The sequence below is a fragment of the Stegostoma tigrinum genome, chromosome 2 (assembly GCF_030684315.1).
Source record: "Stegostoma tigrinum isolate sSteTig4 chromosome 2, sSteTig4.hap1, whole genome shotgun sequence".
Classification (NCBI taxonomy): domain Eukaryota; kingdom Metazoa; phylum Chordata; class Chondrichthyes; order Orectolobiformes; family Stegostomatidae; genus Stegostoma; species Stegostoma tigrinum.
The window spans coordinates 121,394,724-122,548,156 of NC_081355.1; the positions used below are offsets into that span (position 1 = coordinate 121,394,724).

The 1,153,433-nt window shown below is 42.3% G+C and overlaps 2 protein-coding genes across 2 annotated transcripts; both read left to right on the forward strand.

The window, feature by feature from the left end:
• The first annotated feature begins 58,295 nt into the window (after positions 1-58,295).
• Positions 58,296-627,238, forward strand: gpr158a (G protein-coupled receptor 158a). Its single transcript, XM_059638942.1, has 11 exons — positions 58,296-59,776; positions 168,687-168,792; positions 364,542-364,644; positions 390,398-390,612; positions 420,602-420,670; positions 521,201-521,310; positions 535,648-535,886; positions 568,226-568,364; positions 596,859-596,964; positions 614,074-614,220; positions 624,197-627,238. The coding sequence occupies exons 1-11, from the start codon at positions 58,905-58,907 to the stop codon at positions 626,117-626,119; spliced, it is 4,029 nt and encodes a 1,342-aa protein (XP_059494925.1). The 5' UTR covers positions 58,296-58,904; the 3' UTR covers positions 626,120-627,238.
• A 269,800-nt stretch (positions 627,239-897,038) lies between these two features.
• LOC132206156 (myosin-IIIa-like) lies at positions 897,039-1,053,698 on the forward strand. The gene is made up of 7 exons (XM_059638947.1): positions 897,039-897,138; positions 906,007-906,190; positions 931,061-931,195; positions 1,001,508-1,001,612; positions 1,002,127-1,002,226; positions 1,051,125-1,051,201; positions 1,053,549-1,053,698. Coding segments are annotated over exons 1-7 (753 nt in total). The 5' UTR covers positions 897,039-897,136.
• The last annotated feature ends 99,735 nt before the right edge of the window (positions 1,053,699-1,153,433 follow it).

Genomic DNA, 1,153,433 nt, shown 5'->3' on the forward strand with positions numbered 1-1,153,433 from the left:
CTGAGGAAGGGTCACTGGACCTGAAATGTTAATTCTGAATTTTTTCTTCACCAGTGCTGCCAGACCTGCTGAGCTTTTCCAGCAGCTTCTGTTTTTGTCCCTACTGATTATAATTTCACTAGGGTTCGTTAGTTCTTAAAGCAGTCAAATGTTTACTTGATGTGAAGTACATTCCCTCTCAGCTCTTTGAGAAGTTAAATTGAGCATCTTGATATTGTGAGATTTTCTTTACACAGAGAGTTGTGAGAGCATGGAATGCGTTGCCAGCAGCAGTTGTGGAAGCAAGGTCATTGGGATCATTTAAGAGACTGCTGGACATGCATATGGTCACAGAAATTTGAGGGTGCATACATGAGGATCAATGGTCGGCACAACATCGTGGGCAGAAGGGCCTGTTCTGTGCTGTATTGTTCTATGCTCTATGTTCTATGTTCTATGTTCTACCCTCAAAAGTCACAAACCCTTCATTTTTGTTTCTTTTTCCCAATATAACTTTCTTTATTCAACATTGTACTTAATATATAATTATATAAGTACATGAGAGCTAGGAGTAGGAGTAGGCAATTTAGCGCCTCAAGCTTGTTCCACCATTGAATAAGATCATGACTGATGTCATCTTGGCCTTAACTCCACTTTCCTGCTTGTTCTCCACATCCCTTCAACATATTACTAATAAAAATCTGCCTGTCTCCTCCTTACGTTTACTCAGTATTCTGGTATCTACCGTACTTTCGGGTGGTGAATTCCGCAGGTTCACATTTCATTGACAGAAGTAATTCCTCCTCACTTCTGTTTTAAGTCTGCTGTTCCTTATTTTAAGATTATGACCTTTCATTCTGGATTGGCCCACATGAGGAAACACCCTTTGTCTATCTACTTTGTCAATCCCCATTAGCACCTTATATATTTCAATTAGATCTCCTCTCAATCTTCTAAACTCAGAAGTGTTTAAGCCTTATCTGTTCATCAGTCTTCATAAGGCAAATTCCTCATTTCTGAAATCAATCCTTTAAACCCCCTCTGATCTGCCTCCAAAAGAGCTACATCCCTCTTCGCATAAGGAATCTAAAATTGTACGCAATAATCCAAGTGCAATCTCATTAGTGCCTTATACAGTTTCAGCAATGCTTTTCTACTTTTATACTCTATTCCTTGAGCAATAATTGCCAAACTTCCATTTGATGTTCTTACTATCAGCTGTATCTGCATACTACTTTTCTGAGACTCATGCATGAGGACACACACATTATATTGTAAATATATGTTTTGTTAGTTTTTTCTTTTAAGGGTTCCATATCTCACTGGGGTATTGTGCTAGAGATCAAACACCTCTACTCCAAGATGAATCACAAGTTAAAGATTTTTTTTAAAGTACATAGAATCCCTCAGCTTACTTGTCCTTTAGACCTTTGTTTACAGAAAGCATGGGCCAGGCTTCTAAGCTTAACAAAGCCTACTATTTATCAAAAACAAATACGTTCTAGCCGCAGGGAAAAAAAGATGAAGGGTCACCAGATAACTCTAAAATTGTATTTTAAAACTATATAACCGCTCCTTATATCCTCCCGCTTTCATATGTATATAATCAAACACCAACAAAAAAAATGGGTGTTAGGGATAGGGGAAAACTGGAAGGCAGTTCAGTGGTCTCTAAACACAATTTACCTAAGATGATTCTTTGAGCTGATTAGAATGCTGTGTCTCGGTCTTCCTTCTCTGGATGATTTCACTGGTGTTCAGGAAGCATGGGGTTGCTACTTTACACATATAAGATGTCTCTGACTTATTAATTACAATCAGAGCTTAGAGCAACTACTGAAGGAAGGATAAACTGACTTTCCTCAGGCTTTAAGTTGCAGAATACAAGAGGCAACTGCTGAGCTGGTGGAGATCTGAGAGCCTCTCCCTATCTTGTTCACACTCCAAGCTGCTCAGCTACCTGAGAACCAATCACATGGTTATGGGAAGGAAGAAAACAATAACTGGTCACTAGCCTACAGACTTAATGGGAACTGCAGATGCTGGAGATTCCAAGATAATAAAATGTGAGGCTGGATGAACACAGCAGGCCAAGCAGCATCTCAGGAGCACAAAAGCTGACGTTTCGGGCCTAGACCCTTCATCTGATGAAGGGTCTAGGCCCGAAACGTCAGCTTTTGTGCTCCTGAGATGCTGCTTGGCCTGCTGTGTTCATCCAGCCTCACATTTTATTATCTTAGCCTACAGACTAATCAGCTGCTTGTTGTTAGCTGTATCTCCATTGTAGACACCCTTGACTCTAGCTCATCTGCAAACTACACTTCAACTACTGCTTGAATAAGCAGCTGTGTAAATGGTGCTTGCAATGAATGTCAGACTTTTTTTAAAGAACTCCAGTAATCCTTCAGCAACCTTTACACAATTAAAAATATAGACACAAAATTGGGCACTCTTTTCAAAAGACAATTCAATTCCAAATACTCCAGTCACAAAACATACTAATCCACAACTAGTCTGGACTGATTTGTTTTGGAGCAGGAAATACGATGCTCTGAATAGAATACTGTTAAAGCAGAGGAAGATGGATTCTTTGTCAGTCAGGGGACTCAAAGGGATTGGGAGTAGATGTGAATGTGAAATTTGGGACACACAAATTAGTCATGAAAGGGTGGAAAGGGCCATTTATCCGACCAGCATTCATAGTTCACATCTTCAAAGTTAGGTAGCCATCTTACGACAATCTGGTGTTACCTCAATCCGTATTCAATGCCTCCTATTCTTCCTTCTGTTTTAGATGAGATAACATATTTCTATTCAGTAAGATGCTTACATGGTCTAAAGGTTTAATCATATTTAAGATTCCCTGAATACATGTTTACCTATCAGTCACATTGAGTTTACTTAGAAAAACTGGTAACAATCTATGCATAGGACCAAGTTATGGTTTTGGTATTAATAAGCATTTATAATCATTAAGTTATGTAAAGCGAGGCTTATTATTGCAATATAAATTCTTTGACACATTAGAGAAACATGTAAAATCATAATACTGCCACGAGTTTTTATTATTAGATCTGCTTGGTTGTTTCATATGTTATACTGAGATGAGACATTATTGCACAATTGCAGATAAAGTTAAAGACTTCTGTACTTATTTTTAAGACAGAGATGTTAGGAGCGCCATTCTAGTGCCACTCATCCATAGCTCATAACATTAAAGAAAATTACTTTTCCAAGCTAGCTATCTTATTTATACAATATTTTAATTAAAAGAACTATAAACCAAGTTTCTTAAGTAAACACAATTGTTGTTTATTATCAAATAAAATGTATTCCATGGAGATGCAATAATTGTTTAACATATACAGTTAGTAATATCAAAGGATAAATACTTATCTCTCTAAATTACCTAGGCACGTACATACACACACACACACACACACACACACACACACACACACACACACACACACACACACACACACACACACACACACAGAAACATACACATTTTCTTCAGGAAAAGATAAACAAAATAAGTTTTCTACCTGTAGAAGTTCACTTTAAATAAAAAATATATATTCTTGCCATTAGGATTATTCTAAAAGGCATGAAGGAAAAGTGCATAGTGTTCCAAAATCTCCCTGACATTCTGGCATATTTGGTCTAGTCACTAATCAGGCATAGAGATGGTAAGAACTGCCAATGCTGGAGTCAGAGATAACCCAGTATGGAGTTGGAGGAACATAGCAGACTGGGTAGCATCAGATGAGAAGGAAAGTTGACGTTTTGGGTCTGGGCCCTTCTTCAGAAATTGTGGATCGCGGGGGTTGGTGAAGGGAGCTCAGAAATAAATAGAGAGAGGACTAGGGAAGGTTGTTGGGATGGTGATAGGTGGGAGGAGGTAGGCAGTAGTGGGGTTTGGTCAGTGAGGGAAGATGGTGGAGGATTTTGGGGCCCCTTCCCAAAATCCACAAACCTGACTGTCCCGGCTGACCCATTATCTCTGCCTGCTCCTGCCCCACTGCACTTATCTCTGCTTATCTTGATTCTGTTTACTCCCCCATGGTCCAGAGGCTCCCCACCTACATCCAAGACACCACCCTCGCTCTGCACCTTGTCCAAGACTTCCAATTCCCTGGCCCACAACACCTAATCTTCACTATGGACATCCAGTCCCTGTACACTTGCATTTCCCACACGGATGGCCTAAAGGCCCTCTGCTTCTTCCTCTCCCACAGGCCCAAATAGTCCCCTTCCCCCAACACCCTCATCCACTTAACCAAACTCATCCTTACCCTTAACAACTTCTCCTTTAACTCCTCTCACTTACTACTGACTAAAGGTGTGGCCATGGGAACCCGCATGGGCCCAAGCTATGCCTGCCTGTTCATAGGATATGTGGAACAGTCCTTCTGTCGCAGCTACACTTGCACTATCCAACACATCTCCCTCCACTACATCGATGAACGTGTCGGCGCTGCCTTGTGCTCCCACGAGTAGTTTGAACAGTTCATCAACTTTACTAACACCTTTCACCCCAGCCTCAAATTCACCTGGACCATGCTTGATACCTCTCTCTCCGTCCTGGACCTCTCTGTCTCCATCTCTGGTGACCACCTCGAAACCAACATCTATTTCAAGTCCATCGACTATCACAGCTACCAGGACTACACCTCCTCTCACACACCTTCCTGCAAGAATTCCATCCCCTATTCCCAATTCCTCCGCCTCTGCTGCATCTGTTCCCAGGATGAGGCATTCCACTCCCACACATCCCAGATGTCCAAGTTCTTCAAGGACCGCAACTTTCTCCCCACAGTGAACGCCCTTGACCGCGTCTCCCGCATTTCCTGTAACACATCCCTCACGCTCCGCCCCCGCCACAACTGCCCCCAGAGGATCCCCCTCGTTCTCACACACCACCCCACCTACCTCCGGATATAACGCATCATCCTCTGACACTTCCGCCATCTACAATCCGACCCCACCACCCAAGACATTTTTCCATCCCCACCTCTGTCTGCTTTTCGGAGAGACCACTCTCTCAGTGACTCCCTTGTTCGCTCCACACTGCCCTCCAACCCCACCACACCTGGCACCTTCCCAGGCCCCAAGATAACTTTCCATATTAAGCAGAGGTTCACCTGCACATCTGCCAATGTGGTACACTGTATCCATTGTACCCGGTGTGGCTTCCTCTACATTGGGGAAACCAAGCGGAAGCTTGGGGACCGCTTTGCAGAACACCTCCACTCGTTTCACAACAAACAACTGCACCTCCCAGTTGCGAACCATTTCAACTCCCCCTCCCGTTCTTTAGATGACATGTCCATCATGGGCTTCCTGCAGTGCCACAATGATGCCACCCGAAGGTTGCAGGAACAGCAACTCATATTCCACTTGGGAACCCTGCAGCCCAATGGTATCAACGCGGACTTCACCAGCTTCAAAATCTCCCCTCCCCCACTGCATCCCAAAACGAGCCCAGTTTGTCCCCTCCTCCCACTGCATCACACAACCAGCTCAGCTCATCCCCTCCCCCCACTACATCCCAAAACCAACCCAGCCTGTCTCTGCCTCCCTAACCTGTTCTTCCTGTCACCCATCCCTTAATCACACCCCAAGCCGCACCTCCATCTCCTACCTACTAACCTCATCCTACCTCCTTGACCTGTCCGTCTTCCCTGGACTGACCTATCCCCTCCCTACCTCCCCACCTATACTCTCCTCTCCACCTATCCTCTTTTTTCTCCATCTTCGGCCTGCCTCCTCCCCTCTCCCTATTTATTCCAGAACCCTCTCCCCATCCCCCTCTCTGATGAAGGATCCAGGCCCGAAACGTCAGCTTTTGTGCTCCTGAGACACTGCTGGGCCTGCTGTGTTCATCCAGCTTCACACTTTATTATCTTGGATTCTCTAGCCTCTGGAGTTCCCATTATCTCTTAACATTTCAGGTTCCTGATTTACAGCATCCGCAGTCTTTCGGTTTTTATTCTACATCAATGGAACTGAGGTTGAGAGGGTGAAGAGCATTAAGCTCCTCAGATTGACACTAACTGACGACCTGTCTTGGACTTCCCATGTAAATGCGATAGTCAAGAAGGCAAAACAACATCTCTTCTTCCTCTGGTGGCTCAGGAAATTTGACATGTTCTCAAGGTCCCTCACCAACTTCTACAGATGCACCATTGAAAGCATATTTTCCAGATGCCTAACAGCCTGATTTGGCAACTGCTCTGCCCAGGACTGTGAGAAACTACAAAAGGTGGTGCGCACAGCCCAGACCATCATGGAAGTCAATCTTCCGTCCAGGGACTCTGTATACACAGCTGGCTGCCACAGAAAGCCTTCCAATGTCATCAAAGGCCCATTGCACTCTGGTAATGAGCTCCTATAGCCTCCGCCATCTGGCAGAAGATATAGAAACCTGAACACACGCAATGGCAGGTTGAGAAACAGCTTCTTTAAGGCTGTTATCATACTGTTGAATGGATTCTAGCCTCAAAAAATGTAACCTGCAATGAAATCTGTATGCTTCTCTGTCTTTTTGATCTGTACATCCTTTGCTTGCTGTAATCTGCCTGCACTGCTCGTAAACAAAGTTTTTCACTGCATTTTGGTACACATGACAATAAAATCAATCAATCAATCAATCAGGATTAGATTTGTATGTCTAAGTCTGGACAGTGAGTGACTTGGTTGAAATCTTGCAGGTGATGATGTTAACCATGTATTTTCTGCCTTTCTCCTCCTAGGTGGTCATGGGTGTGCATTTGGAAGGTACGTTCTGAGGGTGTTTGATGACGTTCTGTAGTTCATCCTGTCAATGGTACACACTGCTGCTACAGAGCATCAATGATGGACGGAGGTTTATGGATGTGGTGTCAATCAATCTTTGGTCTGGATGGTGTCAAACTGCTTGAGTGTTGTTAGAGCTGCATTCATCCAGGCAAGTGGGGAGTATTCCATGTCACCCCTGACTTGTGCCTTGTAGATTGTGGACAGGCTTTGAGGAGTCAGGAAGTACATTACTCACTGCAGTGTTCCTAGCATCTGACCTGCTGTTTTATCTGTTGTATTTATGTGGCGAGTCCAAATGTGTTTGTGATTAATGGTAATCCCCGGGATGTTGATGGTGGGGAATGTAGGACACTGTTGAATGTTAAAGGACAGTGGCCAGACTGTATCTTATTGGAGATAGTCATTGTCTGGCATTTGAGTGGTTTGAATGTTACTTGCCTTTTGTTTGCCCAGGCCTGGATAATTTCCAGATCTTGTTGCATTTGGACATGAACTACTTCAGTATCTATTAAATCAAATGAAATTAAATGAACCCCAATGTGTTATGGAAGTTGATTTCTTTGTGAAGAGAAGCATTCATAGGATATGGTGGAGCTTATTGTATATTGTACTGTGGGAAACCCTGCCCCAAGTGCAAGATCCTCTCTATTTGATGAGCAAATGCATGGGGAAGCTGGTATACTGAATAAGTCCTGCAAATGATGCCCCAGTCATTCATTTTATGCAGTTGGACATAACTGATGGAAGCAAATTTGCTCAGATGCAGTTTGAATTAGCCTTGTCGGGAGTTCAGCATAGGACAAACTTCATAGACTATGGAAATGTGTTGAGTCCATTGGAATTGGACTTCAGGGTTTAGGTAAGCATTTGTATAACTGTTGTATAACTTCACAAGTGAAGTTCAGTATTCGTGGGCATAGCTCTTGACTAAAGTAAAGCAGATAAAAGACTTTGAAAGAGACTGAGAGAGTACCTATGAATGGCTCCTAGACATCCACCCACTATAGTGCACGAGTAACTTTAATTCCTGCACTTCAGCCCTTCATCATCACATCTCATCTTCCTTTCAATAACACAGAGGAGAATCATAACAGATACACTTCCTTCGTTTAATGTCACAAGTTAAAAAAGAAAGCCACAGAACAACTGTCAGATTATTGAATCTATTGTCAACAATTAACAACTCTGGGGGAAAGATAATACATGATCATTGGAAACAAATTTATGATGAATCAAAATCTAGTGAAATTACCTTTTGGTGCACTCGTAATATTTGATAGTTTGTTGCTTTTAATGCATCATGGAAGTTTCGAGGGCAAAAGCACTAATAGTTCCAATCATGGCAGTGTTTAAGCATGATTTACATTAATCCATCAGTAATTTGGGCCATCATTCCTCATTACTGAGTTCACTTCATGTGGAAAAGCATTCTATGTTATTTGGTGGCAGAGCAACTTGAGATAGAATAGAGCTTTTTGGATTTAAAATATATAAAATGTAAAGTATAGATGTTATGATGAACCTTTACATAAAAGAAATGGCTTGGCCTCAACCAAAAAAATTACACCCAGTTCTGGTCATGATACTTTGGAAAGTTTGTGAAGACATGAGAGTGAGGTGCAGAAAAGATGTACGTCAGTGGTTCCAAGGATGAGGCACGCATGATAGATTACAAAAATGTGGAATATTCTCCTTACAGCAGAAAAGGTTGAGAAGATATTTGGCAGAGGTTATGAAAGTTATGACAGGCCTGGATGAAGGAGGTATGGAGAAATTGATCCAATTTTGCAGCTGATCTAGAGGATAATATTTTAAGATGAATTGAAAGAAGAAGCTTAGGTAACTTGAGAAATATTTTCAATTTACAGTCATCAGGACCTGAAATGCACTGAGAGTTAAGTGGAGACTAGTTCAATCATGATTTTCAAAATGAAATTTTATAATTATCTGAAGAAAAAGATATGATGAGTTAATGAATAAAATGTGGGGAAGCCAGACACTCTAGGTTACTGTTGCAGAAGGCCAGTACAGAAATGATGAGCTAATTTACCACCCTTAGTGCTGTAATAATTCTAATAATATTCATTTTGATTTCATGTTGATAAATTTCCATTAATCTTTTGACTTTTTTCGTAACAGTGCAATATCAAGGCTTATTTAACATGCATTTAAAAGAGTAGGAAAGGGGATTCCTGGCAACACTTTACCCAAAACACAAGCTGACATTGGTTGTCCTGCATCATATCCAGCTGACCATAGTGGATGGAATTTCCATCTCTGGCATCCTTAATCCCAGGGACGATTCATTGGTAGCCATTTAAATACCTCAGAGGCACATGACATCAACCAGCTTTCACAGTGGAAAAACACAGGTCTCTTGCTGGCAGTCCAGCTGCCAGCTAAGACTCCTTAATGTGGCCAACCCACTATAAATGAAATAATGCCATGACTTGTCATGACTCCCACTTTCCTTTTCTGACTGAGCCAAGTGCAAGAAACAAAATTGAAGCCAGTCCAAAGTTTGAAATGCAAGTGTTTGATTCTGTCATGAATGACAGTACGAGAAATGATCCCCAGTTTTCCCCAGTGGAATCGCATTATCAACTTGAGACAAGATTCCCAGTTGTTGTTTGCAATCTACATATATTTAAACACCTAATTCATCATTGGCAAGATTTCCTGCTTCAGTCTCTCTGTGTTGTGAATATTCCATTTGGGGGAGGAGATGACTCACTTTTAAAAATGAATATTTTTAGGTACTTAAGAAAATAGGTTGGATACAACTGTTTGGATGGTGATCATCTGAGGACAGGATGTCAGCCTGCAGGCCCTTACTTCAGAGCTCAGATAGGGGAACATGTCTGCTGTTTGGATACCAGCTGAATTATTAACAGAATAAAAAGTGATAATTTAAATCTTGCCTGTGGTAATACCTCACACACAGAAGTTCCCCAGTGAGAGTGAGGCATCTAACCTGCTTTATGTCAATTAGCAAAGGCTGTTCTCGAACTTCTCTCCATATTCAGGAGGAATAGTTTAATCAGAAATTCAGCTGCGTCAGAATTTTGAAAGAAAATGCTTTTGACGTCTAGAAGGATTCAGTGGAAATGAGACATAGCCCTTTTCCCTTTGATTCACATGACTGTTTTCTATATGGTGTTACATATTCTTTGCGTTTAAGGAAAGCGAACCTTCGTAATGTGCAATACAGACCTTTAAACATACCGCACAGAGCATCGAAATGGGCCAGTAGGTATGTGAATGAATACAGACTTGTTACAAAAGATACTGAGCGACTTATAAAAGCGAATATAATGAAAACATCTATCAATAAAGGGTTGATCCATCTTTCTCCACTTTGCAGCTGATAAATCCTTACTGATGAGCTTTCATCTTTCAGGAACATGCTGAATTCAACTGAATATTCTTGTAACCTGAGGAAGCCACCTGTTATATACTGCAGCATTGTAATCATAATTGGTGTAAGTATTTAACAACGTTACTGGGACTGGCCTATGACAAACTATGCAACGGGAAATTTCATATCCCCGACACACCTTATAAAAATAAAACTTTTTGAAGATGTTTGCTAACAACTTTGGATTCATTCAAAACCACACATCAGAATTTGATTTGTACTTAGACTTCTTTTAATGCTTCCTTTATTCAGCAAATATCAAATGGCTTAACTTTGATCATAATCATAGATTTCTTGGAATGATAAATTATTGCAACACCAATAAGATTTGGGTAATAATCCTAAATAAATATTGCACTAAAAATTGGACAGGGCCAGTGCAGGTAGGAGATTGCCCTGTTCAGTTATCCTGTGTATGAGCACAGAGATGTAAGCAACACAAAATCTTTTTGCTGCCTACTCTTTTCTTCAATTATAATGTGCAGCCCAGTGTCATGAACTGCCTGTATTCTCAACAATGATTGTGGTTGTGTGGTTAGTGAGGATTAATTAAAGCAAGCCTGCATGTCTTAAAATTAACCTAATGGGGAGACATTGTAAAGACAATTTTTTTATTGCAGACTGAAATGGGTAAAGGACGGTTTTTTAAACAGTTGGAATGAATTGCTACAATTATTAGATATTTTTAGATAAGTGTTGCCAGCACTTTATTGTAACTGCTATTTAACTGTTGTTTGTTCAAAAAGTATGGGTGTTTACTCAAATGGATTGACACCAAAGAGGAGTGCATAATTTGAGATTTGGCAGGCAACAGTAGCTGATTGGTGTGTCGATTGGTGACAAGTTGCTGATGGCAAAGACATCTGCCTGCGAACAACCATGTAAGTGGCACTGAGGTAACTGAACAGTTTGTAGACGTGAATGATATAGCAGAAGCCTTTGGGCCTCCACAAGAAGTGATGTCCTTTTCTCAGCAGTAAAAAAAATCAAAAGCCCAGAGAAAGTCAATTTATTTTCCCTCGCCAGTTGCTATAAGCTGTGGTTTTTAAATAACGTGCCAGTGACCAAATCTCTCTGTACCTCCTGCAAGCAAATGGAAGTATCTGGAGAAGAGAGATTGCAGAGCAGCAAGTCCTAGCTAACCTGTTTATTGTACTGTGGGGATAGGGATCATTGAACGCCTTCTCACTTTTTCTCTCCACCTAAAATACCACTGTTTTTGTGCCTGTCTGAAAGTATTACATTAAGGTGGTGTTTATGAAGGATTTAGAATTTTAACTAGAAGAGATACAGTTCATAGTTTTGTGTGGGTAGTTAGAATCTATTTATTTATAATAGTCAGTCTTGTTAAGTACAAAATCCTGGTCTGTGCTTTCAGTTAATCTGGGTCTATACAACAGGTAATTTAGGGAGATTTTGCATACTTTAATCAAATATTTAACTTTTGTGATGACATCAGGAATAGCGAGACTCGATTTCTAGTCTACAACTCCAGTGAGGCTTTACAAAGTTTAGGAAGCTCGTCCAGCATTAAACTTAAAATAGTGCAATAAAGATTTGATATAAGTGGTATTGGTCAATAGTACAGGCAAAGAAAAATGCCAAGCTCTGTGCTGAATTTCTGAAATACCATTGGCAACAGCAAGGGATTTTCTACAGGTTATGAAGTTGTCCCTAACAATCTTAAGGGAAAATTCAAAGCCCTTGTTGATAGAATTTGCAGGTAAACTGGAGGCAGCATTTCCTGATGGAGCAAAGAATGCAGCTATAATTGAGGTGCTAGCATGGCACTTGGATTCAGAGGAAATACAAGAGAGACCAAGTGGTGAAATATTGGAATCTGGTGATATTCAGTTACAGTTAAAGCAGCTTGAACATCAGGAGAAAATGAAGAAACTGAAAATGGCAGAAAAAGACAAAGAAAGTATTCAGAAAGCTAACAAATGGGAAATGGTAATAAGTAGAATGGATATGAGAAAACTAGAATTAGAATTGCAAGAGAGAGAGAATGCAAGAGAATATTATTATACACTTAAAATAATGCAGTTGAAACCGGAGACAGCCAATGCTGGTGCTGGCACTGCTGGGGACAGTCTGAGTCATAATTTGAAGTCCAGCAGGGAAATGTTTCTATTTGCACAAACTCTACCAAAGTTTGCAGAAAGTATGTGGATGGCATTTTTCATGTCATTTGAAAATATTACTTAATAAATGAATTGGACAAAGGATGACTAGATACTGCTCATGCAGAGTAATTTGGCAGGTGAAGCACAAGATTTTATGTTTCACTCCCAGAGGAAGTTTCTTGGGGTTATGATGCTGAAATAAAAGCAATCTTGGCTGGATATGAGTCACTGCCTGAGGCATATGAGCTAAAGTTCCAGAATTCAAGGAAACAGACTGGGCAAACCAATATTGAAATAAAAAGAGTTAAACAAATTCATTTTGAGGGGTGGATATGAACATTAAAAGCTGAAATCACATATGGGACAGATTATTTTCTTAGATAAATTTTAAAGCTCATTACCATCAGTAATAAGAACCCATGTAGAGGACCAAAAGTTTTAACTTCCAGACAAGTAGCAATAATAGAAGATGAATACAAGGTCAACATTATTTTTGTGGCCCTCATAAATTTGAAAGGAATGGGAATTGGGAAAATGAAAGGATGGAAAGTGAATAAGGAAAGGAATGGATAGTTAGGAATGCCCTGAACTGTGTTCCTTAGATCAGATGGGAGGTTTCTGACTGTGGAGCTGAAAATCCAAGGCGTTCCCATTGTAACAAGGTGGGCCACATTGGAATGCTACATATTGTGAGGGAAACACAGGGATTTAACTGGAGTTCATAACAAAGAGTCTGAAAAGGAAGCTTAAATGGGAAAGACCATGGATTTAGACACCACTGTGAATGCAGAAGAGGTACATCGGATAGATAAGAGGTACGATAGGTTTTTATAGAAGGGGAAATAACATCATTTTCTTCGAAAGAAACATTCAGGCCTATAACAATACAAAGGACCACTCAAAGGGCCACTCAAATTCTCTTGCTGGAGAAGGATTTCACTTTCGCTCCAAAGTTGAATGAAAGCCAAAATGTGATAAATGGAATCGGTAAAGAGTAGAACCCAGTTCCATCAACGTCTGATTTGAGTGTGGTTTATTGACTGAATACTGCTAGTTGGGGTAGTTAGTACAGTGTGGAACTGGAGTAACACAGCAGGTCAAGCAACATCAGAGGAGCAGAAGAGTTGATGTTTCAGGCTTAGAACTTTCATCAGGACTGAGGAGGGGGAAAGGAGCTTGGAAAGTGGGATAGGGCTGGGGGAAGGTAGCTGAGATGACAATAGGTGGATGAAGATAGGGGTAGTAGGGATTGGTCAGGGTGGAGCGGAGAGGAGGGAAAGAAAATGTTCAGGCAGTGTCCGGTCAAGGAAGTGGGATGAGCAGGAGCATTGGGCATGGGGTGAGGCTGGGGGTGGGGTTTTGAGACTGGTGAATTTTACATTGAGGCCTTCAGGCTGTAGGCTCCTGAGATGGAATATGAGGTATTGTTCTTTCAGTTTGCATAATGCGAAGTTGTGGCACTGGAGGAGGTCCAGGATGGACATGTCACCAAGGGAGTGGGAGGGGGAGATAAAATAGTTGACAATCGAAAGGTATGGTTGATTATAACATACAGAGACCAGGCGCTCCACGAATCAGTCACCGAGTCTGCGCTTGGTCTCGCCGATGTAGAGGGTGCCACATCAGGAGCAATGGATACGATGGTGGTACCTTGTAGTCCAATGAAGAGCTTGCACAGTTCATCAACTTTCCCAACACCTTTCACCCTAACCTCAAATTCGCCTGGACCATCTCCAGTACATCCCTTCTCTTCCTGGGCCTTTCTGTTCCAATATCCAGTAATTGTCTCAGTACCAACATCTATTTCAAACCCACTGACTCCCATAGTTACCTGGACTGCACCTCCTCTCACTCACTCTGCTGCAAGAGTTGGTCTCACTGATATAACGGAGGCCACTTTAGGGGCAATGGATACAGTAGACCAGGTTGGAGGATGTGCAGGTGAATCCCTGTCGGATTTGGAAAGATTGTTTGGGGCCTTGGATGGAGGTGAGAGGGGTGGCATAGCTCACTCTGCCTCCTTCCAAAAATCCACAAACAGGATTGTCCAGGCAGACCCATTGTTTCAGCCCGCTTCTGCCCCACAGGACTCATCTCTTCTATCTTGACTCAGTGTTCTCTCCCCGGTCCAATTCCTGACCACATACGTATGTGATTTCTCCGATGCCTTATGCAAGTTTCAAAGTTTCCAGTTTGCAGGTTCCAGCTGCATCCTCTTTACCATGGATGTGCCATTCCTTTGCACATCCGTTCCCCACTGGGAGGGTCTTAGGGCTCTCCGTTTCTTCTTAGAGCAAATACCTGAACCATCCCTACCCACCACCATCCTCCTCCACTTGGCCGAGCTCGTCCTTACCCTCAACAACTTCCCTTTTAACTCCTCTCATTTTCTTCAGGGCGGACGGGTGGCCATGGGTACACACATGGGCCCTAGTTATGCCTGTCTGTTTGTGGGGGACATGGAACATGTCAGGTCCAGTCCTATTCCGGCTCCCACCCAAACTCTTTCTTTGATATATCAATGATATCATCGGTGCTGCTTCTCTCTGTCGTCCCAAATTGGAAAAGTTCATCGATTTGGCTTTCAATTTCTACCCTGCCCTCACTTTCATCTGGTCTATCTCCGACTTCTCCCTGCTCTTCCTAAACATTTCTGTTTCCATTTCTGAGGATAGGCTGGTCACAAATATCCACTATAAATCCACTGACTCCTATAGCTACCTGGACTATACATTCTCACACGCTGCATCCTGTAAAGACTCCTTTCCATTCTCCCGTTCCTCCGTCTCCTTCATATATGTTCAGATGAGGCCATCTTCAACAATGGAGCCTCTGAAATGTCCACCTTCTTTCTCAACCGAGGTTTCCCCAGTTCCGTTTTCGACTGGGCCCTCAATCGGGTCCGACCCATCTCCCACACTTCCACCCTCACCCCTTCTCTTCCCTCCTGTGGTAGGGTTCCCCTTATCCTCACCTACCAGCCCACCAGCATCCACATCCAGAAGATCATCAGACACCATTTCCGCCACCTCTAGCAAGATACCATTACCAGACACATGTTTCCCTCCTCTCCTTTGTCCACCTTCTGCAGGGACTGTTCCCTCTGGGATATACTGGTCCACACTTCCTTCATCCCCAACATTCCCCCACAGCCCTATGACAACCTCCCCTGTAACCGGTGAAGGCGCAACACCTGCTCGTTCACCTCCTCCGTCCCCACTGTCATGCATTAAAATGGCAGGCGACAGGCAGCTTAGGATCTTTTTTGCAAGCAGAACATCTATGTTCTACTTGCAAAAAAGATCCTAAGCTACCTGTCGCCTGCCATTTTAATACATGACAGTGTTTCCTGGCCAACATCTCTGTCTCTGAGATAGATTTTTCTGAAGAAGCGTCTAGGCCTGAAATGTCAGCCTTCCTGCTCCTCTAATGCTGCTTGGCCTGCTGTGTTCATCCAGATCTGCACCTTGTTATCTCTGTCTCTGGCTTGCTGCAGTGTTCCAGCAAAGCTTAACGCAAGTTGGACAAACAACACCTCATTTTTCACTTGGGGCTCAATATCAAGTTCAATAATTTCAGGGCCTAAGCTCTCCCATGGCCGAGATCCCTACCCCACACACCAGGCCTTGTTACCACTTTGTCTGCCATTACACACTACCTATTGTTAGTCACTAACAGTCCCCATTAACAACTATTCACCCACCTGGCCATATCATTATCAACTCTTGTCTGTCCGTTCTTCTCTCTTTTTAGGGTCTTTCCTATCATTTACTCCCTACCTCACCCTTCCCTATTTTCTGCATGTAAACTGACGTTTTCGTACCTACCATCAGTTCTGAGGAAGAATCACCGGACTCAAAATATTAACTCTGGCCTTTTCTTCACAGCTGCTACCAGACCTGCTGAACTTTTCTAGCAACTTCTGTTTATGTTCTTCACTACACTAGAACTCCACTTTCAAGGAACTATGAACCCGCACTGCAAGGTTTCTTTGTTCAGCGACACTGCACAGGATTTTACCATTAAGTGTATAAGTCCTGCCCTGGTTTGCCTTTCCAAAATTCAACACTTCACATTTATCTAAATTGAACTCCATCTACTCCTCAGCTCATTGGCCCATCTGATCAAGATCCCATTGTACTCTTAGGTAACATTCTCCACTGTCCACCACATCTCCAGTTTTGGTGTCATCTGCAAATGTACAAACGTACCTTCTAAGTTCACATCCAAATCACTTATATAAATGATGAAAAGCAGTGGACCCAGCATCAATCTTTGTGGCATATATTGGACACAGGCCTCCAGTCTGAAAAACAACACTGCACCACCACCTCCTATATTGAAGTTTTGAGTTGTGAAGACTAGAGACCATATGTGTAAGATTCAAAAATTTAATTTTGAAAAAATGAAGGAATAACAAGTACAGTTTGAGATGGCTGGGGAGAGTGCAATGGGTAGGAAGCAAACTGTTGAAAACTGTGGCAATCTACAATCTAATTCATTGCTGGATTATCAAAAATAAGCAAAACAATTAAGATTCAAAATGAACAAATATTCCATTGGAAAATGAAATGCTGAGCAAAAGTAAGTTCTATAATTGAGAAATAAGAATAGATGCAGATATCAAACAGAACAATAAAACGAACTCTTAGTATCTCAACAATAAATGTATAAAAAAGAAATAAAGTCACATTGCAATGCATTAAAGATGAAAACTGAGATTGCATAAGCTGTAGTTAATAATAAATTTCACCCGTATTTAAGGGGATGACTTGGTAAGCATGCCCTGCATAACTGGTGCCAACCCAAGAAAAATTCATGACTTTGACATATAATAACATTCGGTTTCTAGATAGGCTAACAAGGCTCAAAATAATTAGGTCACAAGGGATAACTTCCTTGACCACTAAATAAGGGATACAATTTGTGAAGCATTATTTGCCATTATCAGGGAATCGATTGAAGTGGACTTGTAGCTAAGGATATTTTCTGCTTTCAGAAAAAGTAAACAAAACAAATCCAACAAATCTGCAGAACCAAAAGGCTTAGACAAAAATAATGGAAATATTGGCTAGCGCAGCCAGATATAAAAATAATGGTGGCCGAATTTTGATAGTACCTCATAAATGACAAAGTGAGTGAACATGTTATATGCATGCAAGTTTGCTCTCTCTGAGAGGAAACCCACCATTTATTGAGACTGAAGGCTGAAACCACCAGCTCACAATAGCAGCAGTGTGTCTCATCTTTCAGCATTTCAACAACTCGCCAAATCTTCTTTGGAATCATTTCTCAAACTCACATTCCCAACCATCTAGAATGGCAAAGGTAGTAGATGCTTAGAAATAATCATGCCTTTAAATCCCCCTCCAAAGTTACACACCATCTTTGGGTGGACCTTTCCTCATCATAACTGGGTCAGAATTACAGAATTCTCTTTTCTCTTTCTACTTAACTCTCTAGCACATGCACAATTTGGTGCATGTAGCCGTCTGCCCTTTCTCTCAATCCTTTCAAATGATGAATGATCTGGGTCATGTGGTCTCACAGGTGCACAGAGGTGATTATGAGTTGTAGTGGTCTATTTGATGAACTCCATCATGGGATGAGGCGTAGGTGGACTGTGAAAGGCAACACAACATAGAGCTTATTGGAGTACCATTCCAGATTCTAACTGCATTAGTGTCCTAGTGTCAAAAGGTTTTTTGTGAACTGGGCCACCTTACGTTAGTAATGGGCAAGGCACTCACTATCAGATCATGTTGGGCTCTGATACAAAGCATTAATATCAAGCAGTTGACAATGACATGTGGTTAACTCAATTGACAGTACAGCTGGGCCCTCAATGCACACACTCCAAAAGGATTCATTCTGGAGGGCACCAGCTGGTATATGCCGGACATAATAGCTGAGATCAAGAGTCATCCAATTTCTGAGCCAGTTTGATAGTACTATTGCGTTCGTTCTTGCCTTGACTTTTTTTGGAAACTATCTTTTTTTGTAATCAACAGACTTTTTCCAGACAATTGCCTTGCACCTTTCACAAGCTTTAAGCAGCTGTATCTGTGTAAATGGTTGCTGTAGACTTTCATTTGACTGCAGCTGTAGCAATACTGAAACTCATTCTCTATCGCCCCTACCACTTTCACATGAACTTCTAGCAGAATGTACATTGTATACCACAAACCTCTTGTAAATATCCGATAACAGTGGCCGAGAAGACTCAGTGAATAGTGCCAGTGCTTTTAAAATTTGCTATACACTGTTCACAACAAGGAAAAACATCCTAAGTTGTTTTTTGATTTCACTATCCTTAAACAAATCTCATATAATTCTGTGTGATTGTGAATGCAGAAACCAATTAAATACAATCACAAGCCAACATAACCTTTTAAATACATCAGTTGTCTTTGATGCATATGTATCAATCAGTTATCCATCATAATTTGATTGTTTGATGTTGAATGTCACTGAACTAAAAAGACACAATGCTTTTGAATCAGTGACTAAAATCTCACCTGTACCTTACCGAGCTATTTGATGGATGTTCAAAATTGAAACAATGTTAATGGCTTTGATCATAATTCAGGCAAAACAAAGGCTCAATCCTATTTGAAAGCCTAGATGGAAAGAAAGGAAGTGCATGATCTTTGTACATTGCTTGTTTTAATTTTGTTCTGCATTGGTACCAAATGTCACATCAGTCCATTCATTTTTAAAAATTATGTTTCAGGAAATCAGTTGATTGCCAGCACTAGAAAACCTTACTCCATGGATCTTCATTGCACTGTGTTTTCCTACATCTTGGAGCATATCTTCCTTTTTCTGATTTTTCACACTTTGTGATCAATGGCAGCCTTTTCCCTCTCATCTCCAGTATCACTCTATCTTCTTGATACTAGTGGTATCTCCTCTTACAGAAGATATACATTGAGCCTGAGTTCATAGCACCAATAGATTTCTGCCTGGCTAATTGCACTAAGACATTGTGGGTACACCCAGTTCAATGAGTTGACATTGAATTGAATATGTTATCTTCAGATAGAAGAGCAGCACATGTAACAAAAGCCATGTGTTGCACTTACTGCTGGGCATGGCATTATCTTCTAATTTGAAAGCCAAACACCATCCGCCTAATAGCCCGAGATCATGAAGATCTGGAGTATTCAATGTCTCAATACTCAAACAGACAGTCTCAGAGAAATTCAACAGTCACATCTATTCAGAAAAAGTGGATACTCACGGCATTGAAGTGATTGGAAAAACTTTAGGGATAAGGTGCATTTTACTGTTCTAGAGCTTGTCAGTGCTAGCTCTTGTAACTATTGAGATTGATTTGATGAAAGTAATGAGAACATTCAGAAACTACAGGTGAAAAATCTTTACTTCTGGAGAGCTTGAATTAATGAAAGCCCTCATAATTCAAGCACAATGTCTACCAAACTATCCACAGGGCTGTCCAATGCAAGATGCGAGACATTCAAAACACTTGGCTGAGCCTGAAAGAGGACAAACTTTGGTCATATGCAGACCATGAAGAGAGGAAATGATTCGATGATATTCTTTAAACTGTCTACGAGCTGCAATCTTCTGGTTTGTCATCAATGGCAACAGGTGAATATACCTCATGAACAAAAAAACAAATTCTGGAAAGATCAGCAGAACAATAACAACCTTGCCTCTATTGATTTTCATTCATCAATGAAGAAGTAATCAACGAGCTGCCAATCGTTGCCATCCATTGATCTCTTAAAGGCCTTCCCACTCTGTTAAAAATCTATTGAACACCTATCCAGTGGCAAAGCTCCAGATTCTGATGCTATTTCTGCTGAGATCACCAAGGCCAGAGGGCAAGGACCAGACAAAAAGCTCAATCAACTCATTTTGTCAATGTGGGGTCAGGAATATTTCCTCAAGGATACAAAGTTGACTCCATTGTCTAACTGTGCAAGTGGAAAAGAATTTTTCCCAACAATCACAGAGGAATCTTGCTCCTCTTTAATGCCAGCAAAATTGTCACATGATTCATTCTGAATTGCTTAGTGCAATATCACGAACTGTATCTGCTGCCAGAAAACCAGTGTGATTTCAGAAAACACCAAAGAACCAGAGATAACAAAGTGTGGAGCTGGATAAACACAGCAGGGCAAGCAGCATCATAGGAGCAGGAAAGCTGATGTTTCGGGCCTAGAAAGGTCTAGGCCCGAAACGTCAGCTTTTGTGCTCCGAAGATGTTGCTTGGTCTGCTGTGCTCATCAGCTCCATACTTTGTTATCTCGGATTCTCCAGCATCTGCAGTTCCCATTATCTCCCATAAAGGATCCAGAGATGTGGTGTTTGCAGTGGGACAGCTTTAGGAGAAATGCCAAGGACAGAACAATGATCACAATGACATGTTTAAGAATTAAGAATCATCCATGTGCAAACTCCCTAGTATTGTATTGCATATTTGGTTTACTGTCCTAAATCTTATAGTGGATGCAATTTTTACAAGGTGGTTGTATTTATTTTAATTTGAGGTGAAACAAGATACCCTAGAAAGTTGCATTGGGCTCTGCATGGTAACAAGCCATGTGATCGTTAGCGTGGGGACAGGGGGCCCAGGTCATAACTTAGTCTAATTTAATTGCCATAGTTCACACCTGAATCTAAAGGGAGGCTACTTCTTGCTTTATGTTAGTAGATTGATTTAAAAAGCCTAGACACAGAGCAAAGTGGAGTCACAGCCATGAACCATTTAAAAAAAAATTCATTCATGGGATGAGGATGGCTGGGCTAACATTAATTGACAAGAGGGCAGTTAAGAGTCAGCCACATTACTATGGTTCTGGAGTCATATGTAAGCCAGACGAGATAAAGATGGCAGATTTCCTTCCCTGCAGGACACTAGCAAGCCAGATGGGTCTTCCCAGCTATTGACAGTGGGCTCATGGTTATCATTTGACTGTTAATTCCAGAGTTTTTTTCATTATGGAATTCAAATTCCACCATCTGCTGGAGTGGAACAGAATTCCTCACACCATTATTTGGGTCTCTGGACTAACAGTCCCGCGATAATACCATTAAGCCACTGCATCCCTGTTGTAAGTGGTTTGGGGTTCTTTGAAAAACTGAGGAAAAGGATCTTCAATAGTGATGGATGTTATGACTTGGCAAAAAAAGAAAAAGGGAAACCATCGGAATCTGGGAATGACTGGATTTTTTCATCTAAAGACTGCAATTTTGTAGAGAGCATATTGTTATATATATGTGTCATGTGGGGTAATCTGTCATGGTGAGTCACTAGTAATGCTTATGTTTTCTGTAGAGTGTTAATTACCTACTAAGTAATGTAAAATTAGCAATGTTAAGTCGAAGCTGTTTTTAGTTTTTGAAGTAAATGTCCCACAATGTGAAATCTTGTTCTTGTAAATTCTTGTTTCTTTAAGTTGGTCACCGGGAATTCAAAATCCTTTTTGAAAGTTATTGGTCTCTACGGGAACCGAAACTAATTTCACAAAAAAACTAGGCTGTCTATTTCCAATTATGCATATTTAGTTTCATTTATCCAGCATTTCTTTTTACTTTCAATGAAACATGAAATCACCTGATCTCAGCGACAACCAGAACAAATTACAAAAATACTGCAATCAAGAATCTATGAGGGGGATCAAACATCTTGGCCTATTCATCAGGAATGAAGTTCAATACAAACGAGGATTCCTATCTGCTTGATAGATAGATTTTCCTGCAGCTGGCAACAGCTCAACACTGAACCAGAAAAGCTTTTAGTAATTACACTTATGCAGTACACAGTGAAGAGAGGAAATGCTTATGGGAATTTTCTGTTGACAGCACTTGCAGTGGTGAGAATAATCAACCAAAACTGTGACAAAGGTATCTGCAATGGGACATTCCTTATTATAGATTTTTCAGTAAATCCAAAGCAGTCAATCTAGTTCCCTTGACACTTTGAAGATTAAATCTGTGTTCTAAAAAGCTTGGTAAAAATGTATGAAGGCAATGATTTTTATTCAGAGAAATCTCTGAATATATAAACAGCAAGTATTCAGCTCAGAATGAATTTTGTTGCTTGTTAAGTAAGTCCCTCAAAGTCTTGTATGTCTGAATTAATTAAAAGCAGTGTTCAGAACCATTCACAATTCCTCAGATGCTGAAGCAGTTCATGTTCATGTGTAGCTAGGTCTGGGAAGCATTCAAACCTGAGCTGATAAGCAAAAGTTATATTTATATAACAAAATGTCAGGCAATGATCATCCCCAACATAAGAGCAACTGACCCTCTCCCATGATATTCAATGGCAGTAGAATCGTAGAATCCCTACAGTACAGAAAAAAGATCATTCAGCCTACCGAGTCTGCATCCCACACGGAAGCTAGCTTAGAATTTGAACATTGATAGCAAGAATTTTTACAAGTGATTAAAAACTAAAAGAGTAAATAAAGTGGTAGCTGGCTCCTCAGGGAGTGAATTGGGCTGTTAATATTAGGTAATAAAAGAAATGGTGGAGGAAATGAATATGTATTTTACTCCTGTGTTCACTATAGATAATGCATAAAAAATGGAATAATAGCTAATGATGACAATAATAAGAAGGAAGAGAGAAACAAGGTGAAATTAAAATAATGAGGGCAACAATACTGAGCAAACTGAAAGAACTTTAGGCTGATTGTCTCATGGGCTCTGATAAATTTGAAAAGGAGTGTCTACTGGGCTAGAAGAGGTATAGGTATTACTTTTCCAAACTTCACTAGATCTTAGAAAGTTACCATCTTTCAAGTAGCAAATCAGTTAATATTTGGTTGTATAGAACTAAACATTGATTAAAAGAGATCAGAAGTTGAAGCTTTCTATTATGCACTCATCAGAACTGGGACACAACAAAACAGATTTGGAAAAATATAGATACCCATTGTAAACAGCATGAGAAGAGTTTGCCGATTTGTTGGATCATCATTGGCATTGCAATACAGCAAGAGCAATGAACTGTAAATCTAAATTCTCTGGCCAGGCTGGGAGATCCTGATTGCTCATGAGGGATGCAGCAGCAGTTGGCTGACTCCATGACCCACTTTTTGAAAAAGATGAATGTGCAAACACATCACTCTGCAAGCCTGCCTAATGATTTTAAGCTGGTTGTCGATGTAGCTCTTAGTGTAATCTAGATTATTTAAGAAATGATTTCCAATAGCAGAATCACATCTAATGGTGGACATACATCTTTGAGGCCTGGCAGACTGTCGGACCACATTAATCAACACATCCTACTGATCATTCACAGCAGGCAGCTTGCTGCTTGAGCTTAATCAGCCCGTGCTTGCAAACTAGAACCTATATATTTCAATACACTGAACACTGTTTTACATAGACAAAAGGAATTTGTGCATTCTTTGCCCCTTTTCCAACTTCTTGTTGCTTTTTCGCAAAGTAACAAAAATAATCCCTCTATTCGAGAAAGGAGGGGGGCAGAAAGCAGGAAATTACAAGCCAGTTGACTTGATGTCAGTTTTAGAGAGGGTGTTAAAATTTATCATAAATAGTTTATAGCTGGGCACTTAACAAATCTCAAGGTTATTGGGAGGCATTACCCTGGCTTTGAGATTGTTAAATGAAAGAATAAAATCCATTGTGAACAAAGGGGAGTCTGTAGATGTTCTGTACTTGGATTTGGAAAAGGAATTTGATAAGGTGCCACATGAAAGATTATAGCATCAGAGATGAAGATTAAAGTAGGAATTCATAATGTATGAAGTCACATATTAGCATGAATAGAGGATTGGTTGGCTGGAGGAAAATAGAGATCATGCATAAATGTGTCATTTTTATTTGGCAGAATGTGCTTAGTGGAGTTCTTCAAGTATCTGTGCTGGGACTTCAGCTTTTTACAATATATATCAATAACTTAGATAAAAGGAGTATTGGAATGGTTCCTAAATTTACAGATACACAGAGATAGAAAGAAAGTATTGATGCAAACAAGGAGGATGTAGACGAATATAGACAAGTTGAATGAATGGACAAATATTTAGTTGATGATATATAATGTGGAAAAATGTGGAGTTGTTCACTTTGGCATGAAAAAATAGTACAACAGATTGTTGCTTAAAGAGAAAACAACTGCAGAATTGTGAGGTATAGGGTTCTAATTGTTCTAGTCTATAAATCACAAAACGTTAGCATGCAGGGACAGCATATGATCAAGATGGTTTATGAAATGTTATCCTTCATTCCAAGAAGATTGAACATAAAAATAGAAGTTTTTAATGCTTATCTGTATAGGGCTTGGGTTGGTTTATAACTCGAATGCAGTACGTAGTTTGTGTCTCAGGTGGAACAGTCTGGGCTTGGTCCCAATGTGAGGAGTGACTTAATTGAAAGTATATACATTTTAAAAAAATCATTCAGACCATCTAGTCTAGCATTTATTGCCCAAAGACCAGTTAAGAGTCAAATCACATTGTTGTAGCTTTGGAGTCACATGTAGTCCAGACCAAGTAAAGACAACAGTTTCCTTCCCTGAAGGGTATTCTGAACCACATGGGCTTTTCCAACAATCAACGACTGTTTTGCCATCAGATGAGGCTCTTAATTCCAGATTTTTTTTCTTAGTGAATTCATATTCCACCATTTGCCATGGTGGAATTCAAACCCAGGTCCCTGCAAGATTACCTGGGTCTCTAGATTAACATTCTAGTGATTATACCATTAAACTTCCCCTCAAGATACTGAATGGTTTTGACAAGTTGGACGTGAAAAGGATATTTCGTCTTAAGGGTGAATCCAAAACTAGTGGATACTGTTTAAAAATTAGTAGTGACACTTTTAGGCCAGAGATGAAGAGAAATGATTTCTGTCAGGGTTGTGCAACTTTGGAACACAGTGTCTTGGAGGATTACAGGGCTGAGGTAGTTGACCATTGTTGGTTTGAAGGTGGAGGAAATTGAATTCTTGCTAGCTAAGAGAATCAAATGTTATTGGGGTAGTTGGGAAAGAAGGATTTAATGTACAAACATATCAGCCATAATCTTACTGAATAGTGGAGGCACAAAGAATCGAATGGCCTACTGCTGCTCTCTTGGTTGGATGGCTGGTTTATAATGCAGAGTGACACCAACAGCATGGGTTCCAATTCCTGTCCTGGCTGAGGCCACCTTGAAGACCTGCCTTCTTAATCTCAACTCTTATGTTAAACTAAGATAATAAAATGTGAGGCTGGATGAACACAGCAGGCCAAGCAGCATCTCAGGAGCACAAAAGCTGATGTTTCAGGCCTAGACCCTTCATCAGAGAGGGGGATGGGGTGAGGGTTCTGGAATAAATAGGGAGAGAGGGGAAGGCGGACCGAAGATGGAGAGAAAAGAAGATAGGTGGAGAGGAGAGTATAGGTGGGGAGGTAGGGAGGGGATAGGTCAGTCCAGGGAAGACGGACAGGTCAAGGAGGTGGGATGAGGTTAGTAGGTAGGAGATGGAGGTGCGGCTTGGGTTGGGAGGAAGGGATGGGTGAGAGGTTGAACAGGTTAGGGAGGCAGAGACAGGTTGGACTGGTTTTGGGATGAAATGGGTGGAGGGGAAGAGCTGGGCTGGTTGTGTGGTGCCGTGGGGGGAGGAGACGAACTGGGCTGGTTTTGGATGCGTTTGGGCAAGGGGTGATTTTGAAACTGGTGAAGTCAACATTGATACCATTGGGCTGCAGGGTTCCCAGGCGGAATATGAGTTGCTGTTCCTGCAACCTTCGGGTGGCATCATTGTGGCATTGCAGGAGGCTCATGATGGACATTGCATCTAAAGAATGGGAGGGGGAGTAGAAATGGTTTGCGACTGGGAGGTGCAGTTGTTTGTTGCGAACTGAGCGGAGGTGTTCTGCAAAGCGGTCTCCAAGCCTCCGCTTGGTTTCCCCAACATAGAGGACGCCACACCGGGTACAGTGGATGCAGTATACCACATTGGCAGATGTGCAGGTGAACCTCTGCTTAATGTGGAATGTCATCTTGGGGCCTGGGATAGGGGTGAGGGTGGAGGTGTCGGGGCAAGTGTAGCATTTCCTGCGGTTGCAGGGGAAGGTGCCGGGTGTGGTGGGGTTGGAGAGCAGTGTGGAGCGAACAAGGGAGTCACGGAGAGAGTGGTCTCTGCGGAAAGCAGACAGGGGTGGGGATGGAAAAATGTCTTGGGTGGTGAGGTCGGATTGTAGATGGTGGAAGTGTCGGACGATGATGCGTTGTATCCAGAATTTGGTGGGGTGGTGTGTGAGAATGAGGGGGATCCTCTGGGGGCGGTTGTGGCGGGGGCGGGGTGTGAGGGATGTGTTGCGGGAAATACGGGAGACGCGGTCAAGGGCGTTCTCGATCACTGTGGGGGGTAAGTTGTGGTCCTTAAAGAACTTGGACATCTGGGATGTGCGGGAGTGGAATGTCTTATCGTGGGAGCAGATGCGTCGGAGGTGGAGGAATTGGGAATAGGGGATGGAATTTTTGCAGGAGGGTGGGTGGGAGGAGGTATATTCTAGGTAGCTGTGGGAGTCGGTGGGCTTGAAATGGACATCAGTTACAAGCTGGTTGCCTGAGATGGAGACTGAGAGGTCCAGAAAGGTGAGGGATGTGCTGGAGATGGCCCAGGTGAACTGAAGGTTGGGGTGGAAGGTGTTGGTGAAGTGGATGAACTGTTCGAGCTCCTCTGGGGAGCAAGAGGCGGCGCCGATACAGTCATCAATGTACCGGAGGAAGAGGTGGGGTTTGGGGCCTGTGTAGGTGCGGAAGAGGGACTGTTCCACGTAACCTACAAAGAGGCAGGCATAGCTGGGGCCCATGCGGGTGCCCATGGCCACCTCCTTAGTCTGTACAAAGTGGGAGGAGTCAAAAGAGAAGTTGTTGAGGGTGAGGACGAGTTCGGCTAGGCAGATGAGGGTGTCGGTGGAGGGGGACTGGTCGGGCCTGCGGGACAGGAAGAAGCGGAGGGCCTTGAGGCCATCTGCATGCGGAATGCAGGTGTATAGGGACTGGACGTCCATGGTGAAAATGAGGTGCTGGGGGCCAGGGAATTGACCATCAGATGTCTCCCTCTAGTGAGAGCACAACTTTCTTTCCTGCCTCTAATTTGTATATTTATATGTTGCCTCCCAAATGCCACATGTCATTATGACTTGGAACTATGACATTGTTCCTTTACAGTTGCTGGGTCAATATCCCAGAATTCCTATCCTAACAGCAATGAGAGTTTCCTTTCACCACATGGACTGCGACAGTTCTGGAAAGCAGCTCATGATCTCCCAGGACAAGGAGGGAAAGGTAACAAATGATGCTCACGTTATGTGGAGAAAGATAATAATATTTTCCATGGACACATAATCATTGTGTTTCATGATTTTTTGAGCTGTAATGTGTTGCTGAGTAAATATTGCCAGAATCTTTTCTAAACATGAGTTTCCTGTGATGTGCCCCTGTGAGTTTTTATGTTATTGCTTTCCTTGTGGGAAGTGCCAGATTTCAAATGATATGTGAATGTGAATTTATATTGTACAGAGCACAGTAAAAGCATTTGAAATAGGCACCACGTAAATCTCCTGTGTAGTTGTACTGTGTGTAGTGACATCATTCTAATCCTTTAAAGTAGGATGAAATATTCATCTTCTCTTTTATGACTTTAAGTAATGTAGATATTTCAAAGTTGGCTAAGTAGTATCTTCACTGATGTACAAGGTGCTGGCAGTTTTGTGATTTTCTCAGCAGCTATTGTACAATCTGGATCATCAGGAAAAGTGGTGACATTTCTGATTATAAAGCCCAGAACTGCACGCTAATGTTCTAGGATTATGGGTTCAAGCACCACTTTGGCAGATGGTGAAATTTGAAGTAATTAACAATCTGGAATAAAAAGATTGCTCAATGGTGACCTCATGATCACTGCTGATTGTGATGAAAACCCATCTTATATATTGCTGTCTTTTAGAGAAGGAAATCTGCTATCATTAGCTGGTCTGGCCTACATATGGTTCCACTCCACAGCAAAGTGATTAGCTCTTAATTGCCTTCTGAGCAATCAGAGATGGGCTCTAAATGCTGGCATAGAGTCACAGAGTTGTACAGAATGGAAACAGACCCTTTGGTCCAACTCATCTATGTTGAGCAGATATTCTAAATTAATCTAGTCCCATTTGCCAGCATTTGGTTCATATCTCTCCAAACCCTTTGTACTCATATATCCATCCAGATGCCTTTTAAATGTTGTAATTGTACCTGCCTCCACCACTTCTTCAGGCAGTTCATTCCACACATGTACCATCCGCTATATGAAAATTTTGTCCCTTAGTGCGTTAGTGTGCAGTTCTGGATTGTATAGTTAGAAATGTCACCACTTTCCCTGAAGATCTAGATGATACAATAGCTGCTGAGAAAATTGCAAAACTGCCAGCACTTTGTACTTTCACTTTGTCAGTGAATATATTACTTAGCCAACTTTGAAATATCTACATTGCTTCTAGTCATAAAAGAGAGGATGAATATTTCATCACCCTATAAAGGATTACAATGATGTCACTACACACAGTACAACTACACAGAAGATGGGAGGTGCATTGGCTCAGTGGCTAGCACTGCTGCTTCGCAGCACCAGGGACCGGGGTTCAATTCCAGCCTCAGGCGACTGTCTGTGTGGAGTTTGTACATTCTCCCTGCGTCTGTGTGGGTTTCCTCCAGGTGCTCCGGTTTCCTCCCACAGTCCTCAGATGTGCAGGTTGGGAGGATTGGCCATGCCAAATTGCCCATAGTGTCTAGGGATGTTTACATTAGGTGGGTTAGACATGGGAAATGCGAGGGCAGGGGGTGGGGCTGGCTGGGTTACTCTTCTAACTGTAGGGATTCTATGAATTATCTACGTGGTGCCTGTCTCAAATGCTTTTACTGTGCACTGTACAAAATAAATTCACATTCACACACCATTTAAAACCCAGCACTTCCCTTCCAAACACAAAGGATTCAACAACATAAAAACTCACAGGAGAACATCACATTATATCTTCGCCCTCTCACTTTATACCTATGGCCTCTAGTTTTGGACCTTGGCTATTCACCATTGCGATTTTATAAACATCTATGAGGTCACGCTTCAGCCTCTGAAGCTGTCAGGAAAATAGCCCCAGCCTATTCAGCCTCTTCCTGCAACATCCTCATAAATCTTTTCAGCACCCTTTCTGTGGCAGAGAGACCAGAATCACACACAGTATACTTAATAAGCCCAACTAACATCCTGTTCAGCTGCAACATGACCTCCAACTTCAATACTGAATGCACTAACCAATAAAGGCAAGTGTACCATACACCTTCTTCACTACTGTGACTCTACTTTGATGGAACTATGACCCTGCACTCCAAGGTCTCTTTGTACAGCAATGCTCCCCAGAACTCTACCATTGAGTGTATAAGTCCTGCGCTGATTTGCCTTTCCAAAATACAACACTTCACATTTATCTAAATTGAACTCCATCTGCAAATCCTTAGCCTATCAGTCCAGCTGTTCTGACCTTCTTTACTGTCCACTACACCACCAATTTTGGCTTCATCTGGAAAACTTACCAACCATATCTCCTATACTCATATCCAAATCTTTTAAATAAATGACAAAAAACAGTGGACCCACCACCGATCCTTGCGACTGGTTACAGGGCTCCAGTCAGAAAAAACATCCCTCCACCCTCACTCTCTATCTCCTACCTTCAAGCCAATTTTGTATCCAAATGGTTAGCTGTCCATGTTTCATGTGATCTAACTTTGCTAACCAGTCTACCATGCGGAACCTCATCGAGTGCCTAACTGAAGTCATATAGACAACATGCACTGCCCTGCCTTTATCAGTCTTTGTCACCTCTTCAAAAAACTCAATCATGTTAGTGATTTGATTTCCCTCGCACAAAGCAATGTTGGCTGTCCCTAATCAGTCCTTGCCTTTCTAAGTACACTTGCAATGTACTTTAAAAAAAATTATACATACATCTCAAATTAGTTAAGAAGTTTTGCTCAAGAGCTCTGAGCTAAAAGGCTAACCTGAATCTAAACTAATTAGAAGTAAAAGTTCTCATCAGCCCTCATGTGGTTAGTAGTCTGAGATAACGCAATGACACCTTGATAATGCAAAAGTTTAGGTCACCTTTGTGTGATTTCCTTCCATCTCATGAGGTGAACCGTTCACTAGACAGATCTGTGAAAGGTAGATCTGATCACCCAGATGATATGTTGATTCAGCCAAGTAAATACTGAGTCCAAGAGGAGAGAATATAAGAGAATTCTTGTAGTATTCAAGAGCTTGCTTGCAGTATTGGGTTCAAAGAAAATTTGAACAATAATAGAACGTCGAAGAAGTGAAGATATTTGGGCAACCTCTCAATCTGTTCCACTCACTCCTCCTCAACCTCTGTCTACAGCATGAAAATGATCATGTTCCAACTCCTTTCAGTTCCAAAGAAGTCATTTTTATCTCGAAATGTTAACTCTGTTTGTCCCTCCACACATGCTGCCAGACCTGATGAGTTTCTCCAGCACTTTCTAGTTTTATTTTTGCCTTACCTGCAAGATGAATGGCTTACCTTTTAAATAACTCGAGTTTGAAGCATGGAAGTCACTCTTGTAACTGTAGAAAGATCCTTTTTGTGAATGAGTGCCACATATGTTAATTGGCCCAGCACATTCTATTATCATCAAAGGCTAGATTAACTATTTAATGTGCTGATCTGGTTAGCTGGAAAACATCTGGTTTATAGTTGATACACCTCTGCTAGGCCTTCCAAGGACAGAGCACTAAACAGATCACACAGGGCTCAGCCAGAAATGCAATGCAGTTCGATAGCACCAGATATAGTGGCATCGTGTCTAATCTCTTCTGTTTAATTCTTTCACTTCTTACTCTAATTATTTGGGAAAAGGAGCTTTGAATCAATCAGCTCGTGCCTTGAATACAAAACGGCTTTATAATAGAGCTGGGGACTAAGCAAATAGACACACTGGATCTAATATTTGGTAACAAACCCCAGAAAATGCAAGGAGAATACTTGGGCAAATGATGAATATTCCCTTATTGGTATGCATAGGAGAGGGAAAGAATAAAATCATGTATCACCTATCAGTAAACGCTGATATAAACATAAAGGAGTTGAAATGAGGATAATAAATTGCAAGAAAAATCATAGAGGGTAAAACATCAACAATATTAAATACTTTTAAGATCAAATATAGACTGAAAATGAACATATGTAATATAAAGTTGGAATGTTTACATCTTTAAAATTATGCAGTGAAATAAAGAGTGGTGTAGTAACAGGAAAACAAACCAATAATTGTGACTTTTAAATAACATTTTTCTTTTAGAAAGTGTTCAGTGCTCTTTCTGCTAGTTCAAAGCCTCAGTGATCTAGGAGATTTATTGAGAAAACATAGATGTGTAATGAAATGGTTCGGAAGTCGGAATGCCTGAATATTTATAAGGCAGCAAGATTGGAAAGAAAATATCCAAGAATATAAGGAAATAACGGCAAAAGCGATGTTGGTGTGGAAGCATTTTTTGCAGCTCATTAAAGACAATGATACTCACAGATAATTGAAAAATAGATAATGCTGTTCCAGTTTTGGAAAAGGGTGGAAGTATAACTTCAAATTCTAAACTTGCTTGTTTAATTGCTGTACTGAGAAATATATTGTGTCTATTGGATAGGAAATAATTCAAGCACAGTTAATCATCAGACTATTATCCAATTCTGGAAAACCTTTTTGTCTTTGAGTCAACTGATTCACAAGCTTTCACATCGCACAATGGCATGGATTTTGTAGTAGTAATGTTGGTGAAACTGTCTGTATTTTTCATCACCAATCCATTGACATTAACAATAACTTTGGGAGTTTGTGCATATGTACAATAATACTGGAATTCAAAAGTAACAGTTGGTAATCCTGTTCTCCAGAGGTGGCCCAATGTGCAATTGATAGGAACTCCAAGTCTCATTGTAAAACAGGGCTGCCCAAAGTAGGGGTCAGGATTCCTAGTCAGTGCATAAGTTGAAAATTTGCAGTGAGATGCTCTAAAGCATCAATGCTACTATGAGGCTCATACTGAGCTACAGCAACTATGTGTTCCCAACTGTAACAGGCCCATCTCTCAGAATTACCACCCCAGCCCCCACTGTCACGGTGGGGTCATGACAATATTTCACCCCCAAATGGGATCATGGTGGGATAAAGCTTGGGAAGCACTGCTGGGGAAAATAAAAATCTCTTGTAATAGTGATCAGAGATAATGGGAACTGCAGATGCTGGAGAATCCAAGATAACAAAGTGTGAAGCTGGATGAACACAACAGGCCAAGCAGCATCTCAGGAAATGGGAGGAATCGAAAGAGAAGTTGTTGAGAGTAAGGGTGAGTTCAGCTAGCCAGATGAGGGTGTCGGTAGAGGGGGACTGGTCGGGTCTTCGGGACAGGAAGAAGCAGAGAGCCTGTAGGCCACCTGCATGGGGAATGCAGGGACTGGATGTCCATGGTGAAAATGAGATGTTGGGTGCTGGGGAATTCATGATCACCATTAGATTTTTAATTCCAGATTTTCATTGACTTCAAATTCTACCATCTGCTGTTGGGGGTGCGGGAGGCTGGGGTGGGAGGGGGGTATGTGATAATATGTTGATTTCTAATTTCATCTGTGACTCTATCTTCCAGTCACCAGCGTTGGACATGTTCACCACTGCTGAGTGTTCACCTCAATCCAAGTGCCCCTTCCCACAAAGTGGCAGTATGGTGTCAGTGGGCAGCCAGTTCAAGGACGAGCCACATTTGGGGCCTCACAAAGTCCATCTAAGTATACCCCAGAGTTGCCTGGACTCTCCATCTCTACCTTACCAGCAATCCCCAAAAATATGGGTGTTTAAGCCAAGGAGAGATAGCCTGCATCAGGCAAGGACACACTCAGTATGTCTGGGCCATTTAACTACAAATGCCACCTGGTCATGTGCCTAAAACTCCAAGGCCAAGAGGCTCCCTTATCAGGCAATCTCTCTCCACCCGAGCTGAGGACCCCAGAATGGCAATTAATTGTGATGGGAGGGAAAGGAGAAGAAAAGAAAAGTAATTTTCTGATGTTACATAGAGTCACAGATGAAATTAGAAATGAACATATTAACACATGCCCCCCTCCCACCCCAGCCTCCCACACGCCCAACAGCAGATGGTAGAATTTGAAGTCAATGAAAATCTGGAATTAAAAATCTAATGGTGATCGTGAATTGCCTGGCCCCCAACATCTCATTTTCACCATGGACGTCCAGTCGCTACACACCTGCATTCCCCATGAAGATGGCCTAAAGGCGCTCTGCTTCTTCCTGTCCTGTAGACCCAACCAGTCCCCGTCCACTGACACCTTCATCCGCCGAGCTGAACTCGTCCTCACCCTCAACAACTTCTCTTTCGATTCGTCCCACTTCCTACAGACAAAGGGGGTGGCCATGGGTACCCGGATGGGCCCAAGCTATGCCTGCCTCTTTGTAGGTTACGTGGAACGGTCCCTCTTTTGCACCTACATAGGCCCGAAACCCCACCTCTTCCTCCGTTACATTGATGACTGTATCGGCGCAGCCTTATACTCCCACGAGGAGCTCGAACAGTTCATCCATTTCACCAACCCCTTCCACCCCAACCTTCAGTTCACCTGGACCATCTCCAACACATTCCTCACCTTCCTGGATCTGTCTGTCTCCATCTCAGGCAACCACCTACAAACCGACATCCATTTCAAGCCCACAGTTACTTGGAATACACCTCCTCCCACCCACCTTCCTGCAAAAATTCCATCCCACATTCCCAATTCCTTCACTTCCACCGCATCTTCTCTCAGGATGAGGCATTCCACTCCCGCACATCCCAGATGTCCTCGTTCTTCAAGGACCACAACGTCTCCCCCACAGTGGTTGAGAACGCCGTCAACCGTGTCTCCAACATTTCCCGCACCTCATCCTTCACACCCCGCCCCTGCAATAACCGCCCAAACAGAATCCCCCTTGTCCTCACATACCTCCCCACCAACCTCCGGATACAACGTATCATCCTCCAACACTTCCACCATCTACAATCTGACCCCACTACTCAAGCCATTTTTCCATCCCCTCCCTTGTCTGCCTTCCAGAGAGACCAGTCTCTCTGCCACTCCCTTGTCCGCTCCACACTCCCCTCCAACCTCACCACACCCGGCCCCTTCCCCTGCAACCGCAGGAAATGCTACACTTGCCCCCACACCTCCTCCCTCACCCCTATCCCAGGCCCCAAGATGACTTTCCACATCAAGCAGATGTTCAACTGCACATCCGCCAATGTGGTATACTGCATCCGCTGTACCCATTGTGGCTTCTTCCACATTGGGAAAACCAAGCGGAGGCTTGGGGACCGCTTCGCAGAACACCTACGCTCGGTTCGCAATAAACAACTGCACCTCCCAGTCACGAACCATTTCAACTCCCCCACCCATTCCTTAGACAACATGTCCATCCTGGGCCTCCTGCAGTGCCACAATGATGCCACCCGTAGGTTTCAGGAACAGCAACTCATATTCCGCTTGGGAACCCTGCAGCCCAGTGGTATCAATGTGTATTTCACAAGATTCAAAATCTCCCCTCCCCCCACTGTATCCCAAAACCAGCACACTCGTCCCCGATAATAAAATGTGAGGCTGGATGAACACAGCAGGCCAAGCAGCATCTCAGGAGCACAAAAGCTGACGTTTCGGGCCTAGACCCTTCATCAGAGAGGGGGATGGGGGGAGGGAACTGGAATAAATAGGGAGAGAGGGGGAGGCGGGCCGAAGATGGAGAGTAAAGAAGATAGGTGGAGAGAGTGTAGGTGGGGAGGTAGGGAGGGGATAGGTCAGTCCAGGGAAGACGGACAGGTCAAGGAGGTGGGATGAGGTTAGTAGGTAGCTGGGGGTGCAGCTTGGGGTGGGAGGAAGGGATGGGTGAGAGGAAGAACAGGTTAGGGAGGCAGAGACAGGTTGGACTGGTTTTGGGATGCAGTGGGTGGGGGGGAAGAGCTGGGCTGGTTGTGTGGTGCAGTGGGGGGAGGGGATGAACTGGGCTGGTTTAGGGATGCAGTAGGGGAAGGGGAGATTTTGAAACTGGTGAAGTCCACATTGATACCATATGGCTGCAGGGTTCCCAGGCGGAATATGAGTTGCTGTTCCTGCAACCTTCGGGTGGCATCATTGTGGCAGTGCAGGAGGCCCATGATGGACATGTCATCAAGAGAATGGGAGGGGGAGTGGAAATGGTTTGCGACTGGGAGGTGCAGTTGTTTGTTGCGAACTGAGCGGAGGTGTTCTGCAAAGCGGTCCCCAAGCCTCCTTTGGTTTCCCCAATGTAGAGGAAGCCGCACCGGGTACAGTGGATGCAGTATACCACATTGGCAGATGTGCAGGTGAACCTCTGCTTAATGTGGAATGTCATCTTGGGGCCTGGGATAGGGGTGAGGGAGGAGGTGTTGGGACAAGTGTAGCATTTCCTGCGGTTGCAGGGGAAGGTGCCGGGTGTGGTGGGGTTGGAGGGCAGTGTGGTGTGAACAAGGGAGTCACGGCCTGCCTAACCTGTTCTTCCTCTTGCCTACCCCCTCCTCCCATCTCAAACTGCACCTCAGTTTCCTACTTACTAACCTCATCCCGCCCCCTTGACCTGTCCGTCCTCCCCGGATTGACCAATCCCTTCCCTACCTTCCCATCCATACTCTCCTCTCCACCTATCTTCTCCTCTATCCATCTTCAGTCCGCCTCCCCCTTTCTCCCTATTTATTTCAGAATCCTCTCCCCACCCTCCTCTCTGATGAAGGGTCTAGGCCCGAAACATTAGCTTTTGTGCTCCTGAGATGCTGCTTGGCCTGCTGTGTTCATCCAGCTCCACACTTTGTTCTCTTGTAATAGTGACACCTTGTTTCATGGGCTATTTTTAATGATGTACTCATTTCACAATTTCTGCTGAAAATTTTCTGTGGTCCTCAGAAACTAATTTTTATATTTGTGGAAATCCATAAAATCTTTTAAAAATCCACAAAATTCTTTTTTATTTTTAAAGTTTATTTACATTCAGTTTCTATTTTTGATCACTATCATTTCCTACTGAGTGTTTTTGACTTCCTGGTTTGGTGCCTGTCATTATTTCAATGTGATTGGCTCTTTACCTATTTGATGATTTCACTGTTGTTACATTGTTGGGAAGGCAACAGCCTAGTGATATTACGGCTAGTCTATTAATCCAGAGACTCGGGTAATGTCCTGGGGATCTGGGGTTTGAATCCTGCCATGGCTGGGGTGGAATTTGAATTCAAACTAAAATAAATTCTGAAATTCAATGAGCCAATTGTTGGGGAAAAAAAGCAATCTGGCTCACTAATGTCCTTTAGAGAAAGAAACTGCTATACTGCTTGGCCTGGCTTACATTTGACCCCACACCCGCAGCAATGTGGGTAATTCTGCTGGTCTAGTCAGTGATGTCAACATCCTGTGAATGAACAGAAAAAAAGTACAAAAATGCTCCCTTAATGAGGATCAGATTTAAATGACCTTCAAGAAAGGGGAAAAGCCTTTGACCTTTGTGAGATGCTTAATTTCAGATCAGCAGTGAGCATTATTGCTTTGCCACTGACCAAAAAATCTAGGCCAATTTAGTGCTTCGTAATTCGAAACTTGCACCAACAAAATTGGGCTGGATTCTATTGTAGAAATAGCAGAGGGGGCACCAGGTGTCCCTTTTCTTAAGGAAATTAGACAGAACATTCCCCCAACCACAGATTGCATAGTTAAATGCGGAATCATGAAGTTACTGTTTGAACTGCGATGGAGTAACATTTTGCCAAATGACTCAATGCTGAAATGTATGGCCCAACATTTTGTGTCTACCTGGGACTCTTAGAGGGTGGATGGGGAAGTTGAGTTGGGAAAGAGGCAAAATTTCAGTTTCCTGGCAAATCAAAATGGTGATGGGTCATTGTGCAAAACATATCTGTATGATTTGGACATCATTTCAGTGTTTTAGTGCTTATTATTTAGATGTAGAGCAGGCATTTGGATGTTTCAGTAATGAGGCAAAACAAAGTTATAAAATATTCTAAAAAACACAAGGTTCAAATTAACAATGATACTACTTAAAACTATTTATCATCTTAGCAGTTATTATTAAATGTATAGGGCACAATTCCAATTTTGAAATCAATGCAAATAATGTTACAATCTACAGTATATTTTATTGATGTGTAATGTTGTAAAGGAGATCTAATGGCAATGGTAGCTCTTCAAGATTTATTAGAAGGTCACATTGTTCTATGTTACTTTTACAGTAATCTTATTGAACTTAATCCAAATCCTCTTCAGGGAAGTAACTTGGCACACTAACATTTGGTGCACAGTATGGTATCACTGTGCGAACTCATAACAATAATTTCAAGTTGCAGTACTTGCTAATTAGTAACAAGGGCTTCCATGGCTTTAAATAGAAGACTTTTGTTTTTATTCTGAATTCAAAATGATATAGTACATAGTTAATTCCCACAGATTTTAATGTGGAATATCAATGTTATAACCATTTTAGATGTGGTTCTGTATACTGTGTATATGACCAAATTGAAAATTTATAAGTGAAGTAGCACAGCTAATCGAAATGGAGTGAAATAATTTTCCTATTCTTGCTCCAGTGTCATATTAACTGGGGCCTTATTCTGGTCAAAGTTTCCAATTAAATGACAAGATTGTGATTGAAGGGCAACAGAGTTTATACCAAGCCTGCTCTGCCCAGTCAGACTGATTCAGATTACAAACAGCAGGAATTGTGAGCAGCAACAATTTACAGAGAGGAGACACTCTTCAGGATGGAAAGAAGTTACAAAGCAAGGCCACAACTCAAGGAAACGTGGTGGTAGGGGCTAAATTCCAAGTAAATATTTAATTTGAACTAGATCAAGTAATTAGTATAGAGGGTTTAAAAAAACAAGCAAAGTTGATTAAACTCATAAATTCTAAATAATTAAATGTATAAAACAAGGCTATAGAAGGAATGTAGTACAGGTGGTGCACCATACTGTAGCATTGGGAGTTTGTGGAGAACATCACAAGTAAGTTTCAATAGCTTGAGGAACTTCAGTATTGAACTGAAGAAGAAGGTGCAGACATTGTGAGGAGTCAGGGACGGTGATGCTACTGCTACAAATGCTGAGTTTCTGGAGTGTGCATGCTCCAGGTATGTTTCAGGGAGCCCTGGCAGTGATGTGGTAGTGTCTGTACCTCTGGAACAGAAGGTGTTGGTTCAAGTCCCACCTTCTGCCTATATAATGATATCTCTGAATCTATTTTTCTAATCATCCTACTCAGAGAAGTTATTACACACATCTGAAGCAGGTGTGACTTGAATCTTGGCCTCCCAGTCAAGGGGTAGGGATACAATCACTACACCACAAGATGACCCCAGTAATATCTCTGAGCAGTTTGAGAAAAAATTCGAGAATCAATTTTCAATGCTGGTAAGTTATTCATTTAACAAGAGGCATGGATGGTTTGTTGGTGGCCGAGAAAAGAAAACAAAAAGAACCTGTTTCCCTATGACTGCCCACCTGCCTTCCAAAACTGCATTCATACATACCCTGGTGTCCTTGGAAAGGGAGCATGTAGCATGTTCCATCAATCTCAAAGTATTCAGAAAGAGATAGATGATTGTGGCTGGGGTTGAAATGCATTATTTCCTCTCAATCTCCATTTTGTTTTAATCCTCTCCCTCTTGCTCTACCTTCCACTTTAGTTATTGTTGCACTGCTTCTAGTCAGCGGTACTTGTTTCTTGTTTAATCAATTGATTGGTTAAATCAGTGGGGACTGAGAAAAGACCTGTTTCCCTGCAATTGCATGCCCCTCTTTCACTGTTACATTTGTGTCCATGCGCCCTTAAAGATGAAGCACACAGTCCGTCAACAACTTTGAGGTTTCCAGGGACAGATGGCCAGTGCTGGAGGGGGAGTGCCTTATCTCCATTTCCAACTTGATTCTTATATAGTCTGTCCCTTATTTCCCCACCTCTTTCATTACTGTCACTGTTGCACTGTCCCTATTGAGCAGGGTTTCCTAATTGTTACTGTTTAGTTGTTTTAATCAGTTAATCTGGTGATGGGAAAATTCAAATCTTTATTTTTAACCTTTGAACTTTTCAGGATAGATGAGCACCATTGGGACTGAGGCCCTTTTTTAACCTATGCATTTGTGGGATGTGGGTGTCGCTGGCTGACCTGCGTTTCTTGCCGATCTCTAGTTGCCCTTGAGAAGGTGCCTTCTTGAACCACTGCATTCCTCCTGCTGTGGATTGACCAACATTATTGCCCCTTCACTGATATTTTGATTAAGTCCCTCCTTGTTTCTTCTTTTGGTGGTAGGATTTTGACCAAAGTTACAGGGGCATTTTATGTTAACTTGCTAATTTTCTTTTTTCCTAAAGAAACGTCTCCGGCTGAGAATGGAACTGATCTGCCAAAGTGAATGGTACTGGCTCATGCTTGACCATTTCCATTATTTCCTGCAACATCTAACTTTGCACGCTGCCTCTCTACCAAACCCTGACAGAACTAACTCTGCATGATGTCTGCCCTGTGTACTCATTCGTTTTAATAACTGCCTTCCTCTCTTTCAAGGGGGAGGAAATTTCCACAGTAATGCACGAAGAGCCAGGATGGGTGGTCTGCTGTTGAATGCTTGGCTGCATCTGTAATGAAGACAGGATCCTGATTCCAATCCCCCAAGCAGCTGACTGACCATGTCCAAATCCTGGACTGCCCTATCAATGCCTATCCTTGACTTTCTTTGCTGGGACTTCCTGGCTGAAGGCTATCCTTCTTGCCTTGACTGAGGACTGCCGACAACCATGGCAATCTTCCTGGCTGTGTATCTGCACTAAATAGCATGGCAACACACTAATACCATGAGCCTGTTATTTTTGACTGAAGGGTAAACTTCACAAAGGTAAGGCAATATTGAGATGTTGTGGCCTTAGGGAAGCTCAAAGTGACTGAGCACTATGACAGCAAGCTAACAACCCAGAGATGCAATCTGGCCCAGTCAATGAGCTTCACAATGTTCCTGAGCATATGTCCTTTCTGCAGCATCACATTGATAGTTGCCATTTGATTCCAAGGTACAAGTTTGAAGTGAAGAAACCTACTGGGTTTGAGGGATGGTTTGATTGCCCTTAGAGATGACATGTGTTAGATGCCAATGTCCATGCACATTGGGTGTGTGTATCCATGGAGCATGCCCTGAGATATTGGTGCCCCAGCCAACAATGAGAGCTGATGTCACAGGTACGCACACTGACTTACAAATTGAGAATTCTTGGCATCTAGTTTTATTCACAACAGGTGATAAGATAGGAAGCTGCATACTAATGAGGTGAAATGTGCAGTCATGAAGAAGCAATAATCCCCCTCACCTGAGGACTGGAGAGAGGCAAATGTAATTCCTCTCTTCAAGAAAGGAAATAGGGAAATCCCCGGCAATTATAGACCGGTAAGTCTCACGTCTGTCGTCTGCAAGGTGTTAGAAAGGATTCTGAGGGATAAGATTTATGACCATCTGGAAGAGCATGGCTTGATCAAATACAGTCAACACGGCTTTGTGAGGGGTAGGTCATGCCTTACAAACCTTATCGAGTTTTTTGAGGATGTGACTAGAAAGGTTGATGAGGGTCGAGCTGTGGATGTGGTGTATATGGACTTCAGTAAGGCATTTGATAAGGTTCCCCATGGAAGGCTCATTCAGAAGGTCAGGAGGAATGGGATACAGGGGAACTTAGCTGCTTGGATACAGAATTGGCTGGCCAACAGAAGACAGCGAGTGGTAGTAGAAGGAAAATATTCTGCCTGGAAGTCAGTGGTGAGTGGGGTTCCACAGGGCTCTGTCCTTGGGCCTCTACTGTTTGTAATTTTTATTAATGACTTGGACGAGGGAATTGAAGGATGGGTCAGCAAGTTTGCAGACGACACAAAGGTCGGAGGTGTCATTGACAGTGTAGAGGGCTGTTGTAGGCTGCAGCGGGACATTGACAGGATGCAGAGATGGGCTGAGAGGTGGCAGATGGAGTTCAACCTGGATAAATGCGAGGTGATGCATTTTGGAAGGTCGAATTTGAAAGCTGAGTACAGGATTAAGGATAGGATTCTTGGCAGCGTGGAGGAACAGAGGGATCTTGGTGTGCAGATACATAGATCCCTTAAAATGGCCACCCAAGTGGACAGGGTTGTTAAGAAAGCATATGGTGTTTTGGCTTTCATTAACAGGGGGATTGAGTTTAAGAGTCGTGAGATCTTGTTGCAGCTCTATAAAACTTTGGTTAGACCGCACTTGGAATACTGCGTCCAGTTCTGGGCGCCCTATTATAGGAAAGATGTGGATGCTTTGGAGAGGGTTCAGAGGAGGTTTACCAGGATGCTGCCTGGACTGGAGGGCTTATCTTATGAAGAGAGGTTGACTGAGCTCGGTCTCTTTTCATTGGAGAAAAGGAGGAGGAGAGGTGACCTAATTGAGGTATACAAGATAATGAGAGGCATGGATAGAGTTGATAGCCAGAGACTATTTCCCAGGGCAGAAATGGCTAGCACGAGGGGTCATAGTTTTAAGCTGGTTGGTGGAAAGTATAGAGGGGATGTCAGAGGCAGGTTCTTTACGCAGAGAGTTGTGAGAGCATGGAATGCGTTGCCAGCAGCAGTTGTGGAAGCAAGGTCATTGGGGTCATTTAAGAGACTGCTGGACATGCATATAGTCACAGAAATTTGAGGGTGCATACATGAGGATCAATGGTCGGCACAACATTGTGGGCTGAAGGGCCTGTTCTGTGCTGTACTGTTCTATGTTCTATGTTCTAATAGGCAATTCACCATTCCCTCATGAGAATCTCACCTCAACACACGTAACTTAGTTAAAAGATGCCGTGAGTTGTTCCCAATGTTGAGGTTGGCCTTGCTGGATGTCTTGTGTGATCCTGAAACATCTCACCATAGTTAAATCAGTCAGGCCACTATAAGATTCTGCCAAGGTATCCAATGCCTCTGCTTATGCCAACCATAACTGAATATCTTTTTTCTGTTTAGACAGAATAAGACTGCATGTAGTTGTCCAAATACAATGCAAAGTACAGTTTTATAGTGACCTCTCAGAACTTATTCATTATTTTTGTTGCTGTGCATCATAAAATCCTATCTGCTTTTTCAGCAGCCTAAGATCTGATCTTCTGCACCTGTCATCATATTGGCACGGTCCATTAAAATTCCATGCTTTGTCTTCTGCTTGTAAACCTAAGGTGCCACTTCCACTTAGCACATATTCCAAATCAGCCTTCATTCTTCTAAATTTCAAAGATTTAAATTTCCATGCCTTGAACTGCAGTTGCCATTTCTCTGGCCAGTAGTCAAACTTGTCAAGATAACTTTGTACCTATGCACATCAATCATGGTGTGATCACTATCACTTCTAATTTGCTATTATCAACAAATGTACACATTTTGGACACTGTTCTGTCCTCTAGCTTGCTTCTATAAGCAGTGAAGGTTTCAATCCTAATGGTTGTGGTGCTTATTAGTAACTAAGTGTCAAAGAGCATTTATTGTCACTTTTTATCAATGATCCACATGATATTTTGAGTGTGTTCCCTTCATCAATTTGAATGGAAATTTCAGAAACCTTCTTACAAATACTGACTACTGTTTTCAAATTTATAACTCTGAGCTCCATTTACTTATTCTGAGGAAGGGTCACCGGACCCAAAACATTAACTCTGCTTTTCCCTTCACAGATGCTGCCAGCCCTGCTGAACTTTTCCAGCAACTTTGTTTTTGTTCTCCACTTATTTAGTTCTAGTTTACTTTCTTACATGACAAATGAAAGATACTAAGATCTGTAAAATAAAACCTTGACAAAAGAAACCTGAAAAGCAGCCTTGAAACAGCAGAAACTTTCATAAATGATGTCAACACATATTGCTCTCTGATGGAGGGTCTAGGCCCGAAACATCAGCTTTTGTGCTCCTGAGATGCTGCTTGGCCTGCTGTGTTCATCCAGCTTCACACTTTATTATCCAACAAATTTTGTTCTGTCTTGAGGAGCTGCATTTATTCTTTGGCAGTTCAAATCAAATGTTTCAATAAATGCAAACATCAAAACTGGTTTGAAGGTAATAAAGCAGAAATATAATGCTCTGGTACAAGAAGAAAAAGAAACTTACATAAGTGACTGACAATGTGATGCTTCTTGACAGGAAAGTGAAGTGTACTGAACCATATAACAAAATGGAGTCCTACTTTCAAATGTTGCAAGATAACTGGTGTGGACACCAAGGCAGCTGAAGCTCAAAATTATGACAATCAACAAGATCACAAGATCTTTTCTGATGCTTTACGAACTGTCTTTGCGTAAAATGCCTTAAATGTAGTTTGTTGAATGATGCAAAAGCAAGCTCACTGATATTTCACTTTGAATATTAATGTCAGCTTAGGCTTTGTCCTATCAGACGTATGCATCTGCACGACACTGAGTTGACTCTTTTCATGGTTAGCTGTCTTCACTCGCACTATTCTCTGCCCAAAAGAACTCGCCATGTCAAAATTCATGAGCATCTCATTGATATTCCCAATACTTTACCTTTATCCATTATCTTGTTATTATTTAATTATGAACCACTGAAAGGGAAGAACACTTACATTGTTTTCCACACTGGGGTACACTGTGAAATTTTGGTTTTCTACTGCAGTACAAAATAGTTTCTTTTCACAGATATGATACATCATCCCTAAATCTGCATTGTCTATGTTTTCTTGTTTTAGGGTGTTGGAGGGATCTTTGGTTGATTAAGGCTGCTTAGACCACCAGGAATTACTGTAATATCATGGTTTTGTGATTTTATTTCAACAATGACAAGATGTCATCAGAAATGCCCCTGGGTGAAATCTTTTTTCTTTACATAATCACCCATTCCAAACTTTCCTCAGGTACATTTTAAGCTATTTTTCATGCATCTATCCTAAATGGGCAAAGATTTGGGTAGAACCTTAAAAAACTGACAACCTGTTCTGACAATTTTCACTGATGTATTTCCCAGCTCATCTTTCAACTTCGCTATATGCGTACATATCCCTTCAAATCCTTTTTGCCCCTTCGTGCCCTTAGATATATCACTGGTCTTCATATCCACTATGCTAATCCATGAACCCACTCTTCCCCTTGGTATTTTTCATACCTATGCCAACATAATGTCAACTCATCCAACATATTCCCTCACCCACCACTTTTAGTCCTTACTTTTCAATGTCATATCACCTCATTACCGCCAGTCCAACTGTCCAAAGAAGATGATGGCTTAGTGGCACTATCAGTAGAATATTAAGCTGGAGACCCACGTCATGTTCAGGAGTCCGAGGTTTGAATCTTGCCTTTGTGAAATTTTGATCCAATGAAAGTCTGGAATTAAAAGTTCAACGATGATCATGATTCAATTGTTGATGGTTGGAAAAATGGGTCTGGTTGACTAAAGTGCTTTAGGGAAGGAAATCTGCTGTCTTTACCTCGTATGGCCTACATGTGACTCCAGACCCACAGCAATGTTGTTGACTTTTAACTGCACTCTGGGCAATAAATACTGGCCTAGTCAGAAATGCCTATGTCCTGTGAATGAATAAAAAAAACTCAACAACCATGCTGATCTATAATAGACTAATGTGTCCATTGATGATGTCAGTATACAAAATCGCTATAATTGGTGTAAAAACATTAAATTTATTCAAATTCTTTCAACTAGTTAATTATGAAAACAAATGTTTTATTTAAGTAGTGTATTTGCTCTCTAGTTAAAACATTTTTTTATTCCACAACCTCTTGGAGCTGTTATTCAGGCAGATCACGTAACAAGCACCCTGTGATGTCTACTTTTAAAATCAAGGCTGATTTGACTGTAACCACAAATCTACATGCCTGTTCATCCCTGAAAACCTTTCAACCCCCTGCTCAGTAAGAATCCATTTTCAACTGCCTTTAAAATATTCAAGGACTTTGCTTCTACTACGTTTTCAAGAACACAGTACCAAAGAAGCATCATCCTCTAACAGAAACAAATGTATTGCTTAATCTCTTTTAACTGGGCAATCCCTGAGTCATGGACATGTAGCCCAGTGATCCTTGACCTGGATGCAGTAACAATAGGAACAAATTGAAATGTAGAGGTTGTATGGCAGCTATAGTCAAAGACGAGGGAGAAGGTGATCAGCAATATCAGCTTCAGTGGAGAGGGTTTGACAACAAAAAGTACACCACACAGGAAAAATTCAATGGACAGAACACTGTTGATATGGAAATTGCTCTGTATTTTTAATGGTGTAACAAATCTATCTCTGGATCAGAAGGTGACAGTTCAAGTCCAACCTGCTCCTGAGATGTGATTGAATAGGTTGATTAAATTTTTTATTCAAAGCTGCTGCCTGTGGAGAATCAGCTAAATACATGAATCAAAGTCTGGACTTTTGCTTTGAAGATCTGTGCAACCAAAGCTTTGATCATGCAGGTGGTTTGACCTGTTTGCTACCTTCATGAAGACCTTCATTGCACCTACCATTCCACAAGCAATTTATAATGTATATTGACAATGATTTACCTGTTAATTCATAATTAATTAAGATTGGTTCTAATTTTTGTAAAATAAATTTACAAGTCATGACATCTTATTTGTTAAGTTCTTCTACATTGTTTATTTTAGTTATCTGATCCCCAGAAAAACTGGGACAAAGGTATAACCATTGACTTATGAAATATATAACTTACACTGAAGATGTGTAGTGATAAATTTAGTCCAAATAATTAATTGCAATCTGGCAAGCTACAGAGCAGAAGCTGGAAAATGAGATTAGGCTGGTTAGTTTCTTCGGGCCAGTGAGCCAAATGGCCTGTTTCTGTGTTGCACAATTTTTATGCTTTCTAGTTAATGTTATTAACTACTACTATTCCAGTTAAATATTTTTAAATATACTGGTTGTCAACTTGAATTTTATCAGAAGAACATTGTAATAGAAAATAATATCGGTTCCAGATGTTGATGTCAATCCATTGTTGTTCATCGTTGTATTGTATATTGTAGTGAGGAAAAATAAGTGTAACAGATTGATCCATAGAATCATCTATCAAATCCATCTAATGTTCACCAATTATCTGTTTGTTTATATTTGTTTCTGATTTATCTTTAAAATAAGTGGCTTAATTGGCTTTAATGAAGGTTATTTTTAACTCTTAAGTCCAATTCTAAGTTTTTTTAACCCTGGATAGGGAAATAGACGTGATTAAGATGAATGAGTTGGTGCAACTTCAGGAAAAGTTAACATCCTCTTGTGATGGTGCATGGAATTGGGATTTGATACAGGATCAGGATGTGAGACAAACAGCAGATTGAGGAATTCTTAATGTCTGGAAGGCATCTGTAATCATGAGTGGACCTGAAAGTTGAAGGGTCAAATTTCAGATGGAATGCACATAGAATAAGTTGGAGCTAGAGACAGTGGTAAGGAAGATATGGTTGTGAAAGTGAGTTTTAGTAGAAATCAGATCAAACATGAGAATGGAAATAGAAAGCAATGAAGGTGAGGGTGAGAGACCTGAGATATTAACTCTATTTTTCACGGCATAGATTCTGCCTGACCTGCTGTGTATTTCCAGCACTTCCTGTTTTTATTTTAGATTTCTAATGTCTACCAGATTTTGCTTTTGTATGCAAATAAATGAACGGTGGCGCGATTATAACATGTACAGTGCTTCAAACATTTTTGGAGGATATAAGCCATGGCAGATCTTTTGGTGGACATTACTTTAGTTTTGGAGCCCATGTCCCCTCTGTCAGAGAAGCATTCTAGTCTTGAGTCTCAATTATGAATAACTGGTAAACAAAGTTTGCACGTTTGTCAGTTTGTGCCATAGCCCTGGTATTGTTTCTACATTCATTCCTTTAGCAATGAATATATTCATTTGGAATCATTTTAAAATATTTCATATTTGCAAAATGATGCAAAGGCTAAATTTAATATATTTACAAAAGAGTAAACCTTTAGCAGGTGATATTCCACTTTAAAATAGCGAACTCTTTCCAGTATATTATATATTTTTTGCTTAATGTGAAGGATGCAATCATTTGTCAGACTTCATCAAAGAATATATAATTGCTTTTGAGTTTACGGTTCTCTTTCAACTATCTTGGAACTTCATTTTCATAAATGCATATCTGGCACTTGATTGCTCAGTAGTTTTACAAATATAACCCTGATTTAATCCATTATGTGCTGAATTGGACTTAGAGTTAAAAATAACCTTCATTAAAACCAATTAAGCCACTTATTTTAAAGATAAATTAGAAACAAATAGTAAAAACTGGAATCATAATCTTCTGAGGGAGGTGACGGCAACTGATTATCGCAATCCAATTATTTCTTAAATACCTACCCTCATATTAGCAGCCAGTTATTTCAATAATTTCACTATTACTGTCTGCAGGTTATCTTAACAGTGTAACTTTTGAAATGAATACCTGTGGAGCCACATTTGTAACAGCCCATTATTTTTGAAATATACAGAATGAAAGCAAAGGATTTGCTGAAATAATCCACAGTACTACAGTAATACTTGCCTGTGGTGCTTTCCTGAGAAATGTGTGAAATACACATGATGGAAAAGATAAGCATGATTTGTCATTCTGGTTGTCATGGGAATACAGGTGGCCCATTCAGCCTTTGACCTGTTCCACCATTCAATTCAATCAGATTTGACTTGTAGGTTGACTTTAGTTATCTGCACTTACTCTGTATCCCTGGGCGCTCTTAATTACCAAGACCCCTTCAATCTCAGTATTAAAGAATTCAATTCACTGTCCTTCAAGGGGTTGAGCTCCAGATTTTTACAATCCTTTGGACTGAGGGTCTAGGCCCGAAACGTCACCTTTTATGCTCCTAAGATGCTGCTTGGCCTGCTGTGTTCATCCAGCTCCACACCTTGTTATCTTGGATTCTCCAGTATCTGCAGTTCCTATTATCTCTGGTGACATAGTACTTCCTGCTTTAATATACTAATTGTTTAGCTCTAGCTTTTTGATAGTGGTTCTTTGTTTTAAATTTCCTATCTGAGGAAATAGTTTCTTGTGTCCAACTTGATAAGACTGTATTACTTTAATTGTCTCAATTAGGGGTTGATCACTCCTCAACGTGCTAAACTTGTGAATGTCTTCCCTCTTGAAATGAAGACTCATATTCTATTTCCTTTTAAAATTATTTTTGTACTTATTCCATTCTGTATGATCAATGGAATAATTGATCATACAGAACTTGAACATTGCTAAGGAGAGACAGCTATCTTGCTGAAGCTTTTCATTTTAGCATTCATCAGGGTAAACTTCAAGAGATTACATGACATATTACAAGAGAAAAAGGTGCTAGTTGCTTGGCAAATCGACTCTGATTTTTCACGGACATGCTATGCAGAAAGAAATCAAGATATACAGAGTACACAAACACTCAGGTAATTCAAAAAACTGTAAGGTTTGAACATATTAATCTTGTTTGTGGAGAGATGATCTCTGCAAATGAATGAATGCCATTTATAGAAAGCGTAAATGAGCCACTTTAGGAACACGACTGATTACAGAATACTTTCCAGATGATGTGAAGTTAAATATAGTAGATGCCCAAGAGATTTGATGGTTAGGTGCATAGATCTTTAAAATGCCTTGAACAGGTGTAGAAATAATCAAAAAAGCTAATGGAATGCTGGCCTTTATATCTATAGAGGACTGGAGTACGAGGACACAGAAATTTTTGCTGCAACTGTTGAAAACCCTGGTTAAACTCCAGTTGTAGTACTCTAAACAGATCTGGGCACTACATCTTAGGAGGTTATACTGGCTTTGGAGAGAGTGCAACATAGATTTACAAAATGATACTTGAACTTTATGGGTTAAGCTATGAAAAGAGATTATAAAAATTATGCGTGTTTGCTCTAGGATTTAGAAGGCTTAAGAGTGATCTGTCAAAGTCTTCAAGGTATTACCAGAAAAAGATGAGGTACATAAGGATAAACTGTTTGCACTGGTTTGGGATTCTCAAACTTGGGGGCAAGTTCTTCAGAATGATGGCCGGGCCATTCAGGAGAGACATTAGGAAGCACTTCTATGCAAGGGCAGTAGATTAGATTAGATTAGATTAGATTAGATTAGATTCCCTGCAGTGTGGAAACAGGCTCTTTGGCCTAACAAGTCCACACTGCCCTTTGAAGCATCCCACCCAGACCCATTCCCTTATAACCCACTTGCCCCTGAACACTATGGGCAATTTAGATGTTGGAACTCTCTTCCGCAAATGGCTCTTGAAGCGAGATCAGATATTAATTTCAAATCTGAGATAGATAATTCTTTGTTAAGCAAAGATATTGAGACATTTGGACCAAAGGCAGGTACATGGAATTGAGCCACAGGTCAACCATGATCTCATTGAAATTAGGAACCGGTTCAAAGGGCTGAAGGATCTACTCCTATATTAGTTTCCTATGACAATAGGTTGTTCATGTAACGATTAGCACAGAAGGGTTATTTAGCTGCCCAATGCCAGAACCACAACTAACAGTTGATATTTTGTTTTGGGTTCTGCAATCACAGGCTGGTTGAGCACAGTCTGTATTTTACTTAACTCAAACAACCAAAGGAATATGCTGTTTGATATTATTTAGTCAATTATTCAGAGATAATATGGTAGGCTAATCTTTTTGGACTGATAGCAATATCCTGTTAGTGAAAAAGACCACTCATGTAGCCATTGTATAGAAGTTGTATAAAATAGCTTGCTTAACCTGTTGTTAAAATGTGTCAGATACATTGCTTACTGGTAACATTAGGTAGACCACATTCCTTTCATGTCTGAAAATGCCAGTCCTTTCAGTACCCTTTGCTCCTGTTTAATTGTTATGATTATTTGAAATTTAGAAATCTTGCATTAGCCCTGATGGGTGCAAGATGAAAAATTTTGACAATATGCTTCCCATTGTAGCAATTTTATGGTGGTTTGCGTATCTGGACCTTCAAATTTCTTTGCTTCTCCATAACTCTTAGTCTATCACCATCAAGAAAACTTTCTGTTTTGACTTTATTAGATCCAAAGTGGATGACTTCATAATCTTCACATTGAAATCTATCTAACACAGTTTTGCCCCCTGATTTAGTTTGCCTATATCACTTCTTTATATGTCCTACTGCATTTATCTATAGAACTTAGGCTTTTATTCCATTTCACTGGTGTGGTGGGTTTGCTCTGGATATCTAATAGTAACACACACCCAATACTTGATAAAGCAAAGAATGCTATAACAACTGCAGTAAAATATGTTACCATACAATGCTTACAAACCAAAGTGAAACCCCTTATGTGGGTTTGTCTGAGAATTCAACCAAAACAGATGGTCCAGCCTATCCAGTCTCTCCTTATAACTCAAACCTCCAGTCCCAGCAACATCCTTGCAAATTTTTTCTGCACCCTTCCCAGTTTAATGATATCCTTCCAATGGCAGGGTGACCAATAAAACACATAGAGAGCACAATTTTATGATAACTACAAGTTTGACTGATAAGTAATTCACATCATCTCATTTATTCTTTGTGTCTATTTTAAATGAAACTTTAACTCTTCCTGAGTTACTGTGACAATTCAATCCATCACTGCCAATTTCCAATCTAAATGCACACATTCCTTCAGCAAAAAAAGAGAAGCATTCAAAACCAGCGACCATTTTAATCATTGGATCATCACCAGGCTCCACGTGTTTTCTAGTCACTTTATCAAATTTTGTGTAACTTCCTTTCAATAAACTTTGTAAGTTTTCAGAGTATATACAGAACATTGTGGTTCTCTGAATTTGGCACCACTCTGCAAACTTAGTTGTGCAATATTTATTCCATTGTACATTCTTCACATTTATGGTGAATCACTGAGGACCAGTTCAGAGCCCTAGCAACCATTTGATACACCCCTCCAACTCCCTTCATCACTGCTAAGTCTCCTACCTAAATACTAATTACCAAACTTTATCACTTGCTTGCTTCCTATTTAATTTTTTCCTGATGATCTCTCACCTGGAACCTTAGCAAAAGCCTTCTGGAAATACATACATTCAACAACAATAGATATTTTAGATCATCCACACTAACCACCCCTTCAAATAATTCAACATGGTGAGTTTGATATAAACTCTCCTCCAAAAATTCCTTCCAATATTTTTGATCAGTTTGATCTAAACATTCACTTATTTTGTCTCTGATGGTAGATTCCATAACTCCCCAAAACCGACATTAAACTAGCAGGTCTGCAGTGACCAAATCTCTTCTTCTAATTCTTCTTAAATAATGAACTAACACGTCTAAATCTACACACTAAAAGCATTATCCCTAAATCTAGAAACATTGTGAAAAGATTGTGAACCACTACAAATGGAATTTTTTTTTAACACACGGGGATGGAAACATCTGATACTGGAGTTTTTCCTCTTCAATCCAGTATTTTCTCCATTTTTTTTTCCTAATTAGAACTGTTTTGTAGTACAGAACTTGTGTGTTGTTGAAAAAAAGTCATTTTTCAAAACTTTTCACCTTGCACTCATCAGGCAATTTGCAAGAACATCAGTTTAAGAGAAAAGCCAGCTTTTATGCTGCATGAAAGGAGAGTGCTAATTTGTGACAATACCTCTAGTATTTTGCTCTTTTTATTCAAATTGTAAGTACTCATTGAACATTCATGCAATTTCATTAATCTCCATTATGGTCGGCTGAACCTACGGTTCATCTTCCCCATTCCAAATTTTCATGCTTCCAAATATATTTGTAAGACTTTTTGTTCTTTGCTTTGATGTACTTATTTCTGCCTCTTAATACTTTCTTTGTAACCTTTATTTTGCTCTCTATAGTTTTCTCTGGTGATTGGATTGCCAGCCATGGCCAGGAGTTATGAAGTTATTACCAGCATTGACGAAGGGGAGCAGGGCAATCTGGTGGTAAAGGTGGTGAAGGTGGCAGTGGGAAAACAGAACCAGCAAATTTAAAACCAACACCATAAAATACTTCCAATGATAGTAGGAACTGCAGATGCTGGAGAATCTGAGAAAACAAGGTGTAGAGCTGGATGAACACAGCAGGCCGAGCAGCATCAGAGGAGCAGGAAAACTGATGTTTTGGGCCTAGACCCTTCTTCAGAAAAAAATTATGTAAAATAGTAATTTATTTACTGAAAGTTAGGTGTTTGGTAGTTACCTGTATTGGATTTATGTCTGCATTGGGAAATCTCCTTTTGATAATACCTGTCTGTTTTTATTAGTCAACTTTCTCCACAATGATCACATACTTTTTTTCCAAAACAAGAGTTCAAAGCAATATCTAAAACATGCATAACTTGAGGCAACACTGTATATTTCATTCATATGATATAGAGGTTGCTTCAGATTTGTTTAGCTCTTTGATTTGTTCTTGTTAAGGTGAAAAATGAAAGGGGGAACTGAAAACATTTTCAATGCTTTTTCCAGCAAGTAAGAATCCTCACTATTCTTGGATTCACTCCAAATTTCCTAAGTGCTGCTTCTTGCAAATATATTTTTCATAGAAGTATAACAGTGTCAGAAAACATGTTACTTCAACTCAGAGGGAAGACAAACTATATGCATTTATTATCATTACTTTTAAAGAGGTTTATCCTTTATTTATTCTGACATTGTTTTCTTTTAAAATGAGATCAGTAATGCTTACAAGAAACCCTGAAGCTCTGTAGCGTAAAATGGTACAGATAGCTTGTTGTCAGGATACCTTTTCATAATATTTACCGTGATTATTGTAGCATTAAGTGGAACCAGTTCAGGTACCTTACAAATAAAGAAATATGATGGGCCTATCTTTGCTCTCAAATGTAGCTAATAGTGATTGTACCATTTTATGCCCGACTTCAGCAAATGGGCATCCAGATGTGACTATGCCAGTCTACCATTAGCATAATACAAATGTAGTGACTGCCTCAATATTGAAAAACATTGAGTAGCATGAATCTGCTGTATTTGGATGGCAGATATGAATTAAACATGCTATATGAATTGAATCACGTCATTTAGAGTCGAACTTACCTGTCATTTATGTGAGAAATGTTAATGCTTACCAATAAAACTCTTTGATACTGAAAATTAACAATTAAATGTATGGAGTTTCATTCATTTGGGTATTAATTATGTTGAGATTTTAAAATTGTTGAAGAAATAAATTTTTCAAAATGCTTTTTTCTCTCTCTGTATTTTTTGTTTTGTACTTGATTCAATATTTAGCTCTTGCATTTTTCCAAGAATACTTTCTGTTCAATCCTTGCACTGTTTTTCGTGGCATTCATCAATATGATTGATCAAAGAGACATGCATTTGTTTGTGTCATTCATTCAGATCTCAGTCTTCCCCAATCTCCTTTGTCCTTCTACCGCAATATTATCAACTCTTTAAGGAACTTCACAAGCAAATTGTATAAAACTCACCACGTCAAAGGGTAAATCTAACTAGTGGCACCCTACCATAGGAGAAGCTGATCCAATCTGTCTGATGGTACATATTCAATTCATTGAATGTATCACAATGTAAGTGAGCAACGGCTAAGATAAAGTGGTTAGCATGGCTGTCTCAGCACCAGGGACTGGAGTTTGATTCCAGACTCTGGCAATTGCCTGTGTGGAGTTTGCACATTCTGCCCGTGTCTGCATGGATTTCTGTCGGTTTCCTCCTGTAGTTCAAAGATGTGCAGTTTGGGTAGATTGGCCATGTTAAATTGGCCGCAGCATTATTTTCAACATTTATTTAAAATAATACTTCTTTGCATTGGAATGGTGGTAGTTTCTCATTGTTTCAGCATAGTTATATGCAACTCCATCTGCCGAATTTAAATGCTAGCTTTTTGTGTTTCATGGTTTCTGTGCTATAGCTTTCTGCAGCCTTTCTCCATTTAACAGTATTCACCTCTTCTGCCCTTCCTGCCACAGTGCATAACCTCGCATTTTCCCATTTTATATTCTATCTCCCCAAGATTTTTGCCCACTTGCTTTATGCCATTCACAAATTTGGGTATAGTGCATCCACTTACCTCATCCAAACCATTTATACATGTTGTAAATAATTAAGGATCCAGCACTGATCCCTGGGTACTGTGCTAGTTATACGTTATTATCCTGAAAATGCCCTTCTTATCCTAACTGTCTATCTTCTATTAGTTAGCCAATCATCTTTCTATGCTAATGAGCTACCACTAACACCATGGGAGGAGATTTTGAAGCTGGTTCACCTGCACATCCGCCAATGTGGTATACTGCATCTGCTGTACACGGTGTGGCTTCCTCTACATTGGGGAAACCAAGCGGAGGCTTGAGGACCACTTTGCAGAACACCTATGCTTGGTTCGCAGTAAACAATTGCACCTCCCGGTCGCGAACCATTTCAACTCCCCCTCCCATTCCTTAGACAACATGTCCATCCTGGGCCTCCTGCAGTGCCATAATGATGCCACCCGAAGGTTGCAGGAACAGCAACTCATATTCCGCTTGTGAACCCCGTGGCCCAATGGTATCAATGTGGATTTCATCAGCTTCAAAATCTCCCCCTCCCCCCACTGCATCCCAAAACCAGCTCAGCTTGTCCCAGCCTGCCTAACCTGTTCTTCTTCTCACCTATCCCTTCCTCCCACTCCAAGCCGCACCTCCATTTCCCACCTACTAATCCCATCCCGCCCCCTTGACCTGTCCGTCCTCCCCGGACTGACCTATCCCCTCCCTACCTCCCCACCTATACTGTCCTCTCCACCTATCTTCTCCTCTATCTATCTTCGATCCGCCTCCCCCTTTCTCCCTATTTATTCCAGAACCCTCTCCCCATCCCCCTCTCTGATGAAGGGTATGGGCCTGAAACGTCAGCTTTTGTGCTCCTGAGATGCTGCTTGGCCTGCTGTGTTCATTCACTTTGTTATCTCGGATTCTCCAGCATCTGCAGTTCCCATTATCTCTGGCCATAAACAAAACTTGTGATCTTATTTAAATTCAACTTGCAGCTGGACAGGATGAAGATAAATGGCAGCAGCTAGATGTGCAGCTAGACTTTTTAAAATTGCTTTTTGGATGTGAGCATCACTGGCAATATCAGTATGATTGCCATCCTTAATTACCAATCAGTAGCTAGTGGTAGGCCGTTTTCCTGCATTACTACAGTCTGCATTTCTGTACTTTGACCAAGCAACTAGGCAATAGTAGTAATTTTCCATGTCCAGATAGGGTTAAATGGAGATAAAAAGGTGTGGAGCTGGATGAACACAGCAGGCCAACCAGCATCTTAGGAGCTGGAAAGCTGACGTTTTGGGGCTAGACCCTTCATCAGAAAATGGGTTAAATGAAAATGTGGAAGTGAGTATTCACATGTGCCTGTTGCCTTTGTCATTGTGAATGCTAGATGCTGTGCCTTTAGCATGTGGATGGAGCCATGGCATGGTCTGCAGTGTGTCTTGTAGATGGTACACACTGTTGCCATCTCATTGAGGGAGTGAGAGCTTATCAAAATGGGTCCTTTGTCAGAGATGGTGTTTGGCTGATATTGTTGCAGGCATGAGAATTGTTATTGGTGGAAAAGTCAGGAGGTGACATTGGTTGTCAGGAGGTGAGGTACTCAGCTCAGAACATCCAGTGCCTGACTTCTTCATGGGGCCACACTATTTATGTGGCTAGTCCAATTAAATTTCTGGTTGATGGTGAGGCCAGTGTATACAACAATAGCAATGCCATTGAATATGAAGGTTATCATGCTTCCCGGATGATGTGATGATATAACACAGTATTTACATCTGGTTTTATAATCAATCATTTCTGGATAGATAGACGTACAGGATCAGAATACTTGTGCATGAAACATGCTCATTTCGCCTCCAGTGTCTGGACAGTATCATATAACCTGCTAAATCTTCTACCCCAGCCTTTCCATGAGCTTTTAAATAAAAAATCACAATTCCTTTGAAATCTTTGGTTTCCTTATGCCTTGAGCTGTTCTTTTACTGAATGTCACTTAAAAAAAGTTGTTTAACGTACAGCAGGCTATATAAAAATCTGTATCAGAGATAATAGGAACTGCAGATGCTGGAGAATCTGAGATAACAAGGTGTAGAGCTGGGTGAACACAGCAGACCAAGCCCAAAACGCCAGCCTTCCTGCTCCTAAGGTGCTGCTAGGCCTGCTGTGTTCATCCAGCTCGACACTTTGTTATCGCTATATAAATAAAAACCTTTTATTATCTTTTTGATTGAACATGTTGAAAGGAAAAGGAAAAAAATTGTTTTGCAGCCCACATTCAATCACATCTATCACATCAGCTGTACATAATATGATTTAACTAATATAGGCTTGAGTTTTCATTAAACCAACTGGTTTTAGTAATTAGATGAACACAGCAGGCCGAGCAACACCTTAGGAGCAGGAAGGCTGACGTTTTGGGCTTGGCCTGCTGTGTTCATCCAGCTCTACACCTTGTTAGGAGCAGGAAGGCTGACGTTTCAGGCCTAGACCCTTCTTTAGAAAGTTCTTCATTTCTGAGGAAGGGTCGAGGCCCAAAACGTCAGCTTTCTTGGTCCTCTGATGCTGCTCGGCCTGCTGTGTTCATCCAGCTCTACACCTTGTTATCTCAGATTCTCCAGCATCTGCAGTTCCTACTATCCCTGGTTTGAATGATGAACCTTTACAGTATGTAGTATTATATCCACAAGTTCGTACTTAAACCTACTTGAGCAAAGTGTGCTGCTTAATAGTCTCAAATCATCGTATTCCTGTGACTACTGCTTAATGATCGTCGCTTAGCGTTCGAAGATGATTTATAAAACTCAGGTTATTGTTTAGCTAAAACACAATGTCATGACTGATTTCTTATCACGGAGTAAGAGAAAGTTGTATTTCTTGCGCAACATGTTAAATTTGAATGATTGCCTATAGTCGACATTTTCCATCTTTCAGGGCTGCACAGTTTGCTGCGATAAGAAATGAACAGCGACGGGTTTTGCGAAGAATGTCCGCATTCAGGAGACTTGCCACAACGCGAGCCTCCGAGGTCAGTCACTGTTGAATGCTACGGATCACAGTCGAGGCGCTGTTCTTTCAGCACCAACCGAGAGTTGCCTCTCGTATCGCAGCTCATTTGTGCATTTTTTTGAAAGGAAAAAAAGAGCAACATCGTGCTTAAACTGTTTCGGGGCGATAAAATAATTGGTCAAATAGGACACTGCAGGGTCTGGCATCTTATTATGAGTTGAAGCTGAAATGGAAGCTGAAAGTAGCGTCGCACACAGCGCACAGGAGGTTGCAGACGAAGGGAATTCAGGGAGTCGGCCCAGAGAGATCCGTGTCCCGGGGGCTTTCCGCCTGTCAGCCCCACACGCCCTCGACCCCCACCCCAATTCGCTTAAACGAGACTCGGCCTCAATGTGCCGGGTGGAGTAAGGATAACGACAAGAGGGCACCACACTTCCTCCGCCAAACCCCGCCCCACCACCGTCATTGGTTACGCCCACCGTGACAAGCCACGCCCATCCAACCCAGGCCCGCCCACTACGCTCAAGGCCCCACACCTGCGGGCGGAAACCCCCGCGCCCCGCCCACTTAGGGCAGCCCGGCTGCATCAGTCTCCGCCCCCTTAGCGTTGAGCCTCGCCCCCGCACACACCTTTGTCCAATGGGTGACGGACGCCCCGCCACACTCCATGATTGACAGGCTCTCGCACCATTTAAACATCGGCAGTGCGCCGATGACGCGTCGGGCCGTGTGGGAAACAACCAATCGGAGAACTAGGCGGGGCGGGGGCGTTTCCAATCGGGTGGTGCGGGGCGAGGAGGGGAGGGGCGGGGCTCCGTGTCTGGGCCGGCGGCGTCCGGGCAGACTCACTGGGCATTGCACACAGGGCGGGGAAAGTGTACGCTGGATACCGCGTCCTGGTGATAACACCCCCACACCCTGCCCGCCCCCAGACCACCCATTCACCCACAGTGTCCTCGCCGCTCGCTGGCTGCACTCACTTCCCTTCCCCTGCTGCAAAAGTGGCTGCGAGAGATCCTCCGGCGGGCGATGGGAACGGGGGAAAGTCACCCGGACGGAGAGCACTTCTGGCCCGAGTCGCTGTCGGTGGCGGAGATACTGCGAGGCTGAAGGAGACGCTTGGCGAGAGCGGCGGCTGTGCAGTCGACTGGCATGGGGAAGTGAGAGGAGAAACAGCAGATCAGTGAGTGAGCCGGGGCTGCGGATCCAGAGACAGAGAGAGAGATTCACCCCGGGGGCTGACATCTCAGCACCGCCGCGATGGGTTTCCCTGGGACTGTCTTAGGCGATGTCGAGATGACCTGATTCCTGGCGCCCCGCTTCCACGTTCCTGTCTTTGCTGCCACAGCCTGACTTGAAAGGGCTCGGCGTTTGGTGGTGGGGGAAGTGAAGGTCTGGGGTAAGCCCGGGGGCTCGGCAGGCGAGATGGCAGGTTTCTGGCTGCCTCTAATCCTCCAGCTCGGAGTCATGGCTGGTTCGATCCCCGGCTTGGGGGGCAGACGCACGGCGCCAGAGATGGAGAAAGTGGACACCTATGAGGAGCAGCGACCCGTCTACGAGAGACACCAGTTCCCGGACGCAGCCGACACCGGTGGCGGTGGGGGCAGCTCGCATTCATCCCATCACGAGAGCCTGCCCGTTCCGGTCTGGGCTTTCCTCCACACCGGGGATCCCTCAAAGCTTGGCTACGCTAACTGCACGAAGAGGTACCAATTGTCAAACCTGAAAGAGGCCTCTCACCCGATGCACATCCACCCGTCACTCCACAGTGCCATGGACACTGTCGTCCATGCCAGCAATTTCTTAAACATGATCTTACAGACGAACGGGCTTCGGGAGCTGACCGTCAAGGAAGACATCGAGTGGTATCACGCCCTGGTCAGGAGTATTCTGGAGGCTGATCCCAAAGTCCATCGAGCGGTGGTGACTTTCGATGTTCAGCCGTTCACATCCCCTCCTCAGCTCTTCCTCCAGGCCACCCGGATAGACAACCAAATCTTCCTCCAGGATCTCTCGGCCAGCGCTCGCCACCTGGCAAACCACACCATCGAGACGGAGTGGTTTCACCGCCTGAAGTATCAGCCTTCTGCCGAGGCTTCCCTTCACAGGAAACTGCTGAGAGACGACCTGAGGGCCAGCCCCAGGAGGAGAGGCACGAGGTATCTGGTGGATAAAACTCACATCAAGTGGTCGGCGCCCTACCTGGAATGTGAACACGGCAAGTACAGCCCGCTGTGGCTGCTGACCCTCTCCACCTCCTTCTATGGGCTGAAGCCGGATTTCCAGCCCGAGTTCAGGTGAGCACCGCCTGGCTGTCCGAACTCACGGGTCATTTCGGAGCAAGATTCTGTCAGTTGTCGGCCCCAGCTGTACTAATCCCCAAATTTTCTAACTCGTATAACCAAGGTGGTTACTGTAACACGCCTTTCACTGTATTAAATACTATATTCATGTTTGCGAGGCTGCCTATTTCTCTCTGATATAAGAACGTAAGTAGGTGTTTGATCTGATTGCTTGTTCCGCACCGGGGTTGGGCTGGGGGCGGGGGTCGTGGGTTGGGTGGGGGTGGTAGTGACATTCATGTTGGTGCATGTTAGCAGTTTTTGGAAATTGAAACAAAAGAGAACCTTTTTAGAAAGTGTTCTCGAAGTGAGCTCCCCTTTATACGCGGAGCGAGAGACAGTGAGAAGAGACACTCCTGTATGGGGACAGCTCACAGATGACTGTCCCACAGGAGAACTCGGACGCGTCTGTCTAAGTGAAGATGCTGTTAAATTCTGTCCGAGAGGCTCAGCGGGAAACCTTTTGGGGATCATGACATGTCCTTCCTCTGCATTTGTAAAATAAGAGCGCGTTGTTTATCTCCTGGAAGAAGAGGGAATGCCAGGTCCAGGGTTTGTGGAGACGGTAGATGCTGAATTTGATAGCAGGGTGGCTCGTTTGATCCTGTCGTAATAACACGGCTAATGTTGAACTTGCACGCTTTGGCAGACTGTTTACTATTGCTATATTTTCCAGATATGAATGGGTTCCTTCACATGACGTCAACTCGGTTGAAACCATTAGCAGCAGAGTCCTAGTCTCTGTGTGATGCATGTCAGTGTCTCAATGTCCTGCAGCAAGCTGCCGAGGGTGGGATCAGTCCTGGATAGGGACCAAACTCGGTTCATAATTGCATTATTAGGTTTCTGCCAAGGTGCCGGACAATGATGTTCGCTCTCTAAGTTCGCATGTTTACCCAGACTGGTGCTTTCCCCTCGCTGCAATGGAATTGTATTTCCCCCTGTAATGTAACGTATTCTGATCAACACAACTGATTCATTTTCACGTTGACGCACTCGCCAGATTGCAAAGCGCCCCAGGAGTCAGTTTCGGCATCTCCAAAGAAATGAATTTTCGCTTTGTGAGAAAATTGATGCCACCCCTCTTCCCGCTCCCATTCTCCGCCCCTTTACAATCCCGAACCTTTTAACCACAAACATTAATGCGCCTTGCAAAAGGCCGTTAAAGTTAAACGAGAGGTTCAATCTGAAAGTAGCTCGAAATTCCTTAAAAAAATGCTCGCTTGAGAGTCGCGGGTCAACTGAGACCAAGTGAAATTGGCGCTTGTGCCGCTTCAGGCATCCACTGATCGTGAACATAGTTTGAGCTGATTTGGCACCGCTATATTTGCATTTTCACAATATTTTGAAGTACAACTGTCATCATTATCTCTTAATGCGATTTAAAGTGATATTTATCCCCAGTGGATTATTTGCTCAAAGGAATTTGGACATGAAGCGAGGGCTCACTGAAACTAGACGATGGCAATGAGAGCCAGAAGTTTCTATGACAGTGAGCCTGCTTACACGGTGCCTGTCAATGAAATTCCATTTCACCTCTTGGTTTGCGAATTGCTGATAGTGTGTGGAATAGAGGAACAAATTTTCATTCGGAAATTATTTTTGATGTTTTAGAGCTTTCAGGTATTGTGACTGCTTTTAACACAAGTTTAATATGTTCGATTATCCCCGTCCTCCTGCCTCCGTCGCCAAAATAAATCGCATACCCAACTGACATATACATCAAAGAACAGTCTTAGTTTGATGACAGGTAGTTTAATTGCAATGACTCTTAACTAAACTTACTTTGAAGTTAAACTCTGTGTTTTGCTCCATTACAAAGGGGAATGAATTTGCTCTACAGCAAATTCGAAGTAAGCAATTTAACGGAAGAAGTCCTTGACCAAAAGCTCTAGGAGACTGCTTTCAATGCAGCTTCTTCAGTCAGGCACTGCCCAGAAGCAGTTTCAAGATTTATGTGCTGTGCTTCCTGGCAAATTGTTAGAGATTGGATAATTATAGCAACCAATCACTTCTATCATAGCATAGTAGGATTTTGTATTTTAATTCAGCAAGACCATGCATTTCAATAGGGCCTTGAACCTGGTAAAAACGCTGAAATGGACTTTTATCCAACCAAACTTGAAGCAAAGCCAAGTAAGGAGCTATCAGAGAAGATGATCAAATACTTGCTCAAGGAATGTCATTTAGAAGTATCTTCAGAAAATGAGAAATAGAAGCAAGGGTGGGGCATTCAGCCTCATTCAGATGTTCCTCCATCAGATAAGATCAAACAGATCTGATTGATTGTCCTGTACTTTCTTGACTACCGTCTTTACCCATTGACTTCCTTGTCAGTCCAGGCTGTATCTAACTCAACCTTGAAAATATTCAAAATGTTCAAGTGTTAAAAGCCCCAGCCTCCACCCCTGTCTGGTGAAGAGAATTCCACTAATGCATTCTGGGAAAAAAATAAATCTCCATATTTTTTGCCTTAAATGGAAGTCAATTTATTTTTAAACTACGTCTCCTAGGTCTAGATTCCCTCTTGGGGAAGCATCCTCTCAGTTTCCACCAGGTCAATTTTCCTTTTGATCTTGTATGTTTCAATAAGATAGCCTCTTTTATCCTTCGTGCCAAAGTGAACATGTTCACACTTTCCACATCTCCACATTCGTCCTCACTCACCTAACTAAACTGTATCCCTTTGTAGATTCCTATGTTCTATTTTCAACTTTCTACTACCAGTCCCTGTGGTTTTAGCAAGTTTTGCAACAATACATTTGGTCCCTTCATTCAAGTAGTTGATACAGATTGAAAATAATTAAGGTCCCAGAACTGATTATTGTGGCAGTCAACTCATTGCATCTTGCCAATCCAAAAATGTTTCATTTGTTTAGATCCAAAAATCCCAGAAATTTCTGGAGAAACTCAGCAAATCAGGCAATATCTCGAGAGCTAAAGCAGATTTCATGTTTTGGGTCCAGTGACCCTTCATCAGAACTCTTTTGAAGAAGGATCTCTGGACGTAAAACATTAACTCTGCTTGCCCTCCACAGATGCTGCCAGACCTGTTGAGATTTTTAAGCAGTTTCTAGTTTTATTTCAGATTTCCAACATCTGGAGTTCTTTGTTATATGTTTCCATCTATCTATATTCTGTTCTGTTTGTTAAGGAATCCTCTACGCACTTCAATATGTTACTCTTTATACGAAGAGCACTTATCTTGTGTAGTAATCTTTAATGTGGCACCTTATTAAATGTCTTCTGGAAATCCAACCACACCACATCCACAGGTTACCCTTTATGCTCGTTGCTTATTAATTTCTCAAAAGAAAAATATTGATGAATTAGGCAAACATGATGTACCTTTCACAAAACATATTAACTGTGCCTGATTGCATTAAAATCTTCGAAGTACCCATCTGTAGTCACCATAATAATAGATTCTAGAAATTTTCTGAGATAAATGTTTGGCTAACTAGTCCATAGTTTTAGAGATAATGGGAACTGCAGATGCTGGAGAATCCAAGATAACAAAGTGTGGACCTGGATGAACACAGCAGGCCAAGCAGCATCTCAGGAGCACAAAAGCTGACGTTTCAGGCCTAGACCCTTCATCAGAAAAGGGGGAGGGGGAGAGGGTTCTGAAATAAATAGGGAGAGAGGAGGAGGCGGATCGAAGATGGAAAGAGGAGAAGATAGGTGGAGAGGAGACAGACAAGTTAAAGAGGCGGGGATGGACCCAGTAGAGGAGAGTATGGGTGGAGAGGTAGGGAGAGGATAGATCAGGCTGTGGAGGATGCGACAGGTCAAGGGGGGTGGGATGAGGTTAGTAGGGAAGAATTGGGGGTGTGGCTTGAGGTGGGAGGGGTTTCTTTCTTGAATAGAAATGTTACTTCTAATATTTTCCAAACTGATGAGTTCTTTGCAGCATTGAGGGAATTTTAGAAAAATAAAACCAATGCTCCTACTATCTTAGTAATCACTGAACTTAAAATGAAATCCATTAGGTCCTGGGGTCTTGTCAGTTTTTCATTCTAATAATTTCTCAGTACCTTTCGTTGAATTTGTGATTATTTTAAGCTCCACTCCGCTTTTCACTTCCTGATTCACAGTTTAAGTTTTGGGAATGTTATTGTACGTTCTATGCTGAAGGAAAATGTCTGTTCAGTGCACCTAAGATAACCAAGTGTGGAGCTGGATGAACACGGCAGGCCAAGCAGCATCTCAGGAGTACAAAAGCTGACATTTCGGGCCTAGACCCTTCAAAACAAACATGTAGCTGCAGCAAGCAATTAGGTACCCAGTGCTATCTTGCAAGGGGATTTGACTACAGTGGTAATGCTGCAGCCTTGGTGAGACCACATATAAGTATTGTATACCATGTTTGTCTTCTTGACATAAAAAGCCATACTTGACAGACAGGGAGTGCAACCAAGATTCACCAGACTGATCTCTGTGACGGCAGGATTGTCCTGCGGGGATAGATTGAGGAAGACTGGGCTAGTAGTCTTTGGAATCTGTAAGAATGAGAGCTGATCTAATTAAGACATAAGACATTTTACAGGTCTAGGCGGGATGTTTTTACTGATTGGGAGTGGGGAGCTAGGAATTGGAGCACACAACCTCAGAATATTGGTACATCATTTAGCACTGAGATGAGGAGCGATTTCTTCCCTCAGAGTGGTGAATTTTTAGATTTCTGTAGCCCTGTTGAAACTCAGTCATTGAGTATGTTCAAGGCAAAGATTGATAGATTTCTAGATGTTAAAGAATTTCTAGATAGAAAAGAAACCAAAGAACATGTGGATTGCACAGGAATATGGTGTTGAGGTAGATCAACCACAATCTGGAATGGTGGAGAAAGCTTGGAAAGTTGTGTGCTATGCATCTGCACTTGGTTCCGAAGTTCCTATTACACCATTATATTCATCAGCTGAATGAGTGTTTTTTGATGGCTTTATTAAACTTAAAAGCTGAAGGCTTCTGCACTGCTCCAAAAATCAGTTTTTATTATATTTGTGCAAACTTATGAAGTATGAGTATATACAATGCACCTTTCATCTAAACAATGCTGTAAAAACATTCAGTCAACTGTATTGATGGAATCAGTGACTACATATTCTGACAATATGTGCTTGTGATTTTTAAAATCCAAAATTGAATTAAGAAGTTTGAAGGCAATTGGAAGCTAGAGAGCTTGGGAAAATAAATAGTGATACCTTAAAAGTGTCCATCTGACAGAGGAGGAGGCGTTGAACATCTTAAAACACATAAAAGTGAATAAATCCTCGAGACCTGATCAGATGGACCCTAGAACTTTATAGGAAGTGAGGGAAGTGATTGCTGGGCCCCTTGCTGAGATATTTGCGTCATTGATACCTATGGATGAGGTGGCAGAAGACTGGAGGTTGGCTAACGTGATGCCACTGTTTAACAAAGGTGGTACGGAAAAGCCAGGGAACTATAGACCGGTGAACCTGACATCAGTGGTGGCTAGGTTGTTGGGGGGCATTTTGAGGGACAGGATTTACTTATATTTGGAAAGCCAGGGACTGATTTAGGGATAGTCAACATGGCTTTGTGCTTGGGAAATCATATCTTACTAACTTGATTGTGTTTTTTGAAGAACTGACAAAAAGGATTGATGAAGGCAGAGCAATAGACATTGCCGACATGGACTTCAGTGGGGCATTCAACAAAGCTCCATATGGGAGATGGGTTAGTAAAGTTAGATCAAATGAACAGAGAGAGAACTAGATGTTTGGATATAAAATTGGCCAGAAGGTAGGAGACAGAGGGTGGTGGAGGAGAGATGCATTTTGGACTGTAAGCCCGTGTCCAGCGGTGTGCTGCAGGGATTGGTGCTGGATTCACTGCTTTTTGTCATCTATTTAATTTGGATGTTAAAAGGGAGGTATGGTTAATAAGTTTTCAGATGACTCCAAAATTGTTGGTATAGGGAACAGCAGAAAAGGTTATACACAAAAGAGAAGTTCAGCACAGGAATAGGCCCTTCAGCCCTCCAAGCCTGTGCCAATCATCATGCCCTAACTAAACCATAAAAACAAACCCTGTGCCGTTTTTTGGCCCATATCCTTCCATCCCTTCCCTATTTATGTTACCGTCTAGATGCCTCTTAAATATTGCCAATGTGCCTGCTCCCACTCACTCTTCTGGCAGTGCATTCCAGACTCCTGCCACCGTCTGTGTGAAAAACCATCTGCCTTAAACCTTCCCCTCTCATAGTAAATCAGTGCCCCCTTGTAATTGAAACTTAAACCCTGGGAAAAAGCCTCGAACTACCCACCCTATCTATGCCTCTCAAAATTTTGTAGACCTCTCAGCCGCCATTTTTCCAGTGAAAGTAATCCTAGTCTTTTTAACCTTTTCTCACAACCAATGCCCTTGAGACCAGGCGACATCCTCGTGAACCCTCTCTGTACCCTCTCCAAAGCTTTCATGCCTGTCTGGTAGTGGGGCAACCAAAACTGCACACTATACTCCAAATGTGGACTGACAAGGCTTTTACATAGCTGCAACATGGTTCTCCAACACTTGTACTCCATGCCCCCGTCAATGAAGGCAAGCATGCCACATGCCTTCTTAATCCGTTTGGCCACCTGTGTTACCACTTTTAGGAAACTGTGGACCTGCATGCCCCAATACCTCTGTTTGTTAATGTTCTATTTACAGTATAATTAACACCTAAATTTGATCCTCCAAAATGCATCACGTCACCTTTGTCTGGATTAAACTCCACCTGCCATTTCTGTGCCCAAGTCACCAATCTTTCTATATTCTGCAGCATCCTTTCACAAGCATTGGCACTATCAGCAGCTCCACCAATCTTTGTGTCATCTGCGAACTCACTAATCAGACCACCTACATTTTCCTCCAGATCATTTACTTATACTGCAAACAACAGAGGACCTAAGACTGATCCCTGCGGAACACCACCAGTCACTGGTCCCCATTCTGGAAAACATCCTTCTGCCACTACCCTGTGTCTTCTATGACCGAGCCAGTTTCGTATCCATCTAGCCAGTCCACCCCCAATCACATGTGATTTTGGTTTTTATACCAATCTGCCATGTGGGACTTTATCAAATTCTTTACTAAAGTCCATATCAGCTACATCCATAGCCCTTCCCTCATCAATTATCTTTGTCACCTCTTCAAAACACTCAGGTCATCCTGCCCCCTTGACGTGTCTGTCCTCCCCGGACTGATCTATCCCGTCCCTACCTCCCCCCCCGCTCCATACTCTCCTCTCCACCTATCTTCTTTTCTCTCCATCTTCGGTCCGCCTCCCCCTCTCTCCCTATTTATTTCAGAATCCTCTCCCCATCCCCCTTTTCTGATGAAGGGTCTAGGCCCGAAACGTCAGCTTTTGTGCTCCTAAGATACTGCTTGGCCTGCTGTGTTCATCCAGCTCCACACTTTGTTATCTTGGTAAGACATGACCTTCCCCATAAAAATCCATGCTGCCTGTCACTAACTAGTCCATTTTCTTGCAAAAGTGCATATATGTTGTGCTTCACTATCTTCTTCAAGAGCTTCCCCATCACAGATATTAAGTGATAATGGGAACTGCAGATGCTGGAGAATCCAAGATAATAAAATGTGAGGCTGGATGAACACAGCAGGCCCAGCAGCATCTCAGGAGCACAAAAGCTGATGTTATGTTCGTCAGAGAGGGGAATGGGGTGAGGGTTCTGGAATAAATAGGGAGAGAGAGGGAGGCGGAGTGAAGATGGAGAGAAAAGAAGATAGGTGGAGAGGAGAGTATAGGTGGGGAGGTAGGGAGGGGATAGGTCAGTCCAGGGAAGACGGACAGGTCAAGGAGGTGGGATGAGGTTAGTAGGTAGGAGATGGAGGTGCGGCTTGGGGTGGGAGGAAGGGATGGGTGAGAGGAAGAACAGGTTAGGGAGGCAGAGACAGGCTGGACTGGTTTTGGGATGCAGTGGGTGGAGGGGAAGAGCTGGGCTGGTTGTGTGGTGCAGTGGGGGGAGGGGACGAACTGGGCTGGTTTTGGTATGCGGTGGGGGAAGGGGAGATTTTGAAGCTGGTGAAGTCCACATTGATACCATTGGGCTGCAGGGTTCCCAAGCGGAATATGAGTTGCTGTTCCTGCAACCTTCGGGTGGCATCATTGTGGCAGTGCAGGAGGCCCATGATGGACATGTCATCTAAAGAATGGGAGGGGGAGTGGAAGTGGTTAGCGACTGGGAGGAGCAGTTGTTTATTGCGAACCGAGCGGAGGTGTTCTGCAAAGCGGTCCCCAAGCCTCCGCTTGGTTTCCCCAATGTAGAGGAATTATCTCTAATAAAATGTGAGGCTGGATGAACACAGCAGGCCCAGTAGCATCTCAGGAGCACAAAAGCTGACGTTTTGGGCCTAGCCCCTGCATCTGTACTGGTTTATAATTTCCTGGATTATCCCTGCTTCCTTTCCTAAACAAACGAACAATATTGGCTAATCTCCAGTACCCTGGAACCTCGGCTATTGCCAAGGCCGATGTGACAATATCAGCTAATGCCCCAGCTATTTCTTCCCTTGCCTCTCGCAGTAACCAGGGATAGATCCCAACTAGCCCTGGGGACTTGTCAACCATAATGCAACTTTGGATCCCCAATTTTGGATTCTTCCTTCACTTTATTGACATTTTCTTGAATATTCACACACCCATCCCTGACCTCAACATTAGTCATATTCTTCTTGGTGAATACCAATACAAAATACTCATTGAGGATCTCTCCCACTTCCTGTGACTCCTTGCATAAATTCCCTCCTTTGTCCTTGAGTGGGCCTACTCTTTCCCTTGCCATCCTCTTTCTTCTAATATATATATATATAAAAAGCCTTGGGATTCTCATTGACCCTGTTTGCTAAAGATATTTCTTGACCCGTTTTAGCCTTCCTAATTCTGCATTTAAGTTCCTTCCTAATTTCTCTGTACTCCTCAAGGGCTTTGTCAGTTTGTAGCTACATAGACCTACTGTATGCTTCCTTTTCCTTTTTGACTAAGTTTACAATTTCCCTTGTCAACCATGGCTCCTGAATCCTGACATCCCATCCTTTAGTTTTGCAGAGACATGCATATCTTGCACTTTAATCAATAGTCTTTAAAAACCTCCCACATGCCAGACATAGATTTGCCCTCAAATAACTGCTCCCAATCCACATCCCCAGTTCCTGTCTAATTTGGATGTAATTGGCCCTTGCCCAATTAACCACTGCCACCTGAGGGCAAATTTTGTCCTTGTTACCTCAGCGTACATCGGGATCTTGATCAGATGGGCTGAGGAATGGCAGATGAAGTTTAACCTCGATAAATGTGAGGTGCTACATTTTGTTAGAGCAAAAGAAGACAGGACTTATACACATATCATTAAGGCCGTGGGGAGTGTTGCTGATCAAAGGGATCTTGGAGTGCAGGTTCATAGTTTCTTAAAAGTGGAGTTGCAGGTAAACAGGTTAGTGAAGAAGGCATTGGTATGCTTTATTGGTCAGTGCATTGAGTATAAGAGCTGAGATATCATGTTGCAGCCGTGCAGGACATCGGTTAGGAATATTGCGTTCAGTTCTGGTCTCTTTGCTATAGGAAGGATGTTGTTAAACTTGAAAGGGTTCAGAAAAGATTTTCAAGGATGTTGCTGGGGTTGGAGGGTTTGAGCTATAGGGAGAGACTGATTAGGCTAGGGCTATTTTCTCTGGAGTGCTGGAGGCTGAGGGGTGATCTTAGAGAGATTTATAAAATCATGAGGGGCATGGATGGGGTGAATAGTCAAGGTCTTTTCCCCAGAGTAGGAGAATCTAGTTCTACACAGCATAGGTTTAAGGTGAGAGAGGAAAGATTGAAAAGGGGCCTAAAAGGCAACTTTTTCATGCAGAGGATGGTACATGTCTGGAAGTAACTGCTTCAGGGTGTGGCAGAGGTGGTGATAATTACAACATTTAAAAGTCATCCAGAAGGGTACATGAATGCGAAGGGTTTGGAGAGATGTGGGCCAAATGTTGGCAAATGGGATTAGACTAATTTAGGTTATCTGGTTGGCACAGATGTGTCGCACTGCGTGGTCTGTTTCTGTCCTGTACATGTCTATGATTCTATGACACTAAATCTCAAAAACTTGCTCAAATTAATTGATTGCTTTATTGTAAATCCAGTCTGGGTGGACTTTTGTCGCGATCATTTCCACCCTGATTTTGGGACTATTTTTCAGTTCTTAACAATGTTTCATTTCGGAGCATGAAGCCTGTCAGCATTTTGCTGCAGACAACCAAATTGTGGGTTGCTTCATGATATCCAAGCATTTACGGACAGCTGACATGATCAGGAGGTGGGAGCTTAATGTTGTGAACCCTTTTTAAAGCCTTCAAGGCCAGCCTGAGAGCATCAGCACCAAAGGAACATGGTATCAAATCAGTAACCTAGTTATTTGTCATGGTATGTCCTATAAATGAGCATTGTCTTTAAAGGCAGTGCATGACAAGGGGATTTTTTTTCCCTCTGGAAAGTGGCAGATAAAGGTAGATGATGGAAACATGACTAGTAGCTGCCAGAGAGGTTAGCAGCTGCATGGGGTTTAATAGGACTTTCTGAGGTGTCTGGCAAAATGAGTAATGTAACAGCAAGCTGTCAGCCGTGAGGGTCTTAAAGGGACAACACAGCCCAGAGCATAAGGGCAGTGCAGAGGAATATCTAGGATGTGTGTGCCAACTACCCATCCTCACCCGTGGATAGTCACACCCGACAATCCTCTGAATGAATGTTGGCTAGCCAACTACCACGAACAGACTGTGTGTAATACATTTTGAAATATTGACTTGTCCATTGCAGAGGTTGAGGCCTGGATGCATGTTCCTCATACCACATAAGTGAGCTTGTGCAGATGAACCATGAAAGGACTGAGGCAGGAAGTGATGATGTGGATGGTTTCACTGTCCTTGAGATCCCATCTTCTGAAGCTGACCCCTTTGCTACTCTGAGATAAACACTAATCCTCAAGTACCATTACTGAGGATTATCCTGCATAATCGTGGCTGGTGCAAGCTCCCACAGTGCCACTGTAAGTATTGCCACCTCTGGAAAAGATACCATAGACATCTCAGTCACCACTGTAACCTCATGAGTAACCGGCATCTATATCAGTTCCAGAAACAGAGGAGAAACATGGAGGAGCTCTCTCAAAAGGGAAGTGTACTGTACCAGGAGCATCACTCAGGGTTGCACATGTGAAGAGATTCTAAACATTGTATTCAATGCCTGTATTTTCATATGAATTAAAAGGCTGATGATGAAAACTGACAGGTCTCATATCTTTTGTTCAATGAAGTCGCAACCTCAATAAGCCTTGATTGTGTGCACAGTCTGAATGTCAAGTGATCATGTATATTGTGGAAGACTTGCTGTATTCTGATTGCTGAGCTCCAGAAGAACTAAATCTGGTGTTGGACTGTGGTTAGGGGCTGCTAAATATAAAACTGGATGAATGGATTCAGTACTTCCATTGGATGATCTGTCATTTCAGGAGAAGCATTCCCAGATCAGGGCACCCTGGAATTTCCTGTCATCCTGGCCACTGTGTTTCATTTTTCAACTATGGGCATTTGTCTGGTTCAACATTTGTCCATTGCTAATTATTCTAACTGAATGGCTAGCTAGGTTATTTCAGAGGGCAGTTAAAAGTCACCCATATTGCTGTGAATATAGAATCACATGTAGGCCAGACAGCTAAGGATAGCAGATGTCCTTCCCTAGAGGACATGAGTGAAACAGACGGAGTTTTATTTTATGATCATTGACAGTGGTTTCATGACCACTAATAGGCTAGCCTTTTATTGTAGATTTTATCAAATGTAAATTTCATTAAGTGCCACAGTGTGGTATGACCCCAAGCTTTCAAAACATTAGTTTGGAGTTTTGCATTACTAGTCCAGTAACGTTGCCATTATGCCACAACCTCCCCACATGCTCCCAATCTCTGGGTGGTCGTGATGCCCTTCTGCTTGGTCTTCACCAAAATCCTCATCTTTCAACAAGATTGCACATTTCCTGATGGAGCTTCTCTAGGTTCACACTTCTCTGAATAGTTGTGTTCTATAGATCACAGCAAATTACAATGATGTGGGAAACCCATAAGGTCCATACTGAAGGACAGTCTGTAAGTGTTCAAAGTACTAGGCAAGCATCTTCTGGAGGACTGGCCTGTTTAATAAAATCCTTCTGCTGACTTTGCCTCTGTGCCTCAGTTCTCGGGTCAGCATCCACTCCTTTATAAGGTATCTTTTGCCTGCCAGGAGCCCTCCACAGAGACCAGGTGGTGGAATGAATAGCTGTATATCTGTGACTATCTCACCACGAATAGCAGATGTTTCGTCTTGTGGGGGAATTAAGAACTACGTATCACTACCGAAAAGTCAGGGAATGGCTATTTAAAGAAGCTAATTTTCTTTCAAAGAGTCATAAGTCTTTGAAGCTTTTCTTGAAAGAGTGGCTGGACCAGAGTCCTTGAATATTTTTAAGTAGAGATAGATAGATAGATATGTTTAAGCAAAGGGTTGAAATATTCCCAGCAGTCAGCCTGGAACATGGATTTTGAATTACTATTTGATCAGCCATAATCTTATTAAATGGCAGAGCAGGCTCGAGGGGTTGAATGGCCTATTCCTCCTTCTGATTTGTATGATCATATGTCCTTCCATTGATGCAAATCCCAAGGTTCTCTGACTTGGCAAATACCTGCTGCTCTCAGAAAATGTGTCTGTCACCTGAGATGTGCAGCTGTGGGTAACCAATTCCAAGACTTCTCAGGCCAAGTTGTAAAATGTTCAACGTCACTTTCAGCTTGACAACTACTGGCATAGCCCTTGAATGATAAGAGTAATAAGGCCTTGAGTTGGGTGCTCAACTGAATGACAGTCTACCTCAGTAGATACGGCACTGCTGCTCTGACATGCTGGAGAAGCTGATCCTCTAACAACACACTAGCTTCTGCACCAATCCTAAAACTGTCCTTACACTATGTCAGGCCAATGGCTGTGCCTGAGCTTATGTATGCTAGTCCCCTTTTTGTACAGAGCATTTAATAGCTGTCACTTCAGTTAAGAAGTTCCTGCTGGGCTACCACCTCATCTACTTGGACAACTCACAGTATGGGGCCTGTGTGCCTCTGAGAAAATGACCTCTCAAGTACCTCCTGCTTCAGCTCACTAATTGCTTTCCTGCCACTGGGTAGATGTCCATTCTCAACGGCTCTGGAAAAATCGTGAGGAGATAACAACACGTTAGGTAAACAGCACACTGCTCTGCTGCATAAATGTTGCTACCTGCCTGTCTTCTATCTGACCTTCATCTCCTTACCAAAATCCAGCCCTTCTTGTTAAGTAAGGTTTAGAGGAACATAACACTGTATTAGTAGCATGCCTGTCCATTAAAGAAAGTCTTAATTGTGAGAAAATAAACTTTCCTTGTTAATGTTACCTTAACATAAAACGTAAAAATAATAGTTGAACTTTGAGGGTGCTAATTATTTTTTTTTGACAGAAGAGATATAAAAATTGATTATTTGAAATTGTGGGGCAGAAATTCCAGTTGCTAATAGTTGAGACTAATAAAGACAGTATCAGAATGGCAGATCAACAAGTGTCATTTTCCTCATTCTAAGTTGATTTACTTGAATTTTTTTTTTACCTGTATTGGTGCTCATTTTCACCCAGGTCAAGCAATGACTGAACTGGATAAAAGGCAGGAGCCATGAATCGATTGCATGTACAACTATGCTAAGATGAAGTTTGACTGTACATTCACTGACAGCTTGCAACATCTGGAAGTCAGGACTTTGATTGCAATCTTGCCAAAATTTCTTCATCATATGCATAGTAAATGAGATGACAGCTTTTGGATTAGATATCAAAATGCTTGCCACTTTTGGCACGGGGCTGCTTGATCTGGGTTACTGAATCCATCAGTTTGATTCAGAAGCAAAGGAACATGGAAGAATATGGGGGAAAATGTAACAATGATTTATGAACGACTACAAAGTAAAATGAATACTTTACAATACATTATACTCAGTTTCCAATCATCATAAACTGTGTTAAGCCTTGTATTGCCAAATGACGGTGATTTTAATTAAAATGGAGATAGGTAACTCATTGCTGATTTGCTATTTTATTAATTTTGCTAACTGATCCCTGCCAGTATTGTTTACAGGCAGTAATCAACAACAGTGTGAGGTGTTACGAAAGGGCACAGTTAAACCCAGGGCAATATTTGAACAGAGAATATAGAAAATCAGCCTTATTGAATGAGGAGACAATAACATATGGTAAATTTGTGTTAACTTCTCCTGGTAGCTTTAGTAGATAACATCAGATAGCTCAAGATTGTCACATTCAAATAGTTTTCTGCATCACTATCTTGAAAAGAAATTGGTGAGTGTCAGTAAGCTAACAAACTCACAATGCAATGATCATTTAACAAGTGGTCTGCAGAAAGCAATGAGATGCAACGTGACTAGAAAAGCAAAGAACATTTATGCCAATATTTGCACTGAATGGTAGTCTGCAGACAAAATCCTAAGGTTTCAACATATCTGGAGGAACAGAACAATCAATTAAGCATTGACAATTCCAGGAAAAAGAATGTGCTTCAAGTGAATACAGATCATAGTTAGGGCTACAGCACCATAGTAGTGATTTTCTCTCTCTCTCTCTCCCTCTTTCTCTCTCTTTCACTCTCTCCCTCACTCCTCCCATTCAGTAGGTTTTAGAAACAGATTTTTCTATATTAATTCCTCTGTGATTTGAGCGACATAGGGTAATTTCACTCTTGACAATAGCCATGAACTGAAGTATGATAAGAATTACACCCCCACACGCGCACACACGCGCACGCACGCACACACACACACACACACACACACACACAAAATAGGTACAATTATACTCTTGTCTGACTTGAATTAGCAAGGGAAATTGAAAAGCAATGGAGGAGATAGAAACTGAGACTCACCCGTATTAGTTGCTTACTGAAAACTGTCCCTTGTGTATTGGTGACAGTATTGTGATTAGTATATTCTAGATGCAAAGGCATGTGATAAATCTTTGAGGCATTTTCAGGAAGATTCCCTTCAGCACGTTGAGGTGGTAACTACTGCAACATGCAAACAGTCAGCAATTGCACTTAGGTGCTTTTGTTTTGTGGCATCCCTTTGAAATCTGAGAAAATGTGAGCATGAATCTAGATTTTCTTGTAGTTGGAATTTGAATTTTATCCTTAGTACTTTTATTTCTATCACATGGCACTGTCTTGATTCATAGATATAATGGAGCAGCTTCCCTGGTTAAAGAAACAATGCTTGTACTATTAATTGAGAGGGTTGTACTGCTTAAAATGTTACATAAACTTGTTGACTTTATTTTAGCATACAGCTTTGCCCTCAACTTTACATCAGTAATACTGTCTCGAATTCCTACCAATCTCTCTGGTTCTCAACATCAACTTACTTTGGTTATACTATCATTATAAATTGTATTTCAGTAAACTCCCCTTTATCTTGAATTCTCAAGCAGCCAGCAAAAAATTTCAAAGAAAAATTTCCATTTTTAAAGCTTGTTCAAAAACATATGTTTAAACTTTGCATGTCAATTTGGATTGTCGACCTCTTTCACTGCCTTTATAGTGGCAGCTAGTTGAATTTGTGGTCACACTATATCTGAAATCTCTCACCCATCACTCTGCAACAGCAACTAAGAAGACTTTCACTCAAGGACTAAAATCAAAATGTATTGTTTTGACTTTGAAACATAATAAGAAACTATGTGAAAAACTAGAAAGGGATGAAAATTGCAATGCACTCATTCAGGAATTCAATGATTCATCAGTGACCTGTGACATTAAAATGCAAAGTAGAAAGTTTAAAGAGTTAGAACATAGAACATAGAAAAGTACAGCACAGTACAGGCCCTTCGGCCCACGATGTCGTGCCGTGGAATAATCTTAATCCAAAACTAAAATAACCTAACCTACATTCCCCTCAATTCACTGCTGTCCATGTACATGTCCAACAGTCGCTTAAATGTCACTAATGACTCCGCTTCCACAACTACCACTGGTAAACTATTCCATGCACTCACAACTCTCTGAGTGAAGAACCTCCCTCTGACGTCTCCTCTATACCTTCCTCCTAACACCTTAAAACTATGACCCCTCGTGGCAGTCAATCCTGCCCTGGGGAAAAGTCTCTGGCTATCGACTCTATCCATGCCTCTCATTACCTTGTGCAGTTCTCTGTGAAATCTGAGAGTGATAAAAGCGTGAAATAAGATCATATACTTCATACTTTTAAGTTTGAAGACTGGGATCACGCATTGTAAGATTCATTCTTGTTAAAGAAATTGGAAGGTGCATGTATATCTGGACCAATTCTAGTGGGAAAGAGGAAGGAATTTTATGAGAAGAAGAATATTATGGAGTTGGATGTCTTTCTCAAGGATGGCCCATTCGCTTTATGATATGGCATCCAAAAGGTTAACATATCAGATGAAAAGAAATCTACAGATATGAAATAGACTGCAGATATCTGTGAAATATTTAATAAGCTTATGATTGAACATGACCTGACTGCTGAGCAAATCTATAGTAATGCTGAGACAGGGTTAATGTGGTGAAGCCTTCCAAGCACAACCTTAGGTGGTGCTGATGAAAAGGTTTTAAGTAAAAGAAAGATCTTATAATGGTGCTTTTGCGTGTGAATGCTGTGAGAATGCATGAAGTGAAATCGACTGTTAATGGAAAATATACAAAACCACAAGATGTTTCAAAAGCATAATTCACCTTGCTGTTGATTACAAAGTCCAAAGTAATACTTGGATGGACACAGACTTCTTTTAATGTCCGTTTCATCTTGTTTTTGAGCCTAGTGTGAAGAATATTTGATACAGAAGGAATGCATGGAAATTGCAAAGTTGTGCTTTTCATGATAACTGTCATGCTGATCTCCCTGCACAAGAGCCTGTTAATGGTAATATCCTTGTGTGTTTCTCCCTGATAATGTAATAAATTTGATTAGGCCAATGTATCGGGTGTGATCCAAAATTTAAAAATGTTTTACTGCCATGATTTCTTGAGAAAGTTGACAAACAATGAAGGAAATGTATATATGTTATGCGTTTCAATGTCATGCATTACACTTCCTATTCTTTTGAAATTACTGTTTCTAAGGTTTTGGAGTAGATCTCTAGCTCGGGTTGTGGGTGTTGAGTCTGATTGGGTCGCTGAGCTGGTTTGTTGTTCCGCAGACGTTTGATTACCATGCTGGGTAACATCGTCAGTGCAGCCTCTCATGGAGCGTCGGTGTGTTTTCCCACCTGGTTTTTAAACTCTGGGGTCTATTGAGTTGGATTGCCTCACTTCTGGTTTTCCAGGACAACACCAAGATCCTGGGACAGAGACAAGCACGAGAATTCCTGGAAGCATGGCACTCCATGAAGCAGGCTATTAATAAACAAGTTGAACTCGACATACATTCCACCGCGGAGGAAAACCGGAAGTGAGGCAATCCACCTCGATGGACCTCTGCGAAACAATAAACCAGCTTGGCAAGCCAACCAACCTCAACAAATTACTGTTTCTTCAGATCTTACAAAAACGCAGTTAACCAAATTTGTAGTGTTATGAACAGTTCTAAATGGTTATACTAACTTTTACAAATTTGAAAATACTTATATCTGAGCATGATATAGGATTAAATTCATTCCTCTCCTAAAATTGTTTTTTTTCACATTGTGAATGGTGAGTGTGATAAGCATTACTGAAAATTCAAGGCAATGCTGAAGTGGTAAGTTTTTCTTTTGGTGAGGATGCCAGATTCATTTCCCTACTCAGTTTCCAGCAATTGAGAAATGATCCGGTAATTGTTTGATTTTGCAAATCCATTTGTCTGCTAGATGATCTAGATCCTGGTCATAAATAATTTTGATATGTTCTTTTGAACAACAAATTTCAGATCCATAACTCAAACATATTACGTGCCTTAGGAAGCATTCATTTGCCATTTTACAGTTTGCTTGTATGGATGTCTGAACTTTCAACATTTGGACCAATGCTTCTTTTGAAACAAAATCAGATTAAACCTATTCTCAACATTTTTCATAATCTACTGGTTCTCAGCAGCTCACAGTCTGGACCTTTTGATCATTCCAGAAAGCTGCACTTCTACTTTGTCAGATAACAAGGTGTAGAGCTGGATGAACACAGCAGGCCAAGCAGCATCAGAGGAGCAGGAAGGCTGACGTTTTGGGCCTAGACCATCCCGCAGAAAATTTCTTTTCTGAATACATTTTCTGAAGAAGGGTCTAGACCCAAAATGTCAAGCCTTCCTGCTCCTCTGATGTGCTTGGCTTGCTGTGTTCATCCAGCTCTACACCTTGTTATCGCTCTTCTACTTTGCTGTGTTTACAGATGTAGAAATATATTAGCACACAACTAATTGTTCCCCACAGTATCTTTTAGGAATGTTATCATCTCGAACTTTGTAGTGATGAAAGGATAAATCATGTTGAGATATGAGCAGCAGAACACCTGATATTTATCTTGTGAGGGTGTATATCTTCTTGTTATAATTCCCAATTGCCACATGCAGTGATAACATGGTTTCTATTATCTAGCCTGAATGCTCCATTTATTTATCAAACTGTGACTAATTGGATGTCATGATTTGCCAAGATATGCACAAATTTCCTGGAACATATGGAATCTCAACTTTGCTGCTTGTTCAGAATGTGATACCCTGGGGATTGTATGATAATAAATACATTCTGTATTTGTAACTTCACTGCAGTCCTACCTTTGTAAGTTTACTTAGCATCAAGGTGTATCTGTTGCAACATTAGAGCATAAGACACAGGACCAGAATTACACCATTCGGACCACCAAGTCCATTCTGCAATTTGATCATGATTGATATGCTTCTCAACCCCATTCTCCTGCCTTCTCCCTGTAAACCTTGATACTAATCAAGAACCTGTTTATCTCTATCTTAAATATACTCAATGACTTGGCCCCACAGCCCTTGTGGAAATGGGTTTCACAGATTCACCACTCTCTGGCTGAAGAAATTCCTCCACATCTCAATTCGAAAGACTCATCCCTCCAGCCTGAGGCTGTGCCCTCAGATCTTACTCTCTCCAACTAGTGGAAACATCTTCTCCACATTCACTCTATCTGGGCTTCTCGGTATTCTGTAAGTTTCAATCAGATCCCCATCATTCTTCCAAACTCCATTCAGTACGGATGCAGAGTCCACAAGCAATCATCACATGACAAGCCCTGCATCCCCGCAATCATTCTTATAAACCTCCTCTGGACCCCCTCCAATGGCAGCACATTCTTCCTTCAATAATGGACCCAAATTACTCATCATGTTTGAAATACGGACTGACCAGAGACTTATGCAGCCTCAGCAGTACATTTCGTTTCTTGTATTTTAGCCCTATTGAAATGAATGCTAACATTGCTTTTGTCTTTGCAACCGTCAACTGAACCTGTATGTTTACCTTAAGAGAATCTTGAACTAGCATTCCTAAGTCCCTTTGCGCTTCAGATTTCTGAAGCCTTTCCCCATTTTGAAAATTGTCTATGCCTCCATTCTCCTGACCAAAGTGCATAACCTCATACTTTCCTTTTTGTATTCCATCTGCCACTTCTTTGAACACTTTCCTATACTGTACAAGTCCTCTGCACCTCCCCACTCCCTTGACATTAGCTGCCCTCCACCTATCCTTGTGTCATCTGAAACATAGCAATGATGCCCTCAATTCCTTCATCCAGATTGTTAATGTATAATGTGAGTATTTGTTGTCCCAATGCAGCCCCCTGTGGAATTTCACTATCACCTGCTGTTATTCTGAAAAAGACTCCTTTGTTCCTAGTCTCTGCCTTTTGCCAGTCAGCCAATCCCCTATCCGTGATAGTACCATGCCCCCCATACCACGGGCTATTATCTAATTTTGCAGGCTCCTGTATGGCCTCTTGTTGAAGGCCTTCTGGAAATCAAATAGGTACAGCTTTCAGTGAAAGACACCATGAGGGTTTCAGAATTGCCTATTTGGTTCCTCTATGATTTCTTTGTTCCTCATTATTACATCTCAGCCTCAATTTTCAGTGCTCCAATGTTCACTGTTGTGTCCCTCTTAGCTTTCAGATATCAAAAAGTCTCTTACAGTCTTCTTTTATATTATTAGTTATACTCTCATTTTTAATCTTCAAACCCTCTTTTTTTTTTATTTATCCTCTGCTGGTTCTTAAAGGCTTCCGAATTCTCGAGCTTCCCATTAACCTTTGCCACATGGTATATTTTTATTTTGCTTTCACATTGTCCCTGACTTTCCTTGTCAGCCATGGCTGCCTTATCCTCCCCAAAGTGATTAATTCTTCCTTGTGATGAAGTCCTGCTGTGCCTTCTGAATTACCCCCAGAAACTCCTGCCATTGCTGTTCTACTGTCTTCCCTTCCAATCAATTTAGCTCAGCTCCTCCCTCATGGCTTTGTAGTTACCTTCACTCAACTGTAATATGTTACATCTGATTCCACCTTCTCGTCTCAAACAACAGGATGAATTCTATCATAGTATGGTCACTGTCCCCTCGAGGTACCTTCACCTTAAGCTCCCTCCTCAGCTCTGTCTCATTATACATCATCAAATCCAGAATTGCCTGTTTTCTCGTGGTCTCTCCCACAAGCTTCTCCAAAAAACATCACATAGACTTTCAGGAATTACTTTTCTGGAGATCCACTAGTCCACCTGCATATTGAAGACTCCTCTGATTTCAGTAATAGTGCCTATCTTACTTACCTTTCCATCTCCTGATTTATTTTCTTCTCCACACCTTGATTACTGCTAGCATGCAGCATGAATTTAAGTACAACACCTTCAGTCCTGCATTGACTGTCCCCTTCTTATAGTTATCCCCTTATCTGCTGTATCTAAAGTTAGAGTTCTGACCCTTCCCATACTTTCTATCCTATTACTTGTTCTGGAAACTTTAATAACTGAGCTGGAAGGTTCGTTTTCAGACGTTTCATCACCTTTTTTTTATTTGAAAAAAAACTTTGTTCATAGAATGTACAAAATATAAAACATATTTAGACACCTACCCAGTCATGCAAGCCGCTCCGGGTTACCCAGGGGGTACATACACCAAATAAAGGAAAAAAACAAAGCAAAGAAAATACCCCGGCAGTCATCTCCCCGCACAGTCCCCGTTGGCCCCCTGACCAGTTGGGGAGGACGGCAGCTGGGCCCAGTTACCAGATAGGGCCTTTTTTTCTATTCTGGATGAGGGGTTTCATACGGTGGTCTTTCCCCACTGCGCCTTGGCGGCGGCTGCCCCAAGCTTTAGCGCGTCCCTCAGCATGTAGCCCTGGACCTTGGAGTGCGCCAGTCTGCAACACTCGGGCGGGGTCAGTTCTTTCAGCTGGCAGACCAGCAAGTTGCAGGCAGACCAAAGAGCGTCTTTCACCGCATTGATGGTCCTCCAGGCGCAGTTGATGTTGGTCTCAGTGTGTGTCCCGGGAAACAGCCCGTAGAGCACAGAATCCCGCGTCAAGGAGCTGCTCGGGACGAACCTCGACAAATATCACTGCATCCCCCTCCAGACCTCCTGCACATAGGCACACTCCAGAAGGAGGTGATAGACAGTCTCGTCCCCCCCGCAGCCACCTCGAGGGCAGCGTGTGGTGGCGCAGAGATTCCGGGCATGCTTAAAGGATCTCACTGGCAGAGCTCCTCTCACCGCCAGCCAAGCAATGTCCTTGTGCTTGTTTGAAAGTTCTGGCGATGAGGCATTCTGCCAAACGACTTTGGCAATCTGCGTGGGGAACCACACGACGGGATCCATCCTCTCCTTTTCCTGAAGGGTCCCGAGGATACTACGTGCTGACCACTGCCTGACGGCCTTGTGGTCAAAAGTGTTTCCTTTCAAAAATTTCTCCACGAAGGACAGCTGGTACGGGACGGTCCAACTACTCGGAGCGTTCCGTGGCAACGAGGCCAGGCCCGTCCTTCGCAACACCGGGGACAGGTAGAACCTCAGTAAATAGTGACACTTGGTGTTTGCGTACTGAGGATCTACGCACAGCTTGATGCAGCCGCACACAAAGGTAGCCATCAGGGCGAGGGTGGCGTTTGGTACGTCCTTTCCCCTGTTTTCCAGGTCTTTGTACATGGTGTCCCTGCGGATCCGGTCCATCCTCGACCCCCAAATGAAGTGGAAGATGGCCCGGGTGACCGCAGCGGCGCAGGTCCAGGGAATAGGCCAGGCCTGCGCCACATACAACAGTACCGAAAGCCCTTCGCACCTGACAACAAGGTTCTTACCCGCGATGGAGAGGGACCAGAGCGTCCACCTGCCCAGCTTCTGCTTCAGTTTGGTGATACGGTCCTCCCAAGTCTGACTGCACGCCCCAGCTCCACCGAACCAAACACGTAGCACCTTCGGTAGTCTGTCCTGACAGTGGAGGGGATGCAGGAGCGGTCGTCCCAGTTCCCGAAGAACATGGCCTCGCTCTTACCCCTATTGACTTTGGCACCCGAGGCCAGTTCAAACTGGCCGCAGATGTCCAATAGCCTACTCACCGACCGACGATCAGTGCAGAAGACGGCGACGTCGTCCATGTACAGGGAGGTCTTGACCTGAAGGCCTCCGCTGCCTGGGATAGTCACGCCCTTCAGTCTCACGTCCTTCCTGATGGATGTAGCGAAGGGCTCCATACAGCACACAAACAAGGCAGGAGAGAGCGGGCAGCCCTGCCTGACTCCAGATCTGACGGGAAAACTGTCCGATTCCCACCCGTTGATTGAGACTGCGCTAGCGATGTTGATGTAGATCAGCCAGATTCAATTGCGGATGCCCTCCCCGAACCCCAATTTGGAGAGGACATCCCTCATGTAAGCATGAGAGAACCTGTCGAAGGCCTTCTCCTGGTCCAGGCTGACAAGGCAGGTGTCCACCCTCCTCTCCTGCACGTAGGCGATCGTATCCCTGATGAGCGCGAGGCTCTCAGCGATCTTCCTGCCTGGCACAGCACAGGTTTGGACAGGGTGAATCACCGACTCCAGGACAGACCTGACCCAGTTGGCTATGACCTTGGCCAGGATTTTGTAGTCCATGTTCAATAATGAAATGGGACGCCAATTCTTAATTTCTTCCCTCTCCCCCTTCCTCTTGTAAATGAGGGTGATGATGCCTTTCCTCATGGACTTGCACATTTCCCCTGCCTGAAGCGCACTATCGTACACCTCCAGCAAGTCCTGGCCGACTAGGTCCCACAGGGTGGAATACAGCTCGACTGGTAAGCCGTCGCTCCTGGGAGTCTTATTCCTCTCAAAGGATTTGAGGGCTCTGGTCAGCTCGTTCAGGGATATCGGCCAGTCCAGCCACTCCCTCGTGCCGTCATCTAAGACCTCCATGGTAGACGACAGGAACAACTTGGAGGCCGTGCTGTCCATGGGCTTCGCTTTGCACAGTCCGGCGTAGAAGGATCTGCTGATCCTCAAAATGTTGGACCGAGACGATGTCTCCGAGCCGTCGTCCTCCTTCAGCCGGCTAAGCATAGAGCTCTCTTTGTGCACCTTCTGAAAGAAGAAATGCGAGCACGTCTCGTCCTGCTCCACGGAGTGGACCCTGGACCGGAAGATTATCCTGGAGGCCTCTGCGGCGAAGAACGAGGCTTGCTGGCCCCTCACCTCATGGAGGTCCTCTGTAACATCGATCCCCATCGACTGCAGAAGGAGCAGGTTCTGCATCCTTTTCTGGAGTCGCGACAGCTTTCCCTGCCTCTCTCTCGCCTTCCAAACACCCTTGAGGACAAAGAACCTCTTGATGTTCTCCTTCACTGTCTCCCACCAGTCGCCCGGAGACTCAAAGAGGGGTTTCACGGTTCTCCAACCGGCGTACTCCCTCTTAAGCTCCTCGACATTCTCTGGGGCCAAAGAGTCGTGTTGAGATTCCATGTCCCCTTGCCGGCCTGCTGTTCGTCCTGTAAGAGACAGTCGGCCAGCAGGAGGTAGTGGTCAGAGAAGAACACCGGCTCGACGCTGGTGGACCTGACCGAGAATGCCCGTGACACAAACAGGAAGTCTATCCTTGAGCAGATAGACCCGTCTGGCCGCCACCAGCTGTATCTCCACTGTGCTCCGTCGGCAGGGGTGCTGAAGACGTCGAGCAGCTTGGCGTCCTTCACCGTGCCCATCAGGAATCTGCACGTGATGCCCAGTTGACTCCCCACACCTGCTGTCCCCACGCCCAATCTTCCATCTGCATCGATGATGCAGTTGAGGTCTCTGCCTAGGATGACCGGCCTGGACGTAGCCAGCAGGAGTGGAAGCCGCTGCAGGACGGCCAACCGCTCACTCCGTACCGCTGGGGCGTACACGTTGATCAGCCTCAGGGGAGCGTTCCTGTCGGTGACATCAACCACTAGGAGGCGCCCCCCCCCACCACCTCCTGAACTTGAGAGATGGTGAAGTTGCGCCCCCGCAGCAGAATATCCAGGCTCAAGGAGCGACAGTCGTTACTCCCTGACCAGATTGAAGGCCCACAGGTCCAGGCGCCCAACCATTTCCCGTACCTGCTGAGGTGCGGTATCCCACACTCCTGCAGAAACAGGAGGTCTGCCTTGACGGTGGTCAGGTAGGCCAACGTGGACACACATCTTGCGGTGGACTTGACGCTGCGCACATTAACGCTCGCAACTTGTACTCCCATTGTGGGCAGTGACCGCAGTACCCTCCCCAAGTCCAAGGTCCAGCCCCTCCATCTGTCCCGTCATGCCCATTGCCCGGGCTAACTGCTGGACGCTCTCCGGGCTCCGGAAACCGTCTGTGTTGCCTTCCGGGTGGCATCCTCCCGTCGGGGGTACGGAGGCAGGAGGGTCCGGCTCTGGGTCAGGCTGGGGACACGCTGTTTCCTCCTTCCCGCCTGAAAGTTCCGGGGGGCCCTCCAGGGCCGCAGCGGCACGTGGCTGGGTGTCGGAGGGAGCCTCAGGACGCCTCCCATCACCTGGAATCGGGGTGCTGCTTTCCTTCTCCCTTGAGATCTTTAGCTTCTGCTTTGGGCAGGCCTCCTCCGAATCCCCTTCATCAGAAGAGCTCTTATAGCCCCCCTGTAGCTGCCTCTTCCATCGACTCCAGGTTGTTGGGTGGGAGCGGAGCCTGCAGGGGCACTTTGCTGGCCTCGGGTCCGTCCTGCGGGGCTGGGCCCTCCTGAACGACCTGGCCCTCCTGCACATTAGGGGGGTCCTTGCAGGGGCCTGGTGCCTTCCTCTCCTCCAGGGGGGGCTTGCCCCGCATTGCCTCTGCTGGCGACCTGGGTGTAGGTGGTCCCCCCGCTGCGGACATGCCCTATAGAGGTGGCCAGCTTCCCCGCAAAGGTTTCAGCTTTTATCTTTTGGGCAATCCTTTGCAAGGTGCCCCTCCTCCCTGCAGTTCCTGCAGATGATGGCTTTGCAGTCAGCCGCCACGTGACCTGACCTACCAAAGGCATGGCAGACTTTAGGTTGCACTGCGTAGGGCAGGTGGCCCTTGCTCCCACCGATCGTGAAGCTGGACAGTGGGTGTACGATGTTCCCGTCCGCACCCATCCTCAGCGTCACCTTGACCTGCCTCTTACTGATCCAGATGCCAAAGGGGTCCATGATGTCAGTTAGGTCCCCTTCCACCTTCACATACCTTCCCAGGAAGGTCAGGACATCAGCTGCTGTCACACGTGGGTTGTACATGTGTACAGTCACCATACGGCTCCTCTGCACCGGCATCACAAACAGCGGGACAGCGGTCAGTACAGAGAGGGGGCCCTCACCTCCTTTCTCCTTGAAAACCTCCAGGAAGCGCTCGCAAAGCTTGGCACTCCTGAAGGTTACATCGTAGAAACCTCCTCCGGGGAAATCCTGCAGGCAGTAAATGCCCGCAGCAGCGAACCCACAACAGTCCAACAGGACCCTCTTCACGAAGAAGGTGCGGTCCACAGTTGCAGCTTCATCTACCTTCTTCACAGAAATGCGGATGGTGTTCCGGACCCCCTGACCTCGGGCACGAGCACTCGCCGCAGCCATTGTTGCAGGTTGGCTGCTCCCCTGGACCAGTGCTAGGCCAAAGCCAGCATTAAGATCCACCAGTTGCAAGGGTGCACAGCCAACCCGACGTCTTCCTTCCACCTCCAACACAGTCGCGCTCTCCTCTTCTCGGTCCACAAAAGAGTGGGTCTTTATTTTGTTCTGGATATAAGCTGGTTCACTGAGCTGGAAGGTTCATTCCCAGACAATTTGTCACCATTCTAGGTAACATCAGGGAGCCTCTGGTGAAGCGCTGGTGTAATGTCCCGCTTTCTATTTATCTGTTTAGGGTTCCTTGGGTTGGTGATGTCATTTCCTGCATTGGTGATGTCATTTCCTGTTCTTTTTCTCAGAGGGTGGTAGATGGGCTCCAAATTTGATTTGGAGCCCATCTAACACCCTCTGAGAAAAAGAACAGGAAATGACATCACCAACCCAAGGAAACCTAAACAGATAAATAGAAAGTGTGACATAACACCAGCACTTCACCTGAGGCTCACTGATGATGTTACCTAGAATGGTGACGAAACGTCTGAAAATGAACCTTCCAGCTCAGCGAGCAAACTTACTTTCAGAACCTCAACCTGAGCTACAAATCTTCTCAAATCCCGCTACATTAATAACCTCTGCTGAGCATCACACCCCCTAACTTCTTTTATTGTGTTCCAGGAAGCTGAACCCCATCTAAAGCCCAATCCATTGACTTTGTCGTGCAATTCTCCAGGACTCTGGCCCTAACATGATTCAGCTGCAGCCCATTCCAGCAGAACAGCTCCCTCCTTCCCCAGTACTGCTGCTGATTTCCTATGAACTTGAATCCTGTTCTCCCAGAATAATCTTTGAATCATGCTTTTACTTCTTTAATCTTGTTGACCTATGCCAATTTCTCATGGTTCCAGACATAATTACTGTTTTGGGCTTGCGTTTTAGTTTAGCTCCTAGTTGTCCACATTCCCTCAGCAGAAGCTTTTTCTGTCCATATCATTCGTTCCTACATGAGCTTTCCCCTGTCACTCCCAGTTCCTCTGCCGTCCAGATGCTAGATCCTGAACCGGGCACCAGCAAACAGCACAACCTTCTGGACTGTCGATCCTGGCCAAAGAGAGCAGTGTTTATTCCCCTGCCTGTACTACCCCCAATTAAAACTACATTTCTCTTTTCTCCCCCTTCTTGAATGACTCACTGCAGCACAGCGCTGTGATCAGTTTTCTCATCCTTTCTACAGCCCCCGACTCTTGTCCACACAGGGAGTAAATATCTCAAACCTGTTAGACAAACTCAAGGCCTGAGCGTCCTTCAGCACTACCTCCTGGACCCCTCTACCTGTCTCACTCACAGTCACACCTTCCTGTCTCTGACCACTGGCTGAACTTGAGGTTCTTTATCTAAACAATGTAACTTCCTCCTAAAGCACAGTGTCTGGTTAATTCTCCCCCATCCTGATGTGTCACAGTGTTTGAAATTCAGACTCCAGCTATGAACTCTGACCTGGCATTCCTCAAGCAACCAACACTTGCCGCAGATGTGGTCACTATGAACCACAAAGGGGTCCACCATCTCCCAAGTCAGATAGTTATGACACATCACCTGGCCCTTTATCTTTATTTTAATTACTTAGCTCTTGGTTTGATTTTAATAAATGTTATACTGTCTTTTAAATTTGTAGCCTGTAAATATTTCTTCTACTTACCTTCAATCTCAAAGTAACCTGTAATAGATCCCAAAACCAGCCCAGTTCGTCCCTGCCTCCATAACCTGTTCTTTCTCTCACCCATCCCCTCCTCCCACCTCAAGCCACACCTCCATTTCCCACCTACCACCCTCATCCCGCCTCCTTGACCTGTCTGTCCTCCATGGACTGACCTATCCCCTCCCCACCTCCTCACCTATACTCTCCTCTCCACCTATCTGTTTCCTCTCAACCTATCTTCTCCTCTATCCATCTTCACTCCGCCTCCCCCTCTCTCCCTATTTATTTCAGAGCCCTCTCCCCAGCCTCCTCTCTGATGAAGGGTCTAGGCCCAAAATGTCAGCTTTTGTGCTCCTGAGATGCTGCTTGGCCTGCTGTGTTCATCCAGCTCCACACTTTGTTATCTTGGATTCTCCAGTATCTGCAGTTCCCATTATCTCTGTAATAGATCGCTGCTAATTTGACTATCACCAACCAATGAACTTATGGTTTACCTGTGATGTCACTCTTTTTTTGCTTGACCCCCATCCTAGACTTCAATTTATCTTGTAAAAAAAACTTACATATTATGACCCAAAAAAAGCAAGCAAAAAGCATGTCTTCCCCTCTGCACCGAATTCTCTCACTGCCTCTGAGGTGCCCGACCTGTATACTCACTTGGGCTGTGTTTCATTCCAGATGTGGTCTGTCCTTCCTGGCCGTGTGAAGTTTACTGATGTACATATATTGAGGGGAACAAAACTAGCTGCAACAACTTGGCATAGATTCATGGGATGACTGTTTTGTTCTGGAATGACTGTTCTGGTCACCACACTACCAGAAGGATGTGGATGCTTTGGAGACACTACAGAAAAGGTTTACCAGGATGTTACCTGATATGGGGGATTTTAGCTAAGGACTAAAGTTGGACAGTCAGGGTTTGTTTTATTGGAACACAGGATGTTGCGGGATGCCCTGATAGAAGTTTATAAGACTGTGAATGACATGGATCGAGTGAAAAGTATTAGTTCCAAAGTGGAGGGGTCATTTACTAGGGGGCACATGTTCAAGGTGCAAGGGGGGATGTCTAAAAGAAATGTGCACGGTATGTTTTTCACACAGCGGATGGTGAGTGCCTGGAATTCGGCGCTAGAGGAGGTGGTGGAGCAGACGCAATAGCAGCGTTCAAGGAGCAATGGGATGAATACATGGATAGGAAGGGTTTGGAGGGATAAGAATCCTTTAAGTGAACACTGTTTTAATATGGAAGGCAAAATGTGTTGACACAGGTTTGGAGTGCCCAAGGGCCGGTGCCTGTGCTGTATTGTTATTAGTGTTTTGTTCTTGTTCTTTGACTCTATGGCCTGAATTTTACTCAGCTTTTGGAAATAGGCAGAGAGATGGAAGAACTCCTATAATGAATGTAAAAATGTCAAGAAGGAAACCCAATGTATTTTTGATATCACAAAATATTCCAAGAATTGGGAATGTCAATGGTGGCGTCCCTCACAAACCAGAGATGGATGGCCAATTAATTTAATTATCAGGCGAGTTCATGGCCACTTTCCTTCTTTGCTGGCATTTTACTGCTGTCTGGACAGGCCTTGCCAGTATAGGCACACTCATAGGCACATTGAGGTGGTTTTGTGTGCGAGGCATTCCTTCCTGGGCACTCCATAGTCTATGCAGAGTGGTCTTCCCTTCCAGTAGCAATGACCATCCCCATAGTTCTACAACACTCCTAAAGGTTTCACTCCTTCGATTGTCAGAGCCTGTCTGTATGTCCCCTGACAATTGCAAAAGATTGTTAGATAACAAAGTGTGGAGCTGGATGAACACAGCAGGCCAAGCAGCATCTCAGGAGCACAAAAGCTGACGTTTCGGGCCTAGACCCTTCATTAGAAAATTGTTAAATTGCTTTTGAGGGCTCCTCAATATCAGGATATCCACTTTTTCTGTCTGAAGCCTCAGCATTGGCCACAGCTGATGGTGGCACTGCTGTGCTGCTGCCTGTATGATTTTGCTAGCAGCTCTGATATTCAAGCCACTAACCGTAACTGGATGACAGTCCCAATAGCAGTCTTTCAGTTGACTGTCAACATAAAATCACTCCTGGGGTCGTGTCACTGGCACACGTGAGTTTGTGATCTACTTCCACTCTCAATGGTAGGATCACCTTCTTTTCTGTAACATTCTGGCCAACAAATCTCTGACTATATGGTCTGAATGCCTAATATGCACATCTTTTTGGAGAGTAAGAGTGGGAGGATGCCATTCTGACCATCATACCTTCCCCACCATTCAATATACACACGACTGATTGAGTTCTTTGGTGCCTTTTACCCATCCTGCCCCCACCAGCTGGTACATCACCGGCAATAGAAACCTACTAGCCGCTCTTAAACATACTTGAAGATTGAGCTTTCATGGCTCTCTGTCGTCGATAATTCCTGTTGACCACAACCTTCTGAATAAAAAGCTTTCTCCTAATATCCGACCCAAGTGGCATCACTTTAATTTTAAATGGTGTCCTCAGTTTCCAGATTCTCCAACCAGGGAAGGCATCTTAACTGTATCTACCCTGCCTACCCGTTTAAACATTTTGTAAACTTCAATGTCCCCTCATTATAGGACATACACATCTAATTCTGACTACAGTAAAACCTGTCAATCCATAGAGCAATATACTGACTCTTCAGTTTCCAAAGTTTCTTCCCTGTCAAATAACACTTTGACTTTTCATTATGTAGGATAAGGAATAGCTTTGAAGTTGAAGCTTGGATAACTAAGTGGTTATTGTCAATTGTATCACTTTATTTACTCCATTGTAACTCAATACTCATTTTCAGACCTCCAACATGAGAATAGGATGAAGTCTTTGCTGATTTGGACACACAGCTTTGACTTAGTAGGAGATAAGTCTGGTGTACAGTCTCTTCTGTTTTAACAAGGATATGTTATGGTTTAAGTTTTTATCAGCATCATTCTCTGAAGGTGGTTAGTGGGGCAGATATGATAATATTATATTTGGCTCCTACCATTGTTTCAAGTGATCAGAGCAGTTGAAACCACTGCATTTTCTCATTTATTCTAATATATTTAAATAGACAGATGTCAGAGAAACAGTAAGAACCAGTGAGGGATCCTGATGTGAATTGTAAATTCATCAAGTGCTCAAGACAATTAAAGTGACAGTTTTGTGCCATAATTAATTGGCAACTTATGTACAAACATGCATGGCTTGTACTTCCCCTCACAAACCAGCATTGTAGAACAAGTTAATCTCTAGTAAAGGATAACTTTATGCTGCAACCACATCTCCATGACAACTGTCAAGTAATATTTATTTATTTCTATTTGTTCCTGCAACTCAGCTATCTTACTACAAATGCTTCTTGTGTTCAGAAAATGACCTGTGAACTTAGACATTTTATAAAATGTCTAAGTTCACAGGTCATTTTATTGAAGTTTTAATTTGGACTGCACTCTGTGTGTGTACTTGTTACTATTCCTGTTACAGGAATCGCTGATTATCATTTACCTCTTTATGGCCCTGCACTTCTTATTTCTTGTTGATTTTTCTCTTCAACTGATATCATCACTTCATCACTTAAAGCCCTATCAACAACTCTAGTTCAATAATCTACTGGTCCCAGCATGGGCACTGGTCCCTGCATGTTTCAAATGAAGCACATCCTAATGGAACAACTTTCTTTTTTGTCTAGTATTGTTAACAGTGTCACATGAATTGAACCCATTCTCCCCTGTTAATTTTTGAACTATGTGTTGATTTCTCTCATCTTACTTACCCAATGCCAATCTGCATGTGGCTCAGGTAGTAATCAGGTAAAAAATACAAGTGACAATAAATTACTACTCTATCCTAATATTGAGATTTTTACCTTTGTGGTTCCACTATGTAATTGATCCCTGAGCGCTCATAATCTCTCAGCAGAACCTGTTTCGTTGTCCTACCTGTGTCATTGGTCCCGTGTGTTTCACAATAACTGAATCCTTCTCCTCCAAGTTCTTCTGTAAGCATGTCCAGAAGAGATGTCCTGAAATATAGAGCCAAGTAGGCAACACAGTCTATGGAATTCTCTGCCTTTGCTGCAGAGAATGGTATCTATTCCTCAAACTAAGCCATCCCCTCTTCTTTATTATTCGTTCAAGGGATGTTATCCCATCTCTTATTGCCCAGAGGCAGGTAGAAGTCAACCACACTGCTGTGTGTCTGGAGACACATGTAGGCCAGGCCAGGTAAGGATGACAGTTTCCTTCCCTAAAGGACATTATTGAGCCAGATGGATTTTTCCACCAACAATTGACAATTTTAAATTCACATTTTTTTTTAATTAAGATTCCACCATCTATCATAACAGGATTTGAACCCAGGTTCTTAGAACATTACTTGGGTCTCTAAATTGACACTCCAGTGATTATACCACTCAGCCATTTTTCTTTTGCACTCCCTTGAGTATGAGGAAGATGGTGAAATGCTTTGTTGACAGGTTAAGTTGCTATATAACTCATATCCTCTGCAAATTTAGTTAATCTGGAACTCTATTGCTTTTATTCTAACATATATCAAATTTGATTATATATCAGCCCTTTGTTTGCTGTCAAACATTGCCTCCCAGTCTGGTAATATCTTGATTTTTTAAGCTCTTATGGTATTTTTGGGGAAAGCAGAACTTTGGCTGATTGCTGTAGCCTCCTCCAATTCCAGAACCCTCTTGATTTCTGCAACTCTGTCACTCAGGTCTCTGTGTTATATCATCAGGTTCCTGGGCCCTTTCTGGAATTCCTTTCTAAATCTCTCCACATTTATCTTTGAAGACATTCATTAACGTTATTCTGCTGGCCAAGGTTTTGCTCACCTGACAGAAAACAGCTTCATTAGGCTTGGTATCAAATTAAATTTTTGATGCTTTGATAAAGGACTTTGGATGTTTATTGTATGAGGTATGTTGTGTACATGCAGGCTCTTTTTGTCGTTATTGTTGTTGTTACTGTATAAAATCAGGGCTGAGATACCTGGAGGTGAACACATTGTTCATCCCAGATAGACTGTCCTCAAGGAAATTGAGAATGAAATCTGCCATCTCCCCTAGGACAACTAAGAGCTTAAAGTGTGTCTGGAATTCGTGGAATTTCTAATGTTTAATTTTTAAACTGCTATTCAATTATGTTATCCTGTTTTACCAAGTTCTTCAAAGGCTGGAATAACTGATGCACAGTTATGGGAGAAATTAATTGTACTAAAGTAGAGGTGGTTTATGCTCTTGGAATTCACCTATCAGTCAGTGCTGATGTAACACACAGCCGAAAACAAATTAATGTGTGCCTCTAAATTAGGAACCTGTCTAACTTTAGAGCAAGATTTAGCTCTTTCTATAGAACACATTGAACTACTAACAAGCACAAAACAATTCCTGCTATTTCCCCATTAACATAAAGTAAATTACTGCAGGTGCTGGAAACATGAAAACAAAATGAGAAAGAAAATACAGAAATACCAAGTTTGAGGAGGGATCATAGAACTGTACTGTTGACGATGACAGAGATAGTAAGAACTGCAGATGCTGGAGAATCCGAGTTAACAAGGTGTAGAGCTGGATGAACATAGCAGGCCAAGCAGCATCAGAGGAACAGGAAGGCTGACATTTCGGGCCTAGATCCTTCTTCAGATATGGGAGAGGGGAAAGGTGATCTGAAATAAATAGGGAGAGAGGGGGAGGCGGATAGAAGATGGATAGAGGAGAAGATAAGTGGAGAGGAGACAGACAAGTTAAAGAGGCGGGAATGGAGCCAGTAAAGGTGAGTGTAGGTGGGGAGGTAGGGAGCAGATAGGTCAGTCCAAGGAGGACAGACAGGTCAAGGGGGCAGGATGAGGTTAGTACGTAGGAGATGGGGTGTGGCTTGAGATGGGAGGAGGGGATAGGTGGGAGGAATGGTTAGGTTGGCGAGGGACGAGCTGGGCTGGTTTTGGGATGTGGTAGGAGAGGGGAGATTTTGAAGCTTGTGAAGTCCATATTGATACAGGCTGCAGAGTTCCCAAGCGGAATATGAGTTTCTGTTCCTGCAACTTTTGGGTGGCATCGTTGTGGCACTGCAGGAGGCCCAGGAGGGACATTTCATCTGAGGAATGGGAGGGAGAGTTGAAACGGTTCGTGATTGCGAGGTGCAGTTGTTAGTGTGATCCTAGTGTAAGTGTTCTGCTTCAGCTTGGTTTCCCCGATGTAGAGGAGGCCACAACGGGAACAGCAGATGCAGTATACCACATTGGCAGATGTGCAGGTGAACCTCTGCTTGATGTGGAAAGTCTTCTTGTTGCCAGTGATGGGGGTGAGGGGGGAGGTGTACGGGCAGGTGTAGCACTTCCTGCAGTTGCAGGGAAAAGTGCTGGGTGTGGTGGGCCTGGAGGGGAGTGTAGAGTGGACAAGGGAGTCCCGGAGAGAGTGGTCTCTCCAGAAAACAGATAAGGGTGGGGAGGGAAAAATGTCTTTGGTGGTGGGGTCGGATTGTAGATGGCGGAAGTGTTGGAGGATGATGCGTTGTATCCAGAGGTTGGTGGGGTGGTAAGTGAGGACGAGGAGTATTCTGTTTTGGTTGTTATTGTGGGGAGAGGGTGTGAGGGATGAGTTGTGTGAAATGCGGGAGACACGGTCGAGGACGTTCTCGACCATTGAGGGGGAGAAGTTGCGATCCTTGAAAACGAGGACATCTGAGATGTACAGGAGTGGAATGCCTCATCCTCTGAGCTGATGCGGTGGATGTGAAGGATTTGGGAATAGGGGATGGCATTTTTGCAGGAAGGTGGGTGGAAAGAGGTGTATTCTGTGTAGCTGTGGGAATCAATGGGCTTGAAAAGGATATCGGTTTTAGTTGGTTACCGGAGATGGACACAGAGAGGTCCAGAAGGAGAGAGAGGTTTTAGAGATGGCCCAGGTGAACTTAAGGTTGGGGTGGAAGATGGTGGTGAAGTGGATGAACTGTTCAAGCTCCTCTTGGGAACACGAGGCAGTGCCGATACAGTCATCAATGTAACGGAGGAAGAGGTGGGGTTTAGGGCCAGTGTAGGTGCGGAAGAGGGATTGTTCCATGGAACCTACAAAGAGGCAGGCATAGCTTGGGCCCATGCAGGTACCCATGGCCACCCCCTTTGTCTGTAGGAAGTGGAAGGAATTGAAAGAGAAGTTGTTGAGGGTGGTGATGAGTTCGGCTAGGCGGATGAGGCTGTCAGTGGAGGGTGATACAGTCATCAATGTAACAGAGGAAGAGGTGGAGTTTAGGGGCAGATTCCCTCTTCCGTACCTACACTGGCCCTAAACCCCACCTTTTCTTTCGTTACATTGATGACTGTATCGCCCTCAACTGACACCCTCAGCCGCCTAGCCGAACTCGTCCCCACCCTCAACAACTTCTCTTTCAATTCCTTCCACTTCCTACAGACAAAGGGGGTGGCCATGGATACCCGCATGGGCTCAAGCTATGCCTGCCTCTTTGTAGGTTCTATGGAACAATCCTTCTTCCATACCTACACTGCCCCTAAACCCCACCTCTTCCTCTGTTACCTTGGTGACTGTATCGGCGCCGCCTCGTGCTCCCGCGAGGAGCTTGAACAGTTCATCCACTTCACCAACACCTTCCACTTCAATCTCAAGTTCATCTAGACCATCGCTAATACCTCTCTCTCCTTGCTGGACCTCTCTGTCTCACTCTCCGGCAACCACCTAAAACCGATATCCTTTTCAAGCCCACCGACTCCCACAGCTATGTAGAATACACCTCCTCCTACCCACCTTCCTGCAAAAATGCCACCCCCATTCCCAATTCCTTTGCCTCTGCCGCATCTGCTCCAAGGATGAAGCATTCCACTCCTGTACATCTCAGATGTCCTCGTTTTACAATGACCGCAACTGCCCCCTTCAGTGGTCGAGAACACCCGTGACCGTGTCTCTTGCATTTCCTGCAACTCATCCCTCACACCCTCTCCCTGCAATAACAACCAAAACAGAATCCTCCTCGTCCTCATGGACCGTCCCACCAACCTCCGGATCCAAAGCATCATCCTCCGACACTTCCGCTATCTGCAATCTGACCCCACCACCAAAGACATTTTTCCCTCCCCACCCTTACCTGTTTTCTGGAGAGACCACTCTCTCCGGGACTCCCTTGTCCACTCAACGTTCCCCTCCAGCCCCACAACACCCGGCACTTTTCCTTGCAACTGCAGGAAGTGCTACACCTGCCCCTACACCTTCCCCCTCACCCCCATCCCAGGCCCCAAGAAGACTTTCCACATCAAGCAGAGGTTCACCTGCACATCTGCCAGTGTGGTATACTGCATCCGCTGTTCCCATTTTGGCCTCCTCTACATCGGGGAAACTAAGTGGAAGCTTGGGGACCGCTTTGCAGAACACCTACATTAGGTTCGTACTAAACAACTGCACCTCCCAGTCGCAAACCGTTTCAACTCCCCCTCCCAATCCTCAGATGAAATGTCCATCCTGGGCCTCCTGCAGTGCCACACTGATGCTACCCAAAAGTTGCAGGAACAGCAACTCACATTCCGCTTGGGAACCATGCAACCCAATGGCATCAATGTGGATTTCACAAGCTTCAAAATCTCCCGTCCCCCCACTGCATCCCAAAATCAGCCTAGCTCGTCCCTCGCCTCCCTAACCTGTCCTTCCTCCCACCTATCCCCTCCTCCCACCTCAAGCCACACTCCCATCTCCTAACTACTAACCTCATCCCGCCCCCTTGACCTATCTGTCCTCCCTGGACTGACCTATCTCCTCCCTATCTTTCCACCTACGCTCATCTTTATTGGCTTCATCCCCACCTCTTTGACCTGTCTGTCTCCTCTCCACCTATCTTCTCCTCTGTCCATCTTCTATCCGCTTCCCCCATCTCCCCATTTATTTCAGATACCCCTTCCCCTCCCCCATATCTGAAGAAGGGTCTCGGCTAAAAATGTCAGCCTTCCCGTTCCTCTGATGCTGCTTGACCTGCTGTGTTCATCCAGCTCTACACCTTGTTATCTCTGTTAGCTATCATACTTTTGCACAGACGCTGTCTTGCCATTATTCCCCTTTTACTACTGGAGCTGTTGGGCAGGTATCTGACTATGTGTCATTTATTAGTTTCAGAATCGCCATCTAACATTAAAATGGCATTCTTCATGGCTACATTCTTGCCTCTTGAAAATTATGACGTATCCATCTGTAAGGTGAAAAATAAATCCACTGTGTGCAAAGCAACAAATTTGTTTGGAAAATAAACCATTTTATGACTTTATTGAGTCAAAAGATATGTCCAGAAACAGCCTTTTCATCTCAAAAATATCTTTAGAATTCCCTCTTGATATCGTGGTTTGGAATTCTAAACTTCTATGTACAAATTTGATTGCAATATTAACCATCAGTTGCTGAATCAGAGTTGCTTCGACATCAATTAGACTGAGATATTCATGACTTGCTTCTTGATATCTCAGCTTCACTTTTTCAATGATTTTGTTCTGGTTACAATTGTCTTCAACTGCATCTCGCTTTGTCACTGGAGACCCACGCAAAAAAAAGCACGTCATTGAGGACAGCCCTTTCATGTTTTCTATTAGAAGTAAAGTCGCGAGCAATAGGTTAATTCGCTGATCTGTCTATAGGCCAGACCTGTCTTACCCAATTATCACGGTGAAGTTGAATTTCTTCAGAAGATAGTCAAGCAATCAACCTTTTACAATTTTTCAATTCCCAACACATCGTGTTGATATGTAGACTTTTAGGCTGTTCATTCAGTCTACAGCAGCAATCAGAATGGTGTAAATTTGATTTTTCTCATGTGTTTGTCCATGTCATGTGGAATCTTCAGATATTCCTTGTGAATAGGAGTAGTTAAACCATTTTACTTCATTGTTATTTCATCTCCTTGATAGTCTTTCACAAACTCACTGCATAAAACATGTCAACCTATCCATCTAACAAAATATACTAAATGACTACTTATCCATTTCACGCTGCCATCTAGTTATATTTCATTTTTATTGTTCTGCCTTTTATCATTGCATTCCTTTCAACTAAAAATAATAATTCTGCACTGATCTGTTGTGCCAAGCTTTGTGACCATTTCTCTGCACTATGGGGCCACTTTAATCTGATTTTTATACATTTAATCTAATTTTACATACGTTATATTTTTAATAATGACACAAGAAGTGTCAGAGCCTCCATAATTTACTTTTAGTAGTTTAAGTGATGGCTTTAATTCAGATCTGTCATACCAGTAACAGAAAATATCAAATAATCTGACGTGTCAACATTTTAATTACACATTTTTTTCTTCCTGTCTCCCAGGCAATTTAACACCAGACTTCATTCCAACAGTTTCTCTACACTAACAGGTCAATAACAGATTCACCCACTTCATGAGTGGCTGCTTTATCATCAAGACATTTTACCTCATTGGCCAAAGCTCTAGATTTTTACTGGAGTTATATTAAATTCCTTAACAGCCACCAGTTCTCAGGCTGTCCTTATCCATTGCACTTTTTACAAATCTTGTGTAACAACTTAATCGCCCCTGTCTTTAATTCATACTGGATCATCTCTATAGACGAGATGGTGCAAGGATTTACAAATTTCATTGGCGGTCCTGCCTTGCATTAATACTCAATTTTTGTTGCCAGTTGTGGATCAGGGTCGCCTTCCAAGAATGCATTAAGCTTGCAACATCAGATGTTAAGCTTTTCCTAGTATTTGACGTGCTAAGTTGTCTTGCCAATTTGATAAGCAAAGTCAAAGGCAGGCACATTTTTAACTGTTGTTTAGAATGGTTGGTGGACGAGGCTTTAATTTCAGGCCCAATAAGAATGATCATCCATTATTTCTTGCCAGCAATGTAAGGAATTGAGTTTAGGAAGCTACTAACTACACTATGGGAATACTGCCAAGTTAGGTAGATTGCTTTCTTGCATTAGTTCTTTAATCACCTACTGTACAGCTAGAGTGGTGGTTAAGATCTTTCAGATTTGGCTGTTCAATCAGTAGTGGGGCTACCAAACCAATTTTGATGTTGAACATTGAAATTGTCCATCCCACCTCCAAGTGTATTTTAGAATATTGGTTGCCTTAACGTTTCTTTCAAGCATGTTCACAATGGAGGGTCACTGTCTCATCATCTGAGGGAGGATGGTAGTTGGGAGTCAGCAGGAGATTTCTTCTGTTCATATTGATCTGAAACCAAGGAATTTCACGGAGTCTGGAATCAATGCTACATGAATACAATGCTACACCTCAGGAAGGACATACTATCCCTGGAGCGTGTCCAGCGGAGATTCACACGGATGATCCCTGGAATGATAGGTTTAACGTATGATGAACGGCTAAGGATCCTGGGATTGTACTCATTAGAGTTTAGAAGGTTGAGGGGAGATCTATTAGAAACTCACAAGATAATGTATGGTTTAGAAGGGGTGGATGCTGGGAAGTTGTTTCCGTTAGGTGGGGAGACTAGGACCCGTGGGCACAGCCTTAAAATTAGAGGCGGTAAATTTAAAACGGAAATGAGACAACATTTCTTCAGCCAGAGAGTGGTGGGCTTGTGGAATTCATTGCCGCAGAGTACAGTGAAGGCCGGGACGTTGGATGCCTTCAAGGCAGAGGTCGACAAATTCTTGATCTCACAAGGAATCAAGGGCTACAGGGAGAGTGCAGGGAAGTGGAATTGAAATGCCCATCAGCCATGATTTAAATGGCGGAGTGGACTTGATGGGCCGAATGGCCTTACTTCCACTCTTATGTCTTATGGTCTTATGGTCTTATGATTCTCATTCTGACTATGCAATTATTTTGACAATATCTTGTCAGTAGGACACATCATCACCAGCGATGGTGGTGGAAGAATCTCGGACAGTATTTGGAAAGTGTGGTGCAGTGATTTTGATTATGTCAGGCTGTTACTTTAATAAACTATCAGACAACTCTTCCAGTTTTTATACGAGTTAATGAGGGAGGATTTTATAGGGTCAACTGGATTGCATTTGTGTGCTTAGATTGATGCCAGGTGATCCATCTAATTTTATTCATATTTAACTAGGTCACAGTTGTGGGCATCACTAAAGACTTGGACATTTGGTAGTGATAGACGAAAGACTTGGACATTTGGTAGTAATAGACGGAATGTTTCCAAAGATCACCAACAATCTGTTCTGGTCCCTTCACATTGACACTATGCTCAAGAAAGCACAGTGATGCTTCTACTTCCTCAGGAGGCAAAGGAAATTTGGCATGTCCATAAAGACTCTTACAATTTCTTATGGATGCACCACAGAAAGCATCCGATCTGAATACATCATAGTGTGGTGTGGCAACTGCACTTCCTAAGACCAAAAGAACTTGCAGAGAATTGTGAACAAAGCCCAGTCTATCATGCAAACCAGCCTCTAATCTATTGACTTCATCTATACTTCTTGCTACATTGAGAAAGAAAGCAACATAATCAAAGACCCTTCCCACCCAGTTCTATTCTCTTTCACCGTCTTTCATCAGGCATAAGTTGTAAAAGTTGGTATACATGTAGGTACAGTTTCAAGAACAGCTTCTTCCACATTGTTATCAGACTTTTGAATGACCTCATTAATGTTAATGTTGACCTCTCTTTGCACCTTCCCAGCAGCTGTAACATTGTATCCTGCACTCTGTTCTGTTACCCTGATGCACCTGTATAGTGTGATCTGCCTATAAAGCACATAAAAACACTTTTCACTGTACCTCTGTACATGTGACAGAAATAAATCAGATCATATCAAATCATATCTAAGTATAGAGGAACTGGCTATCAACCATTCCAGAATTCATTTCAATCGGGCGTTTAAGATACAACAGTTATGCATTACCTGAATGTGGATTGTTTTGATGCTTAGATGCTGCTTCATTATTTTTCTCACATGATAGCCTTGAGGGATATTTCATTTCAAGTCACAGGAGAGAAGAAAAAACACTTTACAGATGACAAGTTTGATGATATTGATGATGAAGCCCTTAAAGTCAAATTGCTGACTAATTTTGAGTAACTGGTAGAAACATGGATTGAGATACACCTGATTGAAACACATGGAGGTGAAGATATAATTGCCTGGCTATTCCAGTGGTTACAGAATCATAGAACTGTGCAGCAGACTCTGTGGGAGTTGCCCTCAAGAAAGTGAAGATTCCAGTGGGAAAGTCCTGTGTCTGCAACCATCTAAGAAAACCCTTATTGGAGATTGGATGGTTCTGCTTTTGTTAACTATTATCCAAGATAAGTCAGTTGATTAAAAATCTAATCTAACTTTGTGAGCATTAACCTGACCCTCCTATCCCCTGGCTTGTCACACACACTCCCAAGTAGCTCCATCCCCCAAGCAGACACCCAGACAAGCACAAATATCCTCTCTGACACCATCCCACTTTCTATCTGTCTCCGTTGCCTGCCAACCATGACACCACAATCCTCTTACCCTCTTGCCACTGATCCCAAAATCCCTCATCTGCCCTGACAATAGAACCCCCTATGTTCACCCAGCTGCCTTCATACCTGCTCTAGGTGGCACTGGCATTCCCCTCCCCCACAGCTCTCTTCCCTGCTGGTGCTGACATACCAAACCTCCCTACCCCTCTTCCAGCAGCAGCTGACCCCAGCACACCCAACCATCTGAACCTATCCCAGCACTGCATTATTCACTTAGCACATTGGCACCCTATCTACTTGTCACTCTACCCACCTGGTGCCCTATCCATTTAGAACCTTACTTACTTGGCAGTCTGCTCATCCAGCAATCTACCTACTTAACACCATGGTATGCTACCAACCTGGTACCCAACAACCACCTTACACAAGACTTCCTTTAAATACTTACCCTTTCATAGCAGCTGTCTGTGTGTCTGGCTGTGCGGATGGACTTGTAAATTTCATTACAGGGCCAAATGCCTGCAACTATAGATGGCATGATTTCACTTCCCTGACTGTTCTGTGCTATGGAGGAGGCGTGTTGATGATTTCAAGCTATGGTCTTTATTTCTGAAGCAGCTAGGATTGGAATTCCTGCCAAGAAGCATGGAGCAGAATACTAACATAAAAAATATGACCCATGTGGCAGTCAGACTGTGGTGGCCAGCATTCCAGACATTGAGCTGTAAAAGCATTAGAGGACTAAATGTGGACTGAAGGAAACTCATGAAAGTCATGCAGAATTATTTCCGAAAGTATAATTAGGATTGGATAAGCAATGTTTGAACTCACAAGGTCATTCATATAAAAAAGCACCAGTTTGGACAAGAAAACAAAGCTCCATAGTTGCCTTAAGTTAATTGAAAATGAGTCAGAAATCGAGTCATCCATTTACAAAATACATGAGTAGTTTGAGGGAAAATTAGACAGCAATGAATATAACTTCACTGAAAGACCATATGACAATAACCTGTTTAAAATTGCATGTTGTACGGAGTAGTCACATACTATGGAAGACTTCAAGACAATGAATATACAAAATTACCAGATGATTGGAGGGTGGTACGAGATGATTGGAGGGTGGTAAACGTCATTTCCTTGTCCAAGAAAGGGAAAAGGGATAATCCTGGGAATTACAGACCGGTCAGTCTTACTTCTGTGGTGGGCGAATTATTGGAGATGATTTTGAGATATAGTACTCATGATTATTTGGAAAAGCACGGTTTGATTAGAAATAGTCAGCAGGGGTTTGTGAGGGGCAGGTCATGCCTCATTAGCCTTATTGAATTCTCTAAGGATGTGACAAAACACGTTTATGAAGGCAGAACTGTGGATGTGGTGCATATGGATTTTAGCAAGACATTTGATAAGTTCCACATGGTAGGCTCATTCAGAAAGTAAGGAGGCATGGCATTCAGGGAAATTTGGCTGTCTGGATACAAAACTGTCTGTCCAATCGAAGGCAGAGTGTGGTAGTAGATGGAAAGTATTCAGCCTGGAGCTCAGCGACCAATGGCGTTCCACAAGGTCCTGTGCTCACTGTGATCTTTATAAATGACTTGGATGAGGAAGTGGAAGGGTGGATTAGTAAGTTTGCCAAAGATATTAAGGCTTGGTGGAGCTGTGGACAGCATGGAGGGCTGTCGTAGGTTGCAACGGGACATTGCCAGGTTGCAGAGTTGGGCAAAGAAGTGGCAGATGGAATTCAACCCAGAAAAGTGTGAAGTGATTCATTTTGGAAGGTTGAATTTGAATGCAGACTACTGTAGGATTCTTGGCAGTGTGGAGGAACAGACGGATCTTGGGGTCCACATCCATAGATTCCTCAGAGTTGCCACCCAAGTGGATAGGGTTGTAAAGAAGATGTATGGCGTGTTGGCTTCCATTGGCAGGGGAATTGAGTTTAAGAGCCACGAGGTTATGATGCAGCTCCCTAAAAACTCTGATTAGTCCACACGTGGAATATTGTGTTCATTTCTGGTCACCTCGTTATAGGAATGATAGAACATAGAACAATACAGGGCAGAACAGGCCCTTCAGCCTTCGATGTTGCACCAACCTGTGAACAAATCTAATCCCCTCCCCCTACATTATCCCATCATCATTCATATGCTTATCCAAGTTAAATGCCCCTAATGTGGCTGAGTTAACTACATTGGCAGGCAGGGAGTTCCACGCCCTTACCACTCTGAGTAAAGAACCTGCCTCTGACATCTGTCTTAAATCTATCACTCCTCAATTTGTAGCTATGCCCCCTTGTACAAGCTGAAGTCATCATCTTTGGAAAAAGACTCTCACTGTCCACCCTATCTAATCCTCTGATCATCTTGTATGTCTTTATTAAATCCCCTCTTAGCCTCCTCTCCAATGAGAACAGACCCAAGTCCCTTAGCCTTTCTTCATAGGGCCTGTGCTCCAGACCAGGCAACATCCTGGTAAATCTCCTTTGCACTTTTTCCAAAGCTTCCATATCCTTTCTGTAATGGGGCGACCAGAACTGCACGCAGTATTCCAAATGAGGCCACACTAGTGTTTTTTACGGTTGCAGCATGACATTACGGCTCCAGAACTCAATCCCTCTACCAATAAAACCTAACACACCGTAAGCCTTCTTAACAGCACTATCAACCTGGTTGGCAACTTTCAGGGTTCTATGTATATGGACACCAAGATCCCTCTGCACATCCACACTACTAAGAATCTTTCCATTGACCCAGTATTCTGCCTTCCTATTATTCTAGACAAAGTGAATCACCTCACATTTATCCGCATTGAACTCCATTTGCCACCTTTCAGCCCAATTCTGCAGTTTACTCAAGTCTCCCTGCAACCTGCAACATTTTTCCACACTGTCCACCACACCACCGACTTTAGTGTCATCTGCAAACTTACTAACCCATCCACCTATGCCTGCGTCCAAGTCATTTATAAAAATGACAAACAGCAGTGGTCCCAAAACAGATCCTTGAGGCACACCACTAGTGACCTGACGCCAGGCTGAATATTTTCCATCAACCACCACCTTAGAAAGCCAGTTTCTAATCCAAACTGCTAAATCTCCCTCAATCCCATGCCTCTGTATTTTCTCCAATATCCTACCATGTGGAACCTTATCAAAGGCTTTACTGAAATCCATGTACACCACGTCAACTGCCCTACCCTCATCCACATGCTTGGCCACCTTCGCAAAAAACTCTAATGAGGTTTGTGAGACACGACCTGCCCTTGATGAATACATGCTATCGCCAATCAAATTGTTGCTTGCTAGACGATTATAAATCCTATCTCTTATAATCCTTTCCAAAACTTTTCCTACAACAGACATAAGGCTCACAGGTCAATTATTGCCTGGGTCATCCCTACTGCCCTTCTTGAGCAAGGGCACAACATTTGCAATCATCCAGTCCTCTGATACTAAACCTGTAGACAATGAGGACTCAAAGATCAAGGCCAAAGGCTCCGCCACCTCCTCCCTAGCTTCCCAGAGAATCCTCAGAAAAATCCATCTGGCCCAGGGGATTTATCTACCTTCACACCTTCTGGAATTGATAACACCTCCTCCTTACTAATCTTAATCCTTTCAATTCTAGTAGCCTGTAACTCGTTTCCTCTACAATATTCTCCTGTTCCTCAGTGAAAACAGATGAGAAATAATCATTTAGCACCTCTCTGATCTCCACAGGGTCCACACACAACTCCCCACTTCTGTCTTCGACTGGTCGTATTCCTACCCTAGTCATCCTCTTATTCCTCACATACTTATAGATGTGGAAGCTTTAGAGAGGTTGCAGAGGAGATTTACCAGGATGCTGCCTGGACTGGAGGGCAGGTCTTATGAGGAAAGGTTGAGGGAGCTCGAGCTTTTATCATTGGAGTGAAGAAGGATGAGAGGTGACTTGATAGAGGTTTACAAGATGATAAGAGGCATAGATGGATTGGATAGCAAGAGACTTTTTCCTACGGTGCAAATGGCTATTATGAGGGGGCAGAATTTTCAGGTGATTGGAGGAAGGTGTAGGGGAGATATTAGAGGTAGGTTCTTTACACAGAGAGTGATGGGCATGTGGAATATGCTGCTGGCGGTGGTAGTGGAGTCAGATACTTTAGAGGCTTTTAAGCATTTCTTGACTAGGTACATGGAGGATAGTAAAATGTAGGGAATGCAGGGTAGTTTGATCTTAGTAGGATAATAGGTTGGCGCAACATTGGGGCTGAAGGGCCTGTACTGTGCTGTACTGTTCTACGTTCTACGTTCTATGTTAAAATATTCAGGGGGCAAGCAAAACATCAACACGAATATCAATGGAATGAACATGCTGAAAACATTGGGGCTGATGAGAATGAAGCAAATTGTAACAAGATTAGGCATCTGAAGCCTTCTGTGCTATTTAACAAGACCAACTCAGTTTTCCTGTTGCAGTCTCAAATCCTTCAGTCCTTCGGCATTCAAAAATCTATTTATCTTGGCTTTGAACATACCAAGCAATTGAGTATCCACAGCAATTCAAAATGGTGATCCTCTTTTCCTGGGACTCTGCCTCCTTGTTATAGATTCCCAAGCTGGAAGAAACAAAATGTCGTATTCTACCCTGTCAAGTGCTTTCAGATGTGGAGATGCTGGTGTTGGACTGGTTTAGGGTGCCAAAACTTCCACTGGGGTGAGGAATGTTCTTGGTTTGACTGCTCTGTGGGTGCTGAGTTTCTCTAAGAAATCTGTAGTGTCACAACAGAAGCTGGGGGTCCCTTGTGCAATGGGTTTCAAGATGCCCTTGACATAGGCAGAGAGATTCTTACACAGGTTCCCATTGCCTGATATGATGGGATGTCCAGATGTGTTTGCCTTGTGTATTTTCGGAAGGCAGTAGAAGACTACTCTGCAAGAGGTATGCGGGATGAGAGTGTATAGGATACTCTGAAAGTCTAGATCAAAAGCTTGGATCAGTCTGTTGAATTGTGTTCTTTGGTCAGATTGGCAGGTAGTTGTCTGTAATGTTCCTGGTTTTTCAATTGTCAGTATGCTTCTTTTAATAGTATGTTCTATTCTGTATGATGACGGCGCCTTCTTTGCTGGTTTGATGACAAAGTTGTGTTTGGTCTTGAGAGCATGGATGGTGTTGCGTTGTGCTTGGGTGATGTTCTGCACTATCTTGTGAACATAGCTGATGAATCTAGTGGTAATGCATCTCCCGACAGCTCCAGCATACGTGTCAAGCTTAGGGCGGTGGCCTTCCGGAGGAGTCCAATTTGACCGTTTCTTCTTTGGTCGCTGCTCTGCAGATTCCTCTGTTGACAGTTCTGGTTGATTGGTTGTCTGTGTGGGCTCACTGCTGACTTCTTGGGGTTGTTGGAAGAATTCCCGCAGCCTTATTTGCCTGATGAATTCCTATGTGTCTGCCGCGAGACCAATGGGGTCCATTTGGTGGTGGGGCAGAAATTGAGATCTCAGCTGAGAACTTTATTTCGTCTGGTTAATGGGTGTCGTCAGACAAGTTGACAATGGATTTCACTATGGTGGTTGGGGGGAGGACTGGTTACTGCGGTGGTGATGCCAGAACAGATCCTTGTTTACTGTGTACTATGATCAAACATGGGAACACCACTCACCATGTACATGGCAGATGGTCATGTGACTTGGCCAGTGTTGTCTGTCTCTTACGCTGCAGGGATGAATGCCCCAGGGCATGGTATATTGACGAGACCATGCCGATGCTATGACAATGGATGAATGGACACTGTGCAATAATTACCAGATGGGAATGTTCCCTCCCAGTGGAGTGAACTTCAGCGGTCAAGAACATTCAGCCTGAGATCCTCGGGTAAGCATCCTCCAAGGTGGACTTCAAGATACACGACAATGCAGAATCTCCGAGCGGAAACTGAGAGCAACATTTCATACCCAGGAAGATAGGCTTAACTGTGGTCTTGGGTTTATATTGCGCTACATGTGAACCTACCATACTGTTCTGTATTTGTAAAACCTTCCTCACTGCCCTGTTTTGACACCATCACCCTGATAAACTAACCTCAGTTAGTTTGTACAGTTTTGGATTATTTATTACTTTGGTAAAACTTTCATGTGACTTTTATACCCATCATGTTATTCCAGCCATTTAGTTTGTCTCCAGTACCATCTTACTTTTAATTTTTTTGTAATTATCTTGCTGCCTCAATTGATCAGATGATCGGCCATCCCTTTACTCACCATCCAACTCATGTACCCAGTCACCCCGGTAACCCCTACGCAAATTTAATGGGATATCATGCCATCTAGAGCCCTGTTTTGCTCATTGCAAACTCAATACCAGTTCATGTGTCTCATGCCAAGTCACCGACAACATTTAGCTTTTATACTCTCCACAGCAACTCACCAAGTATCCATCATGGACAGAGGCAGATTGCAATGAAATAAAATAAAAGTGTAGAAATCTACAGATGCATTAGTAGTTTCAGAGCTGTGTACCTTTAAGAGCTTGATGTGCTAATGAGACAAGGATGTACCTTGTAACCAGGATGTAAGCTATGTGCATAACTGTGATGTTCAGTCAACAAGAATCATTCTCGAAGGATGGTGTGCTGCATTGTTATTTGTGACTGCAAGTTGGTGTTTCAGCAGTTCATAAACCTGTTTGAACTTTTCAAGTACCTTGAGAAAAGGCTAGTCAAGTCCGCGTTAATTGCTGATAATGCAAGAAAACTTGACACAGTAAACAGTGATTTTTACAGAATAATAAGCAGTAGTACAAGCTTCAATAGGAAGGCTCTGACAAGACTTAAAGCAGTGCAGAAGTGACAAGTACACCAGGACGCCAGTTAAAAAAAAACAATGCTACAGGAAGAATGCATGCTTAATTTGTAATAAAAAATCTTGCGCCAAAGTTTAAAACAGCACAGGCTGCAGGGTTTAAATAAAAAACTACACCTAGACATCAATAGTATTTGCAAAAGATGGAGCACCAGAAAGATGATTACCAAATTTCCTTGCATGAGAAACCGCAAACATCCAAATCAAAATTAAGCAAAACATTTTTAAACAAATTGCAGTGCATTTAGATTTAACTGTTACAAAACCATATACGCCAGTCACCTATTAAAAGCAAGGTGTTGTGCAGTCAACATTTAGGCCTGCCTCAAGAGGACCAGTGAAATCCTGCTGAGTTATGAGGATTGCTGAAAAATCCGTTTTGTGTGACATTCAAATATAGAATTCATCGTCTAGAGCTGATGTCATACAGATAACAGCCACTGAAATCAATTGATCAATTTGTCAGTAAGTGGTTTGACAAACATGAGGACTATAATTTTTCAGAGGCTGAGCTGTCTGAGTGAATAATGGAGCCGGTTATGGCTTAATTGCCAATTGGAGCTTTCCAAAAAGACTTCTTGTAGCAAAAGAAACGTCAAAACATTGATGCATTGCTAAAAGGAAGACAGAAAATATGAAGCCATTGTAGCCAGACTACAATATTGGAAAACTCCGGGTTGCAGTCTAGTAACAAGGATACAGGAAGCAAACATGCTGTTTGGGAAGTACAATTTGTTTCAGCCACAGTGAAGACAACCGGTGTTCCATTTGCAAGTCATACATTGCAGAACAAAATGGGATCATCTATGCAAGAAATCAGTTCTACAGTTAGAACCAAGGGCTACATTTGAACATAATCAACCAAAACGAATATGCACAACATTAGAAGCAACAGCAGAGAGTGTGTCAGAGATCATTTTAAAAGTGAGCATGGGCATGAAGTTAGCAACAAGACTGATCAACCAGGATAAAGGTTCAGAGTGGAAGCTAGCTTCAACTAAAAGAAAAACAAACTTTCCCCACTGTAAACATGACACATTACATTGACAAAGTCAAAGAGTGAGCAGGTCTTGCAGCTACTAACACTGTATGTGCAAAAAAAATTGGCAAATGTGCACTCAGGACCAATGTCAATAGAAGACTTAATGCAAACATTCTACACATCAGAATTCTGCAGGATATGTACCTGAATTGTTGGACATCAGTTATACAATCCACAACAGCAAAGTTTAATAAATGTAATGGGACACACATCCTTTGCATTGGTACTTTTTTGATTCATACATGGGATGAGAGCGTTACTGGTTAGGCCAGCATTTATTGCCCATCCCAGAGGGAAGTTAAGAGTCAACCACATTGCTGTGGATCTCGAGTCACTTGCAGGACAGACCAGGTAATGATGGCAATTTCCTTCCCTAAAGGATATTAGTGAATCAGATGGGTTTTTCTGATAATCGACAACGGTTTTATGGTCATCCTTAGACACTTATTTCAAGATGTTTTCACTAAATTCAAATCCATTACAGGATTCGAATCCAGGTCCCCTGAATATTACCTGGGTCTCTGGATTAACAGTACAGCCCACTAGTAATACATTGACAATGGAATGCAGCTACAGCAATTCAGCATTGGAAACCACAAGTAATTCAGCTGGTGACACAAGTGGGCCAGAAAAAGCAGGGTTACTATATATTGCTATATTATGTGCTATATAAAGATAACTCAGTCTTTCTTAAAAACCTTGTTGTTAATTATTTCTTGTTTACCTTTCCCAATCAATAAAGGCAAGTTGTTGTTACATTGTGCATCTGATATAGAATTGAAATTCAACTTGTTTGTTGTGAGACTAAAAATCTGTTATACAAATTGACTCCAGTGCTCAACTTAGTTATTGTCTGTATCAACTAAAATACTTACTCTGTCAACTTCTTCTACTTAAATTCCTCTTTTAAATAAATTCACGTTTAGCAGATAAAAAGAATTCATAAATTGTAGTTTGTGCACTGTCATCACCATGGCTTAATTTCAGGGCTTCAGTGTAATGTTGCCAATTAGATTATGGATTAATTGGAATTCCAATTAAAATTCATGTGTAAGAACTGGATCCTAAATTGTTCCCATAAATCAACAGATTTTTGGATTAAGTGGACTGCATATGAATGAACTAATGTACAGCCACTTTCCCCAAATGAATGTTCCTGTGAACAATCAGACTGTCTGTTAACAACTGTGCCCTATTATTGTTTTCTATTTATCAGCCAAAAGAATGTAATAATAAACATAAACCACAGGGTTTCATGTAAGCAAAAAATATCCTCTCAAAAAATACCCAAGAAGTAGAGAGGCTAACCGATTGGCTGCGGCGTGTGATTTACGTCACAGGCAAAGTTTTCATTCAGCCTCCACTTGTGAATTATAGTAATTGACAAATAAAATGAACTGAGACCATTCCAGATCGTTGTCCATCATGTGTTCTATTCACACCAAATGTTATGCAAGTAACATTAAAATGATAAATTAGGTACAGAGATCATCTTAAATTCAAATTATACCATTTTTCAGTTGGTAAATTAGTTGGAGATGCCACTAGTATATCCTTTGTCTATGATGCTGTTTCTTCATTTGTAACTGAGGCTGTGAAAAAGTCTATGGCCCTTCCGACATACTCCAGCTGTGTCTTTGACATAAAATGGAATTAAGAGATGGGTAAAAATGGAAAGCACTGTGTTCATATTTAAAATAATTTGACATGAACATAAGATGCATTGTTTATGACTTCCAGGCTAATATAGAACTGTTATAAAATTATACTATCAGCAAGATTTTGAGACATACAGACATAGCTACTCATGTATAAAGGACTGGAGCAATTTAGCACTATGAATATAAATATGACATGCATATTTTTTAACCAGAATGCTTTCAACTAATTACAAGCTACAGTGCATTACTAGGCTCCATCATGCTGCTATTATTGTACTCCAGAATCAAGCTTCAGGTTAAAAAGTAGAGATAAATCAATTAAAATTGTACAAGTCAATATTGAAGAACGTTCATTTGGTTGCACTTTACTGCAAAATTAAATACAAGACGAATAAAATAATGAAAACTAACAGGAATAAAATGGAGTGAATCTTTGCAAACCCAAAATATTGTTGGCTATTGTGAGTAAATTGGGATAATCGAGTGGGATATCCAGCAATGCCCTTCTCAACAGAGATGGAGACAATCACAATTTCCAACTAAGCTGTTGACATTGAGACACGATTCTCACTAGCGTGTGGCACAATCTCTATTAAAAGTGTATTAGTGTTTGTTATCACCTTCATTACTACCTACCCTTGCCTTATTAATATGCAGGCTTCCATTCTCTCAACTGATGGATAAAAACTAGACAGTGAGAATTCTTGCTATGCAACGCTAAGCGGGTACTTGGCATCTACATCCCTCTGCTTGCTCTTCCAGACATCCATCTTAGGACAGCCGACACCAATTTCTCAGGGTACACACCATGGGCAGTGGCCACATGTGCCCCACTCATAACAGTCTCATTGCATCATCATAGCTGAGCCGCAGTCCACCTACAGAAAGCTTTTGCACATCAGTGCTGCACTTTGGAGTGCACCAGCACCACTCATTGTAATTCTGCTGCAACCTTGCCTTGCTTTGCCTTTTTGTCCTTTGTACCCTCAGCCAGACGTAAAGACAGGCATTTGTCAGGTTGAGCAGTCAGTCAATGGGATCATTATGTTGCTGTAAGGCACTATGCTTTGTTACTCTCATACCTAGCGGGTATGCCAGCAGCCTATGTGTCAGTCACAGTGTATGGATATCAACCAAACAGCCATGTCTCCAAGGTCTAAGGGCAGTAGCAAAGGGTGGGATGGTTGTGTTTGGGGAGGGGTTGGTGTGGTCATTAGTTAGGGAGCTACCAGCACATTAGTCAAGGACAACAGCCATGATCAGACTTTGAGGCTTGGGTAAAGTTAGTTATTTGTTTGCGGCTAAAGAGTGGTCTACTGTTAGTCTCACAGGTCCAGTCCAAGCACAGAAGGGATTTGTGAGTCACCGGTCTGGGATCTGTACGGAGAGCATTCAGGGTCCAGTCAATCATCAGTCAAAACTATCCATCAAAGTTGGCCGGAGAGAACTTTAGGATTGGCGGGGGGAGGGATGTGGTGGGGGGAGCATGGAGAGGTATCAGGGGATACTGTTGTGGTAAGGAGGTAGCTGGGGAATGGAGGCAGCAACCTCGGATTCTGCCAAGGACGGTGAAGGGGGATTTTCAAAGTAGGGTGGGGTACCGAGCTTGTGGTTCATGGGAGGACCCAGAACCAGGTGGGCCTGACGAAATTGTCATGATGGGATTTAGTGGGTAAGAATGAGAGTAACAGTGAGAAGCCCAGGTAGTGAGTGGGAGCATGTGAGCGGTCAATAGTGATGGGCAATCTAAAGAGTGCCAGGTAGAAAGGGACCTTGAACAGGAGATTTGAAGAAGTGGGTGGGAAAACACTTGCTGAATAGGCTGAGTTTGGGATTATGGTGCTGACTGTGACCTGCTTCCATGATCTCTCGATTCTTCAATGTGATCTAGAAGTGGAAAACTGTAGTGACTGTACCCAGCATGGTGGAATCTGTGGTTTTATTTTGCTTGAAACCTGGGCTACATTTGTGAACAATGGCAGGCCCTTCAAGAACCAATTGCGTCATCTGTTTGCTATGATCTGCTTGTACTGCTCGCAAAACAAAGCTTTTCACTGTACTTAGGTACATGTGACTACAATAAATCAAATAAATTCTGACCAAATTAAATCAATCATACACTTGCAGAATGCAGGTTGCAGACATCCGCAATCATATCATCCTACATGTGAAATGCATGCAATGTACAAATATATGGTATGTAAACACGAGTTACAAACAATCTTGATCATGTCATTGGTCTTTGCCGATTAGGGATAGACATTGCTGTAAAGCAAAAGTAACCCCAGGTGACTTTAAAAGAGGCACACATGGAAAGCAAAGTAGAAAGCTAATGCAAGATCTCGTAGGTTGCACAGGGATTCAGGATTAATGGCCAATCATCTTGAATTATAACATGTTCTTAGATGCAACAGTGCCTTTTGTAGGTGATGGGCAGTTGGAATAAGAAGTGTTCAGTGTACACGTGCACTTACAATGTCCTCCTGTCTCTTTGCGACGTGACTAGTAATGATTTCACTGAGTTCCATGTGGAGTGATTCCATGGCCCTCCTTGTTGGAGTGCTCCATGTGCCATTGCACGGAGTAGTATGCAAATCTGCCATTTGTGACTGATGTGAATGCTGACTGCCTACATTACTGAAGAAGGACCTAGTCTGTTCCTTATGTATGTACACATAGGTTCATTGGAAAGGTGACTGATGGATCCAGGGCTTGTTGTTGCTGTTGCTGTAGTATGGCAAAGACACAGTAAAAAGGAAGAGGCTAAGGTGCACCTGCAAGGTCAGGACCAGCAGCAACCTGCAACAGATGCTGATTAATCTGCTCATGAATGGGTCACAGTTCAGTGTAACCCCCGAACCCTCAGGGTGTGCAGGATAGTTACAACCTATCATCTTCAAATCTATGTCCCCTGGATGAGTGAGGGACAGGCTAGAAGTGCTGAAGCAGCAGAAACATAGGCAGACCTGCAAATTACCCGCCGAGCTAATCTTCATCCTGACTTGGATCGCTATCGCTGCCATTCCTTCAGTGTTACAGGGTCACAGTTCTAGAATTCCCTTCCTAACAACACCGTGGTTTAGGGTCACAGTTGTAGGTCGACTTACAGCACATGAGCCGCAGTGATTCAAGAAGGTAACACACCACCTTCTCCAGGAAAACTAGAGATGGGCAGCAGTTGTTGCCCAATCAGCTTTCGTGAGGTCCCATGCATGGATAATTTTTTTAAAAATGTGTCAGTGCAGACTGAGGATATCCTGGGTCTCCGTCACAGAACTATGCCAACTACAGTTTATATACAACTGTCATGACTCGTCGATGGAACGGACCTGGAGAAAAGAGATTGAAGAACAGCAAGTCCTCACAAAGAAGTGCATTGTCTCAGCGAACCCTGTGGACTGGGTTTCCTTTTTTTTAAACCTCCATCTATATGACCAACGCTTTTCCGTTTGTCTCTGTTTATGTGTGTGCAGTAGAGTTTTAGAATGGGTTAGCGTTTTAACTGGTAGAGTTATATGTCAAAAATTGCTTACCGTTGAGTACAATCTATTTATTTGTAGCGCTTGTTAAGAACAAAAACTATATATGCGTTTTCTGTCAGTTTGGGTCTATTTGACAGATGAATAGGGAATTGTATGTACTTGATAACATTTTTACCTGTTTTGATGACTTTGTTAATAGCAGGGCTTAATTTGTAGAATGCCACCCGAGTCATATTTTAAGGTCCAGCAAGGAAATGTTAAAGTCTGTACAGAATGCACCAAGCATTGGTAAATGGGTAAGTGGAGAGCATACTTATCCATTGTACAATGTCCAATGGAAGTATATCTTGTCTGGACTCATGGTAGGTATGGCAGGAAAGAAATCAGCAATGGATGGAGTGAATTTACTCGTGGGGAATAATTTTGTTAGAACAAAAGTTTTAGCTTCTCCAATAACCATGAAAGCCCAGACTTGAGACAAAGAGACAGAACATTTGCAAGAATAGGTTGCAAGAATATGTTGTGACCAGACCAATGGCTAAACAAAGTCCATCACTAGAAGTCAAACTGATACTGCAAGCTGAAGTTAGAGTAGCTAAAACTCTGTTGTAAAATAAGGTGATTAAAAAAAAATTGTATGACTTGTCTTCATTAATTAAGCTCTGGAAACAGATCCAGAGTTAAAGTAGCTAGTACAAACATCTCACATTAAAGTCGAGATTGAGCGAGTTCCAGGGTGCTTTTGTGTTATGATGAGGAAGTGGAGACATGCTCTCAGACCTGCGGATGAGGAATGGGTGCTTGTTCGACAAACTGTGGTATGGTCCAGATATCCTCAGAACATCGTGTCAGTAGCAAGTGAAATTCTGGCAGCAGTGCATATTGGAATAGAGAAAGGTGCAGGTATTCATAAACAGGTATTTTACACAGCCAAGATTTCATAAAGGCATACAGTTCTGTAAATTGTGTCATACATGTCAGTTAGCAGGAATACCTCAATATGGAATTAAACCAGCAGGTTTGATACACAGCTTTGGAGAATCATTCAGTCAAGTGTTTGCAAGTTATGAATAAGCGTTACCAAAAATGAAAGCGTGCCGTCAGTATATCCTTACAGTTGTGGATATTACAAACTAATTCTCAGAAGCTGCTCACTTAAAGGCCAGTACAACCATGGTAGGAGTGGAAAAGTCAACTCAGTTTTTTAAAAAAAATTGATATAGATGTATGAACCAAGGCATAACCCGATCAGGGTTCGAAGTTCATGTCCAAACTTTTCTAGGAGAACGTTACTGGCTCAGGTATAAATCTATTGAAGTAACCTGGGTATCATCTGAAGCACAGAGAATGTTGGAGAGCTACCATCAGATATTGTTCGTGTATCACATGTGTTGTGATGAAATGCAGTTATGAAATTGTGTTTCATCTTATAAGGAAGGCATAAAGACCATAACTTTGTATTTTTGGATTCTGTATCTGTGGTCTAAAATGGAAAATTACATTCAAAAACCAAGGGTTGTCGAAGGAATTGTTGCTGCACATTTTAAAAGCAAGTCACTGAGTCATGTTTGTACTGCTGTTTTTTTCTCAAACAAGTTGGGGAAACTGTTTACAGATTGGCTGGTGCCAGAGGGTATGTATACCATAACACGTAGACAATTAGTTTGCAAAGTTGTGACCAGCTATGGATGAGAAAGATCATTAATCTTACAACAAATATCTGGTTGGCTTCTGCGTAGCTGAACTGCTTGTGGGTTGGAGTAATACTAGGAGAAGCCTTTGAACCTCCAAAGGACATGTGATTTGTCTTTCCAATAAAATAGCTGAAGCCTGAAAAAAGCCACTTTGTTTTCTCTCACAATTTGCTGCAATTAAAGTTTAACCAGTAAGTAATCAATGCAGTCAATAATTTGTACCTCCTGCAAAGAGATGGAAATGAACTAGAGAAGGGACACTGACAAACTGCAAATCAGTTGGGTCAATGGGCCGAAGAGTATCAAATGGAATTTAATTTGAATAAATACGAGGTATTAAATTTTGATAAAACAAACCAGGGCAGGACTAATACGGTTAATGGTATGACCGTGGGTATTGTTGTCAAACAGAGACATTTAGGGGATCAGTTGTACGGTTCTTTGAAAGGTGCCTCATGGGATAGATAGGGTCATTAAGAAGTTGTTTCCCATTGCTCAGACCACTGAGAAGTTGAGCCACCATGCTGAGGTTATTAGGGTTGTAGGCAAGCCACTTTTGGAGTACTGTGTACAGTTCTGATCACCCTGCTATAGGGAGGATATTATTAAACTTGAGCGGGTTCAGAAAAGATTTGCCAGGATGTTGCCAGGTCTGGAGGGTTTGAGGTATAAGGTGAAGCTGGATAGGCTGGGACATTTTTGATTGGAGTGTTGGAGGTTGAGGAATGATCTTATCGAAGTTTATAAAATCGTGAGGGGCATAGATAAGGTGAATTGCAAAGGTCTTTTCCCAAGGATGGGTGAGTTCCAAAACTAGAGGTCATATTTTTAAGTTGACAGGAGAAAGATTTAAAAAAGTCATGACGGACATTTTTTTTACATATAGAGTGGTATGTGTGTGGTCTGAACTGTCAGAGAAAGTGATGGATGGAAGTGCAGTTATTTTAAAAGATATTTGGATAGATACATGAATAGAAAAGGTTCAGTGAGACAGGCTATATGCAGGCAAGTGGGACTGGTTTAGTTTGGGGAACTTGGTGGATGAGTTGGACCAAAGGGTCTGTCTCTGTGCTGTAAGACTCTATGACTCTGTAAGCAAAAACATCACCTAAGTGACTGCTACAGTCTGCGGCCTTTGAACTGCTTTCCCCTTTTGACCCCTCCATCCATTGTTGTTTTGGCTGTCTCTATGTAAATGGAAGTGTAGAAGGAGTTAAACTTTTAACTGGGAGAGTTATATGTCGCAAGTTCATAATTATTTACCAGTGGTTACAAGTTATTTATTTGCAAGAAAATTGTAGCTCTGCCAAGAGCAGAAAACTGGTATGTATTTTCTGTTAGCCCAAGTCTGTCTGACAGGTAAATTGAGAATTTTGTGTACCTTGATAAAATTTGTAACTTTTGTGATAACTCCACGTTTAGTGGACTTGATTTCCAGCATGCAATGATTTCTGATGAGATTCATTTCTCTCAATTAACTTCAAGCCTATCAAAAATACAGTTTCTGGATAATGGGTCATTGCTTGCCATGTTGGTAAATCTGGCAATAATGAATTTTGTTGGATCTCTGTCTAATGATCACAATATGAGATATCATAACTGGTGTTTCAGTCCTGTCTATGTGATCTCATGAAACTGTTTCAAACTCTCAGTTGAAAAAAAAGAGAATGCTTATGCCAATTAACAGCCTGATGTGTGATTCAATTAGAACGAGTCTCGGCTGTTCATGCAGTACATTATCTGGAATTGGTATAAACAAAAACTGAATGTACTAAGCAACATTAAGCAAAGATAAAAGCTTTTTCATGAAAGTTCAATTTTTAAAAATGGCTTTTAAAAAATAATTCTTCTTCTTGCTGTCATTTTATATTCTGTGTTTAATTTGCTTTTCTTCCCTCCCTTTTTTATTCACCATCAGAATATCCTAAAGATATTGTCAAAGACATTAGAGAGTGTTTCCAATTCTTTGCAAGGTCACATGGATTGTTCATGTCACAAGTTTACTGAGGTACCTTTAAGCCAATGGTGGTGCCAAGAAAGGAGTTTATGCTGTTAAGGGTTCTTTGAGAAAGAGTGAGGATTGCACGTTGGTCCTGCTGAACTTCCACTCTACAGGGATGAAATAACAGTTACGAGAAGGTACCTTGAGACTGCAACCAGTAGGATGCACAAACAGAAACTAGCATCATCCAAAGAAACAGGACTATCTTGTTTTTTTTAAATTAAAACCAAGCCAGTAACCAGATTGCTTGTGTACCCACATCCTCAGAAGGAAGCTACGACTACACATCAACAATACTAGATACAAAGAATGAAGATCCTCAGAGAATGAGCCAGGAGTAAACATGTACTCAATATGTCAAAAGCAAATGGCAGAGATCATTTGTTTAAACTATACTTGGAGGCTGTGGCACCTGTTCAGCAGTTGCACTTTCTTCTGTAAGGAAGCATATAAGAAACATGCAGCAGTAGGGTGGCACTTACACTGGCAGTCATTCTATCTCCATTTCCTATTAGGCAAGCTATGGAGATTTAAGTATAATTAGAGGCAATGTCTTCTTTTGGGCTTACTTTTTACTCAAGCAGTTTTCATGGTCAAGTACTTTATGCAATTTCAGTTAATATTTCAAAATTTTGAATACAATCAGACTTGAAATGACCATGGCAAGCCTTTGGCTTTTTCAGCTCCCGATAGACCCAGGTTCCCAGTAACCACCAAACTAATTTGGACATTCATAGCCATCCAGGAAATTCACATACCCTTTTATTTAGGGATTGGCCATTAACAAGCGAATCAAAGCATTCCAGCTGGCCCACCTTTCTGTTTCACCATGGGTGAAAAAAAACATCAAAATATCACTACATTCTAGACACAAGAGAATGAATCCCATCCACCTCTGAGGGCACATTCCAAACTTATAACCTTTACCACTTAGAAGGACAAGAGCAGAAGATGCATGGGAACACCATCCAGGTTTCCTTCCAAGTCACAGACTATACTCACTTGAAATTATGCCACCGTTCCTGTACCCTCAGCTGTCCTAAAGGAGGACACCTCGGAGGTCTCATCCAGAGATGCCATATAGATAGATCTCAGGAATAGAAAGGATGCAATCACTTTGACAGAGTTGTTGTACAGGCCTTTCAAAAGCCAGCAGGAGATAGAAGAACAGGTATGTGGACAGATTATGGAAGAATGTAAAAACAACAAGGTTTTTGTAATGGGTGATTTCAAATTCTCCTATATTGTTTGGGACTCCCTTAATGCCAGGAGCTTGGATGGGGAGGAATTTGTTAGCTGTGTCCAGGAGGATGGGTTGTAGCAATGTGTAAGCAGGCCATCTAGGGGAAGGGCTATAATAGATTTGGTACTGGGGAACAAGCCTGGCCAGATGATCAAAGTTTCAGTGGGGGAGCATTTTGGAAACAGTGACGATAATTCAATAAGTTTTGTGCAAGTTATATAAATTTTATCCCTAGGGATAAGGAGAAGTATGATCCTTGAGTGAAAGTATTAAATTGGAGGAAAGCTAACTTTGACAATTTTAGGCAGGAACTGGGGAATATAGATTAAGGCAACTGTTTGATGGTAAATCCACATCTGTCATGTCAGAATCTTTTAAAGGCTAGTTGGTTAGAGTTCAGGACCAACATATTCTTGTGAAAATAAAGGATAAGGATGGCAAGATTCCGGAAGCTGTACTTCCGGAACCAAGAGGTTATGGTGAAGCTGTACAAAACTCTGGTGGGGCCGCACTTGGAGTATTGTGTATAGTTCTGGTCACCGCATTATAAGAAGGATGCGGAAGCTTTGGAAAGGGTGCAGAGGAGATTTACTAGGATGTTGCTTGGTATGGAGGGAAGGTCTTATGAGGAAAGGCTGAGGGACTTGAGGCTGTTTTCATTAGAGAGAAGAAGGTTGAGAGGTGACTTAATTGAAACATATAAAATAATCAGAGGGTTAGATAGGGTGGATAGGGAGAGCCTTTTTCCTAGGATGGTGATGGCGAGCACGAGGGGGCATAGCTTTAAATTGAGGGGTGAAAGATATAGGACAGATGTCAGAGGTAGTTTCTTTACTCAGAGAGTAGTAAGGGAATGGAACGCTTTGCCTGCAACGGTAGTAGATTCGCCAACTTTAGGTATATTTAAGTCGTCATTGGATAAGCATATGGACGTACATGGAATAGTGTAGGTTAGATGGGCTTGAGATCGGTATGACAGGTTGGCACAACATCGAGGGCCGAAGGGCCTGTACTGTGCTGTAATGTTCTATGTATGTTCTGACCTTGGATGACAAGGGAAATTGTAAGCTTAGTCAAAAAAAGGGGGCATATTTAACGCTTGGGAAACCAAAGACAGACAGAGGCCTCAAAGAATAGGAAGAAGATAGGAAAGAAGTTAAATAAGGAGTTAGGAGGGCTAAAAGGGGCCATGAAATATCCTTGGCAAACAGGATTAAGGAAAATCCCAAGATGGTCGGTACATATCTATAAGGTGCAAGAGATAGCTCAGGAAAAAGTAAGTCCACTCAAGGACAAAAGGGAAAATTTATGCCTGGAGCCAGAGAAAGTGGTTGAGGTTGTTAACAAATACTTTACATCAGTAATCACGAAAGAGAAAGACATGGTGGATAGTGAATCTAGAGAGGGTTATATCGACGTTCTAGGGCAAATTGATACTGAAAAGGCAGTGTTGGATGTTTTGAAAAGCATTAATAGATGAGTAGGCCTGTATTCTGGGATCTATTTATCTATCCCAGGAGGAAATTGCTGGGTATGAAATATTTATACCTCTTCAGTCACAGGAGAGGTGCCAGAGGACTGGAGAATAGATGATGTTGTTCTTTTGTTTAAGACGGGAGATAATCTGGGAAACTACAGGCCAGTAGGCCTTACATCAGTAATTGGGAAATTATCGGAGAAGATTCTCAGGGACAGGATTTGATCACATTTTGAAAGATATGGACTGATATATTGGCAGCATGGCTTTGTGCAGGGGAGGTCGTGTCTCACAAACTTGATTGAGTTTTTTGAGGAATTGACAAAAATGATGGATGTTGTCTACATGGACTTTAGCAAAGCATTTGACAAGGTCCCTGATCACAGACTGAGAGAGAAAATAAAGTCATATGGGATCAGTGGTGAGTTGGTAGGATAGATACAGAACTGGTTTGGTCAACTGGGCAGAGAGTAGCGATGGAAGGGTGTTTTTCTGACTGCAGATCTGTGACCAGTGGTGTTCAGCAAGGATCAGTGCTGGGCCCCTGTTGTTTGTATTATATGTAAATGATTTGGAGATGAATGTAGGCTGCCTGATTAGTAAGTTTGCAGATGATGCAGTTTGGGGGAGTTGCAGATAGTGAGGAGAATTGCCAGAGGATACAGCAGAAAGTACATATAAGCTGAGACTTGACTGGAGAAATGACAGGTGGAATTTAATCCTGACAAATGCAAGGTGATGCATTTTGGATGATCTAATGCAAGAGGAAGTATACAGTAAATGGCAGAATCCTTTTAGGCATTAGTACACAGTGGGATCTAAGTGTTCAAGTCCAAAGTTCCCTGAAAAGTGGCACACAGGTGGATAATGTAGTCAAGACATTGTATGGCATGCTTGCCTTCATTGGCCAGGACATTATGTATAAAAATTAACAAATCATGTTACAGTCGTAGAGAACTTTAGTTAGGTTACATTTGGAACATAGAATATAGTTTTGGTCACCACGTTATCAGAAGGATGTGGAGGCTTTGCAGAGGGTACAGCAATGTTTTACCAGGATGTCAGAGATAACAAGGTGTGGAGCTGGATGAACACAGCAGGCCAAGCAGCATCTTAGGAGAAGGAAAGCTGACATATCTCTGATATCTCCAGCATCTGCATTTCCTATTATCTCTTTACCAGGATGTCGCCTGGTTTAGAGAGTATTAGATGTGAGGAGATATTGGACAACCTTGGTTTGTTTTCACTTGAATCTCAAGAGACTGAGGGGATGATCTGATAAAGTTCACAAATTTGAGAGGCTTGGTTAGAATGGATAATTGGAATGTTTTTCCCAGGGTAGAAATGCCAATTAGTAGGCAGAAGGGGATAAGTTTGAAGGAGATATGAAAGGCAAATGTTTTACACAGAGGGTGATAAGTGCTTGGAATGTGCTGCCAGAGGATGTGGTTGTTGTGTTACCATAGTCTTACCAGACCATAGGGCTACTCTCTCATTAGAGAGAAATGATTTAACCTGAGGCCCACAACACTTAAGAGGCATCTTGACAGATACATGAATAGGCAGAACATAGAGGGATACTGACTGGGTGTAGACAAAAGGTTTTTAGTTTATAAAGATGTCATGTGTCAGTACAGGCTGGGTGGAGCATAAGGCCTGTTCCTGGCTGCTCTACTGTTTGCCCTTCATCGTCACTGGATCAAAATTCTGGAACTGCCTTCTTAATAGCACCAAGGGTGCAGCTACATCATATGGACTGCAGTTGTTTAAAAAGCCAGCTTACCAGCATCTTCTAAAAGCGCAATCGGTGATGGGCAATGAATGTTAGTCTACCAGCGACACTCATGATCAGCGATGGGCAATGAATGTTAGCCTACCAGCGACACTCATGATCAGTGGATTTAACAGAAATATGTTTCCCTCATCTTAAGCTAAACTGGATGCATCTCAGGGTGTCAGCATAATGTCACATAAGATATACAATCCAGACACTGCTCTATTTTTGCGAAGAGTACTTTGAACTAACACAAGGCATATGTTATCATACAGTACAGAAGAGGCCCTGTATCTGCCACTTTCCAGCATTTCATCCATAGCCTCAAATATTATGACATTTAAATTACACATCCAAGTACATTTTAAAGATTACAATGTTTCTTGCCTCAACTATCCTCTTAGGCAGTGCATTCCAGATTCCCACCATCACCAGAAGAAAAGGTTTTTCCTCAAATCACATCTAAACCTCTTGTTTTTCACCTTACAATTTTGACCCCTTCTTATTGTCCCTGCAACTTAGAGAAACAGCTGCTTTCTATCCAACTACCTAGTGCTCCTAATAATCTTCTCCACTTTAATCAAGTGCCCTCTCAGAATTTCCTGCTATAAGGAAAACAACTAAAGCTTACCCACCCTCTCTTCATTAGTTGAAATGCTTAACCTCAGACAATATCCTGGTGAATCTTCCCTGCAACCACTCCAATGCAATCACATCCTTCCTAAAGTGTGGTGACCAGAATTCTACACAGTACTCCAGTTGTGGCCTAAATAAAGTCCTGTACATCGCCAGCGTCACCTCCCTGCTGCTATAATCTATGCCATGACTGAAAACGTAAGTGTCCTCTATGCCTTCTTAGCCAACTCATTAACTTGTCCTGCCAACTTCACAGATCTATGGACAAATATCCCAAGATTCCTCTGTTCCTCTGAACTTCCTCTTGACCAGCCATTCATTGAATACTTCTTTGTCTGGTTATTTCTTCCAAAGTGCACCACTCCACACTCATCAGGATCTGGCCAATCCACCTGTATCTTCCTGTAGCCTAAGATCTTCTTCACTGTCAATCACCTGGCCAAACTTTGTGTCACCCACAAACTTATAATCTTCCCACACAGCTTCTTCCATATCATTTAAAATGTCACAAACAATAGGCACCCAGAGGAAGATCAATAGGTCCTGCAGGTGCTTCATCACAAATGAACATTATTTTGTTTAAACAAATAGCAGAAGTTGGCTCTGAAAAAGGTCAGCACCTTGGAATTGGTTCCACCAAGCCTGGAAAAGACCTCATTCTCAAGCTGATGACAGATGTTGTGTGTTCACTGGGATCTTGTGGATGAGATGGGCAGACTGCCAGGGACTGGTTAGAATATGGGCTGTGTTTTCTGTGAAAAGGGTGTATCTGTAGATGCTACAGCATAAAGATTTGAAAGCTAACCTCCCATGAGCAACTATTTGAAGAGACTTGAAAACTAAGTTTTATGTATTACTGTCTTTATCTGAGGGAACAGTAAAGGTGAGCCTGATTGACACCTTCAGGAAATCAACCAAAAAAAAGTTATGTATATCTGTGGAACTACACAATGTGAAACTACTTAAGTAACCTGGCCAATTTTGTTATTTTCTTTTTCTTTAATCTCTTAACTATGTATGTTTATCTCTCTGTCTTTCATGCGAATGGGACTGAAAACCAAGGTTTTGTTTTGCTTTAAAGCAAAGATCAATTAGATTACATTGTTCTGTAATTTCTGCTATGCTACAAAGTTGCTTAGGAACAATGGTTCCCAAAGCCTTCCATCGCTGGAGAGTTTCCTCCCCACGTATATCTTCAAGTATTTTCTGGAAATGAGCTGCAATAGTTGAACACCATTAATGTTGTATCAAGTGATATAGCAGGATGGTAGCGATTGAAATAGATGGTCTTTGCCTCTCTTTGCTTAACAGTTTCCATCAGGCAGGAAAACAGGAGAGAGAGAGCAAGGTGGATACAGCATATCTTACCTAAACTTTCTCATTTTCAGCATTAAATATTCCCAGGCTTCTCATATTTAAGTTACCTTGAACTGGGAACCTCTTTGCTGCATATCTATGCTGTAGCACATTAACCAGAATTGTATGCTGTATTCTAAGTATTACTGAGTGCTTTGCACAGATTCCTTATCACCTCCTGGGATTTGTACTCTGCCTCTATCCTTCTGTCTATACATTTTTCAACTGATTAGACACTGCTGTTGGTTTCAGTAATAAACACTCCCAGATTTCTTCCACTCCTCTTGTTCCGTAGCCAAGAGCCATTTAGTTTGTATTCTCACATTGACCAACTAGATAACTGGCTCAAGGCAATTTTTTAGCATTAATAGCTTAGGCTGTTAATGGAGCTATAAATCATTTTTGTTGTCCTCATCTGATGCAGTGCACTTTATTGCTATGGTTACATTAACTTGCTTTTTTTAATGTACAAAGAAAGTTGTGGACATTCCTTTGATCTTTTCTGGAATGATCATCTTACAGTCTTATACAGAGAGAAGTGTTTTGGGGCATTGTGGTGAAACCACGTGGAATGTGGTTTATGATGTGATGGGAAGTGGTTGGTATGTGCTCGCAAACTGTAGGAATTGGTTTCCAAACAGATGTTTCATATACAAAAACAGAAGTTGCTGGAAAAGCTCAGCAGGTCTGGTGGCATCTGTGAAGAAAAAAATCAGAGTTAACGTTTTGGATCCAGTGATTCTTCCTCAGAACTGATGGTAGCTGGGGAAAAGTTGATTTATATGCAGAAAATAGGGATGGGAATGGAGTAGAGAGTAAATGATTGGATAGAGTCCAAAGAGAGAGAAGAGTAGTTGGATAGACAAAGGAGTTGACAACGATCTGGCTATGAGGGTGAATAGTTGTTAATGGGGCCTGTTAGTGACTAACCACTGTTAATGATAGGCTGTAGCCTATCATTTACTCCTTACTCTCTCCCTATTTTCTGCATATAAATCGACATTTCCCAGATACCATCAGTTCTGAGGAAAGATCACTGGACAAGAAATGTTAACTCTGATTTCTTTTTCTTCACAGATGCTGCCAAAGCATTTCCAGGAACTTCTGTTTTGTTCCTGATTTACAGCATTCGCAGTTCTTTCGTTTTTTATTTCAATGTGTAATCTAACTCAGTTTATAGTTTTAGAGAAAATATTTAAGTAAGATAAAATATGTAAGAAAGTCAAGGTGAGTTTCAGATTAAAGCCTTTTGGAAATAGTTCAAAAATGACACAACAGCAGGCTATACTCCAACAGGTTTATTTAAAGACACGAGCTTTTGGAGTCTCTCTCCTTCTTCAGATGCCCATCCTAATCCAACACCAGCACCTCCACCTTTTGGAAATGTGTATTTTTTGATCATAATTTGCAGTTTGAAGACTTTTATTGACCTGATTTGAATTGCAGGCTAAATCTATTGCTGGAAGCATACGATTTTGCAGGAGCTACTTGAGCACCTTTTCCCCAGAAGTAACGCAGAATACACAATTATTTGCTTGTTTGTGGACAAATACAATGCACTAGAAATGACAGAAATATATTTGCTCAAATACTTTCCATCATTTGAAACCATACAACACTGGGGACATGGGATATCTGTTTGCATATAATAGCTATTGTTGCCATTGGGAGTGAGGGAGTCCTCTAAAATTTTAATCAGAAGAAAAGACTCAGCAGCAAAAAAAACTCGGCAATTTGTCAAAAATGATTGATTGTATAGCCTATTGTAGAATTTAAAATATTATCTTTTGCTTAGTTTCCAAGGCAGCAAAGAGGCTGCCAGCCAACCATGCTACCATGTACTGGATCTCTGGGTCTCCTCTCTTCCACCTTTACTTCAAACCCCTAGTCAAAACTGATGAAACCAGTTACAAAATATGAATTACTGTAAGGCCAAAAAAAAAGCAGCAAATGAAAGCCTCATAAATGGCAATGTTGAACTCTGTTGAGGACAGAGATCCCATTGCAACTGCAACATATAAATGACTTAGTTGCTTTATATGTATTAATTGTTAGCAATTTGCTTGCATTGAATAAATTTCAATTTGGGGTAAACAAAGTAATTCCAGTAATCTGCAGATGGCTTGGATCAAATTGTTTTTCATACATTGCTGGAATAAGAAGTTGAAAGGAGTTTCACAGTGCCTTAACTTCCCTTCAAAAAATGCACGCTGAGATTTTAAACTAAAATTTAATCCTGAGCAGGAGTAGGGTGTAATAGCCAACTTCACCACAGGAGTGGAGCTCAGCTCCATTAATGTTTTAGCACCTTGGAGCATCAAGAATAACTCTGATTTCAAATTGACCTTTTTTAGAAACAGGGAGCATGGAGACCACCAGGATGTAGTGTCACCCTTAAGTTGCAGTTACCCAATCTGATTTTGCAGTGAATGATAAAGTTTGCTATCCTATAGTGTCTGAGTACTTGGCAAGGATGATAAATAATTTGAGTGCTGCAGAGGTGTAGAAAAGAGCTCTAGTTGGAACAGACATCACTAGGCCCAAAAAAGATCAACGTAGTGCAATATCAGAAGATCATTAAGACCATGACCATGTATCCTAACATTCAAGAACTGAAAGAGTGAACAAATAACTTTGAAAAGGACAACAAAGCCTCAAAAAAAAGGTTAATTGCTCAACTGAAAAAGCAGCTCAGATTACAGAATAAATAGGATGATCAGATTATCAAAAGTCAAAACTGGGACACATTGAAAAGCACAGGGAAGATGGAACACGAGTTTATTGATTTATTGGGTGACCACCGGCAGGATTGTGGGGGAAGGGCAGACCAAGGTCATGTGATAACACCTAGAATGTGTCCTGCCTGAGATAGCAAACCTTTGAAAACCATTTTCTCATCTACCTACCAAGACCGTATTGAAATGAGATAGTAGGAACTGCCAATTCTGGACAATCTGAGATAACAAGGTGTAGAGCTGGATGAACATTGCAGGCCAAACAGCATCAGAGGAGCAGGAAAGCTGATGTTTCGGGCCTAGACACTTCTTCAGAGAGCCCATTTCTGAAGAAGGGTCTAGGCCTGAAATGTCAGCTTTCCTGCTCTTCTGATGCTGCTTGTCCAGCTGTGTTCATCCAGCTCTACACCTTATTATCCTGTATTGAAATGCTTTTCTTTAGAAGTATATAATTCAGGCTTTTCTCGCAAGAACATCAGATTGATCATTTAATTTCACATACAGTACTTTACATATTAACCTATAAGTGGATGAAGTAAGAACAAAAGTAGGCCATTCAGCCCTTTGATAACACAGCGTGGAGCTGGAGCAACACAGCACGGCCAGGCAGCATTAGAGGAACAGTAAAGCTGACGTTTCAGGTCGGGACCCTTCTTCAGAAATGCTGCCTGGTCTGCTGTGTTCTCCCAGCTCCACACTTTGTTTTCTCTGACTCTGGCATCTGCATTTCTTGATATCTCATTCAGCACTTTAACCTGTTTGCTATTCAATGAAATCATAGCTGATCTTTTCTCCCTATTCCTGACAACCTTTGACTCCCATGTTAGTTAAGAATCTATCCAACTGTGCCTTTACAATATTCAATGAACCTCATCCCCACATCTCTCTGGGGAAAAAATCTCCACAGAGTGAAAACTCCCAGAGAGATAAGTTCCTCCTTATTTCCATTCTGAATGGGAGATCTCTGATTTTGAAACTATATTCCATTCTTCTGGTCTCTCCTATAAGGGGAAATGTGCTTTCAGCATTTATTTTGTCAAGTCCTCTGAGGATTTTATATGTTTCCAATAAGATCGCCTCTCATTCTTCTATACTTAAATAAATACAGTCCCATGCTTTCTGTTCTTTCCTCACAAGACAATTACCCCTTTCCTTAGTATAATTTGAATGAATCTTTGTATATGTTATTGTTGTATTGACCTTCAGTACTTCTTAAAACTGACAATTGTACTGCCTTTTGAATGGCAGGTCAGATTCGACGGGCTGAGTGGCCTACTTCTGTTCTTATTTCCCAATAGCCTTATCTGTGTTGAATGCCTTGCTTTTACCTTAACTATTTAAAAATGGACTTCTATTCACCAGCAATTTTAGGCTGTGATCTTGGAATTTCCACCAGAATTTGATTCAGATTTACAACAGGAGACATTAGCAAATATATCATGAAATCACACGATGATACCGAAAAGGCTACTTTTTTTGGAGAAAAGAAGTCTTGGAACTATGAATCAATCGATTGATTGATTGATTGCCATGTATACGAATGCAGTGAAAAGCTTTGTTTACAAGCAGTACAGGCAGATCATAGTAAGCAAGGATGCTCCCATCAAAGGTTGTAGAAGGACTTAGACAGAGGCATACATGTTACATTGCACAGGGCAAGTGCTGAATAAGATCAAAGTTAGCAAGATCAACATAATTTGAGGCTAGACAGGCCATTCATCAGTCAAATAACGGCCAGCAATAAGCTGTTTCTGAACCTGCTGGTGCTTGTGTTCAAGCTTCTATATCTTTTGCCTGATGGAAGGGGTTGTAGGAGATTCATTACCGTGCTGCAATGGGCCTTTGATGATGTTGGCAGCCTTTCTGTGGCAGTGAGCCATGTAAATAGAGTCCATGGATGGAAGGTTGGCTTCTGTGATGGCCTGGGCCATGCAAACCACCTTCTGCAGTTTCTTACAGTCTTGGGCAGAGCAGATGCCATACCTGGCTGTTATGCACGTAGGCAGTATGCTTACGGTTGAGCAAATGTAGAAGTTGGTGATGGTCCTTATGGACATGCCAAATGTCCTGAGCCACCTAAGGAAGAAGAAGTGGACTTGGGTTCAATTTTCTTTTAAATATTTGTTACCTTCATGTAAACTGCATGCTAAAAAAGTAGGTTGAAAGTTTCTTCATAAATAACTGACATTGCAATTTGGTACTGGTATGTTTTCCCCTCCTGCAGCCCTTGATCTTGCTGTCTCCTGGACTACACAGAACTAAGTGACTCAATGCACGACTTATTATTACTGCAGCACATCCCAAAATTGAACAAGTGAACAAATGAAAAAAAATACAGTACAGGAACAGGCCCTTCAGCCCTCCAAACCTGTACTGACCATCATACTCGAATTAATCTAAAAACAAACCTGCCATGTTTCGATCCGTATCCCTCTATTCCCTCCCTGTTGATGTACCCAGCACGGTGCCTCTTAAATGTCTTCAATATGTCCACTTCCACCACCTCTGCTGGTAGTGCATTCCAGGCTGCTACTGCTCTCTGTGTGAAAAACTTCCCCGCACATCTCCCTTAAACTTTCCCCCTCTGACCTTGAATCTGTGCCTCCTTGTAATTGAAACTTCAACCTGGGAAAAAGCCTCTGACTATCCAGCCTATCTATGCCTCCTATAATTTTGTAGACTTCTTTTTCACCTTTCCTCATAGTCAATGACTTGGACACCAGACAACAACCTCATGAACTTTCTCTGTACTCTCTCCAAAGCTTCCACATCCTTCTGGTAGTGTGGTGGCCATCAGTTATCTTATAGTAGAAAACATACATCAAATTTTTTACTTTGAATTAAGAATCATGTACTGATGAACTCCAGATGCTGGATTTAGTGCCAAAGAGAGGGGAATCCAGAAAAAGCTCAGTAACAGCCATAAAAATAAGATTTGAGGTATTTTACAACATTCAACACAGGGAGACCAGCATATTACTGAATAACTGCCAAGGCGAGGGAGACCCAGAGTGAGTTCAGCATTGCAAAGAAGGATCATTGGACATTGTCTAATTTTCTCATTGCCCTGTCATCTGAGCTGTGCATTGTCATATCCATTACATCTGTATCACTTAAGTAGATCCTGTTTCAATGACAATAGATACACAGCAACTAAAAGCTTGTGTGAAAACATTTCCAAATCTGTGCAATGACCGCGCTTCGCAAAAGGGACTTTTCACACTTTTCGCCCTGGGTACTTTTAATAGTTCTGATTTATATATTCTCACCAGGAGGTTCAGAAGGGTTAGTTTACACCTGCAGAGTTGAAATGAAAAGCAGCCAAGATTTGCAATTCTCAGTTAATTTATTTCAAAACAAGGTAGAAAGGCATGTTACGGTCAATGGAGTCATTTATCTGCACGGTAAAATTCAACAATTTTCATTACGATGTAGGTAATAATACTCAGTTGGACAGCATTCAACAAAACTGCAGTAAACAATGTATTAGAAAGTATTGAAAGACTTTTCAGTATCACTTAGAGTATAGCCACACTCTCACCTCACAGTAAGTGCTAACACAGACCTTTGTTTTCTGAAGAAGGGCCTAGGTCCGAAACGTCAGCCTTCCTGCTCCTGTGATGCTGCTTGGCCTGCTGTGTTCATCCAGCTCTACACCTTGTTATCTCGGATTCTCCAGCATCTGCAGTTCCTGCTATCTCTCACAGACCTTTGTTACTTGGGAGTGGTGAAACAAAAGAAATGATGTGTTAATTGATACCTGTGCAGGGTAATAATTTATTGAGAAGGTTACAGTGATATGATAAATTATGAGATTGAATCTCAAGGGGGTTACTGAAGTCACTTGAACTGGTTATTTTGTATTCAAGCAACACTTATGTAATAATCATTTTACATTTGTACCTATCACTGTTGTATAAAAGCCAATTTTTTTTGCTTCGACAATACCGCACAAATTCAAACATTTATTTTCATTTCTGGGTTATGAAGGCAGAATTGGGAGAAATTCTGGCTCTGCAGACATGATCTTTAAACACAGCAACCTGCCCTGCAATTTTCACTCTGGTGGAGTGGGTGGGATTGGGGCTGGGTCAGATGACCAATAAGGAGCTTAAGAATCTGCTGATTATGAGGTGGATTGTGTGGAAAGCTTGGGGTTCCAGCACCATGTTAAAATTTTAAAAATAAAGAATCAAACATCACTCCTGCTCTCACTCTCCATGTCCCACCAATGCCAACCGAAGCCTCTGTATCCCGTCATGATGACTCATACCCCCATGGCAATCTGTTCCCCTGCAACCACCTGCTATTGTGCATCATCGCACCCCCATGCCATCCTGTGCATATCGATACACTTCCTATAGCTTTTGTTACCTATATCGTAACCATTGCCTTTTATGGGCCCTCTGCTAACTTAATGTTAACTGATACTGCCCACTCACTACACTTTGCCATTCCTTCTCCATTCAACATAGAATCCCGACAGTGTGGAGACAGGCCTTTCGGCCCAACAAGTCCACACCGACCCTTGGAGCATCCCACCCAGACCCATCCCCTTATAACCCACAGAAGCTACACATCTCTGAACACTATGGGCAATTTAGCATGGCCAATCAACCTAACCTGCACATGTTTGGAGGAAACCGGAGCATCCGGGGGAAACCCATGCAGACACGGGAAGAATGTGCAAACTGCACACGGACAGTCGCCCGAGGTGGAATTGAACCCAGATCCCTGGCACTGTGAGGAAGCAGTACTAACCACTGAGCCACTGTGCCGCCCCTTCTGATTTACCTATTATCCAAAATGGACATAACTCAGGTGGCACTCTGACATGATAAAATTATCAGCCTCTTTATGGCGCCATGTTGTAAAAAAGGTTAATTCATACAAAAAAAATTACTTCTATGAATCCCTTGTTAAACATTTCATTTGATTGTTCAATAACTTCAATTAACAAATACTTCACTCAAATGCTGGTCATGTGCAAACAAATACTTGACTTGAGTGCTGAATCCCTTATGTCAACACATGTTTTAGAGTAACAAAGATTTGAAGCCATGATAAAACTTACTTCCTCTTTTATTCATGGTTATACATTCCTCTGAACATATTCACTTGCGTTTTACTCCTAATCCTATGTATCAATACTTGAATATTGATTACCCATGGTCGACAGACTTCATTTGAATGTAAAATTCCTATCAGTGTTTCAGAATCCCAGAACTGGTTAACTCATCAACTAAGGTAATTAATGGTTTCTCTCCTGGCACACATTGAAACATCCACAAGTGTAGATGAGGAAATTTCAATTTATTATAAGGAAATTTCAGACAATTATGAAATGACCTAGGATCAGGATAGTTTTGAGGACGGGTGGAAGCACTATGAACAGAGTACAAAGAAAGCAAATTATTAATACTGAAAATAAATGATTAAAGATTCTAAGCAAGTATCAGCTCTAGAGTTCCAATTATGGCAATGCTGTGCTAGAAAAAGTTTAATGACAGTTGGTATATTTCAGTACTGGGCAAGTCAGATCCCTGAGTGAAGCTTGGCTTGTTTGATTCTAAATTTGTTTTTTGTTATCGAGTGTACCTGCCAGTGTACTTTAAGACAAAGAATTAAATGCGTATTAAACAAAGAAATGGAAACAAAAACTATATTGCAGAAGATGAAAGGTGCCTGTGGTTTAAAGACGCAGGATAGATCATTTGAGACTGAGGAGAGAAGTTTCCTCGCTTAGAGATATCCACTGGAACATAGAACACTGAACAGTACCGCACAGAACAGGCCCTTCAGCCCACGATGTTGTGCCGACCATTGATCCTCATGTATGCACCCTCAAATTTCTGTGACTATATGCATGTCCAGCAGTCTCTTAAATGTCCCCAATGACCTTGCTTCCACAACTGCTGCTGGCAACGCATTGCATGCTCTCACAACTCTCTGTGTAAAGAACCCGCCTCTGACATCCCCTCTATACTTTCCTCCAACCAGCTTAAAACTATGACCCCTCGTGTTAGCCTTTTCTGTCCTGGGAAATAGTCTCTGGCTATCAACTCTATCTATGCCTCTCATTATCTTGTATACCTCAATTAGGTCCCCTCTCCTCCTCCTTTTCTCCAATGAAGAGAGTCCGAGCTCAGTCAACCTCTCTTCATAAGATAAGCCCCTCCAGTCCAGGCAGCATCCTGGTAAACCTCCTCTGAATCCTCTCCAAAGCATCCACATCTTTCCTATAATAGGGTGACCAGAACTGGACGCAGTATTCCAAGTGCGGTCTAACCAAAGTTTTATAGAGCTGCAACAAGATCTCACGACTCTTAAACTCAATCCCCCTGTTAATGAAAGCCAAAACACCATCTGCTTTCTTAACAACCCTGTCCAATTAGGTGGCCATTTTAAGGGATCTATGTATCTGCACACCAAGATCCCTCTGTTCCTCCACACTGCCAAGAATCTTATCCTTAATCCTGTACTCATCTTTCAAATTCGACCGTCCAAAATGCATCACCTCGCATTTATCCAGGTTGAACTCCATCTGCCACCTCTCAGCCCATCTCTGCATCCTGTCAATGTCCTGCTGCAGCCTACAACAGCCCTCTATACTGTCAACGACACCTCCAACCTTCGTGTCGTCTGCAAACTTGCTGATCCATCCTTCAATCCCCTCGTCCAAGCCATTAATAAAAATTACAAACAGTAGAGGCCCAAGGACAGAGCCCTATGGAACACCACTCACCACTGACTTCCAGGCAGAATATTTTCCTTCTACTTCCACTCGCTGTCTTCTGTTGGCCAGCCAATTCTGTATCCAGACAGCTAAGTTCCCCTGTATCCCATTCCTCCTGACCTTTTGAATGATCCCACCATGGGGAACCTTATCAAATGCCTTGCTGAAGTCCATATACATCACATCCACAGGTCGACCCTCATCAACTTTTCTAGTCACATCCTCAAAGAACTCGATAAGGTTTGTGAGGCATGGCCTGCCCCTCACGAAGCCGTGTTGACTGCATTTAATCAAGCCATGCTCTTCCAGATGGTCATAAATCCTATCACTCAGAATCCTTTCTAACACCTTGCAGACGACAGACGTGAGACTTACTGGTCTGTAATTACTGGGGATTTCCCTATTTCCTTTCTTGAAGAGAGGAATTACATTTGCCTCTCTCCAGTCCTCGGGTACGACTCCAGTGGAGAGCAAGGATGCAAAGATCTTCGCTAGTGGCGAAGCAATTGCATTTCTCGTTTCCCAAAGCAGCCGAGGACAAATCTGCTCCGGGCCCGGCGACTTGTCAATCTTAATGTTTGACAAAATTTTCAGCATATCAGCTTCCTCTATCTCTATCCATTCCAGCATGCACACCTGCTCTTCAAAGGTTTCATTCACTACAAAGTTCATTTCCTTCGTAAAGACAGAAGCAAAAAACTCATTTAGGGCTTCCCATACCTCCTCAGACTCCACACACAAGTTCACTATGCTATCCCTGATCGGCCCTACTCTTTCTTTGACCATTCTCTTATTCCTCACATAAGTGTAAAATGCCTTTGTGTTCTCCCTAATCGGTTCTGCCAAGCCTTTCTCATGCCCCCTCCTGGCTCTCCTCAGACCATTTTTGAGCTCCTTCCTCGCCTGTCTGTAATCCTCTAGAGCTGAGCTTGACCCTAGCTTCCTCCACCTTATGTAAGCTACCTTCTTCCTTTTGACGAGAAGCTCCACCGTTCTCGTCATCCAAGGTTCCTTTATCTTACCCCTTCTTGCCTGTCTCAGAGGGACATATTTATTCATCACTCGCAACAACTGTTCCTTAAACAGTCTCCACATGTCTATAGTGCCTTTACCATGGAACAATTGCTCCCAGTCCATGCTTCCTAACTCATGTCTAATTGCATCATCGTTTCCTCTTCCCCAATTAAATATCCTCCCATTTTGCCTAATCCTCTCCTTCTCCATAGCTAAGTAGAATGTGAGGCAGTTATGGTCACTATCACCAAAATGCTCTCCCACCACAAGATCTGATACCTGCCCCGGCTCGTTTCCGAGCACCAAGTCTAGCATGGCCTCTCCCCTCATCGGCCTGTCAACGTACTGAGTTAGGAAACCCTCCTGAACACACCTTACAAAAACAGCTCCATTCAAATCTTCTGCTCGAAGGAGGTTCCAATCAATATTAGGAAAGTTAAAGTCACCCATTACAACAATCCTACTACATCCGCACTTTTCCAAAATCTGCCGACCTATGCTTTCTTCAATCTCCCTGCTGCTATTGGGGGGCCTGTAGTAAACCCCTAATGAGGTGACTACTCCCTTGCTGTTCCTAATTTCCACCCACACTGACTCGGAGTCAGTGGAGTTTATAAAAATGAGAGGGATATCATTGAAACCTATAACATTCTAACAGGGTGAGACAGGGTGACTGCAGCAAGAATGACCAGGGAGACCAGAACCAGGGATCATAGTCTAAGGTAGATACCACTGACATCTGTGGTCAGGAAGTTATTGGGGAAGATTCTTAGGAACAGGATTTACTCACAGTACAAAAGAATAGACTTATTAGGGACAGTCAGTGTGGCTTTGTGTTGGGCATGTCTCATTTCACAAGATGCTGCAAGATCTGCTGAGCTTTACCGGCAACTTCTGTTTTCCTTTCCTGTCTCACAAATTTGATTGAGGCTTTTGAGGAAGTAACGATAAAGATCGGTGAGGGTAGGGCAGTGGATGTTGTCTATATGGACTTAAGTATTTGATAAGTTCCCTTATGCTCGGCTGAACCAGAAGATTAAGTCGCACAGGATCCATGGTAAGTTGACACATTTTAGAGCTGGATGAACACAACACCAGAGGAGCAGGAAAGCTGACATTTTGGGTCGAGACCCTTCTTCAGAAATGGGGTGGTTTTGCGATGTGGTCGGGGGAGGGGAGATTTTGAAGCTTGTGAAATTCACAACAAACAACTACACCTCCCAGTCGCGAACCATTTCAACTCCTCCTCCGACTCCTTGGACGATATGTCCATCCTGGGCCTCCTGCATTGCCACAATGACTCCACCCAAAAGCTGCAGGAACAGCATCTCATATTCTGCTTGGGAACCCTGCAGCCCAAGGGTATCAATGTGGACATCACAAGCTTCAAAATCTCCCCTCCCCTGACTGCATCCCAAAACCAGCCCAGCTAATCCCCGCCTCCCTAACCATTCCTCCCACCTCAAGCCTCACACCTATCTCCTACCCACAACCTCATCCTGCCTCCTTGACCTGTCTATTCTCCCTAGACCGACCTATCCCCTCCCTAACTCCCTACCTACATTCACCTTCACACCTCAGGAAGGACATACTAGCCCTGGAGAGTGTCCAGCGGAGATTCACACGGATGATCCCTGGAATGGTAGGTCTAACATATGATGAACGGCTAAGGACCCTGGGATCATATTCATTAGAGTTTAGAAGGTTGATGGGAGATCTACTAGAAACTTACAGGTTAACGTATGGCTTAGAAAGGGTGAACGCTGGGAAGTTGTTTCCATTAGGCAGGGAGACTAGGACCCATGGGCACAGCGTTAGAATTAGAGGGGGTAAATTTAAAATGGAAATGAGGACACATTTCTTCAGCCAGAGAGTGGTGGGCCTGTGGAATTCATTGTCACGGAGCGATGTTCGACGCCTTCAAGGCAGAGATCGACAAATTCTTGATCTCAGAAGGAATCAAGGGCTACGGGGAGAGTGCAGTGAATGTAGTTGAAATTCCCATCAACCATGATTTAAATGGTGGAGTGGACTTGATGGGCCGAATGGCCTTACTTCCACTCCTATGTCTTATGGTCTTATGGCTCCAACCCCTCCCCCATTTCTGATGAAGGGTCTTGACCTGAAATGTCAGCGTTCCTGCTCCGCTGATGCTGCTTGGCCTGCTGTGTTCATCCAGCTCTACACCTTGTTATCTCAGATTCTCCAGCGTCGGCAGTTCCTGCTATCGCTCCATGGTAAGTTAGTAAGTTAGGTACCTAATTGGCTTGGTTATTGATTATAGAGGATGGTTGAGGAAGGATGTTTTCAGACAATTATGAAATGACCTAGGATCAGGACAGTTTTCCCCAAGGGTGGTGCTGGGATCTATGTTGTTTGTAAGATATATAAATGATTTGGATGAAAATACTTGTTGTCTGATTGCAGAAAATCAGAAATTTGGTGGAGTTGTAGACAGTAATGAAGGTTGTCAAAGGATGCAGCAATACAGATGAGTTGGGAAGTTTGGTGAAGAAATAGCTTTTAGAATTTAATCTGGACAGTTGTGAGGTAATTCATTTTGTGAGGGCAAATGCAAGAGGAAAACATACAGAAAATGGCCAGAACCCTAGGAGCATTGATACACAGACATACCTGTGGGTGCGAATCCATAGCTCCCTGAAAGTGGCAACACAATTGGATACGTGAGTAAAGAAGGCATATGGCAAGCTTGCCTTCATAAGTCAGGACACTGAGTATAAAAGTTGGCAAGTCATGTTGAAGGTCTATAAAACTTTACTTCGCCACATTTGGAGTACTGCGTGCAGTTCTGGTCACCAAACTATAGGAAGGATATGAAGACTGGAGATTCGGGTGCAAAAGACATTCACCAGGATGTTGTTTGGATTGGAATGTATTAATCATAAGGAGAGGTTAAACAAACTTGGAATGTTTTGATGAGGAGGCTAAGGAGTGACCTGATAGAAGTATATAAAATTATAAGAAGCATGGATAAGGTGGATAGACAGAGTCTTTTACCCAGTGTGTAAATGTTAAATATTATAGGGCATACGTTTAAAGTGAGAGGGGAATGTTTAAAGGAGATGTGTGAGGCAAAATATTTTTACATAGAGTGTAGTAGTTGCCTGAAATACACTGTCTGGTGAAGAGGTACCATCAAATTCGATGCAGTATTTAAGAGGTATTTAGACAGACAAGGAACAGGGAAGGAATAGAGGGAAACTCATCATGTGCAGATAGCTGGGATTAGCTTAGAGTGGTATCATAGTCTACGTAGACATGGTGGGCCGAAGGGCCTGTTCCTGTATTGCACTGCTCTATGTGCTATGGCTGCATTGCCTGCCTGGTGCTGGTGTTTGGAACATTGGCTCAGGACTGGAGAACAGCTTACAGATAGAGAGGAAGGATCCACTTACTATGGTCCATGTAGATACTGATGACACAGACAGGAGAAACATTGAGAATCTGTGTAATCAGTAGGAGGAGCTAGGCACCAAAGATGTAGACCCTCAAATGTCATAATCGCTGGATTATTAACTGTTCCATACACAAATTGTCAGACAGCAAATCAGGTTAGGGAGATACATGTGTTCATCACATACTGTTGTGGGCGCAGATGCCTCCAGTTTGTGAGGCACGGTTACCAATAGTGGGGAAAGTGTGTCTGTACCATTGGGACCATCTCCACCTTAACTATGCTGCAGAACAAGTTCTTGTGATCTGCATAAACAGGATATTGAGAGGATTTTACACTAAATTGTGGGGCAATTTTAGGAAGATGTTGTAAATCAAGTAGTAGAGACAGGGGCTAAAGAAGAAGGTATTAACACGGAAATGATAAACAGACCATGAAAGGAAGGGCAAGAGAGGGCTCCCAACAGCCACCACACAACAGGGGAAAGCATGAAGGAAAAATTGATGGGAACTCATCAGAAAGAACAATGATCATGGGAGATTTTAATCTACATTTTGATTAGAAAAGTCAGATGGTTAAAGGTAACCTAAATGAGGAGTCTATGACATGTTTTCTGGATAGTTTATTGGAACAAGATTGTCTGGGATCAACTAGAGAGCAGAATATACTATACCTGGTATTGTGCAATGAGGAAAGACTAATTATTGATTTCATTGTAGGGGCACCCCTAGGTAGTGGTGACCATATTATGATTGAATTTTACATTTAGTTGGTGGGAGAGAGGCATGACTCCAAGATTCTTTTTTAAAAGCAATTATGAAGGCATGATAGTACATTACTTGGTTAAAATTACTTTGCAAACCAAATTAAAGGTAGATCAACTGAGATACAATAGCAGACTTTATGGAGGTATTTCAGAATACACAGCTTCCAATGATTAAGTAAAATTCCAAGGGATCGACCCACCACATGGTTAACCAGAAAAGTGAAAGATACAATAAACGTAAGGAAAAAGCTATAATTGTGCAATGGCAGGTACCACATCAGAAGATTAGACAGAACATACAAACAACAAAGAATGACTGAAACAAGTAGCTAGACTACATAACTGGCCATGCAAACACAGTGGCTACAAGAACAGGTCAGAGGCTTGGAATCCTGTGGAAAGTAACTCAGATCCCGACTCCCCAAATCCTATCCATCATCCCTTGATGAAAATATAGTGGGAATAATCTTTGAATATTTTTAAGATAGAGGTAGATAGATTCTGTTTAAGCAAAGATTTGAGGTTATTATCAGATCATGACCTTATTAAGTGGCAAAACAGGCTTGAGGGGCTGAATAGCCTGGTCAGCTTCTTGTTTGAGCATTTGTATGAAACAAGAGATCTCCCATGGTGGTTCCATTTTGCAGATCTTGGAACTGAGAGAGAAGGAGATTTTTCTCTAATGTTTTTTAACTCTTTTGATTCCACTTAAGCTATCCCTTTGTAGTTCTTTTGACTTCAATTTGTTTTTATCTGAAACCCTGAACATTTTGTTTACCCTCATATTGATCATTCTGTTTTCATCAAACGTTTGTTTTCTGCTTCACGCCATTCAATTTTGCTACGCATCTAAGTGCTACACATTTATAAAGCTATGACTGAAATGGATTCTTATCTGTTAAGCCACAATGAAAAATCCAATCAGCTGCATGTGAATGAATGAAAAGCAGTATGCTTCAGTTAGTGAATATCAAGAGAGGAATCAGAGAATAAATTGGACAATTTCTGGTTTTTGTTTTCTATTTTGAAAATTACAAATCTCTAAATGACAGCAGATACTGACTAATCAAATTCTTTCAAAACATTTCTTACATAGGTTTGAGCCAGCATCTAATGAACAGGTATTATGGAAAGTGGTAAAAATGCAGTGTTTTACATCCCTCTTGATTTTCTTTTCCATAGATTTCAGCAGGTTGCCAATTTACTGTAAATGTGTTTCTTCAACTGGCATTGACCAATTTTCCTCCATTTATCTTTTTAATTAACGAGTTGTGAGACGAATTGTAGAATACCCAGACCAGTCCTACTTGGCCCTAAACTGGAACATTCATGATAATATCCACTTGGATCACAGAATCCCTATAGTGCAGAAAGAGGCCATTCCACCCATCGAGAATCCACCAACACTCTGAAAATCCGGACCAGACCCACCCTAGTCCCATCTTCACCACGGCTAATTCACCTCGCCTGCACACTCCTGGACACAATGGACAATTTAACATGGCTATTCACCCAATCTGCTCATCTTTGGACTCTGGGAGGAAACTGGAGCGCCTGGAGGATACCTACACAGACACAACGGGAATATGCAAACTCCATACAAACAGTTACCCAGGGCTGGAATCAAACCAAGGTTCCTGGTTCTGTAAAGCAGAAGCAAACCAGTGACCCCCTTGGGTCTGGGACGTGATCCATCATTCCCAGAAGATGGGTCTGTTGAGTGTCTATCTGTCCCTTGATCAGGAAAAGACATCAACAGGGTGGATCGTGAGCATCTGCTTGAGATATTGCAAGCTTTTGCGATCAGGACATACTTTTGTCTGATTCTGTTAATGAAGGTTAATGGGAACCTAACAATGCCCCTGCACTCAGGGAGGGTGAGTATGTCAAGGCTGCCCCTGTCCGGCCAGTTGTAGTCTCTCTACTTGGAGCCATTCCTACACTTCTTGTGCAAGTGGGTACCAGTTTGGCTGTGGGCGGGCCGGGGCTGCTGGTGGTCCTTTCGGCATACACCGATAACATGCTCCTCCATGTGCACAGACTCCGCTGTCCTGTGAAGGATGTACGAGTGCCAGGAGGTCTACTCTGTAGCACCTTCACTGAGGATCAGCTGGAGTAAACATTTGGGACTTCTGGTCAGTCTGAGGCAGATGGATGCCCCTTGCTGGAGCTGCTCCATTACTTCACATGGAGCACCATCCACCTCCCCTACCTGGGAGTCCAGCTTTACCCTGCCAAGGAATCTTGGATGGCAGTGTGTGGGCTCCTGTACATAGGTTTGTCCTCTTCGTCTGCTCTTTTCACTTTTTTTTCCCTTTCTTCTTTTCTCAGTTTTATTTAGTTTTCGCACAAAGTTACCTGAGAGAGAGAAGTCTTCAGTGGGAAGGCTGCTTCGATGGGATATGGCAGCAGTGTCTTCAGAGGCAGTGTGGCTACAGAGTCGGCCAGCCTGGGAAGCCTGGAATGGCACTCTCACTCCCATGTGGAGTGAGCTGGTTTAGCCTACAGCAGGGACTCTGGCGGTGGCTTGGTATGGGCTGGTGGAACCCGGAACAGGGACTCTGGCAGCATGGTGTAGGCTGGTAGAACCCGGAACAGGGACTCTGGCAGCATGGCGTGGGCTGGTGGAACCCAGAACAGGGTCTGTGGCAGCATGATGTAAGCTGGTGTGGCCTGGAGTGGGGCCTCTGGTAGAAGGCATGACGTGGGCTGGTGAAACCTGGAGCAGGACTGTTGGAGCGGAGAGAGAAAAGTTGGACTAGCTTTATCTTTCTATTTTAAATTTTATTTGAAGTGAATGAGAATGGCCCCTTTGCTTGGAGGTGGTACACACTTTTCACTGTATTTTGTATTGAATACAAATCACAGAAAATGATTCAGTTCAGAGTTAGATCACCTTATCTTTGCCTCATCTGATTCACTTATCTATCACAAACTTTTGAGATCTCAATGGCTCAGGATTGAACCCTGCAGTGTGGCACTTACTATTCGAATAACTCTTGCTTTTATCTTATTTCACAACCTCCTTTCTTGCATCCTTCTTTGACTGGAAAGAGACTTGGGATGTGACCCAATCCTTTTTCATCTTTGATTTAGCATTTTGCATTGAGAAAGGTTGTGAAATGGAATTGGCCAATTATCTTGTTATGACAGTTCCTTTGGAGAAAATTGACATGATAGAATGCTTCATTGGGATGGAAAGTGAAATAGTCCAAAGTGAAATTAATTCTAAATCTAAAAAAAGGAACCTACGAAGGTACGAGCATTGATTTGCTTGTTATAGATGGGTAACTTTATTAAAAGGCATGACAATGGAGCTGTGTTGGCTTTATTTAGTTAATACATGCATTGCAATGGTTACACACTCCTTTTGGCAAAAGAGAGCAACAGGACAAGTGGACCATTGATGGTGAACAAAAGAAATCAAGAACAGAATTTGATATGAAGATAAGTCACATGCTTGAAGACTGAGAACAGTTTAGAATTCAGCACAGGAAGGCCAGGAAGTTGACTAAATGGAGAGAAATAGAGTATGAGAGTAAACTTTCAAGGTAAGTAAAAGCAGACTGTAAGAAATTCCATAAGAATGTAAAAAGAAAAAGGTTAGAGAAGGCAACAGTCTGAAATGAAAGTCTTAACAATGGAGTAGAAGGAAATGGCAGATTTCTCAAAGTCTAGGGAAGCAAGAAACTATTGGGAAGGTTGATGTGATGGAGATTAGCAGAACAAATGCTAAAGAAATTGGTGGGATTGAAAGCTGATAACTCCCTATGGGTTGATAATCTATATCCCAAGGTACTAAAAGATGTGGCTATGGAAATAGTGGATGCATTTATTGTCAGGTTTCAAAATTCTGCACATTCTGCAACTGTCCCAGCAGATTGGAGAGCGTAGATGTAACCCCACTGTTTCAGAAAGGAGGAAGGGAGAAAACAGGAAATTATACATCGGTTGGTCCAACAGGGAAAATGCTGGGGTTTATTGCAGATGATATGATAACAACACTTAGAAAATGACAATGGGATTACAGAAAGCCAACATGAATTTATGAAGGTGAAATTGTGTTTGACAGATATACTGGAGTATTTTGAGGATGTAACTGGAAGAATAGATAGGGGAGAAATTGTGGATGTAGCATTTTTGGATTTTCAGTGTTTTATGTAAAAACCCATGAACGTGTTTAGCGTGTAAAATCAAAGCACATTGGGGATAAAATACCAGCATGTATTGATAATTGGTTAGCACTCAGGAAACAGAGAGTAGGGGTGAAACTTGTCAATTTTGTTGAGTTACGTGGAACATTTCACCCTGTGAAGCCTCACAGTCTCAGTCTATTTTCTCAGTCTATGATCCCTCATTAACTACCCCCTCTGCCCTGTGGTGCCCCTCTCATACATGCTGGCTTGACTCTTGCTCTAGCTGAATGAATGGCCACTGGCTGGATATCTTGGAATAAACTGGCATCCCTGGTGTCAGCAGCATCTTTAAAACACTGTTATGCACCTGGACAAAAGCTGGCATTTCGAAGCTGCCCTGCTTGGGAACCTGGCCGACAAGGGGAAATTTTCTTGTGATCTGCTGACAAGAACATTGACATCCTGATGGATATGGTGGTGCAGAATACGGCCATCTACTTCTTGTAGCACTGCCAGACGGTCACAACATGAGGCCCTGCCAGGCCAGACTGAGGTTGCTACCCAGGTCTTGCAATCTCTGCCATTTGCAGGATGCCCAACAGTGAAGGAAGAAGGTCAATGACCTGCTATGCTCTGCCATAGTAAGTGGCATCATCGTGCTTAAGCTACTTCATACTCACTTCATCTCTGCTACTGCAACCACCATGTGCTCATGCTGTACCGCGTAGGCCCTATGAAGAAAGGCTGAGGGACTTGGGTCTGTTCTCAGTGGAGAGAAGGAGGCTCAGATGGGATTTAATAGAGGCATACAAGATGTTCAGAGGATTAAATAGGGTGGACAGTGAGAGCCTTTTACTGAGGATGATGACTTCAGCTTGTACAAGGGGACATAGCTACAAATTGAGGGGTGATAGATTTAAGACAGATGTCAGAGACAGGTTCTTTACTCAGAGAGTGGTAAGGGCGTGGAACACCCTGCCTGCCAGTGTAGTTAACTCAGCCACATTAGTGGCATTTAAACAGTCCTTGGATAAGCACATGGATAATGATGGGATAGTGTAGGGCAAGGGGCTCAGATTAGTTCACAGGTCGGCACAACATCGAGGGCCGAAAGGTCTGTTCTGTGCTGTATTGTTCTATGTTCTATGTTCTAAGCAATATCTTCCCTCAATTGCTCTTGCTCACTTCAACAGCTCCCCCCCGACTAACCTTGCATGTCCTCTGTGTTGCCTACCCCCTGTTTGGGTCACCTCACTGCCTTTTTCCAACCTGCACTCGAACCAAAATAGTCACTCATATCACTCTATTCCAGTTGCTCATCTCACTCTATCCCTCCCTTTCTCTCATTTCAGGAGAAAGCAGCCTACAATAGCACTGAAAGAGCCAATATTTGTCTTCCTATTCCTTGTGAGGCCAAGATCCTGGCATTTCTGATGGGGTAGGATATTTCCAGTGGAAATGCTAAAACAGGCATGTCCTGCACACTGAGTAACAAGCCAACAACAACAACATAAACAAAGTTTGCTGGAAAAGCTCAGCAGGTCTAGCAGCATCTGTGAAGAAAAAACCAGAGTTAATGTTTTGGGTCTGGTGACCCTACTTCAGAACAGGAACATGTTCCTTGCAATGCAGCTCTCACATTAACTCCATCATCAATGTAGTTTTCACCTGACTCTGCTTATAACCCTTCGCCATGGCACCTTCTCTCTTTTGCAGGTCCCAGTAGCATGTCCACCGTCTGGGCAGGTAAAACGGTGTCACTGGCACACATCTCCTCCTCTATGGAAGAAGTCACAGATCCCACAGTGGATGTACCAGCTAGGCTGCCTCCTTCAGTTCTACCAGCTCAGACAGTGACAACTCGGTGGATGTTTTACCTAGTATCTGGCTAAAACCAGCATCTGCTGGGTGAGCACTTCACTGCCTCATCTCCACAACTGGCCAAGGAAGAAATATCCCAGGTCACAAGCTCTCAGAGGAGTCCTGATACCTGCTCAGCCCCAGACAGGAGAGGACCCTATGATGTCGATCATTCATGACTTGATACAAATGCACAAGCAGATGCAGGATTGACAGCAGGTTTCATGAGGAACAAGACCACCATAGAGAAACAGTTTCAGGAATGCAGCAGTGCCGTGATATGCTGCTGCCTCATGCATGGAGTCATTTGGCTGACTCCATCGACAAATTGCCGGATGTTATGGAGAGCTAGGACCAACAGCCTTTGAGTCTACTGGATCTGCTAGATCTGCACTCCATTGTCTTAACCACTGTTTCAATTACCAACAACAAACAGAAAAGGTTACAGAGGACCTTGGCCTTACTCCAGTTGCCCGTTCCTCACAAGCTGACAGGACCATGCAGTGAGCACCCAGCCAGGGGAGAAACCACTTAAAGGACCCTGTGTTCTCCTCTGAGGCCACTCTATAGGTGGTTGGACTTCCTCCTTTGCCCTGTCTGCCACCCGTAGGCATGTGGGAATCTAAGCTGAAGTTGGCACACTTGCCTCTGGCAAGGATGCGCTCAACATGTTTGTGCCCTCTGTACACAAACATCCCATTCAAAGTTCCAAGGCAAATGGATTCCACTGTATAGCAGACTCAGCTGTAGACTAGGGACTCCACTGAGACATAGTGGGGGGAGGGTGGAGAGGGAGAAAGAAGACCTCCTGAGCAACTTGGTGGCATGGGTGACACTTGCTTGTAAAGTCCTACATCTGTAAATATATGATCACTTCTGACTGTTATCTATTGGCCTGAATTGTCATGTAGCCAAAAATGCAAATTGAAGATACTGAAGCCACTGATCCTTATTGCTAGACCATGTTCCCTCGACCCAGGTAGAAAATGAGCAGCTGCTGCTCAAGTTGGTGATAGGTCAATTACAGAGGTCTGCGACTTTGGCAATTTAGCTCCATTCCTTCATGGGCAGCGCAGACATCACTGGCCGAAGTGTTAGCTTATTTGACATGGTCACCAATGTTTAGGACAAGGACATAGTAGGTTTATGTCCTGAGGGTCACAAGGAATGCTGAGCTCGCAAGTATTTTACGGCTTCACTTTACGAGGGTGTGTTTCCTGTTGTTGCCCATAAAAAGGCCCACATAGGTATCACTTGCAAGAACCCCCCTCACAAATGGCAGCACTCACCCTGCCAATGCCAGATATTGTTGTAGCCATCTTCAATTCATTGCATTATTGTGATTTACAGGATGGTGTAAGGCAACAGTGGCCACTTCTCACACTCTGGGTTCTAAGCCCCATCTCACCATGGGACCGAGTCCCCAAACATCAAACTCCCTGACTGGTTGGTCCACCTGTCAATGCTGTAGGTGATGACCTGACTTCAAGTCTCCACCCAACCCATCTTTCTGAGTCTGTAACGACCAACATTTCCCCAGCCAAGCTACCGGGTATATGAAGTGAAAAAGCCAGATCTTGTAGTCCTTCACCCAGAGGGTGGTGAACTTATGAAATTCAATACCATTTGAACTAAGCACATCAAGTTAATGATTATGTTTAAGAAAGAAGAAGATGGATTTTTCAATGTTAACGGTGTAGAGGAATGTAGCGAGAGAGTGGGGGTGTGCTGTTGAGACAAAAGATCACTCATGATCATGTTGAATGGAGGGGTAGGCTCAATGGACACAAAAGCATACTCCCTGCTTCTATTCTCTTTGGGTTGTGTAACAACATTAATGTATACATGTTGGTTTACAATGGCTTTGCTCCAAAGTTATTGACCTTCAAGACAAAATTAAACTAACTTCTGAGTGTTGTATCAAAATGTTAGGGAATCAATTTAATTTGATTTAGTTGATTTAAATCGGACATTATCATTTGATATTACCTTAGAATCATTTATCAGAAATTCAACTAAATCAGACATACAAATAATGTGGGTGCATGTTCAAAATTCTGTGGTGTTCACCATCAAGGCATAAGTAAAGAGTGTAGAGAAATACTCTCCATTGCCAAGATGAATGTAACTTCAACAACATTCAAGAAGCTGAACATTATCCAGGAGGAAACAGCTGACTTGATTAGCGCAGCATCGAACATCTTCGACATTCACTCTGTCCACCACTGATGCACAGTGGTGTTGTCATATGGTTGGTTGTAGAAGAGGAGCCTAAAACCAAATGGAACTAGTGATCAAGTGTTAGTTATATGTTAATTCAGAGAAGCTGAGTGAAAACTAGATGTATATATGTATTTTCTGAACTGAAATAAAACTTTGACTGGAAAAATATTTGCTTGAGTCATGTCTAAGTAAGCTTTTAACCTTTGGTGTTTAACAAGTGGCAAAAGTGTGTACCTTCCACAAATGCACTTCAGCAATTCAAAATCCTGATTAAGAACACTTTCCAAACCTGTGATCTCTACCAGCAAGACACGAAGGGCAGTAGATACTTGGGAACGCCACCACCTGCAAGTTCTACTGTGAGTCATACACGATCCTTAGAATAACATCAAAGATCATTCATTGTCACTGGGTCTCAATCCTGAAGCTCCCTTACGTGCATTGTGAGTGTATATACACCAGATGTACTGCTGCAGATTAAGACGACAGCCCACCACCAACTCCTTGAGGACAATAAATGACATTGACCGTGGGGTCCATCAGTATGCTAATACCTGATGAATGAATAATAGGAAAAGAAATCTATGAAATTCCAGATCAATGGTGGCAACAAGACATGTGTTTTAACCATTACTGCAGTCTATGCACTATTTCAAGGGGACATTTGATTCACAATCTGACATGCAAAGTGTATGTGCTATTGGAACTTAATGTAATCGTATAGTACTGCCTGCTGGCTAATGGAGTAGCACTTCAAGTACTACCAAAGTGTGATTATACAATATTTACAGTTGAGCTTCAGCAACCTTGGTGGCTCACCCCTGTGTATCTGTGACACGAACAACTCTGCAGGAAGCTGTGACATTAATTCCCAGTCCTATTTTCACACCAGTCCTGATGTAGATATCTAAAGCAACAGAGCAAATTCACACTCCTTCCACTGCGGATTGTTACTATGGCAATACTCTCTTTTTAACTTCTGTCAGCAGCTTCAATGTGCAATCATATAACCACCTTACAGCAGGATGTAGCAACAGCTTTTTGGCTGCCAAAGCATTTAGTGGTGGTTGTTGCTTTCCTAAAATAATGTATATCTTTTCCTATTGTGTTATTTCCACATATTGAATTAGAATTAACTTTATTGTCACATGTACTCACATGAATACAGCACAGTTTAGAAGTCACCACTTACAGCGCTATCTTAGGTACAAATGTAACTAGATTCAGACTCTTAAAAACAAGTTCCTAGGAAAGTCAGGCATGACCTCCTGTTGATGAAACCCCATGGTGACTCAGCCCTACTTTACCATGCATTTCCAATATTCCACATTCTCATGCTTAATAATGGATTCTAAAATCTTACCAACAACTAAGATCAGAACAACAGGCCGATTGTTTCCTGTTTTCTGCCTTGCTCCCTTACTAAACAGGGGTGTTACATTTAATGATTTTTTCAGTCCTGTGGGGCTCTCCCTGACTTCAGTGATTCCTGAAAGATCACCACCACCTCTACAATCTTCTCAGATATTTTCTTCAGAAATCTGAAGCGTAGCCCATCTGGTCTGGGAGATTTACACATCTTCAGACTTTCCAGCTTCCCGAGCACCTTAACCTTAATGATGGCTACTGAACTCAACTCCACCCCCAACCCTCTGGAAGCTCTGGTATGCTACCGGTGTCTTCCACTGTGAAAATTGATCCAAAGTAACTACTAAGTTCCTCTGCCATTTCTTTGTTCCCCATTTCTCACTACTTCTCCAGCCTCATTGTCCAGCAGTCCAGTGTCCAGTCTTGCCTCTCTCTTATCTTTCAGATATCATAAGAAAAAACTTGTGGTCGTCTTTTATATTGCTAACTAGCGTACTGTCAGATTTCATCTTCTCCCCTTTACTACAGGGATGGTGCAGGAGGGAAGGATCCAGATACCTGGATAATTGGGGCTCATTCTGGGGTAGGTGGGACCTCTACAAACAGGATGGTCTACACCTGAACCAGAGGGTTAACAATATCCTGCTGGGAAGATTTGCTAATGCTCTTCAGGAGGGTTTAAACTAATTCAGCAGGAGGATGGGAACCTGAATTGTAGCTCCAGTGTACAGGAGGTTGAGAGTAGTGAGGTCATGAATATGGTCACTGGAGAGTACCGGCAGGCAAGAAGGTGGTTTGAAGTGTGTACGTCAATGCCAGGAGCGTCCGGAATAAGGTGGGTGAACTTGCAGCATGGGTTGGTACCTGGGACTTCTATGTTGTGGCCATTTCGGAGACATGCATAGAGCAGGGACAGGAATGGTTGTTGCAGGTTCTGGGGTTTAGATGTTTCAGTAAGATCAGGGAAGATGGTAAAAGGCGGGGGGCGGTGTGTGAAACTGTTCGTCAAGGATGGTATTACGGTTTCAGGAAGGACATTTGATGAGGACTCATCTACTGAGGTCATATGGGCTGAGGTTAGAAACAGGAAAGGAGAGGTCACCCTGTTGGGAGTTTTTAATAGGCCTCTGAAAAGTTCCAGACGTGTAGAGGAAAGGATTGCAAAGATGATTCTGGATAGGAGCGAAAATAACAGTGTAGTTGTCATGGGGGACCTTAACTTTCCAAATATCGACTGGAAATGTGATAGTTCGAGCACTTTAGATGGGTCAGTTTTTGTCCAATGTGTGCAGGAGGGCTTCCTGACACAGTACGTAGATAGGCCAACAAGAGGCGAGGCCACATTGGATTTGGTACTGGGTAATGAACCAGGTCAGGTGTTAGATTTGGAGGTAGGTGAGCATTTTGGTGATAGTGGCCACAATTCGGTTTGTTTACTTTAGCGATGGAAAGGGATAGGTATATACCGCAGGGAAAGAGTTATAGCTGGGAGAAAGGTAATTATGAGGCAATTGATTAAGCAAGATTGAGGGTGCACAGGATGGGGAAGGAAACTGCAGGGGCTGGGCACAATTGAAATGTGGAGCGTGTTCAAGGAACAGCTACTACATGTCCTTGATAAGTATATTCCTGTCAGGCAGGGAGGAAGTGGTCGAGCGAGGGAACAGTGGTTTACTAAAGAAGTTGAATCTCTTGTCACGAGGAAGAAGGAGGCTTTTGTAAAGATGAGGCATGAAGGCTCAGTTAGGGCACTTGAGAGTTACAAGTTAGCCAGGAAGGATCTAAAGAGAGAGCTAAGAAGAGCCAGGAGGGGACATGAGAAGTCTTTGGCTGGTAGGATCAAGGAAAACCCTGAAGCTTTCTAAAGGTATGTCAGGAATAAAAGAATGACTAGAGTAGGATTGGAGCCAGTCAAGGACAGTAGCTGGAAGTTGTGTGTGGTGCCCAAAGATATAGGAGAGGCACTAAATGAATATTTTTCACCAGTATTCACACAGGAAAAAGACAATATTGTCCAGGAGAATACTCAGATACAGGCTATTAACTATCGAGGGATTGAGGTTCATAAGGAGGAGGTGTTAGCAATTCTGAAAAGTGTGAAAACAGATAAGTCCCCTGGGCTGGATGGGATTTATCCTAGGATTCTCTGGGAATCTAGGGAGGAGATTGCAGAGCCTTTAACTTTGATCATTGTGTCATTATTGTCTACAGGAATAGTGCCAGAAGACTGGAGGATAGCAAATGTTGTCTCCTTGTTCAAGAAGGGAATCAGGGACAACTGTGGTAATTATAGACCAGTGAGCCTGACTTTGGTTGTGGATAAAGTGTTGGAGAGAGTTATAAGAGAGGAATAATTTGATTAGGGATAGTCAGCACGGTTTTGTGAAGGGTAGGTCATGCCTTACAAACCTTATTGAGTTCTTTGAGAAGGTGACCAAGCAGGTGGATGGGGGTAAAGCGGTTGATGTGGTGTATATGGATTTCAGTAAAGCGTTTGATAAGGTTCCCCATGGTAGGTTATTGCAGAAAGTACAGAGGCATGGGATTGAGGGTATTTAGTGGTTTGGATAAGAAATTGGCTAGCTGTAAGGAGCCAGAGGGTGGTGGTTGATGGGAAATGTTCATCCTGGAGTTCAGTTACTAGTGGTGTACCGCAAGGGTCTGTTTCGGGACCACTGCTGTTTGTCATTTTTATAAATAACCTGGATGATGGCATAGAAGGATGTGTTAGTAAATTTGCGGATGACACTAAAATTGATGGACTTGTGGATAGTGCGGAAGGATGTTGCACGTTACAGTTACAGATAAGCTGCAGAGCTGGGCTGAGAGGTGGCAAATGGAGTTTAATGTGGAAAAGTGTGAGGTAATTTACTTTGGAAGGAGTAACAGGAATACTGAGTACTGGGCTAATGGTAAGATTCTTGGTAGTGTGGACGAGCAGAGAGATCTCAGTGTCCATGTGCGTAGATCCCTGAAAGTTGCCACCCAGATTGATCGGGTTGTTAGGAACGCGTTATGGGATTGGGTTTCAGAGCCATGAGATCATGTTGCAGCTGTACAAAACTCTGGTGTGGCTGCATTTGGATTCTTGCGTACAGTTCTGGTTGCCGCATTATAGGAAGGATGTGGAAGCATTGGAAAGGGTGCAGAGGAGATTTACCAGGATGTTGCCTGGTATAAGGCCTTATGAAGAAAGGCTGAGGGACTTGAGGCTGTCATCGTTAGAGTGAAGAAGGTTAAGAGGTGACAATAGAGGCATACAAGATGATCAGAGGATTAGATAGGGTGGACAGCGAGAGCCTCTTTCCTTGGATGGAGATGGCTAGCATGAGGTGACATAGCTTTAAATTGAGGGGTGATAGATATAGGACAGATGTCAGAGGTAGGTTCTTTACTCAGAGAGTAGTGAGCGTGTGGAATGCCCTGCCTGCAACAGTAGTAGACTCACCAACTTTAAGGGCATTTAAATGGTCATTGGATAAACATATGGATGATAATGGAATAGTGTAGGTTAGATGGGCTTCAGATTGGTTTCACAGGTCAGCGCAACATCAAGGGCCAAAGGGCCTGTACTGCGTTGTAATGTTCTATGTTCTATGTTCTATATACTGCTTTATTAGTTGTCATTTGCTGGTCTTTATCATCTGCTCTCTGTCTTACCACCAATTTTAAACATACTGTATGCTTTTCCTTTTGCTTTTATATGGTTCCTGTCTTCCATTGTCAGCCATGGTTAGGTCGTCCTCCCCTTAGCATGTTTCTTTTTCCTTGGGATGAATTTCTGCCATGCCTCCTAAATTACCCCCAGAAACTCCCACCAATGTTATTCCACCCCACTCAGCTCCCCTTCCAATCAATTCTGGTCAGCTCCTCCCTCATCTCTTTGTAGTTACCTTTACTCAGTTGTAACACCAATACATTTGGTTCCAGCTTCTCCTCCTCAAACTGCAGGATGAATTTGATCTTATTATGATCACTGCCCCCTCGAGATTCATTCACCTCAAGCTCCATGATTAAGTCTGCCTCATTACTCATCACCAAATCCTCAATTGCCTGTTCCCTAGTGTGCTCTACTACAAGCTGATCCTAAAAATAACACCTGAATTCCACTTCTTGAGAGCCATTGCCAACCTGATAATCCCAGTTTGCCAGCATATTGAAATCCCCCATGATTTTTGTCATAGTAACTATCTTACATTCCTTTCCTATCTCCTGATTTATTTTCTTCCCTGTATCCTGACAACTGCTAGAAGGCCTGTACACAATTCCCATCAGAGTCTTTTTTCCTGTGTGATTTTTAAACTTTACCTACAGACGCTATGCCTTCTGACTCTTTATCACTTCTTGCTATCGATTTAATTTCTCAGTAAAAAGGCAACCCTCTTCCCATCTGCCTGTTTGTTTGATAAGTTGTGAAACGTTGGATATTTCAATTCTAGCTGTAATCCCCTTGCAGCCACGTCTCTGTGATACAACATTGTCGTTGTCAATTTCAATCTGTGCGCCAGACTCATTTACCTTCTTTGTATACACCGTACATTTAAGTTCAGCACCCTCAGTCCAGTATTGAGTGCTTTTATTTCATTCCCTGTGCCTGAAATTAGATTCCTGACCCTTTCTATTCTCTCCATCCTATTACTTGTTCTGGAAACTTTAATAACCTCTGCTGAGTACTCTGCCCATTAACATTTTCCAAAATTTTCCATGCAATTGAACCCACCACCCCCACTACTCAGCTTAGAGACCTTTCCACAACCCTAGTTATGTGATTCACGAGGGCTATGGTCCCAACATGATTCAAGTGGAGCCCATTTCCTTGGCACAGCTCCCTCCTTCCCAAGTACTAGTGCCAATATCCCATGAATTTGAACTTGTTTCTCCGCCACCAACCTTTGGGCCATGTGTTTACCTCTTGTTGATCCTGTGCCAATTTGGTAGTAATTGGAGATTATTACCTTATTGGCTCTGCTTTTTAACTTAGCCCCTAGCTGCTCATATTACCTCTGCAGAACCTCTTTCCTGTTTCTATCTGTATCGTTGGTCCCTATGTCCCCATATCATTTATCCCAACAAGCCTCTGTAGGCAGAAGTTTCTCTTAAGCTCTTTTCGTACTGCCAGGAGCAATTTTAAATCAATGGCCTCTTGCGACAGACAGTGTAACGTGGAAATTTTCGGACTAGTTTTCCATAATATAGTCCATCTGATTGACTTCTTTAAAAAGGAATGTCAGATAGGATGTATAATGGGTGATAAATCCAATATCATCTGTTTCATGCCATTCCCCAAAATTTAAATTAACTCCCTTGTCACTGCAGTGGCATCTGTCTGTCTTGGGAGGTGATGGGATATGCCTCACCTGTGTGTCACTTCTGGATTGAACATTATCTGTTCATTTGGGAACTTATTCTGACTTTTGAAAAGATGAATATGCCAATATGTAAGTATTCCAAGCCTGTTGTTGATCTGACTCATTCCTTTTAATAGTGAATTCCAGTTCTTATTATTTCTTGATGTTCTACAGTCTCCATATGTAATCTGTAATTTTTTTACATGCTTGGTAGTGTTCTCATCTGCAAGATTAAAACAGACCCACAGCAAATAAAAACCGAAAGAACTGCGGATGCTGTAAATTGGGGACCAAAACAGAAGTTGCTAGAAAAGCTCAGCAGGCCTGGCAGCATCTGTGGAGAAAACAAAAGTCAGAGTTAACGTTTCAGGTCCGGTGACCCTTCCTCAGAGGAATTTCTGAGGAAGGGTCACTGGACCCAAAATGTTAACTCTGATTTTTTTCTTCACAGATGCTGCCAGACCTGTTGAGCTTTTCCAGCAACTTTTTGCCCCACAGCAAATTAAGTTTTTTTAATGCAGAATACATACATGTCCAACATGATACATGTTTGTCTGTTAAGACCCCATGTATAATTCCATTTAAAGGATGTTCATGAATGTATTTCAGATAACTGGCAAAACAAAAGTGGTAAGTCCTGGACAAACTTGGCAGGTCTGATGGTATCTGAGGAGACAGAAATAAAGTTTGATTCCAGCATCAGTCTAATTCAGAAATGGAACTTGAAAACTTTGTTTCTCTCTCCAACAGATACCAACAGACTTGTTGAGTTTCTCCAGCGCTTTCTCTTCTTATGTAAAATTTTCAACATCTGTAGTATTTTTGTTTGACTTTATAAACCTGGAATAACACTCTGACGTTAGCTTTTGCGAAGGCAGAGGAGATCTCTGATTGTGACAAAATGGCATCGAAGGTCAAATTTTGTAAGTTCAGCCCTGAACCCAGCACTCAAAATTATCACCAGGTGAGGATGGGAAGAAGCAGACGATGGAGAAAAGTGGAGGCAGTTTGTATGAGGTTTGTGAAGGCAATCACACGTGTTAAAGTTCAGGGGGTTTCATCCGCATCCAATTTTCACACCTCGGATGATTCAGGAGAAGGTGTAAGACTGCTGGCATTCTTTGAAGAGGCTAGATACCCTTATGGTTAGATCCAGGTGCACTTTTGGGAGGGATCAGCTGTCATTTGGTGGAGATGAAGTGGGCTTTGGTAGATGTAACACAAAAATGAAAAATATAACTGTGGATGCTGGAAATCTGAAACAAAAACTGAATGTGTTGGAGAAATTCAGCAGGCCCAACAGCATCCATAGAGAGAAAAACAGAGTTAATGGTTTGAGTCCATTGATCCTTTGAAGCTCTGATGAAGGTTCGCGGGACTTAAAGTATTAATTCTATTTTCCTGCCAAGAGATGCTGCCAGACCTGCTCAGTTTCTCCAGCATGTTCTGACTTTGTTTGGGAGAGGGAAAGTGTCCTTTTAGACAACTCAAGTGCCTTTTGGAATTGTTAAAAAATAGACATGAATGTGCATAATTAGTGGATAAACTAATTGGAATTTTCAAGCTCATTGGAACAATGAAGCAGTCCAGTCATTTAAATCACTTGTCCTTTAATTTTTCAAAACAACTAGTGTTTAAAAGCCCTGCCATTTCACTCTGTCTTTTGACATAAACCAGAGGACTGTCATCAAAGGAATTGTTCTGCGTGATGATTTCACAATCTATTATCTTAGTGGGGTGCCCAACAGTTTCCAGTTTGATTGAGAGCTCCAAGTGCTTATAAAGTTTTTATAGTGGGGCTATGAATATAAATACTTGGATAAAGTTGTTGAAAGAAGTTCAATGTTGTGGATAGGGTTTTAATCAATTAGTTTTTTAAAAAATAAGCACATATGACAAATGGAACTGTAATAAATTTTATCTGTCAGCCTGTGGTGAATGTTGAGTGAGTTGGCATGGAGGGCTTTGAGCAATGGGTAGCTGTTGAGCTGGGATAGGTTGCCATGGAGGGTATGATGGTCCATGGGAATGGATTGCGCAGCATCTGATTGTTTCGGCTGCTATGGATGTAGCATGGAGACTTTGTGAGGGAATGAGGGCTAGTTTTATTTAATTTCATTCATGGTTCCATAGCACAAAGGTGAGCCTTTCTCACAGCCTACTTTGGCATTCGGCAGCCCTCGTGGTTGCCACTGAACTCTTTCTGGGGACAGCATAGGACAGATGTAGGCTACTCAGCCTGTTCAAGCATTCAATGAGATCATGGCTGATCAGTGGCCTAACTCCATATGTCTGCCTTTGGCCATATCTCTTGGTACCTTGGCTTAACAAAAATGTATGTGTCTCAGATTTTAAAGTTAGCACCTGATTCTGCATCAACTGTTGTTTTTGAAGAGAGTTCCAAACATCTCCCACTCGTTGTGTGTAGAAGTGCTTCCTGACATCTCTCCTAAATGGTCTGGTCCTAATTCTCAGACTGTGCCCCCAGCTCTAAAATTCCCAACCAGTAAAAATGGTTTATCTACTGTCTTTTTCTGTATATATCTTGAAGACTTTGATCAGTTCATCCCTTCCAAATTATAGACACCTCCTTCTCTTTATTATTGGTGTACAACAGTGTTATCATCTTGTAGATTTTAGGAGGGATTCCTAAGAATAAATAGATATAATGATCAGGTAATTGTTGTATGTTATTTGGTTTTAGTTCCAACGACAGCCACTTTCATCTCCCCACACTGAAAAACTAACTCTCCGGCATGCTGCTTTCTCCTAAGTCAGGTTTCTGGAAATGATATTTTCCCAAATCCACAATTCTGACTGGGGAACAAAAATTCAAACTTTGGTACAAGATTTTTATTGTGCATTCTATACCCAACCTGATCCATATTAACTCTCAGGCACATTTGCTAGGGTGGTACCTGTATTGCCTGTATTCTTGGAAGAATTTTACTTTTGTAACCTTATCATAAAGTTAGTACTGGGTTTGGTATCTTATGTGCAGCAGATGTTTGATGGAGACGTCCATAACACAAATTTAACTGGCGTATTCAAGAGTCAAACAAAGAAGGATTAGCAAAGAGTTGAAGATTGGAACAGGCATTAACTGTAGAATGTGGAAACTAAAAGAACAGCGGATGTTGTAAATGAGGAACAAAAACAAAGTTGCTGGAAAAGTTCAGCAGGTCTGGCAGCATCTGTGGAGGAGAAAACAGAGTTAACGTTTCAGGTCCGGTGACCCATCCTCAGGACTGTAGAAGATGGACTCAACATACTCAATGTTGCATCCACTTTAATTGTTCCTCTCATGCTATAGTACTTGTGATTTTGGGGAGCTGGAAGGAGGAAGAAGCCTGCTGCTGCCACAAAAGGTCATTGTCAGAAATAGCTTTGGAGGCCAGTGTCAGGGTGTTGTGATATGATGCTAGATTCTATGCAAGAAGTGACAACCAGGCCAGGAGAGGTGAATACAGTTGCACTTGTATCTACTGCTTGTTATGAATATACCCCTAATTCGGTCATGCCCCACCTCAGTCTATCTTCTCACGCCTACTCCATCACAATGCTCCTCAAACCCACTTATCTTTTGATTGAATCTATGCTTCTTTTTCTCTTTTTTCTTTACATGCCCATTTGTCCATCCATCCTGTCACTCATGCAATTTGAGTGAACTCTTCCTGTCACCTTCACCATATGCATTCTAACCATGAGCTACACACACAGCATTATATCACTCATAGGTCTGCACTTTCCCTTGTTGCAGGAGAAACAAGCACAAAATGTGAGGGAAATGGAACGAACTGTGCTGATTCTGCACAGTTATCAAATATAGAGATCATAAAAAATAAAGTGCAGAGAATCAGTGGTATTAATAACTCGCCAGGTCATATGAGAGATGAGAATCCTGCAACTCCAAGTGACAGTAATATATATCATTGACCCACATGTCATCCGAAACTCAATCAGGTAACTTGATTTCAGCAGCAAGTAAAATATGATAATCTCCATAATCCCTTTTGATTAGTTCTTACTGTGCCAATACAAATTTGTTTCTTTTCTCTATTTGGGCTTTTGCTTGTACTGTTGTGCAGTAACACGAGGAGTGTGTTGGTTATCAAGCTCAAAAATCCATGAGACATCCAAAAGTATAAATATCCAATTGATTCACCAAGGTGGTTAAATTACTGTCCTTTTACTCTTATCTAGGCCAAAAAAGACCCCTACCGGATTTCATCAATTACCATAGAAACATATTTATTATGAACAACCTTAAACTTTAACAAGTGGAACAAACTTCTGCTGTAGTTGCGTATGTAAACAATAAGTCATTTTAGTCTGAACGCACACACACACACACACACACACACACACACACACACACACACACACACACACACACACACACACACACACACACACACACACAGTTATTCAAACACAGACAGGATATGATGGGACATACAGCACTGCAGACTTACCATGGGTGAGAAAAAAATAGACTGTATAATGATTTCAAAAGTCAAAGGTATAGTGAGGTAATTTTCTCACAGTTCTTTCAGTTTCCTCTGACAAGCTCACATTACTTTTAGTCTCAGAGTTGTGAAATCCCCAGTTCAGATTACCTGACCAGGAAGCTAGTCAGCTAGACCAGGTGTTTTATTGAATTTGAAGTTTAGTTTTCAGAGTCTATGAACATTGCCTTTTACTCAAAGAGAGTGGGAAAGAGAGGGAGGGCTCTGCTCCCTGTAAACCTCCACAAATGTAAGCATGCTCTTACAGGAGAAAGAGAGATCCGTGTTTGCCATAGGCTTCTTAGAATTTTCTTTTCTATTGCACCCTGCACTGTGTGGAAAACCAGAAACTAAATGCTATTGCTGGACTACCTGCATCCCAATGCCGCTTCCCACGGTCTGCCTAGGAAAATTAACATATTCCATCTCATCTCTCTATGTCTAAATAGCACTTCTTTTCCAAAGGTCACTTGACCTTTTCCAAACAATAAGTAAACGTTTCAAGGCTAGCGAGTTGATATCACGTGGCATCACAAGTATATCCTCTTCCAAGGCTAGAAAGGCCAACAAATGACAATCAATCATGGCAATCAAATTAGCCTATGCAGATCTTGAACATGGCCATGCAGAGTCTTAGACGCCAGCATATCTGTTATCCCAAACACAAACAGGAAGTGGTGGAGAATCTCAGCATGTCTGGCAGCATCTGTGGAGAGAGACGCAGAGTTAACGTTTCAAGTCTAGTAACCATTCATCAGAACTATAGGCCTTGTTGTGTCACTTGGCAAGCAGCTCTCCGGCAGACTGATGGAAGTGAAGTGTGATTGGGCCATAACAAGACAATGGTGAAAGGAGACTGGTACTGAAGCCTCCCAAAAAAGTGCCCCCATGTCTCACCTGTTTCAGATCCAGGTCTGACAGCTTTTTGTTGGGGCCCTCACATGCTCCAAATTCAGAAGCTATTAGCCAAAGTCATCACAGTGGTAAAATCGGAAATGTAAGCAACCATTTCTACCTCTGCTGAAACAATAGCTCTTGTATTAGGCAGGAGGGGTGGAAAAAGTAAACGTTGTAGTGGCACAGGGATATTGCCGTCGGTGTTTGACAAGATAAAGATTGAATGTGTTTTAGTAAAATTGCATCAATTTATCACCTTGCATCATTTCCCATGTTGCCCCTTTTCATTTCCAAATGGCAAATAAACTTCTCAGTTGATGATTGGATGGTCTGAATTGGCAGGGGAATGTGCAATAAGTAGTTGTTTGGTGATAGCTTGTTTTGAGCTCATAGGATTTGCAATGTGTCGATTGGCATGGAGAGTGGCAGTTGGATGTGCTTATTACATTGGTCTAACGTTAGTGGCTAATTGTACTTTGCAGTCATAAAGGCAATAATCCTTCTGCCTTTCCTGCTTCTCTTGCTCTTCTTACTTTTCCTCTGCAGATAATGTGTGCTCAGTACCTCGGCATGCATCACTTCTGCACAATGTTGTTTAGAATATAGTGCTTGACAATTACTCGAGGGATTCGGCTATGTGTACAGATGGGCACTGCCCAGGCGCTGAGACCAATCTTGACTATACTGAACTCTTGCTTAATGACACACCATTATTGGATTTGTAATTGCTTTCTTTTGTGAAGTCCTAGCTATCCTGCTGACTGTCAGTTTTATGCTTTTCTTCCTATCCTAGAGGCCTACAGCACAGAAGAAGTCCCTTCAGCCCATTGAACCTACAGTGGTCAAAAACAGCCACCTAACAATTCTAATCTCATTTTCCAGGACTTGGACCATAGCTTTGTATGCCTTGGCATTGCTAGTGTACATCTAAATACTTCTTAAATGTCATGAGGGTTTCCACCTCTGCCAGCTTTATCGGCAGTGAGTTCCAGATTCTTACCAGCCTCTGAGTGAAACAACAAATTCCTCACACCTTCTGTAAACTTCCTGTCCCTAACCATAAATCTATGCCCTTGGTCATTGACCCATCCACTACGCGGAATAGTTCCTTCCTGTATACCCTATCTGTGCCCCTCATAATTTTATACATCTCAATCAAGTCCCCTCTCAGCCTCCTCTGTTCCAATGAAAATAATTCCAGTCTATCCAATCGCTCTTCATAACTGGAACTCCCCCAGCCCAGGCAACATCTTGGTGAGTCTCCTCTGTACCTTCTCCAGTGCTGTCACATCTCTCCTGTAATGTGGATTCCAGAACTGCAGACAATAGTTCTCGCCTTAACCAACATTTTCTACAATTTAAGTATAACCTTCTTGCGGTTAAACTCAATGCCTTGGCTAATAAAAGCAAGTGACCTAGTAGGCTGTAATCTAAAGTTATCCTCTTCACTGTTCACCTCCACGCCAGTTTTCATGTTATTCATGAACTAAATGATCAATCCTCCTATATTCCTAAAAAATGTTTATATATGCTACAAACAACGAGGGCCCCAACACTGATCCTTATGGAACCCCACTGGAACCTCACAGAGTTCAAATCACAAAAACGCCTATCAAATATCATCCCCTGCTTCAAGCCATTCAGCCAATTCTGGGTCTAATTTGTCAAATTTCCTTGGATCCCCTTGGCTTTTACATTCGCAATCAGTATCCTATGCAGAACTTTATCAAAAGTATTGCGGAAGTCCACACAAACTATGGTTAGTGTATTGCCCTCATTTACTTATCTGGTCATCGCTTTGAAAATTCAATCAAGCTGGTCAGACCTGAACTCCCCTTTATGAAAACTTGCTTACTGTTCTTGGTTAATTTCTGCCTGTCCCAAGCACAGATTAATTCTGTCTCTCAGAATTTTTCCAATAGATTCCCCAGCGGAGTTTAGGTTGACTGGCCCGTAATCTCTTGGTTTATCACTTATTCCTGTGTTACAATATGTGGCCAGAATGTTCCATGCCTTCTGGAGTAAGCAAGTGAAATATCCCTCTCCTTTCCTTATGTGTTGGTATGCAACTAATATACTCAGTGCACCATCTCTGCAAATTTGTGTTCTTTGATGTAGGCTTGACTAAGTTCAATCTTAGAAGGTGCAGATGTGGCCTAATTCATTACATGGTTCTGGCCCGAAATTAAGTGCTTATGTAATTACATCAAAATGTACTTCAATAGGTGTAGTGTAGTTATGATGTATTGGTTGGTAATTTGAATATAATTTTAGTTCAGTCTTACCATTCTTTATCACCACTTCCTGTCCATCATTATCTGATTGAACTGTATTTTTAGCCTTCTCCAACACTTCTATTTCTTTTATAATCCCTAAATCTCATTTTATTTATTCATTATTGGGATGAGATTGTTACTGGCTCAGCAGCATTATTGCTAATCCCTAATTGCCCAGAGGGCAGTTCAGGGTCAACCACATTGCTGTGGGTCTGGAGTCACATGTAGGCCACACCAGGTAAGGATGGCAGTTTCCTTCTCTAATGGACATTAGTGACGCAGATGGGTTTTTCTGACAATTGGCGATTGATTCATGGTCATCATTAGATTCTTAATTCCAGATTTTACACAGAACATAGAACGTAGAAAAATACAGCGCAGAACAGGCCCTTCGGCCCTTGATGTTGAGCCAACCTGTGAACTAATCTAAGCCCATTCCCCTACACTATCCCATCATCATCCATCTGCTTATCCAAGGACTGTTTAAATGCCTCCAATGTGGCTGAGTTAACTACATTGGCAGGCAGGGTGTTCCATGCCCTTACCACTCTCTGAGTAAAGAACCTGCCTCTGACACCTGTCTTAAATCTATCACCCCTCAATTTGTAGCTATACCCCCTTGTACAAGCTGACGTCATCAACCTCGGAAAAAGACTCTCACTGTCCACCCTATCTAATCCCCTGATCATCTTGTATGTCTCTACTAAATCCCCTCTTAGCCACCTCTTCTCCAATGAGAACAGACCCAAGTCCCTCAGCCTTTCTTCATAGACCCTTCGCTCGAGACCAGGCAATATCCTGGTAAATCTCCTCTGCACCTTTTCCAATGCTTCCACATCCTTCCTGTAATGGGGCGACCAGAACTGCACGCAATATTCCAAATGAGGCCACACTAGCATTTTGTACCATTGCAGCATGACATCACGGCTCCGGAACTCAGTCCCTCTACCAGTAAAACCTAACACACCGTAAGCCGCCTGAACAGCACTATCAACCTGGGTGGCAACTTTCAGGGATCTATGTAGATGGACACCAAGATCCCTCTGCACATCCACACTACCAAGAATCTTTCCATTGACCCAGTATTCTGCCTTCCTATTATTCTTCCCAAAGTGAATCACCTCACATTTATCCGCATTGAACTCCATTTGCCACCTTTCAGCCCAATTCTGCAGTTTATCCAAGTCTCCCTGCAACCTGCAACATTCTTCCACACTGTCCACCACTCCACCGACTTTAGTATGATCTGCAAACTTACTAACTCATCCACCTATGCCTGCGTCCAAGTCATTTATAAAAATGACAAATAGTAGTGGTCCCAAAACAGATCCTTGAGGCACCCCATTAGTAACTGGACTCCAGGCTGAATATTTTCCATCAACTACCACTCGTTGCCTTCTTACAGAAAGCCAGTTTCCAGTCCAAGCTGCTAAATCTCCCTCAATCCCATGCCTCCATATTTTCTCCAATAGTCTACTGTGTGGAACCTTAAATTTTTTAAAATTGAATTCAAATTCCACTATCTGCTGTGACGGATTTCGAGCCCGGTTCCCCGGGAGATTATCTGGGTCTCTGTATTAACAGTCAGCAATAATACCACTAGGCCACAGCAGGCCAAGCAGCATCTTGGGAGCACAAAAGCTGACGTTTTGGGCCTGGACCCTTATCAGAAAAGGGGGATGGGGAGAGGATTCTGAAATAAATAGGGAGAGAGGGGGAGACAGACCAAAGATGGATAGAGGAGAAGATAGGTGGAGAGGAGAGTATGGGAGGAGAGTTAGGGAGGGGATAGGCCAGTCCGGGGAGGATGGACTGGTTCAGGGGGCGGGATGAGGTTAGTAAGTAGGAAATGGAGGTGCGGCTTGAGGTGGGAGGAGGGGATAGGTTAGGGAGGCGGGGACAAGCTGGGCTGGTTTTGGGATGCAGTGCGGGGAGGGGACAAGCTGGGCTGGTTTTGGGATGCAGTGGGGGGGAGGGGAAATTTTGAAGCTGGTGAAATCCACAGTGATACCATTGGGCTGCAGGGTTCCCAAGCGGAATATGAGTTTGTGTTTCTGCAACCTACGAGTGGCATCATTATGGCACTGCAGGAGGCCCAGGATGGACATGTTGTCTAAGGAATGGGAGGGTGAGTTGAAATGGTTCGCGACTGGGAGGTGTAGTTGTTTATTGCGAACTGAGCGTAGGTGTTCTGCGAAGCGGTCCCAAGCCTCTGCTTGGTTTCCCCAATGTACAGGAAGCCACAACGGGGAGAGCAAATGCAGTGTACCACATTGGCAGATGTGCAGGTGAATATCTGCTTGATGTGGAAAGTCATCTTGGGTCCTGAGATGGGAGTGAGGGAGGAGGTGTCGGGGCCGGTGTAGCACTTCCTGTGGGTGCAGGGGAAAGTGCCGGGTGTGGTGGGTTGGAGTGGAGTGTGGAGCGGACAAGGGAGTCGCGGAGAGAGTGGTCTCTGGAAGGCAGACAAGGGTGGGGTTGGAAAAATGTCTTTAGTGGTGGGGTCGGATTGTAGATGGCGGAAGTGTCAGAGGATGATGCGTTGTATCCGGAGGTTGGTGGGGTGGTATGTGAGGACTAGGGGGATTCTCTTTTGGCGGTTATTGTCGGGGCGGGGTGTGAGGGATGTGTTGCGGGAAATGTGGGAGACATGTTCGAGGGCGTTCTCGACCACTGCGGGGAGTGGGGGGAAGTTGCGGTCCTTGAAGAATAAGGACATCTGGGATGTGCGGGAGTGGAATGCCTCATCCTGGGAGCAGATGCGGTGGATGCAAAGGAATTGGGAATAGGGGATGGAATTTTTGCAGGAAGGTTCATCCAGCTCCACAGTCTGTTATCTCGAATTCTCCAGCATCTGCAGTTCCCATTATCTCTGCTCACCATGGAAATAGATATTTAGTGCCATTGTACAGTAAGATCTCAGATGTCCCAATCCCTTATCATATTGTTATCACCTTATACTATTGCAAACTACAGTAAAAAATATTTGATATTGAACTGTGCCGGACAATGTTAGACCAGCTGAGTACACTGCACAATTGACTACGAGACCATAAGACATAGAAGTAAAGCCTTCTCGAGTTTGCTCGACTTTCGGTGAGATCATAACTGATCTGATAATCCTCAACTTTATTTTCCTAGCTTTTCCCCATAACCCTTGATTTTGTTACTGATTAAGAATCTGTTGATCTCAGCCTTGAATATTTAACAATCCAGTCTCTGTAGTCTGAAAACCAGAACTCACAATTCCACTACTACTATCTCTGTAGTCTGCTGTGTTAAAGAACACCATGGAGTCACTGCCCTTCTAGGAGAGGAAATTTCTGTTCATTTCTGTTCTAATTGGGCGACCCCTTACTCTAAGTTTATGACCTCTGGTCCTCGACAATGTTGCCTACAGGCTGTATGACCTTGTGCGTGTGTAGCCAGTCCAGTTCTGTGCATGACGATCAGCGTCAGCATGTCAACCACGGCATTGACTTCATTTCTGCAAGTTGCTGCTACACACAGGCCTCAGGGGCTCGCGCAGCCACGAAGAAAATTAAAAGGAACACTGGTCCTCGACTCTCCCGATGTCCCAATCTATTGAGATTGGGGAATTGGAATCTAATAAATCAAAGTTTGATAAAATGAGATTTTCATCAAAAAGGGTTTGCTTAGTGACTAATTATTGTTTTCTAGCAAGGATTGAATGACACTGTTACCACTGAATAGATAAACTCTTTGACAGGAATATGGAATTATTATCCTGAAGTAGTTCAGGTTAGGCTTGGTATGATTCAGTAAATAATAGATTAAATAAATGCTTTGAAGGCTTGACATTCAATAAAATGACAGCTGAATTTACAGAGGTTTTGAAATGTGTTTTATTTCTTCCTGTGCAAAATAAAACTAAATTGCCTTCTTTCTGAACAGATATATTTTAAATACAGTTTATGAACTAATATATATATTGATTTACTTTTTGTACTGGAGATTTGGAGGGCATTTTGAATGCCAAAATAATATTTGCAGAGCACAATTCATTTTACTGTCTGCTTCTTGTATTGGGTGAAACATCTTAATACTAACATGCCTGCTTGAAACAGTAGGACTATATATGACACCTTTGTAATTGATTCAGTACAACAATAATGAAGAATTTGTAAAAAAGTATTTTTGTTACCCTTTCATGTAACAATTACAACATTGTAGGATTAGAACAGTATCACGAACATCTTCTTTGTTGATGTACCCATCTGCCCATTCAGTATAAAGTAGGAATGTTGCCATGTTACCATGCCATGATTCTTTTCTAATTTTTTATAATCAGACTAATACTAAGCTATTAAAAAAGTGACAATGCTGAAGTGACCAAAAAAGTCACCAAAAAATTGCAAAAGACCAGGTATATACATGGAAAACAAGAGGTGAGACAGGGAATGAAAACAGAAATTGCTGGAGAAACTCAGTAGGCGTGGCAGCATCTGTAGAGAGAAATCAGAGTTAACATTTCAAATCCAATGACCTTTTTTCCAGCACTGAGACAGGGAACTGTTTTTGAGACGATCTGAACAGAAGAGTATGGTTCAGCAAGAAGAATGCGTTAGCAGTAAGTGTTATGCAATTATGATCTCTTATGACCTACAGTGCCAATTTAATTCTGATGATGGACTGCTTGAGGAGGATTCAGTATGTCCTTCTCCACATGAATGTTTGCTTGTTATGAATATGGAAAGGAAAACTTTCTCAAAATATCTCCCATGTTGTGGCTTTAAATGGAGTCACTTTCTGTAATTGGCAAGGTTTCCTTCTGAAGACATGTTTGTTTAACTACAATCGAATACAACACAATACAGTTGACGCTGACATATCTTTAGCACAGCAAACTGTAAAAGTATTTCCAGGCGTGTGGCATCAAAAACATTGTGAAGAAGATCTGCATACATTTGTGACTTCTTCTGGTATAGGCACGGGAATCTAAATAAAGAGTAAAATAGGTTGCAGTGAATTGTGAGGCTGGAAGTCAGACTAGTAGCTGTTATTGCTACATATCATAACAGTGAAGTAAGAACAGTTCATTGTTCTTTTCAGAATCTGGAGATTGCATTTGTCTTTGTTGTATCACTTCTTATTATTAATATATGATAATTGTCTATTTGTGACATTGTTTTATATTTTTAAAATAATATAGCTGCATGGATATATTTTAGAACTTATATCAGGTGAAGGAGTTTATAGTGACATTGAACATGAGCACATACTCCATGGTACATGAAAACATCAACCCTGGCTGTCATTTGAACATTGCAATAGGATTAGACCAATAAATCACCTGTGATCTATATATTATTGTTCTCATTTATAAACACAGTTGTAAATTCTTTTGACTGTTCTTTTTATCGGCATGCTGCAGTGCTTCCATTTGGACATGCTGTGCAAAGCAGGACTGGACAGTGCATCAATTTTATGATACAGGACTTGAAGGTTTATTGGATCTGTGACTTAGGGGCCCAGATCAACAACTTATTTTTCTGGTTTATTACAATAAGATTTTCTCCACTTACTGTCAGTATTTCAGATAACTAATGACAATCATTCAACATTTCACTTGTGAGAAACACAAGTGATCTCAGCATGAATTTGTTATGATTTAACAAACTTATGTATTATAAAGTTGAATGTGAAAGATAATCAGGCCTGATTGGTTATTGATGCATAACTGGTTTAGAATTACCTGTTGGTACTTCTGGTGGTGGCAAACAGACTAGTGAGTTTAGGTATGAGGCAGTAAACCATCTGGTATTAGCGAGTTTTGAGAAGATTTGTAGCTCAGGTTGAGGTTCTGGATGTGAGTTTGCTCGCTGAGCTGGAAGGTTAGTTTTCAGACGTTTCATCACCATGGTGATGAAACGTCTGAAAACTAACCTTCCAGCTCAGCGAGCAAACTCAAATCCAGAACCATCTGGTATACAATGGACTCCAATCAGCGAACTCTCCATACCTGAAATGTTCACAAATTATTTGATGTCTTTTACTCACTTTTGTATTCATTAGCTTCTTCTTGAATGCTATCTATTTATATCTTAATGATGTAGCTGAATAACTTTCAAATGCAGGGTCTAACAGCCACTGACAGAAATACAAAGATGCAGATTGTAGTTGCAACGAATGACCAAAAACCATGCAGACACAAAATTTAATTATAGTGGAGACAGAGTCATATTGGAACAAGTAATGTCTTTTTGTGATTAGAAAACCCTTATAATCCATTACTAATAAATTACAAGCATGTTAAGAAGATTTTATTATAACAGAAATCAAGTTGATATTTTATTCTCTGACCCTTTCCTACTAAACACAAACTCGGCATTGAAATTAGCACTAAGCATCCCACATCACCTACCACTTCTTGAAGGAAAGGGTGAGAAGGTGACCTACCCATCTTGAAATGCACAGGAGAGTCCTACAATTTCTATCCTGTTCATTCTAGGTCAGTGGCTGGGTGCCAACTGCCTGGAACACATTTGTGGAGCAACAAGAAGTTGTCATTGGCTAACTTATCAGCCCATTTATTCTGGCTGCTGGTGGCTTATTGTCAACATCTTGTTAGAAACCCTTGGATAAACAGCTGGAGTTCCCTACCTTTTCAGGCAGAGGATGAGTTTGAACATGAAACCCAGGGTCCAACCGTATGAATGGAACCTCCAAATTTAATTGTAATATACAAATATTTGGAATATATGCCATGCACGGTACATCAACTTGTGGCCATGTTGAGCAGCAACCTAAGCTGTGATCGCTAAAGTAGCTCAAAACCATCTTCGTTTTCTGCTTTTGTGGGCCCTGTTGTTTGAAGAATTTGTATGTACGATCCCACTTCTTTCATTTCATGCACTACAGCAATCTGGTATTGTAGTTATATAAATGCAGGAAGATCTTGATGAATTATCATATTAATGACTTCAGTAACACAGATAATGAGTTTCAAATATCAGATTAAATTTAGAAATCCTTTGAAGAAGGTGTTGTAATTCAAATATTGAAATTAATTACTCACACGTGTTCTGACTCATATCACTATTTGTATTCAAATTGATTGGTCAGTTACAGGGTGATTACAATCCTTCCCACCTATTTATGATGATTAATAGTTTTATTTTTCTTCTAGGGGTGTTGTCAGAGTTGACATAAATTTACAAAATGTGGACATTGACCAATGTTCAACTGAAGGATGGTTTGGAGGAACACACAAATGCAGGCTCAACAGCACGAAGGTAAAACCAAATGTACTTGTTGAAATGGGTCTCCCTTTGACAGGCTATCTGGAGGATTTACTTTCATAGTCATGGACTGTTTTAGATGTCAAATCAGCACTGAAAATGAAATCAAATAAATCACTTTATTGTTGTCTTCATTGAGCTTTTGCGAATTAAAATGTATATTATTTATTTTATATGTTTAAAATATTATGAAAGTTTGGACTTGTCTTACAAATCTAAAGAGATGTTGCTGATGATGCATAAATCACTTAGATTATCACACAAGAAATGCAATGTCTAATTCTGGCAATCATCCTTGCTGTTAAGCTTGGAAACTATTGATAACCTTTGTTCAAATGTTGCCTCCAATGGTAAGAGCACCCTTAAAGTTGGTCTGTATAATAGATTATATACTGTCATTACTCTTGGAGATTTCATTGGACATTAGCTGGAGAAACTCAGCAGGTATGGCGGCATTAGTGAAGAGAAAGCAGAGTTTCCATTTTGGGTCCGGTGACCCTTCTTCAGAACACTTAGTCTGTATTGTTAGACAGAGATATCAAGAGTGTGCATATGACAGCACATGGCACTGAGTGTGGATCTGAGGATGTGGCGAGAACAGCTGTCTGAGGAATGTTTACAACATAGAGAGGCCCTATGGTCCTGGCTGGATTCTAAACACTAAAGATGAAGATTTAATCGGAATCCATGTGCAATGAGTCTAAGCAAAGGCAGTCACTGAGGAATGTTGCGTGGCTATGGACACAAGTTTTAACAAATATCTTATCAAACACTAGGAATGACAAAAGAAAGTAATGATGTCAGACAAGAAGAAAGATGAGAACAGGAATCCTGTCAGAGAGTGGAGCAAAATGTCTTCAAGGTAGGCATATCTTAAAGACCTGCTACAGTGAGTTAACACTAAACTAAAAAACAGAGAACTGCAGATACTGTAAATCAGGAACAATAACTGAAATTGCTGCAGAAGCTCAGTAGGTCTGGCAGCATCTGTGGAGAAAAAGCAGAGGGGAGGATTCAGGTCCAGTGACTTTTTGTCAGAGCAGATCTATTGTCTTGGAATTTAGAGGAAGGACGTTCACCCAGTTTTCTTTCTTATAATTGTGAAAGTGTCAAAAGTGAACCTGTGGTGACATTAACAGTCTGAATTACTACCTCCTTGTCTGCCATAAATATTCCTCTGAAAAGACTGTCACAGGGATACAAAACTCACCTTGAAATAGGCCTTTTTTTTGTTTATTGGGTTAAACGTGTGAAATGTAACCTGATGTGTACCATCAACAGTCAGTGAACCTGCGGTGACCATAAACAATCTAAGTTCCCACCTCTTTTTGTCTGCCAGTTATACAGCACTATGAACTCCAAATGCTCAGATATGCTTTTCAACATGTCTGTGTTGCACAAGTGGAAATTAAACTAGAAAAAACAAAATTGTTTCTGAGGAATGATCATTGAAAAAGCCTCAAAAGGAACAAAACGGTGAGGCAGAATATCTTGACCTTTCACAAATTGTTTTTCTTCCATTCACTGCTTATTCAGATAAAAAAAAATCTACTTCCTGAGTGGAAAAGATATGATAATCAGTTTTTAGGATTAAGTATTAGTTGTTATTCTTCATTGATTTAGAAGGATGTATATCAAAATTTGTGCCTATTCATTATTTATTAGATAACTTTAGGTCTCCACAGTTACGAGAAGAAAGGAAATAATTGACAAATTGTGATGCAAATATGTCAGTACTTATTTCAAGGTTAAAATTATTGCTAAACAAGTATGCATATTTGTTTATTCAGCAATGAAAGGCGCAAAGTATCATGATTAAAATTTAAGAACTGAGATTGTGGTAATCAGAAAATGACATATTATGAACACCTTTTAAAAATTTGGACTGGAATGTTAGAATATAACAAATGTGCATTTGAAACATGAACACATGACTGTTCTGATCCACCATTGTGAAGGCCTGGCAGGGCATCCAGTTTCATGAATTTTTAAAGCTAACACTTTGCCTTACACTGGCATTAAGGAATCATGAAGTCAGATGTATTTAAGTCTGAGTCTTAAAGACACCAGATATTGAGTAGAACAGGCTTGAAAGGGCAAGTCGTTCCTTCTCACTCTGGATTCTCTTCTGTTTTCATCAATAATAAAAAAAATGGAAAATTGTGTTAATATGAACCGGTAGAAAACTTCAGGCTTTGATGTTGAAGGTTTTGGATATGGGAGAAAGCCTGTAAGTGTGGTGGAAGGAGAGAAATCTACTGCTTTTAAGTGAGCTTGCTGATATTTACTAATTGATTTACCTTTAAACATTTATACACAGGAAAAACAAAGTCCGTATGATATTTAACCAATCTTGCAACTAGGCCTAGTAATCAAAGCAATTTATGTTAGAATTTCATATTTTTCAGATTCTTTCCTTGCAGTCTGAGGGAATGTGTTGTTTCAACAGCTCTCTGTGAATCTGATTCTTATTCAATAAATGTTTGTAAGAACAGTGTTGTGGGTTGAATTATTCATGAGATTGTATGGCTTCTTGAATAACAAGACACATGGCCTGTGGAATTTGGACAAACTGTGTAATTAGTTACTATCTGAGGTGTTTTGTGTTCATTTCATGAGCTGTTCAATAGCTGTCAACAGTCGTCTGCCAAAAGAACAAAATGAAAATTATTCTTTTGGCAAAGATAATAGATTAATAAAAAAGGCTACTTCTTTCTTGGGTTGCCAACAAGGAACTAAATCAATGTGATTTTTCAAATGATCTTTAAAGTTAGTGAACAGTGTTTAAGCCTGTAATTCCACAACAAGGAAGGACAATTTTCCATTTTTTTTGTCATAGCCAAGAAAGGTATTGTAAGCAGATGTTTTGCAGTTTACAGGGTTACTTGTATTTATTTGTAAATATGGCTTTTGAGGTGTAAGTATGCATGAAAATTATCTACCTCCTATTAGATATAAGTCAATACTTGGTTAAATTAGTAATACTTACTGTGATGATGTCGTGAACACTTAGTGAGAAAGTAAAATGGGGTCTTTCCGGAAGCAAAGTGTAAGACTAGGTCCTCCCAACGGTCTCAATAGCGAAGTAGAATCTATTTTTATAATCTGCAAATAGCTACAGAGGTGCAGTTAACCAAATATGCTAGAAGACACCTTGTTAAATCACAAGGTAGCCACACACACACACACACACACACACACACACACACACACACACACACACTGCATGGTGATTAGTATGCAATCTGGAGATCTGATTTAGCAGCATTTACTGTCAAGGAGGCAATTGCGCTGGTAAGTCAGAGGATTTTGAGGAAAACAGATACTGCTGATTGGTGGCTACGAACCCCCAAAAAGCTTCTGGCAACACTCTACGCTGAAGGGTACATCAGAGAAAGACGCAGGAAACATTTAAGATTTCATGAGAGATTCATCGGAACAGAAGAAATCTGCAGCTCCATGGCAGAGGTACAGGCTTCATTTCATAATAGTCATCAGGCGATCGAATAAGTGCCAAGGTTGCATGAGTCAAAGCAATTAGTCCCCGTCCCTCCATCTCCATTGCAGCTCGTTCTGATGAGTCCAATTTCAACGAGGTGGGCCTCCAAAATGTCCACCTTCTTCCTCAACCATGGATTCCCCAATGCTATAGTTAACAGGGCCCTCAGCCAGGTCTGATCCATCTCTGGCATTTCAGCCACCACCCCCTCTCTTCATTCCCACAACAGCTTTAACGTCCCCCTTGTTCTTATCTGCCATACCACCAGCATCCACATCCAGAAGATCGTTAGCCACTGTTGCTGCCACCTCCAACAAGATACCACCACCAGACACATATTCCGCTTCCTCCCTTGTTAGCCTTCCACAAGGACCATTCCCTCCACTCCTCCTTCACCCCCAAAACCACTACCCAACCACACACACAGCTCCATGGAATCTTTCCTTGCAACTGCAGAAGGAGTAACACCTATCCATTCACTTCCACTCTCCTCAGTATCTGTGGGCCCAAACACACCTTCCAGGTGAAGTAGTGCTTTACCTGCACATTAGTCAATCTAGTTGACAGTATTCCATGCTCAATGTGTGGTTTTCTCTATACTGGGGAAACAAAGCATAGACTAGGTGACCACTTCACAGAACACTGATGTTCTGTCTGCAAAAATAACCTTGAGCCTCCAGTTGCTTTCCATTTCAATGCATGACCTTGCCCTCTGGCCAACATTTCTGTCTCAGGCTTGCTGCAGTGCTCCAGCAAAACTCAGCTCAAGCTGGAAGAACTTAGGAACTCTATAGCCTTCTGGACTCAATATGGAGTTGAACAATTTCAGGGCTTGAGGCACCTTCTCCCATGTCCCTACACCCATCTCCACATACCAGGCCTTGTAAACACATGCAATAAAAGCAGAAATTGCTGGAAAAGTTCAGCAAATCTGGCAGCATCTGTAAAGAGAAATCAGAATTAACATTTCAGGTCTGGTGACCTTTCCTCAGAACCTCAGTACGAAAACATAATTGTTTTGAAGAAGGGTCACCCAACCCGAAACGCTAACTCTGCATTCTCTTCCCAGATGCTGCCAGGCTGATTGAAATTTTCCAGCAATTTCTGTCAAGTTGAGTTCTGAAGAAGGGTCCTGATACGAAATGTCAACTTTCTTTCTCTTCTGATGCTGCCTGGCCTGCTGCGTTCCTCCAGCTCCACATAAAACTACTGTTAGCCACTTATTGTCCCCATTAACAGCTCTTAATTCTCCTAGGTTGACCGTTGTCCATTCCTTTGTCTGTCCAACTGTTTTGCTCTCTCTTTGGGCTCTATCTCTATTATCATTTATTTCTTCCGCAACCCCCTACCCCGTCTTCTGCATAAAAAACAACTTTTTCCAAGCTACCATCAGTTCTGAAGAAAGGTCACTGTACTTGAAATGTTAACTCTGATTTCTCTACAAAGATGTTGCCAGACCTGCTGACATTTTCCAGCAATTTCTAATTGTTTCTAATTTCCAGCATTTGCAGATCGTTTGGTTTTTGTTTTATAATCTAAAGAAATCTATTCTGATGATGTGTGAAGCAGCAGTCTTGAAATAAAACTGATTTAATCCTAAAATGTTAAGATTGAACTTGACATTGGAGACATTTGGAATTCATATTTGAAAAAAAAATATGTGATATACTAATGCAGCAGATACTACAAGTCCTGAAGAAGAGTTATACCTGAAATGTTGTATCAGAGATAATAGGAACTGCAGATGCTGGAGAATCCGAGATAACAAGGTGTAGAGCTGAATGAACACAGCAGGCCAAGCAGCATCTTAGGAGCAGGAACGCCTGAAATGTTGACTGCTCCTTTCCTCCAGATGCTGCTTGGCCACCTGCTTGTCCTCCTTGGATTCGAGCATCTGCAATTATTTTGTTTTATGTATTTAATTGCTGAGATGACTAGGAAATGACATGTTCACATATACTGTCTGGCCTCCTTAACCTTCCAACAAAATCATTCTCATCACACATTATTAATATCTTATCATGCAAGAACGAAACTTCAGGTAACAGAATTGGAGAAATGAAGACTGACGATTTGGGTCAAGACCCTTCTTCAGAAATGGGGGCAGGGAAGGGGATTCTGAAATAAATAGGGAGGGGGGGAGGTGGATAGAAGATGGATGAAGGAGAAGCTAGGTGGAGAGGAGACAGACAGGTCAAAGAGGCGGGGATGGAGCCAGTGAAGATGAATGTAGGTGGGGAGTTAGGGAGGGGATAGGTCAGTCCAGGGAGGACAGACAGGCCAAGGAGGTGGGATGAGGTTGTGGGTAGGAGATGGGGGTGCAGCTTGAGGTGGGAGGAATGGTTAGGGAGGCGGGGACTAGCTGGGCTGGTTTTGGGATGCAGTCAGGGGAGGGGAGATTTTGAAGCTTGTGAAGCCCACATTGTTATCCGTGGGCTGCAGGCTTCCCAAGCGAAATATGAGATGCTGTTCCAACAGCTTTCAAGTGGCATCATTGTGGCAATAATAATACAATTGGCTCATAATATTATATACTTCCATCAGATTGCCCCTCAGCTTCTGACACTCCAGCAAAGCAATCCAAGTGTTTCCAATCTATTCTTGTAACAAATATACTCCAATCAAGACAATATCCTGATAAACCACTTTCGCACCCTCTCCAAAGCCTCCACATTGCATCCTATAGTGCAGCGACTAGAACTGCATACAATATTACAAATGTGGTCTAACTAGAGTTTTGTACACCTTGAAACATGACTTTCCAATTTTTACGCTCAGTGCCTCGACCTGAGAATGCAAGCATGCCATATGCATCCTTTACCACCTTATTTACTTGTGTTGCCACATTAATTGAGCTATTAAATTAAACTCCTTGACCCATCTGATCAAGATCCCATTGTACTCTGAGGTGGCCTTCTTTGCTGTTCACTACACCTCCAATTCTGGTGTCATCTGCAAAACTTAGTAACCATATCTCCTATGTTCACATCCAAATTATTCATATAAAAAATGAAAAGCAGTGGACCCTTGTGGCACACCAGCTGTCCCAGACCCCAGTCTGAAAAGTATTTAGCTAAGAACAACTCCAGAGGACTTGAAGGCTTGAGCACATGTCATTGACTTGCTCTCCAGGCATGAGATGCTTAGCTAGGATGATTAAAGAGATGATTAAATGGAGCAATAATAATCAATCAATTTCTATATTTCAGATTTATTAGTTCTTAAGGTTCTGAAGCTAACAAAGGTTAACACTGTTAAAATTCCAATTTTTGTGGGCAGTGTAAGCAGCTTGGAATGCAAGTAGGCAGTTAAGCCGTATTATGGTAAAGTTCATTGCACTGGAAATTACAACACCATTTTGTTTGAGAAGATCAGATTGGGTTCCTAGAGAAAAACTACTTCCATTTCTTGGGAGACCCTATGCCCAGTGAACATAATACAGAAATTTGAAACTGACGTTTGAGGAAGTTCAGAAATCTCTCCTGCAAGCTACAATTGATGCTAAAGCAATAGTTAATTTTAAAACTGGGATTATTTGATTTTTGATATCCACAAGGTACGAAGGGAAGTGGGACGAAAGCAGATATATGGAGGTAGCTCTGCACTCATTGATACCACTGTGCTTGATGGGGCCACACAAGGGCACCTGGAATACTGTGAACAATTTTAGTTCTCTAATCTAGGGAAAAGTATGCAGAGATGGGAGGCAGTCCAAGGAGCATTCGCTACATTAATCCTGGGAATGGTGGGATTTTCTTATGAAGGGACGTTACATAGGTTGGGCCTGTTCTCATTGAAGTTCAGAAGAATGAGATGTGACCTAATTGAAACAAATAAAATTCTTAGGGGGCTTGACATGACAGCAGCTAAGAGTTTATTTCCCCTCCTGAGAGAGTCTAGGACCCAGAGGGCATACTTTGAGAGTAAGGAGTTGCCCTGTTACAGGAATTTCTTCTTTCGGAGGATAGTGAATTTGTGGTATTCTTTAGTGTAGAAGGCTGTTAAGGCTGGGTTGTTAAGTGTGTTCATTGCTGAGATAGATAGAATTTTAATCAATAAGGGAAATGAGGGATATTGGAAAAAGGCAGGAAAGTAGAGTTGAGGATTATCAGATCGGCCACGATCTCATTGTATGGTGGGGAAGACTGAATGAGCCACATAATACTGCTCCTATGTCTTGATTCCTAAATCCTCAGAATACGTATGCGTACATCTGTTGATCATCAGCAGATTTTTGCACAGGCTACGAAATAGCCAATGCTCATTGAAATGGATCTGGAGACAGTGGAATTTGAAAATAAGAGGAAAGCCTGTTAGATCAGATTCACAACATGACTGTGTAAGAATCCAAATGACTATGTAAATGGTTACCTGTCGAGCTATAGCAGAATTGGGATTTCCAAATGGGGTATCTCCTGAGTCCAGAGGCTGTCTTTGAAATGGTGGCAACCTACCAATGGCAAGTAAGGTACACATTGAAGTCAGAGACTTTGTCCCATGTTGAAGAGTCTGCTCCATAGGCTGATCACTGACACAGTAAGGAGCTATCCCCCTCATGCCTTACAGCCCAATGCCTTCTTGTCCTATGTTCACTCATGTTATGGTCAGAACTAAAGTTTCCATCACTCTTTCTGATTTATTTCTATACCACTAGCCTCTGATGATGTGTATGGTTACTACTGGTTCTTCAGACTTAGGAGCCTGCCCATGGTTGTTAAGTGGATGGAAATTCCAGAATTGGAATTTAGGCACCTCCATGAGAGGAAACATCCTTTCAGCATCTACCCTGTCATGTCCCTTCAGGTTTTTATATGACTAAATAAGATATTTGGCAAGCACCATGTGCACCCTTCTTGTAACCTTCTGATCCTTTCTGTTCCCCTTTCCTCCTTCCCCAATTGCATTTACATGCCTAATGAAATTAACACTTTAAGATAACTGTAAAGCATATTCCAGAAGTAGCACTTAATTGGCCGTTACTTCCAAAAGCGTAGTCGGGGACTACCTTTGGTATTTGTGGGTTCCAGGACTGGAAACGGGAACTAAATTCCTGCCTTGCCATTGAAAGCTGAGTGTTGTTCGATTTACGGATATAATTACCTTGTGTAGCATTGTGTGAGATGAAGAGAATTAAGAAAGTAGTTGCCAGCAGGAAACAATTTGGATGTAAGTACTATGAAGCAATCCACCAGCATGAATCTCCTGGGTAGTTGTTCATAATACCCTAAAGCTTGTCTTTCCTTACATAACAAGAAGATTTATAGAGATAGTAGGAACTGCAGATGCTGGAGAATCTGAGATAACACAGTGTGAAGCTGGATGAACACAGCAAGCCAAGCAGCATCAGAGGAACAGGAAAGCTGACGTTTTGGGCCTAGACCCTTCTTCAGAACACCTTGTTGTGCCTTGTTATCTCAGTTTCTCCAGCTGCGGCAGTTCCTACCATCTCTATTGTGGCGCTCTTCAGTAGATTATATGCTTTACATTTATCTTAAGGTGTTAATTTCATTAGGCATGTAAATGCAATTGGGGAAGGAGGAAAGGGGAACAGAAAAAATCAGAAGGTTACAAGAGGGGTGCACATGGTGCTTGCCCAATATCTTATTTAGTCATATAAAAACCTGAAGGGACAAGACAGGGTAGATGCTGAAAGGACGTTTCCTCTCATGGAGGTGCCTAAATCCAAGGGGCATAGTTTAAAAGACAATTAGACATGGGAGCAGAAGTGAGTCCTTTAGCTCACTGAGTTTGCTCTGGCATTCAATGTGAACATAACTGATGTGATAATCCTCAACTCCACGTTCAGGTCTTTTTCCGGTAACCTATGCTTCCCCTATTATAGTCATACAGTCTATCTCAGCCTTGAACATTATTAACAATCCAGTTTGTACAGCTCTCTATGGCAAAGACTTCCATAGATTCTCTACCTTTGATGTAAGACATTCCTCCTTATCTCAGTCTAAAATGGGTGGCTGTTTATGTAGAAGCACAGCAACATGGCAGATAGGAGCAGAAGGAGACCATTCAGCCCTTCAAGGCCTGCTCAGTTATTCTTTACAATCATGACTGATCAGCCAACTCAGTAGCCTAATCCTGCTTTCTCCCCCTAACCTTTGATCCTGTTCTCCCCGAGTGCTACATCCAGTCACCTCTTGAATACATTCAATGTTTTGGCATCAACTAACTTCCTGAGGTAATGAATTCCACAGACTCACCACACTTTGGGTAAAGAAATGTCTCTTCTTCTCTGTCCTAAATCATCTACCCAGAATCCTCATTATGTGACCCTTGGTTCTGGACACACCTACCATTAGGAACATCCTCCCTGCGTCTACCCTGTCCAATCCTTTTGGAATTTTATCAGTCTCTACGAGATGCCCCTTCATTTGACTGAACTCTGGTGAAAACAATCCCAACCTCGTCAATGTCTTCTCATACGTCAGACCCATCATCCCTGGAATCAGCCTGGTAAGCCTTCCCTGCATTCCCTCAAGAGCAAGAGTGTCCTTCCTCAGAAAAGGAGACCAAAGCTGCACACAATATTCTGGGTGTGGTCTCACCAAGGCCCTGTACAACTGCAACAACACATCCCTGCTCCTGTACTTGAAACCTCTCACAATGAAGGCCAACATACCATTTGCCTTCTTTACCACCTGCTGTACCTGCATAATTACCTTCAGTGACTGGTACACCAGGATGCCCAGGTCCACACTCTCCTCTCCCAATTTACAGCTTTTCAGATAATAATCTACCTTCTTGTTTTTGCTTCCGAGGTGAATAACCTCACATTTATCCAAATTATACTGCATTTGCTGTTGATTTGCCCCTTCACCCAACCTGTGGAGATCATGCTGAAGGATCTCTGCATCCTTATCACTGTTCATGCTTCCACCCAACTTTGTATCATCTGTAAACTTAGAGATGTTCCATTTTGTTCCCTCATTTAAACCATTAATATATTTGTACATTCTCCCCATGTCTGTGTGCATTTCCTCCGAGTGCTCCATTTTCTTCCCACAGTCCAAAGGTGTGCAGGCTAGGTGGACTGGCCATGCTAAATTACCCATAGTGTTCAGGGATGTGTAGAGTATGTGGGTTATAGGGGGACGGGTCTGGGTGCGATGCTCTGAGAGTCAGTGTGGACTTGTTGGCCTGAAGGGCCTGCTTCCACACTGTAGGGATTTTAAGAGTCTAAGGTTCTAAGACATGTGATGAATAGCTGGGGCCCCAGCACTGATCCCTGTGGTACCCCACTTGTTACTGCCTGCCAATTTGAAAAGGACCCATTAATTCCCACTTTTTGTCCTCTCTGCCAACCAGTTTTCCATCCATCGCAATACACTTCCCCTAATACACTTCAATATTCTGACATTATACCCTCTGGTCCTGGATTGTCTCAATAGGGAGATCAACCTCTTTGTATCTAACCTGTCAAGCTTCTGAGAATCTTGTGTTTCAAAATAAGGGGTTTCCTTTTGAGACAGTAAAGAGATTTTGTTTTTCTCTTCCCCATAGCATGTTGGAGGTTGGGTCTCTGAATACTTTTAAGGTAAGGTCGGAAGTCACACAACACCAGGTTATAGTCCAACAGGTTTATTTGAGATCACAAGCTTATTGCCCTGTCATAGAATCCCTATGATGTGAAATCAGCCATTAAACCCATTGAGTCCACAACGACCCTCCAAACAGCATCTCACCCAGATCCATTCGCATCCTATACCTGTAACCCTGCATTTCCCATGGCTAATCTACCTAACCTGAACACTGTAGGCAATTTAGCATGGCCAATCCACCTAACCTGCACATCTCCTGGCTGTGGGGAGAAACTGGAGCGTGAGATGAAGCCTATGCAGACATGGGGAGAATGAGCAAACTCCATGTAGACAGTTGCCCAAGGGTGGAATCAAACCAAGCATCCTGGCGCCATGAGGTAGCAGTGCTAACCACTGAGTCACTATACCACCTTTTACACTATGACCTGGTGTTGTGTGACTTCTGACGTTGTCCACTCCAGTCCAACACCAGCACTGCCACATCATGGCTACTTTTAAGGTAGAAATAAGTTGACAGTCAAAAATCTAATGATGGAGTAGGGTTGAAGGGCTGAGCAGTCTCCTCCTGCTCTTACCAGAGGAAGTGGTGGAGGCTGGTACAATTGCAACATTTAAAAGACATTTGGATGGGAACATGAATAGGAAGGGATTACAGGGTTATTGATTAAATGCTGGCAAATGGGACTAGATCAATTTAGGATATCTGTTCAGCATGGACAAGTTGGACCGAAAGATCTGTTCCCATGCTGTGCAGCTCCTCGACTCCATGATTGACACATTTGTGTGGATCACACATCTACCAACTCAACTGCAGGTACTATGTTGCCAGGAAGACTAAAAGGACTGGAGGGAAATAAGAATTAGAGATAAACGGGAAATAGGAATAAAGTTGTCACACTTCATTTATGTTTCCATTTCATTGTTTTTCTTGGATTGTGTCTGCACCCCTCCTAATAATGTAATGAATTATTTGTTAAATGTTAAGTCTTCTTTCCAGTTTTTCAGTTAGGAGCCATTGCTTGTATTATACATCCTGGATGCCTTGATGATCCCTACACAAAACATGAATCAAAACAAGATAAAATTAGAGCTTTTATTCTTGTTTTTCTGATGCTGGCATCCTGCTGAGATTTGTGTAACTCTTTACCACAGAAGAGAGACATTGTACTAACAACAATACATGGTATCAATCAACCCCAATGCATGCACGACTGTTTCCTCGGAATTTATAACAGAATTTGCTTACTCTGTCTTTACACCTCAGCAGAAACTAAGTTTACTCACAGAAACAGATGTTTACTAAAGTTATCCCTGTGGCTCAGTGCAAGCATTGAGAGGAATTCCAGGCCTTCATATCTGTCTTTGTGCTGAGAAGTTGACAGTAACTTGGCCTTGATGGATCTTTTGGGAAATGGATAGAATTTGGTCCATAAATATTTAATCATTATGTCAGCTGTTTTAAAGCAATTCTGGGCATGAGGTACTGGTTTTACTTTTGCTGCAAAAGGTGCTGTGATTTTTGTTTAGGGGATATGAATTTGGACCAAAAGTCAGATATGCCAGAATAATGATTGCTCTAAAATACACACTAAATTTTGGTAAAATTGGATTCTACCAGTGGATGTGCCCTTTTACCAAGTGACGTGTGCTGTCAGTGACAGGATAATGAAGATGGAAGCTATCATTTCATTATTTACAGCAGGATTGCTCCTGACCTAAAGGGCAATAGAAAGGTTACCATGAATTGTCAAACAAGAGAGTTCACAGGCTCTGAATGTTCTTTCTGCAACCAAGAAGAGATTCTGTAAAATACCTCTCAATAATTTTGTGTTGTTATGATGAGGTCATTAAACTTCTTCCTGTATTGCAAAGAAGTGCTGGAGTTCAAAGAGATAATAATCGCTTGTTACCGCAACCACTCTCTTCCATAGTGAGCATGATAACTTTTATGTCTTTGATTTTCCAATTCAAAATAAACCAATCCATACATTCATTATAAGGACTTGCAGTCAGGTTGCCACTTTTCTATTTCGCTGCAGCAACATATTTAGGCCTTGTTCCCATGTATTTTACAATCATGATTGTCTTTCTGCAGCAAGACTTCTTCACCATTACCCCAGTTCTGTTCTGTTCTGTTCTTCTACCGGGCAATTTCTGTCCCCTCCTTCTATACAGTTCTTGCTAATTTGGGCCAATACTTCACCAACAATTTTTTGTAGGTATTTTAGATATTGCTTCAATGTGACTTCCAAATCTTAGCCTCTCATCTATGCGGAACAGGTTTCCCAAATTTAACTAGTCTCATTTGCCTATGTTCGGCCATATCCGTTGAAACATTTCCTATTCATGTACGTGACAAAATAAGTTTTAAATATTGTAACTATACCCGCACGAATCACTTTGTTAGGCAGTTCATTCCATTTATGTACCACCTTCTGTGTGAGAAAGTTGCCACTCAGGTCCCTTTTAAATTTTTCCCCTCTCACTATAAATGTATGCCCTCTAGTTTTGAACTCCCCTACCCTGGCTAAAAGTCCTTTCCTATTCCCCCTATCTATGTTGCTCGTGATTTTATAAATCTCTATAAGGTCACCCCTCAATCTCCTAAGGTCCAGGGAAAGAAGTCTGAGGCTTTCCTGACTCTCCTGATCATCCTCAGTAAATGTGCCTTATCTGAAATCAGTGGTTAAAAATCATAAGTGGAAAATTAGCTGATACTTTCTTCCCAATCCCTGAGATTTTGAAGCAATTTGTAACACCCCACCATCTGGGTAGGCTGTTAGCTGATTCCAAACAAATCAGGACTGAACTTTAGAAGTTTTAGCCTTTATAGTTTGAGAGAGTTGAGGATCTTTTACTTACACCTCTGCAAGCAAGTTGAAACTTGTTGGACCAAGGAGACAAGCTTTATCAAAAGCTCTTAATTTCTTTGTAATTTGGCTTCTCAAGCATCCACCTCATCTCCCAATCTGAACTACACCACTGCATTAAATAGGTGATCAGCACACCCATTATATGATCCCAATTGACCTAAACAGTCAATTTCTGGGAGCTCAGAGATTTGAGATTGCTGGTTTCCCTCACAGCCAGGTATCATTGACTGTATAAAAACCAAAAGAACTGCAGATGCTGTAAATCAAGAGCAAAAACAAAGTTGCTGGAAAAGCTCAGCAAGCCTGGCAGCATTGTGGAGGAGAAAACAGAGTTAACAGTTTGGGTCCGATGACCCTTCCTCAGAACCTAAGTTCTGAGTTCTGAGGAAGGGTCACCGGACCTGAAATGTTAACTTTGTTTTCTCCTTCACCGATGGTGCCAGACCTGCTGAGCTTTTCCAACAACTTTGTTTTTGATCATTGACTGTATGCATGTTTCCATCAGGGCACTAGTAAGCAGCATTTGTCAGCACAAAAGTCTGCAATACACCAATATTGTTAGTTTTACACATATATTCAACGATAATTTATTGTATCAAACACAAGAATCTAGAGAGAAGTCATGACAGGAAACTTTGGATCCATGGTGCGCTCCTCTTGCACAATGTGGGAACTAAGAAGTGTTTCCAGGATCCCTGACAGTTGTGGCTATGTGCTAACTGTTTTTGGAATTGGAACTGCAGTGGACTTACTGCAGACTGTGCACAATGCTGAGAATGTCATGGATAGAGGTTTAGCAAGATAGTCACACTGCAGGTGAAGCAGAAAGGGAATAGGGGACCATCGGACAAAGTAAAAAGGCTCAGGAAGGAAGTGCAGAAGTCCCCTGTGGTCATCCCCCTCTCAAACATATACCACCTTAGATGTTGTTCTGAGGAGAAAGCAGCATCAGCCAAGTTTATGGTACCACAAGTGGCTCTGCTGTACAGAAGGGGAGATAAATAAACAGCAGGCCTATAATAATAGGGGATTCAATAGTGAGAGGTATAGACAGTTGCTTCTGTAGCTGCAGACATGATTCTAGGATGATATGTTGCCTCCCTGGTGCCAGGGTCAGGGATGTCAGGAAGCAGTTGCAGGACATTCTGGGAGTGGGATGGTGAACAGCCAGCAGTCATGGTGCACATGGGCAACAATGACATTGGTAAATAAAGGGATGAAGACCTGAAAGCTGAATATATAAATTTAGGAGATAAAGTGCATGACCCTTAAGTGTAATAATCTCAGGATTACACCTAGTGCCATGTGCTAGTGAAAGCAGGAATAAGAGGATAGATTAGATGAATATGTGGCTGGAGAAATGGTGTACTGGGGAGGGGTTTAGATTCTTGAGAACATTGGATGCGTACTCATGGAGTTTAGAAGAATAAGAGTCAAGCTTATCAAATCATATGCAATTTTTAGAGGACTTGATAGTGTAAATGCTGTGAGGTTTTTTCCCCTGTGTGAAAATGCAGGATAACAATGATAATTTCAGAGTTAGCAGTTACCCAGCTAAAACCAAGATGAGAAGGAATCTCTTTTCTTAGAGGGTAGTAAATCTGTGAAATTCTTCACCTGAGGGAGCTGACAAGGATAGGTCATTATATATATATTCAAGGCTGAGATAGACAGATTTTTAATCAGTAAAGGGATCAAATGATCTGGTGAAAAGTCAGGAAACTTGTGTGAAGGATTATTGGATCAGCTATGATCTCATTAAATGGTGAAGCAGACTAGATGGACTGAATAGTGTCTTTCCTGCCACTTCATATTATGGTCTTACAGACAAAGATATACATTATAAAGTGAAGAAAGTTTGCTGGGAGGAGTTGGTGTTTGCACAAATGCGAGAATGTGAAGAAAGAATATTGAGGTGGAAAAAAAGTCAAGGAAACAAATGTGTTTGGAATTAAAAAGATGCAGAGCAAGATGTGTCTGTTCCACTGGGGATTATTCACCACCTGCCATACTGAAAGGCCAGTTCATTTAAATGTTCCTCCCAAGTGGAAGCAGGAGTGTTTCTTCACTCCACGACTTTCTAATCATGCCTTCCCCACCCACCCCCGCTCCCCATAATTTGGGTGCAGGTAACACAGTGGAATATAAAATTAGGAATGTTTTACAATAGTTGTACAGAGCCTTGGTGAGACCACACCTGAAGGTCTGAGTACAGATTCTTTTCTCTATACTTACATAAGGAAATAAATGCGTTCGATGCTGTCCAGCAAATTTCCCTTGACTGATACCCATGATTGGATTGGTTATCTTAAAGGAACAGGTTGGACGGACTGGGCCTGTATCCATTACATTGTAGAAGCATGAGACGTGATGTTATTAGAACATGTAAGATCACAAGGAAACTCGACAGGGTGGATAACACAATGTGGAGCTGGATGAACACAGCAGGCCAGGCAGCGTCAGAGGAGCAGGAAAGTCGATGTTTTGGGTCGGGGCCCTTCATCAGAGGAACAGAAATGTTGATGTTTCTGATTGGGACCCTTTTTCAGAAGAAGGGACCCGACCCAAAACATCAGCTTTCCTACTCCTCTTCTGCTGCCTGGCCTGCAGTGTTCCTCTAGCTCCACACTGCGTTATCTCTGACTCCAGTATTGGCAGTTCTTACTAGTTTTGACAGGGTGGTTACCTGTGGCAGAGGTGACAACTGAGAGATATATTCTAACAATAAGGGATCTCCGAGTTAAAATGGAGTTGTAGAGAATTTTTTTTCTGAGAATCACAAGAGATCAGTGGAGGTAGAGCCATTGAAAATCTTTTGGCATTGGTAGATTGAATCCCTTGTTATTGAAGAACCTAAGATTGTTGAAAGTAGTTATTAAGATAGATTTGACATCACAATCAGCTCAACTATGATCTTATTGATTGGCAGAGTAGGTTAGAGGAGCTAAATGGTCTACTCCTGCTTCTAATTTGTATTTTTACTTGTGTAGGGCTTTCACTTTAAAGGGTATAAATGTAATTTCACTGCCCAACTATGTTCTTCCCTTTTTAAAAAATTGACCAGGTCCTATTACACTAGTGTTTTCCTCTGATTTGGAGCATTATTTTGGTGCTAAGCCTTGATGGATCCCAACAGAAAAGATTTATTGGGGAAGTTACGGCCTAGCAGCATTATTGCTAGACCATTAGACCAGAATTTTAATGCCCTGGAAACCTGGGTTCAAATCCTGCCACGGTTGGTGGTGGAATTTGAATTTTAAAAAAATTAGAATCAAGAGTCTAATGCTCATGAAACTGTTGGTAATTGACGGGAAACACTCATCTGATTCACTAATGTTCTTTAAGGTCTAGCCTGCAACCACATCTTGTGAATGAATAAAAAGGGCTTAGAACCTGTTTCAAAGCCAGAAGTGTTAAGTGTTAGTGCATTGCAGGAGCCTGCACATACACAAGGACTGATGAAAAGTTCATTTAAATGAGTGATCTCTTAATGAAAACCAACTGTGAACCAGCCTGTGGTATCGTCTACAAAATAATCTCTCAATCTAATTGCTGAAAGGAAACATTCTATTCTGAACCATTTGTTAGCTCAAAATCACCTCCAAGTCCAGCTAGTCAACAAGCCAGTCAATGAAGACCTGTTGTCAATGGAAATCCTGATCCTCTGAACTTTATTTGCACCTAGAATGCCATGGGAATCTGCTCTGCCAGACGTATCTAAATATGTAAATTAGATTACCTTGTATTGTGGGTAGGGGTCAGTTTTTAGCTCCTAAATGCGCCTGTGTCAGGATTGCTTAGGGTTTGCAGACAGTGTAGCTTCATGCTAAATGGTCAAAAGCATCTGTTTCCCAAGGACTTGCTGAATGTCACACACAGCGATGTGTTTTGTCTAAGATCTAAAATGGGCTGTTTTTCCACACTGTTGTCAATCTTGGAAAATTTGTCGATGACAGGGAGAAGGAGATACACATTACATTCTCCAGAAGTCTGGTTGCAGCTGAATAACTGATTTTAAAGGCTAATTACGTGCATTGCATTCAATTACAGCAACTTCATATTGAAGTGCAGTGAAGAGTATTACAGTCAGCAGAACTGTTAAAAAGATTGTTACCTTTTGCTTGACCTGAACAGCCTCACTTGCAAATCCAGGACAATTCATAAATGCAGCACCAAAACATGTTTCCAGCCAGCTTAGCTTTCTTGCAATTATTGTATCTCATCACTGTGGTTTGATTCTCTTTATCCCTTACATCATTCCCTGAATAAAAGCATGAGCTTGCTCACAGTCCACTTCTCATTGTTACATTATTGATTCCAGTTAGGTGAAAGGAGTATGGGGAGATGTTCTCTCAGATTTTTTTTCCCCTCTCTGTGAGTTACTACCAGTTTGGTCAGAATGAAACATTTCAACAGCAATGTGTGAGCTAATGAACTAACTATTTATAATCCCACTTGACTTGAACATTTTTGATATCAAGGGAGTATGTTGACGTCTGAAGGCGAAAGAATAGGAAAGAGTTTTGAATGGCCAATATGCATTTCAAAAATTGCAAAACTTTATGATTATTATTGGGAAAAAGTTGATGTGTTTTTCATATATAAAATGAATACAATGCTGCCAATTCCAATAGTAGGGAGGAGGGTATTCTGTTTTAGGACATTTATCAGTACTAATTCTTAGGCATCCATGTAGTTGGCTAAAATTGGCATTTCTCCTTTGTATAGCAAGGCGCCTTGTGTCTAGTTAAGAACCCCTGTGGGAAATTTGAGAGCGAGTTAAGCATCACTGCCATCAAAAGCTAAGATTTCTTCTAAAATAATATTATTTAAATGTTCCTGTGGCGGCAGGAGGAGAAAAATGTTTCAACACTTTCCAAGTCAGCGCCCCAACCAGGATCGATCCTTGGTCCACTTCCAGCAAGGCAAATGGTTGGAAATCTGCTCTCTTCAAATGTGCAAGTGCTTGTGAAGGAGCAGTAAAATTACTGAATCCCTGTAGTGTTGAAGCAGGCCATTCAAACCATACCAACCTCTAAAGGGCATTCCATCCAGACCCACACTCTGACCCATAATCCTGCATTTCCTATGACTTATGCACCTAGGCTGCACATCGCAGGACTCTATGGGCAATTTAACATGTCCAATCCACGTAACCTGCATATTGTTGGACTCTGGAAGGAAACCTAAACTGACATAGGGAAAATGTGCAAACTCTACACAGACAGTTGCCTGAAGGTGGAATTGAACCTGGGTTTGGTAAGGCAGCAGTGCGAACCACTGAGCCACCGTGCCACTCTGTCATATGCACAATGTTAACAAATCCTGCAAACCAAGTTCACAGCAGTTTGTGACCTGATGACTGGCGCATGTTCTATTGGAAAACGGCTGGCTATGGATATAGAAATGGACCAGAACCGACTTCTATAATTATTTCAATTGTGCAAACATAGATGACGGGTGAGTTATACTGCAATCATGAAATAATGTGATCAAAAAATGAGTTTAAAATTCCAAGTACCAGTTAACATTCACATTGAGAAATTTAAATGCACAGGTTTCCCCAGTTTGCAATTGGGCTTTTGGACTGGTGGCAATAGAGGCCAAAGTGAGAGTTAAAATTGGTAATATCATTCTGTCCGTTATGAAGCAGCATTGGAGGCAGATGAGAGTTAACATTCACTTGACTTCTTCCCAGCCAAAGAAGCATGGTATCAGGAGGTAATAGTGGCAGGCTAAATGGAAAAATGTACATAAATAAATAAATTATATCGATTTTTGTGTGTAAATGCTATCTACTGAAACTTGTACAGGAAAGTAATAGAACTATCAGTATGATAATGCACACCGCACCTATAATGGGCAATTTGGCAAGCTTCCAAGTGTTGGAATACAGAGAGATTCTGATGTATAACCATATCTCATCTCTTCCATAGCTTGTTCTCTCTGTAGACTGTTAAATGTACTTTTGTATGATATAATCTTCCAATATATGAGGTGAAATATGTTTACCTTGATAAACTACAGATGCTCTGCAATTCATAAATGGTTAAACAATTAAAGGCTTCTAAGGAAAAAAAATTCAATATCAGCTATTGATGGTACTGAAATTCCTTCATCTGGCATTGTAATTTTTTTGGCCTATTCAAAACACTATATATAGTGATATATAATACAATACCATGTTCTAAATTAAATCACAATAGGAGTATAATTTCACTCTTCAGGGATTCAATAATTCAGTATATGATAACGTCAAAAACTCAACTCACTGAAGTGGTATAAAGCATAATTATCCTTTCATATATATTCAGATCTATGAAAAATAAGCCAAAGTAATTCTTCATGGCATTAAGGAAAAGGAACTCAGATGTCAAGGCACATAATTATCAATATAAGTAAATGAGTTGGTACAAAAAGACAATCAAAAGGTTTATTGGAATGTTACCATTTTTCAAGGAAGCTGGAATGCAAGGAAGATTGATCTACAGCTTGGTCAAACTCTTTCTTGAGTACTGCATTCATATTTAGGCACTGTACCTCAGGAATGATGTGTTGGTGTACAGCTTCATCAGAATGCTGCTTCGATTTAAAGGGTTGGATTAAGCACAATTTGCATAAACTATATTTATATTGATTTGTGTTTGGGAAGTTTAAGGTGATCTAATAGAGACGATCAAATGTAGAAGGAATTCAATAGGATGGATGCAGAAAACCTGTTTCCCCAGATGCAGAATCTCGGACAAGAGTTTATAATCAGAAACTACAGGCAACTATTTGGGAATGAAAGAAAAAAACAGATTTTCACACTAAGTGTGTTGAAAATAAGTAAGTTGCTCCCTTAAACTCTGTGGATGTTAGGTCAATTCACATTTTCAAGGCTGAGATTGCTTGATATTGGTACGTAAAAGGTACTGAGGATATGGAGATGAATGTAGCTGATGTGGGGTCTGGTCAGAATGGATAGGGCATAACTGTTTCCATTGAGTCAAATTCCTAGAATTCCTTTGCTGAGGGCATTGTGGGTCAACCTACAGCAGATGGACTGGATTGGCCCAAGAAGGTGGCTCTCCACGACCTTCTCAAGGGCAAGTAGGGAAGGGCAATAAGATGCCAGCTAGCCAGTGATGGCCCATGTCCCATGAGTGAATTTTTTAAAAATTAAAAATTGACAGGAGGCCTAAGTTCTAGTAGACTCCCATTTATGTGATTGGTAAAAGAAGTGGAGGTGATATGGCTAGAAACACATTTTATGCAGTGAATAGTTCAGATGTGGAATGCATTGCCCCCTGTTGCAATGGCAAAGGATTCAATGGTGACTTTCAAGAGGGATTAGATAATTGTCTAATGAGGAAGGAACCAAGGGATCAGTTAAAGTGCGTTTGCTTTAATGCAAGGAGTATCAGGAATAAAAGTGATGAACTTAGAGCATGTATCAGTACCTGGTGCTATGATGTTGTGGCCATAACAGAGACATGGGTTTCTCAGGGGCAGGAATGGTTGCTGGATGTTCCAGGGTTTAGAGCATTTAAAAAGAATTGGGAGGGGGGAAAAAGAGGTGGGGGTATTGCACTACTAATTAGAGAGGGTATCACAGCTACAGAAGCTTCCATTGTCGAGGAAGATCTGCCTACCGAGTCAGTATGGGTGGAAATTAGGAACAGCAAGGGAGTAGTCACCTCGTTAGGGGTTTACTACAGGCCCCCCAATAGCAGCAGGGAGATTGAAGAAAGCATAGGTCGGCAGATTTTGGAAAAGTGTGGACGTAGTAGGGTTGTTGTAATGGGTGACTTTAACTTTCCCAATATTCATTGGAACCTCCTTTGAGCAGAAGATTTGAATGGAGCTGTTTTGTAAGGTGTGTTCAGGTGGGTTTCCTAACTCAGGACATTGACAGGCTGGCGAGGGGAGAGGCCATTCTAGACTTGGTGCTCGGAAACGAGCCGGGGCTGGTATCAGATCTTGTGGTGGGAAAGCATTTTGGTGATAGTGACCATAACTGCCTCACATTCTACATAGCTGTGGAGAAGGAGAGGATTAGGCAAAATAGGAGGATATTTAATTGGAGAAGAGGAAACGATGATGCGATTAGACATGAGATAGGAAGCATGGACTGGAAGCAGTTGTTCCATGGTAAAGGCACTATAGACATGTGGAGACTGTTTAAGGAACAGTTGTTGTGAGTGATGAATAAATATGTCCCTCTGAGACAGGCAAGAAGGGGTAAGATAAAGGAACCTTGGATGACGAGAGCAGTGGAGCTTCTCGTCAAAAGGAAGAAGGTAGCTTACATAAGGTGGAGGAAGCTAGGGTCAAGCTCAGCTCTAGAGGATTACAGGCAGGCGAGGAAAGAGCTCAAAAATGGTCTGAGGAGAGCCAGGAGGGGGCATGAGAAAGGCTTGGCAGAACGGATTAGGGAGAACACAAAGGCATTTTACACTTATGTGAGGAATAAGAGAATGGTTAAAGAAAGAGTAGGGCCGATCAGGGATAGCATAGGGAACTTGTGTGTGGAGTCTGAGGAGGTATGGGAAGCCCTAAATGAGTTTTTTGCTTCTGTCTTTACAAAAGAAACGAACTTTGTAGTGAATGAAACCTTTGAAGAGCAGGTGTGCAAGCTGGAATGGATAGAGAAAGAGGAACCTGATGTGCTGAAAATTTTGTCAAACATTAAGATTGACAAGTCGCCAGGCCCGGAGCAGATTTGTCCTCGGCTGCTCTGGGAAACGAGAAATGCAATTGCTTCGCCACTAGCGAAGATCTTTGCATCCTTGCTCTCCACTGGAGTCGTACCTGAGGACTGGAGAGAGGCAAATGTAATTCCTCTCTTCAAGAAAGGAACTAGGGAAATCCCTGGCAATTACAGACCAGTAAGTCTCACGTCTGTCGTCTGCAAGGTGTTAGAAAGGATTCTGAGCGATAGGATTTATGACCATCTGGAAGAGCATGGCTTGGTTAAATGCAGTCAACACGGCTTTGTGAGGGGCAGGCCATGCCTCACAAACCTTATTGAGTTCTTTGAGGATGTGACTAGAAAAGTTGATGAGGGTCGACCTGTGGATGTGATGTTTATGGACTTCAGCAAGGCATTTGATAAGGTTCCCCATGGTAGGCTCATTCAGAAGGTCAGGAGGAATGGGATACAGGGGAACTTAGCTGTCTGGATACAGAATTGGCTGGCCAACAGAAGACAGCGAGTGGTAGTAGAAGGAAAATATTCTGCCTGGAAGTCAGTGGTGAGTGGTGTTCCACAGGGCTCTGTCCTTGGGCCTCTACTGTTTGTAATTTTTATTAATGGCTTGGATGAGGGGATTGAAGGATGGGCCAGCAAGTTTGCAGACGACACGAAGGTTGGAGGTGTCGTTGACAGTATAGAGGGCTGTTGTAGGCTGCAGCGGGACATTGACAGGATGCAGAGATGGGCTGAGAGGTGGCAGATGGAGTTCAACCTGGATAAATGCGAGGTGATATATTTTGGAAGGTCGAATTTGAAAGCTGAGTACAGGATTAAGGCTAGGATTCTTGGCAGTGTGGAGGAACAGAGGGATATTGGTGTGCAGATACATAGATCCCTTAAAATGGCCACCCAAGTGAACAGGGTTGTTAAGAAAGCATATGGTGTTTTGGCTTTCATTAACAGGGGAATTGAGTTTAAGAGTCGTGAGATCTTGTTGCAGCTCTATAAAACTTTGGTTAGACCGCACTTGGAATACTGCGTCCAGTTCTGGTCACCCTATTATAGGAAAGATGTGGATGCTTTGGAGAGGGTTCAGAGGAGGTTTACCAGGACGCTGCCTGGACTGCAGGGCTTATCTTGTGAAGAGAGGTTGACTGAGCTCGGATTTTTTTCATTGGAGAAAAGGAGGAGGAGAGGGGACCTAATTGAGGTATACAAGATAATGAGAGGCATAGATAGAGTTGATAGCCAGAGACTATTTCCCAGGGCAGAAATGGCTAACAGGAGGGGTCATAGTTTTAAGCTGGTTGGAGGAAAGTATAGAGGGGATGTCAGAGGCGGGTTCTTTACACAGAGAGTTGTGAGAGCATGGAATGCGTTGCCAGCAGCAGTCGTTTAAGCAAGGTCATTGGGGACATTTAAGAGACTGCTGGACATGCATATGGTCACAGAAATTTGAGGGTGCATACATGAGGATCAATGGTCAGCACAACATCATGGGCTGAAGGGCCTGTTCTGTGCTCTACTGTTCTATGTTCTATGTTCTGAACAATTTGCAGGCTGTGGATAAAGGTAGGGTGTGTGATTAAATGAGTGGCCCTTACCATGAGCTGGCATAGATTCATTAGACCAAATGGCTACCTCTGTACTAGCTATTCTGTAATTTTATGATTAAAATTAGCACAAATCAGCAGTGATCTAATTGAGTAGGGGAACAAATTCATGGAGCTGAATGACATGCACCTGCTCCTATCATCTTGTGTTACTTATACTTTTCCTCCTATTTCTCTAGTAGATGGATAGTTATAGAATTTAATTTAGGTTTAGTATTGTGTAATAAGGCTAGATTAGTTATTACTTTTATGATAAAAAGCTTTCTGGGAAGAAAGCATTACTTATTAGTCTGATTGCCAAAACATCTTTTCACTTGATGGCAGAACCCTGTTACTGCAGAAAACCACTCACTTGTGTGTTAAACATAAAGTAGCAATGTGAGATGACTAGCCTCACTTGTTCAAATGTGATATGAGTTGCAGTGCTGATGCTATATCATGTATTTAGGATGTCCATCCTAATGACTGGCAGACAATAACAAACAGCATATGTTTTGTAATATTTGAGTGGAGAGGCTGCTATGTGTCCTCAACCAGCCCATGCCTGCAAACCTTATGAAATCATTTCACAGAGGCCGGTATCCCATTACCAAGTCCTGCTTTATTTACACATGTACAGTCCTTGGCTTTGGTACTGCCTCGTTCAGAGTCAGATATCAGAGTGTCAGTATCTCGGATACTCCCCTATTTATCTGTCAGCCATGGCTCCTTATGGAACCAGATTAATAGCCCCAAACAGGGAACTCATAATCGGTGAGGTCCAGCTGGCTGACCTTGGCACAATCAGAACGCCTTAGAACACCAGATCCAATTAGATTTGATTCTGCTATTGGATAATTTTTGCTAAATAACCCTGACTTGCACTAATAATTACACTGAAATCCACTTTAAGGTTATCAGGCAGATTTTCAGTGTGAAGCATTTGTGGATACTTAAAATTACATATGTTCACACACAGTGCCCTGTTCTGTGTAGCCAATGGGAATTCATCTATGTATGCATCTTTTCATTTAGGAGCCTGCATTTTCAATGGCAATAGTGTGACCATTCAGAATGTCCTTGTCTGGTCTGTATTTTTCAGCTACGACAAACAGTTAACTATCTCAGTTGCATCTCCATGCCGATCATGGTCAACTGATCAGCACCACCTTCTCCTATAAATTAGTATTCTCTTTCCAAGTTTTCTTTCTTGTGTGTCAGTCCAGCTGAGTGAAAGACAAAAAGCTTTGGCTTTCTTTCTTTTTAGCAACGTATATTCAGCAAGCCAGAGAATGTCAATGTGATTTTATAAACGTAAAACTGTTTAATGCATTTATTAGAGGTTTTTTTGAGGATGTAGCTAATTGGTGGATTTACTGTAGTTGGATTACCCACAAGACATTCATTGAGCAGTCACAAAATATTTAGGTAGGGGCTTATAGAGTTGGGATAATATCTCAGTGTGGACAGAAAATCAGTTAAAGAATAGGAAGGAAAATTTAGGGATAAATGGAAATTTTCAGGTCGGCAGGCTATAAGTAGTGGAATGACTCAAGAATCAGAGTTTGCCCTTCAGCTGTTTTAGTCTCTTTCCATGGCTTGACAATGTAATAGAGACAAATCTATGTTTAGTGAAGATACAATGGTGAGCAGAAGTGCAAACTATGTGATGCAAAGGGATTACAAAGAGATATTAAGAGGTTAAGTGAGGTGGGTAACAAGGTGACTGATGGAATACAGTATGGAGATATTCATCTTGGGTCATAAGTATGCAAAATCACTGCTTTTAAATGCAAATCACTTCTAAATATTGATGTTCAGAGAGATTTGATGGGGACTCATGGTAAAGCCAATTGGCTAGTAATCCAGAGGCCCAGGCTAAAGTCCTAGAGACATGAGTTCAAAGCCCAATATGGCCACTGGTGGAATATCAATTCCGTTAATAAATCTGGAATTTTAAGCCTAGTCTCCATAAATAGCAACTATCATTGATTGTTGTAAAAACCCATCTAGTCCACTAGTTTCCTTTAGAGAAGGAAATCCACTAACTTTAACAGGTCTACCAACCTTGGGAATTCAGATCCACAGCAATGTGGTTGACTCTGAGCTTCCGTCAGAAATGGCATAAGAACCCATGCGCCACCCCCCCGCTCCCCAGTTCAAGGGTAATTAGACACAAGCAACAAATACTGGGCCAGCTAGCGATGTCCACATCTCTTGAAAGAAAAAATGAGACCCAAAGAATGCAGTAAATGTCTGTGTCAATATTGCAAACCATCAAGAAAGAGACATGTCAGCTTTTATTGCAAGGGGGATGAATGTACAAGAATGTTTTGCCACCATTTCATTTGTCTTTTGTAAGGTACCACCTGGAGAAGTGTATGTGATTTTTGTCTTCATGTCCTGCATTGGAGATGGTACAGATAAGGTACATTAGATTAGTGCTTGGATAAAATGATTGCTCATTGCCAAGTGGCTGATTAGCTTGGGCCTTTACTATCTGGAGCTCATAAGAATGAAAAAAAAAGTCATTGAAACATCGAAGACATTGATTAGCCTTGTCAAGTTAAACACTTTGGGCAGGTTCTCCTGTCTGGAGAATCTATGCCCCCATGTTCCTAGCAGATATCTCCAGAGGTATTACTCAGGAGAGCAATATAGTTAGGGTGTGATATAAGAGAACATACATACATGCACAATCTTTTCTTTATTATAGATTCCTTTAGCTATTTTTAACTCCTACCTCGTTAATGTGCAATTTACTCAGAAGTTTGTTTGGCTATAAGTAGCGGATTAGAATGTGCATGTGGGATCCAGCAATTGTCAATAAGGTTTTGCACCCATTGTTATATTCGAAGATGGTATGATCCTGGTTATAGCAGTGCAAACCGTTACTGGGGGCTGGAATGTGAAGTTCAAGGAATGATTTTACAATATACATACGAATGACTTGGTGAAGGAAGTGAATGTAGTTTCACCAATTTTGTGGATGACACAAAAATAGATGCTAAGGAAAGTGATGAGCATCATGCAGAGAGGGATCCAGGCAGGTTAAGCAAGTGGGCTAAAACTTGGCAGGTGGAATGTAATGTGAGGTAATGCACTTTGGCAAAGTATAGAGAAGCTGAATATTATTTGAAGGACAAAGATTGCAGCAAGCTACAAAGGGATTTGGGCATCCTCATGCATGAATCACAAAAAGTTAGTAAGTTAGCATCCAAGTCCAACAGGCAATGTAGGTCTTTATTTCAAAATGAATGGAATATAAAAATAAGGAAATCCTTGCTAAAACTATACAAGACACAACATACAGCAAACTTGGAGTATGGTGAACAATTTTAATTCTCTGATCTAAGGAAAACTGTGCTGGCATTGGAGGCAATCCAGAAAGTGTTCTCTAAATTAATCATGATGGCGGGATTTTCTCGTGAAGTGAGGTTGTGTAGGTTGAGTCTGTACTCACTGGAGAAATTTGTAATCCCTGTTGGAAGTGATTGCAGTTTTGGAGAAAGAAATGGCCATATTGAGAAAAAATAATTCTTAGGAGGCTTGACAGGGCAGCTGCTTAAAGTTTGTTTCCCCTTGTGAGAGAGTCTAGGACTAGTGGGCTTATTTTGAGAGTAAGGAGTTGTCCAGTTATGACAGAGATGAGGATGACAAATTTGTGGAGTTCTTTGCTGCTGGGTTAAGTGTATTCATTGCTAAGATAGACAAAATTTTAATTGTGGGTTACAGGGAAAAGGCAGGAATGTGGAGTTGAGGATTATCAGATCAGTCACTCTCATGAAACAGTGGTGAAGACTGGATGGGCCAAATGCTCCTATGTTTTGATTCCTAAATCTTCAAAATACATATAGATATGTCGTTAATCATCAGTAGATTTTCACATAGGCTACTAAATAGTCAAAGCTCATTAAGATGGACCTGGAAACAGTGGGAATTGAAAATAAAGGGAAAGTTTATTCGGCCAGATCCATGACATGATTATGCAGGAATCCTGGTGACAGTGTAAATGGTTATCTGTGAAGCTATAGCAGGTAAGTCATTGAGCCTTGAGGGCTTCATTAAAGACAGTGCTATGTTGACTGGGATTTCCAAATGGGTTATCCCCTGAGTCCAGAGGCCTCCTTGAAATGACAGCCTACCAATGGCAGGTAAGGTACACATTGAAGTCAAAGGCTTTATCCCACGTTGAAGAGTCTGCTCCATAGGCTGATCACCGACAAAGTGAGGAGCTCTCCCCCTCATGTCTTCTTGCCCTTACATTCACTCATGTTATGGTCAGAACTAGAGGTTCCCTCACTCTTTCTGATTTACTTCCGTAGCACTAGACTCTGATGATGTGTATGGTTACTATTGACTCTTCAGACTTAGGAGCCTGCCCATAGTCATTAAGTGGATGGAAATTCCTGAATTGACACTTAATTGGCCGCTTCCTCCAAAGGTCAGGGCACCACCTTTGGTATTTGTGGGTTCCTGAGCAATATTTTATCCTGGACTGGAAATGGGAACTAAATTCCTGTCTTGCCATTGAAAGTTGAGCGTTGTTCAATTTACCGATATAATTACCTTGTGTAGCATTGTGTCAGATGAAGAGAAGCAGGAAACAATTTGGATGTAAGTACTGTGAAGCATTCCACCAGCATGAATCTCCTGAGTAATTGTTAATCATTTCCCAAAGCAAGTCTTTCCTTGGGTAACAAGAGGAATTATATGTGTGTTTGCTTCTGCAAATGACTTTTAAACACATCAACAAATGAAATTTGATGTATATTTTGATAGAAACACCATTTTATACCCAAGACAGCTTTATTTTGCATTGACACTGTGATGCATTTCCTGAGTGAAGGCAACGTAAATTCTGGAAGGATCATTGACCTGAAACACTGAGCAGCATCTTCGCTTTTGCACTGGGTGTCTCACTCACTTACTGAAAATGTGGCAAGTCAGGTGCAGTGGGAGAGGGAGCTGGATGTTTGGAAGCAAAAGCAAGGAATGGCTACTTTGTGCCCGCCCCTTGCTTTGCATCCAATTGGATCAGGAGTTGATGGCCTTGTGGTATCACTGCTGGACAGTTAGTTCAAAAACCTGGATTATGTCCTGCAAGTTTGCATGCCAAAATTTTAATTGTATAAATATCTAGAATTAAGAGTGTAACAATGGACATGAAACCACAGCCAATTGTCAGAAAAAAAACACCTAACTCTTTAATCACCTTCAGGGAAGGAGAACTGCCATCCTTATGTGGTCTGGCCAGATAAGGGTCTGTGACTCCCCTCTCTCCGCAATGTAGCTGAGTCTGAACTGCCCGCTGAAATGGCCTACAAGTGACTCAGGTGCAGCAATTACTGTGGAGACTCAAAAAAGAAATGAAACCAGACAGACGACTTGGCTTGACTTCATCACTGGAAATTACAATGGCAAAAATAACAATAGCCTGTAAAGTCCTGCTCACTAAAATCTGCAGGCCAGTGCCAAAATTGGGAGAGCTGTTTAACAGGCTAGTTAAGCGACAGCCCGATGTAATCATACTCAAGGAATTATACCTTACAGACAATGACCCAGACACAATGATTACCAACCCTGGATCTGTTCTGCCCCACTGGCAGGATTGACCCAGCAGAGGTGGACACAATGGGCATACAGTTGGGATGGAGTTGCCCTTGACGTCTGCAGCGTTGAACCCAGATCCTGTGAAGTCCCATGGCAACAGGCCAAACATGGGCAAGAAAATTTCCTACTCATTACCACTTGTCGTTCTCCCTTGGTTGTTGAATCTATACTCCTCCAGTGTTGAACAACACCTGGAGGAAGCACTGAGGGGGCAAGGGTGTAGAATGGACTCTGGGTCGGGGATTCCAATGTCCAAAAGTGGCTCAGTAACAGTACTATGATCGGGTTGGTCGGGACCTAAAGGACATAGCTGCTAGACTGAGTCTGCGGTAGGTTTTGAGGGAACTTGCAACCAAGAGGGAGAAACGTATTTGATGTCATCCCTACCGATCTTCCTGCCATAGCACTCTAACTCATTACACACTTGGGCTGCCATCTGTGTGGAGTTTGCACGTTTTGCCCATGTCTATCTGGGTTTCCCCCGGGTCTTCAGTTTCCTCCCACAGTCCAAAGATGTGCAGGTTAGATGGATTGGTCGTGCTAAATTGCCCATAGTATCCAGAGACGTTTGAGCAAGGGGGATCATTCATGGGAAATGTAGGATTATGGGGAGAGGTAGGGTATGGGGTGGTTCAAGGTAGGATGCTCTTCAGAGTGTCACTGTAGACTTGATGGGCTGAATGGCTTGCTTTCACATGGTAGGGATTCCATGATTCTAAGAATATTGTTGAGAGCCACCACCACACATTCCTTGTGGAGGTGAAGTCCCATGTTCACATTGAGAACAACCTTCATTGCCAACAATGTGGAAAAGCAGGACAAATCCAACCCACCCATTTACCTCCCCATCAGTATATTCTCAATCTTCACTAAAGTGATGGAAGGTCAAGCAGCACCTGGTTAGCAATAATCTGCTCAGTGATGCATGGTTTGGGTTCTACCAGGACCATTCAGCACATGACCTCATTACAGCCTTGGTTCAAACATGAGCAATCGAACTGAATTCCAGAAATGAGGTGAGTTAGCCAGCCCGTCAAAGCTATATTTGAGTAAGTGTGGCATCTCGGAGCCCTATCAAAACTGGAACTGATGGGTATCGGGGGCAAACTCTCTCGTGATTGGAGTCATACTTGTGATATTGGATGTTGGTCATGGTTGTCGGAGGTCAGCCACCTTAGCTCCAGGACATCTCTGTAGGAGCTTGTCAGGCTGCTGTTCTAGGTCTAACCATCTTCAGCTGCTTCATCAAAGACCTTTATTCCATTGTTACCTCAGAAGTGGGAATGTTCACCAATGATGCACAATATTCAGCAACATTCTTGACTTCTCAGACACTGAAGCAGTCCATGTTCAAATGCAACAAGATCTGGAAAATATTCATGGCTTGAGCTGACAAGTGTCATACAAATGCCAGACAATGACCTCCAACAACAGAGGATCTAACCATCACCCCTCAACACTCAGTAGTGTTACTATCACTGAACCCTCCACAATCAACCTCCCGGGATTTACTATTGACCAGACACTGAACTGGACGAGCTGTATAAATACAGAGGTTACAAGAGGAGGTCAGAGGCTATGAATACTGCCACGAGTAACCCACCTCCTGATTCCCCAAAGCCTGTCCACAATCTTCAAGGCACAAGTCAGGAGTGTGATAGAATACTTTCTACCTGCCAGGATGAGGCCTGCCAGGATGACACCACCCAGGACAAAGACTTCTTGATTGGCACCACATCCCATAAGCATCCATTCCCTCCATTACCAACACTCTGTGCACTGTTTACAAGATGCACTGCAGAAATTTGCCAAAGATCCTTTGAGTCATCAAACAATGTACCTTCTAAACCTATGACCACTTCCATCTAGGAGGACAAAGGCAGCAGATATATGGAAACTCCACCATCTTCAAATTCCCAGCCAAGCCACTCACCACCTTGACTTTGGGAAAATATCACCATTCCTTCACTGTCGCTGAGTCAAAAATCCTGGGATTCCCTCCCTAAGGGTATTGTGGGTCAACCATGGCACAGTAGCAGCTCAAGAAGCCAGCTTACTGCCATGTTGTCAAGGGAAATAAATGCTGGCCAGCCAACAACGCGCGCATCTCATAAGTGAATAAAAGACCATTTAAGGGCCTTGATTGGCGACTGTGCCGCAGGTAGCCCAGAACATAATTTATTTCAAGAAAGAATTGGGGCAGGATTTATGGGCCTGTTTCCTCCCTAAGAAAGTTGCCTTCCTGCCTCCAGGATTGAGATGTTTCCAGCAGCTATCTCTGTTTCTTTCCACAGATGGTGTTCGACTTACTGAGTGTTTCCAGTATATTCTATTCTCATTTCACGTTTTCCAGCAATGTTTTGCCTTGTCACCCATTTCCTACTTGACAGGAATAGTTAAAAACCACATCAAAAGAAAGTGGAAGACAAGGCAACAGTAGGAGAAACCGAATGAGAAATAGGAGATGGAGAGAGTAAAGCAGTGAGAATTACTGGGAAAAAAACAGTGGAATTGTTAATTTTGTAGTAGAAGCACTACAGTGCAGACAGAGGCCATTCAGTCCACCAGTCTGCAGCAACCCTCTGAAGATCATCCCACTCTATCCCTGTAACGCTGCATTTTCCATGACTGATCCACCTAACCCATATATCTCTGGACAGCATGGCACAATTTAGCATGGCCAGTCCATCTAACCTGCACACCTTCAGATTGTGGGAGGAAGCTGGAATATCCAACAGAAACCCACACAGACATAAGGAGAACATGCAAACTCCCCACAGACACTCATCCAAGACTGGAATCAAATCCAGGACCCCAGCGCAGTGAAGCAGCAGTGCTAACAGCTGCACCTCTGTGCCACCTATTAGAAGTACTACATATTTAATGTTACTACAGTGTTTCCCAAACTATTCTCCAAACTAATCCTTTTTAAACATGTGAAAATAACATCACCTCAGATGCCAATGAAACCAAAACTGAATAGCAGTCTTCGCAATACTTAAGAAAATCTGTGTTTTTAAGTGCTTTGTAAAATGGTATTACATTCATTCCCAATTTTTAGCCAAGCTCCACACACGTATGTCGCATATGCATATGCATGCTTGCTTACTCACTCACTCATTCATTGGCCCCTTCTCAACAATCACCCTACACCCCCTGAACCTCCACAAATATTACACCTTTCCTGTCCACAGTTTTGTCTAGTCCCTAGAAGGGCCCTTGATAATTACTACTGTGCCTGACTGTTGTTTACTTGTAGTATCCTTCTTAGAAAATTCTAAGTTAGTCAGCTAAACATTGTGATCAACCTACCTGTGAGCCATGTTACAAGAAGTTTTATAAAACAGAATGCTTATTAATTATAAAAAGTAATGATTGAACCTGCAATACCTCAGACTCCGAAATGTTAGGAATGTAAAAGATAAATTATATTAATTCCTCACTCATATTAACTGCAAGCTGTTTGCTTCTTGCAGATTTTTGCAGATTGTCTTGTTTGAGAGATGTTGCTTTTTTTTAAGCAATAAGTTTTAACTGACTTGATCTCTGCTTTTTCTGTCCACATACACTGGTCATAACTTGCACAAAATTGCAAAGTTACTTGGAGAAGTCTCAGGTGAGCTTAGGCGATTATGCACTGGGGTTTTGAGAAAATGGATGCTACTTGAACACAAAGTGTCAATGGTGCCCAATGCTGCTGAGATATCTTGCAAAAAATCCTGTTAGTCCAAATAGAATCAGCAGCTGAAATAACTATCAGGTGGTTAGTGGGGATCTCAGAATCTGGCCGTCAGCTGATAAAAGAACTGATCCCAGGCAATGGGTGAAAAAGATTTTACCTGAGCAATAATTTATAAGAAACAAATAAATGTGAAAATTTAAGATCTATCAACTTTGATAATTTAAAGAGTAATTATCTTACAGAGCATTTTGCTTATTGAAGAACAGGCTCTGAACAAAACTTGCAACTTTTGTATTCTCTTGTGCTTTGAGGTTTAGAATTAGTTTACTTTATACATTTATGGAACAAGCATTCCCTTTTGCCCTTGAGATTCTTCAAGCTGATGAACACTGGCTCAGATACAAAGCAATTAATTCTCGTCAGCTGTGTTGTTAGTTTATTAGTTTAAGCAGGCACGGTTATAACTGTGATTAGAGGTTTCTGATGTTCCTTTTGATCCAAGGTCAGAAAGGAAAAATAAAATCCTGATGGTGTCTCAGCTATTGAATGTGCATTTAGTACATCGGTATACAGAGTTTGTTCAGTCCAAGAAATCAAATTTTGCCATTAGCTTGACATAATTTATGGTCTGGGGATTGAGAACTACACTGTAACATGTATATAGTAAACATCTGTTTTAAACTTCTGCATTCCTTACAATTTTGCCATTTCTGGCACACTTACAAATGTCTTCTCCCAAGGTTTATTAATGCACAGCAATTAGGTTGTTTCAAATATATTGCCTAGAATTTGAAATAATCATAGGAAATATTTCATTGGCATCATTTTCAAATCAAACATGTGCCTCTGTTGGTTGATAGTAACAAACTGGAGACACTAGTCAATCTTAATGGGAGCTGAGAACTAACAAACCCACTAGGAAAGTTGAACTGGTACTGGAACATTTTAAGACTAAAGAAAGGAGTATAGTACTATGCATCCAAATCGCAGAGAGGCAATAATTTCCACTGTTAGGGCAAACAGCCCTTACCTGTAATAAGAGATAACAAGGTGCAGAGCTGGATGAACACTGCAGGCCAAGCAGCATCAGAGGAGCAGGAAAACTGACATTTCGGGCCTAGACCCTTCTTCAGAAATCATTTTGTTATCCCTCCTGTGTTCATCCAACTCTACAGTGTTTTTTATCTCAGATTCTCCAACATCTGCAGTTCCTACTATCCCTGAAACAATTTTAGCCCTTACCTGTATCTGCTCAAGCCACTCAATCATGCGATCCTGATTCCACCCCAAAGTGTAATTTCCTCCATGCACGCTATACCTGCCTTGACCTTACATATCATTAGAATTTTCCGTCTTATTTTCCAACCCTTCTTCCCTTCAAAACTTTCACGGCTTAGGGGAGAAGTGACCATAATATGATAGAATTCTTTATTAAGGTGGAGTAACGTACTTGATTGTGAGACAAGGATCCTGAATCTAAGTTAAGGGAACTACAATGGTATGAGGCGCAAGGTGGGCTCTGATAAATTGGAAAATAATACTGAAAGGGATGATGGTGAAAGGGAAATGGCAAATATTTAAGGAGTGCATGGATGAACTTCAACAATTGTTCATTCCTGAGAAAGGTTGCCCAGCTATGGTTAGGGATAACAGACAGTCCCCACCTTGTGAATGGGTTCCATTCTGGAATCCGTTTGCGAGTCAATTTGTATGCAAGTTGGAGCACAATTCAGGATAATATAAAACAGCTGTTTGTAAGTAGAGTTAAATGTTCTGAATGTTCTGGGTCCTGAAAATGACATCACTGTATGAGATCATGTTTGTAAGTGCAACCATTCAAAAGTTTGACATTCATAAATCAGGAACTCCCTGTAAATCCAACGACGGGGTATATGAATTGGCTAAAAAAAAAGTAGCAGACCTGAGGATTTGGAGCAGTTTAGATTTCAGCAAAGGTGGACAAAGGGATTGTTTATGAGGAGGAAAATGGAGTATGAGAGTAAGCTTGCAGAGAACATACAAACTAATTGTAAAAGCTTCTACAGGTATGTGAAGGGAAAAAAAAAGTGAAGACAAAATAAGTGTTTTATATTCAAAACCAGGGTAAGTTACAATGGGCAACAAATTGAAGGCAGACCAATTACATATATATCACAGCATAGAGCTGGAGGAACACAGCAGGCCAGGCAGCATCAGAGGAGCAGAAAAGTTGACGTTTTGGGTTGGGGCCGTTTTTCTGAAGAAAGGTCCTCCAGCTCCACACAGTGTTATCTCCGATCCTAGCATCAGCAGTTCTTACTATCTCCCAGTTACATACATACTTTGGTTCTGTCTTCACAAAGGAGGACTGATATAATGTCCCAAAAATGATGGAGAACAGGAAGAAGGAATTGAAGGAAAGTATCATTTCATAAAATCATAGAATTTTACAATACAGAAGGAAGCTGTTTGAACCATCGTGTCTGTATTGACTCCCAAAAGACCTACCCAGATAGTCCCATTCTCCAGTGCTATCTCTGTAGTCCTCTAAATTCATCACTTTAAAATATTTCTCCAGTTCTCTTTTGAAACCTCCTATGGATTTTGTCTCCACCAGTCTCAGGCAGTGCATTCCAGATTTTAACAATTCAGTAAGTAAATAAGTTTCTCCTCATCTCACTCTTAGTTTTGTTGCTAGCAATCTTGAAATCGTATCCCCTAGTTACTGACATACCCAATGAATGGAAACAAAATATCCTTCTTTACGCTTTCAAGCTTGTTCACAATTTTGAAATCCACAGTAAGGACATCTCTTGATCTTCTCTGCTTTGAGGATTATAAGGCCAATTTCTCTCATCCTTCCTTGTATCTAAAGTCCTGCATTCCTGGTATCATTCTAGTAAACGTCCCTTTCACTCTGTCCAGGGCTTTAATATCCTTCCTTAAATAAGGTGCCCAGCACAGAACACCATACTCCAAATGCCGTCTGACCAATGATTTGTACAGGTAACATCAATACATTGTAACATCAATTGGGATTTTGTAAAGAAATAGTTTTGGGAAATTGATGGAATTAATTGCTATTAAATCTCCAGGATTCAATAATGTACATTCCAGATATTGAAGGAAGTGGCCCCAGAAATAGTGAGTGCATTTATGGTCATCTTTCAAGAACAAAGAACACAGAACAAAGAACAGTACAGCACAAGAACAATCCCTTTGGCCCTCCAAGCATGCGCAGACACATTTTGCCCTTCCGTACTAAAACTATCTTCACTTACAGTATTCGCATCCCTCTATTCCCTTCCTATTCATGTCAATTTCCGTCGACTGTGGAACAGTTCTTATAGATTGGAGGATTGCTAATGTAATCCCGCCATTTAAAAAAAAGTTAGCGAGAAAGGCATAAATGATAGATTGGTTACTGAAAACAACAAATGCTAGAGATAACAGTGGACAAGGCAGCATCCATGGAGAGTGAGCAAGCTAAAGTTTTAAGTTTAGATGATTTTTCATCAGTTCTTGATGTGTGTGGAGGGGTCAGCATTATGCTATAGTTGTGGGGTGGGATTGAAGTGCAGAGTGCTGAGGGAAGAAAGGATGTTGATAGTTCAGGTTAAGTGATCAGAATGCGAGACTGGCAGAACAATGATGTGTTCTAACTGCCAGACTTGAAAGAACAGACAGTCCCACTGGGCTGAGGGAAGTGGAGAGAGAACATGGTGACAGAGAATGTAACAAGTAAAGCTAAAAGAAAAGGAAGGAGTGGGAGTTGGTTCACAGTTTGAAGGTGTTGAACTCAATATTAAGTCCAAAGGGTTGTAAAGTGTCAGAGATAATGGGAACTGCAGATGCTGGAGAATTCCAACATAATAAAATGTGAGGCTGGATGAACACAGCAGGCCCAGCAGCATCTCAGGAGCACAAAAGCTGACATTTCGGGCCTAGACCCTTCATCAGAGAGCTGTAGTTTCCTGCTTCTTGGATGCTATCTGAGCTGCTGTGATTTTCCAGCTCCGTATTTATTGAGAGATAATGGGAACTGCAGATGCTGGAGAATCCGAGATAACAAAGTGTGGAGCTAGATGAACACAGCAGGCCAAGCAGCATCTCAGCAGCACAAAAGCTGATGTTTCGGGCCTAGACCCTTCATCAGAAATGGGGGATGGGGAGAGGATTCTGAAATAAATAGTGAGAGAGGGGGAGGCGGACCGAGGATGGATAGAGGATCTCTGGTCCGCTTCCCCCTCTCTCCCTATTTATTCCAGAACCCTCTCCCCATCCCCCTCTCTGATGAAGGGTCCAGGCCCAAAACATCAGCTTTTGTGCTCCTGAGATGCTGCTTGGCCTGCTGTGTTCATCCAGCTCCACACTTTGTTATTTCGTATTCAATGATTTCAGCTTCCAGTATCTGCAGTCCATACTGTCTTTATGAGATGTTGTTCCTCCATATTGTGCTGTAATTCACTTAACCAGATCCCTTAATATGGACTATCAGCATTCTTTCTCCCCCAGCACTCTAAAGTCTACTCCCCCCAACTATAGCATTGCCTATCCACACTTCACATTGGGGTGGCACGGTGGCTCAGTGGTTAGCACTGCAGCCTCACAGCGCCAGGGACCTGGGTTCGATTCCAGCCTCAGGTAACTGTCTGTGTGGAGTTTGCACATTCTCCCCATGTCTGCGTGGGTTCCCTCCAGGTGCTCTAGTTTTCTCCCACAGTCCAAAGATGTGCAGGCTAGGTGGATTGGCCATGCTAAATTGCCCATAGTGTTCACGGGTGTGTGTGGGTTATGGGGGATGGGTCTGGGTGGGATGCTGCAAGGGGCGGTGTGGATTTGTTGGGCCGAAGGGCCTGTTTCCACACTGTAGGAAATCTAATCTAATCTAATCTAATCACATCAACTCTGATGAAGGGTCATATAGATTCAGAGCTTTAGTTTATTGTCTGTCCATGGATGCTGCCTGACCTGTTGCTATCTCCAGCATTTGTAGTTTCCAGTATAGATTCCAGCATATGCAGTAATTTGCTCTTAAATAGATTGGTTAGTCTGACATTGGTCATGGGGAACATGTTAGAGTGTTAGAAAATGTTAAGATTTAATAACAGAGCACTTGGAAAACAATGACAGGATCAGACAGAATAAACATGGATTTATGAATGGTAAATCATGTTTGGCAAATCTCCTCGAATTTTTTAAAGTGTGCATCGAGTAGAGTTGATATGGAGGAACCAATGGATGTGGTTTACTTGGGCTTCAGAGGCTTTCAGTGAGGTCCCAAATAAAAGCAAGGTCGTGCATGTAAAATTAATGCACATGGATTGGGAGCAGTGTAATATCATCGACAGGGAACTGGTTGGTAGACAGGAAACAAAGTGTCAGAATGCCTTTTACCGAGTGGTAGGCGATGATTAGTGAGGTACCACAGTGATCAGTGCTTTGACCCCGGCTATTTGCAATATATATTAACGACTTAATTGTAGAAACTAAATGTAATATCCCCAGATTTGCAGATAACACAAAACTGGATGGGAGAGTGAGCTGTGACAAGGAGGCAGAGATGCTTCAGTGTGATTTAGGCAAGCTGAGTGTGTGGGAAAACGCATGACAGATGAAGTATAATGTAGATAAATGGGAAGTTATCCACCTTGGTAGCAAAAACAGGAAAGCAGGTTACTATCTGAAAAGCAATAAATTGGGAAAGAGGGACGTGCAAAGAGACTTGGGTGACCATGTACATCAGATGCTGGAAATAAACATGCAGATGCAACAGGCAGTGAAAAAGACAAGTGGCATGATGGGCTTCATAGCAAGAGATTTCAGGTACAGGGAAATCTTACTGCAATATATAGAGCCTCAGTGAGACCACATCTGGAGTATTGTGTGCCATTCTGGTTTCCTTATCTGAGGAAGCATGTTCTGACTATGGAGGGAGTATCATAAAGATTTGCCAGTTTGATTTCTGGGATGGCAGGACTGATGTATGAAGAGAGAATGGATTGGTTAGGATCATATTCATTGGAGTTTAGAAGAATGGTAAGGTGTGGATTTTTATAGAAACCTATAAAATTCTAACAGGACTGTGTTGGATAAATGCTCGAAGGATGTTTCTGATCACCAGGAAGTCCAGAACTAGGACTCGCAGTCTAAGGATATGTGCTATACCATTTAGAATTGAGATGAGGAGAAATTTCTTCATCCAGCGAGTACTGAGTCTTTTTGAATTCTCTGCCAAGAGAAGTGGTTAAGGACAAAATATTGGATAGTTTCAAGAAGGAGTTTCAAGATATGAATCTTAGGACTAAAAGTATCAGAAGTTATGGGGAGAAAACGGGAACAGGATACTGAATTAGCTGATCAGCCATGATCGTCTTGAATAGTAGAGCAGGTTCTAAGGGTTGAATGGCCTGCTCCTACTACTGCTCCTATTTTCTGTATTTCTGTTTATTTTCCCTGAAGCACACTATCTAATATTTTCCCATGTTAGATTTCAACTGAATCTCCAGCGAAACTGCTAACCCATCTTCAACCTGCTGCGATCACTTTGTTTCCTTCACAGTTAATCCTGTATGAGAATTTTGAGTTTTTTGCATCAGTTTAAGTTGTTCCCCTAAATTGCAATATAAACTATTTGTTTACTGAGAACAAAGGAAGAACTTAAATTTGACATTATGTGTTTCACAATTTAAAGGCATGTCAAAGTATTTTATGAATAATTAAGTGCGTTTGTATTGCTACTACTTTGTAGTGCTGAAGTTTTGTGCGGTGTTCTTGTTTAAACGGAAATGAGATGATTTGCCAAATAACCTGTTTTTAGGGATAGCAAATATTATGCAGATCAGTGGGAGGCTTCCAATCTTCAAATAGCACATGCAACCCTTCACATCCATTGAGAAGGCAGACAGCATCTTGATTTAACAGCTCACAGAAAAGATAGAAATTCCATCTCTTCACACCAGTGCTTTTTTTTTTATCAACAAGCCTCCTGTGCAACATTTTCTAACAACTTCTGAAAATCCAAATAACAGCATCCACTGTATTTGCTTCATTAATGTGGTCCATATTTCTTCAGAATAATCCATTAAGTTTATCAAGCCTGGTTCGCCCTTTTAAATATCCATAATGGATTAACATTTGTCATTCTAAATGAATAATAATTCTAATTTTATCCTCAGATATCATTTTTAGTAGCTGACTGACCACTAGTCTAGGTTTAATAATCTATTCTTAATTTTGAATGGAATTGATACGCCTTCCAATGCATCCATTTGAATACATATGTTCAACATTTTGGTTGCACTCCAGATTATAGTATAGAGACTATGAGGAATGGTGCCTTTTCTGCTTTTGAGTTCCAACTTTATTTTTTGTTGCTACTTCTTCACTTACTGTCAGCCTCAGTAATTGGTCGACCTCAAACTCTTAACTTTGCCATTCCAATTATGAAACTAAGGCAAAAACTGCTAATAGTTTTCACATTCCCTCACTCTACATTATGCAGTTTTAACCATCACTCATTTGTTGTTTTTGTACCTTTTGTGTCATAAAGTATTGAAAAATATTTGCAGCACAGAAATAGCTCATTTGGTTTATAATGCATACAAGCTGAAATTTATGTTCGGCAGAGTCTCTCTTTGCCCAACACCAAGGCTTTGTCCATTATATATTTTCTACGTTTTCCTTAAATGAGTTAATGCTATTCACCTGATTTGTCCCTTGTAGCGGTAGGTTCCACATTCTAACTATTTATTAGGTAAAGAGGTTTCTCCTGAATTCCTTATTAGATCTTTTAGTTGTTTCCTGCCCATTTTATTTCAAATGAGAAAGGTCCTCACTGAATACAAGTGCAGTCTTTATAGTATGCAAATTGATCTAAGGTACATATTTAAGACCCAACTAAAGTACCCAGCCAGCTGAAAAATGTAGAATTTACCTGAGGAAGTAAATCCTTAAATAAAACATGATGAACAACAACAATGGGGAAATAACAGATAATAACGATGACTTTTGTGAGAACCTACCGAAGTGTATTCTGGAAAGCTGCAAACTAGTGCATTGCAGGCTGTCTTGAGTTAAATCAATCTGAAGATGAAGTCTTATGATTGTATTTTGTTTCCATATTGAAGTATTCTAATTCACTTTAATGAGCTATAGAATTCCTAAATATTGTCATCAGGATCTGCAAGCAATTAAAAGCAATTTGCTGTGCTGATCAGATAGCATAACTCATCCAAAATTCTGTCTGAAGAATTATGACTAAGAAAATAACTCCCAAGTTATAAAAATTTTCAGATTGCCAAATCATTTTGATTTCTGGAATTTGGTTAGAATGAGGCATTCCTGGAGCTTATCTGCATTGGCCCACCTCAGTGTAGTGAAATCGGAAAGTTAACTTAAACTAATGGAACATTGAAGAGATTTAGTTACAAGGCTGTCCTGTGAACCACCCGATTTTTGAATATTTGCTGCACGCAGGCAATGGATGGCGCCAGGACAGAGTCTGGAGAGGATATTCTATTATAAATTAGGTGCGTCACATTTCCATTCCAATTGGCACATGTGCACTTCCAGTGGCATGAGAAAATACTCCAGTTGAGTCCACCTGATCAGCAATCACAGCTTCTGTTTATCAATTCATAGCATACATCTGTATGGAAATTATTGAAGAATACAATAATAGAATACAGCTAATTATTTTCTTTAGTCATTGTGATGGTTCAAAATTGTAGCAAATTAGTAGTTGCTAAATTATTTTTAGTTTTATTTGACCATTTAATTGCAAATGTACATATTGATTATTTTGATCAATAAAAAAACTGATCTACATGTAGTATCAACCTATTTGTAAGTGATTAGAATGTACCATTTGAGTATGTTCATGGAAATAAATTGAAACTACAACATCAACACAGCTTGACCAATCCCTTTTGCCGTTCAATCTCCATGCAAGAGAACATGGATTTCCACTCTGTTTTCTTGAACTTTTTTGTGTTCCTTTTTTGCAGAGTCAAGTGTACAAATGTCACTTTACTATTTAGGCCTTCCATACACTTCTGCAGAGTCTTCAAGAATGCAAGAAGAGGATCCAATCCCTGATTGCATTGGGAATCATATTTAACATTTAAAACAAAGATCTAAATTTGTAAATTTTTATTTACATGGAATCAAGGGATGTGGAAGTTACCCAATAAATTGTTCGGAAAAGGCCTGTTGTAATTTTAAAGCTAATGCATCTGCAGTTGTTTTGTGATTGATGGGGCAAACCCTTGGATGTTGTGTTAAATTACTGAGGCTGACTCATATGTTCATTGCTTCCTTCAGAGGGTTTTGAGCGGAACAACAGAAAATTAGATTTCCCCAGAGAGAGAAAACATTGTGACAGGCTTTTGTTGCATCACTGTAACATCAGAGGAAATGATATGTAGATATCCTTTGGAAGAATTATAATCACAAAATGTGAAAAATAGAACTGGCTTGTTTCTTACAAGTACAACACGTGGCTGTTGGCTCAATAGTAACATTGCTGTATCACCATGCACAATCCAGTAAAAGAATAATTAACAATTTGGTCTAATGAGAGGAATTCTTGGTTTGATCACAAGATGTGGCATCACTTGCAAATGGTTTAAGATATTTTGTAGAAAATATGAAACTGTCCTTCAGAGATAACTGAAGTTAAGGCGTTACTTTCTCAATGAGATTCAGAGGCAGTGTGTAGTAAGGAACATTACAATTTGCTTGTAATCCTCAGCTCAGAAGATTTGTTAATATCCTTAAAAATAAGTTTGTATTCCTACACATTGGTTTCAGCAACAAAAGATGTGTGACAGGAGGCTGGCTTCACATTTTAAAGGCATGTCCTGTCACCAAATCTGCTACATCAGTTATAATGGGAACGGCAGATGCTGGAGAATCTGTGATAACAAAGTGTGGGGCTGGATGAACACAGCAGGCCAAGCAGCATCTTAGGAGCACAAAAGCTGATGTTTTGGGCCAAGACCCCTCATCAGAAAACCTTTCACAGGTTTCGAAGGTAATGCCATAGGAATCTTGGTTAGACACAGCCAATTATCAGCATTCGCCTGACTGTTGTCCACATCTTGCTGCACATGGATATGTCCAGTTTCAGTATGTGGTGAGTCATGAATGGTGCTGAACATTGTGTAATCGTTAGTGCACATCCCCATTTCTCACCTCATGATGGAAGAAGGATCATTGATGAAGCAGCAGAAGGGGGTTGGGCCTATTATGCTACCCTGAGGAACTCCTGCATTGATATCCAAGGACTGAGATGTTTGACTTCCAACAACCATAACCATCTTCCCTTTGAGCAAAGTCTGACTCTGGCCTTTGGGATATTTTTGCCTTGATTCCCATTGACTCCATTTTTGCTAGCACTCCTTGATGCCAGTTTTGGTCAAATGCTGCCTTGATGTCAAAGACACCCACCTCACCTCCAGAGTTTAATGCAACAAATCTCCAATAATCAATATATTAAAGAAGTTCAACCAATCATCTTTGTGTCTTCCTTAGTTCCTTATTGTCTGTTCCGTTGCCCCTACCCTGGGCTTTCTCAATGATTGCGTTGTGCTCTTGAGTTAAGAACACTCCAGAAGGTCATAGCCACTCCTGCTGCTGTGGCCACAATGGTCCAACAAGCAAGTTGTAGGGCAGATTACTGGACCATGCCATCCACAGCCACGATGTCAGGCATCTGAACCTGTGTGGCAACAAGCTGAACTCAATTTGGCAAAAAGTGGCTTCTGCTTATGCTGCAAAGGGAGCAGAACTGTTGAAAACTGCATATTGCCTTGGATTTGCAAGTTCTCCTGTGGAGTTGGACACTATTTCCAAGCTTGAAACACTAGGATCCATCCAGCCTCTGCTCAAAGCTCTGTCAATTTGGAGTCTTGACAGTTCAATACTCCTTGACCATGCTGTCAACCTTTTCTGGCAAGCCTATCAATATATCAGGCATTTCACCATGTGTACCCATCAGCATTTCCTATATATGCCATCTCATTAACATTAACTGTTTTCTGATGTTGGAAGAATGTTACAAATGGTGTTCTGCCTAGTCCAGATTGAATGCTGGCCAAATGTTGAGAAAAATCAAAATTAAAAATGTACCTATGCATTTTTTCATTTTTAAGCCTAGATGTTACTGTGGTTGATAGCGATGGGGAAAAGTTGTTTTTCCCATTATTAACAAAGTGTGAATCTGGATGAACACAGCAGGCCAAGCAACATCTCAGGAGCACAAAAGCTGACGTTTCGGGCCGAGACCCTTCATCAGGGAGCTCTCTGATGAAGGGTCTAGGCCCAAAACGTCAGCTTTTATGGCTGTCTGTTGAAGGGTCTAGGCCCGAAACGTCAGCTTTTATGGCTCTCTGATGAAGGGTCTAGGCCCGAAACGCCAGCTTTTGTGCTTCTGAGATGCTGCTTGGCTTGCTGTGTTCATCCAGCTTCACACTTTGTTATCTTGAATTCTCTAGCATCTGCAGTTCCCATTATTCCTGATACAATTTTCCCATTATTATTTACTAGGATGCAACATTTGTTGCCAATGCCTAATTTCCTTTCAAATGAGTGCCTTCTTGGTTCGTTTAAGGGAAGTTAAAAAATTACCGTGTTGTAATAGGTTTATTGTCATGTCCAGGCCACACCAGGTAAGGACAGCAGATTTAATTATTGTAAGGGCATTAGTGAACTTGACATTTTTTTATGATAACTTATGACAATTTCAAAGTCATTATTCCTGAGATAGCTTTCAGCTCCAGATCTTGTTGATTTGAATTCAAATTCCACAAGCTGCCACGATGGGATTTGAACTCCTGTCCCCAGAATATTAGCCTGCAGAGCCTCTGGGCCAGTGAAAGACATTTGTATGACATTTCTCTGCCTATCATTTTAATGCAGACATTAACTCTTTTAAATTTGATTTTAGAAATTTGAGGACAGCAGAGTGCTGCTGTACGAGTGTGTTAAAAAATGACTTGCCATTATTGTGAGCAGTAGCTCCCAGGCTGTGCTGGAGAGTGAGTGTACACCATGAGGCTACCTACAAGGAATTGTCATCAGTAACAAAATATTGCAGTGCCTTGCAGTGGGTCACCTCAACAATCCTAATGAAAGTGCTCCTGCTACATACTACTCTGTGAAAATGTATATTTTGAAACTGTGATCATATATTTCATTTCAGATACTCCATCATATAGGCAGGCAATGTAACAGCAGCAGAGGTTAGAAAATTTGCAAAGACTGTTTCCAACTGGGTTTTAATTCAACAGCCTGTTGCATCTTGCATGCTAGGGGTGTCACAACCATTTCAAACCTTAATCTTATTCCTCTCTCTGTTACAGCTGAAAACTGGGTTTGTGTTCCTGCTGCTAGAATTGCATGTGAGACAATCTATTTTTCTGAATTTGTCTTTGCCAAGGGTGTGTTTATGGATGTTGCTATACTGGAATAGCTAATCGGTAGTATTAATAAATGCATATTATTTTGTTAAACATTTCAATAGAATTACAGTTAAGCCGATTCTTTTGTTTTATTTTTATTTTATCTGTGTTTTAACTGTAGTGTAAAAATAAGGTGTGTTTTGCTTAAAGTTGAAAAGTTTGACCAATTGAATTGCATCTGGAATGCAACATTTTTACACATCTTTAAAATAAGAAGAAGATTATTATCTTCTTAATATATGTTTAAGGGGTTTTGATCTAGTCCATATCACTTCCAAATCATCATGAGATCAGAAGTTGGGATGTTTGTGAATGATTTGCACAATGTTCAGTACCATTTACCACTCCACAAGTACTGAAGCAGTCCATGTCCAAATGCAGCAAATCATGTTTCACAGATAAGAGATAATGGGAACTGCAGATGCTGGAGAATTCCAAGATAATAAAATATGAGGCTGGATGAACACAGCAGGCCAAGCAGCATCTCAGGAGCACAAAAGCTGACCTTTCGGGCCTGGACCCTTCATCAGAGAGGGGGATGGGGAGAGGGAACTGGAATAAATAGGGAGAGAGGGGGAGGCGGACCGAAGATGGAGAGTAAAGAAGATAGGTGGAGAGAGTATAGGTGGGGAGGTAGGGAGGGGATAGGTCAGTCCAGGGAAGACGACAGGTCAAGGACGTGGGATGAGGTTAGTAGGTAGATGGGGGTGCGGCTTGGGGTGGGAGGAAGGGATGGGTGAGAGGAAGAACAGGTTAGGGAAGCAGAGACAGGTTGGACTGGTTTTGGGATGCAGTGGGTGGGGGGGAAGAGCTGGGCTGGTTGTGTGGTGCAGTGGGGGGAGGGGACGAACTGGGCTGGTTTAGGGATGCAGTAGGGGAAGGGGAGATTTTGAAACTGGTGAAGTCCACATTGATACCATATGGCTGCAGGGTTCCCAGGCGGAATATGAGTTGCTGTTCCTGCAACCTTCGGGTGGCATCATTGTGGCAGTGCAGGAGGCCCATGATGGACATGTCATCTAGAGAATGGGAGGGGGAGTGGAAATGGTTTGCGACTGGGAGGTGCAGTTGTTTGATGCGAACTGAGCGGAGGTGTTCTGCAAAGCGGTCCCCAAGCCTCCGCTTGGTTTCCCCAATGTAGAGGAAGCCGCACCGGGTACAGTGGATGCAGTATACCACATTGGCAGATGTGCAGGTGAACCTCTGCTTAATGTGGAATGTCATCTTGGGGCCTGGGATAGGGGTGAGGGAGGAGGTGTGGGGACAAGTGTAGCATTTCCTGCGGTTGCAGGGGAAGGTGCCGGGTGTGGTGGGGTTGGAGTGCAGTGTGGAGCGAACAAGGGAGTCACGGAGAGAGTGGTCTCTCTGGAAAGCAGACAGGGGTGGGGATGGAAAAATGTCTTGAGTGGTGGGGTTGAATTGTAAATGGCGGAAGTGTCGGAGGATGATGCGTTGTATCCGGAGGTTGATAGGGTGGTGTGTGAGAACGAGGGGGATCCTCTTAGGGCGGTTGTGGCGGGGGCGGGGTGTGAGGGATATGTTGCGGGAAATACGGGAGACGCGGTCAAGGGCGTTCTCGATCACTGTGGGGGGAAAGTTGCGGTCCTTAAAGAACTTGGACATCTGGGATGTGCGGGAGTGGAATATCTTATCGTGGGAACAGATGCAGCGGAGGCGGAGGAATTGGGAATAGGGGATGGAATTTTTGCAGGAGGGTGGGTGGGAGGAGGTGTATTCTAGGTAGCTGTGGGAGTCGGTGGGCTTGAAATGGACATCAGTTACAAGCTGGTTGCCTGAGATGGGGACTGAGAGGTCCAGAAAGGTGAGGGATGTGCTGGAGATGGCCCAGGTGAACTGAAGGTTGGGGTGGAAGGTGTTGGTGAAGTGGATGAACTGTTTGAGCTCCTCTGGGGAGCAAGAGGCGGCACCGATACAGTCATCAATGTACCGGAGGAAGAGGTGGGGTTTGGGGCCTGTGTAGGTGCGGAAGAGGGACTGTTCCACGTAACCTACAAAGAGGCAGGCATAGCTGGGGCCCATGCGGGTGCCCATGGCCACCCCCTTAGTCTGTAGGAAGTGGGAGGAGTCAAAAGAGAAGTTGTTGAGTGTGAGGACGAGTTCCGCTAGGCGGATGAGAGTGTCGGTGGAGGGGGCCTGGTCGGGCCTACGGGACAGGAAGAAGCGGAGTGCCTTGAGGCCATCTGCATGCGGAATGCAGGTGTACAGGGACTGGACGTCCATGGTGAAAATGAGGTGTTGGGGGCCTGGGAATTGGAAGTCCTGGAGGAGGTGGAGGGCGTGGGTGGTGTCACGGACGTAGGTGGGGAGTTCCTGGACCAAAGGGGAGAAAATGGCGTCCAGATAGGTGGAGATGTGTTCGGTGGGGCAGGAGCAGGCTGAGACGATGGGTCGACCAGGGCAGGTAGGTTTGTGGATTTTGGGAAGGAGATAGAAACGGGCCGTGCGGGGCTGGGGAACAATGAGGTTGGAGGCTGTGGGTGGGAGGTCCCCTGAGGTGATGAGGTCGTGAATGGTGTTGGAGATGATGGTTTGGTGCTCGGGTGTGGGGTCATGATCGAGGAGGCGGTAGGAGGTTGTGTTGGAGAGTTGGCGTCTGGCCTCGGCGATGTAGAGGTCAGTGCGCCATACTACCACTGCGCCACCCTTGTCTGCGGGTTTGATGGTGAGGTTGGGTTTGGAGCGGAGGGCTGCCCGTTCTGCCGGGGAGAGGTTGGAGTGGGTGAGAGGGGTGGAGAGGTTGAGGCGGTTAATGTCTCGACGGCAGTTGGAGATGAAGAGGTCGAGGGAGGGTAGGAGGCCTGGGGGTGGTGTCCAGGAGGAGGACTTGTGTTGGAAGCGGGTGAAGGGGTCAGTGGAAGGAGGGTTAGGTTCCCGGTTGAAGAAGTAGGCGTGGAGGCGAAGACGGCGGAAAAACTGCTCTATGTCCAACCGTGACTGGTAAAACCCTGCAGCCATATGGTATCAATGTGGACTTCACCAGTTTCAAAATCTCCCCTTCCCCTACTGCATCCCTAAACCAGCCCAGTTCGTCCCCTCCCCCCACTGCACCACACAACCAGCCCAGCTCTTCCCCCCCACCCACTGCATCCCAAAACCAGTCCAACCTGTCTCTGCCTCCCTAACTGGTTCTTCCTCTCACCCATCCCTTCCTCCCACCCCAAGCCGCACCCCCATCTACCTACTAACCTCATCCCACCTCCTTGACCTGTCCGTCTTCCCTGGACTGACCTATCCCCTCCCTACCTCCCCACTTATACTCTCTCCACCTATCTTCTTTACTCTCCATCTTCGGTCCGCGTCCCCCTCTCTCCCTACTTATTCCAGTTCCCTCTCCCCATCCCCCTCTCTGATGAAGGGTCTAGGTCTGAAACGTCAGCTTTTGTGCTCCTGAGATGCTGCTTGGCCTGCTGTGTTCAATCCAGTTTCACATCCAGGTTTGGACTGTTAAGCAGCAAGTAATATTCAGTTTCTGGTCAATGGTAGCACCAAGGATGTGCCTAGTGGGGAACAGTGATGGTAATGCCATTGAATGTCAAGTTAGATTAACCCTTATTGGAGATATCACCCGGCATTTGTGTGGCATGAATGTTAATTGCCACTTGTCAGCTCAAGCCTGGATATTGTCTAGGCCTTATTGCATTTGGTAATGAACTGTAAAACATGAACTTCAGTAACTGCGGAATCGCAAATGGTACAAACATCGACAAACATCTGTACTCTGACCTTGTGATGGACAAAAGTCATTGATTTTCACAGTTGCAGATAGTTGGACCTAGGACACATCAAACATATCTGCAAACCAGCACAGGGACATCCTCCTGAAAAGTTTTAAGTACATACAATGCAGGACTGGATACGCCATCACACCAGACCAGAATGCATCCTGCATTATTCCTTTTTTGGTGGAAATTTGTGAAGAAGTTGGATTTTTACAACAATTTAGCTGCTTTAATACTCAGTATTTACTGCCAGATAATAAATTACCAAATTAATTGAATTCTGTCTTCTGGATTAGCAGTCCAATGCAATAAACACAAAGTTATCAAACCTAAGATAAGATGGACTTCAAAACAGCATTTTAACACTTGATAACCAATGTAGAATTACCATTGACTGAAAACTAACTTTATGATCTTTAAATCTATTTCCAGCTGTTTTGATTTAGTCTGAAGTCTGTTATGAATGAATCTTCAATCACGTTTTAATTTAAGTGCAGATGTTGAAGTAAATGGAACAGAAATCAAATAAAATTTTGCCTTGAAACGCCAAAATTCTGATAACATTTCCTGAATTTGTAGAGAATAACCAGGACATCTCCTGGCACACAGTGACATGCTGGTGTAGTGGGGTACATATGTTTTTTTTTCAGAGCTATTGACAGCTTTTGAAACTAGATAAAGAAAAAAATATAAATTGGAAAGTGAGATAACACGGTTTGAAGCTGGATGAACACAGCAAGCCAAGCAGCATCAGGGGAGCTGGAAAGTTTGACGTTTCAGGTTGAGACCCTTCTTCAGAAATAGGGGAGGGGTAGGGGATTCTGAAATAAATAGGGAAGGAGGGGGAGGCGGATAGAAGATGGATAAAGGAGAAGATAAGGTGAGAGGAGACAGAGGTCAAAGAGGCGGGGTTAGAGACAGTGAAGGTGAATGTAGGTGTGGAGCTAGGGAGGAGACAGGTCAGTCCAGGGAGGACGGACAGGTCAAGGAGGCGGGATGAGGTTAGTGGGTAGGAGATGAGAGTGGGGCTTGAGATGGGAGGAATGATTAGGGAGGCGGACACTAGCTAGGCTGGTTTTTGGATGTGATCGGGGAGGGGAGATTTTGAAGCTTGTGAAGCCCACATTGATACCTTTAGGCTGCAGGGTTCCCAAGTGAAATATGGGATGCTGTTCCTGCGTCTTTCGGGTGAGCAATTGATGATTGAGGATTGTCTGTTGTGGCAGTAATTAGCCGGGGTGCATTTTTCCTGCTTTTTGTGTACAGGACATACTTGGACAATTTTCCACATTGTCACATAGATCCCAATGTTGTAACTGTACTGGAAGAGCTTGGCTAAGGGAGCGGCAGGTTTTGAAGCACAAATCTTCAGTACTATTGCTGGAATTTGGAATTGAGAGTCTAATGATGATCATGAAACCGTTGATGAATGTCCAAAAAAACTCATTTAGTTCGTTACTGTCCTTTAGGGATGGAAACTGCCATCCTTACTTGGTCAGGCTTACTTGTGACTCCAGACACACAACAATGTGTTTGATTCTCAATTGCCCTCTGGGTAATTAGAGATGGGCAAAAATTGTGGCCAAGCCAAAGATACCCGAATTCCATGAGTAAGTTAGAAGAAACTCCCCTTTATTTTATATGGGGATAAGTTTGGTCTGTTTTTGTTTGTTGACAGCTTTATCAAATTTCCTCTTGGAAAAGTCCAATTACTTGGGCAAGATAAAGGAATAACTAGAAATCCAGCAAAAGTGATTAGTGTGTGTACTTCCTGAAAGACAAATGTTCCCTGACGTAAGCACAAAAATTTCCTAGACCCTGTCATAACTGGATGAAGTTAGTCAACCTGCAAGAAAATATAACCTAATCAGCAATGATATGGAAGATAGTATGGAATTTTCTTAAGGAAATCACCAATTGTATTGATAAAAAGGGATGCAGCAGATGTTTGGTATATAGATTTTCCAAACGTATTTTAAAAGGTATCAAATAAGAATTTTTTCATAAGTTACAGGAAGCTTCGAGAAGGGGAACATGGATCTGTTTCAGATAGAGAGGAGGTGATTTATTGTGCACATCATGGATCTGTGTTGGAACCTCCTTTATATAAGTGATTTAGTTTAAACATAAGAAAAATGATATTGAAGTTGGTCAATGTTACCTAATTAGAGGGCATGATGAACAGTGAAGAAGAACATAAGAGATTGCAAGATATCTTGAAGAGGTTAGTGTCATGACAAGATAGATGGTTGATGCAGTTCAAATGCGAAATTTCAAAAAGAAAAATTATGAAGGGAATATATATGGTAAGATTTTCAACAGCTAAACAACATGAAATGCAGGCTGTTAAAGCTTGAAGTGAAAATAGAAAATGCCACAAAAAGGCAAGTGATTTATTGGATTTATACGTAAGAACATGAAGTATCCAGTTTGGAAGGGATTCAGAATTCATTGTAACCATTTCCTTAGGTCGCATATGGAATATTGTATTAGAGAATATGGAATACTGTACTGCAAATTGATTTCGTTACAGAGATAATGACTGTTTCAAAACATGATTTAGGTCAGTCGTTGAATAGTAACATTAAAGGGCTTGAGGAAAGAACAAAGAAATGCAGTAAGGGAAAATGGCTGCAAAAATCATTTGCGCAGTGCCAGTATTTCCACATGTAATGCTGATTTGATGTTAGTGATGTCAGTTTTAATGTAATTGCTTCAAATACTGGCATTTCTTAACTCTGTACAGTTGAACCTGCATTCAGTACCATGAAGGGTTCCTATTAAAGGATTGAAGAACTTCTGGCAAGCTTGTTGTCTTCTGTTAATTGCTGGTGTTGGTAAAGTTGGATTTTCTATTGCTACTCAAATTTGATGAGATCCGCAGGGGGTGACATGGCATGTAGGTGCAAGCCTTTGTTCACTTGAAGGGTTTTGCTGATTATATTTGCTCCCAGCATTGAGGCTGCAGTTTCTGTCCTGTTTGGTCTGCAGCATAACAAGGACAGTGAAGATGACAAGCTGCCGGAAAGGAAGAAGACAGAGAAAGAGGCCTTTTGGGAAGAGGCCAAATTCACCAGTGTCTTCAGGGTGCTGTCTTTCTATAAGAACCTCAATGAGGAACAGAGATACCTCCATTTCACAAAAACAGCTATTTGCTGCAGACAGTCCTGCGGTTTCTAAATATTGTTCGTTGTGAAGGTGACCATGTCGTTATATTCCCATATATGGGATTTTCCCGGCCTTGATTTCACGGTTTGAAGCCCACTGTTGTGTAAGGGAGATGACTGATGTTTCATTTACAAGGAGAACAGGATACATTGTTTTCTCTTTACAGAGAGAAGCATGTGGAGCAAGCTACTCTTTCATCACCATTGGAAGCCTCCTCATTTTGCAGAGTGCCATTGACTGCATGCACATTGCTTTTCGGGCATGCCATGTAAATTCAGCAATGTACCACAATCTCAAAAAGGATTCCCTCCCTCAATGTGCAGAAATTAATAAGCACAATTAATGCAACCAATGCCTGATATCCTGGCAGGAGCCACGATGCCTCCAATCTAATGCTGCCTTGCATAGCTTGAGTATTTCAGCTACTACATCAAACCAGAGGATGACTATAGGGTAACAAGGTCTATACAATAGCCCCCAGAATCCAGAGGGGCTGCCAAATATTGCTGCATGGTGTTCCTTTCAAAGCGACTTTTGCTATGTCAAAGATGCAACATAAAAACACAAAGCTGTTGCTGTAATCGTTCAATTTATTTAAATAGAGAGTTCATTTTTGACTTTGAATGGTTCAGGATTCTAATTATAGAAATCATGGTTACTCCCAGGATGTATAAAACAAAAGGTTTGTTAAACCTCAGGCATTTGGTAATTCCCATGAGCAGAATCAGTTTGAAGCCTCATAGAAGAAATCAGTCAGTACCAGGCAGTTTGATGTTCCTTAGAGATATCAGAAGCATTGCATGTATTTAAGCATTATTTACAATTTATGAGCTTGGTTCCTGGGGTTACAATCTCTCAACTGTTATTTTCCTCTCGAGCCAGTTTAAAAGATTTTGATGGTGAATTATGTAAGTACGTTCTATGTCAGTTTTCATTACTTGCTTTTCATTTTTAAAATAACAATTTGATGGTTAAACAACCGCAGAAACATTTTCTGAAGAAGGGTCTAGTCACGAAACATTAGCCTTCCTGCTCCTCTGATGCTGCTTGGCCTGCTGTGTTCATCCAACTCTACATTTTGTTATTGCAGAAACAGCCCTGTCAACCTTGCAAAGTCCTCCTCACTAACATCTGGGGGTTCGTGCCAAAATTGGGAGAGCTATCTCACAGACTAGTTGAGCAACAGCTTGACATAGTTTTACTCACAGAATCATACCTTACAGACAATGACCCTGACACCACCATCCCCATCCCTGGACATGTCCTGTCCCACCGGCAGAAGGGCAAGGGCACAGAATATACTCTGGGTTGGGGATTTTAATGTCCACCACCAAGCGTGGCTCAGCCGCAGCACTAGTGATTGAGCTGGTAGGGTCCTAAAGGAAATAGCTGTGAGACTGGTTCTGCAGCAGATGGTGAAGAAACCAGCAAGAGGGAAAAACATACTTGACCTTATTCTTATGAATCTTACAGCCGCAGTTGCATCTGTCCATGACAGTATTGGTAAGAGTAACCATCGCACAGACCTTGTGGAGAATACATTGAGAATAACCTTCACTGAGTTGTGTGGCACTGTCACCGTGCTAAATAGGACAGACTTCACACAGATCTAGCAACTCAAGACTGGGCATCCATGAGGCACTGTAGGCCATCAACAACAGCAGAATTGTACTCCAGCACAATCTTTAACCTTACGACCCTGCATATCCCCCACTCAACCATTACCATTAAGCCAGGGGATCAGCCCTGGTTCAATGGAGCGTGCAGGAGGGCATGCCAGGAGCAGCACCAGGCTTACCTGAAGGTGAGGTGTCAACCTGGTGAAGCCACCAAACAGGACTACTTGCATGCCAGATAGCAAAAGCAGCAAGTGATAGACAGAGCTAAGTGATCCCATGACCAACAGATCAGATCTAAGCTCTGCAGTCCTGTTACATCCAGTTGTGAATAGTGGTGGGCATTTAAACAACTCACTGAAGGAGGCTTCACAAATATCTCCATCCTCAATGATGGAAGAGCCCAGCGTGTTAGTTCAAAAGATAAGGCTGAAGCTTTCACAGCACTATTCAGCCAGAAATGCCAAGTAGATGATCTATCTCACCTCTTCCTGTGGTCTTCAGCATTACAGATACCAGTGTTCAGCCAATTTGATTCACTCCACGTGATAGCAAGAAATTGTTGGAGATAATGGATAATGGATACTACAAAGGCTATAGGCCCTGAAAACATTCTAGCAATAGTACTGAAGACTTGTGCTCCAGAACGTGCTGCTCCCTTGGCCAAGCTATTCCAGTACAGTTATAACACTGGTATCTACCCGACAATGTGGAAAATTGTCCGAGTATGCCCTGTACACAAAAAGCAGGACAATTTTAACCCAGCCAATTACCACCCTATCTAAAAACTCTCAATCATCAGTAAAATGATGGAAGGTATCATCAATGGTGCTACAAGCAGCACCTGCTCAGAAATAACCTGCTCAGTGATGCCCAGTTTGGGTTCCACCAGGGCCGTGGACCTGTTGCACCAGTAGGCGATTGCAAAGAATCAAGGCAATTTGGTGGCTGGAATTGACGTGAGCCATGACTAACCTTTCGAAGCACTTCATAATTATGGAGGTCAGAGCCGGAATCTGAGCTGCAGACACTGTGCCACATCAGCAAGGGCATAATTACTTGGACACAGTATTTCAGACCAAGGCACCATGGTACAGAAGGTTATTCTAGTGAGGGGAACAAAGAGGAATGTAATACTAATATGGGATAACATTGGTTGGGGAATAGAATCTGTTCTCTATGATTATGAGTAACGTGGGACTAAATTGAAAATCAGGAGCACACAGTTAATAATCTCAGGATTATTAATCTCAAAATGAGCCCTGAGACAAGTACAATTTGGTATAGGGCAAATAAAACTAAAGAACTAAACGGGTGGCTCTAAGTTTGGTGTGGGGGAAATGGGTGCTGATTCATGAGACATTAGCACCAGTATTGGGGAAAGAGAGACATTCCTTTGGAATGAACTTCATTTGAACCAAGCTAGGACCTGTGTCCTGGTGAATCATTATAACTATGATTGTGGATTGGACGATAATAAGTGAGAGAGGACTTCAATTGAAGGGAAGTTTAAAAATAAAAAATGAGAGAGCAGAGGTTCAGGGTAGTGTGAGGGTGAACAATTTACAAAGTGTCACAGAAATGAGCATAAAATGTAAGCAGAAGAGTGCAGCAGAAATTAGAACAATGATACGTATTAATAATAAAAATATTCTTTTTCTGAATGGATGCGGCATTTCTAACAAGATAGATGAACTGACAGCACGAAGAGAATTAAATGAACATGAGTTATAGAGAATATAGTTACAGGATGACCAAGACTGGAAAATCAATATTCCAAGGTATTTGATGAAATAGATCTTGTTATGAACTCTGTATGGGGGAACTAATGAGTAGTATGGGAAAGAACTCATGGTGGGAATTGTCTACCAGTCCCCAGACTGGTAGGGTGAAATAAAAACCATGAAATAATTGATACATGTAAATAGGGACGACAATAGTCACGGGTGATTTTGTTCTGCATGTTGACAGGAAATATTATAATAGGCAAGCATGATATGGAAGATGAATCTGCAGAATGCATCAAAACTTGTTTCTTAAAGTAGTATGTTGCAAAACCTAGTAATATGCAATGAGATAAGATTTATAAGTGATCTCATAGCTAAAGATCCTTAAGATCATAGTAATTATAACCTGGTGAAATTTCAAATTCAGCTTGAGGGAGATCAGCTCAGGTCTCAAGCCAGTATCCTCAACTTAGCTTAAATGAAGGCAATTACAGAGCTATGAAGAAAGAATTATCTAAAACAAATTGGGAAAATAAAAGGAGGTACTCCATGAGGCTCAGCAAAAAATTATTCTGGTTGAAAAGAAGGATTTGATGAAAAGGATGAAGCAAACATGGTAACAAAAGTGCTCAAGGTGTATATCCAATCAAAGACTAAGGCATACAAGGTGGCAAAAACTAGCGGTAGGCCAGAGGGTGGGAATATTCTAGGAAGCAGCATCAGGTGGCTCTAATACCAATAAAATTGGAGGAAATTGACTTATAGAGTAACATAAAAAGAAACAGCAAGAGCTTCTACAGGTGCATAAATAATACAGTACCTAAACTGAGTGTAGAATCTTTGGAAGACGTGACTGGGTATTTGGGAACAGAGAATGGGAAGAACCTGTCTCTATCACAAGGGACAAAGTATTTGACAAATTATTAGCACTGAAGGATGATAAGTTGCCAGGATCTGATAGCCTGCATTCAAGCATTTTAAAGGAAGTGGCTGCAGAGATAGAAGAGGCGTTGGTCAAAATATTCTGGAACTCACAGGATTCCTAGAAGCTTCCAGCAGATTGGAAAACTACTCATGTGACACCTCTACTCATGAAAGGAGGGAGACAGCAGGGAGAAAACCGTAATCCAGTTGGCCTAACATCTATTGTTGGAAAAGTGTCAGAGTCTATAATTATGGAAGAACTAGCAGGACAATTAGAAAAGTTCAATGCAATCAAACAAATTCAACATGGTTTTGTGAAAGGGAAACATGTTTGGCAAAATTTGCTTGAGTTTATTGAAAGTTGATAAAGGAGAAATGGTAGATATGGTATATTTGGATTTCCACTATGCATTTGATGAGGTGCCACATAACTTTTTATATTTTATCACATATAAACTCATGGTAATGTGTATAGTTTATTAGCTTGGATTGAAGGTTGCTCAACACATAGAAGACAGAATTCCCTACTTCTCCTTCTACTGTGGTCTATTTTGGTCCCTTTACTCGAGGAAGGATGTATTTTCTTGGTGGAAGTTCAGAGGCAGTTCACTAGAATGATCCCATAGATGAAGGATTTGTCTCATGAAGAGAGATTGAGCAGTTTAGGCCTAGACTGTCAAGTTTAGAAGAGTGAGAGGAAATCTAATTAAGGTATATAAGATGCTAAAGGAGGCTGACAAAATGGATATAGAAAGGGTGTTTCCTAATGCGGGCAATCCAGAACAAGAAGTTAGAGTAGTAGGGTAAGGGGTCACATATTTAAACAGAGATGAAGAAAAATTACTTCTCTCAAAGGATGGTGAATCTGTAGAATTCACTACACCAAGGTATGGTAGATACTGGCATATTGAATAAAATTAAGAAGGAGATAAGCAGATTATTAATTAGTCATGGGTTGAATGAATATGGAGAGTGAGTAAGAAAATGAAGTTGAGGCTGAGATGAGATCAGTCATGATTATATCGAATGGTGGAGCAGGTTTAAGGCATTGAATTGCATGATTTTTGTGTTCTTATTTCATATGTTCTTACATTCCATGAGCACTTCCTTCTCTTGAAATGTTGAAAGGTTGTTTTTCCTTGATATTGGTATCTCTTGTACATTGTCGTGATGAATGCAGGACATAAATCTTTGACAGAATGTGCGTTTCTTAGCAGTATTCAAACTCTATACTGTGAATTGACTATGAAGTAATGCTTCATTCACAAACCAATTAACAAAACTTTATTTAGGACTCAAGACATTGTCAATAAGTTGTAACTTCGGACAGGTTGACGCTGGCCTAAGATACAAGATCTGAGGCAGTCCAGCGGTAACAAGAACAGTAAAGATCCAAAGAGATAGCCATGTGGCAGGCAGACATGTCTTTGTTAGCATATTTGTTCAAGTGGAAATAGGCCAAGGCTAATTTCTACCAAATAAATGTTGCAGGTGTTCGGAAATATTCTACAGACTGTGAAATAATCCCTTGTAATTAAGACTGAGTTTACTGCCTAAATGCAAACTTATTACTCAAGGCACCAATCATGTAATAACCATTTCAAATATGTAATAGATTCATCCAGTCTGGCTTTTTGTAGACCCAAAGAATTCAAATTTGGTCTCTCTAGGTGTTTGACTACCAACTGTCCTGTGTGTTCTGTGCTTAGCTGGCTGTTTCTGATAGATCATATAACCTTTCTTGTGAGTTTCTACTTTACACATGAAACCTCAAATGTATATTGAGCCAAGTTCCTACTTGATCAACCACCCAGCTTTGATGTCATGGCTGTCTTGATGGTTTAACATGAGGTAGACGATCTCAAGTCGTTGAATAGTACTGCTTGGATTTTCCCATTTATGTGTCCGGTACTCGATTTTCACACCCTGACATGGGATGTGACCAATATGTCTGATAGTTTCAACTTCTGATGTTCAGGCAAATAACCATGTTAACACAAATTCAAATTCTGGTCATCAGGTTGAGATATGATTAACTGTAGGAGTCAGGAAAATTTTAACAATAGAGCTTCTGGATCTCCTTTTACCGAAATGTATCTTGCTGCTGTGCCAAGGGCCATGTTACAGATTGTTTATCTCACTAAATTGGGATGTTTATTTTAAGGTCAGTTTTGTGCACAGGCGACAAGTGGGTTACAGAATAGTCAGGTTTACTTTTGTGATTAACAAATCATTCAATTTGGAAAGTGCTGTGCTGAAGTGTACTGTATAAATAGTAACAGATGTAATTAACATAATGAGACAGTATTCAGTTGATTCATTGCTGAATCCCTGTGCTCACTAAAATATTGAGTGGTGATCTAGAAGCTGACACTCAATGGTGTAAGCATGCTAGTTAGTGGTATTAAGCTGCTTATTTTTTGATGAATTGAATGTTAGTTGGTGCTGTAGTGCAGAATTCCCTGATGACATATCCAGAATCTTTTCTATACTGAGGAATCAAGAATCAGAGCAAATTAATCTGATGGCTTTTCAGTGTAGTAAAATAACAGTGGTCAACCCATTTCATTTTTTCTTGTTTATTAACCTTTGTGGGTCAGAAATCTGATCACTAAGGAGACCATTTGTTAAGAACGTATACAGCCGAAGCTACATTGCTTTCGCCTTCCCATGATAACACCCAGCATAGCAGTTTTCAATTAATGTCCTTGAGTCCAATGAGAGAGAGTGATAAAATCTCTGATCTGCACTAGTGTGTAATTTTGGTAAGATTGATTGATTGTCGAATGATTTGTTTTAAAGACCTATTGTAGAATTTGATGTCTGTGTTTCTCTGCCTTAATAATTTTGTATTGAGTAAAAGATGTGTTTAAATAGCCTGCATGGGAGTCAGTAATAAATCCAATCGGCAATACCAGAGAGTGGTGTGAATGGAGAATTCAACAATGAGCAGTACTAGAAATGGATAGCAGAGATGCATTTGAGGTGAATCTGGACAAATGCACAAAATGAAAAAAGGAAGAGAAAACTATACTGTCATGGTTAGAATAAAGAGTGTGAGAAGAGCCTGGAATGAAGCAAAACTAATGGCACAGACCATTTGGGATGAATGGACCTTATATGTGTTGAGAGTTCTGTCTAATCCAATGCAAGATGAGATTTGGGCAGCTGTTTTGAGAGATGGATACAGCAATACTTTATAATTAAATGCAAACAAACATCATGGTGTTTCCTTTCGAGCACAATGACACTGTTTGAATTGTGGCCAAGAAATTTGATGACAATCATACATCTGGCCCTGCAGCTTCTCCACATTTACACTCAGACGAGCCCATGATCCGACATAAACAATTGAGTAGCTTTAAAGTTCATGGAAGTGACTGTAGTTGAGCCACACATGTAAATGTGGTAAGCCCGTGTTACTTCAACCTCTTGCATTTACCTTTCTATCCACCCATAAAACTCTCAAATGTAAATATCCTCTAATTCTTCTTATTTGGTGGAATGTCTGTCAAAACTCCAACCAGATTTTCAGGAGCAGCAAGAAATAATCATTTTCTGGCCTTTAACTTTTGACCCCCACTGAGATTTTCTCTATTTTCTGTTTTCTTGAATTGCATTTTTACAACATAACGAAAAATTTCCTGGTTATGTGGTAGTTGGTTAGCTTGTGGAGCTGTTTTGTTCCGTAGACGTTTCATGACCCTGCTGGGTAACATCATCAGTGCACACAAACCCACATCAACTTTACGTCAACTGCTAACTCAAGCCAAAGTTTAAAGAGAGTAAGAAGAAATATCTGGCTTTTGGGTTTACTGTTTCTGATTGTTGCTGAAATCAGCAAAAACAAACATGCAGTTTCAAGTCTAATTTCAGATGCAATGTCTAGGTTGTTCCATTATGGAAACTTTAGGTCAGGTTTTGGTGGAATGTTGTATTGGTGACTTTAAACTTTGATTTTTTGCAGGTGCTTGTGCTTATGTTTTAATGTTAGGTGTCATTACAGTATCAACTTAACATTTGTGAGAGATCAAGACGGAAGCTTATCGCCTTTACTTGGCTAGTGTGGAGCCTATCCCTACAGGAACAAGAGTTGGAGAATCAACAGATGGTGATATAAAACTTTTTTGCTGATTAATTATCCTGAGAGCATAGACTCCCTATTGGAAGCTTTGAATCAGTGATTTTACACTCAAGTGCTGAATGAATTTACCCTCAAGACTGATGAATTTATTCCTGTGCCCTCTTCAGTCAGTTACTGTACATCTGTTCCTATTAACCAATAAGTCAGTTATTGCATAAGTGTAAAGTAGTCACTCTGCGCCTGGTGTAACTAAGTAAACGTGTCTTGAGAAGGAATATCCATGAGTAGTAGGGCCTGACAAGCCAAAAAGATCATCTCAGCAAACTGTACAGAGGGAACATTGAGCTATCTTTCCAGTGTTTCCCCCTACCAATAAAACCCATGTTTTTGTTTGTGTCTATCCGGATGTGCATATTGTGGGAGACTTACAAGGCGGTTAAAGTTTGAACTGGTAGTAATGTATTTGTAATTTGTACAAAAAAGTCCACACTTTCTATTAAAAGACAAGCAATTCGGGAATTTTGTAGATGATTACAAATCTTTAACTTTTGTGACAATTCTGGCAATAGCGGGACTTGATTTCCCATGTAATCTCAATGAGGCAGAGCAATGGTAATCCCCTGAATGTTGATAGGAGAGATTCAGTGATGGTAATGCTATTGAATGTCAAGAGGTGAAGGTTAGATTTTTCTCTTGTTGGAGATTTTCGCTACCTGGTATTTAGGTGTTGTAAAAGTTACTTGCCATTTATCCCTCAGATTGGATATTGTTCACGTCTTGCTGCATACTGGCATGACTGTTTCACTAACTGAGGAATTGCGAATGTTGTGTAACATCATGCACTCACCAGCAAGCATCTCTATTTGTGACCTCATATTGGAAGGAAGGTCATTGATGAAGCAGCTAAGTATTTTTGGGCCTTAGACACTGTGTTGAGGAACTCCTGTAGTGATGTTCTAGGGCTGAGATAATTGATCTCCAACAACCTCAATACTTCATTGTGATAGATTTAACTCATCCCAGTGGAGTGTTTTCTCTCTGATTCCAATTGACTTCAGTTTTATCGGGACCCTTTAATGTGATACTCCGTTAAATGATGCATGATGTCTCATGTAGTCAATCTCCCTTTGCCTCTGCAGTTCAACTCCTTTTGACCATATTTAGACCAAGGGTGTAAAGATGTTAGGTGCCAGTGACTGTGGAGGATTCCAAGTGAGGCATTTATGAGCAAGTTATTCCTTTGCAAGTGCCATAAGCTGATAATGTTGACAACCCCTTTCATCATTTTGCTGATGATTGTTAGTATACTGATAAGATGTTAGACGAATGGTTTGTTCTGAAGAAGGGTCACAATAGCTTTGCTTTCCCACCACAGATGCTGGCAGATCTGCTGAGTTTTCAGCAATTTGTGGTTTTGTTTCTGATAGGATGTTAATTGGCTGGGGCTGGGCTTGTGCATGGGACATAACATAGTAATTTACCACATTGTTGTAAATGCCAATGTTGTAGCTGTACTGAAACAACATGGCTAGGACCCCTAGCTCCCAGTCATGGGTGCTTTAGTTTCCAATTTTCTTAGGCAGCAGGACGACCAGGAGAATGACTAGAGGTGACACAGAGGAGGAAACACTATGAATGTTGGTGGTGAGAAGAAGGATGATCAGAGGATTTGTTTTGCATTGGGAAAGTTTTATGTAGGCAGGCTAAACACTGAGGAGCATTAGTTTCTTTTCAATGTTGAAGGATGAGGAATTTTTTTCAGGAGAGTAAACGCCATAGCTCGAAGAGCTTTTGTTTACAGTTCGCAAAAGAGCCTGGTTGAAGATAGATGTATATTTCTCCGAGAGAAGGTCAGAAATCACATGACACCGGGTTATCGTACAACAAATTTACTTGAAAATATTTTCAGAGCTTCACTCCTTCGGATGTTAGTGAGAGAGGTAGTATCAGAGATAATGGGAACTGCAGATGCTGGAGAATCCAAGATAACAAAGTGTGGAGCTGGATGAACACAGCAGGCCAAGCAGCATCTTAGGAGCACAAAAGCTGACGTTTCAGGCCTAAACCCTTCATCAGAGAGGGGGATGGGGACAGGGAACTGGAATAAATAGGGAGAGAGGTGGAGGCGGACTGAAGGTCGATAGGGGAGAAGATAGGTGGAGAGGAGAGTATAGCTGGGGAGGTAGGGAGGGGATAGGTCAATCCGGAGAGGACGGACAGGTCGAGGAGGCGGGATGAAGCTAGTAGGTGGGAAATGGAGGTTCGGCTTGAGGTGGGAGGAGGGGATAGGTGAGAGGGAGACAGGTTAGGGAGGCAGGGACGAGCTAGGCTGGTTTTGGGATGCAGTGGGGGGAGGGGAGATTTTGAAGCCTGTGAAGTCCACATTGATACCATTGGGCTGCAGAGTTCCCAAGCGGAATATAAGTTGCTGTTCCTGCAACCTTCGGGTGGCATCATTGTGGCACTGCAGGAGGCCCAGGATGGACATGTTATCGAAGGAATGGGAGGGGGAGTTGAAATGGTTCGCGACTGGGAGGTGCAGTTGTTTATTGCGAACCGAGCAGCGGTGCTCTGCAAAGCAGTCCCCAAGCCTCTGCTTGGTTTCCCCAATGTCGAGGAAGCTACAACGGGTACAGTGGATACAGTATACCACATTGGCAGATGTGCCGGTGAACCTCTGCTTAATATGGAAAGTCATCTTGGGGCCTTAAAATCTCCCCTTCCCCCACTGCATCCAAAAACCAGCCCAGCTCGACCCCGCCTTCCTAACAATTCCCCTCCTTCCACCTCAAGCCGCACCTCCATTTCCCACCTCGTAACCTCACCCCGCCTCCTTGACCTGTCCATCCTCCCCGGACTGACCTATCCCCTCCCTACCTCCCCACCTGTACTCTCCACTCCACCTATCTTCTCCTCTATCCAGCTTCGGTCCGCCTCCCCCTCTCTCCCTATTTATTTCAGAGGTAGTATCAGACACAGAATTTATAAGTAAAAGATCGAAAGTTCACACCATTGATGATGATGTATTAAACAAAACTAAGATACTGTTAAATCTTTAATCAGTTAGAAGGTTTCAATTGATTAATATGGATTTGACTTTGCTGCCAGAACATGGCAAATAAGCAGTCTTGATTTTCTCCCTTCATTCAAAGATCTTCTTGTACAAACTGAGCAGACAAATATCTGCCACCATCCCATTGCCCAGGCTTGTCCCCATGACCCTGCTGTGGGCCATTTTCTCCTGCAATGAAACAAACAGAGAGATGGAGGGAGATGAAAGCGGCTGGTGCAGAAATGGTGGTGGGGCATTCTGACTGAGTGAGTTGGCAAGGGAAAAATGCTTACTGAGGTAGGAGAATAGGGCAGACGTGGGAGCCATTGAGGGAGGATGTTGCATGCAATCATGAAAGTAGGAGACCTGAGCCTTGATATGAATTTGTGCATTGGTAGAGGCAGGGAATAAGATATTTGAATGTGGATCCAGGAAGTCATTAAAATATATGTTTTCTTCAGGAGGATCTTCCATTGAAAAGACATCAACATGCAACAGATAACTCATGGAATTAACAAAAAGCTTAGATCAATGACATCCTGTCCAGAAAGAGAAAGAGCCCAGCATCAGAAAGTCACCCCAGGCAGAAAAGTGCGCTTTTAAAAAATATACATGCAAATATATAGTTTTTCCTAGAAATATAGCTTTTACTGGAAAAGTCAGCCACTTGCCAATTCTTGGAATACTGTTGTGAATTTATCATTAGAGACCTTCAACCTCCATTGTTCCCGCAGTGAACTGAAAAGATTTTTAGATGTGCAATATTTCTGGCTATCTTCTTGGGGCAATAGAGTATGAGCAACTCTCAGGACTTTATTATCTAAGTTCATGTTAAACATTAGAGACATCATTTCTGTGTGTCTGTGCATATCGTGTGTGGATGAGGAGTGGGTGTTTGTTGCAATTGCATTGAGATGCTGTGCAAATTAACTTTCATCCATTGTATTGATTCAAATGTACAGAAAAGCCTGTTTTGTGTTGGTTCGGTAAAGCCACAACACTTAAATAGTTAAAGCTGTTCCTGAAATACATCTTGTTGTGGTCAGTAAAGAGGCAGGTAAAAGGAGGATATTAACCAACATATTTCAGTCCATAGTACCTGACAGGATATACAAACACAGCCTTCAATATGACATCTGGTGTGGCTTCCTCGACATTGGGGAAACCAAGCGAAGGCTTGGGGACCGCTTTGCAGAACACCTCCGCTTGGTTCGCAATAAACAACTGCACCTCCCAGTCACGAACCATTTCAACTCCCCCTCTCATTCTTTAGATGACATGTCCATCATGGCCCTCCTGCAGTGCCACAATGATGCCACCCGAAGGTTGCAGGAACAGCAACTCATATTGCGCTTGGGAACCCTGCGGCCCAATGGTATCAACGTGGACTTCACCAGCTTCAAAATCTCCCCTTCCCCCACCGCATCCCAAAACTAGCCCAGCTCTTCCCCTCCCCCCACTGCATCCCAAAACCAGCCCAGCCTGTCTCTGCCTCCCTAACCTGTTCTTCCTCTCACCCATCCCTTCCTCCCACCCCAAGCCGCACCTCCATTTCCTACCTACTAACCTCATTCCACCTCCTTGACCTGTCCGTCTTCCCTGGACTGACCTATCCCCTCCCTACCTCCCCACCTATACTCTCCTCTCCACTTATCTTCTTTTCTCTCCATCTTCGGTCCGCCTCCCCCTCTCTCCCCATTTATTCCAGAACCCTCACCCCATCCCCCTCTCTGATGAAGGGTCTGGGTCCGAAACGTCAGCTTTTGTGCTCCTGAGATGCTGCTTGGCCTGCTGTGTTCATCCAGCTTCACACTTTATTATCTTCAATATGACAATATTGGCCTGACATTTCGTCTCCCAAAAAGATGGCTATCTTCTATCCAGATTCAGAATAATTATATCCAAGTAACGCAAAAAAGAACTTCTCAGGACGGTATATGATGATTGTTGATAATAATTTAGAACCAGATCACCCATGCATTGGATGGGCATCTACAAAGACGTTGAAATTCTGGTGTTTAAATACAATATATTTCAGAAATGCAAAATGCCAAGTAACGATAGCTACTGAAATGCCACCCGTACCGTGACATAGTTTGCGTGCCGATTTATGCACACATCCAGGTATGCTATTTCAAAGTTTCAGAATACTAACTTGACTTTCCCTTTTATCTGAAAACTAAAAGATTTGAAAGCTACAACAACAGTTTCTTCAGTATGAGTTTAGTATGTTGAAACAGCAATGTGTGACAATAGAACCCAATCCACCTCCAGAGAGTTTATGGGATTTGCTGCAGTGTGAGTTTAACTTCACCCTCATCACCATATTACCAAGAAGGATATGGGTTTATGTACATCAAGACATTTCAAGGGAAACCTCACAAAATGCCAAGAGACAAAGAAAGATCAAAATGTTGACTTATTTTCACTTCAACCTGCACCCCTCCAAGATGATGTGAAATTGCCTGCGAAGCTGTTGTTAAGAAAAAAGTGCAAGACAATTCTGCCAAACAGGTAACTGAAATGCCCAGGAAGAATTATGACGACAGACCACTGATGCACAGGTAGAAGGAGGTCAACACACACTAATAGTATAAAGTGACTGCTTAAGGGCAAAATGTACATTTACAAGATCCAATCATGAAAACCTGGAACTTGGCAGAATTTGTTAGTGGAATTAAGATAGGTCACACGTCACTGCGACTGAGACTGGCAAGCAAGTGATAAAGGACAGAATTCGTTTTCAACCTACATCTGGGTTGGGAAAGCAAAAATGATCATCAAACATATCAGCAAGTAATACAACATTGGTAAACTCAAGCATGTTTCCTAAAATACCAGGAACAATGCTATAACATTGGATGTGCAGAATGCCAACTTACTATTAAGAGTACTGGATGCCAGATCTATAAGATAGAGACAGAACACCCTAAGCCCTGAGTGGTACTGTGAATAATATTTTCAGAAAAGAAAGAAATCTTCATCTGGTGTGAGAGATAATGGGAACTGCAGATGCTGGAGAATCCGAGATAACAAGGTATAGAGCTGGATGAACACAGCAGGCCAAGCAGCATCATCATTCTGCTCCTATGATGCTGCTTGGTCTGCTGTGTTCATCCAGCTCTACACCTTGTTATAGCCGGTGTTTTGTTTATTTATGAGAATCAATTGCTAATCTCCAAAAATTTGGAAACAACAAATTAATGATTAGAGATAGTGGGAACTGCCGATGCTGGAGAATCTGAGATAACAAGGTGTAGAGCTGAATGAACACAGCAGGCCAAGCAGCATCAGAGAAGCAGGACGGCTGATGTTTCTGAAGAAGGGTCCCGAAAAGGGGAGAGAGAAGGGGGTTCAGAAATAAATAAAGGGCGGAGGGTTGGGGCTAGGGAAGGTAAATGGGATGGTGATAGGTGAGTGCAGGTCGGCAGTGGTGGGGATTAGCCAGTGAGGTGGATGGAGCCGATAGGTGGGAGAGAAGACCGACAGGTCTTCTTGACTGTGTCAAGTCAAGGAGGCAGGGATGAGGCGGGGAGTTGGTCATGGGATGAGGCTGGGGGTGGGGAGATTTGGAAACTGGCAATATTCGTATAAAGTCATCATATATTTTCAATAAAGAATTTTATTTACATTGTATTATTCACGAAGAGCTAAAATGCTGAAGAGAATCGACAAAGTAGACATAGAAAGGATGTTTCCTCATGTCGGGCAGTCTTGAATGAGATGCATAGTTTTAGGATAAGGGGTTGCAGATTTAAAACAGTGATGAGAAGAGATTATTTTCTCACAAAGGGACATGAATCTGTGGTGGATGATGGAACATTGAATAAGTTTAAGGAAGACAGACAAATTTTTATTTGGCAATAGATAGAGGGTTAATGGAGAGTAGACAAAAAAGGGGAATTGAGGCCGAGATGAATTCAGCCATGATAGTATCAAATGGCACAGCAGACTCACGGGGCTGAATTGCCTACTCCTGCTCCTTGTTCTTATGTTCTTATGAATCTAGTGTAAAACCATCCAAATCAATCAATCTAGGAGATAGAAAGGACTGCAAATGCTGGAAGCCAGAGTCGATAAAATGTGGAGCTGGAGAAACACAGCGGGTCATACAGCATTGGAAGAGCCAGAAAATTGATGTTTTGGGCCCGGACCCTTCATCAAGACTGGGGAGGAGGAAGGGAACTCTGAAATAAATGGGGGGGGGGGGTGGGGCTCAGAGTAAGGTAAGTGGGTTGGTGATAGGTGGATGCGGGTAGGAGCTTGGAGAGAGTGAGGGGGTGGAGCGGGTAGGTAAAAGGAAGATGGACAGGTTGTGTCAGGTCAAGGAAGCGGGATGAGGGGAGGGCTTCACATGGAATGAGGCTGTGGGTGGGGGAATTTTGAAGCTGGTGATCTATATGTTGAGGTCATTGGGCTGTAGGCATCTGAAGCGGAATATCAGATGTTGTTCATCCAGCTTACATGTGGCCTAATTTTGACAGCGGAGGAGGCACAGGATGGACTTGTCACCAAGGGAGTGGGAGGGGGAGTCGAAATGGCTGGCAACCGGAAGGTGGTGTTGATTGGAGTGTACAGGATGCGGACGCTATGTGAGTCGGTCACTGAGTATGCACTTGGTCTCTCCGATATAGAGGAGACCACATCGGGAGCAATGAATGCAATTGACCAGGTTAGAAGACATACAGGTGAGTCTCTGCTGGATTTGGAATGATTGTTTAGGGCTTTGAATGGAGGTGAGAAGGGAGGTGTACAGCTATGTATCTCACTTCCTGCAATTCCAGGGAAAGGTGCCGGGTGGAGGTGGAAAGGCTGGTGGGGAGTGTGGATCTGATGAGGAAGTCACAAAGTGAGCAGACCCTAGAAAAAGCAGATTGGGGTAGGGAAGGAAATATCTTCTAGGTGGTGGGGTCTGATTGCAGGTGGTGAAAATAGTAGTGAATGATGTGTTGGATTTGGAGATTGATGGAGTGGTGCATAATGACCAGGGGAACTCTATCCTTATTGTTTATTTGGGGGGAAGGGGTGTTTCAGGGCAAAAGTGCAGAAACTGCAGGAAATGCGGTTGGAGGAATTATGAATCACGGGAGAGGGAAATTACGGTCCTTGAAGTTGGAAGACATCTAGGATCTTGGCAATGGAATGCTTCATCCTGGGAGCAGATGTGACAGAGGTGGAGGAATTATAAGTATGAGATTGCATTTTTGCAGGAGAGCAGGCTAGAGGAGTTATAGTCAAAGTAGCTGTGGGAGTCCATTGGTTTGAAATTAATGTCGGTGCTAAGTTCGTTGTCGAAGAGATCCAGGAAGGGGAGGGAGGTGTTATAGATGATCCAGGTGAATTTGAGGTTGGGGTAAAAGGTGTTGGTGAAGTGGATGAACTGTTCAAACTCCTTGTGGGAGCACTAGCAGCACCGATACAGTCATCAATATAGTGGTGGAAGAGATGAGGGATGGTGCCAGTGTAGTTGTGGATGAGGGATATGGTGGATGAGGCAGGCGTGGCTCAGACATTTGGGGGTGCCCAGAGCCACCCCTTTGGTTTGTAGGAAGTGGGAGGAAAAGTTGTTGAGAGTGAGGACTAGTTCTGCCAAGCGATTGAGAGTGTCAGTGATGTGGAACTGGTTGGGTCTGCGGGAGAGGAAGAAATGGAGGACTTTTAGACCTTCGGAATAGGGAATACAGGTGTAGAGAGACTGAATGTCCATGGTGAAGATGACATGTTGACTCGTTGTCGACTTTCGAAAATGAATGGTTGACCTTGATTGACCGTAGTCACTGTTTCCCCGAATGATCACTACAGACAAACATTTTCCAATCTTAGCTGGATATTTGAGTAAAGAGCAACACTTCCACATATTGCTTCATAGTGCTTGACCTTTTGTCCCCCTGCTGTATGTTAGATGCTTACTTGGGGATTCCTTTGTTAAAATTAACTCGCAGAGTTTTATCCTGTCCTCTTGAAACTGCTGGTAAAATGTCAGATGCTGTACAGGGCGCTGGTTGCCAGGCCCCAGAATTGTAGAAGGTCAAATCAGTATTTTTTTTTGAATGATTCTAGACAGTGAATGTTGTCAGATTACTTGACATTTGAAACATTCAGAAACGGGCCTGTTCTCACTCGTGTCCACAATATATCAAATTGTGGAGATAGTTACTGGGTTGTGCTGGAATTTTATCATCCCTTAAGTTGAGGCCGGTATCAGGTATTGGATTACCTTTTCAAATGAGGCGAGTGAACTCAGCACACTGTGGGGTTTGCACCTCGTCCTTTCTTATCCAAATGGGTATTTGCTCAACATCAGGCTGTGTGAAATGAGTTAGTGGGGAATTAAGCATTATTTGAGGTGCTAGCTTTCACACTGAAAAAAAGGCTTTCATTAAAGTCAGCTTGTCTACAATTCATTGCCTTCACTTCAACCAAGATCTGAAGTAGTGAGATAACAAAGTGTAGAGCTGGATGAACACAGCAGGCCAGGCAGCATCAAGCATCTGCGGAGCAGGAAAGCTGATGGTTTGGGTCTAGACCCTTCTTCAGGAAAGGGGGAGTGGAAGGGGGTTCTGAAATAAATAGGGAGAGGGGGGAGGCAGATAGAAGATGGATAGAGGAGAAGATAGGTGGAGAGGAGACAGACAGGTCAAAGAGGCGGGGATGGAGCCAGTAAAGGTGAGCGTAAGTGGGGAGTTAGGGAGGGGATAGGTCAGCCCAGGGAGGACCTACAGGTCAAGGGGTCAGGATGAGGCTAGTAGGTAGGAGATGGGGGTGGGGCTTGAGATGGGAGGAGGGGATAGGTGGGAGGAAGGACAGGTTAGGGATGCGGGGACAAGCTGGGCTGGTTTTGGGATACAGTGGGGGGAGGGGAGACTTTGAAGCTTGTGAAATCCACATTGATGCCATTGGGCTGCAGGGTTCCCAAGTGGAATATGAGATGCTGTTCCTGCAACCTTCGGGTGGCATCATTACGGCACTGCAGGAGGCCCATGATGGACATGTCATCTAAGGAATGCGAGGGGAAGTTGAAATGGTTCGCGACTGGGAGGTGCATATGTTTAGTGCGAACCGAGGGTAGGTGTTCCGCAAAGCGGTCCCCGAGCCTCTGCTTGGTTTCTCTGATGTAGATGAGGCCACAATGAGAACAGTGGATACAGTATACCACATTAGCAGATGAGCAGGTGAACATCTGCTTCTTGTGGAAAGTCATATGAACGTACATGGAATAGTGTAGGTTAGATGGGCTTGAGATTGGTATGACAGGTCGGCACAACATCAAGGGCCGAAGGGCCTGGTGTTGTACTGTGCTGTAATGTTCTATATTCTATGTTCACCTTGGGGCCTAGGATGGGGGTGAGGTAGGGGCACTGTAGGGGCAGGTGTAGCACTTCCTGCAGTTGTAGGGAAATGTGCCGGGTGTGATGGGGTTGGAGGGGAGTGTGGAGTTGGCAAGGGATCCCTGGAGAAAGTGGTCCCTCTGAAAAGCAGATATGGGTGGGGAGGGAAAAATGTCTTTGAAGGTGGGGTCAGATTGGAATGGCGAAAGTGTCGGAGGATGATGCGTTGGATCTGGAGGTGGTACGTGAGGACGAGGGGATTCTGTTTTGATTGTTATTGCGGGGAGGGGACATGAGGGATGAGTTGTGGGAAAGGTAGGAGACATGGTCGAGAGCGTTCTTGACCACTGAGGGGGGAAGTTGCGGTCCTTGAAAAATGAGGACATCTGGGATGTCCAGGAGCGGATAGTTTCATCCTGGGAGCAGATGCGGCGGAGGCGAAGGAATTGGGAATAGGGGATGATACTTTTGCAGGAAGATGGATGGGAGGAGGTGTATTCTAGAACTACCTACACTCACCTTTACTGGTTCCATCCCCGCCTGTTTGACCTGTCTGTCTCCTATCTACCGATCTTCTCCTCTATCCATCTTGTATCCGCCTCCCGCCCATCTCTATTTATTTCAGAAACCCCTTGCCCTCCCCCATTTCTGAAGAAGGGCTTAGACCCAAAACGTCAGCTTTCCTGCTCCTCTGATGCTGCTTGGCCTGCTGTGTTCAGCCAGCTCTACACCTTGTTATCTTGGATTTTCCAGCATCTGCAGTTCCTACTATCTCATCAGAAGTACTGCTCCTTTATATTTCAAAGAACAGACTCAAAGGAATGTCTAAAGGCTTACTGCTCATTATCTGAAGCTTGCATGTCTTTCAAATTGTTTGCCTGTTCTTAAGCTCCTATCTTCATTAGCACAATGAATTCAATTTTAGGTGTCATTTTAGTTACTAGCAAATTGTGAGAGTTATTTGGACAGCCCTTCCTCGCTTACATCTGGAAATAAGCTCAATGTCATAATCGGTGTAATGTTTGAACTGTCGGCAAATGGTAAGGGTTCACTACATTCAGGCAGTCCGGTTTGAGGAGACCGCCTTGAAATGCACAAGGATAATAATGAATCACTTATGCCAATGTCGTGAGATGCTGTTTGAGTAGAGACTGACAGCAAAAGGATCTGTAAGGTGTCCTTTTATTTAAAATCCATAGACCTCCATTTCATCAGCTTCAATGACCATTCTGTTTTTCAGTTGCTATGCAGTAGCTTTCAAAATTTCCACTTGCACAGAGTAAGTGAAGCATTTCCAAAGCCTTTGAACCAGAGTACTCATTCAATTCATCTCACCTGCAGTCAAATGCAGGCAAGCTCTGTAGCTTCAAATTCAATAACAATACAAATGGTCTGTGATTATTTTCCATCATATTGGCTGCAAAAAATAAGTAAGACAAGATTATAATTTAGGGTAATTCATTTCTTGAGGTTTTAAAATGGACTCATTGGAAAATTAGATCTTGTCGAATGGTTTTCATTTCTGTGCCACTCAAGTGTCACTTCCGTGAATTGTTACACCAAATGCAAGTGTGGTATTGGAAGTTAGAGTCATGCTTTTCGGGCTATGGACCTTCTCTGATATTGACAAATTTGAGAAAGGATTGCTTCTTCCTGTAAAAAGACATGAAATTATCATGTAGTTTTTTAAAATTCCTACCGTTCTCATTCTATGGGCAATTTTTGTGTCCTCGCACATGGCAAGTTTGGCTGTCAGGGACATTTAATTAGATGGGATGGGTGTGCACCTGGATTCCGACACGTGCCCACATCCACTCCAATTAAGTTCGTGTCAGGGAATTGAGAGGGTGGCCTTCCCGCTCCACCTTCAGTTGAGTCCTTGAGGGAGAAAGTGTTGCCCACTGGGTCTCACCCCATTGCTACTAGTAATAATCCACCAGCAAATGGGAGGTGGGAGGGCTCACACTGCTAGAAGCAGAATGACAAGGAAACCCTGACACATTTTTTGCTGATGGGAAAGGGTCCATCATTGAAATGTCCTCTTAATCAATTGCTTAATCAAGAAAATTGGCACGGTGAGGAGCTGGGTGGGACAGTGCTGAATACCAATCCCTTTATCCCTTGCTGCTGACCCCCTATCCCACAATGCCAACTGTTACGGCAAGGGTGAAAGTCAAACCTCCTCTGATAGATAAACCAAAACACAAGCTCCAACATGTTGTGGCTGGGAATAGATGTTCCCTTCTAATAATTAGACCCGAAACATCCAGAGAGGCTCACCTCCCCTTTATAATCTGTTAAAAGAGTAGTTAAATGAAAGAAAATCCCTCATGTCCCCTTTACAAGTAACAAATAACAGTTTTTATTTATTTAACCCAACAGTGAACAAGTTGACAGACTTAGTAACAAACCAAACAATTCCCCCCGGACTACTAACTACTCCCCAGCTGGCCTAACTTCTAGTGGAATGCTGTTCAAATAAACACAAGTGCCATTTATTATAAATCTAATTAAAAGACAACAATAAATTTAAATTTAATCTCTCCAAATTCACACAGACTGTGCCTTTGCCATTACACCACAAATGCCTTTCATCCGCTGATTCCGCTGTCAGGGATGTTTTTCTCTGGAATTTGTTCTGTGAGGACTTTGAGCTAAAAATGCCGTGGTACCTTTTTTGGATAGATAGTGCTTTCTTCAAGAGTTTAGCAACTTTTTGTGAGAGCTTGGGGCATATTTCTCAGATGGCAGGCTTGCTTTCCCCTCAGACGACAGTTGGCTCTCACCCCAATTCTCAAAACCCTCATCTTATAAAGCCCCCAAAGAACACATCAATTTCTTATAATATGATTGGTTTCAGGTTGTCAAAACCATCATTTCAAATTCATTTGATTTTCTGTATCTGGATGTTTGGTTCAAAGTAATTGGCTAAATTCAAACTTGTCTCAATATCAAAACATGTCTACAGTTTTGCTTGCCCACCGTAAGGCCTTTTGATACACTAGTTTCAATTTTAAGGCTCTCTGAACAGTTCTTGTAAACGTCTAAGCACAGACAAAGCACAATCTCTTAAAGGGACCACACACTGTTTTTCCCCACTATCATTTTTACAAACAAATTCTAACTTCCTACCTTCCAATTCATGACTACTCTGTACAACTTTGTAACACCACCGATGACACCTGTTTGACAGCCACTTATCCAGGGCCTCGGACCTGAAAATGGTCATAAATCACGGGTGGGCATTGAATCGGCAGCAGCCAACATCTCCCCCGTGGTGCTGCCCTTCAGTAGAATTGCTGGCCTTTTTTGTCAAGTTGCACATAACCCCTGGGCCGATGGTAGCTTGGGAAGGTGTACCTCTGCCGAGTTAAGAACCTGAGTGGTACTTAACATGTCAGCCTTCCCTTAAAGAGGGCTTGGTGATGCTGTCTAATGAGTTGGAGAGGCCCATATGATCTCCATTAAATATCACACAGTGACTTAATCAAAGTATATTGATAACATATTCAGGAGTAGTACAAGCATGGGAAAGGGCTCCCTCCTATTTAACAGTCATATGTGCATACAGTTGCTGCAACTTAATTCCATTAGGGAGATCAGGAATGGTTCCCAATGCATTGCTTTGCAATGAAATGTTGAATCTGATTTTAACTTCCCTTGGATAGTAGAAACTGGGCAGTTAACATGAGGGCAGTCACTTACCCACTCTGCTGCTGTTACCTTCACACTTTATCACAATTTTAACCTATACTTTTGAGCAGGCAAACAGGAAGGCAGCAAGGTGCTCTAAAATGGGAAGGGTGTTGTCGTCAGGGCCTGATCTGTAATTTTAGTTACAGACCTAACAACTCCAAGAGACGCAGGCAGTTAAATACCTGTATTTAATTTCCAGAGACCTGCATTTCATTTTTCCTTATTATTGAGCAGACCTTTAGTGGCTCCCAGAAGGAACGAATCAGTAATACTTGGAACTGGATGTACTGGAGCTCCGTTTTGAATGTGCAGGATGAGTTGGACCAGTGTGTCTCATTTGGCAGTTTTACTGGTTTTCCCTTCTGAGCTGCGATAAAAAGTGGTCATAATTTTTTTTTAAAAGAGCAAGCATTTTGCACAGCCAGAAGAGCAAGTGTTTGTGTGTCTGCTGTTGCTTGGAGAAGTCTGGAAATAAGCTCAACCCAAAAGGTATCAGAGATAATGGGAACTGCAGATGCTGGAGATTCCAAGATAATAAAATGTGAGGCTGGATGAACACAGCAGGCCAAGCAGCATCCCAGGAGCACTGCTTGGCCTGCTGTGTTCATCCAGCCTCACATTTTATTATCAACCCAAAAGGTCCCTACTTCCCCACTCTCCCTTGTGTCTTTAAACGATTTCAAAGAGGTTATCTTGACTGCGTTTTACAAAGTATTCAAAATATTGTAGTTATGACCATTGACAGTGATAATAACCAGTGTCATGTTCCGAAATGTCATTTTGACTCTGGGGTTTTTCTTTTGAGAAACATGTGAAGCATAAATTTACCAGAAGCAAAATAAGACGTCAGGCATCTATTAACATGCCTCTCAGTTTCCAGAAACTTCAATGAGGATGCAGATTTAGGGGATGCAGACTGACTTCAGTTGACATCGAAGAGTTACATGAATGAATCCTGTGCTGCAAGGGAGAATTTGTGCGTTGGATTCTCTTAGAAATGAACTAATGAGCTCTCTCTTCTATTTAGTGCATTTTAATGCTGAGCAGCTGTCATCTGCCTGCAAATTTAAATTAAAAGCCCACACACGTGTTTTTATATTTATAACTGGGGGTGGGGTTGTCAAATTCATGATGCCTTCTAGTTTTACAATAAAGCCAATTAGAGCAGTGGTGTGCAAGCTATGCAGGTACAGTATGGCTAAAGATACATTTACCCAGATTGGACTGATAAATATTCATATCAGCATCCTGTGTTGAAAACTGGTGACGTGCATTACTTCATCCTGCAACAAAATGCTTTCAAATAATAATTCAAAAAGTAATCCTTTGTCTCAAAGGGTCCAGCTTTTGTTGTCAAATCAATGATGATGCTAATAGTTCTTGCTGTTATTTATGGGTCAATAGTACGGCAACTTCAAGTGCAGGCAGATGTGAAGATTAATGCAAATATCCAAACATTGGCTTGTTCTGTTCCAACATTATCCTTGTGAAAACAACTCACTGTCGTCCTCACCAATGACATGAATTGAATGGTACGAAGATCCTGCATTTGTCTGATAAATGAACCTCGTGTGAGAGAAAGCTAAGGCTGGCCATTGCAAGTGTGAATATCTTGCTAATGTTTTGACAAGTGTTAGTAACTGTCAATCAATTGCTTTGGTACTGAAAATTGAACTTTGTAACTGCAGACTCTCATTCTTTCAGCCTTTAAAAATTGCCAGAGATTATAAAAGGTCAAGTTTTTAAAAAGCATACCTTACCTTTATTTTCTGTCCTTTTTCTCTACAGAATATTACATCTTGAATTCGTTGTGGAAGTGAAATGGACAATATGTACATCTCAGTAATGGGAGATTCACACTTACAATACCAGTAATATGCAATTTAAGAGTTTATGATGTTGATGAAGTATATATGAATCCAATTATGAAGTGTATTGCTGTGATAGAGTGTTCCATTCTTGTCGTACTAATCTCTCAATTCTTTATTAATACTTTTGATGACAATTTGATATTGATGGCCTCTAGTTTTGCCCTTCCTCCTGAGAGGAGCATCTTTTCGGTACCTTTGTACATCTTCCCTGTCCTTTAAGTAACCTGTCCTCAATTTTATGGATCTCTAGTAGGTCATCCCGCAGCCTTCTTTTCTTCAAGAAAGGAGAAGGTCAGAAGTCACATGACACCAGGTTGTAGTCCAATAGGTTTATTTGAAATCACAGACTTTCAGAGCACAGCTGCAGCTGACAAAGGGGCTGTGCTGTGAAAGATTGTGTGATTTTGAATAAATCTGTTAGACTGTAATCTTGTGTCATGTGACTTCTGACTTTATCCATCCCAGTCCAACACCAGCACCTCCACATCAAGAAAAGAGCAACCCAGTCTTGTCAACATTTTCCTGCTTTACATACAGGTGCACATTAGCCCAATCTTCCATCATTCCATGGGGTGTTCTGAACTTTTGACTGACTTCCTCATCTCTCCAATGCTACTGTTCCCACCAGACTCCCCTCAGTCTGCTGTCCAATTGGATCCTACTTCCCATAATCTTGCATTTGACTTGGTCTTCTGTTTGCTTGTACCAAGACCTGAATTCCTCTCAGTCTGATGCTCAATCTGGCCCTGTCTTCTGTCATTTACTGATCGCAATGTCAATCTGAATCCCAGTATATCCTCTTGGCAACATGCACCCTGACGCTTCTCAGTCACATCAATATTTAACATCATCTGTGAGTTGATAAGATGAAGTCTGACACTAACATCTGCTTCTTGTGTAAATGAATTTCAATATTGCATATGATTAACAGACGCTCTTTAATGTTGTTTTGTCCTTAAAAAAGGCTTAAAAGCATCAAGAGTTAATCTTCCTTGTTAAAGGATACAATCAAAACTATGATTAATGTGTGCACACTCCTAGTGTTGCGGCTCATCATCATGAAAGTTGGAGACAGAAGATGTTGGTGGAACAGAATTTTACTTCCCCAAGCTGGCACAATAAGACGAAAACTGGCCTCTATGTTTGACAACTGTTTACTCTCAGGGCAGAGAGCAACCATAAGTTGACATTTTATTGGAAGTGAATTCTTTTTAGTTGTAAGGCTTCACCCATCTGCAGTTCAGTGTGGAGAGCAGTAAAGAGAGTTGCCTTGGGAACTCGCTAGAGCTGCATTGGAAGGGCTGACTGACACACAGACACTCATCCTTCTTGCTATTCTTTGAACCTGGCCGAAGAACCCCTCAATGCCTCTCTATTGCCTCTTTAACACTTGCAAAATTTCTCTACTAGAAATAAAATTACATTTTGAGAAGTTCTGGAGAGGATGTGATTATTCAAAGTTGATTCAGAAATCTATCAGTGGAAGAAATGTCAGGATCATGATTTGAAATGAGGGATTGTGGAGATGTAAAGGTAGTGTGAGAGATTTGCATTTTACTGGGAATGGTTTTGTAATTATGCATATAAATTTACATTAATGCAAAGTTTCAAAAGCCTTGTCTTTGTAAATATTTATGTTTTTAATATTTAAATCTGAATTTTATTTTGAAATATGCTCCTGCAGGTAAGCCTAGGAATTATCAATTACATTCATTTGGAAAATTTGTGCTCTCTTTAATCAAGGTAGTAACAAATTCAGGGAGTAGCTACAGTGAAAGTATGCAATAGAATTTGACTATGCTCAGCACAAATCATGATATCGAAAGTGTCAATCCCAAGATAACTTGTTGCTGCTTTTCCTGGCTTGTACTGATATTGTTTGCTAAAGTTATAAGTAGAGATGTTTGTAGTTGTCAATAATAACACATGAAGACTCAGAGGACATGCAGTAATCCAGGATCACTGAATTAGTGGATATTGGATTAATGAGGTCACCCTATTTGCGCTACATGTAATCATAGCTCCACTCCTAATGCTTAGTTCTGTTTTTACTTCTACCACATGCCTTTGTAGAAACCAATGTTAGATTGTATTGCTACAAGCGCTATGGTTTACAGTGGTAAGATTGAAGAAGAATATAGTACAGGAGATGAATTAGAAGGTCCGATGAAGAAATTCAGGGTATAGATTATCCTGACATGCAGAAGTTGTAAAAGATACCTCGGCTGGGGTTATTACACCCAACATCAACTCTGCGTGCTTTTTTGACTGTAGGAATATAGGTGTAGGATGTTCAGCATCCAATTCCTGCTCTACCATTTAATAAGATCGTGGCTGCTCTGATCATAGCCTCAGCATTCTCCTTAACCTTTGCCTCCCTTGTTTATCAAAACCTTCTGATGAAGGGTCTAGGCCTGAAATGTCAGCTTTTGTGCTCCTAAGATGCTGCTTGACCTGCTGTGTTCATCCAGCTCCACACTTTGTTGTGTCGGATTCTCCACCATCTGCAGTTCCCATTATCTCTGTATCATTGGATATGTTCAATGACCCAGGATCCACTGCCTGTTGGAGTAAAGAATTCAAAAATTTAATGAAATGAGAAGGCAGCGACAACTCAGTAGGTTAGAATCTCCACAGGTGCTGCCAGACCTGCTGAGTCTTTCCAATATTGACTGCTTTTATTTTAGATTTCCAGCATCTGCAGTAATCCAAAGTTTAATCTCATTTTAAGAGAAAAAAATCCTTTTATTTCTATTTTAGTTTGAGGCCCCATCCTCTAAAGCTGTATATTCTAGATCTCCCACATGAAGAAACAACCTGCCAGTATCTACCTGTCATGGTCATCCTCTCAATATTGTATGTTTCAATAAAATTGCACCTCATTATTCTAAATTCCAATATGTACAGGTGCAATCTGTCAAATATTTCCTCATAAGACAAGCCCATCATCATAGGAGTCAATCGAGGGAACCTTCTTTGAATTGTCTCCAAAACAAGTAATGTATATTCTTCCCTCAATAAGAGGCCGGAAATTGCACATAGACTCAAAGGTCAGAATCCTGGAAACAGCAGAAATGGAAATAAGCAGGAAGAGAAATGTCAAATTCGTGACAAGATGAAAATAGGGAATGAATATTGAGGTGGATTAAAGATGGATTGATGGCAGATAGCAGGACATACTGTTAATGAAATAGCATGTAATAAATGCTCATTAAGACACAATTTCACCAGATTAAATATACCTTCGCAATTAAATCTGCAGCCTGCTTTAACCAGTCACATCTGAGGCATATGTTTTGCATTCGCTGCATGAAGTGAGATAATCTCTCTGGTGGATTTTGCTTGGTTTGGTAGAAACGGCTTTTCCTTCATCAGGAGCTTGGTTCCCTAACAGGAGAGGAGTCATTAATGCACTGTTGTATTGAGATTGGGTATTGAGTGGTAGTGCATGAGGGATTGGGACATGGTTGAGTGAGGCAACAGGGGTGCGTTCTGGCTATGCATGACAGATTGAGGCAACAATGACCAAGTGAGGGAGGTTGCTAGCTGTGCATGGGATTGAGAAAATGGTTGAAAGAGGAAGAGTGGGTTATTGCAGGACTTTAAAAATTCATGGCAGTCCAAGGGTGAAAGCTGTGTTATACATTGACCATTGAAATCTATCGATGAGAAATAACATTTCCTCTTCTCGTATCAGCGATAATAGGAACTGCAGATGCTGGCGAATCCGAGATAACAAGGTCTAGATCTGGATGAACACAGCAAGCCAAACAGCACCTTGGAAGCAGGAAGATGCTGCTTGACCTGCTGTATTCATCCAGCTCCACACTTTGTTATCTCAATCTCCCCTTCTTGCTTGTTACTTCCTCAAAGAACTCTAAGAAATTACTTAAACATGTTGGCTCTCCCTAATCTCATTATGATTTAGGTATCCTTCCTATAACCTTTGTAAAAACAAATTCTAGTAATGAATGTTGTTGGCAATTATCTTGCCAGTGCACTTCTGAGCACATGTTAAGCACAATGTCTTTCTCACAGCTAAAGTGGAAAGTATCCCATGGTATTTATGAGCCCTAGATTTGGTTCCCCCGACCCTATTGTCTATTCATTAAACCCTGTAAAAATTTTCAAGACCTTTCTCAGTCTGCTACTCAGCCTTTTATGACCACACTGAGTAGTTCTTCCTTTCTTATTGTCAAGGGTCAGTTCTTATATTAATTTGAAAAGGGCATTGAATGAAATGAACTGAACCCTAGTAACATTCTGCAATACTAGACTCATTTGAACTATTTCCATCTTGTGCTGCATCTGCCCCATATAAGTAACAGTGATTTATGACTTAACACCAGAACAGCTTATTAAATCAGCGAGTGAAGTGATGGATTGTAAATTATCACTTAGCTTGGATAATATGGTGAGTCGTGTGTATTTATTTTTCATTTGTATGTGGTGCAGGAAGAAGGAGAAGTGGGGATATAATGTTTCATTTCTTCATTAATATCTATGCAATCTATGATTCCAATTACTAAACCTGTTGAGTGCATAGCCATACTAATGAATCAGTACAGCATTTTCACCTTAATTTACTTTTTGTTGATTTTACTAACTGTTTTTTCAATATACTAAAGGCTAAGAGTTTGACTTTTCTTAAAGAACTCCCCAAAATTTTAAACAAAGCTTGCACTTACCTAAAATTGGTGAGGAATTGGTCTATTGGTATTATCCCTGGACTGTTAATCCAGGGAGCCAAGTAACGTTCTGGGGAGCTGGGTCCAAATGACTTCATGGCAGATGGTGGAATTTGAATTCAATACCACATCTGGAACTAAGAATCTGACAACGACCATGAATCCACTGTCAATTGTTGGAAAAACCCATCTGCTACACTAAAGTCCTTTAAGGAAGAAACTGCCATCCTTACCTGGTCTGACCTACAAGTGACCCACAGCAATGTGGTTGACTTGTAATAGCCCTCTGGGCAATAAATGCTGGTCTAGCCAGTGAAGCCCTCCTCCTGTGAATGAATAAAGGAAGAAAAAGTTATGCCTGGTTTTCTCACCCAGTATTCCAGAGTTTACCAAATGAAAATTCGTCTTCAACAGCAATGAATAGCAATTTCAAAATGGAAAACATCCTAAAGCATTTTAAAGAAGGGAAAAGAAAATACAATAAAATAGGCAAGGAAGCAGAGACTCCACAATGTTGGGAGGAAAAACAACTGAAAATGTGTTCATAAAGGATATAATTTCAAAATGCTATATGATGTGGGAGTGAGATTAAGATGTGGTGGGTTTTGAGAAGGAGTTCACGATGTTAGATAAGTTAACTGAAGGTTCTTTCATTAATCATGAAGCAAAGGAAAGGCAAAGTCTATCAAGGGCCAAACACAAATGACTCATGTCTATAGGAGGATTCAAAGAAGCCGCAGAAATCGCAGAATTCTGACTGTGCAGAACGGAGCCATTTGTCCATTGTTTCTTCACTGGAATTTTAAATTAGAACTAGTTTCCTGCCTTTTCCCTGTAACACTGCAATTTTTTTCCATTTAAATAATCATCCAAAGGTCTCTTGAATGTCTCAGTTGAATCATTTCCCCCATGCTTCTGACAGTACATTCCAGATTCTACCCGCTGTGTGAGAAAAGTTCTCTCACATTTCCATTTTAATTCTTTTGCAAAGCACTTTGAAATTAACCCTCTTTGTTCTCAACCCTAGTGGGAGCAATTTCTCGCTATCTACTCTGATCAGTCCCTCATGATGTTGAAGACTTCATTCAGATCTCCTCAAAGCCAACACAGCCTTATCTTCTCCAATGTTCCCTCATAAATGAAAAGTTTCCTCCTTAGAGCCATTTCTGTAAACGTCTTTTACATTCTCTCTAATGCATTCACATCCTTCCTCTAGTGTGGCTGCCAGAACTGTACACTGTAGGCAGAGGACATGCAGTGATTTCAAACTAGAGATGAGGATTTAAATGCAAAATGTTGAGGGCAGAGAGCTAAGTAATTCATGAAGGAGAGGGTTGATGTATAAGCTGGACTGAGGGATAAAACATGGTGGATGAGTTTTCATATTTGTGAAGGAAGTAAGAGACCACGGATGTATTGGAGAACTAGAGATAACTAAAGACTTGTTAAATTTGGCAGAACTACAGCCAGGTGGTGTCCACAGATATTACATTGGAAAGTACAAGTGGATCATTCAAGAAACCTAAAGATTAAGGAAATATTGCAAATAAACTTCTGAATGTCAGCAAATGTGGAATAGTGAAAATCCATGTGTATGATTGAAAAACGTGTGAAAGATGAAAGTGTGATTTTATTTCAAAATAGGGAACAGAGCCTGTTAAAGAGGCAACAACACGTGCCTTCTCACTCGTGTAATATTTTACCCATGGCAAAGAAGGTAGAGGATAGTAAATAGAGACACTTGTGGAAACAGGCCCTTTGGTCCAACAATTCCACACTGACCCTCAGAGCATCCCACTCAGACACATTCCCCTATAACTCACCTAATCTACACATCCCTGAACACTATGGACAACCTAACATGGTCAGTCCACCGAGCCTGCACATCTTTGGATTGTGGGAAAAAAACCAGAAGAAACCCACACAGACACAGGGAGAGTGTGCAAACTCCACACAGACAGTCGCTCAAGGGTGGAATCGATCCCAGGTCCCTGGCGCTGTGAGGCAGCAGGGCTAATCACTGAGCCATTATGCCACCTACTGCTTTTCTGACAGAAGTGGTAGATCCACCTCACATGCTTGGTGAAGATTCTCTCCTTTTTGGGCATTGTGTCACCTAAATAAAGGTCTCTAGTGGCAATGGCTAACTTCTACTCCTCACCCATTACTGCTGCTCTAAGGTAAGCCCACAGTTAACTTATCAGTTCCAATGGCGTCTTCTGTGCTATGTGTATGTGTAGACCTAACAGTGGCCATCATTCCCTCTGGTATTGCAAAGACTGAACAGTTTAAACCCTTTCATTCCCTTCAAGTCTTTCAAGTCGGTGCGTGTGTCTTAAAGCAATGGAAACTGGGGCCCCTGTCACACCAAGAATATTCCACACCAAGAAGTCTGTATTTGTATGTTTTTCTGATGAAAGAGTGCAATTATATTTGTCCATAAATATGCCAGATAATGCGTCAAATAAATCCTTTTAAAAGAAGAGTATTTGGGAAATGAATATAAGAAGTTCAAGTTTTTTTTATTCATTCAAAGGACATAAGCTGGCCAGCATTTATTGCCCATCTCTAGTTGCCCTTAAGAAGGTGGTGGGGAGCTGCCTTCTTGAAATACTGCAGTCCATTTGCTTTGGGAGAATATAGTACATACTATAATGAATAGAATATAGAATGGTGAGGCTCAGCATGAATAGTTGTCTGCCAACACTGGCCTCTAACATTCTACTACTTATCATCCCAATCCAGAATGCAGCTGCCATCGCTGTTGGCTTCCTTTCTACCCTCACCCCATTGCAGCGACTTTCTGATGCATTGCCACCCTATTGACACTTAGGGAGGAAAATACAGCAAAAGGAAGGTTTGGGAGGATTGTGGCAGGAGGAATTAATTTAAATGAAGGAAATATAGGAAGCTGGCTATCTCTCTCACATACTTTCACTTCCCCTCTCTCTCTCTCTGTCGCCACAAACCTGGGTCAGGGTCATGGCTGAAATCAAACTGTGAAAAAAATTTCTGCCCTAACTCACTTCCAGAAGTGGTCTTGTCCCCAAGGTCAATCCACTTTGTAAATTCTTGTTTTCGGTAATACTGTCAGTCGATGGGTCTGCATTGATTTTTCAAAGTAGGGGAACAAATGCCAGCTGGTTGAAATATGAAACATTAAACCTTTTATTTATTATTAAAGCTAAGTATATTTAAAGTGCTTGCAATGCAAAGCATCATAGAATTGCAATGATCATATGTAATTTAAAAGGGAAAATAATAGATTTACATCAGCATTATATTGTGTTTGCAAGGCTGAACGACGTCAGGAATCAGCTTGGATGAAGAGTGGGAGAAAAACTGCGCAGGAAAGAAAAGCATGAGAAAAATAAAAAAAACTGTAGAACCTCAAAATAGTGATTTACTGCATACAGGAATATGCATTTTTGAAGATGTTTGCTTTGGCAAAAGAAGTTGAATGGCATGCTAGAAATTCAAGCCTCTTGGTTGAAAAGGTACTTATGCTTTGAAGTGCTCGGGCAAGTGTCAGTGCTCAGATTCTGCAGCAGTTTACTTCATTTTTGCTGTGAAAATGCATCAATCTTTTGAAGTCCATGAGGAGGTCGATACCAGGCTGCCATTTTTGTGAAGCGAACGACAGAGTTGCACAAATGACCCAGTAATATGTGCCATTTCACAATTCAGTGCATATCACTTCCTTGTCACAAATTGACGAATGATTTAACACTAATGACATTGCGCACATTAAACTTCTCATTATTTTCCCAGCAAATTCAGGGTCATTAAAACTAGTCTGCTATTGCAGGAAGCCTCTGGAGTTTGACTTATTTCAACCATTGCCCTTTTCAAATGAATGGAATAACTGACCTCCAGTCAACATTGGGGAGGAATTGCTGAAAGTGGTGTAATTAGCTTGTTGATTTTTTAATGTATTGCCTGATAGAATGATCCACTGGTGAGGCTATTGCAATTTGTGTTCATTGTTCGGAGGTTATGCATAATTAGATTTAAATGTCAGTTTAAAATGGAAAAGAAAATTAAAATGCTAAAAAAAATCAATACTTCATCTGAAAACTCCCAATGCAAAGATACTGCTAACACGTACTTTGCAGCAGGTATTGTTAACGTTGTATTAGCTATCAGGTAATGAGATTTATTTGCATAGTGTATGCAGCATTACCATTTCATTTAGTCACATAATGAATGCATAAATGATGTGCTGTGCTGTTTATATAAATACAGTGCACTTCAACTCATTGTAACTGGCTTTTTAATGCAAGAGTGTAGACTGGGAAAGTCCTTTTAGAGCAAAACTGAAAAACAGGTGCATGAACACAGCAGGCCATGCAGCATCTTAGGAGCACAAAAGGTGACGTTTTGGGCCTAGGCCCTTCATCAGAAAAGGGGGATGGGGAGAGGGCTCTGAAATAAATAGGGTGAGAGAGGGAGGCGGATCAAGGATGTATAGAGGAGAAGACAGGTGGAGAGGAGACAGACAAGTTAAAGAGGCGGGATGGACACAATAGAGGTGAGTGTAGGTGGGGAGGTAGGGAGGGGATAGGTCAGTCCGGGGAGGACAGACAGGTCAAGGGGACGGGATGAGGTTAGTAGTTTGGGGGAGGGGAGATTTTGAGGATTCTCCAGCATCTGCAGTTCCTGTTATCTCTGAAAAAAAGGTGGATAGTCTCTGCCAGGTAGTTCTTATATGTCATCTCAAAACAAACTCCCAAGTGACTTTGCACTCCCTTCATGCAACGGCATGTTGGGAAGAATCCCAGAAAGAGTGAGGAGAAAATATCAGAAGAATAGCAACAGAACATTGGAACCTATCTCCTAGATGGTTCAATTGTGACCAAAAGCTAACGGAAAGATCAGAGGAATTTCTAGATGTAAATGTATAGAGGTTGTCTACTGAGGCAAGTTAAAAGAGCAGTTAAAAGAGTCAATTCCATTGATGTGGGTCTGGAGTCCTAGGTAGCCAGACCAGGTAAGGATGGCAGGCTTCCCTCCCTAAACCTTACTAGTGAATCAGATGAGTTTTTACAATTGCAGTAGACTAATTTAGTTGTCATGGTCAAAATGACTGATACTGGCTGTCTATTCTAGATTTTCTTCATTGAATTTCAATTCCACAAGTTGCAATGTTGCAATTTGAACCCACGTTCCACAGTACTAGCCTGGCCCATGGGATTACTAATCTAATGACATTCCCACTACTCCACCATCTCCCTGTGTCCCTGTGAAAAATAAAACAATGCAAATGAGTTGAACTGATACCTCACATATTGTTCACTGTACAGGATTAAAAAAATTCCAGAAATAAGTGTGAAAGAAAAGGTGAAAAGGAGGAGGAGATCTTAAAACTAATTACAGTCACCAGGGAAAGGGGACAGAGAAAGTTTTTCAAACTAAAAGTTAACTATTTTCCTGATTGATTTCATTCTAGTGTATTAAGAGAAGTGACTGTTGAAAAAGGCGATACATTAGTTTTAATTTTCAAAAATTCCTTAGATTCTGGAAACATCACATCACATTGACAAATAGTGAATGTAACTTCTGTATTCAAGAAAGGAGACAGATAGAAAATAGAAAACTACAGGCTAGTTAGCTTACCTTACTACCTGGTAGGAGAAATGCAAGAAACTATGATTAAGGAGATTAAAGCAGGACACTTAGAAAATCTCCATGCAATCAGGTATAGTCAATATAGTATTGTGAAAGGCGAGTTGTGTTTCACTAATTTACTAGAGTTCTTTGAGGAAGTAACAAACAACATAGATAAAGATGAAACTGTGGATGTGGTCCACTTGTCAACCACTTTCTGGAAATCCAGAGTGTCACATCAAAGTTAACACACAAGATAACAGTTCCATGATGTAGAGTGTAATATATCAAAATGGATAGAACATTGATTAGCTAGCACAAAATATACAGGAGGCATAAATGTGTCTTTTTTTTAAGTTTAGACCATGTAACAAACAGTTCCCATAGATTGGAGGGTAGCTAATGTAATCCTGTTACTTATAAAAGGAGGTAGAGAGAAAACAGGGGATTATAGACCAGCTATTCTTACATCAATAGTGGGGAAAATACAAATCCATGATGAAAGATTTATTGGAAAGGACCTTGGAAAACAGTGATAGGAGCAGATAAAGTCAGCATGGATTTATGAAAGATATATCATGCTTTACAAATGTACTGGAAGTTTTTGAGCAAGTAAGGATTGATAAGGGAGAGCCAGTGCATTTGGATAACATGGACTTAGTACTTCCCAAGACATAGTTTTCCCTTTGATGTGTATAATAATCTATTTGATAATTTTATGCTATGTACATGTCATGCTGGAGTATAGCAACAGCAAAGATTTAGAGAAATAGATTAGTGCAGAGGCTCTTTTGACATATTGTCAGGGGAAATTTCACATGAGTTGACACTGGTGACAGTCTATATTGGCATTCTCTGTGTTCACTCATGGTATGTGGGCCTTGCTGGCTGTCCAACATTTATTGGCCTTTCCTAGTTGCCCTTGAGAAGGTGATGGTGAGCTAACTTCTTGAATTGCGGCAGTCCACCTGCTGTAGGTAGACTCACAATGCCATTAGGGAGGGAATTACAGGATTGTGACCCAATGACACTAAGAGAACAATGACACCGAAGCCTTCTCTGCAAGGAGTGGGGGAGTCTAATGGGACAACTGCGAGGCAGATAATTTACATTTCATCTGGTCCTATGAGAATCTCTAACCAAATTTGAATTAAATATTTTCCTGAGCAGTTTACACTAGTTCCATTAAGTGTGCAAGAATAAGATAGTAACTATTCCTCCATGATCTTTGTGCCATTGCTATTCCACTCCTATTTGACAGAAACCTTTCGAACAGAGGTCCAGCTTTGAATCTTGGTGATATCTTGTGATAGATATAGGACAGATGTCAGAGGCAGGTTCTTTACTCAGAGTAGTAAGGGTGTGGAATGCCCTGCCTGCAACAGTAGTAGACTTGCCAAGTTTTAGGGCATTTAAATAGTCATTGGATAAATATATGGATAATAATGGAATAGCGTAGGTTAGATGGACTTCAGTTTGGTTTCACAGGTCGATACAACATTGAGGGCCAAAGGGCCTGTACTGCGTTGTAGTGTTCTATGTTCTATGTTCTTTCTGCTGGCGATTGTTGATCATTGCACACTTATTTTCAGTGTGAGAAGTGAGTGGTAAGAATAGTTACAGATATAGTAGGAACTGCTGATGCTGGAGAATCTGAGATAATGAGGTGAGAAGCTGGATGAACACAGCAGGCCAAGCAGCATCAGAGGAGCAGGAAAGTTTGACATTTTGAGTCAAGACTTCTTCAGAAATGGGGGAGGGGAATGGGATTCTGAAATAAATAGGGACACAGGGGGAGGCGGATAGAAGATGGAGAGAAGAAAAGATAGGGTGAGAGGAGACAGACAGGTCAAAGAGGTGGGATTAGAGCCAGTGAAGGTGAATGAAGGTGGGGAGTTAGGGAGGAGATAGGTTGGTCCAGAAAGGATAGACAGGTCAAGGAAGCGGGATAAGGTTAGTAAGTAGGAGATGGGGGTGGGGCTTGAGGTGGTAGGAATGGTTAGGGAGGCAGGGACTAACTGGGCTGGTTTTGGGATGTGGTTGGTGGAGGGGAGATTTTGAAGCTTGTGATGTCCATATTGAAATCTCACACCCCCTATCCGCAATAATAACCAAAACAGAATCCCCCTCGTCCTCACGTACCACCCCACCAACTTCCAAATCCAATGCATCATCCTTTGACATTTCTGCCATCTGCAATCCGACCCCACCACCAAAGACATTTTTCCCTCCCCACCCTTGTGTGCTTTTCGGAGGGACCACTCTCTCCGTGACTCCCTTGTCTGCTCCACACTCCACTCCAGCCCCACCACACCTGGCACTTACCCCTGCAACCGAAACAAGAGCTATACCTGTCCCTATGTCTCCTCCCTCACCCCCATCCCAGGCCCTAAGAAGATTTTCCACATCAAGCAGATGTTCACCTGCACATCTGCTAATGTGGTATACTGTATCCACTGTTCTTGTTGTGGCCTTCTCTACACTGGGGAAACCAAGCGGAGGCTTGGTGACTGCTTTGCGGAACACCTACGCTCAGTTCGCAACAAACAACTACATCTCCCAATAACGAATCATTTCAATACCCCCCCTTCCCCCCACTCCTCGGATGACATGTCCATCCTGGGCCTCCTGCATTGCCACGATGATGCCACCCAAAAGATGCAGGAACAGCATCTCATATTTCACTTGGGAACCCTGCAGCTCAAGGGTATCAATGTGGACTTCACAAACTTCAAAATCTCTTCTCTCCCAACCACATCCCAAAACCAGCCCAGCTGGTCCCTGCCTCCCCAACCATTCCTACCACCTCAAGCCCCACACCCATCTCTTACCTACTAACCTCATCCCACCTCCTTGACCTGTCCATCCTCCCTGGACTGACCTGTCTCCTCCCTAACTCCCCACCTACATTCATCTTTATTGGCTCTAATCCTGCCTCTTTGACCTGTTTGTCTCCTCTCATCCTATCTTCTCCTCTATCCCATCTTCTATCTGCCTTCCCATCTCTCCTTATTTATTTCAGAATCCCCATCCCCCCCATATCTGAAGAAGGGTCTCGACCTGAAATGTCAAACTTTCCTGCTCCTCTGATGCTGCTTGGCCTGCTGTGTTCATCCAGCTTCACACCGTGGTAAGAATAGTTCTTTTGCACAATGTGAACACATGTCTCACCATGGTGAAATCTGTAGATGCAGTCTTTTGAAATCAACTGTCCATCAAAGCTACAATACCCTTGTGGTATTAAACAGGTTCACAAAATAGATTTAAATCAGTGATTTTCTGCTTTTGGAAGTTTTCTTTTACATCATTAGTAAGCTTCCCTGGAGTGATGTAGAAGCAGCACAAAAGCTACAGAAGAAGTGAAGGCTGTTTCAGCGGTGCAATGGGTACAATGTCCTGACTGACCTTGGCCACCCTTGTAAGATCATTAAGTTTCTTCTTGAGCTGTGTAGCAGTTCTTGCAATGGTAGAATCTGGTGATAACTTCAGCGGCCTCCCTTTAAAATGTCTGAATCAGCTGTGCTAAACTCGGAGGGGGCAAGCCTTATTTGAAGCTAATCGTGTGGCAATTCGTGTGGCATTGCCTGTTGCTTTTCAGTTTAACCTTAACCAGTAAGTAACTTGTGATTATTTAAAATACAAGGAATGGTTGCTCGTATCTGTAGCATTTTAAAAATACAGGAACATAATGTATATTAGGATTTAGTCACTCATGTTACTTTGTGCAGAATGCAAATTGTGTCTTTTTTCATAGATTATGGTCTTCATGGTGTCTCTTTGAGATTTGATGCACATTTAGATAGCTTGGAAGCAGATTTTCTTGATCATATCCATATTTTGTTAAATATTATCACAAATGGTTCTACCTCCAATATTCAAATGTGTGAGGCACAAGGGTAGACTTTCCTTTCCTTTAATCATTAATGGGATGATGGTGTCACTGGCTAGGCAGCATTTATTACCCAGAGGGCAGTTAAGAGTCAATGACATTGCTTTGCGTCTGGAGTTATTTGTATGCCAGATGAGGTAAGGACGGTAGTTTCCCTTCCCTAAAGGGAAATAGTGAACGAGATGCATTTTTCCTACAATCAACGATGGATTCATGGTCATCATTAGATTCCTAATTCCAGAGATTTATTAAGATCAAGTTCTATAATTTGCCATGGCAGGATTCAAACCCAGGTCTCCAGAGTGATATCTGTGTCTCTGAATTAACAGTCCAGCAATAATACAACTTGGCAATTGCTTCCCATGATTAGTTGTCATAACTTTCTTTTAACGGTACTAAATAATAACTTCAGTACGAATTTACAAATAACACATCAGAATATCAAGGAAATAAAGAAGTCTGAAGAGTAACTGATAAGTACCATGTGCCATGCCATTCTGAGTCTCATAAAGAGATCCAAATTTGTCAATTAAGATTAATAAACAATATTAACACTGATCTACTTAATGTTCTTGTTGCTTTGTTTGCTGAGTAGCTACACCATCAGTGTATGATATCAGTCTTTAATTGCTGTCTTGTTCACATCTCATTGAACACATTCTTTGCCAAAAGGTTTCAGAACAACTTGAGCGTTTTTCTTGTATTTTTCTGATTAGTTTCCCACTGTTCCCAGTAAACATCACAGATCTGCTGACGTCAAACAACGTGAGATTGTGAAGACTGCACATTTTTTAGTTCCTATGATTGACTGATGAAGGGAATTATCCCACAAAGACATTGCTCCTTTTCTCGGTGCTTTTTGTTTTCCTGCAGGAACATCCTTGTTTTAGTTTTTTATGACGTAAGTGAACGTCGAAAAACTTGCCTTCCTATTTAACCATTACCATTGCTGAAACCACCCAAATGGCATTGGTATAAATGCAGAATGTAAATCTTATCGCAGCTTTGGTTTTGTTTTCCTTTTTGCTGGATTTTACATCTCTGTCACCTGTTACTTGGGAAGTCAGCCCAAAGCAGCAACCATTTGCATTTCTGGAATGCCTCTGATCTGGTTTGAGTCCCAGTTTTACTGTCAAGATGAAGAGATTGCTGAGCAGTAAACTATAGGTGACAGACTGAAGACTGACTTACCATTAGGGTGCCAACGTTGCAGAGCAGTAAACTATAGGTGACAGACTGAAGACTGACTTACCATTAGGGTGCCAATGTTGCAGAGCCACATCTGCCAAAAGGCCCATAGTTTCACTTGCTTTGGAAACAAACATTTGAGAATCAATAAGGTCAGGGTAAAAACGTTAAAAAAACCCCACAAAACCATAAGCGTAGAGAACACTTTTCCATTTGTCAAATTTTAGTTTCCATCAAATGTGTTGAATTCAAGGAAGAACATTATCCTATAAAAACCAGAGGGTATAGATTTAAAGTGAAGGGGGAAAGACTTAGAAAGGACCCTGGGGTAGCTTTTTTACACATATGGTAGTGTATATATGAAACAAGCTGCCAGAGGAAGTGGTGGAAGCAGGTACAATTACAACATTTAAAAGGAATCTGGTCGGGTATACGAATGGGATATAGGATAAATGCTGGCAAATGGGACCAGATCAGATTAGGATATCTGATGGCTACAAATGAGTTGGATTGAAGTGTCTACTTCCATGATTCCATGACTCTATGAATGAATGCTGGAATATTAAAAATTAGCCAGCCATAAAATGTGTGATAGTACAACCACAGAATGGTAACAGGAGCAAAGAAGGCCATTCAGCCTAACATGACTACGCAGTTCTCTGTAAGAACAACTCAGCTAGTCCCAGTCTGTAGACTTTTCTCCGTAACATCACAAATTGTCTCACGCTAAATTATTGAAATATGTGGTAAGACCATTCCATCATGTTATTTTTCAGGTGTTTGTTTGTCAGTAGCAGTGAGGGACGCATTTTACAGGATAATGTTCTCATGTCCTCTTTTTGTCTTCCTGATTTCCCTCTTAAGTATACCCCTACAGCCCTTGTACTTCTCGAGGGATTCACTCAATCACAACTGTTTATACCTGATATATACTTCCTTCTTGTCCTTGATCAGAGCCTCAATTTCGCTTGTCATCCAACATCCTGTACACCTACCAGCCTTACCCTGTAAAGGGAGATACTGTCTCTGAACTCTTGTTATCTCATTTTTATAGGCATCCCACTTCCAAACCATCCAGTGAATAGCCTGCTCCAATCAACTTTTGAAAGTTTCTGAGATAGGGTTAGGGTTAAGTTAAGTTCAAGTATTGCTCCTTCTCCAGTAGGTACATTCGCGTATTGAATAAGAAAAACTTCTTGTACACACTTAACAAGTTCCTCCCCGTTAAAGTCCTTAACACGATGACAGTCCCAGTCTATGTTTGGTAAGTTAAATCCCCTACCATCACAACCATACTTTTCTTACAGATATCTGAGATATCCTTACATATTTACTTCTCAATTTCCCACGGACTACTAGGGGACCTATAATGCAATCCCAACAAGGTAATCATCGTCCCTTTCTTATTTTTAAGTTCCATCCATATAACCTCACTGGATGATCTCCCAAGAACATCTTCCCTAAGTCCAGCTGTAATGTTATTCCTAACCAAAAGCATCACTTTCCTCTCCACTGTTGTCCATCTCTCTATCCTTCCTATAGTATCTATAACTTAAAACACTAAGCCATCAATACTGCCCATCCCTGAGCCACTTTTCTGTTGTTGTCATTATATCCCAGTTCTATGTTCCCAACTGTGCCCTCAGTTCATCTGCCTTATCTGCCGGACCTCTTGCATTGAAGTAAATGCATTTTAATTTATCAGTCCTACCTTGTTCTCTGCCAAGCTCTCATCTGCCTTGATTCATTCCCCATACCTACTGTACCAGCCTCAGCCTTTTGTCTTTTCTCACAATCACTTTGGATCCCAAACTTCCCCGACTCCCCTGCCCCCTCCCCACTTACTGGTTTAAAACCTCCTGAGTAGCACTAGCAACTTTCCCTGCAAGGATATTGGTCCCGTTCCAATTCAAGTGGAACCAGTTCACCGTAAATGGGTCATTTCTATCTCAATGGTCCAAGAAGCAACTCCTTGCCCCACACACCAGCTCCTCGGCCTTGCCTTCATTTGCTCCATCCTCCTATTCCCACTCTCGCTAGCATGTGACATCAGTAGTAGTCCAGATATTACTGCCCTTGAAGGCCGAATTTTTAACTTCCTGCCTAGTTTCCTATATTCTCTCTCCAGAACCTCATCCCTTTCCCTACCTATGCCATTGATACACAATGTGCACAATGGCATCCTCCAGGTCATTCTCCCCTTGCAAAATATTGTGCACCCATTCTGAGACATCCTTGGCTGAGGCACCAAGGAGACAACACGCCATTCTGATGTTTCGTTAACAGCTAACAGAAACATCTTTCTGTGCCCCAGACTAGAGAGTAGCCTGTCACAATCAATTGCTTGGAACCTGACATATACCTTATTATGTTAGAGCCATTCCGGATAGTGTGAGCACTAGATTGAAACTGCACTGCTTATTCTAAACAATTAGTAATAAGCTTCCATACTAGAGACTGATGTCAATTGTTTTCAAGGCAACTTATATTTGAAAAGATAAAGAAAAACAAACTTAAATTTATTCTGTGACCTCAGGACAAACTCAAGTACTGTAATACCAGGAGATACTTTTTGAAATGTGGTCACTGTTGTAACATAGGAAAAGTAGCAGCCAGTTTGCACACAGCAAACTCTCCCACATGCAGCAATGTGATAATAACTAGGAAATCTACTCTCCTGATATTGTTGGATGGATAAATATTGCCTCAGCTCATTGGGATAACTCCTGTATGGTATGTCTTACATTCAATGAAGAGACCAGATAGGGTTTTGTTTTAACCCCTTTTCTGAAAAACATAATCAATTAGAATAAAAGCTGAGGTGATTAGCTGTAACAAAAAGTACAGTTTTTGGGCATAGTCTTTGCTGAGAAACAGCACAGTGGCTGCCATTATAGCTATTCTGACCAGTATTGTAACTCATTGCACTGCGTGATGTACATCCCATATTGTATTTGTTGATCAGGAGAATGGGTGTTACCGTGTCTTTCAGACTGGTTACAGTGGGTGAAATGATTTGTTTTCAAGCTCCTAAACTCTCTTATCATCATCACTACCTTCCATTTGTGCAAGTATTTTAAAACAATGACTGTTCATCCAGTAGATTTTCAATTATTCTGACTTTTTTTTAGAAATAATGTTATATCAATTCTTATATTTATTCCGCTGGATCTTTCTCCTGTATATAAAAATATAGAAATGTTTATATCAATTTGATTTTTAAAAGCTGTAAACATTTATTTTTCCCTCCATTTGACATTTTAATTAATTTACACAACTCAAAATTTCATTTCCCAAGCTTCATTATTCTATCAATTCTTTGCCTCGGCCTGGCTTTTCTTAGATATTTCTATTCTAATTCCTAACCACTTTTCACGTGTTCCTTTTAGTTTATGTCACTGTGCTCATCACTGAAATATTAATCCACTCTTTCTCAAATTCTGGACCTGTTGTTATCACTAACCTCCTCTGCTTTTCCTGTACCTCCTGTGCACCATCGCTGCTCCAACCTGCTGCTTTCCAGTTCCCCTTAGCTCATTGGCAGGAAATTCAAAACACCACTGGGTTTACAATGGAATCGGTGAGTCTTAGGGCAGTACAAGACATCTCTGTAGGAGTTCTTCAGGGTGGATCCCTCCAGCCAACCATTGTCAGCTACTTCATCTGTGACCTCATTGAATGGTCTATTTTTGCTCTTACATCTAATGGTCTTATGGAACTTTCCTCCAATATAAGGTCAGAAGTGGGGATTTATCACACAATGTTCAACATCATTCTTGTCTTGTCTTGATGAGACCTGAACAATCTCCAGACTTGGGCTGAAAAGTGGCAAGTGACAGTTTCACTACACAAATGTCGGGCAATGACTGTCTCCAACAAGGGAAAATCTATCCATTATTCCTTGACATTCAATGGCAACTCCGTCACTAAATTTACCATTATAGCATTCTGGGGTTGCTATTGACCAGGAACTAAACTGGATTAGCCATTTATGTGCTGTGACTACAAAAACAGGTTAGTGGTTTGGAATACTGTGGTGAATAACTTACCTCCTGACTCTCCAGAGCCTGTACTCTGCCTAGGAGGCACAAGTCATGATTGTAATGGAATATTCCCCAGCATTTTTTTTTTATTCATTTGTGGGATGTGGGCCTCTCTGGCTGGTCAGCACTTCTTGCCCATCCTTGATTGCCCTTGAGAAAGTGGTGGTGAGCTGCCTCTTGAACCACCACAGTCCTCCTGCTGTGGGTTGACCCACAGTGCTATTAGGGTCGGAATTCCAGGTTTTTGATCCAGTAACAGTGAAGAAATGGTGATATATTTCAAGACAGGATGATGTATGGTTTGGAGGAGAACTTGAAGTTGGTGGTGCTCCCATATGTCTGCAGCCCTTGTTCTTCTAGATAGAAGTGGTTGTGGATTTGGAAAGTGCTGTCTGAGGATCTTTGGTGAATTACTGTGGGGAATCTTGTAGATAATACACACTGCTGTTCCTGAGTGTTAGTGATGGAGGGTCTGGATGCTTGTGGATGTAATGCCAATCAAACAGGCTGCTTTGTCCTGGTTGGTGTCAAGTTTTTGAGTATTGTTGGGGCTGTACTCACCCAGGCAAATGGGGAGTATTCCATCACATTCCTGACTAGATGGTGGACAGGCTTTGAGGAGTCAGGTGATGAATTACTTGCTACAGTATTCCCAGCTGCTGGCCTGCTCTTGTAGCCACTGTGTTTATGTGGTGAGTCCAGCTGAGTTTCTCATCAATGATAGCCCTCAGGATGTTGATAGTGGGGGATTCAGTGATGATAACACCATTAATATAAGGGCTGGTGGTTAGATTGTCTTTTATTGGTGATGATCATAGCCTGGCAATTGTGTGGCATAAATGTTACTTGCCACTTGCCAGCCAAAGCCTGGATATTGTCCAGATCTTGTTGCATTTGAACATGGACTGCTTCAGTATCTGGGGAGTTGCAAGTGGTGCTGAACATTGTGTAACCATCGGCAAACATCCCCACTTCTGACCTTATGATGGAGGGAAGGGCATTGATTAAGCAGCTGAAGATGGTTGGGCTGAGGACACAACCATGAGGAACTCCTGGAGATGTCCTGGAGCTGAGATGATTGACCTCCAACAACCACAACCATCCTCCTGTGTGTCAGGTATGACACCAACCACTGGAAAGTCTGCTCCCTTATTGATTCCAGTTTTGCTCGGGCTCCTAGATGCCATGCTCGGTCGAATGCTGCCTTGACGTTGAGCTGTCACTCTCAACTCACCTCTGGAATTCAGCTCTTTTGTCCATGTTTGAACCAAGGCTGTAATGAGGTCAGGAGCTGAGTGGTCCTGGCAGAACCCAAACTGAGCGTCACTGAGCAGGTTATTGCTGAGCAGGCGCTGCTGTATAGCGCTGTTTATGATACCTTCCATCACTTTACTGATGATGGAAAGTAGACAGATGGTGCAGTAATTGGCTCGGTTGGATTTGTCCTGCTTTTTGTGTACAGGACATTTTGGGCTATTTTCCCCATTGCTGGGTAGATACCAGTATTGTAACTGTACTGGAACAGCTTTGTTAGGAGAGCGGTAAATTCTGGATCAGAAGTCTTCATTAGTATTGTCGAAATACTGTCAGTCTTTGCAGTATCCAGTGTCTCCAACCGTTTCTTGATATCACATGGACTGAATCGAATTAGCTGAAGACTGGTATCCGTAATGCTGGGGACCACTGGAGGAGGCCAAGATGGATCGTCCAATTGGCACTTCTGGCTGAAAATTGCTGCAAATGCGTCAGTCTTATCTTTTGCGCTGATGTACTGAGAATGGGGATATTTGTGGATCCTCCTCCTCCAGTGAGTTGTTTAATTGTCCACCATCATGTACGATTGGATGTGGCAGGACTGCAGAGCTTAGATCTGATCCGTTGGTTGTGGGATCGCTTAACTCTGTCTATTACTTGCTGCTTTTGCTGTTTGGTGTGCAAGTGCTTGGATAAGTGCAGCTTCATCTCTCCAAGAAGCTTAACTTGATGCCATATCCACAAACTTCCACTCCATTCACAACTGACATGCATTAGCAGCAATAGCAGGAGTACATACCATCTACAAGATGCACTTGTTAGAACGCTCACTGATTCTTCATTATCTTTTATTTATATTATTTTATAAGTTTGAGTTTGGAGTTGTGAACTGGGAATTGTGAACTGGAAGTAACGTGTGTACTTTGGGATAGCATGTCGCAAGAGGATAGTTTGTGCTCCTAAGATGCTGCTTGGCCTGCTGTGTTCATCCAGCTCTACACTTTGTTATATAGAGCAGACTGGGACCTGACTCAAAAGATCAGTTTTCCTGCTCCTCTGATGCTGCCTGGCCTGCTGTGTTCCCACAGCTCCACACTGTGTTATCTCTGACTTCAACATCAGGTGTTCTTGCTGTCTCAGACCAAACAAGCTTTGTTTGTGAGGCTAAGCTTAGAGATTAATTTCACACTGATTTTTTATTAAGAAGGTTCTAACAGACGTAGTGACCCTGGAAAGTACATGTGTAGGAACAGAAGGCAGAAGTTGGCTAATGATGAGGTCAGTCTCTGGGAAATGGTTCTGGCAAATTTGGAAGAGATGTTGAATGGTAATTCAGGTTTTAGGAAAAAGTCTATCAGGACAGAACCGACGATGAAGTTTTTCTGAGAAGATGAGCTTGGCTGCTGGCAATGCAGCATGAAGATTTGAAAGCTCCATGTCTAATCTCCCACGCCAGCTTCCAGAAGCCTAAAGAGAAGCAAGCTGGGTTCAAAGTGTTTTTGCCTTTACCTGGGTCAATTGAGAAGGTGACCCTAATCAGTGGTTCCACAAAAGTAGGCAAGGAGTCTACATGTGTGCCTGTGAAACGCTTTGACAAAGACATTTAAGTAATTTGGGCAGTTTTGCTATTCCTTTCATTTACCCTTTAACTGTTTATTTGATTGTCTTTTGTGTAAGTAGGAGCTGAAAATAAATGCTTTGGGTTTGAAGCCTAGACGTTAAGTAGATTACCATGTTGTTTAATTTTCTCTCTGCGAAAGTCATTGTATATTAAATTAATTGTTAAGCATCTTGTTTAAGATCCAAAACTGGGGTCTGGAAATTAATTATTTGCAAAGTCTGGGATTGGCAATTCAAAAACCTGGTTAGGAACCATTGGAGTAACAATTCAGGCTCTTTGATGGTTTAATGTTACTGCATCACAAATACAGAGGTAGAAAGGTCTGATTAGTCTGGCTGTCTATCTTCATGTTGTCACATATTGCAGAATCTGCCTCCACCACTCTTCCTGGCAATTTCCAAATCCTATCAACTCTCTGAATAAAGAAGATTGTCCTCTTCTTGCTCCTGGTTTTCTTGCTGACAAGAGAAGGTATTTTATTAGCAAACTCTGCTGAAGTTATAAAAAGAATAGGAGGTGCATAATTGAAGAGCTACATGCAATAAATGAAAAATAACTTGAAATGGTTGAGCTCAAAGTGAATAATATTGCCCTCAATTTCATTAGACCAGAAATGCTAAAGAATGAGATAACAGCAGCAATAAATGAGATAAAAATTGGAAAAGTGGCTGAAATAAATCAAAACCACAGGAGAGAAAGCAACATCAATGTTTACTAGGCTGTGCAAAGATATTTACTTCACAGGAAATTGGTCAGAGGATATCATGCATGCAATAATAATGACCAGAGAAAGAAGATAAAAGAGTGTGACATTAGGAACCTGGGAAGATATGAAGTGAGGAGCAGGAGTAAGCCATTCTACACATTTAATTTGCTTCACCATTCAGTTAGATCATGATGATCAGCTTACCTTAATGCCACTTTCCCACACTCACTCCATATCTCCTGAGATCAGAAATCTATCCTTTTCCATCTTAAATGTATACAACAATTGGACACCCACAACCTCCTAAGGTAAAGAATTCCAAAGATTAACCATCCTCTGAGTGATAAAATTTCTCCTCATGACAGTTTTAAATGGCCTACCCCTTATCCTGAGATTATGTCTTAAGTTCTGAACTCACCAGTGAAGGGAAATGTCACATCCACATCCAACCTGTAAATCATGTAAAAAAAAATTGGAAATTTCAATGAGATCACCTCCCATTCTTAGAAAATGCAAACCAAGTTTTCTCGAACACTGCACGTAAAATGATGATTAGTCTGGTGAATCTCCGTTATGGTCCCTCTATAGCAAATATACTCTTCCTTTGATAAGTTTACCAAAACTCTATATATAGTGGTCTCACCAAGATTGTATATATTTGTAGCAAGACATGTTTAATCCTGTACTGAAATCTCCTTGTGATGAAAGCCAATGTACTATTTGCCTTGATTATTGATCATGGTACCTGCATGTTAGCTTACAGCAACTCATCAATAAGGGCTGGAGGTAATAGGAACTGCAGATGCTGGAGAATCCAAGATAACAAGATGTGGAGCTCGATGAACACAGCAGGTCAAGCAGCATCAGAGGAGCAGGAAAGCTGACGTTTCGGGCCAAGACATTCATCAGAAATGGGGGAAGGGAAGAGGGTTCTGAAATAAAGAGGGAGAGAGGGGGAAGCGGATCGAAGATGGACAGAGGAGAAGATAGGTGGGGAGGAGACATACAAGTTAAAGATGCAGGGATGGGGCCAGTAGAGGTGAGTGTGGGTGGGGAAGTAGGGAGGAGATAGGTCAGCCCAGGGAAGACAGACAGGCCAAGGGGGCGGGATGAGGTTAGTAGATAGGAAATGGGATTGCAGCTTGAGGTGGAAGGAGGTGGGATAGGTGAGAGGAAGAACAGGTTAGGGAGGTGGGGACGAGCTGGGCTGGTTTTGGGGTGCAGTAGGGGGAAAGCCCAACTCGTCCCCTCTCACCTATCCCCTCCTCCCACCTCAAGCCACACCCCCATTTCCTACCTGCGGACGAGGGGGATTCTCTTTTGGCGGTTATTGCAGGGACGGGGTGTGAGGGATGAGTTACGGGAAATGCAGGAGACACGGTCAAGGGCATTCTCGACCACTGCAGGGGTGATGTTGCGGTCCTTGAAGAACTTGGACATCTGGGATGTGCGGGAGTGGAATGCCTCATTCTGGGAGCAGATGCGGCGGAGGCGGAGGAATTGGGAATAGGGGATGGAATTTTTGCAGGAGGGTGGGTGGGAGGAGGTGTATTCTAGGTAGCTGTGGGAGTCGGGGGGCTTGACATGGATATTGGTTGCTAGATAGTTGCCTGAGATGGAGACAGAGAGGTCCAGGAAGGTGAGGGATGTGTTGGAGATGGGCCAGGTGAACTTGAGGTTGGGTGGAAGGTGTTGGTGAAGAGGATGAACTGTTCGAGCTCCTCTGGGGAGCAAGCGGCGGCGCCGATACAGTCATCAATGTAACGGAGGAAGAGGTGGGGTTTGGAGCCTGTGTAGGTGCGGAAGAGGGACTGTTCCACGTAACCTACAAAGAGGCAGGCATAGCTTGGGCCCATGCGGGTGCCCATGGCCACCCGCTTTGTCTGTAGGAAGTGGGAGGAATCGAAAGAGAAGTTGTTGAGGGTGAGGAACTTAACTGGTCACCCAAGTGTTTGTACTGATCCCCCTTATATTGTTTGGGCCCTTTCTTCCTTGATAGAGCATGTATGACTTTGTGGAAGTGCAGTTCCTTCAAAAAAAATCCAGAAATTCAAAGTTCTGCATAAGCGACAATGATTGCTCCCAGTTTAAACTTCAATCTGTATTCGTAGCATATCTGAAATAATATTGCGGTGGGGGAGGTTGCAGGTGGTGCACTATGCTAAATGAGTGAGAGATTCCCAGATTTGGATCTTGATTGATTTCATCAGAATTGTTATCCCTGCTCAGCATCTCACCTCAGTGAGCTGCTGTCTGTCTCGCCATTGGCTTTGCTTTGCGCCTGAAAGCTTTTGCTAATGAAAATGAAAATTGCCCGTATCAGTTGAGGCCAGCAGCAGCACTTTTTTTTGTGCTTCTGTAAAAACAATTACATTTGAGAGCTGAAAATAGAGTGAGAGTCAGGTTGTAGACTTGCGCGCTGAGTCAGTATGTTTGATTGCAGACGTTTCATCACCCTGCTAGGTAACATCATCAGTGTGCCTCTGGTGAAGCAATGGTGTTTATATGGTGTTATTTATATGCCTCGGTTTGCTGAGACCACAAATGGACAAAGAAGGACACAAATTCAACTGGGATAACACACCCATAATTGCACAAGCCACACAGACATACCAGGGAACTGCTGGAGCCCTGGCATTCCAACCGGAACCCCATCAACAAACACATTGAACTGGATCCGATATACAAACCACTGAAAAACGGAACCGGAAGTGATGCCAACCATCCCAGCAAACCAAAGCACATAAATAACAAGCAGGATAGAACACCAACGCTTCACTAGAGGTGCACTGACCATGTTACCTAACAGGTTGACGAAATGTCTGCAATCAAACACACCGGCTCAGCAAGCAAACCTAACAACATCATCCACAATCTGAGTTACAAATCTTCTCAAAACAACTTTACAGAGGGAGCTCTATAGTTCAGGGGCACTGTGTTACGATCCACATGAGCAGAATCACCCTTGTCATCTAGACTCCTGACAAGCTGAGCCAAAATACACAAGCATTTTGCTGTTCCTGTGATTAAACAAACAACTTTGGGTAAATTAGCATCCAGAGTCTGAAAGTTGTCAATGCGGTGTTTTTAAGTAGATGTCAAATCAAAATGAAGTGGTCTTATGCTACCGCTGTGGACTGCTTTATTGATATTCCAATGTCAACAAGTCTGCCATTTTGAATGGAGCAGCGGTGGCCTTGTAAATTTCATTGCCTTCTCTAAACATACCAGAAAATAGGAGTGATTGCATTTCACAGTGTTATATAAGACGGTGTTGAGAGAAGAAGTGATGAAAAATTTTGAATGAAAGGATGAAATTAATATTAAGAAAGATTGACACACCAAGGAGAAGGAGTTGTAATTAACACCTGGAATTCAGAACAGGTTCTCACTTGCAGGTAAAGGACACATTAACATTTTACTTGATGAGATTTGAAATAAAAAATATTTTTGTTGTTCTGAAGAAGGGTCCAGAAATGTTAAGAGATAACAAGGTGGGGAGTTGGATGAACACAGCAGGCCAAGCAGCATCAGAGGAGCAGGAAAGCTGACGTTTTAGGCCTGGGCCCTCCTTCAGAAATGGGGGAGGGGAAGTGGATTCTGAAATAAATCGGCGGGGGGTGGATGGACGATGGATAAAGGAGCAAATAGGCGGAGAGAAAATGGAAAGGTCCAGGAGGCGGGGATGGAGCCAGTAAAGTTGATTGTAGGTGGGGAGTTAGGGTCTGGATTGGTTAGTCCAGGGAAGATGGACAGGTCAAGGAGGCAAGATGAGGGTAGTAAGTAGAAGATGGGAGTGGGGCTTGAGGTGGGAGGAGGGGATAGATGGGAGGAAGGACAGGTTAGGGAGGCGGGGACGAACTGGGCTGGTTTTGGGATGCAGTAGGGGAAGGGGAGATTTTGAAGCTTGTGAAGTCACATTGATACCATTAGGCTGCAGGGTTCCCAAGCGGAATATGAGTTGCTGTTCCTGCAACCTTCGGGTGGCATCATTGTGGCACTGAAGGAGGCCCATGATGGACATGTCATCTGAGGAATGGAAGGGGGAGTTGAAATGGTTCGCAACTGTGAGGTGCAGTTGTTTAATGCGAACTGAGCGTAGGTGTTCCACAGAGCAGTCCCCAAGCCTCTGCTTGGTTTCCCCAAGGTAGAGGAGGCCACAACTGGAATAGCGGATATAGTATACCACATTGGCAGATGTGCAGGTGAGCATCTGCTTGATGTGAAAAGTCTTCTTTGGCCCTGGGATGGTGGTGAATGGGGAGGTGTAAGGGTAGGTGTAGCACTTCCTGCAGTTGCAGAGAAAAGTGCCGGGTGCGGTGTGGCTGGAGGGGACTGAGGAGCAGACCAGGGAGTCACGGAGAGAGTGGTCCCTCCAGAAGGCAGATAAGGGTGGGGAGGGAAAAATGTTTTTGGTGGTGGGGTCGGATTGCTGATGGTGGAAGTGTCGGAGGATGATGCGTTGGATCTGGAGGTTGGTGAGGTGGTATGTGAGGATGAGGGGAATTCTGTTTTCGTTGTTACTGCGGGGGTGGGGTGTGAAGGATGAGTTGCAGGAAATGCGGGAGACTCGGTTGAGGGCGTTCTCGACCACTAGAGGGGGATGTTGCGGTCCTTTAAAAATGAGGACATCTGAGATGTTTGGGAGTGGAATGCCTCATTCTGGAAGCAGATGTGGCAGAGGCAAAGGAATGGGGAATAGGGGATGGCATAACAACCAAAACAGAATTCCCCTCGTACTCACGTACCACCCCACCAACCTCCGGATCCAATGCATCATCCTCCGACACGTCCGCCATCTGCAACCTGACAATCTACAAAGGTATTCACCAGGATAGTTAATGCTACAGTAATTAATGATTATTTGAAACATCCAGGAAATCTATTAAGGTGGCTGTTCATCCTCTGAGATTGCTCTGTCATTCCATGAGATCTCAGATGTCTAATTCTGTTCTGAATTTCACATTCCCATCTACATCTGATCATCTTTAATTCTGTCGTACAAGAATAATGCGTCAAAATAAAGGAAGGGATAGACCGGGAAGTTATAGGCCAGTCAGTCTAACCTCAGTTATTAGAAATAATTCTGAGGGACAGAATATACTTGTGCTTGGTAAGATGTAGACAAATCATAACAGTGGCAAGATAATAAAATGTGAGGCTGGATGAACACAGCAGGCCAAGCAGCATCTCAGGAGCACAAAAGCTAGGGTCTAGGCCCAAAACGTCAGCTTTTGTGCTCCTGAGATGCTACTTGGCCTGCTGTGTTCATCCAGCCTCACATTTTATTATCTTGGATTCTCCAGCATCTGCAGTTCTCATTATCTCTCATAACAGTGGCAAATGGGATTCGGTCTAGAAGACTGTGAGGTAATGCACTTGGGGAGAGTCAATACGGCAAGGGATTATACAATGACTTCTGGAAGGCAGTGAAGGTATCAGGATCTTGATGAACATATCCACAGATCCCTGAAGGTAAAATGTAGCTATTTAAGGTAGTTAAGAAGGGATACGTGATACCTATCTTTAATAGTTGAGAAAAAGAACACAGAAATAGGTAGGAGGCGAGGGGAGTTAGGGAGAATGATTTTCACTCAGACTGTTGGGAGACTGGAACTCACTTCCTGATGGGGTGGTTAAGTAAGAAACTTTAATGATGTTTAACAAGTATTTAGATATTCACTTGTATTAACATAGCCCTGATGGCAAGACCTAAAAAATGGGAATAATGTAAATTTTTGTTGACTTATGTAGAGACAGTGAGCTGAATAGTCTCCTTCTGAGATGTAAACTTCTATGAGTATGTATTTCTTGCCTAAAAAAGACTCAATGACCCTGCGGCCACCGCTTTCTGAGGCAGTGACATCCAAACTTGCAAATACTCAGATAGAAATATTCTCATCATCTTGTTCTAAAAGGGTGTACCTCAATTTTTAAACAGAGTCTCCAGCTCCAGATAATAAAATGTGAGGCTGGATGAACACAGCAGGCCAAGCAGCATCTCAGGAGCACAAAAGCTGACGATTTGGGCCTAGACCCTTCATCAGGGAGGGGGATGGGGAGAGGGTTCTGAAATAAATACGGAGAGAGGGGGAGGCGGAACGAAGATGGAGAGAAAAGAAGATAGGTGGAGAGGAGAATATAAGTGGGGAGGTAGGGAGGGGATAGGTCAGTCCAGGGAAGACAGACAGGTCAAGGAGGTGGGATGAGGTTAGTAGGTAGGAGATGGAGGTGCGGCTTGGGGTGGGAGGAAGGGATGGGTGAGAGGAAGAACAGGTTAGGGAGGCAGAGACAGCTTGGACTGGTTTTGGGATGCAGTGGGTGGAGGGGAAGAGCTGGGCTGGTTGTGTGGTGCAGTGGGGGGAGGGGACGAACTGGGCTGGTTTTGGGAAGTGGTGGGGGAAGGGGAGATTTTGAAGCTGGTGAAGTCCACATTGATACCATTGGGCTGCAAGGTTCCCAAGCGGAATATGAGTTGCTGTTCCTGCAACCTTCAGGTGGCATCATTGTGGCACTGCAGGAGGCCCATGATGGACATGTCATCTAAAGAATGGGAGGGGGAGTGGAAATGGTTTGCGACTGGGAGGTGCAGTTTGTTTATTGCGAACCGAGCGGAGGTGTTCTGCAAAGCGGTCCCCAAGCCTCCACTTGGTTTCCCCAATGTAGAGGAAGCCACACCGGGTACAGTGGATGCAGTATACCACATTGGCAGATGTGCAGGCGAACCTCTGCTTAATGTGGAAAGTCATCTTGGGGTCTGGGATAGGGGTGAGGGAGGACGTGTGGGGGCAAGTGTAGCATTTCCTGCGGTTGCAGGGGAAGGTGCCGGGTGTGGTGGGGTTGGAGGGCAGTGTGGAGCGAACAAGGGAGTCTGGACTGACCTATCCCCTCCCTACCTCCCCACCTATACTCTCCTCTCCACCTATCTTCTTTTCTCTCCATCTTCGGTCCGCCTCCCCCTCTCTCCCTATTTATTCCAGTTCCCTCCCCCCATCCCCCTCTCTGATGAAGGGTCTAGGCCCAAAACGTCAGCTTTTGTGCTCCTGAGATGCTGCTTGGCCTGCTGTGTTCATCCAGCCTCACATTTTATTATCTTGGATTCTCCAGCATCTGCAGTTCCCATTATCTCTGATACTGTCCTACCTACCTGTATGTCATCTGTAAATTTAGCCACCAGATCTTCACTTCCTTCAAATAGGTTTTTGGAATAAATTGTAAAAAGCTGAAGTTCCATCATTGACCCCTGTGGTACTATACCCTACACATCTGCCAATCAGACAAAGACCCATTTGTACTTATTCATTGTTTTTACCAGCTGGCTAATCCTCCACGCTAATGTGTTACCCTACATCATGAGCTCCTGCATTGCAGCACCTTATTGAATACCTTCTGAAAATCCAAATGCAGTATGTCTGCAGGCTCTCTTTACCCACAGTAGGTATTACTTATGGAAGCCAGTAAATTGGTTAACCATAATTTCTCTTTCACAAAGCCATGTCCTCCACCTAGAGTTTTTCATTACAGCACAAATATACTAATTCTGTCTATCCTGAAATATCTCTTTAAATTTCTGCCATTGCTTTTCTTTGGTCTGTCCCTGAGCTTAGAATGCCAATTCATAGTTGTCCTTATTTCAGTTTATAAGTCTTAGCCTCACTCTATTTATTCTGGCCCTTCTTGTCATTCTCTGACTTTCATTCCCCATGTCACTTTTGGTTTCCACAAACTGGAACCCACTTCTCCTAGACCATTCTTTCAGTCACCTATTCATTTTGCTAATTTTATGTTCCCTCCACCAATTAGCATGTAGTTCAGGTGGAAGTCAATGTGCTGCCAAACTCCTCATACTGTCAGAGAAGAACCTTGTTCTGTGTCTTGCCTGTGTTGTTTGTATCTACATGAATCATGAAGACTGATCGATCCCTGCAAATGCACAATCCTGTCCAGCCCCGAACATATGTCCAGAGCCCTGACACGGGGTAGGCAATGCAGCTGTCCAGATTAATGCTCTTTGTTGCACAGAACAGTATTTATCCCTGTCATTATTCCACCCCTATTACAGTTATATTCTTTTTAGTGACCCCCTCTGTAATGGTTTCTTGTACTACATTATCATGGTCATGTACGTTCAGCCAGCCCCCTTATCCAAACAAGCAGTAAGAGCCTTCAGCGAGATAACTGAAAAGGCTGAGGTTCTTATCGTCTGGGTTCCCTTAACAGCCTCTGTCACAGTCACACAATCCTTTCCTTGAACACTGACCAAATCAGACATCCTGCTCCAAAGAGATGTGACTGCATCCTCAAACAACAGTTCCAAAACTCTTCCGCTCCTTGGTACCTTGCAGTGACTGTAGTTCAGCTCAAAAACTGAGCTAAAGCTGCTCGACACTCAAACAGTTTACTTTAATTCATTCATTCGGTTGTGGGAATCATTGCATGGACAACCGTTTATTGCCTGCACTTAGTTGCCCTTATGAAGATGGTGGTGAGCTGTGTTCTTGAACCGTTGCAGTCCCTGTGCTGCAGATAGATCCGCAATGCCATTAGGGAGGGAATTCCAAGAGTTTGACCCAAAGACAACAAAGAAGCAGCGATGTATTTCCAAATCAAGATAATGACTGGCTTGGAGAGGAATTTGCAGGTGGTGGTGTTCTCATTATATCAGCAGTCCTTACCCTTCAGTATGTAAGTGACATGGGTTTGAAGGGTACTGTCTGAGAAGCTGTACAGAGCTTTTGTAGTGAATGATATAGGTTAGTCAACAACCGAATTGGAGGGAGCTGATGTTTGTGAACTGCTTCACGCTGGATAGAATCAGCTTCTTGAGTGCTGTTGGAGTTGCATTCATCCAAGCAAGTGGGGAATATTCCATCACAATCCTGATTTGTGCCTCATCGATGATGAACAGGCTTTGGGGAAATAGGTGTTAATTTACTTGCTGCTGAATTCCTAGCCTCTGACTTTCTTTTGTGACAGTATGTGATTAGCCCAGTTACATTTCTGGTCACTTCCTGGATGGTGTTAAGGGGAATTGAGCAATGATAGTGGTGCTCCCTATCTACAACCTTCAATGTACATTCACTTCACCACCAGCGCACAGTGGCAGCCGTACGTACCATCTACAAGATGCATTTCAATAACTCACCAGGGCTCCTTCAGCGGCACCTTCAAAAGCCACAGCCTTGGCCATCCTGAAGGGCAACTGCAGCAGAAGCATGGGAACATCAACCCCTGCAATGCCGCTCCATGTGACAGAAAATCCTGACTTGAAACAATACCACTGTTCTCTTGCTGTTAATGGATCAAAATCCTGGAACTCTCTTCCTAACAGCACTGTGAGTGTATCTACATCCCAAGAACTACAGTGGCTCAAGAAATAACTCACCACCACTTTTAACAGGGCTATTAGGATTGGGCAATTTATCTCCCGATATCAGCCCTGAAGCATGTAAATGAACCCTTCCTGCAGGTCTCTGGCCTCCTGCCATTTGTCTGTAGTATAAGCTATCAACCATCAATATGACAGGCTATCAGGCTGAGAATCTTCGTCAGATCACTTAAATGAAACTATGTCATTCAGATTGGATTTACTAATGTTCTACCACAACCTCCCCCCATCTTATTTATCTAGACATGCAATGGTAATGGCATTACCCATAACATGGGGAATATTAAGTCGTTTTAGAGATGAGATTAGTATTATGGAACCCAAGGGTGCATCTCCTTCAGATGAATAAATCAGTTAGTTATCCTGTGGCATTCTACCTGTGTAAAACTCCTGTGGTCAATGTACAAACAGGAGCTCACCCTGACTAGGAAATTTATGCAGTTATTTAATAATAGGCAGGAATAGGCATGGCTTTCTATCCTGATGGGTAGTACTTGTTACCAGCTTTGGCTTTTGCAAGTAAGTAGGATACCATTCACTTAAGCAAATCTGTCAGCAGATAAATGAACATAATATAATTTAGATTATCAGTCAATCAGTATCAGCAAAAACCAGGAGAAAAGAATGTGACTCAAGAAAGGAAAACTCCTAGTCATAAAGAATTTATACAAAGTCAAGCACATAACTATGAGTGTGATAAATTAGGTTAAATGGAAGTGGAAAACTTGTATATGTCAAAGAAAAATCAATACAAATGGGGAACAAAAGTTCTTCATTGCAGGAAGCTAAAGAAATGAAAATGGAAGTTAAACAATTGCTAATTAAAACCTGGAGGAGAGGTTGGAGGAAAGAAGGAGGAAAGAATATCAGAAAATATGTGAATTATATATATATTATTATTTCGAGAGTTAGGATTTTGAAATAGTGACAAATGGTTGTTAGTTACTTTTGTGAAGGGATTTAAAAAGTTAAAAAATTGGGTTAGGCAGTTCTTCTGAAATAGTGACTGAATTCAGTTTGTGCGAGAAAGCAGGGAATCTCTGGGTGATTTTACTGAGGTGGTTTATGGAATGTGAAATAAACTTTGTTTTTGGTTAATTATAATCAAGGATTGATTTTTGATTTAGAAAACCTAGAGATTGAAAGATTTTTAGGGCAGTTCAGAGGAGGTCTGACTGGAAAGTCAGAAACAAGTATAGCATCTCTAGAAGAGAAGATTGTTTTAGTGTAGACAAGGGAATAAATTACCTTATTCGAAAAGATTAATTTATGTACCTTCTAGACCAGAGTATTTTTTCAGAAATCTGCATGTTACCAGAAGCTGTGAAGATCTAAAACCATTTCCACTCCCCCTCCCATTCTCTAGATGACATGTCCATCATGGGCCTCCTGCACTGCCACAATGATGCCACCCGAAGGTTGCAGGAACAGCAACTCATATTCCGCCTGGGAACCCTGCAGCCATATGGTATCAATGTGGACTTCACCAGCTTCAAAATCTCCCCTTCCCCCACCACTTCCCAAAACCAGCCCAGTCCGTCCCCTCCCCCCACTGCACCACACAACCAGCCCAGCTCTTCCCCTCCACCCACTGCATCCCAAAACCAGTCCAACCTGTCTCTGCCTCCCTAACCGGTTCTTCCTCTCACCCATCCCTTCCTCCTACCCCAAGCTGCACCCCCAGCTACCTACTAACCTCATCCCACCTCCTTGACCTGTCCGTCTTCCCTGGACTGACCTATCCCCTCCCTACCTCCCCACCTACACTCTCTCCACCTATCTTCTTTACTCTCCATCTTCGGTCCGCCTCCCCCTCTCTCCGTATTTATTCCAGTTCCCTCTCCCCATCCCCCTCTCTGATGAAGGGTCTAGGCCCGAAACGTCAGTTTTTGTGCTCCTGAGATGGTGCTTGGCCTGCTGTGTTCGTCCAGCCTCACATTTTATTATCTTGGAATTCTCCAGCAACTGCAGTTCCCATTATCTCTAAGATCTAAACTCTCTGTTTTGTGAGTATTCATGCGAGAAGACTCTACAGTTCACAGGATAGAATATGGAGAGAATCAGTTAAAGTGAGCTTAAAGATTTGATATAGATGTATAATTTCCCTATGTTTGAATCACTGTAAAGGGACAGTGATAGGATATAGGTTTAGACTTGCTTTTCTGGGTATTTGAAGACTTTTCTGACTGTGTTCTGTACCTAGATAGCTTGCTTCCTTTTTGTTTTCATCTTTTATGTCATAAACTTCTATTTTGTTATTAAAGAAGCTCTGTTGCCTCATGAGACTCTGTTTCAGTGAATAATCACCCTGTTAACTAAAAGAAAAGAAGTATGATCTGTCAGGACTGGTTTCATTCTGGGATCTAACTTTCCCAGACATACCATCAACTGGGATCATAACAAATGTTAAAAATATTAGACTGCAAAAATACACTAGGGAACAGCACAGCAAGCATACTTTAGCAAAAAAAAATCTCCAGTATCATATTTTCAAAAGGATGGCTTGGAGTAAATTAGATCTTTAAAAGATAAAAGTGTATGTATAAATGAAGGAAATATAGCTGAGATAATTAGAGGTTGTCTTTTTTAGAAATGTTCATTTGGGAAGGAAGTGCCTGGTTTCTATTTAATTATTGTGGTTCAATTAATGTTATAAAAACAGTTGAAGTTTAGAAGGAGAGAACTCTTTAGTTTAGAAATGGGATTCTACCTGAGTGTCAGCATGTCTCAATGCAGGGGCTAACCCATGCATGTGTAAGTGTCCTAAAGTCTTGATATTGAAGTTTTCTTTAGCAGATGAATTTAGCGCCACTCTGTCTTTGCCTGGCTTCAGTGTTCACGGAGATCTTAAGTTATACTCATCCTATTTTGGAGGGAGACTCAGTAGCTCCTTTGTCAATTGCTTGTTCACTTTGGAGCATCCAAGAAAACTAACCAGAGCTTGTGCCAGCTATTCTCCAAATTATAAGAATGGTTTGAAAATAGCAATATGTAAGAGATTTGCCTGAGCTGTGAGTCTCACTCCATTTTAGGCATTTCCCAAATAACTACAGACCATCCTAACTTTAAGGCATGTACACTTTTAGTGATGACTGAGTACATACATGCAACATACCACTTAGTCTTCTCCTGGACCTATATTTCTCCCAAAAAGTGGGGTGTGCATCATTGAGTTTCCAATCTGTCAGATATTTAAAGGCTTATAGAAGTTTATAAAATCATGGGGAGCATGGAAGGACGAATAGATAAGGTCTTTTCTCCACAGTAGGTTTGTCCAAAACTAAAGGGTATAGTTTTAAACTGGGAGGGGAAAGATTTAGAAGCTATCTAAGGGACAGTGTTTTCACACAGAAGGTGGTGCGTGTGTGGAATAAGCTGCCAGAGGAGCTGGCATAGGCTGGTGCAATTACAATATTTAAAGGGTATCTTGATGGGTATATGAATCGGAAGTGTTTAAAGGGATGTTGGCTAAATGCTGACAAATGGGACTAGATTAAGTTAGGATATCTGGACAACATGGACAGGTTGGACCGAAGGGTCTGTTTCTGTGCTGTACGTCTTTATGATTCTATGACTGAATAGTAGCTAATTCCGAGGGTCAAGCGGTATGTGCCGATAGGTGCTGAAAGTGAAGAAAACTTGGCTGGTGCTATTTATAACAACAAATGATTATTTGTTTGGTTAAAAGCTTTTGCAAGAAAGGAAATGGGTATATGCATTGCCTAAATTTTTAAAAAAGCTAATGAACTGCATGTTAGTAACATATGGAAAACGGAACCATTCTAAGGAGTAGGTTGAAGAAGTAATAGTTTAATTTTAATAGTCAACAGGAATTCAGGATGAGAAGCCTGTTTTAGCATATTTTTGGATTCCTTAAGACTTAACAATTTAATTTTGATAGGATGGAAATAAGTCAAATAGGAATAATTTCATGTCTACAGTTCATATGTTCTAAGGAGAAATTAGAGAAGCTGAAGTTTAAATGACCAGCTCATTCCATACTATAATATACCAAATAGTGTAAGTAATGATAATGAGGAGTAGTACATTTAAGCTTTGCCAAGACAAGGCAACATTTAAATTAATCAAGTATAACTAAAAATGTAGAAGGACTTTTTTTAGTCAGATGATAACCACTTTTTGGATTATACAGGATAGTAGAATCCTAAATATCAAGAGAGCCTTAATTCATGCTGTCTTCGAATTTGAAGACTTAAGTTCAAAAGTCAAAGCAGACACTCTCGTGCAGCCCTAATAGAGGGCTACACCACGAAGATGTCATCCTTTCGTGATATTTAACCTGAGAGCCCATCAAACCTCCCAGATGCGTGCAAAAGATCCCATAATACTATTTTGAAGAAGAGAAATACGGATTTGCCATTTCCTGGATACTGTTTGTGACTAAATCAACATCACTAAAATACCTTGTCGGGTCATTATCAGGCTTGCCTACACCTGCTCCTAAGCCCTCTGGTCCTATATTGTTTGTGTGAGCACGCTGTGTACAAATTTGAAAAAGTACTTCTTACATTATAAGAGCACTGCAAGGGACTTCATCTGCTTTAAAATATTTTGAACACCCCGTGGTTGTGAAAGATGCCATTTAAATGAAAACAGGCTTTCTTTTTTGTGTTTCAATGTGCGCTGTGGGCTTGACTGCAGAAAAGAAAGTGTTACAGGGTAGATACATTCATTGTTTGTGAATTAAAGATGCCATAAATTCTCACCCAGGAAAGTTCACGGAAACATAGTAATTGGGGACTGTTGTGCATTATTTATGTCATTTTTGTTATTTATTACTGCAACCAGGCATGTATATTCATCATTTAATGCAGGTCCTGCCATCCACAGCTCAGCACTTGTGCTAATTTAGAGTATACTGTACTGTATTACAGTGTGTAAAATTAAGAACATTTATTTAAAATGTTCTATGAATCCTGCTGACTTAACAACTCTGAACTGTAGAGGTGATAAAATCTAGTTAAAATTATCTACTTTAACTTAAGTGTACATTTCTTCTGACAAATTTGCAAATACCAATTGGATATTGTTTTGACATTTAGCTAGACTTCTGTTGGAAAAGCTGAATCTTATAGTTTTGTAATTAAGACTATTTTACACTAGCATTGCATCCTATAAACTTAGAACCACAAAAAACATTTTCTTGGGAGTTTTTAACTCTTTCTTCTCCTTTCTTGTTTTGTGGGGATTTGGGTAAATCCACCTATGTTCTCTTTTACTTTACACCCTAGTCTTATGTTGCTGTCACTGCTTTGATTTCCTTTTGTCCCTATCAAGTATTGATCCTCATTTACTCCTAAGCTTATGACTCTCTCGAACTGTTTTGTTTCTCCTTCATCTTTGTCCTGCGCTGTCAGGATGTGTAGTCCTTTGTGGAGAAACTGGAGTGGGCAGGCACATAGATTGGGGTTGGGGAGGTGTTAGATCAGATAGGACAGCTGCTTGGCAGCGAGGAGAGCCTGAGACCTGGTATTGTTTGATAATAGGGAATACAATGGATTCAGTTTGGACTAAAATAACTGAAGTCAGGTGCCAATGCTTGGATTTTGGTAAACATCCATTTGTGGTAGTGTCCCTATCTCTGAGCCAGGCGGCCTGGGTTCAGGCCCTATCTGCTCCAGGGATGTGCATTTAAACTGCTGTGCAGGATGATTGGTAAACATCTATTTATTATGACTGAGCAATTATTGGCTTGGTGTTACATAATTTTATTAGAGTCATAGAGTTATATTGCACAGAAGCAGACCCGTTGGTGTAACTCATCCATTGCCAACCGGATATCCTAAGCCAATCTGGTCTTATTTGCCAGCATTTGGCCCACATCCGTATAAACTCTTCCTGTTTGTGTACTCATCCGGATGCCTTTTAAACGTTGTAATTGGACCCACCTGCACCACTTCCTCTGGCAGCTCATTCCATACACGAGCCACGCTCTGTATGAAAACATTGCTCCTCAAGTCCTGTTTTATACCTTTCCCTTCTCATCTTAAACCTTTGCCATCTAGTTTTAGACTCCCCTACCTTGGATGTTTCCCCCTTAATGGAGCCAGAAATGATTTACAACAGAATTAATTTTATATCTGTAGCTTGTGACCATTGAGTCAGTGTACTTTGAATGTGTGTACTAAAGAAACAATTTTAAAACCTTAGTATGTGAAAAAATATAGAGTTCTGGACATTTTCTGTTATTTTGAATCTGGGCAGAAGTTTGTTGTCTTTGGATACAGTGAGTTGAAGTGACAACAAGCTGGAAAGAACAATAAATTTTAAATGTAAGAGCCAGGAGTTGGAGAAAGATTTTCATCAGAGGTATAAGGATGATGGCTATAGTGAGACAGAGATGGATGGCAATCTTGATAACTTTCTTTCCTTTATTCATAAGTCAGATGTGTGGTCCCCAGCAAGATTCACAGGGACATACAGTGTGGAAAAGCCTATCGAGTCTGCACTGACATAGTTACCATTGAAAGTGCACTAACCTTGATTTCCTGAACTTGCCCCATACCCTTGAATATTATGATATTCGAACAAACTCATCCAAATATCTTCTAAAGGTTGTAAAATTTCCAGCCTCCACTACCTTCCCAGACAGTGCATTCTAGATTCGCACCATACTCTTAGTGAAAAAAATGTTTTTCCCAAATCCCCTCTGAACCTCCTGCCCCTTACTCTAAAACTATGCCCTCTTGTGATTGACCTCTCAACCAAGGGGAACAGCTGCTCACTATCAACTCTGTCCATTCCCTAAAATCGTATACACCTCAATCATGCTCCCCCCAAGTCTTCTGTGTTCTAAAAAATGTTTCTCCTCATTGTTCAGTTTCTCCATCCCAGGCAACCTTCTGGTGAACCTCCGTAGCATCCCCTCTAGTGCTATCCAATCTTTCCAGTAGTGAAATGATGAGAAATGCACACAGTACTCTTGCTGTGAATCGCCAATGCTAAATACAACTCCAGTATTACCTCCTCACTCTTAAACTCTATGCCATGACTAATGAAAGCAAATGTCTATATGCTTTCTTATGCAAGGGCAGTATTTGTCATCCATCCCTAAATGCCATTGACCTGAATGGCTTGTCTGGCCATTTCTGGGCCAAACAAGAGTGAAACACATTGTTATAGATCTGGAGTCACAAGTAAATCAGAACAGGCAAGCATTGCAAATAAAAATTGAAAGAACTGCAGATGCTGTAAATCAGGAACAAAACAAAGTTGCAGGAAAAGCTCAGCAGGTCTGGCAGCATCTGTGAAGGAAGAAACAGAGTTAACGTTTCAGGTCTGGTGACACTTCCTCAGAACTGCATTGCAGATTTCCGGCCGGAAAGGACTGTAGTGGTCCAGATAGGTTTTTACAACAATTTATGATAGTTCCCATGATCACCATGGTGACTGAGACTGCTTTATAGCCCAGATTTACTCATTGAAACAGCATCTCACTCGTTTTCTCTAGGTTAGCCTTGGCTTCAGATTACTACTACACTGGCATCACCAGCATTTCCCACGGTAATAGGTATTATAATTATATAAACCAGAAAGAATCAACTGAATTTAAAATCCATTTTATTTTCAGGATTATTCAATGAAACGTACAAAACATCTATGAGATGTTGATGGTTCTGTAATCAACAATACCTACCTTCTCAAAATTTCCACCCTAAATACTTTAGGCTTGGCACTGTCATTTCCGGCATCCATAAATCTCTTCAAGCCTCTGCTTTCAACTTACCCCAACATTTTGTATTTGTTCCCAGTGTGGTATCCATAGTTATTCCAACACCTTTTATTGAGTTTGTCTTCCTCTATGTGAGAAGTACTGTAGAACCACAGGCAGTTGAAAAGTTCAATCTATTCTAATTGTATCAATCTCAAAGATTTCAGCATGATCATTACTGAAATAAGTCACCAAGCCTGAATGAACTTTTGGTTTTCTTTCAATCATGTGAACCCCATTTCTTGAGCGTAAGCTTAAGATTAATTTCTCATTTTCATAAGAGCTTTTCATTTATCTTCTTACAACGTTCTTAGAAACATTAGCACCAAATAATATCTTCAAAATGCATTGTTTGGGCAACAGGTTGTACGTTGATTGACTAAATATGGAAAACCGGTGTAATCTTAATTCGTAAATATTGGCAGATAAGAATGTGTTATTTCACACCTTTGAAATGTGCTAACAATGTTGTTGTGGAGGTGGCTAAGATACCTTGCTCACACGCTGGTAAATTTGCAATGCATTCATAAACGATAAACCAATAACATTGTAGCATTCCCAGCTTGAGTAATGAATGCCAATAATGCAACTGAAGCACAAGCAGAGGACAGGACTGACTTTGTAGGAGGGCCTACTAAAGAATTACATGTTGTCTATGTTATTTAATGGCAAGACAAACAAAATTCAATATTAATTGATACAAGGTCAGTAAATTCTCAACAAAATACATAGGCCAGTGCTATTTTGATGGGAAGATTCTGGATGTTTTCCCACAAATAGAAAAAAATTGGACGGAAATTACGTAAGTTGCTCTTGCACTCCACCTGCTGGTTGATTTCAGAGTGGTATCAACAGGCTCTGACAACAGACCTGTTTTCCCAGTTAAAATGGACCTGTTTAACCATGACCATGACTGTAAAATAGGGTAAAATCTTACCACTCGGCTCAATGTGTGTGTAGTAGTCAGAAATGATCTACCAAGAGAAATTCCATTTTCCAGACTGTGATGCATGGATGAGTAAGTTGCAGTACTTCATTTTCATATTAAAGTTTTTTTTTAAATGAGAGTTTTTAATGGTTCAGGTAATGTGCTCCAAACTGCATGATCCTTTGGTTGTGGAAAATTCCCGGAGGATTGGAAAACTGTCAAAGTCAATCCCTTTTTCAAAAATTGAAGGAGACAGAAAATGGGTAACAATAGGCCATCTGTCATTTGGAGAAATGTTGGAGTATTATAAAGCAAAGCATTTGAAAATGTGCAAATAGTCTTGTGGAGGCAACATGGATTCATGAAGGGAAATCATGCCAGACAAATATATTAAAGTATTTTGAGAAAGTAACCAACAGAATAGAAAAGGCGAACCAGCAGATGTAATATATTTGGATTTCCAGAAGTCATTTGATATAGTAGCACACATTAGACTACTTAATAAGATAAAAACTTATGGCGTTGGGGCTAGAATATTGGCATGGTTTGAGTGTTGGTTAACTAATAGAAAATGGAGGATTGGATAAGGGGCTGTTTTCAGGATGGCAATCTCTAATGCGTGGAGTGCCACAGGGATCAGTGTTCAGGCCATAATTATTAACTACATGTGTTAATCACTTTGAGGAAAATGAAACTATCACCAGGTCTACAGATGACATAGAAACAGGGGAAAAGGCAAGTGGTGAAAATAACACAAGAAGATTACAAAGGGATATAAGCAGGAAAGTGAAGTGTGACAAAAACACAAGGAGCATACATGGGGGTGTAGTTAGGTTAAATAAGTGGGAAAATATCTGGCAAATGGAGTGAAACATGGGAAAGTGTGAAAATGTCAATTTTTGGCAGAAAGAATAGTGGGAGGTTTCAAAACTCTGAGATTTAGAGAGTTGTAGGTTCCCTAGCACTTGAATCACAGATTAGTTTGCAGGTATAGCAGGTAACACCTTTACAAGAGTCACCTGGCAAAAGGGAATGCTTCATAACAAGTATTGCATTAGCAACATTTTGTTCTGGATAAGGAGACAATGGGGAGGCCAGCAGAACAGTGCTGACTCCTGCAGAGAAAGAGGGACAGGAGGTGGAGGGGAATTTGCTCTCCACTACCATGTGGCAGTCAGGCCAATCCACACTTTCAGTAGAAGTGGGTGTGGGCAGCCCATGTATAGTTGCTCTGTGAAAATTGTATCTACTCAGTACTTGAGTGCTAAACTAGCACATGTCTGATTTAATTTTCCCAGGTAACTCCAAGTTAGGGTTATCATGGATTAGAGCCAGGCTCATGCAGTCAATCCAGAACTCTGAGCAAGCTAGTCTCAACAGAAACACATATATTTAGTATTTCTTTTCACTTCTTGGCCAAACTAAATCCTAAAGAGGTGGCAAGTGGGCATCAAGCTGTAGGTTCTTGGAAATGATCTTCATTACATAGCTGTCTGGTTCCTGCTGAGCAGGTGGGTTGAAGCTCTGCACCATCTCCAAGTCATCCCACTTAATATGCAAAATAGTAGATAATCTCTAGAGTAACAACCCAAGCTTTTACCATTGAACCTTTATAAGCATTAAGGGAGGTTTTCACTTCTAAAGAAACACAGGGAGTGTCGCTGCTGTTTGATTTCAAACCTCCTTACCATCTGCTAATCCAGCAAAGAGATGTTATTTTTATCAGAAACTTTTCTCAGGTACAAAGTTAAACTGGAGGTGGTTTCCAATTAACACAAATATATGGTTTCCTGAGGGTTTTGTTAATTAATGCATCTACAGCAAACACAAGCAACAGAAATTAAAGCAGGAAGTGTTTGGGCAGAACTGACCCACTCTTTTGCAAATTATACTTCCCTGATTAAATATTGCTGAGGTCAAGACCATGGGGACGACTAGAATGTTACCAGGGCTAGAGAATTGTAGCCACGAGCACAGCTTGAAAAGGTTGGGGTTGTTTTCATTGGAACAGAGGGTTGAGGCATGACATGACTGAGGTATACAAAATTGTGAGGGGTGGAGATAGGGTAGACTGAAGGAACCTGTTTCTCTTGGCAGATAGTTAAAAAAACCAGGGATCATAGATTCAAAGTAAGTGGCAGTAGGATGAAAGAGGACACAAAGAGAAGCGTTTTTACGCAGAGATTGGTGGATGCTAGGAATTCACTGCCTGAGTTAGAAATGAAGGCAAGGACCCTAACCTCTTTTAAAAAGTACCAGGATCTGCATCTCAAATGCTGTAAGCACAGGGCTATGGGCCGATTGCAGGAAGATGGGATTAGAAAAGGCTTCTGGGAGTCTTTGGGTCGACATGGACAAGAAGGGACAAATGGGCCCCTTTTGTGCTATATCATTCCTACAGTTTGTATGGAGACATACTGTCATTGCTAAATTAATAACCTGTAGATATTTTGTCTTGTCTTGTCTTTGTGAGTTTTTATTTGCCCAGTTTGACATTTGTTTTTACTTTAAAGGACAAAAGTCAGTAATTACCGTGCTGTTGCAAAACTAATCTGTGTACAACACAGCTAAGCTCCAATGGAGCAAAACATGTGTGTATTCTCCTGATACTGGTCTAATACCTTTCTTGGCAATGTATTTGGATGACAGACTAACAAAATCCTTGAAATTATGATCTCCTGTCCACACCCCACGCTGTCCTCCTCACCAGTGGCAACTGTGCCTTTAGACATGTCTACCCATAGCTCTGGAATTTCCTCCCAAAACCCCCACACTTCTGTTTCCTCCATTAAGGTACACTTTAAAACTTTAGTGCTTCCCAAACCTTTCCAAATTGTGATTCCATTTTGAGGCATGAAAGTTGTCATTTACTGTAAAGTAAGAACTATGAGGGGAGAAGGAGACCTCTGAGAAGCAAGCAAGCTCCACCATAAATGGGGATCCATTTGGTAGTGTGGAGGGATGGGGGCAGTGTACAGTTATTGTAACTCAGTTAGAGTTTCAGGGTGGACATTACTGCCTCGATTCTCACAAGCCTACAATTTCAGCTCATTGCCCCACTTCGAGTCTTAATCCACACTTTGGAAAGCCTTGCTTTAAAATGGTGGACTGAATCTTACCATGAATTGCATAGTTGGCAATGTTGGTGAATTTCAGGGAGGGTTTCCCTCTGTGAGCTCCAGCAAATTTTCCCAATTGTAAATTTCCAAAATCGCCTCATTCCCTATGCATGCCCCTGTAGTATCCATTTGTTATATTCTTCCACTCACAACAGATGGTGATATTGACCGAAGCTGGGACTCTGATACTTGTGCCATCTTTAAAGCACAGCAACACAATCAGCCAAATGCTGGCAGCCCCACAGCTGCCCTGCATGGTTTGTTTAATTTGCCTAAACAAGTTAAATGGAGGGCAGTTGGCATTCTGGTCTGCCAGTGGGGATCTAGAGATCCTACTGAAGGGGGTGTCACATTTAGTTGCTGTCTATAAAGGTTTTGGTGACTGGTGGAGGCCTCGAAAAGCATGCAATGAGCTAGAGTCACTGGGCAACCACCTGGACATGCATGCCAGGAATCATCTCCATCTGGTTTCTATCCAGCGGGTAAGAAAATGGAAACTCCTGTCAATCAGGTGAGATGAAGTAATAGTGAGGATTGCTTGTGAATAGACCTCTTCATGCTCACCAATGAGGATCTCATTCTTGCCTGTTCAACACTTTGGTGGAAAATGGGATTTCTTTGCTCCTGAAACACTGTTCACCATTAATCTTAAGTGATTCTCTCAACTTTGTCACCAATTCCCTCATCATTCAAGGCCTGGGCAGCCCTAGTGCTGCTACTGCCGCAAGCTTGAGCTCAGTGTCACTGCACCCCAGAGCCGAGCACAGCTGCCCTGCCCCCTCACACACGTTGAGCCCTGATGAAAAGACCCTGTTTGGACTCTGTTCACAGGATGTGAGTCTTGCTTGCAAAGGTACAATTTGTTACCCTTCCCTAGTTGTCCCTTAGAAGGTGATGTGCCGATATGTTTGAACTACTGCTCTTCATGTGATGTAGCTGCAAACACAGGGATTCTATGATGTTGAGCTAGTGATGGCAAGGGGACAGTGATATATTTCCATGTCAGGATAGTGTGTGGCTCAGAGGGGAACTTTCAGGTGGTAGCATTCCCATGTATCTGCTGCCCTTGTCTTTCTGAGTGGTAGAGGTCACAGGTTTGGAATGTGCTGTTAAATGAGCAGTGGTCCGTGGCAACAGTGCATCTTGAAGATTATATACATTGCTGCTGCTGTGCATCACTGATGGAGGGAGTGAATGTTGAAACTGGTAGATGGGGTGCCAGTCAAGTGGATTGCTTCATCTTGGTGACAAAGCGAGGAACTGGATGAACACATTTATCTCGGATTCTGCAGCATCTGCAGTTCCCATTATCTCTCATCTTGCTTTGTTTTTAACTCTTTGCGTGTTGACGGACCTGCACTCATTTGGCAAGTACCAGTCCCTGGAACATTACTCATGCAAGCAAAATGAAAAATGCTATTTATTTGCTTTTGAGAGCCAGGAAGAGTAACAATTGAAATTCAACAGCTAAATTCGGAACATAATGATGCTGTTCCCTATACTGTATGGATCAATTTAGGGTTAAACTGCCAGCAGCAATTACATGTGGTAACTTGCCGAGAAAGAAGGTCAAATGGTAATGAACATTTTAAAACCCTGTATGTAGAAATCAAACGTGAAATTTTAGGGAGACAATAGCTCTATTAAATGCCTGAAATGAAATTACCTTGAGCTGCCTGGTAATATTCTGCCATTTGTTGCTTAATTGAAACAGCATGTAAAGATACTGCATTTCTTGAGTTTTCAAATGCATTTGTGAGGCAGGCTGATTTGCCATTAACTCTATAGCCCAATCCTGCTGTGCCAGGCACAGCTGTAAATGTGCTATTTCTCTGGTGCCTGGGATGCCTGTGACATTGTGATAAACTCTTTTAGATAAAAGCCATCAGTCTGCCACAAACTCCTGCAACTTCACTGACAACCAGTCAAACAGAAAATGAATGTGTCACAATAAATGAATGACAATTCCTTCTGTTGATATGATGAAGAATTACAGACTGTACTCAATTTATGTGGCTTTGGCTGGCAGTGGTAACAGTGTAACTCAGGATGAGTAATGAGCTTAGCTGTAGTGTGGGCAGTGGCATTTCCTCGATTATTTCAGAACCACTCCCTTACATTTTAGCAGGTCCACAAATACAAAGTCAAATAACTGTGGCACAAGATAACTGTTCTGTTTCTTTCAAAGTTATTAAAAATCTCTTATTTCAAGCACATTTTTTCCTTCCTTTGCTTTTTCTTATGTGACACAAGAAAGATGGAAAGAGAAAAGGGAATTTTATGTAACACACAACACATCGGGCTGAATTTCTGAACTTCTGTAAAAATCATACCAGTCTCGAAAAGTGAACTCTGTCTTTTCACAGATACTACCAGCCATGCTGAGTGTCTCCAGCATTCTCAGTTAGGGCTGAATTTTACACTTTTTAAAATTCATTCATGGGATGAGGATGTCACTGTCTAGCCAGTGTTTACTGCTCTTCCATAGATGCCTGTGAGAAGGTGGTAGTGTGCTGCCTTCTTGAACTGGTGCAGTCTATGTGCTGTGGGTTGACCTACAATGACATTAGGGAGGGAATTCCAGGATTGTGATCCAACGACAGTAAAGGAATGTCAATATATTTCCAAGCCAGGGTGGTGAATGGCAGGGAGGGGAACTTGGGGATGATGGTGTTCCCACGTATCTGCAGTCCTTGTCCTTCTACATGGAAGTGATCATAGGTTTGAAAAGTGTTGTCTCACAATCACTGGTAAATTTCTGCAGTGCATCTTCCAGATGGTACACACTACTGCTGCTGCTGAGCATTGGTGCTGGATTTAACTCTTCCAGGCAAGTGGGGAGTATTCCATCACATTCCTGACTTGTGCCTTGTGGATGGTGGACAGGCTTTGAGGAGTCAGGAGGTAAGTTACTTGCTGCAGTATTCCGAGCCTCTGATCTGCTGTTGTCGCACTGTGTTTATATAGTGAGCCCAGTTGAGTTTCTGGTCATGGCAATCCCCAAGATGTTAACATTGGGTGACTCAGTGATTGTAGTGCTTACTGAATATCATGCGATTAAATTATCTCTTATTGGAGAAAGTCATTGCCTGGCATTTGTGTGACACAAACGTTGCTTGGCTAATTAGTTTGAGGCAGAACATCTGCCCCCACCACTTCTGAGACCTGGTAGCTCATCAATATCCAACATACTCTTAGCTTCACCATTATAGGAATATGCTGTCCTTGCATTCTCACTATTACCCTTTTGAATATCTCCCACTGGCCTGGATTTTCCTGTAAGTTGCTGTTTCCATTCTGCTTTGGTCAGATCCTGTCTTATCTCAATAATACTAGCCTTCACCGAATTCGGACCCTTTGTTTCTGGTCCATCTTTTTCTTTTCCATATAACCTTAAATCTTCGTGTGTTATGGTTTGTCAGTTAGAAGAGTGGCAAGCTTGTCAGAAGAAGGGGGAGGGATGGCTCTTGATACCCCCACACCCTTTTCTGATTCCAAGTCCCTTGATCAGAATATTGACTAAGTGCCTTTGAGTGAAGGAGTGAAACAAAGGTTCACCAGATTAATCCCTGAGATAATGGGATTGCCTTATGAGGGAACTTGAGGAAACTGGGCCTTTATTACTTTGAGTTTCTAAAATAAAGGATTACCCTATTGAAACATGAACAATTTTCTCAAGGCACAACAAGTTGATTATTGATAAGATATTCCCCTGACTGTTGTATCTAAAGCCCTTCAGGATAAAGAATGAGCCATTTAAGAATGAGATGAGGAATAATTTCTTCACCCAGGGGTGGCAAACCTTTGGAATTCTCTTTCCTAAAGTCTGTGGAAGTTTAATCGTTAAGCATGCTCAAGTCAAATATTGATGAAGTTCTTTGCATTAATGACATGGGAAATGGAGACAGTGCAGAAAAATGGCATTGATGAGATGAACAACTATGATCTAAATAAGTGGTGAAGCAAGCTCAATGGGCTGAATGGCCTACACCATTCCTACAGCACTGACTTACTTATGAAGTCAGTCACTTAAATACACAAATAAAATAAAGAGCAATGTGATTATTTTCCATTAAAGATATTCTTAAGTGAAACAGTAGCCAATGATGGCTCGTGTTTCATGCCCGTGTCTGTTAAATTGAATACCTGAAGCAATATTCCCTTTTCGCATTTTGTGTAATTAAATTGTAAGTGTACTCTTTATATGTGATTCATGATTTTAATGCATATATCCTGTTTGCCCTGTGGTAAACTTTGCCATGGATTACAGAAATGTGATGCCTTGTTTATTGCAGACTACAGCTTTAACGATTGGGACATTGCACATAGGGTGCAGGGAGATGCTAAAATATTCTGGATGGGCTTCTATTGTGAAAAGAGTATAACTTTAAACAAAAATCCATAAAGTAATCATTTAGCAGTGTTCTATGAATATAAAAGTGTCTTTTCAGGATTAGTTCTTTTGCACTTGAAATGCTATTAATTGCTATTAAAAAACATTAACTCTGATTTCTCTCCACAGATGCTGCCAAGCCTGCTGAGTTTTCCAGCAATTTCTATTTTTGTATCTGATATACAGCATCTGCAGTTCTTTCAGTTTTATTAAAGACTAGTTGCACCTAATCAGACCAAATGGAACTTTTTGAGGGATGTTAAGCATTGATGCAGGAATGGCAATATCGATGTTCTCACTGATTCCAGGACTTGTTGGTTTTTATATGGGCTGGGTGGCAGGGGGTACTAATCTGCACATGCCTGACATCCTGAATTTTGGACGATGATCTGAAGGTTCTTTATCAACACTTTCTCCCCACCATCTGTGGAATCCAGCCCATTAATATCTGTGTCATACTGCATATGCAGGTTTGTGTGATTTAATTCTGCAATGCCTAATAATTTTTTCTTAACTGCACTCCATTAACCATGCTGAAATTTATTTGATTTTAAATATCATTTACTTCCACGGATTTATGTTCTGGGATCCCAAGCCACACCTCTGGAGCATGTGCATCTTCAACCCAGGCCTTTAAGAGACATATGATGACTGAGCCTACCTGTACTGGAAAGAATTTGGCTGTTAATCTCACCATGATTAGACATGTAATAATACACCTTCTAGGAAGCTGGAGTTTGAGCCTGGATTTTCTGGGCCTAGTATTAGAAATACTTCCATGACACAGTAACAATTTAAAGTCAACTGTGACTTTAGAGGCTTTAAGCAGATCACTGCTGAACATGTTTCTCCAAATACCTGTCTCTGCTCTTTTACTGGAGCTATTACCAATTCATAATAAGTATGTTTGGTACCAGCAATAAGATAAGAGACAGAGGAATACCAATTGAATATGTTCAGTAGTCTAGATATTTTAGTCAACCCGTTCGAACGGTTATTACACTTGTGGAGCAGATAACACTTAAACCCAAGCCTCTTACTCAGAAATAGGGACACTAACAGTGTGCCACAAGAGTCTACTGTTTAGCAGTTTACTAATGATATAAATGTGATGTGAAGGACTGGGGTGGACAAGGTCAGAAATCACACAACACCAGGATATAGTCCAACAGGTTTATTTGAAAACACAGCTTTTGGTGCCTCAGTAACACCTGAAGAAGGACTGAGACTCCGAAAGCTTGTGTTTTCAAATAAGCCTGTTGGACTATAACCTGGTGTCATGCCATTTCTGACTTGATATCAAAGACATTAGGTTTTAGGCTTACTTGAGTATTATAGATGAGTTGACGTTTGGAATTAATTTGTATTGAATCGGCTGTTTGATCACTCCTGATTTTCTAATATATAAACAGTCACTCTGCTCGCTTACTTCAATCAGGAAAAAAAAGCTTAATGCTGCAAGGGCTTCCCATAAGAATAATTAATGTTTAATTGTACTATTTACCAATTTATTTAGGAAAAGAATATCATGGCATCCGGATGGTCTAAATAAGTAATTGCTAAATGACAAATGGAAAAGAATTGGAAAAGAGAATCTCTTTTGTCATTTGGTTAATTTTTCAGGCTTGGGCAGTAACAAAAATGATTTTGCCCAGTTGAGTCTCATGACCTTGGTGAATCCCAGGATATGTAAAATAATTGAAGCTAATTTATTATTTGTGTAATAACTGACAGAATATCCAGAAAGTAGATAATATAAATACCTTATTTCCATCTCGTTCTGTAGTATAATCCCACATGTGGAGGCCATTCGGCCCATCAAATTTATTCTGCTGTTTAATACAATCACGGCTGATCAAACACTTCAGTGCCTTTGCCACCCTGTTCTCATAACCTTGTATGCCATTGGTAGTCAGAAATCTATTAATCTCTATCTTAAACATGCTTGAAAATTGAACTTCCAAAGACCTCTGTAATAGAGATTCCAAAGATTCATAATCCTCTGAGTAAAATGATTTCTCTTCATCTTCAGCTTATGTGGATCCCCTAATTTTTAAATTGTGCCTCCTGGATCCACACTTACCAACCAGTCGAAACATCTTAATTGCATATATGCTATTTGTCCCTATAAGCATTTTATAATTTTCCGATGAGATCACCTCTCATTTTTCAAAATTCCAGTAAACACACGCACAGTTTGCCCAAACTGTCTTCAGAGGACAATACCACCATTCTTGGGATACACCTGGCAAACCTTCATTGAACTCTCATTAAGGCAATAATATGCTTCCTGAAGTAAGGAGACCAAAACAGGACACAGTACCTCAGGTGCAATCTAACCAAATCCTGTACAGTTGAAGTAAGGCATCACTACTCCTGTACTCACATCCTCTTGCAATAAATATTGATGTTCCATTAGCCTTTCTAATGTCTAATGCAACTGCATGGTAGCCTTCAATAACATGTGCAAGTACGCCTAGGTTCTTTCGTACAGCTACACTTTCTGACATTTCACCATTTAAGAAATACTCCATACATCTATTACTCCTACCATTGTAAATAATTTCACATCCTTTCAAATTGTTTTCCATCTATCATAGTTTTGCCCACTCAATAAGCCTATCCAAACTCTCCAGAAGCTGCTTTACATCCTCACAACATATGTTACCACTTAGCTTTGTGTAATCCACAACATTGGAAATATTGCATTTGTACCCTACATCCAAATAATATATATAGTGAATGGCTGGAGCCTAGGTACTGATCCTCCTGGTGCTCCACTCGTCACATCCCACCAATGCAAGAATGACTGCTATTTTTCTAGTCTCTGTTTTCTGGTTATTTCTCAGTCATTAATCGATACTTGCACATGACGTACCAGCCTATCTGCTTTAATTTTGCTACCTATCCTCCTGCTTTCTATTTCCCGTTACAAATTCGCCAGACTCTGTTCACGTTCATTTTTGTCAAGCATACTCTTCATAATGTATATACAGCAGCATTTTCTGTCTGCTTTTCTGTCTTTTTCTAGATTACATCCCTTTTCTAGTCATCTTTGCCTAACAGTTTATTGGCCCTCTCTGCTGTATTCTGAAAAGCTCCCAATTCTTAGATTTATTGTGGTTTCAGGCAAGCTTTTGTTTTAAACTCATACAATCTTGAACGTCTTTGGTTAGCCACAGTTCACCTTTCCTTGAGTTTTTGTACCTCGAAGGAATATATATTTGCTGTAAGTTATGTAATATTTCTGTAAAAATTGTCAATTGCCTACAGTTGATGTATTTTTCCAATCTACTTCAGCCAATTTGTACCTTATGCCTTCATAATTCCTGTAATTCAAATTTAACACCCTTTTTTCAGATTGAACAACTTTACTTTCAAACATAATGTAAAGTTCTATTATATTGTGGTCATCAATCTTTATAGGTTCTTTCCAAACAAGATGTTTTCTTGGGGATTGTACTATTGTGCCAAATTCATCTCATTAATTACCGACACTATGGCGCCTTCCTCATATGATGCTAGTCTGATTCTATAACTTGCTGCACCCAGAAGAACTTGCTACTTGCAGGGCATCCCAGAACAAAGCACCATCCCCGGCACAGGCACCACCTTTATGAGGCAATATTGCACCTGGATAAGTGGTATCAGCCTGGAGCTGCTCTGCACGTTCCTGACTTACCTCGGTCTTGACATTGAAGGGGAAACTGAGCCCCCACTTTGTGGGCAGGGATCAGAAGGTCATTCTTGATGGTTTGCTGTAAAGGGGGAAATCTCCTTGCTCAGCACTAGCAGTGGAAGGCACAACATCAGAGCATGCAGGAGTTCTTTGAGGCTGTCACCTGGGACAGTGCAGTCTCAGCTGCCTGCAGCAATGCCCAGCAGTGCCAGAGAAAGGTCAATGAACTTCTTTGTGCCAGCAAGTTATATGCCACCACATTCCCTCTCCGTCTCTGCCACTGCACTCACCAAAGCATCTGCTCTACCACTGGTAGGATTCTCCTACCCTTGGAAAAAAGACCTTGGCTATTCACCCTTTCCATGACCTTCATGATTTAAAAGCCTCTAAAAGGGCACCCCTCAGCGTCCAACACTCCAGGGTGTAGTTGCAAGAGCTGTTGCTCTTTCAGTAAATATCTGCTTAGTGGCAACCTGTTCCAAGGACAGCAGATGGATGGCATCAGATATGAGTGACACCAGAGGGACAGGCTCAGTAGTTAACGAACAAAAACAGAAGTTGCTGTGAAGCGCAGCAGGTCTGGCAGCATCTGTGAAGAAAAAAAAAATCAGAGTTAACGTTTCTGCCCCAGTGACCCTTCGTCAGTTTCTGATTTATAGCATCTGCTGTTCTTTTGGTTTTTATCCAGTAGTTAATGAGGTGGGTTTGGCAATATATGGCAAGAGATCTCACTGTGCTCCAGGCAAGAATCCCTTAAAAGACTCAGCACAACTCACAAAAAAGTGAAATACAGACCAGAAAGTTTGAATATTTTGAAGGCAGATGCATATAAATTTTTGATAAACAATGGAGTGAAAGGTTATAGGGAATAAACGAGAAATGCGGGTGATCAAATCAGCCATGATCTCATTGAGCAGGCCTCAGGGTCTGAGTGGTCCACTCCAATTCCAAATTCAAATGTATGTTTGTTTTCAAAATGTGATGGAAGTTTGGAATTTTTCCATTAACAGTGACAGATGCTAGACCAGCAATGGAGATATTTCCTGATCAAAGATATTAAGAGACAAGCGATAGGGTCATGTGTCCTGAGTTAGGTCACAAATCAGCCATCAACCCATGAAATGGTAGTAACATGCTCAGCGGGTTATATGGTGTACCCCTGTTACTATGTTACCAAGAAACAAAACACTGCAGTAAGGCATTCTACTTGTATCAATGTGAAGGGCAGGGAGCACTCTGTTACTCATTTTACATATTGCCACTTTGAGAAGACAGAATATTGCCTCTTATTGGAGGTAATACCCTGTTACTGTTACAATAAATCTCTACCGAGAATGAAAACAAACTTGAAACTGTATCGCAGTTTTCATTGGTCTAGATTGTGCCCAAAGTGTTTACTAAATGCTTCTTTTTTTTGTAGGCAACATAACAAACAAAATGTACGCAGCAACAGTTCACAACAAGAGAGACAAGTGAGCAGGCAGTCTTTGGTAGAGAGAGTGAGAACTGCTGATGCTGGAGTCAGAGATAACACAGTGTGGAGCTGGATGGACACAGCAGGCCAGGCAGCATCAGAGGAGCAGGAAAGCTGACGTGTCGGGTTAGGACCCTTCTTAAGAAATGGGGGATGGGGAAGGGAGCTCAGAAATAAATAGATAGAGGAACAGTGGGGCTGGGGAAGGTAGGTAGGATGGTGATAGGTTAGTGCAGGTAGGGAGTGAGGTGGGAGAAGCAGATAGGTGGCAGTGAGGTGAGAGGAGGCCTGTCCATCTTCTGTCCCACTATCTGTTCCTCACTGAACTGAAGCAGCTGATCAGTAAGTATAAAGACTGGGGAAGAACTTGAGTCTAAGGTAAATATAGCTGAGAGGAAAAACAGTCGGGGAGAGGTTTCTGAGGTCAGTAGAGCTGGAGGCTTGGACTGTATTTGCTTTAATACAAGAAGTATAGCAGGTAAGACAAATGAATTTAGAGCCTAGGCTAATGCATACAATTATGATGTGGTTGCGATCACAGAGATATGGTTGAAAGAGGGACTGGTTTTGCAGTTTAACATTCCAGGATATCAAAGTTTTAGACAAGGCAGCGGGGTAAGCCAAAGAGGTCGGGGAGCTGCATTAGTGGTTAGGGAGCGTATCATAGCTGTGTTGATGGCGGAGACTGTGGAGGAATCTTGCAGCAGTGGAGCTCAGGAATAGAAAAGGTGTAATCACAATAATGGGATTGTGCTACAGATCTCCCAGGTGCTAGCGGGGGATAGCGGAAGAGATGTGTTGTCAGATTCTGCAAAAATAATAGGGTTATTGCGGTGGATGATTTTAACTTCTCCCCAGAATGACTGTGCCTCCCTTACTGTCAGGGGTTTGGATGTGAAGTAATTTGTTAGGTGCGTGCAGGAGGCTTTTTTTAAAACAGTATGTGGATATTCCAATGAAGGAGGGGGCATCATCTAACATAGTGATCAAAGTTCCAATTGGGGAGCATTTTGGGAATAGTGACCATAATTCTGTAAAGCTTCAGATACTTATGGATAAAGACAAGAGAGGACCTCGGATGCAGGTGTTAAATTGGGGAAGTTCGACTATAATAGAATTGGACAATGTGGGTTGGGACCAGCTGTTTGAGAGTAAATCCATATCTGACATGTAGGAGTCCTTCAAAAATCAGTTGATTAGAGTGTAGGCCTGGCATCTTCCTATGTAAATAAAACACAGGAATGGTAGGATTTGGGAACCCTGGATGACAGAGGAAATTATCGGCTTAGTCAAAAAAAAGGAAGCATGCCTAAGGTCTAGGTAAGTAAAAACAGCTAAAGTCCTTGAAGTATATACAGAAAGTAGGAAGGAACTCAAACAGGGAGTTAGGAGGACTAAAAGGGGCCATGAAATGTCCTTGGCCAGCAAGGTTAAGGCTAATCCCAATGCATTTTGTACATGGATTAGCAGCAAGAGGGTAGCTAGGGAAAGAGTAGGCCCAATCAAGGATAAAGGAGGGAGGTTATGTGTGGAGCCAGGGGAAATGGGTAAGAATCTGTTGTGATTGTAATGAGGTCAGCCAAGTGGCCATCATAGGATATGAATTCCCTGACTAGGTCTGTTAATTTGGTCCAGTCAGGTAGCCCTGGCTGATAGATAAGAACAGGACTATCAGACATATTGTTCATTCTGAGAGCTGGCTATGAGGGAGCTTGATCAGTGTCAAGGACTGTCCACATGTAAATGAAGGATGGCTGGGTTTCGGGTCACCAGCCCCTGTGGAGTTATTTCACAAATGTCCTGTACAGATGCAACAAGATACCCAAATTCCTATACTCAATGCACTGATTAATGAAGGCAAGCATGTCAAATGCCTTCTTCACTATCCTGTCTACCTGTGACTCCACTTTCAAGGAACTATGCACCTACACCCCTCAGTCTCTTTATTCGGCAACAGTCCCCAGGCTCTAGCATTAACCATATAAATCTTGCCTTAATTTGCCTTCCCAAAATGCAACACCTCACATTTATCTAAATTAAACTCCACCTGCCACTCCTTAGCCCGTTGGCCTATCTGATCAAGGCCCAGTTGTACTCTGAGATAACCTTCTTCACTGTGCATCACACCTCCAATTTTAGTGTCATCTGCAAACTTCCTAACCATTCCTCCTGTATTCACATCCAAATCATATATATAAATGGCAAAAAGCAGTGGACCCACCATTGAGCCTTGCAGCACACTGCTGGTCGCAGGCCTCCAGTCCAAAAAGTAACCCTCCACCACCACCCTCCGTCACCAACCTTGAAATTTGTCTCCAATTGGCTATCTTCCCTGGATTATAATATAACATAATTATTCTGCTAGTACTCAAAGGGTTCTGCATTATTCAAGGTGAACTTCTTCAGGTGACAGGTTAAATCATGTCCCTCACTCAATGCCATCATTCAAAGAGAAACAATAAGTTTTCCCTGTGACCTGGCAAAATTCCTACATCCAATAAAGACAGATGAGGTGGTCATTCATCTCAGTGCTATTTCCTATGTATAGTTTGGCAATTCTGTTTCCAAAAATACATTATAGTAGGCCAAAAAACCCGATGGAAAACAAAGTATTTCATTCTGGATAACAAAGTGTGGAGCAGGATGAACACAGCAGGCCAAGCAGCATCTTAGGAACACAAAAGCTGACATTTCAGGCCTAGACCCTTCATGGCCTGCTGTGTTCATTCAGCTCCACACCTTGTTATCTCAAATTCTCCAGCATCTGCAGTTCCCATTATCTCTGATCACAAAGTATTTTGTTCTTTTTGCTTTTATTGGATTATCAGAATGAAACCCTCCATATTTTTAGAACATAGAACATATAACATTACAGCACAGTACAGGCCCTTCGGCCCTTGATGTTGTGCCGACCTGGCATACCGATCTGAAGTCCATCTAACCTACACTATTCCATGTACATCCATATGCTCATCCAATGACGACTTAAATGTACCTAAAGTTGGCGAATCTACAACCATTGCAGGCAAAGCGTTCCATTCCCTTACTACTCTCTGAGTAAAGAAACTACCTCTGACATCTGACATCTGCATTTCTCCAGGTCTTCTTTTATTTAGACCATACACATATATTGTTGGCGTCAGTTTGAACATGTCCAAGATTGGCCATGCCTATTGACCTAATCTTTGACAATTTATTAGTTGAGAAGCAAAATGGCCTTTGCACTTAAATTTTAGCTAGTCAAAATCTCATTGGGTAACATCGCTATTGTGCCTAACATGAGCTGTGGGGTTGAGAAGGGAAGGGTGGGGTTAGGTGGTAAACAGACAGGCAAACCAACAGGTATATTAGGTTTTCAGAATGATTATTCAGCAAATATTCCAGCTGTGTTGTCTGAAGGATGGAAAAGATTCACGTCACTATAAGATGAGATTGGAAGTTATCCATACTGTCCTAGCCAGATTTATTCCACAATCAAAGTTCCAAGAAAACAGATAGCAGACCATTATCACACTTATGCTTGTGAGAGTTTGCTGTGTGAACATTCATTGCTGATTTTCCTGCATTGCAACAGTTTTACAGTTCAAAAGTATCCATTCCTATAAAGGTCTTTGAAATGCCTGAAGAACAAGAAAGGTACTATCCAAATACGAGGCTTTTTTTCTCTACATTTAACATGATTCTGCCCAATTTAGGCTTTAGAATGGGTAAAACAATGACAAGTTTAACATTGGAAAGCCCTGTACTTAATCTGGTCAGGCGTTCAGCGGGCTGACAATTTGGCAAGGTCTCTTTTTAGGCAGACCTGGTGACAACCTACTATGGTAGAAACTGTAATTAAATATGGAAATAATGTTCCAGTGGTGTCTCAGTGTATCCTGAAACTGACAACAGTTTGGGATCCTGACCTCTGCTGGGTTTCACACCCAGGCAAGACAGAGAATTGCTCCATGCAGCTATTGGATAAGTGATTTAGATATTATAATGAGCACTTGGGGTTTGTTTCACTGAAGGATTATTGATGTAACAGGCTGCTGCAGACCTAGCTGTTAAACTCACCAAGGATTTCTTCACGAAATTGATAGGCCCCAAGCCTTTTCAATCCTGAGTGTTTTTGTAGAGTTTGAAGGAGCAGGTGTGCTCTTTTTGGTCTCAGAAAAAAATCCAGCGGGTCAGCAGAGTGTGTGGGGAGAGAAGCAGGAGTTAATATTTTGTGCCAAATGACTCTTCCTCAGAACAGTTTATTTTGGATCACCTGTAAATATTTTGTTTTCATCCACCAAACATTATCACTTCTTTATATAGTCCATGAACTACAGTGTCATTTGGCTACTGTAGGGTTAGTTTGGCTTGTTAGCCACATTCTGAATGTAACAACCATAGGCAACATGTTGTGGGATTGAGATTCAAACTTGAAGCTTGTTGTTTCAAGGAAGGGACTCTAATCAGCATGCTGCCAGAATATCTTTAGGTTCTGTATACCTTCACTGTATTCCCCAGGATAGATGTGAGCTATTGATAATCTCAGAATAATATAGCGCAGGAGGAGGCTATTCAGCCTGTCATGCCTGGGCTGTCTCATTAATGTAGCTATTCAAATAAACTTATTCTTCTCCTCATGTCCTCAGCCCTGCGTCTATTTTTTCCTTATACAACAGAGCACACCAATCTGGCTTTGCCTGAATGGTATCCTAGTATCTTGAATACAGAAATGGAGTTAAATATAAGACAATGACATAAATATAAGTCAAGTCTTCCAGATCAAGTTAGATGTAGTCAAAGTGGTTTGTGTAAGTGTCATGCAGAGGCATCTTCCACAAGATTATTTTTTCTTGTGCTCGCATGGAGTTCCTTGGAATATTTTTCTATTCTAAGATGCTATATAAATGCAGGTTGTTGTGATCCAACGCAACAAAAATGTTCTGGTGCCTATTTAGGTCGAGGGATAATGAAATTCCTTTGTCTATTGAAATGACAATGTCAATGTTAACATTGTTAAGCCGGCATTTATCCTTCAACACCAAAACGGATTAGCTGGTCATTTATCTTTGTTTTGCTTGTGCTTACGTGCTAAACCGGAGTGATTATATTTCAAAAGTAGTTCACTGGTGAAACACTTTGGGAAATTTTTATGATATGAACGATCCTATATAAAGGTAAATTCCTTCCTTTTTAACCATATGACATTGAGAAAATGGTTTGCTATTGCACAAAGCACGGATGTGAACATAATTTTCACAGAATCCCTATAGTGTGGAAACAGGCCATTTGGCCCAGCAAATCCACCCCTTTGAAGAGCATCCCATCCCGACACATCCCCCTAATTTACCATGTCTAACCTACCTGACCTAAACATTCCTGAACACCACAGGCAATTTAGCATGTCCAATCCACCTAGCCTGCACATCTTTGGACTGTGGAATGAAACTGAAGCACCTGGAGGAAACCCATGCAGACATGGAGAGAATGTACAAACTCCACACAGTCACCCAAGGCTGGAATTGAACCTGGGACCCCGGTGCTGGGAGGCAGCAATGCTAGCCACTGAGCCACCGTGCTGATTGCCCAAACCTAAGTCATTGCATTGTGTTCAGTGAAAATGCTGCCCACTTCCACTTACGGCAAGTTTCCAGCTGGACTGGCAATGCAAGGATCTTCTTAACAGAAGCAGTCCAAGCAAACCATGCAAGCAATAGTGGAGTGGATTGTCACTGAAACCAGGCCCCCTTTCCAAGGCAATAATTGCCTTATTCCAAGTTTGAAAGTCTCAAAAGTATTTTGTAGCTCCCGAGAAAATGCGTGTAAGGCACGAAGGGGTGTAGCATGGCAGATGGATGGTGAGAGTGTTTGCAGGGTGCCAGAATAGGGACACAGGCACTAGGTGGGTGGGAGGACTGGGTGGAAGATATGTGTAGGTGAGATGAGTGAGGTGTCACAGGGGTGTGAGAATGGCTGGGGTAGACTTCTGGGTTGTTCAACTGGATCTTTGAAGGAAGCAGAGTATTGATTGGTGGCTGTAGTGAAAGTTAATAGGAATGGAATGTAAATGGGGGAGGTGTCCAGGGGCATGTGTTTGTTGCTGGAGAGGTTGTCTGTGGGAGGTATGGGGAGGGGACTTGATCAGATGTTCATGATGATGAGGACGTTGGGAGTCCAAGGCAAATTGGGTGGTGAGAGGTCTCAGTGGGAGTGATTACAGGGTCAGTTTTAAAGTTAGTTCAAGTTTAATTGAGATTTAATCTTTCTAATTTTTCTTGACTTGCTATTAAACTAAGTATGTTGAAACCCTCCGAAGTCTCCGACTCTAACTTCACATAGTCGCAAACTGGAAGATTTAGACAATTCTGAGCAGTGACTGGAATGCAAAGGAGTAGAACATAATATTGTAAAATCTAATTGTGCAACTAGTTAGGTTTAACTAGTTCAACAACCCATTGAATTAGTGATAACCATCTTATGACCTGCTGAAGCTAGTAATTAAATTTTGCGCTTCCAATGTAAATGACCAGACCACCCCCACATCCCCAACCCAAGCAGACTTGGGTACTTTGTAAAAAAGAGAAAGCAGGTTGACTGGAATTCCTAGATACAAAATACCTCAGGAATGATTTTGTGAAGCTCCAACTGGCAAATCAAATTGTTGCTATAAACAGGAATATGGCGTGAAATCAAGCATGAGACTGGTTCGCTCTGTGCAGGTGTTGTGATCTGAGACTTTGGTAAAAAACAGACTGAGCTTCAAGAAAGTGGAAGCAGAATTTAAGTGGAATAATTATGTTAAGTAGCCACTAGTCAGGTTTTCTAAGCATTTGGCAAGCTTCAACTCCCAGCACACCATTTGCTGAAATTCTTGAAGTTTCAAACAAAAACAGGAGATCCTGCAGCATTTCAGCATGTCTCTGTTGGGCTTTCAATGTCTGCATTGTTACAAAATTGACTTTGCTACTGCCAAAAAAATTCCACAATCTTTTCATTTGCCCCTGTATTACAAATGCTAGTTAACACTTCTGCAGATAGAAACCCATTTGACTGTTCCAATTGTGCTGCAGGAGTTGAATAAGGAGACAATAAGTCCTCATGATGTGTACACAACAGGGAGAGGTTTAAAAAGTTTGTTGATCTGTGCGTATGGCTGTCAAGGCCCCAAATTGTAGATTTCCCTCCCCAAATGTTTCTGCCTAACTACCTCTCTCACCTTTTCTTAAGAAATAATGTTCTCCCCAAGAAAGGCTGTCTGCTCATTTCTCCATGTGTGTAATCCTGCCATTTGGCCATAGAAACATTCCATTTTCGGTTTCAAGTTATCTCACAACGTCATTTTCTTTTTGGTCTACCTCCTTCTGATCTTCACTGGCTGCTACGAGGTAAGGTGGGATCTATTCTCATGGGACTGTTCCCTGCTATGGTTGGTGTTCTTGCCAACTACTTAACAAGAGAAGTAGAAAGCTTTTAAACTAAATGTGGAGGCAATGGGTCATATTTGGGAATTGAGTGAATTGAGTCAAAGTCAAAGAGAAAGATATTAGTACAGGAAATTACAAACATATCATGACAGGAAGAGAATCTAAGACTTTACCAACAAATCAGATTCAAGTTTACAAATAGAATAAGAGGATAAAGCTAAAGTCCCTGAATTTGAATGCAAGTCGCATTCGAAATGAAATGGATGAATTGTGAGTGCAAATAGAAATGAATAGAAAGAAGAGATCTGGTTACCAATACAAAGGCTTTGTTGTAGAGGAAGTGAATTGTGGCCTGAATTGTGAAGGGTGCAGAAGATTTAGGAGTGACAGAAATTAAAGATAAGGTGGAGAGGTGGCTCTGTTAGTTAATTCTCTGTTAGAACAATGGACAGAAATGACCTGAATTCAGGAAAACAATATTTGGAGTAAAAATGGGGAATGATGAAAGTAGGAAATCACCTGCATTCAGACTCCCGAACAGAGGGAAGAATTAATGGGAAGAATTAATGTGAGCTTCTCAGAAAGGCACTGATATTTCAGAATGTACAGAATAGATAAATTTGAAGGAATAAGAAAAAGTTCCAAGGGATGGAATGACAGACATTCAAGAAAATAGAGCAAACTTCTTACTAACAGGCACCTATGGGACCAGGAGTGTAGCAATTGATCAGATATTCCAGACAATTAAAAGAATAGACACTAAGTAATAGAAACATAATGCAGGGGGTATACGCATTGCTTGCACTTTATTTACAGCATAAATCACAGAATTAATAACTTAAATAAAACTTACCAGCAGAGAGCCTTCACACTCGCACCCTCATCCAATGATTCAAACACACCTTTTCTGAGGAAGGATGCTCTTGCTCTCGAGGGAGTACAGCGAAGGTTTACCAGGCTGATTCCAGGGATGGTGGGTTTGATGTATTAGGAGAGGTTGACTCGGTTAGGACTGTTTTCACTAGAGTTCAGATGAAAGAGGGGGGATCTCATAGAGACTAATAAACTTCTAACAGGTCTGAACAGTGTAGATGCAGGGAGGATTTTCCCAACGGTGGGTTTGTCCAGAAGTAGGGGCCATAGTATGAGGATTTGGGGTAGACGAGTTTGAATGGAGATGAGGAGACATTTCTTCACCCAAAGAGTGGTGTGCCTGTGGAATTCATTACCACAGGAAGTAATTGATGCCAAAACATTGCATGTATTCAAGAGGTGACTGGATATAGCACTTGGGTGAACGGGATTAAGGGTTATGGGGAGAAAGCAGGATTAGGCAATTGAGTTGGACGATCAGCCATGATCATGAAGAATGGCACAGCAGGCTCAAGGGGCCAAATGGCCTCCTCCTGCTCCTATCTTCTATGTTTCTATATTGTGGAGATTGCAATAATACAGTAAACTTCCGGTATTCCAGGCATATAATTTTTGCCGGGTTATCGAGAATGCTGGTTCAGTAGGTGACAGTGCAAACAAAGCTTGTTGTAGTTTATGACCCACGGCAAAGCTATCTCTCAATGAAGGAGGACTCTAGGAAGGGGAATAACCAACCATAATTACCCAACGAAGTTAGGATTGTATGAAATTGAAAGATAAAACATACTGTGTAGCATAGGTTAATGGTGAACTGGAAGATTGGAAAATGTTTAAAAGCCAAAAAAGATGACTGAAAAGTGAGGGAGAAAATAAATTATATGGGCAAACTAGCAGGTAATATAGAAATGTACAATAAAAGCTTCTTCAGATGAATAAAGTTGAAGACAGACCAAAATGAACTTAGGCCTCTTAAAGAACAAGAATGAGCAGTTAATAATGGGGCACCAGGAACTGGCATTGGATTTAATAAACATTTTGGGAATAAATAGTCTTCATTTGTAGAGGGCACGAATAACATTCCAAAAATACCAAATAATCATGGAATAAAGAGAGAATGAAGTAAACGTACAAAAGCTATTATTAGACAAAAGGTACTAAGGAAGCAAATGGGCCTGAAAGTTGATAAGCCCGAAGATTAGATGAGTTGTATTCCTGGATTTTAAAAGAAGCAGCAGTAAAGATAACGGATGCACTGGGTAGTAATCTTCCAAAAAAAAATTTAGATCCTGGAAAAGTTTCAGAGAAATGAAAAACTGCAAATGTAATACTATTATTCAAAAATGGAAGGAGAGAAAAAAGATAACTATAGACCAATTAGCTTAACAACTGTCACTGGGAAAATGTTAATGTCTGCTATAAAGGATGTAATATGAGAGCATTTAGAAATATATTCTATAATCAAGCAAATTCAGCATGACGTCTATGTTGCCTGCCAAATTTATTAGAATTCTTTGAGGAGCTAATAATTAGGGCAGATAAAGGGGAATCAGTGGATGCAATATATTTGGAAATCCAAAAGGCGTTCGATAAGGTATTTCATATAAGGCTACTTAATGAAATAAGACTCCATGGTGTTGGCATTGTATATTAGTATGGATGGAGGATTAGCTATTGGAAGACTCTGTTAGGATAAATGGACCATTTCTAAGATGGCAAACAGTAAGTGGTGAGGCACCATAGGGATCAGTACTGAGGCCACAATCATTTACAATATATGTTAATTAATTGGATAATGGATTGAACGTACTGTCACTGTGTTTGCAAATGATGCAAAAGTATGTGGGAAGGTAGTGAGTGAAAGCAATGCGGAAGGGTCCTGACCGGAAACATCAACTTTCTTGCTCCTCTGATGCTGCCTGGCCTGCTGTGTTCCTCCAGCTCCACGCTGTGTTATTCCTGACTCCAGCAACAGCAGTTCTTAGTATCTCTGAAGAAAGACCAAAAACTAGAGTATAAGAAAATTCCAGCCAGAAATATGTAAACCGATACTAAAAGTTCCTATAAATATATAAAGAAGAAAAGAGTTAACGCAGTGAGCGTTTGTCCTATAGAAGTTCAGTCTGGAGAATTATTAATGGAAAATAAGGATTGCACATTAATTAAACAGTTATTTTGTATTGTCTCTCACTATATCGGATAGAAGTTACATTCCAGAAGCAACAACAAATCAGGATTTGGAAGGGTGGGAGGATCTCTGGTAAAGCACCATCACCAAGGAAGGGATACAAAGTAAATTGGAACTGCAAGAATGACAAACCTAGTGCATCCCAGGATCTTAAAATATGTGACATGTCAGCAAGATGATGCATTTTAGTTTTCCAACATTCTCTTAATTCATAGAGAGCTCCATTAGATTAGAAGATAGCAAAGGTATTTCCTTATTCGAAAAAGGAAAGATACTAAAAGCATGAAACTACAGGCCAGATAGCTTAATATTTATCATGGGGAAAATGTCAGAAGCTATTAATGAATAAAAAACAGTGGAGCTTTTGGATAATCATTGAACCTTTACAGTGTGGAAGAAGGCCATTTGGCCCGTTAAGTCTATACCAACTCTCTGAAAAGCATTCCACCCTATCCCTTTAACCCCACATTCTGAAATTATTAGACCAATCTATTGGAGTTCTATGAAGAGGTAACACATGCTTTGGAAAAAGGGTGACCGCTAGTCATATTGTACTTAGATGTCCAGAAGACATTCAATAAGGTGCCAAATCAAAGGCTATTACAGAAAATAAAAGCTGGTGGTGTTAGGGGTAGTGTATTGGCACAGATAGACAATTGGCTGGCTAACAAGAAACAGAGATTTGGTGTAAATGGGTCTCTTATAGGTTGGGAAGATGTGACAAGTGGTGTATCACAGGGATTAGTGCGAGGACCTCAACTGCTTAAAATGAATAGAATAACTAAAATGGAGGGTTAGATGGTATGTGTACCAAATTTTCTGATGATATAAAGGTAGGTAGAAAAGTATGTTGCGAAGAGGGCATTGTGTTATGGAACATATTGAAAGTAAGTGGGCAAAGATGTAGCAAAGCCTGCCATTACACACCCCCTGTTATTAGTCACTAACAGTCCCATTAACAACTATTCACCCTCCCTGGTCGCCACATTACCAAAAGGATGTGGATGCTTTGGAGATGGTGCAGAGGAGGTTCACCAGGATGTTGCCTGGTATGGAGGGTGCTAGCTATGAAGAAAGGTTGAGTAGATCAGGATTATTTTCATTAGAAAGACAGAGATTGAGGGGGGACCTGATTGAGGTCTACAAAATCATGAGGTGTATAGACAAAGTGGCCAGCAAGAAGTTTTTTCCCAGAGTGGGGGACTCAATTACTAGGGGTCATGAGTTCAAAGTGAGAGGAGGAAAGTTTAGGGGAGATATGTGTGGAAAATTCTTTACACAGAGGGTGGTGGGTGCCTGGAACACGTTGCCAGCGGAGGTGGTAGACACAGACACGTTAGTGTCTTTTAAGATGTATCTGGACAGGTACATGGATGGGCAGGGAGCAAAGGGATACAGACCCTTTGAAAATAGATGATAGGCTTGGACAGAGGATCTCGATCGGTGTAGGCTTGGAGGGCCGAAGGGCCTTTTCCTGTGCTGTAATTTTCTTTGTTCTTTGTTCTCCCAGCCTGATCGCTAGCAACTCCTTTGTCTGTCCAACTGTCTTTCTCTCTCTCTGGGCTCTACCCTATCGTTTATTTCCGACCCCTCCCACTTCCCTATTTTCTGCATATAAACTGACATTTTCCCAGCCACCATCAGTTCTGAGGATGGGGCACCGGACCCAAAACATTAACTCTTGATTTATTTTCTTCACAGATGCTGCCAGTCCTTCTGAGCTTTTTCAGCAATTTTGTTTTTGTTCCTGATTTACGACATCCACAGTTCTTTCAGTTTTTATTGGGAAAATGGAGTTTAATGTGGCAAAATGTGAAATTGTCCATTTTGGTAGGAAGAGCAAAGAAAAAGCATTTAATATTAACAGTGAGAGGTTGCAAAGTTCTGAGATGCTGAGGGACCTGGATGTCCTCACGCATGCGATTGTGTAAGATTAGCATACAAGTACAGCAAATAATCAGGAAATCTAATAGAATGGAACAGACACCAGAGTTTAAAAACCAGGCGGGAGAACGCGGCAACGCTTCATCGGAGGCTGCACCAAGGATGTTACCCAGCAGGATAATGAAACATCTGCGGAACAACAAACCAGCTCAGCGAGTCAACCAACCTCAACATCCACAACATCTTGACAGGGTGGATATGGAGAGGGTGTTTCCTCCTATGGAACAATCTAGAGCATGGGGTCATTATTTAAAAGCTAGAACTCACCCATTCAAAGTAAAGATTAGGTAAAATGTTTTCTCTCAGAGGGTTGTGAGTTTTTGGATCTCTCTTCCTAAAAAGGGTGTGAAAGCAGAATCCTTGACTATTTCTAAGACAGAGACACAGATATCCTTGTTAAGCAAGGGGTCAAATATGGAATAAAAACAAAAGAACTGTGGATGCTGTAAATCAGGAACAAAAACAGAAGTTGCTGGAAAAGCTCAGCAGGTCTGGCAGCATCTGTGAAGAAAAAAATCAGAGATAATGGGAACTGCAGATGCTGGAGAATCCAACATAACAAAGTGTGGGGCTGGATGAACACAGCAGGCCGAGCGAAAATATCAGAGTTAACTTTTCGGGTCCAGTGACCTTTCCTCAGAACTGTTGGCCAAAATTTGGATTTAAAGTTGCAATCAGGTCAGCTATGATTTTTTGAATTGTGGAGTATGCTCCAGGAGCTGAATTGCTGCTCCTGATTCATAACCATACAGCATAGAAACAGGCCCTTCATCTCACCATGTCTGTGCCAACCAACAAACACCAAACTACACTAATCCCATTTACCTGCACTTGGACCATAGCCTACTAGGCCTTGGCATTTTAAGTGCTTGTCCAGATGCTTCTTAAATATTGTGAGACTACTTGCCTCTACCACCCTCTCAGGCAGCAAGTTCAAAATTTCCACAATCCTTTGGATCATTACATTTTGCCAGATCTCCACTAAACCATTTTCTCTTCACGTTGAACTTGTGCCCTCTGGTCTTAGGCATGTATATCATGGAGAAAAAAATTTCATGCTTTGCTCTATTTATGTTTCCCATAATTTTGTATACCTCAATATGGGTACCCTATCTCACCCTCCTCTGCTTCAGGAAACCAAACCCAGCCTCTCTCGTCTCTCCTCATAACTGAGACTTTCTGTTCCAGGCAACATCCTGGTGAATCTCCTCTGCACTCTCTCCAGTACAATCATATCCTTCCGGTGGTGTGACCAGAACTATACACAGTATTCCATCTGTGGCCTAACCAATGTTTTATAAAGTTATTACAAGATTTCTTTACTCCTGTGTTTGATGCCCTGGCTAATGAAGGCAAGCATCCTGTCTGTCTTCCTCATCAGCCTGTCTCTCAGTGCTGATACCTTCAAGGATCTGTGGACTTGTACACCAAGGTCCCTTTGTTCCTCAGTATTTCCTAGGGACCTCCCATTCATTGTTATATCCTACTGTTATTAGACCTCCCAAAATGCACCACTCATACTTATCAGGAATAAATTCTGCCAATATACTAGCTGATCAATATCAGACTACAGCCTGGACCATCCTCCTAATCATCAGCATCACCTCCAATTATCATGTCATCTGCAAAGTTACTAATTATAATTTCTACACTGACATGCAAGTTATTTATGTACATAACAAACAGCAAAGGTCCCAGTGCTAATCCCTGTGGTGCACTGCTGTCACAGGCCCTCATCGTCACTCTTTGCCTCCTATTTGGAAAACAATTTTGGACCTAGTTTGCCAACTTACCTTGGATCCCATGGGTTCTTACATTTTGGACCAACCTTCCACATGGGACTTTGTCAAACATGTTCATGAAATCCATTTAAGCCACATCAACTGCATTACTCTCAATAATATATTTAGTTACCTTTTCTAAAACTATAACAAATTTGTCAGGATCTCCCTTTAAGAAACCTGTGCTGACTTTACCTGATCAATCCCAAATATTGATTGATCCTGTGTCTCAGAATTGTCTGTAATAATTTGTGACCACTAATGAGACCATAAGACATAGAAGCAGAAAATAGGCCATTCGGCCCAATGAGTCTGCTCTGCCATTCAATCATGGCTGGCAAATTCCTCAACCTCATTCTCCTGCTTTCTCCCTGTAACGCTTGATCCCCTTGATAATCAAGAACCTATCTGCCTCAGTCCTAAATATCACTGATATCAGACTAAGCGATCTGTAATTACTGGCCCATCCCTGCTGCACTGCTTAAACCAAAGAATCACTTTAGCTATCCTCCAGTCTTCTGCCACTTCACCTGTTGTCAGCAAAGTGTTTAATATCTCTGCTAGAGCCCCAGCAAAGTCATCCCTTGTCTCCCTGGAATAGCAGCCTGGGATATGTCTCATCAGGTCGTGGGGAATTATGCATCCTTATGTCCACTAAAACATCTAATACCTCTTCTGCATTAATTTTAACATGTTCTAGAGCCCCAGTATTATAAACGAAATCCTGACTTTACAATGCTTTTCTCCTCTGTGAATAGAGATGAAAAGTATTCATTTAAGAACCGACCCATGTCCTCAGGCTCCATGCACAGGTTGCCCCTTTAGTCTCCACTGGGTCTTACTCTTTTCCTAGTCGTCATCTTACTCTTAATTTACTTATTAAAAAAAGTCAGGGTTTTCCTTGATTCTGCATCTATTTATATGCTCGTTTAATCACTTCCTTCATCAATTTCTCATGCCTTGTTCCCTTCTTTTCATTATTAACTATCTTTCTTCCTGTATCTTTAGAACTTCTTATTTGCTTTGTGTTCTCTCCAACTCACTCTATCCTCCTAAGAACCACATTAACTTCTTTACGGCATGTCCTTAAAAATACTGTTTTTGTATATAGAACACAGAACAGTACAACACAGTACAGGCCCTTCGGCCCACAATGTTGTGCTGAACCTTTACCCTAAATCTAAGATCTATCTACCTTCCACCCCTACCTTATACTATCATCCATATGCCTATCTAATAGCTGCTTAAATGGCCCTAATGAGGCTGACTCCACTACCCTTTCCGGCAATACATTCCACGCCCCGACCACTTTCTGAGTAAAGAACCTACCTCTGACGGCTCCCCTATATCTACCTCCACTCACTTTAAAACTATGCCCCCTTGTAATAGCTACCTCCACCACTTTATCTATACCTCTGATCATTTTGTAAACTTGCCCTACAACCTCCTTGCATAACTCAGTTGTTTGATAACGTTCCTGTAAAACACTTTGGTAGCATGTAGTGCATTAAAGGTGTTCTATAAATGTAATTTGTTGTTGTTGCTGAGACCTAGTTGAGTGCTTTTCATTCACTCTGAAGACAGTGATGAGCTGCGTAATTTTCTGAAGTCCTGGTAGTGAAGATCACAATGGCTTTATGTTTCTATACTGTGGGAACCTCTCAGATGATTGCAGATGATATCTGAGAATGAAACTAATCTACAATATTGAAAAGGGGAAGTGACTTGCAGGGGATGGAATATTGGTTGCTTTTCCCTATATTCCAGAGTGTTACAAATGGCTGCTGTGCAACATGAGTTCAACCTGTCAATCTCAATGTAAACTTGAACTGGAACACTTCATAAATATTCAGCTCTTATGTGCCTCTTACATATACAACCGTATATTGACATCTTTTATTTTGGGAACTCCTATAGCGCTTTTACTCTGCTGCAATTGAATGCACTTACTTTAGGAGCCTAGGAGAATTTAAAAAAAGATGGCTTTTGGGAGTTCATACATCGGTTTCCATCTGATGTCTTTACTTGGGAACTTGTGCATGGCAGATGCATGCAAATCTAATGAGGTCTGAAGTATCGTTTGAGCATTGTGCAGCTCACTAAAGGGATTCTGAAAAAGCACTTCTGTGATATGAACTATGCACATGAAGTGACTTCATAGAATAATGTAAAATGAATAGCAGCAAGTCATAGAATCATAGAAGTATTACAACATAGAAGGAGGCCATTTGGCCCATTATGTCTGCACTGGCATTTCAAATGATCGTCATTACCTATTACCAATTACTCCATATTACCACATATTCTTGTCCATTATTTCTATCTAAAGAATCATCCAATATCATCTTGAATGTTTCAAGTGGCTGGCTGGTTTAAATCTCTTTAAGTTACAGAAATAAAACTAGGAAGAGATGAAAAGAAAGGACAGTCATTTCACCCATTTTATACTAACACATTTTTTCAAAATTGACCCAATCTCTCCACACACCTTTTTATCTCTTCAAGGAGGTGCAGCACTCCAGAGATGTACTTATACACAAATTTACTTACACCAAATTGTCAAAGATCTCTCCCTATTTATTCCAGTTCCCTCCCCCCATCCCCCTCTCTGATGAAGGGTCTAGGCCCGAAACGTCAGCTTTTGTGCTCCTGAGATGCTGCTTGGCCTGCTGTGTTCATCCAGCCTCACATTTTATTATCTTGGAATCTCCAGCATCTGCAGTTCCCATTATCTCTGATACTATTTTAACCTCACTGCGAAGCCTCTTCCAGGGATGCCTAACCTGAAGAAGTTACCCTCCTCCCTCCGGACCAACCTCAGGGAATCTCTCTCCGCCTCCCCCTCTCTCCCTATTTATTCCAGTTCCCTCCCCCCATCCCCCTCTCTGATGAAGGGTCTAGGCCCGAAACGTCAGCTTTTGTGCTCCTGAGATGCTGCTTGGCCTGCTGTGTTCATCCAGCCTCACATTTTATTATCTTGGAATCTCCAGCATCTGCAGTTCCCATTATCTCTAATACTATTTTAACCTCACTGCGAAGCCTCTTCCAGGGATGCCTAACCTGAAGAAGTTACCCTCCTCCCTCCGGACCAACCTCAGGGAATCTCTCTCCGCCTCCCCCTCTCTCCCTATTTATTCCAGTTCCCTCCCCCCATCCCCCTCTCTGATGAAGGGTCTAGGCCCGAAACGTCAGCTTTTGTGCTCCTGAGATGCTGCTTGGCCTGCTGTGTTCAACCAGCCTCACATTTTATTATCTTAAGATTGCGAGGTGATAGGATTCGAATGTTTAACATGATTACAGTGACGGATAGACATAAAAATATTTTTTGTAACCTTAAATTATGGTTGCAAGATTTAAGCATTAAAACCTAGAGGTTCACAGGAATTCTTTTTCCTCAAAGAAATTGATGTGTGCAATAGACGTCCATCAGAGTTAATTATTTCATTGATCTCCTTTTAAAAGAAGTTGGCCAATTATCTAGCAAGAAATGGGATTGAAAATTATGGGGATTAAATTAGGTATCAGTAATTAAGTAAATTGAATAATTTATGAAATGTTTCATTGTGTGGCAATATCCATTGTAGATAGTTTTGAAACATCACATTACTTTTGTTTTTATTAGGAAATGTAATTTCATAGTTTAAGATCACTTTTTAAAGAATTCTAGATTGGAGATACAATTTGTAACATACTAATATAGATCATCATACATGTAGATTGGAGTAACTGGCATAGATCTATTTATTTTCCATGCCACTGATTTCCTACTATTTCTTCCCAATCATATGAAACGTTTCTTTGATGTCATCCATACCTAATCTCAACAGATTCTTTCTTCTTTTTGGGTTCTGTTCAGAATCTAGCAAGCCTTATGAAATCTGGGTCTAGGCCCGAAACGTCAGCTTTTGTGCTCCTAAGATGCTGCTTGGCCTGCTGTGTTCATCCAGCTTCACACTTTATTATCTTGGATTCTCCAGCATCTGTAGTTCCCATTATCTCTATATGAAATCTTCCACTGGTTTCTACTTCTACTGACTACCAGTGATTCATCAATTGTTTATTTTTGGACCAGTTGCTCTCTGTTAACTAGCAGGATTCCAACTGACTTCTTAAGGATGTTGTCATTTCAAATATGCACGCTGGCTCAAAAGTGATGAGTATTGATTGGATTTCTATATACACATTTTCAATTGTCTTATGGTTGTATGTTGATATGTATTGTGTAGCATTCCCATGCTGTTTACAGTTGTTCCAGCAATACCATATAGTTTAATCTCTGCGGACTGTAGCTTCTGCTTCTTCATCCATGGTAACTGGTCTGTTATGACTGTGACCTAAGTATTTGTGTCAAACTTAATTTTACCAGGATGTCCATTGACAGGAACTGTAAAACCCAGTATGTTTGAATTACCCGTTTTCCAAATGAATTCCTAGGCTCTCCTTCCAAAAGGAAATTGCTGTAACATATTAAAGCATTTGTGTGAATAAACTTGTCATTGTCTGAAGCTCTTTAACGAGGTCCTATATTTGCATCCTGTGTGTGATTTCGAGGCAATGCTCTATCTTAAGAACTGTTGCTTCCATGAAGTCCAATCTTAAGTACTGTATAGTCCATCTGAATCTGCTAGAATATTGTTTTTCCATTTGTTGTACAGTACTCATTAGTCTTATTATTTTATAATAAATAAGCATCATTCTGGATGTGAGTTTGCTCGCTGAGCTGGAAGGTTAGCTTTCAGACGTTTCGTCACCATTCTAGGTAACATCATCAGTGAGCCTCCGACGAAGCGCTGGTGTTATGTCCCGCTTTCTATTTATCTGGTTAGGTTTCCTTGGGTTGGTGAGGTTATTTCCTGTTCTTTTTCTCAGAGGATGGTAGATTGACCCAAATCAATGTGCTTGTTGATGGAGTTCTGGTTGGAATGCCATGCTTCTAGGAATTCTCGTGCATGTCTCTGTTTGGCTTGTCCTAGGATGGATGTGTTGTCCCAATCAAAGTGGTGTCCTTCCTCATCTGTATGTAAGGATACGAGTGATAGTGGGTCATGTCTTTTTGTGGCTAGTTGATGTTCATGTATCCTGGTGGCTAGCTTCCTGCCAGTTTGTCCAATGTAGTGTTTGTCACAGTTCTTGCAAGGTATTTTGTAGTTGACGTTTGTTTTATTTGTTGTCTGTATAGAGTCGTTTAAGTTCATTAGCTGCTGTTTTAGTGTGTTGGTGGGTTTGTGGGCTACCCTGATGCCAAGAGGTCCGAGTAGTCTGGCAGTCATTTCGGAAATGTCGTTGATGTAGGGGAGAGTGCTTATGGTTTCTGAGCCCGTTTTGTCTGTTTGTTTGGGTTTATTGCTGAGAAATCGGCGGACTGTGTTCATCGGGTACCCATTCTTTTTGAATACGCTGTATAGGTGATTTTCCTCTGCTCTGCGTAGTTCCTTTGTGCTGCAGTGTGTGGTGGCTCGTTGGAATAATGTTCTAATGCAGCTTCGTTTGTGGGTGTTGGGATGGTTGCTCCTGTAGTTCAGTATTTGGTCCGTACGTGTTGTTTTCCTGTAGACGCTGGTTTGAAGTTCCCCATTGACTGTTCGCTCTACTGTGACATCTAGGAATGGCAGTTTGTTGTTGTTTTCCTCCTCTTTTGTGAATGTTATGCCCGTAAGGGTATTATTGATGGTCTTGAAGGTTTCCTCTAATTTGTTTTGTTTAGTGATGACAAAGGTGTCATCCACGTAGCGGACCCAAAGTTTGGGTTGGATGATTGGCAGAGCTGTTTGTTCGAGTCTCTGCATTACTGCCTCTGCTACGAACCCTGATATCGGAGATCCCATGGGTGTACCGTTGGCTTGTCTGTAGGTTTTGTTATTGAAAGTGAAGTGGGTGGTGAGGCATAGGTCCACTGGCTTGATGATGTTGTCCTTGCTGATGAGGTTGGTGGTGTCTGGTGTATGTGTCTTCTGTTCTTCTAATAGTGTCGTCAGTGTTTCTTTGGCCAGGTTGATGTTGATGGAAGTGAACAGGGCTGTTACGTCAAAGGAGACCATTATTTCATCGTTGTCTATCTCGGTGTCTTTGATGGTGTTCAGGAATTCTTGGGTGGAGCGAATGGAGTGGTGGGAGTCTTCTACTAGGTGTTTTAGTCTTTGGTGTAGTTCCTTGGCTAATCTGTAGGTTGGTGTTCCAGGTAGCGACACTATGGGCCTGAGGGGCGCTTCTGGTTTGTGAATTTTTGGTAGTCCGTAGAAGCGTGGTGTGTTGGATCCATGTGGTTTCATTTTTTGGAAGACTCTCTTGTTTAATTCCATAGATTTTTGAAGTTTTTTGAGTAAGGCTGTGATTCGATTCTCTAGTTGTGGGGTCGGGTCTATTGCCACCTGTTGGTAAGTGTCGGTACCTGCAAGCAGTGTGGGCTTTCTCAGAGTTAATGGGAACTGCAGATGCTGGAGAATCCAAGACAATAAAATGTGAGGCTGGATGAACACAGCAGGCCAAGCAGCATCTCAGGAGCACAAAAGCTGACGTTTCGGGCCTAGACCCTTCATCAGAGAGGGGGATGGGGTGAGGGTTCTGGAATAAATACGGAGAGAGGGGGAGGCGGACCGAAGATAGAGAGAAAAGAAGATAGGTGGAGAGAGTATAGGTGGGGAGGTAGGGAGGGGATAGGTCAGTCCAGGGAAGACGGACAGGTCAAGGAGGTGGGATGAGGTTAGTAGGTAGATGGGGGTGCGGCTTGGGGTGGGAGGAAGGGATGGGTGAGAGGAAGAACAGGTTAGGGAGGCAGAGACAGGTTGGACTGGTTTTGGGATGCAGTGGGTGGAGGGGAACAGCTGGGCTAGTTGTGTGGTGCAGTGGGGGGAGGGGACGAACTGGGCTGGTTTAGGGATGCGGTGGGGGAAGGGGAGATTTTGAAACTGGTGAAGTCCACATTGATACCATTAGGCTGTAGGGTTCCCAAGCAGAATATGAGTTGCTGTTCCTGCAACCTTCGGGTGGCATCATTGTGGCACTGCAGGAGGCCCGTGATGGACATGTCATCTAAAGAATGGGAGGGGGAGTGGAAATGGTTTGCGACTGGGAGGTGCAGTTGTTTGTTGCGAACTGAGCGGAGGTGTTCTGCAAAGCGGTCCCCAAGCCCCGGTCGCTTTCTCAATGTAGTCTGTTCGGTTTATACCGACACTTACCAACAGGTGGCGATAGACCCGACCCCACAACTAGAGAATCGAATCACAGCCTTACTCAAAAAACTTCAAAAATCTGGAGAATTAAACAAGAGAGACTTCCAAAAAATGAAATCAGATGGATCCAACACACCACGCTTCTACGGACTACCAAAAATTCACAAACCAGGAGCCCCCCTCAGACCCATAGTGTCGCTACCTGGAACACCAATCTACAGATTAGCCAAGGAACTACACCAAAGACTAAAACACCTAGTAGAAGACTCCCACCACTCCATTCGCTCCACCCAAGAATTCCTGAACACCATCAAAGACACCAAGATAGAAGAGGATGAAATAATGGTCTCCTTTGACGTAACAGCCCTGTTCACATCCATCAACATCAACCTGGCCAAAGAAACACTGATGACACTATTAGAAGAACCAAAGACACATACACCAGACACCACCAACCTCATCAGCAAGGACAACATCATCAAGCCAGTGGACCTATGCCTCACCACCCACTTCACTTTCAATAACAAAACCTACAGACAAGCCAACGGTACACCCATGGGATCTCCGATATCAGGGTTCTTAGCAGAGGCAGTAATGCAGAGACTCGAACAAACCGCTCTGCCAATCATCCAACCCAAACTTTGGGTCCGCTATGTGGATGACACCTTTGTCATCACTAAACAAAACAAATTAGAGGAAACCTTCAAGACCATCAATAATACCCTTACGGGCATAACATTCACAAAAGAGGAGGAAAACAACAACAAACTGCCATTCCTAGATGTCACAGGAGAGCGAACAGTCAATGGGGAACTTCAAACCAGCGTCTACAGGAAAACAACACGTACGGACCAAATACAGAACTACAGGAGCAACCATCCCAACACCCACAAACGAAGCTGCATTAGAACATTATTCCAACGAGCCACCACACACTGCAGCACAAAGGAACTACGCAGAGCAGAGGAAAATCACCTATACAACGTATTCAAAAAGAATGGGTACCCTATGAACACAGTCCACCGATTTCTCAGCAACAAACCCAAACAAACAGACAAAACGGGCCCAGAAACCATAACCACTCTCCCCTACATCAAAGACATTTCCGAAATGACTGCCAGACTACTCAGACCCCTTGGCATCAGGGTATCCCACAAACCCACCAACACACTAAAACAGCAGCTAATGAACTTAAAAGACCCTATACAGACAACAAATAAAACAAACGTCATCTACAAAATACCTTGCAAGAACTGTGACAAACACTACGTTGGACAAACTGGCAGAAAGCTAGCCACCAGGATACATGAACATCAACTAGCCACAAAACGACATGACCCACTATCACTCATATCCTTACATACAGATGAGGAAGGACACCACTTTGATTGGGACAACACATCCATCCTAGGACAAGCCAAACAGAGACATGCACGAGAATTCCTAGAAGCATGGCATTCCAACCAGAACTCCATCAACAAGCACATTGACTTGGAGGCAATCTACCATCCCCTGAGAAAAAGAACAGGAAATGACATCACCAACCCAAGGAAACCTAACCAGATAAATAGAAAGCGGGACATAACACCAGTGCTTCGTCGGAGGCTCACTGATGATGTTACCTAGAATGGTGACGAAACGTCTGAAAACTAACCTTCCAGTTCAGCGAGCAAACTCACATCCAGAACCTCAACCTGAGCTACAAATCTTCTCAAAACTCGCTAATAAGCATCATCCCAATTTACTTAAATTATACTGTCCGTAAACTTGTGCTCTTGCATTCCAGATTACTGCTTTGAATTGAAATACAGTAGAGCTTATTAGACTCTACACAGCATTCCCTTTGTTTGGCACTCTTCTTCAAACCAGCATTATTGTATGACTATTGAAATCCTCAATAAAACTTTAAATTGTGTTACTGTGATGTTGATATTGATTCATGGCTTATAAGCATTTTAAAATCTGTTTTGTAATACTTTAACTCTGGATTACTTTCTGGGTTTTCCTGCCTTCTCCCTGCTTTTCCCACTTTTCAATGATGAAGGTAGTGGTTCCTTGTCTTTCCAATGTTTTCGTACTTTATGTAGCCAAGACGGAATCTTCTTATATCCTCCCAAGCAAAATGGGTGTTTTCTCACCTTGTATGGCCAAAAATATAAATTACATTATTGCAACAATTCTTTTTAAAATAAAGTTCTCTCTCTACAGTCTTTAGAAACTTCCCAGCAAAATCACAGGGTAATTATTCAGCTGTAGTCCTTTCAGATCTTTAGTTTTTCCTTTACTATTGGGGCCTTCAGCAAGTTTTCTTTAAATTTGTTCATTTTCAGCTTAAAAAAATTCTGAGGCTTTCCTGATCCTGTAACCCCAGTTTAAATTCTTTTTCTGACCCTTTCACTTTTCCTTGTAGCATTGTCTCATGGAGCCAAATGACAGTGCGAAATGTAAGGACACTTGTTACACGCTTTTGCCTTTCCTTTTTGGACTTCATGTTGGTTTTCTGCAAGTTTTTATTTTCCTTAGGAATCACTAACCTTATCCCATTAAGTCTTCCATTACTCAGCACAAGAGTCTCCTTCCCAAAAGGCTGTAAATGTGGCTGGTGTTTCACTGTTTTCCTCAGACGATACTTTTTTTCCAGTGACTTTTACCAGCTTCTGAACAAAGTTTTGACTTGGAGTGCTGAGCTCGCTGCTTCAATGACCTCTCTCTCTGTTGGTATTCACATTTCAGCAGGTGACTAACTGTCTGTGCCTCCTTAAAGCTTACACTTTTGAGTGGAATGTTAGTTGCTTGATTTGTCTTTTTTTTTCTGAATTTTCTGGATTTCTTCTCCTGTTGTTGTGTGTCAGATCTACAGCGCTGCAACCATGCAGTATTATTCCAGATGACTACTCCTGGTACCTTGTACGATTTGCAAACTCTACCAGTTTATATACAGATAAGGGTTGTTTGATACTGTTGTCTACAACCAATCTCTTTTGTCTTGGTCTTATGTCATGATCAGTGGTAGAAATACACCATCATAGAATATCTACAAAAGATGCACTATTCTTGGATAACAAAATTCATTGCACAATTCTACTGTTAGAAAGACAGTTCCAAGACATTGATACAATGACAGTGAAGGAACAGCGATATGCTTTCAAATTAAGATGACGTGTGGCTTAGAGTGAAATGTGCAGGTAGTGGTAATCCCATGCAAATTGCTGCTCATGTCCTTCACTGTGGTAAGGTTCTCAGGTTTCATTGGTTCTATTAAAGGTGTGTTAAATGTTCAACGTAAATATCCCTCCTATATTTTCAGAAGTCAACTCTCGTTTGGGCATAGTTCATGACAATTAAACTGTTTAAATGTAAATTGGACAATTATTTAAATCGGGCAGTGTTAACCATTTCAACTGAAAAATACTGCAGTTGCTGTAAATTGAAAATAAAACATAAAATTCTTGAAATGCTTAGAAGCTCAGTCAGCATCTATCAAAAGAAAAATGGAATTAACATGTCAGACATGTAATTTTCATGCGATCTGAGAACTTCATCTGATGAAAGGTCACAGCCTGTAATATTAACACTACTTTTCTCTCCACAGATACTGACAAAATGACTGAACATTTCCAGCATATGCTGGTTTTATTTTAGTGTGCTATTAACCCAACGGATGGTAATATTTGACAAGTCAGATCCCTGAGTGAAACTTGGTTGATACGCCATACAATTTTTTCTTGCTATATACTTATTGTGGTGATCGTTCATTGAACGTGTTTACAAGAAGTCTGTACTTTTAGCCAAAGAACATAAATGTTTGTTGCAGATGAATGGAAAAAAACCAAATCATTAAATACATTACAATGTTTTAGAACTATTTGAAATTGCCTTATTATATATAAAGGAATAATGATTCCACTCTTTTAATCTCAGAAGCAACCTCATTGACACTTAAGCCTTAAGGAAGGGTAATTCTGTCTCCACTTTTATGTTTCTTGTTTAACTGAAATGGCTGTGATTTGTTTCTGGAGATATCTTCTTCCGTACTCTTAAGGCACTCAGGATTCTTTTCTTCTGCCCTGACTATTTAGCAGATTGATAAACAGCATTTGTGCTGCCTTTCCTCTCCAAGTGACCTGCTGCCCTCTGAAAGCATACTGCTCTTCTGTAAGAACTTGTTTCCTTCCCTAACTTCAAAACACATCGTAAATTTCAACTTTCTGTCTACTCTTGTTCTAATGCATGGAACTACTCACCTCATCACTTAACTACATATAAACAAACATTCAGAAAACCCAGTATTGTTCTCAGAGCTCAAAAGTAAAACTAAAACTATGGTAGAATCTTATAGGGGCATGAACTTTGTGGGATATGGTTTAAAAAAAACCCATGGAAAATTGAGTGAAAACCTCAGTGTGGCCTACATTCTGTTGTTTTCTCAGAGGGTTCATGATCACAGTATGAAAATTTTCTAAAAGTTTATTCAGTTGATTAATCAGTAGCTCAGATATGATAAATTGGTTAATCAGATAAAGAAAGTATACAACCATGACAATTAGGGATGTTGGAGATGATGTCAGAGGAGAAACAGGTTGTCATTGCAGAATATTTCAGTCTTGTTAAAGTGGTTGGGCAGCAAGCTGCTTTCAAGCCGAGGTGTTAGGGAACTTTTCCCTTGGTCTTCGCCCTCTCCTTCAGGCCTGTCTTCCATCTGCGTGCTGAAGGCTGCTCAGTGAAGGCTGCTGCCTACATGGTCTGCTTGATTCAGAATTGCTCCCTGGGTAAACTCCCACTTAATCTGAGTCTACACTTTTCTTAGTCCCTGCATGGATTTCCCAGTGCTGATTTGACCAAGACCCAGTGCACGTGTAGAGTCACAGAGTTATTGAATAATACAACATGGAAACAGACCCTTTGGTCCAAACTGGTCCATGACCTTGCCCATCCATGTACCTATCCAAATGTTTTTAAAATGTTGCTATTGTACCTGCCTCAACCACATCCTCTGACAGCCCATTCCATTCGCCACTCTCTACGTGAAGAAGTTGCCCCTAAGGCCCTTCTTAAATCATTCCCATCTCACCTTAAACCTTTACCCTCTAGTTTTCAATTCCCCATCCCTGGGAAAAGGATGATATACATTCATCCTATCTATGCCCCTCATGACTTTATACACCAATAAGGTCACCCCATCCAAGGAATAAAGTCCTATCCTGGCCAGCGTCTCCTCATAACTTGGGCCTACTAGTCCTGACAACATTCTCCTAAATCTTCCTTGCATACTTTCCAGTTTAACTATGTCCTTCCTATAACAAGGTGACCAAAACTGCACACAATACTCCAAGTGCAGCTTCACCAACAACTTATACAACTGTAACATAACGATCCAACTCTTAAACTCAATGCCTTGACCAATGAAGGCCAGCATGCTAAATTTCTTCTTTCCCACCTGTTACTCCAACATGGAATCTGGCTCCTGAACTGTCTTGGCCCCTCTGTGGCTTTTCCAGCACAGATATCATTTTTCTAGGGGCAGAATATTTTGAACTCTTTTACCTATTTGCTATGGGACAGCCACTCATGATGTTGCATGATTACCATCCCGTTGCCCATGGTCATCTGAGGGTTAGTTCACCATTCTTTCTAAATTTATTTTCAAAAACCACACATTGCTGTTAGGGTGTGTTCAGCACCAGATGAATTATTATTGCTAGTTTAATGAACATCATGACCCCTCTTTTTTGTAATCCTTCCCTTTGTTTTCAGATGATAGAATTATGTAAAGTTATGTACTGTTGTAATAGTTTTTAAGTGATATACCATGTTACACAGTAAATACTAGGAAAATTCAATTTTTGAGGAACCTCAATATTCAACAATCCCATAAATGACTTAAACAAAAGATGTCCAATATTTCCTCAGTCTCAAGAATAATATTGGCAAGCTTACAGCGGAACATTATTACACAACATCAGGCAGGATGTGGGGCAGTTAACAGTACCATGGGGAAATGATTAGAAACGAGATACTCATGAGGACTGGCATTGTAAGGTAGTTACAGTTCTGTATGGAAACTGTACAACAAGTACATTTTGCAAATCACATTAATACCGGCATACCACAATGATCAGTGAGGATTGTATTTCCTTGCCTTTTGTTATCTAAAAGCTGATTTGTAACTCAGAAACAAGTTTTAGTGATTAGGGGAGAACGTTAGAGGTGATCCAAATAGATCGTAAAACTGTCTGGTGCTACAAATAGGTGTGAAACCGTGTTTTACATACCCTGAGCCTGGCTTCTGCAAAACCAGGTCATGGTGGCAGGGGCATGGAATAGGTCACTAAAATTACCTCTCAATGTATAGTATGAGAACCTGCTCGCGTGCAATGTACTTAGGTCTGGATGTGATTTGGTCAAGGGAGGACAGGAAATAATGAGTTTTTTTGATTGTCTTGAGTCATACAGAAACAAACTGTATGCATTTGTCAGAGTGAACAAAAAAAGAGTCATTGGAATCGAAACATTAACTCTGTTTCTCTATCCACAGATGTTGCGAGACCTGTCGATTTTCTCCAGCACTTCCAATCTTTATTTCAGACCTTCAGCATCCGCAGTATTTTACTTTTACTTATTTTTAGGGTGTAAAGGATTGTTCATTTATTTCAAAAAATGAAATGGATTAGGCTCTGACTCTTCCAAATTGCTCTGGTACTTAATCCTCACTGTCCTTTGGCTGCGGCTGCTAGTGCATCTGACAATAGACCCTGTTTATCTATTGTACATTTGTATCATGAAGTGTGGCATGAGTCATTGAGTAGTCACTGCTGACAGTGTGATAAACTTGATGAGATATTTGACAAAGCAGATTCATAACGATAATGGAATTGAGTTTGAGGGTATGCAATTTCATGTTTCTATAGCTTTTTGACTAAGCTTAACTTGAAAACTAATTACGACAATGTCAGAAGCTTGACTTTGTCTAAAGATTGCGACTGAGTCAGTACAGTATTTAATGTTCATTTGTAAGTTGTACTATGCTGGAAAACTAAGCGCTGCTCTTGTTAAATCCCTAATTAAGATTTTTGTCTTGTTGAAAATCCCCACAGGTATAAAGATGAAATTAATTAAATCCATGGGGAGGACTATGATTGTGTGATTGCAAGCATAGTATAATTAAAGCAGCTTTCTTTATGACATTTTGCTGGCATTAAGCATTATCTGCTTATAATCCTAAACTTTACTTGACTTTACTTTACTCCCATTACTTTAATTATGGCCCAGATTTAGCCAAATTGGACCAGCACAGGAGCCCTATAAAAATAGTGGCAGGTTTTAATTGTAGGATTACTTCTCCCATTTTTATTTAGGCCAGTTTACAAATGCAATCCCATCTTTGCTGGTTCTATAAGTGGAGGTGAGCAGGTCAACTTTGCAAAGCTCTGCCCCCAAGCTCCTGAAAGAAATTGTGGCACCAAGACCCTTTGGATGGAATTTCTAGTTTATGCTGTTATAGAGGAGTCATCAACAATGATGGGAATCCAAAAAGTAAGCCATTTGCTCTTGGAATCCATTCATTGACAGCCTTTGAAATATATATATATGTGTGTGTTGTTCTTTCAGTTTTAATAGATATTGTGTTTTTATTGCAATAATTGCATAAAGGACTCTATGTTATCAGAATGAAAGTACTGTTCTAATTGTGAAAATAGTGTACTTGTAGTAGAAGAAAGCACTGCCTAAGAACTCTCAAGATTTGTAATCTATAGGTTAATAAATACTAACAATAATTTACCTTTGGATACAAAACTGCTCTCGGAACAAAGTAGCAATCAGCCCCTGAAGTACATTGAATGACAGGTCATTTGATATAGTTTAGAAAATGAAACAGCCTTTTGGTTATTTTCAATAGGGCCTTATTGACTGTGAGTTGTGAGAGTTTATTATGACAGCTGGGCCCATTATGAATGTTTAGAAGTGTTACAGAAGGTCCCAAACTGCATATTTCATCAGGGACCTGTACTCACAACTTGATTGACAGTTTTTCTAAGGATTAAAGAATAATTTATGTGCCATTGAAGTGGATCCTGAACAGATGTTTATTTGTTTTTGCAATAGATTATTAAGATTGGATGGCTTTTTTGTATGTGAGTTTGAATTCAGCAAGAAATATGTTTGAATGACAGTAGTATTAGATTGTTAGAAGTTTACAATTGTAATGCCCATTCAAGGACAAGACTCATGAGATCTTCCTATAGTGGTTACTAGGTGAGTGGCTGTGGAGGATGTATGCTGGGGCTTAAGGAAACTAAAGGTAAATGCATATGTAGGGAGCATTAAAGTTCGAAGGGTGTGGAGTGAGAATGATGGTTATGAGTTGGTGTGGAATGTGGGCGAGTGTATAAAATATGGGTAATTGGGGTGGGGGGCAGTGTGAAGGTAAGCATTTGGGGTCTGACATTATTCAGTATCGGGTTTTGAGAAGATTTGTAACTCAGGTTGAGGTTCTGGATGTAAGTTTGCTCGCTGAGCTGGAAGGTTCATTTTCAGACGTTTTGTCACCATTCTAGGTAACATCAACAGTGAGCCTCTGGAGAATCGCTGGTGTTACGTCCCGCTTTCTATTTATCTGTTTAGGTTTCCTTGGGTTGGTGATGTCAGTTCCTGTGTTGGTGATGTCATTTCTTGTTCTTTTTCTCAGAGGGTGTTAGATGGGCACCAAATCAATGTGTTTGTTGATGGAGTTCCAATTGGAATGCCATGCTTCTAGGAATTCTCGTGTGTGTCTCTGTTTGGCTTGTCCTAGGATGGATGTGTTGTCCCAATCAAAGTGGTGTCCTTCCTCATCTGTATGTAAGGATACTAGTGATAGTGGGTCATATCTTTTTGTGGCTAGTTGATGTTCATGTATCCTGGTGGCTAGGTTTCTGCCTGTTTGTCCAATGTAGTCTTTTTCACAGTTCTTGCAAGGTATTTTGTAAATGCCATTCATTTTGCTTGTTGTCTGTATAGGGTCATTTAACTTCATTAGCTGCTGTTTTAGTGTGTTGGTGGGTTTGTGGGCTACCCTGATGCCAAGAGGCATACAGATGAGGAAGGACACTACTTTGATTGGGACAACACATCCATCCTAGGATAAGCCAAAAAGAGACACGCACGAGAATTCCTAGAAGCATGACATTCCAACGGGAACTCCATCAACAAACACATCGATTTGGAGCCCATCTACCACCCTCTGAGAAAAATAACAGGAAATGACATCACCAACACAGGAAATGTCATCACCAACCCAAGGAAACCTAAACACATAAATAGAAAGCGGGACATAACACCAGTGCTCCACCGGAGGCTCACTGATGATGTTACCTAGAATGGTGAAGAAACGTTTGAAAATGAACCTTCCAGCTCAGCGAGCAAACTTACATCCATTATTCAATATAGATGCTGGTGTTGTAGCCTTCCATACTGCCTCAGACTTGCCTAGTACGGCAGGTATGTTTTAAAGAAAATGAAGCTGCAAGTTTCTGACTTGATCTTCCCACTTCCCCCATGAAAATCTGGCTCCATATGTCAAACCTAGAATTACATCAATGACTTGTAAAGCAGGTATGAAGGGTTTAGTCTCAGTTTCCAAAAGGCTAGCCCAAGACCCGCTTGGATTGCTAGGATTGTTCTCACTACTTAACAAATCTCCCCTCTATTGAATCATCATTTGAGTCTACCATTATGATTTACTGGAAGAGGTGAGAAACTAAAGGAAGAGGTGCAAAATTCCAATCATTTCCTATTTTTGACATGTGCACTGTCCATCTTATGTCCAAATGAGGTTACTCTCCTAATACAGTCAGAAAAAAAGAAACAATAGCCATAGCTCTAAAGTGAAGCAATAACAGTGTATTTCAGTGTATTATGGCGCAACAACTATTCTGGAAATTTCTGTAACTACAATAATAAACAACCAATCCATAACATACAAGATACAGTGCAGAACAAAGTTCTTGGTATGGATTGGCAAGCTACTGATCTCATAGCAGAGTTCCACTTATTCAAACAAAGATGACACTGCCCTTCCCTCCACTGACAGGTGGATCCAAGACAATTAAGCTGTCAAACTCATAATGTCTTTGCTCCTCTTAATTCATTGGTTGTGCTGTCATTGGGGTTTCCAGCATTTATTGCCCATCCCTAATTGCCTTGGATAATGAGGTGATGAGCTGCATTCTTGAACTGTTACAATCCTTGGGATGCATCAACACCCACAGTACTGTTAAAAAGGGAGTTCCAGGATTTTGACCAGGAACAGTAAAGAGAATGATGATTATAGCTCCAATTATTATGGGGAGGCAATGGCCTAGTTGTATTATCACTGGACTATTAATCCAGAGACCCAGATAATGCCCTGGGGACCTGGGTTCAAATCCCATCATGGCAGATGGTGGAATTTTAATTCAATAAAATATTTGGAATTAAGAATCTAATGACGATTGTGTGTCAATTGTCAGGAAAAGTACCATCTGGTTCACTATTATCTTTTAGGGAAGGAAACTGCCATCCTTACCAGGTCTGGCCTACATGTGACTCCAGAACCACAGCAATGTAGTTGACTCTTAACTGCCCTCTGAGTAATTAGGGATGAGCAATAAATGCTGACGCCCTCATCCCGTGAATGAATCAAGAATTCAGACTGGTACGTGCCTTGGATCTGCTTTTGAAATTCATGATATACTCATGCATCTGCAGCCCTTGGCCATCAAAGTAGTAGAGTTTAGAAGATGCCCTTTAAGGTCCTTATTGAGTTACTCTTGTCCTTCTTGCAGATGATGTACATTGCAACCATTGTGCATCTTCAGCATCTTCTACACTCCACAGGATAATGATAAAGTGTGGGCCTCCAATTGGCCTTGAGGAGATGGTGGCAGTGACTTAGAGAGGGTGTTTAGGCAGAATGTAGCTAAGGACAGGTAAACTGTGTGGCTTGGTGGTTAATCAGCATCTAATGTGCTAAATAGGGCTGCAAGTGGGAGGGAGTGTCAGCCATGCTGTGTGCTTGGAGCAGAATAACTATGTCTATTACTGGTGGCAGGCAATGCAGATTGCCAACATTTGTCCAGGTTTATAATGATGGCATGAGCATTAGAGATTTCAGCCTTTTGGCGGATATCTGGTCAGCTGTTTCAGGCGCAGTCCACGGCAAGATGTGGCTAGATTTCAGCAAAAGAGATGGGATGGGTAAACAATGAGGTGAGTTGGTGAAGATATAGCAAGAAGTCTCACTAGGCCATGTGGTGAATAAACAACCTAAAAACTTAACACCACTCACATTTAGCCAAAAAACATAAAATTCAGCCCAATAGAAAACAAACCATTTCAAATATGATTCATTTCTGAGGAAGGGTCACCAGACCTGAAACGTTAATTCTGACTTTTTCTTCACAGATCCTGCCAGACTTTTCTAGCAACTTTGTTTTTGTTCCTGATTTACAGCATTCACAGTGCTTTTGATTTTTATGATTCATTTCTGTATGTATTAGATGTAATAATGTACATCTGGTAATTTTTGACCAAATTAGATATAACGTGACGATGCCTTTTTGCTTGTAATGTCACAAGGTATGTTTTGCTTTAATGAAAATAAACTCTTACATCTCATTGATGAGCCACTGCTTACCTGGGAGATGAATTGCTGAAACATTTGAAGAAGTGCCTACCTTAATACTCACCTTAATTCAATTTATGTCACTTTTTAAAAGAAATAAATATTTAACTAATTTTTATGGGCTGCCATTTGTGCAGGCAATCTGTTCACATATTCTGAGGAATAGTTTCTGGTTCCTTATTGGACAAGAAGAAAGAATGGCCAAAATTGAATGCAGTCAGGGAGGTTTCAGTTTTTATTCGCCACAATCTTGCAATTTTGAAACAAAACATGTGGGAAGTAAAGGTTTGTCAGAGAGATGGAACAAAAGAGTGAGTTCATTCAATGCATACATGACTGCAATATCCATCCTTTTCATTGACCTCTACTCAGAGAGTACTGGAGAGAAGCCGTTCCCAATAATATTGGCTTTCTACTAAAAAATACCATAAGGTCCTTCTAGCAGCAGTACAATATCTGGAGATTCAGCACTTGGACATTGAATGTACTCTGTTTGTTGTCAAAGCACAAAACAAATTGAATTTTTAGATCTGTTTTGGAGCTAAGCTATTCAAAATTATGAATACCTAGATGTGAAATCATAAATATAGCAAATGCTTTTGCAGAATTTCCACATGATGTGTTCACTGCAATTGTAGTAAATATTATGACATTCCTGTTACATTGTCTTCTGTACAAGGTTATAGGGATACAATGTGAGGCAACAATATTATAGAATATCCACACTGCTGTGACTGACACTGAAGATTACTTTGAATGAGAGACAAAAATACAGCAAGATCTTTTATCAAGGACTAAGAGGACAAATAGTTCTGCTGGAAATCTCAAAACTGTTTGTCAAGTAAATAGCATGCTTTCCAAATGTTTTATTGCTTCAGTAATCTTGAAAAAGCTAAACTGTTTGTCTTATAGCTTGCAAAAACACAATGTCCCCTTAGCAGGCTTCCACAGTAATTATTAATTACTTGTTGTATAGTTAGGAAATTATATCCGCTTACTTCATTGAATTATTTCCACTTAAATGATCACATGAAAATACATGTAACAGCATTACTAGAAGCGATGTAACTGATAAAGCTAAAATGGACATTGATTATGTATATTGCATTGCCCAGATATTTATTACCATCCTCTAGTCTTTTCTTGTCATCTAAATTTTTTAACAAAGGTGGAAACCCATTCAGTCCCCATCACTTACGGTGCATGTTGAACCAAAACATTTATAAGGAATATTTTGATGCAAAAGATGTGGTCACCTTATCCCAAAGTTCTGGAGAATGTCTCCAGGGAATGGGTACCTCAAGAACTTGATAAAGTAATCATTGGAGTTGGCCACATGGAGAAGGTTAATAACAAAGCTATAATCACCTTGCAATGACAAAGTTGAGAAGAAGGGCTTGTAGGGGTCTGGAGATTTGTGAGGACTGGGTTCAGCAGTGCAGGTGTGGCTTATTTCGAATGAGCATAAATTGCACTATTTTCAGGTAGCCACCTTCTTCTCTTGTCTCTAACTAATGGGATTTCACAGTTGCCTTATAGGTTAGATGTTTTCCTTCAATGTTTAAGTATTTCCCTTCAAGTTACTAGAAGTGGAAGTTGATAGCTGTGGCAATAGGACGATATGGTAAGGTAGAAGATTTTTTATGGAGTTCTCAAGAGCAGGAAATGTGGCCGGGATGCTAACTAATCGGGTGGAATAGAAAATTTTGATTTCCTGAGGGCAAGTCAAGATGCAGAGATAAAACAAGCAATGTGTTTGCAACTTGTTGAATATCATGCCTGAAACAGTTTTGGATAAATTCCTACCATAGGATTAAGTCAGTGATGCAGAAACATTCCATGGCATCCATTATTTGCCTGTTTAAAGATGGCATGCACCAGTTGGCTTTACACCATTGTGTATGATCTGTAGGTTTTTTTTGTTTAACTCTACAGCACAAGGGAAGGAAGCAGGAGAATGACAGCTTGCATGGAAGTTCAAATCTGGCAAGGTGGAGTACTAGGTGAGGAGGTTTTATTGAGTGGAGCCACAGGCATAGGAGTTGCAGGATCTGGGGAGGATGGAGGGTGTGCCTGGGAGCATGAACGTGTGGTGGGAAGAACGTGGCACATGAATGTTTGTGGAGGATGGTGGGATGACAGTGTAAGAAAAGCATTGACCTAAAGAGTGGTGCCCGTCCTGTGGAGACATATATCCACCTTCGGGTATTAGCTGGCGAAGTTATTAAACAGTTTTAATTTCTGCCAGAATGTAAGTGGTGGAAAGTGGTCTTGAAAATTTTCCTTTATCATGAATAGAGGGCAGCATCAGCTGAGAAAGTTCAGCCACCTCGCAGTGTGCCAAGTACAAAGCTGGCTGTTACCATGAACATTCAATGAACAATGAACAAAAAACAATATTGATTTCTCCAGAATTAACAAAGTGCACCTATGTCTTCTGTAACTATGAATGACTGACAACCATGTGGTGTACCAATATATTTAATTTATATTTAATCTTAAACTCAGCTCAACAAATAACAATGATTCACACATGAATGAAGCCAATGTATTGTGAAATATTTGCAATTGAAATTTAATTGTAAAAAAACACACATGCCATCTTTGTGCTCTTACATTTTGATTTGATTTCGGTTTTATTGTCATGTGTATTTTACAGAAAATGCAGTGAAAAGCTTTCATTTGTCACCATGACTCTGCGCCATTTTGAATAACTTAAGAACAAGACAAAAAAAATTGTTACGTTAATCTTACTTTATGGGCTAAGCCTGAGATACATTGAGTTTTCATTGTGTGACCTAACAAGTTTCTTTGCTGCATCTTACCAAAATCACCTCATTAATTATCTACAACATCCTTACAAGTGTCTCATATTAGACTTCTACCCCACCTTGCAGCATGACTCTGCACCATTTTGAATAATTTAAGAAAAGACAAAAAAAAGGAATGTTATGTTAATCTTGCTTTATGGGCTAAGCCTGAGTTGTCAACAATTTTGAATCAATTCCGGAGGATAGACTTTGCTCAGGGGTTTCTGGCCAGTAAGTCAGGGACAGCCTATGATACCAGTACAAGGCCTGCTCAGAGTGGTCAGAGTCAATAGCCTCATGTCATAAGGGGTGTAGTGCCAAATGCTGCCCATCCTCTTGACTCTTTCTGCCCTATTTCATTGCTGCATTCCTCTTGGCATTTGATAAAGGCAGATATTATGGGAGATGAAATGGGTAGCAGAGATGAGGAGGTGTCCCAAGTGACCGAGTAGGCAGTGCATAGAATGTCAGTGGTACTGGGGTTTGGGTGAAAGAGAGTAAGTAGGGAAGATGTTGAAGGCAACTGTGGCAGTGACACAACATTAACCTTGTTGGGAAGTGGGCACATTGACAGACCTAGAGTGAGGTATCAGGGAGAAGACGGTTGCACTTACCCTGGCAAGTGGAGAAGAACCATTTACCTACAGTGCTGGACAGTGCGGATGACTGCATTTTAATCTCAGGCAAGGCTGTCATGGTTTTGTGCCTTGGCCTCCACTGCTGAGTCTCGGGCAAGAGGAAATCCTGCATTGGCCCCACATCATCCAGCAGAGCACAGGCTTCCCATTGCCTTCCATGTCCGGGTCAAATTTCAGGAACTATGCAGGTCATCTCCAGATTGTCAGTACTTGTCTGGATGCCGGTGTTTTGGTGGATATCTGCTGAGTGTCAGGCTGCAAGATGGGGTAGAAGTCTAATATGAGACACTTGTAAGGATGTTGTAGATAATTAATGAGGTGATTTTGGTAAGATGTGGCAAAGAAACTTGTTAGGTCATACAATGAAAACTCAATGTATCTCAGGCTTAGCCCGTAAAGCAAGATTAATCCTTGTGTCTCTTTAAGTAATGTGACCTAAAGATTGAGAATAAAACATTGTAACTTTGAGAGAGATGGTGAATTAGAATGGGTGAATTAAAGTCAAAGCAGGTACATAAACATAAATTAAGGACATTAAAAAATTAATTAAGAGATGGAGCAGAGACATAAAAGAAAGGTCAGACTGTACAAAAGATGTCCTTTGGCCCATTATATCATTACTTCCAAAAATATACTATTACCTAACACTGGTCCCACTTCCCTGCACTAGTGGCATATCCTTGAATTTTATGCCACTGCAAGTGCTCATTCCAAATATTTTTTAAAGGTTGTGAGATTTCCTGCCGGAACCCTCTCAGGTATAGCATTCCAAAACCCCACCTCCCTCTGGGTGAAAACATTTTTCCTCAAATCTTCTCTAATTCACATTTACTTTAAAATTATTGACTCTTCAACTATGGGGAACAGTTGGTTTCTGTTCAGCCTGTCCGTGCACCTCGTAATATTATACACCTCTAAGAGGATCCACCTCAACCAGCAAAGAGGCCTGGCAGCCTCACCATTTGGTGTATATGAAAGGTTCAGGGCCAAGTGCTGTGAAATTGGATGAAAAAAAGCTGACTTTTTTCCTTGCTGGCTAGACCAGTATTTGTTACCCATCCCTAATTGCCCAGAGGACTGGATCTGGAGTCACAAGGTAAGGATGGCAGTTTCTTTCCCAAAAGGCCATTAGCAAACTAGAGTGCCTTTCCCTAGCAATCAGCAATGGCTTCGTGGCCATCATTAGGCTTTCATTTCCAGATTATTATTGCCATCTGCCATAGTAAGAATTTGAACCCAGATCCCCGCCATATTACTTGTGTCTCTGAATTACTAGCCGAGCAATAATACCACTAGGCCAACACCCATTCTGGCTTTGTTGATCAAATGGGAGGGGCCATTAAATAGCCACTTAAAGGCCTCAGCTAGCCTGAGGGCAGGCAGGTCAGCTGACACAGCACCAGCACTGGTAAAATGCCAATGTAAAACTTCACGCAAAGTACAAATATGACAACTTGTTATAAACATTCAGGAAGCTAAAGATGTGATACTATAGATTTGAAACTCATGGCAGTACATTCACGAATGAGTTCTGGAAGTTCATTTACCTCAATATCTTGCATTTGTTCATCAATTTACATCATAATGACATCCAACAAGATTTGACCAATGTAATTATGATAGGTTCAATAAGACCTATGAAAGGGCTTAATGGTTATGTTTATCACAGTCTAAGAAGTTGCAGACAACAGAGGTTAAACTTTACCCTGCTTGAGCAGCCTAAAGCAGTTGTGTGAGAGATGTGATGGCAGGAGGAGTTGTAGTGAAGTGTATGTTTATGATGGGAAGCAGTGAGAGAAGGATTGCTAGCACTGGAGCAAAAGTCTGGTGTTGCACTGTTCTAACAAGAATAAGAGTGATATGCAAATGACTCTTACTTAGAAAGAACATTAAAATTCGACCTGCACTGCACCTAGGTCTTAGAATGCTGTTGGCAGTAGCCTCTGTGGCTCCTGCTGAGAAACTATTGGCCTATACGAGTAAGGTCATATAAACATTCAAAATAAGAGCAGAAATAGGCTACTCAGCCTGCTTCCCCATTTAGTAAGATATGACTGATCTATTTGTGTTTTGAATTGCACATTTCCATTTTTCGTGGATAATCCTTTGTTTCCCTGATGAATAAGTATCTTTCCACCCTGTAAAGATCATGTCTTTTCATCTTTCTGTACTTTCAATTCTGAACTGAAACGAGAAGATTTCTAAACGATGGCTGACCAAATGATTGATGCTTAATTTGAAATAAAGTAACCTACACTCATTGCAAGCATCATTTACACAGCTGTCTGTTCAATAGTGTAGTAGCGGATAGCTTAGAGCTATGGTGTTGTGAACAAATAGAGCTTTAGTAGGCATAATTAACTGGTCACTAATTATCAATGAAAATTATCTCCTTTCAAACATCGATGTGATTGGTTCCAAGTGGTTAAACAGCTTGGGGCTGTGAACAAGATACAGAGAAACCTCCAGATCAGCACCAGCTTAGGAACTCACTCTATTCTCTTTTGTAAAAGCCAATTTAAGCCTGAATAAAATAGTTTCTCTTTTCTTCAGCAGCTGTTATAAGCTGTGATCTTTGCGAAGTATGCCAGAAATCTCTTATAAGTGAACCAGCCACTGCAAACCAGTGAAAGCATCTTGAGAACAATGACTGAGAATCAGTGTTCCAACTAAGCACAAGTATCATAATAATTACAGAAGTTGCTGGAAAAGCTCAGCAGGTCTGGCTGCATCTGCAAAGAAAAAATTCTCTGTTGACTCTGATCTTTTTCTTCGCAGATGCTACCAAACCTGCTGAGCTTTTCCAGCAACTTCTGTTTTTGTTTCTGATTTACAACATCCACAGTTCTTTCAGTTTTTATCATAATAATTATCTCAACAATTCTTATGAAGGGGTACAGTAACAACTTTTTTTTAAAAAATTGGATAAATCTATGAGTAAGAAATGTTTGAAGGGATATGGCCTAAGCACAGGCAGGTGTGACTAGTTTAGTTTGTGATTATATTTAGTGTAACTGGTTAGACTAAAGAGTCTGCTTCCAGGCTTTATGACTCTATGACTCTATTTTCCCAGTCTTTCCCTTCAACCATAACACTCATGTTTATGTGTGTGTGTGTGTGTGTGTGTGTGTGTGTGTGTGTGTGTGTGTGTGTGTGTGTGTGTGTGTGTGTGTGTGTGTGTGTGTGTGTGTGTGTGTGTGTGTGTTTGTGTTGATGGTACATAGACTGTAGCTACAGGTAAAGAACTAATTACTTGTAATAAATAGTAATTCTTATTAAATACAGAAACCTGGTCCATGCCTTCTGCCAAACTGAATCTAAAAGTCAGGTAAATTGGGGAATCTTTGTATACTTTTAAAATATCTTCAACTTTTGTGGCAACTCTAGGATTAGCAGGGCTACCCCAGTGACTTGTGACAGCCTCGGTCATAAAAATATTTATTGAGCCCCCACCTCCACTGCCTTCTTGACCAAAGCATTCGAATGTTGTAAAACCCTCTGAGAGAAAAAAATCTCTATCCTAAATAGATGACTCCTTTCCATGTTTTTCTCATTGTGATCATTTAACATCTTATACACTTCAATCAAGTTCCCCCTCATTCTTCTAAATCCCATTGAAAACATCCCCAGCCTATCCAACCACCCTCTTAGACAACCCACTCATTCTGGATATCAATCTAACAAACTCCTCCAAACTACATTTACATCCTTCTTTAAATAAGGAGACTAAAACTGCACAACATGTTTGAGATGTGGTCTCACCGATGGTCTGTATAACTGAAGTGCAACATGTTTCCTTTTATGGCCGCTTTCTTCTGTAATCAAGAATATCACCCTATTAGCCTTTTTGATTATGTGCTATATCAGCATGTTAACATTTTGTGACTCATGCACAAGATTACCTAAATCCCTCTGCACCTTGGAATACTGCTGTCATTCTGCTTTTAAGCAGTACGCTGCTTTTTTTATATTCTTCCTACTAAAGTGAACAATTTCATATTTTCCCACGTTGTACTCCACTGCCAGATTTTTGCCCACTCACTGTACCTATCTATATGTGTGTGCATTAAAAACAAATTATTGCTGATGCTGGAAATATGAAAGAAGCACAGAGAATGCTGGAGAAATTCAATATGTCTGACAGCATCTGTGGAGACAGAAACAAAACTAAAATTTTGATTTTGATTATAAATTCTTCACAATAGAAAGTCAATGAATTTGAAATGTTGGCTTTGTTTCTGTCTCTACAGGTGCTGCCAGACCTTCTGAGTTTCTCCAGCATTCTCTGTATTTGGTTTATATGTCTGCCAGTTCCTTATGTCTTCTTCACAACATACTTTCCCACCTAACTTAGTGGCATCTGCGAGCTTAGCTATCGTGCCTTCACTCCCCTCATCTGAGCCACTAATGTAAATTGTAAAATGTTAAGGCCCTAGCCATAATCTCCTTTGCAGGAGTCTGCTTATCATATCCTGCCAGTCATACTCCTCATGGATACTCACTGTTTTCTGATAGCCAGCCAATCTTCTATCCATCTAACATGTTGTCTTTAACACTATGACCTTTTATTTTCTGTAATAACTTTTGATGTGGAACCTTAACAAATACCTGATGGAAATCCAAGGTTGTGCAGCTACAGGCTCCCCTTTATACACAGGGCATGTTACTCCTTCAAAGAACTCCAATAACTTGGTTAAACATAGTTTCCCCATTAACAAACTATGCTGACATTTTAAGATTCCCTTGAATTGTTAATGTATGCAGCTTTAATGATCACTTTTCCTTGTAATAGATGTAAAACTTACTGGCCTATAGTTTCCTGCTTCCCTCACTCCTTGTATAAGGGAATATGTTAGCTATCTAGTAGTATCATATGAAAATTTTCTATCACACTGATGAAAAGCTTTCAAATTTTGGAAAATGAATACTAATGCATTGACCAACGCTAATTTTTATAGTATTAACTAGTGGTGGGTAGCAGATGCATTTTAACTTAAGTTTATTTGTAACTTTGACCAATGGTTGGAGCTGGATTATACAGCAATAAAACCTGACCTCATGTTTAATCTCAAATTGAAAAGTATTATTCATATGCCAGTGGCTCAAGTCTGATACCTTATCTAAGTAACATAATTGTCAGAAGCTCCTGAACCTTTGGGTAACAATGAGATCTTTCTTCCACATCAGAGAGACCCCTCATTATCCCTCCTATAGATAAAACTGCTCACTTCCCAACAGTTCATGCATTAAACAGAGGTGAGACAGTTTGCCTTTGCTTTCAAGATATCATAGAAATTAAAACATAGAACAGTACAGCACAGCACAGCACTGGTCCTATGGCACACAATGTTATGTTGACCTATTATCCTACTAAGATCAAATTACCCTGCAAACCCTACATTTACTATCCTTCATGTACCAATTCAAGAGTCGCTTAAATGTCCCTCATGTATCTGACTGCACTACCACTGCCGGCAACGAATTCCACACGCCCACCACTCTCTGAGTAAAGAACCTGCCTCTGACATCTCCCCAAACCTTCCTCCAATCACCTTAAAATTATGTCCCCTCATGATAGTCATTTTTGCCATGAGAAAAAAATCTCTGGCTATCCACTCTATCTGTGCGTCTCCTCATCTTGCACACCTCTATCAAGACAATACCACTTGGAAATAAACCATTGTTGGATACTGGAGAATAAATTGGTTTGGATTCGATTCCAGACGTTCTGACAAAAGTGTGGCAACCTAATCGACCGAATCAAAATTCAGTGCAATTACATTATTTTCCAACCAAGATAATGAAAAAGTTAGAAGTTGTGCTGTGCAGATGTAGACTTTCAAAGCTCTGTATCAAGAAATCATTTATTCCTCCGACCACCTTGTTTTAACTATTCACATTCAAGCTAAAAACAGAAAATGTCACTCACTTTTTTCGGTACATGTGATGATAAAAAAATCAATCTTCAATCTTCACTCACCATAAGCTGATCAGGTTAAGTCTGGTTAACCGCAGAGACTATGCAGAGCGTGTCAACCCTCATTAAGTTTGGTGAATGTGAAGTTATTACAACTTGACAAAGGCGAACATTTACAATCAGCTTTCCAATTCATTGCAAAGCAAGCCAATTAATCTATAAGACTTTGAAACTTCAGATACAGCGATGGGATAATACACTAGATGCTCAACACAATGTAGAGCTAAAACATTTACATGTGAAGAGAATACTCAGGGAAAAGGCAAGTATTGAGAAGCTTTTCTCATTGCTCATATCAAGTGACCTTCTTTGTCATTAATGTCAAGGCCATTTAATGAGCTGTCTCTGCTGGCTCCCTACCTCTGGCTTGGAGGGCCAAAGGGCCTGTTCCTGTGCTGTAAATTTCTTTGTTCTTTGTTCTACTGGCCTGCCAGACTAAGCTTCCTCTGAAGTTCCTTTTCACGCTGGTTCTGAACACATCTTTATCTATATTCTCTCTCATTTCCCCTCATGTCCTCTCCCAGCCCATCCCATCCATGAGACCCACTCCTGGCTATCTGGCTTTTCCTTCTGGTCCACATGCAAGCTCATATTGTTTGTAGTTCTTTTAAATCAACTGCTGTTTTTCTCTATAAGCAATAATGATAGTGGACTCTTGAGTTAGGTAACAGACAGTGTTTCCGCAGCTGTTAATGTGCTTCTTAGAAATGTAATGCCTCCCTGGAGCAAGCGTTCAGAATGACACTAAGCGGTTGCAGAACAGTGTGAGCAGGTAGGGTGAAAACCAAAGGCTAATATTCCACCTCAGTAAGTGCATTGGTAGAAAAAGGGAGCACACCTAACAGACAGTTTAGTGTTGAAAAAAGGTTATTAACCAGGACCTCCAATGTTGTGATCCCTTGATTACACTAGAGTACCAATACTAATGAATGTAATATGGGGAAATAGAACAGATGAATGCATGGTGCAAGATGTAGTGCAGGAGGGAAAGTTTTAGATTTCGGATTCACCGTCAGATAGTCAGTTACAGAGCCAGTGTGGCCGATAATGCCAGCTAATTCCCCTCATGTCCCAGAAGCTTCAATTTTGTGAGGTAAACTTGGATGTGATATTTTTTCAAATGCTTTCTTAAAATACATACCGAGAATATCACTGCCATCCCTTCATCAGTCTCTGCTACCTGACCCAAAAAATTCAATTAAGTTAATCAAATATGATCCGCCTTTCGCAAATCCAGTCAGGTCTCTGTGATTAACTGAAGCCTCTAACATGCTCCTTTTCTTTTTCCCTGATTTTGTTTCAAGTATGTGGTTGTTTTAAAAGCCATCTGAATTACTAATATCAGTCAGATAGAAAACCTGGTAAAACACACAAATGCGGTTGACTCATAACTGTCCTCTGAAATGGGCTGAACATGTCACTATGTTGTAGGCAGTCCAACTCCTCATGGATGTTTAGTGACGTGCAACTATTTCTTGCTGTGCCAGCAATGCTCATCTGTCTAATCATATCCGGAGTGTTGCATGTATTAGCTACTGATCCTGCTGCTGCACTCTTTCCAGTAGTGTCCGCCAACGACTGCTTCTTGGTACTGTCATTTCACACATTCATTTTGTTTTAGAACATTACAGCACAGTACAGGCCCTTCAGCCCTCGATGTTGTGCTGACCTGTCATACCGATCTGAAGCCCATCTAACCTACAATACTCCATGTACGTCCATATGCTTGTCCAATGATGACTTAAATGCACTTAAAGTTGGCGAATCTACTACCGTTGCAGGAAAAGCGTTCCATTCCCTTACTACTCTCTGAGTAAAGAAACTACCTCTGACATCTGTCCTACATCTTTCACCCCTCAATTTAAAGCTATGCCCCCTCGTGCTCGCCATCACCATCCTAGGAAAAAGGCTCTCCCTATCCACCCTATCTAACCCTCTGATTATTTTATATGTCTCAATTAAGTCACCTCTCAACCTCCTTCTCTCTAATCTAATGTCTAATCTCTGCTGATCTAATGTCTTTGGAATTTGCAGAGTATTGTTGTACAAGTGTTCAGCCACTTTTGAATGATTTCCCAGGCAGATGACAATACTTGGCTCTAATTCACCACCACCTGTATCAATTGCACCACTTTTGCTGAACTTTCAGGCAGTTTGTCCGATATTCAGTTTTGGAGAAGCATAAATTTTTATAATTCAATATTGGGAGGACTAGAGCTATTTACAAACATGCTAATTAAGGCACTCAGCCCGTACAGCTTGCTGTGTCATTTAAGAGGTTCATTGCTGATAATCAGCAATTCTCATCTGTCTGACCAGAGCTAGAGTGTCTCATGCAAGGCTACTCTTTCTGCTTCTGCACAGTTCCCTTTGGTCACTCCGTGGAGATCAGCTAAACTCAGTGCTGTCCTGCAGCAATGACGATGGCTGATCTAATTACTCCACATTCCTGTCACTCCCCAATGACCCATTATCCTTTGGTCATCAAGATCTATGTCAATATTGAAAAAAATTCAAAGACTGCTTTGAATAAGTTATTTGATAAGGCGTGGCATCAAAGATCATTACATTTTAAGGAAGAGAGTGCCAGAGACTCTCAACACTCCACAAGAAAGCATTCTGCCTCCTCTCCGCTTTAAATGGGTGACCATTTATTTTTAAGGTTGTCTGCTAGTTCTAGATTTCTCACAAGATGAAACATCCTATTTAAGGGTACCTTAGAATATTGTACATTTCAATCCTGTTGCCTCTTACTCTTTTTAAACTCTTCTAATTTGTGAACAGTTCAGGAACTGGCTCATTCACATTCTTGTCAGTTGATTGGCTCACTGATCTAATGTCTTTGGAATTTGCAGGGTATTGTTGTACAAGTGTTCAGCCACTTTCGAAGCTGTTCTTTAGAATCATTTAAAATTGATGTAACTTAAAAATAAGACTTTCTCTTAGTAGTACCCCAGCCATAAATTTTTTAATATGCATCATTAATTTTACAATAAAATAGAACGTAATTGATTTCTTGAATTTGATTCATAGCTCTGAGCTTGCTCCGAGTGGAATAAATTGGTTTGTGTATACACACAATCTTAATGCATCAGTGTCAGTTTGCTTCGTTTGGCAGCCCATCTGCCTGCCAGACAGGGAAACTCAGGCAGGGTATATAACTGCACTGAGACTTGGCTTGGCACATCATTACACAGGGAATGTGGTATCCAAGGGGCAATTGCAAATTTGTAAGGCAGAAAGAACTTTGCATACTCCACTGTGCAATCACCCTGTAATTGTGTTCTCCAAAGCACAATTAAATAGTGAAGTGCATGAATGTACCAATATGCATAACATTTACACACAATTCATAATAAGGCAAAAATATTCTCATCATAGCAAACCAAAGAACTTTAGATGCTGGAAATCTGAAAGAAAAGCAGAAACTGCTGGAGGAACTCAGCAGGCCTGGCAGCGTCTGTGGAGAGAAAATTAAATGAACGTTTTGAGTTCAGTGACTCTTCATCCGAACTTAATCAAAACATTAACTCTGATTTCTCTCCACAGATGTTGCCAGACCTGCTGAATTTCTCCAGCAATTTCTGTTTGTGTTTGATGTCTCAATATGCTTAAATACATTTCTAATTAACAAGAAACAAATACCTGGTCATAACTACTGACTGTGTCTATACTTTTGAGGACTCAAGTCGGAGAATTCAAGTCAGCATAAGGAGGGAGGAAGTGTTGGGTATCCTAAAAGGCATTAAGGTGGACAAGTCCCCGTCTGGATGGCATCTATCCCAGGTTATTGAGGGAAGCGAGAGAAGAAATAGTCGGGGCCTTAGCAGATATCTTTGCAGCATCCTTAAACACGGGTGAGGTCCCAGAGGACTGGAGAATTGCTAATGTTGTCCCCTTGTTTAAGAAGGGTACCAGGGATAATCCAGGTAATTATCGACCAGTGAGCCTGACATCAGTGGTAGGGAAGCTGGTGGAAAAGATACTGAGGGGTAGAATCTATTCCCATTTGGCAGAAAATGGGCTTATCAGTGATTGGCAGCATGGTTTTGTGCAGGGAAGTTATTGTTTTACCAACTTAATAGAATTCTTTGAGGACGTGACAAAGTTGATTGATGAGGGAAAGGCTGTGGATATCATATACATGGGCTTCAGTAAGGCATTTGATAAGGTTCCCCATGGCAGGCTGATGGAGAAAGTGAAGACACATGGGGTCCAGGGTGTGCTAGCTAGATGGATAAAAAACTGGCTGGGCAACAGGAGACAGAGAGTAACAGTGGAAGGGGGTTTCTCAAATTGGAGACCTGTGACCAGTGGTATTCCACAGGGATCTGTGCTGGGACCACTGTTGTTTGTGATATACGTAAATGATTTGGAGGAAGGTGTAGGTGGTCTGATCAGCAAGTTTGCAGATGACACTAAGATTGGTCGAGTAGCAGATAGTGAAGGGGACTGTCAGAGATTACAGCGGAATATAGATAGATAGATTGGAGAGTTGGGTAGATAAATGGCAGATGGAGTTCAATCCAGGCAAATGCGAGGTAATGCATTTTGGAAGATCTAATTTTTGAGCAAACTATACAGTAAATGGAAAAGTCCTGGGGAAAATTGATGTGCAGAGAGATCTGGGTTTTCAGGTCCATTGTTCCCTGAAGGTGACAACGCAGATCAATAGAGTGGTCAAGAAGGCATATGGCATGCTTTCCTTCATCGGATGGGGTATTGAGTACAAGAGTTGGCAGGTCATGTTACAGTTCTATAAGACTTTGTTCAGCCACATTTAGTGTACTGCGTACAGTTCTGGTCGCCACATTACCAAAAGGATGTGGATGCTTTGGAGAGGGTGCAGAGGAGGGTCGCCAGGATGTTGCCTGGTATGGAGGACTCTAGCTATGAAGAAAGGTTGAGTAGGTTAGGATTATTTTCATTAGAAAGATGGAGATTGAGGGGCGACCTGATCCAGGTCTACAAAATCATGAGGGGTATAGGCAATGTGGATAGCAATAAGCTTTTTCCCAGAGTGGGGGACTCAATTACTAGGGGTCATGAGTTCAAAGTGAGAGGAGGAAAGTTTATGGGAGATATGCGTGGAAAGTTCTTTACGCAGAGGGTGGTGGGTGCCTGGAACGTGTTGCCAGTGGAGGTGGTAGGCACAGACACGATAGTGTCTTTTAAGACGTATCTGGACAGGTACATGGATGGGCAGGGAGCAAATGGACACAGACCGTTAGAAAATAGATGACAGGTTAGACAGAGGATCTCGATCAGCGCAGGCTTGGAGGGGCGAAGGGCCTGTTCTTGTGCTGTAATTTCCTTTGTTCTTCTTTTTTCTTTGACTTTTGCATGTGATTTTAATCTAACTTCTCTCCCTGTTAACACAGTCTCAGCAGATAAAGCATTGCCTCAGTCAGCACATTTCCTGCAATCAAAACTACCAAGGACTGCCTGCTCACTTGTCTTTCTTCTTGTTGTGAACTGTTGCTGCGTACATTTTGTTTGTTATGTTGCCTACAAAAAATTGCAACATTTAGTAAACACTTTGGGCACAATCTAGACCAGTGAAAACTGTGATATAGTTTCAAGTTTGTTTTCATTCTCGGTAGAGATTTATTGTAACAGTAACAGGGTATTACCTCCAATAAGAGGCAATATTCTGTCTTCTCAAAGTGGCAATATGTAAAATGAGTAACAGAGTGCTCCCTGCCCTTCACATTGATACAAGTAGAATGCTTTACTGCAGTGTTTTATTTCCTGGTAACATAGTAACAGGAGTACACCATATAACCCGCTGAGCATGTTACTACCATTTCATGGGTTGATGGCTGATTTGTGACCTAACTCGGGACACATGAACCTATCGCTTGTCTCTTAATATCTTTGATCAGGAAATATCTCCATTGCTGGTCTAGCATCTGTCACTGTTAATGGAAGAATTCTAAATTTCCATCACATTTTGAAAACAAACATACATTTGAATTAGGAATTGGAGTAGACCACTCAGACCCTGAGGCCTACTCAATGAGATCATGGCTGATTTGATCACCCGCATTTCTCGTTTATTCCCTATAACCTTTCGCCCTATTTCTTAGCCAAAATTCATCTACATCTGCCTTGAAAATATTCAAACTTTCTGATTTGTATTTCACTTTTCTGTGAATCGGTTGTGTTCAGTGGTTTTGGGGGAATTGTGCCTGAAACACAGTAAGATCTCTTTCCAAGATAATAAAATGTGAGGCTGGATGAACACAGCAGGCCAAGCAGCATCTCAGGAGCACAAAAGCTGGCGTTTCGGGCCTAGACCCTTCATCAGAGAGGGGGATGGGGTGAGGGCTCTGGAATAAATAGGGAGAGAGGGGGAGGCGGACCGAAGATGGAGAGTAAAGAAGATAGGTGGAGAGAGTATAGGTGGGGAGGTAGGGAAGGGATAGGTCAGTCCAGGGAAGACGGACAGGTCAAGGAGGTGGGATGAGGTTAGTCGGTAGATGGGGGTGCGGCTTGGGGTGGGAGGAAGGGATGGGTGAGAGGAAGAACAGGTTAGGGAGGCAGAGACAGGTTGGACTGGTTTTGGGATGCAGTGGGTGGGGGGGAAGAGCTGGGCTGGTTGTGTGGTGCAGTGGGGGGAGGGGACGAACTGGACTGGTTTAGGGATGCAGTTGGGGAAGGGAAGATTTTGAAACTGGTGAAGTCCACATTTGTACCATTAGGCTGCAGGGTTCCCAGGCGGAATAGGAGTTGCTGTTCCTGCAACCTTCGGGTGGCATCGTTGTGGCACTGCAGGAGGCCCATGATGGACATGTCATCTAGAGAATGGGAGGGGGAGTGGAAATGGTTTGCGACTGGGAGTTGCAGTTGTTTGTTGCAAACTGAGCGGAGGTGTTCTGCAAAGCGGTCTCCAAGCCTCTGCTTCGCAGAACACCTCCGCTCAGTTCGGAACAAACAACTGCACCTCCCAGTCGCAAACCATTTCCACTCCTCCTCCCATTCTTTAGATGACATGTCCATCCTGGGCCTCCTGCAGTGCCACAATGATGCCACCCAAAGGTTGCAGGAACAGCAACTCATATTCCGCCTGGGAACCCTGCAGCCTAATGGTATCAATGTGGACTTCACCAGTTTCAAAATCTCCCCTTCCCCCACTGCACCACACAACCAGCCCAGCTCTTCCCCCCCACCCACTGCATCCCAAAACCAGTCCAACCTGTCTCTGCCTCCCTAACCTGTTCTTCCTCTCACCCATCCCTTCCTCCCACCCCAAGCCGCACCCCCATCTACCGACTAACCTCATCCCACCTCCTTGACCTGTCCATCTTCCCTGGACTGATCTATCCCCTCCCTACCTCCCCACCTATACTCTCTCCACCTATTTTCTTTACTCTCCATCTTCGGTAACCTCTTCCAAAGATCTCTTTCCATGTTTTTCCAAACTCATCTCAATAACGACTGAGCCTGTCCCTCTGGTGTCACTCATATCTGATGCTATCCATGTGCCGTTCCTGGAACAGGTTGCCACTCAGAGGATATGCAATGAAAGAGCAGCAACCCTTGCACCCATGCCATCTTTAAAAGACCGTTGTGTCCCCAGAAAAGCACTGTTGATTCAGATCTCCCCTGCTTAATTCCTGATATTTACCCAAGACATGGCAGTCAAGAGGAAATTGATGTCCCTCTTTGCAGGCAAAGCCCTGGAGATCCTGCTGCATGGGGTGGTGCAGAACCAGGATGTGTTCTATCCCTTGCCTGCAAGTGGCTCTGGAGGCCATGAAACCAGACCATGCCAAGCTGGTCCAAAGTTGCCACCCAGATTAAAGCAATTTCATCTATCTGGAGGATTGCACAGCACTGTAGGAAGATAATCAGATACCTTCTCTACTTCCCCAGTGAAGATGCCACCATCTTTTCTCCCATTCCTTTCATTCACTCTATCTCCACAACAGCACCCAATGCCTAAAATGGCTCACGGTCAACCAGTCTCACTTTTGCTGGCAACATCTTCCAAACTTGCTCTCACCCATCACAAACCCCCGACAACACTAATCCTGCATGTCCACTGTGCTGCCTACTCATTTGCTGAGGGTACCCCTCCAGCTGAACCAAAAGTAACAGCTATCCCCGACTTTATTGTCTCTCTCTTTTTCAGTCAATAAGGTGAGTACTGTCCCTGAGCGCACAGGCTCCTTGCAGCAGCTTATTAATGATAGTTTCTGGTGCAGCTGAAGTGTAGCATTGAAGTGCAGAAACATTCTGTAAGTGAGTTGAGATGTGCCATGGCAGTTCTTACAGGCCAGCACATGTAGGATGCCAATGTTGCCGATGCTCATGAATGTGGGTTATACATGGCTGGTGCCCATGGAGCATGCCCTGAGATATTGATGCACCATGTTTAACATGGAGATCTATTGGAGCAAACAGTGAGCTACAGTTGCCAGCTCTGACTCATGTGTCAACAACTTTCAAAACCTAGCTTTTTTTGGTAAATTTGCTAAGATGGGAAACTGCATATTAATGAGATGAGTTACATCATTGTATGGTACTTGACAAGTAATACTGCCCCTTAATTGGAAACTCACTGCTGCCTAGTGAATGGCATGGTGCAGCACTCAGCAAGTGCATAAAATTTGCAGTGAGATGGTCCTGACTTCATGACAGGCATCTCCAGAGACCTTTCATACTTCTGTCACAAATCTCACCATGGCCCATGTCATTCAAAACCCAAAAAGATTCCTAAACCCTGCTTTTACTATTTATACAAGAAGAGAGTTACAAAGACTTGTGACTCTGTGAGAAAAATATTTCTCCATGAGTGTGCCTTCCTTATCTAATGAAAAATAGATTGGCATTGGAGACAGTCAGAGAAGGTTGACCAGACTGATCTACTATGGAGGCATTGTCTAATAAGGTAAGGCTGAGTCAATTAAGCCTGTACTCATTGAACTTTAGAAGAATAAGAGGTGACCTTATTGAAACATATAAGATTCTTATGGGACTTGACAAGGCCGATATGGAAAAGTTGTTTATTCTTATGGGACCTGAGGGCATAATCTCAGAATAGAAGGTCAAACACTTTAGACATGGATGAGGAAACATTTCTTCTCTCAGGGCATAATGAATTTATGAAATTCTTTACCACAGAGGGCTGTCAAGAGTGGGTTATTCAGTATACTCAAAGCTGAGATAAACAGATTTTTAATCAGTAAGGGGAGTGAGGGTTAAGAGGAAAATGCTGGAAAATGGAGATGAGGTTTATTAATTCAGGCATGCTCTCATTGAGTGCAGAGCAGACTCAATAGGCTGAATGGCTCACTTCTGCTCCTATGTCCTGAGGTTTTTTAGTTAAACAGTAACATTTACTTGTTGATTCTCTCACAAAAGGAAACATCCTTTCCACATCTGCCCTATCAAGACCCCTCAGAATCTCATTTGCTTCAAATTTCAATCAAGTCACCTCCTACTATTTACAATGACTGTAAGCCGAGCCTGTCTAACATTTCCTCATAAGTAGCCCACACAACTCAGGTATTCAGAACATTAAAACACTGAAATTAGGAGTGGAAGTAGACAGTTCAGCCCTTTGAGCCCATTCTTTGAGTTAACAATATCATGGTTGATCCTATCCTGGTCTCAACTCAACTTTCCTCTCCCCATAAATCTTTATCCCGCTTTTCATCAGAAATGTATTTATTTATTTTTTGAACCTCTTGATTGACTCTACCTCCACTACACTCTGGGGCAGTGAGTTCCCCAAATTTACAACCCTCTGAGAGAAGTAGTTACTCCTCATCTCAGTTTAGAACCTATCCCATCTTACTCGATATTTATGACCTCATGTTCTGGACTGTCCCACAAGGGATGAGTCTAGTAAACCTTCTCTGAACAGCTTTCAACACATCCTTCCTTAATTATTTCCTACATTTTCCTTAAATTAGGAGAAATTTTCTACATGGTCCTCCTGATGTGGTCTGTCCAATGTCCTAAATAATGGATTAGAATGTTATAACCCATGTGGCAACTTTGATCTGGTGTGGAGGGATTCTTTTACGAGGAGAGGTTGAGTAGATTAAGCCTATACTCATTGGAGTTTAGAAGTGTGAGTGGTGGCCTTGTTGAAACACACAAGATTCTTACGAGTCTTAACAGGGTCAATGGGGAAAAGCTGTTTAATTTATGGGACCTGAGAGCGTAATCTCAGAATGGAGGATCATACACTTAAGATACGGATGAGGAGGCATTTCTTCTGTTAGAGCAGAATGAATGTTTGGAATTCTTTACCATGGTTGGCTGTCAAAGGTGGCTTATTAAGTATATTCAAGGCTGAGATAAACAGATTTTTAATCAATAATTGAAGCAAGAGTTAAAGGGAAAAGGCTAGGAAGTGGAGATGAGGATTATCAGATCAGTTATTATCTCATTGAGTGCAGAGATGACTCAATAGGCTGAATGGCTTACTTCTTTTCTTTATGTCTTGAGGTTTTACAGTTAAGTCAGTGGCCCCTATTTTGAATAGAATAGAAAAGAATAACTTGCCTACTTTTGTAGTCAATTCCCTTCGCAATACATTCTAACGTTATATTTGCTCTCCTAATTACTTGCTGTACCTTCATCTAACTTATTGCTATTCATTATTAGGACACCTAGATCTCTCTGTATATCGGATTTTTACAATCTTTCACCTTTTTGATAATATGCTTTTTCTTATTATTCTTGGCTCAATTGACAATTTCACATTTTCCCACATTAGGTCTTTTGCCCAATCACATATCCTGCCTGAACATTTTTGTCGCTTCCTTATATTCTCTTCAACAGTTGTTTTATGACCTATTTTTGTTCCATCAGTGAGTTTCACCACCAAATCTTTGGACTCTGCTTTTGAATTCCAGCCCTCTTGAAGTGATTGCTAACATTGCATTTGCCTTCCTGTCAACTGAACCTTAATGTTAACTGATAAAGAACCCTGAACTCGAATTCCCAAGCCCCTTTGTGTTTCATATTTCTGAAGCCTTTCACCATTTAGAGAATAGTTTACACCTCTATTCTTTCCACCAAAGTGCATAACCTCACGGTTTTCCACATTGCATTCCATCTGCCAATCTCCTAGTTTGTCCTTCAGCAGACTCTTTACATCCCCTACACCACATGCACAAGACCAATTTTGATCTCCTTGTAACCTTCCATAATGGCTCTGAGACCATATTCATTTACCTCAACTTGCACTGTCAGTTTGTTTTTCTTATTCAGAATGCTTTGTGCATTAAGATACAAAGCCTTTACATTGTTCTGTTATCGAATTTCCCTATGCTTTTATGGTTCCTTGGTACAATATGATATTTATACATTCTGCCCCTTCCTTTTAGTTTCTGGTGATGATCAACCCCAGACTAACCTGCAATCCTGCCTCCTCCTTTACCTTTGATATTATAATTTTCCATGCAACTGAGCTCACGCCCCCCCACACTATTTGAATCAAGGTTTCCGATGACAAATAACATTCCACATTGTGAGTTGCTTCCAAAATATAAAACAATTCCTATAATTAAAAGTATTTATTTAGCAATATGCAATTTCACATGAATTTTATTCTATTGTAGATGGCAATGCAGATGTGGTAGAAATAAATTGATTTATTACCCAATACATCAATTAATGATAAAGATGTTGTGTATGAACTGTATCACTAGAATGATAAAAATAAAAGCTGAACCAAAATTATTCTCATTTTGTATTGGGTAAATCAGTTTAGACTTGCATTGACAGCAGGGGAGACTGAGACTTGTTTTTGGAGATTTATTTTCCTGTCACCAATGAAGCTGATTCTAAACTGTGCAACTAGTTAAAGCACTGTCACTACTAACAGCTCAAACATCAGCACTGATGACTATTCCACTGCATCAGCATCAGTAACAGCTCCAGTACCATTACCAGCACTAGCACAAGCAATGCTTTTGCACTGACCTCAGCACCAATCCTGACAATTACTTCAACCCCAACGTCAGCAGCAACATTAGCAACAGCAATGTCAATAGTTCTGCGGCTAGCACTGGCACTGACCATAATTCCATTGACAGATACAACAATAGCAGTGGTTTTCTGCCACAGTAAGATCATCTTTTTGCATGTTTGTAGCGATTCATTTGGTAACTCTTTCAACTCTTAGTTAAAAGGTGGCCATTCAAGTACTTTTGGGGCAGAATCTTGTTGAAGGACACTGTTTGCAGAGCGAGCAAAAGAGCTGCATTTCCTCTTTTCAAGAAGGCTGGACAAACAACAAGCCAATCAGGCTAGTGATAAGGCTACCAATTGGCCTTCCACTGGAATCTGAGACTTCAATCAAAGAGCAACAGCTGTCTTATTCAGCAGCTTCCCCAGATAGGCCGTGGTTGTTCCTGGCTAGGCAGGCACCATATTCCAGAATCATAGAGTGACCCAGGCCACAGATGACTAATCTGGGGAAGAATTCCTGAGGTGGGGCTTGCAGGAAAAGGAATTTGGGAGTGGGGGAGAGTTCAAAAGCAAGTGCAGGGGCTTGGATCTCAGCAAGTCTACACGCAAGCTAATGGCAGAGTAGGGGCCCTCTGCCAGGACTTGTCTGCTCTGAACACTTTTCTCTTCTTGTTTTTAGTTCTTCTTTCTTTCTTGCTTTGATTTCTTTGCTTTACTAATGGTAAAAAAAATCCCAGCGTGGACCTCGTGGTGGCAGCAAGTGAGCCCCTATTTACTTCTCTGGGGTGAACAGGCAACCTGGCAAACAAATTGGTGGTCCACATTGGCGTGGTGACGTTAGCAAAGCGGGGCCAGTGGCAAAAGGTGGTGCCTGAGAATCAGCAACTTCATTGTTGGCTGGTCTGGGCACTGGCAACATCGGATGTGGTGGCATCGGCAATGTGGGTCCAGCAGCAAAAGATGCGCCTGAAATGTGACGACTTCAACGTTGGTTCGGTCCAGTGTAAACAGCAGCAAGGCAATGGAGATGGGCTGGCAGTGCGGATGTTGTTGCTGATGAGCTGGCTCAGGACTGATAGACTCTTTTTAAGCTACGTCTTTCTTTTTTCTTCTTAAAGCTATTCAAAATGCCGTATGATCGTGGCAAAAGTGGAAAAAAACTTTCCACACTATTGTACTGTTTTCCTCACTGTAAAATATACATGACAATAAATCATAAATCATCCCCTTCTGCATGTTCAGCTCCTTGAGCAGGCACAGAGTACCTTTGATCAAGGAACAAGCCACAGATGTAACTGAAAATCGAAAGAACTGCAGATGCTGTAAATCAGAAAGAAAAACAGAAGTTGTTGGAAAAGCTCAGCAGGCGTGGGAGCATCTTTGAAAGAAAAATCAGAGTTAACGTTGAGGGACTGCTGACCTTTCCTCACCAGACCCGTAACGTTAACTTTGATTTTTTTTCTTCACAGATGCTTCCAAACCCGCTGGGCTTTTCTAGCAATTTGTGTTGTTAGCACAAATGTAACAATGGTTTTGGTTGCCAGTCATGCTGTATAGTGACAGGTCTGCCTGTAGGTGGGCTACTTCCAACACTGGAGGAATGGGACCTTGATGTGGTCACTTATTGGTACCCATGGACCTCAATTGGCAGCAGGCCTTCTTTCCAATGGCTGAATCTTGGCAAGGGCTTATTTTAGGGTTAGGAATGCTGCCATCTTGCCTCTATAAATACATTTCCCACCTCCAAGCTTGCCACCCAAGTGAGCAGAAGATTCTGTTTAGGACTTAGGGCAGGCCAGCACTCCAGTGCAGTATCAAGGGAATAGTGCCCAGTTGGGGGTGCCAGCTTTCATTTCATCATTTAACTTGAGACTTTGATTGCTGACTGAGATGGATATATTAGATGCTACTGCACTTCACAAGAAGAGTGGGGAGTAACTCTGGTGTCATTGCCAATGTTTATCCCTCAGCTAACTGCACAAAATAGATTAACCAGTTGTTTCTCCATTGTTATGTGTGATGTTTTACTGTGTTGTAATTGGCTGTTATATTTGTACGCTATAGTAGTAAAAAGTTCTTCAGTAGTGATAAAACACTTTGGCCTATCTTCAAATCATGAAAGGTGCTAAATAATCACAATTCCTTCTTTTCATGATCTACACTGCTGTGTTGTGCCTGGTAAACTATTTCAAGTTAGTGTGTTAACTTCAATAAATATTCAGATTTAACACAAACGTATTTAATTAATTGACAAGTGCAAGATGGGAATTAGTCTTGGTTTGCTAATCTAAAATCAAATTCGCAAAGAAGGTGCATGTGCAAAATTAACCAATCTTGTCAACAGTGAATTGCAAAAACACCACGCAAAGTGTTTTGTCACTGGTGCACACTACTGGAATGAAACTCCCTAGATTAACCCTTTCAAGTACTAAATGCCAGTTGGAATTTGCCGATGTGCTAACTGGTAGACATGATTTTCCTTTGTATGCCCAACTGGAATGGGAATATTGAAAGGTCCATGAACAATATTGCGCTTACCACAGAGAAACATAATACTTTTTCTTTTCAACACTTAGAATAATTCTCTCATACAGCATTAATTTTGTTAGACCGTTTTCCGATAATTTTGGTGTTTGTTTTTTGCTAAGGTTTGCATTTTGCAGCAACAACCCTGAAATCCCATGAATTGTGTTCACTATGAGCCAGACTGGAGTAAGTAAGTCGCTGAGATCACAGAAAGAGTCAATTCAACTGATTGTCCATGCTGACATGTTGTATTCTTCTTTAGTGTTAGCTATAGCTCCCACCATAGCTCTGCCCCCTCATCCTTCCCCTGTCTCCTTCCTTAATATTTAGTCCTTGCGTGTTTCTTGACTGGAGCACTGAATTCCCTTTGTGGCTTTTAGCTGCCAATCTCAGAAATCATTTTCCTGCTGTCACTTGCATGAAAAAATTGATTGTGCATACTTTATTACTCTCCAGGCATTTCTTTGCTCCCATCCATTCATAAAATCATCGAAATTTCATTACCATAGTGGAGTATTTTGCTTAGTGGTAGTCTGGGAAGGAGATAAGGTGAATCACTTGTGAAGTCTCATTTTCAATGACATCAATTAACACTGCTTTATCACATCTTTCTGTTCATTTTACACTCAAATATGGACGTGTCAGTTTCTCTGGTAGATCACCAACAGTCCTGGTGCTTCAAGAATGGGTCTCTTTCATGGAATTGCTGATGAAAATTTATATATATAATGTTTTGAGGCTCTCACAATGACAGGAAATATGAATACATTTCTTAATCCCTCTCTTTTGGTGCATTTTTCATCACTTCTTACTTTTTTGATCCCTGCAGACAGTTTGATTGGATTTGACTTAACTGATTTGATTTTATTGTCACGTGTCCCAAAATACGGTGAAAATCTTTGTTTAGAGCGGGACGGGCAGATCACAGCAAGCAAAGGATGTACAGATCAAAAAGTCTCAGAGGCATACAGGTTACATTGCAAGTTACATTATTTGAGGCTAGAGTCCATTCAACAGTCTGATAACGGCCAGAAAGAAGCTGTTCCTGAACCTGCTCGTGTGTGTGTGTTCCATCTGTGTCTTCTGACTGATGGAAGAGGTTGTACAAGATCATTACCAGGGTGCAATGGGTCTTTGATGTTGGCCGCCTTTCTGCAGCAACAGGCCATGTAAGGTTGGTGTCCATGAATGTCTAGGCTGTGCACATTAGCTTCTGTAGTTTGTCATGGTCCTGGGCAGAGCAGCTTCCATACCAGGCTGTTATGTACCCGGACAGTATGCATTCAATGGTGCATCTGTAGAAGTTGGTGAGGGACCTTATGGACATGCCAAATTTCCTGAGTTGCCTGAGGAAGAAGAGACATTGTTGTGCCTTTTTGCATCTACTTGGGGAATCCAGGATAGGATGTCAGTTATTGTTACTCTGAGGAACATGATACTCTTCACCCTCTCAACCTCAGTTCCGATGATGTAGATGGGGGTGTGTTCACCTCCCTCCTTTCTGAAGTTGAGGATCTGTTTTTTTTAGTTTTGCTGACGTTGAGAAACAGATTCTTTTCATTGCACCACATCATCAAGCCCTTTCTGTATTTTCACTCCTTGTTAGATATTGTTCCACTACAGTGCTGTCGTCGGCAAACTTGTAGATGGTGTTCATTCAGAATTTGGCAACACAGTTGTAGGTGTGACTGACTCAGTAGTAAGAGATGAAATAACTGAGGGATCACCCAGTGAGGCTTTGTGGGTGGAGCTAAAAAATAAGAAGGGGATGGTGACATTATTGGGGTGGTACTATAGGCCCCCAAACAGTCAACAGGAATTCGAGGAACAAATATACAGGGAGACTGGGGAGACTTGCAGGGGCAATAGTGTTGTCATTGAGGGGGATTTTAATTTTCCTAACATGGACTGGGACTGCCATAGTGTTAAGGGCTTTGATGGGGTGGAATTTGTTAGAAGGGTTCATGAAAGTTTCTTTAAGCAGTAATATAGTGTGTCCTACTCAGGAAGGGGTAGGTAGGAGGTGAGGACACATCCTTGGGGGTGGGGGGGCTCCAGTGTTGGGTGTTAGTGTGGAAGAGGTGCAGTTACCTATCCTCACTGATTGTGGCCTGTGGATTAGAAAGCTGAGGATCCAGCTGCAGAAGGAAGAGACAAAACCAAGATCACACAGTTTTGAGATCAGTCTGGAGGGGATAATGGTGTTGAAGGCGGAGCTGTAGCCAATGAGCTGGAATCTGACATTGGCATCTTTGTTGTTTAGGTGTTCCAGGGATGAGTGCAGGGCTAGGGATATGGCATCCTCTGTGGATCTGTTATGTCAGTAGGAAAACTGAAGGTGATTGAGGCTGGAGTTGATGTGGGCCATGATCAGCCTCTCAAAGCACTTCATGATTATTGAAGTCAGAGCTATTGGGCTGTAGTCATTAAGGCACACTGCGCATGTTTTCTTATGTACAGGGATGATGGTGGTCTTCTTAAAACAAGTGGGGACTTGTAGGAGGGAGAGGATGAAGATGTCGGTGAATACCTCCGTCACTTTTTCTGCACAGGATCCGAGTGCTCGGCCGGGGACACTGTCCAGGCCCATTGCTTTCCTTGGGTTGGTTCCCAGGAAAACTGGTCTGAGTTCTGAAGCTGTGATGGGGGGAGCAGGTGTGTCTGGGACTGTTGGGGCAGGCATCGCCACGCTGGTGGTATTCTGCTCAAACCGAACGTGGAAAGCATTGCGTGTGTCAGGGAGGGATGTGTCATTGTCCGCCATCTTACACTCTTTCATTTTGTATCCTGTAATGTCACTTAGGCCTCGCCATAGACAGAGGGAGTCTGTTTGGTAGGTCTGGGCCTCTAATATGGTCTGGTACTGCCTCTTGGCCTCTCTGATGGCTTTGCAGGGAACATATCTGGATTTTCTGTATTGGTCCAGGTCACCTGATTTGAATGCTGTACTTCTGATCTGCAGGAGGGAGTGGATTTCCTGGTTCATCCGAGGTTTACGTTTGGGGAACACTTGGATTGATTTCTTTGGCACACAGCCCTCTGTGCATTTACTAATGAACACCACTAGTTACAGGTTGCCATCCTGAAAGTGCTGTCCTAATCCCATTTCTCTGTCCTCTATTAATTAGTCAATCCTCTTTCCATGCTGATGCACTACTTCCTATACCATGGGCTCTTTTAAGTAGCATAATGTGGTATCTTATCAAATGCTTTCTGAAAATATAAATATATTGCACCCACTGTTTCTCCTTTATCTATCCTACTTAGTACCTCAAAGAATTCTAATAGATATGATTTTTGCTTCATGAAGCCACACTGACTCTGCTTAATCATGTTATGTGTTTCTAAATGATCTGGTATCATACCCTCCATAATACACTGTAATATTTTCCCAATACCCGACATTAAGCTAACTACCTTTTAATTGCCTCTTTATGTCTTCTTTCATTTTTAAAGTAAAAGTGTTAAAGTGGTACTTTTCCAGTTCTCTGAGACTTTTCGGGAATCTAAAGATTCTTGGAAGATTACTGTGAGTGCATCTACTATTTCTGTAGCTGCTTATTTTAATAATGCATCCTGTCAGCTCCAAGGGATTTATATGTCTTTAGCACTTTGGTTTCCCTGGTATTATTTCTCTAGTGATAGTTGTTGTCTTTATCTCTTCTCTTTCTCTTTCTTTTTCCCCTTGATTATTTAATATTTTTAGAATGCTATTAGTGTCTTCTCTTGTGAAGACTGAAACAAAGTATTTGTTCAATTCCTTGGCTATACTCTGCTGGCCAATTATTTTCCCCAGCCTCATTCTCTAATGGACCTATGTTAACTTTGACCTCTGTCTTTTTTTCTGTGTCTTACAGTCTATCTTGATATTACTTGTAAGTTTATGCTCAAGGTTTATTTTCTCCTCTGCTTTTTTTTGAAAGGACAGGAGAGAATGAAATGGGGTTTTAAAAACTTTTATTGTGGCTTTTAAAACTTTCCCAATCCTCTGGCTTTCAGTTTGATGCTATCCTTAACTTTATTGATGAACTATGTTTGGTGAATTCCCTTCCTAGGATTCTTCTTCACCAGCATATATCTTTGTTGTGAGCCATGAAGTTTTTTTAAAAATATTTGCCATTGTTCCTCAAACACCTTTGCTGATAAACTCCTTTCCCAGTTCACTCCTCCTGGCTTTGCCCCCATTCCACTATAATCAGTATTATTCAAGTTTAACATGGCTGTTTCTGATCTATATTCTTCTCTCTCAAACTGAAAGCTAAATTCTACTATATTTTGTTCACTGCTACTGAGGGAGTTTTTTTTAACTCTGACTTCACTTATTAAACCTGCCTCATTAGATCCAGGATGACCTGATCACTTTTTGGTTTCACAACAACTCTATGAACTCTTCCTAAGGGCAATCTTTGCCAATCTAGTTAGCACAATCTACATGAAGATTACATTTATTCATGCTAAATCTTCTGTTTTTGTTATATGCCTATATTATTTCCTGATATATTCTCTGTCCTACTGAATTGCTACAATTAGTGGGCCAAGAGCCTTGTTCCCATTTTATTTCTAATCTCTTTCTGTGTAGATTCTACATCTTCTGATCCAACATCATTTCTTGCTATCAGATTTATTCCATCCTTTACTAACAATACAACACCACCACCATTTCCTTACTTCTTGTCCTTTGACAAGTCACATATCCCTTCACCAGTTTCTCTTTATTCACGATACATAATGTCCTCAAAGACCTCCAAGAGATTGGTTAAACATAATTTTCTTTGCACAAAACAATGTTTGCTTTACTTGATTACTTCAGAATAAGTTAAGTGCCATTCTCACTTCTGCCATAATAGCTTTTAGTATGTTCTTTTGACAGGTGCTAAACTAACCAGACTATAGTTTTCTGCTTTTTGTGCCATCCTTTTTTTGAATAAAAGAATTATATTTGCTATCTTCCAATCAAATGGGACTTAACCAAATCTTTGGAGGGTTTGGAAAATTAAAACCGTAACATTGTCTATCTCACTAGCCACTTATTTTAAGACCCTAGAATGAAATACATCAGGACCCAAGCACTTGTCAGCCTGCAGTTCCAACAATTTACTCTAAGCTATTTTCCTTTAGATTTATTTTACCTAAATTCCTCTGTCTCTTCCATTTCCTGATTTGTATTTGCTTCTGAGATGTTACTTGTACTTCTATGGTGAAGATTAATATAACGTGCATGTTTAATTCATGTGACAGCTTCTTATTTTCCATTGCTATTTTTCCATTCTTGCTTTCTATATGTCCAATGCTTACTTCGATAATTCCTACTTCTAAAAAATATCTAAAGAAACTCCTATGACCTGTTTAGTTTTCTCTCACACTGCAATTTTCCCCTTCTAAATAGTTTTAGTACTTCTTTGCTGTTGGTTTAAATAAATTCTGTCCAATCTTTTGAAATGCCACCTGTCCTTGCACAATTCAAAGCTATCTTTGTTATGTACAGATTAAAGAAGAGGGAAAGGAAATCAATTCACTAATCCATCAGGCCCATGGCAGTAGAAAAGCCAGAAGGACATATTATTTCTTAAATAGACAGGGATTGCAATGTGTTGATGTCTAAAGGGATCTGCTTATCCTTGTTTGTGAGCCACTAAAATCAGTGCAACAAACGATGAGAAAGGCAACTTGTATTTTGGCTTTCATCACAAGGGGATTTTAGCACTGGAGTAAATATGACTTGCTGCATTTGTATGGAGGCCTACTGAGACTGTACCTAGAGTGCAATGTGCAGTTTTCTTCTTCTAACTTAAGGAAGCATATACTTGTCATAGAAGGAGAGTTCACCAGACTGATCCCAGGGATTTGTCTCCTAGGGGAGATTGACAGAATTTGGCGTGTGCTCTTTAGAGCTTTGAGGAATAGGTGGTGGTCTCACCAAAATATGCCTAATTCTTACCGGTATGACAGGGTGAATTGTAGATAGGATAGTGACTCAAGAATGAGGAGACATAATCTCAGGATAAGGGGTAGGCCATTTAAGACTGAGATAAAGAAGAATTTCTTTTGTCAGAAGACACTAACTCTTAAGAATTATGTATCCTAGAGGACTGTGAAAGCTCAATCATTGAGTACACTCAAAACAAAAGCTGGTAGGTTTCAGGAGATTAATGCCATTGAGGAACTTGGAGATATCACACGAAAATGGCATTGAGGTAGATGATCAGCCTTGATCTAATTCAATAGTGATGTAAGCTTGAAGGGCTGAATGGCCTACTTCTGCTTCTACATTTCTCTGTTGTTAAGTTTGCATCTGCTGTCTGTCTGAATGGGTAGAAAGCAACAGCTGCTCAATAGGCGGGCTCGAAAATTCAGGCAATAACCAGCTTCCCATCAGCACTACAGTAAGATGTATCGGCATGCAGGCTCATAATTAAAGTGTTTAGCATGGTCTGGTGACGGTGTAGAAAGAAACAGGTTCAAAGGAGGCCCTGGTTTTCCATATAGGGTCAGAGGATCATGACTGCTTCAGGTCTCCCCACTGAGGAGTGCTTCACCTTTACCTTGGAGGCCTTCTGTCCTGTTTAGAAACACACTTCTGCTGAGTGAGAAGACCACAACAGTTTCTCCATCTAGGCCCATTTGAAGAGCCCTCTGGTGCTATCAACATCAAAGAACTCCAATCAACAGCTACACCAAACCTAACCCACCAAATTAGCAGAGTAAAATTTACAAATTGTTGTGAACAGAACGGGAATCAGAATCACTCCATGTTAACTGTGGGCTCTCTGCTTACCTGACTGTCTTCATCTCAGTGATTGTGTTTGGCATTAACTTTAGCCACAACTGAATTCAGTAGTGCAAGGACATGATCCCACGTTTCAGATTCTGTTTGCAGCTTTTGCAGATCTCTGAGATTTGAATGCTTACATCTCTATTCTATTGTTTCAGTGACTTTATTCGTCTTTGTTGGTGAAGCCAGGTTCTAAACTTAATGGACTTGTGGTTATTCAAAGCATTACAGGACTAGTCAGGAGCAGGACTGACAGTTCAACATTTTGTGTTTCACATTTCAGCCAGAACCTTCAACTGTTTCCAGCAATTTAGGTTTGCTGTCTGTGTCCATACAACCAAGATGTAACTATCAGTTTTCTTTTCTCTTTGGCGACTTGCACATCTCACCTTAAGCTGCTTCAAGTTATTTTGTATAGATAATAAAATGTGAGACTGGATGAACACAGCAGGCCCAGCAGCATCTCAGGAGCACAAAAGCTGACGTTTCGGGCCTAGACCCTTCATCAGAGAGGGGGATGGGGTGAGGGTTCTGGAATAAATAGGGAGAGAGGGGGAGGCGGACCGAAAATGGAGAGTAAAGAAGATAGGTGGAGAGGAGAGTATAGGTGGGGAGGTAGCGGGGGGATAGGTCAGTCCAGGGAAGATGGACAGATCAAGGTCATGGGATGAGGTTAGTAGGTAGGAGATGGAGGTGCGGCTTGGGATGGGAGGAAGGGATGGGTGAGAGGAAGAACCGGTTAGAGAAGCAGAGACAGGTTGGGCTGGTTTTGGGATGCAGTGGGTGGAGGGGAAGAGCTGGGCTGGTTGTGTGGTGCAGTGGGGGGAGGGGACGAACTGGGCTGGTTTTGGGATGTGGTGGGGGCAGGGGATATTTTGAAGCTGGTGAAGTCCACATTGATACCATTGGGCTGCAGGGTTCCCAAGCGGAATATGAGTTGCTGTTCCTGCAACCTTCGGGTGGCATCATTGTGGCACTGCAGGAGGCCCATGATGGACATGTCATCTAAAGAATGGGAGGGGGAGTGGAAATGGTTAGCGACTGGGAGGTGCAGTTGCTTATTGCGAACCGAGCGGAGGTGTTCTGCAAAGCCATCCCCAAGCCTCCGCTTGCTTTCCCCAATGTAGAGGAAGCCACACCAGGTACAATGGATGCAGTATACCACATAGGCAGATGTGCAGGTGAACCTCTGCTTAATATGGAAAGTCATCAAGTTATTTTGTCTTTTGTTTCCCCATTCCAGTGCATTTCACCTAAAGGCCGTGGATTCATGCTAGGAGCGTATGACTGTTCTTGTAAATCTGGATTCTATCGTCCCAGTGGTGTGTCTCTGAACAACTTTAATGGTAAGTGCTCCTGCCTGGCAAGAAATGGGCCTGCTTAATAATGCAGCATCTTTTTTATTCTTAATTTTGTCAGGGGCATGCACTTCTGTCCTGAAGAGGTTAGATGCTGGCTTTATGTAATCAATTAAAAATGATATCCCATACACCCTGTAATCTGTGATTCACCCAAAGGTCAGGTAAAAATGCCATTTAAATCAGACTAGCATAAACTCCAACATCAAGTTAATGTGCAACATCTTACTGTAAACTATGCTGTGAATAGACCGTAGTCACGTTATGTGTATATTCAGAGGTAATAATATTCTAGCACTGCTTGAACATAGAATATAGAACGGTACAGCACAGTGCAGGCCCTTCGGCCCACGATGTTGCACCAAACGTTTACCCTAATCGTAAGGTCTATCTAGCCTCCACTCCTACCTTGTACTATCATCCATATGCCTATCTAATAGCAGCTTAAATGCCCCTAATGAGGCCGACTCTACTACCCTCTCCGGCAATGCATTCCGTGCCTCAGCCACTCTCTGAGTAAAGAACCTACCTCTGACGTGATGTAATTTTGTGATATCTTCTCATCTAACTAAGTATTAAACAGCCCTCCCCGCTACAAACAGGCATTCTTCTCATTCTCCTTCCCCATGTTTGTCAGGATTGGGGTATTTGACATTGATAGGCCATTGCGGGAAGGCAACCTAGAGAGGCACTTCAAAATAACTTTACTTCTTCTGCCACCAATACAAGCAGGAAAACCTGTTGTACTGGCCACATCTCATGAGGTTTTGTTTCAGCTGGTGAAAGCCCTTTACTGGGCACTTAAAGGCTCAATTGGTCCACTCAACATCATCCCTTCCTCTAGTATAATCACACTGGGGTAAGGAATGGGTAGGCAGGCAGTAGGTAGGTCCCTACTGGATTAAACTGTGCCTTTTTTCAAACCAGTCAATGGGGAATGTAAAATCCAAACCAAAGGAAATTATTAAGCATTGGAGGCGTGCTCAGTACTTAGTTAGATGAGACAAAATCATAAAGTTTACAAGGCTGAGACCCATTGTCTGAGCTTTATTTAAAGTATGTAAATTTCTATCTTTTGTTTTTGTTAAAAGCTAATGGACTTACTTCATTTCAGAAATGTCAATTGCTGATAGAAAAATGGTTGGTAATGTTGATGTAAAATTATTCCAAATGATCTGAATGACTCCAACAAAGCATGATGGTGAAAATCTGACATGCAGAATTCCCTTAGAAAATGTTAGCTGAGGACCTTTTTCATTGTGACAACATAAGCAGGCTTCCATTATAAAAAAAGACTAATATTACAGGAAGTCCAAGCCATAGAATATACTGCATGCAATTAATTTATTTGCATATCTGAGCTAAGTCAAATTTGACATGAAATGTCATTTCCCAGAATAAAAACTAGTTTGATGATTCACATCTTTTAAAAAAGGAGAAAAAAGCATGATATTCATTCAATGAAACATGGTCACACATGCCTGCAGAGTTTTTTTAACAACAGAAGTTGATTACACAAAAGACCAAAACAACAATGGACAAATTATCTAGATATAGAACACATTTAGAAAACTCTTAAACCATTTGGTAAAACAATATTTCATTATATTTCCCAATGCCATCACCACAGAGAGATTCGAATTCAGAGAAATTATACCTCTGCATCAAATCTTTAAGTTCAACCAAACTGATTCTCCCTAATTTCTGTCCTGCGAATTGTGGAGTCTTCTAACATGAATGCTGGCAAAGCAGGGAACTTAAGATTTTTTTTTAGATTCTAGCTAGCAGATTTCCAACCAAATAATCCTGGTCTGGAAATACTTTAAACAAGTACAACTTCTAGAAATTGAGCAGAAGCAATGAAAGCCACTCTCAGATCTATAAATAGAAAACATACATGAAGACAAATACTTTCCTCTCAAGGTTCAGTCACTTTATATGGCTAACTAATGTATAAGTGGTGAAGTGTAAAATGATGTTCTCAACCAGAAAGATCTGGAAGATGCCCAGTAAGAAATTAATGTTCACTATACTTTACAGAAGGACAAACATAAGCTAAAACTCTAGCCAGTTCTCATGAGAGTAAAGCAACTAAACAGCATTTACAAATTGCCTGCAGCAAGTAAACTGAAACTCAGCAACAGCCAAATGCTTCATTTATTCCAGGAAGAACGGCACATAAAGTTAGCTCAGTTTCAATACGAGAGGAGTTACAGAGGATGATAATATGTGGTTGATGCGAAACTCGACCCAGAAGCAAACATGGAGCCATTGTGAAAGTTAATGTGCAAAGATGTAACATCTCAGTAAAGCTATTGTCGAACATGCCACAGCATTACAGGAAATTATTTGTTTAGTGGTAATACCATTGCCCATACTTCGATACTTCAAATGCTCAGAATGCTTTGAGGATGTATATGTGATGTTTTGGAGCTATACGTAGATTGTTCGGGCCAAGAACAGGAAGTAGTCAATTATGCAAGCTGTTTTCATGGTCCTGCAAAACAACATTACAGTCAGATTGTGCAGTGAACGTACAATGTTTCTCCATCTGGTGCCATGGACCTCTATTCAGTGTTATTTCATACCGTTGACTCCATTGATCTATCTATGGAAGTCCAAGAATATGTTACCTTGTCTGGGCTCAGAGGTGATATTTGAAATGTCACTCAGAAGAGGTTGTCAGACAAGAAAAGAAACTCCAGCAGATAAATGTCACACATTCCAAATCTAAGCTTCAACAGGAACTACTCTGTAAAGTTGGCTAAAGAATTCATTAACTTCATTTTCAATTCAACTCGAATGGCACTCATATTTTATAAATTAGAGAGGAAACGAAGGAAAATGGATCACTTTTAGGTTTTAGGTAGAAAATGACTAACAATAATTGAAGATTAATTTGGACTTCAAAGGAACAGAGTTCAGATTACTGGAAATGTCACAGTCATGAAATTTGAACCTGGCAAGTAGTGTGGTCCCCTGGGAGTTGTGAAAACAAACTTCAGTTCCACTTGTTTGTGAAAATGTGGTCCCCAACATCAATATGATACTTCACTGGTACATTAGAGCATAAGAAACAAGAAGAAAAGTTGGTCATTCAAACCATGAACCATGCTTTACCATTAGTTAACATCAGAGCTCATCTGACAGCCCTCAACTGTACATTGTCCCCTTGGCCCAGAGACAGGGACAATATTCATGCAACACTTGTACACCTCTTAACCCAGTCCTCTCCCTAACCCAAACACTGTGCTCCTGCCCCCCCAACCCAAACACTGTGCTCCTACCCCCCCAACCCGAACACTGTGCTCCTGCCCCCAACTCGAACACACTGGTCCTACCCCCCCAACCCAAACACTGTGCTCCTGCCCCCCTAACCCGAACACTGTGCTCCTGCCCCCCAACCCGAACACTATGCTCCTGCCCCCCTAACCCGAACACCGTGCTCCTGCCCCCCTAACCTGCACACTGTGCTCCTGCCACCCCTAACCTGCACACTGTGCTCCTGCCCCCCTAACCCGAACACTGTGTTCCTGCCCCCCTAACCCGAACACTGTGCTCCTGCCCCCCCTAACCTGCACACTGTGCTCCTGCCCCCCTAACCCGAACACTGTGCTCCTGCCCCCTAACACGAATACTGTTCCCCTGCTCCTAATCTGAACTCTGTGATCAACCCCCCCAATCTACGCACAGCTCCCTCACCATCCCCTCCCAGCCAGACACTGTACCTCCCACCTAGCTACTATGAATCCTACATATGAATCTATGCCTCTGACTGCCCCCCCCCCCCAAGTCTTCCTGGCCTGAGCACCGCAGATCTTCTAAAGCCCTGAGCCCCTGATACTGTGTCCTGATGGGTCCTCCTTCCTCCATACCAGACCCTGGCCTGACCCCATAAAACCTGACTACACCCTCAAGGAAAAATGTTTCCAATACAATTTTAAATATATTCAATGCCCTCATCCTCACTGCTGCCTGTACCTGAGGATTTTAAAAATGAGCAATGTTCCAAGAGAAGGAATTCCTTCTCACTTCTATCTTAAATATTAAGCAAAACAATTTGAAGCAAGGAAGGTCCATCTCTGATTTCTGTTTTTCCAGAAAGCAATAACTGGTATCAGCAGCAAGTGGATATAGATTGTAAAGATGTGAAGTAGAAAAGACAAGCAAAAATGTTGTGGATATACAATAGGATAAGTACTATTTATGAATTGTACGGACATTCTTGATCTGTACCTGCTCTGATAAAACATACGTACAGTGGAACCAATATAGCCATCTTTACTCTCTTTCCAAATGTAGACTAACCTGCCAATGTACTTTGAACTAAAAAACTAGTCTTCTCAGTGTAACTATCATCCTAAGATTACTCTGAAACATAAAAAAATGGGAGGAGGAATGGGCCTTTCAGCCCTTCCAGCTCCCTCCAGCATTCACTATGATTATGGCTGATATTGCAAAACAAGTAACTGTTCTCACTTTCTGCCCACACCCTGTGATTCTTTCAGTCCTAAGAAATTATATGTAACTCCTCCCAGATAGCATGCATTGTTTTGCTTCAGCCACTTTCTGTGATAGAAAATTTGGATGAAGTAAAAAATTAATTTATTTTTATTTGAACTCATCTGGCTGGCGACAAAGGTGTGACCACAGATAATGACTGAAGTTTTCCAAAACTGAAAATTGAAATCTATTGGATTCATCACATCATATTGAGATAAAGTCTTGCATTTCACTGAATCTGGGTGTTGTCAAGACTGATAACAAACCATTATTTACCGGTTCAGTTCTACCCTGATACTTAAGAAATCTCGTTTCAATGTCAGAAGAAAATGACAATATCTTATTCAAAAGCCAATGAAGAAGCAATAACATTTGCAAGTACATCAAAAAAGTGAGTTTGCAGTCTCCAGATTGAATGAACATTCTGAAAACAGGCACTGTGGAAAGAGCATGAGGAACTGCCATTCCACTCAAGACAACCAGCAAATGTAGACTGAAAGAAAAAGGACAACAGCTGGAAGGTCTTGCAGAACCTGTGGAGAAAGAAACAGTGTTAACATTTCCAGTAGAATGTGACTCTTTTTCAGTGTAAGTGAGAATTACCTGACTGCAAACCAATGTAGAAGAAAGGAAGTAAAAATAAACGCGAAAGGAATATGTTGATTATAAAAAGAACTTTCAATGTCTGACTCCACAAAGCAACAAAAATAGAGTCATTGGATGATTACAGCTCAGAAAGAAATTATTCAGTTCACATGCTAGCTCTCTGCAAGAGCAACTCTGCTATTCTCGCTCCCTTGGCCCTTCTCCATGGTACTGAAAATCTTTTCTATTCAGATAATAATCTAATTCGCTTTTGAAAACCACGATTGAACCTGTCTCTTCCACAATCTGCATTCCACATCATATGATCATTTTCTACGAGTTTTCCCTGGTGTCATCTTTGATTCATTCTTGATTCATTTTTCATTCACTTGAAAATAGTGAGCCCTTGCTTCTCAAAACTTCTTCCAATGGGAACAGTGTTTTCCCCTATCTACTCTTTATAGACACCTTTAATAAATGTAGTTTCAGCTGTTTCTTCTCTGAGGACCTTGCTTTTCTAACCTATCCAAGTAACTGAAGTTCCTCATTCTTGAACTGTTTTAATAAACCCATTTGCATACTCAATAATAGGTTCATATTCTTCCAAAAGTGTGGTACCCAGAATTGGACACAGTACTCTTGAGGTTGAAACCAGTGTTGAATAAAGGCTCACCATAACTTTCTTGATTCTGTTCTCTGTGGACTCTGCTGGAACAGACTAACAAAAAATGGTGACGGAATGTGAAGTTGGAATTTATTCAAAAAGTATTGGAAACAATTATTAAGGAGGAAATAGCAGAATATTTGGGAAAGCATAATTTAATCAAGCAGAGATTAAACAAGTTGGTACTCTATTCACTGGAGTTTAGAAAAATGGGAGATGAACTCATTTAAACATGTAGGATTCTGAAGGGGCTTAGCAGGGTAAATGCTTGGAAGGTGTTTATTCTCAAGACAGAGTCCAGGACCAGAGGAAATAATCGCAGAATAAAGGGGCACCAGAGATGTGGAGGAATTTCTTCTTAGTCTGATACTGTTTTTAGTATTGAGTTTTCCTAATTATGTAAATATGTAGACCATCTCAATGGAACTTTTACTCCTGAGTTATTGATTTTTTTTGACCTTTTGAATAAGGCTAATGGCAAAATATGCCTTCCTGCTCAAGGGTAAGATGTCCTGATTATGAATTAAGTAAACATTCTGTATTCCCTGACACACTTTATACTGTAGTGTTACTTGTAACAATTTGTAATGTCTTCGGAAATGTTTAATGTTAAAGTTATTTGATTTGGACAATGTAGCTTCACGTTTGGAAGTTGCACCTTTTTTTTATCAGCTATGGTATTTGAATTGCCAGGACAGTGGCACGTACGATCGTAGAGTCGTAGAAACAGACCCTTCTGTCCAACTCATCCATGCCAACCAGATATCCTAAATTAATTTAGTCCCATTTGCCAGCATTTGGCCCATATCCCTCCAAAACTTCCTATTCATAAACCCATCCAGATGTCTTTGAAATATTACAATTGTACTAGCCTTTACCACTTCCTCTGGCAGTTCATTCCATACAAGCAACACTGTCTGCAAGAAAAGACCTTGACAATTTGTCTTATCCATGGATCTCTTGCTTTTATAAACCTCTATAAAGTCACCCCTCAGTCTCCAACATGCCAGAGAAAATAACCCCAGCATATTCAGGCTTCCCTATAGCTCAAATTCTCATGTCCAGCTTAAAATCAATGTGATGTTCGTTGACAGAAACATGTTCTGATAAACTAAAGTCTGTTGAGTTACAAAGTTCTCTAGTGCTGGTGTTTCTTTCACATTGGTATTTTTGTATGAGTAAGTATTGGCTTTCTGTCTTTCTGAAACTGCGAATGACATCTGAACATCTCTGCAAGTGACCTATAGTTTTACACATTAGCATTCTTTCATTATAGCTGAGTATGCTCATTGCTGTAAAGCTGTTTTATTCCAAATTGCTGACACTGATTCTTAATTTCCGCTCTTTAACCTATTCTTTGTCTTACTTGTCACAAGTATTTTTAGAGTGCTTATGCCTTATGATGTGGATGGATCTTGTTGCTCTCATGTGATAAAATTGTACTGTCCTCTCAGAATTTGTTCATGCATTTTGGTTTCTGTTTTTAGATCATTTCCAGTAGCTTTCTCCAAAGCCAAATACTCTTGGACTTAAGAATCTAAAAAAGACTCATAAATAATTCTAACAATAATTTTGTCAGTTATGAATTCTGACCTCAAAGCCTTACAGTCGCAGTTTTCCACTATTCTGTAGATATCAGTCATTAACTCGATACTGAACTCTCCTGAATGCTGCACTTGCCTTTAAAATCTTATCTTTCAGGAGTTGTACTTCTTGTTAGAATTAAATTATTTTCAAAAGCTGGAAGAGATTCTTCAAAAAACATCTATGCCTCTCTCTTATATACAATGTCATCAGTTGTAAGTCCTATTGAATGCCATTTGCTTGTTCAACTTGAGATTTATTATTTAACTTTAAAGCAATTGTATAGCTTAATTAACTCTCAGTAGCAATATTATTTCTTTCTGCCATATCTTCCTAATTCAAAATAATTATTTTTCTTCCTTGAGATTCTGCAGTAACTAAATGCTGTTGTTTCTGGCTTTAAAGCTTTTAGTATTGCAGTAAGCTAATGCTGTTTTATTTGTTTAGTTTCGCAAGCTTTTAAATATGCAGTGTAGCAATGCCATATTACATACTAAGATAGCTTTCAATTATGTTCAATAAAAAATGCTATATCATTCTGCTGCTTATTTTGGATCTACCTATCCTTTTATGGTTTAAATGGTAGTTAAACCCTACTATAGATAAAATGAAGGCTTTCCTGTTTTTTGCAACCAAGGTGATTTTTTTTTCGATTTTTTTTGTCAGCAAAATGGATTGACACTTTCACAACCTTCAAGGCCTGGATGCAATATACATCTCTTTCACAATTTTCAAAATAAAACTCTCTGGCTATGACCTTAATAAATCTTCCTGCTAAAATGACCAATTAAATTATTGAACTCCCAATCCTGTCACAGTCATAAAATTCTGTGAGCTTTATTCTTCTGTATGAGTTTAGTTTCTCTATCTTTCATATTGCTGTTTTGTTACATTAAGTGTGCCCTGCGATGTTATCACTGCTTCAATTCTGGTACGAATTAAATTCTTGATCATTGACTTAATTACAGTAGCTGTGTCTTGTGGTTTGTGCTCATTGTGACAGTGATGCTCACTGTGAATGTTAAGTGCCCCATTCTTAGCTTTTATCTTTCCCAGTCTTGTCCTTTTTATCATTAATTTAATTTCTTTCCTTTGCTTAACAAAGCCTTTAACTTTCCTCCATGGAGCACTGGAATAGGTGCTTTCCAGAAGAACCTCAACTCAGGACTGTGCCGACAAATCCATCTTTAAAGACTCTGGAAGTGCCAAGTGTGGGTAAATTTTTAAATCCTTACTAACTCACAATGCTACTCTTGCACTCCTTACCTGGTCTGAAGTGAAGCTTTTAACTTGGAATGCCTCTCTGCCTTGTTCTTCCTTTTATGTGTTCCACTGACTCAAGGATTCCAGGAATGGTGGGTCTGATGTCTGAGGAGAGATTGACTCAGTTGGGAATGTTGCTGGAGTTCAGATTAATGAGGGGGAACCTCATAAAGACTTATAAACTCCTAACACTGACTGCTCAAATACCTGCAGCTCTGTGTATTCTTTGAGCAGTAAAGCATTTGAAGCCTAAGTTCATCCACTTTCTGAAATGTTTTCTCCAAGGTGTGAAGGATTTTTCCCATTGTTGTGACCTTGTGGTATTTAAGTAGCCACATTCACGGCTAATCTTGTATGGTCTGCTGAACCAACCGTAAAAAAATCCAAAAGAACTGCAGGTGCTGTAAATCAGGAACAAAAGCAAGTTGCTGGAAAAGCTCAGCAGGTCTGGCAGCATTTGTGAAGAAAAAAATCAGTTAACGTTTTGGGTCTGGTGACCTTTCCTCCATTCTATACTGCGTCTAAAGGCCTATTTGGCTCACAGTTGAGAATGTACCTTAAGTGAGTCTCAATGAGAAGAGGCACTTGGCATAGCAAGATGTAACTTATTGTATGGTAGCAAATGGTACAAGTTACATTGATTACGATAGCAATATGTATAAGTTACATTGATTATTGTACCAATAGGTACACGTAGGTCCAAGTTACATTGATTAATTCAACATAATACAAAGATGATAGAGAGAGAGAGAGAGACATTGATGAGATATATTTCAATTGTGATCTTGACCTACAGCAACTTAGGAATTAGGGACTGGAATATGCAATTCAGCCTTTTGAGCCCAGTTTGCCATGTAACATGATCATGGCTGATCTTATCCTGATCACACCTCCACTTTCCTACCTGCTTTCCTGAATTGTCCTTTATCCCGTTTTTCATCAGAAACACGTCTATTTCTTTATTGAATCTGTTGATTGATTCTGCCTCCACTGCACTCTGGTGCAGTGAGTTCCATAGACTTACAACCCTCCGGGAGAAGTCCTTTTCTCCCTTATCTCTGTACTGAACCTACCTCCCCTCACTCGATATCTATGACCTATTGTTCGAGACTATCCCACTACGGGGACCATCCATTCAGCATTGACTGTTTAGCATTGTAAATGCCTTAATCAGATTCTTCTGAACTCCAGTGCATACAAGCCCAAGCTATTCAAACTCTTCTCGTACAACAGCTTTTTCATCCCTGAAATAAATCTAGTGAACTTCCTTTGAACTGCCTCCGGTGTCAGCACATCCATCCTCAGGTAAGGAGACGAAAACTGGGCACAATATTCCAGATATGGTCTCACCAACACTTATATAATTTTAACAAAGCTGCTTTGATTCCAGGAATGGTGGGTCTGATGTCTGAGGAGAGATTGACTCAGTTGGGAATGTTGCTGGAGTTCAGATTAATGAGGGGGAACCTCATAAAGACTTATAAACTCCTAACAGGACTGGAAAGGATAGGTGCAGGGAGGATGTACCCAGTGGTGGGTCACAGTATGAGGATTCGGGGCAGACTATTTAGGACAGAGATGAGGAGAGATTTCTTCACCCAAAGAGTGGTGAGCCTGTGGAATTCATTACCACAGGAAGTAGTTGATGCCAAAACATTGAATGTATTCAAGAGGTGACTAGTTGTAGCGCTTGGGGGCTAATGAGATCAAAGGTTATGGAGAGAAGTCAAGATTAGATTATTGAGTTGGATGAGCAGCTATGATCGTGAAGAATGGCAAAGTAGGCTTGAAGGGCTGAATGGCCTCCTCCTGCTCCTACCTTCTATGTTTCTATAACCCAGTCCTTTCGAAATAAATGCCAGGATTCCATTAGGTGTATTTATTATATGCCACACATGCAAACCTATTTTCAGTGATCATGCACAAAGACACCCAAATCCCTCTTCACTGAGACACTTCCAATCTGCTTCCCATTTAAATTATAATTTGCCTTTTTGTTGTTTTGTCAAAAATGGACAACCTTGCATTTATTCACATTAAACTCCATCTACCAGATTCTGGCCCATTCTCCTAGCCTAGTAATATCCGTATGTAAAACCTTTAACTCCTCACCACTGCCTGCTTTCCAACCTATTTTAGTATCATCTGCAAACTTTGCCATGTCCCAACTGTCCCTGCTTGCAGATTATTTATATAGACTGTGTAGTTGAGGTTCAAGCAATGAACACTGCAGCATTCAGCACCCAACTAGTTTCAGTTCTCCATCCATAGAAGGACCAATTTATCCTGACCCTCTGCTTTCTGTCAGTATCAATCCTCTATCCAAGCCAAAACTGTATCCTTAGCATCCAGGGATCTAACCTTCTGGACCAGTCTTTCCTGCAGCACCTTGTCAAAAGCCTTGTGAAAGCCTAGATATACCACAACCATTGGATTCCCCCCTTATCTACCTTGCTGGTTATATCCTCTACGATTTCCAGAAAGTTTGTCAAGAATGACTTGCCTTTCATCAAATTGTGCTGACCCTGGTGAATTGACCTTTGGTTTTTCCAAGTGTTCAGTTATCTTCTCCTTTATGATTGACTCCAGCAATTTCCCACTACAAAGGTCAAACTGACTGGACTGTCATTTCCCACTTTTTGCCTGTCTCCATCTTAAAATAATGGTGTTACATTAGCATGTTTCCAAATCATTGGTACCTATCCATAACTCAGGCAATTTTGGAAAATCATAACAAATGCATCCACTGTCTCATCTGCTACCTCCTTTACACCCCAGGGAGCAGGCTGGACTCTCTACTCCACTTTTTAACCTCTGACATCAACAAATTGTGTTCACCTTACAGCAGGCTTCAACTCCAATCCTTTAAAAAATGCCTGGGCATCAGGAGGCAGAACCTAAAGACGTGTAACAGGAGGTAGACACATTCCCAGAGCACAGGTTATTTTATGTTAGGTACCGCCATTTGGACATATTAGAATGCTTGTGTCAGAGAGGGGTTAGAGTATCCAGACTGACAGATACCACCAAGTCATTGGAAGCTGACACAGAAAAGGAGGAGGAAAGTGTGCAGAGGCGGGCAAGGTGGAAGTCTGCCTTGCTGTATCAGTACTTGTCAAACATGTAATAAAGCACAAATCAATCTTCCTCTCTCTCCCATTTCCTCAAGCACCCCCCCCTGCAAACAACTCCCATGTCCCATTCATGCTAACTCATGGAAACGAATACCCTCCATCCACACCTCAACCTTTGCCCCGAGATCCAATCCCAACTCTTCTTAACAACCATGCCAACCTATGTGCCTCTATATCTGCCATCATGACATCTCATGCTCGACCAATTTATACACTGTACCTAGCTGTATTTTTCGTACCAATTCATGCCAACTCATGTTACCAACTCACTACCTTACACTTACAATGCTAACTCACCAAACACCCTTCATGGACTAAGCTCTAGACCCATAATAAAATGCAACAAAGTTAAATTTTATCTATTGAATAATTTACAATTTCTAAAGAAACTTTCATTGATTAAAAAGACAATTAAAAAGACTTTATTTAATCCCTTTGAAATTTGTAGTGCCTCTGCAAAGAGTCGATGGCCATTTAGATTTGTCAAACTATGATCTAATAGGCAGTTCAATGTGACATTAAAAGATTATGAAATCAGTCATTCAGCATTAATCATATGATAATAATTTTCAGGTTTATGTAAACAGGCAGAGTTAGATAGCAAGCAATGATTTGATGACATTTGAAACCGATTTTCCAAATATTTAAAGTGCAGGAGTTTTAAATGCCTTTTTAGCTCCTTTTGATAGTTAATTTTGACAGTTCTATTGATAGGCCCAATGCATTTAAGTACTTGCTATTCACATTTGTGTAAGGATACTTTACCTCCCCTAAAGGTGTCCTGGAGAAATATCCGAAAGAATACTTCACTATCCTAGAAGCTCTGCAAAATGTAGGTCTGATCTCATAGGCTTTCATCTGCACAACTTGAGCTTCCTGCTCCTGGCTCATGAGAATCCTAATTGGAGGCAGCTGCCTCTTTGAACGATAGATATGTAATTTTGAACTCTTTAAAATGAGAAGATCTGTGTTCAGAGGTAGAACCTCTGGCTTCTGGCCATTAGCACTTTTTTTTTCAATAAATAGGGATCCTCACCATTATTGCACAAAATAAGGCCTTACTCTTAAAGTTGTACAATCAATATCCCCATTTAAATGAATGGGCCAATGAAAACCATTAGAACTAATAGTTTATGTATTTATTTTATCAATTCAAGATTATAGATACCTTTACAACAAGTATAGGTAGAACGATTTTTGTTAGAGAAAGAAATCAAAGGTTATTGGGAAGAGATGGGAATGTGAAATTCATAATATTAGCAGATTAACTATGATTTTACTGAATGGCGGAGTAAGTTTGACAGGTTGAAGAGCCTTCAGCTCTCCGTTTGTATGTTTCTAAATGTCTGGCTAACACCACAGAGACCAATTTAAGTGGCCAGGCCAACCACGTGCCTTCCCAGTGTGAACACTCCATCAATTTATCCTGTGTTTCTTTGGAGGAAGAGGAAGATTCCTCAATTTCACTATATCCACATCCAGTTTGTCATGTTAACAGAAGATAGTGTTAGCCTTGCTGCATCAGGTAAAGATTTTTGAGTGAAAATCACACCAGCACGCATGATTTGCCTTGAATAGTTTGGTTTTCCTTAATCTATGGTTTTCATCACCCCAGGGTAAATTTCATAGAAAGTGTTGAGCAGGATGTTTATGTATTATATCAATGTCCAGCAGAGGGAGCGAATGCCAGGATGTATTATCCTCTCCATTCATGCAGCATTTAGCTACAAGTAAAATTCAAGTATCTCATAACTATGCTGAATAGGTGCAGTTGCTGTGGGGGTTGTGACTGGTCATAGGCTCTAGTGAAAAAATAAGCGTGATAGCAAATTGGCCTTTTTCATTATTTCTCCAGAGGTGAGGTGAGAATGAATGTCATTGACATCAAGGCCACATTTAAGTGAATGTGACACTTTGAGTCCTAGCAAAACTGAGTAGAATTTGGAGAAAGCCCTCTGCTGTATGGAGTATTACGCAGCAAATAGAATGATGGCTGTGCTTTTTGGAGGTCTGTTATCTCAGCTCCAGGACATGTCTGCAGGATTTTCTTGGGGTAGTGTCCAAGACCAAACCATCAATAGCTATTTCATCAATGACCTTCCGTCCACTAGAAGGTCATAAATGGAGCCATTCATTGTGCAATCATCAATGTTCATCACAATTTGTGGCTCCTCGGATACTCCATGCCTAAATGTAGTAAGATCTGAAAAATATTTAAGCTTGGGCAGAGAAGAGACAAGTAACATTCTCACCATACAAATATGAGAAAAGGACAATATTCAGTGAGAGAGAATCTAACAATCACTCCTTGGTATTCCATTTCATTAATATCACTGAAACCCCACTATCAACTACCATTGATCAGAAACTGAACTGCTGTGACTACAAGAACAGGTCAGATGCTAGGAATCTTGCAGAGAGTAATGCATCTACTGATTCCTAAAGTTTGTCTGCCATTTAAAAGGGGTAAGTCAGGAGTGTGATGGAATATTCCCATTTGAGTGGATGAGTGTAGCTCTAACAACACTCAAGAAGCCTGACACTCTCTGGGACACAGAGGCCACTTGGGTGGTGCCACATTCACAAATATCTATTCTCTCCACCAACGCTCCTGAGACCCTCCAAGTCAACAACTACTATCATCCAGGAGGCCAAGGACAGCACATATATAGGAATGCCATCACCTAAAACTCCCCCCAGCAAGTCAGTTACCATCTTGACTTAGAAATATAATTGCCGTTCCTTCAGCTTGGCTGGGTCAAAACCCAGGAACTTCCACTTTAATAGCATAATGGGTGTACCTACATCAAATAGACTGAAATGATTCAAGAAGGCAACTCACCACCACCTCCTCAAGCACACATCCTTGAAATGAATTTTTAAAAAATAGACAATCAGACAGTACGTATGCCAGTTCACTATTATTGATTTTATGTTGTCGCTGAGTTCTTGATTTCACCTTGACTGACATTGGAGAGAAATTTTTGTTCTTCAGTATTATTTAATTCATGTTCCTAAACACAACCATGGGACTATAATTTATAAGAAGGGATGTAAATCTCAAATCTTATCAAATCCCAGGCAAGGGGAGGAGTTGGGAAGGAGAGATCTTTATGATAACCTCAATAAGTGTAGAGATTGAGCCCATGCTGTCAGCATTGCACTGCTTTGCAAACTGACCATACAGCCAATGTGCTAAACCAACACCCATAACAAGCAACAGCATTCATAGTGAAAGCAAATAATGCTAGAAATATGCAATAATTGGGAAAAAAAGATAAAAGCTTCTAGTTCATCAGTTAGCAGGGTTATGTTGCAGAAGTCCTTCACTGACTGACCCAAACAAAAGAGAGACGAGCAGGCAAGATCATAAATATGCTGCTTACTTTTATCCCAAGGCAGCTGAAGTGCTTAATAGCTTGCTAATGGATTTTAAGATATTGAAAACATGTTATTTTCAGAATATCTTCCTTTCTGGATAATTAGTTTCTCCACTCTCATTAGTTTATTGTATAATTTGTGCTGTTGTGAGAGACTTGCCAGCAGCTGGGCTTCCCAATGGTTTATAATTTATTACCTCACATATAGCCATGTTGAATTGTTACCTTTAGCTTGTTGCAGATTAGTTGCATCAGCCAAGGGTGGATTGGGCTGTGAAGTGTGAAGTTTTCTTACCAGTCCTGTCATGTACCATTCCCTTCTGTGTGTACTCCTGGCACTGTAAATTTTCTCTGTTTTTGTTTTGAAACCGGCTTGAATTTTTATTTGGTTTATTTAGACAGAAGTTCAGATAAGGATAATGTTAAACAATGCATCAAAGAGATGTGGTAACGTGCAATGTGCACATTATTCATTTTACAAAGGAGGCGTCAAACGTAGGTGTGCTTGTCATAGAGCCTGCAAGTGCCTTGAAGCCCTTGAGAAATCTTACAAATAAAGCTCCAGAAGGATAAAAGGAAAGATTGCAGCATTCCAAATGTCAGTGCCTAGTGGAAGAGAAAAAAAAGGCCAACCTGTTAAGGTGAAGCTGTCAACCTCTTCATTTCAAAAGTCAGTGAAAAGTATGAATGATCTGTAAAAATCATAGAGTTGATTTTTCAATGTAGGGATTTCTCTTTTTTGAAATAACTGCTTAAAAATGGACTGTTTTGCTGTTAACATAATTTTCAATTTGCTCTTTCAAAGACGTACATCATCATCATTTTTCTATGAGGTGGAAGGTGCCCATTTAACCCATTTGGAAGGTCAAAAAATACCTTAAAATAGAAACCAAAAGAACTGCAGATGCTGTAAATCAGAAACAAAAGCAAAAGTTGCTGGAAAAGCTCAGCAGGTCTGGCAGCATCTGTGGAGGAGAAAACAGTTAACGTTTCGGTCCCGGTGAACTGAGGTTCTGAGGAAGGGTCGCCGGACCCGAAACGTTAACTCTGTTTTCTCCTCCACAGATGCTGCCAGACCTGCTGAGCTTTTCCAGGAACTTTGTTTTGTTCCCAAAAGCTACATTATCCAACTTAATCTCTTTTTTTCCAATTCTGCACCTATTGCCCAAAAGTCTTTCTTATCACCTTTTTTTATGATTCACAAATGTATCGTGGAGGTGATGGCTTTGAGGTACTGTTGTTAGATTATTAACCCAGAGACCCAGGTAACATTCTGGGGATCCAAGTTTAAAGCCCACCATGGCAGATGGTGGAATTTCAATCTGACAGAAATCTGGAATGAAGTGTCTAATGATGACCATAATACCATTGATGATTGCCCAGAAAAACCCAGCTGGCTCACTAACGTCCTTTATGAAAGGAAAGTGCTGTCCTTATCTGGCCCACATGTGACTTTAGACCCGCAGTAACATGATTGACTCTTAACTGCCTTCTGAGCAATTCGGGATATATAATGCTGACCTAGCCACAAATGCCCACATCGCACAAATTAATTTAAATATATATGTATTTCCCTCTCTTCATGTCCTGCAGTGGAATTGTATCACTTGGGGAATATTGCCTTTGTGTAACACTGCACTTGGTCTCAGTGGCAGTATGTTGAACACTTGGCCTTTAGCTACAAAAACAGAATTTGCTGGAAAAGCTCAGCGAACCTGTGAAGAAAAGACCTGAGTCAACGTTTAGGACCCAGTGACCCTTCCTCAGAAGGGTCCTACCTTTACCTATATCTCTCATGAAAGTAACCAACGATATGAACAAACTCATGTGAGCTCTTTATCAAATTCATCAGTAACAAGTGCTGGCATGGGATTTAAACCTGCAACTTCTGACCTATAGGGTAGGGGCCCTATGCTCTCTGCCAGTAGCAGTAACAGGAACCATTGCAAACTATACCCAAACGTCAGCAAATATATTTAACTACATAAATTATTACATGCCAAAAAATCTTTTCACTTTATTTTCACTGAATTTCCACCTTGTTGTCACATGACCAGGCTAAACAGGGGGTCATTTCTAATTCTGCAGGTGACTAGTGGGAAGTAGTGACAAGGAAGCATTTGACAATGTCAGTAAGGAAGAATTCTGAAGGAACTTACACCCACTTCAAGAAGCAACAAATCATTGAGCTTGAGAGAGAGCTGAAGAAGTAGATGATCAAGTCTTAGATAGTGTTGTGTTTGAGTGTTTTTATTTCCAGAAAATTGTAATATAACATCTGATCAAAATCCCTGAAGCAGTTTTTGAAAATGAAGCATTATGAAGCATGTGAAACATTATCTAATGCTTTGATTGTTTTATCATTGTTGCTGTCTTGACACTTTGTCAATTCTCTGCTTTCTATGACCTTTATAGGCCTCCTAAAATAGCTCCTCCTGGTAACTTTTCCTTCAAGTGATAGATCAATGATAGTGCATTACTCTCTGCATTCACCAGGTCAAAAACTTAGATGGCCAGCAGGAGGAGAGTAACAGAACAAGGGTGAATTGAAGCAAGCTCACAGCATCTATGCCTTGCCAGAAGCTATCAATACCACCTTAACTATGTCTTTCCTATAACAAGGTGACCGAAACTGTACACAATACTCCAAGTATGGCCTCAGCAATGACTTATGCAACTGTAACATAATGTCCCAACTTTTGTACTCAGTGCCTTGACCAATAAAGGCCAGCATGCTAAATGCATTCTTCATCACCGTGTGGACCTGTGACATTGCTTTCAATGAACTATAGACTTGTATCCCTAGGTCCCTCTACACATATCACTCCTCAGGACCTTACCGTTTACTGTGTACATCCTACCTTGGTTTGGCTTTCCAAAGTGCAACACCTCACACTTATCTGCATTGAATTGCATTTACCAATCCACAGCCCAGTTTCCCATCTGATCAAGATCACTCTGTAATTTTTGACAAATCCCTTGCTATCAAGGATACCTCCTAATTTTGTATCAACCACAAACTTACTAATCATGCCTTATACATTCACATCCAGATCATTTATTTAAATAACAAATAACAAAGGTCCCAGTACCGTTCTGTGTTGCACACCAATACTCACAGGCCTCCAGTTAAAGAAACAACCTTCAACCATCACCCTCTGCTTCCTACCATCTAGCCAATTTTGAATCCAATCAGCTAGCTCTCCCTGGATCTCATGTGGCTGAACTTTCATGACTAGGCTGCCTTGTGGGACCTTATCAAAGGCCTTACTAAAATCCACATGGCCAGCATCCACTGCCCTACCCTCATCTATCCTCTTGGTTACCTCTGCAAAAAATTCTAAAAGATTTGTCAGACATGACTTCCTACACACAAATCCATGCTGACTATCCCTATCAGATGATGTGGCATAAGCTTTTTCTTCAGAAATAAGCTATTGTTTGTGCAACTTGATTTTGAAAAAATAAGACAGATAGCTTTTTTTCTGAGAATGTCATTCAAAATTTTGCAAAATCAGAATTCATTTTGTTTTAATTACTTACTGCAGCAGTCAGGAGGCCTACCATGTTCTGTTTATTTGTTATTATTTTAGAATCAAAAATAAGGCATAATGTTTGAATGAAACGTGTGTAAACACAACTGCCACACTGTGTGTTTGCTTTACAATGAACTTATTGAATACTATCAGTCAGCTTGTCAATTCATATCATTTTCCCAAGCCATTTCTGGCCAACGCTAGTCACTCTCATCACTAACTTCAAAGAAAGTTGCTTCCAAAGGGCTGACAATCTTGTGGTATGAATTTCACCTTTCTTGACTAGTTTTATTCCAATGTAAGACGTATGGGATATCGAAAGTCCAGTAATGTTGTTAGTATCAAGCAGACCAAGTAACCAATCACATCGAAGAATTGACAGATAACAAACCAGGAAATAAAAACTACTAATTATCTTTCACTTTTCTGGTGAGCAAAATAAAGGACAAGAAGTATGCATTGGATTAAGTTAGTAGATTAATTGTCATAAATATGTTTTAAAGATTTTTTTTGTGGTAATAGAGATAATTTTATATTTGTGAAATATTAACTAAGTTTTCCTGGCCAGAAAGATTCTGAAAGCAACTAAGAATTATTATTCCATTAATTATACCTCTTTCATGGAATTATAAGTTTTTCAGGAGTTTTTCCAACAAGACTAATGGTGTATAGAGTGGAAATTAATACTAAATGGAGTGATTTTAAGATTTCTGTCTGTTAGAATAGTATGCTCTGTGGAGGAGGACGAAATCATTTACAACATCTTTTGGATTTACTTCTTGCATCACCATATGCACAGTTAAATGCAGAAATCTAGATGTTGCTGTCAGTTTCACAGTTATAATGGCAGTCAACACTAACAGTTTTGGTATCACTCAGAACCACCAAAAAATGGAACAAGTGTCCTTAGCGAAAGTAATATGATCTAGGGAGCAAGGAAGTAATATCTTTGCAATCCCAGGTTACCTTATCACCCAAGCAGCTTTGTGACAATTGTAATTCAAATACGTACAGATGAAGACAAACTTCTACAGGACTGACTTGCTGAAAATTATCTATAATTGATCTAACTTTTTACAGAAGCGTTTTGAGCCAATTAACATGACTTAGCTATCCGATAGAGATTATTTAATCTAACCTTAAGTTCATTTGCAGAACAGTTATAATGCTACAGATGCACATAACACTTCAATCCAAAGTGGCTGATTTTGTTTCATCTCCTGACAATTTATTTAGGCATCACTGCAATTCTGGTTGATCAGTTTTCACTATGTCAGTTACGCATTCCTTTTCCAATCTCCCTCAGCACCATATCTTTTCATCTGGTCTTAGGTCTACCTCTTCTTCTTCTCTAAGAGTCTCATCTCTATCAATTGCCTCGCTGTGTTTCCTCTCTTGCTCCACAATCGTTGACCATGTCATTTTAAACTTTTCTCAGCTCTTTTTTACGATATTTCCTCATGGACTCTATTATGCATGGGTTCCTGATTTTATCCATCCACATTCTTCCACATATCTATCTCAGCAACTGCATCTTACAGGACCAAGCCATTCTTCCTCTCTTTTAGTCATAGGGTCATACTGTGTGGAAACAGTTCCTTTGGTCCAACCATCTATGCCAAACATAAATTAACTAGTTTACCTGCCTGCGCGTGACCCATAGTCCTCCAATTTTTTCCTATTCATGTATCTATTCAAATGTCTTTTAAACATAATTGTGCTGCATCCTATTGCCCAAGTTTCTGCACTGTAGAACAAAGCCAGTCTCACAACCTACTTGGAGATATTTCCTTTCAGTTTCTGTGATACCTTTCTTTCACATAATACTCACCTGCTGTTCTTCCAATGTGTGCCACCTGACATAATTCATTGCTTAATTTTCATACTTCCATCTTGATTTGCCATTCAATTTGGGATCTTAAAACTATTCAATTCCTCCAAGTCTTCAAGCATAATCTTTATAGCCTCAGTCTAATCTACTCCCCTAGCTCAAATTGGAAGTCCATGCATTGGTTCTGACTTCTTTTAAGGTCCATCATCACGTCTTCTGATATTGCAGCGGTGTCAATGTTGCCTCGCTGTTAGCTAGAACACTACTCAAAGTTCACCATTCATTTAACTTATCATGGGACTATTAATCCAGACAATGAGGCTAATTGTCTGAGGCCATGGGTTCAAATCTCCTAGTGGTAGCAGGTGAACTTTGAATTTGGTTAAGCAAATTTGGAATTAAAAATGAGGGCAGGATTTTCCCCACCACAATTTGTGGTGGAGAAAGTAGCTGGTGAGCAGGTAATTGGGCTGGTTGGCATTGGTGAGTGAAGGGGGAATAGACAAAGAAACAGAAACTATGACTCACACATGTCATAAAAGCTAGAAAACAGTTATTACCAGAAAATGCAGAACAAGCAAAGTGTCTTTTTTTTGGTAAACTGGAAGTATGTCACTTGTGAAAACAATCTTTCATAATGTGTTTCAATTGAGAGCGAATTCCTAACCAACAAAGGACATCCTCAGTTGTGATAAAATGGTATAATTACTATAAGTATGTGTGACAACCTTAGCCTTATGTTGATTGAAAGATGCATATGAACGACACCATCAGGCATGCATAACAGTAACTAAGTGTAACTGGTGTGGGGAAGCTTATATGTGATACTTGGCTACATTTGATATATCCCCTTTGCATATGCTCAAATGAACTGGTGAACAAATCTACTTGGGCCTCATCTAAGTGACTTCAGCAATTAGTATTAGAGCCGACCACTGAATGTGGCCTGAAGCTATAAGCCGCACTGCCTTGTCCTCTTTAAACAGACCAAATAGGTGTTTGTTGTCTGTTATTATCAAAATTTTCATCCATAAAAGTATTGGAGCAACTTCCGGCCTCCAAATATGACCACTAATCCTTCTGGTTTCTGCTTCTACTTCTGTCCATAAGGCAATTGGCACTGGGTGGGCCTTGCAGAATAGTGAAATTGCTGCTTGGTCAACGTGCAAGGTGGCTTTGGCTCCTCTGATAGTCCCGAGACCTTCCTGAAAGACATCCAGGTATTTAACTGGAACTTCAGTCAGACAGTAATTTTCTAACTGAAAAATGTTGTGCGAATCAAGGCGAATCTCTCACAACCAGTTTCACCTCAACCAGCTTGGGTCTGAGTTTTACACTACAATCACAGATAGCTGAACTAGCTGCTTTTCAGAAGAGACAGGAACCAAAGTTGTACATTTAACCTGTAAAGGCTCCCTGGTATACATTATCAGACTAGCTTACATTTTCTGCAAACCTAAAGCATGGAGTCCAGAGCGAATTTTGTCAAAAATTGGTTCTGCTGTCATTGATACTGCTGCGCTAGTATCGATCTCCATTAGAACTGAGTGACTATTTAACCATATGTTTATTTCAATTGGTTCTGACATGGATGTTGCTAAGCAATTTAACTGTTCTAAACCAGATGTAGGTGGACTTTCCGGGGGGTGCACTCTCTGGAATATTATGTTATCTTACTCAGTTTAGGTCTAGTGGGACTCCAGCTGTCTCGAGTCTGCATTCCAGCAGCAACCACAATGACTTTCTGGCCAGGATCCTAAAGTAAACTTTAACCATTTGGCTGAGGCTTGACTTTGCTTTGGGATTTTGCTGTGGGCTCACAAAGAGTCCCTCTGTTCAGGATATGTCCGGAGTGAAGTTATGCAATTTCCTACACTCAAATGGTGCTCCCCAAGCTCAGTCTGACTGGTGAGGGTGTCCACTTCCATCGGAATACCCTGCAATTCATATGCACCACTTGCTGCACTTTCCAATGATACCAACACACCGAACAGTCTTGTAGCATCTCATTACGTGATAAACCAAAATCACCTGCTAGTCATCTTAACCCAGTCAAGAATCCTGATACATATTCCCCTGGTTCTCAAATAACCGAGTAAAAACAAAAGCATCTCAGAACTAGAGGAGCCTTGATATTCATGAACTAAGTCTATCAATGCTGAAAGATGTTGATGACTGGCCCCTCAGGGAAAGTTAGGCTCCTAATAACTGTAAAAAGCTGCAACTCTCCCAGGAGAATTATTCACCCCTTTTCGTCTGCCATAATGTTGTTTGCCTGGAAAAAATAACACATTCTTTCCCCAAAAAGGGCCCAATCCTCAATGACTAGATTGAACAAGTCAGGCTTCCCAAACAAAGGTATGGTGTAAGAAATGTTTACCCCAACTCAAACATAACTGCTATGAGAGTTTCTTTAGGAAAGTGCCTCACTCTCGATGCCACTGAAATAAGTCAGCAGAATCCAATATCCTGTCATCAAGTCACCCTTTATTTACATATGAGCAGTCCTTGGCTATAGTATTGTGTTTTCAGTGTCAGCTCTCAGAGTGTCAACATCTTTGTCATCCCTGTTTATATCTGTCAGCCAGGGCTCCCTGATCAGGCCAGATTAACAGCCCCGATCAAGGAACTCATATTCTGTGAGGTCCACATGGTTGGCCTTGATACAATCACTATAGTCCCTGCTGCCATGTCTAAACCCATGTCCCATTTCCTTGTGATTCCTAATCCCAGAAACTATTCCAAACAATAGCATCCATTGTTGCCTGTGATCCTCCCTCTGAGTTTCTGGTGATGGTGCTCCCAAGTTCGGGCAATGTTGGCAGCAGGTGGCGCTTCCTGCACTGGCTTCCGAATTGTTGCAGAAATTACACCAGCAACCACTCAGCCGGCCCGATTCTGTGGCAATCAGGCTACCTTCTGAACAAAGGTTGGCCGTGGGTTTCTTTCCACGAAACCTTCCCACTTTTGGACTTAGCCTCTAAATGGTAAAATTCTACCTCTAGTCTCAACAATGGTAAATACAAAGCCATCATCAGTTGGTTCATTAATTTCCTTTATGGAAGAAGAACTGCAATTCTTACCAGGTCTGAATCTAGATCCACAGCAAAGTAGTTTATTCTTATTTGTCCTCTGAAATGACCCAATAAGGCACTTAGTTCAAGGCCAATTAGGGATGGGCAATAAATGCTGGCTCTTTCAAAATACCCACAGTCCATGAAAATATGAAAAAAAATGACTGTAAAGTGGGTAGGAACTTCAGGTGCCGAAGATGAAATGATCATGTCACCCCACTCGACCTCTGGTCTGAAGAAAAGCGTTCCTTAAATCTTGGGCACAGTATTTATAATCTCAATGCAGAGTTGAAAGTACTGATTTAGGTTAAAACATTTGGGAAATGAAAAGAAAATTCAGATGTCGACACCAGGATGTTCAGCTGGCCTTATCAACCACAATGCCAATCTAGTTCGATAGCTTTTCAATGAGGCAATGACTAAATTTATTTTTGTAGTCTTTTCCAGATGATTCCACCAGATCCTGCAGGAAAGTTTTATGGTTGTATTTTTGATCTTCAGGAAATTGGTTAAATGGTTACGTGATCTGACTTGTGAATTTTGTGGACATATTTAATTCCAGGAAGCATCGAGATCAGTCTATGCTGTAAATTTCAACGTACAAATTACTGGAGATGTGCTCAAATTGTAGCAATAGATAGAGCCTGTACTACTGTAATACCTTCCCAACTCTACCCTTCAGGCTAATGCAGTTTTGATACTTGATACTTCATAAAGTACACCAAGGGTGACACACTATTTTCTTCACATATTTGAGCACACCATGATGTGCTGTCGGTTGGCACATGCCAAAACGTAAATTGTAAGTTATCTTAACATGACAATGTCTGGTTAATGTCACAAGTGTTATGTTGATTGATACAGCTGGACTGGAAATTAGTCCATTAACATAGCTTGCCCGAAGCTAACACATTAACAAATCTCTGTGTGACAAGATCATTGACCCTTTCCTTTGAGATGTGCTAAAAAAAACTTGATAAAGTTGACAGCTGACAGTATTTTCTTATTTTTCATTAGTTCTTTGTGTCAAGAGTTTTGGGCAAGAAGTAAAACTCAGTATGGTTTTGGGAGAATCCTGTGTTTGACAGCCATGAGCTGACAGCGACGATCTAAGTCAGAGGTGGCATCATGTCACATCGTGTAAAACTAATTGACTTTTTTTTTCATTTGACTTGATTTTTGCAAAGGTATCAGTATGTGGATGAATGAGACAATTGTTTTGACATGGCTCTGGAACCTTTGCTACTTAACAACCTAAAATTACAACTGACAACATTGTTATCTCTTGGGATCATGTATGTTTTTTACATGAATTAGATTCTTGTCTTTGACCACAATCTTTCTCATGCATAATTAGTGAATCAGTTAGTAGCATATAAGGATGCAAGATTACAGTCAACAGGAAAGTCTGGATTTTCTCTGATGGTTTTATATAAATTCTCTTGAAATGGTGGAGTTGTTTCTTCGTCAAAAACCTTGAGTAATTTAGTTCATTTTACATAGTACAATAACCAGTGTCTGTATTCGATGAAAAGACCATGTCAGAGTTTGCAAATCTTAAATTACCACATTAACAGAAGCCATGCCACTCTAAATAAATTATAATTTGGGCCTTTTCTCATTTGACTTGCTGCATTCATTTCTATATCGTTTTCTTCTCATTATAGATGTTTCTATCAGGCAACGCAGCCCGGTCTTGAAATTCAATTCACACTTTGCCCATTTTGTTTTGGAGGACTTAATATGGCAGGCAGCATAGGTACACTAATTCTGCACAGAAAGGAGGCACCCACATAAGACTGAGATTCTCGGTAGATGCTTTAAGCACATATCAGAAGCATTATATCCATCTATATATTCAGCACAATACTAGGATTATTCTGAAAGCACTTAACTCATGTAATTATGGAATGAATTAAAGTTGAAATTGGGCATAGAGTTAACCCACCCTTTGGCATTAGGAACAATTGAGATAGGAGCAGAAGACCCCTTGAACCTGTTCCATCATTCGACTATATCACAAACGGTCTTCTGTCTCAACATCACTTTCCCACTGTTTTCCCATGGACCTTGATGTATATTAATATCCAGAAATCTTTTGATCTCTGTGTTGAAAATACAGTTGCCTCACTAGTACATTGTGTGCTCAAAGGACCCTAAAAGCTTTTAATTTGTTATATATTGCAGGGAAGATTAAGCAGCATGCCATTTCCCAGGGCCACCGTGGAAGTGAATATGAGTGCCTTCCCTGCAGGAATGGATGCAGTTCATGTCAAGATGACAGTCCCTGTCATGCAGAGGAGGACAAGCATCTACGCATTGCCATTGTCGCATTCCAAGCTTTCTGTGTGCTGTTGGATTTCATTGCAATGCTAGTGGTCTACCATTTCCGCAGGTGTAAGGTAAATATTAAGATTCTAATAACATTTTGATGCTGTAATGAGGATGTTAACAAAAGTCTGCAGAGAGGTATGAAAATCAGCGGTAAAATTCCATTAGTAATATTGTTTCCATGAATATACTCAACTTCAAAGGATCCACATCAGGGCCCTATTGTGGCTCAGTGGTAATGTACCTACCCCTGGGTTCAAGCCCCACCTGCTCCAGTTGTGTGTAATGACATGTCAGAACAGACTGATAAGAAAAAAAAAGAAAATAAAATGTGAGGCTGGATGATCACAGCAGGCCAAGCAGCATCTCAGGAGCACAAAAGCTGACGTTTCGGGCCTAGACCCTTCATCAGAGAGGGGGATGGGGAGAGGGTTCTGGAATAAATAGGGAGAGAGGGGGAAGCGGACCGAAGATGGAGAGTAAAGAAGATAGGTGGAGAGAGTATAGGTGGGGAGGTAGGGAGGGGATAGGTCAGTCCAGGGAAGACAGACAGGTCAAGGACGTGGGATGACGTTAGTAGGTAGATGGGGGTGCGGCTTGGGGTGGGAGGAAGGGATGGGTGAGAGGAAGAACCGGTTAGGGAGGCAGAGACAGGTTGGACTGGTTTTGGGATGCAGTGGGTGGGGGGGAAGAGCTGGGCTGGTTGTGTGGTGCAGTGGGGGGATGGGACGAACTGGGCTGGTTTAGGGAAGCAGTCGGGGAAGGGGGGATTTTGAAACTGGTGAAGTCCACATTGATACCATTAGGCTGCAGGGTTCCCAGGCAAGTCCACTTGCCCCCACACCTCCTCCCTCACCCCTATGAGTTGCTGTTCCTGCAACCTTCGGGTGGCATCATTGTGGCACTGCAGGAGGCCCATGATGGACATGTCATCTAAAGAATGGGAGGGGGAGTGGAAATGGTTTGCGACTGGGAGGTGCAGTTGTTTGTTGCGAACTGAGCGGAGGTGTTCTGCAAAGCGGTCTCCAAGCCTCCGCTTGGTTTCCCCAACGTAGAGGACGCCACACCGGGCACAGTGGGTGCAGTATACCACATTGGCAGATGTGCAGGTGAACCTCTGCTTAATGTGGAATGTCATCTTGGGGCCTGGGATAGGGGTGAGGGAGGAGGTGTGGGGGCAAGTGTAGCATTTCCTGCGGTTGCAGGGGAAGGTGCCGGGTGTGGTGGGGTAGGAGGGCAGTGTGGAGCGAACAAGGGAGTCACGGAGAGAGTGGTCTCTCCGGAAAGCAGACAGGGGTGGGGATGGAAAAATGTCTTGGGTGGTGGGGTTGGATTGTAAATGGCGGAAGTGTCGGAGGATGATGTGTTGTATCCGGAGGTTGGTAGGGTGGTGTGTGAGAACGAGGGGGATCCTCTTTGGGCGGTTGTGGCGGGGGCGGGGTGTGAGGGATGTGTTGCGGGAAATACGGGAGACACGGTCAAGGGCGTTCTCGATCACTGTGGGGGGAAAGCTGGGGTCCTTGAAGAACTTGGACATCTGGGATGTGCGGGAGTGGAATGCCTTTTCTTGGGAGCAGATGCGGTGGAGGCAGAGGAGTTGGGAATAGGGGATGGAATTTTTGCAGGAGGGTGGGTGGGAGGAGGTGTATTCTAGGTAGCTGTGGGAGTCGGTGGACTTGAAATGGACATCAGTTACAAGCTGGTTGCCTGAGATGGAGACTGAGAGGTCCAGCAAGGTGAGGGATGTGCTGGAGATGGCCCAGGTGAACTGAAGGTTGGGGTGGAAGGTGTTGGTGAAGTGGATGAACTGTTCGAGCTCCTCTGGGGAGCAATAGGCAGCGCCGATACAGTCATCAATGTACCGGAGGAAGAGGTGGGGTTTGGGGCCTGTGTAGGTGCGGAAGAGGGACTGTTCCACGTAACCTACAAAGAGGCAGGCATAGCTGGGGCCCATGCGGGTGCCCATGGCCACCCCCTTAGTCTGTAGGAAGTGGGAGGAGTCAAAAGAGAAGTTGTTGAGGGTGAGGACCTCATCTTCACCATGGAAGTCCAGTCCCTATACACCTGCATTCTGCATGCAGATGGCCTCAAGGCCCTCCGCTTCTTCCTGTCCCGCAGGCCCGACCAGTCCCCCTCCACCGACACCCTCATCCGCCTAGCCGAATTCGTCCTCATCTCAACAACTTCTCTTTTGACTCCTCCCACTTCCTGCAGACTAAGGGGGTGGCCATGGGCACACGCATGGGCCCCAGTTATGCCTGCGTTTTTGTAGGTTACGTGGAACAGTCCCTCTTCCGCACCTACACAGGCCCCAAACCCCACCTCCTCCTCCAGTACATTGATGACTGTATCAGCGCCGCCTCTTGCTCCCCAGAGGAGCTCAAACAGTTCATCCACTTCAGAAACACCTTCCACCCCAACTTTCAGTTCACCTGGGCCATCTCCAGCACATCCCTCACCTTCCTGGACCTCTCAGTCTCCATCTCAGGCAACCAGCTTGAAACTGATGTCCATTTCAAGCCCAACGACTCACACAGCTACCTAGAATACACCTCCTCCCACCCACCCTCCTGCAAAAATTCCATCCCCTATTCCCAATTCCTCCGCCTCTGCCGCATCTGCTCCCACGATAAGACATTCCACTCCCGCACATCCCAGACGTCGAAGTTCTTCAAGGACCGCAACTTTCCCCCCACAGTTATCGAGAACGCCCTTGACCGCGTCTCCCGTATTTCCCGCAACACATCTCTCACAGCCCGCCCCCGCCACAACCGCTCAAAGAGGATCCCCCTCGTTCTCACACACCACCCTACCAACCTCCGGATACAACGCATCATCCTCCGACACTTCCGCCATTTACAATCCGACCCCACCACCCAAGACTTTTTCCATCCCTACCCCTGTCTGCTTTCCGGAGAGACCACTCTCTCCGTGACTCCCTTGTTTGCTCCACACTGCCCTCCAACCCCACCACACCTGGCACCTTCCCCTGCAACCGCAGGAAATGCTACACTTGCCCCCACACCTCCTCCCTCACCCCTATCCCAGGCCCCAAGATGACATTCCACATTAAGCAGAGGTTCACCTGCAAATCTGCCAATGCGGTATACTGCAACCACTGTACCCGGTGTGGCTTCCTCTACATTGGGGAAACCAAGCGGAGGCTTGGAGACCGCTTTGCAGAACACCTCCGCTCAGTTCGCAACAAACAACTGCACCTTCCAGTCGCAAACCGTTTCCACTCCCCTCCCATTCTTTAGATGACATGTCCATCATGGGCCTCCTGCAGTGCCACAATGATGCCACCCGAAGGTTGCAGGAACAGCAACTCATATTCCGCCTGGGAACCCTGCAGCCTAATGGTATCAATGTGGACTTCACCAGTTTCAAAATCTCCCCTTCCCCAACTGCATCCCTAAACCAGCCCAGCTCTTCCCCCCCCACCCACTGCATCCCAAAACCAGTCCAACCTGTCTCTGCCTCCCTAACCGGTTCTTCCTCTCACCCATCCCTTCCTCCCACCCCAAGCCGCACCCCCATCTACCTACTAACCTCATCCCACCTCCTTGACCTGTCCGTCTTCCCTGGACTGACCTATCCCCTCCCTACCTCCCCACCTATACTCTCTCCACCTATCTTCTTTACTCTCCATCTTCGGTCCGCCTCCCCCCTCTCCCTATTTATTCCAGTTCCCTCTCCCCATCCCCCTCTCTGATGAAGAGTCTAGGCCCGAAACGTCAGCTTTTGTGCTCCTGTGATGCTGCTTGGCCTGCTGTGTTCATCCAGCCTCACATTTTATTATCTTGGAATTCTCCAGCATCTGCAGTTCCCATTATCTCAGAAAAAAAAAGAAATATGTGTTATATGCTCAACATCAGAACCCATTACTAATTCAGTGTTGGAACAGGTACTTTCGTGCCAGTAACACTTTATAGCATAGGGTCAGTATTGAGTATCAGAGTGGAGATTCAGACCAGTGATTACATCTCATGTTATGATGACAGAATGATGGGTGCAGGCTGAGCGCAAGCACATTTTCACTGAATAAACCAAGGAAAGTAAGTTAAGAAGAAACTTGGTGAATTCTCGAAGTAGATTTCTGACAATTTTTGTTCCTTTTTTTTGGCCTTGCAAATGATTTGAAAATGGTGGACACTGAGAAACTCAGAATTCACAAAGTCTGCTATGCTCTGAATAATTTTAGCAGCAGCCATGCCTATGTGATATCATTTTTACTTTTCATTCGGATGTTCAATCGGCTCAAACCACACTCCAGGAATGGTGCATATATTCCATCAGCTGGCAATTCAATTCATTACTGAAAGTGTGCAGCATTGTCAGAGATTCTATCATTCAGATGCACATAACTGTAAGAGGGGGAGATGCAGAGTGCTGCAAATGGCTGAAGACTTTACATTTCGTTTAGGTGGCTTCTACTTCTCTTGGCACTTGGAAAAACTAAAAGCAGAATGCACTCTGCAATGGTTGATGTTATACAATTCACGAAAAGCAAATGCTCATAGCAACGCAGAATGTATTATGTTACACTGAGGTGCTGAATTCTGGACTTTTCTATGAAAGAATAACCCCGTGAGAAAGTAAGGAGATTAGAAATGATTAAAAGAGGGAGTTTTAATTCCCATGGCAAAGCATACACTAGGTTAAGAGACTTAAAGTGGAGCAGGTTAAGTTCCTGCTCAAACCATGAGAGGTATAGATGAGGTGAATGGCAGGTATCTTTTCCCTGTTGCGGAGACTTCAAGACTTGGAGGCATATGTTTAACGTAAGAGGAAGAGGATGTAAAGAGGACATACCGGGCAAATTTTATACTCAGAGAGTGGTTTATGTGTTGAATGAATGTCTTGAGGAGTTGGTGGATGCGGGTACAGTTACAACATGTAAAAGACATTTAGATAAGTATATGCCTAAGAAAGGTTTGGGCCAAGTGCAGGCAGGGGAACTGGTTTAATTTGGGATTGTAGGGTCTAGGCCCGAAACGTCAGCTTTTGTGCTCCTGAGATGCTGCTTGGCCTGCTGTGTTCATCCAGCCTCACATTTTATTATCTTGGAATCTCCAGCATCTGCAGTTCCCATTATCTCTAATTTGGGATTGTGGTTGGCATGGGCTGGTTGGACCGAAGGGCCTGTTTCCATGTTGTGTGACTCTATAGCTCTATGAAAATTGTTGCCATGTGTGAGACATTGAACCCTTGTCACCATATAATCATCAAGCATTATATTGCCCACTCAATTGTCGTGTTCAGTAAGACGAGGTTTCTAATCATAAAATGATTAATCTTTTCTTTATAGGACCAAGAGGAACCCCATAAAGAAAGTCTAGGTTTAGACTTAGTCTAGATCTCATTCTGCACCCAATTATTTTCACATGTTAAAAATGAGATCTACCCTTGAGAGCAGCTAGTTCCAATTTTTTTTCATTCAGTAAGGGCTGTGGTACTTGCAGGCTAGGACAGCATTTGTTGTCCATTACTAATGGCCCTTGGGAAGGTCATGGTGAGTTTTTCATGAATTTAGAAGGTTCTGTCCAAGGAGCTTTGATGAATTTCTGCAGTGCTTCATGCAGTTGGTGCACATTGCTGCTACTGATCATTAGTGATGGAGGGAGTGAATGTTTGTGGATGTGGTACTGATCTAGCAAGTTGTTTTGTCTTGGATGTGCCAAAAATTTTGAGGGTTGTTGGAAATGCAACTGCAGTTTATATACTGACTTTGGGGAGTCACAAGATGAATTATTCCCTTGCAGAATTCCCAGCCTCTTGACCTTTTCTTGCAGTATTTATATGGTTAGTCTAGTTCAGTTTCAGGTCAATCAGGACCATCAGGATGGTGATAATGGGAAGTCTGGAGATGGTAAGCCATGGAATTTGGAAGTGCAGGATAACAAAGTGTGGAGCTGGATGAACACAGCAGGCCACGCAGCATCTTAGGAGCACAAAAACTGACGTTTCGGGCCTAGACCCTTCATCAGGCTCTCTGATGAAAGGTCTAGGCCCAAAACGTCAGCTTTTGTGCTCCTGAGATGCTGCTTGGCCTGCTGTGTTCATCCAGCTCCACACTTTGTTATCCTGGATTCTCCAACATCTGCAGTTCCCATTATCACTGATCACGAATATGGAAGTGCAATGGTTGGATTCTCTGTTGTCGGAGACAGTCATAGCCTGGTACTTGTGTGGTATGGATGTCACATGCGCTTGTCAGCCTAAGCCTGGAAATTTTTCAGATCTTGATGCATTATGACACACATTGCCTCAGTATTTGAGGAGTCATGAACATACAATCATCATCAAACACCCCCAGCTATGCTGGGGGATGATCATTGATGAAACAGCTGAAAATGGTGGGGTCGGTCACTACCCTGAGGAGCTCCTGCTGAAATGCCCTAAAGTTGAGATGACTGACCTCCAACAATCAGAACAATCTCCCTTTAAGGTTGTTTTGATTCCAAACAGTATAGTATTTTTCTCCTGATTACCTTCGACTCTCACTCTGCTACAGCTCCGTAAATGCCTCACTTGGTCACATGCTTCTTTGGCATCACTATTATTCACACCTAAACTTTGTAGTTTAGGTTTTTTGACTGTGTATGAACCAAGGCGCTGCAATGAAGTCAGGAGCTGAATTGCCTTGTTAGAACCCAAATTTGGTTTCACTGAGCAGATTGTTGCTGAGCAGGTGCTGCTTGATAACACTGTTGATGACACCTTCCATCACTTTACTGATGATCAAGAGTAGGCTGATGGGGCAGTAATAGCCAGGTTTGGATTTATCCTGCCTTTTTTTGCATACAGGACATATTTGGGCAATTTTTCATATTGTCTGGTAGATGTAGCTGTACTGGAATGGCTTGGCAAACCCCCAGCTTACTGGAAGCAGAAGCAAATGTGCCCGGAGAGTTGACCTCAGTTTACAGTGTGAGATCAACTGAATATTTGCAGTCAAACACATAACTGGCTGTGAGGAGTCAGAACCCCAAGTAGTAATTCATAAAGTTGGAGATAAGACAAAGTGGAAAGTTGATTGATGACTTAGTATTGAAGGAACAAGTTTAGACTGGCAAAGACTTGCTGAATAGAAAGTAACATCATGAAACCATATCGACAAAGTGACAATTTTGGGTATCTCCTTTGGCAAGGGTGATTGCAATGTAATGCAGTTGTACCTCCATGGAAATGATGAAAGCTATCTCATAACACAAAGCAAAAACTCCTTTCCTAAAGATTTTATTTCATCATTCTTTCCTTTTGTGATAAGACTGTTACGCTTGGTCAGGCATTTTACAAATTGCCTTGAAATCCATTTAACATTCTCAATCTTACATAATGTTCAATTTACAATACATTTCTAGGTACCTTTTTTCAAGCAGGAGCACATTTACTTTTCTTTCGCTTCTATTAAGTCTGCCCCGAGGTAGTGGTTTATTAGCTTGAAACATATTCTGGCAACATGCCATGAAAAGGTGAATGAAAATAAACCTCGTTAGTCCAAATGTCATTTATGTTCACTAACAATGCTGCACAGTAGAATCATGAATAATGCTGTACTTGATCATAAGAAAGTTATATATCTACACACAAATATGGGTTTGCGTGCATCAATGACCTGCAGTTATACGATGCCTTTAAATGAAATTACAATTTCAAGGCTCATAACAAAAGTGTTATCAAACAAAATTTTGTGAGGGCTACATTAGGAGATGTTTGGACAGATCATTAAGCCTTGCTCAAAGAGAAAGGTCAGAAGAGCTTCTAAAAAGAGGAGAGAGAGCTGTCAAGGCGTAGATGGTTAGGAAAGGAGATCCAGTGCTTAAGCCCAAGATTGTTGAAGGCTGGTCCAGTGACAGTGAAGCAATTAAAATTTGGATGCCAAGAGGTGAAAATTAGAGGTTTATAGATATTTTGGAGGACCCTGGAATGGAAGAAAATTACAGAGATAGGGAGGAGGTGACAATATCTGATTTTTAAAATTCATTCATGGGTTATGGACTTTGGTGACTGGGCCATCATTTATTGCCCATCGCTAATTACCCATTACTAAGTAGCGGTTCCCCATGGCAAGCTGATGGAGAAAGTGAAATCGCATGGGGTCCAGGGTGTGCTAGCTAGATGGATAAAAAACTGGCTAGGCAACAGGAGACAGAGGGTAGATGTGGGAGGTGGTTTCTCAAATTGGAGACCTGTGACTAGCAGTGTTCCAGAGGGATCTGTGCTGGGACCACTGTTGTTTATGATATAGGTAAATGATTTGGATGAAGTTGTACGTGGTCTGATCAGCAAGTTCACTGATGACACTAAGATTGGTGGAGTAGCAGATAGTGAAGGGGACTGTCAGAGATTACAGCAGAATATAAATAGATTGGAGAGTTGGGCAGATAAATGGCAAATGGAGTTCAATCCGGGCAAATGTGAGGTGATGCTTTTTGGACGATCAAATTCAAGAGCGAACTATGCAGTAAATGGAAAAAGTCCTAGGGAAACTAAATATACAGAGAGATCTGGGTGTTCAGGTCCAGGCAACGCAGGTCAATAGAGTGGTCAAGAAGGCATATGGCATGCTTTCCTTCATCGGACGTGGTATTGAGTACAAGAGTTGGCAGGTCATGTTACAGTTGTATAAGGCTTTGGTTCGACCACATTTGGAGTACTGCGTACAGTTCTGGTAGCCACATTACCAAAGGATGTGGATGCTTTGAAAAGGGTGCACAGGAGGTTCACCAGGATGTTGCCTGGTATGGAGGGTGCTAGCAATGAAGAAAGGTTGAGTAGATTAGGATTATTTTCATTAGGAAGACAGAGATTGAGGGGGGACCTGATTGAGGTCTATAAAATTATGAGGGGTATAGATAGGGTGGATAGCAATAAGCTTTTTCCCAGAGTGGGGGACTCAATTACTAGGGGTCATGAGTTCAAAGTGAGAGGAGGAATGTTTATGGGACATATGTGTGGAAAGTTCTTTACGCAGAGGTGGTGGCTGCCTGGAACGTGTTGCCAGCGGAGGTGGTAGACGCAGACACGATAGTGTCTTTTAAGATGTATCTGGACAGGTACATGGATGGGCAGGGAGCAAATGGACACAGACCGTTAGAAAATAGATGACAGGTTTAGACAGAGGATCTCGATCAGCGCAGGCTTGGAGGGCGGAAAGGCCTGTTCTTGTGCTGTATTTTTCTTAGTTCTTTGGTAAGCTGTCTTGTTGATCCATTTGCAGGTAGACCCACAATGTTGTTTGGGATAGGATTGCAGGTCTTTGAACTGGTGAAGCAGACGGAATAGAGATATATTGTCAGGTCAGGATTTTGTGTGGCTTGGCTGTTCCAGTGTAAGTGTCCCTCTGGGTAGTAGTGGTCATGTGTTTAGAAAGTGCTGGAAAAGGTGCTTTAGAGCATTTCTACAGTCCATCTTGTAGACGATACACACTGCTGCTACTGGGCATTGGTAATGGATGGGGTGGGTGCTTATACATGAGGTACCAATCAAAAGGCCTGCTTTGTCCTGGACAGAGTCAACTTTCTTGAGTGTTGTCAGAACTGCAGCTGCAGATGATAGACAGGAATCAGGGAGTCAGGAGGTGAGTTACTCGCTGCAGGATTCTTAACCTCTGATCTGATCTTGTAGCCATAATAATTACATTGCTAGTCCAGTTCAATTTCTGATTAATGGTAGCCACCAGGATGTTGATAGTGGGGCATTCAGTGATGGTAATGCAATTGCGTGATAAGTGATGATGGTGAGACTTTCTGTTGTTGGAGAGGGTCATTGCCTGGCATTTGTACGATGCAAATGTTACTTGCCGCTTGTCAGCCCAAGCCTGAAATCTGTCCAGGTCTTGTTGTATTTGGATGTGGACTGTTTCTGGACCTGAGGAGTCACAAATAGTGTTGAAAATTGTGCACTCCTTGGTGCCTCACTCAGTTGAATGCAGCCTTGATGGCAAGAGCAGTCACTCTCACCTCAACTCTGAAATTCAAGTCTTTTGGCCATGTCTGAACCAAGGCTGTCATGAGACGGGGAGCGTAATGACTTCAGTGGAATCCAAACTGAACATCAGTCAGCAGGTTGTTGCAGAGCTAATGCTGCTTGACAGCATTGTTGATGAGTCCTCCCAATATTTACTGAAGATCAAGAATAGAGTGGTTGGGTATTAATTGGCCAGGTTAGATTTGTCCTACATTTTGTGCACAGCACAAGCCTAGGAAATTTCCCATATTGTTAGGTACATGCCAACGTCATAGGTGTACTGGCATAGCTTGGCTGAGGCACAGAAGGTTCTGGAATGCAGGTCTTCAGTACTATTGCCAGGGCTTGTAGCCTTGGCATATCCATGCCTCCAACTGTTTCTTGGTAACACGTGGAGTAAATTGTGTTGGCTGAAAACTGACATCTGTGATGTTGGGGATCTTTAAAGAAGGCTGAAATGGCTCATCCTCTTGACATTCTGAAGATTGTTGCAAATTCTTTGGCCTTTCCTTTTGCTCTGCTGTGCTGGCATCGCTATCATCAAGGCTGAAGATATTTGTGGAACCTCCTCCTCCAGTGAGTTGTTGAATTGTTCACATGTGGACTTCAGATCTTAGGTCTGATCCAGTGAAATAAACCAAAGAACTGCAGATGCTGGAGACCTGAAACAAAAACAAAAATTACTGGAGACATTATCTATCAAGGCAAAGCAGAGTTAACATTTCAAGTCTGGTGACCGTTCCTGATCGTTCTAATGAAGGGTCACCGGACTCAAAACCTTAGTTCTGCCTTCTTCCCTCTTTCAGTAGTGGACATTGAATTTTCCCCACCCAGAGTACATTCTGCACATTTGTCACCCTCAGTGCTTCTTCCAAATGTTGCTCAACATGGAGGAGTACAGGTTCAGCAGCTGTGGGTGGTGGTACCTGGTAATCAGCAGGAAGTTTCTTTGACTGTGCCGAGCCTAATGTCTTGAAAATTCATTGGATCCAGATTCAATATTGTAGGCTCCCAAGGCAACTTCTTCTAAATTTTATAACACAGTGCCACTAACTCTGCTGGATCTGTCCTGACAGTGAGACAGGACATATCCAGGGATGATGATGGTGTTTTCTGGGACATCACATGTAAGATATAAGGTGCACAATACGTACTGGAAAATGATTGACAAAGGGTTTATACAACTGTACATTCACAATGGTAAAAAACATTGATTTCATTATTAGTCACAAAGCTAATTGTGGATTTCACAAAACCTCTCTATGCAGTTTTACCATTCAGTTGTAAAGGTGAGGCGTGAAAGCTCAGTTGAGAGTTATTGTCTGAGAGTTGCAAGTTAGCCGGGAAAGACCTAAAGAGAGAGCTAAGAGCCAGGAGGGGACATGAGAAGTCTTTGGCAGGTAGGACCAAGGAAAACCCTGAAGCTTTCTATAAGTATGTCAGGAATAAAAGAATGACTAGAGTAAGATTAGGGCCAGTCAAGGACAGAAGTGGGAAGTTGTGTATGAAGTCCGAAGAGATCGGAGAGGTGCTGAATGAATATTTTTTGTCAGTATTCACACAGGAAAAAGACAATGTTGTCGAGGAGAATACTGAGATACAGGCTATTAGACTAGACGGGATTGAGGTTCGTAAGGACGAGGTGTTAGCAATTCTGGAAAGTGTGAAAATAGAAAAGGCCCCTGGGCCGGATGGGATTTATCCTAGGATTCTCTGGGAAGCCAAGGAAGAGATTTCAGAGCCTTTGGCTTTGATCTTTATGTCGTTATTGACTACAGGAATAGTGTCAGAAGACTGGAGGATAGCAAATGTTGTCCCTTGATCAAGAAGGGGAGTAGAGACAACTCTGGTAATTATAGACCAGTGACCCTTACTTCAGTTGTGGGTAAAGTGTTGGAGAGGGCTATAAGAGATAGGATTTATAATAATCTAGAAAAGAATAATTTGATTAGGGATAGTCAACATGGGTTTTGTGAAGGGTAGGTCGTGCCTCACAAACCTTATTGAGTTCTTTGAGAATGTGACCAATGGGGGTAAAGTGGTTGATGTGGTGTATATGGATTTCAGTAAAGCATTTCATAAGGTTCTCCGTGGTAGGCTATCGCAAAAAATACGGAGGCATGGGATTGAGGGTGATTTAGCGGTTTGGATCAGAAATTGGCTAGCTGTAAGAAGACAGACGGTGGTGGATGATGGGAAATGTTTATCCTGGAGTTCAGTTTCTAGTGGTGTACTGCAAGGATCTGTTCTGGGACCACTGTTGTTTGTCATTTTAATAAATGACCTGGACGAGGGCGTAGAAGGATGGGTTAGTAAACTTGCAGATGACACCAAAGTCGGTGGAATTGTGGATAGCGTGGAAGCATGTTGCAGGTTACGGACGGACGTAGATAAGCTGCAGAGCTGGGCTGAGAGGTGGCAAATGGAGTTTAATGCGGAAAAGTGTAAGGTGACTCACTTTGGAAGGAGTAACAGGAATACAGAGTACAGGGCTAATGGTAAGATTCTTGGTCATGTGGATGAGTGGAGAGATCTTGTTGTCCATGTGCATGGATCCCTGAAAGTTGCCACCCAGGTGGATAGGGCTATTAAGAAGGTGTACAATGTGTTAGGTTTTATTGGTAGAAGGATTGAGTTTCGGAGCCATGAGGGCATGTTGCAGCTGTGCAAAACCCTGGTACGGCCACACTTGGACTATTGCATACAGTTCTGGTCGCCGCATTATAGGAAAGATGTGGAAGTATTGGAAAGGGTGCAGAGGAGATTTACCAAGATGTTGCCTGGTATGGAGGGAAGGTCTTATGAGGAAAGGCTGAGGGACTTGAGGCTATTTTCATTAGAGAGAAGAAGGTTAAGAGGTGACTTAATAGAGATGTACAAGATGATCAGAGAATTAGATAGGGTGGACAGTGAAAGCCTTTTTCCTTGGATGGTGATGACTAGCATGAGGGGACATAGCTTTAAATTGAGGGGTGATAAATATAGGATGTCAGAAGTAGGTTCTTTACTCAGAGAGTAGTAAGGGCTTGGAATGCCTTACTTGCAACTGCAGTAGACTCGCCAAGTTTAAGGGCATTTAAATGGCCATTGGATAAACATATGGATGATAATGGAATAGCGTAGATTAGATGGGCTTCAGATTGGTTTCACAGTTCGGCGCAACATTGAGAGCCGAAGGGCCTGTACTGCGCTGAAATGTTTTTTGTTCTGTGTTCTAGTTCCAGCTCACGCACCTTTATCCCTTCTGTATTCATGATATTACAGGATACACGTAGCCTTGATTTTTATTCACCCCAACACTCTTTGCCTTCTCAGTAATCATGTCGGTTGCAATCAAGAATCCAATAAATGTGATGTCATCTGTATATCTCACTTAATAAAAACCCTGACTGATTGTTGCAACTTAAAGATTGTTGATATTTGTCTTTATTTATCATTACCTTACTCATCACATGGCCTGGAACAAAGCTGAATAAACAGTTACTACGTGTAGTCCTGCTAAACAACTTACTTTGCAATCGCAACGTTTAACTAAGTCTATGCTAATAGAATTGTCAAAGGATTTAAGGGTGGAATTCCCTGCAAAAACTAAGAAAGCCAATATAATTGAAATATAGGTAAAGCACCTAGATTTGTAGAAATTTGATAGAGATTAGGTATTCCAAGTTACGAGTCATTGATGTTCGGATAGTTGAATTTTAGCACTTTGAACAGGAAAAAGAAGCAAAGCAGTTAGAAATAAAATTCCAAAATGCAGAAAAAACATAGGGCTTTTAAATTGAAAAAGATGGAAAAGGAATTGAAAATTAAATTCAAACTTTTCTTTGACGAGACAAAAAAATGCACTTATGAAGCTAGCTCTAGAATTAATGACTTGGATGTGAATCCATAAGGTATAATTAGTAAGCTTGACAACAACATGAAAATTGGTGGTATTGTTAATAATGAGGAGGATGGTCTCAGGCTAAAGTCTGTTATTGATCAACTGGTAAATTGGACAGAACAACAGCAGATGAACTTAATCCTGGTAAGAATGAGCTCATGCATTTTGGAATGGTAGATCCCTATGGAGTAGTGAGGAACAAAGGGACCTTGGTGTACTAGTCTATATGTCCCAGAAGGTATCAGCACAAGTAGAATGGATGGTAAAGACAGCATATGAAATGCTTGCCTTCATTGGCCAAAGCATAGAATACAGTAGTAAGGAAGTCATGTTACAATGGGTTAGGCCATAAGTAGAATACTGTGTGCAGTTCTGGTTGCCACACTATTGGAACAATGTGATTTCACAGAAGACGGTATGAAGGATATTCACCAGGAATATTGCCTGGGACGGAAAGTCTCAGTAATGAGGAAAGACTGGATGGCTGGGTTTGTTTTCTTTGGAGCAGAAGAAGCTGAGGCGAGGATCTGATTGAGATGTGTAAAATTAAGAGGCATAGACACGGTAGACTGTGTGAATCTTTCACCCATGGCAGACATGTCTAAGACCAGAGGGCATAAGTTTAAGGCGAGGAATAAGTGATTTAGAGGATATCTGAGGAAGACCTTTTTCAGCAAGAGGTTGGAAGAAATATGTGAGAAGGCAGTGGAGGCGTGTACTCTCGCAACATTTAGGAAGCATCTGGACAAGCACTTAAAATGCCAGGGCATAGTAGGCTATGGACTAAATGTAGGTAAATGGGAGTATTACAGCTTGTTGTTCAAAGATCAGCATAAACATGGGGGGCCTAAGGGCCTGTTTCTATGCTGTATAACTTATTAATTGCAAAGTGAAAAACAAGAAAATGATAGAGATTTTTGGATTCAGACCACAGTTAACGAAGATCTCAGATGCTGAGGACAATTATGATAAGGAAAAGTCTAGCTATGACCTAGAGTCTAGTGAGGAAACGTTTAAATTTGTATAGGCCTGACCAAAGTTGAGGACAGAGATGTTGAAATATTCTCTGTGCCATAAGAAAAAGTTGCAAAACAAATGAAGCCAAAGGAAAACTAGACACTATCCATTCAGAGCAAATAAGCTGAACACAGAAAAGGCTTGAGAAACTCAGCAGGTCCAGCAGCAGCGGCGGCGAGAGAAACAGAATTGATGGTTCAAGTCCGATATGAATCTGTTGTAGAAGGATGTCCTTGTGTCTGAAGAAGAGTCATATTGGACTTTTAACATAGTTCTGCTTTCTTCCTATTTTCTCTTCCTGAAAGTGGTAAAGTAGATGTTGAGGTTGGGAGAGAGAATTGAAGGCTTAAGCATTTCTGTTGTTACAACGGAATACCTTAATTCAGAATTCTGAAAGTTGCAAGGGAATTAATCCCACAAGACATGAGAGATCCATTAAAATTGATCAATGTAATATTTTTAAAACAGAAAGATGAATCCTATCTTTTGGACAATGTGAGATGAAATTAATTCATGGAATCCCTATAGTGTGGAAACAGTCAGCCAAACAAGTCCACATCAACTCTCAGAGTATCCCACCTAGACCCATTCCCCTAATCTATACATTCCTGAAAGCTATGGGCAATTTAGCATGGCCAATCGACCTAACCTGTACATCTTTGGACTGTGGGAGGAAACCCACACAGACACGGGGAGGATGCGCAAACTCAGCGCAGACAGTCTCCTGAGGCTGAAATTGAATCCGCATCCCCAATGCTGTGAGGCAGCAGTGCTAACCACTGGGCCACTGTGCCACCCTCAGAAGCATTAGCCCAGGAACATTTATAATTTTCACAAAGATGAAAGACTGGTCAGACCAATGTGGTGAAAACAAAACATATTGAAGAGAAGATGTAAACATTAGTGTTATTAGCTTCAATGGTCCATGTAAAATACTGAAGTGAATTTCTGTTAGATGCTCTAATGATAGGAAGAAGAATTGGCTGTCTCACACTGAGATGGTGAAATGATGTTGTAGAAAAGTAAATAAGAAGGAACAAGTATGTCAGGTGGTAAAAATAGAGAGGATAGCTAAGACAGTGTGTGTGGGATTGAAGGAGAGGTAAACAATTTACAAAGTGAACCTTCTAATATCCAATCGACCAACACTGTAGTACCAGAACAGTTTGAGCTTCACACTTTGTTATCTTGGATTCTCCAGCATCTGCAGTTCCCATTGTCTCTGATCACAATTTTAACCTCACTGTGAAGCCTATTCCAGGGATGCCTAACCTGAAGAAGTTACCCTCCGGACCAACCTTAGGGAATCTCTCTCCCACTGCAACTCTTTTGCAATATCCATCTTCGGTCCGCCTCCACCTCTCTCCCTATTTATTCCAGAACCCTCACCCCACCCCCCTCTCTGATGAAGGGTCTAGGCCCGGAACGTCAGCTTTTGTGCTCCTGAGATGCTGCTTGGCCTGCTGTGTTCATCCAGCTTCACACTTTGATACCATATTCTCATGCTTAAAGAAAGGTCTAGTATGGCTACTTATGGAGTTCTTGAAAATCTGTAGAGACACACCAGGGCATAAAACCTTAGCCAGACATAGGTTGGGTGTAGGAAAACAATGTTCTTATTGTTCAAGCATAAAGAAACAAGCTCAGATGGAAACAAAGATTCAGTATAGATTAGAAAATCATTCACATGAATGTCAGTTAACTTGTGGAGATGTCTTCAGAATGGTCAGTTGCATATGGAAGTTAAGACCAATTTCTTTGTTTGGCTGGTATCTTTCTATCCAGAGAGTGTGGGTCGATTGATAAGTACAAAGTATGAGATAAACAAATTGTTCAAACATTTTCCTGTCCAGTATATAAGCTCTTCAACTGTTTTTTGTTGTGCTGTTGAATGGTTCAACACCATTGTTTAATTGTGTGCTGTATTGTGTTATCATTTGGTGATGAATTCGATAATTTGCTAGGAACTCTCTGAACTGACTTTAAATAAACCGTAGCCTTGCAGTGACAGTGTTTGATAAACCCTATTTTGTGATTAACTTGTCTACAAATCAATGACTGAAGTGATAGTTACAGAATTTGCTGAAATGATTTATATCCATTTGTTATGTTAGCTATGGTCAACAAGCAGATAAAGTTGATTCCTAAGGATTACTTGCACCCCTCCAAAAATATCAACTTTTTTGCATTGTCTAATGTCTAGGTTCAATATTGTTGACAATAGGTCAATATGCTCAATGATGTAGAATGCCTGTACTCATTTCAATTCCCATGTCTCTTCAACGTGAATTATAAATGGCAAGAACTAGTTTTCTTGAACTGGTAGATTTGATATGTCAATGTAAGAAGCGTGACAGTACCTCTTAATCTGCCAAAATCCAGTAAAAAGAAAGGGCGCTGACCTCTATGGTGCTTGTACTCCTTTGGGAACTTCAAATTTAAATCTAAGCCTATCAAAAGGCTTATCCCCATAAGAAAATGAATCTATTTGTGTGATGTCTTATGTAGCACATTGGAACTGTGATCATTCCAAAAATGAAAGGTATTTCAGCATGGCAAATTCACTTTAGACTGCTGAAGTTATGGCTTTTGATAAGAAGAAAATATCAACATTGGAAGATGTTCTGTAATTTATGAAATTAAAGTGTTTTCAGTTGATTCATCACAATTTGGATCATTGGCTAGTAGACCACTTTTAAAAACTAACTGCTACAATTCTGTCACGTATTGTTTGATGGGCTCACCATTTCTATGGCATCTCTGATGAGATGCATATGATTTGATCATCACTTTTTTGACTTGAGTACTTTTTGAGATCACTTACTTCAATATTAAATGTAGTCACATCTTCTGTCACTTGTCTGCTATTTCAACATGATGTACAAGTATTACTTTCCAATGAATTACTGTCATGTCAGACTGTAGATCCCTGTAGTGAACAAGCAATGATGAAATCAATGGCTCTGGAAGTGGTAAAATTATTTCTTTCCACGTTATCTACAGCATCCCTTTTATATTTCCTTGTTTACTATATATCCTAGATGTATAATTTATTTTTGAATATTTCAAAGCCTCTCAGAACTTGCAGGATATTGTACACGTACAGATGGCATCAGCCAGAACCCAATTCTTCTCCAGAAGCTTCCCAGTTCAATTACATACATGCAAGCTTGAACAATCAAGTACAGTTTCAAAGATCAAAGATCTGACTAACAAACTCAAACACAGATCAATCAAGACATTGCATATGAAAGACGTTGATTTTTATGTTTATTAAGTTGAAAAGCATCAATACAGGTGAAAGGACCATTATGAATGTGGTGAGCATTTGAGGGGGAGCTGTGACAGAGAGGGAGAGAGTGTTGCTGGCTGGGGAGGGAGTAAATATCGGTATTGAGGAAACACTGATTGTTCAGTCTTCCCTTGTCTACCTTGACCAGCCAGTTGAAAAGTCTGGCAAATTGTATCAGTTCAAGAGTGGTAGCAGGGTTCTCTGATACCACCAGTTCACAGCTACACCCTCTCTACGCTTCCCACCCTTCGCCACCATATTAAAACTTCATAATTTTTAAGGAGAAACTATCAATCAATGATCATCCGAAGATCTGAAAGAAACTCAGAAATTGCAGGAAAAGCTCAGGAACTCTGGCAGCGTCTGTGGAGAGAAAACAGATTCAATGGATGTACATGGAATAGTGTAGGTTAGATGGGCTTCAGGTTGGTATGACAGGTCAGCACAACATTGAAGGCCAAAGGGCCTGTGCTGTGCTGTAATGTTCTATGTTCTATGTTCTATGTTCTGTGTCCTATGTTCTATGTTTGGAGTCCAGTGACCCTTTCCAGATCAGCTGAAGATCATGCCTATTCCCAGCATTGGTGAGTAGGGATCCAATTCCTTTCACCTCTGGTTTATATGCTCAAGTATCATGAGGTACAATGCAGCCAATCAAACAGCAGTCTATAGGAGTAATGGACTTTTCATGCTCATAAAGCGACATTCAGATCCTTTGTCAGGGAAATCATGCGCATATCTAGAACACAAACACACTAGAATTGAGTTGTGAGAAAGCTGCATCACTTTGTTTTGGAGCTTTTTAAAACTCATTGGCGAGACTGGCATTTATACATCATCCCTAATTGCCTGAGAAGGTAGTGATTTTCTGCCTTCTTGAATTGTTGCTGTGCTTGCTGTACGAGTATGCTCACAGTGCAATTAGGAACACACTTCCATGATATTACCCCACTTCAAAGAAAGAAGAGCAATATAGTTCCTAGAAGAATAGTGAGCATAACTTGCAAATAGTGGCTGTCCCCATAGGCCTGCCACCCTTCCTGTTCTGGATATTAATGGTTAAAGGTTTGGAAGATTTTGTCAAAGGGGAGTCTTTGGAGAGAGTTGCTACATTGCATCTTGTAAATGGTCTGCTTTGTTGCTACTGGGTGCAGATGATGGAAAATGTTTTGGTTTGTGGATGGGCTGCCAATCAAGTGAACAGCTTTGTCATGGATAGGTATGGGAGTTCTTGAGTGTTGTTGGCGCTGTACTCATTCAGGGAAGCAGACAGTATTCAATCTCAATCCTGACTTGTACGTCATTCATGCATGAAAATAAATGCCACATTTTCTGTAAATGCAGAATGAATGTTTAAGTCTTCCGTCATTGGGGGAATTTGTTTCTACAGAGATTACTTCCTCAAAATGAATATATTCAGATTTTCTGCAAAAAAGGGCATAGACTCTTTCTAAAACATTACCCTCATTCTTTCAACAGATTCACCTCTGTAATGAGGAGAACAGGGGCACAGCTGACTGAGCTGTATGTGCGTTAGTAAAGTTTGAGCCATATAAACATTTCAAAACTATTAACCATCAACAATTCTCATATTTTAAAGATTTATAACCTAAGAACTGATGTATTAAAGTGGCTTTGAAAGAAGTGACTTGCATTTGTTTAATACTAATCTGAGTGACTCAAAACCATTGAGGCTAGAATTAGACATCAAACTCTGTTTGGGTTAATGCATTCTAAAATGACCACTGAAGCAAAAGTTTTGATGTGCCATTGATTTTCTGCCTGTCTGTTAGAACTGCTCTCTTAAGTGATGTTTTGAGAGAGCCTGGAGAATGCTACTTATGGTGCAAATGTATTTACTTGTAACAGTCTCATAGGGTACAAGTTTTCAAAATTAAGATCTGTTTTCACCCATTCTTTTTAGGCCTAATTTCCAACTCAGCTCATTGTTTTTCACATTGACCTAAATGGAAAAGCGTTTGGGAGTTATGCAAAACTTGCTACTGATTCAGTTTTGTATATTTTGTTTTTTCCCCCAAGGGTTAATTTAAACCTGAGGATGAGAACGCATTATTCCACTACCTCCCTGCATGTATTTTGACTGTGGTGCAATTTTAAGGCATATGTCATGATGGTTTCTTCATTCAATCCCTCTTAGAAACATACATTTTAAAAAAGTCTAAATGAATCCAATTTCTTTGAAGATGAACGGCAAGGACATTCGGTTTGTATCTTTAGCTCAATGGATATAATTGTGTGTGTAAAATGGTGCTGTTACTTCAAGTGCACCATTCGTGACTCCTCAGATACTGAAGCAGTCCATGTTCACATGCAGCAAGATCTGGACAATATCCAGGCTCTGGCTGACATGTCAACTGATAATCATGCTGCACGAATGCCAGGCTATGCCATCAACAATAAGAGACAATCTAATCACCGTCCCTTGACATTCAGTGGTGTTACCATCACTGAATCCCTCACTATTAACATCCTAGGGGTTACCAATGACCTCAAGCTCAACTGGACTCATCATATTAATAAGAGCAGGCCAGAAGCTGTGAATGCTGCAGCAAGTAACTCATCTCCTGACTCCTCAAAGCCTGTCCACCATTTACAAGTCATAAGTCAGGAGTGTGATGGAATATTCCCCACTTGCGTGGATGAGTGCAGCTCCGACCACACTCAAGAAGCTTGACACCATCCAGGACAAAGCCGCCCGCTTGATTGGCACTACATCCACAAGCATTCACTCCCTCCATCACTGACGTTCAATGACAGCAGTGTGTACTATCTACAAGGTTCACTGCAGAAATTCACCAAAGATCCTCAGACAGCACCTTCCAAACCTATGGCCACTTCCATCTAGAAGGACAAGGGCAGCAAATATATGGGAACACTCCAACCTCCAAGTTCCCCTCCAAGTCACTCACCATCCTGAGTTGGAAATATATCGCCGTTCCTTCACTGTTGCTGGTCAAAATCCTGGATTTCCCTACTTAATAGGATTATGGATCAACCCACAGCAGGTGGACTGCAGCGGTTCAAGAAAGCAGCTCACCACCACCTTCTCAAGGGCAACTAGGGATGGACAAGAAATGCTGGCCAGCCAGCGATGCCCACATCCTACAAAATGAATAGAAAAAAAGAAGTGCACTTTGCAGTGTGGGTAACGCCAGGCACCATTGTGGCAAAATTCTCTGCAAAAGTGTTCAGAGACTGCACTGGAAGGATGCAGTGTAAACGCACTATGATGTTAGTCTGTGCATAATGCTGATTTCAGTCGTGGTGCTATTTTCAACATCAATATTCCAACTATTTTTATCTCTTAGCTTTGCAAAGTCAAACATGCTTTCAGCAGCAGGGAAAACACACCACCAGTACAATTTAAAAAGATCACCAGCCATTTTGAGGTCAGATGTTGCTCACTACTGTCCCAGTCTGCATTTTTAGAAACATCATTGGGTTCCAAGAACATTTAAAGTTGGTAAAATCTATCGGGAGTAGTGTAGCATGTAATGAAGGTTTTTGAGGACTTTACACTTGATCCCAGCAGATGCCATCCCTCTTGCTCTGCAATATAGCAGGGAGAGTAAGCAGAAGTAATACATAGCCAGACAAGGAAAGAGGATAAGGAGCAAAGTTCTCAGCAAGAGGACATCCATTGTCTTCAGGAAACAATTCTTTCACCTCAGTAAAGAACAAAGTCTGGTCTATCGCCATTTTTACTGAAGCTGTGCCAGATTCTGTCTGTCACCAAGCGCAAACAGAACCGTCACCTCAGAACTGTACAGGGTCAACAATCCACTGGCTGTCTAAGTAACCATGACAATGAACTTCTTGGTAGCCCTGTTGTGGAGATGTTGCTGTGGACTAGAGCTGACAAAGTCAGAAGTCACATGATGCCACGTCATAGTCCACCATAGGTTTATTTAAAATCATGAGCTTTCATCAGGTGAAGTGGAGGGATGTGCATAGGCACAGAATTGTATAGGTGGAGAGCTAATGGTAAGATAATTCTAGGTAGTTAAGAGTGTCAATAGATAAGTACAAATAGTGTAAGTGGAGTATTGACAAGCTGAATAACTAGTGAATGGATGATCCATGAACTCATCAAGTAAGGCAGAGAGACAGTTATAAATAATCAAAAATTAGATAGTAGATTAGATTAGATTCCCTACAGTGTGGAAACAGGGCCTTCGGCCCAACAAGTCCACACCACCCCTTGAAGCATCCCACCCAGACCCATCCCCCTATAACCAACACACCCCTGAACACTATGGGCAATTTAGCATGGCCGATCCACCTAACCTGCACATCTTTGGATTGTGAGAGGAAACCAGACCACCCAGAGGAAACGCATGCAGACACAGGGAGGATGTGCAAACTCTGCACAGACATTCGCCCAAGGCTGGAATCAAACCTGGGTCCCTGGTGCTGTGAGGCTGCAGTGCTAACCACTGAGCCACCGTGCTGCCCCTAAATGGACAGTACTAGAGACAAACCAAATGGTCAGAATAACATGAAAATATATCAGAGTCGCATGTTGAGGATCTAACCAAAGTAAGTATTATCAAAAACTGTACAAACTAATTAAGGTAGAAAAATGATCACAAGTAGTCATGGTAATGGTGTCAAAGCAGAAAAGTAAAGGACGCTTTACAAATATAGAACAGTATGTTGGGGTTACCTGTAGCACAATATAAACCCAAAATCACAGTTGAGGCCGCCCTCATGAGTTCAGAACTTGACTATCAGTCTCTGCTCGGCAATTCTGCATTGTTATGTATCTCAAAGGCTGCTTTGGAAGATGCTTACCCAAAGATCGGAAGCTGAATGGCCTTGACCGCTGAACATTCCTGTCTGGCAATTGTTGCACGATGTCCATTGATCCATTGTTGTAACATCTGCATCATCTCACTGATCAGTTCATAGGTCATCCCTTCACTTGTTTTTCAGCTGTTAACACTTCACTCACATCATTTTTACTTATCTGTTGACACTTTTAGCTACCTGAAATTATCTTGCCATTATCTCTGCCTTTATATTCTGTGCTTGTGTGCCTTCCACCACATCCCTTAATGAAGGAGCAATGCTTTGAAAACTTGTGATTTTAAAAAACCCAGTTGGACTATAGCCTGGTATTATGTGATTTCTGACGATAAACTTCTCCACATCAGGATTCTTCCAGGTGCAGAAGAAGCCATTTCGAATATCTTCTTCTTTTTCATCCATTGCTGGAGTAAGGGGTAGCAGATGTTCTTGATGACCAGAGAAGGGAATGGCTCATATACCCTCTGAGAAGAGAGAAGAAGGCAGAGGCCACACATTGCTTTACCAAAATAATGAGCACCTCAGTGGAGCAACTGTCACTCAGTGTTCCCTTTAAGCTCCATGTGTATTGCTGCTTTGCAATATGCAATGTACTGTGTATGAATGGTTACACACAACTAATGATTTCTTGAACATGCTTGCATGCATGTCTATGTGGCATGTTTTAGGGACTGCAGAATAGAAAATGTGAGCTGAACATTGCAAATAGAAGCAGAAGAGATGATTGATGAGATAGACGGAGCACAGGTAGCTTTGCAGGTGCCATTTATAAATACAAAGAATAGCACAATCACAAAGGATTAACTCCCTAAACTGTAGTTGGTGTGCATGCACATTGTGTAGGTGAATGCACTATATCCTTCCATTCAAAAAGATGCTTTGTTCCTACACCAGTCTCGTCAGGGGCAGACACATGGCTGGTATTAGGTGCTCAGGGGTGGGGTCATAACGCTGAGGACTGACACCAACTCTCCAACACCTCCTCCTACCGTTCTCTGGATCGTGACCCAACCCCCGAGCACCAAACCATCATCTCCCAAACTATTCACAACCTCATCACTTGAGGTGACCTCCCACCCACAGCCTCCAATCTCACCGTTCTCGAACCCGGCACCGCCTGTTTCAATCTCCTTCCCAAAATCCACAAACTCGCCTGGTCGACCCACTGTCTCCACTTGCTCCTGCCCCACTGAACTCATCTCAACCTGTGCTCCTGAGATGCTGCTTGGCCTGCTGTGTTCATCCAGCCTCACATTTTATTATCAACCTGTCTGGACTCCATTTTCTCCCCCGTGGTCCAGGAACTCCCTACCTATGCCCGTGACACCATCTACATCTTCCACCTCCTCCAGAACTTCCAATTCCCCGGTCCCCAACACCCTACTTTCACCATGGACACCCAGTCCCTAGACACCTGCATTCCCCTTGCAGATGGCCTAAAGGCCCTCCACTTCTTCCTGTCTCGCAGGTCTGACCAGTCCCATTCCACCGACACCCTCATCCGCCGAGCCTAACTCGTCCTCATCCTCAACAACTTCTCTTTTCATCCCCCCCACTTCCTACAGACAAAAGGGGGGGGGGTGCATGGGTATCCGCATAGGCCCAAGCTATGCCTGGCTCTTTGTAGGTTATGTGGAACAGTCCCTCTTCCACACCTACACTGGCCCTAAACCCCACCTCCTCCTCAGTTACATTGATGACTGTATCGGCGCTGTCTCTTGCTCCCAAGAGGAGCTCGAACAGTTCATCCACTTCACCAACACCTTCCATCCCAACCTCAAGTTCACCTGGGCCATCTCAAACACATCCCTCACCTTCCTGGACCTTTCTGTCTCCATCTCAGGCAACCACCTAGATGCCGACATCTATTTCAAGCCCACCGAACTCCCACAGCTACCGAGAATACACTTCCTCCCACCCACATTCCTGCAAAAATTCCATCCCCTATTCCCAATTCCTTTGCCTCCGCTGCATCCGCTCCCAGGATGAGGCCTTCCACTCCCGTACATCTCCGATGTTCTCGCTCTTCAAGGACCTCAAGGTACCCCTGGTAGTGGTTGAGAAAGCCCTTGACCGCGTCTCCCGCATTTCCCGTACCTCATCGCTCACACCCATGTCCCCACAATAACCGCCAAAAGAGCATCCCCCTAGTCCTCACATACCACCCCACCAACCTCCGAATACAACGCATCGTCCTCCGACACTTCCGCCATCTGCAATCCGACCCCACCACTAAAGACATTTTTCCTTCCCCACCCTTGTCTGCCTTCTGGAGGGACCACTCTCTCCATGACTCCCTTGTCCGCTCCACACTCCCCTCCATCCCCACCACACCCGGCACCTTCCCCTGCAACCACAGGAAGTGCTACACTTGCCCCCACACCACCTCCCTCACCCCCATCCCAGGCCCCAAGGTGACTTTCCACATCAAGTAGATGTTCACCAGCACATCTGCCAATGTGTTATACTGCATCCACTGTACCCGTTGTGGCCTCCTCTACATCAGGAAACCAAGCGGAGGCTTGGGGACAGCTTTGCAGAACACCCACGCTCAGTTCGCAACAAACAACTGCACCTCCCAGTCGCGAACCGTTTCAACTCCCCCTCGCATTCCTTAGACAACATCTCCATCCTGGGCCTCCTGCAGTGCCACAACGATGCCACTTGACAGTTGCAGGAACAGCAACTCATATTCTGCTTGGAACCCTGCAGCCCAATGGTATCAATGTGGAATTCACAAGTTTCAAAATCTCCCCTCCCCCCACTGCATCCCAAAACCAGCCCAGCTCATCCCCGCCTCCCTAACCTGTTCTCCCTCTCAGCTATCCCCTCTTCCAACCTCAAGCCACACCTCAATTTCCTACCTACTAACCTCATCCCGCCCCCTTGACCTGTCCGTCCTCCCTGGACTGACTTAGCTCCTCCCTACCTCCCCACCTGCACTGACCTCCACTGGCTCCATCCCTGCCTCTTTAATTTGTCTGTCTCCGCTCCACCTATCTTCTCCTCTATTCATCTTCGATCTACCACCTCCCCCTCCCTATTTATTTCAGAACCCCCTCCACCTTCCCCTTTTCGGATGAAGGGTCTAGGCACGAAACGTCAGCCTTTGTGCTCCTAAGATGGTGCTTGGCCTGCTGTGTTCATCCAGCTTCACACTTTGTTACCTCGGATTCTCCAGCGTCTGCAGTTCTGATTATCTCTGCTTCTGGAAGCCTAACCATTTGTTAGATGGAAGATTGCAAAATTGCGGCGTTACCCTAAAAATCTGTTTGGAACAGTGGTATTAAAAGCTTGGATGGCAGCAGTTTGAACTTGTGTGGCGCCTTTAGTAGCTTTCCTCTGCTTTTACTCCACAGAACTGAAACACTGGGTAGATTGTGCTGTAGTTGAAGCTGAGGCAACAGCCATGCATCATGGTTACAAGTAAACTGTTCCAATGAGTTGGCATCGCCATCAAGTTGGAAAGCATGGGTTCCACACTCAAAGCCTCTACCTGATTTCTCCATGCACTTACACAATGATTACAGGCCTAATTGTGGGCTTGTTAATGTACCGAGTGCTCCTTTCTGGATCCCCGTTTATGCACTACTATTTCAAAGTCCTCAGCTTCTCTACAACTGGACTCACATGCAACCTTGCCCTCTTGCACTCTGGCACCTTGTCCTGGCTGCACCCAGTTGCCTGGCGACATGTGATCTGGACATTCCACCCCTCTGCTACTTTTTTTAAATGTCATTATATCAGCTGGTGTCTGTGGATGTGCATTTGTTTCCTCATCATCAGTTTCTTCCTTCCTTTGCTGTCCTGTACTGTCTGGCTTCGTGGCAATTCTCAGGTAACTTAATAAAATAGCTTGCAAAGGTAACGTTGCAGTTAAGGGGGCAAGGAAATGAAGAGATACATTATTAAATAAATCAGGAGAAAGTGTGTGATAAATGCCTGGTGTGATCAGAGAAGAAGCATTAGGTATAGTTGTTTTCAATTATTGCAGCCCAACCATTGGCCACAGCCTCAATCATTGCCACTTTAGTAATGGCAAGCACCATCTTCATCTTTGCGAGGAGGACATTAAACAGTGCTTACCCTCAGTTATATAATCTCCTGTTCTGTCAGAGAGGGAAGTATGTCACTGTGTATGGGGTTGGGCAATATGAGTACCAAGGTTGCACAATGTGTCCGATATTTGAGGGTTGTAGGGTGGTAAGCCTGTGAAGATGCGGTGAAAAATTGAATGTGGAGGGTACATGCTGATTGATAGAAATTGTCGTTCATTGAGTGATGGTGGTGTGGAACATTGTGGTCAGAGGATAATTGTATGCAGTGACTTGATACGGCATTTGAATATGCATTTATCAAGTGTGAACTACTTGTGCGAGATCTTGAACCACTTTTGGCACTGCATCCAGATCATTGGGACAGTCGTCCTGGAATTCTTTGCACTAGTTATCTTCTCCCATTGCCTTCTCTGAGTTTGCCTGAAGGATCTTCTGGCTCCCTACCAATAAAGAACCACTTTCCTTCTGTCCACCTCCTGCGCCAAGACATTTGTTTCATGTCAGAGAATATTGGAGGCTGCATTTCTGCTATGTTTGCCATTTCTATGTCTTGTCAAAGCCCAAGGGATTTTTCCAGTGAATTTAACACCCTTTGTCCCAAACAAAATGCACTTCACCTTTAAGAGTTTAAACTATGTAAAGTAGACTAGCTTGAATTTTTTGAAGATCTTCTGCCTCTTGCTTAAGTCTGTAACTACCCAATAGCTCATTGCACGATGCAATCGTGTAAAGAGGAACTTGGAATGAAGCCTATGTTTTGCCTGAAATGCAAAGAGCCGGCTTAGGTTAATCATACATTGCAATTCCCTCATTTGTTCTTGAACCTTATTCTTTCTTTTGTTCTCCCTTGGGGGGAGGGTATTGCTGGCTGGCCAGCATTCATTGCTCATTCCTAGTTGCCCCTGAGAATGTTATGGTGAACTGCCTTCCTGAACTGCTGCAGTCCTCATGTTGTAGGCTGATCCATGATGCCCTGATGCAGGAATTTCAAGGATTTTGACCAAACAAAAATGAAGGAACAGTGACATATTTCCAAGTGTCCTCTCAGATGTCCGAAGTGTTCGGAGCTTCAGAAGGTGCCGTATATGGATCTTTGGTGAATTTCTGCAGTGCATCTTATAGATAGTACATGCTGCTGCTATTGAGTGTTGGTGGTGGAGGATGTGGATGTTTGTGGATGTAGTGCCAAACAAGCGGGCTGCTTTTTCCTGGATGATGTCAAGCTTCTCAAGTGTTGTTGGAGCTGCATTCATCCAGGCAAGTGGCGAGTATTCCATCACATTCCTGACTTGCGCTGTGCAGATGGTATACAAGTTTTGGGGAGTCAAGAGGTGAGTTACCCATTGCAGTATTGCTGGTTCCTGACCTGTTCTTGTAGCCACTATGTTTATGTGGCAAATCCAGTTGAATTTGTTGTCAGTGGTAATCCCCAAGGTATTGATCATGGGCGTTCAGTGACAGTAACACCGTTGAATGTCAAGGGACGGTGGTTAGATTGTCTCTTATTTGTGATGGTCATAACCTGGCATTTGTGTGATACGAATGTCAGTTGCCACTTGTCAGCCCAAGCCTAGATATTGTCCAGATCTTCTCGCATTTGAACATGAACTGCTTCAGTATTTGAAGAGTTGCAAATGCTACTGAATATTGTGCAATCGTGGGTGAACATCCCCATTTCTGACCTTATGATGGAGGGAAAGTCAATGATAAATCTGCTGAAGATGGATTGGCCTTGAACACTGCCCAGAGGAAGTGCCACAGAGATGCCCTGAAGCTGAAATGACTGACTTCCAAAAACCAGAACCTCACTAAATGCTAAATACTTATAAATAACAAAAGTGTTTGCAACAGATAAAAATTCTGAAAGAAATTAATAACGTGGATTTTTGAGAAATTGCCAGTGAGATTTAATTTCTAATTTAATTAATTGAAAACATTGTGGTGGGGGTGATTCGCTGGTGCTGTACATCATTCTGTTATTCATTCAATTTTCTTTTGCACTATAGTTCTTAATCTAAAGTAAATACAGTACTGAAAGTGGACAAGCTGATCTTTTCTCATAGGAATATATTTCTCATAACAATGTTGATAAGTGTCAGGTCATCCATTTTGGTAGTAATAACAGCAAAATGGACTATGTTTTAAATGGTAAAAAATTGTGGCATGCTGCTGTGCAGAGGGACTTGGGTGTCCTTGTGCATGAATCACTAAAAGTAGAATTGCAGATGCAGGAGGTAATTAAAAAGGCAGATGGAATTTTGTTTGCCATTGCTCGAGGGATGGAGTTTAAAAACAGGGAGGCTATGCTGCAGCTGTATAGTGTCCTGGTGAGGCCACACCTGGAGTACTGTGTGCAGTTTTGGTCTCCTTACTTGAGAAGAGATATACTAGCACTGGGGGCGGGTGCAGAGGAGATTCCCTCAGTTGATTCCAGAGTTGAGAGGGTTGGATTATGAGGAGACACTGAGTAGGCTGGGATTATATTCACTGGAATTCAGAAGAATGAGGGAAGATCTTATAGAAACATATAAGATTATGAAGGGAATAGATAAGGTGGAGGCAGGGAGGTTGTTTCTGGTAGCAGGTGAAACTAGGATTAAAGGGCATCGCCTCAAAATAAGGGGAAGCAGATGTCGGACTGAGGTCAGGAGGAACTGCTTCACCCAAAGGGTTGTGAATCTGTGGAATTCCCTGCCCAGTGAAGCTACCTCACTGAATGTGTTTAGGGCAAGGCTAGATAAATTTTTGAACAGTAAAGGAGTTAAGGGGTATAGTGAGTGAGCTGGTAAGTGGAGCTGAGTCTCAAAAAGATCAGCCATGATCTTATTAAAAGGCAGGGCAGGCTCAAGAGGCCAGATAGCCTACTCCTGCTCCTAGTTCTTATGTTCTTATGAACGGCTGTCTTTTTTACAGGAGGTTGAACTTTGCATTAAGTGTCAGGTTTTTTTGTTAAATTGTTCATAATTGACGTCTAACAACAATGTGGATTTTTTTTCATCTTTCAGAGTATCAGAGCATCAGGACTGGTGTTGCTGGAGACAATTCTTTTTGGAGGTTTGCTTCTGTACTTTCCAGTAAGTGTTTAATGATTAATGTTTAAATCAATGATTCAGTATAAGTACTTGATGAAAGATTTTGATCTATGGACAGATAGGCACACAAATATAACTAATGAAATAGCCTGCCTGGAGCCATTCTCACTGTCAGTACTTATCTAGTATGTGGCAAGCTGCCTAAGTATTGAGATGATGCAAAGAGAAAATAGGCAATCACATTTACCTTTGTTTCAGACCTGTTTTAACAAAAGACATTTACAACACTGCTTTGCTGTCCATTATGAAGTATTGAAAACTTAATTTACCATAGATGTGTGAGTAGACAGCTAATGCAACTAACTAAAACTTCCAACCATTCATACTCAGTTTGCTCTGCTGGTCTATGACTTTCTTGTTTGTTTCCCAACCTGATAGGTTGTTACAACTTGGCCAATTACATGTTTTGTTTATTTTGATGTGGTCATCCCTGCTTAGGCCAGTGTTTATTGCTTATCCCTATTACAACGTTCCCTCTGGTATTCCATTCCATTATGCAAACTTCTGAGGTCTGTGTATGGTTGTGGCTTTTGAAAGCATAAGCCACTGTGTCAGCGTGCCAACAGGCATGCATTATTGATCCTTAGTTCCCTTGAGAAGGTGATTGTGATCGACCGCTTTCAACCAGTGCAGTCCATATAATGTAGATACACCCACAAGGCTGTTAGGATGGATGTCCAGGATTTTGACCCAACAACCGTGAAATGATGGTGATACATTTCCAGAGCAGGATATTGAGAGGCTTGGAATGGAGCTTGCAGGTGGTAGTGTTCTAATGTATCTTTGCCTTTGTCCACCTAGATAGTGTGGTTGCATATTTGGCATGGCTATCTAAGGAGCCTTGAGAGATTTTTTGTAATGCATCATGTAGGCGGTACACATTGCTGCTACTATGCATCAGTGATGGAGGGAGTGAATGTTTGTGGATGTCATGCCAGTCAAACTTTCGATGGTGTTAAACTTCTTGAGTGTGGTTGGAGCTGCACCTATCTAGGTCAATGGAGGGTATTCCATCATACTCCTGATTTGTGCCTTGTGCATGGTGAATAGGTATTGGGGAGTAAGAAGGTAAGTTACTCACTGCAGAATTCCCAGGCTATGGCCTGCTCCTTGAGCCACAATATGTATATGGCTAGTTTAGTTCATATGAACTTAAGAACATAAGAACTAGGAGCAGGAGTAGGCAATTCAGCCCCTCGAGCCTGCTGTGCCATTTGATATTATCATGGCTGATCTTATCTTGGCCTCAATTCCACTTTCCTGCCTGCTTTCCATTACCTTTCAACCCATTATTGTTTCAAAATCTATCTACTCCTTAAATTTATTCAATGTCCAGCATCGATTACCCTCTGTAGTCGTTAGTTCCATAGGTGCAGGACTCTTTCAGAGAAGTAATTTCTCCTTATCTTTGTTTTAAATTTACTACTTCTTAGCCTAGAACTATAACTTCTCATTCTAGATTACTCCACAAGAGCAAACATTTTGTCGATGCCCTTTCGCATTTTATACACTTCAAATAGATCTCTTATACTTCTAAGTTCTGGGGGTATGGGCCTAATGGTTCAATCTCTTTTAATATGACAAGACTCTTACCTCTGGGGTTCAGTTTCTGTTCAATGGTAGGCCCCAGGCTGATGATAATGGAGGATTCAACAATGGCATTCAGTGTCAAGGGGTGCTGGTTAGATTATGTCTTGTTGGAGATGGTTATTGTCTGGTACTTGTGTCATGCAAATCTTACACATCACTTATAAGCTAATCCTGAATGTTCAGGTCTTTCTCCATTTGGACAACTGATTCCTTCAGCATCTGAAAAGTTGCAAATGGTACTAAGCATTTGTACAGTCAACAGTAAATACTGCGTTTTTTGACCTTATGATGAAGGGAAGGTCATTGATGCAGATGGTTATGCCAAGGACATGACCCTGAGAAACTCCTGCAGAGATGCCCTGGAGCTGAAATGATATTGATTAATCACTTGTCCAACAACATTAATAGGTAAGGGGATGCTGCGGCAATGCAGACAAATTGCTAAGGAACTATTTAAAATACACCTTTGTTTTTTTTGCTTGATATTTTTCAAGTTTTTTGGTCTATTCTTTAAAATTCTTGTTAGTATCTTACATAATTGATTTTTTTTCACAAGCTGTACTTTCTCCTCATCTCACAGCTTAGAAAAGCACTTTTGGAGATTTGATCTTAAAATAATATGTTTTTCTGCTTGTCTTTCCAGCATTTGTTTAATTTCTTAAGTTCATCTTTGTTTGTTGAAGTAGCCAACAAATCATGACTTACATTCAAATACAACTGTCTTGCTCACCTGATCCAGAGAAATTGTATCATCTAGTGCTGTTATAAGAGGGATTTTCCCACATTCAACTGTCGGAAATCTTTGAAGAGTGCCTTGAAGAGTATTGTTCCATATTTAACAAAGGACGGGAATGCAATTGGAAATAATTCAGGGGTGGCTTCTAGATGAAGACCTGAAATAGGCATATTGTTTTATCTGGAAAGGTTGGACAGACTTGGGTCATACCTACTTGAGCTCAGAAGTGTGAGAGATGACTTGATTGAAACTTATAAAATTTTGAGGGGCTTTGATAGGGCAGGTTTGGCAACAAAGTTTTCTTTTACAGGGGAACCTATAACTAGGGATCACTGTTAAATAATAAGGAGTCATCCACTTAAAACAGAGATGAGAGCAATTTTGCCCTCAAGGAGTCGTGAGTCCTTAGAACCCTTTTTCAAATGGTAGTGAAAGCAGAAACTTTGAATACTTTTGAGGGAGAAGAGGATAGATCTTAATTAGTAAAAGATGCAAGTTTTTGAGGGGTGGCTGGAAATTTGGCATTGAAATTACAGTTGTTTCAGCCATGATCATATTAAATGGAGGGGCAGGCTTGAGATGCCAAAAGATCTACTCCTGCTCGCAATATTTATGTTCATATGTATGCATGTGGCTAACTAAAAGAGCACAATACATGTCAATGACTGGGACCTTAATGTCCTGACAGGAAGTCTGTTGGACTACCAAGCTGTTACCCGCTAAATTAAATAAGGGATCAGAAAACGCGGCAAGTGTTCACCAGGAGTGTGGTTACTGGTTCCATCATAGGCAGTTCTGGGAGGTAAATTAGAAACTGCTCTGATGAGCTAAAATAAGCGAAGAAATTTTCACTGTACTAAAATAATTTCTTGGCAGTAGATTTACAATGGTGAATGATTTAGTTTAATGAATGAAATATCGGACCGGAAAACAAAAACAGAATTTGCCGGAAAACTCATGCATCAATGGACCGAAAACAGAGTTAACGTTTTTGGTCCAATGTCCCTTCTTCAGAACTGTTCTTCTGACCTGACCTGTTGAATTTTCCAGCAATTTCTGTTTTTGTTTCTGACTTCCAGCATCTGCAGTTCCTTAGTTTATTTTTGTTTCTTGTGGGACCTGAAAACCCTGGAACTGCTTTGACATGATGGGTGGAGGGAAAAGAAAAATTTCTGCTTTTCTTGTTATCTTATGCATGAACTTGTTCTCATTGGAAATCCCACATATAGGCTACCTAACATATACAGGCCTTACCCATATTATTTCTGGCATAACATAGGAGCCTTGCCTGAAGTGGGCAGAAGTTGCTTGCTGCACCACATTGCTGAACAATTTTGAGCCGTGTGGCTTGGGAAAATTGACTGAAAAGATACTCCTACAAAATGGTCCAAGAGTCCTTCTGGTAATTCTAGCTTTATAATTAATTAAGATCTAAAAGAAGCCTGTGAATTGCAGAGCTCTCCGCTGCATCCTCAATCTTGTGCTGAATGCGAGGATTTCAAGGGTGTTTGTGTTAAACTGATGACCATATTATTGAACCACTCTGGAAAGGACAGCAATTTGCATCAGCCTCAGAAAAGGACAGAACACCACCAGATCAGAATCCCAACTTTAGCCTCTCCCTCCCAACACTGGCCATTCCCCATTCTTCCAAAAACATTTTTTTTTGTTAAACCATCCTTTCCAATCACAGGAATTTCTGGACTTGGTTCATTTGAAAATCAGCAACAATTTCATTTTAGAACAAATTTAAACCAGTTGCAATAGTGGAACTTATAGTAGATTGTAAACAACGAGGATTGCAATGATGCTTGCTTTTCTGAACGTGAAATGACAGAAATGAATGACTACCATTTGCAAATTAAACTAAAATGTTGTGGCAGGAAATTTGAGTTGTGTGAGCAGTGGGCACTTCACTGACTGACAGTGCATTTTAGAAAGTAGCTGGCAATGAACCTGTAATTTCCCAATCTCTTGTGAGGGGACCAGCTTCTTGAGATATTACTTCCTGTATGTTGAATTAACCTTGTGAATTTTTCCTTTTACATTTCTGCCTTGAGGCAAATCTGAAATGAATAGAGACAGATGAGAAGGAAAGAAGATGGAGCTTAAATGGAGAAATGATACAGTTTATTGTTCTTGAGGTGTGTGGCTGAAGGAAATAGAGTGTCTTGATCAATTCTTTGATATGCATTGCACTAAATCATATTATCTATCTTAAGTAGCATAAAGTGTATTTCGAGTCTGTTCTCCTGTTGTGTGATGTGACTGATTGGAGGCACAGTTTTGATAACAGGATGTGAAGGTCACTATTTCTGATTATGGGCACTCATAATTTTACAGTCATTAATCTGAGCTCTGTCTGATTCTCCACTCTACATTCCTATCAAACAACATTGACAGTGCATTCTCACAAAATTCATGTGATAGTTACATCAATATATATGCATGAAAACTGTGCCCAGCTCTTAGAACTGCTTGCTCAGAAAGCAGCTCGTGAGTTGGTGAGTGGTCTTTGATACTGGCTAACAGTGACATGACATTGAGTTTTTCGATGGAATAAGGTCAGCGGCTTGCTGAAAGATATTAAACGTCATTATTCACCAAGCATCCTGAGTAATTACCACAGCCACTAAGTAGGAACTCAACAATTGACGTCTTCTGAGCATTATTCAGTGATGTTAAGGAGAACCTCATCTGGTAATGCAGCAGAAGTTGGTGCTGACAAGCCAGTATGTTCTGGACAGAGCTCCCCTGAGCTGCCTGTTCTGCAACAGTGTCAGTACAGTGCACTTACACGCACCTGTTTTCCACTTTATATATAGAGATTTTTCACTTTGATGCACCTGCTAGAATACGGGGGGATATAAAGCAAACATATTCCTTTCTCATAGAATTATTAAATGAATCATAGAATTATAGAATGCTTACAGCACAGCATGAGACTATTCAGCCCACTGCGTCTGTGCTGACTCCTTGAAGAAGCAATGCACTACATACATTTCCCATTCTTCTAATAATCCTGCAAATTCTTCCATTTCAAATAATAATCTAATTCCTTTGTGAATCACTTGATTGAATCTCTCTCCACAAGAATATCAAGCAGTGCATTCTATATCCTAATCTGCACACTGCACAAACATTTTTGTTTTCCTCATTCTTTTTTGCCAGTCACCTTAAATCCTTAAAGGCTCAAGATGGTGGCTCACCACCTTCTCCAGAGCAATTAGAATTGACAACAGATCTTGTGCTATAGCCAGTGATGATCACACCCCCACAAGCAATTTAAATGAATAAAAATAATTTCTTAAAAATGCCCTAAAATGCTCTGATTCTTGATCCTTCCGTCAATGCGGATAGTTTCTCCCTAAATCCCGGTTCAGGTACAGCACGCCAAATGGCCTATCTCTGTTCTGTGATTCCCTACACAGACACCTTATGATTTTGACTACTTCCATCAAAGTTCCTCTCAAGCTTTTCTTCCCCAAGGAGGACAGTTCCAACTTCTCCAATCTGTCCACTTGATTGAAGCTTCTCATCCTTGGAGCAGTTCTTAGGAATCTTTTCTGCAACGTCTCTAATGCTTTACATACTTACTCAACTGTGCTGCCCAGTACTGACAGTGCAGTAGAAAGCATTAAGAAATGGCAACGTAAGTCTCATTGCTGCATATTACAGCTGGGCATACCTGCTCACATAAATAGCAAGCCTGGGTAAACACGGGCAGCTGAACAAATAGAATCATAACATATTGCAGCACAAAAAGAAGTCATTTAGTTCATCAAGTCTGCACTGATGTTCTCCTCTGCATGACCCACTCAGTTGTGTTTTTATTATAAGATAATAAAATGTGAGGCTGGATGAACACAACAGGCCAAGCAGCATCTCAGGAGCACAAAAGCTGACGTTTCGGGCCTGGACCCTTCATCAGAGAGGGGGATGGGGAGAGGGAACTGGAATAAATAGGGAGAGAGGGGGAGGCGGACCGAAGATGGAGAGTAAAGAAGGTAGGTGGAGAGAGTATAGGTGGGGAGGTAGGGAGGGGATTGGTCAGTCCAGGGAAGACGGACAGGTCAAGGAGATGGGATGAGGTTAGTAGGTAGATGGGGGTGCGGCTTGGGGTGGGAGAAAGGGATGGGTGAGAGGAAGAACCGGTTAGGGAGGCAGAGACAGGTTGGACTGGTATTGGGATGCATTGGTTGGGGCTAAGAGCTGGGCTGGTTGTGTGGTGCAGTGGGGGGAGGGGACGAACTGGGCTGGTTTAGGGATGCAGTAGGGGAAGGGAGATTTTGAAACTAGTGAAGTCCACGTTGATACCATTAGGCCGCAGGGTTCCCAGGCGGAATATGAGTTGCTGTTCCTGCAACCTTCGGGTGGCATCATTGTGGCAGTGCAGGAGGCCCATGATGAACATGTCATCTAGAGAATGGGAGGGGGAGTGGAAATGGTTTGCGACTGGGAGGTGCAGTTGTTTGTTGCGAACTGAGCAGAGGTGTTCTGCAAAGCGGCCTCCAAGCCTCTGCTTGGTTTCCCCAATGTAGAGGAAGCCACACCGGGTACTGTGGATGCAGTATACCACATTGGCAGATGTGCAGGTGAACCTCTGCTTAATGTGGAATGTCATCTTGGGGCCTGGGATAGGGGTGAGGGAGGAGGTGTGGGGGCAAGTGTAGCATTTCCTGCGGTTGCAGGGGAAGGTGCCGGGTGTGGTGGGGTTGGAGGGCAGTGTGGAGCGAACAAGGGAGTCACGGAGAGAGTGGTCTCTCCGGAAAGCAGACAGGGGTGGGGATGGAAAAATGTCTTGGGTGGTGGGGTCAGATTGTAAATGGCGAAAGTGTCGGAGGATGATGCGTTGTATCTGGAGGTTGGTAGGGTGGTGTGTGAGAACGAGGGGGATCCTCTTAGGGCGGTTGTAGAGGGGGCGGGGTGTGAGGGATGTGTTGCGGGAAATACGGGAGACGCGGTCAAGGGCGTTCTCGATCACTGTGGGGGGAAAAGTTGCGGTCCTTGAAGAACTTGGACATCTGGGATGTGCGGGAGTGGAATGTCTTATCGTGAGAGCAGATGCGGCAGAGGCGGAGGAATTGGGAATAGGGAATGGAATTTTTGCAGGAGGGTGGGTGGGAGGAGGTGTATTCTAGGTAGCTGTGGGAGTCGGTGGGCTTGAAATGGACATCAGTTACAAGCTGGTTGCCTGAGATGGAGACTGAGAGGTCCAGGAAGGTGAGGGATGTGCTGGAGATGGCCCAGGTGAACTGAAGGTTGGGGTGGAAGGTGTTGGTGAAGTGGATGAGCTGTTCGAGCTCCTCTGGGGAGCAAGAGGCGGCACCGATACAGTCATCGATGTACCGGAGGAAGAGGTAGGGTTTGGGGCCTGTGTAGGTGCGGAAGAGGGACTGTTCCACGTAACCTACAAAGAGGCAGGCTTAGCTGGGGCCCATACGGGTGCCCATGGCCATCCCCTTAGACTGTAGGAAGTGGGAGGAGTCAAAAGAGAAGTTCAGTTCACCTGGGCCGTCTCCAGCACATCCCTCACCTTCCTGGACCTCTCAGTCTCCATCTCAGGCAACCAGCTTGTAACTGATGTCCATTTCAAGCCCACCGACTCCCACAGCTACCTAGAATACACCTCCTCCCACCCACCCTCCTGCAAAAATTCCATTCCCTATTCCCAATTCCTCCGCCTCCGCCGCATCTGCTCCCACGATAAGACATTCCACTCCCGCACATCCCAGATGTCCAAGTTCTTCAAGGACTGCAACTTTCCCCCCACAGTGATCGAGAACGCCCTTGACCGCGTCTCCCGTATTTCCCGCAACACATCCCTCACACCCCGCCCCTGCCACAACCGCCCTAAGAGGATCCCCCTCGTTCTCACACACCACCCTACCAATCTCCGGATACAACGCATCATCCTCCGACACGTTCGCCATTTACAATCTGACCCCACCACCCAAGACATTTTTCCATCCCCACCCCTGTGTGCTTTCCTAGAGACCATGCTCTCCGTGACTCCCTTGTTCGCTCTACACTGCCCTCCAACCCCACCACACCCGGCACCTTCCCCTGCAACCGCAGGAAATGCTACACTTGCCCCCACACCTCCTCCCTCACCCCTACCCCAGGCCCCAAGATGACATTCCACATTAAGCAGAGGTTCACGTGCACATCTGCCAATGTGGTATACTGCATCCACAGTACCCGATGTGGCTTCCTCTACATTGGGGAAACCAAGCGGAGGCTTGGGGACCGCTTTGCAGAACACCTCCGCTCAGTTCGCAACAAACAACTGCACCTCCCAGTCGCAAACCATTTCCATTCCCCCTCCCATTCTCTAGATGACATGTCCATCATGGGCCTCCTGCACTGCCACAATGATGCCACCCGAAGGTTGCAGGAACAGCAACTCATATTCCGCCTGGGAACCCTGCAGCCTAATGGTATCAATGTGGACTTCACCAGTTTCAAAATCTTCCCTTCCCCTACTGCATCCCTAAACCAGTCCAGTTCGTCCCCTCCCCCCACTGCACCGCACAACCAGCCCAGCTCTTAGCCCCAACCAATGCATCCCAATACCAGTCCAACCTGTCTCTGCCTCCCTAACCGGTTCTTCCTCTCACCCATCCCTTCCTCCCACCCCAAGACGCACCCCCATCTACCTACTAACCTCATCCCACCTCCTTGACCTCTCCGTCTTCCCTGGACTGACCTATCTCCTCCCTACCTCCCCACCTATACTCTCTCCACCTACCTTCTTTACTCTCCATCTTCGGTCCGCCTCCCCCTCTCTCCCTATTTATTCCAGTTCCCTCTCCCCATCCCCCTCTCTGATGAAGGGTCCAGGCCCGAAACGTCAGCTTTTGTGCTCCTGAGATGCTGTTTGGCCTGCTGTGTTCATCCAGCCTCACATTTTATTATCTTGGAATTCTCCAGCATCTGCAGTTCCCATTCTCTGTGTTTTTATTACTCTTCTTTTCGAGCAACTACGTATAAAATGAATTATAGAATTATATGATGCTATGAATTTAATATAATTCATATATTGTGTTTTAATGATGACCCACAGCAAAAATCTTACATTATGACCAGGTTTCAGAGTTTCATAAAAAAAGATTACAGCCAAGATATACAAGCCATTTGATGTTCTGAGTATCTAGTGTCACTCAACAGACTCTGCAACACCAACAGGATAGTTTAGGTTTTTATCTGAGAGGAGTTGATAAATACATACTGACCATGAGACCTGCATGTTCCTCACTAAAGGCCAGAGCTGGAGGTCTTCCTTTCTGTAACTAGTTCATGTTCACAATGCGTTTGTATTTTAGCTTGGTGGTATATCTTCGTAACTCTGAAATGGGAATAAAAAATGTCATGCCTAAAATTTATGAAGATTTTGATGCCATGTAAGAAAATCATGGGAGATTGTCCGTTCTTTGCAAAGAATTCTGTCCAGGTTAGTGCTGGATCCCACGATATGAAAATCAATTGGCAATTCAGCCAGATCCCCTTTTTAACTTCCAGTAACTGTCTTTGTGATTCTATCAAGTTGTGTAAAGCTATATGTGGCACCAGGGGACACCCTTACCATATTCTAGCAGTTTGCTGATTGTTCAAGGTGGTGAGTAAAATACATCAAATCATCACAGCTAATCTGCGGTTGATGTGCTGAAAAAAGAGTGCTATAATTCTTTCCTAGATCCAGCAGCATAGAAGGAGATCATTCAGCCCCTTGTGCCTGTACTGGGTCTTTGAAAGAGCAGCCTGATTTCATAAAATGTGGAGCAGGTACTCTGAGACCATCTCCTTTGATGCTTTCCAGCACCTCACTGACGGAGACGGTGAAAAACTATGTCCCAGTATATGCTGTTTGAGAAGACAATTATGACCTGAAAACGCTGATGGATGTCGCAAAATAAGCTCTTCCCATCAGAACATGTCATCATGGTCAAAGACAGTAGTAGCAGGCTAGAACTTCAAGACAGTCAGGGGGCAGAGGTGATTGTAGTAGTCATCACTAAGGAGAAGGTGCTGAGAAAGCTGGAAGTTCTAAAGGTGGATACATAACCTGCACCAGATGGAATACACACCACAGTTCTGAAGGAAATAACTGAGGAGATTGTAGAGACATTGATGGTGATCTTTCAGGATTCACTGGAGTCAAGTAAGACCCCCGAGAACTGGAAAATGACAAATGTAACACCTCTGTTTAAGAAGGAAGGGAGGCAAGACAGGAAACAATAGACCAAGGCAACAAGGTGTACAGCTAGACGAACACAGCAGGCCAAGCAGCATCATAGGAGCAGGAAGGCTGACGTTTCGGGCCTAGACCCTTCTCTGCAGTTCCTATTATCTCTGAAACATTAGACCAAGTAGTCTAACCTTGGTCGTTGATGGGACTTTAGGGTCCATTACTACTGATGAGATTGCGGAGTACTTGGGCTAAATCACCGTGGCCTTCTCAAGTCATGCCTGACAAATCTGTTAGCATTCTTTAGGGAGGTAATAAGCAAGTTCAACAAAAGAGAGCCAGTATTGTGTTGTATTTGGATTTCCAAAAACTCTTTAATAATGTGCCACACTGGAGACTGTTAAATAAGGTGAGAGCCCATGGTATTGGGGCAAGGTACTAGCATGGACAGAGGATTAGCTGACTGGCAGAGGCAGAGTATAGGGATGAAGGTGTCTTTTTCAGGATGGCATTTGGTAACAAGCATGTGTTCATTTTGGCATCTCGGCTATTGTATAATGTATCAACAATCCGAATGAAGGAACTGAAGGGATTGATGCTAAGTTTGCCGATAAGATGTGCTGAATGTTGAGGAGAGTTGAGGAGGTGAAGGGGGAGAGGCTGCAGAAGGACTTGGACAAGCCAGGAGAGTGAGCATTTCTGGCAGCATCTGTCAAAAGAGAAAATGTTAATGTTTCAAGTCCCATGTCTCTATAACAAAACTAAACTAAAAGGATTTTTTTTTGGCCTCTGAATTGTTGACTTTGCATGTGGAAATGTCATAGCAGAAATCCTGATACATAATGTAAATGGATCTCCAGCCAAAATGTTGAGGTCCTGCGGGGATGAATTTCTAACAGAAGCTCTCTTCTTTTGTTGAAAATGCACTATTGGGAAAATTGCTCCTATGATCTTTTCTGTTATTGATTTAAAGACAGAAAATACAAAAGTGATGGTATATGTTCACAATTAAATTATAAAGGAATTCCTCAGTTAATAATTTTTGTATTGGGAGCTATGAAAGTCAGTTCAAGTTGCATAATTGATTACAGCACGATTGCTGTGAAACTACAGCATTTCATAGTTGCTATACAGCATTGAAATGTTCTAACTGTGAACTTCTTCATACATTTCTGACTCAATGTTGCAATATTTAAAAGCACATCTAAAATAATAACAGAGATGATGGGAACTGCAGATGCTGGAGATTCCAAGATAATAAAATGTGAGGCTGGACGAACACAGCAGGCCAAGCAGCATCTCAGGAGCACAAAAGCTGACGTTTCGGGCCTAGACCCTTCATCAGAGAGGGGGATGGGGGGAGGGAACTGGAATAAATAGGGAGAGAGGGGGAGGCGGACCGAAGATGGAGAGTAAAGAAGATAGGTGGAGAGAGTGTAGGTGGGGAGGTAGGGAGGGGATAGATCAGTCCAGGGAAGACGGACAGGTCAAGGAGGTGGGATGAGGTTAGTAGGTAGCGGGGGGTGCGGCTTGGGGTGGGAGGAAGGGATGGGTGAGAGGAAGAACCGGTTAGGGAGGCAGAGACAGGTTGGACTGGTTTTGGGATGCAATGGGTGGGGGGGAAGAGCTGGGCTGGTTGTGTGGTGCAGTGGGGGGAGGGGACGAACTGGGCTGGTTGAGGGATGCAGTCGGGGAAGGGGAGATTTTGAAACTGGTGAAGTCCACATTGATACCATATGGCTGCAGGGTTCCCAGGCGGAATATGAGTTGCTGTTCCTGCAACCTTCGGGTGGCATCATTGTGGCAGTGCAGGAGGCCCATGATGGACATGTCATCAAGAGAATGGGAGGGGGAGTGGAAATGGTTTGCGACTGGGAGGTGCAGTTGTTTTTTGCGAACTGAGCGGAGGTGTTCTGCAAAGCGGTCCCCAAGCCTCCGCTTGGTTTCCCCAATGTAGAGGAAGCCGCACCGGGTACAGTGGATGCAGTATACCACATTGGCAGATGTGCAGGTGAACCTCTGCTTGATGTGGAATGTCATCTTGGGGCCTGGGATGGGGGTGAGGGAGGAGGTGTGGGGACAAGTGTGGCATTTCCTGCGGTTGCAGGGGAAGGTGCCGGGTGTGGTGGGGTTGGAGGGCAGTGTGGAGCGAACAAGGGAGTCACGGAGTGTGTGAGAACGAGGGGGATCCTCTTGGGGCGGTTGTGGCGGGGGCGGGGTGTGAGGGATGTGTCGCGGGAAATGCGGGAGACGCGGTCAAGGGCGTTCTCGATCACCGTGGGGGGAAAGTTGCGGTCCTTAAAGAACTTGGACATCTGGGATGTGCGGGAGTGGAATGTCTTGTCGTGGGAGCAGATGCGGCGGAGGCGGAGGAATTGGGAATAGGGGATGGAATTTTTGCAGGAGGGTGGGTGGGAGGAGGTGTATTCTAGGTAGCCCACAGCTGATCGAGAACGCCCTTGACCGCGTCTCCCGCATTTCCCGCGACACATCCCTCACACCCCGCCCCCGCCCCCGCCACAACCGCCCCAAGAGGATCCCCCTCGTTCTCACACACCACCCCACCAACCTCCGGATACAACGCATTATCCTCCGACACTTCCGCCATTTACAATCCGACCCCACCACCCAAGACATTTTTCCATCCCCTCCCCTGTCTGCTGTCCGGAGAGACCACTCTCTCCGTGACTCCCTTGTTCGCTCTACACTGCCCTCCAACCCCACCACACCCGGCACCTTCCCCTGCAACCGCAGGAAATGCCACACTTGTCCCCACGCCTCCTCCCTCACCCCCATCCCAGGCCCCAAGATGACATTCCACATCAAGCAGAGGTTCACCTGCACATCTGCCAATGTGGTATACTGCATCCACTGTACCCGGTGCGGCTTCCTCTACATTGGGGAAACCAAGCGGAGGCTTGGGGGCCGCTTTGCAGAACACCTCCGCTCAGTTCGCAAAAAACGACTGCACCTCCCAGTCGCAAACCATTTCCACTCCCCCTCCCATTCTCTTGATGACATGTCCATCATGGGCCTCCTGCACTGCCACAATGATGCCACCCGAAAGTTGCAGGAACAGCAACTCATATTCCGCCTGGGAACCCTGCAGCCATATGGTATCAATGTGGACTTCACCAGTTTCAAAATCTCCCCTTCCCCGACTGCATCCCTCAACCAGCCCAGTTCGTCCCCTCCCCCCACTGCACCACACAACCAGCCCAGCTCTTCCCCCCCACCCATTGCATCCCAAAACTAGTCCAACCTGTCTCTGCCTCCCTAACCGGTTCTTCCTCTCACCCATCCCTTCCTCCCACCCCAAGCCGCACCCCCCGCTACCTACTAACCTCATCCCACCTCCTTGACCTGTCCGTCTTCCCTGGACTGACCTATCCCCTCCCTACCTCCCCACCTACACTCTCTCCACCTATCTTCTTTACTCTCCATCTTCGGTCCGCCTCCCCCTCTCTCCCTATTTATTCCAGTTCCCTCCCCCCATCCCCCTCTCTGATGAAGGGTCTAGGCCCGAAACGTCAGCTTTTGTGCTCCTGAGATGCTGCTTGGCCTGCTGTGTTCGTCCAGCCTCACATTTTATTATCTAAAATAATAAGCCCTGTTTGCTACAGAGTCCTCTTCAGAGAATAGCAGTTTCAAATGATCATTATCAATTTGATTGCAATGTTAGGAACTAATTGGGATTGGAATCTGAATGATTCTGTTTAATGCCATGTAATCAATATGGTTGTCAATATCCTTTCAGTTAGTATTGTTCTGCTGCTTTGCTGTTTTTTTTCCCTGCCTCCAGAAGACTCAGCTTGGCATACAGTGATAAATGCTTTACACCCTATCACTCAACCATGGTAATCAGGAATTTAGTTATACAATTTGTCCAATATTAATGTGACCCTATCTTCATCCATTGTTGGTGCCTCCTTGAAAGAGTATGACTTTTGTTTTTTTGGAATTATTTTTAATCAGCCTGTTCACAGATGTTATGGCAAACATCTGGAGCAGGTAGGGCTTGAACATGAATCTGCTAACCCAGAGGAATTGACACTACCACTACACCGCAAGACCCCTTTATCAGAGAATTGGATGATTTTTAATGGTAATTTGGTAGTTTATGGTCACCAGTTCTTGGTGCTAGCGGCTATTGTCTTCTAGTAATTTCCAAATCAATCTGTTCAGAGGTGTATGACACATCTCTGGAGCAGGTGAACATGAACCTGGGCTGAGAGGTCGGGACATTGCCGCAGTGCCATTAAAAACCCTCTCTATCTTCATGTAACAAGCTCTTTTAATAGGAATCACCTGGACATAAGCAGGAATTGTGAATCTCCCCTTCCTGCTCCGGGAATGCTGAGGCCAATGCTAACAGATTAGCTGAGTCAGAATGATTCAAAACTTGAAACTGGGACCTCCATGTGTGGTGTTATGCAGCTTGACAACAGATCATGAATTGAACTATTTGGGAATCCATTAATTCCGTTCTAATGATCATTGTCTGATCCCAAAGTCAACTTACTGGTTTTATACAAGCATTATTTTTAATGGAACATTGCCTATTGTTAATTGTTAGTGAGCTATTTGTTCTCTCTATACAGTCCTCAAACTGTAGATGGAGACCATGCGTGCAGAGACTTTATTTCTTCCAAACATGTTAATATTTATTTAAGCTCTGCTTATAAGATGCCTCCATAAATCTTCTGTAAAGATTTCAGTCATTTTCTTTAAAGATGTGCTGATGACAAAATTGATTGGCAAACTATTTTAGTTTGTGTTTGGAGAATGTATTGCGTAAATCACATCAAACTGCAACATTGTGGTGCATATCTATGAGAACCTTGGGCTCAAGGTTGTATAGAGTGATTCAGAGAACAAGGAAGCAGGAATGATAAAGCCCAATTCTGCTGCTCAACGCAGACTTTGCCCATCCATTCAATCTGGACATACAGATAGGTGACCTTTGTGTAACAAAATATTGTGCATATAAAATCCCCAATCTCAAATTGAATCAAATGAATCTATGGAATATGGAGACATGGAATCATAATGACAAAGAAAGAGACCATTTGTCCCGTTGAGTCAATGTAGAAAGTCGTGGATAGTCGTCCTTTGGGACAGAATTCTGATTGACCACATTGATTTAGAAGCCATGTGATCTCCCAGGCTTCTTTTTTGTATTTCAAAAATATACTTTATTCATAAAAATATCTTTATATGTACATGGTCACAAATGCAGTTCAGTTTTGTACAGTGGCTTATCAAGGAAACAAACGAATATTAGAGTTTGACTCTGTCCAACAAACATACCAAAGGCAGTATCTACTTGTGCAAGGTTATATTGATGTAGTATTGAGGCACCAAGAAGGGTTCAATAACTGAACAGACACCCCCTCTAACTACAGCAAAGTGGTCTTTCCCAACTGGGCCTTGGCAGAGGCTGCCCCAAGCTTTAGTGTGTCCCTCATCACATTGACCTCGACCTTGTAGTGTGCCAACTAAAAGCACTGGACTCTTGCCCTCCAAAGGTAGCAACTTTCCATTCAGCCCAAACAGTATTTGTCAATTTAAAAATATGTTTCTTTCAGATATTTGAGTTAGTTCTGCAACAGTATAAAATGGACAATGACATGTTGATAATCAATTTCTCGTCTCTCAATTTTGAGGTGAATAAATGAAAATTAGTGCAATGTAAATGAGTTACCAATACACCATCACCTACTGTCCATTACCACAGTCAAAGTGTCTTTTCAGCTAAACAGGTCCTGTAGCCATTCCTAATATGCAATTTTTGACCTAAAATTAGTTTAATTGATCATCTGCATTATATATTAAGTAACATAACATAAATTCACCATAGATCCTCAGACAGCACCTTCCCAAACGTGTGACCACTTCCATCTAGAAGGAACAGGGCAGCAGACATGTATGAACACCAGCATTTCCAAGTTCCCCTCCAAGCCGCTCACCATCCTGACTCGGAAACAAGTGACCATTCCTTCACTGTCACTGGCTGAAAATCCTGGGATTCCCTCCCTAATTGTATTGTGGGTCAACCCGCAGCAGGAGGAATGCAACACTTCAAGAAGGCAACTCACCACCACCTTCTCAAGGGCAGCTGGGGATGGGCAAGAAATGCTGGCCAGCCAGTGACACCCACATCCCATAAATGAATAGAAAAAGAAACTTAGTTAAAGCATGGAGTGAAATGTTTTTAAACTGAGCAGATATATATTATTTAATCCCCATAGTTTGCCCTGAAACCCCAATGCCTTGAGAACCGGTAATCCTCTTGAATGCTTTACAAGTTGCTGCATTTTGCATTATACCAAACTATCTTCACCATGATGTGTTTTTCCCCTCTTGTTTTTATTTCACTCAAAAAGTACACATTTACACATTAGAATGGGGTCATTAATCTGCTATTAAAACATAATAAATTCAGATAACAGTATGTCAATTTAATGAAAATTCATTACCATTTCTAGTTACAGACAATAGAACGTTTGATGCTCATAATCAATTCAGAGAAACACTTGAAACAGGCCCTGCAGCCAAACAAAATGATTAAGGAAACCAAACTGGAGTCTGTATATGTGTTGGATTTAAAGAACTACACACTTCATTTCACAAAATGAATGTTGTCATTTTTGGCCATGTTCAGTAGATGAAATCTGTTCTGATAGTTTTTCATTGGAACATAGGAGCAGGGGAATTCCATTCAGCTCCTTGGGCCCATTCCACCATTTAATGAGATAATGGCTAATGTGAGGCCAAATTCCATTTTCTTGCCTTTGGCCGATATCCCTTAATATCTTTGCTACCTCTGAAAGGGCCTAACAAGCACTCAGTTCAAGGGTAATTAGGGATATGCAATTAAGCCAGCCAATGATGTCCAAATCTGAAGAATGAATAAACAAAAAAACAGAATGAGGTTTTGTTGCTCATGTTGGATCTGATGCCATGAGACTGGCCAGCATTTTAAGTTTTAGTTTCAGATCACCAGTATCGCAGTTCTTTAATTTCTTTAATGCTATGAGATTTAATGGGTTGGGGACTCTGTATTGAGGACTCCTATGAGTACATCCTTCTGCCTGTATACCACTATGCCACCATCTCTGCTGGGACAGTCTTGCTGCTGAGACAAGACATAAACAGGAATGGTGATACCTAGTTTCTTGGTTGGTAGAGTAGGATGTTGTCAGGCGACTACTTGAATAGATTGTGGGACATGTCAGACCTTGCCAGGTGGTCAGGGCTGGATGTACTTTTTTAATGATGCATTGGTCAATGCACAATAAGACCAAATTTCCTTCCTTAAAAGGCATTCGTGAGCCAGATGAGTTTTTACAACAGTTGATGATCATATTGCACTCATCAGTAATAGCTATTTGTTGATTTCACATTTTTATTAAATGGTTGAAATGATCTCATGTCACCACAGTGCACCATTGAATTAGTACCACTACATAATCATTTCCCCTCTGAAATCTCCCCTCAGTAACTGCCTATACAACTTAAAAGTCTTAATACTGCAAGTGCAAATGAAGTATAACCTTGATCACTAATTTCAGATAATGTCTTAAAATTTAATTAGCATGAACATTCTGCCACATTGAGCTCTCAGTAGGTTTATTTGCGTCCTATTAAAATTGTACAGTTCAAGTGTTGAATCTAATGATAAGTTAGAGCTAATTAAAATAACACTTCAATAAATATTTTCATTAGATTTAAACCTTTTAAAATTATTTCTAGAATGCCTTCTGTATCTACTTTTCAACTTTACATTATGTTCTCGCTTGATGGCTTTTGAATTTGTTGCCCATATCATTTTTCCAGAAGGACCAATCATAAGTTCCTCTACTCTTTTGATGAAAATGTTGAAGAGACCTTCAATGTTTTAAATAATGCAGTGAGAAGTGATTAGAGAGCTGACTGCGCATTATTAATCACTGCTCAATAATGAAACTGATTTTGCTTTTGCAAATATTGGATTCAATTGTGATCCTGATTTTGGACACATTATATTGACTTTGTTTGTTGCATGAAAAGGCTTTGCTCATTCAGTAAGCTTTCTTCTTTGATAAATCACAACCTTCATGATCGCTTAACTAGACTGGGGCAGGGTTAGTAGGGTAATTTACACACATCGTAGCTGTTGAGGTGACCTCATCACCGATAAAGCTAATTTAAATTTAAATGGAAGAGTGGAATAATGCAATAGATACTGTAAGTGCGTTTCTAGTGGAGTTGAATTGAATTGAATTAGCTTTCCTGCCTCACATACATTCAGATGAGTACGGTGAAAAATTTACAAGTTGCCACTTACGATGTCATCATAAGAGCAAAGGTACTGAGGTACAGTTTCTTCAGTACAAGTTCTTAGGAAAATAAGTTAGAAAATAAAGAAATATAAAGTCCAGCATTGCAGGTTGTAGGAATAAATTAGCAAATGGAGAAATTAAATTTTCAGACAATGGTCCTTGCAACGCTGTCCATGCTAGCACCTAGCCTGTAGTCTGTGCTGGGCTTTACCTCGAGGTTCTCAAGGCCAGGAGACCACTCTGGAATCACCTCAAGACCACAAGTCCACACTGAGGCCATGCCAAGCTGGAAGACCACAGAGTCAGGCAGAGACTGCAACGTCAGGCTGAGAGGAAACCTTGTCGGGTCTGTGTTGAGGTCAGGAATCCAAGGCCAGGGGTCCGAGGCCAAGACGCCAAGGTTGAGAGTCCAAGACCATGCTGAGGCAGGGAATCTGCAGCCAAGGGGAAAGAAGAAAAAGAGAGAAGATAAAGGAAACACAAAAAAGAGAAAAAAAAGTGAAAAAGAAATGGATGGAGTGGACAAGCTCTAGCTGAAGCATCCTACTCCGCTGTCATCTTGGACTCCATGGTCCAACCAGGCTGAGAATGGTGGCACTGCCCTCTAAAATGATGGGGTGGACAGGGGAAACTTCACTGCCACATTCCTTATCCAATTAGGCCAAGGTTAACTTCAAAACAGCATCCTATAGGCTGAACTAGCTGACGTGATTCAGATAGTAGGGCCTTTTAATAAACCCTTCTGGAATCTGCAGAATGTAGAAGATCCAACTATCATTTTAAGGCACACTAGCATCAACTTATTGAGAACATAGCAAGTCAGGCGGCATCTGGTGAAAATCTCGACCCCCGGTGTGGTCTCTCGATTCCGCGATCGGTCAATGAGCACTCGCAATCGGGCTGGCTGTTTAAGACTTTACTCCTTATTTCTTCATACAGCCGGGTGCAGATCATCTGGAAGCGCAGAAATTGAGCACTTCCGTATTCCTCGGAGGAGCTGCACACACAACCTAATACAAAGACATTTTTATACTTTTCTTAAAGCAGGGTATATGGCGTGATCGCATAGTACATTCAAACAGTTACCAATCAATACGTGATATTGCTTCATAGACAGTTACTTAATCCAATTTTGTTAACTGGTAAACAACTTATGTCACAACACGTAGGTTACTTTTTATCTCGCCACACAGCGCCACAACATTTGCAACTGAAGGTCGGTTACAGTTAGTACTGCATTATCTCATCATTACTGTATTATTTATGCAACTCTAGCAGAATTTACAGTTCCCATGCTAGAAGCCATTTTTGTTGTGCTAACTTGCACTGAAAAGCCATCTTGTGCCTGTATCCAAATTTCAGATTCTCATGGAGGAAAAGATCAGTCAACGTTTTGGGTATTAGCTTTCCCTGAAGAAGGGTAATACAGGAAATGTTGACTGCTCCTTTTCTCCAGATGCTGCCTGGCTTGCTGTGTTCTTCCAGCCTCCTGTTTGTCTACCTTAGATTCCAGCATCTGCAGCATTTTTATCTCTAGCATCAACTAGTGGTCTAGTTTAAAGAGAGGAGTAGGAGATAAATCTTAAATAAATTTTATTGGGCCATCAAAAGCAGTAGCAAATGCCCTTGGGGCTTCCCCCAAGCCTAATATCTTACCGTTTAATCTCTATCCAAAGAATATTTGGTGGGGAATCCAGATGCAACAGGTTCCCATTCTATACCTGTTCTCATTAAATTCTGCTGCTGGTTCGATATATTAAATAAACACAAAACCTCCACCCTCTCAACCTCATGGACAATTCTGCGGTTGCGTTTGCAGGAGAGATCTTTTACCTCGAGAACCTCACTCAGCTCACACTGATGGATTCCCTGGAGCTTGAGGTCTGCTGTACTCAGGCAGGGATACTATTCTGCTTTCAGCAAGGTTCTAGCTGAGGAAGAAATGCTGATAAATTCCTGAGAGATCAGTTATTAATGAATTCATTGTATGCTCATAGGAAGAAATTAACCCTGCAATTCAAAGTAGAAGTAGGCTGTGCAGTCCATCAAGTTTGCATGCCATTCGAGGAGATCATGTCTGATCTGATAATCCTCATCTCTACTTTACTGTCTTTCCCCCATAACTCATGATTCCCCTGATGGTTAAAAATCTGCCTATCTCAGCCTTGAATAGACTTAATTGCCCAATGTCAACAGCCCTGCATGGTAAAGAATTCCACAGATGCATCACGGTCTGAGAGAAGAAATTCCTCTTTATCTCCATCTTAACTATGTGACACTTTATTCAGAAATTATGCCCTCTGGCTGCAAACTTTCCCACAGTGGGGAACAGCCTTTCTGCATCTACCCTCTAAGTCCCCTAAGAACCTTGTATATTTCAATAAGGCCACCTCTCATTCTTCTAAATTGGGATGACACTGTGGCACAGTGGTTAGCACTGCAGCTTCACAGCGCCAGGGGCCCGGGTTTGAATCCAGCATCAGGCGACTGTCTGTGTGGAGTTTGCACATTCTCCCCGTGTCTGCATGAGTTTCCTTCGGGTGCTCTAGTTACCTCCCACAGTCCAAAGATGTGCAGGCTAGGTGGATTGGCCATGCTAAATTGCCTGTTATGTTCAGGATGGTGTGGGTTATAGGGGGATAGGTCTGGGTGGGATGCTCCAAGGGTCAGTGTGGACTTGTTGGGCAGAAGGGCCTGTTTCCACACCGTCAAATTTCAATTCTATTCAAAATTCAATTCTATTCTAAATTCTAAGGAATACATGCTCAAACTACTCAACCTATCTTCACACAGTCTTTCCACACCTGGTAACAATCTTCTCTGGATTCCCTCCAATGTCAATATATTTTCCCTTTACAAGCTTATTGAGTGTTTGCTGGATTTGCACTCATTGAGACAAATGGTGAATATTCCATCAAACCCCTGGCTGGTGCCTCATAATTAGCAGACAGACTTTGGGATGTCATGAAGTGAGTCACTTGGCTCTGAGCAGTTCATTTAGCCACAGTGTTTAGTTGACTAGTCCAGTCCGGTTTATGGTCAATGGTAACACCCAGGATGTTGACAGTGGATAATTCAATGATTTGTATGCCATTTAATTGTTGATTTTGAGGATTTGAGATTACAATTACCTAATATAGGTAACCGAAGATTTATTGTAATTTTCTGATAGTTCATTAGGTTTGATAAGAAGTAGCACTATTGATATGATATATTAATTAATTAGATTTTAAAAAAATACAACAGTGACAATTGGGGATGGTCACTGATACCAGAGGAGAAACAGGTTGTCATTGCAGAATATTTCAGTCTTGTTAAAGTGGTTGGGCAGCAAGCTGCTTTCAACCAAGGTGTTAGGGAACTTTTCCCTTGGTCTTCGCCCTCTCCTTCAGGTCTGTCTTCCATCTGCGTGACGAAGGCTGCTGGCTACATGGTCTGCTTGATTGAGAATTGCTCCCTGGGTAAACTCACACTTAATCTGAGTCTACACTATTCTTCGTCCCTGTGTGGATCCTCCAGTGCTGATTTGACCACGCCTCAGCATGGTTACTCCAGTGTGGAATCTGGCTCCTGAACTCTTTTGGCCCCAGTGTGGCCTTTGCAGTAAAGATGTGCCTTCTGTAACTTCCTTGTCCCCAGCAGGGAATTGGCTTAGTCCCTACAAACTTCCCAGGTGCCTCCTATCCTGAGTTTAGCACGTTACATCATATTTCTAGGGGCAGTTTATTTTCTCTGCGTCAATCAATTGTCTGACCCTTTCAGTATTTGGCTAGATGTTAGATGATCGTCATTCCCATGCCCAACATCACCTGAGGATTGTTTTATCATTCTTCCTAAGGACAAAAAAATGCTTCTTATTTTAAAAAACAATACACTAACAATAGCATCAGCTTGGTGTCAAATGAATTGTTGATGCTAATTGTGGGCATTGTGACCTCTTTTCTTTGTAATTCTCACCTTTGCTTTCAGATGTAAGAATTTTAGAAAGCTACATACTGCTCTAATATCTTTTAAATGAAATTTCATAGTACACAGGAAATACGAGGAAAAAATCAAATTTTAAGTAACCCCAGTATTCAACACGATGTCAAGGGATAACAGTTAGATCCTTTCCAACAGTTAGATGGTCACTGCCTGGCATTTGTGTCGTGCAGTTATACTTGGCAGTTTTCAGCTCAAGCCTGGATATTAGACAGGCTGGGAGAGAGAGCAAAGAAGTGGCAGATGGAATGCAATGTGGGAAGGTTTGATTTGATTTGATTTATTGTTGTCATATGCACCTAAGTACAGTGAAAAGTTTCATTTTGCAAGCAGCACAGGCAGATCATAGCCAACAAGGACATACAGATCATAGTATGCTTAAACAGAGTAAGGCATACAAGGTAACAAAATGTGAGGCTGGATGAACACAGCAGGCCCAGCAGCATCTCAGGAGCACAAAAGCCAACGTTTTGGGCCTAGACCCTTCATCAGAGAGGGGGATGGGGTGAGGGTTCTGGAATAAATAGGGAGAGAGGGGGAGGCAGACCGAAGATGGAGAGAAAAGAAGATAGGTGGAGAGGAGAGTATAGGTGGGGAGGTAGGGAGGGGATAGGTCAGTCCAGGGAAGACGGACAGGTCAAGGAGGTGAGATGAGGTTAGTAGGTAGGAGATGGAGGTGCGGCTTGGGGTGGGAGGAAGGGGTGGGTGAGAGGAAGAAACGGGTTGGACTCGTTTTGGGATGCAGTGGGTGGAGGGGAAGAGCTGGGCTGGTTGTGTGGTGCAGTGAGGGAAGGGGAAGAACTGGGCTGGTTTTGGGATGCGGTGGGGGAAGGGGAGATTTTGAAGCTGGTGAAGTCCACATTGATATCATTGGGCTTCAGGGTTCCCAAGCGGAATATGAGTTGCTGTTCCTGCAACCTTCGGGTGGCATCATTGTGGCACTGCAGGAGGCCCATGATGGACATGTCATCTAAAGAATGGGAGGGGGAGTGGAAATGGTTTGCGACTGGGAGGTGCAGTTGTTTATTGCGAACCGAGCGGAGGTGTTCTGCAAAGCGGTCTCCAAGCCTCCGCTTGGTTTCCCCAATGTAGAGGAAGCCACACCGGGTACAGTGGATGCAGTATACCACATTGGCAGATGTGCAGGTGAACCTCTGCTTAATGTGGAAAGTCATCTTGCGGCCTGGGATAGGGCTGAGGGAGGTGGTGTGGGGGCAAGGGTAGCATTTCCTGTGGTTGCAGGGGAAGGTGCCGGGTGTGGTGGGGTTGGAGGGCAGTGTGGAGCGAACAAGGGAGTCACGGAGAGAGTGGTCTCTCCGGAAAGCAGACAGGGGTGGGGTTGGAAAATGTCTTGGGCGGTGGGGTCTGATTGTAGATGGCGGAAGTGTCGGAGGATGATGCGTTGGATCCGGAGGTTGGTGGGGTGGCGTGTGAGAACGAGGGGGATCCTCTTTGGGTGGTTGTGGCGGGGGCGGGGTGTGAGGATTGTGTTGCGGGAAATGCGGGAGACGCGGTCAAGGGCGTTCTCGACCACTACCGGGGGGAAAGTTGCGGTCCTTGAAGAACTTGGACATCTGGGATGTGCGGGAGTGGAATGCCTCATCGTGGGAGCAGATGCGGCGGAGGCGGAGGAATTGGGAATAGGGGATGGAATTTTTGCAGGAGGGTGGGTGGGAGGAGGGGTATTCTAGGTAGCTGTGGGAGTCGGTGGGCTTGAAATGGACATCAGTTACAAGCTGTTTGCCTGAGATGGAGACTGAGAGGTCCAGGAAGGTGAGGGATGTGCTGGAGATGGCCCAGGTGAACTGAAGGTTGGGGTGGAAGGTGTTGGTGAAGTGGATGAACTGTTCGAGCTCCTCTGGGGAGCAAGAGGCGGCGCCGATACTGTCATCAATGTACCGGAGGAAGAGGTGGGGTTTGGGGCCTGTGTAGGTGCGGAAGAGGGACTGTTCCACGTAACCTACAAAGAGGCAGGCATAGCTGGGGCCCATGCGGGTGCCCATGGCCACCCCCTTAGTCTGTAGGAAGTGGGCGGAATCAAAAGAGAAGTTGTTGAGGGTGAGGACGAATTCGGCTAGGCGGATGAGGGTGTCGGTGGAGGGGGACTGGTCGGGCCTGTGGGACAGGAAGAAGCGGAGGGCCTTGAGGCCATCTGCATGCAGAATACAGGTGTATAGGGACTGGACTTCCATGGTGAAAATGAGGTGTTGGGGGCGAGGGAATTGGAAGTCCTGGAGGAGGTGGAGGGCGTGGGTGGTGTCACGGATGTAGGTAGGGAGTTCCTGGACCAAAGGGGAGAAAATGGAGTCCAGATAGGTGGAGATGAGTTTGGTGGGGCAGGAGCAGGCTGAGACGATGGGTCGACCAGGGCAGGCAGGTTTGTGGATTTTGGGAAGGAGATAGAAACCGGCCGTGTGGGGTTGCTCCCAGTCGCAAACCATTTCAACTCGCACTCCCATTCTTTAGATGACATGTCCATCATAGGCCTCCTGCAGTGCCACAATGATGCCACCCGAAGGTTGCAGGAACAGTAACTCATATTCCGCCTGGGAACCCTGCAGCCCAATGATATCAATGTGGACTTCACCAGCTTCAAAATCTCCCCTTCCCCCACCGCATCCCAAAACCAGCCCCGTTCGTCCCCTCCCCCCACTGCACCACACAACCAGCCCACCTCTTCCCCTCCACCCACTGCATCCCAAAACCAGTCCAACTTGTCTCTGCCTCCCTAACCTGTTCTTCCTCTCACCCATCCCTTCCTCCCACCCCAAGCTGCACCTCCATCCCCTACCTACTAACCTCATCTCACCTCCTTGACCTGTCCGTCTTCCCTGGACTGACCTATCCCCTCCCTACCTCTCCACCTATCTTCTTTTCTCTCCATCTTCGGTCCGCCTCCCCCTCTCTCCCTATTTATTCCAGAACCCTCACCCCATCCCCCTCTCTGATGAAGGGTCTAGGCCCGAAACGTCGGCTTTTGTGCTCCTGAGATGCTGTTGGGCCTGCTGTGTTCATCCAGCCTCACATTTTGTTACCTTGGATTCTCCGGCATCTGCAGTTCCCATTTTCACGGAGGCATACAAGGTTACAGCTGCGCAGGAGGTATATAAAAGCAAGATCAACATTACATTTGAAATTTGAGAGGTCCATTCAGCAGTCTAATAAATGCAGGGAAGAAGCTGTTCTTGAACCCATTAGTATGTCTGTTTAAGCTTTTATGTCTTCTGCCTGACAAAAGAGTTTACAAGAGATCGTAACTGGGTGGGAGGGGCCTTTGATGTTGTTGGCTGCCTTTCTGTGGCAACAAGAAATGTAGATGGAGTCCATAGATAGGAGGTTGGCTTGCATGAAATTCTGGGCTGTGTTCACAACTTTTTGTGGTTTCTTAGAGTCCTGGGCATACCAGTTGCTGTTCCAAATCATGATGCATCCAGATAGAATACTTTCTATGGTGCATCTGTAAATGTTAGTGAGAGTCCTTATGGACATGCCAAATTTCCTTATCTACCAGAGGATGAAGAGGTGTTGATGTGTCTTTTTGACCAGCACTTCTATGTTGGTAGTCCAGGACAGATTGTTGGTTATCATCACTTCTGGGAACTCGATGCTTTCGCTCTCAAAAGTGTGAGGTTACGCCCTCTGGTGGGAAGAATAGAGGTGTAGGCTAGTTTCTAAATGGGGAAAGGCTTTGGAAATCTGAAGCACAAAGGTACTTGAGTCCTGGTTCAGGATTTTCTTACGAATGCAAGTTCAGTTTGCAGTTGGGAAAGCAAATGTACTAATGGCATTCATTTTGAGAGGGCTGGAAAGAGAGCAACAATTTACTGTATGAGGTGCTGATCAAACTGGATTTGGGATAATGTGAGCAGTTTTGGACCCTGTATCTAAGGATTGACTGGTGTTGGAGGCTGTTCAAAGGAGGTTTACAAGAATGATCCTGGGGATAAAGCAGTTAGCATATGAAGAGCACTTGAGGTCTCTGCATCTCTTCTTGATGGAGGTTAGAAGGGTGAGGGGGGGATCTAATTGAATCTTACAGAATTCTGAGAGGCCTGGATACTGTGAATGTGGAGAAGATGCTTCCTTTAGTAGGAGAGACCATGACCTAAGGTCTCAACTTCTAAGTGAAGGAATGACTCTTCAGAACTGAGATGAGGATGAATTTCTTCAGCCAGAGGTTTAGAAATAGAATTAGGTTTAATTCTCATGCGTACCCAAGTACAGGGATTCATGAGTACAGTGAAAATTGTACAAAGTCGCCATTTCTGACACCATCTTCGGTACATAAGACCATAAGAACTAGGAGCAGGAGTAGGTCATCTGGCCCCTCGAGCCTGCCCCACCATTTAATAAGATCATGGCTGATCTTTTTGAGACTCAGCTCCATTTACCTGCCCACTCACCATATCCCTTAATTCCTTTACTGTTCAAAAATTTATCTGGCCTTGCCTTAAACATATTCAGTGAGGTAGCTTCAAATGCTTCACTGGGCAGGGAACTCCACAGATTCATGACCCTTTGGGTGAAGAAGTTCCTCCTGACCTCAGTCCTACATCTGCTGACCTTTATTTTGAGGCTGTGCCCCCTAATACTAGTTTCACCTGCTAGTGGAAACAACGTCCCTGCCTCCACCTTATCTATTCCCTTAATGAGCTTATATGTTTTTGTAAGATCTCCCCTCATTCTTCTTAATTCCAGTGAGTATAATCCCAGCCTACTCAGTGTCACCTCATAATCCAACCCTCTCAACTCTGGAATCAACCGAGTGAATCTCCTCTGTACACCCTCCAGCGCTAATTTATCTCTTCTCAAGTAAGGAGACCAAAACTGCACATAGTACTCCAGGTGTGGCCTCACCAGGACACTATACAGTTGTAGCATAGCTTCCCAGTTTTTAAACTCCATCCCTCTAGCAATAGCAGACAAAATTCCATTTGCCTTTTTAATTACTTGCCGTACCTGCAATCCCACTTTTAGTGATTCATGCACAAGGACACCCATGTCCCTCTGCACAGCAGCATGCCACAATTTTTTACCATTTAAAACATAGTCCATTTTGCTGTTATTACTACCAAAATGGATGACCTCACACTTATCAACATTGTACACCATCTGCTAGACCTTTGTCCACTCACTTCGACTATCTATATCCCTCTGTAGACTTTCAGTGTCTTCTGTGCAAAGTCATTGAATGTATTTAAGACAGAAGTAGATAGATTCTTGATTGGCAATGGGATCAAAAGGGAGAAGGCAGAAGAATGGGGTTGCAAAACACATCAGCTATGATCAAATGGCAAAGCAGACTTACTGAGCCGAATGGCCTATTTCAGTCCTATATCTTATGGTATCTGAGATACTGGATGTTGGTCTTGTGGAATTGAAGAATCCAATGGACATTTCTTACAGCCTATTATGTTACTAACAGTACATTTCTCATCTCCTAAAGGTCTACAGGTTTTCACATTAACTCAATGAGTAACATAGACCATCATGCTTTCAGTTGATTGTCTTACTGCAAATGATCCCAGGGTAAGATGGGGTATGAGATCTTTATACCCACGGGCCACATGCTATGATGCTATCCTGAGCATGTTTCTTAAAGGTATTTTGATATACCAACCATGAGACATTACACAACATCCTCCTTTTACCAAAGATAAAAAATCTTAAAAATTTCAAGTAGATAGACATAGTTGTATATCGGCAAATGCTGTCAATCGATACTATAAAAGATAAAAGAAAGTTTACATTTCAAAGCTCACCGTAACATTTTGGCTACTTGGTAACTCATTCTTGTTTGTTGACTGTATACTCATCTGGAGAAATATGTGGTGTTCTCTGTTGCATGCCTTTGGCAACTTGGTTGTAATGATGCTCGTAACTGGCATTCACCATCACTCCAGTCATCATGTGTGTTCTTTTTGTATTTGTAGTTCTAACTTGCAGTCTACCCAGTATGCAGCTTTGATAGCTCTCTACCAGCTTGCTTATCATGCCTTCTCATCTGTCTTTGATGGATGGAAAATTGGTTACTAGGCTAAGTCATTTGCATGAGCCTTTCGAGCATAAATTATTCCAGGCATGATAATTCCTTCTCTAATGGTGTTGCATAAAAATGCAACAATGTAATTCAAAAAATTTCATTTGTTGCTCAAGACTTAGTGATCATGACTTGGTACTATGGATTAGATGTTCTGTTAGTCCATTTGACTGCGGATGGTTGGGTGATGATTTGATATGAATCAGTACCCACTTTGTCTTTGAATTGGTTAGCCAGTGTACTGCAGCTTGATGTTACACACTATCTGCTCTAGGATACAAAATAAACTGAAAGTAGCTCTCGTTGTGTCAGCGAGGGTTATTTTCACCGTATTGCGAAGTTGTTGAAGAATAAGGAATTAAGAGAAGTAATCTATAACAGGAATATAGTCTTCCCTGTGCACTGTGAATAGATCTCTTAAAATATTCATTCAAGTGTGATTGAAACATTTTGTGGATGGAGAGGCTTTGTCTGCTACTGAGTTGATATGTTTGAATGTCTCACATGCATTCACAATTTGTTGAATATCTTGATTCACCTCAGGCCAATATACAGGGTTCACACACTAGCTGTCCTGTGCATTCATTACCCTTGTGCCCATGATGTAACATGGACATTTTATCTTGGCATAATTCCTTTAGCATTTGGATTTCTTTGCACTTGAATAAAAAAATCAATTTCATCCCTGTGTGGCCCAAATGCTTAATTGTTCTCAGAAGCTTATTTAATACTATGGGCCATCTATGGATAACAATCATTTGCACCTCTTGCAGTTACTCATCTTCAGTTGTTGTCGTCAATTGTCACATTGGCTCTGGCCATATTGTAACAGATCAAACTTCAACTTCGTAGTCCAGATTGTCAATATGAGGGTAAAGCAGAATATCTTTGTCTTTATGTGCCAGTGTTGGACAAGGTCAAAAGTCAAAAGGGCAGCACTTTGAAATCTTGTGAATTCAAATAAACCTTTTGGCCTATAACCTGTTGTAATGTGACTTCTGACTTTGTAGTTTGGCTAACATGCTCAGCAGATCATACATAATCAACCTGGTGCCTGGCTTATAGCTTCCTTAAAGTCATATCCACAAAGATGATTGATGGACTTGATTGTGCCATATGTGGTCTGTTCCTTATAATGTGTATGATTTGTATCTTCTGATCTGTACCAACTGGTAGCCCCACTACTACATGGCTGCTGGTACCCTCCAGGTAGAAGATTTCAGGAAGTCAAAGCGAGCTTCAATATTGGCACTACAATGTGATTCTGCCAAAGCACAAAATTGGTGATTTGTTACTCATTGAGAGATGGCCTCTCATGGGTAGTACCACTGTTTAAGGTACATGAGCAGGTTTGCCAGATTGATTCCTGGGATGGCAAGACTGACAATTGAACAGAGACTGAATTGGTTAGATCTGTATTCTCTGGAGTTTAGAAGAATGAGGGAGGGTGTAGAGAAACTTTAAACATCATGACATGATTAGATAGGGTAAACAGAGAAAGGATGAGCCCAATGACTGAGGAGTCCAGAACCAGGGAGTCACAATCTAAGGAACTAAGATGAGGAAAATTTTTTCCCAATTCAGTGATGAGTCTGCAGAACTCACTGCCACAGGAAGCCAAAACATTGAGGCTATATCATTGAATATTTTCAAAAATGAGGTGTCTTTGACCTTGTAAATGAAACATGTTATGAGTTGGAAAGTGCTGTTTTCTATGATTCTATGTTTCTCAAGGTATTTGTGCCACCCAAGCACATCCCATGGCCAAACACAGAAGTGTATGTTTAGTGCTTCCTTTCTCATAATACCAGAAGACTTGGTTTAATGTCTTTGTTCTTCCCAATACACATTCTGTGCTGTATGTTAAACACGTAGCACGGCCATTTAGTGGCAGCTGAAGAGTTGAGGGAGCTAGCAGAAAGGAAAAGCTGTGTTTTGTCATTATTTCTGTGAAAACTGAAGCAAAACAGTGATATTTAGCCTTAGTATTATGTAACAGTAATTTATCTACAGTTATTCTAATAAGTGGGTATATTTCGTAATTATGAATAAACCTGATCTAATTACATACTTCTTCCGCTTATATAATTATCTTAATTGCGAAACAGGCATTCTCCTATAACTAAAAAAAGTAAGTATTATTTGATAAAATTGGAGGATTTAATTATTATGCCATTAGCAATAACATAGTAATTACGTGTGCTGCTGCTTAAAGGTTATTTGCATATGTATATATGTCCTGTAATTCAAGATAATTATAAAAAATTTTCTCATAACAAAAACAAAACTCAGAGTATTTCAAACGATGAACAGGGGAGATACTAAATTATCCTAACTAATTTGTTTCCCATAATTACTCACAGATGATGTGAAAAATATTTTTTTCTTTTCTTGTTGCAATAGCATTCCAGTTCTTTTCATATTGTTTAATTTTTTCTCTGATCTTCTCTCCAATATCTAATGTTGCTTAATTTACTCTTTACAATCCATTTAATTTTTTTAGTGGTAGTTGCATCACTTCAATGAGAATTATAACCCCAGCACACCCCTCCCACAATAAAATGGGTGGGTGTGTCAGGTAGGAGGGAAATCCAGGCTCAGCCTCAAATTCCCACCACAACACCCAGTGCTAATTTAGCAGAGGTGAATAATCAGCCTGTTTTTAGGAGGTGGCTTCCAGCGAGGATTGAACCAATTCACCACAATCAGAGCTGCCTCCCCCATGTAATTCAGGATCCCACCAGTTACCATCGATCTAGCTGCAGGCTCTCCACCTTCTCCTGAACTGCACTTTGTTCCAGGTGAAAATCCTGCTGGAAACAAGATGACAGGCTGTGGGGTCAACATTCCCACTGTGGGTAGAGAAATCCAGACTTCTGAATTCCATCACTAGCACTTCTGTCCTGCCTTCACCATCCTCCTTGGAAATCCCACCAATGGCAAAGTCATGTCTCACATTTGAAACTCTCCCTCAGTTTTCTCATTTGTTTTCTCTTCAATATCTCCAGATTTCTCTACCCTTCCAAGACGGTGTCTGGCTTGCATCAACAGAACTGAGGACCAGGGTCAAATGGGAAAAAAAGATGAGAGAAAATTCAGGATATTGAGATTAAGTAAGGATTTGTGTTGCTAGAGGCTGGTTTAGGGAAGAAATAAGAGGATCTGTTCTCGGGGAGAACTCTGCTACAAATCATCTTCCACGGAAAAGGAAGTGACCCTTGCTGAGAATTTTCAATCAGTGGAGGAAAACAACTCATTGACCCATGTCAAAAAAACAGGAATATTAACTGCTCATTAGAAGGTGGTGAATGATTGAGTTGCTCTGAGAGATTAATGACCGGGGTACAGAATCAATCTTTAAACAGGAGAGATGCTGCACATTGAACAGCAATGTTTTAAAAGCATTGGCTCTTGTACTACATGGTTGCAGACCCCTGGAGCATCTTAATGGAAGATGTCCACCCAATAGGAGCAGGTGCTTATCCCTTTGTCCATGGTTGTCAAGGTGACCACAGCCTTCAGTTCCTTCAAGTCCACCCTGTTCCACTTGTTATATTCATGCCATTTCAGAGCCTGCAGCCCCACAGCTACACCACCCAGTTCACTAATTTGTTTCTCATGAGAGCTTCCAATTGTAGATCAGGCAGACAGTCAAACACAAGGAAGTAACAGCTTTGCTTCCTGAGCAACATTTCACAAGTTCGCTGGTGGGGCATGGGCTGCATTCATTTGCACTGAAGACTGAGAAGTGAGTAAAGCCATGACTCCTATCAACCTTTTCTTTACCTTTCCTCTTAGAGAGGATTTGAATTCCCCGTTAATCAGAGGCAGGCAGGAATGTATTTGGCTGCAAAGAGTGTGGTGTTTAGAACCATGGTGAAGTACAAAATGCAAATGAAGATGACAAAATCCCTTTAACGATAGATTGAGCGACATCTGAGAATGACAGAGGATGTGAACTGCACCTCAGTTATCTGTGTTAATTTGATGTCGATGATAAGGCTATGTTCATGCTGGTCACCTGCACTTTTGTAATGGCAGGAGAAGGCGAAATTGGTCTCATGCATTGATCGCAACAGAACATGTATGGATTGCCACTTACGTTAAAACATGGGCACAAGATACCTTACAAATCCATTAAACATTAGCCTGCTGATATTTTCAACAGCATTTAGCAGCAACGTATAAAGACAACAATCTCCCTATTGACCTAAGTGAAAGGAAGCAACTGGCCATTGATTTCAGGAAGCAGACTGTCTGGCCCTGTCTGCACCAATGGTGCTGTGGTGGAGATGGTCAAGAGCTTTAGGTTCTTGGGCGTGATGATCACCAACAATCTGTCCTGCTTCACCTATATTGATGCGATGGTCAAGAAAGCTTAACAACATCTCTACTTCCTCAGGAGGCTAAGGAAATTTGGCATATCCTCAAAGATTGTTATCAATTTCTATAGATGCAACATAGAAAGTGTTCTTTTTGGGTGAATCACAGCATGGTATGGCAACTGGTCTTCCCAAGACTGCAAGAAACTGCAGAGAGTCATGGACACAGCCCAGTCCATCACACAAAGCAGCCTTCCAACCATTAACTCCATCTATGCTGGGATCTTTTATGTCAACAAAGGCAACAAAATATATATGTCACCACATTTTATTATTGTCACACCTCAGTCTGAAATGATTGTCAAAGAATAACTGAAATTGTTAGGTAAAAATTAGAATTCAGCATCTTTTTACTTAAACATTTAGTCATAAGGGAAAGGAAACAAAGTCTTAGGGCTGAATTTTCTGATACTTAGACCAATTGTCCTTTTCTTCAAACTTTGCGGAGGGTTTCACTCCTCATGAGAGGTTTACCTTGTTCTCTTGTACAATCAAATCAAACTTGCATCATTAACTATCTAATACCCCCGTGGCACCCCTCGTGTCGGATGCTAACCTGATGCTGCCACTCACTGTAGGTAGAGGAACTCACCACAGCACAGAGTGGACTGGCATCCCAGCCACCAGCACCATCCACCTAGACAAGCACTGCCAATCCATGGCCGCCCTGCAAGGACTGTGGAATTTCCCAGGATATTGCAGACACGAGAAATTGGTGCCCTGCTTTCTGGGCAAGGAGCTAGATTGTTGTTAAAACTAATCCAATCTGGGCAAGTGGCAAATATTCCCCCAACATGCCCCTTATTTTTGCATTATAGACTGGCTGTGACTTGATTGCCACAGAGTTCCTAGGCATTGATCTGACTTTATAGCCACACATTTACATAGCAGGTCCACTTCACTTTCTGGTCAATGATAACCCCCAAGGTATTGATAGTGGGAGATTTGATGACGCTAATACTATTGAATGTCATGTAGTGATGTTTAGATTCTCTTTTTTTGGAGAAGTTCATTTCAGGCACTTGTGTTGGACAAAAGTTATTTGCCACTACTTAGCCCACACCTGTATGCTGTCCAGGACATAAGAACATAAGCTTTTTCAATATCTGAGGAGTCACAAATTGTGCTGGTTGCAGAGGATGGATGCCCTCTTCCCCCAGGGCTGTTATCAAAAAGGAGAACATGAAAGTCTGCCAATCTGAGCCAAACTTGCACAACTGGCTAAGTATGGTCTCTGCCATCTAAAGGTGTGCCCAGCAATGTAGGAAGAAAATGAGTGGCTTTATCTGCTCTACCAGGGTAAGTGCCACCATCTGTCTTCTACCTAGTCATACTCACTTTACCTCTACCAGTGCACCTACATCCCACCAAGGATCAGGCTCTACCACTCTCACTATTGCATGCTACTTCTTCCCTCACTTGTTCTCACCCACTCAATTCCTCCATTCTACTAACTCTTCCAAGCCGCTGCGCTGACAGCAAATTGCTTGGGTTAATTCATCACCTTTATCCCATCTACACCAGCACAAACCACTATACCAGCCACTTTCATCTCACTTAATCCCTCCCTTTCTGTCATTCCTGGAGACAACAGCCCACAGTAGGGAAAAAAGAACCAGTGTGGGTGATGGGCAGCCTGATATTGAGCTGCCTGTCCCTCATAAGGAAAGGATTTTGACCATAATCGACCTGAGCAGCTGACTGCGTCCAAAGTCCTGGACTGATATTGGACAGTGTTCTTGAACTCCTGTCTCATAAGACCTTCAATAAAAGATGTCTCCCTTGAGTTGACCAAAGACTGCTGAATCTGTGAAAAATCTTCCAACTCTGTCATTGCTGGACAGCAAGGCAATACAACAGTACTATGAATCCAATACCTCTGGCTGAGAGGACATCCCTCAAAAGAGGAAGAGAAAGCAGGGAAGCTTTGGATATCAGCGTGGCACCAAGTGAGTTAGTACTAAGACAGCAAGTGAGCGACCGTGAAGCAGCCTGATGTAGTGCATGAGTCAGGTGCCTGTCCCTGTGCACAAAGTGTCCTCGCAGCAGCATTGCCACAGCACGCCTAGGTGCAGCATTAAAGTTCAGAAGCACTCTGACAGCAGACTGGAGATGTGTGCTGTGGGGCTGGCAAGTATCGAATGCCAGAATCCATGGATGTAGGGTGCATGGGTCTACTGCCCATAGCATGTACAATAAACTATCAGTGCTGGGTCCTCAGGCACAGGTGCAGAGGAGCAGACATAGTCCAGGAGTCACCAGGTCCTGTTCAGAATTTCATATCAGGAATTATAAGCATTAAGTTTCCTTGTGGTGTGCGATAGGATCATAATCTGCAGATTAGGAGAGTGAAATTTGCAGAAAATGAGCAAAGATCCCTGTTAGGTATCATCTCACCTCTCCCTTGCAAGAAAATTATCTTAACATTCAAATAGCTCTTGACATCCGATAATTGCCTTGCTCAACTTCTAATGTGATTTTCATAGATTCCTCACAATAATCCATGTTTCATTAATTTTTGGAAGTGCATGACTGATCTTTGCTGAAGTTGATGTTTTGAATCATTCATGGAATAGGGACATCACTGGCTGGGCCAGTATTTATTGCTCACTTGAGAAAGTGGTGGAGAGCTTCCCTCTTGGAAAGCAGAATTTCATTTGGTTTAGGTAGAGCCACAATGCCATTAGTTTCAGGATTTTGATTCAACAATGCTGAAAGAACAAAGTCAAGATGGTGAGTGCATTGGAGAGGAATTAACAGCTGCAGATGTTCATAAGTATCTGCTGCCCTTGACATTCTAGATGAAAGTGGTCATTGGTTTTGGACATGCAATATAAAGAGCATTGTGTAGATAGCACACACACCACTGATACTGCATATTGGTGATAGAGGGAGTGGATGTAGTGCCAATCAAAAAATCTCTTTGTCCTGGATGGTATCAAGCTTCTGGAGTGTTGTTGGGGCTACACTCATCCACGCAAGTGGGGAGTTTTCTATCACATTCCTGAGATGTGCCTCGTAGATTTGGATAGGCTTTGGGAGCCGTGACATGAGTTATTCACTGTAGGATTCCTAGTCTATGATTTGCTTTTGTACCGATAATAAATATAAATTCTAGGCTGTCAGTAGTGGGTGATTCAGTGAAGGTAATACCACTGATACCAAGGAACGATGACTAAGTTCTCTTTTCTAAAAGGTGATCACTGGCATTCAGGTGGTTCTACAGCTGCTTGATACTTGTTGGCCCAAACCTGGATATTGTCCAGATCTCGCTGCATTTGCGTATGCATTGCTTCAGTATTTGAGGAGGCGCAAATGGTACTCGACATTGTGCAATCATTGATAAACATCTCCAATTCTGCCCTAATGATGGAGGCGAGGTCATTGATGCAGCAGCTAAAAGTGGCCCGGCCCAGGGCATTCCCCAAGGAGTTCCAGTGAAGCCCTGAAGTTAAGAAGACTGCGCGCTAACATCCACAATCATTTCCTTTTGTGCTTGGCATAGTTCCTCTGCAGAGAGTTTTTTTCCCCCAATTCCTACGGACTCTAGAAACATAGACAATAGGATTAGGAGAGGCCTTGCAGCCCTGCGTGGTTGCTTACTACTTTCTTCCCATACCATTTAATCCCTTTAGCCATTCATCTAACTCAATCATAGGTCATAGAGTCATAGAGTTATACAGCATGGAAACAGACCCTTCGGCTCACTCATCGACACTGATTGGGTTTCCCTAACTAAACTAGTCCCACTGCCTGCATTTGGCCCTTATCCCCCCAAACCTTCCGATCATGTACTTGTCCAAATGCCCTTTAAGTGTTGTAACTGTACCCACCTCTACTACCTCATCTGGTGGCTTGTTCTATATATGTACCACCCTCAGTGAAAATGTTGGCCCTCAGGTCCTGTTTAAACCTTTCTCTTTTCAACTTACAATCTTGCCCTCGACATCTGACCTCCCCTACCCTTTGCCTTTAGCCTTATCTATGCCTGTCATGAATAGCCTCAACCACTTCTGTGCCATTTTTTCTGTGGCTCCTTGATAACAAATTTGGTCAAATACGGCCTTAATGACAAGGGCAGTTACTCTCACCTCAGCTCTGGAATTCAGCTGTTTTGTCCACATTTGAATCAAGGCTGTTATGAGGTCAATGGACCTATTGGAATCCAAACTGGACATCAGTTTGGATTTAACAAAGTGTGGAGCTGGATGAACACAGCAGGCCAAGCAGCATCTTAGGAGCACAAAAGCTGACGTTTGGGGTCTAGACCCTACATCAGAAAAGGGGAATGAGGAGAGGGTTCTGAAATAAATAGGGAGAGAGGGGGAGGCGGATTGAAGGTGGACAGAGGAGAAGAAAGGTGGAGTGGAGACAGACAAGTTAAAAAGGCGGGGATGGAGCCAGTGGAGGTGAGTGCAGCTGGGGAGGACGGCCAGGTCAAGGGGGCGGAATGAGGTTAGTAGGTAGGAAATGGAGTTGCGGCTTGGAGGTCGAAGAAGGGGATAACTGAGAGGAAGAACAGGTTAGGGAGGTGGGGACAAGCTGGGCTGGTTTTGGGATGCAGTGGGGGAGGGGAGATTTTGAAACTTGTGAAATCCGCATTGATACCATTGGGCTGCAGGGTTCCCAATCGGAATATGAGTTGCTGCTCCATCATTATGGCACTGCAGGAGGCCCAGGATGGAGATGTCATCTAAGGAATGGGAGGGGGAGTTGAAATGGTTCACGACTGGGAGGTGCAATTGTTTATTGCGAACCGAGCATAGGTGTTCTGTGAAGAGCTCCCAAAGCCTCCACTTGGTTTCCGCAATGTAGAGTAAGCCACAACGAGTACAGAGGATGCAGTATACCATATTGGCAGACATGCAGGTGAACATCTGCTTGATGTGGAAAGTCATCTCGGGGTTTGGGATGGGGGTGAGGGAGGAGGTGTGGGTGTAAGTGTAGCACTTCCTGCGGTTGCAGGGGAAGGTGCCGGGTGTGGTGGGGTTGGAGGGGAGTGTGGAGTGGACAAGGGAGTCGAGGAGAGAGTGGCCTCTCCAGAAGGCAATCAAGGGTGGGGATGGAAAAATGTCTTTAGTGGTGGGGTCAGATGTAGATGGCAGAAGTGTCAGACAATGATGCACTGTATCCAGAGGTTGGTGGGGTGGTATGAGAGAATGAGGGGGATCCTCTTTGGGCGGTTAATGCGGGGGCGGGGTGTGAGGGATGTGTTGTGGGAAATGTGGGAGACGCGGTCAAGGGTGTTCTCGACCACTGCGGGGGGAAGTTGCGGTCCTTGAAGAACGTGGACATCTGGGATGTGCGGGAGTGGAATGCCTCATCCTGCGAGCAGATACGGCGGAGGCGGAGGAATTGGGAATAGGGGATGGAATTTTTGCAGGAGTGTGGGTGGGAGGAGGTGTATTCTAGGTAGCTGTGGGAGTCAGTGGGCTTGAAATGGACATCAATTTTTAGCTGGTTACCTGAGATGGAGACAGAGAGGTCCAGGAAGGCGAGGGATGTGTTGGAGATGGCCCAGGTGAACTTGAGGTTGGGGTGGAAGGTGTTGGTGAAGTGGATGAACTGTTCGAGCTCCTCTGGGGAGCAAGAAGTGGCGCCGATACAGTCATCAATGTAACGGAGGAAGAGGTGGGGTTTGGGGCCTGTGTAGGTGCGGAAGAGGGACTGTTCCATGTAACCTACAAAGAGGCAGGCATGGCTTGGGCCCATGCAGGTACCCATGGCTACCCCCTTTGTCTGTAGGAAGTGAGGTAATCGAAAGAGAAGTTGTTGAGGTTGAAGATGAGTTCGGCTAGGCGGACGAGGGTGTCGGTGGAGGGGGACTGGTCAGGTCTGTGGGACAGGTAGAAGTGGAGGGCCTTTAGGCCTTCTGCATGGGGAATGCAGGTGTATAGGGACTCTCGACTGTGTCTCCCACATTTCCCGCAACACATCCCTCACACTCCACTCCCACAATAACCGCCAAAAGAGAATCCCCCTTGTGTTGACATACCACCCCACCAACCTCTGGATACAATGCATCATCCTCCGACACTTCCGCCATCTACAATCCGATCCCACCACTAAAGTTATTTTTCCATCCCCACCCTTGTCTGCCTTCCGGAGAGACCACTCTCTCCGTGACTCCCTTGTCCACTCCATACTCCCCTCCAACCCCACCACACCCAGCACTTTCCCCTGCAACCACAGGAAGTGCTACACTTGCCCCCACACCTCATCCCTCACCCCCATCGCAGGCCCCAAAATGACTTTCCACATCAAGCAGATGTTCACCTGCACTTCCGGCAATATGGTATACTGCATCCGCTGTACCCATTGTGGCCTCCGCTACATCGGGGAAACCAAGCGGAGGCTTGGGGACCGCTTTGCAGAACACCTACGCTCGGTTCGCAATAAACAACTGCACCTCCCAGTCGCGAACCATTTCAACTCCCCCTCCCATTCCTTAGACGACATGTCCATTCTGGTCCTCCTACAGTGCCATAATGATGTCACCCGAAGGTTGCAGGAACAGCAACTCATATTCCGCCTGGGAACCCTGCAGCCCAATGGTATCAATGTGGACTTCACAAGCTTCAAAATCTCCCCTTCCCCCAATGCATCCCAAAACCATCCCAGCTCGTCCCCACCTCCCTAACCTGTTCTTCCTCTCACCTATCCCTTCCTCACACCTCAAGCCCCACACCCATTTCCTACCTACTAACCTCATCCCATCCCCTTGACCTGTCCATCCTCCCCAGACTGACCTATCCCCTCCCCACCTCCCCACCCATACTCTCCTCTCCACATATCTTCTCCCCTTTCCATCTTCAGTCCGCCTCCCCCTCCCTCCCTATTTATTTCAGATTCCTTTCCCCATCCCTGTTTTCTGATGAAGGGTCTTGGCCCGAAACGTCAGCATTTGTGCTCCTGAGATGCTGCTTGGTCTGCAGTGTTCATCCAGCTCCACACTTTGTTATCTCGGATTCTCCTGCATCTGCAGTTCCCATTATCTCTGATCAGCCTGGATGTGTCCTTTATAGTGTATGGGACATCCGTGGGCAATTTTCCAAGTTGTTGGATAGACGCCTTTTGCAGCTTTGCTGGAACAACCTGATTAAGGTTGTTGCAATTTCTGGAACTACACATCTTCAGAACTATTCCTGAAATGTTGTCAGGACCTGTAACCTTTGCTGTATCCAGTGCCTCCAACCTTTTCTTGATATCATATGAATTGAATTGACCTGGCGGAAGACTGGTATCCATGATGCTGGGGACCTCCGGGGGGAGGGGGGTTTAATAGATAATGTTTTGTATTGACTTGGATTGTGGAGTTTATTCACGTGCCTTGCTTGAAGTTGCCTGCACCGTTATTACCCCAACCCCACTTTCATTCTTATATTTCCTTGAAATTTATAGTACCAAAACTTCACAGCTTCCAAGAAGGAGAATTAATCGATGTAATATTAAAAATGGCTTGATGAATAATTGAAAGCCATCACACTTTGCTTACATTCTTCTCCTACTGCAGCCTGTTAATCACAGCCTTCATACATTTCACATCAGAGGATCAGAAAGATGATCCGATGGAAAGATGATAATGTGGGGAAGATAGAAGATAAATTTTGCAAATCCAATTTTTGTAAATATATTTCAGTTCCTTTTCCTACACAGACTTTAGACACGACAAACCTGCAGTCATAAGAACGTCCAAAATAAGGAAAGGTCATCTGCTTCATCCAGCATCTGTTTGTCCTAAGTTCTGTTTAAAATTGCACACTATATCTCCTGTAAGCATTCACTGACAGAAAAGTTTCCCGTGTTCACTATTTACAGAAAAACATATGGTTCTTTTCTAATTGCTAGAAATATCACCAGAGGAAACTTTCTCCCTGGGTAAATTACATAGCTTGCATGGAAATTCAAAATGTCCTGCCTCCCTGAACGTGGAGCTTCACTCACCAAATTTTGCCAGCATTGATCCATGTGACACTCTAGAGAATAAGATTATGTCACTGAAGGTCAACTGGTCAAAGGGAATAAGAGAGTCACATATGCAGATACTGTTTGAGAAGTTACCACCTTCCCAGTGGAAACCAAACAGAACCTTGCCCCTGGCAATAATTCACAGATTGCCTGGGTACTCCCTTCAGAGTATGGACGTTTGAAGATCCTCACACATCCTTAAAACACCATGTTTCATCTTTGAAATTGACAGGAAATAATCATTGTGATCTGGATCCTGCAGTTCTCATTTTATTAGCAACAGGGAGGTTTAATGTGTGTTACAGTCATTAATCACTACAGTTGTTATGGGAGATTTGAACATGCGGGTAGACTGGGAGAATCAGGATGGTACTGGACCCCAAGAAAGGGAGTTTGTAGAGTGCCTCCGAGATGGATTCTTAGAACAGCTTGTACTGGAGCCTACCAGGGAGGAGGCAATTCTGGATCTGGTGTTGTGCAATGAACCGGATTTGATCAGGGACCTCAAAGTAAAGGAGCCATTAGGAGGTAGTGACCATAATATGATATGTTTTAATCTGTAGTTTGAGAGGGAGAAGGGAGAATCGGAAGTGTCATTATTGCAGTTGAATAAAGAGAACTATGGAGCTATGAGGGAGGAGCTGGCCAAAGTTCAGTGGTACAATACCCTAGCAGAGTTTGCAGTGGAACAACAATGGCAGGTATTTCTGGATATAATGCAGAAGGTGCAGGATCAGTTCATACCAAAAAGGAAGAAAGATCCTAAGGGGAGGCGGGGGCAGCTGTGGCTGACGAGGGAAGTTAAGGACTGTATAAAGATAAAAGAGAAGTATAACATAGCAAAGATGAGTGGGAAGCCGGAGGACTGGGAAGCTTTTAAAGAGCAACAGCGGATAACTAAAAAGGCAATACACAGAGAAAAAATGAGCTTTGAAGGAAAACTGGCCAAAAATATAAAGGAGGATAGTAAAAGCTTTTTTATGTACGTGAAAAGAAAAAAAATGGTTACAACTAAAATTGGGCCCTTGAAGTCAGAAACGGGTGAATTTATTATGGGGAACAAGGAAATGGCAGATGAGTTGAATAGGTACTTTGGATCTGTCTTCACTAGGGAAGACACAAGCAATCTCCCAGATGCAGTAGTGGCTAAAGGACCGAGGGTAATGGACGAACTGAAGGGCATTTATATTAGGCAGGAAATGGTGTTGGATAGACTGTTAGGTCTGAAGGCTCATAAGTCCCCGGGACCTGATGGTCTGCATCCCAGGGTACTTAAGGAGGTGGCTCTAGAAATCGTGGACGCATTGGTAATTATTTTCCAAGGTTCTATCGATTCAGGATCAGTTCCTGCGGATTGGAGGGTGGCAAATGTTGTCCCACTTTTCAAGAAAGGAGGGAGAGAGAAAACAGGAAATTATAGACTGGTTAGCCTGACGTCAGTGGTGGGAAAGATGCTGGAGTCAATTATAAAAGATGAAATTACGACTCATTTGGATAGCAGTAACAGAATAGGTCAGAGTCAGCATGGATTTACGAAGGGGAAATCGTGCTTGACTAATCTTCTGGAATTTTTAGAGGATGTATCTATGAAGATGGATAAGGGAGAGCCAGTGAATGTAGTGTACCTGGACTTTCAGAAAACCTTTGATAAAGTCCCGCATAGGAGATTGGTGAACAAAATTAGGGCACATGGTATTGGGGGCAAAATACTGAGTTGGATTGAAAATTGGCTGGCTGACAGGAAGCAAAGAGTAGTGATAAATGGGTCCCTTTCAGAATGGCAGGCAGTGACCAGTGGGGTACCACAAGGTTCAGTGCTGGGACCGCAGCTGTTTACGATATATATTAATGATATAGACGAAGGCATTAGAAGTAATATTAGCAAATTTGCTGATGACACAAAGTTGGGTGGCAGTGTGAAATGTGAGGAGGATGTTATTAGAATATAGGGTGACTTGGACAGGCTAGATGAGTGGACAGATGCATGGCAGATGCAGTTTAATGTGGATAAATGTGTGGTTATACACTTTGGTGGCAAGAACAGGAAGGCAGATTACTATCTCAATAGAGTCAAGTTAGGTAAAGGAGAAGCACAACGAGATCCAGGTGTTCTTGTACGTCAGTCCATGAAAGCAAGCATGCAGGTACAGCAGGTAGTGAAGAAAGCTAATAGCATGCTGGCCTTCATCACAAGAGGAATTGAGTATAGGAGCAAAGACGCCCTTCTGCAGCTGTACAGGGCCCTGGTGAGACCACACCTGGAGTATTGTGTGCAGTTTTGGTCTCCCAATTTGAGGAAGGACATTCTTGCTATTGAGGGAGTGCAGCGTAGGTTCACAAGGTCAATTCCCGGAATGGCGGGACTATCATATGTTGAAAGATTGGAGCGACTGGGCTTGTATACACTTGAGTTTGGAAGGATGAGAGGGGATCTGATTGAGACGTATAAGATTATTAAGGGATTGGACACTGTGGAGGCAGGAAGCATGTTTCCGCTGATAGGTGAGTCCAAGACCAGAGGACACAGTCTAAAAATAAGGGGTAGGCCATTGAGAACAGAGTTGAGGAAAAACTTCTTCACCCAGAGAGTGGTGGATGTATAGAATGCTCTGCTCCAGAAGGCAGTGGAGACCAACTCTCTGGATGCTTTCAAGAAAGAGAGAAACAGAGCTCTTAAAGATAGTGGAATCAAGCGTTATGGGGATAAGGCAGGAACAGGATACTGATTGTGGACGATCAGCCATGATCATAATGAATGGTGGAGCTGGTTCCAAGGGCCGAATGGCCTACTCCAGCACCTATTGTCTATTGTCTATTAACAAAGCAAGTGATGGCTTCTCTATGCTCTGGAATACCTCTGGACTAGGTGTCAGGTAAGGGAGTCCTCTTCACATTCATTTCACTTCGAGCTGAAATATATACTGCTTTATCAGCGATTTAGTGACTTGAAAGCTACCATATGGTCAGACAATTTGCTGGCCATTGAGGCGCATATCCTGGTTCCACGCTGTCCACAACACACCCTATAGAGTTGCAGCCAGCTGGAACTCAAGCCCAGCTATAAGCTGCCATGGTTGTATCTCTATGTCAGTTCCATGAGGATTTCGAACTACAGAAGCAGCTCACCAACCCTTGCATGCCTCAGCTCACTCCTAGTAGATAGGACCTTCCAAACCATTTTTATCTGGATAGGCAACGGCAGCAGATAAATAGAAACACCACCACCTGCAAGTTCCCCTACAAACCTCTTACTAGTCTGACTTGGAACTATATCACCGTTCTTCAGTACTGTTGGGTCAGAATGCTGGAACACCCTCCCTAACAGCATTTTGGGTATACCTACACCAAATGGACTTCTGAAGAGTGATGAGAGACGGACAGTATATACTGGCCCAATCGGTGATGTCCACACTCCTGAAAGAATAAGAACAATAAAGAAAAAGCACTGGAATAGGAGAAGAAAATGTGTATATATTCCAAGTATATCATAGGCTTGGCCATGGCAGCAAACCCATCCACATACCAGGAATCTTGAACAATTCTACTGTGACAATTTTGGAAGCCTCAGTGTGATTAAAGGTTTCAATCAGGCAATTAACTGCCTTTCCTGAAAGCTCCTGTGCCTACAGAGTGAAGATCCTACCTCCAGCTGCTAGCCAAAGGGCCAGCAAATCTTCAGTCTGAGCTGGTGAGGTTTAATGGTAGGAGGAGCTGAAGTAGGAGCTGTGAAGTAGACTCTAGGAGACAGGGCGTGATGGGCTCAAAGGGGCTGATCAGGCCTACCCAGTGATGGTAGGAAGTAGTTCACGGCCGAGGGCATCAAAGCTCTTTCAATATGGGTGTCTTATGTTGCAGGGTGTCCAATCAGGAAGCCTCCTGTCCTTGGTTCTGATAGAACATAGTAGCAGAAGGAGAAGGCTTTTAAGTGGGTGTTAATCAGTCATGAAAAGGAATTAATTGGACTCTTGGTGTGAAGATGTTCCGTTTAAAAATCCCCAAAGAAAAGCTCATGTGCTGATTCACTGATAAAATGAGAATATTTAGAACCCATTGAGTAAAGGGAACTTCGAATATTTTTTGAATGAATGTCTGTCTCATGGCAATGAATGTGTATGGATTGACAGAGAGAAACTCTGGTGTTATTGCCAGCTTGGAACTACTGCCTTCTGGGACCTATTTCAGACCAAATGATCATGGACCACATGACAAGGAAGGACCAATTCAAATCAGATAAGAAGTAATCTTTTAAAATTACGAATGTTGTGTCATTTTATAATATAATTTCACTCCACAAAGTGTTGAAAACTGCAGCTTTAAAAAGGAACATAGGGACAGGAGTAGGCCATTCAGCCCCTCAAGACCATCCCACTGTTCAATGAGATCATGGCATATTTCACGGCCATTTCCCTCAGTACCTTAGTTGAACAAAAATGCTTTTCAGACCTGAAGTTAATAACTGACCTAACAAACGTGCCACAGTTTCTAGTCTCCACCTCAGAGCTTCAGCTGATCATTATCAGCAATGAACGGAACAGGCATCCAATAAGGTAGACGTTTTGAAAAAAATGTGAAGACGACTGTTGGCGGTATGCAAGTCTTGTTGAGTCAGGAGGTGAGTTCACAGCCTCTGACATGCTCTTGTAACCAGTGACATATATTGAAGAGCCTGAGCAATTTTGTTATATTGCCCTCTATGCAGCCTTCCCTGTTGGCAAGGAATCGTATTATAGCTACCTCCAGTTGAAAATTACTTCTGACATTTTGTTCAGAAATTAAGGAATGAAAAGTATGGCAGTTGTTGGAACTTCTAAAGTTGATTTTGAGGAAAGTTAAGCAGCTTGAAAGATGGTTCCACATGCACAGCATGGAGGTACACATGCATTACCACATTGTGTAACTGATAAATTGGCAGTGATGGCAAATTTGGGGCATTTGATCCAAAGAAAGAAGATTGAGACAACTGCAACAAAGCTTTGGCTGCAAGTATGGGAACCGGCATGATGGGAGAAGTTTTTGAAATGGAGTCTAACTAACGTTGCGCATGAGACTGCTAAACTGAAATTACTGAAATTCTGGACCTATTATGGGATACCTAAGCATGAAATTGCACTGAGAGTTACTTTTGTTATTAAGGGAAGTTGTTGAGTGAAGCAGTTACAGGTTGCTTTCTCACGTTAACAATACTCCCTTGTCTTTGTGCGTGTGGTGCAAACTCAGAAATCAATCCGAGAGACATGATTACAGAGGCTTACAGAACAACAAAATCCAGGTGAAGCATTTGAACAAAGGAAGTTATCTGATGTGGAAGGGGGCCTGTGACAAGGTCACAGCTGTGGAAATGGCAGGAATGTGTAGCAGCAAATTGCAATGTATTTCCTTCCTTGAAGTGGTAGGAAAGGTCTATCAGATTTCAATGAAATCCTGCCAACAACAGCCAAGTTCAAAGACAGAAGTTTAGATGCTATTCGTAATAGCTCCAGTTATTTAAGTGCCCCTGTTTCCAATCAAAGTGATATACCTGAGGGAAAGCCTATCATTATCCAGACAATACACAGGAGCAGTAAAGATTCAGGTCATCGTCATTCATCGGTACAAGGTCATGGTAGACTGCAGCTAGCTCAGGAGTCTAGAAATTTTTAAATGAACATAACTGATGTGGAAACAATTGAGCAGAAAAATCAAGTGTTGTCCTCAGAGAGCAAGAAAAAAACAACACATGGAAGATGAAAGTATTGAAGATATAATCTCAGCACCAACAGTAAAAATGAAAGTCAAATTCACAACGTATTTTCATTGTTGAGACATTTGCAACAGGGTCTGTTATTCCAGAAGGAGATAGAAGTCCCTAAGTCACATTCTATTGAGCAGAACTTGTATGAAATTGTCTAGTTATTCCGATAGCAATCTTCCAATATTAAGGAAAGCTAGCATTAAGGAAGGTGGGATGCAGTGATGCATCTTATTGTGGTAGTAGGAGGAGGGAACAGAGTTTCTCTGATGGGAAGAAATTGGTTCAACAAGATATCATTAAATTGGGTTCAGTTATTTACATTGGAAATCAGTAAGAATGTCTGTCATTGAGAAAGTGACTAGAGAACAAAGTGTTTTTGAGTAAAGAAGGTCAAACTGTAAAATTAGGCATCAGTATGATATTATTTATCGTAAGCTGACATTCTTTTGAGATTTCTCGTGAAAATTGATTCTTTTCTGAGCACTACATCATCTATGAATTACTTTACACAGACATCAATGTCATGTCAATGTCCGCCAAAGAAATCTGTAGAAAAAATATCACAATCTTGTGGTGCTCAGTAAAGTGCTCAATTATTTCATAAAGGCCAGTCTAAAGAATGTGATGGTGAGAAATTACAGCAGTATTGTACACACAGAAGTAAAGAGAGTCTTACTCAAGGCTGTCTCCTGTAGGAGTCACTATTCCACCAGGGTTTAGAGAGAGATTGGTAGAGGCATTTCATAAAGAGCACATCGATAATCCATATGAAAGCAATAGTGAAAAACTATTTTGGTATCCAAAGCCAGACAGAAACATTGATGAGTCGATGAAAGATTATGAATTGTGTCTCACAATAAGAACTGGTCGAACCAATATTTCTTTTGTTCCACTCTCAAACAATAGAAAGTGGTGGCATTGAGTACATTTTGATTTACTTGAAGTGGAAGAGAAAGCATTTTGGTCAATAGCTATAGCATGTGGATAAATGCTAAAACTATGCACAATAACACAAGTACTAAAACTATTGAGGTTTTGAAAAGTTTCTTTGTAGACAGAGTCAAACACATCCTGAGACCATCTTAATACTGGCAATAGTGGTGTTGTAGAAAAAATACATGCATATTGTTTTTAGAGATATTTGTTATAGGACAGGTGAGGCAGTAATTTCCATGTTTCTGACCAACACAGTCTAGACATAATAAAAAGGGTACCTTACCTCCATGAAAGGTGTTCCAGGACCAGGTCCATATGGTACTCCATCTCATTAAAGGATTACTCCAGCCATCCAAAGAATTGCACAAGTTCTATCTTCAATAGTCCCAGCTGTAGCATGACTGTAAGTAGAGAGATGCTGCCCAATTTGATTGGCTAGCAGTTCTCTGAGGAATGTTCTCCCAAGTGAGGGGTGGAAGTCTCATCTCCAAAAAAAAACAAGGCTGTTGACAATCTCAAGGATGTGTTTTGTGTTATCAGTTAGGAAATCTCACCAGTCACTAAATCACACACATTGAATTTTCTTCAATTGGAGTTGTTTCCTTCGTGAAGAATTTGAATGCTTTAAAGATGGTGCAGAAAAAGTTTTTAGGAGCCAGAATAGGAAGTCCTAGCAAAGATGGTGAGTAAAATAGACAAACCAAAAGGGAGGGGAGCTGAGCTGGGGAATTTTTTTTTAAATGGCCTGTTAAGGAGATACCCCCTATCCCACACATCTTCTTGCCCACTACCCGCATGGGTAGTGAGAGCTGTTGAGCTGGGTCCTTCATGCGGGCCTGTCCGGCAACTTGCATGGTGCCTGTGCCGTTTAAACATCTTTCAATGTCACCCTCACCGCTTGTAAATCTTCTGGAAGAGACCAGTGCATCTGAACTACAGAGACTAAAAAGAAAATGAGTGGGCAATTTTAATCAGACTCTACTGGATTGGCAGGGTGGTGAAAATGGAATCTTGAGCTACAGTACTGGCTTGGCTTGTACTTGGTGCAAGACACCATCTTTGATAAATAGCCAAAACAGGCTCTGGAATAACTACCTTGAGAATCATTAAGGCTCTGATTGATAATTAAGGTCCATTAATGAGGCTGTATGTCAATTTCTGACTAGAACTATAATTGATTACTTCTTCTAACAATGGTCAGCTGAACAGGAATAATTAAGTCATTTCTGAAAATTGCAAACATGACTGGAAGTCACAGTTGGCTATTCCTCTTCTTTTGCTTCTGTGGATGGACTGATTAAAGTGCATTTGAAGAGGACTTTTGAAATTCATTGAGACTTTCTTGGATATTTTGCCAAGCTTTCAACAATACTTCTATCATTACTTTTTTTTTCAGAAATTATTTAAGGACTTTACCTAATAGAACGAAACCTGGGCTACTCTACCTTATTGGAGGGCATTAGCAGGATGCAGTTGATTTTGTGACTGCAGCTTGTGTTCTTTGGCATGTGGCAGAGTTAGCTGCTGAGTCCTTTGCTGCTTGTAATTTACATGAATGATCTAGATGCAAATGTAAGAGGTTTAATCAGTAAGTTTGCAGATGTCATGAAAATTGACAGTGTTTAATGGTAAATAACAAGGACAAAAGCCTTAGATGACAGGATAATACAAATGGACTGGTCAGAGGGCTGAGCACTGGCAATTGGAATTTAATCCAGAAAAGACTGAGGCGATACATTTTGGGAGGACTAATAAGGCAAGGGAGTTAATTGTAGGACCCTAGGAAGTACAGAGGATCAGCAAGACCTTGCTGAGCACATCCGCAGACCCTTGAAGGCATCAGGACAGGTGGTTAAGGTGATTATGAAGTCATATGAAATACTTAGTTGAGCCATTGAATACATAAAGGGGGAGGTTATGATAGAAGTATTGTTATAAAGTTGTGTAGAGTAATTGTGAATTGGAAAGCAGGAAGCTAGAACTTGGAAAAAAGAGGAGGAAGTGTGTGTGATTCCTTTTAAGAGTTAAAGTGCTTTTCTAAGCTTAGAGATTTGTACAGAAAAAAAAGTGTCTGTACTTAGCTGAAATTGTGCAACCAGTGCTGAAATTGAAACATGTATCGCTGTGTGATTGGAAATCTTAGGCTTGTTTTGATGTTTTAGCAACTAGCTAGAATCAGCCAATTAATGCAAACCAAGCACTTAGTGATTGAAAGCCAAATGAATTTAAATCTGATGGTATAGACAATGTTGGACCATTGCCATTGTAAGAAAATTGATGTGTCATCCAAGGTATATAAAGAGAAGGTTTTTGAAAATCAATGTGAGAATGAACTGCTGCCTGAGAAATAAGCATCTAGCTCTCACAAGAAATCGCTGAGCTCTCTAAGAAAGCATTATCCATCTATAAAAGATACCACATCACTTTTAGCACTGAGAAAACCTCCCTGACCAGCCAGATCAGTGGAAGAAAGGCATTTATGACTTAAGAACAGCAGCAGAAAGGTATGTAGCCTTTGAGGGACTAAGTTTTAATTTATTTTCCTATTTTTTGGGTTTCTATATGTGGGGCTTGTTTTCATTGGAAGAGAATACCACTAAAATTTATTACAGTTAGGGAATAGTTACTAGTTAAGGGGGAATGTGTTCACTTTGTTAATAATTCTGTTAATTTATTCACTGATGGATTAAATAAATAAATTGTTACTTAAAGTGAATATCGGGCATTTTCTTCATTTAACCACTCTTTCTGACAGATTATAAAAGCAAGGTGAACATCTCTCGGTGTATCAGGTTTAATTATCATAAGGGAACCTTTAATCCTGCCATAATAGATTGGGGGCTTATGTCTTGGTTTAATTGTCAGAGGGGTTCAACTCCTCTCTATAACAGATTAGGGGCTCAGGCCTGAGGTCTGGCTGGTTTGTGTAAGGGATCTAAATGGATCTGAATAGATTTGAACAGATTCGGGGGACGAAAGGTCCCATCAGATTTAAACAGATTGGGGATTAGTGTCTTAGATCTTAAAACATAGGTGAGAAGTAGAAAATCTGTTTAATTTCAGTTATTTGTGGTTGGTTAAATCAAACCTGGGGGAAATACTTCTTGACATTGCTAAAATGGTTCTGGTGTTGAAGGATGCTTCCCGAGTTTGTGAAGAAAATTTAGAGGCGGGATATGCTTTTAGACTTAGCAAGCAGGTCAGATTTGGGTTTAACTAGGGACAAAGGAAAGCAGAAATTATAAAGGTGTTAGTCAAGCATTTAGGCATGCCAGAGAAAAAGGCGAGTGCAGTGGAGTTAGAAAAAAAATTAAATTGAAGTTAGAAGATAAAGAAAGGGAAAGAAGAGCCAGGGTAGAAGAAAAAGAAAGGGAACTGAAATAGTTTTGAGTTTCAGCTACAAGCAGAGAGAGAAAAGAAAAAGGCGGGGGGGGGGGGGGGAAGAGAGAGAGAGAGAGAGAGATGGAACTTCAGAAGTTGCAAATTAAACAAGATAGCTGACTTAAATGGATAGAGATGAAGGTAAAAGATAGGTTTAGTGATGAGAAGATTGGTGATGAGCAAACCCTTCGTAGCCAAAGACCCAGTAGGGATCTATACAAATATGTCAAAACATTATCAAAATTCAACGACAAAGATATAGAAGCCTTTTTCATTTCTTTTTGAGAAACTGGCCAGGCAGATGGACTGGCCACAGGCTGTATGGGTACTGTTAATTTACACCAAGTTGGCAGGCAGGGCCAGTGAGGTGTTTGCAGTGCTGTCAGAGGTTATGAGACAAAGATGTTAAATAGGCTGTTTTGACTGGCCTGTGAATTAGTACCAGAAGCATATAGTTAATGGTTCAGATACATAAGGAAGGAACCAGATCAGTCTTATGTTGAGTTCAAAAGAATTAAACGTAGCAACTTTGATAGATGGGTGTGAGCATTAAAGATAGAAAAGACATATTAGAGTCTTAGAGAGATTATTCTGCTGGAGGAGTTTAAAAACTCACTTCCAGACATAAGAACTCCTATTGAGAAACAGAAAGTTCAAACAGTGAGAAGAGCTGCAGAGGTTATTGTTAGTAATTCTATTAATTTGTTCACTGTTAGGGTTAAGTAAATAAACTGTTACTTGTTACTCATATAGTGAATTTCAGGGATTTTCTTCCATTCTTTTTAACAGATTATAAAAGCAAGGTGAGCTTCTCTGGGTGTCTCCTTATTTAACCACTCATCCCATCATAACAGATTGGGAGCTTGTGTTTTGGTTTAATTATCGGAGGGGTTCAAACTCCTCTCTGTAACAGATTGAAGTCTGCACAATTATGAGGGTATAGATATGTTAGAAAGGAAGATACCTTCTCCCTTAATGGTGGGGAAGGGGTCAGCAGCCAGGAAGCAGGAGGTTTAGAAGGGATTTCAGTAATAATTCTTTCATAGGACGGTGGCTATTTGGAACTCTTTGCTTGAAAGGGTGTGAGAGACTTCAACCACCCAGAGCATTTAAGAATTATTTAGGTGATTGCTTGAAATGCTATAACGCACAAGGCAATGGACTGAGTAGTGGAAAATTAGAGTTTGATTGCTGGTGCAGAGATCATGGGCCAAAGGTCCTCTTTCTGTCCTATAGAGCTCTAAGATTCTAATGTGAGTGATTGGTCATTGGCATCTTGAGAGGGCGATAAGATCAGACAGAACAACCTCAGCAGGTAGGAGAGGAGTGCAGAGTCAAATGGACTGCTTCTTTCTTGCAGCTCCAGGGCATCCCACCGCCTCTTCGCCCCTTCCATCATGGTCTTCAATGCAGTTGTCTAAATCCCTAAGCTACATCTCTCTGTTTCAAATCCCTCCCTGAAACATTCAGTTGTACAGCAGTCAGCAAACCCTGCACTTTTATGAACTACCACCTAAATACAAAGCATACAGGTGACTGTTTTTGCACCTGAAGGCTCATTTAAATAATGGTAATCACCAATTTGCTCTAAAAGTACTGTCTTTTTTTACCCAGTATACACGCTGTGCAACATAACCTAAATGCCTATCAGCTTCTTTTTAACCCTATAATCTGCATGTCCTTGCTTACGAGGATTTGCCCTTACTGCCTGTACACTAAGCCTTTCACCTTGCTTAGGTACACATAAATAAACCAAACTGAACCAAATCAAATAAAGTCAGTAAAATACACAAGTCTCATTAGCACAGCACCCACATAGAACCTGTTCTGACAGAAGCAACAAATCATTCTGGTAATATCACTGAACTAATAATCCACAGGCCTACGTCAATTGAGTTAATAAAATCTGGAATGGAAAGTGAGTCTCGGTAATGGTGACCATGAAAGTATCTTTAATTGTTGTAGTGAACCAATGGGAATCCTATGTCCTTAAAGAAAGGAATTCTTCCAACATCCATCCATCATTGACTGTTACAGCTATACTGGTTCATAATATTGTGTTTGACTCCTTACTGTACCCTGAAATGACCTAGCAAGCAACTCTCAAACGAAAAGAAGAACAGGAAAAAGGAACTCAGCAGGTCTGGCAGCATCTATGGAGAGAAATCAGAGTGGACTTTTCAGGTCCAGATGGCTGCTCTGTAAAAGTGATAGAAGCAAGTATTGGAGCTCGGCAACAAAGGAAAACAGTCCATATTCTTGAGCTTCAAGATGGCACAACATTTTACAAGTACTAACACAGGATAGCTCAGCATTATGCCTCAGCTCAAGAATATGAGGTCAGAAAGTTAACTTTGAAATATTCGCCCCCACCCCCCGGCTATAGAGATGCTGCTAGATCTGCTGAGTTTCTCCAATGTTTCTGTCTGTATTTCCAATGTTTAATCTACAGTTTAATTTTCGACAAGGATTAATGGATCTCTCGCAGATGTTATCTATTGTTATACGGGATTATGGGCCTGTGCAGCAAGAATGATGCTTTTATCCCAGATGAGACTACCAAATATTTTGCAGGCTGGGTAGGGACTGGTAACTTATTTGTTTGCAAGAGTCAACATTTGAATTGTCAGCTATTCAATGAAGAGAAAAAAGCCACGAGGTTTCAGGGTTTTGAACAAATAAACTTAACTTGAATATACTAAGTTAGAATAATTAAAATAATCTATGATGTATGCACTACTAATATTCAGAACTAACATGATGTAACTACAGGTTAACAGAAAAACTGTTGTCAAACACCCGTAGTGAATAGGACTATGCTCCCCTGGATCCTTGAGGCTACACTCCAGCACTCACTTGTGGGTACAATTCTAGCCCTTTTTGCAAACAGTGATAATGGGAACTGCAGATGCTGGAGAATCCAAGATAATAAAGTGTGAAGCTGGATGAGCACAGCAGGCCAAGCAGCATCTCAGGAGCACAAAAGCTGACGTTTTGTGCCGAGACCCTTCATCAGAGAGCTTTTTGCAAACAACCAGTATTACTAAGCTGTCACTACATCTGAGGTTTTTAGAACTCTACTATTTCTCCAGTGCACCAAGAAAAACCCTATGGGTCTCCTTCAGCCCCACTCTCTGCTTCACTGAATTTTGTGTCACTCAGAAGTCTTCTTAGCATAAAATTCCCACAGTGTGGAAAGAGTCTGCACCAACACTTGGACGAGCAGGGCAACCAGACCAAACCTTCCACCTTATCCCCACATTTGCTATGGCCAATCCAGCCAACCTCTGCATTTTCGGATTGGCAGAAATGGGGATAATGTGTAAAGTCCACACAGACAGACACCCAAGGCTGGAATGGAAGTCAAGTCCCTGTCACTGAGAGGTAGCAGTGCTATTCACTGATCCACCCTTCTTCCAGGCACCCACTACCCCAGTTGGCTCCCAAGGCTTCTCCTGAGCTCAAAAATCAACTCTTAGCTGCAACTACTGCGCCCAATCCTGGGGCTTGCCTGGAGTCTGCTACAGCAACAAGTTTTTGGTATGGTGCCTCTTGTTGGAGAGAGATTTTAGAGAGGAGTCTTGACACAGTAACACAAATTGAACTTGATTTGGAGCTCCTTAACAATGCAGCATAGGAGAGACATCTTGAAGACAGACTCAAAGACATTCTTCTTCTCATAACAAAATACAGGATATTTACCCATTTGGTGTTACAATGATTACATGCAATACTGATATCACTGTTAGCCACATCCCCTCTAAGTTATTCACCCAATCCCATGAATGCATGATCAATGATGGCCAACTCTATGGACAATCCACAGTCTTTCCATCATCTAATGATGTTTTCAAAACATCCCTATCCCTATCCTTGGGCTTTCACAATGCATCATACTGCATTGAATGTGTAAATCCTTACTGAGGTTTTGTTGAACTTTAGCCACTTCAGTTTCCTCAATATTCATTTGTTTTGCCTTTGTCTGCCTGTTTAATCCTGGCATGTTAATTGTGTCTTCTATGGTGCAGCCACAAAATATTTGTTTAATTCATTTGACTTTTTGTTACTCCCCTGATTAATATATCTTTCTGAGTGGCTAAGAGACCAATAGTTAATGTAGATACTCTTCTCACTTTTATATACTTTACAAAAATTTTTGCATTCTGTTTTATATTCCTGGCTAGTTTATATCATTCCTTTTTTTCCCTTTTATAACTAGTTAGCTAGTTTCAAAAACAAACCCAATTTTTAGGCTAAGATAACAAAGTGTGAAGCTTGATGAACACAGCAGGCCAAGCAGTATCTTAGGAGCACAAAAGCTGACGTTTCGGGCCTAGACCCTTCATCAGAAAAGGGGGATGGGGAGAGGATTCTGAAATAAATAGGGAGAGAGGGGAGACGGACCAAAGATGGATGGAGGAGAAGATAGGTGGAGAGGTAGGGAGGGGATAGGTCAGGTTGGGGAGGACGAGCAGGTCAAGGGGGCGGGAAGAGGTTAGTATGAAGGAAGTGAAGGTGCACTTGAGGTGGGGGAAGGGGATAGGTGAGAGGAAGTACAGGTTAGGGAGGCGGGGATGAGCTGGGCTGGTTTTGGGATGCAGTGCGGAGACGGGAGATTTTGAAGCTTGTGAAATCCACATTGATACCATTGGGCTGCAGGGTTCCCAAGCAGAATGAGTTACTGTTCCTGCAACCTTCGGGCATGCTTGGCATGCTGTGTTCATCCAGCTCCACACTTTGTTATCTCGGATTCTCCAACATCTGCAGTTCCCATTATCTCTGATCACAATTTTTAGGCTTTGTGCTGTACATTACAACAGCTTAATGTTTCTCACTGTCAGTTTATCATATCTTTAATTTATTTATTTTATCTTTAGTTTGTTTACATATTTTTTATGGGTGGTACTGCTGCCTCACAGTGTTAAGGACCCGGGTTTGATTCTAGCCTCAGGTGACTGCTTATATAGAGTCTGCTTCATCTCCCTATCTTTGTGTGGGTTTCCTCTGGGTGCTCCAGTTTCCTCCTGCAGGCCATTGATTTACAGGTTACATGGATTGGCCGTATTGAAATTGTCCTTAGTGTTCAGGGATGTATAGGCCATGGGAAGTGTGTGGTTACAGGATAGGTTGGAGGCCTGGGTCTGGGTGGGATGCTCTTTGGGAGGGTTTGGGCGGAGTTCATGGGCCAAATGGCCTCTTTCTGCACTTTAGGGGTTCTAAGATGCTTTAGAACATGGATCCGAAACATTAACTCTGATTTCTCTCCTCAGCTGGCTTCAGACCTGCTGCGTTTTTCCAGTATTTCTGTTTTTGTTTCATATTTACAGCATTAGCAGTATTTTCGTTTTTTTACCAAACCACTCAGCTCAAGGGATGCACAGTGAATGCTGGTCTTGCCAGTAACACCCACATCCTGTAAAAGGATAAAGCCTAAAAAAAAATTGAAAGATGCTGTTACCAGAACATACAAAATATTTGCCGTATTTTGTCTGTAAGTAATACAATCGATCAAATATTGTTAAATCTTTAAGCTTGCACAATTAGACATGGACATGAACTGTAATCTTCTTTCATGCTGTTTCACTATCTGTTTAGAAAGAGAACTCTTTGTAGAAACAAAGGTAATCTTGTAAAAACAATTTAATCTGCGATTTGGTTCCAATTACCTTTGAAGTGATTTTGTGAAAATGCCACAAGGATGTTAATACTACATATTATGCAATCTACTTAAATCAGAACGGTAGCATGAATTTGTACTCCAGTTGTTAAAATAATAATTATTCATCATACTTTTTTGGCTACTTTAATGCATTTCAGAACAAATAATGAGGCCACGTTACTTTTCAAACCTACCCTTGAGCTAAGAGTGTTTTATTGTAAGAATGTACTGTAATGTATATTTTAATTAGGAGATATAACATATTCCATTGAGCCAAAGAACAGTTAGGGAGAGGCAGTTGGTAGTATCCAGTCATCACCGTGTCACAGGAATTGTGAAAGGCCATTCAGCCCCTCAAATCTGTTATGCCATTCAATGTGGTCATGCAGATCTGTACTTTCCTTCACTTTTCTGTCTTTGACTCCATGTCCCTTTAACTTTTCCAATTGCAGAGTGACACAGTAGCTCAGTGGTTAGCACTGCTGCCTCACAGTATCAAGGACCTGAGTTTGATTCCAACCTTGGGTGACTGTGTGGGGTTTGCACATTCTCCCTGCTTCTGTGTGGATTTCCTCCCACAGTCGAAGATATGCAGGTTTGGTGGATTGGCTGTACTACAACTGCCCATAGTGTTCAGGGATGTGTAAGCTCGGTCAACTAGCCAGAGTAAATGCGAGGTTAGGAGATATGATGGCGCTGGGTCTAGGTGGAATGCTCTTTGGAGGGTAAGTGCAGACTGAATGGCCTCCTTCCTTCATTGTAGGGATTCTATAGTTGAGTTTTACATCAATGCTGGCTGGAACTTCATTCCAAGGCATAAGTGTTGATTGAAGAAATTCTTCTATATGTAGACCTGAAATTGCATATAACCAGTTTGTATCTATATTCCCTTGCTCTCTAGTTTAATTCAAAATAGTATTCTGGTTGAAAATCTTCTATTGTTTATGTTACCTTAAACATAAATTAAGGCTATTTTCCATAAATTTCCTTTCAAAGGAAGTGACTTCCAGTATTTCCAGTCTTTAATCATAAAACCTCTGAAAATAGATGTCCAATTTTATCTCCAGCCTTTCAGAGATTCAAATATCAGCCAAGCACTACTTCACAAAATTCATGCCTCCTGACATTTTAGCTGCTTGGTTTTTTGAGAACGCAAGAACATCTATCGCAGACAAGCATCAGCTTCACAAAGAGTTAAAAGTCACCGTCCAGTGACTCCATTTGATCCCACACTTTTTGAGTTAAGGACTTCAGAAATAAGGAACAACCATGGAACAGCTATCTACCACTTGCAACCCGCAGGATCAGGCCCCTGTGAGATTTATATCAGAAGAGAGGAAAGGCCAACACAAAACTGCGCTGTACTGTTCTATGTTCTTTAAAACTCATTAAAAGTATTTGTAGCACATTAAGGATAGATATGCTGTTTTTTGTCTCCCAGGGAAACATTTGATCCCCTTTTGAGAGAGAAATTATCTACAGTAAACCAGCAAATCTGCCAATGGCTAGAAAGCTAGATCAATGAGATGTGCTCTAAAAGAAATTAATGTAGCGGCAAAACAGGTTATACTCTTCAGAAGCCAGGCCCAATTTATCAAAATACAACTGTGGATATCTTACAAGATACGAGACAGCATAAAAATACAAGTAGAAAAACCCAGAAATACAAATATAACAGATCCTGGCGAATGAAAGAAATGCCAGAAAGGGTGAAAATGCCCAGAATAGAAGCTACAATAAAGGACTATAAGCATCTTGGTATTTTGTAATCCTTTGAACAGCTTGGGATGATAAACTTATTTTATTTACCACAAAGCCAGAACAACAATTAAAAGGGCTAACATAATGGAAATAGAAACTGAAAGAACAGCTGATGCCGTAAATCAGGAACAAAACAGAAGTTGCTGGAAAAGGTCAGCAGATCTGGCAGTATCTATGAAGAAAAATCAGAGTTAATGTTTCGGGTTTGGTGACCCTTCCTCAAAGCAGACCTGCTCCATCAATCTATGAAAATATGTTTTTAACAAAGTCCTGAATTCAAACACCTGCAATTTTAAAAAAAATGTTTCCAGTGACATAAATTTTAAAAATGCAAGTTAGGATTAGCATAGCAATCAGATTCACAGGTGGGTAGGTGCTCGTGGTCACTAGAATACATTACTGATGACCTGGACCTTCAGTGATTGACCAGCAACCAGTTAGTAGTGTGATCCTGTTATATTCTGCTGTTCCTGGAGTGCTTTCTATATATTACTTTAAAAAAAGTCAGTTTAAATTAGTGTAACTCAGTAGATTAAAGGAAACACCTTTTGTAGCTTCAATTGACTCTTGATCATAGGTCTTGTGTACCAAGGGCAGATAGAAACAATCAATTCAAACTAATTAAACAGTAAGGCCAAGTGCACTACATCAGTCAATTGAAGAATGGTTCATTCCCATTCCTTTCTGTAATGCTGGGCAATAACGTGTTTTAGTCAGAAATCAGCCATGATTGATTATGCTGCTTGATTGCACTGGTTGACAGATTACACAGAACATACAGTACAAAAGCACTCACCCACTGTTCCAGTTCTCTTTCATGGCTGTGTTTCTCTGGCATAGTGGTCAGCACATTTGCCTCACGTGAAACGACAGAGACATTACTAAAGCTCAAATATCAGAGAATGGGTATATTACTCTTGGTCTGCGGGCATACTTGTCTGAAAACGCCTGCTCTTGGAAGCTAAGCAAATTCAGCTCTTTTTAGTACTTGGTTGGGAGACTACCTGAGAATATCAAGCACAGCAGATATTTGGGCCCTTCTGGTGCAGTGGTAGTGGCCCTACCTGTGAGGGAGAAGGCCCAAGTTGAGACGTACATCATAACACATGAATAGACTTTTTATAAAAAAACAAGATAGTTGACCCAGACAGCTTCACTTGAGACTGTGCCACCTTTCCTTGTTTAACACTATTTCCTCCTTCCTGATATAATGATCTATTGTCCCTTGAAATACATTGATATTATTCCTCGTGGTAACAAAAGAAAAATTGCTGGAAAAGCTCAGCAGGTCTGGTGGCATCTGTGAAGGAGAAAACAGAGTTAATGTTTCAGTTCTGAGGAAGGGTCACCGGACCCAAAATGTTAACTCTGTTTTCTCTTCCACAGATCCTGTCAGACCTGCTGAGCTTTTCCAGCAACTTTGTTTTTTGTTCCTGATTTACAGCATCCACAGTTCTTTTGGTTTTTATTCCCAGTGGTAGTAGGTGCCACATTTGATTTCATGGTGACTATCTTCTGTTGATGGCTTCTGTTTTTATCTATGGGGTAAAAAAGAACTATTCTCTTGGCATTTATTCTATCATATTTACTGCAATGAGTTTGCCCAAACCTCAAAAGTATGAAGATAATAAAGTGTGAAGCTGGATGAACACAGCAGGCCAAGCAGCATCTCAGGAGCACAAAAGCTGACATTTCAGGCCTGGACCCTTCATCCAGGTTGCTTGGCGTGCTGTGTTCATCCAGCTTCACACTTTATTATTTTGGATTCTCCAGCATCTGAAGTTCCCATTATCTCTCTCAAAAGTATGAATTCACCTTTACAAAACAGGCACTGTTTCTACAGCATTTTTCTTACTGTGCCAGCAGCAGGCCAATATTTTTAACTGGCTTGTGGGGATAAAGCCTCTGTTGCTTTCCGACAGAGTAACAGGGTCAAGAAGGAACTGGAAATGGGAGGCGTTTATCTTTCCTTTGTGTTTCTGCAGGACCCACAGCTTAGACTTTCTTTTGCGAACATGGCATCCTTACAAAACCCCCAAATATTGTCCAGTTGGAAGTTTTCTACTGCTTTCTGTTCAGTGAGCAGAAACTGGACTGGCAGAACTCTAATGAGGTATGACAGTGAAAATAGGCAGGCTCAATGCTTACAGCCGAGGTTGATTTTCTGATTTTCTGACTTCCTCTACCAAACAGCTCCTCAAAACCTACCTGGATTGAAAATTAGAACCTGACTATTTAACTTCTGCAAGAAATAGCCCCCCATCTAGTCTAATGGAACAGTCTGTTAATTCATTTATTGTCATCAAGTACCACATTTGTTCTCTTTCAAAGATTAAACATGCACTAACTTGGTTGAAAATGTTATTTAGTATATTTGTACCAATAGGGGAAGCTAAAAGGGATTATATTATTTATATTTGTGACTTTTGTTGAGAACAGGTCTATTTTTAAACAATTTTTGATTTTACTAATCAGACTGAGTACCTCAACAAAACCATTTCTTGCCACATTGTCTAACTCATCTAAATGTGAAACTAAAATAGAATTTATAGAGGAAGAAAATTGAAAGGAGTGATTGCAAAATCATAGAGCAGATTATCAATTCAAACTGGCCAGATTCTTAGTGGAAAACCAAAGTGCATATGGTCTTCTCCCTTCTGCCTGTTTCACCACCTCCCAGGAGCACCTTTCACAAGGTATTTGACAAAGACCCTGTTACTGACTGCTGACTACCTTCACAATTAAGGTCTGCATTCAACATAGCTCAGTGTGAGGCACTGCCATCAAGTGAAACACAACCTTCAATTTTTATGTCTCCATCTGTTTCTAGGTCAGCACAGGGGACATTAACAAAGTTAGCTAAATTTCCTGTGCTTAAGTGTATCAGACACTTCACTGGTTTTTATTCAGTAGATCCAGAAATTTCATCATCTTTCCTAATGCCCAGTCATTGCATCATGGTGCAATAATTGCTCTCTTCAATTACTCTATTGGATTTATAAAACTAAACCGACTAATTGAGGCCTGAATCCTCCAGGAATTAAGACCTAGTGGAACTTTAAAAATTGTATGCTGATCATAGAATCACAGAATCCCTACAGTGGGGTAGCAGGTCATTCGGACCATTTAGTCCACACCAACCCTCTGAAGAATATCCCACCCAGACGTACCCCCTTCTCTATTCCTGTAGCCCTATATTTCTCATGGCTAGTCTAGCTAGCCTGCACATCTTTGAACACTATGGGGAATGTAACATGACTAATCTACCTAACCTGCACACCTTTTGACTGTGGGAGGAAACCCACGGCGACAGTCACCCAAAGGTGGAATTGAACCCGGGGTGCTGCAGCATGTCCACATGATGTCCTACTCATAGTTTCACCAGATCCCATTTTTACAGTTGGAGTAGAGGATTTAGGACATGATTCGCAAAGGATGGAAATGCAAACTCAGCAAGGACATTTGAGCTGACTTCACACAGACCCTGTTTTGCTGATGCAAAAATTCTTAATGCACACGTGGCAGTCTCAAATTAGGAAGAAGACCTAAAGGGCCTTGAAAGGCAGCTAAGGCCTCCTTAACAGTCATGATCTTAACTCTTTTTTAAAAAATCACATTCCTTTAAACTATAAAAATAAACCAGCTGTAACTCTTAGTGTTTGATAAAATATCTATCTGTATTGGACTGCTTTCTTTGAGAAGCAAACAGGTACAGCATCTCTATCTGTTCTGGTTCAATAGAGTTCCTCCTTTGTAATTTCTCGAAGCTTATTCATTATGAATGCTTAGCTGAGTTTCAAAAGCTCTAATTACAAAGGGTTCTGAGTTGACAATTTGATTACCAGCTTAAAACATTAGGAACAGAAGAGAAAATTGTTTGATGTTGTAAGGGGTTAACTATTTGGGAAGATGTAAAAGTTTTCTTGTTGCTGTCATGAATGGGAGTTTTCTTCATTACCAAATCTGTATATAGTGAGCTGTATTTCAGTTGTATAAGATTTCCTTTTAATTTTCATATCGCATCTGATGTTTTCCCAGAGTGAATGTAGGTTGAGTTGGCACTGGGGATCATGGGGACTTGTGTAGGTAGTTGGAGGGCGTTAAATCTTCTCAATCAACTAGCACTAAATTGCAGGCAGCTACGTCAAACCAGGCCTTCTAAATCACTCACCATGGCCCTTAGCCACCCTCATGTCCTCCTAGCAGCTGCTTCCAAGGATAACAGGTCCAACTTCAATCTGCATCCATGTCCTCCAAGCCACAGTGAGAATTGTATGGGAAATTTCCCAAATCAATCTACCTGCCTCCGTGGTCAAATTCTGATGGTGATGATCTGTGTATCACCATTTAGGGGCTCACATCTCAGGCAGAATGTTTTACAGGAACGAGAAGAGGCTCCATTCAACCAAGCTGCAACTTGTCAGTAGCTACCAACACTTCATTGCACAAGTCAGGGCTTAGCCTGTCAAGTTTTTTTGGCTTTTGGAATCTTGAATTGTTTCCTCAGTTTGCCTTTCATAATGTAAGCGCTAACTATTTTCACAGAATGTAAATTCACCTAAAAAAAAATTCTACTTTCTCTATCATTGTACTTCAGCAAATAATTTTAGGAAGTACAATGTGCATTTGTTAATCTTTTTGATTGATTTTTCAGAGTAGCTTGGAATTCAGATTCTCCTTTTTTTGTCACTCTTGAATCCAGAAGAATCCCCAACATTCCTTTTTCTTAAACTTTTAGTAAAATTCCTGAGAACTATCTTATGTTGTCTATAATGTGTGGTGTTTGGGATTTAGTACCAGTAACATCAGTGGATCTGTCACCTCTCTATCCATTAGTCTTGTATCGTTTTTCTCGCTTTCCTGATTGCAAGCATTCCGATTTAAGTTCTCAGAAAAGTTCCTGGGGCCAGATTCTTTGATATGAATTGTGATGAAGCTAACTGCACACATTGCTATTTTGAACTAATTCAGGCAGCAACATCTGAAGTCTCCATGGGCGCAATTAAATGCCACCATCAGCAGTTGTTATCAGATTTTAGCCTGTGCCTCCACAAGCTTCAGTACACCAGTGCCTTGTCAATAGACTCAGCATTGAACTATACATGAGGGCATGGTGTTACAAGACTAAACCATTAGTTTCTCAATAAACATGCCAGAAAATGTTAGAGCTTGCCCATTCAATTGTAACTGAATTTTTTTAAGACAGCACAATGGGTTGTAATTACTGCCAAACAATCTCACTAACAATCTCAATCTCACAGAAAATTAATGTTATCAAAATTTGGGCTTTCGGATTTTAATTGTTACAGGAATTACATAAAATTTACAGCACAGAAACAAGGCATTCAAACCGATTAGATCTACTCCATAATTACAGTTTGCATGAATTTCTTCTTACCTCCATAATGTTATCATGTTTTCCTATTCGTTTCTCACTTGACTACTAACGGACACTTTAAATGCATGAATGCTAGCTTGTACGGGATTTATTGCTGACAGTTTTACATTAATAGATTCTCGCCAATGAAGCCCTTGATTTTGAAGACCTCTGGCAGGTCACATTTCAGCCTTCTCTTTTCTCATTTTTAAAAAAAAAGTTGTTGTTATTGTTATTGTTATTGTTTCAGAGATAGCAAGAACTGCAGATGCTGGAGAATCTGGGATAACAAGGTGCAGAGCTGGATGAATACAGCAGGCCAAGCAGCATCAGAGGAGCAGGAAAGCTGACGAATGGGTCTAGGCCCTTCTTCAGAAATTTTCTGACGAAGGTTCTAGGCCCAAAACATCAGCCTTCCTTCTCCTCTGCTGCAGCTTGGCCTGCTGTATTCATCCAGCTCTGCACCTTGTTATCTCTTGTTGTTGTTCAAGAAGTCTTGTCAACCAACTTGTGTCTGTGCATTTTAATCCAATGGTAGTGTCCCTACCTATGGACTTGGATGACAGATTTCAAGTTCCACTTGCTCCAGTGATATGTAACAACATCTCTGAACAGGCTGAGTAATTCTTTTTTACTTCACCCTAGGCATTATTGGTGAATTGCTGGCAAGTTCCTTTCGTTAGTTCAGCTACTTGAGGATTATTTCTGGCATGATCTCTGTCACAGTGACTGAGGATTCTTCATGGGAAGCTAAGGAAATAAAATATTTTGCTTGAATTTACTTCTTCCCATTCACCTCATAAACTACTGCCAGACCTGAATCTATCATAGCTAACACACTAAGCTGTGTCGCAATCCAAGTTATCTGAAGAATAGATTCAACAGCTGTCTTCTAGTGTGTACAGCTCAATGGTTTTCCCATTTATGGCCACAAGTTTCCTTTGCTGACAATATGAAATGTATATCTTAATCCAATGTAGCTAATCTTAATGGATTCTCCTTTTTGTCTAGGTTCTGCAGTGCGCCTAGGGAGCCCTGTGAAGTCTTCTTATCTTCTAAAGTAACAAAAACAATTGTCAAAGGCATTCAGTATTTCTTCAAAAGTATCAGTTGCTTCTTTTGTACTTTGCTGAGCTATGATGTCATCAACTATACTCCCAAGTGAGTTTGCACCCACTATAGCTGTCACTGTGCTGTTTAAGTGTACGGATCGACAGGGCCTGCTTGAAAGTGGAGGAAAGCCGCTAACTCATTTAACTAGATGCTTTCATTTTGAAGGTGCCTGTTAGCACCTACTTGCAGGTTACATTGATATGATAGCCATTGGGTAGAAATTACAGGGCGGGGTGAGCATATAATGGATAGCTAAGCCACCCCAGAAGAAAAGTTGGGTTTGAGTTAACCTATGCAAAACGAGCTTGTTCCATAACACACTGCCACTGTGCAGACTGGGACTGCCCCACTTCAGTGACAAGAAGTCTCATGCTCTGGAACTGTCGGCCAATCTGATTAAAAAGCGTAGAGCTGGATGAACACAGCAGGCCAAACAGCGCCAGTTTCTTCAGAAAACATTTTCTGAAGAAGGGCCTAGACCCAAAATGACAGCTTTCCTGCTCCTCTGATGCTGCTTGGCCTGCTGTGTTCATGCAGCTCTACACCTTATTATCTCAGTTTCTCCAGCATCGGCAGTTCCTACTATCTCTGAGCCAATCTGATTAGTTGGCAGCTCAACAGTCCCAGCAGTGCCAGGAGTTCCATAGTGAGTATTGTTGTAAATCCAGGCAGGCCCCAGAAGGGTGCCCAGGGAAGCCAAGGCATTAGGCAGGGAGGGTTTCGGCATCCTTTGGCGTTTGGATCCAAGGTGTGGGGGAGGGTGGAGCAATGAGTTTTAAAGTACATCAGAGCAGGAAGATAGTGGGGCACTAACCCCTGAGGTGTTCACTCCATGGGTAAAGTGTATTCTCAAATAACAGCTCTCCACTCTTTCCTGCTCTTTTGAAAATTATTTAAAAAGGCTGGCTCCATAAGTCCTCATGATGTCATCATCGTGAGCATTTTTATGGTACTTCTCAGTTTTAACTCTTTCAAACTCTTACACACTTGTTTGAAAATATTAAATTACTAAAACTAACACAGTTTCAATATTTACTTTTTCTTTCTTGATCTTTCTGTCAACGTAAGACCATAAAATATTGGAGCAGAATTTGGCAATTCAGCCCATAGGGTTTGCTCCACCATTTAATCATGGTTGATATGTTACTTGACCCCATTCTCCTGCCTCCTTCCATAACCCTTGATCCCCTTATTAATCAAGAACCTATCTATCTCTGTCTTAAGGACATCCAATGACTTGGCCTCCACAGTCTTGTGTGACAATGAGTTCCACAGATTCACCATCCTCTGGTTTAAGAAATTCCTCCTCATCTCAGTTCACTTCACTCTGAAACTATGACCTCAGGTCCTAGTCTGTCCTACTAGTAAGAAGCCTCTTCTCCATGTCCTCTCTATCCAGGCCTCTCGGCTTTCCATAAGTTTCATTTGAGATCCCCCACATCCCCTGGGTCCACTGTCATATGCTGTTTTTATGAGCAATTTCAATGAGAATATAGGAGGCGTAGTTAATAAAGTTTGTGAATGACATCAAGATTGTTGGTGTGATGGACAGTGAAGAAACTTATCTCAGAGTAAAACGGGACCTTGATCCTATGTCATCAGAGGTGGACAGGATGGTGAAGAGAGTGTTTAGCATGCTTGCCTTCATTGGTAAAATATTGCAGGAGTGGGGACTTCATGTTGCAGCTGTACAGGTCATTAGTGAAGCCACTTTTGGAGTACTGTGTACAATCCTGGTTTCCCTGAATTGAAAAGATAGAATTAAATTGGAAAGGTGGCAGAAAAGATTAATAGGGATATTACCAGGACTAAAGGGTTTAAGTTATAAAGAGAGGCTGGAGCTATTTCTCTGGAGCTTGGGAAGTTGAGAGATGCCCTTATGGAGGTTAATAAAATCATGAGGGACATAGATAAGGTGAATTGCAAAGGCCTTTTCTCTAGGGTAGGGGAGTTTAAACTAGAGGGCACAAGTATAAGAAGAGAGGGAAAAGATTTAAAAGGGACCTGAGGGGCAATGTTTTCACACAGAGGGTGGTGCATGTATGGAATAAACTGACAGAGGAAGTGATCGGTGCAGGTACAGTTACAACATTTAAAAGGCATTTGGACAGGGGGACAATTAGGAGAGGTTTGGAGGCATATGGACCATGTGCAGGCAAATGGGACTAATTGAGTTTAGGAAGCCTGGTCAGAATGAGTGAGTTGGACCGAAGGGTCTGTTTCCGTGCTAAATGATTCTGAGTCTATCTTTCCAAGTTATATTTGATTACAGACCAAGAGTCCTCATTCACTCTTCATGTGTGAAGCCTTTCATCTGCAGCATCATTCTTGGAAGCCTCCTCGAGCCCTTTCCAATGCCAGTACATCCTTCCTTAGATATAGGACCCAAAACTGCTCCAATAATCCAATTGCGGTCTGACCAGAGTCTAATACAGTCTCAGCAGTACATCTCTACCCTTGTACTCCACCCCTCTCAAAATGAATGCTACCATTGCATATGTCTACCCAACTACCGACTGAACCTATGTGTTAGCCTAAGAAAATCCTGAAGGAGGGCCCTTAAGTTCTTTTGTGCTTCAGATTTCCAAAGCCTTTAGAAAGTAGTTTACACCATTATTCTTACTATCAAAACGCATAGCCTCACACATCAATTTCCATCTACCACTTCTTTGTCTACTTTCTTAGTCTGGCCAAGGCTCTCTGAGCCTCCCTGCTTCATCAACATTACATGCCACTCCACGTATCTTTGTATCATCTTTAAACTGAACAACCATGCCCTGAGTTCCTTCGTCCAGATCGTTAATATATAATGCGAGTAGTTGTGGTCCCAGCATTGATCCCTGCAGAACTCTAGAGTCCTATCATGATTCATTTCCCCTCTTTGTCTTACCTTCTATTCGTGTATATATACTGCATTAAGTATCGAACTTACATGTCCTGAACTCTCTGGGCTGAAGTTTCACCAAGCTGACCAGCTTACAGCAGAGAAGCTGACTCATGTGAAAAGTGTGGGAGAGGATGTTGGCTGTCAGTCGCTCTTAATGCCACTGATTTTGACTCTGACAAATGATGCGTCTAGACACTTAGCTGACAACAGCTGGGTTTATGTTTTTATTCAGTAGTTGTAGGTGTTCTTTCCACTTCAGATACCTCATTATTTCCACTTTGTGAACACAAGATCAATCCAGAGACAATGCTCAGACACAAATCCAAGATCATGAATTTATCCTCTGTCTCCTCCCCTGGCTGCCTGCATTAATTTAAGTAATCAGCCAATAAGTTATTGATCAAAGTTATTCTTATTTAGGTACATTGTCATGCATCGTAAGCTTCCCTTGTAACAAGCAGTAAAGTAGTGAAATTTTTCTTGTCACTTTATTTCTGTTAACCTGAGCTCAGTATCAATATTGCAACAAATAAGTGGCCTGTCTCTAACAGTTGTGCAAAATTGTAGTTACTCCCATATCGATATCCTAATGTTGATCTACAGTAAGAATGCATATGAATTAGACCACAGCAAAAGTTGTATTTCTAATAATTGTAAAAATACTTTCATTGGAGAGTAAACACTGGGCAATAGCCTGGCTCAGCTTATGTTGAATAGCATGCAATGCCTACCTCATGAAGCTCATGATTTAATAGAACAAGGTAGTAGAAAAACAGTAAATGCTGTTATGTCTCTTAACTTTCTCATTTTTAATTTGCAAGATGAGGTAGTGAAGTCTGCCAAGGACGCACTATATACAATAAGTATATAATGTGTTTTTACACTGTTAAAAACCTAGTTCAATTTCATTCAAAGGGTTAACATTTTAAAGGTTTTTACTGCAGGGTTATTTCTTTTAAAACACAACTTCTTGTCAGTTCAGTGATTTCTATTTGTTTGAGGTTTGCAGTGCTTTCAACAGCACACCCTGTAGAGAAGAATGAAATCATTGACAGTGAATTTTGGGTTTCCTGTTATTCTGCATGCGTACAAACTCCAAAAATGATTCAGTTTCAGCAGATGAAGGCAAATGCCAGGAGCTGTAACAACCAGCCTTTTGTGTATTCTTTTAGCACATGTCTATAAAACATGATTTATCACCATTACAGTGCTCAATCAGAAAGAACATGTTTCGAAGGCAATTGGTTTTAAATCATGTGCCTATGGGCATGGTCATGCTCTGTGAAAGATGACTTATGTAATGATAGCCTGTTGTGATTTTTCAGCATTAAGGTTTAAGTTGTTTTGAGGTCATGTCAAGTTTTCCACTTGAATGGCTTTCATGTCAACATTCACTTATAAAGAGTTACCATTTTAGTAAGTATTAGAGGGATCCAGATGAACCATAGAGCATAATGACATAGTACTTCCAATACAGGATTTGTGGGAATACTGGAAGAAGGAAAGTTATTTTTCAATTTTGTAATACTCCAAGCTAAGGACCTTGTTCACTGCTAAAGCAGCTTAAACATTTTGAATTATGAGGTGAAGCTTGAATTTGAATAGTCTTTAACTATTGACTGCATATATCAGATACAGGTGATTACCAATAGCATCTTTTTTACTCTTTCATTAATGGGATGAGGGTGTCACTGGCTAGGCAGCGTTTATTGCCCATCCCTAATTGCCCAGAGGGTGAATAAGAGTCAACTACATTGCTGTGTGTTTGGAGTCACATGTAGGCCAGACCAGGTGAGGATGGCAGTTTCCTTCCCTAAAGAGCATGAGTGAACCAACTGGGGTTTTCCCAACAATCGGCAGTGGATTCACACTCATCATTAGATTCTTCATTCCAGATATTTTATTGAACTCAAATTCCACCATCTGCCATGGTGGGATTTGAACCCGGGTCCCCAGAACATCATCTGGATCCCTGAATTAACTGTCCAGCTATAATACCACTGGGCCAACATCTCCCTGATGAATCTTCCCTGATTGCACACAACAATCTGGAGAGTATGTTGATAATAATAATTTCAGGAATGCTATACCATGCAGCGCACATTTCAATATTTTGCTTCAAAGATAGAACTCCACCTGAAACATTACTTTTAATGCTTTATGTTATATCACACTGGGGAAGAGCACTGGAAATCAACTCTGCTTTTCCCTGAATTGTTGCAAATATTAACTATTTTGTAAAACTATGCAAAGTTCCCCAAACTAGTGGAAGCAATGACCTGGTGGTATTATCGCTGGGCTGTCAACCCAGAGACCCAGATAATTATCTGGGGACCTGGGTTCAAATCCCACTATGGCAGATGGTGGGATTTGAATTCAATTAAGTATCTCGAATTAAGAATCTATTCATGACCGTGAATCCATTGGCGATTGTCAGGAAAAACCCATTTGGTTCACTAATGTCCTTCAGGGAACTAAACTGTCATCATTACCTGATCTGGCCTACATGTGACTCCAGACTCACAACAATGTTGTTGACTCTTAAACTGCCCTCTGGACAATTAAGGATGGGCAATAAATACTGTTTAGTCAGTGACACTCTCATCCTGTGAATGAATTTTAAAAAGTACCTGCTTTTTCGACCCAAGCTGGCAGAAAGGACAGTCCAGGTTTCTGTACTTAACAAGAATTACTGCTTATTACAAATAAATAGATTCTAACAATAGGTAAACAATTATGAACCATCAGCATATAATTTTACCAGTAAAAATTCTAACCCCTGTACAAAACTGACGAAACACACACAGACAGAAAAGTAGGTTGGTGTTATGGTTGGAAGAAAACACTGAGAAAGAAGTTCAATGGTCCCGGTCCACAGGATTAGATGAGATTATCTTTATGGTTTATCAAATCCTGGTACTCCTCAATATTCCTTATCCAAGCATTTTCACTTATTTGCAGAAGGCCCAGAATTACAGGATCGCAACGATAAATGAGCTGAATATTGGTTAAAATAGCTTACAGCAAACTGATTAAAGGGAAATAAACTGTCTTTATTCAGTCATGAGACGTGTTTTTAAACTGTAGAGAAAAGAAACCTTTTTTTCTAGAGGTCTGATACCTTATGACCAAACATTCACATCTACAAGCTGTTCACTTACCAGGGAGCCAATCATTTTTGTTGACATGCAGCAGGCCTTTGTCATCAACAACTGGTCACCATTCCACAGATGAATCAGCTACTTATTGCCTGCCCAATCTAATTTGTATTTTGTATACACCCCTTCATTCCAGCTCCTCTGCAGCTAAACTTCCACTAGTGCTTAAACAAACAGCAGTGTGAATAATACTTACATTCAGTGTCAGGTAATTTGCTTTCAAGAGGTACAGTAATTAATCCTTGCCACAATCCCTGATTTTTTTTTAAATAACAGCCCTGTTCCCATTTCAGTCCACAATCAAAAATACAGAAAAATAAAATATGCTTAGTTCACAACAAGTCTGACTTATACAGTCCCTATTGTGCTTGCTCTGTATCTTGCAATGCAATAATTTTTAATTGAAGTTTAAAGTGAGAGGGAAAGATTTAAAATGGACCTGAGGGGCAACATGTTCGCACACAGGGTGGTGTGGAATGAGCTGACAGAGGAAATGGTAGAGGAGGATATGATTACAACATCAAGGAGACTTTCAGACAGGTACAAGGATAGGAAGGGTTTACCAGGAACTGTTGGGTATCCTAAAAGACATTAAGGCAGACAAGTCCTCAGGTCCGGATGGGATCTATCCCAGGTTATTGAGGGAAGCGAGACAGGAAATAGCCGGCGCCTTAACAGAGATCTTTGCAGCATCCTTAAACACGGGTGAGGTCCAGGAGGATTGGAGAATTGCTAATGTTGTCCCCTTGTTTATGAAGGGTAGCAGGGATAATCCAGGTAATTATCGACGTGGGAGCCTGACGTCAGTGGTAGGGAAGCTACTGGAGAAGATACTGAGGGATAGGATCTATTCCCATTTGGAAGAAAATGGGCTTATTAGTGATAGGCAACATGGTTTTGTGCAGGGAAGGTCATGATTTACCAACTTAATAGAATTCTTTGAGGACATGACAAAGTTGATTGATGAGGGGAGGGCTGTAGATGTCATATGCATGGACTTCAGTAAGGCATTTGACCAGGTTCCCCATGGCAGGCTGATGGAGAAAGTGAAGCCACATGGGGTCCAGGGTGTGCTAGCTAGATGGATAAAAAAACTGGCTAGGCAACAGGAGACAGAGTAGTAGTGGAAGGGAGTTTCTCAAATTGGAGGCCTGTGACCAGTTGTGTTCCATGGGGATCTGTACTGGGACCACTGTTGTTTGTGATAGAACATAGAACATAGAACAGTACAGCACAGAACAGGCCCTTCAGCCCACAATGTTGTGCCGACCATTGATCCTCATGTATGCACCCTCAAATTTCTGTGACCATATGCATGTCCAGCAGTCTCTTAAATGACCCCAATGACCTTGCTTCCACAACTGCTGCTGGCAACGCGTTCCATGCTCTCACAACTCTCTGTGTAAAGAACCCACCTCTGACATCCGCTGTATACTTTCCTCCAACCAGCTTAAAACTATGACCCCTCGTGCTAGCCATTTCTGCCCTGGGAAATAGTCTCTGGCTATCAACTCTATCTATGCCTCTCATTATCTTGTATACCTCAATTAGGTCCCCTCTCCTCCTCCTTTTCTCCAATGAAAAGAGACCGAGCTCAGTCAACCTCTCTTCATAAGATAAGCCCTCCAGTCCAGGCAGCATCCTGGTAAACCTCCTCTGAACCCTCTCCAAAGCATCCACATCTTTCCTATAATACGGCGACCAGAACTGGATGCAGTATTCCAAGTACGGTCTAACCAAGGTTTTATAGAGCTGCAACAAGATCTCACGACTCTTAAACTCAATCCCCCTGTTAATGAAAGCCAAAACACCATATGCTTTCTTAACAACCCTGTCCACTTGGGTGGCCATTTTAAGGGATCTATGTATCTGCACACCAAGATCCCTCTGTTCCTCCACACTGCCAAGAATCCTATCCTTAATCCTGTACTCAGCTTTCAAATTCGACCTTCCAAAATGCATCACCTCGCATTTATCCAGGTTGAACTCCATCTGTCACCTCTCAGCCCATCTCTGCATCCTGTCAATGTCCCGCTGCAGCCTACAACAGCCCTCTATACTGTCAACGACACCTCCGACCTTTGTGTCGTCTGCAAACTTGCTGACCAATCCTTCAATCCCCTCATCCAAGTCATTAATAAAAATTACAAACAGTAGAGGCCCAAGGACAGCCCTGTGGAACCCCACTCACCACTGACTTCCAGGCAGAATATTTTCCTTCTACTACCACTCGCTGTCTTCTGTTGGCCAGCCAATTCTGTATCCAAGCAGCTAAGTTCCCCTGTATCCCATTCCTCCTGACCTTCTGAATGAGCCTACCATGCAGAACCTTATCAAATGCCTTACTGAAGTCCATATACACCACATCCACAGCTCGACCCTCATCAACTTTTCTAGTCACATCCTCAAAGAACTCGATAAGGTTTGTGAGGCATGACCTACCCCTCACAAAGCCGTGTTGACTGTATTTGATCAAGCCATGCTCTCCCAGATGGTCTTAAATCCTATCCCTCAGAATCCTTTCTAACACCTTGCAGACGACAGACGTGAGACTTACTGGTCTGTAATTGCCGGGGATTTCCCTATTTCCTTTCTTGAAGAGAGGAATTACATTTGCCTCTCTCCAGTCCTCAGGTACGACTCCAGTGGAGAGCAAGGATGCAAAGATCTTCGCAAGTGGCGAAGCAATTGCATTTCTCGCTTCCCAAACCAGCCGAGGATATATGTAAATGATTTGGAGGAAGGTATCGATGGTCTGATTAGCAAGTTTGCAGATGACACAAAGATTGGTGGAGTAGCAGATAGCAAAGGGGACTGTCAGAGATTACAGCAGAATATAGATAGACTGGAGAGTTGGGCAGATAAATGGCAGATGAAGTTCAATCTGGGCAAATGCGAGGTGATGCGTTTTGGAAGATCCAATTCAAGAGCAAACTATACAGTAAATGGAAAAGTCCTGGGGAAAATTGATGTACAGAGAGATCTGGGTGTTCAGGTCCATTGTTCCCTGAAGGTGACAACGCAGGTCAATAGGGTGGTCAAGAAGGCATACGGCATGCTTTCCTTCATTGGGCGGGGTATTGTGTACAAGAGTTGGCAGGTCGTGCTGCAGTCGTATAAGGCTTTGGTTCGGCCACATTTAGAGTACTGTGTACAGTTCTGGTCGCCACATTACCAAAAGGATGTGGGTGCTTTGGAGAGGGTGCAGAGGAGGTTCACCAGGATGTTGCCTGGTATGGAGGGTGCTAGCTATGAAGAAAGGTTGAGTAGATAAGGATTATTTTCTTTAGAAAGATGGAGATTGAGGGGGGACCTGATTGAGGTCTACAAAATCATGAGGGGTATAGACAGGGTGGATAGCAAGAAGCTTTTTCCCAGAGTGGGGGACTCAATTACTACGGGTCATGAGTTCAAAGTGAGAGGAGGAAAGTTTATGGGAGATATGCGTGGAAAGTTCTTTACGCAGAGGGTGGTGGCTGCCTGGAACGTGTTGCCAGCGGAGGTGGTAGTCGCGGACACAATAGTGTCTTTCAAGATGTATCTGGACAGGTACATGGATGGGCAGGGAGCAAATGGACACAGACCGTTAGAAAATAGATGACAGATTTAGACAGAGGATCTTGATCGGCACAGGCTTGGAGGGCTGAAGGGCCTGTTCCTGTGCTGTAATTTTCTTTGTTCTTTGTTCTTTGCTTAGAGGGATACGGACCAAATGCAGGCAAATGGGACTAGTTCAGTTTAGGAAACCTGTTCAGCATGGATGACCTAGCCAAAAGGCTGATTTTCTCTGTAGAAAATTCTATCACTGTATGTTCTTTGTTATCTTTGAAGCTTCCTCCAAACTTACACGCCTTTGAGATATTTGTAAAGATTTTGGCTTTTTGGTAAATCTACAATTTTATTACAGTAATGGACGAAATCCTTGAATGAGGATGACGTTAAGTGTTGAACAGCAAGAAATTTCTACAATAGCCTACCAAAAGAATTAAGAGCTATAGGAAAAAAGGCAAACAGAGGCATTTTAATATCGTCTTGACCCCCTTGCTTCCCCCACCTCGCCCCATACTGTTGCTTGAAATGGAACTGTTCTTTTAAAATTAAGCCTAATGCTGATGAATTAACATATACTTACAAAACATTGTAAGGATGCACTTCTTGACTCCCTCCAGTCCTGCTGACTCCAACAAAGACTTCCACATTTTAAGTCTATTATCGCACTTGTGAAATGGAGAACATTGATCACACACCGATAATATTATTTGTGATCAATTGAAGTAAGAAGACTAAAGCTTATTTTTCCAGGACAAATCATTTTTGTATCAATGACATAATCTTACTAATACTTCCTTTTATTGATCATTCTTAAATCTTAAGCATTAAGCTGAGGAAATGGCTTAAAATTGAATGTAGTCATTATGCCCTGGAACTTTTTTACAGAGTACTGGTTGTTTACAAGCATTTGAAAATAGTACCTCCTGCCTTGTCCTGCTTGTATGTGCTCCTAACATACAGTCTACTGCCATGGTATGTCACATTCCTCATGCATCATTGTAACTTGACTGCAGTCACTGTATGAAGTCTGTCATTCAACAGCGATGAGGTCAATCGATCTTTCTGTGACCCTCCACTTTATGTTTGGAATTGGTCTCAGTGGCCTCTCTGTTTTGATCAAACCCTGACATTTTCTTTTCTGGATTTACAACTATTTTTGCTCTTGCAATCTCAAGTACAGTTCATTTGCCAAAGGTATGCGTATGGATTTTAAGTATATGTCTGAACATTCGCTTTTTAATGGTCTCTATTTCATCCAACAGACCTTTACTTATTGTCCAGATTTCTTCAGCATTCAGGAAAGTGATTAGAATATGACATTCTATGAGGATTTTTTCCTGCTACAAGTTTGAATTTTTGTTGTCAGCGCATCCTTCAGCTTCACAAAATTATCTCTGGCTCTTTCTAAACTTTTGCCTTTGATCGTGCATTTACCGTCTATTTTTATGGTTTGTCCTAAGTAGACAAACTTGTCGACTTGTTCCCATGAGACAGCCACCTCTTCGGCCTTCGTTCCGGTTTTTTTCTAATGTATTATTTCTGGCGATAATTGTTTTTGGCTTTTTGGCGTTGATGGTCAATAGTCTAAGCTTTTCAATTTTATTGCTGAGTGTTGTTAATGTACCACGAGGTTCTTTTGTATACTTGCCTCCAATTTTTATTCCTGGAAGCATGTCCACAAGTACTTTGAAGTTTTAAGGAAAGAATGCTTGACAAGCATCAATTGTAACATATTTGTCTGGTCAGCAGATGCTGATAAATGTTTGCAGAAAATTACAATTAAATATTTTGAAAAACAAGGGCTCATAGATAATAGAAAGCGTAACAGTCTTCAGAGATAATAGGATCTGCAGACGCTGGAGAATCCAAGAGAACAAGGTGGACACCTGGATGAACACAGCAGGCCAAGCAGCATCTTAGCAGTAGGAAGGTTGATGTTTCGGGCCTAGACCCTTCTTCAGAAATGGAGGAGGGGAAGAGGTTCTGAAATAAATAGGGAGAGAGGGGGAGGCGGATCGAAGATGGATAGAGGAGAAGATAGGTGGAGAGGAGACAGACAGGTCAAAGATGCGGGGATCGAGCCAGTAAAGGTGAGTGTAGGTGAGGGAAGTAGGGAGGAGATCGGTCAGTCCAGGCAGGACGGACAGGTCAGGGGGGCGGAATGAGGTTGGTAGGTAGGAAATGGGGGTGCGGCTTGAGGTGGGAGGAGGGGATAGGTGAGCAGAAGAACAGGTTAGGGAGGCAGACGAGGATCTTCATGTACCACACCACCAACCTCCAGATCCAATGCATCATCCTCTGACACTTCTGCCATCTGCAATCTGACCCCACCACCAAAGACATCTTTCCCTCCACACCCTTGTCTGCTTTCCAGAGGGACCACTCTCTCCATGACACCCTAATCCACTCCACACTCCCACCCAACCCCACCACACCTGGCATACTTTCCTGCAACCGCAGGAAGTGCTACACCTGTCCCTACACCTCCCCCCTCACTGCCATCCCAGGCCTCAAGATGACTTTCCACGAGCCATTTCCTCAAGCAGATGTTCACCTGCACATTCGCCAATGTGGTATACTGCATCTGCTGTACCTGCTGTGGCCTCCTCTACATCAGGGAAACCAAGTGGAGGCTTAGGGACCACTTTGCAGAACACCTACGCTCGGTTCGCAATAAACAACTGCATCTCCCAGTTGCGATCCGTTTCAACTCCCCCTCCCATTCCTCAGACGACAAGTCCATCCTGGGCCTTCTGCAGTGCCACAACGATGCCACCCGAAGGTTGCAGGGACAGCAACTCATATTCCACTTGGGAACCCTGCAGCCCAATGGTATCAATGTGGATTTCACAAGCTTCAAAATCTCCCCTCCCGCTACCGCATCCCAAAACCAGCCCAGCTCGCACCACCTCCCTAACCTGTTCTTCCTCTCACCTATCCCCTCCTCCCACCTCATGCCACACCCCCATTTCCTGCCTACCAACCTCATCCCCTCCCCTAGACCTGTCCATCCTCCCTGGACTGACCTATCCCCTCCCTACCTCCCCACCTACACTCATCTTTACTGGCTCCATCCCCGCCTCTTTGACCTGTCTGTTTCCTCTCAACCTATCTTCTCCCCTATCCATCGTCGATCTGCCTCCCCCCCTCCCTATTTATTTCAGAACCCCCTTTCCCTCCCCCATTTCTGATGAAGGGGTTAGGCCCGAAATGTCAGCTTTCGTGCTCCTTTTGATGCTGCTTGGCCTGCTGTGTTCATCCAGCTCCACACTTTGTTATCTCCTAACAGTGTTCAGTTACTAATTTAGTAATCAGACAGCAACTTGTGGCAATCGCCTTGCCTAGTCAAACATGAAAGTCCAAATCTTGATCTTTTACATATCCTGTTTCTCCAGAAGCTTCTCAAAAACACATCTTGACTTCTGGTTTGCCAGTCAAATATCTTGAAGGGCATGAATTTGCTAACCCCCTTTATTCAACTGTGCAGAAAAGTGGAGATATGTCTCTCTGCCCCCTTTTAATTTCCCGATAAGCCTTAACACATGATATTCAGCAGTGTAAGTCAACGTTTACTGATGTGGAGTCTATTATTTTCAAATTTTAATTATTGTTTGTGATTGAAGTGTCCCTATTTTGAATCTAATTTGTTCTACCTTCTTTTATTTGCTTTCTCTAACTGGATTGACATCGAAGATATTCTAATTGATGCTTCCTGGTTCAATCTGATTACTTCACGAGACGCACAGTTGCTTGTCCTGCTCACAGCTTTGCAGAGTGTATTTTCTTTTACATTTTCTGTGCAGAATGTCCTCAGTTATCTGTGGGCAATAAGTATTTGCAGAGCAAGAATTTAAAGACAACATACAAAATGGCCTAGTTACCACACATACCAATCCCTAATTAAATGTAACAAAATATTTGAAAAATATATAATCTGGGGTATTTTAAACAAAAAAGAAATTGCATGTGACACTGATTTCTGTTTTTTTTTTCTCCTGAAAGCATACATCAGAATAGCGATGTATCAATTTGTCAGGTTAAAAAAATGATTGAACTGAATCTTTTGCCTCTGGGAATGGTGGTAATGTCATGTGATTTTTAAATTAAGCTACTGACTCAATGCTGTATAAGGGGATCATTATAGGTGTCTTTGCATGAGCAGTCAATCATCTGAGCAACTTAAAAGTAACACACCTGATCTAAGGACACATCAAGATGGTATGCAGAAATAGTTGGTGAAGTTAGGATTGGCTCTTCATCGTCACAGAAACACAGATGTCTTCATTCTCTAATGATGCCTGAAATGATGTCAAGTTTAAAAACTGGGAACTGCCAATGAAACCTGGAAGATCTTTATAGAATTTTCACAATGTGTAACATAATGTCAGCACCCAGTTTATGGAGACTCCTGATTCAATTTTGGGTTTTAATGAAAATCAGGAACTAACAGACTGAAATAACAATAGAATCTAATTAGTTTCAAATTGAAGCAGCAGGGAAGGATAGTAGCTTCTTCTGGATTTCTATAAACCTCTTCCAAAGCGTTAATGATGCTGAAGTTTGGCTCAGCCAACTGATGGAATGATATTTACTCTGTCAGCACTCCACCAAGATCCACAAAGCCTGTAAGAAGCCCTGCCCAATTCTTTTACAATTTTTTTTTGCCCTAGAATTACAAAATTTACTGGCTCTAATTATAGAGTTAAACAGCACAGAAACAGACCCTTCGATCCATGCCGAACATAATCCCAAACTCAACCAGCCCCACCTGTCTACTCCTGGCCAATATGCCTCCAACCCTTTCCCACTCATGTACTTATCTTAGTGCCTTTTAAATGTTGTAACTGTACCCACATCCACCACTTGCTCAGGAAGTTCTTTCCACCCTCTATGTTGAACATTTGCTCCTCATGTCTTTTTTAAATCTCTCTCCTTTGTTTCTGAATTCAATTAATTCTCAACATTTTAGTATTCAGACATAGGGTCAGCAGCTGTGACTGAAGGGTCTAGGCCCGAAACGTCAGCTTTTGTGCTCCTGAGATGCTGCTTGGCCTGCTGTGTTCATCCAGCCTCACATTTTATTATCTTGGAATCTCCAGCATCTGCAGTTCCCATTATAGCTGTGACTATTGGTTGCCTTCATTGACATTGCAGGTGATCAGGTCATTGTTGAATATAATCATTGAGTTGATTAAGCTGTTGCTTTTCTGTTTTCTTCCAGTTGACCGTAAGGGCCAGTACTGATCATTAATGTGCTCGAGGTTTTACATCTTCAGTGGAGCATGCCGAAATGTTTCTTTTGAGCAAGGCAGACACTGGATTTGAGAGTGCATAGGGCAGTTTTTTTTTGGATGGTAGTAAAGTGCAAGGATATGGGGAAAGGCAGGAAATTGGAACTCAGTAATAGAACTGGTGCAGGCAAACTGGACTAAATGACCTCCTACTGCTCTGTAATAATCTTTGATTCTTTGACATGTCGAAGCTCTGAGATTAACAATCAGCAGCTGTGAGAACACATCACTGGGAGTATAGACAAGGATTTGCGTTATCATGAGAGACATTCCAGGCCGAATGAGAAGAACAGATTGGGGAAAAAGGAAAAATATTTGCAGAATAGCTAACAGAAAATTAAAGGCTCGTAGAAAGGATGTAAATATTGTTGAAGACATCATACCAAAGTGAGAGGAACATGTTTAGTGTGGGGAAAGCAGTGCCCTAATAGTTGTTGTGTTATTGATGATGAAGTCACCCTACAGTGTGGTTCCAAAGAGAGAGCACTTGGAGCCACTTTATGCAGCAAGGAAAACCAGTCGCATTTCCATCAAAGGCCCGAACACAAGCTGAATGACTTTACTTGTAAGTGTTTAGTTAGAAAGAAGCAAAACATGCCGATGAAGATGGAGCAAAATCAGTCAATAATTATGTCAATTACCTTTATGCCATAAAAAGGTTGGTGCTGTCAAGTCTTAAAGGTGATAAATGGTTTGTGACGGTTAGAGTGATAACTGCAGGAAAAGGGTGTCAATGCACTTAAGGTGTTAGCTAGGCGCTGGTGCTTTGTGCAACATCATGAGTTTCACAGATTGGAGTGGTAGCTCAAGTTAGTGACACAAAATCTAAGCCCTTATCAGTGATGTTAAGGCTACGATGGGATAATACCCACACATAAAAGACAGACTAAGCTGAGAGCCCAATGTGAGAATGAACATCCACAGTTCTTGATCATCCACATTCAGCAACTTCACTCTTCGCAGCTGAAACAAGTCTACACTGTAGACTGATAATGCTAGGCTCCCAGAAGAGATTTGAAGCATTTTGCAGGCCATTAAGGCACTAACTGGATGTCCGCCTGATGAAGATCATTAAGAAGTAGATCAGAGTGAGAGTTGAAAACAACATCTGCCAAGGAGACTTCCAGCTGCCTTCCTGTTCAGTCTGAGAGACCAGACAGAAGAGTTGGAAGAAATGAACATTTTTATGAAAGTGACTATTCTAATGGACCGAATTAGCTGAATGGTAGCAGTGGAAAAAGAAACAAGACAGCTGAATATATGGATAGGTCCAAATGAAGATTGTACACCATGCCATCCATTGAAAGAAATTTTGCCACAACTTGCCAAAGCATATGTCTTTGCCATTATTTATGTGCAGTGTAGTTACTGGCAAAACAAGCTGGATGAAAGCAGCAGTTTTCTAACTACTTTATGGATGCCATTCAAAAGATACAGTTGGTGGTGTGAACCACTTGTCATTTCTACTGCTCTGGAAAGGTACCATTACAGAAAACATGTGGAGCGGAAACAATTGTGCGTGGTTTACTATTCTACTGATGTGAGGTACAATGGGAGAAGCCATTGGAAATCAAGATCAGAATCTACTGCAATTGCTAGGAACAGCTCACCAGATGAACCTGAAGCTAAACAAGAAAAAGATGTAGTTCAAGATACCTGAAGTCAAGAATAGAACTAAAGCTTTGACAGCCAAAGGACTTCACTGAGACTCTGACAAGGTAAGAGCTATATCAGAAATGTGAAAATTAAAATACAAGAAAACAATGCAACGATTTGTTGGAATTGTAAACAATTTAACAAAGCTCTTGCCTAATTTGTCATCAAAGTCTGAACCTCTATGCAAACCCACTGCCAAGGATCAGCACTGGTGTTGAGGCACAGGACAAGACACAAATTTCAAATCAAACAACTATTGTTGACAACACCTTTGCTGAGTTATTGCATTATTGATGAAGAAGTCACCTTATGGTGTGATTCCAAAGAGAGACGACTTGGAGCCACTTTATGCAGCAAGGAAAACCAGTCGCATTTCCATCATAGGCCCTGACACAAACTGAATGATGTTATGCTCCGATAGTGAGAAAATACCTGGTTATTATCTTCGCTTGTGAGCATTTTAATCAGTACCTTTTTGGAAGAGACAAAGTGACAGTCACATCTGATCAGAAGCCACGTAAGTACATCTTCCTCAACCCATTTATCCCTGTTTAAAAGCACCAGCAAAGCATGTTACTTCATTTTCAGAGATTATCTATATGTACCATGCAGACAACTAAAACAAATATACATTCCTGACATGCTGTCAAGAGCAGCACTCCTGATGAAGAACATTGGCAAGGCTAAGATGGAGTGTGAGATGTTGCACATTCAAAGGAAAGCAGCAGCTTGATATGTCATAAAAGTCAACAACCCAATGGAGATGCCAAAACTGAAAAGGCAAGCGTCTTTCTCAAAGCAAGCAACAATGCAAAATGTGACTCATTAATTCAGTAGGTAGTCTTGGCGAAAAGATAACCCAAAAGCATCAAGTATATACCTGTTGTTACAAGAAAGTATTGCACATTCTGAGATGAAGTCATAGCCCAAAGTGGCAACCTGTAAAAATGAAATAAGACCATAAGAACATAAGACGTAGGAGTGGAAGTAAGGCCATTTGGCCCATCGAGTCCACTCCACCATTTAATCATGGCTGATGGGCATTTCAACTCCACTTCTCTGCACTCTCCCCGTAGCCCTAGATTCCTGTGAGATCAAGAATTTATCAATCTCCACCTTGAAGACATTTAATGTTCCAGCCTCCACTGCGCTCCGTGGCAATAAATTCCACAGGCCTACCACTCTCTGGCTGAAGAAATGTCTCCTCATTTCCATTCTAAATTTACCCCCTCTAATTCTAACGCTGTGCCCACAGGTCCTAGTCTCCCCACCTAACAGAAACAACTTCCCAGCGTCCACCCCTTCTAAACCATACATTATCTTGTAAGTTTCTATTAGATCTCCCCTCAACCTTCTAAACTCAAATGAATACAATTCCAGGATCCTCAGCCATTCATCGTACATTTAACCTACCATTCCAGGGATCATCCGTGTGAATCTCCGCTGGACACACTCCAGCGCCAGTATGTCCTTCCTGAGGTGTGGGACACAAAATTGTACACAGTATTCTAAATGGGGCCTAACTAGAGCTTTATAAAGCCTCAGAAGCACACCACTGCTTTATATTCCAAACCTCTTGAGATAAACGACAACATTACATTTGTTTTCTTAATTACGGACTCTACCTGCAAGTTAACGTTTAGAGTATCCTGGACCAACACTCCCAGATCCCTTTTGTAATTCTGCTTTACGAATTTTCTCACCGTTTAGAAGATATTCCATGCCTGTATTCTTTTTTCCAAAGTGCAAAACCTCGCATTTGCTCACATTGAATTTCATCAACCATTTCCTGAACTCCTCTCCTAAACTGTCTAAATCTTTCTACAGCCTCCCACCTCCTCAGTACTACCTGCCTGTCCACCTATCTTCGTATCATTGGCAAACTTCACCAGAATGCCCCCAGTCTCTTTATCCAGAACATTAATATACAAGTTGAACAGCTGCGGCCCCAACACTGAACCCTGCGGGACACCACTTGTCACCAGTTGCCATTCTGAAAAAGAGCCTTTTATATTAACTCTCTGTCTTCTGTCAGACAGCCAATCCTCAATCCAAGCCAGTAGCTCACCTTGAACACCATGGGCCCTCACCTTACTCTGCAGCCTCCCGTGAGGCACCTTATCAAAGGCCTTTTGCAAGTCTAGATAGATAACATCCACTGGGTTTCCCTGGTCTGACCTACTTGTTACCTCTTCAAAGAATTCTAACAGGTTTGTCAGGCATGACCTCCTTTTACTAAATCCATGCTGACCTGTTCTAATCTGACCCTGCACTTCCAAGAATTTAGAAATCTCATCCTTGACAATGGATTCTAGAATTTTACTAACTACCAAGGTTAGGCTAATCGGCCTATAATTTTCCATCTTTTGCCTTGATCCTTTCTTAAACAAGAGGGTTACAACAGCAATTTTCCAATCATCTGGGACTTAACCAGACTCCAGTGACTTTTGAAAGATCACAACAAAAGCCTCCCCTATTTCCTCAGCCACATCCCTCAGAGCCCTAGGATGTAGCCCATCGGGGCCAGGAGATTTATCAATTTTTAGACCTTTTAGCTTTTCTAGCACTGTCTCTTTCGTAATGCCTATCATACTCCACTCTGCTCCCTGACTCTTCTTAATTGTTGGGATACTACTCATGTCTTCCACTGTGAAGACTGACACAAAGTACTTATTAAGTTCTTCAGCTATTTCCTTATCTCCCATCACTAGCCTTCCAGCATCAATTTGGAGCGGCCCAATGTCTACTTTTTGCCTCTTGTTTGTTTCTTATGTATTGAAAGAAACTTTTACTATCATTTGTAATATTACCAGCTAGCCTACCTTCATATTTGATTCTCTCCTTCCTTATTTCTCTCTTTCTTATCCTCTGTTTGTTTTTGTAGCCTTCCCAATCTTCTGATTTCCCACTGTTCTTGGCCACTTTATAGGCTGTCTCTTTTTCTTTGATACATTTCCTGACTTCCTTTGTCAGCCATGGCTGTCTAATCCCACCCTGGGTAACCTTTCTTTTCTTTGGGATGAACCTCTGCACTGTGTCCTCAATTACACCCAGAAACTCCTGCCATTTTTGGTGTACTGTCTTCCCTGCTCGCCACTGCCTCCAGTCGATTTTTGTCAATTCCTCTCTCATGCCCCTGTAATTACCTTTATTTAACTGTCACACCATTACATCCGATTTTGCCTTCTGTCTTTCAAACTGCAGACTGAAGTTTACCATATTATGATCGCTGCCTCCTAAGTGTTCCCTTGCTTTAAGATCTTTTATAAAGTCTGGCTCATTACATAGCACTAAGTCCAGAATAGCCTGCTCCCTTGTGGGCTCCATCACAAGCTGTTCCAAAAAGCCATCCTGTAAACATTCCATGAATTCCCTTTCTTTGGATCCACCGGCAACATTATTCACCCAGCCCACCTGCATATTGAAGTCCCCCATGATCACCGTGACCTTGCCTTTCTGACATGCCCTGTCTATTTCCTGCTGCATCTTGCACCCCTGGTCCTGATCACTGTTAGGAGGTCTGTACATACCTCTCATTATGGTTTTTTTGCCTTTGTGGTTCCTCAATTCCACCCACACAGACTCCACATCTTCTGATCCTATGTCATTCAGTGCTGTAGATTTAATTTCATTCTTAACCAACAAGGCAACCCCGCCCCCTCTGCCCATTTCCCTGTCTTTTTGATAAGTTGTGAATCCTTGGATGTTTAACTGCCAGTCCTGAACTCCCTGTAACCATGTCTCTGTAATGCCTACCACATCATAATCATTCAAGATGATTTGTGCTGTTAAGTCATCAACTTTGTTGCGAATACTATGAGCATTTAGGTAAAGTGCCTTAATGCTAACTTTCTTATCATTATTAGAGATATTGGAAATCCTAAGATGTCTTAAGCTATCCTTCCTTTTTGCTGTATTCCTAGTCTGCCTCGAGCTTAAATCCACCTGTGCACATGCTGTCCTGCTGCTTATCTTTCCATTTAACTCCATGCTCCCTGTCACTTTCACTTTCCCTTCCCCTGACTCAGAAGTTTAAAGTCATACTGACCACCCTATTTATCCTTTTCGCTAGAACACTGGTTCCAGATCGGTTCAGGTGGAGACCGTCCCAACGGTACAGATCGCACCCCCTACCCCGGTTCCAAAACTGATGCCAATGCCCCATGAAATGGAATCCCTCATTCCCACATCAATCCCTTAGCCATGTGTTTACTTCCCTAACTTTCTTTTTCCTATGCCAATTGGCACGTGGCTCAGGCAGTAATCTGGAGATTGTGACCCTTGAGGACCTGTACTTCAATTTCTTTCCTAGTGCTTGATAATCCCTGAGCAGGTCCTCTACCCTAGCTTTGCCTATGTTGTTAGTCTCAATGTGGACCATAACAACTGGATCCTCCCCCTCCCGCTCCAATATCTTTTCAAGCCGGTCGGAGATGTCCTGCACCCTGGCACCAGGCAGGCAACACACCAACACTCCCGATCCGACTTGCATAGGACACTATCTGTCCCCCTAATTATAGAATCCCCTATCACAACTATCTGTCTTTTTGCTCCCCCCTCTTGAATGGCCTTCTGCACCACGGTGCCATGGTCAGTTGGCTCATCCTGTCCACAGTCCTTTTCCTCATCCGTACAGGGATCAAGAATCTCATATCTGTTGGTCAAGGTCAAGGGCTGAGGCTCCTGCACTCCTGAACTCTGAATCCCCCTACCTGCCTTACTTACAGTCACACCTTGTTGTCCCTGAACGCTTATTGAATTTGAATTACTTTATCTACCGGGTGTGACTGCCTCCTGAAACAAAGTGTCCAGGTAACTCTTCCCCTCCCGGATGTGCCACAGAGTTTGAAGCTCAGATTCCAAATCATTAATTCTGATCCGGAGTTCTTCCAGCAACCAACACTTGCTGCAGATGTGGTCGCTGCTGTTTACAATGGGATCAGCCAGCTCCCACATCATACAGCTACAGCCCATCACCTGTCCAGCCATTACTGCTTATTTAGTTAACTTTTACAATTTATTTATTAATAGCCTGCTTCATGGAGTGCCATGCCTCCAGGGATTTGGTTAATTTGGTTAATGTTCTTTCTCACATTGGGCTCCCAGCTTAATCTGTCTTTTATGATTGGGTATCATCCCATCATGAGCCTGAACCAAGCAATATGGTTCAGGACAACAATAACCGATGTGGTGATTGTAACAAATACAAAGCTAAGCAAGCTAAAGGACCATTTCTGGCTCATGACATCTTAGACAAATCATGGTTGAACCTTGAAATAGGCCTCTTCACTCTTACAGGGCCTCTTTTTAACTCATTCGTGGGACATGAACATCGCTGGCCTGCCAGCATTTATTGCCTGTCCCTAGTTGCCCTTGAGAAGGTGGTGATGAGCTGCTGCAGTCCACATGCTGTAGTTTGACCATAATTTTGACCCAGCGAAAGTGAAGAAATGCTGCTATATTTCCAAGATACTGATAAGTGACAATGGTCTTAAGTTCATGAGTGAAGAAGTTGGCCACTTCATAAACAATTGAGATATTGTATACAATATATAGTTTTTGTACTATCCCCAGTCAAATGGAAAGGTCAAAGTGGCAGTGAAGGTAGCCAAAAAGATTGTAAAGAAATCAAGCCACACCTGCACTGATTTTTACAAGGCAAATCCAAAACCTCCAACGCTCTCAACAAAATCCACATGGCACCTTGTGACTTGTGTAGGGTGATTATAACCTTGATCATACGTGGTGAATGTGAATGGTCAGTATATCTTCACACCAATAGACATCCAAGTACAACAGAAGCTATACCGTCACTGCAGCTGTCTAGTTTCTATCTGGCGAGGGTTAGAATAGACCAGTGTGCAACAATGAGGTGAGATGAAGTAATAATAAGGGTGATCATGGATGTTAATTCCCCTTTTTAAAAAAAAAGTCTTTCACAACTCACTGGCATGAATTTCATCTCAACATTTGGAACCGAATTGGAAAATGCAGCTTGTTGGTCTTAATGTCGAGAGATCACTTGACTTCTCACACATTTGTTCCAAATTTCTCACAATAGCCCATGCGATTCAGGGCGTGAAAAGATTCCATCCATTGTGTTGATGACCAAGTTGGTGACTTCATATCTGTACTGAATAGTGACTGGGCTGATCACAGAATGTCTTCACTCCTGACATCAAGTCTCCTTGTGAAACTAGCTGGACTGTTTTGGTCAAATTATGCTCGGTTTTGATTGGCCAGGTAATACTTTCAGTCTTGGGCAAATGATTTTGTTTGCAGCGCATCTCTGAGAAAGCATCCAAGGAGTTGACAATTTAATTAAACTTTAATTTAATTAAAAGCTAGCCTAATGACAATTATATAATCACCGTTGAAGATCACAAATGCCCATCTGGTTCACTAATATCCTTTCTTGAAGGGAAATCTGCCATCCTTTACCTTACTTGGTCTATGTCTGACTCCAGACCTGTAGCAATGTGGTTGATTCTTCACCACCCTCTGAAAAGTCCTAGCAATCTGCTCAGCTCATGGGAAATTAGGGATGGCCAGTAAATATTGTCCCAGCCAGCAAGGCCTCCATCCCATGAACAAAATAAACAAAACTGTGCCAGCCAATTTCTTCATAGAAATGTCTCACAAATAGCAAATCAATATTAGCTGTATAATGTGATTTATGTGATGCTGATTGAGAGATAAAAATGCCAGGAAAGCGCACTTCTTCAGAATAGTAATAGAATTTTTTATTTACGCCTAAGAAGTCAAACAGGTTCTTGATTTAACATCAGTTGAATACTGACACCTCAGATGAGCTACTCTTCCTTGGCACTATGCTAGAGTGTTAGGTTAGATTTTGTTTTCAAGTACTGGAAGAGGGCTTGAACCCACACATTCAGTCTCAGAAGAAATTATTCAATTGTTGATCTGAGACTGATATTTAAATTCATTGACTTGGGATGAGTAACATTACAGTGACAATATTGTCAGATTGGCAGCAGAAGTATGGATGAGATAGTTCCTATCATGGCATCAGCATCGTGTAACAACAGAAGGCTACAGCGCAAAAAAATTAGTAATAAATTGTACTAATATACTATATCTTACACCTACTGGTACAGTGTAACAATCATTCAACAAAGGGATGTACACCTGTGAACATAAAAACATAAGAGATCAGTAAGGAAAATTAAAGCTCATGGTATTGGAGGTGGCAAGCTCCTCAATATTCGGCATGAAAAAGAAACAGACAGCGTAGAGACATAGAAAAATAGTTACAGGCCCCTTGAGCCTGCACCACCATTCAATATGATCATGGCTGATCATACAATTTCAGTATCCCACTCCTTCTTTCTCTCCATATCCCTTAATCCTTTTAGCCACAAGGGCCACATCCAGTTCCTGTTGAATATATCTATTGAACTGGCCCCAACAGCTTCCTGTGGGAGAGAATGTTCACAATATACACTAACAATTTGGACACCAAATTGAATTGAATGCCGTATCTCCAAATTTGCAGATGACTCTCAGCTGGGTGGCAGCGTGTGCTGTGAAGAGGATGCAAAGAGGCCACTGATGACTTGGGCAGACTGGCTGAGTGGGCAAATGCTTGGCAAATGCAATATTATGTGGATAAATGTGAGGGTAGAATATTATCTGAATGGTGGCAGTTTAGGAAAAGGGGAGATGCAATGAGACACCTGGGTGTCTGGTGGAACAGTTGCTGAAGGTTGGTATGCAGGTGCAGCAAGCAATGAGGTTGTGAACAGCTGGGCTTCCAGCACTGAACCCTACAGCACCCATTTGTCACTGCCTGCCAGTCTGAAAATGTCCTCCCGAGCTAGGACGCCCAGATTCAAGTCCTACCTGCTCCAGAGGTGAGTATTATAGTGATCGAACTGAGGTCAGCCAGATGCACCTCATAAAACAAGGTCCCTGTTTGGGGCAGTTAACTTGGTTCAATCAGGAAGTCCTGGCTGACAGATATAAACAGGAGTGCCAGATGCTCTTGTGGTACAATGGTAATGCCTCTACCCCTAGACTGAGACATCTAGGTTTAAGTCCAACCTGCGCTGGAGGTGTGTGTGTATGCTTACCTAGGAAAGACATGTGAATGGTAAAAAGGTTGAGTGGACTTTTTTAAAAATTAAATGAACAAAACATTAGGGTTTCTGTTCACTCTAGAAGCCACCTCTGAACTAAGTGGATCAGTATCATATACTATGCATATAAAAATAAAGGGTGACATGGTGAAGGGACACCTGAAGTTATTTCATGTACTATCTCAACATGTCATTTAACAATATTTAGAAAGGCCATTCAGCTATGTCATAGCCAGTCAGCTTTAATTACTTGTTCATTCCAAAGTTGAAGTTGAGGTCAGTGCCTGAGATTAATATAAATGAGCAAGATTAATTTAGGATTAAATCTTTTGACAGCTGAAGTTAATAGCACCAAATTGCCATCTTGTTAAATAGATTGAAGTTCATATGCTTGTACATAACAATTCTTCCCATAATTTAGACAACCTCATTATTATGAGTTGGTGTGGATGAATCGATCGGCTCCCCTTCTGCTGAGAAAAAACTGTTAACTTTCAGGGATATCCAGTCAATGAACCTTTGGTCTCAGTAGGGACAAGGTGGTTGGTGGCAGGATATAATAATTTTGATAACTTCCTACACTGCCCATAGGAGTCTTTTTAATAGAGATATCCTTCTAAATATATGAGACAAAACTGCTACACCGCCTGCTACAAAGACCAATTCAAGAATGAAATGAATAACTGAATGAATAAATAAATGGATAATGAAGAGTTTAATGTCAAAATCAAAATCTTATATTGTCTTTTTATTACCAAAGAAACTTTCTCATTTCAGTTGACAAATATATTACAAGAATTCACCCCTTTTGATCACATTCACCCAATACGTTGGCATCCCTGATGATTCATAAACAAATGAAACCTTAGCACCAAAACACACTGGTCAATTATTTAGTCCCTAACTTTGCAGGTCTTCACTGACAAAGCATCCCATATAGACTAAATAAGACAGGACACAGTTATCCCCTCTAACAAGTTATCCCTTCTGACAAATCATCCCAGGATTGTGTCGTTGGTTTATTTACTTCTATTGGCAAGAACCTCTTTGTTGGTACGGGCTGATGTGATTTAATTCATGTTGAAATATTTCCGTCTCTGTGAGCACTGTTGAGAATCTCCATTTGAGAATCCCTTTAAGACATGGGAGATTTTTCCTTTAAATTTGCAAAGGTATTATGAAGCAAGGCTGAAGTAGGCAATAGAGTAGTATAGCGATTTGAAATGAGGAGAAGAATTTTAGTTAGACTTGCCAAGGGACATTGAAGAAAACAGAAACAGGAGAAAGAATATCTATTGCTTCTACGTTGGAATCAAATATCATTTATCATGCTGAGAGAGAGACATTGTAGCATTATATATGCAGCTCGTTTCCTGAGGGAATTATAGGTCAGTTAGCTTAACTTCTGTAGTAGGGAAAATGCTTGAATCTATCATCAAGGAAGAAATAGCAAGATATCTAGATAGAAATTGTCCCATTAGGCAGACACAGCATGGGTTCATGAAGAGCTGGTCATGTTTAACTAATTTACTGGAATTCTACGAAGACATGATGAGTGCTGAGGACAATAGGGATCCAATAAAGGTGGTGTATATACATTTCCAAAAGGCATTTGACAAGGTGCCACACAAAAGGCTGCTGTATAAGATAAAATGTTCTGGACAATGTATTGCTATGGATAGAGGAAGCAAAGAATGGAGATAAATGGGTGCTTTTCTGGCTGCTGATCAGTGACTAGTTTCTGGTTTTGTTTCTGATTTCTATCATTTGCGGGTCTTTCGGTTTTTACCTTTTTTGCTTGTCACCTTATCCGTGCCTTTCATGATTTTATAAATATCTATAGGGTCACCCCTCAACCTTCCAAGCTCAAGTGAAAGAAAAACGCAGCCTATCCAACCTCTTTTTATAAGTCAAATCGTCTAGTCCCAGTAGTATCCTGATAAATCTTTTCTGAACCTTCTTCAATTTAATATCCTTCCTATAACAGGGCACCCAGAACTGTATGCAGTTCTCCAAAAATGGCCTCACCAATGTCCTGTAGAGCCTAATATGGTTTGAACAATGAAGGCTAGTTGCTAAACGCATTCTTGACCATCTGTCTATTTGTGATGCAACTTTCGAAGGACTATGTATCTGAACTCATAGGTCTCTCTTCAACAACACCACCCAGGGCTCTCCCATTAATTGTAGAATCCCTGCCCTTGTTTGTTCTACCAAAATGCATTACCTTGTATTTGACCAAATTAAACTCCATCTGCCACTCCTCAGCCTGACCCAGGAAATCACGGCATGAGTTCCAAAGAGTACATATTTTTCCTAATCAACCTGTTCAGAGATGGAGACTTGAACCCAGGCTTTTTGGCTCAGAGATAGGGATGCTACTATTATGCCATTACAGTCTGGTACCACAAGGTAGCCTCTCAGGCCCAACCATTTTCAGCAGCCTTATCAATGACTTCTTCCCCATCCTGATGTCACAAATGGGGATATTTTCTGCTGATAGCACAATATTCATTACTATTTGTCACTTCTCAAATTAAAAGCAGTCTGTGGTAAGTAACATTTGTATCTCTCAAGTGGCAGGCAATGATCATTCTCAACAAGAGAGAGTCTGACTATCTCCCCTTGACATTACCATTGTTGAATCAAGGAGATCACTCAGCTCAGTTTGCTGGATAGCTGGTTTGAAATGTAGAGCAATGGCAAAAGCATAGGTTTAATTCCTGTACTAGCCTGAGGTTACCATTAAAGGTCCCACCTTTTGTGATCTTGCCCTTTGCCTGAGGAATGGTGACCCTCGATTTAAACTGCCACTAATCATTTCCATCCAATGAGAGAGCAGTTTGCCAAAGACTTTACCTTCCTTTACACAACCAGTTTCCTTGGGATTACCATGGAGCAGAAACTGAACTGGACCAGACATATACACACACACACACACACACACACACACACACACACACGTGACAAGAGATTGTTGGAGGCCGGCCAATACCTCTAATGGAATAAGTCAGGAGCAAGATGGAATATTCTCCACTTACCAGGATGAAGGCAGATGCAATAACTCTAATAAAGCTTGACACCTTTGGGACAAAGCAGCTCAGTTGACTGGCACCTCAACCACTATCTCAGGTATGAGGAAAGGTTGCGGAAGCTCATTGGAGCGAAGAAGAGTGAGAGGGGACTTGATAGAGGTGTACAAGATGATGAGGGGCATAGATAGAATGGAAAGTCAGAGACTATTTCCCAGGGTGGAAATGACTATTACAAGGATGCATAATTTTAAGATGATTGCAGAAAGGTATAAAGGAGATGTTAGAGGTAGGTTCTTTACACACAGTGTGGTTGGTGTGTGGGATGCGCTGCCAGTGGTGGCAATGGAGTCAGATACATTAAGGACATTTAAGCGACCCTTGGATAGGCACATGGATGATTTTAAAATGTAGAGTATGCAGGGTAGATTGATCTTAGAGTAGGATAATAGGTTGTCACAACATTGTGGGCTGAAGGGACTGGATTGCACTGTGCTGTACTGTTCTATGTTGTATCAGTAATATTCACTTCCTTCACCTCTGATGCAAAGTCAGTGCATTGGTGTACCATCCATACTCTACTACAACTTCATCTGCAAATGACACATCACCGTCACGCGGAATTGTATTGCTGTTGCTTCAGAGTTTCTGGATCAAAATCCTGGAACTCTCTTCCTAACAGGAATGTGGATGTTTCTACACTGCAAGGACTGCAGCAAGATAAGAAGTCAGCTCACTATACTTCATTTAGGGTAATTAGTGATGGTCAATAAATTTTGCCTACACAGCAAATTCTACGAAGAAATAGCAAAACAAAATGTATTTTCTTGTGGAACATTGGTTCAGTTAAGCCCATAAAGTCAGCTGAAAAATTTTGCTATCATCTCACTCCATGGCAAATATTTACTTCTCTGCCATGCAGTTTTTTGAGTTTATTGTGTCATGCTCAATGGATTCTGAACTCCAAACTAATGTTTACTTTTTAAAACTGGACTAACAAGGCCACAAACGATGGCTACCTGAGGCTCAACTAACTTCTTTTGTGAATTTTAACCACAATCTTGCCTCATTAGGAAACAAAGTAAATATTTCAGACTGATGTGAATCAATGTCCTTGTCTGAAATTAATTGCAAAAGAATTGGTAATTATTTCATGTAATTAATGCAATTAATTATATGAATTACCCAAATTGTCTCAAAATTGCAAAGTGCTAAACATCAACACAGGATGATGGGATAAAGATAGACACTACAGTGTCAAGAATAGGACTTCTTATTTGTAAAAGTCACTTGATGAGGTATTTATGTTGTTGTTTAATTTTAAAATCAGCTACAAGCTATTCTGTGTTTCCCCAGAAGCCATCAAGCTAGCTGTAAGTAATCCAAACAGCCAGATGATACCTAAAAACTGGTAAATTTTAATAGGAGAGACTCTCCTGAAGTGTTCCAGTTAAAGTTCACCTGTGAACCAACCCAGTAGAAATTTAGCCACAGGAAACCTCACAGCCTGCTGAAAATCCTTCATTTTATAAAGTGTGAGCTTCTGCTTTTAAAGCATCAGCTTGATTCAGGAGACCAGGCCTGCCCCGGAGGAGATGAATTCATAAAGTAGAGACTGAGTTTACCATAATTTATAAAAGTATAATACCTATACTTGTCGATGAGTGTGCACATGGGAATGAATATGAGTGATGCTGTTTAATTTTGTGTTAAATGCTTGAGAATAAATAGCTTTTTTCTTAAACTCAACATTACTTGCTTCTGGTTAACATAATTGGAGATCTTACTCCAGAAGTAAGAAAAATATACACGTCACATACAAAACAATTTGACCATGGAGAGTAAAGGGAACACACAAATTCTAATCATGAAAAAATTGGGGTATTTCCAGGATAAAATCCATTGCGAATGAGCCAAAGCTGACTTTGAAAGAAAATTCCAAGTAGTCGGGAAAGTAGCGTGGCTAAGATTATTGGAACGAAAACAAAAGGGATTGTTACAGTAAGCTTTGTGAATGCTAACAATAGGAAGTAAAATGATTTTGATGTGAAAGCCTGTAGGAAACACGAAGGTTTAACTCAGCCATAATTAACACATTAAACAATGTTTTGCACCCCTAGCACAGGGGTGGCACGGTGGCTCAGTGGTTAGCACTGCAGCCTCACAGCGCGAGGGACACAGATTCAATTCCAGCCTCGGGTGATTGTCTGTGATAATGGGAGCCTGCTGTGTTCATCCAGTTCCACACTTTGTTATCTCGGGTGACTGTCTGTGTGGGTTTCCTCCTGCAGTCCAAAGATGTGCAGGCTAGGTGGATTGACCATGCGAAATTGCCCATAGTGTTCATGGGTGTGAGGGTTATAGAGGGATGGGCCTGGGTGGGATGCTGCAAGGGGTGGTGTGGACTTGTTGGGTTGAAGGGCCTGTTTCCACACTGTAGGGAATCTAATCTAAAACAAAGAATAACTAAAAGTTCTAGCTAAACTTGTTGAACTGAATATACTTGATAAAGCATGGAAGCCTGAGGTAATAAAAAATAATGGCTGGTAATCCTGAATTCATCTGTGTACCTGAACAAATCGAAGTTTTGGAACAAGAAATAGACCAGGCTATCTTCGCCAAATTTGCTGGGAAGATAAGAAACTTGAGTAAGAGTTGCCAGTAGGAAAGGGAAAGGAGGAAGGTGATTCCCAAAAGAAGAAATTAGGCAGGGATTCCAAGAGAAAGTGAGATTGTCCGGCACATGTTTAAGAGTTTCCTCAGTAAGCATTCACCTTTAAAGTAGGTTAATCAAAATGCAACAGTCAGGTATTGTTTACCAATGTAGCGACTGGATCTATTGTTGGGAAATGACCTGACAGGATACTAAGTACTGCTCACAGTAAATGAAAATCTGCCCAAGAGCACTGGGAAAATGGAAAGGAACCAGCAAAATTCTGCTCAACAACAGAAAATTAGGAAGCTTAGCATCCCAAGGGGAGGCTTTAGAGCCAATGGAGATTAGGAAACACAAGTACACCCTTTGTGGAAACAAGAATAAAGCTCAAGAAGGAAAAGGGCATTAGGATGAAAAATATAGTTGTTAAAGAGGCCTAAATAAAGAGTTTAAGACTTTAAAAAGGCCATACCAAGGCTCATGGAATTAAAAATGAAGGAAATGAAGGCACTGAACTTGAGGCCTGCCTAGCAGGTAAATACAGAGAGGATTTAAATAGGGAAATATACCATTTTCAAACCAGTATGCAAGTAGTGAGTGAAATATCTCACTCAGGCAAAATGCTACAGGACTCTACAAAAAAGGTTGACCAGGCACCTGCGCATATGAAGGTTCCAAAGAAGATAAGAACTAGGAGTAGGTGTAGCTTCTTGAGTCTGTTCTGACATTCAGCATGATCATGGCCTCAACTTCACTTTCCTCCCCATTCATTCCAAGGTGGCAGTGAAGGCAGACTCTTCAGACTGAGCTCCACCTGTTTCTTTTCTTTTCTCTTTTTTTTCTCGCATGTGTTTTATTAATTTCCTTTTTTTCCTGTGAATATTCTGAATTCCTGGCCTTAGTACAGATTCGGACTCTCAGTATCAGTGTGGACCTGACGCAGCTGTCTCCCAGCCCCAGTGTGGCAGTGTCTCGATGTCCCAGTCTGACAGGCTCCTGGTCAGGCATAGCCTGAGGGTGAACCTCGGCCTCGGGAGATGATTCCAGAGCAGTCTCCTGGTCTCGAGCCTTGAGGTGAATCCTGCCATGATCTGGAGTTAAGGTATAGCGAGCACTGAAGGCCAGGTGCCAGCGGGGACTGTGTTGAAAGAACTATTATCTGATTTATTTATTTATTTAGTTTCTAATGTATTTTGCTGAAGAATCTGTACCCAGGTACCTTTTGTACCTAAAATGACGCTGTAAGTAGTGACTTGTAAACCTATCACTGTGCTCTTTTGAGTACGTGACAATAAAGTTAATTCAACACTTCCATAACCCTTTAATTCCACCACCCCGCAACACTAATAACCTCTTCCTTAAATGTATTCAGTGTCTGAGCATCAACCACAATTGGTTAGTGAGTTCCATCAATGCACAACCCATTGAGAGAAGTAATTCCTTCTCACCTCTCATCTAAATATCCAATCCTTAGCTCAAAATTGTGACTTCTCATTCCAAACTGCCTCATAAGGGGAAACATCTGCTCCATGTCTACTTTGTCAATTCCCTTTAGCATTTTAAATCCCTCAATTTAATCCCTTCTCATTCTTCTAAACTCTCGTGAATGTAGGCATCAACTGAACAAGGTCTGCTCATAAGGTCTGCCTTCGGACTGATTGGGAAAATACCCATCCCCACTGTAACAGGGAAAGGGAAGTCAATACACAACACAAGGAACGGGACTTGTGAAAAAAGTAGTGCAAGTGCAGTTTTCATAGAAATGCCCACTAAATCATCACAGGATCAAGTTCAAAAGTGGAATTCATCTAAACCCAGCAGTTCAATTTCCAAGGCCACTGATGATAAGCTGTAATATGAGTTCCAGGCACTTTAAAATAACTCTCAAACCATCAATGCACTAGACGCTAATTTATCAGACTCACTGTCAGACCATATTTGGAACATTGTGAGCAGTTTTGGGCCCGATAAGGGTGGATGTGCTAGGCTGTAGGGGAGTTTTACATGATTGATCCTGGGGAAGGGTTTGTCATATGAGGAGCATTTGAGAACTCTGGCTTTGTACTTGATGGAGTTTAGAAGAATGAGGAGACATCTGATTGAAACTTATGGAATGGCTGGATAGAGTGGACATAGAAAAGATGCTTCCTCCGCTAGGAAGAGACTATGACCTTAGGCACAGCCTCAGAGTGAAGAGATATCCATTTAGAACTAAGATCAGAAGGAATTTCTTCAGCCAGAGGATGGTCAATCTTTGAAACTCACTCCCACAGAAGGCTCTGGAGGCCTAGACTTTGAATGTATTTAAGACCGAGATAGATAGGTCCTTGACTGGGATAAAGGGGAGAAGACAGGAGAATGGGGCTGAGAAATGCATCAGCCATGATGGATGGTAGAACAGATTCAATGGGCTGAATAGCCTAATTCTGCTCCTATATGTTTTTGTTAGTGAAAGCAGGAAACACCATGAAGCAATCAGGATGAGTTACATGCTACAGGCTTTTAAAACAGACACCACCACCATTTTTGCTCCCTAGTTGGGAATGTAGAGTTGCAACATTTCTTATGGTTGAGGGTTTCCATTGTTGGATTACTCCACATGGCTCATTTCACAATCTTCCATTTTCATAGGCTTCAACCAGGAGAAAATGGGCCAGAAGTTGAGTATCCATTTCTTGTTGGAGTGTTCCCTGTGTCAGCAGCTAGACATTTTGGGAATGGTATGTTGGATGCTGGCTGCAAAGGTATGCTGGGTGAAAGGCCTGGCTTGATGCATTGGTAAAACTTTTAAAAATGGAATAAAACATGAAGCATCTCTCATCACTCATTAACCCTTACGCCAACTTAGTGCAAACCCATGCCCACCACATGCCACTTCCCTTATCTCTACCATGATAACTCATCAGTGTCTACCATGGGCATACTTCAAGACTCCCATTGATATTAAATAGTTTGAAGTTTTAGGTGTCTCTTGTGAATCATTTTTGTTAAATGAAACAGCTTCATATATAGAGACATTTATTGTTTCAAACTTTCTTTACCTATGTAGTATATGAAATGCTTTTTGTTAAAAGGTAAGTGAATAATTCCTTTTTAAAAATAAACATTGGAATTCATAAATCTATTTCAAATTGTTGTAACCACTCAAATAGTGAATCAAACTGTGAAATGGCAGGCACCTGACTGTGAAAATGAAAGATTGTGAAATGAGCAAAGTTGAATAATCCAACAATGGAGACCCTCAACCATATGTAAACAGACAAAATAAAGTAACAAGAATGATTTTGACGAAGTTTTAAAGATTTAAAGGTTTCAAATGCTTTGAAGCTTCTGACAATTCCCTTTGACCAGCCTTTTTGATCATTTTAGCAGTTCCCTTTGACAGATCAGATGAGAGTTTAAGAATCTCAGCGGACAACTTGCCTCTAACAAAGAGCATCTTGCCCCTCCCAAAAGTGTCCCAGGACCATATTCAAAGGAATACCTTTTTTCTCCAAAAAAAGATACCCCAGTTGTATAAACAAATCCAAAAAGAACTGCATCTGATTGGGAAGGATAGTTGCCTCTGCAACTTGTGCACAAAACACAGCCCGACTCCACCTCCAGCCCAGCAAAAATGGTAGGTGCTAAGTTGAGCCTAGAACTTTGGTGATCCTCCACCATTCGTTTACCATATCAGAGAGGCTTTCCACTGTCATGAAAATCCAATCCTGTCAAATCTGACTCCTCTCTGGAAATCGTCATGGAGTTCAAACTTACCCCAACTGTTAAGTGTGTTGATGTTAACGCACCCAAAATCTTATGTACCAATGGTAATGAACTTTCACCAGATGACATGTAATTGGAGGTTTTGAGAGAATTGGAATGTGACAGGAGAGAATGTGATATGACTGATAACTAGCAGTACAAAGTTGTTGTGTGAGTGTCTGAATATGTGTGAAGTGTGCATGTGTGTTTACTTTTTCTCTTCCAGGGAATTCATGTTTTAAAAGTAATCAAAATTTATTTTGTACTGTGCTGTGAAGGCATATTCTGAACATCAAACTTACTTTTATCTGGACATACACGGTTGTTAAAGAGGGTCTTGCGGCTACTTTTGTGGATGTTAAACACCCTTAAGAATGAACAAAGGAACAGTGCAGGCTAATGTGAACAAATGCCCTTCCTTCAAACCTATTTCAAAGGATATTACTGTCAAATTGAAAGGGTCATTTACAAACACAGACACTGACACTCCCAAACTCTCAAGGTGTTGAACAACATTACAGGATGTTGTAGTCAACATACATACCAGCCTTAGGTAGAACATTTAAAACTCATGTCATGAGGCATCCATGTTATTACCTGATTTTACAATTAATTAGGAGTTGTTTTGCACCAAAATCCACAAGACTGACTGCAAGCAATCCAAGCAGCTGAGTTAAGTAAAAGCAGCACTTTGAAAGTGGGAAATCTCAATAGAGACAAGGATTCCCCCAATCTGTTCCAGCTAAGGTTCACGAGACAACAAATTTCCTAGAAGGTGAACTGCAGAAATCTCACAGCCTGTTGAGAATCCCTCACTTCAACTTCAAAGCATCAACTTCTTTCAAGAAACCAGACCGTCAACTTGAAACTGGACTAGCCACAATTTGTACCAGCATACGACATTTACATTTTGCCAACATTTGGACACTTGCGTGTGCAATTAATAGAATAGCATGAAATATATTTATTTGTTTATTACACATTTTCTTTGACTTTTTAAACTCATGTTTTGTAAAAGTACTAATTTTTAATATTTATGTATATCATGGTAAGAGAACACTGACATAATTTCCAAATTATGGAGAAAAGGAAGTAAATTTATACCATTCTAAAGGGTAGTCTTTAAATGAACAGACATACAGAACAGAGGTTACAGGAACAAAGTGATACAAGAGTACTTTTTATTCAAATAGTGCTCACACAAAGTGACAGAATTAATAGCATCATTTGATGAGCCGAAAATGTTGCTGTTGTTTTCTTCCTGCAGGTTGTTATACTGTACTTTGAACCAAGTATATTCAGATGTATTCTTCTTCGATGGGTTCGTCTTCTGGGCTTTGCAATTGTTTATGGAACTGTAACCCTCAAGCTGTACAGGTATCGTTTTCTTGCAATCCTATATTGTATTTCAAAATTACACTTTTTATTTGCTGTTTACTAATATGCAGATGATTGCACAAGTTTACAGTTTAAGATATTACTTCTGTTCAGCAACTTAACCCTTTTATAAAGATTAAAATACTGCCAATTAGGAAGCAAAATTGCAGTGCATTATTGACATTTTCTAACCAACCTGCTCAAAGATGTAATTACACACCTCTGGAGCAGGTGGGACTTAAACTTAGGCCTCCTGACACTAGGTAGGAACACTAACACATGATATGTTTTACATTACCATGCTCGTGATTAAAACATCATCAGTTAGAAGGGTATTTGGGAAAATTTCCCTTGCGCAGTCCAAGATTTTCCACTCATTGATACTGATGAAAGGAAAGCATAGTTGGGAGTAGGCAAGTTCACAGTATAAGCCCCTGGCAGGTGACACTCTGTGACCAGGAGTTTGCAAGTACAGCATTCACCTTCAGAAATCAATATGCATGTTTCAACCATGCCTGTGATACCATTTTGTTTTAAGTGTATGTAAAACTTGGATACAGTTTTAAGTGCAGAGATATTACAGGAAATTAATGATGAGCATTTGGGTGGTAGGTAGGAAAATAAGACAAGGGTCAAAACATGAGTTCATATCCTAACAAATCAGTTTTGTACACTTCTTGCTTAAACATGGCTTTGTATTCTGTTATTCTACTTTCAAAAAAAGAGAACTCCTCACTCAGCCCCCACTTGAATATCCAAGCTGTTCTTCAAACTCCACTCTGACAGTTGGTAACAGCCTTCTCATTACCCTACCCCTATCCAACCTCTTTAAGCAGATTTGACTTCCATCGGGAAGTTTGTTAAAGGTTAGAACAATATCAATCTAATTGTGGGTAATTCACAAGTTTTACCTTCATGAACTCCAATACATATGAAAAGCAAAGAGGTCGATGGCAAGTGACAAAATTAATTTCGCCTGTTTTATGCTGATCACCCAATAAAACTGAACCTTTGTGACATTTCATTCATGAAAAGGATCCCATATCTGCACTGGTTTACTCATTTTGCACTTTTAAATCTTATTTTTTCCCAAAGAAAAAACTAATAACTGACATTTCAAAGCTTGAGCCAATTGTGCAACTCGTTTGTGTTTTTTTTAAAAAAGTTCTTCATATTTTTGTAGCTTAGTTGGGACAAAGGGTTTGTCTCGGAAGCAGATGAGGTCATAGGTAACACAATTTGGAGCTAGAGGAAAACACCAGAGCGGGCAGCATCAGAGGAGCAAAAAAGTTGATGTTTCGAGTCAGGGATCAGCTTTCAGCTGACTCTGTTGTGCTGCCTGGCCCGCTGTGTTCCTCCAGCTCCATGCTGAGTTATCTCTGACTCCAGCATCTACAGTTCTTGCTATATTAGATCAGGTCATCTGGCTGTGGACAGGTGGGAATAGAGAGAAGGAGCTAACTGGTATTAGGAGGGATTCAGTCAAGAAATCTGAGACTGGAAGACAGCATTGTTTACAGCAGAGAAGTAAATTTGTGGAAACACAATAGGCCAAGTGATTAAAGCAGACAATGAAGGCTGTGCTGTGCATTTTATACTTAAGTGTAAACTATACAATTTAATGATCATACTTTACAAAACATTTTTATAATGAAACATTCTGCATTTTAAAAAGTTGTGTTGCTGATTTAATACAGTGCAGTAAAATCAGAACTGAATACCAAGGATACAGTAACAATTTATAGACTTGCACCATTGTTTCTCTCGTACCTCTTGGAAAAGATTGTTCCATGGGCACACCCATGCTTGTTCTGAGCAAAAGACTGGTTTTAAAAGGGAGAAAATCTGAGATTTGGTGCTTGATATTTAGCTCCTGCCGCCACTGGGATTGGAGTTTTGTAGAGGCAGAATGGGATAAGCCTCAGGGTTCCACAAGAGTGTCTTGTCAGATCATGGGTATAATTAACAGAAAGTTGTGCTCCTGACATGGCTATGCTGAATGCCAAGCTTTTCCAGTATTGCTGTAACTCTGATTTCTACCCAGCAATGTGGAAAATTGCCCAAGATACGTCCTGTACTCTTTTAAAAAAAAGGGAAAAACTCAACCCCACCAATTGTCACAATATCAGACTCTCGAACATCAGCAAAGTGATGGAAAGTGCCATTAACAGTACTATCAAGTGGCACAAACACAACAGTTCAACAGCTCACTGACTCAGTTTGGCTTGTGCTAGGCCCACTCATGGTCTACTCCTCATCACAATTTTTCCTCAAATATGGATAAAAGAGTTGAATTCAAGAGAGGAAGTGAGGGTGACTGTTTTGACATTAAGGTTGTATTTGATTGAGTGTGGCATCGAGAAATCCAAGCAAAATTGGAGTCAATGTGAATCAGGGAATCTGATGGCTAGAGTCTTGTCAGAAGAAATATACTATAGGAAAATATGGCCATTTACTTTGGTAGGTAGAATAGAGGAGCTGAATGTTATTTAAATGAAGAAAGATTACAGGGATGTAAAAGGGGTGGAGGAATTACATTATCGATTAAGAAGAATATCACAGCTGTGACTAAGAGAGAACATCTTGGAGGAAGGTTCATCTCGCGGGTTGGAGTTTCAAATAGTGAGCAGATGGAAATGTATTGAAACGTATAAGATTCTTAGGGACCTTGACAGGGTAGGTACTGGGAGGTTGCCTCCCCTTTTGGGGAATCTAGAACCTGAGGCCTAAATTTCAGAGTAAATGGTCACCCATTTCAGAGAAGAAAGAGGAGAATTTCTTCTCTCAGAGGACAGTGAATCTATGGAATTCTTTACTGCAGAGGTCTGATGAGACTGGGTATTCATGGCTGAGATGGACAGATTTTTAATCAATAAGGGAATCAAGGGAAGTAAAGTAAGGCAGGAAATTGAAGTTGAGGACTACCAGATCAGCCATGATCTCATTGAATGGCAGGGTAACCTCGAGGATCTTAGTGACTAATGCCTGCTCCTACCTCTGATAGCCTTATGCCCTATACCTAGCACAAAGAGAGATGGTAATACATGCAAAGTCCTGCAGGTGCCAGAGATATGAAATAAAAGCAGGAAGTGCTGGAGGAACTCAGCAGGTCTGTCAATAACTCAGCTTTAATAGCACATTCCAAACCTGCAACTTCTACCAACTAGAAGGACAAGAGCAGCAGATGCATGTAAACCGTACCATGTGCAAGATTCCATCCAAACCATGTGCATTCTTGACTTAAAACTATATTGTTCTTTACCATTGCTGGGTAAAAATCCTAGAGCTCTCTTCCTTACAGTTCTTTGGGTTCCCTCCACACCAGAGAAGGGCAATGCTTCAAAATGGCAACTTAGCGTTACGTTCTCAAGGGCAATTAGGAATGAGCAACAAATAGAGCAAGGTCCTGTGCAAAAATTATAACATTTCTCCTTACTGCTACTGAAGCATTCTCATCCCAGACTGATAACTATTCCAGAAGTGTTATAGCACCTTAATTAGCAGCTTCCAGAAACAGTCTTTTATATCATGATAGGACGCGCTTTTTTCCTTGATGTCAATTAACCCTTTCAGATGCTGCCTTAGACAAGAGATAAATAAAAGCTATGGGGTTTTAAAATCTCAGCTATTTGAAGCCAGTTGCACCCTGTGAAAGTCAGGAAACTTTGAGCTGTTTTCTGCAACAATTTAAATGACTTCTATCATTGATGGAACATTTCTAAGTGAGTCAGACTCATGAAGCCCTTTGTCATTTCTGTTGTTTCAAATATCGCAAAAGTTACCTTGGAAGATTAGTTGGCCCTTATAACTCACATCAAGAGCTTTTAACCACAGAACTGTCAATCAACAGGGGATGTCCAAAGAGTCTTCAGATTCTGTTTTCAGTCATTCAATCATTTTCAGGACCAAATAGGCTGTATGTGTGATTATGTATGTTGAGACAACCATCAAGATGATGGGCCATTGAAAACTTGGTAGTATATTACACACAATGTAGCGTAAAATTGAACCCAGTAATTCACATCAACTCCTCTATCACCTGTTTAACCATGAAAATTCTCTTACTGGTTCAATTATACACCAATAAAACCTTGCTCTTACTTGTCTTGTGCCACCAAAGCCCACGTATTTTATGACGGCGTGGCAGAAGGAAGACCAAAGGCATTTTCTTTGCATAGCAAAAAGCTGCACTATTGTTTACTCAATAGGCCCCCCACAAGGTGCTTTGCCTTTGTTTTCACAGATTTCTGTGAAATCCTACAGAGGTATTAAAGCACACAGACAATTTTCTGATCTGTAACATGATGTATACTGGTTCACAGAAGGTGCAGAACAGAGTAGTGGGTGCAGACCCTTAACGCTAGTTATCTGCTTTCTTTAGTGCACAACACACATGTGTAATGGAACGTTTTTATTGGATCAGCATTATATGGCCGTTTTTCTGAGGAATAGATCTGAGTTAATGGTATTTTGATGAAAACCCTTTCAGAAATGTGTATTCACCTGTATTTTTACAAAATATAAATTACTTTGTCAGTGGACTAATGAGTTTTACTTGAATATACAGGATATTGTGGAACTTCATCAGGGCTATAGACAGGGTGGATAGCAAGAAGCTTTTTCCCAGAGTGGGGAACTCAATTACTAGGGGTTACGATTTCAAGGTGAGAGGAGGAAAGTTTAAGGCAGATACATGTGGAATGTTCTTTACGTAGAGGGTGGTGGGTGCCTGGAACACGTTGCCAGCGGAGGTGGTAGAGGTGGGCTCGATAGCGTCATTTAAGATGTATCTAGGCAGATACATGAAGGGGCAGGGAGCAGAGGGATACAGATCCTTGGAAAATATGTGACAGGTTTAGACAGAGGATTTGGATCGACGCAGGCTTGAAGGGCCAAAGGGCCTGTTGCTGTGCTGTAATTTTCCTTGTTCTTTGTTGAACCATCTGGACAACAGGCTGCCTTAGATCTGGTAATGTGTAATGAGACCCTTTGAGCCTGCTCCGCCATTCTTCACGATCATGGCTGGTCGTCCAACTCAATAGCCTGATCCTGCTTTCTCCCCATAATTGATCCAATTTGCTCCCAGCGCTATGATCTAGTTGCCTGTTGAACTCAATCAATATTTTGGCATCAACTACTTCCTGTGGTACTGAATTCCACAAGCTCACCACTCTTTGGGTTAAGAAATGTCTCCTCATCTCCATCCTAAATCACCTATCCTGAATCCTCACACTGCGAACCCTGGTTCTGGACATACCCATCATCAGGAACATCTTCCCTCCATCTACCCTGTTAGGAGTATATACGTCCCTGCAGCTTGAAAGTGTGTGGGCAACCTGCCACCTACGTGTTCACCTATATACAATCTCACATTTGCAGGGGTGAGGGAAGCATTGAGTAGCTCACCTGCCCATCCATCCTTGAGCCTATTAATGGTTACATTGTCACTTTAATCACAATGCAACATGTTAGTCACAAAGGGGTGCCAACTTATACTGAGATGAGGAAGAATTTATTATCTCAGATGGTTATGAGTCTTTGGATTTCCTTGCCATAGAGAGCTGTGGAGACAGTTTATTGCTGTTCCTATTACTTATGGTCTCATTAATGATCACCCTGCCCCTGTTACATATTTACCTGTACACCACGAAGGAAACCTAGCACCAATAGCACTTGCTTTTAGCCATGTCTATAAAGTTTTAGCTTTCGATGCTCAAGCTGACGTCAGACAAGAGAATGGGGAGTGCTGACGTTGAGAGTTACCCTGCATCCATCGAAGGCACCCCTTACCTACCCAAGGTCATAGTTCCCTTTAACTCTTCCTCCCTTCACATTGTCAAACCCATCCTTTGCCAAACCTCTTGACTCTCCTCAACGGGTCCAGCAAGTTCCATCAATGCCCAGATCTCCACCAATGCCCAGAGCCCACCTTCAGTTCAACCTTCAATAGCTCCTCTTCATGGTAGCCTAGCTGTGGTCCCAGACACTGCTCGAACATGGAGCTGCGGGGACTGTGGTAGTGCCAGCAACATCCATATGGCTGAGAGCTCTTCAAAACAGAACTTTCTCCATATATGAAGGTGGAAGTCTTGCCCTAAGCCATTGAATATTCAATGGCTGCAGGCCGTAAAGTAGGAGTATATTACAGATTTGCAACAAGAACAGCTGCAGAGTGTATGTAAAAGGAACGATATCACTGAACTATCACTTCCCTTAGAACTGGAGCCTGTGCCTCTCAGGATGCAGATGCAAAGAAGTCTCGCTCCACCAGCACCCATGACTGGAAATTCCACCACCGCAACCCATCCACAGGAACACCAAACCACCCCAGGCCCGAAATCTGACCTCATGGTGTGCTACCCTGGGGAAGGTCCAGGCAGAACCAGAACTGACTCACTTCCCTGCTGGAGCAGCAGACTCACAACATTGACTCCCTGGACCACCAGGATGCAGGAAACCTACAGGAAACGTGGAAACCGTGCTGACCTGAAGTGAGGCTGAGACAACATGGTTTCAAGACCCCCTCCCAGCATACTCCTGAAAGCAAAACGGATAAATTCAGACCTAGACTTACCTACTAGAGAGAACCGAGAGACTGTTGTGTGCTCTGCTTCACAGAGACTTGGCTTATCCCTGCCCATCTTGACTGTGCCATATAAGCTGATGGGTTCCCCATACACTGCATGGACCGCATGGCATCCTCAAGCAAGACAAAGGGCCATGGGGTATGCTTCCTGATGCTCGGATGTAGCGACTCTGGCAAGCCACTGCTCCCTGGACAAAGAATACCTTACAGTAAAATGCCATCCCTATTACCTACAGGAGAGTTCACCCTTGCCATTCTAACAGCAGTCTACATACCACCCCATGCAGATGTGACTAATACCCTGGGTGTGATTTACACAGCCACAAACACACTAGAGACAAAATTCCCCGAGGCCCTATTCATTGTGGATGGTGACTTCAACCAAGCCAACCTCAAGCAGGAGATGCCAAAATCCCACCAACACATCTCCTGCCCCACCAGGGGACTGAGCATTCTGGACCACTTCTACACAGCCATCAAAGATGCCTACCGCTCAATCCCCTGCCCATGCTTCAGAAAATCCAACCACAGCGCTTTGTTCCTTCTCGCAGCTCACAAGCAGAAGCTGAAACGGGAGAATCCTTTACAAAAAGTTATACAGTACTGGCCCAAGGCAGCGGAAGACCATCTCGGGGACTGCTTGGACTTGGTGGTCTAGACCGTGTTGAAGTGTTCAGCCTAAAACTTGGATGAGTATGTCACCACCATCACTGACTTCATTAGTAAATGCACAGAGGGCTGTGTGCCAAAGAAATCAATCCGAGTGTTCCCCAAACGTAAACCTCGATGAACCAGGAAATTCACTCCCTCCTGCAGATCAGAAGTACAGCATTCAAATCAGGTGACCCGGACCAATACAGAAAATCCAGATATGTTCCCTGCAAAGCCATCAGGGAGGCCAAGAGACAGTACCAGACCATATTAGAGGCCCAGACCTACCAAACAGACTCCCTCTGTCTATGGCGAGGCCTAAGTGACATTACAGGATACAAAATGAAAGAGTGTAAGATGGCAGACAATGACACATCCCTCCCTGACACACCCAATGCTTTCCATGTTCAGTTTGAGCAGAATACCACCAGCGTGGCGATGCCTGCCCCAACAGCCCCAGACACACCTGTTCCCCCCATCACAGCTTCAGAACTCAGGCCAGTTTTCCTGGGAATCAATCCAAGGAAAGCAATGGGCTCGGACAGTGTCCCCAGCTGAGCACTCGGATCCTGTGCAGAAATAGTGACGGAGGTATTCACCAACATCTTCATCCTCTCCCTCCTACAAGTTCCCACCTGTTTTAAGAAGACCACCATCATCCCTGTACATAAGAAAACACACGCAGTGTGCCTTAATGACTACAGTCCAATAGCTCTGACTTCAATAATCATGAAGTGCTTTGAGAGGCTGATCATGGCCCATATAAACTCCAGTCTCTCAACCTGCCTCAATCCCCTATGGTTTGCCTAATGACATAACAGATCCACAGAGGATGCCATATCCCTAGCTCTGCACTCATCCCTGGAACATCTAAACAACAAAGACACTGACAACAGATTCCAGCTCATTGACTACAGCTCCACCTTCAACACCATTATCCCCTCCAGACTGATCTCAAAACTGTATGATCTTGTTCTTGGCTCTGCCATCTGTGATTGAATCCTCCGCTTTCTAACCCATTGACCACAATCAGTGCAGACTGGTAACTGCACCTCCTCCACAGTAACATTCAACACGGGAGGCCCCCAAGGATGCATTCTCAGTCCCCTACTGCACTCCCTATACACCCACAACTGTGTTTCCAAATTCTTAACAAAAACCATCTTCAAGTTCGCTGATAACACCACCGCAGTGGGATGGATATCCAACAACGATGAGTCAAACTACAGAAGGTAGATGGAGGGCTTGATGGCATGGTGCAGTGAAAATAATCTATTTCTCATCATCAGCAAAACTGAAAAACTGATCATTGACTTCAAAAAGAAAGGAGGAGAACACACCCCCATCTATATCAATGGAAATGAGGTTGAGAGGGTGAAGAGCATCAAGTTTCTTGGAGTGACGATAACTGACAAGCTGTCCTGGATTCCCCATGTAAATGTAACAGTCAAGAAGGCACAACAACATCTCTTCTTCCTCTGGTGGCTCAGGAAATTTGGCATGTTCTCAAGGTCCCTCACCAACTTCTACAGATGCACCATTGAAAGCATACTGTCCAGGTGCCTAACAGCCAGGTACGGCAACTGCTCTGCCCAGGACTGTAAGAACCGACAGAAGGTGATGTGCACAGTCCAGACCATCATGGAAGCAAATCTTCTGTCCATGGACACTATTTACGCAGCTGGCTGCCATGGAAAGGCAGCCAACATCACAGCCCGATAATGACCTCCTGCAACCTCTTTTGTCAGGCAGAATATACAGAAGCCTAAACACATGCACCAGCAGGTCCAGGAACACCTTATTTCTGCCTGTTATCAGACTGTTGAATGGATTCTAGCCTCAAACAATGTAACCTGTAATGTAACCTGTATGCCTCAATGTCTTTTTGATCTGTAAATCCTTTGCTTGCTGTGATCTTTTCACTGTATTTCAGTATATGTGACAATAAAATCAATCAGTCAATTAATCAAAAAAAATGCATGACCTCTTTCACCATGTCTTATAATTAATGTTTGTTAAAGTTCACACATATAAGTATGAATTATATTTACTACATGGGACAAATTACATCACTACTGGCACTTCACTTGATCTAACTGTTAGAACGATCCTCCCTTGAAAGTTAAAATAAATTGCTTATTTTTATGTTGGCAAACTGTAACTAGTGGAGCGCTGCAGGAATCAGTACTGATACCTCAACTACGTTCTGAGGAAGGGTCACCGGACCCGAAACGTTAACTCTGTTTTCTCCTCCACAGATGCTGCCAGACCTGCTGAGCTTTTCCAGCAATTTTGTTTTTGTTCTCAACTATTTACACCCTGTTTTAATTACTTGGATGGAGGGATCAATTATTGTGCCAAAATTTTTGTGCAGTAAAATGTGAGGTGTGAAAGCAAGTTGTTAGCAGGGCACAAGGAATCCACAAAAGCACATAGATAGCTTAAGTCGGCGAGGCATTGACCAATAGTTGAAACTAGCTTTTTCATATTGCAGCAATGCAGACATGTCACAAAAAGCAAAGAGCAGTACAGCACAGGAACAGGCCCTTCAGCCCACCAAATTTGCACTGACCCATAAAGCCTTTCTAATGTGGTGTTCTCCACCAGCATGATGCTGCTATCAAGCTAAAAAGATGTTCAGTCAGACAAACAGTTAAGTGATGCGGTGAATGGGTTCATTTCCGATGTGATGCTAGACATGTAGGCTGTGTGCCCCAAAGGTTGATGGATCAGGCAAGGAAGTGACTATGTTCGAACGTTATTAACTATTAGTCTGATGACATGAAGAGTAAAGTGAGTTCAAGATCAATCAGAGTGGTATGTTGGGCTTTCAATTGGATCCTTTCTCCTGACTTTGTGACTATTTAAAATATAATGGTTCTTCCAGTTTCCTCCGATTTCATTTATTTTCAGGAGTTGCAGTTCCTTCCTTCCGGTCTTTAACTTTCCTAGACAAGTAAATAGACTGGAGCATTAATTCTGGACCTCTGTGGAAGCCAGGGATGGAAAAGTGGAGCTGCATGGGTGCTGACCACGGTGGCCCTTCTGTTTGAGAGGTTGGGCAGCACCACCCTTCTCTCATTTGGCCTCAGGTTTAAGAGTGCGTGGTGGACACTACACTCTTGAACAAAGAGTGAAGAAGATCGGATTGCTGAAGATCGGATTACCTTGGAGTGAACACTCATGTTCACATGACTGTTTTGCCATTACAGCCACTTGTATTCTGGGTGATGTTCCCACATCCACCTGAGGCCTACAGCAAGGGGGCTGCCCCATTAGAGGTTTCATAGGATGTTTTCAGTGTACACTTTCCCTCATGGTCAATTGAAAGAGCTTTACCTGAGCTAAGCAGATGATGTAGGTGATTTTATGTACCATATTCCATGTGTAGGGAGATGCCTTTAATCATAGGCCCGAGTGTCGAACCCGGGTTCCATTCTCATTCCTTATGTTTGGACTTGCTGAGGTGACTTGATTAACTCAGAGGCAACCAGGTGGCAGCAAAAACAACAACAAACTTTCTTTTTTATTTATTCATTGACAGGAATGGGATATCACTGGCTAGACCAGCGTTTATTGTCGATCCCTAATTGCCCATTTGGCAGTTAAGAGTCAACCACATTTTTGTGAGTGCGGAGTCACATGTCGGCCAGACCAAATAAAGGCAGTGGTTTCCTCTCTTTTAGTGAACCAGATGGGGTTTTTCCAACAATGGCTTTAGACTTTTAATATCAGACTTTTTTTGTTAAATTCAAATTCCACCATCTGCCATAATCAAATTCAAACCTGGCTTCTCAAAACATTACCTGATTTCTGGATTAATAGTTGAATGATAATACCACTGCCCATGGAAACCAATTGTCTGATTCTCAGATCACAGCGAGAACATTTCTTCTGTTGGTCATGCAGCGCTGTTAGACCTACCAGTTAGGAGAAATTGCACCTAAAGGCATGAAATATATCTTCAGATTGGCACGCAGAGAACAAAACTGTTGACTAATCTTTCTGCTATACATCTCTGAATTAACTCTAGAGCTCGAGTGAAACAATATCTGTTTTTTGGGAGTAGAAGTTATTAAGTAGGACAAGGAGGCAGGAGAACCAAACAAGGACACAGACTTTTCTCCATGTATTTTCTGATCTATTCTTTGGGTCACCCTTGGAGAAGAGTTGAGAGTCTTCAGTTGAGTTTTCTGTGGATGTAAGAAATGTAAAACTGCCAAAAGTGTGGTGGCATTGATTCATTCTTGAGATAGAGGCATTGAAAGCAAGGCTATCATTTATTGATCATCCATGGTCTGGAAAGTGATTTCAAAGTCATTGTGGTGCACAGAGATATACGATTGGAATTGGGCAATGTGCCTTCTACTGAAACACAATATCAACTTATATACTACCGTGTTTCCATAGACCACACAAAAAGACTGTTAAAATAACTACATTGGTGTGGGATTGGAGTTACTTATAGATCCAGACCAGGTAAGGTTTTCAAGTTTCTTTCCCCGAAGGATAGCAGTGTATTTCAAAGGCAATCTAGCATCCTGAAGGTCTTTGTATCCTGATTCTTTTTATACAGCAGTTTTAAGTACTCCAGGACATATGGGGAGGCAATGGCCTAGTGGTATTATTGTTGGACTGTTAATGTAGAGACCCAGATAATGTTCTGGGACTCAGGTTCAAATCCTGCCATGGAAGATGGTGCAATTTGAATTTTAAAAAATACCTGGAATTAACAGTCTAATGATAACTATGAATCCATTGCTGATTGTCAGGAAAAAACCCATCTGGTTCACTAATGTCCTTTAAGGAAGGAAACTACCATCATTACTTGGTCTGGCCTACATGTGACTCCAGACCCACAGCAATGTGGTTGACACTGAACTTCCCTCTGGGCAATTAGAGATGGGCAATAAATGCTGCCTAGCCAGCGATACCCTCATCCCATGAATGAATAAAGGAAAAGAAAAGCTAAAGGGCGAAATTTAGATTCCAGTCCTGTGGACTACAAAGTCTGCATGTATGAATAGCAATAACACATCACTGCAGGTGAATTAGTTTGTGCTAATTTAACAGAATGTTTGTTATTTTTTAACTTTAGAATCAAAAGCAGGAGTTGTGTGTCAATAGAAAGTCTCCCTGTTACTTCAAGGTATTCTCGTTTGTACATTGTTTATGCTGCATGTGAGGTTCACCATTGCAGATAGTGGAATTTGAATTCAACAAAAGATCCAGAATTAAGAAACTATCCATGACCATGAATCCATTGTCAATTGTTGGAAAAACCCATCTGCTTCACTAATGCCCTTTAGGGAAAGAAATTCCAACCTTACCTAGTCTGGCCTACATGTGACTCCAGACCCACACCAATGTGGTTGACACTGAACTACCCTCTGGGCAATTAGGGACGGGCAATAAATGCTGCCCAAGTCAGCGATGCCCTCATCCCGTGAATGAATTAAGAAAAAAGTTTTTTTTGGAAATTAATGTCAGGATCTTGCATAGAGCCAGGTTCAAAGAAGTGGAGTATGTTGCAAAACTGGAATGAGCAAGTTGTGTAGTTATCTGACAAAGCTGTGCTTGTCAGATCTATTGTACTGAAATCTAAGTTTTCAATTGGCTTTTTAGATGGAATCGTGTATTAAATTTGATGTTTTGTTAAACCTGCATAAAATCATTCTATCCCACTGTGATAACACTTCTCAATTCTGGTCACCAGAAGTATATGCAGGATAAGAGGCAGCATGTGCATTGGAGATTTGGAAATGAGCTTGGAAATAATAGAAGCACACTTTCTTAGTCCATATAAAGCCTACTCTATTTTTAGCGGTGGATGATATTCTGATTTCTCTTTCCTTTTTGTGAGGTAGCAGCCAATTTCCACTGCGTGCCACAGAGCAGCAAAATGATTAACATCAGGAATTCACTGAGTGGGAAATGTTTTCAGGGCAAAATTGCCAACAATGCCAGACATTCACAAAAGAAAAATGCAACTATGATCTAGGAGCAAATTATTGCAGATGCTGGAATAGGTACTGAAAACAACAAATGCTGGAGATCACAGCAGGTAAGGCAGCATCCATGGAGATAACAAGCTAACGTTTCAAGTCTAGATGCCTCTTCTTCAGACCTGATGACCCGGCTCTGAAGAATCATCTCGACTTGAAACGTTAGATTGTTTTCTCCATGGATGAGGCCTTACCTGCTGTGATCGCTAACATTTGTTGTTTTCATGCAACTATGATCACCTTTCTGTTTGTTTTGTTCTGTTTCTTTCTGTGCTGTAACTTTTCTGTTGTTTTATATTTCTATGGTTTCCTAAATTCTGATTGAGTTTATGAGACTCTGTTTCTTCAGAGGGAGAGTTGGCTGCAAAATGGGTAGAGCATTATGATGAAGACAGGGATGTCAGTCTGCCATTTGGAGAGCCAGGAAAATGTCTAGCATTGCACTGTTTGGGCAATGCTGGCTGCATCATTTCCACTAGAACGCTTGACAGACCAGTGACTGACATCCCCCAGGATAACTGACCTCAGGGATGCAAATCCCACCTTCTGAGAGTTGCAGGCCAATCAGAGGCTGGCAGCCCCTCTGCACTCAGCAGTGCCACTCTGAAGTTAGTGGCTGCTGCAGATAGTAAGAGCAATCTGAGCAAGATTCCTAAAAGACAGGAAGGTGGCTGGTACCTACCCATCACGCTGCTGCTTATTTAATTGATCCCCACCCATCTCCCACATCACCACCACCAAACCTGGCATGGGGGTGGACAAAGGGTTCTGCTCACTCAATTCCCAGTGTTCAGACAAATACTAAGTGCTTCAATTGTGACAACTATTTTAATTACGAGTGAAGGACTACACTCACAACTCATTATAGGCCAAGACAATGGGAAATGAATCAAAATGACAATAAAGGAAAAGGGTGCTATAGAATTATAGAAGTAGTCTGTTAACTTACTTGGAAATATTTTGACACAGTGGAATTTCTTTCACTCTTTTCACCATGTTCAATGCATGTGAGTTTGCTGCTAATCAGCTTTGTTACTGCTAGTGAGCTAACGTTAATTGGAATGAACACTGATTTTATCCATTCTTAAATTGCAGAGTTTTGAAAGTTTTCCTGTCACGGACTGCACAACGTGTCCCTTACATGACCAGCTGGAGAGTGGTGAGGATGTTGGGAATCATTCTGTTGATAGTCTGTTGGTTCCTAATCTCATGGACAAATGCTGTGTGTGAGAATTTGGACAGGAATGTTTCATTAATTGTCCAAGGACAAACTGCAGATGGCCTGAAATTCAATATGTGTCTGCTGGACCGCTGGGACTACATGATGGCTATTGGTAGGTCCAAATTTGAATACAAAGTACTCATAAAGTATCTCATTGTGCTAGAACCTCTCAAACTCTGGTTTGCTTACACATAATGCACTGGGACATATACATAAAACTTTACATATGCATGCATAAGATTACATGCAGTATCAAAAAATAATTATTCTTAACAATGATCTGAAGGCTACAAATATCGTAGACATAATGGAATTACTTTGTTGCTGTAAATCTGTCTTCATTGTATTTAAGTGATATTTGTCTAGCCACTCACATTTCCATTAGTGTGGTAATGATTCCATCTGTGACTTGGTGCCTGCTGTAAACAAACTAGAAATCATAATCAAATTCACCACAGCTGGGCAACAGGCAGGAGTTTATTTGATTTCTAATGGACTGTGCCTGGGTTTCAATGAATAGACCAATTAACAGCACACCAAACAGACCTTTCCAGGCCTCCATGGATTGAGAGGACTGGGAAGTAGCAGCCAGCCACCTGGACAAACACCTTCCTGTCTCTATGGATGTTTCTCGGGAGCAGGCCAGATGTAGATTCACCATATGCTACAGCGGGACTACGGATGGGGCTGGCGGGAAGCTCCCAATTAAGGGCAATGTTTAAGCTCATTTGCAATTCTCCAATGGCAGAGTGGCTCTACCACCACATGGCGAGGCCCACAAGCTCAACAGAGGCACCCTCCCTCTGGTGGATTACAGGGCTTGCAGAACCTAAGGTTCCGTCTCTTTGGTGGGTCTTCAGCAGGAGGGGAAAGGCCTTCTGCACTGCCCTGACAATCCTTCAGATGTGCTTCTCCTTGGTACTGTGGTAGCTTCCTGCTTGGCAATTATAGTGTAACCTCATACTCCTAAGGAGGCCTCCACCTTGAGGCATCTTTATGGCTCACAGTTTCAGAAAGGTTGTTCTTGCTCAGAAACATTTCCAACATCACATTTTGAACGAGTGTATTCCAATGGGCCAAGCCACATGCTGATATCTCAACTGAAGAACTTTGGAAGCCACAAAATATGTGAGCTACTGAACGAACTTTGGGTGTTTGGAAAACCCCAGCAGAAATACACTTCTTTAATGCTAGGATTCTAGAGCTGTGCCTATAAATTTTAATTCAAACATTTAGTTCATAGATGCTGACTTGGGAAAAGGTAGAAATCAATGGAACTCATTTGTGAAGATTGATTCCAACAGTGAAAAATGTGTTCATTGAAGCATTACATAGTGTTGTACAACTCGTGCTTGTTTGTTTAATGCTATGGTCCTGCATGAAACTCATAAGGCTGAATATAGAAATACTTCAGGGATGTACTACCTTTATCTGCACTTATAATAAATATGAAAACTACAGAGAGAAATCATTCTTTTGCGAAGGTAAATTGAAAGTATTTATAGGTGACCATTTAGAGGTTTATAAAATCATAAAGGGTCTGGATAGGTTAATGGTGGGCCCCTTTTCATGAGGATGGGGGATTTCAGGACTGATGGCATTTTTTTAAGGTGAGAGGAGAATGATTCAAAAAATAGATTAGGGGCAATTTTTTACACAGAAGGTGGTTCATGCGTGGAACTTCCTGAGAAAGTGACAGATGTGGGCATGATTACAATGTTTAAAAGACACTTAGATAAGTCCATGAATAGGAGGGGTTCAGATTTATATGGGCTAGGAGCAGACAGGTGTGACTAGTTTAGTTTGGGATAATGTTCAACATGGACTGGTTGAACTGAATGGTCTGTTTCACTGCTGTATGACTTTATGACTCTATGACTCTAAGCTATTTATAATGAATTCACTTGCCTTCTGCAGCTTTCCACCCCCCGCTTTTACCACAACGTCTTCGGTCTACATCTCAAGGCTGTCATCCCCCACATTCCCCATCCCCATTCGGATTATCCTCACACATTCCTGCTCAGCGCAGGTTTAACTACTGCTATGACCTTTATTGTTGAGCTCCCCACCAGACTGAACCAGCCAGTCAATCCTGAGCTGGCCTCAAGGTAGAAAACCATCAGTAACTATGACTAGACCTCCACAGTGTGTGAATGAATCCTGAACTGAGTGTTCCTCAAGGCTTTATGATCGAACTGTTCCCTGTTCTAAACTCACACCCCTTTCTTACATCTCATTTTCCTCCTTGAACATACTATGTAAAACCTCTGGCCAAGCATTTGGTCAGCTAACCCAAAATGTGGCTCAACCTCGTGCTTGGTTTTATAAGTGCCTGTGAAGCCTCTTAACTTGTTTCATTATGTTCAATATACTGCATAAATGTATGTTATAGGTGTTCAAAATAACGAATGACTTTTGTGGAGTAATATACAAATACTGATTTCCAAAGGCCAACAGGTTGGTAATGAAGAACAAAATCTTAAAATAATTGACAGAAATGCAGGGACAGCACAGGGAGCGTCAAGTTATTGCGATTTAGGTCGCATTGCCTGAAAGGGCGATGGAAAGAAATTCAGTCTAAACTTTTGAAGAGAATTGAGTAAATACCTTAAAGAAGATTTTTCAGGGTTTTGTAAAAAGAAAATGGAAGATTAATTAGATAGTTCCATCAAAGACTCACCACGGTCAGGATGAGCCTTCGATACTGCATTATTCAATAAATCTGCTGAATAAACACTCAATTCAATTTATTAGAAATTCAGCAGCACTCACGAATTTTTGTCGGATTTCTAGACTTGGATCAACAATTTTTTTAAAAGCTTCAGTACAGCAAAAGCTACAAAAAAGAAAATACAACAATGGAAAAGGCAAAGAGGCCCAGAAGGCCACATCCAGTTTAGCCAAAGGTTGAAACAAAATCAGAAATTATTAGAAAATCTCAGAAGGTCAGGCAGAACTAATGAAGGGTGACTGGACCCGAAACATTAACACTGCCTTCTCTCTACAGATGCTGCTTGACCTGATTAGTTTCTCCAGTAATTTTGATTTTGTTTCTGATTTCCAGAATCCACAATTCTTTGCTTTTTTGTTTAGACAAAGGTTGACTCACTTGACCTCCTGACAGAGACAAGCAATCATTGGTATTCTTTAACGAAAATGAATCTGCCTGAAATTTCTACCTTGCCACTTATCATCTCTGAACAGCAAAGTTGTCAGGACGCTACATCAATATTTTGAACAGCACGTAGTCCATGATATTCAGTAAAGATGGGATCATCTCTGTTTCTGAGATAGTAGGGACTGCCTATGCTGGAGTCTAAGATAACAAGGTGTAGAGCTGGATGAATACAACGGGCCAAGCAGCATCATAGGAGCAGGAAAGCTGACGTTTCGGGTCTGGACCCTTCTTCAGAAAGTTTAGAATGCTGTCCAGCGTGCTGTATTCATCCAGCTCGACACCTTGTTAGCTCATCTCTGTTTCTCCCATTTCTGCTACCTTTCAGTTATGTTCTTCACCTGATATTTATCTCGCATTTTTATCCAAAAACTAAAAATGGTGACACGAACAGTGTCATTTGATATGAACCATTTTTTATGGGTGTCTATTCTGCCGATCCCTGCCCTATGTGGGAAATATGGTTTCCACCCTTCCCATCTGTATTCAGTTTGAGGAGAAACTCAGCAGTAACCAGGACAAAGGAACCAACTTGTTTGGCGCTCATTGACGACCTTAAAAAATTCTCTCCCTCACCACGCACGCAGGTGCGCACACACGCACACACATGCACACGCATACACACATACACACACACACACACTCTCTCTCTCTCTCTCTCTCCCACACACAGCCTCACGCACACACACTCACGCATAATCACGCATGCACACACGCACTCTGTCACATACACACACTCACACTCTCATACACTCATATGCTCTCTCAAAGCCATGCACACACTCTCACTGTCTCACACGCACGCACTCTCTTTCACATGCACACACACAGGCACGCACGCACACACATAGAGTTGCAGGTGTACTTGCACCACTTGAATTGCACTGTTTCAAGTAGGCAGCTCAGCACCGCCTTCTCAAGGGCAATAAATGCTGACTTAACCATATGCCATGAAACAATAAAATAAGTTACCACTTATGCAAAACATAAGTTACCCATATCTACATTTCCCCTATACTGATCATTTTAATCAGAATGGCCACAAGTTTTCTTGGAGCTGCTAATGCTCCACTGCTGTAATCTCAGTGAAAGAATAGCATAAATCTGACTTATATTTGTAAGTGGGGTACTCATTACACTCTCACTGGAGCCCATTTGGCCCCTCACGTCTGCTCCACCATTTAAAACAATCATGGCTGATCTGACTGTAATCACAAATCCACATTCCTGTCTGCACTCAATAACATCCCACCGTTGTGCTTGACAAGAATCTATCCATTTCTGCCTTAAAAATATTCAGATATTGTTTGCTGTGCTGTTTCAGCGAGCTCCAAAGTCAGTTTATAATTTTCTGAATAAGTTAATAGTATCTTATTTCAACTTAGAGGGACAGATGAAAAATGGAGAAGTTTTTTTTTAATGACTAGTTACTTACTATAGTTTGTAAATAAATATATCCAAATTCTCTTTTTTTCGAAGCTGAAAAGGAACTCTAGCAAATATCTGTGTTCCTTTACTCATGTACCACTTTATTTGCATCAAATTTAACTTGGCAAAACCTCTGGATCTGTACGACAGTCTAAAATTTAGCTAAGGTTAAATCAAAAGTGTTAAATGGGGTTGTGCTAAAATAGCTGGAAAACCCAAGGACTACTATATTGTTTCTCAAGGAAGTGAAATGCTGATGCCTATCACACCTCCATCCCACTGCCTGAGGACGAACGGTCAGTCTTAAGCAAGGGGCTCACCTCTGTCCCCCTCCACCCACACATCAACGAATACCAGTCACATTTGGACATCGAGCAGTTTTTCCGCCGCCTTAGCATCCTCGCTTAATTCTCTAACCGGGAGCGTAACCCTCCCTCCACTGACCCCTTCCCCCGCCTCCAACACAAGTCCTCCTCCTGGACACCAACCCCAGGCCTCCTACCCTCCCTCAACCTCTTCATCTCCAACTGCAGTCGAGACATCAACCGCCTCAACATCTCCACCCCTCTCACCCACTCCAACCTCTCCCCCGCAGAACGGGCAGCCCTCCGCTCCCACCCCAATCTCACCATCAAACCCGCAGACAAGGGAGATGCAGTGGTAGTATGGCACACTGACCTTTACATTGCTGAGGCCAGACGCCAGCTCTCCGACACCTCCTCCTGGCGCACCCTTGATCATGACCCCACTCCCGAGCACCAAACCATCATCTCCAACACCATCCATGACCTCATCACCTCAGGGGACCTCCCACCCACAGCCTCCAACCTCATTGTTCCCCAACCCCACATGGCCCGTTTCTATCTCCTTCCCAAAACCCACAAACCTGCCTGCCCTGGTCGACGCATTGTCTCAGCCTGTTCCTGCCCCACCAAACTCATCTCCACCTATCTGGACTCCATTTTCTCCCCTTTGGTCCAGGAACTCCCTACCTACGTCCATGACACCACCCACACCCTCCACCTCCTCCAGGACTTCCAATTCAGGCCCCTCAACACCTCATTTTCACCATGGGCGTCCAGTCCCTATACACCTGTATTCCTCATGCAGCTGGCCTCAAGGCCCTCCGCTTCTTCCTGTCCTGCAGGCCCGACCAATCCCCCTCCACCGACAGCATCATCCGCCTAGCCGAATTCGTCCTCACCCTAAACAACTTCTCTTTCGATTCCTCCCACTTCCTACAGACAAAGCGGGTGGCCATGGTTACCCGCTTGGGCCCCAGCTATGCCTGCCTCTTTGTAGGTTACGTGGAACGTTCCCTCTTCCGCACCTACACAGGCCCCAAACCCCACCTCCTCTTCTGTTACATTGATGACTGTATCGGCGCCGCCTCTTGCTCCCCAGAGGAGCTCGAACAGTTCATCCACTTCAACAAAACACCTTCCATCCCAACCTTAAGTTCACCTGGGCCATCTCCAACACATCCCTCACCTTCCTGGACCTCTCAGTCTCCATCTCAGGTAACCAGCTGGAAACTGATGCCCATTTCAAGCCCACTGACTCCCACAGCTACCTAGAAACACCTCCTCCCACCCACCCTCCTGCAAAAATTCCATCCCCTATTCTCAATTCCTTGCCTCCGACGCATCTGCTCCCAGGATGAGGCATTCCACTCCCGCACATCCCAGATGTCCAAGTTCTTCAAGGACCGCTACTATCCCCCCGCAGTGGCCGAGAATGCCCTTGACCGCGTCTCCCGCATTTCCCGCAACATATCCCTCACACCCCGCCCCCACCACAACTGCCCCAAGAGGATCCCCCTCGTTCACACACACCACCCCACCAACCTCCGGATACAATGCATCATCCTCCGACACTTCCGCCATCTACAATCCGACCCCAACACCCAAGCCATTTATCCATCCCCACCCTTGTCTGCCTTCTGGAGAGGCCACTCTCTCTGCAACTCCCTTGTGCGCTCCACACACCCCTCCAACCCCACCACACCCGGCACCTTCCTCTGCAACCGCACGAAGTGCTACACTTGCCCCCACACCTCCTCCCTCAGCCCCATCCCAGGCCCCAAGATGACTTTCCATATTAAGCAGATGTTCACCTGCACATCTGCTAATGTGGTATACTGTATCCATTGTACCCAGCATGGCTTCCTCTACATTGAGAAAACCAAGCGGAGGCTTGGGGACCGCTTTGAAGAACACCTCCGCTCAGTTCGCAATAAACAACTGCACCTCCCAGTCACGAACCATTTTAACTCCCCCCTCCCATTCTTCAGACGACACGTCCATCCTGGGCCTCCTGCAGTGCCACAATGATGCCACCCGAAGGGTGCAGGAACAGCAACTCATATTCCGCTTGGGAACCCTGCAGCCCAATGATATCAATGTGCACTTCACCAGCTTCAAAATCTCCCCTTCCCCCACCGCATCCCACAACCAGCCCAGTTTGTCCCCTCCCCCCACGGCATCACACAACCAGCCCAGCTCATCCCCTCCCCCCACTGCATCCCAAAACCAGCCCAGCCTGTCTCTGCCTCCCTAACCTGTTCTTCCCCTCACCCATCCCTTCCTCCCACCTCAAGCTGCACCTCCATTTCCTACCTACTAACCTCATCCCACCTCCTTGACCTGTCCGTCTTCCCTGGACTGACCTATCCCCTCCCTACCTCCCCACCTACACCCTCTCCACCTATCTTCTTTACTCTCCATCTTCGGTCCGCCTCCCCCTCTCTCCCTATTTATTCCAGAACCCTCACCCCATCCCCCTCTCTGATAAAGGGTCTAGGCCCGAAACGTCAGCTTTTGTGCTCCTGAGATGCTGCTGGGCCTGCTGTGTTCATCCAGCCTCACATTTTATTATCTTGGATTCTCCGGCATCTGCAGTTCCCATTATCACTCACACCTCCATCTACTGTTCATCAAGTGAAAAGACAGGGAATTGAATGAGAGCAATGGACTGGGCTGAAGTACAAGTGATTAGGGGAGGTACAGGAACTATTTTTCCCAGAAACACAATTTCACCTGCAGACCTCAGTGATTCTTCTATCTCTCATGCTACCATATATCCCAGCATCTGAAAGCTGGAAGAAAGTAATAACAAAGACACAGAGGACAAAGGGAGAATTATGAAGGGTTGGGGGAAGAGCAGTTGCAAAGAAGAGAAAGGGAAAAATAAAAACAGTGGAAAAGAGAAAGAATTAGAAAACAAACATCAGAGACAGTTATCAGAAAGACCATATACATTGATTTCCTTGAGATTGATTTCTGTTTCACATTTTAGTTAAGAGTGAACTTACTGAAGGCTGTAAGAGCATCAATAGATTTCAACAGTAAATGTTCATTTATCAAATGACCACTTCATCTCACTTTTCAACATGCTGTTTTGCTCATTGGTTTTCTTGAATACTTTTTTGTATTAGTTAAGTTTGTGGTGGGTATAAATATTTAAAAGGTTGAGGAGAAATAAATATTAATAAGATTTTGATTAGCTTTAATAAATGACCACGTTCCAGGAGAGTAGGAGGTGGTAGGTTTTATCTTGAATTATTGCACTGTCTGCGGGTGATGATGTTCCCAGGATACAGTTAGAAAGAGAGTTCCATTATTTTGACTCGCTGACCATGAAGAAGTAATTATATTTGTGCAAGTTAAGTTGATTTATGAATTGGAAGTGCTAATGCCCTGATAGTTTTAATTCTTTGTCCTTTTTGGGTTCCAGGGGGCGTTGCTGGAAAGGAAGGTTCAGTAAGTTAGTTACAGCAGCACAGTCAATACATAGTACATATGTGGCTGCAGACAAGTGAAAGAGATTGATCTTTAGTGTAGTGGCAGGGATTTCAATTCAGTAGACTTCTTTGTCCTCCGTGATATTAAACCTCTTTCGTGTTGAAGCATTGAACCCACAAATGCTCTGATCCACAGACTCCCCCTTCTCCCAAGGCATGCCATCAACTACCTGACATAAAAACGTTGCAGGTTCAGTACTTTGAGACATTTTAGAACAGAATTACAGAAGTTTTATAGTACAGGAGGCCAAATGGCCCACTATACCTGCATCAGCACTTCAAATTAGCATCCTTTCTTACTACCAATCTCCTGCATTTTCCCCACACCCTTCCACATTATTTTTCTCCAAATAACCATTCAGTACCATCTTGAATGTCACGTTTCCTGGCAGTGCATTTCAGATCCTAGCTACTCACTGAGTGAAAGCAGTTCTCATATCACCATTGCTTCTTTTGCAAATCACTTAAATTCTGTGCCCTCCTGTACCTTTTACAAGCAGGAGTAATTTCTTCTTATTTACTCGATCCAGTCTCATCGTGATTTTGAAAACCTCTATCAGACACCCACTTAGCCTTCTTCTCTCCGAGGAGAACAGTTCCAACTGCTTCAACCTATCCTCATAACTGAACATTCTAATTCTTAGAACCATTCATGTAAATCATTTCTGAACTCTCACCACTGTTCCCAACCTTCCTGTAATTTGGTGCCCAGAACTATACCCAATACTCTTGCTGAAATTTAACAAGTAACTTGCGTAAGTTCAACATCGCCGCCTTGCTCCTGTACACTGTGTGCCTATTCATAAACAGAAGGATCCTGTATGCTCTATTATCTTTGCCTGTCCTGCCATCTTCAATGGTCTGCACACATGTACCTCCAGGTTCATCTGATGCTGCAGCCTCCTTTCAACTGCAGTGTTATTTTATGTAGTCTTTCCATGTTCGTCCTAATACATCACCTCACACTTCTCTGCATTAAACATATATTTCTTCCAAATTTTGCTGTCAGAAAAGTTTGCAGTCGTCCTGCACATATATATTATTGACCTACATCCTTATCAAGAAAAGCAAAGGTCCCAATACAAGACATCCTCTCTAACCATCTTGGAAAACAGTTATGTTCAGTATAATTGTTGCTGATTACTCACAAGTGTCAATCTTACATTACTACCAATAAGTGAGGTCAGTAGTTCCAACTGAATTGATAAGCAAAAACGAAAAGAGCTGCAGATGCTGTAAATCAGGAGCAAAAATAATGTCGCTGGAAAAGCTCAGCAAGTCTGCCAGCATCTGTGAAGAAACAAACAGCGCTAACATTTCAGTCCGGTGACTGCGCCTGTGGTTGGAACGGTCACCGGACCCGAATTGTTAACTCTGTTTTGCCCTTCACTGAAGTTGCCACACCTGCTGAGCTTTTCCAGCAACTTTGCTTTTGTTGCGACTGAATTGGCATTGGTCTTAATCTTTAACTTGAGGTGTCACAGGCTTCATTTAAATTAAGACTGGTATATGTTATATTTATATCGCAGCAGTGTCTCCAAGCAATTCATTCCATAGACTCAATGAACTCTTTCGAGACTACATTTTACATTGTCACCCATCAAATATTAGAGAATTGTCGACATGAAACACCGTAGACTCCCAACTAGCATCCAGCTAGATTGGTTACCTGGTGGGAAAAGTAATTTATAGAAGATGCTTTATAATTAATATGCTTCAAAAGTTTAACTTTTGAAGGATTGTGGAAAAGCAAATTTATTTCAAGTTTTGTGACATATCTAGAGTTGTTTCTTTAAAAGACCTTAATGAAAATCACTGAGCTAATTAGAATCTGTTTTGTTTTATTTTAAGACGTGGGCATTAGTGGCTGGCCAGCATTTATTGCTTGTCCTTAGTTGCCCTTGAGCAGGTGGTAAGCTGCCTTTTTGAATCACTGCAGTCCAAATGCTATAGATTGACCCACAATGCTGTTAGGGAGAGAATTCCAGGACATTGGCCCAGTGCCAGTGAACAAATAGTGACATATTTACAAGTCAGAATGGTGAGTGGCTTGGAGATAAGCTCACAGTAGGTGGTGTTCACATGTATCAGCTGCCCTTGTCCTTCTAGATGGAAGTGGTCCTGGGTATGAAAGGTGCTGTCTTGGTGATTTTCTGCAGACCATCTTGCAGGTAGTATGCACTGCTGCTACTGAGCTTTGGCAGTGGAGGGAACGGATGTTTACAAATGTGGTCTCAATCCAACAGACTGCTTTGTCCTGGATGCTGTCAAGCTTCTTGAGTGTTATTGGAGCTGCACACAAGTGGGGAGTATTCCATCACACTCCTGACGTGTGCCTTGTAGATGGTGGACAGGCTTTGGGGAGTCAAGAGGTCAATTACTGGCTGCAGGATTTCTAGCCTGCAACGTGATGTGATAGCTACTTTTTCATGTGGTGAGTCAATTTCAGTTTCTAACCAATTGTAACCCCAAGACGTTAATTATGGGGGATTCAGTGATGGTAACACCATTGAATGTCAAGGAGCAGTAGTTAAACTGTCGCTTATTGGTGATGGTCACAGCCTGGTATTTTTGTGGCACAAATGTTACTTGTCACTTGTCAGACCAAGCCTGGATATTGTCCAGTCTTGTTGCATTTGAACATGAACTATTTCAGTATCTGAGGAGTCGTGAATGGTGCTGAACGTTTGTGCAATCATTGGCAAGCATCCCCACTTCTGACCCTATGATAGAGGGAAGGTCATTGATAAAGCAGCTGAAGATGGTTGAGCCTTGGAACTACTACGAGGAGCTCGTGCAGAAATGTCCTTGAGTTAAGATGACTGAATTCCAACAATCACAACCATTGTCATACTTATGACTCCAACCAGCAGAGAGCTTACCCCTGTCACCTATTGATTCCAGTTTTGCTGGGGCTCCTTGAAGCCACACTTGGCCAAATGTGGCCTTGATATCAAGGGCTGTCACTCTCACCTCACCCCTATCTTTAACAGGGCTTCCTAAAAATCACATAATTGATAACGACTTGCTTTGTTGTGGATGCTGCTGGATCTGTTTGAGCAGTGAGTGGCTGGGAGATGGTGCATGTTTGATCTGCTTTCTTTGACAGAGAAACCTACTTAGAGCCAACAGAACTAGAGAAGGTTTGCTATGAATGAACTGTGCAGCTAATCTCTCCCATTTCTCAAAAGGCAGCATGATATTTATAAGTACATTTGAAGATGACATGAAGATTGGCTGCATGGCTAATAGTGAGGAAGAAGTTCTTAGGTCATCGAAAGATATGGATGGGTTGTTTGGATGGGCAGATCAATGGCATATGGAAGTTAACTTGAAAACAAGAGACAAGGGAGTACTCAATGAATGGCAGGACATGAGGAAACTCAGAGTAATATACTTGTTGACAGATCCTGAAGGTAGGAGGCCAGGTTCATAGGATGGCTGAGAAGGCGTACTGGACACACTCTTATCCATGTGGCATAGATTATAACAGAAGGGAAGTTATGTTGAATCTATACAAAACTTTCCTTTGGCCAAAGCTGGAGTACTGTGTGCAGTTCTGCTCAACACACAATGGGAAGGGTGTAATTGTGCTGGAAAGGGTGCAGAGAAGATTCACCAGGATGTTGCCTGCAATAGAGCATTTTAGCTATGAACAGAGTGTGGATATTCTCAGAAACAAAAGCAGAATTTGCTGGAAAAACTCAACAGGCCCAGTAGCATCTGTGAAAAGAAAGTAGAGGTAATGTAGTCATAGAATAATACAGCATGGAAACACGTCCTTCAGCCCAAACTGGACCCTGCTGACCATGGTACCCACTCAGCTATTTCCAATTGTCTGCATTTGGTCCATATCCCTCTAAACCCTTCCCATTCACGTACCTAACCAAATGTTTTTTTTAAATGTTGCTATTGTACCTGCCTCAACCACTTTCTCTGGCAGCCCATTCCATACACACTCCACTCTCTGTGCGAAGAAGTTGCCCCTCAGGTCCTTCTTAAATCTATCCCCCCTCACCTTAAACCTATTCCCTCTAGTTTTCAATTCCCCATTCCTGGGGAAAAAAAAGACTTCATGCATTCATCTTGTATATGCCTCTCATGATTTTATACACCTCAATAAGGACGTCCCTCATTTTCCTATGTTCCAGGGAACAAAGGCCTATCCTGGCCAACCTCTCCCTATAAGTCAGGCCTACGAGTCCTGGCAATATCCTTGGAAATCTTCTTTGCACACTTTCCAGTTTAACTCTGTCTTTCCTATAAAAGACTGACCAAAACTGTACACAATACTCCAAGATAAGGTGTAGAGATGGCTGAACACAGCAGGCCAAGCAGCATCAGAGGAGCAGGAAAGCTGATGTTTCTGATATTTTCTTCACCACCCTGTCTACTTGTGACGTTGCTTTCCAAAAACGATATCCTTGTGCTTCTAGGACCCTGTGCTCCACAACACTCCTCAGGACCTTACCATTTACTGTATAAGTCCTTGGTTTGACTTTCCAAAGTGCAACACCTCACATTAGTCTGTATTGAATTGCATTTACCAATCCTCAGCCCACTTTCCCATCTGACCAAGATCCCTCTAATTTTTGATAACCTTCCTTGCTATCAATAATACCTCCTAACTTTTTTTTGAGTCCAGTGACCCTTCAGAGCTGATTGTGGCTGGGGAGGGGAGAGAGGGAAGGAGTAAAAAATAGATAGGGATGGAGTCCAGAGAAAGAGAAAAACAGTTAGGCAGACAAAGGAATGGGTGAATGTCAGCCTGGGAGAGCGAGTAGCCGGTAATGAGGATCTTTAGTAGCTGATAATGGTTTGTAAGCAGTAGCAGCCCATGCGATGATGAGGCCTGGTGAGTGGGGTATGAGGTAAAGACATGGGAGCAGGTGGGAAGGCCCCAAAATTACTGAACTCAATATCGAGTCCTGAAGATTGCAGGGTTTCCAAGCAAAAAAAGGGATTTTATTTTTCTAGTGTGCACTGAGCTTTGCTGGAGCACTGAGATAGAGACATTGGCCAGGGAACACGATAGTCTGTTGAAACGACAGGCAACTGAAAGCTCTGGATCTTTTTTTGTGGACAGAATGTAGGCGTTCTGCAAAGGGATTGCCTAGTCTGTGCTTTGTCTCCCCAGTGAAGAAGCGATCCTATTGTGAGCAGCCAATGCAGTGGACCAGACTGAGTGAGGTGCAAGTAAATCACTGTTTCACTGGAAGCTGTGTCTGAGGCCTTGGATACTGAGGAGGGATGAAGTAAATGGCAGCTGTTATACCTTCTGAATTTGCATGGTAAGGTGCATAGGCCTGTGGGGATGTGTTGGGAGTGAAGGAGTAGCTGGGGAGCAGGCCAATGTATCCTGGAGACAATTGGCCTTGTGGAAGGCTGACAAGGGAGGGGAGGGGTGGCATCCCACTTGCGGTGGTGGAAATGGTGGTTAATGATCATTAGGATGTAGATGGTGATGGGATGGTAGGTGAGTTTGAGGGAGACCCAACCGTTGTTGTGGGAGGGATGAGAGGGAATGTGGTCCGAAATGCAGCAGATATTCAGACAGGGTTGAGGGTCCTGTCAACCATGGTGCAGGGGAATCCTCAGTTGAGGAAGAAAGCTTTATATATATAATATAGCTTTAAATTGAGGGGTGAAAGATATAGGACAGATGTCAGAGGTAGTTTCTTCACTCAGAGAGTAGTAAGGGAATGGAACGCTTTGCCTGCAACGGTAGTAGATTCGCCAACTTTAGGTACATTTAAGTCGTCATTGCACAAGCATATGGACGTACATGGAATAGTGTAGGTTAGATGGGCTTGAGATCGGTATGACAGGTCGGCACAACATCGAGGGCCAAAGGGCCTGTACTGTGCTGTAATGTTCTATGTTCTATGTTCTAAAGTGGACATTTTGGAGATGGAACACCTCAGGGAATGGAATGGAGTCTTTAGAGGTGTGAGGATGTATCATCAAGGTAACTGAGAGTCAATGGGTTTATAATGAATATTAGTGGCATGGATCTCCAGGATATTCTCACGTTGTTTTCTTTGGAGCAGAGAAGGTTGACGGGGCACCTGCTTCAGATGTATAAGTTTATGAGGTATATACGCAAGGTAGACAGGAAGTAGCTGATCCCCTCAGTCCAAGAGTCAGTTGCAAGGGGGTATAATTTTAAGGTGAAAGGCAAGACGTTTAGAAGGGATTTGAGGAAAAATGTTTTCACCCAAAGGGAGGTGGGAATTTGGAATGTATTGCCTGGGAGGCTGTAGAGATGGGGAAACTCAAAACCATTAAAATGTACATGGATGAGGAACTTGAAATTTCATAATATGCAGGGCTATGGGCCAAGTGCTAGAAAGTGGCAGTGGTGTAGATAGGTCAGCACAGCCTTAATGGGCTGAAGGCCCCCTTCTGTGTTGTGTGACTCTATGACTCAATGACTGTATGACTATGAGAACCTCCCACATCAGTTCCAGTTTAAACTTATTTATTCTTTTGAAATAGTGATTGAAAGAATATCTGAATATTGTATTTCCTGAACAAGTTGTATCTACAAAATTTCAGAGACAGCCAGGCAGACAACCACCCCTTAGTGACCTAGTATGAATGCTCTATGAATAAATGACCAGGCTACACATGCCTGAATCTCAGAGCAAAATATTCTGAAACATCCAATGCTTTCTCCTTTTGACTTCAAGGATGACATATTAGCCAAAGTGTTTTTGATTTTCTTTATTTTTCTGTTTGTGTGATGTGTGGGTGGTTTGTGTTTTAGGGATATTTATAGGGATTAGCAATTATATTTCTGTCAGTGATTGTGTATGTTAACAAATTATTGCACCTTTATTGAATAAGTTTGATATGGATAATAAACTCATAGTTATGCTGATTAGGAAAGCTGGTTAATAGATCTTCTTGTTTAAACCTGATATAGGTAAGGAATTTTATTGGTCATCGTGGTAACTGGAAAAAGTACTTTTGCTTTATGTTGCAACTTGTGGAATAATGAGTCAAAAGCAATGAGATATTTCTGTGCCTCCCATCTCTCCTATGCCCCTACCATGTCTGTTCTATGCCCACTCACCCAGTCTGCACTATATGCGCAACCTCTGAGCAAAATAATACAATGGCAAATGTTTGAAATGCTCATTACAGGAAAATAAACAGCTATCCACCACAATCTTTGAAAATCATTCTTCCTCTTCTCATAGTGTGGTCAATTAGATACAGGAAACATAGACTCAATAGAGAAAAACCTTCATAGATAACAAAGTTTGAAGCTGGATGAGCACAGCAGGCCAAGCAGCATCTCAGGAGCACAAAAGCTGACGTTTCGGGCCTAGACCCTTCATCAGAGAGCAAAACCTTCAAACGAATTCACACCGAATGAAGACAGAGGCAGTGGGGGAAAGAAAACTGTTCAAAATGATCACGGATAATGAGAACTGCAGATGTTGGAGAATCCAAGATAACAAAGTGTGGGGCTGGATGACTTTTCTGATGAAGGGTCTAGGCCCGAAACGTCAGCTTTTGTGCTCCTAAGATGCTGCTTGGCCTGCTGTGTTCATCCAGCCCCACATTTTGTTATCTTCAAAATGATCATGTTGGTCTGAATAAAGAATAACAGAGAATAAATAATAGGTTTATCTGGAAAACCTACAGAATGAAAGGAAGCTCATTAGGGATGTAAAAATGTTTTAAAAGTGAAGAAAGTAAGTAAAATGAGTGTTTATCTTCGAGAGAGTAAAAATAGGGAGTTAATAGTAGATAATAAGGGATTGGTGGATGAGATGAACAAATATTTTGCTTCTGCCTTCACTATAGAGAATGCAAAAATAAAGCTGTAAATCTGTAGATGGAAAGGCAAGAGGAATTTAGTGAAGTTATAGCCTCAAGGGAAGTGGCTCAATGCAATCTGATGGAACTGTGGGCTGAACAGTCTTCACCTGGTATCCAGATGCTTTGGAGAGGGTACAAAGAAGGTTTGCCAGGATGTTGCCTGGTATGAGGGATTTTAGCTATGATGAACGATTAAACAGACTGGGCTTATTTTCACTGGAACGCAGAAGGTTGAGGGGTGACCTGATAGAAGCCGATAAGATTGTGAATGGTATGGATAGAGTGAAAAGTATGAGGCTTTTTCCAAGGGTGGAGGGGACACAGGTTCAAGGTGCGATGGGAGAAGTTTAAAAGAGATGTGTGAGGCACGTTTTTCACACAAATGGTAGTGAGTGCCTGGAACGCGCTGCCAGAGGAGATGGTGGAAGCAGACACAATAGCAGCGTTCAAGAGGCACCTGGACAAGTAGGTGAATAGGAAGGGAATGGAGGAATGCAGATCCTCTAAATGGAGACAGTTTAATATGAAAGGAAAAAATGTGGAGGCGCAGGCTTAGACAGCTGGAAGGCCTGTTCCTGTGCTGTATTGTTCTTTGTTCTGAAGCTATTTAGCTTAACATCGGTCGTGCTGAAGCTATTAAAATTGATCACTAAATGGACCAAAGCTGCATATAGAAAAACTTGAGGTAATTGGGAAGAGTCAGCAGGTTTTATTAAAGGAAAATCACAGGGGTGTAGTCATGGCTGATGTCAATTTTCCAAATATTAATTGGAAACTTTTCCGTTATAATAGTTTAGATACAGTGGATTTTCTCCAGTGTGTTCGCGAAGGATTCCTGACACAGTATGTAGATAGACCAACGTGAGGAGAGGCCACTTTGGATTTGGTGCTTGGCAATGAACAGGGTCAAGTGTTAGATTTGTTGGTGCGACAGCATTTTGGTGGTGGCAATCATAGCTCTGTTACTTTTTCAATAGTCATGGAAAATGATGGGTACATACAGCAGGGTAAGGCTTATAATTGAGGGAAGGGTAATTACAATTCTGTTAGGCAAGAACTGGGTAACATAAAATGGGAACACATGCTATCAGGGACGAGCACTATAGAAATGTGGAGATTGTTGAAGGAATGCATACTGCAAATGCTCGATATGTTTGTCACGAGCTGGCAGGGAAGATGTAGTCAAGTGAGGGAGCCTTGGTTCTTGAGAGAGGTTGAACGACTGGTTAAGAGGAAGAAGGATGCTTATTTAAGGTTCAGGAAACAAGGATTGGAAAAGTCTCTGGAGGGCTACACGTTAGTCGGGAAGGATATGAAGAAAGGGCTGAGGAGAATGAGAAGGAGGCATGAGAAAACGTTGGCAGATAGGACCATGGAAAACTCCAAGTCTTTTTACACATAAAACATAGAACATTACAGCACAGTGCAGGCCCTTTGGCCCTCGAAGTTGTGCCGACCTGTCATACCGATCTCAAGCCCATCTAACCTACTCTATTCCATGTACGTCCATATGCTTATCCAATGACGACTTAAATGTACCTAAAGTTGGTGAATCTACTACCGTTGCAGGCAAAGCGTTCCATTCCCTTACTACTCTCTGAGTAAAGAAACTACCTCTGACATCTGTCCTATATCTTTCACCCCTCAATTTAAAACTATTCCCCCTCGTGCTCGCCATCACCATCCTAGGAAAAAGGCTCTCCCTATCCACCCTATCTAACCCTCTGATTATTTTATATGTTTCAATTAAGTCACCTCTCAACCTTCTTCTCTCTAATGAAAACAGCCTCAAGTCCCTCAGCCTTTCCTCGTAAGACCTTCCCTCCATACCAGGCGACATCCTAGTAAATCTCCTATGCACCCTTTCCAAAGCTTCCACATCCTTCTTATAATGCGGTGACCAGAACTGTACACACTCCAAGTGCGGCCGCAACAGAGTTTTGTACAGCTTCACCATAACCTCTTGGTTCCGGAACTCGATCCCTCTATTAATAAAAGCTAAAACACTGTATGCCTTCTTAACAGCCCCGTCAACTTTCAAGGATCTGTGTACATGGACACTGAGATCTCTCTGCTCATCTACACTACCAAGAATCTTACCATTAGCCCTGTACTTTGGTAGGAGTAACCAGAAGGCAAAGTGCATCACCTCACACTTGTCTGCATTAAACTCCATTTGCCACCTCTCAGCCCAGCTCTGCAGCTTATCTATGTCTCTCTGCAATCTACAGCATCCTTCGTCACTATCCACAACTCCACCGACTTTCGTGTCGTCTGCAAATTTACTAACCCATTCTTCTACGCCCTCATCCAGGTCATTTATAAAAATGACAAACAGCAGTGGACCCAACACCGACCCTTGCGGTACACCACTAGTAACTGGTCTCCAGGATGAACATTTCCCATCAACTACCACCCTCTGTCTTCTTTCAGCAAGCCAATTTCCGATCCAAATTGCTATATCTCCCACAATTCCATTCCTCCGCATTTTGTACAAAGGCCTATTGTGGGGAACCTTATCGAACGCCTTGCTGAAATCCATATACACCACATCAACCGGTTTACTCTCATATACACTACATCAACCAGTTTACTCTCATTACGTGAGGAATAAGTGAATGACCAGAGAAAGGGTAGGGCCGGTCAAGGATTGTAAAGGGAAATTGTGCCCGGAGCCTAAAGAGATAGGAGAGGTCCTTAATGAATACTTTTCTTTGGTATTCACAACTGACGGGGACCTAGTTGTAGACGAGGACAGTGTGAAACAGGCTGGTTGGCTATTAGAAAGGAAGATGTACAAGGAATTTTGAGGAACTTGAAGATAGATAAATCCCCTGGGCCTGATGGGATTTATCCAAGGATCCTATGGGAAGTGAGGGAAGAGATCACAGGGCCTTTGGTGATGATATTTTCGTCCTTACTGTCCACGGGTATAGTGCCGGAAGATTGGAGAGAGGCAAACGCCATTCCCTTGTTCAAAAAAGGGAATAGGGAAACCCCGGAAATTACACACCAGTTAATCTTGCGTCAGTGGTGGGCAAATTATTGGAAAGGGCTCTGAAAGATTGGATTTATGATCACTTGGAAAGGCACAGTTTGATTTGTGATAGTCAGCAGGGGTTTGTGAGTGGTCGATCATGCCTCACAAACCTTATTGAATTCTTTGAGTAGGTGACCAAACACATGGATGAAGGTAGAGCAGTGGATGTAGTATATATGGATTTAACTAAGGTATTTGATAAGGTTCCCCATGGTAGGGTCATGCAGAAAGTAAGGAGGCATGGGGTAGCGGGAAATGTGGCAGACTGGATTCAGAATTGGCTGATCCTTAGAAGACAAAGGGTGGTAGTGGACAGAAAATATTCAACATGATGATAGTGATAATGGGAACTGCAGATGCTGGAGAATCCAAGATAATAAAATGTGAAGCTGGATGAACACAGCAGGCCCAGCAGCATCTCAGGAGCACAAAAGCTGACGTTTTGGGCCTAGACCCTTCATCAGAGAGGGGGATGGGGTGAGGGTTCTGGAATAAATAGGGACAGAGGGGGAGGCGGACTGAAGATGGAGAGAAAAGAAGATAGGTGGACAGGAGAGTATAGGTGGGGAGGTAGGGAGGGGATAGGTCAGTCCAGGGAAGACGGACAGGTCAAGGAGGTGGGATGAGGTTGGTAGGTAGGAGATGGAGGTGCGGCTTGGGGTGAGTGGAAGGGATGGGTGAGAGGAAGAACAGGTTAGGGAGGCAGAGACAGGTTGGACTGTTTTGAGATGCAGTGGGTGGAGGGGAAGAGCTGGGCTGGTTGTGTGGTGCAGTGGGGGGAGGGGACGAACTGGGCTGGTTTAGGGATGCGGTGGGGGTAGGGGAGATTTTGAAGCTGGTGAAGTCCACATTGATACCATTAGGCTGCAGGGTTCCCAAGCGGAATATGAGTTGCTGTTCAATTTCAACATGGTGCTCAGTTATGAGTGGCGTACCACAAGGATCTGTCCTGGGTCCTTTTCTATTTGTGATTTTTGTAAATGATTTGGAGGTAGGAGTGGAAGGGTGGATTAGCAAGTTCATGGATGATACAAAGGTGTGTTGAGTTGTGGACAGTGCAGATGGCTGTCCTAGGTTACAAAGGGACATTGATAGGATGCAGAACTAGGCTGAGAAGTGGCAGATGGAGTTTAACCCTGAAAAGTGTGAAATGATTCATTTTGGAAGGACAAATTTGAAAGCAAAATGCAATACTAATGGAAAGATTCTTGGCAGTGTGGAGGAGCAGAGGGATCTTGGGGCTCATGTCCACAGTTCCCTGAAAGCTGCCACCCAGGTGGATAGAGTTGTTAAGAGGGTGTATGATGTGTTAGCTTTCATTAATAGTGGGATTGAGTTCAAGAGCAGTGAAGTTATGCTCCAGCTATACAAAAGCCTGGTTCGGCCACATCTGGAGTATTGTGTCCTGTTCTGGTCACCTCATTACAGGATAGACGTGGAAGCGTTGGAAAAGGTGCAGAAGAGATTTACCAGGATGTTGCCTGGAATAGAGGGAAGGTCTTACAAGGAAAAGTTGAGAGAGCTTGGGCTTTTCTCTGTAGAATGATGAAGGATGAGAGGTGACTTGATAGAGGTGTACAAAATAATTAGAGGTATAGATAGAGTGGACAGCCAGAGACTTTTTTCCTAGAGTGGAGGTGGCTATTACAAGCTTTAAATGAGTGGAAGTGGATATAGGAGAAACGTCAGAGGTAAGTTCTTTACTCAGAGAGTGGTAGGGGCATGGAATTCATTGCATTGGAGAGGGTAGTGGAGTCAGCCTCATTAGGGGCATTTAAGAGGCTATTAGATAGGTATATGCATGATAGTATAAGGTAGGGTTGGAGGTTAGATAGACCTTAAGATTAGGGTAAAAGATCAGCACAACATTGTGGGCTGAAGGGCCTGTACTGTGCTGTACTGTTCTATTCTATCTATCTATTATGTAACCAATTTATACAAATTCTTTGACAGTGTAGCTTGCACTGTGGATAAAGGGCAGACTGTCTACCATACTTGGATTTCCAGACGGTATTTGATGAAGTGCTGTATTAACAGCTATTTCAAAAATAAAATCTCATGCTATGTGGTGCTGGTGGGTCATGGAGACAACATTAATTTCGATACCAGAATGGCTGGCTGGCAAAAATAAACAGTATACATAAATGGGTCTTTTGTTGACAAGATGTGATGTTCAAAATCCCAGAGGCATCTATACTGCAGCTTCAACTTTTTCCAAATTACATCAATGACTTAGATAGGGGAAGTGATGGCCCAGTAGCTAAATGAGCTGTGAAAGGGACTCAAGGAGATTGCAGTTGGATATTAATTGGTTGAGTCAGTTGGCAAAAGTCTGGCAAATGGAATAAAATGTGGGAAAATGTTAAGTTATTTTCTTTGGCAGGAAGAATAAAAGAAAGCAAAGAATTATTTAAATACAGTAAGTGTAAAATCCCAAGGTGCAAAGGGATCTATGTATTCAGTTGCTTGAATCACAAATGAATAGTATGCAGGTACAACACATAATCAAGAAGCCTAATGGGATACTATCCTTTATTTTGAGAGAACTAAACATAAAAGTGAGCATATCATGCTTCAGTTTTACAGAGAATTAGTGTGAACACATCTTGAATACTGTGTGTATAGTTCTGGTCCTTTTTTAAGGAAGAATATAAATGCATCGAAGGCAGTTGAGAAAACATTTACTAGATTGAAACCACAGAATGAGTGGATTGCCTCATGAAGACAGCTTAAACAGGCTAGGCTCAGTTCCACTGAAGCTTAGAAGAATGAGCAGTGACTTACTTCAAGTGTATAAAGTGCCAATTGATCTTGACAAGGCAGACATGGAGGGAATGTTTCTCCTTATGGAGAATCGAGAACTAGAGGACATCGTTTTAAAGTTAAGGGTCACAGTTTCTGGATCGGGATGAGAATTTCTTTTTCTCTTAGAAGAATAGCCTGCCCTCAGAAGACATTTCAAGCATCTTAATTAAGTCTTTTCAAGGGAAAGGAAGTAAATGTTACGAAGGTTAGATGGTAATGTCAAATGCAAAGCACAAACACATCAGCCATGAATGATGGAGAAAGCTTGAGAGGTTGAAGAGTACACTTTGCTCTTATTTTGTATGGCCCTCTGTTGATTATTACAAAGTAAATGCATTTTCACTAACATAAAACTAGCAACAAAACAAACCAACCCCTACTGGACAGTGTCCATTATTCGTTTTTGGAGTTCAGCCAAGCATTCAAAATAAGGCTGTTTGGCTAGCCACTTTTCTGTTGATAGGTTGACTTTAGTTGAATTTTCCTGAATGGGACTTTTACTATGTGTGTTTTGTTATCTGTTTATGAAGAAGAAGAACAATGTTTTTCAAAATGATTATCTTTTTTCTGACCTGAGAGTAGAGATCTCCAATGAGTCATATCTTTTCTGAGGTGCCACCGAACAATGTTTAAGAACACGAATTTCTTGAAAATAGTGGGTCATGGCTCCAAAATTCCCATCCGTGTAAAAGAGCCAGTAAGCGCTGAAATGCTACATTTGGGTCTGCTACCAACATTCTTATCTTGCAGTTAGAACTTTTCTGCAAAAGGAACAAGGCAGAGATCCCAGTTTTGGATGTTGCCTACCAATTTAAAATGCTGCAGCTCAATGTCAGCATGCAAGGAGACAAAAAGTCTGAGCTTTTATCTTCTAAGCGTTCCAATATTTTTATGGTCCCCTTTGTGACCAAGTTAAAGTCATTGTCAATGATTTGCTCAGAAAGGAAAACAACAAGATAATTATAGGGGAGAGCGGGCTCCAAGGGCCTAATGGCCTACTCCTTTTTTTCACTTCTCAGGGATGGGGGCATCTATGGTCAGGACTGCATTTATCTCTCATCTCCAGTTGCCCTTCATCTGAGTTACTTGTGAGGTCATTTCAGAAGGAAGTGAGGAAACAACCATATTGCAATGAGTCTGAAGTCGCATGGAGGCCAGACCCAATAAGGATGAATTACCCTCCCTATTGCTGTATTCTTTTGTTTAATAAAAAAAGGCATGCTCACCATTACTGAGATATGTTGTATAATCTAAATTCATATTAATTCATTCTAAATTCCATCAGCCGCTGTAGTGCGATCTATACTGTATCAGCCCTAGCTCCTGTGTCGTTAGTGCAGTAACATGCTTAGTACCAACATAAATTATATGTTGAAAGCTATGATAGAGGAGACAACTTGAAAATGATGTTGGAGGGCATGGAAGGAGCAATATGTGATGCTGGTGAAAGAAGTAGAGAGATGAATGACTGTACTTAGAGTTGTGGCTCTTGGGAAAATATTAAACTTCTATATTTAAATTGTGGTCATGGCAGAGACCGAGGGTTGTGGGGGATGGGTGTGCTGTGGGTGTTGTGAAGCTGTTGGCAATGACATTTTTACACCAGTGTAAAACTTCACATTTCATCTCAATGTACTGCATCTACCATGATTTGCCTACTCACTCATATTTTTTTCTAAATTATCTTGAATCCTCCTTGCATCCTCCCCACAATTTACATTTTTGTCCAATTTTCTTGTTACCAGAAAACTTGGAAATGTTGTATTTGATTTCCTCATTGAGATTATTTCTATATTGTGAATAGCTGGGCCTAAGCACCGATTCTTCTAGTACTTAGTTAGTCACTGCCTATCATCAGAGAAAAGACCCATTTGTTCTTGCTCTGTTTCCTGAATGCCAACTAATTCTCGATCTAATTGCACATTACTGCCTATTCCATGCCCATTAAATTTTGCCTACTTATATAAGGGACTTCATCAAAAGCCTTCTCAAACACACCTCATCCACTCGTTCTCCCACATCTATTAATTATGTTCTCAACAAACTCCAATAGATTTATTAAGTACGTCTTTGATAAACTTATGGTAGCTTTGTCCAATCCGTTAATGCTTTCCAAATGTTCTGTCCCCACGTCTTTAAAAATAGACTCTAGTATTTTCCGCACTACTGATATTAAGCTATCTAATCTGTAAGTCTCTGTGTGTTTCTCTCCCTTCCTTTTTAAATGGTGAGGTTACATTTGCCACCTTTAATTCTGTAAGAACTTCTCCAGAGTTACTGTACTGAATCTCTGAACCTTGATTTGTCTTCACCCACTGTCTCTCTTTAACTTGTTGATAGTGATGTGCAAGCAGTAGGACTAATTCACTATCCCTCACTGGCCAGTAATCTCTCCCCCAGATTGCCATACGCTGTGTACTCTAAACAGTGCTCCCCCATAGCTACCATTTACCTCACTTCATAGTTTTTTGTTGTATTATGCACTGGTAACACAATGTGATAAAAAACTAAGCGTTTCACCCAACCAAGAGATAGACTGCTTTCCAGCAGCAAACAGCTCATTCCAGTAAATTGCCTAAAACCCATCAACTGTTCTCAGCCCTGATACAGAGGCAAACAGCCACAGGCATACAGTCTCATAACCATTAGGTTTGATGAAAGAACTATGTTTACTGCTACCATGTCACGTGGTAATATATTGTTCTTTTCAAATAATACCAAGTAAAATCTGAATTAAATAGTATTCACTCTAGAAAACGACAATGTTGTCGAGGAGAATACTGAGATACAGGCCACTGGACTAGGTGGGATTGAGGTTCACAAGGAAGAGGTATTAGAAATCCTACAGAGGGTGAAGATAGATAAGTCCCCTGGGCTGGATGGGATTTATCCTAGGATCCTCTGGGAAGCCAGGGAGGAGAATGCCGAGCCTTTGGCATTAATCTTTAACTCATCATTGCCTACAGGAATAATGCCAGATGACTGGAGGATAGCAAATGTGGTTCCCCTGTCCAAGAAGGGGAGTAGAGACAACCCTGGTAATTATAGATCAGTGAGCCTTACCTTAGTTGTTGGTAAAGTGTTGGAAAAGGTTATAAGGGATAGGATTTATAATCATCTAGAAAAGAATAAATTGATTAGGGATAGTCAGCACGGTTTTGAGAAGGGAAGGTCGTGCCTCACAAACCTTATTGAGTTCTTTGAGAAGGTGACCAAACAGGTAGATGAGAGTAAACTGGTTGAAGTGGTGTATATGGATTTCAGCAAGGCGTTCGATAAGGTTCCCCACAATAGGCTTTTGTACAAAATGCGGAGGAATGGAATTGTGGGAGATGTAGCAAATTGGATCGGATGTTGGCTTGCTGAAAGAAGACAGAGGGTGGTAGTTGATGGGAAATGTTCATCCTGGAGACCAGTTACTAGTGGTGTACCGCAAGGGTCGGTGTTGGGTCCACTGCTGTTTGTCATTTTTATAAATGACCTGGATGAGGGCATAGAAGGATGGGTTAGTAAATTTGCAGATGACTCTAATGTCGGTGGTGTTGTGGGTAGTGACGAAGGATGCTGTAGATTGCAGAGAGACATAGATAAGCTGCAGAGCTGGGCTGAGAGGTGGCAAATGGAGTTTAATGCAGACAAGTGTGAGGTGATGCACTTTGGTAGGAGTAACCGGAAGGCAAAGTACTGGGCTAATGGTAAGATTCTTGGTAGTGTAGATGAGCAGAGAGATCTCGGTGTCCATGTACACAGTTCCTTGCAAGTTGGCACCAGGTTGACAGGGCTGTTAAGAAGGCATACAGTGTTTTAGCTTTTATTAACAGAGGGATCGAATTCCAGAACCAAGAGGTCACGGTGAAGCTGTACAAAACTCTGGTGCAGCCGCACCTAGAGTAGTGTGTTCAGTTCTGGTCACCGCATTATAAGAAGGATGTGGAAGCTTTGGAAAGGGTGCAGAGGAGATTTACTAGGATGTCGCCTGGTATGGAGGGAAGGTCTTACGAGGAAAGGCTGAGGGACTTGAGGCTGTTTTCATTAGAGAGAAGAAGGTTGAGAGGTGACTTAATTGAAACATATAAAATAATCAGAGGGTTAGATAGGGTGGATAGGAAGAGCCTTTTTCCTAGGATGGTGACAGCGAGCGCGAGGGGGCATAGCTTTAAATTGAGGGGTGAAAGATATAGGACAAATGTCAGAGGTAGTTTCTTTCCTCAGAGTAGTAAGGGAATGGAACGCTTTGCCTGCAACGGTAGTAGATTCGTCAACTTTAGGTACATTTAAGTCGTCATTGGATAAGCATATGGACGTACATGGAATAGTGTAGGTTAGATGGGCTTGAGATCGGTATGACAGGTCGGCACAGCATCGAGGGCTGAAGGGCCTGTACTGTGCTGTAATGTTCTGTATTCTATGTTCTATATGTCTGCATCTTGGCCTAGACTGAACTTGTATAATAGTGGTTTCATTAAAACCATTCAGCTCAAAAATTGAAGAAACTTTTATTTCAAATTAACAGTTTTTTGCTTCAGGTTGCTGATTCTTCATTCTTTACTGTTAGTGCAGTTGTAAATACAAAGTATGCTTTTGGAAAAGTAAATATGCTCCTTAAATCTCTCCAGCAAAGGATTTTAGGTGCTTTTTATTTTAGTCGATGGAGGCTTTTCTCCATTTTAGTAATATGACTGAAACAATCCAATTTTCACTGTCCCACTGGGAAGAAATCTCAGTTCATGGAAAGGATGACACTCTAAAAAGATGGTGCCTCTATCCTCCTGGATAATAACAGTATGTAACTTTTCAAGACTGAGCGTCAATTCATTTTGACAGATTCTTCTTGGTTTAGAAATGAACCTGCAAAGAGAATAAAAGAACAATTTTGCCTGATAAAGCTGCTATTGGTTATAACGTGAAGAAAAGTATTTGCAGGGAGAAATAAATTGCCTCATGATCAGTATTGTTTCTATTTATATCATTAACGAGGTTCTGCACTTGGCATGCAGGTCAATGGACTGGAACACCAGTGTTTGCTGAAAGACAAGGATTAGTTGGATATTCTATGTTTGTTTCTGTTTTCTGCTTCAAATTCTGAAAGTACTAAGAATAGTAGCTAAGACTAGCTATCTGTTAGAATCATACAGAGACTATGCTCAATCTCCCTGTCAGTCTATTGACTAAAAGCAATACCCTAAAAATGTAGTATAGTACAGCACAAGCAGAGGTCATTTAGTTCTTCAAGGCTACGTCAGCTCTTTTTTTATTCATTCATTCGAGAGATGAGAGTATCACTGGCTGAGCTGGCATTCGTTGCCCATCTGGTCCAACTAAAAGTCACCACATTGCTGTGGGCCTGGGGTCATATATAGGGCAGACCAGGTAAGGATGACAGTTTCCTTCCCTAAAGGACATTAGTGAGCCAGATGAGTTTTTCTGACAATCAACAATGGATTCATCACCGTCATTAGACTCTTACTTCCAGTTTTATTTTTTAAACTATTGAATTTAAATTCTGCCTTCTGCCCATGGTGGGATTTGAACCTGGGTCCCCACAACGTTACCTAGGTCTCTGGATTAACAGTCCAGCAATGATACCACTAGGTCATCAACTTTTGCAGAGCATACAGTTAGTCTCACTGCCTTCCCCATACCAGTGTTTCTTTCTCTTAAATTTTCAGAATTTTTAGAATAATCTTGGAGAATTTAGTTGGATTAGTCTTAACACAGGGACAGAAATATGGTCTGCAAAGGATGTTCATAGGTGACAAACCTGCAGCAATGAGAATAAACTGTTAAAATTGGCCAATTGACAGTCATTTAAATCAATCCCCTCCCTTCCTTGGTTGATGCTGCATTGCTGGCGTGACACCCACAAGATGGAACACTCCCCAGTTGCCTGGATGAGTGCAACTCCAACAACGCCTAAGAAGCTTTACACCATTCAGGACAAAGCAACCTGCTTGAGTGACGTCAAACCACAAGCATCCAGTCCCTCCACCACCAATGCTCAGTAGCAGCAGTGTGTGCTATCTACAAGATACACTGCATAAATACACCAAACATCCTTTGAGAGAGCCTTCCAAATCCACAACCACTTCCATCTAGAAGGACAAGGGAAGCAGATACATGGGAACACCACAACCTGCAAGTTCCACTCAAAGCCACTCACCATCCCGACTTGTAAATATATCATTTTTCCTTCAGTGTCACTTATTCAAAATCCTTGAATTCCCTAACCGACGGCAGAGTGGGTCAACATACAGCACGTGGACTGCAGCGGTTCAAGACAGCAGTTCACCACCACCTTCTTGAGGGTAACTAGGGATGGGCAATAAAGGCTGCAAAAGAATAAAGCCTGTCCACTATTTAAGATCTCAGCTAACCACTACAGGGGAGGCTGAGGAGGGTATTTGTATGAGAAATGGGAAGACACCTGACATAAAAAAGGGCTAAAATTTCTTTCGATGATTTGGTCTGCTGTTGGACCCATGAGGTAAGTTTGAAAGCAAAAACGACAAAATATACCTCAACTGCGAGCCTTCTTCCCACGAGCCTCATATGTTGATAAAATTATAACAGCTGCCCCACTCAGTCCTATCGTTAAAATAGCAAGGAAGGCTTAATGGCATTGTCATAGGTCATTCTGAGTATTAAAAAAAGCAACCTACTAGTTATAAATGGGCATTTCAGAGTCGGCTCAGAAGTGTAGATTAAAATTGCATACTGTCTAAAGGGAGCAGGATATGAGTAGGTATTTTATAGGCTATTGTAAGCTAGCTTGCCACCCAGCTTTCACGAGATGAGCAGGGCCAGAATTGCTTCCATCTTCTGAACATGAATGGGCCATTTCCTTAATATATCCCCCAGCAGCGCTATAGAGTCAGGTTGCAAACTGCTTCAAAGTCCCATTCGCTTCACTACTCAGTGCTGTCATAATGAAAAAAAAACTCCCTAGAGGCGCCACCAGGAGAATTTAGCACAATAGTCATCAACAGCAGTGAGCCAACTGATTACTAAAATTGAATGTCTCTTCTTTCAGCAGCTGGCTGTCTCTCTACTGGACACGTGTTCACTAATTTGTAAAAGTCAGATTATTTTACTTCTTTCAGAGATAATGGGAACTGCGGATGCTGGAGAATCTGAGATAATAAAATGTGGAGACGGATGAACACAGCAGGCCAAGCAGCATCTTAAGAGCACAAAAGCTGACGTTTTGGACCTGGACCTTTTCTGATGAAGGGTCTAGGCCTGAAACGTCAGCTTTTGTGCTCCTAAGATGCTGCTTGGCCTGCTGTGTTCATCCAGCTCCACACTTTGATATCTCCTTTTACTTCTACTTTGTTGACTATTGTTGACACACTATCGCTTAAAAATATAATTTTACATTATTCATTCTGACAATTTGGTCACCGCTGACTAGGTGTCACTATTTACAAGTCAGCGCTCACTCATTTAAGACAGATGTGGAGGAAGTTGTTCTAGAAAGGGTCATGAGGTTTTGAAACTCTCTTCCACAAAATGTGGAAAGCAGACTGAATATTTTTAAAGCAGAGGTAGTTAGATTCTTGGTAAGTAAGTGAGTGAAAGGTTAATAGGGATAAGTAGGAATGAGGAGTAATCAGATTGGCCACAATCTTACTGAATGGTGGAGCAGGCTCAAAATGTTGATCAGTTTACACCTGCTCCAAATTTGTATGTTCATTTTCTGATCCCATAACACTGAAGACAAATATCTAGTTGATTCTATGTCATCAAAGTTTTGTTGTGAAAGATCATAAGTTATAGAAGGCGGCCAGCCTGCGCATTGAGTCTGCTCCGCCAAGCAATAAGATCATGGCCCAAATGATAATCCACCCGCCTGCCTTTAATGTCACTAGGACAAAATCCTGGAACTTGCTCCTTAATGGCATTGTGGGCTTATTTCCAGCACATGGACTGCAGTGGTTCAAGGAGGTAGCTCACCACCACCATCTCAAGGGCAACCAGAAACAGGCAATAAATGCTGGCCAGCCAGCAATGCCCACCGTCTCACAAATGAATAAAATGACAAAGACACTGTGTATTCAGGGACACATGCCCCGCTCATGGACTAGACCAGGTTGTATCTCCAGCCCCTTGACTTGCTCTCACAGTGCTCACTCCCTCTGAACCTACCTGGATTGTCACAGCGTTTGAATAGATATGTGGCTAATGGAAAGAGACTGAGCTACATATTATGGGAAATGAAAGTGGTTGGCTCAGCTCTTACTGTTGGTTTAGGTGGAGAAGTGTCCTAAATGAGTGAGCAGGCAGCACAGGGAACATGGAGGGTTAGTGGTGTCAGGATCTGTGATGGTTGATACCACATGAGGAAGCTGTTGCAGGAAATAGTGAAAGTGGTAGAGGATGAGCTTTGGTGGGAGGAAAGTAGAGTAACAAAGTTAGAATGAGCAATAGGTATCAGAGAGAAGGTAATAGAAGTTATTTTGGCAGAGTGGAGAAGGATATTGACCTCTTTCCTATAGTGCTGGACATTCCTGCAGACAACTGAACTTGCTATAACCCAAGTGTTGGTGTTAGACCAGGCCGGCATAATCTGATGTTCTCGTGTCTCCATTGCTAGTCCAATGGGAGGAGGAAGTTTTGCATCATAACCATCCTGCACAGCACGAATCCCAGGAACCTGAATGCAAACTAAAGCACTGAATTCCCTTTGACTGCAGTCTCACGGACAAATATCAGGATCGCTGCCAGGTAGCCCTGCACTGACAGTGCTTGTCTGGTTGCACAACCTATTTTTAAAAATAGTGCAACTGTAAGGGCTGCAAGTGAATTCTGGAATATCTGCTGAGTGGAAAAGTTATTGTTGGAATGGCACATGGTCAAATAGGGCAGAAATCAGACATGAAAAACAGTACAGGAGCAGAGTAGATAGTTCATAAGATAACTTTGGTAAGATACAGGATAGAACTCTTGCTAGGCCTCACAGCAAAAATCCCTCCAAAATAAGTGATGCAACTCAGCACTATAATTAAATGTTCCCGGACACAGGAAATCTAGATCAGCATTAGTTTAGTTGGAGTATGCTCCTTCTTCACTCACGATTTACTTCTGAATACCCAACAAAAAATAAATTGCCCTGTCTTGGAGATGAGCTAATTCCAAGACAGCATCAATCCATAATTTACTGTCAGATAAAAATAAGGGAACTTTGGAGCTCCTGTCCCTCCAAATCTCCCCTTTCTTCTTGCATTGAAACAGTTAACTCCACATGAAGCTTTCCCATGCCTGTGAATCTGAGAGTAAGAAATAACTATATAAAAATCAAGGAGACGAATTTGCCCTGTTGGCCTGAAGCAACAAGAATCAACAAGCCAACCACTGTGTCCATATTTTATCAATGAACGAATGGATGATTTATTTATTTATCCTCCTCTGGGGTGTATATCTCTGCTATGCAGTACGGACAGTGCCATCAGCATTTTATGAACCACGCTAAATGGCCGTAGCTGTTCATAATGTCACTTAATTTTCCCAGTGAATGTACAGTAAAATACAATGAAAAGCTTCAACAGTCACCACAATCCAGTGCCATTTTGAATAGTTTAAGAAAATAAAGGATAAAAGATATAACTGAAAAACAGACATGAGCTGACCCACCAATCACATCTGCACCACTACTGTTTGGTCTTACCATCCTCAGAGATATCATTTCATGTATTGAAATCCAAATTTATGTGATTATTTTCCTTTCAGTTTTATTAAGCAGCTTTGTTTTCAAGTGACTATGCAAATTAAAATTTCATGAAAAATCTTTGTTTTCCTTCCTCATTGCAAACATTAAGATCCATTAGCTTCCTTTTCATAAAGAAGGATCAGCAGTGTTTTTTTTTGTTAGGAAAAATATCCATGACTTGAAAATCTTTAGTTTTTCAGTTCAGAGGCCCAGGTGGAAGTTAGATGAATGAAGTTTTTTGTTTCTGAAGAAAGGAGCAATGTTAGAACTGCAAGGAATTAGATTATCTTGCATTGAGGGTGTTAATGTGAAAATTCAAGACTACACTTGTTTGGTTAGATAAGGGATCCCATAAGGGATTATTTGAAGCTGAGAAAGTCTAAGCTCAGTCATGAGATTAGTTGAAAAAGAAGCAACAAAACTTTCAAGACTGTGAATTGAAAGATCCAGTTGAGTCAATCCTATAGATTTGATTGAGAAAGGAATTAACTCTTACTGTTGTTTGAGAACCATAATATATTGACTTGGAGTTATATTTTTACTATGCTTTGAAATCTGTCAAATTGTGTTTTATGCAAATAGTTTGGCTTATTCTATTTTATTTTCAGATTATGCCTGAAGCTCAAAGTCACTCCATTCCTTCTCTGCTTTTTCTTTTGCAGCTGAATTTCTCTTCCTCCTCTGGGGTGTATATCTCTGCTATGCAGTACGGACAGTGCCATCAGCATTTCATGAACCACGCTACATGGCCGTAGCTGTCCATAATGAACTTGTTATATCTGCTGTATTCCATACCATCAGGTAGGAAGACTGCTGGCTGGTTAACCTAATTGCTAAAAGCTACAGAGGGGGAGTTTCGGGGAGAGCTAAGGAGATGGGGGTGCAGCAGTGGGAGAGTGTGCATTTTATTTATATTGTTGCAAAGTAGTTCATGTGCTTACTCAATTCATGACACACAAATGCTTTGGCTTCAATTGTTGTGGTGTAGTCAAATGATGAACCAATTATCTCTTGATATGAACAATAACATAACTTGAGGACTGCCACTGGAGATCAGGAGTATGAGACACAATATTGAGACTTTACAACACAGACTTTGGTGACCCTAATTTCAGGCACTGATCACAGCCAAACTCCTCCTTGTGGCATGTGCCTTATGAAGATACCCTGCATGAATATCACAAGAAGTCAACCATGTGCACACACACAGAATCATGGAATTCTTACAGTATGGAAGTAGGCCATTCGACCCATCAAGTCCAGACCGCCCCTTTGAAGAGCATCCAACGCAGACCCACACCCTACCCTATCCCTGCATTTCCCACTCTAAACATTTAGCATGGCCAATCCACCTAGTCTGCACATCTTTGGACTGTGGGTGGAAACCAGAATACCTACAGAAAACCCACACAGACACGGGGAGAATGTGCAAACTCTTCCGGACAGTCACCCAAGGGTGGAATCGAACCTGGGTCCCTGGCACTGTGAGGCAGCAGCGCTAACCACTGAGCCACAATACCGCCCACTCATTTTTTTTTAAATTCATCTGTGGGAAGTGGTTGTTGCTGGTAAGGCCAAGATCTATTGCCTTCTAATCCAGAGGGCAGTAAGGAGTCAGGAAAGAGATTGCTAAATATTAATTATTAAAGTCATCAAAGGGTCTGGGCAGAATGCAGGAATACAGCACTGAATTCGACGTTCGGCCATGATCACATTGAATAGAAGAGAAGGCTCAAAGGGCCAAATTGCCTACTCCCAGATTCTATATTTTAACCATACTGTGGATCTAGAATGTAGGCCAGACTGGCTAAGGTTGGTAGATTTCCTTTCTTAAAGGGTATTAGGGAACCAGTTGGGTTTTGTTTTAAATAGCAGTGGTTGCATGGCCGTCATCAAGCTAGTTTTGTCTTATTCCACATATTTTTTTGAAACTCAAATTTCATCAACATTTGAACCATGACCCCAGGTGTTAGACTCAGGTTCTGGATTACCAATCATGTGTCATTACTACTCGGCCACTCTGTCCCTGCGTGTGACCACTTCATTTTTTACCCATAACTTATGTCTAATTGCTTTGGTGGTAACGGAGAAGAATTTGTATTACACTGGTTGCTATATACATGTGGCAACATCATGAAATGGACTAAATAAATGTAGCCAGAACAACTCCTTTCCCACAGTTAACCTGTTTTTCTACGTCTTGCTTGTTCACAGTTGTTTTACCAGACTAGCCATAAGGAAAGATTTAAAGTGCACTGTGTGCAATAGGGGAGGAACACATAAGCTTGAATGTAACCTTCCTTTAATCCGATAATTTAATGAAGCTTTCAACCTGCTTATTTTCTTTGCTCTAAACCTATTACCAAAGTAGTCAACTGAAGAATTTCATTCTGATGCCTTCATTATTAACACAGTGTGGTATCATTTCAATCTCGAATGTTCTTCAGTTCCTTCTAAACTTTCCAATCTAATTGAGATCTGTGCAAAAATAACAGCAGCACCAACTGCAGAATATAGAAGACTTATGATATCAAACCTCTGTTTAAAGCAGTGGAATTAGATGTTTGACAAGAACAGAAATTGCCAGACAAACTCAGTAGGTCTAGCAGCATCTGTGGAGAGAAACAGAGTTAACATTTTGAGTCTGATGACCCTTCTTCAGAACTGATAATGGCTAGGAAAAGGTGGTATACAGCTGAAGAAAGGTGGTGGGGTGAAGGGAAAGAAATAAGCAGAGAGGTGGAGCTGGAGGCCAGAGACAGAGAATTACAGTTAGGCAAGGGGATAGATGATAGCTTGCCAGGAAGAAAGAAAAGCTGATAATGGGGACCGTAAGTTGGTGAAGATGGGATGATAGTGCTGAAAACAGCCCATGTCATCACAAGACCAGGGGGCTGTGGGGCTGTTTAAAGGATAAAGGGGAAGTTGATCACATAATAAAACTATTGGACACAATATTGCATCCTGAAGGCTGCAGGGTCCCAAGTGGAAAATAAAATGCATGTATAGTTCCTTGTTTCTTTTTGGGAAATAAATGCTATGTATTCCATGTAGTTAATGCCAAACGCAATGTTTGTTTCTGTGGGTTTTTTGGAAACACATTCAAAGTAGAAACAAAAAATCATTTTTTATTTGGGTTTCAAACCAAATGACCCTGGAAGTAATGAGTGATCAAATGGTCAAGCAGAATATGCTGTGCACTACTTTGGATAAAGATAGCACTATTTTAATCTTTGGTTGATTCTAAAATTGTCCCCCTTAAATTTAACTCAACATGTCACATCCTACTGCAGTAAAACACTGTCTTTCTTAGGGTAGTATTTCTCTGTGTTGTACATGTAAATGACAATAATAATTGTAATCCACCACATGGACAATTATTTCCATGACATAGAAATAGCCACATACCTAAATGTAAACTGTTTCATCCCTGTTTCCATTTTTTTTCTGATTCTCGAATTACCATTACAAGTTTGGGTAATCCAAGTCTAATCACCTGCCACTTTTGCTGCTATAATCCAGTACATGTCACACCTTAGCTCCAGTACCACTTACCACATGTGCATGTGAGCTGTGTAATTCATGATCATTTGCGAATGCTTCTTCAGTGCAGCGAGCCCACACTTGCAAATAAAAAGCTTTTAGCTCCTGACACCCCGCAAGATTAGAGCTGTTTCAATATTGTAGGAAAGAAAACATATGCAGGCATTGATTCCTTCCGCTTTATTCAAATATAGTTAATCTGTTTTCACTGGCTGTTTAAATTTTCTGTTCAGGATTTTGTCAGTGCAATTTAATAGTTGAATAAAATAACATTGCCTCATCTGAATTGCAATTGCTTTTACAGCTGACATTATGTACAATGTCTAAAAAGGTTCTTCCCCCACAGAATTCTACCAGTGAGGAGCTGATGCAAGGAATTTAATTTTATTCATAATTTTCCTTTGAATCTGCCATGGAAGATTTTATAAATGATTAAAGCTGAAACTAAATCCAAGGTTAAAATATCAAGTTGTGGTATGTTACTCAAGAAAGACAACAGCAACTTGCAGTTATATAGTACATCTATTGTGAAAAACATCCCAAGGTGGTTGTGGGAGTGTAATCAGCCAAAAATTGACACTGAAGCAAAGAATGGGAGATTATGAAAAGTGACTAAAAGCTTAGTAAAAGATTTAGGTTTCAAGGAGGGTTTGAAGGGAGGAATGACAGACCGAAAGATGTTTATAGAATCTGGCTGACACCATCCCAGGCAATGGGAAAATGAGCATCATGGAATTGAACAGCTCCAATTTGTAAGGACATGCATTGTGCAATTCGAGTTCTTTCCCTTCATTTATGACAATGTTGTTCCGCCACTCCACCTACCCCAGTCCCGCAGCCTTCCATTATTTTTCATTTTATAATCCTGACTCTTTAAAAAAGCTTAGTGTCACTGCACCTTCCTAACGTTTTCCATTCAGAGGTAGTAAGAACTGCTGATGCTGGAGTCTGAGATAACACACTGTGGAGCTGGAGGAACACAGCAAGCCAGGCAGCATGAGAGGAACAGGAAAGTTGATGCTTTGGGTCAGGACCCTTCTTCAGAACTTGTTCAGAACATTTCTGAAGAACAGTCCTGACCCAAAACATCAGCTTTCCTGCTCCTCTGATGCTGCCCAGCCAGCTGTGTTCCTCCAGCTCCACACTGTGTTACCTTTTCCACTGTTTTCAATGTTAGCAGCATTCTGCGAGGAGAGATTCAGTCTTTGTCCCCTCAGCTTGGCTTTTTGAATTTGAATAACCCACACACTTTCATTGACAGCAAGATTTAAAGGCCCTCTTGTGGCAGAGTGATTGTGTCCCTACCCCTGGACTAAGAGGCCTGGCCTGACTACTCCAGAGTTTGTATTACCACCTCTGAACAGGTTGTTCAGATTTAATAAGAAGGTTGAACGGCAAATCATGGCATAAGTTAACAAAAGCTATATTTCCAATTGAAGCAAAATTGATAATATTATCAAGAAACATGGAATGACTTTTACTGGGTAATGCAACACAAAAAGTATCATAAATAATCATGATTACTATGTTCTTTGCAGTCTAATTTTTGATTTCAATCATTTATGTCTCCTCTCCTGAGGAGAGAAGCCCTCCCCTTTCAGGAGGAACTGTTGGATCAGCTCTGTGTACACTACAGTAGATTTCATGCCCCATTCCTGATCAGTGAACTCAATAATATTTCTATCACAAGTAACAAGTCAATTCCAATTATTTTATTCCCCGCTGCCCCCCCCCCCAATACTGCATCACAGAAATTAGTTCATGAAGTTTCATGATTGGGCAAAGGACTTTATTTACTCGCTGTCCACTCAGTGGGTAAGGCTGAGTGAAAATTATTTGCTCTTCAAATCCCGATTATTTAACTGTACAAGGAAAACCTCAATATGTGGTGAACAATAAAATTAAAAGTCTATTAATAAAGCAAGTCCAATTGTTTTGCTACACAAAAACTCATCCCTCTATCTGGTTAGCTGCCAACCTGCTCACCAGGAACAGAAGAAGAAAATGATAATGAGGTTCTTTTGTTAAACTAGGCTGGGCATCCAATTCCTTGAAATATATGGGATTCCCACCCTTACTATTGTGCTCCTCTCAATCCCTCCTGGGGGGTTTTCAGGGTCAGTGTCCCTCATTTTCATTAAGGTTCTGCAGAAGTTCTGATGAAGGGTCCTGACCCAAAACATCAGCTTGCCTGCTCCTCTGGTGCTGCCTGGCCTGCTGTGTTCCTCCAGCTCTACACTGTGTTATCTCTGATTCCAGCTTCGGCAGTTCTTACCACCCATAAATTAAATGTGTTTGCTTATATCTGATGCTGCTGCTAGATATTTCTGTGAGAACCTCCCAGTTATATCATATCACAGCATCATTATAAAACTTCAAAACAAAGTGATTAAGACTCAGCATAGTGAGATGTCTCCAGATACACGAGTAGGCCACACCATCTTGTAATTCTACCTATATTGCGATTTTTCACATCCAATGCTAGAGAGATTCCCCAGCACATTTCTGAATCTTTAGCTGGAACTATGGAATATTGTGATAATGTGTTGACACTCAAATATTGCATGCAATTAATCCACTTCACATTAGGGCAGCATTACACCCATTTCCAACCATTTGGGAATGAATGAGAGCCATTTCGAAAAATGTAGCCTGAGGTGTTACATCTGCATTTTACAATTAGTGGTCAACTAAATCAAATTTTGTATATTTGTAATGCAGAGAAGCACTTCAAGTATTCTGCCAAGGACATCTCTTCAAATGTGTTCGGTTAATTAGCAGTCAGTACAGTTCAATCTAAACATGCGTGTGCTGATTTTATTAAACTTATCATTGTCACATTAATAGGTGCTAATTAGCCTTGCTGGCAGGGAAATGGAAATATTTGTGACCACAGGCTTCTTCAGTAAACTTTACCCATAAAACAGAGTGAATCTGAATAGGAAGCACTTCAACAGAGTACTGCAAGGGGCAGCTGTCACAATAGATACAAAGTCATGTAAAGCTACTTGTTGAAGTCACTCAGTTCAAGTAGGTTGAGTAAATATTGCAGTTATATATCCAGTTCTAAGAAAGGGCCACCAGACCCAAAATGTTAACTCTGTTTTCTCCTTCACAGATGCCAGACCCGCTGAGCTTTTCCAGAAGTGTTGTTTTTGCTATTGACAGAGATAATAGGAACTGCAGATGCTGGAGAATCCGAGATATCAAGGTGTAGAGCTGGATGAACACAGCAGGGCAAGCAGCGTCTTAGGAGCAGGAAAACTGACGTTTTGGGCCTCGACCCTTCTTTAGATTTGGGGGATTGGAAGGGGGTTCTGAAATAAATAGGCAGAGAGGGGGAGGCAGATCAAAGATGCGTAGAGGAGAAGATAGGTGGGGAGGAGACAGACAAGTTAAAGCAGTGGGGATGGAGTCAGTAAAGGTGAGTTTAGGTGGGAAGGTAGGGAGGAGATAGGTCAGTCCAGGGAGGATGGGCAGGTCAAGGGAGCAGGATGAGTTTAGTAGGTAGGAAATGGGGATGCGGCTTGAGGTAGGAGGAGCAAATAGGTGAGAAGAAGAACAGGTTAGGGAGGTGGGGTCAAGCTGGGCTCGATTTGGGGTGCGGTAGGGGGAGGGGAGATTTTGTGGCTTGTGAAATCCACATTGATACCATTGGGCTGCAGGATTCCCAAGCGGAATATGAGTTGCTGTTCCTGCAACCTGCACGTGGCATCATTGTGGCACTGCAGGAGGCCCAGGATGGACATGTCGTCTAAGGAATGGGAGGGGGAGTTGAAATGGTTCGCGACTGTGAGGTGCAGTTGTTTATTACAAACTGAGCATAGGTGTTCTGCAAAGTGGTCCCCAAGCCTCCGCTTGGTTTTCCCGATGTAGAGTAGGCCACAACGGGTACAGAGGATGCAGTATACCACATTGGCAGATATGCAGGTGAACACCTGCTTGATGTGGAAAGTCTTCTTGGGACCTGGGATGGGGGTGAGGGAGGAGGTGTCGGGGCAGGTGTAGCACTTCCTGCAATTGCAGGGAAAAGTGTCGGGTGTGGTGGGGCTGAAGGGGAGTGTGGAGCGGACAAGGGAGTCCCGGAGAGAGTGGTGTTGTTATTGTGAGTAAATATCACGTATGACCTGTTCACTTGTGACTTCTAGATATCTGTGAAAAGCATAAAACTTTGCTTCTCATCATGTAAGACATTTATTTTGGATTACAATTCACTTATGTGCCTCTTAGTGTAAATGGATATAATGTTATCACAGATGGAATTCAAAATCTTAAATGTTTAGCCACCTATGTAGAACTGTATAAGCTTACAATGCAGGCTTGTTGGATCCAGTTTTCCTTCCTGGATCAAATGCACCGATTTGGGAGAAATCCCAGCTTCACCAATGTGACTTTTTAAAGTGACCGCCCACATTTCCCCTTGTTGGCTCAGGAGAGCAGGCTAGATTGGGAGTTGGCCTGGCTGACCCAGAAAGAGCCTAAGAGTTTGCCAGTCCTGAGATGCACTGGGTGCAAACTGTGTCATAGAGTCTGGCACTGAGACTTTATAAAACATCCTTTCTGTTCTCACGGGTTAAACAGTACACTCTTTCATAAAACCATGCTGATTCTTTCCAATTACCTTGAGATTTTCCATGTGCCTCATTGTAACGTCCTCCATGATCAATTCTAACACCCTCCCTCTGACATTAATCAAGCTAACTGGTCTACAGTTTACTATTTTGAACCTCCCTCTGTTGAATACAGAAGTTATATTTGCTCCTTCCCAGTCTAATGGAACCTTTTCAGAATCAAACGAATTTTGGAAACTGAACAGAAAACAAATTGTCGGATGGGTGAGGATCCTGGCTGGTTGCTGCTCCTTTTTTAGTGGGTTTTTTTCAGTGATGGAGCTGATTTCCTCACTTTCTTGGAGCATTAATTACTGTTTTTATTTTGCATTGTTTTGGAACATTTAAAAAAATCAAAAATAATGACACTTTCAACGGGAGGAAAGAGAGAGAGCAGAAGGTGAAGTTTTGGGAGAATGGCCACATGGAGAGGTCGGATTATGGGTCTAATGAACAACAAGAATACATTGAAAGAATCGTGCAGTGAACTTTCACAGCTGACTGAGTGTGAAATGACAAACATCTCTGAAGATTGGTCAAAGAAAACCTAACAGTGCGGTGCAGTTTCATTACTGACCTTGGGAGACCTCATTATCAGAACATCACACAGCAAATGGGAGTGACCAGTGATTTCAGAGTCTGATCAGCTATGGGTTTGATTTCAAGACTTACAAAACTTATAAATCTCAATTTTTTTTGTTATAAATCTTTAATAGGGATTAGAGTGGGTTTTTTAAGAACTAAAAGAACTGTGGATGCTGTAAATCAGGAGCAAAAACAAAGTTGATGGAAAAGCTCAGCAGGTCTGGCAGCATCTGTTGAGGAGAAAAAAGAGTTAACTCTGTTCTGAGGAAGGGTCACTGGACCCGAAACGTTAACTCTTTTTCTTCTCTCCTCCACAGATGCTGCCAGACCTGTGGGAATTTTTTTTAATGTTTTACTGAGATCTGTCTCTTAATTAAATATTTAATATAAAAGATAGATACTAAGTTATCCTAGAGCAGTGTTTATGAGCAGTAAGACTGTGCTAATGCTGAGTTTTTGAGAAAAGTGTTGTGATTATTTTTTGGATATATTCCGGGTCAGTTCATTGTTTAAAGTGCAGAGATGGCCTTTAGTAGAGTGATATGCTCTTCCTGTCGGATGTGGGTGATTTGAGAGAATTTCAATGTTCCTGGAGACTATGTCTACAGGAAGTGTGTTTGGATATGAATCCTATCAGACCGCATGGATCAGTTGGAGCGGCAATTAGAGGCAACAAGGAATTTACCAAAACCAGGGGTTGTGATGGATGTTTTGTTTTGAAGGAAGAAAAAAAAATTGCAGATACAGTCAGGTATATGGGTTACTGCTAGGAAAGGTGAGAGATGTGGGCAGGTGGTGCAGGAGTTTCCTGTGGCTATGCCCATCTCAAACAGATATATTGTTTTAGATAATGTCAGGGGTGATGGCCTGCCAGGGGAATGTAGCACTGACAGCCAGGTTTCTGGTACTGAGATGGACTCTAATGAGGGGCATGTCAGGTTATTGTGATAGGGGATAGTCTTGTCAGCAGCACAGACAAGCGATGCTGTGGCCGACAGCGAGGCATCGGAATGCTGTGTTGCCTCCCTGGTGCCAGGGTCAAGGATGTCTCAGAAAGGGTGCAGAATATTCACAAAGGGGAGAGGGGCCAGCAGGAGGTTATTGTGCACATAGGTTCCAACAACATAGGAAGAGAAAGGGATGAGGTTCTGCCGAGAGAGTATAGGAAAATTAGGCAGGAGGCTGAAAATGTAGGTCCTCGAGGGTAGTAGTATCAGGATTATTCCCAGTACTATCTACCAGTGAGAGTAAAAATAGGAGGATAGAGCAAATGAACACATGGCTGAGGAGCTGCTGCAGGAGGCAGGAATTTACATTTTTGGATCATTGTGATCTCTTCTAATGTAGAAGTGACCTGTATAAGTATGGATTACACCTGAATTGGAGATTTGCTGGAGCCACTTGGGAAGGTTTGAACTAGTTGGTGGTGGTGGGGGGTGGGGGTGTTATGCAATGGGATAGTGAGAGAAAGGATAAGACTGAGGGCAATACAGAACAGAAGAGGAGCAAGTTCAACAGTCAAGGCAGAGAACAACATCTGCAGGTAAGGCAGAGGAACTCAGGGCATTGTTGGGAACATGGGACTGGGATATCACCATTATTACAGAAATGTAGCCCAGGAAGGGGAAGAACTGTCAGCCTTAATGTTGCTAGGTATGGATGCTATAGGAAGGATAGAAAGCGGGGGCAAAAGAAGAGGGAAGTGACATTACCGGTTAAGGATAACATTACAGCTATACTTAGGGAGGATATTGTTGGGAGAATGTGCAGTAAAGTTATACAGGCGGAACAGAGAAATAGGAAAGGAATAATCACTTTATTGGGATTATAATATAGGCCCCACCCCAAAAGTCAGTTGCAAATTAGAAAACAAATATGTAAGGAGATCTTGGATACCTGTAAGAATAGTAGAGTTGTAGTGGTATGGGTTTTAACTTTCCACACATAGACTGGGACTGTCATATTGTTACAGGCTTGGATGGAAAGGAATTTGTTAAGTGTGTACAAGAAAATTTTCTTATTCGGTAAGTGGATGAACCTACTAGAGGAGAAACAAAGCTTTACCTTCTCCTGGGAATTAAGGATGGACGAGTGACGGAGATGTCAGTGAGACAGCACTTTGGAGCCAATGACCACAATTCTATTAGTTCTAAAATAGTTATTGAAAAGGATAAACCTGATCTAGAAGTTAAAGTTCTAAATTGGTATAAGGCCAATTTTGATGGTATTTGGCAAAACCTTTCAAAATTGATTGTGAGAAGCTATTTGCAGGTAAAGAAATGGTAGGAAAGTGGAAGGCCTTTGAAAGTGAGACGAGAGTCCAGAGACAGTATGCTACTGTTTTTGTGAAGGGCAACACTAGTAGGTGTAGGGAACACTGGATGTTGAGAGAAATTGAGGCTCTGGTCAAGAAGAAGGAGGCATTTTTCAGGTGTAGACAACTGGGATCAAGTGAATTCCTGCAAGATTATAAGGGTGGCAGGAGTATATTTACGAGGGAAATCATGAGGTCAAAGAGGAGATACCTTTGGCCAGTAGGTTTAAGGAGAATCCAAAGGGATGCTACTAATACATATAGGAAAAAAAAGAGTTACTAGGGAGAGAATAGGCCCACTTTAAGATTAACTTGGTGGTCTATGATATTTTGAAAAGTGTCAATGTTACAGTGGAGGAGGTGCTGGAGAAGTTAAAACATATAATGGTAGATAAATCCCCAGGACCTGATCAGGTGTATCCCAGAACTTTGTGGGAAGCTGGGGAAGAGAGTTTTGTGGCCCTTGCTGAAATACTTGTACCATCAATAGTCACGGGTATGGGACTGGAAGACTTGAGGTTGGCTAATGTGGTGCCATCATGTAAGAAGGGTAGTATGGAAAAGCCAGGGAACTATAGACTGGTGAGCCTAAAGTCAATGGTGGGTAAGTTGTTGGAGGGGATGCTGAGGGATGGGATTTACATGCGTTTGGAAAGGCAAGTACTGATTGGGGATAGTCAATAAGGTTTTGTGTGTGGGAAATCATGTCCCACTAACTTGATGGAGATTTTTGTAGAAGTGACAAAGAAGATAGTGGGGGCAAAGTGGTAGTCGTTGTCAGTATGGATTTCAGCAAGGTATTCAATACGGTTCCACATGATAGACTAGTTAGCAAAGTTAGATCACATGGGATCCAGGGGATCTAGCCAACTGGTTATGAAATTGGCTTGAAGGTAGGAGACAGAGGGTGGTGGTGGAGGATTGCTTTTTAGATTGGAGGCCTATGACCAATGGTATGCCACAAGGATCTGTGCTGGGTCCACTGTTTTTCATTATTTACAAAATGATTTGGATGTGAATGTGGGAGCTATGGGTAGTTAGTTTGTTGATGACACTAACTTTGGTGGTGTAGTGGGCAGTGAGGAAGGTTACCTCTGATTATAATGGGACTTTGAAAGGATGTGCCAATGGGCCGAGGAGTTGCAGATGGAGTTTAAGTTAGATAACTGTGAGGCATTGCGTTTTGGTATGGCAAATCAGAGCAGGATTTATAAAGTTAATGATAGGACCCTGGAGAGTATTACCAAAGAAATGGACTTAAGGGTGCAGGTACATTGTTCCTTGAAAGTGGAGTCGCAGGGTGTAGTGAAGAAAGCATTTGGCACACTTGCCTTCATTAGGCAGTGCATTGAATATAGGAGTCGGTATGTCATGTTATGGCCACTTATAGATTACAGTGCTCAGTTCTCATCTCCCTACTACAGGAAAGATGTTGTGAAACTTGAAAGCGTTCTGAAAAGATTTACAAGGAAGTTGCCAGGATTGGAGGTTTTGAACTATAGGGAGAGGCTGAACAGGCTGGGGCTATTTTCCCTGGAGCATCAGAGGCTGAGGGGTGACCTTGATAGAAGTTTATAAAACCTTAAGGGGCATAGATAGACTGAACAGGCAAGGTCCTTTCCTCTGGGTGGGGGAGTCCAAAACTAGAGAGCATAGGTTTAAGATGAGAGGGGAAAGATATAAAAGGGACCTAAGGGGCAACTTTTTCATGCAGAGGATGAATGCGCTGTCAGAGGAAGTAGTGGAAACTGGTGCAATTACAACATTTAAAAGGTGCCTGGAAGGGTATAGAGTAGAAAGTATTTAGAGGGATATGGGCTAAGTGCTGGCAAATGGGAGTAAATCTGTTTAAGATATCTGGTCGGCATAAACGAGTTGGACCAAAGGGCCTGTTTCCATGCTGTTCGACTATATGACTATATGATTCTATCTAAGTCATTCTCCACCTCTTCTAAAGCATTAAGCTGAAGCCTTTTAGGACCAATAGACAGATCATCCTGCAGTTCTAGCAGCTCTATCAGTAGTTTCACCAAGTTTCTCCCTTTCTTCAACCTGCAAATTTACAACTCTTACTGAGGTGTTCTTTATATCCTATATAGCGATGACAGAAGCAAAATGTTTTTTAATTACATATGCCTTTTCCTCACTATCTCCTACTAATGTCATTCTCATCCTCTTGAGGACTCTTTTACATTTTAGATACCAGAGAAACTCTTGCTGTCTGTTTTTACAATTCTTCCTAACTTACCCTTATGCACTAATTTATTTGTCCTTTTTAAATTTTATTCATTACTTAATATTGTTTATAGTTTGAACTGTCATCTGTCTTGCTGTTCATCTTTGTGTAATTATATGCTGTGTCCCTCAGTCTGATGCTTTTTAATTTAGCACTTAAATACTCCATATTCCCTCAGCAGAAAGTCTTTCCTAGTTTCAATTATGTCATTGTTACTAAGGTGTACCATGTCGACTAGACCTAATTCACTGCAAATTCTTCTCCAGCCCAAGATAGATGTCCTGAATACTGGCACTGGACAGACAACAACCTATTTGAACACATGCTTCTTGCTTTAAAGATCAGTGTCATACACTTCACTGTGCTGTTCCCTACTACTGCTACGTTCCTTCTTCCTCACCTTTCTTGAATGCCTTCCTGTATCATAGTACCATGGTCAATTAGCTCAGCCACCCTGCAGCCCTCACTCTCAGCTAAATAAGCTGAAAAACATCTCAATCCTATCGGGCGATTGCAAAAGCTGAGGGTCCTCCATTCCTGTCCTCTGGATCCCCATACCTGCTTTGTTTGCAGTCACACTCTTCTGTCCTTAACCACTGACCATTCCAGAAGACCCTATTCTAAGGGGTATGACAGCCTCAGAGAATAAAATGCCCAGGTACCTGTTCTTCCTCCCCAGTATACTGAATTGTCTGCAGTTTAGCCTCCAACTCAATCACTCTGAGTTAAAGTTCCTGCAGCTACAGATACTTACAGCAGATCTATTTACCCTGCATCAAATGGGCTTCTGACAATGCAGTGTCAGTGTTCCTACCTCTGGTCCAGGAGATCCAGGTTCATGTCTCACCTACTCCAGAAGTGTGTAATAACAGCTCTGAACAGGTTGATTTAAAAAAAAATTACACAGCATTACACCAATGTCCTGTAGCTATCCAATGTCTCCAGTTGCAGCACATCACCTGCCCTACCATCTCTAATAGAACATAGAACATAGAACAATACAGCGCAGAACAGGCCCTTCGGCCCTTGATGTTGTGTTGACCTGTGAACTCATCTAAGTCGCTCCCTCTACACAATCCCATCATTATCCATATGCTTATCCAAGGACTGTTTAAATGCCCCTAATGTGGCTGAGTTAACTACATTGGCAGGCAGGGCGTTCCACACCCTTAGCACTCTCTAAGTAAAGAGGTGGTCTGGGTCTGTCCCACAGTCCAAAGATGTGCAGGCGGTATAATAGGTGTTAATTAATTAAAGATGGCCGATGAATTAATCTATAATTCATACAGCCCACACTTCTCAACATGTTTTAGAGCTATCAGTAGAATATCAATAAAACCAAGCATTATTATACCGCTGAAACTTTACAGCATGTAACAATGCTGTCAAGTGATTTACTTGTTCCTCCTGCCACACAAAATTAGAAATCAAACGCTGGGGGCTGAAAGTCGAACAGAAAAAAAACACTTCCTCCCCACACCTTCATCAAACTCCCCACTCAGCACGCTGCTTCTTGCAATAAACCACATCAAGGACCTCTTCCTCCTATGCACTGAATTTCCACTTTGAACCAAATACCCAGATATACTCTGAGTTCTGAGGAAGGGTCACCGGACCCGAAACATTAACTCTGTTTTATCCTTCACAGATGCTGCCAGACCTGCTGAGCTTTTCCAACAACTGTATTTTTGTCCCAGATATACTCATTTGGCATCTGTGTCACTTAGGCAACGTCTCTCTCACAATGACCGAAGCCTTCACTGAGTTTGAGCTTTTTCTTATTACTCTTTCTTACATAGAGCTGTGATGGATCACCCTCTAATTTAACTTAAACCGTCGCATGACTGTTGGTCATTTTTACGCTATAGGGATGGCACCGTTGGCTCAGTGATTAACACTGCTGTCTCACTGCTCCAGAGACTGAGTTTGATTCACCCTTGGGAAACTGAGTGTGTGTGTGTGTGTAGATTTTGCGCATCCTCCCCATGTCTGTGAGGGATTCCTTTGGGTGCTCTGGGTCCTTCCCACAGTCCAAAGATGTGCAGGCTATATGAATTAGCCATGGGAAATGCAGTGTTACAGGAATAGAGTAAGAGAATGGGCCAGGGTGGGGTACTGTTCAGAGGGTCAGTATGGACTCAATGGGCTTAGCAGCTTGCTTCCACATCACAGGGATTCTATGATTCTATGATATTAGTACTGCAATAAAGTGCACGTTTTGTCAACTTTGAACTAAAGTACATCTTTCACCCTTCGTTTATTCTTAATCAATTGTTTCATCCAGGCATGCATTTCAGCAGCAGACCGATCAACAGATTCCGGAAAAATAAACGTGCATTCATTGCTTGGCAAAGTTTCTGCTTGCTTAAATAACAGGCAAACTTTGTGTTGTTCAATAAATCTGAAATGACATTTAGTTAGTTTGAAAGGCAACTAGAGCTATAAATGAAGAATAGTTAATTGAGCAATGCTATTAAATTTAAGTTGTCTTCATAATTTCCAGTTAAATGAACTGAATAAAAGATATCAAGAAGAAACCCATCGGGAACATTAACCACGGAGTATATTAGGAACAAATGCATAATGACATGTTAAATCAGAAAGGACCATGGCCCATCCTGTCAATCCCATTAAAATCCATATTTCAGATTAATTCATCACAAATATCAGAAGGAATTTAGACAACAGCCTTGATAACTCTTTAAATATATTTCACCAGCCTGTGGCTGGCTTTTAGTGAGGCCTGTGCTGAACAAGATGAACAGCAATTTTTGATATAAAATAAAGATCTGGAAATCTGAAACAAAAACAGAAATTGCTGGAGAAGCTCAGCAGGTCTGGCAACATTTGTGGGGAGAGAAAAATAAAATTAATGTTTTGAGCCCAGTGACCCTTCATCGGAATTATTTTTTGAAAAATTGATTAATGGAAAAATTCTAACTCCCTGATGAAAATTTAGGTGGACCTCCCAGCTTGGAGTTTCATTAGGGGCATAGGGCAAAGACAATATTTAATTTCAGACTTTCTTTACATCTGACCCACCAAAATGAACATCACAGGCAGCTAACTAGCCTGAAATGGAAAGGAGAATCAGGTAACTCTGCTAAATTGGTGCTCACTTAAACCACTGGGTTACTCAGAAGAGTTCCTTAGGTGGGAGATGGGGTTTGGGAGCCCAGACTTCCATTGTGGGGCCTGGAAGAAAATTCATGTTTCTTCTAACCCCACAATAGTCAATTTAAAAACATAACTTTGGTACTCTTTGCATTGTTACTTTGTTTTTACTGAGTGGAATATTTGCCAAGTGCATCCTGCTCAATGTATCAGCAATATACTCAATAGTCCTCAACATAACATAGCACCTGAATAGTAATACTAATTAAGCTCCTGGATGACTTAGGTAAGGATATATCTTAGAGCAAAGGTACCAGTGCTCTTCTCTGAGTTCCTTGCTGCAATACTCCTGCCCCTGTCCATAAAACTCCCCACTGGAGTGGAGCTAACCTTTGGGCCATTCAACCTTTGATACCTCCACGTTAATATCAAGACCACACCAACTTCTTTCATTGAGCTGCAGTCCACATCCTACATGTGCTCATACTCAGAGGCCAAACTATAAACCATCATTGACTCGTTCAATGAACCACATGAGAGAATGGGCCTCAGACTCAAGATGCAGAAAGCAAAGGTTCTGTACCTGCCCGCCCAACCACAACACTTGTACAAACTCTTCCGCTTCCCAACCATCAAAATCCACAGTGAGCAGTGCGCCCCTTGTCAAAATGGATCATTTCTCATGCATGGATGCCTCCTTTAGGGCGAGCAGACATTGATAACGAAATCCAACATCGACTTTGCATGCCTTCAAAACAAAGTGTTCAAAGTCTGAGACCTCAAACCCAGCACCAGGCTCATGGTCTACAAAGTAACCATGGCCCTCACCCTCCTGAATGCATCAGAAACAGAGCTTGCCTGGCAGACACCTGAACTCCCTGGGTAGTTATCCCCAATATTGCCTTTGCAAAATCCTGCAAATCCACTGGCAGGATAGGTATACCAATGTGAGTGTCCTCTCCCAGGCCAATATCCCCATGTATTGAGGCACTGGTCATGGGCAACCAGCTGTGATGGATGGGTAACATTGTCTGCATACCTAACAGGAACTCTATGCCGAGCTCTGTAAAGGTAAGTGATTACTAAGAGGGTGAAGTAAATACAAAAATGACAGCTTGAAAGCCTCTCTGATCAAATGCAACACCTACACCAACATCTGGGAACAGCTGCCCTAAAATGCACAAACTACAGAAGAAGCATCAGCAAAGGTACCAACCACTTTGAGCGTCACCGAGTGGAGCACCTGGATTGGAAGCTAACGCAGCAGAAGGAGCAAGCAGTTCACACCCCCCAGCCCTGCCCGCCCCCACCTCACCTGCCTCAGCAAACACTACCTCCTCCACCTGTGGCAGGGTCTGCAGCTTCACAATTGGACAATTGAGCTGCCCATCACCCTCCCCCACTAGATAGGTAGCAAGTCATCCTTCACCGTGAGGGGACTGCCAGTGCAGAAGAAGAATGTACACAAACCATCCGTGAGATGGAAATAGATCAGCAAACAACCATGTGATTTGAAATCCCAAGTTTCCTATCTGTATAACTTCCTTTAATTATTTAACCCTGGCAGATATCTATACTCTTCCAATTAGAACCTCTGGAGCATCTGGAATTTTAAAAAAAACAATTTTTTTTACATGATATGGCTGCCCCTGGCTAGGCCAGCATTTGTTGCCCATCCCTAAATACCCTTGAAAAGGTGGCGGTGAGCCACTTTCCCGAACATCCATGTGGTGTAAGTACATTCACAGTCTTGTTAGGAAGGGATCCCCAGAATGTTGACTCTGTGACAGTGAAGTGTCGGTGATATGCTTCCACATGAGCACATTGTGTCATTTGGGAGGAAACTTGCAGGCGGTGGTGTTTTAATTGCTCCCCAGTACTTGCTATATCTTCCACTGTCAATGTCCTAAACACTCCACCATTCTACCAGATTTTTCCTCTTTTAGCATTCCCTTAAATTCTGCCAAGCTTTTTGCCGTCCACTCTAAAATGTCCACTTGCTCATGTAACTAAGTGCCAAATTTTGTTCAGTAACTCTCCTTTGAAACACCCTGAGGCATTTCATTCAGTTAAAGGCACTGTGTAAGAACAACTTGTTCTTGCTCCTTTGAGAGAGGGAAGAGCTTCTAGTCCAAACAAAGAGCACCTTCCTTTGCAGTATCTCATGAATTTCATCAAAGATCCTTAGATAGCACCTTTGCAAACCGATGACTACTTCTACCTAGAAGGATAAAGGCAGTAGATATATGGGAACACTACCACCTATACGTTCTCCTCCAAGCCATTCACCATCTCAGATTGGAAATGGATTTCACAATTCCTTCACTGTCAGCTGCGTTAAAATCCTGGAATTCGCTCCCTAAGAACATTGTGGGTCAATCTACAACACGTGGACTGCAGCGGCTCAAAAAAGCAATTCAACACTACTGTCGCTAGGGCAACTGGGGACAGCCAATAAATGCTGGCGAGCCTGAGGGAATGAAACAAAACTCTCCTTCAGAGCTACTGTTTCACCAGATACCTTGCCCCATCCACGTGCCCTTCACTGCTTGGATGCCTGTGACAAATTGCAAGTGGCATTAGCTTTGTGAAGTTCATTAGGCCTCAGCATCATGGGTAATTACTTCCACAGCAGGTCAGTGGAGATCTGCACTTTTTGCATTGAAGCTTTAGGGCTTGTATAATCAATGCAATTTAATAGTTTTACCCACAGAGAAATAGGTTGTCGAATCATTTATAGAAGTGTTTACTCACTGCGATAATTTAGCAATGAGTTTTGACAGATTTGCAACCATATTTTTCAATCATGACAACAGTGGATCTTCATTTCTTTACATGAATTAGGGGCAGCCCTCGATTTTGTTTACACCAATGATGATTAAGCCATCAACCAAGGAGAAAATAAAGTCACGGCTTAATACAGACACTTACGAGATCCTTGAAAACTACTTCACAGACCCTGCTGGGAGCTCTCTTCTGCTGTCATTTGACAGAAAGAACAATTCAAAGAGGTTATTACACCTATGCCTATCATGAAATCTACTACAGATATTAATGTTACAGCCTTCTGCCTCTTCCAATTTATTTCATTTTACACGCTTGCTGTGCATCTGAGTGTTGCACTCTAAGATGGTTGGAACTGTGCCTTAGCAGTAAGTCAGAAAAGGAAGAGGCAAAAAGACTCTGCAAAAATAAAGTAGGGACAAGCATGTAAATTAAGCTGGATGGTTAACAATTAGTGGAAGATGGTAATTATAGAAATTTTGCTGCATGTTTTTCCAGTTTTTTGTTTGAAAGACATAAACACAACATTACCTTGTTATGCCTCGATGCAACATATCTAGCTGCCAAAATCTAAGGTCTTAACTATCATATATCACAAATAAAGAACTGGATTTTCTACTTTGTCCTTCCAACCTAATTTCAGTCAGTTTGATCACAACTTTGCTTCCCCCTTAGTTAATTTAGTTGAGAGATGAAATACATTTTAAATGTAAGCAAACTTGATCAATCTAATATTTATTGAGTTAGTTCAGTTGTTCAGGTGGAACCTCCAACTTTTGTATACTCCTCGCACCCAACCTGACAAACGCATTAACATTGATTTGTGCAGGTCTGACTGGGAGTCAAGCTGATTAAACTAAACCCTGCCTAAAATGACAAATTAGAGATTCTATGTATACTAAAATGACCTTCAGAGAACAGTTCGCTGATAGCTGTCTAACAGTCTCAAAATTTCATTCCACATTACAATTCATGTCACAGTTTGATTATAATTCAGGGAGTATCCAGACTTTAGTACCTCATTTAGGTTAAGTCAGAGCTATTCTATTATAACCAGTTAATTATGAAATGTTGTGCTTTATCATTGAAATTAACTATTTGATGCTTTAATCAGAACCTGTACTTGTAACTCAGTGTTATCTGTTTAATGTATGCTCGCCATGTTAGCTCATTAACTGCAGGCGATCAAAATAATATCATTTTCTACATCCCATATCCCTTCTATTCAGCTGTGCTAACACCATCTGTGACATTCCTTGAGCAGAGCTACATTGGGACAGATGCCAAATGGTGCCTTTAGTAATGGTTGGGTTCGATTGAGAGTGACAAGACACTTTCAGCATGTATAAAGAAAGGAAAAGAAATAAAATAATTTGTAAGGGCATTTAAGTGGAAAGAAGGGGAAGTGACAGAAGTATCATTAGCATCTAACACCAAAAGGCATGAGGCTAGAAATCAAAGTAATAAAAGACATAGCCTTTACACAGATATAATGTGAACAACTAAAAGGATTGAATAATAATTGGCACAAAGGCTGATACAATTCATCGGCAAGCATAATAGCATCAGGTAGTCTGACCACCAGCAATATAGGTGCAGTGACTAAAGTGGGGATTTGAGCACGTTGTAGGGAGTGAGTCTGGGATAGCAACAGTTGTTCTCTTGGAGCCTAACAAGTCAATAATACTCCTTCTGCCCCCACAAAATATAATCCAGTAACATCTGACAGTCCACTACAGTCAATAACAACAACCTGTATTGACATAGTGCTTCTAAAATGGCCGCACACTCAAAGGGTGGCCCTGGGCCTGAGCTACGCCTGCATCTTTGTAAGATTTGTGGAACTGTTCCTCTTCCACAACTGCACCAGCCTTCATCTCGTTCTCTATTACATTGATGACCGCGGCGGTGCTGCCTCATGCTCGAGCGGTTCATCAACTTTGCCAGCCTCTTCCACCCTGCCATCAAATTCACCTGGTCCATTTCTGACACCCACCCTCCCCGTTCTGGACCTCTCCATCCCCATCTTTGGAAATTGACTCACCACCGACATCCATTTCAAACACATTGACTCCCACAGCTACCTCAACTATACCCCTCTCACCCATGCCCCATGCAAAAATGCTATCCATTCTCTCAATTCCTCTGCCTCCTCACATCTACTCCCAGGATGAGGCATTTTACTCCAGAACATCCCAGATATCCTCCTACTGTAGGCACTGGAATTTCCTTTCCTCTGTAATAAAGGACACCTTCAACTGCATCTCCTCCATTTCCCACACTTCTGCCCTCAAACCTGCTCCCCCCAAGAACAATAAGGGTAGTGTCCCCTTAGTCCTCACATACCACCCCACCAAACTCCAAATTCGATGCAATATCCAACATTTATACCCACATAATCAGACCCAACACCAAAAAGATATTTCCCTCCCTACCCCTGTCTGCTTTCCACAGGGACCATTCATTCCATGACTCCCTCATCAGTTCCACACTCCCCACCAACTTCTCCACCATACCTGGTACCTTTCCCTGCAACCACAGGAGGTGCAACACCTGCCCCAAGAACTCCCCTCTCACCTCCAATGCAGGCACTAAACGACCCTTCCAGTTTCAGCAGAGATTCATCTGCACCCCATTCAACTCTACTGTATCCATTGCTTCCGATATGGTCTCCGCTATATTGGAGTCTCAGGGCCTTGTTTGCACAATATTTGCACTCTGTACGCATCAACCAACCTGAACTTCAATTTACCATCCATTTTAATTCCCCCTCCCACTCACCTGATGACAAAGCCATCCTTGGCCTCCTCCATTGTCAGAGTAAGGCCAAATATAAACTGGAGGAATAACACCTGATATTTTGCCTTGGTAGCTTACAGCCAATGGCCTCAATATTGACTTTTCCAGCCTCAAAATCCTTCAGCCCCCAGCCTTATCCAATCTCCAGCACCCCCACTCCTCCTTGCCTCCCTGACCTGACCTAACATGACCATCTTCCTACTCACCTATCCACTCCACCCTTCCCACTGACCAATCACAATAACCCCCCACATGTATCCACCTACCACTATCCCATCTACCCCTCCCCCAGCTATACACCCGTCCCTCTATTTACTTCTGGGCTCCCCTCCCCCTTCCGAGTCCTGAAGAAGGGTTTCCGCCTGAGATGTTGACTTTCCTGCTCCTCGGATGCTGTCTGACCTGCTGTGCTTTCCCAGCTTCACATCTAATGACTTGCACATCCAAAAGTGCTTCATAAGATTGTAATCAAGCACAATTTGAACATTTTTCTGCTAAAATGGCAATGAGAGTTGTAAGAACATCTAAAGAGCCCAATTGGCATTTTAAAATTGACAATAGCATGTAAGAGGAATAAGTATGTTTGGCCAGCATCAGACACTGTTTATGATAGGACTAATTGGAATACCAGGTGCATGACTGTCCCTGTGAAGCGTTTTCAAACAATGTGCTTCCAATAGTTGACCCTGGCTACATTCCAGTCCAATGTAACAAATGTATTAATACATTTTATGCTAACACATGGATATCCGGCAGTATTTCTCTTGGTGCAACAGGATCACTACCTTCATACATGTTCTCCTTTCCCTCACCCTCTAGTTCTCCATTGTTTTGTTCCCACTTTAGGTGTTTACCCTGTATGCATTTTTATTACTTTTCTTTTCACTTTCTCCTTCATAAGATTCCTGTTTTATCCATTTTTTTCACCATATTTCTGTAAAAGACCTCGGTTCCTCTCCATTGTTTGTAAGATTCAAACTATCAGTGCTAGAAGTTTAATCAGAGTATGCCAGCCTTTCAGAGGCATTGCATGATACAAGAAATATATGTTACTCAGATTACCCACAACTAACAAGATTTGTTAATGATAATATATGCATAGAAATGAATATAAGCATAGAAATAGGAGGAAGAGTAGGCTTTTCAACCTCTCAACCCTTCTCCACCATTCAGTATGATCATAGCTAATCATTAAGCGCAATACCCTAATCCAACTCTTCCTTCCATATCCCATGATCCTTTATCCACAAAAGCTATATCGAGCTCCTTGTTGAAAAACCACAATGTTTTGGCCTCAACCACTTGCTGTGATAGTGAATACCATGGGCTCACCCATCTCTGGGTGAAGAAATTTGTCCTCATCTCAGTCCCAAAAGGTTTGATCCTTATTTTTAAACTGTGGCCCGGTTCTGGATTCACCCACCATTGGGAACATCCTTCCTTCAGCTAACCTATCATAGAGTCATGGAGATGTACAGCACAGAAACAGACGCTTTGGTTCTACATGTCTATGCCAACCAGATATCCTAGATAAATGGAGTCCCATTTGCCAGCATTTGGCCCATATCTCTCTAAGCCCTTACTATTCACATACCCATCCAGATGCCTTGTAAATGTTGTAATTGTAGCAGTCTCTGCCATTTCCTCTGGCAGCTCACTCCATATATGCAACATCCTCTGCATGGAATGGTTGCCCCTCAGATCTCTTTTAAATCCCTCTCACCTTAAACCTATGCCGTCTAGTTTTGTACTCCCCAATGTTAGGGAAAAGATCTTGTCGGTTTACCCTATCCATGCTGCTCATGATTTTATAAACCTCCGTTAGGTCATGCTACAGCCTCTGATGCTCTGGTGAAAATAGCCCCACCCTATTTAGCCTTTTCCTTAGCTCTAACATTCCAACCCTGGCAACGTCCTTGTAAATCTTTTCTGAACCCTTTCAAAATTCACATGGTGAACCAATAGCCTAGTGGTATTATAGCTAGACTGTTAATCCAGAGACCCAGATTATGTTCTGGGGACCCGGGTTCATCTCACCGCGGCAAATGGCGAAATTTGAATTCAATAAAAATACCTGGAGTTAACAATCTAATGATGACCATGAATCCATTGTCGATGGTTGGAAAAACCTATTTGATTCACTGATGTCCTTACAGGCCCACAGCAATGTGGTTGACTCTTAACTGCCCTCTGGGCAATTAGGGATGGGCAATAAATGCTGCCTAGCCAGTGACACCCTCATCCCCTGAATTAGTAACGATAAAAATAGCCCTTCCGATAGAAGAGCGACCAAAATTGCACACAGTATTCAAAAGTAGCCTAATCAATGTCCTGTACGCCCTCAACTCCTATACTAAATGCACCAACCAATAAAGGCAAGTGTTCCAAACACCTTTTTCACTATTCTGTCTCCCTGCAACTTCATTTTCAAAGAAAAATGTCTCTTTGCTCAGATACACTTCCCAGGACCTTACCATTAAGTGTACAAGTCCTGCCCAGATTTGCCTTTCCAAAATGCAGCACCTCACATTTATCTGAATTAAACTTCATCTGCCGCTCCTTGGTCAGTTGACATTCTGATCAAGGTCCTATTGTACTCTGAGGTAACCTTCTTTGTTGTTGGCATTGCTCCAATTTTGGTGGCACCTGCAAACTTACTAATCATGCCTTCAATGTTCACATCCAAACGATTTATATTAATTTATATTAATGAAAAGCAGTGGACCCAACACTGATCCTTGTGGCACACCACTGGTCACAGGCCTCCAGCCTGAAAAGCAACCCTCCTCCACCATCCTCTGTCGTCAACCTTCAAGCCAGTTCTGTACCCAAATGGCTAGTTCTCTCTATATTCCATGTGATCTAACCCTGCTAACCAGTCTACCATGAAAAACCTTGTCGAATGCCTTACTGAAGCCCATATAGAGCATATTTGCTGCTCTGCCCTCATCAATCCTTTGTTACTTCTTCAAAAAAACTCAATCAAGTTAGTGAGACACCATTTCCCACACACAAAACCATGTTGATTATCCCTAATCTGTCTTTGCCTTTCCAAGTACATATAAATCCTGTCCCTCAGGATTCCCTCTAACAACTTGCCCACTCCCAATGTCAACCTCACTGGTCTATCGTTCCCTGGCTTTTCCTTACCAGTTTTCTTAAATAGTAGCACCGCATTAGCCAACCTCCTGTCTTCTGGCATCTCACCTGGGAATTCTGGAAATATTCTCCATAAGTACAGCCTAATGTTATCCCTAATCAAAAACTTCACTCCCCCTCCTCTCTTGCCCCCTTTCCATCCTTCCTGTTGCATAAACACCCTGGAACATTTAAGCTGCTAGTCCTGTTCATCCTTGAGCCACATCTCTGTAATTGCTATGGAATCCCAGTCCCATGTTCTTAACCATGCCCCGAGTTCATCTTCCTTACCTGTTAGGTCTCTTGCATTAGAATAAATGCAGTTTAACTTATCAGTCCTACCTCTGCTTTGTTCCTGCCGCCCTGTCTGTTTGACTTGTTCCTTTTCCCAACTGTACCAGTCTCAAACTGATGTCTTTCCTCACTACATCCCAGGGCTCTACCACCAACCTTGTTCCCCAGCAGCAGCACCACCAACATCCCCCCCCCCACCCTAACCACCCCCCCACCGGCCACACCTTACTACTTTCAATCCTCCCAAGCAGGTGCAGCAAATCTCCCCACAAGTATATTAGTCCCCTTCCAATTCAGGTGCAATGACTCCTTCTTATACAGGTCACTTCTACCCCAGAAGGTGCAGCACCATGGCTCAGTGGTTAGCACTGCTGCCTCACAGCACTAGGGACTCAGGTTCGATTCCACCCTTCGCCAACTGTCTGTGTGGAGTTTGCACATTCTCCCCTTGTCTGTATGGATATCCTCCAGGTTCTCTGGTTTCCTCCCAAAGTGCATAGATGCGCAGGCTGGGTGGATCGACCATGCTAAATCGTCTGTAGTGTTCAGGGATGTGTAGATTAGGGGGATGGGTCTGGGTAGGTTGCTCCAAGAGTTGGTTCAAAGGGCCTGTTTCAGCGCTGCAGGGATTCTAGAAAAATGGACTTCAAGTTTAAAAACGATTCTAATGATCTAAAAATTTGAATCCTTCTTGCTTACACTAGGTCCTCAGCCATGCATTCATCTATTTCATCTTCCTATTCCTAACCTCACTAGGTAGTGGCACCAGGAGTAATCCAGATATTATTACCATCGAGGACCTTCTTTTTAAACTTCTGCTTAATTTCCTATATTCTTGCCTCAAAATCTCATCCTTTTTTCCTCTTCCTACGTTGTTAGTCCCAATGTGTACAATGGCCTTCTACTGGTTCCTCCCCCCTTTTAGAATATTCTACACCTTCTCTGAGATATCCTTGATCCTGGCACCAGGGAGGCAACACACTATTCTGATTTCTCACTGTTAGTGCAGAAATGTCTGTCTAGTGCTGTTAGAATTTTATAGTTTTCTAAGAGGCCCCCCACTCATTTTTCTAAACTCTAGTGAATAGAATCCTAGCCAACTCAATCTCTCCCCAGATTATCAGTCCTGCTATTCCAAAAATCAATTTGGTAAACCCTCGCTTTACTCCCTGTATAGCAAGAATGTCTTTCCTCGGAAAAGGTAACCAAAACTGCCCACAATACTCAATTGGCCCCACCAATTCCCTGTATAATTCCAACAAGACACGCTTTTCCCCTTACTCAAATCTTTTCGCAAGGACGGCCGACATGCAGTGTGCCTTCTTTACTGCCTTCTGCACCTGCACACTTACTATCAGTGAATGGTACATGAGGACGCCCAGGTCTCATTAAACATTGCCCTCTCTTAACTTACAGCTCAGCTTTTCACCCAGCTTTGTGTCACCTGCAAATTTTGAGATATTACATTTTGTACCCTCATCTAAATCATTAACACATACAGCAGGGGTGCTAGTACCAATCTCTATGGTACTGCACTAGTCACTGCCGATATTCAGACAAAAAATATTTTTACTCTTTGCTTCCTGCCTTCTAATTTCTTATCCATTTCAATGCGCTATCAGCCAACCCCATGCACTTTAATTTTACACATTAATTTCTTATGTTGAAAATCTTCTGAAAGTCCAAATAAACCACATCCCCAATTTCGCTCCCCCCCACCCCCCGCCCGATCATTCTACTGGTTACATCTTGAATTAATCCCGGTAGATTTGTCAAGCATGGTTTGTCTTTTGTAAATCCATGCTGACTGTTTCTGATTCTACCTCCATTTTCTAAATGCTCTGCTGTAAAATCCTTGTAAATGGACTCTAGCATCTTCCCCATTGTGAGGTCAGACTCACTGGTCTACAATTCCCTCGCTATTTCCACTTTAAGCAGTGGGGCTACATGAGCTATTATCGAATCTTTAGGAACTGTTCTAGAATCTGAAGAGCTTTGGAAGATGACTGCCCATGCATCTGCTATTTTGCGGTCCATTTCTTTAAGTCCTCTGGGATATAGGTTATCAGGCCCTGGAGATTTATTCACCTTCCATCCCATTAATGTCTGAAACACCATTCCTCTTTGGATTTGCTTCCATTCTTTCCCCTCACAACTTAGTCAAACATTCCCTGCAGGGAAATGAAGCTTACCTTGCAAATGTATTCCTTCCTCTCTATTTAGACACCACCTTACATTCCCACTTGCCCATTCACCACTCTCACTCATCATCCTAATGCTTTGTCAGGGCTATACCTCCACAAAACTCCATTAATCCACCCAACCCATTACATTGCTCTCACTTAGTCTCATACTTGGTCTCCTCTTCCTTTACTTCAGGAGGAGAAAGCACAAAACACCAATAAAAAAAAGGGCCTGGATTTTACAAGGTCCTGCAGACCCTGCTTCCCCTACCTTGGGAGAAGGTCAAACTGTAGAGAGTCATCATCCAATCAAATGGCCAGCAATTCAGTAACAGGCCATTTTTTTGAGAGCTCCTCCTGAAGTTTCCTCAAGGGCTACTTTTCTAATTCTAGTGGGCTACTCTTTAATTCTCACTAACTTCTCTTTTAAATGATGCTGTCATATGGTAGCATTGCCTTCTGTATTTTTGTAGAATAATGACTTCACACATTGTTATCTTTAAATATATAAATCATGCCTGTTATCTCAGTTTTAAAATTTAACTGTTAATAGTGTTCATTACAACAACTCCGACTATACATTTTCCTGAACATATGCAGCCTTAAGTTGGAGATACTGCATCTACCTGCAAGTGATGCATTGCCTCAGTGAATTAGCACTTTTCTCGCTCCTAGTTAGTTGTGTTCATTTGCTGACAGGTCTGACATGATTTTGCCTTCTTTGCAGCTCTCTCAGCCTTAGATAAAATAATGGCAGCGGCAGGATGAGGCCCTTGAGTGACTTTTAATTGGCCATATAAGGACCTCAAAAGGCTCACATAGATGTGGGCATCTCAATGCCTCCCCTGCACTTAATTAACTTGGGGCCAGGTGGCTAGGTGACAGGAAGGTCACCCACTGGATTCTAAATATTGCCTTCAAACCTGTGGGCAGGGAAGCACAAAATCTAACCCCAGGAGCCAGACTGGACTGCCAATATCCACTGTTGACAGTTGCAGAAGTAAAGCTGCTTGAGATAAACCTCATCGCATTGTCTGTGAACATTGAACACTGAGGGAGGGGAGTCTGGTCTACTTGGTGAAAGAACTAAGTATCACACAGCCACAAGACATGCAAAACTCATTCATGTTGGCTTGATGTGAACAACCATTGGAAAATCATCAAATGTAGAAAAATTACTTAACAACTTGACTCTTCTAAATCTTGACCCCCATCTCCAAAATGCAGCACACGGGGCACGATGTAGCAGGAGAAATGGATCTAGATGTCATCCATGTACAGGTGGAAGCTGAGCCCATATTAAGAAGGGATGACATATTTTAATGATTATCACAGAGGATACCATTTCAGTGGCAGCATATAAATATATTTGCAGCAAAGTATGGCATGTATTCATGAGAAAACAGTGTGTTCATGGACAGTAGCAATTTAGAAAAAAAAAGTTGTAAAACAAAACGATCAACACAAAACTTCACTCTTTAATACTAGCCCTGTAGAAATCCACCTGTTAGGTGGCCTGCTTATGGTATTTTGGATATTTGCCTTTGGGTAATTGACAAATGCAAAGTAATGTGTAATGGTTTAGCTATATGCTATAAGACATTGCAACCTTTACATTAAATCATATAGTAACTGAGGTTAAGTAATTTTTAACCTGAAAGATCTATAAATGTAGCACTATGTTTGTCATTACAGGTTTACACTGGCATCAAGTCTCCACACTGATTGGATGTTCATGCTGTTCTTTGTTCATACCCACCTGACTGTGACTGTCACTCTGGGTTTGCTTCTGATCCCGAAGGTATTGTCAGTGTTCCTCAAATCCTGCTACTAAAAGCTTTTCAAACTATAACATTTATGTGGTTCAGCCCTGTGTCATGCTTCATTTATCATGTCATGGCTATCAAATCAGAATCAGATTAGTTGATGGGTTTAGATTGCTGGACTCAAAAAGAAACAGCAGCTCTGATAGACACACCGATACGACTGTAAATTTGTATCAACTATGTGTTGTCCTAACTATCACAAAATAATATTCACACTGTTCTTACTTACTTCAGAGGAAAGAAAGAACACAGTGACACTTAGAACATTGTAATATCTACAATTGTAAAACACAGTCCCTGAAATTAACCTGGCAAATTACAACATGGGGCAATTTACATTTGTTTTTGAAGTAAGTTGTAATGGGATAGAATTAAAAGTTATTTTCACTAGACATTCTGACATACCCAAGATCTGGATAGATTGGGGTTCATTGAAGCTCAACGCTGAAGATCAGGCTGAAAAGTCTTTCACTTCATTTTCAGTTTTACTTGATGATTGATTGATTAATGTCATTTGTACCGAATGCAGTGAAAAGCTTTGTTTACACGCAGTACAGGCAGATCATAGTAAGCAAACATGTACAGATCAAAGGTTGTCAAAATACTTACAGGCATACAGGTTACATTGCAGAGCCCGAGCACTATGTGAGATCAACGTTAGCGAGTTCAGCATTATTTGAGGCTGGAGAATCTATTCATCAGTCTAATAACTGCCAGGAAGAAGCCATTCCTGAACCTAATGGTGCTTCTGTATCCTCTCTGATGGAAAAGGTTGTAGGAGATCATTGCCAAGGTGCAATGGGTCTTTGATGATGTTGGCAGCGGTTCCACAACAGTGATACATTTAAATGGAGTCTATGGATGGAAAGAGATAGTAGGAACTGCAGATGCTGGAGAATCTGAGATAACAAGGTGTAGAGCTGGACGAGCACAGCAGGCCAAGCAGCATCAGAGGAGCAGGGAGGCTGACATTTCGGACCTAGATCCTTCTTCAGAAATAAAGAACCCTTTTCTGAAGAAGGGTCCTGGCCCGAAACGTCAGCCTTCCTGCTCCTCTGATGCTGCTTGGCCTGCTGTGTTCATCCAGCTCTGCATTTTGTTACCTTGGCTTGGAAAATTGGCTTCCATGATGGTTTGACCTTCTGTAGTTTCTCATGGTCCTGGGCACAGCAGTTGCCATACCAGGCTGTTTTGCACCCAGACAGTATGCTTTCAATGGTGCATCTGTAGAAGTTGGTGAGGGACTTAAGGACATGCCAAATTTCCTGAGCCACCTGAGGAAGAGACGCTGTTGTGTCAACTTGACTGTCGCATCTATGTGGGGAGTCCAGGACAGGTCTTCTGTCATCGTCACTTTGTGGAACTTGATGCTGTTGACCCTCTCGATCTCAATTTCATTGATGTAGATGGAGGTGAGTTCTTCTCCCTTCTTTCTGAAGTGAATGATCAGTTCTTCACACTTTTGGTTGTTTTGAGATAATGTAACACACAATTTAATGCCTTTAATGGGAATTATAGTGTTTATTTAATCTACACTGATGAAACTAGTTTCCAACATTAGAGAAGGATGAGTGCAAAGTCTTAATTTCACTGATAATTTGGTTCATTCAGTTTTACTATTCAATATGCATAACTGGATACCCCTCTTGTTCTGTCATATAAGATCAACATTAGTTATCTCTCCCTGTTGCCAACGTGATCTATGACACAATTTTACCAGATTACCAGGACTCTTCATCCCAGTGTTGTAGACAGTTAAGTGCCTAACATGTGAGAATCCTCGATAGGTTTTTGATTGTAATTGATAAAGAAGGGCCAGTAAGAGAAGGAAAGGGCAGCCAGTTATGTCAGATGGCATGTTGGTTTCCATCAACATACAATGCAAATAATTCACCCATACCAAACTGATTTCAGTTAGAATGTATTTATAGAGCCTGTGACAGACATGCCATTTCCTTGAGGTAAATGTCCAGAGACCGGCTTAACATTCTGACAGGAATCACCAGTGTTCATCTATTTTAACCATTTGAAAACTTTCAGCTGCTTACTGGAAAACACAGAGGATATCGGCAGTGTCAGCCAGTGTATCAGCACATTATTCTGAAGGGGCATGTAGAAAGGAAGAGAAACAGGAACATGTTCGAGCTGCATTATGATTCTGGAACAGCCTGATGACTTTAAATAAAAGATTTAAATTCCCAATTACAAATCTGAAGAAATTGCATGTCAAAATTTCAATTTTTAGATTTTCACTACAACGAACTGACTAAAGGCAATGTTGAATAAATTTACCTAGTAGAGAACTCATACTCTGAACTACAGAAAATATTTGTGCATTTTTTAATGAATTAATAACTGCATCCTGCATACACATACATCATAACATTCTCACCACAGGATTACAGAGAGGAATATTCTGCCTCATTCAAAGGGACCTGGTATTGTGAACTGAAGGCCTTATGACAGCCATGCACCTTATCTGCGTGCAAACCCAGTTCCCTGTGACACCTACCTTGCAACCCTCTTTCCCTTGCCATTACTCATGTCTAGCCTGGGATGCAGTAACAATCCCAGGTCCTGGCTGGGTGTCTTGCTGGTAGCAGTCACTGCCTTCCCAATGGACCTGCTGAAAATTATGTCTGTGAAAGGCCTGCTGCTGGTCTGTCAAGTGCCTGACTGGAACACAATGGGATGAGGATTCCTGAAAAGGGGAAGCACAGGACTTCAGCCAGCAACCCAGTCCCACTTCACCTGCACAAGTTTCTGCCACAGTCTTTACAGGCAACAGTCCACTGCCATTCCCAACTTCTAAAAAGGTTCATGCCTCCTTGTTTCACTGAGTCCTAACTCTTGTTTATTTTCTGTACCAGATTTGCCTCAGAACTTTGCAGAGATCCACTATTTTCTAAGTGCGCAACATGTTTATCTACACAAGTTTTTTAAAGACCCCTGCAATCACAAACTATCTGCAAGTATTCTTGAAACTCAGGATTCCAGGCCATTCGGTAGCGTTTGTTGATTTTGCTCTTTGAGTCCACACTCAGGTGCCACGAATCAAACCCAGTGAACATAGATCAGTTACCAGACTCACATAACTGAACAGAAGACGATGAAATAATTCAGCATTACAGTGATGTCAAGTGACCCCACTAAAAGATGTTTCCCTAAGCTTTTGTAGTTTTTCCAAAACGACAAGATGATCTCCTCTATCGATTTCTCCTGCTGGCTTCCTGGCAAACCTTCCAGACTCTTTACAGCAACAGGTGATGTATCTCTTTTAACCAGCAATGGTTTCTGTCCCACATTCTGTCTGGTAGCTCGCAGTGGACAAGTTACCTTCTCCCCAGGGCTGACTATACCAGCTGCAACCTGGGTTTCCATTAAACCCTTCTTTCTCTCTTTTTCTGTCCAAACATCTGGAGACCACATTGTTGTCAGCCGAGCTGCTCCCACCTCTGTTTTCAACAATAAACAATAGCATCTTCCTCCCAGTAAATCTCAACGTCAGTCCTTCTGAATTCCCATAGCAATCAAGTTACCCAGACTTATTGTGAGTTAAACTTTGAAGCAGATCACATGAAGATAATATTACTTTGAATTAAAGAGACAACATCAAAACCTAATCATCTTACAAACTTCAAATTTGAAGCAGCAGCCCCCTTATTTGGAAAGAGAATGAAAGGATGAAGGTAACCTTCTGAAAAAAAGACTTATGACCACTATTATGCCAATTACAGACAGAAGCAGCACACACAAACTGCAAAAGGAATGATTATCCTGCTTATCTCTGACATATTAATGTAGCACTCTGGATACCTCAGAACTATACATCAGAAATGCATCGTCTATTTCTCCCTTTTTCTGGTCTCGCAGAAAAAAAAATTCTTACTGCCCATGATTAATGTCTTTCAGTGTTGTCTTATCCTCAGAGTGTTTGTCCCAAATTCAATAACACCAGCATCAAGCAGTTTTTTAAGTTTTGAAATGATTAGTCATTATCACACACTTGCCCAAGAGATTTGAAACGTTCAACGTCTCAATAAACCAACTCTCTCGTTATCGTACATCCAGATAGAGGGGGAAAAAGTACAATTACAGTTTAATATGGCCTCAGTCTCTTTCATTATACAAATGTAGTTTCTCAGATTAGTAGGTGCTTTAATTGAGGCAAAGGCTTTGTAACATAGATGATTCTCTCAGGAGTTTGATTCTCAGTATACTTCTAGTTGGAACAGCTTGGGAATAACTCATGTTTTGTGACTTTGCAATGGAACTCTGCATGCAGGTTCTTACAAAGTGATAGCCTCATGGCATTAGCGCTAGATTGCTAATCCAGAACTTTTTTTTCCGCTTTGATTTATTATTGTCACGTGTACCTGGTTTCTGTGAAGTTTTGCTTTGTATGCAGTACACCGCAGTCACCTGCCCTGCCTTATTTTCCAAGAATAGGTCACATCTTTCTCCTTTTCTAGTATGTACATCCACATTGTGATTCAGAAAATTTTCTTGTACACACTTAACGAATTCCTCGCTGACTAAGTCCTTAACACTGTGGCAGTCCCAGTCAATATTTGGAAAGTTAGAATCCACTACCTTTCCTGCCCTATTATTCTTACAGATAACTAAGATTTCCTTACAACTTTGCTACTCAATTTCTTGCTGACTATTGAGAGATCATTGTACTAATCCCAGTAAGGCAATCACCCCTTTCTTTTTCTCAGTTCCACCCAAATAACTTCCCTGGATGTACTTCTCAGAAGATCGTCCATAAGTACAACAGTAATGTTATCCTTAAACAAAAATGCCACTACCCCTCCTCTCTTGCACCTACCTTCCTATAACCTCTATACCATGGAACATTGAGCTGCCAGTCCAGTCGCCTCCCTCTGCCATGTTTCTATAATAGCTATGATATCCCAGTCCCATGTTCCCAACCATGCCCTGAGTTCATCACCTTACCTGTCAGGCCTCTTGCTTTGAAATAAATGCAGTTTAATTTATCAGTTCTACCTTATTCTCTGCTTTGTTCCTGCCTGTCCTGACTGTTTGATTTGCTCGTTTTCCCAACTGTACCAGTCTCAGACTGATTGTTTTCCTCATCATCTCCCTGAGTTTCACCCCCTCTCCCATTTACTACTTTAAATCCTCCCGAACAGGTGTAGCAAATCTTCCTGCCAGTATATTTGTCTCCTTCCAATTCAGGTGCAACTCATTCCTCTTATAGAAGTCACTTCTACCCCAGAAGAGGTTCTAATGATCTAACTGTGTTATCTCAGACCTTGACAGTTCTTCCAACCTCTTGCTTGGTATAGGTAGTGTTAAGCGACTCTGCTACCAATGTAGCATCCGCATTCTGAAATAACATACCTTACATGAACTTTGTAGTTCCAGATCTAGCCCGGTGGGATGTCTCTGGCTACACTTTGCAATAGAGAAGCGAGATGTCAAACCTTAAGTAATTCTGTTTTGAAAGCCTTCCTCAGTTTATCTTGTTCATTTTCCCAGGAGCTGATTTTTTCCAATATATTTAATAATTTGAAAATATTATCTTCAAGAAAGATTTGAAAGTTAACTAACAGAAAGCTGCAGGACTTTTTGACTATTGAGAAAATTGTAGTAACTGACTGGAGGAGACAGATTGCTAAAATGTTTTAAGTAACCATGAACTGCATTTGACATTAGTGATCTCTATATTGAAATAAAGATCAGTTCTCAAATTTCCTCCAGTCATCATTTTAAGATCATTTGTGCAAATTTGTTTGAAATAATGGAAGCTAGCTTCCTGGAAACCAATGTTCTCTTCATGATACCATTGGCTGATAAATAAACAGCACTGGAATAAAGAGAATATCATTCTGGGTAAATAACAAGTGAATTATAACTGTCTGGAAACAGTTTTTCAGATGTCTTGATAGAATGGGTGATTCTTTGAGTTCAGCCCCATTAGAATCTTTAAGATCACCTTAGCCTATTGGATAAGAAATTAATAGAAAGCTCGACAAGAACATTGCCTAATGAATCCTATTCAGACTGCAACTAGATTAATTGTGGTACAGAGGTCATTGTTGGGACATATTTCCCTTAACATACATTAAATGATTTAAACTTGCATTTGGGGATAGAATATTAAATATTGCAAATGATGCAAAAATAAAGAAATAGGTTAAGTCTGAAGGAAAAGAAGCTTCCAGAGTGATGACGAAAATAGGTGGATGGAAATTAATGCAGAGCAGTTTGAAGTGACTTATTTTGTGGAAAAGACTGCTTTAAAAGGACTGACGAGCAGAAAGATTGGGTTTCAGATATAGAAATGCTAAAATGTAATTTTTTTGTTTGAATGTTTTGTCCGCTGTTGGGTGCTCCATTAATGCAGGATATTAAGGCAGTAGAGACAGTTCAGAGAAGATTTTTTGAGATGATACCAAGCTGTGAGAAGGTGACACTCATTTCCATGTGGAATAACTCAGGCTAATAGCATTCATGCATTTAGGGAAAATGTTGGTAAGTACAGGATGGTGAAGCTGATAGAAGACTAAACAGATAGGGTTTGATGAAGGCAGACGGGAAGAGGCTGGTTGGGCATAAATGCTGGTACAGACTAGTTGGATCAAATGTCTTGTTTTAGTCCTGCAAAAAAATCTATACAATTGTTTGGAAATTTGAAGAATATTCACAATTAAAATCAAAGCATCTATTCTGCATAATATTTGGCACATAAAGATGTATCCCTTGCACCAAGCAAATCAAGTGCTGTTCCCATGCAGAGGACACTTTGAAGTCACATTCAGTATAATCCTCCTATACTGGGCTTCTTGCTGCAGCACTTGCAAAGGTGCATGAAGAAAGGGTTTCTTTCCAATCTCTCCTGACCGTTTCCAGCATACTACACAACCAGAAGGATGAAGCCCTTTTAAGCAGCAGCTGCTGCTGCTAATTGATCCTACATGCCATTGGTAGCCAATTTCAATCAGCACCAAAAGCAATTTGTGTAAAATTAATCAGGTCAATCTCACCAGATTTAGTAAGGTCAGGTGAGCGCAGGATCATAAACAGTGCTCCCACTGTGGGGGGTATTTTTCTGAAGAAGGGTCTAGGCCCGAAACATCAGCCTTCCTGCTCCTCTGATGCTGCTTGGCCTGCTGTGTTCATCCAGCTCTACACCTTGTTCTCTCTGCCACTGCGGAAACTGAAAAATCTATCCTTGTGTCGTTTTCTTTTGTAGTGACGTTTTAATACCATGCATTTTAATGTTGTGATTTTTTTCTGTACGTGAGTCATTGGCTTTCTAATTGGCTTGAGGCATAATGAAGCGTAGTCCTTTCAGACATGTATGAAATTATGCATGATGTGCACCCAGCATCTGCTGCATTTTCAGACCCAAGTCTCACAATGCTTTGTCAGATCTTCATGGTCTTCAGACTGGTGTACTTTTGTCAATTAACAATGTTTGATTTTTCAAATCATAACATGAAGAGAGACTTAACCTTTGCTTTTGAGCATGGTGGCTTTGTTTTAATTGAATCCAGCCTGTGCACTAACACTCTTCATTTGTCAGGATGCAAAAGCCACATTTTACATTCTGTACCCATTAGGTCAGTGCTCATCTGCTGATTTTTTTTTTACTATAGAAAATAATTAAATGGAAGAGGACAGCATTAACATTTGAGACTATGGTCAAGTTATATATAACAGGTGTCTACCCAATTCAGGTATATTCCTGCCACATGCCTTCTGCATCAGGTTTGAAGCATAATTATTGTCAACCTGAGCGAGTTTTATTTAAACTAGAAAAGGAATAAAGTATTTTTCACTTGATATGCATGACAAACTCAGCTGTCACCCATTCAAGGATATACAATACTGCATATAGCTATAACAGAACATTTTATTAGCTTAACTCATATCAAGCCATGTTTAAAAAGTCAAGATGTGGGGGCAGAATTAGAAGAAGCAAGAGTAGGCTTGGGAGTGGATGGGGGCGTGTGTGCCAATTGCTGAAATTGACAGCAAGAAATCAGCCAAAACCCACTGATGTCCTTATTTAACTACAGTGTTAGGCTCTATGTGAGCAACCTCTTTGAGAAAGATAGTGTATTTGTTTCATTCAAATGATAGTTCATTTAAGTGTGGTTTTTGCTTGAAATAGTTTCCATGGCTTCCTAGAACACACAGGTGAATGCAAGGTAAGAAGACAGTAACAGAGAAAGGAGTTGAAGAAATTATGATCAAAGATTACAATTAGTAATGCGAAGACACGAGTTCAGAAGCTCTGCAATCACTTTCTGGTTTCCTGTATGCTCCCAGACTCGTGCCCCATTCTCCCCGTCTCTGTGCGCCAGCATATTAAAACTGATGCTACTATTAACCTCCGGATTCAAATTATAACATTAAATTCTTACAAGAGACATTAATTAATTTTATAGCAATGATTATCCATTGAGCAATAGGCTATTGGCTATTGAATATTCACTGCCGACAAAGCACAATTAATGATGTATGAAATGCTTGTCCAACCATCCTATGTTTCTCACTTGACTATTCCAGAGGATAAGGCCTTTTGAATTGTGGGATTATTGCTTCTCTAACTTTTAAAAAAAGAAGAGGGAGGTGAAGTCGTTATAAGGGCATCATCCTTTGGCTTGATTACAAATATAACGTTATAGACTTCCTTATCTCTTTCTTGAAAACTGAGTTACAATTCATCACAGTTTCACCAAAACAAATTTACTAGCACCATCCAGAGCAGGCTGCATGAGGCCAAGTATAGTTTTTAGATAGACAGAGATCAGGGTTTCTAAGTACATTTCCAGTGCCAAAGGGGTAATTGTGACTAAAATGTAAAGAATATAGTTCAGGAGGGGTTCCACCCTGCTCCATTCCGAACCAGACTGTGTTTAATTCCACGTCAATTAGTTTAATGAGAGAATTTATCTTAAAAATGGCCTTACATAATTACCGTAGATCATCTACAGCTGCTGTTAAAAAAATGTATCCACTCAATAGGTAATTAATATTTGACTGTAATTGTAACCACGTGCTGACTCATTGACCTTTAGGAAGCTGAAAGTATATGCACCAATCAATCGCATGCTCGCCTGCGGTTCTGTTTTTAAACCGATGATAATCCTTTTTGTTTAAAGTTGTTTCCATCCCACCTGCAGATAGGCTGAGACTGGAGAAAGACTTTTAAGAAAACATGTATGAACTGAATAGCTATAAAATCAAGTCAAATGGCTAAAAACCCATAAATCCAACTTAGAAGGGGAGTATTTCTCCTACTGGGCATTCTAATGATACGAAGCAAAGCAGTTCAGAACTTGTTGGTCTCATCTAGAACATTGTTGAGGCCATCTGGTAGCCAGTCTGAGTTGCTGGTTTGATTTCATGGCCCATAAAAATAATTTTGTAAAAGGTAAGCTCAAATTTAGCAACTTCTCTGTATAAGCAGAGTAGAAGAATAATGTTTGTTTAAAATTTCAAGAATAAATAGCCTTTGGGACTTGAAGTTTGTGATGCATCAGGACAAAGGCACATCAGAATTTCTGTTTTCATCAATTCCATTGACCCTGGTTGGATCTACAACATATTGTTCTCAAAAGCTGTCCCAAATAGACCCGAAGAATTCTTACTTATAGCTATCTCTGCCAACTTGACTTTCCCAATGTGGATGAAGATTAACATCACCCATGATTACGTGCCCTCCTTACCTCTTGATTTTTCCTTTGTTATCGTGTTTGATTTAATTAATTACTCTCAATTCCCTGCTCTTTACAATTTATTGTAATTATGTTTTACAAACAGGTGATGTGTTGCTGCTGCAACATGTGGAAGCTTCTGGAAGCTACTGTTCTGCCATTGTTATCGTGTTTGATTTACTCTCAATTCCCTGCTCTTTACAATTTACTGTAATTATGTTTTAGGACAAAACACCAGAATTAATCTTATACTTAACAAGTTACTCTTAAGACAGGAGAGAAGAAAGACATTAGAAACCTGAACACAAAATGAAGGCCTTACTTACATTTTAAAGATTAGAAATATTACAATGGAGCTACTTTTCCTGCATTCATGTTAAGCTGTGGGTTGTGCTTTCTCTCTGCCACTGGTCTTATTGCAGTTTGGGCTCTTGATCACACTTTTTATCCTCTCTCACTCTGGAAGATTTACTTCTTGTACTAAGTTTTAGTTAAGGCACCTCCTGTCTCCATTTGCACTGAATTCCTACTTGGGACCAGATTTTCAGTTTCACTCATTCATACTTTGTCTCACTCAGACAAAATCTCCACTTACATTGACAGTGCTCCTTACTGACCATGTGATGCAAATGCCTTCCCTCATTAACCCTGTCCACCTTTGACTGCAACAGGTCTTAATTTTATTTGGAAAAGGATGTACTTGCCAATTTAGTGAGTTGCCATCCCTTTTGGCTTCTTCGCTGATTAGTCTCTATTAAGACATCACATGGAAAATGTACAAAGAATTAGCATGTATATGTCCTTCCTTTTACAATTGCTGGTGTATCTCGATTAGCTAATTGTTTGTATTCGAAGGGTGATTTGATTATCTCATACCTGGAAATCAATCCTAGCAAGGCTTCCTTTTCCAAATAATTTGCCTTAATGGTCCTTCCACAACTGTTGAATACCCTTGATATCATATTAACAGCACAGGAGATGCAAGCCCTTCACATTCCCCAGAATCATTGTCTTGGGTGGGTTGTACAGAATTGCATCACCTCCAACAATGCAGCAAATCTTCGGTATTACACCGCAGTGTCAACCTCGATTTTTGCGCTCAAGTTCTGGAGACTGATTAGAAACCAAAGCCTTGTAACTCCACCAGCAACTCCACCTTGTAAGAACACCAGCAACTGAATCACAGCTGGAGCAAGCAACCCATATCTTGTGTTTCCTCCATCTCCCTTCTGAACAAGGAACAAAGAAAATTACAGCACAGGAACAGGCCCTTCGCCCCTCCAAGCCTGCGCTGATCAAGATCCTCTGTCTAAACCTGTCATCTATTTTCTAAGGGTCCGTATCCCTTTGCTCCCTGTCCATCCATATACCTGTCTAGATACGTGTTAAAAAACGCCATTGTGTCTGCGCCTACCACCTCTGCTGACAATACATTCCAGACACCCACCACCCTCTGCGTAAAGAACTTTCCACACGTATCTCCCTTAAACTTTCCTCCTCTCACTTTGAACTCATGACCCCTAGTAATTGAGTCCCCCACTCTGGGAAAAAGCTTCTTGCTATCCACCCCGTCTCTATCCCTCGTGATTTTGTAGACCTCAATCAGGTCACCCCTCAATCTCCGTCTTTCTAATGAAAATATTACTAATCTATTCAACCTCTCTTCATAGCTAGCACCCTCCAGACCAGGCAACATCCTGGTGAACCTCCTCTGCACCCTCTCCAAAGCACCCACATCCTTTTGGTAATAATGTGGTGACCAGAACTGTATGCTGTTGCTTTCCCTCATTCACTTTCCTCTTCTGTTCCACCACCACTCTCACCTCTCATCATCTGCTTCTCCCCTTCCTCACCCTCCTCTACCTATCTGCTTAGCATAAGTTCGACATTTCCCTATCATTCATCTCAGTAATCCCAAAGGCCTCGAAAGATGGATGGATTTGTTGAATTGAAAATGTAGTTTTATTTGGCCCAAGGAATAAAGTTCAATTAAAACCTCAAACCCTTTACTGTCACTGCCACCGAGAGATGCAGATCAAGGTGGTGATGGATGAAGGAGCAACAGCGCCACCTAATGTTGATAGGGCTGTAAAGTAAATATGATGATAACTACACAAGTGTACCCGATCATGGAACAGCCATAGAACAGTAAGTATCTAACAGAGAAACATGCTGTCTGTATTTGAACTTCAGTTGAGCACTGAAAGATTCTTCAAAGTATGTTCTTGTGTTAGTTTGCACATCAAGTTGATGTACTCTATACTCAGACATCTTCAGCTACTTCATCAATGACCATAAAGTCAGAAGTGGAGGTGTTTGCCTATGATTGCATAAGGCAATAACCACCCAATAAGAGATAATCTAACCACAGCCCCTTGATATTCAGTGGCATTACCATCGCTGAATCCCCCACTATCAACATCCTCGTAGTTGCCATTGACCAGAAATTGATTTGGACCAACTATGTAAACACAGTGACTATAAGAGCTGACGCTAGGAATACTGTAGCAAGTAATTCACCTCCAGACTTCCTGAAGCTTGCCCGCCATCCACAAGGCCAAATCAGGGATATGAATGGATACTCCCCACTTGCCTAGATGCCTGCATCTTGAAGAACACACAAGGCACTTGACACTTTTCAGGATAAAGAAACCTATTTGATTGGCACTACATCCTTAAGCATCCACTCCCTCCACCGATGATCAGTAGCAGCAGTGCATACTATCTACAAGATAGGCTGCAGAAATTTACCAAAGATCCTTCAACAGCACCTTCCAAACCCATGCCTGCTGCCACGGAGAATGACAAGTATAGGAGATACACGGGATTAGCACTGCTTGCAGGTCCCCTCCAAGCCAATCACCACCTGGACCTGGAAATATATTCCTGTTCCTTCAGTGTTGTTGGGTCAAAAGCCTGGAACTCCATCCCTAATAACATTGTATATCTACCTACAACAATTGGAATGCAGCAGTTCAGGAAGGTAGCTCATCACTACTTTGTTGAGGACAGCTAGGGATGGACAATAAATGCCAGCATAGATAGCAATGCCCAAGTTTCATGAGTCAACCAAAAATGGTAACAGAACTTGTAGAGCACCGCCCCTTGGCAAGAGTCTAAAAGAAGACAATTTCCAGGATGGGAGAATTCTCAGGATGGCATTTTGCCAGAACATGAAGATGGTTTGGAAGGTGTATGAGGGATAAATTCACACTCTAGCTTAAATTCTGTTGTCTGACGTGCCGTCTATACAGTGTTTTAGATGGTTTTCATAGAGAATGGCCACTGCTCTGTACAAGCTGACAGCCAATTAGAATGATCAAGCGAGGGACACTTCAGGGGTTATTTCAGAAAGCAGTGTCCTCAGAAGCACACAGGCCCTACGTTATGTCAACATCACATCCATGTAGATGAGACGTCTGCACAGCAAGAGCTTCTCTACAACAGCAATAGATGTTAAATCCTCTGTATAAAAGGGAACATAGCCACTAACCTGCCATAATGTCACCAGAACTGTAGGCTTGGGGAAAGCCTCATTCATCGCCATATAGGTTGGCCAGATGGACAGATCAATGGCAGAAGAATTTAACTTGAAAGGTGTGAGGTGATGCACTTTGGAAGATGTAGCAAGACCAGGGAGTAATTAATGATGAACTAGAGATGAGGAAACTCACAAGAACATAGGGTACTTATCCAAAGATTCCTGAAGGCAGAAGGTTAGATTAATAGATAACGAAGTGTGGAGCTGGATGAACACAGCAGGCCAAGCAGCATCTCAGGAGTACAAAAGCTGACGTTTTGGGCCTAGACCCTTCATCAGACCATCTCAAAATGTTAACTCTCTTTTGCTCTCCACAGATGCTGCCAGGTGGACTGAGTATCCCCTCCCTACCTCCCCACCTATACTCACATCTACAGGCTCCATTCCCGCCCCTCTAACTTCTCTGTCTCCTCTCCACCTATCTTCTCCTCTATCCATCTTCGGTCCGCCTCCCCCTCTCTCCCTATTTATTCCAGTTCCCTCTCCCGATCCCCCTTTTCTAATGAAGGGCCTAGGCCTGAAACGTCAGCTTTTGTGCTCCTGAGATGCTGCTTGGCCCGCTGTGTTCATCCAGCTCCACACTTTGTTTTCTCTAACATGTTACTTCTGTTTGTTTCATATGTGCAGTGATCACAGCATTTTGATTTTATCTGAGAGTCAGATTACTTTGCTTTTCAAAACTTGCAGCCACCCTTTCAAATACTAGTTTCAAAACAGCTCTTTCTCATTTAAGCCCTCAGTTTCTAAAAGCACAAAGTAATAAAGTAATTACAGCAGGATGATTGTGAATGATTAAAGGAGCAGAATTGTTGGGACTGATTTTAACACCTGCAGGTTTGCTGTGGAGTGGTTTTATGATGGATATGCTTGTTGATGTCTGAAAGTTTATGGTCCCGCAGTTTTAACTGCTGACCTTGTTTTAGCTTGTGTTTGAACTTGGCCTCCTGCTCCCTCTTGGTGAGAATGGTGCCAAGGCAGCGGGCAAAGACAGTTCCACACCAATTGTTTGGGTCAATTCAGAGGCAGAGTTTCCAAACAGCTGCTGGTGTCAGGGAGGATCAGACCAAGAGAGATCAAAAGCTTCCTTCTGCGTGCTGTAGAAGCATCCTTGTTTCTCTTAACATCCCAACAAATCCTCCTTGGTTCCTGCGGCAACTTTGATGTAGCACAGGCCTCCCCTGTGTCTCCATTAAAATCTAGTCGCTGTGCTCAAAACCTCATGAAGCTGCGACTTTTCGATTTAAATTGGACCCTTGAGAGCGTAAGGCAGCAAAACAATTTTCACAGCCAAACCGTACAAATGTACAACAATCCCTGTTGTCCTTGAAATACAGCTGGATATTTATAGATAGAAATATATCCAAAATCATTCGTGTGAATCCAGTTGTTAAATTGCCTTGCGTTGTGGCCAGCAGTTTAGGCAAAGGATTGGTCCTGAAATAGGTTGTATCTTAGCAGAAAATCAAGAGTGCGAGATCTATCACCACATCATACATGCATTGGAAGAGCAGATAGCTAAACACCTCCTGACCACCCCATCACATGTTAATCTTGAGACAGACTCTGGGTCTAGCACACCACCCGGTTTCCCTTTTAACCTGTCCTGATGCTGCCAGCCACAGGAATGCCAGCAGAGTGCTCATGGTAATTCCTGGCAGAACATCAGAAAGTTGGTTAGAATGCTGTGTTGTGTGAACTCAGCAGGGGGTGTTTCAGTGGAAGCTAATTACATGGAGGTAGGGAGTCGATCGTTTAATTGGCAGCATTCATGATCACACCATATTTAAGGGGAGATTGTGTAAGTAGTATGTTCGACACAGAGGTTGATAGCTCACAAAAAAGGCCCTTTGGCCCATTGAGTCTGCACTAGTCAAAAAATTCCTAACAATTCTATCTTCATTTTCCAGCACTTGGCCCCTAGCCTTGTCTGCCTTGACATAAGAGCCCATGGGATCTAATGAAATTTGGCTCATTGGATCCAGGATTGGCTGACTGATAAGAACCAGGGGGTGATGGTCAAGGGCAGAGTTTTTTATAACTGGAATATCTATCCAGTGGGGTCAAACATGGCTCTTGCTGTTTGTGGTATTATACAAATGATTCTGACTTCAATGTAGGAAGGTTCATCTGTACGTTAAACAGAAGTTAGTGAGTGACAAATAGTGCGAATCTCACTGGACTGGAAATCCGGAGGTGCAGGCTAATACGTTGGGTTCAAATCCACCCAAACAATGAGCAAGTCAGGAATTGGAAATTAAACTTGATGATGGTGACTGTAAGTATCAGTGATTGCCCACTAATGTCCTTGAGAGTACAGTCTCTATGTGACTTCAGAATGTGATGTTGAGGTGCTGGTGTTGGACTGGGGTGGACAAAGCCAGAAGTCGCACAACACCAGGTTATAGTCCGACAGGTTTGTTTGAAGTCACAAGTTTTTGGAGGGCAGCCCCTTCACCAGGTGAAGTGTGAAAGAAGACCACACAGACACAGAATGTATAGGCAGAGAGATCAAGGGCAGAGCGATCAAAACATCATACAACTAGTCAGAATGGAGTGTCGAATAATAAATCTCTGCAGATGACCAAGAGTGTTCGACTCTTGTCTCTCATTTCAAGTGATGAAGGGACTTATGATTTCAAATAAACCTGTTGGATATGACCTGGGTACCAAAGTGTGAAGCTGGACGAACACAGCAGGCCAAGCACCATCTCTGGAGCACAAAAGCTCTGGTGTTGTGTGATTTCTGATACTGACTTGTCCAGTTAAAGGCCAGTTTTGTTTGTGTAACACATGCCTGCCTTGCCAACAGCTCCAACATCCTGCATAGAATAAAGAAAAAAAGGATGACAAGAGGATAGAGATTTTCTTCAATTCAATTTGATCACATGTTCTTGTATCTTTCTTTCTATACCTACCTGAAATAAAAGCATAGGATGTAAAATGATGTTTTAAAAAACTGTTGAAAAATTGACAAGCCCTTCTTAAGATAGAATTAAATTCTGAAATTTAAAACTTAAAACTTAAAGGGATGTAAGTTTTAAATTTATCTTGATCTCTCCTGACCCCACAGTTGCTCACTGACATGCTTCTCTCATCGTTTGTAGTGAGAGCTTCAGCTGACTTGAAAAGAGAAAGTGGTAGCTTGTAAATGGAGTGAACTCAGGCCAGAATAATGTCTCATTTACTTTCAATTCCTACATCAATATTCTATTGTGGTGGCAGAAGGTTAAAATTCCTCCCCAGTTTGTTTCTAAGAGGCAGCTTTTGTAATGAAGAAGTTATAGTGGTTCTGTTTGAAATCAGAGGGAATAGTGAGGCCTTGAAAGTTGATAAAGGAAGATAAAGCCAGTAAAATCTGGAGACTTTTGGTTGCCATTATAACAGACTGGAAATGAACTGTTGAAGTACATTCTCTTGACACTTTTCCACTGCCTTTTCTGGGGATGGATGACATTACTTGAAATTATATATGAATATATTTGAAATCACAAGGCCCCAAGATGAATACAATTTTGGGTTCTTGAGTAAAGAATGTTTTTCATGCTGAATAGCATTCTACAAGGATGTCTGAATCTATAGTTTGTAACCTAAATGTGAATATGTGTTTATGTTCTATGAATTAAAGTATCCCTGAAGGATGTGTAATGAATAGAAGCAGGCTTTGGACCCAAGACTATATCAATTTTAGAGCATTTATAACTGGAAATAAGGTGACTTTTAACAATTTAATTATAAGACAATAAATTAGTTGAAACAAAATACAGCATTGGAAACACTCTATTGTCTGTTTTCAACCAAACCAGTTTAAGAAGAGCCGGATATAATTGCTTTTTATTCTTTTCTTCTAGTTCCTTCAAGCAGGTATCAACCCCAGAGATGACATAGCAACAGAGGCCTATGAAGATGAGCTGGACATGGGAAGATCAGGGTCGTACTTGAACAGCAGCATCACCTCAGCCTGGAGTGAGCACAGCCTTGATCCTGATGACATTAGGGTAAAAACAGGGAACTTTTCTTGGTGTCAAATTCTGCAACTAATTTTGTTTGTTTTAACATAACATGAATGATACATTTCTTCCTCTCAGTAAACATCAGGCTATACTCACATAAAAGCAAATTATTGTAGATTCTGGAAATGTGAAACAGAAACATTGTAAACACCTAACAGTTCTTTCAACATCTGAAGAGACAAGGAACAGAGTAGAAACTTTAGATCAATAACTTTTGTTCAGAACTGGAAACTCTTAAAAGTGTAATATATTTTAAGAATGTATAGATGGTTCAGAGAAGGGATGCAGGTTAGAATATACAAAGGGGAATGTTGAAGTTAGAATGGAAGACAGGAGACCATGCTTATTTATTTTTGTTAAACAGAGCCAATCAAACGAGCAATATTAATGATTGGTGGTGTCAAGAACTCTGAAGTGCTTATAGATAAATAATCTAGGCTGCTGGAAGAAAGTTAAAAACAACATTTAAAAGTAAGGTAAAGAAAAAATAATTTATGAAATAATAAGACTAAATATTCGCCCCACTGTCATATGGGCTGGGTAAGCTAAGTACTGAAAATTAGAGGAAATATGTTTCTTTGCACATTGAAGGTAGGTGGAGAGGAGACAGACAGGTCAAAGTTAATGATAATGGGAACTGCAGATGCTGGAGAATCCAAGATAACAGAGTGTGGAGCTGGATGAACACAGCAGGCCAAGCAGCATTTCGGGCCTAGACACTTCATCAGAGAGGGGAATGGGGAGAGGGAACTGGAATGAATGGGGGGGGGCGGCGGCGGACTGAAGATGGAGAGAAAACAAGATAGGTAGAGAGGAGTGTATAGGTGAGGTGGTAGGGAGGGGATAGGACAGTCCAGGGAAGATGGATAGGTCGAGGAGGTGGGATGAGGTGGTAGGTAGGAAATGGAGGTGCGGCTTGAGGTGGGAGGAAGGGATGGGTGAGAGGAAGAACAGGTTAGGGAAGCGGAGACCGGCTGGGCTGGTTTTGGGATGCAGTGGGGGGAGGGGACCACCCCAACCTCAAGTTCACCTGGGTCATCTCCAACACATCCCTCACCTTCCTGGACCATCTCAGGTAACCAGCTAGAAACTGATGTCCGTTTCAAGCCCACTGACTCCCACAGCTACCTAGAATACAAGTCCTCCCACCCACCCTCCTGCAAAAATTCTATCCCCTATTCCAATTCCACCGCCTAGCCGCATCTGCTCCCAGGATGAGGCATTCCACTCCCGCACATCCCAGATGTCCACGTTCGTCAAGGACTGCAAATTTCCCCTGCAGTGGTCGAGAACGCCCTTGACCGCGTCTTCCACATTTCCCACAACACATCCCTCACACCCCGCCCCCGCCACAACCGCCCCCAGAGGATCCCCCTCGTTCTCACATACCACCCCACCAACCTCCGGATACAACATATCATACTCCAAAACTTCCACCATCTACAATCTGCCCCCACCACCCAAGCCATTTTTCCATCCCCACCCTTGTCTGCCTTCCGGAGAGACCACTCTCTCCGCGACTCCCTTGTCCGCTCCACACTCCCCTCCAACCCCACCACACCTGGCACCTTCCCCTGCAACCGCAGGAAGTGCTACACTTGCCCCCACACCTCCTCACTCACCCCCATCCCAGGCCCCAAGATGACCTTCCATATCAAGCAGATGTGCATACCTGCACATCTGCCAATGTGGTATATTGTATCCATTGCACCCGGTGTGGCTTCGTCTACATTGGGGAAACCAAGCAGAGGCTTGGGGACCGCTTTGCAGAACACCTCCGCTCGGTTCGCAACAAACAACTGCACCTCCCAGTCGCAAACCATTTCAACTCCCCCTACCATTCCTCAGACGACATGTCCATCATGGGCCTCCTGCAGTGCCACAATGATGCCACCCGAAGGTTGCAGGAACAGCAACTCATATGCCGCTTGGAAACCCTGCAGCCCAATGGTATCAATGTGGACTTCACAAGCTTCAAACTCTCCCCTACCTCCACTGTATCCCAAAACCAGCCCAGTTCTTCCCCTCCCCCCACTACATCACAAAACCAGCACAGCCGGTCTCCGCTTCCCTAATCTGTTCTTTCTCTCACCCATACCTTCATCCCATCTCAAGCCGCACCTCCATTTCCTACCTACCACCTCATCCCACCTCCTCGACCTGTCCATCTTCCCTGGACTGACCTATCCCCTTCCTACCTCCTCATCGATACTTTCCTCTCTACCTATCTTGTTTTCTCTCCATCTGCGGTCCGCCCCCCACTCCCTATTTATTCCAGTTCCCACTCCCCATCCCCCTCTCTGATGAAGGGTCTAGGCCCGAAACGTCAGCTTTTGTGCTCCTGAGATGCTGCCAGGTCAAAGTTAGAGCCAGTAAAGGTGAATGTAGGTGGGGAGTTAGTGAGGGGATAGGTTGGTCTTGGGAGGACAGACAGGTCAAGGAGGTGGATGAGGTCAGCGAGTAGGACATGGGAGTGGGGCTTGAGGTGGGAGGAATGGTTCGGGATATGGGGAGGGGTGGGATGGTTTTGGGATACGGTCTTGGGAGGGGAGATTTTGAAGATTGTGAAGTCCACATTGATACCATTGGGCTGCAGGGTTCCCAAGCAGAATATGAGATGCTGTTCCTGCAGCTTTCGGGTGACATCATTGTGGCACTGCAGGAGGCCCATGATGGTCATGTCATCCAAGGAGTGGGAGGGGGAGTTGAAATGATTCGCGACTGGGAGGTGCAGTTGTTTGTTGTGAACTGAGCGGAGGTGTTCTGCAAAGCGGTCCCCAAGCCTCCGCTTGGTTTCCCGATGTAGAGGAGGCCACAACAGGAACAGCGGATACAGTATACCACATTAGCAGATGTGCAGGTGAACATCTGTTTGATGTCAAAAGTCTTCTTGGGGCCTGGGATAAGGGTGAGGGGGAGGGGTAGGGGCAGGTGTAAAAGTGCCAGATGTGGTGGGGCTGGAGGGGAGTGTGCAGTGGACAAGGGAGTCCCGGAGAGAGTGGTCCCTCCGGGAAGCAGATGAGGGTGGGGAGGGAAAAATGTCTTTGGTGGTGGGGTCAGATTGCAGATGGCAGAAGTGTCGGAGGATGATTTGTTGGATCCAGATGTTTGTGGGGTGGTACTTGAGGATGAGGGGGATTCTGTTTTGGTTGTTATTGCGCGGAGGGGGTGTGAGGGATGAGTTGTGGGAAATGCAAGAGACACGGTCGAGGGCATTTTCAACCACCGGGGAGGGAAAGTTGCAGTCCTTGAAAAATGACGACATTTGGGATGTCCAGGAGTGGAATGCTTCATCTCGGGAGCAGATGCGGTGGAGGTGAAGGAATTGGGAATAGGGGATGGCCTTTTTGCAGGAAGGTGGGTGAGAGGAGATGTATTCTAGGTAGCTGTGGGAGTTGGTCAGCTTGAAATGGATATCGGTTTCCAAGTGGATGCCAGAGATGGAAACAGAGAGGTCCAGGAAGGAGAGAGAGGTATCAGAGATGGTCCATGTGAACTTAAGGTTTGGGTAGAAGGTGTAAGTGAAGCGGATGAACTATTCAAGCTCCACATGGGAGCTCGAGGCGGCGCCGATACAGTCATCGATGTAATGTTGGAAGAGGTGGGGTTTAGGGCCAGTGTAGGTACGGAAGAGGGACTGTTCCACTTAACCTACAAAGAGGCAGGCATAGCTTGGGCCCATGCGGGTACCTATGTCTGTAGGAAGTGGGAGGAATTGAAGGAGAAGTTGTTGAGGGTGAGGACAGGTTTGGCTAAGTGGATGAGGGTGTCAGTGGAGGGTGACTGGTTGGGCCTGCGGGACAAGAAGAAGTGGAGGGCCTTTAGTCCATCTGCATGGGGAATGCAGGTGTATAGGGACTCGATGTCCATGGTAAAGTTGAGGTGTTGGGGACTGGGGAATTGGAACTTCTGGAGGAGATGGAGGGCGTGGGTGGTGTCACAGATGTAAGTAGAGAGTTCCTGGACCAAGCGCGAGAAAATGGAGTTGAGATAGATGGAGATGAGTTCGGTGGGGCAGGAGCAGGTGGGTCCAATGGGTTGACCAGGGCAGGCAAGCTTGTGAATTTTGGGAAGGAGACAGAAGTGGGTGGTGCAGGGTTGGGGAACGATGAGGTTGGAGGCTGCGGGTGGGAGGTCACCTCAAGTGATGAGGTTGTGGATGGTTTGGGAGATGATGGTTTAGTGGTCAGGGGTGAGATCATGATCAAGGGGGCGGTAGGAGGAGGTGTCAGAGAGTTGGCGTTTGGCCTCAGTGATGTAGAGGTCAGTGCGCCATACTACCACTGCACCTCCCTTGTCTGCGGGTTTGATGGTGAGGTTGGGGTTGGAGCGGAGGGAGCGGAGGGCTGCCCGTTCTGCGGGGAAGATGTTGGAGTGGGTGAGAGGGATGGAGAGGTTGAGGCGATTGATGTCTCGGCGGCAGTTGGAGACGAAGAGGTCGAGGGAGGGTAAGAGGCCGTGGGGTAGAGTCCAGGAGGAGGGGGTGTGTTGGAGGTGGGAGAAGGGGTCAGTGGAAGGAGAGTTAGCAATTTGGAGGAACTCCTCAAGTGTTTGTTCCTGGACTGAGACAAAAACAGGTTTAGGCAGTGAGCCATGGAGGGGTTACTATTCCTGACTGCCTGCCTCTCTTTCTCAGTCACAACCACACTGGTGTGTGCTGAGAGAGGGAGCATGTGGTGTTTACAAGTACCTTTTAGCTTTTCCATGATTGGTGTGCACCACGGGAGTTGAAGTTTATAATTGGCCCTGTGACTAAATTTTCATGTAAATTCTTTTCTCAGAACTTTCCTTTGTTGCTGGGTACATTTAAGGGGTTGTCACTTGCTCATTTCGATCACTGTTTTGATTGGGTTTCATGTAGGTTAACTGATATATTAAAATGTGAGGCTGGATGAACACAGCAGGCCAAGCAGCATCTCAGGAGCACAAAAGCTGACGTTTCGGGCCTAGATCCTTCATCAGAGAGGGGGATGGGGAGAGGGAACTGGAATAAATAGGGAGAGAGGGGGAGGCGGACCGAAGATGGAGAGAAAAGAAGATAGGTGGAGAGGAGAGTATAGGTGGGGAGGTAGGGAGGGGATAGGTCAGTCCAGGGAAGACGGACAGGTCAAGGAGGTGGGATGAGGTTAGTAGGTAGCTGGGGGTGCGGCTTGGGGTGGGAGGAAGGGATGGGTGAGAGGAAGAACCGGTTAGGGAGGCAGAGACAGGTTGGACTGGTTTTGGGATGCAGTGGGTGGGGGGGAAGAGCTGGGCTGGTTGTGTGGTGCAGTGGGGGGAGGGGACGAACTGGGCTGGTTTAGGGATGCAGTAGGGGAAGGGGAGATTTTGAAACTGGTGAAATCCACATTGATACCATATGGCTGCAGGGTTCCCAGGCGGAATATGAGTTGCTGTTCCTGCAACCTTCGGGTGGCATCATTGTGGCAGTGCAGGAGGCCCATGATGGACATGTCATCTAGAGAATGGGAGGGGGAGTGGAAATGGTTTGCGACTGGGAGGTGCAGTTGTTTGTTGCGAACTGAGCGGAGGTGTTCTGCAAAGCGGTCCCCAAGCCTCCGCTTGGTTTCCCCAATGTAGAGGAAGCCGCACCGGGTACAGTGGATGCAGTATACCACATTGGCAGATGTGCAGGTGAACCTCTGCTTAATGTGGAATGTCATCTTGGGGCCTGGGATGGGGGTGAGGGAGGAGGTGTGGGGACAAGTGTAGCATTTCCTGCGGTTGCAGGGGAAGGTGCCGGGTGTGGTGGGGTTGGAGGGCAGTGTGGAACGAACAAGGGAGTCACGGAGAGGGCGGTCTCTCCGGAAAGCTGACAGGGGAGGGGATGGAAAAATGTCTTGGGTGGTGGGGTCGGATTGTAAATGGCGGAAGTGTCGGAGGATAATGCGTTGTATCTGGAGGTTGGTAGGGTGGTGTGTGAGAACGAGGGGGATCCTCTTGGGGCGGTTGTGGCGGGGGCGGGGTGTGAGGGATGTGTTGCGGGAAATACGGGAGACGCGGTCAAGGGCGTTCTCGATCACTGTGGGGGGAAAGTTGCGGTCCTTAAAGAACTTGGACATCTGGGATGTGCGGGAGTGGAATGTCTTATCGTGGGAGCAGATACGGCGGAGGCGGAGGAATTGGGAATAGGGGATGGAATTTTTGCAGGAGGGTGGGTGGGAGGAGGTGTATTCTAGGTAGCTGTGGGAGTCGGTGGGCTTGAAATGGACATCAGTTACAAGCTGGTTGCCTGAGATGGAGACTGAGAGGTCCAGGAAGGTGAGGGATGTGCTGGAGATGGCCCAGGTGAACTGAAGGTTGGGGTGGAAGGTGTTGGTGAAGTGGATGAACTGTTCGAGCTCCTCTGGGGAGCAAGAGGCGGCGCCGATACAGTCATCAATGTACCGGAGGAAGAGGTGGGGTTTGGGGCCTGTGTAGGTGCGGAAGAGGGACTGTTCCACGTAATCTACAAAGAGGCAGGCATAGCTGGGGCCCATGCGGGTGCCCATGGCCACCCCCTTAGTCTGTCGGAAGTGGGAGGAGTCAAAAGAGAAGTTGTTGAGTGTGAGGACGAGTTCAGCTAGGCGGATGAGTGTGTCGGTGGAGGGGGACTGGTCGGGCCTGCGGGACAGGAAGAAGCGGAGGGCCTTGAGGCCATCTCCATGCGGAATGGCCTCAAGGCCTCGGCGATGTAGAGGTCAGTGCGCCATACTACCACTGCGCCACCCTTGTCTGCGGGTTTGATGGTGAGGTTGGGGTTGGAGCGGAGGGAGCGGAGGGCTGCCCGTTCTGCGGGGGAGAGGTTGGAGTGGGTGAGAGGGGTGGAGAGGTTGAGGCGGTTAATGTCTCGACGGCAGTTGGAGATGAACAGGTTGAGGGAGGGTAGGAGGCCTGGGGGTTGTGTCCAGGAGGAGGACTTGTGTTGGAAGCGGGTGAAGGGGTCAGTGGAAGGAGGGTTGGGTTCCAGGTTGAAGAAGTAGGCATGGAGGCATTGACGGCGGAAAAACTGCTCTATGTCCAACCGTGACTGGTATTCGTTGATGTGTGGTTGTAGGGGGACAAAGGTGAGCCCCTTGCTAAGGAAGGCCAGACCGAGGCCAGACGCCAACTCTCCGACACCACCTCCTACCGCCTCCTCGATCATGACCCCACACCCGAGCACCAAACCATCATCTCCAACACCATTCACGACCTCATCACCACAGGGGACCTCCCACCCACAGCCTCCAACCTCAATGTTCCCCAACCCCGCACGGCCCGTTTCTATCTCCTTCCCAAAATCCACAAACCTGCCTGCCCTGGTTGACCCATCGTCTCAGCCTGCTCCTGCCCCACCAAACTCATCTCCACCTATCTGGACTCCATTTTCTCCCCTTTGGTCCAGGAACTCCCCAACTACGTCCGTGACACCACCCACGCCCTCCACCTCCTCCAGGACTTCCAATTCCCTGGCCCCCAACACCTCATATTCACCATGGACGTCCAGTCCCTGTACACCTGCATTCCGCATGGAGATGGCCTCAAGGCCGTCCGCTTCTTCCTGTCCCGCAGGCCCGACCAGTCCCCCTCCACCGACACTCTCATCCGCCTAGCTGAACTCGTCCTCACACTCAACAACTTCTCTTTTGACTCCTCCCATTTCCTACAGACAAAGGGGGTGGCCATGGGCACCCGCATGGGCCCCAGCTATGCCTGCCTCTTTGTAGGTTACGTGGAACAGTCCCTCTTCCGCACCTACACAGGCCCCAAACCCCACCTCTTCCTCCGGTACATTGATGACTGTATCGGCGCCGCCTCTTGCTCCCCAGAGGAGCTCGAACAGTTCATCCACTTCACCAACACCTTCCACCCCAACCTTCAGTTCACCTGGGCCATCTCCAGCACATCCCTCACCTTCCTGGACCTCTCAGTCTCCATCTCAGGCAACCAGCTTGTAACTGATGTCCATTTCAAGCCCACCGACTCCCACAGCTACCTAGAATACACCTCCTCCCACCCACCCTCCTGCAAAAATTCCATCCCCATTCCCAATTCCTCCGCCTCCGCCGTATCTGCTCCCACGATAAGACATTCCACTCCCGCACATCCCAGATGTCCAAGTTCTTTAAGGACCGCAACTTTCCCCCCACAGTGATCGAGAACGCCCTTGACCACGTCTCCCGTATTTCCCGCAACATATCCCTCACACCCCGCCCCCGCCACAACCGCCCCAAGAGGATCCCCCTCGTTCTCACACACCACCCTACCAACCTCCGGATACAACGCATTATCCTCCGACACTTCCGCCATTTACAATCCGACCCCACCACCCAAGACATTTTTCCATCCCCTCCCCTGTCAGCTTTCCGGAGAGACCGCCCTCTCCGTGACTCCCTTGTTCGTTCCACACTGCCCTCCAACCCCACCACACCCGGCACCTTCCCCTGCAACCGCAGGAAATGCTACACTTGTCCCCACACCTCCTCCCTCACCCCCATCCCAGGCCCCAAGATGACATTCCACATTAAGCAGAGGTTCACCTGCACATCTGCCAATGTGGTATACTGCATCCACTGTACCCAGTGCGGCTTCCTCTACATTGGGGAAACCAAGCAGAGGCTTGGGGACCGCTTTGCAGAACACCTCCACTCAGTTTGCAACAAACAACTGCACCTCCCAGTCGCAAACCATTTCCACTCTCCCTCCCATTCTCTAGATGACATGTCCATCATGGGCCTCCTGCACTGCCACAATGATGCCACCCGAAGGTTGCAGGAACAGCAACTCATATTCCGCCTGGGAACCCTGCAGCCATATGGTATCAATGTGGATTTCACCAGTTTCAAAATCTCCCCTTCCCCTACTGCATCCCTAAACCAGCCCAGTTCGTCCCCTCCCCCCACTGCACCACACAACCAGCCCAGCTCTTCCCCCCCACACACTGCATCCCAAAACCAGTCCAACCTGTCTCTGCCTCCCTAACCGGTTCTTCCTCTCACCCATCCCTTCCTCCCACCCCAAGCTGCACCCCCAGCTACCTACTAACCTCATCCCACCTCCTTGACCTGTCCGTCTTCCCTGGACTGACCTATCCCCTCCCTACCTCCCCACCTCTACTCTCTCCACCTATCTTCTTTACTCTCCATCTTCGGTCCGCCTCCCCCTCTCTCCCTATTTATTCCAGTTCCCTCTCCCCATCCCCCTCTCTGATGAAGGGTCTCGGCCCGAAACATCAGCTTTTGTGCTCCTGAGATGCTGCTTGGCCTGCTGTGTTCATCCAGCCTCACATTTTATTATCTTGGAATTCTCCAGCATCTGCAGTTCCCATTATCTCTAATTGATATATTACACTGCATTGGTAAGTTTGAAGCCAGCATGTGTTAGACTGCATTCACTGAATAAAACCCATTGTCAAGAAAAGCATTACTGTCTCGTCTCATGCTTCTCTAACTGGCTAGGGATCAATAATACACTAAGTAGCAAAGTCTTCTCTTAAATGTAAAATTATCTATTGCTCGTCATTTCCATTTCTAGATTTCTACTTAGAACAAATTACTGTAAGAATAGTTAATGTAAAAGAACAATTTTCTTTTACCTCATCTACATTTATATTGAATTGATACAAATCTAACAAAAAGGCACAAATTTCAGATTATGTATCTAATCAATTCCAATTTTACTGAAAAGATACTTAGTCATGATTAACAACTACAATACTGAAATATGATTCATTTTCATAAGAAATTCAATGAGACTTTGTAGAAATGCCAAAGAAAGGAAACAACCATCTAAGTCAGCATACCAATAATTTATAACTATAAAAATGTAGAACCAAAATGGGATACAGGTTGTTTTAAATTTTCAATAATCATGGATTTCTTTACTGAGTTAACACTTTTGAAAGTATTTGTATAATCTGTGCAGATAATACACTTACTGCACGATATAGAGGATTGCTGTTGAAACTGATCTCAGACATAAACACACCATTGTTTATTTGTAGGATGAACTGAAGAAACTATATGCACAGCTGGAGATTTACAAAAGGAAAAAGATGACTGCTAATAACCCACATCTGCAAAAAAAGAGAAGTTCAAAGAAAGGTTTAGGACGTTCAATTATGCGGCGCATCACTGAAATTCCAGAGACAGTAAGTAGACAGTACAGCAAAGAGGACAAGGAACATTCAGAGCTTTCAATAACCAGGAACAGCATCAGTATTGCGAGGAAGAATCCGTTTGATCCCACTAGCTCAAGTGTGAAAGGAAAAGAAGACTTTATGAAAAATAAAGCTTTACTGCTGCAAAAATCTCTCAGTAGCTATGATCATGTGACAGATCAAGGTGAAGAATCCAACATCTCTGTGGCAAATAAGGTTGAAGTTTCCAACACAGAAGCTGGACTTCTAGATTCACTCATGGGGAAGAAGTTAGCCAAAAAGTCACTTGAGAAGACAGACAACATTTCTACAGAATCTGTCCCTTTAGTTTGCAAGTCTGCTAGTGCACATAACTTAAGTGCAGACAAAAAGCCTTTGCATCCGAGAACATCAATGTTGCAGAAATCCCTCAGTGTCATTGCTAGTGCAAAGGAAAAGACTTTGGCAATGACTGGAAAGACACAAAGCATGGATGAACACACCAAGCACTGTAAACTACAGCAAAGAAGCAAAGAGGCTACCAAAAGCTATCCCTCAGCAGATAACCGTGAAATGGAACCATCCCAACCAATAAACTCTTTGGGCCACTCTTCCATTTCCGAAGAGGCAAGAAGAGGTCCTAAAGCTGGAATAATGAAGCAACACATTAATAGCCAGTCCACAGTTAGCCCTGATACAACAAACTCTCAACTGAGTGATCCATTTGACAGAGCTGAAGTCTGTCCATGGGAGCTACAAGAACAGCCACTTACTCCTTCAGAATCAAGAATCCAGAAACATGTATCTATTGCACCAGTGGAATCACAAAATATTCACAGTTCACATTCAACTGTGAAGGCTCAGAACACAAACAAACAGAAGCCTGGGGAGAATGTTGTGAAACAAAAGCAAGCAACACAGGCCAATCTTGAGAAATCAGAAGTGTGCCCCTGGGATTTTGAGGAGCCGCAACCAAGCCTGCCAGAGAGTAGCACAACTATAACACAGCAGCCTGAAACTATTTCCACTTCGGAAGATATGGATTCAAATAAAGTAACCAAGGTTTGTGAAAGTCACCCTTGGGACTTCAAGGAAACGCCAAGCAAAGCATCAGAAACAAGCCAGTGTACAAAAGGGGATGGGAAGAAGGGAGAGATGGGAAATGAAAAGAACAAAGGGACCATGCCAGAGCATATAATATCAAGCAGTAGCCTACAGCAAGTTTCCATTGATAGAGCAAATGTCTGTCCTTGGGAATTTGAATCGTCAGAGTCACCAGATTTGGAGAAGAGCCCAGCTTCAGCTGCCTCAGCCTCTTTATTGAACAGTATTCCCCAGAAAAAAATAATGATGAAAGGGTTTGGGATGTCTGTGAAAACATTGGTATCCACAGGGAAAGGGAAAGAGGTAGAGAAAGCAAAAGAAAGAAAAGATAACAAGGTAAAAGTGAAAGGAAAGCACAAGGAAAAGGACGTGAAAGAAGAAAACCAAGTGGACAAACCCAATCTGGCTGAAAGCTGCCCTAGGGAAGTCAAAGTAACTCCCGGTTCTGCAATTGGAAAGAGCAAAAACATCAACAACAATGGAGCAGGAAAAGACAGAGAAAAATGTGCTGAAATATGTCCATGGGACATTGACGAGAGTAGTCCTATTCTACAAGTAGCAGAAAGAAACACAGCAGCAACTAAGGACAATAACAGTTCACAGGGCACAGGCGTAAACACAGCAAAAATGGCTTCAATCTGCCCTTGGGATTTTGATGATCAATCATTGGGAAAAAATGTGTGACAATAAATTTAATAAACCTGAGTTGACAATAGTCAAAGTTTTCATATCATGAAACTAAGAATTCATATAAACAATACATACTTTATTATAAGAACAAATAGAAACAGTGAAAGCAGGATTCAACTTAAAATTCCAATTTGTATGACAGCCTTTATTTCATCATTTTTCTTTCATATGCATACAATTCTAATGAGAACATATTCTGTCAGATTTACTTGCATTCTGGAATGCTATAGTATTTAGAAACACTTATGTGACAGAACTACTCTATTTTATGCAATGGTCATGTACTGTTACACCAACCGGAAGCACCTATTCTTAGTAATGGAACCATTTTATTTCTATTTAAAAACAAAAACACGACAACAGTGAGCTTCAACTTGGCCTGCAAGCCATAACATTTTCGAAATACTACTGTACTCAATGTGATTTATATTGTGGATCATTTGTTTCAACTGGTGTTTACAGATTCTTATGTACTCCCTGAAAATTATAGTTTGGTATCAATAGCTGTTGAAAGTTTTTTGATATATCAAATGGTAGGTTTCTGTGTATTTTTTTTTTCCAAAGGTTATTTCTAGTGCACATCTAGCCACTGCAATAGTGGAATTGGTGGTCCTACCTAGCCTTGTGAAATATAACCAACTTCAGCTTCATTTATATTAGCTGATTCTTTCCAGTTGCCTATTCCTTGAAAACAAAGATTTGCTGTATTACATGACAATCCTCAGTTTGCACTTTTTAAATCAACTTATTTGTGCACATTTATTTAGAGATATTACAGTTCTGAACAATAACTCATCATGTGTTGAATCATAGATTTCAACTATCCTTATCTTAGTGGTGTTTGGCACCTGAAAAAGATCAAATCTGTAAGCTCATATATTTGCTTCTGTGTTCTGCATGCAAAATTACTGGTAGGACTGACAACTTGCTAAACCTCTGACCTTTAGCATTTGGACTGTACTGAATTGTATTGTGAGTGAGGCTGTATCCTGTACACTGTATTCTGTGCTTGTTCTATCTACTGACAAGCTCTGGCATCCACCAGGGAATATTTGATAGATCTCTTTTATGGTTTGTGGCAGCATGTAAATAAGGTAACCTTATCTGCAATAAAATTACGTTTATATTATACGAATTCAACTTGTGCTTGTTCATGATTTCTGTAAAGAAAAGCATCTTTAACCCACCTTCCTATATAACCCCCTTCCCATCCATGTTTTACCATATCCCACCCTTGCAGAAAATGTTGCCCCCCCAATACACAATTGCCTGACCGAATTACCTCCGATCTGTAGCTCCCAGTCCCGAAGCATAACTTATTCTGTTTCCTTTGTGAAGCAGCAGTCCCCTTGTCCCCACCAACCTCCCTTTATCCATGATTTCTGTGGATGGGCCCAACTGACTGATTGCAAACGACCTACTAATGCAACCTAACTTCACAGCCCTGGGAATGACAAAAGCCCAGGCCCCTGACTGATGCTTGCACATCTCCTAGCCCACGCTATTCCCTACTTCCCAAATTGGTTGATATGGAGCCACGGACTGACGGTCACTCATTCCACTTACTGCAGAGACAAAGTCCCCTCACCTAGAGTACTCTGACCGAATGCCTGACCAAAAGCACGTGAGAAGTGGGAAATTGCCTTCATGTGACATTCCAATTCCTCTTTTGAAGGTTAATATCAAGTCTGCTTCCGACACTTTTCTTCAAGCAGCACATTCCAGACAATAACAATTTCAAGGGAGCTGCTGCCATCTGCCAGTGTGCCTTTGCAAGGGATTGGAAAAACTCTGATCAAAAAAAACTAGACAGATAAGTTTTGACTATGTCATTTCTCTGGGGTATCCAGAGCTTTTCTGTTGAAATCATGGCTAGATGTCTGCAAAAGCCCTACCGCTTTGCAATTTTTTTACCATTTAGTTTATGAACTTGTTGAAACTTTCTCCAGCAAGGATTCAATGCCTTCATGAGTGGTTGAGGAGAATGAAGAGAAAGGGAATTAGGTAGAGAGTAATTAGTAGTGGAAGCAATAATAATTACATTATTAGTTTTTCAAAATAATTCTGTTAGCATTTCTACGCAAGAAAGTCAGCTGCTGAGTTTCCAGATGACCCCTAGATGAAAGGCCAGAAGGAACTTGCATTTAGACAGTGTCTTTCATGATTTAAGGACATTCCAAAGTACCTTACAGTTAATAAATATTAAATATGTTACGATAAATATGTACCAGCGCTGTCTTTAAACCAATAAGTTCTATCTAATGGATGTAATTGTGCTGATCTGAAAATAGAATTAATGCAAATAAAAAGTAAGAACAAATTATACTGCAGTTTTCTACTCCTAAATGCTTTATCCAACCAGGTTTGTAACATTCTACTTTAAACTTCAGAGTACCGCTTCATGCACAAGAATGAAAATCGGTCAGACTAAATGTCTTCTCAGACTCTAAATGCAAAATTAGACTGCAAGGACTCACCATTTGTAAACCTTTTCCCTTTGAGTTACACAACAGTGGCTCTGTATCTGGTCACTGCTCATGACAAGCATATTGTTCTTCCTTTCAGTGAATAGCTTCTATGAAGCAATCAATCAGTACTCCAGCAAAAAAGGGTGACTAAACAGATATAGAAATTTACATGACAACAAAGTTTGAAGCTGGATGAACACAGCAGGCCAAGCAGCATCTCAGGAGCACAAAAGCTGACGTTTCGGGCCTAGACCCTTCATCAGAGCTTTTGTGCTCTTGAGATGCTGCTTGGCCTGCTGTGTTCATCCAGCTTCACACTTTGTTTTCTTGGATTCTCCAGCATCTGCAGTTCCCATTATCTCTGACAGAAATTTACATACTTATCAGCCTTGCTTCAGTAGGACGTTAAAAAATGCAACGCTATTAATGAGATTACTTGTATGATTAACTATGTTTGAAACTGAAATAACTCTACAGAGGCCAGTATCCTGTCATCAATTGCCCTTTATTCATATGGGCACAGTACATGGATTCTGACTAGCTAGCTCAGAGCCAGTCCCTGGAGTGAGGACAATTCCTCACACTCTTGTTTATATCTGTCAGCCAGGACTCTCTGATTGCCCTAAGTTAACAGCCACAATCAGGGATCTCATACTCAATGCGATCCACCCAGCCAACCCTGTTCCAATCACTACAGGAACCAACTATGCAACAGGCCACTTTAGATTTGGCAATGTGTAATGAGACAGGATTAATTAATCATCTTATAGTACAAAATGCTCCAAGAAAGGAAGATTAAAAAATAAAAGGGTGAGAAACATAGTCTTAAACTAATGCCTTTACCATAAATAAAGACAATTGGAAAGGAAGGAGGATGGCATTAACTGAGTGGGAGTGGGAAAATAGACAATAATACAAGAGATAAGAAAATAGCTAAACAGGAAAGAGTGCACCTAAATCATTGCAAACATTTAAGGATATGTTTCATAATTTGCAATGAATATATATTCAGTTGAGAAAGAAATGTCCACAAGAATGATTAACAACATTTCATAGCTAACTAAGATAGTTAAGAGCAACACCAAATTATAAGAAATAGCATATGTTAAATGTGACAGAGATTAGCCAATAGGCCAAAACATTGAGAATGTTTTCAAAACCAGCAAAGCCTCAAAATAGATAAAGGGGAGAAATAGACAATGACAGTAAACTAACAAAAACATAAAAATGGTAACAGGTTCCATTGGGATATAAAATGGAAGAGATTGGCTAAAATAAATGCTGACTCATTAGAGAATGAAATCGTGGAATCATTGAATCCCCACAGTGTGGAAACAGGCCATTCAGCTCATCAAGTCCACACCAATGCTGCAAAGAAAATCTAACCCAGATCTACCCACGTACTCTATCCCTGCATTTCCCATGACTCCTACAAATCCGTGGACACCACGGGCAATTTAGCATGGCCAATCCATGTAATGTGCACATCTTTGGACTGTGGGAGGAAACCAGAGCACCTGGAGGAAACCAATGCAAACATGGAGAGCATGTGCAAACTCCACACAGGCAGTCACCTGATGGGGAAATTGAACCCAGCATCTTGGTGCTGTGAGGCAACAGTGCTCGCTGCTGAATTATCATGCTGCTCCATTTTTAGAATCTCTACGGTGCGAAAGGAGGCCATTCAGCCCATTGAATTACACCGACATTCTGAACAGCATCCCACACCGACCTCACCTCATCCTATTCCTGTAACCTTGTCTTTCCTATGGCTAACCCACCTAGCCTGCACATCCCTGGACACTATAGCCAATTTAGCATGGCCAATCCACCTAACCTGTGTTGGACTGTGGGAGGAATCTAGAGCAACTGGAGGAAGCCCACGCAGACATGGAGAGAATGTGCAAACTCCACACAGACAGTCACTCAAGGGTGGAATTGAGCCTGACTCCCTGCCGCTGAGAAGCAGCAGCGCTAACCACTGAGCAACCGTGCCATTATTGGGAAAATAATAATGGAAAACCAGGAAATAGCAAAGAATCTGAGCACGTATTGTAAGGACATTTTTTTCATATTTTTAACTATGGATTGAAATGGGGAAAGAACAGTTTTAAAAGCACAGGCTATTGGATGATCACAGCATGTTTTTGAAAACGAGTAACATGGCATTGACTGTGTGAACAGCTGATGGCTCCAGAAATAATTGACGTGTAGTTTTCAGATGAGCTGGAGCTGAACGATTGTGTCCAGATGGGTCTTCAATTGGAAACAATAGCTGCTTCGATTTTCGGCTGGTAAGTAGTTATTGATGAAATAAAGGGGCTTCTGCCTGTTAACAACCATATGATTGGTTCTCTCTTAGTTGAATAGCTTAGGACTTTGACCATGATACAGAGAAGTCATTTGGTCACCGCCAACTCAGGGGCTGTCTCTGTTCTCTGCAGCAAAATCTACTTCAAATCTGAAGGAAGCCAGTTTATTATTCCTTCAGTGGTTGCTGTAAGCTGTGATTTTTAATTAATAAGTCAAAGACCTTTCAGTGAGTGCAAATTAATCCCCTGTACTTCCTGCAAATTAGTGTAAGTATCCAGAGAAGGAAGACCAAAAAGCAGCATTTAGACTAGCACAAGAATGATTCGAATCATCTCAACAACCCTGTGAAGGACAGCCACTCAGCTGCCCTCACAACCTTTCTCTCTGTCCATGAGTCTAATGGGGAGTTTATAAGGGGATTGGAGTTTTAATGAGTAAAAGTATATATCAATGGTTCACAATTGTTTACCATTCGTTAATTTTTTAGATTTATTTTATATTTATTCATTTGTCATCTGAGAATACATAAACATAGAAAAAAGTGCACAAAGTAACCATTCACTGATGCCCACTTCGCTACAAAAAACTGAAGTAAAAGATTTTAACAGAGCCAAAAGATAAGCAAGAATAAAAGAAAAGTCCAGATCTCAGAGTCTCAAGCCCCATCAATTTACTTGAAATAAACTCTAGTTAAGTACAGAAACCTGGTCTTGGCTTTCTGTCAACTGAAGATCTAAAAGACGTTAAGTTGGGTAACACAACATACTTTTCAATATCATTAACTTTTCAGACAACTTTGGGAATAGCAGAGCTTGATTTCTGGTGCATTACCTCAGTGAGGTGTGACAATATGTTCTATCTGCCTATATAAAAGCAATTCCATGATGTAAGGAACGTAGAGACAGAGGGAAGTGGGAACTTAAATATCCACTGTCAATAGTCAAAAGTACTAGGCAAACTAATGTGACTAAAAATTGACAAATTCCTAGAAGTGGCTGAAGTTATAATTGTTTCAATGTTCAATTTCCTTGTGTTCTGGAAAGGACTCAACAGAATGGCTCTCTGTTCAAGAAAGAAAGGAGTCAGAAAGCAGGAACCTATAGAACAGTTTCTATTACATCTATAACAGGGAAAATGCTGAAATCCGCTGTAGGTCTGGTATCCTTTACCTGTAAAACAGAAAACTGAAATTACCTGAAAACATCAGTCAATGAAAGCAAGCATGCAGGTACAGCGGGCAGTGAAGAAAGCTATTGGCATAATGGCCTTCATAACAAGAGGAATTGACTATAGGAGCAAAGAGGTCCTTCTGCAGCTGTACAGGGCCCTGGTGAGACCGCACCTGGAGTATTGTGTGCAGTTTTGGTCTCCAAATTTGAGGAAGGACATTCTGGCTATTGAGGGAGTGCAGCGTAGGTTCACGAGGTGAATTCCCGGAATGGCGGGACTATCATATGTTGAAAGATTGGAGCGACTTGGCTTGTATACACTTGAGTTAGGAGGATGAGAGGGGATCTGATTGAGACGTATAAGATAATTAAAGGATTGGACACTGTGGAGGCAGGAAGCATGTTTCCATTGATGGGGGAGTCCAGAACCAGAGGACACAGTTTAAAAATAAGGGGTAGGCCATTTAGAACAGAATTGAGGAGAAACGTCTTCACCCAGAGAGTGGTGGATATAAAGAATACTCTGCCCCAGAAGGCAGTGGAGGCAAAGTCTCTGGATATTTTTAAGAAAGAGATGGATAGAGCTCTTAACGATAGTGGAATTAAGGGTTATGAGAATAAGGCAGGAACAGGATACTGATTGTGGATGATCAGCCATGAACATAATGAATGGGTGGTGCTGGCTTGAAGGGCCGAATGGCCTATTCCTGCACTTATTGCCTATTGTCTATTGTCTATAAAACCAAAAGCCTTTTTGAAAGTGAACCTGTAGACACTCAGAGCTTGTGCCCTTTAGAAATAAGCTTCACCTGAATGGATACAAATGCACCTGAAAGTCAAATTCTCTTTTCAAAGGGCCCAAATTGACCCGAACAAGCCTATCTGAAATATAAGTGCATGTGAAACCAAAAATATCTTCCATCCAAAACCGATTGGTCCCAAAGTTTTCAGATAAAGGATTTCTAATCTGTAAAATGCAGTTGTGAGGCAATTAGAAACTAATAATATGGTTAGGCAATGTTGATATGATTTTATGAAAAGGAAACCACGTTTGACAAATTTATTAGAGTTCTAGGAGGATGTAGCAAGTGGGTTAAGTAAAATCAGTGGATTTCCGAAAGACATTTGAGAAGATGCCACATGAAAGGGCCCTGCACAAAATAAGAGCTCATATATGGAAATAATATGAACATACTACCAGATGAACAAGGAACAGGAATACACCACTCAACACTTTGAGCCTGTTTCAACATTCAATAAGATTGTGGCTGTTTTGATTTTAACCTCAATTCTACATTCCTGCGTTGCCTCTATAATCGTTCAAAACATTTGTAATCCAGAGAAAGTTCACTAAATTATTCACAGGAATAGGTGGATTATTTTTGAGGAGAGGTTGAGAAGTTTGGATTTGAGAAGAATGAGAGGCAAACCTTATTGAAATACACAAGATTCTTAGGGGTAGATGCAAAAAGGCTGTTTCCCCTTGTGGAAGAGGGTATAATCTCAGAGAAGGAGTTTGCCTAGTCAGGACAGAGATGAGGAGGAAATTCCTCTCTCAGAGGGTAGTGAATCTGTGGAATCCTTTACAGTGGAGTGTTGCAAAGGCTACTGTATTAAGTATGTTCAAGGTTGCAGCAAACAGAGTTTCAATCAGTGAGGCAACCAGGGGTTATGGGCCAAGGGCAGGAAAGTGGAGTTGATAATAATCAGATCATCCATGATCTCATTGAGTTGCAGAGCAGATTCAATGGATTAAATGGCCTACTTCTGCCCTGACATCTTATGGTTTTTAGGTCTAACATGTCTGTAAGTTTCCACCATTCTTTAATGAGTTGCTAATACAAAGTAGTTAGACATTCAATGTTTTGGCACAATGTAATAAATTAAAGTATTAGTTTGCTTATTGGCCCCAATCATCATCTTACATTGAGATTTAGTGACAATTATCTGCCTTTTATTCATGTTTCACCTGAGTAACCTATGGGACTTTGCATCGATTGGGTTGAACACTCTCTGAACTGTACATTCCATTCATTTCTATTTGATACTTCCATTTGTAACAATAATATTCTTATTGTAGATAAACCCTTCCAATGGGGAATACTTAAGCTCCCTTTTTAAAATGCTTTGCCATTTTTCCTTTGTACTCCCTTTTTTCATATGTACCAAATCTAACTGTGTGCTTATCACCAGATCCCAAATGAGATACTGGTTGCTAATCAGTTCCAATGGTTTGCTGAACACTGAATCAAATACTCCATATGGGAAACTGTAAGGCTGCTAATTTAATTCCTTTTAATGAAAGAACATTTAGAATCTGTTTTTGCTGTCCTGAAGAGAAATTAAGCTTACAATCTCTGACATTTTATTACACTGCATTTGATTGATTCAATTTGTTTTTTGCAGCACCTTGCACTAATTCCTTAATAGAAAAGGATATGTATCTTCTTTGCTGGGGAATATGAGCCCTGTGTTGAAACTACCTTCCCAAAATTGTGAAAGTATTATTGGGGCAAATCTGGCTTGTTGGTTCGAACTCATGAATGACTGATAGAGTATTTTCACTGGTAGGTTATCAGAGGACATAAATGTACGCTGATTGGCACAAGGCAGGCCATAGAATCTCTACAGTGTGGAATCAGTCCATTCAACCCATTGAGTCCACACCAGCACTCTGAAAAATATCAAACCCAGACCCAACCCCACCTTATACTTCCCATGGCCATCCACTTAATCTACACATCTTTGGAATGTGGGACAAAACCCATGCAGGCATGTGGAGAATATGCAAACTCTACACAGGGAGTTGCCATGCTGTTCCCAGTTCCAGTCGACTGGAATCAAACCTGAGTCACTGGGGATGTAAGACAGCACTACCATCCACTGAGCCACCATTGCCACCTATGAGGGAAGCTTTGTCATGATCTGCTTGAAAGGGTAATGAGGGTAGATGCAACAGTAACTTTCAAAAGAGAACCGGATAAATATTTGAAAATTACAAGGCTATGGAAAAAGAGCAGAAAAGTAGAGCTGATTGGTTCCAATGGTCCATGTTCATACTGTAAGATTCTATGAAATCTTAATGAAAAGTAAAGGTGTGCATTTTCAGCTGCTGTACAATCAAAGGCAAAATCATTTTCTGAAACCAGAGTTAAGGTTTTGGGTTGAGCGACCCTTCCTCAGAACTGTTCTGAAGAAGGTTCACTCGACCTCAAACGTTAACTCTGATTTCCCTCCATAGATGCTGCCAGACCTGCTGAGCTTTTCAAGCAATCTCTATTTTTGTTTCTGATTTACGGCATCCACAGTTCTTTCCATTTTCGTTCCAGATAATAATTTGTTTAAGCTTCTTGGAACTGCTTCCTTTTCATCCTATCTTAAGGAAAGTGACCAAGTCTGTGCACAGCACATCATGTGTTGTCTCACCAGTATCCAGTACCGAGTCTTATTTGGACATGATTTTAAAATATTTTAATGTATTTTGCTCTGAATGCTAATGAAAATGTCTACAAGAGTAAAATTGGATAAGCACTGAAAATGGGCGCAGGGATCATGTGCATATTTTATTTTCAAATTACTTATTTCAAGCATATCAGTATCATCAGCTGACATTTATTGCCCATTCCTAACTACCTCTGAGAAATTGGTGGTGAGTCATCTTGAATCACTGTAATCTATGTGGTGCAGGGACACCCAGTGCCATTACAGGGGGAAGTTCACATTTGTGACCCAATGATTAGTTGCACTGTTTCCTCCAAAGCAAATAGTATGGAAATAGCACACTGTCCATACAGTCACTTGATGGCAGCATATAGCCAGCACTGCATGCACTTTTGAATTGCTGCATGCCCAAGCAAAGGATACGAGATTATTAGAAGTCAGCATGAATTTAGAACGAGTACTAGAAGTTATTGTAGAACATTCAGTTTGACCTGAAAATACATAAGACACAACAGAGTAGAGTCCAAGCTCAAAGCTCTCCAAAATTGCTCTAGTGGCCTTGGCCCTGGAGGTACACTGGAGGAAAGACATTCCCTGCCCGCCGAGACATTGCAAAGACAATGGGAACTGACAACTGTTATGGTCAATTCCAGAAATGTTTTACCAAACGAGCTCAATGACCTCACGTGAAGTGACCAAATTCAGTGTATGTATTTCCACTTGTCCTACCCTTGTGTCTTTCTGTTACCCTTACAACCAAACAACTGTTTGTACAGTATTGGCTCCTTTGTAAAGAAAAGACAACACTTCATTAGAGGTCGACCAAAGAATGTTCACTCAAATGATCTCTGGTATGGGGGGATTGTCTTATGTGCAAAGGTTAAACATGTGGGCATCTACTGGTGTTTAGAAGAATGCGAGGTGATCTCATTGAAACATTTGGGTTCCTTGACAGGGTAAATGCTGAGGCTCATGAGAGAGTCGAAGACAAGACAGCACTGTCTCAGAATAAAGGGGCAGCAATTTAAGACTGAGTTGAGGAGGAATTTCTTTTCTCAAAAGGTTGTGAGTCTTTGGAGCTCTTTGCCACAGAGAGCCGTGGGGGCAGAGTCTTTGTGTACATTGAATGCCGAGATAGATAAATTCTTGATCAGTAGGGGAATCACAGTTTATAGGGAGCATCTCTTCTCCCTTTAAGTATTTATACTTCAAATTCATCTCTTCACTTCAACTAGCACTACTGCTAGCCCCATTCACACATTTGATACCTTGTGTTTCTTACTAGCTATTCAAGCAAGACAGGAGTATCAGCCAGGCACACAGCACCACATTCACTGGCACACCATCCTTTTTCTTGCAGGACTAAATGTTAGACCATGAAAGGAAGTGGTAGCCAGCTGGGGCATAATCAGCTGAATGTGCTCACTTTAATGGAAGCATCAGCACTCACTATTATTGGAGCGCACATGACTGAGGCCATGGCTCAGACTAACTATTAAAGGTGACAGGAGACTTGTCACCATCACTCATGCCACAATTTCTACATCCTCCTGTCAAGCACCTCTGTCCCCTCTCTCACCATTTACTTCAATCCTACCCTTGTGTCCTTCTCTTTGTATGTCCCAAGAACAGCAGGCAGACATGCAGGAAGTGGAAGGGGCTGGAGAGACCGATGATGAAGCAACATAACATTTGAAGTCACCAGTTCATATCCAGACATTCTTTGTACATTCTTTGGAAAGTGGCTTAGAGGCAAGCTCTGTACAGTGAGACAACTGGTCACTGATGCCCTGCAAGCTGGTGAACAGACAGAGAGAATTGTGCAGGTCTTAACTTGTTAGTACACATGGATTTTGCTGAAGAGGATACATATCAAGCTTTCCATTGTGAGTGGTATATAAATAAAGGCTAATGGGCTTCCACTAAGAAATATTTAATACATTGGCATGCTTGCCAAAAGCCTGTGCTAGTTGACAAGGGGCTCAGTTGTAACTTCATAACAGATCAGAGCCCATATTTTGCAGTCTGGAAATCTGGTCAACTCCATACAGAATTGTGAGCGGACCCAATGACATGCACTATCTGATATCTCAACATCTATTGCAGCAATAGCTGAAGGGCCCCGAGATTTAGCTGCTACAGTGAACGCTCAGACTAAAATCATGAAATCTCAGCCATGTGCTCTGCAAGTTCAGACTGCTGCCAGGCTGCCTGTGTATACAAGAGTTCAAAGAGACTTACAGGATCTCACAGCAGTTCAGCAATCTGTCCTCGAACATATTGCTGGGAGTGCTCAGGGGCTGCCCCAGGGGAATGTGGCAATGAACATGTGCTGCACAAAACCATTATCATGTCTCAGGAAGACAGCACATGCACTCCCATCATTGCCAGCCTACCATACCTTGGTTGTTGCCTTCCAATCAGCATTCCAAAGCTGCACCTTCCAGAGCTCAGAATTGTCTTGCAAGGCCATCTGCAGATGCCCCGATGAAAGCCAACAACCTTTGACCAGCCACCAACCATACTGCAGTAGCACTGGGCCAGGTAAAGGTAGGTGGAAGAAAGGCAATAAGAAATGTACAAGGGTAATTAGTGATATTAACATAAGCTGGTTTGATTTATGTTCTTGATTTGGCATGTTTGTTTTATGGTGACACGGTTAAGGATTGTGATGACCAGTGATACAGGAGTGGGAAGCAGTGGGCCTCTTGTTGAATGGGAACTAGGGTTGAGTTCACTGTTATGGAGTTGTATAAACAAAACCTGGACATATCTGTTTGAAAGGAGATGTAGTGGTTACCTCATCCTTTCTGCATCCTCCTGACTGCTAACGGTAAACCTCTTGGCACAGACCATGCCCTCGTGATACTTAGATTGTTCTGTACACTTCAGAGCACACAAATCAGGACTCCCTCTACAAAGCACACAGGGATCCCCTAGGGTGGTTTAGTCAACACAGAATTTGATTAAACATACCAAATATCCATTCGTTATTGTGTGACAGCATTTTCTAAAATATATATTGTTGCCTGTGCGATGTGGTTCCTGGTACTCCACAATCTATTTAACTTGGAACAAACTGTCAGCTCAAGCAGAATTTACTCTTTTCATCATCTCATAAATCTTAATTAGTTCCATTCCGAGTCAATGCTTCTCTAAAGTGTTGTCTCAGTTCTTTTATTCCATCTTATCTCTGTAAACTTTTCCATTTGTCTCAGTTTTATTAATTCAAAATATTTATAACAAGCTCACAGCCCGCTATGCTTGTGGGTGAAGATGACTGCATCAGTAGGAAATTATCTGCATGGGGTTCATCAGTAACTCCATAGGCACCATATCCTACATAGAAATATGGCATTTTATCACCATAATTAGTGGGAAAGCTATTCACAATGGCTGTTTCAGAAAACAGTTAACTTGACACTATCACTGTATGGGATAAATTACAGTCCCACATTTAGACACTTCCAAAAAATAAGGTTCTTAATTACACGTGTCTAAACGTAGAAAATTCCAGCCCAATATGGCAAATACATTTACTTTTTTTTAGCCAGTTTCTCAGCAAAGTTAAATAATACTTTTTTAAAAAAATTTGCAGTTTGGCACATTGTGAACAACTTGTACCTTAAATAGAATCAAAATAGGTTCATGGAAGAGAATTTCAACTGAAACATTGAGGACTGTCAGGTATCACAGTCGTCCCCTACGTCAAAGGGCTTACAGAAGTCTACTCTGCTTGTATAGACTAACCTGTGGATAAATTTGGCATAGAAGGCAACATTAACATGGCCCAGCCATGGCCAAATCTTACCTACTCTGTCATCCCAGTCAGAGAATCTGGTTTGTGGAGTGTCCTGACATGGCTTATCTTGAATAATCTTATGTCCAGGCACCCCATGGATGTAACAAGAAGAAATTTGTTGGGAAATTAGACATTTGATGTCTAAACTGTTACTGTGCCTGAGTTTATTGCAGACACAAGCATTGTTCTTCAGAAGAGATTTCCAGAGACCCCAGGGAAACATAAAAGAGGAAAATTATCAGTATTCTCTTTTTGTATGTCTTTTATCTTGATGCTCAGGAAATTGACATTCACCAAAAGTAAAGATTGGGAATATTATCCACAGTATTTATAACATCAATAATTATTCCACCTCATTTAATTAAACACCTGTAGTTAATTCGGCTTTGAAATACAAACTGCTAGTCACAATGGTAACTATATCAAAGGAACAGCTAATACCACTATAACCCATGCACTATCTCCTGTAAAATTCATACATAGAGAAGGGCCACTGACAGAAGTAAACAAGTGGCCCCCTGTGTCAAGCACTACTCTGAATTAGGAACAAAAGCTCAGCACGTCTGGCAGCATCTGTGGAGGAGAAAGCGGAGTTAATGTTTTGGGTCTGGTGACCCTTCCTCAAATCTCAGACACTTCTTAACTCTATTTTCTCCTCCACAGACACTGCCAGACCTGATAAGCTTTTCCAGCAACTTTATTTTTGTTCCTGATTTACAGCATCCGCAGTTCTTTTGGTTTTTATTCACTACTCTGAATTACATTGAGATGGATAACTCTCTGCCTGTACTTGATGTTCTGCTGCAGCAATCTATCATTAATGAGATTAAACCTTCATTACTTGAGCTCAAAAAAGGCCACTGACTCTGTAACAGCAAGGAAAATGTAATGTTCTTGGTCTTATTCTATTTATGCAGTATTTAGAGTGGGAGAGGTGGTGGTGAAGTAAAGCTGGGTGTTGTTGGTGTAAGTGTGGAACTCAAAGTGTTCTTTTTGGAATGACATCGGAGGAACAGTTCAGTAGAAAAATATCGCAGTGAGAAATGTCACTGGTACAAAAATAGGAAAAGAGATGATTAAAAACAAACTTTTAAAAATTATTTTGTTTAGATAGATAACAACAGATTAGGTATTGTCTGTGATGCTCTCCATGGCTGAGAAGCTTTCAGATAGCATCACAAGCATGGGATGAGATGCGTGGGCCTGCCAACAACTATGGGCACTTACTCAGCATGGGTCACTTCTTCAGGGGAGAAGTGAGGAGAATTGGAGAGTAAGTCATGAAATTGACCACGCACACCACTGAATAATATTCATTGAACATGGATTTAAATGCGGTTATTTGTAGCCTAGTAGTGCACTTCAGCAGAAGATATATTTAATTCAGCTTTTGAGGTTTACAGTGGCATGTCAAACTGCATCATGCAGAATGTTTCACATAAGTGAGCATCTACGTTAACACACACACAAAAAAGAGAAAGCCTTTGGCCATTTCAAAAATTCCATGAAAACCACTCAATACGACAAATTTTCTGTTAGTGGCATGATAGAAATAACCTTCTGTTAGTAAGGAAGCAGGCATTTGCAGATCTTCATATCTTATTTGCACCAGATATGTAGGTGCTTCTCAAATATTATGGAAGTTAGATTGTTCAATGAATCCAATAGGAATTTAAAATTAGTTTTTGAACATACGTGAGTATGTAAACTGCTGTAAAATTGGGAGCTACTTCATTACTGAAATAAGCAAAGACCAGTGACCTTACATCACTGGTTTCCCATGAGCTTGCTCTTTTACACAAGAGAGGCATCCTAAGTGAGTCTTCAGAGTCCTTCAGTTGCTCAGGGTTAAATCTACAGCTCATGTAAGTGTTCCCTCAGGCTACTGATAAAGATGTAGCCCAATCTATTAAATCCAGAACCCCGAATCAGTGAACACTCTTTTCTGGTTGATGTGTTTAACATTTTGTTTATCAAAGATACTGTATTCATAATATTACATGAAGGAACTAAAAATAACATAACCCTATTTCATGTACAGAAGTATTCTGTTGTTTGTAAGGAAGTAAAACGTGGATCCATTAAGCATGCACATCTTTCTATGCCAGACTGACCCTAGGCTTGTTCTTAGGCAGCACTCATTGAATAATGTCATAATTAACTAGTCTAGCCATTGTGTGTTCTCACTGGAAATTAAAAATAGTAAGCTTCTAAAGTCAGGTTTTATTAATAACGTAAGAGGGAACTGGACTCTTTGATCCTTTAATACATTTAAAAGAAGCTTTCCTCCGATTGTTATGAGGCTAATTTTAGATACACTCTCTAGCCTGGGTTTATGGGTGTCTCTGGAACGTCATTGCATTTAAAGGTATCATCTAATAAACAGTTCTATTCCTTTTTTTACATGTCGCATGATAACTTTTACATGATAAAGTAAATGGAGAGCTCATTTAACTTAGTATTTTGAGCAATGAGATACAGACACCATGGCCTAGACAGTGACACTTAGCTGCCAATGGGAATTGGGCACAAACTGTACACTAGGCATAATCACAGCTGGATCACAGAAGTGTTAAGGGAAGAAAGAGGCCATTTGACCCATCGTGCCTGCCGTGGCTTGTTAAGTAAGCATCATTACGTAGTGCCTGTTTTCTGCTTTGTTCCCATGCCCTTGCACATCGAATGCTCTCATCAATGCCTCAATCAAACCTCCTCCACTGAAAACTCTGGCAGTGAATTCCATACCCTAGTGATCAGAGATAATGGGAACTGCAGATGCTGGAGAATCCAAGATAACAAAGTGTGGAGCTGGATGAACACAGCAGGCCAAGCAGCATCTCAGGAGCACAAAAGCTGACGTTTCAGGCCAAGATCCTTCATCAGAGAGGGGGGTGGGGAGAGGGTTCTGAAATAAATAGGCGGAGAGGGGGAGGCGGACCGAAGATGGATAGAGGACAAGATAGGTGGAGAGGAGAGTATAGATGGGGAGGTGGGGAGGGGATAGGTCAGTCCGGGGAGGATGGACAGGTCAAGGGGACGGGATGAGGTTGGTAGGTGGGAAATGGAGGTGCGGCTTGAGGTGGGAGGAGGGGATAGGTGAGAGGAAGAACCGGTTACGGAGGCGGGGATGAGCTGGGCTAGTCTTGGGATGCAGTGGGGGAAGGGTACTCCCTTGTCCGCTCCACACTCCCCTCCAGCCCCACCACACCCGGCACCTTCCCCTGCAACCACAGGAAGTGCCGCATTTGCCCCCACACCTCCTCCCTCACCCCCATCCCAGGCCCTGAGATGACTTTCCACATTAAGCAGATGTTCACCTGCACATCTGCCAACGTAGTATATTGTATCCACTGTAGCCGTTGTGGCTCCCTCTACATTGGGGAAACCAAGCGGAGGCTTGAGGACCGCTTTGCAGAACACCTCCGCTCAGTTCGCAATAAACAACTGCACCTCCCAGTCACGAACCATTTCCACTCCCCCTCCCATTTCTTAGATGACATGTCCATCATGGGCCTCCTGCAGTGCCACAATGAAGCCACCTGAAGGTTGCAGGAACAGCAACTCATATTCCGCTTGGGAACCCTGCAGCCCAATGGTATCAATGTGGACTTCACCAGCTTCAAAATCTCCCCTTCCCCCACCGCATCCCAAAACCAGCCCAGTTCATCCCCGCCTCCCTAACCTGTTCTTCTGCTCACCTATTGCCTCCTCCAACCTCAAGCCGCACCTCCATTTCCCACCTGCCAACCTCATCCTGCCTCCTTGAACTGTCCATCCTCCCCGGACTGATCTATCCCCTCCCCACCTATACTCTCCTCTCCAACTATCTTCTCCTCTATCCATCTTCGGTCCGCCTCCCCCTCTCTCCCTATTTATTCCAGAACCCTCTCCCCATCCCCCTCTCTGATGAAGGGTCTAGGCCCGAAACGTCAGCTTTTGTGTTCCTGAGATGCTGCTTGGCCTGCTGTGTTCATCCAGCCTCACACTTTGTTATCTTCCATACCTTAGTGACTTGCTTTTCCTCACATTTGACTGTTGTTTCTTTTGCTGACATCTTTAAGTGTTAGCACTGCTGTATCACAGCACCAGGGATCTGGGTTCGATTCCACTCTTGGGCAACTGTCTGTGTGGAGTTTACACATTCTCCTCAACTCTGCATGGGTTTCCTCCAGGTGCTCTGGTTTCCTCCAGCAGTCCCAAGATGTACAGGCTAGATGGATTGGCCTTCCTAAGTTACCTGTAGTGTTCAGAGATATGTAGGTTAGGTGGGTTATATGGGGATGTGGTCTGGGTGGGATGCTTTCAGGGTCAGTGCGGACTTGTTGGGCCAAAGGGCCAGTTTCCACACTGTAGGGATTGTAAGAAATTCATACTCTCACATTTTTGTTTTTTTCATAAGTTGGAGCAGTTTCTCACGATTCACTCTGTACAGATCAACTCATGGCACTAAAGCTTCTATCAGACCTCCTCAGACGTCTTCTCTCCATGGACAATTGTCCCACTTTCTTCAATCTAACCTCATAGATCCCCATCCCTGGAACTATTCATAAAAAATGCTTCTGCACTCTCTCCAATACGTTCTTTCCAATATGAATGGGTATAATGATTGTTGCATGCTGCCAAGAGAATTATTTTGGGCTGCTTCATTCTCTGCAACAGCTTTCAGGCATGTTCTTAAAGATGAAGAAAATGTAATGAGGAGAAGGATTATCAGGATGGGGATATGGGAGAAGGATAACCATAACAATGGGTTGTGGGGATTATGTAACTGTGATGGGGGTTGATCTGGATATTGTGTCGGGTGTCTATGCAGTGAGTGGAATGAAGGTACAACGCACAGGAAACATAAATAAAATGTATAAAATGAACTATTCCACCCACTTTGCCATGGGAAACAAACTTAATAAAACTAAACTGCTGAGGTTGCAACATGAATGAAACTGTGGCTAAGTTCAAGCACAAAATCTTGCAAAGTGAGCTGACAGCATAACCCTAGGACCACTGGTGCTATGATTTTGATGCAGAGCATAACCCTAGGACCACTGGTGCTATGAGTTTGATGCAGAGGTGAGACACTGAGAGTTATATCAGTTGGAGTGAGACCATAATATCAAACATGTTTGTCTAACTTCAAAGATAAGGGAACAGAACAAATGAGAGATTTCAGACATTTAATACTCTAACCTGACTGTATGACAATTCAGCTGCTGATTTGTGCTATGCGCATGAAAAGACAACACTCTGAGGGGTTCATTTCTGCTGAATGAAGGCTCTGTTAGCTTTCTGAGTTATGTGAAGACTACCAGCAATTTCTGACAACTAATGACCAGGGACGTTGTTGAATTTGTTCCGGAGAACTGGGAAGGTAATTTATTGCAATTGTAGAGTAGAACCTCTGACTTTGATATTAAGTTAGTTTTACTGTTATGTGCACTCAGGTACAAGGTACAAGAGTACAGTGAAAAGTGCACAAAGTAACTTCGCATGGTGCCAGCTTAGGTACAAAGGGACTGGTTACAAAATCTTAGTTTACAGAAGTGGGAAAATAAAGAAATCTTAAAAGGTTCAGCACTACAGTCTGTTTATTTTAAAAGTGGAAAAATAAAGAGATGAAGTTAAAATAAAATCAAACATTACAGTCCTTTCTTAAGCCACGGGCTTGCAGAAGCTCCAATATGGGCTTTCTCCAAGAGGGCTCGCTCTCCCCTGTGCTGGCATACTTTCTCGTACTAGGCTAAGGATGGCCTATGTTCACCGGTTGCCCTTGCTGCCAACGACAACTTCCAACCTACTTCAGGCATGCCAGGTCTCGCTGCCACCTTGCCACTGATTGCTGCTGCCACCATCCTTTGTGACTGAATGCCAACATCTCACCGCTAACCGCTGTTGTTCCTGTCCTCCACCCTCGGCCAGGCCTGCCATGGACCCAGACGGTGTGACACTCTGTTGTCAAATCAGCCACCAAGCTGCAGAGTCCTACTCTGGCACCGGTCCGGACACAATGAAGCCATGATGTGGCCGAACATTGTGGCTGACCGTCGGAGTCCCCCATTGCCACCATGATAGAAATCCAAAGGCGAAACAGCCAAAAAAAAATTTGCCTATGATACCAAAACTGGAGGTGTCGTGGACAGTGAAGAAGTTTGCCTCTGATACAATTGGACCTTGATCAGATGGGCCAATAAGCTGAGGAATAGCAGATACAGCTTTATTTAGGTAAATGTGAATTGCTGCATTTTGGAAAGGCAAATCACAGAAGGACTTATACACTTAATGGTAAGGTCCTAGGGCGTGATGCCAGTAAGGAAGAAACACTGACTGCACTAATAGAAGAACAGAAGACACATACACCAGACACCACCAACCTCATCAGCAAGGACAACATCATCAAGCTAGTGGACCTATGCCTTACCACCCACTTCACTTTCAATAACAAAACCTACAGACAAGCCAACGGTACACCCAGGGGATCTCCGATATCAGGGTTCTTAGCAGAGGCAGTAATGCAGAGACTCGAACAAACAGCTCTGCCAATCATCCAACCCAAACTTTGGGTCCACTACGTGGATGACACCTTTGTCATCACTAAACAAAACAAATTAGAGGAAACCTTCAAGACCATCAATAATACCCTTTACTGGCATAACATTCACAAAAGAGGAGGAAAACAACAACAAACTGCCATTCCTAGATGTCACAGTAGAGCGAACAGCCAATGGGGAACTTCAAACCAGCGTCTACAGGAAAACAACACATACGGACCAAATACTGAACTACAGGAGCAACCATCCCAACACCCACAAACGAAGCTGCGTTAGAACATTATTCCAACGAGCCACCACACACTGCAGCACAGAGGAACTACACAGAGCAGAGGAAAATCACCTATACAGCGTATTCAAAAAGAATGGGTACCCTATGAACACAGTCCGCCGATTTCTCAGCAATAAACCCAAACAAACAGACAAAACGGGCTCAGAAACCATAATCACGCTCCCCTACATCAAAGACATTTCCGAAACGACTGCCAGACTACTCGGACCTCTTGGCATCAGGGTAGCCCACAAACCCACCAACACACTAAAACAGCAGCTAATGAACTTAAAAGACCCTATACAGACAACAAATAAAATGAACGTCATCTACAAAATACCTTGCAAGAACTGTGACAAACACTACATTGGACAAAGTGGCAGAAAGCTAGCCACCAGGATACATGAACATCAACTAGCCACAAAACGACATGACCCACTATCACTTGTATCCTTACATACAGATGAGGAAGGACACCACTTTGATTGGGACAAAACATCCATCCTAGGACAAGCCAAACAGAGACACACACGAGAATTCCTAGAAGCATGGCATTCCAACCAGAACTCCAACAAACACATTGATTTGGAGCCAATCTACCACCCCCTGAGAAAAAGAACAGGAAATGACATCACCAACACAGGAAATGACATCACCAACCCAAGGAAACCTAACCAGATAAATAGAAAGCGGGATATAACACCAGTGCTTCGTCGGAGCCTCACTGATGATGTTACCTAGAATGGTGACGAAACGTCTGAAAACGAACCTTCCAGCTCAGTGAGCAATCACACATCCAATGTACGGAATGAGCTGCCAGAGGAAGTTTTGGAGGCTGGTACAATTACAATATTTAAAAGTCATCTGGATGGGTGCATGGATAGGAGGGATTTGGGCCAAATGGGACTAGATTAATTTACAATTTATGGTCAGCATGGATAAGTTGTACTGGTCAGTCTGTTTCCATGCTATATATCTCGATGACTCTACGTGACTAAAAGAGAGAAAAGAAGAATGAAAAGAAAGAAAAGCGCTCGGAGCTGAAGAGCTTTGTCGAGGAGGCTTCCTCCACTGCTATCTTGGATGGGCATGCAGGATGGTTATTCAATTGTTAAATAAACTGAATAATCACTGATTGGAATGATTTGGGTTTCGCAGGTATTGTTACGTGTAATTCTTGGGTTCAAAGTTAAGTCAGGGAACTAGAATTCTATAGACGAGGGTTGATGGCTGGTATTTGATTATTGTTTTAATGCAGCAATTCAGAAGGTGAAGAAGTTTCTCTGCTTGTAAATTTGATTCTGTGGTTTCATCAGTTTGTAATCTATCTCTTTGACTCATATTTCTTAGATTCATGACAATGTAAATGTTTACATTGACCCTCTCCATTCTCCACTGAAACTATTTTTTTTATTCATTCACAGGATGTGGGCATTGCTGGCTCATCTAGCATTTATTGCTCATCCCTAATTGGCAAGAGTGCAGTTGAGAGTCAACCGTATTTCTACGGGTCTGGAGTCACATGTAGACCAGACTAGGTAAGGATGGTAGTTAGTGAACCCATGGTTTCATGGTCATCATTAGACTTTTAATTCCAGATTTTATTGGATTCAAATCCTGCTATCTGTCACAGTGGGATTCGAACACAGGTCCCCAGAACATTACCCAGCTCTCCAGATTACTAGTCTAGTAATAATACCATTAAGACATTGCCTCCACACTGAAGCTGAATGCTCATGGTACATGTAGGTTGTTTGTGTTCCAGAACTTAAATTTTCCCTGTAAGTAGTCCAACAGCCACACACAACATGGCATGATAGACCAACTTGTTGAAACTAAATGTGTAGTATCCAAGATGCCTTTTCCAGCCTGACTTGGAATCTACCTCAAGGGCAGAAAGGCAAGCATGATGTTAGCTGGAGTCCAAGGTTCAATTTGTAAGCCAGTGGTGAGAAATCTGGAAAACACTGATGATTGAGTTAGGTGAAGGAGATTGGCTAAAGTTATTTTTAGGTCTTGAGATCATAGTTTAGTGTGAGATATCATGGACACAAATAGATCCCAGGTCTTTGATGCAGAGTTATGGTATTGCAGAAACGGAGAGCAGACCAAGTAGCCTAAATGCAAGGACAATGCACAAGCCTGGAGACAAACTAAAAAAAATGGCTACTTGATTTATTTTCCTGAGTTTCCACTGATCAAGGTTATGGTAGAGGTTGTGAGAAGCTTGTTTGTGTTAAACAATGCTTACAAGAAGCTGTATTACCACAGCCAATTCTTGCATCATATAAATATAAGTCCTGGGCCCTTCACTTGTGCTTTAAAGAGGAGTTTGCGTACGCAGCAGTGAATCTTGTGAAATCACAGATGGGAAGCTTCCATTCATTTGTTAATGCACATACTCCTGATTTTCCTGACTTTTTATGCAAGTGTTGTTTCCATTTGGGAACCTCAAATGAGGTAACTGTCCGCTAGGATTTTCAGATAGAACTGCTTTGCATCCACGAGAATTCACAAATTCCCTTCAGAGTGATGGCCAGCTGGATGGCTATATCAAAGTTGCACTCACCATGCAATATGACACATCCAATTAACAGCATCAGCATTCACTGTTTCATTTCCACTTTGTAATTAGTGTAAAAGTACTTCCATCTTTGAGCCAATCATTTAATTTATCACATGTTTGTATTTTGTTTTGGATCAATAATGTCTGCTAATAATAATGCATTTCCCAATATCAATTGTTTTGTTGCCAACTGCACGTTCTCAACCAATAGGCTTCCCTAGCTGTCTCTGCATCTTCTTATTAAAATTAACACTCTACATCCATAGCCTTTCATTTCTAAAGAGCTTCTCAGTCATAACAGAATTAATAATATGATTTGGGAAAAGCATACCAATCCATTCAGGAGTGTAGGTGCTGCAGTTTTCTGGAGTCCTGGCCTCATTTGAACAGAATGTCAGAGCTGGGTGGGGGGGAAGCATGGCATCTGATACAGCTTGCCAGACCCAGAGTGGTCCAAAACTAGCTGCTCTGAGGAACGGTAAATAAATGCGAAATGTTAACTCTGATTTCTCTCCACAGATGCTGCCAGACCGGCTGAGCTTTCCCAGCAACTTCTGTTTTTGTTTCTAGCTGTCTTCAGTTGACTTGAATATAAAACACTCCTGACCCTCCTGGAGGGAGAGAATAATTTTACATTTACCCCAGGGTGCTATCGGCTCTATTACCAGTGAAAGAGGTCAGTGAATTAAAAAAAAATGTTCTATCCAATTTTATCCCAAAATTGCATTTGAGAAACAATTGAGGGCTTAATTTTCCTGGACTGTTAAGAAGGTCCTACTGCTTGAACAGCAAACCTTTTAACCACCCAGCCTCAGCCTGTGAAAATGTCAGCCGTCCGGTTAATGAAGCAACAAATCTTCATTTTTGAGCATGTTACTTAACACTTCTGCAAAATAAATTTTATATCACTGAGCTGTAGATAGATAATTCGGCAAGGAAACCTTATAATGTTTGAAGTGTGCATCAGCATACAACAGGGCCCTCTGTTAGAATAAGATGGAAACTGCAGTGTTGTTCATAAAAATTATAATTGACAAATTGTCTTGTGTTATTGGTTATGATTTGTGGTTAAAATATGGAGATTTTCAATTAGTAGATTGCACTTTCTTTTTCAATATATCTGTACTGTGTTCCAATGCCAGGCAACAGAAAGCAATGAATATTAATTGCAGGCATTTTCTATTAGTTACACTCCAAGAAATGGTACAATAGTAACGATGTGCATAAATCATATCCAGGCTCAAATCTCTTTAAGGCAAAAATAGTCAAAAAAGTGGTGAATAACTCGATGCCAAATAACTAGTCAGCACAGAAGACACAGTTAAAGGCAAATTGTCTGATATACCATAGGCATTAGATTGTTTCTCAAGGTGCAAACTGCTGACTTCATACCATAAAGAATTGAGTAAGTAGAGTTTGTCACATTTTTGGGTCTTGCCACCAGGCGTTTTTTTTTCCCTTTGGGCCCAATATCACTGCTGACCACATGCTTTCTAGGACTGTGGGACATGTACTTAATGGCCCAATATTTAGGTGACTGTTGTATTCCCAGGGGTCAAGCAAAGAATTCTTGAAGCAACACATGAGTTCAGTGAATAGTTTGCATGCCATCAGATGTGTTAATATTTGTTGACTTCAAAGCCGAATGTAGATTGCTTGAGGAAAACAAGAAATTAAGAAATAGGAACAGCGTAGGCCATTTAGCTCCTTGAGTCTATTCCACCAGCCAATAAGACTTGGCTGATCTGATTGTGGCTTTAACTCCACTTTCCTGTTTGCCCTCAAAACCCTTGGCTCTCTAATTGATCAAAAATCTGTCTAATTGAACCTGGAATACATTCAATAGCTCAGCCCCTACTGTTCTATAAAGTAGAGAGTTCAAAAGATTAAAGACCCTCTGAGAGAAGTTGGTAATGTTTTGTGGTTTGTGAACACCCAGGCCCTTTGTACTGCACCACGTAGCAAACTCTTTCCATTTAACTAATCTGGTGTTTTTCTGTTCTTCCTGCCAAAATGAACAACCTCCCAGTTTCCCCACATTATACTCAATGTGCCATTTTTGTGCACCCACTTATCCTGCCGAAATCCCTTTGCAATAAAATGTGAGGCTGGATGAACACAGCAGGCCAGCACATCTCAGGAGCACAAAAGCTGACGTTCTCCAACACTTCCGCCATCTACAATCCGACCCCACCACCCAAGACATTTTTCCATCCCCACTCTTGTCTGCCTTCCGGAGAGACCACTCTCTCCGTGACTCCCTTGTTCGCTCCACACTGCCCTCCAACCCCACCACACCCGGCACCTTCCCCTGCAACCGCAGGAAATGCTACACTTGCCCCCACACCTCCTCCCTCACCCCCATCCCAGGCCCCAAGATGACTTTCCATATTAAGCAGAGGTTCACCTGCACATCTGCCAATGTGGTATACTGCACCCATTGTACCAGGCGTGGCTTCCTCTACATTGGGGAAACCAAGCGGAGGCTTGGGGACCACTTTGCAGAACACCTCCACTCGGTTCGCAGTAAACAACTGCACCTCCCAGTCGCGAACCATTTCCACTCCCCCTCCCATTCTTTAGATGACATGTCCATCATGGGCCTCCTGCAGTGCCACAATGATGCCACCCAAAGGTTGCAGGAACAGCAACTCATATTCCGCTTGGGAATCCTGCAGCCCAATGGTATCAATGTGGACTTCACCAGCTTCAAAATCTCCCCTCCCCACACCACATCCCAAAACCAGCCCAGTTCGTCCCCTCCCCCCACTGCACCACACAACCAGCCCAGCTCTTCTCCTCCACCCACTGCATCCCAAAACCAGCCCAACCTGTCTCTGCTTCCCTAACCAGTTCTTCCTCTCACCCATCCCTTCCTCCTACCCCAAGCCGCACCTCCATCTCCTACCTACTAACCTCATCCCACCTCCTTGACCTGTCCGTCTTCCCTGGACTGACCTATCCCCTCCCTACCTCCCCACCTATACTCTCCTCTCCATCTATCTTCTTTTCTCTCCATCTTCGGTCCGCCTCCCCCTCTCTCCCTATTTATTCCAGAACCCTCACCCCATTCCCCTCTCTGATGAAGGGTCTAGGCCCAAAACGTCAGCTTTTGTGCTCCTGAGATGCTGCTTGGCCTGCTGTGTTCATCTAGCCTCATATTTTATTGTCTTGGATTCTCCAGCATCTGCAGTTCCCATTATCACTGTACAATTAAATCCCTTTGCAGATTCTTTGACTCCATCCTATGGTTCCGCAAGGATCAAAAACCATTCACACAGTTAATGACCAATTATGAGCAGAACTCTGGGAAAGTCAAAGGCCCAGTGGCAGTGTCAGTGGGATGGCCTGAGAAACCGAGTCACAGGGCAGCAAATGGTGAAGAAGCTAATACTTTCTGCAAGGGTCAGTCAGGATATGCACTGTCAATTTGACCATAACTATAGAAACATGCTAATATGTTGTTAGCCTGAGTAAGTGTCTGCAGGGATTTGGTGATATGGTCCTGTACCAGCTGAAGGAGTCTTGGGACCTAACAAAGCTGTTGGAGTCAGGGTTCTGTTGGCTGGAGTATCATCTGCAAGGGGAGGAGTGCTATAACACAAAAATATAGGGGGCCAGAGACAGTGGGCACATACCTGAAAAGTTGATTCATCCAGTCATAGAATCCAGAATCACAGATTCAAATAATTGTTATGGGTCAGAAGGAGGCCATTTGGTCCATTGTGTTCATGCTGGCTATCTGAACGTATTAACTTCATGCAAATCTCATCTTTTCCCTGTATCCCTGCTTGTTATTTCTGTTTAAATAATCATCCAATGACCTCTCAAATTTCTCAAGTGAACCAGCTTCCGTTACATTTCCAGGCAATGCATTCCATGCCCTGACAACTCACTGAATGGAAACGGCTTTTCTCATCTGATATTTGCTTCTTTTGCAAAACACTTTAAAACTGTGCTGGTTCTCCGGTGACAAGCAAGAAAAAATTCTTCCTATCCATTCTGTCCAGATCCCTCAAGATTTTTAAACCTTTTGCAAAATCTCTTCTTGGCACTTCTGTCTCCAAGGTAAACACTTTCATCTTTACCCATCATTCCTCACAACTAAGATGTCTCATCTCTGCAGCTATTTCCATAACTTGCTTCTGCACTCTCTCCAATTGTATTCTCATCCTTATAAAGTTTGACATCCAGAGCTATACTAAATACCCTAGTGAATGCTACCCAATGTTCTATACGCTTATCATAAACTTCCTGCTCTTGTACTCCATGCCTTTATTAATGAAGGCTAGAATGCTGTATTCATTATTCACAGTTTTGCCCATCAGTCTGCTACCTTTAATTACTTATGCATTTATACACCAAAGTCACTACTCTTGTACATCTTTCGGATGGTTCCATTCATTTTATATCATCGTTCCACGCTCATTGTACCAAAGAGTATGATGCCCTACAGCCCTGCTTTGAAATTCATCCACCACTGAATCACCCACTCTTGCACTGGATCAATGTCCTTTTCAAGTTCTACATTTTCATCCTGAAAATTTTGAATTTCTCCAAATTTTATATCATTGACAAACTTTGAAATTGTTCCTTTTGAGCATCAAGATCTAGATTATTTATACAAATCATGAAAAGTGATGATTCCAATACCAACTCTGTGGAACTCTAGTACAAACTTTCTCCAGTTTAAAAAGTACCCATTGGCCATTACTCAACATTTCTATCCCCCATCCAATTTTCTATCTGTGTTGCTACTGTTCCTTTTATTCTATAACATATAACTTTCCTCACCAGTCTGTTGTGCAGCACTCAATCAAACTTTTTCTTTTGAAATTCCATGACAATCACATCAACAGTCTTGTGCTCATCCCTCTCTCTTTTACCTCTTTTAAAAACACCAGTAAGTTACTTTGACACAACTTATCTTTAGCAAATCCATTGTGGTTCTCCTGAACACAATGTAACAAAATCCTTGCCCCTCACTGCACTATCTAGTTAATATACAGCAATTAACGCCACCCATTATAATCATTCTATGATGTGGGCACTGCCCAATAATTTCCTTACAGATTTGTTCCTCTATCCCCTTTCCCCTGCTTGATGGTCTATAGGTTACACCAAGCAATGCATTTCCACTTTCTTAATCCTTCGCTTTACCTACATCAATTCTGTCCTTGAATCGTCTGAAACATCCTCTTTACCCAATACTGCAATGCTCTCCTTAACCAAAAACACCACCGTCCTATCTTTTTCCTTTTCCTATTCCTATCTGTCTGAACAACTTGTAATCAGGAATATTTAACACCCATATCTGCTTTTCCTTAGGCCAGGTCTCCATTATTGGCACAATATCATAATCCCAAAAGACAATCTGCACCGATAATTCCCCAATCTTATCAACTCTGTGCCTTTGCATACATACAGTGTAATCGTGGTTTAGCTTCATTGCTTGCTTCTTTACTCTGGCTACACCTATTAGCCTACTGTTCTCTATTTTAGATAACAAAGTGTGGAGCTGGATGAACACAGCAGGCCAAGCAGCATCTTAGGAGCACAAAAGCTGACTTTTCGGGCCCCTGCCTCTACCAGCATTTTGTGAACTCTGGTATTATTTTATACTATTCTCCTTCAGTTTCCACACCCATCCGAGTTACTTTAAAAGAGCCCAACAGCACTAGCAAAATGCCCCTCAAGGAACTTAGTCCTGGCTCTGACTGGATAATCTCTTCCAGGGCCAGTGTCAGTGCCTCAGGAATTTGATGGGCTCCCAACTCCACTCAGTAGAGAACAAGATCATCGGAAATAGGAACAGGAGAGGGCTATTTAACACCTCATGCCTGCTCCACCATTCAATGGGATCATGGCTAATCCAACATTTCTCACATTAATTTTTCTACCATTTCTCTGTAACACTTGACTCCCCTACTGATCAAGAATTCAAATATCTCAGCCTTAAATTTACAGGGTAGACAAACGGGAAGCTGGAAGAACACAGCAAGCCAGGCAGCATCTGGAGGAATGAAGAAGTCAATGTTTTAGGAATTATCCTTCTCCAGCTTCTGCAGCTTTTATCTCACTTAAATTTACCTAGTGGCTCTGTCCCCACAGCTCTCTGTGACACAGAGTTCCAAAAACTTACAAACTTCTGACAGAAGAAATTCCTCCAGATCTCAGTTTTAAATTACCAACCCTTAAAACTGTGACTATACCCACTGGTTCTAGACTCTCCCATGCAGGGAGATATCCTCTTAGCCTTTACCTGGTCAAGCCCCTTAAGAATCCTAAATGTTTCAATGAGATTACCTTTCATTCTTCTAAACTCCAGTGAGTGGAGTCCCAGCCTGTGTAGTCTCTGCCCTTAAAACAATCCCTCCAAGCCAGGAATCACCCGAATGAACCTTCTCTAAACTCCAATGAAATAATATCTTTTCTTAAATGAGGGGACCAAAACTGCTCACGGTACCCCTTCATCTGCCTTACCTTTCCATCTGACATGGTGATGCTCCTGAGATTATTCCTTTAGAAATGCTGATTGTTAATTTTCTAAATAAGCCATATATTCTATTTCCATTATTTGTACCAACATGGATTATGACCTCTGGCTATTTACTCTCCCCTGAAAGAATGTCCTGCAGCCATTCTGTGATTATGCTTGGCCCTAGCATCAACTTTATCAAAAGCCTATCCTGGAGTTGCATTGAAGGTCACTGAAAAGCCTGCCTTTCACCTTAATAAAGAATGCCCTATTAGTACTGCTGTTCTATACACTGTGCTCCCCATGGTTCCACTTGCTTGACTTGTGTTGCACTCTTCCAAGGATACTTTGCCTTCACTAGTATCAAAAATCAAAAATTTGTTTATTATATTTGACCACTGGAAACTCCTGCGCTACCTGCTAATTTCTCTTCGACTGCCTGGCACTTCCATTTCATGTTTACCTGCTTGTCTCAAACTTGCAGAATGATCACCTCTCTGAAAGCGTTATCATGTGGTTACAAACCAAAAGAATTGCAGATGCTGTCAATCAGAAACAAAAACCAAGAATGCTGGAAAAGCTGTTCAGTTCTGAGGAAGGGTCACTTGACCTGAAACGTTAACTCTGATTTCTTTCCACAGAAGAAGCCAGATCCGCTGAGCTTTGTCAGCCATCTTTGTTTTTCTATCCAGCTGGCTCTCTGCCTCATGGATGCACCTCAGTGGCTCCAGCAGTTATCAGAGCTCTGAAATGAATTTTCCCATTGTCTTCACAGGAAAAGAGGGCCACAAAGTCCACAAAAGGAGAAGAACAAGGGCCAGCTGAAGATGAAGGAGCACTTCCTGAACCTGACCATTAAACAGCCAGATTGATTAGAAGATGAGAGGCTGGATTAAGGCCTGGCAATAGTCGGTTTCCCAGGCACTTGACGATGGTGATAAAAGGATGGAGCTGCAAGGTGGGGCTGGCATGGGATGGATGTATGTGCTGCAATGGACACCTTTATGACAACAATGATACATTACAGTCTCTGTCCAACTGTGCCTAATTTTTCTCAGTCTCCGCCCTCATTACAGAGTTTGAATCATCAGCATTACTCTTTCAGTAGGCTAGTCATTGGACCAAAAGACTCAATGCCTCAAGGGCTGGTGTTAGCCTCTGAAAAAAGAAAAGGGCAACTCTGAAAATGCAATGCCTTATCCTGGCTCATCACGTAGCACCAGCTCACTTACAGATAGTAACCACATGCTATCTGCACATTCAGGGAAGTAAAACCTTTCAACTTCACAAATGCTCCTGGCTAGTTCATGGCTACATTATAAGCCAGATGTGTGCAGTTGAATTGGCCCTTGCCCCTCAGAGAATCCCACAGGCATCCTTGAAGCAAAGAAATGTAAGGCCAATGTGAGCTCGAATGCCACAGATATCAGATGCAATTAGGACATGTCATTCCTAAACCAGATGGATGTAACTGCTTCCCTAGAGAGTCACAGCCTTTTGGGCCTCTGGGCCCTGTCGTTTGAAGGACCTCCAAATGGGATGCATGACACCAAGATTTCATGGTCTGCACCATGGCCACCAGCCGTGTGCACCACACGTCCACTGACATTGGTATCTGACATGTGCCAGCCTCAGAAACTCTCATGGCATGTCTCCTATTCAGGTACAGTACACTGCTGCTACAAAGACACTGTATTCAGGATCATGCACTCAGCTCATGGACTGCAGCAGGCTGCACCTCTGAGCTGTTCGTCAGCTGTGGAGGATAGGCCATAAACTGTACTCAAGGCTGAGGTAGACAGACTTTTAATCGGTAAGAGAATCAAGAGTTTTGGGGAAAAGGCAGGAAAGTGGACTTGAACATTATCAGATTAGCCATGATCTCATTGAATGGCAGAATAGATTCAATGGGCCAAATGACTTCCTTCTGCTCCTGTGTGTTATAGTCTTACACTTCCCTGCTGCAGTCCCCTTCTTGAACAGGGGCTTCACATTGGTGGCACTTCAATCTGATGAAATCTTCCAGGAATCCAGTAAGGTCTGTATCATTTCGGCCAATACCTCCATTTTCTCTGCAGGCACTGTCTTTAAAATATTGGATGCAGGCCATCATATCCTGGTGATTTCTCTGTCTTCAGTCCCATTAGTTTATTAATACTTTGTCCCTCATGATACAGCATCGTCTATCCCATTAATAAGTTGCTTTTCTGATATTGATTTATTGATGCCCTCCACCATGAAGGCCAATGTCAAATTTTGGTTTGAATTATCTGCCATTTCCCTGTTCCCTGTCAGCAATTTGCTAGTTGCATTCTCCAGGGTTCCCACACTCATTTTAGCTACTCTCTTTTTGTACAGCTGTTAAACTTCTTGATATTTGATTTTATATTTCTTGCTAATTTACTTTTATGATCAATTTCCCCCCTTTTATTAGATTTTTAATTGTCTACTGATAGTTTTTAAAAAAAAGTCCAAGTCACTGACTTCCCATGAATTTTTATTGCTTTGTATGCTTTCAATTTTGATTGAATCCTCTCCTTGAATGATTTTGTTAACAACCGGTGGATCATTCTTCTCGCTGAATCTTTCTTTTTTGGCTGAGCGTTAGGAAATATCATCTTAAGTGTCTGCTACTATGCATTTATAACATTACCTTTAGTGTATTTTCCCAGTCAACACTTTCCTCGTAACTTTGAATTTTTTTCTTTCATTCATGGCTAGGCTAGCATCATTACACACCACTTGATCTAAAATAGTCTGATCGCTACAATGTAATGCTCCAAGAAACAAGCCCTGATAAACTGTACACCCTTGTCTTTCAGCTATTCATGTCCAGCTGATTTGTCTAGTGAACGTTAAGAGCACCTTAGACAATTCTTACGCATCTATATTATTTCCTGATACATACCTCATCCGCGAGTATATCAATTCTTCAGGGACCAATAAACAACTCCCTCCAATGATTTATTTCTCCTGTTATTCCATACAATTTGCTTGCCTTCACTGGTCTGGACATTAAGTATAAACGTTGACAAGTCATGCTGCAACTGTATGAGACTTTGCTCAGGCTGCATTTGGAGTACTGTGCACAATTTTGAGTTGCCATACTATTGGAAGGATACTGGGGGCTTTGGAGAGGCTGCAGAAGTTTGGAGTATGTTAGCTATAAGACTGAGGAGTGATCTGAAAGAAGCGTATAAAATAATGAGGAGCATTGATGGGATAATAATTGGACCGTCTTTCCCAGAGTGGAGGTGTCAAATACGAGGGGCATAAGTTTAAGATCAGAGAGGGCAAGTTTAAAGGAGATGAGCGAGGCAGGTTTTTTACTCAGAGGTTAGTAGGTGCTTGGACTGTGCTGCCAGGGAAGATTTTAGAAGCAGATATACTAGCAAAGTTTAAGAAGCATTTGGACAGACACATGAACAGGCAGAGAATAGACAGATATGAACCATGTCCAGGTATACAGGATTAATGTAGAATGGCACCATGGTCAGCACAGATATGTTGGGCCGAAAGGCCTGATTCTGTGCCGTTCTGTTCTATGTTCTAGATTTTGAGAGTGCCACTTCCTCCTAGTTTAAAGCTGTAAATTACTCACTAACTGACGCGTTAAATAAATAGGGTTAGGCAGACCTGATAGGGATGCCAATGTACTGTAGTTGCAGAATATGGGGATTTGTAAAATGCCCTGCAATCTCAGAGAAACATACTTACAGGAAGTATCTACAGCTCTTCAACTATGGCTTGATTTTTTTTAAGCAGGTGTCTGAGTTGCCGGGTCTCAGGTGGGGACAGAGTGACTTGGACACTTTGTTCCAAGAAGCTGTCACAGTCTTAAGGCTAGGCAGAACTTTAGAACTGGTCAATGGTCAGGTACATATGATGAGAGTCATGCTGGTTTGGGCAACTAGTAAATCTAATGGAGGAGTATCAGCCTCAGTTTTTATGCAGCATGTATGAGATATTTGTCACCTTTGTGAGTGAAGAGTCTGACTACATGCTGGATGAGTGGATTGCTATTAAAGTGAAGTGAGAGGAATGTGGTCATTTAAGCTGTGGGGACTATGTACTGTTCTCTGGAGATAATGTTGCCTACTTAGTGCCAGTCTAAGGGAATCTGATGGAGTTATGCTTTATGTTGAGATGTACTATTGATCTTAATGATGTATAAGCATTTTCCATCTGCTTGTTCATTATTTTGATTTTTTGGTGTAATGTTGACTGTCTCTCTCTGGTTTATACATTTTGTCACAATGTTCTCTTGGTTAGTACTTAAGAAAGTACTTACATTTTCCAGAAGTTGTCTCAAACTTTCTTTCATTGATGCAAAGATGCTTCCCAGTCTGACTTATACATTTTGTTATGATGCACAATGGATTTCAAGAAGGTACCTTTGTTTTCCTGACATTTTGATTCTCTGGTGAAAATTTGCTTGTCTGACAGAGTTATGGCTTTTATTGAGATATATGTAATTTCTGAGAAAACTTTCCCTGTATTTTCCAGCATTTTGCTTGTACTTTTGATTTTTTGGTACTCAATTTTCTGATTGAGTTGCGTATCTTGTTGAGATCTCAGCAGTTTCAAGAATGTATCTGCATTTTCCAGAGATTTGTTCATACTTTTGATTTTGTTTTTTGATACAGTTACTCTTCTGAATGAGTAATGCATTTTGCTGAGATTTTAAGTAGTTTGCAGTGTTAATCAGTAATGGGTTGAAGGGTTATTGGGAGCAAAAGTGGAGTTGAGGCTGAGATGAGATTACCCATGATTGTATCAAATAGTAGAGCAGATTTGAAGTACTGAATTGTTTACTCCTGCTCCCAGTTCTTATGTTCCTTGCAGCTGAAGAGGGACCTAGAGTGAGGTGGGGAGAATCCAGTTGTTGTGATACGCATAGGAACCAATGACATAGGTCAAACCAGGAAGAATGTTCCACCAAGGGAATTTCAGAAGTTAGGCTTCAAACTGAAATGCAGAGCATCAAAGGTAATCATGTCTGGATTGTTACCCATTCCAGGTTTCAATTGGTCAAGCAGATCAGATCATTAAATGCATGGCTCATAAACTGTTGTGGGAAGAAGGGTTTTGGAATCAAGGGCTACTATCATCAGTTCTTAGTGAAGAGGGAATCCATTGGATAGGCTCAATGTGAAGCAGGTTGGGATCAGTGTCCTGGCCAATTGTGTAACTATGGTTTTGGGAAGGGTTTTAACCTAGTATGGAGGGATTAGGTGAAGTGGGATTTAGAAATGCAGGAATGTTGAGGCATACAAGAGCACAATGGTTCCTGACCTTTTCAGTATAAAGGCCTACTTCAATGAGACAAACGACTCTATGGCACACCCACTTACCCACAAACATCACATTTACTTGCATTTACTATGGTTACAGCCTTACTGCAGAGGTTTGCAACATAGTGAATACAACAAGGTTAAGAAGGATCAAAAGCATTAATGTTTCACATCCACTGGCAAAATTCACAGTCTTAGTGGGCAAGTACAGACACATTTTCAAACTCTGCTGAACTTAACTGTTTCTAACCATTCATTAGAAATGGATCAGAGTAAAATGCAAAAGCATGGTCAGAGATTATTGGCTAAACCAATCTAAGAATTTAGCCAATAATCTCTGACTGTGCTTTTGCAGTACTCCAGCCATTTATGACAGCATGCCTCTGCAAGCTAGCTTCTTCAACATTGGTGCACAAGAAAAATAATAGGGGTGAGTAGTTGTCATTGGATCAAGATTTACAGGTGGCCCTCTCAGCAATTCCTCCCGGGATCAAAAGGCTCTATACATATTGGCAGGTCCATGTTTCTTAATAACCTGGTATCTTGCAATTTACTCTACTTTGCATTTTACTCTGATCCATTTCTAATGAATGGTTAGAAACAGAAAACAAAAATCACAACATACCCGAATGCTCCAAATTGTGATTTTTGTTTTCTGTGAAAGATGGCCCAAAAGAACATAACTTAATTATTCATTGAAAGCTTTTAATGTCATGATTTTCAGGAACACAATCTCTTTTTAAGTAAAAACACTCTACAAAATCAGTATCAGTGGGAATTAGGCATAAGAATCAGAAAACATTGGTGAGATTAGTTTATATGACCAATCACAACAGTGTTATTGATGGAGATGATATTCAACAAGAAAATGTTGGAGGCTGGAACAAAGTTAATGTAATAATTCTGTGTAGAGTGAGAATGATGGGAGTTGGGGAATGGGTCAAGTGGTAACACATAGGTGGTAGGTGGATGAGTTGCGAGATAAGTGAGAATGGTAGGAGATAAGGTGAAGGGTAGGTAAGATGGTAGTTTGGTTAAGGTGTTTCTATAATTGAAGTGATTGCTTGGTCTGAGGGAGGTTTCGGGGACTTTTCCAGAATTGAAGGGGGTAAGACAAATCGTCACTAGGGGTCAGTGTAAAAGATCAGGGTACAGTTTTAGTACTATGCAGGAGTTAGACTTGGGTGAAATTATCCAAGTCCCTACGTGACATGGGCCATGATGAGAAAGCTGAGACAGTTTGGTGAGATGCCCAGTGAGGAGCTTTTCTTTCAGGACTTGAACCCAGGTGTCCTGGTCCAGAGGAAGGGATATTCCCTCTGTACCACAAGAGGGCCCCGAAGAGCTTCTTGATATTGAGAGCAACCATTCAACTTTACAACCAATTTTGAATGGTGAGACAGGATTCTCACTGGTGAGTGGAAAGACATCAATGAACATAGATCACCCTCATTATTACTTAATCTCTTCTCACTAATCTCTTCTCAGCACTTCTGCAGGGTCCCAACACTCATCCCTGAATTTCTAGATGATCCGAAGACCAGAAGATTTGAGTAGTGACATCTTCTTGAGAAATTAATTTTGTTAAATAGAAAAACCATACTTTACTTCATATGCTTAACACTTGTGCGTAATTGGTTTTTGTTTTTTTTGCAGATGTAACTACATAAGGTATCTTTTATCTGTATGCCACATATCAGTTTTCTTTTAAGTGCATTTTTTTTTGTGAACGATATATTCCAGACTGCACTCTGGGTGGTGTCAAAAGAGGATCACCTTTAAACAAAGTTGCCAAGGTATCTGTCCTCATCCTGCTCCCCTCAAACATTTTTCTCTCTTTTAGTTGTTAAATGAGTAGATCTCGCTCTTGGCTATTGTGCCAAACAGGGCAAGAATCACACTGTAGGAATCTTCCTGGCAGTAACAGTAGGGCCCACAGACCCCTGGGGAAAGGATCATCTGACCTTGTCTCATAAGCAGCTAGCAAAACTATATGCAATTTTGTCCCAACAATCAGACAATAAAGTGACTTAAGGGCTACAGATATTGCTTTAGTCACCTCTAGATGGCACTAAATAATAACAGATCAAACCAAATAATTTGGCTTGCAAGTCGACATGCAATTGTTAGCTCTGTGTCACATTAATCAACAAGGGGTCAGCTCCCACTTGGCAAACTTTATTCTTGCTGAGGATAACTGCTTAACTGTTTGACATTCATTGAAGTGAGTCCTCTAGATCATGAATATTTAACGTCATTACCAGTGTTACTTGACAGGCTGAAATGTTAAAATGCAGCAGAATAAATAACATTGCAACAAGTTTACAGAATTCAGTATTAGGCATATGTATTCAGGCGCAGAAAGGGATTCTTTTAAATTCATTCACAGGACGAGGGTGTCGCTGGTGAGGCAGCATTTAGGGCCCATCCCTAATTGCCCAAGGGGGAGTTAAGAGTCAACAACATTGCTGTGGGCCTGGAGTCACATGTAGGCCAGAACAGGTAAGGATGGCAGTTTCCTTCCCTGAAGAACTTTAGTGAATCAGATGGGTTTTTCTAACAATTGACAATGGATTCATGGTTAGACACTTAATTCCAGATATTTATTGAATTCAAATTCCGTGGCAGGATTTGAATGTGGGTCCCCAGAACATTACCTGGGTCTCTAGATTAGCAGTACAGCGATAATACTACTAGACCATCACCTCCCCCTGCTAAATTAATTTGATCTATCCAAGGCTCAACTCTTGCAAATTAGTTACAACCTAACCAGAATATATTGTGTCTAAATTGGGAAGATCTGATTTCAGACCCTCTTGTAAAAGCTGATGTACTAGTATTAATGGTGAGAACACGGAACTGGGAGTTAGCAAAAACTGTTTAATGTTCCAAAGGATTACTTCTTTGTAATATTCAATACAAAAGGCATAAGTAATATGCCCTTCTAAAAAGGTAGGTGGAGGTCAATCATTTCAGCCTCAGGACATCACTACAGGAATTCTTCAGGGAATTTAGTACTAGAGGCAACCAACTTCAGGTGCTTCAACAATTTCCTGCCTCTGCCATAAGGTGAGACTTGTTTGCCAATGATTGTGCACTGATCAGCATCTTTTGCAACTCTACAAACACTAAGCAGTCCATGTCTATCTGTAAAAATACATGGACGGTTTCAGGTTTGGGCTAATCAATGGCAAGTAACATTTATACTTCTTCTTCCTGTCCAGCAGGCACAATCCGTTCCCCTCCACCAACACCCTTATCCGCCTAACCGAACTCCTCCTTACCCTTAACAACTTCTCCTTCAATTCCTCCCACTTCCCACAGACTAAGGGGGTGGCCATGGGTACCCACATAGGCCCAAGCTATGCCTGCCTCTAAGATACATGGAACAATCCCTCTTCCGCAGCTACACTGGCCCCATCCCCCACCTCTTCCTTCGCTACATCAATGACTGTATCGGCGCCACCTCGTGCTCCCGCGAGGAGCTTGAACAGTTCATCAACTTTACTAACATCTTCTACCCCAACCTTAAGTTCACCTGGACCATCTCTGATACCTCTCTCTCCTTCCTGGACCTCTCTGTCTCCATTTCTGGTGACCACCTCGAAACTGATACCTATTTCAAGCCCATCGACTCCCACATCTACCTAGACTACATCTCTTCCCACTCACCTTCCTGCAAAAATGTTATCCCCTATTCCCAATTCTTTCGCCTGTGCCGCATCTGCTCCCAAGATGAGGTGTTTCACTCCTGAACATCCCAGATGTCCTTGTTTTTCAAGGAAAGCAATTTCCCCTCCACAGTAGTCAAAAACGCCCTCAACCGCATCTCTCTCATTTCCCACACCTCAGCCCTCACACCATATCCCTGCAATAATAACAAAGACAGAATTTCCCTTGTCCTCATGTCTCACCCCATTAAACTCCAGATTCAATGCATCTTTCTCCATAACTTCCGTCACCTGCAACCCTCCCCGCCCCTATCTGCCTTCCGGAGGGACTGCTCTCTCCACGACTCCCTCGACTGTTCCTCACTCCCCACTAGCCCCACCACTCCCAGCACTTTTCCCCGCAACCGCAGGAGGTGCTACACTTGCCCCTATACCGCTCCCCTCACCTCCATCCCAGGCCCCAAAAAACCTTCCACATCAAACAGATGTTTACCTGCACATCTGCTAAGATGGTCTATTGTATCCACTGTTCCCAATGTGGCCTCCTCTACATCGCTGAGACCAAGCGAAGACTTGGAGACTCGGCTTTGTAGAACATCGACGCTCGATTCATGACAAACGACAACACCTTCCAGTCGCGAACCACCTCAACTTCCCCTCCCACTCTCTGGACGACATATCCATCCTGGCCTCCTCCTCTGTCACAACGATGCCACCCAGAAACTGGAGGAACAGCACCTCATATTCCACCTTGGAAACCTGCAACCCAATGGTCTCAATGTGGACTTTACTAGCTTCAAATTCTCCCCACACTGACCTCATCCCAAGACCAGCCCCACCCTCATCCCCACTTCATTGGCCTGATATTCTTTATCTCACTCACTGACCAATCCCCACCACTACCTACCCACAGTCACCTTTGCTAACTTCATCCCCACCTCCTTGATCTGTCTGTCTTCTCTTCCACCTATCTGGTCCACTATCTACCCGCTATCACCGCCCCCCCCTATTTATTTTAGAGCCCCCTTCTCTTCTCCCTTTTCTTAAGAAGGGTCCCCACCCAAAACATCAGCTTTCCTGTTCCTCTGATGCTGCCTGACCTACTGGGTTCATCCAGCTCCACACTGTGTTATTTCTGACTCCAGCATCGGCAGTTCTTACTATCTCATTCATTCTGCTTAAGTGCGCAACAATAGCTACCTTGAACTAGAAAGGAGGAGGCCAAAATGAGCATAAGTCACTTGGAGATTGAGCTGGTGAAATATAAAGGGGAACCAGGAAACAGGAGGAAAGTTGAAAAAGTATATCTTATCAGTCTGCACAGTAGAAGACATTCCAATAATACTAAATCCAGGGACAAAAAGAAAGAAGTAAATACAATAACTGTTGCTAGAGAAAAGAATAAGAGAAACTGTTAAGGCTAAAGTCTGATTTTACCCATTGGGCTGCATCCAAGGGTATTAAAGGAAGTATAGTACATATAGCGGTGGTGATCGTACAAAGAATTCCCCGATTCCAGAAAAGAGACAGAAGATTGAAAAATTGTGAATGTAACACTCTTTTATTTAAAGAGGAAGGAGAAAACAAACGCATAACTATGGGCTATTATCTTAACATCTGTCATTGTAAATGTTAACATTGCTGGCTAGGCCAGCATTTATTGGCCATCCCTAATTGTCCAGAGGGCCGTGAAAACTCAACGACACATTGCTATGGATTTGAAGTCACACTTGGGCCAGACCAGATAAGGATGACAGCTTCCTCTCCTAAAGGACATTAGTGAACCAGAGGGATTTTTCTGACAGTTGATAATAAATTCATGGTCATCATTCGACTCTTAATTCCGGATTTTTTAAAATCAAATTCAAATTCCATCATTTGTCATGATGTGATTTAAACCCAGATCCCCAGAACAGTCTCTGGATTAACAGTCCAGCAACAATAGCATCAGGCCATCATCTCTCCCCTATAACCTGTTACTGGTGGAGTGGCAAGGTGATCAGCGCTGAGGGTACAAACATTTACTCGATATGTTAATCACTTAGATGATGTAATTTATTGTACTATTATCAACTTTGCAGATGGCACAAAAATAAGTGGGAAGGTAAATGGTGAGGATGACACAAAGTATTTAGATGCCTAAAGACAGCGCAAGAGAGTTGGTAAAACATCGGCTAATGGAATACAATGTGCGAAAATGTGAGATAATTTACTTTGACTGGAAGAATAAAAGAGCTGCATGTTATTTAAATAGAAATGACTACAGAAAACGATGGATCAGATGGTTTTAGATTTGATTTGATTCCCTACAGTGTGGAAACAGGCCCTTCGGCCCAACAAGTCCACACCGCCCCTTGAAGCATCCCACCCAGACCCATCCCCCTATAACCCACACACCCCTGAACACTATGGACAATTTAGCATGGCCAACCCACCTAACCTGCACACCTTTGGACTGTGGGAGGAAACCGGAGCACCCGGAGGAAACCCACATAGACACAGGGAGAATATGCAAACTCCACACAGACAGTCGCCCGAGGGTGGAATTGAACCTGGGTCCCTGGTGCTGTGAGGCGTTTTGGGGACAATCATTGATGAATTACAAAGTTAGCATGCAAGTTCAACAGGTCATAGTGCAGGCCAGTAGAATGTTGGATTTTATTTCAAAGATAAGACATTATAAATGTAGGGAAGACTTGTTAATGCTATATAAAACACTGGTTAGATCACACTTGCAATATCATGAATATCCATTCTCCGTCAGCGTGCAGCAGCAGTAGCATGAGACATCTACGAGATGGAATACAACAACCATCAGAGCACCTTTGGCAGTTCCTTCCAAACTTGCAAACTCTATCCCCTTGAAGGATAAGAGGAAAATCTGTGTGAGAAAACCTCAACATCCAAGACCCCATCAAGCTACTCATCATCCTGAAACATGTATGGAAGCGTATTGCTGTTTCTTCCCCGTTCCTGAGTTTATTATCTTGGAATTTACTTCTTAACAGCATTGAGAGCCTTCATACACCCCTGTGGCTGCAGAGATATAAGGAGTATCAACATCAGTGCTTAAACAATGGTCCAAGAAAAAATGGATGCATTAGTGTTCATCTTTCAAGGTTCTATAAACATTGAAAAACTTCCCATGAAGGATAGCTGAGGAAAACTAATGATTTTAAACAAGGAGGTAGAGAGAAAACAGGGAATAATAGACCAGTTGTAGGAAAAATGCAAGAGTCAATTGGAAAAGATTTAGTACCAGAGCACTTGGATGACAGCAACAGGATTGGACAGAGTTAATTTGAATTAATGAAAGGGAAATCACGCTCTACAAATCGACTAGAATTTTTCAAGGATGTAAAGTGTAGAGTTATAATGGGAAATAAATGGATATGGCTTACTTGGACTTTCAAAAGGCTTTTATTAAAGCCCCACAAAAGAATGAGCATGTAAAATTACAGCACATGGGCTGGGGGGTAGTGTAGTGACATTGATAGAGAATTGGTTGGCAGACAGGAAACAAAAAGAACGAATAATTGGATGATTTCTGAGTGGCAGAGAGTGAATAATGGGTACTGCGGTGATGAGTGGTTCAAACACAGCTGATCTTAATATATATGAATGATACATATGAGGGAACTCAATGTAATATCTCTAAGTTCACAGATGACACAAAGCTGGGTGGGTGAACAATGAAGAGGAGATGTTTAAGTGTGATTTGGACAAGTTGAGTGAGTGGTCACATACATGGCAAATAAAGTATAATGTGGATAAATGTGAGGTTATCCACTTTGGTAGCAAAAACAGGAAGGCAGATTATTATGTGAATGATGATAGATTGGAAAAGCAGGAGATGCAATGAGACCTGGGTGTCCTTGTACACCAGACACTGAAAGTAAGCAGTGCATATGCAGCAGGCAGTGAAGAAGGTAGGTGGCATGTTAGTTTTTATAGGGAGAGGATTCATGTATAGGAGCAGGAACATCTTGCTGCAGTTATGTAGGGAATTGTTAAGACCATACTGGGAGTATTGTGTGCAGTTTTGGTCTCCTTTTTTGAGGAAGGATGTTCTGGCAATTGAGCGTGTGCTATAAAGGTTTACCAGACTGATTCCTGGATGGCAGGGCTGATGAGTGCAGAGAGAGTTCTTCAGTTAGGACCATGTTCATTGGAGTTTGGAAGAATGGGGTGTGGGGGGCCCTTACAGAAACCTATGAAATCCCAACAGCACTGGATAGGATAAGTGTAGGAAGGATGTTCCTGATGATTGGAGTGTGCATGGGTCACAGATTAAGGATGTAGGGTAGCCATTTAAAACTGATGAGGAGAAAGGTCTTCATCTGAAGAGTGGTTGAAATTGAATTCTCTGCCACAGATAGCAGATATAGAGTCATAGCATCATACATCACGGAAACAGGCCTTTTGGCCCAACTTGTCCATACTGACCAGGTTTCCTAAACTGAGCTAGTCCCATTTGCCTGCATTTGGCCCATATCCATATAAACCCTTCTTATCCATGTATCTGTCCAAATGTCTTTTAAATGTTGCAATTGCTCTTGCCTTACCATTTCCTCTGGCAGCTCATTCCATATATGTACCACCAAGTTGAAGCCCAAACATTGAATGGTTTCAAGAAGAAGTTGGGTACTGTTCTCAGGGTGAACGGGATCAAAGAGTACAGAGCAAAAGCAGGAACTGTCTACTGAACTGGATGATCAGCCATGATCATGTTCAATGATAGAGCAGGCTTGACGGCCCGAATAGCCTACTCTTCTCTGATTTTTTTGTTTCCATGCAAGTAGGCAGCTCATCTCAAGGACAGTTAGGAATGGGAGATAAATGCTAGTCTAGCCAGTGAGGCCATCATTCTCTGAGCAAAATAAAATATCTCTAAGATAAACTGCCAAAGTGATTAAAAGGGCTGAAAACTCACATTCACATTTTTTAAAATTTACTCACCAACATAGGCTTTGCTGGCTGGGCTAGCATCTATTGCCACTCTCTAATTGTCCTTGTGAAGATGGTTCTGAACAGCCTCTAGAACCACTGCAGTCCACATGATATCAGTAAACCTACAATGCCATTAGAGAGGGAATTCCAGGATTTTGACCGAGCAATAGTAAAGGAATGGTGATATATTTCCAAGTCAAGATGGCGAATGGCTTGGAGAAGAACTTTGAGGTGGTGGTGTTCCCATGCATCTGCTGCCCTTGACCTTCTAGATGGAAGTGGTCATGGATTTAGAAGATGCTGTCTATGGATCTTTGGTAAATTTCTGCAGTGCATGTTGTAGATAGTACCCACTGTTGTTACTGAGTGAGACCAGAGGAGACCCAATTGTGAGTAGCAAATACAGTAGACTAGATTGAGTGGAGATGTTGTATTGAATTTGTACAGGACATTGGTGAGGCTTCTTCTGAAGTACTGAGTGCAGATCTGGTCCCCTCTGTTATTGAAAGGATATTATTAATCTGGAGAGGATTCAGAAAAGAATTACCAGGGTGTTGCTGGGAGTGGAAGGTTTGAGATATAAAAATAAACTAGGAAGATTGGGGCCTTTTTCACTGGAGCATCGGAGGTTGAGGTTTATATAATCGTGAGGGGCATAGATAAAGTGAATGACAAGGGTCTTTTCCCTAGGGCAGGGGAGTTAAAAACTACACAGCATATTTTTAAGGCGAGAGAAGAAATATTTAAAAAGATGAGGAGCAACTTTTTTTACATAGAGAATGGTTCAGATTAGATTAGAGATTAGATTCCCTAGAGTGTGGAAACAGGCCCTTCGGCCCAACAAGTCCACACTGCCCCTTGTAGCATCCCACCCAGACCCATCCCCCTATAACCCACACACCCCTGAACACTGTGGGCAATTTAGCATGGCCAATCCACCTAGCCTAGTCCACATCTTTGGACTGTGTGAGGAAACCGGAGCACACGGAGGAAACTCATGCAGACACAGGGAGAATGTGCAAATTCTGCACAGACAGTCACCCGAGGCTGGAATTGAACCCGGGTCCCTGGCGCTGTGAGGCTGCAGTGCTAACCACTGAGCTACCGTGCCACCCAAATATGTGGCAAGAGTCTGATATTTTCTTCACAGATGCTACCATGTGTGGAATGAACTGCCAGACGAAGTGAAGGGTGTAAGTACAGTTTATCTGAATGGTGATAGATTGGAAAAGGACAGTTACAATGTTTAAAAGATGTTGGGATGACAGGTGGGACAAGTTTACTTTGGGAACATGGTCAGCATGGACTGGTTGCACTAAAGAGTCTGTTTCCAAGCTGTATGACTCTATGACTCTATGACTCTATGATTCTATGAGTGAAGTGCAGGCAAATCATTGCTTCACCTTGAAGATCTATCTGAGGCCTTGGGTGTTGAGGATGGAGGAAGTAAATGGGCAGGTATTACACCCTCCGAGATTGCGTGGGAAGGTGCTATGGGAATGTGGCGAGGTGTTGGGAGTGGAATAGGAGTGGACCAGGGTTTTCTGGAGGGAGCGATCCCTGTTGAAAACTGACATTTGAAGGGAAGGAGGTATGTGTCTGCTTGTGGCATCCTACTGGATGTAATGGAAATGGTGGTTTTTATCCCTTTAGATACAGAACCTTGTAGGGCAGTAAGTGAGGACCGGGGATCCTATCATTGTTGTGGGAGGGAAGGGATGGGGGCCAAAGTGTGGGAAATGGATTGAACATGAGTGAGTGCCCTGTTGATCAGAGCAGTGGAGAATCCTTGGTTGAGGAAAAAGGTGAACATTTCTGAGGTCGCTCCAGTGGAAGGTAGCCTCATCAGAACAGGTGTAATAGAACCAAAAAAACTGAGAGAATGGGATGGAGTCCTTACAGGAAGCAGGATCGGAGGATGGTTATTCAAGGAAATTGTGAAAGTTAAACAGAAGCCGCTGGAAAAGCTCAGCCTGGCAGCATCTGTGAAAAAAAACCAGAGATGACATTTTGGGTCCAGTGACCCTTCCTCAGAACTCAGAAAGTAGGAAGGGTCACCAGACCTGAAACGTTAACTCTGATTTTTTTCTTCACAGATGCTGCCAGACTTGTTAAGGTTTTCCAGAAACTTCTGATTTTCTTCCTGATTTACAGCATCCGCAGTTCTTTCAGTTTTAATTTTGGAAGTTGGTGGGTTCATAGTGGATATTGGTGGCCAGACTATCCCCAGAAATAGGAACAGATGTTGAAGAAGGGAAGGGACTGGAGATGGACCAGGTGAAGGTGAGGGTAGAATGGAAATCGGAATCAAAATTGATAACTTTTTTCCAATTCAGAATGTCATCGATATACTAGAGAAAGAGTTGTGGGAGGGGCCTGAATAAGATTAGAACAAGAGTTGTTCCATGTACCCCACAAAGAGACAGGGAAAACTGGGGCCCATGCGGATACCCGTAGTCACCCCTCTGACCTGAAGAAAGTGAAAGGAGTTCTCCAGGTTGACACTTCAATTTTAGGTATTCCTAGTGCTACTCCTGGTAGTGCTTCCTGCACTCTCCATTGAACCAAGTACACTGAATCCTATGGAATGATCATCCCTAAGATCTTTTTCAATCTATTCCAGGGTCTATTGTGTTGTATAATGACTGTCAAATCTCCAGCACAGTATTTTGTAACTCTCAGGGACGCTGAGCGATTTAAACATGAAAGGTTAGTGACAAATAAACTGCAGGTGTTGGAATCCAAGGTAGACAAACAGGACGCTGGAAGAACACAGCAAACCAGGCAACATCTGCAGAAAAGAGTAGTCAACATTTCAGCTATTACCCTTCTTCAGGACTGGGTGTGTGGGGAGGGAGATCTGCAGATAAAGGGGGAATGGTAGGGGGTAGCGGAATAGTGGTGATTGGTGGACCCTGGTGGTAGATAATGACCTGGTTTGTCAATGGGAGGCATGAATCCAGTTGGTGGCTAAAAGGAAGGGTCAGAAGGTGGAATGGAAGGGAGGAGGTGGGGCTGGAAAGGGAGCTGGGGGATGGGTGGGAAGGTTATTTGAAATTGGAGAATTCAATGTTGAGTCCTCCAGGCCATAGGGTGCCCAGGTGGAAGATAAAATGCTATTCATCAAATTTGCATTCTGAGGAGAGATAACGGGAACTGCAGATGCTGGAGAATCCAAGATAACAAAGTGTGGGGCTGGATGAACACAGCCGGCCAAGCAGCATCTTAGGAGCACAAAAGGCTGACGTTTCGGGCCTAGATCCCCTTCATCTGATGAAGGGTCTAGGCCCGAAATGCCAGCTTTTGTGCTCCTGCGATGCTGCTTGGCCTGCTGTGTTCATCCAGCCCCACACTTTGTTATCTTGCATTCTGAGGAATTTATTTACAACACAGTAAAACCTATAATAATGATGACAAATATTATTACCCTGGGAGTAAACTTAAAACTGGAATGCAATTATTGTAAATATTTTCTGGTGCCTAGATGCTTTGGCTTACCCGGATTTTTAACCTTTTTCTGGTTTTCCCTAGAAGTGCAAAACATAAATTTTAAAACAATCAATAGATACAAAAATGTAGCGATCAGGTTAAATTCTGGTTGTATCAGATACCTCTGACTGTACAAGATATACAAGTCTGCATAGATTAAATCCAGTGAAATTATTTTGTTTTCAAAGTATTAGCCGACATAAGTGCACTCATTAGAATTTGAAAACTACGGAATCTTGTCCCAAAACAATTTGAGTAAAATAAAATGAGAACGTTACCAGCATCAAACAGCAGGTGTCTCCTTAGTCTGTTCATATTCTCATGATATGGGATGACCAGAGACTTTAAACTGTGTTTAAATTCAAACATTTGAGATCTACACTGTACCTAACAGTTAAAGTGAATATTATTACATTTGATGGGCCTATCGCACAACAAAGTGACAAACAGAGAGAAGAAAACCAGGTGGGAAAGTAAATCATGAGGAGCACACAGGTTTTGCTGAAGGACATAGGTCATGTGAGTGGAGTAGAATATGCAAAAAAAAGTTATTTGCTTCAACAGGAAGAGTCACAAAACAGAATTTTTTAAATGGTGAAAATTATTAAATGTCATTGCTCAGAGATTTGTGTGTGCTTACATTCAGAATAAAAACTGAACACGCAAGTACAATCAGTTACAAAGGCAAATGATGTGTTAACCTTTATTGAAAAAGGGCTTGCAGTTCAATCACAGGAAGTCTGTCTTCAGTTGTACAAAGCTTTGGAGTGAACGTGTCTGGAGTACTGTGCAGAGTTTCTGGATCTGTCTAGAAAGAATATACTTGCATTAGAGGCGATGAAACAAAAGGTCACAAATTGATTTCTGTTTATCTTTTATATTCAGAAGACTGGTTGTAATAGATATTAAGATTTTTATGAACTAAAGTAATATTGAGCAGTAAAATGGAGTTAAGATCTTCAATCAGCCATGATCTTACTTAATTATAGAGGAAGCCCTAACAGCTGAAATACCTAATGTTGCTGCTTGTCCTCATGTGGTTAATTTCTTAAATATCAAAACGAGACTACCTGACTGTCTGTGTAGAGTTTACATGTTCTCCTTGTTTCTGTGTGGGTTTCCTCCCAGAATCCAGACATGTGCAGGTTAGGTGAATTAGCCATGCTAAATTACCCCTATAATATGCAGGATAAGTGGGTTAACTGTGGTAAATATGGGAACAGGTGGGATGCTGTTTGGAAGGTGGGTCCAGACCTGTTGGACCGATGGCCTCTCTGCACATTGGGGATTGTATGATCTATGGATGGAAACAACCATCTTACTATTCTACTCCCATTTTCCAGCACTTGGCCCATGGCCTTGTATGTTTTCGCATTATAAGTGCACATCTAAATACTCAGGAAATGGTATAGGGGTTTCTGCTGCTTCAAACTTTCCAAATTCACCTCTTCCTACTTTCTCATATCCCTTCCATACCTCCTGCCCCCACCCTAAATATGTACTCCCTGGTCATTGATCCCTCTGCTGAGTGAAAATATTCTTCCTGTCGACCTTGTCTATGTCCCTTATAATTTTATACATCTCAGTTACCTCAATCGTGTACTCACTCAGCCTTCTCTGCTCCAAGGAAAGCAAGCTTAGTCTGTCCCATCTGTCTTCATGACTGAAACTCTCTAGTCCGGGCAACTTTCTAACAAATCTCCTCTAAATCGTTTCCAGTGCAATTACATGCTTCTTCGAATATGGATTCCAGAACTGCACAGAATAGTCTAGCTGGGCCCAAACCAACATTTTGTAAAATTTCAGCATCAGCTCCCTACTCTTAAATACTGTGCCTTGGCTAATAAAGGCAAGTGTCTCATATGCCTTCCTAACTACTTTATCAACATGTCCTGATACCTGAAGGGACTCGTGTACATGCCCACCAAGGTCCAGCTGTTCCACAATGCTTGCCTAGGTCCTACTGTTTATCATGTGTTCTCTTACCTTGTTTGTCCTGCCCAAGTGCATCCACTAACTTTTGACTAGATTGAATTCCATTTGCCACTCAACAGCCCATCTGACCAGCCTGTCCATACCCTCTTGTAATCTAAGGCTATCTTCCCCACTATTTAGCACCCAACAATGTTCATATCATCCTTGAATGTATTGATCAGCCCTCCTACATTCAAGTTGAAATCATTTATGTAATACCACAAGCAGCAAGTATCCCAACACTCATCCCTGTGGAACCCATTTGGACACAGGTTTTCAGTCACAAAAACACTCTTCAACTATCACCTCCTGCTTCCTGTCATTCAGCCAATTCTAGATCCTTGGATCCGTCGACTCTTTACCTTTGCTAACATAATCGCATCCAGGAACTTATCTAATACTTTGCTGCTGAAGCCCAAATCGAGATCTTCTTATTCACTCACAAGATGTGGGTACCACTGGCTGGCCAGCATTTATTGCCTGTCCCGAGTTGCCCTTGAGAAGGTAGTAGTGGGCTGCCTTTTTGAACCACTGCAAGACGGAGTTAGGGATTTTGATCCAGTGACAATGAAGGAACTATGATTATATTTCCACGTCAGGATGGTGAGTGGTTTGAAGGGAAACTCGCAGCTGGTGGTGATCCCATGTCCTGCTACCCTTGCCTTTCTGGACTGAAGTGGTCATGGGTTTGGAAAAGCCTTGTTGGCTGTCTTAGGGACAATTTTGACAAATTTCTGCCGTGCATCTTGTGGGTAGTACACACTGTTGCGACTGTGTGCCAATGACAGAGGGAGTGGACGCTTGTGAATGTGGTGCCAATCGTTACGTCAAATTTGTGCCTTCAGCTATACACTTGGCAACCTCTTCGAAAAATTCAATCAAGTTGGTCAGACACGACCTCCCTGTAACAAAAGCATGCTGACTATTTTTGATTAATCCCTGCCTCTCCAAATGCAAATTAATTTTGTCCCTCAGAATTGCTTCCAAGTGCTTCTCCATTACTGAGGTTAAACAGACTGGCCGGTAGTTTCCTACTTTATCTCTTGCTCTCTTCTTGAATAATGCTACTGCATTAGCTGTCCTCCAGTATTGTTGCATCTCTCCTGTGGCTGGGGACAAATTAAAAATAATGGCAAGTGCCCCTGCTATTTCCTCCCTTGCCTCACTCAAAAGCCTGGGATATACTTCATCAGGCCTTGGAGATTTATATACTTTGAAATCAAGTATTCTTCCAGATAGCAGGTGCTGAGACAATATAAACCAAGTTTCCAGGTTTTGGGCTTGGGCTATTTTAGCAGCTGGGCCTCCTCTACATGACCTACCAGGAACAAAGGAATGACAACCGGAGGGTAGATGTGTCAGTAAATCGGAGAGGCAGGAGGCTTCCACAAGCAGAAACTTTGCCAGTAATCAGTGGGACAAGAGTTTCAAAGGACAGGAAGGAGAATGCCAGCCTAATCGAATCTATCCTTATGGGACACAAAGGAACACTCCTGCCACTTTTACGCTTGCCTTGGATGGTCTTCATTCTCCTGACAGCTGTTTTCCTTGCTTTGACTTGACAGGAAAATGATAGTAGCTTCCTTGAAGGACCTGATTTAAAATCCACAGTCTTTTTCCATCCTAGGACGCTGATTCCCTGAAGCTCAAGTTTGCATTTATACGGTACTTCAGTTCCCAGCCTATGGAATCTCAGCCTGAATGGTGGAGTTAAATATTCCCCAACCAAGGTTTTGTGTTACAACTCCTACTCCACATTGCCTCTGATATTTTGTCTTTGGTTACTACAGTGTATTAGTAAGTAATAAGCTGTTGTGCAGTTTTTACATTGGGAGCTGTGGTTATGTGAGACAAGGCCGACTTTAAAGGGCTGCTGAATCAATTAGTTATAAAGGGTAAATAAACAAAATACAAATTGGAAATATCGAGGCATGCATTTTTGTTTCTGTTTCAGATTTTAAATGTTCAGCTTTTCATTTAATATAATGTGCCGTGGATGCCAAAAATTAAAAGTGAATGCCAAATTAATAAGAGGGAGCTCTGAAACGAAGGTGGAGAATTCATGTTATCAGTTACTGGCAGCAGGCAACAAAGGTTAAAAAGAAAAGTCAGGAAAGTGATAAATTGATAGTGGATGAGAAATTGGTTAAAGCACTATTTCAAGTTTGACAGGCAGCAGAAGCTGTCATTGTAACCAATAAATGCAACCAACACAAATTATTATGCTTTATACTTTAAGGATCTGATAAGCACTATCCAGAAAACAGGTTGTCATTGTATTAAATAAGACTGATGAGATTTTCAAATCAAAAGCAACTCAATTTTCTCTATGAATATGCAACATTAGCTCCTTTCAATACTGTGCAGACCAGGGCTGAACTCTGAGATGTGCCTCTGTTTAGGATGCGGTATTCTGTTATGAAGGTGCTACGAAGAGATTCTATTGTATTAAAATTATTAAAGACCTAGTTGCCAGTTTCACAGAGACATCTGTCTCCTAGTCCCAAGGGCAGTATAGCCATTTTGTTGTGTCAGCGATATCGGCCCTGACAACACTCTGGCAGTAGCACTGAAGACTTGTGCTCCAGACTTGTTGTTTCCATAGCCATGTTCTTCCAGTACAGCTATAACACTGACATCTACTCAACAACATGTAAAATTGCCCAGTTATATCTGTACACAAAAAGCAGGACAAATCCAACCCGGGCCAATTTTTGCCCCAACAGTCTACTCTCAATCATCAGTAAAGTGATGGAAAGTGTCATTAACAGTGCTATCAAGCAGCATTTTTTCAGCAATAACCTGCTCAGTGATGCCTAGTTTGTGTTCCACCAGGGCCACTCAGCTGCTGGCCTCATTACAACTTTGGTTCAAACATGGGCAAAAGAGCTGAATTCCAGAAGTGAGGTGAGAGTGACAGCCCTTGACATCAAAGCTGCATTTGACCGAGTGTGGCATCATGGAGCCCTACCAAAACGGGAATCAATGGGTATCGGGGGCAAAGTCTCTGATGGTTAGAGCCAGATTTGGCTAAAAAGAAGATGGTCATGGTTATTGGAAGTCAGTCAACCCAGCTCCAGGGCATCTCTGCAGAAGTTCCTCAGGGTAGTGTCCTGGAACCAACCATCTTCAGCTGTTTTACCATTGATCTTTCCTCCATCACAAGGTCAGAAGTGGGGATGTTCAGTATTATTTGTGATTTCTCAAATACTGAAGCAGTTCATGTTTAAATGCAATAAGATCCAAACAATATCCAGGGTTGGGCTGAGAAGTGGCAAGTAACATTCATGACACACAAATTTTGGGCAATGACAATCTCCATTTAGAGACAATCTTACCACTCTTCTTGACATTCAATAGTGTTGCCATCACTGAATCCTCCACTAGCAACATCCTGGGGGGGCTACCATTACACAGAAACTCAACTGGACTTGCCATATAAATACAATGGCTACAAGAACAGATTTGAGGCTAGGAATACTGCAGCAAGTGACTCACTTCCTGGCTTGGGAATATTAAAAGAAAATCACCTCCAACTCCACTTATAATAAATTGTGGTGGCATCAGTCCTTGCATTAAACCTCTTTTCATAGTCTTGAGAGAATGAGGAAAGTTTTGTAGAAATGATAAAGAAGCCTATGGTGCTGGCACATTTGCCAAGTATAATAGTTAATCTAAAAAAAGTGAGATTTAGTGGAGGGGGGGGTCGGCGGTTGATTATATTGTTGTAGTAGTGTATGCTTTTATTGTGGCATCGGCACTTAAAGTGACAATAGTTATTACATTGTCTGACATATGTGAAAGTAAATTAAAAACCTTATTGAAGGATTTCACACCCACACACACACATAGAAGAATGTAGAGTTTTATGATTCAATTCATATTTGATCATCAATAGGAGGTTTGGCAAAATCAAATTTCAGCCCATCAAAGTTAAAATCAGATTAGGACGCAAAGAAAGAGGGTGGAATTCTCTGCTCCATAAGAAGCATCGGCAATAATAAGAGCATTGAGAAAATATGGTGAAAATTGAGTATCAGCTTCTTAATGTTGAGAAAGACAGATTTTTTTTCCATTATAGCTTAACCTATGAGTTCTGAGTCTCGCTAATGAGTTATGGCTAACTTATGCCCATACATTTGTATGTCATTACAAGCTAAATCTCATTTCTATGCAGTTCCTAATTCTCCCCTTCTTCCCCAAGATGGTGCCACAGGGAAATGAGTGTTCTATTCACGAACTTAAGTGAAATGATGCTAAAAGCTTCTCTTTGCAGATATGTTGGATAAACACAGATTTCTTAATTTACATAAAATTTCATAATACCTGAAACCGAATGCCAGACATTTACAACTGGCAAAACCCCTGGAAATTATGATCCTAAAATTCTTCATTCTATTATATTGTTAACTTGGATCACAAATTATCTCAAAGATTGACCATATTGGTGTAGGATAAAAAAAATTACAAAGTTAAATTCTTGTTGGCTTCGCTGAGAAAGAACTCATGTTCAGGATTAGATGTAACATTGAAGTGGTGATCTTTAAATGTATGTTTCTATCAGTACCTGTGCTGTGATCACAAGGGAAATGAACTCATAGTTACATTGCACTTTTCAAGACCACTGGATGTGTCAAAAGTGTTTTACGCTCAGTAAAGTAACTCAGAAGTTACACAACACCAGGTTACAGCCCAACTGTAACCTGGTGTCATGTGACTTCTGACTTTGTCCACCCCAGGCCAACACCGGCACCTCCACACTATGAAGAACAATTAATAGAACTTGAGTGCTCATCAAAAAATACACATTTTGTCACAGCTTTGCAACTTGCACTCATCAGGACATTTTGTAAGAATACAAATTCAATGGAAAACCTATGTTTATATTGCGTAAGAGGAGAGTGCTCATTAGTTTGGACTCTGAATAGTAGAGGCATTGGCATGAAGAATGCACCCATTAGTTGTGATTGACAGTTAACAGCTAGGCAATATTTCAATTTTAAACCAGATGGATTGATTCTGATTGGTCATCAATAAACCAGTGATTTGCTGTCATCTATTTTGTTGAGTTGACACAGGCAAACTGTGTATTAAAAATCTTTCTGTCAGCACAGAACTGGGCTCTATGTAGAGTTAATACTTGTAACTTGTAGTACACCCAAGTGAGCTCGACTGAGAACCCAGCTGATAATGTTAAATTAGTTGTCAGTGTAATTCCTCACACATTCAGGATTATCCAGTAAATGCTGTCCAATTGTAGAATTGTATCTAAAGTTAGCAAGTTTTGCAAGTACAGGCTGGTTGAATACAGTCAAAGATTTTGAGCAAGCAGACTAAAGAGGTATGATCCCCCTGTCCTTGGAAGGTATGTCTCGCGTACCCAGTACTGTGAAGGCATTGAAATTCATGTGCCACTTTGGGCTATGCAGAATTTTCTTTTGGTTTGATGACAACATTCCGTAAATGGTGAACACCATGCATGACGTTACTACATTGTAGCAGTATTAAACAGTTAACTGATGTCTGAAACTTTAATCTGAAAGTAATCTGAAATCGGTCAAGCACTTGGTTACCAAAAATGACTTACTTGGAGCTTTCCATGATACGCAACAAGAAACAATCTTAACAGGGTCACCATAATCCTGCCTGGTGGCTTTGAAATTCCCATATTTTAGCATTCATTTTGCACAGTGACTAAATGGCTTAGGACCTGTTCACAAGGTGACCATAAGGCCAAAAAAAATAGAAATTGCTGGAAAAACTCAGCAGGTCTGGCAGCCTCTGTGTGAGAAATCAGAGCTAACATTTCAGGTCGAGCGCCCCTTCCTCAGAACGTGGAGATGGTAAGCTGGGAGCTGGAGTTAATAAATGTGGAGCTGCAAAAGCACAGCAGGTCTGACAGCATCAGTGCAGGGAAGTCAGCATTTTGGGCTGAAACCCTTTGTCAGCGCTCAGTTCTGAGAACTCCTCAGTTCTGAAGACGGCGCACTCAACCTGAAATTCTGAAATGAGATTTAAAGCAACAACATAATAGAAGCATAGAATCATAGTGTTTAGCCAATATACATTAAATTATCAAATAAGAAAGAAAAGCCTCCCAAACAGATTTTGTAGAACAGGTTATGATGCTTTGACAATTGGTCCCACGAGGCAAGTACACTTCACCTGCTTTCCATGGGGAGTGCTTCGTCAAGGAATGGCAATGGACAACACAGTGACTATAAAATTCTGAAGTTATTTTATCTGCTAGCTCTCAAAACTGCTTTTAAAGCAATTATAGATTTTCTTCAAATATGCAGACCAAAACTATGCACAGCACTCCAGACGTGATCTCCTTGACACCCTGTACAGCTACAATGAACTTTTCTGCATTTATATTCCATTTCCCTTGAAATAAACATTATTCCTTTTGTCTTCCCAATCACGTGTTGTACATACTACTAAATTAATACAATTTATATACCAATACATCCAGATCACTCTGTACTTTAAAGATCTGTAATCTGTCAAGTTAAGTAGTGTACTGTTTTATTATTTGCCTGTCAAATGGGGGACATCCTGCTTACCCATGTTAGACACCATCTGCAAAATATTTGCCATTCACTCCATCAAACCTAAAGGGCATAACTGTTGGACTGGGTCTGTGGCAGCTGCTGAGGAAACCAATGAGAGGGAAAAATACATTTGACCACGTCCTTCAACAATTGATCTGTGGCAGATGCATCTGTCCATGACAGTATCAGTAGAAGTGACCTTCACACAGTTCTTGTGAACACAACGTTCCACCTTCACGTTGAGAATATCCACCATTATGTTGGGTGACACCATCATCATATCAAATGAATAGACTTCATACAGGTCCAGCAGCTCAAGACTGGGAATCCATGAGGCACTGTGAGTCATCAGCAGCAAAATGAATTGTATTCAACAACTATCTGTAACTTTGTGACCTGATATTTCCCCTCTCTATCATTACCACGTAGCCAGGGAGATCGATGAAAAGTGCAGGAAGGCATGCCAGAATCAACACCAACCCATCAGTCAAAGTGGTAAAGCTGCAATGCAGAATTGCACGCAATCCAAACGTTGAAAACTGTGTGAAAAGAAAGGGTTATGTAATCCCGTAATTAATAGATCAGATCTTAGCTTTGCAGTCCTGCAATATCCAGTTATGAATGGCTTTTGAGTTGTTTTATTATTGTCATAAGCACCACAATACAGTGAAAATTAGCGTTTTGCATGCTAACCAGGCAAATTATACCTTGCATAAATACATCAGGGTAACAGAACAGAAAGTAGAATATAGAGCTACAGCTGTAGAGAAGGTGCAGAGAAAGATTGACTCTAATATGCAAAATATCTGTTCAAAAGCCTGGTAACAACTGGGAAGAGGCAGAGGTTCCACAAATATCCCTATCCCTACATGGAAATTCCTTCAACAAATCCTGTATATAAACAAACATTTCAATTATATGCTTAATGCCTTATCTCAGTAATTCACTTTACAAGCCTTTTTGCCTTTACCTACCAACTCCATGATTCACAAGTGCTCAAACACATTGAACAAAAGGTCCAGTTCTTTTACTTGAAGATATGCAATGCATTTTACCGCTCTAATGAGAAAAGCATTTACTCATAAAATCACATTTCACCACATGTTGATACTTCTTGACAGCATTAACAAGTTGGACATTTATAAAGGGTTTCCCCACCTTTTGATGCATTATCTTCTCCAAAGTTAACAGTTCCAAAGGCACCTGACACTCCCACCCTCCAAATAATCCCTGACGCCCACCAGCAAGGTGTCCTGGGAAAATAACCCCCGGCTACTTCAATCCTCCAAACTGGTACCTTGCCTATCAAAAAAAAATTGCCCTGAGGATTAATTTATTTTTGCCCAGTGTCAACCACGTTCCAGGTACGGCTCCAGAATCTAATTTCAGTGAAGGCAATTGTGCATGTGTGAACTATAGATCACCTCCAATCCTGCACCCGTTAAAATTAGAGATGCCCAACTGGGTAGAACAAATTGGGATTTGTATCATCTTCTAGCATTCTTGTCACGCCTGAGATACTCTCCGTCACTTCATGACTCTATGACAAAAACTGGAGTCTGAGTATTACTGCTTCCTATCCTGTGGACAAAAATGGTAGCTCGTAAGTAATGCTCCAAAGTTCCTCTTCTGCCATCACAACAGGAGAAAAAATAGGGGTGAGGGGAGGGACTTTGGTTTGGGGGGTGGAGAACCACCAGATGACGAGGTAGAGAAAAACAAATGATTCCAGAGAGTAGATAAGCAAGCATCATGTCCTCAGGATAGCATAGATTCCAGTAATACAATATGGTTACATATATGTTAAATCAAATTCTATGTATGGTTGCCTATTGTTCTTCGTCTGATGATGGATTAGAGCCTGTGCTCCTACCATTAACAGAAAGCCCAGATTCTCTATATCAATAACAGTAGTTCAGCTTTGCACCCATTCTCATCACTGTCGCTACTATTTTGTTTATAATGGATGGTACTGTTAGTTTCTCCTTTGTTCAGATACCGTGCAGTTGTCAAGACAGTGTCCTTGTAGCCCTGTTAAACACAACACTAAATCCCTTCAATCATTTACCTCTGAGTGAATCTGATAAAGGTTTAGTTAACATGGAATTTAATGGCTTTTTGTGACTGATTCGTGATCACTACAAATTTGGGTTTCTTGCAGTAGTAATGCTCTCAGTTGATTTGCAACTTAACCAGTTGACTCATTAAAAACCTAGCCTATTTCGCAAACCTTTGCAACTACGGCTGTCTTCAAGATCACAAAGTAGAACTTAACAGCAGCTTCTGCTTAAGATTCACTTAACAAAGAACAGTACTGCTCAGGAACAGCCCCTTCAGCCCACTGAGCCTGCGCTGACTCATGGTGCCTTCATAAACTAAAATCATTTTGCCTGTACGCGGCCCATATCCTTCTATTCCCTGCCTACTCATGCATCTGTTAAGATGCCTCTTAAACATTGTTATTGTATCTGCTTCTACCACCTCCTCTGGCTGTGCATTCCAGGCACTAACTGCCCTATGTGTCATAAAAAATAGCCTCTCACTTTATCTCCTTTAAACTTGCCCCCTTTTATGTTAAAATCGTCCCTCTGTAATTGACATTTCTACCCTGGGAAAAAGACTCTGACCATTCATGTCTTTTATCATTCTGTAAACTTCTATCAGGTCTCCTGTCGGCCTCTGACATTCAAGTGAAGATCAAACAAGTTTGTCCAATCTCTGTTTATATCTAAAATGCTCCAAACTAGGCAACATCCTGGTAAACCGTTGCCTTATCCTCTCCAAAGCCTGTCTATTAACCAATTTTCTATCCATCTCAATTCATTAACCCCAATCCCATACACTTTAACTCTTATGTGAGACTTTGTTGAAAGCCTTCTTAAAGTCCAAATAAACAACATCCACTTACATCCCCAATCATTCTACGAGTTACATCTGATAAGAACTCTAGTAAATTTGTCAAGGATGATTTCCCTTTTATAAATCCATGCTGTGTCTGCTTCCAGCACTGTTTTTGTGTGCTCTGTTGTCACATTTTTAATAATGGACTCGAGCACTTTCCCACTGCAGATGTCTGAGTCACTGGTCTACAATTTCCTGTTTCCTTTCTATCTGCCTTTTTAAATAGTAGGGTTAGATTAGCTATCCTCCAATATGTAGGAACCATTCCAGAGTCCAAAGAATCTTGGAAGATGACCGCCAATATTTAGGGCTACTTTAGTAAGTTCTCTATAGAGTAAGTAGAGGTGCCAAGATCAGAGTCTATTTTGTAAGGATTAAGAAAGAAATTGAGCCTGACTGTTGGAGTTTGTCAAATGTATACAGGGGAAGTTTCCTCATGCTTGCATTTCCTGAGTACCAAGGATGAATCAAATCTAGATCATATTTGGGAGATGATAAGGGCAAATTTAAGGATGTTTTAGTCAGACAGCATTTAGGGAACAGCAGGCATAATATAATCAGGTTATAAGACAATTATCAAGTTTAAATAGTTCCAAAAACAGGAGATAAACTGGTATAAAAATATCTAACTGATGGAAGGCTAAGATCAGTGAATTATGAAGGGATTTGGCTCAAGCTGAATGAACTCAAAGATTGGGAAGCAAAACTGAGATTGAAGAATGCAAACCTTCAAAGAAGAAATAGATTCATCTCAAAACTAACTCAAAACTAGAGCTTCCTGGATTCAAAACGACATAGACGTGGACCTCACAGTAGTGATGAATGAGAAACTATCAGCATTTTCTATTATCATTTCTTTGAAAGTGAGAAGATTTCTGGAATCCGCATATGCAGAGGTAGATGAAGAAATCCAAACACTGCTGCCACTGATTCACTGTTTCTTCACAGTATGTACTACTGATGTCCCCATAGACTGAAATCAATTAGAACTCATTGAATAGATACAGATTTCTCATGGGTGATTTATTAGTGACAGCTAATAGAGTTAAAAAATACCATGGATGATTTGGTGAGTGAAAAAATGCTCAGTTGTGTAATAGAGCACTTTTGGATACAAAAAAGGGAAAAAAATGCAGATTTCTACTTATATGTTACTGGTCTCGCTGTAACCCTTGAAGCCATATGTTGTTAAATACTGGGTGCATTAGTTTTTAACTGTATATTCAGATTAAGTATTGATGAACAACTCTCTACCCCTGAAAATCTAATTATATATATGAGTACTCTCATATTTGTCCACTAAAATAATAAAAATGAACATATTTAAAAATGTTTTTAACGTTGTTTATGGCATTTCAGCCCTTGTCTAAATCCTATGGAGCAGTTGCGATCTTTGTTTTGCTCTCTGCAAATGATATTCAAACATGAGTGATGGTTAATACAACTTACTTCCTGGTTTGTTGTTTGTGAGAATATTCCAAAATAATTACCATTTAGCCTGTTTGATAGCGCGTCGGCTGCTGGATGCCTGGAAATCTACGTTAGTTGACACAAGAACGAAATTAATATCAGGAAAGGGGAAATGCATGGCTAGAATTCTGAATCACTGAGATGAAAATCAGACATAAAAGGGGGATTTATGACAAACATAAACTTCACATTATAGTAGTTAACCAAGTGACATGAATTACAAAGGATAACAAAGACAATAAAACCAAAGTTACTGGAAAAGCTCAGCTGAGCTTTTCCAGCAATTTTGCTTTTACTCTTGATTTACAGCATCAACAGTTCTTCTGGTTTTTAGCAAAGAGAATGAGTAGACCACTAAGAGTGAGCATAGGTTCGAGTTGGTATGTAAGACAACTGCAAAAAAATCATAATAAAGAATCTAATTGATGATTAAAAAAATGCACATATTATTGAAACATGTTGCTTTGTACTTAACAGGATAAGTTGTAAGAATACCGAGTCAAGGGGAATTGATTGATTTCAACATTTATATGACATGAATTGAGAGCGCTGATTGTTGGCATGGTCTCTGATTAGTAGAAGTGTTGCCAGAGAGGAGGCATCAAATAATGATGATTGCAGTTAACTTCCAGTGTTTGTTTAAATTGAAAAGTTTAAAACAGGTAAGGTGGTGTTGATGACAGAGAATCCCTCGAGAAATGATCCAGTGAATTTTGTTTCAGGTATTAATTTGGCAAACCCCTTCTAAACCGCATCCAATGCATTCAAACCCTTCCTTTGATAAGAAAGCAAAAACTGCAGAGCATTTGAAGTGCTGTCACTCCAATGCTAAAGCACAACATCCTTAATCTTACTTTCTGTTCCTCTCTTAATAAAGAACTTTTTAAAAATTATGTACTATACTTCATAGAGTCACAGAGATACATAGCATGGAAACGGACCCTTCGGTCCAACTCATTCATGCTGACCAGATATGCTAAATAAATCTAGTCCCATTTGCCAGCATGTGGCCCATATCCCTCTTAACCCTTCCTATTCATGTAGCCATCCAGTTGCCTTTTAAATGCTGTAATTGTTCCAGTCTCCACCACTTTCTCTGGCAGCTCATTCCATACACGCACTACCATCTGTGTAAAAAAGTTGCCCCTCAGGTCCCTTTTAAATATTTCCCCTCTCACCTTAAACATATGTCCTCTAGTTTTAGACACCCCACCCCAGGGAAAAGGTCTTATTTATTTACCCGAACCATGCCCATCATGATTTTATAAACCACTGGAAGATCACCCCTCAATCTCCAATGGCCCAGGGAAAATAGACCCAGTCTATTCAGCCTCTTCCTTTCACTCAAACCCTCCAATTCTGGCAACATGCTTGGAAATCTTTTATGACCCATTTTCAAGTTTTACAACATCCTTCCTTTAGCAAGGAGACCAGAATTGCACACAGAATTCCAATAGTGGAGTAATCAATGTCCTGTATAGCTGCAACATGATCTCCCAACTGCTATACTCAATGCACTGACTAATAAAGGCAAGCATACTAAGCACCTTCTTTACTATTCTACCCACAACTCCACTTTCAAGGAACTATGAACCTGCATTCCAAGGTCTTATTAAGTGTATAAGTACTTCCCTGATTTGCTTTTCCAAAATGCAGCACCATCTCATTTGTCTAAATTAAACTCCATTTGCCACTCCTTGGCCCATTGGCCCATTTGATCAACATCCTGTTGTACTCTGAGGTAATCTTCTTTGCTGTCCAGTGCGCCTCCAATTTTAGTATCATCTGCAAACTTACTAACCATACCTCCTATGTTCACATCCAAATCATTTATATAAACGTCAAAAAGCAGTGGACCCAGCACCGATCCTTGTGTCACACCAATGGTCACAGGCCTCCAGTCTGAAAAGCCTCTGTTTCCTACCTTCAAGCCAGTTCTGTATCCAAATCATTAATTGACCCTCTATTCCATGTGATTCAACCTTGCTAACCAGTCTACAATGAGGAGCCTTGTTGAATGCCTTACTGAAGTCGATATAGATTAAATCTCTGCCCTCACCAATCCTCTTTGCTACTTCTTTAAAAAAACTCAAACAAGTTAGTGAGATACGATTTCCCCCACACAAAACCCTGGTGACTATCCCTAATCAGTCTTTGCCTTTCCAATTACATATAAATCCTGTCCCCAGGATTCCGTCCAACTACTTGCCCACCATCGATGTCAACCTCACTGGTCTATAGTTCCCTGGCTTTTCCTTACCACCTTTCTTAAATAGTAGCACCGCATTAGCCAAGCTTCAGTCTTCTGGCACCTCACCTGCAGCCATTAATGTTACAAATATCTCAGCAAAGGCCCCAGCAATAAATTTCCTAGTTTCCCACAGAGTTCTAAGGCCCACCAAATCAGACCCTGGGGATTTATATCTTTATGCATTCTAGGATATCTAGCACCTCACCCCCTCTGTTGTAAGAACATTTTTCAAGATGTAGTTATTTATTTCCCATATACTAACTTCTCGTGACTCATATATTCAGCATTTAGGTTCCTCTGCACTTTGGAATTATGCAGATGTTTTCCATTGAAATCATACTCTACTTTTTTTACTCATCTGGCAAAATTTACAATTTCATATTGCTCACATTATATTTCATCTGCCTGAAGTTTGCCCCCTTCAGTTAACCTATTTATAGCTGTCTGCAGGCTTCTTTTGCATACCATTTTTCCTTCCTAGATTGGTGTTGCCAGTGGGTGTCACTACCATGCCATTGCTTCCCTTATCAGAGCCGTTAATTAAATTGTGAAAAGTTAAGGCCAGCACAAATTCTTGCCATATTCTGCTCATCACATCTTGCCTACCAGACAAAGATCAATTTATGCATACTCTCTGTTTTCTGCAAACCAGCAAATCCTCTATCCAGGCTGAATTGTTACCTCCTACAGCATGAATTCCTATTTTGTGAATAACATTTCAAATGGCATTACTAGAAATCCAATTATAGTAGTCCCATAGGTTTCCCCTTATCTACAGGGAATGATCGGCCTTCAAAAATGACAAAGAAATCAGTCAAACATGGTTTTCCTTTTACAAACCCACCAGACATTTCCTGGTTGCCTTGATATTTTTCTAAGTAGCCAACTATAATCTCCTCATTGATCAATTCTAACAAATTCCCCACAACAGGCATCAATTAAACTGGCCGATAGTTCCCTATTTTTCTATCTTTCTGTCCTTTCTTGAAGACAGGAGTTATATTTACAAGTCTCCACTCTGATCAGCTTGTCCAGAATCTAATAAATTTTGGATAATTAACATCAATACATTCACTAGCTCATTAATCATATTTTTAATAACCTAGAACACAGCCTATCAGTACCTAGGGACCTGTCAGCCATAGGCTTCATCAGTTTGCTTGGTACCATTTCCCTCGTGATTAAAATTTCAACAAACTAACCTCCTTCATTCTACCCCTTGATTTACAGAAATCACTGGAATGCTTTTGTATCTTCTGTAGTGAAGATTGGAGCAAGAAATGTAATAAAAACCAGAAGATCTATAGATACTGTAAATAATGTTACACAATCATTCTCCAAGGAACTTGGTGCACCATAGGTGCTGAAACCATTGATGAGTCATTTGGGAAGTGATTGAGATTTTGACATTTGACTAATACTGGTATTATTTCAGGAGCAGGGAGTTGGGTAAATCGCACAGGAGGTTATACAGGTCCCAAGGAGTTCAACAGAGGACCTGGTTGGTTGAGGAAATGGATTGCCCAGATCAACAAATTTTAATGAAAAAATCTCTATTCCAGTAAAATGAGTGTGAAACATTAGAAGACCCCTTTTCACTCAATTCTGTATTCTACTAAGCAATATTTGGACAATTTGGAATTGTTTGCTCTGTTTAATTATTGCAAAATTATGTCAGTGTCATCTCACATGCTGATGAATAGTTAGGAGAAGTCACAGCTTTAATAATTCTTCAAAACTGCATCTTTGCTTCCATGTAACAGGCCAGTGTTGAATTGTGAATGATTACTACCTTCATTTACTGGGTCATTGTGTGGATAAGATCCCATTTTTTGCTTAATTCGTCTATCAATTTTCTTTCTCCTCCCATGATGACCTCAATTCATCTTTATGTGGTATGATTCTGGGTCCTTACCAATATCTTGCCCGAATGGACATGGACTGTGCACATCAGCAACATATTTTAATTCATTCAAATTGCAAGGATGGATAGTCCAGAGAAGGATATTGTTTGACTTTCTATTCCCTACCTGAAAGGTGCTGAAACTCATTGGACTTGATAAAAGCCAAAAGAACTGCGGACGCTGTAAATCAGGAGCGAAAACAGAAGTTGTTGGAAAAGCTCAGCAGGTCTGGCAGCATCTGTGAAGAGAAAATCAGAGTCAACATTTCAGTGACCCCATGAACTGCCCCACAGAGCCCATTTCTTCCTATTAAACTGTAAGAACTGCGGATGCTGTAAATTAGGAACAAAAACAAAGTCACTGGAAAAGCTCAGCAGGTCCGGCAGCATCTGTGAAGGAAAATGCTGCCAGACCGTCTGGGCTTTCCCAGCAACTTTGTTTTTGTTTTCATCTCTTCTTATCTTGATTCCGTCTTCTCCCCCCATCCAATCCCTGTCCACGTACATCTATGATTCCTCTGATGCCTTATGCCAGTTTGAAAACTTACAGTTTGCAGGTTCCAGCTGCCTCCTCTTTACCATGGATATGCCATCCCTTTACACATCCATTCCCCACCAGGAGGATCTTAGGGGTCTCCCGGAGCAAAGACCTGAACCATCCCCAAAACCCTCCTCCGCTTGGTCAACTTCTGTTTTAACTCTTCTCGTTTTCTTCAGGTCAAAGGGGTAGCCATGGGTACCCATATGGGACCCAGCTATGCCTGTCTCTTCGTGGGGACATGGAACATTTCTTGTTCCAGCCCTATTCTGGCCCCTACCCACAACTCTTTCTCCGATGTATCGATGATATTATCGGTGCTGTTTCTATCTCTCATCTGGAATTGGAAAAAATAATTGATTTTGCTTCCGATTTCCACCCTGCCCTGACTTTCACTTTGTCTATCTCTGACTCCTCCCTTCCCTTCCTTGCGATCTCTGTTTCCCTTTCTGGGGATAGACTGGCCACTAATATTCACTATAAACCCACTGACTTCCACAGCTCCCTGGACTATACATCCTTGCACCCTGCTTCCTGTAAAGACTCCATCCCATTCTCTCAGTTGCTCCATCTCCGTCGTATATGTTCAGATGAGGCCAGCTTTGACAAGGGAGCTTCTGAAATTTCCACCTTCTTCCTCAACCGAGGATTCCCCGGCACTACTGTCAACGCGGCCCTGAACCAAGTCCGACCCATCTCCCACACTTCCGCCCTCACTCATTCTCTTCCCTTACATAACAGCGAAAGGGTTCCGCTTATCCTCACCTACCATCCCACCAGCATCCATATGCAGAAGACCATCAGATGTCACTTCTGCCACCTCCAGTGAGATGTCACCACCAGACATTTCCCCTCCCTATCTGCCTTCCTCAGGGACCATTCCCTCGGGATATTCTGGTCCACATTTCCTTGACCCCAACACCTCTCCACAGCCCTATGCCACCTTTCCCTGTAACTGGCCATTTACCTTCTCCCTCCCCATTATCCGAAGATCCAAACATACCTTCTAGCACTTTACCTGTATTTCCCAGAATCTAGTCTACTGCATTCGCTGCTCACAATGTGGTCTCCTCTACACTGGGGAAATGAAGCGTAGACTGGGTGACCGTTTCACGAACATCAATGTTCTGCTTGCAAAAAAGACCCTGAGCTACCTGTTGCCTGCCACTTTAACATATCACCCTGTTCCCTGGCCAACATCTCTGTCTCTGGCTTGTTGCAGTGATCCAGCGAAGCTCAACACAAGCTGGAAGTACAACATATTATTTTCCAGCAACTTCTGTTTTTGTTCCTTATTTTCTGCTTAGGAACCCTGCAGCCCTCTGGACTCAATACTGAATTCAATAATTTTAGGGCCTAAACTCTCCCATGTCCTCACCCCCTACCCCATACACTAGGTCTTTTTCTCACATAGCCTGCCATTACATACTACCTATTGTTAGTCACTAACTGTCTCCATTAACAAATACTAACCCTTCTAGTCAGATTGTTATCAACTCCTTTGTCTATCCAAATTCTTTTCTCTCACTTAGGGCTCTATCTTGTCATTTACTCTCTATCCCATCCCCTCACTATTTTCTGCATTTACACCGACATATTCCCATTTACCATCAGTTCTGAGGAAGGGTCACCGGACACAAAACAGTAACTCTGATTTCTCTTCTCAGATGCTGCCAAACCTGCAGGCTTTTCCAGCAACTTTTTTTTTCTCATCGATTAATTAATGCAGAGCACGGCAGGGCTCTTCTAGTTCCAAATGGCTCAGCTTCACAGTGCCTGAACTTTCCAAACCATTGCATTGAATTATCCCTTAATTTTAACCCCTTTTCATCAAGAAGTCATGATCTAATTGGAGAAATGGTCCTCATTTCATTGCAAACTGTGTTTATAGACTCATACTCTTCTCCAGTGTATCAAAATGCAAATCATCGGACCACACTGAAGATTTAAATTACACATTAATATTTAGTTGCAAAATAAGATCATTGTTGGTATATCCTTTAACAGAAATCCTTTTACATTTGGGCCACTAATGTGTAGGGCTACTACATATATGTTGTCATTTAATTGTTTAATTCATTTCTATGCCACCATTTAACCAGTTGCTTAAATAGATTAAAATAGTGGACAACGTGAAACACTAAGATATCATTTTGCCATCTCTAAGATGAAATAGCTCAAAACGTATAGTTCTATTATCTCGATGTTATTGCCAATCAATGAGAGCAGGATTTTCATTGTGAAACTGAAATCGTTTGTATTTCACTTAAACTTTAAAGCACGTTTCTGTTGTCTTGGAAACCTTATTCCATTCTGAAGTGAAAACACTCCCAGGTCTGTGCATACATTGGGAATCGCTACCCTATAATCTAACTCACACGGAACTGTTCAAGCAATAACGGCTAGATAAAGATTAGTTCAGCTTTGAATTGTACATCAATATGAATTATAAGGTATTAGTATATGTACACAGAATATTAATTGCAAATCAAACATATTAAAAACTAGCTAAATTTATCTGGAGCAAGTGTTTAAACCATCCTTCATTTATCAAAAGCTATAACAGGAACTATTTTCAGATTGCTTTAAGTCTTCAGCTTGTCTTCTGTTTCCTTAATATTATTGATTTTCTATAAAATTTTATTGGGGAATATTATGTCAATTTTAAAAAAAACAAATCTGGTAAAGTATTCTGTGACTGAGAGTGATAATGCCAAAATTTAATGGAAAATTTCATCTCGGGATTTTGTGGAGTCCTCCGCTGTGTGTTTATTGTGATCTGTGCACTTTCAGCTGTAATGATATATCACCCTAACAACAAAGCCGTTTCTGGGCAGTGGTAAAATTATAAAACTATTTGAACAACATTAAGCACTAATACTGACAATGCTGCTCCAAGCATTCAGATGCATGGGCTTTGTTTTGGAATAATTCGTACAGCACTTGACCTCATCGTTCTTTACAGTCCTATTATGCAACAGACCTGGTCAAATTTTGGTCAACAACAAAAACTATGTATTGATTCATGGCCTCAAGTGCTTTTACCTTGAGGTTATTTTGCAGCAATTACATTTTGCTCCAAGATGCGTTAACCCACACTTAGAAACATTTAATTCAATCTGTCTTCTACTGGCCTGATCAAGGTCTTTTACTGTCCTGTTCATTGTTTGTCAAAACCTCAGCTTTGGAATTGCTGGCAAACATTGGCAGTGCTCCTTTAATTAAGTCTGTGCTCTTTAAATAGAGCAAGAACTGAAATATACTTTTCCATATGCCTACCCACCCATCTCCTGCCCTATTGTAATTTTGCACATCACTATTTAAGACCACAAGGTGTGGAGCTGGATGAACACAGCAAGCTAAGCAGCATCAGAGGAGCAGGAAAGCTGATGTTTTGGGTCTAGACCCTTCCACAGATTTTTTTTTCTGTAGAATGGTCTAGGCCCGAAACATCAGCTTTCCTGCTCCTCTGATGCTGCTTGGCCTGCTGTGTTCATCCAGCTCTACACCTTGTCACCTCAGATTCTCCAGCATCAGCAGTTCCTACTACCTCTGTAATTATTTAAGACCAGTCGGCCTTGGAACTATTGCTTCTCCTGACAGCCTGGTCCAAGACATGCCTCTGTGCAAAGCATCCTCACAGCAGCAATGCAAGGAAAAGTATTCCAAAGTGCAGAAGTGAAGTGCGGAAATGTACTGTAAGTGGATTGGAGGTGTGCCATGTGGGTGCAGTCAGGCTGGTATACATTGCTTGCCAAGGTCTGTGGACATAGGGTGCATGTGATTACTAGGCATGGCGTGCACCTTGAGATGCTGGTCCAGGTGTCCAAGGAAGTCTGGAGAATAAACAACAAGTTGGATAACCAGATAACTGCATTGACTTTCATGTTGGGAGTTCTTGGCATTCTATTTCCATCCAGCAAGTGGGAGAATTGAAAACCGTTTATTAATGATGCAAGATTAAGTCATAATGAGGCTGTTAATAAGTACTAATGCATGTTAATCGGCCTCTTGCTGCTTGCTATAGAGAATCTCAACTCACTTGGTTAGAGAAAGGGACTTCTTTCTCTCGACATCAAGAAGATTCTCACTGAAGATCTCACCTGAGTTTTCCAACTTTTTCACTGTTATGCCTCATGCCATTCAAGAACTGGGAAGATTCTGCCTAAAAGAATAATAACTCCCTTTTTTATGGAAATGAAACTGTGAGAACATAGAACATAGAACATTACAGCACAGTACAGGCCCTTCAGCCCTCGATGTTGTGCTGACCTGTCATACCGATCTCAAGCCCATCTAACCTACACTATTCCATGTACGTCCATATGCTTATCCAATGACGACTTAAACGTACCTAAAGTTGGCGAATCTACTCCCGTTGCAGGCAAAGCGTTCCATTCCCTTACTACTCTCTGAGTAAAGAAACTACCTCTGACATCTATCCTATATCTTTCTCCCCTCAATTTAAAGCTATGCCCCCTCGTGCTCATCACCACCATCCTAGGAAAAAGGCTCTCCCTATCCACCCTATCTAACCCTCTGATTATTTTATATGTTTCAATTAATTCACCTCTCAACTTTCTTCTCTCTAATGAATACAGCCTCAAGTCCCTCAGCCTTTCCTCGTAAGACCTTCCCTCCATACCAGGCAACATCCTAGTAAATCTCCTCTGCACCCTTTCCAAAGCTTCCACATCCTTCTTAAAATGCGGTGACCAGAATTGTTCGCAATACTCCAAGTGCGGCCGCACCAGAGTTTTGTACAGCTTCACCATAACCTCTTGGTTCCTGAACTCGATCCCTCTATTAATAAAAGCTAAAACACTGTATACCTTCTTAACAGCCCTGTCAACCTGGGTGGCAACTTTCAAGGATCTGTGTACATGGACACTGAGATCTCTCTGCTCATCTACACTACTAAGAATCTTACCATTAGCCCAGTACTTTGCCTTCTGGTTACTCCTACCAAAGTGCATCAACTCACACTTAGAACATAGAACAGTACAGCACAGAACAGGCCCTTCAGCCCACAATGTTGTGCGACCATTGGTCCTCATGTATGCACCCTCAAATTTCTGTGACCATATGCATGTCCAGCAGTCTCTTAAATGACCCCAATGACCTTGCTTCCACAACTGCTGCTGGCAACGCATTAAACTCCATTTGCTACCTCTCAGCCCAGCTCTGCAGCTTATCTATGTCTCTCTGCAACCTACAGCATCGTTCGTCACTATCCACAACTCCACCGACCTTAGTGTCATCTGCAAATTTACTAACCCATCCTTCTACGCCCTCATCCAGGTCTTTTATAAAAATGACAAGCAGCAGTGGACCCAACACCGACCCTTGCGGTACACCACTAGTAACTGGTCTCCAGGATGAACATTTCCCATCAACTACCACCCTCTGTCTTCTTTCAGCAAGCCAATTTCCGATCCAAACTGCTATATCTCCTACAATTCCATTCCTCCGCATTTTGTACAATAGCCTATTGTGGGGAACCTTATCGAACGCCTTGCTGAAATCCATATACACCACATTAACCGGTTTACTCTCATCTACCTGTTTGGTCACCTTCTCAAAGAACTCAATAAGGTTTGTGAGGCACGACCTTCCCTTCACAAAACTGTGCTGACCATCCCTAATCAATTTATTCTTTTCTAGATGATTATAAATCCTATCCCTTATAACCTTTTCCAACACTTTACCAACAACTAAGGTAAGGCTCACTGGTCTATAATTACCAGGGTTGTCTCTACTCCCCTTCTTGAACAGGGGAACCACATTTGCTATCCTCCAGTCATCTGGCACTATTCCTGTAGACAATGACGATTTAAAGATCACTGCCAAAGGTTCGGCAATCTCCTCCCTGGCTTCCCAGAGGATCCTAAGATAAATCCCATCCGGCCCAGGGGACTTATCTATCTTCACCCTCTGAAGGATTTCTAATACCTCTTCCTTGTGAACCTCAATCCCACCTAGTCTAGCAGCCTGTATCTCAGTATTCTCCTCGACAACATTGTCATTTTCTAGAGTGAATACTGTTGAAAAATATTCATTTAGCGAAGTTCATAGAAGTTTTAGCAAAAGACAGCAGGAGGTGCAAACTCCAAGCAGTCTGCAAGACCCCTCATATTTTGTGCTGTATTGTCAGCCCAGCCTCACTGGAAATGTAGCAGAAACTTTGTTTACATACAGAAATAATGTTCCCACTATAGTTCTGGAGAAGTAATGAGATGCATAATCGGAAAATGCGACGGAAATTGTAACCAATGACTGGATTTGACAAAGTCTGATTGTAAACTAATATAATCCCACTATATAAGAAGGGATGCAGAGAGAAAATAGCAAATTATAGATCAGTTGTTTGACATCAAAAGTGGGAAAACTGCTAGAGGCCATGATAAAAGACGTAATAGTAGAGCACTTTGAAGATAATGACATTTTGCACAGAGTCAGCATGGATTTTCAAAGAGGAAGTTGTGTACCAACATATGCTGAAATGATTTTGAGTATGTAATTATTTCAGTGGATAAGGGGGAACTATTGGATGCAGTTTACTTGGACTTTCAGAAGGCTTTTGATAACGTCTCAGATAAGACCTTAGCATACAGTCTTAAAGCACTTGAGACTGGAGATTATATGCTGAAATGGATTGAGAACAGGCTGGCAGACAGGAAACAAAGTATAGGAAAAAACTGTATTTTTTGCTGAGTGGCAGGCCATGACTAATTCAAGGACCAGTGGGGATCAGTGCTTGGACCCTAGCTATTCACAGTTACGTTAACGGTTTAGATGAGGAAACTGCATGTCGTATTGGCACATTTGCAGATGCCGCTGTGGGATGGTATACTGGGAGGAAGATTTAGAAGTGCGTAAACACGTGGCAGGTGCTGTGTAATGTGGAGAAATGAGAGGTAAAAACTGCCAATAGTTCGGGAAAGGGGAAGGTGCAACCAGGCCTGGGTGCCCTTCTATGTCAGTCGCTGAAAGTGAGCATGCAAGTACAGCAGGCAATGAAGAAGGCAGCTGGTATGTTGCCTTTCATAGCAAGGGGATTCAAATCCAGGAGCAGTAATGTCTTGCTGGAATTGTACAGAGCATTGCTAAGACCACTACCAGAGTATTGTGTGCAGATTTGGTTATCTTAACTGAGAAAGATGTTCTGGCTATTGAGGGAGTGCAAAGAAAGTTTACCAGACTGATTCCTGAAATGGCTATACTGACATATAGGAAGAGATTGGATAGATTAGGACAATATTCACTTAAGTTTAGAAGAATGAGGGGTATGTCATTGAACCGTATAAAATTCTAACAGATCAGACAGAGTAAATGCAGGAAAGATTTTCCCAATGACCAGGGAGACCAGAACCAGGGATCACAGTCTACGGGTAAGGGATAGGCCTTTTAGGATAGAGATGAGGAGAAATTTCTTCACCCAGAAAGTGATAGGCTTGTGGAATTCTCTGCCCCGCGAAAACTATTGAGACCAAAACATTGAAGACTTCAAGGAAGATATAGATATAGTTCATGGGGCTAAAGGGGTCGAGGGGACTCTGGGAAAACAGTAAAAATAGTACTTAGTTGAATAATCAGCCATAGTCATTTTGAAAGGCAGAATACAGGTGAAGGGCTGAATGGCCTACTCCTGCTCCCTTGTTCTTTATTTCTGTATTTCGATAAGATTTGGACACAGGAAGAGAAGTGGAAGAAAAAGAAAGAGAGAGCAGCTCAGGCATGCCTGCTTCATCGATGTTGTTATTTGTGACTTGTCACAATCATATGTTTTGTTATATAATTATACATTACATGCCATCTTAAGTTTTGATTAAACTTAACACCCCATCATATTCATTGGGTATAATCTTGATAGATTTATTTGTGAAAACTGTCAAAGCCTCTTTCAAGGATCAACAATACTGTTTATTACAATAACACCGTGGTCATTCAGAAAGGCCAAATAATCTGTTGTCATAACTGTAGCATTAAGTTTAGCGTTCATCTAGATACAGGAATCATTCAAAACAGCATTCCCAAGCTGTTAGCTCAGTTGGCTGGTTGGATGGTTTGTGATGCCAGCAGCACAGTTTCCATTCTTAAAAGTTACCATGAAGGTCTCAACCTCTTTCCTTGCCTGAAGCATGTTGACCCTTGGGTTAGACCGCCACCAGTTGTCTGTCTCTCTCTACTGACAGGGTAGGTATATGGTCACTTTTATTCCCAAGAAACTACATTTGCTGGTCATCTGCTGATTCTAAAGGGCACGTAGGGAGTGCACCTCGCCTAAATCCTTGTAATATGGGCCTTTTCCATATTCAGCACATCTGAGGGGCTGAACATGCGTGGAAAGTGCTACCTTGATGTACAAGTCTAGAGGAGTTGGGGAATATTGGTAGTTATTGAAGACCCAATACTAATGCTAAAGCTGAGTGCCCGGAGTCTTTGCATTACTCCCATGTAATTAACAACGTGGCTTGAAGTGAAATAATGTAAAAGATAAAGGGCCAATTCATCCAATCACTGGATCGCTGGAGATTTGGATTAAAATGTACATTTTATTGTCAGGTGGGACAAATTCCAGCTGATAGTAATACTGCGCAAGCCATATCTCGGAAATGAACTTGACTTGATAGACCATAAGTTTTACTTCTTCGATTCGTTTAACATGAAGGTCAGTCACTCAACATACTCACAAAAGGCCACCAATGTCCTTTCAACAAAATAATATTAAAGTTAATGCACAAAAGATAAATTCCAACTATATGTGGGGAGACAGTGGCCTAGTTGTATTATCACAAGGCTCTTAATCTAGAGATCCAGGGACCCAGGTTCAAATCCTGCTATGGTAGATGGTGGATATTAACTTCAATAAAAATCAAGACCAAGAGTCTAATAAAAGCCATAAAGCAATTGCTGGGGAAAGAACCTGTCTGGTTCATTAATACCCCTTTATGGAACGAAACTGCCAAGTTACCTGATCTGGCCTATGTGTAACCCCAGACCCATAGCAATGTGATTGAATCTTAACTGCTGTCTGGGAAACTGGGGGTGAGTAATAAAAGCTGGCCTAGCCAGGTTGCCCACATTCAATGAATGAGTAAAAAATACATATACTTTGTGACAGTCTGCCTAACCTCCATGATGATGCTCTTCTGGCACAGGTTCCTTTCAGTAAATTTCTGTGCATTCACTTTATGCTATTTTCTTCAGTTAATGTCTCTTCTTAAAACAAGCTGCGAACTCAGTTTACTTATTGCTTAACATGGGTTCACTAATCACACGTCCTCAACAGCCTCGTACGATATCTTCACTTCTGTCCTCACCTCAACCTTTTGCTTCTGGAGCTATCTCCTCAGGATTTCTCTCTAGTCCCAACTGCTCAGAGACTGCTGAGAAGAGCACCTCTGCTGTTATCAACCTCTGCAAGGACCTGATCTGGCTGCCCCGCCATCGTTTTCTTGGTTGTAAAATTCAAGTCAGTGAATATTGCTTTCAGACCCGCCTTTCATCATTAATTCCTACAATCCTTGGAGAGTTGCTTCTTGTTAGGTTGTTTGTTTGTCTTGAGCAAAGTGCTTATCATTCGGTGTCTCTGTCAGGCTGATGACATCCAGAACATGTCAGTCAGCTGCTTCATCTTGGATCTGGTAGCTCTGGCTCATAAGGAGACGTGCTGTCTACGGCATGTTCATGGCGTACATCTGTTTCCCTTGTTTATCTCCAGATGATACCACTGTGACTCAAATAACATTCTTTTCAGACAAAGGGGCAAATACCAGATATTTGAAGAAAATCATTTGAAGTGGCTTGTGGTTAAACTCAACTGTCAATTTGTTGCTCCCAAGTATGAACTGATAAAAATGCTTGTAATTGAAGATAACAGCCAGGAACTCTTTCTCAATCTGAGCAAATTGTTGTTCCATTTGTTTTTATGCCTGTCTGCAAGTGTGACCATTTCCCTTGCTGCCTTGGGATTGTTCCAAGGCTTGACTTACTGGAGTCACATTGTAGGGTGACTTCACCATTATCATTTACAATATTGTATTTCAGCACTGGTATTTAATGTACACTTAGAACATAGAAAATATAGCACAGGAACAGGCCCTTGGGCACACCATGCCTGTGCCAACGTCAGTGCAATTCTACATTAATCCCATCTACCTACACAAGGTCCATATCCCTCTATTCCCCACTTTTTTCATGTGTCTATCAAAATGCCTCTTAAAATTTGCTAATGTATCTGCTTCAAACACCTCCCTGGCAGTGCAATCCAGGCACCTACCACCCTCTGTACAGAAAAAAAATGTTGCTTCAATCGTCTCCTTTAAACTTTCCTCCTCTCACCTTGTGCCTCCTCTGGCACCACCTCCCACCCCATATTTGATATTTTCACCCTGGGAAAAAGACTCCGATTATCCACGCAATCCATACCTCTCATAGTTTTATATACTTCTGTCACGTTGCCCCTCAGCCTCCAACACTCTAGCAAAAACAATCTGAGTTTGTCCATTCTCTCCTTAGAGCTAATAGATTGTAATGTTGAACTTTAATTTATTTCACTATTTTGTACCTAAATCCCTTTGTGCCTAAGATGGCACCAGGCATGGTAACTTTGTTCATTTTTCCTTAACCTGTTATGCACTGTTTTATTTTAAGCACTGGTATCTGAACACTGGTGTTATCATCACTATTTCCTTGTTTTTTTTTACCCTAGACTCTAAAATCCCTATGGTGCGGAAACAGGCCCTGCTGCCCAACAAGTCTGCACTGAACCTCACAGTATCCCACCCAGACCCATCCTCCTGTAAACCACCTAATCTACACATCCCTGAACACTACGGGCAACTTAGCATGGCCAATCCACCTAGCCTGCACATCTTTGGGCTGTGGAAGGAAACTGGAGCACCCGGAGGAAACATGCACAAACACAGGGAGAACGTGCAAACGCCACACAGACAGTCACCCGAGGATGGAATTGAACTCAGGTCCCTGGCATTGTGAGACAGCAGTGCTAACCACTGAGACGCCGTTCCTCCCAAGTTTAGTGAGCACAACTTCTTTTTTAGTCCTCCATAGCACTGCAGGTCCTTGGTCCTTAGTTAATGTTATGGTTCACACTTCAACAACAAATTGGACAAGAGTTTTGTTGAATAGTTGATGAACCCAACAAACCTTGGCGTTGCTTTTACATCAGTCGGTTGCTTCATTACATCTCTGTATCCACAATAGCTTCAATTCTGGAAAGATCATGAACCATATCATGCTGTCGACATCAAATTTACTCTGAATCTGTGTAAAACTGCACAGGAAACTATTTGCATCTCCAAACAGTGTCGTCAGCTTCATAGCCAGTAACCAGTGAAGCTAGGGAAGTGAAGATTTTTGCCTTTGAAACTTGTGGCAAATCAGCTTCAATGGTTGACACACAATCTCTTCAACTCTTTATTTACATCTTTTAGATTGATGCATAATCACACCTGGAACTTTCCACTGCAGACATTGAACTAATCTTACACTTTCATTCACTCCAGGAAGTTATCCCAGACCTTTTAACACATCATTGTACTCCATTAGGGTTTTTTTTACCCATGGTCAAAGGATTAGTCTGCTTTGATACATTGCAAATACAATGTTAAAACTAGGTGTTGGTGACACCATTGTTATTGTTTTAAATTCAGTTTTAATGAGTTACCAAATTTATCTTCTTAAATATTCTAACCCATTGGTCTATCTTGGTTCATTGAAACATGCAATTGAAACCAAATGAAGCTGCATCATATTTTATTGTCATAAAGTACTTAATTGATGCCAGCAGAGAATGATAATCCTACTAAGGGACAGTGGTAGACTAGGTAAATGGGCAAAACTGTGTCAGATACAGTTCAGTGAGAGCATGTGTGAGGTTATTTAGGACTGAAAAAGGAAAGATCAGGATCTTTCTAGATGGTAAGAAGATAAGTCTAATGGATGTCTAAAGAGTCTTGGGAATTCAGATGCGTGGATCTTTATAATATCATAAACAGGTGAAGAAAAACAAAGCTAATCGAATGCTAGCCTTTATTTCTAGAGGACTGAGGTACAAGGGTGCAGAAATTAAGCTGCAGTTATATAGTAACTTGGTTAGACCCCACTTGGGGTTCAGTGATCATATCTGGGCACAGCACCTTACGAAAGATATATTGGCCTTGGAAGGGATGCAACAATAGGTTAACAAGCATGAAACCTGGACTTCAAGTGTTCAGTTATGAAGAGAGATTCTATGAATTAGGCCTGTCTTCTCTAGATTTTGGAAGGTCAAGGATAATCTGATAAAAGTCTTCAAAATATTGATAGGAAAAGACAGCATAGAAAAAGCAAAACTATTTTCACTGGTTGTAGGTTCTAAAAATGGGGTTGTAGTCTAAAAGTTAGGGCCAGCCTGTTCAGGAGAGATGTTAAGAAATACTCTATATGCCAAGGGTGATAGATGTTTGGAACTCTCTTCCACTAACAATAGTCAATGCTAGATCAATTAGTAATTTGAAATCTGAGATAGATAATTTTTTGTTAAGTAAGGGTATTAAGGAATATGGGCTAAAGGCAGATACATGGAATGAGGCCACAAATCAGCCATGATCTCACTGAATGGTGGAACAAACCCAAGGAGCTGAATGTCCTCTTCCATTCCTATTTTCCTGACAATGCAGCAAATGAATGTTCTAAGCATGCACAGTTTGAGCACCAGTGTAATCCACCTTGGTCCCACACCCTAATGTGTGCTGATTGTGATGTGAAAGTGAATGATGCTATATTTACATATGTGAGAGTGTGCTCTCTGTGGTTGTGGTTGCTCTTATAGAGGAGCAATAGCAGTGAATCAGTCAGTTTAAGGGAGGCGATGGCCTAGTTGAATTATCAATGGACTTTTAAACCAGACAGCCAGGTAATGTTTTGGGGATAACAAAGTGTGGAGCTGGATGAACACAGCAGGCCAAGCAGTATCTTAGGAGCACAAAAGCTGACATTTCGGGCCTAGACCCTTCATCAGAAAAGGGGAGCCGGTTCAAATTCCATTACAACAGATGGTGGAATTTGAATTGAATAAATCTAGATTTAAGGGTCTAATGATGACCATGAATCCACTGTCATTTAAATGGAAAACCCATTTGATTCACCCATGTCCTTTAGGGAAGGAAACTGCCATCCTCACCTGGTCAGGCCTTCTTGTGACTCCAGACCCACGGCAATTTGTTTGATCCTTAACTGCCCTCTGCGCAATTAGAGATTGGCATTAAATGCTGGCCTAGCCAGCGACACCTTCACACTGTGAATGAATAAAAAAAGCTGATGAAGTGTTTATATACTGGCAATCACAGCCCTCTTTGTGATATTGGCAAATGTCCTTCTCCACTCACAGATATAACACAGTGTGGAGCTGGAGGAACACAGCAGGCCAGGCAGCATCAGTGGAGCAGGAAAGTTGGCTTTTTGGGCTGGGACCCTTCTTCAGAAATCTTCAGACATTTTCCTGAAGGAAGGTCCCGACCTGAAACATCAGCTTTCCTGCTCCACTGATGCTGCCTGACCTGCTGTGTTCCTCCAGCTCCACACTGTGTTATATTTGACCCCAGCATTGGCAGTTCTGACTATCTCTTCTCCACTCACAAACTGGTTACATTGCTTGACGGGGACTTCACGTCTGGGTTTCTGCTGAGAGGTTTATGGGAAAGCTTCAATGAAATTTCACTTCAGAAAAATGTATGTGGCATCAGTGAATTGTTTGTTAATACTCCGTAACAAGTAATGTAAAACAAACATTATCATCTGACCTGTGACCAGAGTGAGGGAGAGTGAGAAATTCACTTCTGGAGAGTCTTCGGTTCTCTTCCAGTGTCAGAATTTGTATCCGCTTGGCCTGCTGCACTTGAATTTTATTTTCTCCATCCCTTCCAATAGTTTGTATCATCTGCCTTGGCCCATTGAGAGATGACATACAAGAGGAATATATTATTTAATTCAGGGGTAGCTTGGAGTGGGCAGTTCACCTTGCCAATACTCCAAACTGTGATCCTAAATTTCTAAGTTAAAATTTTAAATCATATGGCCATAAGGCCCATTAATCCTCAGCACCATTTTCTTGCTTTTTTTCCTATAACCCTTGATTCCATTACTGATTAAAAATTGTCTATGTCTACCTTGAATAAACTTAATGAATGAGCGTCTGTTGTATTCTCACCTACTTTTGAGTCATCTGGAAACATTCACTTCTCTCATCCATGTCATTAATACATATTAGAAACAATTGTGGTCCCACACTGATCCACGTGGCTCTCCACTCGTTACAAATTGTTTATTTGCAAATAAAGCCGTTGTCACAGTACTCTGTGTTCTGATAGTTAGCCAGTTGTCTCCATGGGAATATATGACTTCCAACAACCCGGGCTCTTACCTTATTAAGTAGTCTAACACGTTGCACCTTATCAACCCTCTTCTGGAAATCCAAATATGTTGTTGTTATTAAGCCTGTGATGAGACCAGGAACTAAGCGGCCCTAGTGGAACTCAAACTGATTGTCAGTGAGCAAGCTGTTGTTAAATAAATGTAGTTTGATAGTGTTGCTGATGACATCTTCCAACGCTTTACTAATGATCAAGGTCAGACTAGTGGGATGATAATTATCTGTTTTGGGTTTGTCCTACTTTTTGTAACTGCACTTTTCCAGGCAATTTGCCACAATGTCAGATGAATGCCATTATTTAAGCTGTACTAGACCAGACACAACTTGTATAGGTTGGCTAAAGGACTGGAGCACAAATATTCACTGCTATCACCAAAACATTGTCAGGACGTAGAACCTATCTAGTGCCTTAGTGGAGTGAATCAAATTGGCTGGAGAATGGAATCTTTGATCTTGGGACCTCCAGAGGAGGCCAAGATGGATCATCCACTTCATCATCTTCACTTCCACGTCAGCTGAGCATTGTTACAAATGCTTCAACCTTACCTTTTGTATTGATGTGCTAGGTACTCTGGCCATTGAAGATATTACTTCAGTCACATAATCCTTCACAGTCCCATAGTCTATTATATAAGAATGCCTATACATGTCCTAAAAAAAAACGCATTCGTTGTTTCATCTAGAAATGTAAAGCGACATTTTGCTGATTCGGCTCAGATTATCTCATTATATACTATAGTGGCGACAACACTTCAAAAGTATGTCAGAGGCTGTAATGCATTTTTTGCAAATGCTATAAAAATGCAGGTCTTTTCTTTCTGTATTTCATTCAGCCTCCACCACCACACTGTGATACAGGAAAAGGCATAGACCAGAGAACTCAAAATATATTGCAGGCTCTGAAGACTGCTAAAAAAGCCTGATGCTAAGAGTGACAGCCATGACCTGCGCATGTTGTCACATTTGAATTCATTCAGCTACCGTTTCCATAGCAGCAAATATATCAATTAGTCAGGAGAACATGCTGAGAACTCTAGGATGGAGGAGGAATTCAACATCAGCTACTTCCTAGTTATACACATACTGAAGGGTCATTTTTGAAACAATATTAGATAAGGTGCTTGGTGAGCACACTGCATTCTCATTACAAAACATGCAAGTTATAATAAACATTGCATGAAGATTATTGTTTGTAGCCTCTCTGAAAATAATGGTCAACAGCTTTAGGAATGTCAACAAAACCATAATTGAATGAGGTTGTAGACTTGCTGGCTGAACCAGTGTGTTTGTTTGCCACCCTGCCAGGTAACATGGTCAGTGCACTTCTGGTGAAGCATTGGTGTTGTATCCTGCTTGTTATTTATGTGCCTCAGTTTGCTGGGATGGTTGGCATCACTTCTGGTTCTGTTTTTCAGTGGTTTGTATATCGAGTCCAGTTCAATGTGTTTGTTGATGGAGTTCCTGTTGGAATGTCAGGCCCCTGGGAATTCCCTGGCATGTCTCTGCTTGGCTCATGCTATTATGGATGTGTTGTCCCAGTCGAATTTATCCACATCTATTAAGGCCAATGATAACTGGCCATGTCTCTCGATAGCTAGTTGGTGCTTATGTTTCCTTATTGTCAGTTTTCTTCCTGTTTGGCATATGTAATGTTTTTCACAGTCCTTGCATGGTATGTTGCATATTATTGGTTGTGGTTTTGGGATCCATTAGGTTTGTCAATAGCTGTCATAGGGTGGTCGATGGTTTGTGGACTACCCTGATACCTAGGGCTCTGAGTAGTCTTGTGGTCATCTCTGAGATTTCTTTGATGTACGGGAGGGTGACTAGTATGTCTGGCCATGTTGCATCTTCTTGTTGTGGCCTGTCATTGAGGTAACAGTGGATTGTGCTTTTAGGGCATCCATTTCTTTTAAAAACTCTGTAGAAGTGCTCCGTTCTGCTTTGTGCAGTTCCAGGCTGCTGCAGTGTGTTGTAGCTCATTTGAATGATATCCTGATGCAGCTCAATTTATGGTTGTTGGGGTGGTTGCTGGAGTAATTAAATATTTGGTGTGTATGTGTGGTCTTTCAGTATACACTAGTCAGGTGTTCCCCATTGTTCTTATGTACCACCATTATGTATAGGAAGGGTAGTCAGTCATTGTTCTCTTCTTCTTTAATAAAATTCACAAAAGAAGAAGAGAACAATACACTTCACTGGAGGCACACTGATGATGTTACTTAGCAGGGTGATGTAACTTCTGCAAACAAACACACTGGCTCGGCGAGCAAGTCTACCATCTACAAGTTGAAATGCCCATCAGCCATGATTAAATGGTGGAGTGGACTCGATGGGCCGAATGGTTTTACTTCCACTCCTATGTCTTATGGTCTTATGGTCTCATCCACAAACTGAGCTACAAATTTTCTGAGAAACCATAATTGAATTACTCAAACTGAATTGCTTTGAAAAGCCATAACTATGAGGGATATTGAGTGATCTAGAATTTGTTTGAAATAAATAGTCTATTTTAATGCTGTAGCCTAGAAACTATCAAGGATAAAGACAATTAAAGATGTCGGTACACTGTATTCTACAGGAGTACAGCCGACTGTTTTGGTAACTGGTCAATGGGAATAAATAAGAAATAGCAGCTGAAAGTGGATATGTTGGCCGAATGAGCTCACTTGTTGACGAGATCAAGGTTGATCTTCTACTTCAACCACATCTTCAGGCGCTATATCCAGATGCTTTTGGGTTCTTTTGGCACAGTGGTAATGTCCCTAGTGGGGTTCATGTCTCACCTGCTCCAGAGCTATGCAATAACCTCACTCTGAACAGGTTGATTAGAAATTATTTATCAAGATTTCTTCATTCGTTTTGTATGTTACCAAAACATTTCTTAGCCTCTGCCTCATCTACTGAACATCCACGACCCTCTGAGGTACAGAATTTCAAAGATTTAGAATGCGTTGAGTGAAGAAATTTCTCCTCATTTCTGTCCTAAGTGACCAATTTCTGAATTATTCTGTTTCAATACTGAGGATAACATTTTCTCAGTGTCTGTCATCCCCTTATGAATGTAATAATTGCTTACTATATACAATTAGATTATTTCAATGCACATCATTTTATTGAAAAATCATTTTTAAAAAGCATTTGTGTAATGAATAGTTTATTAATGTGATCAAACTTAATTTGCGTTAAATATGCAATACGTTACCACTAAATTGGTGCAGTAAGTAGAGCAAATTTAAGTATAATAGCAATTTTGAATCAATTATCAATTATTTTTTCGTTGTTGAATTGAAACACTTGACATAGAAATGCTTAATGTTGCAAGAGCAGTTAATACAATTTTGTATAATGTATATACAGGCATGCAAAGACATAAAGATGTGCAGACACATTACTAGCACACAAAAACCAAATCATATGAATTGCATTGCGTGAGCAGAGAGAAAATCACTGTAAATTAGGTCACATCTGCCCAGAAAGAAAATAATAATTAAATACATGACTGTATCCCAGCCTCTGCTGAAATTGTGTTTGATTGCCGCTGCGGCCGTTTTGCTTCGTTGAAGATGAACCACTACCTATCTCACTGCTGCTGTCGCCAGCCAGTCCCTCGCAGCAACTTAGTGGCGAGAAACAGAACTGAAAGCTCAATATTTACAAATTGCTGTCTCGGAACCAGGGTCAATACAGGATCCAGTGCAGTAGAATTCATTCATTTATCATAACCATCTCTCCCCATGGCAATGACTTTGACTTGGACACTTCATTAATAGTGCCGAGATGTTAAATATGGATCGTTAATCCATTCCATGGGTGATTGACAAGAGTGGTGTTGAGCTGCATCATTCAGAAGCCGAGTGACTCACTCCAATAACAAGGGCGAGGTTGAATATTTTATTGAAGTGACGAGGGCAGGCAGGGTTTAAACTCTAATGTGGCAGCAGGATTGCATCGGTTTTTTTGTGCCTTGAATGCAATGCGACAATTAGACAGCTTTATATTTCTTGGTTGTGCTGAAAGCTGTGATTAAATGTGGGCTGGTTATGACTAATCTCCAAGCAGCTACTCTTTTCGTTTGCTTTGACTCTTTTCAAGTTTAGCGGCAGCTGTCTGCGCTGTGTGACGGGTTGCACATCTTCAGACAGAAGCAGAAGGCATTTCTTTGAAAATGTGTACTTTGGCAATTTATAAACGATGACGTGAAAGCAGAGGTTCACTTACTTTTTTTGCCACCTCACAATGAAACTCGGATTGTTTTGCGGCTATGTGTGAAAGACGGAAAAGCATGCACTCGGGTTTCCACTCACAGTTAAGTTGATCTAAAATGCTGGGGCTGTCTGTTTTTCATTTCCCCAGCATAATGTGTTTGATGAGGGTGGTACTGTCCTTCCATTCTCTCATTGATCTGGATAAACTTCCAGTTACCAAAGCACAAGCTGCTAATGCTTGGGAATTAAACAAATTTCCATGAGGGAGCTTGATGGTGACTTGGTATAGAGTAATAGAGTAACACAGCATGGAAACGAGCCCTTTGGCCCAAACTGGTCCATGCTAACCATGGTGCCCACTCAGCTAATTCCAACCCCCTACACTCCCTCTCAAACCTTCCCAACCATGTACCTATATGATTTTTTTTAATGTTGCTGTTGTACCTTCCTCAACCACTTTCTCAGGCAGCCCATTCCATATATGCATCTTAGACCTGGGTTCAAATGCTGCCAGAACCTTGTCTGAAACGATAGAAGGCTCATAGTGTTTGGCCAGTCATGTCTGTGCTGACTCACTGTAAGAATAACTCAGCCCATCCCTCTCGCCTGTTTCCATATTGCCCTGGAAATATTTACTCTTGGAATAATGACCTATTTGTGACAGATACTGGAATTTACTTCCAACACCCCTTCAGGCAATGAATTCCACATCCCAACCAATCAGCGAGGAAAAAGCCCTTTATCCCCCTGATCATTCTTGTAAACATTCTCTGGACCCCCTCCAGTACTAGCACATGCCTCCTTAGATATGGGGCCAAAACTGCTCACAAATTCCAAATGTAGTCTGACCAGAGCCTTAGATAACAAGGTGTAGAGCTGGATGAACACAACGGGCCAAGCAGCGTCTTAGGAGCAGGAAAGCTGATGTTTCAGGCCTAGACCCTATCATTTTTCTGATAACGGGTCTAGGCCCAAAATGCCAGCTTTCCTGCTCCTAAAATGCTGCTTGGCCTGTTGTGTTCATCCAGCTCTACACTTTGTTATCTCGGATTCTCCAGCATCTGCAGTTCCTGTTATCTCTGAACAGAGCCTTATACAACTTCAGTAGTACATCTCTGCTCTTGTATTATAGCCCTCTTGAAATAAATGCTAACATTGCATTTGTCTTTCTAACCACCAACTGAACCTTCATGTAAACCTTAAGAGAGTCCTGAATTAGGAATCCTAAGTTCCTTTGTGCTTCAGATTTTTGTAACCTTTTCCCTTTTAGAAAATACTCTATGACTGTATTCTTCCAATCAAAGTGCGTACCTCATACTTTGCTTTTTTGTATTCCATCCTGTCAATTGTTTGCCCACTCTTCTGGCCTATTCAAATCAGCCTGAGGCCTCTTCACCTCCTCAGAACTACCTGTCCCTCCACCTATCTTTCTGTCATCTGCAAACTTAGCATCAATGCCCTCATTTCCTTTTGCCAGATTGTTGATGTATAACATGAATAGTTGTCGTCCCAACACCGATCCCTGTAGAACTCCATTAGTCATCAGCTGCCATCTTGAAAAAGACTCCTTTATTCCCACTCTCTGACTTTTCCTCAGGCAATCCTATGTCCATGCCAGTACCTTATCTCTAACGCCATGGGTTCTTACCTCATTTGGCAGGCTCCTATGCAGAACTTTATCAAAGGCCTTCTGGAAATCCAGATATATCACTGTCTCTCAGAGATAATGGGACCTGCAGATGCTGGAGATTCCAAGATAATAAAATGTGAGGCTGGATGAACACAGCAGGCCAAGCAGCATCTCAGGAGCACAAAAGCTGACGTTTCGGGCCTAGACCCTTCATCAGAGAGGGGGATGGGGGGAGGGAACTGGAATAAATAGGGAGAGAGGGGGAGGCGGACCGAAGATGGAGAGTAAAGAAGATAGGTGGAGAGGGTGTAGGTGGGGAGGTAGGGAGGGGATAGGTCAGTCCAGGGAAGACGGACAGGTCAAGGAGGTGGGATGAGGTTAGTAGGTAGCTGGGGGTGCGGCTTGGGGTGGGAGGAAGGGATGGGTGAGAGGAAGAACCGGTTAGGGAGGCAGAGACAGGTTGGACTGGTTTTGGGATGCAGTGGGTGGGGGGGAAGAGCTGGGCTGGTTGTGTGGTGCAGTGGGGGGAGGGGATGAACTGGGCTGGTTTAGGGATGCAGTAGGGGAAGGGGAGATTTTGAAACTGGTGAAGTCCACATTGATACCATATGGCTGCAGGGTTCCCAGGCGGAATATGAGTTGCTGTTCCTCATATTCCGCCTGGGAACCCTGCAGCCATATGGTATCAATGTGGACTTCACCAGTTTCAAAATCTCCCCTTCCCCTACTGCATCCCTAAACCAGCCCAGTTCATCCCCTCCCCCCACTGCACCACACAACCAGCCCAGCTCTTCCCCCCCACCCACTGCATCCCAAAACCAGTCCAACCTGTCTCTGCCTCCCTAACCGGTTCTTCCTCTCACCCATCCCTTCCTCCCACCCCAAGCCGCACCCCCAGCTACCTACTAACCTCATCCCACCTCCTTGACCTGTCCGTCTTCCCTGGACTGACCTATCCCCTCCCTACCTCCCCACCTACACCCTCTCCACCTATCTTCTTTACTCTCCATCTTCGGTCCGCCTCCCCCTCTCTCCCTATTTATTCCAGTTCCCTCCCCCCATCCCCCTCTCTGATGAAGGGCCTAGGCCCGAAACGTCAGCTTTTGTGCTCCTGAGATGCTGCTTGGCCTGCTGTGTTCATCCAGCCTCACATTTTAATATCACTGTCTCTCCTTTGTCTAACTTGCTCGTTACCTCCTCAAGGAATTCTAATGGATTTGTCAGACATGACGTTCCATTGATGAAGCCGTGATGACTCAGCCCTGTTTTACTATGCACTACCAAGTACAATCTGATCCTTAATAACAGACTGTAAAATCTTATCAATGACTGAGGTCAGGCTTACCAGCCAATAGTTTCCTGTCTTCTGCCTCTTTATTTTCTTAAACACAGGTGCTTGATTAGCATGAACATTTCTGACCAGATAATCATAAATTATCTACAGCCCTTGACAGTTTCCTTCATTTTATATTGCCTATCCTTATTCTTCAAACTTAATCATTTAAAATGTATTTGGGCAGTGTCAGTCCAATTCCAAATGGCACTGGATAGTTTATATAGAAAATCTACAGATGTATCATGTGAGGGTACTTTTCTGAGTTTGATGCTGAGGGAAAATATATCCCTTATTTGACATGTTTCATGTCTGGTAGCACTATTTTTAGCTGCCTGAGCTTTGACATGCCTACCTAAACATCCCAAATTCCCTTTGTCCCTTAAAGCATTTGTTAAAACCTATAGAGTTAGTAGAAACTGCCGATGCTGGAGTTTGAGATAACAAGGTTTGGAGAGGGAGGAACACAGGAGGCCAGGCAGGCTCAGAGGAACAGGAAACCTGACATTTTGTCAGCTTTCCTGCTCCTCTGAGGCTGCTTGGCCTCCTGTGTTCCTCCCGCTCCACACTTGTTATGTTAAGACCTATTTCTCTGACCAAGTACTTGTTGCCTGTTTAAAGGGCTCAATCCAAAATCTCATTTGAGAATGCTGCTGTGAAGTGCCTGAGGACACTTTAATATAAAGTTGCAAGTTGTTCTTCTTGGAGCAGACAAAGGGTGGGTACTTCAAGGACAAACTTTCCCTTGATGCTGGGTTGGGAAATTGAGATGGGCTATCTCCTAAATCAACAGATCTTCCATGGTGGTTCAGGGTTTAGCTCTGCTGCCTCAGAGTGCCAGGGACCTTGCCTTGGGTGACTCTCTGTGTGGAGTTTGCACATTCTCCCATATCTGCATGGGCTTCCTTCAGCCATGAGATATGCCGGGTTTCAGGGATAGGGTAGGGGGATGGGTCTGGTCGGGATGCTCTTCAAAAGGTTGATGTGGACTTGATGGGCCAAATAGCCTGTGTCCACATGGTAGGGATTCTATGAATTAGAATGTGTGTGCTTTAATTTCTCTGACATTTTGTTCCAGTTGGTCTGGAAGCTGTTAGGTCTTCTATTCCTCCCTGCTCAGAACAGCTACATGGTTCGCCACACTCATTAAAGCCCTCACTCAAACCCACACCACATATATTCTTACAGCACCTCCATGCTAAATCATACTCATCATCCACCTCCATGTTCCATCATACTCTGCAATGCTCCACAAGCATCCGCTCTAACTTCATTGTAACTCACCAGAATTTCCCCTTAGGTCCCTTTTAAATCTTTGAATTTAGAATACAGATGGAAAGTGAGAAGATAAAATCCAATACCAGGGTCCTATGCTTAAACAAAGGAGGTGACAATAGGATGACAGAGGAGTTAGCTAAATTAAACTGGAAGCAAAGACTTTGTGGTGGGACAGTTGAGGAACAGTGAAGAAATTTCACAGCAATTTTTCAAAGCGCTCAGCAAAAGTAAGTACCAGTGAAAAGGAAAGACTACAGAAAAAGGGGTAATCAGCCATGGATGTCTAAGGAAATAAGGGAAGCTATCAAATTGAAAGATCAAGCACACAAAGTGTAAGACCAGTCAGAAACCAGAAAATTGGGAAAACTTTAAAGGTCAACAGAAAGTCACAAAAATAGCTATAAAGAAAAGTAAGATAGATCATAGGAGTAAACTAGCTCAGTATATAAAGACAGATAGCAAACATTCCTACAAATATATAAAATGAAAAAGAGTGGCTATGGTAAACATTTATCCTTTAGAGAATGAGAAAAGGGTTTTAATAATGGGAACATGCCAGTAATTGATGACAAGGAGACTGAGATAGGCGAGGACCAAGAAACAATCATTATAATGAAAGCAGTAATGTTGGGCAAGCTAATGGAGCTAAAGGTAGACAAGTCTCCTGGCCCTGATGGGATGCATCCCAGGGTACTAAAAGAGATGACAGGGGAAATAGCTAATGCGCTTATGGTAATTTTTCAAAATTCACTCGGCTCAGGGGCAGTTCCGGCAGATTGGATAACAGCATATGTGATGCCACTGTTTAAAAAAGGAGGTAGACAAAAGATGAGGAATTACAGGCTGGCTAGCTTAACATCTGTACTGGGGAAATTGCTTGAATCTATCATCAAGGAAGACATAGCAAGATATCTAGATAGAATTTGTTCTATTAGGCAGATGCAGCATTGGTTCATGAAAGGCAGGCCATGTTTAAACAATTTACTGGAATTCTATGAAGAAATTACAAGTGCTGTGGACAATAGGGACCCTGTAGATGTGATGCATATAGATTTCCAAAAGGCATTTGACAAGTTGCCGCACAAAAGTTGCTGCTGCATAAAATAAAGGCGTACAGTGTTACAGGCAATGTATTAGCGTGGATAGAAGACGAGTTAATGAACAGGAAGTAAAGAGTGGGGATAAATGAACGTTTTCCTGGTTAGAGATCAGTGACTAATGGTATGCCTCAGAGATCAGCGCTTGGGACCACAACTGTTTACAATTTACGTAGATGGTTTGGAGTTTGGGACCATGTGCAGTATAGCAAAGTTTCTGGATGACACTAAGATGAACAGTGGAGCAAAGTGTGCAGACTACTCTGAAAGTTTGCAGAGGGATGTAGATAGTTTAAGTGAGTGGGCAAAGGTCTGGCAGATGGAGTACAATGTTGATAAATGTGAAGCCACCCATTTTGGTCATATTAAGAGTAAAAAGAACAATTATTTGAACGGTAAAAAATTGCAACATGCTGCTGTGCAGAGGGACCTGGGTGAACTTGTGCATGAATCGCAGAAGGTTGGCTTGAGGTACAACAGGTAATCAAAAGGACAAATGGAATATTGTCCTTCATTGCAAGAGAGATTGAGTTTAAAAGTAGGGAGGTTATGTTACAGCTGTATAGTGTGCTGGTGAGGCTACACCCGGAGTACTGCATATAGCAGTGATAATGGGAACTGCAGATGCTGGAGAATCCAAGATAATAAAATGTGAGGCTGGATGAACACAGCAGGCCCAGCAGCATCTCAGGAGCACAGAAGCTGATGTTTCGGGCCTAGACTTTGGTCTCCTTTTTTGAGAAAGAATGTACTGGCATTGGAGGAGTGCAGAGGAGATTCATTAGCTTGACTCTGGAGCTGAGAAGGTTGGCATCTGAGCAGCGAGTGAGTAGACTGCAATTATATTCCTTAGAATTTTGAAGAGTGAGGGGGAAACTTATAGAAACGTTTAAAACTATGAAAGGAATAGATAAGATAGAAGCAGGAGGATGTTCCACAGGTGGGTGAAACTAGAACATGAAGGCATGGCCTCAAAATTACGGGGAACAGAATTGAGGAGGAAATTCTTCACCCAAAGCGTCATGAATTTGTGGAATTTCCTGCCCAGTGAAGTAGTTGAGGCTTCTTCATTGAATGTTTTAAAGCAAAGATAGATTATTTTTTGAGCAGTAAAGGAATTAAGGGTTATGGTGAGAGGGATTACTGAGTAAGTGGAACTGAGGCTATAAGATCAGCCATCCAGCCAATGCCCTGTGCAGATGCAACTTGACATCCCAACTCCTACACTCAATGCACAGGCCAATAAAGGCAAGCATACCAAACACCTTCGTCACTCTCCTATCTACCTGTGACATTACTTTCAAGGAATTATGAAACTGCACTTCAAGGCCTCTTTGTTCGGCAACACTTCCCAGGGCCTTAACAAAAAGTGTATAAGTTCTGCCCTGATTTGCCTTCCCAAAATGCAGCACCTTGCATTCACCTAAATTAAATTCCACCTGCCACTCCTCGGCCAATTGGCGCATCTAATCAAGGTCCCGTTGTACTCTCAGATAAACTTCTTTGCTGTCCACTACACCTCCAATTTTGATGTCATCTGCAAACTTACTAACCATACCTCCTACATTCGCATCCAAATCAGTTATATAAATGACGAAAAGCAATGGGCCCAGCACCAGTCGATACAGCACACCACTGGTCACAGGCCTCCAGTCTGAAAAGCAACTGTCCATCACCACCCTCTGTCTTCTACCTTTGAGCCAGTTCAGTATCCAAGTAGTTAGTTTTCCCTGTATTCCGTGTGATCTAACCTTGCCAACCAGTTAACTATGAGAAACCTTGTTGAATGCCTTACTGAAGTCCATATAGACCACATTCACTGCTCTGCCCTCATCAATTCTCTTCCTTACTTCAAAAAGACTCAGTCAAGTTAGTGATTCATGATTTCCCACATACAAAGCCATGCTAACTATTCCTAATCGGTTCTTGGCTTTCCAAATACATGTAAATCCTGTCCCTCAGGATTCCTCCAATAACTTACCCACCACTTGCAAGACTCACCAGTCTATGGTTTCCTGGCTTTTACTTACCACTTTTCTTAAATACTGGCACCATGTTAGCCAACCTCTAGTCTTCTGGCACCTCATTTACAGCTATCAATGATAAACATATCTCAGCAAGGAGCCCAGCAATCACTTCCCTAGCATCCCGCAGAGTTCAAGGGTACACATGAACAGGCTTTGGGTTTTATCCACCTTTATGCATTTTAAGATGCCCAGCACCTCCTCGTTGTAATACGGACATTTTTCGAGATGTCGCTATTCATTTCCCCGTATTCTTTATCTTCCATATCCTTCTACACTGTAAACATTGATGCTAAATACTCATTTGGAATCTCCCCCATCTCTATAGTTCCACACCCTGCTGATCTTGGACCTTTCTAAGCTAAACTGGATGTCTGTCAATCAAAACACTCCGACAGATGATATATTTTAAAACTCCACTGATGTTATAATCCTTTTTTAATCTAAAGAGCTGCAACTTTATCAAATGTCACATATTGACTGGGATAGTTCTAGTGTGCAAAGTAGGGAGGAACTAAAGCTCTTAGATTTTTCTTAGACATCCAGGAGATCATTTTTTAGCCAGTATGTAGAAAGCCCAGCAAGGGATAGGGCTGTTACCTTCCCTAAAGGACATTAATGAATCAGATGGACCTTTCCTGGCAATCAACAATGGTTTCATGGTCATCATTAGACTCTTATTTCCAGATTTTTACTGAATTCAAATTGCACCATCATGGCAGGATTCAAACCCAGATCTCCAAAACATTAACTGGCCCTCTGTATTAACAATCTCATGATAATACCACTAGGCCATTACCTTCCCAGAAGGAAATTTGTGGTATAGTGGATGGTGAAGAAGGTTATCAAAGAGTTCAATGAGATCTTGGTCAACTGGGCCTGTGGGCCGAGGAATGGCAGGTGGGTTTTAAATTAGATAAATGCGATGAGTTGCATTTTCGTAAGACAACCCAATGCATGACTTACACAGTTAATGGTAGGGCCCTGGGAGTATTGTTGAACAGAGGCGTAGGGTGAAAGTACATAGTTCTTTGAAAGTGGTGGTCACTGCTAGACAGGGTGGTGAAGATGATGTTTGGCACACTTAACTTCATCAGGCAGAATACTAGGTACAAAAATCGGTTGTAAAAGACATTGATAAGGGTACATTTAGAATACTGTGTAAAATTCTGGGGGGGGGGGTGTTATTAAACTGGGAAGGGTGTAAAAAAGATTTACAAGGATTTAACTGAGACCAGAGGGTTTGAGTTCTAAGGAGTGGGTGAATAGGCTGGGACTTTTCACACAAAGGATGGAGAGTGCCTAGAATGTGTTACCAGAGGAGATGGTGGAAGCAGACACATTAGCAGCGTTCAAGAGGCACCTGGATGAACAGATGAACTGTCTTCACCTGTAGGTGAAGACAGTTTTAGTACGGAAGGGGACAATGTATTGGTGCAGGATTCAAGGGCTGAAGGACCTGTTCATGTGCTGTACTGTTCTTTGGTCTTTTGTTCTAAAAGGCATAGTTTAAAGGTGAAAGGGAAAAGATTGAAAAGCAACCTGAAGGCCACTTTTTTGACACAGAGGGTGGTGCTTATCTGAAACATTCTGCCAAAGAAAGTGGTAGAGGTGAGTACAACTGCACAACTTAAAATACATTCGGACAGGGACATGGATAGGAAAGGTTCAGAGGGTTGTAGGCCAAATGCAAGAAACCTGGTCGACATGGATGATTTGGGCTGAAGGGTCTGTTTCTGTGCTTTATGACTCTATGACTACTCTCTGTTTTCTCCCCGTGCAGGAGAAGGCAGTACAATAATGCAAGAAGAGGCTCTCAACTAAGGAGCAGGGATATAGGGAGGGAAGCTCAACTGATAGCCAATATCTTAGGCATTGCCAACATGACCCTTCATCATCACTGACACCACCTGGAAAGGAGGTCTTATTCCTGAAAACTTCATATGTCAGCAGCATCTTGGCATGGAAGTCTGAGCTGCTTGAGTCTCTGGCACTCACCCTTGTCAAAAAGCTGACCATCTGCATGTAGATGCTGTGTCAGTACATGTAGACTCGGCTCCTTCAAGTTGGCTCACTGTGCACATTCCTCCAGTCCTGTGGAGCCCCATGTGGTGGTGAGAATGCAGCTAGTGCTACTGTTGTTGCTGCTGTTGATATCAGTGATTGCTGCTCCTCTTATTCCTGATCTGAAGTCCAGAATAGTCCTAATTTTACATCACAATGTACTTTGTCAGCATTGAGCTGGATCATTCATTTGGCACTTCTGAATGAAGATGGATGAAAATGCTTAAACATTGTCTTTTCCACTGCTTTGTATTGAAGATGGGGATATTTCCTTGGGAACCTTATCCCCTTAAAGAGTTGTTTAGTTGGCTGCCACCATTCATAACCAGTTGTGGCAGAAATTTCATGTGATCCATGTGTTGTGTGTGGCTTAGCTCTGTCTATTGCATTTTGCTCTAGCTGTTTGGAATGCAACTCGTCCTGTGTTAGACCAAGCCGATGCCTCAATTTTAGGTGTGCTCCAAGCATGCACTCCTACACTGCAAGGTTGAATCAAGGTTGATTCCAAGAATTGATCTTCATATTTGAGTTGTGTTATGCTGGGCTATGAGGTTATGGATTGCGATTAGATAAAATTTGATCGCTGCTGATGAGCCTCATGGATGCCTGGTTTTGAGTTGCTAAGCCTGTTCTAAATATATCTCCTACAGAGTATGGATTGTGCCACACAACAGCCTGGAGACTATCCTCTGGTGTGAAAATAGAAAAACATGGTCTTCACAAGGTCTGTGTGGTGATCACTCCTTCCAATACAGCCATGACACATGCATCTGTAACAGGTCAAGTAGAGAAAATGAGATCAAATCAGTTCTTTTTTCCTCTTGTTTCAGCACTCACTGCAGCTTAGTTTTGCAAATGGTCCATTAGGATCCAAGCAGCACCAGCAGCTGTGGTACTACTGAGTGCAGACACTACTTGTAAAGCCTCCATCTGCTTCAATATCAGTCCCAATACCTCAAGAATCTAAATCCTTGCCTTCCATGCCACTCCTCCAGCCTCGCATATATTTGTTATATTCTTTCATTCCTGATCTCATTACTCTGTGGCACTGCGAGTAATCCTGCGATTAATAACTATGAGTTCTTGCTTTTTTAGTTATTTCCTATCTCCCTGTATTCTGCTTGCAGGGTCCACCCCTCTTTTTGCCGATGCTCATGTTATCACTGTGGAACACAACTCCCTGGCTGGTTCTGCCTCCCCCTACAGTCCTGCAGTTGCTCAGTGACACTCTTGATCCTGGCACCGGGGATGCAACATACTATTCTGATGTTATACCTGCAACTGCAGAAACCTCAATCTGTTGCCTGTGAAATACAGTCTCTTATCTCAGAGATAATGGGAACTGCAGATGCTGGAGATTCCAAGATAACAAAATGTGAGGCTGGATGAACACAGCAGGCCAAGCAGCATCTCAGGAGCACAAAAGCTGACGTTTCGGGCCTGGACCCTTCATCAGAGAGGGGGATGGGGGGAGGGAACTGGAATAAATAGGGAGAGAGGGGGAGGCGGACCGAAGATGGAGAGTAAAGAAGATAGGTGGAGAGGGTGTAGGTGGGGAGGTAGGGAGGGGATAGGTCAGTCCAGGGAAGACGGACAGGTCAAGGAGGTGGGATGAGGTTAGTAGGTAGCTGGGGGTGCGGCTTGGGGTGGGAGGAAGGGATGGGTGAGAGGAAGAACCGGTTAGGGAGGCAGAGACAGGTTGGACTGGTTTTGGGATGCAGTGGGTGGGGGGGAAGAGCTGGGCTGGTTGTGTGGTGCAGTGGGGGGAGGGGATGAACTGGGCTGGTTTAGGGATGCAGTGGGGGAAGGGGAGATTTTGAAACTGGTGAAGTCCACATTGATACCATATGGCTGCAGGGTTCCCAGGCGGAATATGAGTTGCTGTTCCTGCAACCTTCGGGTGGCATCATTGTGGCAGTGCAGGAGGCCCATGATGGACATGTCATCAAGAGAATGGGAGGGGGAGTGGAAATGGTTTGCGACTGGGAGGTGCAGTTGTTTGTTGCGAACTGAGCGGAGGTGTTCTGCAAAGCGGTCCCCAAGCCTCCGCTTGGTTTCCCCAATGTAGAGAAAGCCGCACCGGGTACAGTGGATGCAGTATATCACATTGGCAGATGTGCAGGTGAACCTCTGCTTAATGTGGAATGTCATCTTGGGGCCTGGGATGGGGGTGAGGGAGGAGGTGTGGGGACAAGTGTAGCATTTCCTGCGGTTGCAGGGGAAGGTGCCGGGTGTGGTGGGGTTGGAGGGCAGTGTGGAGCGAACAAGGGAGTCACGGAGAGAGTGGTCTCTCCGGAAAGCAGACAGGGGTGGGGATGGAAAAATGTCTTGGGTGGTGGGGTCGGATTGTAAATGGCGGAAGTGTCGGAGGATAATGCGTTGTATCCGGAGGTTGGTAGGGTGGTGTGTGAGAACGAGGGGGATCCTCTTGGGGCGGTTGTGGCGGGGGCGGGGTGTGAGGGATGTGTCGCGGGAAATGCGGGAGACGCGGTCAAGGGCGTTCTCAATCACCGTGGGGGGGAAGTTGCGGTCCTTAAAGAACTTGGACATCTGGGATGTGCGGGAGTGGAATGTCTTATCGTGGGAGCAGATGCGGCGGAGGCGGAGGAATTGGGAATAGGGGATGGAATTTTTGCAGGAGGGTGGGTGGGAGGAGGTGTATTCTAGGTAGCTGTGGGAGTCGGTGGGCTTGAAATGGACATCAGTTACAAGCTGGTTGCCTGAGATGGAGACTGAGAGGTCCAGGAAGGTGAGGGATGTGCTGGAGATGGCCCAGGTGAACTGAAGGTTGGGGTGGAAGGTGTTGGTGAAGTGGATGAACTGTTCGAGCTCCTCTGGGGAGCAAGAGGCGGCGCCGATACAGTCATCAATGTACCGGAGGAAGAGGTGGGGTTTGGGGCCTGTGTAGGTGCGGAAGATGGACTGTTCCAGTCTCTTATCTCACTCTGTTTTAAACACAACCTCTTCGGTGAGCTACTCCTGATGCCATGGATTTGCCTCTTACCGCATTTCCCAGCAATATCCAAAAAGCAAACTCCCGTGGAGGAGGAGGTGGCTGCAGGGACCCATTATATCACTCACATGGTGTTTCTACTGTGTCTGACACTCACCCATTTCCTTTCTCCCTGTGCATACTTATCTGTGGTGAGATGACCTTGCTGTACATGCTGTCCACCAAGATCTCAGATTTTTGGATACCCCATGGTGACTGCAATTGTCAAATGCAGGCTTTCAACAGCTGCAGCTGGAGACACCTCCTGCACACATTGTCACCCTGGAAATATTCCAGACTTCCTACATCACAAGGGAGGAACACTGCACTGGACCAAGCTGCCATACCATGACTTATCCTTATATTCCCCTCTTTCTGTTTACTTTCTCTAGTTGAAAGAGTATTGTATTCCAGAGACATTATCTTATTTCTTTTACTTCAAACACTCTCAACATGAAATAAAGATCAACTTTTAGTTTGGAATAAAGAAAATCCTCACCTGATCTTACTAAGCACCTTTTAGATTTGTGCTTCTCACCCTCACTATGCTCTTTGTGCTCTCCCTGAACTGCCAGAAGGTAAAGCATCAGTACTGTGGTACAAAACTTCTTTTGTTTTTGATTTTGTTGTGTTTTCTCTTTTTTTCCAAGCTGCAGCTGCTTTTAAAGCAGCAGCTTGTTACTGAAGGTTGTGTTTGTGCCAAACAGGAATAAGTTGTGATGGTGTGCATGACTTTTCCTTATTTTCACACTGTTTCCATAAGTAAGATGGTAGAATTGACCAACGTCTAAACATAGATAAGAGACTTTTAATCCATCTATGAAACTTGTTTTATGTATTTTTACTCTGTGTTTGGTTTGAATCACTTTAGAATCATGGAGCTGTCTTTTCATGACCTTATAAACTGATGTTTATTAATCAGTTCAGCTGTGGCCTCTCTTGATTTGAGATAAAGAGAGAGAGAAAGAGAGTATTCACACATGTATCTTGATTCAGTACATTGTAGACTTTTGTCTTGATTGTCCCAAGTTGTACCCAATTCTAAACTCAAACAGGTGATTGGTCATTGAGTTTTACACAACTGCCATTGTTGAAAAATAATATCTTGAGTGACTTAATTGGTTCAATTCTGTTTCATTTTAATAGCTGTTTTTGCTTGCAATTCTCAACTGGTCAGCTGGGACTTGTTGAATATAAAATTTTGAACAAATTTTAAAAAATAACATTGAAATGAGAATCAATCAAAATACTTGACAAAATTAGAAACAGAAAATTCACAATCGTGTTTTTCTAATAAGGTGGTAAGTAATTCAAAAAAAACTCACATAATCCAGACAGCATAGCATAAAAATCATTCACCAACTTTTCTTGGAGAATCTTCTGCTGTAACCTCAGCAAACATGTGGTGCAAACCTTGCTCATATTCATAGACGTGATGGCCTATTGGTATTATTGCTGGACTATTGATCTAGAGACCCAGGTAACATTTTGCAGACCCCCAGTTAGAATCCAGCCATGGCAGACAGTGGAATTTGAATTCAATAAACTATCAGGAATTAAGAATCTAATGATGACTGAGAATTGATTGTTGGGGGAAAACCCATCTGGTTCACTAATCCTCTGGTCTGGCCTATGTGTGACTCCAGACCCACAGCAATGTGGTTGTCTCTGGGCAATTAGGGATGGGCAATAAATGCTGCCTAGCCAGCGTGCCCTCATCCTGCAAATGAATAAAGGAAAACAAATTGTTTGGTAAGGTTATGGCAGGGAAGTGGGCATACTAAAAGGTATATCAACCTATTAATTAAACAGCCCCTGGCTATTCTAGACTTGGGCCAGTGATTTTCTCATTAAAATGCATTGTTGTATGCACTTTGACTGATCTATTAAAATGGTTTACAAATCTGACAGTGTCCAATCTTCAGCTCCACAAGAATCATAAATGAACAGCTTGTGCTTTTTTGTGGGTCTTAGTACAGCACAATAATGCCCTTTCTCAGGAGATAGAGTGATATTATTGTAAAGGTAACTGTGTAGAAGGCTTAGTTAAAATGTCATGAAGTCACAATTTCCAAGGCAACTTAGAGCTGTGCAAAAACAGTGATCATTTATATTGATTTGTCTTAAACTCTGCTGTCAGTTTTCAGTAATATGTTCCAAGTACAGAATTAAGAGGGTTTTCAAAAGTTTACATTGGAACATATACAAAATGTTCAATAAATGCAAGTTGTTGATGCTTTGTGATGAGATGGATTAGCTAATTTGTTGAATCTATTATTGAACAGTACTTTGTGTTCTTTTTGAATCTGATGCAATGGGATGAATCTTCCACTGGGCCGTTGTGTGCACTAGCAGGTGCATGCCTGAATTCACATACCATCTTGGTCTTTTCACACAGCTTACCAACTGCAAGCCAATGCATGCAGAGTGAAGGTATAGAGACAGGGCACTTAGCAGTTCCACCTCAGTTCTCAGCACAGTGTGCCAGCTCCCAACCGCGTGTGAAGGCCCCTTAAATTTTACCTCTCAGTTCCGTCACTCCCCACACACACAATGCCCATGTCAGTGAATGTCAGATCATCTAAGGCACTCATTGTGCCCCCATGCATCCTTCTTACCCACAAATCACCCATGCCATTTCATGCTCCCACCTGCCCTCAGTGCCTCCTCAGACTTTCATACACTGCATGTAAACTCCAAGGCCACTCACCCAGTATGAAATAGTCCTTAGATTCTATTCAATATTAATTCCATACAATATCAACATAATTCATTGGGGGAAAAATATGCCTCTTGCCATTTTGTTCAAAGCTCTATATCATTGATACTGAGAGAAAAAAATGCTTTCCAACAATATGGAAACATTCTAGGAATTACTATAATATTGTTAGCTTGCATCAACAAACCAGAAGCCACATCAAAGAGACAGTGTTATTACACCTTCTTGAAACTGCCATTCATTTTCGAGTAGCTACTGTGCTCAAACTTAATACTGCTTGAAACTCTTTAAAGCAGTGAAAGTACCCAGGATTGTCCAAACAATAGACTCCCTACTGGGATGGAAAGAATTGGGGCTGTTCTCAGTTTCAAAGCACCATGTCCATCAATTAAGTAAAGGGATCATTTTTTTAATGTGTCAAAAAGAGGTTTCTTTCTATTGGCCAGAGCCATTTAAATCACAGTAGAAATAGATAGCATCAGCTGAGAGGACATTTAGACACACTTTTCATCACAAAATGAAGTGTTTTACGAAGGAAAAGCATTGTAATCACTTGAACAAGCACACAGCGCTGGTTAGTGTAAGGGTCAATTTCCCTTTAATCTATTATTGAACAGTACTTTGTGTTCTTTTTGAATCTGATGCAATGGGATGAATCTTCCACTGGGCTGTTGTGTGCACAAGCAGGTGCATGCCTGAATTCACACACCATCTTGGTCTTTTCACACAGCTTACCAATTGCAAACCAATGCATGCAGAGTGAAGATATAGAGACAGAGCACTTAGCAGTTCCACCTCAGGATCAATCACTGCATTAAAAAATACATTCCAATGCAGCATCTAATGGTGACAATTAGAAAGCATTAGCAAGCTTTCAGAATGTTGCACAAACCTCAGCATTTTCTTCTCAAATTCTCAAACCAGTAATGGGCTACTAAATCCTGCAGCACCAGAGAAACACGGTGTCTTTAGGAAGCTGTACAGCTTTTCCATTTCCTTGGTTAATTACCCACCCCCTTTTCACTTATAATGGGGAGCACACTCAGCACAGATGGATTTATATACTCAAGATTCCTAACACACGGAGGCTAAAGGAAAATGGTTTGGGGTTAGGAATACAGAGGAAAATCAGTTCTTTCCAAAAGAATAGTGTGACCATTCGCTCACCAGAACTACCTCCAAATCACGACAAATATTCAGCCAATTTTTACATTAGAACTGATGCTACTTGCTAAACTTTAACATTAAAAATTCTCAAATTTCAGATTTTTTTATTGCAAACTCATTGCTTGACTAGAAAATTAGTACAAGTTAATCCTTCCTGATTTATATTAGCAACCTTACTCCAACACCACTTGGCTCATAACATTTCAGTTACTGAAGGAGAGTATGCTTGTTAAATATAAATCACAAGATATAGGCTCAATACTAAATATAGAAAATTATTTTTTTTTGTTGTTTTTGTTGCCGATATTTGAAAGTAGGTATTTTTGAAAGATGTGCAAGAGTAAAAATGCACAGAGAAAGAAAAAAACACAATTCGACCACCACACAGAATTTGCAATTTCTGGTAGATCTGCAATTTATTCTGTGCAACTTAGCCAATGGTTTCTCTATTGATTTATTTAATAAAAATTACTCAAGTAGCTTTGTCACAATGGCATCTTATATATGTATTTTTAAAGATGACATTTGGCAACTGATGCATCTTTACGATATAAATGAAATTCGTTATATTTCAGTTCTTAATTAGAAATTGATTTTTAGATGAGTTTCAGTCAGGTACCATCATTGACAATAATTCTATAATTATTATACTATATTTTATACAACACTCTCCTGAATCTAATTGAGGCAATAAAAACATATGTTCTAAAAAATTTACTTAGTTTCATTTTAAAATAAGGGTTTTATGAAGTGTAGAAATAAGTGAACTAAATGCAATTGGAGATAAGTTTGATGGGTTATTTCAAATAACTCTGAATATTATTTTTTTAAAAGACATGGGAGAATTGATGTTGAAAGTGCTTCATCAGTGCTGCAAATTGTATGATATAATTGCACAAACTAAAGGTATTACCATCTTTTGTTTTAGGTTATTTTTTTCATTCACAGGCTGTGGTCCTGCTAGTAGAATTAATGCTGGTCCCTAGTGGTCCCTCATAAGGTTGTGTTTGTGCTGAGCTGACTTTTTGATCACTGTAGTCTGTGTGGTGAAGGCTTTACAGTTCTTTTCAGAAGGGAGTTCCATGATTTGGATTCATCAATGATGAAAGAACAGAGTTACATTTTCAGGACAGGCAATGGCCTCGTGGTATTATCGCTGGACTGTTAATCCAGAGACCCAGATAATGTTCTAGGACCCAGGTTTGAATCCCACCATGGCAAATAGTGGAATTTGAATTCAATAAGTATCTGGAATTAAACTCTAATGATGACTGTGAATCCATTGTCAAAAATAAAACCCATCTGGTTCGCTAATATTCTTTAGGGAAGGAAACTGTCATCCTTACCTGGTCTGGGCTACATGTGATTTCAGACCCACAGCATTGTGGTTGATTCTTAACTCCTCTGACAATTAGGGATGGGCAATAAATGCTGTTTCATCCTGTGAATGAATAAAGGATAAAAATTCAATGTGACTGGGAGGGGAATATGGATAAGAAGATGTTTCTGTGTATCTGCTGTCTTTATCCTTCTAAAAGGTAAATGTTACATGTTTGGGAGTTGCTGCTGAAGAAACCATGTGAAATTCCCCACCATGCAGCTATGTTACAATTGTGGTGGAAGGAGTTTGTATGGAGCTGCTGCTATTCAGGCAGATGCAGCATGAAACTCAAGACTCATGCCTTGCAGATGATAGAAAGGCTTCATAGGTTCAGGAGGTGAGTCAATCACCACAGAATTAAGCAACAACTGACATGCTAATATTGCCACAATATTTATGTGGCTAATGTAGTTAATCCACAAATAACCTCCCAGAGCATCGACAGTGTAATACAGATTTTGAAAAGCAACATGAAGGATACAAAACAAAGCAGCAACATTTTAACCAAGGAAATGGAAAAGCTGTACAGACTACGTAAAAGAAAAGAACAATATTTTGTGAGAATTGAAACAAAAAAGTGAATCAACAAGTAGTAAATCTCATTCATAAGAGAGTTGCGACTCGGGGAGCTATGCTGGAAATTTTACTTTTTTTTGACATGTATAAATTAACTTCCCAATACATTGAAAACATAATGTGGATATTTACTTGGTTTACACATTAGAGAAAGTTCAAGTTCATATCAGTTCATTGAAAGATGACATTGTACAATTGCAAATTTGGCAGGACCAATAGAAAATGACATTGAATGCCAAAATTGCCATGACTTGTACATTACTTATAAAAAGGATCATAACTGAAGCTTCATTTTCAAAGATGAAAGAATATCATCTGTGCTGTATGTGATGAATTTGTTAAGTTATTTAATCTATGGTAGTTTGTAAAATGTTAATAGTGCTAGGATAAAATGTGATTATGAAGGTAATATTACTTTCACTTTTAGACCAGAGTATCATAACTTCTGGACTTTACACAGGATGATTATGTTTTAAAATAATTGTATAATAAAGTAAAATTAAGAATTCTGGAAGCAGCCAATGCCTCGGTGGTCTGACTGCCATCTGATTTGTAACCTCAAACAGATACCTATTGAAATCAGTTTTCACATCTTGGTACAGTAACTCACAGAAAAAAGACAGCTGTTTTCTTTGCAACTCAGAGAGACAGAGAGAAAGACAAAGACGATATCGCTGGAGAGACAAGACAGTTGCTGCAGCGGAGAAGCAGGTCTTTTTTTTGTCAACAACCAAATGGGGAACAGTGAAAAGTGAATTATTCACGGGAATTTACTGGTGGAAATGGATCTCAAAGACTTTGGCTAAGAGAACCAATTTTTGAAGGACCTTTGAGGTTTAGATTTAATGTAGCAGAAAGAAGGAAGACTGCAAGAGAAGAGTGACACAATGAAACCATCCCAGGAATGTGACATATCTGCCTGAAGCAAAAGATTTATAACACTTATCTCAATTACATTAGTTAGTTGATGTAATGTACCATAATTTTAGTTTAATGCACTAGTTGCTTGTTACATAATGTTTGATATATATTGTTTTCAGTTTGTTTGTTACTTTAAAAAGTTTTAAGCATGAAATCTTGTCCTTTGGTAATTTATGTTAGTCACTGGTGAATTAATTTCTTTTTAAAAAGCTTTCTACAACAAGCACAAAACTACCATTAAGACTAGAAATCAATGCATGCCTAAGATAAGTGCTGCACTTAATCAACCTTTCATCACCCTATGAGATTGTGTCTCAGCATGATCTTCTGTTGTCAGTTGCCAAACGTTTCCAATGCCAGGATATAGAGTGTATAAATTTGGACAGCTGGATTGTGATGCAGAGTGACGCCAACAGTGCAGATTTCTGAATCTGCAGAGGTTACCATGAAGGACGCTCTTTCTCAATCTCACCCATCACCTGAGGCATGGTGACCCTTAGTTTAAAGCACCATTAGCTGTCGATCTCTAATGAGAGGACAACCCTATGGTCTCGTAGGACTACCGTGCCATTGTGTTTTACAATGTGAGTACTTTCTTCAATGCTTAGCAATGCTCATCGGGTTTCACTTGGAGACTAAACATGGACTTGGAATGATGGGCTTCCCTAAGTTCTATCATAAAATTCCTCCTTCCTCCTTCCACACAAAGGCAACATTACAAACAAGCAAAACAGCCTTCTTCCCATGGTTTGGCCAGATAGTTTGCCTGCTTTGGAAACAGCAGCAGCTTTAAATGGCTCCAAATTCACCAGACATTCCATCACCAAATCTGCAAGTTTCCGGGAACTGGTGAGTTAAATGCCTGGAGCTGCTTTGAATACAGTGTTAGGTCTCTGACTTTTTGGAGTCAGACGCATATCATTTCATCATGCACTCAGTCTGTGCCAGAATGCCGAGACGCCACTTGTGATTACGACCAAACTTTTATTGCACTATTCCTGCTTTCACCAGTAAAATGCTAGGACACCGCTGGCAGCTCAGCAGTAAACTGTCTGAAAGAAAGAATTGCCTCTCATCATACAAACTCTTTGTTTAATATTTGTATCCACTCTGGGAGACATGAAATAAATATTTCACATTAATCTTCATTAATAAAAATTATGGCTGAACTTTAGATCTTGTCATTTTAACATGGAAATTTGTAACATTTAGAGCTCTATAAACCACATGTTATGAAGAAATAAAGAAATGAGAGCACAAACTTTAACCTTGTGTGTACAATGGGCTGAGGGGAAGCAGTGTGGTATGCGTAGTTCAATGATTTAAAAAGCCAGACTAGCTTTCCATTTCACTGAGCTGGCTATTGTTGTGTTGATGAATAATACTGGCTGTTCAGACAACAACACTGATGGAACAGTTAGTTAAGAATTTAGTTGTTCAACAAGTTGCTTATATCCAATGATTTAAGGTGCTGATATCATGGGATCTTGGGTCGCCGTGGTATTCTCCCTAACTCTCAACGAGAAGATCTGGGTTTAAGCCCCATCTGCTCCAGAAGTGTATAATAACATTTCTGAACAGGTTGATTAGAAAATATTTGTTGGATTCTATGATTGAGTCTTTTTTTTTGGTCCAGAAGGCCTGGGCCCAAGTTTCACCTATTCCAGCGATGTGCTGCAACATGTCTGAACAGGTTAATTAAAATATCATCTTAACTAGGTAATGACATATTCAAGATAATGCACTACATAGAATCCCTATAGTGTGGAAACAGGCCTTTAGTCCATTGAGTGTACACTGCCTTTATGAAGTGCATTCAACCCAGACCCACCCCTGCATTTCCCATGGCCAATCCACTTAACCTGCTCACCTTTGGACTGTGGGAGGAAACAGGAGCTCCCAGAGGAAACCCACACAGACAGGGGGAGAATGTGCAAACTCCAAACAGACAATCAGCTGATGGTGGAATCGAACCCAGCAGCAGTGCTAACCACTAAACCACCGTGACACCTACTTGGTCTCTGACAGACACCGGCTCTATCACTTCACCCTCATGAAAGGCCTTATAATAAACCCAAAGGTTAACATTGTCTCAGCCTCAAAGTGATCTTTATTAGTATTATTTCAGCTGACTTATTCCAGGAACTTGGTTGCTATACAGGCCTGGCAGCATCTGTGAAGGAAAAGTCAGAGTTAACGTTTTTGTCCCAGTGACCCTTCCTCAGAACTCAGAACTGAGGAAACATCGCCGGGCCCGAAACATTAACTCAGATATTTTCTTCACAGGTGCTGCCAGACCTGCTGAGCTTTTCCTGTTTTTGTTTCTGATTTACAGTGTCTGCAGTTCTTTCAGTATTTACTTAGTTGCTATGTTAAGTTTCAATTATGTTGTAAATTAAGTTTTTAGACAGCCAGGCATATTTATATTTTTCCCTGACTTTACTTATTTTATATTAATTACTGAATCAGGAAATCAAGTGCAACCCAAACAGGCCAGTCTGTCCACTTATTTGGCATTTTAAATAACTGAGGGCAGTTAAATAAGTTATTTAAAATGTAGGTCTGTCATGTTGGGATGTGCAAGGGGATGGTAATGTGAAATAAAACTACATATCTATTGCAATATCTTTCCATAGTCTCCTTAACCACATAGTGCCTTTAGAAATACAGAAAATTCTTCTTTGGATTACTGCCAATGGCAACGAGAAAAGCCCAAACTGATACAACATTGAAAAGAATACAAGTTCTAGCAGATCGACATGATTTTACAGCAATGTGGCCAAAGGAACAGTAGGCTCAGAAGGTGTCAGCAGTGCAGAATTTGCTCATTGCAGTAATTAGTCAATGTCTCCAGGTAGGTGAGGCTTTCAAAACAGGGTGGGGAAATATTGTTTCAGAGATAATGGGAACTGCAGATGCTGGAGAATTCCAAGATAATAAAATGTGAGGCTGGATGAACACAGCCGGCCAAGCAGCATCTCAGGAGCACAAAAGCTGACGTTTCGGGCCTAGACCCTTCATCAGAGAGGGGGATGGGGAGAGGGAGCTGGAATAAATAGGGAGAGAGGGGGAGGCGGACCGAAGATGGAGAGTAAAGAAGATAGGTGGAGAGAGTATAGGTGGGGAGGTAGGGAGGGGATAGGTCAGTCCAGGGAAGACGGACTGGTCAAGGAGGTGGGATGAGGTTAGTAGATAGCTGGGGGTGCGGCTTGGTGTGGGAGGAAGGGATGGGTGAGAGGAAGAACCGGTTAGGGAGGCAGAGACAGGTTGGACTGGTTTTGGGATGCAGTGGGTAGGGGGGAAGAGCTGGGCTGGTTGTGTGGTGCAGTGGGGGGAGGGGACGAACTAGGCTGGTTTAGGGATGCAGTAGGGGAAGGGGAGATTTTGAAACTGGTGAAGCCCACATTGATACCATTAGGCTGCAGGGTTCCCAGGCGGAATATGAGTTGCTGTTCCTGCAACCTTCGGGTGGCATCATTGTGGCACTGCAGGAGGCCCATGATGGACATGTCATCTAGAGAATGGGAGGGGGAGTGGAAATGGTTTGCGACTGGGAGGTGCAGTTGTTTGTTGCGAACTGAGCGGAGGTGTTCTGCAAAGCGGTCTCCAAGCCTCCGCTTGGTTTCCCCAATGTAGAGGAAGCCGCACCGGGTACAATGGATGCAGTATACCACATTGGCAGATGTGCAGGTGAACCTCTGCTTAATGTGGAATGTCATCTTGGGGCCTGCGATAGGGGTGAGGGAGGAGGTGTGGGGACAAGTGTTGCATTTCCTGCGGTTGCAGGGGAAGGTGCCGGGTGTGGTGGGGTTGGAGGGCAGTGTGGAACGAACAAGGGAGTCACGGAGAGAGTGGTCTCTCCGGAAAGCAGACAGGGGAGGGGATGGAAAAATGTCTTGGGTGGTGGGGTCGGATTGTAAATGGCGGAAGTGTCGGAGGATGATGTGTTGTATCCGGAGGTTGGTAGGGTGGTGTGTGAGAACGAGGGGGATCCTCTTAGGGCGGTTGTGGCGGGGGCGGGGTGTGAGGGATGTGTTGCGGGAAAGCCCACCGACTCCCACAGCTACCTAGAATACACCGCCTCCCACCCACCCTCCTGCAAAAATTCCATCCCCTATTCCCAATTCCTCCGCCTCCGCCGCATCTGCTCCCACGATAAGACATTCCACTCCCGCACATCCCAGATGTCCAAGTTCTTTAAGGACCGCAACTTTCCCCCCACAGTGATCGAGAACGCCCTTGACCGCGTCTCCCGTATTCCTCTACATTGGGGAAACCAAGCGGAGGCTTGGAGACCGCTTTGCAGAACACCTCCGCTCGGTTCGCAACAAACAACTGCACCTCCCAGTCGCAAACCATTTCCACTCCCCCTCCCATTCTCTAGATGACATGTCCATCATGGGCCTCCTGCACTGCCACAATGATGCCACCCGAAGGTTGCAGGAACAGCAACTCATATTCTGTCTGGGAACCCTGCAGCCATATGGTATCAATGTGGACTTCACCAGTTTCAAAATCTCCCCTTCCCCTACTGCATCCCTAAACCAGCCCAGTTCGTCCCCTCCCCCCACTGCACCACACAACCAGCCCAGCTCTTCCCCCCCCACCCACTGCATCCCCAAACCAGTCCAACCTGTCTCTGCCTCCCTAACCGGTTCTTCCTCTCACCCATCCCTTCCTCCCACACCAAGCCGCACCCCCAGCTACCTACTAACCTCATCCCACCTCCTTGACCAGTCCGTCTTCCCTGGACTGACCTATCCCCTCCCTACCTCCCCACCTATACTCTCTCCACCTATCTTCTTTACTCTCCATCTTCGGTCCGCCTCCCCCTCTCTCCCTATTTATTCCAGCTCCCTCTCCCCATCCCCCTCTCTGATGAAGGGTCTAGGCCCGAAACGTCAGCTTTTGTGCTCCTGAGATGCTGCTTGGCCTGCTGTGTTCATCCAGCCTCACATTTTATTATCGGGGAAATATTGTTTAGTGGGCCACAGCATCATAAGGAAGGAATAAATGTGTATGTAAATAGTGTATTTTGACACCTTAGGATGCTCCAGCATGATACATTGAGTGAAGCACTTTTGAAATATCACCACCAATTAACATAGGAAACAAGGGCAGCTAATTTATGCACAACAAACCTCTTTAGACAATAATATGATAATTACTAGATTTTGTATTATTGAAGATTTTTGATCCAGTGATGAATGATTTTATTGTCACATGTATTTTACAGTGAGAAAAACGGTAAAATATAGCAAAAAGCTTTTCTACTGTTGCCATGATCCAGCAACATTTTGAATAGGTGAAGAATAAGAAAAAATTAGCAAGATTTAACATGAAGAGTGTCCACCAATCCTGAGCAAGCTCACCATCCACGGCACCCGCTCCTCCACTGCCTCACTGCTGTCCAGAAAAGGTTGAGGAAAACACTCAGACAAGACCTTTGCTCTTTCCCAGATACCACCATGGGATCTGAAAGGAAAAACACAGTCTCAATTTAATATCTCAAGAAAGACCCCACAACCGGCAATACAGCACCTACCCTACCCTGCAGCTGAACTCAACTCATTCAAAAGAGAAGGTTTCACGACTGTCCAGCGGCCAGGAAGAACAAAAATTCCAGGATGAGCAGGAATGATAAGATTAATGGTTGCTTCTTCCACTGCTTTTTTTATTGGGTCACCATTTACTTTTTGTACTTCCTGCCCAGTAGAGTAGAGTACAGTTAAAGTGTGCAAATAAGGCTAGAATATCCAATGTTCAATGCTCCAAAGCAGGATTGTCAAGAAGCGAGGGAACAGATACAATACAGGTATAGCTTGAATTTGGATTGGGCTTGCACGTTGCATTGAAGGACAAGGAGCATGGCAAGAGACTGGAATGAATCTCAGCTAACTCAGTATTAGCCTCCACTGTTATATTTGGCATCGATATCTCACCCACAAATGGCAGGCATGATACCAAGGTCACTGGTGCAGAGCCATAATCAGCAGGGTCAGGCCCCTGTGGAATGCACGGGGATCCATGTGGAATCTATACTGCTCCGATAGCTTTATTCACCTCGTCCATCAAATGTTTTCTTTCTCAGCATTGACGGATCAGGGAAATGTAGCCCTGGCCAGGTCTGCTTTGGTACAAGCTATATCGTGCCACAGATGCAGGTCACTTTTCTGGATTAAATTGCTTTGAATAATTTAGATGGATGTCCACATGGTGCAGGCAGAGAATGACAGTCTTAGACTTCCTATCATACAGCAACACAGCCAGCACCCTCAATGATAAGCATTGGTGAATTCTGTTATGTAACCGCGTTTGTAAGTAATGCTTGAGTTTATCTCATTGACTGCACTTCCAATTTAATTTCTGTCATGCTGGAGCAATCCTTGACTGAAGAACAATACAGCGTTCTTAGTCTTCAGCATAGGAATTTAATACAGTGCCTATAAATGTTAAATAATAAACACTGTATCAGGGTGGGCATATTACCCTCTTTATATTCACTTCAAAGGAAAGGCTTGGAGATTCCAGGAACAAGCTCAGAGCTAGTGAGGCACAATTTGGAGAATGTCCCACTTTGGTGTCCTACTGAAGTGTTGAGGAGGTGTGTCCGTTCAGTGGAGTCTCTATTTCTTTGCTCCATCCATTACATTATCTATTACACCTGGAGAAATTTGCTAGTACCTGCTATTATTACCACAATACCTCTTGGATCCATTTCTAGAATTGAGAATCCAAGATAGCCTACTAATCCTGGCTGGATGTCGGATAGTGAACTCACATTATTACTTTTTAACTTCGATACCCAGATAGGAACAGACTCTCCTTCTCCTTCTACATCAGGATAGTCCTGTTTTTAAACATTGCCCCAAAAAATGAACACTTTTTGTGAAAGGGTATTACTATGAATATTGTCGATTATATTATTATTATAATCTAAATTCTTGTCAGTGAATATTAACAAGTTTCAATAACCATAACACAGAGAGAGAGCATCTTCTGCAACCCTATGGACTGACGCTCCAGTTCCATATCATCTGATGCACTGATGACAAGACTCCTGTAGCCAAAGCTAAGTGAGTATTGTCAGAGTAAAGATAATCATAGAATCCCTACAGTGTGGAAACAGACCTTTCGGTCCAAACAATCCACACCCAGCCTCAAAGCATACCACCCAGACCCACTCTGCTATAACCCACCTAATCTACACCTCCCTGAACACTACGAGCAATTTAGCATGGCCAATCTACCTAGCATGCACATTTTTGGACTGTGGCAGGAAACCTGAGCACCCAGAGGAAACCCATGCAGACACAGGGAGAATGTGCAAACCCGAGGTTGGAATCGAACCCAGGTCCCTGGCGCTGTGAGGCTGCAGTGCTAACCACTGAGACACCGTGCTGCCAATTAACCCCTTACTCCATACAATTGGGTGCCTGTGCTCTACATAACACAGACTCCTTCCTGACAAAGAAAGTTCTTGATAGAAGATGAAAAATACACGTTTCTGCATTTGTCAGCCCAACAGTAACGTCCCTCAGTTTAATAATAAAAATTAAGAAAATTGCTTTTTGGAATGTGGGTGAAATGTTCCATGAAACGATAAGAACAATTTTTCTTCACAGCTTGATTTAAAAACCAGTTGGAACACAGACTGTTAGTTTTAACCTTTCAGAAAGCAGAACTAATTTACAATATTGTTTGGAAGATTCCCCTGAGGAAAGGTTTTTAAAATGAGCTGCTGTCCCTGCACCACTGTTTGATCCAACCTGGGGATGCAGCCCATGAAAATAATTACTGTTTCAAACAAAGTGTTTCTAAGGGCAGGACTTTTGTTCGACATTTCTGCTCCTACATAAAAAAGTGTGACTTTTTAAAATTTTGTGGCATGTAATTGTAAAAAGAATCTAACAATATTGTGCACAGTAAATGGCATATTACGTTGCTTTAGGCACTTTTGACCACATATTTTTAAGACTGACTACAAAATTTCCAAAAGCTACTTCACACAGGAGTTATTAAAGTGGAATCCAAGCAGCAAATTAAAGGACCCAATGAATAGGCTCAAGTCACATTCAAGATTTTAATATGTATTTCCTGAACATTGTAACACAGTTTTGTTCTGCAAATAAAGCTACACTATTCAGGGCTCAAAGCTGCAAGCTCAAGACAATAGAAGCAATTTTAATTTGTAAATTCAGGCGCATCTCTCTGTGGTTGGCATTTGGGGATGCATGGGGAGCACTTCTATGGCAGGAAGAAAACACTGCAGTGAGCCTGAGCCAATGTTGACTATCAGGCCCCCATTTTGATATTTGGTATCTGTCTCCAATCCATTAGTGGTGGGAATGGCACTGAGGCCAGTGAGTTGGAGCCGTCCTGGTAGCTGGATTCCGGCTTGGCTGGAAATGATCCATAAGTGGCGTGGGAGTGGGGTGTTTCGAAACAGATGCTGGTGGAAGAGAGAAAGAAAGGGACTGCCAAGAAATCTTCAGAATCCACCTGAGAACCTTTGAAGAATCCTTGGGTTCTGGAAGACCACTCTTATTATAAACAAAGATTCCTCCTAAATCTTAAAAAGAAACATAACTTGTTGCCATCAGTCTGCTAGTTTCTTGGCGAATTTGCCTTCCTGAGTTGTGAAGCAGAATGCACTGCCCTCCCTTAATGCTGCGTTTGGTGACAGGAAATCTTTTGATTAGCTGGGTGGACCATAGCGGGAAGGTTTACAGAAAGCCTTCCCACTCGGCACCAATTGAAGCTTTGAATCGAGAGCCTCCTTTACCTGTTGTGGCAATTATGAACCCAATGGTAGGTGTGGCTTACCCTGTAGTAAGGATGACCATAAAGAGTGTGTAGAGTTTGCTTGTGGGGCTCCTGTACTGAAAGGCATTTAGTGCCTGATTGCAAAAGGCTTGCTGCTGAAAGTCAACTCCCCTCCCCACCCCCGGCCCTAGCTGCTGGCCCAACATCACCCTCCTCTATAACCCTCCCATTCCATAACCTCCTCCCCACCAACACCACAAGGCCTCAGGTGGAGCTGTTGAATATCAAGGAGCTGCTGGCCTCTGACAGTTTTTGGCTGCTAGTGTTTCTGCCCTCAGGGTGCTCAAGGCTGGGACAAGATTATCTAGGACCGTGTTGAGCATCAGAGTGACCCAAGCAGCAGTGAACTTTCTGAAAAGGAAGCAATGTAGGACTCTCACCTGGAGTTCTGTACTCAGCAACAGCATTGGGGAAGGTGACAGTCCCTGCAACAAATGCCTACCCAAAGCCATGCAAAGGGAGAGGAACAGGTGAATGACAGTGGGTAGGGCATTATGGGCTGTAAGTTGCAGGGAAAGAGATGCGGGTATAGGCAGAAGGGCGACTCTCAACAGCCCCCACCCTTCCCAATGTATGGTCTGTCACCCAGCCACTGAGTGACTTTGAATAAAGACACACCACATTTCTGGGATAAGGGCACCAGTGACTAGGCCAGCATTCATTGCCCATCCCAGAGGGCAGTTAAGAGTCACCCACATTGTGGTAGATCTGGAATCAAATGTAGTCTAGACCAGGTAAGGATGCAGTTTCCTTTCCTTTGGGGCATTACTGAACCAGAGAGGTTTATGGTCATGATTAGACTCTTAATTCCAGATTTTTATTGAATTCAAATTCCATCATCTGCCTGGCAACATTCACACTTGGATCCCAGAAGATTATCTGTGACTCCATGATGCTATGGCAGGTGCCAATTAACCAGATGTCGTGTCAGTGTTGTCACTCTCTTCATTCAGATCTAAAAGTTGAATGCTGAAATAAAATTAACAGTCCAACAATAATCCCACTGGGCCATTGCTTCCCCTGCATCAGCAGAGCGGGCAGCCAAAAATCCAATTTCAGGCTGCCTGCCACACCCACAGAGGCCACCAGAAATGATTCAGCCCATTCCTTTAGACTGGCTCATTCTGAAAATATGAGCAATAAATTTAACTATCTGGGCAAGATTCATCAGGAAGTAATGAATGAGAAGAAGGAACAGTATCCCATAATTGGCTTTGTGGATTTCAAATTGCTAGTGCTGCAAGATGGCTTATATAAAACGTCAATTCAATTTATGTTTGTAATGCCATTAGTCAAGTTCTTATTTTAGTAGAAATAAAAGATGATAGCTAATTTAATGAACCTATAAGCAGCACATTAATTCTATGTCACAGACCAATATGTGAAGCAGACAGAGGACTCAGCAATATAAGTTTAAAACAACTAATAGTTTAAATTACTTATAATGTTCAGTAATTTTTCACTTCAGAGAATCTCTAACATTGGGATCATTGTGTTCCCATGTCAGTATTTGAGAAATTGGTTGCAGGCTCAACTCATGACTGCTGTCAACAGTAGACCTGCTTGTCCTTCTGTGAGCAATAAAAGGGCACTGGAGTGAACAGCCATTAATGAACAGCTTGGAGAACATTTTATAGAGCACCTGCACTCGGTTTGCAACAAACAACACCTTCCGGTCGCGACCCATTTCAACGCCTCCCACCCCCTGCCCAGTCCCTGGTGGCATGTCCATCCTGGGTCTCCTCCAGTTACAATGATGCTACCCAGAAACTGGAGGAACAGCATCGCGCATTCCTCGTCAGGATCCTATAGCCCAATGGCCTAAATGTGGCTTTTACCAGTTTCAAAATCTTTGACCTGCAGCCTCATCTCATGACCAATCCTCCATCTCAACCCCATCTCCTTGACCTAACACAACGCGCCCATCTTCTCTCCCACCGAACTACCCCTCCCACCTCACTGACCAATCCCCACCATTGCCTACCTGCACTCAACCTATCACCATCCCACCTACCTTCCCCGGCCCTACCCCTCCTCTCTCAATTTATTTATGAGCTCCCTTGCCCCTCCCCATTTCTGAAGTAGGGTCCCCACTTGAGATGTCAACTTTCCTGTTCCTCCATGCTGCCTCACCTGCTGTGTTCCTCCAGCTCCATGCTGTGTTATCTCACACAGACACAGGATGGTTTTTAGTTTTGCTTTCAGTTAGAGGAAGGCTTTCTACTGGCCGCTGAGCTAAAAGATTGAGTTCCTGACTGCTGGAGGGAAGTCTTAAACAGTGAAGCTTCCTCTTAAAAATCAAAAGGGGCAGAATGGTTCTTTATTCTGGACTGAGAGAGACCAGCAGGTGAGAACTATAACTGTTTTGCTGGATTGCATTTTTGCTAAAGGGTGTGTTTGTTGAATGCTGCCTACATTGGGATAGTTGACAATTAGTGGTTAAATGATACATTATTGAGTTAAGTATTCCCAAAGATTACAAGTTATACTTTTTTTTGTATTTTAATTGTATTGTAAGAATAATGTATTTTGATTAAAGGATAGTGGTGTACCAATGAAGTCACATCTGGAACACAGCACTTGATGCTTTCCTTAAAATAAAATTATGGCTGAGGCATCACCTTACAATAGACTTTTTTTGGGGTAGAGGTGTCTCTGGTCTGGTCCATCACAATATGGTGATCTATCCATGACATTAATTATGCACACGAGTCTGAAGGGAGAAAGAATAGTCTGTATCAGAAGGAGATGTACTTACCTAAAGTATAGAATGTACTAAAGTGTATAAATTGTAGGACTAAGCAAAAATTCTTATCATTTTCATTACTGGGCCAAAGAGTCACAGGGACAACTGCCTGGAACCATTGTTCAGTTAGAAAATCTAATTCACATTACAACTCTAAAAGAACAATGAACCAGAATTAAGACAACAACTTAACCCAGACATCATGGTGCCTTTATGGATACCAAGACGTCAAGCTTCAATTAATATTCATTTGAAGCAATATCAGACATTCTAACTAATTGAAATACATTTACACCTACTCTAGACTATCAGGAAGGCGATTCACCTTGAAAGCGGGCAACAGTAACAGTACCCCAACTGAAAAGTGTAGGTTTTGGCTCCAAGATAAGATACCTGCAATTTAGTATAATTGAAGGCCCTGATCTCACCTGAAAAATAAAAAAGGGGGAGAGAGGAAGAGGAAGAGAAATCCACCTCAACAGTTACACCTCACAACTACCAATTAGGACGCCAGACAGCCACCACACTGAGAACAACTCCTACAGCCATTTTCAAACACTGACGACCAATAGGACCCGCTGACTGAGCTACCAGTGACCTCTGAGAACCACCAACCTGATCAACACCACAAGGCCTCAGACATATTGTGAGGTGAAAACCTGCTCACAAAATCCACCAAGAATTAAGAAAACCAAAGCACTCACCTGATACAACCACAACATGTCTTACTGCATTAACTGTCTCACCCCAGAGAAAAGGCCTACAGCATCTGAAGTCTTCAGTGAAGCACTGGCTACGGCAAGTAGGAGTGGCCAGCTGTAATTCAAAACACTCAGTGGCGATCGTATTTCCTCGAGACCCAAAGTCGCCAAACCAGCTAGCAGGGAGGGGAAGGTGTTGGTGACAGTACAGGGCACTCCAAGGTCAGGAAATCTGAATAAAGTGTCGGTGCTTGAAACTACTGTTTAGTTTCTGATAGCATTTGGCCTGTGTTCAGTTAGTAACTGTTAGTGTCAGTTTTACTGTTTGGCATTTGCCTTTCTGTCTCTTGTTATTTACTCACCTTTGTATTATTGCCCTGTTTATTACACTTGTCTTTTATTTCTTGTGATATACTCTCCTTTGTATTCAATAAACGCAGAGACGCTTTACCCTGAAACACCTGTCTATTGTCATCTTCACTTCATTCCTAAATTCAGTCCAGTTTCAGAGCCAGGGATCTGGGAGTGATCCGAACCACCTAAAACAGCAGTTTTACTGATCAAAACCAGAATTCCTACAAAATAGAAGTTTTACAGAAATCTATTGGAGACATTAGTCATGCTTAAGTAGAGAGTAGTTTTTCTGATATGAACAACCACATTAATTGTTATTCATGCAGAACAAGAACAAATCATGGTGGCAGTGTTAGTAACACCAAGTTGGTGCCCGTCAACAAAACCCGTGGGAAAAGTTGAAGAAAGACTTCATGCAAATATCATTCAACATGGAATTAAACCACAGGCTGCATACCTTTCACACTAATGTCATAAAATCATAGAGATCCACAGCACTGAAAAGGGCCCTTTGGTCCATCACGTCCACATGGGACCGAAACAATCATTTAACTATTCAAATCTCATTTTCCAGCACTTGGCCCGAAAGGCTTGTATAATTTGACATCAAGTGTAACAACTCTCCTCTGCACCCTCTTCAGTGCTATAATATCACACACAAAGTGTGGATTCAACAACCATGCACACTATTCTAGACGGAGCCGAACCAATGTTTCATAATTTCCAACACAACATCCCTGCTCTTAAAAGTCTATACCTTGGCTAATAATGGCAATTATACATTAACCACTTTATCTAACTGTTCAGCTAGCTTGGGGGGCTGTTGTTCATGCATATCATGCTCTGATCCTCAGTGCTTCCCAGTGTCCTACCATTCATGATAGAACATAGAACCTGGAATTGTCCAGTACAAGAACTTGCTCTTTGACCCAGTTTTATGCTGCAAAATGAAACTAATCTCCTCCGCCTGTCCTAAGTCCATATCCTTCCATTCCTTACATATTCATGTGCTTATCTAAAAGTCACCTAAATGCTCCTTACATATCTGCCTACACCGCCACTCCTGGCAGTGCATTCTAGACCGCTACCACTCTCTGTATAAAAAAACTTGACCCTTACTTCTCCTTCGAACTTTCCCCCTCTCACCTTAAATTCATGCCCCCTCATTTTAGGCAATTCAACTCTGGAGAAAAGATTCTGACCACCTACCCTATCTAAACAGCTCATAATTTTATCGATTTCTATCAAGTCTTCTCAAACCTGCTGCCCCAGAGAAAACGACCCAAGGTTTTCTACCCCCTCATTATGGCTTATATGCTCTAAACCAGGCAGCATCCTGGTAAACTTCTTCTGCACCCTCTCCAATGCCTCTACATCCTTCCTGTAATGTGGTGGCCAGAACTGAATGCAATACTCTAAATGTAGCCTAACCAAAGTCTCAAAGCTGTAACATGACATCCTGACTCTTGTACTCAATTCTCCGACCAATAAAGGCAAGCATGCCATACACCTTCTTTACCACCTATCTACTTGTGTAACCACTTTCAGGGAGCTATGGACTTGTACCCCAAAAACCCTCTGTACATCAGGGCTTTTCAGGGTCCTGCCATTAACTGTATGCTTTTCCATAACATTTGTTCTCCCTAGGTGCAGCACCTCACACTTACCTGGATTGAACTCCATCTGCTATTCCTCTGCCCATATCTGCAACTGATCTACATCTGGCTGTATCCTTTGACAACTTTCTACACTATCCACAACTCTACCGATCTTTGTATCATATGCAAACTTACTAACCCACCCATCTACATTTTCATCCAAGTCATTTACCTAAATCGCAAACAGCGGAGGTCCCAGTACAGATCCCTGTGGAACACCATTAGTGATGGATATCCAGCCAGAAAAATGCCATCCATCCTCTGCCTGCTATGGGCAAGCCAATTCTGAATCCAAGTGGCCAGGTCACCATGGATCCCATGAATCTTAATCTTCTGGATCAGCCTAAAATGAGGGACCTTGTCAAAAACCTTACTAAAATTCATGTTAACAACGTCCACCGCTCTACTCTAATTAAACGCTTTCATCACCTCCTCGAAAAATTCAGTGCAGTTAGTAAGACATGACCTCTTGATCGTCCCTAATTAGGCCATGATTTTTCAATAGCACTTAAATCCTATCCCTAAGAATTCTCTCCTAGAGCTTCCCAACCACTGATGCATCACTCAGAAGAAATTCCTCCTCTTTTCATTCTTCCATTGGCACCCCTTAAATAAAAGTCTATCTTCTTTCGTCCTAGATTCTCCAAAGTGGGGAACCATCCTCTCAGCATTTACTCTACCAAGCTCTTGTAGAATCCTTAGTCTATATACTTGCATTCCTTGCATATTGAAGAGCTTATCTAAAAGTCACCTAAACACCCCTTACGTATCTGCCTCCACCACCATCCCTGGCAGTGGTTCAATGAGATTATCTTTCATTCTTTGAAAAGGTAGTAAGGTAGAGTCCCAATACGTGTAGCCTTTGCTCACAGGATAATCCCACCATACTGGGAATCACATCCTAATGAATCTTTACCGAAATAATATCTTTTCTTAAATAAAGGGCACCAAAACTGAAAGTTAAAACTGAAAATGAGCAGGTGTGAAATGGGTTGGATTCTTTTGTTGAAATTTTTATTCTGCAGGTTAAATCATCTCCCATTATTTCTCTTAAGAAGCAGTTCTGCCCCAATGGCCAAGTGTGTTAGAAATCGAGTCCCACCGTTTCCAGAATCATCGCAAAAGTGAAAGATTTTTAACGGGTGTGAAACTTCCCCAAGCTATCTGCCTTTTGGAGCTAGGGTCAGAGAAACCACGAGCTAGGTGTGTGTACTTAATACAAATGGCTATTTTCATAAATTATAGATGCTAGCTCCAGATAAACAATTATGAACCTCAACATATATTTATACTGGTTTAAACTCTAACACCCTTGTAAGATTTCCTCTACCATCATTGATAGATGCATAAAAAAATGGATGCCATGGTAAGGGGGAAAGGACTAGGATGGCAGTTTGATGATCCCGGTTGAAGGCCAAGCAGCATCTTAGGAGCACAAAAGCTGATGTTTTAGGTCGAGACACTGCATTGAGTTCAGGCCTGGAGCATCAGCTTTTGTGCTTCTAAGACGCTGCTTGAACTGCTCTGTTCATCCAGCTCCACACTTTGTTATCTGGGATTCTGCAGCATCTGCACTTCCTATTATCTCTGGTCTAGGTTGACAGGGTTCACTGAGATAATCTGCTTGGCCTCTCAGGACGTTCTGTGCCTTAGTTTCACTTGTTTGCGGGGGACACCAAGCAAACGGTTCACGTTCATAAAACCTCTGAGTTATTGGTTCAGAGCCACAGCTTACAGCAACTGAACACAGGAAATAAACTGATCTTCTTTAGGCTTGAGTATTTTTTCTACTGCAGAGAAAAGAATGGATCCTTCCTTTTTGGAGTTATGATGTCTTCCGAACAAACATTTACACACACAAGCTGTTCACCTTCACAAGAGTCAATCACATAGTTAACATAGTTCAGAAAATTTAAAGAAATTTCTGAAGAAGGGTCCCAACCCGAAACGTCAACTTTCCTGCTCCTCTGATGTTGCTTGGCTTGTTGTGTTCCTCCACCTCCTCACTGTTATCTCTGATTCCAGCACTTGCAGTTCTTACTATCTTCCAATCAGTTAGTTGTTGTCAGGCAGAGGGTTTTGGTCATTGACAACTGTTCACCACTCCGCAGACCAATAGGCTACCTGCTTCTAGCTGAATGAGACTTTGTAAACACCTCTAGCTCCTGCTTGTCTGTAGTAACCTCACGCCCCTGTTGGACAAACTGCATTTTAAACAACACTTATGAGAAGTGTCACGAACTTTTCTTTAACAAAATGTAAAATCCTTAGCGTTTTAAATAGTCTATTTTGTATTCTTGTCCACAACTAAAAATACAGCAAATTAGAAAGATACGTACCTTATAAAGTCTTGGGAACTTAAATTTATGATGCTACCATTTTATATACAGAATATTGGATTCCAATTTTTTTTGATGAGAAGTGTGACCCTTAAAACAAACGCTAAAATCTAAAGATCAAAATCAAATGAAAAGGCAAAGTGAGAGGCAACAAGAGATACCGGGTGTAGCTAAAGTAAAACCATGAACTTATGCCAGGTGTTGGCTAATCATAACTCCAACATGATTCACCATTTGATTTGATCTTAATTGATCAACCCAGTTTACACTTTACTCTCTTGATGTCCTCATCTGTTAAAAGTCTAGTGATTTCTATCATGAAAGTTTCAAACTAACCAACATAAACATCTTTTAAAAAAAACTTTCTGGATTACCAGTGTGTTTTGATGTAAGCAAAAAGATCATTGTTTCATTTTTTAAACTGAGTGAGTGAAATCTAGCTTTCAATTTAATTCAATTTTCAAAGATTCTGATAAAGTAAGTAATTAACCATCATCCATTGGCATCTCTATTAGACAGAAACAACTGATTTTATATTGCTTGCAGGGCACCACTACACAAACAGGGGTCAAAATAAGGAGGCAGGTCGACATGAACTACTGTAGGGTTCTGGTTTGCAATCAGTTACTTTTCTGATCATTAAGTTGTTCCAATCACTTCCAGACCCCTGGTTCTGGGCACTGGACTTATTTATGGGGATGTGAATGAAGAGACACTAGACAGGTGTTTAAGAGCAAGATAATTTCCACATGTATTCGAGGTAGAAAAAAGTAATTATAGTACAAGAAATTGGTAATTCAGTAAATTTGAAGAAGTTATTACAATGAATACACAGGACCACATTAGAACTTAAAATTACGATGAAAAGAAATTACCACCTTTGGACACTATTTACTGACATACAGAAAACAAACAAGTGTTTACATTTACACTCTCAGTCGGAATTCCTACCTATAGGGTTCCAATGCACTGGCACCAGCTAGTTTAGAAATTTGGGATCTTATGCTCACCACTCAGCATGTGATTTTGAACTTCACCTGATGAAGGAGCAGCGTCCCAGAAGCTTATGATTTTAAGTAAACCTGTTGTACTAGAACCTGGTGTTCTGTGACTGTTTAGAAACTGATTATGTTTGCGTACATAGATATCATCAGATATAATTATCAATTTAAACTCCAATGAGAACGGTGTTTGGTGGAGGTTAAAATGATGCTAAAAGTCATTTTGGAAAGAATTTTAATGGAATTGCTTTGTATCAGCAGTGGGGGTGGAATAGTTAGAAACAGCAGTGGGTCAAGAATCTGATCATTGCAGAATCAGACTTTGCTGTGGATGTTTGTAAAGTACTTCATGATTTCTGCCTCAGGGATTCTCTAACAATGAAATAGCGTGGGCATAATTAGGGGGTGATGGCCTAGTGGGATTATTGCTAAACTATTATTGAGTCATAGAGTCAAAGAAATATAGAGGACATAAACTGACCCTTCGGTATAACTCATCCATGCTGATCAGATATCCTAAATAAATCTATTCTTACTTGCCAGCACTTGGCTCGTATCCCTCTAACCCTTTCTATTCATACACCAATCCAGATGCCTTTAAAATGTTGTAATTGCACCAGCCTCCACCACTTCCTTTGGAATAAACTGTCATATACTCACCACCCTCTGCATGAAAAAAAAATGCCCTTTAGGTTCCTTTAAAATCTTTCCCCTCTCACCTTAAACCTATGCCCTCTAGTTTTGGACTACTCCACCCTGAGGAAAAGATGTCTATTCATCCTATTCATGCTCCTCATGGTATTAATCCGGAAGCACTTAGAACATAGAACATAGAACATAGAAAGGTACGGCACAGTACAGGCCCTTCGGCTCACGATGTTGTGCCGTGGAATAATCCTAATCCAAAAATAAAATAACCTAACCTACACTCCCCTCAATTCACTGCTGTCCATGTGCATGTCCAGCGGTCGCTTAAATGTCACTAATGACTCTGCTTCCACGACTACCACAGGTAAACTATTCCATGCGCTCACAACTCTATGGGTGAAGAACCTCCCTCTGACGTCTCCTCTAAACATTCAACCTAACACATTAAAACTATGACCCCTCGAGGCAGTCAATCCTGCCCTGGGGAAAAATCTCTGGCTATCGACTCTATCCATGCCTCTCATTACCTTGTACACCTCAATCAGGTCACCTCTCTTCCTCCTTGTCCCCAGAGAGAAAAGCCCAAGCTCAGTCAACCTCTCCTCGTAAGACAAGCTCTCCAATCCAGGCAACATCCTGGTAAACCTCCTTTGCACCCTCTCCAAAGCCTCCACATCTTTCCTATAATAGGGCAACCAGAACTGGACACAATATTCAAAGTGTGGTCTCACCAGGGTTTTGTAGAGCTGCAGCATAACCTCGCGGCTCTTAAACTCCATCGCCCTGTGAATGAAAGCCAAAACACCATATGCTTTCTGAACAACCTTATCAACCTGGGTGGCAACTTTGAGGGAGCTATGCACTTGAACACCAAGATCCCGTTGTTCCTTCATGCTGCCGAGAATCCTGCCTTTAATCCTGTATTCAGCATTTAAGTTCGACCTTCCAAAATGCATCACTTTGCATTTATCCAGGGTGAACTCCATCTGCCATTTCTCAGCCCAGCTCTGCATTCTGTCAATGTCTCGCTGAAGCCTGCAATAGCCCTTGATACTATCAATGGCACCTCCAACCTTTGTGTCATCAACAAACATACTAACATGCCCCTCAACCTCCTCACCCAAGTCATTTATAAAAACTACAAAGAGCAGAGGCCCAAGAACAGAGCCCTGCGGGACACCACTCAGCACTGACTTCTTGGCAGAATACTTACCATCTACAACCACTCTCTGCCTCCTGTCAGCCAACCAATTCTGAATCCAGACAGGCAAATCACCCTGTATCCCATACCTCCTGACTTTATGAATCAGCTGTCCGTGGGGAACCTTATCAAATGCCTTGCATGTACACCACACCCACTGCTCGACCCTCGTCAACCTGTCTCGTGACTTCCTCAAAGAACTCAATAGGATTTCTAAGGCATGACCTGCCCCTCACAAAGCCATGCTAACTCCATTTAATCATGCTATGCTTTTCCAAATAGTCATAAATCCTATCCCTCAGAATTCTTTCCAAAACCTTGCTGATCATAGACGTAAGACTGACTGGTCTGTAATTTCCAGGGATTTCCCTATTCCCTTTCTTGAAAAGAGGAACAACATTTGCCTCCCTCCAATCTTCCGGTACGAATCCCATGGAGAGTGAGGAAGCAAAGATCTTCGCCAGCGGCTTAGCAACCTCCTTTCTCGCTTCCCGGAGCAACCTAGGATAAATCTGGTCTGGCCCTATCAATCTTGATGTTTGCCAAAATTTCCAGCACATCAACTTCCTCAATCTTGAGCTGTTCAAGCCTGTTTTCCTGCTCCTCAAAGTTCTCGTTCACAACAAGGTCCCTTTCCTTAGTGAAAACTGAAGCAAAAATCTCATTTAGGGCTTCCCCTATCTGCTCAGACTCCACGTACAAATTCCCTAATCTATCCCTGATCAGCCCTACCTTCTCCCTGATCATTCTCCTATTCCTTACATATGAGTAAAATGCCTTCGGGCTCTTCCTAATCCTTCCTGCCAAGCCTTTTTTGTGCCCCCTCCTGGCCCTCCTCAGCCCACTTTTGAGCTCCTTCCGAGCAAGCCTGTAATCCTCTAAAGCTGTGCTAGACCCTTGCTTCCTCCACCTTACGTAAGCTGCCTTTTTCTTGTTGACAAGAAGCACCTCTGTACCTGTCATCCAAGGCTCCTTAATCTGACTCCTTCTTACCTGTCTCAGAGGAACAACTTTATACATCACTCACAACAACTGCTCCTTAAACAGCCTCCACATGTCCGCTGTGCCCTTTCTGTGGAACAATTGCTCCCAACCTGTACTTCCCAACTCCTGTCTGATAGCATCATAGTTTCCTTTTCCCCAGTTAAATATCTTCCCCTGGTAACTGCTCCATTCCCTCTCCCATGATGCTGTTTTGGTCACTGTCACCAAAGTGTTCTCCCACCACGAGATCTGACACCTGTCCTGGCTCATTGCCGAGCGCCAAATCCAAAATGGCGTCCCCCCCTCATCGGCCTGTCCACATACTGAGTAAGGAAACCCTCCTGAACACACCTGACAAAAACGGCTCCATCCAAACCATCTGCAATTAGGAGGTTCCAATCTATACTGGGAAAGTTGAAGTCACCCATAACAACAACCCTGCCACGTTTGCACTTTTCAACAATCTGCCGGCCTATGAGTTCTTCGATCTCCCTACTGCTATTTGGTGGTCTGTAGGAAACCCCCAGTGAGGTGACTGCTCCCTTGCTGTTCCTAACTTCCACCCATACTGACTCAGTCGATAAACCTTCCTCGGCAACCTAAGCCCATACCACCTCACAGTAGATGAGTCCTCACCAAAAGTTCTTTCAGCCACCGTTATACTGTCCTTGACCACCACAGCCACACCTCCCCCTCTTTTACCACCTTCCCTGATCTTAATGAAAGGTCTAAACCCTAGAACCTGCAACATCCATTCCTGACCCTGCTCTATCCATGTCTCCGAAATGGCCACAACATCGAAGTCCCAGGTACCTATCCAAGCTGCAAGCTCACCTACCTTATTCCGGATACTCCTGGCATTAAAGTAGGCACATTTCAATCCAGCTTGCTGTCTGCCAGCACACTCCTGTGACAGTGAGGTCCTGACCATGTCCTCCCGACACTCATCCTCCTGTGTACTAGGACTACACCTCAGTTTCCCATCCCCCTTCTGAGCTAGTTTAAATCCACCCGAATAGCACTAGCAAATTTCCCACCCAGGATATTAGTGCCCCTCTGGTTCAAGTGGAGACCATCCTGTTTGTAGAGGTCTCGCCTTCCCCAGAATGAGCCCCAATTGTCCATGTACCTGAGACCCTCCCTCCTGGACCATCCCTGCAGCCACGTGTTCAGCTGAAATCTCTCCCTGTTCTTTGCCTCGCTATCATGTAGCATGGGTAACAAACCAGAGAAGACCACGCTGTCTGTTCTAGCTCTCAACTTCCACCCTAGCTCTCTGAAATCCTGCCTGACATCCCTATCCCTCTTTCTACCTATGTCGTTGGTGCCTATGTGGACCACGACTTGGGGCTGGTCACATTCTCCCTACAGGACCCCAAAGACATGATCCGAGACATCACGGACCCTGGCACCTGGGAGGCAACACACCAACCGTGAGACTCTTTCGTTCCCGGCAAACCTTCTATCAGTCCCTCTAACTATTGAGTCCCCAATGGCTGTCACTCTCTTCCTATCCCCCCTTCCCTTCTGTGCAAGAGGGACAGACTCTGTGCCAGAGACCTGCACCCTACCGCATGCCCCTGGTAAGTCATCCCCCACAACAGTATCCAAAACGGTATACTTGTTTTTCAGGGGAACAACCACAGGGGATCCCTGCACTGACTGCTTCTTCCCCCTTCTAACAGTTACCCAGCTTTCTTCACGCTTAGGAGTAACTACTTCCCTGAAACTCTTGTCTATCACTGACTCTGCCTCCTGAATGATCCGAAGTTCATCCAGCTCCCGCTCAGTTCCCTAACACGGTCTTGGAGGAGCAAGAGTTGGGCGCACTTCCTGCAGACGTATTTGGATGGGATACTAATGGCGTCCCTCACCTCATACATCATGCAGGAGGAACATTCCTCTACCTGCACTGCCATCCCTGCTAATCCCCTAAACAGAAGTTTAAAAAAAAGAGAAGCTTACTTTGATATGTCCCTGGTGTATCCTCATCTGGTCTGGCCTACATGTGACTCCAACCCCACGGCAATATTGTGTTGACTCTTCACTGCCTTCTGGGCGATTGGTGATTGGCAATAAATCACTGGCCTTCCCAGAGAAGCGCATATGGAACAAATGAACGAAACAAAAGGTTTGTTCACCTGCATTGACGTTCTGAGCATCTTTGAGTGGGGAAAGGTGTTCGGTATATAGACAGCATGCAAAAATTCAACATTCAGATCTCACTCGCCACGTAGCCAGGCAGCTTATTGTATCTACATTTCTAATTCTGTGCCTCAGTGAAAACCAACCTGCATTTCTACAAAGGTAGGCAATATTAAATACAACTACGCAGTAAAAAATAGCCGAGCCATTTTCCAAATGTTATTCTACGTTCATTATCCAAATGGCTGCAGTGATATTATTAATTTTGATTATAAACCTTCATTTATCTGGATGAAATACATTTCACAGTTACAAATGCCTCAGTCATTTTTAATTTGAACCATCAAATGGACAAAGTACTTGCATTTTTTTTTATTGGACTGCTGTGTAATTTGCATCTATACAAAATCGTGTGGAATATAAGTCGACCTTAGGGTCATGCTCATCTCAAATGGAAAAGAGCAATTTGTATTTTAGGAATTAAAAAGAGAACATGTGAGGCTGGTGACTCAGCCACAGCTGGGAAGCTATTGACTGCCTCTGTGCACTGCCTGCTGAGGCTTACCAGGGAGAAATACAAGCTTCAGGGTCTTTTCACAGAATACATGACGCTTTGAATTCCAAAGCTGGTAAAGACATAACACAGCGACGCACAGAAAATTGTTATCAGCAGTGAACAGATGGCCTGCATCAGCACGCGGTTCATCATCTCCCACCTGTTGATCACACTCTAGAGCCAAAGAAATAATTGTCCAGCAATTTGCAAGCAGCAGATTATGATCTGAAAGGAATCTTTGAGAAATGTAGCATGTTGGCCATTGATCTTCATATTGGAAAACATCTCAAAAACATTACATGAGGTAAATGGCTATTCGGCCAGATGCAGATTTAAGTCATTGCAACAATTTCAATGTGTAGACTGTAATGAGCAGCACTGGCTAATAATAGAACCTTCCTTTCACTATTATAATTACTGTTTCAAATGTGATATTTACAGTGACATGATCAATAATCTCATTCTTGACAAATTACATTACCCAATATTTAATTTAAAATGCCCACATCATGTTGTCTGAGCCTAATAACGGTGAAACTAATCAAGGTGCCACTGAGGAAACAAAAACATTGGAAGCCTTCTGCTATTATTGGGAGGTGGCTCTGATCAGGCAGAATTGTTGCAGGAGAAGTAAAACATTCTAATTTGCTCCAACTCTCAAAAGGGAAATGGCCATTGGAAGAGAAAAGCAGAACTCTGATGCAGCAAACTGAATGAGAGGGATGAAATGCAGGGCGGCTGCAGGTAACCGATGTGATTTATAGATGTGGAAGTGCTACTAGCACGTGTTTGATGGGAAAAGGACTGCTCTGTTCATCTTTCTCAGTGAACACTAAATAGTGGGGGTCTGTGCAATGTACCTCAATCGAAACAGCCTTGTTCCTCCAAAGTCTGGCAGCAGATGTGGAGAAGATGGCGGCCTGTTCAAAAACAAGCTCCTTGCTGTACTTAGTCAGCATGTAGGGTACAGACCGATGGCGAGCCACCCTTTGCACACTCATTTTGTATGAAGCTTTTACAGAATCTCTCAGTGTGGGAGTAAGCCATCCTGGCCCATCATAACTGCGCTGGATATCAGAGTCCCATTCTTCAGCTCATCTCCCATGATCTTGCAAATCTTTCCTTCTTTAGAAGGATACCTTTCTAATAAGGTAGTTGACATGACTTTACCTGCCATAGGGAGACTGGGTGGGAGATGGGATGCCTGGTAAAACATTGTCAGGAGAGGATCCTGACATGGCCCCATGAATTTAGGATATTCCGAATAACATGAATGGCAGCAGCACGGCTACCCATCAGTTATCAGGCTCCCAACTGAACGAGTTTATTGGCCAATTAACAGCCAGTTCCCATTTTAACATTAACACAGTAAACTTTTTAGCTCAGTTAAACCAAGGCAATCACAAGTTATTAAGGGTGACATTCCTCAATGGCCATTCTTCTCTCCCTACACGCCCAACTCACTTTTGATGGTTCGCATTGGCCGTAATGAGCTTTGGCTGTAAATATTTAATTAGCTGCGCAGATGATTACTGGTGGTGGTTATGCAATTTAAAATTATTCAATTGCCTTCAATATACACAAACCGCTCCAAAGCATCCAAGAACTCAGTCAATACAAGGAATGTCAGATATTACTGCCCTCTGCAAACATCATGATTTACTAGTTGATGGAACTGATGTTATCTATTTCCTGGTCTTCACCAGCTTGATGTGATCATGTCAAACCACCATCAAGCACCTTTTTCATTTGATTTATTTTGATATGATGGGGTTGATGAAAAGGAAGAAAATCCGTCCAGGACAGATATTGATTATTGCCATGTTTTGAACAGCTAACTATTTGTATCACTCACACTTGTACAGGAACAACGAGCAGAAACCAAGACTGAAATCAGTGTTGTAGCATTATCTATGACTCTAAGGTGTTCCCAAATGGAAGAGTGTAATACCTGAATGATGCTAAGGCCTGATGCACATGAAAATGGATCTTGGAGACAGGAGAGGCTTGTCAAAAATGTTGTTTTGTGTGTGTATCCACTGTAATATCCAGTACAAACCCACCAACTCCCACAGTCATCTTGATGCACATCCTGTTTGCTGTAAAGGCTTTATTCCATTCTCCCAGTTCCTCCATCTCCATTGCACCTATTTTGATGATGTCAACTTTTACAAGGGGGCCTCTGAAATGTTCATTTTCTTCCTCAACTGAGGATTCCCCAACATTGGAGTTGACAGGGCTCGCAGCTGGGTCTGACCCACCTCCCGCACTTCAGCACTCACACTGTATTCCCTCCCATAACACCGATATGTCCCCCTTGTCCTCATTTACACCTCCACCTGCATCCATATCCAGAGGATCATTGGCCGCCATTTCTGCCACCTCCAGCAGGATGCAGCTATCAGACACATATTCCCCTCCCCTCGTCAACCTTCTGCAGGGACTGTTCCCTCTGGGATACCCTGGTCTACTTGTCCTTCACTCTCAACACGTCCCCACGGCCTCGTGGCACCTTCCCCTGTCATCACAGAAGGTGTAACACATGGCCACCTACTTCCTCCCTCCTCAGTATCCAAGAACCTAGAAACACCTTCCAGGTGAAACAGCGCATTATCTATATTTCACATAATCGAGTCTACTGCATTCACTGCTCACAATGTAATCTCCTCTACACTGGGGAAATGAAGCATAGACTGGTTGACCGCATTGCAGAACACCAATGTTCTGTCTACCAAAAAAGACCCTGAGCTACCTGTTGGCTGCCACTTTAACACACCACCCTGTTCCCGGGCCAACATCTCGGTCTCACGCTTGCTGCATTGTTCCAGCAAAGGTCAGCCAAAGCTAGAAGAACGACACCTCATTTTTGACTTGGGAACTGTACAGCCTTCTGGATTTAATATTGAGTTCAATAATTTTAGGGTTTGACAGCATGTCGTTAACCCAAACCTCTACACATCAGACCTCATCATCACAAGGGCTGCTACCACATGGTACCTATTGTCAGCTACTAATAGTCCCCATTAGCAGCTGTTAACTCTCCTAGACTGACCTTTAACCATTCCTTTTTTCTGCCCAACTGCTTTTTCTCTCTTTGCACTGTATCTCCACCTATTATTTACTCTAGCCCTCCCCCCACTGCATCTTCTGAATAAGTGTCAAACATTTCCTCACTATGATCAATTCTGACTGGATCTGAGATGTTAACACTAATTTCTGTCCACAGATGTTACCCGATCTGCTGAGCTTTTCCAGCAATTTCTGTTTCTGTTTCTGTTTCTAATTTCTAGCATTGGCAGTTCATTCGTTTCTTTTTGTGTGGAAGGGGATGTTGAATCTAATGTCTGCCCATTGGCCAGTGGGAATGCAACAAAGATTCACTTTACTGGTTCCTTCAAATGAGGTTATTGTTCTAGTATGAGAGTTTGAGGTGAGAAAATTGACAAGTGATCATATTGAATTGTATTATTCTTAGAGTACTGACAGGTTAGGGGAGGTGCTGGCCGTGCACCAATGTCACTGAGTGAGCACTCCAGGAGCCCACATTAATGGCCTGGAGGCATGGCTTCAAATCCCATCAGAGCAGATGTTGACAATAAGAACAATTCTCAATACTGGCTACCATTAAACAATTTGCATAAAAAGCTATCAGATTCACTAATGCCTTTTAGAAAACAAAGTCTGTTTTCCTCACTGAGCCTGGCTCCACAATCCCAGGGCCTCCCCAAAGCAGCCATGCTAGAAAAATGTCTGTCCCTGATGGGGGAGGGAGAGGCAGAGACAGGAGTCACTGAGAGTGCCAGGATCAGTTCCATATGTTCCGAGTGGACACAAAATCCTGTCTTCACATTGAGGATGTCTTCCTTTATGTTGTGTGGGACTATCGTCATGCTAAATGGGATGCACTTAGAACAGATCCAGCAACTCAAGACATTGTGACTGAAATCTGGCCCAATCTGTAACCTCATGGCCTGGCATTTCCCTCACTCTACCACTACCACCAGGCTGGGAGATCAACCCTGATTCAATGAAGAGATCAGGAGGGCATGCAAGCAGAAGCACCAGGTATATGTAAAATTGAGGCATCAACCTGCTGAAGCTACAATGGAAGAGACAGAGCTAAAGTTATCCCACAACTAGTTGATCAGATGTAAGCTGTGCAGGCCTGGACAATCAGTCAAGGATAGTGATGGACTATTAGGCAATTAACAGGCAGCAGAGCGTGTGCATAATATCGCCATCCTTAATGCTGGGGAAAATATATGCAAAAAACCGTAGAATTTGCAACGATCATCAATCACAAAATAATGAATTGGTGGGTTATCCACCTAGAAGTACAATTGCACCAGGACCAAAGGAACAATGCTACCTGCAAGTCATTCTCTCAGCCAATACCATCCTAACTTAGAGCTATATTACATTCCTTCTCTGTTGCTGTGTCAAAATCCTTGAACTCTCTTTCCAATAGCACTGCAAGTCTATCTGCGCTCCACGGACTGCAGTGGTACAAACAGCTCTGTCACCACCACTTTCTCAGAAATAATTAGGGGTGAGCAATAAATGTTGGTTTCACCAATTATGCCAGTATCCTGTGAAATAATCCTTTAAAAAATGCGATGAGGTTGTTGCCCCTCCTGCCAACGCTTGGAGCAGGGTACATAAGGCAGAGATGTTGATCATTTATGATAATTATGAGGAATTTCTTCACGTGGAGCATTATGAATCTTCAGAATTCTCCGCCCCCAGAGATGCTCAATTGTTCATTATACTCACGGATGAAATATACCAATCAGGAGATTGGATTTTAGATTAAGCAAGGAAGTCAAGTCTAGCTCAAAGGTCAGCTGTGGGCATGTTGAAAGGTGGAGCTAGCTAAAGGGGCCTCCTCCTGCTCTTATTTCTTACCTTTCTTTACATGTTACATTCTTGAATACAACCATTTCAGTGCATCATTCAAAATTAACTATGTTGGCGTGTTTCTGGAGTTTATTGTAGGCTAATCTAGCAAATTTACTTCCCTATATGTTCTTAGTGAGTCAGCTGGAATTTTACAACAACCTGGTAAGCATCATTACTAATCCTGATTTTATTTAATACATTCATTGAACTTAAATTACTAACCCATCCATCATGGGCTTTTGGACGCACGTTTCTGGATGTTTATGATTCATTTGTCCAGGACTTTGGTTTACAAATCCAGGAATAGAACCATTATGCTACCACAACCCCAGCTAATAATAATGTTGAATTGTTATTTTCAAACTGAAATGCATTTTAAAAGTTATTTATTTAGCAAACATCAAACATTACATCTGTGAACGTGATATATTTATTGTGTAATATTGCCTTTGGATTTTATTTATAATTATTTTATAAATATTTATAATAATTAGCAGTCAAGGCTATATTTATTCTAATTTTACATGTTGAGAAATAACTCAAAAAAGAATTATTTAACCTTTATGCATTATATCACTTTTCAAGCTCTGAAATGTAAGAATGTTTGATGCAAAACCTTTAGTGACATATTTGTGAAGACAAGCTGTTCAAATATTTTCTTTGACATTGTCTGCTTTATCAATTTTATACCTGGAAGTGGACGCATTGTTTTCAAAAATATGTTAAAAAAAGATTATTTTAAAGCTTTATTTGCAAATTTTAATTTATGATAAAAATATTCGTCTATGTGCAGTCCCTTCAATTCCTAAATGTTGTATTATTCGTTAAAATAAAGTGAAATCATGTGAAATACAAACATTCTACTTAGTTTTCATTAATTTTTAAATTCAAGTTGCTTCACAGCTGTGTTTTTTGAGCAAAGCAAAATGGCTGTCTTGTTAGGAACAACTTTATATGTCTCCAATACCACAAGACACTGTCACAGCAAATGAATTCATTTTGACTGAAGTCGCTGTTGTAATGTAGGCAAAAATGAGAGCAATTTGCACACAGCACAATATGGGGATTGCATTTCTGTATTTTGATGTTGGTTGAGGGGGATGGATGGCTATGTAAGCAGGAGAATTCCTTTTTTTTTGAAGAGAATTATAGGATTCCATGGATGTGTAAAAGACAGCTACCATGACAACATTGCATCACATTCACTTGTCAGCCTAGATTTTGTATTCAAATTGTAAGACAGACAAGGGCATGATGACAATTAAGAAAACTTGATTGCATATTAGGCAATATCCAACAGGGAAAGGCACTCGACATGCACTGGAATTTCCACTAATGATGATATCCAAATGCTTACTTTACTTTGCAGAAAAACACCTTTAGTTGGGATAATCTGACTAGAATACTGTTTTGAAGTTATCAGGTAAGGAATATTATAGTTTAAACTTCAGCAAGGAACACTCCCCTTTTATATTCATTACATGCCACATTTCCTACATAATTACAATCCTTTTAGTTGCTCCCACACTGCGTGCCTATGTTCCCATTTTGCTGAGTAGTAATTTCAAGTGACTGTCTTCAGGGTCTTTCCACAGTTTTCAGAGAATTTTTTAAGTCCACAGCAGCAGTACAGCATTTAAGTCAAGTTGTTCTTGCTCTTGACCGTGTGGAAAAAATACTGTCTCAGATTTTTTGCTTGATTAATAGGGAAGCCTGTAAACTGATCTCAAAAATGATTTCTCAATTGCAATATGAAGCACTATGCATTTAGGTGAATCTGACAATCAACTTCCTTTGATCCCAACTTTCTTTAATCTTAGAAGTAAATGGGCAGTTTATAGGGCAATTGTTTATGACCCATTATTTCCAATGCCTTTCGGGGGTTTCAGAAGACTCAAATACCTATCCGTTGCAATCTCCAAGACTGCTGCCATTGTTCCCAGGTATAAATATCTGACACCTTTTTCTCAGTAAAAACGATCTATGCCTTCCTCTGATCTCTCTCGATCAAAACGTTCAAGTCTACAGTCATGTAGTTTGCAAAACAGGTCACATCGCCCCCATCTTTTACCCTCGATTTAAAGCTACAATCTTAAAACATAATTATCTTATAAACCGCATAATTGTAACACTATGATGATGCTTTTACCTACCTTTAACTGGTTTCAGTTTTTTGGTAGTGAACGTTGGAAACGTATGGACTAGTAAATATTCTGGCATTTGTTTAATGTAGAAAGTTGATTTTTTAGGAAGGATATTTCTTTTGGATAACTAAACATGCAAAGTGAAGTTCATGATGATGAATATTTTGCATTGTCTGAGGAAAGGGTATGGTACATAGATCACATTCTTTTTGTCATCCACATTTTCTAGTTTCTTATATATTAAATAGTTAATCACTGAATCTTCCGCTTGATGGATTGTACAAAGGCTTTAGATTCTGATGTTTGCAGGGAACTGATGAGCTTTACAATCATCATTAATCCTCTGTCAAGATGTAGAAAGTGATGTGTAAATAGGGCCCGTAAAATAAGTGAAGTAAATGTATTTGCTTCAGACCATGGGAGTAACTGCAGCAGAATTCATTGGGTACATTTGTTTAGTTATTCGTGCTATAATGAGAGAACTCGCTGGACAAATTGTGAAATAAGGAGAGCAATATTTCAAAATGATTCAGACTTAATTTTAAGCAGTTTAATTGTGTTTGCTCACTTTGTATTGATTAAATAGGGTTTTGCCATAGGACTTAATAGAGTTAAATTTATTAACCGACCTAAATATAATTGTTACTACCAATTACAAAGCAATGGCTACAGTATAAATTTATTATATAAAGATATAAACAGTGCAATATCAGTATTGGTCTCAGGGCACAAAGGTGATTAATCTTCCTTACCTCAATGACACTGGTTCCATGATTTGCCTAAAATCCCAACCTAACAGAAGGCTTGACATTGCTATATTGATTACTTTCAGCATATCTTGCAAAATTACTTACTCCCTTGTTGCCATTTGCAGTATCATTCTATGCTAGAGAGAAGTTTGCCCTTACTCTATGATTAAATTTTGACTTAGTTGGTCTGTGGGTCTGTTGACCCCAATCATTGGAAGAAGGAAATGTCGCAATTCCAAATATTTCTCAAGACATCTAATTTACTACTCAGGCCATGAAGCAAACCGTGTGCTAAACAAGTGGTTGAAATTGTGGCCTCTCCGGTGTTATGCTGGTAATTTTATGATAATCAACACTCTCACCACTCTTTAATGTACAAATTAATCTAAGAATAATAGAAAATAGGACACAGCACAGCACAGTACAGGCCCTTTGGCCCACGATGTTGTACCAACCTATTATCCTACTAAGGTCAACCTATCCTGCATACCCTACATTTTACTGTCCCACACGTACTTTTTCAAAAGTCACTTGTCCCTAATGCATCTGCCTTCACTACCACTGCCGACAGCGCCTTTCACATGCCCACCACTCTCTGTGTAAAGAACCTACCTCGGATATCTCCCCTATACCTTCTTTCAACCACCACAAAATTATGCCCCTTCGTAACAGTCATTTCTGCCCTGAAAAAACATCTCTGGCTATCCACTCTATCTATGCCTCTTATCATCTTGTATACCTCCATCAAGTCACCTCTCATCCTTCTTCGCTCCAATGATAAAAGCCCTAGCTCCCTCAACCTTTTTAATCATAAGACCTTCGCCGCCCCCCCCCTCCCCCCACCAGTCCAGGCAGAATCCTGGTAAATCCCCTCTCCACCCTCTCTAAAACTTCCACATTGTTCCTATACTGAGGCGGCCAAAATTGAACACAATATTCCAAGTGTAGTCTAACCAGAGATTTATAGAGCTGCAGCATAACCTCACAAATCCCTACAGTATGAAAAAGGCCATTCAGCCCATCAAACCCACCCAGACTCAACCCTTGGCCTATCCCCATAATCCTGCATTTCCCATGGCCAATCCACCTAACCTGGACATCTTTGCACTGTGGGAGGAAACCAGAGCACCAAGTAGAAACCCACACAGACAATGTTGCCTGAAATTGAAATCGAACCTGCTTCCCTGGCTCTGTGAAGCAATAATGCTAACGATTGAGCTACCGTGTCCAGACCTTACCCAGTTTGTAGATTCCAGTATGGAGTCAGTGTCTGAATTCCTGTTTGACAGTTTAGAGACAGTTTACTAAAATAATCATTAGACCAGCTCAGTCCACCAATCATCTGCCTTCATGTTAAAATGGGCCCCAGTGACCTGCTTTCCATGGTCAAGCTGTGAGAGAAGCTGATGCGCCACGTTGAGGCCTGTGCTGTATCTGGGGAATGGAAGTTGCTGGGTTAATGTCCTTGTGTTCCTGTATAAAAACCCACAATTAATTAGTTGGAAACACTCATTAACCACTCTCAGATGGACATAAATGATACTGATTAGAAATCTAAAGTCAAATAAAAAAAACACTACTGAAGAGGGGAGAAAGCCAGCTCAAAACATTACAATTAAAAATGAAATCTAACCATGCACTGTCAATATGCAACTCACCACCTTAAAAATATCTTTCCATTCTCTGCAGTATTTCTTATTATTTGGCCTCTAAAGGCCTCTCAGCACATGGTAGACTTCACTACCGGGGCAGGATGGAAAAATTCCACAATGTCCGAAGGTTGAAGGGTGCATCAGCATCTGTTATCTCATGTTATTTTATATCCCTACCTACTTCATCTGTTCCCAAGGGCCCTAATCAATTCTGCCCATAGTTTCAGGGAACTATCTCAATGTTTATCATCACAAAAATAAAATCCCACAGAAATGAAATCTATCATATTCTACTTCAGTTTTTCCCCACCTGAGGCAGTCTTCATCCTGAGCTACACACACTCAATACATTTCAGATCATATAATGGTTTTTATTAGCCAGCAGATTTGTCACAAGAGCTGCACTATTTAGTCAGTTGCATGCTTTGTGATTTCAGCAATCAGTTTTAATTAGCACTCGTCTCGTATTAGACCAATACTAGTCATCGCCTGGGGTACTGCGCATTGAATCGGATGACATGCTGCTCAATAATGTGGGTTTGCTAAGCTGCAACAACAAAAGGTCAAAATAATTTGCATCTATCCTTCTTTACCAAATATGTGTCCTTATATATGGATCTATGTATATTTTTAACACCTGAGCGCGCAAACGTAAGGAATAGAATTGTAACTGCGCAACCGTTAAGAATCCATTGTAAGATACAAGGACCTGTTCTGATTTATTCATTAAAAAGTCACCTCTGTCTTTACCTCAGCTTTACTTAGAAACAGACTAGTTTTGCTCTTGATCCACTTCATTTTTGAAAATTCCCCATTGCTGATTTAGTTATAGCCTAGTTTGGTTAGATGAGGTCAGTTATCTCACATTTTCTTTGCTGTCTAAATAGTTACCTTGTGAGGAGTTTGAAACTGTGAGCAAGTTGGGGTAATATGACACAGCAAGTTATTGTAGATGGTGAAATCTGTACTGAAAACTAAAAGTGCTGGAAATCACAGCAGCTCAAGCAGCATCTGTGGAGTGAGAGCAAGCTAACATTTCAAATGTGTCAGAGCTGACATGAAATGTGGAGGGGACAGCATTTATGCAGTAGTTGGGGGGTTGGTGGAGTGCGGGGGGAGAAGGAGTGTTGATGGAGCAACTTAAGGGATGAGAATGTGAGAATGGCAGAGAAATAATGTGCCTAACTGCCATACTGGAAAAAAGAACAGATCATCCCACTGGAGCGGGGCAGGAGGGGAGAGGCAATGTGGTGACAGAGAATGCAACAAATAAAGCTAAAAGAAAAAGAAGAAATGGGAGTGAGTCCACAATCTGAATGTGTTTAAGTCAATATTAAGTCCAGAAGGTTGTAAAGTGCTTAGTCTGAAGATGAGATGTTGTTCCTCCTGTTTGTGCCGTGATTGGACAGACAAGTGGGCATGTGAGCAGGACACTGTGTTAAAATATCCAGCTACAGGAAGGTTGGAGGCCTGCTTGCACACAGACTGAAGCTCTTTTGTAAAGATGTCACACAGTCTGCATTTGGTTTCTCCAACATGTGGGTGAATGAAGCGGTGTGGAGTATTGTCAGCGTATGCCAATACAATCCTGCTAACTTGAGCATTTAACCAGTGCTCATTGTGAGGGGCATTAGAAACACGAAGCAGTTGACCAAGTTGCTGATTGAAACAAGATTTAACCTTACATTCTATATTTACTTGCCAGTATATGTGCTTATACATATAAGAACTAGGAGCAGGAGCAGGCCATCTGGTCCCTTGAGCCTGCCCTGCCAATTAATAAGATCATGGCTGATCTTTTTGAGACTCAGCTCCACTTACCTGCCCACTCACCATAACCCTTAATTCCTTTACTGTTCAAAAATTTATCTAGCCTTGTCTTAAAAGCTTTCAGTGAGGTAGCTTCAAACGCTTCACTGGGCAGGGAATTCCACAGATTCACAACCCTTTGGGTGAAGAAGTTCCTCCTGACCTCAGCCCTACATCTGCTTACCTTTATTTTGAGTGATGTCCTCTAGTTCTAGTTTCACTGCTAGCGGAAACAACCTCCCTGCCTCCACCTTACTTATTCCCTTCATAATCTTATATGTTTCTATAAAATCTCCCCTCATTCTTCTGAATTCCAATTAGTATAATCCCAGTCTATTCAGTCTCTCCTCATAAGCCAACCCTCTCAACTATGAAATCAACTGAGTGAATCTCCTCTGCACCCCATCCAGTGCTCGTTTATCCCTTCTCAAGTATTGAGGCCAAAGCTGCACATAGTACTCCAGGTGTGGCCTCACCAGGACACTATACAGCTGCAGCATAGCCTCCCTGTTTATAAACTTCATCCCTCGAGCAATAGCAGACAAAATTACATTTGCCTTTTTAATTACCTCCTGCATCTGCAATCCTACTTTTAACAATTCATGCACAAGGACACCCAAGTCCCTCTGCACAGCAGCATGCTGCAATTTTTTACCATTTAAAACATTGTCCATTTTGCTGTTATCCCAACAAAATGGATGACCTCACACTTATCAACATTGTATACCATCTGCCAGACCTTTGCCCACTCACTGACACTACCTATATCCCTCTGCAGTCTTTCAGTATCTTCTGCACACTTTGCTCTACCACTCACCTTAGTGTTATCTGTAAATTCTGACACAAACACTTAGTCCCCAGCTCCAAATCATCGATGTAAATTGTAAACAATTTAGGTCCCAAACACTGACCCCTGAGGCACACCACTAGCCACTGACCGCCAGCCAGAAAAGCGCCCATTTATCCCTAATCTTTGCTGTCTACTGGTCAAACAATCCTCTATTCATGCCAACACATTACCTGTAATACCATACAACTTTATCTTATGCAGCAGCCTTTACTGTGGCACCTTGTCAAATGTCTTCTGGAAATCCAGATACACCACACCCACAGGTTCGCCATTGTCCACCATGCAAGTAATGTCCTCAAAGAGTTCTGCCAAATTAATTAAACATGACCTACCCTTCATGAACCCATGCTGGGTGTTCCCAGTGGGACACTTTATATCATATGTCTTGCTATTTCTTCCTTCCGAAATTGTTTGAACATTGCCAGGGTCATCAAGTAAAACCCATGGGGCGAGTGGCTTATTCAGGCCACAACAGTGACAGACCTTTCAATCCTAAACAAGGCAGCTGCTTCCCTGCCGAGGTGGTTGGCATTTATGTATAGGACCTTTCGTGAAAGGGTGCACTCACTATTTTAATGAATTTGCAATCCGTTTGAGGTGCTTTTTGCTACCTTGAACCTTTCTTGATTTTGATTTGCACTTCACTGCATCAGCCTTTCCTGCAACATGACAATAACCTGTGTTGTAACTGCTGTTACTGCAGATCTATCTTGAGCTGTGTACTGTTTTTTAGAGCTGTGTGTGGGAGCAGGATGGGACCACATGGCATTTGCTATGAGGAGCCTAGTCAGTAGCTTGCAAGATTAAGGTGGGTAAACAAATTCCTCTGTATCTTCAAGATATCAATTTGCCCGTTAAGCAAACCTGTATGACATTTTTAAGTAAATTGAACATACGTTACTTACCAGAGCCAAGTGAGAGTGGTAACTCTGTGTTGGGGAAACAACAGAAAAATTTGACAGAGATAATGGGAATTGCAGATGATGGAGAATCCAAGATAACAAAGTGTGAAGCTGGATGAACACAGCAGGCCAAGCAGCATCTCAGGAGCACAAAAGCTGACGTTTTGGGCCTAGACCCTTCATCAGAGAGGGGGATGGGGAGAGGGTTCTGAAATAAATAGGGAGAGAAGGGGAGGCGGACCGAAGATGGATAGAGGAGAAGATAGGTGGAGAGGAGAGTATAGATGGGGAGTTGGGAACAGCAACTCATTTTCCACTTGGGAACCCTACAGCCCAATGATATCAATATGGACTTCACAAGCTTCAAAGTCTCCCCCTCCCTCCACTGCATCCCAAAACCAGCCCAGCTCGTCCCCACCTCCCTAACTTGTTCTTCATCTCACCTATCCCCTCCTCCCACCTTAAGCTGCACCTCCATTTCCCACCTACTAAGCTCATCCCGCTTCCTTGACCTGTTCGTCCACCCTGGACTGTCCTATCCCAACCCCACCTCCCCACCTACACTCTCCTCTCCACCTATCTTCTCCTCTATCCATCTCGGTCCGCTTCCCCCCTCTCCCTATTTATTCCAGAACCCTCTCTCCATCCCCCTCTCTGATGAAGGGTCTAGGCCCGAAACGTCAGCTTTTGTGCTCCTGAGATGCTGCTTGGCCTGCTGTGTTCATCCAGCTCCACACTTTGTTATCTTAGAAAAATTTGACACGTTGCACGTGTGAAAAGGAATAGCAGCAGCGATAACTGCAGACCTCACAAAAACAGCAGCTAAGTGCAGTTCTCTGGGACAGAGAGGATGAGTACACAGATTGGCTTTTGTTTTATTTCAAATTGATTGACAGGATATGGATGTTGCTGGCTAGGCTAGCATTTATTATCCACACTTAATTGCTCAGAAGGTAGTTACAAGTCAGCCTGAATGCTGTGAGTTTGGAGTCACACACTTTCCAGGCCCAGGGAGGATAGCAGTTTCTTTCCCTAAAGGACATGAGTGAACAATTGACAATGGTTTGATGGTCATCACTGGACTCTTAATTTCTGACTTTTATCAAATTCAAATTCTAAATCTGCCTTGGTGGGATTCAAACCTGTGTACCCAAGATATTACTTGGATCTCTGGATTAATAGTCCAATGACAATACCAAAAGGCCATCACCCTCCCAAGAGGTAATTTCCCAACACAATGTGAGCCCCTGCTTCCGTCCAGAAGTCTGCTGGTATGTTCCCAGAATCTCTTATTCTGCTAACTACCATTACGTCTCCCAAGTGACCCATGTGCATATTTTAAGTGGTGTTGAGGTTAGTAGGAGTCTGCTGTTTCATGTGATTAAAGTGCCAACCTCAGTGTGCTATCAGACCAGTTACCTTGGATGCAGTGTTGGGCATATATACTTGTATTTAAATGCTATCTGGGAAATACTAAAAGATTTTGTATTGCTTGAAGACTCTCTGGATTGGGAGTGGTTGTACCATGTTATTCCTGGGAGATGAAGACAACAGTTTAATGTGTGCTGTAAGGCACCTACTGTTTTTTTAGAAATTAAGTAACTTTGGAGAATCTGTTTTACGAAATTTTCCAGGAGATAAGAAATTCAGTTCATTGCCCTGATTAGTTTTGTCAGAGCAAGGCAACTATACTTCGATGCTAATGGTTGTCTAGCAACCCTCTCATCTCTTTGATTTGCAAAACTAAATTCTGCAATTAAATCAGTTAAAGCCCATTTCTAAAATACTATTTCTTAGAAGAAGTTCCCAGGAAAATGCAAGTTTTCAAATATCAGTATTTTTGTGTCACTTGTAAAACTTGAACGAGTGGATTGTGACCAATTCTCAACAACTCAAATCCAAGATGATTGGAAGCAGAACTGGACATTCATCATCACTCTATCTGTATCAGTCATTCAGCTTTAACAACAGTAAGCTCAGCGGATGTAAGAAATCATTGTGTTTTATCCTTTGTTTCCAGACCCTTGGCCGCAGGAGTTATTTCCTACTTAGACTTTTCCTATTATGAAGCAAATCACTGTGGTGATTTATTTCATGATTGTTCCTGTGTCTGGGTTTAAGAAGGTATAGTCAGAATTCCAGATCATAGCTAAGGTGTTAACCTGATTTTCTTATGTGATTTAAGAATAAGTTTTCTTCATAAACAGGTTATGTTGGCAGTTGTACTAAAGAGGAGCAACTGGCCATTTTAGGAATGGAATCAAAACGTTTGGACTAATAGTGTCACTGACGGAATAGTAGGGTTTGATTATCAGTTTGTTTCTCCTAATACAGAAAGTCATAAATAGAAGATACAGTTGATGTGGATTTGACAAAACGTTGGTGGAATAACTGTCAGAAGTTAATCAGGACAGTCAGAAACTGCTGCAAGTTACATGAAAACAGAGTGTGCCACAAAGTTGAAAACGTGTGTGCTTTTTGAGATAAACCAACCTGACTTTTGAGCTTGCAAACATGTCAGGGAAGCAGGAATTCAACTACTTCCCAGAGAACAACTGGTCCAAAAAACAAACTGTCACTGAACAATGTATCAGAAGGCAACCAGTCGAAGATTTTATTAGGCTTCCAGGAGTCTCAGAAGAAAAGAACCAATCCTTTGATTAAGGGCAGCACGGTGGCTCAGTGGTTAGCACTGCAGCCTTACAGTTCTAGGGACCTGGGTTTGATTCCAGCCTCGGGCGACTGTCTGTGCAGAGTTTGCACATTCTCCCCGTGTCTGTGTGGGTTTCCTCCGGGTACACCGGCTTCCTTCCCACAGTCCAAAGATGTGCAAGCTAGGTGGATCGGCCATGCTAAATTGCCCGTAGTATTCAGGGGTGTGTGAGTTATAGGGGGATGGGTTTGGGTGGGATGCCACAAGGGGCAGTGTGGACTTGTTGGACTGAAGGGCCTGTTTCCACACTGTAGGGAATTGAGTCTATGATGTGCACAAGACCACATACCTTCTCATTTTGAGGGCCATAAACTGAAACAAAAGTTGGACTGAAAATAACTGGAAAACCAGTTCTACAGCTTAAAAATCACATGTTGCGTATTGTTGAGCTCTGCGGCACAATGTTTTCTCAAAGTAGTAAGAAAGAGAATCAAGATATAATGGCACTGAGAATCTTTCCAATTAAGGAAATCCTGCCTGACAGCAACCCTCTGGATTGTGCTGCAGTATTACAAAAAATCTACAAGTGCCAATAGCAATAAAAAGTGAGAAATATTGAGTCTGAACATAGAAAAACATTCGACCCTCACTCTGACATTCTTGCTTACTTGTTCTCTCTCTATGTGGCGAAGCAAACAGAAAACCCTTGAAAGCTTAAATTAGAAAATTCATACAGGAAAAGAGCTAAATTCACCTGATCAACTATTGATCAAAGGATGACCATCACCAGATAAACAGCAATATCTCATCATTGCAAAAATCAGAAGGGCTGAATGGAAAATAGCACTCCACTTTGTGGACTGGCCTTTTGATCTTTGTGGAATTTTCTTTACACATCAGTACTCATTGTGAAATCTGCAGTGTATCATGAAAGGCAGGTCAATCATCAAAATTCAGCAAAAAAAAGACAAGCAAATGCTGAGAAGACCATCTTGATCTCATGCAGGAATGTTTAAGTGTTCTGTTGTCTGAAAATTGTAAATGATTTGGATGTAGGAGTGGAAGGGGAGATTCGTAAGTTCGCGGACGATACGAAGGTGGTTCGAGTTGTGGACAGTGAGGAGGGCTGTTCTAGGTTACAAAGGGACATTGATAGGATGCAAAACTGGGCTGAGGAGTGGCAGATGGAGTTTAATCCTGAAAAATGTGAGATGATTCATTTTAGAAGGACAAACTTGAAACTAGAATACAGGGTTAACGGAAAGATTCTCGGCAGTGTGGAGGAGCAGAAGGATCTTGGGGTTTATGTCCACAGTTCCCTGAGAGCTGCCACCAAGGTGGATAGAAGGCGAGTTAGCTTTCATTAATAGATGGATTGAGTTCAAGAGCCATGAAGTTATGCTCCAGCTAAACAAAAGCCTGGTTTGGCCACAACTAGAGTATTGTGACCAGTTCTGGTCACCTCATTCCAGGAAAGATGTGGAAGCATTGGAAAAGGTGGATTGGAAAATTTTCCAGGATGTTGCCTGGAATGGAGGGAATGTCTTACAAGGAAAGGTTGAGAGAGCTCGGGCTTTTCTCTTTAGAACAACGAAGGATGAGCGGTGACTTGATAGAGGTGTATAAAATGATCAGAGGTATAGATAGAGTTGACAGCTAGAGATCTTGGCAGTGTGGAGGAACAGAGGGATCTTGGTGTGCAGATACATAGATCCCTTAAAATGGCCACCCAAGTGGACAGGGTTGTTAAGAAAGCATATGGTGTTTTGGCTTTCATTAACAGGGGGATTGAGTTTAAGAGTCGTGAGATCTTGTTGCAGCTCTATAAAACTTTGGTTAGACCGCACTTGGAATACTGCGTCCAGTTCTGGTCGCCCTATTATAGGAAAGATGTGGATGCTTTGGAGACGGTTCAGAGGAGGTTTACCAGGATACTGCCTGGACTGGAGGGCTTATCTTATGAAGAGAGGTTGACTGAGCTTGGACTTTTTTCATTGGAGAAAAGGAGGAGGAGAGGAGACCTAATTGAGGTATACAAGATAATGAGAGGCATAGATAGAGTTGATAGCCAGAGACTATTTCCCAGGGCAGAAATGGCTAACAGGAGGGGTCATAATTTTAAGCTGGTTGGAGGAAAGTATAGAGGGGATGTCAGAGGTGGGTTCTTTACACAGAGAGTTGTGAGAGCATGGAATGTGTTTCCAGCAGCAGTTGTGGAAGCAAGGTCATTGGGGTCATTTAAGAGACTGCTGGACATGCATATGTCACAGAAATTTGAGGGTGCATACATGAGGATCAATGGTCGGCACAACATCGTGGGATGAAGGGCCTGTTCTGTGCTGTACTGTTCTATGTTCTACGTTCTATGTTCTATGAACAGTCAATGCCAGTGACTGAGACAGTGCTGTGTGATCAGGAAACTTCACTACCATGGGAACCAACACAATATACACAAATTCAAATCATGGTCAATCGAATGAAAGGACATTAGAGGTCTAAAAAAAATGCTGTTTTTTTTCCAATTAGAAAGATATGTCCAGTTCCAGAAATCCATGGTAGAAAGTATTTATTTCAACAAAGGAACTTTCTTGCACAATGGGATTAAAGTGATTAACTCTCTTCAAGGCGATGGTAATCGGAATAAGTTAGCGGCAAATAGTTCATCTGCAAACATCATTAAGTGTCCTTCACCGATGGCAATGGATCAACATCAAATAATACCCTCTGCAAAGCTTTTCAAGCGATAAAAGGTTCCCCCATTGCAGAAAAGATCCACAAATCAGAACAAAAGTCGTTAGTCCTCAAGCGAAGGACATATTATTCTTCAAAGTCCAAAGACAGTCCATTCCCAGATAATTGTGCAGCATCCAGACCATCTATATTTTTTGTCAGAGATAATAGGAACGGGCAGATGCTGGAGAATCCAAGATAACAAAGAGTGAAGCTGGATGAATACAGCAGGCCAAGCAGCATCCCAGGAGCACAAAAGCTGACGTTTCGGGCCTAGGCACTTTTCTGATGAAGGGTCTAGGCCTGAAACGTCAGCTTTTTTGCTCCTAAGATGCTGCTTGGTCTGCTGTGCTCATCCAATTCCACACTTTGTTATCTCATCTATATTTTTGTAGTTAGAAACTTAAGTGGAGGGGTGAATATGGTGGTAATATAGTTATATAAAGGAATTATATGATGGTTAACTATCAGGAAATGCTTAGTGGAAGATGTTACATATGAATTTACAAAATAGGAATAGGAGCAGGCAACCCAGACCCTCAAGCCTGCTCCACCCTTCAGTGAGGTCATGGTTTATTACACAGCACCTCAGTGGTTAGCACTGCTGCCTCACAGTGCTTGGGACCCAAGCTCAATTCTAGCCTCAGGTCAGTGTGTGTGGCAGTGTCTGCGTGGGTTTCTTTGTTGTGCTGCAATTTCCTCCCACTCTTCAAACCTATGCAAGTCAGGTGGATTGGTCATGCTAAATTGCTCACAGTGTCCAGGATTTGTAGTCCAGGTGGATTTGTGATGGGAAATGTGGGATGACAGGGATAGGGTAGGGGAGTGGGTCTGGTTGGAACGGTCTTTGGATGGGCAGTGTGGACTCGATGGGCCGAATGGCCTTCTTCCACACTGTCGAGAGTCTATGATTCTACGATTTGGTTCGTCCATATTCCTGTCTGTCCTGATAACCTTATTTATTGCGAATCTATGCAACTTTGCCTTAGAACATATTCAAAAACTTTGATTCCATTGCTGTTTGAGGAAGAGAGTGCCAAAGACACTCAACTCTCTGTGAGAGGAAAAAAAATCTCTTTATTTGTGTTAAATAAGTGACCTCTGATTTTTTTTTTCAAAAATAGTGACTCCAATGTCTATATTCACCTAGAAGTAGAAATATCCTTTCCACAACCTAACTCTCAAGATTCTATGTCAAAATCATGTAACCTTTTACTCCTCTAAACTCTACCCTATAAAAGTCTGTTCTGTTCACCTGTTCTTCATAAGAAAACCTGCCCATTCAATGTATCAGACTAGTTAATCTTTCTTGAATGTTGTCAATATGTTTAAATCCTTCTTTGGAAACCCCTCTGCTTTCAGACCTCTGTAATTTCTCACTATTTAGATAATATGCTTCCAATCTATTCTTCCTATCAAATTTACAGTTTCACATTTACTCACATAATACTTCATTTGCAAGATCTTTTCCCGATGTTCTATCAGATAATCTTTCAGAAGAAGGCTCATGTTTATGCTACATTGGCTCCACCAATTCTACTGAAGGCATAAAGTCTTGGGATAGAGAAAAGGAAATCTAGTCTAGCTTTTGGGGGAAGGAGATTTATCTATACCATTTCATTAAGATCCTTTTAAATGCATTCGACTAAATTTAGTTGCATTTTTTCTCTCCTTCCACCCCCCCACCCCCGAAGGACCTGATGCATCTGGAAGATACGAAATACATAACAAAATAATATAATGCTCATCCTTAACCCTGGATGGGACACTCCAGAAGGGCTGCACAATTGTTCCTTTGAGTGAGACAACAGCCCTGTATTACAGAACATAGAAAAGTACAGCACAGTACAGGCCCTTCGGCCCACGATGTTGTGCTGTGGAATAATCCGAATCCAAAAATAAAATAACCTAACCTACATTCCCCTCAATTCACTGCTGTCCATGTACATGTCCAGCAGTCACTTAAATGTCACTAATGACTCCGCTTCCATGACTACCACTGGCAAACTATTCCATGCGCTCACAACTCTATGGGTGAGGAACCTCCCTCTGACGTCTCCTCTATACCTTCCTCCTAACACATTAAAACTATGACCTCTCGTGGCAGTCAATCCTGCCCTGGGGAAAAATCTCTGGCTATCGACTCTGTCCATGCCTCCCATTACCTTGTACACCTCAATCAGGTCACCTCTCTTCCTCCTTGTCCCCAGAGAGAAATGTCCGAGCTCAGTCAACCTTTCCTCGTAACACAAGCCCTCCAGTCCAGGCAGCATCCTGGTAAACCTCCTTTGCACCCTCTGCAAAACCTCCACATCTTTCCTATAATAAGGCAACCAGAACTGGAAACAATATTCCAAGTGTGGTCTCACCAGGGTTTTGCAGAGCTGCAGCATAACCTCACAGCTCTTAAACTCGATCCCCCTGTTAATGAAAGCCAAAATACCATATGCTTTCTTAACAACCTTATCCACCTGGGTGGCAACTTTGAGGGAGCTATGCACTTGAACACCAAGATCCCGTTGTTCCTTCATGCTGCCGAGAATCCTGCCTTTAATCCTGTATTCAGCATTTAAGTTCGACCTTCCAAAATGCATCACTTCGCATTTATCCAGGGTGAACTCCATCTGTCATTTCTCAGCCCAGCTCTGCATTCTGTCAATGTCTCGCTGAAGCCTGCAATAGCCCTTGATACTATCAATGGCACCTCCAACCTTTGTGTCATCAGCAAGCATACTAACACGCCCCTCAACCTCCTCACCCAAGTCATTTATAAAAACTACAAAGAGCAGAGGCCCAAGAACAGAGCCCTGCGGGACACCACTCAGCACTGACTTCCAGGCAGAATACTTACCATCTACAGCCACTCACTGCCTCCTGTCAGCCAACCAATTCTGATACAGACAGGCAAATCACCCTGTATCCCATACCTCCTGACTTTATGAATCAGCCTTCCGTGGGGAACCTTATCAAATGCCTTGCTAAAGTCCATGTACACCACATCCACTGCTCGACCCTCGTCAACCTGTCTCGTGACTTCCTCAAAGAACTCAATAGGATTTCTAAGGCATGACCTGCCCCTCACAAAGCCATGCTGACTCCATTTAATCATGCTATGCTTTTCCAAATAGTCATAAATCCTATCCCTCAGAATTCTTTCCAAAACCTTGCTGACCACAGATGTAAGACTGACTGGTCTGTAATTTCCAGGGATTTCCCTATTCCCTTTCTTGAAAAGAGGAACAACATTTGCCTCCCTCCAATCTTCCGGTACGAATCCCATGGAGAGTGAGGAAGCAAAGATCTTCGCCAGTGGCTTAGCAACCGTCTTTCTCGCTTCCCGGAGCAACCTAGGATAAATCTGGTCTGGCCCTGGGGACTTATCAATCTTGATGTTTGCCAAAATTTCCAGCACATCGACTTCCTCAATCTTGAGCTGTTCAAGCCTGTTTTCCTGCTCCTCAAAGCTCTCGTTCACAACAAGGTCCCTTTCCTTAGTGAAAACTGAAGCAAAAATCTCATTTAGGGCTCCCCCATCTGCTCAGACTCCAAGCATAAGTTCCCCACGTTGTCCCTGATCGACCCTACCTTCTCCCTGATCATTCTCTTATTCCTCACGTATGAGTAAAATGCCTTCGGGTTCTCCCTAATCCTTGTTGTCAAGCCTTTTTCATGCCCCTCCTGGCCCTCCTCAGTCCACCTTTGAGCTCCTTCCGAGCAAGACTATAATCCTCTAAAGCTATGCTCGACCCTTGCTTCCTCCTCCTTACGTACGCTGCCTTTTTCTTTTTGACAAGAAGCACCTCTGTACCTGTCATACAAGGCTCCTTAATCTGACCCTTCTTACCTGTCTCAGAGGAACAAATTTATACATCACTTGCAACAACTGCTCCTTAAACAGCCTCCACGTGTCTGCTGTGCCCTTTCTGTGGAACAATTGCTCCCAATCTGTACTTCCCAACTCCTGTCTGATAGTGTCATCGTTTCCTTTTCCCCAGTTAAATATCTTCCCCTGGCAACTGCTCCTTTCCCTTCCATGGCTATGGTAAATGTGAGGCTGTTGTGGTCACTGTCACCAAAGTGTTCTCCCACCACGAGATCTGACACCTGTCCTGGCTCATTGCCGAGCGCCAAATCCAAAATGGCCTCTCCCCTCATTGGCCTGTCCACATACTGAGTAAGGAAACCCTCCTGAAAACACCTGACAAAAATGGCTCCATCCAAACCATCTGCATTGGGCAATCCCTCAGACTGGGGTGCGAAAGCTCCTGGAAGTTGACTCTTTTTCAGTTGTCTTGCATGGTTTCCACGCTTCATCTGTGAAAATCAGAAGGTGGTGGACATATTAATACAACCTGAACCCAGTTAGTTTGTGTCCTAATCAAATGTGCATACTTTTTTGTGGAACAGATTGGATTTTTGGACCCATCATTTTCTTGACATAATTAAATGTTTCCAATCAATCTTGTAATTATCTGAGAAGCCTGAATTTTTAGTTTGTAGCATCCCTAGACAGCAAGCACTCAGCTGAGTAAACTCAGCACAGTAGTTGTAAACAGTCGCTAACATGAATTTGTAAATACAGCCACTTGGATTTTTATAGAATCAGTGTTAGAAAAATAACAAATTCACCCTCTTACTTGTACATCAATTAAAAATCACTAAAAATAAAAGCACACAGTGCAAGTAATGTTTTAGGATTAGTGAAAGTAACTAGAATTTGAAAAAGATCAGAACAAGTTGAACCCTCCAAATTGTATCAGAGATAATGGGAACTGCAGATGCTGGAGAATCCAAGATAATAAAGGGCCGTTGTGGCGGGGGCAGGGTGTGAGGGATGTGTTGCGGGAAATGCGGGAGACACGGTCAAGGGCGTTCTTGAACACTGCACGGGGAAAGTTGCGGTCCTTGAAAAACTTGGACATCTGGGATGTGCGGGACTGGAATGCCTCATCCTGGGAGCAGATGTGGCGGAGGCGGAGGAATTGAGAATAGGGGATGGAATTTTTGCAGGAGGATGGGTGGGAGGACGTGTATTCTAGGTAGCTGTGGGAGTCAGTGGGCTTGAAATGGACATCAGTTTCTAGCTGGTTAGCTGAGATGGAGACTGAGAGGTCCAGGAAGGTGAGGGATGTGTTGAAGATGGCCCAGGTGAACTTGAGGTTGGGGTGGAAGGTGTTGGTGAAGTGGATGAACTATTCAAGCTCCTCTGGGGAGCAACACATCCCTCAACACATCCTTCAAACCCCGCCCCCGCCACAACCGCCCAAAGAGGATCCCCCTTGCTCTCACACACCACCCCACCAATCTCCAGATACAACGCATCATGCTCCGACACTTCCGCCATCTACAATCCGACCCCACCACCCAAGACATTTTTCCATCCCCACCCTTGCCTGCCTTCCAGAGAGACCGCTCTCTCTGTGACTCCCTTGTTCGGTCCACACTCCCCTCCAACCCCACCACACCCGGCACCTTCCCCTGCAACCGCAGGAAGTGCTACACTTTCCCCCACACCTCCTCCCTCACCCCCATCCCAGGCCCCAAAATGACTTTCCATATTAAGCAGAGGTTCACCTGCACATCTGCCAATGTGGCATACTGTGTCCATTGTAACCCGGTGTGTCCTCCTCTACATTGGGGAAACCAAGCGGAGGCTTGGGGACCGTTTTGCAGAACACCTCCGCTCGGTTCGCAGTAAACAACTGCACCTCCCAGTCGTGAACCATTTTAACTCCCCCTCCCATTCTTTAGACAACATGTCCGTCATTGGCCTCCTGCAGTGCGACAATGGTGCCACCCGAAGGTTGCAGGAACAGCAACTCGTATTCCGCTTGGGAACCCTGCAGCCCAATGGTATCAATGTGGACTTCACCAGCTTCAAAATCTCCCCCCCCCCCCACCGCATCCCAAAACCAGCCCAGTTTGTCCCCTCCCCCCACTGCACCACACAACCAGCCCAGCTCATCCCCTCCCCCGACTGCATCCCAAAACCAGTCCAACCTGTCTCTGCTTCCCTAACCTGTTCTTCTTCTCACCCATCCCTTCCTCCCACCCCAAGCTGCACCTCCATCTCCTACCTACTAACCTCATCCCACCTCCTTGACCTGTCCGTCTTCCCTGGACTGACCTATCCCCTCCCTACCTCCCCACCTATACTCTCCTCTCCACCTATCTTCTTTTCTCTCCATATTCGGTCCGCCTCCCCCTCTCTCCCTATTTATTCCAGAACCCTCACCCCATCCCCCTCTCTGATGAAGGGTCTAGGCCCGAAACGTCAGCTTTTGTGCTCCTGAGATGCTGCTTGGCCTGCTGTGTTCATCCAGCTTCACATGTTGTTATCTTGAACCCTCCAAATTTTTCTGTGGCAGCTTTGAAAACAAAGACAATGGTGTGAATTTCTTCTACCCAGAGCTCCCATTAGACTACCTATAAAGTTATGGCCATTCAGCAATAGAGTCTTAGGAAATTCATGGCCATTATGCTACAAAGTAGTAGAAAGTCAATGAGTGGAGAATGATTGCAACTACATGCTTGAGCTTACTGTATTTCTTTTATTTATTATTATCATCGAGGTGGAAATAATCAGCAATGGTTCATATAAACAAAGGCAAGTTTTTGAAAAACTGGAATATTATTCATGGGTAGAGAGCAGTACCAAATTTAAATCTTGAATATGAGCATATATATATGAAAACTCTTGAAAATAATATGTTGCAGTACTTGTATTTCATGAAAAATATCACTTTAGTTGCATCTTTATCAGAGTTTATTTCATTCATGCTATTCACTCAAAAAAAACTGCATCAAAATCACTGGACAGTCAAGGCAAATTGATTTCCCCATATCACATGCAAAGATTTTAGATAAGAATAGCACATAACTAATGTTTTTACTGATTTATTTTCCAGTAAGAAATAAGAATTTCTATATTTCCTAGTGCCTCTTTCCAGTTCTGTGCAGAGGCATGGATCCCCTCCAACTTGTACATCACAGCGTCTGCCTTGCATTCTCACTCTTGTATGTCATGAAATCTCTGAAAACAATTAGCATATAGTAAGGCTGTAAGGCTTTAACTGTTCTCCTTTCTTTGTCACGTTTTGTTGGCTGACTCCAAGTAACATGGCAACAAAAAAAGCACTACTCGTTTAGCTCATCCACTTATGGTTTTTGCGTGTAAGCTAGTTTTCAGACAAGTATGACTCCTGAGAGCCAGAGCTCTGTTTGAATTCCCTCTTGAATACACGCAAAAAAAAATCATGCTTTAGACATGCAAACCATTTTCTACCCTTTCACCAATTGATGTGGGCCTTGCCTCCCACAGGATATGTTATCTGATGAGGAAATGTTCATTTATCCCTTGTAACAAAAGAGCTAAGTCTGGTTAACATGGTATAGGAGAATCCAATAGATGTTTATTTCAGCTGGCAGTTATGTACAAACATTGCATTCACAGGCATATGAAGGTCTAAAAGCTATATCAGATACATAAGATATAAAGAACAGCATGCATTCAATACCATGTCATGTTTCAGGGGATTCATGGTAAAATAGATTTTGCGACCTTTATGCCCTTAGGTCATATAGGTCTGACACAGTGATAATGCCATGATCTTGCCTCTTAAATGTATACAGATTCACCTGTGCCAGAGATAAATATACAAACAGATAAAACAGAGTTTACAAGGCTAACAATTCAAACTTCAGTGTAACATTTTGGAGGTTTGACTATTTATTCTGATGTAGTGATTATATGTATGTGTGACGCCAATACAATATAGGTCACTGTTCTCTCAGTACCCTTGTTTTTGAACAGTTTGCCAGTAACTGCAGTCTGTTATCAATGCCTTACAAGACACTGAGAAAACTTGTCAGTGAAAATCACGCTGTGCATCTGAATAGTGGGAAACTTAAAACAGTAGCTAATCGCAAGGATGTAATCTGCCTCATATTCTGTAACTAAGTTTGTTGCTACTTTCATGCAAACGGTGGATGGGAAACAACATAGATGTGTAGGCTGACTTTTTTTGAAGTTTAATGTGTTTGGCATGGCTCACATGTATTCATGAATCTTTGAATATCCTGATTTATTCTTGGTCAGACACAAGTTCATGTGCTAGCTGTCTTGTGTGCTTGATACCCGTGTTCCCCTCATGAAACATAGATATAATGTTTCTGCATAATACTTTCGCTATTAAGACTGGTTTACCCGTGAAAAAGCAGCATATTTTCCACTTGTCAAAGACATGCATGTTTTGTGATGCATCTTACCAGGAAATGTAATTTTATGGTAAGTAAGGTTTTGCTGACAGAGCCTGCTTCAGCGAATTTGGACACATTTGGATAATTGCCTTGAGACAAAAAGGATACATCCTTCTGAAGCAAATCTCTCAGTGGAGAGACCATAACTATAAAGATGTATTATACGGTGAGCAGAAAGTTAAAAAATTTGAAGGAATATTGTTGACACTGTTTTTTTCCTTGCAAGATTGGATTTTTGTAACATCCTCGATTTTCCATAAATTGGGATGGATTCCATGAATAGAGCAGAAGCTATAAAAGACGTTTATCTGGCTGATGAGATTGTAGGAACTGCAGGTGCTAGAGAATCTGAGATAACAAGGTGTAGAGCTGGATGAACAGAGCAGGCCAAGGAGCATCGGAGGAGCAGGAAGGCTGACGTTTCGGGCCTAGACCCGAAACGTCAGCTTTCCTGCTCCTCTGATGCTGCTTGTCCTGCTGTGTTCATCCAGCTCTATACCTTGTTATCTCTTTATCTGGCTGATGTTCACTTGACATTTTGTATTATTAAATGTTAATCCGTGTCATTGCGCAGTTGTCACTAATACATTGTGGTGAGGTTGTTGAAATCGAGATGTTGTAAGTTTGTGCCATTTTGTTGGTCGCCTGTCTTTTGTTATGGCATCTGACTTGGCCTAGGCATCCAAACTTCCTGTGTATGCATGCTCAGTGTCACTTGGTGCTGTAAGCTTTATAGGTACGGAAAGCTGAACAGTCTTTGGGTATCTGTAACAAACAGAGCCTGTTATGGATTTTGTCAATTTAGCTAATTTTGCTGATCATAGCAACACTTAAAGCATATAATTCTTATTAGCCTAGTACAGTGGCTTCATACTTGTGTCTAGCCTCAAGTAATGTGTTCGTGACATGGCACATTTTCTTGCCCAGAAGAACCTTTGTAAAGGCTTTAATTGGTGTAGAGGTGATGACTGTTCAGATAGGTCATGGAGACAGTAAGGACTGAAGACGCTGGAAGCTAGAGTCAAGAATTGTGGAGCTGGAAAAGCACAGCAGGTAAGGCAGCATCCAAGGAGCAGGGAAATCAATGTTCTGGGCCAAAATGCTTTGTCAGGATAGGTCATGATCAAACTTTTTGCTGCAGCATTTCTAGCAAACTGATCAAGAGACTGTAGTGGTTGTATCTGCATGATATGAGTCAGAGTATCCTGAAATTAATTCATACTTTGAGCTGGCCTTCAGAAACTTCTCAGGTCTGTTCTGGATGTCCCTGATCATCCAGGGAAAGACTAGTTGTCCAAATTTTGTTAAGCCCTTTCTTACTGATGGCAAACATATTTTCAGAGCTGTGCCTTCAGAATTGCTTATTGTTTGATTTGTAAAGTAGATCTGTAAACATTGTTTAAATATTTGTAATCCTGTACAGGTATTGTTAGATAATAAAATGTGAGGCTGGATGAACACAACAGGCCAAGCAGCATCTCAGGAGCACAGGTATTGTTAAATGTCTACTTGATAGTTTTTTTATAGGTCTTTGCTAGCTTGGGAGGTAGAATGCAGTGCACTTTTGAATCATTTTTACTTGGTTTGTTACCCTCGTCTTTTTCCATTTTTTCTTCGTTTAGAATCATGGTGAAGTAACTGTAACTATGTTGGCTAGGTAGATCTCATTGAGTATGAGTTCCTTGACTGGGGCCGTTAACCTGGGCCGATCAGGGAACTCTGGCTGATGGATATAAACAGAAGTAGCAGGAAATTTCTTCACTGTAGGGGCTAGCTCTGAACTGGCTGGCCAGAGTCCATGTACTGTGCATGTGGAGCTAAAGGGCGAGGACACTGTTCTCTCGGGAGATATTTTACTTGGAATCCCTACACTGCAGAAAGAGGCCATTCAGACATTGAGTCCATAATTTAACATGGCCAATCCACCTAACCTGCACATTTCTGGACTGTGGAAGAAAACTGGAGCACCCGATGGAAACCCACGCAGACACGGAGAGAATGTGCAAACTCCATGCAGTCACCCAAGACTGGTATCGAACCGGGTCCCTGGCTTGGTGAAGCAGCAGTGCTAACCACTCTGTCACCATGCTGCCCTATTTCCCCTTTACTTTTCCTTTTGCTACATATTAACATGCCTCTATCCCTTTCTAACTGCTGCATTAAGAACTCTAGGCATGTGCTTTAAGAATTGGAGACTTGTAGTTTCCGCCTCTAGGTGACACTTGCACCAAATAGCTGCTAGCCTGGGTCTGCAGCAGGTAGTGAGGGAGCCAACAAAAGGCAAAAAAAAACTCAGCTTCATCCCTAACAATCTGCATGCTGCAGATCCATCTGTCCATGACAGCATTAGTAAGGTGAATGCTGCATTTTCCTTGAGGAGGATTCTTAATCAATGATGGAAAGCTTAGCATGTTAGTGCAAAAGATAAGGCTGAAGCATTCGCAGCAATCTTCAGCCAGAAGTGCCTAGTGGATGATCCATTTCGCACTCCTCCAGTGGTCCCCACCATCACAAAACAAGTCTTCAGCTAATTTGATTCACTCCACATGATATCAGAAAATGGTCGGAGGCATTGGATACTGCAAAGGGACCTGACAACATTTCGGCAATAGTACTGAAGACTTGTACTTCAGAACATGCCGCTCCCTTGGCCAAACTGTTCCAGTATCTACTGGATATCTACCCAACAATATGGAAAATTGCCCGGGTACATCTGTACATAAAAAGCTGGACAAATCCAACCTGGCCAATTATCATCCATCAATCTCCTCTCAATCATCAGTAAAGTGATGGAAGGTATCATTAACAGTGCTATACAGCAGCACCTGCTCAGCAATAACCTGCTCAGTGATGCCCGGTTTGGGTTTCACCAGGGTCACTCAGCCCCGATCTCATTTCAGGCTTGGTTCAGACATGGACAAAAGAGCTGAATTCCGGGGATGAGGTGAGAGTGACTGCCATTGACATCAAGGCTGCATTCAACCGAGTGTGACATCAAAGAGCCTGAGAAAGACTGGAATCAATGAGTATTGGGAGAAAATGCTCTGGTGCTTGGAGTCATACCTGACACATACAAAGATGGACATAGTTGTTCTTTTAGGTCAGTCATCTCTGCTCCAGGACGCCCCTGCAGGAATTCCTCAGGGTAGTGTCCTCAGCCCAACCATCTTCAGCTGCTTCATCAATGACCTTCCCTCCATCATAAGGTCAGAAGTGGGGATGCTTGCTAATGATTGCACAATATTCACCACTATTCACCATTCACTACTCTTCAGATACTGAAGCAGTCCATGTTCAAATGCAACAAGATCTGAACAACATCCAGGCTTGGGCTGATAAGTGGCAAGTAACATTTGTGCCACACAGATGCCAGACTTTGACTATTACTGATAAGAGACAATCTAACCACTGCCCCTTGATATTAGTCATGTTGCCATCACTGAATCCCCTACTATCAACTTCCTGGCAATTACTAGTGACCAGAGATTCAGATGGACTCACCGTGTAAACACAATGGCTACAAGAGCTAGTCAGAGGCTAGGAAGACTGCTGAGAATACCTTACCTCCTGACTTCCCAGAGCCTCTCCGTTATCTACAAGGCAAAAGTCAGGAGTGTCATGGAGTACTCCCCATTTGCCTTGATGAATGCAGCTCCAACAACACACAAGAAGCTTGACTCCATCCATCATCTGCAAGTTCTCCTTCAAGCCACTCAGTATCCTGGCTTGGCAATATATTGCTATTCCTTCACTGTTGCCGAGTCAAAATCCTGGAATTCTGTCCCTCAGAGCAATGTGGGTAAATTTATAGGACGAGAACTGCAGCAGTTTTAGAAGGCAGTTCATCACCACCTTTTCAACTGCACCTCGGGGTGGGCAATAAATGCTGGCCCAGCAAACGATGCCTTTGTCCCATGAATGAATAAAACAGACTGGTGACATCAGGCTGGCTTTGCTATACTTTGTTGCTGATTTGGGGAGAAAGAATGGCAAACCGCCTGACCACTGGGCATAGTTCAGATGTTTTAATATAGAAAATATCCTCTCTGTTATTTTCAAGCTACAACTTCTTCTGGAATTACTATGCTTTCAATTGCTTTCAAGCATTTTTTTTAGAAAGATATCAGGACAACTCACTGTAAAGAGTGAAAGAAAGGAAGTTGGAGCGTTCATGGTAAAGTCTTTAGTTTTTCTTGCCCTTATGGCTTTGGCCTTTTTGTTTATAAATGAATGCACTTTTAGAAATTTCTGTTACCTTGTGTGAGTTTATGTTTTAATCAAAACAAAACTAGTTGTGTTTTCTTGCTGGGCAATGATTATTTGTACTCCAGAAAACTATCGTTGCAGAATGCCTGCATTCTCTTATATCCAAAGCTGTTGTTCAACTGGTCTTGAATCAGTTTTCCAAATATCTTCCCCCAAGTTGTTGGGATCTTGTTTATGGACAGTCAGTGCTATTGTCTATGAAAACCAAAGAACCGGGGATGCTGCATGCCAGAAACAAAAACAGAAATTGCTGAAATAACTTTTTTGGAGAGGAATCAGAGTCAACATTTCTTGTCCAATGACCTTCTTCAGAACTCAAGCACAGAAACACGTAGTGATTTAAACATACCTCCAATATTACAGTCTGAACAAGGACAGTGCTTGGGCTCCAGATGCTGTCAGAACAGGCAAAGAATCAGCAGCTTTGGATCCAAGGCAGCTCGATTGGGAACAGGGTTTGTTGGAGATGCTAACCCAGCCAACTACTGCTCCATCAGTCTACTGGCCAACTCAATTCTGAATTCTAAAAAAATCAAAGGGTTAAAGCAGGTGGACCTTGGGTCTTTGCTACGCCAGTATACTAGTTTCTAATCAGTCTGCTCAAACAGAGGTGCAGGACAAAATATTCCATATTGAAGTTAAAGTATGATTGTGACTGCCTTAAGTGACAACATACGCACCAATATTTGGAGTGGGTTATTTCATGTGATCATGTGATTCTCAGGTCATTATCTTTGTCAACAAGATTTTGGTGAATCATGTCATGATTAGCTATTGGCAGGACCTTTTGTGTCAAAATGCTGGCACCATATTTAAAGGTCATCTAGACAGAACTTTGCTCACAGTAAGATAGGAACTTCCCGTTAGACTGGGTGGCTACCACCAGAAGACCAGAAATGCCTTCCAAGGAATCAGAGCTGGCTCCCAGTTTTAGTGGTGCTGGCTTGCAGGTGCTGCTGGGTGGAGTCACTGACGGAAGTTTCATCATGTGGGTGGAATTCATGAGACCATTCTATCAGACAGACCCACCTGATAACACATCACACTATGGGCTAGTACCATTGTCCTGTACAAAACATACATCACCTGACTGGTCCAGGCATCACATCAGGACCTCATTCATAGCTACACGAACCTACGAATTCTGTTTAACGTAAGAGCTCTCTTTCCATGTGGTAATTCTTGTTCTGCTGCTTCTCCCTTTTCTGGTCGGGCGATAGCCACTGGCAGCTGCTGCTATTATCACTGTTGTCTTCTGTGGCAGTCCCTTTACAGTGCTACGATCACAAGAAGGACTGCAGAGTTGGTCTCCGCTATGCATCTTTCAAATTCAGTAGAATTGTATGAGTAGTAAGTTAATGTATGCAGCCTTAATTAAAGGCCTTGACATCCTACCCCCATGAAGGTTATGCTCTCACAAAGATTAGTCTCATACCTTGCCAATATCCCAAGCAGCATGTGCTCCATGTGATTCTGCCCCACCTGTGAAACTCTCTATTGTCGCCAACTCGAACTCTTGTACCATATCACAATCCCTGTTTCCCCAAAGACCCTTCACCCTCCACCCTCCCCACGTCAAAGCCAGAGTCTCTGTGACTTGCCCTTCTCCTACTTTACCAGATCTCAACCTTTTATATTCAATTGCATCCTATGACAGTGGCTATTTCCTCAGCCAGCAAATATAACTGAGCAAATCCTCAGACTCCAACTCTTGGTGGCTTTGATAACACCATAGACAGTCAGTAAAATGCCCAGGATTATGTACAGTGCAGTCCCGTGACTGACTTCCCATCCCATTCAGATTTTGCAGGACTGTCCTGACTGACCACAATATATACCTCGGACTGAACTTACATGTGACTGATTCACAAGTATGTTTGAGTTTGATTTCACTCAACTTCTTGTTCTGACCATGGCCTGGTCCCTGGATTGAAATGGAAACACTGCCTGCCTGCTAAAGTCACCAGCTTAGCCACAAGCTACCTGTTTTTCTTTTGCACTGAAACACCAGCTCTGAAGCAGAAGCTGACATGTTGTCATTCACCAGTTCCATAATGGACCAGGAATACATCTGGCCTTGGTATCCATGGAGGCGCTCCAGTAGCTGTCAAGCAAACAGTAAAAGTGTGAACAAGGATCATTGAGAAGGTTTACTGTCAGCTGCAAAAATCTGTCACTAACTTGGGTATGAGGCAGAGGACCAAAGTCACCAGATAAGCTCTCTGATGAAGGGTCTTGGCCCGAAATGTCACTTTTTGTGCTCCTGGGATGCTTCTTGGCCTGTTGTGTTCATCCAGCTCCACACTTTGTTATCTTGGATTCTACAGCATCTGCAGTTCCCATTATCACTAGATATATGCTTGGCTTGTGTAGTTGAATTTCTGAGGTATTAATCACCTCGATTGGATGGATGTCATTTGGAAAAGTGAAGTCAATTTCAGAGAATTGGCTTATAATAAGATGCAAACTCTATCAGGCTCTTGCACAAATAACTCATCACAAATAGAATTACCCACACCACCACAGCGAGTTAAAAAAATGCAAATACGCTTTCTCTTTGTAGGGAGATTTTATTGACTAGATTAGCCTAACAGATCTCTGCCTCAACAACAACAACAAGTTCTGAGGAAAGGTCACTAGACCCGAAACGTTACCTCTGTTTTTTCCTTCACAGATGCTGTCAGACCTGCTGAGCTTTTCCAGCAACTTCTGTTTTTGTTCCTGATTTACAGCATCCACAGTTGTGTTGGTTGTGAGTTTTCTGCCTCAGTTTCTCCTGACCCCCCTTCTTTACGTTATATTAATTCATTATTTAATAGTCATCCTTTTTTTCTAATTTTAAATTATTTATTATACTGATAGATTCCACTCCTCTTTTTCCTTAAAAAATCACTGAAGAAAAGATATTTTTTCATGTTTTGTATCTTGTTTAATTCAGCCAGTTTTCAAAATTCACTTTTTTATCTTTACAGAAAAGAAATCATAAGTTCAATCACGAAAAGATACATTCAAATAATAGTTTTCCATGCTCTTGTAACTCAAAGTATCTAACCTTGAGGACAACTAATAATTACTTCGGACAAATATTTCTGTTTGTAAAACAACCTGACAATTGGTACATATTTTAGTTTAAAAATCACGTTTCTTTCTAACATTTCTGTCACACAAGCAACATCAATCTTTTCTCTGCAACACCCTTTATTGAATGACTTTTGTTCCGAAGTGAACAATTATCCACATAACAATCAATGGGCATTGTTTTCTGAAATTGCATTTATATCAGCTTTTGTCCAGAATGTTCGATAAGTACATCCCCATATTTATTGCGTCCACTAATGCCAATGTTTCTGCTAATAAGATGCTTTGAAAAATCTCTTTTTAATTTTCTTAGCTTTTTGGACTAGTGGATGACATTTATTATTGTTCCCCACACTGCAAACTGTGGTCTAATAGATTATCCATCTGTAGGTTTGCTGGATGAAGGATTGCAAAAGATGACAAACTCAATATTTTCTTGCTCACTTAAGGCTGGTATTGTCACTGGACTCATAATGCTCTAGGGACCTGGGTTTGAATACCACCGTGACATATGAGGAAATTTGAATTCAATTAATAATTATGGGATTAAAAGCCAGTCCAATGATAACAATGAAACCATTGCCGATTTTCATAAAAATCAATCTGGCTCACAAATGTCCTTGAGGAAAGAAAAGTCTGCTCTCTTCCTCTGGTCCAGACCACATAACAATGTGGCTCACTCATTAATGTCCTCAAAAATAGATGAACAAGATATTCAGTTGTATCCACCTGCTACAAATCCTGATAAAATAAATGATACCAGATGGAACATCTGGCACTAATGCAGGGACTGGAAATGATAACATTAAAAGCAGCCCTGCCATCCCTGCAAAATCCTCCTGACAGTTATGAACCAAACTAAACCCCCTCAAAATATTTCCCAGGGCAGAAATGGCTAACATGAGGGGTCATAGTTTTAAGCTGGCTGGAGGAAAGTATAGAGGGGATGTCAGAGGTGGGTTCTTTACACAGAGAGTTGTGAGAGCATGGAATGCGTTGCCAGCAGCAGTTGTGGAAGCAAGGTCACTGGGGTCATTTAAGAGACTGCTGGACATGCATATGGTCACAGAAATTTGAGGGTGCATACATGAGGATCAATGGTAGGCACAACATCATGGGCTGAAGGGCCTGTTCTGTGCTGTACTGTTCTATGTTCTATGTTCTAAGATAGCCTGGACCCTAACTTTTTTCTTATTTTATAGATAGGTGTAAGACATTGTGTTCTAGATGGAATTGAATTGGTTAAACTATCCAACCTTAAGCAAAACATACTTTATTTTTACACTACAGTTAAAACACAGACAAAATTAAAGTAAAAGAATCGGCTTAACCGTAACTGTTTTGAAATGCTAAACAAAACAATCTTTGTATAAACTACCAATAATCAATTGTCCCACTTCAGTAACATCCCATAAACACACCTGGGCAAAGGCAAATTCAGTAAAAAATTGATTTTCTCACATGCAATTCTATCAGCAGGAAGAGAACACCACTTTGAGCTGTAATAGAGAGATGAATAAGAGATTCCACATTCAGCTTCAAGATCCCAGCAAATGCTGAAAGCTAAAACTAAAAATCCTGGTTCTGTAGGAACTTGACCCCATCCACAGAGGATGCTCTATCATTCCAACATTTTTAAAAAATGCCCAAGGTCTTTATATAAAGCCAATAACAAGCAGTTTATTGGCTTTAAGCAGATTACTCGTAACCTTTGTCTCAATTCAACCTTTCTTTGTTAAAGTAAAGGACAAAATTCATCTCTTAAAGCCGTAATATCGTCACATTGCTAACATTTGGACCTTGTGGCAAAATTAGGAGATCTGTCTCACTAATTAGTCATGAGGCAGCCTGACATTATCACACTCATGGATTCATACGTTTCAAAATCCCAAACATTACTGTCATTCCTGGAAGGTAGTGACATAGCAAGAGATAGATGGGAGTGTACAGCATTGAGAGTCCCTTATGGATCCCATAAAGTCTCATTGCATCGAGTGAAATCTCCTACTCATTGCCACCTAGCCATTCCCTACTGCTGCATCTCTCCAGCCACACACCTTCTCCCAACCAAACACCCTGAGCTGACAAGTTAGCCCTCTTCCATGTTAATGCATTGTCGCTTGCAAGGGTTGGACATGTACACTGAGTACAAGTCTTCAAATTCCATCAACAGCAATGGCACAAGAACACCATTACTGCTTCAGCTAGCTCAGTGCTGATGGCCACAGCTAATAAACTGGGCATGTGTTAGTTAGTGAGGGGGCTTACAAGAGGAAACAAAGTACCTTACTCCAGCTTACACACCTACATGTAACAGATGCATCTGTTCATTGGTAGTATCAGTTGGTGTGACTGTCGAAGAGCTATTGTAGGTACAAGATCCCACCTTCACATTGAGGTGCCCTCTATCAGGTTGTGTACCACGACCATCATGCTGAAAGAGAGAGATTTCGAACAGATGTAGCAACTCCAGACTGACCATCCATGAGCCATCAGCAGCAGCTAATTGTAATCCAACACAATCTGCCACTTCATGGGCCAGAATATCCCTGACTCCACCATTACCATCAAGACAAAGGATCAATAAAAAGTGTAGGTGGGCATGTCAGGAGCAGCACCAGGCATACCTAGGATGCAATGTTAAACTAAAGAAGTTACAACAGAGGGCTACTTGCATGCCAGAAAAAAATATGCAATAGGCACAGCTAAGAGATCCCACAACCAAAAGATTAGATCTAGGCTCTGCAGTCCTATCAAATCTAGTTATGTATAGTGGTAGACAATTAAAAACTCACTGGAAGAGGACACTCCCAAAAATGTCCCTGTTCTCACTGATGAGAAGTCCAATGCAGAACAAAAAGCTGATACAAATGCAACAATTTTCAGTATGACTGCACAATGTTCAGCAGCATCACTTTCTCAAGGGTATATCAGGATGTTGAATGCATGTTAGTATAGTTTGCAGCACCCACACTCTGTGAATGAATAAAGCAGTACCCTGTTTGTATGCCATGTTGTAAAATTGTTTATTTTCTCACATTACTTGCATCCTTACTTGGAGGCTTCCATTCTTTCTGCCATTATCTTTTGTAATATACCATAAGCCCATATTAAAATGTATTATTGGCTTTCTTATGCATGCCATAAGACTTGCAAATTTTCATGAAACCAATTAGAACATCCATTATTGGTTTAAAGCTTCCATTAACCAATACAATTCTTTCTATCTGATCAGTCTCTCTGTCTACTTCTGAACCTTCCATTTCATGCATCATTTCAAAAGCCATATTACTTTGTTTGGGACAATTCATTGCATAATGGTGTTTAGAGTCGCATCTGGAATAGTTGTTGAATATAACCTAGACATTCTTGAGGCCCATTCTTCTGTTTGAAATCCCCCATTCCTGTCATCTGCCATAGATGCTTAAGTGTTTTAACCTTCATTTCTTTCACTTTGAACTTTTCCTATGTATTACTACTTATGGGATACCTCAAAAGAGCTATGAAAGCTGCTAGGGGTGAATGTTTTTGTAAGAATTCTTTTGAGACTTCCTGTCATTTGTTTCAAATATGTGTTTATTTCTGAAAAACAAATTCATGTTAATACTAGGAGTCTATCCATGGTTAACACCTGAGCACAATTTAAAAGCAAGTACTGAAATAGGAATTTCAAATAGAGTATTTGCAATCTTGAATGCAGATTATTAAATTTGATTATAATTCTGTAGAATAACCACCCAACTTTTAAATTTATTGAAGCCCAACTATGATTCATAAGCATTGAAAAGATCATCTTTCCTGTAAATTTGAGCATAATTTTTAATAGAATTTCTAAAACTTCCTCATTCCTTAATGTTTGAGCCTCTTGCCTAGAAAATACATTACACCTGATCACGCTTCTAGTGGAAAGTAACAGTGCCAAGGTTGTTAGATAACAAAGTATGGAGCTGGATAAACACAGCAGGCCAAGCAGCGTCTCAGGAGCACAAAAGCTGACGTTTCGGGCCTAGACCCTTCATCAAAGAGGGGAATGGGGAGAGAGTTCTGGAATAAATAGGGAGAGAGGGGGAGGCGGACCGAAGATGGAGAGAAAAGAAGATAGGTAGAGAGGAGAGTATAGGTGAGGAGGTAGGGAGGGGATAGGTCAGTCCAGGGATCATCTCCAACTGCCATCAAGACAGCAACAGCCTCAACCTCTCCACCCCTCTCACCCACTCCAACGTCTCCCCCACAGAACGGGCAGCCCTCCGCTCCCTCCGCTCCAACGCCAATTTCACCATCAAACCTGCAGACAAGGGTGGCGCAGTGGTAGTATGGCGAACTGGCCTCTACATCGCTGAGGCCAAATGCCGACTCTCTGACACCTCCTCCTACCGCCCCCTTGATCATGACCCCACCCCCGAGCACCAAACCATCATCTCCAACACCATCCATGACCTCATCACCTCAGCGGACCTCCAACCTCATTGTTCCCCAACCCCGCACAGCCCGTTTCTATCTCCTTCCCAAAATCCACAAACCTGCCTGCCCTGGTCGACCCATTATCTCAGCCTGCTCCAGCCCCACCGAACTCATCTCCACCTATCTGGACTCCATTTTCTCCCCTTTGGCCCAGGAACTCCCTACGTACATCCGTGACACCACCCATACCCTCCACCTCCTCCAGGACTTCCAATTCCCTGGCCCCCAACACATCATTTTCACCATGGACATCCAGACCTTATACACCTGTATTCCTCATGCAGATGGCCTCAAGGCCCTCCGCTTCTTACTGTCCTGCAGGCCCGACCAATCCCCCTCCACCGACACCCACATCCGCCTTGCCGAACTCGTCCTCACCCTCAACAACCTCTCTTTCGATTCCTCCCACTTCCGACAGACAAAGGGGGTGGCCATAGGTACCCGCATGGGCCCAAGTTATGCCTGCCTCTTTGTAGATTACGTGTAACAGTCCCTCTTCTGCACCTACACAGGCCCCAAACCCCACCTCTTCCTCCGTGAAATTGATGACTGTATTGGCGCCACCTCTTGCTCCCCAGAGGAGCTCGAACAGTTCATCCACTTCACCAACACCTTCCACCCCAACGTTCAGTTCACCTGGGCCATCTCTAACACATCCCTCACGTTCCCGGACGTCTCAGTTTCCATCTCAGAGAACCAGCTAGAAACTGATGTCCATTTCAAGCCCACTGACTCCCACAGCTACCTAGAATACACCTCCTCCCATCCACCCTCCTGCAAAAATTCCATCCCCTATTCCCAATTCCTCCGCCTCCGCTGCATCTGCTCCCACGATGAGGCATTCCACTCCCGCACATCCCAGATGTCCACGTTTTTCCAGGACCGCAACTTTCCCCCTGCAGTGGTCAAGAACTCCCTTGACCCCGTCTCCCGCATTTCCCGCAACATATCCCTCTCACCCCGCCCCCACCACAACCGCCCAAAGAGGAACCCCTCGTTCTCACATACCACCCCACCAACCTCCGGATACAACGCATCATCTTCCGACACTTCCGCCATCTACATTCCGACCCCACCACCCAAGGCATTTTTCCATCCCCACCCTTGTCTGCTTTCCCGACAGACCACTCTCTCTGTGACTCCCTTGTTCGCTCCACACTCCCCTCCAACCCAGCACATCCGGCACGTTCCCCTGCAACCGCAGTAAGTGTTACACTTGCCCCCACACCTCCTCCCTCACCCCTATCCCAGGCCCCAAGATGACTTTCCACATCAAGTAGATGTTCACCTGCACATCTGCCAATGTGGTATACTGCATCCACTGTACCCGGTGTGGCTTACTCCACATTGGGGACACCAAGCAGAGGTTTGGGGACCGCTTTGCAGTACACCTCCGCTCAGTTCACAACAAACAAGTGCACCTCCCAGCCGCGAACCATTTTAACTCCCCCTCCCATTCCTCAGACGACATGTCCATCCTGGGCCTCCTGCAGTGCCACAATGATGCCACCCGAAGGTTGCAAGAACAGCAACTCATATTCCACCTGGGAACCCTGCAGCCCAATGGTATCAATGTGGGCTTCACAAGCTTCAAAATCTCCCCTTCCCGCACTGCATCCCAAAACCAGCCCAGTTCCTCCCCTCCCCCCACTGCATCCCAAAACCAGACCAGCCTGTCCCTGCCTCCCTAACCTGTTCTTCCTCTCACCCATCCCTTCCACCCACCTCAAGCCACACCTCCATTTCCTACCTACCACCTCATTCCACCTCCTTGACCTGTCCATCTTCCCTGGACTGACCTACCCCCTCCCTATTTCCTCACCTATACTCTCCTCTCCACCTATCTTCTTTTCTCTCCATCTTCGGTCCGCCTCCCCCTCTCTCCCTATTCATTCCAGAACCCTCACCCCATCCCCCTCTCTGATGAAGGGTCTAGGCCCGAAACATCAGCTTTTGTGCTCCTGAGATGCTGCTTGGCCTGCTGTATTCATCCAGCTTCACACTTTGTTATCTTGGATTCTCCAGCATCTGCAGTTCCCATTATCACTGTGCCAAGATTGTTAATTTTGTTTCTTGGTAAGGATGTAACGCTTATCCACATATGAACTTCATTTTGCCATTGATCACAAGGTTCACTCTCACAGAACGTCGGTGGGAAATCATGCCCCCAACACTTCAGAATTGTCCTCAGCCATTCTTTTCCAAATTAACACCATTGAAAATCTTATGTCTCAGTGAAACCTGGGCTGAATTTTCTCAGGCCTGCACTACATGGATTATGGTGAGAAACCCGGTAAAATCACATGAAAAGTCCAGTGACAACTTTATCAATGTTTAAAACAACTCATTGCATTTTTAAATTAATTTCTAGATGTTGAGACAAATTCTACCTAGGTGGCAGCGAGTCGCCTATTATGGGAGATTATTGTTTGTTAATGACCTCATTCACTGAAAACCTTCCCTCATTAATATCTTATCCTATAATTAACCGTGGCAAACCTATAAGCTGATAATTCTCGACATGAACCTCAGAGCAGGTACCTGAACAATCCAACTTACATCCATGTTGGACACCTGGCATCGAAGTCATGATTCTATGGGGATGGGCCACATGCACCCTGCATCCTCAGACATCAGCTAACGCCTTGTGCCAACACCCCAGAACCCTTACTATGACATCTCTGATCGACTTTCAGGTCTGTTTTGATGCTTCTGTACTTCAGTGTTGCATTCTGGACTGCTCTGGCCACTATCATTGTAATGTTGCACCAAAGACACTGTATACTCAGGAGCAATCAACCACCTCATGGACTGGACCAAGCCTGATCTCCAGTCTTTTGTACGTAGGCATTATTACAATAAACATGGGTGACTTCAATAGGCAGATGGACTGGAAAAATCAGGTTGATAGCGGATCTCAAGTAAATGAATACATGGAATGTCTACAAGATGGTTTTTTGGAATGGTTTGTGGTAGAGCCCAAGAGGGACCAGGCAATTTTGGATTTGGTTCTGTGTGAAGACGTAAATTTGATTAGGGAGCTTGAGGTGAAGGAACCCCTTGCAGGGGTGGGTGGGAGTATGCAAATGGGTGGGTGGGTGGGGGGGTTGGTGGAAGTGCTGAAGTTGTGACTATACTATAACATGACATAATTCGTCCTGTAGTTTGAGGTGGAAAAGCTTGGATCAGATCTAGCGATATGATAATTCAATGAAGGAAACTACAAAGACATGATGGAGGAGCCTGACTGAAATCACTGGAAGGGGAGCCGAGCAGGGAGAATGAAGAAGCAGCAATGGCCGGAGGTTGGGGCTAATTTTGGAGTCGGAATTCATCCCAAGAAAGAAGAAACATACTAAGAGGAGGACCAGGCAACCATATATATAGAACAATACAGCGCAGAACAGTCCCTTTGGCCCTCAATGTTGCACCGACCTGTGAACTAATCTAAGCTCATCACCCTATGCTATCCCATCATCATCCATATGCTTATCCAAGGACTGTTTAAATGCCCCTAATGGGGCTGAGTTAACTACATTGGCAGGCAGGGGGTTCCACGCCCTTACCACTCGAGGAGTAAAGAATCTGCCTCTGACATCTGTCTTAAATCTATCACCCCTCAGTTGGAAAGTAACAGTAGATCACAAATTGTTTATCATGTACTGCCAACACTACCACACAGGAATAGCAGTTCCATTCAAAGAACCTCAAAAGTACAGCAGTGTGTGTAAAATATTAACTTGAAAATAGTGACGGTACAATTCCAATTGCAGCTGCAGAAAGCCATCAAACCTCGGTAAGCAGGCGGTGGTGTTACACAGGTCAGTCAGTGCTAGTTGTAACAATACACATTGATGAATTAATGTCAGGACCCCTCCCCAAAGAAACTGGCATTGCTCCCACAGGAGACGTATAAATGGAAGAGCTCAAAAATGGAGAGCTTTCGATAGAGGAGATGCAGAAAACCTTTCAGTTACAAAGTGGGTCAGTGACCAAAGGACGCAGATTTTTGAAAAGTGACAACTAATTAGGAGGAACTTCTTTAGCCAGGCAATGATCTGCTTGAAGGGGTGTTAGACAGATTAAATGGTGACTTTCAAAGGGGAACTGGACAAATATTTGAGAGGGAACAAACCTACAGGTCTGTAAGACTAATGGGATCTAATGTGTAGGATTTATCCAAGATTATAAGAAGTTGGAGTAGAACTTTCAGACCATCGAGTACACTCCACTGTTCAGTAAAATGATGGATGACCTGACAGTGCCTTAATGCCACTTTTCTGCTTGCTCTCCCATCAACCTCCAACTCCTGTATCGATCAAAAGTCTGTTCTACTCAAACCTGACTCATCCTCCTCTACTCTCAAAGGAAGAGAATTCCATAGACTCTGAGTATAGACTTAGCCTGTGCTCAGTCTTCACATGTAAAACCGGAACAGCTTCTGAAATGTGAACCTCAAACAAGGAGACCAAAATGGTATGCAATTTGCTAGGCATTGTTTCACATATATCCTATATATAACTGAAACCAGATTTCCCTACTTTTATCATCCACTTCCTGTACAAACCAGCAATATCCCATTTGCACTCTGCACACTGTTCTTTTGTGGTTCACATAAAAGGATACCCTAATTCCTCTGTACCTCAATGTTATGCAGTGCCTCACTTAAATATCTTACCTTTACATTCTCCTCCACTATGTCATATTAGGAAGACCTCTGCATCAGAATCACATCATACAACATTACTGTGCAATGGCTTGAGGTGGCGTTTGGTACCAATATGCCGAGAAAGCCCAGTGAAGAAGCCAGTCAGCTGGCTTATCCCAGACTGTGAAGAGACAGCTACTTTTTCGACAATGTTCGGTACTGTACAGAATCATTTACATAGCTGACAAGTAAAGTCAGGGACTGCATTAATGCTAAAGGGAAACAACAGATAACGTGGTGAAGATTAGTGGGAAGCCAAAGGATAGGGATGCCTTTACAAAAACAGCACAGTATGACAAAAAAATATCAACAAGGGCAAAGAAGATGAAATATGAGAGTAAGCTAGCTAGTACTGTAAAAAGTTTGCAAGAACTTTTTATTCAGGTTTCGAAAAGGTAAGAAACAGTTATGATTAGACATTGGACCACTGGAAAATGAGGCTGAAGAAGTAGTAATAAGGAACAAAACAATAGCGGTAGAACTGAGTATGTACTTCGCATTAGCTTCCGCAGAAGAAGAAACCAGCAGGATAGCAGAACTTCAAGAGAGTCAGTGGTGTAGAAGTGAGTGTCGTGACCATCGCGAGGGAGAAGGTGTCGAAGAAACTGAAAGATCTGAAGGTGGGTTATTCACTCAGACCAGATGGACCACACCCTGGAGTTCTGAAGGACATAGCCAAGGAGATTGTAGAGTTATTGGTGGTGATCTTTCTGGAATCACTGGAGCCAGGGAGGTTTGCCGAAACTGGAAAAAGGCTAATGTAACATCTCTGTTTAAGATTGGGAGGAGGCAGAAGTTACAAAACTATTGGTCAGTTAGCCTGACCTTGCTCAATGGTAAGATTTTAGAATCTAGTTTTAAAGATGAGATTACAGAGTACTTGGAAGACCGTGGTAAATTAGGGCTGGATCAGCGTGGCTTTATCAAGGCAAATTTGTTCAAATTATTGAGGAGGTAACAAGCAAGTTAGGCAAAGGACAGCCAGTGGAAGTGATTTTTTCGGATTTCCAGAAGACCTTTGTCAAGGTGCTGCCGAGAAGGCTGCTAAATACGATAAGAGCTCATGGGGTCAATGAGTGCAAAATGAAGGAAGCGGAGTGGAGGGCATACCCCTGTTTGTATCAATGGTGCTGAGGTAGAGATGGTCAAGAACATTAAGTTCCTGGGATTGATGATCATTAACAATCTGTCCTGGTCTGAGCATGTTAACGTGATAATCAAGAAAAGACACAATGCCTCTAGATTCTCAGGAGGCGAAGGAAATCTAGCATGAACACAAAGACTCTCATCAATTTTTATAGATGCACCATAGAAGCATCCTATCTGGATGCATCACAGCATGCTACGGCAAATGTTCTTCCCAAGACTACAAGAAACTACAGAGAGTGGTGAATACAGCCCAGCCTGTCATGCAATCCAGCCTTCCATCGATTGTCTATAATTCCCACTGCCTTGGGAAAACAACTAACATAATCAAAGTCCACTCCCACCCTGGTTATATTCTCTTCCACCCTCTTCCATCAGATATCAAAGTTGGAATACACACTTGAACAGATTCAAGAATAGCTTCTTCACCACTTTTCAACCCACCAGGCTCCACATTCACAGGATCATTCTCCACCATTTCAGACAACTCCACAAAATCCCACCACCAAACACCTCTTCCCCTAACTCCCCCTGTCTGCATTTGTGAGAAAGTGTGAGATTTTGCACATTGGTAGGAAAAATAGAGATGTAGATTACTTTCTAAATGGGGAAAAGTTTTGGAAATATAAAGCTCAAATGGGCTTAGGAGTCCTAATTCAGGATTCTTCTCTCAGGTTACCATACAGGTTCAATTGACATCAGGAAGGCAATACAATGTTAGCATTAATTCAAAGTGGGCTAGAATGCAAGAGCAAAGATGTATTGCCAAGGCTGTATAAGGGTCTAGTCAGAGCAGATTCGGAATATTGTGAGCAGTTCTGGGCCTTATATCGAAGGAAGTATGTGCTGGTTTTACAGGGATTCCAGAGAAAGTTTACAAGAGTGAGCCATCAGATGAACTGCTTGTCATATGAGGAGTGGTTGAGGACTCTAGCCTGGCCTTTATTGAGTTTAGAAGAATGAGGGAGGGTCTGATTGAAACTTACAAATACCGAGAGGCCTGGGTAGAGTGGACATGGAGGAGATGCTTACGCTAGTAGAAGAGACTAGGATCAGAGGGCATAATCTCAGAATGAAGGGATGCCCCTTTAGAACTGAGATGACAAAGAATTTCTTCAGCCAGAGGGTGTTGAATCTGTGGAACTCATTGTGGTAGTGGACTATGGAGACTACGTCATTAAGTGTATTTAAGACCAGAGAGATAGGTTCTTGATTGATAAGGGGATCAAGGGTTACGAGAAGAAGGCATGAAAATGAGTTTGAGAAATATACCAGCCATGATCAAAGAGTAGAGCAGGGTCGATTTTTCAAATGGCCTAATTTATTTCCTATGTCATTTGTCCCATTCTCTCGTTGTCATCTTGCTCATTCACTTTGTGCTTACTTAGATGCTCAAACCTGGTTTTGACTTGCTTTTAGCACCTTGCCCCTCTGCTAGAGATAGCAAGCTCCATTTGCCATGCCATTTGGTGCTGTCATAAAGCCAGAATTCGTGTTATCTTGTCAGTAGGCCACAATCAAGAGAAGGAAGAGCATCTTCTCTTAGGCTAATCTCCAATACTTGTCTGGGAGTTTAGATACAGTTAGTCTTACAGCAGTCTGTGTTAGGGTTCTGTCCTCACAAGAGGTAAGAAGCTCAATGTCAGGCAGACCACCATCTGCGTTTGGCCTTTCAGCCCCAATGGGGCATGAAATGAGAGCTCTGTATTTAGAGAGATGAAAGTGGGTGGCACAGCCACTACTTTCGGTGCCGGCTGGGACGTGCTCTGAGTGAGTGAGTAGACATCACAGAGGGCCTACAAGATTAGTGCTATCAGGGCTGGAGTGCGTAGGAATGAGTGAGGGAAGATAACAGCTCCATGTGAGCATAGTAGAACATGATGTTTGATGGGAGGTGGATATAGTTGCAGAGATAGAGTGAATGTGCACCATCGGTGAATGTGGTGGTGTGGGTTGTAGGGAGTGGGTGGGTAGAGGAAAGTGTTGGAGTGGGAGATGCTCTGGTGCTCTGCTGCTGACAGTGAAATGCTTATGAATGCAATGATTTCCCATAAAGAAGGATCTTGATTCAGCAAGCAGCCAATATACATTCCAGTTTGCATCTGGTAAACTTCCCCAGTGGCAGAAATGTATTGGAGAACTGGCATGGCAAGGGCACCCAGCTGATTTATATTCTCCCCTATTCCCTATCACCAAGCTTGCTTCCTCAGGACAACGTTATTTCTTTTATGTTCTTATTTAAAACACCCAGGATTATGTCTGCTTTTGAACTACTTACTCATCTATTCTCCCACCTGAAATGATTTGTCCAGCTCCATGCCAGATCTCTCTGTTACTGCACCTGCCTTTGAAATGAGCTTATTTTGTCTCTTCTCATCATTTTCAACAATAATGTTCACTTGGTAGGAGACCATTTTGGTGGCAGCGATCATAACTCTGTTACTTTAACAATAGCCATGGAAAAGGAGCGGTACACAGAGCAGGGTAAGGTTTGTAATTGGGGGAAGGGTAATTACAATTCTGTTCGGCAAGAACTGGGTAACATAAAATGGGAACAGATGTTATCAGGGGAGAGAACTATTGAAATGTGGAGATTGTTGAAGGAATGCGCACTGGATGTGCTCGATATGTTTGTCCCGAGCTGGCAGGGAAGGTGTAAGCAAGTGAGGGAGCCTTGATTCTCAAGACAGCTCGAACGACTGGTTAAGAGGAAGAAGGATGCTCATGAACGAGATCTGGGTGTTCTTGTTCTTGTACATCAGTCCATGAAAGCAAGCATGCAGGTACAGCAGGTAGTGAAGAAAGCTAATGGCATGCTGGCCTTCATCACAAGAGGAATTGACTATAGGAGCAAAGAGGTCCTTCTGCAGCTGTACAGGGCCCTGGTGAGACCGCACCTGGAGTATTGTGTGCAGTTTTGGTCTCCAAATTTGAGGAAGGACATTCTTGCTATTGAGGGAGTGCAGCGTAGGTTCATGAGGTCAATTCCCGGAATGGCGTGACTATCATATGTTGAAAGATTGGAGCGACTGGGCTTGTATACACTTGAGTTTAGGAGGATGAGAGGGGATCTGATTGAGACGTATAAGATTATTAAGGGATTGGACAATCTGGAGGCAGGAAGTATGTTTCCATTGGTGGGGAGTCCAGAACCAGAGGACACAGTTTAAAAATAAGAGGTAGGCCATTTAGAACAGAATTGAGGAGAAACTTCTTCACCCAGAGAGTGGTGGATAAATGGAATGCTCTGCCCCAGAAGGCAGTGGAGGCCAAGTCTCTGGATAGTTTTAAGAAAGAGATGGATAGAGCTCTTAAAGATAGTGGAATCAAGGGTTATGGGGATAAGGCAGGAACAGGATACTGATTGTGGATGATCAGCCATGATCATAATGAATGGTGGTGCTGGCTTGAAAGGCCGAATGGCCTACTCCCACACCTATTGTCTATTGTCTATTGTCTATTATGTAAGGTTCAGGAAAAAGGATCGGAAAAGGCTCTAGAGAGATACATGTTCGCCAGGAAGGAGCTGAAGAAAGGGCTTAAGAGAGCGAAAAGGGGGCCTGAGAAAACCTTGGCACCTGGGATTAAGGAAAACTCCAATGCTTTTTTACATGTACGTGAGGAATAAGTGAATGACCAGAGAAAGGGTAAGGCCGGTCAAGGATTGTAAAGGGAACTTGTGCCCAGAGCCTAAAGAGATAGGAGAAGTGCTTAATGAATATGTTTCTTCGGTATTCACAACTGAGAGGGATCTAGTTGTAGAGGAGGACAGTTTGAAACATGCTGGTAGGCTAGAGGAGTTCACCATTAGTAAGTAAGATGTACTAGGAATTTTGAGGAACTTGAAGATAGATAAGTCCCCCAGGTCTGATGGGATTTATCCAAGAATTCTATGGGAAGCGAGGGAAGAGACTACAGGGCCTTTGGCAATGATCTTCTCATCCTCACTATCCACAGGCATGGTACTGGAATATTGGAGAGAGGAAAACGCCATTTCCTTGTTCAAAAAAGGAAATAAGGATAACCCTGGAAATTACAGGCCAGTTAGTCTTACGTCAATGGTGGGCAAATTATTGGAAAGGGTTCTTAGGGACAGGATTCATGATCACTTGGATAGGCACAGTTTGATTTGTGATAGTCAGCATGGATTTGTGACCGGTAGATCATGCCTCACAAACCTTATTGAATTCTTTGAAAAGGTGACCAAACACGTGGATGAAGGTAGAGCAGTGGGTGTGGTATACATGGATTTAAGTAAGGTGTTTGCTCAGGTTCCCCATGGTAGGCTCATGCAGAAAGTAAGGAGACATGGGATAGGGGGAAATGTGGCAGATGAAGGGTAATAGTGGACGGAAAATATTCAACATGGTGCTCAGTTACAAATGGTGTACCACAAGGATCTGTTCTGGGTCCTCTTCTATTTGTGATTTTTGTAAATGATTTGGATGTAGAAGTGAAAGGGTGGATTAGTCAGTTCGCGGATGAAATAAAGGTGGGTCACATTGTGGACAGTGCAGAGGACTGTTGTAGGTTACGAAGGGACATTGACAAGATGCCGAGCTGGGATGAGAAGTGGCAGATGGAGTTTAACCCTGAAAAGTGTGAGGTGATTCATTTTGGAAGGACAAACTTGAAAGCAGAATACAGAGTTAACAGAAAGATTTTTGGCAGTGTGGAGGAGCAGAGGGATCTTGGGGTACATGTTCACAGTTCCCTGAAAGCTGCCACCCTGGTGGATAGAGTTGTTAAGAAGGCATAAAGCACGTTAGCTTTCATTAATAGAGGGATTGAGTTCAAGAGCCATGAAGTTACGCTCCAGCTGTACAAAAGCCTGGTTCAGCCACATCTGGAATATTGTGCCCTGTTCTGGTCACCTCATTACAGGAAAGATGTGGAAGCGTTGGAAAAGGCGTGGAGGAGATTTACCAGGGTGTTGCCTGAAATGTAGGGAATGTCTTAAGAGGAAAGGTTGAGAGACCTAGGACTTTTCTCTTTAGAACGACGAAAGACGAGAGATGATTTGATAGAGGAGTACAAAATGATCAGAGATACAGATAGAGTGGACAAACAGAGACCTTTTTCTCAGGTGGAGGTAACTATTATGAGGGGGCATAGTTTTAAAGTGAGTGGAGGTAGATATAGGGGAGATGCCAGAGTTAGGCTCTTTACTCAGAGAGTGGTCAGGGCTTGGAATGCATTGCCAGAGAGGGAAGTGGAACATAGAACAATGCACCACAGAACAGGCACTTCGGCCCTCGATGTTGCTCCAACCTTTGAACTAATCTAAGCCCATCCCCCTACACTATGCCATCATCATCCATATGCTTATCCAAGGACTGTTTAAATGCCCCTGATGTGGCTGAGTTAATGACATTGGCAGGCAGGGCATTCTACACCCTCACCACTCTCTGAGTAAAGAACCTGCCTCTGACATCTGTCTTAAATCTATCACCCCTCAATTTGTAGCTATGCCCCCTCGTAAAAGCTGACGTCAACATCCTCGGAAAAAGATTATCACTGTCCACCCTATCTAATCCTCTGATCATCTTGTATGTCTCTATTAAATCCCCTCTTAGCCTCCTCCTCTCCAATGAGAACAGACACAAGTCCCTCAGCCTTTCTTCATAAGGCCTTTGCTCCAGATCAGGCAACTTCCGGGTAAATCTCCTCTGCACCTTTTCCAATGCTTCCACATCCTTCCTGTAATGGGGTGACCAGAACTGCACGCAATATTCCAGGTGAGACCACACTAGCATTTTGTAAAGTTGCAGCATGACATCACGGCTCCAGGACTCAATCCCTCTACCAATAAAACATTACACACCGTAAGCCTTTTTAACAGCACTATCAACCTGGGTGGCAACTTTCAGGGATCTATGTACATGGTCACCAAGATCCCTCTGCACATCCACGCTACCAAGAATATTTCCAGTGGCCCAGTATTGTGCGTTCCTATTATTCTTCCCAAAGTGAATCACCTCACATTTAACCGCTTTGAACTCCATTTGCCACCTTTCAGCCCAATTCTCAGTTTATCCAAGTCTCCCTGCAACCTGCAACATTTTTCCACACTGTCCACCACTCCACCGACTTTAGTGTCATCTGCAAACTTACTAACCCATCCACCAATGCCTGTGTCCAAATCATTTATAAAAATGACAAACAGCAGTGGTCCCAAAATAGATCCTTGAGGCACACCACTAGTAACTGGACTCCAGGCTGAATATTTTCCATCAACTACACTCGTTGCCTTCTTACAGAAAGCCAGTGTCTCATCCAAACTGCTAAATCTCCCTCAATCCCGTGCCTCTGTATTTTTTGCAATAGCCTACCATGTGGAACCTTATCAAAGGCTTTGCTGAAGTCCATGTACACCATGTCAACTGCCCTTCCCTCATCCGCATGCTTGGTCACCTTCTCAAAAAACTCGATGAGGTTTGTGAGACACGACCTGCCCTTGACGAATCCATGTTGGCTAAATCCAATCAAATTATTGCTTGTTAGATGATTATAAATTCTATCTCTTATAATCCTTTCCAAAACTTTTCCTACAACAGACGTAAGGCTCACAGGTCAATAATTACCTGGGTCATCTCTACTGCCCTTCTTGAACAAGGGCACAACATTTGCAATCCTCCAGTCCTCTGGTACTAAACCTGTAGACAATGAGAACTCAAAGATCAAGGCCAAAGGCTCCGCCACCTCCTCCCTAGCCTCCCAGAGAATCCTCGGAAAAATCCCATCCAGCCCAGGGGATTTATCTACCTTCACACCTTCTGGAATTGATAACACCTCCTCCTTACTAACCTCAATCCTTTCAATTCTAGTAGCCCCGTAACTCAGTCTTCTCCCCTACAATATTCTCCTTTTCCTGAGTGAAAACAGATGAGAAATATTTGTTTTAGCACCTCTCTGATCTCCACAGGGTCCACACACAACTTCCCACTTCTGTCTTTGACTGGCCCTATTCCTACCCTAGTCATCCTATTATTCCTCACATACCTATGGAAAGCTTTAGGGTTCTCCTTTATTCTACCTGCTAATGTCTGCTCATGTACCCTCCTATTTCTTCTTTACTCTCTTTAAATCCTTCCAACTCCTCATCTGAGCCATCTCGTCTCATCGTCACATAAGCCTCCCTCTTCCGCTTAACAAAAGACCCAATTTCTTTAGTAAACCGCGGTTCCGTTACCTTACCACTTCCTCCCTGCCTGACAGGGACATACCTATCAAGGACACGCAATATCTGTTCCTTAAACCAGCTCCACATTTCGATTGTCCCCATCCCCTGCATTTTGCTACCCCATTCTATGCTTTCTAAGTCTTGCCTAATCACATTGCCCTACCCCCATTTATAACTCTTGCCCTGTGGCATATTCCTATCCCTTTCCATCGCTAAACTAAACATAACTGAATTATGGTCACTCTCTCCAAAGTGCTCACCTACCACTAAATCAAACACCTGGCCCGGTTCATTACCAATTACCAGATCCCGTGTGGCCTCCCCTCTTGTTGGCCCTTCGACATACTGTGCCAGGAAACCGTCCTGCACACGTTGGACAAAAAGTGATCCATCCGACGTACTAGAGTTATAGCATTTCCAGTCAATGTTGGGGAGGTTAAAGTCTCCCATAATGATCAACCTGTTTGTTTCACTCCTGCCCAGAATCGTTTTGCTGATCCTCTCCTCCACATCCCTGGAACTTTGCAGAGGCCTGTAAAAAGCTCCTAGCAGTATGACCTCTCCTCTCCCGTTTCTGACCTCAGCCGATACCATCTCAGTGGACGAATCCTCATCAAAAGTTCTTTCAGCCACCATTACACTGTCCCTGACTAACAAAGCCACACCTCCCCCTCTTTTACCACCTTCCCTGATCTTAATGAAAGATCTAAACCCTAGAACCTGCAACATCCATTCCTGACCCTGCTCTATCCATGTCTCTGAAATGGCCACAACATCGAAGTCCCAGGTACCTATCCATGCTGCAAGTTCACCCACCTTATTCCGAATACTCCTGGCATTAAAGTAGGCACATTTCAATCCAGCTTGCTGTCTGCCAGCACACTCCTGTGACAGTGAGGTCCTGACCATGTCCTCCCGACACTCATCCTCCTGTGTACTAGGACTATACCTCAGTTTCCCATCCCCCTTCTGAGCTACTTTAAATCCACCCGAATAGCACTAACAAATTTCCCACCCAGGATATTAGTGCCCCTCTGGTTCAAGTGGAGACCGTCCTGTTTGTAGAGGCCCCACCTTCCCCAGAATGAGCCCCAATTGTCCATGTACCTGAAACCCTCCCTCCTGCACCATCCCTGCAGCCACGTGTTCAGCTGAAATCTCTCCCTGTTCTTTGCTTCGCTATCACGTGGCACGGGTAACAAACCAAAGGTAACCACTCTGTTTGTTCTAGCTCTCAGCTTCCACCCTAGCTCCCTGAAATCCTGCCTGACATCCCTATCCCTCTTTCTACCTATGTCGTTGGTGCCTATGTGGACCACAACTTGGAGCTGGTCACCCTCTCCCTTCAGGACCCCAAAGACACGATCCGAGACATCACTGGCCCTGGCACCTGGGAAGCAACACACCAACCGTGAGTCTCATTCGTTCCCAACAAACCTTCTATCAGTCCCTCTAACTTGAGTCCCCAATGACTATCACTCTCTTCCTATCCTCCCTTCTCTTCTGTGCAAAGGGGACAGACTCTATGCCAGAGACCTGCACCCTACTGCATGCTTCTGGTAAGTCGTCCCCCAACAGTATCCAAAACGGTATATTTGTTTTTCAGGGGATCCCTGCACTGGCTGCTTTTTCCCACTTCTAACAGTTACCATGATTTCTTCTTGCTTCGGAGTAACTTAGGAGTCCCCTGTAACTCTTGTCTATCACTGACTCTGCCTCCCGAATGATCCGAAGTTCATCCAGCTCCCGCTCCAGTTCCCTAACGCAGTCTTGGAGGAGCAAGAGTTGGGTGCACTTCCTGCAGATGTACTTGGATGGGATACTAATGGCGTCCCTCACTTCATACATCATGTAGGAGGAACATTCCTCTTCCTGCACTGCCATCCCTGCTAATCCCCTAAACAGAAAGTATAGAAAAAAAAAAGAAACTTACCTGATTTGTCCCTGGTGTATAAGGTTAGAGGAGGTGGATGGGTGGGACGGCCTACAAGGATAGGGTCTCGGGTTTAGAAAACAATCACTTATATAGTGGACAGGAAAAAAAAACTCCTTCCTTGCCCAGAAACCTCTGCTCTCCAAGGTGCTGCCGCTCACAGCGGAAATGGAGGGCTCCAACACTCGAGGTAAGCTTTGAAAGATTTAAAATCACTGACCCACCCGCTTCCCGACAGGACCCTAGTCCAAGCTCCTGCTTGTGCTGCTACTCAAAACAGAAATGGGAGTCGGTCTTGTTAGTAGCATTTAAGCGGCTAATAGATAGGCATATGGATAATAGTATAAGTTAGGGGTGGAGGTTAGATAGACCTTGGGATTAGGGTAAAAGTGCAGCACAACATCAGGGGACGAAGGCGCCTCTACTGTGCAGTCCAGTTCTATGTTCTACTTCCTCCTTTTCTACATTGAATTCAGATATGCCACATATCCACTCAGTACACCATTAATTCTATGCTGTGTTGAATTTGAGTGATTTCGCTGTTGCATTTCATTATATTTAATGTTTCTGTCATGTGCACATATTGAAACTCTGCCTTGTAGACCCAAATCTAATAATACAGATCAAGAAAACCAGTGCTCCTCATGTCAACCCTAGGAAACCCATTGAATAGCTTTCTATTTTGAAAAACAGCCATTCGTTATTACTCAGAGATAGTCGGAACTGCCGATGCTGGAGCCTGAGATAACAAGATGTAGAACTGGATGAACACAGCAGGCCAGGCAGCATCAGAGGAGCAGGAAGGCTGATGTTTCACGTCTGGACCCTTCCAAAATGTCAGCTTTCCTGCTCCTCTAATGATGCCTGGCCTGCTATGTTCATCCAGCTCTACACCTTTTAATCATTATCACTCTCTGTCATTCAGCCAACACAGTAAGAATTCTGCAACTTCACCTTTTTTTGCATAAATGGAGTTAACTTCTGTTTGCTGCAGCTCCACTACAGGTAAAGGACTAACATATTGCAGCATTGATGTCCATGCAAATTTTTGGCCAGCCCACCATCTAGCCTGTCCTCCAGCCAGCTCTATCATGGTTCTAAAACATATGAGAGGCTTATGCATAACTTTAAACATTTGGAAATCAAAGTCAAAGGCAGTTAAACATTGCCACTTTTCTCTCTGCCCATGTTTCCTTCACCAATTCCTGTTCTCACCCACCAACAATGTACAGCACAGGGTGGTCATTTCCATCAGTATTTAAAAAGGTTGCTGTCGGGTAAAGCCATATAGAGTGCTTGCAGCCATTTTCTTGTCTACTTTTTGGGAATGTCCAGTTTAAATGATTCGAAAGTGTTTGTATTGTTGCTGGAGTGAATGAGCTGTTAACGTCCTTTAGGGAAGGAAACTGTCATTCTTACCTGGTCTTGCCTGTGTATGACTTCAGCCCCCTCAGCAATGTGGTTGACTCTTAACTGCCCTCTGAGCAATGAGAGGTGGGCAATACATGCTGCCTAGACAGCGGCACTTTCATCCCATGAATGAACAAAGGAACTCATCCTGCACTTTCTTCCTCTTAGGAGGCCTTCCAGGAATTACATTATAAGAAGGAATAACAGCAATGTAGCGAACCATGCTGGAATTCAAAGAGAGCAAACAACAGGATGTGTAGTTAGACAAGTCCTTAGACCCCAGTAGTTTTTGCAAGCCCATATTGGCAGCTCTGATGAATTGTGTTTGATTTCCAAGAGAGACTATACTGGAGCTATGTCCTTCTGGAGGAGCACAGCACAGCACAACGCACGGTAATCAAGGTCATGCAGTGCTGACACTCTTTGCCTCAGGCTCCTCACAAGATGCCATAGAGGATTTCAGAAAGCATCATGCATTCTGCAGTTTATGCTTGGATTAAGCAGGTTGCTGATGCCAGCAAACACTTTCATCACTCTCTCCAAGAGCATCCAGAAGTAGCAAGATAAAGATCAGGGGTTTGCATTGTGTGCTGGTCTCCCCCAAATTGAAGGCATTATTACTCAAGTCTTTGTTGTGATAACCTTGAGATGTCTGTGAGCAATGTTATAATAGGGCTGGTTAATAGGCAGGCTAATGCCCCAGTCAAAACACTGGAGAGACGAAAACGATACTATTCACATAATACGATCGCTGAATGTAATTTTTAGGCTAATTTATTTCCTTGCTATTTCCATCCGTTGTAATTCTCTCTTGGTTTTCCTATTAATATTAGAAAATAGGCTTTGAATATAAACACAACAGAAAATAAATGCGCTCAATCAAAAATAGGCATTTTTGATTCAATGCACGAGGCATTCTGAATAGATTTTGGAACTGATCCTTAGGAGTTAATGACTGGGAAAATCATGCACAAAACTATTAGTGACCACTAGAAAGCAATCATGCTGTCATATTACGAAGATAATTTAGATTAATGTATGGTTCAAATCCCTCAGAAAAAGATTTAATGCAATCCTTATGTTCGTGGCTAACCTTGCAAAATATTAAACCTGTGCTACATTTATTATTTATATTTTTTTTACTTGGGTTCTGTGGGATACATTCTATTAATTGACTGTGATATTGTGAAATATGTGTTGATATACTTTTCTAAAAGCTTATCACAGGCATTTGTGCTAATGAACACAAATTAATAGATAGATCTAAACAGTCAACAGTTCAAACATCACACTTGTCTTGCACAGCTCCCTGAGGCTTCCACCAGTCAAAATTATTTCAAATACAGAGGGCAATGAATAATCATAGGATTAAATTCCTTAATACTCAGTTTAATCTTCCAACAATGAACAGCCCATACTGCATGGAGGAGGAGGAAATAGTTTCAGTATTCAGAACCACCTTATTATCTTCAGCAGAGAAACTAATGTTTCCCAATTTCACACTGACTGAAATGTGTGTGTTCCTAACTATGTCACCTAATGCCAGAAGTATTTCTCTCTACTTGCCATTACAGACAGTCACAACCTTGCCTAGCGTCTCTCAAGATGAGAGCAGCCTTCATCTGTCCAGAGGCAACAGGGAGAAATGATCAAATTAGAGCAACAAGCTTGCCACCATCTGCTGTATCAAAGCTTAAAGATACATATTTGATACAACCCAATAGTTGTTTTTAAGTCAACGCAGTGAGGTCATTATAAAACCAATATTCAGTGTGAAATTACAAAATATGATTGTATGCCTTTGTTCCCTGTTCTGGAAATCAGAATGGTGGCTTCTCTAGAATGCACAAAGTAGCCTTACTTTAACACTACACTCCAATATTAGTGAACAAGCAAGCAACTTCAAATTAAATTATCACTTGGATGTTTCCAGCTTTTTTTTAACTCTCCAGTAGACACTGGAATAAGTTTCAAGAATGTAGAAACCCTTTCGGGGAACAAATGATAGTCCAAGAAATATTGAAGATGCTGAAGATGAATGAGAAAAATACAAATGTTGCTTTCCATTCACTTTGGTGTCTCTTGTGAATGGTTCAGAGGTGGATGGGTAGGGCAATGGATGTGGCTGGCTTTGGTATTTTACAGGCATCCCACCCCCAGCAATCCTGCCACTTTTAGGCCAATACCTGGAAAGAATGGAAAGTGAACAAATAGGAAAGTCTAATCAGGAAAAAGATAACAGAAGTTCGTTTGTGCAGAACCAACAGAAGTAATGATGGCACAAGTTGAACATGGTCACTAGACTAGGTGTGAAAGGTAGAATGATGAACACCTGAACTCTGAAGGAAAGAACAAGGACAGCATAAGTAACATTAAAAAAGAAGAGCAGATAACATTTTTTATTCACCCATGGCATGTCAGCATCGTTAGTTTATTACCTGTGATAATGGGAACTGCAGACGCTGGAGAATCCAAGATAATGAAATGTGAGGCTGGATGAACACAGCGGGCCCAGCAGCATCTCAGGAGCACACCTGAGATGCTGCTGGGCCTGCTGTGTTCATCCAGCCTCACATTTTATTATCAGTGTTTATTACCTGTCCCTATTGAGGAGCAGGCGAGGATGTCATGGGTGGAATATTTCCTTCACAGTGATGAAAGGAGAAGGGAGAGAAAGCTATGTTTCCTGGTGACATTTTGCTATAGATATTGGACATAGCAGATGGCAATCCACCGAAATGAGTATTAAAGATTCTATTGCAAAGGTCATATCTTTTTATTTTTCCTATATTTTTGAAGGAGTACTGAAATGAGAAAATGTTTTAAATACCAAAGATGGTGAGAGGATTGCTGCATGAATTCAAAACAAATAGCCTAACACTCTTTGGAAGCTGTTTACACAGCTGCTTGTTTAAGCAGTGGTTAAAGTTACAGACAAACTGGTGCCAAGGGATTGTGTTGAGATGGAACCTCAGTTTGTACAAATAGATGATTGGTCTATGGATTAGTGGCCAGTTATCGATGTCAAAAGCCTACCAAAAACTATGTGATTAGTTCCCAGTAGTTGAACAGTTGGGTTTGATAACAAGATACAGAGAAGTCATCAGATCTGTACCAGCTTAGGAGCTCTGTCTGTTCTTTGCAGTGAAAGTCACTTTGAGGCTAAAGAAAACAAAGTTATTTTCCTTCAGCCATTGCTGTACATTGTGATTGTGAATTGCAAGTCAGTCTTTCCGAAGTGAACAAACGACCCCGTATCTCTTGCAAACCATTCAAAGAATCTGGAGAAGCATGGCATTCTTATCAGCACGTGGATCATGGCAATCATCTGAAGAACTGCTGAACTGTTTTCCGAGACTTCACCACTATTCATAATACCTGTATTTTTTGTGTTGTGTTTCTGTGTATGTGTGTATGTATATAAAAGGGGGAGTTTATAAGAAAATTAAAGCTTCAATGCGTAGAGTTATATGCCTAAAGTTCATAACTGTTCACTTCATGTTCGATTATAATTATGTGTAATATGCAGCAATTTTAGTTAAGTACAGCGACCCAGCCTTGATATCAGAAGTTTTGTTTTGAAAGATTGCACCATCAGAACATACGCAAAAAGATGTTAAAAACAAGAGAATAGAATATAGCCCTTACAGGAAGCAGGCTGTGAGGAGGTGCACATGGTAGATTGAATGGGCTTAAAGTGGATATGAATTGATATCCTAGCCCCAGAAATGGAAACAGAGCTGTCAAGGAAGGAAAGAGGACTAATGTTGAAACTGGATCACGGGTAAGAGAAGGGGAGAAATTGGAAACACAGTTGATTAGGTTTTCCAGTTCAGGATAAGAGCAGGAAACATCACCAATACAGGTAACAATGTACTAAACAAAAAGGTGAGGAAGGGGTCCGAGTTGGATGGCAGCGAGGAAAGTACCACATATACCAGAAAAGATAGGCATAGCTGAGACTATATGAGTACCAACAACAGGCCTTTCTATCTGAAGGCAATGAGTTAATTAAAAAGTGAACATTTTCAATATAGGAACAAGTCTAACTAGGTGAAGAAGAGTAGTGATGGATGACAACTGGCTAGGCAAGAAAGAAATAAAGAGCCCTGAGAGATATTGGTGGTGTTGGGGATTGGCACCAGAAGAATTAAGGGTGGGAATTGAATACCAGGGGTTTTCAGTGTTTAGGAAGGACAGACACAAAGGAAAGGTAGTGAAGTTGCATTACTCGTTAAGGAGGATATAATAAAATATTGAAGAATGATATTAACTCAGACAATGAAGAATCTGCATGGGTAGTATTGAGAAATACTAATGTGCAAAAATATTAATGGTGTTGATATATAGGCCACCAAACTGCAATTGTGATTAAATCAAAGATGTGTGCAGTAAAGAAACATTTATAATTCTGGGTGACTTTAATCTGCATGTTGATTGGACAAATCAAATTAGTTATAAAATTGTGGAAGAGAAATTCTTAGGGTGTTTACAGGATGGTTTCTTAGACCAATATATTGAGGAACCAACTAGAAAACAGGTCATCTATTCTGAGTATGATGCAATGAGAAAGAAATAATTGGTAATATAATTTTGAGAGACACCTAGGGGATGAGTGACCATCATATGATAGAATTCTCCATTAAGCTGAAGTGTGAGGCAGTTAGGGTAGTTTGGTTGCTCAGTGGTTAGCACTGCTACCTCACAGCGCCAGGGACCTGGGTTCGGTTCTACCCGTGGGCAATTGTCTTTGTGGAGTTTGGGCATTCTCCCCGTGTCTGTGTGGGTTTCGTCCCATAGTCCAAAGATGTGTAGGCTAGATGGGTTGGCCATACTAAATTGCCTGTAGTGTTCAGGGATATGTAGATTAGGTGGGTTATAGGGGGATGGGCCTGTGTGGAATGCTCCAAGGGTTGATGTGGACTTGTAGGGATTCTATGATTCTCACCCATATCTCCTCTTAGCCTTTTTCCCTCCAATGAGAATGGTCCCAATTTCCTCAGTTTGTCCTCATAACTTAAGTTCTTCATCTTTGGAACCTTGCTTGTAAATTGCTCTCATGCTCTTTCCAATATGTTCACATTCCTTTTTATAATGCAGTGCCCAGAAATGTACACCATATTCAAGCCTATGTCTAAGAAATATCTTAGATAAGTTGGACATGTACTCCATGCCTGTACTAACAAAGCTGAGGATACTGTGTTGTTTATCATTTGCCTATCCTGCCACCTTCAATAATCTTTGCATCGATACACCCAGATATCTCTGCTTCTGCACCCCATTATATTTGCACCATTATTTTTTAATGTCTTTTAATGGTCTTCCTAACGAAATACACAGGATTTGGGACATCATGATGAGAATATTGGTGAAGCCACTTTTGGAGTATTGTGTGTAGTTCTGCTCACCCTGCTATAGGGAGGATATTCTTAAATTGGATAGAATTCAGAAAAGATTTATCAGGATGTAGCCGGAACTGCCAGAGGCTTTGAGTTATGAGGAGGGGCTGGATAGGCTGGGACTTTTTTCACTGGAGCATAGGCACTACAATCCTAGCTAAAGTAATCGCCGCACTCCGAGTCCTAGGTCTCTACTTAGTCTTCTGCAACTGGATCCTCAACTTCCTTATCCATAGACCACAATCAGTGAAGATAGGCAACAGAATCTCCCTCACAATGATCCTCAACACTGGTGCCTCCTCATGCAATTATACTCAGCCCCTTATTGTACTCCCTGTAAGCTCATGAATGTGTGTCCAAATTTCATCAGAAATCCACCTACATGTTCACTGACAAAAACATTGTTGTGGGCCTGATATTAAACATTGACAAGAGAGAATACAGGAAAGAGATAAAGTGTTTAGGGTGGCTTGGTATAAAGGTAATAATCTTTCTCTTAATGTCAGGAAAACTAAAGAGCTGATCATTGACATCATGAAGCATGGAGAGGGACATGCCCAATTTACATCAATGCCTTTAACTTAAACATAAGAACACCGGAATGGGAATAAGCTATTTGGCCTGTTGAGCCTGCCCTGCCTTTCAATTTGATCACGGCTGATCATCTACCTGAGACCCAATTGCCCACATCATCACCATATCTCTTGATGTTATTAGTTTTTGGAAACCTATCAATTTCTATTTACAAGCTGTTCAATGACTGAACTTCCACAGCCTCTTGGGTAGCTATTTAAAAGGATTCATCAGACTCTGAGTAAAGAAATTCCTCTTTCCCTACTCCTTATCCTGAGATTATGTCTCCTGAATTTTGGATTCCCTAGCCAGAGGAAATATCACCTTTTCATCTGCCGTGCAAAAACTGAAATCATTTTGTAAGTTTCACTGAGGTCATTTCACATTCTGTAAAGCTCTTAGAAATGCAGAGTCAGTCTCCTTAAACTCTCCGCATAAACAAGTCCCACCATTCCCAGTGATTAATCTGGTGAACCTCCATTGTACTCTCTGTATGGCAAGTCTACACTCCGTTATATAAGGAGAGCCAAACTATTCACGGTATCCTAGCTGAGACCAAACCAAAACTCTGCACAACTAAAGCAGGACATCATTATTCCAAATATTATGATGAAGCACTTGCATAGAATCCATGGGAGCCCTTTTAACTGGAAAAGGTCAGAAATGAAGGGCTGTGATTTGGGTGGAGAAGTGAATATTGTGGATTTCTGCTTCGTATCTTTATCTTTGCAAGCCCATTTTTTATAAGTTGGAGCCATCCCATTGCTCTGATATGGTACTTGTGTGTGACAGTGTGAGATGGGCAGAATAATATGGTCTCATAAGGACATACACCTTTTGGTGATATCATAGATATGTACAGTATTAGCAGTTCCAATTAATATGCTGATAAATGAAATAAAAAGTCACCTGTTATTCTTGGAATAAACCAAGCATCCTGATGAGATGATGGGGATTTGCATTATCTCAATGTAAAATAGACTTCAAGCCACAAATTCCAGAAATTGGTTGCCCTGACTTAAATCAGATTGTCAATGTCTAATTAGTTAACAAATAGTCACTTTTTAAAGTGATGTCAGCTTGTGTTTTTAAAATGGTGTGAGTTCATGTTTATCAAATATTAAACCTAAAGCTTAAATCATTCCTAATCTCCTCTGTTAAGGAAAAAAAAAACACTCATTAAAAACCCTGAACTGTGGCAGTGTCCCAAACTCAGTGTTATATTTTATCAATGGCAGCGAGGGCATTAGACATTTGGAAACTGAGATCAAACTATTTGTTGTCATGGTGATCATACAGCTACTAAACAGGCAATCAGAGCTACACACCGTTTGATATGATATAAGTCATTACAGCACAGACAGTTTACAAAGACACCTCTGTTCAACATAGCATGTCATTGACAAAGGCAGAGTAAATTATATTGTGCGAATATTAAGTGTGACAATGTGTGTAATGGTTTAATTTCATTTGGATGTTATATCTATTACCACCCCAGAGGGTCTCATTATGTCCATGTGCCTAACTTAGGCTGGTAATGGCCTCTAGAATGATGCTGCTGCTCTATTGCCAGCTGTTCAAAAAGCACACATAGAAATGGTAACAGATTTGTTTATTTCGCGTGAATAACCCTTGCATCACTTCATCACCCAAGTATTTTCAATGAGAGATCAGGCTTACTCGGAAATGCCAACTCTCCTGAATGAAGGATATCTGGATCACGCGAACAATCACTGAGAAAGTGAAGTTCAGTGTTGAGTCTTGATTTTGGGCAATGGAGACCTGTTTCTATCTTTTGCTGATAGACAGCACCCTCTGCAAACAGTGCATACGTGCAAATAGTTAGTGTGTAACACATGGTTGTCTCCCATTTCTTTTCAAAGGGTCAAAATGCAGAAGAGCAGTAGTCTTAGGGATCTCTATAGTCAGGGTCACAGATAGACATTTGTGTAGATGCAAAAGCGACTCCAGGTTAGTGTGTTGTCTCCCTAGTGCGAGGGTCAAGGGTATATCTGAGCAGGCACAGGATAGTGCTGAAGGGCCTATTTCCACATTGTAGGGATTCTTTAATTCTAGTTATGATTCTAAATATTCTGGATGGGGAGGGTGAGCAGCCAGAGGTTGCAGTACATATTGGTATTGATGACATTGGTGGGAATAGTAATGAGTAACTCCTGCAAAGAGAGTTCAAGCAGTTCAGTAGTAAATTGAAAAGCAGTACCTCTAAGGTTGGAATTACTGTGGTACTGGCTATGTCATGTGCCAGCGAGTCTAGGAATAGGAAGATAGTACAGTTAAATATGTGGCTAAAGAGCTGGTGAAGGAGCGAAGACTTCATGGATTTGGAACATTGGGATGTCTTCCAGGGCAGGTGGGGCCTGTACAAGAAGGACAGGTTGTACCTAAACTGGAGGGGCACCAATATCTTGGCAGGGAGACTTGCTAACGCCACTCGGGAGGGTTTAAACTGTGTGGCAGGGACGCAGGAACCACAGCAGTATGTCAGTAATTAAAATAACCGAGGAGGAGTCAGAGACCAAGGCCACTCAGGCTAAGAGGAAGGACAGACAGGGAGAGATTAATGAAAATGGTGGGACTGGCGGTTTGAGGTGTATTTGTTTTAAAGCGAGGGCTTTTGACAGGTAAGGGAGATGAACTTAGAACTTGGATTAGTATACATGGCTATGATGTTGTAGCTATTACAAAGACTTGATTGAAAGAGGGACAAGCCTGGCAGCTTAATATTTCATGATTTAGATGTGTCAAGTGAGATAGAGAGGAATGCAAAAGAGGTGGGAGAGTTGCATTGCTGACTAGGGAGCATATCACAGGGAGGGAAGAGAGGGAGCATACCTTGAATGGCTCATTCAGCAAGGCCATTTGGGTTGAGTTTAGGAATAGGAACCATGTAATCACTTTGATGGAGTTGTACTACGGCCCTCTCAATGGCCTGCAGGAGATAGAGGCCCAACTATGTGGACAGATTATGGAAAAATGTAAAAACAACAGGGGTTGCTGTTGTGGGTGATTTTAACTTCCCCCATATTGTTTGGAACTCGTTTAGTGCTTTCTGATTATTGATGATTACAACTGTATGCAATATTACAAACATGTAATAGCTAAAGCTCTATACAGCTGTAACATGACTTGCCAATTTTTATAGTCTATGCCCTAATTTATGAAAACAAGCATGCCATACCCTTCTTGTCTTGCCAATTTCAGGGAACTGTGGACTTGTACGCCAAGATCCTGTGTAAAAGCTTCTTAGGATTTAGCTATTTACTGTATACTTCTCCTATGCATTAGATCTTCCAAAATTCATCACCTTGCATTTATCCAGATTAAATTTGATCAGCCATTTCTCCCCCAAATCTCCAGCCTTTTTCTATCCTGCTATATCCACTGACAATCCTCCTCACTCTGCACAGCTCCCCCAATCTCTGTGTCATTTGCAAACGTATGAATTAGACCACCTCCATTCACCTCTAAATCATTTTTTTATATATTACAAACAATAAGGTTCCCAGCACTACACCCTGCAGACCACTGGTCGCAGATCTTCAGTCAGAAAAACTCCCTTCTACACTACTCTCTGCCTTCTATGACCAAACCAGCTCTGTATCCATCTTACCAGCTCTCAGTGGATCCCATGTGAGCTCATCTCATATATCAACTTGCCATGATGGGCCTTGTCAAAGGCCATGCTAAAGTCCATGTAGACAACATCCACTGCCCCACCCTCAGTTACTTTGCTACTTCTTCAAAAATTTCAATTAAATTTGTGAGACACGACCTCTCTGTAAAAAACTAGGGTGCGTTTTGCTAATAAGTCCATATTTTTCCAAATATGAGTAAACCCTGTCTCCAAAAATCTTCTCCAATAATTTCTCTACCACTAACATAAGGTTTATCGGCATGTAACTTCCTGGATTATCCCGTTGCTATTCTTAAACAGTGGAATAATTTGGGTATTCTCCAGTCCTCAACAGCTCCTGCGGTGACAGAAGGGAATACAAAGATTTTGTACAAGGCACAAGCAATTTTGTCCCTCATTTTCCTCAGTATTCTGGGATAGATCCCATCAGTCTTGGGGACTTATCTGCTTCAATACTTTGCAAAACCCAACAACTGTTTATATCGACATTTCCTAAAATATCAACATAGCCCCTCTGAGACTCACCACTGGCCATGTCCTTCTCCTTTGTGAATAATGATGCAAATTATTCATTAATGGCCTCAGCCACTTCCTCTGGCTCCATATATAAACCTCCTTTTCTGTCCTTGAGTGGACCTTCCCTTTCCCTAGCCATCCTTATTCTCCTTACATACATGTAAAATGCCTTGGGATTTTACTTAAGCCTGTTTGCCAAAGATATTTAACAGCATATTTTGCCCTCTTAACTCCTTGTTTAAGTTCTTTCCTGCAATCTTTATATTCTTTGAGGATACTGTCTGTCTTTGGTTTTCTAAATCTTACATATGCCTTCTTTCTCTTTTTTACTAAGCTCAGTTTCTCTTGTTGTTCAGTGTCTCCCAATCTTGCCATCTTTATCCTTCATTTTCACAGGAACATGTTGGTCCTGAACTCCAGGACAATAAAATGTGAGGCTGGATGAACACAGCAGACCCAGCAGCATTTCAGGAGCACAAAAGCTGACATTTCAGGCCCGAAACGTCAGCTTTTGTGCTCCTGAGATGCTGCTGGGCCTGCTGTGTTCATTCAGCCTCACATTTTATTGTCTTGGATTCTCCAGCATCTGCAGTTCCCATTATCACTGGTCCTGAACTCCAGTCAACTGGCCTTTTAAAGATTCTCACATGCTAGCTGTCCTTGGTCTATGTTTTCCAATTCATACTTAATATTGTCATAGTTAGCCTTCTCCAATTTAATGCTTTCATCTGATGACTAATTTTGTCCTTATCCGTAAACAATTTAAAATTTACAGAATTATGGTCACTGTTCCTGAAATGGTCTCCCACTGAAACTTTGATCACTTGGCTGTGCTCATTCCCTAATGCCAGGTCTGGTATGGCCCCTTCCCTAGTTTATCTATTGACATATTGTTTCAAAAACTACCTTGGACACATTTAATAGCACACCCCACTCCATCACCCCTCTCAATCCAATGATGGCACAAAGCGAGTCCCAGTCAACCATCAGATCAACTGTGGCCTTATTGAATGTTGGATCAGACTCAAAGGACTGAATGGCTTTTCCAGTTTTTTGTTCATATGAAGAGTTATTAAGATTGTTGTCATCATGATTGCCATGACAGTACCAGATATTAGAACTAAAGCTCACTTGATAGATCAGATGTGTAATTTTTGTGGTTGATTACCATAGTGGTTAGTCAGTGAAACATATTCACATGATGCTGTAGATGTTCTTCAACAGTAGAGGTTTATGGCTGAACAATAAAGATATCAGTTATAAAAAATCTTAACCCAAATTATTTCAACCTGATTCCCAATGATGTCCTTTTACAGATACTCAAAACAACAGAAATATTGTTACTATTTTAACGTAACTGATCCTTCCCAGTTTTCTTCCCTTGATGAGCTGAGAAACTGTCCAAAATCCATCTGACTCTATTTTTGGAATCCAAAGCCTAAATGATAATAATATATAAAATACCTTTTATTACAAGATGACTTATTCCCCAGTATGAATAGCATTTGCAGAATTGCTATTCAGTTGATACATAACCAACAACAAGGTTGATGATTCAACTGCAGAGATCAACTAATACCTTGTTATTTAAAGCATCTTGCTTGTGGTGAAAGCCTTGCATGTAGCATTCTCAGAAATCTCAAACATAGCATCAGTGCACAATAGCAAATGTCACTTGTTAATAATGCACACCTAGGCCTTTCCTCGGCTTAATGAGGAAACTCAATGGCAAAGTTACAAAAATGCAAAAGGATGCAACATGCCTACTCCTTACTGCATTCCAATGAGTTTTCTGTGAGAGAAGGATCACTTTCAACTGTGATGCCAGTTCACAATTATATAACTTACCTAAGCCAATGCCTAGAGGGAAGGGGTGTCAAAAATTGAAGAATGGCCATTTTGCTTTGGTACTGAAGGACTGAGGATGCATATGACATTGTGCTTCAGCAAAAATCTCAACTTTTATAAAAGGAGGAGAGAAATTTGGAGGTGAGATGGATGTGTCTGCCCTTGACATCAATGTCAACACAATGTGGAGCTGGGCAAAAACAGCAGGTCAAGCAGCATCAGTGCAGGGAAGTCAATGTTTTGGGTCAGGACCCTTCTTCAGAATCTTGGGCATCAAGGTTACATTTGATTGTGCATGGCCATCGAGGAGCTTTTAAAAATTGAAGTGGATGGGAATTGGTGGAGAAAATTCTCTGTGGATTAGAATCATATCCCCACACAAAGGAATGTGGTTGTGGTTGTTCAAGGTCAATAATCTGAGCTCCAGGACATTTCTGCACGAGTTCCTCAGGATAGTGTTTTAGGCCCAAGCATCTTCAGTTCCCTCATCAACAACCTTCCCTCCATCATATGGTTATATGTAGGCCATTCACTGCTGATTGCAACAATACTCAGAATCATTCACAACTCCTCAGATTTCAACTCAACAGTTTCAACTCCCACATCCACAATCACTACCATCAAGAACGACAAGGGCAGCAGATACACGGTAACGCCATGACCTGGAACTTCCCCATAAAACCACACACCATCCTGATTTGGAAATCCATTGTCATTCCTTCTATGTCTTTGGGTCAGAGACCTGGAACTCCCTCCTTCATGAAATTCTGGCCACACAAAATGGACTGGAGCAGCTCAAGAAGGCTACCTTCTCAAGGACAGCTAGCGGTGAGGAATGAATACTGACCAGCCAATGGAGCCCACATCCCATGAATGAGAAAAAAAAATGTATTGCATACAGGAATATTTGAAGTCTGAGATGTAATATATTAATTTTGCCTTGCTATGCTGATACTATAGAGTTTCATATTGAGACGGAACATTCTCGGTTGGATTAGTGTTTGCTCATAAAATCCGACATCACATTCAACATATTAATTTACTGTCTGATCTAACTGCTGAAGAGAAATTTCGGATCAGTTTCTTGGATAATCAGTTGGCAGCTAATCTGCCATTATGAAGCCATTCTATTTTGATCTGGAAAATAAGCTTGATTTAGATAAGTGCTGAGAAAATTAATCTCAGCTGAGTGGTGATAGAAGGCCTGCAAGTATCTTCAGCATCTCCAGCTGGAGAAGGGAATATTCAACAAGCCACTGAAAGTAGTTGAGGCCATCACATGAAATATTTTCAAGAAGGAACTCTTAGCCTAATAGTGTCAAATGCTATAGAGAGAAACAGGAATAGAATACTAAGTTGAATGATCGGCTATGATCAAAGAGTAATAGCGTCATACAGTATGGAAACAAACCCTTCAGACCAACCAGTCCATGTCAACCATGTTGCCAAACTAAACTAGTCCCACATGTCTGCATTTTGCCCATATTCCCCTCAAACCTTTCCTATCGATGAACTTATCCAAATGTATTTTAAATATTGTAACTGTAACTGCATCTACCACACCCTCTCCAGTTCATTCCACACACAAAGCTCTCTCTGTGTAAAAAAGTTGCCACTCATGTCCTTTTTAAATCTTCCTCCTCTCACCTTAAAAATATGGCCCTAGTTTAGAACTCCCCCACCCCAAGGAAAAGACTTTTGCTATTCACTTTATCTATGTCCCTCATGGTGTTATAAACCTCTATAAGGCCACCCCTCAGCCTCCTACGCTCTCGTGAAAAAAGCCCTAGCCTATTTTTATATCTCAAACCCTCCATTGCCAATAACATCCTGGTAAATCTTTTCTGAACCCTCTCCAGTTTAATAACATCCTTCCTATAGTGACCAGAAAGGCACACAGAACTCCAGAAGAGGTCTCACCATTGCCCTGTACAACTTCAACATGATTTCCCAATGCTACACTCGAGGTCTGAGCAATGCAGGCAAGCTCACTAAAAGCCTTCCTAACCACGCCCCCCATCTGTAATGTAAATTCCAAAGATTTATGGGCTCGAATACCAAGTCACTCTGTTCAACAATACTACCAAATGCCTAGCATTAATTTTATAAGTCCTGCCCTTGTTTGTTTTGTTAAAAAGCAATACCTCGCATTTATCCAAATTAAATCCCATCTCCCAATCCCCAGCCCATTGACCCAATTATCCAGATCTCTTTGTAATCTTAGATAATCTTCTTCATTGCCCACTATATCACCAAACTTGGTGTCACCTGCTAACTAACTAACCATGTCTCCCATGTTCTCATCCAAATTGTTTCTATAATTGACAAACAAAAGTGGTGATGTGGAGGTGCTGCTGTTGGGCTGGGGTGGACAAAGTCAGTAGCTACATGACACCAGGTTATAGTCCAACAGGTTTATTTGAAATCATGAGCTTTTGGAGCACAGCGTCTTCATCAGGTGAAGTGAGAGAGAAGAGTACACACTAGCAGATAGGCAGGGAGGTCAAGGGCAGAGCAATCAAAAGATCATACAACTGAGTGAGTAGAGCATCAAATGATGAGTCTCTTCAGGTGACCAAGGGTGTTAGAAGGTGAGTAAAGTGTCAACAACTGGATAACAAGTGAGCAGATGATCTATAATCCAATTATAATCCAAGGCAAATAGATAATTACAAAAAAAATTAAAAATAAGGTTATGCTGGAGACAAACTAAATGACTGGAATAACATGATAAGCGTGAGAGTTGCATGCCAAAGGTCTAACAAAAGTAATAAATAATCCAAAACTGTACAAGCTAATTAACATAGAGAGATCATATCAATTTATCAAGGTGATGCTGTCAAAGCAGGACAGTAAGGAAGATTTTACAGATACAGGTACAGTGTGGTGGGGGCACATGTAGCATGACATGAACCCAAGATCATGGGTATAGAACTTAGCTATCAGTTTCTGCTCAGAGAATCTGCCTTGTTGTGTATCTCGAAGTCTGCCTTGGAGGATGCTTACCTGAATGTCCTTGACTGCTGATGGGACCATACCTGCCTAGCAATTGTTGCACAGAGTCCATTCATTTGTTGTCATGTCGCCAGAATGTTCTTGCCAATATACCATACCTTAGGGCATCCTTGTCTGCAACATGTGAGGTCGACGATGTGACATGTCTTGCTGAGGTTGTCATGGCAGAGTTGTGTGGTGTTCTGTTCGATGTTGTCCTGAAAGATGGTTAGTTTGCCGCGAATGATGATGTGTTTAAGGTTTGGCAGTTGTTTGAAGGCAAGAAGTGGAGGTGTAGGGATGATCTTGGCGAGATGCTCATCATCGTCGATGACATGTTGAAGACTATGGAGAACATGGTGTAGTTACTCCACTCCTGGAAAGTGCTGGATGATGAAGGGTAATCCATTTGTTGCGCACTACGTCTGTCGACTGAGCACACAAAAGTGGGCCTAGTACCAACCCCTTGAATGGCCTACTCCTGTCCCTTCTTTTCTATAAAAATGCCTGGTTTGGCCACATCTGGAATATTGTGACTAGTTCTGATCACCTCATTACAGGAAAAATGTGAAAGCTTTGGAAAAGGTGCAAAGGACATTTGCCAGGATGTTGCCTGGAATGGAGGGAAGGCCTTATGAGGAAAGGTTGAGAGAGCTAGGTCTTTTCTCTTTAGAACAACGAAGGATGAGAGGTGACTTGATAGAGGTGTACAAAATAATCAGAGGTACAGATAGAGTGGACAGCCAGAGATTTCTTCCTGGGGTGGGGGTATGTATTACGAGGGGACATAGTTTCAAAGTGAGAGGAAGTAGATATAGGGGAGACGTCAGAGGTAGGTTCTTTACTCAGTGAGTGGTTGGGGAATGGAATGCATTGCCGGAGAGGGTAGTGGAGTCTGGCTCATTAAAGGCATTTCAGTGGCTATTAGATAGGCATATGGATGATAGTATAAAGTAGGGGTGGAGGTTAGATAGATCTTAGGTTTAGGTTAAAATTTCAGCACAACATCATGGGCTGAAGGGCTTGTACTGTGCTGTACTGTTTTCTATGTTCTATGTTCCTTTGTTGCTTAACAGGATGGCCAATCATAATCACTCTTAATGGTCCCAAGTAGAAAATGCGTATGCGTGGCCTTGGGATAAAATCAGAATTATTTTATGTTGTGATATTCCTTACAATTGAATGTCAATCAATTGTCAAATTATTGTCTCACAAGTAAATAAGAATAGTAACAGTGGTGATGTCTTGAGGGGTGTTGGTATCCAGGGAACTGTACCCCACCATGATTGAGTTCCTTTAGAAGACATAAGGGAGAGAACTGAAGCACAGTTAGGTAAAGTGAGTGACTATTCATCCTTCTAAATATGGTTCTTTAGCATTAATTTTTCAGCAGTTGCATAATTTAATGTCAGTTACTGTTCTTTTTCATCTGCATGTCAGAATAATTGCAGAGCTGTGTCATTTTCATTTACTAGGTTGCTATTCCATTAGCTTTGAATGATTTTTAAGATGCATTTTGGAACTTGCTAAATGCAGTTTACTGTTTGTTTAAATTTCATGTCAATCTGTAAATCATCCATTGGTAACAATGTAATAACGTAAAAAGTTTTCCAAAGCAAAGTAAACTTTTAATTCTTTGCAGCTTCCATGTTGTAGCCAACCTTGCTTTATATCTCAGGACATATATATGTTACATATTCTCATTGTCCTTCAGGGGATAATGCTGCTCACCTTGTCTGTTCCACTCAACAGTAGTTTCTACAAACATCACAATGGTACATTTTGCCCTGAGTTCTCCCTCTTCCTGAAATACCAGAAGAAGAGTCACAGAAAACTTGTAAATATGGCATGGCCACTGTCTAAGGTTTTGGGACTTTTCCAATTCTTCCTTTGCAGATATTCACCATTCCTCACCAACCACCCAAGAATAGGAAACTATCGGTCTCTGTACTTGTCAGTCTTAATAAGGTCAGATACAAGGACTGAGTGAAGACTGACATGAAATCCACAAACAGAGAATTTGGATAATTCATTGATGTTTCTGACCTGCAAAGTAAAAATGCCCAGTTAACATGAGAAAAAAGGCTGATTTTTCATGTTGAGATCTTGTTAATGATCAGTAATGGTGCTCTCATACAGCATTCTTCAATCAAAGATAGTACCAGAAGACAGGCCAAATGGTTTGCTCAATATCAAACCTGTTATAACTGAAAGAATAGATAAACTGTGCGCTGAAACTTAACGAACATTGGCTAAGTGTTTTGTGCTCATGCTGTTGTGTATTCATGAGTGATGAATATTCTCGCCATTGATGGTACCATGTTTAAACCCAGTTGTGAACCATGTCATATACCAGCAACGAATAGTATTTTACAGTGTGCATAATGGAAGCAAAAAGCTTCTGAGGGGATATAAACATACAGGTGAAACCTCCACTACAAACGGAAAATCACAATGAAACCATCATCATTTGTCTGATTGACTGCCAAAGTAGCCATGGCAGATAAAGTAAATGATGCTACCCCCACCCTGCACAGTTCTGAGCTTCCCCAGATCTCTAACCAATTCCACATTCTTCCACAAGGTGGTGACAATCTAGGAGCCCACCCTCACTCCTGCCATCCCGAGGTGACACATGTTCTCCAATGGTATTATCTCCCACCCCTATATGTTACCCTTCACAGTTATAGTCTCCTCCGCATCCCAGCATGCTGCCTCCACAATTCATATCTCAACTTCTTCACCACAGCAGTGGCATCCGATAAACCCCCTCTCTTTGGATAAACAGACCACCCATGAGTGATCATGGCCTATTCTCCTGACCAAGAGAGAATTACAGCCCCCAGTGATGAGAGACTACATCCTCGACTAATATGTGTGCAGTTCTCCAATTAACTAATAGCCCGGTCTGTGGACTATTATGATATGGAACCCCAACTGTGACAGCCCCAAGTGGCTGAGTTATAATGTCCAAGCCCTTAGACAATTTGAATGTTGCTGTTAACTGTGGCAGGAACCCAATTCTGATGATAATCCCCCTCGACTGAGGATGTGTTCCCTTAGACTTTGGAACATAGCCATTTTAGAAAAGCACATGCAATTTATTGTTGGTACATGCTGTAAGTGCATGCTGTACGTGTGATATTAATGTATCACGGTGCAATACAGCAACATATCTGCTCCCTTGGCTTCTTACTGAAGATAACCGTGACAAGCTGGATTTGTGATTGCACTAAAAGGAGAGGAAAGAAGGAAGCCCTATGAGGCTGTAAGTTCTGATTAAGGCATCAATATGCAGAAAGGCAAGGCAGAAATGCTGGAGCATCCAAATAGGTACAAACTGCATGAACAAGCTAAGACCCCTGAGATGCACCCTAAGACCTTAAGATGCAGTAGCAGCACGAGGTCATTCAACCCATTGAGTTTGCTTCACCATTCGACCATAGATGATATGTTTCACAACCACATTCTCCTGCTTTCTCCCTACAATCTTTGATCCTACTAACAATCAAGAACCTATCTGTCTCTGTCTTAAATACACTCAATGATTAGGCCTTCAAATCCCTCAGCAACAAAGAGTTTCACAGATTAACTACTTGCTAGCTGAAGAAATTCCTCCTCGTCTCACTCCCAAAGAGTCTTCTCCACACTCTGAAGCTGTGGCCTCAGGTCCTAGTCTCACTGCACCAATGCATGAGATGAGTGCTAGCCTGGCATGCATCCACCCTGCATTTCAGTTACATGATATTCTGTGATTTGTATCCATGAGTTTTTTCTCTCACCAATTGCAAAACCGAGGATACTCAGCAAGATGGTGGGGAGCTTATCCCAACTGCAGGCACATTCATGTCTTTCAGCTAAAAAGGAGAAAAAGAGAGATCTTGGTGCTAAGCAGTAGTGGGCCTATTGAAGGGTGGGGACAGTGAGTCAGGCATGGCCTTAAGCCAGGGTGATGTTGGGGTGGAGCTGGATGTTGGCTGATATGATAGGTGGAAGGTTTGTGAGCTCAGAATTTGACAGCTGAGAACAGCTTGGTTGCTGGGCTTTTCAATGCAGCTTTGGTTGCTGTGCACTCATGCTCAAGCTTGTTCCTAAGATAGATGGTGAATAGTGTAATACTGCGATCCTCATCTTTCTCTGACTCATTGGTAAACAGGCTTGCTTTCTTGGAAAATTGCCTGACTGGTCATCAAGAGTTTCAGGTGTTCCTTTAAAGCCATTCACTTTGTTGATCCTTTCGACAACAAAAAGCTATTGCAACCATTTATAAACCAGTGGTGCAAGAAGAGATAATAGCACTGCAACAGAATATACCGGCATAATTTTCAATGTTTGCCGACCTCTACGTTTTATACACCCCACACTGCCCAAAGTATATGATACGTCATGACTGCTCGCTAGATTTATCATCATAACGTAGTGTGACTATTGTAAATATCAAGCTTTTTAACATTCCATCGTAAACATGGTAACAAGGAACGTATCAGTGAGTGATATTGTTAAATACATTTCCCAGTTCCAGTTACTTTGCATAATGTTTTTTGAGGGCCAGGTGGAGAAGCAGAATCACAGAAAGGTTACAGCTCAGAAGAAGGCCATTCAGCCCATTGTGCCGACACCAGCCCTTGAAGTGAGCAGCATTATCTAGTGCTAATCTCCTGTTGTTTCTCTTTGCTCTTGCACATTATTTTTATCCAAAAAATCAACCAATGCCCTCTTGAATGCCTCACTTGAACCTGCCTTCTCTGGACTTCTTGGCAGTGCATTTCATTTCATTCCCTAACTACTCTGTGGATGAAGACATTTTTTTTCATTTCGATCTTGCTTCTTTTACAGATACTTTAAATCTATGCCCACTTGGTCTTGATCCTTTTCGAGGCATAAGCAGTTTCTCATATTTGCTGTATGCATCCCACTCATGAACTTGTAGACCTCTGTAAGATCTCCTCTTAGCCTTCTTCTCTCCAAGGAGAACAGTCCTGACTTCGATCTATCCTCATAGCTAAAGTTCCTCAGTGCTGGATCTATTGCTGTAAAGAAAATTGCTGCGCAGAGGCTGGTATCCCATGATCGACTCACCCTTTATTTACATGTAGAAGGTCCTTGATACTGATCCAGCTCCCTCAGAGCCAGCTCTCAGAGTGGAGAGGATGCTTGATACTCCTGATCTTTTCTGTCAACCAGGGCTCCCTGATTGGACCAGATTAACAGCTCCAATCAGAAAACTCACATTCTATAAGGTCCACCGACTGACTTCATTTACAATCACCACATCCTGTCACCTCTGAGTCCGAAGATGTAGGCTGGCTCTTTTCTTTTGTCGCATCTCCTGGGGCATTTCAGCACTGGCTCAAATTCCTCCAAAACTGCTTTGGATACAGGCAGTGTGTAAAGCACAGTAGCTCACTTCTTGCGCCCAGAGCAACTCACAAAAAATTCATTCTCTTACATGATGACATAGAAACGTAGAAAATAGGTGCAAGAGTAGGCCATTGGCTCCTCAAGCCTGAACCACTGCATAGCCGATCATGCAATCTCAGTATCCCACTCCGGCTTTCTCTCCATATCTTTGATCACTCTCACTTCACCTTCAAATGGGTGTAATCCAGTCTTGTCAACTCTTGCAGCCCATGTAGGTCACTTGGGGTGTCTGGAACATACATTTTTCTCTTCTAAGGTTTACGTGCTCCTGGGAGAAATATTTCAGGATTATGTCCTTGTTCTCTAAGCGCTCTTTATCTTTAAGCGCTTGTGATCCAGATAAATGGCAGCCTGGGCTAGACCTTGTAACATGTTTTCCATTGTTAGCTAAAAAAATGCATAGGCTGACAATACCCCAAATGGCAGTTTCATATGTTGGTACAAAAACATATTGTTCTCAAATCTAGCTGACTTCTGTGAATCTTCATCCAACCACAGGTGAAGGTCCAGCTTCATGAAGGACCGCACCTCTGCCAACTTTGTGTATAAACCTTGGAAGTGAGGAGTTGGGTATTTATCCAGCTGTGAAAAACTCTGGAGTCCACAGTGAATTTTGTTAAAGTCTGGTTTCTGCGATCACTGAAACAGCCACACCAGCTTCCTTTAGAACTGGTTGACTATTTAACCAGACTTTAATTTTGATTGGAACAAAAACAAAGTTGCTCGAAAAGCTCAGCAGGGCTGGCAGCATCTGTGAAGGCAAAAAGAATTGACATTTCGGGCCTGGTGACCTTTCCTCGTTTTGATTGGTTCTGATTTGGATGTTGCTAAGCAATCTAACTGTTCCAAACCAGATATAGGTGGGCTTTCCTGGATACCAGCCTATGAGTCCTCTTACTCAATTTTGGCCCAGTGGAGCTCTTTTGGCATCTCAAGTCCACATACCATCAGCAACTAAAATAGCCTGCCGGCCTGGATCCTGAAGAAAATGTTAACCTGTTGGTTAAGGCTTAGCTTTGTTTTGGGGTTTTGCTGTTGGCTCTCCTGCAGTCCCTTTGTTCAGGATATGTACTGAGTTAGGCTATAAAATTGCCTTCATCCAGGTAGTGTTCCTGAAGGTCAGGCAGACTGGCAAGTATGTCCATTTCCATTGCAATACCGTGCAACTCAGGCTCCACTTGCTGCATTTTCCAATTATAAAGCCAGTTAACGTATCTGTTTGAAATCTACTTGGACTTCAGCCAGTGGCACTTTTGCATGATTGCATCATTAGTCTCACATACCAAATGGTCTCTCAGCATCCCATTAAGGGTTAAACGAGAGTCATATGCCTTTGCCAATCATTTATGCTCAGTCAAAAATTCTGATATAATTCCCCTGTTTTTTCAAATTGCCAAGTAAAACTAGCAGCACTTCAGAATTAGAGGAGGCTTGGGGTCATAATATTCCATAACTAAATCTGTCAATTCTTGAAAGATCTTAGTATCTGGTGCCCTAGGCGAAGTCAGGCTGCTAAAAGAACTGAAAAAGCTATGGGTCCACATGCTGTCAGGAGAATTACTGAGATAACAAGGTATAGAGCTGGATGAACACAAAAGGCCAAGTCACATCGGAGGAACAGGAAAACTGACGTTTCAGGCCTGGACCCTTTTTTCAGAAAAAGGAAGGAGAATTAATTGTTTCCTTTCATCTGCCCCAGTGTCAATAGCCTGGAAAAGAAAACGCATTCTTTCCACATACTGGGCCCAGGCTTCAACACCAGGATCAGATGAGTCAAGCTTCCCAATAATGGCGTGATGCCAGAAATGCTTCCCCCAATTCAAAGATGAGTTGCAAGTGAATTTCTTTAGGAGCGTGCTTTGTTCTCAGTGCCACTGAAATAAATCCACACAGTTCACTATCCCAACACCAAGTCACTATTATTTACATGTGGAGAGTCCTTTCAAAGATCCAGTTGCCTCAGAGCCAGCTCTCAGAGTGAACAGGATGTCTGACACTCCTGTTCTTCCCTGTCAGCCAGGGCTCCTGGTTAGACCAGATTAACAGCTCCAATCAGGGAGCTCATATGCTTTGAGGTCCTCCGGGCTGACCTCATTACATTCACTGCAGAAAATAGATTGCTTTCTGCTTCAGGGGTCAATCAAGCACACGGAGGTGGCAAGACAACAAAGAACAAGTCATAACACAACATCATTCTGGGGACCGCTTTGCAGAATACATTGGGGAAACCAAGCGGAGGCTTGGGGACCGCTTTGCAGAACACCTCCGCTCGGTTCGCAATAAACAACTGCACCTCCCAGTCGCAAACCATTTCCACTCCCCCTCCCATTCTTTAGATGACATGTCCATCATGAGCCTCCTGCAGTGCCACAATGATGCCACCCGAAGGTTGCAGGAACAGCAGCTCATGTTCCGCTTGGGAACTCTGCAGCCCAATGGTATCAATGTAGACTTCACCAGCTTCAAAATCTCCCCTTCCCCCACCGCATCCCAAAACCAGCCCAGTTCTTCCCCTCCCCCCACTGCACCACACAACCAGCCCAGCTCTTCCCCTCACCCACTGCATCCCAAAACCAGTCCAACCTGTCTCTGCCTCCCTAACCTGTTCTTCCTCTCACCCATCCCTTCCTCCCACCCCAAGCCGCACCTCCATCTCCTATCTACTAACCTCATCCCACCTCCTTGACCTGTCCATCTTCCCTGGACTAACCTATCCCCTCCCTACCTCCCCACCTATACTCTCCTCTCCACCTATCTTCTTTTCTCTCCATCTTCAGTCCGCCTGCCCCTCTCTCCCTATTTATTCCAGAACCCTCACCCCATCCCCCTCTCCGATGAAGGGTCTAGGCCCGAAACGTCAGCTTTTGTGCTCCTGAGATGCTGCTTGGCCTGCTGTGTTCATCCAGCCTCACATTTTATTGTCTTGGATTCTCCAGCATCTGCAGTTCCCATTATCACCAATCATCCTAGTTGGCCCCACTAAAGGGAGAATGGCTGAAAAAGGCATGCACCGATTGGCATACAGGTGGCTATTGGATGTGTGCCAGTTGAAGGGAGAATGTTGTGGACATATTTGGGCCGTGTTGTAGGTCCAGTAGTGGAAATATCAATATCTTCTGCAGGAAAGGCAGTGTGCCAGGGATAAGGAGGACGGCAGAGAGGAATGAGGGGTAGGAGGCAATGAAAATCATTATCTCAGGATTGAATTTACTATTTTCTCCATTATTCCATGGAATGTGGGCATTATTGGTAAGGCTGTCTGTCCATAATTTCCCTTCAAATGACTGGTTGGCCATGCCATTTCAGAGGACAGTTATGAGTCAAATACACAGTTGTAGATCAGGGGTTACAAGTAGACCAGATTGGTTAAGGAGGGAAGATTTTGTTCCCTAACAAGTGAACCACTCTGTTTATGACAACAAGCACTGATAGTTGTCATGCTGAAGATAGAATTAGATCTGCTGCAGGAGGCTGTATCAATCCAGAGTGTACAGTTTACAACATACAAGCTGCTGACAGCCATTGGTTACTGCAGCTTTGAATGTATATGCCTGGGTTTTGTCAAGTATGGGGCATCATTAATTGCATGGTTGATGAGGCCATCAAGCCACCGAGTGGCAGGTCAGTGAGATACATCAACAACCGGGGCTTCTGGTTCCTCAATATTAAATTGGTTTACAACCAAACACAAGTTTCCTACACGTGCGCACTCTCTTTCCTGGCAGCTGGTATACTACTTCATCCTTGGTCCTAAACCACAGAACTCTTTGTTCCACTCTGCCTTCAATTCTGAGGATTGACTTTAGGGGATAGAGGTTATACCTTGAAGAGACAGCAACTCACCCCTCTACTAGACCCTGAGAGAGAGTCATAGAGGCATCAGAAGTGACACCAACTGTTCACAAAGACCACCATTGACTGGATCATTTAGCTTCTGAAGATGCCTTTCTAATTGATTAAGGTGTTTGCTCGGCAGCCCAAGGTACAGCCCTACAAGAGACTCCGAGATTATGCTGCTCAATTGCATGCTTCGTAACTTGGTCCTCCAGGGAAGAGTGCACCTTCAGGAGCATGAGGCCCTAAAATGACACAACTCATCAAAGGAACAGCAAGAGAAGGAGCAGGAAGAGGTTCCCTGGCTGCACAGATAGATGGCCTGCTTTCTGCTGTCAAAGTCAGGGATCATCTGACTCACGCTCACTTCAGTTCAGTGCTTCTAACCCAGGGGGGCCAGAATGGCCCTGAACTCACTTCGAGCTGCCATTGAAGCAGCCTGAACTGTTTAAGCATCCTTGGTCCTCTTCATCTCCTTTTTCCAAATGCCACTGTTAAACAATGGAAGCACACACAGCAGGTATCATTTATCTCTATTTATGTTGTACTATTTAAAGGAAATGTGCACATTTTTACAGGAGGTAAGCTTGAGTGACCCACTCAGTGCTTGGCCTAAAATGGTGACCTGCTGTCTCAGTCATTTCTGCCTAACTCTTCTCTTTGGCTGATGACGTGGAGATGACCTGTTCTCATGTCTGCTCAAGGCTGAGGTACAGGTGACAGCAGTCCTTACTATTGGGTTGCCTGTGGTATCAGCCTCCAGAGATTTCTGCACTTTTGTCACAGTAGGGTCAGCCTCAGTTTCTGGACCCTAGAGAAGGGGTCCCCATCCTGTTCATTGGCTACTGAAGGTCTTTGTCAGTTTGGAATGTTGTTATAGCATCGTCAGCATAAAGTAACTGCAGAGCAGCTCTGTGATGAAGAGTGTGCACTTTTTGGGGAGATGATGGTATTGTGGTGATGTCACTAGACTGTCAATCCAAAAACCTTGGAGCTGGGATCAAGGATCCAAACCGCTCTATGACATTTGATGGAATTTGGATTCAGTTAATAAATCTGGGATATAAAGCTGATCCCATGCATGTTGGTATTTCAGCTATCATTGGTTGTCTAAAAAACCCACCTAGTTCACTTATGCCCTTCATAGAATAAAATCTGCTTTCCTTACGCTGTCGGCCAACATGCAACTCCAGGCACCCAGCAATGTGGTTGACTCTCAACTGCCCTCTGAAATGGTTGGGGCAATTAAAGATGGGGCCACAAAAAGGGGGATGTCAACATCTCATGAAAGAATAAATAAAAAGATATGAAGATAGAGTTACTGAAGAATGGTTACTTGTTGAGGTACAGAACAAAGGATGCTGATGTCTGGGAAATGTTTGACAGCATTCTGTGGAGCTTTGCTGTACATCCCAAATTATGCAGCAGATTAGCAAAATCTGTAGGATCATTAGGCAGCAAGGCTCATGCTTGCTAAGGTGAATTTTCCTTCTCAAGTCCAAGCATGGTGATCAGCTATAAATAAATAAACAGTGGCAGACCACGGTCTGACAATCCAGTTGAAATTCCAGAATTCTTCACAGATCCACTTTGATCTCTGAATCTTCAAAGGTGGGGTAAAATAGAAGCTGGTTGTTTTTTTAATAACAATTAACAATAATTTTATGATCACCATTACCGAAACCAGCTTCCAATCCTGGAAAGTTTTCAAAACCGAATTCAAATTTCACCAGCTAGATTTGTGTCTGTGGCACCAGATCATTAGGCTGGACCTCTGCATTCACAGTCCAATAATATTGCTACAATGCCACCATCACTCCTCTCCAGTAAGGCTCCCCAATTACACTAGGGTGCAGAAGGGCGAAATCACTATGGCCCAAGGATCACATCTCGGAGTTCCTGGCCAATGGTTTGTAACGCAGACGTTAATGCATTTCTCCATTTAGTCAATGGCTGATATAAAGCAAAGGCGCTTTTGTTAAAGCATGTGATTGAATTTATATAAGCAAGTAACATAACGAATCTCTGAAATTTCATGGTACTCTTTAAACATACATTGACCACTGTCCTGGCTTTTTATTGAACAGCTGTGCTGCTTACATTTGATACTGAATTTCACATTAATGCCCAACGTTTTTCTCAAGCAAACATGAAATTGACAATATACAATAAAATGCATTCATTCCCTTAGTTCAGCTTGTAAAAAAAATTAGGCTGAAAACTACTGTTAGCAATTAGAACTGAGTAAATGCTTAAAAGAGTCATGATACATTCACATGTATTTTAACAAAGGAGATTACAAAGGAGATTAGGAAGAAAAAGGAAGTCCATGTAAATTGTTATCTGTAGGTGAATCATATTTTCAGATAGAATAATAAATAAATTTATGCACTGGCTTGAGCTAAGGAGCAAAAGAAAGTGCAAAAAATGCAATGTAAAACCAGAGAGGGGAAAGGCTCCTAGAGTGTGTTCAGGGAATTTTCTAGAGCAGGATATATTCAGCCCAGTGAAAAAAAAACACAGCTCAACCTGGTTCTTAGAAATAAGGTAGCTCAAGTGGATCAAAGTCAGAAGTCACATGACACCGGGTTATAGTCCAGCAGGTTTATTTGAAATTATAAGCTTTCAAACCTCTGCTTCTTTGTCAGGTGAAATGGATCAAGAGTCAGTAGGGGGACATTTAAGGGATGTTATGCCATAATGTTTAGGTAAGCTATAGACAAGGACAAGGAACAATCCAGGGTAAGCAGAATTCACTGTGGGAAACCAGCTTCAGTGAGGCAAGATTGGATCTGGTCAAGATAAATTGGGTTCAAAGATTAGGCAGGAAAACTCTAACGGAACGATGGAATTTAAAGAAGGCGCAACTCAAATCTAGTTAAGGTTTATCCCCATGAAGTGGCCAGATAGTCCAGAGATCCCTGGATGACAATGGAGATAGAAATGAAAATAAGTAGGAAAAAATGTGTTCATGGCAGATGTCAGCTGGATAATGCAATTGAGAACCAGAATTTACTGGGGAACTGATAAAGCGAATACAAAAGTAAAAGAGACAGTAAAATATGTGACAGTCTTCTAATATAATGGGGAATCCAACAATCTTCCATAAATATCAAAGGGATGGCTAAAGGAGTTCTACGACAAATTAGTGACCAAAAATATGAAGCAAGAGCCCTGGCTGAGCTATTAAATAAATATTTTGCTTCTAACTGAAGGACTCAGATGCCAGATAAGTCATGGTGAAAGAGAAGGCCATGCAGATATTTGAAGAGTTTCAAATTATTTAAGAAAGGTATTGAATTAACCATCAACATTTAAATATAATAAGGCACCATGAATAACCAAGATGTGTTCAAGGATACTAAAGGAAGTGAGAGATGGAATTGCAGCAAAACTGGCCATAATTTTCTAACTTTCCTTAGCCGCAAGAGTGGTTTCAGAACTACTGCATTTCAAATGTTACACCATTTTTCACAAGAGCATGCAAAGCTCAGCAACTATAGGCCAAAGAGTTTGGCCTCAGTAATGTGGAAGCTTTCAAAAAGAGAATTTGGAATAAAATTCATTATCACATGAAGAAAATGGTGCAAATTTATTAAGGAGACCCAGCTTAGATTTGGTAAGGGCAAACAATGTTTCGCTAGTTTGCTGGAGTTTTTGAAGAGGTAATAGAGAAGATGGTGATGGCTGTGTTGTAAATGCAGTGTGTTTACTGTGTGTTTTGAAATCTTTTAAATTGTTATATGTAAGTAGCTTAGTTTATTATATTTTTCTTTGCATAATAAACTTCTGTTTTATTGTCAAAACTAAAGTTTGCAGCATTGCATGCTTGCATCTCAGTGAAAGACCATCAGATCAATAAAAGCAAAACAACATAAGATCTATCAAGTTAGATTTCAGTCTGGAATCTAAATTGTATGATAATAACATCAAGTGGAATCATGTCATATGTCTGACTTGTGTCTTGCAGATGCTGGACTGGCATTGACAACTGAGGGGGTGAGTTAATCATTGCATAGTTCCTAGCCTCTGTCCTGTATTTCTAATTGCAGTATATACGTGGATGATCCTATTCAGTTCCATGTCAATAGTAACCCCTCAAGATGTTAATTGCAGAGATTTGGCAATAGTAATGCCATTGAACTTCAAGGAACAATAGTTAGATTGTCTCCTGTTGGCGATGGTTATTGCTGAGACTGCAACTTGTGTGGACTAAACATAACTTAATGTTTATGAGCTCAAGACTAGATTTTGCTCAGGCCCAGTCATATGCGCACACATAAGGCCTCAGTATCTAGGGTAATGTGAATGGTGCTGAACTTTGTGCAATCATTAGTGAATATGCTTAATTCTGAACTCGACGTGAAGGGAAAGTAATTGATGAAACAGCTGAAATTTTGCATCTAGGACACTGCCATGAGGACCTTGGACTTGAAGGCTTCAGCATTGCATGAGGTTGCTTGCTCCTGGATAACGATGCACTGGCCCTTAGATTCTGACAGGCTTTGTTCTTCTGAGGATGCTTGCAGTCAGGGATTTCATGAGGAAAGACCAGTTGGTTCGGGGCTTGGGATTCTGACAACCATTAACCATGCTTCTCTGCTAAACACTCTATCTGCATCTGGTGACAATGTGTTTGGAACTCCAGTTCTGCGTCCAACTGTAGAATGATCAACTCATGGTCAACTTGTATGAGACTGCTATAAAAACAGGAGTCTTGGAGGGAAACCTTAATTACCTGCTTCTGGTCCCGCCAATGCTTTCCTACCTGATCTCGAAAATCCCTGGCCATGTATTTGGGTGATCTTGCTGAAGCCCAAAATGTACATCCAAATTACTAAAGGGGTAAGGATAGATTCTTGGTGTACTCTTGAAGAGACAGTGCAACAATATGAAGAGAAGCCATTGCAGGTGGCTAGCTATGATAAAGGCTGTGTATAATCCAAGGAGGATGAGGACCATTATTTTCCCATGATCAGAGTCATCAAAGGAGGTAAATTAATTTCATGTTGACCTACCCCTCTAATTGTTCTGTCCCTTCACGTTCTTTGATTTGGGTTGAAGAAATAAAGAGTCAACCTCGAGATGCAAGTGCCTGTGATGTGATGAATCACAGTCATTTCTGACTTCAGGCACCTCAGGGTCTATAATGGTGCATGGATCAGTACTGTTTGTTATTTGTACAAGTTAGACTGAAATTTATTAGTCGCATGCATTCTTACAGCAGCTGAAGATTAGTACTGTACCACAATAGACTTGCTGAAGTATCATCAAAATACGTTTTGGTGAAGAGATACAATATGAAGTAGATATGAGCAATGTTGTTGGTATTGAGTTATTTTTTGGACAAGCATATTGAGAAGCATATTGTTGAGTGTCAGAGTCCTAATATCAGCTGCATCAAACCACTCACAATTTCTCAGCTAAACAGCTGTGGCACCTGTTTTTTCTGCCTCTTTATTTTTCTGTAGTTACGAGTCCCTTGACTACCTATGGTTCCCTTCCAGTGGGTTTAATTGTCAATTGCCTGAGTTCAATTTTCTCCCTGGTGGTTTTCTTGACAGAGCTGAATATGTTACCAATGCCTTGCTGTGCTGTTTCATTAGTGGTGATTGCAGCGAGCTCTTTGACAAACTCCTACCATCGCTCCTTTTACTGTGCTTTTGGGAGGACGGAGAATAAATGTTAAAATGGTTGTCCTCCTAGTCATCACATCTCATGTGGTGAGGACTCTTTCTAGCTTGCAAAAACCAACCTTCCTACTTACATGCACAATATTCCAGAAATCTCTGCTCAGTTGCCCTGCTTTCATTACTACTTGCTAACTGCAGGGGATTTTAAAGTTTTTTTTATTTGTTGGAATGACTATCAAAAATGTGTGCCGAAGGGATTGAAAGCATCATTTTTTGGTGTATTTCAGTGATGAAGGAAAAGGAAAATCTTAAAAAATCCATAAAAATGATACTGTACATAATGTCCACAGGATGTTCTTGTAAGAGCTGGTACTTGTTTTCACCTCGCTGCAAGTGTGATTCTGGAGACTTTAGACTGGGCATCGCTCTTAAGTACAAACTGATCCTTGCTGTGGCCTTGACAAGTGATCAGTGGCATCCATAAATGAGGCAAGAAAAAACACAGAGCTATATTTTGGTGACAGCAGAAATGTCCTCCCACTAGTCACAAAGGGAGATGTAACCTCTCTCACTTCAGCCAGTGGTAAACTCTCAGGCAGAAGGTAGGGTGCCACACAACTTCCTATAGATTATTGTTGGTTGGTTTCTTTATCTGGAGGTTATTTAATCTCCCGAATTTCTTTTGCAGAATAACCCCAGCATTTGTGCTGCATGCAAGGAGAATGCTGATTGATTTGATTTATTTGTTGTCACATGTTTCTGGTTACATTATACGGTGAGGAGTTGCATTGTGTCACCACTCCCCAGCTCCATCTTAAAACAAAGAAAAATAAACCAAAACATTGACAATAAAGGCTGGAAAAAGAAAACATAAATGAAGTCTCCAAATTTACAGTTACTCTTGTGAAGTGTTCTGCCATGGGCCATGGGCCTAGTGTCCAGTCATGAGTCCCCTTTGCTGCACTGCCCCCAGCCAAAGGCAAGTCACTGCGTTTTGATGTCACCTAGCCTCCACCTGCACCTTCGGCACTATGAGTCCTCACTGGAACTTGCCAATCTAGACCCCACTGATGCTCCCGGGTACTGTACCATCCCCAAATTCTAATCCGCCTCTGCCCGAGACTGCTTTGGGTTCACCTCGCCACTGCTGATGTCACCCGGTCACGTACTGGGCCCAAACTCAAATATGCTGCTGCCTTCATGAATATGCACTGGACACAGATGCTGCCAGGAATGAAAACTTACCTTCCACACCACTGCCATGAGCCTGCAGTGCTGGGCTCACTCACCACCACTGATGCTGTCGACACCACAAAGTTTTCACCAAGAGGTAAACAAAATAAAAGAGAGAAGAAAAAAAAACAGAAGAGAGAAAAGAAACAAAAAGAAAAGTGGATGGAGCAGATGAGCCCTGGGATCAGAAGCCCTACTTCACCATCATGTTACTGGAAGTGGTTGGCAATTGGGCTCTGATTGGCATGAACTGATTGACAGTTTACTGCCAGGCTTTGTATAAATTTAAAACCAGGTAGGCTGACTCTGATTGATCTAGGTGTTACTATGTGAAGTAAACCAGTGAATTGCTGTCACCTATTTGTGGAGTTGAGATGGATACACTTTGCATATATAGGATAACAAAGTATAGAGCTGATGAACACAGCATGAAACAGGCAGCTTCACCTATTGTTCAAGTTTATAGATGCCTTAACTTTCTCAAGTAATGTGAGGTAGATCAGGCATTTTTCATAATTAAAAGTGACTATCTTAGGCCCATGCAAGAGTTTTTGCAGTAAAATCTGAGAAATGACCTGAAAAGGGTAGCCAATTTCTAAAAGTCTAGCTTTGATACTCCTTATTTCAGCTTCAGGTTTACATGGTGAACAGATGGCTAGGACGTGCTTGCGGTAAAACCAATCTTGCCGGATATGAAACTGTAGGAGTCCCAGCGTATATACTGACCAGTGAAGGTAAGTTTGCACTGAAGGTAGGTTTGCATCAGAAATAGTACAGAATCCATTTTTCAACTTGGACATCAAAGAAAGGGAGCAAATTTCACCTATCCATTTCAAGCATGGATTTAATACAGGATGAAGCCCATTAAGAAATAAAGGAACATTTTTACACTTAGCTGTAGATTAAAATGTAGCAAAAGAAATATGTATGTATTTGAAATATGCAAAGGGTTGGAGGGTAAGTGTCATTTAATGGAAGACACATTTCTCATGGAATCCAACAATGGATGCATTCTCCCTGGCAACACCTTTACCAAACAGAGCCTGCATATCAACCATGCACTCATGCAATATAAATGGTGTTTTTTCCTTTATATTGGTATTCTTATGAAATGTCCTGATGAGCACAACATAGAAGTTTAGACAAAAATGTGTATATTATCAGCATACTCAACTTCTGTACAACACTGCCACTATTTGTATACCTGAGACAAAGGTATATGGAGGTGCAAGGACCAAATTTGAAATGTTAACATCATAGTTCATCTTGCTGGTAAGATAAGCTTCATTTTAAACTAAACCTAAGGTTGTGCCAGTTTACATTTCCGAATGTATTCCATATGGTTAGACAAATTGCAACACGCATTTTTGAGCCAGTTTTCCACTTACACAATGAAGGATTCCTTTATACTTGAGAAGAACATATCAAACTTATATATCAATGTCAAAGCAGTATCCATGTATTCATTTGACTTTGCTACCCTATTTATAACATATCACTGAAGAAAGCCAGAGACCTCTGCATGGCAACACTGTGTCTTGTTAATCTGGACTCTTCACCGTGTCATAAATCAGTATTTGTTGAACTTAGAAACTCAGCAACTTTCACAGTTGAGTCCAGTTTCAATGACACCATGCGTATCTAAGTAGGTAGCATTGCCACGGGATCTCTACTGGATCCAGTTCTTGAAAATTTCTCTGTTAGATCCCATGGGAAACATATCTTTGGTGGGAAAAATATCCTATATACAACCTTTGCATATTTCTGGCAGATAAAACAGATATATGCTACATTTGAATATACAACTACTCATAAGAATCTTCTTCTATGTCTTAATGGACTTCAACTTGCACTCCAACTTATGTGTGTAGAGTGATTGGAACCAGGGCCAGGTGGATCTCTTTGACTATGAAATCCTTGTTTGGGGCTGTTAATCTGGGCCAGTCAGGGAGACCTGGTAGATAGGTATGAACAGGAGATTTAGAAATTCTCCTGACTTTGACCTGGATGTATACTGTGCACAGGTAACTAAAGGGTGACTTAGTGATGGGATACCAGCCTATATGCAGTTATTTCAGTTTGAAAGGGAACAGTTAACTGAGTTAGTTCTAGTTGAGAAATAGCTGGGGAGGTGACATTTCTTTACTACTGTCTATTGCAGACCCACATTTACTGGTCAGCTTACTCATAGCTGATTCCCAATAAGGCCAATCCTATTTTGTGTGGAGCTGTAGGAATCTCAAATGCTGAAACAGGGCACAAAGACATCCCATTGGGGTAATGGTGACCCTGATCAGATCACTTCTCACTGTATATCACAAACTCATGGAGGGCCCCAAGGGAATCATTCTTGGCCCTGAAACGTGGCCAATTCACCGCAGATTAACTGGGAAGGAAGTCTTTCAAAGAGTATTAAACATAATGTATCTTTGTAACACTATATTGAAAGCCGTCCTTTACCAAAGCAGGATGTCTCACTAGATTGTTGTATTTTGTTTTATGAATTCATATTTCAAAACTCCATATTTAGTTGCTTACTAATTGGTAAAGGGCAATAATGAAATTTTCTGCAGATTCCCCTAAAAGCTGAACTCTCCCTTTTAAATGGTTGTCCTTCAGGTACATTTTTGTCCTAAAATTGAAGTGATTATCAAAACCATTTAGGACATCTACATTAGCATCTGTACTCTCTAATATTCTATTCATTGCTTCAGTTGAATCCATTAAAAATTGGAGTGTATTAACTGCTCAGCTTCAGGGTTTGGATTTTACTTTCGAGACATTGTTGTATCATAAGAAATATTGCCTCCTTAATCTTGTGTTTTTTATGGTCATTCTCTGAGCTTAAATCTTTGTGGAAGTGTTACTTTTTTTTCTCAGTACTTCTGACAATTATTATTGTAGAACTGATTTAAATCTGTATCATCTCAGTACTGGGAGATAGTAGGACTGCCGATGCTAGAAAATCTGAGGTAACAAGGTGTAGAGCTGGGTGAACACAGCAGGCCAAGCAGCATCAGAGAAGCAGGAAAGCTCACATTTTGGGTCTGGACTCTTCTTCAGAAACTTTCTGAAGACCATAAATGACCATAAAAAACACAAAATTAAGGAGGCAATATTTCTTATGATACAACAATGTCTCGAAAGTAAAATCCAAACCCTGAAGCTGAGCAGTTAATACACTCCAATTTTTAATGGATTCAACTGAAGCAATGAATAGAATATTAGAGAGTACAGATGCTAATGTAGATGTCCTAAATGGTTTTGTTAATCACTTCAATTTTAGGACAAAAATATACCTGAAGGACAACCATTTAAAAGGGAGAGTTCAGCTTTTAGGGGAATCTGCAGAAAATTTCATTATTGACCTTTACCAATTAGTAAGCAACTAAATATGGAGTTTTGAAATCTGAGATGAGATAACAAGGTGTAGAGCTGGGTGAACACAGCAGACCAGGCTGCATCAGAGAAGCAGGAAAGCTCACATTTCGGGTCTGGACACTTCTTCAGAAAGTTTCTGAACAAGAGCCCAGACCCAAAATGTCAGCTTTCCTGCTTCTCTGATGCAGCCTGGTCTGCTGTGTTCACCCAGCTCTACACCTTGTTATCTCATCTCAGTACTGCTTGTGATCTAATGTCACCTAGCTTGTATTCTTGCATTCACCCATGATGTTTAAATTCAATTATGATATAGATTATTCTAAAAGTGTTTCCTCTATTTGTATTGATATTATGATATAGATTATTATGAAAGTGTTTCCTCTATTTGCCAATCTTGATAAATTCTGTATTGCAGTAATATTGCATTAATCTTTCCAACAAAACAATAAATTCTACAAACGGGCTTTTCAGTAGTGATTTATTGCTTTCAACATTCAAAATTCTATTTCTTTTTGAAATTGTATCTCTGTACTGCTTGCTGGATTTTCCCCCTTTTGGGGGTTTTGCTGCCCCTTTAAATAATGAAAATGATATTTGGCTGACTTTTTCAGGGTTCCCACTTTCTGCAGCTTACTCAATATTCCATAAGGACACTGGTTGATTTCCCGCTTTTCATAGCTTGAAACAACAAACACGTCCTTCGACTCAAATTTTTAATGTTATAAGGACCACAGCCAGAATATCTTCCTACTGAAATGGTTGTTTAATTGGCGAATACTACTTGTTTCTCCTGAGTTATTTCAAACAACCTTGGGTAAGTGTGACTTGAACTAGGGCCCCCTAGGTTAGGGGTGGAAAGCACTGCCACTGGACCACAAAAGTACTCATAATAAATAGGATTCTTGGGTGCAGGACTGAACACACCCGTCCCTGTGAAGTCTAGTGTAGCACACACTGTCTGTACCTACAGACTGTGTGTAAAACCTACAAAATTGGTGCATCTGAGTGCAACATAAACTCCTTCAGAACTATTACTTATACAAGATGGAGACAAGGGAATGGCATCATTCTATGTCAACTGCTGAACATGGTCTTAGGAATATTAGCCAACATGTTTTACACCATACTATATTTTTCTACTGAAGTTCGTGTCTCAAGAGTTTAAACTCTTTTTGGTCACTCGTTTCCTATTCTCATTTGCTTTTTCTTGGCTTGACATTAAAAATCTTGGAAATATGTTCCAAGTATATAAGAAATATAAACTGTTGTGGAGGAAAGTCGGCTGCCAATTGTTTGGTTCCCATTTGGTTACTGGCGCAGACCAGTTTCTTCATGGCCTGTAAAACTGGTACAGAAAACAAAAAGTAAATGCTGGCGGCTGTATGGTTATTTCCAAGGTTTTCACCAACACCCCTTTATATTATACATTTCTGTTCAATAGGAAGTTATTTATTGCTTTTAACATGGCAAATGATGAACTTCATTATTTACCTGACTTTGTTGCCTGTGAATAACAGCATTGTTGGTCTACATCCAGCACGGGGACTGCAGTGGTTCAAGAAGAAAGGTCATCACCACCTTCTGAAGGGCAACTAGGGGCAGGCAATATATGCTGGCTAGTTGGCGATATCCTTGCCTTACAAGAACTGAAAAATAAATAACTAATTATGAGTTAGTTTGCTTTTTTGTTTGTCGTTTCCAGCTCGACTAATTGAAAGCGATTTACTCACCAACATTACATTATTGTCACTATCACTAATGCGTCCACATCCACTCAACTAGCATTTATAGCTCAGGCTGTGGAGATTTGTGCTCATGGAAATGGCAGCAGTGTCACCTGCTAAAGGACCTCACTTCTCTGCTAGAATTCTTCATATGATAACTGGTGCCTGTACACATCGTTTGATATAGAATAGCCCTGATGTGGAGAAAAGAAGCTGTATCACCAGCAATCACATAACCTCAGCGCAGGAGGAAATTGTCAAAGATCACTGAATCAGTAAGTCATCCACGTTTGAGAGGTTCAAAGCTTGTTGAGACAAGGTCAATGCCTAAATTTCAAATGAAATTTAAATTTTAAGAGATTGCCTGTGTACTTCTTTGGATTGAATTTGCAAATCTATCTATCACTAATAAATCTCTATCTGTGTAAGTAAGTATTAAATTTCTAATGTTGCAGCTATCAAGAAATTTTTAATAGTATTTTTTGTCAGGTTTGTGTATTGTGTGGATATGAAAAGCATCAGATTACCTGCAGTTACTAATTAGATCCAAGTCATGCCCTTCTTTTGGAATTGAATATCAGCCATTTCAGTTATGGTAAAGGAAAAGTCAGAAATATGTGACAATGATACTCATAAATCACACACCACTCGTGGTGGCCATTCCGCCCATCATGTCTATGCTGGGTCTTCACTCCCCGTCTCTGAGACCATAACATTGCAAATGATTCCTTTTCAAATATATATCAAATCTGTTATGCGAGCTATTGGAGAGAATAATGAAGCCAATTTGTGAGTGGACTTCTTCAGCAACTTATTAGTTACAGGTAAAATTCATCTGGTACCTGCTTTGGGTTGATTTGCGCCAATAATTCTATTGAAATTGTGCACAATAAGTGTATAGAGCAGTGCATTTCTTTGTGTTTTCAAATATGAAGTGGTAATCTACTTATTAATGTTCTGGTATTTCATTATGTTTCAATATTTAAGCAAATATTCTTTGAAATTAGCCAGACAGCCTACAAACTATAGTTAATAACTGCTTTATTTTTTTAAAATAATTCACTTGAACTGATGATTTGATTAATGTATTGAGTTCAATGTATTGATTATTGATAAAAATGTTCAACTGATAATTTACCTGAACTGACAAATTGATTTATGAGTTTGAGGTATTAAGTTTTAGGTTAATGTGTTTGCTGAATTATTTGCGATATGTAAAATTGTTGCAAAGAGCTTAAATCCACACAAGCACAGTTGTTTTTTCCATAACAGCTAGCTTACAACATTTTTTTCCTTCTGTCTGAACTTTGCTAATCAATGATTCCCGTACAGCCAATTCTTGTTCCATAAATGATCTCCTTCTCATAATGTTATCAAGATGTCAAATCTTCAACTTTAATTTTTATCATTGTAATTGTATAATTTCCAAAATATCCTTTATTTTGTATGTTTAATTTTCACATTTTGGGATGAACTGATAATGAGGTAAAGTATGTTATTCAGTCATATCACTATTTTCTTTGCAGGAGTTCACAATTAACATGAATCACCTAACAAGAATAACTAGCTAAGTAGAGTTAACTGTAATAAGAAAATGTAATTAGTTTATCGCGCAGAATTAACTTGATAGTTTAATCTTGATATATTAATTTAATTAATTCACTTGAATGTTTTATTTTATCAGTTAGAAGTTTTTTTAAATATGTTAAAGGAAGTGGAAACACTGATCTAATTGTTTGATCACAATAACAAATGATAAAGGAATCCTTGACTGGCTATTTGTCCGAAAGAACAGTGAGCATGGAGAGCATACAGTTCCGTTGTGATTTGATCATAAATTGATTAGCAGTGTATTAGCCCAAACTACCCTGCATTTGGATTTACTGTTGTTCTAATAGCTACAGAAATGAAAGTGACTAATGTTAGGTCTTCACTTAAAACTAGATATGACATGGACTTTAGCACCAGATAGCCTTATGATCAAATTGTGCTGCAGAATTTTAAGTTTTGGATCTGGTTAGTGTATTGGAAAGTAGCAAACAATGAAAAGTGATTTTTGATAGCTGAGAAGCTATCTTTTAAAGATATAAATCTCATCAAAATAAGACATTTTGTAGAAACAACAACATCCCATGAGTGAATAACAACTGATTATTAGCATACTTCTGCATAAAATTCTTTCATGATTATGCCTTCCCTTGAGATATTTATTTACTTGATAAGCTGAGATGGCAGTTAGTGGAGTTAGATTTCCTCTACTTATTAGCCGAGGTGTTTGTTTAAAGTTTTGGCAAAGTTCTGTAGCTGGGGTTGTGGATGAGGTTGTTGACTTGCTCGCCGAGCTGTTTGTTCTCATTCAGACGTTTTGTCACCATGCTAGGTGACATCATCAGCGGATCCTCCGATGGGGCGCTGTTATTCTATTCCTCTTGGAATTTATATTGTTTGGACAGATATGGTGAGTGCTGTCATTTCTGGTTTTGATCTGAATGGGTTTATATATGGGGTCCAATTCTATATGTTTGTTGATTTGGTTATGGGTGGAAATCCATGCCTCTAGGAATTCCTGTGTGTGTCTGTTTTTGGCTTGACTATAGTTACCTTGTCCCAGTTAAACTGATGGCCTTCACTGTCTGAATATACAGATAGTTTTGCTGTTAGCTGATGTTTATGTACTTTGATGGCTAGTTCTTGTTTGTCTGATGTAATGTTTGTGGCAGTCATTGCATGGTATTTTGTAAGCCACATTGGTTCTGCATGTTGTGGGAATGGGGTCTTCAATCCTTATAAGTGTTTGTCATTGTGTGGCTGTGAGCTCGTGGACCAAAGCGATTCCCAGTGGTCTTAGAAGTCTTGTCATCAGTTACGTATGTTCCTGATGTCAGGCAGTGTGGTCAGTGTGTTGGGTCATACTGTGTCCTGTTGTTTGTTATGTAGGTACCTGTGGATGAAGTTGCGGGGTTATCTATTTAAAGCAAGGATTTTGTAAAAGTGCTCTTTCTCTTTCCTGCGTATTTCTGGAGAGTTGTAGCGTGTCTGGGTCCTTTAAATAATGTCCTAATGCTGCTCTGTCTGTGATTGTGCAACTTTGATTGAGATTCATAGAACTGGTTCTCCATACCTTTCGAGCTTGATGCACATATTCAAAATTCATGCACATATCTGACGCATCTTCCAAAGGGAAAAAAACCCTACATTTGGAAAAGGTTTGGAGTATTTATGGATATTACAGGATATTAATGAGTTGTAAACGTCATCAATATGTCATTTACGTTTCATCAGGGCTCTCACTTGTGGAGGCCTGAACTCAATCGGCTCTCTGGAAAATGATCTTCTGTGCACCAGTCCTATTTAAGCAGAGGGCTTGCTGACTATGGAATTGAGTTTGAATGTTGTAAGGTGCCAAAGTCAGAGCCATTACTTCAGCTGTAGGCTTTCAGGCAACTGATACAGTTTACCCCCCTGGTTTCGAGGAAAAGTTTCTTCATTTTGTTTGGGCGTACCAGGCCCCATCTGATGTTCTGTACCTAACAATGGCTGAATTTGGACCCTTTCAAGTGCTTCATATTTCAGGCACGCTCTACAGGCACCTCGTATCACTGGAGAAGCAATGCCCTCTCAAGGCCCGCCAAATAGACGTAAAAAAAGCTGTCTAATAGGAGTATCCTCTCCCATGTCGGCCTGCTGAGAAACAGCTTTGAAGATATTCAAGAGATGAAACATCCCCACTAGCTGATGTGAGACCCTGGCTTGTGACTGAACAAATTAAATTCTGAAAGGCCCCAAATATGCCAAAAGACTTTGTCATGATTATGCAAAGCTGAAGTCTAGTCTGTGGGTACAAACCTTCAAACAACAACCACGAGCCTTCAGGCAACATGTGGAAGAGCGTGCAGACTCAGGATTAGACTTAACCATTTAGAATGTACCCAGAATGCAGACTGTTTAGAAAGAGGACAAAAGAGATAGACAACATTTTTTTCCTCATTTAATGTTTGTTATTGAGACAAATCAAAAAAAATTTCAAATGAAAGAGTGAATGCATTGATTTTAATTTTTTTTTCAAATGACTTTTTGTATAATAGATGAAGCCATAAAATGATTGATGCCCTTATGTGATGTAGGAGAATGCTTACAAAACCTTTGACATGTTACCAGAAACTTGAACACTAAATGACACGATGAAGCTCTCCAAAATCTCACTAAATACAATATGTCAAAATATGATAAATAGGAAATGTGTTTCAGTGAGCCAGAAAAGAAACTGACACATTGAGGGAATGAATGGCCTTTGGTGACTCCATTAGTTGGTATATTTACTGATGTCAATAAGCAGACAATCAAGTTATGCAAATCTGCATTTGGCTGTAAAATCCAATGTTGTTTTGTCATCTGAGGTTTCATTTAGAATCATAGAATACCTGTACAGTGGAAGCAGGCTATTCGATGTATCAAGTCCACACTGACCCTCTGCTCCTGAGATGCTGCTTGGCCGGCTGTATTCATCCAGCTCCACACTTTGTTATCTCGGATTCTCCAGCATCTGCAGTTCTCATTATCCCTCCAAAGAGCATCCTACTTAGACCCACCCTACCTATCCTATCCCTGCAAACCTGCATTTCCCATGATTAATCCACCTAGCCTGCACATCCCTGGGGTACACGATGGGCAATTTAGTATGACCAATCCACATTATCTGCGCACCTTTACACTGCGGGAAGAACCTGAAGCACTCGGAGACAGCACACGCAAACATGGGAAGAATGTGCAAACTCCACACAGGCAGTTGCCTGAAGGTGGAATCAAACCCGGGTCCCTGGTGCCATGAGGCAGCAGTGTTAACCGCTGAAGCACTGAGCTGCCCCATAGTTACAACAAAAGCATTGACAGAGACCTAGGAAACAGAAGCTTTCACCTGGAGTGAGGACCCATCCTGACTTCACAATAAAACTGACTGAGATTGACTTGTTTGTAGATGGCCTTCCAATCTTCATCCTGTGTTAAAGTTAGCATCCAGGCAGGAAGGCTGCCACATTTCTTGCTGCTGTTTGACTCCACTTAGTGGGTACGTAACTGAGCTGCTCTTAACTCAACAATCTGAAGCTTGATTGATTGATTGGTTGATTTACTTAGTTGATTGAATTATTTATTGTCACATGTACTGAAATACATTGAAAAGCTTTGTTTACAAGCATTACAGACAGTTCATAGTAAGCAGGGATGTACAGATTAAAGAGACTGAGGCAGAGGCAGACAGGTCACATTGCATAGGACATGAGCTAGGCAAGATGGGTCATTGTGGGGCATATCCTTCGGGGTCTCCAGTGTTGAGTGTTATTGTGGCGGAGGTGCAGTTGCCTATCCTCACTGATTGTGGCTTGTGGGTCAGAGAGCTGAGGATCCAGTTTCAGAGGGCGGAGCCAAGACAAAGGTTTTGAGGTCAGTCTGGAAGGGATAATGGTGTTGAAGGCAGAGCTATAGTCAACGAGCAGGCATCTGACATCGGTGTCTTTATTGTCCAGATGTTCCAGTGATAAGTGAAGGGCTGGGATACGGCATCCTCTGTAGACCTGCTATGTCAGTAGGCAAATTGTAGGGAATTGAGTTAGGTTAGGAAACTGGAGTTGATGTGGCCCATGACCATCGTCTTGAAACACTTGCTCACTTCACAATGCTATGTGTTTTAAAGGCCATAAGGCCATGATAATTGTCCATGTTTCCACCAGAAAAAAGAAAAATATGGTACCATTTAAAAGTTTGCAGCCACTTGTGGGGCAGTCACTTTTTAGCAAAAGGGCAGATTCAGATGGTCAACAGTGAGAAGGGCTCCCATATTTAGATACTTCTGTCAAAATGCTTATGGCAGAACTGTGGTCCAGCAAGATATTGAGGACTTGCTCTTGGGAAGCAAGCCCTTTTGGAGGCAGGTGTTGTGCAGGCAGGGAGCTAATACTCCACTGCCCAAGATCTTCCACAGAATGCAGTCAAAGGCTCAATGACCTCACAACACTCTCCAAGGTTATTCAAGTATGTGAAGCAAATGCACATCATATGTCACTTTAGCTTCACTGATCTCTTTTGTCTGCACTGTTGCATTTCCATGCAAACAGCAACCTCTTTCAAATAGTCAGCACCTTTGTCACTCAACACCATTATTCCGGTTCATTGTCCATGCCACAACAGTTTCTGCTATGTTGCAAGGGCATTTCATGTAAAAGGACAAAGTACCTTAAAACTTCATTAATATGGCCTGAAGAACTTAAAAAGGCAGCCATCTCTATAACAGTCAAAGCATCTTCCCTTTATTCTAAGGAAAAAACTGGTATAGTACCACTGGCATTAAAAGCTACAGAAGGATGACGAAAAGTTAATCAGCATATTTTTAATTATTTTCTTGTTCACAGGATGTCTAGAAATCCTAAGTTGCCCTTGAGAAGTTGATGGTGAGTTGCCTACTTGAAATGCTGCAGTCCACATGATATAGGTACATCCGCAGTGTACAAGAAAGTTCCAGGATCTTGATTCTGGAACAATGGAACAATAGAGCAATGATTTTGTTCCATGTCAAGATGCTATGTTTCACAGAGGCAGCTGGTCATTCAAACCATCAGCGTGGATTTTGATGTGCAGAGCAGACCTGGTATCAGTGGGCCAGAATTCTTTGGATAGCCAGTGAATCCCTTAGGAAAGGTGAGGTGCCTGTTTGGATTTGGTCACCAGACCCCTTTGCTGGAGGTGAGACTCCCTTTGGAATTGTTCGTTGTTGGCATAAATACACAAACACTGTATAAACCCATTCTCGTCAGGGGTCAATAGACCTGTCAAAATCAATTGTCAAAACAATCAGGAGTGCCTATCAAAGATCCTTATCATAGGTTTCTGCCAAAGGTATCAAGGGAACCTCTCAAAGTGTAAGGTTAAAGGGTTTTGTGAATTTAAAACTTTGTACATAGCTTGTAAATTCTGAATTCTTAATGAATGAAAATGAGGTCCTAATTAGACGTTTACCTAACAAGATATGATCATCCAGTATTTGTGATTCAAGTGAAATTTATTAAGTAAGGTTTTATGAATACCTGTACTTAAAATAATCAGTGAAAATAGGAAGTTTTTTATTCCTCGAGATCAAGGATGTTTTGAAAATTGCCAACACCGACAATACTTTTCCTCTCCTGTTTTTGACGTGCAGTTATGTAAAACTGTGTCTCAGGAGTCAGCATGGATTTACGAAGGGGAAATTGTGCTTGACTAATCTTCTGGAATTTTTTTGAGGATGTATCTATGAAGTTGGACAACGGAGAGCCAGTCGATGTAGTGTACCTGGACTTTCAGAAAGCCTTTGATAAAGTCCCGCATAGGAGATTGGTGAGCAAAATTAGGGCACATGGTATTGGGGGCAAAATACTGAGTTGGATTGAAAATTGGCCGGCTGACAGGAAGCAAAAAGTAGTGATAAACAGGTCCCTTTTGGAATGGTAGGCGGTGACCAGTGGGGTACCACAAGGTTCGGTGCTGGGACCACAGCTGTTTACAATATACATTAGTGATATAGACAAAGGTATTAAAAGTAATATTAGCAAATTTCCTGATGACACAAAGCTAGGTGGCAGTGTGAAATGTGAGGAGGATGTTATGAGAATACAGGGTGACTTGGACAGGCTAGATGAGTGGAAGGATGCATGGCAGATGTAGTTTAATGTGGATAAATGTGTGGTTATCCACTTTGGTGGCAAGAACGGGAGGGCAGATTACTTTCTAAATTGAGTCAGGTTAGGTAAAGGGAAAGTACAACGAGATCTAGGTGCTCTTGTACATCAGTCAATGAAAGCAAGCATACAAGTACAGCAGGCAGTGAAGAAAGCTAATGGTATGCTAGCCTTCATAACAACAGGAATTGAGTATAGGAGCAAAGAGGTCCTTCTGCAGCTGTACAGGACCCTGGTAAGACCACACCTGGAGTTTTGCATGCAGTTTTGGTCTCCAAATTTGAGGAAGGACATTCTTGCTATTGAGGGAGAGCAGCATAGGTTCACGAGGTCAATTCCCGGAATGGCGGGACTATCATATGTTGAAAGATTGGAGCGACTGGGCTTGTATACACTTGAGTTTGGAAGGATGAGAGGGGATCTGATTGAGACGTATAAGATTATTAAGGGATTGGACAGTCTGGAGGCAGAAAGCATGATTCCGCTGATGGGTGAGCCCAGAACCAGAGGACACAGTTTAAAAATAAGGGGTAGGCCATTTAGAACAGAGTTGAGGAAAAACGTCTTCACCCAGAGAGTGGTGGATATATGGAATGCTCTGCCCCAGAAGACAGTGGAGGCCAACTCTCTGGATACTTTCAAGAAAGAGATGGATAGAGCTCTTAAAGATAGTGGAATCAAGGGTTATGGGGATAATGCAGGAACAGGATACTGCTGGCTCGAAGGGCCGAATAGCTTACTCCAGCACCTATTGTCTATTGTCTATTGAGAATTACACTACAGAAGCCATGGTAAAACTGTGCCAAAAGATGTTGAGTTTCAGACTCTTATCCCCAATTTCAAGGGCTAATAATTCCTTCTTATAAAATAGCCTGAATTAAGTCTTTCCATTTACTTAAAACAAGAGTTGGCAGATGTCACCCCACCTCCACAACTAGACTTGTGTAGGCTAAACACATGTCCATCTCATATTACTAAGCCCCAACATATTTCATTGTGTGGACCAATTACACATACTTGTAGATACAGAGAAGTCATACAAGTGATGTTAAATCCTGTTTGCAATAACGCCATTTATAATAAAATCAGTGAGCAAGAATTTCCTGAAATACTAAAGCTCTGAGAAACATAGAGGAGTATAGGAGCTGGAGTAAGCCATTTGTCCCTAGAGCCTGCTCCATCATTTAACATGGTAATGGCTGATCAACTTGTCGCCTGTTTCTGATTTCGCCCCGTGTACTTTGGTTCATTTATTCCAAGAACGATGTTGACGTCATAGTTTGAAAGTCTTCAATGCTTTGGCCTCAATAGTTTTCTGTGGCAGGGAATTCCACAGGCTTACCCGTCTGCACGAAGAAATTTCTGCACATCTCTTTTGTAAAAGGCTTACCTGTACCCTCAGGCTTTGACCCATGGCTCTGGGTTACCAGTGTATCCTTTTTGCATCTACCTTGTCTATTCCTGTGAATATTTTATAGGCTTCAATAAGATTGTTTCTCATTCTTCTAAACTCTAGTAAAGAAAGAACATAGAATATTAACAGTAGAGCATTGGAATGGGCCCTTCAGCCCACCGTGTCTGTACCAACCATGGTGCAATTCCAAACTAACGCCATTTACCTACATAGGGCCCATATGCCTTTATTCCCTATCTGTTCATGTATCTGTCTAAATGATTCTTAAATGTTGTTATTGTGTTTGCTTTTACTACCTCCCCAGGACTGTGTTCCACCCTCTGTGATGAAAACTTGCCTTCATTTAAAAATATTCCCCCTCTCACCTTCATCCTATGCCCCCAGAATTTAACATTTCCACTCTGGGAAAAATTCTCTGACCAACTACCATGTCCATGCCTTTCATTGTGCTATATACTTCTATCAGGTTGCCTCTCAGCCTGTGACACACTAACGAAGCTATCGCCAGTTTGTCCAATCTCTCCTCACATCTAGTACACTCCAATTCAGGAGTAAACTGATCCTGGCAAACTTCATTTGCCCCCCTCTCCAAGGCCTTTACATCTTCCTATAGTGTGGCAAACAGAACTACTCCAAATATCGTCCAGCTAAAGTCCTGTACAGCTGAAAAATGAATTTCAACCAATAAAGGCAACCATGCTGTATGCCTCTTTACCACCTTATCTACTTGTTCTGCCATTTTCAGAGAGCTAGCACCCCAAGATCTCCCTGTATATCAATGCTCCTAAGGGTCCTGCTATTTATTGTTTTGCATTTGACTTCCAAAATGCATCATCTCACACTTGGCCAGTGAAAGTTGTCTGTGGGGACTTTACTGAAGCATTTAACAAGATCCCTAACAGTAGGCAGGTCCAGAAGATTAAGTCACATGGGATCCATAGTGATTTGATAATTTGGATACAAAATCAAATTAGTCATATAAGACAGAGGGTAGTTGTTGAGGGGTGTTTTTTTGACTGGAAGTCTGTGACCAGTGGTAAAAACTGTGTTGGTTGTAATATTTATAAGCGACTTGAATGAAAATGCAGGTGGTCTGCCATTTCTCCACCCAACTTTCCAATGATCTATATCCTGCTTTAATCTTTGATAGCTTTCCTCACTATATATTACTCCACTGATTCTCATGTTGTCTGCAAAATTACTAGTCAGACCACCTGCATTTTCATTCAAGTCGCTTATAAATATTACAACCAACAGTTTTTACCACTGGTCACAGGCTTCTAGCCAAAAAAGCACCCCTCAACAACTGCCCTCTGTCTTATATGACTAATTTGATTTTGTATCCAAATTATCAAATCACTATGGATCCCATGTGACTTAATCTTCTGGACCTGCCTACTGTTAGGGATCTTGTTAAATGCTTCAGTAAAGTCCCCACAGACAACTTTCACAGCCCTACCCTCATGAAACATCTTCACAATTTCATCAAAAATCTCAAATCAAATTTGTGAGCCTAGACCTCCCCATTCACAATGCCTTGCTGACCATCCCTAGTAAGTCCATTCTTTTCCAAATGCGAGTACGTCATGTCCCTAAGAATCTTCTCCACTAATTTCCCTACCACCGATGTAAAACTCACTGGCCTATAATTTCTTTGATTATCCCTGTTGCCCTGCTTAAAGGTTATTCTCCAGTCTCCTGAGAACTCACCTGTTGCTAATGCGGATACTACAGTCTCTATCAAAGTCCCATCAATTTCTTCCCTTGCTTCCTTCAGTATTCTGGGATAGACTTTCTCAGGCTCTACCATAATATTTTAAGACACCTCCTTATTATTAATATGCCTTAAAATATCAACATGCCCCTCCCTACCATCATCCATGAACTTCACTTTGGTGCTTATTAATATGTATTAATGTATTTACTAAGTAATAAATAAGTATTTATTAATAATTAAAGTACTTATTAGTGAGCACCTCACCCACTTGCTCTGCTCCACACATAAGTTCCCTCTTTGGTCCTTGAGTGAACCTATGCATTCCCTAACAACCCTCTTGCTCCTCATATACATATAAATGCCTTGGGATTCACCTCAATTCTATTACCAAGGACATTTCATGGAGCCTTGTGGCCCTCTTAATTCCTTGTTTTGTCTTGTTGGTCTTAACTGATTCTGTCTCTCCATGTACATCAGCCCTGCCATTCTCAGGAATCAGTCTGATAAACCTTTGCTACACTCCCTCAATAGCCAGAACTTCCTTCCCCATATATGGAGGCCAAGATTGAATGCATTACTCCAGTCTTATGAATATCCTACATAGTTGCAGCAAGACGTCTCTGCTCCTGAACTCAAATCCTCTTGCAATAAAGGCCATTTGCCTTTTCACTACCTGCTGCACCTGCATGCTTACTTTCAACAACTAGTGCATAAGAACATTCAAGTCTTGTTACACTAACCCTTTTGTTTGTGTTTTACAAAAACTGCCATATATTTGAGCACTTATTTACTTCGTCCAAATTGTAATGAAGCTTCTCTGTATCCTCCTTATAGCATACCTCCCACCCAGCAACGTGATCATCTGCAAACCTGGAGATATTATATTTAGTTCCCTCTCTAAATCATTAATATATAATGTTAATAGCTGGGTATCTACAAGTTAGAGCCTGCCACTTAGAAAAAGTCCCATTTATTCCTACTTGATATTTCCTATTTGTCAGCCTGTTCTCTATCCATTTCACTATATGACCTTCAATCCCAGGCACTTCAATTTTCCATGCTAATCTTTTACATGGGACCTTATCAAAAGCCTTCTGAAAGTCTAAGTTAATCACATTCAAATGGTCCCAATTATCCATTCTACTAGTTACATCCTTAAAAACCTCCAGCAGACTTGTCAAGCACACATCCCTTCACAAATTCATGCTGACTCTGTCTTATCCCATCACTATCTTTCAAGTGTTCTGTTTTCACAGATTTTGTAAGGACATTAACAGCAAAATGTTTCCAGCAGAATATCAGGATGCCTTCATAAAAATATAAATGTTTTGTTCTACAGAAACAGTTAATCAACCAAGTCATTAGCAAACTTAAATTTCACAAAATACATGATTTTTATTTAAGTATAGGTGTCTTTTGGAGTTCAAGCTACAAATTTCAAGCTTTTTGCTTACTTCTTTGCAGTACATAAATAGAACTTGAATTGTGTCAAGAGTAATTATGCAAAAATACAATTGCTTAACCCAGTCCCAACGACATGTTTAATTGCATTAAACCAGCAAGACCAGTTCCTCACAAACAGCTATCTTGTTAATTGTCTCACTACCAGAATTCAAACCAACTATTTATAATACATTCAACCATGAAATGTTACTTCAAACCAATACAATTAAAATAAATAATACTTCAAACCCTGAAAATTAGCAATATTATCAATATGTTACAGTCCCACCCTGAGAGAGGAAATGTACCAACACTGAATCCTCTCACTACCCAAATATAATCTCAATCTATTTCTGTAAAATTCTGATGTCTAAAGATCTTGTCAAGAGGAGCAGTCAAAAATATTCATAGGGCCTGTCAAACAGAGCAGCCAAGCCATTTGAAACTCCTGCCCTTCTAAACTTTGGAAGACTGTCTGGAGTGTTAAAACAAATAATTTCTTGCCCTATCTGACAACGTGAACTCTACAGCTTCCGATTCTGGAATACCACTGCATTCACAACCATCTGTTATTGCATGTCAGTGCCTACGATTTCACAATTTAAGTGACAGTTACAAGTCGGTATATGGAGGTTTCGTTAAACTGTGAATTACAATAATTGTTGCTGGAAGGGATTATCCACTTGGTTGAAATATTTGTTGCTGTAAGCAATTAGATGAATAAATGTAAATGTAATAAATGTGTCTTTATTAACAAGAGGCTATTTTTCATATGGTGAAGTCTGCAATAGACACTTGCATAGAGGTTTTCCCTCCTGAGAGGCTGTGGGAAAGGTGATGGGATGGGCAGGTTGGCACCAGAAAGATCCTTAACCCTTTCTCACCATTTCAGCAATTCAGATCTGGGCAGGAAGATGTGATATTCCCTTGCCCCAGCCATTCAGTTAATGACCATTTAAAAGGTCTCGCCTTGTTTGTGCTACAATTAGTTTGCCTCTAAGTAGAATGACGTGAAGTTGGCCTTACCAACTGCAAACAACTAAGGGTCAGCTGTCAGTTTGAGGTGAACATCCCTCACCTGCACTAATTTGCATCAAGGAATTTATCCTAAGGCAGTGATGTGGCCTGTCACACCCTTCTTCCCATCTATCCACAATCCTAACTCTGAAGAATCCTGTCACCATCAAACAACACCTACCTTTATTGGCACTGACCCAACAACTGGGAGTCTGGGTGATGGTGGCCCAACTGCAGTAATTGCATTATAATGGTGCTGCCAGGTTAGGAAGATGTTTGTCTCTGATTGGCTGGGAGCTTCAGGTGCTGACACTGCCAGTTTTAGTTTCATAATCCATCTGGCAGCAAATTGGCCGATTGGCACAATGTTTGGTGGGTTTTCTGAACAAAATAGGCTGTGGGATTTTCTCCACAGAACTTTCCCACTTTTAGACAGTGAAAAATTAGAAATATTCCACCCTTAGTACTTTATTTCATAAAACTTTATTTCATCAGAGCTGTGTCCACAGCTGGTTTGGCATGTTAGTTGAAAAGACAAAGGTGGTGAACATGGGCTGACGTTAATTGGTACTAAGTTGTTAAGGGGCCATAAACTGCCATTTATTGGGAAGAGGGACATAGACTGGCATGGAGAGTGTGACTGGCCATAGGTTGTGAGGGACATAACTTGTCAGATGTCCACTAGTAGCCATATAAGTTATTTTGGAGTACATAGCCTGGCAGAGAGTTGAGAAGGGCCATGGAGTTTGGTTGAGGAAGCATGGGCCAAAGGGGATTGGTGGAGGAGTGTTTTATTTTTTCTCTTTATTTTAATGTAGGGCATAGAATGCACTAGAGTGCTCCATAATACAAATTTTTCACGTGTTCCTGAATGATGAAGAGGACAGAATCACAGAATTGTGACAGCTCAAAAGGATGACATTCAGCTCAAGTGCCAAACTTATTCAAAACTCAATTACAAGATTTGAGGCATCTCTAAATTTCTGATGAACTCGTGATGAAAATCAAGGAACTAATGATAGCTGAGAGATGTTCTTGCCTGAAGAGAATGTTTGATTTCTAGCTGTTATACTTAATTTGTTCAGTGTTCAATAAAGATTTTTCTTTAGCGTTTCTCTAAAGATATTCTGCTTTGTTTCTGGGCTTTTGAAAAAGTTCCATATGAGAGATAAGAATGTAAAATTAAAGCACATGAGATTAGTGGTCGTGTATTAAAACAGATAGAAAACTTGTTGGCGGACAGGAAGCAAAGTAGGAACAAACAATTCTCTTTCTGAATAGCATTAGTAACTCAGAGGGTTTTGTAAGTATCAATGCTAGAATACCAAACATTCATAATATAAATTAATGATTTGGATGAGGGAACTAAATATAATATCTCCGCATTTTCAGATGGCCCAAAGCAGGATGGGAGTGTGAGCTGTGATGAGGATGCAGTGGTGTGACTTGGACAAGCTGAGTCAGTGGCAGATGCAGTTTAAATAGATAAATGTGAGATTATCCACTTTGGGAGCAAAAACAGGAAGGCAGATTATGATCAGAATGGTCATCAATTGACAGATGGGAATGTTCAAGGAGACCTAGGAGTCGTTATACACTAGTCACTGAAGGTAAGTATACAGGTACAGCAGGCTTTGAAGAAGGCAAATGGCATGTTGAGCTTCATTGTAAGAGGATTCAAGTACAGGAGCTGGGATACCTGGCTGTGTGGATCCTTGATGAGATCATGCTTGGAATATTGTGTACAATTTTGGTCTCCTTGTCTCAGGAAGGATATTCTGACTATGGAAGGAGTGCAGCAAAGGTTGACCAGACTGATTCCTGGGATGAGATAACTGACAAATAAAGAGAGGTTGAATCACTTAGGATTGTATTCACAGCACACTAATTAGTTTCTTGGTGTGCCTTTGAAAATCTTACGGGAACGCTTAAAATTATTGACAAAGTGACAGTGATTATTTCGGACTAGGTTGGAGGGGAATAGTATATTGTCTTGACGCTACTTAAATTTGGACCTCAAGTTAATTCTGAGACATCATGTTCACTAAGTCATGAAGGTTCTGCACCCAATTGGGCAAGCTCACTGTAGTTTCTGAAGGGATAATAGTCGGTTTCTTACAGTAACAATGTCCAAGTAAGAAGAATTTGCCATGCATTAGGAAAGCAAATAGATTGTCAATAAAATTATGAAAAGGATCCTTTGGGGACAGAGTGAGTATATTATGTAATTTATTGCTTGTCTACTTCTATATAGGCATTAAGAGCAAAGACACATCTAAGCCTGACATTGATCTAATAACAAACCCCTTCTAAATAATAAAATGTGAGGCTGGATGAACACAGCAGGCCAAGCAGCATCTCAGGAGCACAAAAGCTGACGTTTCGGGCCTAGGCCCTTCATCAGAGAGGGGGATGGGGGGAGGGAACTGGAATAAATAGGGAGAGAGGGGGAGGCGGACCGAAGATGGAGAGTAAAGAAGATAGGTGGAGAGAGTGTAGGTGGGGAGGTAGGGAGGGGATAGGTCAGTCCAGGGAAGACGGACAGGTCAAGGAGGTGGGATGAGGTTAGTAGGTAGCTGGGGGTGCGGCTTGGTGTGGGAGGAAGGGATGGGTGAGAGGAAGAACCGGTTAGGGAGGCAGAGACAGGTTGGACTGGTTTTGGGATGCAGTGGGTGGGGGGGAAGAGCTGGGCTGGTTGTGTGGTGCAGTGGGGGGAGGGGACGAACTGGGCTGGTTTAGGGATGCAGTAGGAGAAGGGGAGATTTTGCTGCACATACAGAAAATCATTAACTGTGACAGTATATCATACTTCAGATCACAAAGAATAGTTTTTCCCCTCAAAGAGAGTTAACTGTCTACACCTAGTCAGCATGTGTTTTGAAGATCTCTGAGTAAAAGAAAAGGTCTGCTGCATGCTGCTCATTTTGTTTGCGTTAAAAAGAAGTTAATTCAAACTTCTGACAGAAGCATTTACTTCTCCAGTTTTTGAGTGATTGACTGACGATTGTGCTGTGATGACATCATGGTTAAACCGACAGAAATAATTCTCATGTTAGGAGATACTGATCGACACTTTTGAGTCTTGCAAAATCGCTACACTGGTTATTTTATTTCAAGAACATTGCACTCAATTTTCTGACCAGAGTATCTCAACTGGTGAACATTTCAATTCTGATTGGAGTCAACGTGCACATATCCTGTTTGTTCCGCTGCTTTGTGCTAAATGGACAACTTACCTACGTTAAAAAGTGCAGCAAAGCTGCTGTGAAAAAAAACCATTGGATTATTCCCATGCATTTGCAAGATGTTTATTGTGATGGGTCCATAGCTGGAAGGGTCAAACAGCACCCAGCTCCTCCTAAATTGTCTCACACAAGAAGCATCTTTACTTGAAAACAACCATGTTGACTATTCACTGAATATGCCAAAAACAAGTGTGAAATCTGAAGGAGGGTCTCAACCCGAAACGTCAGCTTTCCTGCTCCTCAGTTGCTGCTTGGCCTGTTGTGTTCATCCAGCTTCAGACTGTTTTATCTCAGATTCTCCAGCATCGGCAATTCCTACTATCTCTGTGAAATCTTGTTTGCGTAAATTCTGGAACATTCCTGTGTACCCATTTTGTCACCTCAAAATTTGGTCCTGCGAGATTACTTAGTTTGTTGTGATCCCCAAAGAGACCTTTAAGCTTTTAAAAGTAAGGACTTCCCCAGGTCCTAATAACGACAAGATTTCATATTTTAACATTTTTACTGCAAAAAAAATAAAATCAACATAATCAAACCTCATACAACCAAATATGTTTCTTCTGCCTTTGGCTGTATTTGCTGACACCATCAAAATGGTTTTCATTGAGATGCCGGGACTGCAGTGTCATCATTCTGTCCCAATCACAGATATCACATGCTTAGTTGATAAGAGTTTTATTTTTATTGATAGGATATTTCATAAAGGGCACATATGCAGAAATAATTAGACATTACCACATTAGTAACAGATTGCATTTTAAAAATAAATTTTCATTAACTGCAGTCGAGGTAATAAAGAGAATTTTGATCACCATGCTTTGTGCACAGCTATAAAGGTCTTCCAATTGAAAAGGTTAAAGATATTGCTCATATCATCTGAAACTTAAACTGGTCTAAGATTCTGTTAAAATGAAAGCTTATGTGTTGAGTAGCCAGTTTCAGGACTGTACAGTAAGGAACTTCTGTCTTTGAGAACTTGGATTTTTTTTGTGTCTCAGAAAGGGAAGAGGTTTTCCTGTGCACAAATAGAGATCAGAATTAAACCATGAGTCTGTCTTAATTCTAACAAGTTTTTCTTTAGTGTCTTTTGTCTAGCGTATGTCATGTATCTCTGAAAGGCATAATTTGCATCTTTTTTGTAGTACTTAATACATTAATCAAACCACCAAAACTATTTATATTGTTTCTTAAAGTCAATAAACTTTGATATTATTCATCAGCTCAATATTCTCGCCTTACATTGTTGGTACATCTATGTTAAGCCAGCAACATCTAAAATGCCTAGTTTGAAGGGCGTAATTTGAACATTTTAGTTTAATCTGCAAAATCAAATTGCAGTAATCTAAATTATGTAAACTCCATTTTAAAACTCACATCAAGAATCTGCAAATGTTGTCTAGAACTCTACCAGAAAACAAGACTGGGGAAGGGGCCAAAAACAGGCTGATCAAAGAAATTGCAGCAGCATTGATACAGCAGATAAAACCTCATGACAGGTTCCCAATGAACATGCAGACCAGGGCAAAGCTCAGAAAAAAAATACCCTAGATGATTGACAAGCACAGTGCCAAATGAAAACCTGAACATGGATCAAACTTCCCTGCATTGGGAAACATTTGGTCATGGCAAGCACAAAAATGCCAGAATTGGAGAAAGAGATTCATGATCTCTTGAAATACCCAGGGGTTACAAACATAAACAAAGATCAAGTCAGTACCTTGATATACCCAGTAGGTAGCATTGCAGGTGGTAGGTTTCCAATGTAAGGGCTAAATAAAAAGATCACAACCTGTAGGAATGAAATCAGCACTTTGATGCTTTATTAGTTGAGCACAACATTGCAATTTAGATAACAAAATCCATAAGTTGAAATCAAAGTTCTGACGAAGGCATGGACTCCCTCAGTAGTTAACATGGCTGCCTCACAGCGCCAGGGACCCGGGTTCAATACCACCCTCCGGCAATGGTCTGTGTGGAGTTTGCACATTGTCCCCATGTCTACATGGGTTTCCTCCAGATGCTCCAGTTTCCTCCCACAGTCCAAAGACGTGCAGGTCAGTAGATTGGTCATGCTAAATTGCCCGTAGTGTTCAGGGATATTTGGGTTGTGTGGGTTGGACATGGGAAATGTAGGGAGATGGATCTGGGCAGGATGCTCTTCAGAGGGACAGTGTGGACTTGTTGGGTCGAATGGTCTGTTTCTGCACTGTAGGGATTCTGTGATTCTATTCTACAATTCTTCTATGATCATGACCTTTGCAGCTTAGCAGTTAATACAATTATAGAAAACTCAATCAGAGTTAGAGAAGCAGTTGGAGTCAACTTCTTATGGACTGGGGAAGATCGAACATTGATTATAATGGCACAATTGGCCAGATAGGCTGAGGTCTGAAAACAGAATTGAGTATTTATTATGGGACAGAAAAACATCCTTTGGACTAACAGTTGAATGCAATAAATATATTGGGTGGGAAATCCTTTATGGCTTTTGTTCTCTGTGATTGAGGTTACTCACACAATGTACTCTAAAAGCTTAATTGTGTGCTTTGAAAACTCACTGTTCTCATTTAGTATTAATCTGCTTCTTGTAAGGTTTTGATCACTTCTCTTAATTCTGGTCACTCCCTTATTTTGTTGAATCATGGCGCAATTCAACTATGAAGAGAGATTAAACAGTCTCGGTTGTTTGCTTGAAAACAGAGATGTCTGACGGGCCCGAAACGTCAGCTTTTGTGCTCCTGAGATGCTGCTTGGCCTGCTGTGTTCATCCAGCTCCACACTTTGTTATCTTATGTCTGATGGGTGTCTGATTGAGATACACAAAGTCTGAGGGGCATAGGGTAGATAGAGAGAAACCTTTCCCCTTCATAAAAGGGTCAATAACCGAGAGCACAGTTTTACGATAAGGAGCAGGCAGTTTAGAGGGAAGTTGAGGTTTGTGTGTATCTGAAACTCAATGCCTGAAGGGGTGGTAGAGATGGGAACACTCAGAATACTTACTAATCATTTAGATGAGCACTTGAAACACCATTGCACATAAGGTTATGGATCAGGTTCTGTAAAATGGGAGTAGAATAGATGATGTTTAATGACCAGCATGGATATAATAGGCTGAAGGGCCTCTTTCCCTTCAGAGAACGTGTTCATTCCTGACAATGTATATAAGAAGTTCTCTTGATGATATCAATATCATGATAATAATGATGCAATTTGAGAGTTGAACTAAAGGTTAGATCCCCTTCGAGTTGAAATGATTATAGTTAGGATAGTGTATATAAACAATTGTGTTTATAAGGATCTGAGAGCCTAACCATATCTCAATTTAGAGTAAGATCCCACAAATATCATTTAGAACATTTGCTCACAACAAGATCTCCAAAAGTTTCCTTATACTTTAAATATTTTAATTGTAAAATTTTACATTATCTCTACTCCCCAACCTAATTAGGAAGGCAGACTAAAATAACAGAAAATTCATTCACACGTAGACAATTTATACACTTGAACATCAAAATATAACTGACGTACAGGTTATTAGATATATTGCCTTAACTATGCTACTACACTTAAGCTAACTTTAACAATTAACTATCCTTGCAGTTATTCTAATGGATGTTGCATTGATAGCATGAGAGATAACAATGTGTGGAGCTGGTTGAACACAGCAGCCCAAGCAGCATCTTAGGAGCACAAAAGCTGACATTTCAGGCCTAGACCCTTCATCAGAAAAAGCTTTTTCTGATAAAGGGTCTAGGCCCGAAATGTCAGCTTTTGTGCTCCCAGGAGGCTGCTTGGCCTGTTGTGTTCAACCAGCTCCACAAATTGTTATCTCAGATTCTACAGTATCTGCAGTTCTCATTATCTCTGATAGCATTGATAGCATTGTGTTCTTTTTTTAATTGGAAATGCATTCATTTTCATTTGTTAGAGTTTAGCATGCTAAAACTCACTTAAATTAACATGGTAAACAGAAATGCCACAGATGCTGAGAACCTTTTGTAGAGGTAAATATATTTGAAATGTAAGTCACTTCACTTTTTTTTAGCTTTTTACTTTTACCTCCAAAGTATAGCGAGATAGCACATTGCAACAGAGTTCATTCATTCAAATTAAAACCCCATCTAGCCAGAAAGCAACAGGAGAACATGAAAGCTTTTAGTTAATATTAGCACAGCATAAAATATTATCTTTCATAGTTTAGTTCAACTTTCATGCTAGAATGTACACATTTATAGATAGTCTTGACAACAGTCAGTATCCTGTTTGTTGATCATGTTTTTGGATGTGATTTTACATTCTGTGTGTTGTTTTCATTGTGAGTGACAACACATCTGTGATTCTTTTATCAGTTGCTTCTAAAAATATCTTCTTAAGGCAAGGTCAAGGATAATTTACTCCTAGCAGCCAAGGCTGGAGTGTTTTAGATATTGAAGAACACTGTGGCCGTCAACACATAAAGTCTATTGCAGATTGTTAGAGCTTTCAGGCTCACAATGCCTCTGCAGTTTTAGATTTAATGCAGAACAACAACTGAACATGAGGATATTTTTTTATTCCATAACTTGTCATCTATTTGTATGTTTAGATATTTTAATATCTAGCTTTGTATAACATTACTGATTAACTGATCAGCACAGTATGCTATGTACCAGTTTTACAGATCATGTAATCGTGCATTGACAAAAGTTATTCTTAATGTCTGGCTCCCATTGATGACTTGCCACAATGCCTGTCTCTCCATTAGACTAATTACAAGTTTAAATATTTCAGTAAATTGTATAATATTAGATTACCACTTGGCTCAAATGATGCATAATTTAATAAGTTCCGATCAGACCCATCATTGGCATCTCTAAATAACACGGGAATGTTTTGACTATAGCAAAGTATTTTGAGAACGAATAGCTCATGCGGTTAATATGAAGATCTGCACAAACTGTGAGTTTCGTGTACTATAGCATCTTCTCCAGAGTCAGTCTTTAAATCCATGTATTCCTGCACTCAAAGAAGTTCATCAATGTTTGAGATAGCTTTTTAAAAACATTGTATGAAATCTATGCAGCAGGATTGTGTATTCTAGCCATTTAATGATACCAAATCAGTTTATAGTTAATATCATCTCTACTGATGCAGTTAAGACTTCCATCATAGGTTGTTGAGCATTTGTTTAGTTGATATGCATTTGTTACGATTATAATCTAGTCTGATTCATGATTAAGCCCAAGTCTGTTCAAATGAGGTGTTCAGCTCCACGCTGACTGCTTCACCAGTCACTTTTTTGCGAGATAGAAAAGTATTCTCTCTCTCTCTCTGGGCAATGTGTCACCCTCAGTCACCAGCTATCCATTCCACCCTTCCCCAGCTATCTTCAATTTTGATGAATGATTGCTGGACTCGAAATGTTAACTCTCCTCTCTCTACAGATGTTGCCAGACCTGCCTAGTTTCTCCAGCATTTTCTGTTTGTAGGAAAGTATTTAAGTAATGCTAAAGGCCTATTGAAACCTCTATAATTAAGTAAAATAAATTGGTAGAGCAGCAGGTACAGTGCATGCATAAATTTATTTATTGTTTTTCTGAAATTATTTGACCACGTTAATTTGGGATGTGCATTTAAAGCTATATGTAGGGTAATACCATGGAAGAATCTTAATGCATTTGTTTAAAAGTGTGATTTTGAAATATTTCCCTCTGCAAAGTTAATTTCAAATTCACTTTAGTGGTGTTTATAGCTTCAGCTGCCACCATTTTTGATAAGGAGCAAAGATCGACTCTGATGCCACATGGCATCCTGGTTATAGCTTTATTTGGTTTCAGTAATGTAAGCAGATAAAACTGTGAAGTTTGGGTTTTGGTGAGAGTTATGCAAAACCAGACAATGCTAGAAATTCCCAATGGGTCAGATGGTATATGTAAAGGGAAGAGTCAACATTCTGGAAGCATTTCTGGCCCCTAACGCCAAGGACAGCAAGCTCCCACTAGGGTCCTTGGTCCCATCCATTAGGCACTGATGCAAACCCTGTTCCAGACCCTACGTGAAGCTAACCTACGCCAACGCAGGCAGCTTGCAGAATTTTTACGGGATCTGTTTTGCACAAAGAGAGCATTCAGCCAGAAGTAAATGCATGGTTGATTCATCACATGTCACAGCACAGGAATAATGGGAACTGCAGATGCTGGCGAATCCGAGATGACGAAGTGTGGAGCTAGATGAACACAGCAGGCCAAGCAGCATCTTAGGAGCACAAAAGCTGATGTTTTGGGCCTTCATCAGAAAAGGGGGAGGGGGAGAGGATTCTGAAATAAATACAGAGACAGGGGGAGGTGGATAGAAGATGGATAGAGGAGAAGATAGATGGAGAGGAGACAGACATGTTAAAGGGTCGGGGATGGAGCCTGTAGAGGTGAGTGTAGGTGGGGAGGTAGGGAGGGGATAGATGAGTTCCGGGAGGACGGACAGGCCAAGGGGGCGGGATGAGGTTAGTAGGTAGGAAGTGGAGGTGCAGCTACAGGTGGGAGGAGGGGATAGGTGAGAGAAAGAGCAGGTTAGGGAGGTGGGGACGACTGGGCTGGTTTTGGGATGCAATAGGGAGAGGGGAGATTTTGAAGCTTGTGAAATCCACATTGATACCAATGGGCTGCAGGGTTCCCAAGCGGAATATGAGTTGCTGTTCCTGCAACCTTCGGGTGGCATTGTTATGGCACTGCAGGAGGCCCCGGGTGGACATGTTGTCTAAGGAATGGGAGGGGGAGTTGAAATGGTTCACGACCGGGAGGTGCAGTAGTTTATTGCGAACCGAGCGTAGGTGCTCTGCAAAGCGGTCCCCAAGCCTCCGCTTGGTTTCCCTGATGTAGAGGAAGCAACACTGGGTGCAGCAGATGCAGTATACCACATTGGCAGATGTGCAGGTGAGCATCTGCTTGATGCGGAAAGTCATCTTGGGGCCTGGGATGGGGCTGAGGGGGGAGGTGTGGGGGCAAGTGTAGCACTTCCTGCGGTTGCAGGGGAAGGTGCCGGGTGTGGTGGGGCCAGTTTTGTACAACACTAGCTCCACCTGAAGCTTAACCTTCACCACCCAAAGCTAGTCTGCACGTGTTAAAGAGGCATTACACTCTGGCTAGCACAGGCACTTCTACAAGTTGTAGAAGAAAATACAAGGAAGAAATGTGCTGACTATGGCACCACATGTAAGGGGCCATGGTTAAAGTTTCTCTGATGTTGGGCTGCATGCTACAGAATATAAAAGCAGTGATGTGCTTCTGAGGCTTTATAAAGCTCTAGTTAGCTCCCATTTAGAATACTGTGCCCAATTTTGGGCCCCACACCTCAGGAAGGACATACTAGCCCTGGAGCGTGTCCAGCGGAGATTCACACAGATGATCCCTGGAATGGTAGGTTTAACGTATGATGAACGGCTAAGGATCCTGGGATTGTACTCATTAGAGGTTAGAAGGTTGAGGGGAGATCTAATAGAAACTCACAAGATAATGTATGGTTTAGAAGGGGTGGACGCTGAGAAGTTGTTTCCTTTAGGCGGGGAGACTAGGACCCGTGGGCACAGCCTTAAAATTAGAGGTATTAAATTTAAAATGGAAATGAGACAACATTTCTTCAGTCAGAGAGTGGTGGGCTTGTGGAATTCATTGCAACAGAGCGCAGTGGAGGCCGGGATGTTGGATGCCTTCAAGGCAGAGATCGACAAATTCTTGATCTCAGAAGGAATCAAGGGCTACGGGGAGAGTGCAGGGAAGTGGAGTTGAAATGCCCGTCAGCCATGATTTAAATGGCAGAGTGGACCTGATGGGCCAAATGGCCTTACTTCCACTCCTATGTCTTATGGTCTTAACATGAGGTGCAGAGGAGGAGAGAGGACTACAAAGAACCATAGAGTTCTCCAGGCAAACTCTACCAAATTTGTGGAACAGCCTGAGAACCTGGATACAGTTCTGCAAATTCAATAATCTCAAACAACGTCAAGGTCAATGAATTCATGTTCTAATGATGCAATCTTATAAGCTGCTCACATCACAGTAGCACTACTAGGCTCACGTCCTTCTCAGTGCAGTACACCTTCACCACCCAACCACCAATAATTTCTGTTAATGACCACACATGAAATACTTTCATAGCTTCAGTTCAGCTTCACACACTTAACACTGCTCATCTCACAGCCAGCACTCACCGCCAGCTATTCAATCATGTCAGCCAAAGACATTGCACTCAAAACTCATACACTCTGTTCTTGCAGGGCAATTCGAAACAAAGCCAGATGCAATAGCACTGAAACACCAGAGAACAGACAATTCTGTATGCCCCAACCTCATGGAGGAGACAGTGCTCACCGTTATTGGAACAGCCGTACCTAAGGTGTGTCCCACCAAGCAGCTGAAACTAAAGATGACAATTTCCCCTTAATTAAGCTTATATCTCATATTCCACTTCCTCCTCATCCCACACCTTTCTGATTTACAAGCCACATCCCTTGTTTCCCCTCCTCTCTCAGCCCTTTGTACCTTAGTGCATCCTGACATTGAAGAAGTGCCACCTGGCGAAACTTTGGAGAAAGAGGTTGATATGCAGGGTGACAGTGATCTTGACACATGGGGATGATTCTTTATGTACTGTTGCGGCAAGTACTGAGAAATGTGGGCACGGAGTTTCCTGCGAACTCTGCTGTGCTCGCTTGCCAGGTCTATCCAACCCCTGCTCCGTTTTGCTAAGTGAAAGACAGCATGAAAAGCAAATTGGATGTAGTGGATAGACATTGGAAAACATTCAAAGGGTGAATGGATGAACGACAAAAATTGTTTATTCATGTCTGGTGCAAGAGTGCATAGAGGACAGTGGCCAAACCAAGGCTGATAACAGAAGCTACAGATAGTACTAAGTGCAAGTGTACAAATTATCAAACAAAACAATACATCGGAGGATTGTTTGAACATTAGGTGAAAAATGGCAGATGGAGTTTAATCTGGACCTGTGTGAGGTGATAAGTTTTAGGAGACCAAATGCAACAGTAAATTATACAGTAAATGGCAGGATCCTCAGGACTACTAATATTCAGATGAAGATAGCAAAGTGTAGGGCTGGATGAACACAGCAGGCCAAGCAGCATCAGAGGAGCAGGAAAGCCGACGTTTCAGGCCTAGACTCGGGTCTAGGTCCGAAACATCAGCCTTCCTGCTCCTCTGATGCTGCTTGGCCTGCTGTGTTCAACTAGCTCTATGCCTTATCATCTCAGATTCTCCAGCATCTGCAGTTCCTACTGTCTCTGATATTCAGACCAGTCTTGGGATGCAAGTCCATAACTCCCCTGAAAGTGGCAACACAACTGGGTAAGGCATGCGTGCCTTTATAGGTCAGGGCATAGAGGAGAAAGGTTGGCAAGTCGTGTTGCTGCTTTGGTCTGGCCACATTTGGAGTAGTTAGTACAGTTCCAGTCTAGACTAGCTGTAGTTGCTCTAGGATGAACAGGGTTTGGAGAAGCTGTAAAAGAGGTTTACCCAAATATGCCTGGATTGAAGTGTATAAGCTATAGAGAGAGGTTGGACAAACTTGGATTGTTTTTGTTAGAGTGTCAAATGCTGAGGGATGATCAGATGGAAGTAAATAAAATTATGAGTGGCACGGATAGGGTGGATAGTTGGAGTCATTTTCCCAGGATGAAAGTTTCAAATACGAAAGGGCATGGGTTTAAGATGATGGGGGGAGCATTTACAGGAGATGTATGAGGCAAAACTTTGTTTCACACATGGAATGTGCTTCTAGGAGAGGTGGTAGAAGCAGATACGATAGCAACTTTGAAGAGGCATTTAAATAACACATGAACAGTTAGGGAATTAAGTTTTACTGACCATATGCAGGCTAATGGGATTAGTTTGGAGTGGCATCATAGCCGTCACACATATGGTGGGCAGGTGGGCAGGTGGGCCTGTTGCTGTGTTGTACAGTTCTATGTCAACAGTTTAGAAGTCAGCAAAGGAGGGCCTGTGGTAAATAGAGTATGAATGTAAGCTTGCTGGGAACATTAAATCTGACAGTAAGCATTTCTGTAGGCATCTAAAATGAAAAGAAATGTTGGAACAAAGTAATGTAGGTCCCTTGCAGTCAGAAACAGAAGAATTTGTAATAGGGAACAGAGAAATGGCTGATGAACTACATTCATACTTTCATTTGTCTTCACAAAGGAAGATATAGGGCTTCCTGAGAAGAAAGAATAGGACAACTGTATATTAGTAGGAAATGGAGTTGGAGAAATTGAAGGGATTAAAGGCAGATAAATCCCTGGGTGTCAGTCACCTACATCTCAGAGTGCTTAAGGAAGTGGTCCTAGAAATAGCAGATGCATCGGTGGAGTGACATTGACTACAGGAGTACCGCAGGAATTTTGTTTTTCCTTTATTCATTAAAGGGATCAGGGCGTCTCAGGCTAGGCAGCATTTATTGCCTAAAGGGTGGTTAAGAGTCAACCATAATGCTGTGTGTCCTGAGTCACATGTAGGCCAGACCAGGTAAGGATGGCAGCTTCCTTTCCTAAAGGACATTAGTGAACCAGATGGGTTTTTCCCGAGAATCAGTAATGGATTCATGGTCATCGTTAGATTCTTAATTCCAGATACTTTATTAAAGTCAAATTCCACCATCTGCTGTGGCAGGATTCGAACATGGGTCCCCAGAAAGTTACCAGGGTCTCTGGATTATCAGTCCAGTGGTAATACCACTAGGCCATTGCCTCCCCTAATAATTGGTATTAGGATCCCAGCTATCTACAATATGTTAACGATTTAGATGAGGGAACTAAATGTAATATCTCTTTTTGCAAATGACAGAAAGCTTGTTGGAAAAGTAGGCTGTGAGGAGGATGCAGAGATGACGCAGTGTGACTCAGACAGGCTGAACAAGTGGGCAAATGTACAATAGATGCAGTATAATGTGGATAAATGTGAGACTTTTGACTTTGATAGTCAAACTAGGAAGGAAGATTATTATCTGATTGGCTGCAAATTGAGACAGGGGGTGTTCAATGAGACCTGGCTGTCCTCAAGCTCTAATCTCTGAGAATAAGTGTACAGGTTCAGCAGTCAGTAAAAGAAGAAATCTGGATGTTAGCCTTTATAATAAGAGGATTCAAGTGCAGAAACAAGAATGTCTTGCTGCAATTACGCAGGGCATTTGTGGGAGCACACCTGGAATATTGCATGGTCTCCTTATCTGAGGAAGGATGTTCTTGCTGGAGAAGGACTGTAGCGAAGGTTTACCAAATTGGTTCCTGGGATGCAGGACTGAGAGGAGAATTTGAGTCTGGTAGGATTAAATTCACTTGAGTTGACAAGAATCAGGGAGATCTCATAGAAACCTACCAAATTCTAACAGGAATAAACAGGAAATTGCAGGAAGGATATTCCTAACAACACAAACAAAAACAAAGTTGCTGGAAAAGCTCAGCAGGTCAGAACTTCTGCGGAGGCGTCACCGGACCCGAAATGTTAACTTTGTTTTCTCCTCCACAGATGCTGCCAGACCTGCTGAGCTTTTCCAGCAACTTTTGTTTTTGTTCCTGATGTTCAGCATCTGCAGTTATTTTGATTTTTATTTAGGATATTCCCAATGATGGTTATGTCCAGAACCAGGAATCATCGTTTAAGGATAAGGGGTAAACCTGCTGGGATAGAGATGAGGAAAAATTTCTTTACCCAGAGAGTGGTTAGCCCGTTGAATTCACATCACAGAAAATGGTTGAGGCCAAATCACCTGGTGTTTAAGAAGAAGCTATAGTTCCTATGGCTAACAGGATCAAGGCATATGCGGAGGTAGGTTTTATGGTGGGGAGGGTTGGGATGGCCAGGACAGGTTTGGGGTATTGAGCTTGGTGATCAGCCACAATCATATTGATTAGCAGAGCAGGCTGAACAGGTCAAATGGACCACACTTGCTCCGATCTCCTATGCTTCTATGAAATGGAAAGACAACCCACCAACATACGCACCTTTGTTACATTATACTGGTTGAAAACCAATTAAAATTTATTGTAAGATGCCACCTGGAATAAGTCAGTCTGCCTCTGGGTTTCCCAAGGTACCAAGGAACAGGCTTGATACCTGCACAGCAGCAGTTCAAGTTGCCAATGCTCCAAGCAGGCAGTGGTATTTTCCAGTGATAACGGGAACTGCAGATGCGGGAGAATCCAAGATAATGAAATGTGAGGCTGGATGAACACAGCAGGCCCAGCAGCATCTCAGGAGCACAAAAGCTGACGTTTCGGGCCTAGACCCTTCATCAGAGAGGCCAGTGGTATTTTCCATGTCTGCCTGACCTCAGCTGTGACTGCAGCCTATCATGTTTTCCCACAAGATGTTAGGCCAGCTGCACAGGGGACTTATTAATGCAAATGTTAAAATTTGGTAAGAGGAGAATCCAGATTAAGTTGCCCTGTCTTGCTCTTAGCTAGAAACGACAGCCTCTTTAATGCTGCAGATTTGATACTCTAGCTTTAAGAACTACCACACTGTCCTTAATTAAATAGTAAGCCTGTCCACTGGATACCAGTTGGCTAAATTGTGGATAAAGCGCACTGCTGAGCAACTGCTTCCCACACTGAGCATGCATCTGACCCTCATTTGACCCTAAGACTGGGGACTAAATGCTGGAATTTGTTTCAAAGAAAATTTTAACTTGTAAGTACAAATCTAATGTTGTTTATCATTATCATCTAACTGAAATCTAGTTTTAATTCTCAAGTTCCCAGCCATGAGCAGGGTTTTGATAAGGACTCCATTGGAAGAGCAGTTCAGCTTGTTAATTAAACAAGTTTCTGAAACCTGTTCCACTGTAACTGTGATAGGCCATTTGTGTTAAGAGGTTATAAAATTGGCCAATTAGTATGAATTATCACTCCTATTTAAAGTAGAGTGATGGATTTAGATGATTAAAGGAGATGGGGAAGAAGGAGATAAAAGAAGCTTCCTTTTAAATCCCTGCACCTTTTTAAGTTTCAACAAAAAAAATCCCTGTTCTGCCAGATGAGAAGCTAATTAAAAACCAAAAGAACTGTGGACGCTGTAAACCAGGAACACAAACAGAAGTTGATGGAAAAGCTCAGCAGGTCTGGCAGCATCTGTGAAGGAAAAATAAAATCACTGTTAATATTTTAGGCCCGGTGTTAAGTCAGGGTTTGATCTAAGTTTGATCATCCTTTTCTGATGAAGGGTCTAGGCCTGAAATGTCAGCTTTTGTGCTCCTAAGATGCTGCTTGGCCTGTTGTGTTCATCCAGCCCCACACTTTGCTATCGTTGATCTAAGAGATCAGTTCAGAGGGAGATAGGTTGGATTTGGTGAGGGGTGAGGGCAGAGAAATTGAGGTGAACAATGTCACGTTGACAGTTCTCAACGAATAGATCGAATGCAGGTAAAAGGCTGGAGCTAATTGTTTGCTGAGTATCTGGTAGGTAACAAATGTTTATTCTCTTCCTGAGGAGGAAAATAGTTTAAAAACTGGTCCTAGGGCTATTATAACAGTTAAAAATCAAACAAAATGATTAAGTAGTTAATGAAAACACATTCAAAATAGTAGGATAGATGATGTGGGATGTTTTGGATTCCATACTGGTTGAGGACAAATTCATCTGGATCAAATAATGAAATTTACGTTGCTCTGATTCAAAGAGTATGAGCTGGAGGCTGTACTACAGCCTTTGTAATACTTGAATAGGAGAAATGTTACCTGATATTATTTTTGCACCAAAAGGCAGTCGTAACTCAGGACCTTGGGGACAGGAAGGTGTCACCACCTTCCACCACCAGTGAGGCAGGTAATGAAGCCAGGAACAGAGCAGCTTCAGCCTTTGCAATTGTTTAATAGGTTTGAGGTTCTTTTCATGAATAGGTGAAAGTGGGTCTGCAGTAGATGAGACACATAACCATGAGATCGTGGTGCTGAAATCCGTTCAAATAGAAGCAGGAAGAAATGAAATGGTAACAAGGGGACAGTATAGCCAAAGGATTGAGAAGAGGGCAAGTCCAGATGGCTGTGTTAGCTGCCTGATGCCACAGTTCCGGTCATCTGCTCAGGCTGAAGAAGAACTCATGGGAGTGTGGAGGAGAACCCACTTGTCACGGTCCTTATGGGTATGAACAATCAAGGCATGCCAAAGAAGGAAAATTCTGCATAATCAATTTGACAAGCAAGCAAAACCTCAAAGTACATAATCTCTGAATATTGCTGGAGCTACATGAAAATTGGCATGAGGCAAACCAGATTAAAGAAATGAATGCGTTGCCTCAAGGATTGGTGTGGGACAATCAGATTCTAATTCATGCTGCACTGGTATCAGTAATGGGAAGAGTGGGATCTTTACAGATGAGATGATCTCCACCTGAACAATTTTGGGACTGAGATTTTTTTTTGTCAGCTGCATTACTAGGGAGCTAGGGAGAATATTCAAATAAATAGTGGGATCAAGAGAGCAAATTTGGGATGATGTTGTAAATCAAAGAGCATAGGCAAAGCAAAAGAGTGAGTTATCAATGTGGAAAATGATGAACAGACAGTGATAGGTAGGGATAGAGAATACAAATCTACAAATAAACTAACAGATAAGACCAGAAGTAGCAAAAATAATAAAACACAAAATCTGAAGACTGTGTATCTGAAAGCACATAACGTTTGAAATAAAACCAGTGAACTAAGAAAGAAATAATTAAGTATGACTTGGTAGTCATTAGACTATAAGTCCATAAAAGACAAGAGCAGAAATGAGTCATTTGATGCATCCAGTCCACTCTGCCATTCAATGAGATCATTAACCCTTGGGGAGGCAATAGCCTAGTGGTTTTATCACTGGGCTATTAATCCAACAATTCAAGCAATGTTGTGGGTACCTGGGATTGAATTGCACCATGGTAAATGATGGAATTCTAATTCAATAAAAAAAACAGAAGAAATCTGGAATTAAAGGTGTGATGATGTCTATGAATCGATTACTGTTAGGAAATTCCCACCCTCACCTGGTCTGGTCTACATGTTACTCCAGATCTACAACAATATGGTTGACTCTTAACTGCCCTCTGGGCAATTAGGGATAGGCAATAAATGCTGCGAGTCCCTTATTCCATTAATGAATCTCAAAAAAACTCAATTTTCCTGTTTTTTCCCTATAACTCTTGATTCTCCTACTGATTAAAAATCGATCCGAGTCTTGAATATGCTTAACAACTCAGCCTTGAAAGCAATGATTGTCACAGATTCACTAGAAGACAAGAAATTCCTACTCTGTCTGTCTTAAATGGAGAGATTTACCACCCTTACAGGAAACCATTTTCAGTTTTCCACCAAGCTCTGGGTGAATAGGTCGATCCTCATATTTCCACTGAGCCTCCTGCCCATTATTTTAAACCTAAGTCCCCAGACATTAAGCTCTCCATCAATGATAAAAATTACTTGCTGTCTGCCCTATCTACACCCCCCCCCCATAATTTTATATATCTCAATTGTATCCCCTCTACTGCTGGAGGGAAAACAACCTCAGTATGTCCAACAGAGGTATAACTTCATAACTAGAAGTCTCCAGCACAGGCAACAATCTGGTAAATCTCCTCTGCGCCATCTCCAGTACTATCATGTCCCTTTTATAGTGTGGATTCCAGAACCGCACACAGTACTCTCGCTGTGGCCTAACTAATGGTTCATACATTTCAAGCATAACCTCCTAGCTCTTAATCTCTGTTCTTCAACTAATAAAGGCAAGCATGCCATATGCCTCCTTAACCACTTTATCCACCTGTCCTGATGCCTTGATGGACCAATATATATGCACAGCAAGGCCCCGCTAATCCTCAGTGTTTTCCAGGGTCCTACCATTCATGATGTATTCCCTTGCTTTGTTTGTCCTTCCCAACAACATCATCTCATATTTATCCAGATTGGAATTTCTTTTGCCACTGATCAACCCATCCCTATCTTCGTGTAGCCTAAGGTTCCATTGGTCCTAGAGAAAGGTAGTTGAACAGATATTTTGCATTGATTGTCACTATAGATGGTGCAGAAAGATTTAGACAGTTTAGGAGGGTGGTCCAGGAAATGGCTAATGAAATTCAACATGAGCAAATGTGAGATTTTGCACATGAAAAAAAGAATACAGGCATGGACTATTTTCTAAACGGTGAGAAAATTCGAAAAGCAGAAGTACAAAGGGATCTGGGAGTGTTGGCCCAGGATTCTCTAAAAGTTTACTTGCAGGTAGAGTGCATGATTAAGAAAGCGAATGTAATGTTGTCTTTTATCTCAAGAGGGTTGGAATACAAAAGCAGTGATGTGCGTCTGAGACTTTATAAAGCTCGAGTTAGGCCCCATTTAGAATACGGTCCAATTTTGGGCCCCACACCTCAGGAAGGACATACTGGCGCTGGAGCATGTCCAGCAAAGATTCACATGGACGATCCCTGGAATGGTAGGTTTAACGTATGATGAAGGGCTAAGGATCCTGGGATTGTATTCATTACAGTTTAGAAGGTTGAGGGGAGATCTAATAGAAACTTACAAGATAATGTATTGTTTAGAAGGGGTGGACGCTGGGAAGTTGTTTCCGTTAGGCGTGGCGACTAGGACCCGTGGGCACGGCGTTAGAATTAGAGACGGCAAATTAAAAACGGAAATGAGGAGACATTTCTTCAGCCAGAGAGTGGTGGGCCTGTGGAAGTCATTGCCAAGGACTGCAGTGGAGGCCGGGATGTTAGATGCCTTCAAGGCAGAAATCGATAAATTCTTGATCTCAGAAGGAATCAAGGGCTACGGGGAGGGTGTAGGGAAGTGGAGTTGAAATGCCCATCAGCCATGATTTAAATGGCGGAGTGGACTTGATGCGCCGAATGGCCTTACTTCCACTCTATTGTCTTATGGTCTTCTGGTCTTAAGTAACATTTCGGAAGCAGCTAGAAATCAGGAAATGGAATGGATGGACGATCTTGGGGGGGAATTACAATCAACCAGAAAGGCGTACTGAGCAAATTGTTAGATTAAAAGGCTGATAGCTGCCTGGTTCCTGATTGACTTTGGCCTGGGGTCTTAAAGAAGTGGCTAGTGAAATAGTGGATGCATTGTTTTAATTTTCCAAAACTCTCTTGATATGGGAAAGAGATAATGGGAACTGCAGATGCTAAGGAATTCCAAGATAATAAAATGAGAGGCTGGATGAGCACAACAGGCCAAGCAGCAGCTCAGGAGCACAAAAGCTGACGTTTCGGGCCTAGACCCTTCATCAGAGAGGGGGATGGGGAGAGGGAACTGGAATAAATAGGGAGAGAGGGGGAGGCGGACCGAAGATGGAGAGTAAAGAAGATAGGTGGAGAGAGTGTAACACCTCCGCTCAGTCCGCAACAAACAACTGCACCTCCCAGTCGCAAACCATTTCCACTACCCCTCCCATTCTCTAGATGACATGTCCATCATGGGCCTCCTGCACTGCCACAATGATGCCACCCGAAGGTTGCAGGAACAGCAACTCATATTCCGCCTGGGAACCCTGCAGCCATATGGTATCAATGTGGACTTCACCAGTTTCAAAATCTCCCCTTCCCCTACTGCATCCCTAAACCAGCCCAGTTCGTCCCCTCCCCCCACTGCACCACACAACCAGCCCAGCTCTTCCCCCCCACCCACTGCATCCCAAAACCAGTCCAACCTGTCTCTGCCTCCCTAACCGGTTCTTCCTCTCACCCATCCCTTCCTCCCACCCCAAGCCGCACCCCCAGCTACCTACTAACCTCATCCCACCTCCTTGACCTGTCCGTCTTCCCTGGACTGACCTATCCCCTCCCTACCTCCCCACCTACACTCTCTCCACCTATCTTCTTTACTCTCCATCTTCGGTCCGCCTCCCCCTCTCTCCCTATTTACTCCAGTTCCCTCTCCCCATCCCCCTCTCTGATGAAGGGTCTAGGCCCGAAACGTCAGCTTTTGTGCTCCTGAGATGCTGCTTGGCCTGCTGTGTTCATCCAGCCTCACATTTTATTATCTTGATATGGGAAAGCCCCATTTGATTGAAAGATAGCGAATATAACTATTTTTTATTCCAAAAAGGAAGAATACAGAAAGCAGGAAAGTACAGGCCATGTACTTCTATATCCGTCTTAAGAAAATGTTGGAAACTATTCATAAGAAGTTATAGCAGCGTGTTTAGGTAAATTCAAGGCAATTCATGCAGTGTCAACATGGTTTTGAGAAGGGGAAGTTATGTTTTAACAATTTTATTGGTGTTTTTTAAAGGAAGCAATATGTGATCAGGATAAAGGGGCACTTGTAGATGTTCTGTTCCTGGATTTTGTGAAATCATTTGATAAGGTGGCTCATTAGAGGTCTCATGGAAAATAAGAATTCATGGTGAAGGGGCATATTTGCATGAAAAGAAGATTGGTTGTCTAACAGGAGTCAGTGTATCAGTGTAAATGGGTCTTTTTCAGGTTGGCAAGATATAGTGATTGATGTGCTTCAGGGATTGGTGCTCGGACATTAACTGTTCGCAATTTGTATGAATGGCTTGTATGAGAGGACGGAAAGTATGTTGCCAAATTTGCTGATGATGCAATGAAAAACATGAAATGTAATTTGTGAAGCAGACGTAAGGAGTCTACAAAAAGATATAGATAGGTTAAGCCCTGGCAAATGGAGTAAAAGTGGGAAAATGCGCAATTGTCAATTTTGACAGGTAAAATAAGAAAGAAATAAACTAACTAGATGGTGAAAAATTGTCAAGTTCTGGGCTGCAAAACAATCTGGTTGCCCTTCTAAATCTCAAAAGGTTATTGTGCAGGTGGAGCAGGTAATTCGGAAACCTAATTGAATGTTATTATTATTTCAAGAGGAATTGAATCCAAAAGAAAGGAGGTTAGTCTCCATTATACAAGCCACTAGTGAGGCTATGTCTGGGAGTACTGTACACAATATTGACCACCTAACTTAAGGAAGGAAGCAACTGCATTGGGGCTAGTTCAGAGAGGATTTGTTAGACTAGTAACCACTAAATGTGTTGTCTTTTGAGGAAAGATTCAACAGTCTAAGCTTGTATCACCTGGAGTTTAGAAGAGTAATAGGCATCTTGATTAAAAGCTGAAAGAATCCTGATGAGTCTTGATACTGTGGATGTGGAGCAGATGTATCTTCTGTTGGGAGAATTGAGAACTGGGGATCACTGTTCAAAAATAACAGTCACCCATTTATAAAAGATAAAGGTTTTTTTATTTTTCTGAAGAATGGTCTTGACCCGAAACATCAGCTTTCCTGCTCCTCTGATGCTGCTTGGCCTTCTGAGTGCATCCGGCTCTACACCTTGTTGCCTCAGATTCTCCAGCATCAGCGGTTCCTACTGTGTCTGTAACAAGTTTTTTTTTTATTTTTCCCTTGTGGACTGTGAAACTTTGGAGCTCTCTTCTAGAACCTTGGTGGAAGCAGGGGCTTTGAATGTTTTTAATGGAGGACTAGAAAGATTCTCGGTAAGCAAGAGGTTTAAAGATTATTAGGGATTAAGCAAAAATGTGGATTTGAGGTTCCGATCAGAGCATGCTCCTATTAAATGGTGGAGCAGGCTTGAGGAGACTCCAGCTTCGTGTTTATAAGTTCATATGTCAAAGTCCCTGCTGCCTCCTATTTGCAGAGTTCTGTAGGGATCAGGCGGCATGGTGGCTCAGTGGCTAGCACTGCAGTCTCACAGCGCCAGGGACCCAGGTTCGATTCCAGCCTCGGGTAACTGTCTGTGTGGAGTTTGCGCATTCTCCCCATGTCTGCATGGGTTTCCTCCGGGTGCTCCGGTTTCCTCCCACGGTCCAAAGATGTGCAGGCTAGGTGGATTGGCCATGCTAAATTGCCCGTAGTGTTCACTGGTGTGTGGGTTATGACGGAGGGGATGGGTCTGGGTGGGATGCTTCAAGGGGCAGTGTGGACTTGTTGGGCCAAAGGGCCTCTTTCCACACTGTAGCGAATCTAATCTTGTGAAGCAAATCAGGTAAAGGATGGATTGCTTAAGCACAGCAAGGATTTATTCAAACATACTCTTGTTTATTTAGTCATTAGTGGGATGTGGGTAGCAAGAGCATTGATTGCCCCTCCTTACATCTTTTGAAGAGGTGATAATGAGGTGCCTTCTTGAACTGCTGCAGTGCTTGTGGGGTGTGTAAACTACCAAGCTGTTAGGGAGGGAGTCCCAGGGTTTTGACCCTGTAACATTGACAGAGGAGTGAGAGAGTTCCAAGTTTTACATAGATAATATGCAGATAGTGGTCTTCCCAAGCATTTGTCGTACTTGCCTTTCTAAGTGATTGAAATCATGAATGTGGAAGGTGCTAGTGAAGTAGTACTACTGAGTTATTGGAGTGCACCTTATATTCAGAGCACACTGCTGTTCCAGTACATCAATGGTGAGGGCAATGAATGCCACCCACCCTGCAGCTTGAACAATCAGTGGGCTGTTTTGTCTTGGATACTATCAAAGCTCTTGAGTGTGGTTGGAGCCACACTCATCCAGGCAAGTGTATTTTATCCCATCACACTCCTGACTTGTGCCTTGTAAATGGTGGACAGGTTTAAGAGAACCCTACACTTGGAACTCTAGTTTTTTTGTATGGTTGGTGCACCTGAGAGTTTCTTGTCCATGCTAATCCCAGGATGTTGAAAGTTGGGAATACAATGAGGCTAGTGCAATTGAACATCAATGTGTTCTATATGGTTTTCCATGTCTGTGGATTATACATTGGAGCCATCCTTAAATAATTCAGCTTCAGTATTTTTATACTTTTTACACGTATATTTTTGAGCACCGCATATTCAGTTTATCAGAGTTAAATTCCATCTGTTGTTTGACAGTTGTTAATCCTATTGCAAATCCTTTGCTACCTCCTCTGTCACTGCTACCCTCTCTGTTTTAGTGCTCTCAGTCAGCGTGACAGCTTGCAATTATTTTCAGTCATCCTAAAAAGTGACGGACTGATTTTAGATAATGCTATTTGTATTTTCCATGGTCAGGATGTGAGCAGGAATGCAAGATTCTATGGTAAAAACAAAATGACTCTACACACTCGACAGAAACAAATTTGACAAACATTCTCAGAGGACCCTACCTGTGTATTGAAAATGCGTTGCTGAGATTTCTTTTTGTGCACAACCGTGCAATGTCTGCACAGAAGGACATCAAGAGAAGATAGCTGAAAGCATTGATAAATGTTTCTAAGTGCTGTTATTAAAGCATTTTTACAAAATTGGCCCAGAATCAAAGATGGGAAAGATGGGTTGCCATGGAAATGGAATAGAATTCTAGGAGATAGTATGTTGCTCTCAGCAGAGGTCATAAAATGATGCTCAAAATTGCCGTGGCAATTTGTAGCAATGAACATGTGTGGGTGAAGATTTTTTGTTTTTTTGGGAAAAATTGAGCCATGTGAGTGTGTGTATGTGAATTTGTTAAAGAAGTACACTATTTTATCTATAAAGTGAATATATAATTACTTGGAATATATATGTACATGGAGGGGTGGTGAGCAAGATGTAACCAGTATTAAACATAGTTCTTGGAATATGGTTCCTCTGATCCTTCTCCTATTAGATCTAAACAAGTTATCCAGGAGTCTCTCATTTTTTGTCTTTGAGGAAATTGAACATGTCAAGTGTTTACTAAGGAGAAAATCATAGATGCTAAAGAAATAAGGGAAAAATGGGGCTGTTTTGTACCCCAGACATATTACTACAGAGGAGGGTGTGCAGTCTTGAAGTGCATTCAGGTGGATAAGTCCGCTGGGCCTGACCAAGTCCATACTCTGACATTGTGGGAGACTAGGGAAGAAATTGCAGAGGCCCTTGCAGAGATTTTTGCTTCACCTTTAGCCACTGGTGAAGTTTCAGAAGGTTGGTGGGTGGCTAATGTTGTTCCATTGTTTAAGAAACGTAGCAAAGACAAGCCAGGGAATTACAGACCAGTGAGCTGGATATCAGTGGTAAACAAGTTATTGGAGAGGATACTGAGGGACAGGATCAACCAATTTTTGGATTGTCAAAATCTGATTAGCGATAGTCAGCATGGATTTGTGCATGACAAGTCATGCCTGACAAATCTTTTAGAGATTTTCAAAGAGGTGTCCAAGAGAATAGATGAGGTTAGTGCAGTAGATGTTGTCTATATGGGCTTTAGTAAGGCCTTTGACAAGGTCCCACATGGCAGGCTAGTCATGAAGGTTAGGTTGCATGGGATCCATGGACAGATAGCTAATTGGATACAAAATTAGCTCAATGGTAGGAAGCAGAAGGTGATGGTTGAGTGTTGTTTCTCAGACTGAAGGCCTGTGACTAGTGGTGTGCCACATAGTTTGGTGCTGGGACCTTTGTTATTTGTTATTTATATAAATAATTGGGATGTGAATGTATGAGGCATGATTAGTCAGTTTGTAGATGGTACAAAATTAGGAGGTATTGCTGATAATGAAGACGATTATCAAAAATTACAGAGGGATCTTGATCTGATGGGGAAGTGGGCTGAGGATTGGCAAATGCAATTCAATACAGATAAGTAAGATGTTGCTCTTTGGAAAGTCAAGCCAAGTTAGGACTTATACAGCAAGTGATAAGGTCCTGAGGGGTGTTATGGAACAGAGGCACCTAGGAGCACAAGCACATAGTTCGTTGAAAGCGGCGTCACAGGTGGATAGGGTGGTGAAGAAGGCATTTAGCATGCTGGCTTTCATTGGTTGAGGCAATGAGTTTATGATTTGGAACATTATGTTAGAGTTACATAAATTGTTGATGAAGCTGCAATTGGTATATTGTTTACAGTTTTGGTCATGGTGTTATAGGATAAACTAGAAAGTGTGCAAAGAAGATTTACGAAGATGTTGCCAGGATTAGTAGCCCTGAATGAGAGGGAGGGGTTGGCCAAGACAGGACTTTATTCCTTGGAACATTGGAGAATGATGGGTGACTTTATTGAGGTATATAAAATTTTGAGGGGCATAGAGAGGATTAATGCATGTAGTCTTTTTTCCCAGGGATGGGGAATTGAAATCTAGAGGGCACAGGTTTAAGATCAGAGGGGGAATATTTAAGAGGGATCTGAGGCACAACTTCTTTACACAGAGAGTGGTGAGTGTATGGAATAGGTGACCAGAGAAAGTGGTTGAAGCAGTTACAATAGCAACATTTAGAAAACATTTGGATAGGTACATGGATGGGAAGGGCTTAGAGAGATATGGACCAAATGCAAACAGTTGGAGCTAGCTGAGTGGACACCATGGTCAGCCAGGACCAGTTTGGGCCAAAGTGCCTGTTTCCAAGCTGTGTTACTCTACGACTCTATGACCTGAGGAAGTGGTGGATGCGGGCATAGTTACAATGTTTAAAAGACACTTAGATAAATGTATGAATAGGAAAGGGTCAGAGGGACATTGGCCGGGAGCAGGCACATGAGACTAGTTTAGTTTGAGATTATGTTCAGCATTGAGTCATTGTGACGAAGTGTCTGTTTTTGTGCTGTATAGATTCATAACTGTGATGTACGTGCAAGAATATGAGCTCTCAGTGGATTTAATAACATTATGCTATTTGCAATTAAATAGTTTAGATACATGCTTTAATTAAATTTAGATTTCTGCGATAGAACGTGTCTTCCTCCTATGTTACTATTATACACCTATTTGTGATGTTTAAGCAACGGGGCAACATACCCAAAACAATTTCTCTATTGAATGAGATGCTGGAGAATCTGAGATAACAAGGTGTAGAGCTGGATGAACACAGCAGGCCAAGCAGCATCAGAGGAGCAGGAAAGCTGATGTTTCTGGCCTAGATTCTCTATTGAATGATCTGCCCGGGCAGTAAAGCGTTGAACTATGGAATGTAATTTAAAATACCTGCTGATCTGAGTCAAATAAAGCATCATCATCTGTAAATTTTTATTTCACCATGAACTGTTGGATTATATGCCATTTCAGATCTCTGATCTCAAAGGCCAGGGTTTGGTAAATAGTATGTCTTTCCAAAATGAACTGAGCGAGAGCTCCAGTTGTTGGGAGAGGCATTTCATTAGTGCAATCCTCCATTAAGTGGTAATGTTGCATTTTTTAAAAAATTCCCTCATGAGATGTGGGCATCGCTGGCTGACAAGCATTAATGCCTGTCCCTAGTTGCCCTTGAGAAGGTGGTGGTGAGCTGCCTTCTCGAACCACTGCCGTCCATGTACTGTAGGTTGACCCACAGTGCCCTGAGAGAGGGAATTCCAGTGAAAGGGAGGGAAAGGTGATATATTTCCAAGTCAGGATGGTAAGTGACTTGGAGGGGAACTTGCAGGTGGTGGTGTTCTCTGTGACCTGTGTCCTTCTAGATGGATGTGATTGTGGCTTTGAAAAGTTTTATCTAAGGATTTTTGGTGAATTTCTGCAATGCATCTTGTAGGTAGTACACACTGCTGCTATTGAGTGTAGGTGCTGGAGGGAATGGATGCTTGTGGATGTAATGCCAATGAAGAGGGCTCCTTTGCCCTGAATGGTGCCAAGCTTCTTGAATGATATTGCAGCTGCCCTCATCCAAGCAAGTGGGAAATATTCCATCCCACTCCTGACTTATGCCTTGTAGGTAGTGTTCAGGCTTATTGACCAGAAATGATTGCATTTTAACATGGGATTGCATCAGTATTTGAACCCAAGCTGGGCATCAATAGGCAGTTTATTGCTGAGCGGGTGCTACTTGATAGCATCGGAGATAATACTTTCCTTCACTGCTCAGACCTTCAACTAATGGACTTGGGATGTCATGCTGATGTTGTACAGGACATTGGTGAGGCCTCTTATGGAATACTGTGTGCAGTTCTTGTTGCTCTATTGTAGGAAGGATATTAGGAATGACACCTCTTCTTCAGGTATACCTGATGCTGCTCCTGACATGCCCTCCTGCATTCTCCATCAAAACAGGGTCGATCCCCTGGCTTGTTGGTAATGCTGGGTCATGAGATTACAGGTTGTACTGAAGTACAATTTTGTTGGTGCTGATAGCCCATGTGGATGTCCAGTCATGAGTTTTTTAAAAAAAATCATTCGAGCGCTGCGGCCATCACTGGCTGAACCTGCATTTAAAATCTCTTTTCAAACTGTCCACAGGGTCAACCATATTGCTGTGGGTCCGGAATAGGTGAGGATGTTAGTTTCTTTCCCTAAAGGGCATGAATGTGCCAGATGGGTTTTTTCCAACAATCGACAATAGGTTCACAGTCATCATTAGATTCTTAATTCCAAATTTTTATTGGCTGCAAATTCTGCCATTTGCTGTGGCAGGTTTCAAGCTTGTGTACCCCTGGAACATTAATGGGTCTCTGGAATAACAGTGAAGTGATAATGCCACTAGGCCACACCTCCCCTTGAGTTGCTGGATCTGTTCAATTTCTGTCCCATTTAGCATAGTGATGGTGTCACAGAACATGATAGAGGTTGTTCTCAATGTGAAGGTTAGGCTTTGTCTCCAAAAAGACTGCATGGTGGTCACTCTTACCAATACTATCACGGACAGATGCATCTACAGCTGGCAGATTGGTAAGGATGAGGCCAAATATGTTTTCCCTCTCGTCTGTTTCCTCAGCACCTGCTGCAGACCCAGTCGAGCAGCTATGTCCTTTCCAACCCGACCAGCTCAATCAATAATATTGCCGCCAAGCCATTGTTTGTGGTGGACATGAAGACCCCACCCAGGGTACATTTCATACCCTTGTCATCCTTTATGTTGCCCACCATAGAGGAGTACTGATTCATCAGCTGAGCGGAAATGGTACATGGTAACCAGCAGGAGGTTTCCTTGCCCTTAATTTACCTGAAGCCAGGAGACTTTATGGGATCAAGAGTTAATGTGGTAGACCTCAAAAGCAACTCCCTCCAACTGTATACCACTGTGCCCCACCTCTGCCAGCGGGTCAGGGCATATCCACAGATCTTGATTAATGGTGTCTTGAACATTGCCTGCCTGTAATGGATGATTCTGGCAGTGTGAATATTTCAGGCTGTTGCTTGACTATTCTGTGAGACAGCTCTCCCAATTTTGGCACTAGCTCCCAGATGTAATCAGGAGGACTTTGCTGAGTTGACAGGGCTGTTTCCGTGTTGTCTTTTCCAGTGCCCAGGTCGATGCTGCATGGCCTGTCCAGTTACATTTTTATTTGTTTTGGTTGGAACTTCACAGCAATTGTTACAACTGAATGGTTTGCCAGGCCATTTCAGAGGGCAGTTGAGAGTCAACCACATTTCTGTCAGTCTGGAGTCATATGTAGGCCAGACCAGGTAAAGGTGGCAGATTTCCTTCCCAAATGTACATTAATGACCCAGATGGGTTTTTTTCAACAATTGACAATGTTTATCAGTAGATTCTGCACATCTGATCAAAAAGCTGCAAGATCAGCAGGGAGGCTAGAAATCATTGCCATGACATAGCACAACAGGTTGAATATAGCGTCATATTCGGAGAAAAGTCAGACCATCGCAGGATACCAACTCTAGATTTCAGTGTTGCCTCCTGCGTGTCCTCTTCCAGGCCATCAAGGATTAATAGAGATGTTCTTTTTGAAGATGACATCAGAAGGCAGCCCAGATGGTCGGTGGCAGAGGAATTGAGCAACACTAGGAAGGACACCTGCTGAACCTGGGTCTTGTGCCAGAATTGAGGCAACGACCTGGTCTTATCCACAAGGGGAAGTGCCAATGTCACATTTTCAATATGAATCTCCTAAATAATTATTAATAATGTGTACCTGAAAAGAGGCAGTTATTCCAGAGGAGTAAATGCACTATCAGCCTCAATGGCCTATACCATTTGAGGCCAAAATATCTGCAAAGCAATTCCCTATTTGTGTTCACTTGGATATAATACTTGAATGAGATCCATCGATATGTGATTGGGATACATGCAGGCAACAGGGTTAGGTACCACCTGACATGTCACTGACAACGCAATTCATGATGGATGAGCAGACTCCAAATACCAGGGAGAGGAGACGGACAAACAGGAGGAAAACATCCTGAACTCAGGCTCCTCATGGCAGCCAAGGAGGTGATATTGGGGATTACTGATGAGGGGGGATCAGGGTTAGTGACAGACAGTGAGGCTGATTGAGCCAGGAGTAGAGACGAAGTGACAATCATCCTGCTGGTGGCAATTGGGCGATTCTTCATCTGGTTCTTTTTGTTTCCACAGCAGAATGTCTCCATCCAAGGACAATGCCACAGCCAAAGGGAGTGTTTAAAGACTCCACCTCTGGTGACATAGCAGCCAGTTTGCTGGTGGATGCAATGACATCTGTCTGATTGGCAATGTCTGCCGTACAGTTATGCCCACACAGTCTGTGGAACATTTCTGTGTACATTCAGGCGGGCAATCTGCTAAGCATAGGCACATGTGTCCCAGCAGCTAATGGCAGGTGTTCTAGTTGAATTCCCAGATGTTTGAAGGGCTGCTGAAGTCCAATCCCTGCTGGGCCCATTCTTGGTGACAGCTCTCTGGATTTGGTCATAAGAGCCTGCCATATTCCAAGCATTTGAGTGTATGGCCTCATCCACGAAGTGGATGGCGACTAAGTCAATTATTTGATTATATGCGCTCTGATCTGCATTCCATTGCTCTAACCAAGGCTCAGTGCAGCACTGGCCAGGATAAAAGGGGACTAAGACCTGAATCTCCTTCCAGAAGTCACTTTCTCACAGGAAGAAAGGCAGATTATATTGCTCACCTGGATAGAAGAGGAATATGTGCCTTAGCTCCAAGATATTCATCCCAGGACAGCTGCAGTGTTAGTGACATTTCCTCATCCCCACCCACCCTTGATCCCAAAATATTCAGCAGGTGAGGCTGGGGATGACACCTTTGCACCTGAGCAGAAGGCTCCCAGTACATTGTAGTTATCAAGGGTCCATACTTCAGCAGACACCCACGGTCATCTAAAGCAACAGGACATGGCTCTGCAGAGACTCTTTCCACATCAGCTCTGATGTCAGGGTTACACTGAGATGCCATGAAAGGAAACCGAAATTGAAAGAAATATGAGCAAGAAGTCAGTGCCAGTGATCTTTCGATTTTTGCTCTGAAATGTTAAAATAAACACTGTAATCAATCATAATTAACAAGAACTGATGGGACAAAAACAAAGCTGCTGGAAAAGCTCAGCAGGTCTGGCAGCATCAGTGAAGGTGTAAACAAAGTTAACATTTCCGGTCCGATGAGCTTTCCTCAGAACCTGCGAGGAAGGGCCAAGGACCTGAAACGTTAACTCTGTTTTCTCCTTCACAGATGCTGCCAGACCTACTGAGCTTTTCCAGCAGCTTTGTTTTTGTTCTTGATTTACAGAATATGCAGCTCTTTTGGCTTTTATTAAGAATTGATGGAAGCTTATCATCATTTCAAGTATATTGGTAACGACATGCCACATGTTTCCCACAATGTGATAGCTAGAGAGAAAAAAAGAGATTCAGATGTTATTCCTGAATGAGATAACAAAGTACGGAGCTGAAGGAATACAGCAAGCCAGGCAGCATCAGAGGAGCTGGGAAGCTGACGTTTCGGGTCGGGACCCTTTTTCTGAAGAAGGGTCCCAACGCGAAATATCAACTTCCCTGCTCCTCTGATGCTGTCTACACTGCTGTTTTTCTCCAGCTCCACGCTGTGTTATCTCAGTCTCCAGCATCAGCAGTTCTTACTATTTCTTATTCTTGAATGATGTGTGTTGCATTTTCTTGCAGACTTTTTTTGGATGTTCAAGTGAACTGCTGCTTCTGTAGTGATCATTCTGTGGAACACAGCGTTAAATGCAGACACAGTTGGCCTCCCACCTCTGCACTCTAATTATCAGCAAAAGTAAGAGAGACTGGTGCTCTTGCATTCAGAGAAATGTTACTGGAGCAGAATACTTCTGCAAGGCAGGCTATTTCTTCAGGGTCCATGTACCACAATGATGTCCTTTGTAGCAGTACTTGAGCGTGAGTGATAGCACTCAGTCCCCATTCTATTCTGGGTGATTGAGAATATAACCATAGAGTTAACTCAGCAAAGGGAAGATGGCATAGTCTTCACTCCAGGAAAATGTTGGAAGTCTGGTGATGGAGCAATAGTGACATAGAATCATCATTATTGTTCAAATCTTGTAGAGATCAGGTTGTTCCTGGAGCATTTTTCCATGGAAATGACATTTATGACAGGCTTATTGGAATTAATGGGCTATTCTTCATGTTTCGTCAAATCCTCTTTATTTGAAGAAGGTTGATCTTCCTTGCACTCTTCTTCTTATGTTGCATTGCAGTGCTAAGTTATGCAGTGTATAGCAGACTATGACTATTAACAACAACCTCTGGAGTATGTATTGCAGAGCCCATCAGACTGGTCAAAGCAGTAAAAGTGCATTTTAAGACATTCAGTGTTGTGTTCGATGCTGGCTGTGGTGCACTTGTGGGCTTGATTGTAGCAGTCTTCTCCAACGCTCAGGAATGCCCCACTGGAGTTATCAGCAGTGTATGCAGAGGATAGTCCCTGATCCTTCAACCCGGGCTGGTCGTTGGTACTAATGAGGCAGAACCCTGAACACTTGTGAGATAATTACAAAGTTAAAGCTTTTTGGGGATATACATTACAGTTAAATTTCTGTATAAGTACAGGTTGCCATAGTTGTTGTCGTTAGTCATGCCACAACAAAACATAATCATTTTATTAATGCTCCAATTTATTATTTCATTTCAACTAGAGCTTAGAACATAGAACAGTACAACACAGGACAGGCCCTTCAGCCCACAATGCTGCGCTGACCTATTATCCTACCAAGAGTAAACCACCCTGCATACCCTATTAATAACAGTCTCTGGATTACGAATTGCGCAGTCCATCAGCCTGGTCAAAGCAGCAAAAGTGCATTTTAAACTGTTTGTACATTTTGTCTTTATGTTATATTCTTTCAAACCTTTTCTGTTCTCCACAAATTTCATGTTCTTGTCTTGCTTCTCATCCTTTTTAAAGGTGACAATCTTAACTATGCTCCTCGGCATTCACTATACTGAAGCAACTTTTAAATGAATACAATAAGCTACTTAGTATAACTCAGAACAGTTTGTGTAGCAGATTGGGATGTGCTTCTGATATCAATGCCAGAAGGGTACCATTGGTGCTAATACCGTGACACATCAACTTACATTTGTACAGCACTCATGATGTTCCACCATCAGTTTTGGATTATTAACAGATGTATGTCTTCCAGCGCTTATTAGATGTTTTTCCCCTCCGAGAGGATGCTTTTAGTCCCATGGCAAGATTAAGACTTACGACACATTTTTAAAACAAACCTACATAATAATCCACCATGACTGAATTAGACTTTCTACTTAATAAAAGACTAATTAGTTCTCTGGCTATAAAACAATTACTGCAGGAGCTTTTATGGTGCAAGGGTAGTGCCCATACCTCTATGTTAAGAGGCCTGGATTTAATCCCCCCAGTTCCAGGGTTTGTCATATCACATCTGAACATGTTGATTAAAATTACCAAAATAAAGGTGTTTAAAAGATTTATAAATAAATAAATCAAATCAAATCATTTTACGAACCATATGTTGTAGATGTGGTACATATTTAAAAACACCTGAATGAACTTTCGAATGAAGTGTAGACTTCTTGGTGCTAATTGACTTGCAAAGTGACAAATCATAAACAAAGGACACATTATTGACACCACTCACCACTCAATGACAATGGGAGAGCATTAATAGGAGGTTATGATGTTAGTAATATGCATGAAATGCAGTCCCATTCGGCTAAGTATGCGGTCAGAGATAATGGGAACTGCAGATGCTGGAGAATCCAAGATAACAAAGTGTGAGGCTGGATGAACACAGCAGGCCAAGCAGCATCTCAGGAGCACAAAAGCTGATGTTTCGGGCCCAGACCCTTCATCAGAGAGGGGGATGGGGAGAGGGTTCTGAAATAAATAGGGAGAGAGGGGGAGGCAGACCGAACATGGATAGAGGAGAAGATAGGTGGAGAGGAGAGTATAGGTGGGGAGGTGGGGAGGGGATAGGTCAGTCCAGGGAGGACGGACAGGTCAAGGAGGTGGGAAGAGGTTAGTAGGTCGGAAATGGAGATGCGGCCTGAAGTGGGAGGAGGGGATAGGTGAGAGGTAGAAAGGTTAGGGAGGCGGAGACGAGCTGGGCTGGTTTTGTGATGCAGTGGGGGAAGGGGAGATTTTGAAGCTTGTGAAGTGCACATTGACACCATTGGGCTGCAGGGTTCCCAAGCGGAATATTAGTTGCTGTTCTTGCAACCTTCGGGTGGCATCATTGTGGCACTGCAGGAGGCCCATGATGGACATGTCATCTGAGGAATGGGAGGGGGAGTTAAAATGGTTCTGGGAGGTGCAGTTGTTTATTGCGAACCGAGCGTAGGTGCTCTGAAAAGCGGTCACCAAGCCTCCTCTTGGTTTCCTCAATGTAGAGGAGGCCACACCTTCAAAATCTCCCCCACTGCATCACAAAACCAGCCCAGCTCGTCCCCACCTCCCTAACCTGTTCTACCTCTGACCCATCCCCTTCTCCCAGCTCAGGCCGCATCTCCATTTCCTACCTACTAACCTCATCCCGCCTCCTTGACCTGTCCATCCTCCCTGGACTGACCTATCTCCTCCCCACCCCCCCACCTATACTCTCCTCTCCACCTATCTTCTTTTCTCTCCATCTTCGGTCTGCCTCCCCGTCTCTCCCTATTTATTTCAGAACCCTCTCCCCATCCCCCTCTCTGATGAAGGGACTGGGCCCGAAATGTCAGCTTTTGTGCTCCTGAGATGCTGCTTGGCCTGCTGTGTTTATCCAGCTGCACACTTTGTTATCTTGGCTAAGTATGCGGACTGTTATTAGTACTTCATCAGAAAAGGGAGAAACTGAGAAACTGGAATGGTAGGGCACCCATTCAAATTATGTATAGAGTGCAATTCACACAGTGTTATCAAGGAGTCCAACTTGAAATTAACACTTGCTGCACAGGTTTTCCAAGGTTTGGGAAACACATCAGTGAAATGGAGGCTAGAGATCAGGTCTGTCGAAACTTCAAGAAAGCCTTTGCACTGAGACACATGGGATGAGATGCTGGCCTCAGCAACATTCCAGCTACTGACAGAGATCAGTAGGGAGATTGTGGAACATGGCACTATTTTATTTTCTTCGACATCTTTTGTCTTGCTGGTTGGCTTCTTCTGGTCTGTAATGCCTAATACCAGATCATTCAGATATCGCTGAAACTAAATAGAGAAACTGAGTTAGGAGAGATTGAGAGATTCCATCCCTCTTCCATTTCATGCATCATCTGTTTTGGGTTCAACTCCAAGAATCTTACAGTAACATTCAAGATGGGAGACAAAATATTATTCAAAAGACAATAAGCAAGTAACTGTTAACTTAGACTCTAGCATTTTCCCAAAAGCAGATCCTGTTATAAAGGATCCACTTGATAGCATCCATTTGAAATATTCCAAAATAAGCTTTCCTTTGTAAAGGGGAAATCATACCTGAGAATTTTGTTAAAGTTCTTGAGGAAATAACAAGCAGAATAGATAAAGGGGATCTAGTAGATATAATGTATTTGGATTTCCAGAAGATGTTGATAAGGTACCATATGTTAAGCTGATAAATAAGATAAGAGCTAATGGTATTGGTGATCATATGATAGCATGCATAGAAGGTTTGCTAACTAACAGTGAACAAAGTTGTAGACAAAGTATGGGGGCATTTTGAAGAATAGCAAAATGTCACAGGGATCAGTGCTGAAGGCAGAATTTTTAAAATATGTGGATGAGGAAAGTGAATTTACAATAACCACATTTGTGGATGACACAAAAATAGGTGAGAAAGCTCATGGTGAGAATGACACAAAAAGCTTACAGAGGGATACATGCAGGTTAAGCAAATGGACAAAAATTTGACAGATAGAATATAATGTGGGAAAATGTGAGGTTATGCACTTTGGCAAGAAGAATACGGGAATTGACTATTATTTAAATGGAAAAAGATTGCAGAAACCTACAGAACAGTGGGATTTGAGGATCCTTGTGCTTAAATTTTGAAAAAATTTACACTGTTACACCTTTGACGTAATACTGTGAGCAGTTTTACTCTCCTTATCTAAGAAAAGATATACTGGCATTGGAAGCAATCCAGAGAAGGTTCGTTAAGCTGATACGAAGCACATGCAGACTATCTGTTTTATGTGGGGAGGTTGAATGGGTTGAGCCATAGAAGAATACTAGGCAGCCTTCTTGAAACATATGAGATCCTTAGGGGCCTTGACAGGGTAGATGTTGAGAGGATGTTTTTCTTTACAGGAGAGCCTAGGACCAGAGGGCATAATCTCAGAATAAGGGCACCAATTTAAGACAGAGATAGAGAGGAATTTCTTCCCTCAGGACATAGAGATTCTGTAGAATTCTTTACCACAGAGAGGTGTCAAGGTTGGGTCATTAGCTATGTTCAAAGCTGAGATTGAGAGATTGTAATCAATCTGTAGCATGTGCTGTGACAACAAACGTATAGACTGGACATGCAGCCTGATCCAGTCCACGACCTGGGCACATGACCCTAAATGCAGAGGATCCTTACTGCAACATTAGAATGACAGTTGCTCGTGCAACCTATAGGAGATGGCACAACAGATGCCAATGTCCAAGGCCATAGAATGCATGTGGCAAGTGTCACAGGAGCGTGCCTCATATCCAATATGTATGTCCTTTGGAGCAAATGACAAGCTAGAATCACCAGATAAAAACCAAAAGAGCTATAGATGCTGTAAATCAGAAAGGACAAAAAACATTACTGGAGCAGCTCAGCAGGTCTGGCAGCATCTGTGGAAAGAAATCATGTTGAGTGACCCTCTCTCAGTACTAAAGTCACCAGATATCCACTCTGACTTCCATGTTGAGAGTTGTCTACACTTAGCTTGCTCTGTATATTTGTTAAGATCCTTTACTCCTTAACAGGATGAGGGCATAACTGGCTAGGCAGCATTTAATGCCAGCCGTCATTCAGTTCAGAGTCAACCACATTGCTGAGGTCTGGAGTCACATGTAGGCCAGGCCAGGTAATGATGGCAGTTTCCTTCCCTGAAGGATATTAGTGAACCAGATGGGTTTTTCCAACAATCAACAATGGATTCATAGTCATCATTAGATTCTTAATTCCAGATATTTTATTGAATTTAAATTCCACCATCTGCCATGGTGGGATTCAAACCTATGTCCCCTTAATATTATCTGGATCTCTGTATTAACATTTCAGCGATTAATACCACTAGGCCATATCATCCCCTACATATAGTAAGGTGAATAATAATGAGATAAGTTGTGGCATTAATGAGGTGCTTACAAAGTTATAATCCCCCAATAATTGGCAGCTCACTGCTGCCCAGCAAGAAACTCATTATGCCACTCAGGAGCTGCATAAAAGGTTATGCAAGTTAGTCCCAATGAGACAACTTCTCATGAGGTTTTATCACAAATCATGCCACAGCTCATATTGCTTAGCTCCACTCTGATTTTTGCTTCAATTCACTTTTGGGACATGGACATCACTACAATCCAAGCACTGCAGGTAGACCCGCAAAACTATCGGAGAGTGAATTCCTCCGTGAGTGTCCATTACAGACCTCACTATATCTAAAAAAAGCTCTCAAACATAAAAAAATATTTACTATATTAACATTCCTTCAAGGGTATTAATGCATTTTATTCAACTACATAATCCCTTAGTGTAACAAACATTGGAATTCATAATGCCACTTCAAAGTGACTAAGATTTCTTGTCGTTGTTAATCAACCTGAAATGTTAGGTTGTAGTAATCTAGTAATTGTAACTCAGCCTGATGTCAGCAGACAGTGGGGTTAGAATTCACAATAGACTTTTTTTTCCCCTTTAAAAAGCGGAATTTTTAAATTCCTTGGCAGTCTGGCAGCTTTCTTTGACAGTTGTTTCTGTTAGACTCTCACTATACTTTAGACAGATCTTTGTGACAGTTACTTTTGATGGTTTTGATTATGGAATTTGGCAGATTTTGAGGGGAAAAGGCAGGAAAGTGGAATTGCAGCTAATCAGATCGGGTAAAATCTCATTTGAAAAGATGTAAAAACAGCAGAGTTGCTGTGGTGGGTGATTTTAACTTCTCCTGTACTGACTGGGACTTACTACATCCTTGGGATGTGAATGGGGCAGAATTTGCAAGGACCATTCAGAAGGGATTCTTGACACAGTATGTAAACAGTCCAGCCAGGGAAGGGGTTATACTGGACCTGGTTTTGGGAAATGAGCCTGGCCAGGTGATTGAAGTTTTAGTGGGGGACATTTGAGGAGTAGTGGCCATAATACGGTAAGTATTAAGATACTCATGGATAGCAATAACAGCAGTCCTCAGGTGAAGGTGTTAAATTGGGAAAAGGCAAACTAGAACAATATTACGCAGGAGCTGGACAATGTTGGTTGGAGGTGGCTGTTTGAGGATAAATCCATGTCAGATATGTGAGAGTAGGACGAAGGATAGGTATGGCAAGTTCTTGAGCCTTGGACGACCAGGGATGTTAGGGCCTTGGTTAAAAAAAAGAAAAGGGAAGCATATGTAAGTTCGAGGAGCTGACAAAGCCATTGAAGTGTATACGGAAAGTAGGAAAGAACTCAAACAAGGAATTAAAAGGGCTAAAAGGTGTCATGAAAAGTTATTAGCAAACAGGATTAAGCAGAATCCCAAGGCCTTTTATGCATAACTAAAAAGCAGGAGGGCTGATAGGAAAAGGGTTGTCCCATTCAAGGACAAAAGAGGGAATCTATGTATGGAGCCAGAAGAGGTAGGTGAGGTGCACTTTGTGTCAGTATTCACCAAAGAGACAGAATTTGTGGAGGATGATCTCAAGGAAGGGAATGTTGAATTTCTCAGCCAAGTTGTTATTAAAAAGGAAGAGGTGTTGTGCATCTTAACAAGTATTAAGGTAGATAAATCCTTGGGCCCTGATGGGATCTATCCCAGAACATTGAGGGAGGCAAGGGAACAAATTGCTGGAGCTTTAGCAGATATATTTGTATCCTGTTTGACCAGTGAGGTCCCAGAGGAATAGAAAGTAGCCAGTGTTGTCCCATTGTTTAAAAAGGATAACAGGGGTAATCCTGGAAATTATAGGCCTGTGAGCTTTACACCAGTGGTACGGAAACTATTGGAAAAGATTTTCAAGGGCAAAATTTATATGCATTTAGAAGTGAATGAATTAATTAGTGATAGACAGCATTGTTTTGTGTGGGGAAGGTCATGACTCAATAACTTGATTGAGTTTTTTGAGGAGGTGACAAAGATGTTTGAAGGCAAAGCGGATGACACTGTTGACATGGACTTCAATAAAGCCTTTGACAAGGTTCCTCAAGGCAGACTCGTTCAAGATGTGAGGTCACATGTTATCTGGGGTGAGCTGGCAAGATGGATATGGAACTGGCTTAGTCACAGAGGACAGACAGTAATGGTGGAAGGATGCTTTTTGGAATGAAGGATTATGACCAGTGGTGTTCCACAGGGACTTCTGCTGTTCCTGGTCTATATAAAGGATCTGGAGGAAAACATAGCTGGTCTAATTAGTAGGTTTGTGAATGATACAAAGATTGGAAATGTTGCAGAAAGTGAGGACAATTCTCAGAGGATACAGCAGGATATAGATTAGTTGGAGGCATGGGCAGACGGAGTTTAATCAGGACAAATGTGAGGTGATGCATTTTGGAAAGTCAAGTACAGGTGGAAATTATATAGTGTCTGGCAGAATCCTTGGAAGTTTTGAGGCATCTGGGTGTGCAGATCCACAGATCACTGATGTGGCAGTGCAGATAAAGTTGTGTAAAAGGCCTATGGTATGCTTGCATCATTGAAAGGGGCACTGAGTATAAGGATAGACAAGTTATGCTGCAGACTTATAGAACATTAGTTAGGCCACACTTGGAATATTGCGTACATTTCTGATCACCAACTACCAGAATGATGTGGATGCTTTGGAGAGGTTATGGAAGAAGTTTACTGGGATGTTGCCCAGTATAGGGGATTTTAGTTATGAGGAAATGTTGGATTGACCGGGATAATAGGAACTGCAGATGCTGGAGAACCTGAGATAACAAGGTGTAGAGCCGAATGAACACGGCAGGCCAAGCAGCATCAGAGGAGCAGGAAAGTTGACGTTTCAGGCCTCGACCCTTTTCCTTTTCTGAAGAAGAGTCGAGGCCCAAAACGTCAGCTTTCCTGCTCCTCTAATACTGCTTGGCCTGCTGTGTCCATCCTGCTCTACACCTGGTTATCCTGGATAGACAGGGTTTGTTTTCACTGGAACGCGGAAGGTTGAGGGGGCGACCTGATGTAAGTTTATAAGATTGTGAATAGCATGGATAGAGTGGAAAGTAAGACGATTTTTCCCTGGGTGGAGGGGTCAATGATTAAGCGACATAGGTTCAGGGTGCTCGGGTGTTGGGGGTGGGTGGAATGTTTCAAAGGGACGTGCGAGGCAAGTTTTTCACACATAGGGTGGTGAGTGCTCAGAATGCGTTGCCAGAGGACATGGTGGAAGCAGACACCATAGCAGCTTTCAAGAAACACCTGGATGAATAGGAAGGGAAAGGAGGGGTACGGATCCTGGGAGTGAAGACAGTTTTAATATGGAAGCACAAAATGTGTCGGCACAGGATTGGATGGCGAAGGGCCTGTTCCCATGCTGTATTGTTCTTTGTTCTATGAATGGTGGAAATCCCTTGATGGGCTGAATAATCTACTACTGCTTCTGTTTCTTATAGTGCTATGGTCTATTGACAGTGCCAATGTACTTGCCAAGTAATGTTTTTACAACAGATATTTCCTGTCTCTGGCAAAAAAAAATCCAGTCTAATCTTTTATGTTGTGCCATGGACAACTATGTGGGGTGAATAAAAATATATTCCAGGTACCATACAGCTTGGCCTCAGTTTTTGAACTCTAGCAGTGGCAACCCATTCAATTTCACTGGGGTTGCCATTAGCAATATAATTTAGGACTTTCAATCAGGTGTGTACCTAAGCCTGATGTTTTGCACTGAATTTCACACATCATTTGTAGCTGAAATAAATGGCTTGTGTCTTTGAAGATCAAAACCATATTAGGAAAGGATTTGTTTGAAGTCCTCATTAATACCAACTAATCCTCAATGCAGCTCCTTGGTGTTCGAATCACAGTGTTGCTTCCAGTTTGCTTGAGACTTTAGAGATTAGCTAATAGCTCCTCCCTCCAAGAGCTCATCAAAATCTTTGTACAGAAGCTGGCCAATGAACCAGATATTGCTGGACAATGTCCTGGGGTTTTCCCGAATTACTTAGGAAACAAATTTAGCATCTAAAATATGTAAGTGATTATATTGTTTTCTTTTCTAAAATCCAACAGAGAAGTATAATTTACTGCTTTGTAAAAGATTTTGCAAGTCTGAGTGTATTAAAGTTTACAGGTTTACATGGGTATTGAGGCAAATTGTTTTTGTGGACTGTATGAACCATAGGTTTATTATTGATGTCTTTTAAGAGAGTTCTTTCTTTTACTAATATTCGCCATAATATGTAAAATTCCAGTTGAAATTGAAATTACACACCCTTTTATATTTAGGATTGTATTTTAAATGTATTATTTAATGTTCATATTTTAGTAGCCACTTACTGTTGACTAGCTTTATATTGTGGCATTGTAATATGATGCCACTAAGGAATGTATTTGCAGAAAATTATATACGATTTACACCACCGAAACTGGCCATTTGACTCATTGGCTTATAATAACGTCGCTGGGGCCCTACATGGACCTTAGTGACATGGCCTATGTGAGAGTCGTGGCAGTATTTGGTGAGAAGTCCAGACAGATCTATGTCAATTATTGATAAGGCGTAGAGCTGGATGAACACAGCAGGCAAGCACCATCTAAGGAGCAGGAACGCTGATGTTTCGGGATTTCTGAAGAAGAGTCTAAGCCCAAAGCGTCAGCTTTTCTGCTCCTCTGATGCTGCTTGGCCTACTGTGTTCATCCAGCTCTACACCTTGTTATCTCAGATTTTCCAGCATCTGCAGTTCCTACTATCTCAGATCTACCTCAATGTCAGGAATAACATGAGCAATCTTTCATGAAAGTTGTGGACATCTTGACAAGAAACATACTAGACAGCACAGAGAAGCTTCTTAAGTTGTATTAGTGCTTGTTAATGTTATCTCTAAGCTGCACTGGTTTTCCATACACAGCAATTGGCATCAGCAAGCCAACTGGGGCATTAATGTCTGGTTCCAGAAGTCACTGGTGACCATAAGCCTCAGAGACCTAAGCAGCCGGTAAGGAAATTAGAGGGAACGCTGCTTGTTAACTACCTTAAATCTGCTTTGTAAGTATGCCGCTTTCCACCTCAACATTTACCATGATCAATCCCAGCATCAATATTTCTCAGCCTGCAGATCTGAGTGACTAACTGCTGGTTCCAGCTTGCCAATGGCTGCTAAGACCCTTCATGATGCTTCCTATGCAGAAGCAGCTCAGGGCATGTTTGATGGGCACTGGTCACATTGCACCAACATTCACCAAGGCTTCCAATCTCCACCTGGGAAACAGTGTACAACTTTTCCCTTACCTACCATGTCTGAGCATACTTTACTTCTTGTACCAAGGTCTTTCAGAATGGTGTTGCTGCAAGGAATTTTGGCATACTCCATTATATTGTGGTGTTGGCAACACATTCCGTAGTGTGTGTGGTATCAACCCAAGAGGGAAAAAGCAGTTTAAAAAGGGCATTAACACATGGAAATAAATGTACTGCTTATACTAGAGTACTGTTCTGAGACATACAAAACAAGTTGTGTCATATGTATATAACCAGTATGCATCATTCACAAGTTTTACTGCTTTCTCCTTTCTGGATTGGGTGGAAACAATACATGAGAGACACGATTGGGATTGGGCAGTTAGTTAATGAGGTGAGTCTTTGAGGAAGTTATGAGAAAACTCATTAGGTCTCACAGAGGGAATCCGTCCATGAAACTAGACAAAACTGACAAGATTGACAAGCCAAATTACAACAAGATTCGACTCTATATTTCTCACAATCCACCTCCTGTTCTGGTTGGATCTTCCAGTCCTGTCCAATATCCCACCCATCGCCTCACCTCCATGGATGCACCAACCCCAAAACCTCTAAAATGTATATGCTTCGTCAGTCTTCTCTTCCTTCTCTATTACGAACTTGCTCTTAAGTTCTTTGACTGTCAGTGGCAATTAGATTTGTGCTGCTTTGTTCAGTTTCATGTCCTTGTTATTTTTCTTTGCTGAAGGTCTTTCCTTTCCTCGTGAGTATCCCAGAAAAGTGAAATTTATTCAGTTTTAAGTTCACTCTAACCTGGATCTTTCATTTCTAACGCTGCTGTTATAGCATCACAGTATGAGAAACTATTGATGTTGTCATCTATGGGTAAGCAACAAACTAATGCTGCTAATATGGTTGGAGTGAATAATTACACTAATATAACAGGGTGTTACACTGATATGTTACCATTTTGAATTATTAATGTTTGTGGTCCCAAATTACATCGAGTGTGTACTGTATAACCATTGAATTACATTCCATGTACAATGTGTTGCCATGCATAAAAGTTGAAAGACATTCCCACTATTATATGTTGTGGTGTACACAACTAATGAAGCACTTTCTGAGGTATGTCACTGTGTAGGAGAGAGCAATGTTTTTCAAACTGGGGTCTGTGGAAGTTTGCAGAAGGTTACCACAGGGCTCATGAAATAATCTTTCAAGCAATTGAAGTAAGGAAAAACAATGGAGGAGGAAGAGAAGACAGGAATAAAAGACAAATTGCCAGCTTTGTCTAAAAGAACTTCAGTTAACAAATGTAAAAGGTTAAATCATGATAGTCCTACTGAACTAATCAGTTGGCTGGATGATTGGTTTTCAATGTAGACTGAGGCCAACAGTGTGGATTCAATTCCTATATGGGTGAGATGAACTGCAGTTAGTACAAATTTGAGAAGTCTTTAAAGAAGAGTCATATTGGACTTGATCAGTGAATATTTCTAGCATTTTCTAGTTGTGTTAATAAAGTTGGTTTGATTCTCGTAATTGTGAAAAAGCTGTCCTTTTGATATGCGGGTCTGTAGAATATTTCTGAGATGTCAATCCCAGTGAATATTCTATAACAGAATTAGAGAGAAGACTCATACTTTTGGAAGTGTTATTTAATTAGAATAATAAGCTTATTTGACCCTGTTAAGCATCTAAATATGGTGATAGCATTGTTAGGAATGACTTGACCAATTAGTTTTTTTTTATTTTGGGCGTTGCTGTGGCACAGTAGTGACCCTACTTTTGTGCCAGGAGGCCTAGGTTCAAGTCTCATTTGCTCTAGAAGTGCATTGTAACATGTCTGAGCTGATTGATTAGGAAATATATAAGCTTTTTGTATGGAATGTGATTTGGGATTTGATTGGATACCTATGCTATTAACAGACAATCTTTTAACACATTAGACTGTCGGGAGAGTTATGCATGTACATTATCTCTGCCTAGTCTTTTTCACCTCGAGGCCTACATCAATGTGAGTGGACCCCAATCTCAAATTGCCCCTCTAAGTAATTACATGTTTTCCTAAAAGCATTATTAAAGCACTCTGTACATGTAGTACTTGTGTATTATGAGCAATTTATAGTTGGTTGGTTTAGTTTGGGTGGGAGGTGTTTGTGAAAAGGGGTCTTCAACCAAGTAGATTGTAAATTACTGATAAAAGAAACACGGCAACCAGCTAACGTACTGTGGAATTTCACTAGCACAAATGCAGTGGCTGGGTTTTAGGCTTTGTTGATGGTTGCGGTTGGGGAGTGTTCATAAAATGCAGCCTGTAGACTGCCTACTGTTTTTCTGTCTGCTCCACCCTGTCTCCATGTTTACAAGGGAGTGGTGCTGTGGTACTACACACACTTTGCCATTAAAACAAAAGTAGACTCTTAGAGGCCTCATTCTGCCTCAACCACAATTTTACCCACAGCAGCTTATATCAAGTGGATTGTTTGGCAAGGAACCTAGTTAACATGCTTCAGCCTTTATTGCAATTGGTTTTGGAGTACAAGAATAAAGAAGTTTTGCTACAAATGTACAGAGTTTGTTAAGACCACACCTGAAATGTTGTGTAAAAGTTTGTGTCTCCATTTTAAAAAAGGATACACTTGCACTGGTGATCACTCACTAAATTGTTTCTGTGATGAGAGGAACAAAAATGCAAAGAACTGTGGATGCTGGAAATCAGAAACCATCAGCAATTGCTGGAAAACTCAGCAGGTCTGGCAGCATCTATGGAGAGAAAGCAGAATTAACATTTCAGGTCTGGTGAGCCTTCTTCAGAACTGTGTTCTGTTCTTCAGTTCTCCAGTCCTGAAGAAAAGCCCCTGGACCTGAAATGTTAACTCTGTTTTCGCTCCTGTGATAAGGGTGTTGCCCTAATTGAGCCTTTTTTTGGAATTAAGAGGAATGAGAGATGGTCTTCTTGAAACATTTAAGATTAAAAATTGAGTGTCTGGAGAATGCAAAAGTAGGCAGCAGTCTTTCAAAATAATGGACTTAATATTTAGGATTGAGATGAGGGGGAAGTTTCTTCACTTAGAAATTTGTGAACCTTCGAGATTCTTCTCCTCCTCAGAGCATTATGGATGTGTTTAAGATCCATGTGTTTAAGACTGGGATAGACAGACAGATTTTGGCTGTCTTGGAAAATCGAGGATTGGGCAGCAAAGTGGAGTTGAAGCTCAAATTCAGCTGTGATTATGCTGAACGCCAGAACAGGTTCACTGAGTGGTATAGCCTTCCGCTCCAATTTCTCATGATCATATTTTGGATGGGCATTTGAATGTGCAACCGTAAATGACTTAATGGGGATTGGAGTATGACGGGGTTAGTGAGTGGTGAGTTTTTCCAAAGGCTGATATGGAGTGATGTGGGTTGGAAGTGGGTAAGGGGGTATGTGTTTTGAGAGAGAAAAGGAAGTGATCAGATATTGAGACAAATGGGAGTGAAGAGGGTCATGAGATTAGTAAGGTGTTGGAGCTTACGTGATGATTACATTATGGATATGCAATACAAATTTATAAAAGACAACTTATGTCTGAGCAAATGGAATAGTTCTTCAAAGAAGTAATAAAATCTATTGATAAGGGAAATCTAATATAAGTGGATATGAAAATAGATTTTCAATGATATTTAATAGAATGCTAGTAGCAGGACTCTTGATAAATGTATTGGTCTTATGGGAAATATGACAGTATGGAAATGATGTTAGCTAAAGGGTAGGACACAGAATTTAGTGGCCAATAGATGTATTTCAGTCTGAATGGATACACACAATAGTATCTTCAGAGTTGGTGTTTAGACTATTTGTTTTATCTACAAGAGAGGCAACACTAAATTTTCTAGACAATGCAGAGATGAGAAGCTGAGATTTAATACTGATGAGGACAATACTGTATTTAATAAGAAAACACCCAGGTTAGCGGATTGGGTAGATGGGTTTTACATGAAGTTTGAGAATACTATGATGATGTGCTATTGGTGACAGATATTAGTTCTTAGGAAAGACCAGAGAACTAACTTAAGTCCATAGATTAGATTAATGTGAGCAAGCTATGGGATATGAATATAAGATCATGATCTGAAGAAGAAAATATGAAGGTAGGAGATTTTCCTCTTTGGAGAGGGCTACTATTATGTGGAACGCCTGATACAAAACTAGGTGGAAGTAGAATTTGCTGTGTTTTAATGACCAAGTGCCTAACAAGACCATTTTAGATTAGATTCCCTACAGTCTGGAAATAGGCTCTTCGGCCCAACAAGTCCACACTGCCCCTTGGAGCATCCCACCCAGACCCATCCCCCTATAACCCTCAAACCCCTGAACACTATGGGCAATTTAACATGGCCAATCCACCTAGCCTGCACATCTTTGGACTGTGGGAGGAAACCGGAGCACCTGGAGGAAGCCCATGCAGACACGGGGAGAACATGCAAACTCCACACAGACAGTTACTCGAGGCTGGAATTGAACCCAGGTCCCTGGTGCTGTGAGGCTGCAGTGCTAACCACTGAGCCACCGTGCCGCCCCACAAGATTCAACCACATTGTTGCGCGTCTGGATTTGCACATCAAACAGACCAGATAAAGAGAGGAGATTTCCTTCCCTAAACGGCATTATTGAATCTTTCATCAATAATGATTTTGGAGTCAGTAAAATTAAGACAGGGGTTTTTCTTTAATTTCCAAATTTATTGATTTCATTTAAATTCCACCAGCTGCAAGCCCATGTCCCCAGGTCTCTGGATTGTTAGACCAGTGACTTTACCATTACACTTCTGCATCCCCTCAGAGAACCCAGGGAACACAGTAAAGCCTATAATATCTTGCAAAAGAAAAGTGAATAAAATTTAAGGAAAACAAAATAAAGGAAATGGGACTCTCATTTTTTTGGTCAAATGAACAGCATCTGCTCTGTAAGAGAATACATGCAGCATTCCTTTTATTCCTTCATCTTGCATTTTGTATTCTTACAACTTTTCTCCTGAATTTAGCGAAAGGTAGAGACTTTTAAAGAAGTACTTGGGAAACTAAATGCTGTAATGACAGATTAAGAAAAGCTCTTACATATGTATTATTTATTTATATTAATAGTAAATGCTTGGATGTTTAGAAGGCAATGGAAAATAACTGCTGATGCTCAAATGTAACTGTTACAGAGGCCTCATCGAGCTGTGGTCCTTCCATCAATAACTCAGGTGCAATTTCATTTTTAATAATTAAGATGAACAGGTAAATTTCCATTTAGTGCAGTTTAAATTCTAATCCAAGCAGCAATTCCACATTTTTACTGCAAATCTGTACCTACTGCTTGGGATATATTTGGAAAACAGGAACAAGCTACACTTATTTCTTGACTAAATCAGATCTGACAGTTCAGCAGAGATTCTGGAGTGTGATTTCGAAGGGAAAGAACAGAAAGGCTAAAGAATTGCCAATGTTATAGTCGGTAAAGTGCTCAAATATATCAAAATGAGATAAATGACAATCTATACAGTGCAACATGAATAATTCACACAGGAACAGAACACATAGGCAGCTGAATGTTCCACTGTTAGAATACCTCAAGCAGATAGACTATTTATTTAAATGGTAATTGTAAGGGATATTCTTCCCACACAGTTTTCCATGAGGCTGTCTGCTAGAATGTCAGACTTAAGTCACAGCTGTATGAAATGATGTCAAAGGTTGCTAGGCAGCAGTAGGTTTACAGAGGCTCATGGAATGAAGAGAGATAACAAGGTGTAGAGCTGGATGAACACAGCAGGCCAAGCAGCATCAGAGGAGTAGGAAGGCTGACGTTTTGGGCCTAGACCCTTCTTCAGAAGTGGGGGAGGGAAAGGGGTATCTGAAATAAATAGGGAGGGGGAGGCGGATAGAATATGGATAGAGGAATAGATAGGTGTAGAGGAGACAGACAGGCCAAAGAGGTGGGGATGGAGCCAGTAAAGGTGAGTGCAGGTGGGGAGTTAAGGAGGAGATAAGTCAGTCCAGGAAGGACGGACATGTCAAGGGGATGGGATGGGGTTAGTAGGGAGGAGAAGGAGGTGGGGCTTGGGGTGGGAGGAGGGGATAGATGGGAGGAAGGATAGGTTAGGGAGGCGAGGACGAGCTGGGCTGGTTTTGGGATGCGATAGGGGGAGGGGAGATTTTGAAGCTTGTGAAGTCCGCATTGATACCATTGGGCTGCAGGGTTCCCAAGCAGAATGTGAGTTGCTGTTTCTGCAAACTTGGATAGCATCGTTGTGGCACTGCAGGAGGCCCAGGATGGACATGTCATCTGAGGAATGGTGGGGCGGGGGGGGGAGTTGAAATGGTTTGTGACTGGGAGGTGCAGTTGTTTAGTGCAAACCGAACGTAGGTGTTCTGCAAACATTCCCCAACCCTCCTCTTGGTTTTCCCATGTAGAGGACACCACAAAGGGAACAGCGGATGCAATTTACCATAGTAGCAGATGTGTGTGTGTAAAGTCTCCACACTCCCCTCCAGCCCCGCACACCCGGCACTTTTTCCCTGCAACCGCAGGAAGTGCTACACCTGCCCTTACACTTACCCCCTCACCCCCATCCCAGGCCCCAAGAAGACTTTCCACATCAAAGCAGATGTTCACCTGCACATCTGCCAATGTGGTATAATGTATCCACTGTACCCGTTGTGGCCTCCTCTACATTGGGGGAACCAGGCTGAGGCTTGGGAAACCACTTTGCAGAACACCTACGCTTGGTTCGCACTAAGCAACTGCACAAGAGACTGTTCAAATAAGAGTCCTGAAAACTAAAAACTTAAGGAAAATGTTCTAAGAAGGTTATTTTAATCTTCTTTGAACTGATGTTCCCTTTGTTCTTTTAGTTATTTACTGTTATTGGGTGAACTTTGAAACTCAGCTGCTCAGAGTGTGTAGCACAGCAACCGAGTAGATGACTATTCATCGCCTCAAATCTTTGATAGATCTTTTGAAGAGGCATCTCAACTCTTTCTCTATATCTCTGCAATTTATCTCCTTCAAGCATTTGTGGAAAATGTAGCACATGACTTGCTATCTTAAGTTGTTCGTTAAGATCTACAATGATGAATGATTACTGGTATCATTGACAGCTCATTATTGGATCCTTATAGCATCTTGCTTTGTTTTTCTTGTTTCAGTGCATTATTCGACAAATACATAAGTCTGATATATAGTTTGATTTCTTGTCTTTGAAAGTACTTCAAAAATATTTAAATAGTTATAAAATACTTTGAAATGTCTTGTAGTTATGAATAACACAAGTCTTTCTTTTAGATCGACCTGTTTAAGTAGGCAGAAGAATATGATGGGCATCCTTTGTCTACATACTACAACTATTGGCCATTAATAATGCCAATTCCTGCTATTCCATTTCTGACATTGATAAGGACACTGACTTGCTCAAAGTTTTTGCTGATTTAAGGAATCTTCCTTTTGCCAAGAGTACAAAATTGTTTGGGTGAAGGCTGGCTTGTGTAGATAATACACATGAGTGCCTGGAAGAGGATGGAATAAATCACACCATCTCTAGAAATTCTTTCCAACATTGCTGTAACAAAATAAGATGTGTTTGTTTATTTATTTATTTATTTATTGCTTCTTTTCCATTGTTTGCCAGGGGTTCATCGTTAGGAATGTTTCCGTTAACTGGGAAAACGATCGTCTTTGACAGCTTCCCTGATCCCTCAGATACATGGGAAATTATTGAAACTATTGGGAAAGGGACATATGGCAAAGTCTTCAAAGTATTGAACAAAAAAAATGACAGCAAGGCTGCAGTTAAGATTCTGGACCCAATCCATGTAAGTAAATATGCCGGTGTTTGCAATGTGCTTATTTTTAACACTTTAACCAAACCTTCCCAAATGTATGATAACGAAGTGTACAGCTGGATGAACACAGCAGGCCAAGCAGCATCTTAGGAGCATAAAAGCTGACGTTTCGGGCCGAGATCCTTCATCAGAAATGGGGGAGGGGGAGAGAGTTCTGAAATAAATAGGGAGAGAAGGGGAGGTGGATTGAAGATGGATAGAGGAGAAGATAGGTGGAGAGTAGACAGACAAGTTAAAGAGGTTGGGATGGAGCCAGTAAAGGTGAGTGTAGATGAGGAGGTAGGGAGGGGATAGGTCAGCCCAGGGAGGATGGACAGGTCAACGGGGCAGGATGAGGTTAGTAGGTAGGAAATAGGGGTGCGGCTAGAGGTGGGAGAAGGAGATAAGTGAGAGGAAGAACAGGTTAGGGAGGCGGGGACGAGCTGGGCTGGTTTTGGGATGCAATGGGGAAGGGGAGATTTTGAAGCTTGTGAAATCCACATTGATACCATTGGGCTGCAGGGTTCCCAAGCAGAATATGAATTGCTGTTCCTGCAACCTTCAGGTGACATCATTGTGGCACTGCAGGAGGCCCAGGATGGACATGTCGTCTAAAGAATGCAAGGGGGAGTTGAAGTGGTTTGCGACTGGGAGGTGCAGTTGTTTATTGTGAACCGAGCGTAGGTGTTCTGCAAAGCGGTCCCCAAGCCTCCCCTTGGTTTCCCCAATGCAGAGGAAGCCACAACAGGTACAGCGGATGCAGTATACCACATTGGTGGATGTGCAGGGGAGCATCTGCTTGATGTGGAAAGTCATCTTGGGGCCTGGAATTTGGGTGAGGGAGGAGGTGTCGGGGCAGGTGTAGCACTTCATGCGGTTGCAGGGGAAGGTGCCGGGTGTAGTGGGGTTTGGAGGGGAGTGTGGAGCGGACAAGGGAGTCACGGAGAGAGTCGTCCCTCCGGAGAGCAGTCAAGGGTTGGGAGGGAAAAAATGTCTTTGGTGGTGGGGACAGATTGCAGATGGCGAATGTGACGGAGATGATGCATTGGATCTGGAGGTTGGTGGGGTGTTACGTGAGGACGAGGGGGTATTCTCTTTTGATGGTTATCGTGGGGACGGGATTTGAGGGAAGAGTTGCAGGAAATGCCGGAGATACGGTCGAGGGCTTTCTCGATCATTGCGGGGGGGGGGTGAAGTTGTGGTTCTTGAAAAATGAGGACATCTGAGATGTATGGGAGTGGAATGCCTCATCCTGGGAGCAGATCCAACAGAGCCGTAGGAATTGGGAATAGGGAATGGGATTTTTGCGGGATGGTGGGTGGGAGGAGGTGTATTCTAGATAGTTGTGGGAGTCGGTGGGCTTGAAATAGAACATAGAACATAGAACAGTACAGCACAGAACAGGCCCTTCAGCCCACAATGTTGTGCCGACCATTGATCCTCATGTATGCACCCTCAAATTTCTGTGACCATATACATGTCCAGCAGTCTCTTAAATGACCCCAATGACCTTGCTTCCACAACTGCTGCTGGCAACGCATTCCATGCTCTCACAACTCTCTGCGTAAAGAACCTGCCTCTGACATCCCCTCTATACTTTCCACCAACCAGCTTAAAACTATGACCCCTCGTGCTAGCCATTTCTACCCTGGGAAATAATCTCTGGCTATCAACTCTATCTATGCCTCTCATTATCTTGTATACCTCAATTAGGTCCCCTCTCCTCCTCCTTTTCTCCAATGAAAAGAGACCGAGCTCAGTCAACCTCTCTTCATAAGATAAGCCCTCCAGTCCAGGCAGCATCCTGGTAAACCTCCTCTGAACCCTCTCCAAAGCATCCACATCTTTCCTATAATAGGGCGCCCAGAACTGGACGCAGTATTCCAAGTGTGGCCTAACCAAAGTTTTATAGAGCTGCAACAAGATCTCACGACTCTTAAACTCAATCCCCCTGTTAATGAAAGCCAAAACACCATATGCTTTCTTAACAACCCTGTCCACTTGGGTGGCCATTTTAAGGGATCTATGTATCTGCACACCAAGATCCCTCTGTTCCTCCACGCTGCCAAGAACCCTATCCTTAATCCTGTACTCAGCTTTCAAATTCGACCTTCCAAAATGCATCACCTCGCATTTATCCAGGTTGAACTCCATCTGCCACCTCTCAGCCCATCTCTGCATCCTGTCAATGTCCCGCTGCAGCCTACAACAGCCCTCTACACTGTCAACGACACCTCCGACCTTTGTGTCGTCTGCAAACTTGCTGACCCATCCTTCAATCCCCTCATCCAAGTTATTAATAAAAATTACAAACAGTAGAGGCCCAAGGACAGAGCCCTGTGGAACCCCACTCACCACTGACTTCCAGGCAGAATATTTTCCTTCTACTACCACTCGCTGTCTTCTGTTGGCCAGCCAAATCTGTATCCAGGCAGCTAAGTTCCCCTGTATCCCATTCCTCCTGACCTTCTGAATGAGCCTACCATGGGGAACCTTATCAAATACCTTACTGAAGTCCATATACACCACATCCACAGCTCGACCCTCATCAACTTTTCTAGTCGCATCCTTAAAAAACTCGATAAGGTTTGTAAGGCATGACCTACCCCTCACAAAGCCGTGTTGACTGTATTTGATCAAGCCATGCTCTTCCAGATGGTCATAAATCTTATCCCTCAGAATCCTTTCTAACACCTTGCAGACGACAGACGTGAGACTTACCGGTTTATAATTGCCGGGGCTTTCCCTATTTCCTTTCTTGAAGAGAGGAATTACATTTGCCTCTCTCCAGTCCTCAGGTACGACTCCAGTGGATGACTCCAATGGATATCAGTTTCTAGGTGGTTGCCTGAGATAGAGACAGAGATGTCCAGGAAAGGTGAGGGAGGTGTTAGAGATCTTCCAGGTGAACGTGAGGTTGGGGTGGAAGGTGTTGGTGAAATGCATGAACTGTTCAAGCTCCTCATGGGAGCACAAGGTGGTGCCGAAACAGTCATCAATGTAACAGAGGAAGAGTTGGGGTTTAGGGCCAGTGTAGGTGTGGAAGAGGAATTGTTCCACGTAACCTACTGCATCCCAAAACCAGCCCAACTTGTCCCTGCCTCCCTAACCTGTCCTTCCTCTCACCTATCCCCTCCTCCCACCTCAGGCCACTCACTCCTTTCCTACCTACTAACCGCATCCCACCCCCTTGACCTGTCCGTCCTCACTGGGCTGACCTATCCCCTTCCTACCTCCCAACCTACACTCACCTCTACTGGTTCCATCCCCGCCTCTTTAACTTGTCTGTCTCCTCTCCACCTATCTTCTCCTCTCTCCATCTTCGATCCACCTCCCCCTCTCTCCCAATTTATTTCAGAACCGTCTCCCCCTCCCCCATTTCTGATGAAGGGTCTAGGCCCGAAACATCAGCTTTTGTGCTCCTAAGATGCTGCTTGGCCTGCTGTGTTCATCCAGCCCCACACTTTGTTATCGCAGATTCTTCAGCATCTGCAGTTCCTATTACCCCTTCCCAAATGTAGTTGGACACAGCATTATCTATATGAATTTGAATTCATGTGTAATGACTGATTAAATACACATAAGTTAGCTACAGCATGAAGGGAAGAGCAGAATGCTGATGATAGCCAATTTGTGTTTTGGATTTACAGTCTGCACATTGTCAGATTCTTTATAAAACATTCTGATCAACCTGCCCACAGCTAGCTTTCATATTACACCCATTCATTCCACTTCTTTACAATCTCCAGTCATTGAAGCTATATCAGTGTTGATTTTTATTATTTCAGTTATTGTCCAACAGAACGGTTTGGCATTGATTTATAGACAATACTGTCTAAACTGAGGAAGTAAAAGAAGGACAAAGATGGTTCATTTTAGATTGAAGTGAGCATTTTTATTATCTTGAGAAACCAATGTGAAGGATCAATACAGAGCACCATCAGTGATTAAAGACCAGGAGATGAATCTGGAATCCTGTGTAAACAGGTGTGTTTAAAAACACCTAGTTTGTGAGAAGATAGAAATTCTGAGAGAGGTAGATGAAAACAGTGCTGGGAAAAAGTGAGTTTCACAAGGCATGATGCAATGTGTATTGACTTGAGCTGATGGAGTATGGAGGGAAGGGAGAAGTACACATGTACAATTAAAACTGTGAACATTGGAGTAGATATAAAATTAGGAACATCAATATTATTCTGCAACATCCCAGTAGGAGCTTTGAAATAAACAGGACTAGTGGTTTCACCTGTCAGGGTTAGTTACAACACTGGCATCAACATGACAAAATGGAAAATGGTTCAAACAAGGACGAGAGAGCAGAAACCCAGAGGTGAGGTGATAGTGGCAGCCCATGACATGAATGCTGCATTTGACTGAATGTGGCATCAAGGACTCCTACCAAAACTGGAATCAGTGGGAATCAGGGTGAGGTGGAGCAGTGGGGTGGGGTGGGGTGTGGTGCAAACTCTCACTTGATCAGAATCACGCCAGCCACATAGGAAGATGGTTGCGGTAGTTGGAGATCAGACATCTCAGCTCCAGAGCATATCTTCAGAGTTTCCTCAGGGTAGTGTCCTAGGCCCAACCATCTTCAGCTGCTTCATTAATGACAAGATCTAGACAATATCCAGGCTTGTGTTGCAGGTGACAAGTAACACTCAGGCCAGGCAATGACCATCACCAACAAGAGACAATCTAATCAACACCACTTGACATTCAATAGCGTTACGATTGCTGAATCCCCCCAACTATCAACAACCTGGGTGTTACTGTTGACTGGATGCTCAACTGGACAAGCAGGCCTGAGGTGAGTAACTCACCTCCTGACTCCCCACAGCCTGTCCATTATCTACAAGGCACAAACCAGGGGTGTGATGGAATACACCCACTTGCCTGAATGGGTGCAGCTCCAACAACACTCAAGAAGCTTGACATCATCCCAGGACAATGCAGCCCGCTTCATTGGCCCAACATCCACACGCATCCACTCCAAAGATTCTTAGACAGTAGCTTCCAAACTCATGACCCTTTCCATCTAGAAGGACAAGTGCTGCTGATATATGAGAATACCGCTACCTGCAAGTTCCCCTCCAAGTTACTCACCATCCTGACTTGGAAATATAGTACTGTTCCTTCACTGTCACAGGCTCAAAGTCCCTAAGGGCATTGTAGGCCAACCCACAGCATGTGGCCTGCAGTGTTCAAGATAGCAGCTTCTCAAGGGCAATTAGGGACAGGCAATAAAATGCTGGCCAGCCAGCACTGTCTATGTCCGATGAATGGATTTTCAAAATTCATAATTTCCTCAACAAACTCCAATGGATTTGAGCTGATGGAGCATGTGAACCAAGGTAACTAAGAGGATGGATGAGGATAGGGAAATGGATGTTGTGTATTTGGACTTTAATAAGGCCTTTGACAAGGTCCCTCATCACAGGTTACACATGAAAGTTAGGTCACATGGGATCCAGGGAGAGCTAGCTAATTGGATTCAAAATTGGCTCAATGGTAGGAAGCAGAGGGTGATAGTTGAAGATTGTTTCTCAGACTGGACGTTTGTGACTATTGGTGTGCCGCAGGGGTCTGTGCTGGGACCTTTGTTAGTTGCTATTTGCATAAATGATTTGGATGTGAAGGTACAAGGCATGATAATTAAGGTTGCAAATGATACAAAATTAGGAAGTATCATTGGTAATGAGAAAGGTTATCAAAAATTACAGAGGGACCTTGATCAGATGGGGACGTGAGCTGAGGATTGGGAGGTGCAATTCAATGCAGATAAGTGTGAGTGTTGCTCTTTGCAAAGTCAAACCAAGGTGGGACTTATACAGCAAATGGTAAGGTCCTGAGATGCATTTTGGAGCAGAAGGACCTAGGAGCACAAATACATAGTTCATTGAAAGCGGCGTCACAGGTGGTCAGGTTGGTGAAGAAGGCATTGAGCATACTGGCCTTCATTGTTCGAAGCATTGAGTATAAGAGTTGGGACATTATGTTACAGTTGTCTCAGTCATTGGTGAGGTTGCACTTGGAGTATTGTGTACAGTTCTCGTCACCCTGTTGTAGGAAAGGCATAGTTAAACCGGAAAGCGTGCAAAGAAGATTTACAAGGATGTTGCCAGGACTGGTAGGCCTGAGTTATAGGGAGATGTTGGCCAGGATATGACTTTATTCCTTGAAAAGTAGGAGAATGATGAGTGACCTTAGTGAGGTATATAAAATCATGAAGGACATAGACAGGTTGAGTTTATTCAGTCTTTTCCCCAGGGCTTGGGATTTGAAAAGTAAAGAGCAGAGGTTTAAAGTGACAGGGGAAATATTTAAGAGGGACCGGAGCGATAACTTCTTCACACAGAGAGTGGTGTGCGTATGGAATGGACTGCCTGAGAAAGTGGTTGAGGCAGGTACAATAGCAACATTTAGAAAACATTTGGGTAGGTACATGGTTGGGAAGGGTTTAGAGGGATACGGACCAAACGCAGGCAATTGGAACTAGCTGAGTGGGCACCACGTTCAGCATGGACCAGCTAGGGCCAAAGGACCTGTTTCCATGTTATATTACTCTATGACACATGTCTCTAAAGAATTGTAAATGATTTCCCTTTCTTTAAGCCTTATTGACTCTGCCTGATGTCATTTGGACTTTTCTAAGTGTCAGAGAATAATGTCTTTAATCGTAGCTTTCGATACCTTCTGATAAGATACAGAAATCTCAGTGTCTGTGAGGGACTCGTTCTGGGGACCAGCCATCCCAAGGACCACTGGATCGTATCAAACAGCACCTCCTTTTTATGATTTGTAATAAGCAAGTTATCAATAGTATCCAACCAATCCGTGTTTGCAAAACGCATAACATGTTGCAACATTGGATTTGATTTTACAACAAATGTTGGCCCATCCATTAAAACCCATGCCCCATAACTGAATTTTAAAAAATTGATATTTTCTACATTGTCATAAGTGTGCATAGAATTATGTTGACAACCAATTTAGAATTGTCATTAAGCTCACAGCTTAGTACATTTGCATGTACTGAAAGATAATTATATTAAAAAGTACACCTTGTCTTTAGATTAGATTCCCTACAGCGTGGAAACAGGCCCTTTGGCCCAACAAGTCCACACTGCCCCTTGAAGCATCCCACCCAGACCCATCCCCCCCCCCCTATAACCCACACACCCCTGAACACTACGGGCAATTTAGCATGGCCGATCCACCTAGCCTGCATATCTTTGGACTGTGGGAGGAAACCAGACCAAACCCGCACAGACACACGGAGAATGTGCAAACTCCGCACAGACAGTCGCCCGAGGCTGGAATTGAACCCAGGTCCCTGGCACGGTGAGGCTGCAGTGCTAACCACTGAGCCACCGTGCCACCCTTTGCAAACAGAAAGAACACATACATACACTGCACCCATTTCAGCACAACATACTAATTGACAGTGATTCTTTTATTAATTCATCATGCAAAACCTCAACCATCAAAGTCAATCTGCCACCTTAGAATTTAAATTAGCCTTAACAATTAACTATCAGTCATCATTAGCTGACGCTTTCTACCTGGGGCACTTCTATTGATTAGATTCAACTTGCCAATCAATAATCATATTTCTCTGACAAATGTTATTTTCCCCCACTTTGAGATTACTTGCAAATTGTCCTGACGAGGACTGGTTGAAAACTTTAACAAGTGTGTTGTATTTTAGTACTTCTCAAGTTTGTCAGTTTCCTGGGTTCCTTCCTCTCTTTCACCTCTTTATTCAGAACTTTTCTTTCTGGGCTGTCACTTATGTCCTCTATAGTGAACCTAATACAAAATACCCACATAATTCATTTGCCATCTCCTTAATTTTCCAATATTATTTCTCAATACTCAGTGTCTGCCGTATCAATAGTCCCTTTTTATAAATTACCAATAAAAACTTCTCCTGTCTCTTTATTTCCAGCTAGCTTTCTTTCATACCCTCAATTTTTCTTTTCTCATTAAGCTTTAGTTCAATCTGTCTTTTATGTTCTGTTATATTTTCTGACCTGAAATCTATCATTGTGCAATTGTATACTTTTCTGAAGTTTGATGCTATCTTTAACATTTTTAGTTAATGACAGATAGTCGATCACCTCCATGGATTGGTTCCCACTCATTTGAATGTTTTTGTTCTGTATTTTCTGAAATATTTCCTTAAAGGTCCACCACTGCATCCAAACTACCTATCACTTGACCTATTGGCCAGTTCACTTTAGCTAATTTCGTTTCACATCCTTATAATCGTCTTCATTAAGGTTTAAAATACTAACCTTGGGCCCACTCTTCTCTCCCTTAATATGAATTCAAGTTCTTTGAAACCTTCATCAAATGTCAAGGGGTGGTGGTTAGGTTCTCTGTCGCGGGAGATGGTAATTGCCTGGCTGTTGTGCGGCATGAACATCATAGAGGCGTAGAACTGTACAGCATGGAAACAGACTCTTTGGTGCAACTCATCTACACTGACCAGATATTTGAAATAAATTTAGTCTTATTTGCCAGCATTTGGCCAATACCCATCCAACTCCTTCCTATTCATTCGCCCATCGAGATGCCTTTTTAAATGTTGTAATTGTACTAGCATATACCACTTCCTCTGGCAGCTCATTCCATACATGCACCACCCTCTGCCTGAAAAAGTTGCCTCTTAGGTCCCTTTTAAATCTTTTCCTCTCACTTTAAGCCAATGCCCTCTAGTTTAGGACACCTCCACATTGGGGAAAAGACCTTATCTATTTACCCTAGCCATGCTCCTCATGATATTATAAACCTCTATTAGGTCACCCCTCAGCCCCAGATTATTAAATGTCTCCCTATAGTGTAAACCTTCCAGCCCTGGCAACATCCTTGTCAGTCTTTTCTGAAATCTATCAAGTTTCACAACATCCTTTGTACCACTTTCAGCGCAAACCTGGACATTTTCAAGGTGTTGATGTCGAGAGTAGCCATTACTGAGACATAGTTACAGGCTGCATAGGACTAGGTCTGAATTATATCGGGTTGGACAGTTTATAGGATGGATGTGAAAATGGCAGGAGGGACAGAGTAGCCTTACTGATTAGAAACAGAATCAATTCAATGGTAAGGAAGTATAAAGTGAGGGGAAAGCATCCAGTGGAGACTTTATGGGTGGAACTGAGGAACAGTCAAAGATCTAAAAATGCAATAGGTCTTGTGTGGAGACCCCCTGTTAGCAGCTTTGAAGTGCGAGATTTTATAAATGCAGAAATTAGGTAAAAGTTGTGTAGTGAAAATAGAGTAATATTAATGGCAGTATTAGTAGAAGAATTAATAACTTTAATATAGTTTAGGACAGGCAGACAAACACCTGTCAGAAAGATAGTGAATTTGTGAAGTGTATCTAAGATAGTTTCCTAAAGCAACATGCCCTGGGAGCAACAGAGGAAAAGGCAATATTGGATTTAATAGTGAGCTGGATTTAATCAGTAATTTAATTGTGTGAGACTATTTATCAGATAGTGATCATAATATGATGGAGTGCAATTCGGTGTTTGAAAATGAAAGGTATGAACCAGCTGCTAGAATTTTAGAAACAAACACAGAAGTTGCTGGAAAAGCTCAGCAGGTCTGGCAGCATCTGTGAAAAGGAATCAGAGTTAATGTTTCAGGTCTAGTGACCTTCCTCAGAACCAATAGTAGCGAGGAAAATGTTGGCTTATATGCAGACATTAGGGTGTGGGGGAGGGTTAAGGAGCGAGTGTTAGTTGGGGATAGAGCCCAAAGGGAGAGAAGAACAATTGGATAGACAAAGGAATGGATAACAATCAGGCTGGGAGAGTAAATAGCAGTTATTGGGGACTGTAGGTGACTAACAATAGGTCATGTGGTGTGGCAGGCTACATGATAACAAGGCCTGCTGTGTGGGGTAGGGGGCAATGGCATGGGAGAGTTCAGGCCCTCAAATAATTGAACACAATATTGAGTCAGGAGGGCTGTTGGTTCACCAAGCAAAAAAGGAGGTGTTGGTATGCTACCTTGCACTGACATTTGCTAGAACACAGCAGCAAGCCTGAGACGGAACTGTCAGCCAGAGAACAGGGTAGTGTGTTAAAGTGGCAGGCAACTGTAAGCTCAGGGTCTTTGCTGTGGACAGTAAGTGTTCTGTGAAGCAGTCTCCCACTCTACACTTCATCTCCCCAATGTAGAGGAGACCACATTATAAGCAGTGAATGCAGTAGACAAGATTTTGTAAAGTGCACATAAAGTGCTGCTTCACCTGGAAGGTATGTTTTGGCCCTTGGATATTGGGGAGGAGGGAGGTAAATGAGCAGCTGTTACACCTTTGGCAGTTGCAGGGGAGTGTGCTGTGAGGATGTGAGGATTGTTGGGAGTGAAGGAAGTGTGGACCAGGGTGTCTTGAAGGGAACAGTCCTGCGGAGGGCAGACAAGGAACAGGAAGGGAATGCATGTCTGGTAGCGGCATCTCTCTGGAGGTGGTGTAAGTGGTGTCTGATGATCTTCTGGATGTGGATGCCGGTGGGATGGTAGGTAAGTACAAGGGGAACGCTATCGCTGTTGTAGGAGGGAAGATGAGGGGTAGAAGTGCAGGAGATGAGCCAGGCACGGTTGAAAGCCCATAAGGTTTTGGAGTAGAATTGAAAACCCAGTTGACAATGGTGCTTTGGAATCCTCGGTTGAGGAGGAAGCTGCATTGGAACAGCTTGTGCTTGGCCATAGCTAGTTCTGGAGCATAAATCTTGAATACTATTGCCTAAATGACCAATTATAGCTCCTAATTTCTACTTGAATAGCATATTACCTATTCTGTTGTTTACATGGAAGACAATTGATCGTTTTTCATCCTGGAAATGTTCAGTGCTGCAATTTCTTTAACTCATTAAGGTTCCATATCCGCTTGCCACTATTTTGCCAATATGTATAAATCATTAAAAATGCTTGACTCAATTCTCCCTGACACTGAAATTGTTGATGGAACTTTACCCTTTCTATGGGCAAGATTTCACTTTGGGACTAAGGTATGCTTTTAATATCTTGGTTAACACTTCAGAGCCAATGACACTTAGCCTTACAAGAATGCCATCTGCTGTAGGCCTTACAATGTTCAAAAATGTACTGATCTGATAGCTCTGCTCCTTTGCTTGCAGGTTCTGTAGCACTGGAACTGTCACTTGTACAGCTCACATTTTTGGCACCATTGTGGGCCCTATCCAATTTCAAATTGCTGTGGAATGGCAATATGTCAACTGAGCCTGCCATCCTAATGGATTACTACACTGCAGTAGTATATGTTGATCAAATGATCTCTTTTTGCACTATGTCATTCTATGGTTTATAACCTGCTTCTTCTCCATCATGTTGTTTGAAAAAAGAGAAGATAGATTCTTACACTTCCTAAAAAAATACAACAATATTAAAGTACCCTTGAGAACATTCAATATAAATTATAGTGTCTAAGATTCCTCCAAACTCAACAGTTTTCAGCAATGGTCTCAGGTATGCTGTCATACCTGTTAGACGTGAAGACAACCCTTACAATGGCACCTTTGTAACAGTGTTGGGGAAAATAACCTGCCCAGCTACAGGTAGCTTCAGCTGAAGGGTGTATAGAGAGTCTCAGAGTGGACAGAGGAATGGATAGAAGGCAATGTTAAGAGCTATTTTATTAGAGAAATGGGGTTTTGTAAGCAGCCTCACATTCCATTTCATCCCATATTTCTTCTTGGTACTCTCTACACTATTTGATGATCATGAGGAAAGCCCAGGTGTGCATGTACCTCCCAGAGTCATGCAAGTGTTGTCAGGTTTCGAACATATTCAAGAAGAAAAAAGCTTCTTCTCCGGCTGTCAATATTTGAAAGAACTGTTTAGACAGGGGTTTATTATCAGCAAATATGATACAGATGGTAAATCTAGTTAATGATACATGGCACCATAGTTCTTTTTCAGAATGACAGAGACCCAACAGATCACAATTCCAGACCAAAAATGAATGATTGCTACCCGTCATGTGTAGCCCTTGACATGTTTGCTGCTGAAGGTTAGAAAGTCAGATTAAGGGCCTGAGGTCAATTTGGAAAGAAGAATCCCAGGTTACACTAGAGCTTCATATTGTCCTATACCAAGATAAGGAGGAACTTTTGATATTCCTTCATTCACCACAGTCCTCATGCTACCAGATTTAAAAGCTAAAGAGCTAGCTAATCAAAATGGTTTTGAGAGTATAATACAGCAGTATGACATTGATAAACAACTACCAAAGCTTTTCACCTTTAAGATCTTAAATTAGTATTTTCCAATTTGGAGTCTGCAACATGGCAAGTCAGTAGAGGGTTATGATCGATGTTCTTCTGCTTTTTTGTCTTCTAACTTAAAGGCATAAGGCAACCTCTTGGTGTCCCTGAGTGGCTTCCATATTGAATATGATATTTCTAATCTTCCATTTAAAATTTAAGACCACTAAATGTTGAGCACGGGATAGTCATTCAGCCATTTGATTTTATGATCCCCAACTCCATTTTTGGCTTTGCCCCGTAACCCTTGATTGCCTTATTGACTAAAAATCGATCTCAGTTTTGATATTACTTTACAATGCCACCTCAATAGTCCTCTGCAGTAAATAATTCTACAGATACGCTATCCTATGAGAGAGGAAGTTCCTCTTCTTCCGTCTTAAATGTACAATGCCTTATTCTGAGATTATAACCACTCATCCTAAACTTTGCCACAAAGGGAACCAACCTTTCTATTGCAACATTACCTAGTTCCCTCAGAACCTTATATGTTTCAATAAGGTTTCCCGAGATTCTTCTAAATTCCCGTGAGTGCAGGCACAACCCCCTGAATCTTTTCTCATACGACGGTACCTCCTTAACCAGGAGTGAATATTCTCTAGGCTGCCTCAAATGCCCGTAACTCTTTCAATAGGTAACAGTCCCAAAACTGTTTATAGTATTTCAACTGTGGTCTGACTAGTGCCTTGCATACTTTTCACAAAAGCTCCCTACTTTTATATTCCATTCTCTTTGAAATAAAGGCCAACATTCTGTTTGCCTTTCTAATTACCCACTGAACTTAAATGCTGGCTTTTTCTGGTTCATGGGTGAGCACTCACAAATCACTCTACTCCATAGATTCCTGCAGTATTTCTCTATTTAAATAATGTTCAGCTTTTCTATTGTTCCTGCCAAAATGCGTAATCACACATTTTCCCACATTATATTCCATCTGCTGAGTGTTTGCACATTTGGTTAACTGATCTGTGTCTATCTGGAGACTCTCTATGTCTTCCCACCTGTTTTGATGCCATCCACAAACCTGCCAATGGTACATTCACTTTATTCATCAAGTCATTAATATATATTGTAAATAATTATGACACTAACACTCATCCCTTTGGCCAGTCTACTAAGCTACACATTGCCATCCTAAAAATGACCCCCTTATTCCAAAGTGTGGAGCTGGATGAACACAGCAGGCCAAGCAGCATCTTAGGAGCACAAAAACGGACATTTCGGGCTGAGACGCTTCATCAGAGAGGTCTCTCTGATGAAGGGCCTAAGCCCGAAACATCAGCTTTTGTGGTCCTGAGATGTTGCTTGGCCTGCTGTGTTCATCTAGCTCCACACTTTGTTATCATGGGCTCTGATATATCAGAATTCAAAGGTGTTAACAACTTTTAATATAACTCCACAAATCATGTCTATTAATCTATTAACCCACTAATTTGTGGTTATAATACTAACTGCAGATTTCCATGTACTAGTTAGCCCCCATTCAAACGAATTCAGGGGTTTGCTACTGTATCAGGTGACAACCACTTCAATTTGCGGGTACACCCCACTTGAAAGTGCACTCATGCACAAAGCACTATGCAAACAAGACCGACATTCCATTCAAAGGTGCAGTCGGGCGTGATGGCCAACAAAACCACACAGACGTTACAGGATGGAACCTTTTTGCACCTCCACACCAAAAGCAGTGTCATTTGATATTAAAATCCGACTGAATAGCTGCTATTACCAGAGACAGTAGGAACTGCAGATGCTGGAGAATCCGAGATAACAAGGTGTAGAGCTGGATCAACACAGCAGGCCAAACAGCAGCAGAGGAGCAGGAAGGCTGACTTATGGGGCCTCGACCCTTCATCAGAAATTACTAATAGCAGTTAAGAAGGTGTAGAGCTGGATGAATACAGCAGGCCAAGCAGCGCCAAAGGAGCAGGAAGGCTGACGTTTCAGGCCTAGACTCTACATCATCAGAAATTTTCTGATGAAGAGTCTAGGTCCGAAACGTCAGCCTTCCTGCTCCTTTGGCACTGCTTGGCCTGCTGTATTCATCCAGCTCTACACCTTCTTCGCTGCTATTACCAAGTCGTTTATTTTCTCCCTGAAGCTAGACGAACTCCAAGTATCAGTCAAAGGTGAAAATTGGATAGCCCTGCAGACTTTTTCTACCTGTTATGTAACCAGGCACTTGCCCCAAGTTTTTATTCAACATGTAAATGAAACTTTACCCCACTAATAGTTCTAACAAACACGATGCAGCATATGTAAATAACTTTCAACTTACTACTGAAACTAACAGTGCTGGCTAATACATGGAAATCTGCAGTTAGTATTATAACCACAAATTAGTGGGTTAATGGATTAATAGACATGATTTGTGGAGTTATATTAAAAGTTGTTTAAAACCTTTGAACTCTGATATATTCAGAGATAATGGGAACTGCAGATGCTGGAGATTCCAAGATAATAAAATGTGAGGCTGGATGAACACAGCAGGCCAAGCAGCATCTCAGGAGCACAAAAGCTGACGTTTCGGGCCTGGACCCTTCATCAGAGAGGGGGATGGGGGGAGGGAACTGGAATAAATAGGGAGAGAGGGGGAGGCGGACCGAAGATGGAGAGTAAAGAAGATAGGTGGAGAGGGTGTAGGTGGGGAGGTAGGGAGGGGATAGGTCAGTCCAGGGAAGACGGACAGGTCAAGGAGGTGGGATGAGGTTAGTAGGTAGCTGGGGGTGCGGCTTGGGGTGGGAGGAAGGGATGGGTGAGAGGAAGAACCGGTTAGGGAGGCAGAGACAGGTTGGACTGGTTTTGGGATGCAGTGGGTGGGGGGGAAGGGCTGGGCTGGTTGTGTGGTGCAGTGGGGGGAGGGGATGAACTGGGCTGGTTTAGGGATGCAGTGGGGGAAGGGGAGATTTTGAAACTGGTGAAGTCCACATTGATACCATATGGCTGCAGGGTTCCCAGGCGGAATATGAGTTGCTGTTCCTGCAACCTTCGGGTGGCATCATTGTGGCAGTGCAGGAGGCCCATGATGGACATGTCATCAAGAGAATGGGAGGGGGAGTGGAAATGGTTTGCGACTGGGAGGTGCAGTTGTTTGTTGCGAACTGAGCGGAGGTGTTCTGCAAAGCGGTCCCCAAGCCTCCGCTTGGTTTCCCCAATGTAGAGAAAGCCGCACCGGGTACAACACACTGTACCCGGTGCGGCTTTCTCTACATTGGGGAAACCAAGCGGAGGCTTGGGGACCGCTTTGCAGAACACCTCCGCTCAGTTCGCAACAAACAACTGCACCTCCCAGTCGCAAACCATTTCCACTCCCCCTCCCATTCTCTTGATGACATGTCCATCATGGGCCTCCTGCACTGCCACAATGATGCCACCCGAAGGTTGCAGGAACAGCAACTCATATTCCGCCTGGGAACCCTGCAGCCATATGGTATCAATGTGGACTTCACCAGTTTCAAAATCTCCCCTTCCCCCACTGCATCCCTAAACCAGCCCAGTTCATCCCCTCCCCCCACTGCACCACACAACCAGCCCAGCCCTTCCCCCCCACCCACTGCATCCCAAAACCAGTCCAACCTGTCTCTGCCTCCCTAACCGGTTCTTCCTCTCACCCATCCCTTCCTCCCACCCCAAGCCGCACCCCCAGCTACCTACTAACCTCATCCCACCTCCTTGACCTGTCCGTCTTCCCTGGACTGACCTATCCCCTCCCTACCTCCCCACCTACACCCTCTCCACCTATCTTCTTTACTCTCCATCTTCGGTCCGCCTCCCCCTCTCTCCCTATTTATTCCAGTTCCCTCCCCCCATCCCCCTCTCTGATGAAGGGTCCAGGCCCGAAACGTCAGCTTTTGTGCTCCTGAGATGCTGCTTGGCCTGCTGTGTTCATCCAGCCTGACATTTTATTAACTCTGATATATTAGTTCCTTATCAATTGTCTTCTGTTTTATATCCATTGCTTCCCCTTTATTTATCCTGCACTTACCTCCTCAAAGAATTCAAGTAAACATCAGCCATGATTTCCCCTTCATGAAGCCATGCTGATTCTGCTTGATCATATTGCCTAGACAAAATGTTCCATGGAAACTAATGGGGCTAAATACCAATAAATCCCCTGGAACTGCTGAACTTGGGGCCGCACGGTGGCTCAGTGGTTAGCACTGCAGCCTCACAGTCCCAGGGACCCAGGTTTGATTCCAGCCTCGGGCGACTGTCTGTGTGGCGTTTGCTCGTGTCTGCATGGGTTTGCTCCAGGTGCTCCAGTTTCCTCCCACAGTCCAAAGATGTGCAGGCTAGGTGGATTGGCCATGCTAAATCACCCGTAGTGTTCGGGGGTTTGAGGGTTATAGGGTGAAGGGTCTGGGTGGGATGCTCCAAGGGGCAGTGTGGACTTGTTGGGCCAAAGGCCTGTTTCCACACTGTAGGGAATCTAATCATCATCTATTTCTATTGATATTACATCCTTTATAATGAATTTTAACTTTTTCTCAATAATGGATGCCATCCTAACTGGTCCATAGTTACATGATATTGTCTCATTTCCTTTTTTAAATAAATACATTACATTGGAATTTACCATCCTCTGGGACTTTCCCAGAATCTGGGGATTCTTGGAAGATTACTACCAGTTAATCCATTATCTCTGTATCTATTTCCTTTTCCATCTCAAGGTGCATCTCATCAGTTCCGGGGATTTATTAGTATTTAGCCCCATTAGTTTCCATGGAACATTTTGTCTGGTGGCAGTCATTACATTTATTTCCTCTCCTCCTTTTGCCTTTTGAACATTTAATAATTCAGGAATTCTGTTCATGTCTTCTCCTGAAGACTGATAAAAACTATTTATTCAACTCCTGGGCCATTTCTGGTATACCATTTTTATTTTGCCAGCCTTGTTTCCCAAGGGGCCTATGTTAAGTTAACTTTGTCTTCTCTCTTGTTTTAATACATGCTCTTGTTTATATTTTGATATTACTTGCAAGTTTACTCTTAAGGTTTAGGCTCTCCATTTTTGTTTTGTTGCCATTTGTTGATGTTTAAAACTTCCCTAGCCCTCTGGTTTACCATTAATCCTAGCCATTTTGCATGTTTTTCTTTCAGCTTGATACTATCCTTAACTTCCCTGGTAACCATGATTGGTTCTCTCCCTAGAACTCTTCTTCCTCACTGAGCAATATCTTTGCTGTGAGCGATGAAATATTTTCTTCAATATCTGCCATTATTCCTCAACAGTCTATATTGTTAAACTCCATTACCAGTCCACTCCAGTCATCTCTGTCCTCACTCATTCGCAAATATCCTTAGTTAAGTTTTGCACGTTTTTTTCTAACTCACATTCCTCCATCTCAAACTGAATGCTAAATTCTACCATGCTGTGGTCACTGCCTCAGAGGAGATCTTTTACTCTGATATCATTTATAAAACCTGCCTCATTACACATTGCCAGATCTAATGTAGCCTGATTCATGGTTGGATCCACAACATAGTATTCTAGAAAATTACCATGAATACACTTTATGAATTTTTCCCTCTTGGCTTCCCTGCCAATTTGCCTTTTTCAATCTACATGAAAATTAAACTCGCTCACGATTAATGTACTGCTTCTATTACTAGCCCTTGTTATCTCCTCATTTATTCTCTGTCCCACAATGTAGTTCTTGCTAAGTGGTCTACAGACTATTCCTTGTAATGTCTTTTGTCCCTTTTTGTGTTTTGTCTTCATCCATGTGGATATTATATCTTCTGATTTAAGATTTTTTTTGCCACCACACTTATTTCATGCTCTGCTTCCCATCACCCTTTCCTTTCTGCTCAACCAGAAAAGTGACAGACCCCTGAATATTTAGTCCCCAGCTTTTTTCTCCTTGTTACAATATCTCTGTGATGGGTATAAAATCAAACTTGTTCATCTGTATTTATGCTGTTAATTGTTTACCATGTTCTGAGTGTTACACACATTCAAGTGAAGAACCACTAGTTTTGCCTTGCAGAAGTTTCCCCTACATTGTGATGTTTGATTGGCTTCTGCTCTGGAAAATTTCTGAAGACCTATCCATTCAGTCAATATTTTTACTCGTAAGATGGATATTATGGATATTATACCAGCTATTGGTTAAAGATCCACAATCCACTTCCACAAGCAGAACCGAAATGTTTGCTATAGTTATTTTGAGACCAAGTAGTTGCTTTGAACATTGGAAGATACAACAGACATCACACTGTACAACAGTAACAAGTAAGCATCCACTAGAAGAGAGCAAAGAATGTTTTGAAAATAACATGAAGGCTTTGATTTCTTATTTGAACATGTTAAAGTTTTGTGGAAAATAGATTAATTTCAAGTTTCAAAGGATGCTCTTTTTGGACTCAAAATGTCAACATGTCTCTCTCCATAGAGGCTTCCAGATCTGCTGAGTTTCCCCAGTACTTCCTGTTATTAGTTCAGCATCCATAAAACTTCACTTTTATTTATTTAAGCTTCTGCAGATACATGGATTTTGTATAAACAGGTCCTTAAAAGGTCACTTTGTTACTTTTCTTCATAAGGTATTTCTTGAAAACTACATGGTTTCAGTGAGTCAGTTGTGCGTCTTTGTTGAATTAGAATTGGTTTTATTGTTACACGTATTCAAGTTACCAAAGAACAGGAGTACAGTGAAAAGCATACAGTGTCGCCAACACATGGTGCCATCTTCAGTACAAAAAGTAGAGAAAATAAAGAAAAGACTTACACTACACGACAGATATACATAGTATATACTAGGAAAATAAGAAATAATGCTAAAATGATAGACATAATTAATATGTTATGTTTAATAATAAACAAATCATTGTGTTTATTAAGGAAACCAGGTTGACAGGTCTTTTTAATCTAAGTATCATGTACAGAAAGGAAATGATTTGTCATATCGGGCATGGAGTTAAATAATTAAATTCATATCATGATCTGCGTAGTAGTGGGACTACTGAGAGAATGCATTCCTCCCCTAGCTCAGTCTTAACAAAAGTAATAGAGACTAAGTTTCAACTTGGCCCTAAATGGAAACCTGACACAAATGAACTGACCACCTGTTATAAACCTTGGCTAATTTATTTTCCCTTAAAGAAAAAATTGAAATAAAGGTTCATAATTTTCAGTTTTAGTTTCTAAATTAAACCAACAGCCACACTTTAGTGCACAGAGTTGGCAGTTAAACTTGCATCACGTTTAGCCTTGTTCAATTTAGTGCTATTTACATTTTTATTAGGGATCAGGACAGTCATCATACAAATAAATATCTTGACATGGCACACTTTATGCTACAGCTGCCGTTATATGGAACAATTTACAGCTGCTGAGTGGTAATTGACCATGGCCCTATTAAAAACACATTTAGGCCATGGTTATATTGTTATAATTTTTGCGTCAAGAGGAATCGTTTTACAGAAACCATATCATGTGGCTTGGGAAAGAAATTTAACGATCTAATTCTGAAACCACAGAACATAGAGAGTAACAAAGTCATTGTGGAAGGCCGTGAAGTAGAGAAGGCTTTGTTCTCTGGTGTTAAATTTTCCTACTTTTTCAACATAGTGTTTTACTGCTAACATTCATACCAGTGTAGCTTATGTCAATATTTCTCATGAAATCATGAATTATTCAACCAACCACTCAGGCACTTGCCGCATTGAATTGTGCTTTGGGTGAGGCAGAAATGCTTGCCACCGCCAGGCTTTGTGCCATTCGTGCCACAGGTGACATATTTAATAAAACCAATTCACCACTTCAGAAGACTGGTACTGCCCTTCATACATTGCTCCTGTGTTCTTGGCCCCAAGGAAATAGCTGAGAAAGGGAAGCACACACTGCATGTGGCCAACAGTGGACCTGAAGGCATTGGTGGATGGCAAGTGGAAAAGAGGGCTGTCATTTCTCCTGAAGACCACCAAAAGAGACCATGTCACCAGTTACAGCCAACCTAAATGGGGATTTCAGCCAGGATTAGTGCAGTGTCCAAGAAGGTCCAAGACTTTTTGCAGTCTGTTAGGGTAGGCACAACTGTTTTCTCGCTGTTATCTCAGTCACTGACTTGAAATCTGCCAATGCACACACCTGTCACCAATGCACATTGACTACTACTCTCACTATTGCATATGAAGTTTTTTTCTATTCATTCGTGGGATGTGGGCCAGCATTTCTTGCCCATCCCTAGTTGCCCTTGAGGAAGAGGTGGTGAGCTTCCTTCTTGAACCATTGCATTCCTCCTGCTGTACGCTGCTGTTAGGGAGGGAATTCCAGGATTTTGATGCAGCGACAGTGAAAGAACGGCAATATATTCCCAAGTCAGCATGGTGAGTGACATGGTGGTGTTCCAATATATTTGCTGCCCTTGTTCTTCTGGATGGAAGTGTTTGTGTGTTTGGAAGGAGCTTCTGAGGATCTCTAGTGAGCTTCTACAGTACATCCTGTAGATGGTATACACTGTTGCTACTGTGTGTTGGTGGTGGAGGGAGTGAATACTTGTGGATGTAGTGCCAATCAAGCTGGCTGTTTTGCCTTGTGTAGTGTCAAGCTTCTTGAGTGTTGTTGGGGGTGCAGTCATCCAGGTAAGTGGGGAGTATACCATCACACTCCTGACTTGTGCCTTGTAGATGGTGGACAGGTTTTGAGGAGTCAAGAGATGAGTTACTTGCTGCAGTATTCCTAGCTTCTGGCCCGCTCTTGTAGCTACTGTAATGTTGTGAGTCCAGTTGAGTTTCTGGTCAATGGTAATCCCCAGGATGTTCATAGTGGGAGATTTAGTGATGGTAATGCTATTGTCAAGAGACAATGGTTAGATTGTCTCTTATTGGTGATGGTCATGGCCTGGCATTTGTGTGGCTCAAATGTCACTTGCCACTTGTCAGCCCAAGCCAAGATATTGTCCAGATCTTGTTGCATTTGAACATGGACTGCTTCAGTATCTGGGAAGTCATGAATGGTGCTGAACATTGTGTAATTGTTTGTGAATATTCCCACTTCTGACCTTATGATGGAAGGAAGGTCATTGATGAAGCAGCTGAAGATGGTTGTGCCTAGGACACTACCCTGAGGAACTCCTGCAGAAATGTCCTGGAGCTGAGATGATTGATCCCCAACAACCATGACCATCTTCTTGTGTGTCGGGTCTGACTACAACCAAGGGAGAATTTTCCCCCCGATACCCATTGATTCCAGTTTTTCTAGGGCTCCTTGATGCCACACTTGGTTGAATGCAGCCTTGATGTCAAGGACTGTCTCTCTCATCTCACCTCTGGACTTCCACTGTTTTGTCCACGTCTGAACCAAGCCTGTAATGAGATCAGGAGCTGAGTGGCCCTGGCAGAACCCAAACTGGGCAACACTGAGCAGGTTATTTCTGAGCAAGTGCTGCTTGATAGCACTGTTCCATCACTTTACAGATGATAGAGAGTAGACTTATGGTGCGGTAATTGGCCAGGTTGGATTTGTCCTGCTTTTAGGGTAGAGGACATATTTCAGCAATTTTCCACATTGTTGGATAGACATTGTTGTAACTGTGCTGGAACAGTTTGGCTGGGAGGGGGGGTGGCAAATTCAGACATAGAACATAGAACAGTACAACACATTACAGGCCCTTCGGCCCATGATGTTGTGCCTACCTATTATCCTCCTCTAGGCAATTTAGTATTTTTGAATGTTAGTCATCATTGTCATCTAGAAAATGTGGCAGCTCAATTACAAGCCATCCCACATACTGCAATAAGATAAATGATCAGATCGTATATTTGTTATATTGGTTATTGAATAAATATTGGCTGCTTTTCTTGGAATATTGCCACGAGATCTTTTCTGCAACTGCAGAGGGCAGACATAACCATTTAAGTCCCATTCACCAGACAGCACCCATGACAGCACTGTTAATCAACCCAGTTATTGTACTGAAATCTCTGCAATGAAATCTGGACCCTCAGACTTGGGATTTGGAATTTAAAAAATTGTCTTGTCTGATATCAGGAAGTGACTTCTGTGAGTAAGAATCCACAAGTTTGTCAATATGGTACAGACTAGTGCAATGAAGCTAATCATGGAAGGTAGGTGAAAATGATCAGACATGAGATTATTCTTGACTCTTGGGGCTTTTAGTTGTACACTTTTTTTATAGTCCTCTTCAAGTTCATTATGTGACCACCATATTTATTCGACATTTGCTTAATGAATACTATTTTAATAAAGGTTCTGGAGCACAAATCTTCAATACTATTGTTGGACTATTGTCAAGGCCCATAGCCTTTGCATTATCCACTTGGCACTTCTGGCTGATGATTGCTGCAAATGCTTCAGCCTTATCTTTTGCATTGATGTGCTGGGCTCTTCGATCATTGAGGGTTGGGATATAATGTCCACTCAATGGCTCTCATTCACCTCACCCTCCCAAATTTCTCACCCTCCCTGTCCTGAGTGTTTCCTATTCACTTAATGAGGACACCTTGTCAGTTCTTCTGCTCCCTACATCAACACTAACAGCTTTTCGAACCATTCCTATTATACTCAAAACTTCCATCTCATTGGAAGAAGAAAATGTCTCATAACTGGGAGCGGAGCACAAAGACTGGTAGTGGGATGGTATACATAAGGCTCCATATCCAATATGAAGAGAAAATGCTGGAGTTGGCAGGTGAAGATTACAACTCTTCATATGGAGACCTTCACAGGCAACCAACCCAGTGACCTCCATTATGCTGCTTTTCCAGTCATAACTATGCTGACTTATCTTAACCTTTTAGCTATTTTACATTACTAATCCTTTGTCTCTTCTGTAGCTTTCTGCAGCCATTTCAGTCTTGCCCACTCTTCCACATTTTTTGATTGAACACCAAGATCTAATTCTCCTCTTTGTTCTTGTATGGAAATAGAAATGTTCTTATAATCGGGAGAGAGGTGGGTGCTGGGGAGGAAACTGATTGCTTACAAATGATTTTGAAAGAGTTTGCGAAGATGCCAAATGATAGAAGTAAACTAACAATATTGGCAAACATGTGACTTGGGAGAGCGAGGTTGGGTGGTAAGAAACTGGGATTAGAAGATGAAAGTTTGTTTAATTGGGATAATAAATGGGCTCAAGATTGAAGGGGAGTTCCATTGAAAAACTGCAGACTTGTGTAGACTAAAAAAATGGTTACAGAAGGATGATTGAGAATTAAACATCATTGAGGGGAGATAACACTGTGCGGAGTTGGAAGAACCCCGCAGGCCAGGTAGCATCAGAGGAGTAGGAAAGTTGATGTTTTAGGTTGGGACCCTTGTATAGAAATCACTTCCGAAGAAGGGTCCCGACTCAAAACGTCAACTTTCCTGATTCTCTATTGTTTCCTGACCTGCTGTACTCCTCCAGCTTCACACTGTGTTATCTCAGACTCCAGCATCAGCAGTTCTTACTGTCTCTGAGGAGAGGTAGCTTTGACAATGACATTAGTTTTGGGCCAAAGTAACCTACAACGTAAGCAACATTTACCGCCTGGACTCACACATGGGAAGCTGTAATCACCCATAAAATTATTCCCTTGTCAGAACACTCAAAAGACAAATGTAATGGTATAAGATGGGCAGTGGGTGTTAAATGCCACAGATTCAATGCTTGATTATGAATTTTTTAAATGTATTGCATCATTGCTTCAACTGTGCAAAGCGGTCTTAACAATTAACATTAAATTGTCCAAAGATTTGCGGGTTTGGTGGATTGGACATGGTAAAAATTGCCCCATAATGCTCAGAACTGTACAGGTTAGGTGGGTTAGCTATAGTTAAAAAAGAACCCACACGGGGTCACGCGGACAGGGCGGGTGGGTATAGAACATAGAACATAGAACAGTACAGCACAGAACAGGCCCTTCAGCCCACAATGTTGTGCCGACCATTGATCCTCATGTATGCACCCTCAAATTTCTGTGACCATATACATGTCCAGCAGTCTCTTAAATGACCCCAATGACCTTGCTTCCACAACTGCTGCTGGCAACGCATTCCATGCTCTCACAACTCTCTGCGTAAAGAACCTGCCTCTGACATCCACTCTATACTTTCCACCAACCAGCTTAAAACTATGACCCCTCGTGCTAGCCATTTCTGCCCTGGGAAATAGTCTCTGGCTATCAACTCTATCTATGCCTCTCATTATCTTGTATACCTCAATTAGGTCCCCTCTCCTCCTCCTTTTCTCCAATGAAAAGAGACCGAGCTCAGTCAACCTCTCTTCATAAGATAAGCCCTCCAGTCCAGCAGCATCCTGGTAAACCTCCTCTGAACCCTCTCCAAAGCATCCACATCTTTCCTATAATACGGCGACCAGAACTGGACGCAGTATTCCAAGTGCGGTCTAACCAAAGTGGTATGTCTGAGTGGGATGCTCTTCAGAGGGTTGGAACAGACTCGACAGGCTGAATGGCCTGTTTTTGCGCTGTAGGGATTCTGTGATTTTATAAATTCTGTATTTTTTGTATGAATTCAGACTCTGTAAAACATTGATGTAATTGGCACGCATGACATTGAACATTTCTTTGCAATACTTATGTATACTTTTGATGCTAGGATATTGATGAAGAAATCGAGGCTGAATATAACATTCTCCAAGCTCTCTCAGATCATGAAAATGTGGTCAAATTCTATGGAATGTATTACAAGAAGGATGCAAAAAATGGAGATCAACTTTGGCTTGTACTAGAGGTATGAATTTCTGCCTCCACAAAATCTCTTACTTGTTAAAGTCTGATTGTGACTTTGGACAGAATGCTAAAAATCCAATTTTCTTTGTATTACAAATTAACATTTAACTGAAATTTACTGTTTAATTCTGAATGTCAGCCAGGCTTAAAAGAAAGACGTGCAAGTTGTCCAGGGAGGAGCAGCTGAAGTTGGTTAATTAAAGAAATGGGCTTAAATTTACTTTCTCTACTGGGGTTCTGTACTGATGCTACCTGGCCTGCGGGGTTCCTCCAACTCCGCACAGTGTTATCTCCCCTCAATGATGTTTAATTCGCAATCATACTCAGAGCATACAGGATCATACATCTCAGTGCGATGTAACACTGAGATTCGCCGTGTGACTGTGAATAACATGTCAGGATTGGGTGAATAAGAGAAATGGGCAAGATGGGTACTCTTTGATTTTCTAATTTTTACCACATTGGTTCTTTACTCTTCTTTGGGGAATAAACTATTTGTCTGGTGAGTATTAATTGGCTGAAGTTTATTTCATTCTCACTTGCAGCAATTGGTGCTAGGGTTAGTTAACGATATAAAAAAGAAAAATGCATACGTGGATAAAATAATTAAATAGTCAATTAAAACTCATTGAGGATGGCAGGATGTGTGGTGTGTTATGGCTGCAGCTTGGATGCCAGTGTGATCCAATGCAAACATGTTATCAAAGTGTTTGCAGCTTAAGAAGTTCCAGTTCAGAGGCATTAAACTGGAGGCCAAGCTTCAGACACTGAGGGTGGTGGTTACCTGGACATTGTGTGTCTGGAGGTTACTCTTTTCATGATTGCATCTTCTGATTTGATCAACGGTCCGGCACAGGAGATGGTGCTGCTGCTGATGAGGTTGATAAGGGGACCCAGAGGGCAAGAGTGGAGGACCCTAAACCTCCAGAATAGTCCAACAGGCTTGAGGTTCTTTCAGCTTCTCTAATGAGAGTGGGGGCCTTAGTGGGTCAGCTAACTGACCGTAGAAACGTGGTACAGGAAGCTATTCAAGTGAGGGAATTATGGAATGTAATGTAGTGATCAAAGGGAACAGTATAGTCAGAGGGTTTGAAACCATTCTATCCAAAAACAATGAGAGGCCAGACCAATGTGTGCTAGTTAACAAAGTGTGAAGCTGGGTGAACACAGCTGGCCAAGCAGCATCTCAGGAGCACGAAAGCCTCTGATGAAGGGTCTAGGCCAGAAACGTCAGCTTTTTTGCTCCTGAGATGCTGCTTGGCCTGCTGTGTTCATCCAGCTTCACACTTTGTTATCTTGGATTCTCCAGCATCTGCAGTTCCCATTATCTTTGATCATAACGTGTACTAGTGTCAAGGATATCTGCTAGGGCTAAAGGAAGCAATAATGCGAGGGTGGGATCCAGTTACTGGGGTCCATTCTTTATCAATGACAATGTCATGACATGGAAATGATTTTGCATAGTCAGTCTAAGCACCTGGGCACCAAATTGAAGAGCAGAACCTCAAAGATTCATAATTACGTGAACCATGTGCAAACTGGCAGAGAGCAAATCAGATTGGAGACTTGAATGCTTGCCTCAAAGTTTAATGTCATAGCTATGGGTTCTGGTCCATGGGGCACTTGCAGCAGTACTGGGGAAAGTCAGCTCTGTACCATGGTGTGCTCCTGAGATGCTGCTTGGCCTGCTGTGTTCATCCAGCTTCACACTTTATTATTTTGGATTCTCCAGCATCTGCAGTTCCCATTATCGCTGTACCCTGGAGACAGTCTATAGCTAAATAATATTGGGATCACTGTTCTTGCAAGTTGCATGTAGAGGGAGGTAGAGAGGGTTTAAAATTAAATACAAAAGCAAAGTTTGTAGAAAAGCTCAGCAGGTCTGGCAGCATCTGTGAAAGAAGAATCAGAGTTAATGCTCCTGAGGAAGGGTCACCGGACCCGAAACATTAACTCTGTTTTATCCTTCACAGCAAGTCTGACAGCATCTGAGCTTTTCCACCAACTTTTCTTTTGTACCTGATTTACAGCATCCGCAGCTCTTTCGTTTTTTATTTAAAATCAAATAGTTGGGGAAAAAGATAAAATTTGGGAATCTGTAGTAAATCAAAGAGTAAAATTATTCAAATTTGTCAAGAGAGAAAGGTATTAATATGGAAATAATAAACAGATGTGACAGGTGGCAAATGAGAGTACAAATCTCAGCGCAAATCAATAGACAAGGCTAAACATTACAAGATTAATAAAGGATGAAACCAAGCACTCTGTGGCTTAACGTATATAGAGTAAAAACATAGAATGGGACCTGAAGAATGTAGGGAACTAGGCATTTAGTAAAGAAAAGGAAGCCAGGAGAAAGTGGAGAAGTGAGCCTGTTCAATCGTAATGGTATTAGCACAATAGAGTGATTTGGTCCAAGTGTAGGAAAGCAGGATGTCGAAGCAGTTTGGGTCAGGAAGGGAAATGATAAAGGCAAGATGTTATTGATGGAAGTAATGCACAAGCCCCCTAATCGTAATTACATGATGTATTGGACTTCAAAGAGAACTTATTAGAAAAGTAGTAATCATAGGTGATTTCAAACCAACTTTATAGACCAGAAAATTCAGCTGGCCCTAGTTGAAGAATTCATAGAATGTTTTTGAAATACCTTCTTAGAACAGCACATTCTGGAGCCAACTAGACAGCAGCCTATGCTAGACCTCATATTGTGGCGTGAAATATGATTGATTCATTTTTATTAAGTGAGGGTACCCTGAGATAGCACCATTCATAATGTAATTGAATTTTACATTCAGTTCAAGGGAGACAAGAATGGGTCGAAGGCTAATATCTAAAACTTAAATTAGGATAATTATGAAGACATAAAAACAAGCAAGCTAAAGTGAACTGTGATAACGGGAACTGCAGATGCTGGAGAATCCAAGACAATAAAATGTGAGGCTGGATGAACACAGCAGGCCAAGCAGCATCTCAGGAGCACAAAAGCTGACGTTTCAGGCCTAGACCCTTCATCAGAGAGGGGTATGGGGTGAGGGTTCTGGAATAAATAGCCCACCGACTCCCACAGCAACTGATGTCCATTTCAAGCCCACCGACTTCCACAGCTACCTAGAATACACCTCCTCCCACCCACCCTCCTGCAAAAATTCCAACCCCTGTTCCCAATTCCTCCGCCTCCGCCGCATCTGCTCCCACGATGAGGAATTCCACTCCCGCACATCCCAGATGTCCAAGTTCTTCAAGGACCGCAACTTTACCCCCACAGTGGTCAAGAACGACCTTGACCATGTCTCCCGCATTTCCCGCAACACATCCCTCACACCCTGCCCCCGCCACAACCGCCCAAAGAGGATCCCCCTCGTTCTCACACACCACCCCACCAACCTCCGGATACAACGCATCATCCTCTGACACTTCCGCCATCTACAATGCAACCCCACCACCCAAGACATTTTTCCATCCCCACCCTTGTCTGCTTTCCGGAGAGACCATTCTCTCTGTGGCTCCCTTATTCGCTCCACACTGCCCTCCAACCCCACTACACCCGGCACCTTCCCCTGTAACCGCAGGAAATGCTACACTTGCCTCCACACCTCCTCCCTCACCCTTATCCCAGGCCCCAAGATGACTTTCCATATTAAGCAGAGGTTCACCTGCACATCTGCCAATGTGGTATACTGTATCCATTGTACCCGGTGTGGCTTCCTCTACATTGGGGAAACCAAGCAGAGGCTTGGGGACCGCTTTGCAGAACACCTCCGCTCAGTTCGCAATAAACAACTGCACCTCCCAGTCGCAAACCATTTCCACTCCCCCTCCCATTCTCGAGACGACATGTCCATCATGGGCCTCCTGCACTGCCACAATGATGCCACCCGAAGGTTGCAGGAACAGCAACTCACATTCCGCTTGGGAACCCTGCAGCCCAATGGTATCAATGTGGACTTCACCAGCTTCAAAATCTCCCCTCCCCCCACTGCATCCCAAACCAGCCCAGTTTGCCCCCCCCCCCACTGCACCACACAACCAGCCCAGCTCTTCCCCTCCCCCCACTGCATCCCAAAACCAGCCCAGCCTGTCTCTGCCTCCCTAACGTGTTCTTCCTCTCACCTATCCCCTCCTCCCACCTCAAGCCGCACCTCCATTTCCCACCTACCTACCTCATCCCGTCCCCTTGACCTGTCCGTCCTCCCCGGACTGACCTATCCCCTCCCTACCTCCCCACCTATACTCTCTCCACCTATCTTCTTTTCTCTCCATCTTCGGTTCTCTCCATCTTCGGTCTGCCTCCTCCTCTCTCCCTATTTATTCCAGAACCCTCTCCCCATGTTAGGGTCTTTCTTAAAGCCAGTAGTACAAGCATACAGGCAAAACTCCTGCAAAACCATCTTCAGTGGACTGAACACTGTCCGAAATGAACCTCCCACATCAGGTGCTGAATCTTCAACTTTAAATGGCCAATGCTCCAAGGAAGGACAAAGAAAGCACTTTGAAGACATTCTGAAAGTTTCTCTGAAGCCCAGCAGGGATGTGTATTATTCCTCTGGCAGGGTATCTTTATCTGAAACACCAATATTTATGTTGTACACATAATTTAAGAAGCTAGGACATGGTAATGTGGTATTGAAAGATCCAAGAGATGATAATTACAGCTCAGTAACTTTTACAAATATTACATTGCTATGCACATCTGATTCAGGTATATTAAGCTTTTTGGTTGCAAAGAGTCGTATGCTTCAATTAGTATGTTATGTTTCAAGTGAAGGATGATACTTGAGAACTCTTTTATCATAAGTCACACCTGTGGCTCAGAAATGGTAACCTGAGCATATTTCTTAAAGTTGTACTGACATACTAATTGTGAAACATGACACAACAAACGTGCATTGTCATTACTAACAAGGAGGAGCTTGTTGGCAATCATTCAACACTGTTGAATCATTCTGAAGAAGGGTCACTAAACGCAAAATGTTAACTCTGCTTTCTCTCCACAGATGTGCTGAATTTTTCCAGCAATTTCTGTTTGTTTCTGATTTCCAACATCCACAGTTCTTTGTTTTCATTTTGACAATTTGTCCAAGTTATGATAGTAAAATGTAGGATATGCAGGGTAGTTTGATCTGAGAGTGGGATAATAGGCCAACGCAACAGTGTGGGCCGGAGGGAATTGTGCTGTACTGTTCTATGTTCAATGTACATTATACTTTGAGTCATGATGCTTTAATGGTAAGACAGAAAAGCAGTGGAGAAGGAAGGCAAAGGAAGTAATTCCTGCTCTCTGAATCCCACTTCAAACCCTATGTCCCCAGAAATCCAATGGGGCTGAGAATTGGCCAGTCACATGAAACTCTCAAGCCTGAGGAGATGTCACCTCATGTCAAGGATCAGGTGTCATTGAATTAATGTACTGAACAGCACATACTTTGTCCTAATTAGAATAAATATGGTGTGCTTTCGAAAAAGTGTAATTTTCAAAAACCTAAATTTGCTATACAGGGACTTTTTGATTGGTGTCCATGTCTTTTAGAGATACACACAGTCTCATCCAGCATATCATACCATGTCAGTTATCAGAATCCATTTACGTAATTGATGGTAAGGCTCCATCTCATTCACCAGAATATATCATGTTCCTCATAGAAGGCACCCATCTTATTCATAACATTTCACTCCCATATTTACCAGATTTATCTGTTTCATTCAAATTACTAAGTAATACAGAAGATGCACCTGTCTCATTCACCGCAATGCACCCAAGTTCTTTCCAGAACTTTGCAGAACACTTCATGACAGTGTTACACGAGTGCTATTTATTTTGTTTGTGCATGAGATGTGAGCATTACTGGGAAGACCAACCTGGTATTGAGCTATCTTATTGAACTGGTTTAGTTTTGGGGTTGTGTGGAAACCCACAGATCTATTAGGAAGGTAATTTCAGGATTTTGACACTGAAGGATCAGCAATGTAGTTCAGGGTTGTCTATGGCTTTGAGGGGAAGTTTGCAGGGGGTGCCTGCTCCCTTGTCCGTCAGATGGTCAAGGTTGCCTGCTTGGAAGGTGCTGTCACCTAGACAGTGCCCACAGATCCCCGCAAAGGACTCTGAATCTGTATTTGATAAAGTTTAGAAGGGTGAGGTAAGATCTAATTGAAACTTATGGAATACTGGAAAGAGGAATGTAAAAAAGATGTTTCTCCCAGCAGGAGAGTATAGGACTCAAGGGTGCAGTGTCAGAGTGAAGGGACACCCTCAAGAACTGATTTGAAGAGAAATTTCTTCAGCTAGAGGGCAGTGAATCTGAGGAAATCATTGCAGCAGAAGATTGTGGAGGCCAAATCTTTGCATGCATTTAAGCCAGAGATAGATGGGTTCTTAATTGGTCGTAGGTTCAAGGGTTATGGGGAGAATGGGGCTGAGACATATATCTGCCATGATCAAATGGTTGAGCAGACCTGATGGGGCGAATGGTCTAATTCTGCTCCCAAATCTTATGGTCTTATGGTTTCTTATTTAAAAATATTTACACAAGCCTTATGTTAAAATTTATGGGCTCAATGGTAAGCAATAATTGCTATATTTAACACTTCACCCTTCCATCATTTTATTGACCTTCCACTGTTCAGTTGTTTAAATTCTTTGAAGTTTTTGGAGAAGATCTGTAGCTTGGGTGTGGATGAGGTTGCAGGCATGCTCACTGAGTCAGTGTGTTTGGTTACAGATGTTTCATCACCCTGCTAGGTAACATCATCAGTGCGCCTCCTGTGAAGTGTTGGTGTTCTGTCCTGCTTGTTATTTATGTTCCTCGGTTGGCTGGGGTGGTTGGTATTACTTCCATTTCTGTTCTTTAGTTGTTTGTATATCGGATCCAGTTCAATGTGTTTGTTGATGGAGTTCTGGTTGGAATGCACAATCTGCTGTTACCTCGGTGACAGACCACAACAGGAAGACACAACACGGCTAAACACACTAATCTCTGTACAGTACAAAAGAGACATCTCAGAGATGACCACAAGACTACACGGACACCTAGGTATCAGGGTAGCCCACAAACCAACAGCCACCTGACGACAGCTACTGACGAACATTAAGGATCTCATACTCAAAATCAGCAAAACCGGTGTAATTTACAAAATACCATGCAAGGACTGTAAAAATATTCCACAGGCCAAACCGGAAGAAAACTGGCAATAACGATACACAAAAACCAACTAGCCACCAAAAGACACGACCAATTCTCACTGGCCTCAATACACATGGACAAAGAAGGACTCAAATTTGACTGGGCCAACACATCCATAATAACACAAGCCAAACAGAGACATGCCAGAGAATTCCTAGACGCCTGGCATTCCAACCGGAACTCCATCAACAAACACATTGAACAGGACCCAATATACAAACCACTGAAATACAGAGACAAAAGTGATGCCACCACCCCAGCAAACCAAGGCACATAAATAACAAGTGGGACAGAACACCAGCGCTTCACTAGGGGAGTAATGATGATGTTACCCAGCAGGGTAACAAAATGTCTGCAATCAAACACACTGGCTCGGCCAGCAGGTCTACAACCCATTTAAGTTCTTCCATTTATTTACTTTTCATGTGCCTTGTGCAAGTTTGCAAAGTACTTATTATTTTCAAACTTTTTATTATTGTGTTGTAATGAGTGCAAAACGAAATTAAATACCTACTTTAGTCACTGTTGGTGTAATTACTCTTGGTTAGCGTTGGATTTACTAAAAACTCTCCAGCAAATGAGAAGATTGATTCACCTATTCCTTTGTGAATAAAAGATTTTCTAATATCTGCATTGTTATTTACTTATGGGATAGCAGAAGTATGTCTTGTATTTTTCTTTTATTTAAATTACACTTCAACTTTTAACTGCATTAACACTCCCAGCTGGGCAGCTGAATGCTGGAAATTACAGCTTTAGTGGAGAACTTTTTTAAAGTTATGATTTGAAAACACAATATGCTTCAAAAATTAACAAAGGGGAAGACAAAGGGTTTACATGCACCACAAGGAGCTCTTTCTAGGACATTATCAGATGGCATAATTTCAAGAGCTTTTTCAGTTTTGAGGTAATGTTGAGTCTATGGACACTGTTTTTGCAATTATAGCCTGTTATGCAGATGGAAAGCAAAGATTTAATTCTACATAGCATCAGATGGTAAATAGCTTGCATTTAATTTGACTCAGATAGCATAAACTCTTATCCAGATGCCTTTTGGATACAGAAGATTTAGAGTTTTTAGATTTGGATTGAGGTTTTACTGTCTTGTGTACTCAAGTACAGGTGTACATGAATACAGTGAAAAGTGTAGAATGTCACCGTTCCCAGCACCATCTTAGGTACTAAGGAACCTAGGTACAAAATCTAGCTGCAAAAATAGCTAAAGAAATAAATTTAAAAGTTCGTCACTACATGCCACAGATGGCATTGAGATGTAGTTCCAGTTAATATTCTTAAAATTTCTCTGCGAGTTTGTCAATTTATTGTAAATTATAGATGGCTTTGAAGAGGGGCCTTTGCCTAACAGTATCCAGGATGACATTCGGCAAACTCACTGGAGCTTCAAATCCAAATTTGTCATTTCATGGGATGGATTCAAGTTCAGGTATTGGGAATCCTAACTCACTGTGGTATCCAGGCTACCATCTGACTTGTGGCTCATATTTTCAGAAATAATTGGTTCCGTTTCTGATTTCTGTTGATTATCACGAGTGGGTATTAATGTTTAGTGACATTATCATTGTTTTATTGAGTATGTTGCTTATTTCTTTTATAAATTTAGTCATTCAAGTGTAGATGGCTATGGGGAGTAGTGCAGAACAGGTGATAGAGAATTGGTCAGTCCATTTTGCATTCTGTCCCATCTGATTTTCTTTACCACTGACAAGATTTAAAATAGGCAAACAAGTGTCCATTTGGTGCTCCAGCTGGGACCCAACTTCACTGCAGTATTTCTGTGTCCGAAAACTGCGTTTTTAGTGTATATTTTGGCAGTAATGACAATTCACAAATGGCTACGCCATCTTAAATTTCTTACAACAAATTAATAAATAGTTCAAATTTTCAATAATAAATCAAATGGCTCCTTAAGAGAGAACCTAATCACCATTTCTTGACATTCAAAGATATTACTAGCTCTGAATTCTACTCTACAGGGGATCAATGATTTAAGAATGTCTGATTAATGGGTGCTCGTACTTATGAACATGATCCCATTCAGGGGTGTAATTCTAAAGACCCCACATAGGAATATTTCCTGTACTTATAAATGGTGATTTTATAATGTCCTCCATTGTATTCCAACTTGTGTACAAATCAAATTGTGAACATCCTCCAGAACAGATCCCCTTTTCAATCCAGGGACTGTTTGTATTAATATCCTGGGAATTACCATAGGCCAGAACATAGAACATAGAATAGTACAGCACAGTACAGGCCCTTCAGCCCTAAACCTAAGGTCTATCTAACCTCCACCCCTACCTTATACTATCATTCATATATCTATCTAATAGCTTCTTAAATGCACCTAATGAGGCTGACTCCACTACCCACTCCAGCAAGGTACTCCATGCCCCGACACTCTCTGAGTAAAGAACCTACCTCTGACCTCTCCCCTATATCTACCTCCACTCACTTTAAAACTATGCCCCCTCGTAATAGCTACCTCCATCCTCGGAAAAAATCTCTGGCTGACCAGAAGCTCAGCTAGACTCATCATATGAATACGATGGCTACAAGAACAGGTCAGAGGCTAGGAATACTGCGGTGAGTTACTCACATTTTGACTCCCCAAAGCCTGTCCACAAGGCACAAGTTAGGAGTGTGATGAAATACTCCCCATTTGACTGGATGAGTGCAGCCCCAGCAACACTCAAGAAGCTTGACACCATTCAGGATAAAACAGCCTGTTTGACTGATACACAAACACACAATCCCTCCATAATCGATGATCAGTAACAACTGACATTGACTGCAGCATTTCAGGCGGGCAACCCATTACCATATCCTTAAGGTCAACTAGGGATGGGCTGTAATACTGACCCAGCTAGCACTGCCCATGTCTCACAAGTGAGTAATGAAAAACTCAGATGTAACTCCAATCCCAAATTAATATATTGCATTTGTGTTGAGGTTCACTCAAGCTTGACACAGTATGTGGAGTGATACTTTTTTTGATTGCAGATGGATGCAGGATGAGAGAAAGCATCAAATGTTCAGATTACTGACGGTGTCATACTTTACAACGGTGTCTCCAGGTGCACTATTACTAATGAAAACTTAAAGAACTGCGGATGCTGTTAATCAGAAAATAAAACAAACTGAAATAGAAGTTTCTGGAAAAGCTCAGCAGGTCAGGCAACATCTGTGAAGTGAAATCAGAGTTAATGTTTTAAGTCTGGTGGCCTTTCCTTAGGACCAATGGCAGCCAGGAAAATGTCAGTTTATATGCAGAATTTAGTGGGGGTTGGGGAAGGGAATAAGATGTAAGCAACAATTGGTGATAGAGCCCAAAGAGAGAGAAAAGCAGTTGAGCAGACAAAGGAGTGGATAACCAACTGGTTGGGAGAGTAAAAAGCTGTTAGTAGAGATTGTTAGTGACTAACAATAGGTAGTGTGTAATGTCAGACAGTGATAACAAGGCCTAGTGTGTGGGGTAGGGGGCTCTTATGGGAGAGTTCAGGTCCTAAAATTATTGAATTCAATATTAACTCCAGAATGCTGCAGGGTCTCCAAGTGGAAAATGATGTGTTGTTCTTCCAGTTGGCACTGAACTTCGCTGGAACACTGCAGCAAGCCTGAAACAGAGCTGTTGGTCAGGGAACAGGGTGGTGTGTTACAGTGGCAGGCAACAGGAAGCTCAGGGTCTTTTCTGTGGACAAAACGTAGATGTTCTGCAAAGCAGTCACCGAGTCTACGCTTTGTTTGCCCAAAGCAGAGGAGACCACATTGTGAGGTGCAGGTAAAGTGTTACTTCACCTGGAAAGTATGTTTGGGCCCTTGGATGTTGGGAAGGGAAGGGGTAAACAGGCATTTTCAGCAGTTTTGGGGAATGTGCTGTGGGGCTGTGGTGGGGGGGCGTGGTGGGGGGGGTGGGTACGCGTGGTGGATGTTGGATTGAAGGAAGAGTGGACCAGGGTGTCCCAGAGGGAAACGGTCCCTGTAGAAGGATGACAAGGAATAGTGTCTGGTCATGTCTTCTCACTGGAGCTGGCGGAAATGATGGCTGATGATCTTCTGGATGTGAATGCTGGTGGGATGGTAGATAAGGACAAGGGGAACCCTATCACTATTGCAGGAGAGAAAAGAGGAGTTGAAGATGGAAGTGCGGGAGATGGGCAGACCAGGCTGAAGGCGCTATCAACAAAAGTGCTAGGGCGTCCTCGGTTGAGGACGAAGGTGGACATTTTGGAGGCTTCCTTGTCGAATATGGCCTCATTGGAGGATATGTGATGGAGATGGAGGAACTGGGAGAAAGGAACGCAGTCTTTACAGGAAGCTGGGTGAGAGGATGTATAGTTCAGATAATTGTGACAGTTGGGTGGGTTCATAATGGAAATTAATGGCCAGTCTATCCCCAGAAATGGGAGCAAGGATGGCAAGGAAGGGAAGGGAAGAGTCAGATGTAGATCAGGAGAAAGCAAGTGTGGTGTGGAAATTGGAGGAGAAATCAATTAACTTTTCTAATTCCGGGCAAAAAAGGGAAGCAGCACCAATGATATCATTGAGCTGGTAGAGAGAGCTTTGTGGGTGGAAGCCAGAATAGGACTGAAACACAGAATATTCCAGGTACCCCATGAAGGGACACACATGCAGGTGCCCCTGGCCATCCCTCTGACCTGAAGAAAATGAGAGGAATTAAAAGAGAAATTGTTCAGGGTGAGGGCAAACTTGGCCAAATGGAGGAGGGTAGTTGTGGGTGTGGATGGTTCAGACGTTTGCTCCAGAATGCAGCAGAGAGCCCTGAGACCATCCTGGTTGGGGATGGACATGTAAAGGGGCCGCATGTCCTTGGTAAACAGGAGGCGGCTGGAGCCAGCAAACTGGAAATTCTGAAACTGGGAAAGCATGGTGTAGAGCTGGATGAACAGAGCAGGCCAAGCAGCATCAGAGGAGCAGGAAAGCTGATGTTTCTGTTCAAGATCCTTCTTCAGAAGAAGGGTCTCGACCTGAAACGTCAGCTTTTCTGCTCCCCTAATGCTGCTTGGCCGGCTGTGTTCATCCAGCTCTACACCTTGTTATCTCAGATTCTCCAGCATCGGCAGTTCCTACTAATTCTGAAATTGGCATCAGAGGAATCATGGATATAAATGGGCAGGGACTGGACCAGGGAGAAAAGACTGAGTCAAAGTAGGAAGAGATGAGTTCTATGGGGCAGGAGCAGGCTGAAACAATGGGTCTGCCCAGGCAGTCCTGTTTGTGAATTTTCAGAAGGAAGTAGTTCCCCAGCCCCACACATGTTGCTTCTATCAACTTGAAGGCTGTGGAGTGGGGAGATCACCAGATGAAATCAGGTCAGTTTTTGTCGTTGACACAATGGTCTGATGCCAGGGGGAGACAGGAGGAGGTATCTGAAAGCTGGCACGCAGCCTCTGCAATGTACAGGTCAGTACACCAGACTACCACAGCACCACCCTTATGGCAGGCTTAGTTACAAATCCAGGATGCATTCAGAGGGGAGGGAGAATGGTTGGATTGGGTGAGAGGGACAGAGAAATTGAGGTGACCAATGTCACGTCGACAGTTCTTGATGAATAAATTGAGTGCAGGTACAAGGCCAGAGAGAGTGGTCCCAGAGAAGGGGGAATGTTGGAGCTGGGCAAAGAGATATCTGAAATGGGGTGAGGATGGAAGAAATGTTAGACATCATGCCGTGCTCGAAATTCATTAAAGTGGGGATGTAGAGGGATAAAGTTGATAGCTTTGAGTACAAAACATTCAACATCAGAGAGGGGAAGATCAGGAGGGATGTTGAATCTCGACAGGAGGAGGGGTGGGGGAGGTGATGGTGCCAGAGGGAATGGGAGAGGAGGAAGATTCCAGAGAACCATGGTATCTTTGAGTTGTTGCAACCTGTGGGCCTTGATGCCAGAAAGGAAATGGAAACATTTCTTGTTAGCATGACGAATGAGCTGAAGGATGAAGTGGAACTCTGGAGTGGTGCAGCCCTGACCTAGCGTGACACAATGCTATTGGAGCGAAAGGTTGAGAGCATGTTTATGGACTTAGCATGGCACTGAGTGTGGATCTCAGGATAAGGTGAAAGTGGTTGTCTGTGGAATGTTAGCCACTAACAGTCCCTGTTAATAACTATTCACCCTCCCAGCCATATTGTTATCAAAGCCTTTGTCTGTCCAATTGTTCTTCTCTCTTTTTGGGCGCTATCCCCATCCTATCATTTACTCCTTACCATCCCGCACCACCCTATCATCTGCATGTAAACCAACACTTTCCCAGTGACCATAAGTTCTCAGGAAGGGCCACACATCCCGAAATGCAAACTCTGATTTCTCTTCACAGATGCTGCCAGACCTGCTGAGCTTTTCCTGCAACTTCTGTTCTTGGTACTATTATTCATGCCTGATATCACTGGATAATAGATTGTTATGGCAAAGGATTCAGTCCTGTGTGGCGGAAGGATTTTGTTGCCTCTTCCAACTCCTTTGAGCCCGAACCCGCACTCACTAAACGTGACTGTCCAGCTGGGTTCCGACCAAGATTTGAGAGCCAGAGCTCCAATGGTCCTGACAGGGCTATAAGGCTTCAGGAATCCTGATCCTTTTGACAGTAAAACACTAAATCAAAGACTGACTTTTGATAAATATGGTTGTTTGTTGTATGCGCATGTTACTGACTAACTGACATTCATCCTTAATAGACCAGAAGGAAAAATAGGTAAAAACTCTGAACGAAAAATTAATAATGATAAAATAGTGCAGATACTGGAAATCTGAAACAAATACAAAGAATGCGAGATAAACTCAGCTGGTCTGGCAGCACTTGTGTAGAGAGAGAAATAGTGTTTATGTTTCGAGTCACCGACCACTTCTTCAGAACTGAAAGGTATTGAAAACTGTTTTATTCTTTCGAACAGAGGTAAGGGCCCAGTGCAAAAAGCAAATGCGGTTTTTGATGGTGGGGATAGAGAAAAAGAGGTGCAAAGTGGGTGTAAGTTAAGGTGTGAAAGCAGTTCCTGCTCAGTGCAAAATAAACAAAACACCAACATGCAATTTGTATGGTACAATCTGTCCATATAGCACACAAAACAACACTTTTCACTGTAATATAACAAAATGTGAAGGTGGATGAACACAGCAGGCCAAGCAGCATCTCAGGAACACAAAAGCTGACGTTTCGGCCCTAGACCCTTTATCAGAGAGGGGGATGGGAAGAGGGTTCTGGAATAAATAGGGAGAGAGGGGGAGGCGGACCAAAGATGGACAAAGGAGAAGATAGGTGGAGAGGAGTGTATAAGAGAGTTGCAGTGGGAGAGAGATTCCCTGAGGTTGGTCCGGAGGGAGGAGGGTAACTTCTTCAGGTTAGGCTTCCCTGGAAGAAGCTTTGTAGTGAGTTTAAAATTGTGATCAGAGATAATGGGAACTGCAGATGCTGGAGATATGGGGGAGTTTAGGCTCTAAAATTATTGAACTCAATATTGAGTCCAGAGGGCTGTCGGGTCCCCAAGTGGAAGGTGAGGTGTTGTTCCTCCAGCTTGCGCTTGAGTTTCACTGGAACACTGTAGCAAGCCGGAGACAGAGATGTTGGCCAGGGAGCAAGGTGGTGCATTGAAGTGGTAGGCAACAGGCAGTTCAGGGTCTCTTTCGGGAGAAGAACGCAGATGTTCTACAAAGCGGTCACCATGTCTGCGCTTTGTTTCCCCAATGTAGAGGAGACCACATTGTGAACAGCCAATGCAATAGACTAGATTCTTGGAAGTGCAGGTGAAGTGTTGCTTCACCTGAAAGATATGTTTGGGCCCTTGGATTCTGGGGAGGGAGGAAGTAAATGGGCAGGTGTTGCACCTTCGCCGGCTACAGGGCAATGTGCCGTAGGGCTGTGGGGAGGTGTTGGGGGTAAAGGATGTATGGACCAGGGTGTCCCAGTTTGCTACAGTGTTCCAGTGAAACTCAAGCGCAAGCTGGAGGAACAACACCTCACCTTCCACTTGGGGACCCGACAGCCCTCCGGACTCAATATTGAGTTCAATAATTTTAGGGCCTAAACTCCCCCATATCTCAGTCCCCACCCCACACACCAGGCCTTGTTACCACATAGTCTGTCACTATACACCCCCTGTTGTTAGCCTCTAACAGTCCCCATTAACAACTATTCACCCTCCCAGCCTGATCGTTAACAACTCCTTTGTCTGTCCAACTGTTTTTCTCTCTCTTTGAGCTCTATCCTATAGTTTATTCCCTACCCCACCCACCTCCTTATTTTCTGCATACAAACTGACTTTTTCCCAGCCACCATCAGTTCTGAGGAAGGGTCACCGGACCCGAAGCGTTAACTTTGTTTTCTCCTTCACAGATGCTGCCAGACCTGCTGAGCTTTTCCAGCAACTTTGTTTATGTTCCTGATTTACAGCATCCGCAGTTCTTTTGGTTCTTACTCAGTGTCTCAGGGTTTATTTACAGGGTATGTGTGTTTTAGGGTTTATTTCCAGGACGCACAGTGTTTTCAGTTTATTTACAATTGGCTCTGTGTTTCAGGATTTTTTTTTGCAGGAGGCTGTGGGGTTTAGTGTTTATATGAAGGAGGCTCTGTTTTTTAGGTTTTATATCCTGGGGCATTGGTGTTATTGGGTTTATTTACAGAGGGTTGCGTGTTTTAGGATTTATTTACAGGGGGCTGTGAGCTTTAGGGTTTATTTCCAGGCGGCACTCTGGTTTTGGATTTTTTTCTCAGGGCTCCGTGTTTTACAAGTTATTGAATGGGGTCACTGCTTCAGGGTTTGTTCACATGAGTGTCTGTTTCTAAGGTTTATTTTCAGTGAGCTCTGCTTTTTAGGGATTATTTTCCGGACCCTTTGTGTTTTAGGGTTTAGTTACAAGGTGCTGTGTGTTTTAGGGATTATTTACAGCGGTCTCTCTCTTTTAGTGATTATGCACAGTGAGCTCATTTTTTTTTAAGGTGTTCATCCAGCTTCACATTTTATTATCTTGGATTCTCCAGCATCTGCAGTTCCCATTATCACTGATACAATTTTAACCTCACTGCGAAGCCTCTTCCAGGAAAGCCTAACCTGAAGAAGTTACCCTCCGGACCAACCTCAGGAAATCTCTCTCCCACTGCAACTCTCTTGTACACTCCTCTCCACCTATCTTCTCATCTATCCATCTTTGGTCCGCCTCCCCCTCTCTCCCTATTTATTTCAGAACCCTCTCCCCATCCCCCTCTCTGATGAAGGGTCTAGGCCCGAAACATCAACTTTTGTGCTCCTGAGATGCTGCTTGGCCTGCTGTGTTCATCCAGCTTCACACTTTGTTATCTTGGATTCTCCAGCATCTGCAGTTCCCATTATCACCTTTCACTGTACCTCAGCCCATGTGACAACAATAAATCAGACTCAAACTCCACTCCATCAGCCATCTGTAGAGAGACATACTCAGTTAAAGGGCTGAACTGGTGTAGGCATGACGGGCTGAATGGCCACTGCCTATGCTACAGCAATCCTGTGATTTTTCAGGAGGGAAAAAGTAGTGAGCAAACTGAATTGGTTGGAAATGAACGTAGCTGTCACATGGACCTTCAGTTTTGCAGCATACAAGATGAGTTGGAAATATTCCTAAACACTTTCTGTTTATCAGAGGAGTTGGTAAGCTGTATTCAAATGTTCTTTTTTTCATGGCAAAGACACTGAAAGCTCCAAACTAGCAGGGCAGTCAACCACATTTCAAAAAGAAACTCGTACCTATTACAATAGTTCACCAGAATTTATGTTTCCCTCAGACAAAACCCTATATGGCTGAAAGGTGTTGGCTGGCACAGCTGCCACTGTCATGTACCAGGGGTGCCTTTAAATGGGTGGCCATGACTGATGTACAGTTCACTGCCTGCTCCATCTGTCTGAGGAAGGGTCACCGAACCGGAAACGTTAACTCTTATTTCTCTACACAGATGCTGCCAGGCCTGCTGAGCTTTTGCAGCAACTTCTGTTTTTGCTCTGTCCATCACAGTCTGATTGCTGATTGATTGGCTATGAGACCTGCTCGTTATGTGTGTAGTTGGTTGACAACTTACTGAATGGCCTCGTTAACAAAGTGTGGAGCTGGATGAACACAGCAAGCCAAGCAGCATCTCAGGAGCACAAAAGCTGGCGTTTCAGGCCGAGACCCTTCATCCTCTGATGTCAGCTTTTGTGCTCCTGAGATGCTGCTTGGCCTGCTGTGTTCATCTAGCTCTACACTTTGTTATCTTGGATTTTCCAGCATCTGCAGTTCCCAACATCACTGAATGGCCCAGTTAATTGACTGCTACATTATTAGAGGTTTTTCAAAGACCCAATGGGAATCAATGAACCATATACTGCTAGTTTGGATACCCAACCATCAGCACAATGTGTAAAATGCAGTCTTGAGTTTTCTTTCATTCCAATACTCTTGGAAGGATTGGATTGTGTAAGATTATTTAGGAGACAGGAGACAGGCAGTCGAAAATTTTACTTCATTAGTGACAAACCAGATGAACTTTAAGGTGATGTTCGTTGCAATACAGCTCACAGATGGGCTAAAACTACATCACAACGAAGAAAGCCGTCAGTGAGGCTGTCATCAGAGCATTGTGTGCCCTTGAGTACCAAGCAAAGTCCTTCACTCCTCAAGCTGCTTTGCACAGTTCGAAATCACAGACTAAACTTGTTAATCCATACTTATCACAGTGCCTCAGACCTATACCTGGCTCACAGTACATTTGTTAAGCAGGTCAATTCAGATATATAATAGAATATTTTACAAACTCATTTAACATTAACTCAGGTCATAAACAAATTTCGAGAATATTTCCAATAATTCAGGGCAGGACTTATACACTTTACGATAAGGTCCTGGGGAGTGTTGCTAAACAAAGAGACCTTGGAAGTTTCTTGAAAGTTGATTCAAAGGCAGACAGGGTAGTGAACACAGCGTTTGGTATGCTTGCCTGTATTGGCCAGTGCATTGTGTATAGGTGTTGGGCGGTCATGTTGCGGCTGTACAGGACATTGGTTAGGCCACTATTGGAATACCGTGTGCAAGTGTGGTCTCCCTGCTGTCGGAAAGCGTTAGTGAAATTTGAAAGGGCTCAGAAAAGATTTAGAAGGATGTTGCTAGGGTTGGAAGGTTTGAGCTTTAGGGAGAGACTGAACAGTCTGGAGCTGTTTTCCTTGGAGCATCGGAGGCTGAGGGGTGACCTTATAAAGGTTTATAAAATCATGAGGGGCACAGATAGGGTAAATAGACAAGGTCTTTTCCCTGGGGTGGGGGAGTCCAAAACTAGAGGGCATAGGTTTAAGGTGAGAGGGGCAAGATTTAAAATGGGCCATAGGGGCAACTTTTCCACTCAGAGGGTGGTGAGTGTATGGAATGAGCTGCCAAAGGAAGTGGTTGAGGCTGGTACAATTACAATATTTAAAAGGCATCTGGATGGGTTTATGAACAGGCAGGATTTAGAGGGATATTGCTGGAAAATGGGGCTAGATTTATTCATGATATCTGGTCTGCATGGACAAGTTGGACCAAAGCTTTTGTGCTCCTAAGGTGCTGCTTGGCCTGCTGTGTTCAGCCAGCTCTACACTTATTATCTTGGACCAAAGAGCCTGTTTCTGTGCTGTATATCTCTATGACTCTATGACAGTATAATTTTACACTGATACAAATGTACACATTATTGAAATATAAGATTTAGATTTAATCACTATGAAACAGAAGACTTCGCAGAAATCAAGAATGTCCTCAGTTTGTTTTGGTTAAGCAATTAGGAGAAAATAGTGAAATGGTGGAAAAATGCCTCCTATTTATCCTGATCATCAGTTTCAACAGGCACTAAGACAGGTTTGAGTAGTGAATGCCATTCCTAAAGAAGAATCTATAGCACAGAAAGTAACTTACAGAAATAGAAACTGTAAACAAAAAAATGCAGCATTTAACCTTGACATTTGTTTGTTCAGTTTATTGTCACGTGTACTGAAGTACAGTGAAAATCTTTGTTTATGAGCAGTACAGGCAGATCATAGTAAGTAAGGGGATACAGATCAAAAAGACTTAGACAGAAGCATACAGGTTACTTTGCACAAGGTGTGTGTTAGCTGAGATCAACGTTTGCGAGATCAGCATTATTTGAGGCTGGTGAATCCATTCGTTAGTCTAACAATGGCCAGGAAGAACCTGTTCCTGAACCTGTTCATGCCTGTGTTCAGGCCCCCAGAGGTGTCTTTTGCCTGACAGAAGCAGTTGTAGGAGGTCATTACCAGGATGTAATGGGTCTTTGATGATGTTGGTCACTTTCCCACAGCAGTGAGCCATGTAAATAAATGGATGGAAGGTTGGCTTCTGTGATTGACTGGGCTGCGCACACCTCTTCTGTAGTTTCTTACGGTCCTGGGCAGAGCAATTGCCATACCAGGCTAATAAAGTGTGAAGCTGGATGAACACAGCAGGCCAAGCAGCATCTCAGTATGCACCTAGGCAGTACACTTTCGATGGTGTATCTGCAGAAGTTGGTGAGGGTCCTTGTGGAGATACCAAATATGCTGAGCCACCTGAGAAAGAAGACGCATTGTTGTGCCCTCTTGGTTGTCGCATCTTCACATTTAACTTCAATCGGTCGCATTTAGCTTCAATAAACCTTTGATGTAGCAGAGAGTAAACATCCTCTGAAACCTGTTACAGAGACAGTAGGAACTGCCGATGCTGGAGAATGAAACCTGACAACTTCAGAAATTGGATACATGGAATACAAGGCTGGATTAACATTGGCATCAAATGCAAAGCAGGGAAGAGGATGACCAGAGATAGTTGAGGCAGAAGTAATGTAGCGATAATAAAGATGTAAGTAAGAAAAACATTTGGATTCAATGAAGTATAAACAGAAAACCCGAAAGTCCTGAATAATGTTAATATTAAGGCACTGTCAGGTCCCTGCAATAGAATTTACAGAATAAGGAGGCCAAGATTTTTTGCGACTCTTAAGATTCGCTTGATGTGTGGAGGTTCATTTTTCATTTTCACTGACATTGTATAAGTGTCACAGTCACGTAGCAACAATTTGTTCTGCATTTGTGTTGACTTACAGCATGTTCCCAGGCTGGAGCATCTTACCTAAGCAGTCAGTGACCTTTTTACTGCAGCTCAGATTTACAGTTAGCAATTAATGCAGTGTCCTCCAGAACAGTGTCTACTCCATTTTCCTAGATAGAAGTTCATGAAATTATGCAGAAATTTATGTGAGGAATACATTTTTTCATTGATTTCAAGTTTTTGCAATTCTCTATTAATGGAGTGCTCCTTTATTTATGGGTTTAATACCATTTTCCCCCATGACTTGAGGCCTTCCTCTCTCTTCTTTGCACATCCCTTACAGACTTCTTTCTCTCCCCCTGACAGTTTCCTCTTCCCCACTGTAAACTTCTTCCCTGCCCTCAATATCTATCCTTCTACACACATTGCCCTTAATGCCTCATTCTCCATCCTTTCTTTTAGTCTTCCTAACCCCTCAATTATTTTCCTTAAAGCCTCCTTCTCATCACACCTCACCAGTTCCACTGGAAATTTGAAATTCCTTCTAGTTCCCCATCTGTCTTGTTGTGTCCTTCTCTGAGCACATATCCTCTACTGTCTTTGACACCTCCTTCCTGTCTGCGTCCCATTGACAGATGCCCCTAGCAACCAAAGAAAGGGTATTTCGCATCCAGCGAAAGGTACACTCTCACACAACTATGCAAAAACACCATACACGCACACAATATACATGCACCTCACACAATACATGTACTCATCCAACAAACTGTCATTCATACACACATGATACACACACACCTCTGACACATACCTCCCTCTCACACCGACAATACGCACACAGGATACACACCACACACACTCACGGAGAAGCCACACACACCCCAACCCCCAAACACCATTCAGTCATTTCCTCATTGCAATTCCTCAATTACTTTTGTAACTACTCGTAGGCTCACTAATGAGTATGGAGGACGAATCAGCAGCAGCTGCAAGAGAGAGACAGCCAATTGGAGCAGCAGTTCCTCACCAGTTCTCTCAATTCTATTTATGGTTAGAGATAGTAGGAACTGCAGATGCTGGAGAATCTGAGGTAACAAGGTGTAGAGCTGGATCAACACAGCAGGCCAAGCAGCATCTTAGGAGCACAAAAGCTGACGTTTCGGGTCGAGACCCTTCTTCAGAAATGCGGGAAGGGAAGGGGGTTCTGAAATAAATAGGGAGAGGGGGGAGGCGGATAGAAGATGGAAGAGCAGAAAATAGTTGGAGAGGAGACAGACAGGTCAAAGAGGTGAGGATGGCCCAGTAAAGGTGAGTGCAGGTGGGGAGTTAGAGAGGGGATAGGTCAGTCCAGGGAGGACCTACAGGTCAAGGGGGCGGGATGAGGTTTAGTAGGTAGGAGATGGGGATGGGGCTTGAGGTGGGAGGAGGGGACAGGTGGGAGGAAGGACAGGTTAGGGAAGCGGGGACGAGCTGGGCTGGTTTTGGGATGCGGTGGGGGAAGGGGAGATTTTGAAGCTAGTGAAATCCGCATTGATACCATTGGGCTGCAGGGTTCCCAAGCGGAATATGAGATGCTGTTCCTGAAACCTTCCAGTGGCATCATTGTGGCACTGCAGGAGGCCCAGGATCGACATGCTGTCTGAAGAATGAGAGGGGGAGTTGAAATGGCTTGTGACTGCGAGGTGCAGTTGTTTAGTGTGAACCAAGTGTAGGTGTTCCTCCGCTTGGTTTCCCCGATGTAGAGGAGGCCACAACAGGAACAGCAGATACAGTACACCACATTAGCAGATGTGCAGGCGAACATCTGTTTGATGTGGAAAGTCTTCTTGTGGCCTGGGATGGGGGTGAGGGGTGAGGTGTAGGGGCAGGTGTAGCACTTCCTGCAGTTGCAGGGGAAAGTGCTGGGTGTGGTGGGGTTGGAGGGGAGTGTGAAGTGGACAAACGAATCCCGGAGAGAGTGCTTCCACCCTCGGAGGTGGACGGAGTGACGTTGGCATTGGCAGTGGGCGGAGTTGCATCAGCGTCAGTGGTGGGCAGAATTGCGCCAGCATCGGCGGTGGGCGGAGCGATGTCAGCGGTGGGCAGAATGGCATCAACAGTGGGCAGAGCAGGGTAGGTGGCGGCAGCAGCAGCGGTGTTGGCAGGTACGTCCTCACTGTCTGTGTTGTTGGCCTCGGAAATGGAGGCGGTGGCATCAGCAGCAGTGTCGATGGCGTTCGCTGTCCCAGAAGTGGTGTACCCAGTGGCGGCAGATGCGACGTCATCCAGGGATGCTCCGAAAGTGGCCACATGGCCGATGGCGGCAGGCACATTGTGGGGAAGGTCCCGAAGGTTTGGGGATTCCGCCTACATCGCTCTGCCCATCGCCTCCACAGGCAGCAGCTCCAGAGGAGACAGCAACACTGAGCCCTGCCGAGTCTTCACCATCTCCCCAGACCTCCCCCTTACTGAGGGCGAACGGCCAGTCCTCAGTAAGGGGCTCACCTTTGACCCCTCCACCCACACATCAACAAATACAGCTCATGCTATGACGTTGAACAGTTATTCTGCTGCCTCCACCTCCACGCTTACTTCTTTTAACTGTGAGCCTAACCCTCACCTGATTGACCCCTTCTCCGCCTCCAAAACACCCACTCCTCCTGGACACCACTCCCAGGCCTCCTATCCTCCCTCGACGTCTTCAGCTCTAACTGCCGTTGTGACATCAATCGCCTCAACCTCTCCACCCCTCTCACCCACTCCCGCCTTTCCCCCACAGAACGGGCAGCCCTCCGCTCCCTGCACTCCAATCCCGACCTCACCATAAAACCCGCAGACGAGGGAGACGCAGTTGTGGTATGGTACACCGACCTCTACCTCGCTGACGCCAAACACCAACTCTCCGACACCTCTTCCTACCGCCCCCTTGATCATGACCCCACCCCTGACCACCAAACCATCATCTCCCAAACCATCTATAACCTCATCACCTCAGGTGACCTCCCACCTCCAGCCTCCGAGCTCATTTTTTCCTAACCCTGCACCGCCTACTTCTGTCTCCTTCCCAAAACCCACAAACCCGCCTGCCCTGGTCGACTCATTGTCTCCACCTGCTCCTGCCCCACCAAACTCATCTCCATCTATCTTGACTCCATTTTGTCCACCTTCATCCAGGAACTCCCTACTTACCGTCCGTGACACCACCCACACACTCCACCTCCTCCAGAACTTCCAATTCCCTGGCCTCCAGCACCTCATTTTCACCATGGACGTCCAGCCCCTATACACCTGCATTCCCCATACTGATGGCCTCAAGGCCCTCCACAACATCCTGTCCCGCAGGCTCGACCAGTCCCCCTCCACCGACAACCTCATCCGCTTAGCCGAACTCGTCCTCACCCTCAATAACTTCTCTTTTGATTCCTCCTACTTCCTACAGACAAAGGGAGCGGCCATGGGTACCCGCATGGGCCAAAGTTATGCCAGCCTCTTTGGAATAGTCCCTCTTTCGTACCTACATTAGCCCTAAACCCCACCTCTTCCTCCGTTACATTGATGACTGTTTTGTCGTCGCCTTGTGCTCCCACGAGGAGCTCGAACAGTTCATCCACTTCACCAACACCTTCCACCTCAACCTTAAGTTCACCTGGACCTTCTCTGTCACCTCTCTCTCCTTCCTAGACCTCTATGTTTCCATCTCTGGCAACCAGCTGGAAAATGATAACCATTTCAAGCCCACCAACTCCCACAGCTACATAGAATATACCTCCTCCCACCCACCTTCCTACAAAAATGCCATCCCCTATTCCCAACTTCTTTGCATCTGTCGCATCTGCTCCCAGGATGAGGCATTCCACACCCGTACGTCTCAGATGTCCTCGTTTTTCAAGGAACACAACTTCACCCCCGCAGTGATTGAGAATGCCCTTGACTATTTCTCCCGCATGTCCCGCAACTCATTCCTCATACCTCCTCCCCGCAATAATGACCAAAAGATAATTCCCCTCGTCCTCACGTACCACCCCACCAACCTCCAGATCCAATGCATCATCCTCCAACACTTCCACCATCTGCAAACCGACCCTACCCCCAAAGACATTTTTCCCTCCCCACTCTTATCTGCTTTCCAGAGGGACCACTCTCTCCGTGACTCCCTTGTTCGCTCCACACTCCCCTCCATCCGCACCACACCCAGCACTTTCCCCTGCAACCGCAGGAAATGCTACACTTGCCCCTACACCTCCCCCCTCACCCCCATCCCAGGCCCCAAGAAGACTTTCATGTCAAGCAGATGTTCACCTGCACATCTGCCAATGTGGTATATTGTATCCACTGTTCCCGTTGTGGGCTCCGCTACATCAGGAAACCAAGCGGAGGCTTGGGGACTGCTTTGCAGAACACCTACACTCAGTTCGCAATAAACAACTGCACCTCCCAGTCGCGAACCATTTCAACTTCCCCTCCCATTCCTCAAATGACACATCCATCCTGGGCCTCCTGCAGTGCCACAACGATGCCACCTGAAGGTTGCAGGAACAGCAACTCATATTCCACTTGTGAGCTCTGCAGCCCAATGGTATCAATGTGGACTTCACAAGCTTCAAAATCTCCCCTCCCTCCAATGCCCAGCTCATCCCTGCCTCCCTAACCTGTCCTTCCTCCCTCCTATCCCCTCCTCCCATCTCCAGCCTCACCCCCATCTCCTACCTACTAACCTCATCCCACCCCCTTGACTTGTCTGTCCTCCCTGGACTGACCTATCCCCTCCCTAATTCCCCACCTACTCTCACCTTTACTGGCTCCATCCCTGCCTCTTTGACCTGTCTGTCTCCACTCCACCTAACGTCTCCTCTATCCATCTTTTATCCACCTCTCCCTCTCTCCCTATTTATTTCAGAACCCCCTTCCCCTCCCCCATTATTGAAGCAGGGCCTAGGCCCGAAATATCAGCCTTCCTGCTCCTCTGATGCTGCTTGGCCTGCTGTGTTCATCCAGCTCTACACCTTGGTATCTCTGTTTATGGTTGTGTCTTTTCCACAAATCTACAATCATCAGGTCATCCTGATGATTGAGCTTTCCTAGTTGTTTTGTGAGGTTTCTAGGTGAAGAGCTTGCCTACTGTCCCCAAGCATTTTGATCCCTGCAGAACAAGATTTGTACCTGAGGATATTATGCAACCAGAGTTCATTAAACTCCCAAAGAAATCAGAAGCTTTGGAGTGCTCAGAGCGCAGGTCAAAAAGCCTCACCTGCTATGCGATGGAAATAATTTCAATACTCACTTTGGAAAGAAATGGCCACTCTATAGAAATGGAGTTTGATGACAACTTGACAGAATTCAGTCTCAAGAAAGGAACAAGAGAGGACCTTATCTTGAGAATAATCATGAAAAGGTTGCTGGAGGAGTAAAAACCTGTATATCTTGCTTTAGAGATTGAGCCTCGCATTATAAAATTAGATAGTTCTTAGACAAACTAAAAATTGACAGAAGCGATCAAAGGATAATTCAGAATCTGTACTGGAATCAGTCAGTGGCAGTGAGTCTTATGGCAGCTGTCTTGACCAGCTTACTAAGCAAAGCAGGAGAGTGCGAGGGATGTGTTACACCCCAGACCTATCCAACCTGGACAATGAAGTTATGATAAGATGAATAAAAGATACAGCCCTGAGAGGTTGAGTATAAACAATGTAAGACTTGTAGGTGACAGTCTGCTAAATGCGCAGGAAAATGTAAGAACATGGGGCGGCATAGTGGCTCAGTGGTTAGCATTGCTGCCTCACAGCACAGGGACCTAGGTTCAATTCCACCCCTAGGCTGCCTGTGTGGAGTTAGCATAATCCCCTCATGTCTGCTTGAGTTTCCTTCCAGTCCAAAGATACTTGGAAAGGCAAGAACTGCTTAGGACTGGTATATATTAGGTATACTGCATCCACTGTACCCGGTGCGGCTTCCTCTACATTGGGGAAACCAAGCGGAGGCTTGGGGACCGCTTTGCAGAACACCTCCGCTCAGTTCGCAACAAACAACTGCACCTCCCAGTCGCAAACCATTTCCACTCCCCCTCCCATTCTCTTGATGACACGTCCATCATGGGCCTCCTGCACTGCCACAATGATGCCACCCGAAGGTTGCAGGAACAGCAACTCATATTCCGCCTGGGAACCCTGCAGCCATATGGTATCAATGTGGACTTCACCAGTTTCAAAATCTCCCCTTCCCCTACTGCATCCCTAAACCAGCCCAGTTCGTCCCCTCCCCCCACTGCACCACACAACCAGCCCAGCTCTTCCCCCCCACCCACTGCATCCCAAAACCAGTCCAACCTGTCTCTGCCTCCCTAACCGGTTCTTCCTCTCACCCATCCCTTCCTCCCAAGCCGCACCCCCATCTACCTACTAACCTCATCCCACCTCCTTGACCTGTCCGTCTTCCCTGGACTGACCTATCCCCTCCCTACCTCCCCACCTACACTCTCTCCACCTATCTTCTTTACTCTCCATCTTCGGTCCGCCTCCCCCTCTCTCCCTATTTATTCCAGTTCCCTCTCCCCATCCCCCTCTCTGATGAAGGGTCTAGGCTCGAAACGTCAGCTTTTGTGCTCCTGAGATGCTGCTTGGCCTGCTGTGTTCATCCAGCCTCACATTTTATTATCTTGGAATTCTCCAGCATCTGCAGTTCCCATTATCTCCATCAACTGATTAGGACTAGTCAACATGGCTTTGTGCATGGGAAGATGATGTCTCACTGACTTGATTGAGCTTTTTAAAGAGACTTGATGAAGACAGATGAGTGGAAATTGTCTACATGGACTTCCATTAGGTGTTTGATAAGGTTCCATAAGGAGGACTGTTTAACAAAGTTAGATCACTCGAATTCAGGGAGATCTATCCATTTGGATATAAAATTGGCTCAAACGTAAGAGACATTGTGGTGGTGAAGGGTTTCTTTTCAGATCACCAGTGGTGTGCAGCAGGATTAGTGCTGGGTCCACTGACTGTTGTCATTTATATGTACTATAAGAATATGAATATAACAGGTATGGTTAGTAAATTTGCAGATGACAGCAAAATTGGTATAATGGACAGTGATCACAGGTAGACAAAGTAGTGAAGAAGGCATTTGGTATGTTTGTTTTTATTGGTCAGTTCATTGAACATAGCAGTTGGGAGGTCATGCTGTGGCTGTATAGGACGTTGGTTTGGCCACTTTTGGAATAGTGAGTTTTGAGAAGATTTGTAGCTCAGGTTGAGGTTCTGGATGTGAGTTTGCTCGCTGAGCTGGAAGGTTAGTTTTTAGACGTTTCGTCACCATTCTAGGTAACATCATCAGTGAGCCTCCGACGAAGCGCTGGTGTTATGTCCCGCTTTCTATTTATCTGGTTAGGTTTCCCAAGGAAACCTAACCAGATAAATAGAAAGCGGGACATAACACCAGCGCTTCGTCGGAGGCTCACTGATGATGTTACCTAGAATGGTGACGAAACGTCTGAAAACTAACCTTCCAGCTCAGTGAGCAAACTCACATCCAGAACTTTTGGAATATTGCATTCAGTTCTGCTCCCTCTGCTATAGGAAAGATGTTATTGAACTTCAAAGGGTTCACAAAGAGATTTACAAGGATGTTACCAGGGTTGAAGCGTTCAATCTACAATGAGAAGCTCGGGGCTTTTTTTCTCTGGAGCATCAGAGGCTGAGGGTGACCTTATAGACATTTACAAAATCATGAGGGGCATGAATAGGATGAATAGTCAAGGTCTCTTCCCCAGGGTGGAGGGAATCCAAAACTAGAGGGCATAGCAGTAATGTGAGATGAGAAAGAATGAAAAAGAACCTCAGGAGTAACTTTTTCATGCAGAGAGTAGTGTGTGTATGTGATGAGCTGCCAAAGGAAGTGGTGGAGGTTGGTATAATTACAGCATTTAAAATGCATCTGCATGGATATATGAATAGGAAAGGTTTAGAGTGAATTGGGCCAAAGGCTCACAAATTGGACTAGGTTAAATTAAGATATCTGTTTCGCAGATTTGAGTTGGACCAAAGGGTCTGGTTCCATGCTGTACATCTCTCTAACTATGTGCAGGTTAGGTGGCTTGGCTACGCGAAATTGTCCATCGTGACGAAGGACGTGCAGGCTAGGTGGGTTAGCCATGGGAAATGCAAGGCCACAGGGAGAGGGTAGGGGCTATGGGTCTGGGCGGGATGATGTTTGGAGGATTATTGTGGACTTGATGGGTGAATGGCCTGCTTCTACACTGTAGAGATTCTATGTACATAAAGTGAAAGCAAGGAACATGGATTATAAATTAATGTGGAGAAAATCAAGACAGTAGTCATGAGCAGAGGCCTAAAACTTAGAGTGCTGAACTCAAAAACCTGAGAACAGTGTACAAGAAAAAGACTGGAAAAAAATCCGATTGGAGAAAGGAGCAGAAATTCTTCAAGGTGGGTGTACCTGGAAGAGATGTGGCAGTGAGTTAAATACTAAACTGAAAGAACTGCGGATGCTGGAAATTAGAAGCAAAAAGAGTAATTGCTGGACCAGCAATTATGGAGCATTTCTGAGGAAGGAACACTGGACTTGAAATGTTAACGTTGATTTCTCTTCACAGCTACTGCCAGACCTGCTGATTATTGCAGCAATTTCTGTTTCTGCTTCTGATTTCCAGCATCTGCGCTTCTTTGAGTTTATATTTTACGATTTTGGTTCTGGTGGTTTGTTAAAATGGTGGAGCATGTCAGTGCATGTGCAACATGCTAGCTTCTGGGTTTAATCAATTACATTTCAATGCATATTTGTAACCCATACCAGTCCCACATCACTTGTCCCAACACTCCTGAGGCAATTTGCAAAAGATTTTCAGTTGAATTTAATTCAAAATATGATAACTGATTTCCTGAAATGTCCTTGAAATGAAAATGAGTCGGCTGAACAACAATTTATGAAGTCAGACAAAAATCAGATATTTCAATATCAGTACATACCTATGCAGGCACCGGTTCAAATATCAGGCGAGGGATCATTGGGTGAGAAGAGAAAGCACTTTATATGATTTCCATTATTGTTCTTGCCATCATGCTTGCTATGGACCAGCCACACTTCAGTGCTACCAACCTGCTGGACGACTGATTGCTGAGTATCAGTGTTGTGCTCTCAGGCCAAGCTGAAAACATCTATTATTCTATGTAAGGTAACAGAAATTTTGGTATTCAGACTCTGCACAGTGTAGGCATCTGTTTGTTGCAAATAGAACATAGAACAGTAGAACATAGAACAGTACAGCACAGAACAGGCCCTTCAGCCCACAATGTTGTGCCGACCATTGATCCTCATGTATGCACCCTCAAATTTCTGTGACCATATGCATGTCCAGCAGTCTCTTAAATGTCCCCAATGACCTTGCTTCCACAACTGCTGCTGGCAACGCATTCCATGCTCTCACAATTCTCTGCGTAAAGAACCTGCCTCTGACATCCCCTCTATACTTTCCACCAACCAGCTTAAAACTATGACCCCTCGTGCTAGCCATTTCTGCCCTGGGAAATGATATTCTATGGAGTTGTTAATCTCTTCTTGCCAGAAGACATCCTTGCAATGCCACACAGCATCAACCCTATAAGTTGTAAAGAAGGATCACTGCACTCAAAACATGAACTCTGCTTTTTCTCTGCAGATGCTGCGAGACCTGCTGAGTTTCTCCACAATTTCTGCTTTTGTTTCAGATCTCCAGTATCCAAATTTCTTTGTTCTATGAGAACTTTCTAATGGTGGATTGTATTCTCCCTCCCATTATTGGCAATAATAATGTGTGTTATGTCTCAGAGAAAATGAGGTGACAAACTTGTGAAAACAGGAGCTTCATTTGTTTTTTAGGTACTTTGGCTCAAAGAGTGCTTACCCTCAAGGACTCCCATATAATATGTGTATATCATGTTCTAGTCTTCCAAGTCGTGCAACAGAAAGCACTTTGTATGTTGTAAAGACTCCCTCATAACTCCACAGAGTCACAGCAGTGTAATGGCATAGATAGAGGCCATTTGGCCCATTGTTTCTATGCTGGAACTTCAAATGAACATCATTACCTACTACAAGTCTACCCTCCCCCACCGCACTTTCCAAACTGTATTCAGTACCCAAATTACTTGTTGAGTGGAATCTTTTATTTTCCTCACTTCAGCCTTGCTTCTTTTGCAGATCACTTTAAATACATGCCTTCTCATTCATGTTCATTTTACAAGCGGGAACAGTTTCTTCCTATCTACTCTATCTTGTCCACTCATGATTTTGAAAATCTCAGTAGATGTGGCTTGTAACTTATTTTTGTATTTTAAATAAACCTACCCATGGAGTTAATTAATCCTGATGGGAAACTGATTATTGGACAATTATCATTTACATTACATTACAAGTGCTACTAAAATCTCTATTCTCTCATGGTATAGCTTCCTGCTTTCAGTTTCATGTCTGTTTCCCGGTAACCATACCCATGAATAACTAACAGTATGCAGAGATTTGACATGAGTCAATAGACACCCTTAATCAAACACCAAACACATTAATAATTCTAAACTACATCTTATTACCCTTGTAAAAATAAAAAAAATGAAAGTAAACCATCTTAAAAAAACAAGTTTATGCACATCAAGTCATTTCTTAGCGTTCAGAGCGTCTGGTTTTTCTGCATACAGAAATAGCCTTTGAAATAATAGATGCCTTCAGGTTGGTTCTAAAAGAGATGATGTGAATTTGTGACCATGATTAGGCCAATTGATGTGAACCCAATCTTCCATTTCAAATTGAGGTTCTCTCGATTGTTCGCTTGTCAAAATGCACTTTTGCTTTACCTAATTACTTTGTGATTTGTTGTGCTTTTTCTCAGACATGCTTATTGGATAGTTGTTGCAATCAGTCACAAGTTCAGCCAGTTTTGATTCTGTCAGAGAGTGAAGAATGGCTCAATATGTGTGAAGTAGAATTTCCTCCTTGGACATTCTAGCTCTCAGGCTGTACTTTATTACCCTGTTGAATCATTTGAAGCCACAACTCAGTTATGAATTGTAGCACAATGTTAGAGACAGGTGAATTTTGTAGTTTGCAAGGAACTCCATTCAGATTGGAAACAAACTGTGTTGCATTGTCTGCTCTCTGATGAAGGGTCTAGGCCCGAAACGTCAGCTTTTGTGCTCCTGAGATGCCACTGGGCCTGCTGTGTTCATCCAGCCTCACATTTCGTTGGCTGTGTTGCATTGTCTGGTGTGTTGGCCTCTGGCAAGTCCATTTTGGAAATAGCTTGTCTAGGCAGTGAATGACAAAATCAGTATTTATCGAATTTTGTTGCAGTGATTTCTGGCCATTAGGTACTCAGATCATGAACAACAAACAAAAAGGCTGATAACACAGTGTGGAGCTGGAGGAACACAGCAGGCCAGGCAGCATCAGAGGAGCAGGAAAACCGACCTTTCGGGTCGGGACTCTTCTTACCACCTCTCAACAAAAAGGCTGATTTTTTTTTCTGCTTGGAGTTGTTCCCTTGGTTTTGTTCCCCATGGTTTTGACTATTGAGGTGTAGAAGATGGTTTTAGAATTTTTTTTGCTGTGTACACAAGTCACCCAGCTTCTCATGAACTCTTCGATGTGGCAATACATGTTGCTGCATTACTTTTGGTAGAACCGCTCAAATTCTACATGTGAGACAGTTGTCATCAAACAATGTGATTTCGTCGCATACTCTGAAGCACAGCATTAGGTTTACTTCTAGTCTCAAAAGCCACTTGGTTTTTATAGACTGCCTCTTACCGATGTTGTTCTCAACTGCTCCCACATAACAAGATTTGCAGTCTTGTACAAGATCATTGCAATCTCATAGTCTTCAATGGTGCACGTTCCTTTACTATCACAAATGCATCCTGTGATGGTGTACAGCCCAGCATGACGGCTACTCAGTTGCTTGAATCTCCAGGATACTTGACCTTGAAGTTGCTGTGATGCAGACAATCTGGCCATTTGTAGGTCCGTAGTGGTTAATGAGCAGATGTTGGTTTGGCAACAAAGCAGTCAGTGACTGATACAGAGAGTGAGTTTTTGACAGAGAGACACATGTAATAAAAGCAAATGAACTGCAGATTGGAGAGATCTGACATAAAAGCAGGCTTGTGGCACAACGGTAGTGTGTCTGATTCCAGATCGGAAGGTTACATGTTCAAATCACATCAGGCCCATGGCCACTCAACTCACTAAAGTTCTAGGGAAACTCTGTCTGTCAGCGTCTCTGGAGAGAGAAACAGAGTTAACATTTTGAGTCCAATGACTCTCCTATAAAACAGGGATACAAATGCCAGTGTTCATAAGTGGAAATGTTGACTACTGCTTCCTGATTTCATTAAGTGATTGCACATTCGCTTCTCTCATTTTACTGTGAGAGTCCAGTTCCAATTGCAATTCCTGATGCCTCTGTGGTGATATACTTTGCTGCATTTTAAAATATACAATGACTCGCAGAGATGCAGTCTCAACACACTAATCATTACTGGCAGAAGGCTGAGAGTAGGTATAAAGGGTTCTTTTTCCAAATGGCAGCCAGCGACTCGTGGAGTTCCACAGGAGTCATTGTTGGGTCCACAACTATTCATAATCTGAATGAAGGAACTGCGGACGTTGTTGCTAAGTTTGCATTTGAGACAAAGATAGGTGGAGGAGCAGGTCATGTGGCAGAAGCTAGAAGACTGCAGAAGGATTTGGACAGACTAGCAGAGTGGGCAAAGAAGTAGCAAATGCAATATAATGTGAGAAGATGTGAGGTTATGCACTTTGGTGGGAAGAAGAGAGGCATAGACTATTTTCTAAAAGGGGAAAGGTGTTGGAAATCTGAAGCACAAAGGGACTTGAGATTCGTATTTCAGGATTCTCTGAAGATTAACATTTTGATTCAGTTAGCATTCAGGAAGACTAAAACAATGTTAGTACTCATTTCACTTTACCTGACCAAGGGGCTTCGCTCTGTGTTTTAAAATAAGCTTGTTGGACTATAACGTGGTGTCCTGTGATTTCTGACCATGTTCATCCCAGTGAAGCACCAGCACCTCCACAACATTGCAATCATTTTGAGAGGGTTAGAATACAAGAGCAGAGATGTACTGCTGAGACTGTATAAGATTGTAGTCAGATCACATTTGGAACATTGTCAGCTTCTTTGGCCCTGTATCTAAGGAAGGATGTGCCGGCGTTGAAGAAGGTCCAGAGGATGTTTACAATAATGATCCTGGGATGAAGCGCTTGTTATATGAGGAGTGGTTGAGGCCTCTGTGTCTGTGCTCAATGGAGTTTCAAAAGATGAGGGGAATCATATTGCAATTACAGAATACTGAGAGACTTGAATACAGTGTGCATGAAGAAGATGTTTCTTCTAGTAGGAGAGACTAGGACTCAAGTGTATGCCCACAGAGTGAAGGACCACTGTTTAAAAATGAGATGCGGAGGAATTTCTTCAGCCTAAGAGTGGGTTAATCTGGAGAACTCATTGCCACAGAAGGCTGTGAAGACCAAGTAATTGAGCGTAGATAGTGTAGATAGCGTCTTGTTGAGTAAAGGGACTAAGGGTTTTGAGTAGAAGGCAGGAGACTGGGATTTAGAAACATATTAGCTGTGATTGAATGGTGGAGTAGATTTAATGGGCCAAATGGTTAAATTCTGCTCCCATATCCTATGGTCTTACAGATTGGTGGGCTTTCCCCAGGGGCTCAGTTACCCTATTCTGTAAGATTAATTCGAGTAACTTACCAACAACAGACATAAAATTAAAAGGTTTCCTGGTTTTGCTCTAACACTCGACCGAATATCAAATGTTCAGCTCCTGGGTGATATTTCTGGAAGTTTCTCAATTTATTAACTTTCTAAAATTTTCTACAACGAACTTGCCACAATGTGAATTGACTCCTCTATGGTAGTATAAGACAAGGGAAATATCAAGCAGAAGGATTCTTTGGAAGACATTAGCGCTTGCAGTTCCCTTTTGAAAGATTACCTTTTAAGGCATTGTTAAGAAGAGCAACAAAAACCTTTTAGTTCATTGGGGCAGTGGTTGTGCTGCCCCCTGCTGAATTAAACTTGAAATGCCCTGACTCCCAGTTGAACCAAAACTGTTAACAAAAGAAGAACAGAAGCTTGCATGATACTCTGCTCAACATCTCTCGATCAATTAATATTGTCAGAAACGGATTAACTACATTTTTACTGAAAATTGACATTTTCTGAAGAACGATCCCAACCAAAACATCAACTTTCCTGCTCCTCTAATGACGTGTGGCCTGCTGTGCTCCTCCAGCTCCACACTGTGTTATAACTGTATATTCAGTTGACTGTTGTTGTGGACCATTATTGTACACTTAACAGCTGCTGTACTCACTTATAAAACAACAATGATCCCACTGACAGCAAATCACTTCAATGTAAAATGTTTTGAGACATTCCTCAGAGATGTAGAAAAGTGTTCATTTCTTCTAATACTTCTTGTTCTGATCCAAGTACCGAAAGACTCCGATAAAGCAGATGTTGGAATTAGATAAAATTCATTAGAAAATTGAGATATTTTTAATTCATTACCATGCCTGTAACAATTCTCTGAACTCTTATTCTCCTGATTATATCGCACATATCCTTTACTTTAACGTTTTCAAATGTTTACCAACTTTTTATAAATTCCTATAGATTAAAGATCAAATCAAGTTTCTGGAGGAAGTCATATACCATTATGACCAGCTTTGTATTGCATCAAATTTGAATTGAACCACAGTGTCATAGTTTGAGCCTTTATTGATGCGATTAAGTTGATGGACGCCTGATTACTAACTAACAGACCAATGGAAACATTTCTTTCTGATTTAACCTACCAAGAGCACATCACAGATTTGAAGATCTCAATTTCAGCTCCTCTTCACTTTTTCTGAACAAATGAAAACATCTACCGTTTTCTTGGCATTGTTTCATAACTAATTCTTCTTGCCATGCTGTCCTCTTAACAAATCTCTCTTGCGTTCCCTCCATTGTCTTGTCATCCTTCCTATGTAGACTGTTGAAAACTAGACACAAAGTGCTTCCATGTGATTGTACTTCAGTTTGGATCATAGAAAGGTATGAGTAAAATTAATGGCTGGAAACTATGTTCTTGTCTGCAATGATTTCCTGCAGTATTGTCCATCTGAGCTCCATTTTCTGCGGAAGGCTGGGAGTGACCCTGCTATTTTAGCTACCTGCTAATTACTGATTCATAGAGTTTTTCCTGTGCCCCTGTTGTCTTTGCAATGATTTTGTGTGTGTGTGTGCGCTGGTGACAAGTGTGTATTATAAATACGCTGCGATAACCATGGCTGGATTTTCCCTCCTATTGAATAATGTGGGCATTCATGACAAATGTGAGGGTCACATAGGATCAGCAGTGAGGGGCTTCAAAGAATTGAGAGCAAAAATTAGCATTTTTTAACCGAATGTTTGACAGTGAGACAGGGTTCTTTGCTCGTGAGCAGCAAAGACCTAGTTGCATGCATTAGCACACACTAATATCCTCATTACTACATCATCTCACCTCATTCTAACCCTCAGTCGACAGCTAACATATGTTAGTCAGAACAGTTATCCAGGAATTCCACTTCACCATTTGTTCCTCCAGAACTCCATCAGTTCTGAATACCTCGGGATGCAATCTATTGGCAGTGACAACATGCACCCACTGTCCAGGAAAACTTCTGGGTCCCCATCAGGAAAGCAAGATGCCAATTAGTCTCTGTTCGATATGCCTGGGGAAAATTTAACTAATGATATAGGGCAGCTATGGACTTGCAGCCCTTGGCCAGGTGCACGCTGGCAGGAATCTGCCTGCAATGAATGAGAGAATATGATGAATGGGATACCAAGGGGACATGGTGCATAGGGAATAATGTGGGTTTGGCAAGATACTGTAGGAATACTCACTACAGCGTGCAGAATGATAGCCTCCATGAAAGACATCAAAAGCCATTTTCTGGTAAAATTCAGCATCACCTTTGATAATGAAATTGTTTTACATCAATGTGTACTATGCTAATATTTATGAAAGCTAAGATTCCCTACAATTTGGATAAATTCATTAACTCACTGTTGGAAGCATGCACATCTGAAACCTATTCATTTCTCAATGCTAATCTCCTTTGAGCCCAAAAACGACTACAATAAGGTTTGTCATTCACTGACAAATGTATTTTCACAAAAGATTCCAAATTTTGAAAAAATGAAACAGAAAGAAGATGCTTTCATTTATATATCATGTTGACGCAGTAAAATACACTTCACTGCATTAATTATTCTGGAGTGCAGTCACTGTTACAGCAGCAAAATAAATGAAAACATTGAGAACATCAGCTGGGAATCATACTTGAAGAAATTATGCTTTAGACAATGGCAAAATCAAAGTTTTCTTCTGCATTTTTTTTACCATCTGAAAGGTGAGCTGTTGTAACATTCATGTGTTTAGCTTTGTCACTGAAAAGTAAGCTCAGTACAGTTTGAGTGCAATTCATACTGGCAGGGAGACTACAACATAAAACAGAACACAATTTAACACAAGCTTCTTCCAATCACACCCTAGGCTGCTGTGGGGAAATCAGAGCTTAATATAAGTGCAGGAGAGAGCATTTCAAACCATATTGTTGAGCAGGGCTGCTTTACTATGTGCTTAAGCTGTGTAACATTTGCTCAGAGCTGATTGATATTGACGCAAATAAAGAAAAAGGTTTCCTTTCTCTCTCATCGTTTTTCACTTTACTGAGAATGAAAAGATTCGCCAGAATTACAGAGAGAAATGTTTTGTGAAACAACAGACAAATCCGAAGCAATGGAAGTAAAGACAAAAAAAGGCAACTTAACAATTGACCGGGAACTGGGCCATTTTTTTACTTGCCTCAAGAACATTGCAGGAAGCCACAGAACCGTCTCAGTTGTCTATGATGGATTACAATTGGCATTATATTCACAGCAAGCTTTCTATCAATGCAGACTTCTGGCAGTGTTTGTGTGTCAGCCATTCTGATGAGTGTAACTTTTTGTGACTGTTTTTATCACAAGACAATATGTTTCATTTTTCCTTTCTCTTGAGGAATATCTGAGCAATATTCCTATCCTGAATGCAGAATCTGTGGATAAGGGTGATCAACACCCCCATCCATTTTCCTGTCTGAGCTCCAATTAAACAGATAACCCAAGCTGCAATCAAGTTCACTCTGTTTATTGCCTTTTTTTAAAAAAAGCTGGTTGATTCAATTACACCACAAATTTCCATCTGTTAACAATTGTTAAGGCATTTTATACAGTATGATTCATCGAATTAGAAAAGTCATGTAAAACAGAAATTCACCAAAGAAAAGGATGGAGCCCTAAGGTAGCAGTGCCATCTCTAAAGGTCAGAGTGCACAATCATCTTCTGGCTGTTGAGTTTGAAAAGTTGCTCATGGCAAACAGACAAAACAGCTTGTTCTTTTTTGTTTGCCATCATGACTCAGTGTCCTCGTAGCAGAGTAAGAATAAACAGGTTTTGTAAAAATCTGAACTGTACTTTCAAATGTAACTTGCAACTGATTATTAGGAAAACATGGCGTACTCCAATGGAATTAAGAAATATTAATCCATTTTTAAATTGGTTAGGCTGTAATGGTAGTTGTTACGTAACATAATTCCATTATGAGGTACATTTTCAACTCTCTATGATAATTAAAGATAATTATCATAAATGGACCCGAACGTATCTATCAGATAACGCCTTCATGTATGACTACTCAATGTTGCATAAATTCACGTTGTGACAATTCAGGAGTAACAATTGTGTGGCTGGATGTTTAGAAGTACACTGTAGGTTTGCAGATACAATAATTTAGTTGCTGGCATTTGCAATTCTTACTAATTTCACATGGCTCTGACCTTACTGAAGTGGATTATAATGGATCATCCCTCAGTACGAATGAGAAAGCCTCAATGTAGCAAGTCACAAATGGTCTGTGAAATAGGCAGCAGGGTTAGTTAATAACATATTTCATATTGCAACTATAATAAAGCAAAATGTTATAACAGTGTATATGAGATCTGAAAAATTTAGCTGTTTCAAATTTGTGTAAACGAATGAGATAATTAACCTCATTAATTAAAGGTTACAACTATAAAAGTAAAATAACATTTTTCCCTCTTCCGCCCGTAAAACCTGGGGCAGAGTTTTCATAGGGAGCTTTGCTACTTTTAATAAGAAAGATAATCTTAAAAAAGTGACAGCGATAATGGAGGGGTCTAGGCCCGAAATCTCAGCTTTTGTGCTCCTGAGATGCTGCTTGGCCTGCTGTGTTCATCCAGCTTCACACTTTGTTATCTTAAAAAAGTGACGATGGTTTGAATTTTGTTTGTGACGATAGTGGCATGGATACCCTTTAACAATATTTGCATGTTTTCATTCAATTGAGATCAAGAGGTCAAAATACTGCCATGCAGTTCTCAGGCCTCCACAGCTAGACTCTCAGGATAGAAGTAAACTGACTTCTGTGCTGATCATGGGAGTTTGGACTGCAGGCAGGGAAAAGAAAGACAGCCAATTGGAGAACAAGAAATTGACAAAGCAATCTTTACAGCAGGCTACTCCAAGCTGGAACGTTTGATAATGCATTTCATTTACAGAGTTACAGATCTACGCCAAAACTTTATAGTCTACGTCTGTTTCAGCAGAATTCACTTTGTATACAGGAGAAAAATAAATAATAATTGAGCACTTTTTTTCCAAGGTGATAGTTGTAGTAAAAAAGGAAAAATGTTAATATTCAGGCAGCACAGTGGCTCAGTGGTTAGCACTGCTACCTCATAGTACCAGGGACCTGGGTTCAATTCCAGCTTCTTGTGACTGTGTGAAGTATGCACGTTCTCTATGTGACTATGTGGGTTCCCTCTTTGTGCTCCAGTTACCTTCTACAGTCCAAAGAGGTGCAGGTAACGTGGATAATCCATGCTAAATTGCCCTATAGCATCCAAGGATGTGCAGGCTAGGTGGATTAGGAATGGGAAATGAAGGGTTACGGGGATGGACTGGGTGTAAGTAGGGTGCTCTTCAGAGGGTATGTGCAGACCTGATGGGCTGAATAGCCTCTTTCGGCACTGTAGGGAATTCTATGATTAACTGCTACTAGAAAAGATAATTAGCAAGAGACAACTGTAAAGTCAGTTTTTCTCTACAGCTCAATATATCACAGTGACATAAGAGAGAACTGTGAACAGAGAAAGCTAGGGAGAGATTTGATTGAGGTGTTTAAGTTGAGAGAGGTTTAGGTTGAGTACATAAAATAAAACAGATCTGGAGGGTCTTGTGGTACAGCCGTAGTGTCCCTACTTCTGGAAAACGGGAGGACTGGGTTTAAGTCCCAAAGCTCCAGAAATAGGTAATACCTTCCCTGAGCAGGTTGATGAGAAAATATCTACTTTTTAAAAAACTGTTTCTAATAGCTGACTAATCAATTAGACAATTAAACCTGTTGCCAAATGAATCAGAAGCTGACATGAGGAAAAAATATTTTAACCCAATGGGCTAGAACTCCTTGATACCACATTCTGTTAAATGTGGCTTTGATGTCAATGACTGTCACTCTCACCTCACCTCTGGATTTCAGCTCTTTTGTCCATGTTTGAACCAAGGTTGTAATGAGGTCAGGAGCTGAGTGGTCCTGGCGGAACCTAAACTGGGTGTCACTGACCAGGTTATTGCTGAGCAGGTGCTGTTTGAAAGCACTGTTGATGATACCTTCCATCACTTTACTGTTGATTGAAAGTAGACTGATTGGACAGTTATTGCTGGGCTGGTTGGATTTATCCTGCTTTTTTGTGTACAGGACATATCTGGACAATTGTCCACATTGTAGGGGTGATTTCAGCCTTAATGTTTAGCACTGATGTCCTGGGCTCCCCCATCTTTAAGGATGGGGCTATCTGTGGAGCCTCCTCCTCCATTGAGTTTTTTAATTGTCCCCCCACATTTATGACCGGATATGGTAGGACTGCAGAGCTTAGATCTGATCCATTGGTTATGGAATCCTTTAACTCTATCTACCACTATGCAAGTAGCCCTGTTTGGTGGCTTCACCAGATTGGCACCTCATCTTCAGGTATGCCTGGTGCTGCACCTGGCATGCCGTCCTGCACTCTCCATTGAACCAGGGTTGACTCCTGGCTTGATGGTAATGGTAGAGTGGGGATATGCCAGGCATGAGATTGCAGATTGAGGAAATGATTCTACTATTATTGTTAACCCATAGCATCTTGAGGACGCCAAATCTTGAGCTGCTAGATCTTTTTGAGGGCTGTCCTATTTAACATTGTGGGCCCAAAACTCATCTCAGTGGCAGTCCATTAGTTACAGTTTGCCATTCTGCTAATGCCCTCTTTATCCCAGAGTTTTATCTTCATTGATTTAGCCAATCCTTTAACAATACTAAAAAACACCCACCCTCAACACCATGGGCTCTTTATCTTATTAAGTAGCTTTACACCATTCACTACTAAGTATCAAAGAAATGAAAGTGGATTGATCACTTGGCATCAACCCAGGTGCCAGAAAGTACAACCACAGAAACAGCCATGTTGACGATGCAAAGTCCTCCTCAGTAACATCTGGGGGCTAGTGGCAAAATTTGGGGATCTGTCTCACAGACTAGTCAAGCGACAGCCTGACACAGTCAAACTCACCGAATCGTACCTTACAGACAATGTCCCAGACACAACATCACCATCCCTATACATGTCCTGTCTCACCAGCAGGACAGACTCAGCACAGGTGGTGGCACAGTGGTACACAGTTGGGAGGGTGTTGCTTTGGGAATCTTCAACATTGACTCTGAGCCCCATGAGATCTCATGACTTCAGTTTAAACATGGGCAAGGAAGCCTCCTGCTGATTACCACTAACCGTCCTCCCTCAGCTGATGACTCATTTTCCATCAATTTTGAACAACACTTGGAGGAAGCATTGAAGATGGCAAGGGCACAAAATGTACTCTGGGTGGGGGATTTCAACGTCCACTTTAAAAGGTGGCTCAGCAGCAATACTACAGGTTGACCTGGTTGGGTCCGAAAGGAGGTAGCTGCGCGCCTGGATCTGCAGCAGGTGGTAAGGGAACTAACAAGAGGGAGAAACATACTTGACCCCATCCTCACCAATCTGTCAGCTGCATATGCATCTGTCCATGACAGTATCAACAAGAAACCACCATGCAGCTCTCATGGAGATGAAATCCCGCCTTCACATTGAGAACAACCTCCATTGTGTTGTGTGGCACTATCAGCGCGCCAAATGGGACAGACTTTGCACAGATCTAGCAACTCAAACCTGGGTATCAATGAGACACTGTGGGCCATCAACAGCAGCAGAATTATACTCCACCACAATCTGCAACCTCATGGCCCAACATACCCCCCCACTCAACCACTACTGGCATCAACTCTGGTTCAATGGAGGGTGCAGGAAGGCATGCCAGGAGCAGCACCATGCATACCTGGAGATAAGGTATCAACCTGGTGAAGCTACCAAACAGGAAAACGTGCACACCAGACAGCAAAAGCAGCGAGCGATTGATAGAGCTAAGTGATCCCACAACAATGGATCAGATCTAAGCTCTGCAGTCCTGCCACATCCAGTTGTGAGTGGTGGTGAGCAAATAAACAACTCACTTGAGGAGGTGGCTCCACAAACATCTCCATCCTCAATGATGGAACAACCCAGCATATCAGTGCAAAAGATAAGGCTGAAGATAGCAATCTTCAGCCAGAAGTGCCAAGTGAATGATCTAACTCAGCCTCCTCTAGTGGCTTCCAGCATTACAGATACTAGTCTTCAACTAATTCAGTTCACTCCACGTGATGTCAAGAAATGGTTAGAGACCTTGGATACGACTATGGGCCCTGACAACAGTCCAGCAATAGTACTGAAGACTTGAGCCCCAGGACTTGCCGGTCGCCAAGCCAAGTTGTTCCAGTATATTTATGACATTGGCATCTAACAGAAAATGTGGGAAATTGCCCAAGTGTATCCTGCAGGACAAGTCCAAACTGGCCAATTACCGCCCCATCATTCTACTCTCGATCATCAGCAAAGTGATGGAAGGTGTCATTAACAGGATCATCAAACAGAGCCTGCTCAGAAGTAACCTGCTCAGTGATGCCCAGTTTGGGTTCTGCCAGTTCCACTCAGCTCCTGATCTCATTTAGTTCAAATATGGGCAAAAGAGCTGAATTCTAGAGGTGAGGTGAGAGTGGCAGCCCTTGATATCAAAGCTGCATTTGACTGAGTGCGGTATCAAGGAGCCCTACCAAAACTGGAATCAACGGGTATCCGGGGGAAAATTCTCCACTGTTTGGAGTCATACCTGACACAATGGAACACATTCATGTTTGAGGGAGGTCAATCATCTCCGCTCCAGGACATCTTCGCAGGAGTTCCTCAAGGTAATGTCCTTGGCCCAACCATTTTTTTTTTGCTGCTTCATCAATGACTTTCCCTCCATTCTAAAGTCAGAAGTGGGGATTTTTGCTGATAATTTTACAACGTTCAGCACCATTCATGACTGCTCAGACGCTGAAGCAGTTCCTGTCCAAATGCAACAAGATCTGGACAATATCCAGGCTTGGGCTGACAAGCCACAAGTGACACTGGAGCTATACAAATGCCAGGCAATGAATATCATCATTAAGAGACAATTTAACCACCATGCCTTGACATTCAATGGTGTTACCATCACTGAATCCCCTACTATTAATATCCTGCGTGTTATCATTGTTCAGAAACTCAACTGGACTCATCACATAAGCTCAGTGGCCATAAGAGCAGTTCAGAAGATAGGAACACTGCAGTCAGCAACTCACCTTCTGACTCCTCAAAGCCTATTTTCCATATACAAGGCACAAGTCAGGAGTGTGATGGAATACTCCCCACTTAAATGAATGAGTGTAGCCCCAACAACACTCCAGAAACTTGACACCACCCAGGACAAAGCAGTTTGCTTGATTGATACTACATCCACAAGCATTCACTCCCTCTACTACTGGCATTCAGTAGCAGCAGAGTATACTATCTACAAGGTGGACTACAGAAATTCACCAAAGATCCTCAGATAGTAATTTCCAAACTCACAACTACTTCCATTTAGAAGGACAAGGACAGCTGATATTTGAGAACACCACCATGTTCAAGTTCCCCTCAAAGCCACAAACCATCCTGACTTGGAAATTTATCACTGTTTCTTCATTGCAGCTGGGTCAAAATGCTGGAATTCCCTCCCTAAAGGCACTGTGAGTCAACCCACGGCAGATGGAATGCAGCAGTTCAAGAAGGCAGCTCACCACCACCTTCTCAAGGGGCAACTAGGGTCAGGCAAGAAATGCTGGCCAGCCAGTGACCCCATATCGCACAAAATGAATACATAAAGAAAATCCAATGTCCTATGAAACATCTTTTGAAAATCCAAATGTATTACATCAATTGGTCACCCTATATCTAACCTGCTTCTTACCTCCTCAAATAACTATCATTCATTTCTTTATTTGTTTTGTACACAGACAAGGTTTCCTTTATGGATTTCCAAAATAGTGAGTACCCCCTCCATGAGATGATGTCTTTAAGTGAGCATTAATTGCCCACCTGATGTCCTCTTTGTAGTGGGATGGAAATGTTATCTGGGTGTTTCCCTCCACAGCTTTAATCAAAGCTGAGGTGAAAAGACAGCAGGTTTGCCACCTTCCCACTCAATTAAATGCCCCACCACCATCAAACACATCTCAGGCAGAGCATTAAGTTCCACAAACCTGCTACAAAATCGACAATGCCAAGATTAACAAATTGGATAGAATGCTTCAAAAAAGCATTCGAAACTGTTAGTTAACCCTCAGATAGGAAGCCATCAACAGCAGCTAATCCATGGAAGTTTGCCTTTTCAACATCTGTTGAAAACATTGGAAAAGTTTCTTCTTTCCAAGGCAATCGGCCCTGAATTAACAGAATGCCACTGGAGTACTTGCTGTCAGCTACTCTTCTCATTATTTAAGTGAAAGTATTTGCACCATTTTATCAGAATTTCGTCCCTAAGTACATTGCCCCTTACATCCCTCAGCTCCTGTAAAAGCCAATTTAAAATACATCCCTCGGAGTAAGCAGTATCAGCCACTGCCGTTACTGTACTGGGTCCAAATCCCCCTGTGCCCCCACCTCCATGTACCTGCACTGGACACAGAAGCTGCCGGGAACCCAAACTCATCTTTGCTGCCACCCTGAATCCACTCGATTCCATTGCTGCGACCGAGCTCTTCAACAAGAGATAAGTAAACTAAAAGAGAAAAATAAAAATGAGAAAAAAGAAAAGAAATGAAAAGAAAAGCAGATGAAGTGGATGAGCCCTGGGCTCAGGAGTCCTACTCGGTTGCCATCTTACCAATCACAATCTGGGCTTTTCGTTCTAACACAGTTACCAGGCTTGGTCTGCCTGATTCCTTTCATTTCTGCACCCCACACCCACGCCACCCCCACCAACCTCGACATTTTGCCAACTGTCCAGGTTTATTTTTATCCAAGGTGTGTTTAACTTGCTGGGTTAAGTGCGAGTTTATTACCCAAATTAGCCACATTGACTATGGACACTCCTGCTCTTTAAGCTGTTGCCAAATCATTCAAACTATCTCTTTTGCTATGCCTGGCTGAACTGGGTCTGACCTGCTCTGTGTCAATCCATTTCCCATCCTAATAGTCGATAGGTCAAATGTAAGTGTGATTTCTAAAGTTGGGAAGAGCTACGCTCTGACAGTTGGGCTCTGGATATATCCAGCACCACCCATACCAATTTATGGTGTATATTGTTGTACAGGGTTTTGCCTGCGTGTTATAAAACCAACCCATTTTGGGGTCCTGGGGTAATCTCTAACAAACATGTAGGGGTGTACATCTACTGATTGGGTTAGAATTCAAATTCCCATCACAGGATTTTTCTTTAGCGATATTTTTCCTGCAGAATTTACATGCATTTGTAATGGTGTAAAGTGATTTTGTTGCTAAAAAGGGCTCTCGACAGACCAGAGAGGCTATTAAAGAAGAAATCATTTAAGTAGGAAGTCAGCAGCTCACAATGTGACCTACCCCTGGAAAACCTAGTTGATCTCTGTGGGTCCATTCTGTGGTAGCATTATACCAATACATTTTTAGCTCCTGATTCCAAAATGCGCACAATTTCAAATGTCAAGTCTTTTTTTGCAATTTGCATTAATCATTTTACAGCTCTCAAAACAAAGGTAAGAAATGATAAGAATTAACAGGTAAATTCAACTTATCTAACTCTAAAGTAGGTTTGCAGGTAATTATTTATTTAACTCAGTGCGATTTTCTGACTGATTTGGTAGTCTTCAGTATAGGTGAGAACGATAGAATCAGAGACTGCTCCTGACAATAGCTGGTATCTCTTAATTGAATCTAAAGTTCTACTGGTTTCAGCATCCTTCACACACTCTCACACAGCTTCTGTCCGCAAACCAACCTGACTTTCAGCAGCAGACAATGTACAGTGCAACTGTGTCTCTCTGATCTTAATCTTTTTAAATTTAGTTCTGTTTTCTCACTCAAAAACCACTCCTCTTCCAAAGGCAACGTTCAAGTGGAAATACGTCCTTAGTTAGATCTTGAATTGTCTCTCGTTAGCAGAAATGTCATTGTTTGAGCTGATATATCTGTGGCCTGTGCAAACCTCACAGGCTCATAGAGGGTTACAGCACAGGAGCATTTGGCCCCATGTGTCTATAATGTTCAACAAAAATCTGACTACGCTAATACCATTTTCTAATTGTTGGCCCCTCACCTCAGAGGCAATAACATCACAAGTGAATATTTAAATGCTGTTTATATGTTTTGTGAATTTTTGACTCCAGAACTTTTCCAGATAGTGAGTTCCAGACTCTTGACACCCTTTTGGTGATTAAAGAAATTCTCCTTGAATCTCCTCTTACTCTTCTCCTTCTTACCTTAATTCTGTAGCATTTAGCTATTAATTCCTTTGCTAATGCCAAAAGTGCCTTCCTATCCACCATAACCAGGCTCCTCAAAATTCACACCCACCTGTATCAGGTTCCCTAGTGACCTTCGCTGCTCCCAGGAAAATAACCCCTGCCCATGCTGACAAATCCTTTCTGCACCCTTTCTAGTGCAAACACAAATTTTCGACACTGTAGAGCTTAGAACAACACACAACACTCCAACATTCTATGCAGTTCCAGTATAATCCTCTGCTCTTGTATTTTATACCTCAGCGAACAGAGGCAAGTATTCCATGTGCTTCCTTCAGCTTTTTTACCTAACTGCCTTGCTACCTTCACAGATCTGTGAATATGCACGCCAAGATCCCTCTGATCTTCAGTATTTTCCAAGGTCCTGGTCAGAAATCAAACAACACCAGGTTATAGTCCAACAGGTTTATGTGAAAACACACACTTTTTCAGCCTCAGACCTTCTTCAGGTGTTAGTGAGGGAGGTAGTATCAGACATAGAATTTAGAAGTAAAAGATCAAATGTTCACACCATTGATGAGGATGCACTAAACAAACCTAGGACGCTGTTAAATTTTTAATCAGTTGGATAATTTTAGCTGATCAATATGTATACGGACATCCCCTTATTCCTTTCAAGTCAATGGTCCTGAGAGAACTAAAGGTTTTATCAGTGCAAAACAAAGGTGACATCTTAGGGCAGACAATGCTTGTTGGTTGTGAGGCTTTGTTTAGAATCTGTTTGAGTTTTGGTTCGGAGTCAGACTGGTTTTGTTTCTAAAGTAGGAATTTATAAAACACCACATTAACCGACTGTCTATAAATTATGTGCTTTTTGGCCAAAATTAAATGTAGATTCGTGTGTGTGAGTGTGTGCGCACATGTGTGAGTGTGCACGCATGTGCGTGTGCGCTGGTGTATTTTCTTGTGTGAGAGTGTATAGTGTGGTGGAACCACCTGCAGTACGACATGAGCTCAAGATCCCGGTTGAAGCTGTCATATGAGTACTGAACTTGGCTATCAGCCTCTGCTCTTGGACACTGTGTTGTGTATCCCGAAGTCCACCTTGGAGAAGGAGACAGAAACGTGCAGAATTCTGCACACGTCATGATGTCCAGCTTTTTCCGCCGCCCCTACCTTTGCACATATTTCTTTGAACAGGAATTTAATGACCCTTTCTTCCACCTCCAGCAAACTCTATCCTCCTGAACAACCCTTCCTGGCCTTCTACTCCCCCTGGACTTTATCATCTCAAACTGCTGCTACAACATCAATCTCTTGGCTATCTCCACTCATCTCACTTACTCCATCCTCTCCTCTTTGGAACGCACAGCCCTCTGTCCCCTTCGCTCCAACCCTAACCTCACCGTTAAACCTGCCGATAAGGGGGCACAGTGGTAGTATGGTGTACTGAGCCTTCAGCTCCAGGCCATCAATAACCTCATCACCTCAGGATATCTCCAGTCCACAGCGTCCAACCTGATAGTTCCCCAACCTCACACCAACTGTTCTATCTCCTACCTATCGACTGCCCCAAATGACCCATTGTCTCTGCCTGCTCCTGCCCCACTGAGCTCATCTCCTCCTACCTTGACTCCGTACTTTCCCCTCTGGTCCAGCAACTCCCCATCTACATTCATGACACAAATCACACCCTCCACCTTTTCCAACACTTTCAATTCCCCGGCCACCAACACCTCATCCTCACCATGGACGTACAGTTCCTGTACATAGAATAGAATCATAGAATCCCTACAGTGTGGAAACAGGCCCTTTGGCCCAACAAGTCCACACCAACCCTTGGAGCAACCCACCCAGACCCATCCTCTTATAACCCACATATGCCTGAACACTACAAGCAATTTAGCATCGCCGATCCACCTAGCCTGCACATCTTTGGACTGTGGAGGGAAACCAGAGCACCTGGAGGAAACCCATGCAGACTTGGGGAGAATGTGCAAACTCCACACAGACAGCCACCCAAGGCTAGAATCGTATCCGGGTCCCTGGCACTGTGAGGCAACAGTGCTAACCACTGATCCACCGTGCCACCCCTACAGCTGTTTCCCCCACATGGGGGGCTTAAAAGCCTTCAGTTCTTCCTCTCCTGTGAGCTCAACCAGTTCCCCTCCTCTGACACTCTCATTTGTTTGGATGAACAGGTCCTCACTCACAGCAATTTCTCCTTCAATTTCTCCCACTTCCTACAAACCAAAGAGGTGGCCATAGGCACTCACATGGGCCCGAGCTATCCCAGCCTCTTTGTAGGATTTGTGGAACAGCCCTGCCCCACAATTACACCAGCACCATCCCTCACCTCTTTCTCTGCAGTATTGATGACTGCATCAGTGTTGCCTCATGCTCCCGCGAGGAGCTCGAGTGGTTCATCCATTTTGGCAAAAACCTTCCGCCCCACCTTCAAAATCACCTGGACAATTGTTGACACCTCCCTCCCCTACCTGGACCTCTCCACCTTCATCACCAGAAACCGACTCACTACTGAAATCCACTTCAAACACATTGACTCCCACAACTTCCTCGGCTACACAATCCTCTTACCCATGCCCCCAGAAAAAGTGCTATCCCATACTCACAATCCCCATACCTCTGTCATATTTGCTCCCAGAATGAAGCATTTTACTTTAGGATATCCTAGATATCCTCATATTTTTGGGACTGCAATTTACTCTCCTCTGTAATTAAGGATGCCCTCAACCACGTCTCCTCCATTTCCCACACTTCTGCCCTCAAACTCCCTCCTCCCAGCAACAATAGGGATGGAGTCCCCTTTAGTACTCACATACAATCCCACCAACCTCCAAATCCAACACATCACCCTCTGACATTTCAGCCACTTACAATCAGACGCCACCAACAAAAAGGTATTTCCCTCCCTACCCCTGTCCACTTTCCACAAGATCATTCATTCCACGACTCCCTCGTCAGCTCTACACTCCCCACCAACGTCACTACCATACCTGGTACCTTTCCCTGCAACCACAGGAGGCGCAACACCTGCCCCGAGACCTCCCCTCTCACCTCCAACGCAGGCCCTAAACAATCCTTCCAGATCCAGCAGAGATTCATCTGTACCTCATTCAACCTGATCTGTTGTGTCTATTGTTCCCGATGTGGTTTCCTCGTTACTGAGGAGACCAAATGCAGATTTGGGGACCAGGCCATGGAGCATCTGTGCTCTGTATGCATCAACAAACCCAACCTTCCAGTTGCCATCCATTTTAATTTCCCCTCCCACTGGCCTGACAACATATCCATCCTTGGCCTCCTCCATTATCAGAGTGAGGCCAAATGTTAACTAGAGGAACAACACCTCATATTTCACCTTGGGAGATTAAAGCCCAATGGCCTCAATTCTGGCTTTGTCACCTTCAGAATCCTTCCACTCCAGCCTTATGTCATGTCCAGCGCTTTCCCCATCCTCCCCCTCCCACTCATGATCTGACCTCACCTGTCCATCTTCCTATTGACCTATCTGCCCCACCCTTCCCACAGACCAATCCCGATAACCACCTATATAACATGGTGTAGAGCTGGATGAACACAGCAGGCCAAGCAGCATCAGAGGAACAGGAAGGCTAAAGTTTCGGGTCTAGATCCTGAAGAAGGGCCTCGCGAAATGTCAGCCTTCCTGTTCCTCTGATGCTGCTTGGCCTGCTGTGCTCATCCAGCTCTACACCTTGTTATCTCAGCTTCTCCAGCATGAGCAGTTCCTACTACCTCTGTAACAATAGCCCCCTGCCTGCATTCACCTATCACCATCTCACCTATACTTCCCCCAGCCCCACCCCGTCCCTCCATTTATTTCTGGACTCCCATCCCCCCTCCCCAGTCCTGACAAAGGGTTTTAGCCTGAAACATTGACTTTCCTGCTCCTTGGATGCTGTGTGACCTGCTGTGCTTTTCCAGCTCCACATCTATTGACCCTGTCTTCCATGATCTGCAATCCTTACAGTCTCCAAGTCAATGTTAATAGTCCTTGAGTCCTCTGGCACCTCCCCTGTGGTCAGAAAGGAATTAAAAATTAGTAACAAGGCCCCTGATATCTCCACTTTCCTAAACAACCCAAAGTGTATTGCATGATAACAAAGTGTGGAGCTGGATGAACACAGCAGGCCAAGCAGCATCTCAGGAGCACAAAAGCTGACGTTTTGGGCCTAGACCCTTCATCAGAAAAAGGGGATGGGGAGAGGGAACTGGAATAAATAGGGAGAGAGGGGGAGGCGGACCGAAGATGGATTGAGGAGAAGGTAGGTGGAGAGGAGAGCATGGGTGGGGAGGTGGGGAGGGGATAGGTCAGTCCAGGGAGGACGGACAGGTCAAGGGGACGGATGAGGTTAGGAGGTAGGAAATGGAGGTGCGGCTTGAGGTGGGAGGAGGGGATAGGTGAGCAGAAGAACAGGTTAGGGAAGCAGGGACGAGCTGGGCTGGTTTTGGGATGCGGTGGGGGAAGGAGAGATTTTGAAGCTCGTGAAATCCACATTGATACCATTGGACTACAGGGTTCCCAAGCGGAATATGAGTTGCTGCTCCTGCAACCTTCGGGTGGCATCATTGTGGCACTGCAGGAGGCCCATGATGGACATGTCATCTAAAGAATGGGACAGGGAGTTGAAATGGTTCGCGACTGGGAGGTGCAGTTGTTTATTGCGCACCGAGTGTAGATATTCTGCAAAGTTGTCCCCAAGCCTCCGCTTGGTTTCCCCAACGTAGAGGAGGCCACACCGGGTACAGTGGATGCAGTATACTACATTGGCAGATGTGCAGGTGAACATCTGCTTGATGTGGAAAGTCATCTTGGGGCCTGGGATAGGGCTGAGGGAGGAGGTGTGGGGGCAAGTGTAGCACTTCCTGGCATTGCAGGGGAAAGTGCCGGGTGTGGTGGGGTTGGAGGGGAGCGTGGAGTGGTCAGGTGAGTCCCGGAGAGAGTGGTCCCTCTGGAAGGCAAACCGGGTTGGGGTCGGATTGTAGATGGCGGAAAGTTTGGAGGATGATGCGTTGGATCTGGAGGTTGGTGGGGTGGTATGTGAGGACGAGGGGGATTCTCTTTTGGCGGTTATTGTGGGGACGGGGTGTGAGGGATGAGTTGCAGGAAATACTGGAGACTCGGTCGAGGGCATTCTCGACCACTGCGGGGGGGATGTTGTGGTGCTTGAAGAACGAGGACATCTGTGATGTATGGGAGTGGAATCCCTCATCCTGGGAGCAGATATGGCGGAGGCAAAGGAATTGGGAAAAGGGGATGTAATTTTTGCAGGAAGGCGGGTGGGAGGACGTGTATTCTAGGTAGCTGTGGGAGTCGGTGGGCTTGAAATGGACATCAGTTACAAGCTGGTTGCCTGAGATGGAGACTGAGAGGTCCAGGAAGGTGAGAGATGTGTTGGAGATGGCCCAGGTGAACTTAAGGTTGGGGTGGAAGGTGTTGGTGAAGTGGATGCACTGTTTGAGCTCCTCTTGGGAGCACGAGCGGCGCCGATACAGTCATCAATGTAACGGAGGAAGAGGTGGGGTTTGGGGCTAGGGTAGGCACGGAAGAGGGACTGTTCCACGTAACCTACAAAGACGCAGGCATAGCTTGGGCCCATGCAGGTACCCATGGGGTGTATTTCATCCTGGCCAACGGATTTGTCTGCTTTTAGTGATGCGAAACCTACACATGTTCTCTCTGTCCATTTCATTGAATATTTCACAGAGCTGTCCACCTGACTCACACAAAGCATTCATTGACCACTATGCCTATATCTTTTCGATGTATACACAGGCTACTGCTATGGTCTTTAATTGGTCCTAGACTTTCCCTAGTTATTCTCTTGCTGTATTGACAAATGCTTTAAACATCCATTTGGGTTTTCCTTTATTCTACTTACTAATGCCTTTTCATGCAATCTTCCCCCCTGCAGTGTTCATATTGCAGTAAAAACCCAGCTATATTTCCCGCTCAGAATCTGCCATAACCATTATTTTTCATCCTAAACATCATCTACCTTGACATCCAGCATTCTTCAGTCTCGGTCCCATCTTTGTTTCTTCTTTATGGGAGCATATTAATCCTGTACTTGCTGTATTTTATCTTTGAATGCTTCCTATCTCTCTGAGGTTTTAGGTGCAAGTAACTGCTCCCAGTCTACTTGGCCCAAATCATATTTTGCCTTCATAAACTTGATCTTTCCTGGGTTTATAACTTTTACTACCATCACATCCTTATCCTTTTCCACAGTTTTCCTAAATCTATGGTTCCACTCCCCAAAATGCTCCCCGACAAAATGCCTTCCACCTGCCCAGGCTCATTTCTGAACCTTCGGTCCAGAATTGCATCACACTTGTTGGGCTTCCTATGTATTGGCTAAAAAATAATCTTCTGGTTACAGTTAATAATTTTGCTCTATCCCCTCCTTCTGTCTAAATGTATCCCAGTTAATATTTGGGTCGCAGTAGCCTCCTACTATTACTACTTATTACTACTCTTCCACTTCTCTGAATTTTGCTCCCATATTTGACCCTGTATCTTTCCCTGACTAATTGGGGCCCTAATATTAAATGCCATCAGTATGTTTGGCCTTTTCATTTTCTTTACTTCTATTCAGAGGAGAAGGTACTGAGGGATAGGATCTATTCCCATTTGGAAGAAAATGGGCTTATTAGTGATAGGCAACATGGTTTTGTACAGGGAAGGTCATGTCTTACCAACTTAATAGAATTCTTTGAGGACGTGACAAAGTTGATTGACGAGGGAAAGGCTGTAGATGTCATATACATGGACTTCAGTAAGGCATTTGATAAGGTTCCTCATGGCAGGCTGATGGAGAAAGTGAAGTTACATGGGGTCCAGGGTGTGCTAGCTAGATGGATAAAAAACTGGCTGGGCAACAGGAGACAGAGAGTAGTAGTAGAAGGGAGTTTCTCAAATTGGAGACCTGTGAACAGTGGTGTTCCACAGGGATCTGTGCTGGGACCACTGTTGTTTGTGATATATGTAAATGATCTGGAGGAAGGTGTAGGTGATCTGATCAGCAAGTTTGCTGATGACACTAAGATTGGTGGAGTAGCTGATAGTGAAGGGGACTGTCAAAAATTACAGCAGAATATAGATAGACTGGAGAGTTGGGCAGATAAATGGCAAATGGAGTTCAATCCGGGCAAATGCGAGGTGATGCATTTCGGAAGATCAAATTCAAGGGCGAACTATACAGTAAATGGAAAAGTCCTAAGGAAAATTGATGAACAGACAGATCTGGGTGTTCAGGTCCATTGTTCCCTGAAGGTGACAATGCAGGTCAATAGGGTGGTCGAGAAGGCATACGGCATGCTTTCCTTCATTGGACAGGGTATTGAGTACAAGAGTTGGCAGGTCATGTTGCAGTTGTATAGGACTTTGGTTCGGCCACATTTGGAGTACTGTGTACAGTTCTGGTTGCCACCTTACCAAAAGGATGTGGCTGCTTTGGAGAAGGTGCAGAGGAGGTTCACCAGGATGTTGCCTGGTGTGGAGGGTGCTAGCTATGAAGAGAGGTTGAATAGACTAGGGTTATTTTCATTAGAAAGACGGAGATTGAGGGGGGACCTGATTGAGGTCTACAAAATCATGAGGGGTATAGACAGGGTGGATAGCAATAAGCTTTTTCCCAGAGTGGGGGACTCAATTACTAGGGGTCATGAGTTCAAAGTGAGAGGAGGAAAGTTTATGGGAGATATGCGTGGAAAGTTCTTTACACAGAGGGTGGTGGGTGCCTGGAACGTGTTGCCAGCGGAGGTGGTAGACGCAGACATGTTAGTGTCTTTTAAGATATATTTGGACAGGTACATGGATGGGCAGGGAGCAAATGGACACAGACCATAAGAAAATAGATGACAGGTTAGACAGAGGATCTTGATCGGAGCAGGCTTGGAGGGCTGAGGGCCTGTTCCTGTGCTGTAGGTTTCTTTGTTTCTTTGTTTCATAGTTTCATATGGCGTCATGTAATGAATCCTCCAAGGTATCATCCTTCCTCACCGTCAGAATTGATTCCTTGATCATACCCACCTCTTCCATCCTCCCTCAGTCTCGTCCAATGCCCCATAACCAGGAATGCTAGCCGTCAATCCTGCTCAATTTTTAGACAAGTCTCAGTGAAAGCTACATCATACTCCCTCGTTCCTAACTGTGACCTTAATTCATCTATACCATTCTTTAGACTCCTTACATTAAGATGTGCTCTATTTAACCTCGCTAAACTCACTTTTTTTTTATCCACGTTTCTGCTCCCTTCCAGACTGACTTTCTCACATTTGAAATTCTAATTCCATTTCAGTTTGTTTCCTGTTTGAGCCAATTGTCTTGATCCCATCTGGCTGCCAATCTAATTGAAATCTGCCACAACAGCATTTGTAAACCTCCTCAAGAAGACATTATTCCTCCGCTGTTCAGGTGTAACACCTCCAACATGCACAGGTGTGACCTCCTCCAGAAACAAGCCCAATGCTTTAGGAATCTAAAGCCTTCCCTCCTGCACTACGTCTCTATCTTTCACTCTATCCTTCTATTTCCTATACTGACTATTGCCTTACAGTGGGAGCAATCTTGAGATTTCTCTATTTGAAGGCTGCTTTTCAATATTCTACCTAACTCCCTGAAGCCTATTTGGAGGATTCTTTCTCTCTTTCTTCCTATGTCATCGATCTCAACATAGTCCATGGCCTCTGGCAGTTCAACCTCCCCTTTCAGAATGCACTGCAGCTGCCCATGACATCCTTTACCCTTGTACATGGGAGGCAACATTCTATCCTGAGCCTGTCTACCCCTGTTACTGACAAATCCTCTGCCAGTATTGCCCTTCCACATTTCTTTCTCCACTGTAACCCTTCCAGTTCCCCTTAGTGCAGCTGGATCACCCACAGCACCGTGGGCCTTGGCTCTGACTGGTCTTCATAGAGGAACCACTCCCTGCTTGTCAAGTTTCAAAAAAAAAGTTGTAAAATATATGCACACAGTGAATTTTCTACTATCTGCCTGGTCCCCTTCTATGAATTTATAAACTAATATTTCCGCGTAAATGATTTGGAGGAAAACAGTGCTGGTCTAATTCATAAGTTTGCAGATGACACAAAGATTGGTGAAGTTGCAGATAGTGAAGAAGATCAGTTGGTGGCATGGCAGAAAAATGGCAGATGGAGTTTAATCCGGGCAAATGTGAGGCGATACATTTTGGAATGTCAAGTGTAGGTGAAAATTATACATTGAATGGCAGAACTCTTAGGAGTATTGAAGAATCTGGGTTTGCGTGTCCACAGATCGCTGACGGTGGTAGCACAGGTAGATAAGGTAGTAAAAAAGGCCGACAGAATGCTTCCCTTCATTTGAAGGGGTACTGAGTATAAGGATAGACAAGTTAGACTGCAGCTTTATAGAACTTTAGTTAGGCCACATTTGAAATATTGTTCTCGTTCTGGTCACCACACTACCAGAAGGGGGTGAATGCTTTGGAGATGCCCCAGAAAAGGTTTACCGAGATGTTGCCTGGTATGGGGGATTTTAGCTATTGGGAAAGTTTGGATAGTCTGGGTTTGTTTTCACTGGAATGCAGGAGGTTGAGTGAGAAGCTGGTAAAAGTTTATAAGATTGTGAATGATATGGGTAGATAGGGACTTATGAGGCTTTTTTCCCAGCGTGGAGGGGTCATTTACTAGGGGACACGGATTCAAGGTGCAATGGGAGAAGTTTAAAAGAGATGTGCGAGGCACGTTTTTCACACAAATGGTAGTGAGTGCCTGGAACGCGCTGCCAGAGGAGATGGTGGAAGCAGACACAATAGCAGCTTTCAAGAGGCACCTGGACGAATACGTGAATAGGAAGGGAATGGAGGGATATGGATCCTTGCAAGTGGAGACAGTTTTAGTATTGAAGGGCAAAATGTGTTGGTGCAGGCTTGGAAAACTGAATGGCCTGTTCTGGTGCTGAATTGTTCTTTATTCTGTGTTCTTTATGAAATGTTCAAGTCATTTTAGGAACATTACAGTTGGTATTCTCAGACTGTGTATATGTGTGGAATAGGTGTATATATCACAATTAAATTTTAAAGACAGCAATTCCACATATATACACAGTCTGAAACTTTCATGTTTCTAATAAATATAAGATATCAGCACACATTTACAAATGCAGATGAAGTTGAAATGATTGCATTAACAGAACATGTCTGTTTTTTTGTTCCTCTAATCAATTTGCTTCCAATAAAATGAGATTGGGATCTCAACAGGGACCAAAACTTAGATTTGGAACTCAACTAAATTGACCTGCTGAGCTTTTCTAGCACTTTGAGCAATTGGTTAGAGACTTATTTTGTGTCACTGTCTAGTAAAATATAAAGCTGAACCCTAATGCATAAATGAAGACCTGTTTTCCCAATGACCAAATGTTCTGAAGCACTTTACAGCCAATTTTCATTTACTGTCGCACTTGAAGAAAATACAACAGCTAACTTGCACTAACAAAGCTCCTATGAACAGTGATGTGATAACTACTCAATCTGTTTTTGTGGTGTTGATTAGGGATAAATGTTCTCCAAGACACCAGTGATAACTAAAAGGAGTGTACGCAACAAACTGGAAATCTGTAATGAAAATACAAAGTACTACAGAAACTCAGCAGGTCCCATTTTGAATCCAACATGACTCTTCTTCGGAACAATTAGCACTAATTCTCTTTCCACAGACAGTACCAGACCTGCTGAATTTCTTCAACAATTTCTAATTTATACAAGAGATAACTATCCTCCTTTAAAACAAGACTATGGGATATTTTGCAACAGGCTAATGGTCCTCAGTTTAGCATATCATTTGAAATACACCACACCCAAAAAACACAGCCTAGATTCAGTACTACACAGAACTTCTGTGCTCAAACTTGAAATGAGATTTGAACCTATTCTGACTCACAGGTTAGGGAAGCTGTTAATTTCGCTGTGGTTGACCCGTTGACTTGTACATAGGGAACATTTTAGCCTTGCATAATAACTCAAGAGACAACATTGCAACTATCATAAATCCTCATTAATAGTGGAAAGCAATGACTACACAAGATTAGAAATGTAGCACCACAATGAAGCATGGTATTGACTGAGAAAAACAGTAACAGGATAATAACTAACATGTGAGAATCAAAGTGAAAACCCACTGCTGGTTAGAGTCTTATCTGGCACAAGGGAAAATGCTTGCAGAAGTTGCAGTCATTTCAGCTCCAGGATATCTCTGCAGAAATTGCTTAGGTTACCATCCCAAGCCCAGTTGTCTTCACTTTTTTCATCAATGACCTTCTGACCCTAATCAGGTGAGAAGTAGGAATATTCGCTAATGACTGCAGTATTTCTGACACCATTTTTGATACCTCAGATGCTGACATATATTTATCCTTATGCAGCCTAGACAACATCCAGGCTTTGGCTGCAAAGAGCAAGTAACATTTATACTACACAAATGCCAGGTAATGATCATATCCAACAAAAAGAATCCTATCATAGCTTTTTCTGATGAAGGGCCTAGGCCCGAAACGACAGCTTTTGTGCTCCTAAGATGCTGCTTGGCCTGCTGTGTTCATCCAGCTCCACACTTTGCTATCATCACCCATTGACATTCAATGCCTGTAACATCATTAATTTCCCACCATCAACATCCTGTGGGTTACCATTGATCAGAAAATGAGCTGGAGCAGCCATAGATAAATATTGGCGAAAAAAGCAAATGAGCAGCTAGGAATCCTACAACAAGTAACTTAACTTCCTATTTTCCCAATACCTGTCCACCATCTACAAGACACGTGTTAGGGCTACAATGGAATTCTCCCCCACTTTCCTGGATCAGTGCAGCTCCAACAACAATCAAGAAGCTCAGCAAAGCAGCCTGTTTGATAAGAACTCTATCCACGACATTCACCAACTACTCCATTCAACAATAACAGTAGTAACTCATCAAGGCTCCTCTGATAACTACTTCCAAACCCCTGATCTCTATCATCAAGAAGAACAAAGGCAGCCAATACATGGGAACAGTGCCATCAGTATTATCACTAGGCTACTAACCCAGCGATTCCCCAGGTCATGTTTTTGGACGTACATGGAATAGTGTAGGTTAGATGGACTTGAGATCAGTATGACAGGTCGGCACAACATCGAGGGCTGAAGGGCCTGTACTGTGCTGTAATGTTCTATGCTCTATGTTCAGTAAGTTCCCCTCCAAGCCTCACACCATCCTGACTTTGAAATATATTGTCTTTCCACCAGCGTCACTTAGTCAGTTCCTGGAACTGCCTCCCCAGCAGCATAGTGGGTATTCCTACAGCCCCAAGGACTGTGGTTATTCAAGAAGGCAACTCACCACTACCTTTTCTTGATCAATTATGGATGGGCAGTAAATTCTGCCTCAGCGAGCAAAATCATGAGTAAAGAGAAGGCCTAACATAAAATCATGAGTAAAAAGAAGCCCTAACATAAGGCTCAATTATTACAAGGATTTTTTTTCTGACTAACAAGACAACTTGGGTGCAGTTCTGGCATCCACTATATAGGAAGGGTGTGGTGGCCTTGGAGAGGGTGTGGAGGGGATTTCCAAGGATGTTACCATATGTTATGAAGAAAACTTGGATAGACTGGAGTTCTTTTCCTTTGAGCAGAGGAGATTGAGAGGGGATATGATTGGGAGGTATAAAATTATAAGGGCATAGTTGGGGCAGAGAGGGAGGATTTTTTACCCTTGCTGAAGGGACATAGATTTAAAATCAAGGCAGAAGGTTTAGAGGAGATCTGAGGAAAACCTTTTTCATCCAGAGGCTGCTAGGAATCTGGAACTCATAGCTTCTAAGAGTGGGAGAGACCGAACCCCTCATAACATTTAAGAAATATTAAGAAGTATGCCAAAGGAAACAAGGATGTAGGCAAACATTAGAAAATGAGGTTAGAATACTTAGATGATGGTTTTTGAGCAACTCAATGTGATGGCTTGATGGATCTTTTTCTGTGTTGTAGATCTCCAATACTATAGGACTCTAACTTCATGAAAATTCTGATTCATCACATGCATTAAAAAAAGATATAATCGATCAGTCTTTTATAACCTTATTTATAATTGAATTGAATTTTCTTTGCTAATAATAGAAATTAGTCACATAGCCAAGAATATGATCTATAATTTGCAATGAGTTCATTCAGATGATCTGGATTAGCAATATGAGTGTTACAATTAAGATTTAGAGTTAGAATTAGGTTTTATTATCACATGTACTCAAGTACAGAAGTACAGGAGTACAGTGAAAAGTCTACAATGTCACCTTTCATGGCATCATCATAGGTACAAAGCACCGAAGTACAAATCTTCGATACAAAAAGAGGAATAAAGAAGAAATTAATGTATTACCTACAGTGATTCATAGTATAAGTTAGAAATAAGACACAGTTAAAAAGATAAACATTACAGTGAGAGAAACATGTTACAGATAAAAATTACTTTTCAGTAGATCAGTTCAGGACTTCCACACATACAACGCATTATCCTCCGACACTTCCGCCATTTACAATCCGACCCCACCACCCAAGACATTTTTCCATCCCCACCCCTGTCTGCTTTCCGGAGAGACCACTCTCTCCGTGACTCCCTTGTTCGCTCCACACTGCCCTCCAACCCCACCACATCCGGCACCTTCCCCTGCAACCGCAGGAAATGCTACACTTGTCCCCACACCTCCTCCCTCACCCCCATCCCAGGCCCCAAGATGACATTCCACATTAAGCAGAGGTTCACCTGCACATCTGCCAATGTGGTATACTGCATCCGCTGTACCCGGTGTGGCTTCCTCTACATTGGGGAAACCAAGCGGAGGCTTGGGGACCGCTTTGCAGAACACCTCCGCTCAGTTCGCAACAAACAACTGCACCTCCCAGTCGCAAACCATTTCCACTCCCCCTCCCATTCTCTTGATGACATGTCCATCATGGGCCTCCTGCACTGCCACAATGATGCCACCCGAAGGTTGCAGGAACAGCAACTCATATTCCGCCTGGGAACCCTGCAGCCATATGGTATCAATGTGGACTTCACCAGTTTCAAAATCTCCCCTTCCCCTACTGCATCCCTAAACCAGCCCAGTTCATCCCCTCCCCCCACTGCACCACACAACCAGCCCAGCTCTTCCCCCCCACCCACTGCATCCCAAAACCAGTCCAACCTGTCTCTGCCTCCCTAACCGGTTCTTCCTCTCACCCATCCCTTCCTCCCACCCCAAGCCGCACCCCCAGCTACCTACTAACCTCATCCCACCTCCTTGACCTGTCCGTCTTCCCTGGACTGACCTATCCCCTCCCTACCTCCCCACCCACACCTTCTCCACCTATCTTCTTTACTCTCCATCTTCGGTCCGCCTCCCCCTCTCTCCCTATTTATTCCAGTTCCCTCCCCCCATCCCCCTCTCTGATGAAGGGTCTAGGCCCGAAACGTCAGCTTTTGTGCTCCTGAGATGCTGCTTGGCCTGCTGTGTTCATCCAGCCTCACATTTTATTATCTTCCACACATGGCTTGACTGGCCTCACAAGTTACTGACTGGCCATGCCAGACCACCAGCCCGCTCCACTCCAGCCCTCAGCCGCTCCAGGTCTCCAGCCTGCTCCGCTCCAGCTCTCAACCATTCTGCACCATTCCAGTGCTCCAGTCCACTCCATTCCAGCTCTCAGCTGCTCCAAGGTAAGTAAAACTTACCTTGAAAACTTGAAGACTCAGTGTCTTCAAAGTGAAGGAAGAGGCAAATCAGAAAATCAGTTTCACTCCTGCTGGATCTTATTGAAAGCTGTCAGTGCCAATTCAACTGGTAACACTTTAATCTTGGAATCAAGAAGGTATACAAATGATTAATGTCAGTCATGTAATACTGGACAACCTAGAACCATAGTAAACATAGGCAGTCCAGAGGGGAATTGAAAAAATAAATATGAGAAGGAAACGGAATGAATGAGAAAAGAGAGCTACTTACATAAAGGGAATCTAAAAGTCTTTCAAAAACAAATACATTTTAAATGAGTAATAAAAGGAAGAATGGAACTTATTAAATCAAAAAAAGGGAGGTAAGAGGCACAGACCAAAGCCCCTCAAAACATGGCAGGATTATCGACTAGACCCTAACTTCTTTTTCATTTAAAGGTAAGTGTAAGGTGCTGCATTCCAGGTGTGACTCAATTGGTCAAATGACCTGGCTTTAAACAAAACAGCTTTCTCTTACACTGCAGTTAAAATACAAACAAAAAAAAATTGGCATAACTTTAACTTTATAAAAGTACATTGTTAAATGATACATTATTTTGCCAAGGGTTTGTTGATGGGATGCTGCTATATTTGGAACAGTTGGTGAGTAGAAACTAAATAATGTACACACAGACAAAGAAGGACACAAATTTGACTGAGACAATAGATCCATAATAGCACAAGCCAAATAGAGACATGCCAGGGAATTCCTGGTGGCCTGGCATTCCAACTGGAACTCTATCAACAAGCACATTGAACTGGACCCAACATAGAAACCACTGAGAAACAGGGCAGAAGTAATACCGGCCACCCCAGCAAACTGAGGCATATAAATAACAAGCGGGACAGAACACCAACACTTCGCCGGAGGTGCACCGACGATGTTACCAAGCAGGGTGATGAAACATCCGCAACCAAACACACTGGCTCGGCGAGCAAGTCTACAACCTCATCCACAACCCGAGTTACAAATCCTCTTCTAAACTTTAAATTGAAAAGTTGTTGCTGCCGTCTCATCTAAGTTGACTTGCTCCCATTACCACCCTAACCATTTCACAACTAAATCTGTGGCTGTCTTGATTTCATCACATCTGGATCGAATCCCAGATATTATGTCAGCTCTGGCTGGAATTAATGAGCCCTATAGTCATTACAACCTGTCTTAGTCACAGCCACTTAATACTGTTCCGCTTCAAACCCAGTTCTCCATTAAAAGTTGCATTTGTTCCTGCTGCAACCTCCCATGTCTGGAAGAATTTCATACACCTCCAATTCATCTCATGAAAAAAAACTCTCTCCTCATACTCTTAGGGAATGTTATCGATTATTCAGAATTAACCACATAACCGCAGGAAATATTCTTCATTACTCTCTCACTAAAATTACTCCATTTTAAAAACTTCTATCGAATCATTTCCACATCAGCTCTATTAGAAATGGTCTCGAGATCTCAAGTTTTTCTTCATTGCCATGGTTTTCCATCCCTACTATCATCAGAGTGAAACTGAACATTTTCATTGTTTATTAATGGGATGTGGGCATCACTGACTAAGTTAGCATTTGTTTATCACCTCTAATTGCCCTGGAAAAGGTTTTGTTGAGCTGTGTTGTGAGATACTGCAGTCTTTACAGAGCTGTTAGATAGGGAGGTTCAAGATTGTGTATGTTGTGCAAACTTATATTGACCTAATCGAGTTTGTAGTTGAAATGAAACTGATATGTGCAATTTCAACACATTTTCCCACTTTAAACAAGGTTTATTTTCATGAATTCCAGTAAAAGAGCAGGTCAGTTAAGAACTGGTTGAAAATAGAACCTGTCTAAGTAATTCAGACAGACCTTTGTGTTAACAGCATATATCAGTAACCAATTTAGTGAAAGCATCCCAATGAAACCACTCCCAGAGCGTCCAAACTATCCTCATAACACAACCCATTCATTCCAGATAATAATCGAGGTAGGAGACCTCTTCCGAACGGCCTATAATGTACTTATATCCTTCCTTAAATATGAAGTCCAAAAACTGCATTCAGTATTTAACATAACACAGTGTAGAGTTGGAGGAACACAGCAGGCCAGGCAGCATCAGAGGAACAGGAAAGCTGATGTTTTGGGTCAGAACCGTTCTTCAGAATTTTTTTTTCTGAAGAAGGGTCCCAACCTAAAATTTCAGCTTTCCTGCTCCTCTGATGCTGCCTGGCCTGCTGTGTTCCTCCAACTCTGCACTGTTATCTCAGATTCCAGCATCAACAGTTCTTACTATCTCTTCAGTATTTAAGATGTTGTCTCACCAAAGTCCTGCAAAATTGAAGCATAATATTTATGCTCAATTCCTCTTGTAATCAAGTATAGTATCATATTAGCCTTCTTGATTTCCTGCAATACCTGAACATGATTTTTTTGAGGCTTATTTATCAGAATACCTAAATCCCTCTGCACCTTGGAATCCTGCTATTATTCACTGTTTAAGTGATAATCTGCCTTTTTATTCATCCTGCTGAAGTGAAGAACTTCACATTTTTCCAAATTTACTCCATTTGCCAATTTTTGCTCAGTCAACCTATTTATATCTGTCTGCAAATTCTTCGTTCGTTCTGCACAATATAATTTCCATGTAGTTTGTTGTATTCCACAAGTTTAGTTCCATGCCTTCTCTCCTCTCATCTAAATACTAGACCCTTCCACAGAACAGAAAATCTATCTAGAATCCATTTTCTCGCCTTTGGTCCAGGAACTCCCTACGTATGTCCGTGATACCACCCACGCCCTTACCTCCTCCAGAACTTCCAATTCCCTCGCCCACAACACCTCATTTTCACATCCAGTCCCTATACAACTGTATTCCTCATGCAGATGGCCTCAAGGCCCTCCGCTTCTTTCTGTCCCACAGGCCCGACCAGTCCCCCTCCACCGACACCCTCAACCACCTAGCCGAACTTGTCCTCACCCTCAACAACTTCTCTTTTGATTCCTCCCACTTCCTACAGACAAAGGGGGTGGCCATGGGTACCCGCATGGGCCCCAGCTATGCCTGTCTCTTTGGAGGTTACGTGGAACAGTCCGTCTTCCGCACCTACACAGACCCCAAACCCCACCTCTTCCTCCGTTACATTGATGACTGTATTGGTGCCGTGTCTTGCTCCCCAGAGGAGCTCAAACGGTTCATCCACTTCACCAACACCTTCCACCTCAAACTCAAGCTCACCTGGGCCATCTGCAATACATCCCTCACCTTCCTGGGCCTCTTAGTCTCCATCTCAGGTAACCAGCTAGAAACTGATGTCCATTTCAAGTCCACTGACTCCCACAGCTACCTAGAATACACCTCCTCCCATCCACCCTCCTGCAAAAATTCCATCCCCTATTCCCAATTCCTCCGCCTCCACCGCATCTGCTCCCAGGATGAGGCATTTCACTCTCGCACATCCCAGATGTCCAAGTTCTTCAAGGACCGCAGCTTTTCCCCCGTAGTGGGTGAGAACACCCTTGACCCAGTCTCCCGCATTTCCCGCAACACATCCCTCACACCCCGCCCCCGCCACAATCGCCCCAAGAGGATCCCCCTCGTTCTCACACACCACCCCACCACCCTCCGGATACAACGCATCATCCTCCGACACTTCCGCCATCTACAATTCGACCCCACCACCCAAGACATTTTTCCATCCCCACCCTTGTCTGCGTTCTGGAGAGACTGCCCTCTCTGTGACTCCCTTGTTCGCTCCACACTCCCCTCCAACTCCACCACACCCGGCACCTTCCCCTGCTACCACAGGAAGTGCTACACTTGCCCCCACACCTCCTCTCTCACCCCCATCCCAGGCCCCAAGATGACTTTCCATATTAAGAAGAGGTTCACCTGCACATCTGCCAATGTGGTCTACTGTATCCATTGTACCCGGTGTGGCTTCCTCTACATTGGGAAAACCAAGCGGAGGCTTGGGGACCGCTTTGCAGAACACCTCCGCTCGGTTCGCAATAAACAACTGCACCTCCCAGTCTTGAACCATTTTAACTCCACCTCCCATTCTTTAGATGACATGTCCATCATGGGCCTCCTGCAGTGCGACAATGATGCCACCCGAAGGTTGCAGGAACAGCAACTCACATTCCGCTTGGGAACCCTGCAGCCCAATGGTATCAATGTGGACTTCATCAGCTTCAAAATCTCCCCTTCTCCCACCGCATCCCAAAACCAGCCCAGTTCGTCCCCTCTCCCCACTGCATCACACAACCAACCCAGCTCATCCCCTCCCCCCACTGCACCCCAAAACCAGCCCAGCCTGTCTCTGCCTCCCTAACCTGTTCTTCCTCTCACCCATCCCCTCCTCCCACCTCAAGCCGTACCTCCATTTCCTACCTACCAACCTCATCCCACCTCCTTGACCTGTCCGTCTTCCCTGGACTGACCTCTCCCCTCCCTACCTCCCCAACTATACTCTCCTCTCCACCTATTTTCTTTTTTCTCCATCTTCAGTCCGCCTCCCCCTCTCTCCCTATTTATTCCAGAACCCTCTCCTCATCCCCCTCTCTGATGAAGGGTCTAGGCCCGAAACGTCAGCTTTTGCGCTCCTGAGATGCTGCTTGGCGTGCTGTGTTCATCCAGCTTCACACTTTATTATTTTGAAAACTAGAAATGCTGTGTTCAGGGGTGGAACTTGGATTTGTGACATCTCGCAGAACTTTGGTGGTATGGAGATACCCAATCATGGCAAAAATTGGAGTTTTGTTTTCCAAGTTTGTTTTTCAAGCATTCAAGTTTTTCAACAGCAATTTTATTTCTCTGCTCTTTAAAAGTACAACTGCCCTTATTATATTGACCCTAATGACCCTCGAACTACTTAAGGATAACAGCCTATTGGGTCACGCATTTTACCTTCCCTCATACATGCGATCTAAACACACTCTGGACAAAATCACTCCTCTGTACCCAATGCCCTCTGTAGGCTTGCATCCTGTCATTGCTCAGTGGGGGAACATCGCATACAGGTAAGCTATTGGGCAAGAGCAAACACAAACAAAACAAACAGAGGCTGAAGTTCACCCCCAAAAATGCCAACATGATGACTCATGATTATTCAACAATCTATGGTGATCTGCTGCACCCAGCTCTCACTCACTGGAACCCGGCATCTTTTAGACCCTGTCTGGCTTGTGGTGCTCAATGCACCTGAGTTCTGCCATTTACAAAGAGAGCTTCTTGTTCCCCATTATCCTCATCTTCCTCCTGAGAAGACTGCTCCTATTTCCTCCATTCCAGTGTATTGCATTGTTCCCTCCTCCAACAGTGCAGAAGACAGGGTGTGAGGATGATGCAGCAATCTATGTCCAAACTCTACCAGAGGGCTTCCTCATTCTGCTCGAAACAACAGAACTATACCTCACAGACGCATTGTTTGCCCTACTGCAGTCTTGGTCAAACCATTAGTGGGGCTTGGGTGGGGTCAGTCATTATATCTGCCTCTCCACATCATGTAGGGGATTGTATAATGGTGTCATGAGCCATGCTCGTAGTGATTAACCTTGTCCCCAATAACCAGCATTGGAAGGCACTTGGACCCTCAAACACAGCAGGTACCTGAGTGTACTCCAGGATGAAGGAGTCATGGCAGCTGGCTGCGTAGTGAGCACACACCTCCTGAAAGTTGTAGATCACAGATCAGCTGCACATTCATGGAATGTAACCCCTTTCTATCAGTTATTCTCATAGTATTTTTATCCAGCTCTCTCCATGCCACGTGTGTGTGCAGTATAGCTGCCAGCTATACCTTGGGGTGCCTGGGCTGCAGCACTGGCATCTTCATGAGGGCACTAAATGAGCTAGAGTGATCTTGCACAGATGGCATCGGTTATTGTCTTGATGCATTCCTTGATGCACCACCGAGACATCCCGATCAGGTCAACCATCCCTCTCTAGAAGGAGTCAGCCACATGGACATTCACTTTCACAGCCACAGGAGGTCCCTTCTCCATTCCTGAAGCCCGTAGGTCCTGCTCTCACATCTGGCACAGTGCTGTTTTGATGTCCCAGGACACACAGAGCTAAAACTGCACCTTGCTCATCACCAGAAAATGGAGCTCGGGCCAAAATGCGTGGGAATTTTGTGGACATGATGCCTCCTGAGGGGCCCAGTGTCTGTGAACTCTGACTGAGCTGGATGACAGTGATGGCCCGCTGCAATTCCTAAGCTTGCTGTGGGCCTGGTCCTCCTGAATCCACCTTCACCTTCTCAGGAGAACAGCGACAGTAACCAGCCTCCCATTGTTGGCTATGTGCTTCATTTGTCCTGGCAAAGAGCTGTGTTGGGAACATAAGGCACAATGTAGGTTCTTAGCTCTGTGAACAGTCAGTGGTGTCGTTAGCTGCAGATGAAGTCTGCAATCTCTCCTCCACACAGTGATACCTCCAGTATTCTAATAATGTGGGCCATGTCCCTATTGTTCATTTAGCTTCAGCCTCAGCATGAGTACCTATTTGGTAAAGGTGCATCACCGGATTAGCGGCCAGCACGTTACGCCAGATGTTGGTTAGATCAGTTGAGTGGACAGCTTCTTCATAATGCAGAGTGATGCCGTCAGTGTGGATTCAATTCCTGTGCCAGTTTGAGGTTACCATGGAGGTTCCGCCTTTGCAACCTCTCCCCTTGCCTGAGGCATGGTGAACCTCAGGTTAAACCACTGCCGTTTGTCTCTGTCTGAGAGAGAACAGCCCTGTGCGATGGTAAGGCTATGGTGACTTTATCTTACGTCAAGAGTGCTACATTCTGACCCATTACCCACCCAGACCGACATCAATAATGAAATCTATCTGGACATTCAGTACAATCTAATGTAATTCTTACATGGCATATGGTGAAGCAATTGTTTCTGCCTCCCACAGCACCTTATAAGTTTATAGGTCACAGCTCGCCTTTGGCCTGCATTCACCTCTTTGTCAGTATTTGCCACTAACATCTGAATCATCAGAGATTGATATTCAATTTGGACCAATGGCATGGTGTAAATCACCTTTGACCAGCATTTGAATCCTAAGTACATTCACTCTGCCTATTGCAAATGATTGTGAATTATATGTAGCTACAGTTTGCAAGTGCATGCTTCATGTTTTTGACTTTTCAATGTCCTACTGTACACTTCCTGTTCTTTTGCCTGTCAAACTGACACTGACTCCACACAGCCTGGACATTGTCCCAAACATTTTACAGTTGCAGTTAGTATCTACTGACCGCTAGGACAATGTCAGCACCAGGCTCCATTAGTTGACAGGCACAACTCTACAAGATCTCCATGGCCACTTTCACCTCACACTACCCTGACAGACCATTTCCACCGAACCTTCTATGTGGAGACCCACCATGTTTAAATTTGCCTCCAGCTTTTCTCCTTCAGCTTTCTCCTGAGCTTACATTTGATTTATTTTCATCTGAGTCCTGTACCTTACACCTGTGCAGACCAACAGTGGTGGTTCCTGCCAATAGCCCATACTTCCCATAGCCTACTATGGCCTCCAAAGCTGTGCCACATTTGCCCCCTGTGCCTTGAGTTTCCTCACTTCACTGAGCTTGTCCCCACTTGAATACTTGCCTCTGCTTCCCTTCCAAACCTTGTTTACTCCAACTGCCATTTAGAGATGCTGAGATACTGCTCCATTGCAGGATATGCCAGCAGTAACATGTGATGGAATAAGGTGAGAATCAGCTGGGAGGCATGCCACGGGGTCGGGGTGGGGGGTGCCACAGGCAAGTTTGATAAGATATAGTGAGAAAACTCACCAGAACCTGTTCCAATTACCCAGTATCACCCTAAAACACCACGCTGCCATTCAAATGTTTTGCACTGATGACCGTCCTACCCTAAGCTGACACTCCAGCATTGTACACAGGGTGTGCTGGGCTGCTGGATGCGCTGTCATTGAACAACATGTCTTCTGGGTGTAAAAGGTCCTGTGGCCCATCTCACTGAAGTGTAGGAAAGTGATATCATGGAGATTATTTAACCCTTAATCACAATCGCAAAAACTAACTAATATAAACCGAAGAGCTGCGAATGCTGGAAATGTGAAACAAAATGGCAGAGTCGAAGAATGGTCATTGGAATTAAAATGGTAATTTGGTTTCTCTCTCCATGGAGACCTCCAGACCTGCTGCGTTTTTCTAGCACCTTCTGTTTTTGCTACAAAGGCAGATCATCTGGTCATTATCACACTAATGTTCTGAGGGTTTGCTGTGTGCAAGTTAGCTGCTGTATTTCCTACATCAAAACAATGGCTGCACGTTCAGAAGTATTTAATTGGCTACAAAGAACATTGAGGCATCTGGTGTGTTATAAATATAAGATTTTATTTTTCTCATTTTCTTTCATTCCACCATTGTTAACTGTGCCTTCAGCCAACTAAGCCGCCTTTTTACCTTTTCATTCATTGATATACTCCTTTTGAAAAGAATCCCATCCTTGTTTCAAATCCTCTCATGGTTTCAATCCTCCGTCCATCTATGAAGTTCACCAGCCCAACAACTATCCAACATATCTGGTTTTCACCCCTATTGCATATACTGACTTCTCTAAGGCTCTTGGCTTCTGTCTCTGCAACATTGGCAGTTGCACCTTTACCTTCCTGGGTCTTAAGCTCTGGAATTCCCTCCCTAAACCTTATAGACTCTCTATCCCCATATTTCGTCATTGCCTAACCTTGGCATCAACTGCCTTAAGTTGTTAAGTCTAACTCCTTATGAAGCTGGGTATTGAATTTTATTTGCTTTGAAGCACTTTGGAAAGTTTTATTGCAGTAAAAGGGTTATATACATTTAAGCCATCATTAATAATCTGTCATTAGTTTTCTGAATATTACTTACAGGTATAGAATCCCTACAGTGTGAAAACAGACTCTTCAGCCCAACAAGTCCACACTGAACCTCAGAGCATCCCACCTAGACCCAACCTCCTATAACCTGCCCCTCCCTGAGCACTATGGGCCACTTAGCACAGCCAATCTACCTACCATGCACATCTTTGGACTATGGGAGGAAACCAACGCAGAATGTGCAAACTCCACACAAACAGTCACCTGAGGCTGGATTTGAACCTGGGTCCCTGGTGCTGTGAGGCAACAGTGCTAACCACTGTGCCACGATGCCACCCTAATTTCTTTGGTTCAGCTTCCATATCTCTTGTCCGTTTGTGAAGGACTTTTGTAGGTTATTCCCTATTTAAGGCACCATATAAAGCAAGCTGAAGTTAATATTGTCACGACCAATCATTTTTTGTTTTTTCAGTTGTGCAATGGAGGATCTGTGACCGATCTGGCCAAAGGGTTGTTAAAACGGGGTGAGAGAATGAGCGAACTGATTATTGCCTACATCCTGCATGAAGCCCTCATGGTAAGATTTATATTTCTGTTTTAGCCTTTAGATTCTGTCAGTTCAAACTAAAGTGTTTCACAAGATTTTCAGCCCAATTATTGTCACATATGATAGTCACAGTCCAAACTAGAAGGCACAGGTTTAAGATCAGAGGGGAGAGATATAAAAGGAATCTAAAAGGCAACTTTTTCATGCAGAGGGTGGTGAGTGTATGGAATGAGCTGCCAGAGGAAGTGGTGGAGGCTAATACAATTACAACATTTAAAAGGCATCTGTATGGGTATATGAATAGGAAGGGTTTAGAGTTATGTGTGCCAATGCTGGTAAATGGGATTAGATTAGGTTAGAATATCTGCTTGGCATGGATGAGTTGGGCCGAAGTTGCCGTGCTGTACACCTCTATTAATCTATGACTCAATGTGAATGACATAAGAGGTGGCATGCTACAATTAAAAATAGCTCAGTTCATTAAGTTCATTAGGTTTTTCTTGGTTCAAGAATAATATAACCATCACCATTGCATCTTCCTTAGGGCTTGAAACATTTGCACAACAACAAAACAATTCATCGAGACATCAAGGGCAACAACATCCTATTAACAACAGAGGGAGGCATCAAACTTGTGGATTTTGGTATGTAGCAAATTGCATTCAGCAGAAAGATCCAGTTGTACCTCTCAGCAGTTTTCCAAAGTTACATTGAGAACTCAGGACAAGAGGCACAGAGCCAGAAGCTATAAGGATTCATTCCAAGCAGCAAGTTTATTTGTCAGTATTCACTTGTTCCCAGGGTGTTTGCAGCTGTCTGTGTGGAGGATGAGAGGAAGGTTAATGTGAAGTGCAGGAACCTGGCAGGTTTTATAAACAAATAACAAGTTGTCACATCAGGACAAACTACTTCTACTTTTCTAACATCTAAAATGCTTACATTAGTTTCAGAAATCATAACGAATACAGATGACATAATTATGAAGTTACCATATATATATATAGTTAAGAAAACATGCAGCCAGGAAATCACATCAGAGCATGCAAACAACCTTTAGTGGAAAGACAATATGTCCAAATCTTAGATAATAAAGTGTGGAGCTGGATGAACACAGCAGGCCAAGCAGCATCTCAGGAGCACAAAAGCTGACGTTTCGGGCCTAGACCCTTCATCATGTCCAAATCTTAATTGGCAGATTTACGTGGTTAGGAATGGGGGCGACTTCAATATAGAAGAAGTGATTCGAACTCTGTTGGGCTGATACAAACTACCATTATCCCTGAGCCACCACTATCCCATGCTGATCCTGCACACTCCCATTTTAGACAAGTGAGAAGCTTGACCACCAGCAGATCATTCTTTCAATGTGGAGATTTGGCGTAGAGGTTGATGGCCAATTTAACTTGGCCGGGAGAGCTGTTACAATTCCCCACAGGATCTGCTCAGCAAGAGACACAGTCACAGCCAGAAGACACAATGTTCTTGTAGGTTCAAAGGGACCCTGTTACAAGATCCTTCAGAAAGCCCTGAATGTTGGTGAATGATCCTTGTGTCATTACTTGCCAGACAGCTGTTCCCTGGCAGATTTAGGCTGGAAAAAGAGTGGGCAGCTGGACTTCAACCAGCTGTGTAGGACAGGCTGGGAGCTAGGGGGGTCCATGAGGGAAAGTGGGCATAGGGTAGGCGGGACTCAACTGGCTTTTCTATGAACATTGTATTTTATCAGAGTTTAGCAGGCTACTTGCTACACGGTGAAACTTGCCAGGTGACCTCCACTCTGACCTTCCTCTGGTCTTGCTGCTGGTAAAGGGGATAGAGGTGGACTCCTAATTAGGGATCCCATGGTCGGTCATCATGGCAACAATAGCTGATGGCTTTCCAAGAGGCAGGCAGCTTTTGGACACAGGCTTCCCTCCTTTAAAGTGACGGGAGCCCCCAGTAACTGATTAGTGACCAGAATGGCTCAAAGCACACCTGCAGAATGCAGAAGAATCCACAAATTTAAAATTGACTAGTCTTCATACTGCTGGTCTGGATGGCATTCAACTTCCTTCAGGCTTTTGAAGTAAATTATGTGTATATTGACATACGGATTATCATTAAAGATTCCTGCCAGTTCCGCTGATGAAACAGTAGATGGTTGTACTTACACTTAAACGATAGACAACATCAGATCTCAACTTTATTTCATGCAGGGAAAGGTCAAATTTAGTGAATGTTTCATAAACTTCAGTTAGACCGCTGTACTTAGGTGAAGTGAGCTTTGAACCTGGCTGTTATTTTAGACCCAGCTCAAGTGTGCTGTACTCTCTGAGCTAATACAGGGAAGGTGGCTGTTTCACTGAGGCACATTACATAGCCAGTGCCTCTGGGGCGGACGCAGCATTTTCATCAGAAGGAAATTTTGTCTTGTTTGTGCTAAGAGGCTCTTGATAAAAATGTAATGCCTGTGTTATGCTGTTGTTGCTGAAGCAGTTGTGCTCAGTGACCTCTCACCTAAACAAGCTGATTATTTCTGATTTTGGATATCACACCTAGCATTTTAATAGATTTCCCACAAGGGCTGCTAAAATGAAAGATAGAAACAAAAAAAAGGTTCGTTTTCAGACATTTTGTCACCGTTTTTTTAATTTGAAAAAATATACTTTATTCATAAGATGTACAAAAAATAAAACATATTTATACACCTACCCAGTCATGCAAGCCGCTCCGGGTTACCCTGGGGGTACATACACCAACTAAAGGAAAAAAAAACAAACAAAGAAGAAAAAAAACAAAGCAAAGTAAATACCCCGGCAGTCGTCACCCGGCACAGTCCCAGTTGGTCCCCTGACCAGTTGGGGAAGGCGCCAGCTGGGCCCAGTTACCAGATAGGGCCCTTTTTTTTTATTCTGGACGAGGGGTTTCATACGGTGGTCTTTCCCCACCGCGCCTTGGCAGCGGCTGCCCCAAGATTTAGCGCGTCCCTCAGCACGTAGTCCTGGACCTTGGAGTGCGCCAGTCTACAACACTCGGGCGGGGTCAGTTCTTTCAGCTGGCAGACCAGCAAGTTGCGGGCAGACCAAAGAGCGTCTTTCACCGCATTGATGGTCCTCCAGGCGCAGTTGATGTTGGTCTTGGTGTGCGTCCTGGGAAACAGCCCGTAGAGCATGGAATCCCGCATCACGAAGCTGCTCGGGACGAACCTCATCAAACACCACTGCATCCCCCTCCAGACCTCCTGCGCATAGGCACACTCCAGAAGGAGGTGATCGACAGTCTCGTCTCCCCCCGCCCCCCGCAGCCAGCTCGAGGGCAGCGTGCAAGGGAGCAGAGATTCCGGGCATGCATAAAGGATCTCACTGGCAGACCCCCACTCACCGCCAGCCAAGCAATGTCCTTGTGCTTGTTTGAAAGTTCTGGCAATGAGGCATTCTGCCAAACGACTTTGGCAGTCTGCGTGGGGAACCACACGACGGGATCCACCCTCTCCTTTTCCCGAAGGGTCTTGAGGATACTACGTGCTGACCACTGCCTGACGGCCTTGTGGTCAAAGGTGTTTCTTTTCAAAAATTTCTCCACGAATGACAGATGGTACGGGACAGTCCAACTACTCGGAGCGTTCCACGGCAACGAGGCCAGGCCCATCCTTCGCAACACCCGGGACAGTTAGAACCTCAGTAAGTAGTGACACTTGGTGTTTGCATACTGAGGATCTACGCACAGCTTGATGCAGTCGCACACAAAGGTAGCCATCAGGGCGAGGGTGGCCTTCGGTACGCCCTTTCCCCCACTTTCCAGGACTTTGTACGTGGTGTCCCTGCGGACACAGTCCATCCTTGACCCCCAAATGAAGTGGAAGATGACCTGGGTGACCGCAGCAGCGCAGGTCCAGGGAATGGGCCAGGCCTGCGCCACATACAACTATACCGAAAGCCCCTCGCACCTGACAACCAGGTTCTTACCCACGATGGAGAGGGACCGGAGCATCTACCTGCCCACCTTCTGCTTCAGTTTGGTGATATGCTCCTCCCAAGTCTTAGTGCACGCCCCAGCTCCACCGAAGCAAACACCCAGCACCTTCAGGTAGTCTATCCTGGCGGTGAAGGGGATGAAGGAGCAGTCGTCCCAGTTCCAGAAGAACATGGCCTCGTTCTTACCCCGATTGACTTTGGCACCAAGGCCAGTTCAAACTGGACGCAGATGTCCAATAGCCTAGTCACCGACCGACGATCAGTGCAGAAGACGGCGACGTCGTCCATGTACAGGGAGGTCTTGACCTGAAGGCCTCCACTGCCTGGAATAGTCACGCCCTTCAGGCTCACGTCCTTCCTGATGGATGCGGCGAAGGGCTCCACACAGCAAAACGAACAAGGCAGGAGAGAGCGGGCAGCCCTGCCTGACTCCAGATCTGACGGGAAAACTGTCCGTTTCCCACCCGTTGATCGAGACTGCGCTAACGATGTTGGTGTAGAGCAGCTGGATCCAATTGCGGATGCCCTCCCCGAACCCCAATTTGGAGAGGATGTCCCTCATGTAAGCATGAGAGACCCTGTCGAAGGCCTTCTCCTGGTCCAGGCTGAAAAGGCAGGTGTCCACCCTCCTCTCCTGCATGTAGACGATCGTATCCCTGATGAGCGTGAGGCTCTCAGCGATCTTCCTGCCCGGCACAGCACAGGTTTGGTCAGGGTGAATCACCGACTCCAGGACAGACCTGACCCGGTTGGCTATGACCTTGGCCAGGATTTTGTCGTCCACGTTCAATGGTGAAATGGGACGCCAATTCTTAATTTCTTCCCTCTCCCCCTTCCTCTTGTAAATGAGGGTGATGATGCCCTTCCCCATGGACTTGCACATTTCCCCTACCCGAAGCGCACTATCGTACACCTCCAACAGGTTCTGGCCAAACAGGTCCCACAGAGCGGAATACAGCTTGACTGGTAAGCCGACGCTCCCGGGAGTCTTATTCGTCTCCAAGGACTTGAGGGCTATGGTCAGCTCGTCCAGGGATATCGGCCGGTCCAGCCACTCCCTCGTGCCGTTGTCTAAGACCTCCGTGATTGACGACAGGAACGACTCAGAGGCCGTGCTGTCCGTGGGCTTCGCGTCATACAGTCCGGCATAGAAGGATCTGCTGATCCTCAAAATGTCAGGCCGAGATGATGTCACCGAGCCGTCATCCTCCTTCAGCCAGCTAAGCACAGAGCTCTTCTTGTGCACCTTCTGAAAGAAGAAACGCGAGCACGTCTCGTCTTGCGCCACGGAGCGGACCCTGGACCGGAAGATTATCCTGGAGGCCTCCACGGTGAAGAGCAAGGCTTGCTGGCCCCTCACCTTGCGGAGGTCCTCTGTGACATCGACCCCCATCAACTGCAGAAGGAGCAGGTTCTGCACCCTTTTCTGGAGTCGCGACAGATTTCCCCGCCTCTCTCTCACCTTCCGAACACCCTTTAGGACAAAGAACCTCTTGATGTTCTTCTTCACTGTCTCCCACCAGTCGCCCGGAGACTCAAAGAGGGGTTTCACAGTTCTCCAACCAGCGTACTCCCTCTTAAGATCCTCGACGTTCTCTGGGGTCAACAGAGTTGAGTTGAGATTCCACGTTCCCTTGCCGGCCGGCTGGTCGTCCTGTAAGTGACAGTCGGCCAGCAGAAGGCAGTGGTCAGAGAAGAACACTGGCTCAACGCCGATGGACCTGACCGAGAACGCCCATGACACAAACAGGAAGTCTATCCTTGAGCGGATAGACCCGTCTGGCCGCGACCAGGTGTACCTCTGCTGCGCTCCGTCTGCAGGGGTGCTGAAGGCATCGAGCAGCTTGGCGTCCTTCACCGTGCCCATCAGGAATCTGGACGTGACGTCCAGTTGACTCCCCCCACCCGCTGTCCCCACGCCGAATCTTCCATCTGCATCAATGATGCAGTTGAAGTCTCCGCCTAGGATGACCGGCCTGGACATAGCCAGCAGAGGTGGAAGCCGCTGCAGGATGGCCAACCGCTCACTCCGTACCGCTGGGGTGTACACGTTGATCAGCCTCAGGTGAGCGTTCCTGTAGGTGACATCAGCCACTAGGAGGCGCTCCCCACCACCTCCTGAACTTGAGAGATGGTGAAGTTGCGCCCCCCGCAGCAGAATAGCCAGGCCCGAGGACCGACAGTCGTTACTCCCCAACCAGATCGAAGGCCCACAGGCCCAGGTGCCGGACCGTTTCCCGTACCTGCTGAGGTGCGGTATCCCACACTCCTGCAGAAACAGGAGGTCTGCCTTGATGGTGGTCAGGTAGGCCAACGTGGACACACATCTTGCGGTTGACTTGACGCTGCGCACATTAATGCTCACAACTCGTACCCCCATTGTGGGCAGTGACCGCAGTACCCTCCCCAAGTCCAAGGTCCAGCCCCTCCATCTGTCCCTTCATGCCCATTGCCTGGGCTAACTGCTGGACGCTCTCCGGGCTCAGGAAACCGTCCGTGCTGCCTTCCGGGTGGCATCCCCCCGTCGGGGGTACGGAGGCAGGAGAGTCCGGCTCTGGGTCAGGCTGGGGACGCGCTGTTTCCTCCTTCCCGCCTGGAAGTTCCGGGAGGCCCTCCAGGGCCCCAGCGGCACGTGGCTGGGTGTCGGAGGGAGCCTCAGGACGCCTCCCATCACCTGGAATCGGGGTGCTGCTTTCCTTTTCCCTTGAGATCTTTAGCTTCTGCTTTGGGCAGGCCTCCTCCAAAGCTCCCTCGTCAGAGGATCTCTTATAGCCCCCCTGTAGCTGCCTCTTCCCGCCTGATGGTTGCGGTGCCTGGGCCCGCCGGCACGCCTTCCTCCTCGCATTCCGGACCGTCATCCACTCCCCTGGGTCACCTCTCGCCGCTTCTATCGACTCCGGGTTGTCGGCGGGGAGCGGAGCCTGCAGGGGCGCTTTGCTGGCCTCGGGTCCATCCTGCGCGGCTGGGCCCTCCTGCACGGCCTGGCCCTTGTGCACATTAGTGGGGTCCTTGCTGGGCCCTGGTGCCTTCCACTCCTCCGGAGGGGCTTGCCCCGCATTGCCCCTGCCGGCGACCTGGGTGTAGGTGGTCCCCCGCCGCGGGCATGCCCTATAGAGGTGGCTCGCTTCCCCGCAAAGGTTGCAGCTTTTCTCTTATGGGCAATCCTTTGCAAGGTGTCCCTCCTCCCTGCAGATGGTGGCTTTGCTGTTGGTCACCATGTGACCTGACCTACCACAGGCATGGCAGACTTTAGGTTGCCCTGCATAGGTCAGGTAGCCCTTGCTCCCGCCAATTGCGAAGCTGGACGGTGGATGTACGATGTTCCCGTCTGCGCCCATCCTCAGCGTCACCTTGACCTGCCTCTTCCTGGTCCAGAGGCTAAAGGGGTCCATGATGTCAGTTAGGTCCCCTTCCACCTTCACGTACCTTCCGAGGAAGGTCAGGACATCAACTGCTGGCACATGTGGGTTGTACATGTGTACAGTCACCATACGGCTCCTCTGTGCTGGCATCACAAACAGCGGGACAGCGGTCAATACAGAGAGGGGGCCCTCACCTCCTTTCTCCTTCAAAACCTCCAGGAAGCGCTTGCAAAGCTTGGCACTCCTTTTTTCCCTGGAGGAGGTTTTTACGATGTAACCTTCAGGAGTGCCAAGCTTTGCGAGCGCAGGTGATGGGGGTCAATGTCACGGAGGACTTCCACGAGGTGAGGGGCCAGCAAGCCTCGCACTTCGCCGCGGATGCCTCCAGGATAATCTTCCGGTACAGGGTCCGCTCCATTGAGCAGGATGAGACGTGCTCGCGTTTCTTCTTTCAGAAGGTGCACAAAGAGACCTCTGTGCTTAGCCGGCTGAAGGAGGACGACGGCTCGGTGACGTCATCTCGGCCTGACATTTTGAGGATCAGCAGATCCTTCTATGCCGGACTGTACGACACGAAGCCCACGGACAGCACGGCCTTCGAGTCGTTCCTGTCGTCGATCACGGAGGTCTTAGACAACGGCACGAGGAAGTGGCTGGACCGGCCGATATCCCTGGCCGAGCTGACCAGAGCCCTCAAGTCCTTGGAGAGGAATAAGACTCCCGGGAGCGTCGGCTTACCGGTCAAGCTGTATTCCGCTCTGTGGGACCTGGTCGGCCAGGACCTGCTGGAAGGTGTACGCTAGTGCACTTCGGGCAGGGGAAATATGCAAGTCCATGGGGAAGGGCATCATCACCCTCATTTACAAGAGGAAGGGGGAGAGGGAAGAAATTGAGCATTGGCGTCCCATTTCACTTTTGAACGTGGACTACAAAATCCTGGCCAAGTTCATAGCCAACCAGGTCAGGTCTGTCCTGGAGTCGGTGATTCACCCTGACCAAACCTGTGCTGTGCCGGGCAGGAAGATCGCTGAGAGCCTCGCGCTCACCAGGGATACGATCGTCTACGTACAGGACAGGCAGGTGGACACCTGCCTCGTCAGCCTGGACCAGGAGAAGGCCTTCGACAGGGTCTCTCATGCTTACATGAGGGACATCCTCTCCAAATTGGGGTTCAGGGGGGCATCCGCAATTGGATCCAGCTGCTCTACACCAACATCGTTAGCGCAGTCTCGATCAATGGGTGGGAATCGGACAGTTTTCCCGTCAGATCGCGAGTCAGGCAGGGCTGCCCGCTCTCTCCTGCCTTGTTCGTTTTGCTGTGTGGAGCCCTTCACCTCATACATCAGGAAGGACGTGAGCCTGAAGGGTGCGACTATCCCAGGCAGCGGAGGCCTTCAGGTCAAGACCTCCCTGTACATGAACGACGTTGCCATCTTCTGCACCAATCGTCAGTCGGTGAGTAGGCTGTTGGACATCAGCGGCCTCGGGTGCCAAAGTCAACAGGGGTAAGAGCGAGGTCATGTTCTTCTGGAACTGGAACGACCGCTCCTTCATCCCCTTCACGATCAGGACAGACTACCTGAAGGTGTTGGGTGTTTGGTTTGGTGGAGCTGGGGCGTGCACTAAGACTTGGGAGGAGTGTATCGCCAAACTGAAGCAGAAGGTGGGCAGGTGGACGCTCCGGTCCCTCTCCATCGTGGGTAAGAACCTGGTTGTCAGGTGTGAGGGGCTTTCGGTACTGTTGTATGTGGCGCAGGCCTGGCCCATTCCCTGGACCTGCGCTGCTGCGGTCACCCGGGCCATCTTCCACTACATTTGGGGGTCGAGGATGGACTGTGTCCGCAGGGACACCATGTACAAAGACCTGGAAAATGGGGGCAAGGGCGTACCGAAGGCCACCCTTGCCCTGATGGCTACCTTTGTGTGCGACTGCATCAAGCTGTGCATAGATCCTCAGTACGCACACACCAAGTGTCACTACTTTCAGGTTCTACCTGTCCCGGTGTTGCGAAGGATGGGCCTGGCCTCATTGCCGTGGAACGCTCCGAGTAGTTGGACCGTCCCGTACCAGCTGTCCTTCGTGGATAAATTTTTGAAAGGAAACACTTTTGACCACAAGGCCGTCAGGCAGTGGTCAGCACGTAGTATCCTCAAGACCCTTCGGGAAAAGGAGAGGGTGGATCCCGTCGTGTGGTTCCCCACGCAGACTGCCAAAGTCGTTTGGCAGAATGCCTCATTGCCAGAACTTTCAAACAAGCACAAGGACATTGCTTGACTGGCGGTGAGTGGGGGTCTGCCAGTGAGATCCTTTATGCATGCCCGGAATCTCTGCACCACCGCACGCTGCCCTCGAGGTGGCTGCGTGGGGGACGAGACTGTCGATCACCTCCTTCTGGAGTGTGCCTATGTGCAGGAGGTCTGGAGGGGGATGCAGTGGTATTTGTCGAGGTTCGTCCCGAGCAGCTCCGTGACGCGGGACTCCGTGCTGTACGGGCAGTTTCCCAGAACACACAACAAGACCAACATCAACTGCGCCTGGAGGACCATCAATGCGGTGAAAGACGCTCTTTGGTCTGCTTGCAACTTGCTGGTCTGCCAGCTGAAAGAACTGACCCCGACCGAGTGTTGCAGACTGGCGCTCTCCAAGGTCCAGGACTACGTGCTGAGGGACGCGCTAAAGCTTGGGGCAGCCGCCGCCAAGGTGCGGTGGGGAAAGGCCACCGTATGAAACCGCTCATCAAGAATAGCAAAAAAGGGCCCTATCTGGTAACTGGGCCCAGCTGGCGCCTTCCCCAACTGGTCAGGGGGCCAACGGGGACTGTGCAGGGTGACGACTGCCGGGGTATTTTCTTTGCTTTGTTTTTTTTTCTTCTTTGTTCGTTTTTTTTCCTTTAGTTGGTGTACATACCCCCTGGGTAACCCAGAGCGGCTTGCATGACTGGGTAGGGTAGGTGTATAAATGTTTTGTTTTTTGTACATTCTCTGAATAAAGTATATTTTATCAAATAAAAAAAAGGTGACGAAACGTTTGAAAACGAACCTTCCAGCTCAGCGAGCAAACTCACATCCAAAACCTCAACCTGAGCTCCAAATCTTCTCAAAACTCGCTAACAAAAAAGAAAATTATTTTTCCTGATTCTGAATGATTTGTCCTTTATATTAACATCGAGCATTCTGGATTTTTACCCCTCCTCCTCAGTCATTTACTCCTTCAACAATTAAAGCTCTTTCTTGATATGGCCCTGATGATTTTTATGATGAGAATAACATTGATCAGTGACTTCTTCCTGGTCTTAATTAACAGCAAGTTTAAAAGCAAGCATATTATGTACTGGAGTATATTAAAGCATCTCTATTAATATCTTTTTAAAACATAAATTTAATGAAGCATCGTATTATTAGATGAACTGTTTTGCTCAATTTTTAAAGAGACCAATTTGTTGATAATAAGTGGGAGATACAAATCGGAAACAACTGGATTGAACATTCATCTAATTATTAATATACTGATTTGTCTGATGGATAAAATCATTTTTAATGGACCTCCACTTGATGTATTTTCCAGGAATAATATATGTTACCATTTCTCTAAACTTCTGGTAGCTTAGAGAAGGTAGAATTAAAAACGAAGCATTTACGGCTATGTCAAAAAGGCAAGGAGGTGCAATTAATTATTTGTCATGTTCTGTTATTCTGTTACTCGTCATGAGATCAGAACAGTGATCTTCAATGCGTTTAATGCTTTCTTTGCAAATACTGAACAAATGTAAGTGTCCCCTTGACAATCTCCCAAAGCAGTTCACATAACAAATTGCTTATGTCATTATTATGGCTGAAACTGAAAGCACTTCACAAACTGGTTGCTTCATCACTGGTATTGTAACAGTGAAGTGATTGACTGCTATTGTATGTGTCATTCTCTGCAATGAATCAGTAATGAGCTGACACTTGGACTATTCCCCGCTATGTTTACAGGATTGTGCTTCAGGAGCATATACCATTGGTTGACCTCAGTGTAACTATGGTTTCCGATAACAAGAAGAGTGATGTAAAAAATGTTGTGACTTTAGTTACTGTTAAGATGACATAGAGTGACTCTGAAATGAAAGAGACTATACACCCTCCTGTGTCAGAGCTGAATCTACAAATTAAATTTAATCCCACTATCCGGATGTTTCCAAAAACCCTGTAGTTAGTCTCCTCAAGAGTGCATAGTCCCTATCTCTGGGTCAAGAGGCTGGAGTTCAAGTCCCACCTGCTCCAGAGGTGTGTCACAACAACTCTTTTTCAGCGAGTGTACTCTAAATCATAATAAATTTTCCTTGTTTTCTAGTTGTTAACTTTTTTAAGTCAATGACCTCTGGTCATCAGTATCTTTGCAGAACCAAACATTTTCTCCTTATCAACTCCGTTTAAACTCTGCATAAAGTGTGAAGACCATTATGAAAACTCTCCTTAACCTTCTCTACTCTAAGAACAATCACACTCCACCCATGTTCCCTCTAACCAAAGCAGTTGTACACACATGCACAGCTATTCTGATATTCTGTGCAAGCCATCAGCATGCCAACACGGAATGCAGCATTGACTTCTGCTTCCAGAAGTCACTGCCAAGCACAGGCCTCAGAGGTTCACACAAAAGAAAAAGAAATAAGAGGGAATGTTGCATTCCATATAACTGAAGTTCCTTGTAACTTGTATCATTCAGGTAAGCATCTGTACCTGTTGCAAAGTCTTGACATCTTTCCCAGAGTATGATACCCAGAATTGCATACATCATTCTTGCTGAGCCGCACCACTGACCATAAAGCATTTTGTATTTATTTCCCAATTTTTGGTTCAATATCATACTGTCTTAATCATCTTATCATCTTGTCTTGCCACCTTTAAGCAAACGTATATATGTTCCACAGATTACAGAGTCATACATAGAGTCAAACAGCATAGCACGGAAACAGGCCCTTCGCCCTGTCATGTCTTTGTTGACCAACATGCACCAAACTATTCTAATCTCATTTACCTGTGCTTGGTCCATTGCATACTATGCCCTGGTATTTTAAGTACCGGCTAGATGCTTCTTAAATATTGCAAGACTACATGCTTTCATTATCCTGTCATGCAGCGCGTTCCATATTTCTACTACCCTCGGGGTGAAAACCATTCCTCAAATCGCTTCTAAATCACTTACTACTTACCTAAACTCATCACCTCAATCTTAGACAATCTGCCATGATCTTCTGCCTGCAAGTACCATTATAAATTGCTCCATTTAGGTTATGCTTCCTCTCCATAGTTTTTCTCCCAAAGTGCAACACTTCACCCTGAACAACATAAAATTGCAGCTGCCTTCTGTCTGCTCACTTCATCAGTGTCCTGCATTTTGTTTACAATCCCCCTCACTACTTACTGTTGCCAAATATTGTATCAACTGCCACCTTCGAAATGTTACTTCCAACGTCGAAGTCCAGATTAAAGGAAAGCAAATGACAGGGACTTTTCCCAGTCACTTGCAGGTTGGTTTGGAGGTGGATGCTGGAAGTGTCTGAAATGTGTTAATGACCATTTTGCCATCATTATCCTACTTCCAGTCACTTCTCCCCAGGGAAGATAGAGTGTAATGGGGAACCCTTGGAATGTCAGCAAGAAACCACTTGACATCACTGGTGGGGCAATTATTAGATATTCCGAGTCTTCCAGAGACAAACTGGATCAAGCAGTGTACATAACTCAGCTGTTCGTATGAGGTGAACACACAGCAGAAGATGCTGAGCAGCTTGACAGTTCCAGTCATGCTGGCATTTACATGGCAAAACAGACATCACCCACGGGCATTGTTCCCCCTCATGTCCCAGACCTTCAGCAGTACTCACATTGTTGTCACAATGGAGGCCCTCATCTCACAGTTACCAATTGGTCCTCCTGCCCCCTTGTCTCTCCTTAAATACTGACCCCAGCAGTGAGGTCTTAGTTGGCTGCCTCCAGTGAAATCATGTCTAAAATCCTACTGGAGTCATAAACAGGATTAAACCTGGGAGAACCTGTCAAATCTCAAACACACAATTCTCACTGGTCGAGGAAATTTCTGCCCATCTCTCTGTTTCCTATCCAATAGTCAATTCTATGCTCACGTTATTACCATCTATTTCATTCCATATGTTTCTATTTCCTGCATTGGTCTGTAATGTGGTCCTTGTTTCAACAACCATCAATTGCATTGTCATCATAAAGCTTATATGTCAAATCTTTCTGACTTATGGAACTATGTTTGGTTCGAACTCAAATACATCTCTATCTTACGGTCCTAGCACTGCTTTATGTTTTCTTGGTCAAATATTTCTCCTGTCCAGCTATGTTATATCTGCTCTAAACTTACTGATCTTGGCTCTCTTCAGAAGGAATCTCACCAAATTAAAAGATTCTCGGGCACCAGGAGCAAATGTGGGACTCAGTCTTGTTCAAGGACCTCTCTGCCCCTCCCATGAGTGGCCACACAAGGCCGTTTCTGGGAGCTGTATCCAATTCAGAAAGGTGTGTAAATCCTGTGGCTGGCAGTTTGAAACTCTAATTAGAATCTGACAGTACAGCAGAGACCCTTTGGCCCATTAAGTTTGTGCTTCCAAGAGTATATGCCTACATACACTCACCCCACCTTCCCACACAGGGTCCATAGCCTTGAATATTATGACATTTCATAGAACATAGAACATAGAACATAGAACAATACAGCACAGTACAGGCCCTTCGGCCCTCGATGTTGTGCCGACCTGTCATACCAATCTGAAGCCCATTTCAACAGCTCATCTCTTTACTTTTCAAAGGTTGTGAGTCTTCCTGTCTCAACCACCCTCCCAGGCAGTGCATTCCAGAGCCCCACCACCCTCTGGGTGAATGGAGATAATGGGGGCTGCAGATGCTGGGAAATCTGAGATAACAAAGTGTGGAGCTGGATGAACACAGCAGGCCAAGCAGCATCTTAGGAGCACAAAAGCTGATGTTTGATGCCTAGACCCTTCATCAGAAAAGGGGGATGAGGAGACAATTCCGAAATAAATAGTGAGAGAAGGGGAGGCGGACCAAAGATGGATAGAGGAGAAGATAGGTGCAGAGGAGAGTATGGGTGGGGAGGTAGGGAGGGGATAGGTCAGTCCAGGGAGGACAGACAGGTCAAGGGGGCAGGATGAAGTTAGTAGGTAGGGAATGGAGGTGTGGCTGAAGGTGGGGGGAGGGGATAGGTGAGAGGTGGAACAGGTTAGGGAGGCGGGGATGAGCTGGGCTGATTTTGGGATGCAGTGGGGGAAGGGAAGATTTTGAAGCTTGTGAAGTCCACATTGATACCATTGGGCTGCAGGGTTCCCAAGCAAAATATGAGTTGTCGTTCCTGCAATCTTCAGGTGGCATCATTGTGGCACTGCAGGAGGCCCAGGACGGACATGTCGTCTAAGAAATGGGAGACGGAGTTAAAATGGTTGGCGACTGGGATGTGCAGTTGTTTATTGCGAACTAAGTGTAGGTGTTCTGTAAAGCGGTCCCAAGCCTCCCAATGTTTTCCCCAATGTAGAGGAATCCACGAGTACAGAGGATGCAGTATACCCACATTGGCAGATGTGCAGGTGAACATCTGCTTGATGTGGAAAGTCATCTTGGGGCCTGGGATGGGGGTGAGGGAGGAGGTGTGGGGGCAAGTGTAGCATTTCCTGCGGTTGCAAGGGAAGGTGCCGGGTGTTGTGGGGTTAGAGGGGAGTGTGGAGCGGACAAGGGGCTCCCGGAGAAAGTGGTCTCTCCAGAAGGCAGACAAGGGTGGGGATGGAAAAATGTCTTTAGTGGTGGGGTCGGATTGTAGATGGTGGAAGTGTCGGAGGATGATGTGCTGTATCCGGAGGTTGGTGGGATGGTATGTGAGGACTAGGGGGATCCTCTTAGGGCGGTTACTGCGGGGGGAGGGGGGGGGCAGGTGTGAGGGATGAAAATGTTTTTCCTCAAATCCCCACTAAACCTCCAGCTTTTTGCTTAAAAACTATGGCCCTTTTTATTAACCTTTCAACTAAGGGGAATAACTACTGTCCATGCCCCTCATAATCGTATAAAACTTTATCGTGTCCCCCCGCAGCCTTCTCTATTCCAACGAAAACAATCTGAGCTTATCCAGCTTTTCGTCAGAGTTGAAATAATGTCATAATTCCAGGCAACATCCTGGTGAATCTCCTCTGCACCTACTCCACTGTGATCACATCCTTCCTGTAGTGTGGTGACCAGAACCCCATACACTGGCCTAACTAAAGTCCTGTACAGCTCCAAAGTATCCTCCCTGCTCTTCTGATCTATGCCACAACTGATTAAAGGCAAGCATCCCACATTTCTTCTTAGCTAGCTTGTTAAATAGGCTAACCTGCCACCCTCAGGGATCTGTGGACTTGCACCCCAAGATCTCTCTGCTCCTTTGAGCTTCCTACCATATTGTTATTCATTGATTACGTTATTTGACAAGGTGCCATACCAAAGGCTGCTACATAAGATAAAGATGCACGGTATTACAGCTAATGTATTGGCATGGATAGAGGATTGGTTGAGAGTAGAAAGAACAGAGTTGGGGTAAATGGGTGTCTTTCTGGCTGGCGGTCAATGGCTATTGGTGTGCCTCAGGGATCAGTGTTGGGGCCACAATTGTTTACAATTTACATCGATGATTTGGAGTTAGGATCTAAGTGTGGTGTGCCAAGATTTGCAGGGGACACTAAGGTGAGTGGTAGAGCAAAGTGTGCAGAAGACGCTGAAAGTCTGCAGAGGGATATAGATAGTCTCAGTGAGTGGGCAAAGGTCTGGCAGATGGAGCACAACGTTGATAAGTGTGAGGTCATCCATTTTGTTGGGAATAGCCGCAAAATGGACTATGTTTTAATTGGTAAAAAATTGCAGCATGCTGCTGTGCAGAGGGACTTGGGTGTCCTTGTGCATGAATTGCTAAAAGTAGGATTGCAGGTGCAGGAGGTGATTGCAAAGGCAAATGGAATTTTGTTTGCCATTGCTAGAGGGATGGAGTTTAAAAACAGGGAGGCTATGCTGCAGCTGTACGGGGTCCTGGTGAGGCCACACCTGGAGTACTATGTGCAGTTTTGGTCTCTTTACTTGAGAAGAGATATTCCAGCACTGGAGGGAGTGCAGAGGAGATTCACTCAGTTGATTTCATAGTTGAGAGGGTTGGCTTATGAGGAGAGACTGAGTAGACTGGGATTATATTCACTGGAATTCAGAATAATGTGGGGAGATCTTATAGAAACATATAAGATTTTGAAGGGAAGTGACAAAGTGGAGGCAGGGAGGTTGTTTCTGCTAGCAGGTGAAACTAGGACTAAAGGGCATCACCTCAAAATAAAGAGAAGCAGATGTAGGGCTGAGGTCAGGAGGAACTTCTTCACCCAAAGGGTTGTGAATCTGTGGAACTCCCTGCCCAGTGAAGCGGTTGAAGCTACCTCGCTGAATGTTTTTAAGGCAAGGCTAGATAAATTTTTGAACAGTAAAGGAATTAAGGGTTATGTTGAATGGGTGAGAAAATGGAGCTGAGCCTCAGAAGGATCACTGATGATCTTATTAAATGGCAGGGCAGGATCGAGGGGCCAGATGGCCTACTCCTGCTCCTAATTCTTATGTTCTTAAGTTTTTGTCTTGTTCTTTCTTCAAAATGTATTACCTCACGTTAATCAGGGTTAAATTCCATTTACCACTGGTCTGCCCACCTGACCAGTCTGTTTATCCTCCTGTAATCTAACACCTTCCTCCTCATTGACACCCTCTGGTCAATCTTTGTATCATCCATAACCTTATCGACCCTCCTACTTTCTCACCTATGTTGTTTGTGAATATCGGTAAAGGACCTACAATGCACACCAAGCTCCAGTCATACAAATAGCCTCCTAACACCACCCTCTTTCTCCTGTCACTAAGTTAATTTTTGATCCACCTTGCCAAGTTAGCCTGGATCCAATAAGCTTTTGACTTCTTTATCAATTTTCCATGTCAAAGGCTTTGCTGAAATCCATAAAAATTAAATCAACAGCCCTGCCTCATTTATCACATGGTTTTCTGTCCCACCACAAGAGGTGTTGCCAAAGTGAGAAGGAGATTTTGAATATGCTTTAAGATGGAAGCAGTGTTTTATTCTGGCAGATTCCAGATGATATAGGCACTGTACTTTTAAGACTGTTCCATGACATCGTGACATGTGTTCTTCCCTTATAAAGATACCAACCTTGCCGTCAGCCACTCTGTATCATGAAGTTAGTGTAGTCAGTCAACAATGTGCATGCATGCACAGGAATAGCATAAGCACGAAACCTGATATCAAAGCTGTGTAAATAGATAATGTTGTTAATAAACTTCAAGACATCTGCCTCAGCAAGATCCTAACTCTGTGCGGTATATGTTATGTGTATTAATATATAGAAAACTAAATACAGTCATTCATCACAGCTTGTCATTGTCAGTAAATGTGAAATGCTGAATAGGTTACAGCAGCACAGCAGTTATGGGGAATCTTTTCCCTAACAGTCATCCATCGATCTGTTCGAGTTTAGAACACATGCCAGCCAGCTACATGCAATTTGGCATTTAACCCACTCTAAAACCTGCTTGCGTATAAAATAATTTGATCAGTCCATCAAACTCGACACAAGACATGGTGAACATGACTTCAGCTAAGATGCCCTCAATCATGTGGTAACTCCAGAATGGAAAATTCCGACAACAGGTATTTGTCCTGTTCACACATGTTCTAGATCTGGTGTAAAGAGTTTGTTTGGCATTCTATTGACTGCAAGTTCCAGTTGAAAGGCCACCACCTCCAAATTTTGGGTCATTATTCATTGATTTTCTCCCACAGGAGCACACTGTCTACAAGGAGATGCAACCTTGCTTCTAACACTGTTGGGATATCCTGATGATGAAGTTACTATTCAATATTTTAGCATTTCTTCATTATCCTTACACTTTACCATATTTTCCTGCAATCTGTATGGTCAATAAAATTCCTTATTACTATCTTCTTATATTTCTCTGTTACCGGGCAACAGATTTGCACCTTAGTATTCTCTCTATCCCATTCTCCAGCCAATATGTGATTCTGTAGAACCTCTGCAGTCAGGAAATGCATGCAGACGTGGGGAGAATGTACAAATTCCACACAGTCAGCCTAGCCTGGAATTGAACCCAAATCCCAGGTTCTTGGCATTGTGAGGCAGCAGTGCTTACCACTGAGCCACCATGCTTATGCTGTCTTGCCTCCATGATTTGCTGGGTCAAACTCAAAGGTAGATTTGTGTAAGGAGCTTTAGCACTTAGGCGTTGCTGATGACCTGAGCAGAATATTTGTCGTGCAGCAGACATGTGTCTTTTCGGATTTGTCTCTCAATGTGGACTAAACTTGAATTCTTAGTAGCTTATAAATCTGGACTGGGGCAGTGGACTGCAATGTCAAGGTAGTTGTCAAAATGCAGATTTCCAAACATTGGTATTTCCACCTTCTGAAAGACAAATTTTAATAGTATAATTGATCAGGAAACTCAATTCTTGGCTGACAGCGATGAGAATACATTGTCTGGAGACCTGTCATGTAAAAGAATAGGCACCTGCCACATGAATCCAGTTGCTGAGACTGAAACGTTGCTCTTCTATTTGGTGGAACCACCATTTAATGGAGTATGATATGTTTCACTCATTTGTGAAGCCAGTGATGGAAATACACAATTGTGCTCTTCACCCATTTGTTTAAAAGGGATCTAGTGGCAACTGTTGCTTACTTAACAGGAAATAAATGATTCAATTCTCTTTTTTTTTGAGCCAACTGTTGACTACGTTCCTTCAGGGCCAGATTAGACAACAATGCAAACTTAAATTGATTTTTTAAGATTGTTCATGCAATGCGGGCATCATTGGCTGGGCCAACAGTTGTTGTCCATTTCCTAATTACTGTTGATTTGAGCCACTTCCTGGATCATTTCAGAAGGCAGTTAATAGTCAACCACTTTGCTATGGGTCTGGAGTCACATGTAGGCCAGACTAGTTAGGACAGCAGACTGGTGGTGGGTAATGGAGAGAAACAGGCCGCTTACTATTGGGGATGGCCACTATCCCTTTAAGGATAATACCCTTGCTGACTATGAAATCCTTGATTGGCCCAGGTTAACAACCCCAAACAGGAAAGCCCTGGCTGACCAATATGAACAGGAGATTTAGAATCTCCTTAGTTCAAGGGACTGACTCCAAGCTGGCTGGCTACAGCCAGGCTACTGGGCACAAGTAAATAAAGGGGGACTTGGTGACAGGATAGGGGCCTCTGTACAGCTATTTCATGCCCCATTGCCAAAAGCTGCTAAGTCAAGAACCCTGCAGCCCAATGGTATCAATGTGGATTTCACAAGCTTCAAAAACTCCCCTCCCTGCCACTGCATCCCAAAACCAGCCCAGCATGTCCCCACCTCCCTAACCTGTTCTTCCTCTCACCTATCCCATCCTCCCACCTCAAGCCGCACTCCCATCTCCTACCTACTAACCTCATCCTGCCCCCTTGTCCTGTCCATCCTCCCTGGACTGACCTATTTCCTCCCTACATCCCCATCTACATTCACCTTTACTGGCTCCATCTCCACTTCTTTAACTTGTCTGTCTCCTCTCCACCAATTTGCCCCTCTATCCATCTTCAATCCGCCTCCCCCTCTCTCCCTATTTATTTCAGAACCCTCTTCCCCTCCCCCATTTCTGATGAAGGGTCTCGGCCCGAAACGTCAGCTTTTGTGCTCCTAAGATGCTGCTTGGCCTGCTGTGTTCATCCAGCTCCACACTTTGTTATCTTATGTCAATCTCAGCAATGGCCAGGGTTAAGTTGTAGGGAGAGGGTGTCTCAATGCCTCAAAGAGAGGCCACGCAAGCAGTGGGCAGTCAGGGTTAGGCAAGCTAACTAAGTTCCAGAAATGCAAGTCCCAAACAGAGCACCATATTTCTGCTGATTAAGATCCAGCAGGACTGCTACTTCTACAGAGCTGAAAGACGCGTAGTTATGTTACACTTCTTATGACCATGAATGATTCAAAGAGTTTTACAGCCAAAAAGAAACTTTTCTAAGCTTTGCCACGAATATAACGGAGGAAATATGGCAATTAATTGGCTCACAGCCAGCAACGGTAGTAGATTCGCCAACTTTAGGTACATTTAAGTCGTCGTTGGACAAGCATATGGACGTACATGGAATAGTGTCAGTTAGATGGGCTTGAGATCGGTATGACAGGTCGGCACAACATCGAGGGCCAAAGGGCCTGTACTGTGCTGTAATGTTCCATGTTCTATGTTCTTACAACATCAATGTGATACTGACCAGACAATCGATTTTTTTTGTGACATTAAATATCGGCCAGGGATAACTCTCCTGCTCCTCTTAGAAGCAGGAACAAAGCAAGTAGATGGATCCCTTCTGAGAGACAGTATTTCTAACAGAGTGACTCTCCTTCAGTATTGTATTCCGGTGTCAGTCTTGATTTTTGTACTCAAGCCCGAGGGTAGGACTTAACTCTAGAACAGCATGACTCAGAGGCAAGAGTACTACCAAGTGAGCTGTGGTTGACATGATGGTCATTAATCCTTATTCAACCTAAAATGGACCTTATTGAATTGGAGTGAGATCTGTCCCTATGGAGAGAGGGAGTTTCCTCTATATTACTGATGATTAAAAAAAACTGTACAACCGAATGTAGGTTTTTCTGTAGTATAGTTTGAAGCCTGTTATGCATGATGGTGAGCTTTTTTACATTCCTGGCAAGGGCCAAAGAGTGCTCATGAATGGAATAAAAATAATTGAGTGAACGATCATACATGTAATTAGTGATAACCAATCAGAATCATTCTGGGGCCGAATTGCCTTGAGCCTGTTGTTGCTGCAACGATTGGCAGGGACCCCATTTAGATGACTGGACACGATGAGTCTGCGTCTGTGTGTAATTGTCAATATGGAGAAATGGGAGCCATGCAATTAAACACCTCAAACACCCCGAGCAATCCCCCTCCCTCACAAAAGTGGAGAAGGTCGAGCAAAGGGATTAAAATTGAGAAAATAGCGCAGTCTTCCAAACATGCAGTTTTACAGCAGCAGATTTCAAGCTGTCTGGCTGCCTGCCAGTGGAAAGCATGGGACCCTTTATTAAGCTATTTCAATGGACTCTCACAGAGCAAATGAGAGCCTGAGAGCCATGTACACAGATCCTTGAAAGTTGCCACTCAGGTTGACAGGGCTGTTAATAAGGCATACAGTGTTTTAGCTTTTATTAATAGAGGGATCGAGTTCCGGAACCAAGAGGTTATGGTGAAGCTGTACAAAACTCTGGTGTGGCCACACTTGAAGTATTGTGAACAGTTCTGGTCACCGCATTATAAGGATGTGGAAGCTTTGGAAAGGGTACAGAGGAGATTTACGTGGATGTTGCCTGGTATGGAGGGAAGGTCTTACGAGGAAAAGCTGAGGGACTTGAGGCTGTTTTCATTAGAGAGAAGAAGGTTGAGAGGTGACTTAATTGAAACATATAAAATAATCAGAGGGTTAGATAGGGTGGATAGGAAGAGCCTTTTTCCTAGAATGGTGACGGCGAGCACGAGGGGGCATAGCTTTAAATTGAGGGGTGAAAGATATAGGACAGATGTCAGAGGTAGTTTCTTTACTCAGACAGTAGTAAGGGAATGGAACGCTTTGCCTGCAACAGTAGTAGATTCGCCAACTTTAGGTACATTTAAGTCGTCATTGGACAAACATATGGACGTACATGGAATAGTGTAGGTTAGGTGGGCTTGAGATCGGTATGATAGGTCGGCACAACATCGAGGGCTGAAGGGCCTGTACTGTGCTGTAATGTTCTATGTTCTATGATTTCAAACTTGGTTGTTTGTGTGTTTGTCAAGGCTCAGAAAACTTAACAGTGAATTGGAGGCAGGAGTTGGTAACTCCATAGGGTAAGTGCCTTTGACAGCACACCTTGTGAGCCTTGTGACCTTTCAGGGAGTATTTGGTCTCAGCCAACTCTTCACAGCCTCTTTCTGTCTGCTGCGATTATTGACCTCTGCTCCTACCACCTATGCAGGTGCTAATGCCTTTTCCAAGTGATCACACCATCCCAACAATCATGTCCAAAGGCCCTACTCTCCATTGTCCCAATTTCACACTCTTCACTCAAATGTTTTATTGTTCCTGCGCACAGGTCGCTGAATTTCCACCGAGCTGCCAACCAGTCAAACTATCTGTTGTGTCGGCAGTGGGAGGAAGTCGAGAATGAGGTCCTGTCGGTGATTTTGGAAGGTTCTCCCAAGGTTTCCATTCTCCCCCATTCCCTTGCCACTTCTCCATTAGTATCAGCTTCAGAGTTTTTACAATACTCTGTCAGAGCAAGAGATATCCTGACGAAACTACCAACAGTCATATCCATCAAAAACTTTAATCTTCCCAGAGATAAATCACATGGCAGTCTCATCATTTAAACACTTAACCTCATCGAAAATCTGTTGCTTTAACAGTAAACATTGTAGAACTACATCAAGCGGCCATCAGCACTCCTAACTCCTCCAGCTACTCTGGAAGAAAATCATCCCTTTAATCATACAAACATCACCAGGTCAGCAGTGATACATTATGAGGGAATATGGCAGTGAAATGGAAAGTGATAATGAAACAGGAATCCATTTCTTAAAGATGTACCAGCCCTTGAGTGGCACTGAGCAATCAATTTAGAGAATAAAAATTAACATTACTTGCCGTTTGTATACAAACAGAATTAATGTTCTGCAGACATTAATAGCCAATTTATATTTACGGTTTGCAATCTCTTAAGTCAGCATTAAACTGGGAATATAAACATTGGAGACAGTGTGTACTATCAAGATAAATGATTTGAACACTTGCAGTCTTCCAAGGTAATAGTGTCTATTACTGAGCTGCTGGAACATTCCCAACTGCTCTGTACCGATCAGTGGAGCAATTTGCTGATGTTTCTCAGACACTGAGGAACACTGAACATAATGCCATTCAATCAGATCAAAGCTAAACTTTAATATCAACTCCACTTTCATATCCTATCCTTGCATCCACTGATCCCTTTAGTGCGCACAAACATCATTCAGTCTAAGGGAGAATATACACAACATCCACTGTTCTCTGGGGTAGGAAATGCCAAAGAATTACAACGTCTTGAGAGAAGAAATGTCTCCTCCTTTTGATTTTTAAAGGAACACAGGAGCAGATATCGGCAATTTGTCCCATTAAGCTGACCCTGCCATCCCAGATCATGATTGATTATCGACCTCTATTCCATTTTCCTGCACTACTTGACCTGATCCTTACCAGTCTGCCAGCTGCAGTTGCATCTGTCCATGACAGTGTCGGTAAGAGTGACACACACACAGTCCTTGTGGAGATGAAGTCCCACCTTCACATTGAGAACAACCTCCATCGTTTTGTATGACACTATCACCGTGCTAAACGGGACAAACTTCGCGCAGATCTAGCAACTCAGTGCATCCATGAGACACTGTGGGCCATCAACTGCAGCAGAATTATACTCCACAATCTGTGACCTCAAGGCCTGGCATATCCCCCACTCAACCATTAGCATCGAGCCAGGGATGAACCTGGTTCAAATGAAGACTGCAGGAGGCCATGCCAGGAGCAGCACCATGCATACCTGAAGATGAGGTATCAACCTGGTGAAGCCACCAAACAGGAAAACTTGCACGCCAAACAGCAAAAGCAGCGAGTGATAGCCAGAGCTAAGCAATCCCACAACAACGGATCAAATCTAAGCTCTACAGTCCTGTTACGTCCAGTTGTGAATGGTGGTGGGCAATTAAACAACTCACTTGAGGAGGAGGCTCCACAAATATCCCCATCCTCAATGATGGAAGAGCCCAGCACATCAGTGCAAAAGACAAGGCTGAAACTTTCACAGCAATCTTCAGCCAGAAGTGCCAAGTGGATGATCCATTTTGGCCTCCTCTGGTGGTCCCTAGCATTATAGACATCAGTCTTCAGCCAATTTGATTCACTCCATGTGATATCAAGAAACGGTTGGAGACACTGAATGCTCAGGACAAATCCAAACCGGCCAATTACTACTCCATCAGTCTACCCTTGATCATCAGTAATGTGATTGAAAGTGTCATTAACAGTGCCATCAAGCAGCAACTGCTCAGCAATAACCTCGTCAGTGAAGCCCAGTTTGGGTTCCACCAGGACTGCTCAGCTCCTGATCTCATTACAGCCTTGGTTCAGGTATGGACAAAAATGCTGAATTCCAGAGGTAAGGTGAGAGTGACAGCCCTTGCATCAAGGCTACATTCGACCGAGTGTGGCATCAAGGAGCCCTACGAAACTGGAATCAATGGGCATCAGGGGGCAAAGTCTCCACTGGTTAGAGTCATACCTGACATATAGGAAGATGGTTGTGGTTGTGGGAGGTCAATCATCTCAGATCCAGGACATCACTGCAGGAGTTGCTCAGGGTAGTGTCCTAGGCCCAACCATCTTCAGCTGCTTCAACAATGACCTTCCCTCCATCATATGGTCTGAAGTGGATATGTTCGCTGGTGATTGCACAATGTTGAGTCATTCATGTTTCCTCAGATACTGAAGCAGTCTCCCCCCACCACCACCACCATGTTCATATGCAGCAAGATATGGACAATTTCCAGGCTCGAGCTGTCAAGAGGTAAGTGACATTTGTGTCACACAGATGCCAGGCTATGACCTTCACCAATAAGATACAATCCAATCACCACTCCTGGGCATTCAATGGCATTACAATCACTGAATTCCTCACTATTAACGTCCCAGGTGTTACAAGTGACTAGAAAATGAACTGTACTCAACACATTAACACAGTGGCCGTAACTGCAGACTAAAAGCTAGGAATACTGCAGCAAGTATCTCACCTCCTGACTCCTCAAAGCCTGTCCACCGTCAACTAGGCACAAATCAGGAGTGTGACGGAATACTCCCCACTTGCCTGGATGAGTGCAGCCAACAACACTCAAGAAGCTTGACACCATCCGGGACAAATCAGCCGGCTTGCTGGGCACTACATCCACAAGCATTCACTCCTTCCACCACTGATACTCAGTAGTAGACATGTGTACAGTCTGGAAGAAACACCACAGAAATTCACTAAAGATCCCTAGACAGCATCTTCCAAACCCACAACCACTTCCATTTGGAAGGTCAAGGGCAGTAGACATAAGGGAACACCACCACCTCCAAGTTCCCTTCCAAGTCACTCATCCTCCTGACTTGGAAATATTTTGCCATCCCTTCACTGTTGCTGGGTCAAAATCCTGGAGTTCCCTCCCTAATAGCATTGTGAGTCAACCTACAGAAGGAGGAATGCAGCGGTTCAAGAAGGCAGCTCACCACCACCTTCTCAAGGACAACTAAGGGCGGCAAGAAATGCTGGCCAGCCAGCGACGCCCACATCCTACAAAATGAATAAAACAAAACTATCCCATAGTCATTGGATGTACACTTGTGGGGACTTGGGCTCTTCCCTCTCATACCTGACCTGGGAAAGGAAGTTGACCCATCTGTCCCTCACCGGGGAGAAAGTCCTACCTTTGGGATCTGATGGCCTATCTGATTGACCAGCAACTTCAGCATCTCAGTGCTGAGTGCTCTCAACAATGCAGACAGCCTCCCAAGGAAGCCCCATGGAAGCTGGCCTAAGGTAAGTGCTGGGTTTTGGTAATGTCGATGCTTTGGAAAGGTTTTGGAGGAGTAGGGGTTTTTCACTGCAGGCAGGTGAGACGGCAGTTGGGAAGAGGTTACCACCACTAGGAAATGGCAGTGATAAACAAGGGGCACCCACTGAAGGAAATGTTCCTTTTTATCCCACCGTTCTATAAACTTCTGTAAAAATAATGGAAACCTGTTCTTGCCTGCCTGCCTGCCTGCACCAACTATGTTTTGGCATGGGCAGCATATTATGAGAGTCAATATTGCTTTTAACAAGCCTTCATTATTTATTTACATATGGTGTCTACAGGCTGCTGATTTGGCACCCACCACTCTCTATGTCATGGGGGTGAGTTTGAGGGTGGACTGGGCACCCTCTTTTTGTTACACGTCCCCTGCCCAAAACACACCTGGCAGGGGCATGTGACATCCAGCCTTTGATGCCATTAATATCTCAAGATCTGTCAATGATAATGGGAACTGCAGATGCTGGAGAATCCAAGATAACAAAGTGTGAAGCTGGATGAACACAGCAGGCTAAGCAGCATCATTGTGCTCCTGAGATGCTGCTTGGCCTGCTGTGTTCATCCAGCTTCACACTTTGTTATCAAGATCTGTCAATCTCTGTTTGAACATACTCAATGACTGAACTTACACTGCCCTCTGGAGTAGAAAATGCTAAAGATTCATCACCTCTTAGTTCCAAATGACCTGTCCCTAATAATGAGACAGTGCGCTTTGGTTCATGAACCTTAGCCAGGGGAAATGTGCTTCCTGTATCTACCCCACTGAGCCATGTAAGAATGCTATATGTTTCAACATAATTTTCTCTCACTCTTCTAAACTCTATTAGTTCAGTCTTCTCACCCTCTCCATACAGGACAGTCTCACAGATCATTACATAAGATAAAATTATCTTTCCCAGTTACTTAGATGACTCATTAAATACCTCAACCACATCAGATTTAACAACAAAATCTATCAACCAACTTTCTTTCTCAGCACAAAGTAAGTCATTTATTATCAGAAATTAGCTAGGTAAACCTCTAAATTTGTTCCTCAATGGCAAATACATCCTTCCTTGTTCCTAGTCGATGGCCCTCAGTTTTAGTCTCTCCAGTAAAGGAAGCAACCTCTCAGCAGCCACTTCAATGTCTCAGATCCAGGTGACTCCTAAGATCAAAGAAACATGGAAAATAAGAAACAGGAGTAGGCTACTCAAACCTGTTCTGCCATTCAACATGATCATGGCTGATCAACACACTCAGTACCCTGTTCCTGCTTTTGCCCCAGCACCTTTGATCATTCTAGCCCTCAGAACTATATCCATCTCAACCTTGAAAACATTCAATGTTTTGGCTTCAATCACCTTCTGTTGCAGACAATCCCACAAGTTCACCATTCTCTAGGTGAAGGAATCTTTCCTCATATCAGACCTAGCCCAGATCCTTAGACTTTGACCATTCTGTTTCCCCAAACATCAGGAACATCTTCCTGCATTTTCCTATTAGCCCTGTTAGAATTTTATAATTTTTTTGCTTTCAAGTTACTCCAAGTAGGACAGCATTATATTCCAGTGATCAACCTTTGCTATAGTCTGTCTAAGGAAATGTATTTGGCTTCAGGTTTACCTATTTGTCTGTCTTTCCTCCTATCCCCATTTCCGAGGGATGAAATAATAATTTCCATTGCACTTATCCATGCTTTTAGGCAACATACTGCAGTAGTTTCCCATTGTTGCCTTTTGTTTTAGATAAGGAGATGAAAACCCTACAGTGCCTGAGGTCTGGTATTCGCCAAGAACTATATAATTTAAGTAGGACATTCTTACTCTGTTACTCCCTCATGTTGTGACTGAGACTGGAGGAGTGCGCTATTAGTCTCATCATACTATTCCACACATCATTACATAAGATAAAATGATCTTTCCCAGTTACTTAGATGACTCATTAAGTACTTCAACCACATCAGATTTAACAACAAAATCTATCAACCAACTTTGTTTCTAAGCACAAAGTAAGTGATTTATTATCAAAACAAAACATATTCAATAACTAGTTGCTATACACACAGGATAATATTAATGTCAACCTCTCTAAATCATCCAAAATACACATCCTCAGAAAATGGAGAAATAGAAGTTCTTTCTGCAGAGTTCCACTTTTAAAAAGAAAATCACATTTTTTGGACTTGGGGTATTCGTGAAGGTTGGGTGTAGAATTAACAGAGGTCTGTCATTCTGATGTTCTGACACGTGTGGTCTGGTCACTAATCATGCATGGTTGTCTTTTGAATAGTGGTACACGTATCATCCTGGTCATGCAAAATGATATTGAAAAGTTCCTTCAATCACTTTTCCAGGAGAACAAACAGACTTCACCCTGAACTTAGCAAGAGGGTTTTCTTTTCAGAAATAGGGGAAATCAGCTGGGCAGGTCTCCTTCAGAGACTTTGGGTCCCTCAAAAATTCTAGATGTCAAAGTACAACCCTTTCAATCACTGTTCAAAACAGCCCCAGCAAAGGGAGCAGTTATCACCAGTAATATGACTTCTAGAAGGCTTGCTAAAAGTATCTGTACTGTCTGAGTGACCTCTTAAAGAAACACTCCAGGTATTTCTATAAAACTTAAAATCAATCAATAATTCCATGATCCTTCAAAATTAACATCCTCCAAGAAATATTAAAAATGACGTGGCTTTGTATCACTTGCAAGAAAGACTAACTACTAATTGCTTTGCTAATTGCTTGCCGCACTTGCACATTAAGTTGCTGCACTCTGTGTAAAAAGCCTTCAATTCACAATGAATACCAGTGGGCTTCTAGCCTCTCATCTTTTATAAATATACTTTGCTTTACCATTTTTCTACAAAATTGGATAATTTCACACTTTTTCATAGTATACTCCATTTTCCAATGTTTTGACATGTCCATGTCATTTTGTCGATTCTATACATCCTCCTCAAAGCCTTATTTTCTCACATAACTTAATAGCATCAACAAATATAGTTATATCATATTTATGCCCCTCATCTATAGATTATCAGCAGTTGAAACTGTGCATTGATGCAGCATCACTCCATTACACACACTCTACCATCTCAAACGTGATATGCTCCTACTGCCTGTTTCCTAACCATTAACTTGTGCTCAATCCATTACACAATTCAATAGGTATGTGTGTTTTTTATAATGTCAACCCAGCCATCCAAGCCAATCCAGCTTTACTACATATAATTTAGCAAGGTTATACCAGAGAACTACTCCAGAAAATATCACCTGGTTTTATCTAAATATTCAGAACTTCCATATTAACAGGAATATTTTAAGTCTCAGCGGGAAAGAGCAATTAGAAATAAAATGGGTGAAGGAAACCTATCCTCCTGTTGCCACAGATGATCATTTATTCTGGCTAGAGCACATCCACATCAAATTTCTGTCAAGGGGACATTATTAGCATATAACATGGTCCAAATACTTGTTTTAGTTAGCTGCCATTGCATACCCCATGGCATTCTGGAAGCGGCCTGATCCAAATTCAGGTCAAATGTTTCTGGGGTGATTGTAGCATAGGATGTGTTCCCCAAAATTGATCCTTTTTGTTTATACCTGTAAAATGAACATAAATAGGATCAATTTGCACCTTGTTAACTCATTCAACTTTTTAGAAGCTGTCCAGCACAAATTTAATGCTGTGGTTTACTAAAACCTCTACCAGTAATAACACTTCAAAAGTACTTCACAAATGCTGTCTTGGCATAGGCCAGTTATGTTCGTACCACCCGACTTTCACTTTGTTTTTGATTGAGTGAGATGGTGATAGGATTTCAGCTGCCCCTTTTACAGCTTTTCTGACTTCCATTTTAAAATTCAAGAGCGATAAAATAAGTGGCCAAATGACGATCTCCGGTTTAACATAACTGTACAAAGTTAGATTTAATTCCCGTGTACCGCTAACAGACGCTGTGCTGGACTGTGGGTCAGGAACTGTGACACAGTGAAGAAGATCCTTGAGGAATGATCAACAAATAGGCTGTCCCTGGAAGCCTCATTCAGTTAAGGATGAACTGCCCAGTTGGGGCCCAGGGGTGGGGTAGGGTTTTGTGCAGGGTGAAGGTGGATGCGGCGAGTCTACCAGAAGCTCTGTGTGGCTGAGTGTCTCTCCAGAAGAGATTGGCCAAGCAAAGTGCCTCAGTATCCAGCAATTTCTATTGTGGCCACAGCGCCAAATCAATTTAGTGGAGCAGAAATCCCTCCACTGACTTTTCTTCTTCAGCCTCACTTGTCACCATTGAACTCAATGGATTTATGCTGGGCCCCTTTGCAGCCCACATTCTGGCCTTCAATGCCAGCCTGCTCCCTTTCATCAACCTACTGCTATGTAGCCACCACCACACCACCTGCAGGCTTCTGTCCCAATTGGGAATCCAGATCACCAACTCAATATCACATTGGTGCTTTTAGAGTGGACTCAGCTGGCAATTCATTTGGGTTGTTGCCACTGGTGGGTAACTGTCACCTCTCAGCAGCTGCCTTCTTCAAAATAGGCTGGAGCCAGGAACACAGTGAAAACTGAAATAATAGCGTGAAGAATTGCCTGCATGGATGTCTTCAAATCACCTCAGATCTGGGATGAAAAATCTAACCAAAATGTGTGCAAATTAATCCAAAGCATATGAAGCACTGTATATGTCATAAATGCCAAGCTGTCCAATATTTAGAGAGGTAACTGGCCCTGCAACATGGGAGTGGTATCATATGGAATACATTGTTTGACTCAGAACTACATGTCCCAATACAATGTAAGAACAATCTATAGTTTCAGCCACTAATGCACATATATTTCCCTATCATACACACTTCTAACTGAATTCCTATTAAGTTAACTTTATGGAATCTCACGTTATGCTTATACTTTAAATTGATTTTATGAGAACCAAATCATTCAGTCAAATTGTTTCTAAGAATTGATTTGATATTGAAGAGTAATGTAATCGTAAACTGCACTATCGGAAAATAATCTGTTAGTATCTTAGTATGCCTGTGCCTGAGCTTTTATCAAATGCTTTTATTTTGCTTCATACATCCTGAAATGTCATTTATTGCAACTTTCTAAACAAGCGTCATAAGAAGATGGAGATGTGTGCACTGGAGCATTGGATTATAAATAGTGCGTCATCCCTTTTGATGAAAGCACTAAATGACAGCCTTTCAGTGCATGATTACCTGAATCATGAAGACGCCAACATCTAGTGGTTCCACAGAACTGTACAAGAGAGATAACAAAACCCCTACACTGACTCATCACTAAGAACAAATTCCTATCACACGCGGTCAATTCCTGGAATGTTATTCTCTTTAATTAAAGCTGAAATGTGTTGTTAAGGGTTATTGAACATGCCCTGAAGTATTCGTTCTAACAAATAGGCATCAGGGATTTATTGACAGCGAGGATGTGAGATGAAGCAGGCTATTTTATTCAGATATTGACCTTTGTCTTAAATATCCATTTTTTGGAGTCATAAAATGTCATCTGGTTGTTTGACGTCACACTTTATGTTTCTACTTTGGTTAAGACAGACCTTTATAGACAATGAATTTTTTTGGATAGCACTCTAAATCATAGCGGTTTCCCATTTAAGAAATCTGGAAATTAACGTCAATGGCATTTTTGAATAAATACATTCCTATTTTTCAGTCACTAAGATCTCAGAGCAAATTCCAGGCTTCTGTCATTTAGAATTTGGTAGCAGTATAACACTTTGTATCAGCAAATAACAAGAAGAACCCACAGGGGTTATCATTCCTTAATGACAAAGTGTGGAACTGGATGAACACAGCAGGCCAAGCAGCATCTTAGGAGCACATTTTCTGATGAAGGGTCTAGGCCCAAAACATCAGCTTTTGTGCTCCCTGAGATGCTGCTTGACCTGCTATGTTCATCCAGTTCCATACTTTGTTATCTCAGATTCTCCAGCATTTGCAGTTGCCATTATCGCATTCCTTAATGTTGTAGATTGCCTTCCAATGGAAGTGACTCTGCAATTATTGGGTCTCCCAGCACATTCATAATCTGACCACTGTCTTTCCCTAGATTTTTGAGCTTTGTTTCAGTGTCTAAAATAGAATGGTGCTGAGAGTTTGTTAGTAGTCTGCACATTTGAATTACCATTATTATTGATAATCTCATGTCAAGAAAGATATTTCTTTGCAGATGTCTGGTTGGAGGTGAGAAATCAATGTTGGAGTGGGTTCATGTCTGGCTTATGAGCCCTATCTTCGTCCAACAGACTTTCTAATAGTGAGGACATCAATTGTCGGCTGATAAAATTGGAGGCAGATTGTTGGTTTGAGTAGCAGCTGCTGTTTCCTTCTCTTTTTTCTCTCAGTCTCTGCCGTTGTTGGTTAGAAGACCTCTTTTGACAATGGATCACCATTTTGGTCAAGATGGGACATTTGTTTCCCATGGTTGCATCAACTTTGGACAGCCTGTAGCTTAGTCGTATTGTCACTAGACTAGTAATCCACAACAGCAGGATAATGTAAGAGGAACTTGTGTTCAAATTCTACCAAATTAGAATTGAACAAGTATCTAGTCTAATGGAAATTATGTATCTACTGCAAATAGTTTACAAAACCCCTTCTGGTTCACTAGCATCCTTTAATGAGGGAAATCTGCCATCTTTACCTAGTTACATGTGATTCCAGACCCTACATCAATGTGGTTGAATTTTAACTGTCTTGGGTAATTAAAGATGGACAATAAATGTTGTCCTCACTAGCAGTATCCACATCACATTAATGATTTTTTAAAAAGTTGGTAAGACCACACCTTAAAGAGCATGTTGACACTGTCTTTGAAATATTTTGCATCGCCTCTGTGTGTTACAGGATCTCTTGCACAAATCTGAGTAGAGACTGACATAAACAGTCTTGACGTGAACATTCTGATGACATTTCCCATTGCGTCAGCTAATGTGCGATTATCAGGATCTCACTGACTCACCACTAAGAACAAATTCCTATCACACGCTGATATACCTGTGTCTTGGAAAAAAATTACGTTTGTTCACTTAGAATTGTGATCTCACACAATTAACAAGATCCTAAGACAGTACTGTACTGACGAGGCACTATAACCTGCCCAAGTCGCAGCATCCTAGAGAACCGTGGGGCAAAGCGCTGCCCATTAGACATAGAATTTAATGTTGGGTCTAATGACACTTGAAACTTGGATATGCAATTTGCCATAGGCTGAATTATCACTTTGGGTTAATTAGTGTACCTCTTCATCTTCAGCTTTTTGACATGAATAGTGTTCAAGATATTGGAAGTGAGAAATATTATCCAACATTTTTTATGAATCTCAACTGAAGGCATTGAATTTGAACAGTTCTGAAGACGTTCTGAATGTCATACCAGGCTCATAAAGATAACTGTTTCTTTCTCCACAAATGATGCCAAGCCTGCTGAGTTTCTCCACCATTCTCTATGATTGTTTCAGACTACCAAGGGTCTCGGCCTGAAACGTCAGCTTTTGTGCTCCTGAGATGCTGCTTGGCCTGCTGTGTTCATCCAGCTTCACACTTTGTTATCTTGGATTCTCCAGCATCTGCAGTTCCCATTATCTCTCTTACCTCGAGTACCATGCCTTTATTGGATTTGATACACTTGGTTTAGATTGGTATAGAACTTTGGTTTTCCTGATGCTTCAGTCCAAGTCCCATTCAGTTGTAGGATTTTGTGAATACGTAACTACTGTAGATCACAGGATATACGTCAACCAAATGTATAATACAATCCCATTTCTTTGTACTAAAATGCAAGTTTAGGATCATATATTAACCCTTCCCTCCAACTTCCAGCTAAGAAATGCACATTTAGTTTTAATATAACATATACATAAGGTGTTGGCCTTAACTGTTCAGCTAAAGACCTATATCTACAATTACACTCACCTTATAAGTGGTTGCATGGGATCAAACAAAGAATATGGTGTGTGTTGTGAAGAAAAGAAACAGCCATTTAAGACATAAAACACACACAGAACAATGTGCATGGCAATCGAGGAAAATAAATAGGTCCTGCTGCATCAACACCTGTCATTCATGTTTTATGCTGAGTTTATGATTTAAGCCCCCGTTTGTTGAAGGATTTAATCAAGCTTCAACAGTCAATTTATAAACTGCAACATCGGCAAGATGTGTTAGAAAATAATTGTATATATTTTGGCCTCTGGTCTGTTGAGGTTAAAGAGTATTCCATCAATGTGCACTATCTCACCTGGGGAAAGCCTGTTAGGGGTTACATTGTAGTACTGCTGCAACACAAATTGTGAATAATATTGGTACAATGACACATACCTGTTTGATACCAGTTTTGATAGGGATGAGGCATGTGATGGAGTTATTGCATACTATTTCATGATGGGGACGGATGACTTTTCTGAACTTTGCTGGACGCCTGTATTGCTGTAATTCTTCCAAAGAGCAGTTCATTTCATTTTGAGAGATAGGAGAAAGCCGTGAGCAAGAGGATGTCCTGTCCTCTGACCTTTCTCGAAGTCGACAAAACGTGATAATCATGTCAGTTATCTTTCTGGATGGTCAGAAGCAACACTGGGTCTCTAGAAGGAAAACCTCTGCTATTAATGACAGCAAACTGAGAAGGAATACACATGCAACTTTGCGAACAGTTGAGAGTAATGCTATGCCCCTGGAGTTGTAATTTGACTTGTTTTCTTTCATTGAAGATTGTGATCATTATAACATTTGTAAGGTCACTTGAAATTTCTTCATTATCCCAGAACTTCACTGAAGATAGCACATATCTGCGAGATCAGCATATTCCTTCTCTGGTTCATGATAATTGTGGAGATATTGTTAGGACCAGAAGCTATAAAATCTTTTCCAGATGGTTGACAGCCATTATTGCTTCATTGAATATTGGATTACTTTCTAGCTCACTTCATTGTATGTTGTGGAAGATTCTGCAGAAGGTGCTGTCCACAGGTGAAATTGAACTGTACTGCATAATGCTGTGGATGCTGAGGCTGGATGCTGTTCACATCTTTGAAGAGAATCTTGCAAACATGAAGATAAAATGGTGGTCAGAGAAGAGTGAAAAAAATCCAAGTCATTACTGACATGACGGCAAGCATACCTGTCCCAAGGCAAGTAAAGAGATTATGGACTCTTAACACATGAACTCCCCTAAAACAAAAATCATTATCATCAGCAACATTTGAATATTGAATAGTGGAAGATGATGACCTTAAGTTTATGTGTAAGTGACTGCACTTTGTAAATAGTTCATTGGTTATAAAGCATTTTGACATGTCCCGAGGTTGGAAAGGATGTATGAAAAGACAAAGCATTTCCTTTCAGGTTCGATATATAGAGTGGAATTAAGACTACAGAGTACTCATGTTGATATGAGCTTATAGTCCAGATTGCTACTTCTGTAGTTATTGTGAATCATGTCTTCAGAATATGTCTGTCAGTTCACATTAAGGGAAATACTGTTTCATTCTTATAAATAGAGTCATTTGATGACTGAACATTGTTACCTAAAATTACATTGAAAAATTTAAAAAGAACTACAGTCCTACTTCAATCTCGTTACTGGGCAGTCTATATTTAACATATTTTAAAATAAATTAACATAGATCTCACACCAATTACTGAAAATTAAGGCTAAAATAAACATGTTTGCTACAGTTGGAAAGCATCTTAAAAGTGTCATTAACATAGAGGTAATACAACTGTAGCAAGATGAGAAAACCAATGACATCATCAGATTGTGTTAAAAAAAATCTCAATTTGACAAGTGCTTGCTTTCGCTTGACTGATGAATTACCTGCTGAAGGGACTGAATCCATGATAAACATTCAGTGACATCACTTTGCTATACAACAGGAATTCAGCCAAAGCACACGGAAATGCCAGTTAATGGTCCAGAATTTACACTCTATAATCACAGACTGTATTTAAGCAATTGCTCACAAATTGACTTCTGCATGGTTTCCACAGAGTATTAAATATCTCTTCGTCTTAACCAACAGAACAAAACATACTTTAGTATCCACGATTAACATAGTAGGTTGAGAATGGTCATATTTTAAGTGCTTTTGATGATATTTGAACAAAAACTACCTTCAGATTCTATTTGCTTTGGCTTTCCTCATTTTATCATGTGGGCAGTATCTCAGTCATGAGGCATTGATGACGCACAGATGACATGGGTGGCTGTACATTTGTATTAACTTTCTGGGACATACAATTCACCAAATATGGAATTGCAGTGTACTACGCTGCAGGAAGTATGAATTCAGACTGAAGATGTCATGTGTCAGTGATTTCTCATATCTAATATTCAGCTATCAGTTTTCTGAATCCTGTTCTAAATTTTTTGATGTATTCTTAAATAAGAAATTAAGATGAATTCATCATTTGATTAATTCACTTCCTTTTTAAGAAGTGAAGATGAATTGATTAAGAATCTTTGCAGCATGTATTGTTCTGTATTGTGTTAGCACCTTTGGTGAATAATTCCTGTTGCTTAATGTTTACATGGGAGATATTTAGCTTCAAGCCCTATATTCACATCTTAAAGAAAATCTACATAGAAAGCAAATGTTCTTTTAATTAATGATGAGACAGCTAAACTAACATACCATTATAATGACATGAATTTCAATTCAACTATTTAGCCATGTGTTTATTTAAAAATCTAATTCCGTAATGGCCAAAGGCTGAATTGAGGCACACTTTTCAATTAATCATTCCAAGCAAACTACGAAAGGTAGAAAGAACACCTAAACTGTGCTGGGGTCAGAGTTTTTTGCATACCATAAGACCATAAGATATAGGAACAGAATTTAGGCCATTCGGCCCATCGAGTCTGGTCCGCCATTCAACCATGGCTTATAAGTTCCTCAACCCCATTCTCCCACTTTCTCCTTGTAACCTTTGATAATCAAGAACCTATCTATCTCCATCCTAAAAGTGCTTAACGACCTGACCTTCTGTAACAGTGAATTCAGTGGAAGAATTTTCTCCTTTTCTCCAATCTAATAGGTTTTTCCTTTACTCTAAGGCTGTGTGCTGGCTTCTGGTTTCTCCTACCAATGGAAACATCTTCCCAAAATCCACTCTGTCCAGGCCATTCGGTATTCTGTAAGTTTCAACTAGATCCCACCCCCCCCCCCCCCATCCTTCTAAACCTCAACAAGTATTGCCCCAGAGTCCACAAACGTTCCTCGTATGTTAACTTTTGATTCCTGGAATCATTCGTGTGAACCTCCTCTGAACCTGCTCCAGGGCCAGTACATCCTTCCTGAGATACGGGGCCCAAAACTGTACACAATATTCCAAATGTGGCCTGCCCAGAACCTTATAAAGCCTCAGTAGTACATCCCTGCTTTTATATTCAACTTCTCTCGAAATAAATGCCAACATTGCATTTGCCTTCCTGATTACTGACTCAACCTGCAAATTTACCTTGAGAGAATTCTGGACTAGAACTCCCAAGTCTCTTTGCACTTCAGACTTCTGAATTTTCTTCCCATTTAGAAAATAGTCCATGCTTCTATTCATCTTACCAAAGTGCATGGCCTCACATTTTCCCACGTTGTACTCCATCTGCCACTTCTTTGCCCACTCTCCTAACCTATGCAAATCCTTCTGGGGCCTTCCTGCATACTCAATACTACCTGTCCATCCGCCCACTTTTGTATCATCTGCAAACTTAGTCAGAATGCCCACAGTTCATTCATCTAGATTGTTAATGTATACAGTGAAAACTCATGGTCCCAGCACTGATCCTTGGCAGAATATCACTTTCCACTAGCTGCCATCCTGAGAAAGACCCTTTAGTCCCCACTCTCTGCTTTCTGCCAGACAACCAATCTTGCATCGATGCTAGTGCTTTGCCTCTAACACCATGGGCCCTCATCTTACTCAGAAGCCTCCTGTGCAGCACCTTGTCAAAGGCCTTCTTGAAGTCCAGGTAGATAACATCCATTGGCTCTCCTTGGTCTACCCTGCTCGTTACTTCCTCAAAGAATTATAGCAGATTTGTCAGGCATGACCTTCCTTTGATGAAATCTTGCTGACTTTGCCCATGTACTAGGGAAATAGACAGAGTTTTAAAGTAAATGGTGCAGGCAAGAGATCAAATGTGAAAAGACAAGGCATGTCAAATAGTAGAAACAAGCTAAAAGAACAACATAATAACATGTGAAATAAGGGTCAGAGAACGCCAGGAAGAGACAAAGATAAAATAAACCGAGGAGTACACTGGTATTCCAGTCTAGACGCTACAAAGATAATATGTCTGAATATGTGTAGCATTCATATCAAAACAAATGAATTAATAACACACGTTAAAGTACATAAATATAGTCTGATAGCCGTTGCAGGCTGACAGGATTGGGTCCTGAAGATCAAGTGGGATATGACCTTTAAGAAGAGGAGGAAGTTAGGTAAAGGTGCTGAAGTAGCACTGTTAATCAAGGATGACAATTATGCAATAGTTAGGGATGATATTGGTTCTGGAGACCGGGATGTGAAAATGGTTTTTGTAGACATGAGGAATATCTGAGGAAATAAAGCACCGAACAGACCGATATATAAGCATGGAAAATAGAAACAGGGTAAGGCCATTCTACCCTTCAAGCCTGCTTCACCATTCAACACGATCAAGACTAAACTTCAATCTCAATTCCATACTCCTACGGTTTCCCCAAATCCTTTAACACCTCTAGTCTGTTTCTTTCTTAAATAGATTCAGTGACTTTGTGTTGACAGTCTTCTGTCATATAGAATTCCATAGATTTATCAACCTCTGAGTGAAGATATTTCTGTTCATCTCTGTCCAAAATGGCCCATCACATATCCTGAGACCATCACTTCTTGTTATGGAAACCATCTTGGCCATGGGAAATATCATCCCTACATCCAGTCTGTCTTGCTCTCTCAGAATTTTATGTGCTTAAATGAGATTCCCTTTCATTCTCTTCTACACCGCAACAAACACAGTCCCAGTCAACTGAATCTCTTAAATGAAACAAACCTGCCATCTCAGGGTTCAGACTGGTGAACCTTTGCTACATTCGCTCTACAAAAAATATATTTTTCTTTGATAAAGAAATCCAAAATGTAGACGTGTGTACAAGGCCTTGTGTTTCTGTACTGTGACTTCCTTGCTCTGCTTCCACTAAATGCTGATATTTCATTTGCTTTCCTAATTGTTTGCTCCATCTTACTCTAAATTTACACTAAAATAAACAAGTTTTATATTTACACCTATAAATTATGTTGACATTTGCATCGGAATAGTTTTTGGTCACTTCTTTAAGAGCAAGTCAGTTTCAATCCTTTAAGATGGGAGAATTATAACAGTCATTCAGCAGAAAGCATGTTACCTGTAAAGTTTAGATTCCTAATCTACATTAGGCTCCATTTTGATACTGCTTAGTCAGCCTGAAAACACATGGTGCTCTAATAATTCTATATGAAAATGTCTTTTACTACAGCCTATTGTTTCACTTCCACATTTTTTTTGGGACTACATTTGTATTTAATATACAACCTTTATATGAAAGGAGCATCATTATTCCTTCTGAAAAACAGCACTATTATTTATAATACTTACAATTATTAAATGATGGTGAAAGAAAAGCGACCAAGATACTAAAATGTGAATTTAAATTCAAGTTACTTGTGCCAAAATTCTGTTTCGCAATTTGTGTGTAAAACTAATTTTGACAAATTATTACTAGACAAGGCAAGATTGTCATTATGAAACAATTCAGCAAGATTTTTCAGTTTGTCATTTTTTTCTCATTAGTTGCTTCTATGTTATTTTGGTAGAATGTCATTTACTTTATTCAAGGAAATCTGTTTATTTCCTTAATTAAACTATATTTGCATTCATTCCCTGCTATAATCCCCATTTGCTAGTCACTGATTTCATTCTCTTTCCTGGCTACTCCTGAGACAGGCCGAAACTTGATATTATGCTTGATAATGAACTGAACTTCCAATCATATATCCTTTCCATCATAAACTCCTCCTACTTCTACCAATGTGACATCATCGGCACTCACCATATGGCAGCTCATCTGCTGTTAAAATCCTCATTTGTGCAACTACAATCAACTTCCCTCATGCTCTTCCGCCTTGGTCATTTGTAAATTTCAGTACATACAAAACATTATCACCTTTAAACCAACTCAAATCAATTTACCCATCATCCCTGTGCTCACTGCTGATCGTGCAATGCCTCAATTTTAAAATTCTTATCTTTATTTTCAAATCCCTCCATGATGCTTGCCTTCACTATCGATTCAACCTATTCCTCACCTGCACCCAACCAGCTCCAATGGAATTTGTTACCCATCTTTAAATGCTTTTGAGAAAGTATTGATGCCTTCTTGAGCTGGGACAGACACACACTCTGATGAAGGGAGTTCCAGAATTTTCACCCAATATATTTAAGGTGCGGCAGTATAGGTCCAAATTGGGATAGCTTGTGACTTAGTGTGGAAACCTACAAATGGAAATATTTCCACACTTCTATTGCCTTTGTCCTTCTAGGATGTGCAAGTTATGTAACTGCTTTGCAAGTTAATTTTATTGGTATAGGCAATTATTCCTGGCCAGGAAAGTGAAAGAGAATATTCTTTTCTCCATATTTAAGATGATGATCCACCACAAAGGTCAATAATGTGATCTTCAAGGAAAGTCAAAGCCTCCTCTTTCAAATTGAATATGAGAAAGCCCTTTCTCCCCAAACCCTAAGAGCTACAATTAAAAAAATATTGGATACACCCAGCCAGTCTGACAGTATCTGTGGTGAGAGAAACAGACTTAACCATTTAAAGTCCAATATGAGATAATAAAGTGTGAAGCTGGATGAACGCAGCAGGCCAAACAGCATTTCAGGAGCACAAAAGCTGACGTTTCGGGCCTACACCCTTCATCAGAGAGGGGGATGGGGTGAGGGTTCTGGAATAAATAGAGAGAGGGGGGAGGCGGACCGAAGATGGAGAGAAAAGAAGATAGGTGAAGAGGAAAGTTATAGGTGGGGAGGTAGGGAGGGGATAGGTCAGTCCAGGGAAGATGGACAGGTCAAGGAGGTGGGATGAGGTTAGTAGGTAGGAAATGGAGGTCCGGCTTGGGGTGGGAGGAGGAGATGGGTGAGAGGAAGAACAGGTTAGGGAGGCAGAGACAGGCTGGACTGGTTTTGGGATGCAGTGGGGAGAGGGGAAGAGCTGGGCTGATTGTGTGATGCAGTGGGGGAAGGGGACATTTTGAAGCTGGTGAAGTCCACATTGATACCTTTGGGCTGCAGGGTTCCCAAGCAGAATGTGAGTTGCTGTTCCTGCAACTTTCGGGTGGTATCATTGTGGCATGCAGGAGGCCCATGATGGACATGTCGCCTGAGGAATGGGAGGGGGAGTAGAAATGGTTCGCGACTGGGAGGTGCAGTTGTTTATTGCGAACCAAGCGGAGGTGTTCTGCAAAGTGGTCCCCAAGCCTCCGCTTAGTTTCCCCAATGTAGAGGAAGTCACACCGGGTACAATGGATACAGTATAACACATTGGCAGATGTGCAGGTGACCCTCTGCGTAATATGGAAAGTCATCTTGGGGCCTGGGATAGGGGTGAGGGAGGAGGTGTAGGGGCAAGTGTAGCACTTCCTGCGGTTGCAGGGGAAGGTGCCAGGTGTGGTGGGGTTGGAGGGGAGTGTGGAGCGGACACCGGAGTCACGGAGAGAGTGGTGACTCCAGAAGGCAGACAAGGGTGGGGATGGAAAAATGTCTTGGGTGGTAGGGTTGGATTGTAGATGGTGGAAGTGTCAGAGGATGATGCGTTGTATCCGGAGGTTGGTGTGTGAGAACGAGGGGGATCCTCTGGGGGCGGTTGTGGCGGGGGCGGGGTGTGAGGGATGTGTTGCGGGAAATGCGGGAGACGCTGTCAAGGGCATCCTCGACCAGTGTGGGGGGAAGGTTGCGGTCCTTGAAGAACTTGGACATCTGGGATGTGCGCGAGTGGAATGCCTCATCGTGGGAGCAGATGTGGCGGAGGCGGAGGAATTGGGAATAGGGGATGGAATTTTTGCAGGAGGGTGGGTGGGAGGAGGTGTATTCTAGGTATCTGTGGGAGTCGGTGGGCTTGAAATGGACATCAGTTACAAGCTGGTTGCCTGAGATGGAGACTGAGAGGTCCAGGAAGGTGAGGGATGTGTTGGAGATGGCCCAGGTGAACTTGAGGTTGAGGTGGAAGGTGTTGGTGAAGTGGATGAACTGTTTGAGCTCCTCTGGGGAGCAAGAGGCGACGCCGATACAGTCATTGATGTAATGGAGGAAGAGGTGGGGTTTGGGGCCTGGGTAGGTGCGGAGCAGCCCAATGGTATCAATGTGGACTTCACCAGCTTCAAAATCTCCCCTTCCCCCACCGCATCCCAAAACCAGCCCAGTTCGTCCCCTCCCCGCACTGCATCACACAACCAGCCCAGCTCTTCCCCTCCACCCACTGCATCCCAAAACCAGCCCAGCCTGTCTCTGCCTCCCTAACCTGTTCTTCCTCTCACCCATCCCTTCCTCCCACCCCAAGCCGCACCTCCATCTCCTACCTACTAACCTCATCCCACCTCCTTGACCTGTCCGTCTTCCCTTGACTGACCTATCCCCTCCCTAACTCCCCACCTATACTCTCCTCTCCACCTATCTTCTTTTCTCTCCATCTTCGGTCCGCCTCCCCCCTCTCTCTATTTATTCCAGAACCCTCACCCCATCCCCCTCTCTGATGAAGGGTGTAGGCCCGAAACATCAGCTTTTGTGCTCCTGAAATGCTGCTTGGCCAGGTGCATTCATCCAGCTTCACACTTTGTTATCTCGGATTCTCCAGCATCTGCAGTTCCCATTATCTCTAAAGTCCAATATGACTCTTCTTCAGGAGTGGATTCATAAAATCAGGATCTATAAATCAAACTCAAAGGATTGGATTTTCCCTCCAGAAGGGAGGAAACGAGAAGCAGCAGCTTACAATTTAAAATCAAATTCATCACTTACTACTCTGACTTTTATGAATTCCAGCTGAAAACAAAGGATATTCCTGAATAATGTGATATTGTTTTAGTGACCGGTGCTCCTAATTTAACTATGACTGCCTAGATATAGTTAGCATTAAAACTTCTACATCTTCCAAAAAACTGAAATGAATTTTTAATCTCCTTCTGTTTAAGCCTTAGGTTCTGTTGTTTGTTTTGAATGTCTTTCCTTAAGCAGAATGAGTTACATAACATGTGGGAATTAACTGAGAGGAGCTACTAAGCCAAGCTATGTGAAGAAACTGAAATGACATGAAGTTTAAATGGTAATAACATGAGTGAGAATGCCTGGGTTACTGACAATAGTAATAATAAACGGTATCATTTTTGAATGACTTCAGCTTTGAAAATTTTGATTAATATTTCTCAATCTGGTGTCATTCAGAACTTTGGGAAAATATTTTATAATTTGCAGGTATTTTCCTTTAAATATGTTACTCTAAAAGTATTATTTTTCTGGACGTTGTGCCTCGCATGTTGGAATGTATGATTAGCCCAGCAAGTTCATGTTTAATTTTACCCAGCTTCCACAGATTGTACACTGAACCCTGCTCTGCAGCGAATCTATCTGCTACCTGCTACTCCCATGAGAATTCTGGCTCCATGCATGTTCCCTGTTTTGGAAAATCAACAGAACCATGCCCTTTCAGCAGTCAGTTGATTTTCTGCTTTAAATAGCATGTTGCTGCATAATCCAATGCAGTATCACTTGAAGATGTCATCTGTTGTCTTAAGACACACGCGCACGCTCAGTGCGACTGGATGGGCATTCAGACTGAGGTTGGAAGAAATTTTTTGTTCAGTTGCTTTGAGCGTTAGTGAAGAAAGTGGAAACTTTTGCGGTTATATATCGCTCATAATGTTGCTGAACTTTTGAGATCATTGGGGTAACCATTGAAGGAGAAGCAGTTGCAGGTAGGTTGGGAAAATCCAAGTGGGAGTTTTCTCCATGGAGAAATTTTAAAGATTGTAGAAAGCTCTCTTTTTCCTTACTTCATAATTGCAGGACTTCCATTTTATTTGTGTAACCAGCCAATAAGCTGTTTATAATTTGTTAGATAACAACTTGTTTGCATTTTTCCACAGAAAATATAGGAAAACATGCAGGAGAAGAACAACGGTGGAATTTAACAGTATTTTTCAGCAGCTGCAATGCATATTATAAACTGTTTGTCTCCCAATTATCTTTGTTAGAAGTTGTTTGGAAATTTAGGTTGTTCTTGGGGATTGTGAAGCATGGGAGGAGTAAGGAAATGTTTTCCATCAGAGTGGTATCACATGCCGTAAAATGACAATTTAATTCCAGAGGAATATCCTTAATGCACTGCATGCTTGGTAAACCTCCATTTATCTACAAACACTTTGCTTTATGGAGGCAGTATCCCTCTTACGAAGGCTGACCTGCTGATGAAATTTGCTCAGCTCTTACCAACACAATACTGTGATGGAGTGGTTGGACATACAGGTTCTGCTGTGGTCGACACTAAATGAAACTCTGTAACACAAATGGTAAGGGAAGTTTCGGCTAACTCTTAAAAATAAACTTTACAATATCCTGATATGGTGTTTGCACGTCAACTTCTAAAAAGAAATCAAGTACTTGTCTCTTGTCTAGGGAGTTTGTGACTTTGTACATGCCTAGGATGTAGGGAAGATGCCATGAGTAGCAATAATTACCCATTGCAGGGTGTTCAGAAGGAGCAGTGTAGCAGTGTCCTACTTGAATTAACCGAGTGACATGCTTCAGTTGATAGTTACAGGTCATTCACATTGATGGGGTCTGGAGATATGTGCAGGCCAGGCCAACCAAGGTTACCCTCCCTAAAAGGACGTTAGTAAAGTAGGTGGGTTTTTACAATAAGCTAACAACTTCATGTTCATCTTAACTGAACCTAATTTCTTGAATTGAATTCAAATTCATAAACGTGAATGAAAGATTTGAACTCCTCTTCTTTGAATTATAAATCCAGCAAAATAACTATGATATCTGTGCTGGACACTGTCTCTAAATATATCCTCTGAGACGTGCCAATGTTTCTCTTCAATCAATTCTCACCTTGGCAGACATTTTTTCCTTCTGTGCAAAATCTATTACCCTTATTCAATGCACCTTTTCACATGCTATCTAAAATGCCTCAATTTTTGTGCAGTCACAAGAGTGATTAAATATCAAAGATTTTACTTTTACTGTGAAGCTACCTATTGAGTGCATTTTATTTGAAATCCAAATTCCATGATAATTAGGTCAATTATTTATTGTAAATGATACAAATCAAATTACCTCAGCCAAATGTTAAGTGGCACGTCAAAACTGATCTGTTTTGCGTTTTACTTGATGGGCATCTTAATGTCAAAACTGATGATGCTCAACTTGAAAGTATCACCAAGAAAAACACAATGTTTTGTAAAGAAAGTTCAGAATTAAGATCATCATATTATACATTATAGCTCCAAAAGTAATATGACTGAAGTAGATTTGTTGCTGTCATGCAGTCAGTTATAGATGGAGATGGTTGATGTAGTGCAATTACACCCAACCCCAGAACATTCAATGTCAAATCTTTAAGCTCGCCCATGCTTTTGTGTCAAAAGGAGAAGAGAAACCTAACAATGCCTTCATACAATATCTAAATCGAAATCAAAATGATGCCAGGGCCCAGTATTACTTTAGGAGTTCAAGTGTTACTGGTATTCTTTGTGATGGTTGGATTAGGTCTGATAAAACACTTATTTGGCAACACCACCTACAGCTCTCTTTGGGAGAAAATGCTTCTCTGACCATGATTGGTGTTGTGTACAGGGTTTATTTAGCCTTAGGGAGCAGTTTAATTTTGATAAATATGAGATGTTGCACTTGGTGAGGCACATCAGGGCAGAACTTATGCAGTTAATGGTAGGGCCCAGGAGACTGTTGCCAAATAAAGGGACTTTGGTGTGTAGGTCCACAGTTCCTTGAAGGTGGAATCACAGATAGGATAGTGAAGAAGACTTTTGATACTCTTCCCTTATTGGTTTCAATGCATTGAATAAAGAAGTTGGGATGTCATGTCACAACTATACAGGGCCTTGGTTAAGAGATAACAAGGTGTAGAGCTGGATGAACACAGCAAGCCAAGCAGCATCATAGGACAGGAAGGCTGACGTTTTGGGCCTAGACACATCTTCAGAAGAAGTCTGGAGATTTTGAGGTATAGGGAGAAGCTGAATAGTCTGGGGCATTTTCCCCTGAAGCATCATGGGCTATGGGGTGATCTTGTAAAGGTTTATAAAATCATGAGGGGCATGCATAGAGTGAATAGCCAAGATCTTTTTCCTCAGGTGGGGGAGTTCAAAATTAGAGGGCATAGGTTTAAGGTGAGAGGGGAAAGATTTAAAAAGGACATGAGGGATAGATTTTTCATGCAGAGGTTGGTGTGTGTACGGAAAGAACTGCCAGAGGAAGTGTTGAAGGTGGATATAATTATAACATTTAAAATCATCTGGATGGGTACATGAATAGGAAGGGTCCAGAGGGACATGTGCCAAATACTGGTACATGGGAGTAGATGAGATTAGGATGTCTGGTTGGTGCACCAGTTTCAAAATCTCCCCTTCCCCTACTGCATCCCTAAACCAGCCTAGTTCGTCCCGTCCCCCCACTGCACCACACAACCAGCCCAGCTCTTCCCCCCCACCCACTGCATCCCAAAACCAGTCCAACCTGTCTCTGCCTCCCTAACCGGCTCTTCCTCTCACCCATCCCTTCCTCCCACCCCAAGCCGCACCCCCAGCTACCTACTAACCTCATCCCACCTCCTTGACCTGTCCGTCTTCCCTGGACTGACCTATCCCCTCCCTACCTCCCCACCTATACTCTCTCCACCTATCTTCTTTACTCTCCATCTTCGGTCCGCCTCCCCCTCTCTCCCTATTTATTCCAGTTCCCTCTCCCCATCCCCCTCTCTGATGAAGGGTCTAGGCCCGAAACATCAGCTTTCGTGCTCCTGAGATGCTGCTTGGCCTGCTGTGTTCATCCAGCCTCACATTTTATTGTCTAACATTATCGTAGTTGTATTACATCATGAGTATTCATCTTGCTGTCTTATGAAATTCACCAAACAAGCTAAATGTCAAGAAAAGTCTTCACAGAAGCAGAGCAGGTGGATTCAGCTTGCCACTTGTACAATAAAACATCTGTGTTGGACAATGGGTACCAGCATGTCGGGGCATGTACCATTCCCACTGGGCACATACACACCATTGTTCATGGACATTGGCATTTGATATGTGGCACCTCTAAGCATCCTCATTCACAATCCATTTCAATGGTACTTCTACACTTCAAATTTGCATCTTGGGCTTCACATTATGACACTGTACACTCAGGGACATGCATCCAGCTCATGGGATTGGACCAGGCTGTTTCTGACCTCTTTGATAGCTCTCATAGTGGTACCCATTACCAGCTTACCTGGGCACTCATAGCATCTCTGACTTGCCCTTTTGTGTGGTGCATGCTCTTCCATGGATCCTGGCTCATGTTACCTCTGTCTTGCTTTACTGTTTAGTGCAGACACAAAGGAAGGATTAAACCCAGAAAGTGCGTACAGCAGCTCAGACAGCATCTGTAGAGAGAAAAACAGAGTTAATGCCTTGACCTTCAATATGTCTTCTTCACAACTGTTTACACAGACTCGGGAAAACTGTCATGGTTGTCTGCAGGCCTCAAGCCAAGCAATGGGAAATAATGTTTCTCCCAGGCATCTCCTGACAGCAAGTCAGGAGCAGGCTCCAGAATGAGTCCAAATGCTCAGAAATGGTCAATCAGTCAGGGATGGTCTCCACGTAAAGGGGGAGCAGCTGAGTGTTAGGCAGCCCACCACCTGTCCTGGGTCTTATCACCCTTTTGGGGACAGTTTTCTACCTGGAACAAGAGAGAAGGCTATTACAGGGGAGGAAAGTAGTGGGCATGGCTGGTATTTTTGTTGAGTAGGTACCACAGAGGGCATGTGGAGTTAGTGGCTGGAGGAATGACAGCAACTAACGGAAGATGTATTAGTGACAGCTTTGGAGCTTTAGCTTTGGTGGGAGGTGGGTACAGTACCAGGGATAAAATGAGTGTGGAATATTAGAAAGAAGATGGTGACACTGGCAGACTGGAAGAACGGCACCGATCTTCTTTCCACACTGCTGTACATTCCTATAGATAGCTGTGTGAGTGCTGTAACATGGCTGGTAGTCTCAGACCAGGCTCGCGTGGTCTGGTGTCTTGGCCTGCACTGTGGCTTCTGGTGCTACCTTTGCACTACCTAGTCTAACAGGAATTCCAGGTCCCTGCCTGCAAAGTGGGGTGACTATTTCCCCCTGTAGACTATGTCATGGTAAATGTCAGGAACTGTGCAGGGCAGCTCTGGGCTGATAGATGTCCAGGTTCTCAACAGTTTTCTGAAGATGGCGCAGGAGCAAGGGATGCTGGCATGTACCAGGATATTTGGAGAATGACAAGTTGATCTGGGAATGACTTGTGGTAAGATGGGGCCAGAATGGGATATAAGTGGATGCCACGGTACGGGGTAGGTAGTTCATGAGGCATCTGTAGTAAGATATGTCTAGAAAACTCACTAGGCCTTGCAATGGCTATCCCTCCTTAAAACCTAACTCGGCTTGGACTCAGGCAAAGGAATGTAAACTTCAGCCCTTTATTTCTGTAGTTGCTGGTGTTTTCAATTCTGCGGTGTTATTTTCTTACAAGTTGTTAAAAAGAGACTAGAAGTTGAAACTTTACATCTTGCATTCATCAAATCAAGGATGCAAGAAATGGACTTGAAAAAAGATTATTCTGTGCAACAACAACACAAATTAGCCTCATATTGCAGTGGAAAATTGCAACTTTCCCTTTGATTACAAATAAAAATGGGTTATACTTCCCTTCATTGCTGAATGTCATCAGAATGTATTCATCCTGAAACTAAAGTATAAGAATCGACTTTGCATTCACAATTAACTGCACTGCTAACATGGCAAATTGCCTACACTGATAATAATTCAGTTCCCTCACATGTTGGTCTCATTGCTATAGAGCAATACAGTGCAAAGGGCACTGTCCAGCCCATTGTGCCAAAGTAGCACTTAAATAGTGCAGCCCCAAAATTGTTCACGTGTAAATTTCTTAGGTAATATCACCAACACTCAACAAAATTGTACAGGATGAAAATGATTTTAAAATTCATTCCAATTTTTCTTTAACTTTTGATTTTCTTTTAAGAGGGTTACTGAAGCTCTTTCTTATAACAGCGGTTCAAGGTACAGTCGGTCACAGGAGTGTCTGTCGTGCTATCGGGCTATATGTCAGCTTCACTTCTTGATAACATTGGTCTAATTCCTGTACTAGGTGTTTCAGCTCAGTTAACTAGCACTCGTCTGCGTTGCAACACATCTGTTGGAACACCTTTCTGGATGGCCCCAGAGGTATGTAAGAAAACTCAAAGGACAGTCCCTAATTGCATCATTACCCAACTCTTGAGTGCTGGTTTCTCTGCATTAACATTTTTTCTTTTACTGAAATTCACAGCATTTCGTAGTAATCATCTTCACAAATGTGTTACAGTTTATATATGTTTGAATGATGAACAAAATGCGTCAGTTGAACAATATAATGTAGAGATTCAAAAACATTCCCTCATGACTGTGAATTAATACAGGAACTAAAAGTGTCATTCAGGTGTCCTTTCATTTGGGAACAAGGTTTTCAGCTACACAGTCTGGCATTTTGTTAGCTACAAGTCTTCTCCCTTCTCTATTGACTTTAGATAGAGTGCTCAACATTTGTTTGTGAGACAAACTGAAGCAGTTTACTCAGGCACAAAAAAACTCAGATTATCACATGCTTGAGTGCCAAACCAGATTTCAACAACATCTGTTGTCAAGTTTACTTTGTCACATTTCACTTTATTGGCTCAGGAAAAGGGGAAAAAAGGACTTTACTTGTCAACGAGACAACAAAGTGTGGAGCTGGATGAACGCAGCAGGCCAAAAGGATTTTACTTGAGTCCATTTTACATAATATACACTGTTAGTCCAACCATAAAACTAACTACCTCACCCAATGAAAGACCATTCAGAATGTCCCAGGTAGGGCATAATTCAAGTGACCTGAACATTTGACTTAGAGTTCTCACAATGTTAGCTGGAGATATCACTTCAATGTCTACCATACACATCATCAAGTCACAGTAGAAAACACCTTCTGCATTTCGCATTTCCCTTGCAAACCTGAGATTTACAATATGGCATTCTACTGGTAAGCAGTCAATCATGATCATCAAAAGTAAAAAAGAACAATTTAAAATTCATTTATATGGGCTCTCCGCAAAGCCAGGTCCATGGCATTGACTGCTTATACTTCATTCTGAGCTGTTTCCTTCGCAGATTTTTTTACATTGATGATTAGTCATCACTTCAGTCTTAGGGACAGGGTCAGGACAGAGAAGCAGGTTCCAAGTGTACCTCAACAGGAATTAGAATCAAATCTATGTCATTGGTTTTATTTGGGTCCATGTCTAGCCAACTGAATAATAGAATTAAGGAGGGGAGGTCCATCAAAGTGTTGATGCTAATAATAAATGTGTTAAAATGTTTGTGAGAATTTCCTCTTAAGTGATTGTAATAAAGCTAGAAGTCCATTTAAAGATTCATGATTTTGTTAAAAGTATCATAAAACATGCTAATTTGCCTTTTATTAATATGATACAGCATGATTTCAACCTCACTCAGAATTGACTTAATGATGTTTTTTCTGGAAGAATTCCATTGGGGTGCAAAAGTCCATCTTTCTAATAATAATTAATTAATAAATTAAATAAATTAATAATAATAATAAATTAAAACAAAGAATTGTGGATGCTGCAGATCTGAAACAAAACAGAAAGTGCTGTAGAAACTCAACAAGTGTGCAAGCATCTGTGGAGCAAAAAACAATGTTAACACATCAAATCCAGTGATCCTTCTTTCTTTCACTTGGTTACACTTTGTTTTATATTGCAAAACAGTGCAAACATTTTTGAGAAGTGAGAATATATTGTGTTCTTTCATTATAATAAGCCAGATTCATTAATAAGAGGCTACAGTATTTTATATAAATCAATATTAATCCAAATAGAAGCCAGAGCAAAAAACTTACCTTAATCTGTAATCCATATGTATTTAAATGCAACTGGGAATGCTAAACTGGACAAGATAATTGAAGTTAACGGGACTGGATATCATTCGGGAAAGACCTACCAATGCCACACACCCTTAATAATTAACAAGAATGGAAGTCAGGAATAATAACAGAAAATGCTGGAAACTAAGCTGGTCTGGCAGCATTTGTGGAGAGAGAAACAAAGTGGAGGTCTCCAATCCAAAGGTGCCATTTTTGAACCTTCATTTTAGTCTTTGGATTTGAATTGTTTGCTCTGTTTCTTTCTCCCCAGATATTTCTAAACTCGTTAGGTTTTTCAAACATTTTCAGATTTTGTCTTAGATTTCCAGTATCCACAGTATTTTGCTTTCATAAGAGAATTCAGGAAATTCAACTGTGAAGTTTGCTTCGAGGAATTGAAGTCATGAAATTCACAGAAAAGCATGTCCACTCAACATTGACTGGTCAGCACAATTATTTTGACAATGTGTTGTGTGAATCATGTACAGTTGGGATTTTCAAAAGTATCAGAGATGTATTAAGATCAATATTCCTTTGCTAATGTCAATGTAAGGCATTTCTATCAGTACTTGCTGGTAACAGAGGCTGTATATTTGATTTCCTGATGATCAGGTAATAGCATGTGAACAACAGCTGGATTCCAGTTACGATGTACGATGTGATGTTTGGTCCTTGGGTATAACAGCCATTGAACTTGCAGATGGTAACCCACCACTGACAGATCTACATCCAATGAGGGCACTCTTCAAGATACCCAGGTAATTTGATCTTGTGTGCATTAAGTTTGGCTTAACCTTTAAAGTTGTTTAAAGTCTTTTCAGAAATTTGGTAGCACAGCTGCATCACAGCGCCAGGGACCTGGGATCAATTCCAGCCTTGGGTGTGTGTGTGTGTGTGTGTGTGTGTTTCCTTCAGGTGTTCCAGTTTCCTCCCACAGTCCAAAGATATGTGGGTTAGGTGGACTGCCTATTTGACCTTGCCCCGAAGTGCCCAGGGATGTGTTGTTTCGGTGGAATCAGCCAAGAATGACAGGGATAGGGTGTGAGAATGGGTCTAGTTGGGATGCTTTGCGGAGGGTCAAAGCAGACTTGATGGGCTGAGTGGCCTCTTTCTGATTGAGGAGGATAGGATAGAGACAATACTAAGGAGCAAATCTGTTTGGGCAGCACAGTGACTCAGTAGTTAGCACCTCTAACTCATACTGCCAGAGACGCAGGTTTGATTCCACCTCCCAGTGACTGTCTGTGTGGAGTTTGCACGTTCTCCCCGTGTCTGTGTGGGTTTCTGCTGGAAGCTCTAGTTTCTTCCCACAATTCAAAGATGTGCAGGTTAGGTGGATTGGCCATGCTAAATTGCCCAGAGTGTTCAGGGATGTATGGATGAGGTGGGTTACAGGGAGCAGGTAGGGGGATTGATCTGGGTGGGATGCTCTGAAGGTCTGTTTGGACTTGATTAGCCAAAGTGCCTGTTTCCATACTGTAGAGATTCTCACACCTTACACATTTTAAAATTTAACCTATCTACTGCTTGCATCCATATTGACAGATGAACAATACTAAGAAAAATGACTATTAAATTATACTATAGCTGACTTTCTTCTTCCTGTCACTCTCTCCCGCTCCTAGTTTTTGGTAACGAATATTTAATTGACCTAAATAAAAGCAAAGCACTGGGATGCAAGAAATCAGAAATAAAACAAAAACGCACAAAAACTCACTAGAGCTGGCTACTGAGTTTCTCCAAAGCTTTATAGTCTTATTCAAATGACTTACTGGAAACTCAGTCCAACTACTAACGTACGTCAATTGGAAATCTTATTTAGCCGCAACAGTAGGACTTTATTGTGCAAGAAAAAGAAGACTTTTCACTGCTTCATATGGGTGATTAAAATGAAGTGTTACTGGAGCCTAGCATCAGAAGCGTTCACTGTACATCAATCACCTTCCTCCCAGCGTAGAAAAGCTCCCACTGATATCAAAAGCACAGAACTTTTTTTTTCCCCTTTCACTATCACTCATTTTCAGGACAATTTCTCTCAATTTTTTTCCAAGCGTGAGCATGATTATCAGTCTTATGTGGCTTAGTTTCATATACAGTCTGAAGGCAAAGACTGGAAAAAGGATTTACAATGTACCCCCTGTTGCTTTACTTAATTTCCAGGCTTCAAACTACAATGAAATCCCTTGTCAATTTGAAAATACAACAGCAGTAAATTCCTATCAGTATCCTAACATGTACAGATTGCTATCAAGACTTGGGTTTGCTCTTCAGGGATCCACAGCTGTCTAGTTCCATTTTAACAATCTTGTATGTAATGCTTTTCACTCCTACTGCCAACACTGTAAATGTTCCACAAAGCCTAGTTCCCCAGGCTATTTCCAATACCATGACAAGTTTGGAAATGCCATGTTTGCAGTTAAATGCACATGACAAGTGAAGTCTATTTTTGCTGACACAACCGGTGAAAAGAACGAAGCAGAGGTCACGTTTTATTCTGGGATTTTTCATCAAAATACAGGAAGGTATTTGTAATAACCCCCTAGAGACCAAGATGAAGGTAGAAAATAGGAGAGAGTGCAGGCCTTTCAGGCCTCAAGCCTGGCCCACCCTCTGATAAGATCTTGGCTAATCTCGTTATGTCTTTAACTGCATTTTCCTGCCTAACTTCATCGCCCCACCCCCAAACCCCTCCAATGTCTTGTCAATCAAAAATCTGTTGAAATTAATCTTGAGTATATTCAATTATCCACCGCCCACTGCTCTTCTGAAAGAGAGTTTAACAGGCCACAAATTCTCCTCATCACTGTCTTAAATGGAAGATTTCTTATTTTTAAAATGTGCTGCCTAGTTTCTGCCTCCCTCGCAAGGAGAAACATCTTATTTAGAGTCTAATATGATACTTCTTCAGAACTCTAGCTCAACTTCAAGCTTGAATCATTGAAGCTTAAGCACATGATTTTCAACTATTCTATCAAGCCTGCTCATGATTTTGAAGGTGGTGGGGAATCTTGCTAGTGTGAGTGAGATAAAGAGTTGTGTGGGAGAATCTAGAACCTAAGGTCACTGAATAAAAATATATAAGTCACATATTGATGAAAGCGCTAAGGAGAATTTTTTTTCTCATTGAGGATCGTGAGTCTTTGGAATCCTCTTCCTCAAAAAGCAATGGTGGTAAAGTCCTTGAAAACTGTGAAAGCAGAGGTACACAGATTCTTGGCAAGCAAGGCATTGTACGGTTAATGGGGATAGGTGGGAAGGTTGGGAAATGTAATCAGCAGAAGACCTAAGTAATTCTACTTCTACCGCTAATTTATGTGAAAGCCTATAGGTTCATATTATCTTACGAATGGATAATAGATTTCGTACTCAGTGACTAAAGCAGTTGAGTTGATATGAATTTTACTGTAGAATCGCTTCATCCATTAATATTTTAAATGATATCTACATTGGTTTTTTATCAGTATTTATTAGTGAGCACTGAATGATTGGTTGTGATTTTATTACTGTTTGATTTCAATAAATATAAGTTCTTTTGAAACAATGCACAACTACACTTATCTTGAGAAGACAAATAGGCAAAGCTTGCTGAATTATTATTATGATGTCCCATCTGCATATTGAGTTTTCATTTGAGCTTCATTGTTATTTCACAGGAAAGAAATTAAGAAATGGTTTGTTAAACAATTCAATAGGAAGGATTGTAATCAAAATGATCAATTAAAACGTACAGGGAATTTTAAATTCAATTAGTGAAATAAACCTGGAACACAAAGCTAGTATCTGTCACTGCAAGCCAAGAAACTGGTAGGTTATTGAGAAGACCAGTTTAGTTTATAAATATCCTGTAGGGAAGAAAACCTTCTCTCCTTAACCAGTCTGGCCCAAATGGGGCTCGAGATCCACAGCAACATTGTGGGATCTTGACTGGTGTATGAAGCAGCTAAGCAATCCATTCCTATCACCACCTCCTTCTGAAGGGCAAGTAAAAGAGCAAACAAAGGAACAAAAGAGAAGTACAGAACACGAACAGGCCCTTCGGCCCTCCAAGCCTGTGCTGGTCATCATGCTATAACTAAGCTAAAAAACATACCTTCTGCCCTTATCCGATCCATATCCCTCAATTCCCTCCCTATCCATGTAACCATGCAGATGCCTCTTAAATGTCGCCAATGTGCCTGCTTCCATCATCTCCTCTGGCAGTGTGTTTCAGGCTCCTACCACTCTCTCAGTGACAAATGCCCCTTGCACATCTCCCTTAAACTTTCCCCCTCTCACCTTGAAAGCGTGTCCCCCTGTAATTGAAACTTCAACCCTGTGAAAAAGCCTGTGACTATCCACCCTATCTACATGTGTCATAATTTTGTATACCTCTATCAGATCTCCTCTCAGCTGCTGTATTTCCAGTGAAAACAATTTTTAACTTTTCCTCATAGTCAATGCCCTCGAGGCCAGGCAACATCCTGGTGAACCTTCTTTACACTCTCTTCAAAGCTTCCACCTCCTTCTGGTAATGTGGTGACCAAAATGGCACACAATACTACAGTATAATTCACACCTAAATTTGATCCTCCAAAATAATCATCTTGCATTTCTTTGGATTAAACATCATCAGCCATTTCTGTGCCCAAGCTGCCAATCTATCTATATCTTGTTGTATCTTTTACAATCATTGGCACTATCAGCAGCTCGTCCAATCTTTGTATCATCTGTGAACTTACTAATCAGACCAGCCACATTTTCCTCCAGATCATTTGTATATGCTACAAACCACAGAGGACCTAAGATTGATCCCTGTGGAACACTACTAGTTACCGGTCTCTATTCCAAAAAACATCCTTCCACCACTATCCTCTGTCTTCTATGACCAAGTCAGTTTTGTATCCATCTAGCCAGCCCACACTGAATCCCATGTGATTTTAGTTTTTCTACCAATCTGCCATGTGGGACTTTATCAAATGCCTGACTAAAGTCCATATAAACTACATCCACACCCTTCCCTCATTAATTATCTTTGTCACTGATTCAAAAAATTCAATCAGGTTGGTGAGACATGACCTTCCCCATAAAAAAAATGCTGCTGTCAACAACTAGTCCATTTTTTTCCAAATGCGCAATATCTTGTCCCTCAGCATTTTCTCCAAGAGCTTCCCCACCACAGATGTCCCTTGTCAGCATCTCATAAATAAATGAATTAATTAACTAATTGAAAATTTCAAAATTGAAGTTGTTAACAGGCTAGGTAAGGTGTTAAAAATTAAGATGGCTGGTTGGAATTATGATACAGGTCAGTCATGATCTAACTTAATTGTATAAAAGGCCTGTAACATGATCAAATGGCCTATCTCTGTCCACAAGCTCCTCTGTGTCATTAGTCAAACTATCCTTTAGTCCTCCATGCAGTTGCAGTTGCTGAGCTGCAAGGGAGGCAGACATTCACATTCCGATGTCTTAAAGGCCTGACTACATGAAGAAAGACTGCAGAAATTTGCGGGTTTTAGGATTATAAGCTGGCTCCAAGAAGTGATCAATTGAAAGGATATCAAATTATAAATAATATTGTAAAGTATACCTGTGAAATTAAATTAAGTTAAACTAAATTGTATTGTTTTATATTATGTGACTCTAGGACAGAGACTTAAAACTGTCCAATGGAGGTTTAGGGCCGATATCAAAAAAACCTTCTCCACATAATGACCTTTGGATAGACAATGACACTGAAAATTCTGGAATCATTTAAGAACCAACTTGATCCTGCAATGAGATTTCTTTGGGGCGTTCTAGAATAGATAAGCAAAATAATCCAAATGACCACCTTCTGAAATTAGATTGTGATCAATAACGCCATGACAACAGCACTGTAGCCTATTATTGATAGCCCTGGTTCCTTTTGAGTCACTTGTTACACCTTCACCTATTTCATAGTAGGACACTATTTAAATGGCACACTGCAACACTCCAGAACTACACAGAAAAGAGGAAGAACACTTATACAAGATCTCGCTTTAAACGGATACTCCTGCAACTTCGTCCACAGATTCCTACAAAACAGACAACAACAGGAGGACACAGTACAACCTAACACGCTGACCACACTGCCGTACATCAAGAACATGTGAAACTGACAACAAGACTGCTATGACCACTAGGAATCATGGTGGTCCATAAGCCCACTGCCACTCTATGGCAAACACGTAGAAGGATTAAAGGCCCTATTCCCACAACATGCAGAATGAATATGGCTTGCAAAATACCATGCAATGACTGCCACAAACATCATGAGGCACAGACTGGAAGGAAACTAGCCATTAGAATACATAAACATCAACTAACGGCAAAACGGCATGACAAACTCTCCTTAATATCAGTACACTCAGACAATGAAGGCAATCAATTTAGTTGAGACAAAGTAACCCAAGTTAACTAGTAGCCCAAGCCAAGCACAGACATGCATGGGAATTCCTAAAGGCATGGTTCTCCACCCATGCTTCAATCATCAAACATATAAAATTGAACCCCAAATACAAACCCATACAGATCAAAACCGGAAATGATAGTGTTCTCCAGACTGTGTAAATTCCAAGCAGAGTAGAATAACAGCGCTTCAACAGAGGCTCCACTGATGATGTCACTTAGCATGTTGATGAAACGCCTGAATAAAAACAAGCCAGCTCGGCGAGCACATCAACAACATCATCCACAACCCGAGCTATAGATCTTCGCCAATACTTTAAAGAATAATTATTATAACCCCAAATCAGTGACAATCTTGCATCATTTCACATAATGTGGGTTGTTAATGGCATTATTTTAATAAATGAGTCAGTACATAATAATTTCCGATTTTTCCATTGAACGTGTTATTTCATTGTCACACTATACTGTGTTGTTCAACCATAAGTAAAAATCAATTAAGTCTCTTCTGCCTTCTTCTTTTCCAAAGAAGTAAGGAAAGAAGAAAATCTCTTCCATGACAGCAGGATCTGTATAAAGTTATTTTGATAAACGTTGCAGCCTTGATTCAAGCTGCAGTTAAATGCAACAGATGTTTGCAGGCAGCATTGAAAGCCATTTTCACAGTTCAATATAAAATCCAAGAGACTGTGGTAAGCAAGCCATTTTAACTATCCACAGCAGTTAACAGTAAATCATTGAAGATTAATATCATTAGTCACTACCTTAATACCATATTAGATAGTGCAGTTACTGTTGCAATGTCAGATGTCTTTCTGTAGTTAAAATGACATCAGAACTACTTAAAATAAAGTAATTCTGTGCTAAGGACATATCATTTATTTATGCCTTTAGAAAACCACTTAACCTGCAGATATATTTGATTGGAGATTAATAGACCGTCAACTGCAGCTACATTCCAAAGACATGCATGAGCAACAGTGGTGACAAAAACTATATTTGGCTCTCAATGACTGTGTATCCTTAGGCTTATACATCTGTGTGGGTGGCATATAGAATAAGACACAAATGAAGTATAATTGCACTAACGACTAAGTCCTTTAAGCTGCTGAATCGATTATTTTGTAATGATCCAAGTAGACATGTTCTTTATAATTGCATTTTTTCTGAATTTTACCACTTTGAAAATTTGAATCTCTGTTTATGCTTCTTTCCTCAGAAATCCACCTCCAAAACTGCATCAGCCAGAGCTGTGGTCAGAAGAATTTAATGATTTTATTGCCATGTGAGTGATTTCATTAGATCTCTGCAATTTTTATAGAGGTAAATGGTAACACCGTCAAAACATAATCCATACAAAACACCTCACAGAAGCAAAGTGTGGTCAGCGTGTTAGATTGTACCGTGTCCTCCTGTTGTTGTCTGTTTTGTATCATGAGAGTGTAAAAAAACTTCATTTCAGTAACAAAACTTCCCTTGCACCAAGGATTCATTAAACATCAACTGCCAATTCTAGGTTTTGCATCCTTCCATCTCATATTATTTCTTTCTCCGCCTTAACAATTCTGTTTTACACAGGGGAACACAAGAATTAGGCATAGCACACACCCCATCAAGCTTGCTTTGTCATTCCAAAAAATTGTGGCTGATCTTCTACCTCAACACCATTTTCCTGCACTATGTGTATTTGCCTTGATGTTGTTAATGCCTAGAAGTAAAATTTTATACAGATACTGAGCAGTGAGGTATCAATAATTTACTGAAACATGTATTTTCATAGCATGTGACATCAACAGAATTCCAGCGCTTGCTGTACATATACACATGGTAAATACATCAGAAAAAGCTGTGCATGGTCAGGAAGGAGAGATCCCATTCAGTGTGAGATACAATCCGAATGGGTTATAGTTTGGGAGCAAAAACTGAAATTGCTGGAAAAATTCAGTAGGTCTGGCAGGTTCTGTAGACAGACGCCAGAGTAAATATTTCAGGTTAAGTGACCCTTACTCAGAACAGATCTAAGGGGGATCTTGACCTGAAATATTAACTCTGATTTCTCTCCACAGATATAATATGCGGAGGGATGGAATTGTGGGAGATATAGCAGCTTGGAGCGGAAATTGGCTTGCTGAAAGAACACAGACGGTGGTAGTTGATGGGAAATGTTCATCCTGGAGACCATTTACTAGTGGTGTACCGCAAGGGTCGGTGTTGGGTCCACTGCTGTTTGTCATTTTTATAAATGATCTGGATGAGGGCGTAGACGGATGGGTTAGTAAATTTGCAGACGACACTAAGGCCGGTGGAGTTGTGGATAGTGACGAAGGATGCTGTAGGTTGCAGAGAGACATAGATAAGCTGCAGAGCTGGGCTGAGAGGTGGCAAATGGAGTTTAATGCAGACAAGTGTGAGGTGATGCACTTTGGTAGGAGTAACCGGAAGGCAAAGTACAGGGCTAATGGTAAGATTCTTAGCAGTGTAGATAAGCAGAGAGATCTCGGTGTCCATGTACACAGATCCTTGCAAGTTGCCACCCAGGTTGACAGGGCTGTTAAGAAGGCATACAGTGTTTTAGCTTTTACTCATAGAGGGATCGAGTTCCGGAACCAAGAGGTTATGGTGAAGCTGTACAAAACTCTGGTGCGGCTGCACTTGGAGTATTGTGTACAGTTCTGGTCACCGCATTATAAGAAGGATGTGGAAGCTTTGGGAAGGGTGCAGAGGAGATTTACGTGGATGTTGCCTGGTATGGAGGGAAGGTCTTACGAGGGAAAGGCTGAGGGAATTGAGGCTGTTTTCATTAGAGAGGAGAAGGTTGAGAGGTGACTTAATTGAAACATATAAAATAATCAAAGGGTTAGATAGGGTGGATAGGGAGAGCCATTTTCCTAGGATGGTGACGGCGAGCACGAGGGGGCACAGCTTTAAATTGAGGGGTGAAAGATATAGGACAGATGTCAGAGGTAGTTTCTTTACTCAGAGAGTAGAAAGGGAATGGAACGCTTTGCCTGCAACGGTAGTAGATTCACCAACTTTAGGTACATTTAAGTCGTCATTGGACAGGCATATGGACGTACATGGAATAGTGTAGGTTAGATGGGCTTAAGATCGGTATGACAGGTCGGCGTAACATCGAGGACCAAAGGGCCTGTACTGTGCTGTAATGTTCTATGTTCTATAGGTGCTGTCAGTCCTGTTGAGGTTTTCCAACAATTTCTGCTTTTGCTTCTGAACTACCACATCTGCCGTTTATTCGGTTTTGATACAGCTTGGGGAATTTGGTGGCAATGTGGGAATTCGATGCAGAAGGGAGCAAGAAGCTTTTGCTTGTTTTTCTCTTGGCTCTTAATTTGTAAGGTTTTTAACAGACTAGCTGAAGCACAGGATCAGGGGCCCAGCACAAGAGTGACATCACATGTAAACTGTAAATCCATTGGTTTGGGTCAGCTGCTAATCTTATTAGCTGTTTTCGGTTACCTTCCGATTGAAGGGAAATATTTGCAGGCTACTAACTAAAAGACCTGTGCGATTTTCTTAAAAATCAAATTAAGAACTAAGTCATTAAAACAGAGATGCTAGGCCAGGAATGTGTCTTTACTGCAATGAGGTGGGATCTGGTGGACCCCATTGTGGGTCATAGTGACCACATCTGTAACAAATTATGGTTGCTTGAGGACCTCCAGTTCAGAGTTGATGGGCTGGAGTCTGAGCTTCAAACACTGTGTCACATCGGGGAGGGGGAGAGTTACCTGGATGCTATGTTTCAGTCGGCAGTCACACCCCTTGGATTATCTACTTCAAATTTACCCAAAACGTCAACCTTCCTGCTCCTCTGTTGCTGCCTGGCCTGCTGTGCTCCTCCAGTTCTATATCATGTTATCTCTGACTCCAGCATCGGCAGTTCTCACTATCTCTAAATTTAGTTAATTATTTTTAATCATTTCTGGGATGTGGCCGTCGCTGGTGGGGCAGCATTTATTGCCCGTCCCTAGTTACACTTGAGAAGGTGGTGGGTGGCTGCCTTCCAGAACCGCTGCAGTGCACCCTTTGTGAGTTGACCCACAACACCACCAGGGAGGGAATTCCAGGATTTTGACCCAGGGACAGTGAGGAAACAGCAATATATTTCCAAGTCAGGACGGTGAGTGACTGGAGGGGAACTTGAAGGTGGTGGTGTTCCAATGTATCTGCTGCCCTCGTCCTTCCAAATGGCAGGGGTCGTGTCTTTGGAAGGTGCTATCTGAGGATCTTTGGTAAATTTCTGCAGTGCAGTTACTGAGTGTCGGTGGTGGAGGGTGGATGTTTTTGGACATAGTGCCAATCAAATGGGCTACTTTGTCTTTGATAGTGTCCAGCTTGTTGTGTATTGTTGGAGCTGGACGCATCTAGGCAAGTGGGGAGTATTCTATTACACTGCTGACTTGTGCTTTGGAACACAGAACATAGAACAGTATGGCACAGTACAGGCTCTTCGGCCCACTATGTTGTGCCGAACTTTTACCCTGAACCTAAGGTCAGTCTAACCTCCACCCCTACCTTATACTATCATCCATTTCCTATCTAATAGCCGCTTAAATGACCCTATTGAGGCCAACTCCACTACCTGCTCCAGCATACATTCCACAGCCCGTACTCTCTGAGTAAAGAACCTACTGCTGACATCTCCCTATGTCTACCTCCAGTCGCTTTGAAACTGTGCCCCCTCGTTACAACTACCTCCACCCTCGGAAAAAGTCTCTGGCTGTCCACTCTGTCTATACCTCTGATCATTTTATATACCTCCATCAAGTCACCTCTCATCCTTCGTCATTCTAAACCTTTCCTCGTAAGACATTCCCTACATTCCAGGCAACATCCTAGTAAATCTCCTCCGCACCTTTTCTAATGTTTCCACATCTTTCCTGTAATGAGGTGACCAGAAAAGGATACAACACTCCAGATGTGGCCAAACCAGGCTTTTGTATAGCTAGAGCATAACTTCATGGCTCTTGAGCTCGATCCCTCTATTAATGAAAGCTAACACACCATACACCTTCTTAACAACTCTACCCACCTGGGTGGCAGCTCTCAGGGAACTGTGAACATGAACCCCATGCTCCCTCTGCTCCCCCACACTGCCAAGAATCTTTCTGTTAACCCTGTGTTCTGCTTTCAAGTTTGTCCTTCCAAAATGAATCACCTCACACTTTTTGGGGTTAAACTCCATCTGCCACTTCTTAGCCCAGCTCTACATCCTATCAACATCCCTTTGTAACCTAGAACAGCTCTCAGCACTGTTCACAACTTGACCCACCTTCGTATCCTCCGTGAACTTGCTAATCCACCCTTCCACTCCTACATCTAAATCATTTACAAAAATCACAAATAGAAGAGGACCCAGAACAGATCCTTGTGGTACACCACTCATAACTGATCACCATGTTGAATATTTTCTGTCCACTACCACACTTTGTCTTCTAAGGGTCAATCAATTCTGAATCCAATCTGCCACATATCCCCCTAGCCCATGCCTCCTGACCTTCTGCATGAGCCTACCATGGGGAACCTTCTCAAACGCCTTACCTAAATCCATGTGTACCACATCCACTGCTCTACCTTCATCTGCGTGTTTGGCCAACTCTTCAAAGAATTCAATAAATTTTGAGGCATGATCTACCCCTCACAAATCTATGCTGACTATCATGAATCAAACTGTGCCTTTCCAAGTGATCATAAATCCTATCTCTCAAAAGTCCTTTCCAATAATTTGCCCACCATGAAGTAAGACTAACTGGCTTGTAATTTCCAGGGTTATCCCTATTCCCTTTTTTGAACAAGGGTTTGCCTCCCTCCAATCTTGTGGCACTATACCCGTGGACAGTGAGGACGAAAAGATCATCGCCAAAGGCCCTGCAATATCTTCCTTCACTTTCTATAGAATTATTGGATAAATCCCATCAAGATGGGACTTAGCTATCTTCAAGTTCCTCAAAATTCCTAGTACATCTTCCTTACTACCATTGACCTCCTCTGGCCTACCAGCCTGCTTCACATTGTCCTCCTCTACAATTGGGTCCCTCTCAGTTGTGAATACTGAAGAAAAGTATTCATTAAGGACCTCTCCTATATCTTTAAGCTCCGTACACAAATTTCCTTTGCAATCCTTGATCGGCCCTATCCTTTCTCTGGTCATTCTCTTGTTCCTTACGTACAAGTAAAAAGCTTTGGAGTTTTCCTTGATCCTATTTGCCAGGGTTTTCTCATGCCCCCTTATCGCTCTCCTACATCCTTTCTTCAGCTCCTCCCTGGCTAACGTGTATCCCTCTAGAGCCTTTTCTGTTTCTCGTTTCCTAAACCTTATATAAGCATCCTTCTTACTCTTAACCAGCCGTTCGAGCTCTCTTGAGAACCAAGGCTCCTCAGTTGACTGCATCTTCTCTGCCTGCTAGGGACAAACATATCAAGCACACGCAGTATGCATTCCTTAAGCAATCTCCACATTTAAATTGCGCTCTTCCCTGATAGCATGTGTTCCCATTTTATGTTACCCAGTTCTTGCCAAACAGAATTATAATTACCCTTCCCTCAATTATGAACCTTACCCTGCTGTATGCACCTATCCTTTTCCATGACTATTGTAAAAGTAACAGAGTTATGATCGCTACTGCTAACATGCTCTCCTACCAACAGGTCTAACACTTGGCCTGGTTCATTGCCAAGCTCCAAATCCAAAGTGGGGTCTCCTTGTGTTGATCTATCAATGTACTGTGTCAGGAATCCTTCCTGAATGCACTGGAGGAAATCCATTCCATCTAAACTATTACAACTAAAAAGTTTCCAATCAATATTTGGAAAGTTGAAGTCAACCATGACTACAACCCTGTGACTTCTGCACCTCTCCAGTATCTGCCTCCCAATCCGCTCCTCCATTTCCCTGCAACTATTACGGGTGTTGTAAAAAAAACCCCACCAAAGTGACTGCTCCTGTCTTGTTCCTGACCTCAACCCAAACTGATTCTGTGAACATATCATTCTCAAAATGCCTTTCAGTAGCTGCTATACTAGCCCAGACTAGCATTGCCACTGCTCCACCTCTTTTACCACTCTCCCTATTTCTTTTAAAGCATCTAAATCCCAAAACTTCCAACAACCATTCCTGTCCCTGAGTCCCTGAAATGGTGGGCGGGCTTTGGGGAGTCAGGAGGTGATTTACTTGCTGCAGCATTCCTAGCCTCTAACCTGTTCTTGCAGCCACTGTATTTATTTGGTGAGTCTACCTCAGTTTCTGGTCAATGGTCAATCCCATGATGTTGATAATAGGGGATTCAGTGATGGTAGCACCATTGAATGTCAAAGTACAATTGTTAGATTGTCTTTAATGGTGATGATCCTAGCCTGTGGCATATGTGTTACTTGCCACTTGTCAGCCCAAGTCTGGATACTGTCCTCGTCTTGTTACGTTTGAACATGGGCTGCTTCAGTATCTGAGGAGCCATGAATGGTGCTGAATATTGTGCAATCATTGGCAAACATCCCCACTTTTGATACTACGATGGAGGGAAGGTCATTGATGAAATAGCTGAAGATGGTTGGGCCTAGGACACTACCCTGAGCAACTCCTGCAGAGACGGGCAGCACTATGGCTCTGTGTTTAGCACTGTTACCTCACAGCGCCAGGGACCCAGGTTAGATTCCACCCTCAGGCGATTGTCTGTGTGGAGTTTGCACATTCTCCCTGTGTCTATGTGGATTTCCTCCGGGTGCTCCAGTTCCCTCCCATAGTCCAAAGATGCGCAGGTTAGGTGTGTTAGCCATGGGAAAATCAGGGTTATAGAGATAAGTTGAGGATGTTAGTCTGAGTGGGATGCTCTTCAGAGGGTTGCTGTGGACTCCGTGGGCCGAATGGCCTGCCTTGACCCTAGGGATTCTGTGATGCCTTGGAGCTGAGATGACTGGCCTGCAGCAACTACGGCCACCTTCCTATGTGCCAGGCATGACTCCAACCAATGGAGAGTTGATACCCCGATATCCATTTGTTTGTGTTACTTGATGCCACACTTGATCAAATGCAGACTTGATATTAAGGGCTGTCACACTCACCTGTCAGGGACAGGAGGGTGTGAATATGACTGAGGCAGGGAGAGGGATCAGGAGGAAGTGCTGAAGGAGCCTCCGCCCTTGATGTCATCTAACAAGTTTGAGAATCTTGCTCCCATTTGGATGAGAGTGGGGTCTGTCAGGAGGATAAGCAAACTGACCATAGCAGCATGGTACAGAGAGCCATTCAAGAAGGGAGAGAGAAAAGGAATCAGAGATAGTTTATCGGTGGAATAGATATTATTCTGTGTGGCCAGGATCAAGATTCCCAAAAGCTGTGTTACCATCTTGGTGCCTGAGTTCAGGATATCTCATCTGGGTAGTGGATGAAGTTGAAGTGGGAGCGGAAGCATCATTCTTATTACACTCTGTTTATTTCCAATTAATTATGTAACTAATTAAAGTATTAATGAAGATCAGATACTTGGGCCAGTTAAGCACCAGATTGGAGAAAGCTTGAACTCTTGTGTTTAAAAGTTGGCAGAGTTCCCACACCTGCTCAGCTGGATTGAGCAGTAAGGTTGAACTATTTACTGCTATCTGTCTGCACCATTTCCTGGCTGTTTGACAATGGAACCGGGATCTGTTCTGCAGTTTGCGGGAATTCCATCATGTCCCATTGCATCTCTTTAGAGCTTTAAATTAGTTTGTCAATATACTTTCTGAATGTAGACAGACCTCTGTGGGTTTTGTTCTCAACTGGTAACTATCCTTGCATAATGTGACTGACAATCCTTGAAGCTATTACAGTTAAGGGAATGTCTTAGGCACCTGTAATTTAGGATCACATCTGCAAGAGGTACTGTCTTAGAGGAATGCTGATTCTTAGTTTCATTCTTGCTTCTTGGTCTAGAGACCCATTTCCACCCCCCAGAAGATCTGGATATCAGAATTATCCTGGAATCCAGTTGCTGGATGGGAGGCTACCACCTAGCGATCTGAACTCCAGGATAATTCTGATATCCAGGACACCACTCTGTTCAGCTCAGTCCACTTTAAAACAATGTAATACTTCAGGTGGGAAGACATTTCATCTCTGGCCATTCCCTCATGTCTTTGGGAATTGACAACCAGCAACATATTGAGCGGATACCCAGACTTCTGGGAAGCCCTTGAAAACCACTTCTCCATTTAAATCTCCAGTGCCCAACTTTTCCATATTTGTGGTCATGGGCCCATTATAGAATAAGATATACTTTTCAAAACCCTGCAGTACAGTGAAATTGCGCAGCACCATTCTGCCATAGTGGGAAAAATATGGAAGTGCCAATCAAACTGACTAAGACATCAGCCACCCTCTTTGTGAAAAGCAACTTAAAACAGGCTGGTGAGGAGTTGCAGTACTTAAGCATTCCATTATGATGTATTTAAATATTTGTTGTAAATTTACTCGGATATAACAGTACTCTTGCATTGAATTTCAGCATTGGCTTGCTTCTTCTGGCTGTGCTGTTGTGATTTTGTTCAACTTACTTGTGACAATATTGAGGTTGGCAAATTCCTCTCTGAATAAAATTCCCGTGGCGGTTTATTGGCTGACCCCTGCACAATTCTAATACAAAGTGTCATCTGACAGTATGGGAAATTCATTGGAGCAGCATGCCTTAGATCAACAAATAGCTTCTTGCGTCTGGAGTTGGGTCTGAATGCCAACACAGTAATCACTATGACAGTAAATCTGCAAATTTGTATAATTAAATAACGGTACTCAGAGGATCAGCATTACAAATCCAGTTGTAACAAACCTCTCATAGTAGCAATTTGGTTTCCAGCTCCAGTCTGAAGTTTCAATACAGCCAGTCAGTAATGAAACACCGAACCAAATGTATCTAGGAAAATGCAATAAACAATAATCTCATTCCTATGATCGCCAAGGAATTTGATTCAGAATGTGGCCACACAGATTGAGCATCAATCTACAAGTTCTTCCAAAAGATTCCAACGGCTGACATTAGGGTTTTCACATTTAAGACTGAGGTGAGGAGAATATTTTTCCCTGAACATTGTCACTTTGTGGAGTTTTTTGACCCAACATGTAGTGGAGGTGAGGTCATTGGTTTTATTGAAGACATAGTTAGAGTTTATTTTATTTCAATAATGGGCTGTGATTGAACATGGCTAGCTGGGCCAATATTTATTGTCCAGCCTTAAATTATCTTGAAGAAGGCCCCAGTGAGCTGCCACCTTGAACTGTTGTATTCCTCAGGCTGTGAAGAAGGCAGTTCCAGGATATTGATCCAGACAGAGTGAAGAAAAAGCAATCTATCTCAAGCCAGGAAGTTGAGTGGCTTGAAAGGAAACAAGTAGGTGATGGTGTCCCAAGCATTTGTTGCCCTTGTCTTTCTAGGTGGTAGCAATCCTGGGTTTGGAAGGGTACTATGGGAAGAAACTTGGTGAGCTACCAAAGTGCACTTTGCAATTAACATTCATGCCACAAAATCGCCTGGTGATGAACATCTCCAGTAAGAGGCAACTAACCATTGCACCCTAACAGTCAGTGTTGTTGCCATCACTGAATCCCCTACTATCAACATGCTGGGGGTTACCATTGACCACAAACACAGCTGGACTCGCCACATAAACACAGTGGCTGCAATGGCAGGTCAGAAGCTTGGAACACTGCAGTGAATAACTCACGTTCTAACTCCTCAAAGCCTGTCCACCAACTACAAAGCACAAGTCAGGAGTGTGATGGAATACTCTCTACTTACTTGAAATAGTACAGCTCCAATAGCACTGAAGAGGTATGATACCATCCATGACAAAGTAGCCCAATTGATTGACATCACATCCACAAACATCCACTCTCTCCACTACTGAAGCTCAGTAGCAGCAGTGTGTACTACCTACAAGATGCATTGTCAAAATTCACCAAAGATCCTTCGACACACTTTCCGAACCCTTGACTGCTTCAGCCCAGAAAAACAAGGGCAGCAGATACATGGAGCACCACCAGTTACAAATTCCTCTTCAAGCCACTCACTATCCTGACCTGGAAATACATCGCCATTCCTTTACTGTCACTGGGTCAAAATCCTGGAATTCCCTCTCTAAGGGCACTGTGAGTTTATCTGCAGCACACGGACTGCATCAGTTGAAGGCAGATCACTAACACTTCTCAAAGGCAATGATGGCCTGGTGGTATTATTGCTCAGCTATTAATCCAGAAACTCAACTCATGTTCTGTGGCGCCCGGGTTTGAATCCCTGCAAGGCAGATAGTGAAATTTGAAGTCATTACAAAGAAAATCTGAAATTAAGAATCTAGTGGTGACCATGAAACCATTGTTGATTGTCAGAAAAACCCATCTGATTCACTAATGTCGTTCAGGGAAGGAAATCCACCATCCTTGCCTGGTCTGGCCTACATGTGACTCCAGGCCCACAGCGATGTGGTTGACTCTCAATTGCCTCTGAAATCACCTAGTGAGCCATTCAGTTGTACCAATTGCTACAAAGTCTAAAAGAAATGAAACCAGATGGATCACCTGGCATCGGCCCAGGCACCGGAAAAGACGACGGCAAAAGCAGCCCTGTCAATCCTGCAAAGTCCTCCTGACTAACATCTGGGGCTAGTGGTAAAATTGGAAAAGCTGTCTCACAGCCTAATCAAGCAACTATCTTATGTATTCGTACTCATGGCATCATACATTACAGACAATGTCCCAGACCCCACTATCACCATCAATGGATATGTTCTGTCCCACTGGCAGGACAGACCCAGTAGAGGTGGTGGCACAGTGGTCTACAGTCAGGAGGGAATTGCCCTGGAGAGCCCTCAGCACTTACCCTGGACCTCATGAAGTCTCATTGCTTCAGATTAAACATGGGCAAAGGAAACCTCCTGCCAGTTACCACATACCACACCCCTTAGTTAACTAATTAGTACTCCCCCATGTCAAACAACATTTACAGGAAGCACTGAGGATTTCAGGGGCACAAAACATACTCTGAGTGGGGGATTTCAATGCCCACCTCTAAGAGTGGCTCAGCAACAGTACCACCAATCGAGCTGATCAGATCCTGAATGACATGGGCACAGTAAAAGGAGAAAAAAGACTTCTGGTTTAAAGTGCATTTATTTCAATGCATGAGGCCTGACTGCTAAGGCAGATGAGCTCAGAGTATGGATTGGCGCTGGGGACTGGGATATTATAGCCATAACAGTGATCCCACAAGCAATGGATCAGATACAAACTCTGCAGTCCTGCCACAGCCAGTTATGAATGGTGGTGGGCAATTAAACAACTCACTGGAGGAGGAGGCTCCACAAACATCCCCATCCTCAATGATGGAAGAGTCCAGCACATTAGTGCGAACGATAAGGCTGAAGCATTTGCAGCAACCTTCAGCCAGAAGTGCCGAGTAGATGATCCATCTCGGCGTCCTCCAGCGGTCCCCAGCATTATGACACCAGTCCCCAGCCAATTTGGTTCACTCCACGTGCTATCCAGAAATGGTTGATATAGAATTAGGCTTATTATCACATGTATTTGAATACAGGGATACATGAGTACATCGAGAAGTGTACCAAAGTCACTATTTCTGGTGTCATCTTTGGTGAAAAGATACCTGGGTACAAAATCTAAGGTCTAATTTAGAAAAACAAACAAATAAAAGGGAAAGTTCAACATTACAGTCTTAAAGCTCTCAAGCAGGGAGTTTCCACTGGGCTTAACCTTGAGGCTAGAAGTCCACACTGGGATTCCTTGAAGCCAGGATTCTGCATTGGGCCTACACAAGGCTGGGGCTCATTGAATCCATCTGAGGAATGAAGGTAAGTGGAATGAAAAAAGAAGAAGCAAAAGAGAAAAAACATGAAAAGTGGATAAAGAAGAAAGAAAGGGATAGATCAGATAAGCTCTGGTTTGAGAACGCTTTGCACCGCCATCTTGAAGCAAGACACTGGATGCTGCAAAGGCTATGAGCCCTGATAACATTCCGGCAATAATAAAAACTTGTCCCTTCAGAGCTTGCCATGCCCCTGGCCAAGCTGTTACAGTTATAACACTGGCATCTACCCAACTATGTGGAAAATTGCCCAGTTTGTTGCAAATAAAAGGGGTGGCATGGTGGCTCAGTGGTTAGCACTGCAGCCTCACAGCACCAGGGACCCAGGTTCAATTCCAACCTCGGGCGACTGTCTGTGTGGAGTTTGCACATTCTCCCAGTGTCTGTGTGCGTTTCCTTCAGGTGCTCCGGTTTCCTCCCACAGTCCAAAGATGTACAGGCTAGGTGGATTGGCCATGCTAATTTGCCCGTAGTGTTCAGCGGTGTGTGGGTTATAGGGGGATGGGTCTGGGTGGGATGCTCCAAAGGGCAGTGTGGACTTGTTGGGCCGAATGGCCTTTTTCCACACTGTAGGGAATCTAACCTAAAAAGGCAGAAATATTGCAGTGAGTAACTCACCTCCTGACTCCTCAAAGCCTGTCCACTATCTACAAGGCACAAGTCAGGAGATAATAAAGTGTGAAGCTGGATGAACACAGCAGGCCAAGCAGCATCTTAAGAGCACAAAAGCTGACGTTTCGGATCTAGACCCTTCATCAGAAAAGGGGGATGAATAGAGGGTTCTGAAATAAATAGGGAGAGAGGGGGAGGCGGACCAAAGATCGATAGAGGAGAAGATAGTTAGAGAGGAGAGTATACATGGGGAGATAGGGAGGGGATAGGTCAGTCCGGGGAGGACGGACAGGTCGAGGAGGCGGGATGAGGTTAGTAGGTAGGAAATGGAGGTGGGAGGAGGGGGTGGGTGAGAGGAAGAACAGGTTAGAGAAGCGGGGACAAGCTGAGCTGGTTTTAGGATGATGGATACTCCCCATTTGCCTCAAAAACACTCTAGAAGCATGACACCATTCAGGAAAAGGTAGTCCATTTGGTGGGGTTCTCACACGCATAAACATCTATTCCTTCCACATCAATGCTCAGTAGCAGCAGTGTGTACTATCTACAAGATGCACTGCAGAAATTCACCAAAGATCCTTCAGCACCTTCCAAACCCTTGACAACTTTCATGCAGATGGAGAAGTACAGCAGATATGGGAGCACCATCACCTGCAAGTTCCCATCCAAGCCACTCACCATCCTGATTCGGAAATATATTTCCGATAGTCCACTGACTCTGGGTCAAAATCCTAAAATTCGCTCCCTAATAGCGTTGTGTGTCAACCCACAGCAGGTGGATTGCAGCAGTTCAAGAAGGCAGATCACCACCACCTTCTAAAAGGCAACTAGGGACAGGCAATAACTACTGGCCAGCCAGCAATACCCATTTCCTACGAGTGAATAGGAAAAGATACACAATACTACGACTGTGCTGGTGAAATGAGTAAATATTGATGATGTATGTGGTGCCAATCAAGCAAGTGGCACTGTCCTGGATGGTGTCAAGCTCCTTGACTGTTGTTGAAGCTGCACTCATCCACGCAAGTGGAAACTATTCCATCATACCCCTGGCCTGTGCTTCGCTGATGGCGAACAGACACTAGGGGATGGCTAGTTCTGGAGCACGTATCTTAAGTACTTTTGCTGGAATGTTGTCAGGGCCTGTAGCCTTTGCCAATATCCAGGGCTATCATTCATTTCTTCATGGAAAGGAGGAACAAGGATTATGCTGGGGCACAGATACAATTATGGATGTGAGACCATGATCAACTCATTTATAATCTTATTTAAAAGCAGAGCATGCTTGAGGGCTCAAATAAACTATTCCAATCCTCAATTCTTAAGTTGTGCTCTTTTGCACATGTTCTTTGGATTTCTATGGGCTACTGGAGTTCGGAAAGTTCTGGCGAAGTCATTTACCCCTCCTTGTCCCAAGATGTAGTTGTGTCTTTGTAAAATCTGTTTGTCTGTCTCCCTGTCATCTGGTCTAATCGTAACATTCTGCACAAACTGCTGGTTAGTTCTTCAGCAGGGTTTGACAGTGGTAATGAGCAATGTACTGTCAGGCATAGGGATACTTGCAGGATTCAGAATTGTACTGTTATCACCATTCGTTAATTTAACTGAAAGTGATAATTTGATGCATAGGTGAAAATTACTGAATGGAGATGTACATAGCTGTTGGTAATTTAAACAAAACAGAGGCATATGTCTTTGTGAGGGTGGTGTCATTATAAGTGGCCGCCATCTCACATTCAATGCTTGACTTTTGTGGCAAAGTCTGTTGCACAGACGGTGCCTCAGACGTAATAATATGAAAGAAAGATATTAGCCCATTGAGGTAGTAGAGACAGTGCAGAGCCTTTCCTTTTGGAACACTGATTGGGATTTCAGTTGAGGACTTATCCTGATGGACAATCTATAAGCATTATCAGGTAGCTGCTCCCAGAGTACAAAGCTTTGCTGTATGTGAAAATTTTCCTGTGATAAATATCCACTTTCACTGTTCAATCTATTGATGAAAGTTCCTACATTTCCACATGTTAAAATAATAAGAATAGCAGGAATTGGATCAGCAGATGATACAGGTCCCTTGAGCCTAATCCATCATTCAAAAAGATGAAGGCCAATCCCTGATGGCCATCTTCTCAACCATTTCCCATGTCCCTAGGTTCTTTGAGAGACCAGAGATCTGTCTATCTCAACCGTTAGCATACCCATACTATATTGTACAGTAGCAAACAGATACTTATTACATTTATATGAAATTCCTCCATGAGCAGTTTAAATAGCTAAAGGAGTTTTGCAACTGAGTGAATTACAAACACATTCAAAAAAAGAATTGTAACAGTTTCATAATGTAAAACATGCAAGAAGCTCTTTCTGCTGTTGAACATGTCTTTTTAAACAGTTTATCAGGAAATGTAAAACAAATATTTGAAACATTCTTAGACTAATATTAATTCACAACAATGTTATCAAGCTTTTCTAAAACACTTCTGTGCATAAATTCCTGTAATCCCAAACTAAGCTTTAATAATTGTTTGGTTTTTGTAATTTGATCAGCAGTATACTCATATGAAGGCTTTTAGCCATTCATTTATCACCACTACTAAAAAGCAGGAGATAGCTAATAAGTTAATAAGTTAATAACAACAAAAATAAACATAGACAGTGAGAGAAAAATCATCTGTCTTCCATAGAAAGAAGTTGGGCTGGTCAAGATAATCTTTTTTAACTCTCTTTGCTGCTTTTGTTAATACAGATGCCTCATTAAAGACTTTGAACACCGCCCGACTGTCTCCAATCTCCTGGAACACCCCTTTATCATACAAATTCAAGGAAAGGAGAAGGCCCTGCAGAAACAATTGATGGAGCTCATAGACCTTCACCAACAAATGGGTGCCGTTGAAAAGACAAGGTACTTGACAGCTTTACAGGGTCCAAAAGTAATTCCGTTTAAATCAACAGATGAAGTTCGATGTGAAGATGGAGAGACAATATAAAATTAAGCGTATAGTTCTAAATGGACCTTTATGTAGATATGTATATATCATTGAAAGTCACTCAGCGGTGTGAGAGATGGTTTACTACAACAAGTTCAATCAAGCCATTCGAAAGGTAATCGGATATTTAAATGAAAAGGAAAACTATATTATGGGCCTCACTAGGGTAACACTTCGGAAGTCAAACCCACTATTCTCAGAGTTATTACAAGAATGAAAGATTTTGTAGATGGAATCAAAATTTCCCAAGCTACCTGTCTTTTAGACCCAGGCTGGAAATCATGGATCTGTTTTCTGTACTTAAGAATTACTATTTATTGGAAGTAAATAGATTCTAGCTACAGGTAAAGAATTACGAACAGTCAGCATATAACTGTACTGACTAAAACTTTTAGTCTTATTATAAGTTCCTAATTACACAATGACTGAAAAGAAAACAAAGGCATTATGAATGGAGGTACAACTGAGAAAGCTGTTCAGTAGTAGAGGGAGATAACAAGGTGTAGAGCTGGATGAACACAGCAGGCCAAGCAGCATCAGAGGAGCAGGAAAGCTGACATCTCTGTAGATAAGATCTTCTCAGATCACTATTGTGCTGATAAGAATGCTACATTGTGGTCTTCCATCTCCAGATGTTTTACTGGTTTGCAGGAGAGACAGTGTGACTACTTTGCATATTCAAACATGGTCTCTAACATAGCAATTAAAAGCGACAGCTTACAACATTTTCTGAAGAAAAAAAGAGCATGTTTTGGCTTAAAGTGGGTTTTACTGCAGAGAATAATGCAGCTCCTGAATTGTTGGAGATCTGATTGCTGATCTGACCTCTAAAACCCAGGCCCATAGCCTTTTCCATGCCCTTGCTATGGTCTGCTACCGAAATGTCAGCTTATGTGCTCCTAAGATGCTGCTTGACCTGCTGTGTTCACCCAGCTCTACACTTTGTTATCTCAGCACATCCAAAAGCCCTGGTTTTATCTGAAATCGAGCCTTCGCCATTTCTTTTCTGAAGCTGTCATTTATCCCCCTAGTGGCTACTGCACAGTTCTGGCGCAGCTGAGATGATGGAGATGCCAGCCAATTGTGTTCGCTGGAAGACCTCTTGAAATAACTCCATCAAGGCCAATATCCCTGTATTTACACTAAGGGAATCCTTGATGCTGATGCAGCTCCCTTATAGTGGGCAGAACCTCTGACACTCCTGTTTATGTCTGTCAGCCAGGACTCCCTGATTGGACCAGGTTAACAGCCCCAATCAGGGAGTCCATGTGCTACGATACTGGCGTTGGGGCTAAGGGGTTGCAGAATACATATCCCCATAAAATCCAACACAATATCTTAATAATGGGAATGAGAAAAGAATGTTTATAATCCTCTAAGAAGTAATCATGCTAGAAATATTAGCTACACACACAAATACATTGACACAATGACATTCAATATTATTAACTACCACTAGTTAAAAATCTTTACATCATATTTTGAGAAAGGATGCTAATATATTTAATTGGGTAACAATTTCATTAAAATTGCAACCATTAGAATTTCAAATACATTTAAATTGAAAATCACAGAAATTTCATACAAATTAGTCAAGCCTTTGTTTGCTGTTCTCATGCAGCATGGGCTTAGCCTTTAACAGTAAGCTGCAGAGATTGTAAATTGATCTGTTTAAGCATTTTATAACACATTTCCAGCTTCTGGCCCGGGGTAGGGTCACTACCACTGTACCAGAAGAGCTTTAAATACTGTCTGCGTTTTTGAACTTTTCAGGTGGTTTTCAGCCTAGCAAGTAGGTTAGCTTGAATTTAAATGTTGCTGGTGTTTTTGTTTTCCCTCATTGGATCAGACATTAAGATATAGCTTTCGAATCAAAAAACTGCGGATGCTGGAATCCAAGGCAAACAAACAGGAGGCTGGAAGAACACAGCAGACCAGACAGCACCCATGAACCTTGCCACATATTCACCATTCCCCTGACTTTGAACTCCCTGAGGCCGAACAGTCTGTCCTCAGTAAACGGCTCATGTTTGTGCCCCTCTGCCTTCTTCTTTGATGCCCAACCACCCTCCAGGGACCCCTTCTTCCACCTCCAACCTTCCTCTTCTCAGACAGTCCCTGCCGGCCTTCTACCCACCCTGGGCCTCTTCAGGTGCCAGCACAAAATCAACTGCCTCGATTTCTCCAGCCCCCTCACTCACTCCAACCTCTTCCCCTCTGAATGTGCAGGGCTCTACTCTCTCCGCACTCATCCGTGTTTCACAGTCAAACCCACTGACGAAGGTAGTAGGCTGGACGACGGACTCCTATATTGCAGAGGCTGAATACCCACTCTCCAACACCATGTCCTAGCTCCTTCTTGACCATGACCTCACCTTGGCCCATCAAGCCATTATCTCACGCACTGTCCGTGACCTCATCATTTCTTCAGTGACATCCCCTCTATCACCTCCCACCTTATACACCCCCTGCCCCTCTCCGTCCGGTTTTACCTGTTCCACAAGTTCCATAAGCCCAACTACCCCGGCTAACCCATCATCTCCGCATGTTCCTGCCACACCGAACTCATCTCTTCCTACCTCAACTCCATTTTCTTACCCTTGGTCCAGGCACTCCCCATCTATATCCAGGCCACAAATCATGCCCTCTGCCTCTTTACTAACTTCCAGATCCCTGGCCCCCAGCGCTTTGTCTTTACTATGGACGTTTGGACTCTATTCACATTCACACCCGACTAGGACAGTCTACAAACCTGTTTTTGCCCCTGGAACAGATCCATCCAGACCCCCCAAAACAACACCCTCCTCCACCTCGCCAAACTAGTCCTCACCCTCAATAACGTTTCCCTCAATTATTCTCACTTTCTCAAAATCCAGGGGGTTTCCACGGGCACTTGGATGGGCCCCAGCTACACCTGCCCATTTGCACGTTATCTCGAACAGTCTCTCTTCAGTAGGTACACTGGCACTGTTCTCCAACTCTTCTGCCATTGCATCGATGACTGCATCAGTGCTGCACCCTGCACCCAGGCTGAACTGGAGCAGTTCATTCACTCTGCTTACAGCTTTCACCCCACCCTCAAATACTCTTGGTCTATCTCAGACACCTCCTTCCCCTTTCTTGACCTCTCTGTTTCCATTTCCAGTGACAATTACTAACCAACATTTACTGTAAACCCACTGATTCCCATGGCTACCTGGACTACACCTCGTCCCACCCTGTATCCTGAAAAAACTCAATCCATTTTCCCAATTCCTCCATCTCCATCACATCTGCTCCGGCAAGGTGACGTTCCAAACCCAATCACCCCGAATGTCTGCCTTTTTCAAACAATGTTTTCTTCCCCCCTCTGTCATCCAGCCAGCCCTCCACTGCACCTCCTCCATTCCCTGCTGCACAGCTCTTAACCACACACCCTCAAACATAATAAAGAAAGAGTCCCCATTGTCCTCACTTTCCATCCCGCCAGCCTCCACATCCAATGTTTCATCATTAAACACTTCCGTCAACTCCATTTAGATTCCTCCACCCGGAATATCTTCCACTCCCCACCCCTCTCTGCACCCGCTTTGCCACTCCTAAGTTTGCATCACACTCCCCCCCAACCACTCCAACCCGCCTGGTTCCTTCCCCACCACTATCATCACCATTACACCTCCACATCTCTTTATCTACATCTGCCGCTACACCCACATCCAGTCCCGAAGAAGGGTCATACCCGAAACATTGACTGCTCCTTTCCTCCAGGTGGCTGCTTGGCTTGCTCTGTTTTTCCAGTGTCCTGTTTGTGTACCACTCAGATGCATCTCACTGATGGAGATCAGTGTAATATTGGCAACCTGGCCTGCTGATATTTCTGGGGTGAGTGGGGTAAGAAGCTGCAGGTTCTTGTACCAGAGCAAGATCCCCTGTCAGTAACTTCATAAAATATTACTGACAAAGCTCTCCAGACTGTTTTTTGACCACTCCGTTTAAAGACCACTGGTTAGGTCGCTCAAAATAGGAATCATGGGAAGTGAAGTTGAAGTATTAGTTGAAAAGTGTGCATATTCCATTCTTATCCCTGAAATTGCAACCCAACAGCCTTATCGCAGCATATATGGATGAACCGATTCGATTGAGTTTGTTAAATGAGGAAATGTTGATGATCACACAATTTACAATTTCATGAGTCATGTGCTTCGATTGGGAGGGATCAGTGATACTTTACTGGTTATATAATTGAGATTCTGATGATACGATGTTCCTCCTAAGTTGATGATTGAAACAAGTACCTAGGCTGATGCTTCTCTTGCTCCCAGGTAATAAGCACTGAAAAGGTTCAGGACCCAGCTGTCTCTATCTAAATTTATTTCAATTAATTTTTAATTGGCATAACTAACAGAATAGCTTCTTTGAAATTAAAAGTCAGGGACGAAAATAATAGGAGCTACAGGAGGAGATCAGTGCTTAAATCCGCTTGTGTGTTTTACCAGATAGTGGTTAATCATTTTAATACTTGATTTTTAAAGCAGGCCATATTTTAAACACTTTATTGAGTGGAGTAATGGTATATTAAATGTGCAAGTATCATAGATATAAAACAAATTAAAATCATCACACAAGAACAGGAGAGCTCAGCAAGATGTTGTAGCTCCAGAGCAAATGACAGGTTAATATTTTGCATAGATATGTCCTTCCCCTGAACTGAAAAGGGAAACATAATCCTGCAAATGGAAGAAAGAAAACAAGAGGTGAGTAAACATATGGATTGAGTAGGATGCTCCACTTATCGAATAATCATCATGTTGCAATTAGGGCCCCCTGGGTCTCAGACGAACCCATAACATGGAGTCATCCGTTAAGTGACAGCATATGAGCAAAGGACAATGTTTATTGCTCAAGGCACATTCTCTGAAGTCTGGGATTGCCCAGGTACATCCCTCCATCCAAACCAGATATTCTGGATAAGCTTAATATCAAAATATGTGATTTGATCTCTTTACCTTGCTGCTTGGAAATAATTAACTATTGCAAAAGGTGTAAACTTAGGTACCATGTGACTTAGAAAAGGGGCCTCAATTTGTAGCTGTGTCTATAGGTCATAAACTGTGACAGATGGAAGGCAAGCTTAGAGCAGGAACTGAAGCCAGTTGTGAGCAGGGGAAGGATGTATTTACATGTTTCCATATCCTCTCTATGCCGAGTGACTAATAAATGTATGTGAACATTCACATGGTGATAGAGGCAGAATAATGTTCTGCAGTAGGACAAATTTGGAGGGGGCACAGCATTCCCTCCTTGAGTTAGGAGGTAAACAGATGACTAAATTACTATCATCATCTGGAGTTCATAGCAGCAATGCCAGGCTGTGACCCGTCTATACAGAAAGAAGGTGCTTTGTAACCCGGGTAAGTCGAAGTGGCCATTGCATGATGAGATCAGGGGATGTAGTCTCTGTTGGCTGGATTACCATTGTTTCCAGTTCAGTTTCTGGTTAGTTGTAAATCCCAAGATGTTGATAGTTGGGAAGGCGTATTCAGTGATGGTAACACTATTGAATGTTACTGGGTGATAGATAGATTCTCTTTCTGAAGATGCTCATTGTGTGGCATGTGTATGGCATGAATGTTGCTAGTTGCCTGTCAACCCAAACCTGGATATTGCTCAGGTCTAGGATAACAAGGTGTAGAGCTGGATGAGCACAGCAGGCCAAGCAGCATCTTAGGAGCAGGAAAGCTGATGGTTCTGGCCGGTTTCTGATGAAGGGCCTCGACTCGAAACGTCAGCTTTCCTGCTCCTAAGATGCTCCTTGGCCTGCTGTGTTCATCCAGCTCTACACCTTGTTAGCTCGGATTCTCCAGCATCTGTAGTTCCCATTATCTCTGTAGCTCAGGTCTAGCTGCTTTTGTATATAGACTCCTTCAGCATCTGAGGAGTTGTGAATGATGCTGAACATTGTGCAATCATTATCAAAGATCCATAGCCTGATCTTATGATGGAGAGAATTTGCTGAAGATGTTTGGGCGAAGAACAATAACATGAAGATCTCCTGCATCCTTCAAAGGTGCTGTTCTCCAAAATATCCCTAGTGCCCTGGCATAAACATGTATAAAGGTTCCTGAACTGAACCACTGTGCCCAGAGCCTGAGTTTGGTATCGTCCTTTAGGAATGCCAATGCTTCAGCTTCTGCTACATCCTTTAATGAGGAAGCAAGTGTTTCCCGCGTAAGATAACATTCCAGATGTTGGAAGTATGAAATGATAATGGTGGGTCCAGCATCCATAAGTTACTGGCCCCCAGACAGCAACACTGTAAGGATTGGTAGTCCATTTCAGAGCAATCATGCCCAGGGACTTGTATATGCCCCTTAGGAGCTTGGTAAGACCATAATGTAGTGGAGATTGAGAGCCATTGTGCACATTGGCTGCTATGTTTCATGTGATGAGGCTTTCATGGTTGCGAAGCTTGTGTTGATGTTGTGACAAGAACTATACTACAGCTGCCTGAAAACTCCCTGAAATGGCTGGTCTCAATTGTGGTCCAATGGCTTTTGTTTAACTTCTGCTAGATTTACAGTCAGACGCTGCAGGGGCCTGAATATGTAATTTCATAATTTAAGAGTTGTTTTCAAAGTGCAAGCATACTCCAGCAACCTGGGATGCAAACATTTCTCCTTTCACAGTCAGCCAAGAGTGAATTGCATCTAATGGGCCTCCTGACTGCATTATCACAAACAGTATTTGTCATTATAAAACAATATGGTTCTCATGTGATTTGTATGAAAATTCTAATATGTGGTGTAGCTGCGTAATTAAAGCTAAAATGGGAAAATAGTTACTAGCCTTTAGTTATGTTTATTACTTTCCAACATTTAGATTACTTCAAGCCCAGTGTTAGGTTGTGCATGGTAGTTTTGAGCTTCTGATGCTTTGTTTTATAAATGTCATGGAAAGGTGATGGCCCAGATACTGGTAATATTCTGGAGACCTGAGTTCAAATCCCACCATGGCAGATGATGGAATTTTAATTCAATGATAATGTGGAAATAAGAGTTTAATGATGACCTGAAACCATTGCCAATTTTCAGGAAAAACCCATCTGGTTCACTAAAACCCTTTTGGTAGGAAGATTACCTCCACAAGACCTTACCTGGTCTGGGCTACACGTAACTCCAGACCAAATCAATATGGTTGGCTCCTAACCACCCTCTGGGCAATTAGGGATGGGCATTAAATGTTAATCCAGTCAGCAATACCCACATCTCATGAATGAATAAGAAATGGAACAGAATTTTCATCCCAATACTGGGCGCATGCTGGCGAGCTTTTTTGCCATTGGCCAGCTGGCCAAGTTACAAGTGCTATCATTCCTTCAAGCCATTTATTTTAGGCTTGAGATTGGGGCAGAATGGCAAGTGGAGGATAGGCAACTTAAAACAAATTATGTACCAATGAAGGCCAACTGCCAGAGAATCGCTGGAATTCTCTGACTAATGGCTCACCCAGCTGCCTGGAGCTCTCCATCTTTGAGTGTAAATTCTGAGTAGCTTTTCAGAACCAAAAGACAAAAAGTTGGCTCAGTTGTACAAAAATCAGGAGGCAATGTACATTTGCTGAGCAAGTTCAGTTTGAGCTGGAATTGGTGTCCAAATCGCAGCATTACACTTCAGAAAAGTTTGGAGTATTTTAGAGAAGCTTCTGGAGAAGAGATATGCATCCAGGGTTGAGAGATTACAGTTGCGTAGTTATACCAGAGAAACTGATATTGGTCTCTTTAGATCAATGAAGGCCGAGAAGTTTGGTAGGGGTGCCCCAATTCATGAAGAGTTTAGATAAAGCAACGAGAGAGAAACTGTTGACAATGAATGAAGGGTTCATAACCAAAGGGCACACTGGTTTCAGGAAGTTTACAATAGAACCAGCCTGAGCAGAAGAAAATTATTTTAATGTATCAAGTGCTTAGGAATTTAGAGTCATTGACAGAAGCAGATCCTTGGGCCCAACCAGTCCATGCCGAACATAATCCCAAAGTAAACTAGTCCCACCTGCCTGCTCCTGGCCCATATCCCTCCAAACCTTTCCTACCCATATATCCATCCAAATGTCTTTTAAATATTGTCTGTTTACCCACATCAACCACTTCATCAGGAAGTTCATTCTACATGAGAATCACCCTCTGTATAAACAATTTGCCTCATACCTTTTTTAAAATTCCGTTCCTCTCACTTTAAAAATGTGTCCCCTAGTCTTAAAATTCCTCATATTAGGGAAAAGACAATACCGTCAACTTTACCTATACCTCTCTTTATTTTATAACCTTCTGCCATGTCACTTTTCAAACTCCTACGCTTTCCTTATAACTCAACATCCTTCCATACCTGGAAACTTTGTGGTAAATTCCTTCTGAACCCTCTCCAGCTTGATAATATCCTTCCTATGACTGGACGACCAGAACTGGACACAGCTCTCCAGAAGACGCCTCACCAAAGCCCTGCACAGCCTGAACATTGTGTCCCAAATCCTCTACTCAAAGCACTAAGCAATGAAGGGAAGTGTGCCAAACACCTTTTTAACCATGCTGTCTACACTAACTTTAAAGAATTATGCACCTTCGCAAGAGCAAGGTGTGGAGCTGGATGAATACAGCAGGCCAAGCAGCATCTTAGGTGCTGCATGGCCTGCTGTGTTCATCCAGCTCCACACCTTTTATCTCAGATTCTCCAGCATCTGCAGTTACTATTATCTCATGTACCTGCACACTTAGGTCCCTCTGTTCTGCAACACTGCCCAAGGCCTTACCATTAACTGTTTAAGCCCTATACTTGTTTGAACATAATAACTAATGTTTTTGTGGTCACAGTCTCAGTAATACTCTTGAAATGGAATTGAATAAATAGGAGATGCAGGAAGACGGGGCAGTGAACAAGGTGTTTGGTATGCTTGCCGTTATTCGTCAGTGCATTGAGAATAGGAGTTGGGAGGCTACGTTGCAACTATACAGGACGTTGATTCAGCCACTTTTGGAACAGTGCATTCATTTCTGGTCTCCCTGCCGCAGGAAACATACAGTTAAACTTGAAGGGGTTCAGAAAAGATTTGTAAGGAAGTTTCCAAGGTTGGAGGGTTTGAGGTTTAGGGAGAGGCTGAATAGGCTGGGGCTATTTTCCCTGGAGAGTCAGAGGATGAAGTGCGACCTTATAGATGTTTATAAAATCATGAGGGGCATGGATAGGGTAAATAGGCAAGGTTTTTATCCCAGGGAAGGGATGTGCAAAACGATGGAGTGTGTGTTTCAGGTGAGAAGGGAAATATATGAAAGGGACTTCGGGGCAATTTTTTCACACAAAGTGTCATGCATGTATGGAAAGAACTGCCAGAGGAAGTCATGGATTTAAAATGCATCTGGATGGCTATATGAATAGCAAGGGTTTAGAGGGATGTGGGCCAAAACCAGGCAAACGGGCCTAGATTCATTTGGGATATCTGATTGGCATGGACAAGTTGGACCGAAGAATCTGTTTCTGTGCTGTGTATCTCTGTTAATCTATTATTCTGTTTGAAGTGGAAGAATTTGGGGAGAAGTGGGAGTATAAGGAAAGAACAGGGTAGCTGGATGAAGCAGCTTGATGCAACACACAGATGTAAGAGTATATATTTTTTTTTATTCAGCTGCCATGGCTCCCAGCTTTAGAATTCTTGAAAACTCCCCCTTCTTTACATATCTCCTCATCTTCAATATATCTTTAAAACTATCATTGTAACCATTAATTGCAACAGATTCGTTTATCTGCACCAGTGGGGGTGGCAAAATGGTACTCGTTTCATTCTCAGTATTTTTTGAGAAAGTCATGGCTTATTTTGTGCAAATAAACTTTTTCTTCATGGCTTAACACTTTTAGAACTAAGATGTACTGTACTTCTTTCTTTGGGAATAGCTATATTTTAATATTAAGGTATGGCACTACCACTTTATTTCACTCCAGAGAAATATAGTAAACCAGGTTCAAAATGAAAACAATGTGGAATAATGACTAAAAATGTATTGTATTACTCTCAGTGCTCCCTACTATGTAATAGGAATAGATCAAGGACAATCTGTTGACAAGCCTGATTGTCACATTGTAAAACACTAATGGAGTTGTTGCTTAAGCAAAGCAATCAATCTTCATCAAATTAGTCCACAACTAATCCAAACACAATATGATCCAGTGGTGTAGAGTTGATCAAATCGATGTCACTTTGTGTCCTCCGCATGCTATGGATACCACATGGCCATAAGTGCAGGTTAGAGGCTGGGAATCCTTTGGCAAGCAACTCATCTCTGGATTTCTCCATACTTGTCATTTGTTGACAGGGCACAAAACTGGAGTCTGATTGTATAGTCTCCACTTACTTGGATGTGTGGAGCTCCAAAAAAACAAAATGTGAGAAGAATTCAGATATTTGGCTCTTTGAGTCTGCTCCATCAGTCAACGAGATAATGTATCACATCTCACTGGGAGAGCACAGTGGAAATCAAGTGTGGCTATTCCCAGAATAATTATAAAAGTTAAATACTTTAAAAAACACATATAAATCCCAAATTGTCCTGACTTTCAGACCCAGATTAAAAAATACATGGACCAGGTTTTGGTATTTAATAAGAATTACAGTTTGTTACAAGTAATTCGCCTCTGGCTGTAGATAAACAATTATGAGCTGTCAGCATATGACTCTACTGATTAAAATTTTCACCATTTATGAAGTTATACACTTACACACAGGCCAATATAGAGAGGAAGTAGAAATAGGGGTTATGGGTGGAGGGAAGTATTGGGAAAGCAGTTCAATTGGTCCCTGTACACAGGATCTACTGTGATGATTCTTGTGCTGATCAGAACTCTGCTTCTTTGTTAATTTGTTTATGTTGTTTTAGATTCTATGTACATTTCAGTAAAGAGCCATTAATTTTACCTTTCTACCAATCGTCTCTCGTTGATCCTATTTGCTGTTTATTTTTGTCTGTGCGCTCTGTCCCTTGCTGTCCCACTCCGGTTATCATTATCTAAATGCTGTTCTGCAATGTTACCATATCCTTTTGCTTTGAGAGCCCATGTATTCCTTCTCTGGCAGCCTACCACTCTCCATTTCTGTATTGTAAAAGCCTCTCTACAGTTTAGCTGATCCCAGTTCAAGTGACGCCAATCCCAGCTGAAGAGCATCCTTCTACCCCAGTTCTGGTGCCAGCGTCTCATGCACTGAAATCTATTCCTCCCACATCAGCCCTTGAACCACACATTTAAATCCTTGACTTTATTTAACCTATGCCAGTTTGCCCCTGGCACAGGTAGTAATCCCAAAATTACCCCTTTAGAGGTTCTGCTTTTTCACTTGGCTGCAAATATTCAAATCCTTTCAGTCGAACATCTTTAATATACTATCATTGTTATTAGTGCCTATGTGGATGACAACAACTAAATACTCCCAGGGAAAAGCAGCCCACTTAACTTACATCCCATCTACGACCTTACACATCCACTCTCTCTCTCACTGATGCACACTGGCAGCAGAATGCATCATATACAAGATGCACTTCAGCATCTCAACAATCCTCCTTCAACAGTATCTTTGAAATCAATAACCTCTGCTATCTAAAAGGGCATGGACAGCAGAAAAATGTACTATTTACTTCACATGTCCCTTCAAACTAAAATCATCCTGACTTGGAACTATACTGTTGTTCTTTTGCTGTTCCTGGGTCAAAAACGCATAACTCCCTTTACAGCATCGTGGCTGTATATACACCATTTGAATAGCTGTTCGAGGCACTTCTTCACCTCTTTCTGAAGGAGTGTTAAGGATGGACTACAAACACTGGCCTAGCCAGTGATGCTTACATCCAACAAAAGATTAAAATTAAATGTAATGTATCATCTTATTCATTTATTGAATGCTAAAACTGATTGATTCAACAGAATGTATGCATGTTGTTCTTATAGAAATCCTTTTGAATGGGAGACATTGATTGGTTTGATATGTTCATCTCTGATGTGAAAAATCTAATTTTCAACATCTTATTTGTAGGCATGAACGCATCCACACAAAGAAGGGCCTACACACGAAGAGTAACCCCATTTCAAATCTGCTTAATACAGATGATCTTGCTACGCTTGAAGTGTTAGATGAAGTAAGACAATGATAACTAATTTATTTTTGTTTATTCCAATGTTCCCATGCTTCATTTAGGTGTAATCAATCACTGTGGTAAAGTGGTATGTCTGCAAAGATTCATTGGAAAATGGCACATAAAATAAATCAAAATCAAGAAGTGTATAATCTGTAAGCGTTTTTTTGAGACTGAATCTTAGGGGTGGATTTGGGCAGGAACTTAAAACATTAAAAGATTTCAAATCCAAATACAATCACTATAAACTGATCCACTTGCAGATTTAATGAAAATTGGGCAAGGGGTGGGTACCCAACCTGCTCCCCAGAAATGTATCACACAATGAAATGTATTAATGAGAATGTGTACCACAGGTTTACCTCTCTTTCAGCTTCAATATTGCTAGTTTCCTAGATTCTGGGTAACCAGCCAAAACAGATTTAGACCAATTATGGCAAAAAGTTAGATGTTTTTCCATCACTTTTTGTGGACCAGTAAAAGCAGGTGAGCTTCCACACTCAAATGTCAACAAAGCCCCATTGCTCCAACAGCCCCATCTCCCATCATACCTAATTTATCCCATAGTTGTTAACACCATCCCCCATAATTGCTGGCCATCTCATCTCCTATCTCTCTTACCAATCTCTTCCAACAGAATCACCCACACTGTGATCATCATGGACTCATAAACTGCTGTACCCATTCCCGTCTCACAATTTCTGTCCAACACAGCTGAAAATACACTTGGATAACAAAGCGTAGAGCTGGATGAACACAGCAGGCCAAGCAGCATCTTAGGAGCACAAAGATGCTGTTTGGCCTGCTGTGTTCATCCAGCTCTACTCTTTGTTATCTCGGATTCTCCAGCATCTGCAGTTCCCATTATATCTGAAAATATACTTGGCCCTTGGGCTGCAGCCTCATCTGCAGTTCTCCCAACCAGAGGAGGGACCTCTGTCTGTTAACTAGGCTGGCCCCTGGACAGATAACCTGCAAAAAAAAATCACTGGAGTTAAAAATTGCTAAAACTTCAATGTTCTTCAGATCAGGACTCCTGTACTCCAGCTTGAAAACCACACCCAAGTGAATATCGGGCTTTTAATTTCATAGCAACCCAATTACTTGTTTGTTCTATTATTATCTGTTGTCTCTTGACAGAATACAGTCACTGAGCAGCTGCAAAAGCGTTACAGTGAGGAACAGATATATACCTACGTCGGAGACATCCTTATTGCTGTTAATCCATTCCAGAAACTCGACATCTATTCATCAGAGGTCAGCATCTAATCACAGTAACTATTCAGTTTATCAACTGATTTTGATTATAATTCAAAACCGAACTAAATCTCTCAGTTTCCACAATGACTTAATGCAACAATATGTTCTGAAACAATATCTATTTAACAAAAGCAATATTTTTGGAAGAGTCATTAGTGAAAATGAAATGTTTATGCAGTTTGGAGACTATTTTTTACTGCTTGGTTCATTTAAGAAGCTGTGAACTGCATTTAAAAAAAAAGATGGCATCTTTCTTCTTGATATATACACGAGAAAAGAACATCAACTCCATATTCTGTTTCAAAGGTTTCACACTCACATTAGAATGTGATAATTTACAGAATATGACAGCCGTACAATTTTTCTTTATAAATTGGTACAATTTTATGCAGCATTGTTGCTTGAAGAGATGGACATGCAATCCCTTCTGAATTTCCATATTTAAATTGCTGGGTTTTTTTTTGCTTGTGTTTTCTATTAATCATCATTGGAAAAACCTTTCAAATGATCAGCCGAACAATACATTCAGCTCAACTTCCCAGGACGCTTACATTCTTGATTAATTTTACTTAGAATTGATGCAGATTCAAATCCTGTTTTTGTTTATTTGTTGCAGATTTACACATTCCCTCTGTTGATAGATGTATTATACAGCTACAAAGAACTGAATTTAGAACTGATATCGAATATGATCATTTATCACATGTGACTAGAAATAATACTGTACTAATGGATAGCCTGGCATCCTCAATCATTGAGTATTATCTTTTTTCTTGTTGGAACCTCAGGCTCAGTTTAAGAGCTCAACTGGAAAAGCAAAGGCAAATAAGCCTGGAATTGATATAGAGTGGAAGAATGAAGTAGAATTGTCTCTTTACTGCAGGAGAAGAAACATTGGCAATATTTATGGGATACTTCCCAGTTGAGCATATTGTCCCTCTGGAAAAGTGATCAGAAAATAATTGGGAAGATAAAGTGATGATCTGGTGCATAATGCCCTATCAACCATGATAATTCATCATGCAGTTTAACCTCTTGTTATCACTGAACATTTGCAAAAACAATTGACAAATGACCAAAAGATAGATGAAGCTTCTCTGATTTTATAAGCCCCTGTTTTTGGTTCTCGAAGATGCAAATGTACTTTCAGCAAGATCCAGACAATTGTTTGAAATGGTGAACACCAAACTGAAGCTGACAGCCCAACCACCAGATTCACAGGCTGCAACATTTTACAAGTGTTTCATAATTATTGGCAAATGAGCTACAACATAGACAAGTGAAGAGGGCACTTACTAGAGCGTATCCATTCATCGTGATGTGTTAACTCAACATTATTACAGTTCAGCTGCTACACCATGAGGCTTTTACCTGCCTGGTAAGATGTTCTGTAACTACAAGACTGAAAAAATCCTTTTATTAAGAGATTCCATGTTACTGAGAAGTTATCAGGCCGATCTGCATCCAAAGATTTCCACTTCAAAGTCTGCACACATTTTGACAACAGTGACAAATTCCACTATACCAACTGAGACAATCCACAACATTTAAAAAAAAATCAACAGCATTCTAAATAAAACTAGCGTCAACATTTTGAAAATAAATAGATTTTCCTATCTCTCAATGGTAAGACTGGGTAGTTTCACTTCTCTTGTGTTACATAGAGTTGCCAAAGTGCTGCTTGACCATTGTATAACAGCCCCATTTTTGGATTTGGTGTGTAGACTTGTAGAGAGTTTTCCTTCCTACTGCCACCCTCCCTATTTACCCAGTCAATATACACATTGAGTAACCTGCACCAATGGCTGAGTTTTTTGTGGCCAACAAGTCCTGGGACTTGAACACAACCTGAGGAGAAGGAAGTAGGGGTACAGATTGATTTCTGGACAGATGGAAGTGAAAAACCGAGAAATTATATTACATAGAACATTAGTTTGTCCACACTGATGGTACTGTTCAGCCCTCCATAATGTGAAAAGGAAATAGAGACATTAGAAAAGATGAGGAAAAGACTTTTGGAAATTTATAATAGAACTGAAATATGTTCTGATAGGGATCTTTAAAATTCTGAACAGGTCTCTCAGAGTAGATGTAGAGATGTTGGCTATGAAATTTGACACTACAACACGCAGTTTCCATGTTAGAAGTACCACTATTTCTCCAACATGTCAACACAGGCTTATGGTCCTTGTCACAGTGGAGACTAGTTTGGAGATGGAATTCATGCATGAGCGGTAATTATGAGCCAAAAAAGGTGCAGAACAGTTAGATCATGACATTGATCAGATTGAAATGTTGAGTTGGTACCAGTGCTGCTATCTTGCAACTCAGTGTTCCAGGTAACACTCACCATGAACCTCCCATAGCTAAATACACACTCAACAGCAGAAAGACTATTCAAAAGGATCTTGATTGTTTATGGTTAATTGCTGATTTCTTCTGATTCTCTCTGTGCTTATAGAGGTGTGTGGTTTCTAAAGTTTTTTAAAGTTGTTGATGCCTTCGTGGAGTGTTGTGACACCTGCTGAAGGACTTGGCCCTGTATTTTAGACAAAATACTTGCTCCTAGACATCAACACATTTCCCTTCAACTACACCATGACAGGAGAATGAACAGAACTGAAAAGCTGCTGGAAGAGGAAGGAGGAGGACTGTGTGAAGAACCTCAGCAGGAGGCCATGTCAGCTCAGAGATTCAGGGGAAAGTTTGCTGACTTAAACCTCAGCAGAGTGCAATGTATTAGGTCTCTCTGATTCCTAAAGGACCCTATCACAGAAATCATGATTGCAGGGAAGGAGTAAGGGAAGGAGCAAGAAGATGGCAGAGACAAGCAACACAGTGCTGCTCTAGCTAGGCTGTCCATGATCAATTCACCTGACAATGATAACGGTGATCACAGACCCAAAATTCCATTCATCTACACTTTAACTTTCCAGTGTCACTTATCAGCAGGCTGTCTTCTTGCCCACCATGAAAAAAACATGAAAGCTGTCATGAAACAAACATTTAAACTAAATTTATAAATTAATCAAGTCACATTGCATGAAAACGTGCCTAACTTGAACTCATTCTGATAGTCCAGTACAATGTCGCTCCTGTAGCTGCAGCATGGCTGATGGCAGGTTGTAGACAGGCAGTGGAAGAGATTACAGATGGCTTTGCAGGACAGCCTCAAGCAGCTCTAGCTTTAGTAGGCCTGCTTTCAGATGGCAATAGCACCACGTGGATGATAACATTCTGGTTAGCAGGCAATAGTAAGGGCACTCACAGACTAGCACTGATTGGAGGAGCTGTGAATTTGAGAGAAGAAACTAGTCCCACTCCCACCAATTAGTGACTGGGCAATGTCAGTAATGTTGGCAGTCTTCCGCAACATGGATTACTGAACCGCTGTGATAACTTGAAAGAACTGCTAGTTCTTTAAACATTGGTGCCTGCAATTATAATGACAGCATCTTGAGCCTCCATGCCTTTAGTTTGAGCCTACACTCCAGTGACCACACATCAGGTGGATTCTACTTATAACACAGTGAAAACTGAGACATTTGCCACCAGAACTTGCATCATGGTTGGGCTCACAAGCGTTCTCAGATAACAAGTCACCATATTCACACTGAGATATATGAACTCCCAGTTGTCCATGCTGCTTTACTTTAGCTGGTAGGTCTTTCAGTACCCCAGAAATTTCACTGTACATAGTCATACTTGGTCAAACCTTCAATATGCTCATTTGAAACCACTACAGCAGTGCCATTGTGCTATCTCACACTCTGATGAACTGCCATCTCCTCCTGTTGCCTGCCCTGGCTGCCACATATCACTATGTGCAGATTCTGTTTTAATGCTATTCTTAGAGGTCAGCACACTGTTCGTATTTCAGTAGTGAGTAAGAGAATAAATGGTGTTGTTTCTTTTTTATCACAGTTTGCTTGTTCTTGCACTGCTTGCAGTTCCACCACTAACCAGGCAGATATTAGTTCTTGGTTATCTGAAATAAGAAAGACAGGAGAGTACAGTTGGGAAGCAAATGATATGTGTTTGCATGGCCTAAATAAAACAAATGAGAATGAGGTGTAAATGTATGTGAGAAGGAGGATTCCTTTTGAGAATACTGTCATCTTTCAGGCCTAATAAAAACCACAGCTCTCTCCACAATGGGGCTAAGAATGTACAGTAATGTGTTTAGATGATGTGACCGTCATGTTTGAACAGCTGATAATGTGTGCCAGCTGCGAAACTTGGGTGTGGAGTTTGCAGTACTAAGTGTGTGAGAGTGAAACAAACAACGCTGATTGTTAGAAACTGGTGACAGGAATATGCTGAGGGTGTGACACATTGAGCAGTATGTGAGGCTAGTGACAAAGCTAATGGGGTATGGCATTCAAAGATATGACTACTGTCATGTCATTAAACTTATTGTACCACAGGCTGCAACTGTTTTCAGCTCCCTGTTGGGTGTTGCCATTCATGTTGATAGCAGAAATGGGGATTACTCCTGCAAGATTGTCATCATTAAATCTAGAAGTAAGGTTAAGATCAAACCTCTCTTCCCACGGAGCGGTCAGAATTGATCACAAGAATTGACCAAAATAGGTACAGTTGAGCAAATGTTAGATCAAAACTCAACTGAGCAAGGAACAGAAGGAGACATTACTGGTCTTTGAATTAGGAAATGAAGAGACATGTGGAATAGAAACAGCAGCACCTTGGGCTGAATGGCCTGACTGCACCATGTCAGTGCAATTAGAGCAATTTGTCTATCTCTAGTAACTTAAAACAACTGTTTGTCAATTGAAGGTCAAACTTCTCTCAAAGGCATTGTAACAGCTCTCCATGTTTTGGAAATCCTTTGTCAAAGATTGTAGTCTCTTATTGCCAATTTGTCAGAAGATGAGAAATCTATTGAGCCTAGCCTCAGGCACCCAGATGGTTAATCTTCATCATCTGAAAGCTGTGTGGAAAATGGTAGGCAAGGTTTGAGGTATGAAGTCAGGTAGTTGTTGGTGTGGTCATTAGTTCACTCCTCAGAACAAATTGAACATACTGAAGCACAGACATCACAGAATGTAACTGATGTTTAATTGTTCAATTCCTTCTTCTACTGAGCATATACAGAGTTAGTGAAAGATTAGTCAATGCACTGGGGTTGAAAGGAAGTATTGTATTGCAATCTTCCAACTTAAATGAATATAACTTATCAATGAATTCACAAAGAAACAATGAGTTGGCCACAGGCGTTCAAAAATCCTATAATGTCATTTAACGCTGCTACGATTATAAGACCGTATTTCTTTGCACTTTGAATACCTGGAAGACCTTTACTTGTATTTTCCCACCTGCAGCTCTAGTTCTATGTTAAATGAAATTTTGACCCCCTCACTCCCAAGGTTCAAACTCGCCTGTGTGCTAATGCTTTTAATTCACCCATTAACATTATTGGATCAAACCCCAATTTAAGCTTTTCTAAATCTGATACTTCTTGATCTGCAAAGTTCAACGAGAACTCTCTTAACCCATTGTGTCATCAAGTGAGTAATTCATTTCTCTTAAAGGAACAGGAGTAATAATGTTCATCCATCACTATGAGGATATTCATTCCAGTTATCTCATTTCCATTTTACCAAATCTTAAGAACGTGAGTTGAACTTTAAAGAACATTGAAGTTGCACTGACATTTTCAAATGTAATCTATAAGGAATATTTAATCTAGCTTGATTGAATAAATTTCCATTACGCAGTAATTCACACAAAATGCTGAACTTTTTGATTATTGATTCCAAAATTTTTACTGAGGTAGCCAACATAAAACTCTGTTAAAAAATAAAACTGAATCAAAATGTCACCTTAAATATAAGGACAAGAAGAGAGATTGAGCCAACAGTAGGAGTAAAATAGTTTTTCAAGAATGAACAATAATCTCATGCACAAGAAAATAGGCTTCCAATGATCTCAGAGTCCTTTTTACATTATTGGTGAAGCCCAATTTTTTCACCATAAACTCTCAATGATACACATTTGTAAGAGCATCTGACAGTTGCTTATAGTGAGTTATATTGGTTGGGTATTTAGCCCGATGATAGTTAGGTAAACTTTCAAAGTTTCTATCATTAATCTCACTGGGTATTGCAAAATCTTATAGCTAGCCCTAGAAAATGTTGTGCCAAATATGGCTGCTTCAATTAAACACATTTGTTTTGTCAAAAGCATGCTAGCAGCATTTTGTTTGCCATTAGACGTTGGCAAATTGTCTCTGAGCATTTATTGCCCATCCCTAATTGGCCTGGAGAACATAGCCATGAGCTGCCTTCGCGAACCACTGCAGTCCCTTAGGGTGTAGGGATACCCAGAGCAATGGGTATCAAAGGCAGTTACAGGAATTTGATCTGGCAACAGCAGAGAAACAGCAATATGTAGTTTGGAGTTGAAGTGGTGTGTGATTGTGTCATTCCTTGGTGTACAACGTTTGAAGGTATCTTCAACAACAGATCCACGAGTGATGCTGATGCAAAAATGCTGAGATTTTATTCACTGCCCATTGAATTTAAAACTGAGGGCACAGTTGTAAGGTAAGGGACCAATCATTTAGGACAGAGATGAGGAGAAATTACTTCAGTCGGAGAGTTGAGAATTTTTGAAATTCTGTATCCCACAAGTTCACGAATTGTCCACTAATGAATACAACTAAAACTGGAATAGACAGATTTTTACTCCATCATGGGAATCAAGTGAAAGGGGGATGGGACAGGAAAGTGGTGATAAAACCAAGATCAGCTAAATCCATACCAAACAGACACAATGGTCAGCACAGATTACCCTTTGCCAATTTCTTGTGGAACACCATGTGGTTACCTGGGCAGTGGAAATTACAGCCTTGGCATTGTTCTTATTCTCAAGCACTAACAGAATGAACAAGACTCAAGCTTCACAGTTGAAATTATGTCCAATTTTGAAATTTATGAGCCTACTGATGTTGATGCTCCAGTTCAGTTACTCTGTTCAAAAATACCTGGTGAAAAATGAAGCAGTCGTGTATTAACCATGAATATTTTTTGAAGGTGATTTAGCCAGCATTATTGATAAGGAAATAGGAGCTGCAATACTGTATCAGACTGACAAATGATTCTTGTTTGTCTATTCAGATACACGAGTCAGATTTGGCACTCCTGAAAAGCTTGCAATGGCAATAGATCTTGAACATGTGGTGTGCTGTTTCTCTGTGCCTTTGAGAGAAATGAATGAACCTGCCACCTTTGTAGAACTCTGCATCTGTCATCTACCAAGTGAATCTAGATATGGAACCTTGATCAATATGAATATAATTTCCTTCTGGTGCCTGAAAAGATCTTGTGGCAAACTATTTACGTCTGTTGTGACTACTGAATCCACGTCATGAGCCTCTGAAACTGGTGTTAAATGCAGTGCAGGCACTTAAGCATGGCTCTAAGGCTACCACACTGATTAATCGCTACCTCTAACAATTCATCCTTATCCGAATAAAGGTGGACCTCAAAAGGTCCTTGTGAGAGCAGGTTCGACCTCTCCGTTCACATCACCCACTTCTCTTACATAGGAACAATGCACTGTGGATGTAAGAGATCAGGAACAAAACCAGAAAATGCTGCAAACGCTCAATAGCTCAGGCACCATTTGTGGAGAGACAGAGTTAACAATTCTGGCTGGTGAAGTCTGACCTGCTCTGATCACCTGAATGTCTCCAGCATTTTCAGATTTTATTTGTCACTTTGCTTCGCCTTACTCAGGCAGAACAGCAGCTGCTGTCACTCAAACAGATTCTGAGGAAACAGACCACCTCCATCCTCAAATTATTTTAACAGTGCTAGTAAAAGCTGGTCTGAGTGAGAATTATAGGCAGCAATAATGTGGCAGGTACACTGATGACCAAGGCATATTAAGAACTCAGACTTTTTAAAAATTATTTTTGGGATGCAAGCATCAATTGGAAGGTCAGTATATACTGCCCATCCTTAGCTGTCCTTGTGAAATGGTGATCATGAGTCACTACCTTCTGTAGTCTACCCTGTGTAGGTACACCCATAGTGCTGTTAGGAACGAGTTTGCAGATTTTGGCCATGAAGGAAGAGCTATTTATTTCCAAGTCAGGATGGTGTGTGGGTAAATAGGTCGAACATGGGAGCAGGAGGAGACTGTTTGGCTCTCAAGCAAGTCTACCATTCAATATGATCATGGCTGATCATAGATTTGGACTGAGTTGTCTGTTTATGTACTGTCTGACTCAATTACTCCATAACTCAGTTCAGTGTTGCTGCTTTCTTATCCTACCCTTTGATTCTTTTAGCCCCCAGAACTAATCTCTCTTTAACTTGCAGGCAATACTGGTGTTCCCATGTGTCTCCTATGCTTGTTTGTCTCAAAAATAGATTTGTTGTGTTTGGAAGGTGTTGCCAAACAAACTTTGCAATGTTGCTGCAGTACATCTTAATAGTGAACAGAGTACACTTGGTGTGAATGTTGTAGAGGGAGTGAATGGAGTGCCATTCAAGCAGGCAGCATTAGCCTGATAAGTTGAAGTTTTTTGTGCATTGTGGGAGTTGCAGTCATCTAGATCAGAGAACAGTATTCCATGAGACTCTTGATTTATACTTTAGGTAGCTGAGAGTCCTTAGCAAATCTTTGCATTCCTTTGTGGAACTTAGAAGTTGCTAGTAAGCACTTGAACTAAGTAATACTGAGCACTTAAGAACCAAATACATTATTATGCGACTGGAATCACATATAAGCCAGACTGCAGAAGGTAAATGTAAGAGATTTCCTTCTCTAAAAGGGTAGTGGTTAAACCAGATGGGATTTTACCGTAATTGATGAGAGTTCCATTGTGATTCTAACTGAAAATAGTTCTCGATTGAATATTATTAAATCAATGAGTTCCACCAGCTGTTATTGGGCCCATGTACCCATGTGTCCAAACTCTTCAGCCTGTACCTCTGAATTGTAGTCATAGAATTACTATGGCTGCATCAGTCATGTTTCTGGTCAATGGTGACAGGCAGGAGATTAATGGTGAGCTAATGCCATACATCATAGGTAGATGGTTATATTCTCACTTGGTGAAAATGGTTGTGTGTTGTGAATATTTCCTAACGCTTATCATCAATACAGGCCAGGTCTTGTGCATTTAGATATGAACTGCTTCAGTATCTGAGGAGTAGAAAATGGTGCTGAAAGAGGGGAGGTGATAGCCTAGTGGTATTATCACTGGATTATTAATCTAGAGATGCAGGTAATATTCTGGAGACTTGGGTTCAAATCCTGCACAACAGGAATGTAATTTGAACTCAATGTAAATCTGGCATCAAGAGTCTAATGATAACCATGAATCTATTTTTGGGGGAAAATCCCATCTGTTTCACTAATGCTTTCTAGGGAAGGAAACAGCTATCCTTACCTGGTCTGACCTATGTGTGACTCCAGACTCATAGCAATGTGGGTGACTCTTAACTGTCTTTTGGGAGAAGCAATGAATGCTTACCTGGCCAGCTATTCTTTCATTGGTGAATGAATCAAAGAAAACATTGTGCAGTTATCAGTCAACATCCCCACTTCTAACTTTATGATAGAGGAAAGATAATTGATGAAGCAGCTGACAATGGCTGGGCCCAGCACACAGTCATGAGAGACTCCTGTAAAGTTTTCCAGGGGCTGAGGTGATTAATTTCCAATAACTACAATCATCTTCCTTTGGGCTAAGCATGCTTTGTTCAGTAACATGTTTTACCTCTGATTCTTATTGACTCCAATTTTACTAAGATTTGTACTGCTTTCTTATGACATGACACACTTGTGCAAGTTAATAAAATGTGAGGCTGGATGAACACAGCAGGCCAAGCAGCATCTCAGGAGCACAAAAGCTAACGTTTCGGGCCTAGACCCTTCATCAGAGAGGGGGATGGGGAGAGGGAACTGAATAAATAGGGAGAGAGGGGGAGGCGGACCGAAGATGGAGAGTAAAGAAGATAGGTGGAGAGAGTATGGGTGGGGAGGTAGGGAGGGGATAGGTCAGTCCAGGGAAGACGGACAGGTCAAGGAGGTGGGATGAGGTTGGTAGGTAGCTGGGGGTGCGGCTTGGGGTGGGAGGAAGGGATGGGTGAGAGGAAGAACCGGTTAGGGAGGCCGAGACAGGTTGGACTGGTTTTGGGATGCAGTGGGTGGGGGGGAAGAGCTGGGCTGGTTGTGTGGTGCAGTGGGGGGAGGGGATGAACTGGGCTGGTTTAGGGATGCAGTAGGGGAAGGGGAGATTTTGAAACTGGTGAAGTCCACATTGATACCATGTGGCTGCAGGGTTCCCAGGCGGAATATGAGTTGCTGTTCCTGCAACCTTTGGGTGGCATCATTGTGGCAGTGCAGGAGGCCCATGATGGACATGTCATCTAGAGAATGGGAGGGGGAGTGGAAATGGTTTGCGACTGGGAGGTGCAGTTGTTTGTTGCGAACTGAGCGGAGGTGTTCTGCAAAGCGGTCCCCAAGCCTCCGCTTGGTTTCCCCAATGTAGAGGAAGCCGCACCGGGTACAGCGGATGCAGTATACCACATTGGCAACCCTGCAGCCACATGGTATCAATGTGGACTTCACCAGTTTCAAAATCTCCCCTTCCCCTACTGCATCCCTAAACCAGCCCAGTTCGTCCCCTCCCCCCACTGCACCACACAACCAGCCCAGCTCTTCCCCCCCACCCACTGCATCCCAAAACCAGTCCAACCTGTCTCGGCCTCTCTAACCGGTTCTTCCTCTCACCCATCCCTTCCTCCCACCCCAAGCCGCACCCCCAGCTACCTACTAACCTCATCCCACCTCCTTGACCTGCCCGTCTTCCCTGGACTGACCTATCCCCTCCCTACCTCCCCACCTATACTCTCTCCACCTATCTTCTTTACTCTCCATCTTCGGTCCGCCTCCCCCTCTCTCCCTATTTATTCCAGTTCCCTCCCCCCATCCCCCTCTCTGATGAAGGGTCTAGGCCCGAAACGTCAGCTTTTGTGCTCCTGAGATGCTGCTTGGCCTGCTGTGTTCATCCAGCCTCACATTTTATTATCTTGGAATTCTCCAGCATCTGCAGTTCCCATCATCTCTGACACTTGTGCAAGTTTCCACTTTGTTGGGCCAATGCCAATGTTGTAATTGTACTGGAATTGCTTCCAGGGCTGCACCCACTTTTGGAGCACAGTCTTTTGGATTGCAGTGAAGATATTATTGGAGCCCATAGATTTTGCAGAAGCCAGTGCATTCAGTCTTTTCTGAATGTCAAGTAGAGTGAATTGAATTGCTAAGATTTGTACCTGTGGTGTTGCCTACATCAAGAGAAGCAGAGAAGATCACCCATTCAGTGTTCAGGCTGAGGATGGTTCCAGTTGTAAGCACTTCAGTCTTGTATTTTGCACTGACATTTCGGGCCCCATCAACAACGAGAATGGACCCTTCACCAATTAGTTATTTTATTGTTCACTGCTATTCACAACTGAATTGGATAGGCTAGCAAAGCAATGGTATGATCTGTTGGGTGTGGGATTGCTTGGCTTTGTCTATAACATGATGTTTCCACTGTTTAACAAATTGTAACAGCAGTAGTCCTACGGATTACAATGAGGAGTGGAGGAGAGTATGCTGACAACAGCACAAGCCATTTGATAAATTGGGTTACCAACTTGATTAAGCTACAAAATGGACTGCAAACACTGTGGGAGCTTTCCTTACATACATGTAACCTGCTGCCATGACACTTCATGGAGTCCAGAGTCAAAATCGGACTGCCCATGGACCATTCTTTCCTGACTGTATGCCATTACATTTCCATTTTTGGTGGATCTATCCTGCCAATGGTATAAACCCATCTGATTCACTAATGTCTGTTCAGGAAGGAAACTGCCATCTTTACCTGGTTTGGTCTACATGTGACTGTAGACCCACAGCAATGTGGTTGACTCTGAACTGCTTTCTGGGCAATTAGGGATGGGCAATAACTGCGACCTAGCCAGCGATGCCCGTCATTCCAATGAATGAATTTTTAAAAATCACAATTTGCAACAGTGATAAAGAAGTCCAGAACATTGACTTTATGGTGTGATTACGTTTGTATAATGAGGTCAAACTATTGCTTCATTAGTCTATGGCATAACACTGTGAATTTTTGTACTTTATGATCCCTGAAGAGACCTGTAAGTTAAGGTGCGTTTTTTTCAGCAAATCATATCAAAATAATGGCACAGTTAGATCTCACATTTTAAGGTTTTACTGTGTGAACCAACTATGTGATGTATAAAACTAACATCAACTAAACTTTCAAGTAAAAGCAGAAAATGCCTAAGGAAGACGACAGGTCTGGCAGCATCCGTCAAAAGAGAAACTGAATTAGCATTTTGATACAATATGACTCTTCTCCAGAAGCTCAGAACAAAACTTTAATTTTGTTTTTTGCTCGGATTATGCCAGCCCTGCTGAACTTCTCCAGCGTTTTCTGTTTTAATTGTCTAAAAGTTCTGAGTAGGAATCTCAAATGATAAACGACTGAAAATATGTTGCCTAGTTAATTCAGTACCTATATTGAAAATACATTTTGCCAGGTTAATATGCTCCCCCTCTCTCTCTGCTGATATGTAGGCTGACTAATTAAGTCCCAAGTTCATTCCAGTCTCTCTGCTATTCCAGAGTATGCCTTCAGGAATCTGTGAAAGTTCCTTCATTCAATCGTCTGAGAACACCCAAATTGAATTTTAGTAGCAAGCTGCCCACTGGCTGCTCCTTGGCCCTTAAATACCTACAAATCCCACCTCTTCAAACAGAGAAACCTTTCTCACCAACGTTCTCACCTTCCCCTGCAACCGCAGGAAATGCTACACTTGTCCCCACACCTCCTCCCTCACCCCCATCCCAGGCCCCAAGATGACATTCCACATTAAGCAGAGGTTCACCTGCACATCTGCCAATGTGGTATACTGCATCCACTGTACCCGGTGCGGCTTTCTCTACATTGGGGAAACCAAGCGGAGGCTTGGGGACCGCTTTGCAGAACACCTCCGCTCAGTTCGCAACAAACAACTGCACCTCCCAGTCGCAAACCATTTCCACTCCCCCTCCCATTCTCTTGATGACATGTCCATCATGGGCCTCCTGCACTGCCACAATGATGCCACCCGAAGGTTGCAGGAACAGCAACTCATATTCCGCCTGGGAACCCTGCAGCCATATGGTATCAATGTGGACTTCACCAGTTTCAAAATCTCCCCTTCCCCCACTGCATCCCTAAACCAGCCCAGTTCATCCCCTCCCCCCACTGCACCACACAACCAGCCCAGCTCTTCCCCCCCACCCACTGCATCCCAAAACCAGTCCAACCTGTCTCTGCCTCCCTAACCGGTTCTTCCTCTCACCCATCCCTTCCTCCCACCCCAAGCCGCACCCCCAGCTACCTACTAACCTCATCCCACCTCCTTGACCTGTCCGTCTTCCCTGGACTGACCTATCCCCTCCCTACCTCCCCACCCACACCTTCTCCACCTATCTTCTTTACTCTCCATCTTCGGTCCGCCTCCCCCTCTCTCCCTATTTATTCCAGTTCCCTCCCCCCATCCCCCTCTCTGATGAAGGGTCTAGGCCCGAAACGTCAGCTTTTGTGCTCCTGAGATGCTGCTTGGCCTGCTGTGTTCATCCAGCCTCACATTTTATTATCTTGGAATCTCCAGCATCTGCAGTTCCCATTATCTCTCACCAACGTTCTGTTCTATTTTGGCTCTACTTGTAAAGTACCAGTTGCTTTGGGCTCACTCTCTGGATCTCAGACTGAGAGTCTGTGACTGAGACCAGCTGCTCCACTCTGGGTAAAGTTATTAAAATTGGCCATTGATTTTCGAAAGGTTTTTTCCTGCATCTCTTTCCCCTTGATAATCAGGCATATGATTTCACTCTCTCCCTATCCAACAAATTTTGTTTAATTTTGTAATAATGAGACAGCTTAAAGCACAAACACCCTTGAGTGTTTCACATTCATTCTAAGATGTTAGAGAGGGCGACTTTACAGTGTTATCTGAGCAGAGTGAATCTTTGTCATTTCTGGTTGGTGTGAAGTGCCCCCGTTTTCCTTTCTTATTATACTTTACCATCATGGTTTGATACAGCTCAGTGACTTGCCGTGCTATTTCAGAGGATATTTAAGATGTATACTTATTGTGGGGGTTTGGGTCACATGTAGGTCAGATTGTGTAAGGATAGTAGATTTCCTTCCCTAAAGGAATTTAGCAAACCCAATTTTCACATCAGCCCAACAAATTACATGATCACCTTTACTGAAACTAACTTTTAGTCCAGAATTAATCGATGAACAGATTTGAATTCATGTCTCTAGATCTTCGATACAAGCCTTTGGTTACTCATGAACACTGCACTAACTTGCTCATTATAAGACTTAATTTTGGGGAAATGGCCATATTATTACACTCATCTCAGCATTTTGGGTTTCCTGTTGAAGGTGTCCATTTCTTGTGTTCATGCTGTATGTTCTAGTTTGGCTGTGGAGTCCAATTGAAGTCTTTCTTGACAAAGTGTAGCCGAGGATAAATTGCCTGATTTGGTTCGCACTGCCTTCTGTCCTTAGTTGCTTCTATTCTTTGCAAAATTTAGTGGAGCCTGTTGGGTTAGGAATGATGGTGAGGGTGCTGGGAGAATCAGGCAGGAGGTTGTGTGCCATTCTTGAAAGAGGGTGGATGAATCTGAACCTCGTTCACTGTGGGGAGGAAGGGCATGTCTTTGGAATACTGCCTCCCAGCAGCAGTAAGACTTAATAAAGAGCTAATTGGGACAAATTATCTATAAGCACACCAGGACCCCCAGGAATTTGACTAGACTCTCACAGGCCTCCTGCACCTCCTGAAAACTGCTCAACAAACTCAGTTTGCTTGCATCATGGAAGGCGATCATTCACAGGAATTCAATGGATCTGGCACTAGGAAGGGTAGAGTGCAGCTGACAGCAAACCTTTGCCTTTACATCGTTCCCCTTCCCTCTCCCCTCCACTTCCCATATGCGCTGGTGAGACCTCTCCCTGTGACACTGATCTTGCTCCACTGAACTCTCTCCAGCTGTCCAGTGACAATTCCTGGTGAAAACCTCAGTGTTCTCCTTCTAATGGCCATAGCTCCCAGGGTTGATGCTAGTATTGGAGATGTAAGCTTATGGTTGGCCTGCAGCTTTCAGGGGTCAGATATCTGCCTGACTGGGGATTTAATTGAGTGGGAAGGCTGATGATGTGCAGATAAGAGTTTAATTGCACTTAATGTTGGGTCTCAGGCCATTACCACCTTTTCAAGGGCAGCTTGGGATAGAAAATAAATGCTGGCCTAGTCAGTGACGTCCAAAAAAAACAAATTTTGAAAATGTTGAATCATCATGCAATTCCTATTTCTTCTTCAGTTGGTGGTCAGGACCTGTTCACACAACCTAACTTGCACCCATAACCCTGACAATTAGTGATGAGTGGGAGAAGAGTTTACATTTTCTACATTGTCAACTCTTGCAAGGTGTATTCATGGTGCCTATTAGTTAGACACTATTAGAGAGACTATTAGTAGGTGAAGGGGCTTTTTGGCAACCTAGTGGTGATAGGCAGGAAGTGTTCCCAGACATGTGAGGAGGAAAGTGGTGAAGCACACATCTACGTTCTTTTGTCGGTGGAGAAGTGTTGGGGCGAATTTTCAAATACTGCATTTCCTTCTGCTGTTTTGTCTAAACAGAAAACTTCAACAAAAACAAAATTTGTAGATATCATAGAATGCACACTTATTCAATCAAGTTGCATTTCTGAGAGGCAAAAAAAATTCCATACCTATTGCGTGTTGATTTTCTGTTATATTGAGTTTTAACTTCTAAGTTTTCTACAACACTGGACACATTATGCAGAGAAGTGATTGATGTTTGAACATTTGTTATAGGCAGCTCAACAGAAACAGTATGAGAAAAACTTGGCAGTCCAGGTGGAAACAACTAAAGTGAATGATACAGCAAACAGACTGGGCAGGAATGTGGGTCAGGAAGGAATTGCACAAACTGGATACCTCAGCAAGAGACCTGGGCATTCCAAAATCTTGGGCTTCATTTGTCTGGCCCATTACCAAATGAAACCCAAAATTATTGACAAAGTTCAGGACAAAGGGGCAGTAGTATGAATCCGCCTATGCCGGGGATCCAAAGTTGATGCTCAGGGTGTTGGGGGTGGTGAAGCTGCAGAACCTGACAGAGTAGCAGCACAGGACAGGAGGGGGATCTAACAACATCTCTGGTGTCGACAAAAACAGAATTTGCTGGAAAAGCTCAACAGGTCTGGCAGCATCAATGAAGAAAAATCAGAGTTAATGTTTTCTGTTTTTGTTCCTGATTTACAGCATCCGCAGTTCTTCAGTTTTTGTCCCAGGTGCCAGTCATCTTAACCAAACCATTCCCTTATCCCACTGCCCACAATGTTACTCTTTAGCGTTGGGTTTAAAATCAGCTCATATGTGCTCATGTTTCCTGATTAGCTTGGCAGTGTGGTGTCCAAGTTTACGAGAAACTTGGTGGTAAAGGAAGGATAAAAGAACGTCTCTGTATTCCTGGATAATAATAAAGCATGGATCAGTGATAACAAGGTATAGAGCTGGATGAACACAGCAGGCCAAGCAGCATCAGAGGAGCAGGAAAGCTGATGATTTGGGCCTAGACCCTTCTTCAGAAGTGGGGGAGGGGAACGGGGTTCTGAAATAAATAGAGAGAGAAAAGAAGGCGGATTGAAGATGGATAGAGGAGAAAATAGGTGGAGAGGAGACAGACAGGTCAAAGAGGCGGGGATGGAGCCAGTCGAAGTGAGTGTAGGTGGGGAGGTAGGGTGGAGATAGTCAGTCCAGGGAGGACGGACAAGTCAAGGGTGTGGGATGAGGTTGGGAGGTAGGAGATGGGAGTGGACCTTGGAGTGGGAGCTGTTCGAGCTCCTCGTGGGAGCACGAGGCGGCACCAATACAGTCATCAATGTAACAGAGGAAAAGGTGGGGTTTAGGGCCAGTGTAGGTATGGAAGAGGGATTGTTCCACGTAACCTACGAAGAGGCACCTCCCCCTTCACTCCCAGCCCAGGCCCCAAGAAGACTTTCCACATCAAGCAGATGTTCACCTGCACATCTGCTAATGTGGTATACTGTATCTGCTGTTCCTGTTGTGGCCTCCTCTACATCGGGGAAACCAAATGGAGGCTTGAGGACCCTCAACAACATCTCTTTCAATTCCTCCCACTTCCTACAGGCAAAGGGGGTGGCCACGGGTACCCACGTGGGCCCAAGGTATGCCCGCCTCTTCGTAGCTTGGCCTGTCCATGCTCTCTGGACCAACCTATCCCCTCCCTACCTCCCTACCCACACTCACGTTTACTGGCTCCATCACCGGCTCTTTGGCCTGTCTGTCTCGTCTCCACCTATCTTCTCCTCTATCCATCTTCTATCTGCCTCTCCCCTCTCCCTATTTATTTCAGAACCCCCTTCCCCTCCCCCATTTCTGAAGAAGAGTCTAGACCCAAAACGTCAGCTTTCCTGCTCCTCTGTTGCTGCTGTGTTCATCCAGCTCTACACCTTGTTATCTCAGATTCTCCAGCATCTGCAGTTCCTACTAAATCTGAAACAGTTTCAGGTCTGGACCCTTTTTCAGAAATGGGGGAGGGGAAAGGGATTCTGAAGTAAATAGGGAGAGGGGGGAGGTGGATAGAAGATGGATAAAGGAGAAGATAGGTGGAGAGGAGACTGACAGGCCAAGGGGGTGGTGTTGGAGCCAGTTAAGGTAAGTTGGTGAGGGGATTGGTCGGTCCAGGGAGGATGGACAGGTCAAGGAGGCGGGATGAGGCTAGTAGGTAGGAGATGGGGGTGGAGCTTGAGGTGGGAGGAGTGGCTAGGTGGGAGGACAGGTTAGGGAAGCGGGTACGAGCTGGGCTGGTTTTGGGATGCGGGCGGGGGAGGGGTGATTTTGAAGCTTGTGAAGTCTATATTGATACCTTCAGGCCATAGGGTTCCCAAGCGAAATATGAGATGTGCTCTGATCCATGAGAAGCATGGATCTGTGCTTCCTGGTAACGGGAACAAAGAAACTAATGTTGCCTTCAGAAACTGCTCAGGACTGACACATTTGCATTATGTATTTAAAGGGAAGCCAACACATGATAAAAACAATAGAAGTTTACACTGATATGGTTAAAGAAAGAAAGAAAGATCAAAGGAGATACTTGACCTCTTGAGCTGAATAGCATTTTTCTATGCATAGATTGTATATATTCATTAAAGACATTGTCATCAGTTTGATTGTCAGCATATTTGCTTCCATTTACTGATAAATAGTCATCTCATCTGCATTTTGCAAAAAGTATCAGGAAGTAAATAATGATTATATGTTAATTTTATTTGTATTTTATCGTTAACAGCATTCCAGGCAGTACATTGGTGCGAAGCGTACTGCCAACCCACCCCACATCTTTGCTGTGGCTGACATTGCCTACCAGGCTATGGCCACTTACAACTCAGATCAGGTACGTGTGATTCTGTAAGAAAATATCTTGGAATTAGTGATAATGGGAACTGTAGATGCTGGAGAATCCAAGATAACAAAGTGTGGAACTGGATGAACACAGCAGACCAAGCAGCATCTCAGGAGCACAAAAGCTCTAGGCCTAGGCCCGAAACGTCAGCTTTTGTGCTCCTGAGATGCTGCTTGGCCTGCTGTGTTCATCCAGCTCCACACTTTGTTACCTTGGAATTAGGGGTGCTTTGAGAAATGATGAGGTCCGTTAAAGTGAAATGCAGATCAATTAAGCAAAGCCAGCACAAATTTCTTCAGGACAAATTGAGTTTAACTAACTTGCTTGAGCTATTTGATGGGGTAACAGAGAGAGTTGATGGGGATAATGCATGGGCTTTCAAAAGATACTTGATGAAGTGCTGCTCTCCAGGCTTACGACAAATAAACTTCATGGGGTTTAAGGGACAATAGCAACCGACATACAAAATTAGCTGAGCAACAGAAAAAAGAGTATAGTAGTGAATGGTTGTTTCTCAAGCTTCAAGTTCTACTGCGGCGTTTTCCAGGAATCAATGTATATCCCCTACTCTTCCTGATATGTATTAGTGACTTAGACCCAGATGTACAAAGACTCAAATTAAAAATTGTAAGATGATATGAAACAGACGACAGGCCAAATGGCCATCTTCTGAGCTGCAATCATTGCATATTTCTACGTAAAGCATGCCACACCATTTCATATTTTAATTCTCTTCATGCTGTTTGCGATTTCAGTAGAAGGATGTGATGACTAACGTGTCTTCCTTAACTATGTCAGTGCATTGTGATCAGTGGAGAAAGTGGTGCTGGGAAGACTGAAAGTACCCACTTCTTGGTCGAGCAACTCACTGTCCTTGGAAAGGTATGTGCATTGTTGAGATAGTACATTCTGGGGGCACTCTTAATCTAATGCGCCCATCAATAAACTAGTGCAAAGCAATGTACTGCAAGTGTAAAAGTAACATTTCAACAATGGATTTCCTGCCCAATGAGTTAGCTTAAGGTAACCTGCTTCATCTCAAATCCTCATCTGCATTTTAATTCATTTTATATGCTATAATTTTTATAGCTAATTTTGCTGGATCAATCAAGGTAAATTGAAGTATGCTCCAAGCACAGAATATTTTCTCACTCATTCCTGTTACTCAGATTTCTAGTTTCACGCATATTGACGATTCATGTGCAGAATCTGGAATGCATTTTCTTTGTTCTGACTGTACAGGATTCCTGATTCAAGTATATTGATGATCCCAAACGTAGAGCAGCAGTGCATCAATGCAACAATGGGATGTTGAGGTGGTGAGGCAAGGGGTTGAGGGCGATGGGGCTTTCTCCTATTGAGCTATCATATTTTGCCAGAGGAGCAGTGGCAAGCAAAGTTCAACATCATTACAGTGTTACCAAAAAGTATGTAATGCACATTACTGGCTTAAACTATGAAATAAATGCCCTTTTGATCCATGAGAGAAAATATAAAAGTACATTAAATTTTCTGCAATGTCCACAAAATTGGATTCTAAACCTCTGCCTTTACAGCCTTCTTCCCAGTTACATTATTGTCTTCTGAAGCTAGCTGAAGCTTATGGGAATGCACTGGACAGGAGCTGGCAACACTCTGGCACTGTACACTAGTGGCACTGGTACAGCATGAACCCTGACAATGAAAGAGTAAGGGATATTGTATCACAGAGGGCAATGCAACCAAACTTAATCGTACCCATGTGCTACTGGTCATACGTTAAACAAAAGATTATTAGATAACAATTAAGATTGAGAGTCTGGATGTCCCTCTGAATGCCCTCAACTGTTGTTCTGGCGAAGGTCAACAAATTCAACTTGGAATTCCCTGCATTCTTCAGTTCGATTGCATGGAATGCATCTAGTCATCTGTCAGTCTCAATGCCTTTTTATTTAAAAAAGTAATCAACATTTGTGAAACACTTGGTGTGCATTAAGTATACATGCAACGACTTGTTTAATGAGAATGACAGTGATTCTAGCTGTTATATGAATTCCTTTGTCATGATGCTTTTAAAAGTGAGTAGGATGGGCCCTCAGAAGTATGATATATGTTCATGTGAAAGTTGAATTTTTGCAACTAATATTTGAAGCAAAATGTTAAGGAAGCCAACTTTCATGTAGGTAATTTTTTTGAGAGGTCTACTTTTGACTAAAACACACCCACGAGGCATATCTAACATGGTTCTCAAATGAATCCACATGGGATTAGGGGAGATGCCACCACATCAGCTATTTATTGTCTCCCTCTCACTCCTTCTATATTACTGTTTCGGGCTCTCCCCTATCTCCTGCGGCCTGGGAGAGAAAGCAGCAGTGGCAGTTGGGCCTATGCTTTCAGTGGTGCTCTCCGGCCAGGCAAAGAAAGGAAAATGCAGGGTCACAATTGGGAAATGTCACCCTGACAGCTCCCAGCTCATGACCTAGGCCTTGTTGCACTGTGTCACCATCCACAACAGCCAGGCTTGAGCTGCCAAGCTTTACCTCAAAATTAACATTGATCTTCATTCTTCCTGCTTAACTGACAATTAGAAACTAGAGGAAATATGGTAACTTATAGTATACGAGAAACTACATTTTATAGGTTAAAAATCTTAGGATTTGTTTTAAGATGAGATCGAAGTTTACATGAGTGTATACAGTACTCCATTTCTCAGAGGAGCAACAGGCAAAAATGCTTATTACACCATCAGAATTGTTTCTCTTGGAGATAGATCACCATTAACAACAACTGCAGGAAAGCTCATAGATAATGGGGACTGCAGATGCTGGAGTATCCAAGATAACAAAGTGTGAAGCTGGATGAACACTGTGACCATCCAGCTTCACACTCTGTTATGCAGGAAAGCTCATGTTTGAACCGACCCAACTGAAAAAGTGTGAAAAGTTGAAGGTCATGAACAAAATGGGACAAAAATTGGATAGGGGGTTCAAGACATGCTGAAGGTTCTTTCTCAAGTTTCCTGAGGAAACTTTCAAGTGAATCTTTCCCTTACAGACCAACAACAGGATGCTGCAGGAAAAGATTCTCCAGGTAAATAACTTACTCGAAGCGTTTGGGAATGCCTGCACAGTAATCAACAGCAACTCCAGCAGGTTTGGCAAGTATTTGGAGATGAGGTTTACAAGTGGCGGGACAGTCATGGGGGCTCAGATCTCAGAGTACCTGCTAGAGAAGTCAAGAGTCATCCACCAGGCTCCGTAAGTATAGAAGAAAATCTTTGCTACTGTTTTAAAGCAACTTTCAACATTGTAAGGCCTCATCCATCAAAAGTCACAAAATAATAAGAGGCATTGTGGATTTAGATGATGGTGTCAATTCCTACATTATTATTTGTTTCTGGTTTCTTCCAGGGGAGAGAAAAACTTCCACATTTTCTATTATATCTACGCTGGCCTGGCACAGCAGAAAAAGCTAGCCCATTATAAGTTGTCCAAAGGTCAACCGCCAAGGTAATTTGTGGAGGCTACAACACTGAGCTCAGGCTGATGTGGTGTTCATTGAACTGCTGCAATTTTAGCTACAATGAGATCTTCATTTTGAATTTTGTTAGTACCATGGTTTTGATAAAAGAAAAATGAAAAAAGAATTAGAGATAATAGGAGCTGCAGATGCTGGAGAATCCGAGATAACAAAGTGTAGAGCGAGATGAACACAGCAGGCCAAGCAGCATCTTAGGAGCACAAAATCATTTTCTGACAAAGTGTCTAGGCCCAAAACATCAGCTTTTGTGCTCCTAAGATGCTGCTTGACCTGCTGTGTTCATCCAGCTCCACACTTTGTTATCTTTAAAAAAAAATTAGGCTTATTTTAACTTTTCGGTTGCTGACTAGTGGAGAAATCTTTTCGCTCACTATTCTGGTATTGAATTAAGACCGTAAGAACATAAGACATAGAAGTGGAAGCAAGGTCATTCGGCCCATCAAGTCCACTATGCCATTTAAATCATAGCTGATGGGCATTTCAACTCCACTTCCCTGCACTCTCTCCATAGCTCTTGATTCCTTGTGAGATCAAGAATTTGTCAATCTCTGCCTTGATTGAGAAGTATTTACTATGCATATTAAGGCACCGGAGCCATTTTGCATTTTATTTGTAATGATTTATGCACTTTAACAAATTTGACAGTCCCGTTGTTGTGTTGCATTGTTTAAATTAGTATGAATTTTGATAAGTAACTGTTACAAAATCTTTAAGGTATCTTCAGGATGAGAAAAGTACAATGATGGAAGAGATTATAACCAATTCTTTCTACAAAGCCCAGTTTGAAGCCCTCGAGCAATGTTTCAAAGTCATTGGTTTCACCCTGGAGGTAAAAATGCATTGTTTTCTTGGAAAACATTCAGGCATTAGCATTAAATTTGTATCAGTCACTTTTCTTTTAATTACAAGTTATTTTGTGATAAATTCTGATCATGTGGTCATCATTAGCCTGAATGGTACTTTTATCACTATCACTGATTGCCCTTGGAAAACAGCTTCTCCATGTCCACTCTATTCAGGGCTCTCAGTATTCTGTAAGTTTTAGTAAGATAACCTTCATCCTTCTGAACTCCACTGAGTACAAACCCAGAGTCGCCAACTGCTCCCCACATGGCAAGCCCTTCATCCCTGGGTTCATTCTTGTAAACCTCCTCTGGACCCCCTCCAATGCCAGCTCATCCTTCTTTAGATACAGGGCCCAAAACTGCTCACAATATTCTTAGACACAGGGCCTAAAACTGCCTTGTACAGCCTCAGCAGTACATCCCTGCTCTTGCATTCTATCTCTCCAGAAGTGAATGCTAGCATTGAATTTGCCATCCTAACTGTCAACTGAAACTGCATGTTAACCTTAGAATCCTAAACTAAGACTCCCAAGTTTCTCAGATAACAAAATGTGATGCTGGATGAACACAGCAGGCCAAGCAGCATTCATATGAAGGGTCTAGGCCCGAATCGCCAGCTTTTGTGCTCCTGAGATGCTGCTTGGCCTGCTGTGTTCATCCAGCTCCACGCTTTGTTATCTTGAATTCTCCAGCATCTGCAGTTCGCATTATCAGTCCCAAGTTTCTTTGTGCTTTTAATTTCTAAAACCTTTCTCTATTTAGAAATTATTCTGCACTTCTATCCTTCATAGCAGAGTGTGTGACCTCACACATTCCACAGTGTATTCTGTCTGCCAATTCTTTGCCTACTCTACTAGCCTGTGTACATCCTGAAGCAGCCTCCCTGGTTCCTCAACACTACCTTCGCCTACCTTTGTGTCACCTGCAAACATACCAACATTGCCCATAGTTCCTTCATCCAGACCATTAATGTACAATGTGAATAGTTTTGGTCCGAATACTAACCCCTGTAAAATTTGTTTAAACACCAGCTGCCAACCTGAAAAGACCCATTTATCCCTACAGTCTGCATTCTGCCAGTTAGCCAATCTTCTATCTATGCCAGTACCTTGATGCTAATGCCATGGGCTCTTATTTAGTAGCCTCCTGTGTGGCACTTTGTCAAAGGGCTTCTGGAAATCCAAATAGATCACGTCCACTGGCATTCCTTTGTCTAACTTGCTCATTGCTTTCTCAAAGAATCCTAACAGAATTGTCAGGCATGACCTTTTCTTAATGAAGTTGTGCTGTTTCAGTCCTATTTTAACGTGCACTTTCAAGATTTTTGCAAATCATCCTTAATAATGGACTATAAAATCTTACAAACGACTGAGGTCAGGCTAACTGGTCTATAGTTACCTGTCTTCTGCCTCCCTCCCTTCTTGAACAGGGATGTGTTACATTAGCCATTTTCCAGTCCTCTGAGGCCTTCCCTGACTGCAGTGATTTCTGAAAGATCACTACCATTGCTTCCACAATCTCTTCAGCTATCTCCTTTAGAATTCTGGGGCGTAGTCCATACAGTCTGGGTGACTTATCCACCTATAGACCTTTCAGCTACCCCAGGACACTCTCCTTAGTCATGGCCACCAATCTCACTTTGCTCCTGACTCACTTTAAGTTGTGGTATTCTGCTGAAAATTCACAATTTTAATCAGATTCCTGTTGAAGTGCATGACTTTAGATGTCTGGACTCCAAACTTCCTACCTGTCTCTAAATTTCCTCCCCACCTCTGCACATCACTTTCCTTCTTTAAGTCATTCTTTAAAATCCTACCTGTTTGGCCAAGGTAATCTGCCTTAATATCTTATATGTGAGTTGGCATCATATTATTTTATAATACATCAAGATACTTAAGGCATGATAATCATGATTTGTCATAATTGTTGTAATCTAATTTATGAAATCCTTTCCTAAAGTTAAGGACCCCTATCAGGTCATTCCGCAGAATTTGTGCTCTTTAGAGAAATGAACCTTCTAATTTTCACAAATCTTTTTGTTTCTTTTCCTTACCATATGGAGGCCAGAACTCCTCACAATACTCCAACTGTAGCCAAGGTTACATGCATGTTTAATTGTATATTATGATTAAATAACCTCTCAACTTTAAAATTCTATGCCCAATAAATGAAAGACAGTGCTTTGTTTATTATGAGTTTATTCATCTCTGTTTCCACTTTTAGTGAATCCTATATCTGCACTTCCTTCTGCTCATCTACCTCAAGTATAGTAGATTGGAATAGACTAGAACAGAATAGCCTTTATCGTCACATATACCCAATGAGTACAATGGAAAGTTTATATGTCTCCAATTACAGCACCAACCTAGATACAAAAGTACGTAGGCATAACTTCTTTAGTTAGAATATGTTAGACAATACAGAAAAGAATGTCCAGCATTACAGAAATAAAATTTCAGTACAGCTGGGTATATTTTCAGGAGGTAGATATATAAAATGCGAGTGGTGTTGGATAGAATAATAATCATGTAGTGGAAGGCAGGAAATTAAAATGTGTGGTTCCTTTAGTAGATTTGTGCTTTGTCTGTACTTCTGAATTTTTTTTAATCCTTAAAATCATTTCTTTGAGGACTTTGAGTTCTGTGAACAGCAGCTGAAGTTGCCAGCACAGAGAGCCTCAAGAAGTGAAACAAAGGTATCAAAAATGTCTCACAAGTGGCAAGCAAAACAGTAACCTTATTTTGTGATGACAAGGTGTAGAGTTGGATGAACACAGCAGGCCAAGCAGCATCCGAGGAGCAGGAAGGCTGATGTTTTGGGCCTAGACCTGAAATAAGTTTGAATTTGGCCAATTAATTTAAACAAAGCACCGGGAAACAGAAAGCCAACTGAATTAAAATTTAATGGTGTTGACAACCTGAAATCAATCACATTATAAGAATTTGATTATGAAAATACAAGCATAAGGCAGCACAGTGGTTCAGTGGTTTGCACTGCTGCCTCACAACTCCAAGGAACTGGGTTCGATTCCACCCTCAGGTGACTGCCTGTGTGGAGTTTGCACGTTCTCCCCATGTCCGCGTGAGTGCTCTGCTTTCCTCCCACATTTCAAAGATGGACAGCTTAGGCGGATTGGCCATACTTAATTGCCCACACTGGTCAGGGAGGTGTACATTAGTTGGGTTATAGGGGGATGAACCTGGGTGAGACGCTATGAGGGTCAGTGTGGACTTATTGAGCCAAAGGACCCGTTTCCACATTATAGGGATTCTATGATTCTGTAAGACAAGGGCATTTGGAAAATCCAGGAGAGCTAACTGCCACCTGAAAGAGGGAGACAGAATTAGCACTATTCAGCTCTCAGAGAAGGCCCATCTAATTAATCAAAGGTACCACGGTATTTTAGCTCAAAGTCCTAATTGAAGAAATTAAAGAGATAAAACATTCTTGACAGCAGAATTAATGGAAGTAAAAACTGAAAGAACTGTGGATGCTATAAATCAGGAACAAAAACAGAAGTTGCTGGAAAAACTCAGTAGGTCTGGCAGCATCTGTGAAGAAAAATCAGTTTACATTTCAGGTCCAGTGACCCTTCCTGAGAACTGATCGTAGCTAGGAAAACATAGGTTTGTATGCAAAAAATAGGGAGGGTGTTGGGGTAGGGTACAAATGACAAGTTAGACATCGAAGAGAGAGAGGAACAGTTGGATAGACAAAGGAGTTGATAACAATCAGGCTGGGAGGGCGAATAGCTGTTAATGGGACTGTTAGTGACTAACAACAGGTAATGTGTAATGGCAGACTATGTGATAGGTGTGTAGAGTAGGGGGCTGGAACATGGGAGAGTTTAGACATTAAAATTGTTGAACTTGATATTGAGTCCAGAGGGCTGCAGGGTCCCCAAGCGGAAAATGAGGTGTTGTTCTTCCAGTTTGTGTTGAGCTCCGCTGAACACTGCAGCAAGCCAGAGACAGAGATGTTGGTGAGGGAGCAAGGTGGTACATTGAAGTGGTAGGCAAGAGGGTCTTTTTTGCAAGCAGAGCATAGATGTTCTGCGAAGTAGTCACCCAGTCGTCGCTTCGTTTCCCCAGTGTAGGAGAGACCACAGTGTGAGCAGCCAATGCAGTAGACTAGATTCTGGGACGTGCAGGTGAAGTGTTGCTTCACCTGGAAGGTATGTTTGGGCCCTTGGACACAAGGGAGGGAGGAGGTAAATGAATAGGTGTTGCACCTTTGCCAGCTGCAGGGGAAGGTGCCGTAGGGCTTTGGGGTGCTATTGGGGGGTGAAGGAAAAGTGGACAAGGGCTTCCCAGCAGGAATGGTCCCTGTGGAAGGCTGATAAGGGAGGGGTTGGCAATATATATCTAGTGATGGCATCTTGCTGGAGGTGGTGGAAATTAATGAAAATAAGGTGTCTGTGAAGAGAGCAGAGATGATAGAATACCCCAGAAGACAGTCTGTTATAATTTTTTGCTTCTTATTAATTGTGTTTAAATCAGTGGGGCTTGTTTTTATTTAAACAGCATTCCAGTAGAATTGAGACCAGTTAGGGAGTAGTTAGTAGTCTAAGGGGCAAGTATCAGTTTGTCAACAATTGTGTTAATTTGTTCATTGTTGAGTTAAATAAATAAATTGTTTCTTGTTATTTGTGAAGTGGATCAGGGGTTTTCTTTCCTTTAACCATTCTTTTCACAGATTACAAGGGGAAAGATGAGCTTCTCTGGGTGTTTCAGGTTAATTATTAGAAGGGAGTTAGTTTGTCAGAGGAGTTCAGCCAATCTCTGCTGTTACAGTCCAGCCCACCATTCCCCTGCCTGCCCCATCATTTGGACAGGGGTGTGCACCAAAATCGGTGCTTGCCCTGCCATCTTAAAACAAAATAATTAACAGTCAATTGATCTGGCTACCAAGCTGACTGAGAGGAATATTACTCTGCATGTGCCATAATATGGTTGTCTATGGTGAGACGGTGCGGATGGGCTGCTGACTTAATGACCAGAAATTGTAAATGAAAGATGGATAAGTAGAGCAGATGTGTTCATCATTATGGGGGTGCCCTGTAGGTATCCAAAACCTCCCCCTGGCCTGTTTGCCTCCCCCTGAGACTGGACAATTCCTCCTTGTCCTAAAAGGCCTGGACTCAACTCTCACATCAAAGTTCTGTACGGCCATGCTTGTAGTCCCAGCAGCACTCTTGAGCATGTTCTGGCACTGATAGTGTACTCGAGCTATCAGCCAATTAGCCTGGCTAGCATGAGAGGGACTTCCTCATAGTGACAGGAGAAGCCCCACTCTAAGCGTGTCTACCTATGGGCACCATCTTACACTGAGAGGGTGGCCTTTCATTACATCTGCTTCTGGCTTTCTTCCAGGTCCACCCCTGAAATCAAGACCAAATACAGCGTCCTTATTCTTCCTACTAAAATACTACTCCACACTGAAATATTTCTTGGTTTATTTGATAATTGCTTATCAATTCATCAAGTTTATTTATGTCTCTTTGTATTTTGCCTCAGCTTCATTGCACCCCCAATTTGATGTTTAAATTTTAGTAATGCTATTCCAATTCTTCAGTTCAAATTACTTATGTAAATAGTGAAGAATAATAGTTTCAATGCTGATCCTGTGGAACACCGCTTTCTAATCATTTACCAGCCTGAGTAATTACCTCCCACAGGAAGAATAAAACAGTTTAAAAAAAAAGTTAAACTTGGAAATTAGTTTACTCATCATACTGGAACGGAACCACAACTCGCAATTTCCCATTTTGTAATAACGTCTTTATCCATTCTGTGATTTGTCCCCTGACTCGACACTTTAGAATCTTAGTCATGAGTCTACATGATAACTTATTGAAGGCATTTTGAAAAATTAAACACACTATGGTGAACAGAATGTTGTTTTACACATCTCCTGGTTTATATTTCCATTTCATCCTTCTTACCAATATTTGTAGTGAAAAGCAATTCATTTTAATCTGACACGAATAATTATACTACCAGTTAATATCTAAATTTATAAATGAATATCTTTCTACAGGAACTGGGGAACATATACAGCATTCTGGCAGCCATCTTGAATATTGGTAACATTGAGTTCGCCTCAGTTGTGACAGAACACCAGACAGACAAAAGCAATATTGTTAATCTTGCAATGCTGGAAAATGGTAAGTTTTGGGTGAAACTCTGTGTGTGTGTGTGTGTGTGTGTGTGTGTGTGTGTGTGTGTTTGTGTGTGTGTGGTAGTTCCCACATACAAAATGTAAAACAGTCTTTCTGGTAACTGCAAGTTATCATCCCCACGCGGAACCTCATCAGGCTGATTTGATTTATTGCCGTCACATGTACGAAGGTACGGTGAAAAGCGTTGGTTTATGTGTTTTACAAGCGTTTCATGCTATACAAGCGCATCCGGGTAACATAACAGAGGGCAGGACAAGTATTACAGCTGCCGAGAAGGTGTAGAGAGAGATCAGCATTATCATTTGAGAGGCCTATTCAAAAGCCTGATAACATTTTATTTAGGTTAAATATAAATTCATGGCTTTTCTAGTATAGGTCCCAACTTATAAAGCCCCTAATCCCATTATTAAAACTGCTGTTAAAACTGACGTAACATTGAACAATATAGACCTCTCCAGACAAATGTATGGTCACCAGATCAGGAAGAGTTCTCCAAATCTTACTTTGAGATTTGACATGTTATTCTTGCTTAAAGAAATATCAAATCGACAACATGTACCTAAGTACAGTCATGTATATCTCTATTGGGCTAAATTATTATTTTGGTAATGGGCAATACTATATCATGTCTCAGGGTCAGGATGGAAGTATACCTTTCAGAGGCATGCTTGTGTCAGTGTTAACCTATTTCGGCATGTAGCTGAAGGGCATAAAAGGCTAAAACTCATCTTAGCTCAGATCATTTGAAGAATGGCACCCTACTGAAAACATGCCCCTCTTTTGTAAACATATTAGCTTAATATTGACCAAGTATTTATTTGCCCAAGGAATGTAACATTTGTTCATAATAGTTACCTGAAATCAGAGCCATTAGATTCCTCAATACCATATCTATGTCCAGTTTCTTATGTTATGAGAGCTAACATGAGCATCACTGCAATCAGATAAAATACTTTGTGGGAAGGAAGCTCACAGCATCCATTTTTGTCTATTTTGTCTTGTCATAATCCTCATTTACTTTAGCTTTGGCAAAATCTTCTTCATTGGTGCATTGATGCAAAGTATTTATTTAATACCTTAGCCGCGCTTTCTGCTTACAACAATGGACATCTCTTTTGGTTCCTAATTGACCCTACTGTCCCTGACAAACATTTACAGTGAATTAATTAATTACCTTTGGATTCCCTTTGTGTAAGCAGACCTTGTTTTGGGTTTCCAGTTGCTCTCTAATTTTGATGTGGAGGGGAGACAGGTACTGTCTGTCAGTGAATGGAAATGGAACAGTAATTTGAAAATTCTTGAAATTATTAAAAATAAAGTTACAGCAGATTTTTTATTTGCATTTTGAGTTTCACATCAAAACGCAATTAAAAAAAATATGTAGCATATGGTTGACTTTGTTCCCGTAATTAACTTTAGATGATCATTCAGTACGTGAGCAGAGATTTCGATCACAGCTATAAATCTTAAAAGGTGGCGTTGATGTCTCAGTTAAATGGGCTGTGTCCTCCATCATATCCGCCACTGACAAAATAAAAGTACAGAGACTGCAGTGTCAACAACGAAATAAAGAAACAGTAGTCTAATGAGAATGAATTCACTGACAATTCAAAAATGCAGCTGAGGTTGGTTGAGAAGTTTGAGATCTCAGTATTATAGTACACAATGCTCTTAAACTTCAAGAACATTGCCATGTAACAAATGGCAAAACAAATCTACAATTAGATTTTATTACAAGGACATTTCTATATAAAGCAAACCACACAAGGTGCAGTTCTTGTATTCCAGGCTCAAATCAAGTGGGCAATATATTAAAATCACCAGGGACATTCACTGACCTTTTTTCAAAAATCCTGTTTTGTGGTTTTTAACTTCTTTTGATCATGAAAGAGGCATGTTAACATCTTAGCATCATTTTAACTAAAGGCCTCATCTAGGAAATCCTTGAAACTGTGAAACCTGTTACTGGCTCAGGCTGTGTATTGATTCAGTGCATACATTGAAACAAGAGCTTGACCATTTTCTGCTTTGATTGTCTACAACAGTTGAAGTTTTTCCTCTCTCTCATTGACTTTAAATATTTTATTGTCCATTTCACTTCTTTCAGAAGATTCCATGGCCTGCTGATGGGAGCAGCATGTTATGAGTCATGATGAGTAAAGTATCATTGCTTTGTAAAGTAGAGCCAGTAGGCCAGCTGGTTCCCATTTTTGCATATTTGCATGAACAGCTGAAACATGGAAAACATTTTAAAAGTAATTCCTTGGGTCCAAACTAAAACTCTGAAGATTCGAGGATGTGTAAAGGGATTGGGGTGGGTGAGCCTGGAGGGGTGATAGAGGGTGGATTTGCTGAGGATATGGTGTATTTTGGAAGTGGGGCGTGTAGAGGATCGGAATCATGAATGGAAATGAAATTCAAAGGGATGCAAGATAATAAAATGTGAAGCTGGATGAACACAGCAGGCCAAGCAGCATCTCAGGAGCACAAAAGCTGACGTTTCGGGCCTAGACCCTTCATCAGAGAGGGGGATGGGGAGAGGGAACTGGAATAAATAGGGAGAGAGGGGGAGGCGGACCGAAGATGGAGAGTAAAGAAGATAGGTGGAGAGAGTGTAGGTGGGGAGGTAGGGAGGGGATAGGTCAGTCCAGGGAAGACGGACAGGTCAAGGAGGTGGGATGAGGTTAGTAGGTAGCTGGGGGTGCGGCTTGGGGTGGGAGGAAGGGATGGGTGAGAGGAAGAACCGGTTAGGGAGGCAGAGACAGATTGGACTGGTTTTGGGATGCAGTGGGTGGGGGGAAAGAGCTGGGCTGGTTGTGTGGTGCAGTGGGGGGAGGGGATGAACTGGGCTGGTTTAGGGATGCAGTAGGGGAAGGGGAGATTTTGAAACTGGTGAAGTCCACATTGATACCATATGGCTGCAGTGTTCCCAGGCGGAATATGAGTTGCTGTTCCTGCAACCTTCGGGTGGCATCATTGTGGCAGTGCAGGAGGCCCATGATGGACATGTCATCAAGAGAATGGGAGGGGGAGTGGAAATGGTTTGCGACTGGGAGGTGCAGTTGTTTGTTGCGAACTGAGTGGAGGTGTTCTGCAAAGCGGTCCCCAAGCCTCCGCTTGGTTTCCCCAATGTAGAGAAAGCCGCACCGGGTACAGTGGATGCAGTATACCACATTGGCAGATGTGCAGGTGAACCTCTGCTTAATGTGGAATGTCATCTTGGGGCCTGGGATGGGGGTGAGGGAGGAGGTGTGGGGACAAGTGTAGCATTTCCTGCGGTTGCAGGGGAAGGTGCCGGGTGTGGTGGGGTTGGAGGGCAGTGTGGAGCGAACAAGGGAGTCATGGAGAGAGTGGTCTCTCCGGAAAGCAGACAGGGGAGGGGATGGAAAAATGTCTTGGGTGGTGGGGTCAGATTGTAAATGGCGGAAGTGTCGGAGGATAATGCGTTGTACCCAGAGGTTGGTAGGGTGGTGTGTGAGAACGAGGGGGATCCTCTTGGGGCGGTTGTGGCGGGGGCGGGGTGTGAGGGATGTGTCGCGGGAAATGCAGGAGACGCGGTCAAGGGCGTTCTCGATCACCGTGGGGGGAAAGTTGCGGTCCTTAAAGAACTTGGACATCTGGGATGTGCGGGAGTGGAATGTCTTATCGTGGGAGCAGATGCGGCGGAGGCGGAGGAATTGGGAATAGGGGATGGAAGTTTTGCAGGAGGGTGGGTGGGAGGAGGTGTATTCTAGGTAGCTGTGGGAGTCGGTGGGCTTGAAATGGACATCAGTTACAAGCTGGTTGCCTGAGATGGAGACTGAGAGGTCCAGGAAGGTGAGGGATGTGCTGGAGATGGCCCAGGTGAACTGAAGGTTGGGGTGGAAGGTGTTGGTGAAGTGGATGAACTGTTCGAGCTCCTCTGGGGAGCAAGAGGCGGCGCCGATACAGTCATCAATGTACCGGAGGAAGAGGTGGGGTTTGGGGCCTGTGTAGGTGCGGAAGAGGGACTGTTCCACGTAACCTACAAAGAGGCAGGCATAGCTGGGGCCCATGCGGGTGCCCATGGCCACCCCCTTAGTCTGTAGGAAGTGGGTGCAACATGGCTTGCTAATTTGTTATCGAGTGTCTTATGTTATTGCACAATGTCAGTATTTACCTCTATGTTTGAAATCACTCTCATCTTCATAAAAGTTGCCTTCACATCCATTCAGAACAAAGCTAGGTTTGGCTGAGGTTGGTTTTCAATTTGTTTTGATTTCTTGTTTGCTCTGTGCTTTGTCCACTCTAATTTTCCAGTGCATTTTCTTAATTCCCAGCCTCTTCATTGCTCTATATCCAAACTGATGAGCTGCAGGAAGCTCTCACATCTCATTGTGTAGTGACTCGAGGAGAAACAATTGTGCGACCTAATACAGTAGAGAAAGCAACTGATGTCAGAGATGCGACAGCCAAGGCTTTGTATGGTCGTCTGTTCAGCTGGATAGTCAACCGCATCAATACCTTACTAAAACCAGAGACGTTTCTGAGGTAATAACATCATCAATCATTTTTGCTCTGTTAAATTGACTTGCTATAAATGGTGAATTGATGAATAATAACACTACTTTCTAGGAAGCTACCTAGACTTATTCATTTCTGAGGCATGTCCTTCATGCTTGCATGTTTAGGTTAAACTGTCTTTCAATCAAGGGAAGGAAAAATATTCATATCAGTCTTTGCTGTTTGCAAGATGTTCTTGTAAGGGTCATGTATTAAAATACTAATCCCGCATCAGGCAGCTTAAAAATGTATACACCTGATATACAATCAATTGAGGTATTTTTACTAAAAGCATGAACTGCATGGTACAAGTGTTGCAGGTGACAAATGAATCTGCAAATCAAATTATGCCACTACCATGATCACCCTACCACTTCGTACAGCCACAAGGATAGATTCAACTCTGTGTCTTGGTCTTCTTTCTCAAATGATGTTCAATCAATTCATATGTCAGAAAAGAAAATTAAAACCTAATTTATTTGTCTTCTAGTGACAATGCTGACAGTGCAGACAGAGGAATCAATATTGGAATTCTTGATATTTTTGGCTTTGAGAACTTTAAGAGAAATTCTTTAGTACAGTTATGCATTAATATTGACCTCAAATGTTTGTAATACAAAGTATCTTGAGAATAGTCCCACATTTCAGAATTGGGAAATAATGAATATGGTGATATACATATGGGGTGTTTTAGCATGCAGTAGTTAGGTTTTTATTCCTACTTATTCAGTTAAAACATGTCTCAAATTATTCTAGCTTTCTTAAGTCTTAATTTATTACAGATGGATTACAATGTAGAACAGTTATCATCAAGCTCTCTTGCAGAATGATTGTCTACATCAACAGGATGTTTTAAAACGTGGGCTGTGTCATGGTCACAGGCCAAATTCAAAATCATTCAGTGTTTAAAGAAGACATAAGTATAACTAAGTGAAAAGCACTTAATTTATTTCAATATGAGCAAAGTATCCCAGATTACTGGTTTGATGGAACAAAAATAAAAGAAAAGTGGTTAATTTTGATGATTGTAGGTGAGGCTGACGAAATTGACATTAGTCATCAGATTTGCCTGAATTTTTTTTAACCAAGATAAAAAGCCTTTGGAAAACAGCCTGTAACAAAATGCCCTTTCAATGGCCTCATTGTGCCATACGCCTGGAGTCCCAGGGTGATAAATTGTGGACCTGTAGCCATGTTGTTGCAGACGGGACTGAATACGGATAAGCTGTCATGTATAGGTGATATAGAGAATGTCAGGATGCATATTATTACAGTAAAATCTATACCAAACAAACTCCAGGCTTCTAAGAAAAGGAGGACAAATCAGAAATGGTAATTAAGCTCATCAAAAAGATTTCAATTATACTTACCCAACAAGAGTGAATGAAGTGCCTTTAAAAAGTGTTCACTTATACTGATCTATTCCTAGCTTATTTATTCCTGCTGGCCAACATTGTCAGGCTTCCATGTGGTTGAGGTGCCTATTAGAAGTAGTTGGGAGCCCATATGTGTACATATAATGTGTGTCTATATATAGATATGTAATACTTCATATATAATTGATGTCCATTACATCAATGAATATGTGGTCACATTTTGACTAATACAAACGTGAGCAAAGGAGGTCAGGGTGCTACTTGAGATCACACAAGGAAAGTTGCAACCTCCCCTGCCTCAGGCTACCTGTTCCCTTACTTCTCACCAGATCACACAAGGCCCTTTCTGATCCCTTACCTGGTTCGGCAGACCTTCGCTCACCTGATACCCACTCACCACTCACTGGCTATCTGCCACTTTCTGCCCATCAAATGTGAGCAACCTACAATGGCAGTGCCTGGGCCTCTGAATGTGTTTTCCACTCATTTAGTGCCACTACCATGATCACCCTACCGCTTCGTACAGCCACAAGGATAAATTCAACTCTGTGCCTTGGTCTTCTTTCTCAAATGATGTTCAATCAATTCATATGTCAGAAAAAAAATAATTAAAACGTAATTTATTTGTCTTCTAGTGACAATGCTGACAGTGCAGACAGAGGAATCGATATTGGAATTCTTGATATTTTTGGCTTTGAGAACTTTAAGAGAAATTCTTTTGAACAGTTATGCATTAATATTGCCAATGAACAGATTCAGTTCTACTTCAATCAACACATCTTTGCATGGGAGCAGGTACAAGTCAGTCTGTTTTCTCAACTAGCCTGTTAATCTTACCTGAAGACAAGGCTTTATTTTAAAAGTGCCATAATTGAATTACATCTTACATTAAACAACACTTTATAGCTGTTTCAGTTATGAGAAGACATTAATTGAAGAAAACAATTAAGAAAAGAATCTTTCATGTTTGTTTTATGGCTTTCAACCTTGGGGCATCTGTAATTCACGTTCGGAAGCTGGTGGTGAGCTGTCTTCTTCAACAGCAGCAGACCTTGTGGTGTAGAATGGCAGGGAAGGGATACTCACAATGCTATTATAGATGGATTTCCAGGATTTCCTCCCTGCAACACTGAATGAATGGCGATATATTTCCAAGGCAAGATGGCGAGGGATTGGAAGGGAACTTTCAGATAGTGGTTACCCCATATGTTGCTGCCTTTGTCCTTCCAAATGGTAATGGTCATGTGGGAAATGCTGCTTAATGACCTTTGGTGAATATGTCTGCAGTACATCAATATTGTAGATGACGCGCATTGCTGCCAGTGTACATTGGGAGTAGAGGGAGTGAATGTTAAAAGTGCTGGATAGTGTGCCAATCAAGCCTGACGCTTTGTCCTGGTTAGTTGAGTGTTGCTGGTGCTGCACCCATCCAGGCAAGTTGAGAGTATTCCATCATACTGACTCATTCCTCACAACGAAATAGCAAAGATGCCTACCCCTGTTCATGATTTGCTGCATGTAAGTCACATCAAAGAGGTCAGAATTGGAGCTGAAAGGGCTGCAGATACTGTAAATCAGGAACAAGAACAGAAGTTGCTGGAAAAGCTCTGCAGGCCTGGCAGCAACTGTTCTGAGGAAGGGTCACTGCACCCGAAATGTTAACACTGTCTTTCCCATCACAGGTGCTGCCAGACCCGCTGAGTTTCTCTAGCAACTTGTGTTTTAGGTCAGAATAGGAACCCGAGTACTGCCTTACTTCCACTCCTATGTCTTATGGTCTTATGGTCTAATGGTCATTTATTTGCTTCTGGGTAATCACTGAAACCACCAGGAGGTATGTTGGCAGTAAATTCCATGGTAGGTCTGAGAAACCCACCCTTGGAGAGGGTTGGAAAGCTCTTGAAGCAACTTCAGGTTTGACTCAGTGGGTCCTGCTGGGAGTCAGCCCTATGTGCAGCATGTACTCAAACTGTAATAGGATTTGGCACCATGGCATTTCTAACTGTTTCATTACCGAGCCAGCTCCATGCCAGTTATGTAAAATACATATTATTAAATTAATCAGATTCAGTACTTCAGACAACTGTCGGAGTTAAATGGTCAAACATAGGTCTCCAGTGCAATACAGTCAAACACAACACCTTCTTTCAATATAACTAATTCATTACTCAATGTTCAAGTGAGTCAGATACTTAACAGATTTTTAAGCGACTCTTGGATAGGCAAATGGAGGATAGTAAAATGTAGAGTATGTGGGGTAGATTGATCTTAGACAATAGACAATAGGTGCAGGATTAGGCCATTCGGCCCTTTGAGCCAGCACAACATTGTGGGCTGAAGGGCCTGCACTGTGCTGTACTGTTCTAAGTTCTATGTTCTGACTGCATCCTAGATTTAACCATACAAAATCACAAGATTTAAGTGTTTTCCATTAATTAGAAAATTAACTTAACAATAAACAGGTTTTGTGCTGGATTTCCTTTGACTGTAGGATCTTAGTGAGCTGTACAGCTAGCAGTCAGGAAGGAAGTGATTCCAGGATTCCTGACTTTATTCCCAAATTCCCCAATTTTAGCCAATACAAATTGAGGGTGTTGTCTAGTTAAGGTCAGAAGTCTACACTCTGCACTCCCAACCTGGCCAGCTCCATTACGTGGGTATTGGCAACTCCTCGACCCCCATAACTTTCATAACGTTGAATTACCTGTTAATTCCCAAAGCTCATGGCTCTTCAGAGCAGTTGAGAATTCTTGTTTGGATGATCAGATTTGATTCTGGAGACCTGAGATCATAGATTGTTCCATAATCTCTGGATTACTACTTGAGCCATGATCAAATTGGCAGAGGAGGGGCTTGGGAGTGCTCAATTACTTGGAAAATTATGGAAGAAGTTAAAGGTGGCAAGGGCCCAGGTGAGATTATTAACATTTCAAGAACAAAGAATATAGAAAGGCCCAGAAATCCAATTTCAGGTGTCACTGGAAAAGCTCAGCAGGTTTAGCAGCATCTGTGAAGAAAAAGTCTGATGGTGGCTGGGAAAACATCAGTTTATATGCAGAAAATAGGGAGGTGGGTAGAGTAGAGAGTAAACGATTGGATAGAGTCCAAAGAGAGAGAAGAGCAAAGAGACAAAGGAGTTGATAACGATCAGGCTGGGAGGGTGAATAGTTGTTCAGGAACAAAAACAAAATTGCTGGAAAAGCTCAGCAGGTCTGGCAGCATCTTTGAAGGAGAAAACAGAGATAACGTTTCGGGTCTGGTGACCCTTCCTCAGAACTCATAGAACAAATGGTTGTTAATGGGGACTGTTAGTGACGAGTAATAGGTGGTGTGTAATGGTAGGCTATGTAATAGCAAGGCCTGGTGGGTGTGGTAGGGGGGCTGGGACATGGAAGAGTTTAGGCACTAAAATTATTGAAATTGATATTGGGTCTGGAGGACTGCAGGGTCCCCAAGCAGAAATGAGGTTTTGTTCCTCTAGCTTTCACTGATCTTCTCTGGAAAACTGCAGCAAGCCAGAAACAGAGGTTGGACAGGAATGGATTGGTGCAATAAAGTGGCAGGCAACAGGAAGCTCCGGATCATTTTTGCGAGCAGAACGCAGTCACTCAGTCTTTGTTTTGTTTCCCCAATGTAGAGGAGACCGCATTATGAGTAGCGAATGCAGTAGACTAGATTCTGGGAAGTACAGGTGAAGTGTTGTTTCAAGAAGATATGTTTGTGCCCTTGGATACTGGGGAGGGAGGAGGTAAATGGGCAGGTGTTGCACCTTCGCCGGTTACAGGGGAAAGTGCCGTGGGGCTGCGGGGGTTGGTAAGGACCCTGCAGCCCTTTGGGCTCAATATTCAGTTCAATAATTTTAGGGCCTAAACTCTCCCATGCCCCAGCCCCCTACCCCATACACCAGGCCTTGTTACCACATAGCCTGCCACTGCACACCCCTGTTGTTAGTCACTAACAGTCCCCATTAACAACTAATCAACCTCCCAGATAACAAAATTTGGAGCTAGATGAACAAAGCAGGCCAAGCAGCACCTTATGTGCACAAAAGCTGACGTTTCAGGCCTGGACCCTTTTCTGATGAAGGGTCGAGGCCCGAAACGTCAGCTTTTGTGCTCCTTAGATGCCGCTTGGCCTGCTCTGTTCATCCATTTCCACACTTTGTTATCTTGGATTCTCCCACATCTGCAGTTCCCGTTATCTCTAATCACCCTCCCAGCCTGATCGTTATCAACTCCTTTGTCTGTCCAACTGCTCTTTTCTCTCTTTAGGCTCTATCCTATCTTTTTCTCCTCACCCCAGCCACGCCCTATTTTCTGCATATAAACTGACATCCCAGCTACCATCACTTCTGGGGGAGGGTCACTGGACCCAAAACAGTAACTTTGATTTTTTTCTTCACAGATGCCGCCAGACCAGCTCAGCTTTCCCAGCAACATCTGCTTGTTTTCCTGATTTACAGCATCCGCAGTTCTTTCAGTTTTTATCTAATTTCAGGCTCAGCAGATAAGGGAGGCAGTAAATGCAGAACTGGGGGTGTTGTATTTAAATGCACACTGTGTACAAAACAAGGTAAATGAGCTTGTAGCACAGGTTGAATTTGGCTGTACAATGTTGTGCAGATGCGGTAGCAAGGAGTTCAGATCTGGGAATTAACTATCCAAGGATACACATCCTATCAAAATGACTGGCAGATAGGCAGAGGGAGGGGGCTTGCTTCATTTGTCAGAAATGGAATTTAGATCAATAGGAAGAGGTCATATAGAGTCAGAAGGAGTAGAATATGCGTGATCGGAGGTGAAGAACCTAAAGGAAAAAGGGCCATGAAAAGACTTGTGTACAGGCCTCCAAGCCTTAGTAACAAAATAAATCAGGAGATAGAAAGACATGTAAGAAAAGCAACATTACAATAATCACAGGAGACTTCAGCGGGCAGGTGGACTGGGAAAATCAGGGTTGGTAGCTGATTTCAAGAAAAGGAAGTTGTGAAATGACTTTTTTTAATGGAGCAGTCTGTGTTAGAGCTGACTAAGGAACAAACAGTTCTGGATTTGATGGGTAAGGATGCAGGCTTGATTCGAATGCACACGTGAAGCAAACCCTTCCAGGGCAGTGATCATAATCTGACAGAATTCACCCTGCAAACTAGAATCCAAAGTAACAGTATTACTATTGAGTAAAGGTTACTACTAATACGTGAGGGAGGAGCTAGCCAGAATTGCTTAGAGGACCCTGGCAGGGAAATCAGTGAGGCAGCACTGGCAGGAGTTTCTGGGAGTAATCTGGGAGGCACAGCAGAATTAACCCCAAGGAAGAAGCAACACATCAAGGGGGAAGACAGGCAACCATGGCTGACAGGGAAGTTAGGGACTGTTTGTTTTTGGGATATGCACATTATTATTGAGGCCAGAATATATTGCCCATCTCTAATTGGTCTGGAGAAGGTGGTGGTGACGGGATAGCTGTATTTGCTGGATATCCATATTGCTGTTAGGAAGGTTGTTCCAGAATTTTGACCCAGTGACAGTGAAGGAACAATGGTTTGGTTCCAAATTAGAATGTAGAGGGGATAAATGCGAGCTTGCATGTGGTGATGATGTTTCCATCCATCCGCTGCTTGTCCCAGTTGAGGAAGTGGCCGTAGGTTTAGAAGGTGCTGTTGAATGAACCTTAATGAGTTGCTGCAGCATATCCTGTAAATGGTACACACTGGTGTCATTGTTCAATGATGGTGCCAGGAGTGAATATGGAAGGTGCTGGATGGAAACCCAATCAAGAGAGCTGCTTTGTCCTGGATGGGGTTGAGTTTCTTGCATTGTTACTAGATCGCTACTCATTCAGGCAAATCGAGAGCATTCAATCACTCTCCCAGGCAATGTCATTGAGGATTCAATTCTTGGCCATCAAATGTCACAGTTGGATTCTCTCTTACTGGTGATGGTCACTGCCTGACATGCATTAGGCATAAATATGACTCAATATTAATAATAAAGGTCTAGCCTTTAGTCTCTGAATGTAACATTGAGTCCAGAAAGCTGTCAAATGCCAAGACAAAGCTTGCAATACTGTTCCTTGAGCATGTGTTGAGCTTCATCAGAGCATAGAAATTGCCACCAATATAGAAGTCAGAGAGGGAGCAAAGTGATGACTTAAAATGATGAGTGATACAAAACTCAGGCTCATGTTTGTGGATTGAGTGGAGATATACCAGAAAGTAGACACCCATTTTGTGTTTGGTCTTGCTGGCATAGAGGAGAACACATCTTTTCTTTTTATTCATTCACGGGATGAGGGCATGACTGGCTAAGCAGCACTTATTGCCTGTCCCTAATTGCCCTGAGGGAACTTAAGAGTCAACATTGCTTTCATATTAGCTTATTACACTAGTTTAAACCAGGATCAACTTTAACGGTCATCTGATAGATACCCATGAAGCAGACTACTAAAAGGTTCATACAACCAACACTTTGAAATATGCTTAACTGTGATCGAGGCAAAGCTAACTTAATAGGGACTGTCATTCCAGAATCTCTCCAAGGACAGCAAAAATATCAAATGTGATGGAAGCAGTTTAGAAACTAATAAAGAAGTTAATACAAAACTGGAGCAGTAATGTGCTGCTTTCTCTGACGTTCACCTTCAAAAATAGGATTGGAAACATTGACTGACCTTTCTAAGTAGCTCTGTTATCCTTTTTATTGCAGACAGAATACAGATGATAGAAATGCCTTGTTTTTGTGATGTTAATGTATTTAATTGAAGTTATCTGCTTTCCAAGGTCTCGATGTCCCTGGGAGTTTGAAAGGCCATTTGTCCTTTAAATTGTTACAGCATCAATCATTTAGTACAATTTGTTGATTTATGAAAAGAAAGCAAGAAAATCTTTGGCAAGGTTCCTTTCAGAAGTTTACAAATATACAATGAAACTATCCAAATTTTGTTGACGTTCCCATCACATTTACAAGTGATGTCACCATGACAAAGTGACAATGTTAGGGGTAACTTTTAACCTCAAAAGCTGATGGGTATGGATTGGTAAGATGTCAAAATTTTTCATCTCAAGTTTGCCTCAAAAAATACCTGATTTTAACAAAGGCCAGATAAGGAGTTGTAATCAATCAACTACCAAGAAGCATATTGTAAAATGGAGGTTGACCCCCTCTGAGAACTAAAACCAAACCACCGAAAGAGGAGCATCTAGCTCTATGATCTTTAAAAGGAGTGTGAAAAGAGATGCAACCTGCCTTTCAGCAATATGTAATGGTTAAATAAGTAAACCCCTAACATTCATTTTATGATCAACAAGTAACAATTTATTTATCTAACTCTAACAGTGAACAAATGTACTGAAATATTAATAAACTGAATATATCCCTTCTAAGTACTAACTATTCGCGGACAGAACAAGATTCTAAAGTATCATAGATCATAGAATCCCTACAGTGGCAAAACAGAACCTTCAGCCCTACAAGTCCACACTGACCCTCAGAGCATCCCACTCAGACCCATAGCCTTATAAACCACCTAATCTACACATCCCTGAACACTAAGGACAATTTTGCATGGCCAATCCATCTAGCCACATCTTTGGACCGTGGGAGGAAACTGGAGCACACGGACAAAACCCACATAGACACAGGGAGAATGTAGATAGTCATCCAAGGAAATGAACCTGGATCCCTGGTGCTGTGAGGCAGCAATCCTAACCACTGAGCCACCATGCCACCCTAAATCCCGTCTTTAAGGTAAAATTTAAAAAAATAGAATTTACTCTCTCAATTACAAACAAGTTACATGTCTACTGGAATGTTGTCTGTCAAATGTTTTGTCGGGAACACCTTCTTCATCCAACCTTCTGTGAGAAATATTAACTAGTTGTGCCATTGGTAACTTGTGATTTAGGTAGTGCTTTCTCTAAGACTTTGGAAGACTGAAAAGCATCGATTCTCTCTTGTGAGCGAGAGCAGTTAACTCTAGCAGATGGCAACTAACTCTCCTGACTTTGCCCAACTGCCCTTTTTTATACCCTTGATGATCTATCAATATTTCTTACAAAAGGATTGGTCCTATGTTGTCATATCCGTCAGATTTCAACTTAATCAGGTTTCGGTATCTAAGTGCATGGTACAAATTGGTTGGCTAAATTCAAAATCTTATTGTCTTGGTAAAACTGCAGGTTGGCCTGCTACCTGTCTGGCCTTTTGATAAAAATGTTTCAACTCAAGTGCTCTCTGTGCACCTGCAAACGCAAAAGCTGCTGCCCACAGACATTCTTTACATCTTTTTTTTAAATCTCTAAGCATAAAAAGCACATATTTTAAAGTGACTGTGCACTGCTTTCACCCCTTGCATTTTACAAACACCAAATTCTAACTTTGTGTCTCTCAATCCACAAGGCTCCACGCAACTTTGCAATACATGTCATTTATTCGGGATTTAATCTGTCAGACTTTATGTCTCCTCCACCTTTAACACTAGCCAAGATAACAAAGTGTGAAGCTGAATGATAACAGCAGGCCAAGCAGCATCTTGGATTCTCCAGCATCTGCAGTTCCCATTATCTCTGATCCCTTTAACACTAGTCAGTTGTTTTCTGAACCTTGGAACACCCAATACCTAAAAGGAGATAGGTCCTGCAGTACATTTCTTCAGCACCACCTCCATGCAAAGTGGAGCAAAAGTCCTCTCCTCTGCACAAACCATCCCTGACATTGGACGATCCTCACAATTTAAACTCAGGTTTTAGATTAGATTCCCTACAGTGTGGAAACAGGCCCTTCGGCCCAACAAGTCCACACTGCTTCCCCACAACACCAACATCTCCCAACCATTCACCTTTCCTGTGATCACTGAACCTTTTATCGGTGTCTGATCTTTCTTTGATCCCCACAGTCAGCATCCCCTCCTGACACTCTGAGCCACAGTGGATGCATACCCATCCGTTGCAATGTCTGCACCAGGAGTGACAGACCTCCTCTTTGTAAATTCACCCAAGCAGAGAGCAGGATCATTAACTCTCTGGGCACTTCTGTCTCGTACCAAAATAATAAAACCTGCCAAATACTTTTTCAACTATTATTGTGCCCTTTAAATAATGTATGCCAGATTTACACACTAAGATTTCACTTGGAGTACCTATAGTGAGGAAAAGAATGGGATTATATTGACATGTCTTCTTTTCTGAAATAATTCTCTAGAATGAATATCTGAACGAAAATGTGGATGCCCGCCTGGTTGAATATGAAGACAATCGCCCACTGTTGGATATGTTTCTGCAGAAACCTGTGGGCCTTCTGTCACTGCTCGATGAAGAAAGTCGCTTTCCTCAAGCCACTGACCAGACACTTGTAGGCAAGTTCTCACAGAGTAGAAAACTCTGCAATCTCTTGATAATAAAAATGAAGCATAGCAATATTTTCTTTACAGGAGACATCAATAAGATAGTGCGCTTGTTTTGGCAAGTTTCAAAGCCATTTTATCGCGGTATCTCACACATGCCTCAGATTCTAAACATACTTTTGTTCTTAAGTTTCAAACAATCAGACAACTATATTAATAAAATGCACTTTGTCAACAGGAAAGTTTGAAGACAATCTGAAATCAAATTATTTCTGGAGACCAAAAACGGTTGACTTAAGCTTTGGAATTAATCATTATGCAGGAAAGGTGAGTGGCAGTCATGCATCAAAATATTTGAAAGATTACTGCTCAACACATTGGAAAGAGCAGAGGGCTCAATGTCAAATGGTTCAATTAATCAGACAATCATGAATGGCTGGCATGAGGATTTTGTAGAATGCTGATAGTTTCCCTCCTTGCCAACGAGAAGGAGGAGGGAGGAGCACAGTGGCTCAGTGGTTAGCACTGTTTAGCATTGCAGACTCACAGCACCAAGGGTCTGGGTTTAATTCCAGCCATGGGCAAGTGTCTGTGTAGCATTTGCATGTTGTCCCTGTGTCTACGTGGGTTTCGGGTGGGTGCTCCAGTTTCCTCCCACAGGCAAAGATGTACAAGCTAGGTGGATTGGCCATGCTAAATTACCCATAGTGTTCAGGGATGTATAGCGTAGGTACATTTCCCATGGCTAATGCAGGATGGGGTGCAGTAATGGGGTACAGTAGGGAGATGGGTCTGGATGGGAGCTGTTTGGAGGGTTAGTGTGCATTTGATGAGCCAAATGGCCTGTTCTCAACTTGTGGGTTTCTATAAATAAGGTCTGTGTTCAAGTCCAACCTGCCCTGGAGATGTGGGTGGCATGGTGGCTCAGTGGTTAACACTGCTGCCTCACAGTGCCAGGGACCCAGGTTTGATTACACCCTCAGGTCACTGTCTGTATGGAGATTGCATACTCGCCCCACGTTTGCTGGGGTTTCTTCCAGTGCAGGTTAGATAGATTGGCCATGCTAAATTGCCCATGGTGTTTAGGGATGTGTAGACTAGGTGGATTAATCATAGGGGATTAATCACAGGGATAGGGTAAGGGATTGGGTCCAGGTGGGATGCTCCTCGGTGGATTAGTGAGGACTTGATGGGCCAAATGGCCTGCTTCTAAGCTGTAGGGATTCTATGTGATGTATCATATTAGAATAGGTTGACGAATAATGCCTTTTGCATGGATGGCCATAGATATCACAACATCTCACCACTGGATTGTCTCCTGCTGATTGCCATAGCTTTCTGCTCTTTCTTCCATCCAAATCTTCCTGGCACAGAGTCTCAGCCCTTAGATGTTTATGTATGGCTGTAGCTTGAGCACCTACATTGTGGATATTCAAGGACCTCAAGCTCATTGTCACTGAGTCAGCAAATTGCATTTTATTGCTGGCAGCCTATGAAATAGGATTAACAGTCAGCTCTCTGTGATGGTAATAGCAGGGTGAAGGGGGAACAGCTGGGATGGGAGGCAACAACTAGGAGATAGCAGAGCAATAGTAGGTGGGGATTTAGTGTAGACAGAATGATCAGTTAATGGTGGTAAGCAGGAGGCAAGAATGATCAGATTTGAGGTCAGGAGTCCTGCACTGGCTGACTGCAGCTTATACTATTTGAATTTGAAGAAGATCACTCCAACTTTTGCTAGCTTAACATTCAAGTAAGTATTGTATAAAAACTCACTTTGACAATTACGGGCAGGTCTACCTGCTCGGCTGCAGCCAGCCCTGATTTTCTTTTTTGTGATTCATTCTAGTGGCCAAACTAATCATAATGGGGTCCTCTAAAAGCATTAGGCCTCCTGTTTGCATAACATTTGTGAAGACGATGATCACTTGCCTGTGCATTACACTCCCTGATAGCAGATTGTAAATGAGGCCAAGAATGAACCCCAAAGTGAACTTAAGAAACCCCATTGTCAAAGAAGCTCTAAGAATAGTGGATTAGTTTAAAATTGAACCAAGTGAAAACAGTCGGAGGCATGCTACCGAAAAGAGAGGACGTATTGGAGGGGCTAATGTGATCTCTTGTATGGAAGATGGCAGAAAGTTCAAGGAAAATGTTTAGGGATAATGCACAGTCAGAATCCCAGGGAATGTCATTAATGTTTTAGATTAGAACTGTTTTAACCTTGAAGGACAGGTGGAAACCTCCTTGGTGTGAATTAATTAAGAAGCAGTTTCCTCTAAAGAAATAAATTGACTGCGTGTAACACTTCGAATTTGGTGCGTGTATCCATTTAGTACAACATTGAGCCTGGTTTCTCCATTTTTTTGAGAGGAATGTTTGTCTATTTTAATTTAACCTACCAATTAGGTTTGAACATCCTAACTTTTAAATCTTCAGGTCTGGAATGATCCTCAATGTGGAGATGAGCAGGGGCATGAATGGGGAAAGGGTTGTGCCCTTGTAATCCCCATCCCTGCTCTTGTCACTGAGCCCTCGGACCTCCTCTCTCCCCACAACCTCTACTCCATGATCTTCTACGATCATAGAACATAGAACAGTACAGCACAGTGCAGGCCCTTTGGCCCACGATGTTGTACTGACCTATTATCCTACTAAGATCAAACTACCCTGCATAGCCCACATTTTGCTATCATCCATGAGCCTATCCAAGAGTCTCTTAAATGTCCCTATTGTATCTGAGTCTACTACCATCACTGGCAGCACATTCCACGCACACACCACTCACTGTGTTAAGAACCTAAATCTGCCATCTCCCCTATACCTTTCTCCAATCACTTTAAAATTATGCCCCCTTGTAATAGTCATTTCCACCCTGGAAAAGAGTCTGAGTACCCACTCTATCTATGGCTCTCATCATATTGTACACCACTGTCAATTCATCTCTGATCCTTCTTAGCTCCAAAGAAATGAGCCCTGGCTCCCTCAGCCTATCCTCATAAGACCTGCTCTCCAGTCCAGGCAGCATCCTGGTAAATCTCCTCTGCACCATCTCTAAAGCTTCCACATCTTTCCTATAATGAGGTGTCCAGACCTGAGCACCATATGCCAATTGTGGCCTCACCAGAGTTTTATAGAGCTGCAGCATAACCTCATGGCTCTTAAACTTAATTCCCCTGCCAATGAAAGCTAACACACCATATACCTTCTTTACAACTCTATCAACTTGTGTAGCAACTTTGAGGGATCTATGGACCTGGACCCCAAGATCCCTCTATACCTCCACATTGCCGAGAATCCTGCCATTAGCCCTGCATTCTGCATTCAAATTTGACCTTCCAAAATGAACCACTTCACACTTTTCTGGGTTGAATTCCATCTGCCACTTCTTTGCCCAGCTCTGCATCTTGTCAATGTCCCATTGCAACCTACAACAGCCCTCCATGCTGTCCACAATTCCACCAACCTTCATGCCATCGGCAAACTTACTAACCCACCCTTCCATTTCCTCATCCAAATCTTATGAAGATCACAAAGCGCAGAGGTTCCAGAACAGATAAACACTACTGGTCACCGATCTCTAGGCTGAATACTTTCCATCTACTTCTACTCTATGTCTTCTATTGGACAGCCAGTTTTGTATCCAGACGGCCAAATTTTCCTGAATCCCATGCCTCCTTACTTTCTAAATGAGCCTACCATGTGGAACTTATCAAATGCCTTGCTAAAGTCCATGTACATCACATCCACTTCTCCGCCTTCATCAATGTGTTTTGTCACATCCTCAAAGAATTCAATAAGGCTTGTGAGACATGACCTGCCCCTCATAAAGCCAAGCTGACTATTTCTAATCAAACTGTGCTTTTCCAAATAATCATGAATACTATCTCTCCGAATCCTCTCCAATAATTTGCCCACCACAGAAGTAAAACTGACTGGTCTGTAATTTCTAGGATTATCCAATATATCCTGTCTGGCCCTGGGGAATTGTCCATCCTCATGTTCTTCAAAATTTCTAACACATCCTCCTTTCAAACAATCAATCAACCTCCCCCAGTTACTTACCTTCCTGGCCCTGCTGGCCTTGAATGCTTCCAGCTGCCTGTGTCGATGAAGAAATGCAGCTAAATACAATCATTGAATGGGACGTTGCTGACCCATGAACTGACAGTCTGAGAAGCTCACCCACTGACTACTTAGGTACTAGATTGGCCTTTTACCATGGTTTATGACACATGTTAAGTTTGAATTCTGTACAGCTTGATCAAGGAGAAGGCAAAGTCAAAAGCTGCCTCTAGGCCTTGACTTCAAAGTAAAGCAATTTATTAGCAATGATTACTAAATATTGCTATACATGGTAATCATAGGTATAACAAGCTCTGACATCATTACATTAGGGAAGGACTCTTCTATCTTCTTATGTTCCTGCCCATAATGTAATCTGGTTTGGCACAGAGATCAAGACAATTTTAATTCTGCCTGTGCTCTGACATTTCTACTCAGTGATGTGCAGCTCTATGACGCCATCGTGAGTTTGCTCCAGGGCCCAATTACCCTTCATAACATCTGTCCCCAAACCTTATTCCTTTCGTAAAGTACATTATATTCATTCTGAAATGAGTGATTATAATTACTTTGTTCTGCAACATTTACTGTACATTTTTTTTTTCCTTATCTTTCTTACCACTCCCAGGTCTTTGACTTGGTTAATTTATGCCGAGAGTTGAGTAAGGAAAGTCTTTAAAAAGGTATAGAAACATTTGAGATAAAGTTGATGATCTTGCATTTTCTCTGCTGGCTGCCATTAGATCAGAGATTCAATCGATCTGGCTGAATGTTCTTGCAGTGATGTAACCGCAGAAGTGTATTAGAATTACAAGCTAGTTATATTTCTTCTACTCCCTTAGTAACATTGGATACAATTGTCAGTTGCCCTAGGAATAAATGAAGTAGACCATTCATGCAATGTGGTTCTTCAAGTGAAGCTTGTTCCCTTGCAGTATTGACATGTTCTTCAAGATTGAGTGAAAGTACACGTTGGGTTGGGAGTGATTTGATTTACTGCATGTTATGTTCTTCAGGCTGCAGCACATCAAGAAATTACCTCTTTTGGGGCAAGGAGTTCTTTTGCAGCCAGTTTACAATCAGTGTTTTTAAAAACAGTATTATGTCTGCTGATATGGGGTTCTAGAACTGCTCCTGGAACAAGATATTGTAGCATTAGATTACTTACGATTTAATGTTGATATCATCACATGCAATATATAATTCAGATGAGAGACTTGTCCCTGCTGTCAGATGGTTAATTGTGCTATAAATAGTATGTTCTGTATTAAATGGAATTTTTACTATATTCTATTTCTTAAACAGTTTTCAGACATTGTATTTAGTGTTATTTGGACTGATCATTATAGAGTTAGATCCTCTTCTCATTGAAAAAGTTCAATGACTGATTTTAACTAAGTAACCAATGATAATTCTATCACAAATAAGCTCCTTTTATCCATTTGAAAAGCTGCATGATTCAGGTATTATATAAAGGTTGTTAATTAATCTATCTACAGACTCTTCTGGAAGTCAATATATGCTATTAAAGCATGAACTTACTAGTGACTTATTGGTTCACAATGTGAAATTTTGAGCAAAGGCCATTAGGGGGTATTCAAACATAATGCTCTTCTCATTGATCTGTCTGTGAAACACATGACCTGATGTACTTCCCATGTAGTAGAGAAGTGTACAAACTTGTTCTGCACTTAATTTAGTGTATCATGTTGAAACATGCTGCAGAAAATCTTAAGAACTCTGCTTTCCAGGTCTGCCAATTTGCTGATGCATTAATCAAATGAATCTGATAACTTGGATTTTTCTGGCGGAGAGATCAGTTTAGGCAAATGTTATTGCACCAATTGTTGATTATCTTCTTGAGGTGAATAATGATATTAAAATTTTGATCTCTTTACACTACTTTTTGTTGTGGTGTTATTTTCTTTGTTAAAGTTGTTGTTCAATTTTTATTGTTGCAACAGTAAAACTGAGCTGTTGAGATTTCTGCTCTCTGAAATGCTGTTTTCAACATAAAAGCTCCTTTTTTTGTGTATAAATGAATTAAAGATATTCAATTTCTAAGATGGCTGAAAGATTTACAAAGGTCTGTGGGTAGAAACTTTCTCAAAATACCTTCATTCAATAAGATTCAATTATTTTTAACTGCATCACAGATGTCTACTGTGATATCATTGGTGCTATATTTTTTCTGAATCCAAAGTAGTTTCAACACTGATTTCAACAACAAGTGCTCATATTTGTGCTCCCTTTCTTCATTTGATGTTTTGTGCTTTAAGAAGGTGTAAGGTGAGCCTTGAGTCAGTGGGGGGCAAGTTGTTGGAAGACATTCTGAGGAACAGGATTTACATCCACTTGGAAAGGCAAGGCTAATTAGAGATGGTCAGCACAGCTTTGTGTGTGGAAAATTGTATCTCACTAACTTGGTTGAGATTTTTTGAAGAGGTGATAAAGAAAATTGATGAAGTCAGAGCAGTAGATATTGTCTATATGGGCTTCAGCAAAACGTTCAACCAGATTCTGTATAGTAGACTGATTAGAGAGGTTAGATCACATGTGACTGGGGGGAGCCAGCTCATTGGATACAAAATTGGCTTGAAGGTAGGAGACAGAGGCTGATGGTAGAGGGTTAATTTTTGCGTTGGAAGCCAGTGACCAGCCATGTGCCACTAGGATTGACACCAGGTCCACAGCTTTTTGTCATTTTGATACAACTAATTTGGATGTGAATAAAGGAGGTACGTTCATAAGTTTGCAGATGACACCAAAATAAAATTGTGGAATGGACAGCGGACAAGATTATCTCAGAGTATGACAAGACCTTGATCAGATGAGCCACTGAGCTGAGGAGTCACAGATGTAGTTTAGTTTAGACAAATGTGAGGTGTTGCATTTTACTCAAGCAAACCAGGCAGGACTTACATAGTTAATGGTAGGGCCCTGTGGAGTGTTGCTGAAGGAAGAGACCGAGGGGTGCAGGTGCATAGTCCCTTGAAAGTGGAGTCGCAGGTAGGCAGGGTGGGGAAGAAGGTGTTTGGCATGCTGATATTCATCAATCAGAACATTGATTATAGGATTTGGGAGATCATGTTGCAGCTATACAGGACATTGGTTAGACGACTTTTGGAACACTATGTATGATTCTGGTTTCTCTTCTATCGGAAGGATGTTGCTAAACTTGAGAGGGTGCAGGAATGATTTGCAAGGATATTGTCCGGACTGGAGGCTTTGAGCTGTAAGGAGAGGCTGAATAGGCTGGGGCTTTTATCCCTGGAGTGTCCAAGGCAGACTGGTCACCTTAGAGAGGTTTATAAAATCATTAGGGGCATGGATACAGTGAATAGCCAAGGTCTTTCTCCTCAGGGGGGGAGTCCAAAACCAGATGGTATAGGTTTAAGTTGAGAGGGGAAAGATTTAAAAAGGACTTGAGAGGTAACTTTTTCACGCAGAGGATGGTGCATGTATAGAATGAGCCGCCTAACAAAGTGATGGAAGATGGTACAATTACAACAATGAAAAGGCATCTGGATGGGTATATATATATATAGGAATAGTTTAGAGGAGTATGGGCTAAATGCTGGCAAGTGAGACTAAGACAGATTGGGATGTCTGGTTAGCACAGATGAGATGGACTGAAGGGTCTGTTTCCTTACTGTATCATATGACTCTTTGCTTCTAGTAAACAAAATTGCTAAAACTGCTTAGTTGTTGAAATATAACTTTGAATTTGTTGTTCAAACTTTCAAAATTACAAATATTTCACTAAAATCGCTGTCAGGATTTTGATACTTTGAGTGGAAATAGCAATTTTTATTGCTTTTTTTTCGATTGATTTTTCTTCAAGTCTGTACCTGAAGAACTAAATTAACTTGCTGTTGACTTTGTCATCAAATTTGTGAATTCACAGTTCAAAGTCTTAACTGTTTTATTGTCCAGTTTTTTTTGGATGTAAAGAAAACCTTTTATTTATTCCTTTGGTTCATGAGATTACATCTTCTTTGGGTATCGGGTAATCATTCACTTTATTGGCTACTTGATACAGATTTTTCCTCTTATCTGCTAGTCAGCTTTTACTACTGACTACTCTTACTACTTTTTTCAAAAGACTGTTTCTTCTATTACTATCTGTCAAAGGCATTTTTGAGACTTGCAGTACTCTGGTAGTTTATCTGGAAGAGGCTCTGTTCAAAGATGCTTCCTTCCAGCTTCTTGTTCAGCTCTTTGGGCTTTGCTGGCCTATAGCTGGTCTTAAAGCTATCTGGATTTTATTTTAATTGTTTAAATTATTCTGTTCTCAAGACATTCTCTGGTCTGTTTCTTTACCTTCACTACTGTAACGATTTTCTGGTAGTTCATAGCTGCCAGCAGTTTTTTATCATGTGACTTGAAGCCACACAATGAATTTGGGTTCTTTACAGATTGGGTGAGGAGAAGGATATGTCAAAAACTATCTTCAAACTCTCACCTCAAAATAGTACCATTTATTCAAAGCTGTTATACATGGTAATCCTAGATATACCAGGCTCTTACTTACTGCTACATTAAGTAAGGATTCATCTATCTGCTTGTGTTCTTGTCGATGTTCTAGTCTGTTTCACACAACAACATAACAATCTAAGAACCAGGAGCAGGAATGGGCTACCTGGTTCTTCGAACCTACTTCACCTTGCAACGAGATCATGGCTGATCTTATCGTGGCCTCAATTCCAATTACCCACCCTCTCACCATAACCCTTATTTTCTTTACTATTCAAAACCTTACCTACCTTAGCTTTTAAAAACATTCAATGAGGAAGCCTCAACTACTTCACTGGGGAGGTTTTTCCACAGATTCACAACCCATTGGGTAAAGAAGTTCCTCCTCAACTCAGTTTTAAATCTGCTTCCCCTAATTTTAAAGGCTGTGCCTTCTGGTTATAGTTTCACCTGCCAGTGGAAACAACCTCCCTGCTTCTATCTTATCAATTCCCCACGTAATTTTATCTTTCCATCAGATCCCCCCTCATTTTTCTAAACTCCAATGAATATAATCCCACTCTACTCAGCCTCTCTGCATAAGCTGACCCTCTCAACTCAGGAATCAGCCTAGTGAATCTCCTCTGCACTCCCCCCAGGGCCAGTACATCCTTTCTCAAGTAAGGAGAACAGAACTGCATGCATACTGCGAGTGTGGCGTCACCAGCATCCTATACAACTGCAACATAACCTCCCTGCTTTTAAACTCAATCCCTCTTGCAACGAAGGATAAATTTCCATTTGCCTTCTTGATTACCTGCTGAACCTGCAAACCAACTATCCGTGATTCATACGCAAGGACACCCAGGTCCCTCCACACAGCAGAATGCTGCAGTTCTTTTAATGTTCAAGTAACAGTCCCTTTTACTGTTATTCCTACCAAAATGGATGACTTTACATTTATCAACATTGTATTCCATCTGCCAGACCTTCACCCACTCACTTAAACCATCTATATCCCACTGCAAACTTTCAGACTCCTCCGTACACTTTGTTCTACCACTCATCTTAGTGGTCTTTTATAAACTTTGACACACTACACGTAGTCCCCAACTCCAAATAATCTATGTAAATTGTAAACAATTGTGGCCCCAGCACTGATCCCTAAGGCACACCACTAGTCACTATTCGCTAACCTGAAAAACATTCATTTATTCCCACTCTTTCTTCCTGTTAATCAATCCTCGATCCATGCTAATACATTGCCTTAAATGCTGTGCATCTTTATCTTATGCAGCAGCCTTTTCTGTGGCACCTTGTTGAATGCCTTTTGGAAATTCAAATACACCACATCTACTGGGTCCACATTATCCACCACACTCGTAATATCTTCATAGAATTCCAGCAATTTAATCAAGTATGATGTCTCTTTTATGTACCCATGCTGTGTTCACCCAATGGGGCAATTTCTATCCAGATGTCTTGGTATTTCTTTCTTGATAGATTCAAACATTTTCCCCACTATAGAAGTTCCGCTAACAAACCTGTAATTCCCCTGCTTTTGACAACCTCCTTTTTTGAAAGGTGGTATCTCATTGGAAAACATCCAATCTGCTGGAACTGCCCCAGGGTCCATTGAATTTTCAAAAATTACCATCAGTGCATTTGCCATTACTCCCACCATCTCTTTTGGTTCAAAGATATAGGCTGTCTGGCTCTGCCCACACAATAGTATATACATTCAGTGATGTGAAATGCCATGACATTCTCATAAGGTTACTCCAGGTTAACTGTTAATTGGCACTTGATCTAGTGGGCTTCTTTTGATGCTGATGGTGAAGGGTAGAGGCATGTCCACTCCTATGCTTCATTAAAATAAATCTTGGCCAAAATTGACAAGTTAGCCTAATGGTCAGACACTTGGCAGGTGAATTTCAATGCAAAGAAATATGAGTAATGCATTTTAGTAGAAAAAACATGGAGAAACAATACAGGTTCAATGGTACAACTTTGAGGGGAGTACAAGGCAGAGAGACCTTGGGAGTTCATGTATATAATTCTCTGAAGGTTGTCAGGCAAGTTGAAACAACATTTACTGACAAGGCTTGTAGGATCCTCGGGTTTACAAATAGTGGCATAGAGTGTAAAATCAAGCAAGTGATGCTACACCTCTACAAACCATTGGTCAGACCACATGCAGAGTATTATGTTCAGTTCTGGCACCTTATTTAAGAAAAGATGATAAAGCCCTGGAGCAAGTGCAAAGGAGATCTACTAGAATGATACTAGGAATGAGGGATTTTAGAAACAAGGAAAGTTTGGAGAAATTGGGCTTATAGTCCTCAGAACAGAGATTAAGAGGTGACCATATTAAAGTGTTCAGAATTATGGACAATTTTGAAAGGGTAAAGGAGGTTTTTCAGTTTCTACTAACTGTTATGTCAGTAACTAGGGGTCACAATTTCAAGATTGTCAGCAAGAAAGCTAGGACTGAGATGAGGAGAAACTCCTTTATGCAGAGTTGTTAGGATTTGGAATGGGCTGCCTGGGAGAGTGGCGAAGGCAGATTCCGTATGAGGTTTCAAGAGGGCTAGATATATATTTGAATTTAGACGACTATGGAGATAGGGCCAGAGAATGGGACTAGCTGGCTAGCTCTTTCATGAGCCAGAACAAAGACAATGGGTTGAATGGCCTCCTTCTGTTCTGTAAAATTCTATGATTCCAAATATTCATTTCTAACTGAGGAATCCTAGAAAATTCTCCAACACTATGAAGAAGCTTTTTCATAGCACCCTTACACTAGTTAAACTGCCACAAACTTTTACATTGCTTTCCATACTAACCAACAGCAGATTTTAACATATGTTGCACACATGCTCATCAATACTAATCTGAAAAGCGCATGTTCTGTCTTGGGTAAAGTTACAGGGTTAAATATCACATTCCTACAAGTTTTTGAAAGGGCTGTGTTGATTTGTGCATCACCTTCGCAAGAAGTTCTTCTTTATACAACTGCAATATAATGAGGAATAAAGAGAATTAATGAGGAAATAAACAGGTTAAACAACAGATGTTCCTAATTTTCACAGCTACTGAATCACTGATTAGTATTAAGATGCCTTCGTCCTCTGCCATTCTGTGCCAGACTAAAACAGAATCTAAAAGTATTTGCTACTTCAGCCTACAATTTAGTCACCTTTTGTGGCAAACCACAGCATAACAGCAGAATAGTAGATTATTTTCATGAAGCAATTTTTGCTTAACTGCATTATGTCAGTTTTATTTTGAAATATCAGTACATGTAAATTTCCTCCATCATTTACACTGTCTCCAAGATATAGGCCCAAAATCTTCAATGCATGCTTACTTAAGTGGCAGCAATTTCCTTTATTTATGTAAACTCCAGGTGCAGCACAACCTGGTAACAAGATTTATGAGTTGTCAGGACTTTGATAGTGTAGGCTTTTATTCCTACTTTCCCTGGTCTGTCAGTTTTACTCAGAATATCAATAGCCCAAGGCAGTCCTAACAATGGAAGCAAGGTGCACTATAAAATACTGAAACAATAGTAATGCATCACAAGCTTATCCATACAGTGCTCACAGTCGCAAGTGACCCAGCTTATGTGGACATGTCTGAGGATCAGACTGTAACAGATAATCAGCCTGCTGCATCCCACCATCCAGTCATATATCAAATGTCTCCTATTCTTGAGTGTCTTTTGAGGCACATGCTCTTACACTCTTTCCCTTGACACTGCCCAGTCTTTAGCGATTGACCAGTTAGCCACTGACAAACATCATAAGTGTATCACATCTACCCTGGTCAGTTGACCTTTCACTCATTAGGGCATTTGCATATTTGTCCTGGAAGTAGGCCAGCTGCTCACTTCTGCTCATAGGCCATTTCCTTGCAGTTTTATTTGTATTATCTAATCCACCATATGATATTTATGCAACACAATCCTGTGGCCAACTGCACTTTGTCTTCCTGGCAACCTGCTGGGTTGTTACATTTATTTTATTATTTTATGTATGTTATTAACACATATCCCTTTAGAAAACACAGAAATCACTTCAGCACCATCAGACCAATTGACCTTTCAATTGGGCAAGCTTCACATGCATTTTTTTCTCATTTCAACTGACCCTGCAAATTTAGGATTACTCCTACAATAATAGTTTTCTTATCATGGCTTTAAGTCTGTTACAATGACGCCCTGTAAAAGGCCAACTTAATGTCAGTCTCAGGGTACTTGGAGATTTTCAGACTCCAACCTTCTCTGCAGTCTGGAGGACTAAGTAGCTGAAATAACATACAGAGTGGGCATACTCCTATTCTTCATAATTATGGAAAAGGAATCGCAAAGGCGAAAGGGGAGTGAGACACCTAGGCAGAAGATACTCATCCAGTTACTACTATCCATAGTGGTGGCACTGCATATGTGTTTACATAAGGAAATTAATTTCATTGAAATTTTGGGCACAAACATCAATTTTCAAGGAAGTATCTCAGATGATAAAATTATACCATCACATAATAAGCATTCAGTTTGAAACTACATACATTTTTCTCCAAATGATGTACATGCCCCTCAACCTTATCAACATTAGTATTCCTTTAGAGAATGGTTGCTCAGAGCACTTTTAAACATGAGAATGAAAATGGACTTCTGGATCTTCAGGGTTTAAGGGTTTTAAAGGTTTCCTGCAGAGCAGTGCATTAGGCACTGCCTAATATGATAATGGCACATGGATTCAGGCAAGAGAACAGCTTAGGGGATTTTGGAGGAGTAAAACTTATGATCAAGGTCGCTATTATAGCCTCAGTATTATAATCTATTCAACCAATGTAACATGTGCCTAGTTTCTACCATGCAATAAACAGCATCTTCTTGATGTCCAGAGCATCTGTATTTTGCACGTACCAGGAGGTTTTCCTCTGCCACACCAGACCAAGCAGGCCCTCTAAACCACAAAACGTAAAGGGGATGGTAGCAGTAATATTTATCATGAGTAACAGCTCTCACAGCAGAATGGTGTGACCATTCATGCTACACAACATTGCCAGCGTTAGAGGATTTAAACTATAGGGAGAGGCTGAATGGGCTGGGGTTATTTTCCCTGGAGCATTGGAGACTGAGGTGTGACCTTATTGAAGTTTACAAAATCATGAGGGGCATGGATAAGGTGAATTGCCAAGGTCTTTTCCACAGGATAGGGGAATCCAATAAGAGATGGCAAAGGTTTAAGGTGAGGGCAGTGGGATTTAAAATGGACCTAAGGGATAACTTCTTCCCTGGAAAGTTGGTGCATATACGGAATGAGCTGCCAGAGGAGGTGGTAGACGTTGGTACAATTACAACATTTAAAAGGCATCTGGATGGGTATAGGAATATGAAGGGTTTAGAGGGATGTGGGGCAAACACAGGCAAATGGGGCTAGATTATTTTAGAATATCTGGTCAGCATGGACAAGTTGGATCGAAGGGTCTGTTTCCATACTGTACAAGTTGTTGACTTGCTCGCCGAGCTGGCTTGTTTCCGTTCAGGCATTTCATCGCCAAGCTAGGTGACATCATCAGTGAGGCCTCCAATGAAGCAATGTTGTTCTACTCTGCAGGGAATTTATTCTGTCCCATCCGTTATGGTGAGTTGTGACTTTTCTGGTTTTGTTCTGTATTGGTTTGTATATGGGATCCAGTTCTATGTGTTTGTTGATTGCACTATGGGTGGAGAACCATGCCTCCAGGAATTCCTGTGTGTATCTATGTTTGGCTTGGGCTATTATGGTTACCTTGTCCCAGTTAAACTGATGGCCTTCACTGTCTGAGTGTGCCAATGTTAGGGAACATTTGTGGTGTTGTTTTCCTGCTAGCCAATATTAGTGTGTTCTGATGGCTAGTATCCTTCCTGTCTGTCCAATATATTTTTTGTGGCAGTCGTTGCATTGTTTTTTATAAATTATGTTGGTCCTGCATGTTGTGGGAATGGGGTCTTTAATCCTTGTGAGTGTTTGTCGTGGCATGCTGTGGGCTTGTGTACTTGTTTCTGGATGTCAGAGTTGCACATATGACCAACGAGGAGTTCCAAACCTTGGTATACAGAAAAGCAACCAACACTGATCAAATATAACCAAATGTGAAGCTGGATGAACACAGCTGGCCAAGCAGCATCTCAGGAGCACAAAAGCTGATGTTTCGGGCCTAGACCCTTCATCCAGCTTCACATTTGGTTATCTTGGATTCTCCAGCATCTGCAGTTCCCATTAACACTGATCAAATCACCCATTTCCGCAGCAACCACCACAATGTTTACAAACAAAGCTGCGTTAGGACACTTCTTAAATGGGACACCACTCACTGCAACACACCAGAACTACACAGGAAAGAGGAAGACCACCTGTACAAAATCATTGCTATGTACAGATATCCCTGCAACTTCATCCGCAGGTGCCTACTTAATAGGCAACAAGAGGACACAGTATGCCCTAACACACTGGCCACACTACCCTACATCATGAATGTGTCAGAACTGACAATAAGGCTCCATTAACCACTAGGAATCATTGTGGCCCACAAGCCCACAGCCACTCTATGACAAACACTTACAAAGATTAAAGACCCCATTCCCACAACATACAGAATCAACGTGGTTTACAAAATACCATGGAGCGACTGCCACAAACATTATATCGGACAGGCAGGAAGGAAACTAACCACCAGAATACATGAACATCAGCTAGTTGCAAAATGGCACGATGAACTCTCCTTAATATCTGTACATTCAGGCAATGAAGGCCATCAGTTTAACTAGGACAATGTAACCATAATAGCCCAAGACAAACATAGATACGCACAGGAATTCCTGGAGGCATGGTTCTCCACCCATAATGCATTCAACAAACATACAGAATTGGACCCCATCTACAAACTCACACAGAACAAAACCAGAAAATACACAACTCACCATAACAGACCAGACAATGTAAATTCCAAGCAGAGTAGAACAACATCTCTTCATCGGAGGCCTCATTGATCATGTTACCTAGCATGGTGACAAAATGTCTGAACGAGAACAAGCCAGTTCGGTGAGCAAGTCAACAACCTCACCCACAATGCCAGCTACAAACCTCAACAAAAACCTAATAAAATTCATACTCTACGTCTCTGTAATAAGCAGTGATGTAAGTATGACTGCTTAGGATAATTATAGACTTTTAAAGAACACTAGGAGCAGGTGTAAGGCATTCAGTCCTGCAGCCCTTTCCTCCATTTAATAGACCATAACAACTTGTATCTCAGCTAAAGCTTTTAGATGTTTAATGTCATAAGATAACATTTCTGTTCAGTCATCAAAGATTGATCAATAAAGATTAGAAATCATTTTGTGCTGTGACAGTTCATTGATAATGATTTAGATTCATTTTCCAATCACTTTATATTATACTCTGATCATATAACCCTAACCCAATCTAATTATAACCCTAAACCAGATCTAACTTTAAACTTGAGCTTGATCCTAGCCCTCAAACAAAGATCATCAGTAGCATGGGGTAAATTTTTATTACTGTTATTATGGAATTATTTGTTCTGAAGATGAAAGGAAAAGCTATCTGAAAGAAATGGACAATTGCGCTGTATTCTCTGTTTGTTACTTGGTGCATCTGACCAATTCTCAGGATCATTCTGGTGTACCGCAATTACGCAATTTCAAAATCAATCCGCTGCTTGTACCATTGTTCCCCTAAAAAAAATTATGTACATTGTGCACGCCTACTTACAGCAAACATCACTGCTTCGTGAGTAAGTTCATCTATAATCTGGAAACAAATGATAGCTATTATCTGTTAAATGTCTTTATCCTCGAATGAATCATCATTCACGAAATGGATGAAGTGTAAGTGATTCTACACTGAAACATTTTTAACAAGATCCTTAGAAGCAAAACTTTTGTTACCTAGAAAGTCTTTTCTATCAAGCATTTGTCCTTACTTGTGATAGTGATGACCTAATTGTTGCTTTCTGTTCAATATTGCAGGTTCTTTACAATGCCAGTGGCTTTCTAGCAAAGAATCGAGACACTTTACCAGCAGATATAGTCCTGTTGTTGAAATCATCTGATAATAAGATTACAAGGCAGGTTGTAACACACCCACTTACAAAATCAGGTAGGATTAACTAGACCTGGTTAAAATTTGCCAAAAATTTATATCATTCCTCATTGAAACATGAATGTCTCAAAGTGACAGCCGTTAAAAATTTGGTACATGGAATATTTTTAGACAGGACAGTGTTTGACTTGCTTCACAATGCCAAAGACCCAGGCTCAATTCTAGCCTTGGGTGACTGTCTGTGTGGAATTTGCACATTCTCCTCATGTCCACAGGGTTTCTGCCAGTTTCTTTCCACAGTCCAAAGAAAATTGATGTACAGAGAGATCTGGGTGTTCAGGTCTATTGTTCCCTGAAGGTGGCAACGCAGGTCAATAGGGTGGCCAAGAAGGTATATGGCATGCTTTCCTTCATCGGACGAGGTAGTGAGTACAAGAGTTGGCAGGTCATGTTACAGTTGTATAAGACTTTGGTTCGACCATGTTTAGAGTACTGCGTACAGTTCTGTTCACCACATTACCAAAAGGATGTGGATGCTTTGGAGAGGTGCAGAGGAGGTTTACCAGGATGTTGCCTGGTATGGAGGGTGCTAGCTATGAAGAGAGGTTGAATAGATTAGGATTATTTTCATTAGAAAAACGGAAATTGGGGCACCTGATTGAGGTCTACAAAATCATGAGGGGTATAGACCAGGTGGATAGCAAGAAGCTTTTTCCCAGAGTGGGGGACTCAATTACTCGGAGTCATGAGTTCAAAGTGAGAGGAGGAAAGTTTAAGGGAGATATGTGTGGAAAATTCTTTACACAGAGGGTGGTGGGTGCCTGCAACGCGTTGCCAGCGGAGGTGGTAGACGCAGATATGTAAGCGTCTTTTAAGATGTATCTGGACAGGTACATGGATGGGCAGGGAGCAAAGGGATACAGACCCTTAGAAAATAGATGATAGGCTTAGACAGAGGATCTCGATCGGTGCAGGCTTAGAGGGCCGAAGGGCCTCTTACTGTGCTGTAATTTTCTTTGTTCTTTGTCCTTTGTTCTATGTACAACTTAAGTGGATTGGCCGTGCTAAATTGCCACGTAGTGTTCAGGGATGTACAGGTTAGGTAGATTAGCCATAGTATTGCAGGGTTACAGGGATAGATCTAAGTGGGACCTTCAGAGGGTCACTGCAGGACTCGATGCGCTGAACGGCCTCTTTGCACGCTATAGGGATTCTCCAATTTTGGTACATTGTCAATTATCCACGTTCCTATGAAATTCAAGTTCCAACTTGACATACCACTGATGTATTGACAAATCAGAGTTTGGTCCTTGTAGCTTGATTGTATTCAACACAATCTCCGATCTGATGTTTGCTAATGGAGTAAAGCTGTGTTGAATAAGGGACCAGGTCAAAATGTTGACCTTCATTTTCTCACTCCTGATGCTAACAGATCCACTGCAGAAATAGGACTACAATATAATGTCAAGATTTCAACACTGAATGGTTTAAAAACAAATGAATTCACGGTAAATTGTTTAGCTTAAGTTAACAAAAATTAAAACTGCAAAATAATTGATGCAGTGGCATATGCTTTGGAAAAAATTCAGGATTCAGCTCAACCTGTTACTTGTATGCTATCAGATCAATAGTGTTGGTCAAAGGACCCTGCTTCAAATAGAGTATTCAAAGACCTTCCCATTTAAATGATCACATAAAATAATATAAGCAATGTTACCTTTAAGGTGTATGGGTACACAATTGCAAAGTAATTTTTAACATCCTATTCATTGATATAAACACAGTACACACATCTGATGGTGCAAGCAAGGGGCAGGACTGTACTTTTAAGAACAACAGCGTAAACAAGACAATCTGGAAAGCACGGAAAATGTGTAGCTATTTTTAAATTAGAAGTAAAATGAAAGAATGGGAATTTGAGTTGGAAGAACAGTGGATTGAGAGTGGAGAGCATCTATTGCTGGGGATGCAGCTAGTGAGAAGGTGTCCATAGTTGGAAGCACAGTGGGAACAAAAGAAAAGGAGACTGTGATTGGGGGAACAGAAGGACTGGGAGAGTGAGGATCTGTGATTGGGAGAACAGCAGGACTGGGACAGTGAGGATCTGTGATTTGGAGAACAGCAGGACTGGGAGAGTGAGGATCTGAGATTGAAAGAACATCAGGACTGGGAGAGAAGGGATCTGTGATTGCGGGAACAGCAGGACTGGGAGAGAAGGGATATGTGATTGGAGAAACAGCAAGACTGGGAGAGAAGGGATATGTGATTGGAGGAACAGTGAGCTTGCAAGTGATGGTTGGTCACAAATGTGTCTTTTGGTAAACGGCATGTGGTGAGAAGGGCAAGAGACAAGGAGTGAAACATAGCCTTAGTGACCTGGAGGGAGCCAGTTTAGAATGGCCCATACCTTAGATTTCTCAGACAAGGTCAGTAACAGGTGCAACGTTCCAGGAATTATTAGGAGTTAATTCCAGAAATTTCAGGACTTGGGAAAATGCCTTTAGTAGCCAATGAACCTGTGAGAGGAGTGGAGAGGGGTGAGCTTAAGGATGGGATTGATACAATGTGTGATTGCCAGCCTTGGATTATTTTTTTAAAAACCAAAAGAACTGTGGGTGCTATAAATCAGGAACAAAAACAAAGTTGCTAGAAAAGCTCAGCAGGTCTGGCAGCATCAGAGAAGAAAAAAAACAGAGTTAACACTTTGGGTCCGATGACCCTTCCTCAGAACTGATGGTGGCTGGGAAAATGTCAGTTTTAATGCAGAAAATAGGCAGGGGGTGGGGTAGGGAGTAAACGATAGGCTAGAGCTCAGAGAGAGAGAAAGATCGTTGGACAGACAAAGGACTTGATAACAATCAGGCTGGGAGGGTGAAAAATAGTTAATGGCGACTGCTAGTAACTAACAACAGATGGTGTGTAATAGCAGTCTATGTGATGACAAGGCCTGGTGTGTCAGGTAGGTATGGTAGGATGGTAAGTAATTTTCTAGATGTGGATACTGGTGGGATGATAGGTAGGCCCATCATCATCCACACCCAGAAGATCATCAGAGCTGTTTCCACCACCTCCAGCAAGATGCTACCACCAGATATGTATTCCCCTCCCCTCCCTTGTCCGCCTTCCGCAGGGACCGTTCCCTCCGGGACACCCTAGTTCACACTTTATTCACCCTCAACACCTCTCCACAGCCCTACAGCACCTTCCCCCGTAACTGGCAAAGGTACAACA

Bases quoted from the DNA above. Each gene is read 5' to 3' on its own strand.
- gpr158a (XM_059638942.1), top strand. From the start codon at position 58,905: ATGGCAGGTTTCTGGCTGCCTCTAATCCTCCAGCTCGGAGTCATGGCT. The intron at 521,311-535,647 runs GTATCGTTTTCT...CTTAAATTGCAG, and splicing joins GTAACCCTCAAGCTGTACAG to AGTTTTGAAAGTTTTCCTGT. The intron at 614,221-624,196 runs GTAAAAACAGGG...GTTTATTTGTAG, and splicing joins TTGATCCTGATGACATTAGG to GATGAACTGAAGAAACTATA.
- LOC132206156 (XM_059638947.1), top strand. The intron at 906,191-931,060 runs GTAAGTAAATAT...TTTTGATGCTAG, and splicing joins AGATTCTGGACCCAATCCAT to GATATTGATGAAGAAATCGA. The intron at 1,051,202-1,053,548 runs GTATGTAAGAAA...CCTGATGATCAG, and splicing joins CTTTCTGGATGGCCCCAGAG to GTAATAGCATGTGAACAACA.